The sequence below is a fragment of the Heterodontus francisci genome, chromosome 19 (assembly GCF_036365525.1).
Source record: "Heterodontus francisci isolate sHetFra1 chromosome 19, sHetFra1.hap1, whole genome shotgun sequence".
NCBI lineage: Eukaryota > Metazoa > Chordata > Chondrichthyes > Heterodontiformes > Heterodontidae > Heterodontus > Heterodontus francisci.
In genome coordinates, this window is record NC_090389.1 from 29,735,485 (window position 1) to 30,888,917 (window position 1,153,433).

Consider the following 1,153,433-nt stretch of genomic DNA (forward strand, 5'->3'; position numbering starts at 1 on the left):
AAACCTAGATCCCAGAAGGTGAAAGCTGTATGTCTTGATCCACTGCAATACCACGTCCTCTCAGTATTTACTCTTAAACTGTAAAGTTCTACTGTTTATTAACACTCAGCACCCAAATGGGCGGTTCGCCTAAATAATACATATATATTACACACACACACATATGCACTGAGCAGGAAAAATATCATCCCATCAATAATAATGATTTTAGGAGCTCGAGCACAATGCCCATATAATACACCTGACCCTGAAATATTCACTAAAATAAAAGCAAAATACTGCGGATGCTGAAAATCTGAAATAAAAACAAGAAATGCTGGAAATACTCAGCAGGTCTGGCAGCATCTGTGGAGAGAGAAGCAGAGTTAACGTTCCGAAGAAGCATTAACTCTGCTTCTCTCTCCACAGATGTTGCCAGACCTGCTGAGTATTTCCAGCCTTTCTTGTTTTTATACCTGAAATATTCACTGCTGGTAAGGTGTAAAGCAGTACATGGCCAGTAGTAAACTTGCTTCCTGTGCACCTAATGCTCAGAGTTGCTCCACACTGGCCTAGGCCCTTCCAAAATGCTATCCCCACTGAAATAAATGGAGCTGCTGGATGCTTGTGGACTATAATGTGAATCACTGGAACAACTGAGGAGAGCATAAGATCCAAAATTGTATGTTTTCCATTTGGGTAAAAGAAAACTGCAGAACAAATGAAGAGCCTCTGATAAGATAGCAGCAGAGGTCTCTCCAACGAGAGTGTTAGCTGCAAATTTGCATTGGGGCCTGGGGTGGCTGGCACTTACGTGTGCCTTGACTGTGGCCTCTGACATAAGATTGAGGGCGGCCAAGTTTCTGCCCAAGTTTCCTTTTCCCTTTCAAATAGATTGTGTAGGGCCCACACTAGAGAATTGCCAGCAGATGAAACCAAGTTAAGGACTGAAAGAAAGCATGTAAAGGGGAAAGATCAAGTTAATTAACAAATGTAAGCAGGACACTGGCTTCGGTAGAAGTGTTCTGTAGCATGTCACTCATGCATGGTCAAATTATGAATTATATAATGAACTTATAAAACAAAGCTGACACTGTTCCTGAAAAACAAGATGGATTTGAGAGGTCAAGGAACCTTATCCTGTTTAGTTTAGTTTAGAGATACAGCACTGAAACTGGCCCTTTGGCCCACCGAGTCTGTGCCGACCATCAACCACCCATTTATACTAATCCTACACTAATCCCATATTCCTACCACATCCCCACCTGTCCCTATATTTCCCTACCACGTACCTATACTAGGGGCAATTGCTAATGACCAATTTACTTATCAACCTGCAAGTCTTTGGCATGTGGGAGGAAACCAGAGCACCCGGAGCAAACACATGCAAACACAGGGAGAACGTGCAAACTCCACACAGACAGTACCCAGAATTGAACCCGGGTCACTGCTGCTGTGAGGCTGTGGTGCTAACCACTGCGCCACTGTGCCGCCCGCAATACAGATGGAAACTACAGGAACCCTGAGTCAACCTTCATGTCTGGACCAGCTTTGGAGAAGGCATTAAAATGTAAATGATCCATTCTGTGTTAATGGCTATCTCTTTTCAACAAATTGAGTTAACCGTGGCAGGGCAGACATGGTGGGTGCAATTTTGTGCTGGCAGCGGAGGTCTCTGTCAGGGGAAACTGACACCAAGATCCGTGCGTGGCTCTTCCACAGAAGGCCCGCTGCTGTCCAGTTAAGTGCCTGATTGAATTTAGTGCCAAGCAAGCACTTAACTGGACAGCGTGGGCCTTCTGTATGGTTTAGGAACCACTGTCGGAAGTCCCGGCCTTGCAGAGCTGGAGCCACCAGATACCAAGGAGAGGCACTGGAACCAGGCTCAAGATAGGGCAAGAGGGATCTCAAGGGGTGGGTGTCCTGGGGGAGGGGAGTTGGCAGCAAAGGCAGGGGGTGGCCCTCAGCAGACCCCCTCCTTCCTGATGCTGGGTGCCTCCCCTCACCCCTCTCACAGCCTGGAAGCAGCCCACATGGTGCTGTGCTTCTTGTGCAGCAACAGGACTGCCCACCACATGGGTAATTGTGGCTGTGGTGGGAAGAGGCCCTTAATTAGGGGTTAATTACCCAGTTAATGCCCTCAATTGGCAGTGGGGTGGGAAGGCCATTCAGAGGCCTTCCGGCACCTGGACTAAATTTTGTTAGAGCAGGGATGGTGGCGATGTCCCCCCTCCCCCTCGTCCCCATCCAACCCAATTTTATGCTCTCCCTGTCTTCAAACCGGCAATCAAGGAGAGCATAAAATTCCATCCAATGTCTCTGAATTAATACACAGGTTTTATCAAAATGGAATGAAGACAGGTAAAACCTCATTGTTTAACAATGGGCCCACCATCAGATGCCATTTATGAGGACTATGGGAAGGAGAAACTATGGTCACATGACAGAAACCAGGGCCGGAATTTTACCTTCACAAATTGGGCATCCTTGGAGGCGGGTGATGACATCAGAACGCCAGAGCGCCATTTTACACTGGTCAGACAGTTGAGATGGGGGTGCTGCTCGCTGTCTGGCTTAAGGCAATTGATGGCCAACTAAAGTAATTAAAAAGCCAAATGACTGCCATTTTATGTTGCTCATGCCATTTTATGTTCTGTGCAAGGGTCACATGGGGTCACAGAGCCGGCAGCTTTAAATGAGCGGCAACCACTCTCACTGAAGGAGGTAAATGTACTGGAATTTTCTGTTTTGTGTTTTATTGAGCAGTAAATTCCAAGGTCTGGGCTGATATTGCTGGCTCATCAGGGTTCACCTGAGTGAGTAATACTCCTGGTAGGGCCACAGCTTCTGAGATTTATCCTGAGTCAGGGAGAGGGGGCGTGAGTGCCTGTCCTTGCAGCAGGCAGCAAAAAGCTGTCCCCGGTCCATCTTTGGAACGCTGCTGCCATGGGCATTGTCCACTCTGAAGGAGAGTCTTGCAGTGTGGAAAAGAATGGCACAAGAATGGACAGGTGACCAAGTGGCCAAGGAAAGCAGCGACCTGCTGACCAGCTGCAGCCTGGTAATGGGGGAGGAGCAGAAGGCCACACAGAGTGCACTGAGAACAAAGTCCTGTGAGGAGAGGAGTCTACCCAATAGGCAGGGTGTACCGGCAGTGGTTGAGCTTCCTGCAGATGTCAGAGTGCCAGTGTCTTAGAAGACTGCGCTTATCCTGAGAGACTGGGACATCTCTGTGTGAGATGATGGCAGCGCAGGTCAGCTCCAACTGCATGGGTGGCCGTCCAATGCTGGTGGCGCTAAAGATCACAGTTGCTCTGAACTTCTACGCATCAGCTCATTCCAGGCTGCCACAGGAGACATGTGGCATCTTACAATCATCTGCTCAACACTGCATAGGGTGGTAATGGATGCCATATTCAGGCAGGCCAACCAGTTCATCAAGTTCAAGACTGATTTGGCCAGTCAGACCAAGAGAGTCAGAGACTTCAGCGCCATCGCTGGGTTCCCCATGGTTCAAGGAGTTATTGACTGTACACACGTGGCCAACAGAGCTCCTGCAGACCAGCCAGGGGCCTTCATTAATTGAAAGGGATTTTGCTCGATTTAATGTGCAACTTGTCTGTGACCACTAAAAGTATATTGCACGTGTGTGCTCGTTATCCAGGAAGCAGTCATGATGCATTCGTTCTCTGGAACTCCTAGGTGCCAATGCTTTTCAACCTCTCAGTGCCTGCAAGGATGGATACTTGGCGACAGGGGTTACCTGCTGAAGAGATGGCTGATGATACCTGTGAGGTGCCAGCAGGAATACCTCACATTGTGGTTGTCTGCTGCACCTTACATAACCTGGTGCTCAAAGGAGGGAGGCCCTGGATGCTGAGGAAATTGTTCAGCACAAGGTTTCCTCAGATGAGGAGGATGAAGGGTTTGAGGAGGAGGAGGAGGGGGTGCAGCCACCTGGACATTCGGGGAAAGCAGTTGGAGATTTGAAGGAGTTTGATATCAGGGAGGCTCGAGAGGCTCTAATACTCTGGCGTTTCTCCTGACCTGAGGTTCATGACCCATGCAGTCTACCAGTGACTGACATGTCAGTCTAACTTCAGGCATTCGCATCTGCTGGAACCCCAAATGCGCTCACCTGTAGGTGCTCATCTCAGTTGCCATGGTCCACCTTTTGCCTCTAACACGCCTAGGCCCACTGGTGCACCTCCCCCAAGTCTCCGTCTCATGCAGAAGAAAATGTTTGCCTCATGCATCATCAGTAACTTGATACATAAATAAGCAAAATAAGAACTTAATTTTTGTGCAGCTTTCCGCAAACTTCAACATGGATCAAAATCATACCAGTGAAACCCAAGTGTAGTTAGAGTGATTTCTTGAATATTTTCCGAGTGCTCACGTGTTATTTCCCTTCGCCACTAGCTATGCATCTCAACGCACAGTGTAAGGACAGCTGGGATTAGGTTTGTCATTAAGCATATCTTGGGTTGACATATGTCCAGGCTGATTGTGGTGAGGGGTGGATTAATGTAGCACAGTTCAAACAAAAATTGTTTTTCTGTCTTGAGGTGTGAGCTTGTGCATAACAGCACCAGTTAAGATAATACTCAAAACAGGATAACTGTAATAATTTCTGCATGCCAACTTGCTTTGTTGAATGATAATTTTCTTTAATCCACTGACCGGAGATCTGAATTTATATTTTTTTAAAAAGGCATTTAATAAAAGAGCTAAAAGGATGACTTTGCTGGCAGCTTAGGATGGCCACCTAATTTGCAACACTGTATCCAACATTGCAGCTTGAAAGCTTTCAAATCCTGCTTGTTGACTGACCACCTTAGCAAACTCCCGCCACAATCAGAAGCAATCATCCGCATTGCCGTCTCCAAAAGACCAGTTTTCTACCTCTTCAAATTAAAAGCCTCAGGACCCCCGAATTCAGCTAGAAGCCAGTCAAATCACCAAACCCCATAGACGGCGGACCACTTTTTTTCCTATGGATTCTACCTATACCGAATTACCTTTCTCTCTCTAACCTGTATGTGTGTGTGAAAGTTGGCGCGTAGTTTATTTTTACTAGTTCGGTTTAGGTACAATAAAGTTAACTTTTTTTTTGTTAACTCGAGAAAACCTATCTGATTGTGGTTCTTGTTATGCCCATAGCAAGTACGTAATCAAATGCCTACTGAATTGGCCAGTACATCTACTTAAAAGAATTAAACCTGTTGTGCTCAAACAAGGAGAGGTAAAAGAAGGAAGTGCTTCAACCCCTCACTTGACCATAACTGTGCATCAGACATTGAATTGGATGCTCACTTAAGTCCTGGATTCTGCAGGTGTGTGTGTAAAGGGCAGCTGGATGTAGGTTAACATATGCACCAGTACAGGATTCAACTTTGCTCTGGAAAACATTTGTTATCTTCATTTGGGTCATTGCCACAAACTGCACTCTGCAACACAATGAAGGAGAATGTTCATGTCTCTGGACATCACTTTGTCCACATTGTGGCAGATTTACCTTAGGAAGATACTATACCCAGAACTGGGGCTGAGCCGTGAATATACTTCACAGTGGGGAAGACCAAAATGCTTCTAACCATAACTAAACTCTCAATTAAAAAAGTGTAACTCCCTCTGCATTTGCAAGCAGATAATGCAGTGACATTTATTCAGACTGAAGTGGGAAATAATAATAGTGATGTTTATTTTTAATATTTCAAGCTACTCCTGCAATAACTGGAGACTGAAAGAAAATAATTACCGACAAGAAATGTGCAGGACAGTCAGCATCTCGAATGAGATGATGGATTTCAGTGTTTCAGAGCAAGTAGAGACCATTCTCTCAAGAATATTCCTTGTGATCGAGAATCTTGCTGTTTTCAAAGAGCGTCACAGTTTTCACATATGCTGGTGCCAGTATACATTGCTAGGGTAGGATGAAAGGCTATGGGAATTCGTTTGATGTGGCATGACCTGAGAAGTGCTGCATTATATAAATACAGGAATTATAAAGTGAGATGAATGAATCTGTGGTGATTTCCAGCTATTGATCATGCCAGTCTAGCCCATGGGAATGAGAAATGAATGCATATTACATGTGGACAATGAGTTTATAAGTTGTATTTCATGTGTTCATATCATTCTTCATGCATCAGCTAGTAACTGAACACACTGGGCTTCCTGTTGAGCACTGATGCAGCCTCTAATTCAATGAACCACTACATCTTGCTGAAAATAAGTGTATAATATGAACGTAATACAAATATAGAAATCCTCACAATGAAAAATATTTTTCAAAATTAGCTACTTGTTTTTTTGACCACTTATACCTCTGACCTCCAACTGGCTCCCTTGCATGTGCGGCTCTCATGTCTTCTGTTGGAACCTTGATTGTTGACACGCTTTCATAAAATTTACAATTTAAAAATTTCCATCTGAGACTTGTGGTTCGCAAATAATAGTTATTTCTTACATGTAATTTATTCTGAATCAGTGAAAGGCACCATAAAGAAGTTATTGGACTGCAGCTGGCCATGATCCGCGAATTTCAAATTCAACAGGTATGTCTCTAGCTGTTACGTTTTGAATGTTACTGTGCTGATTAGTATTCTACCTTCATTTAGTTATTTGACACAAAACTACCGAAATATTTAGGAGTCAGACACCCAAAATACATTGAGCTCTTTGTACATTTTATGTTCACCTGATGGTTAAAGGGGATCCAGTTCAATGAACCTAAGGTGCAGCAAAGGTAAAACGTGTTTATATGTGCACATTGTATTGTATGTTCTATGAAAATATCCTAACTGAAATACAAACCCACAAAAGTTTATATTTTTGCTGGCTTGGGCTAAAACCAAATCTGGAGCATTTATGTATAATTCCTTATGTGATGTCATAAAGGAGGAGTGTTGTCTATATTCCAATTATCCCAATTCAGATCATACATCAGCTCTACATAGACACTGGCTCGAACCAACAGTATGGGTGAGGAAATTCAAGTATGAAGGAGCTCTGTAGAAGGAAATGTGCAACTTTTCAGGGTGGTTGTATGACTGTTAATGCATTAGGCAGACACCATCGAGAAAGATGCCTCAAAATAAGGTGTGAGGAAAAAGTTGCATTTGTGTGAGTGAAATAATTCCTGTGACATTACTTTGACTTTTGTGAATGAATGATTCCTTAAGTTTCAACATGACCTTTTAAATTATGAAATGTTGCAGGCAGCTTGCCATCTGTTCAAAGTTGATCAGTTTACTTCCCCCATCAGTCACAGGTGGTGGTTATCACTCTGCTAGAGAAGTGAAATTATAGTCTCCAATAATAAGGTGTCCTGTGGTTCCTTGCAGCCTTCTGAGTTATTCGATAATAAGGGTAGTGCATCTTTTAAAGGGGCTCACTCCATTATAATGTATCTTGTTTTACCAGGTTTGTAAACTAAGCGGTTGGCATATTGAAAACTGCTCCTACTAGGAAAATGACATGCTTGACTGCAAAAGCTTTTCAGTTGTATAGAGCCTTGGCCAGACTCCCCTTGAGTATCATGTTTAGTTTTAGAAACTATTGAGGAATTTTCCCAGGCCCTTGAAGATGGGTTTGGAGGCAGGAGGAACAAGCAAATTTAAGAAAAAACGCATCAGGCTGGCTTACCAATGGGTTCCCACTTCCAGCCGCTTTTCCTGGGATGGGCTGGATCCGATGCTGGTAACCCACATGTCTGTGGCGGGAATCCAATTAAGTTAGTTAAGGGATCAATTTTCAATGATTTTTGCCAGTGTTTCACGGGACCCTGTTGTGTTGGCAACCCGGCAACTCAGAGGAGATGGCTGCACAATGGAAAGTTGGAACTTCATGAGATTTCCAGGCTTTTTAATGTTTACCGGCAAGAAATGGCAAGGCTGATGCATTCCCATGTCAAAGGCTTGCCATTATGCTGGGCTCTCCTGGGTGTTGATATCTCTGATAGTATTAGGATTGATGCAGTGCCAATTGCTCCCTTGATAATGATGGCGCCTCCATTGCTCCCCGTCGCTCTTGCTGCTTGCCCTTCAGTAGTACCTTTAGTGATGGCATTGTGAAGGCTGCCGGCCACCCAGGCAATGGGCTGCGCTGTATCCACCTCCCGCCTCTGGAATCTGCCCTCTGTCCCTAATTGGACGGTGCTCCCAGAGGTGGGTTCTTAATTGGCTGGCTCACAAGATCACATCTGAAGTGCCATTGCTGCTGCAAAAGAGGTCGTGACCAGAAAACCGTCCCAATGTTCCAAAATGTTCAAGGTTCAGAAGGTTCTGCCCCACATCTCAAAAGATGTATATTTGTCCTGATTCTGCATGAAGAGTAATGATGAGGCTGTCAGCATTCACCATAACTGCAGAGAACAACTGCCAGTGCTCACATGCACATTTAGATGTGGAAATCCAGAATTAGTTGTCAAATATCCTGCTCCTCCACAGGCTGCACTGTTACAGTCCTCGCCAATAGGCTCAGCATTGAAAGACCAGCATTGGCATGAACTTGGGGTAATTGCCCACTGGTTCATCACTAAAGACACCATTAAATAGTTTGGGCTGGTACATTCAAGAGTAAGTGAATTCTTAACACTGATAGTTGATAATTAATGCTAAACAACTTCTCTAGCCCTAAAAATTTAATTTCAAATGTGTAGAGTCTCATTTCTTAAGTTAGTGTTGGAGATGTATTAAATGGAAACAACATTTTATTTTTCTAGCTATCCTTCTCATTCTTTCTCCTGCTTTTGGTATATGATTTAAATCTATAATTCCTGTTTTTATACTTCCTGGTTTAGACTCTGTATCTTGTGAGGATTCTTCAGTCTGGTTTTAAGACCTTTCCTGTTTATTGTCCTGCTTACAGATGCCATATAGAGGGCACTACACTGGATTAGAGCAGGTCTACACTCAGAACCCTGGAAAACTTTGTGGGCCACTGACCCCAAAATCTGTGCCATTAGCCTTGTAAGGGGTACAGTGCAGATTCACCAGAATTATACCAGTGTTTAAAAAAAAAAAAAAATTGCATTTGAAGACAGGCTGCATATACTTAGCTTGTACTCCCTTGTGTTAGATGGTTCAGGGGTGATCAAATTCAAGTGTCTAAAATGACTCGGGGGAATTGATAGCATAGGTACAAAGAAGCTAATTTCTCTGGTAGGAGAATCCAGAACAAGAGACATAATTATAACTCACTTCCCCCATCCCCTGAAGAGGCTGTGGATGGGGCTTAACGTTTTCAAGACTGAGATGGATAGATTTTTGTAAGGTAAAACTATCAAGGAATATTGAACAAAGGCAGGTAAATGGAGTTGAAGTACAGATTATTTATTATCTAATTGAATTGGTAAACAGGTTCAAAGGGCTGAATGGCCTATTCTTGTAATTATGTTCCACGTACATTGCTAAGTGTAGCTGTTAATGACCATACTGCTAAGTTCTAGAAATTTCAAGTTACTGTCACTTTTAACCATGCGAGTTCAGAAATTTCATCGTAGGACTAATTCCTGTGAAAATGCTTTTAAGTAAGATTCAGCAAGTTGGATCATTCTTGCTGTACGCAGTTTTAAATGATTGACTCTGGACTTATTACAAGACAACAATTTCACTGGTCTCAACATAGCACACTGCATTTTGTATATGTACCCAGACATGATGCGTAGTCTCAGATGGCTTTGGTTGTTGCAAATGTAATTGCTGTCCTAGAGGACAAGCCAGAATTACAACATTTACTTGTGAATTCCACACTCATTTATTATTTTCCACATACTGTAAATGCTGAGTCCAGATAATTTCCTTCCACAAATGCATGCGTTCACCAACCTGCTTTTGGATCACCCTTTAAAGGAAACTCAAACTGCACAAAATACTTTCAGAATTTCGAACCATTCTCCCAGAGAGTGAAGTGCGTTTACAGTGAAAGTTGGCAATGACCTCTCACTTAGATGGCTGACATTTATGTAAAATCCCAGATTCCATTGATTTTGGCAGCCATTTCATGACTTTATTACTAAAAATAGACTATTCCCGTGGAGGACTTTTGTTCACAGTAAGCTACTGAGTTACAATTTATTCAATGAGTCATGATGGATAAACCCCATTTAAGTGAGTGAGGAGTCTCTGGAACATTGAACAGCTGTTTAATAATGTGGAATATTGTTTGCTTTTTCTTTCAGATTGCAATTGGTGAAGTTGTACTTAAGCACTTACGGGTCAGCGAAGAATTGCTGGAGGAATTTGTGACCTTAAAAGAAGAAAATAAAAGGCTGAAAGTGTTTCACTGATGTGCATGCATGAAGATGAGGCAATGCATGCTGTACTCCAAGCCCTAGTAACCTGGAGCTGTGTTTATATTGCACCATTATCCAAGTTTGGTTCAAGCTAGATCAGTCACTCTATCCTTATCTCTAGTTTAAACCCTTGAAGTATTGAAATTGGAGGAAGATCCCTTTATAATTAAATTATAAAACCAATATAGTGCTGCAGTTGAGCTGTAGATTTCTCTTGAGTGGTTATTTGAGTCATCAGCTTCTGTGAATGATTGAGTGTGACAGCCCATACCAATTAGAAAGACCAATTTTATATTTGAGACTGGGTGGAGAGAGTGCTTCCTTTTCTAAAATTGGAAAAACGAGCTCCCCCTACTAAACTAGCCATAATTTCCACTGAAGTGTCTGGCTCCATTAGTTCACTAGATGTCTGTGGCTGCATAAAGTGGATCTAAACTGTAGCTAGCTTCATAATGGCTGTGTGCAGTGAGTGAGTTCTGTTGCAACTTATTAATTTTGAATGTTCAATTTTTTGATATTTTATGATAAAGTAACTACACTGTTCTATAGAATCCCCCTTTCCCATGTAATGGAGTGCAGGGATATAGCTGAGTATAAAATGTGGGATACCACCTTTTGCGGATCTGTTCTGTGAAGAATAGCACTGTTTGGAACTGGTGGAATTTTCTGAAAACAATTGCCAAAGTGCAACAATGAATCTATCACTGTATCCTGCCAATTGAAAATCTGTTTGAGTTTCTCAAAGTGGCTGTAATACTTTAATTTAATTGACGTAATGTAAACAGTCATGGGAAGGAAAATTGATTATTTCTATGTTGCCTCTAAGCTGGGGGGTGGTCTGTTGCAAGGGGATGTGGTGGGGAAAGGTTGTTCGCACTTGACAAATTATTACTTGCATGGCCACACACCTCTTGTAAAAGCTAGCTTTTTTCAAAGCATATAGTTTAAAAAATAAGTATTGATTACAGCTATTTTTCTGTAATATTGTTTCTGATTCAATTATATGTGATCGTTTTGTGCCTGCTTCCTTTGGAGTAAGGAAATTCAACCTGATTTTATTCTTTCACCCTTAATTGATCTCATCAGATATCTGGTTGTCTGAATTCATTGTGTTGAGTGTTCTGTTGTGTTAACAACTACTACCTTATTTTTCTACTACCTGAACAGTACATCTGGATTACTCATTGATAAGCTATTATAATTGGGTGAATCAGTCTCACTGTTCTTTGACTGGAAACCTTTTCAAAGAGAATCTAAATACTTGAGCTTGGCTTTCAATACGAAGCTTAACTTCAATTTTCCCTATGTTATCTTACGTGTCCTTCGTCTTTATGTATAATTCAAGATTATGTTCGGTAATTGAAGATAAATAATGCCACACATGAAGAATTTTTAAGTAGTTCATATTCTTATACCATATTGTTTCCTTTTTCTCACTATTTTGCATAATCAAAAATAATTAGTTGAAAGGGTTTGGATTAAATTGGAGATCAAAACACATATGTCAGTAATCTTTGTGCTTTCATGCTGACCTTTTCTTCAAATGTGGTTGTAACTAGAGCCCTACCAAATTCAGGGTCAAATTTTATAAATGTCATGGTCACAGCATTTTCAGAATCGTGAATTGCACTGTGTCGCAACAAACCATGAAAATGATCTATTTAAAATGAAAATAAAAGGGAGGTTTCTGGTTTCAAATGGCATTTATTGTATACACAAAAACAATTGTAAAAAGCTGACTATAAACAAGTCACATTCTTTACTCACTGAAGTCAGTGGTTGAATGTGAGTATGGAGCAACCTGCAACTGTCTCTTCATTCCCTGTCGGCACTTTGAACACCTGTTCGTGTTTAGACACAGCTCTCTCCATGGCCGCAGAGTTTATTGGAATTGCCAGACAGTGCCTTGCTGAGTGGGGGATTCTGCATTCCACAGAGTTCCAAAACTGCAGCTCAGGCAAAGTACAATCTGCTTCTTTTGGAATTATTTTATAAGCAGTAATCTGCTGCCTACAGTTCTTGTCAAAGCCAGGAATTGCATCAAACAAGTTTACATCCACCATCAACAGGTGGATTTGTGCAGAGCCAAAGATATGCACAGCTTTCAGGAACACCGCAGAAGGGGAATTGGGTCTGGTCACTGCATTAATCTTTCTGTAATCAATGCAGAGCCACCTTGAGACATCAGGTTTGGGCATGAGCACAACTGGGGAACTCCGACTGCTCTGACTGGGCTCAATCAGCTTGAATGAGACACAGGACAGTTTGAATTGAGACTACAGTTTGCAACTGAAGCTGAAACAAGGAAGCCTCCCTTTCCTGGCTGTTTCTGCCTCACTTTCTGTCAAACCACTGGACCCACACAAGAGATGTAAACCTCAAGAGAGAAAAGACTCCAGTATCAAAACAAATTGAAGCATGCGCTGGACCCCAATGAATTACAGGACTTACCAGCAACCAAAGACTCCACATTGAACTTAAAGGACTGCAATTATAATCCTGATATTGCCTCAAATTTTTCCCCTTTATTCTACTTTTTCTGACTATCTGCATCTGTGTTTATCGTGTGTGCATGCTAGCGTGGTCACATATTCATAGTCGGTAACCGCATTATAGTTTAAGATTAATAAACTTCCACCTTTCTTGTTTAAATCTGAGGAAACCTGTCTGCCGCCTTTGCCTTACAAGTGGAGCAATGAACAAGGAGTCACTGTGAAGGAGCTAAAAACAGTGTTTCTAAAATTAAACCCTGTTACGGTTAAATCAGGCAAAGGCTGAGGGGGAACCCCTAGACCCCTTCATACCTGGTTGTAATGGTGGGTACACTGCTTAAAACTCTGTTCCATGTCTATTCATTTTCCTTCCACTTAAATGAACATACACACAAATGTATTTTTTACACTCCACCTCCCCCCCCCCCCCCCCCCCCCCCCTCTAGCCCCATGCTCTCAAAATGGCAGAGGAAAGGTGCTCAAGTTCACCTTTGAAATGGAGCAGTCTGATGAGCTCCCTTTCCTCGACGTGCTTGTTGAGAAATCTGCTAATGGAATCTCTACTGCTGTCTCCCACAAGCCTACCTTTACTGGTCAATATATGCATTGGGATTCCAACAGCTCCGTGCACTATAACATTGGAGAATGAGAATGGACAGAGACTGCTGGAATTGTGTACCTATCACAACCTCTGCATCACCAAATCATTCTTTCATACTAAACCCTGTCACTAGGTATCATGGAGACACCCAAGATCACATCGTTGGCACCAGCTGGACCTCATTGTCACAAGGTGAGCATCTATAAACAGTATCCAAATCACACGCAACTTTCACAGTGCGGACTGCGACACCAACCACTCCCTGGTATGCAGCAAAGTTAGACTCAAACCAAAGAAGCTACATCACTCCAAGCAGAAGGGCTGCCCGTGCATCAACAGTAACAGAATTTCTTATCTACAGCTGTTAAATAAGTTTCTAAGTTCACTTGAAAAAGCCCTTCAAAACACTCCTGCAGGGGATGCAGAGACGAAGTGGGCCCACATCAGAGACGCCATCATGACTCAGCAATGCTCACCTTTGGCAAACGTGAGAAGTAGAATGCAGACTGGTTTCAATCTCACTTTGAAGTGCGGGAACCTGTCATAGCTGCTAAGCGCACTGCACTGTTGAAATACAAGAAAGCCCCCAGCGAGCTAACATCCGTAGCACTTAAAGTAGCCAGAAGCACTGCACAAAGAACCACCGGACGTTGTACAAATGACTACTGGCAACACCTATGCAGTGGTATTCAGCTGACCTCTGACACTGGAAACCTCAGAGGAATGTATGATGGCATTAAGAGAGCTTTTGGGCCAATCATCAAGAAGATGGCCCCCCCCCCCCCCATCCCCCCCCAAGTCTAAATCAGGGGAAACAATCACTGACCAATGCAAGCAAGTGGACCACTGGATGGAGCACTACCTAGAACTGTACTCTATTGAAAATGTCACCTGATACCGCCCTCATGCAGCCCAGTCTCTGCTAGTCATGGATGAGCTGGACAAACAGCCAACAAAATCGGAACTCAGTGATGCCATTGATTCTCTAGCCAGTGGAAAAGCCCCTGGAAAGGATGGCATTACCCCTGAAATAATCAAGAGTGCCAAGCCTGCTATATTGTCAGCAGTCCATGAACTGCTTTGCCTGTGCTGAGATGAGGGAACAGTACCACAGGACATGCACAATGCAATATCATCACCCTTTCTAAGAACAAGGGTGACTGCAGTGACTGCAACAACTACCGTGGAATCTCCCTGCTCAGCATAGTAGGGAAAGTCTTTGTTCGAGTCGTTTTAAACAGACTCTAGAAGCTGGATGAACGTGTCTACCCTGAGGCACAGTACGGCTTTCGAGCAGAGAGATCCACCATTGACATGCTGTTCTCCCTTCGCCAGCTACAAGAGAAATGCCGTGAATAACAGATTCCACTCTACATTGCTTTCATAGATCTCACCAAAGCCTTTGATCTTGTCAGCAGACGTGGTCTCTTCAGACAACTAGAAAAGATTGGATGCCCACCAAAGCTACGAAGTATCATCACCTCATTCCATGCCGATATGAAAGGAACAATTCAGCATAGTGGTGCCTTATCAGATCCTTTTCCTATCCTGAGTGGCGTGAAACAGGGCAGTGTTCTCGCACCTACACTGTTTGGGAACAACTTCTCCCTGCTGCACTCACATGCGTTCAAGTCTTCAGAAGAAGGAATTTTCCTCCACACAGGATCAGATGGCAGGTTGTTCAACCTTGCCCATCTTAGCGCGAAAACCAAAGTACAGAAAGTCCTGATCAAGGAACTCCTCTTTGCTGATGATGCTGCATTAACATCCCACACAGAAGAGTGTCTGCAGAGACGCATCGACAGGATTGCGGCTGCCTGCAACGAATTTGGCCCAACCATCAGCCTCAAGAAAACGAACATCATGGGACAGGATGTCAGAAACGCTCCATCCATCAATATTGGCGACCACGCTCTGGAAGTGGCTCAAGAGTTCACCTACCTAGGCTCAACTATCACCAGTAACCTGTCTCTTGATGCAGAATTAAACAAGTGCATGGAAAAGGCATCGCTGCCAGATGAGCCAAGAGGGTGTGGGAAAATGGCACACTGACAGAGTATTTCAAACCTGTGTCCTCAGTACCTTGCTCTACGGCAGTGAGGCCTGGACAACGTATGTCAGCCAAGAGCGACGTCGCAACTCATTCCATCTTCGTTGCCTCTGGAGAATCCTTGGCATCAGGTGGCAGGACTGTATCTCCAATGCAAAAGTCCTTCAGGTGACCAACATCCCCAGCATACACACCCTACTGAGCTAGCGGCGCTTGAGATGGCTTGGCCATGTGAGCCACATGGACGATGTCAGGATCCCCAAGGACGCATTGTACAGCGAGCTCGTCACTGGTATCAGACCCACTGGCAGTCCATGTCTCCGCTTTAAAGACGTCTGCAAATGCGACATGAAGTCCTGTGACATTGATCACAAGTCATGGGAGTCAATTGCCAGTGATCGCCAGAGCTGGCAGACAGCCATAAAGGTGGGGTAAAGAGTGGCAAGTCGAAGAGACTTAGCAGTTGGCAGGAAAAAAGACAGAAGCTCAAGGAGAGAGCCAACTATGTAACAGCCCCGACAACCAATTTTATCTGCAGCGCCTGTGTAAGAGTCTGTCACTCTAGAATTGGCCTTTTATAGTCACTCCAGGCGCTGCTCCACAAACCACTGACCACCTCTAGGCACTTACCCATTGTCTCTAGAGACAAGGAAGCCAAAGGAAGAAGAAATATTGGCAATCTTGTAAATAGGGCCATTTGCTCACCATGCAAGTTTGATGCCAAAAATAGGATGCATTACAGCTATCCTGCGGGATAGTGGCTACCCCAATCTTGCACGTTGTGTGTCATGTATACTCACACATGGGCCAACCCTAACCTTAACCTTAAGGCCACCACTTTCAGACCTGAAAAATACACAATCTACCTCAAATTACCCTGAAATTTGAGCAACAGGTGAAGCGAGCTATTTCACATTACTACTATGCAGTAGCAATGCAAATTGTACTTTCCACTAACAGGATGCTGCTGTCAAATCAAAATGACATTCTGTCTACCACACAAATGAGTGATGTGGCATATGAATGTCAGTGTTGGTGTGATGCCAGGTATGTAGGCCATATGTCCAACAACTGGCAGATTGTATCAAACAGCACGTACCTTCGGCTGTCAGTGATAGGCAGAGTACTGACTATACGCAACCAGCCCATACTTGCAAAACTCAGAATACAATGCCTAACGTTGGATGTGAGTCTGCGATTGGGCAGCACTTCCTGAACAATCCCGAATGTGCTAAGAGTTACACTAAGAACCAATTTAAGATTATCAGTCGGGCTCACAATGTGGATCATTTATGTTTGCCAAAGTTACATATATTCATATGCAGGGACCTGTCCTCTGCAGGGAAAAGGAACTTGTACAGGAGTTGTGCCTTGTTTGTATTAAATAAAAGTGTGAGGTCAGTCGTTCCCTGGTGCATTCTCCATGGCAACAGCTCGACCAATCAGAGTCCACTTTCCAACCAATCAGCACCCTTTTCTGATGCAGTATAAATTGTTGCTCCCTTTTGAAATTTGACATTCTTGCGTCTGTTCTGTTGAGTGCAAGATACAAAGCTTCAACAGTATGTCTCTCTTTTTCAGCAATACTCAAGTTCTGTGCTACCAAGTGACTAATTTATTTTACATATTTGCTTCCAAATTGCCCAACCCCCTCTGATTTCCATAACACATCCAGCTGGACAGGTTATAATCAGGTTAAATGTTCAGGAAGTGTGTCCAGCTGCAGCTCCTGGAAGCTCGGGTTTCAGAGCTGGAACGGTGGCTGGAAACACTGTGGAGCATCCGTGAGTCTGAGAGCATTGTGGACAGCACATATAGAGAGGTGGTCACACCGCAGCTGAAGGGACTTGAGGAAGGAAGGGAATAGGTGACCACCAGGCAGTCCAAGAGAATCAGGCAGGTAGTTCAGGAGTCCCCTGGGGTCCAGCTTGCAAATCGGTATTCCATATTGGAGGCTGAGGCTGGTTCCTTCAGGGAGTGTGGACAGAGCCAAGCTTCTGGCACCGCAGGCAGCCTGTCTGCACAGGAAGGGGGAAAGAGAGGAAGAGCAATAGTAATAGGGGATTCTATAGTCAGGGGAACAGATAGACGCTACTGTGGCCGTCAACGTGACTCCAGGATGGTGTGTTGCCTCCCTGGTGCCAGGGTCCAGGATGTCACTGAACGGCTGCAGGGCATCCTGAAGGGGGAGGGTGATAAAGCAGAGGTCATGGTACATGTTGGTACCAATGACGTAGGTAGAAAGAGGGATGAGGTCTTGCATCAAGAATTCAGGGAGTTCGGCAGTAAACTAAAAAGCAGGACCTCTCTGGATTACTCCCAGTGCCACGTGCTAGTGAGTATAGGAATAGGAGAATAGCACAGATGAATGCGTGGCTTAAGAGTTGGTGCAGGAGGGAGGGTTTTAGATTCCTGGACCACTGGGACCGTTTCTGGGGAAGGTGGGACCTGTACAAGCGGGATGGTCTACATCTGAACCAGAGGGGGACTAACATCCTTGCTGGTGGGTTTGCTAGTGCTGTTGGGAGGAGTTTAAACTAATTTGGCAGGGAGGGGGGATGCAGACTCCTAGCAGAATAGGGACACAGTTAAACACAGGAAAGGAAACAAGTCAGAGGGAATACAGCAGAAGTAAGTTTCAAGGGAGTAAGACCAGGATGGAAGGCCTCTACTTTAATGCCAGGAGTATTGCAGGTAAAACGGATGAGTTAAGGGCAATGATTGACACGTGGAATTGTGATTATAGTAGCCATCACGGAGACATGGTTCAGGGAGGGGCAGGATTGGCAGCTCAATTTCCAGGGATATAGAATCTTCAGGCGAGACAGAGGAGGGGGCATTGCAATATTAGTTAAGGAGTCAGTTACTGCAGTAAGGAGAGATGATATCTTGGAGGAGGCATCAAATGAAGCTTTATGTGTAGAGTTTAGGAATAAAAAAGGGACAGCCACATTGCTAGGTGTTTATTATAGACCCCCAGATAATCAGCGGGAAATTGAGGAGCAAATATGTGCGCAATTTGCAGAGGTGTGTAAAAATAATAGGGCAGTTATATTAGGTAATTTCAACTTTCCCAACATTAATTGGGATAGTCATCGTGTTAAGGGCTTAGATGGAGTGGAGTTCTTAAAATGTATACAGGAGAACTTTTTAGCTCAATATGTAGACGATCCAACAAGGGAGGGTGCAGTGCTGGACCTAATTCTGGGGAATGAAGCCGGACAGGTGGTTGATGTATTGGTGGGGGAGCATTTTGGTGATAGCGACCACAACATGGTACAATTTAAGTTTGTTATGGAGAAAGAAATAGACAAGTTGCAGAAAAAGGTTTTTGATTGGGGGAGAGCGAATTTTAATGAAATAAGGCAGGATCTAGCCAAGGTAGACTGGAAAGAGTTACTTGTCAGGAAATCTACAGAAGAGCAGTGGGGGGCATTCAAAAAGGAAATGGGGAGGGTACAGACCCAACATATTCCCTCTAGGGTAATAGGTAAGAGCAATAAGCCCAGAGAACCATGGATGACCAGAAACATTCAGGGTACGATGAGAAGGAAAAGAGAGGCTTTTAGCAAATACAAGGAGAGCAAATCAATGGAAGCATTAGTGGAGTACAGAAAGTGTAGGATGGAGCTTAAGAAAGCAATTAGGAGAGCAAAGAGGGAATATGAGAAAGCTCTGGCTGGTAAAAGTAGGGAAAATCCCAAGATATTCTATAAGTATATCAATGGGAAGAGGATAACCAGGGAAAGGACATTGGTAGGGTGTTGAACAAATACTTCACATCTGCCTTCACTCAAGAGAAAGAGGATGTAGATATGGAACTTAGAGAGAGAGACTGAGGTTCTTGAGCAAATTGTCATAGGGAGTGACAAGGTATTGGAGGTTTTGGAAGGCTTAAAAGTGGACAAACCTCCAGGTCCAGACGATTTGTGTCCCAGGATGCTGTGGGAGGCGAGGGTGGAGATTGCAGGGGCTCTGACCCTAATTTTTAATTCCTCTCTGGCCACGGGGGAGGTGCCAGAGGACTGGAGAACAGCTAATGTGGTCCCACTATTTAAGGAAGGTTGCAGAGATAAGCCAGGGAACTACAGACCAGTGAGTCTCACGTCAGTGGTAGGGAAGCTATTGGAGAAAATTCTGAAGGAGAGTATCTATCACCACTTGGAGAGGCAAAATTTGATTAGGAATAGTCAGCATGGCTTTGTCAGAGGGCGGTTATGCCGAACAAATTTGATGGAATTTTTTGAGCATGTGACCAGGTGTGTAGATGAGGGTAGTGCAGTTTATATAGTTTACATGGATTTCAGCAAAGCCTTTGACAAAGTCCCACATGGGAGACTTATCAAGAAAGCAAATGCACATGGGATACAAGGTAACTTGATAAGGTGGATTCAAAATTGGCTTAGCTGTAGGAGACAGAGAGTGATGACAGACGGCTGTTTTAGTGACTGGAAACCAGTGTTCAGTGGCGTACCACAGGGATCTGTGCTGGGTCCCCTATTGTTTGTCATTTATATAAACGACAAAGATGACTATGTGGGGGGTAGGATCAGTAGGGTGGTGAAAAAGGCATATGGGACACTTGCCTTTATCAATCGAAGCATAGAATACAAAAGCAGGGAGGTCATGTTGGAGTTGTACAGAACTTTAGTAAGGCCACAGCTGGAGTACTGTGTGCAATTCTGGTCGCCACATTATAGGAAGGATGTGATTGCATTGCAGGAGGTGCAGAGGCGATTCACCAGGATGTTGCCTGGGTTGGAACATTTAAGCTATGAAGAGAGGTTGGATAGGCTTGGGCTGTTTTCACTGGAGCAGAGAAGACTGAGGGGTGACCTGATCGAGGTGTACACGATTATGAGGGGCATGGACAGGGTGGATAGGGAGCAGCTGTTCCCCTTAGTTGAAGGGTCAGTTACGAGGGGTCACAAGCTTAAGGTGAGGGGTGGGAGTTTTAAGGGAGATTTGAGGAAGAACTTTTTTACCCAGAGGGTGGTGACAGTCTGGAATGCCCTGCCTGGAGGGTGGTAGAGGCAGGTTGCCTCACATCCTTTAAAAAGTACCTGGATGAGCACTTGGCACGTCATAACATTCAAGGCTATGGGCCAAGTGCTGGCAAATGGGATTAGGTAGACAGGTCAGGTGTTTTAATGCATCGGTGCAGACTCGATGGACCGATGGGCCTCTTCTGCACTGTATGATTCTGTGATAATCACTGCATTGTTTTAAAAGTCTTAATCTGATTGCCTTTAAACCTATAATTCTCCAATGAAAATAACCCTGACTCCTTGACCCTGAGAGCCTTAAGACGGGTAACATTTTGGTTCTCCTCTGAATCATTTTTAGGATCTCTGTGGCATCAAAATTAGACACAGGATCCCAAAGTGTGCCCTAGCAAGGCCGTGTGCAGCCTGACTATAGTATTTAGTTTTATATTTTACTAATAATGCGACCTGAAACCCTATTTCCTTTCCCAAATCTTTCATCTCCTTGCTGTGAACCTTCAATGATTTACCACTAAGACTCCCAGGTTCTTCTGTTCTGCTATAAGGTGGGAAAATTGTGATGCAGAAGAAAAAATGAGTTTATTATAGAGATCAGTATTCCCGGACTGGTGAGTTTTGTGTTCCTCCGCTAATAAGTGAAACCTATGTGGCTAAATGGGGAGATTTGTATTGAAGTTAACCTAAAAAATATTTTGCTTGATATATAACAAATAACTGAGGTTAGAGACAGTTGTAAAATATAATTGAGGATAACCAAATCCAGTATTCGAAATCTCAAAAAGGCATATGGAAGATTGTTTGCAAACAGATGTAGTAGCAGTGGTAAAGCGTTTTCATTTTTTCCAAAGCCAGGAAGTTTGCATAGGCCCTTTGAGAGATTTAGCAGGGCAGGTTAGCTATGAGGACCAGAATATGACTTCAGTGTTAATGGATTCCTTACATCGGGCTTTACGATTAAAGATGATATCTAGATGCCAGTGATACCAAATAGGAGTACTGTTAAAATTGGTTCTATTGAAATAAATATGGACATGATCTTAACTTGAATTAAGGCACTTTAAGGTTGATCAGGATACTAGACCTGTTGTCATTTACCTGGAGCACTGAAGGTAATCAAGCAGTTAATATAATTAGAAGGAGTAACTGAAATTTGATGGATCCTGACTGCTGGGATAATGGAGAAGTCATGCCAAAGAGTCAACTAATTTAAAATGCTAGATGGAATTTTATTTGATTTCGTCCATGGGGAGAGGATGACCTGAAGAAAATGAAGAATTTTGAGAGATTAAGTGGCTCAGTAACTTAAAACACAAAAAACTTCTTGGAAATGGAGCAACGCTGGCTTGGCTGCATTTATCGCCCTAAGAAGTAGTGATAGGCCTTCACCTTTTGAATGAGTGTTTTACAAGTGTGGTGTCACCTTTCGTCAACTGTATCGTCATGTAGCCCAGACCAGGTAGAGGTGGCAGGTTCCCTTCCTTGGAGAATATTTCTGAAACAACTAGGTTTAAATGACATTCCAACATAGAACATAGAACATTACAGCGCAGTACAGGCCCTTCAGCCCTCGATGTTGCGCCGACCTGTGAAACCATCTGACCTACACTATTCCATTTTCATCCATATGTCTATCCAATGACCACTTAAATGCCCTTAAAGTTGGCGAGTCTACTACTGTTGCAGGCAGGGCATTCCACGCCCCTACTACTCTCTGTGTAAAGAAACTACCTCTGACATCTGCCCTATATCTATCACCCCTCAACTTAAAGCTATGTCCCCTCGTGTTTACCATCACCATCCGAGGAAAAAGGCTCTCACTATCCACCCTGTCCAACCCTCTGATTATCTTATATGTCTCTATTAAGTCACCTCTTCTCCTCCTTCTCTCTAACGAAAACAACCTCAAGTCTCTCAGCCTTTCCTCGTAAGACCTTCCCTCCATACCAGGCAACATCCTAGTAAATCTCCTCTGCACCTTTTCCAAAGCTTCCACATCCTTCCTATAATGCGGTGACCAGAACTGCACGCAATACTCCAGTTGCGGCTGCACCAGAGTTCTGTACAGCTGCAGCATGACCTCGTGGCTCCTAAACTCAATCCCCCTACTAATAAAAGCTAACACACCATATGCCTTCTTAACAGCTCTATTAACCTGGGTGGCAACTTTCAGGGATTTATGTACCTGGACACCAAGATCTCTCTGCTCATCTACACTACCAAGAATCTTCCCATTAGCCCAGTATTCTGCAATCCTGTTACTCCTTCCAAAGTGAATCACCTCACACTTTTCCGCATTAAACTCCATTTGCCATCTCTCAGCCCAGCTCTGCAGCCTATTTATGCCCCTCTGTAACCTACAACATCCTTCGGCACTATCCACAACTCCACCGACCATGTCATCCGCAAATTTACTAACCCACCCTTCTACACCCTCATCCAGGTCATTTATAAAAATGACAAACAGCAGTGGCCCCAAAACAGATCCTTGCGGTACACCACTAGAAACTATACTCCAGGATGAACATTTACCATCAACCACCACCCTCTGTCTTCTTTCAGCTAGCCAATTTCTGATCCAAAGCACTAATTCACCTTCAATCCCATACTTCTGTATTTTCTGCAATAGCCTACCGTGGGGAACTTTATCAAACGCCTTACTGAAATCCATATAGACCACATCCACGGCTTTACCCTCATCCACCTGTTTGGTCACCTTGTCAAAAAACTCAATAAGGTTTGTGAGGCACGACCTACCCTTCACAAAACCGTGCTGACTATCTCTAATGAACTTATTCTTTTCAAGATGATTATAAATCCTATCTCTTATAACCTTTTCCAACATTTTACCCACAACCGAAGTAAGGCTCACAGGTCTATAATTACCAGGGCTGTCTCTACTCCCCTTCTTGAACAAGGGGACAACATTTGCTGTCCTCCAGTCTTCCGGCACTATTCCTGTCGACAATGACGACATAAACATCAAGGACAAAGGCTCTGCAATCTCTTCCCTGGCTTCCCAGAGAATCCTAGGATAAATCCCATCTGGCCCAGGGGACTTATCTATTTTCACACTTTCCAAAATTGCTAACACCTCCTCCTTGTGAACCTCAATCCCATCTAGCCTAGTAGTCTGTATCTCAGTATTCTCCTCGACAACATTTTCTTTCTCCACTGTAAATACTGACGAAAAATATTCATTTAACACTTCCCCTATCTCCTCCGATTTCACACGCAACTTCCCACTACTATCCTCGATTGGCCCTAACCTATCTCTAGTCATTCTTTTATTCCTGATATACCTATAGAAAGCCTTAGGGTTTTCTTTGATCCTATCCGCCAATGACTTCTCGTGTCCTCTCCTTGCTCTTCTTATCTCTCCCTTTAGATCCTTCCTGGCTATCTTGTAACTCTCAAGCGCCCTAACTGAGCCTTCACGTCTCATCCTAACATAAGCCTTCTTCTTCCTCTTGACAAGCTCTTCAACTTTAGTAAACCACGGCTCCCTCGCTCGACAACTTCATGTACATACTTATCAAGGACACGCAGTAGCTGCTCCTTGAATAAGCTCCACATTTCGATTGTGCCCATCCCCTGCAGTTTCCTTCCCCATCCTACGCATCCTAAATCTTGCCTAATCGCATCATAATTTCCTTTCCCCCCGCTATAATTCTTGCCCTGCTGTATATGCCTGTCCCTGCCCATCGCTAAATCATTTTTTTTCATTTTTGGTGCGTGTTAAGGGATTGACTGAACTTAAATTTCACAACTTCCTGTGGTGCGATTTAAACTCTCTGGACTGGATTTTCCTGGCCCCATGATGGTGGGCCTGGAGGTGGGTGGGGTGGGGGGTGGTGCGGGAAAATAGGATGGAACCGCGCCAGGCCAGCTCCCCAGTGCCTTTCCACTGCCGGGGAGCTTTCCTAGTGGCAGGCTGGGAATGGAAGTGGCTGCCTACTCCATGGAGGTGGTAGCCAATTAAATTGGTTAAGATCCAGATTAAGGAAAATTTTGGAGCCTCGCCAGCATTTTGCCACCAAGGAAGCAGCCCCCGTAGCTCAATAGAGGCGGCAGACCAGGAGGGCCATCGAAGCTCGAGTCTCCATGCCTCAGTGTTGGGGCTGTGGGAGGCAAGGCCACATCTGTGGTCCAAATGATTCCTCAGGAAGGGGTTCTGCTTCGCTCCAAGGGTCCTACTGGCTTTGGTCCTCAGGTTTTGATTTGGATCCACGCCTATGAGGGTGCCATCATGTTGAGGTTCCCTCATGGTCCCCAACCAACCTCAGCATGCCCACCTCTGTCAGTGGGGCTGCCGAGGCTCCCAAGCTGCTGGCGAGGATGGAGGCAGCCAACTAGGAGGACACTTCTGGATAGATTGTGCTGCCGGTCTCACGCCGATAAGTGTTGCCTAGGAGCCCCATATAGTCCCGAAGTTAGTGTTCTGAAGTTTGTTGGAAAATCCAGTCCTCTATCTCTGGGTTTCTAGTTCAATAAGCTCTGAACTACTATACCTGTACAAAATGGAGTAGATTGTGTATTGTAATGAAAAATTGAGATCAATTGTTACTTCCATACTTTACAATATGATTAACTATTGCTTTGGCAGACACAAGTTTGAATTCATGATGCAAGGTATACAGTGCATTGTGGATTTTTCTAAATGCCTCTTAATGCATTACAGTGAAAATCTAAAAGTAGTTTCACCCCCAACATCTCTTGTATGAAATACAAGTTTCCACTTTTTGTTAACTATTGTGCTAATCTTGGGTCATCCAAGGAAGCTGTAATTCGGAAATTGGAAAATGACTTCTATTCATGGCTTTCCACAGTAAATTGGCAAAGTCTGAGTTCGAAAGATAACACTTCCTATTCTAATGTTCAATCTATGAAAAGTTGTTGCAATTTTATATTAATGCTGGCATTTGAACAAAGGAATAGACTGCTGTTGACCAAGCTAATGTTTTGTGACAGATAACATTTGTGAACTTGCTGTGCATTAAACAATACTTCCACCCTCTGCAGGAACTCATTTTGATTAGTTTCCTAAAACTGCTAAAATGTAGTTTACTTTTTAAGTTTTTTTCCTCCATTCGTGCACACTAAAATTTCTAAAATAGACAAGCCACCAATTGGGCCATCTTGATGAACCATACAGTATTGTGCATATTGTCTCTTGAGCTGCGTTTTTCAAAGCCAGGAACAACAAATTTATTGCAAAGCAGTTACCAATATTAGCCAATATGCCTTTAGATGTCTTCACATTCAAATTTGTCAGATTTTCCCATTATCTTCTATTTGCCTCTTGCATTTTGGTTCCATTTTGAAAATAATTGTTTCTTCCCCCTGTTTCCCTTAACCATATTTGGGCAAATAGCCAATCTCAAGATCTGTTCCAAAGTTAATCTTGAACTAGATGATCAATGAAAATATAATGTGCACCTGATTGACTTATCTCTTTATTTTAGAAATTAAAAAATGGAGTAAATTCTTCATCCAAAGCTCTACTCCATGACTACTTTTTAAGGTACAACTGAGATCACTAAAAGAAAAGAAAGATTTGCATTTATGTAGTGCCTTTCACAACCTCAAAGCGCTTTGTAGCCAGTTTGGTACTTTTGATGTAGGAAATGTGGCAGACATTTTTGTACACAGCAAGGTCCCACAAACAGCAATGTCACAATGACCAGATGATCTGTTTTAAGTGATGTTGGTTGAGGGATAAATATTGGCCAAGACACCTGGGGTAACTCCCCTGCTCCTCTTCGAAATAGTGCCATGGGATCCTTTGCAACAACTTGAGAGAGCAGATGGTGCCTCAATTTAACTTCTCATCCCTCACTTGTAGGCATAAACTTGTAACACCTATGTGTGTTGCTCGCCCTTTTTGTTTTCTAGCTGGATGAGTGGCTTTGTCTGGTCAAATACCAGGAGGTCATAAAAATCCAAACAGATGCTGTTTTTTTTACATAAGTACCATGACCTATTAAACCTTTTTTGAGATGTTTCTATTTGCTTCTTTCTAACTTAAGAGCATATATTACATTGCCTATTTCTGTGCCGGAATTTCAGCAATTTATAAGGGACAGTATAAAAGGATACAGAAAAAGAGCAAGGAAATGGGATTAAATAGATAGCTTCCATTGAAGAGCTAGCATTGCAACACATGCAGGGAGGAAAAAAGGCTGCTTCCTGTGCTAAAATACCATTATTTTGTGAACGAGTCCAGGCCTTCCACCCTCAATAAACTTAAGCTCATCGAAAACTCTGCTACCTGTATTCTAACTGGCACCAAGTCCCATTCGTTCATTATTCTTGTGCTCGTTGACCCATATTGGCTCTGGGTTGAACAATGCTTCAATTTTAAAATTCTCTTCCTTGTTTTTAAATCCCTTAATTGGGCTTCACCCCTCCCTGTCACCTTCTCAAGCCCTACAATCCTCCAAGATATCTGAGCTCCTCCAATTCTGGCCTCTAGTGCATCCTTAATTTTAGTGTTGGGAATCTAAGATTTCAGCATTGTTACAGTCCGATCTGAAGTTGTAATCCTAATGGCAATTACAAAGTGCTCACAGACAGTGTGCATGACAAAAAGAAAATTAAGAATAAAGGCCATTCAGCCCATTGTAACTCATCTCTCTACTATCCCAATTTTCCTATTATAGCTTCCAGCTGTGTTTTGTCCTTAATTGATTTTGTTACTGTCATCTTTGGCTGGGAGATTTTTCAAACATTTATGAAGAAGTTCGTGTTAATAGCTGTTTAACTTTGCTTTTCACTAATCTAACTTTATAACCTCTGGTTTTCCTCTCCTAATATATTTAAAGTAATATTCTACATTTAATTTTTGCCTCTTTAATCTTCCTTTGTAGCTCATCCTCCTGTAGATGTCTGCCTTAGCTGAGCAGTAGAATTCTTGCCTCTGAGCCAGAAGGTTCTGTGTTTATCCCACTTGAGACCTGATGACAAAAATCTGTGCTGCCACTCCAATGCATTGCTGAGGGAGTACTACACGGTTGGAGATGCTGGCTGAGGTGCCATCTTTTGGATAAGATGTTAAACTGACCGGTAGATGTAAAAGATCCTACGACACTACTCCAAGCAAAAGCAGGGAAGCTCTCCCTGGTATTCTGGCCAATATTTATCTCTTGACCAATATTATTAAAAAAACAGATTATCTGGTTATTTCTTTGCTCTTTGTGAGGTCTTACTGGGTGCAAATCACCTTGTTTCCTACATTACAACAGTGACTACACTTCAAAAGTACTTAATTAGATGGGAAAAGCTTTAGGATATCCTAAGGTCATAAAAAGCACTATACAAATGCAAGTCTTCTTTTACTTTAGATTGCTTTAATCTTTCATGGAGAGATGCTTTTTAAGTGTGTTGATTGGAATAGAGGACAGTACTGTAGATGTGGTCCAACCAGCACATTATAAAATCTTAACATAATATCTGAACACTTCAGTGTGGTACTGAGGTACTGCTGCATTTTGGAGGTGCTTTCTTCCAAATGAGATATTAATCCAAGGCCTTCTCTACCTGAGCCATATTCAAAAGAAGAGCCTGGAATTCTGCAGATTTTCTAGCCAAGACCATTGAAGCAGATTTGCCGCAAGGATCAGTTCTCTGGCCTCAGCTATTTACAATCTATATTAATGACTTAGATGAGGAGACAAAGTAAAGATCTAAGTTTGCTGATGATACAAAGGTAGGTGGAAAAGTAAGCTATGGGGAGGACACAGAGAGGCTGCAAGGAGATATAGACAGGTCAAGTGAGTGAGCAACAAGTTGGCAGATCGAGTATAATGTAGGGAATTGTGAAGTTGTGCACTTCAGTCATAAGAATAGAAAAGCATAATATTTTTTAATGGGTGTGCAACTTGTAAGTTGATGTTCAAAGCGACTTTGATGTGCTGGTGTAAGAAACACAGGAAGTTAAAATGCAGTTGCAACAAGCAAGGAAGGCAAATGGCATGTTGGCCTTTATTGCAAGGGGATTGGAGTACAGGAATAAGGAAGTATTGCTACAATTGTATAGGGTTTTGGTGAGACCACATCTGGAATACTGTGTGCAGTTTTGGTCTCCACATTTAAGAAAGGATATACTTGCATTGGAGGCAGTTCAGCGAAGGTTCACTAGATTGATCCCTCGTATGATGAGAGACTAAGTAAATTGGGCCTGTATTCTCTGGAGTTTAGAAGAATTGAAAAATATAAGATTTTAACAAGGCTGGATCGGGTAGACATTGTGAAATTATTTCCGCTGGTCGGGGAATCTAACATATGGGGGCAGAGTCTCAGCATAAGGGGCCGATCATTTAGGACTGAGATGAAGAGAAATTACTTCACTCAAAGGGATGTGAATCTTTGGAATTCTCTACCCCAGAGGGTTGTGAATGCTCCCTGGTTGAATACATTTAAGGCTGGGATAGACAGATTTTTGGTCTGTGAAAGAATCAAGGGGTATGGCGAGTGGGCAGGAAAGTGGAGTTGAATCCTAAAATCAGCCATGATAGTTTTGAATGGTGGAGCAGGCTCGATGGGCATATTGTCTACTCCTGCTACTACTTGTGTTCTTGTATTAACTGGCCATTTTTTCTCATTTGCTATTTGTGAGACAGTTGATGGTTTTTATTGAAGAACATATTAGAAGATATTCACCCTGCTTCAAGTTGAACTTGTATGTTTAGTCCCTTTCCTCCATATCCTAGAGAGAAAACAGTATTTGCTTATTAATTGACTTGATTCATATCCCTGGTTAATATGTGGTCCTATATGGATAGTAATGAATGTAATTGGGCTAAAAGTAGCATAACTGCAGGAAATCAGCTCGTGTTGTCAGTTGTCAGCTATAGCTCAGTTGGTTGAACTCCTTACCTGAGTCAGATGGTTGTGGATTCAAGTCCCACACCAGAGACTTGAGCAAAAATCTAAGTGCTGAATTTTATTTGGCCCTTGGATACAGGAACAGAGGTAGGGGGATGGCATAAAATTGGTGATGCTGGGGACTTTAGGAGGCTGAGAAGCATCATCCACTCGGCACTTCAGGCTGAAAATTGTTGCAAATGCTTCAGCCTTCTCTTTATCTCTGATGTCTGACTAAACTAGTGGAATTTTTTGAGGAGGTCACGAAGGTCAACACAGAAGAGTCAATGGAGGTTTTCTGTATGATCCTGCAGAAGGCATTCGATAAGATTCCATGCAAGAGATTACTAGCAAAACAGAGAGAGTGTGGATATTTGAAGTGGCCTCTTGAGCTGAGTTGGAAATTGGTTCAGAGATGGGAGACATATAGAATGGGGATAAAGGGTATGTATTCCAATTGATAGGATGTGACAAGTGTTGTTCGCCAGTGAACTGTTTTGGGGCCTCCACTTTTCATATTTATGAATGACTCGGATGAAAGAATAGAGAGCCATATAACCAGGTTTTTAGACAATACAGAGTTAGGTGACACTTTAAGTAGTGTAGTTGGGAGCAGAAAATTGCAAATAGATATTGATGGATTGTGAGTGGGCAAAACTGTGGCAGAAACAGTTCAATGTGGGAAACTGCGAGGTCATCTACTTTGGACCTGAAGAGAACAGATCAGAGTACGCTATAAACAGCGAGAAGCTAAGAGCTGTGGGAGAGCACATGTACAGAAATCAGTCAAGCTGGTAGACAGATACATAAAATAATTAGAAAGATTAATGGAATGCTAGCCTTTGGCTGGAATTTTACGTTTGCTGTTACTAGTGGGGTACCGCAAGGATCAGTGCTTGGGCCTCAACTATTAACAATCTATATCAATGATTTGGATGTAGGGATTCAATGTAATATTTTCAAGTTTGCAAATGATGTAAAACTAGGTCAAAAGGAGTCTGGATATGCACCACAAGTGTCGTAATCTGAGGGCTATGGACCAAATACTGGAAGGTGGAATTAGAATGGGTGGATTGTTTTTTGGCTGGCACAGACACGATGGGCCAAGTGGCCTCTTTCTTTGCCTTAAACTTTCTATGATTCAAAATAGCTGGGTTATTACACTACTGTTAGGGTGTATGTGTAAATAGCTTTATAAGGAACAAGTGAGTAGCTGGTATTTTTTTTTGAATAAGGTATATTTTACCTATTGAACTGTACTGATCTTTTGTAGAATTTATCAGCACTAATAAGGTTTTATTAATTTTAAGCTGTTGTAGTATTGGTAAGGTTTTTTTTTTAACAGTAGCAAAGGGTCAACTAATAAATAAAGGAATGGCAGCGTTGCTTCAACTTTGAGAGTGCACCTCCTCTGCTATATGGGAGCTCCAGGATGCTTCCCGTATCCTGGAGAATGATTTGTGCAGGAAGTGTCGTCAACTGAAGCAGTTTGAGCTCTGGGCTTTTGAACTTGAGTGGCAGCTGGCGACACCGCAGTGCATTCATGAGGATGAGAGCTATGTTGCTAGCATGTTTATAGATGTGGTCACCCCACAGCTTGAATATGCAGGGAGAGAGGGAATGGGTGACCACCAGACAGTCAAAAAGAATCAGGTAGGTAGTGCAGGAAACCCCTGAGTGCATCTCACTCTCCAACAGGTATTCAGTTCTGAATACTGAGGAAAGTGATGCTTCACCTGGGGAGTGCAGCCAGAGTCAAGTCCATGGCACCACGGGTGGCTCAGCTGCATAGTGGGGTACAGGGAAGACTGGAAGAGCCATAGTGATAGGTGATTCAATAGTCAGGGCAACAGGCAGGCATTTCTGTGGCCGCTGACATGAATCCAGGATGGAGTGTTGCCTCCCTGGGTCCAGGGTCGAGGATGTCATTGAGCGGCTGCAGAGCATCCTGAAGGAGGAGGGTGAACAGCTTGCAGTCGTGGTCCACATCGGAACCAACGACATTGGTAGAAAGAGGGATGTGTTCTTGCAGTCAGAATTTAGGGAGTTAGGTAAGAAATTAGCAAGCAGGACCTCAAAAGTAGTAATCTCTGGATTACTCCCAGTGCCACGCGCAAGTGAAAATAGAAAGAGAAGAATAAGACAGATGAATGCGTGGTTGGAAAGATAGTGCAGGGGGAGGGTTTCAGATTCCTGGGACATTGCGATGGGCTCTGGGGGAGATGGGACCTGTACAGGCCGGATGGGTTGCACCTGAACAGAGCCGGGACTGAGTTCAGTTATACAGGGCATTGGTGAGATCACATCTGGAGTACTGTGTACAGTATTGGGCTCCTTTATTTCAAGAAGGATGGAAATGCATTGGAAACAGTTCAAAGAAAGTTTACTAGACTGATACCTGGAATGGGCGGGCTATCTTATGAGGAAAGATTGGACAGGCTAGGCTTGTATCTGCTGGAATTTAGAAGAGTAAGAGGTGACTTGATTGAAACCTATAAGAACCTGAGAGGTCTTGACAGTGTGGATGTGGAAAGGATGTTTCCCCTTGTGGGAGAATCTAGAACCAGAGGGTCACTGTTTAAAAATAAGGGGTCATCCATTTGAGACAGAGATGAGAAATTTTTTCTTTCAGAGGGTCGTGAGTCTTTTGAGGATCTTTTGAGAAACAGAGTTCCAAAAGCAATGGAAGCCACATCTTTGAATATGTTTAAGGCAGATGTAGATTCTTGATAACCTTTCACCCCCTTGCTTATCGGGGGTAGGTGGTAAGGTGGAGAAATCAGTTCAACCATGTACTTATTGAATGGCGCAGCAGGCATGAAGGGCCGAGTGGCCTACTCCTGCTCCTATTTCGTATGTTCGTATGCTCCTTGCGGGATGTTTTGCTACTGCTGTTGCGGAGGGTTTAAATTAGTTTGGCAGGGGGATGGGGAACTGAGGGTAGACTCAGCTAAGACAAAATCAGAAATTAAAATGGAAGGCGGAAAATTAATGGATGAGTCTGGAAGACAGAGGAAACAAGCATTAGAAAATAAGAGTTTGGCAGTGCTCAAGGGTATCTATTTCAATGCATGGAGTATAGCAAATAAAGCAGATGGGCTGAGGGCACAGATAGACACGTGGCAGTATGATATCATAGCTATTACAGAAACATGGTTTAAGAAGGACAGGAATGGCAACTCAATGTTCCTGGTTACAGGGTTTTCAGGCGCGATAGGGCGGGAGATAAGAAAGGAGGGGGAGTGGCAATTTTGGTCGAGGAAACTTACAGCTGTGAGGAGGGATGATGTGTTGGAAGGTTCATCAAATGAGGCCGTATGGATTGAGATAAGGAACAAAAAAGGGGCAATCACACTGCTGGCAGTGTACTATAGAACCCCCCCCCCCCCCACCGCTCCCCCTGAACAGTCAGGGGGAGATAGACGAGCAGATATGTAGGCAAATCTCTGAGAAGTGCAAGAACAATAGGGCAGTAATAGTAGGGGATTTTAATTACCCCAATATTAACTGGGATCGTTTTAGAGTGAAAGGAATTGAGGGAGAATTCTTGAGGTGCATTCAGGAGAACTTTTTTACCCAGTGTATAGTAAGTCCAACAAGAGAGGGTGCAGTTTTAGACTTAGCTTTTAGGAAATGAAGATGGGCAGATGGAAGGAGTGGCAGTGGGGAAGCATTTTGGCGATAATGATCATAATTCAATCAGTTTTAACATAATTATGGATACTATTCTGAGAATGGGGCTAAGTCCCATAGTTCAGGCCCATACCAACAGAATATGTTTAATCGAGAGCTACCTTTTGAATAGCTACCTAACATTTAGGTTTTATGGTTATAAGTTTTATTTTTGATGACCTCTGTTAAACTTTCCTATTGAGTGCATTATGATTTGTGTCCTAAAACTTGGCATAAGTAACAAAGCTGTAAAGGACAATCAGTGCAATTTAAAAAGTATTGAAATATCTTTGGTGTGAGGAATGGGAGCACAAAAGATCTTAAAATTGTTGCTCTGTGGCAGCTAATTATAGTAAGTAGCCTTTTAGCACAGCTCCATGTACAATTAGGGTGGAGATGCCCTTTAATACATGCCACGCAAACAAGTGACATTGCCAGGAAAAGCAAGCTCCAAATCATTTAATCTGTAAAGTGCCCTTGCATATTTTAAAGCAGCACAAAGAAAGGTTAGTGAGTGTATAGAAATTGTACTGGCTATGGAAATTAAATAATTTGCAGTTTATGACATTGCTACTGTCATGGTTGTGATTGACTATTGACGCCACAAAATATGCACATGTACTTGCTGAGCATATTAATTTCTAATGTTAGTTGTTTTCCTTGTGCCTCAGGCTCCAGCTGTGACAACTTAAGCACTGAGAATATTAATTTTTAATAGTTTTATATGGGTCTCAGGTTCCAGTGATTACGAGAATTGAAATCCTGCTTACTGTAACTTTTTTTGTATACAATATGCATTTTTCACATTTTCTAAAATTTTGCAGACATAACAAGCATCTGGATTATGAGTCCATCTCCAGTAATCAATGGTTAGGTGATATTGCTTGCATTTTCCCCCTCGCCTAATTTTCTCTCCTCTTCTGAAAATACTGACTGGTACTCGGTTATGGTTCCTTTGCTTCAGGCACCTAGAATGGCCATGCTTCAGGTTTTAAACAAAACAGGATTTCAGTTGCAGTTGCAACAACTGGAATTGATGGTCAGAGGGATGTTTAGCTGTGAAGCACAGCTAGCCCCAATCCTACCCTCACCCAGTATGTGTTCCCATAAAGATAAGCTGCTTTTCTCTTTCCAGTCACTAAATAGACCTGTATTTCTAGCATTTTCTGTTTTTATTTTGGATTTCCGACAGCTTTTCATTTTACCTCTCCTTTCGATAAAGAGCTATAAAACTCACCTCAATAATAGAAAAATCATGTCACCTTCACTTTGACAACAATAACGACTTGTATTTATATAGCACCTTCAAAGGAACAACAAGGCCAAGGTGCTTTACAGGTGTATTATCAAACAAAATTTCATACCAAGCTACATAAGGAGATATTAGAGAGGATGGCTAATGCTTGGTCAAAGAGATAGGTTTTATGGAACATCTAAAAGAGAAGTGGAGAGATTTAGGGAGGGAATTCCAGAGTTTGGAGGCTTGGCAACTGAAGGCATGGTTGCCAGTGTTGGAGTGATTAATATCAGGGATGCTCAAGAGGCCAGAATTGGAGGAGTGCAGATATCTCGAAGGACTATAGGACTGGAAGAGATTTCAGAGATAGGGAGGGGCGAAACCATGCAGGGATTTGTAAACAAGAATGAGAATTTTAAAACCACAGCATTGCTTTACTGGGAGCCAATGTAGATCAGTGAGCACAAGGGTGATGGGTGAATGGGCCTTGGTGTGGCACAGGCAGCAGAGTTTTGGACGAGCTCAAGTTTGTGGAAGGTAGAGCTTGAGAGGCCAATCAGGAGTGCAATGGAATAGTCAAATCTTGAGGTAACGAAGGCATGGGCAAGTGTTTCAGCAGCAGATGACCTGAGGCAGGAGCAGTGTTGGGTGATGTTACGAAGGTGGAAATAGGCAGTCCTAGTGGTAGTGTGGATGTATGGTTGGAATTTCATTTCAGGGTCAAATATGACACCAAGGTTGCGAAAAGACTGGTTCAGCCTCCGACAGCTGTCATGGAGAAAGATGAAGTCAGTGTTTAGGGAATGGAGTTTGGACAGCGGGCGCAGAAAACAATGGCTTTGCTGTAACAGACTTGTTATGGCCACGTGGTGCTATGTGGTTGGTTCCCACTGTTTAACTCCCCACCTGACCGCAGCAAGCGTGTTTTGTTATTAGGGTTTAACCCCTTGGTGTTTTATTTTTCAAATAAACAGACAGCGACAGGTTTTCTTGTAGGTTTAAAAAACATAAAATCAATTGTTTATTGATCAATATATGCCTTATCCCAAAATTGTCACAATCGCATCCACTCACACACATGCACAAGAAGAGACAAATAGAGAGGGGAAAAAAAAAAGGGAACGTGATTTTTAGTGGTCGGGGAGGGGGGGTGTGGTGGCGGGGTGGGGGGGGAGGTCACGATAAACCTGTTGAATTATCTCTGAAATCAAGTTTTCGATGGGTGCAGGCCTGAGACGATTGTAGATTTCTCTCTTATTTCAAAGTTCAGTTGAAGAGGATGGATCACTTCTAGTTCACTGTTGTCTAGTATAGATGTAGGTTTCTACAGCAGGGCACATGCCTTCTGGCTTGCTGGAAAACAAGCTTCTGGATGTTGCTTATCTTCTCTCTCTTTCTCTCTGGAGTCTTTCTCTCTAGGCTGTCTTTTTTAAGGTAAAGTTGTGTTACTTCTCACCTCCTGGTAGAAGACGCTCTGGCCTCTTCCCCCTGGTGATTGCACAAAGGCCTAGGACGTGGCTACTTCACACCTTCTTTATTTCAGAAGAAGACATTCAATTCTGGAATGTTTTAGGATAGGTGCAATTGACAGCTCTTAGTTTTGAAGATTTTTCCTTTGTCCCTGACAGACTGTTTGTATCCACAAAGGCCAATCCCTTTTATCTTCAGTAGCCATGTTAAATCATTGTTCATTTTTTAAAAATAAATGTTCATTTTTAAAAGACAATCAGTTGTTATAACTCTTCAGATTTAGTCCATAATTTGTATCATAGCACTTCTCGTGCATGTGACAGACTGATGCACTAGGACATCTTGTACAGTTTTGGTTTAAAGCTTCCTCTTAACAGGAAAGACCTGAACCTTAGTGCATATGTTTTTATATGACTCCAAGCCCACAGAGATGGTTTATTTTGTTTGCAAAATATAGGTGGCACGCACCATGAGCAACTAAAGTACTATTGTTGACATCCTAGTAATCGCCTTTCTCAATTATCAGTCCTCTAATGCCTTCTTACATAAACTAAAGGTCTTCGCCCTTTTTTTAGCTTGTTACTGAATCTTATAACACAATACAGATGTGGTATTGATTGTTTATTTGTAATGTTATTACCATAAGATCCCATGGGTTTCCTTTTGTCATTTATTCAGTGATTTTAATTAGATGTCCAGATGATTAACTAATGGAATTACCAACAGTTGCAAATGTTTTTGTAAAAGGAGAAAATCAACAGGTTATAACAAAATTTGATAATGTGGAATGTTTGATTTGTTGTATGTGTAGTCTGGAGAATTGACCTGACAGTTAATTGGAAATACTGATTCCCTTCAGTATGAACCAAATAGTGTAATGTTAATCTATCAAAGCATTATGATTGCTGAACTACTCTAGGTTAATAATATCTCTACAGATGCCAGTTTTATACCACCACATCTTTCAATCCTCCTGGGTGTGTGTGCATGTATATGTGTATATATTTGGAACTCTATCACCAGCATTTGGTTCCATACAGCGATTTGGCAGCAGAATCTGCTGTAAATTTTGATGATATTGCATGTTAGTTTTCCTAATGACTGTATAATTACCCGGCGCTGCTCTTTGCTTGTTGTCAGAATATTTAGTCTGCTTGGGCCTTTGGAATAACTCTGGCATCTTGATTGTGGTAAGCTCCACCTTTATGGAAGGAGTTTTGACGGTAGAATGTTAGAGTGGGAGGGGCAAAGGTAGATTTGGGAATCTGAACCTATTACCCAGTCAGCCCAGGATGAGCATACTCTGGAGAAGAGTGATGGGAAAAAAGGAAGAGTTCATGCATGTTTATAGCAACCACTTGGACACAGCACTGGGATTCATCTATAATCCCAGTCAAGCAAAACAAATTCATTTTTTTAATGCAACCTATTATGTACTTGCAATCATACTCTCAGATGGGCAGAGACAGATGTACACACTCGATAACAACAATTTAAGGAGGAAATTTCTCTCCCATCCAAGTTCCAGTCTTTAGCGACTTTCAGGGCCTTGAGGTACTTCTGATTCCGAAAGTATTATTCCTTCATCAGTGCTTTCTGCAACGACTCAAAATGATTCTTTTCAAGACAGAGTATGCTTCTTGCATTGATTTACCGGGAGAAGTGAATATATTATCCACTCTAACACCCAATTTTTGGGCTTAAAATAAGCATTACTGATTGGAGCATGAGATATTGATCCATGTCAGATCACATTCTATTTTACACACTACACACATTTCCAGTTTCAAGTATCTGATTTGTTACGGTAAAGTGAGGAGGGGTTGAAGGACTTCTCTCTTTTCCCACTCCTTGTTTGACCACAACAGGTTTAATTCTTTCTTAAAGTGGATGTACTGGCCAATTCAGAAGGTGTTTTATTACTTGCTATGATTATAACAAGAATCAATTGGACAGGTTTTCTTGAGTTAACAAAGAAAGAGGTTAACTTTATTGTACCTAAACTGAACTTATAAAATTCATACACAACGCATCAACTTTCACTCTCACACACTAGAGCTTTACATACAGACAAATAGGTTACAGATTGGGAAAAGATAGATTGATTGAGTTATAACCCATAAAAAAGGTATACATTCCGTGAAGTTTGGTCATTTGGCTGGCTTTCAGATGAATTCAGTGGTCCTGAGGCTTTTAGTTTAAAGAGGTAGATGACTGGTTCGGTGAGTCTCTTGGAGATAGCGATGTAGATGATTTCCTCTAACTGTGTTTCTGGTTATAGCCAGAGTATGCAAAGATGGTCAGTCAACAAGCAGGATTTGAAAGCTGTCAAGCTGGAATGGAGAGAGAGAGAGAGAAAGGGGACTACCACTTAGGTCTGCTCATGTCAGAGTCCGGTTGCTCCTCCTTTGCTGCAGAGAAAACACCAGCTTAAACCACAGATGGGCACGGGCTTGTCACATGACAGCCATTCAAACACAGCAGTTAGGCAGCATTTCTCTGTTTGCTGAGAGAACAGGTAGTTTCTTTAAGCTTCCTGGGTCTTAGTTCATGCTGGGGACTGAGCAGACATTTCATCTCTCTCCTCATAGCATTGTAATGTAGGATACAGTGTTGCAAATTAGGTGATCATCTTAAGCTGAAAGGACAGCTTGTCTTTTTTAAAATGTCTTTTAAAAATATATATAAATTCAGATCTCCAGTCAGTGGATGAAAGAAAATTATCAATTAACAAAGCATACAGGTGTAACAGGTTGCAGGAAGCTCTGCCTGAAACAGTTGGGAGCTAAATTTATAATATTGAAATGCAATTCCCATCACATCATTTGAACTGAGATGCATTTTTTGGATGTTTGCTTCTGAATAGTGCTAATTCATGTTCCTGTCCATTTAAAGTGGGTGACCAGTATTGCTAGGTACAGGCATATGTCAAGATGGACTTAATGAGTCCTGTCAGAAGAGTACTATGAGCTTTTTTGGGCCTTTTGCAATTATTTTTCTTTCTCTGCCATTGCATGAATGACTCTGGCTCAGCCATGTTATCCAACAGCAATTGTGGCGCAATGGATTTCCCCAGGGGAATCACCCTATACTTGTGCTTATTGGAGGACTTTGAGGAATACCATGCAGGTCAGGCTGCACCAGAAGTCCCTCCACCAGTACTTTCATATGCGCATCTACAGATAAAAAGATACACATCCCTTGCTCTCTCAGAAGATTATTGCATGTGGAGGCTCCAACTCTCAAGAGAAACTATGACTTTCTTTTGCAACTGTGGTAGTCTCCTGCACTAAAGTTCATAAACTTTCACATTGGCTTCACAATATTAAAAGTTGACTGGCTGGATGAGCAAACAGTTGACAGCCCCATCCCATTACCACTGTGAATGATCCTACGTGAGGGGCAGATTGGCTTGCTTTCCTTCTCTGCTATTTCCTTACTCCAGCACGGTCCGTCATTATTTAGTGCCATGCATTTTATTTAAGGTAGAAAAGTGACCTTGTAAGAAATTATAGCTTTTCTATTCCACTGCACCACAAGTCAGTGCACTAATGTTTTTGGGTAACTTATTCACCTGATACCAATATTGCAATAAAACCAGGGAAACATCTGCATAGACAGCTCTATGCCTCGTATTCAGCAATAGCTACAGCAGAAGATTTGAATATATCATTTACAAAGAACAAAGAACAAAGAGAATTACAGCATAGGAACAGGCCCTTCGGCCCTCCAAGCCTACGCCAATCCAAATCCTCTATCTAAACATGACGCCTATTATCTAAGGGTCTGTATCTCTTTACTTCCTGCCCATTCATGTATCTGTCTAGATACATCTTAAAAGACGCTATCGTGCCCGCGTCTACCACCTCCGCTGGCAATGCGTTCCATGCACCCACCACCCTCTGCGTAAAGAACTTTCCACGCATATCCCCCCTAAACTTTTCCCCTTTCACTTTGAACTCATGTCCCCTTGTAATTGAAACCCCCACTCTGGGAAAAAGCTTCTTGCTATCCACCCTGTCTATACCTCTCATGATTTTGTACACCTCAATCAGGTCCCCCCTCAACCTCCTTCTTTCCAATGAAAATAATCCTAATCTACTCAACCTCTCTTCATAGCTAGCGCCCTCCATACCAGGCAACATCCTGGTGAACCTCCTCTGCACCCTCTCCAAAGCATCCACATCCTTTTGGTAATGTGGCGACCAGAACTGCACGCAGTATTCCAAATGTGGCCGAACCAAAGTCCTATACAACTGTAACATGACCTGCCAACTTTTGTACTCAATACCCCGTCCGATGAAGGAAAGCATGCCGTATGCCTTCTTGACCACTCTATTGACCTGCGTTGCCACCTTCAGGGAACAATGGACCTGAACACCCAAATCTCTCTGCACATCAATTTTCCCCAGGACTTTTCCATTTATTGTATAGTTCATTCTTGAATTGGATCTTCCAAAATGCATCACCTCGCATTTGCCCTGATTGAACTCCATCTGCCATTTCTCTGCCCAACTCTTCAGTCTATCTATATTCTGCTGTATTCTCTGACAGTCCCCTTCACTATCTGCTACTCCACCAATCTTAGTGTTGTCTGCAAACTTGCTAATCAGACCTCCTATACTTTCCTTCAAATCATTTATGTATATCACAAACAACAGTGGTCCCAGCACGGATCCCTGTGGAACACCACTGGTCACACGTCTCCATTTTGAGAAACTCCCTTCCACTGCTACTCTCTGTCTCCTGTTGCCCAGCCAGTTCTTTATCCATCTAGCTATTACACCTTGGACCCCATGCGCCTTCACTTTCTCCATCAGCCTACCATGGGGAACCTTATCAAACGCCTTACTGAAGTCCATGTATACGACATCTACAGCCCTTCCCTCATCAATCAACTTTGTCACTTCCTCAAAGAATTCTATTAAGTTGGTAAGACATGACCTTCCCTGCACAAAACCATGTTGCCTATCACTGATAAGCCCATTTTCTTCCAGATGGGAATAGATCCTATCCCTCAGTATCTTCTCCAGCAGCTTCCCTACCACTGACGTCAGGCTCACCGGTCTATAATTACCTGGATTATCCCTGCTACCCTTCTTAAACAAGGGGACAACATTAGCAATTCTCCAGTCCTCTGGGACCTCACCCGTGTTTAAGGATGTTGCAAAGATATCTGTTAAGGCCCCAACTATTTCCTCTCTCGCTTCCCACAGTAACCTGGGATAGATCCCATCCGGACCTGGGGACTTGTCCACCTTAATGCCTTTTAGAATACCCAACACTTCCTCCCTCCTTATGCCGACTTGACCTAGAGTAATCAAACATCTGTCCCTAACCTCAACATCCGTCATGTCCCTCTCCTCGGTGAATATCGATGCACAGTACTCGTTTAGAATCTCACCCATTTTCTCTGACTCCACGCATAACTTTCCTCCTTTGTCCTTGAGTGGGCCAATCCTTTCTCTAGTTACCCTCTTGCTCCTTATATGTGAATAAAAGGCTTTGGGATTTTCTTTAACCCTGTTTGCTAAAGATATTTCATGACCCCTTTTAGCCCTCTTAATTCCTCGTTTCAGATTGCACCTACAATCCCGATATTCTTTCAAAGCTTCGTCTTTCTTCAGCCGCCTAGACCTTATGTATGCTTCCTTTTTCCTCTTAGCTAGTCTCACAATTTCACCTGTCATCCATGGTTCCCTAATCTTGCCATTTCTACCCCTCATTTTCACAGGAACATGTCTCTCCTGCACGCTAATCAACCTCTCTTTAAAAGCCTCCCACATATCAAATGTGGATTTACCTTCAAACAGCTGCTCCCAATCTACATTCCCCAGCTCCTGCCGAATTTTGGTATAGTTGGCCTTGCCCCAATTTAGCACTCTTCCTTTGGGACCACTCTCGTCTTTGTCCATGAGTATTCTAAAACTTACGGAATTGTGATCACTATTCCCAAAGTAGTCCCCTACTGAAATGTCAACCACCTGGCCCGGCTCATTCCCCAACACCAGGTCCAGTATGGCCCCTTCCCGAGTTGGACTATTTACATACTGCTCTAGAAAACCCTCCTGGATGCTCCTTACAAATTCTGCTCCATCTAGACCTCTAACACTAAGTGAATCCCAGTCAATGTTGGGAAAATTAAAATCTCCTATCACCACCACCCTGTTGCTCCTACAGCTTTCCATAATCTGTTTACATATTTGTACCTCTATCTCACGCTCGCTGTTGGGAGGCCTGTAGTACAGCCCCAACATTGTTACCGCACCCTTCCTATTTCTGAGTTCTGCCCATATTGCCTCACAGCTCGAGTCCTCCATAGTGCCTTCCTTCAGCACAGCTGTGATATCCTCTTTGACCAGTAATGCAACTCCTCCACCCCTTTTACCTCCCTCTCTCTCCCGCCTGAAGCATCGGTATCCTGGGATATTTAGTTGCCAATCATGCCCTTCCCTTAACCAAGTCTCAGTAATAGCAATAACATCATACTCCCAGGTACTAATCCAAGCCCTAAGTTCATCTGCCTTACCTACTACACTTCTTGCATTAAAACAAATACACCTCAGACCACCAGTCCCTTTGCTTTCATCATCTGCTCCCTGCCTACTCTTTCCCTTAGTCACGCTGACTTCATTATCTAGTTCCTTACAGGCTTTAGTTACTACCTCCTTACTCTCCATTGACCTCATTTGGTTCCCATCCCCCTGCCACATTAGTTTAAACCCTCCCCAACAGCGTTAGCAAAAGCACCCCCAAGGACATTGGTTCCAGTCCGGCCCAGGTGTAGACTGTCCAATTTGTAATAGTCCCACCTCCCCCAGAACCGGTCCCAATGTCTCAAAAATTTGAACCCCTCCCTCCTGCACCATCTCTCAAGCCACGCATTCATCCTGACTATTTTTTCATTTCTACTCTGACTATCACGTGGCACTGGTAGCAATCCTGAGATTACTACCTCTGAGGTCCTACTTTTTAACTTGGCTCCTAACTCCCTAAATTCTGCTTGTAGGACCTCATCCCGTTTTTTACCTATATCATTGGTGCCTGTGTGCACAACGACAACTGGCTGTTCACCCTCCCCCTTCAGAATGTTCTGCAGCCAATCTGAGACATCCCTGACCCGTGCACCTGGGAGGCAACATACCATTCGGGAGTCTCGTTTTCGACCACAGAACCGCCTATCTACTCCCCTTACAATCGAATCCCCTATGACTATAGCCCTTCCACTCTTTCTCCCGCCCTTCTGAACAGCAGAGCCAGCCACGGTGCCATGAACCTGGCTACTACTGCCTACCCCTGGTGAGCCATCTCCCTCAACAGTATCCAAAACGGTATACCTGTTGTGGAGGGAGATGACCGCAGGGGACACCTGCGCTGCCTTCCTGCTCTTTCTCTGCCTTTTGGTCACCCATTCCCTTTCTCCCTCAGCAATCCTAATCTGCGGTGTGACCAATTCGCTAAACGTGCTATCCACAACCTCCTCAGCATCGCGGATGCTCCAAAGTGAGTCCATCCGCAGCTCCAGAGCCGTCATGCGGTCTAACAAGAGCTGCATGCACTTCTATGTGCTGTAACATAAAAGGAATCAATCTTGTGTGATAAATATTGAGCTCTTTTTTGGAATTGGATGACATTGCTGGAGTCTGTTCCATCTAATTTCTAGCTTTGCTCCAGATAGTTTATTCACCATGTATTCTCTAGGTCTGGACTCAACCTAAGTTAAAATGACACATTACATTTTGTCATTCATCACTTTAAAAGTTTGTATCATCACTCCTCAAGTTCTTCTGCATAATTTCTCCATCCTGATTTACTAGAATGGTACCAGGGATTGAAGGACTTCAGTTATGTGGCGTGTCCAGAGAAGGTTAAGAGGAGATTTAATAGAGGTGTTTAAAATTTTGAAGAGTTTTCATAGAGTAGTTAGGGAGAAACTGCTTCCACTGGCAGTCAGGTCAATAACCGGACAAAACAAATTTAAGATGGTTGGTAAAGGACCAGAGAGGAGATGATGAGAATTTCTTTTTACACTGAGAGTTATAATCTGGAATGTACTACCTGAAAGGGTGGCGGAAACAGATACAATAGTAATTTTCAAAAGGGAATTGAGGAAATACTTTGAAGGGAAAAAAATTACATGGCTATGGGGAAAGAGCAGGGGAGCAGCACTAATTGGATAGCTCTTTCAAAGATGCAGTGCAGGCGCAATGGGCCAAATGGCCTCCTTTTGAGCAGTAAGATTCTACGATGCCTTGATGTATCTGAAAGTATTTTTTTTTGGGTCTCATTTCAGAATCCTGTTAACTATCTTAAATAGCTCTACATGGTAACCTCTGAGCTTCACCCTTGAGGCTGAAGAGCACTAGATCATCAAGCCATTCCTCATAGCTCATCCCTCTGATTATCCTTGTTACTCTCTTCAACAACATCTCTCGTGCCTGCATGGTATCCTTATGTTGTGACAAGTAAATCATTGCAAACTGTCTTATTTTTCTTCCTATAAGAGTGACATAAATTTCCCAAGTAAAATACTTCAATACATTTGAAAATTGAGTTGTACCATATCTAAGTCACCACTCTCAATTCCCTGAGAAACTGAGTGTTTCTCTGTGCATGAATATATGTACAAAGGTCAGTATTTCAGTACATATCTTGGGTATTCTCTCATGCATCACAGAATAGGTGAGTGACTCAATAGAAGATTGCTCACAATGCATGTAAATATATCCTCGTAATAAACAAAGCAAAATATCTGCAGCTATCAGTGCAGTGAAGTATATTATGAGCAGTATTTTCCTGGGTCAGTCAGCTTTTCATGGTCTGGTGGGCAAGCAGTGTTGAGGCTTTCGATATGTGCTTTTAAATCACTCATGATACCACCTCATTTTATGCAATCTTGTGCTCATATTAACTTCTCTTTGCTTCTGGTAATTTATTTAAATTGTAACCAGCATGTTTGGCTTGAAAGTGGTATTTATCTCTCTTTAGCTGCCACCAATTATTACAGTTCGTGATTTTCCCAACACTTTTATTTTCGTCGAAACAGCTAGTTAGTAGTTCCCATTAACAGACAATCTGCTATTAACCATAATTTGCATCATTATATATGCCACCTATGGGTTTGCTTGTCTGGGTTTGCAATTAGTCCCTAATTGTAGTATATTGAAGAATATATATGATGCCTGCTTATCCTTTCTACAGGCTAAAAGTACTTATCCAGATTTTTTTTTTACAAGCAAACTAATATACAGAAATCAAAAGACAGTGAGCTATTCAACTATGGATCAGTGTCTTCTTCACTTCCAAAGCTGCAATTTCTCCCTTGTGTGCCAGTGACCAGAATTTTTTTTTGAATTCGTTCATGGGATGTTGATGTTGCTGGCTAGGCCAGCATTTATTTCCCTTGAGAAGGCGGTGGTGAGCTGCCTTCTTGAACCGCTGCAGTCCTTGGGGTGTAGGTATACCCACTGTGCTGTTAGGAAGGGAGTTCCAGGATTTGACCCAGTGACAGTGAAGGAATGGCGATATAGTTCCAAGTCAGGATGGTGTGCGGCTTGCAGGGGAACTTGCAGGTGGTGTTCCCATGCATCTGCTGCCCTTGTCCTTCCAGGTGATAGAAGTCGTGGGTTTGGAAGGTGCTGTCTAAGGAGCCTTGATGGGTTGCTGCAGTGCATCTTGTAGATTGGACACACTGCTGCCACTGTGCGTCAGTGGTGAAGGGCATGAACATTGAAGGTGGTGGATGGGGTACCAATCAAGTGGGCTGCTTTGTCCTGGATGGTGTCAACTTCTTCAGTGTTGTTGGAGCTTCACCCATGCAGGCAAGTGGGGAGTATTCCATCACACTCCTGACTTGTGCCTTGTAGATGGTGGGCAGGCACTGGGAGTCAGGAGGTGAGTTATTCGCCACAGGATCCCCAGCCTCTGACCCACAGTATTTATGTGGCTGGTCCAGTTCAGTTTCTGGTCAATGGTAAATGCCAGTATTTTGTTAGTGGGGAATTCAGCGATGGTAATGCCATTGAACATTAAGGGGAGATGGTTAAATTCCCTTTTGTTTGAGAAGGTTATTGCCTGGCACTTGTGTTGCGTGAATGTTACTTGCCACTTATCAACCCAAACCTGGATGTTGTCCAGATCTTGCTGCATCTGGACACAGGCTGCTTGATTGGCTGAAGAGTGATGAATGGTACTGAACATTGTGCAATTATCAGCGAATATCCCCACTTCTGACCTTATGATAGACGGAAGGTCATTGATGAAGCAACTGAAGATGGTTGGGCCTGGGACACTATATTGAGGAACTCCTGCAGTGTTGTCCTTGGACTGAGATGATTGACCTCCAACAACCACAACCATTTTCCTTTGTGCAAGGTATGACTCCAAACAGTGGAGAGTTTTCCCTCTAACTTCCATTGACCCCAGTTTTGCTAGGTCTCCTTGATGCCATACTCAGTCAAATGCTGCCTTGATGTCAACGGCAGTCACTCTCACCTCACCTCTGGAGTTCAGCTCTTTTGTCCATGTTTGGACCAAGGCTAAAGTGAGGTCAGGAGCTGAGTGGTCCTGCTGGAACTCAAACTGAAGGTCAGTAAGCAGGTTATTGCTGCGCAAGTGCTGCTTGATAGCACTGTTGACGGTCCCTTGATTGGTTATAGCACTCAAGTTTGACTGAATCTGTCTTGATCTTTGAATTACATAACTCATATTTGCATGGCAACCATCATACTGAAGTAAGCAAAGATACCAGTAACTACCAAGCAATTGTTGCAAGAGGTGAGCCCATAGTATGGATGGAAGTAGTCACTGAGAGTAAGACACAAATGTGTGCAAGTTAAATATACTCACACATTTGTCTTATCCACAAGATGCAAATAAATAGCCATATTTAAATATTGTGTACACAGATCAAATTGAGACCCTCCTGTTGCACAAAATGTATAACAAACTAAGATAAATCATTTATTGTAGTAAAATTGAATTGGCATTCCATTCAGAGACCTTGTGTACGTTCTAATGCATCTTATTTCCATGTCAGTAATATTGCTCTAATGCTCATTCTCAGCTGCACATTCTGCTGTTTTCCTACTCCAACAGTCAGATGTTTCAATTTATCTTTTTTGCATGAATTTTATACTTTAAATGTTTGGCAGAAGTCAAATTATGCACATGATCAGATAGAACTTTGAATATAGTGCAACCTCTGTTTAGTTTCCCTGCACGTTCTAGAGACTATTGTGCAACAGTTTCTGGTTTTGTTCCTGTGCCAATTTGTGTGGTAAGCCCAGGCTTGAGAAAAAGGAGCACACAAATCAAATTGAGACCCTCTTGTTGCACAAAATGTGTAGAAAACTAGAGATACATTATTTATTGTCATAAAATTGAATTAGTATTCCATTCAGAGAGCAGGTTCCAATCCTATTAATTGGTTCTTTGGTCAAGGATTTTCACAGAAGTTATTAAGAGAATCTATACTGATATTTGCTAAAGTATAGTAAAAAGCCAAATTTACTTTGGGTATTACTTGTAGTCCTGTGAGTCTTACAATAGTTCACATATCAAAGGAACAAGTATCATTACATGGCGGCAATGTTTGAGGTACCTTTTTCTGAAGACCACCAAATATTGCATTATGGCAACAATTGATTTTTTCTAAAGAACAGCAGTTTGCCTACCTGGAGTGGCTGAAGATCCTGGAGAGCAGCTGGCAGGAAACCCCACAACAGCCCAGCAAGCTAGGCTACAGACAGGACACCGGGAGGTGTTGAAACTCCGATTACAGTAGGCAATTTGCCAGGAGATCGGAGCTTTCATCTGTTCTGGCAGTGGGTCAAAAATTGAAAAGCAGTAGCTGAAGCTGTTAGTGTTTTAATTTTCCATTCTTTTGCTTTATGGCAGGGCCTAAACCCAAAAGAGTGGGAAGAGCCCAATAGTGCCACTGGAGATCCAGCACAAAGCAAAAAGCTAGTTGTAGCAGCTGCCTGTACTGCAAGCTGCAGCTGGCTGCAAGGAAAAAAGTTTTTTTTTAAAAAAAGCTCAGAGTTAAAAAATGAGCCAGCTTGTGTAAGCAAAGAGCTGCTCCCTTGGCTTGCCAATGTGTGAATGAAGACCTCTTCTCTCTATTTGAAAAAAAGTAGTCTCACTCTTAAAGGGGCAGGCCTGCAGAAAGTGAAACTGTCTAAACAAGAAAAAAAAGTATGCCTGTGAAAAATAAAAACTGTACAAGGTCCTATATTTATCTTTTTAAAAAAGCAGGATCATTAAGACAATGGCTTTCAGTTATTCAGTTATAGATTGGAAGGCATTGGCCATAGCATCTGAATTTAAGCTGTTTCAACAGCAAATGGAACTGTTTTTCCTGGATCAAGAAATGAGTGAACCAGAGAAACAAGCTATCAAGATTAAGATCACACTGGGCAATGAGGGCCTGTAACGGATCAATAAATTAGGATTGCCAGCTGAGGATCAGAAGGACTCTAGCAAGTTATGGACATTCCTGGAGCAGCAACTCAAGGTGAAGTTAAACTTCTAAAGACATAGGTTTAAGCTTACTACCTACTAGCAAAGACAAGATGAGTCCATTAACCAGTTTGTTGCAAGGTGCCGAGACAAAGCTCAATATTGTGATTTTGCAGATATCGAATTGTCCGAATGGGTTATAGAGCTAGTAATCATGTCTACCCCACTAGAGGCCTTTCAAAAAGACCTGCTAGGAAATAAGAAAGGGCACACCATAGATACATTCCTTAATGATAGAAGGAAATTTGAAGCCATATTGGATGGATACCAAAAGTCACAAGTGTTGGGGACAGCTGCGACAATTGGTATGGTAACCAAGGTTCAGAAGTCTGCTAAGCCTTGAGGCAAATGTAGACTTAGTCACCCAATTCTCAGTTTTCCGTGTACCAGGACCAGTGCAAAGCTTGTGGCATGGGAAGAAACTGGGCAAGGTAGTGCAGAAGCCTGAGCTCCAAAACTGAACTCAGGAATATTGGCAGATCACATGCAGAGAGAACATCTGCCAGACAGGATGGCAAATGCAACAAAGGTATGCCAACACAAAATAAAAGCCCAAGCAGGTACATCAGGTCAGCAGAGAGATAGAGTGCCAGGAGGACATGAATGAAGAGTGCACTTGTGCTGTAGTGTTTGATTAATCTGTGTTTGATGTTATTAGTCTGGCCATTGATCTGTGTTCACTGTGTTTGATTGCTTAAACCTATGGGTGGAGCTGAAGAAGTTGAAACTGAAACTAAAAAGAGACAGAGCTAAAATGTTCTACCAAACAGAGACTGTTATAAAGAAAACATTTTATTGAGATCTTGTAGAGCAGAGATATTTAAAGTGCTGTAAATAAACCAGTTGGTGATTTAATACAAGTGTGATATCTGCATTGTTCTGAGATAAATCGGATATACATAATATATCCAGCAACCCAACATAAACATAACAAAAATGTGGCTATGAGGATGATTCAACAAAATGTATGCTTATCTGCTCCAGAACCATTTCTTTCATCGCCAGAAAACCTTACCTTGTGCTGGAAGCGATGGATTTCGGTGTTCAAGACCTACTTGTGTGATATCGGTATTACTCGGAGATAAATCAGACATACATAATATATCCAGAAACCCAGAGTAAACAATACATACAAACAGCGAGCAAGCATTTCACAGTTAACTTGGACAAACCTGTCAATGCGTAATCGCAATCTGAGACATTCGCCATGATCGGGATTATATATCCACAGAAGAGTGGCAATCAGAAGCTCAGAGTAAAAATCGACACCAGAGAAAGTGCAAATATGCTGCCCATCCAGATACTGAAGGACATGTTATCCACCACAACTAGCCTGACTACCTACAATGGTTCTCCAATCATGTGCATTGGAATAATAACCTTGCAGTGCAGCAATGGGAGCTCCAAATGGCTACCACAAATATTTTATATTGTAAACACAACCGGACCAGCTGCTGCAGGACTTCCAGTATGCCGCGATTTACAAATTGTCACTATTTATGAATTCAGTAACGCACCGAAAATGATGGGAAATACCCAGGTCGAGCATATTGGTTCAGTCCATGTATAGGATGATGCAAAAGCTGGGAGTCTTAATATGAAGAGGTGATGTGACCGGGAGTCTCTCCTTGGGCTTCAGTTCTTTGCAGCAAGTACCTGGATGCCAGAGGGATTGCCGGTGATTGGTGATATTGCCAGTCATTTTTCTAAGCTTTCTAAACAAAGGAAGATGAAGGCATCGTATGATAGGCAAGCAGGATCAGAATAAGTTCGATTGTGATTAGGACAGGACGTCAGAGTCCTCAATCATGCATCAGGAACTTGGTATCCTGCAGAGGTTGTAAGGATATGCGACCAGCCCAGATCGTACGGGGTCCAGATACCCAATGGTGTGATTCTGAGACCGAACCAAAGTCAACTAAGAGAATAATTCGACAACACTACATGCGACAACCCAATGACATCGCGGTCAGGTTCAAAGACAAAGGGCTGAATTTTGTTCCCAGCCCGATGTCGGGTTCCGTGATGGGGGGAGCCAGAAAATTGGAGTGGCAGCAGCCGTCACGGAACCCAATGCCAGGATTGTCGGGCCCCGTCTTTCCGGCGGTGGGGAAACTTCGTGGCAGCCCCTCAGCCACCTGATGACACCTGACTTAGCATATTTAAATAACACATTTGCATGAATTAAAATATCAACTGTAGCGATCTTGCCTCAGCGTGACGAGTGGCACTCACGCGCCTTCACTTTCCTGTCCAGGGAAAGCTGGCACCACCAAAGTGGGAATGGGTGAGCTCTGCACTCTGATGGGTGGGAGGGAAGGGGTGAATTCTGCACTTTATCGAACTGTCTGCAGGGCTGGCAGCCTTTTAAAAATGGCGGCAGCACCTGCTTCTGCATCAGGAACACCGTGAATGCGCCGCCAACGCTGGCCCTGCCACATGATTGGGGGATGGGCGGCTGCTATGAATATGCAAAGTAGCTGCCCACTGCAGTATTGTGGCGCGGGGCGGCGTTGGTCCTGTGGGGGATGGCTGCCATTTTCTGTGAGGACTACAAATTCCAGTTCAAAGTCTGAAGATGAATGTACAGAGGCTACGAGCACAGAGGAAGAACATCCTAACCAGAGTTCCGAGCCACCAGAATCTCAGAAATGTCGTCAAGACAAACTCAGCTCTGCGAAGACGTTTATGACAAGAAGATCGGGGTGAATGAGCAAACCTCCTCTACGTTTTAGAGTGTTAAACTTACTCACTTGCAAATAATGTTTTATTTTAATCATGAATAGTTAGTCCAAACTGCAACATTGTTTATTGTACTTATGTTTTTATCTTTGGAAAAAAAAGGGGGATGTTGTGGGAAGACCTTATGAAGCTGTTGGTGAAGATAAGTGGAGGATGTGATGTCATGTCTCATATGACGAGGGAGCAGCCTGACTGAGTGAGATGTTTTCAGATGTTTTGTATATATATGTTCTAGTTTAAAGTGTAATAAAAAGCTACATTTTCTTTGGATATTACTTGTAGTCCTGTGAGTCTTATGATCAAAGGAACAAGTAATATTACAATTTTCGATATCCATTTTGCATAATTTTGCATAATGTTCACTGTTTATGAATATTAGGTATTTAATATGGGAGCCAAGAACCAAAAGAAGAAGCATGATATTTTAAGTGGAACAGTGCTACAGCATGCTGATCAGGAACGTTGTTGGGAGTTATAGTCAGTAAATTTATGAAACTGTAATCAGAGTGCTTATCTGTAGTTTTTTTAAAAAGGGAAATTAAGTACTAGGTTGCATTAGCAGAGGGATAGAATACAAACCAAATCAGTAAGGCACAAATCAGGCTTCTGCAGAACCAAGTGCTGTTCTGGTCACCTAAATGTAGCTAAGATTATTGTCCTTCAGTGGGTTATGAAGTGATCAGCAAAAGTGATTTGAAATTTATGTTGGCTTAATTAACATTTTTGAAAGGAATTGGCAAAAGACCCAGGCTATTTTTTTTTAAAACTATAGTGAAAGCTTCAAATACCAGGAAACATTAGTTTTTAAAAATGAGAAAATCAAGAGGAAAGGGATATTTGGCACAATTTTTCCAGCCTAAGGGTAATTTAGTTGTGGAAAGTCATTGAAGCAGATAGCATAAACAAATTTAAAGGGCGATTAGTAGCATTTCATGAAAGAGAGGGATTGAGAAATGCGGTGAGAAGGTGGGATTGATTTATTTTTTTAAAAAGGCTGGGTTTCTCCAGCCTAAAGGCCTCTTTCAATTCCTGAGAATTCTTATGTTCTAACCACTAATTTTAACAAGAAAATAGATGAGTGTAATGTAATGTTCCCTATTTCTTACTGATGAATATTTTATTTTAAAGTTCCATTCGATATAGGATAGCAGACACTGGATCCTGTAATCAGACAGAAACATTTTGAACTGTTCAGATAATATAAATGACTTGAGAGTGAACATCAACTGAACCCTAAGGTTCTGCAAATGCAACCCAGGCTGTCTTATTTTATATAGAAATGCATTTAAAATTGAGTGTTTGTTTTTCCATGAAATGAATTGAAGTGCACTTGAGTGTTGGTTCAAGTGTATGGACTTCTATAAATCAGTTTTTAAAAAAAAGATCTCCCTATCTTGTGGCATTTATGTGGCTGATACTATTTGAATTTCTGGTTAATGATGACCTCCAGGATGTTGATGATGGGGGACGCATTGATAGTAATGCCATTGAATGTCAAGGGAAGGTGGTTAGGCTCCCTCTTGCTGGAGATGGTCATTGCCTTTTACTTGTGAATGTCACTTGCCACATTAGTCCAAAGCTGGATGATGTTCTGGTCTTGCTGCATGCAGGCATGGACTGCTTCATTATCTAAGGGATTATAAATGGAGTTGAACACTGCAATCATTTGTGAACATCCCCACTTCTGACTTTAGGTTGGACACAAGCTCTTTGATGAAGCAACTGGTATTTGCGCCGAGGACACTGCCCTGAGAAACTCCTGCAGTGAGTCATGGGGCTGAGATGATTTGCCTCCAACAACCACAACCATCTTCCTCTGTGTCAGGCACATATTATGACTATTTGAATCAACTGTTATGCATTTTCAGTGATTTTCAATAGTGACTGGTTAGAAGGAATTATTAAGCTGGCAGTTTTAAAGGATCAGATTAATTCAAGTGCTTCAGTAATTGCCATATCAATTAAATGAATGTTCATCTCTGTTTCTCTTTCTCTCTTTATTTATCTCTCTCTCTCTATCCCTCTGCACAGGCTTTGTAACTCTTCCAAGCTAGTTCACTTGTTAAGTTGTTGTACTATACTGGTCAATGTGCTATTAATATTAAATGAGGATAGTAGACTTTGGATCAAAGTAACAGGAGTTTATTTACAAGGGTCTTATCTCTTAGGCATCTACGGTAACACTGAGCATCACGTGGTTCAGCCTCGTGAAATCACATCCTGTGATGATTCTTATGATCTATATACATAATCTACCCAGCAACAGCTTTTGCACATTATACTACATCTCCCCCCGGTATCTGACTTCATTCAGCAGGGCTGTAACGTTGCAAGTCCTTTTATACGAAAATATTCCAAAGAGAAGTGAAGAGAAAAGCATTGCTCCTGATGACCTGATGATCTTGGGAAATTCACTTTAACTGGGCTCTGCCGCTCCATGGCTGTATAAAACACCCACACAAATGCAACATTTCAGTGACGATCACTGGATCGCAATTGGGGGTAGGTACGATAGTCAACTTAATTTAGTGATGCTGAGGCCTATTATTATGCCAGATTGTAGCTGACAGAATACAGGTGAGGAATTGAGCATGGTGGTTTCCTATTCTTTAGGACTGAGCATTGTGCAATGCAGTGCATTCACCCTCTTGTTCACGAGGGTAGACAATATTTTTCAAATATGCAACTTAGAAACAAATGCTCTTGAACACGCACTATATGGGCTATCATGATTAAAAATATCCTATTATAAAAATGTATATAGCTGCTGCATGCCAGTTGAATAATTTCAGACTGCCATCATCAAGATATAAATATTTTCTCTGCTCTGGTGAGAATAGTTTCCTCAATTTATAACTTCAGATACATCGGCTCCAATATTGGTGGGAAGGATGTGGGGGAGACCCGGCGATGCTGTAGATGCAGAGGTGATGCTAAATTTAATAGCAGTGCTTCATTATAATTTGTTTCTTCCATTTCCTGACTGGCAGCTGCCCAAATTGATAGGATGGCTGGCTGCTGGGCATAAAGCCCAATGGCAGGAGGGCACAGCCTTGAGGATAGTCCTTTGCAATCACAATTGTGAGGCAGGCTGCAAATTGGGGATTGGAGGAGGTCGCTAATGAGTGGCAGGAGCAAGAGAGTGGCCACGATCAGAAAAAGGGAGGCCAAAAGTTTGCTTGAAGGGCTGGCAGGAGTATTCCTGGCTCTCAAGGAATGCTGACAAAGGCACCACCTACTGGAGTCAACAGCTCCCACCTCAATTTTGCTGCCAGCTTTCCTCAACCCTGGGAAGCCCACATAGCAGTAGATTTATATTGGTCTTCCAATTGCACTGTGAAAGCCTGATTTCAATATGTCAATAAAGCGACCCACTTCTCCAAGATAGGTCACTCATGGCTGGAAAGCAGGTGCCATAAATGTACACAGTGGGTTTGGGTTAAATTTCCTTTTTTTTAGGGTCTAATCCCTCCTCCTGCCCATTGCGGGGTTAGTATTGAGACCATAGAGTTTTACATTGAGACACAAGTAAGCTTTTTTTCCAAAAATATACACTATTCATAAAATGCATTACGTAATTCAAATTTGACATTATGTAAAGTGCAATACAGATCATTTTCTTTCAATACAGTACATGAGGGGCTGAATTTTACCGTCCCCTCGACGTCACGTGGCACGGGAGCTGGTAAAAGTCTGTGGGGAGAGGCCTCGACCCGCGACATCGAGAAGGACCTGCCGCATATTAACAGTGGCGGGGGGATCTTGATGCGCCCCCACCACCACCTGGAGGCGGGTTCTTCATCAGCATATGCAAATTAACATTAATAACGTGAATAAATTTACCTGCAGGCGGCAGCTGTCCCACACCGATATTACGGCCGCCATTTGTGCTTTGCAAACTTTCGGAACTCCGTACGTGATTCCAAGGCAGCAACCTGGTGGGGGGAAGAATAAAATATTAAGAGTGGAAGGGGTGGGGGAGGAAGGAAAAAATTCTTGATTGTATGTGGGGATTGTGGAAAGGGGTTGAAGGGCAAACGTTTGAAGGTTGGGGGGTTAATTTCGGGTAGGGAAAACGGCATGCTTTTGTTATCCCGGGCAATTAAATGCCCGTTGTGGGGGTTGGGGAAGGGCCTCCAACACAAAAGATTTTATTTAATAAAAATTTGTAATGATACACCTTTAAAAATTAAAATTAATTGTAAGGACTTAAAACCCTTAAAAAATGGCGCGTCTGCTGTGCGGTGGCACTGGAAGCCGTTGCCGGGGACGCGGCGGCTGCCCCCTCTACGTCATCGGGGGTGACCGTTCCTCCTCTACTTAAATGAGTCCCCGCACGGGGTGCACGCTGCCATCAAGGTGCGCCGCCGCGATCTGCGCCACACTTATTAAATTCAGCCCGAGGTGTCTCACTACTCTTGCCATTTCAGGTTATATGTACATTTGCATTCCATGTCAAAGATTCTCTGGTTCATGGAGCGTGAGGGGTTTTACATGGTTTCCAGCCCCTCGTTATACTATGGTGGGAGGGCCTTACCCCATTGAGTCTTTGTGGCGGCTGCCTCAGACTTTATTTCATCCCTCAGCATGTAGTCCTTGGACCTTGGAATGTGCCAGTCTCCAACACTTGATCGTCGAGAGCTCTTCGCACTGGAAGGCCAGCAAGTTTCGGGCAGACCAAAGTGCGTCTTTCGCTGAGTTGATGGTCCTCCAGCAGCAGTTAATGGTTATCTCAATGCGCATCCCTGGGAACAGCCCATAGAGCACATGGTCCTGCGTTACGGAGCTGCTTGGGATGAACCTCGGCAAAAACCAATGCATCTCTTTCCAGTTCTGATTTGCAAAGACACATTCCAGAGCGAGGTGGGTGGTGGTCTCTTCTCCATTGCAGCCACCTCAAGGACAGCATGCGGAGGCGGTGAGACTCTGGATGTGCAGGATGGATGTGATGGGGAGGGCCCTTCTCACCAGCAGCCAAGTGACGTCTTGGTGCTTGTTTGAAAGATCTGGCGATTATGCATTCTGCAAATGAGTTTGACTGCACAGGGAGCCACCTGACAGGATTCACCATCTCCTTTTCCTGCAGAGTCTTGAGGAGGTTATGTGCAAACCACTGCCTGGTGGATTTGTGGTCAAAGGTATTTTTCTGTGCAAACTTTCTATGAGGGACAGGTGGTACAGCATGGTCCAGCTGAATGGAGTGTTCCACGGCAACATGGCCAGACCCATCCTTCATCAAACCGGGGACAGATAGAACCTCAGCATGTTGTGACACTTGGTGTTTGAGTACCAGAGGTCTAGGCGCAGCTTGATGCAGCCACAGACAAAGGTGGCCATGAGGATGAGGGTGATGCTGGGTACGTTTTTTCTCCTTTTATCTGTTGGTTTGAACATCAGATAAGGCGGAAGGTGGCTCGGCTGACTGCAACGGAACAGCAGCAGAGTATGGGCCAGCCCTGCGCCACATACAGCATAACTGAGAGCACCTGGCACCTGATGATCAGGTTCTCAGCTGCAATGGAGAGGGAGCACCACTTGAACTGATTCTATATCTTGAACTTCCAATCAAAGATGGGGCGGCACAGTGGCGCAGTGGTTAGCACTGCAACCTCACAGCTCCAGCGACCTGGGTTCAATTCTGGGTACTGCCTGTGTGGAGTTTGCAAGTTCTCCCTGTGTCTGCGTGGGTTTCCTCCGGGTGCTCCGGTTTCCTCCCACATGCCAAAGACTTGCTGGTTGATAGGTTAATTGGCCATTATAAATTGCCCCTAGTATAGGTAGGTGATAGGGAAATATAGGGACAGGTGGGGATGTGGTAGGAATATGGAATTAGTGTCGGGTTAGTATAAATGGGTGGTTGATGGTCGGCACAGACTCGGTGGGCTGAAGGGCCTGTTTCAGTGCTGTATCTCTAAAACTAAAACTAAAATCCTCTCTCACTAATGTACTGATCTCATCCTTTATTAACAGTACTACCCCACCTTTTTGCCTATCTTTCCTAAATATCGAATACCTTTGACTAATCATTTCCCAGCTTTGAGCACCCTGTAGCCACATCTCCGTAACTTCCATTAGTGCCATCAATTCTTCTACCTTGTTGCAAATGCTGCATGCATTCAGATAGAGTGCCTTTAATATTGCCTTTTTAACATTTTACCATATTTTGACCCTCTTTGATGCTGGCCTTTGTTTCTGCTGCCTTTCAATTTTGCTTACTCCTTTTCTTCTTACCATTACTTGCTTTGTTTCTGTCCTACCTGAATCCCTCTCAGGTTCCCATCCCCCTGCCAAGCTAGTTTAAACCCTCCCCAACAACACTAACAAACCTCCCTGCAAGGATATTGGTTCTGGTCCTGCTAAGATGTAATCCTCCTTGTACAGGTCCTACCTGCCCCAGAAATGGTCCCAATGCCTCAGAAATCTAAAGCCGTCCCTCCTGCACCATCTCTCCAGCCACGTGTTCATTTGCTCAATCCCCCTACTTCTGTATTCACTAACGTGTGGAACGGGGAGTCATCCTGAGATTACTGCCTTTGAAGTCCTGCTTTTTAATCTCCTTCCTAGTGCTTGCAAATCTGCTTTCAGGACCTCAGCCCCCTTTCTATCTATGTTGTTGGTATCGATGTGGACCACAACCTCTGGCTGTTCATACTCCGCCATAAGAATGTCCTGCAGTCACAGAGTGATAGATAAGGGTGATGATGCCTTTCCTCATGGATTCTGACTCCTTGCTGCCCAGAAGCATATTCTCGTACACTTCCAGAGGGTCTGGGCTGATCTGGTCCCTCAGAGTCTACTACAACTTGACTGGTAAGTTGTTGCTTCTGGGAGCTTTACTCATCTTGGAGGACCTAATGGCCTTTGTCAGCTCATCTGGAGTTAGTGGTTTGTCAGACTCTCCTGCATCTCATGTTATGACCAAGGCGGGAGCAATGCACTGTCAATTCAGTCCCATCATTCCACAGCTCGCAGCATATTATTGAACTTTTCCCACCCAACCAGAAAACAGCCAAATTAAACACTCTAGTAACCCCCAGAATAAAGCAGACCAAACCAGGTATCTTTAGACAACAACAAATTAATTATTTATTAAAAGCTAAATCTTAAACACTATTAAGATAAACCTATGTCTAAAGACCTTATAACTTCTTATTTTAACCTAACTTCCCCATTCACACACATACACTCAAAATCATGGTTAATCGGTTTCTTTTTTAAAAATATGATGTTTTAAAAATTAGCTGTTTCTTAAGAATAAATAAATAAGTAAGTCTTTGTGGGTTACATTCCTAATGGGTGAGATATTCTCATGTGAAAATAATCAAATGCCACTCGAAGTCTCCATGTGGATTTGATGAAATAGTCTGTTCTTGATAGGCATTCAAAACACTTTGGCTGCAGCATGCATCAAACAGTTCTTTCAACGATGAGCACAGCAATAGGTCAACTTGAACTGCAAAACTGCCCCAGTCTCTCAGTCGAAAATTTATTCCAGTAATACAAATGGTCTCTTCAAAAAAAAAGGCTTTTTCCCTCCTTAGGCAATTAACTCGGCCTGTAGGTCCTTGTAGAATTTTTGCTGAGAAAAATAAACAGCTCTCCTCTTCAGTAGCATGCTTCGCTGGAGAGCCTCTCAAAAACTGGTTCAGACCAGTTTTTACATAGTTAAGTGGAAACATTATACCATGTGACCTCTCTCCTGCTGTCGCCAGGTAACAAAATGCAGCTGGCACACTGTGCCTCAGAAATCTAAAAGCTTCTCTCCCTGTCTTAAAGGTTCACTGTTTTTAACAGAGTTTTAAAGGCACGCTGTTTTAATCTGAGGAGAAAATAAATACGGTTCCATGACACCTGTCATCTAAGATCTCCGTGATGGAGGACAGGAAGGACTGGGAGGTTGTGCTGTCTGTGGGCTTCATTTTATACAGCCTAGTATAAAAGTATTTGCTGATCCTTAGTATGTCCAGCTGTGATGACATTTCCAAGCTGTCTTCCTTCAGGCTGCTGATCACAGAGCTCTCTCTGTGTATCTTTTGGAAGAAGAAACACAAGCATGTTTCATCCTGTTCCACATAGCAGACTCTGGACCAGAAAATGGTCTTGGCAGTCTCTGCAGCAAAGATCAAGGCCTGCTGGCTCTTCACCTCTTGCAAATTTTCCTTGACAACAACCCCCATCGATTGTAGCAGGAACTGATTCAGCATGCATTTCTGGAGTCAGGACATTTCTGTCTGTCTCTCTCTCTCACCTTCTGAACACTTTGGGATGAAAAACCTCTTGATGTTCACTGTAATCACTTCCCACTAGTACATTGGTGACTCAAAGAGGGGTTTCACGGTTCTCCAACATTTGTAATCGCTTATGAGTTCCTCAATATTTTCTAGGGTCAATCCATTGAAGACACATGAACCCCAAGAGAGAAAAGTCTCCTACAGTGAACAAGGTTTAAGAAGAATACTGGGCCCCAATGAAAAGCAAGCTCTACCTACAATCAAGGACTCTATGGTGAGCTCGAAGGACCATAACAAAAACTCTTCAGATATTGCCTCAAATGTTTCCACTTTATTTTTCTTCTGCTCTTTTCTGTCTCCATTTGCATGTGTGTATTGTGTATGCATGCTAGCATGGGTGTGTTGTGTATCCATAATTTGAGTTTAAGTTTAATAAATTTCAACTTTTCTTCTTCAAACCTAAGTACGCCTATTTGTGCTGGTTTCTTTGCTTTATAATTGGAAAGCGGTGAACAAGGATTCACCAAGGGGGAGCTAAAAACATGGTGTGTTTAAAAATTAAATCCTGTAACAGTAAGACCAGGTGAAGGCTGAAAGGGAACCCTAGACCTCTTTGTCACCTGGTCATAACAGTAGTTTCATGGAACTTCTTTTTTATCCTCAGAATAAAACAGTGTGCCTTTAAGATTCTGTTAAAAACAGTGTATGTTTAACACAGGGAGAGAAGCTTTTGGTTTTCTGAGGCACAGCGTGCCAGCTGTATTTTGTTACCTAGGCAACACTAGGAGAGAGAGGTCGCAGGATATAATGTTTCCACTTCACTGTGTAAAAACTGGTCTGAACCAGTTTTGAGAGGCTCTCCAGCGAGGCGTACTACTGAAGAGGAGAGCTCTCTATTTTCTCAGTACAAATTCTACAAGGACCTACAGGCTGAGTTAATTGCCTACGGAGGGAAAAAAAAGCCTTTTTTTGAAGAGATCGTTTGTATTACTGAAGTAAAGTTTCGACTGAGATACTGTCGGCTTTAAAATTCAAGTTGACCTATTGCTGTGGTCATCGTTGAAGGAGCTGTTTGATGCTTGCTACAGCCAAAGTGTTTTGAGGGCCTATCAGGAACAGACTATTTCATCAAATCCATGTGGAGGCATCGAGTAGCATTTGATTATTTTCACATTAGAATACCTCACCCATCAAGAATGTAACCCACAAAGACTTACTTATTTATTTATTCCTAAGAAACAGCTAATTTTTAAAAACACTACTTTTAAAACCGGTTAACTGTCAGTTTTGAGTTTATGCGTGTGAGTGGGTAGGTTAGGTTAAAATAAGAATTTATGCAGTCTTTAGGTTTATCTTAATAGTGTTTAACATTTAGCTTTTAATAAGTAGTTAATTTGTTGTTGTCTAAAGATACCCAGTTTGGTCTGCTTTATTCTGGGGTTAACTAGAGTATTTAATTTGGCTGTTTTCCGGTTGGGTGGGAAAATTTAATAATATGCTGCGATCTGTCGAGTGATGGGACTGAATTGATTGTAATTTGCTTCTGCCTCAGTCGTAACACAGGAAGCAGGAGAGTCTGACAAACCACTAACTCTGGATGAGCTGACAAAGGCCGTCAAGTGCTCTGAGATGCCTGGTCTAACCGAACCGGGGTTTAATTTTAAAAACACTGTGTTTTAGGACCCCCCTCGGTGAATCCTTGTTCACTGTTTTCCAATTGTAAGGCAAATAAATCAGACAGACAAGTTTTCTTAGATTTAAACAAGCAAGGTGGAAGTTTATTAATCTTAAACTGTAATCCAGTTAACGACTATGACTACGTGACGCGACCATGCTAGCATGCATACACGATAAATACACATGCAGAGACAGAAAAAGTAGAAGGAATAAAGTGGAAAAGTTTGAGGCAATATCTGGTAGTTACAGTCCTTTGAGTTTGATGTTGAGTCTTTGGTTGCCGGTAAGTCTTGCTGTTCATTGGGGTCCAGTGCATGCTTTAACTTGTTTTGATGTTGGAGTCTTTTCTCTCTTGTGGTTTACGTGTCTTCAGTGGGTCCGGAGGCTTGTGACAAAGCGAGAGAGAGCCAGCCAGGAGAGATGCTGTCTTTTTTCAGGTTCATTTACTCTCCCGTCTGTGTCACAAACTGTCCTGTGAGCACAATTCAAAAAGCCTGGACCAGCAGGTTAGTCATGTGACCCCAACAAGATGTGGATCACCATTGCCCAGCCCAGTCTCTGTTAATTGAATCAGTGAGAAATTCTTTTGTCTCTCCAAGCACTGTCTCTTAGTAATGCAAATGTCCTCCAGCCAAATGTCTGGTGATCTCTTTTTAAACAAGTCATTTCTTTACTCCAGCAACAGTTTCAAATTAATGTTCATATGATGAAATTAATATGCCTCATTCTTGGCAGGTGAGGGTCTTCATGACAGTTGTCAGTCAACCTACCAATCTTTTAAAATTGTTCTAATTTTTATAGCTTTTCATTTTGTTTCTGTATTTTCATCACTACACTTCTTGTGAGCGTGACACAGTGTACAGAGAACAAAACTGGCTTGACATCGGTGGATCTGACCGTGAATGCTCCGGACACAAACAGGAAGTTGATCCTGGAATGGACGGACCCGACTGGTTGACCAGGTGTATCTATGCTGCGCTCTGTCTGCAGGGCTGTTGAAGACTCCGTGCAGCTCAGCGTCTGTTACTGTTTCCATCAGGAATCTGGACGTGGCGTCCATTTGGCTGTCGGCCCTGCTGGATCATCCAGCCCCATTGATGATGGTGTTGAAGTTACTGCCTAGAATGACCAGCCTGGATGTTGCCAGCAGTAATGGGAGCTGCTGGAGGACGGCCAGCTGCTTGTTCTTTGGAGCCGGAGCATACATGTTGATAAACTGAAGTGGTGCATTTTTGTTCATTACATCTGCTATGAGGAGGTGACTACCCACCACCTCCTTAACTTTAGAGATGGTAAAGTTGCCTCTGTGCAGCAGAATACCCAGGCCAGAGGAACAGGAATCATTTTCCCCTGACCAGATTGGTGGCCCTTGTGACCACCCTTACGAACATTGCCTGTAAGTGCTAAGGTGTGGTATTCTGCACTCCTGCAGAACCAGCATGTCAGCTTTGACCTTGATAGCATACCCCAAGGTCGAAGCACATCGCGTTGTAGACTTAACACTGTGCACGTTAATGAAGCCCATCATTAGACCCATTAAAACTGTATGTTGTTTACCACTCCAGGTGTCAGTGCTAGTCCCAGTCCTTGGTATGTTCCTGCATACCCATAGTGTTCGCAAACTCTTGCACTGTTGTTGGACTAGTCACCCATGGGAGGTTTCCGTCGGGGTGACAGCGGTCGGGATGGGGGCGGGGTGCGATTACTTAGCAGCAAGATTTGGACTGTCCTCCGCTGGTGCTGTCTTTTCCCTCTGTTCCTCATCAAGGATGTTGCTACTCCTGGCTTCCCGGAGCTGGGGTGTGCTGGCCGCTTCACTACTCCTAGTTTCATGGAGCCAAGGTACGCTGAATGTCTCGCTGCACTTGGCGCTTTGGGGTTGGGGTGCGCTGGGCCCGTCGATGCATCCAGTTTTTCAGAGCTGGGGTGGGGAGCCTTCTCTTCAAGCTCCTTTGCGTTCTGCCGCTTCTTTTGTTGGTGTCGTCTTTCCTGCCCTTCCTCATCTGCTGAGGATTAGTCACTGTAGTCAGTTTCAGACATGAGGCTCCTCTTGCCACTTGTTTGGGTGATGGTCTGTTCTCTTTTTTGGGCCTTCTTCTTTGTGGGTTTCCTCTTAACCACTTGCCACTCACCCGGTTGTCCCTCTTCTGGCTCCTCTTCATTGGTTCTGTCTGCTGAGGAGGAGGCTCAGAGCACAGGGCTGGTATTTGGCAGCTTGCTGCAACTCCCTCTTCCTTCTTCTCTTTGTCCTTCTTTGTTAGGTGTTCCTCACTGGGAGACTTGGTAGGGGGATGGTCTCTGATCTTCTTCACAGCAGCAGCCCTCCTTTGCTGTTCCCTCCTCATGCCCCTCCTTGGCTCTCACCACCTGTGCGTAACAGCGGCAACTTTTCGGGCAGGCCTTGCAGAGGTGGTCTGCCCCACCACACAGGTTGCAGCACTTACTTTGTTTGCAGTCCTTTGTCTGGTGGCCTTCCTGTTTGCAGTTCTTGCAGAGCACTGTGCTGCAGTTGGCCACCATGTGACCAGATTTGCCACAGGTGCGACAAACCCTGGGCTGCTCCGTGTGGACCAAGTAGCCCCAACTTCCCCTGATAGCGTAGTTGGAGGGAGGGTGGAGGATGGCTCCATTGGCGTCCACCTTCAAGGTCACCTTGACTTGCTGTTTGTTGGTCCAAATCCCAAAGGGGTTCTTGACTTCAGTGCTGTTCCCAGCTACTTCGACGTACCTGTTAAGGAAAGTGAGCACATCCACTACAGGAATATGGGGGTTGCAGAGGTGGATGGTCACCACCTTGTTCCGTTGCGAAGTCAATGTAAATAGTGGTTCCATCGTGAGGATCGCCAGCGGCGCCTGGTTTCATGTCTCCTTGAAGACCTTCAGGAATTTCATGCATCCTGCCATGTTTTTAAATGGCACATCGAAGTAGCCACTGCTGGGGATGTGTTACAGGCAGAAGTTCTCTGCAGCTTCGAATCCACAGCATTTGAAAAGGACTCTTTTAATGAGGAAGGTCCGGTCCATGGGCGCACCTCCTTTGCTATTTTTCGCTGCCATCCTCACGGTGTTATGCACCCTCTGGCTTGGAGTTCTGGTGTTGTTTATTGCCATTTACTTAAAGTCTTCTCTGAACAGGCAACAAGGTCCAAACCAGAATGAAAACAACAACCACAGAAGAACTCCACCACCAATCGGGTGAAGAGCCAAAACCGACGCTGAAACCCGCCCCAAAAATAAACGAAAACCCAAAGAACCACAACTCACACCCGCCCTGAGGGGACCATCAAGGTCTCAACCCTCGCAGATAAATTGAGACACACACCAGCAAATTTTTTTTTTTTATTTCCAAAATATACTTTATTCATAAAAATCTGTAAAAATTACATTGCCAAACAGTTTCCAAACAGCACCAAAAAATACAAACATTGCAAGGGAGATCAGTTTCCTTCAATACTGTCATGAGTTTCTTCCCAACCCTTCCGTTTCACAATTGTCATGTCAATTACAGTTTTACATTTACAGCAATTGAGAATATTAACGATACAGTTCGAGGGGTTTCCCATGGATCCAGCCCCTCAGTCCAGCTTGGTGGGGGAACCTTACACTGTGGTCTTTCCCCATTGAGCCTTTGCTGCGGCTGCCCCAAGCTTTAGTGCGTCCCTCAGCACGTAGTCCTGGACCTTGGAATGTGCCAGTCTGCAACATTCGGTGGTGGACAACTCTTTGCGCTGGAAGACCAGCAAGTTTCGGGCAGACCAAAGGGCGTCTTTCACCGAATTGATAGTCCTCCAGCAGCAGTTGATGTTTGTCTCGGTGTGCGTCCCTGGGAACAGCTCGTAGAGCACAGACACCTGTGTTACAGAGCTGCTTGGGATGAACCTTGACAAAAACCACTGCATCTCTTTCCACACCTGCTTTGCAAAGGCACATTCCAGGAGGAGGTGGGCGACCGTCTCTTCCCCACCACAGCCAACGCGGGGGCATTGTGCGGAGGGGGCGAGACTTCGGGTGTGCATGAAGGATCTGACGGGGAGGGCCCTTCTCACCACCAGCCAAGCTACGTCTTGGTGCTTGTTTGAAAGTTCTGGTGATGAGGCATTCCGCCAAATGACTTTGACGGTCTGCTCGGGGAACCATCCGACATGATCCACCGTTTCCTTTTCCCGTAGGGCCTTGAGGACATTCCGTGCAGACCACTGCCTGATGGACCGGTGGTCAAAAGTGTTTTCCCGCAGAAACTGCTCCACGAAGGATAGGTGGTACGGCACCGCCCAACTGCATGGAGCGTTCCGCGGCAATGTGACCAGGCCCATCCTTCGCAACACCGGGGACAGATAGAACCTCAGCACGCAGTGACACTTGGAGTTTGCGTACTGGGGATCTACACACAGCTTGATGCAGCCACACACGAAGGTGGTCATCAGGATGAGGGCCGCGTTGGGTACATTTTTCCCGCCCTTGTCCAGAGATTTGAACATCGTGTCCCTCCGGTCCCGGTCCATTTTAGATCCCCAGACGAAGCGGAAAATGGCTCGGGTGACTGCCACAGCGCAGGAGTGGGGTATGGGCCAGACCTGCGCCACGTAGAGCAACAACGTGAGCGCCTCGCACCTGATGACCAGGTTCTTACCCACAATGGAGAGAGATCGCTGCCCCCACATGCCCAACTTTTGTCGTACCTTGGCTACTCGCTCCTCCCATGTTTTGGTGCACGCCCCGGCCCTTCCGAACCATATCCCCAGCACCTTCAGGTAGTCTGACCTGGCGGTGAAGGGGACAAAGGATCAGTCAGCCCAGTTGCCAAAGAACATGGCCTCGCTCTTGCCGTGGTTAACTTTGGCTCCCGAGGCCAGTTCGAACTGGTCGCAGATGCTCATCAGTCTGCGCACGGACAGCGGATCCGAGCAGAAAACGGCGACGTCATCCATGTACAGGGAGGTTTTGACCTGAGTGCCTCCGCTGCCTGGGATTGTCACCCCTCTTATGCTCGTATCCTTCCTAAAAGACTCAGCAAAGGGTTCAATACAGCAAACAAACAAGACCGGGGACAGAGGGCAGCCCTGTCTGACTCCAGATTTGATCGGGAAACTTTCCGATTCCCACCCGTTGATTGAGACTGCGCTACTGATGTTTGTGTAGAGCAGTTGGATCCAATTGCAGATTCCCTCCCCAAACCCCATTTTGGAAAGCACGCCCATCATGTAGGTGTGCGATATCCTGTCAAAAGCCTTCTCCTAGTCCAGGCTGATGAGGCAGGTGTCCACCCTCCTGTCCCGTACGTAGGCGATCGTATCCCTGAGTAGCGCGAGACTATCAGAGATCTTCCTGCCGGGTACAGTACAAGTCTGATCGGGGTGAATCACCAACTCCAGAGCAGACTTGACTCGACTGGCTATGACTTTGGACAGAATCTTGTAATCAACATTAAGCAGTGAGATGGGCCGCCAATTTCTGATTTCTGCCCTCTCCCCCTTCTGCTTGTAAATGAGGGTGATGATGCCTTTTCTCATGGATTCTGACATGCTGCCGGCCAGGAGCATACTCTCGTATACTTCCAGCAGGTCCGGGCCGACCCAGTCCCACAGGGCCGAGTACAACTCGACCGGTAAGCTGTCGCTCCCAGGAGTTTTACTCGTCTCGAAAGACTCGACGGCCTTCGTCAGCTCGTCCAGAGTTAGCGGCTTGTCCAGTCTCTCCCTCCTGCTGTCATCGAAGACCTCTGTGATAGATGACAGGAAGGACTGGGAGGCTCTGCTGTCTGTGGGCTTCGCGTCATACAGCCCAGCATAAAAGGATTTGCTGATCCTTAGTATGTCGGACTGCGAAGACGTTACCGAGCCATCTTCTTCCTTCAGGCTGCTGATAACAGAGCTCTCTCTGTGTACCTTTTGGAAGAAGTAACGCGAGCACGTCTCATCCTGCTCGATGGAGCGGACTCTGGACCGGAAGAGGATCTTGGAGGCCTCCTTGGCAAAGAGCGAGGCCTGCTGGCTCTTCACCTCTTGGAGGTCCTCCTTGACCTCGACCCCCATTGACTGCAACCGGAGTAGATTTTGCATAATTTTCTGGAGTCGGGACAGTTCCCTCTGTCTCTCTCTCGCCTTCTGAACACCTTTGTGGATGAAGAACTTCTTGATGTTCTCCTTAATCGCTTCCCACCAGTGAACTGGAGACTCAAAGAGGGGTTTCACGGTCCTCCAACCATTGTAATCCCTTTTGAGTTCCTCAACGTTCTCTGGGGTCAGCAGTGTCGCATTGAGCTTCCACGTCCCTCTGCCAACCCGCTGGTCGTCCTGTAAGTGACAGTCGGCCAGTAAGAGGCAGTGGTCGGAGAAGAACACCGGCTTGACGTCGGTGGATCTGACCGTGACAGCACGGGACACAAACAGGAAGTCAATCCTGGAACGGGCAGACCCGTCTGGTCTTGACCATGTGTATCTGCGCTGCGCTCCGTCTGCAGGTTTGCTGAAGACGTCGTGCAGTTTGGCATCTTTAACTGTTTCTATTAGGAATCTGGACGTAGCGTCCAGTTTGCTGTCGTCGCTGCCGGATTGTCCAGCCGCATCGATGATCCAGTTGAAGTCACCGCCTAGGATGACCGGCCTGGACGTCGCCAGCAGCAGTGGGAGCTGCTGGAAGACGGTCAGCCGCTCGCTGCATTGTACCGGGGCGTACACGTTGATCAACCGGAGCGGAGCGTTGTTGTACATCACGTCTGCTACGAGGAGGCGGCTGGCCACCACCTCCTTAACTTCGGAGATGGTGAAGTTACCTCCCCGCAGCAGAATACCCAGGCCGGAGGAACAGCAGTCATTACCCCCCGACCAGATCGATGGCCCGTGGGACCACCATCGCGACCACTGCCTGTAGGTGCTGAGGTGTGGTATTCCACACTCCTGCAGAAACAGTAGGTCAGCTTTGACCTTGGCAAGGTAATCCAAGGTTGAAACACATCGCGTAGTAGATTTAATGCTACGCACATTAATGGAAGCAATTCTTACACCCATTTTTTACTAAAAATTAGTTGTTGCTTCCCATACCATTTGTCCTCGCTAGTCCCAGTCCTTCCCCTTCGGGATGTTCCTGCATACCCATCGTGTGCGCAAGCAGTTTCACGTTAGTTGGGCTCAGAAACCCCTCCTGATTTTTCATGCAGGGCTTGTGCCGCTCGGGTGACATCGGGGGGGTCTTGTAGGCAGAGAGCATTGGGTTGTCCTCAGCTGCTTCCATCTGTTCCTCCTCGAAAACATCACAGCTCCCGGTCTCCCGGAGCTCAGGTGCGCCAGACGTGTCTTTGCTCCCGGTGTCCCGGAGCTGAGATGCGTTGGCCACGTCGTTACATGTGGGGCATTGGGGTTGGGGCACGCCGGGCCCATCACAGCTTCCAGTGCCCGGGGGCTGGGATGCTTTATCATCCATCTCGGAGTTCTGCCGCCTCTTTTGAAGGGGCTGTCGTTCCAGCATTTCCCCGTCCAGTGAAGAGGAGTTGTTGCAGTCTGATTCAGAAGAGAGCCTCCTCTTGCCACTGGTTTGGGTGGTGGCTTTGGGATGTTTTTTCTTTGTGGTTTTCCTCTGGACCACTTGCCACTGACCTGTTTGTCCATCTGCTGCCTCCTCCTCCATTGATTCTGTCTGTGGAGGAGGGGTTTCAGGGCGCTGGGTAGGTGCTGGGTCGTTGGTTTCAGCTGCCTCCCCTTCCTTCTCAGGTTGAAGTTCCTCACTGCGGAGAAGGTTGCTGGTCTCCTTTCGAACAGCGGATGCCTTCGTCGAACCATCTCCCGGCCTTTCCTTGGACCTTGCCGCCTGAGCATAGCTGAGGCAACGTTTGGGGCAGGTCTTGTAGAGATGGCCTGCCGCACCACACAAGTTGCAACACTTAGTCTGCTTACAGTCCTTGGTCTGATGGCCTTCCTCCTTGCAGTTCTTGCAAACAACCGTGCTGCAGTTGGCTGCCATGTGACCAGATTTGCCACAGGTGCGGCAAACTCTGGGCTGCCCAGCGTAGACCAAGAAGCCTCGACTTCCCCCGATAGCGAAGCTGGAGGGAGGGTGGATGATGGCTCCACTGGGATCGACCTTCAAGGTCACCTTGACCTGCCGCTTGCTGGTCCAGATCCCAAAGGGGTCCTTGACATCAGTGCTGCTGCCGGCCACCTCGACGTACCTGGCGAGAAAGGTGAGTACATCCACCACCGGAACATGGGGGTTGTAGAGGTGAATTGTCACTACCCGGTCCCGTTGTGACGGAAGCGTGAAGAGCGGCTCCGCTGTGAGGATCGACAGTGGCGCCCGGTCCCCTTTCTCCTTGAACGCCTTCAGGAACTTGATGCATCCCGCCACGTTCCGGAACGTCACGTCGAAGTATCCACTGCTGGGGAAATCCTGCAGGCAGAAGACGTCCGTCGCTTGAAATCCGCACCAGCAAATGCCACATGAAAAACATACATAAGTCATCCTGGTGTAATATGAGAGCATTTAAAGGCAGGAATAAGCTGTCATGGCCTAATGTGTATGTCATCCTGTCCAACCTCCGAATTAATCTAAACACCATCTTCTCATTCTTATTCTCATTTTAACTTATTTCTTCCATTCAGCAGTTGTGAACAAATTATTACCAATTGTCGAAGATATGTGCACAGGAGCGAACATGGAGAATCACTTGAGCTACTCAGCAATAAATCTGCATGAATTGGCCGTTCTTACCTTGTTTACAGATTCCACGGCCGGAATTGTTACCTGAACGAACCCCTTGCAGTGGGTGGAGGGAGCAGCAGAGGGTTAGGAACCTAATTGTTTGTGGAGCGGGCTGTGGCTTTTTAACTCAGACACAGCATTGAAATGCCGCTTTCATGTTTCCCAGCCAATCACACAGTATGAGCATGGTGACGATCCGCACCTGTCAATTGAAGGATCTCTATTTAAAAGGACCCCGGTAGGGGTCATTCTGGCTCCATTGCAGGTCTCTTACTAAGGATGCAGCAACCAAAAGAATGGATGTGCAATGTGGAAAGTCTGCACCACCACTGCATCCCTCCCCCACCCCTGCACAACTACTCCACCACCACCACGACCCAAGCTAACCCCCTGCCCCAAGGTTCTCTGATATTCCACTGGAATCATGCTGCGGGCCATGAGCACTCGATGAAAAGTATTATTTCCCATGGACACGAAGAAAAGTCTATCCTCACAAACTAAATAGGCATGGCTGGAAGTAGCTGAGGAAGTCAGTAACAGGATTGCATTACCTCAAATCTGGATTTAGTGTGGCCAGAGGCTCAATAACCTCTTTAGGGTGGGAAAAGTGGGTGGAATCTCACTTTGAAGTGCCAACATCCACACTCTGACTTCCCGAACTTTCTCCTTCACAGCACTCCTCAGATCAACATGCCTGCTTCACTCATTCCTCCCTCTCGAGGCACCGCCTTACATCCCTAGCAGAACAGCCAACATTGGCACTCACCCCCATCATACTGCCATCTCACACGCATCCATTACAGCCACCATTCCATCCTGTCCATGCAATCCATTTTTTACACGTATAATTCCTTGCAGGAGAAAAGAGCAGAGAACTGCGCAGAGTGCAGAGAACAGAGGGTCGCCCTCCAATGATAGCTAGCCTGACGGCTGTAGAGGAGGAGGCTATGGCAGGGTGCATTGCCATTGGCACTGGAGAGATGGGGATTTCCCAGGTACCTGGTGACAGAATTAGAAATTGCACTACTACATGGCACATAACAATCACTCATGTTGATTTGCTGTAACCATTAACTGAAATATGAGCACATGCACAATGATTACTTTGAATCCTTTCTCAAATCAGTTCTAATTCATGTCTTTCATCTCCTTCAAGTCCTTCAAGCATAATGCAGGAGCTGGTGAAAAGGAAGCTGAAGAGGCGTCGGAGGAGTTTGAGCACTCTGTGGAAGCACTGTCACATGACTTATGCACACCCTCCACCAGCTCAGATGCACACACCTTGGTGGGGCCTCCTATAAAGATAGCTAGGTTGTCATGTGGTGAGACGCAGATTGCAAGTGAGAAGGATCAGGTGCTGGAGACAGGAACGGTATAGAGCAATGGTTGGAGAGCACAGGACGCTCCAAGCTCTGCTCAGCTGGACACGGATGCTGAGCCTTGAGAGTTATCCACAAAAAGGACACTTCTGGAGAAGCAACAGGAAATGTGTGTGGTTTTGTCAGCATTTCCAGAGGCACTGCATACCTTTTAGAGAGAGATTGCATGAGTTCATCACTACTGTCATGGAACTATTTATTTTCTCCTCTGTTTAAAACGGTGTGCCTTTAAGACAGAGTGAGAAGCTTTAAGGCTGAGAACAGTGTGTGTAGCAGTTGCACCTGTTATCTAGGCAACAGCAGAAGAGTGAAGAAGTCCCATGGTGTACTGTAACTTTTAACTGTGTGTAAAAACTGGCTGAAACCAGTTTTGAGAGACACCAGCAATGGAGCACTTTTTGCTGTTATAAACCAAACCCTTGCTTCTGGTGGTCTCCATTAATAAGTGTAGGTTTCTGTCATGCTGTTCCTCAGTGTGTCCTACTACGGTGATGCCACATACACAGCCTGGGACTTGTTCTGTTATCTGGTCCATATGCTGTTGAAATATATCTTGGCTGACCGTCAGCCCAAATGGGAAACAGAGGAAATAGTACCTGCCAAAGGGAGTTCTGAAAGTTGTTAGCTCTTGAAACTCTCTTGACAATGTATGGACTAATATCCATTTTTGTGTCTAATTTAGAACAGTGTTTTGCTCCAGCATAGGTTAGGTTTAACTCTTCCAGCATTGATATCTTACAAGGACATCTCTTTAAGGCTTTGTTTAGTCACCTTTAGTCTAAACATAGTCGAATTGAACCGTTTTCTTGATTGTGGTAGTGATGGAACTGCACCAGTTCATGTGATGTTGCACTCGTCAAATGATGCTTTATTTTTCTATTCCATCCAGTTCCATCTTCAACTTTTCTTGAACGTGCATGCTATATTTTCATGGTGGGTCAATTGATGGTGTTTCACCTTCTTTAAGCTGTAGGACTGCATCCCTGTGGAAATTCCCAACCTTGTCAAACTGGTCCGGGTGCAATCCTGGAGGTCTTGTACCAATCCAATGGGTCTGCAACTGTTTTGACTGCTGTGGTCTTCTGACTGGGTTAGCTCATGGATGGTGACCATATTAAGTTTGTTGCACGCCAGCAGCCCTGCTACTGCTGGTCCTACATCTACTATGTAGATTATCTGAGTAGACAACGTTAACTCTTAGTACCTGCTTTCCAGGTCTAGGGAACCTAGGCACTTTATTGTCGAGGCATTGTATGCGTAAGCTTCACACTTTTGGGTTGGACCACAGATCTCCACACCTCGTGGTACATGTCCTTGAGAATTTGGAAAGGTAGAGTGTTGGCACTTGTACCTGTGTCAATCTTCACTCTTAGTCGATGCCCCAATTTTGCTGGATGGCAGATGATCTGGTGTGTTGCAAAAGCTTCCGTTTAGTTAATGGGATGAACCTGTTCCACTAGAGTAACCGTGGGAAACAGCCTGTAATGTCTTCACCTTGATCCACCTCATCCATTTTGGTCAGGCGTTCCTCTATTTCGTGGATGGATCGATGCCCTTGGCAATGCCTGGAAGTGTCTCGTCTCCCTTCACCTCTAGGTGGCATACTTCTGTGGTTTGAATGTTGCCCGCTCTGGCTTCTCCCCGTGTTCCTACTGCTGGACCTTCTGCAAAGTTTGGCCCAGTGCCCTCTAAGCCCATATGCCTTGCACGCGTCTGTGTATGTTGGGCATCTATGCGGTTGGTGGGAGAGATTGCAGTTATTGCACACCTTGTTCTGTTTGGGTGCCTTGGATATTACACCGACAGGCGTTTGAAAATCTGGCTGCCATTGCCATTGTTCCCCGCCCCTCCACCCCCGAGGAGCAAACCTTGCTTTAAAAGTTGCAGCAAGCTGCGATGTCTGCAGAGCTGAGCAGGAACCACACCCTGAGCTGTGCTGCTGCAGCATAGGTTTAGAAGCTTGCAGTCAGGAGGGGCGCTTGGTTGGGGTCAGCTAATGGCGTGAAAGTACAGCGATGGCAGGAAGGAATCTGTGCCAAAACATGATGCTGTATTAATCTCTGTGGCTTAAACTACTGTTAATTTTTGTCTTGCCGCCCAAATCACCTTCAATCTCTACTCTCACCGCTGCTCTCCCATTGTGAGATCTGTGATCCGGTCACAGTGCTTCAGGTAGGGCTTCTGATTTGAATTGTTGTTTTCAGATGCTGATCAATACAGTCGACTTACTACCACTGCTTCCATCTTGTATTATCTCTTTCTAGATTAATACAAACAAAGTTGAAGGGCAGGCATAAAGGTTGAACGCCAAGCTTCAATGGAAACTTGTTGCTTTAGCTTACATGTGTTAACTGACTCTGCAAGAGAACTGAATCGCTTGATATTGCATCACTTCCTGTGATGACATCCATATCAGCATAAGCATATATTTAAGTGATTACATTTAACATACTAACAAATACACTGTCAAAACAAAACATACTGACAAATACACTGTCACAACTAAACATACTGACAAATACACTGTCACAACAAAACATACTAACAAATACACTGTCAAAACAAAACATATTGACAAATACACTGTCACAACTAAACATACTGACAAATACACTGTCACAACAAAACACACTGACAAATACACTGTCACAACTAAACATACTGACAAATACACTGTCACAACAAAACATACTAACAAATACACTGTCAAAACAAAACATATTGACAAATACACTGTCACAACTAAACATACTGACAAATACACTGTCACAACAAAACACACTGACAAATACACTGTCACAACTAAACATACTGACAAATACACTGTCACAACAAAACATACTAACAAATGCACTGTCACAACAAAGCATACTAACAAATACACTGTCACAACAAAACATACGAACAAATACACTGTCACAATATAGTATACGAATAAATTCACACAACAAAACATACGAACAAATACACTGTCACAACAACACTGGCACCCACCCCACCCCTTTCACATTATTATTCTGCCCCAAGTTTTGAACTTTACCTAAGCCATGTGCTTCCAGATCTATCATACAGTATATACAATGCATGTGTTGGAGTTGGTATTTGGCTGCATCAGAGTCAAATATAATATAATTGTCAGCTTTTATTCAATCAATGGGCGGCACACTGGCGCAGTGGTTAGCACTAAAGCCTCACAGCTCCAGTGACCTAGGTTCGGTTCTGGGTACTGCCTGTGTGAAGTTTGCAAGTTTTCCCTGTGACTGCGTGGGTTTCCGCCGGGTGCTCTGGTTTCCTCCCACAGCCAAAGACTTGCAGGTTGATAGGTAAATTGGCCATTGTAAATTACCCTTAGTGTAGGTAGGTAGTAGGAGAATGGTGGGAATGTAGGATTAATATAAAATGGGTGGTTGTTGGTCGGCACAGACTTGGTGGGCCGAAGGGCCTGTTTCGGTGCTGTATCTCTCTATGACTCTATATACTATGCATGTTTGGGAGTTGGTAATAAGACATAGAGAACCAGAGATTCTACCCAGTAAGCTACTCATGTGGTTAGCAGTGTAAGAAATAAATTGTTATCCTATGACCTTTGTGATCCTGTCAAATTCATTTTGTTTTTGGGTGCATAATTATAATCTACATGAAACACTTAAATGATACCCTGACTTGTATCAGAATGAGTCAGGACAATGTTACTTGTTCTAAAACTGTGTTAAGTCCTATTATTTGCCAGTAACACATAAAATTAAATATTTTGTTTATTTGGAACTTGGTGGTCTTATTATTTTTCATGCTCTTTTAAATACCTTACACACTTTTGTGTCACTGCCAAGTACTGAAGAAATATCTGGGTGGTAATTAATTGAACATGTGCCTTTTCATTCCAAGCAAATCACTCAATTAATTTCAAATGTTAACTAATTGGCTTTCATGTTGCCACCCCATTCTTACCGTTTGGAGGGATATCAAATTTTGAAGATGTAAATGGTAGAACAGGAGAACAAAGTATAAGTAGTGTGATGCATCCAGTTGTTACAACCCAATAAAATGAAGTGCATTATAAAACATGATAAGGAGTCTTGTAATTGAGGGTAATAGGGCATGGCATGCTCAAGGGAGTGCTGTATTCGAGTGTGCTAGAAAATGCCTCCATTTTGCCATTTCTTGCATTATGTTGATCGTTTTTCTGTTGATTACTTCCGAGTTCTCCTTTAGGTACAATCTCTCCATCAGATTCTCTTACATAGAATCATAGAAATTTACAGCACAGAAGGAAACCATTCGGCCTATCATGTCTGTGCCACCGAAAAAGAGCCATCCAGCCTAATCCCACTTTCCAGCTCTTGGTCTGTAACCTTGTAGGTTACAGCACTTCAAGTGCATATCTAACTACTTTTTAAATGTGATGAGGGTTTCTGCCTCTTCCCCCCTTTCAGGCAGTGAGTTCCAGACTCCCATCACCCTCCTGGTGAAAAAAATTCTCCTCAACTCCCTTGTAGTCCTACCAATTACTTTAAATCTATGCTCCCTCGTTATTGACTTTTCTCTGCTGAGAGAACTAGATCCTTCCTATTCACTCTATCTAGGCCCCTCATATCAGCCCCCTGTGTTCCAACAGTAACATTACCATCCTATCAAGTCTTTCCTCATAGCTAAAATTTTCCAGTCCAGACAACATCCTTACTGTACACAGTATTCTAGATATGGGCTAACTAATGTTTTACACAGTTCGAGCATAACCTCTCTGTTCTTATATTCTATGTCTTAGCTAATATAGAAAAGTATCCTGTCTGCCTTCATGACCATCTTATCTGTCCCACTATCTTCAGGGACATGTGCTCCAATGTCCCTCTGTTCCTTTACACTGCTCAGCATTTTGTACTCCCTTGCCTTGTTTGCTCTCTTCAAATGCATTACCTCACAGTCAAAGATAAAAGAACAAAGAACAAAGATAATTACAGCACAGGAACAGGCCCTTCGGCCCTCCAAGCCTGCGCCGATCCAGATCCTCTCTCTAAACATGTCGCTATTTTCTAAGGTTCTGTATCTCTTTTCTTCCTGCCCATTCATGTATCTGTCTAGATACATCTTAAAAGACTCCATCGTGCCCGCATCTACCACCTCCGCTGGCAATGCGTTCCAGGTGCCCACCACCCTCTGCGTAAAGAACTTTCCACGCATATCCCCCCTAAACTTTTCCCCTTTCACTTTGAACTCGTGTCCTCTAGTAATTGAAACCCCCACTCTGGGAAAAAGCCTCTTGCTATCCACCCTGTCTATACCTCTCATGATTTTGTACACCTCAATCAGGTCCCCCCTCAACCTCCGTCTTTCTAATGAAAATAATCCTAATCTGCTCAACCTCTCTTCATAGCTAGCGCCCTCCATACCAGGCAACATCCTGGTGAACCTCCTCTGCACCCTCTCCAAAGCATCCACATCCTTTTGATAATGTGGCGACCAGAACTGTACGCAGTATTCCAAATGTGGCCGAACCAAAGTCCTATACAACTGTAACATGACCTGCCAACTCTTGTACTCAATGCCCCGTCCGATGAAGGAAAGCATGCCGTATGCCTTCTTGACCACTCTATTTACCTGCGTTGCCACCTTCAGGGAACAGTGGACCTGAACACCCAAATCTCTCTGTACATCAATTTTCCCCAGGACTTTTCCATTTACTGTATAATTCACTCTTGAATTGGATCTTCCAAAATGCATCACCTCGCATTTGCCCTGATTGAACTCCATCTGCCATTTCTCTGCCCAACTCTCCAATCTATCTATATTCTGCTGTATTCTCTGACAGTCCCCTTCACTATCTGCTACTCCACCAATCTTAGTGTCGTCTGCAAATTTGCTAATCAGTCCACCTATACTTTCCTCCAAATCATTAATGTATATCACAAACAACAGTGGTCCCAGCACGGATCCCTGTGGAACACCACTGGTCACACGTCTCCATTTTGAGAAACTCCCTTCTACTGCTACTCTCTGTCTCCTGTTGCCCAGCCAGTTCTTTATCCATCTAGCTAGTACACCTTGGACCCCAAGCGCCTTCACTTTCTTCATCAGCCTGCCATGGGGAACCTTATCAAACGCCTTACTGAAGTCCATGTATATGACATCGACAGCCCTTCCCTCATCAATCAACTTTGTCACTTCCTCAAAGAATTCTATTAAGTTGGTAAGACATGACCTTCCCTGCACAAAACCATGTTGCCTATCACTGATGAGCCCATTTTCTTCCAAATGGGAATGGATCCTATCCCTCAGTATCTTCTCCAGCAGCTTCCCTACCACTGACGTCAGGCTCACCGGTCTATAATTACCTGGATTATCCCTGCTACCCTTCTTAAACAAGGGGACAACATTAGCAATTCTCCAGTCCTCCGGGACCTCACCCGTGTTTAAGGATGCTGCAAAGATATCTGTTAAGGCCCCAGCTATTTCCTCTCTCGCTTCCCTCAGTAACCTGGGATAGATCCCATCCGGACCTGGGGACTTGTCCACCTTAATGCCCTTTAGAATACCCAACACTTCCTCCCTCCTTATGCCGACTTGACCTAGAGTAATCAAACATCTGTTCCTAACCTCAACATCCGTCATGTCCCTCTCCTCGGTGAATACCGATGCAAAGTACTCGTTTAGAATCTCACCCATTTTCTCTGAGTCCAAGCATAACATTCCTCCTTTGTCCTTTAGTGGGCCAATCCTTTCTCTAGTTACCCTCTTTCTCCTTATATATGAATAAAAGGCTTTGGGATTTTCCTTAACCCTGTTTGCTAAAGATATTTCATGACCCCTTTTAGCCCTCTTAATTCCTCGTTTCAGATTGGTCCTACATTCCCGATATTCTTTCAAAGCTTCGTCTTTCATCAGCCGCCTAGACCTTATGTATGCTTCCTTTTTCCTCTTAGCTAGTCTCACAATTTCACCTGTCATCCATGGTTCCCTAATCTTGCCATTTCTATCCCTCATTTTCACAGGAACATGTCTCTCCTGCACGCTAATCAACCTCTCTTTAAAAGCCTCCCACATATCACATGTGGATTTACCTTCAAACAGCTGCTCCCAATCTACATTTCCCAGCTCCTGCCGAATTTTGGTGTAGTTGGCCTTCCCCCAATTTGGCACTCTCCCTTTTGGACCACTCTCGTCTTTGTCCATGAGTATTTTAAAGCTTACGGAATTGTGATCACTATTCCCAAAGTAGTCCCCTACTGAAACTTCAACAACCTGGCCGGGCTCATTCCCCAACACCAGGTCCAGTATGGCCCCTTCCCGAGTTGGACTATTTACATACTGCTCTAGAAAACCCTCCTGGATGCTCCTTACAAATTCTGCTCCATCTGGACCTCTAACACTAAGCGAATCCCAGTCAATGTTGGGAAAATTAAAATCTCCTATCACCACCACCCTGTTGCTCCTACATCTTTCCATAATCTGTTTACATATTTGTACCTCTATCTCACGCTCGCTGTTGGGAGGCCTGTAGTACAGCCCCAACATTGTTACCGCACCCTTCCTATTTCTGAGTTCTGTCCATATTGCCTCACTGCTCGAGTCCTCCATAGTGCCCTCCTTCAGCACAGCTGTGATATCCTCTTTGACCAGTAATGCAACTCCTCCACCCCTTTTACCTCCCTCTCTATCCCGCCTGAAGCATCGATATCCTGGGATATTTAGTTGCCAATCATGCCCTTCCCTCAACCAAGTCTCAGTAATAGCAATAACATCATACTCCCAGGTACTAATCCAAGCCCTAAGTTCATCTGCCTTACCTACTACACTTCTTGCATTAAAACAAATGCACCTCAGACCACCAGTCCCTTTATATTCATCATCTGCTCCCTGCCTGCTCTTCCCCTTAGTCACACTGACTTCATTATCTAGTTCCTTACAGGCTTTTGTTACTACCTCCTTACTGTCAACTGACCTCAATTGGTTCCCATCCCCCTGCCACATTAGTTTAAACCCTCCCCAACAGCGTTTGCAAAAGCACCTCCAAATTGAATTCCATTTGCCACTTTTCTGTCCACCTGGCCAGTCCATTGATATCTTCCTGCAGTCTACATCTTTCGTCCTCACTATTAACCACACGGTCAATTTTTGCATCATCTCCAAGGTCCTTAATCATGCCCCCTACATTTAAGTCTAAACCATTGATATATACCACAAAAAACAGGGGACCAAGTACTGAACCAAGCAGAATCCCAGTGGAAACTTTCTTCCAGTCACAAAACACCTGCTGATCATTACCCTTTGCTTCAAGCTACTGAACCAGTTTTGGATCCAACTTGCCACTTTTCCCTGGATCACATGAGCATTTACTTTTCTGGCCAGTATTCTATCCATTTCTCCCTTTTTAAACAACTGTCCTCTCGTCCTCTAGCACCATGCCTGTAGCCAGAAAGGATAAAAAAATGAGAGTTGGAGCCTTTGCTATTTCTTCCCTTGGTTCTCTTAACAGCCTGCAATACATTTCATCCAGACCTGGAAATATATCCACTTTATAAGATGCTAAACCACTTAGTATTAATTTATCACTATATTTATCTGATCCAATATTTCACACTCCTCCTCCTTAACTACAATGTCTGCATTGCTCCCCTATTACAACCAGGAGAGAAAGATATCTAGGGGTCCCTCTCAGCCTTCACCTGGGCTTACTGTAACAGGGTTTAATTTTAAACACACCGTATTTTGAGCTCCCCCTTGGTGAATCCTTGTTCACCGCTTTCCAATTATAAGACAAAGAAATGAGCACAAACAGGCTTTCTTAGTTTTAAAGAAAAAATGTAAAATTTATTAAACTTAAACTAAAAACTCTAATTTGGTTAATGCCTACAGATGCACGCTGCGCCCCACGCTAGCATGCATATGCAATACGCACATGCAAATAGAGACAGAAAAGAGTAGAAGAAAAATAAAGTGGAAAGGTTTGAGGCAATATCTGAAGAGTTGGTTACGGTTCTTCGAGTTCACTGTAGAGTCCTTTTGTAGGTTGATCTTGCTTTTTGTTGGGGCCCAGTAGTCTTCTTAAACCTTGTTCACTATAGGAGATTTTTCTCTCTTGGGGTTTATGTGTCTTCAATGGAATCCAAAGCTGGTGAGAAAGAGATGGGAACAGACAGGAGAGGCTGTGGTGAGCCAGCCACAAGAGGTCTTTTCAGTCCAGCAGCCAAGAGCTTTCTGCCTTCAAACACTGTTTCTCCAATTTAAAACTCTCAGTTCAAACTCTGCAACAGCATGTGACTAAATTGGTCTTACCATGTCTGTTCTGTGTATTGGGAGCAGGGTATAGCTCCTTTGTTCCTACATCTTCTGCTAGTAATATGCAAACATGTCCTTCAAGCCAATGGGCTTGGCAACCTCTTGTAATAGGCCTCTTCTTCCCAGCAACAATTTGAAATTTAATGTCCATGTGGCAAAATTAATGTGCCTCATTCTTGGCAGGTGGGGGCCTGCATGACATCCCCTCTTTTATGAAAACAGACACAAAGTTAATATCCCAGTTAATATTAAGTTGGTTGAAATCCTCTACTATTACTTCCCTGTTGTCTTTGTACTCCTCAGAAATTTAGCAACATATTTCTCCCTGACTCTGACAGCCTCTACCTCAGATTCTTTCAGGTACAATCACTGTAATGAGTTCTTTTTAACATCCCCTTTCTTTCCAAAGATAAATCTCATATGCTAAAAGTAAAAACATAAAATTAGACAACATCAAAATTATTTACACATGGATAGGGATTATGAAATTTACATGTACAGAGGCTTAAGAGTCCACATATTGTTTCGGTGGTTTGACAACTCTTGTTCGGAGAATTTGCGTCTCATCTGTTGCTGTTTTTTCTGAGGTTTCTCCCTCTCTGCATTCAGTTTCTATTGTTCTGCCTTCAGCTTGCTGTTATGCTAGACCCCCACCTGCCAAGAGTGAGGCACATTAATTTTGTTATGAACATTGAGATTAAACTGTTACTTCCAGCCGTGACTGGAAAAGAAATTTGCATATTAACAGACAGTGATTGGAAGGACAAAGGACCATTCCCTGACACATTCAACCCACAATGGACCTTGATCACCAGCTACTGTGTGTACGTGGAGCATTCCAGAGACTGCTAAGGTGATACAATGATACGATCCAAGACGTCATCAGACCACTTAGTCACATGACTAACCTGCTTGGCAACCTGGGTTTTTCTGAATTGTACAAACAGTTTGAAATCAGAGTGTCTGTCTGCTCCTGGACTGAGAAGATCTCTCCTGTCTGCTCCTATCTCTTTCTCACAAGCCTCTGAATCTGTGCCGAGTTGATGATCCATCTCGACCCCCTCCTGAAGTCCCCAGCATCACAGATGCCACACTTAAGCTAATTTGATTCACTCCGCGTGATATCAAGAAACGACTGAAGGCACTGGAAACTGCAAAGGCTATGGGCCCTGACAATATTCTGGCAATAGTACTCAAGACCTGTGCTCCAGAACCTGCCATGCCCCTAGCCAAGCTGTTCCAGTACAGCTAAAACACTGGCATCTACCCTGCAATGTGGAAAATTACCCAGGTATGTCCTGTACACAAAAAGCAGGACAAGTCAAACCCGGCCAATTACCGCCCCATCAGTCTACTCTCAATCATCAGTAAAGTGATGGAAGGTGTCAGAAACAGTGCCATCAAGCAGCACTTGCTTAGCAATAACCTGCTCAGTGACACTCAGTTTGGATTCCGCCACATTACAGCTTGGTTCAAACATGGGCAAAAGAGCTGAACTCAAGAGGTGAGGTGAGAGTGACTGCCCTTGACATCAAGGCAGCATTTGACCGAGTATGGCATCAAGGAGCCCGAGCAAAACTGAAGTCAATGGTAATCAGGGGGAAAACTTTCCGCTGTTTGGAGTCATAACTAGCGCAAAGGAAGATGGTTGTGGTTGTTGGAGTACAATCATCTGAGCTCCAGGACATCACTGCGGGTGTTACTCAGGGTAGTGTCCTAGGCCCAACCATCTTCAGCTGTTTCATCAATGACATTTCTTCAATCATAAGGTTAGAAGTGGGGATGTTCGCTGATGATTGCACAATGTTCAGCGCCATTCATGATGCCTCAGATACTGAAGCAGTCCGTGCAGAAATGCAGCAAGACCTGGACAATATCCAGACTTGGGCTGATAAGTGGCAAGTAACATTCGTGCCGCACAAGTGGCAGGCAATGACCATTTCCAACAAGAGAGAATTCAACCATCTCCCCTAGACATTCAATGGCATTACCATTGTTGAATCCCCCACCATCAACATCCTCGGGGCAAATATTGACCAGAAACTGAACTGGAGTAGCCATATAAATACCATGGCTACAAGAACTGTTAACAGGCTAGGAATCCTGCAGTGAGTAACTCACCTCCTGACTCCCCAAAGCCTGTCCACCATCTACAAAGCACAAATCAGGAGTGTGATAGAATAGTGTCCACTCGCCTAAATGCTCCAACAACACTCAAGAAGCTCAACACCATCCAGGACAAAGCCACGACCTCTACCACTAGAAGGACAAGGGCATCAAATGCATGAGAACACCACCACCTGCAAGTTCCCCTCCAAGTCACACACCATCCTGACTTGGAACTATATTCCTGTTCCTTCACTGTCACAGGGTCAAAATCCTGGAACTCCCTTCCTAACAGCACTGTGGGTGTACCTACCTCACATGGACTGCAGCGGTTCAAGAAGGCAGCTCAGCACCACCTTCTCAAGGGCAACTAGAGATAGGCAATAAATTCTGGCCTAGCCAGTGACACCCATATCCCATGAATGAATAAAAAAAAATCCATTGAAGACACATGAACCCTAAGAGAGAAAAGTCTCCTACAGCGAACACACTTTGAGAAGAATACTGGGCCCCAACGAAAAGCAAGATCTACCTACAATCAAGGACTCTACAGTGAGCTCGAAGAACAGTAACAAAATCTCTTCAGATATTGCCTCAAATGCTTCCACTTTATTTTTCTTCTCTTTTCTGTCTCTATTTGCATGTATCACTTATGCATGCTAGCGTGGGTGTGCCATATATCCGTAGGCGTCAACTGAATTCGAGTTTAAGTTCAAGTTTAATAAATTTCAACTTTTCTTCTTTAAATCTAATAAAATCTGTTTGTGCTGGTTTCTTTGACTTATAATTGGAAAGCAGTGAACAAGGTTTCAACAAGTGTGTTTAAAATTAAAGTCTGTTACGGTAAGACCAGGTGAAGGCTGAGGGGGGACCTCTCGACACCTTTCTCCCCCTGGTCATAACACTGCTAACATACCCTGCTGCTTTTCTCAAGACGACCACTTTTGAGGCCTTGTTATTCTTGAAGAGTTCCGGCACCTCATCTTGAAGAACCAACAGACAGTGCTTCAACTCATTCCTCCTCTGCCTCCTCAGGGCACTGTGTGTCCATTACCTCTCCTCATCCTCCGCAGCTGAATGTCTTGGGCTCAAGGTTGAGGAACATTGGGGGTGGAGTACTTGGCCTCATGGAATTGCCTGTCCATTCTGGCTTTTGTGGTGCTGGTGGATCTCTAAATAGCAGAAGTGAAAGCGTAGCATGTTTGTGCTGTTGCTGGGTTTCTAGACTGCACCGTTGGATGCTGGCCAGAGTCTGTGAGCGGGTTTGGTCCATGGAGATTTCCCTTTGGTCTCTTCTGCTGTAATGTGTACCTTGGCCACCTCGTGGATGGTTATCATGTTGAGGTCCTTGCATGCTGATAGTCCTGCCACTGCTGGTCTGCTCGCATCTACCAGGTAGAACGTTTGTGGTTTCCATGCCAATTTGTCATAGCTGCATTGCATTGTCAATGTGCCACTGTGAGGGATAGGTGACCCATTGTATGCAGATAGCTTAGTAGTTGTTGGTTGTATCATTGATTTACAATGACTCCAGTAAATATCTTTTAAGATTTGGACTGGTAAGATATTTACAGTAGTGCCAGTGTCAACCTGAATGTATGTTTGCCAGCTTTCTTTGGCCACATGATGTTAATAGTGGCAAAAGCTTTCAGTTGTTTGACTTCAATCAACATGATATGTCAGTTTCACAATGTGGAATGTCTGTTCATCTTCTGTTTGAGAACTAGTTCTCTCTGGGTCTTATCTCAGGTCTATTTTGCTGTGGACCTCATGTAACGGCTTGCATTTTTACAGGTCTCTGGCACTCTTCGTTCTGCTGTTGCCCTGTTACTGCGCCTGCTGTCTGTTTGTTTGCACCCTACTGTGACTTCTGGCTATGTCTTTGGAGCCAGATGTCCTGCACAGGCAGGCCCAGTGTCATTTTACATCACATGCCATGCACAGGTTTTGAAATGCTGGACAACTTCGCAGTGAGTGGGACCAACCACACTTACCACACAGCTTGCTTACTCCTTATGACCTGGTTATGGTGCCGATATTGTTGGCGGCACCTAGTGATTGCAGTTGCTACAATGGCTTCATATTTCTTGCCATCTTCTAGCAGTGCTTCAATGCTGTGACATTTCTTTCTCCCCAAGAGGTTTTTCTAAAATGCTTCAAAGAGTGTTGATACAATCACCAACTCCATTATTTGGTCTGAAAGCTCAGTGTCTGAAAAATCACATTCATTGCCCTTACTACAGCATCTACTGATGAACTGGTCTATTGATTCCAGTGGCTGTTGCCTGTAGGACATCAATTCCAGGTGGTGAATTCTAAAATTCACTCGAAATTGGAGCTGATCTTCTGGCATTTTCTATATCTTTGCAGAATCTTTCTGGTTCTCATCAGATAGTCCAGAGGTGTTGATTCTGTGAAATCCTTCATTTCCAACTGCTATCAGTATTTTTACAGCCTTTTTTTATGGTTCTACAATTATTTGGTCGGTGAAGAATAACTGCATTCTTTGTTTGCACAGTTGGAATTTGGATAGAACATAAGAACATAAGAAATAGGAGCAGGAGTAGGTCATTCGGCCCCTTGAGCCTGCTCCACCATTCAATACGATCATGGCTGATCTGATCTTGGCCTCAACTCCAATTTCCTGCCTGTTCCCCATAACACTCTACTCCCCTATAGTTCAAGAATCTGTTGATTTCAGCCTTGAATATTTTCAAAGTTTCAGCCTCCACTGCTCTCCATAGGGTATCCAAGGCCTTTTAGTTCATGCTGGGAAATTTGGTATTCATATTTCTCCTGTTCTTTTGCTTTAAAACTTGCTTTAAGACTTGTTCTATGACTCTGCACTGTTTCCCCTTTAAGTGACTCTTTGTTATTTATGTCTTTTGCGGCTTTGATTCACAGGAACAGGTGTTTGCTAGTGCTGTGTATTTATCTTGCTTCCAGCACTTAAACCTGTTCTGTTTACACAGCTGCTAGAGCTTGTTTTTGTTCTTCTGGCTCAACTGGTTTTAATGGTTTTTTTTATTGTGGCTTCATGAATGGAAGCTCTTATTTACACTCGAGTAATTTAATTTTTTTAAACTTTGGCTGCGTGGATGAAGGCTATACAGTGTTCTGGGTTTTCCCACGTTTTTTTAAAATGGATGCTGGACATTATCCAGGGGTTGGGCTCTGGTTGAGTTTAACACTCCACACCCCACCTACTCACTTCCCGCTTCTAATGGATGCCTCCTGTAATGGCGCCAACCTCAATCAGCTCAGGAAAGGAGTTATGTCTTCCCAGTTTTTTCTTGGCATGGAGCTTTTGGAAAAAACAATCTTTTGAAGGGCTTCAAAGCTTTTTTTAAAAAAGCAGTATCCCTCTCTCATCAGCAGAATGGCTCACCCGATTTACTTGCAGCCTGTGGTTCTGCGCTCTGTCTTTTGCAACTTGAGGTAAGTTCTTCTTTATTCACTGTTTGAACCAGTATTTTTCTTGAACTTTCTCTCTACTGGCTGTAGGGAAGGTCGTTTTCAGAGCTATTTTAACTATGGTCTTTAAACTCAGACTTTGTCTTCTAACCACAGCTGCCACCATATAATCAGTTCTTTTATGTTGTCTGATGCAACATAAATGAGATGTGTGGAGTCCAGTTGATTGTAGATCTCAAACAGGTTTATTACAGCTAAATATTATATACAGCACGGAGCTAACTATTTACAAAATCTTACTCTGGGTGTTACAATTGCAGAGTGACTCTGGCTCTGAGTCACATGACTGCATCCCGGTACATGACTCATTAGCATACTAAGATCTTAAAGGGATATCACTCTTAAAGGCAATCATACAACAATCACTTCTTCAGATTCTCCTTCAGGTATAATATCTCCCTCAGATTCTCTTTCAGTTACTGCATCTCATTTCTCCCTCAGCCAATATTATAAAATCAGTATAAATGATTTCAGTGTCTCACCTGCCCGATGGAGGATTTTCTGTGTGCCAGTTCTTTGCTGAATTTTTAAGATGTAATTCATTATGTGGAAAGCACTTTGAGATATCTTATAAATGTAATAAAATGTGATGTAAATGCAAATTCTTTCTTCACACACACACATATATATTTAGTTTGTATATTTTGTACTTTATTGTAACTGGTTAAACATTGAACAATGGCATTTGTCACATATGTATGGTGGCCTCAAAAATATCAGGTGGATCTGTCATGCTGACATTTTAAACTTTCAAATGTAAGATTGATTGAAAAAGAGTAACTTCATTAAAATCGTAATAAACACGTAATAACAGTTCAACTTTTAACAGCACTCCATCTTTGTTGCTCAGTTTGAAAATGGTTTGCCTCAAACCGCTTACCTGTTTGATACTGTCAGGTATTGATGAGGAAATATCACTATATTACAAATTGCTATGAAATACGAACACTTAATGAAACCTGGTACACGTCCAGATGATCATGGAGTACAACTGTGCAGTGTATACTGATTTGCTAGAAACTTCATGTAATTAGAGAGCATCATAGGTTATTGAATTTTTTTTTGTTCAGTATGTGGGCGTTGCTGGCTAGACCAGCATTTGTTGTAGGTATACCAACAGTGCTGTTAGGAAGGGAGTTCCAGGATTTTGACCCACCGACAGTGAAGGAACGGCGATATAGTTCCAAGTCAGGATGGTGTGCGGCTCGGAGGGGAACTTGGTGTTCCCATGCATCTGCTGCCCTTGTCCGTCTAGGTGGTGGAAGTCACGGGTTCTGAAGGTGCTGTCAAAGGAGTGGGGTGAGTTGATGAGTTGCTCCAGTGCATCTTGTAGATGGTACACACTGCTGCCACTGTGCGCCGGTGGTGAAGGGAGTGAATGTTGAAGGTGGTGGATGGGGGCCAATCAAGTGGGCTGCTTTGTCCTGGATGGTGTTGAGCTTCTTGAGTGTTGTTGGAGCTGCACCCATCCAGACAACACTCCTGACCTGTGCCTTATAGATGGTGGACAGGCTTTGGAGAGTCAGGAGGTGAGTTACTCGCCGCCGAATTCCCAGCCTCTTACCTGCTCTTGTCGCCACAGTATTTATGTGGCTGGTCCATTTCAGTTTCTGGTCGATAGTAACCCCCAGGATGTTGATAGTGGGGGATTCAGCAATGGTAGTGCCATTAAACAATAAGGGGAGCTGGTTGGATTTTCTCTTGTTTGAGATAGACATTGCCTGGCACTTGTGTGGCACGAATGTTACTTGCCACTTATCAGCCCAAGCTTTGATGCTGTCCAGGCTAGGTCTTGCTGCATCTGGACATGGACTGCTTCATTATCTGAGGAGTCAAGAATGGTGCTGAACATTGTGCAATCACCAGTGAACATCCCCACTTCTGACCTTATGATGGAGGGAGATCATTGAGGAAGCAGCTGAAGATGGTTGGGCCTCGGACACTACCCTGAAGAACTCCTGCAGCAATCTCCTGGGACTGAAATGATTGACCTCCAATAACCACAACCATCTTTGTGCTGGGTATGACTCCAACCAGCGGAGAGTTAGCCCCCTGATTCCCATTGACTTCAGTTTTGCTAAGGCTCCTTAATGCCATACTCAGTCAAATGCTGCCTTGATGTCAAGGGCAGCCACTCTCACCTCATCTTTACATACCGGAATTTCCAAATTATCATTCTGCAGAGGTTGTCTGCTTATGATGGTTGTTTTTTCAGGGTTTCTGTGGTTATGTTCACCAAATCTACAGCAGACGAGTGGGAGAACACTCGTCAAAATGTACCTGCATGATCCAGCTCATATCACAATAAGGTCCTATATTTACAGTGTCTCATTACAGTATCATAGTTATATACTGGGCAATATAGAAACACTCCTAAAGATGCTCAGATTACTTACTGGAGTATCTAGCACCACAAAGAACATCTAAAGCAGGCCTTAAATTAGTAATATGGCAGTTAAGCCAGTCGGGTGCATGTGTGACAGTTTGTATGTGTGATGGACATGCACTAGCTGTGGATCTTTTAATGCAGAAATATAATAACTGAGGAAGAGAGGGGAAGAACTGTCTAGTTGCTCTTTGTAATTACATTAGAAATGTGTTGAAGATTTCTTCTGACAATAAGATTGTAAGCATACTCTTTCCATCTTTCTTTCCCCTCCCATCTCTTCCATTTTTTCTCCCCTCATCTCCAGAATTTGTAGACATCTGGTTGGCGCCTCGATCTCGTGACCATTGTTCATGTGTTTGCCTATTTAGTGAGTATTAGGAACATAACTGACTATGAAAAACATTACTGCCAAGATAGATCTTGTTTTCACCTGATATCAACACACATGTACTCCACATCAGAAATCACTGGACATTATCCAGGAGTTAAGCCCTGGTTGAATTCCACATCCCACATCCCCACTTAACCTAGGGAGTTGAAGCCATTGTAATATTTTGTCTGCTTCTGGGAAAGGTTGGCTGACTCAGCATAGACTAGGAATGAAAGATTATATGTATTTTTGTTACCACCGATATTTCTCTTTTACAAAAAGAGACTCCCAGGTGCAAAAATGAGCAGTGCCTTGCAGCTGGAAACCATGGGGGTTGGAGACCTACCATGACCAACTCCCACTGTGTTTCTTTCAACTAATGAAGTAGAAGGAAACAGGTCTGAGTTGCAGAGACAATCAGTCATGCTCTGCTGAAATAAACAAATGCTAATTTCCTAAAATAATATCCACCTACATATGCAATCAGAACTCTTTATTTTATTCAGCAGGAACAACAGTTCCCAGTTATTAGCCCTGTGGAAGCCAGCTCTCCTTCAGCGTCAGTAGGATCTACTAATAAGCAGTTTCATTGTTCTTCACTGCTGTTGGTAAAGCGCAACGACAGAGTCTGTTTTGTGGTGGGTGTTGAGTTTCATATTTACAATGGAGTGAGGAAAATACTTATCCTTAAATCCGACATACCATTTTTTTGAAATAAAAGGCATCAAAATTGAAATTTTCCACAGTTAACAAGGATAGAGTTTCTTCTGTGTAAGGAAACCTCTTGGAGAATGCTTTCTACACAAAGCTTTGTTCTTCTGCAATGCAATGAGAACCAGTCACATGTTCTTGTGCTTTTGTATGTATGGCATTGTTTAGGGGCTGGTCCAGAGAGCAGCCAATAATCTCTGAGCAAAGAGCATTACAATTTTATAAGATTCGGAGGCCCTGTCCAAATTCAGGCCTTATTTACAGCTTGGACTGTGGACAGCAATGCTTTGGCATTATTAATGGGGGCATTCCTGAGAGGTGCCTGAACTATTCTTGCAGCTGTTCCCTGCAGATTCCGCTGATGGTGCTCAAGGGCCACAGTGCGAATCACCATCCAGAGCAGCTTACTTCGGACTCTGCTCGGAGCTATGTGACTAGTTCACTCATTCATGCTCATGAAATATCCTTCATTTAATAACAGATTCATGAAGCAACTAGGCCATGCTCAGTTGTAGTCAGTCTTTCTTCAGCCACCACTGAAATGAGAAGCTTTTCCTGTTGTCTGATGCAACTGTTATGACCAGGTAAGGCAGGGGTCTAGGGGTTCCCTCTCAACCTTTTCCTGGTTTGATCATAACAGGGTTTAATTTTTAAAATACCGTGTTTTTAGCTTCCCCTCAGTGAATCCTTGTTCATTGCTCTCTAATTGTAATGGCAAAAGGATCGACCAGACAGGTTTTCTTAGATTTAAACAAGAAAGGTGTAAGTTTATTAATCTTAAAACTCTAATTTGGTTAAAACTACTAAAAATACGTGATGCGACCACGTAAGCATGCATACGCGATAAACACACATGCAGATAGAGAGAGAAAAGGAGAAAGAATCAAGGGGAAAGGTTTGAAGCAATAGCTGGAGTTCATTTACTGTCTTTTGAGTTTGATGTAAAGTCTTTTGTTGTAGTTAAATCTTGCCGTCTCGTTGGGGCCCAGTACACACTTTTAAACTTGTTTCGATGGTTTTCTGTCTTCTTGAAATCCAGTTGCAGTCTCTTTTCATGAGAGAGAGGGAGATGCTCTCTCTTCAAGTTCAGTTGCAGTCTCACTTCAAATTGTTCTGTGAACACAATTCAAACCAAACTGGGGCCAGCAGGCCAGTCATGTGACTGGCACTTTTTTTGGGACAAGCCGCCCAGCAAGGTTTTGTGGATTCTTTCAATCTTAGTAGACATCTTCAGTAAGGGCTGGAATGCTGGCTTTAACACAGTCAATGTCTGGTGATCAAAATCCATTTGGGTTAATTGAATCAGAGAGCACTTCCATTGTCTTCTGCAGGCAACTGTCCCTTAGAATGCAAATGTTTACAGCCACCATCCTGTTAGAATGCAGGTGCACCCATGTTTTCAGTCCAGTCAGAGTTTAAAATTAATGTTCCAATTGACAACATTAATATGCCTCATTCTAGGCAGGTGTGGTTTTCCTCACACAATATAAATGAGATGCCTGGAGTTCAGGTTGTTGAAGATCTCACAACAGGTTTATTAAACAGCTAACAGCTATATACAGTACAGAGCTAACTATTTACAAGGCCTGCCTCTCGCTGTTACAGAGTTTCTCAGGCTTGTAGTCACATAACTGCAACCTGGCACATTGCTCATTAGCATACTAAGATCTTAAAGGGATATCACTCTTAAAGGAAATCACACATCATCCCCCTTCTTTCCAAAGACAAGTCTCGTATGCTAAAAGTAAAAAAAATTATAAAACATTGGATAACATCAAAATTATTTACACATGGATTGCAATTATGAGCTTTACAAGTGTAGAGGCTCAAAGGTCCATAGGTTGGCTTGGTGGTTTGACAACTCTTGCTCAGGGAATTTGTGTCTGATCTGTTGCTGTTATTTCTGAAGTTTATCCCTCTCTACATTCAGTTTCTATTGCTCTCCCTTCAGCTTGCTAACATACTCTGTTGCTTTTCTCAAGATGGCCACTTTTGAGGCCTTGTCATTCTTGGAAAGTTCCAGCACCTCATCCCGAAGAGCCAACAGACAATGTTTCAACTCATTCCTCCTCTGCCTCTTCAGGACATTGTGTGTGCTTCACCTCTCCTCATTCTCTGCATCTGAAGGCCTGGGGGCTCAAGATTGAGAACTTGTTCGGGGAAGAGTACTTGGTCTCATGGAGATACATGTCCATTCTGGCTCGTTGTGGTGCTGGCAGTTCTCTAGAGAGCGGAAGTGATGGCACGGCATAGTTGTGCTGTTGCTGTATTTCCAGAGTACATCGTTTGATGCTGGTCAGAGTCTGTGAGCAAGTTCCAGACAGTGGAGATTTCCACTTGGCAATGCTCTGGTGGGCAGTTATGACATTGAGGTCCTTACACGCTGGTAGTCCTGCCACTGCTGGTCCGCTTGTGTCTACTAGGTAGAATGTTTGTGGTGTCCAAGCTGACTTGCCATATCTGCATTGTATTGTTAATGTGCCACTGCACGGGATGGGTGACCTATTATATGGAGATAACTTGGCAGTTGTCGGTGGTATCATTGATTTCCAACAAATCCGGTCCATATCTTTGAGCATTCGGATTGGTAGGATATTTGCAGTATCTCAGTGTCAATTGTGACGGAAACTACACCTGCCAAAATGAGACATATTAATTTTGTAATATGGAAAATTATTTTTGAACTGTTACTGGACTTGAAATAACTTGTTTAAAAAGACCACAACAGTTGTTGAAAACATGGCCACACATTTGCATTCTAAAAGACAGTTGCATGAAGAGGACAATGGAAGTATTTACTGATTCAATTGGACAGATGGATTTTTGTCAATCGTGATGATCAAGAGACATTGAGAGTCATTGAGACAGCATTCCACCCCCTCCCCCCCCTCCCCCCCCTCCACTAACAGTGTCTGATAAGCTTGAAGGAATCCACAAATCTCGCAGGTGAGGCTCCTCTAAACAAGGAGCTAGTCACATGACTAACCTGCTGGTCAACTTGGGGTTTTTTTGAATTATGCTCACAGAACAGTTTGGGAAGAGACTGCAACTGAACTTCAAGAAGAGAGCATATCTCTCTCTCTCTCTCACGCAAAGTTGTAGGGACCCACAGAAGTAACTTAAGCCTCAGGACAGAAGACCAGTAAAATAAGTTTGAAAGTGTGCACTGGGCCCCAACAAGAACGGCAAGACTTAACTTCAATCAAAGACTTTACATCAAATCCAAAACCAATAACTGAACTCCAGCCATTACTTCAAACCTTTCCCTTTCTTTCTCCTCCTCTGTCTTTATTTGCGTGTGTGTTTCTCGCATATGCATGCTAGCATGGTTGCGTCACGTATTTTTTAATAATTTTAACTGAATTAGAGTTAAGGTTAATAAACTTACACATTTCTTGTTCAAATCTGAGTAAACCTGTCTGGTTGATTTCTTTGTAATCACAATCAGAGAGCAGTGAGCAAGGGTTTAAAAATATTAAAAATTCAACCCTGTTACAGTCAAACCAGATAAAGGCTGAGGGGGAGCCCTAGACCCCTGCACTGTCTATGGAAGAGTTGAGGAATATGGCTGAGAAGTGTGGGATCACTTGCCATGCCAACGCAAGGAAATCAGAACTCCTAAGACTAGTGGCCAACTATTTTTCTCTTGAATCTGAAGAATCAGAAACAGGGTTAGAAATGGACTCCGGCAGGGTATTGCTAGCAAAGATACAATTGGAACTGAGGGAATTTGAATTAGAAGACAGGGAAAGAGAGAAAGAAAGGGAGACAGAGGAAAGAGAGAAAGACAAATACATTTCCAGATGGAAGGGAAGAAAGAGAGCTGAGACAGCTTGAATTAACTAGGGGGCAACAGAGTAACTCCAGCGAAAGCATGGCCAATATGGAGAATAGTAATTCAGGCTGTGTACTGAATTGTTAAAATTTTCCCAATTGATTCCAAAATTCAATGAGGGAAATGTGGAAGCATTTTTTGTATCTTTTGAGAAACTGGCAAGGCAGTTACAATGGCCGGCTGAGAGCTGGACTCTTCTGCTGCAAAGTAAGCTAACAGGAAAATCTCATGAGGTTTATTCCCTGTTGCCAGATGAGAGTTCATCAAATTTTGAACTGACAAAAAATGTTATCCTCAGGGCATATGAGTTGGTACCAGAAGCCTATTGCCAGACATTTTGAACCCTTAGGAAGCAAACTGATCAAAATTACTTGGAGTTTGAGAGATGTAAGCAGTTGGCTTTTGACCAGTAGTTGAGGGCTTTTAAAGTGCAGCCCAGCTCTGAAAACCTCAGAGAGGAAATTCTGCTAGAGGAATTTAAAAACTCTCTCCCACTCTCCATAAAAGACTCATGTAGAGGAACAAAAAGTTCATAGAGCAAGGCAAGCCACAGTTCTGGCTGATGAGTTTGCTCTAATATACAAGTCGGTTCCCCAGGGGAAAACCTTTCCTAGTCACCCCCACAAATTTGAAAAGGACAAAGAGTGGGAAGGTGACAGGAGCTCCAGCAGTCCTGGGTGAGAGAGAAAAGCAGGAGACACAGGGCACCCTCCTCCAGCCAAAAATGAAGGCGCTGTAAGTAGGAGCGAGACCTGGAGACCTGTGTGCTTCCATTGTAATAAGGCAGGTCATCTGAGAGCTGACTGCTGGAAACAACGGGGAAAGCCTGTAGTGTTAATCAGGGCACACCCGCTCAGTGAGGGAGAAAGGACCTTGATGGGAAGCATAGTAATAAGGCCCATAAAACATACTACTATAGGTGCAGGAAAATTTAATAGGATTCTTGAAGGTTATCACCATTTTGTGTTTGAAAGGAGAGTAACTCCATACCCCTCTAGTGGGGCAAGCAAGCCCATAGTAATCCTCAGGGACACAGGGGCCACTAGAACCCTTTTACTGGGAAAAGGCCTGACCTTTCCTCCAGCAAGTGAAATAAACAGCAGAATGGTGGTGAATGGTATTGGAGGGCAGTGTATGCCTGTACCTTTACACCGGGTGTACTTGGTATGTGACCTAGTTTCGGGACCAGTGACCGTAGGGATTGTCCCTAGTTTGCATGTGGATAGGGTTGGGGGGGGGGGGGGGGTTGGTGGGGTTGACCTCTCCTAGGTAATGATCTGGCGGGGGAGAAGGTGTAGCTTCAAGAAGAGAGCATATCTCTCTCTCTCTCTCATGCAAAGTTGCAGGGACCCACAGAAGTAACTTAAGCCTCAGGACAGAAGACCAGTGAAATACGTTTGAAAGTGTGCACTGGGCCCCAACAAGAACTGCCAGACTTAACTTCAATCAAAGACTTTACATCCAATCCATAACCAGTAACTGGACTCCAGCTATTACTTCAAACCTTTCCCCTTCTTTCTCCTCCTCTGTCTTTATTTGCATGTGTGTTTTTTGCATATGCATGCTGGCTTGGTTGTGTCACATATTTTTAGTAGTTTTAACTGAATTAGAGTTTAAGGTTAATAAACTTACACCTTTCTTGTTTAAATCTGAGAAAACCTGTTTGGTTGATTTCTTTGTAATCACAATTAGAGAGCAGTGAACAAGGATTCACTGAGGGGAAGCTAAAAACACAGTGTTTTAAAAATTAAACCCTGTTATGGTCAAACGAGGAAAAGGCTGAGAGGGGAGTCATAGACCCCTGCCTCACCTTGTCGTAACACAATCTTGATCCTGAGTGTATGTTTTCCAGTTTTCTTTGGGCATGTGATGCTAATAGTGGCGAAAGCTTTCAATTGTTGGACTTCATCAATGTGTTGTGTCACGTTCAAAATTTGAAATGCCTGTTCATCTTCTGTTTGAGAACTGCTTCCCTTTGAGTCTTGCCTCAGGTATATTTTGCCATGGATTTCATGTATCGTCTTGTGATTACGTCGGTTTCTGTCGATTTCCTTGCTGCTGTTGTACTATTGTCTGTTCCTTTGCGTCCGACCGTGGCAATCACACAACACTCACCTCTGCCCTTTCCATTATATGTAACTCATCATGTCTGAACTGATGAAAACAAAACATGGGAAAAGATCAGTAGTTCGTCAAGCCTATTCTGTCATGGTCTGACTTTTTCATAGTGCTACCTACAGCTGCTCCTGCCCTGCACCTACCCGTCCACCCAAACCCACCAGCCATCCAATCTCCTGGGAGAGCCACACAGAGAAAGTTTTTTTCCCCTAAATTGACCAAAAATTTTATGTACCTCTTTTCCCTGTTTTCCTTTCTAGGATATAGGAAGTATTTGGCACATTGATACCTGAGCTGGTGCTTTCTTCATGTAGTACTTGTGATCAAAAAAGTGCAATGCTGAGGGGTTGGAGTTCTGAAAAGCTGGCTTGCTGATCCTGGTGTTTAACATATCTGTAAAAAGAGAAGATAGCACAACATGATGGACGTGTGGATGTACACACTAACAAAATTCATGCCCTGAGGGAATCAATCAGCTGTCCCAAGGACTGTGCCCAGGAAATCGCTGCTGTTGCGCTTCTTGGTGATCTTCTTGTTGCTTGGCTCAGTTGTAGCTTGTAGCTGACATCAATTAAAGGAGTCAGTGCAGTGAGAATTTGGGATTTTGTAATCTGCAATAATAAGAATGTGCAGTTATTGTCTGTCCAGACTGTTTAGTTTTGATCAGCTTAAGGGGTGTGTCTGTTGGTTTAGCAGTTTCCTCCTTTATTCCAGGTGTCTTTTATCAAATCGATCAAAATTACTTCAGTACACTCACCTTAATGGTAAAATAAAATGTTACAATAAGTGGTGCATCTGTTGGTGGATTTATTTGGTGGGTGATGCCTGAGTTTAATTATTGGCACCATTTTGGACTGGGACAGAGGTGAGTGGTGGAAATTAAATCTTTCTTTACAAATTTGACAAATTTGTAAAAAGTTTTGAGCAAGTGAAAGGGAGTGGGGGAAGAAGAACAAAAGGGAAGGTCTGTGATAGGATGGAGGGTAGGAGAGATTAAATGACAAAGATGTCATGGAATAGAAGGCAAATAGAGTGCTAAATTGCCGTAGTACAAGACAAAACATTTACCCAGAGAGAGGGCTAAAGGCAGAATAATGAGCAGTTCCTTCCGAAAGCAAAAACATGAAAAACAAGTTTAAGAATAGCACATGGTTAAAAAGTAAATAATAAAATATCATAAAAATAAATAGATAAACAAATAAAAAATTTTGGGGCTCATGTTCTGAAATTATTGAACTCAATATGGAGTTCAGAAGGTTGTAGAGTGCCTAATCAGAAGATGAGGTGCTGCTCCTTGAGCTTGCGTTGAGCTTTACTGGAACAGTGCAGCAGGCCAAGGACAGAAATGTGGGCATGGGAGCAGGGTGTTGAATTAAATGGCAAGCAACCAGAAGCTTGGGGTCATGCTTGCGGACTGAGCGAAGGTGTTCCATAAAGCGGACACCCAATCTTTGTTTGGTCTCCCCAGTGTAGCAGTGGTTGGATTGTGAGCAGTGAATACAGTATACTAAATTGAAAGAAGTACAAGTAAATCGCTGTTTCACCTGGAAGGAGGTTTTGAGGCCTTGGGTGGCGAGGTGAGAGGAGGTAAAAGGGCATGTGTTACACCGCTTGTGATTGCATGGGAAGATGCCGTGGGAAGGGGACGAGGTTTCAGGTGAGGTGCCGACTCTCTAGACTGCATTTTACTTTCCCGCTGCCGACGTAAAAAATGGCGGTTCGCCCAGGCGGACTGCACGTCGCGGAGCTGCTGTGATATTAAGCATGGCAGCTCATTTAAATGACCACCTGATGACGTGGAGGGGATGTGCTATCTGTCCCTGGCAAAGGCGTCAGCAGCCTTCGCGCAGGCGCTGCCACCATTTTTAAAGGGCTTTGAGCCCTTACATTCAATTTAATTATTTAAAGAGACAGTGTTTTTAAAAAACAAAATAAATTGATCCTGACCCTCTCCCTCCACACCACCACCCCACAATAACCATAGTATTAATTACCTGCCCTCTCCCCACAAGACACTTAACTTGTGCACTGGACCATCCCCCACCCCCCTGCCAAAGTTCATAAACTGTAAACTTTGCCCCTTCTCACCATCCCCTAGACCAATGAAATCAGTCTGATGCTGTTTCCCCCGACCTCTGCATTGAAAAACGTACCTGCTCCCCCTCTGCACCCCGACGGGGATCTGAAGGCATGGGAGTGCCTTCCACCAGCACCAATATCACTCCAGGATGGACGGTGGGAGCGGAAAGGTAATAAATTTGTTTAATTAGCTTAATTTAAGTATTTAAACGGTGCTCCTGTCGCCGAGCTGCGGGCAGGGGCTGGCACGAGGCCTCGCTACCGTCAACAAGATGGGGCCGGGCCTTCCCGGTGTCAAGGCCTGTGGCGAGACTCTGTTGGAGGCATTTTCTGGCCCCCCCTAGCCATGACCCCCGATGTCAAGGGGGCTGTAAAATTCAGCCCTCTCTCTCTCCCTCGCCCCCTGTGGTACTGTCAGGCGAGGTACTGACTCTCTCTTTCTGGGGTACGTATGGTCAGGTGAGGTATCATAACACCTCCCCCATCCCAACTACTCCACACAATCTCCCTTCACGTCCCCCAACATGAGGGGTTTGGGGAGTGCAGCTGAGCACATGCTGTCCCCATCCCCAAAAATACATTTGGAAACATAAACCTCAAGTGGTATTTTCTACATTAATTGTGGAACTGCGTGTGCCCTCCACAACGGCAGCGAAGTGGCAGAGGGAGAGTAGTGCTTGTGGAGAAAGAAAACAGTGGTAGGTCAGGGGAACCCAATAACCTGGTTGGAGGGATTGGGGAGGTGCGCAGGAATGGCATGGGAGTGGGCGAATAGCCCTGGGAGAGTTGGGTGGGATGGGGTGGGATGCAGGGGCTGGTGTGGGAGGAGGAGAGTGACCTAGGAGAGGGGGGACAGCATGGGGGGACGGCATTGGGGGTGGATGGCATGGGAGGGAGGGGTACTGGATGGGAGATGGGATGGCATGGGAGAGATGGAATTGGGGAAGGGGATGGTATAGGAAGAAAGGGTGGGATGGGATGGGAATAATATGAGAGGGATGAAAATAATTGGATGGGTATGGCATGAGAGGGTTGGCAGGTGGAGGATGGAATGGCATGGGATGGGGATTTAAAGAAGTATTGTGCAATGAAGACATGAATGTTACTGCAAATATTTTGTGGATCTCTGCTAGTAGATCAGTAATTCCCACCTGCAGCACGCAGCCTCCTCTGAAAGTGAAGCAGCAGCATTAATAATAACTGCAATCTAAACCATCAGGGAGGGACATTACTTCTGCAAAGTGGGGGTGGAATTCTTCTGTGAAGGGGCACGGTTGTTCAGTTGATTTATGGGGAATTGATGCTCTGTTTGGTCAATTGAATATGGATAAATTCAAATATCACTTAATTTCCTAAGATTAATAAAGGGGAGCGTAGTGCAGGTAATGTTACTGGACTAGTAATCCTGAGGCCTGGAGTAAGGCTCCTGAGACACAAATTCAAATCCTACCATGGCAGCTTTTAAAAAATTTATTCATTCATAGGATGTGGGCGTCGCTGGCTAGCTCAGCATTTATTGCCCATCCCTAATTGCCTTAATTGAAGGTGGTGGTGAGCTGCCTTCTTGAACCATGGCAGCCCTTGTGAGGTAAGTACACCCACAGTGCTGTTAGGAAGGGAGTTCCAGGATTTTGACCCAGTGACAGTAATGGAATGGCGATATAGTTCCAAGTCAAGATGGTGTGTGACTTGGAGGGGAACTTGCAAGCAGTGATGTTCCCATGCATTTGCTGACCTTGTCCTTCTAGTTGCTGAGGTCACAGGTTTGGAGATGATGCACACTGCTGCCACTGTGCGTCAGTCGTGGAGGGAGTGAATGTTAGTGAATGGGGTGCCAATCAAGCAGGCTGCTTTGTCCTGGATGGTGTTGAGCTTCTTGAGTGTTGTTGGAGCTTCACCCATCCAGGCAATTGGAGAGTATTCCATCACACCCCTGACTTGTGCCTTGCAGATGGTGAACAGGCTTTGGGGAGTCAGGAGGTGAGTTACTCACCTCAGGATTCCCAGCCTCTGACCTGCACTTGCAGCCATGGTATTTATATGGCTACTCCAATTCAGTTTCTGGTCAATGGTAGCCCCGAGGATGTTGATAGTGGGGTATTTAACGATTGTAATACCAGTGAATGTCAAGGGGAGATGGTTAGATTCTCTCTTGTTGGAGATGGTCATTGCCTGGCACTTGTTTGGTGCGAATGTTATTTGTCACTTATCAGCCCAAGTCTGGATATTGTCCAGGTCTTGCTGCATTTCTACATGGACTGCTTCAGTATCTGAGGAGTCGCAAATGGTGCTGAACATTGTGCAATCATCAACGAACATCCTCATTTCTGACCTTATGATTAAAGGAAGGTCATTGATGAAGCAGCTGAAGATGGTTGGGCCTAGGACACTACCGTGAGGAGCTCCTGCAGTGATGTCCTGGAGCTGAGATGATTGACCTCCAACAACCACAACCATCTTCCTTTGCTCTAGGTATGACTTCAACCAGCGGAGAGTTTTTCCCTGATTCCCATTGACTTCAGTATTGCTGGGGCTCCTTGATGCCATACTCGGTCAAATGCTGCCTTGATGTCAAAGGCAGTCACTCTCACCTCACCTCGAGTTCAGCTCTTTTGTCCATGTTTGAACCAAGTTGTAATGAGGTCAGGAGCTGAGTGGCCTTGGCGGAACCCAAACTGAGCGTCACTGAGCAGGTTATTGCAAGGCAAGTGCCTCTTGATCGCACTGTTGATGACACCTTCCATCACTTTACTGATGATTGAGAGTGGACTGATGGGGCGATAATTGGTCGGGTTGGACTTGTCCTGCTTTTTGTGTACAGGACATACCTGGTCAATTTTCCACTTTGCCGGGTAGATGCCAGTGTTGTAGTTGTACTGGAACAGCTTGGCTAGGGGCGTGGCAAGCTCTGGAGCACAGGTCTTGAGTACTATTGCTGTAACATTGTCAGGGCCCATAGCCTCTTCAGTATCCAGTGCCTTCAGTCATTTCTTGATATCACGCGGAGTGAATCGAATTGGCTGAAGTCTGGCATATGTTAGCAATTTTGGAAAGTGTGAAAATAGATAAGTCCCCTGGGCCAGATGGGATTTATCCTAGGATTCTCTGGGAAGCCAGAGAGGAGATTGCAAAGCCTTTGTCCTTGATTTTTATGTCGTCATTGTCGACAGGAATAGTGCCGGAAGACTGGAGGATAGCAAATGTTGTCCCCTTGTTCAAGAAGGGGAGTAGAGACAGCCCTGGTAATTATAGACCTGTGAGCCTTACTTTGGTTGTGGGTAAAATGTTGGAAAAGGTTATAAGAGATAGGATTTATAATCATCTTGAAAAGAATAAGTTCATTAGAGATAGTCAGCACGGTTTTGTGAAGGGTAGGTCGTGCCTCACAAACCTTATTGAGTTTTTTGACAAGGTGACCAAACAGGTGGATGAGGGTAAAGCCGTGGATGTGGTCTATATGGATTTCAGTAAGGCGTTTGATAAAGTTCCCCACGGTAGGCTATTGCAGAAAATACAGAAGTATGGGATTGAAGGTGAATTAGTGCTTTGGATCAGAAATTGGCTAGCTGAAAGAAGACAGAGGGTGGTGGTTGATGGTAAATGTTCATCCTGGAGTATAGTTTCTAGTGGTGTACCGCAAGGATCTGTTTTGGGGCCACTGCTGTTTGTCATTTTTATAAATGTCCTGGATGAGGGTGTAGAAGGGTGGGTTAGTAAATTTGCGGATGACACGAAGGTCGGTGGAGTTGTGGATAGTGCCGAAGGATGTTGTAGGTTACAGAGGGACATAGATAGGCTGCAGAGCTGGGCTGAGAGATGGCAAATGGAGTTTAATGTGGAAAAGTGCGAGGTGATTCACTTCGGAAGGAGTAACAGGATTGCAGAATACTGGACTAATGGGAAGATTCTTGGTAGTGTAGATGAGCAGAGAGATCTTGGTGTCCAGGTACATAAATCCCTGAACGTTGCCACCCAGGTTAATAGAGCTGTTAAGAAGGCATATGGTGTGTTAGCTTTTATTAGTAGGGGGATCGAGTTTAGGAGCCACGAGGTCATGCTACAGCTGTACAGAACTCTGGTGCGGCCGCACCTGGAGTATTGTGTGCAGTTCTGGTCACCGCATCATAGGAAGGATGTGGAAGCTTTGGAAAAGGTGCAGAGGAGATTTACTAGGATGTTGCCTGGTATGGAGGGAAGGTCTTACGAGGAAAGGCTGAGGGACTTGAGGTTGTTTTCGTTAGAGAGAAGGAGGAGGAGAGGTGACTTAATAGAGACATATAAGATAATCAGAGGGCTGGACAGGGTGGATAGTGAGAGCCTTTTTCCTCGGATGGTGATGGCAAACACGAGGGGACATAGCTTTAAGTTGAGGGGTGATAGATATAGGACAGATGTCAGAGGTAGTTTCTTTACACAGAGAGTAGTAGGGGCGTGGAACGCCCTGCCTGCAACAGTTGTAGACTCGCCAACTTTAAGGGCATTTAAGTGGTCATTGGATAGACATATGGATGAAAATGGAATAGTGTAGGTCAGATGGTTTCACAGGTCGGCGCAACATCGAGGGCTGAAGGGCCTGTACTGCGCTGTAATGTTCTATGTTCTATGTGTTGCTGGGGACTTCAGGAGGAGGCCAAGATGGATCATCAACTCGGCACTTCTGGCTAAAGATTGTTGCAAATGCTTCAACCTTATCTTTCGCACTTAGGTGCTGGGCTCCCCCATCATTGAGGATGGGGATATTTGCAGAGCCACCTCCTCCAGTTAGTTGTTTAATTGTCCACCACCATTCAGTCCACCACTGCAGAGCTTCGATCTAATCCGTTGGTTATGGGATCGCTTAGCTCTGTCTATCGCATGCTGCATACGCAGTTTGGCAAGCAAGTAGTCCTGTGTTGTAGCTTCACCAGGTTGACACCTCATTTTGAGGTATGCTTGGTGCTGCTCCTGGCATGCCTTCCTGCACTCTTCATTGAACCAGGGTTGGTCTCCTGCCTTGATGGTAATGGTAGAGTGGGAAGTATGCTGGGCCATGAGGTTACAGATTGTGGTTGAGCACAATTCTGTTGCTGCTGATGGCTCACAATGCCCACTTTTGCATTGCCATTTCTCTTTGAAATCTATCCCCTTTAGCACAGTGGTAATGATACACAACACCTTGGAGGGTATCCTCAATGTGAAGGTGGGACTTCGTCTCCACAAGGACTGTGCGGTGGTCACTCCTACCCAATACTGTCATGGACAGATGCATCTGTGGCAGGCAGTTTGGTGAGGACGAGGTCAAGTATGTTTTTCCCTCTTGTTGGTTCCCTCACTACCTGTCGCATACCCAATCTAGCAGGTATGGTGGTAGGCGGTAATCAGCAGGGGGTTTCCTTACCCATGTTTGACTTGATGTCATGAGACTTCATGGGGTCAGGAGTTGATTTTGAGGACTCCCAGGATGACTCCCTCCCAACTGTACACCACTGTGCCGCCACTTCTACTGGGTCTGTCCTGCTGGTGGGACGGACAGGACATACCTGGGGATGGTGATGGCAGTGTCTGGGACATGGCCTGTAAGGTATGATTCCGTGTGTATAACTATGTCAAGCTGTTGCTTGACTAGTCAGTGGGACAGCTCTCCCAACTTTGACACGAGCCCCCAGATGTTAGTAAGGAGGACTTTGCAGGGTCGACAGGGTTGTGTTTTCCGTTGTCGTTTCCGGTGCCTAGGTTGATGCCGGGTGGTCCGTCCGGTTTCATTCGAATTTAAATTCAATTAATTGATAAATCTGGAATAAAAAGCTCGCCTCAGTAATGGTGACCATGATACAACCAGATTGTTCTTAAAAACCCATCTGGTTCACGAATGTCCTTCAAGGAAGGAGATCTGCCATCCTAACCTGGTCCTGTCTAAATGTGACTCCAGACCCACAGCAACTACCTTCTGAAATAGCCTAGCAAGCCATTCAGTTGTATCAAACCACTGCAGAAAAGTTGAAAAAGAATGAAACCACCCCGGCTTCGGCAGCAGAAACGACAAAAGCACACCCTGCCCAGTCAGTCCTCCTCAATAACATCTGCGGACTTGTGCCAAAATTGGAAGAACTCTCCCACAGACTAGTCAAGCATTAGCCTGACATAGTCATGTGAACTGAATCACACCTTACAGCCAATGTCCCAGATTCCTCCCTCACCATCCCTGGGTATGTCTTGTCCCACTGGCAGGACAGACCCACCAGAGGTGATGGGACAGTGGGCAGGGAGTGGCCCTGGGAGTCCTCAACATTGATTCTGGACCGCATGAAGTCTCATGGCATCAGGTCAAACATGGGCAAGGCAACTGCCAGCTGATTACCACCTACCACCATCCCTCAGTATTCCTCCATGTTGCACACCACTTGGAAGAAGCGCTGAAGGTAGCATGGGCACAGAATGTACTCTGGCTGTGGAACTTCAATGTTTATCACTAAGAGTGGCTCAGTAGTACCACCACTGACAAAGGTGGCCGAGTCCTGAAGGACATAGCTGCCAGACTGGGCCTGCAGCAGGTGGTGAGGGAATCAACAAGAGGGAAAAGCCCACTTGACCTCACCCTCACCAATCTACCTGTCACAGATGTATCTATCAATGACAGCATTGGTAAGAGTGACCAATGCACAGTCCTTGGGGAGATTAAGTTTTGTCTTCACACTGAGGATACCATCCATCGTGTTGTGGAGCATCACCACCGTGCTAAATGGGATAGATTCAGAACAGATCTAGCAACTCAAAACTGAGCATCCATGAAGCGTGGTGGGGCATCAGCAGCAGCAGAACTGCACTCAACCACAATCTGTAACCTCATGGCCCAGCATATTCCCCACTCTACCATCACCATCAAGCCAGGGGATCCACCCTGGTTCAATTTCAGTGTAAGTTACAAGTTAATCCCCTTTTGTTTCGGAGGACCAGGGGACTGCTGGGTAAGGGAAAACTATTTATTTGGGCAGTTTTAAAATCTTTTTCTTTTTGCGAGGAGCAGCTTTGACAGAACGAGGTGCGGAGCGAACTTACAGCTGAGCGGTCAATTTCAGTGTAAGTTACAAGTTAATCCCCTTTTGTTTTGGAGGACCAGGGGACTGCTGGGTAAGGGAAAACTATTTATTTGGGCAGTTTTAAAATCTTTTTCTTTTTGCGAGGTGCAGCTTTGACAGAACGAGGTGCGGAGCGAACTTACAGCTGAGCGGTCAATTTCAGTGTAAGTTACAAGTTAATCCCCTTTTGTTTCGGAGGACCAGGGGACTGCTGGGGAAGGGAAAACTATTTATTTGGGCAGTGGCAGTACCCGAGACACTACACGTGTAGTGTCTCCCACCCACCCTCCTCGTCTAACCAAAAAAAAAAGGACTCTGGTGTGTTGATAAGGTAAGCTTTTTATTTAAAAAGTTCAGTCCGTCGGATTGCTAAGCGAACAAGTTTTGACTTTTTTTTTTTCGTTTGGTTTTTCAGTAGATTTGTTGGGAATCTAGAATAGTGGGAATGGAGGTAAAGGCAGTTGTATGTTCCTCCTGCAGAATGTGGGAGGTAGGGGTCGCCAAGAGTGTCCCTGCTGACTGCATCTGCGGGAAGTGCACCCAACTCCATGCTCCTCGCAGACCGCGTTAGGGAACTGGAGCTGGAGCTGGATGAACTTCGGATCATTCGGGAGGCGGAGGGGATTATTGACAGGAGTTATAGGGAGGCAGTCACACCTCAGGTAAAAGAAGTAGGTAGATGGGTTACCGTCAGGGGAAGGAAAGGGAACCAGCAGGCAGTGCAGGGATCCCCTGTGGCCGTTTCCCTCAACAACAGGTATACCGTTTTGGATACTGTTGAGGGGGACGACTTACCAGGGGTAAGCAATGGGGTGCAGGTCTCTGGCACAGAGTCTGTCCCTGTTGCTCAGAAGGGAAAGGGGAAGAGGAGCAGAGCATTAGTCATTGGGGACTCCATAGTTAGGGGAACAGATAGGAGGTTCTGTGGGAACGAGAGAGACTCACGGTTGGTGTGTTGCCTCCCAGGTGCCAGGGTACGTGATGTCTCTGATCGTGTTTTTGGGATGCTTAAGGGGGAGGGGGAGCACCCCCAAGTCGTGGTCCACATAGGCACCAACGACATAGGTAGGAAGAGAGATGGGGATTTAAGGCAGAAATTCAGGGAGCTAGGGTGGAAGCTTAGAGCGAGAACAACCAGAGTTGTTATCTCTGGGTTGTTGCCCGTGCCACGTGCCAGCGAAGAGAGGAATAGGGAGAGAGAGGAGTTGAACATGTGGCTGCAGGGATGGTGTAGGAGGGAGGGTTTTGGTTTCCTGGATAATTGGGGCTCTTTCTGGGGTAGGTGGGACCTCTACAAACAAGATGGTCTTCACCTGAACCAGAGGGGTACCAATATCCTGGGGGGGAGATTTGTTAGTGCTCTTCGGGGGGGTTTAAACTAAATCAGCAGGGGAATGGGAACCTAAATTGTAGTTCCAGTGTACAGGCTGTTGAGAGTAGTGAGGTAGGGGATAAGGTTACAGGGACGCAAGAGGGCACTGGCAAGCAAGAACTTGGTTTAAAGTGTGTCTACTTCAACGCCAGGAGCATCCGGAATAAGGTGGGTGAGCTTGCAGCATGGGTTGGTACCTGGGATCCTGATGTTGTGGCCATTTCAGAGACATGGGTAGAGCAGGGGCAGGAATGGATGTTGCAGGTTCCGGGATTTAGATGTTTCAGTAAGAACAGAGAAGAGGGTAAAAGAGGGGGGGGGGGTGTGGCATTGTTAATCAAGGAAAGTATTACAGCGGCAGAAAGGACGTTTGAGGACTCGTCTACTGATGTAGTATGGGCCGAGGTTAGAAACAGGAGAGGAGAGGTCACCCTGTTGGGAGTTTTCTATAGACCTCCGAATAGTTCCAGAGATGTAGAGGAAAGGATAGCGAAGATGATTCTCGACAGGAGCGAGAGTAACAGGGTAGTGGTTATGGGGGACTTTAACTTTCCAAATATTGACTGGAAATACTATAGTTCGAGTACTTTAGATGGGTCTGTTTTTGTCCAGTGTGTGCAGGAGGGTTTTCTGACACAGTATGTGGACAGGCCAACCAGGGGCGATGCCACATTGGATTTGGTACTGGGTAATGAACCCGGCCAGGTGTTCGATTTAGATGTAGGTGAGCACTTTGGCGATAGTGATCACAATTCGGTTAGGTTTACCTTAGCGATGGGCAGGGACAGGTATATACCGCAGGGCAAGAATTATAGCTGGGGGAAAGGAAATTATGACGCGATTAGGCAAGATTTAGGATGTGTAGGATGGGGAAGGAAACTGCAGGGGATGGGCACAAACGAAATGTGGAGCTTATTCAAGGAGCAGCCAATGCGTGTCCTTGATAAGTATGTACCTGTCAGGCAGGGAGGAAGTTGTCGAGCGAGGGAGCCGCGGTTTACTCAAGAAGTTGAAGCGCTTGTCAAGAGGAAGAGGGCGGCTTATGTTAGGATGAGACGTGAAGGCTCAGTTAGGGCGCTTGAGAGTTACAAGCTAGCCAGGAAGGATCTAAAGGGAGGGCTAAGAAGAGCAAGGAGAGGACACGAGAAGTCATTGGCGGATAGGATCAAAGAAAACCCTAAAGCTTTCTATAGGTATATCAGGAATAAAAGAATGATAAGAGTTAGAACAGGGCCAATCAAGGATAGTAGTGGGAAGTTGTGTGCGGAATCAGAGGAGATAGGGGAAGCGTTAAATGAATATTTTTCGTCAGTATTTACAGTAGAGAAAGAAAATGTTGCCGAGGAGATTACTGAGATACAGCCTACTAGGCTAGATGGGATTGAGATTCACAAGGAGGAGGTGTTAGCAATTTTGGAAAGAGTGAAAATAGATAAGTCCCCTGGGCCAGATGGGATTTATCCTAGGATTCTCTGGGAAGCCAGGGAGGAGATTGCAGAGCCGTTGTTGTTGATCTTTATGTCGTCATTGTCGACAGGAGTAGTGCCGGAAGACTGGAGGATAGCAAATGTTGTCCCCTTGTTCAAGAAGGGGAGTAGAGACAGCCCTGGTAATTATAGACCTGTGAGCCTTACTTCGGTTGTGGGTAAAATGTTGGAAAAGGTTATAAGAGATAGGATTTATAATCATCTTGAAAAGAATAAGTTCATTTGCGATAGTCAGCACGGTTTTGTGAAAGGTAGGTCGTGCCTCACAAACCTTATTGAGTTTTTCGAGAAGGTGACCAAACAGGTGGATGAGGGTAAAGCCGTGGATGTGGTGTATATGGATTTCAGTAAGGCGTTTGATAAGGTTCTCCACGGTAGGCTATTGCAGAAAATATGGAAGTATGGGGTTGAAGGTGATTTAGAGCTTTGGATCAGAAATTGGCTAGCTGAAAGAAGACAGAGGGTGGTGGTTGATGGCAAATGTTCATCCTGGAGTTTAGTTACTAGTGGTGTACCGCAAGGTTCTGTTTTGGGGCCACTGCTGTTTGTCATTTTTATAAATGACCTGGATGAGGGTGTAGAAGGGTGGGTTAGTAAATTTGCGGATGACATGAAGGTCGGTGGAGTTGTGGATAGTGTCGAAGGGTGTTGCAGGGTACAGAGGGACATAGATAGGCTGCAGAGCTGGGCTGAGAGATGGCAAATGGAGTTTAATGCGGAGAAGTGTGAGGTGATTCACTTTGGAAGGAGTAACAGCAATGCAGAGTACTGGGCTAATGGGAAGATTCTTGGTAGTGTAGATGAGCAGAGAGATCTTGGTGTCCAGGTACATAAATCCCTGAAGGTTGCTACCCAGGTTAATAGGGCTGTTAAGAAGGCATATGGTGTGTTAGCTTTTATTAGTAGGGGGATCGAGTTTCGGAGCCACGAGGTCATGATGCAGCTGTACAAAACTCTGGTGAGGCCGCACCTTGAGTATTGTGTGCAGTTCTGGTCACCGCATTATAGGAAGGATGTGGAAGCTTTGGAAAGGGTGCAGAGGAGATTTACTAGGATGTTGCCTGGTATGGAAGGAAGGCCTTACGAGGAAAGGCTGAGGGACTTGGGGTTGTTTTCGTTAGACAGAAGGAGAAGGAGAGGTGACTTAATAGAGACATACAAGATAATCAGAGGGTTAGATAGGGTGGATAGTGAGAGTCTTTTTCCTCGGATGATGATGGCAAACACGAGGGGACATAGCTTTAAGTTGAGGGGTGAAAGATATAGGACAGATGTCAGAGGTAGTTTCTTTACGCAGAGAGTAGTAGGGGCGTGGAACACCCTGCCTGCAACAGTAGTAGACTCGCCAACTTTAAGGGCATTTAAGTGGTCATTGGATAGACATATGGATGAAAATGGAATAGTGTAGGTCAGATGGTTTCACAGGTCGGCGCAACATCGAGGGCCGAAGGGCCTGTACTGCGCTGTAATGTTCTAATTCTAAAAAAAAAAATAAGGACTGCAGGAAAGCATGTCCAGAGCAGCACCAGGCATACCTAAAAATAAGGTGCCAACCTGGTGAAGCTACAACATGCTAAACAGCAGAAGCAGCATGCGATAGTATAGACAGAGCAAAATGATCCACAACCAAGATCAGATCTAAGCTCTGCAATCCTGCGACATTCAGTCGTGAATGGTGGTGGACAAATAAACAACTAACTGGAGGAGGTGGCTCCACAAATATTCCCATCCTCAATGATGGTGGAGCCCAGCACATCAGTGCCAAAGGCAACGTTGAAACATTTGCAACCATTTTCAGCCAGAAGTGCTGAGTGGATGATACATCTCGGCTTCCTCCTGAGATTCATAGCACCAAAGATGCCAGTCTTCAGCCAATAAGATTCATTCCATGTGATATCAAGGAACGGCTGAAGGCACTGGATTCAGCAAAGGCTATGCGCCCTGACCACATTGTGGTGATAGCACTGAAGACGTGCTCCAGAAATAGCCGCGTCCCTAGAGAAGCTGTTCCAGTACAGCTATACAGCATTGGCATCTATCTGACAATGTGGAAAATTTCTCAGCGATTCAGAAAAAACAGGAGAAATTTAAACTGGCCAATTATCACCCCATCAGTCTACTCTCAATCATCAGAAAAGTGATGAAAGGGGTCATTAACCATGCTACAAAGTGGCATTTAATCATTAATAACCTGCTCACTGATGCTCAGTTTGGGTTCCGTCAGGGGCACTCAGCACCAGTCCTCATTACAGCCTTGGTCAAAATATGGACAAAAGTGCTGAACTCCAGAGGTGAGATGAGACTGACTGCCCTTGACATCAAGGCATCATTTGACCGAGTATGATATCAAGGAACCCTAGCAAAACTGGAGTCAGCGGGAATCCATTGGTTGGAGTCATCCCTAGCGCAAAGGAAGATGGTTGTGGTTGTTGAAGGTCAATCATTTCAGCTCCAGGGCATCACTGCAGGAGTTCCTCAGGGTAGTTTCCTAGGCCCAACTGCTTCAGCTGCTTCATCAATGACCTTCCTTCAATCATAAGATCAGAAGTGAGGATGTTCACTGATGATTGCACAATGTTGAGCACCATTTGAGACTCCTCAGATACTGAAGCTGTCCGTGCCCATGTGCAACAAGACTTGGGCAACATTCAGGTTTGGGCTGATATGTGGCAAGTAACTTTTGTCCCACACAGTCCCTGGTAATGACCATCTCCAACAAGAGCGAATCTAACCGTCTCTCCTTGATGTTCAACAACATTACCATCCCTGAATCCTCCATCATCAACATCCTGACCAGAAACTCAACTGGAATAAGCATATCAATATTGTGGTTACAAGGGCAGGTCAGAGGCTGAAAATTCTGCAGCAAGTAATTCACCTCCTGACTCCCCAAGGGCCAAAATCTGTCCACTATCTACAAGGCACAAGTCAGGAATGTGATGGAATACACTTCACTTGCCTGGATGCGTACATCTCCAACAGCACTCGAGAAGCTCAACACCATCAGGACAAAGCAGCTGCTTGATCGGCACCCCATCTATCACCTTGAACATTCACTCCTTCCACCACCGACGCACAGTGGCAGCAGTGTGTACCATCTACAAGATGCACTGCAGCAACTCACAAAACCTCCTTTGACAGCACCTTTCAACCCAACGACCTCTATCACCTAGAAGGACAAGGACAGCAGATGCGTGGGAACGCCATCATCTGCAAGTTCCCCTCCAAGCCACACACCATACTAACTTGGAAGCATATCACTGCTCCTTCACTGTCACTGGCTCAAAAACCTGGAACTCCCTTCCTAACAGCACTGTGTGTGTACCACATGGAGTGCAGTGGTTCATGAAGGTGGCTCACTAGCACGTTCTCAAGGGCAATTAGGGAAGGGGAACAAATGCTGGTTTTGCCAGTGAAGCTTACATCCCATGAACAAATTTTAAAAATACATAGGGCTGGATTTTATGCAGCCGGTGGGCTCCTGACACTGGGCCAAAAAGGCGAGGGGACATCCGCCTCAGCCACTTGGGCGACCCCGGCTGCATTTTATGGCGCTCGGGCAATTAACTGCCCGGCACTGAGGTCTCCGTCCTTTAAGCATGGAAATCCCACCTCCAAGAGCTGCTAGCCAATCAGAGAGCTGGCAGCTCAGCAGTCCCAGCAGCGCCACTGGGAGCAGTGGCCACTGCTGGAACTGCAACAGGCACTGGATCAGGAACAACCATGGAGCTCCAGACTGCAGGTTAGTGGGGCTGGGCTTGCAAGGGCCAGTCAGGCAGGACCTGGTGAGGGTGGGGATGGTGCTTAGTTGACTGCAGGGGTTGAGTGGTGGCACAGGGGCAGCCATTGCTGCCTGGGCCCTCCATGGGCCACATATTTCCCATGTGGCGGAGGGCCCTCTCCCACTGCTGGTAAAATGCCAGCGGTAGTGGGAAGAGGCTCTTGTGGCCATTATTTGGTCACTTAGGGGCCTAAATTAGCCACTGGGTGGGAAGGCCATCCCAGCAGCAGACTAAATTCCATTATGTGGGGAAGGCAATAGGCACTTCACCCCCCTCCTCCCACCACTCCCCCCACCCCCCACCCCCGGCCTTCCCTCACAATTTTATGGGTCCTGCCCCGTCACAATACCTGTCCCTACAGGGCTCATAAAATTCAGTCCATAATCTCAGTACAGTAATGGGGGTGTTCTACACTGTTGGAGGTGGCGACTTCCATATGAGACCAAGGCCACGTATCCCTTCTCAGGGAAACGTAAAAGATCTCATGGTATTATTTCTCAGCCAGCATCACTAAAACAGATTATCTGGTCATTCATCTGTTTGCTCTTTGTGGACTATTGCTGCTGCATTTCCTACACTACAAGATTGACTATATATCAAAAGTATTTAATTGGTTGTAAAATGCTTTGGGATGTTCTGAGGTCATGAAAGGCTCTATATAATTTCTCCCCTCTTGACTTCTTAACAGTGACTCATGTTATAACATTGAGCCATATCCATGGCAATTCTCTGGTACTTTACCTAAGTGACTGCTTTTCACATGATGACCTTGTTCAGTGCAGGAGAGGCTGACTGTGCAGGAACCGCACAACCCAAGCTCCATAAACACCTTTTTTTTTAGCAGTCAACACTAGATAGTGATCAAGAATGACAAAAGTAGCATTTTTTTTAGTGTTAGAAAGGTCACTTGTAACTCATTCATTGGCTAAGATTAGCGAACTCAACACAGATCAGGGATTGAAGCTGGAACCTTTGGGTCTGTGGCACAACATATGGTGCATTTATACTGTCAGGAAAACCCTATATGCCAAATGGGACATATTAATTTAATTAGTTGGAAACTTACATTAGTCTTTTAATGGGAAGAATCGTGCAAGTTAACTTTTAAAAAACTAGCAGCCAAGATGGCCACTGCAATTTATACTGAAATACCAGGAGATTGGACTGGAGACAAAAAGTCTAACAGAAGCTCAGCCAGGACAATGGCTTGCTCTAAGTGATTGAATAACCCAGAATGGCTTTATTAGCATGGCTGTCAAGGCCATTCCCACCCACTGACTTTGAAACAGCCAACCCCCTCCAAGTGTGGATGGACAACCTGGGGCATGCAGCACCTTGAATTTCATTCCAGAAGATTCCAGAAAAAAACCTCATTGGAAACAAAGGGGATTGATAGAACCATGTGACTGCCGGCTCATCCCTAAGGAAACTTAAGTTTTGTGACACAGACAGCAGACAGGCAGTAACTGAGGGTATAGCAGCGAGGCTGGCAGCTGTTCCCCCTGTGTCTCCCTCTCTGTTTCTCTTTCTCTCACTCGCCCCAGAAAATATCAAGAATAGAACCGGCTGCGACTAGGGGACCCTCTCCAAGCCTACAGACCGCTACAGCCAGCGACCAGGGGAAGAGAATCAACAACCAATTCGGCCTTCAGGAGCCCTGAGCAAAGCAAGCTAACCACAGTACACTTGGACCAGCGAGGACTTCAAGACTACAGCTTCAGCTTAGGACTACTGTATTTACAGACTGTATTTAAATTCCATTTATTCTGGACTTTAATCCAACCACTAAATCTGTTTCCCTCTAATCTATTTGTGTGTGTGTGACTCTCGTGTGAATATGTGCCTGAATGTGTAGCATATTTTTAGCATTTTAAATCGGGTTCGAGTGTTAAGTGTAATAAACTTACCTCTTTCTTGTTTAAACTGAAGAAAACCTGTCCGATTAGTTCTTTGTAATCACATTGGAGGAAGAGTAAAACGCTCGCTGAGATGGTAAGCATAAGTACTGTTTTTAAAAAGGAAAAAACCTTGTTGCAGTCAAACAAGAGAGAGGACGAGAGGGAAGCCTGAGACCCCCCCTCTTCACCTGGCTGTAACAATACCCTGAGCCATGTGTACTGCCTGATATTGAGATCAATATTCTTCCCTCAACCAGCAGTACAAAAATTAGCTAGTCATTCATCCCATTGCTGTTTCTGAAAACCTTGCTGTACATAAAATGGTTGCCACTATTGCAGACATCACAATAGTACTAGAAGTAACTTTATGAAAAGCACTTTGGGATAGTTTTTGACAAATATTGGCTATGTACCTGGTGGAAACATTTAAGGAATGTGAGAAATACTGGGAAATGTGATGCTTCCTAGATACTATGAACAGCCAGCTGAATCACAATGGTCATTTTCTGGTCCTGTACCTTCCTATGTCCTTGTTTTCCTAAGTAGCGCAGGTGCAGGCTATTCTTAGTACACTGAAGCATTCAGAATGATTGTGAGGAGGCAATTTTCAAAGTGTGAATGATTGGCAGTACACTTGTCTCCCTGGCCAAGTAATGAACAAAAACTGCATTCAGGGAGCTATTACTATTTCTGGAACAGAAAGGCTTATGACCTGATAACTTTCAGGTTGGACTGTTGTGTGAGCATCCCCCCCATGTGGTGTTGGTGTCCTGCTGATATGGCTAGAGCTAACTGCACCTGTTAGTCAGACTAAGCACGTTCGATTCAGGAACTTTCTCTTTGTTGCTGGTCCAGTTCCTGCTGTGTTCTCCAGTGGAGGGAGGTTGGTCTTCCTTTCTATTTCTGTTGAGAATAATGGATTTGAAAGGAAAAAAAAACATGTGAACAGAAGGTCACTATGCTGTGTAGGCCTCAGGCTGTGGAAAATAGCTCATAAACTGGAAGTAAATTGAGGCAGTTGATCATCTGCCAAAATTAAAGGCATCTGAAGACCAGAATAGTTTGGCAGGTTGCTGTACACAACTGGGTTCTTTGCTGTGCTTGATTAAACAATACAAAATAACTCTGGTGTTAAAATGGTCTTCCTCCTCCACTTGTGTTCCAAGCAATTGTTTTCTTGTTTCTTAAATGTCACTTGTAAAAGCAGCTCTGCCCTGAAGGCTCCTGCGTTACGGAAACTAAGGAACTGCCCAAATCCATTTCACTTACAACTCTTAAAGGGACACAGTCTTCATGAAAATATATTTGATACACCTTTTTTCTCTTTTTTTGGATTAAAGGTGCTTGCTGGTGTAAACTACATCATGGTGTGTTATTTGGACAAATATAATACTTTCACCTCCCCAAACAAGTAAGTATCCCAAACACTTTTCTCTGCAGTGACATTGCCCTTTAAAGAGATCCTGAGACCCCTGAATTATATTTTGATGTCCACCAATCACTCTCATTGCTAACTCATTTGAATGTAATCAGTACATGCAACGAGTGTTTCTTATTGACAGCCTTCCGGCATTGGGAATTGTGTTGATAAATCTAAAATTGCTGAGAAGTTCTGAAATTTCCGACACTGTAAGCCTGAAAAGATGACTGGTCCAAAGCTAAGTATGACAAATTGTTTGGTGACCAGTTTCCACAATTTAACACCATGGAAACACTCTCCACGTCAGAAAAAAGCTCAATTAATTTGATTGATTTAGAGTTTCTTTTCAGCAAATTGCTCTAACACTTGTGAATAAATTGCTTTTTTCCATTAGATTAAATAATCAAGTGAACCAGCCATTAATTAAGTCAGATAATCAGTCACCTTGTTATAAATTTTTTGACACAAAATGACTCATCTCAAAAGAAACCTTTGAATTACAGCTGAGCTATTGACCGTCTCTTACACTCTACAAGACAGCACAGCCACTAATCAGCTCTTATGCCCTTTGCATTACTGTACTACTTGGTGATTGGCACATGCGATGATGTGCCAGCAGGGCAGGAAGCAGACGAGTCTGGCACAACACTTTGCTCATTTCCTTCTTTTTGTTGTGTCAGATTTTGAGGAATGGCGAAAGAGGGGTTGCTGAGGAGCAAAGTTCATGTAAGAGTTTCACTGGAGATATGAAGGTTTCACCATCTAGTGTGCTGATACGTCATGTGTGATACAATAATATGTGAACGAAAAGGAGCAGATTATCAGGTTGGTCATGCAGCTGACACCTGCCCTATGACTTCCCTAGCTCTGGCTACTTCTGTTGACTGTTTCTTCAGGAACCCCGATGCTCCAGGTATGGGGGTGAGAGTGGAGATTGGGATTGGGAGGTGCAGTTGCACCACCTTTGACAATTTTTCTCTTCTGTTATAGATGGTCCTCTCTAAGGAGAATGCCATCTTTTTGCTATGATGGTCAGTAAAACTCAGGTGATCATAATGGAGGCCTTGATAGGTGCACAAACCAAGCAGTTACAAACCATGTGAGTCCTTCAGTGGGTTGTATGGATATAGGGCTGTGAGTGAATGTATGCTTATAGATGAGTGATAGGGGTATAATGGAGCAAGCAAAACCTTGTGGTATCTAATGGCAAACTGTTGAAGCACTTCAATACTTAGAGTGAAGATGGTTGTAAGTGGCAAGTAAGCTTAGTACAGTGCATTCATAGAGAGTGTAGGTGACTTCCTGACCTGGTAAAATTCTTAAAAGTCAGTGGCTCTACATGGGATTGGTACTGACTACCCTGGTTACCTCTTTTCACTGTGCCTTTTCATTTTATTTTGCCCAAAAGCAATTCCCCAACAGCATGTGAAAACCTAGGGGTTCCTTGTGAACTCTGTGACTTTCTGAAATGATTTTTCTGGTCCTTTTCCTGGCTGCTGTGGGCCTGTAAATCTCACAGCTTCTTATCATTTCCTAGCCCAGTTGGTGTGTTTCCAATCAGAGTTCATTTGAAATATTTTAAAATAAGCTGACCTGAAAACCTTTGGCAGGGTCAGAGTTGGATGAGTTATAGAGATGGCAGACTCTCCTCACTGGACTACCACTAGTGATTGCAACCCAGGGGAAAATATGACCGATGTGCCTCTAAATAGGAATTAGTTCTTCCTCATAAAAAACTATGCACAATCACCTCATTAAATTATACTAATTTAACAGGCACCATCTAGGTTAAGTTACATAATTTTTTTTATTTGTTCATGGGATGTGGGTGTCGCTGGTTCGGCCAGCATTTATTGCCCATCCCTAATTGCCCTTCAGAAGGTGGTGGTGAGCTGCCTTCTTCAGCTGTTGCAGTCCTTGGGGTGTAGGTACACCAACAGTACTGTTAGGAAGGGAGTTCTAGGAATTTGACCCAGCGACAGTGAAGGAATGACGAAACTTGGCAGTGGTGATGTTTCCATGGATCTGATACCCTTGTCCTTCTAGGTGGAAGAGGTCGTGGGTTTAAAAGGTGCTGTCAAGGGAATCGGTGAGTTGCTACAGTGCATTTTGTAGATGGTGTACACTGCTGCTACTGTGCATCGGTGATGAAGGCAGAAAATGTTGAAGGTGGTGGATGGGGTGCCGATCAAGCGGGCTGTTTTGTCCTGGATGGCTTCTTGTGTGTTGTTGGAGCTGCACCCATCCAGGTAAGGGGAGAGTATTCCATAACAGTCCTGACTTGTAGATTGTAAATGATGGACAGGCAATGGGGAGTCAGGAGGTGAATTACTCGCCACAGAATTCCCAGCCTCTGATCTGCTCTTGTTGTATTTATGTGGCTGGTCCAATTCAGTTTCTGGTCAATAATAACCCTCAGGATGTTGATAGTGGGGGATTCAGCAATGGTAATGCCATTGAACATTAAGTGGAGGTGGTTAGATTCTCTTGTTGAAGATGGTCATTGCCTGGCACTTGTGTGGTGCGAAAGTTATTTGCCACTGATCAGCCAGACCTGGATGTTGTCGAGGTCTTGCAGCATATGGACACAGGCTGCTTCATTATCTGAGGAGTTGCAAATGGTGCTGAACATTGTGCAATCATCAGCAAACATCCTCACTTCTGACCTTATGAGGAGGGAAGGTCATTGATGAAGCAGCTGAAGATGGTTGGTCTGAGGACACTACCCTAAGGAACTCCTGCAGCGATGACCTGGGACTGAGATGATTGACCTCTAACAACAACAACCATCTTCCTTTGTGCTAGGTATGACTCCAACCAGCCGAGCTTTCTCCTGATTCCCATTGACTCCAATTTTGCTCAGGCTCCTTGATGCCATACTCGGTCAAGTGCTGCCTTGATGTCAAAGGCAGTCACTCTCACCTCACCTCTGGAGTTCTACTCTTTTGTCCATGTTTCAACCAAGGCTGTAATGAGATCAGGTGCAGAGTGACCCTGGCGGAACGCAAACAGAGTGTCAGTAAGCAGGTTATTGCTGAGCAAATGCTGCTGGATAGCACTGTCGACGATGCCTTCCATCACTTTGCTGATGATCGAGAGTAGACCGGTAATTGGCCGGGTTGGATTTGTCCTGCTTTCTGTTTACAGGACATGCTTGGGCAATTTTCCACATTGCCGGGTCGATACCAGTGTTTTAGCTATACTGGAACAGTTTGGCTAGGGGTGCGGCTAGTTCTGGAGCACAGGTCTTCAGTACTATTTCCAGAATGTTGTCAGGGCCCATAATGTTTGCAGTATCCAATGCCTTCAGCTGTTTCTTGATATCACGTGGAGTGAATCGGATTAACTGAAGACTGGCATCTGTAATGTTGGGGACCTCAGGAGAAGGCCGAGATGGATCATCCACCCGGCTCTTATGGCTGAAGATGGTTGCAAATTCTTAAGCCTAGTCTTTTACACTGATGTGCTACGCACCCATCGTTAAAGATGGGGATATTTGTGGAGCCTCCTCCTCCAGTTAGTTGTTTAATTGTCCACTACCATTCATGACTAGATGTGGCAGGACTGCAGAGCTTAAATCTGATCCATTGGTTGTGAGATCGCTTAGCCCTGTCTATTGCATGCTGCTTCTGTTGTTTGGCATGTAAGTAGTCCTGTGTTGTAGCTTCACCAGGTTGACACCCCATTTTGAGGTATGCCTGGAATTCTGCTCCTGACATGTCATCCTGCACGCTTCATTGAACCAGGCTTGGTCTCCCAGCTTGATGGTAATGGTAGAGTGGGGGATATGCCAGGCCATGAGGTTACGGATTGTGGTTGAATACAATACTGCTGCCGCTGATGGCCCACAGCGCCTCATGGATGCCCAGTTTTGAGTTGCTAGATCAGTTTGAAATCTATCCCACTGCATGTTGGTAGTGCCATGCAACTCGATGGTGGGTATCCTCAGTGTGAAGACAGGACTTGGTCTCCTACCAATACTGTCATGGACAGATGGATCTGCAACAGGTAGATTAGTGAGGATGAGGTCAAGTTGGTTTCTCCCTCTTGTTGGCTCCCTCACCACCTGCTACAGACTCAGTCCAGCAGCTATGTCCCTCTGGACTCGGCCAACTCAGTCAGTCGTGGCGCTACCGAGCCACTCTTGGTGATGGACATTGAAGTCCTCCACCCCGAGTACATTCTGTCCCCTTGCTATCCTTAGTGCTTCTTCACTTAGTGCTTCTTCCAATTGGTGTGCAACATGGAGAAGCACTGATTTACAAGCTGAGGAGGTGGGCGCGGTAGGTGGTAATCAGCGGGTGGTTTCCTTGCCCATGTTTAACCTGATGTCATGAGACGTCATGGGCTCCAGTATCAATTTTGAAGACTCCCAGAGCAACTCCCTCCCAACTATATACCGCTGTGCTGCTACCACCTCTGGTGGGTTTCTCCTGCCGGTGGGACATGACATACCCAGGGATAGTGATGGTGATGTCAGGGACATTATCCTGTATGATTCTGTGAGTATGACTATGTCAGACTGTTGCTTGACTAGCCGGTGGGACAGCTCTCCCAATTTTGGCAATTTTGGCCCCCAGATGTTAATAAGGAGGATTTTGCAGGGTCGACAGGGCTGGGTTTGCCGTGATCGTTTCCAGTGCCTAGGTCGATGGTGAGTGGTTCGTCTGGTTTCATTCCTTTTCTTGCACTTTGTAGCAGTTTAATACAGCTGAGTGGCTTGCTAGGCCATTTCAGAGTCAGCCACATTGCTGTGGGTCTGAAGTCACATGTAGGCCAGACCAGGTAGGGACGGCAGATTTCCTTCCCTAAAGGGCATTAGTGAGCCAGATGGGTTTTTACAACATCAACAGTGGTTTCATGGTCGCCACTAGACTAGCTTTTCATTCCAGATTTAGTAATTGAATTCAAATTTCACCATCAGCCATGGTGGGATTTGAACCCACGTTCCCAGAGCATTAGCATAGGCATCTAAATTACTAGTCCAGTGGTATCACCACTATGCCACCCCTAAATAAAAGTGATGTTGTGATTTCAGAATTATTAAATGCTTGGACAAGTTAAAAAAAGATTGTCTTTATAGGGCCATCAATCGATGTGTAAATGACATATCTTCAAAACCATTCATTTGAGAAGATTTTAGAAATCTGTTGATATAGTCAATATCATTTGGCTACTGCTTCATAGAAGATGCATTCATAAAAAGTTTCAAATAGCTTCTCCCCATGTTTTGAAACATTCAATATAACAAGTAAAACAATATTTCGCCAGAGGTTGCAGGCAGCTTCTAACAAAGCCCTGAAGTTGTCCAATCTCCTACCACAATTTCCAGGGAAACAGCAGAGACTCTTAAAGTAGGGGCCTGAAGAAGCTTTCATGTCCTCAGGCTGTTCCATGGCCTATGAATTATGACAGCCAATTTTCACACAGCAATGCCCCACAAATGAAAATAAGTTTGGTTTTGTGTTACAAAAGCTTGGTTCAATGTTGGCTCAATGGTATCTGTTTCATTTCGAAGTCAGAAGGCCATGAATTCAAATCCCATTCTGGAGATTTAAGCACATAATCTAGGCTGATGCTGCAGTGCAGGACTGAGGGACTACTGCACTGACAGAGGTGCTGTCGTTCAGATGAGGCATTAAACCAAGAGTGAACTCAGGTGGACATAAAAAATCTCATAGCACTATTCGAAGAAGAGCAGATGAGTTCTCCCCTGTGCCCTGACTAACAATTATCCCTTAACTAACATCAATAAAATAACATCTGGTCATTATCACTTGCTGTTTGTGGGACCTTACTGTGTGCAAATTGGCTGCCCTGTCTCTTACATTCCAAAGTGAATACACTTTAAAATTGGCTGTACAGTGCTTTGGGATGCCTGAGGTCGTGAAAGGTTCTAAATAAACGCATGTTTGTCTTTTTACAGAAAATGTGATTTGCCACACTGCTCAATGCAATAGCAAATCACTCATTTGTAGCTTCTGAATGTGTTTCTATCTTCCTTGAATGTGATTGCAAAATCTTCTTGGCATGCATCTCCTTCAAAAAGATGTGATTCTTCATGGGATATAGCAGTAGCTTCATTGACAGTGATGGTCACCTGATCTTGCACCATCCCTAGAACAATATATAAAAAGGCTTTCAGCTAAATTTGAATACATCTCTTTTATTTACCTCTTCGTTCTTATTTTTCCCTCCACTCCTCTGCATTTACTTTTTGTTGGGACACAGGTCCAGATGTGCCAGCTGTCTTCCCAAGTGTCCAATCTTTGTGTGAGTCTAACAGTGAGAGTTAGTAAGTGAGTCAGCTGCACCTTTATCTGATGTCTAGGCATATGCACAATTTGAGCATGAATCACTAGATATGACTCAAGATCAGTAAAGCGGTCAACTTTCAAGCCCAGGCTGCTGAGGCCAATTGTGCATCTACTCCCCCCGAGTTCAGATCCTATAACTCAACACACCCTGGGGTTGAACCTCGGAACTTTCTTGGTCTCTATGACTCAGCTAGCAGTTGGATTAGCTCACCCAGCCTGCAGGGAGAGAAATTGATTTTTATTTTTTATTTTCTTTCTTTTTTCCTGACTTCCTTTCTAACATTTACATACATCATTAGCTATTGTTGCGACTGAGGTCGGAGGAATGCATTGTTTTTCTCTCGTTCCACTATTCCACTGGTCACAACATATATTTAAATGGTTTACTCAGTTACTGCTAGGGCCGATTATACACTTTATATTAGTTTCAGAATAAAAATCTGCCAACCAGATTTCTTTAACAAGCATCAAAATTATTGATTTATTATTAAACAAGACTTATTCAATAAAGATGCAAAGTTTATTAACACAAAATTTGAAATATGAAAGTATAAATATCTACCCTTCTAAATAACCTAACACACGCACAAAACATACACACACATCGGTTAAAGGAAAAAAATTAAGAAAAATGAAAAAAAAAGCTCTGCAGAGATCAACACAAAAAAAAATACTTTGGGCAAATTATTGTCAATTCTTGAAGAAAAAGGATAAGATAATGAATGTTCCTGATGGCCTTTGGTCTGGCATCTGGGTACATGTAGATGGCTGTCATTGGGATGTTTCTGGAGCAGTTCTGTTCAGGAGGCGTCGAGGAGTAGTCTTGCAGGTTTTTTGGAAGAATTACTGCATCCGTGGTTTCAGCTATCACACTGGATTCTCAGAAGATTTTTCATAACAGGTTTCAAAGGATGAGTTGGGTGGCTTCTCTTTTAGCAAGCTATATACCAACTGAACTTTCAAACAGTCCAAGCCAAATCAGGAAAAAAACAAAACTCTTGACAACAATAAACCTAGACATGTGACTTCTCTGTAAACAACTCCAGTAGCCAGCAAGGCTCCTTATGTTTATTTAGCAATTCATTGTCCCTTCTATTGAGTGTTTTTTTCCCCCAAAAAAATCCAAAGTGTCCTTCCAGTAACCTTTTTTACAAAACAAATCCAGGCATCTCCTCAGTCTTTCAAATGAACCAATTTTCACAATCTTTTAAACAGGAGTTCTCAAATAAAATTAATGGAAGCATCTTCATGACTATACTTATGTCTTTAGACTTCATTATGCATGCTTTATGTAATGAATTTATGTAAAATTGTGACTCAGAAGTTTATAGCACAGAAGGAGGTCATCATGCCAATGCATATTCTTTCCTAGAGCAATCTAAAACTAATCTCGCTATCATAGCCTTTTGTCTTCCTCTGCTTCAAATAATTATCCAATTATTCTTAAAGATGCAATGGTCTCTGCTTCAACTGTTCCCTATGGCAAAGCATTCCATGCTCCAACAATCTACTGCATAAAAAAAAGTACTCTAACCTCGCTCCTCATTCTTCGTGACAGTTTTGAAATTGATGACCCCTCGTCACTGACTCCCCAACCAGAGAAAATAGTCTTCCTAATCTGTCAAAATCCTTGATAGTTTTAAAACCTATTTTAAATCTCCTTTTAGTCTGCTCTGCTTTAGTGGAAATAGTCTTCGTATCTCAAGTCTCTCTATACAATAATAGTTTCTGAGCCGTGGCACCATTATAGTGAATACACACTGTGCACTCTCTGTAGCTTTAATATCCTTTCTATTATGGAATGCCCAAAACCATACTCAGATTTCTAACTGGCCGAACCAATGTTTTGGATAAATTAATCATTACTTCTTTACTATTCTATTCTATGCTCAGTTTATGAACCCAATCGTATGTTCCCTGTGTTTTTAGTGCAGGTGAGATAAACAATAGATTATTTTAAGAAATAATACAGCTTATAAAGGCCTATTGACAAATGCACAGAACAATTGGGAGCTCACCTGCTGGCTCCAGCTGTTGGAATATTGTGAGTAATATGTCTACGGATTCCTTAATAGCATAGATAAGGTTCCCTCCTAGTAGTACCATTCATAAGATCAGTCCTATTCTAACAGGTTGCAAGCAAGCAACCTTGCAAGGCCAACATAATTGAAAGGTGTCCTTCTTGCAAGTAAGTTTGTAAAATGTGGCCTAGAGTAAGAGTGTAGATGTCAGATTTAAGCACTGGGCTACTGTGGTAAACTGGAAGTTCCAAGTTGGCCTCAACTATGCAGACTTTGAATATTACATTGTATTTTAGAAAAAGTTCACTCATAATAATGGCTGACTTTTTTTGAGTGTCTGCTAAGTGCAGATCCTGACAGACATCCACTTGCCTGTGGGCTTCCTATTGAAACATGCATATTGCATGATTCCAATCAGTGATATGTCAACAATAGCAACTTGCATTTATATGGCAATCTTAAGGTAGTAAAACATCTCAAGGCACTTCAGCAGAGCGTAAACAGACAAAAATAACTCCAAACCAAAGAAGCAGACAATTGAACAGATGATCAAATGTTTGGTCATAGAGATAGGTTTATAGAGTATCTTAAAGAAGGAGAGAAAGGAGTGAAGAGGTGGAGAGATTTAGTGAGTGAATTCCAGAGCTTCGGGCCTAGACACCTCAAGACTTGGCCACTGATCGTGAAGGATGTGCAGAATGCACAAGGCCAGAATTGGAGGAAAGCAGAGTTCTCAGATGTCACAGCGGTAGAAATATATTATAACTGAAAATATGTCATTTGCTTTGAGTTTAGGACTTGCATTGGTGAATTACATTTGTCAAAGCTTATCTTTCTGTTCTAGATAACCTTTGAAAGGTTTTGTGTAGTCCATTTGGGAAGAGGAGAGCTTGGCCTTGTAAGCCATTCTCACTGGACTTTCCATCTGTCCAAAACAAATTTGTAAGCAACAGAAACAACCATGGAGCACTGTATTGGTCAGATATTAAGTAGCCAGGTCAATTGATCCATAGGTGCACAAAAGTTGTTCCTATTTTCCCTGATATGATTTGGGCTTTACCTAGTATCTTTTACTCATTTTCAACAGCAGAGTTGGCTCTCATAGATGAGCACACACTTCCTATGAAACAGCATTTGCTCTTGTACACATATAGTGCAAACAATGAACCATTTTATGATTGTGAGGTATGCACTGGACATAGTATGGGATATCATCACACACTTGATCTCTCTGACTGATGAAACATTTTACTCAGGTTTAAAACTGAATCAATTTTATTAAAAAAGTAATATTAAACTGAAGCAAGAACAAACATAACAGATTTAGCTAGATTCCAATAATTAATTCATTTAATAGAATCTGTTTCAAAACAATAAAAGCTATCAAGTGTAGTGGTAGATGAAAGAAATACTAGCCCCACAGACCATATTGAGGAGGGATAGAGGTGGAGAGGAACTGGATATCCAAGATTATAATTTTCCAAAGCAACTTTGAGGAGAGAAAATAAATTGGCCAGGTCTCCTTCTCCATATCTCTATCTAATGATTCAAGCCAGAAATTCCACATGTGATGTGATTGAGTTCAACACTGGAATTGATTGTGATGCTTCTCCTATGACAAAATAGGCTACTGCCATTTCTTTCTTTTGGGCCTCCTTATCTCGAGAGACAATGGATACGTGCCTGGAGGTGGTCAGTGGTTTGTGAAGCAGCGCCTGGAGTGGCTATAAAGGCCAATTCTAGAGTGACAGGCTCTTCCACAGGTGCTGCAGAGAAATTTGTTTGTCGGGGCTGTTGCACAGTTGGCTCTCCCCTTGTGCCTCTGTCTTTTTTCCTGCCAACTACTAAGTCTCTTCGACTTTAAGATCTGAGTTACACATACAAAAAATGACTGCTTGAGTGAAGTGCTTGAGGCTTTCTGGTGCAAATAGAAATGTAACCAGCTATAAGTCACTGTTTTCAAGGGTAAAATTTGGAACATAGGGTTGGAACAAAGAAATAAAATGCACTATTAAGAAACCTAGGAAAGAGTTAATACAGAGACCATAAACCAAGACCAGAAAAATGAATAGCTGAAACGTTCTCACAGCCTCCCATTATATTACTGGTGTAGAAACCCATCAAGCATAACAACATTTTTTTTTAATTTAAAAAAACAGTTGGAGCACGAACTGTCCTATCGAGCTGATTGCTTTTCTCATTCCACCTTGGATTTTTTTTCTTTCTTCCTATCAAAAAGACTGTAGCTCTTCAACTGAAAAGGAGTTGGATAGAACTGGTCAGGCAGGGAGAAGAGAAAGAGCAGTCAGATTCACTGGCCCTGCATTCATTGGGTTAATCATCACTCACTGAGCGATGAAACCTATCAATAATCCCTCCTTCGGTGCATGCAGCTGCCAGCTTAAGCTTTCAACATAAGTAGAAAATACTTTCAATCAATTTCTTCAAAATGGTGAGGCATCCTTAAAGATAAATTGCAATGAGGTAAAAGGAAATCATGGCGATGGCTGCTAACTGTTTCAGGAACTGGGGCATGGATCACCTTATGTGGAATTATGTTACCGAGGATTTATGGGTGGACACGCTGTGGGCTGAAATTTATACTTCCACCTCTGTAATCTGTGGCAGGCGTAAACAATGGCAGTCTGCCCATGCAGGCCGCATGTCGCAGAGACACCACGATATTAAGCGCGGTGGCTCATTTAAATAGCCGGGGTGGACCGCCAACCCCGATGACGTGGAGCGGTCGTCGGCAATGGCATCAGCTGCCTTTGCGCAGGCGCTGACGCCATTTTTAAATGGCTTCAATCCCTACATTGGAACTTAAATATTTAAAGAGCTAGTGATGTTACAAAATTAAATAAATTGATCCTGACCCTCTCCCCCAATAATCGTAGAATTAATTACCTGCCCTCCCCCCCAAAAACACTTACCTTGTGCACCTGACCTTCCCACTGCCAAATTCCTAAACTTTAAACTTTACCACTTCCCACCATCCCCTACATCAATGAAAGGACTCTGATGTCGCTCCCCCCCCCTCCACCCCCCCGATCCTGCACTGAAAAACTTACCTGCTCCCTCCTCCCCACCAGTGTTCTGCCTTGGGATGGACGGCAGGAGCAAGAAGGTAATTTATTTGTTCATTTCAATTAATTTAAATATTTAAATTTGGTTACCGTCGCTAAGCTGGGCTGGGCCTTCTTGGCGTTGAGGCCCGTGGCGGGACTCTGCTGAAGACATTTGCTGTAAAATTCGCCCCTATATTACCGAACATGGTAATTCAAGACATACAGCAAATACAGCAGCTCCATATTAACCCTATTTGTCCTTCAATGTTAACTAACATACTAATTAAGGTAGAAGTAAATTTTGTTGAATAAGACAGATGGGTTTTATCCTGCTTTTGTTTTGGTGGGGAAGTGAAAGCACTAGGATATGCTATCAAAATCAGACTAGAAGTAGAGTTCAATAGTTGGTGTTTTGCTTTGACACTCGCTCACCGATATCACATTATTTTTTGCCTAAATATCAATTTGCTTTGATACATTCGACAATAGATCTTTATTATCCTCACTCTGAAAAAAGATTCAGATGTGTTATGATTAGTTGCTGAACTTTAATAAATCACAATTTGGATTTCATTATATGATGCATTTGGTTTAAAACTACAATTAGAATAATATTTCATATCGCCTAACTTTCTATTAGTAGATTAATTGATGCAGAGAAAGCTAATTGGACACATAGCCAGCTCCTTCCCACTGTTGTAACATGAAATATTAACTGCTTCCAAACCTCAAGCAAAAAAGGGAAGGGTTGCAAAATTAATGGGAAAATGTTTTATTTAGCAAGGTGCCAACAAAACTCTTCTTGACATGGCTTAAGAAAAAAAACAAAGCAGTAGTTTGTTTCATTATTAAATTATGTTTCAAAACAACAAGCTGAACAGTATTAAATGAGCAGGTATTAAAATTGAATGTGAGAGAAGAACTTACACAGATTCAACCACGCATTGAAGGTACAAGTCAGCTTTACTGCTACTTGAAGCTATGCCTTCAAGTGCCAAACTAGACAGCAAAAGATTCCATTGAGTTCAGATTGGCAACATCCTGAACTGTGTGGTGGCTAATTTTGAGCCTCACTATGGAGTTGGATACTTGTGCCAAGCTACTACCAACTGCACTTTGATACAAGGAACTGATGTGCAGCTAGTGTTATGGCAGATAGACATATTGGACTGCAACAGAGGCGGGCGGGGGAATGAAAGTACCAGTGCCAGCCAGCATGCAAGTATCCCATTGCCATTCCCGGCACCAGTTTCACCAAAGCAGGGGGAGGGCAGCCCCGAGAACCCACCTGATCCAGTAATAATGGTAATTTAGATCATTAAAGAACTCATTAAGAGCTCATTGAGGGCCATGTTCAGATTTTGGTGGGGGCGCATGGGCTGCACCCAGGGTCTGGGGTAGTCCAGGTTCATGGAGATGGATGCACAGCGGGGAGCCAGTCTTGGTCACCCCAACAAATTAGGTGGCCCCATGAAATGGAGGTCAGTGTAAGGAGGGACTTGGCCGTTGCACACAGGTGCCATCAGGTCAGTAGAGGTTGAGGCGAGAGGGGCCAGTAAGTACTTAAGCAGTGCAGGGGGTCATCACCTTCCTGGCATTGTGGAGGCATAAGCGCAAGGGACAGGGCTTCCAAACACAATGGGAGACCACCTGAGCCCAAGGAAGGTAGCAGCTGGCAATGGGAGCACGACTGTCATATTTCAGATCCAGTGGTGATGAGGAGCAACATCCTCCACAGGAAGGGCAGAGCCCTGGGCAACAGGAGGGCTGAGGGGAGGGATTAGGGGCAGGAAGGCAATGAGGGCCATACCTGCAACATAGGATCTATCGGCAAAGATGGAGCTACCTTGGGATGACTGATAACCAGTGCCACAGGAGACTGTGACTCCCTGGGCAGATGGTTACAGAGATTTGTGCCCAAGTTTTGAAAGACCTCACACCTCACAGCACTGGTCACCATGCCCTGTCAGTGGTTGTCAAAGTCACTGTAGCCTTGATCTGCTTTGCCTCTGGCTCCTTACAAGAATCAACTGGGGACCTTGTCGGCATCTTGCAAACGGTTACACACCACTGCATCTCACAGGTTTCATTAAAGGAAATCCCAACATTTTCTATAGGCATACAAATAGTAAAAGGGTGGTAAAAGGAGGAGTGGGGCCGAATAGGGTCCAGAAAGGGGATTTACACATGGAGGCAGAGGGCATAGCTGAAGTATTAAATGAATAGTTTGCATCTGTCTTTACCAATGAAAAAGATGCAACCCAAGTAATGTTGAAAGAGGAGGTATGTCAGATACGAGAGGAGTTTAAAATTGATAAAAAGGAAGTATTAGATAGGCTGTCTGTACTTAAGGTGGATAAAATACCAGGGCCAGATGAAATGCATTCAAGGATACTGAGGGAAGTGAGGGTGGAAATCGCAGGGGCACTGGCCATAATTTTTCATTCTTCCATAGACTCAGGGCTGGTGCCAGAGGACTGAAGAATTGAAAACGTTACACCCTTGTTCAAAAAAGGGTACAAAGATAAGCCCAGCAATTACAGGCCAGTCAGTTTAATTTTGGTGGTGGGAAAACTTCTAAAAAAATAATTCAGGACAAAATCAATAGTCACATGGACAAATGCAAGTTAATTAAGGAAAGCCAGCATGGATTTCTTAAGGGGAAATCATGTTTAACTAACTTGCTGGAGTTTTTGGATGAAGTAACAGAAAGGGTTGATGAGGCCAATTCTGTCGATGTGGTGTACATGGACTTTCAAAAGGCATTTGATACAATGCCACACAACAGACCTGTGAGCAAACTTGAAGCTCATAGAATAAAAGGGACCCTAGCAACATGGATACGAAATTGGCTGAGTGACAGGAAACAAAGAGTAGTGGTTAATAGATGTTTTTCGGGTTGGAGGAAGTGTAGTTCCCCAGGGATCAGTGTTGGGAACCTTGCTTTTCCTGATATATATTAATGATCTCGACCTTGGTGTACAGGGCACAATTTCAAAGTTTGCAGATGATATGAAACTTGGAAGCATTGTGAACTGTGAGGAGGATAGTGTAGAACTTCAAAAGGACATAGATAAGTTGATGAATGGGCAGACAGGTGGCAGATGAAGTTCAATGCAGAGAAATATGAAGTGATTCATTTTGGTAGGAAGGATATGGAGAGGGAATATAGAATAAAGGGTACAATTCTAAAGGGGGTGCAGGAGCAGAGGGACCTGGGCGTATCTGTGCATAAGTCATTGAAGCTGAGAGAATGGTCAAAAAAGCATACAGTGTCCTGGGCTTTATTAATAGGGACATAGAGTACAAGAGCAAGGAAGTTATGTTGAACTTTTATAAGACACTAGTTTGGACTCGGATGCCACACTTTAGGAAAGACATGAGGGCATTGGAGAGACTACAGAAAAGATTCATGACATTGGTTCCAGGGATGAGGAATTTCAGTTATGAAGATGGATTGGAGAAGTTAGGACTGTTTTCTTTGGAGAAGAGAAGGCTGAGAGGTGATTTGATAGAGGTATTCAAAATCATGAGGGGTCTGGATAGAGTAAATAGAGAACAACAGTTCCCACTCGTGAAAGGATCGAGAACGAGAGGACACAGATTTAAAGTATTTGGTAAGAGAAGCAAAAGTGACATAGGAAAAACTTTTTCACGCAGCTAGTGGTGAACGTCTGGAATGCGCTACTTGAGGCAGGTTCAATTGAAGCATTCAAAAGAGAATTAGACAGTTATATGAAAAGGAAGATTGTGCAGGGTTATGGGGAGAAGGCAGGGGAATGAAACTGAGAGAATTGCTCTTTCAGAGAGCCAGTATGGACATGATGGGCTGAATGACCTCCTTCTGCACTGTAATGATCCTGTGATTCTGATGTCACGGATGCCCTTTTTGTCAAAGCTGGGCAGTGCATACAATTCCATTGTTACGATCAGGTGAGGCTGGGTCGAAGGTTTCCCTTCTTTTCCCTTTTCTTGTTTGACCGCAACAGGGTTTAGTTTTTAAAAGTGAATGTACTTGCCAATTCAGTGAGTGTTTCACTATTTATGTGCCTATGATCATAAAAGAACTAATCCGCGCACACCCACACACACAAATAGGTTACAGAGTGGGGAAGGACATATTGGTCAGATTAGAGTCGAGAGCAATAAAGAGGGGTATACAGTGTTACGTTCAGGTGAGGAGGGGTTCCCAGGCTCCTCTCTTGCCCTTCCTCTTATTTGACCGCAACAGTGTTTATTCCTTTTTTAAACTGTTGTTGTGCTTACCACCTCAGTGAGTGTCTTTCTTTTTTATCTTTAATGTGATTGTGAAAGAACCAATCGGATAGGTTTTCTTGAGTTCAAAGAAGAATTATGTGAGATTATTATACTTAAGAATCTAAAGCCGATCTGGAGAAAAATAATACATTTATGCTACACATTCACGTACACATTCACACGAGACTCACACATACACAAATAGATTACAGAGGGAAAAGTAGATTTTTTTGGATGGATTAGAGTCCAGAATAAATGGAAATTAAATACACAATCTATGAAATTGGATGGTGTCCTTCTGGCTGAAATTGTATTCTTGAAATCTTTGGCTGGTCAAAGTGCACTTTGTGGTTGGCCTGCTTGGCTCAAGGCTTTCTTGGAAGCTGACTTGTAGGTGTCTCTCTTCCCCTGGTCTCTGTCTGCAGCAATCTGTAGGTTTGGAGGGTCCATAGTCACAGACGTGATTCAAACTCGTGTTATCTGGATAGATAGAGAGAGGGAGAGGCACACAGCCTTTCTCCTGCTGCACAGTCCGAGTTACTGCCTGTCTGTCTTTATTCAAAGAAAGTTTTAGCTTTCACAGAGATGGACAGTCACATGATGGCCTCTGTATATTCACTACAACCTTCTAATGATATTCAAGGTTCAGGATTGTCACCCAGGCCCCAGGATGCCAATATTTACACTTGGAGGGGGTTTGCTCTCTCAAAGTCAAGGTGTTAAGATTGCCTTGAATGTTGTGCTGATGAAGCAATCTTAGGTAATTCAATCACTTAGAGAAAGCCATTGTTCTGGGTCCATGCTGCTCAGACCTCTGGCTCCGGGTGGGTCTTTGATAGGTGAAAAGATGATTTAGATGCAAATTGCGGTGGCCAACTTGGCTGCGTTTTTTTCAGTTAACTGCAGGATTTTTTCCCATTAAAAGTTTAATCCCTCATTTGGCACATTGTGTTTTTTTGACAACAGACTGTAGAGTTTGGTGACTTGGTTGTCTTCTGGCTGAACTCAATGCTCCTGAGGCTTCTGGCTTGTAGAGGTGGCCAGCAGATTTGTGGTTTTCCTGGAGAACAACAATGCAAATGGTTTCCTTCACAGGGTCTCTGTCTGCAGCAATGATAGACTTAGGTTGTCACGGCCAGCAAGCAGGATTCAAAACTAGGTGGACTCGGGGGAGAGAGAGAGAGAGAGTGAGAGGGAGAGAGAGGGCCCCCACTTGGGTCTCTTCTGATCAGTGTCCAGCTACTTGTCTGCTGCAGAGAGAGAAAAACCAGCCTAAAACACAGAGAGGATAGGCCTGTCACATGATGGCTTAATGCATATTCCCTCTTGCAACCTAATTAGTTCATGTCTGGAAATTCCCCTTCTCTCAATCAGGGTGATGACCTTTGAGTGGTCCGTCTCCACCAGTTTAATGTCCCAAGAATGCCTTAAATGTCTTGTTAATGGGGACTGGCCAGGTGAGGCACTTTAAACTTCTCCAGTTATTGTTCTGGAGGGGACTGGCCAGACAATTTGACTCCGTCTCAATACATTGGAATGTAGGGGATTTTGATGCAAATTTCAGTGGCCATTTTAGCTGCCAGAAGTCACCTTTTTCCTGTTTCTTCTTCCTTTTTAAAAATTTAATTCAGGTTTCCAGTCGACAGAATAAAAAATCATCATTTGGCATAGCACGTTTTCATGACACCAGACAGATGGTGCGTCAACAGAGGGCAATGGGTTTCGCCGCCATCACTGGATTCCTCCAGCGAAGAGCATCATCAATTGAACCCAATCAAGGCACTGACTCAGCACCCAGTGAGATTCATCAACAGGAAGGGCTTCCACTGCCTCAATGTTCAGCTGGTCTACAACCACATCTAAAGATTCCTGCATGTGTGCACTCACTTTCTGGCAGCTGCCATGATTTCCTCATCCTCCAGCAGTCCAGGATGCCATAGCTCTTCACAACACAGAGGTGCTCAGCTGCACGAGGAGGTGGCCGGGGCTGGTGCAGGACTCGAGGGTCTCGTCAGGATGCCATTAACATCAGGGTTCATCTGATTCAGGCTTTTTTCAGCTGAGCCTCTCTAACCCAGGAGGAACAGCATGGTATGAAACTCACTTTGAGATACCTGTGAGAACACTTTCATTGAAGACATAGCCTGGAACAACTCAACTCTTACCACCAATGAAGGATGCACATCTGCCCAGAGGTTTCACTGTCATAAATCACTGAGCCTTGTTCCCCTTCCCCACTTCATTCCTCTTTTCCTGTACTGCCATTAATAAACGGAGACTCACACACCTGGCTTCATGTATCAATATTTGCATGGTGCTCCAAAAGGCAAAATGTGCAAAGATACATGATAGCACCCCAGTGCTCTGCCTGGCGCAGTGGCCTTTGCTCTCAGCCACCTCTACACTGTGCTCGGAGGAGGTGGAGACATCCTGCTCACTTGTCTTGGCTTGTGGATGAAATGCATGTGACGGTCGTCCTCGTCATAGAGATGCCAGTGGGGGCACCTCCTGGGGCTGCTGCACCGGCATCATTGCAGGGGTAGCCTCTGTCACTGGGCCCTGCTGCACAGATGCACCCTCAGTCAGAGGGGCCTAGGAGGCCGATGATGATGGTGCCCCATGAGGGGTGGCACTCTCTTCCTCCTCGGTGACTGCCTCAGCCCTTGCCTGGCTCTCTGGATTGCTGGAGGGAATCAGCAGCTGGGGCTCAACTGACATCCCCTCCAACCATCTTTGTGCCATCAGCAACACTTAGTGCCCAAGGCTACATGGTATGGCATGCATCCTATGAATGTCTGTGCGCAGTTCCTGCATATACACCAAGTACTGCCACATAGGGCTCTCCATGAGGTTGGCCACTCTCTCAATGGAGGAGCTCATGTGCTCAAAGCCTTGAGCCATGGTGGTGCACATAAACTGGACGGACTCCTCCATTCTCCGCACTGCCTCAGAGAATGCTGACTTGTGGGAGCACATCTGTTGCTGCTGTGACTCTCGAAGCCCTGCATTTGTGCCAGCTGGTCAGGGCTATGTCTGTCCTCCTTCCTCCCAGGGGGACCACCCACAGCTGCATCTGCCTCTGTCACCTCCTCCTGCTCACTCATGATGTGCTCGTTACCCAGTGCCACTCTATCTAATCCCACGGAAGGACCCACCGAGGTGACTATCTGCACTGGTGGAGGATGCGCTTGTAAGGTGTGACAGTGCTTGGTCTGAGCTCTGCTCTGGCAGTGCTTGGCCTGGTGATGGTGAAGAATTCGGTCTTCGTGTCTCGACGTCAACACGTGTTATTTTTTTATGCATTCATGGGATGTCGGCGTCGCAGGCCAGGCCAACATTTATTGCCCATCCCTAATTGCCCTTGAACTGAGTGGCTTGCTAGGCCATTTCGAGGGCATGTAACAGTCAACCACATTGATGTGGATCTGGAGTCACATGTAGGCCAGACCAGGTAAGGACAGCAGATTTCCTTCCCTAAAGGATATTAGTGAACCAGATGGGTTTTTACAACAATCGACAATGGTTTTATGGCCATCATGCCAAAGACTTGCAGGTTGATAGGTAAATTGGCCATTAGAAATTGCCCCTAGCGTAGGTAGGTGGTAGGGAAAATATAGGGACAGGTGGGGATGTGGTAGGAATATGGAATTAGTGTAGGATTAGTATAAATGGGTGGTTGATGGTCGGCACAGACTCGGTGGGCCGAAGGGCCTGTTTCAGTGCTGTATCTCTAAACTAAAACTAAACTAAACTAAAATTAGACTAGCTTTAAATTCCAGATTTTATGAATTGAATTTAAATTCCACCTACTGCTGTGGTGGGATTCGAACCCATGTCCCCAGAGCAATACCTGGGTCTCTGGGTTACTAGTCCAGTGACAATACCAGTACACCACCACCTCCCCAAGGCTACATGTATGTGTGGGAGTCACAAGACATGAGAACCAGCCTTGGACAACAGAAACCTTTGCAATGCTGAGGCTTCCCAATGCAGCTCAGTCTTCAGCATGTTGTCAGATAGGCTGAAGTGTAATACACCTGCTTAATGTACGCATTGCAGTCTCTAATCACCATCTCCAGCATAGATGTCCATCTCGGCTTCCCCAATTTACTCTTCGTCAGCGACGCTGGCCATCTCCATGGCACCCTCTTCCAGAGTGGTGATAATGTGTAGGTAGGGAACCTTTCCTCCTGTCTGGACCCTCTTATGGGAATTATGCATCCGTTTCTCCTGCAAGGGCAAAGAAGAGCAGTGAGATGTGGGAGGTCCGTGACGCTTCCAGCGTTCCGGACGACTACATCTGCAGGAAGTGTACCCAGTTGCAGCCCCTCACAGACCGCATGGATCGGTTGGAGCGGCAATTGGATGCACTTAGGAGCATGCAGGTGGCAGAGCATCATATGCAGGAGTTTTAGAGAAGTGGTTACGCCCAAGGTGCAGGCAGATAGATGGGTGACCGCTAGAAGGGGCAGGCAGTCAGTGCAGGAATCCCCTGTGGCTATCCCCCTCTTTAACAAGTATACCGTTTTGGATACTGTTGGGGGGGATGGCCTATCAGGGGAAAACAGCAGCAGCCAGAGCCATGGCACCATGGCTGGCACTGTTGTTCAGCAGGGAGGGACAAAGCGCAGAAGAGCAATAGTTATAGGGGACTCTATAGTCAGGGGCACAGATAGGCGCTTCTGTAGACGTGAAAGAGACTCCAGGATGGTATGTTGTCTCCTGGTGCCAGGGTCAAGGATGTCTCTGAACGGACAGGGGGCATTCTGAAGGGGGAGGTTGAACAGCCAGACGTTGTGGTACACATCGGTACCAATGACATAGGCAGGAAGAGTGACGAGGTCCTGTAGGGGGAGTTTAGGGAGTTAGGTGGAAAGTTAAAAGACAGGACCTCGAGGGTTGTAATCTCGGGATTACTCCCTGTGCCACGTGCCAGTGAGGCTAGAAATAGGAAGATAGTGCAGCTAAACACGTGGCTGAACAGCTGGTGTAGGAAGGAGGGTTTCAGATATCTGGACCATTGGGATCTCTTCAGGGACAGATGGGACCTGTACAAGAATGACGGGTTGCATCTAAACTGCAGGGGCACAAATATCCTGGCCGCGAGGTTTGCTAGCGTCACTCGGGAGGGTTTAAACTAGTGTGGCAGGGGGGTGGGAACCAGAGCAGTAGGACAGCAAGTGAAATAAATGAGGGGGAACTAGTAAATAAGGCCAGTAAGCCTAAGAGGAAGAGCAGGCAGGGAGATGTTGCTGAGCACAGCGGGACTGGTGATCTGAAGTGCATTTGTTTCAATGTGAGAAGTATAACAGGTAAGGCAGGTGAACTTAGAGCTTGGATTAGTACTTGGAAATATGATGTTGTTGCTATTACAGAGACTTGGTTGAGGGAAGGACAGGATCAGCAGGTAAATGTTCCAGGCTTTAGTAGCTTCAGGCGGGATAGAGGGGGATGTAAAAGGGGTGGGGGAGTTGCATTACTTGTGAAGGAGAATATCACAGCTGCACTGCGGGAGGACACCTCGGAGGGGTCGTGCAGCGAGGCAATATGGGTGGAGCTCAGGAATAGGAAGGGTGCAGTCACGATGTTGGGGGTTTACTACAGGCCTCCCAACAGCCAGCGTGAGGTAGAGGAGCAGATATGTAGACAGATTTTGGAAAGATGTAAAGGTAACAGGGTTGTAGTGGTGGGTGATTTTAACTTCCCTTATATTGACTGAGACTAACTTAATGCTAGGGGCTTAGATGGGGCAGAATTTGTAAGGAGCATCCAGGAGGGCTTCTTGAAACAATATGTAGATAGTCCAACTAGGGATGGGGTTGTACTGGACCTGGTATTGGGGAATGAGCCCGGCCAGGTGGTTGAAGTTTCAGTAGGGGTGCATTTCGGGAACAGTGACCATAATTCCATAAGTTTTAAGGTACTTGTGGATAAGGATAAGAGTAGTCCTCGGGTGAAGGTGCTAAATTGGGGGAAGGCTAATTATAACAATATTAGGCAGGAACTGAAGAATTTAGATTGGGGGTGGCTGTTTGAGGGTAAATCAACATCTGACATGTGGGAGTCTTTCAAATGTCAGTTGATTAGAATCCAGGACCAGCATGTTCCTGTGAGGAAGAAGGATAAGTTTGGCAAGTTTCGGGAACCTTGGATAACGCGGGATATTGTGAGCCTAGTCAAAAAGAAAAAAGAAGCATTCGTAAGGGCTGGAAGACTAGGAACAGACGAATCCCTTGAGGAATATAAAGACAGTAGAAAGGAACTTAAGCAAGGAGTCAGGACGGCTAAAAGGGGTCATGAAAAGTCATGGGCAAACAGGATTAAGGATAATCCCAAGGCTTTTTATACATATATAAAGAGCATGAGGGTAACCAGGGAAAGGGTTGGCCCACTCAAGGACAGAGAAGGGAATCTATGTGTGGAGCCAGAGGAAATGGGCGAGGTACTAAATGAGTACTTTGCATCAGTATTCACCAAAGAGAAGGACTTGGTGGATGATGAGCCTAGGGAAGGGAGTGTAGATAGTCTCAGTCATCTCATTATCAAAAAGGAGGAGGTGTTGGTGTCTTGCAAAGCATTAAGGTAGATAAGTCCCCAGGGCCTGATAGGATCTACCCCAGAATACTAAGGGAGGCAAGGGAAGAAATTGCTGGGGCATTGACAGAAATCTTCGCATCCTCATTGGCTACAGGTGAGGTCCCAGAGGACTGGAGAATAGCCAATGTTGTTCCTTTGTTTAAGAAGGGTAGCAAGGATAATCCGGGAAATTATAGGCCAGTGAGCCTTACATCAGTGGTAGGGAAATTATTACAGAGGATTCTTCAGGACAGGATTTACTCCTATTTGGAAACAAACAAACTTATTAGCGAGAGGCAGCATGGTTTTGTGAAGGGGAGGTCGTGCCTCACTAATTTGATTGAGTTTTTTGAGGAAGTGACGAAGATGATTGATGAAGGAAGGGCAGTGGATGTTGTCTACATGGACATCAGTAAAGCCTTTGACAGGGTCCCTCATGGCAGACTGGTACAAAAGGGATCAGAGGTGAGCTGCATACAGAACTGGCTCTGTCATAGAAGACAGAGGATAGCAGTGGAAGGGTGCTTTTCTGAATGGAGGAATGTGATTCGTGGTGTTCCGCAGGGATCAGTGCTGGGACCTTTGCTCTTTGTCGTATATATAAATGATTTGGAGGAAAATGTAGCTGGTCTGATTAGTCAGTTTGCGGACGACACAAAGGTTGGTGGACTTGCGGATAGTGATGAGGATTGTTAGAGGATACAGCAGGATATAGATCAGTTGGAGACTTGGGCGGAGAAATGGCAGTTGGAGTTTAATCCGGACAAATGTGAGGTAATGCATTTTGGAAGATCTCATGCAGGTGGGAAGTATACAGTAAATGGCGGAACCCTTAGGAGTATTGACAGGCAGAGAGATCTGGGCGTACAGATCCGCAGGTCACTGAAAGCAGGGGGATAAGTTAGTCAAGAAGGCATACGGCATGCTTGCCTTCATCGGTCGGGGCATAGAGTATAAAAATTGGCAAGTCATGCTGCAGCTGTACAGAACTTTAGTTAGGCCCTACTTAGAATATTGCGTGCAATTCTGATCGCCACACTACCATAAGGACGTGGAGGCTTTGGAGAGGGTACAGAGGAAGTTTACCAGGATGTTGCCTGGTCTGGAGGGCATTAGCTATGAGGAGAGGTTAGATAAACTCGGATTGTTTTCACTGGAACGACAGAGGTGGAGGGGTGACATGATAGAGGTTTACAAAGTTATGAGCGGCATGGACAGAGTGGATAGTCAGAAGCTTTTTCCCAGGATGGAAGAGTCAGTTACTAGGGGACATAGGTTTAAGGTGAGAGGGGCAAAGTTTAGAGGGGATGTGCGAGGCAAGTTCTTTACACAGAGTGTGGTGAGTACCTGGAACATGCTGCTGGGGGAGGTGGTGGAAGCAGGTACGATAATGACGTTTAAGAGGCATCTTGACAAATACATGAATCGGATGGGAATAGAGGGATACGGTCCCCGGAAGAACAAATAACAAAGAACAAAGAACAGGACAGCACAGGAACAGGCCATTCGGCCCTCCAAGCCTGCGCCGATCTTGATGCCTGCCGAAACTAAGACCTTCTGCACGTCCGGGGCCCATATCCCTCTGTTCCCTTCCTATTCATATATTTGTCAAAATGTCTCTTAAACGTCGCAGATAAACGTATCTGCTTCCACCACCTCCTCTGGCAGCAAGTTCCAGGCACTCGCCATCCTCTGTGTAAAAAAACTTGCCTCACAAATCCCCTCTAAACTTTGCCCCTCTCACCTTAAACCTATGTCCCCCAGTAACTGACTCTTCCACCCTGGGAAAAAGCTTCTGACTATCCACTCTGTCCATGCCGCTCATAACTTTGTAAACCTCTATCATGTCGCCCCTCCACCTCCGTCGTTCCAATGAAAACAATCCAAGTTTTTCCAACCTCTCCTCATAGCTAATGCCCTCCAGACCAGGCAACATCGTGGTAAACCTCTTCTGTACCCTCTCCAAAGCCTCCACGTCCTTCTGGTGGTGTGGCGACCAGAATTGCACGCAATATTCTAAGTGTGGTCTAACTAAGGTTCTGTACAGCTGCAACATGACTTGCCAATTTTTATACTTTATGCCCCGACCGATGAAGGCAAGCATGCCGAATGCCTGCTTGACTAGCTTATCCACCTGCGTTGCCACTTTCAGTGACCTGTGGACCTGTACGCCCAGATCTCTCTGCCTGTCAATACTCCTAAGGGTTCGGAAGTGCTGAAGGTTTTAGTTTAGGCAGGCATCAAGATTGGCGCAGGCTTGGAGGGCCGAATGGCCTGTTCCTGTGCTGTACTGTTCTTTGTTCTTTGTAAGAGCTAGATAAAAACTGTTGGCCTCTGCAGCCAATGCCAGTGGCTTATATACATAAGAATCTGCATGTCTCAGTGCTGCCAGATCCTCAGCAGCACAATAGATCTGAGCCTTGCTCAGGGGTCAGTAAGCACCCTGGGCACACACTCCTCCCATGTTCAGGAGCAGCAAGCGCCCTGAGGCTCCTCAGCTGGTGCGTCTGCTGGAGGTTGAATACTTCAGGCCTGTCCGGAGGGTTTGGTGTTGCATTCACCTTGCCAGAGCGAATAAGGTCATTGAACCTCTGAACCACGTTTCTGCGGACCACACTACGTCTGCTCATTATATCGACAACCTCTATCCAGGCCAGCTTGGTCTGGTAGGGTGGGCTCCTCCAGGTTGACATCCACAAAATGAAGGGCTGCCCTGCCCCATTTTCCAGGCCTCTGCCTCTTCTGCTCTAGCTTTATTCAATAGGTAGTGCAGTGAAACGGCAGCCATAGTAATAGCCGTCATGGTAAGTTTAAATTGGATCCGCATTTGCACAGTCCTGCCCGCTGCGGCCTCTAATTGGCTGCCCAATCTGCCCTGTAGCCAATCAATAATCCACCCCATAAAAATCGGGGGCTATCACTGCTTCCCCCCCAACCCCTGGGGGCAGGATTTGGATCGTACACAGTCCCGACATTTGTTTCCCGTCCCCAGAAGGAATATCCTGTGCATAGAATCTTCTCTGTATCCTCTGCCCTGAGGCCTAGTAACACTCTTTGTCATCTATTGTTTTAGGAGCTGGATTTGACTGGGGAACATTTTATCCCTGTGGCTTAATCTAGCTGGCCACTTTGGCCTAAATCATTCCCTGAAATGAGTTTAAAAGCTCCCACTAAAGTAATTATTCGATTCAGAAAACTGTCATGGGCTGTTATTAAATTCATTTCGATAGTGGCAATCGTTAGATTACACAAGATGTGAGACATTACTTAAGAAGTCAGAAGCTTACAGTTAAAAAGAAACAAATTCTTGATGACCAAGTAAAAAGATCCATTACCTTTTCCCACAGACCTCATTTCTTTCCATTTTTAAATGTGTTATTTAAGTGGTAATTTTACAGCCCAACATTTTCAAGTATTGATCAATTTTTATTATTTCCCTAATTTTGCAAGTTCTTGCAAATGCATTACAAAGAAAGAAGGAAAGAAATTAGACCTGAGAAACTTCAGGGACACAGCAGAGTGCCCGAGCTGGGATGCGAATTCATGGCACCTGTCATTATTAATGCGTAAAAATACAGTAAATTGTGGTAAGTGTTATGACCAAGGTGAGAGGAGTGCACTGTTAATTCAGTCCCACTTCTCCACAGGTCACAACATATTCTTTAAAATTTTCCCACTTGCTAATACAGTGAATCATATACTCTTATCTGCCCAGAATAGAACACACTAACCAGATTTCTTTACTGAACAACAAAATTATTAGTTTATAATAAAAACAAGTTTTAACTAGTCATGAAATTAAACACAGATCGAATTTCTGAAGTTCCAACATTATATTTTTAAAAGTCCCCTTTTTACTTTCACCAAATTTTAAAGTCCCTGGGCTGAATTTTATTGGGGCGCTGCCGCAGATGGCGGCGCCCATTGAACTTAGCGCGACGCCCGCATTTAGCGGCCATCATAGAGCCGGGGCGCGGGGGCTCGTTAGCATATCTGCACCGAGCCTCCCTCCCAATATTACATGGGGAAAGGCGGGACATTCAGCGCAGTGATGAACCCTTTTGACAGCTGTGCAGCAGGTGCTGGGGCCCTATTTTAAGTGCCCCAGCACCTGCTTCCTGACAGCTGTCAAACGAATACTTACCTGACTGTTGAAGAGTGGGGCTGCTGTCAATCTGGCAGCAAAGCAGAAAGTGCTGCAGAAATCCAGCAGGTCAGGCAGCATCTGTGGAGAGAGAAGCATGTGCCAGCATGTAGCGCCAATGTCACGTCCCTTTGCACCTTTGGCCCTTCAGAAGAGCCAACGTATGCAATAACATCACTGCCATGGAACCATTACACATGAGCATCTCCACGGATGCAGTGACATGGACATTGGCTCAGTCAGCTGCTGCCTCTAATGGTTTACACAGGGATGCTGCAGATGTGGACTGCTGCACAGCAGGTGAGCGAGGGTGATGTGTGGCTTGCACATGTCGGTTCCTATGATGCAGACAGCCTTTGTCTGATAAGCCACTTCCTTACATCCCCAGCTCACTGCTAGCTCTGCGTGCAGAGCCTGGGTGCCATCTGCCCTCCCATGTATCTTTCATATTATAGGTCTTCAGCATCTTCAAAGTCCGAGGAGGAATCCTGTTGACGTCTCTCCTCATCATGCCGGGCCTATTGGATGCGTAGTTGTGCAGAGCAGCAAAGAAAGGAGCTGGCCTTTTTGGCCCGGAGTACAGGGCATCACCCTATCCATACAGGCATTGGCTCTTTCAGCATGCCGATCTCCTGCTCAATGGTGGCTCATGTAGCTCAGTGGCTGGCGTTGTATCTCTCCTCTGCAGCAGTGGTTGGGTCTCTCACTGGTGTCGGGAGCCATGACTGCAAAGGAAAGCCCTTATCTCCAAGAAGCCACCCCTCCATCTGAGCCAGTTCAGTGAACAGTGGTGGCAGCCGGGACTGGCACAAGACTCAGGTGTCATGGTAGCTGCCTGAGAAGCGGTCACACATTCGCTGCAAGCATCTGCGGTGATCACATACCAGCTTCACCTAGATTGGCAGGGCTCCTTTAATGGTGACATCTACAGGTAGTAGCCTGGCTGTAGTCCTGATGACCACATGAGTGCAGTCGATGAACATGGTGCCTGAACCAATGGCCCCCTGGACTGGGCTGTGAGAGTCCGTCCTGAAGCGGACATTCACACTGGCCCTCCGGTGCAGGGCATTGGTGACCTCTCTGATGCAGCGGTGCACTGCTGACTCTGTGACCCCCACAAAGGTCTCTGGTGGGCCTGTAAAAGGCTGCAGAGGTGTCAGGCTTGAGAACTGCTGCCACTATGAGGTCAAAAGCATGGGATGTCCACCGGAGCCCATGGGCTGCAGGTCATCCTTGAGCAGGGAACAGAGACGTGTCACCACCCTCTCTATATGCCCAACCTCCTCTGACACTGGTGCTCTGACATCCGATGGCATGTCATGTGGGGCCTGTAGATGCACGGCAACCGTAATGGCGGGCTCCCCTTGGGGGCTGCTGCTCATGACTGGGGGCCTCTACGTAGATTGCACCTGCCTGTTGATATTGCCTCTGGTGCATGTAGATCCTCACGTGCAGAGGATCACACAATGTAGGATGAGCCATACCTATTTCCATGTGATAAAGAAAGTTGAACCCTGCATGTATTCGAAGATTCCTAACAGGGTATGGATTGGTGCTGATGGGTACATCAGCTGCTTTCCTGGATCAACTATGTGGCGTGCCATGGCCTTGCTTGGCCAAAACTCAAAGTGGCACAACATGACCACATCAAGATCCTACCAGCTGAATCGATTGCCCCCACCATCCATAAAACCTTAATGCTCCTGCCCTTTCTGGCACCCTACCCACACATAGGGTGCCTAGTCTGCCATTGGCCCCTCACAAACACAGAGCGTGCATTGTTAACGGAAGGGTGGTACACAGTACCTCCCTTCATGCCAGCACTGCTGTCCCTCCAGTAATCCCAGACCCCCTCCCTTTCAGAATGCAGAGTGACCCCTGTGTATCCCCTCTCCTCCCTTTAAGAATGCAGAGTTAGAGCCCTGCATATTCCCCCCCTTCCCTTCCAGAATGCATAGTTATGCCCCTGCATATCCCCCCTCCCTCCTCCCTTTAGAAATGCAGAGTTAGACACCTGCATATCCCCCCCTCCCTCCTCCCTTTAAGAATGTAGAGTTAGACCCCCGTGTATCCCCCCTCCCTCCTCCCTTCTGTAATGCAGAGTGAGGACCCGCCCGCTTTTTAGATCGTGACAGCACGTGACGGCCGCCTGTTCAATGAAAAGTCCAGCAGTGTCGGTGGAGAGGTGGCGGGCTGCATAATCAGCATAGGTAAGTAATCATTACCATATGTTGATTGTGGTGCCGCCGCTGTGCAGCGGGGAGGGCCACACCGAAGTCCCGCCGCTGGTAAAATTCGGCAGGCCTGTCTCGATGTTGTGGGTCGAGGGGGGCCTCTCCCCGCAGCATTTTACTGGCCCCCATGTCATGAACCGCGAGCTGGTAAAATCCAGCTCCCTTTTGACCTTAACATCTCACACTCACGTACGCACACGTATATGATTACCGGTTAACCAAAAAAAAAGGGATTTTTGGATCAGAGAACTGTTACAGACAAAAACCTATTTGGGTTAACTACTTGCTAATTTTTGAAGGAAACAGCTGTTGAAATATGTTGTTCCAAACCTGCATACAATCTAACTTCTGAGTACTTGGAGACAGATCACTAGAATCTTCTAGAACAGTTCTTTTCAGGTGGCGTTGAGAATTATTTTGAGCAGGCTTTCTTCAAATACAGGAAACAAGATGAATTGACACAATGGACTTCTCGGAGTCTTTTCTTGGGAGTTTCTGGAAAATTAGCTGGGTTGTGGTCTTCTGTGCTTTTTTGACACTTCAGCAGCAGACTTTATCTCCTTCCAGAAGGTAAACCACAAACACACTGACACACAACCAGAAAGCTTGCCAGTTTTTCTGCCCATGCCAGGTGCTCTGCTACTACTGGGCTTGTCCAATCAAAGGAACGCTTGTTTCTTCTCTGCCCCTATTACCAGGGTTCCCCCTCCATCTCCAACCCGAGCCATGTGACAACCAGCAACACTGTTGCCAGTCTGGCTCCCTGAATGTCCTCTTGATTAAAAAAACATTTATTCAGTTTAACTATAAATTCCTTAAAAATTCAACAAAAAACAGAATCACTTTCATAACACAAGGAAGAGATACCTCATGAGATGTGCATTGCCACAAATTGCTGGAGGATATGTACTCATTCACTTTTAGTCCTGCAAAAAAGAGACCTCTCTATGAGTCTCAAGAAATTGCTGGTCACAGTACCCATAAGTACCCTCCACCAGCTTAGATACACATAACTTGGTGGGGCCTCCAAGACAGGTAGTTGGGTTGGCACATGGTGAGGTACACATCACAGGTGAGTAGGAGCAGGTGTTGGAGACAGAAATAGTGGTGCAGAGTCCCCATTAGAGGGTACAGGATCCTCCAAGCTCTGCTCAGCTAGCCCAGGTGCTGAGTCTCAGGAGTCATCAGCTGCAGTACAAAATGTGTAAGGTTCTGTCAACGTTTCCAGACACAATGCACACAATTGGAGAGATATTTGAGGAGTCCACTCTAACAGAAGTGCCATGAGGTCTCAGGCCTTTGTGCTGATTTCTATGTCCATGCAAAGAGTGGCCAATTGCATGGTGCATCAGATGTGGCAACCGAGTGCAGGCTGGCCCTCACCAATGGCCTGTACACTCATTCTGCCACCTTAAGCAGGATCGAGGAAAGCCTAGCCTTGTCCATTTAGTGCCTCACTGAAGTGCAGCAAACTACTCTCCAGTTCTTGACGAGCAGGGAAGTGCAGATGAGCCATAAGAGGGAACATGGAGGATGAAGACAAGACTTACAGCAGTGGGGATTCTGCTCAAAGCGCTTCCACTCCTCACACCTTGCCCCTGCCCGCCCACCCACCACACTGCCCCTTGCCCTGACGGCCGAGTCCACCTGCAGAGGTACGGGTGGAACAGTCTTAGGCCTGGCTCTCACGGGCTCCAAAACCCAGAAGTAGCCGGCCACAAGTATCTGAGCAGTCAGAGAAGGGGAATGAGCAGCCTGCCTCTATCTCTGCTGAGCCACAGGGCTTGCATGTAGGAGTAGTTGGAAAATGAAGAGAAAGTTCTTGTAACTATGCAAGGTTAACACTTGTATGTTTAACACTGTTAAATTGTCACCATTCTGTTCAATGTTTATGAATCATAAACTTTATCTCAAAGCTCCTTTGTCCTGTCCCCACCATTGTTGTTTGCTGCCTGCCAAGTGGTCTTCAGCCTTGAGGAAAACAGTATGACAAGAGTGGAAGACGAGCAATGGGTGTCAAAAAGGGGTATGAATTGTTGACTTGGACCTGCTTTGCGCTGGGGGCTGGGAGTGGGCACTGTGGGTTCAGAATTAGTGTGCCAGATGGCTGCACTCCCTCAAATTAGCTAAAGTGTGCCTGAATGAGTCCGTCCTGTACATTGGGCAGCTAAGTGGGTGGCTGCAGGTACTCTGGCCACATCAGGCTCATCCTCTTTCTCCTCCTCTTCCTTTTGTTGCTCTTCCTCCTTCTCCACTGAAGATATAGAGCAATCATCACCTTCCTCCTCCTGCAGCTTCAGTCCTCTCCGCTGCACAATGTTATCCAAGGTGCAGCAGGCCACGATCATTCTGGACACCTTTGCTGGTGCATAATGAAGGATGCCCCCAGATCTGTCCAGGCACCCAAATAGCATCTGCAGCAACCCAATGGCTTTCACACGACCATTCTTCTGTCCACGTGGCTTCGTTCATATCTTTCCTATGCGTAAATTGTAGGGCTCCTCACAAGTGTCATCAGCCACATCGACAGAGGATTGCCTTGTCTCCAAGGATCCATCCGCTGACTCTGCTTGGAGGTGTGAATACCTGTGGGAGCATTGACTGCTGCAGGACGAAGGCAGCTTCTGGGTATCTGAGAGTGCCTTGATTGCCACATTGTGCAATCTTTGACTCCCTGTACCTGTGGGAATCCAGCCGAAGTAGCAAATCCAAGAGATTCTGACTGACCAGTAGCGAAGTGGTGGCCCTGGCAAACATGGCATCAGTCATCTGGGAGATGCACTTGTGTGCAGTAGATTGTGAAATTCTGCAGATGTCACCAGCAGATCCCTGGAAGGAGCCAGAGATGAAGGTATTCAGGGCTATGGTGACCATAACCGCCACTAGCTTTGTGTGCCCACCTGGTCCACTTGGCAGGAGGTTTTCTTCCAGGAGGCTGCAAATGTCAGCAATCACCTCCTGAGGCACTATTGCTCAGTCATGTCCAGGAAGCTTATCCTCTGCCTGTATACCCTGTCTATCCTGTGAGCTGGGGCTCTGTGTTCATCTCCTCTCTCCAATGAAGCAGCAGGTGGTTGAGGAGAAGGCTGCTGTGGCTGCTGTTGCTGGTGCTGCTCCTGCTGCTGGTAGTTTTGCTTCTGCTGCTCCTCTTGTTCCTCATCAGATGTCCAAGCTAGAGCTTCGAAGAAGGCTGACAGCTGAGAAGTGCAGATCAAAGGCAATAAGACTTCAACATAGCAGAACTGGAAATCACCTCCAAAACAGTGAACACACTCTTTCAGAACAGTCCTGAGAGCAAAAGGCTTTCACTTAGACAAAGAAGCATCTGTCATATTTATGTATTTAAAGACTTTCTAGCCAGTCAATTGCTCAGCCTTGTCAATGCCCATTGTCCTCTTGCCATGTTTTACTTGATGAGTTCCTGGAAGCCAAGGAAGCCTGTGCATTGAGAGTTAAAGAATCCAGGGTTGAAACTCCACTCCACCTTTTAGCATATTCAAATGTCAGACCCACCTTTTCCACGGGGGATTCCCATGCTGTAACGGAAGTGCTTCCATTTAAAAAACATTTTTTTTTGAGGACTTGTGTTAAAACTGAAAAGATTCCATGGATGTGTTCTTTTTTAACAAGTTCACCAAAGGGTCACTAGAGATGTTGTTTGAAAAACACCTGTACTGGAAGTCATGTGCTTTGGACTCAATAAACAACAGAACCCTTGGTGACCTGGGGAAAAATGATTACAGAGAAGCTACATGTCAAGGTTTATGGAGGTCAGGAGGTCGACTCTGTTTGGTGTTTGGACATTGTTTTCAGCAGTTAGGGTGTGAACTCTTTGAAGACAGTTGGTGTTTTCCTGCCAAGGAGAAAAGAAACCACTCAGCTCACTTCCTTCTCTACCTCTTTGAAGAAATCCTGCAAAGATCCAGTGTGGGAGAGCTAAAATCCCTGCTGCTGCATAGCTCCTGAGAAGTTGAAAAAAATCCTGCAATTCAAGTGTGTGCTGGTGGAAAACCCTGATGCCATATTTCTCCTGGAAAGCCTACTAGAATAGTCCTCCACATCTCCAGAACAGATTGCTTCTGACACTATCCCAGTGACCCATCTCCATATACCCGGACTCCAGACCAAAAAAGGGACCACTGACATTGTTCCATATCTTCTCTTTTTTCTCGTCAAGAATTAGCAAGTATTTGGCCAAAGTATTCTTTTTGTTGTTTTTTTTGTAACAGACCTCTGCAGAGAGAATTTCTATATTTTTTTCCAATGTGTGCCTGAGTGAAATTGTGGACTTTTAAAAAGGGAACTTTCATATTTCAATTTGTGTGTTAATGCTTTGCTTCGTTACTGATTAAGTCTGGTTTTATAATAAACTGATCATTTTGTTGTTTATTAAAGAAACTTGGTTGGTGTATTTTATTCTGGGATAAAAATAGAGTGTATGATTGGTAACTAGGTAAATATTTTAATATGTGTTGTGACATGTGGAGAGGTGGAACTAGAAAAGACAGCGGAGTCCTCCCACTTCGGTCGTAACATATAATTGGGGGCTCATCGTCCAGATACCCAAAGCCTATGATGTGTATTGTAAGTGAGGTAATACTAATTGAAAAGAGGAAAAGTAAAAAAACAGATTTCTTGTGCATTAGATAATGTACACTACCAGAATGTCTTTGTCAGTTGTTACAATCTTTCTGGGAAAGGAGGATGTATCCCTAAGTAATTTGAGAAACTTAACCAAGGTTAGACTAAAGGAATTGGCAGAAAAGTTGGTGTTAGAGTTAAAGCCAGAAGCTCAGAAAGCAGATATAATTGAGGTAATAGCACACCATTTTAAATGGGAAGAAGAAAAAGGCAAAACAGATGGTAGTGCTGTTGAATCAGCTAGGAATCAGTTGCAATTGGAAAAATGTAACAGAAAAGAGAATTGATAATGAAAAAACTTGAACTAGTATTTCAAAGAGAAAGTGAAAGAGGAGGAAGGGAATTCAAATTAAAAATGATGGAACAAAGACAAAAGGGTGGTCTTGACTCCAGGGAAAATACTGGTGAGGAAAGATCTGACTGCAGCCCAGTACCCGGTGGAGAGCTATTTAAATTTGTGCAAGCCCTCCTGAGATTTGAGGAAAGGGACATAGAGGCATTTTTCATTTCTTTTGAAATGATAGCCAGACAGATGAAGTGGCCGAAGGAAAGCTGGACACTGCTTATGCAAATCAAGTTGACAGGCAGAACTCATGAAGTTTATGCTATGCTTTCTGAGGAGGCTTCTGTAGATTATAAGATGGCAAAAAAGGCTATTCTTGCTGCTTATGAGCTGGTCCCTGAAGCTTACAGGCATAGATTTCGGGAGCTCCGGAAACAGCCTGGGCAGACTTATATGGAATTTGAGAGGGTAAAGCAAATTAACTTTGATCGTTGGATGCAGGCACTACAGGTAGAGGCCACATATGAGGACCTTAGGGAAATAACTCTCCTGGAAGAATTTAAAACTTCACTCCCTCCGCTAGTAAGAACCCATTTAGAGAACCAGAATGATTTATCAGTCAGACAGGCAGCTGAGATCGCTGATGATTATGAGCTTGTTTACAAGCCCAATCCCTTTTTCCGTTACCCCCAGAAATCCGAGAAGGATGGAAAGTGGGAGGGAGCAAGGAAGGCAAGTAGCCAGGGACATGAAAGGATAGCCAGGAACGTCCCGGGATCTCCTCCTCAGGCCAGAAAGGAAGCGGCTGAGTGTGGAAATGAGGTCTGAAAGCCTAAGTCTTACCATTGTCACAAAGTAGGTCACCTTTGTGCAGAATGCTGGAAATTGCGGGGTAAACCCACGGGACTTATTGCACAAGGGCAATGCAGAGAAAGGTGTCCTGACCGAGAGTATGACAGATCAGGCTATAGCTCTGACTGCAGCTGCAAGGCCAAGTACACAAACCACTGTGAGTGTGGGGGACATGAACAAGATACCTGAGAGTTATAGGGAATTCTTGTCAAAAGGAAAAGTAACTCTTTATCCCTCAAATGAGGCAGGCAAAACTATAGTTATACTTCGGGATACAGGAGCCACGTAAACTCTTTTGCGGGGGACAGGCATAATGTTTCTACCAGAGAGCGCATTGAATGTCAAGGTTTTAGTGAATGGCATCAGCGGGGATTATATACCCATACCTTTGTATCAGGTGCACCTGGAGTGTGACCTAATGTCTGGAGCGGTAACTGGAAGAGTTGTCCATAGTTTGTTCCATAGGGATCAGTGCTGGGACCTTTGCTGTTTGTAGTATATATAAATGATTTGGAGGAAAATGTAGCTGGTCTGATTAGTAAGTTTGCGGACGACACAAAGGTTGGTGGAGTTGCGGACAGTGATGAGGATTGTCAGAGGATACAGCAGGATCTAGATCGGTTGGAGACTTGGGCGGAGAAATGACAGATGGATTTTAATTCGGACAAATGTAAGGGTAATACATTTTGGAAGGTCTAATACAGGTGGGAAGTATACAGTAAATGGCAGAACCCTTAGAAGTATTGACAGGCAGAGAAATCTGGGCGTACAGGTCCACAGGTCACTGAAAGTGGCAACGCAGGTGGATAAGGTAGTCAAGAAGGCATACAGCATGCATTCATCGGTCGGGGCACAGAGTATAAAAATAGAGTATACAGCTGCAGCTGTGCAGAACTTTAGTTAGGCCACACTTAGAATATTGTGTGCAATTCTGGTCGCCACACTACCAGAAGGATGTGGAGGCTTTGGAGAGGGTACAGAAGAGGTTTACCAGGATGTTGCCTGGTCTGGGGGGCATTAGCTATGAGGAGAGGTTGGATAAACTCGGATTGTTTGCACTGGAACGACGGAGGTGGAGGGGCGACATGATAGAGGTTTACAAAGTTATGAGCGGCATGGACAGAGTGGATAGTCAGAAGCTTTTTCCCAGGGTGGAAGAGTCAGTAACTAGGGGACATAGGTTTAAGGTGAGAGGGGCAAAGTTTAGAGGGGATTTGTGAGGCAAGTTCTTTACACAGAGGGTGGTGAGTGCCTGGAACTTGGTGGTGGAAGCAGGTACCATAGAGACGTTGAAGAGGCATCTTGACAAATACATGAATAGGATGGGAATAGAGGGATACGGACCCCGGAAGTGCCGAAGGTTTTAGTTTAGGCAGGCATCAAGATCAGCGCAGGCTTGGAGGGCGGAATGGCCTGTTCCTGTGCTGTACTGTTCTTTGTTCTTCGTTCTTTGTTTGCTCTTTGCCAGTATACGGAGTTGACCTATTCCTAGGGAATTATTTGGCTCAAGTGAAGGTAGTAGCTTCTCCAGTAGACACAGAAAATCCAAATGAAGGTAAAGAGACAGAACAGTTGCAGGAAAAGGTTCCAGGAATTTTTCCTTTATGCGTAAGGACTCGAGCAATAGCTAAACAAGTTCTATTGTCAGAGGTAAAATTGGCACCACAGACAAATAGCCGAATATCTGAAACTTTCTTTGGGGATTTGTTTAATCTGAAGGAAATGTTCAGTAAGTCTTCTCTGATCAAGGCTCAGCAAGTCGATCCAGAGTTAAATAAAGTGGCACAATTGGCTCTTACTGAAGCTGAAGCAATGGGAGTTCTGGGAGAATACTATATTAAAAATGGGATTCTGATGAGGAAGTGGAGACCCTCCATCACAGACATGTGGACAAAGAAGGGACGATTGTTCATCAGACAGTGGTGCCGCCCAAGTATCGACGGGAAATATTAAGGATTGCCCATGAAGTTCCTATAGCGGGACATATGGGGATTAGGAAGATCCAATCATGTATAAATCAACATTTTTACTGCTCAGGTCTTTCCAAGGGCTTGGTGCAGTTTTGTAAAACATGCCAAACGTGTCAGATTGTGGGAAAACCACAACCTGCCATTAAACCGGCACCTCTAATTTCCATAGCAGTTATTAGGGAACCATTTAGTAGGGTGTTGGTAAACTGTGTAGGACCTTTACCAAAAACAAAATCAGGACACTCACTATTATGGATATGGTTACTCGGTTGCCAGAGGCCATTCCCTTGAGAACAATTTCTGCTAAGGTAATGGTGGAGAAGTTAACCCAGTTCTTCATTAGATATGGATTACTGATTGAGATTCAGTTGGATCAAGGTTCCAATTTTAGGTCCAAAATTTTCCAGGACTTTATGAATTCTTCTTCTTTGGCCTCTTTATCTCGAGAGACAATGGGTAAGCGCCTGGAGGTGGTCAGTGGTGTGTGGAGCAGTGCCTAGAGTGGCTATAAAGGCCAATTCTAGAGTGACAGGCTCTTCCACAGGTGCTGCAGAAAAATTTGTTTGTCGGGGCTGTTACACAGTTGGCTCTCCCCTTGCGCCTCTGTCTTTTTTCCTGCCAACTGCTAAGTCTCTTCGACTCGCCACACTTTAGCCCCGCCTTTATGGCTGCCCGCCAGCTCTGGCGAACGCTGGCAACTGACTCCCACGACTTGTGATCAATGTCACAGGACTTCATGTCGCGTTTGCAGACGTCTTTAAAGCGGAGACATGGACGGCCGGTGGGTCTGATACCAGTGGTGAGCTCGCTGTACAATGTGTCTTTGGGGATCCTGCCATCTTCCATGCGGCTCACATGGCCAAGCCACCTCAAGCGCCACTGACTCAGTAGTGTGTATAAGCTGGGGATGTTGGCCGCCTCGAGGACTTCTGTGTTGGCGATACGGTCCTGCCACCTGATGCCAAGTATTCTCCGGAGGCAGCGAAGATGGAATGAATTGAGATGTCGCTCTTGGCTGACATACGTTGTCCAGGCCTCGCTGCCATAGAGCAAGGTACTGAGGACACAGGCTTGATACACTCGGACTTTATGAATAATTTGGGTATAACACAGTTAAAGTCTTCAGCCTACCACCCACACACACAAAGAGCTTTAAAAAGGTACTGACAGACCCTCAAAATGATGATCAGGGCATACTGTCATGAATATCCCCATGATTGGGATAAAGGGCTAGAATTTCTTTTGTTTGTCACTAGGCATTCACCTAATGAGTCTACCGGTTTTAATACTTTTGAATTAGTTTCTGGACATGAGATAAGAGGTCCTCTAAAACTAATTAAAGAAAGGTTCTTAGAACAGAGGGACAAATCTTCTGTGTTAGATTATGTATCCATGTTCTGGGAACGGTTCACGAGAGCCTGCAAAGTGGCTCAGGAACACCTGAAAACTTCCCAAACAACCATGAAGAGATGGGCAGACAAGCATGCCAAGACCCAAACATTTCAACCAGGGGATGAGGTGTTAGTATTACTGCCTTTACAGGGTGAACTGCTGAAAGCATGGTTCAGTGGTCCATATAAAGTGGTCAAAAGAATTGGTAAAATAAGTTATTTGACTGGCACCCCAGATTGCCAGAAAAAGAATCGGCTGTGCCATATCAATATGTTGAAACAATATCATCGCCGGGAGGAGGATAAACAAGCATAGATATGTCAGGTAGTAGGGACAGCGAAGGATGAAAGGGGTAGTGAGGATGAGGCAGAAGGAGGCCTAGAAAATTCTCAAATTGAACCTCCTACTATCCGGTTAGCTAATATTGAATTGTTAGGGAGATTGGACAATATGCTTTCATATTTATATGCAGAACAATGAGAAGACCTAACAAGGCTACTCACAGCATTTAAAGAAGTCTGTAGGGTCAAGCCAGGATATACAACCTTAGCCATACATGATGTGGATGTAGGGGAATCCTTTCCTATAAAACAGCATCCTTATCACTTAAGTCCAGAGGAACAGGCCCAAGTTGAAAAACCACCTAATTGAACCCAGTCAAAGCAGTTGAAGTTCCCCAGTGGTGTTAGCGCCTAAACCTGACAGTTCCGCTGGATTCTGCATAGTCTACAGAAAGGTTAATGCATTAACAATGGTAGACTCCTAACCAATTCCTCACTTGGAACACTGTATTGACAGATTGGGCAGTGCTACATTTCTTACAAAAATAGATTTGTTAAAAGGATAGTGGCAAGTTCCTTTAACACTCCGAGCTAAAGAAATATCGGCCTTTGTCATGCCAGACAACATTTTCCAATGTTGCGTGATGCAATTCATGCTAAAAAATGCCCCAGCCACTTTTCAGAGACTAATGAACCAAGTGGTAGCCAGTGTTTTTAACTGTGTGGTTTACCTTGACGCTATGCTAGTATACAGTGACACTTGGAAGGACCACTTGGAACAACTAGAAGCTCTGTTTAGAAAATTACAATGGCCTGATTTAGTGATAAACCTTGCCAAAAGTGAATTTTCAAAAGCAAGAGTAACCTACTTCAGGCATGTAGTTGAGCAAGGACAAGCGTTGCCAAGAACAGTGAAAGTACAAGCATTGCTGGAATTCCCTACCCCTAAGACTAAACGAGAAATCATGAAGTTTTTGGGGATGTGTGGTTTCTACTGCAAGCTTGTACCAAATTTTAGTACTATAGCTGCTCCACTGACAGATTTGCTGCAAAAAAAAACAAGGTAGTGTGATCAGGGGAGTGCCAAGCATCTTTTAAGAGGCTGCAAACCATTTTGATTAATGAACCAGTGTTGGCTGCTCCAAATTTCACTAAACCCTTCAAGGTAGCAATTATGTTCGTGACCTGGGGGTTGGTACAGTCCTGTTACAAGACGATGAGTCAGGCAAAGAAAGACCAGTGGGATACTTTGTCAAAAAGCTAAATCAAGGCCAAAAAAGATATTCAAGCGTGGAAAAAGAAACCCTGGGCTTACTACCATCTGTTAAGCATTTTGAAGGCTATGTCTGCCATTACTATTGGGAGACACTGGTATATACTGACCAAAACCCCCTAGACTTTATGGAAAAATTCAAAAATCGGAAAGACAGACTATTCCGATGGAGTTTACTATTACAACCTTATTTCTTAAAGATTATCCTCATTGTGGGAAATAATAATGTAAGTGCGGAATGCTTTGTCTTGAATCTAACTTTGCTTTGAGTTATCTGAATTCAAAGATGGTTCAAAGCTGAACTGTATTAGCTACAGGTAAAGAGTGAATGAGAATGGGTGTGTAAATGTGTTTTAATATTTTTCATCTTCTGTTTTTTTCACTCTTTGCAATGAAACACATTTAAAAATGATGTTTCATTCCTCCAAGCAGGGAGGTGTTATGAAAGTGCTTACATTTTTTTAATATGTTACATTTTTAGGACTTGTATTAAAACTGAAAAGTTTCCATGGATGTATTTTTTTTAACAAGTTCACCAATGGTACATGAGAGATGTTGTTGGAAAAACATCTGTCTGGAAGTCATGTGCTTTGGGCTCAGTAAACAACAGAACTCTCGGTGACCGGGGGAAAAATGGCTACAGGGAAGCCACATGTCAAGGTTTATGGGGGTCAGGAGGTCGACACTCTGTTTGGGGTTTGGACATTGTTTTTAGCAGTTGGGGTATGAACTCTTTGAAGACAATTGGTGTTTTCCTGCCAAGGAGAAAAGAAACCACCCGGCTCACTTCCTTCTCTACCTCTTTGAAGAAATCCTGCAAAGATCCAGTGTGGGAGAGCTAAAATTCCTGGTGCTACATAGCTCCTGAGAAGTCGAACAAATCCTGCGATTCAAGTGTATGCTGACGAAAAACCCTGATACCACATTTCTCCTGGAAAGCCTACTAGAATAATTCTTGACATCTCCAGAATGGACTGCTTCTGAAACCATCCCAGTGACCTGTCTCCGTATACCCGGACACCAGATCAAAAAAAGGGACAACTGACATCGTTCCATTGCTTCGCTTTTTTTTCAATAATTAGCAAGTATTTGGTCCAAGTATTCTTTTTCTGTCTTTTTTTTTGGTAGCAGATCTCCGCAGAGAGAATTTCTGTATTTTTTTTCCAGTATGTGTCTGAGTGTAATTGGGGAATTTTAAAAAGAGAACTTTCATATTTCAATTTGTGTGTTAATGTTTTGCTTCATTGCTGGTTAAGTCTGGTTTTATAATAAACTGATCATTTTGTTGTTTATTAAAGAAACCGAGTTGATGTATTTTATTCTGGAGTAAAAATTAAGTGTATGATTGGCTGTACTGGTTACCAGCTAAACATTTAAATATATATGTTGTGACCTGTGGAGAAGTGGAACTGGAAAGGACAGTGCACTTCTCCCACCTCAGTCCGAACAGCGCGCTCCAGTTAAATGCAGGGCCGGCTTCTAGACACTATTTTGCAGGCATTTTTCGCTCTTTTAATCTGCTGTACGCAGACACCCACCCACCCTGGCATATTGAAATTTCCCCAGTATATTTTCTCTCCTGGAGTCTTTGCATCGCTCAATAGTGCAGTGTTATCAGAACTAGTTCTCGTTAGTTCAAAGCTCTGCTCCCAAGGCTCTCTTCATTATACTAGCTGTGAAGTCTTGAACACAAAGACACCAAGGAGTTGAAAAGTAAATTAAACACTGGGAAGAGCTGTAATAGATCCGACAGAGCTGGGAAACAGTTGTAACACATAGATAAAACTCACAAACAATTTTTAAAAAGATTAACTTAGAATAATCCTTATAAGCGCCTTGCAGCATTTGTTATGGTAAAGGCACTATAAAAATGCAAGTTGTTGACATTGTCATCTCAAATGTTCAGTGCAGAAAGTGGTTCTGCGATAATGGCTCCTGTCCGTGTGTTGCAGAAACCATCTGTATTGCAGAACAACCTCTACAATACCTGAGTTCTGATGAAAGGTCACAGACATGAAATGTTAATCTGTTTCTCTCTACACAGATACTGCCAGACCTGCTGAGTATTTCCAGCATTTTCTGTTTTTATTTCTGTATACTCTACAATCCCTTCCTCAACAGCAGAAAAAAATCATATAAAAGCCTAGGCATCCACACAACCATTTTAAAGTTGTTGGTCTCAGCTGGTTAGTTGGAGGCACTAACTTCCCCAGCAGCACCTAATGATTGCAAAATCACTTCGCTGGAGTGTATAGGTCCGTCAGTATAAAATCACGGCCACTTCCAACAGCAAATCCATTTATATCTGTGCCTGCAGAAATAAAATATTTCTGTGATGTATACTCTTGGAGGGATAGCAGAGCTACCTCATTTACCGTGCCCCTGGTGAAACTGCCCTGGGCAGTAGAAAACCGACAATGGAAATGCAACATTAAGCAGCCCATTATAAGAAGAACGGTGTGTTAAATAAATCCTTTAAACTTTATAAGGGACATCAGTTAAAAAGCACCAGTTAAATCTTTAACTCCTTCACCTTAATTTCTTATCAAGCAACCACCTGAAGATTTTCTATCCATGTCCGGGGATCAAGACAAGCCAACAACTTAGCTTGCTGGGATCATTTTACATAAATGGTGCAAATTATATTTGCAATTACACAAACCAAGCCCCCTTCTTCAGCCATTCAGTATGCTGCTCAGTGAATGACAAGTTTTCAAAGAGGAAGCCAAACAAGAAAATTATAAATTAATATCTCTATTGACACAATTATGACAACAAATTACCATTTTAAATCGAATGATATAAAGGGCACAAGATACTTAAACAGATATTATTGATCAATATAATCAGTTGTTCAGTGGTGTGAATTTTATGGTGTGTCTGGTGTTCCCTGGACTTTGAAACTCTATCTCATTCAGTTCATTTATACAATCTCTCTCCTGTGTCGATTACATGATGTCTCTAGAGATTCCTTGACATTGAATACTTTTCTCACAGTCAGTCTGGTGTTGCAGTGATAACTCACCCTCCAATACTAATCTCTTGCCACATTTGTCACAAATCTGCATATGACTATGTGTGACATTCTTACGCTTTTCTATGTACAAGCAATTTGAAGGCCCAGGGCAACTTTAGCAGGAGGAAGGGCTTTTACTCTGCAATTTTCACCTTCAGTCACTTGTGCAGCTTCTAATGCTTCTGTGCTGCTGCCGTCGCATCCCCAAACCCTGAAGATGCCAATTCCTAGCACATTGGTTTGGAATCTCCCAGGTAGCTTTGCACCTGACTAAATGGTCTGAAAATTCACTAGTAGTTTTGTACCTGCTGCAACAAACAAGAACTGACTTCTGAGACTGGATAACATTCTGCCTAGTGAATAAACTGTTATAACTGGCATGACAGTTTCTGGTCTTGATTTTGTATTAAGCAAGTAATCGTTGTAATTAGCAAGCAGATCTGGAGAACAATGTAATTGTTTATCACTTCCACATATCCTAGATGCCTGATACAATGCCAAGGTGCTTTTCTGGTTAAATCTCAGTAAGGTTGGTTGGTAAGCTAACTGTAAGAAGCAATAAAAATATTTAGTGTATCTGCTTATCCTTCATTGATATTAACATACCCCTGCAATATCCAGGTTGCCACTTCTGGAATATATTTATTATTGTGTGCAGTTTGTGAGTTGTTGAAGTTGCATTTGCTGCATTAGTGTTAATTGCTTAAGGCTATGTAAGATTTCTGCTTCAGTATGTGGCTTCTTTTCAAACTGGAATCTAGGGTTATGTATTTAACTTTTTGTTTTGCTTTGATCATTGCTTACTGGCAACTTATTTGTTGACTGTATTACTTCTCACATTCTTGCATGGTTCCCAGTCTATTTGTTGGCTGTATTATTACTTCTCACATTCTTGCATGGTTCCCAGTATATTTGTTAACTGTATTACTTTGCATATTCTTGCATGGTTCCCAGTCTATTTGTTGTGTTTCACATTGCTGTAAGAGATACTTCAGAACCTCCAGTCAAATCCCCGACACAGCCATATGTGGTACTGTAGAACTGTGCTGATATTCATGGAACTGAAAGTGTCAGAGCTCCTCTCTCTGGGAAATCTCATCCAACTTGGAGTCCCCAACAAAACTGTCGATATTTCAAAAATGCAGCCAAAACTCTGAGTTATGTTATCAAACAGTGAGTCTTGGTAAATTAACAGAGTGAAACACAAGCAGAGAGAGAAGAGCTTAGCAAAGGAGAAGCCGAACCAAGAGCAGAAGAGAGGAGAAAGATAAAGGACTCATGACTTCAGCAATTGTCAAGCTTCTGTATCCATTTGTGTTAGAGGAGGGGGTTTCAGATTGCCGTATTTTACCTCTGGAGTCTAATTCTAGTGGTAAGCTGGCAGCTGAATTAATTAGTGCTCATCCAAGGCAGATTTACTCCTAATTGTCGCTCCCTTCCATTAACTGTCATTATTTTCAATCTTCCTCCCATCAGTTGTTAAGGCACACGATACAACAAATGCTTATCTCCGACAATAACAAAATGGGTCATTAACTTTGTTGTGTGCAATTAAAAATGGGACAATCTACAAGCATATTTCTCAAATTCTCTTCAAGCAGAGGCCACAAATTGAAATGTGCTCAGCGTTTCTACTTTCGTGCAATGCTAAATCCAGACAACCATTTTAATCAATATGAAAACATCTTTTAGGTGGTTGCTACTTTTTGATATATGTGCACACAGAGTAAAAGCCTATGCAAGAATTGCATATGCCATTTAGTAATATGGTGCTAATGGTTTGTCACAAATATTTCAGTGCTAATTTCTGTAACATACATATAAGAACTTAAAAAAGGATGGATTGAGAAAGGGCTATTCAGTCTATCTCGAGCATGGGCTCTATTCTTTGAAGTCCTGAGGGAAAATCATGCTCCCCAACAGTAAAGCACAGTCAAACAAAACTCCAGATTATCTATCCATTTCCATGTTCTCACTAGTCAACTCCATCATTCCGTTGGTCCTTGCAGCACAAAATCTATTTCATTTCATGGAGCATTTAAGGCAATATGTTATGCCTAACTCAACATCTGAAAATAATTATAGGCTAAGAAAGGGGAAAAAAAGGCTTCTATTTATATAACACCTTTCCTATTCTTTGGATAACTTAAGAGGTTTTACAACCAATGGATTTTTTTTTAGAATGACATTTGCTGTTATCTCGGATCTTTAAGCATTCTTTCATTTAACACACAATGGGGTAAATCTTGACTTTGTGTAATAGTGTAAAACAGATAATGATGATGCATCAACAACCCCTTTACATCTCTCTCGACTTTTCCTGATTTTTAAAAATTTTCATTGAGGTCAACTAGGGAAAATTGGATTCAGATGTAAAACAGGTTATGGACTCGCTATCACCTCCTGCCTCCAACTGCCCCAGCTAACACGTCTATCCTCATGCGCACTGCCTTCCACACCAACTGGAAAACAAACATGCTTTGTGACCTGCTTAGATGATTTCTGAGCCTCAGTCACAGTCTTTCCCCCCATCTCCAATATTTTTATAATTAATAAGTGGAAATATTCAAAGAAAATAAAAAAACACTTTTTAATGCCCCATAATCTTTCTCCCTGGTTGCTCACAGAAGCGTCTGGGAAATTAATCTTTAATTTCTGGAGACTGCGGGTCAATCTTGGAGAGTTGGCAAGCCAAAGTGTGAAGAGCATGAAGACTTGCATTGTCGTCCTTCCAAGGATGGGGCAATAGCATTTTTGGGGGGAAGGTTGGGAGCATTTGACGCTGTCACTGGGTTACAAAAGTGGAAAAAAAAGTGTTCCATTTCTCAGCACTGGCATCCATTGCCGAAGTTCTTCTGGGACTTCCTGTTGTAGTAAGCAGCAACAATTTAATCCATTTGATTGTCTTATTCTTTGCTACCAATCCATTATTGTATTTATAATGTATAATACACAGATAATGTATTTTACGACATGGTCTTGAAGTCTGCTGTGCCTACATAGCAGACCCTGGGCACAGAGACCCTTGTATTTGTATTGGTGAAGACATCCACAGTGTGATCACAGCGCATGGTGTGGAGGAGGGGAAACTCATGCAGACTGATTAGTGTCTGTTCATGTAAATGTGCACCTGCTGTATGTGTTTACAGTGAGTTCCCCCTCATTAAACTGCATTCGCCTACAATCATACCAAACAGAAATTAGACTGATTCATTATCAGCAGAGCCTTTCATTATCCTGGCTCATTCTGAATACACTGGAATTAGGGGATTTCAGAGCTTTCCTGGCACAACTCACCTTAATCCCCTCAAGGACTGAAGAACTTTTTCATTTAATCTGTGCAAAACAAACAAGGTTTCTATAATGCTTTCTGTTCAGCTCTTCCACAAATACATAATAGTTCTAGTTCCAGGCATGTACGTCAAAGGAATTTTGAAAAAATAGTTTTAAAATTCTTCTTGTTAGAACTTGCACACGTCATAGGCATCTCACTGCTTATAAATTCCACTTCCCAGGGATTTTTGGGATTTCTTTTTATGATTTTGTATTCACTTCGAAGAAAGCAATTCTTCACAATATTTCAGTATTACTTTGTTAAGTTGTAGTCTGTGAATTGTTCTGAGTTAATAGTTTTTGTTGAGTCTTGTGTCAAAGAGAAAAAAAATTGTACTCACCTTCAGGGGTTGAGGGGTCATACTCAGCTGCAGGGATCAATGGATACCAATCAGAAGCAGGAGCTCTGGCTGATTTTCACCCACACACAACCCCTCCCTACCTAGCCTAGGGGCCCTGAGACTAATTATTACACTTTTACTGTGGCTCTGGCTGAGATCAGTTAACCAGCTAGCTCAACACTGCACCAGGCAGTGAATTTACAACTGAGACATCAGAGCTCTTGACACTTCCTTGTGAAATTCATAGAAAATGATTTTGATGCTCTGTCTTTGCAGTAGCAAATATCCCCTTGTCCCATTATGCTTCCTGTCTTCTCTGCCTTTTGAAAATTACACTGATACATAAAAGAATATAGTTGGTTTTAAAAGGACACTGTCTTTCAAGGGGCACTGTTTTTCTGGGGACACTGTGTGCCTTTGTCTGGCACAACTATTCTCATTAGTTTCCAAACATATGACAGGATGATGTGAAACTCATCATCAGACTATTTGAATGTAAATGCACCATGGCAAAAACTATGGGCAGAATTTTATGGTCTCCCTGGGGACGGGAAGGGAGGTGGGGTGTCCATAAAATTTCAATGGAAGGCTGGGGGTGGGGGGGGGGGGGGGGGGGGGGGGCAGGGTTTGGTTGGAGTGTTTGTTGGCTTCCCGGCACCTTCCAATTTAGTCTGGGGTGGGGGAAGCTGAGAATGGCCTTCCCACCCCAGGCCAATTGAGTCCCTTAATGGCCACTTAAGGGCTTTTTCCCACCTCCACATCACCTGGCAGCCTCCGAACAGGGTTAGGGGGTCCCTCCTTTGGGAACAATCCAGGACACCTGGAGGGCATCCCTCAGCAGTGATCACTGCGCCCCCCCCCCCCCCCCCCAACTCCCACGCCAGGAAGACACTCACTCCCCAACCCTCACCAACCCTCGTCGGGGCCTGCCTGAATGGCTCCATTGACTCCGACCCCACTTACCTCTTCTGGGGTCTTTGATGTCCTCAGTACTGCTGCACCACTGCAGTGGCCACTGCTCCCAGTGGCACTGCCGGTACTGTAGAACTGCTGGCCTTCCAATTGACTGGCAGGTCTTGGAGGCAGGAGCTCGCCCCTTAAAGGGATGGCCTCCCCGATGGCGGGCAGTTAATTGCCTACCTGCCGTGGAATTGCAACGGGGTTCTGATGGAGGGCTGAAGTGGGGTATCCCCACACTTTCTGGCCCACCTCTGGGCCACCAGTCACCAGAACAAAATTTGGCCCTATGTTTAGCTCTCTTCCTTCACTATACACCTCCAGTAAAGGATTGGCAAATACTTTTCTCTATGGACCATGACCTAAGATGGAACATAAATTCTCAAGGATGTAACACAGACAAGGCAGGAAGGGGCTAATTTTCTTCCCCATTCCCCTCACCCCCAGCGTAAGTCAGACGAGATGCCAGACTTTGTATAAGCCAAACATGCATGTTTATTCCATGGTTCAAATATTTTGGGTGACTAATGAGAAAGAAAGACTTGCATTTATATTGCGACTTTCATGACAACCAGAAGTTCCAAAGCACGTTACAGTCAATGAGGTACTTTTGAAGTGTAGTCACTGTTTTAATGTAGGAAATGTGGCAGCCAATTTGCACACAGCACACTCCCACAAACAATAATGTGATAATGACCAGATAATCTGTTTTTTTTTGCGATGCTGATTGAGGGATAAATATTGTCCAGGACATGGGGGATAACTTCCCTGCTCACCATGTAACAGCATTGTTGGATGTTACGCAAAGCTACTGCTGGGTGATCTGAAGGCAGGAAACAAAGCAAAAAAAGATGGTTTCATAACCTGCAGGGCACTGAACTGGAAGCCCAGGGAAGACCTTAACACTATGCCTGAAGGAACAACACCAAGACCTCAACTCACAACATTGGTAATGAGGTACAGATGTCAGATGACATAGCATCAATCAAGAGTCAACTGAAGCAGGTTATCCATGATCAGAAGAAGGCAGGTTGATTCTGAATTCCAGGAACGGTTAAGAGGTTTTCTGGAGGATATGCTGTGGACACAGAAGTAAGCACCTGAAGAGCAGGACTAATGCTTGGGAATAAGCACTTGCTCATTAAAGGCATGCAGCAGTGTAAACGGTTGCAAAATGTTGGCGGCTGTCAGGACCAGCAAGCAAATGGTATGTATGTATGCTCTGAAAATCCTCCTCCTGAAGGGGCTGTTCACAACCTCTGCTGCTCAGTTTCCATGGATCTTTTCTAGTGGATCCTATCTGCAATTCCCAGCAAAATAACATATGCAATATTATGACTATTTACACATATAAATGGGGTTTCCATCAAAGTTACAGCAGCAGAACAGGAGAAGTCCTGAAGAAATTCACCCCCATTGAATTTAATTGCTCTCCCCTGTTTGAGCGCTGGCTTAATAGGCCTCCATTTCAACTTTCTCTTCATAATGAACCTGGAGTACAGAATACATTAGGTAGGGAACTTCTGCACCAAGGTGTCCAGAGATGAAGTTGAGATAGAACTTGACCTTTCAAGGAGATGGTCTTAAGCTGGGATACAGAGGGAACAAAGCTAATGTGAAGAAGAATGCTTGTAGAGTATTGGTGCAAATAGAATTAAATGCTGTTACTTAAGTAGTTATTAATTTATTTCTTGCAAATCAGACTGCATTCTGCTCAAGTTATATGTAATACTAATTATTAAGTTCATGTAATGTAAGCATCAGATACATACTTCTATGGTTTTATGTTGAAATGGTTCTGTAACATAAAATGGGCTCTCATTTCTGGCAATTATCTGAGCTGACTTTCGGTGCTCATTGTTGCTATTTTCAGTACTTTCGTTTTTACATTGCCTGCTTCAGATAAGAGTAAAAATTAGAACAAGTGTTTTTATCCTTATTCGTTTCCTCATGCTCAGCCCAAACATACACGGACTGGCACGGTTAACAATCATGCTCAGTAACCTTTTTTGATGATTATTCAAAAGGCTCAGAAATATAATCTGATGTTCTTAAAATTAAAATTTGACAAATTATCAAACAGTAATTACATTTAAAGAAATAATTCTAGGTGCTTTTAGTGTTAACAAATTAACACTAATTTCAGAAAGTTTTGATCAGGATTTATTTGTTTATCGTGAATGTCAAAATACGAATACAAAAGAAGGTACTTGTTTTGGCCAATACTTTTAGCGGTCCTATCTAGGGAGAATGATGTCTATGCATCATTCCCACCCACCGCACTCCCCACCCAAACCCTCACACACACCACAACCCTCCCCCTCCCCCGTTCTGTTTTAATGAAGCAGGTGTCAGAGGAATCCAGTTCTACTTTGGATATCCAGTTGCTGAGTTAACGGAAACACAAGGGACCTGCTCTCTATGTTTAACTTTCATGAGATTAATTCCTTTAATCCAACTGTTCATTTGTAGATCCACATTTGCATGGACTCAGTTCCCTGATCCAAGATGCCCTCATACCATGAAGTGCAATTCATGGTGGGAGACCAGCATGTCTCCTAGCAGTTGCACTCCTGTAGTCTTGAAGTGCATATCATTGGCTGCCTAGTCCCATGTGTAGAGTGTGAGAGTCCCCTGCCGTTTCTCACTTAGGTTTGGAGCCATACTCTGGACCTAACAAGAATGACTGACTCAACACCAAATAATATGTTAAAACAGTAATTTTATTGAGTAATTATTAAACAATTATTAATAAATAAAGGAAATAATGATAACTTTATTAAAAAGAAAGTAAGGAAAAAAGTACAGAAAGACAAAAAAAACTTATAGCGCAACTGCTTTAACCCCAAATTAGTCTGTTCACGACAGTTCCCTAAAATGGTACAGTATTCCCCTTGGTACATACACCATCAAGTTTCCAAAAAAGCATAGCACAGCTGCTCTCACCCCAAATTAGTCTGTTCAAGACAGTTCCCTAAAATTGTACTGCATTCCCCCTAGGTACATACATCACCAAGTCTCCGGAGAACCTTGCATGGGGGTGGACTGTCCGGTCAGTCACTCTGCCAACGTCCCTTCCTCCATAGTCTTCAGTGGATGACTAGTTCACTCTGGCTGCAGCCCCGAATATTGGATGCTGTCTCCCTGTTAGTCCAATTTCTGGCTCCATTCTGGCTTTCTCAGGTCCCCAACAGACTTTCTCAAAATAAGAGTCCGACAACCATGAGTCCTTATCAAATTCTTCTTACAGGCACTACGAGGTTGTTCAGGCTGTTGACACATCCTTTGATGGTATCTCTCACCTGCCATCAATTAGGTTGTACATCCATCAATTAAACTCCATCTTCTCACTTCAAACCATAGTGGACCACCCCATGTGCAAGGTTATCCATTATCCTGGCCTGTAGTTCAAGGCTAGGCTCAGCTATCACCAGTAACCTGTCTCTCGATGCAGAAATCAACAAGCGCATGGGAAAGGCGTCCGCTGCTATGTCCAGACTGGCCGAGAGAGTGTGGGAAAATGGCGCACTGACACGGCACACAAAAGTCCGAGTGTATCAAGCCTGTGTCCTCAGTACCTTGCTCTACGGCAGCGAGGCCTGGACAACGTATGTCAGCCAAGAGCGACGTCTCAGTTCATTCCATCTTCGTTGCCTCCGGACAATCCTTGGCATCAGGTGGCAGGACCGTATCTCCAACGCAGAAGTCCTTGAGGTGGCCAACATCCCCAGCATATAGACCCTACTGAGCCAGCGGCACTTAAGATGGCTTGGCCGTGTGAGTCGCATGGAAAATGGCAAGATCCCCAAGGACACATTGTATAGCGAGCTCGTCACTGGTATCAGACCCACCGGCCGTCCATGTCTCTGCTTTAAAGATGTCTGCAAACGCGACATGAAGTCCTGTGACATTGATCACAAGTCATGGGAGTCAGTTGCCAATGATCGCCAGAGCTGGTGGACAGCCATAAAGGCGGGGCTAAAGAGTGGCGAGTCGAATAGACTTAGAAGTTAGCAGGAAAAAAGACAGAAGCGCAAGGGGAGAGCCAACTGTGTAACAGCCCCGACAACCAATTTTATCTGCAGCACCTGTGGAAGAGTCTGTCACTCTAGAATTGGCCTTTATAGCCACTCTAGGCGCTGCTCCACAAACCACTGACCTCCTCCAGGCACTTACCTATTGTCTCTCGAGACAAGGAGGCCGAAGAAGAAGAAAAAGAAGTTCAAGGGTCATTGAATCCCATAAGGATTGACTTCTGTTTGAACAATTGGAAAATAACCATTATTTCAAGAAGAGAAAAACAGTAGTTCAGACAAAACAATAGCTGTTCATGGTCTGCTTTGACCAGCATAAAAACAAAAGGAAAGAGTTCTTGGGGGAAAAAACAAGTTCATAGTTAATAATATTACTATTTATTGCCATTGATTACATAATTGATTAATTACTTGACTGAATCAGAGCACAATCACAATCAATGTCCACAAAGTAACCTTTAAAAATTCACTACAGGTTTAATATAGTTTTTTTTAAATCAAGAGAAAAGCAGAAGTAAAATGCTAAAACATACAAAATATAGTGGTTGCAGGCCTCAGGCCTACAACTGTGAATACTTTAACTCCAGACTTACCCTCACACTTCTCCTGGCATTCCTAGACAGCTGACTGCACAATCACTTGTTTCAGAGATTGTATTTAAAATACCCTCAGCTGTTCTGAAATTGCTTATACTCCTTACATTGAAGTATCATTGCATCTTACAATAGTGTTTCTCTTGAAACATTATCAAAGTTTCCAGCCATTACACATAGTCAGGCCCACTTAATTGAAGAGTGGGTCACAGGAAAAAACAACCCATAATTCTGCCTGAATTAACATTAAATTGGCCCTCACTCAGAGTTGGCATATAAAATGTAAACACCTTGGTGGTATGTTATTATGAGGTTGTGATCTATTGCTGAAGTAATGTGGAATGCTCTTTACCCTGAATTAAACCACAGCGACACTTACTTGTGTGAGCTTAATGGTGATAACGTGTAGAAAAGTGCAAAATCCTTCTCTTTTTCAGTATTGACCTCCCTTACCTTGGGGAATATACAGATTCACCAGGATCATTTAAGAATTTCTCAATTGTTGACCTCTCTATTGAATTCACTGTAAACATACTGCACACCAACATAAGCTTGCCCTTTTCAAAGAGTTTCAGGAAGACTTTTAGACTATGTTTTATATGCCTGTTGACAATATTGCATTCTCTCCCTTCCCCTCGTCCATTGCCCAACCCCTGAAAAGAATAAAAATCCAAAAATTTGAACAAGAACAACCTTGACATTCATTTCCTTTCATATCATAAATCCCACTTCAGTGAGGCCAAATATCCGTCACATGCAGTGTAAATAATTGCCCAAATTTCCTCTGATTGCTGGCAACCTACAACCCACTGGAAAAAAGGTAGCACACAGAGGGTTACCATGGAGATTGGCACTTCCATTTATCTCGTTTGTTTTTCTGTTATTTGTTCATGGCCTGTACTTTTGTTCCATGCTTAAATGGAAAAGGCTCTTCACATATTTTTGGATTCAAGTGAGGGAAGCTCTATTCAGTATGACTTGGGCTTTCTGCCTCTTTCCTGCTAGAATTGAAAGCAAGGAATGTTATTAAACAAGGCACTAGAGTGTGAGAAGACTTCCTAGGAAGCATTAATAACTGAATGGCATTACACTTCAAACACTTTTAAGAAGCCTTTTCACATTGTTAGGACCGAAGTTGTTGGAACGCACTGTCCTTCTCTAGTTTCACTACTCCACTGGTCACAACATATATTTAAATGTTTTACCCAGTTACCGATATGGCCAATTATATACTTTGGCGGATTTTTATTCAGAAACTAATATAGACAACCAGGTTTCTTCAATAAACAACAAAAGTGTTGATTTATTATAAAACAAGACTTATTCAATAAAGATGCAAGGTTAATTAACACACAGTTTGAAATATGAAAGTATAAATATCTACCCTTCTAAAATAACCTAACACACATGCCCACATACATACCAGTTAAAGAAAAATAAAGAAAAATGAAAAAACCGGCTCTGCAGAGCTTTAAAAAACTACTTTGGCCAAGTTGTTGTCAATTCTTGAAGAAAAGGATCAGATATGGAATGTTCCTGATGGCCTTTGGTCTGGTGTTCAGGTACATGTAGCCAGCTGTCACTGGGATCTTTCTGGAGCAGTTCTGTTCACGAGATGAAGAGTAGTCTTGCAGTTTGTTCGGGAGAATTACTGCATCTGTAGTTTCAGCTATCACATTGGATTCTCAGAAGAGTTTTCAAACAGCTGGCAAAGGATGAGTTATGTGGCTTCTATCTTAGCAGGCTGTACACCAACTGAGCTTTCAAGCAGTCCACGCCCAAATCAGAAAGCCAAAAACTGGTTAACTGGGTTCAGATTTGTCTTTGAAAGATAAAGTCGTGTCCTGAGTTTATGAACCATATTATGCAGTTCAAAATGGCAGCAGTTTTAACCTATGCTCCTTCACATAAGTGAACTTACTCTGTAAGGTTCTGGAGAGGTATGAGGCTGTGCAATTTTGACTTTCTTTAATAAATATGCAGAAGCAGTATTCATTGTGCAGTTTAACCATCTCCCAGTGCCACAGCAGTTAATTGCATTGCATGCTTTGTCACTGAGCTATACTGACCAAGAATGTCACATTTCAGTCTCTGGTCTGTGTTGAGTTAGCTGATAACAGTACAGGGTACACTACAACTCTCTGTGTCCAGCCCTCTCCCCTCTGTGTCTCCCTCTCTCTCCCCACTCTGTGTCCCACTCCCTCTCCCTCCTCTCTCTACTCTGTGTCCCTCTCTCTATCCCCCAATCTGCCCCTCACTCTGTCCCTATGTCCCCCTGCCCCCTCACTCCTCCTGCCTGCCCCCTCGCCCCCTCCCTGTTTCTCCTCCCTCTCTCTCTCTCCTTTTTTAATTTATTCATGGGATGTGGGCATCGATGGCCAGGCCAGCATTTATTGCCCATCCCTAATTGCCCTTGAGAAGGTGGTGGTGAGCTGCCTTCTTGAGCCGCTGCAGTCCATGTGGGGTACGTACACCCACAGTGCTGTTAGGAAAGGAGTTCCAGGATTTTGACCCAGCGACAGTGAAGGAATGGCGATATAGTTCATGTCATAGTCAGGATGGTGTGTGACTTGGATGGAGAACTTGTAGGTGGTGGTGTTCCCATGCATTTGCTGCCCTTGTCCTTCTAGTTGGTAGAGGTCGCAGGTTTGGAAGGTGCCATCTAAGGAGCCTTGGTGTATTGCTGCAGTGCATCTTGTAGATGGTACACACTGCTGCCACTCTGCGTCGGTGGTGGAGGGAGTGAATGTTTGTGGATGGGATGCCAATCAAGCGGGCTGCTTTGTCCTGGATGGCGTCGAGCTTCTTCAGTGTTGTTGGAGCTGCACCCATCCAAGCAAGTGGAGAGTATTCCATCACACCTCTGACTTGTGCCTTGCAGATGGTGAACAGGCTTTGGGGAGTCAGGAGGTGAGTTACTCGCCGCAGGACTCTTAGCCTCTGACCTGCTCTTGTAGCCATGATATTTATATGGCTACTCTAGTTCAGTTTCTGGTCAATGGTAGCTCCTAGGATGTTGATAGTGGGGGATTCAATGATGGTAATGCCATTGAATATCAAGGAGAGATGGTTAGATTCTCTCTTGTTGGAGATGGTGATTGCCTGGCACTTGTGTGGCATGAATGTTAATTGCCACTTATCAGCCCAAGCCTGGATATTGTCCAAGTCTTGCTGCATTTCTACATGGACTGCTTCAGTATCTGAGGAGTTGCAAATGGTGCTCAACATTGTGCAATCATCAGCGAACATCCCCACTTCTGACCTTATGACTGAAGGAAGGTCATTGATGAAGCAGCTGAAGATGGTTGGGCCTAGGATACCACCCTAAGGAACTCCTGCAGTGATGGCCTGGAGCTCAGATGATTGACCTCCAACAACCACAATCATCTTCCTTTGTGCTCGGTATGACTCCAGCCAGCGGAGAGTTTTCCCCCTGATTCCCATTGACTTCAGTTTTACTCGGGTTCCTTGATGCCATACTCGGTCAAATGTTGCCTTGATGTCAAGGGCAGTCACTCTCACCTCACCTCTTGAGTTCAGCTCTTTTGTCCATGTTTGAACCAAGGCTGTAATGAGGTCAGGAGCTCAGTGGCCCTGGCAGAATCCAAACTGAGCGTCACTGAGCAGGTACCGCTTGATGGCACTGTTGATGACACTTCCATCACTTCTCTCTATCCCCCTTCTCACTCTCTGCCCCCCTCTCTCTCTCCCCCTCTCTCCCTCCACTCACTCCTTTCTCTCCCCCCCTCCCTGTCTCTCCCCACTCTCTCTCTCCCCTCTCGCTCACCCCTGTCTCTACCCCATCTCTTCCCTCCCTCTCTCCCACCCACTCTCCCCATGCTTTCACCCCCTCCCACACTGCACCCTACTCTCCCCCTCTCTCTCCCCCTCATTCTGCACATCCCTCTCTCCCCCACTACTCTCCCCCTCTTTCTCCTCCCCACCTCTCTCCTCCCCCTCTCCTGCACCCCACTCTCCCCCTCTCTCTCTCCTCCCCCTCCTCTCCCCTTCCTCTCCCCACTGTCCTTCCACCTTCCTCTCTCCCCTCCTCTCTCTCCCTCTCTCTCTCCTCCCCCTCCCCTTCCCTTTCCCCATCCCTCTCCCCCTCCTCTCCCCACTATCTTTCCACTTCCCTCTCTCCCCTCCTCTCCCCCGTCTCTCCTCTCCACCTCTCTCCTCCCTCCTCTCCTCCACCCCACCTCCTCTCCCCCTGTCTCTTCCCCCACTCTCCCTCTCTCTTCCCCCTCTCTCTCCACCTCCTCCCCTCTCTCCTCCTCTCCCCCTTCCACTCCCCCCACTTTCCCCATCTCTCCCCCTCCCTCTCTCTCCCCCACTCTCCCCCAATCTCCCCCTATCTCTCCCCTCATGACTCTCCCCTCCCCTCTCCCCCTCTCTCCCACTCCCTCTCTGCCCCACTCTCCCCCTCTCTGTCCTCCCCATCTCTCCCCCTCCCTCTCTCCCGCCCACTCTCCTTCCTTTCTCCCCTTCCCTCTCTCCACCCCTTGCTCCTTCTCTCTCTCCCATCTCCTCTCTCATGCCCCACTCTCCCTCTCTCCCCATTCTCTTCCCCCTCCCCTCTCCCCCTCTCTCCTTCTGTACCCCCTCTCTCCTCTCTTCTCTCCTGCCCTCTCTCCCCCTCCCTCATCCCCCCTCCCCTTCTCCTCCCCTCCATCTCTGCCCCTTCTCCCCCCCACCCCCGCCTCTAAAAAACAGTTTGCTCTGGCTCAAAGCATTCTGAACTTTTCATTTCTATCATTTGTTCCTGTGCACTATTCTATCTGTTCAGAAAGGGCAGGTAGCAGCTGACTGACAGCTCCAGTCTTCCCAGCGAATGTCACCTCCCCTGCACTCCGATTGGATGGAGGCCCACGTGCAGGCAAACCATTCGTGCTTTCGATTGGCAGGCCATATACAAAACTTTGGCAGGTTGTGGGAACTCGCCCAATGGGCCAATCCTTTGTAATTACTTTTACTCCTGATAATGATAAATGTCTTGCTCCAAGCCTTGAAATGCGTGTTTTAAAATGCAAGTTTAAAGGCTTGGAGCAAGACATTTAATATTACCACAGACCTCTTACCACGGACACTGGTATCGGTGTACGGACACATTGCCGACCCCTGGATCAGTGCCTGCCTCCCTGGAGAGTCGCAGTCTTCACTGACACAGCTACACAGGCATCTGGAGACAGTAGAGCCACGGACGGTAGACTCACTCCTGGGGAAAGCCTCGTCTGCATGCAGAAGGCTGTTGGTGTGCTGCTCTATGCCCTTCTCTGGCATGCCCACCCCGAGGCTGACCCTCTTGCTGGTCCTGAGGTTGCTGATGTGCCCCTGCCAGTGCCTGGACCTCACTGTCTCTCAGCTGCTCCTCCTCCCCAATGGGACCCCTGAAGCCTGTTTGGATGAGACACATGGCAGGTGACCTCGCTCCTAGTCTTAGTCCTTCTATCCAGATCAGGGATAGGCACCGACATGTTGCAACACAGACACTTAGCAAAACTATTGACTCAGCCACGGACATGGGGGCAAATAATCTGTACATAAAGAATACAGCCAATCCAATGCCATTAAAACACAGTCCAATTTAAAACACATTTCATCCTATAAATAAAGTAGCTAAGCATATAAACATCAAGGGAGAGCAGCACAACTGTATTAGTTAGCTAGCAAACAAAATATTATGCAATGCCCATGAAAATTATTTTTGTTGACAGAATAGAGCTAGTTACACCATGTCACGGGGTGGTAGATGGACCTTATTCAATGACGTCTATGGATGCACACAGTGTCATGAACGCAAATCCATCCAATAAACCATGAAACCCAAGGAGAGGATCGTTATTGTGATCATTGAGGTGAGGCAGTAGAAAAATCAGCAACAGGACAACGGACCATTTCTTACACTGCTGCTGTCACAAGACAATTTAACCCGTGATGGTCAATGTTTTATGCAACTTCTCCACCTGCTTGTAATATGCACCTGAAGACAGCAGCCAACAAAAGGGCAATGATCTCCAAATCAGTAGAATTTTATAGGATGGAGCAGATGGTACTTCAGAAGACTCATGCGAAACAGAAAAGCAGAGTGGAACAGGAAGGGACAGAAAGATTAATGGTAGGTAGCCAAGACTAGTTTATTCACCTTGACAGGCTGTTAAATTAGGTCTTGGATTCTAAATTATAGAAATAACAGAATCTCTCAGGGACAAAAAGTCATTTGCTCACCAAAGCTGGTGACAAAGTTAGATAAACACAATTACAAATAAAGAGCACCCTTCAGTTCCTCCAATAAAAAATTCTCTTAAGTTCACTTAGGCCTATTTCTCAGTCTATCACTGTCGATTCCGATTCAGCTCTGACAAGTTAATTATTAACAAAAAGCTTTTCTGCAAAAGTTGAGCGGTTGTTGCCTCATATATTATTCAGTCATAAAATGTTTAGTCACTATCTGTAAGATTGTACTCTAGACAAACCAATTTATGTCCAAACCAAAACTATGACCTGTTGGCAAAGGTGCACTTTTAATGTAATGTAATTATGTGATACAGACAACTTTCTAATGACATTGGCCACTCAGGTTATCTGGCCTCAAACTGGATAGCAAATTATGCACATTGCAGTTACTGATCTTTGACATACTTGTAAAACTTGTCCTTTAATCTAATTCGCAGCAAAAAAAAATCAGCTAATGCCTGTTTCTAACATGGTCATTGAAACATAATAAATTTTTACTCTGTTTTCCCAGACAGTTTTTAAAATTGTAAATACAGCATAGATTTTGTTAAGGAACTGTAGACAGTCCATCATAGATTAAGGTTTATTAATGCTATCTGTTACATTATATTTACTATAATATAGTATGGGTCAGCATCATTTGTTTTTTTGCCAATATCACTCAGACCGATTACACTATACCCTGTTCTGGAACAATGTGATTCCAAATGGATAGCAGTAGAAATGTGACATTTATATAGAAGTAACAGTTCAGCATCTTTCGACATGCCACTGAACTTGTGTCCCAGGTGAAAGTAATACATGCCAGAGTGTAAAAATCGAGACATTCCCTAAGTGACTTTTTCCATTTTAAAATTACATAACACAAGCATTTAAACCTGTGTTTTAAAATAACCTAGCTACTCAAGTTTCTTTTGGGAAGAAACTTTAAATGAAAGACTTACTTTATGGTCACTATGTTGGAGACTGATTTAGTGAGATAACTGGCATTTGTCTGCTTGTAAAAGTCATCAATGTTTACCTCCACATTTGCTGTAGTGATGCGGAGTATTCTGGATAGATGTCCACCTGTCAGGAGTGATCTTGATCACTCTCTCTCCATCTCTCTCCCACCTCTCTCTCTCTCTCTGTCTGTCTCTCTGTCTTGGTGCCTCTCTCTCTTCCCCCCCTATCTGCGTTTCTCCCCTCTCTGTGTTCCCCCCCCCCCATCTCCCGCCTTGCTCTCTGTCCCTTTTCTCGCTGTCTCTCTCTGCCCCCTCTCTCTTTCTCTGCCCCCTCTCTGCCCGTTGTCTCTCTTTGCCCCCTTTCTCTGTCTCTCTCTCTCTGCCTCTCTCTCACTGCCCCTCTCTCTCTACCCCCTCTCTCTCTGCCCCCTCTCTGCCTGCCCCTTTCTCTCTGTCTGCCCCCCCTCTCTCTCTCTCTGTCTCTGCCCCCTCTCTCTATGCCTCTCTCTCTCTTTGCTACCCTCTCTCTCTCTATCCTCCCTCTCTCCCCCTGCCCCTCTCTCTTCCCTTCTCTCTCTCTGCCCCTTTCTCTCCCTCTATCTGTTTCCCAGCTCTCTCTTTCTGTTCTCCTGTCTCTCTTGCTGACAGTGCCCCTCTCTCTCTGCCCACTTTCTCATTCTCTCTGCCCCCCTTTCCGTCTCTCTGTCCCCCTCCATCTCTCTCTGACCCACCCCCCACTCTCTCTGACAGTTGCAGAGAGTGGGAACTCTCCCCAGAGCAGCCTTGTGGTTGGTTTCTAAAAATAAATCACAGTCATTAGTTTCACTGCTAACAGGTGCTTGGAGTAGAGCCAGCAAGCTGGATTTGATGGAGCCCTTGACGTCAGAATCCATAGCAGGGGGTGCCTGAAGATGGCCCTGGATGAGGCCCGCCACAGACCTTGATGCCGGCTGGGCCCGGTCCGATATGGCCGGCGGCGGCATGGCATCGTGGCAGACCCCCCACCGCCGCTCGGCGACAGTGCTGCCATTTAAATATTTAAATTCATTAAAATCAATGAATTAATGAGACCTACGTTACCGCTATCTGTCCTGGTGCGATCTTTGTGCCGCTGGCCGGCACTCTCACACCTTCACTTCCCCGACCAGGGAACCGAGACGGAACAAAGGTGGGGAGGATGGGGCGGTGCAGGTAAGTTTCACAGTGCGGGAAACTGAGTCAAAGTAATAACATTGGTGTAGGGGATAGCGGGAAGGGTTATTGTTTGAAGTTTATGTATTTTCGCCAGGGGAGGGGGAAGGTCATGTGGACCATATAAGTGTTTTAGGTGGGGTAGAGAGAAAGTAATTAATTTAATTGTTATTGGAGGGGTGGGAGAGGGGCAGAGGAAATGTATTTAATATTTTTTGTTAAATGTTTCTTTTAATATTTAAATTGAACGGTCGGACTGAAAGCCCTTTAAAAATGGCATCAGTGCCTACGCACCAGCAGCCAATACCATTGCCGGGGATGGACAGCCCACCCCCTCCACATCATTGCTTAATATCGCGGCGGCTCTGCGACATTCGGCCTGCGTGGGCGGGCCGCCATTGTTTGCGGCCACCGCCAATCTCGGCCCAGCTGCTTCCGCACCTCGGACAAATTTATGGTTTTTGGCGGGGTTTTTTAAAAAAATCAGAACCCTCCGGAAAACCACAAACTTGTCTGAGGTTCAGAAGTGCTGTCTCTGCTCTAAGCACCTGTCAGCTGTGAAACTGACAGTTGCGATTTTTTAAAAGTTGGACTGTTCTGGAAGAAGAAGACAATGGAAAATTTCTGATCCCTGAAATTACCAGTCACGGACCTCAAAATGTTTACCACGGACACTGGTGACCGTGTACGGACATGTTGCCGACCCCTGATCCCTATGCGCCACGTCCTTTCCTTGAATCATTCCTTTGGAGCAAGTGCCACAGCCCCTATGTCACCCAGGCAGCATGCCCCCGCAATGCTGGCACCTTTCCCCCACAGTCTGGCAATACTTTCTGTGCGCCACCCTCTCTGTCACCACACACTAGTTCTGGCGATGGCTGAGAGAGCCATCACTGAACTACCGCTTCCTTGCTGCCTCCTTTAACTAGACGGGGCTTTGAAGCCCTGTTCTTTCCGTGTTCCATCAGTAAAATCTGAAATGCGCCAAAAAATTCCAGTTAATCGCCCTTTTAAATACATTAGTTGCTCTCCCGTCACGTTGATGTGCAAGATCTGCCCTTCATGTCTGCCACCATCGTAAAAATCTGGAAACGACATAAAGACGTCGGACTTCCAGTTCAATATATTCTGTTTGGATTTTCCACCCCCCGCCGACCTCTGAATACGTTCTAAGTGGTCCCATAAAATCCAGCTCCATGTCTGTCTGTTCAGGTGAATGTAAAAGATCCATTTTCAAAGGAGAGCAGGGAGTTTGCTAGTATCCTGGCTGAATTTTCTCCCTCAGCCAACACCACCAAAATAGATTAATTGGTCATTCATTTGCTATTTGCGGGACCTTGCAGTTCGCTAAATTGGCTACATAACAACAGTAATTGCACTTCAAAAGTAATTCATCAACTGTGAACCTTCTTTGGACATCCTGAGGACATGTAAGGTTGTATATAAATGCAAGTTTTTTCTTTTTTGCTTAGCTGGCCATTGCACTGGGTGATGTGCTACTAAGCTACATAGCCTAGATAGTTCCAGGTTTGATCCTTGCTCTGTGTCAAGTTTGGCAATTTAAAAAGGTCAGTGGTCCTGGCATTATAATTAAGCCTCAATGCTCTGAGGTGGGGAAGGGGTAAGAAATAAGTCAGAATCTCTGCTCCTGATGACTGTCCAGTGACTACTGCTGGAAAGCACAAGTTTGGATATTGGTTGAGGGAGGGATTGGGTATGGTTGTGATTTCGTCCACCTCGTTGTTGGATCTCCAGCAAGCACTCACCTTCTCGGTTCTCATATGGAGAATGGCATCTTTTGTGAGGTACTGGAGAACAACCAGTCCCTCTTGCAAGGCTTTAATTGCAAGGGGATTGGAGTACAAGACCAAGAACTTCTTGTTACATTTGTATAGAGCTTTGGTGAGCCCAAATTTGGAGTACTGTACACAGTTAGGACTGAATTTTATGGACCTCCTAGGGACAGGAACGGAGGCATGGGGTCTCATAAAATTTCTTGGGAAGGCAAGGGGTGGAGTGCCTGTCACCTTCCCGATGCCATCCAATTTAGTCCCGGGTAGGGAGGGCCGAGAACAGCCTTTCTATCTAGAGGCTAATTGAGGCATGTGGCGAATTAATTATCACTTAAGGGCCTCTTCCTACCGCAGATGCCTCTGTTACGTGAGGAGGATGCCCAATAGCTCAAGGCGGCCTCTGTGTGGGCTTGTGGGGGGGCCCTCCTCCATGGGTAATCTGTGGCCCACGGAGGGCCCCTGGTGGAAAAGGCTGGTCCTCCCCCATCACCCAGCACCACTTCACCCTTGTCAGGGCCTGGCTGAGTGGCCCCTGCAAGCCCGCCCCCACTTACCTGCAGTCCAGGCTCTAGTACTGTTCCTTGTGTGATGACTGCGCAGTTCTAGCAGTGGCTACCGCTGATTGGCTGGCAGCTCTTGGAGGTGGGATCCCCGTCCTCAAAGAGCCAGGGATCCCGGCACTGGGCAGTTAATTAACTGAGTGCAATTAAATATAGCTGGCGTTCCCCTCGTCTTTTAGTCCTGGCATCAGGTCTCCCTTCAGCTGCACAATATCCAGCCCTTTGGGTCTCCATATCTATGGAAGGATATACTTGGCTTGGAGGCGGTACATCGAAGGTTCATTAGATTGGTTCCTGGGATGAGAGGGTGGTCCTATGATGAGAGTATGAGTAAATTGGGTCTATATTCTCTGGAGTTTAGTAGAATGAAAGGTGATCTTATTGAAACATACAAGGTTCTGAAGGGGCTTGACAGGGTAGACACCGAGATGTTGTTTCCCTGGACTGGGGAATCCAGAGCACGGGGGCACCGCCTCAGGATAAGTGGCCAATCATTTAGGACTGAGATGAGGAGAAATTTCTTCACTCAAAGGGTTGCGAATCTTTGGAATTCTCTACTCCAGAGAGTTGTAGATGCTTCATCATTGAATATATTCAAGGCTGGGTTGGATATATTTTTGATCTCTCAGGGAATCATGGGATATGGGGAGCAGTTGGGTGAATGGAGTTGAGGTAGAAGATCAGCCATGATGGTATTGAATGGTAGAGCAGATGCGAGGGGCCGAATGGTTTACTCCTGCTCCTATTTTTTATGTTCTTATGCACCATACCCCAGCACAAATCAGTGCCACCAGGGAAAGAGTGGATAAAATTGCATGGGAAAATTATTGGCCAGTTTCCTTTGGCACTGACAGCCGACCATGTGCTAGAGTGTCTCATGAGCACATCATCAATTGATTTTAAATTATCAGAACTTATATATCACAATAATAAAACACTATATTGTACCATTGACAGAGGAGAATGAAAAACCTTCTGTTTTCTCAAGGCGCAACTGGTAGGATAACAACTTCGTGCTCGACAAGCCATGTTTGCTTTTCATACGCTGACAGTTTGTTTGTGGCTTAACTTTATAAGATATCTTTCCTTCAATGGCCTGCAGATTTACTTAAGCATTCTGAGCATTGCCAACAAATCTCAGACTCAACAAGCTAATAAAACCATGACATGTTTCAGACATCTGCTCACTGCGCCAGAACGTAATGTTAATAGCTAACCGACCGTTTCTGATAGTCTGGCTGGACGCCACCTTGTACATTATTAATCTGGGACGCAGAAGAATTAATCACACTGGAATTACCAGGTGTGGTGACAGCTGTGTGAGACTGTCTGCAAAATTAATCGACAACACAGAAAATTGCAAGGCGTTACCACATGATGCCCACAGCTCCATTCAGTAAATAATTAGTATTTGCCAATGTTGGGGAAGATTAGACTGGATCTGTGGTGTAAAACCATGCCATTATATGAAGAGCAGAATATTAGAAGAGAACCACTGAAGACAGAAAGGAGCTCATCTATTTCAAAAGAAATGCTCAAATTCCATTACCTGGAAACCTAAACTATGCAGCGAAGGCAGTTTAGCCTGGGCAGAGGAGAGCAAACAGTAGGAAATTGATTTCTGAACATATTTATAAAAGTGGTCCATTGAAATATATCTCTTAAAAATGGGCGATGTAGAAAATCCTAAATAATTTGTACATGTATCAAGGTATACCAATACGTTATGGGTTTTATGTTGAAAACATGTTTATTTGATATGTAAAGTGAATCCTGTTTTTATTCAGAAAACCAAATGTAATACATACTTTCGAATGGGCATTCAGTGTGTGCTGCCCAAGATGTTGCAGGGGTAATGTTCAATGCACTAACATTTACTATGCGGGCAAACCCTTTTAAAAATGTAAACTTTGGGTCTCGCAGCTATGCTCCAGTAAGAATGTGCTGCAGAGAGAGGTTCAATATAGTTTTGCAGTTAATGAAAGTGAAGCAAAGTGAAACACACAGACAGGGTAATTTTCCACTTTGCCACCTGTGCGGTAATATGGCAGAGCAGATTATCTGCTCGTTATAGAACCTTCTGTCGTCCCTGCCGTCATTGCTGATGTCTCCCGCCAATCCGCACCCCCCCCCCCACCCATCCTAACTCCAGCTGAAATTGCTTCTCCCTCCAGCCCTGATGGCCAATCTTTCCACCCTCTTGATTGCCAGGACTGTCCCCAAGGATGCCCAGCTGTGGCCTTCTGTTGTTGATTTTCCTCCCAGCTGCCAGCCAGGCTGTAAATTTGGCCAGCTGCTCCGTCGGCAATGGATAAAAAAAAAAGCAATAATGAGGTCCATGTCCCCACCCTGCTGTGTTTCTGGCTGTTTTTGACCTCCTGCACACCCTCCCTGCATCCCCATAAATGCCACTCCCTCGCCATTGTCTCCCAAGCTACTGCAGGTGTCTATGACTGGCTTCAAGTCAACAGCAGGCAGTTACACTTAGCAGCAGATGTGAACTAAATATCGATGCCCCTACCTGCTCACTATTCATTTTTATTGCATTCAATTCCTATTAGGTGCAATTTGTGCTATAAATGAAACAACTTTATTCAATCACAATCTGAGCTGGGGATTTGGTGGCCTTTCCTTGCAATGAGATTATCAATCACCCAGTAGTGGCCTGTAGTTGCAAGGGAAATGCTTTAGAATGTGTTCACAGCCCATTTATAAAAGATAAAAATAATGTACTAATGATTGTCCCAGTGAGGCATCCAATTACCTCATAAATTTAGTTCAGCTTTAGAAAAAGGATGCTCAACTGCATGCTCAGTGTGTAGTTGCACTGCCCTGGGTGGTACTGAGTTATGCAGATAAGAAAGGTGCCAAGTTTGATTTCTGTTCGTTATCTGATTTCAGCCAAAGTGGCGTTGGTAGCATTTTATTTGGACTCAACTAGGAAGTGGAAAATCACCTAGTGTTCCTACACCTATTGATTAACCAATGGCTCCTATTAGAAAAAGTTAGAAGCTGGGTGTACTTGAATAAAATAGTGGATGGTTATCAGAGCTTTTGAAGCTATACCCCAGCAAATATCAGCACCTTCAGGAGAGGAGTGGAGAGAATCAGAAAATAATTTATTTAAGCTACTGTTGAATTACATCTTCATTTTATGCAAAGATGCATTGATTGATCAACAAGATACCAATGACAGAAAGATTCCACAGCACCATTCAAAGTTCTCCCGATGTCCTGGTCAATATTTAACCTTCAACCAACACTACCTACCACAAAATAGATTATCTGGTCATTCACCTTATTGTTCTTTTGTAGGGTCACCCACATAGTAACAGTGACAGTACTTCTCAAAATGATTCAATAAGGCCTTATATAAATGTTAGTTTTTCCAAACATAAATATTGCACTGTGTAAAGTGAATTGTGTACATAACAAACTGGAACACAGGCTTGTACCAGTGAAGGAGTTAATCCATTAATTCAAGTAAAACACAGTTCTCAGCGGTAATGCCATTGCTATAGTCTGTAAAAGGCAATAAAGAGAGAGGGTATTTCAAAGTTAATCAAATTTTCTGTGAGAAACAACATGCTGTTTTATAGTAGCAATGAAAAACACAAAGAATGGTTCCAAAGAAAAATTTATGACACATAACCTGTAAAAATAACATAAATGTGCATGAATCTGTATAATTTTGTTGGTTATTTAAATGGGTTGACAGTACTCAAGCGAGGAAACCAGAATCAAATCTATAGCATACAAACTCTTGAGTCAAGCTTTTCTTTGTTTGGTGGTCAAAATCACTTGGGCAGCCAGTGCTGATCTCTTTGGTCCTGGTCTGCTCCCCTACAAGTCAAATGAACAGAAGGGGAGCTTTATGATTTGTTTTTTTGGGTCTTCAACCTTGACGGACATGAAGTTTTGAAACCCAACCAATTCCAGTGAGAGGATGGTTACCCAATGAGAAGATGCTTTTGAGGCTGACATCAATCATGAGGCTCCACTACCGCTCTTGGGATGGAACCGCCCGAGATGTGAGTATAGATCAGGGTAAAGGCTATCGCATCAAAGGTCCAAGTTGATGACCTGTCCTGTCTGATAATCAGGCTCCACGCTGACAGTAAATCTGCATGAAATTATTCCTAATTATTCCTGATTCCTGAAATCAGTTCCATAACTGGGGACTTGCTGACACAGCAAAGGCAATGGGTCCCGATAACATCCCGACTGTAGTACTGTAGACTTGTGTTCCAGAACTAGCCATTCCCCTAGCCAAGCTGTTCCAGTACAGCTACAACACTGGCATCGAGCTGACAATGTGGAAAATTACCCAGGTATATCCTGTCCACAAAAAGCAGACAAATCCAATCAAGTCAATTATCATCAAATCAGTCTATTTTCAATCACCAGCAAAGTGATGGAAGGTGTTGTCAACAGTTCTGTCAGGCAGCATTCACTCAGCAATAATCTGCTCATTGATGCTCAGTCTGGATTCCGACAGGACCACTCGGCTCTAGAACTCATTACAGCCTTGTCCAAATGTGGACAAAAGAGCTGAATTCCAAAGGTGAGGTGAAAGTGACTGCCCCTGACATCAAGGCAGGATTTGACTGAATGTGGCATCAAGGAGTCCTCGTAAAATTGAAGTCAATGGGAATCAGGGGGAAAATTCTCCACTGGTTGGAGTCATACCTAGCACAAAGGAAGATGATTTATATTTGTTGGCAATCAGTCATCTCAGCCCCGGCCATGCTGCAGGAGTTCCTTGGGGCAGTGTCCTAGGCCCAAGCATCGTCAGCTGCTTCATCAATTACCTTCCCTTCATCATAAGGTTAAAAGTGGGGAAGTTCGCAGATATCTATCCATAACTCCTCAGATACTCAGATGCATGCAGCAAGACCTGGAAAACATGCAGGCTTGGGCAGATAAGTGACAAGTAACATTCGTGCCACACAGGTGCCAGGCAATAATCATCTCCAACAAGAGAGATTCTAACCATCTATCCTTGACATTCAACAGCATTACTATCGCTGTATCCCCCATCATCAACATCCTGGGGGTCACCATTGACCAGAAACTTAACTGGACCAACGACATAAATGCTGTGGCTACAAGAGCAGGTCAGATGCTGGGATTTCTGTGGCGAGTAACAAATCTCCTAATTCCCCAAAGCCTGTCCACCATCAACAAGAAAAAATTCAGGAGTTTGATTGAATACTCTCCACGTCTGAATGAGTGCAGCTTCAACAACACCCAAGAAGGTCGACACCATCCAGAACAAAAATACCTACTTGATTGATACCCATCCACTACTTTAAGCACTTATTCCCTCCACCATCGACTATAGCGGCAGCAGTATGTACCATATACAAGATGCACTGCAGCAACTAATTAAGGGTCCTTCAACAGCACCTTCCAAATTCCAACCTCTATAACCTAGAGAACAGGGGCAGCAAGCGTATGGGAACATCACCACCTGCAAGCTCCCCTCTGAGTCACACACCATCCTGACCTGGAGCTATATCACTGTTCCTTCACTGTTGAGACTTAAAATCCTGAAACTCCCACCCAACAGCCCTGTGGGTGTACCTGCACCACATGGACTGCAGCAGTTCAAGAAGACGGTTAGCATCACCTCCTCAAGGGCATATGGCAATGGGCAATAAATGCTGGCCTTGCCAGCAATGCCCACATCCCATGAACAAATTAAAAAAAAAACCATAGGTGCAATACAGAGAAGCTCAATCTAACTTCGTGGAGCCATGTTTGAAAGTCTCAATTCTGAAAGACCTGGATTGCAGTTGAGGCACAATGTGACAAGTGTTGTTTAAGGTTCTTAAGACTGAGTTATCCTTGGTTTAATTTTAAGAAAAAAAAGCCAACAATCCTATGGGATTGCACAACACCTTTTCTGTGAATATAATCAAACAACAGCAGAAAGTTAGTGTTGATCCTTATTTACATGTATACAAGTAATCTTGTCCTGAGTTTTTATAAAATTAAGAAACCAAGAACCAAAGTAGGATGACACCAAAGTTCAAAGTAAGTGGCATTTTCTTTTGCAAAAGCACTAAAGGTAACATGGGACAGTACTTGGAATGTGGAAGGAAGCCCTCTCCTTCCACAGGTCATCTATCTGATCACGTACTCTACCTTACTTCTTTAGATTTCTGAAAGAAAGTGCAGCAAAATTCTTCCTGACCCCTTAACTAGTTTTGACTCTTCTATTGAAGCCTTGACATTTTCTTGGATGCAGCAGCATAGGAATCATTTCCACTGAGTATTTCATCATCTCAGTCAATACTTATCCCTCTAACCTTCGATCCCATTTCTAACCAGATATTTAGCTGACTTTTTAAAGGAACTAATCAACCCAGGATGTTTGCTGGGAGGTCATACCACATAACCACTAATATAATGGCTCATTTTTGCTGAACCTCATTAATTTGCTTCCCAGTCCGTTGCTCACAGTTCAAATGAAATACTTTAAATATGCCCTCATCATTCATGCTTCTTGAACATTTTAAAGACCTGGATCATTTCCTTTTTTAATTTTCATTCCTTCAATGAAACACCAGCTCCAAATCCTTGTAGATTTCTTAAAGATAAATCCCTGAGTTAAAGAATCCATCCTATTTCTTTTCTATGACCACTCTTCGTTGCACCAATATCCCTGTGATGAAAAGGCACCCAAAGCTGCAAACAAAATTCCAACTATGCCTCCCCCCCACAGCGATCAATGTAAGGCAAGAATACATGTTTCAAGTTATTATTGAATGCTCTTGAGGATTGTCCCTGTATTTACATAGTATTGCTTATACCAGCTTCATATTCTTTGAAAACTTAATGAAATGATCAATATTTAAATATAAATTATTTCACCTTTGCACCTTTGTGAATGAAGATCCCTTCATCATCTATCTATGTTTCAAGTTTTACTTTCCAACATGCATTACCTTACATTCATTATCCATGTTCCATAATGATGTCCTTTCCTGTTTTGGAACTTGTTAACTGGTTCAGTTTCCTTTGAATGTTATAAGTTTTCACTATATTTATCACCTGCAACATATAGCTTAGTATCATCAGGATATTTTTTAATATTACTGAATGAATTCTCACATATCAAAGTGCAACTTTCATAGCATTCCACCAAATTTAAGATTATCCCTCTCTTGACCAATCTCTTCCTAATTATTATCGCCTTTTTTCTACTGTCCGGCTAATTTTCCATCAAGTCAACTATCCATTAATTCCACAAGCCTTAACCTACAACATAACAACAGTCACTGCACTTCAAAGTAGTTAATTTTGTGAAACACCTTCAGGCATTTCAACTTGAATAATGTAAGCTTTATTTATTTTAGGGGAACTTCATTTCATAACTTCTGAAAATCCAAATAAATTACATGAACTGAATAGCTATCATTCACTGAATTAGTTAGAGAATTATAGTCAAATATTTCTCAGCAACAACCCTTAAGCAGTATTACATAAATTACACTCAAGCAGGTTTATAGCTTGTTTCTTTTCTGAATATTGAAATCATATTTGCTATATTAAAGTACAGCTTCTGTACTTAACAGTGCCGTTAAATTTATTAACTAGGGCTTTGCCTATTTCCTCAATCAATTGGATGAGGAAATTCATTCAAGATTGTATCCCATGTGGTAGGATCTAAATTAATTCCTTGAGCTTCTTCATTTCAGTTGCTTTAATGCTGGATTCCTGTGCCATAGGGCTGAATTTTATGGGCCCTCCTGAGAGGGGTTTGGAGGAGGGAGGGTGCCCATAGAATTGCAATGGGAGGCAGGGGGCGGAGGGCCCATTGCCTTCCTGTCACATCAGAATTTAGTTGGAGGCGGGATAGGCTGACTATGGCCTTCCCTCCAGAGGCCAAGTGAGGCCCTTAAGTGACCTATTATTAGCCATTTAAGGGCCTCTTCCTGCCACCAGTGGGATCTAACCAGCTGTGAAAGGGGCCTCTGCCATACGGGGAAGTCACTGAGTAAAATGAGGCAAACTCCCTGCGGGCTTGAGAGGAGGGCCCTCCTCCCTGGGCAATCTGTGGCCCACAGCCACCCTCGCAGAGAAAAACACCCCATACGTTAATGTCCCCCTACACTAAATACCTACCTTCCGCCTCCCTTGCCGGGGTCTGCTGGTCTGGCCCCAGTGACCCTGTCTCACTTACCTTGGTTCTGCGCTCCAGCCTGGGTCCAAGGCGTCTTGCAGTACTGGCAGAGGCCACTACTCCCGGAGCTTCTAGCCCTCTGATTGGCCGGCAGTCATGTGGGATCCACATCTTTAAAGGGACGGGGCTCCTGACGCCTTGCACTTAGCTGCCTGAGCACTGTTAGTCATGCTGGGGGCAGGGCTCCAAAAGGCCGGAGCGAGGTTCTTCCCTCCTTTTCAGTTCAGTGCCAGAAGCCCTACTAGTGCCACAAAATTCATCCATAATTTTTACACCCAGTATTTCTCAATCATCTTCATTTTTAAAGATTGACGTAAAGAATTAATTTAGCACATCTCCTGTTGCCTGATCGCTATAACATTTCTATTAAAGGACCTAATTGGGATATAACACTCCAGCTGCCATTTTCATAGCTGAAATACCTCGTTGTAACATTTTGATTTTATCTACAATACATCTCAGAACTAAGAATCTCTAAGATAATTAGATACATTGTTAAACAACAGTGCAGTAACAGCAAACAGTAACCAGAACAATTTAGGAATACTGTGAAAAATTTTCATCTTTAGGTTAATTTTATTGGACAGAGGATCAAAACCTCATTAATTGAGCATATTCCTGATTTAACTAGGAGTGATAAAGGCAAGAATTTACCTCACGGTTTTCCACTCAAGTGCCACCTTTCATATGCAGCAAAGTTGAATTCAACTACGTTGAGAGCTCTGCCTGATGGACCCATTAGGTACTGCAGATGCAATTTTATATGCAAAACTGCAAGTAGCAATACCAATCAGTGGCATGTGACTTAATTTTTGGAGAGTTCTTTGGGTATAAATACTAACTTGTGGGGCTTCTGAAATAGCATGCTGAAAGGATGTTTCCCCTTATGGGAGAGACTAGAACTAGGGGATACAGTTTAAAAATAATGGGTCTCCCATTTAAGACAGAGATGAGGAGAATATTTTTTCTCTCAGAGGGTTGTTAGTCTGTGGAATTCTCTTCTCCAGAGAGCAGGGTTCACTGAATATTGTGAAGGCTGAGTTAGATAGATTCTTGATCGACAAGGAAGTCAAAGGTTATAGTGGGTAGACAGGAAAATAGAGTTGAGGCTACTATCAGATCAGCACGAGGCTACTATCAGATCAGCCACGAGCTTACCAAATGGCGGGACAGGCTCAAGGGGCCGAATGGCCTACTCCCGCTCCTAATTCGTATGTTCATATGTATGTTGCCAGGGTCAACTATGTGTGTTCAATATATTATTTTACATTCAGGCTGCAGCAATTGAGTAAAGCTGATCAGGGCAATGGCATTCATATTAATCCTAACCACAATAGCAACTTACATTTATAAAGTGCCTTTAATGTAATAATATGTTCTAATGCTCTTTACCGTTGATACCAAGCCACAGAAGTTTTTTTTAATTTATTCATGGGATGTGGGCATCACTGGCCAGGCCAGCATTTATTGCCCATCCCTAATTGCCCTTGAGAAGGTGGTGGTGAGCTGCCTTCTTGAACCACTGCAGTCCATGGGAGGTAGGTACACCCACAGTGCTGTGAAGAAGGGAGTTCCAGGATTTTGACCCAGCGACAGTGAAGGAACTGCGATATAGTTCCAAGTCAGGATGGTGTGTGACTTGGAGGGGAACTTGCAGGTGGTGGTGTTCCCATGCATTTTCTGCCCTGGACCTTCTAGTTGGTAGAGGTCGCGGGTTTGGAAGATGCTGTCGAAGGAGCCTTGGTGCATTGCTGCAGTGCATCTTTTAGATGATACACACTGCTGCCACTGTGCGTTGGTGGTGGAGGGAGTGAATGTTTGTGGATGGGGTGCCAATCAAGCGGGCTGCTTTGTCCTGGATGGTGTCGAGCTTCTTGAGTGTTGTTGGAGTTGCACTCATCCAGGCAAGTGGAGAGTATTCCATCACACTCCTGACTTGTGCCTTGTAGATGGTGGACAGGCTTTGAGGAGTCAGGAGGTGAGTAACTCGCCGCAGGATTCCTAGCCTCTGATGTGCTCTTGTAGCCACGGTATTCATATGGCTACTCCAGTTCAGTTTCTGGTCAATGGTAGCCCCTAGGATGTTGATAGTGGGGGATTCAGTGATGGTAATGCTATTGAATGTCTAGGGGAGATGATTAGATTCTCTTTTGTTGGAGATGGTCATTGCCTGGCACCTGTGTGGCGCGAATGTTATTTGCCACTTATCAACCCAAGTCTGGATATTGTCCAGATCTTGCTGCATTTCCACACGGACTGCTTCAATGTCTGAGGAGTCGCAAATGGCTGAACATTGTGCAACCATCAGCGAACATCCCCACTTCTGACCTTATGATTGAAGGAAGGTCATTGATGAAGCAGCTGAAGATGGTTGAGCCGAGGACACTACCCTGAGGAACTCCTGCAGTGATGTCCTGGAGCTCAGATGATTGACCTCCAACAACCACAACCATCTTCCTTTGCTCTAGGTATAACTCCAACCAGTGGAGAGTTTTTCCCTGATTCTCGTTGACTTCAGTTTTGCTCGGGCTCCTTGATGCCATACTCGGTCAAATGCTGCCTTGATGTCAAGGGCAGTCACTCTCACCTCACCTCTTGAGTTCAGCTCTTTTGTCCATGTTTGAACCAAGGCTGGAATGAGATCAGGAGCTGAGTGGCCCTGGCGGAACCCAAACTGAGCATCAATGAGCAGGTAATCGCTAAGCAAGTGCTGCTTGATAGCACTTTTGTTGACACCTTCCATTACTTTACTGATGATTGAGAGTAGACTGATGGGGCGGGAATTGGCCGGGTTGGGCATGTCCTGTTTTTTGTGTACAGGACATTCCTGGGCAATTTTCCACATTGCAGGGTAGATGCCAATGTTGTAACTGTACTGGAACAGCTTGGCTAGGGGCGCAGCAAGTTCTGGAGCACAAGTCTTGAGTATTATTGCTGGAATATTGTCAGGGCCCATAGCCTTTGCAGTATCCAGTACCTTCAGTCATTTCTTGATATCACGCGGAGTGAATCGAATTGGCTGAAGTCTGGCATCTCTGATGCTGTGGACTTCAGGAGGAGGCCGAGATGGATCATCAACTCGGCACTTCTGGCTGAAGATTGTTGCAAATACTTCAGCCTTATCTTTCGCACTGATGTGCTGGGGTCCCCCATCATTGAGGATGGGGATGTTTGTGGAGCCACCTCCTCCAGTTGGTTGTTTAATTGTCCACCACCATTCATGGCTGGATGTGGCAGGACTGCAGAGCTTAGGTGTGATCCATTGGTTATGGGATCGCTTAGCTCTGTCTATCACATGCTGCTCATGCAGTTTGGCACGCAAGTCGTCCTGTGTTGTTGCTTCACCAGGTTGACACCTCAATTTGAGGTATGCCTGGTCCTGCTCCCGGCATACCCTCCTGCACTCTTCATTGAACCAGGTTTGGTCTCCTAATTTGATGGTAATGATAGAGTGGGGGATATTCCGGGCCATGAGGTTACAGATTGTGGTTGAGTCCAGTTCCACTGCTGCTGATGGCCCACAGTGCCTCATGGATGTACAGTTTTGCATTGCTAGATCTGTTCGAAATCTATCCCGTTTAGCATGGTGGTAGTCCCACACAACATGATGGAGGGTATCCTCAATGTGAAGGCGGTACTTCGTCTCCACAAGGACTATGCAGTGGTCACTCCTACCAATGCTGTCATGTACAGATGCATCTGCTGCAGGCAGGTTGGTGAGGATGAGGTTAAGTGTGTTTTTCCCTCTTGTTGGTTCCTTCACCACCTACCGCATACCCAGTCTAGCAGCTATGTCCTTCAGGACTCAGCCAGTAGTGATGCTACTGAGCCACACTTGATGATGGACATTGAAGTCCCCCACCCAGAGAACATTCTGTGCCCTTGCCACTCTCAGTGCTTCCTCCAAGTGGTGTTCAACATGAAGGAGTACTGATTCATGATGCCATGAGACTTCATGGGAACCGGAGTCGGAGTCAATGTTGAGGACTCCCAGGGCAACTCCCTCCCGACTGTATACCACTGTGCTGCCACCTCTGCTGCGTCTGTCCTGCCGGTGGGACAGGACATACCCGGGGATGGTGATGGTAGTGTCTGGGACATTGTTTGTAAGGTATGATTCCGTGAGTATGACTATGTCAGGCTGATGCTTGACTAGTCTGTGGGACAGCTCTCCCAGCTTTGGCACAAGTCCCCAGATGTTAGTAAGGAGGACTTTGCAGGGTTGACAGGGCCGGGTTTGCCATTGTCGTTTCCGGTGCCTAGGTCAATGCTGGGCTGTCCGTCTGGTTTCATTCTTTTTTATTGGCTTCAGAGCGGTTAGATACACCAGAGTGGCTTGCTAAGCCATTTCAGAGGGCATGTAAGAGTCAACCACATTGCTGTGGGTCTGGAGTCACATGTAGGCCAGCCCAGGTAAGGACAGCAGATTTCTTTCTCCAAAGGAAATTAGTGAACCAGTTGGGTTTTTACAACAATCAACAATGGTTTCATGGCCATCATTAGACTCGCTTTTAATTCCAGATTTTTATTAACTGAATTCAAATTCCACCTTCTGCTGTGGTGGGATTCAAACCTGTGTCCCCAGAGCAATACCCTGGGTCTGTGAGTTAGTAGTCCAGTGACAATACCACTACGCCACTGCCTCTCAGGACAGGTGACCAAAAGCTTGGATAAAAAGGAAGGTTTTGAGGAGTGTTACAACCAGGTGAGAAAGGTGTCCCGGGGTCCCTTTTTGCCTTCACCTGGTATTGTTATAACAGGGTTTAATTTTAAACACACTGTGTTTTGAGCTCCACCTTGGTGAATCCTTGTTCACTGCTTTCCAATTATAAGGCCAAGAAATGAGCACAACCAGGTTTTGTCAGGTTTAAAGAAGAAAAGTGAAATTTATTAAACCTTAAACTTAAACTCTAATTCCGTTAATGCCTACAGATACACACCGCACCCTACGCTCGCATGCATATGTGATATGCACATACAAATGGAGACAGAAAAGAGCAGAAGAAAAATAAGGCTAAAAAGTTTGAGGCAATCTCTGAAGAAGGGGGTTTTACTGTACTTTGAGCTTGCTGTAGTCCTTGATTGTAGGTAGTCTTGCTTTTCATAGGGGCCCAGTATTCTTCATAAACCTTGTTCACTGTAGGAGACTTTTCTCTCTCAGGGTTCATGTGTCCTCAGTGGGTCTTCAGTTCCGTGAGAAAGAGATGGGAGCAGACAGGAGAGAGGTGTTCTCAGTCCGGGAGAAAAGAGCTTTCTGAGGTTCAAACACTCCGTGGCAAGTTCAAATTCAAACAGCCAGTTAGTCATGTGACTAAACTGGCCTGACCAGGTCTTCTATGTATTGGAGAAGCAGGGACTGGGTCCCTTGTTCCAACACTGTCTGCTAGTATGCAAAAAAGGTTTTTCCAGTGAGGGGCCTGGCAATTCCTTGTGATAGGCCCTCTTTTCTTCCGAGCAGCAATTTTAAGTTTCAATGTTCATGTGGCAAAATAATGTGCGCCTCATTCTTGGCAGGTGGGGGCCTGCATGACAGGCGTATCTTAGAGGAGGAAAAAGACAGATGTACACGTGGAATAGTTTAGGCAGGAAATTCCAGAGGATAAGACCTAGCCAACTAAAGACACAGCTGCCGATAGTGGGGGAAAGGAAAAAATGAATGAACAAGAGATTAGAATTGGAGGAATGCAAAGATTCTGGAGGATTATAGGGCTGGAGGAAGTTGCAGAGGTAGGAAGGGGGTGAGGCCTGAAGGATTTACACAAGTATTAGAAAGGAGACATAACTAGTAGTTTGAAATGGTCCTTGTGACAGTAGAATGCTTATAACAACTTATGGCTCCTTTTGAATGCCCTATGTTCTGCCTAACATCTTGCATATATTCTATGACAAATTGTTCATAATTATGGCAACTGCCTAAAAATAGTATGCCTACCCTAAGCCTAAAACAAGTCTGAAATTTCCGAGCCTATTCATTGATGGAGAGTGGAGTGAAGAGTTATGATATAAGGTTATGGAAAAAAATCTTAACAACTAGGGTAAAATGATAGGTTGTGCATCAGAATGGGAAATAATTACTACTCACCAGAGGTAGGTAGGTATGAGTGTCAGATAGTGAATGTGTATGGTGTGGAAGGTTAGGGCAGTGCAATTGAACCCAAATCATGCAGATGCCAACGGTATAATTGTAGCATTGTTATTGAGACCCAAGGCCTGAAGAGTCTGCAGAAGGTATCTGTGAACTAACTCAGCCAACATGATCATTAGGAGAAAGACAATGGCCATAGGGAGAAGGAGGCTACAATGTCAATTGTAATAGTCCTGGACACGAGAGACTAAATGATGGTGACCAGAAAATCACACAATAAAAATGTATTTATTATTTTGCCAATTATCTTTACTGCCATACTCTCCTGAAGTATTCATTCTTAATTGAGTATGTAGGAAATAGCAGCAGAAGGAGGCCATTCAGCCCCTCGAGCCTGCTTTGCTATAGTTTCATGTCACTGCTCATCCCTCATCTATGAGCCTAGGCTGTGAATGTTAGCAAGATTTATGGAGTACAGAAAGATGCCACCAAATTTAACCTATATTCCCTTATGGCTAACAGCCCAAATGAGCATGGTGCTGCAGTGCTGTTCAAACATTAATTTGTAGCACAGACTATTATTTAAAAGTTTCCAAGTACTGCACTTTCTCCAGGCCTATATGCTGAAGAGGGGCATTATTTACCTAAGCAAAAGTGTTCAGAAGCTTTCAAAGTGTTAGATTTTATTGCATATTAGCTTCTATTCTTAAATATTCACATTACTGACATGCATTCATCCTGGATTTAAATGGATATGAAAATACCAATTAACGCGTTTCCCTGATAGCTCAACTACTTAACAAAGTAAAGGAGCCAGAGAACAGGAATGGCCCTAGTTGAGGATTGATCATTTGCTAAGGGTGCTGAGATAGTTCATCTGAACTTGCATGGTAGTAAGGTCTCAGCACTCTTTAGTTAGGGAAACAAAAATTGGTCAAGGTTTCCAATCATGGCCAATGGCCACTGTCCCGAAATCCCTGCTGAAAGTGTAAGTAAATGAGGGCAGGATCACACTCCCTGCAATTGAATTGCCTGCTGCCTCTACCTGTCGATGATCTAACATAGAAATTATAGAAATTTACAGTATGGAAGGAGGCCATTCAGTCCATTGTGTCTATGCAGGCCGACAAGTAGCCATCCAGCCTAATCCCACTTTCTAGCTCTTGTTCCATAACCCTTTAGGCTATGGCACTTCAAGTACATATCCAGGTACTTCATAAATGTTATGACGTTTCTGCCTCTACCATTGTTTCAGGCAGTGAGTTCCAGATCCCCACCACCTTCTGGGTGAAAAGATTTCCCCTTGAATCCCTTCTAAGCCTTCTACCTATTAGCCTAAATCTATGCCCCCAGTTACGGACCCTTCAACCAAGGGGAATAGGGTCTTCCTATCCACTCTAACAAGAAGCCCCAGAATTTTATGCATTTCAATTAGGTCTGCCCTCAACCTCCTCTGTTCCAAAGAAAACAACCCTAGCCTGTTCAGTCTTTCCTCATAACTAAAATTCTCCAGTTTAGGCAACATCCTTTTACATTTCTGTACCCTCTCTAATGCAATCACATCTTTCGCAGTACTCCAGCTGTGGCTTAACTAGTATTTTATACAGTTTCAGCATAACATCCCTGCCATAATATTCTGTGCCTCAGCTAATAAAGGCAAGTATCCCATATGCCTCCTTGACCAACTTATCTACCTGTCCAGCCACCTTCAGGCATCTGTGGAGATGCATTCCAAGATCCCTCAGTTCCTCTACTCCTCTCAGTATCCTACCATTTATTGTGTATTTCCTTGCCTTGTTAGCCTTTCCCAAATGCTTCCCATATGTTTCCAGATTTAACTTCATTTACCACTGTTCCATATAGGAACTTAGGTTAGGTACGAGAGGACCTCAGGAATAAGTCAAGGCGTTCAGGCCAGAAGGAGGAGGAAGGAAGAATTGACAGAAAAAAGAGAAAAGCAAAAGGCTTGATGTTGTTTTGTGTGAAAAGTGGGTCCATACAAAATCTAAAGTTATTAAGATTGAATGCTAATACCCGGTGATAATCACATATGTAATCTCTGAGAAATTCCTTTGAGATTCCATGGAGTGTTCAAACATAATCTCAGTGCCCAAAATCAAACACATTATTCAAAATAGGTCCTTTAATAAGTACTCATACATGGCTAAAATCATTTGCTGTGACTTATAATTAAATGCTCTGAAGATGCATCCAGTGTTTAGTCACAGCCTCCAGCAAGTAGACACTTTCAGTGAATGATTGATAATTGCACCCAAATCTTCATCCTTCCACTGTTTTTAGTGAGTCATTGTATGGATATGTCCTTTCCCTAAGTCCAGCACCTCACATTGATCCTTAATAAATCATAGACTGTAGAAATGTCATCAAAGCAGCTACCACTTGCTGGTGGCAGTGCTAGCTTCAGAGCTGTACAACTTGATCACATTTCCCTGTTCTTGCCTCATACCCTTTGGTTATTTTGTCCATTATTCGATATTAGCATACCAGCAGTAGAGGAACAGACAGACCTGGGGTTTCAGTCTTCAACAGCACTTCCTAAACCAGTGACCTCCAACATCTAAAAGGTCAAGGGCAACAGGTGCATGGGAACACCATCACCTGTACGTTCCCACCAAGTCACACACCATCATGATTTGGTAATATATCACCACTTCTTTGTCACTGTATCAACAGTGTGGAACTCTACCTAATAGCACTGAGGGGGTACCCTCACCACATGGACTGTGGCAGCTCAAGAAGGCAGTTCACCAAAAGCAATTAGGGAAGGGCAGTAATTATTGCCCTTGCCAGTGACACCCACATCCGAGAATGAATTTAAAAAATAAGTCTGCAAATCTTTAAATGTGGGAGGAAAGGTTAATAAATCTGGGAGAAAAAAGCAAATAGGATTCTAGGCTTTATAACTAGGGAATAGGGTATGAAAGCAGAGAAGTAATGCTGAAAGGCTACAGTTAGAATTTTTTATTCATTTTTCAGGGCCTTACTTTCAGATGAATGTCAAGGCTACGGAGAGGATACAGGAGAGATTCACCAGGATGATAACCCAGATACAAACTTTTAGTTTTGAGGATTCAATAGGGAAACTTGGGTCTCTTCATTAGAACAGAGAAGGTTAAGAGGAAATCTAGCAAAGATGTTCAAAATGACAAATGGCTTTAATAAAGTAAATCAAGAAAAATTATTTTGATTGGTTGGTGAAAAGTCAACTGGAGGGTATAAATTTAAGATTATCACCAAAACGGGTTAGGAGATTTTTCTAAGAGAAAAATACTGAGGATGCTGGAACTCTGAAATGAGAACAGAAAGTTCTGGAAATACTCAGCAGGTCTGGCAGCATCTGTGTAGAGAGAAACAGAGTTAACGTTTCAGGTTTGTGACCCTTCATCAGAACTGGCAAAAAGTTAGAAATGTCTTTGAGCAAGTGAAAGGGGGGAGGGGGAACATGGAACATCTGTCATTTGATCTCTCCCCCCACCGTCCTATCACAGACCTTCCATCTTGCTCTTCTTCCCACCCTCCCCCCCTTTCACTTGCTAGGAGATTTTTCTTTTGCACAGACAGTTGTCAGAGCACGGAATGCCCTACCAGAAATAATGGTGGAAGTAGAATCCATAATAGCTCTTAAAAGAAAAGTGGATAGCTATTTGAAAAAAGAGATAAACGTAAAAGGATGTGGGGAAAGGATAAAGGAATGCATAGTTCTTTCAAAGAGCTGGCACCGTGCAATGGGCCAAGTGACTTCTTTCTTTGTTGTAAACTTTTAGGGTTCTACCAAAACTGCAAGCATTTAGCTGTAGTTCCTTTCTCTGTGATTTTAGTGGGGACATTAACACTATGTATTTTTTGTTTTAAATGGATTATTAAGAAAGTACATTTATTTTGTGCAGCCATTGTACATTTTGCTGCACGTTTGCACACCTTTCATGAAGCCATGGGACGTTTAGGTGCACATTCACAGATATAGTTTTTGAAGCCACTGTACAATTTGATTTCAAGTGGGTTGCATTGCTACATGTAAGCCATTTGTTTTACATGGATAACTCCTCGGCTCGTAAAAGAATTTCAGACAAATCCATTAAATAGGTGTTTGCTATTAATCCAAACTGAAATTTGGTGTCACAAGGGTTTATCTAATTTCCTACTAAAAATTATGATCCCAGCTTCGATAACCACTTGCAGTAATGCTGTCTATATTCTAATAAGCTTTTCTTATAATAACACTTCTAATTTACTCTAGCTTTTAGTAGTAGTCCTAAATGTTACCTTTTTGATACTGACTCAGTCGCATTTACCATTCCTTAATACTTTTTTTTTTCTTTGACATTTTGAATGTTACAATCTTCCTTACTCTAGTATCCTCTTCACAAAGCATGGTGTCAGCTGCAAATTTGATATTCCATGAAATGCCTTATCTGATATTGCTCATGAATAGCATAAATAATAGGGAAACCAAAATAGATCCCAGTATGAGTCTGATAATTACTGACCCCCCTCCTTTCCATAACCGTCTATCATTACCTTTTCCTGTCTGTCATCATCAGTTTTTAAAGCAGCCACATGACCTTTCAGTTATTCATTAAACCTTTATTCTCTGCAGAAATCTTCAGTATTGAAATCTTGTCAAATGCTTCTGAAAATCCAAATGCAACATATTGTGACTGCTGGATATCCCTTCTTCCCAATTTAATCGCTTCCTCAAAGAATTCCAGTCAACTTGCGAGGTTTGACTTATTGCTTCTAAAACCATGCTAACTGTCTCTTCTAATTTCCCAGTGCTTTCACTGAAAATTTGGAAAAAGACCTTGGACAGGATTTTCCCACAGGCTTCAGGAGCCTGATGTGGGGACTGGGTCCCGAGCCCGCACTTGGCAGGGGCCAGACCGGGGGAACATTTTGCCGGAGGTGACCTCCTAATTGGCCACAACTGAGCTTGCCGGCCAATTAAGGATGGCAGACGTGCTCCCAATACTGCCAGCCCAATCACAGGAGTGGTAGCTCTACAGCCTCAGCATCCCCACTGGGGAGGTGGCAGCTGCTGAAGCAGGAAGGAGAACACGAGGGCACCCTCAAAATTGAGGCACCCTCGGAGGGGTGTAAGTTAATAAATTTTTTAGAGGGGCCAAGCAGGCAGGCCCCTCGAATCAGCGGGGAAGCCCCTCCAGCAGCAATGTTTAGACCATGGGTGCAGCTTTTGCTGTCGGCAGCCCCCTTTTTTGGGGAGTGGAGCCTCAAGCTTCGATGGCCCTCCAAGCTGCCTCGGGAAGCTGTCTCCATTGAGGTGGCAGCATTCTCATGTGGCAGGGGCCTCTCTGTTGCCAGGAAAATGCCAGCATGGCTGCTAATTGGGGCCTTAAACATACAGATCCATATGTCAACCTGCCCCCAGTAGAATTCCCTAGGGGGGGAATGCCTCCCAATACAGCTCCCTGCTATTTTCTCGGCTCCCCTGCCTCCAATCCTGCCACCCGGGGGCCAGTAAAATTCTACCCCCTTGAGTCATTTTTCCATCATGTTTGGCTAACTGAACTGTAATTTACCAAATTGCATCTTGCTCCTTTTCTAAACTATTGGAATTACATAAATCACTTTCTGCCCTTAGGGTAAAGCCTGACCCTTTATGAAGCACCTGAAATATTAGTTGGAGCTCTGATCATTTCCTCACTCATTTCCTAAGAGATTTAATGGCACCCAGATTACACCACCATGGTCGGTAATATTCAACCTATTATATACATAGCCAAAATACTTGTTTGATTCATCTTATCTCTTCTTCATTCTTTACTATGACATCTACATGAATTAGCTTCTTTAGTATACACTGAAAAAAACATTTACTGTCCAGGTACACAGTGAACGTCCAAGATTTTTGTCTTTGTGAGCTGTGAAGGTTTGTGCTGTAGTGTGTTGAAGGCCACATGTGAAAATTGAATCCATTCATTTACATATATCTGTTCCTGAATCTAATTAGTTTATGAAACTAACAGATCTTTGTATCCCGATTTAGGTAACAGCACTACAGCAGCCCTTTCCAAACCTCTGGGCTCACAAAATACAAACAGAACTAACTGTCGAATAAGAAATGCGGCAATAAAACTCTATTTCTTTCTTCACCGATACTGCCAGACCTGCTGAGTATTTCCAGCAATTTTAGCTTTTAATAGTTTTTTTTATGAACTAAGGTTCATATTCTTAAGTTATAAATTTATTGAGCCAAATAGTGTTCTTTCATGAAGTATTGGTGACTGAGATAACACTCATCCGTGTAAGGAGTATTATTTACACACAATATATTATAAATCAATTTGTTATATTTTACATATCGAGAAATAACAGCAATTTTCAGCTTCAATGCATGTACAACTTTACTGGACTGAAAAAGCTATTGTCACAAGTTTATTGTAATTTAATGGTTTATTATTTGACATGTTTTCAGTTTGTGAGCCTTCACAAAGTCTAATGATAAATAAACCACAAACTTCTGTCCTGATTCCAATCAACCACCTTCTGACAAGTGCCAGGATCAATCTGAGAGAGAAAACTACAGGATGATTTTGAGAGGAGATCTATAAACCATTCCATCTGAGCACTGTTTACTCTGCTCTGATGAATGCTACTGAGTCTCCTAGACAACATCAAGTGGCTAATTACTCAAGGTAAAATTCACATCGGGCTGATTATTGGAGATGGGATGTAAAGCGTAATTAATCATTAATCTTGAGCTTCTGGATCTCTGCACACTTGAGCAGCACAGTGCGTGAGATCTCATCTCAGAAGGTTGACTCAATCTCTATTCTACAGAGACTGAGCCATAGCTGCTTACTTAACTGTTCATTCAACTACTGCATTGGACTGTCCAGCTGTCAGACATCTCTGCATGTAGTTTAGTCCTAAGAACAGTCCTGAAACTTATAAATGGGCTGAAGAAAGCTGCTGCATTCCGAAGAGTTCTGAATTATGAAACAGAACTGTTTGGCCACATGTCTTAAATGCAACAGGTTCAAACTGCATTGGTACCTTGCTGGCACTGAACTAAATAATCAAAGCATCTTTATCCATTTCCTGCATGGTTCTAAAGAGCTGTATCCAGGTTCAAGTTTATATCCACCAGTACCAGGTTGCAATCAAGACAACTGAGATCTCTCATTAGCTGTGAAAAGCCATAACACTGCACTTGGGGCTACCAACCACCAGAAGCCCCACAGATTAACCTAATGCTCAAAATGGTTGTAGAACACAGTAGCTGGGCAGATAAGTCTGCCTACAATACAATATCATCTGTGAGAAGGAATGCCGCAATTCTTTCAGCAATACTTGGAGCAAGCATTTGGGAGACGATTGCCTATGTCACGCAATACCGCATTTATAAACACATCAAATAGGATTGATGATTCTTTCTCATTCCTTTTCAAGAACAATAGGATCATGGATTTGGAGTACATAACCAGGATAAAATCAGATTCAGCCATGTACTCACATGTGTTTCAACCTCTTCATGAGCATCCCATAAGGTAGTTGGTTGAAAACCTGAAGAGAACCAATATAAGTCAGGTTCCCTTGAGCTTTATATTGTTCTGCAACATTTTAAAAAATTTATTCATGGGATGTGGGCCTCACTGGCTAGGCCAGCATTTATTGCCCATCCGAATTGCCCTTGTGAAGGTGGTGGGTGAGCCGCCTTCTTGAACCGCTACAGTCCTTGAGGTTTAGGTACACCAACAGCGCTGTTAGGAAGGGAGTTCCAGGATTTTGACCCAGCGACAATGAAGGATTGGCGATATAGTTCCAAGTCAGGATGGTGTGTGGCTCGGAGGGGAACATGAAGATGATGGTGTTCCCATGCATCTACTGTCCTTCTCCTTCAAGGTGGTAGAGATCACAAGTTTGGAAGATGCCGTTGAAGGAGCCTTGGTGAGTTGCTGCAGTGCATCTAGTACATGGTCTACACTGCTGCCACTGTGTGTTGGTGGTGGAGGGAGTGAATGTTGAAGGTGGTAGATGGGGTGCCAATCAAATGGGCTGCTTTGTTCTGGATGGTGTTGAGCTTCTTGAGTGTTATTGGAGCTGTACCCATCCAGGCAGGTGAAGAATATTTCATCACACTCCTGACCTGTGCCTTGTAGATGGTGGACAGGCACCGGAGAGACAGGGGATGAGCTACTCACCGCAGAATTCCCAGCTTCTGACCTGCTCTTGTAGCCACAGTATTTATGTAGCTGGTCCAGTTCAGTTTCTGGTCAATGTTAACCCCCATGATTTTCATAGTGAGAAATTAAGCGATGGTAGTGCCATTGAACATCAAGGGGAGATGGTTAGATTTTTGCTTGTTTGAAATGGTCATTGTCTGACACCTGTGTGGCGCAAATGTTACTTGCCCCTTATCAAACCAAGCCTGGATGTTGTCCAGGTCTTGCTGCATCTGGACTTGGGCTGTTTCAGTGTCTGAGGATTCACGAATGGTGCTGAACATTGTGCAATCATCAGCGAACATCCCAACTTCTGATTTTTTTTCATTTGCTCATGGGATGTGGGCATCACTAGCTCAGACAGCATTTATTGCTCATCACTAATTGCCCTTGAGAAGGTGGTGGTGATTCGCTTTCTTGAACCGCTGCAGTCCATGTGGGGTAGGTACACCAACAGCGCTGTTAGGAAGGGAGTTCCAGAATTTTGACCCAGCAACAATGAAGGAACGGTGATATATTTCTAAGTCAGGATGGTGTGTGGCTTGGAGGGGAACTTGCAGGTGGTGGTGTTCTCATGCATCTGCTGCCCTTGTCCTTCTACGTGGTAGAGGTCGCGTGTTTGGAAAATACTGCCCAAGAAGCCTTGCTGTGTTGCTGCAGTGCATCTTGTAGATTGTACACACTACTACCACTGTACGTCGGCGGTGGAGGGAGTGACTGTTCATGGATGGGGTGCCAATCAAGTGGGCTGCTTTGACCTGGATGGTGTTGAGCTTCTTGAGTGTTGTTGGAGCTGCACCCGTCCAGAAAGTGGAAAGTATTCCGTCACACTCCTGACTTGTGCCTTGCAGATGGTGGATAGGCATTGGGGTGTCAGGTAGTGAGTTACTCACCACAGGATTCCTAGCCTCTGACCTGCTCTCGTAGCCACATTACTTATATGGCTGGTCCAGTTCAGTTTCTGGTCAATGGTAACCCCAGGATGTTAATAGTGTGGGATTCAGCTATCGTATGATGGAGGGAAGGTCATTGATGAAGCAGCTGAAGATGGTTGGGCCTAGGACACTACCCTGAGGAACTCCTGCAGTGATGTCCTGGGACTGAGATGATTGAACTCCAACTTCCTTTGTGCTAGGAGCGGAGAGTGTTCCCCCTGATTCCCATTGACTCCAGTTTTGCTAGGGCTCCTTGATGCTATACTCGGTCAAATGCTGCCTTGATGTCAAGGGCAGTCACTCTCACCTCACCTCTGGAGTTCAGCTCTTTTGTCCATGTTTGGACCAAGGCTGTAATGAGGTCAGCAACTGAGTGGCCCTGGTGGAACCCAGACTGAGCTTCAGTGAGCAGGTTTATTGCTGAGCAAGTGCCGCTTGATCACGCTGTCGACGACCCCTCCCATCACTTTGCTGATGATCGAAAGTAGACTGATGGGGCGGTAACTGGCCAGATCGGATTTGTCCTGCTTTTTGTGGATGGGACATTCCTGGACAATTTTCCACATTGCTGGGTAGATGCCAGTGTCGTAACTGGACTGGAACAATGTGGCTGGCTAGTAAACAGTTGCTACATTTGCTCACTAGGTGGGGTTTGTTCTGGTTTGGTCAGAGATTCTGATTTCCTGTCAGGAGCATCAGTTTCCCTGCTATGTTCAGTCTTGCCAGACATCAGGTGGAGAGATCTCAAGCCATCCGTGGTAAATTAGAATTAGAATTTGTTCTTCGGAATGATGATATACGTCTGCAAGTTCCATCAGAAAATGTCTATTCTTATTTTTTATTGTTATATTAAACTCAGTTTTGAATTTATTACGTTACAGTTAAGAAAATGGTTGTGCATTCCACATATTAATTATTCAATGTTATATAGCAGACACATCAAACTGTTTGATGTTCACATACAGTTATGTTACGGTTCACTCCCTCTTCACTTTTAGAATAAATATTGTGCTAAATTGTAGTTTTTCAAACAGTAACAGTAAGTTTGATGATTAGTCCTATGTTGTAAGGGCCCTCCTCTCCTACAATCTGATTCTTGTGTATATCTCTGCTCCAATGTGCCTGTGTGTTCCTATTTAAATTTTAAACAGGCTGTTTTAGCTTCAATATCCATGTAGAATTTTACACCAGTAAAGGCTGGTGCATGACAGCCACATTGAATAAAGCCACAATATGCTCAACACATCCATCATGAGAGGATTTATTCTGGTTACTCTGCAACTCTCCAAATCATTTGATTTACATGTCAGGATGACCTGAAGTACCACCTTTAAAGACTATTGTCAGCTCACAGATTCCTGAGCAGTTTTTGGTCTCACAAGCATCCCTTTTCTCATAGGTAAACAGCACCACTTTGCTCTGGAACATTGAGTGTATGAAGCCTTTGTATTATTACTTGTTCCTTTGATGTGTGATCTATTCTAAGACTGCGGCCAAGAGGGAGAGTCCAGAAGGCTGTGTTGCCTGCCTGGTGCCAGGGTTCAGGACACCTGCTCAGGGCCAGAGAGGAACTTGCAGTGGGAGGGGACGGATCCAGTTGTTGTGGTCCATGTGGGAGTTAAGAGTTATTGGGGGCGGGGAGGGCAGACAGTGAAGTGGAGTTGAGACCACAATGACCAGATGAGCCATGATATTATCGAATTGCGGAGCTGGCTCGAAGGGCCAAATGGCTTTCTCCTGCTCCTAAGTCCTATGATCCTATGTTCCTACTCAGAGGCCTGTAGGTATTATCCAAAGAAAAATTGGGTTTTATTTTACTTTAACTGGAACATATGTGTGTGTATATATATATACAACATTGCACAAGCCACACCAAAGCATGTCTCACCCTGTCGGGCTCCACCCACAATTCCCTGGTCATGTGTGACGTGACATCACGTTCTCTGGTGATCTTCACTTATGGCAATTAAGATCCTCTGTTAAGGTGGTTGCTTTGTGAGGTCATCCCACATCAGCCCTTAAACAAAATATTATTTCCTAGCCTCAGATAAGCAGCTCCAACGTTAGTTGGCAATTCCCGTCACCATTCTTCTTGGCAAGGATAATCCAGGAAATTATAGGCCAGTGAGCCTTACATCAGTGGTAGGGAAACTATTAGAGAGGATTATTCGGGACAGGATTTACTCCCATTTGGAAACAAACGAACTTATTAGCGAGAGACAGCATGGTTTTGTGAACGGGAGGTCGTGTCTTACTAATTTGATTGAGTTTTTTGAGGAAGTGACGAAGATGATTGATGAGGGAAGGGCGGTGGATGTTGTCTATATGGACTTTAGTAAAGCCTTTGACAAGGTTCCGCATGGCAGACTGGTGCAAAAGGTGAAGTCACACAGGATCAGAGGTGAGCTGGCAAGATGGATACAGAACTGGCTCGGTCACAGAAGACAGAGGGTAACAGTGGATGGGCGTTTTTCTGAATGGAGGGATGTGACCAGTGGTGTTCCGCAGGGATCAGTGCTGGGACCTTTGCTGTTTGTAGTATATATAAATGATTTGGAGGAAAATGTAGCTGGTCTGATTAGTAAGTTTACGGACGACATAAAGGTTGGTGGAGTTGCGGATAATGATGAGGATTGTCAGAGGATACAGCAGGATATAGAACAGTTGGAGACTTGGGCGGAGAAATGGCAGATGGAGTTTAATCCGGACAAATGTGAGGTAATGCATTTTGTAAGATCTAATACAGGTGGGAGGTATACAGTAAATGGCAGAACCCTTAGGAGTATTGACAGGCAGAGAGGTCTGGGCGTACAGGTCCACAGGTCACTGAAAGTGGCAATACGGATGGATAAGGTAGTCAAGAAGGCATTCGGCATGCTTGCCTTCATCGGTCGGGACATAGAGTATAAAAATTGGCAAGTCATGTTGCAGCTGTACAGAACCTTAGTTAGGCCACACTTACAATATTGCGTGCAATTCTGGTCGCCACACTACCAGAAGGACATGGAGGCTTTGGAGAGGGTACAGAGGAGGTTGCCTGGTCTGGAGGGCATTAGCTATGAGGAGAGGTTGGAAAAACTTGGATTGTTTTCACTGGAACGACGGAGGTGGAGGGGCGACATGATAGAGGTTTACAAAGTTATGAGCGGCATGGACAGAGTGGATAGTCAAAAACTTTTTCCCAGGGTGGAAGAGTCAGTTACTAGGGGACATAGGTTTAAGGTGCGAGGGGCAAAGTTTAGAGGGGATGTGCGAGGCAAGTTCTTTACACAGAGGGTGGTGAGTGCCTGGAACTTGCTGCCAGGGGAGGTGGTGGAAGCAGGTACGATAGCGACGTTTAAGAGACATCTTGACAAATATATGAATAGGAAGGGAATAGAGGGATATGGGCCCCGGACGTGCAGAAGGTGTTAGTTTCGGCAGACATCAAGATCGCGCGCAGGCTTGGAGGGCCGAATGGCCTGTTCCTGTGCTGTACTGTTCTTTGTTCTTCCAAGCTGGAGCTGTGACATCGGCAGCATCTCTCATTTCACTGTGTTTTGCTGCATCAGGGAGGTTACCGAGGCCATGTCGACATGGAAAGGGCACCATATTGTCTTTATTCTAACCAGAGAGAAGCAGGAGGGCTTTGTGAGGGTCATGGAATTCCAATAGTGCAGGAAGCCATTGACTACATGTACATGGCTCTGCCAGAACCACATCTCAATAGGAGGATATACCGGAACTGCAAGGGGGACCACCGCCTCAACATTCACTTGGTGTGCAACCATACACAAACCATCATGTTGATGAATGCCTGCTATCCTGGTAGCAGTCCGGAAATTTTTATCCTGAGTCAGTCAGCTGTTGCCGCCATATTTGAACCACCATGATAAACCAGAGAGTGGCTGCTGGGTGACAAAGGCTACCCCTTTTACACCTGCATCATGACTCCCCTCCGCCACCCAGCCACACATGGACAGTGCTCCTACTAAAAGAGTCATGATGCGACCAAGAATGTAGATCAATGGCATTCTCAAACAATGGTTCCGCTACCTGGACTTGCTGGAGTGTGACTCCAAGTTCATGGTGATCTGCTGCATTCTACACAACCTGGCAATGATGAGGGAATCGACCTTGCCACCAGGCCTTTGTTGAGCATCTTGTGAGGAGGTGGAAGAGGAGGTGGTGAAAGAGGAGGAGGTGGAAGAGGAAGCATCCAAGACATCAATGCTCCAAATGGTCATCCATGAGTGGCTCATTAGGCTCTGGTTCCCCTAAAAACAGCCACACCTTTACATCCCTCTGCTATGGACCATCACAGCATCCTCTTGGCCAAAATTCTGAAATAAAAGACACTCCAAAAACCCACTTCAAATCAACTTTATCCAACAACACTTCCAATAATAAATACAAGACTGAACTATTCCTTTTCCTTAGTGTCTGTCTTGCAGGCGCCTTTGCCTGGCCTAGTGCTCCCATGCAGTGCTACCCTAATGCTGCAGCATGGCTGGTGGAAGACTGCTGACTTTCAGTCAGAGAGACTGTAGATGGCCTTGCAGGATTCCCTTGAGCAACTCTGGGCCTCCAGTTCAGACTGCACCACCTCACGATGGCCAACAGCAGTCTGGGCTGGCTGGCTGACAGGAGACAGCAAGGGCACTGGCGAAGTGGCAATGGTGGAAGCACGAAAACAGCAGGTTCATGTGCTATGCAGGCACTGCCACTCCCCCTGGACAGTATCTCAGCAATCCTAGTAGTCTCCAGGAGGATAGATTGCTGGACTACTGTGAGAGTCTCCAAGCCTCTTTGAGCACTGCTATCCACAGCCATGATGGTAGCAGGCTGAGCCTGCATGGCAACAAGCAGAACTCTCATGAACTCAGTCTGAGCTTCCACTGCAGCACTCAGACATTCGTTGGCTTCTGCCTCTGCTGCAATAGAAGCTGAGACATTGGCCACCAGATTCTGCATCACAGCTGAGCCCATAAGACCTGTCATGGAGTTGGCCATCATTTCCATACTAAAAGGGTGGGTTCCAAGATCTGTGCAAAGCTCTGTGTCAATTTGGAATCAAACTCCCCCATGGTCCTGGAGAGTGACAACAGGCTTTGTGGCAGGCCTGCCAGCCAATGTACCAAGCATTTCTGTGTCCATTTCCATCAGTCTTTTCCTTTACACCACCCCATTGAAGTCCTCATCCAAGTCGGCAGCAGCAGAACTTGTCTGTGACCTCTCCCTCCTGGGAGCTGGCACATGAGCTGTTCCTTCACCCCGGACCTGCCTGAAAATGCTCCAAATACTCATCAGATCTGGCAGCATCTGTGGAGAGAGAAAAAGAGTTAACGTTTCAGCTTGATGATATCTATGGTTTTTATTCCTAACTTATTTAATCTCTCCTCATAACTGAACCCTTGGAGACCTGGTAACATTTTGGAGAATCTGTCCTAAACTCCTCTACAAGGCTGATGTATCCGTTCTAAGGTGTGGTGCCTAGAACTTTACGTGGCACTCTAGATGTGGTTTTACCAGGGCTTTGTATAGCTGTAGCAAAACCTCCTCCCTTTTATATGCTAACCTTATAAATATATAGGCGAATATTCCATTAGCTTTTCAATTATATTTTGTCCCTGACCACTACATTTTTATTGATTTTTGCACATGGTCCTTTCATGTGGCTTAGAAAGGGAGGGTCACAACCCTTGATTGAACAGCCTAGGGTCATGCATGACGAATGGTCACTTGGATGAGTTGGTAAAGGATTGCCAGCTCGTGTACAATCAGAGCTTCATTTATATTTGGTTCAGTGAGGTGCTGGTCACATGGAGCAGTCACTCCAGAGTACGCTTACTGGACATGCTGCAGCTTATCAATGGGAAGATCTGATTATAAAAAAATGGGGGCATGGATCTTTCTCCTTGCCATCTTGATGTGAAGCATCACCTGGAGAAAGCACAAAGAAGAACGCTGGTTGGGGTGACCGCACAGCCAGTAAATGAGCCTTATCAATTTTCCATTGACCTGAACCAATGGAAGGAAAGTCAGACAGGCTCTATTAAAGGTATGCAATCCTCTCTGATTTTCCTTCTCATGCTCGGCCCAGATAATGCTGTATGCCCAAGTCCTAAGAATCAAATTATGGCTCAGGTCGTTGTGGTGATTGGAAAAATATCAACAGCTTTTTGAGTGGAGTTTTGTTCTGTTGCTTGTGCCTGGCTTGTTCTGTGTTTTTGGAGGAGTGCTACTCTGGGTATTTGAGAAGTTTTTCCCCTTCTTCTTATGATGGGCAAAAGGATCAGTGTGTGACAGCTTTAAAGGAATGGGTGTGGCCAACCTGCAAGGCTGCTGCACTCCTGCATTATCCCTGGTCACCATTCCATATTGATAATGTATCAGTTGTGCTTATTTTGTACGTGGTCAGTGCATCTTGAATTTTTAAAAATCCTTCTTTATTAGCTGAAGTTATCAACAGGAAGGAAATCTGATGTGGGGTGCTGGCCCTATTCAGGGATGGAGTAGAGAATCTGTCTTTTTTTCAACTAACATCACCAAAACAGATAATCTGGTCATTGTCAGATTGCTAATTGTAGGAGTTTGCTGTGCACAAATTGGCTGCTGTGTTTTGTACATTACAAGTAATGATGCTTCAAAAGAACTTCATAGTCTGCAAGGCAGTTTGGGACGTCCTAAGGTCCTGAAAGGCTCGATATAAATCCAAATTATTTCTTCATCTTTCAGACGAGACTTTAAAAAGAGTACCCGTCTACTTCAGTTGGATAGAAATGATCCCATGGCACTATTCAAAGAGCAGGGAATTCTGAGCTATTGCTACCGAAATCAGAATAATCCTTCTGATGACCTAGAAGGTTAACTTTGTCTCTCTCTCCACAGATGATGCCAAACCTGTTGAATATTTCCAGCATTTTCTGTTTTCATTTCAGATTTCCAACATCCGCAGTATTTTGCTTTTGAGCTACCGAAACCAGATTTATTTATTCATTTGTTGTTTGTTGAATTTGGTTGCATGCAAATTGTCTGCTGCATTTACTTATCAAATAGTGACAGCACTTTGAAAGTAATTAAATAGTTATAAAATACTTTGGATGTCCTGAAATCACATGAAAGCGCACAAAAATATTACATGCTCTTTGTTTTTTTCGTTCTCCCTGTTTAGTTCACTGGGAAATGGGGTTTAGGTATATAAGTCAGGGTTTCTTTGGAATTTTGGTACCTTTTACGATGATCTTTTTACATGTTGGGCTGGATGACAATTTGTGTACTAATGGGGTTAGCTACAGTCTTTACAGTAAAAGAGGATATCTCGCTTTTGATTTTCTGATCAGTTTTATTTTACACGTTGGTGTGAATCTGCTTGAGATACATAGGTTAATGCCAGTGTTAAAATGGCTCTGATGAGAGCTGTCTAGGCCTACAGGTAGCTTTGTGGAACACTAATTTGACCAACAGTTTGAGTTTGTCCCTGTGAGGAACTTTAGACAATGAGACATTAAGCATGTTACTTCTACATCTGTGAAGAGCATGAGGCCTGCAGAATGGCAATAGATGGTATATCAAATGCATTCACATTAATGAAGAAGAAAGAAAGAAGAAAAGATGTCCACAATTCCAAAGAAACAATTTTTACTTTCTATATTATAACAAAAGGCACATGATGACATAACTCAATATCTCATGGCTAATATGTTGCAATGCATGAAAACTAGCAGATCAAATTTAATTTTGACAAATGAATAAATAATGCACATTAGATGAAAGGACGTACAACATAAGTACAAACTGAATAGAATAGAATTAGTATTGCAAGTTTCAGAGTGGAGCTTCTGAGTAATAGTGGGCTCATCACTGTATATGGTTAGACAATGAGGCACAACAATTGAAGAAGCTAACAAAAATGTTGAGATATATGTCTAGCCAGACCAGTGGAATACAAGACTACTGGGAGAATTTTCCCAGCCCTGTGGAGGCAGGTTTGGAGGTGGCGGGCTTGGGAAATAGGGGGAAACTGCGTTGGGACAGCTCCCCGACATCTTCCTGCCTCTGGACAAATTTTACAGTGCGGTGTGAGAGCCAAGATGGGAACCCACTGGCCAGTAGCGGACATCTAATTAAGGCTGTTCATTAACGGGGATTTTTCAAGGGGAATTTAGCTTTATGGAAGGCACACAGGTCCCACGGAGCTTCAGCAGCTCACAAGCTCAAAGGAGGCGAGAGCACAGTGGGTGATCATTATTGCATGAAACTGACAGGCATTCATTTGTGCAGAATCTCCAAGCAGCAAAACTCAGGGCTGCTATTGGAAGGGAGTATAGTTAAAAGGGTTTACTGTGTGGAAGGCCTGCTGCTAAGGCTAGGAATTAGAAGATATTCTTACAGGACCCCAGCATCGAACCAAGGCAACTCAAGTGGGGTGAAACCTAGTGAGTGGTGAAGGCTGAAAAGGGAAATGGGTGCCCTGCAGTCAGACGTCACCTCGTCCAGCCAGGCGGAGAGTTAGAGAGGAAGCTCAGAAGCCACATTGGGAGGGGCAGCAGGTGGCAAAGGAGCATCAGCAACATGATGCAGTGCAGCCAGTTATGCCTGGATGGCCTGAAAAGCAGTCGGAGGCTCAAAGAAGGTGTTACCCAGTGCACAGGGTCTACATGTAATGGCTCAGCTTCATGGAACTGTCGGAGCACCAGTGTCTCCAAAGACTGCTTTTATCAGAACAGATGGTAGCAGACTTGTGTGGAATGCTGGAGGTGGAGCTGAGGCCACCGTGATATGATGGGGATCCATGGCCTGTGGCAGTGAAGGTGACCGTGGCGCTCAACTTTTTCACTTCAGGATTGTTCCAGGGAGCAGTTGGGGACATTTAAAGGATCTCACAATCTGCGGCCCATCGTTGCATCATGCAGGTGATGGATGCCTTGTTTGTGAGGGCAGGGGAATACATAAGGTTCTGGACGGTTAACGCTAGTCAGGCTGAGAGGGCAATCGACTTTGCCACCATAGCAGGATTCCCTCAGGTCCAGGGGTGACAGACTGCATGCATGTGGCCATCAAGGTTCCTCAGTACAGCCAGGTAATTTCATCAAGGGGAGGAGGCTCCACTCTCTCAATGTATAGACCATCTACGACCACCCCACGAGGATCTTGCATCTGTGCACTATGTTCCCAAGGAGGATGGGGGTGTGAAGCATGGCCAGGTGGCCAATGGCCATGCTCAGACGTGCCGCTGGCTGCAGTCATTGACATGTGTGCTGGGGAAACTTGCGACTCCCTCATCCACACTACACTCAGCTGAGACTCACCATTACACTACTGCACTCTTGCCTGCTGCCTTCCTATGGACACCTTCGTTGCTGGTGCCGCCACACCATGACAATGTCACCGACCCCTTAAGCAGACCACCCCACGGGCTACAGTCTACAGTCACCCGTGCCCCTCTCATGCGCTTCTGCTCCATGCCCCAACAGTTGGTCACGGCCCCCTGCGGGAATACGGATCACAGGTGACGTGGAAGAAAGGCATAACATATTCTTCATTAGCAACAATCAAATATACCATTCCAAACATGAAAGAAATCCACCCCTGTGAGACCCTTAGTGTAACTAGCTGCTTCTACGCATTTCCTTTCGCGTGTTTCTACGTTGTGCTCCCCCTGCGGCTGGAGCTGATTGGAGCAGTCTGCTGACATTACTGCTCCAGTGCATTAGTTGCCTGTAGCTGATGTCCTTTGGGTTGCGGCACCCTCACGGGGCCCAGTACAGACTGGGCCACCTGCATCTGTACAGGGCCAGCCTCTTTCATCGGGGCTGAAGCAGCGACCGTGTCAGCGTCACAGGGCCGAGGGGCCATCGTAAAAGCTGGGGCCACCTTGAGCAACGTCCCCACTGCCTTTAGCCATCCTTTCCTTGACTGTTTCAGGGCCCATCTGCACTCCCTTGGTTACCAGGAGCAGAACGCTATCTGGCAACTGGTCCATGCTTCTCTGTGCCATCACGCCAACCCAGTGATCAATACTGCTCAAGGATGAGGCCATACTGTGGAGGCTGGTCCGCGCTCCTGCATCCACTCAGTGGCCTGCGTATGTGGCTCTCCTTGAGGGTTGCCAGCCTCTCTATGGAAGAGGCATGTGCTCATAAACGACAGATATGCTTCCCGTGTGGCAACAGGCCAGCCTGCCACTAGGCTAAATGCGACAGTGGCAGGATGAGGCCCTTAACTGGTCATTAATTGCTTAATTTCGGCGGAGGCAGGAAGATGTCAGTGCCTTCCCCACGCTACCATCCTACCCGATTATATGGTCTCCCCACCTCCAAACGGGGGACAGCGTACAATTCCCCCCTGACTTTTCTGCACACTTCTTTCTTATTCTTTCACAGGATGTGTGTGTTGCTGGCTAGGCCAGCTGTACTTACACCCCAAGGACTGCAGTGGTTCAAGAAGGCAGCTCAGCACTACCTTCTCAAGGGCAATTAGGGATGGGCAATAAATGCTAGCCTAGCCTGCGATGCCCACATCCCATAAATGTCTAAAAAAATGCCACACAGTCAAATGTCGCCTTGAAGGATAGTCACTCTCACCTCACCTCTTGAGTTCAGAACTTTTGTCCATGTTTGGACCAAGGCTGTAATGAGGTCAGGAGCTGAATGATGCTGGCGGAACTCAAAGTGAGCCTTAGTGAGCAGGTTATTGCTGAGTAAGTGCCGCTTTATAGCACTGTTGACGAACCTTCCTTCACTAGATAGCTTTCGAGAACGGCGCCCCCAGCTCTTTTTCTTACACACCCCCACAACCCTCACCCCTCTGTACTCTCTGGGCTACCAAGAACCACTATAGAAACCAAAGTCTTGTCCATGATGACGTCACCTGACTCAGTAGATTGGGGCAGTCCTAAGACTTTCAAACAAATTTATGCCATATTAGTCTGAGCGAAGTACTGCCACAGTTTCACGTGGTAATTCTTTCTACTTAATTTAGTTCAGCCTTTTGTCCTTTAGCCATTCCGTGCCCATTCAGAGATGTCACAGCAGGCTTCACCCACCATACCCCCTCCATCCCAACCCCAACCCCAACCCCAACCCCAACCCCACCTCCACTCTATCATCTACGCCAAGCCCACTTAAACTATAGATGTCATCTGAAGTGAAGTACGCTGCTCTGAAATGTACACCTTATAGTTAATAGGGGAGGGGGTGGGGTTTGGGGGGTGGGGGGAGTGCATGGAATTTGTAAATCCAAATTATTTACTAGGAATTGTATTGATAATGTGATATTTTCAGAATTTTGCAAATACTCTTGTCTTCCCTAGAGAAAGGTTTACATAAAAACTCGTGCAATATATTAGCAAGCTCCACAATGTGAATGAATTGGGTGCTAGAGATTTTTTCTATATATATCAAGAACAAATACTTCCAGTTATATTAAATTGGGTTTCCCTGAGAAAGCAATAACGGAGCTGGTCTAATCTGACTCCTTGCCATCGCTGGGCTTGTCAGCCATTCCAATATGAAGTAATTACCTACTGTTCAGGTCAAAGGTACAGAGGTGACTGGACTCCCTCAGGAAATGTATCAGTCGTTCCTGTCCATATGAGCTTGAGCGAAAAGCAGCTGTCAAACTGTAATCATGCTGGTAGAGAGAGAGAAGCTGACAGCTAGTCATCTGGACAAGGCTTTGAACAATATGGTGCTTGGGGAGTGACAGCTGTGGGACTTTAGCTTCTTGCTGGGTATGAAAACAAGCTGTCATTCTATTAATATGAAAATATGTCTGTTTGAAAATTTTAAAAAGTGCTGTTCCAGTGAAACAAAGCAATTTGTTTTTTCTTTCCTTGGATAAGGAAATCATATTCTGAAATGTAATTTTACATTCTCATGATGACTGAAGCACCCGGCTTCTCCTATTACCTTTTCACTTCAAGTGTTGCCATTTAACCTGTCTTCCCCGTTAACTGTGCCACTCCGTGTTTCCATTCTGCACTTTCCAGGGTGGGGCCATTGTATTCAGATGTCTTCCCTGTATCACCTCCCTAATCTGGTCATTTTGTATCGTTAAGGTTTGGAAGTACTGCGTGCTTTTGAGACTATGTGCTACCTTCATTGTTGGGAGTAGACACACCCTCTCTGGAACAGACTAGGGTGCTTGTCGTGGTAGTAGCATCATCAGCAGGCAGTATGATTATAGGCCATATGCAGAAGTTGGTAAGAGCGACAGAAGGCCAACATGGCCATCTTTACATCAGACTGCTAGCGCGATAATTTTATTGTGCTGAAATGTTTAAATATGGCATATTTCATGACCTCAGGACATCCCAAAGTGCTTCTCAGCCAATTGAATACATTTGAAGTGCAGTCCCTGTTGCAATGTTGCGAAACATGGCAGTCAGTTTGCACAAAGCAAGAATCTACAAACTGCAATGAGATAAATAGCCAGCTATTTTGTCTTAGTGATATTAGTTAAGGGATAAATGTTGGCCTGGACTCCTGATGAATGCCTCTGATCCTTGAATAGTGCAATTGTATCCTTTATGTCCATCTGCAAGGTCATATAGTGTCTATTATTGAAAGACGGTTTCTCCGACAGGGCACCACTCCCTTCCTACTGCACTGAAGCATCAGCCTAGATTATGTGCACAAGTCACTGCAGTGGGTTTTACATCTGCAACCATCTGACTCAGGGAAGTGTGCTAGCACTGAAGCAGATCTGTGGCTTCGTGCTTTTTTTTTCATGTTTCCAATAAAATGAACAATGCGAAGAATAAGAAAAAAGGACAATGAGGAAAGAAGGGCTAAAGGAAATAACAGATACAAGTCTGGTTGACTGTTATCATTGAAGGCATTGCAGATTCTATGCCTTGGCCTACAGCTTTGTTTATTAGTAATAACTATAGGATGTCTCATAAAAATTAATCCAAGAACAATAATGGAACACTTAAAATAAATACAGAAAATGCTGGAAATACTCAGCAGACCTCACAGCATCTGTGGAGAGAGAAATTGAGTTAACACTACCAGAAGGACGTGGAGGCTTTGGAGAGGGTACAGAAGAGGTTTACCGGGATGGTGCCTGCTCTGGAGGGTATTAGCTATGAGGAGAGGTTGGATAAACCCGAATTGTTTTCACTGGAATGACGGAGGTGGAGGGGCGACATGATAGAGGTTTACAAAGTTATGAGCGGCATGGACAGAGTGGATAGTCAGAAGCTTTTTCCCAGGGTGGAAGAGTCAGTTACTAGGGGACATAGGTTTAAGCTGCGAGGGGCAAAGCTTAGAGGGGATGTGCGAGGCAAGTTTTTTACACAGAGGGTGGTGAGTGCCTGGAACTTACTGCCGGGGGAGGTGGTGGAAGTAGGTACGATAGTGACGTTTAAGAGACATCTTGACAAATATATGAATAGGAAGGGAATAGAGGGATATGGGCCCCGGACGTGCAGAAGGTGTAAGTTTCGGCAGGCATCAAGATCGGCGCAGGCTTGGAGGGCCGCTTGGCCTGTTTCTGTGCTGTACTGTTCTTTGTTCTTTGTTCTATTTCAGGTCTGTGACCTGGAACACCTAGCACCCTTTTATATCATGCAACATGTAAGGTTTACCCTGAGCCATTGATAATGAGACAAGTAGCTCAATCTTCAGCAGGGTGGGTCCCACACGCTATTACAAACACTCTTCTATTTTAATTAACAGGATTAGGTTTTGATTTACCATGGAAGGGTTGTGGATAAGAAGAGGATAAATAGCCTAAAACAACATTCCTACTAAAGCAGAGCAACACTGTGGTAATTTTGGTTGTGTAACTGGCTTTTAAAAATTGATTCATTCATGAGATGTGAAGTGTCACTGGCCAGGCCAGCATTCGTTGCCCATCCCTAATTGCCCTTGAAAAGGTGATGTCGAGCTGTCTTCTTGAACCACTGCAGTCCATTTGGTGTAGGTACACCTGCAGTGATATTAGGAAGGGAGTTCCAGGATTTAGACCCAGCGACAGTGAAAGAACAGTGATACAGATCTAAGTCAGGCTGATGTGTGACTTGGAGGGGAACTTGAAAGTGATGGGTATCCACATGCATCTACTGACCTTGTCCTTCTAGGTGGTAGAGGTTCGCAGGTTTGGAAGGTGCTGTCAAAGGAGGTGCTGCAGTGCATCTTGTACATGGAACACACTGCTGCCACTGTGCGTTGGTGGTGGAGGGAGTGAATGCTTAAGGTGGTGGATGGGGTCCTAATCATGCGGGCTGCTTTGTCTTGGATGGTGTCGAGCTTCAGGAGTGTTGTTGAGCTGCACCCATCCAGGCAAGTGGACAGTATTCTATCACACTCCAAACGTATACCTTATAGATGGTGGACAGGTTTTAGGGAGTCAGGAGGTGAGTTACATGCTACTGAATTCCTAGCTTCTGACCTGCTCTTGTAGCCACAGTATTTATATGGCTTATCCAGTTAAATTTCTGGTCAATGGTAACCCCCCAGGATGTTCATGCTGGGGATTCAGCAATGGTAATGCCATTGAATGTCAATGGGAGTTGGTTAGATTATCTTTTGTTGGAGATGGCCATTGTCTGGCACTTGTGTGTTGCGAATGTTGCTTGCCACTTATCAGCCCAAGCCTGAATGTTGTCCAGGTCTTGCTGTATGTGGGCATGGACTGTTTCAGTATTGATTCTCACCTGTTTTTCTTTGATTTGAATTGGAGTGGCACTGGGTGGGGCCCAAGATGTCTGTGACTGAGACTGCCATGTCCTCCCATCCAGAGGAGGTTGCGCAATAACAAGAGATCTACAAGTGAGTAAAGGAAAGTGATACTAACAAATTACAATGCAAGTCTCCCAACCCAGCACATAAGATGGCAGTCCCTAAATTTTTGCTCAGTTGGTAGAATTTCTGCCGGAACCATAAACTAGAAAGCACATGTGTTTTTTAAATCTGGGTTTCCTCCTTTAATGAAAGACAGAAATGGGTTTGATCAGAACTCTGCTGACACCAGTATTTATCTTATGATCTTAAAGAACGATTGACATGCATAATTTTGAAAATCTCTATTAAATCTCCTCCTATTCATAATCTATAACACAGATCTGCTGGATCGTTGCTTAAACAAACCAAAGGTAATCTCACTGCCTTTCTCTCTCCCTATATCTATGTATCTTCCTCCGCTTCAATTATTTAACCATTCTTTGCTCAAAAGATGCAATGCTCTATACCTCAGTGACACTCCATACGAAGCAATCCATGCTCTTCTATGTGAAATAAATTTATTCTATTCTAATTGAGAAATTATGTCAGTTAACAAAATTCTTCTGTTCCACAGGAATGGAGCAGGAATAACACATGAACCTAAGAAAAGATAGAACATTCAGAGACCATTCAGCGCATCAAGACTTTCCAACATGTGCAATTCTCCACACCAGCTCATCTAATTGCCCGAGGAAAGGTCCTTCAAAGTATCTCCCTGCCCATAAAGATAAATTAAACAAAACTACAGTACACCTCGCTAATCTTACACCTTGCAATGTTCATTCAGTGTGGATTAGTGAATGACACCCAACTGGACTATAATGGCCTGTCTTGTTTTTGATCTTGGATACCACTGAGTAAACTATATATACTGCAAACCAACATTTTTTTTCCTCATTTACTTCTCTGCTGGGGATGGTGGTTCATAAAGAAGTAAAATTCTTCTAGTGTTAGAAAGCTATTCAACCAGAGGAGTCATCACAAATCCTTTTCTCCCAAACTCACATGCACTTTCCAGCAGAGGTCAATGAATTAATTGTCATGATTTTAAATATGTATATATTTACTTCTTTTATCTCACTGGGCACTATTATTCCCCACCCCTGCCCCATGATGGCTTTGACTGTGTGGCATTCACCCATCCAAGGGAGGTGTTGGATCCATAATACCTGCTCTATGCTTGCAATTTGTTTTTAAACTAATTCCATTATTTAGAAATCCTGAATGCAAGCCTTAGAAATATTCCCTCATGTGAATCCAAATGAAACGAAAGAGTGTCTGATCTGAGTTTAATGAAACTCTCAATGGGGTCCCATTCATTTTCAAATCAGTAGCAGATAGAGCACAAACATGCTATCAGCCTCTTAAGATGTCTGCGACTCTGCCATGATGTATCTAGTTCCTTTTTTCTTTTATTTAAATGACCCTTTTGTTCAAGAATGACTTCAAATCCCTTCTTGCCTTTGGTTAAAGTGAAAGACTGCATCAAAGTAAGAGGAAACATGAAGTTTTTCTCATCAACCACCCCCTCCGCCCCACCCCCAACTACCCCGCAATCCCTTGCTTCCTTTTTGGTCTTGTGAAGTAGCACAAAAGCAGAGTTGTGTTTAAAGAGGGGGGGTGGGCACCGGGCTGGCAGGTCACAGGCACGTATATATCAACTCACACTGTCCGAGCAGGGGCGGATAGGGCGAGGTAAGTGGAAACAGCTTGCTATCATCCTGTAAGCACATGGAACCAGGAGAGGAGAGATGAAAAGCATTCTGGATACTCTGGTTTTTGGGAGCTGGCCGATGCTGTGTAACTGAGAGACAGCACTGACGTGGGTGCTTAAGCCAATGAGCAGGGTCTGAGCTATTGCTGCTGCCGCTGCCTATTGTCTGAATCAGGAAGAGGAAAATAAAAGTGGGGGGGGGGGGTGGGAAAGTGATTAAATGTGCAGGAATGAAAGGAAACAGACAACAAATGCATCAGGATAGGAAAAGATCTTAGATTTTTATCGATGCAGGTGGAGATCGAGAAGAGCAAATAAAAACCACCAGCATAGGACTTGACATCTCAAATGAGGATCAAAGAAAACAAATGAAAAGCTAGCCTGTGCAAGAACTGAATTACTGTTATATGAGAAAAAAATGTAAATGAAAAAAATGAAAGTGGGAAAGCATGCACCAGCATGTTTATAAAGATGCCATCGAGTTCCCATGGCGATTGCAATATTCTGCTTCTATGAGATTCAGTCACCTCTGTTGAGATGAGATCCAATAGCTATTCCTGATTGAAGACTGCTTATGAGACTGGCCTTTCTCGGTTCAGTGAACCGATCACTAAGAGAAGAAACCAACTCATGTAAGTTTCTATTCATATATAGAGCTGTCTTTAAAATTCTTATTTCGAATAAAAGTTATCTGCAAGTTTTCTTCTTTTAGAAATAGTTTCTGACAGATTATGGAAAGTTTGTTAAATAAATCCATGCAATCCATATATGTATCTTATTCAGTTTCTAATCATCATGCTGGCCAGGGTGATATTAGACTCGGATTACAGGCACCCATGAGTGATATGGGAATGCATAGGGTACAAACAACAATTTATAGAAATTACTCCACTTACAAATAAAAACTAATACGGGGGGAAAGATTGTTGCTGGATAATTAGAAGTCTTTCAGTTATGTGACTCATTAATCATGCAAGATGTAAGTCGGTATCAAACTAGCTGAACCTCTCCAACACATCTCTTGACTCCACGTCTATCTCTGTACTGTTAGGCTGCTTGTCTGATATCATGGGTGTTATTTTAACCCTCACAGCAGAAACCAGGCATGTGGGAAGGTAAAATGTCCCAGGTTCCTTACCCACCCTGCAGGCACCCTGATTTTGACTCTGGCTACTGGATGGATGGTTAAGCTGCCTGCGGAGTCCTCATTGGCATAGGCAGATTGGGTTCCGATGACATCATCAGGCTCTGACTGCTATGTTAACGGCAGCCTGAGTGGGGAAGCGGTGTAACATTGTCACCAGGCTAAGTCAAGCGAGAAGAGGATCTTGGACCAGAGGTGTCATTTGAGGTAAGTTCTTTCTTATATGCTCCTTGTGGGCCTCAAGAAGCAGGGACTCTTCTGCCTAAAAATTTAGGCAGCCCCTGCCACAGGTACCCCCATCCCTCCTACAAGACCCTCCCAGAATCCATTTCCCCACACCTCCCACTGCTGCCCAGTTTACTGCAGGTCAGCCCCTGCTTCCTGCTGGAAATTGGACCAGTGACATGTAATGTGGCCTGATATTTAAAACAACCAGGGCCTGTTGTTAGCTGCAGCAGCTGAGTTTCTCCGTTCCCCTGCCACACGCCTGGAGTTAAAATAAGAGACCAGGTTTTGGTTGTGAGTCAACTCCCTTCAGCTGAATATTGGAAAGACTGAAGCCATTGTTGTTACTGACTGCCGCTGGTGCCATGTCCTGCCATGGCTACTTGCTCGAGTTGATTTAAACCATGGAGAAACCTTGGCATTGTGCTCTACCCTGAAGTCAGCTTCACACTCAAAATCCTCTGAATCAGCAAGATGACTTACTTTTATCTCATCAACATTTTTTATTATTCAGTTTCTGGTGAATGGTGACCCCCCCAGGATGTTGATAGTGGGGGATTCAGCGATGGTAATGCCGTTGAATGTCAAGGGGAGATGGTTGGATTCTCTTTTGTTTGAGATGGCCATTGCCTGGCACTTATGTGGCACGAATGTTACTTCCTTCCTGCTGCTGAAATATTTTGCCACTTCAAATCAATTGCCCCCATAAATGAGTCCAGGGATTGTGATGCACGACCAACCCACCTCCGTTCAAAGTAATGCAGACAGTGCACAAACTTCCTGCTTCCTGCTAATTATCATGATAGCGGCGTGCAGCCCAGCATTAAACATGCTGCTGAGTGGCTGCATGTCTCAACAGAGGGTCCAACTTCATGTGAGGCTAGCACCACTTAAAGTTAGCCTGTGCTATTTAAAGCCAGCCTGTGCTACTTAAAGCTGAAGTGCATTCTGGCTGCAGCAAGTGGTGGAAGTCGTTGTGGTAGAGTTTATGAGCAGAATGAGGAGTGCAAATGACACAACAGACCAAACAGTGTGCACCAGGGTTCTCTGTTGGAGCACTGGAGTCCTGGGTGCAGGAGGTGGACAGGAGGAGAGAGATACTCTTCCCTCAGGGGACCAGGAGGTCCACCAGTCACACTGAAGACAAGGAGAGCACATAGCCATTATGGTCAATGCCAGCAGTATAGCTCCAAGGACCTGGATGCAGAACCCTCACATGCCATATGCTTACAAATGAACGACTGGCCTCACACACTGCTCAATTCACCACCTGGAGCTTCATTCACATTCCAACAGATCAAGCACAACCAAACTCAATGTTCATTGCTTCACCTTACCCTCACACATTTAGCACTACTGCAAGCTTCACACCACATCTCTCAGCTTGCACAGACTGCCAGCTATTCAACTGTGGCAGGTACATCACCCAAACACATTGCACCACACTCATTGACAAACTTCCTCTTTCTTGCAGGACAAATTGGCCCATAAACAGAGGCAGCAGCCCATAACCAGCAGAAGACATGTCCGGCTACATGTCCTCACCCCCCTGGAGGAGACAGACTGAAGCCGTGGCCATCAGAGCGGCTGAAACCATAATGGATGACAGTATGTTCCTACCTAATCCATCTTCTCACATCTCACTTCTCCCTCATCCCACAATCAAGCAGCAGATGGTATAAGCATGCACCACATGCTTTCCCCAACCCTCCCTTCACTCAAACCCTCGACTTGTGACTTTCTCCTTTCAGATATCCAAGAACTGCCACCTAGGCAATAACAGGTGTGGGAGACTGAAGTGGAGAAGGAACAAGAGATTAATAACAAAGAAACACTGCCAGCTCAGATTCTAGAGCTGCGTGAGCTTTGAAGGGTGGCATAGAGGCAGGATCTGCACCTGAGGTGATTCACTGGGCATGAGCGAGCTTCAGACAGGGCAGAGGGAAATGATAGGGTGGGTGCCACTCCACTCCACGGAAGGTGAAGTCACAGACAAATTCTGCTGCAGAGGACTCAGATGAGGATTGTGATGGGGCAGCACACCGAAAAAGGCTGATGTGCATGCACATGGAAATGGTTGGTGCATTGGCAGTCCTCCCAGAAAGCCTGTGGACAGTGTCAAGGAGCATTGAAAGGTTAGGCTCCAACTTGGCACATAGAGCTTGGAGCCCATCCTTTCCAGTGTGGAAGTGATGGCCAACTTCATAACAGCACTTGCAGTTCCTGACTGTGATGCAGCATCTGCTGGCCAATGTCTCAGCTTCCATTACAGATGATATGCTGCCTCCCGGTTGCCAGGGTCAGGGATGTCTCGGATCGAGTCCACAGGATTCTTAAGGGGGAGGGGGAGCAGCCAGAGGTTGTGGTACATATCGGTACCAATGACATAGCCAGGAAAAGGGATGAGGAGCTGAAAAGCGAATATAGGGAGTTAGGTTGGAAGCTGAAAGGCAGGACGAGCAGAGTAGTAATCTCAGGATTGTTGCCGGTGCCACGTGCTAGTGAGGCTAGAAACAGGGAGCGAGTACAGCTGAACACGTGGCTACAGAACTGGTGTAGGAGGGAGGGATTCAGATATGTGGATCATTGGGATACCTTCTGGGGAAGGTGGGACCTGTACAAGAAGGACGGGTTGCATCTGAACTGGAGGGGCAACAATATCCTGGGCGGGAGGTTTGCTGGAGCTCTTCGGGAGGGTTTAAACTAGTTTGGCAGGGGGATGGGAACCGGAGCTACGGATTAATGGATGGGGTAGCTGTTGAACAGGCAGATACCGAGTGCAGAGAGTTTGTGAGGAAGGTTAGACAATTGACACGACAAAGTTGCAGCCAGTATGATGGGTTGAAGTGTGTCTATTTTAACGCAAGAAGTGTCAGAAATAAGGGTGATGAACTTAGAGCATGGATCAGTACTTGGAGCTACGATGTTGTGGCCATTACGGAGACGTGGATATCACAGGGGCAGGAATGGATGTTGGACGTTCCGGGGTTTAGATGTTTCAAAAGGAATAGGGAGGGAGGTACAAGAGGTGGGGGAGTGGCATTGCTAATCAGGGATAGTATCACAGCTGCAGAAAGGGAGGTCGTCGAGGAGGGTTTGTCTACTGAGTTATTATGGGGGGAAGTCAGAAACAGGAAAGGAGCAGTCACTTTGTTGGGAGTTTTCTATCGACCCCCCAATAGCAACAGAGACACGGAGGAACAGATTGGGAGGCAGATTTTGGAAAGGTGCAGAAGTAACAGGGTTGTTGTCATGGGTGACTTCAACTTCCCTAATATTGATTGGAACCTCCTTAGTGCAAATAGTTTGGATGGAGCAGTTTTTGTCAGGTGTGTCCAGGAAGGTTTCCTGACTCAATATGTAGATAGGCCGACTAGAGGGGAGGCTATGTTGGACTTGGTGCTTGGCAACGAACCAGGCCAGGTGGCAGATCTCTTGGTGGGAGAGCATTTCGGTGATTGTGATCACAACTCCCTGACCTTTACTATAGTCATGGAGAGGGACAGGAGCAGACGGGATGGGAAAATATTTAATTGGGGGAGGGGGAATTACAATGCTAATAGGCAGGAACTGGAGAGCATAAACTGGGAACAGATGTTCTCAGGGAAATGCACGACAGAAATGTGGAGGTTGTTTCGGGAGCACTTGCTGCGACTGCTGGATAGGTTTGTCCCGATGAGGCAAGGAAGGGATGGTAGGGTGAAGGAACCTTGGATGACAAGAGATGTGGAACAGCTAGTCAAGAGGAAGAAGGAAGCTTACTTAAGGTTAAGGAAGCAAGGATCAGACAGGGCTCTAGAGGGTTACAAGGTAGCCAGGAAGGAACTAAAGAATGGACTTAGGAGAGCTAGAAGGGGACATGAAAAAGTAGGATTAAGGAAAATCCCAAGGCGTTCTACACTTATGTGAGGAACAAGAGGATGGCCAGAGTGAGGGTAGGGCCGATCAGGGATAGTGGAGGGAACTTGTGCCTGGAGTCGGAGGAGGTAGGGGAGGTCCTAAATGAATACTTTGCTTCAGTATTCATTAGTGAGAGGGACCTGGTCGTTTGTGAGGACAGCGTGGAACAGGCTGATATGCTCGAACAGGTTGAGGTTAAGAGGGAGGATGTGCTGGAAATTTTGAATGATATGAGGACAGATAAGTCCCCGGGGCCAGACGGGATATACCCAAGGATATTATGGGAAGCAAGGGAAGAGATTGCTGCGCCTTTGGCGATGATCTTTGCGTCCTCACTGTCCACTGGAGTAGTACTGGATGATTGGAGGGTGGCAAATGTTGTTCCCTTGTTCAAGAAAGGGAATAGGGATAACCCTGGGAATTGTAGACCAGTCAGTCTTACGTCGATAGTGGGCAAATTATTGGAGAGGATTCTGAGAGACAGGATTTATGATTATTTGGAAAAGCATGGTTTGATTAGAGACAGTCAGCATGGCTTTGTGAGGGGCAGGTCATGCCTCGCAAGCCTTAATGAATTCTTTGAAGATGTGACAAAGCACATTGATGAAGGAAGAGCAGTGGATGTGGTGTATATGGATTTTAGCAAGGCGTTTGATAAGGTTCCCCATGGTAGGCTCATTCAGAAAGTGAGGAGGCATGGGATACAGGGGAAGTTGGCTGTCTGGATACAAAATTGGCTGGCCCATAGAAGACAGAGGGTGGTAGTAGATGGAAAGTATTCAGCATGGAGCTTGGTGACCAGTGGTGTTCCGCAGGGATCCGTTCTGGGATCTCTGCTCTTTGTGATTTTTATAAATGACTTGGATGAGGAAGTGGAAGGCTGGGTTAGCAAGTTTGCCGATGACACGAAGGTTGCTGGAGTTGTGGATAGTGTGGAAGGCTGTTGTAGGTTGCAACGGGACATTGACAGGATGCAGAGTTGGGCTGAGAAGTGGCAGATGGAGTTCAACCTGGAAAAGTGTGAAGTGATTCATTTTGGAAGGTCGAATTTGAATGCAGAATACAGGCTTAAAGACAGGATTCTTGGTAATGTGGAGGAACAGAGGGATCTTGGGGTCCATGTCCATAGATCGCTCAAAGTTGCCACCCAAGTTGATAGATTTGTTAAGAAGGCGTATGGTGTGTTGGCTTTCATTAACAGGGGGATTGAGTTTAAGAGCCGGGAGGTTATGCTGCAGCTCTATAAGGCCCTGGTTCGACCACACTTGGAATATTGTGTTCAGTTCTGGTTGCCTCATTATAGGAAGGATGTGGAAGCTTTAGAGAGGGTGCAGAGGAGATTTACCAGGATGCTGCCTGGACTGGAGGGCATGTCCTACGAAGAAAGATTGAGGGAGCTAGGGCTTTTCTCATTGGAGCGAAGAAGGATGAGAGGTGACTTGATAGAGGGGTACAAGATGATGAGAGGCATAGATAGAGTGGATTGCCAGAGACTTTTTCCCAGGGTGGAAAGGGCTATCACCAGGGGGCATAATTTTAAGGTGATTGGAGGAAGGTTTCGGGGAGATGTCAGAGGTAGGTTCTTTACACAGAGAGTGGTGGGTGCGTGGAATGCGCTGCCAGTGGTGGTAGTAGAAGCAGATACATTAGGGACATTTAAGCGACTCTTGGATAGGTACATGGATGATAGTAGAATGAAGGGTAGGTAGTTAGTTTGATCTTAGAGTAGGTTAAAGGTTCGGCACAACATTGTGGGCCGAAGGGCATGTACTGTGCTGTACTGTTCTATGTTCTATGTTCTAGAACAGATGGAAGCCACCCAATGTTTAAGTGCTGCAGTGGAAGCTCAGACTGAGGTCCTGAAATCTCAGCTTGTTTCCCCCTAGGCTCAGATTGGTGCTGTCATGTTTGTGGACACCAGCGCTCAAAGGAGCTTTCAAGGTCTCACAACAGTACAGCAATCTGCTCCAGACTGCTGCAGTCCATGCCAAGGAGATGCAGTCTGAAGTTGGAGCTTTCTGGGCCCAGAGGTGCTTGAAGGCATACTGCAAGACCCTCTGCAGTCTCCCCCACTGCAAGTCAGCAGCCTTCCCCCAGACATGGGGTAACCCTGTGTAGGAACATTAGGTCAGGCAAAGCCACCCAGAAGACATGCACTAAGGGATAGCACAAGAATGAATTGTGACATGGTGGCTAAAAGATTGAGGGAACAGCAGACTGGTGCAGAAAAATGAATCATGACTGCTGCCAGGAAAGCGGGCATTCACCAGCACGATGTGCTGAGTGTAGTTGCACACCAACTTCCCATTTAGCGAATGGTAACCTTTGCTGTTGCGGTACATCTCAGCATTGAGATGCAGCAGCTGCAAAGCCATATGTGTGCAGTCGATGGCACCCTGCATTCTCGGGAAGCTCGCTATTCTGGTAAAGTTGGGTGCATGCTTTGCCTGCTTCTCTCTATTCAGAGGGAACACAACGAACTTCACTCTCCAGGCATAAAAAGCATCTGTGACCCCTCTGATGCAGCAGCGGATGGTGAACTGATGGATGCTAGCTATGTCACCTGCGACAGCTTGGAAGGATTTAAATGTGAAGAAATTCAGGGTTTTGGTTACCTCCATCCTTGCCTTACTCTGAGGCTTAAGGTCTGGCTGCAAGAGGTAACAGCGCTCTGTGAGCACCTTCTTTGTCAAGCACAGACAATGCAGACACTGTTCCTGGCTTAATTGGAAGTAAGAGAAGTACTCCAGGAAGACCCTTCTATTGAGAGCCCTTCCCCCTCCCTTTACGGGATGCTTGTCCTCTTCTTTGCTGCCTCTGCGCCATCTCCGTCTCATGCTGCAGCCCAAGGGGGCTGCTACTATAGCCCCCATGACTGGGAGCAATTGGTGTGCTCAGAGTCCTTGCAGTCACAGCCAATGTCGGCCCCATGTGCAGAACCACTCCTTGCAGCCTTCACCAACTGTAACCAACTCTTCAAAACACTAAGCATGTCCAAAAACCCGAACAGTGCCAGTGGAGATTAATTGATGACCCCTTTAAATAGCACTGGTGGAGGGGGTTCTTCCAGCTGCAGAATGCATGTTTAGCTGTGCAAGGTTAAGGGAGGGTATCAGCTGGAGTGTTGAGTTCGAAAATGGCAGCACTGGTGTCAAATCAGCATTACACGCTGACTGATGTCATGATCTGCCTACTCTACATACTTCTGATGATGCTCCTGATGCCTGTGCTATTCGACTCCCCAAGATTTCACCCAGTGTGCTCCACACTGGAAATGCGTGCAAGTGGTGTGGACCCCATTTTGGTTCCAAAATGCCACTATAGTGCCGTAACTATGGGCAGCCATTTACTCCAATTCTCTCTGGCCACCATCCATACCCTCCAACGTATCTGAAGCATATCTGCTTACATCCTGCCCTGGAACCTTTTCCACCCTCAAAACCCCTCCATAGGCAGTTTTCTGCCTCTGGTCTCCTGTGCCTCCCACCCTCTATTCATCCCAGCATCAGTGACAGAACTCTGTCACCCTGGCCCTACTCTCTGGAGCTGTCTCCCTAAATCTCTTTCCCACCCTCCCTACTTTTCCCCTTTGAACAATTTATTGAAACCCAGACTTTTATCTTATATTTCAGTCACCTCTTCTAACCACCCATGACCCAGCACCTGTTCCTGTTGAATAAAAGTAGAAACTAGTGGTCAGGCAGCATCTGTGGAGAGAGAAAGATAGGGTTTAGGTTCTGTTCACTGACCTGCCTGATCCTCATTATTTCTCTGTAAAATGCCGTGAGACGTTTTATACAGATATATAAATGCAACTTGTTATTGCATCTGTCCATTATCTGGTTTCAGAACACAATATTTGGCCTGGGTCTGGAATAGAGAAACAATTTACATTTATGGAGTGCGTGACATCCTCAAAACAACCCAAAGTGCTTCACGACCAATTAATTCTATCTGCAGTGCAGTAATGTTGTTATAAATGCAAATACTGCAGTAAATTTTCACACAGCACAATCCCATAAAAAGTAAAGGGGATAAATGGCCAGTTAACTTGTTTTTGGTGGCAAGCATTTGTCTCTCCTGATGATGGCGTCTTATATTATCAGAATAATTGAACCAACCAAAAAGCCAGTCAGAAGCTGACAGTTAAGTTAACAAATACTCAAATTTAGAAATCATTTAAAAAAAATTCTAGGGAGACAGATAAGTTTATTTTCTCTCCATATTGAGACTTATCATTTTCCTCATTTCATTTTTCTCAATGTCAATTAGGAGATGGCAATCTTCAGAACTAAAAGAGCACAATGGTGTTTCAATTGCACGGAGTAGTCAAAGAGTATTGCAAACCCAAATTCTTAATACTCTTCTGGAAGATTTTGATCAACTTCCACCAAAACCTTTAGGGGAGACTCTCTAACTTACTGCTGGGGAAAATGATTCGGCATGGAGTGACATCCTGGGACATTTGCCCATACCAATGGGCCTCATCAACTGACAGCCCTGGGACTGGAATGTAACAGAATTAAATATCTTTCCCACAAATTGAATATTGCATCCAGATGTAGTCAACACACTTTCAGAAGGATGTGAGGGTCTTGAGAAGGTGCAGAGGAAATTTACCAGAATGATTCCAGGGATTGGGGATTTTAATTACAAGGTTTGGTTGGAAAAACTGGGGTTGTTCTCCTTTGAACAAAGGAAATTGAGGGAAGATTTAATAGAAGATTATGACAGGCTTAGGTAAGTTAGACAAGGAAAAACTATTCCCGTTAACTAATGGAATAATTAAAGGTTTTGGGCAAGAAATGCAGGCGGAATATGAGGAAGAACTTTTTTACGCAGTGGGTGATGATGACTTGGATCTCATTGCCCACAAGGATGGTGGAAGTGGAGACAATCAATGACTTCAAGGGGAAATTGGTTGGCCACTTGAAGGCAATAGATTTGCAGGACTGTGGGGATTGAGCAGGGGAGTGGGACTGATTGAGTAGCTCTGTGGAGAGCTGGTATGGATTTGATGGGCTGGATGGCCTCCTTCTGTGCTGTATATGACTCTATTTGAGAAAATACAGTATGATTGTTATGGAATGATTGTTACTTGGCAAGTGTAGATTTTTACAGGTACCTTCAACCATATTGTTGCTCATAATCTAACATTCTTTGTGAAGTTAACAGGATAATAGATGAGGAGGTGGAAAAACAGAAGAACATGTACTATGTACTAATGTTGTTTCATAATCTTGCTTGCAGGGTTTCATACCTCTAAACTATATATATATATGTATATATTTTATTGATTCATTCATGAGATGTGAGCATCACTGGCTAGTCCAGCTATTATTGCCCATCCCTAGTTGCCCTTGAGAAGGTGTTGGTGAGCTGCCTTCTTGAACCGCTACAGTCTGTGTGGTATATGTACACCCACAGTGCACACAGTGCTGTTAGGGAGGGAGTTCCAGAATTTTGACTGAGCAACCATAAAGGAAGAGCCATATATTTCCAAGTCAGCATGGTGCGTGACTTGGAGGATAACGTGGAGGTGATGGGTTTCATATGCACCTGCTGCCCTTATCCTTCTGGGTGATAGAGGTCGGGGGTTTGAAGGTGCTGTCCAAGAAGCCATGTTGATTTGCTGCAGTGCATCTTGGTACACACTGCAGCCACGGTGTGCTGGTGGTGGAGGGAGTGAATGTTTAAGGTAATAGATGGGGTGCTGATCTAAGGGGCTGCTTAGTCCTGGCTGATGTTGAGTTTCTTGAGTATTTTTGGACTGAACACATCCAAGCAAGTGAAGAGTATTCCATCACACTTCTGACTTGTGCCTTGTAGATGGAAAGTCAGACCGTGAGTCATTCATCACAGAATACCCAGCCTCTGACCTGCTCTTGTAGCCACACTATTTATGCGGCTGGTGCAGTTAAGGTCAATGGTCACCCCAAGGATGTTGATGGTGGGGGATACAATGATGGCAATGCCAATGAATATCAAGGGGAGATGGTTAGACTCTCTCTTGTTGGAGATAATCATTGTCTGGTACTTAAGTGACATAAATATTATTTGCCATTTGTCAGACCAAGCCTGGACATTGCCCAGGTCTTGCTGTATGTGTGGCCATTTTTACTGACCATGTCCAAACAGACATATCTCATTAAAATGCAGAAGTCCAGCAATAATGTGTGGATTCATAATGAATGGGCTGTACTAGGGAATGTTTTTTTGCTCACTGTCACAGAAGAATGTGGATGTAATTGCCTTTTCTCAAATCTTCAATAAATGGGGATACAAAATCCAATTTAGTATTATTAAAAAGGCAAAGGATTTCCTTATATGTAATACAGACAAGGTTCTCTCAAAATGTCTTTTCCCTAACTATAGAAAACCACCCAGTACCACACAAATGTGGCATTTCCATTTCCTACACCACCAGTCCTGTGGCCTCTGAGTGAAATACCCAATCTAGTGCCCATCTAAAGGTAATTTTATTCTGTGGGTCCACATTCAGTATGAAACTCATTTTACTCAGGGTGCTTACTTAACAGAAGGAGGTAGCTTACACAGCATCAGCCCTGGTCTGGATTAAAACCTATGTCCAAGAGGGAAAATGGTGTAGGAGCTCACTGCACAAGGCAATCTCCTAGAGGGAAATTTTATTCTGGCGGCGGGGGTCTTGACATCCGGAAAAAGTGTAGCCTAGATCCCTGCAACACCTCTGCTCCAGAAGGTCCATCGAATCCAGTGCCAATAAGGCCCCTAAGTGAACAGTAGTGGGCCTTCCACAGGATCAAAGACCCCGTCGCCAGAAGTCCCTCCCTTGGAGAACTGCCAGTCAATCAGAGGCCGGTAGCTGCAGCGCAACCGCAGAGGCAGTGGCTGCTGTTGCAGGAGCACCTATCGGAGACCAAGGAGCATTGCTGGACCCAGGCCACAGGTAGGTCAGGGCAGGAGAGGACTCACAAAGTGGGGGTCGTGGGGGGTTGGCAGCAAGGGCGGGGTGGCTTTTAGGGAGCCTCCCTCTTCCCGATGCTGGGCCCCTCATTCAGGCACTCACTGCCTTCAAACGAGGGAACCTCTGCCTTGGAGCTGGAAGCAGCCCACACGACAGGGCTGCCCGCAGCACGGCTAACTGCGGTTGCGGCAGGAAGAGGCCCTGAATTGGGGGTTAATTGTCCAGTTAAGGGCCTCAATTGGCAGCAGGGTTGGGAAGGCTGCTCGTAGGCCTTCCCGCCCTAGACTAAATTTTGGTGGAGGAAGGATGGTAGCGGGAACACCCCCTCCACCACCATCCCACCCGATTTCATGCTTTCCCTGCCTCCAAACCCACTGCAGAGGAAATCAATTTGTTAGTCCCACCTATTTCTTTATCTTTCTGGATGCTATAAATTGTGTGCATGCTGTATTTCCTGCCCACTTGGAACACTGTGAACAATTTTGGTCTCCTTTTATAAAAAGATTATACAGGCACTTGAGAAGGTGCAAAAAAGATTTATTAGATTGATACCAGAACTGGGAGGTCATAACTATCAGGAAAGATTGTCTGGCCTTGGGCTCTTTTTTTCTAGAAAGAGAAGACTGAGGGGTGACCTGATAGAAGACTTTAAGATTACGAAAGGGTTTCACAGGCTGGACATGAAGAAGATGCTTCTACTTGTGTGGGAGACACGAACTAGGGACCATAAATACAAGATATTCACTAATAAATCCAATAAGGATTTCAGGAGAAACTTCTTCACTCAGAGTAGAATATGGAACTTTCTATAACAAGGTGTATCCATATCTTTACTCATACCAAGTCCCATTCACCCATCACCCAGGTGCTCGCTGGTCTACATTACCTCCCAGTGCCAGTGCCTCAATTTTAAAAATTCTCATCCATATTTTCAAATCCTGCTTTATATCTGTAACCTCTTCAACCCCTACAACCCTCCAAGAATCCTGCACCTCTCCAATTCTGATCTTTTGCACATTCCCAATTTTAATTGTTGGCCATGCCTTCAGCTGTCTAGGCCTTAAGTTCTGGAATTCCATCCCTAAACTTCTCAGCTTCTCTTCCTCTCTGTCCTCCTTTTAGATGCTCCTTAAAACCTAACTCTTCGATAAAGCTTTTGGTTACCTGTTCTAATATCTCCTTACATGGCTCAGTTTCAAATTCTAATGCTCCTGTGAAGTGCCTTGGGAAAGATGCTATATAAATGCAAGTTCTTGTTGTGGCGAATAACAAAAGCATTTAAGGGGAAACTGGACAAATGCATGAGGGAGAAAGGAATGGAACTTTAAGCTGATATGGTTAGATGAAATGGGTAGGAGGAGGTTCATGTGGAGAATAAACACCGCATGGACCTGTTGGATCGAACGGTTGCTTCTGTGCTGTACGTTCTGTGTAATCCTATGTTGCTGGTATGGCTAAAATTTTATTAAAATTAAAATTTAAAAAATCGATTTTACAAGAACATAGTTAAATATATTCATTAAATTGTCATTTAATGACTTCATTAAAGTTTTTACTTGATGGCCTCAGCCTCTCTTGAATGCTTTTGTTTGAACTTGATATTCTGCCCAGAGCTGTGACTCAGTTAGCTGAATTTGAATTGTGTAGTTTAAGCATATGGAGTGTACCTAATTTCCCTGGATGCTTCAGTATAATTTAGTCAGCCAAACTGCAAGGAGATTTTTACTTAGCTTCTAGTAGTTTAATATTCAGTTTTTTAAAAAATTATTTCAAGTACTCCCAAAGGATACATTTCAAAAGTTTCTTTTAAATAGAGGAGCTGTGTGCTTGCCTGCTTATTGCTACTAAAATGACAGTGTACTGATTATATACCTGTTGAACATTTTGTCGTATGTTCTACAAACCTCAGTCTGCATAGTCAAGCTGAGAGTGCCTTTGCCCGTCCTAATTTGAGTCCATTTTTCAAACAACCTAAATTGAATTTTGAAGCAAGCAAAATGTATCTTTCTTGGTGACAGAAAACATAAAATTCTAACTACTGAAACATGAGAAAAAGGGAGGGATGGATAGTAACAAACTGATAGAGAAAAACTTTATTTTGTCCTCTTCCTAATTTGAGTTATTATTTTAAAAAACAATTAAGTTGCATTTTGAAAGCAAGCAATCCTCTTTGAGATTAAATGCAGAGGATTGAAGATGAGGGGGCCCCTAATCTCTCATAACTTTCCTTGGTGGGTTGCAGGGTGGCAGTGAGGGAGGAATGAAGGATTAACAATGAGGTGAATGATAGTGGAGTGAAGTATACAGGAATTGAGTGGGTTGTTCCAAGGTGAAGAATCAGCAATAGTGAAAGGAGTATAGGGAGATAGAAAGAGAAAGGGAATGGAAAAATTATTGAAGACACAATAGGTGCAGCAGGGTGGAGGCAGCAAGAGTGACATGGGAGGGGTTGAAAAAGAAGCTGTTAAAAGCTGCAGACTACATTTACCCACAATGCACAGTGGCTCCTTTACAACTCAAAGTGCCATGTCAACCAGCATCTCCCATTTGAAAGGGGAGAAGTAGAGGACAAAAGAAAGTACAAGAGGGCAGAGAGAGAAGCAAAATGTGTTGGGCTGAGAGAAGAGGAGAGACAAAATGAGAAACGATGACACAAAGGCAACAGGGACAGGTAAAAGAAAGACCATATTCACTGGCTATTGTCTATAAGAGCCATGAGAAATCCAGTGTAGATGGTTTTCATTTACAATTTTCACACTCATGGAATCAGGTCCTAAACAAGACAAACCTCCCCAGAACACCATTTCATAATAATGGAATTTGCCGTATTCAGTCATTGTACATCATTGATCCTGACTTCATTCCTTACATGACATTTAAACAACCCTGTTGTTATAAAACAGCATAAACTCCAAATCCGTGAAGGATCTGCTCATATAATGCACATAGTAGGTGGTCTCTAAGGACTGTGTCAGCATGCAGAATCCAGATGAAGGGCCATTCTACAGAGTTGAGATAGAGAAGTGGAATATTAACAACCCATTTGTTCATTCCAGAATTTAAGGTGAAATATATCCAACAGGGTTAATGCAATATAGAAATTTCCAAAAAGATGGTTAAAATATGAAAGCAGGGAATTGAGACTAATAGCATTGTGGTTTTGCCTGTGCTGAGTGACGTGCTAGCGCTGAGCTGATGCCAAAGATGTCACGGTGGAATGGCGGTCCAGGTGGCTGCCTGCTCTGAAAACCAACAGCCGAGCCTGCCAGTCACAGTCAGGCAGAAACCACCAGTGAACCGTGACACTTTTTCCCTGGCTTAGGATGCAAGATTTTGAAAAGACAAGCTGTCCAGCTAATTATCCCTACTGGGGATACAGCCTGCCACCAGGACCCTTTCACAGGAGGTCTGGCATTTCTGCTGCTGTTGAACTACTTCGTCTAGCTACAGAAACAGCCTGACGTCTATAAGGGCCGGCTGAAATTTTCACCTGTCATGTGTTTAGCAGGTCCTCCTTTGTATAACAGCCATGTCTGTAATTAGCAGTATGTAGTACAAAGTCTTGAAGTCACAAAGGTTATAATACCAGAACTAGTGCATTGCTGTCCTTATTTCTTGAATATGAAAGACCAAAGGACAGTAAATCATGGGCTATTTTCATGACTGAATCAAATCAGTAGTGCATCACTACTAATATAATATTCTGTTGTAAAATCATCACTGCTAAGGCATTAAAATCTGGTGCAGGATAAGGATTCCCTCCCCAAATCTGAATATGGGCTTCCAAATTGGACATGGTTTGGATAGCAGGTATAATCTTGGTGGCCTGGAAGAAGCTGTGCATGTTGTGCAGGCCTACGTAACGTTGGATTTCATTGGCCTTCTCTACCCACCATTTATTCTTGGTGACAAGTATCATTCTCTGAGCTTCAGATTTGAGTAGTAAGTATTCTTCTAATTTCTGCTGTGATGAAGGACAATTTTGACACATAATAAAGGCTTGGCATTTCCGATCGAGAATTTTGTATGTTTCTTTATCATTCTCGTTGAACCAGTGTTGGTGCCTATGAGATTCAAACATGATGATCTGGATATATGTATCTTGGATTACAGATTTGATCTTGTCCCAAAGCCCTTCTACACTGGCATCATTGGAAACTGAGAGAGCAAGACAGGAAGAAAGTTGCACCTGTAATTTACTCTCTTGTTTTTATATCCTGGAGCATGTGGATGTTAAATCTTCTCCTGGATTTCTTTGAGGAACTTCGGTGCCTGGGTGCCAGGCATATGCTCATGGTGCAGCGTACAAGTCTGTGGTCTGTCCAGCAGTCGTTTTACCCCGCATGGCTGGGGTGATGTGCACATCCTTCCTATCCCAGTCTTGGAGAATGACGGAGTCCAGGAGGTGCCAATGCTTGAATCAGAGGTGTGTTCATGTCTTGTATTTATCTTTCGGATGAAATAGTGTGTTTGGAATGAACAGCCCATGTTCAGCGCACTTGGTGAGGAGGAGAAGACTGTTGGCATTTGAATTCCCCACTCCTTCTTTCCCACTGGTGCCTTTCCAGACAGTGTAGTTGCGCCCAACTCTGGCATTAAAATCTCCCAATAGAATCAGTTTGCCTTGTTTTGGGACGGCTGCTAATACAGAATTCAGATCTACATAAAAAGCTCTTTGATTTTGACAGTAGAATTGAATGTGTGAGCATAAGCACTGATGATCTGACAAGCCACAACACAGTTGGAAACTGACCATATAAATTCTGCTGCGGAGAAGCGTCAAAAGTGGAAGGAGAGAGCGGGACCCGGGATTGAGAACACCCCTCCCTCAGGACAACATGTCCTCTCTGTACAAAGACCTGTGGTTGCGGGATTGGCTTGCTGAGTCACCTGAAGACACACAAATCATGAACCTTGGCAGATGTTATCCTTGTTTCAAGGGACTGACAATGACAAGTGGGTATAAGGTGGAAACAAAACACTTTGCCTGGCCGTTCAACAGTTCAATTTAGACCTTTCCAACAGTTTGAGGAACCTCTCACTGGCAGAGGCTCGAGAGTCCACATTTAGAACTATATTACAATGAATGCCATGTAAAGTAACTAAAGAGAACAGAAATTTAAAAAAACTTGACCTGTGTTTCCAGGGGAAACATCACTACAGGAGGTCATTAAATTATTTAGGTAACAGACTTGTTACCGGCAGGAAATATCTATAATTTTATCCTGCTTTGCTTTGCCCCACCCCTGGCCCAATTCTACAGCAACTCAACATTTTGAGTCTCACTTCTCTGCAGTGAGCTGTTTGGCTAATATCACTGACAAGGCCTGCTAGTGAGCAGTTCCACAGGAAATCCTGTGGATCCCAGTCAGCATTTGACCTGGCAAATTTCAGTTGTATTTTTTTGAAAAGACAATTGTCAACAAGTGGTATTTTAATTTTGTTTTCTCTTAATGTCTGTTTATTTCTCACAATGTCTGGTGATGGGGGAGAGTAGTTCATAATGAAAGTACTCCACCTGTAGTAATACTCCCCTATAAAGGACACATACCCAAATGAAATAAAGCAATTATTTTCCTGGGGTTGAAATGTGAGTTATATTTGTTACACTTGCTGCATAGTGACACACAAAATGCACAGCAACAAAAAATAACTTGAATTGATAGAATGCTTTTCACAACCACTGTACGTCTCAAAGTGCTTCACAGCTAATGAAGGACTTTTGAAAAAACTCCCACAAAACAGCAATGTGATAATGACCGGATAATCTTTTATCATGTTGGTTGAAGGACACATATTGTCCAGGACACAAGGAATAACCTGCTCTTCTTCAAAATAGTGCAATGGATCTTTTATATCCGACCAAGTAGGCAGATGTGGCCTCAATTTCATGGCTCATCCGAAAGACAGCACCTCCATCAGTGTAACACTCCCTCAGTGCTCCACTGGAGTGTCAGCTGTGATTTTTGTGCTCAAGCCCTAGGGGGGAATTCTATGCTCTCCCCACGGTGACTTTGGAGGTGGGGAGAGCATATAATCAGGCGGGATGGTGGTGGGGGGGGACCCTCACCTTCTCGCTTCAACCCAAATTAAGTCTGGGGTGGGAAGGCCCGTGGACAACCATCCCACTCCGCTGCCAATTGAGGCCCTTAAGTGGGCAATTAATGCCCAACTAAGGGCCTCATCCCGCTGCCGCCGGTATTTGCCCAGCTGCGGATGGATCTGTTGCCGCAAGAGGGGCACACCAAGCAAACCCATGTTAGTTGCCTGCCAGCTCCGGAGAGGAGGGTCCCTCGTTAAAAGGCACTTACTGCTGGATCCAGGGACCCAGCATCAGGAAGGAGGGGGGCCGCTGAGAGCCATGCCCCTACCCTTGTTGTTGACCCCCCTACTCCCCCTCCCCTGCGACCCCCACTCTGCAAAAGCCCTCCTACCCTGACTCACCTGTGACCTGGGTTCCTCACTTCTGGTAAGTCCAGTACTGGCAGCAGCCATTGCCTCCGCAGTGATGCTTCTCAGTGAAAGAGCTGTCAGTCTCTGATTGGCTGGCGGCTCTCAGCAGGCGGGACTTCCGTCGCCAGCGTCCTTAATCCTGGGGAAGGCCCACCGCTGTCTATTCATGTGCCTAATTGGCATGTAATGTGGTGGATGTTCCCCAGTAGTGGCAATGCAGGGCTCTCACCGGCACTTTAGCTGGTGGCCGAGACCCCCATTACCCCCGTCCCTAAGGTGGGACATGAAACCAGAACCTCAGAGGCATGACAGCTATCAACTAAACCACGGCTGACAGTTCTAAAAGAAGTTATTCATATGTTACCCTGCATAAAAGAAGTTATAGATAAATCGCTGTTGTAAAGTTGCAACAGTTTTATTCTGAATTCTTTAATATGATACTATATTGAGACAGAAGACTTATTATAAAAGTAATAGAACGGTGTCCTTTCATTTCTGAAACTGATGATTCAAACTTAAACCAGAGAGGGAGGAAGAAAGGCGCTTATCTCTGATATCTATTAAGGGTTCTAAGTGAATTGAGTCTCAAGCAATCTCAACCCAGTTCCCAATGGACATGAGTCCACAGAAGAAAATTGCCCTCATATTCAACACTGTTGCCAATAAATTGTAATCTTTCACAGAGAGTGCAGAGGTTAAGATTTAGACTGGTTGTCAGGGTAATGCAGTGAAACTGTGTCTTGGGTATAATCTTACTTGTGCTGCATTTTAACTTGATAAGAAGACAATGGCTCAGCAGATGAAATGCTTCCATACTTGTGCTGCTGTCATGCATTTCAATGTATATTCAAGTGTGAACAAAAATTAAAGGGATGAAAAATATTTAAAAGAGCTACTCACCGTAATCAAACCTTTATTGATTTGTTGTCCACACAGTGCTTGAACAATTTTACAAAGTGTAACAAAAAACAAAAATGGTTTTACTTGCAGAGAGGAAAGAGATTTTTTGACCTGATCAGTTCCAATGTTACTCGGGTGGCCATTTTGGAATCAGGATTCCAAGGGCTATGCAGTCCCATCGTGCATTTGTGTAGCCTTTACATGTCTGTGAAGTAACTTTAAAAAAAATTATATTAGCTGTTAAAAAAAGGATTCTACGAAATGTGCAACATTCCAGTGATTATTTTATTTCAAATGGTCTTCCTTTAAAATGCCTTCAGTGTATTTAATAATCCTCCTTCTGATATGTATTTTTAATTGGTATGAAAAGGATGACTTCTTAATCTTTTCATTTGCTAATTCATTATTCAACAGAGGCAAATGCTGCACTATTTCAATTATAGTTCCATCAATAGCAATTCACACTTATATTAAATATCAACCTACTTGAGACGAGGGCTATTGCCTGCCATTCCTCCGAACTGCACTTTGCATTGATGACTTTGTCTAATTACAGTCTGAACGACTTGACCTTATTTCATGCCTTTTAAAAAAATGTAATCTTTTAAATTAAAAAATCCCCACAGCTCTGAATGTTAAAATAAAATGAATTTTCTTAGAATGCTTCACGGCTTTTTTTTCAGACTGTGGGGTGCGGGGAGTGTTCCTTCACTCTGATCAGAGTTTGCATTTATATTCAGACCCAATTATATATCTTTGAGTACTGAATGTCCTTTGCAACTATTAAAATGGAATAAGCTTTTCATTGTATCATAACATCCATGAAAATGAGTTTCTGTAAATTGCTCACACTGAATATTCAGTGAGATAATAAGAGTGTATCCAGCCATTCTTAATTCACATTGTTCTCTAAATGCTGCAGTAAATTTCTATCTTTATTTAAGATTAATGAATGGAATTGAGAACCAAAAATTAACTTTATATAATATAGCTGCAGTTCTTATAATATCCTATCCAATTTACGAGTTCAAATTTGAAATGTTATGAGGGAACTGCATTTCACTGAATTATTATGTAACCCTAAAGAAGCTGATGGGACCATGGAAGTAACATGTGTGGAATGCAGTTGGTCAGGATTGTAGGTCAATTGTAGGTCCTGATGTTCGATTGATATTCTGGAGCTATACAAAGTTGTCTCAAAGGCTTGGGAACAGTTTTCTTTCCTTCATGGCTTAATCTCTCACAAAAAATGAGTTATTTTATGTTGTCATGCTAGGCCTCCACCTGCCAAGAATGAGGCACATTAATTTTGCCATGAACATTGATTTTAAACTGTTGCCAGAGCGAGGAAATGACAGATCAGCCATGGCTAGAAAATATATTTGCATATTAACAGACAGTGATTGGAAGGACAAAGGACCATTCCCTGACACATTTAACCCACAATGGACCTTGATCACCAGGTATTGTGTGTAAGAGGAGCATTCCAGAGACTGCTAAGATGATACAATCCAGGACTGGTTTGAACTGCAGATCACATGACTAACTGGCTGTTCCAGGGTCTTTTGAACTAGCCACAGAGAGTTTGGACTGAGAAAGACTGATTGCTCCTGGACTGAGAAGGTCTCTCCTAACTGCTCCCATCTCTTTCTCACTGAAGACACATGAACTCCAAGAGAGAAACTTCCCCTACAGCAAACAAAGTTTAAGAAGAATACTGGGCCCCAATGAAAAGCAAGAACTACCTACAATCAAGGACCGTAACAAAAACTCTTCCGATATTGCCTCAAACTCTTCACTTTATTTTTTCTTCTGCTCTTTTCAGTCTCTATTTGCATGTGTGTATCGCGTATGCATGCTAGCATGGGTGCATTGTATATCCATAGGTGTCTACCGAATTCGAGCTTAAGTTTAAGTTTAATAAATTTCAATCTTTCTTCTGTAAACCTAATAAAACCTATTTATGCTGGTTTCTTTGCCTTATAATTGGAAAGCGGTGAACAAGGATTCATCAAGGGGGAGCTAAAAACACAGTGTGTTTAAAAGTAAACCCTATTATGGTAAGACCAGGTGAAGGCTGAAAGGGAACCCTAGATCTCTTTCTCAACTAGTCGTAACAATGTTGTCTGATGCAACATAAATGAAATGCGTGGAGTCCAGTTGGTTGAAGAACTCAAAACACATTTTTTAACAGGTAACTGCTATGTACAGTACAGAGTTAACTATTTACAGAACCTATCTCAAGGTGTTACAATTGCAGAGTGTCCCTTGCTGTGAGTCACATGACTGTGTTCTGGTACTTAGCTCATTAGCGTACTAAGATCTTAAAGCGATATCACTCTTAAAGGCAATCATACAACAAAAATAGGCCAAAATATCTTTTTCTTTGCCCATAATGACCCATGTTCTTAAATGAAAAAGAGGGATATCTACACTCTTACTTGAGTGTCTCAGTCAGTTTGTGTTCAATTTCTAGCATTTAGTGGCCACTTAGAAGTAAATATTTTGTGTAGCAGATTATCTCATGTTCAGCTTCAATGGCACATGAACAGCATGTTACCCACAGCGCTCTGTCCTTATCCATAATCCTATTGGAGCAGAACGGCATATGAGGAGAAATCTACACACAATGCCTGCTCCCACACTGCCATTAGCTGAACTGACTTTTAAAAGGTATAAATTCAGCAGTGAGAGAGAGAGACACGTACACACACATACCTAAGGTCCATTGGCTCTTTAGCTGAGATGCGTGGGATTATATACCCTCTAGAGGAGAAAGGTAACAACAAATTGAGGGAACGAGATGAGCTTTAAGTACATTGCCATCATTATTGCCAACCCCAGATCTGACTATGCTTTGAAACACAGTCTGTCATAAACAATCTACAATAAAAATAAAGCAAAATATATTAAGATGATAAGATGGGGGCTGGGGGATTACAGAGATTTTTGTTCTTTGTACCATGTAAGTTGCAGAAATAGTATTATTCATAGGGGGAGAAGATATGCTTTATGTCTAGCAAAATCATAAACATATTCTTCAGGTGTCAGCTTTGGCTCAGTGTTAGCACCCTTGTCTCAGACAGAAGGTCATAGGATCGAGCCTTCCTCCAGAGACCTAAACAGAGAACCCAGGCTGACACTTTAATGCATTATTCGGGGAATGCTACACTGTCAGAGGTGCAGTCTTTCAATTAAGATGTTAGACCAAGGTCCCATCTGTCAGGTCAGGTGGATATAAAGGATTCTGTGGCACTATTTGAAGGAGTAGGGAAGGTGTCCTGGCCAATATTTATCTATCAATGCGCACCACCAAAACATGTGGTCATTGGTGTTCTTGGGCCCTTGCTATGTGCAAATTGGCTGTCATGTTTCCAATGGTGACTATACACCAAAGTACTTAATTGGCTGTAAAGCACTTTAGGATGTCCTGAGGTTGTAAAATGTGCTATATAAATGCAGGTCATTTCATCCTCCTAGTTGGTATAAATAGTGGGGTTGATTTTGACTTTGTGCGATGGTAAATTGGCAGACTTCAACGGAAATAAAAATCAGGAGAGATGTAATAAGGGCTGCTGATTGGCTATCATTTTACAGTATCAAACAAAGTCAAAATTTATCCCAATATGTGAGAAACATCTCTCGCCATGCTATGTAGAAATAGGAATAGTATTGATTTTTCAAATAAAAATGTTTTATATTGCTGCTGTTTTGAAGGCACTGGGCCTTGTTGGGGTTTAGTTTCATGGGTGGCAGCAGCCTTAATAGAAGACATTCTCCATATGTGAGCCTTAACAATGAGTGCCAGCAGACTGTTCAACTATCGGCTGTGTTACAGCTGAGTCCAACTCTGTCCTCACCTGACTTCCATACAGACAAACACTTTCTAACACAGCTCATTGGATGATGACCAGGAGTGTGATTTCTCATGGCTTCTCCCCCTCCCCCACCCTCCGCCCACAACAACCCCAATGTCTAGCTGAGGCCAAATGTAGTGCCCCCTACTGCTACTACTGCTGAAATTCAATACTTCTTTTTCTCTGCCTGGCCTGCTACCTGAAGAGAATAGGCACATATCCTGCGACCAGGCCACTGTCATTGGCCCATATATTAAAGCTTTCAGAAGGTACCAAGACTGGCCAGGCGTGACTTTGTCCTCTGATTTTTCCCTTCCTTTTGTGCTGGGAGAGACTACAGCCTCCATTCTACATCTCTTCACTCAACTGAACTCATCAGGAACTGAGCAAAAGTAGGAAAGGTCAACTTTAATTCTTTGCAGCAGGAGCCCATAGGAGTGACTTTGTTTCTGATGTGTCAGGCAGCATTCTTGCTCCTTTGAGCCTCACAAAGAAGTGAAAAACCTACTTTGCAGTGTCTTCTCACATCCCAAACATCTTCGGACCTGGTTGATCATGACAGGAAAGCCACAGTGGCTTCTCTGCTCAGGCCAGAGTTAAAATTGCAGTTGGTGTCTGATGACATCATTGGATTCTGATCTGCAAATTTAGAAAAGGATTCCACCAGCTTTGGGCAGATGGCTTAGCCACCTATGCAGAAGGTCCATTAGATGTTGGAAATGGAGGCACCCAGGCAGGACACTGGTGGACAAATCACTCAGTCGAATTGAATCACCTTACCCACCTAGTTTCTGCTGGTTGGATAGGGTTAAAATGCAAACTTGCATCGACTCTTTCTCTTTGGCACAGAGTGTCAGTTAGCGCTCATCATCCTCTCACTGCATTTAACTCACTCCTGGGTATCCATTGTAAGTGGACCATCTGAGCTCTGCAACTATATTCTATCTAGCCTGTAATGTATCATTATCCATTATTCCATACTTTTTAAGACATTTTGATGAATTTTTATTGTTGTCCGTATGAGGGTTTCAGTCCCAGATATAGAAAAAGATTTCCATTTTTAATCGCTAGTCTTTTTTTTAAGTGAAAAGAATGAAAATAAGATAACACTTTAAAATGGAACAAGAAGGATGTAAAGAAAAATATTTTACACATCTTAACCAGAAGGAAAATAAGGAAAAATAAAAAGGAAACAGAAATACACTGACAATTCAAAAGAAATGAAGATTTGTGAAGAAAGAAGAAAATCGAATAAAGAAAACAACTCAGGGCAGGTCAGAGGTTACAAATTCATTATGGAGACAGACAGAAACAGACAGGAGCTTTGTAACAGTGCAGCTTTACAGGTTTTAGTAAAGCCTCCAAACCGTCAGTAAAATGAGATAGAAAGACCTAGGCATACTTGACATTCTCAAAGTTGATGATGGAAACTGTGATCTCCTAAGGAGAAACTAAAATCCTTTTCTCCCACAATATCTTTCTGAAGCCCCATCACATTTGATTGACTTATTCACCAGCCCACTTGTCTATTACTCGCGATGTGTAAGGGTGCATCATGTATATATTTCATATTATGAGGCTTCGCTTTAGATCTCATGGCTTGTCAGCAAAGCACGAAAATTATACATAATCCAAGCTGTCAAGATGGTCGGGTGCGGTAAGGGGGTTTGGAATTACTGGTGTTCTGTCTGACTGACAGTTGTTTGCAGTGCGCGATCCATCATACAACAATTCACAATGTGAATATGTCGTGAGGGAGCTGATTAAAGTGGGTTACATTCCGAGCATTCCTGCTTTCAAACTGACAAATACTAATCTTGTCATATTTGGCAAAAGAGCGCAGACTGCTTGATTAATATTCATAGGCCTTAAATGCTCGATTGGATGTAATTTTTGCCCCCTTTATACCTTCCAAATGCTTTGCAGCTTGTCTCGGGGATGATTAATGCAAAGCAATTTTCTGAGCAATTTGGTACTTTTTGTAATTTATCGCCACACTCCGTTGAGTGAGGGGCAAGGGGGCTTTAAGGTGATCCCCAGGAAAGTGGCACTTCTAAAGGTTACAGTGTTTAGATGTCTGGTCACATATCCAGCCGAACTGCATTTAATTCAGGGGCTTGATTGGATTAAATGAGTTTTCCATATTCTTTATTAAGGAGCTGTCAGTGCTGGGAACTGGTGTCAGGGAGGTTGTGCCACATTTGATTATTCACAGCTAATACATTAGGTAAGAAAGAAAGGTTGAAAATGCAAAAAGTGAAAGCATTGCCTTCCAGAAATGGGAATTGCCGCTGACGGCTCCCATTTACACTCTGTTTATTCAGAGGCTATGATAAATGCCAAAAGACGGTCTCCAAACCTGGGGTGATAAATGCCAGAGCGTTGAAAGTCTTTTCTTCTGAATGATGAGATTACCATAATGTAAACTAGATTATAGCAATACCAGCGCTTTCTCATGTATTTTAAATGAAGAGTTCCAATTTTGTTGCATATACCTGAATGGGAGATGTTGGATCTGAATAGAGAGAGCGAGAAATGGGGAAAGTAAATAAATGATTTGAAAAAAATAGGGATGCCTGCTCTATGTAAACCCACTGAGCATCATCTCCATTCCTTCGCATACAGCAATGTTAGGAACATGTTGCCTGCATTTTTTGCAGAGTCTGTATGTCACACCTGGAAGCAAGTGATAAGCATTGAGGAACCATCAGCCCCAGCAATGAATGGGCCTCCAAATCTCCATCCATGCTTCATTAGCACTGGGATACTGTCAGAGCCAGGACAGATACATGAGAGAGAGTGAGAGAGAGCTGGATAGATACTAGATTTTTTCACCTTGTACTGAGAAGGTGCAGATACCGTTCTCCTGACGTACCTTGAGAATCCATATCAGGAAATTGGGCAACTCTTGCCCACAATTTTCCATCCTGCTGCGTAGGATTGTTGAATGGAGCAAAGTCTAAACTAGGAGAGTTCAAATAACTCACGTAAGCATGAGCCTAGTTTGTACCTGCAGCCAGAAGCTTACTGAAGGGATAGAATCAGGAAATTAAAAGGCTACAAACAAATTTTAAGAGGATGTAGTCATCTTAATGGTAAATGTTCATGAATGAACGTAAATGTTTTGCCAGCCTTTATAAAAAGCTTTTGATGTTGATTTTCGTTATGCGACAACCTTTAAAAGCAGGTTGAATGGAAAGAAGTGATGGGTAAAAAGAAGGGAAGAAACTCAATGAAAGGTAGGACAGTGATAAAGCAGTACATTACGTGACTTCTTTTTTGTGAACAGGACATACCTGGGCAATTTTCCACATTGTCACGTAAATGCCAGTGGTGTAGGTGTACTGGAACAGCTTGCTTATGGGTGTGGCTAGTTCTGGAGCACAAATCTTCAGTATTACAAATGAGATGTTGTCAGGGCCCACAGCCTTTGCCAGGCAAGCCCCCCACCTGCCATGAATGAGGAAAATTAAATTCGCCACATGAACATTGACTTTAAACTGGTGATGGTGAAGAAAGAACTTGCTTTAAAAAACAACTGGAGACTTTGCCTGGAGAGAAACATGAGCATATTAACAGACAGTACTTCAAAGGACAAAGGAGCTATTCCCTGCTCCAATTTAACCCAAAATGGACTTTTGATTACCAGATGTTGAAGGTGGAAAGGCTATCATTCCAGGTTAACTGCTAAGATGGCCGAATACACAAACAGACGTGGGCGGACCAGTTTGGTAACATGGGAGTCTTTTGAATTTGAACTTCCAGCAGGGATTTTGAGCTCAGAAAGCTGTTTTCTCCTGGACTGAGAATACCTCTCTCCTGTCTGCTCTCATCTCGCTCTCACCAGCTTTGGAAACCATTGAAGACACATGAACTCCAAGTGAGAAAAGCCTCCTACAGTGAACAAGGTTTAAGAAGAATACTGGGCCCCAATGAAAAGCAAGACTACTTACATAAGGACTACAGTGAGCTCGAAAGTCTTCTGATATTGCCTCAAACCTCTCCATTTTATTTTTCTTCTGCTCTTTTCTGTCCCTATTTGCATGTGCATGCTAGCGTGAGTGCGTCGTATATCCATAGGCGTTAACCATATTAGTGTTTACGTTTAAAGTTTAATAAATTTCACTTTTCTTCTTTAAACCTAAGAAAGCCTGTTTGTGCTCATTTCTTTGCTTTAGAATTGGAAAGTGGTGAACCGGGATTCACCAAAGGGGGAGCTGAAAACACAATGTGTTTAAAAATAAAACCCTGTTACAATAAGACCAGGTGAAGACAGTAAAAGACCCTTAGACACCTTTCTCACCTGGTCGTAACAGAAATTTGGGTGCTAGCATCCGGAATTTTACCCACAGACGAATGAGTGAAATTGGAAGTGGGAAGCCAAATTGTTCCCAATGAAAAAGAAGAGAAAGATTACTACAGGTTTTCTTATGGCTGTGTGTGATTGAATACTAACATGTCTGCAACTGAAGCTAGTAGCTGTCCAAGCCAGGGTGAATTAACTTGGGATAAGTTTTAAACACTATGGAGGAATTGAGGAAAATGGCTGAGCAGTGTGGGATCACTGTGCATGGCAAGGCTAGGATGTATGAACTCCTAAGGCTAGTGGCCTGAAGAAGCAGAAGCAGGGTTAGAAGCAGACCCAGACAGGGAACTGCTAGCAATGTTACAATTGGAACAAAGGAGACTTGAATGAGAGACAAAAGAAAGAGAGAGGCAGGAGAGGGAGAAAGAAAGAGCCTTCCAAAAAGAATATGAAGAGAAAGAAAGACAGGAGAAGGAAAAAGAGGGAGAGGAGAGAGAGACAGAAAGAATATTCCAGAAAGAATCCAAAGTGAGAGAGCTGAGGCGGCTTGAGTTAGCTAGGGGGCGACAGAGTAACCCTAGAGAAAGCATGGACAATGCGGAGGAGCAGAATTCAGGGCTGGGTACAAAATTGCTAACAGTTGCTCAATTAATTCCAAAATTCAATGAGGAAGATGTGGAAATGATTTTTGTGTCTTTTGAGAAACTGGCAAGGCAACTAAAATGGCCAGCTGAGACTTGGGCTGGATTTTACATCGGGCAGATGGGAGCTGGCCACTGACGTAAAAGTCAGTGGCGAACCCACTTCTGCCCAGCCAGGGGATCCGTTCCGCATTTTACGGGTCCCCTGGGCTTTAATTGTTCCGAGGCAGGACTTTCACCCACTTGAGGAAGTCCCACCTCATTGAGCTGCCGGCCAATCATTGAGTGGCAGCTCTTAGTCCCAGCAGCGACACCAGGAGTGGTGGCCACTGCTGGGACTGCAGCCCAATGGTGCACATGGAGCTTGGACTACAGGTAAGTTGGGGTTGCCTCGCTGTGGTGATCGGTCGCACCCCAACGAGGCAAAGGTGGTCGTGTGGGGGGAAGGGGGGGGGGGTGTCTCAGGTCCTGCGGATGGTTGGGGAAGCGGGATGACCCTCAATCGAGTACACTGTGCCCGTTTGTCAGGGCCCACCCCTGGGGCGCTGAGATGCCGCCAGCGCTCACTGCGCGGCCTTTCACATCTCCCGGATGCCCACTTGCCATGGGTAACATCCCCATGGAGGCGGGCAAAGGCCCTTAAGTGGCTGTTAAATGGCCATTTAAGGGCCTTGATTGGCTTGGGGTCGGCGGCCCATTTCTTGCCTCTCCCACCCCCAGCCCACGTAAAGTAGGGTGGAGGCAGGAGCAGGTCGAGAAGGCCTCGCGTAGCCTACCACTCAATTTTACGCCACCACCCCATGCCACCATCCGGCTCACTGGGGTGGCATAAAATTCCGCCCCTGGTCTCTCTTATTGCAAAGCAAACTAACTGGAAAAGCCCGTGCGGTTTATTCCTTGTTGCCATATGAGAGTTCATCAAATTATGAACTGACCAAGAATGCTATCCTCGGGGCATATGAATTAGTACCCGAAGCCTACTGCCAAAAGTTTAGAACCCTCAAAAAGCAAGCCAATCAAACTTATCTGGAGATTGAAAGAAGTAAGCAGCTGGCTTTTGATCAGTGGCTGAGAGCTTTAAAAATACAACTCAGCTCTGAGACTCTCAGAGAAGTAATCCTGTTAGAGGAATTTAAAAACTCTTTCCTACTCTCAATAAAGACGCATGTAGAGGAGCAGCAGGTTCAGGGAGCCCAGCAAGCGACTGTTCTGGCCGATGAGTTTGCTTTAATTTGTAAATCAGTTTCCCAGTGGAGAACTTTTCCTAATCACCCCCACAAATCCGAAAAGTCCAAAGGGTGGGAAGGTGAAAGAAGCCCAGGCAGTCCTGGAAGAGAAAGAGAGAAAGGAAAGCAGGAGACACAGGGGGCCCTCCTCTAGCCAAAAAGGAAAGTGCTGTGAGCAAGAGTGAGACCTGCAGACCTGTGTGCATCTATTGTAACAAGGCAGGGCATTTAAAAGCTGACTGCTGGAAATTAAAGGAGAAACTGGTGGGGTTAATCAGGGCTCACCTGCTCAGTGAAGACGGGTCCCCGATGGAAAACACAGAACAAACTGTGGCTTTAACTGCAGTAAGAGTGCAACCCAGGAAGCTTACTAAAGCCAGTGCAGGAAAAGTTAATAGGTTTCCTGAAGGTTATCAGGGTTTTGTGTCTGAAGGGAAAGTAACCCCATTCCCCTCGAATGGGGCAAGGAAGCCCATAGTAATTCTCAGGGACACAGGGATGACTAGAACTCATTTACTGGGAAAAGGCCCGACCTTTCCCCCAGAGAGTGCAATGAACACCAACATGGTGGTGAATGGTATTGGAGGGCAGTGTATGTCTGTACCTGTACACCGGGTGCACTTGGAGTGCGACCTAGTCTCGGAACCGGTGACTGTAGGGATTGTCCCTAGTTTGCCTGTGGATGGGGTCGACTTGCTCCGAGGTAATGATCTGGCGGGGGTGAAGGTGGTAGCCCTCCAGTAGTAAAGACTGCAGGAGGTCAGAGAGACAGGGCAATGGCAGCCCCCTGCAAAGTCCCTGTATGTGTAGTGGATCAAGCCATGATCAAACCAGCTCCCATAAAGGAGACTACATTGGCACTGCAGACAAATGACCATGAGGTCTGCCTGTCAGAGACTTTCTTTGGAAAGTTAGGAGACCCAGGGAATGAATTAAATGGATTTTCCCTAGCTGAGACTCAGCGAGCCAACCCAGTATTGCGAGAGTTAGCACAGGCTGCCCAGTCTGAAAGTGAAGCAGAGGGAGTCCCTGATTGCTATTATTTAAAGAATGAGGTACCGATGAGGAAGTGGAGTTCTCCTCACAGACCTGAGGGCAAGGAGTGGACAGTAATTCACCAGTTAGTGGTGCCACAGAAGTACCAGGGAGAAATATTAAGAAGGGCCCACGAGACTACAGTGGCTGTACATGCCGGTATACGAAAGACCAAAGCCCATATAAGACAACGATTTGACAGGCCAAAACTCCACAAAGATGTGGTGGAGTACTGCAGGAGTTGCCACATGTGCCAGGTTGAGGGGAAACCCCAACCTACAGTGAAATCTGCAACCCTGAGTCCTGTGCCAGTGTTAGGAGGACTCTCCAGCAGAGGGCTGGTGAACTGTAAGGGACCCCCACTGAGAACTAAAGGGCACAGGCAAGCACATGGCTGGCAGAAGTTTAGAAAGAGAAGGGGAAAAAGTGACCAAGAGGGCAGGTTAAAGGAAGTTCAGGAGGAATCCCGGATGACAACCCCTCCTGTCTGGTCAACCAACCCTGGAAAATGTGAAAAGTTAGACCTCACATCCTCCTATGTACATGCAGAATCTAGAAGCACCCCACTAGAGTTACTAACAGCATTTACAGGAACCTGCAGAGACAAAATGAGACCTCTAGGGGGCACAGAAACCATGAGGGTGATGCCTCACCTAGTCAAAGTGTCACAGGAGAATACACTTGAGTCTGCACAAACACCTGCAGGTCGGAGTGTCCCAGAGAACAAAGGGGAGAGAAACAAAGATTCCTCCCCCACAGTCAGAGGAAAAGGGAAGCACCCATCTCCTGAAGTCAAAAGTCTTTGCATGACTCAGAGAATTCAGGATAGACCTACCCACTACTGACTCTCCTGCAAAAAAATGGGCAATTAAGACAGCCCCCAGAAACCACCATTTTTAATAGGCTTTGAGTTTGGTGACTGAATGGAAATGAATGAGAGAAAAACATGGTTTTTCCTTCTGTAGCTTATATTTCTCTCAAACTCTGGAAAGAAATGTGCCCTTTACCTTCAAATCACATTTCATTCCCCTGGGTGTGGAGGTGTCAGGCAAGCCCTCCAACTACCAAGAATGAGGAAAATTAATTTTGCCACATGAACATTAACTTTAAACAGTTGTTGGTGAAGAAAGAACTTGCTTTAAAAAACAACTGGTGACTATTGCTGGAGAGAGACATTAGCATATTAACAGACAGTACTTCAAAGGACTCCAATTTAATCCACAATGGACTTTGATTGCAAGACATTGAAGGTGGAAAGGCTATCATTCCAGGTTAACTGCTAAGAAGACCGAATACACAAACAGACATGGTCGGACCATTTTGGTCACATGACTGGCTGACTGTTAGAGTTTTTTTGAATTTGAACTTCCAACAGGGATTTTGAACTCAGAAAGCTGTTTTCTCCTGGACTGAGAACACCTCTCTCCTCTGTGCTCTCATCTCGCTCTCACCAGCTTCAGAAACCATTGAAGATACATGAACCCCAAGTGAGAAAAGCCCCCTACAGTGAATAAGGTTTAAGAAGAATACTGGGTCCAGACGAAAAGCAAGACTACTTACAAAAGGACTACAGTGTGCTCAAAGCACAGTAAACAAGAAAGTCTTCTGATATTACCTCAAACCTCTCCATTTTATTTTTCTTCTGCTCTTTTCTGTCCCTATTTGCATGTATCGCTTGTGCATGCTAACATGGGTGCACCGTATATCCATAGGCGTTAACCATATTAGTGTTTAAGTTTAAGGTTCAATAAATTTCACTTTAAATCTAAGAAAGACTGTCTGTGCTCATTTCTTTGCCTTATAATTGGAAAGTGGTGAACAAGGATTCACCAAAGGGGAAGCTGAAAACACAGTGTGTTTAAAAATAAAACCCTGTTACAATAAGACCAGGTGAAGACAGTAAAAGACCTCTGGACACCTTTCTCTCCTGGTCGTAACACCAATGTGTTCAGTCGCTTCTTGATATCATGTGGAGTGAATTGAAATGTTTAAGGAGGCCGAGATGGATCATCCACTCATCACTTCTGGCTGAAGATGGTTGCAAATGTTTCAGCCTTGTCTTTTGCACTGGCATGCTGGGCTCCCCCATCATTGAGGATGGGGATGTTTGTGGAGCCTCCTCCTCCGATTAGTTGTTTAATTGTCCATCACTATTCACGACTGGATGTGGTAGGGCTGCAAAGTTTTGATTTGATCCATTGGTTGTGGGATCACTTAGCTTTGTTTATCGCATGCTGCTTCCACTGTTTAGCATACATGTAGTCCTGTGTTAAATCTTCACCAGGTTGGCACCTCATTTTTAGGTGTGCCTAAGTGCTGCTGCTGGCATGCTATCCTACATTCCTCATTGAACCAGGATTGAACTCCTGTCTTGATGGTAATGGTAGAGTGGGGGATATTCCGGGCCATAAGGTTACAGATTGTGATTGAATACAATTTTGCTGCTGCTGATGTCCCATAGTGCCTCATGGATGCTCAGTTTTGAGCTGATAGATCTGTTCTGAGTCTATCCCATTTAGCATGGTGATAGTGGCACGCAACATGATGGAGGATGTCCTCAGTGTGAAGGCAGGACTTGGTCTCCACAAGACTATGGGATGGTCAGTCCTACCAAACTGTAATGGACAGATGCATCTGCAACAAGTAGACTGGTGAGGATGAAGTCAAGTAGGTTTTTCCGCTTGGTTCCCTCGCCACCTGCTACAGGCCCATTCTGGCAGATATGCCCTTCAGGACTCGGCCAGCTGGGTCAGTAGTGGTGCTACCAAGCCAATCTTAGTGATAGGCATTAAAGTCCCCCAACTACAGTACATTCTGTGCTCTTGCTACCCTCAGTATTTCTTCCAAGCGGTGTTCAACGTGGAGGAGTACAGATTCATCAGCTGAGGGAGGGTGGTAGGTGGTAATCAGCAGCAGGTTTCCTTGGCTACATTCCTGGCATCCAAAGTCAATGTTGAGGACTCCCACTGTTGGTGGACAGGACATACCCAGGGATGGTGATGGTGGTTTCTGGGACATTGTCTGTAACGTATGATTCCCTGAGTATGACTACATCAGGCTATTGCTTGACTAATCTGTGGGTCAGTTCTCCCAATTTTGGCAAAAGTGCCCAGATGTTATTGAGGTGGACTTTACAGGCACGACTGGGTAGGGTGTGCTTTTGTCATTTCCGGTGTCTGGTTTGACTTTTCTTTGACTTTTCTGTAGTGATTTGATATGCCACTTCAGAGGACGGTAAAGAGTCAACCACACCTCTGTGGGCCTGGAGTCACATGTAGGCCAGACATGATAAGGACAGCAGCAGATTTCCTTCCCTGACATTAGTGAACCAAATACGATAATCTGGTAGCTTCATGGTCATCATTACTGAAACTAGCTTTTTATTCCAGATTTATCAACTAGTTGAATTTATACTCTCCAGAATACCATAGTGGGATTTGAACTCACGTTTCTGGAGTATTCGCCCAGGCGTTTGGATTACTAGTCTAGTAACGTTACCACTATGCTACCGTCTCTGTAAGCTTCTCTAACTCAACAACCCTTTGAGATATCTGTGCTCCCCTAATTCTGACCTCTTGAGCATCCCTGATTCTAATTGCTCCACCATTGGTAGTCATGGTTTCAGCTGCCTCGGCCCTAAGCTCTGGAATTCCCTCCCTAAATCTCTCAGCCTCTCTACTGCCATTTCCTCCTTTAAGTTGCTCCTTAAAACCTACCTCTTTGACCAAGCTTTTGGTTATCTACCCTAATATCTCCTTATGTGACTCACTGCCAAATTTTGTTTGATAACACTCCTGTGAGGCACCTTGTTACATTTTACCATGTTAAAGGCACAGTACAAATACAAATAGTTGGTGTTGAGGCCATTCTTGGCATATAACAACAACTAGAATTTATATACCGCCTTTAACATAGTAAACCAAAGGTGCTTAATGCATCAACTACAGAAGTTGAAACTGCAGACCTACTACAAGCTCTGGTCTAGTACCATCATGCTGCTCTATCTAGGTCCCCTCCTCACTTGCTCCTTCACAGCCGTACAACCATACAAATGTTGCACATACTATCTTGTAATGCATGTTCGAAGACATGTCTTGAAGCTAACATTATAACATGTACTGCTTTTCTGTCACTGTGAGGTTAAAACAATAGCCTGCCAGCTCCACCCATGGCCCAGAGTCAGAAACCAGCATAGCCCGCCCTGCTTTCCTCTCATGAAAGTTTGCAAACACCAGCACAACAGTTAGTGAGCTTGTGGCGGCAGAATCAGATAAAGTAGAGTGCAGAGATGTCTGAGTGAGGAGCCTGAGGCCTGGGAAATTTTAACTCCTGGGCCTCATTCACTTTGGTGTTGTTGGTCTCCTGTTCAAACCTGGTGGGACAATACGTAGCCGGAATATGGATGGCAGGGGATCACTACCGGCACCCTGATAAGTGGTTGCGAGAGATTCAGGAGGGCATTGCGGTGGATTGAGAAAAATCTGGGGCTAGGGCGGCCACGGGTTCTTTGTGGGTCTTGGAGGAACAATCCTGCTCCATTGGCCCAGACAGAAACAAAAATTTTAAAAAAGAAATCCATTTACCTTTCTGGCCACAGGCCTTGCCAGAACCCGACATGCATATTGCAAGAAGGGCCTCACTGCCTTCTGATGGGTGACCCTCTCGCCTGCTCAAAAGAGCAGGTAAAGATCCTAATCTGAGGTGGGCGCAGGTTAGTTGAAAAGGCCGTTTCAGCTTCCTGATGGATTATTTAAAATCGGCCTTGTAAGTTTCAACGACATTAATGTTAGAGTATAGCTAGCCATTACTTATACTTGCCTGTTGCATGTGGATGTGGATATAATAATGAACTGCTATTGAAAGTTCTTGGAAAACACGGCTTTCTCCAGCCTATTTTAGATTAATATCCATCAAGGTTCATCAAGTATGTTATGCAAATTCCCAGCTGCTATATTGCAAAAAAAATTGTGATTGGCACCTATAAAAGTGTACACCCTCATGAATAGTCATTTAAATAATCAGGTGCTACTTTAATCAGTCTTGAATGGCTGTTTGTTTTCCAAGCCAAAACAGGTTGAAAATACCAAAACAAATTCACAAAACACAATTAACATAAATTACTGAATATTTTAAGCATCTTATTGGTTTTGATTTGTTTATTTTCTCAGGCAGAATGATTGGGATATCAATCCTGTGAATGTAGTTGACGTAAAGCTGAGAATTACTCCACAGTTACAAATTTACTTTCATGTAGTTAACAAATTTCTTCCTTCCCTTGACCCCGACCCCAATTTTCTAACAATTTTATTCCAAAACAATGGGCTGAATTTCAGGCCCCCACCGACCACCCGCACTGCCCCCTAAGGTTAGGAATAGAGGCGGGCAGGGTCAAAAATACTGGCACCAGATGGTGTGCCAGTTATGGGACACCGTTCCCAGCCTTGGCCATTTTGAGGGAGGTGAATTCATATCCCAGGAAGGCTGCCCGCTCCAATATGGCGGGCAGGCAACTAGGCTCGTAAAGAGTCTTGTTAAAAGTAAGTTTAGGTGGCCATGTGGGATTTTCCTTCAGCTTCCAGTTTCCCAACGCAACAATCAACTACCTGGAGGCGGGCACCCAGTGGCAGGCTGGGGTGCCAGTGCACCTGACAGACCTACAGGCCCTCCTTGCCTGCCTGGGTGGGGGTACAACCAAAAGCCACCCTTTCGAGGGGCTCCCCCCACCACCCCACACCCACAGTGGTGGCCTGGCTGTTTTTTTCTGTTTTTTAAAAAGTGGCTGATAGGGCATCTTCTTGTTGAGGCACCCTCCCAGTTCATCCATGCAAAAATCTTAGCTTTAATCAGTTTCCCACTGACGGCGGTTCCTGACCTGAAAACAAACCCAGCTCCTGTTTCCTGCCTCCGTAGAGAAAATTCAGCCCAATGTGTGTCATCTCGACCCAGTGTGTAGCATTCTTGCTTCTCAGGCTTCTCAGTCACATGGTTGTGGATTCATGTCCCACTCCAGAGATTTGAGCACATAATCCAGGCTGACACTTAAGTGCAATAATGAGGGAATAGTGGACTATCAGAGATGGTGACTTTCAGATGAGCCATTAAACTGAAGCATCGTGTCAGATTAATGTAAAAGATCACATGGCACGATTTGAAGAAGAGCAGGGGAATTCTCCTGGTGTCCAAACCAACATTTATTCCTGAAGCAATGCCTATTACTTTATATTTACCATGAGGTGCCACTTTTATATTTTTAAAAGTGGATTGAAAATGTGCTGGCCTGTCCTTTCAGGGAACAAGCGATAAAATAGGCTGAAGTACATAAAGTAAATTGCTGGTGACTGGCCTTGCATATCAGAAAGGTCATATTCTTGATCAATGGAGGATTAGCTGAACTCAACCAGGATGGGAGCAGAGCCTCTACATCTGTCACAGGACGAGGGAGCAGAAAATCAGTCATTGTGGTGGTTGGGCTACTGCAGTCTGCTCTCCCTCTCAGCCAGGCAACTGGACAAGGGCCCACTCCTGATCACGGTCTGACAAATTCTGCTGAAAGATACATGTGGGTGGATGTGGAGTGAGGGCAAACTTGTATTCAACTGTGTGACTTATAAGAAACGATCACGGGGTCAAAGCACGAGGGTGCGGATCTTGACTGCGCAATAGTGTAAAAACGATCATGGGAGTTGGCAGCCCATATTCCTGATTAAACAAAAAATCAGGAAGAATTGGGAGCGGTGTAAAACGTGCTGTTGACTTGCTATCATCCATTTTAAACCATCACACAAAGTCAAGATCTAGCCCCAGGAGTGCTGCTGAAAAGCACACAGATGTATTCCAGCATGAGTCATCAATTTTAGGAGAGGGTGGGAGCAAAATGGGAACTAATTGCTCAGAAAATCCCCAGTCTGTATTGCCCATAAAACTGCAAAATATTTATACAGACTTCAAATTATGAATTAACATCTGCAATAAAGAGAATGAGGCTCTGGACAACCTCACTTGGAACCTTTCCATGGATATGCATGCTACAAAGTATCGCTGACAAAAAGAATTCAGGGAATTTTTTCTTTTTTTAAAAGCCCGCCAGAACACCTCGAATCTGTCCAAAGTTGGAAAACATGTGCCTGCTTCAGCAGCTGTCAGCTGTGAAACTGACAGCGTGATGCTTTTAACAAACTGACCAACCACAAAGCTGCTGTGCGAATCACTCCTGCTCCCTGCAACTGTCAGAGAGAGAAAGAGAGGGGAACAGAGAGAGGAGGGACAGTGAGAGAGAGAGAGAGAGAGGGGGGACAGAGAGAGAGGGGATAGAGAGAGAGAGAGGGGGGACCGAGAGAGAGAGGGCAGACAGAGAGACAGAGACAGAGACAGATGGAGAAATGGGACAGAGAGAGAGAAAGGCGGAGACAGAGGGTAGGGGGACACAGAGAGCGAGGACGACACAGAGAGAGGGGAACAACATAGAGGGAGGGAACACAGGGAGAGGGAGAGAGAGAAAGACAGACAGAGAGACAGAGAGAGATCATGATCACTCCTGACAGATGGAGACAGATCCTCCGCATTGCTCAACAAGTATGCAGGCAGACATTGACGACTTGTGCAAACAAAAAGAATGCCAGGTATTGCATTAAATCAGTGTCCAACATCGTGATGAGAAAGTAAGCCAGTTAATTGATCTTCCCATTTAAAACTTCTTTACAAAAATGCACATTTTTTGTTGTTTTTTTATATCAATAATAAGATAACTGTTTAATGCCTTTTTCATTCTGAAACTGTCTCACCGCACCCCCCACCCCCCATGTAAGACAAGAATTGTAATGTGGCCCCCCCTCACGCAAAATGGTTGGACAACCCCGATCTAGAAGAAACCTGTTGGGAATATTGGTGAGACTGGAATTTGGCAGTTACTTATTATTTTGGCTGTATCTTAAGAGAGCTTTTGTGATGATCAAATGAGGGATAAAGTACTAATATAAGATACAGTGCTATATTAAAGGATTTTTTCATTATTCATTTGTGGGATGTGGGCATCACTGACTAGGCCAGGATTTATTACCCATCCTTAATTGCCCTTGAATGGCTTGCTAGACCATTTCAGAGTCAACCACATTATTGTGGGCTTAGAGTCACATGTAGGCACAAGGATATTACTAAACCAGATGGGGTTTTTCCTTTCCCCACACCAGTTGACAATGGCTTTATGGTCACAATTAGACTAGCTTTTTAATTTCCAAATTTATTAACTAGAATCAAATTTCACCATGTGACATGGTAGGATTCAAACCTACACCCCCAGAGAATTAGTCTAAACATTACTAATCTGATGATATTACCACTACCACCACCTCCCTACTATTATGGATGTGCGCTTGGTCATTGGTGTGTTCAGAAACATCTGAAAAACTTTTCTGTCATTACTAGGGTGTGCATTAAGGGCCTAAAACGATGTGTATTCGCAATTATAGGGGAAAGGGAGTAAAAACAAAACATGTTGTAGTGTGTGTAGCATATTGTGCCCTAGCACATCATGGGCCTGATTTTACTGTCAGCAGTGAATAAATGGCGCCAATCACTCATTACCCTTGTCCACAGACTGACACTGGAATGGACAAGCTCTAACTTTTTCTGGTGTATTTAGTGGGTAACTATCGTGTATATACAGCAACTTCACATTATCCCTTGTATTTCAATGCCATGTCTCTCGGCGAGATATTGTTATTGCAAAACTTCTGGAGGAACAGGGCAGCTTGGACAGCAATTTCCTGATTTCCGTGTTTAATTGTGCGTGTATGGCTATCGGAAGTTGCTGTCTGATTTACACTTTAATAACAGCTGTTAGCCTCATCTTTATTTTTAATGCAAAATCCGGGCCCACAAGTTTATATCAGCCAGTGTGCGCTCCACTGTAATGACAAGGATGTAATTTCAAAGTGTCAAATTGGGATTCTTATTCTTGAATAGTCCAGCTCTTCTCAGTGCTGCAGTGATTAATATGAAGTTAAATCTCTAAATTTCAGGATTTTCTCAGCTGCAATGTAAAATTAATGTTTTGCCCTCAAACCATGCTCCCGAGATAACAAGAAACAAATCCTTGCTGGCTGATTTCTGCTGTATTTTCTGTCACTCAGACAATAGTTAACGGATTTTTACCTGATCACAGTGAGATGTTATAGGTCAAATTGTGGTGGTAGTTCTTAAAGGGAAGTCAAAACCAAGAACGTGGCTAAGACAACTCGTCAGTGGCATCAGGGAGAGTAACTGTGCAATAATGTGCACTGACTGCTGATTATTACCCAATAGATATGACATAATCATTGCATGATCATTAATCCCCCAATATGAACAATAACAGTCAGCATTGTGTGCAATGTCCTGGTAAATAAGGACTCGCAGCATTCGCAAACAGCAATTGCGGGCTATAACTGCTCCCACCAATTCTCCAGTGTATATTATAGAAATAACAAGAAATGGGAATGGCAGCAAAGGCAGTTTAGACAATGCAGCAGTCTGCTCGTGTTTCCCTTTTATGATTACTTATTTCATTTGAAACCCTTGATTAGATCCCCACCTGTAATTCACTCATAGGTATCCATTTTCTACATGCAAGTCATCCAAACCCCTTGATTAGATTCTGGCGAACTCATTCCTGGGTATCCATCTGGATTACAGTGATATAACTAGCAGACACAAATGGAAACTTGACCCTTTAGCTGGAGGGTTATAAGAGGCAGGAGGGTCTCAGGTTCAATCCTTGATCTGTGCTACACTTGCTGATCTCAGTTTGGGGAGCAATAGAGATGCTACATTGGGACTGGGACTTTGTTTACAATATATGGACAAGCTGCTGATGCTGTCATATCTCCATAGGCACCTCACCCATTCTACACTGAAATATCAAGCTGATTCCCTTTCAAGACACTAAGGTAAGTCCTGGGAAGGGGTGGTTGAGTGGAGATTGTAAGTACTGTGGAGTTGCGGGTAGCTGTCCTGATTCCACAGGAACATTTTAACTTTCATTGTTTGTTGAAAATAATTACCTTTTGATAGTGGCCCCTACTTAAGCCATAATTACTGCTTAAGAATCCCAAGTGGAGCAGGGTCGATGCCTACTCCACTCATCACAATCCAGTTTGGCAAACAAGATGTAAACCAGGGATTGAACCCATTGTTTACATATATAATGGGCTGGATTATGTCGGGGCCTCAACATCGGCATCGGTGGCAGGTGGCGGGTGGTGGGTGGCGGGTGGCAGGGGTTGGGGGGGGGGCGCATGAAGATTGCCCCGGATGAGGCCTGCCATGGACCTCAACGCCAGCAGGGCCCGTCCCGATCTTGTTTGACAGCGGTGAGGCCTCGTGGTGGCCTCCCCGCTGCTCAGCGACAGGACCTCAATTTAAATATGCAAAATAATTAACTAACCTGCATTAATGAAGTTCCTGTCGCCTCCTAATGTGCCACCACAATCTTCATCCTGGCAACCAGCACTGTCGCGCCTTCGGATACCCATTCAGGGAAACGAGGCCTGACATCTGTGGGGAGGGGAGAGGAAGTAAATTTATCAGTTGTGGGGGGGGGCGATTGGGGTCAAATTTACTTGATTGGTCTGGGGAGTGATGGGAAGGGGTGAAGTTTGGGGGGTGAGGGGGAAGGTCAGGTACAGAAGGTGAACATTTTGGGGGGGAGGGGACAAGGGATCAAATGTAAATTTATTGGGGAGGTGGGAAAGGGGCTAGGGACATTTATTTCATTATTTGTAATACATTTTAAAGTAATGTCCCTTTAAAAATGTAAAGTAAATGCAAGGGCTGTAAGCCCTTTAAAAATGGCACGGGTGCCTGTGCAGTGGTGCCCGACGCCATTGCCGAGGATGGCTCGCTTGTCCCCTCCATGTCATCATGAGGAGTGGTCTTTCCTGGCTATGTTAGTGAGCCGCCGCGTATAAGATCGTGGCAGCTCTGCGGAGTAAAACACGCCCGTGCGGGTCGCCATCTCTTACAGCCGCCGCTGTACTCGCAACATAAAATCCAGCCCAATGTGTCCAATGCCTGCTTTAGGCACCTGTCATTGACGTCTGAAAATCTGGCCTCTTTGGGGTGCTGTATATTGTCCCCCAAAATTGGCTCTTGTTACATCCATTTTACACCTTTCAACAAGGTCCAATTTCTCCTTCAGTAACTTGGGATTGCTCTGATGTTTGGTAATAAGGGCTTGCTTGACATAAAACTTCATATTGTGGTTTTAAGGGTTAAGTCAGATCTTAAATTATTTGATCATTTGAAATTGTTACTTCTCTAAATGCTAAAAAATCAAGCTTGCATTGACCAAGAAAGACAATACTGGACCTGCTGGTATGTAACATTGCAGTAATCTATCATGTACAAAAATGCAATAACAAGCTATAAAAAAATGCAATGACAGAAAAAGCTCTTTCTGGTCCTGTAGGCACAGATTAATGACTCCACAAGGCCATTCAACAAGAAGGCCTGGGACAACACTGTCAATTGAAAAGTCATTGCCTGCTAGCAATCGCTGCTGAAATATAGCTAGCAGCAGTCGGGTTAGCAATTTCCTTGTTTCTTCCCCTAAGCGCCAAAGAGCTTGTCAAATCAACATTCTGGAGCATTGTTAACAGCAGCAGAATTCTGGGGCTTGGGGATAATCAGCAACTGATTTCACTTGCACATTTGTCCAGAGAGATACAAGAGAAAAAATTAACTTAGCATTTTCATCCCCGGGCTAAAAGAATATATAACACAACACATTTCCTGGTTTGTAAAGTTGAACAAAAGAGTTGACTTAACTGGGGAGGAAAGATATTTATGCTTTTTTCCCCTGTGATTTCAGTAAATTCAGTCTCCCCAGATGAGTTCAGAGTAGGAAAAAAATGCTTGGGAAAGAATCATTAGTGACTGAAGAGTGTGATAAAGGCCTGTGTTAAGAAACGGTAGGGAAACTTGGTTTTGCAGTGGGCTAGACCTGGCTTGTCACGTCTGGGACTTGGGTTTAAATCCAGCCCAGCCTGATGGGAGGGAAATCTGCCTGTGCAGTGAATTTAGACAATCTCAATTCAGCAGTCATGGCCCTGTAGCACAAAACTGTCCTAATTTGATGCTAATTGGCAACCTCACAGAGAGGAAATGAACAAAATATCACAGTGGTGCAGGAGGGGCTGCTGCTGATATTGGAGCAGAGTAGCTTAAGCATTACTTTGTTTCTGCCAGTGCTATCCCCAGAGTTTGAAGGCTTGATGCTAACATCGGATACCTATTAGACTAACTATATCTACAACAAAGATAAGGCTAAAGCATTTGCAACAATCTTCAGCCAGAAGTGCCGAGTTGATGATCCATCTTGGCCTCCTCCTGAAGTCCCCAGCATCACAGATGCCAGACTTCAGCCAATTCGATTCACTGCGCGTGATATCAAGGAACGACTGAAGGCACTGGATACTGCAAAGGCAATGGGCCCTGACTATATTCCGGCAATAGTACTGAAGACCTGTGCTCCAGAACTTGCCGCCTCCCTAGCCAAGCTGTTCCAGTACAGCTACAACACTGGCATCTACCCTGCAACCGTGGAAAATTGCCCAGGTATGGAAGGTGTCATCAACAGTGCTATCAAGCGGCACTTGCTTAGCAATAATCTGCTCAGTGACGATCAGTTTGGGTTCCGACAGGGCCACTCAGCTCCTGACCTCATTACAACCTTGATTCAAACATGGACAAAAGAGCTGAACTCAAGAGGTGAGGTGAAAGTGACTGCCCTTGACATCAAGGCAGCATTTGACCGAGTATGACATCAAGGATCCCTAGCAAAACTGGAGTCAGTGGGAATCAGGGGGAAAACCCTCCACTGGCTGGAGTCATACCAAGCGCAAAGGAAGATGGTTGTGGTTGTTGGAGGTCAATCATCTGAGCTCCAGGACATTACTACAGGAGTTCCTCAGGGTAGTGTCCTAGGCCCAACCATCTTTAGCTGCTTCATCAATGACCTTCCTTCAATCATAAGGTCAGAAGTGGGAATGTTCGCTGTTGATTGCACAATGTTCAGCACCATTCGTGACTCCTCAGATACTGCAGCAGTCCATGTAGAAATGCAAGAAGACTTGGATAATATCCAGGCTTGGGCTGATAAGTGGCAAGTAACATTCGCGCCACACAAGTGCCAGGCAATGACCATCTCAAACAAGAGAGAATCTAACCATCTCCCCTTGACATTCAATGGCATTACCATCGCTGAATCCCCCACTATCAACATCCTAGGGGCTACCATTGACCAGAAACTGGCGTAGCCATATAAATACCGTGGCTACAAGAGCAAGTCAGAGGCTCGGAATACTGCGGCGGGTAACTCACCTCCTGACTCCCCAAAGCATGTCCACCATCTACAAGGCACAAGTCAGGAGTGTGATGGAATACTCTCCACTTGCCTGGATGGATGCAGCTCCAACAACACTCAAGAAGCTCGACACCATCCAGGACAAAGCAGCCCGCTTGATTGGCACCCCATCTACAAAAAACATTTACTCCCTCCACCACCAATGCACAGTGGCAGCAATGTGTACCATCTACAAGATGCACTGCAGCAACGCACCAAGGGTCCTTAGACAGCACCTTCCAAACCCGCGACCTCTACCAACTAGAAGGAGGAGGGCAGAAAATGCATGGGAACACTACCACCTGCAAGTTCCCCTCCAAGTCACACACCATCCTGACTTGGAACCATATAGCCATTCCTTCACTGTCGCTGGGTCAAAATCCTGGAACTCCCTTCCGAACAGCACTTTGGGTGTACCTACCCCACATGGACTGCAGCGATTCAAGAAGGCAGCTCACCACCACCTTCTCAAGGGCAATTAGGGATGGGCAAAAAATGCTGGCCTGGCCAGCGATGCCCACATCCCATGAATGAATTTTAAAAAACTTCCTCTAAAGTACCTCTAACAGTGTTCGGACTGTCCCCTTGCTGGAATAGAGTGAACAAGACAACTGACACGAGACACTGTTTATTTGCCAGAGATCAATAATGACATCAAAAGGTTAGTGAGGATGTGTGAGGCATGCCAGTGCCACCAGACATAACAATGCAAAGAACCTCTACCCCTTCACGAGATTCCATTAGTCCCTTGGTTCAAATTCGCCACTGACCTATTTTCCATTAAGGGAGAAGACTTTATTGTCGTCATGGACTATTTGTCCAAATTTCCAACTGTCAGACAGGTAAAAGACACTTCAAGCACGGTCATCACAGACACATTGAGTGCGATATTCAATCTGTTCAGTGCACCTGAAGAAATCATTTCTGACAATGGGCCACAGTATACGGGCAAACCTTTCAGGGATATGTGCGCCAAATGGGGCTTAAACCATGTGATGTCCTCACCATATTGCCTTATGTATAATAGTCTCGCTGAGCGAATGGTCCGCATAGTCAAAGCACTTATCCTAAATTGTAGGACAACAAAACAAGATCTTTGTGTTGCCATGCTCCACCTCAGAGCTACACCTATGGATATGGGCTTACCGTCACCAGCAGGGATCATGTTTGGCAGACAAGTGCGGACGACTCTACCCAACCATCATCTAACCAAATTCTCTGAAGTGCAGGAGACACTGCTTGAAAAACAGGGGAGAATGAAGATGGTGCATGATCAACACGCAGGGGCAGAACTACCTCAGCTCCACGTAAGACAAAAGGTCAGGGTCATACACCCCACAACGAAAACATAGTTGCTTGCAGAGTTGTCTGGAGTGTGCGGTAAGCCTGGGTTCTATGAGATTACAACATCTAGCAGAGTGGTGTTGAGAAGGAACTGAAGCCAACTGAGAGAGGTGTTCAGTATTCCAATTGCACACAGCAGATTCGAGGGAGCACGCTCCGACGGTGGGGGTGTGACAGAACAACGCATTGACAAAATGTCAAACCACCAAAACAATATATGGACTCTCAAGCCTTTGCATTTGCAGATTTCACAATCTCTATCCGTGTGTAAATAATTTTGATGTTATCTAATTTTATGTATTTTTTACTTTTGGCATAGGAGACTTATCTTTGGAAACAAGAAGAATGTTGTGTGATTGCCTTTAAGTGTGATAGCCCTTTAAGATCTTAGCATGCTCATGAGCTAATTACCAGGATGCAGTCATGTGACTACATGCCAGTTTCTCTCTGTAACTGTATCATCAAGAGACAAGACGTGTAAATAGATAGCTCTGCATTGTATATACTTGGTAGCTGTTAATAAACCTGTTTGAGATCTTCAATCAACTGAACTCCATGCATCTCATTTATGTTGCATCAGCCAACATAAAAAGCTTCTCATTACAGGCTCAGGCTGTTCAAATGTATGCATGCAGTAAATAGTTCAGCAGCTGAAGGAATTCAGGAGCAAGGCCTCTTAATGCTCCTGCAATTCCCACTTGCATTTTCCTTCTGTGATGCTGAATCAATGATATGCTTTAAGGCAGCATGCTTAAATTTGTCTTCCTCACCTGCTTCCAGGCAATGTGAGAACATCAACCTGTGAAGCTGCCCTCCATCCAAATTACCCTGGCAGTAGTCTGGACTGAAGGATGCCTTCTGCTCCAAGAAGATCCACCCTTCTGTGCAGTAGCTCCTACAGCACTACCTCCAGAGCAGCATCATGGAATGCCCCTGCAGTACCTCCATGCCTGGTACCTGCTATTTTTAAAATTTGCAGCCATTTTTCCTTTAACAGCAACCAACAGGCTTGTAAGAACTGATGGAGCCCCTCCCCCAATTCCCCGTATACTTCCAGTCTCTCACCTGCTGTACTTCAGGATCATCAGAAATGTAGTTACAGCTGACCTCCAACAGCACAAAGTCAGTGTACATATAAGCGTGTGCAGCACCCTTTGAACAGCAGTCATGGCGAAAAAGATACATCAGTTCCATAAATATTTAATCATCTCAACCTACGTGTCTCCCTGTGACCTGTAACTCCACTTCCTTCCAGATAATCGTCCAACATTTTAAAGGTGTTCAGTGCATTAAGCATTGAGGAACTCTGATGGATGTTTATTCCAAACATCAGTAAACCTAGGAAAACCAAATTCCTACCAATCTCCAGCTTCCTATAAAGTTTGAATACCTTAAGTCCATGGTCTCCAACATTGTGACCATAACTGAAGTCAAAAAACCTACTTACAATTTGATCGCCCAATCCTTTTGTTATTTTATTAATTTTAATCCTCCTCCCACTCAATCTTCTTTTCTTCAGTGACAATACATACAGTCTTTTCAGGCTAACTTTCTAATTTGAGTTTGAATTGGTCAAATCATTCTTCCCTGGATCTCCTTAATGCAGCCACATCATTTTGAAGATGAAGTGACCAAAAGTAGACATAGGCCTCAAAATTTTATGTATTTTGAGATACAGCACTGAAACAGGCCCTTTGGCCCACCGAGTCTGTGCCGACCATCAACCACCCATTTATACTAATCCTACATTAATCCCATATTCCTATCACATCCCCCTACCTATACTAGGAGTAATTTATAATGGCCAATTTACCTATCAACCTGCAAGTCTTTGGCTTTGGGAGGAAACCGGAGCACCCGGTGAAAACCCACGCAGTCACAGGGAGAACTTACAAACTCCGCACAGGCAGTACCCAGAATTGAACCCAGGTCGCTGGAGCTGTGAGGCTGCGGTGCTAACCACTGCGCCACTGTGCCCATATCTTTGGTGTTGCTGTGATGGAATATAGATATAATAGGCTTAATTAGGTAGAATTTAGATATAGTTAATACATTATACCTTTTAGAATTAAAGATTGAATAAATGGTCAGTTTTCAAGACTCACTGACATTCCCCTTTAAGAATGTAGAGTTAAAAATTTCAAGGTCCCTGTTATGAACCAGAAACAAGTTGGGAAATCCATTTGTGTCTCTGTTGTCAGGGGCTTGGAAGATAAACACACACATTGAAATATCCTGTGCGACATCAGTAAGAGGTAGCAATGAACTTAATTAGCTTACGGGGTTGTTGATGCAGACAGATCGGCTCAAAAGGTTGCTTTAAGGTACCATAAAAAGGCAATTATAGACAATGAAACAATAAATGGAATGGACTTACAGGAACAAGAGGTCAAGTAAACATAATTATAAACATTTTGACTATGATAAATGTTCTCAACTTCGAGAGCAGGGGAATTCCAGTAAAATATTAAGTAGAGAGTTAGTTAATAATACTACCAAATATGGATCTTGAAAGCAAGAAAAACACACAGAAAGGTAACACCTATATCCTAAGAGGTCATAGTATAAACATGAGAGGTTCTGAAGCAAAAAATTAGAAGTGTTGAATTCCTCAAGCAATACTTCTCACCCCATGGTTTACTCAGGGATTTAAGGTAAAAGTTTACTTTAAATTTTGATGGATATTCTAAGATATTTTGCTGTAACATTGGCAGGGTAAAACTTTTGCATTCTATGTCAGAAATAAGATTATGTGTTACATCTCTTAGTAATATTTGATATTGTGATATATTTATCCACTTAAGAAGTTTATTTCATGTTAAATTCTTTAATAAATATATAAAAGTTAACAAATCAGCTCATGTAGCATTCTGTATACAACTACAAGAACCCCCTCTCTGTGTTTCTTTAAGTGGAGAGATACATATTGAAGAGAGTTTCCCAGACCCTTATAGTATTTGGGATATTTATGACTTAGCCATAATTATTAAAAATAGGCTATCCGAAAGATGGTAATATTCTCTGTTAGCTTTCTTTCTTTGATGGAAAGCTAGTTCAATTCTTTGGACCCAAATAAGTGTCAACAAGAGTTTGTCTGGTTTGAACTCAATTAAGGGAGATTCATAGGGATGTACTCCTGATTTGGTTTTGTCCCTATAAGGGGTTAAAGTCATAAATCACTTCATTGCAGGTGCCATTTTGGGTCACATACTTTCAATGCAGCCCACACCATCCGTGTTTTGGTGAGGGCATTAGTGTGGGCGTTAGGTGCCTGCACCGGAATCATGCAGACGAGGCAGATCGTGACGTTAGCATGCAATGCTGATTTAGCGCCAGCAGTATCATTTTTGACCTCATTGCTCCAGCTAACTCCCTCTCTTAAACATGTATAGCTGCTAAGGTGTTTAACAATAAGAATGACTCCCCACCAGCACTATTTACAGGGATCATCAACCACTAACCGGTTAGTTGCTGATTGATTGCGACTAGCTCTTGCTGAGTTTGTAGATGTACTGTGAATTTTCTAGCCCTATTTAAAGTTTGTGAAATCTGCAGGCAGTGGTGTTGCATGTGCTGAAGGCTTTGGTTCTCACTTTAAGGGTTCAGCTCAGACAACTTCCTCCCATTCATGGGTTCTGTAGTTTCTATCCCCCTTGGCCTCCAGCATGTCAGCGACAATGAGCAAAGGTGACACAGAGGAAGACAAGTTGCTCACAAGAGGAGGAGGTGGTGGAGGAGAAGGGCTCTCAGCTGGAGGCCATATCCACCCATGGTTTTCAGTGAGCAATTCTCCTAGCTCAACCTCATCAAAGAACAGTTTGCGTGATGTCTCCGTTTTATGAAGGATGTGCTCACTGAAGTCTGCCATTAGTTGCAGGCAGAATGCAGCCTAAGAGCAGGGTAAGGATGACGTTGCCAGTAGCTGTGAAGGTGACCTTGGTGGTGGACTTCTCCAAGTCGGGATCCATCTCTAAAATGTCCTAGTTTGCTGCCCACTACTGTATAAGTAAGGTGACTGATGCTCTGTATACCACAAGAGGGGAGCACTTTGTGTTCCCTCTGATCAGAGAGAAGCAGATGGAGCATGTGTGTCGCCTTGCCAGGATAGTGGGCTTCCCCATAATGCAGGGTACCATTGTTTTCACACATGAGGTTTTGTGGGCACTGCATCTAAATGCAGAGGTGTACCACAACTGCAATAGCTTCAACTCTCTGAATGAGCAACTAGTGTGCGCCCATGCTCAGCACATCATGCAGGTGAATGCCTGGTGTCCTGGCAGCAGTCATGATGCTTATGTACTGTGCCAGTTTGCTGTACCATCAATTTTTGAGCCACCATGTCAAACCAGAGGGTGGCTGCTGAGTGAAAGGGCCATCTGCTGACCACTTGGCTCATGACTCCAGTGAGCAACCCATGCACACATGGGCAGTATGTATTTAATGAGAGTCGTGCTACTACACAGAAAGTCTTCGAGCAGAGGATTGGGGTGCTTAAACAAGGTTCCACTTCCTGGACTTTTTGGAGGAGCCCTGCAGTACTCTTCAGAGCATGTGTCAGGATTTGTCATGGTCTGCTGCATCCCGAAGAACTTCACCATGATGAAGGCACAGCCTTTGTCAACAGGTATATGGTGAGCAGCTGAGGAGGAGGCGAGAAACACATCCCCTTTCCATCAGGCTGTATGTGATCAACTTATCCAACTGCCATACAGTAAACACAACCCTAATTCCCCATTCAACAAGTGTCCCACACCTTACCACTCCTTTGTTACTGACCATCACAGCATTTTCTTGACCACAATGTTGGAATAAAAGACACCACAAAACAACCATTCCAAACCAACTTTATCAAACAATCCATCCAATATTCCATAAAAAAGTCAACTAATCACCTTTGTGCATTCCCTTAGTGCCTGTCCTCCCTGTGCCTTTGTCTGGTCTAGTGCTTCTAAACAGACCTACCCCAATAGCTGCAGCATGGCTGTCAGAAGTCTGCCGACCTTCAGTGGGGGGAGACTGCAGGATGACATCAAGCAGCTTGGCCCCAGAAGGATGTATCAGCTGTATCAGCTTCAGTCTCTTATTCCTCTTGCCATTCACACTCTCTCACTGCTGCCTGGCAGTTTTTATTTATCTGAAAGGAGAAAAGCTCAAGAGTGGGGTTCTGGTACTGGAAGTGTGGGGATGTAAGAGGTGAATGCTTACATCATCTATAGCTTGGGAATCAGAGTGGGATGAGGGGGAAGTGGGTTGTGAGAAGGAGGATTAGGTGGCAACATACCATCATCCTCAATTCTTTCAGGGCCGTCGCTGGCTATGGCCTCAGTCTTGGCTACTCCAACGATAACAATCACTTCACCACCATTGAGATGTGGACATGTAGCTATGCCTGTTCCCTACTGGTTAGGTGCTGCTGCCTTCAGTTATGTGCCACCTTGTCCTGCAAGAGAGAGGGCTGTGTCAGAGAATGTGGTACAATGTGTTCAGGTTATCTGCTGGCCATGGTGGAATAGCTGACAGTGTGTGCAAGGTGTGAGAATTGGGTGTGAGGCTTGCAGCAGTGCTAAGTGTGTGAGGGTGACATAAAACTATGAATGTTAGGCATGAGTCGTGGTTGATGGAGATTATTGGTAGGTAAGTGAGCAGGGTGTGGTGCATTGAGCAGTGGCTGAGGCTAATGGTGCAGTTGGCGGAATGTAGCATTTGAAGACCATGATCAATTGTGTGAGGCCATTGAATTTCTTTTGGCACTGAATCCAGATCCTCAGGGCTGAAATCCTGGCATTGACCTGCACAGCTATCTGCTCCCATTGCCTTCTCAACGTTTGCCTGGAAGGCCTCCTGGCTCCCTATGGATAAATTACCTCTTTCCTCGTCCATCCACACCAAGTCCACCAGTGATGCATCGGAGAGCCTTGAAGCCTACCGTCTGCCATAGGGTGTCATTCCTTTTCTTTGCCAGGTCCAAGTCCCTTCTGCAATGAATTCTAGCACCTGCTCAAGCCAAAATGCACTCCTCTTTAAGTAGTGCAGGCTAGCTTGAACTCAAGATTTTGCCCTACTCAGGCATGCAGCCACTCAGCAACACTTGTGAGCAGGATTTTGTGGTGCCCTTGCAAACTGCCATGGAGGCGGGAGGAGGGGGGCAAACAAAATGGCAGGGAGCACCATTCCCAATGTTGCCTGGGCCCCCTGCCATTTTGTCTGGGGTGATATGCCAATTGAGACCCTTAAGTGACCACTGCTTTTTTTTCAGGTTTGTGCTTTTGGCCAGGGCTGTTCGTTATTCCATCATTTAACAGCCTCTCTGCACTAATGCTTTTTCTTTCACCACACCATTAACACACCCTTTGCCTTTGCTCCATGACCTTCTGGTCAGTTATTCTCTATGACCCTCTGTCCTATCAACACCTTTCCTTTTGTTATCTTTTGCCCCACCCCCACTTTATTTGCTTAAAACCTATTACATTTCTAACCTTTGCCAGTTCTGATGATTGGTCACTGACCTGAAATGTTAACTCTGCTTCTCTCTCCACAGATGCTGCCAGACCTGCTGAGTATTTCCAGCATTTTTTGGTTTTATATCAGATTTCCAGCATCTGCGGTATTTTGCTTTTATTTTACCTTTATCTGTTCCCTTTTTTCCTTTTTAAAAATTTAATTCAGGTTTTCAGGCAATGGGATAAAAAATTATCATTCGGCATAGCGTGCTTTCTGGGTTCACGATCTTTTATACACACGCACATTTACATATACACTAGTCAATCTCCCACGGCAATATACACAGGCACTCAAGATCAACTGCAGTCGTTAAGTGAAGTTGGGTTACAGAGCAAGGAACAATTAGACAAGGATATGTAGAAGTAATTCAGTCCCCATTTTTCAGTCAAAGATTTTGTCCATATTTTTATATTTCCATTAAAAACCTGTAAGTCCACATTTATAATAGAAATTGTCTATGTACATTTGTCATGTAATCAAACCCCCTGTTGCATCTCCATTGGCCTGACAAGATTACATAAACATTTTCCATTACTAATGTGACCATAGGATTTTTTATTGGAAGTACATGCAGCTAAAATGGCCACCACAATTTGCATTACTATATCCTACATTCTGATGCATCGAGGTGGAGATGAATTGTCTGGCCAGTCCCCTCCAGAACAATGACTTGGGGAAGTCTGAGTGAACTACCTATGTTGTCCGCATTAACAGAACATTAAAGCTATCACTTGAACATTAAACTGGTGGAGATGGACCACCCAAACCTAATCACTTGAACAATGGGACCCTGGTTGAGAGAAGGGAATTCCTATACATGAACCGATTAAGTTGTAAGAGGGAATACACACTGGGTGACAGTCATGTGACAGGCCCACCATCTGTGTGTTTAAGCTATTTTTTTCTCTACAGACCAGACAAGCAACTAGACACTGACCAGAGAAGACCCAAGTGGGGTTCCTTTGTCTCTCTGACTGTCCATCACCCTTGCAAGTTTTGAACCCTGCCTGCTGGCCATAACTACCTATGCCTAACACTGCTACAACAGAGACCCTGTGAAGGAAACCATCTACATCGCTGTCTCAGGGAAAACCCCGAATCAGCTGGCTATATCTGCAACAGAGAAGTCGCAGGACCACCAAGTTCATCTGGAAGCCAGCCAAGTCACTGAACCCCACTGTATAACCCTTTTTATTGCTCCGGATTCTAATCTGGCCATTCTATCCTTCCCCACTCTGTAACCTATTTGTGTGTGTGAACATCGAGTGTGTGTGTGTGTGTGTGTGTGTGTGTGTGTGTCTGAAAGTTGGAGTGTAATTTATTATTTTATGGAGATCGGTTTAAGTACAATAAATCTAATATCTTTTTGTTAAACTCAAGAAAACCTGTGCAATTGGTTCTTTTATGATCATTGTGTTATGACCAGGTGAGAAAGGCATCTAGGGGTCTTTCTCAGCCTTCACCTGGTCTTATTGTAACAGGGTTTTAATTTTTAATACACCGTGCTTTGAGCTCCCCCTTGGTGAATCCTTGTTCACCGCTTTCCAATTATAAGGCAAAGAAACCAGCCAGGTTTTCTCAGGTTTAAAGAAGAAAAGTGAAATTTATTAAAACTTAAACTTAAACTCTAATTCGGTTAATGCCTATGGATACACAATGTGCCCACGCTAGCATGCACACGTGATACACAAATGCAAATAGGGACAGAAAAGAGCAGAAGAAAAATAAAGTGAAAAAGTTTGAGGCAATCTCTAAAGGGGGTTTGTTACTGTGCTTCAGGCTTGCTGTAGAGTCCTTGATTGTAGGCACTCTTGCTTTTTGTTGTGGCCCAGTATTCTTCTTAAACCTTGTTCACTGTAGGAGACTTTTCTCTTTTGGGGTTCCTGTGTCTTCAATGGGTTTCAGTTCCATGAGAAAGACGAGAGCAGGCAAGAGAGAGGCGGTGGCAAGCCAGCCACGAGAGGTCTTTTCCAGTACAGGAGCAAACAGCTTTCTGAATTTCAAAACTCTGTGGCAAGTTCAAATTCAAAAAACTCCAACAGCCAGTTAGTCATGTGACTAAACTGGTCTGACCACGTCTGTTTGTGTATTTGGCCATCTTAACAGTTAACAAGGAATGCTAGCTTCTCCATCTTCAACGTCTGGAAATCAAAAGCCTATTGTGGATTACATTGGAGCAGGGAGTGGCCCCTTTATCCTTTACAGGCATTGTCTATTACTATGCAAATGTCTTTCCAGCCAAGGGTCTAGTGTTTTCTTTTAAAAACAAGTTATTTCTTTACTCCAGTAGCAGTTTAAATATCAGTGTTCATGTAGTGAAATTAATATGCCTCATTCTTGGCAGGTGGGGGCCTGCATGACAATAGCAAGTGAATAGTTAAACACTCACTGAATTGGCAAGTACCATCTACTTTAAAAAAGAAATAAACCTGTTGTGGTCAAACAAGGAGTGGGACAAGAGGGGAACCCTTTGACCCCTCCTCGCCTGATCATAATAATATATATATATCTGTAACAAATGCATCCCATCTGAGTTCAAAATTTTATATTTCCTTGAGCAAGACTACCTAGGGCTGCTGACATTTAGAGAAAAAAGGAAAGAGAAATGAAAGTTTTCGTCTGAAAGGTCCATTCAATGAGTTTGGAGTTGGATACGATAAGGCGTGGAGAGAATGTTTCATGTTCTTCACAAACCAGTCAAAGCAATATAAGGAAACATCTATAATTGTTTTGGTTGCTGATCCTTGCTTAGGGAGAAGCAAACATTCTTACTGTGTTGGAAAGTCTGTGTGGTCAAAGTTGAAACTACACATGGCCAAATGAAAGAAAGTTAATTATTAATTCCTTACTGCTGGTGGTAAGCTATGAAGATGTTCATGTACACTTTGGAATGCATTGGTCAGACAGCTACACTCCTTCAATGAACACTAAAAGTGGATATTTGGATGATGCAAATTAACTAAACACAGATTTGTACAGATAAGAGCTATAAATAGAAGATCTTTGCAGACTACACTCATGTCCTGTTTGTGAAATGGACCTGCGCAAACTATTTGTAACATCGTTGTCATTGAATTATTTGGTCTTCACAATGTACTGTTCCACGTTGTTATGACTGAGGCAGGAGGAGTGCACTGCTTATTCGAGTTCTACTTCTCCACGGGTTACAACATATATTTATATTTTTCCCACTTGCCTATACAGTCAATCAAAAACTCTATTTTTATCCCAGAATAAAACACGACAACCAGGCTTCTTTAATAAACAACAAAATTATCAGTTTATTATAAAACAGGTCTTAACCAGTTGTCATGCTAGGCTCCCACCTGCCACGAATGAGGCACATCAATTTTGTCATGAACATTGATTTTTAACTGTTGTTGGAGCGAGGAAATGACTTGTTAAACAGATCAGCCGTGACTTGAAAAAACATTTACATAGTAACAGACATCGAAGAATATCAACGGGGATAGTCTTAGTGCAAAAGGCTTAAAGGGAATGGAATTCTTAAAATGCATACAGGAGAGCTTTTTGAGTCAGCACGTAGAAAGTCCTACAAGAGAAGGGGCAGTACTGGACCTAATCCTAGGAAATGAAGCCGGACAAGTAGTAAAAGTGGCAGTGGGAGAGCATTTCGGGGATAGTGACCATAACTCTGTAAGATTTAAGGTAGTTATGGAAAAGGACAAAGAGGGACCGGAAATAGAAGTTCTGAATTGGGGAAAGATGATTTCAATATGATAAAACAGGATCTGGCCAAAGTGGACTGGGAGCAGCTACTTGTAGGAAAGTCTACAGCAGACCAGTCGGAGTCATTCAAAAAGGAAATAGTGAGAGTTCAGGGCCAACATGTTCCTGTAAAGGTGAAGGGTAGGACCAACAAGTCCAGGGAACCGTGGAGGTCAAGGGATATAGAGGATTGGATAAGGAAAAGAAAGGAGGCTTATGGCAGATTCAGAGGGCTGATAACAGCGGAGACCCTAGAGGGGTATAGAAAGTGTAGAGGGGTACTTAAAAAAGTAATTAGGAGAGCGAAAAAAACACTGGCGGGAAAGATAAAGGAAAATCCCAAGATGTTTTATAAGTATATTAAGGGCAAGAGGATAACCAGGGAAAGAGTAGGGCCCATAAGGGACCAAAGTGGCAATCTATGTGTGGAGGCAGAGGACATAGGTGAGGTTTTAAATGATTACTTTTCATCTGTGTTTACTATGGAGAAGGGCAATGTAGGTGTAGTGAGCAGGGAGGGGGATTGTGATATACTTGAACAAATTAGCATTGAAAGGGAGGAAGTATTATCTGTTTTAGTGGGCTTAAGAGTGGATAAATCCCCAGGCCCAGATGAGATGTATCTCAGGCTGTTAGGTGAGGCAAGGGAAGAGATAGCAGGGGCTCTGACACAAATTTTCAAATCCTCTCTGGCCACAGGAGAGGTACCAGAGGACTGGAGGACAGCGAATGTGGTACCATTATTTAAGAAGGGTAGCAGGTATAAACCAGGTAATTACATGCCAGTCATTCTAAGGTAGGGAAACTATTGGAAAAAATACTGAGGGACAAGATTAATCTCTAGGCAGGGATTAATCAGGGATAGTCAACATGGCTTTGTCAGGGGGAGATCATTAACAAACTTGATTGAATTTTTCGAGGAGGTGACTAGGTATGTAGATGAGGGTAGAGCAGTTGATGTAGTCTACATGGACTTCAGTAAGGCTTTTGATAAGGTCCCGCATGGGAGATTGGTTAAGAAGGTAAGAGCCCATGGGATCCAGGGCAATTTGACAAATTGGATCCAAAATTGGCTTAGTGGCAGGAGGCAGAGGCTGATGGTCGAGGGTTGTTTTTGCGAGTGGAAGCCTGTGACCAGTGGTGTACCACAGGGATCGGTGCTGGGACGCTTGCTGTTTGTAGTGTACATTAATGATTTCAACGTGACTCTTGGAGGTATGATCAGTAAGTTTGCAGATGACACGAAAATTGGTGGTGTCGTAAATAGTGAGGAGGAAAGCCTTAGATTACAGGACGATATAGATGGGGGAGCAGTGGCAAATGGAAGTTAATCCTGAGAAGTGTGAGGTGATGCATTTTGGAAGGACTAACAAGGCAAGGGAAAATACAATGGAGGGTAGGACCCTAGGAAGCACAGAGGGTCAGAGGGACCTTGGTGTGCTTGTCCATAGATCACTAAAGGCAGTAGATAAGGTGGTTAGGAAGGCATATGGGATACTTGCCTTTATTAGCCGAGGCCTGGAATAAAAGAGCAGGGAGGTTATGATGGAGCTGTATAAAACGCTAGTTAGGCTACAGCTGGAGTACCGTGCACACTTCTGGTCACCACACTATAGGAAGGATGTGATTGCACTGGAGAGGGTGAGAGGAGATTCACAAGGATGTTGCCTGGGCTGGAGCATTTCAGCTATGAAGAAAGACTGGATAAGATAGGGTTGTTTCCTTTAGAGCAGAGAAGGCTGAGGGGGGACCTGAGGCATAGAAAATTATGAGGGGTATTGATAAGATTGATAGGAAGAAACTTTTTCCCTTAAGTGGAGGAGCCAATAACCAGGGGGCATAGATTTAAGGTAAGGGGCAGGAGGTTTAGAGTGGATTTGAGGAAAACATTTTTCAGCCAGAGGGTGGTTGGAATCTAGAACACACTGCCTGAAGGGATGGTAGAGGCAGGAACCCTCACAACATTTAAGAAGTATTTAGATGAGCACTTGAAATGCCATAGCATACAAGGCTACGGGCCAAGTGCTGGAAAATGGGATTACAGTAGATAGGTGCTTGATGGCCGGCACAGACACGATGGACTGAAGGGCCTGTTTCTGTGCTGTATAACTCTGTGACTCTATGACTTTGTGAAGAAATGCATTCCAGGGCCTGCTAAGGAGGATACAATCCACAAGGGCCAGGACTGGTTGACCAGCTGGTCACATGATTACCTAGCTGTTCCAGGGTTTTCTTTTGAACTGGCCACAGAGAGTTTGAAGGCAGAGTGTCTGTTTGCTCTTGGACTGAGAAGATCTCTTCTGCCTGCTTCCATCTCTTTCTCACAAGCCTCTGAATCCGCTGAAGACATGTGACCCCCAAGAGAGAAAAGTCTCCTACAGTGATCAAGGTTTAAGAAGAATACTGGGCCCCAACAAAAATCAAGATCTACCTACAATCAAGGACTCTACAGTGAGCTCGAAGACCTGTAACAAAAACTCTTCAGGTATTGCCTCAAACTTTTCCACTTTATTTCTTCTGCTCTTTTCTGTCTCTATTTGCATGTGTTTATCACATATGCATGCTAGCGTCGACGCGTTGTGTATCCATGGGCATCAGTTTAAGTTTAATAAAATTTCTTCTTTAAACCTAAGACAGCCTGTTTGTGCTGGTTTCTTTGCCTCATAATTGGAAAGTGGTGAACAAGGATTCACCAAAGGGGAGCTAAAAACACAGTGTGTTTAAAAATAAAACCCCATTACAGTAAGACCAGGTGAAGGCTGAAAGGGAGCTCCAGACCTCTTTCTTACCTGGTCGTAACACCATGAATGAAGTAAAGCATAAACACACAGATTGAAATATTAAAGTTCCCCTCTTACCTTAGCCCCTCACACTCACACACACCCATACACCGGTTAACCGGAAAAATAAAGGGATTTTTGTTTTTAGAGCTCTATTACAGACAAAAAAGACTTGGGCTAAATACTTGCTCATTCTTGAAAAAACAGCAGATGAGATATGTTGTGTTCCAAAACTGGCATACAGTCTGGCCTCCAAGTACACTTAGATGGGTCACTGGGATCTTTTAGAACAATTCTTTTTAGGCAGTGTTGAGAATTAATTTAGCAGGTTTTTCTTCAAAGACAGGAATCAAGATGAGTTGACACAGTGGACTTCTCAGGGTCTTTTAGAGAGGTGCTGGAAAGCTGAGCTGGGTTGTGGCCTTCTCTCCTTCCTTGGGAATTCTCTTCTCTCCTTGGATGTTCTCTCCCTTTTTATACAGTTCAAGCCCAACTCAAACAATTCAAAAGTGAAACCAACAACAGGAGGTCAACCGTTTGACCTCCACCAATCTTGACCTGTCACTTCTTCATAAACAACTTCTCCAGGTATCCAAAGTTCACTGTTGTTTATTGATCTGGAAGTCAGGTGGTTTCCTGGAAAGGCCTGTTGTTGCTGGAAGTCAGGCCGCTACCCGGAAAGGATTATTTTCCTCACTAGACCCTTTTAAAAAACATTTTCAGGGACTGTTTTCCAAAGTCAAGTGGCCTTTGAAAACCCCAAAGTTTAACAATTCTTCAATCTTTCAAAAATGAATCCTCAAAAAATATATTTAACACAACCCAGAGGCACTTTCATAACAATATGCGGATCATTCACCATCTCTTGTTGTCCATTAGATAGAAACCTAGAGTGTGGAGCAAACATTCAACTCATCAAGCCTCTTCCTTCCAGATTATGTATAATTTGCTCTGCCAGGGATTGACTACCAATCTGCCGCGGGAAAGTTCTACGAAACTTCTCCCCTGACTCCCAGAGATAATCAAGCAAAACCTCTGGGTGCCTGCCCTAACTGGCTGCCTACCTTATTCTGACCAGCTGCTTTTCACAGATTGCATTTCCAGGGTTCCCATTGTGACAGAAATCATTGTGTTATACACAACATTTCATGATCCTTGCCTACAATATTCCCACAACCGTCAATCTTATTTCAATTGTTTTTGGAGGAGTTAATTGTGACATCATTCATTGATTTAATTGGGCATAAAGTATCTTTCATTGTGTAGCCAAAAGTCTAGCTTGGGCTTGTTTGTCCATCAGGGTAGTAGACTATTTCTGAAACAATTGTATATGCTGCTTTGTGCCTCGACGGCTGTTAGCTTTAAGAGTATTTACACTTAAGGGACAATTGTTCCTAGTTTGTGCTCAAGGTAGCATGTTTCACCAGCTGGCCATGCACATCAGGAAACTGGGCAGTGGGCAACATTCACTGCCAGTGTGTGCTTAGAAGGAATTACTCTGTAGATATTTTCCTTGGTTCAGCATCACAGACCACTCCCTGAAGCAAACCGGTGCTCTTGATGACCTGGAGGTTGACTTTACCTGCTCAATGTCTGGTTAAACATAGCGTGCTCAGGGTTTTAATAAAGAATCTTGCTCTGTAGTCTGGTTTACTGGATATCGCCCTGTGACTTCATCGGCTTTGGAAGTACAATTGATAAATTTACAGTAATTCCAGATCTTCCCAGTCTCAATATTAAAGCAATGAAGAAGCTTCTCCTGTGCTATGATTCAACATCAATACGTCCCTTGATATGTGGTCCCTTACAGTTTACACAGTGGTTTGATACCACAACTGTAAGAACATTTGAATCTGACAACCCAATACAGTTTGCAACTCAATCCTTTTATTGCATTGTTCAAATCTTTGACACACACGTCTCTTAAGCCGTGGACATTCAGAAAAATAAACACAGCTACCCCATGTTTCCTTTGGGTAGAGATGGAATCTTTGACGATTCTTTTGATCCTGACTCCACAAATTGTGAAGAAAAGCTTACAGTCTTTATAGATCTCTAGTTGCGCACATGCCCTAGAGGATTCATCATACCCTGATAACAGTTATTATGAACAAGACCCCAGATGTGAGGTAGTTTCTATAAAACACCAGATGCAAACTTGTTTATCATCATGGTTCATTGTCTTGCTTCCCATTGTATTGACAGCAAGAAGTCAACAGGCACAAATAGACACCCTACACTATCAGCAAAAGCTAAAAAACGCAGTCAACTAAATTTTACCAAGACATATTAAAGCCTAAGCATCCTGGGAATGAACAACTTTAACCATTTAATTATTTCTAAATGCAGTACAATTCCACAAGCTATTTATGAGTAAGAAGAAAGCAAAAACCTTAATCATACGCGATTAAACCAAATCATAATCTATATTTTTGTATGAATTCATGACGAGAGTATCTTACACAGCGCCTTTGCTCTGCATCATCGCTGTCAGCTTCAGAATGGCTGCTGACTTGGAGACAGTGAGCCTCGAATATATTGCTTAACATTTTTTGAAGACAAAGGACATTAAAAATGTAACCCTCATAGTTACATTAATTGGTTCATCATTCAAAGGATTCAAAGCTGTGTTTGACCACACAAGTAGAACTATCACACACAATAGGGTTTAAAGGCATCTTTCAGTTTGTCTCTGCACTGGGCCAAACATACTAATTTGACCAAATAGAATAGAAAGACATATTGGTCTTGGGAAATGGTCATAAGGAATAATGTTCTTGAATTAAACTTCTCCATACTAGACATTTATTCATAGTAGACATGAACACTTTTCAGCTTGAGAAACCAGCTACTGCACTTCATTTAAAGTGCTTGCCAATCTTGCATTTCAGCAAGGATTAAAATAAATGGACATTTTTCTTCCTGGAAATAAAAAAAAAATGACCAAAGCTCCCTATTCATCACAACAGCAGGTGATAAGATTCACTTTGAGTGAACCCCAACAATATTGAAAAAAGTTCAGTCACAGTTGTACCCCAATTGCACTGAACATGGCCTCACCATCCTGTCTGTGAGTGCTGAATACAAGCAGAATCAAATTACATTGATTCCCTCTGCTGCCTTTCCAGTTACAGGGAAGAATGATTGTATTCTGTACTCACAACCTGTCACAGCTTCACATGTTGTCCTCACTGACAGCAACATCTAATTCCTTTTTAAATATATTTACATAACATTTAAAGTCACCTCTCCACGAGGCAGGGGGAAAATCCTCATTTGTTATCCAGCACATTTCAGGATCTGAAACAGGAGCTAATTAAGCACCAACATGTTTCACACGAAGCATGAGCTACTTGTTCTATTTGAGACCGAAGGCTTTCTCAGCATGGTGATTTGTAAAAAACTCTTCCAGGACCTGTAGCCTTTTTTTAAAAAGTGATTTTTTTTTCCCCCCTATTTTCTCTTTCTTTATGGGGTGAATCTACAACTCCATTTGGAACTGAGCTATATAGTTCTGGAAGGTCATAATTTTGATCCCTGGTCATTGTTGAGAAAGCTCATCTTAGCTAGGGAGGTAGTGAGGTCACCATTATTGGTCTTAAAAAAAAAGCTCTTGCCTCATTAGAGAGTCACTGACAGCAGCAGCACTGTCTTCCTGCTATTGGCATCCTCTGTAATGCAAAAAAAACCCACATCCATTTAACCTGCAGCAGGTCAGCATTGATTTTCCTAGCTCTCATAAACTGCAATTGGGTCTCTGTTTAGAAGTAAAAACACAGAGCTCTGTTCACTTAGTTGCAGCTCGGGGAATCCCTGGTTTGTGGCTTCCAATGAAAACGGACAAAATTCTAACAAACATAGGAGAGCAGATGGTCTATGTTTGACCATCACTTTCCTGGAGTCCTTCCACATGATATAAACGTGCCTTGTATATAGGGTTCCCTACCCTCCCGGATTGACCAGGAGTTTCCTGGAATCACGGGTCCCTCCAGCAGCTGGAGAGTTCCGTGATTTAAATTTCCTACTGCAGTGTGCACCCAACCTCCTCCCCAACACTCAGTGATGTCACCAGCTGCTGCTAGAAAAACCTCTGGTTCAGTGACGACCGTCGCTGAGAGCCAGGGACACGTGGAGGGGAGTCCAGAGGGGACTGGAGAGTCGAGGCCGCCACAATTGGGGGGTGTCAGAAATTGGAGTGGGGGAGGGGTGCTCAGCCATTAGGGGTGGCCTCTGAAACAAGGGCGGGACTGTAGAAAACAGGCAGTGGCCTGAAATCATTGAGGTGGGAGAGGCCTGAAATCGGGGGGAATTGATGAAATTGTTGGTGGGGGTTTGAAATTGGGAGCTGGGGGGGGAGGTTTCTGAAATTGGGGAAGGCTTGAGAGTGATGGAACAAGAGGAAGGCATGAATGGAGCCTTGGAGGAGAGGGAGAATGAGAAGTGGGTGCTTGGGGAGAGGGAAACTGGGGAATAGGGGCTTGACGAGAGAGGGAGACTAAGGAATGGGGCTTGGGGAGAGAGATGAAGACTGGGAAATAGGGGTTAGGAGAGAGGGAGGGAGACTGGGAATACGGGCTCAGGGAGAGAGAGAGACTCGGGAATGGGAGCTTGCAGAGATGGAACGAGACTGGAGAATGGGGGCTTGGGGGGAGTGATGAAGACTGGAGAATGGGGACTCGGAAAAGAGAGGAAGAGAGGGGAATGAAAGTTCAGGGAGAGAGGAATACTGGAGAATGAGGAAATGGGATGGGGTGTTGGGGGTGAGAAAAGGCTGGAGAATAAGGGAGAGAAGAGGCTGGGTGTTCAGGGAGAAAAGGGGACAGAGGGTAGGGAGATTGGGAGTCAAGTGGGTGGCACAGTGGCGCAGTGGTTAGCACTGCAGCCTCACAGCTCTAGCGACCCGGGTTCTGCTCTGGGTACTGCCTCTGCTGAGTTTGCAAGCTCTCCCTGTGACTGCATGGGTTTCTGCCGGGTACTCTGGTTTCCTCCCACAGCCAAAGACTTGCAGGTTGATAGGTAAATTGGCCATTGTAAATTGCCCCTAGAGTAGGTAGGTAGTAGGAGAATTGTGGGGATGTGGTAGGGGACATGGGATTAATGTAGGATTAGTATAAATGGGTGGTTAATGGTCGGCACAGACTTGGTGGGCCGAAGGGCCTGTTTCAGTGCTATGACTCTATGACTAAGTGTAAAGAGGAGAATGGGTAGGGGTGGGCATGGGGGCCTGCATTTCCTGCAGAACTGGGCTGTGCACAGCCTTGAGAGGACAGTGGGGGAGTCCATCCAGGTCATAACAGCTGCCATGTCCCAGGCATACAAGCACCTGGCATCATCCATTGAGGTGGCGGCAGCCCTCTTGGTAAGCCAGAATCAATTAATATGCACTGACCTACAATTCCTCACCGCTACCATGACATCAATTCAGCATTGGCAAGGGAGAACGGCGGGGTTCCTAGGAACCCTGAGATGGAGGAGTCACGCCAGCCTAACACATCTGGGGTCCCCCCTCAAGGTGATCCCAATGTGGACGCCAGCCCCTCCACCCACCACCCCCGCCTCTCCGCCTGTGAGTCAAGCAACAGCTGAGGAGAGTTCTGCGCTGATGCAGGATTCCCCCAGCCAGTCAGGGCCTTCCAGGCCTCGTGCACACAGAGGACAACTGCTGAAGTCATCTACAGCCAAAGGGCACCAGATAGCAGCGTTCCTCCAGTCAGGCTACTATTGCAGGGGTTGCACCGAGAAGGGGCTCTCACAAGCATTTAAAGAAAACACACTGACACAAATGGGAATGTATGGGTGTCACTACAATGCAAATATGTATTTCACTAAATGTTCTTTGCTAACATGTGTGTCCTTTTCTCTGTGTAAATAATGCGTGCCAGCATTTACTGCTCATGTCTCATCCTTTTTTATCATTGGCCTTTCAGGAATGCCGATGTGTTCTCCAACATCATTGCCATGCCAGTAATACCCATGTGCGTCTCCACGGATGCAGTAACATGGTCAATGGCTCAGTCTGATGCTGCCTCTAATGGTTCAGACAAAGATGTTGCAGATGTGGACTGCTGAACAGCAGGTGAGCGAGGTTGCTGTGTGGCTTTCAGAGTTCATGGCGGTTCCTATGAAGCAGAGAGCCTTTGTCTGATAAGCCACTGCCTTGCATCCCAAGCTCACTGCTCCCCCTGCAAGCGGAACCTGGGTGCCCTCTGCCCTCCCATGCGCCTTTCCTGTTGTAATTCCACAGCATCCTCCTAGTCCGAGGAGGATTCCTGCTGACATCTCTCCTCATCATGTCAGGCCTGCCCTATTGGATGCTTAGTTGTGCAGAGCACAGCGAGCAGCAAAGGAAGGAGCTGCCCTTTGCGGTTCTTGGTACAGGGCACCACCCGATCCATCCAGGCGTTGCGAGCGCATTTTCAGCATGCCAATCGCCTGCTCAATGGTGGCTCTTGTAGCTCCGTGGCTGGCGTTGTATCTCTCCTCTGCAGCAAAGGTGGGGTCTCTCACTGGTGTCTGGAGCCATGCCTGCAAGGAATAGCCCTTGTCTCCAAAAAGCCACCCCTCCATCTGAGCCAGTACAATGAACAGCAGTGGCAGCTGGGACTGACGCAGGATGAAGGCGTCATGGCAGCTGCCTGAGAAGTGGGCACAGATTTGCATGAAACATCTCTGGTGATCATATACCTGCTGTACCTAGATTGAGAGGGATCCCTTAATGCTAATGTCTGCAGCTGGTAGCCTGGCAGGAGCCCTGATGGCCACATGGATGCAGTCTATGACCCATTGTATCTTTGATTATCCGTCAATGGTGTGGAAAGCGATGTCTCTCTGGGCCTGGCTGGGAGGGTCCTTCCTGAAGCAGAGATACTCACTGGCTCCCCTGATGCAGCGGTGCACTGCTGACTGTGTGACCCCACAAAGGTCTCCGGTGGGCCCCTGGAATGATGCATAGGCATAAAGGTTAAGAGCCGCTGTCACTACGAAGGCCGGAGGCATAGAATGTTCACTGTATCCCATGGGCTGCAGGTCTTCATAGAGCAGGGCACAGTGATGTGTCACCACCTCTCTCGACATCCGCAGTCACCTCTGACATCTGCTGGTATGTCATGCAGGATCTGTAGATGCGCAGCGTTCTATAGTGGCAAGCTCCCCTAGGGGACTGTTGCCCACGACTGGGGCCTCTACGTGGTCTGCACCTGCCTGTTGGTTCAGCCTGCAGTGCATATGTATCCTCAGGAGAAGCGGATCAGAGCCATCCCCATCTCCACATGCCAGATAAAACTGTGTCCTTTGCTTTTTCGGAGGTTCCTAACAGAGCAGGCATTATTGTTGACAGGTACATTAGGTGCTTTCATGGATGAATAATGTGGTGTGTCATAGCATTGCCCATCTTAGCTCCCACTAAGAGTGGCACAGCATGACCACATTAAGATACTACCAGCTGCATTGATCGCTCCTGGTGAAAGGAGACAGCGTACCTGACTCTTATAGAATCATAGCAAGTTTATGGCACAGAAAGTGGCCACTTGGCCCATCATGTTGATTCTTACCTTTTATTCCTCTTTTCCCTGTTTTGTTCAGTTTTATCACAAGACTTTGAAGGAAAAATAGAAAAACAGAATATTTTTAAATGGTGAGAGACCGGGTAGAAATCAAAGAGACATGGGTGTCCTCGTACATGAATTACAGAAGTTCAACATGCAGGTACAGAAAACAATTCAAAAAGAAAATAGTATGGTAGCCTTTATTACAAAGGATCAAAGTATAAAAAATGAAGAAGTCTCACTGCAATTGCATAGGGCCTTGGTGAGATAATATCTGGAGTGCTGTGTACTGTTTTGGTCTCTTTACCCAAGGAAGTATATACTCACCTTGGAGGGAGTGCAACAAAGGTTTACGAGATTGATTCTGGGGATGAGGGGAGCATTCAATGAGGAGAGATAGAGTAGACTGGAACTATATTCGCTGGAATTTAGAAGAAAAAGCAGTGATCTCATTGAAACATATATAATTCTTAAAGGTCTTGGCAGGGTAGATGACGGAAGGATGTTTGCCCTAGCTGGGAAGTCTAGAACTAGGGATCATAGTCTCAGGATGAGGGGTAGGTCATTTAGGACTGGGATGAGAAATTTCTTCACTCAGAAGGTTGTGGACCTTTGGAATTCTCCACCCCAAATGCTCAATTGTTGAACAAATTGACGACAGAGATTGATAGATTTTTGGATACTAAGGGAATTAAGAGATATGGGGATAGTGTGGGAAGGAGGAATTGAGGTAGAAGATCAGCCATGATCGTGTTGAATCGCAGAGCAGGCTCAAAGGGCTGAATGGCCTACTCCTGCTCTTAGTTCGTATGGTTTTATGACTTGCTTATCTTCCAGTTCAAAGGGGCTACAAAATTCTAAAATGAAAACAGAAACTACTGCATGTGAAAATGAAAAGATAGGCTTATGTTCTTCCTGCAGCTTTCAGCATGTTCAACCACATCATCCACCCTACCATCTCTCTTCATGACTTTATATGTAGATAACGTACTTATCCAATTCTACTTCTTACTGCAAATGCAGTGCTTATAACAACTATAAAACTGGGACATACCCTGACCATTTTAAACATATTGGTCAGAGTTGGAAGTGAGAATTGTAAAGTTGGATTAAAATCTGGGAGGTTAGTTAGGTTATTTCTGAAGGTTGAGGTGAAATTTCACAAAAATGTATACTTGGAGGCTGTCACCTTAAAAGGTTTGTGAAGGATGGTCAGTTAGCTTGAGTAAAGTGAACATAGCTTATGGAGGAAAGGAGGCAAAAGGGTTAAATTACTTCTTATGTTCCATAGTTTCTTCGGTTATGAGGTTCTTACTTTAGAACCAACTTTTATTTAGAACCAACATTCATTTTAAAAAGAGTTGACTATTTTACTATTTTGCAAATATAATTTTTTTTCACAAAACCCAGTTCTGGTTGAAAAGACTATAACTAATATTGACTGCTACATAATATCTATAAATGACTGACCTTAAAGTGACCTGATTGCAGAATTATAAAGAGAGCAATAGTATAATTAGGTGTAATTGCTTCTGAGTTAACAACTTCCTTAACCTTTTAAAATCAAGCTCAGTTTTCAATTTTTTTTAAAATTTTGCATTAAGTACTTAACCTTTTTAATTACTCTGCAGCATCGCCCAAAGGATTACTTTTGGCATTTGGCAGTGTAACAGGTAATTTAGATTCAGCACTGGATGTCAGAATCTCTGTTTGGTAAAAAGATTATAGTTTGCAATCTTCACAAAGACTGGAGATAATCTGCAGCTGTGTGAAAATCAATCTTTCTAACACTTTTCTCTCTTAATGGAACCAGCTAGTGTGACACCTTGATTCTCGCCAAATATCACAGTCTGACAGAGAATTAAGATTCCAATATCCAGATTCTCACAATCAACAAGAACACTGGATAGCTCTAATCAATCAAATAGCATTGATTGAACAGATGCTATCAGGTACTGTTAGAGGTTTTGGGTTTGTCTTAGCTTTTCTGTCAGCTACAGCTGTGTTGGTCCCTGCCATACATGGTCTGGGCGTCTTGCATCAGGAGCGTTCCTGTAACTGTTCAATATTCAGGGTGTAACCTTGTAACCTGAACTGGATATTGCGTCTTTCTTACATGCCCTTTCCTCCACTTCTCCAATCTTTCTGAAACTGGACTTAAATATTTGGTGAGATAATGGCAAACATAAATCATGCAGCTGCTTTATTTCAAAGACAATAAGTAAATATAACAGTTACATTTACTTCACTCATCTCACTTCTCTGAGAAATGGGGAAAAATAATCATTTACTTGCCCTGTTCCTTTCATGAATGCCTATCTCCTTGTTTCTTGACATTATCTTTCTTTCCAATTTCCTCTAACTGTAAAAACGGACTTCCATTTTGAGCTTCCAGCTTTGGGCCTTAGGCACTCTTAGTGTCACTTGATTTAAACCAGACTGCCGGTGTGTCGCTTTGTCCCTTGAGAGTAAACTCTTCCCAGCTGGGGGAGGGTTGTGATGTTTGCTTCTTTAAAGTTAGCCATTTGCAGTAGGCCTGTCAATAAAATTGGCTACTTCTGTTCCCCCCACCCTCCCACCTTTGGGGGTGGGTTTAAAGAGAACATCTCCTGCTTTCTGAAAAAATGATTGCAAACAATAATGGCCAAATGGCCTGGCATGTGTCAACCGATCTTCATTGATATCAGTTGCGACATTCCACAAACTGGCCTGTCTGATTTTAATGCATGTTTTAGCACAGCAACCCACTTTGAGGTGTTTTTCTCCTCTGCAGGAAATATAGTACTGGCAGATTTCTGATGTATTTTTGTGGCCATGTAGAGCCTGAGCAATTAGCCTGCCTTCACAGGCTAGCAAAGCAATTTTGTCAGACCTTCCTTTAATGCTGAGTAAAGTGTATAGGCAGGAAATGAAAGCCACAGATTCAGTTGTTCACTATTTGCAAATGGGACCCCTCAAATTAAACAAAGTGAAATACACAGCAAAACTGCTTGATGTGGCAGTTCACCAATGTAAATTCATCAGCAGTTTCCATTTGCCTTGACTGGGCTTGCACATCCAACGATGGCCAGCAGGTAATACACCACAGTAACAAAACAATGTGGATTCATTGGGTGGGTTGCGATCCTGATGTCAGCCGCAATTCCATGTCGGGAACTCGGAAGTGCTTGTGGTGGGACACCACACATGATCTTCCTGGAGATGGCCAATTAAGAAGCTGCCTCCGGGAGCCCTGTACAATTAGGGATGGCCGCCGGTGTCCAGCGTCAGGAGGTCCGTTCACTGCAGCCCATGGGTGGTGCCGCTGGGCACCTTTGCAGTGTGGGCCAGCAGCAGGTGCATCAGCGGCACCATGGAAATGTCTTAAGTAGGAGGGGAGCAGCTGCCATTGCAGCAAGAGCTACATTAGCCTCCACGAAACGGCTGCAATGGCTTGTCCTCTGCCTGGGGAGACCCGAACACTGCGATTTAACAGTGGCAACTTAGTAAAAGGCCTTAAGAACATAGGAACATAGGCCTAAGGAGCAGGAATAGGCCATTCGGCCCTTTGAGCCTGCTCCGCAATTCGACAAGATCATGGCTCATCCTGTTGTGGTCTCAACTCCACCTTCCTGTCTACCCCCACCACCCCCCACAATAACTCTTGACAAATACGTGGACCACGACAACTGGATCCTCCCCCCTCCCACTGCATGTTCCTCTCCAGCCCTGAGCAGATGTCCCAAACCCTGGCACCAGGCAGGCAACACAACCTTCTGTACTCTCGCTCTTGGCTGCTGTCTTAGAATAGATCACACATCAAAGGAACAAGTAGTATTACAAGGGCTTCATACACTCAATGTTCCAGAGCAAAGTGGTGCTGTTTACCTATGAGAAAAGGGATGCTTGTGAGACCAAAAACTACTGGTTAGCAATTCGGACCTCTCAATGTGAAGCTGCCTCAGCTCCAGTTACGGGCTCCTGACATAGCAGGGCGGGTGGGACGAGAGTGCGTGCACTGTTGGAAAAATTGTAATACTTTTACACAATATGGGCTAATTGCCATGTTAGTGCTATAATTGGCTATTTGCCACTACCAAGCAGGTAGCAGTTGCTGCTGGGAGCTCGCCTCTGGGAAAAGTGCACAGAGGCAAGAACGTGTTGCGGAGCCGGCTCAACGTGAGTCGATCCCATTTTCCCCACCTCCTGCGCCTCCAAAGTCACCTCTGCCGGGCTGGGAAAATTCAGCTCATTGAGTCTGTGGTACATCCTCCAGCAGGTTGTGTGCTGAACCCCAAAAAAGGTGCTGTTATACTATATAACTATAATTATGGTGTGTATACAAAGTATTTTTTTTAGTGACGTAGCAGACACAGTGTAAATGCTTGAATTCAATGGCAGTCCCTGACCAAGTATTTAAAAATGGCAGGTCTGGCAACACCTGTGGAGAGAGATGCATAGTTAATGTTTCAGGTTTATGATCGTTCAAAAGAACTGGCGAAGGTTAGAAATGTAATAGGTTTTAAGCAAGTGAAGTGGGAGTGGTGGGGGGGTGGTGGTGGAGGGCAAAAAAGGAAAGGTGTGTGATAGGGCAGATGACAGGAGAGATTAAATGACAAAGATGTCATGGGACAAAGGCAAAGTCGAATGCTAATGATGTGGTGAAAGATAAAGCATTAGTCCAGAGAGAGTGTTAGTGACAGAATAATGAACAGCTCTGTCCAAAAGCACAAACATGAAAAATCAAGTTTAAGGCAGGCACATGGTTAAAAAATAAAATAAAATAATAGTAAAAAAGGCCAGTCATGCTCTGAAACTATTGAACTCAATGTTGAGTCCAGAAGGCAGTAGAGTGCCTAATCGGAAAATGAGGTGCTGTTCCTCGAGCTTGCATTGATGTTCACTGGAACACTGCAGCAGACCAAGGACAGAAATGTGGGCATGGGAGCAGGGTGGTGAATTGAAATGCCAAGCAACCGAAAGCTCGCGGTCATGCTTGTGGACAGAGTGGAGGTGTTCCACAAAGCAGTCACCCAATCTGCGTTTGGTCTCTCCAGTGCAGAGGTGACTGCATTGTGTGCAGCGAATTCAGTATACTAAATTGAAAGAAGTACAAGTAAATCGCTGCTTCACCGGGAAGGAATGTTTGGGGTCTTGGATGGTGAGAAGAGAGGAGGTAAAAGGTCAGGTATTACACCTCCTGTAATTGCATGGGAAGGTGCCATGGGAAGGGGACAAGGTATTGGGGGTAATGGAGGAGTGGAACAGGGTGTCGCGGAGGGAATGATACTTTCGGAATGCTGATGGGAGGGGAGGGGAATCTGTGTTTGGTGCTGGATGTGGCAGAAATGGCGGAGGATGATCCTTTGAATGTGTAGGCTGGGGTGGAAAGTAAGGACAAGGGGAACCCTGGTACGGTTCTGAGAGGGAGGGGAAGGGGTGAGGGCAGAAGTGCAGGAAATGGTTGGAACACAGTTGAGGGCCCTGTCAGCCACAATGGGGGGCAAATCTCTGTTGAGGAAAAAGGAAGACATATCAGAAGCGCTGTTGTGGAAGGTTGCATCATCAGAACAGATGCTTCAGAGATGGAGAAACTGTGAGAATGGAATGGAGTCCTTACAGGAAGCAGGGTGTGAGGAAGAGTAGTCAAAGTAGTCGTGAGTTTCAGTGGGCTTATAATAAATATTAGTGGACAGCCTATCCCCAGAGATGGAGACAGAGAAGTTGAGGAAGGGAAGGGAAGTATCAAAGATGGATCATGTAAAGGTGAGAGAAGGGTGGAAATTGGAAGCAAAGTTGATGAAGTTTTCCAGTTCTGGGCAAGAGCAGGAAATGGCACCGATACAGTCATCAATGTACCGGAAAAAGAGTTGGGGGAGGGGGCCTGAGTAGGACTGGAACAAGGAATGTTCAACATATCCCACAAAAAGACAGGTATAGCACATGCAGGTACCCATAGCAACACCTTTTATTTGAAGGAAGTGAGTAGAATTGAAGAGAAGTTGTTCAATGTGAGAACAAGTTCAGCCAGGCAGAGGAGGATGGTGGTGGTTGGGCCTCTGTTCAAGGGAGAAGCGAAGTGCCCTCAGACTGTCCTGGTGGGGGATGAAGGTGTCGAGAGATTGGATGTCCATAGTGAAGAGGAGGCAGTTACGGCCAGGAAATTGGAAATTGTCAAAATGACGTAGTGCGTAAGAAGAGTCACAGACGTAGGTGAGAAGAGTCATAGATGTAGGTGGGAAGAGATTGGACCAGGGAGAAAAGACAGAGTCAAGATAGGAAGAAATAAGCTCAGTGGGGCAGGAACAGGCTGAAATGATGGGTCTACCGGGACAGTCCTGTTTGTGGATTTTGGGAAGGAGATAGAAGTGGGCTGTCCGGGGTTGTGGGACTATGAGTTTGGAAGCTGTAGTGGGAAGACCTCCAGAGAAGATGAGATCAGTGACAGTGCTGGAGATAATGGCTTGATGTTCGGTGATGGGGTCATGGTCCAGGAAGAGGTAGGAAGAAGTGGCTGAGAGTAGGAGCTCAGTCTCTGCAAGGTAGAGGTCGGTACGCCAGACAACAACAGCACCACCTTTGTCAGCAGGTTTGATCATAATGTCAGGGTTAGACCTGGGAAAATGGAGTGCAGCAAATTCGGAGGGAGACAGCTTAGAGTGAGTGAGGGGAGGGGATAAATTGAGATGGCTGATATCATGCCGACAGTTCTCAATGAAAAGATCCAGAGTGGATAAGAGGCCACAGGGAGGGGTCCAGTTGGAAGGAGAATACTGGAGGCGGGTGAATGGGTCCACTGGTCGGGGGGAGGTCTCCTGATGAAAGAAGTGAGCCTGGAGGCAAAGGCGACAGAAGAAGAGTTCAATGTCACACCTAGCTTGGAATCATTGAGGTGAGGGCGTAAGGGGATAAATCTGAGTCCTGTGTTAGGTACAGATGGTTCATCATCAGAGATGGGACGGTCAGAGGGTATTGTGAATACACAGCAAGGAGTCAGGTTAGGAGAAGGGATGGGATCAGAGGGAAGTGAAGGGGAAGAAGGATCTGTATGGGCATTAGTTCCCATGAGCTGCTGGGGCTTGCGTTCCTTAACACCTGAAAGGAAGAGAAAAAGTTTTTTGTTAATGCGTCGGATGAGACGAAGGATGAAATGAATGTGCAGAACAGAACAGTTTTGAGATAAGGTGAGGCGGTGCTTCTGGAGAGAGAGGCCAAGTATGTACATGTGGCGGCGCATGGCGCTGAGTGTGGATCTCAGGATGCGGTGAGAACAGCAGTCCGAGGAACGTTGTATTTCTCGGAGATACCTGTAATCCTGGGTGGATTAAAAAATGAAGGATGAGACTTCAGTTGGAATCCATGTGGAATAAGTCGGAGCCAGAGACAGTCGCTGAGGAAGGAGATGTGGCTGTGAAAACGAGTTTTGATAGACCCCTTATCAAAGAGCAGGAGGAAAATAGAGAGTGATGAAGGTGAACAAGGTAAAAGAGACAAACGGAAATCCCGTCAGAGAGAAAAGCATGACTTCTTCAAGGTAGGCATTCCTGGAAGAGAAATGGCAGTGAATTAAACACTAAAATAAGAGCACTTTGTGTTTTTGTTTCAGATTTTCACCATCTGCAGTATTATGCTTTTATTTAAAAATGGCCACTTGCACTGCTGATTAAAACTGTCAACCAGCACAGCTCTATTTCAAAAACCCAACTGGGTTGTTAGGGGGGAAGAAAAGGCCTGACGGCAAATCTGCCTGGTATGTGTATGGGAACACCATTTTGTGGCATCACAACCCATAATTTGGTCAATGTGAATACTGTGTTTAGTTTAGTAAGCTAAAGGAACTTCCACTATGATCAAATATATCCACAACTGAGTGACCACTAACGGGAACCATATTTTATTGGAGAATCTTTCTTCTAAATTATTCATTCGCAGGATCTGGACATTGCTAACCAGGCCAGCACTTATTGCCCATCCAAACTTGCTCTTGAGAAGAAGGTGGTGGGTCTTCTTCTTGAACCATTGCAGATCATATGGTGAAGGTACTCCCGCAGTGCTGTTAGATAGCGAGTTCCACGATTTTGACCCAATGGTGATATATTTCAAAGCTGGGATGATGTGCGACTTGGAAAGAAACATGGAAGTGATGGTGTCCCCATGCACTGATGTGCGTGTCCTTCTAAGTTGTGGAGGCTGCAGATTTGTGAGGTGCTATTGAAGAAGTCTTGGAGAGTTGCTGCAGAGCATCTTGTAGATAATAAACACATCATCCCTGGTGTGCCAGATTGAAGGAAGTGACATTTTAAGGTAAAGTGGATGGGCAGCAGTTGACGTCTAAGGGCTTGGCTTTCAGTATGACTCTGCAGGCGCAGTTAAAATGGTCTTTCAAAAAATGACTGGAAACCATTATTTGAGGTGATAGCAATAGCCAGCTGCTGCTGGATTGCAGGCTTTATAGTAAAGGCCTGCTACCTGACCCGAACCCAATGGGACCCGATGACATGTGTCGGGCTCGGGTTGGGTCGGGTTGCTCATCCGCGTCCGGCCTTCGGGCTTGGGTCAGGTCGGGCCGGGTCCGGGTTGGACACACAAACTAAGTATTGCTGGTAAGTGTTAAAAGTAAAAAACCTACCTGAGCTGGGAGTCCGGGACATCAAGGAGGGAAACTCTGAGTCTGTGCAGTGAGCGAGTGAGCGTCTCTGTGATGTCATCACACTCATGCTGCAGCTTCCTGCAGATTCAGAGTCGCAAGGTAAGTAATGTGAACATTCCGGTGGTTGAGCTAGGGCCGGGTCGGGTCGGGTCGGGGTCGGGGTCAGATCAGGTCAGGTGCGGGATAAAATGGAGGTACTCAGGCCGGGTTGGGCTTGGGTCTGATGTGGTTCTGTTGGGTTCGGGTCGGGTTTTTTTTCCCTGACCTGAGCAGGCCTTTACTTTATAGTATGAATATTCTTTTACATTGGAGGCAGACTCATAATGTAAATGGGAGTATAGAATAGTGCAAATCATTAGTACCTGCTGGCCTGTAGAAAGAAAGAAAGCAGAGAAAGAAAAATATTACCCAGTATTTGTGTTCATTCGTAGTGACAGATATAAAAATAAACAAGAGCTTTAAGCCTATACTGTAATATTCTCCATAGTGCTTACACCAGAATACATCACTCAATGTGGCCGTTTATGGCTACCACTGAGATAAAAGGTAACAAGCCCTGCAATGTTTAAATGACACTATTCCAGTCATACCATTGAACGGGATGGCTAATATACAATTATATCACTGCATTATTATATTGTCCCCTGTTATTGGAAGACAGACTAAAATAGACTTGGTTATCTTTTTAGTTTAGCCTTACTGTCACTAAATGGATATGCAAACTACGGCATTGAGAATTGAATTTCTGTACCGCTTTGTCTTTTGATTTGAACTCCTTTTTGTCCCCTATCTCTCTAAAAACACAATTGCCTTGTTGGGATATCAGGCTTTGTGATTAAAGTACAATTACGCCTTTATTATGAATTGTATTTAAAGCAGAATTCATCTGATGACCCAGCTGAAGCTATGCATCTATTTGAGGCTCTGATTAAAAGTAGTCATTGGTTCCAAGAACTAAACCTCTAGTAGCAATGAACACTGCTGGATAATGCTCATGTTGAATACATATCATAAAGAACCTTTATTCTGGAAATTAAAATGGATCGATTAGAGTCCAAGAAAGAGTGGATGTGTATGTCTTGTGGAAAGAATGGGTTTGACAAATGAAATGATTGTTCCATCCAAATTCTCTTGTAAACCAAGACTGGGAAAAATGTTCTTCAATCTCACTCAAGGGAAGCTGGGTTGGGAATTCTTTAGGCCTTGGGACCAGTTGCATCAAATATAATAGCTATGTGCCATCCTTGGCTCATTCGTGACAATCTCGCCTCTGAAGGTTGTGGGATCAAGTCCCACTCCAGATATTTGAGCGCATAATCCAGGCTGACACTTCAGTGCAGTACTGAGGGAAGGCTGCACTTCTGGAGGATCTGTCTTTTGGATGTGATGTTAAACTGAGGCTCTGTCTGCCCCCTCAGGTGGATGTAAAAAGTTTGAATGCCACTATTTTGATGACGAGCTGGGCATTCTCCCCAACATGCTGGCTGACATTTATCTCTCAGCCAACACTTAAAAAACTATCTGGCCATTGGCACATTCCTGTTTGTGGGTCCTTGCTGTGTGCAAATCAGCTGCCACATTTCCTATATTACAATACTGACTGCACTTTAAATGCACTCAATTGGTTGTAAAATGCTTTAGGATGTCCTGAGGTCATGAAAAGGAGTGGTATGAATGCAAATCTCTATTTCTTTTTATTAATTTGTACTGGGAACAGTGAATTAACAAGTCACATGGATAATTGCCAAGTTTCACTGATGCCTTTCCAAATAATGTAGCATCTTGCAATGCTACACCAACAAAACACTACGGTTAGATCATTCTGTTATTCAATTTGTGAGAAATTAAGGGGGTGAATTTCCTCAGGGCTTGTCCTGCTCTGTCGATGTAATTGAGATGAAAACACAGTCTGTGCTTGAAAACCACGTTTTTGCTGAACTTGGAACTGTGCTATTGTTGTCAAGGGACAGAAGCCCTGAAGAAATTAACCCCGCACCCCACCTCCAAAACCCCCCCATTAAGAATTTTGGTCTTGATTAACAAACGCTCATAACAAACACAACTTGCATCTACTGCTCTTTGTTCCAAGGTGGTGCCTAGGACTGATTTCTAAAAAGGTTGCTGTATTAAGTCCAAGTCAGTAAAAGATACATTATTTCTCAAAGCCAAGCTCGTCTTTCATCCTGAGCTTTGGCAAGCTCCCTAATATCCTTTCTCCTTCCCTGCAAGTGAAACGTGTACCAAGGGTGAACTTGTGACTGACATTGCAAATAAGCTAGTCTTGTGCTCTGCGGAGGCGTCAATAACCTTTTGAAGTGCAATCACTGCAATATATTGAGTCGTCGTTCTGGTACAAAAACACATTGGAGCCAAACATTAATTAGGTTTGGCTTCAAAGTGGATGCACAGGCAGTTCTGTAAGCATCTACCCACTATCTGTTTGTCTGCAGCTGTGGCCTTGTTTCCTCACCAGGTGCACATCATCTTAATTACTTCAGTCAGCTGAGGTACACATTAAAAGCAGAGAAATGTGTCTAGCAAGATCTTCAATTGTATTTCTTTGGATTTTTTTGTGAAATCCCATTGAAAATTAAACAAAACACATTTCTACAGGCATTCAGCCCCTTGAGCCTGTTTATATTCCAGAAAGTTTGTTGTTGAAGGATTATGATGGAGCCAATCTTTACTCAGTCTTGCATTTGTTTTACAAAGTGAACAGATTACAACCATAAAGCTTTTCACTCAAGCCTTCACCCATTTCAGTAAGTATCGCCTTATATATACTCAAGTAAGACTCTAATTAACACCCTGCACATGATTAAACATAATTAACAGATTCCCTTATTTTCTTTAAATAAAACTTAAGAATTTAACATGCACAAACATTTCAAAACAAAAATAAATTCCATATCCTGTTTAAAGCATTACACTGTGAGACACGTCTCCTCTAGGACCCCTAGCAATTTCTTTGTACAAGCATTTTTTTTTGTAAAACAATCAGATAGTTGATGAATTGCATGTACCCATTTAATTTTGGAGATTTCCTTTGTCTCCAGCATTTGTTTCAATCCAGCAAGGTCAATCCGTAACCTTTTCTTGTTCACACTTTTTGTAGAGTATACGTTATCCCACAAGGAATAATTATCTACATAACATTCAATAGCTATCTTATCTTCAGTACACCCTTGTACAGAAGCTCACCTAAAATATTTGACTAATAGAACCCCATAACCATTGCCCCCACAAGAGCCAGTGTTTCCACAGCTAAAGTACTTTCAACAACCCTTTTATTTTCTTAACTTTCCAAGCTATAGGACAACATTTCTCATTTTCACCCAACAAAAATATTATGAAACCAGTTGCACTCAAATACTGCTCAGCAAGATTAGCATTTGAAGCATCATTAAAAATGATTAGTTTCATATTCTTTGTGTCACCTAAAGATGGGAACTTACGTATGCATTTCTCCAGATTTAATTTTTTTAGTGTTTTATGTGCCCTTTAAACATTCTCAATGTTTGGATGTTACATCATAGTACTTAACTCCAACACATCAAAACTAGCATCAGGTCTAGTCTGAGCGCACAGCCAGCTTAATTGATCAATCAGGCTTCACAATTGCTCTGTCTCTTCTCTAGGTATATCATCAGCTTTCTGTGATGACCTAGCATGTAAACTGGGATGGGAGTAACACGCTGTAAATAAGATTGTTTATTTAAAGTCATTCCAGACCTACTCTGCTTAGTATCTATACCAATATATTTAAAGGTCCCACAAGCCTGACTCCCAATCTTAAATTCTACTCTAATCTTAATAACTAATTTCTCAAATTCTGCAGTACCACCTTGTAAGAAATCATCAATGTGCGTCATGAAGATGCCTGAAAGTTTGCCTTTATGATACCAATAAAACATTGCAGGATCTGCTTTGAGTTGAGCACAGCTAATTTTCAGCAAAACAGGTCTCGCCAATAAATACCATGCCCTGGAAGCATCATTAAGGCCATAGACACATTTATTTAGTTTCCATAGTTTTCCTTCTGCATCTGCTGCCTCTTTGGGCAGTTTCCGAACACTTCACTCTGAAAAGCATCACTCTGCAGAAACTCAGCTTTTATGTCGAATGATCTACACTCCCATAAATATGTGGCCAAAAGAGTTAAAAATATTTAAGATTACTTTTCCAGCTGTGGGAGAGCCCACTCTAACATCTGCATCACCTGTCACTCTTCAAGACCCTTCACAACCAGCCTATAATTCCCATCTGCAAGGATTTTCAGTACAAAGTTAGCTATGTGACAATAAAAGCAAAATACTGCGGATGCTGGAAATCTGAAACAAAAACAAGAAATGCTGGATTCACTCAGCAGGTCTGGCAGCATCTGTGGAAAGAGAAGCAGAGTTAACGTTTCGGGTCAGTGACCCTTCTTCGGAACTGACAAATATTAGAAAAGTCACAGATTATAAACAAGTGAGGTGGGGGTTGGGCAAGAGATAACAAAGGAGAAGGTGCAGATTGGACCAGGCCACATAGCTGACCAAAAGGTCACGGAGCAAAGGCAAACAATATGTTAATGGTGTTTTGAAAGACAAAGCATTAGTACAGATTAGGTGTGAATATACTGAATATAGAACATCAGCAAGTGCAAACCTGAAGAAAAACAACCTGAAAAAAACAGTGGGTAAGCAAACTGAACAAACTAAGATGAAATGAAATAAATGCAAAAAATGTAAAAAGGAATGCAAAAAAAGGAAGAAAAAATAACTAAAAATGAAAGTAAAGTGGGGGGCTGTCATGCTCTGAAATTATTGAACTCAATGTTCAGTCCGGCAGGCTGTAGTGTGCCTAATTATTGATGACTATTACTGGAAGATCTTCCTCTCATGCCATTGGAGGCTCTTTCTCCAGAATGTGATTGTTTCTTGCTGTAAGAGTCACTTCCAGACCCATGATTAGAACTTGCCCAGCACTCTCTTACTCTCTACTTTTTCACCCCATTGCTTCTTGGCCATCATCCTGAACATTCAACCAATATTTAAACTTGACAGTAGATTTTCCCACACATCCCACAATTGACAAATCCTTCCACTCACTAGACCCCTCTGGAATATACGTCACCCAAGTACCTACTAGGGGCAATCGGCCTTTGGATGCAATAGTTCTGTCCTGCGCATCATGATTACTCACATTAACACTATTTAACCCTAATCCACCGTATTCTATTCCTCAGGACCTTCACCACAAAACACATGAGCATTTGAGGTACAAGCTGCCTCGTTTCCTTCTATCCGCTGCTCAGATTCTGAGATTTTTTAAATCTATCCCAATTAATCTTGAGGAACGAACCTTAAGAATTTGATTTCCATGCTTGATAACTACTGTCTTACCATCATGATCTATTACCTTACCAGGGCCTTGCCATTGCCTATGACCTTTTCTTTTATAATACACCAAATCTCCTGAATTAAATTCTGTTTCAGATGGCCGATGCGAATTTGCTCAGAGACCTCAGCCTTGATGAAACCTATCTTTCTGCACGTAAAGCATTCAAATGTGATGAAAAAAGATGGAACTAAATTGTAGTACCTCTAGAGCAGGAGGACAGTCACATAGTACAGAAGGCAATTTGGGATTTTGCCATATTGGTAGGGACTATATCCTCCAACCATTTGAGGCAAATTCTTTGCATGAATCACCCATGTCAGAGCAGTAGTTAACTTGCAGTTTGGTTGGTCAGCTAAGATTTTATGCAGCATTTCATCAATCACCATGTGATTACTTTCACAGAGCCCATTGCTGAAAGGACTTTCAGCTGTAGTATTCATGACCAAAATGTTCATGTTTTCACATCTGTCGCTGAACTCATCATTGGAAAATTCCCCTCTGTTATCAATCAGAAACTTAGCTGGTGCCCCAAGTCCATTTCTCCAAGATTTTATCTATCATCACCCTTTTGTCGTTGCTACGTATCATTGTAGAAAGACTAAATCTGGTTGCCAGGTTTATAAAATGTGGAATGAAAATATTTCTGTCTTTTTTCCATGCCTTTATATTCATGGCAACTGCTCATTCAAGTCACATGCCAATGGAAGGCTTATAATAGGACGTGACAGTGTCCTCCGATACCTTTTACAGATTTCACACCTATTATCCTCATATACACTTCACCAATAACACCTGAATCCTTTTGTAAGGTTTTTAAACTTTGACAAGAAGGGTGAGCAAATTGTCTGTGTAACTTTAAGACAATTTGCTTTTTTTGTCTCTCTGATTCTTATCACCTGATGCCATTAATATTTCCTAGCACTCTGACTAGAAACTTTAGGTTTTATTAAGGGAATACAATAATGCCTTGACTGTGAACCCACTGACTTTCCAGGCATCTCACTAGAGATTACATCAATACTGATAAGGTGGCCTACTCTAGCTATTTTACATGGAATTACAACTCTCTTTCGTGACTTCAATGTGTTGTCATCACCAAACCTAAAGCAGGTAGTATTTCTATACTCCTTAACTTTGCATCAATCCTTACTACTGAGTGAATCCAGATATTTTAACCAATCTATTCCACATACTATTGACATGCAAGCACTATCTAACACAGCACAGCTGAATGAATCCATGACTAACACATTCATCACGGGACTAAACTCTTTGTGACTGGTACAATTCATTCAGATTCATCATTATCTTCCTCTTCTGCCTCAGAATTCTCCATGTCACGTGACATTTCAAGCAGCCTCCTCTCCGCTTTGGGCAGTTCATTGCATATTATACTCAAAGACATACCTGAAGCACTTATTAACTGTTCCTTGGGCATTCTTGGGATTGATTTGCCTATTATTGCTGTTCCAAATTTCTTTTCTGCTATATTAGCATGATCTGCGAAAAGTGCTTTCATCCTCATTCTTCATGTCTTTGAAATTTTCCATTGTACTGATGCCTGCGCCCAGTATCTGGACCATTTTGAAATCCGGCAATCACTGAGTCCCCCATTCTTTGTGTCATTGCAGAATGCCCCATTTGTTCTACCAAGGCTGCAGGAAATGACTGTTCCCCCAGGATTTTTCTAAGGCAGCAGACATTTGATCCAACAGGGAGTCTTTTTCTGAGAACCAAACCCCAGTTAGAACTAGGAGCCTGCCCATATGTGACATCCTCACACAATCTAGCAATTTAAATGCTAGCACTGAACCAGGGATCTCCAACTTGAATTTCATCAATCTTCTACGCTCTGTTAAAGTCCATGATATATTCCTCCATTGAAAGTCAACTGATTACAAACATGCACAGTGGCGCAGTGGTTAGCACCGCAGCCTCACAGCTTCAACGACCTGGGTTCGGTTCTGGGAACTGCTTGTGTGGAATTTGCAAGTTCTCCCTGTGACCATGTGGGTTTCTGCTGGATGCTCTGGTTTCCTCCCACTGCCAAAGACTTGCTGGTTGATAGGTAAATTGGCCATTGTAAATTGCTCCTAGTATAGGTAGGTGGTAGGGAAATATAGGGACAGGTGGGGATGTGGTAGGAATATGGGATTAGTGTAGGATTAGTATAAATGGGTGGTTGATGGTCGGCACAGACTCGGTGGGCCGAAGGGCCTGTTTCAGTGCTGTATCTCTAAACTAAACTAAACTAATTTGGCAATCTGTACCTCAACCCCATTTGCCCACCTTTGACCATATCCTTTGATCCACTCACCTAGCAAAAAAACAATCTTGAAAGCTCCAATTGTCCTACCTTCCACTGTCTTTTCGGAGAAAGGTCTCCAAATTTCTACTACCCTTTGTGTGAAGAAGTGTTTCCTGAAAGTACTGGCTCTAATTTTAAGATTATGTCACCGTGTTCTGGATTCCCCCACCGGAGGAAATAAATTCTCTTTATCTATCCTATCAAACCCTTCTTTTATTTTAAACATCTCAATTAGATCACCTCTCAGCATTCTGTACTCAGGGGAATACAAATGAATTATATGGAATTTGTCTTTATAATTTAAACTTTTATCGTGGCTTTGCTGGATTTTTTTGAACTATGAAGGTTAAATAAATACTCAGTTCTGTTTACGTTACTCAGGTGATGCAGTCTGTTAGCAAAGTGACTATTGTGAGGTCATGTGCAAGTATTTCCTCAGCATTTCAAGCATAATAAATTCCTATTCTCAAGTGGGACATCTTAAGAAGATCCTCAGGAAAGACCAGTCAAACCCGCTATGCCAAAATGAAGCATTTTTGTCTAAAGCATTTGTTTGGCTTTGGTTTCTTTGACTCTGTCATGGAGTTGAAAACAAGCTTCATTCATATCCTGTTTTAATGCAATATTGTGACAATTAGACAGTTGGTAGCAAGGCACTATATTTGGGAGAGAGTTCAGTAATTGTTTTCAATAGTTAAATAGTTGCTTATCTCCAGTTACTGTTTTGGGGGAACTTATCAGCCAGCAATTTTTCAAATCATGGAGCTTCTAAAAAGAGATTGGATTGGAACTTCTAAATTAAACCAGACAACTTTCATAGTTGGTAAGGAAAGGAGTTTTTAAAAAGGACTACTTAATAAGTTAAGTATTGCCATAGTCTTAGCACGAGAGTTGCAAACTATTTTTTCTCATACACATGGTTTAAAATTACTATAACTATACAACTTATGTTTTATTAATTATACACTTGTGCAGTTAAAACCTTACATTAAGTTCTAGTTAGAATTACTTTGCTGTCTTTCAAAGATGAGGAGGATCCCAAGGAAGCATGGGATAGAACCAATCGCTGAAGTACTCCAAGCACTGGTTTTGTTTGTTATCACAAGTGCACTGTGAAAACTACCTAGCTGTCTGGGAAAGTGGAAAAACTGCTGAGGCTATGGGGACAGATGTCTGAGAAACAAAAGCCACAAATACCTAAGTAACACTCTCACTCTATCACTTTTGTACACCTACTTAATAACCTATTAAAAAGTAGCACAAAGAAAGATCTTGGATAGGCCATAGGGTTATCCTATCTGTCATGTGTGTCATGCATGGGAAAAGCCCAGTGAGAGAGCACCTTTGAGGAAAAAGAAAAAACTGGTAGGGAGGCCTCTCCCAATGGTTTAATTGATAAATGTGCGTCTTGGCTTGATAGTGAGCTGCACGGCCCTGGGAGATCCCAGATTTGATCCTTGGTCTGTGTTGAATTAATCTCAGCTGGCACTGAGAAATTCATTCAGTGAGTTATGTAGACAAGATTGGCCACTTGGGTGAAGAGGCAGCACCTGTGAAACCTACTTTGACCTGAGTTGGTGCTTCCAAAACAGTAGGAAAGAAAGTTGGAAGAAAATGTGCCAAAATAGAGGTTGGATGTGGGCTTAACAATTGAACCTGAGGTGTTATTGTGAATCACATCAGATGAATAAATATTTAGCTATTTAATCAGATGTTGTGGATAAAATGTGAGCAATAAACCTGGTGCCTCATTAGTTTCAGGTCATTCTGTCGGCGCTAATCTGATTACAAGGCTGATTCCCAATTTACAAACGTGACTTATTTTAATGGAACATTTGAGAAAAGCATTCATTATTCACCACTTGGGATTTGTCTATAACAATTAGTTGTCTTCTGGTGCCATACTTTGAAATAAACCATTCAGTCATAATGATTAAAATGAATTTGAATTTTAGATTTGAGCAGTAATTATATAAGCCTCTTGATGAGGTGGGGTTATATCTCCTTTGGTTCTTTTTCATTGGGGTATCATATAGGAGAATTACACTCTCAGGTTTGACTTACATTTCCTTTTTCTCAAAGTAGAGTAATCCCTGGGGATTCTCCCTGATGTTTCCTCTCTGGCCAAATCAATAACCCTACCATTATCTCCTTTCAATGTTCTCACAACAGAGTCAGTGATTGAAGGGCCAGGTCCCAAGTCTAATACCTGAGCACATAATCTCGGCTGACACTTCAACGCAAAACTGAGAGAGTGCTGCATTGTCAGAGATGCTATCTTTCAGAAGACACATTAAACTGAGGCCTGTCTGCCTGTTTATCTGGCACGATTTGAAGAAGTGCAGAGAGTTCTCCTGATGTCCTTCCTGGTATTCATCCCTCAGTTAAAACATGGAAATCGGTATTTATCTTTGTATTTGTAAGTAAATCAGCTGCTATTTTTGCCTTCAAAACTGTAGCAACTACACTTCAAAAACAATTCATTGGTTACAAAAGGCACATCAACAATTCACATTTATTTGTTCATTCATTTGTCTCGACCGACAACCAGATGTGCAGGAGAGAGACTCTTTGTGGTGTTGACTTACATCATACATTCTCTACTACATAAATTTCCATTCTGAACAATGCATTTTCATTCTCAATGACAGACTGCCTTGATATATGTTTGGTGGTGGGCAGTCTTTACTTCAAAGTGAAACATGTTCTCATTTATATTTACATATTTTCAAATTATGTATGTTTGGTCAATAGTTGCTATGGATCACTCTTGCCTCTGAGTCAGAAGGTTGTAGGTTCCAGAAACTTTGAGTATCAAATCAGACTGACGTTCTAATACAGTATTGAGGGAGTGCTGCACTGTCGGAGGTACCGTCTGTTGAATGAGAACTTAAACCAAAGTCCCATCTGCTCTCCATGGCACTATTTTGAAGAAAAGCAGAGGAATTCTCCTTTGTGTCCTGGCCAATATTTATCCCTCAACCAACATCACTCAGACAGCTTATCTGGGCATTCTCACATTAATGCTTTGGGAGCTTGCTGGGCTGAATTTAATGCGACATTCGAGGGTGAGTGTGGTGGTGTGGGGGGAACAGAGAGTTGCAATGCAACCGTCTGCCCGGAAATCCAGCATCGTGATGTTGGTTCTGGATTTTGTCAGTGATGGAAAAGCACAATGGTGGCTGCTACTTGATCGGAACCTGTTTTAAATTGTTGAAATGCCAATTTACATGCATTGAAATATAAATAAAAGTGATTTAATGATCGGTGAGTGATTCCTTGAACAGCGGCGGCACTCACATGCCTCCAGATTCACGACTGGTAAAAACTGGCGACAATGAGGCAACAGGCCTTATTGCCATGACGGGAAGCAGCCTAGAGCATTGCTGCATAGGGGAAGAGGGGGGTTTGGAGGTCATTGTGGGACAGTGTTGCTGGGGGCTCTGCAAGGGGGCGAAGTGTGGGTTTGGGTGGGTGGGTGGTTCAGTATAGGGATGGCAAACTGTTGTGTCATGGGTCTGTTTGTTCACACCGTTGGAACAGATGGCGGACCACCATCAACGTTGGGCTCAGAGGTCCATCAGCGACACCGCCGACAGAATTGTCGCATCCTTATGTGCCAAGGCAGAAGGCCAGAGTGGTTAGCAACGCGCGAAGGTGACAAGAGACAACCTCATAATGACTCATTTACAGCCATCCTGGAGAGTAAGATAAAGGCCCACCTTAATGCCTGAACTCTATCATTTCCATCCCATTTGTGATCCCTGCCTCGAAAGCAGCTGCAATGCATGCCAGTGCCCATGGGAGACCATATGTTAACAAGGGCTTTTATCACCTTGGCATGTTAATGAGGGCTGTGGTCACATTGGCATAGCCCTTAGGGGAAAGGGGGAGATTAGCAGCTCACAATTAAGGTGGAATGGCACATGGCTATCAGACAATGATGCCTAATGATTTGAAGGATATTTTAATTAATTTCCACGAAACATATATGCTACATCTGTGGCTAGATGGTCTTCTAAATACATTTGTGGGTGCTCCTATATGGTGTGAGCCTTACAGCAGCAGCTGGCCTGGAGGCAGGCTGCTGATCAGGCTGCCCAGCCTGTGATGACTTTGGCAGGCATCCTTTGGCTGCCTGAGGCCTGGAAGGCCTTGGCTGCCTGGGGATGTCCTGGACTAGTGCAGGACTCTCCTCGGGCATCGCGGCTGTTGGAGATGGGCTCACTGGCGGAAGGGTTAAGGTGTCTGTGGCCACACTTGGAGTGGCCTGAGGGGAGCCCCAGATGTGGATGGCAGCCTGTCCTCCTCCCTTCGAAGGCTTGCTTGAGCCTCCCTGCTCACCAGAGAAGGACCAAGCGCTGCAGAAGCCTCCGGGCTCCTTTTCCTTCTCTGTCACTTTGCCACTGCTGTGTTGAGCCCATAGCCAAGGCAATGGTATGCAAGTCTGCACACATCTGTGGGATCTGGCTCTCCATGAGGGTCGCCAACCTCTTGGTGGAGGAAGCCTTGCACTGACAGGCCTGAGACATGGCAGCAATCATGGCACGGATGGACTCTTCCATTGTTCACTCATGGCTGTGCATGACCTCTGGCATCTCCACCAGATGCTTCCTTACCTCTCCCTGCAATGCCAGCATGCCCTGTGCTGTCAACACCAGAGGCTCGACATCATTCTGGGGCTCAGCATGGGCATGGCCACCCACAGTCCTCTGACTGTCAGAGGACTCGGCTGTCTCAGCCTCAGCTAGCTCCACAGGCATGTGTGTGGCGCTCTCACCAGCTTGTGACCATGATTCTAATGCCAAGCGGCTACCCACTGAGGTGAAAGTATCTGCACTGGTGGAGGGTGCAAAAGAGACATGGAACAGTGCAGCCTCTGAGTGGTCCTCCTCCTCAGTGCTGAACGACTGACCCCCCCCACCACCACCCCCGTGGCTGCGGACCCCTGTGAATGGCTACCTGCATGAGAGAAGACAAACGTGTGGCTTAGATTGTGCAGATCTCCTGATGCCAACAAGCTTGGTGTGGGTCTCCAACATTAATGCGCATGCCGACAGGAGGCAATCCTCACTCTCTTATACAGGGACTCCAAACTCCCCGTCCGAGATAGCCCTAGGTGCCCACCTGCTCCAATGCTTCTTCCTCAGTGGAGGTGAGTGGACGTAGATCTGGGAGTTCTCCACCAGTCTGGGCCATCTCCCTACTATTATGGGCCGTCTTGTCCAGCAAGAGGAAGAGGAAGGATGGAGATAGTAGATAATGGCAGAGAAACCAACATAACAGTTCTGCTCATGTCAGCCCCTTGTCCCCTACTGGGGTATCTGATGTATCCCAATGCTTGCACTCGCTGTCAGGAGAGTTAAGGGGGATGAACTATGCAGGAAGGTGGCCTGTGGCTGAAAGGCAGCCATGCATCTGTCAGGATTAGATGAAACCCTAACCTCTCAGCTATCGCTGTTGTATTGCTATCCTCCCATGTTGTGCACCCTCACGCATAGTCACGTGCAATGCTCAGAAAGACGATTGGTATGGAGCACTCACCTTGGCAGACGGAGGTCATTGACCCTCTTCCTGCACTGGACCGAGTTGCGCAGAGTGACCCCACGGCTGCTAACCTCCTCTGTGATCTCCATCCCAGGATCTCCATCCAGGCTTGCTTGGTCAGGCGGGAGGACCTCTTCTTGCCATGGCTGGGGAAGAGAACCTCTGCCTTTCCTTTGAAGCCTGAAGGATAATCTGCAATGAGCCATCACTGAACCATTGGGCCACTCTGTGTCTTTCCTCAGCCATCATTTCTGGGCTCCTTGGGGTGGGTAGGGGCGGGGGATGGTGAGGGGGGAGGTGGGTATAGGAACCCGTCAGACATATGTTTAGACTGCACAAAGTTAACAAGGAATCCAAGGCAGGAGTGAATGCAGGGCTGGCATGCCTTTCAACATGGTGCCAGCTCCTGCTCCAGAGTCATCTAAGGATATAATCACAACTTGTCTCTCACCCTCAACATGTAATTGGGGGGAGGACCCGCACCTCCCCTATGCAAAATAGCCACCCACCACGAAATCGCAGTGGGGCAGCCGCCCATGTGATGAATGGGAACGGTGCCCTTTTCTGGGCCATTCAGCTCACTGTGTGGAAATTGGCTACTGCATTTCCGACATTACTGCTCCATGTAGTGCATAAAATGGCTACTGCCAAAAACCTTAATGCCAAAAGCCTTTATTTACATATCATGACATCAGAGGTCAAATGCGTCAGGCAAGGCAAAGTGAACAAACGTATTTATGCAAACATCCCCCGTTTCATTAAAAAAAAGTCTGTTCTTTCTTGTCCTTTCAAATTTGTCCCAACACAAGTGTTTCACAGATAATCTTGAAAGCGTACAGGCCATTTTATGGTACGGGTGTGAGTTTTTGTTGATTGGTTGTCTGGAGTCTGCTGGTTCCTTGGGTGATGTTGCTTCTCTGGGGAATATTGTTGCTGTGCTGATTCTTGCTGCTCATCTATTGCTTTAGTTGGAGTACGTTGACCCATGGGACCGATGGTCATTCAGTTCCTTGTTCATTGTACGCACACTTAAATAGGTAACCGAGTGGAGAAAGGTATATTGGTTGAGTTAGAGTCCATAAAAAAGGTATACAGTCTGTGAAGTTTGGTGATTCGGCTGGCTTCTAGATGAATTCAGTGCTCCTGAGGTTTTTAGTTTTAAGAGGTAGATGACTGGTTCAGTGGGTTACTTGGAGACAGCAATGCAGATGATTTCCTCCAATGGGATTTCTGATTATAGCTGGAGTATTCAAAGCTTTCAAACTGGAATGGAGAGGGAGAGAGAGAGGGACCCCCACTTATTGTCTACACATGTCAGAGTCCAGTGCTTCTTCTTTCTGCTGCAGAGAAACACACCAGCTTAAAACTACAGATGGGGAGGGGCTTATCACATGACAGTCACTCAGTGATTTAAACATAGCAGTTAGCAGTATTTTTCTGCTTGCTGAAAGAACAGATAGTTCCTTTAAACTTCCTGGGTCATAGTTCTTGCTGGAAAATACATCCATTTTGTTTCCCTCCTCATAGTCCTTTGCGCTTTTCTGGCCTAGTCAGCAAAGCCCACATCCCCCAAATGAATAAAAACAATGTAGGATACAGTGTCGCAAACAAGGTGATCATCTTAAGCTGCCAGCAGTCACCCTTTTACAAATGTTCTTCAAAAAAATATAAGTTCAGATCTCCAATCAGTGGGCCAAAGAAAATTATCATTCAACAAACCACACTGGTGTAACACTGTGTGAGCGCTTTGTATATGGGTGTGACCCTGTGTTAGTGCTCTGTATAAGGGTCTGACCCTGTGTTCATACTCTGTATATGGGCAGTGTGACCACTGTGTCTGTTCCCTGAGTCTGTTGCTCATTCCCGGATTCTACTTAAATTAGACAAACGTGCAATACTAATGACTAAACCACACCCTTTTGAAGCTGTGCTTTGATCTGCTCAGCCTTTTCTTAACTCTTATTTTCATCACAAGAGCCATCCTAATTTGATGTGGAGAAATGAAAAACTTATTTCTGAAAGTACCTAGCAGAGAATAGCATTACTTTAGGATAATGCAAGACAGCAAGATTGTTGGCTGTGACATTACAATGTTATGACCGGGTGAGAAAGAGGTCTCGGGTTCCCTTTCAGCCTTCACCTCGTCTTACTGTAACGGGGTTTACACCGTATTTTTAGCTCCCCCTTGGTGAATTCTTGTTCACCCCTTTCCAATTATAAGGCAAAAAAAAACAGCACAAAAAGGCTTTCTTAGGTTTAAAGAAGAAAAGGTGAAATTTATCAAACTTAAACTTAAACTCTAATTTGGTTGATGCCTACCAATACACGACGCGCCCAAGCTAGCATGCATACATGATAGAGACATGCAAATACAGACAGAAACAGCATAAGAAAAATAAAGTGGAACAGTTTGAGGCAATTTGAGGCAAGTTTGAGAGTTTTTGTTACAGCTCTTCGTGCTCACTGCAGAGTCCTTGATTGTAGGTAGATCTTGCTTTTCGTTGGGGCCCAGTAATCTTCTTAAACCTTGATCGCTGTAGGAGACTTTTCTCTCTTGGGATTTATGCATTTTCAGTGGATTCAGAGGCTTGTGAGAAAGAGATGGGAGCAGTCAGACGAGACCTTCTCAGTTCATGAGCAAACAGACACTCTCAGTTCAAACTGTTTGTACAATTCAGGAAACACCAGGTTATCAAGCAGGTTAGTCATGTGACTAACTGGCCTGACCACATCTTGGATTGTATCACCTTAGCAGTCTCTGGTATGCTCCTCTTCCACACAATCTCTCATGATCAAGGCCCATTGTGGGTTGAACGTGTCAGGGAATGGTCCTTTGTCCTTCCAATCACCATCTGTTAATATGCAAATACCTTTTCCAGCGATGGCTGATCTGTTTACCAAGTCCTTTCTTCACTCCAGTAACAGTTTAAAATAAATGTTCATGACAAAATTAGTGTGCCTCATTCTTGACAGGTGGGAGCCTAGCACGACAACAGCATGAAAGCTTTTGATAGCACATAGAACACAGGCACCTTCACTGTGTCTGCCCTTGAAGTAATTATAGCATTGGAATCCTCTTCAAAAAAAGTGCCAGAATTTTCAATCAAAGAGCTCAAGATGCCCATTATATAAACTCAAATGGGTTCCCTAGCCCTTGAAATGGAAAGCACATTTTTATTATCTTTTATAAGAAATGTCACTTTGAAAGCTGTATCCTGCAAATCTGTTATTATTGTATTTTCTGACGAGCATGGAAAAGGCTGACCTATACATATTACATTCTATTGTTAACTGAGGTGGTGGATGGCTGGTATACGCCACTGATGCTTGGTGTAATGAAGAAAGATTGTTGTGAGCCTCTCTGTGCTGCTTCATAGAGAGGATTGAGTAAATGGAATGAGTTGGGGCACATGGGGCCTTGTGCCTGTAAGGCATGAGCCCACCACACAAAAGGATAATGGAGACAAATTTGAAAACTGTATAAGACAGCAAGACTATGAAAAGACTGTGCATGAAAGAGAACTTCAATTACATGGATAGATTGGAGAAGCTGGGCTTGTTCTCCTTAGAGAAAAGAAGATTGAGAGGAGATTTGTTAGACGTGTTCAAAATCATGAGGGGGCTCGACAGAGTAGTGTTATGACCAGGTGAGCAATGCGTCTAGGGGTCTTTGGGCTGCCTTTACCTGGTCTTATTGTAACAGGGTAGAATTTTAAACACACTGTGTTTTGAGCTCCCCTTTTTGTGAATCCCTATTCACAGTTTCCAATTATAAGGCAAAGAACTGAGCACAGACAGACTTTCTTTGGTTTAAAGCAGAAAGAGGAAATGTATTAAAACCTTAAACTTAAACTCTAATACGGTTCACACCTACGGATATACGACACACTCATGCTAGTATGCACACGCGATATAAACATGCAGATAGGAATAGAAAAGAGCAGAAGAAAAGATAAGTGGAACAGTTTGAGGCAATATCTTGTTACTGTTTCTCGAGCTCACTGTAGTCCTTGATTGAAGCTATGGTCTTGCGATTCGCTGAGGCCCAGTAATCTTCTTAAAACATTGTTCACATGGCAAGCCATTCTTTCTTTGAGTTTCACGTGTTTTCACAAGATTCAGTTCCATGGGAAGAGATGAAGGCAGATAGACCGGAGATTCTGTAATTCTTGCTTCAGTTCCAGGAGAGGTGTTTACTCCAAGAGCTTGTCTCAGTTCAAATCCCTTTGATGGGAGTTCAATTTCAAATAAAACCTCCCAGGTTGCCATGCAGGTTAGTCATATGACTTGTTCCTTATATGGAACAGTCTCTTCACATCCTTGGTTGGAGGTTCATGTTTCTCTGCAACAGCCAGTTAGCCATGTGACTAAAACTGGTCTGACCATTCCTGTGTATTGGGGAAGCAACTGCCGAATCCCCGTTTAGTTTAGAGATACAGCACTGAAACAGGCCCTTCGGCCCACCGAGTCTGTGCCAACCATCAACCACCCCTTTATACTAATCCTACACTAATCCCATATTCCTACCACATCCCCACCTGTCCCTATATTTCCCTACCACCTACCTATACTAGGGGCAATTTATAATGGCCAATTAACCTATCAACCTGCAAGTCTTTGGCATGTGGGAGGAAACCGGAACATCCGGAGGAAACCCACGCAGACACAGGAAGAACTTGCAAACTCCACACAGGCAGCACCCAGAATTGAACCCGGGTCGCTGGAGCTGTGAGGCTGCGGTGCTAACCACTGCGCCACTGTGCCGCCCCTACATTATCAGTTACCATGGAAATGTCTTTCCGATCAGGGCTTGCAATTTTAAGTTTTACTGTTCATGTGGCGAAATAATGTGTGCCTCATTCTTGGCAGGTGTTTGCCTGACAGTAGGTAGAGAGAAACTGTTCCCATTGGCAGAAGTTTCGAGAACCAGAGAACAGAGATTTGAAGTGATTGGCAAAAGGATAAAAAGCAGCATGAGGAAAAACTTTTTTATGCAGCAAATTGTTACAGTCGCAATCAATTTTTACAAATGCACTGCCTGAATGGGTGGTGGAGGCAGATTCAATCGTGGCTTTCAAAAGGGAATTAGATAAGCACCTGAAGGGAAAACATTTTCAGGACTACGTGGAACGGGACTAGCTGAGTTGCTGTTGCAGAGAGCTAGCACAGGTTCGACTGGCCAAATGGCTTCCTTCTGTGTTGTAACCATTCTATGATCCTATGATTCTATAATTTTGATGAGGGGAAAGTGAACAAACCTATGTCAGAAATGGTAAGACTAATGGAGGAAGGAAGGTGGGTGCAAGGACCTCAGGAACCTGCATATTTTTTCCTTTACTTGCCTCTTTTCTTGAATGTTCCTGCTCACGGTGGGGTGCAGGATCCTTCTTGGAGAGTTCACATTCAAGTAGCTATTCTTAATGTATCAACCACCTTTTCAACTGTGGGAAGCATCATAGCCAAGCTCAACACTGTCCACATCCAGAGCAACATCACTGAACAATGATTAGGACTGTTGACCCTGACCTTCACGTACACCCCCTTGTCCCTTTCTCCCCTCGCTTCCCCTCCATCCCCCACTACACCCTATTCTCTACCTCTCCCCGCTGAGCCCCCACCCCCCCCCCCCCCCCACAGCCCAGGGAACTTTGGAACAAACTGTCTACAGCCTTTTTGACTGATCTCAACAAAGACCAGAGAATTAAGCTGGACCCACTGGTCTGCATTTGCAGCATCACATTACATGCTATATTTATTCGCTGAGCATCAGTGCAGGGAGTTTAAGCACTATTTGATATTTATATAAAAGCAAAATACTGCGGATGCTGGAAATCTGAAATAAAAACAAGAAATGCTGGAACCACTCAGCAGGTCTGGCAGCATCTGTGAAAAGAGAGGCAGAGTTAACGTTTCGGGTCAGTGACCCTTCTTCGGAACAAAATTTCAGTTGAAAAGAGAGGAGATACAGTTTTAGAAGGGAAAAGTGGAAAGAGAAAGGCATTTGCATAGGGAAAAGAGGAAAGAGAGATGCAGTTCCAAAGAAGGGTCACTGACCCGAAACGTTAACTCTGCCTCTCTTTTCACATATGCTGCCAGACCTGCTGGGTGGTTCCAGCATTTCTTGTTTTTATATTTGATATTTATATATATTTTCTTTCAGGATACAGGAGATGTGAAATGAGATGAGCATTAGTTTACAATATTGTTGATTAAGGAATAAACTAAACTACAGTTGCCCATAGGAGTTCATATTTTGTGCCGTCTAGAAACTATAACCTTTTAGAAACTAGTAAATGTTCAGGAAATTGTTAATCTCCTGTTTTAAATCTACAAGAAAACCTGTCACTGTCTGTTTATTTGACAAATAAAACACAAGGGGTAAAAACCCTAGTAACCAAAACACTTGCTGTGGTCATTTGAGAGGTGAACAGTGGGAACAAGCCACGCCATTATCCACCTGGCCATAAGAAATCGGGCTCGAAGCCAACATCTGAACCATCAGATTAAATGAGAGATTTGGAAATGGGAGGCAAATTTAGAATTGCTGTTTTCATTTGTTCATAGTCAGAGGAACTCTCTTCTAATAACAGAGAAAAACTTCACGAGCCCTACCCCCGAACTCGTCTTGTAAGAGAAGAGTCCAATAGCGTTTTGGCCATTTTAGTCTGGTAGCTATTATCTCAAAGGGGATAAAATATGTCTTAATCTCCTCCTCATTAAATTTTAGCACTAATTATGAGTGCTTTTAGACTTCTAAAATTGTGGAAAAGTAGACAAACAGGTTTTCTTGTATTCATTTTTTTTCCTCTACAGTGCTAAAAACAATAGACACGGCCACCTTTAATGCTAAGGAGTTTGTAGAGCAGGGAGACATATCCCATGATAAATCAAGTCACCTAAACATTGAAGATGTAAAAACCATAGCTACCCAGGTAGGAGTCACGTTCAAGCAGAAGGCAAAGAAACCTGAAATAGTGAAGAGTCTAGCTAACCATTTTAAACTTACCCCTGAACCAGAAGATGAAAGCCTGGAATCTGAGTCTGAAAAGGTAACTCTAGCTAGAACTCAATTTCAGTTGAAAAGAGAGGAGGTACAGTTTTAGAAGGGAAAAGTGGAAAGAGAAGGGCATTTGCATAGGGAAAAAGAGGAAAGAGAGATGCAGTTTCAGAAGGAAAGAGAGGTGAAACAGTTTGAGTTAGAAAGGCTACGAGTGCAAGATAAAAATGCCCCAGCCACTCAAACGTTATCCTCAATTCTGAGCAAAACTTTGATGAGACACTCACAATTAGTACTAAAATTTAATGAGGAGGAGGTTAAGACATACTTTATGCCTTAAGACAGAAATGGCCAAAACACGATTGGACTCTTCTCTTACAAGACAAGTTAGGCGGTAGGGCTCGTGACATTTTTCCCTGTTATCAGAAGAGAGTTCCTCTGACTATGAACAAACTAAAATAACAACTCTAAATGCATACGACTTAGTACCCAAAGCCTATCAACAGAAATTTAGACACACTAGGAAAAGTCCCATCAGACGTACATTGAATTTGAAAGAATTAAACATATGGCTTTCGATCACTGGATACGATCTCTAAATCTAGAACTCTCATATGAAAATTAGAGAGAAGTGACATTGCTGGAAGAATATAAAAATAGCATCCCAGTTAATATAAGAGCACACATTGAAGAGTTACAAGGGTAAGAGAAGCAGCAGTAATGGCCAATGACTATGAATTAATGCACAGACCTCCAATTCAAAATAAATTTGGGTTTAGTAACTCTTCCAGACTAGGGAGAGTTAGGAGGGATGCAGACGAATCAGAAATGGGCTCAAGAGAGAAGGAGAGAAGGGAAGGAAAACCAGATCAGTCTCCAACTTTTCAAAGAAGGAACCCAGATGATAAACCAATAGGGGCACACCTGATGTGTTTCCAGAGTAGAAAATCTGGGCATATCAAGGCAGATTATTGGTATTCCAAAAAGCCAACAGGGGGGTACTGCAGTCAAGGCAATGTCTGTAGTGAGAATGTGTGCTAATGTGGAACCTGATCGGAATACTTACAAGAACTTCTTGCAGAAAGGAAAAATGACTCCTTTTGTAACTCAGGCACCAGGCAAAGAGATAACCATCCTCAGGGAAAGCAGTTGTCTTAAAACACTACCCGTTGCAAATTTTACAGAAATGTCACCCAAAAGTAGAACAAATACCACGATATTGGTAAAAAGGCTTACTGGCAAATGCTTGAAGGTTTCTTTAGGGGACATAGCTTTAAGTTGAGGGGTGATAGATATAGGACAGATGTCAGAGGTAGTTTCTTTACTCAGAAAGTAGTAGGGGCGTGGAACGCCCTGCCTGCAACAGTAGTAGACTCGCCAACTTTAAGGGCATTTAAGTGGTCATTGGATAGACATATGGATGAAAATGGAATAGTGTAGGTCAGATGGTTTCACAGGTCGGCGCAACATCGAGGGCCGAAGGGCCTGTACTGCGCTGTAATGTTCTAATTCTAATTCTAATTCTAAAGTTTACCTGCAGAATAAGTTGGTCACTGGAGTAGTTACGGTTGGGGTCATTCCGAGCTTACCAATGCAGGGGTTGACCTATTGCTGGGCAATGACAGCAGGAAGCATAGTGTAGTATCCAAGGGGTCGAGAGCAGTCCATAGAGACCAGGGAAACTGAGGGGAACAAACAAAATTCTGTGCAGCTGCAGAGGACTGAGGAAGTCCCAAAATCCCATTGGGGGCAATAGGGCCAGTAAAGATTAAAGAGGCTAAATGAAAGCCAGTAGAATTGAAAGAAGCCAAGATAGAGCCAGAGGAATTGAAAGGAGTTGAGATAAAAGCAGCAGAGGTTGAATGGAGTGCACCAGAGGTCTGGTTAGCAGATACCTCTTTAAAGATTTAAATAGGGACATAGTAAGTTCCCAAGCAGGCAAGCCAAGAGTGAGCGAGATGCCTCAGCCAGCTGAATTTCCACAGGGGATTGCAGCAAAAGCTGGACAGCCACCTCCGAGCAGTCGTGTCCCAGAAGAACATCAGGCAGATTGGGGAAAACACACACCCAAGGTAAAGGGAAAAGGGAAGGTAATATGCCCTAAGGTAAACAAAACTTGTGAAAGCCACAAGGAAAATAAAACTGAGGTCAGTGTGGATTTGCCACTGAAGAACCAAAGGGTCAGGTTCGAAATCCAAAGCTAACCAAACCCAGCAAAACAGATTCAGAACCCACTAAGGACAAAGTGCAGAAGGAGAACCTAGATGCTTTACAGGGGCTAAAAAAAAAACAATTTATCATCCACTGTCAGCCTCGAGATATGAATTATCAATGTGCCAGAACCTGAACTATTAAATTCATGTGTTGTGGAAGCAGCAGTTAAGGGGTTAAAGCCTGCACAGGCAGTCGAATGTGCCAACAGCCTAATAGGCAACAGCTAGGAACAATGCAATAATGGGAATTTTTTTTTTTTTATTCATTCATGGGATGTGGGCATCGCTGGCCAGGCCAGCATTTGTTGCCCATCCCTAATTACCCTTGAGAATGTGTGTGGTGAACTGCCTTCTTGAACCGCTGCAGTCCATGTGAGGTAGGTACACCCACAGTACTATTAGGAAGGGAGTTCCAGGATTTTGACCCGTGACAGTGAAGGAACGGCGATATAGTTCCAAGTCAGGATGGTGTGTGACTTGAAGGGGAACTTGCAGGTGATGGTGTTCCCATGCATTTGCTGCCCTTGTCCTTCCAGTTGGTAGAGGTTGCGAGTTTGGAAGGTGCTGTCTAAGGAGCCTTGGTGCATTGCTGCAGTGCATCTTGTAGATGGTACACACTGCTGCCACTGTGCATCATTGATGGAGGGAGTGAATGTTTGTTGATGGGGTGCCAATCAAGCGGTCTGCTTTGTCCTGGATGGTGTCGAGCTTCTTGAATGTTGTTGGAGCTGCACCCATCCAGGCAAGTGGAGAGTATTCCATCACACTCCTGAGTTGTGCCTTGTAGATGGTGGACTGGCTTTGGGGAGTCAGGAGGTGAGTTACCTGCACAGGATTCCTAGCCTCTGACCTGCTCTTGTAGCCACGGTATTTATATGGCTACTCCAGTTCAGTTTTTGGTCAATGGTAGCCCCTAGGATGTTGATAGTAGGGGATTCAGCAATGGTAATGCCATTGAATGTCAAGGGGAGATGGTTAGATCCTCTCTTGTTGGAGATGGTCATTGCCTGGCATTTGTGTGGCGCGAATATTACTTGCCACTTATCAGCCCAAGCCTGGATATTGGCCAGGTCTTGCTGCATTTCTACATGGACTGCTTCAGTATCTGAGGAGTCATGATTGGTGCTGAACATTGTGCAATCATCACCGAACATCCCCACTTCTGATCTTATGATTGAAGGAAGGTCATTGATGAAGCAGTTGAAGATGTTTGGGCCGTGGACACTACCCTGAGGAACTCCAGCAGTGACGTCCTGGAGCTCAGATGATTGACCTCCAACAACCACAACCATCTTCCTTTGCTCTATGTAAGACTCTAACCAGTGGAGGGATTTCCCCCTGATCCACATTGACCTTAGTTTTGCTAGGGCTCCTTGATGCCATACTCAGTCAAATGCTGCCTTGATATCAAGGGCAGTCACTCTCACCTCACCTCTTGAGTTCAGCTCTTTTGTCCATGTTTGAACCAAGGCTGTAATGAGGTCAGGAGCTGAGCGGACCTCGCGGAACCCAAACTGTGCACCACTGAGCAGGTTATTGCTAAACAAGTGCCGCTTGATGGCACTTTTGATGACACCTTCCATTACTTTACTGATGATTGAGAGTAGGCAGATGGGGCGGTAATTGGCCAGGTTGGACTTGTCCTGCTTTTTGTGTACAGGACATACCTGGGCAATTTTCCACATTGCAGGGTAGATGCCAGTGTTGTAACTGTACTGGAACAGCTTGGCTAGGGGTTTGCATATTACAAACCTTGGGACAGAAAAGATGTATCTCCAGCAGTCTCCCAAAGTATTGCAAACAGATATTAGAGAAATCCAACCCCGTTCGGCATCACATAACAGGGATTTAAAAGTGGGAAATGGATAGAAAACATCAAATTTTCTAAACAGAAGCTTTCATGGGGCAACACATCAATGGCCAAAAAGGAAATTCAATTATAATTGTGCCTGATCAAAAGAAAAGATGCTGTAAAACTGAAACTTGAACAAGAAATGAGGTGAGATTGAGGTGTAGGTGTTAAGTGCAAAATGTATGTGGTGGTGTGACCCTATACCTTCCTTTCTTTCTAAACCAAATAACCCAAAGAACATTAAAATGAAATCCAAGGAATTTCATTTGTTCCCCTTTTGGGGAGGTGTTACACTCACGAGAAGTGCAGCAATGCAAATATAGCACTAAACTGAAGAGTGATAAAAAATAATTGACCTTTCCTTTAAAAAGTGGACAATGTGCTGAAAAATGGCTGCTGAAGGTCAGCTGATTTGGCCTGTGTATTCAAACTGTCTCACTGTCTGTTAAGGACAAAAGCATACATTCCAGGCTAGGAGATGTCAATTACACCCATTCTGAACCCATAAGAAACATTCCTAAATTGAATGGGTTCTTCTGAAACAAAGAAGTATGAAGTAGCCACATCCTGGTCCATTGTAGGGTCACAATAGGGAAGGAGCAATGCATCTCCTAACAGAAGCTAATGTGATAGATTTTTACCTTAAAAGGTAGCTCTCTGAAGAGAGAGGAAGAGAGATCACAAGAACATCACAATTAACAGTCCAGCTATGAAAAGAAGCTGAGCAAAAACCAGGGATGGAGCCCAGTGTGAATTCCACACCTCAACTTGGTGCAACACAGAGCTGAAAGTGACCACTCAAGTCTGAAGTCTTAATCACCAGAAAACTACAAACACCCAGGCCTGCAACTTTAAAAGAGAAAATATCCACTGAGAAGATTCAACAGGTTTATGGTGAACCCCGAACACCTACCTCACTTCAAACCACTTACCCTTTTCCTCTCTATCTATCTATTCTTGTGTGTGTATGTGTGTGTGTGAGTGAATGCATGCATGGGTGTAGTTGTGACCATTCAGGAATGATTATTGTTCAATAAATAGTTAATCTTCTGTTTTAAAAGTACAAGAAAACCTGTCACTGTCTATTTATTTGAAAAATAAAACACAAGAGCTAAAAACCCTAATAACAAAAACACTTGCTGTGGTCAGTTGGGATGTGAACAGTGCGAACAAGCCATGCCATCACCGACTTGGCCATAACACAAGCCACATTTTAAATCCGCTTGGACAGCACAGTCAGCAACCTGTGTCTCCCTCCAATGGCACAGAAAGACTTGTGTTCATATAGTACATCAGCACATCTCTCAGAAACATGCCAAAGAGTTGCATATTATACTTTTAGATGCAACGACTGCTGTGAGTAGCCAAACACAGGATCCCATAAAACATAAATGGAATGAAATACTGCTTAATTTGTTTTTTGGTGGTTGTAATTGAGGGAGGAATGTTGGCTCAGACACCATGTGCTCACTTTGCTATTCTTTGAGACGTGCCATGAGAACTTTAATGTCTACTTGAACATTTTAGGATCTGATCTGATCACTTTGAAAATGCAGTACTGTGCTGAAGTGCCATCCTAAGCTATGTTGTCAAGTCCTAAAGTTAGGCTTGAAACTATAATCTGCTGGCTCTGGGGTAAATGCATGAACAACTGAATCAAACTAACGTTCCTTCAGGTAATCCTGCTGATAAGTCTTTGTCAGTCAGGTTGAAGCACACTGCCAAGCAAAAGCTGACAAGTTACTCAAGCTTGGTCTCATTCCTACCTGAGTTTTAGAGGAAGGGGTCCATTTGGTTCTGTTATTTCTCTTTTCTTTAGATTGATGAGAGAAAGAGAGACATATTCATCTCTTGGTGGGTCAATTCACTGTGTAAATGTAGGACTGAGCCAAGCAGACAATATTCTGGATCAAAGCTTTTGTTTGTATTGAATTAATCAGTCTCACCTTGGGGTGAGAAGGAGCAGCTACTATTGACTTCAGTGTTCCTGGAATTATATTGACTAAGGTTCCAACTCCTGATTGTTCCAAAAGATAATGCTTTCCCCAAAAGACTGACTAAGTCCTGGGTCCTATGAGACTCATGCTCCTTTCAGTATCTGCTAATATGCACGGGCATGATGATATGAGTAAGTTGTGGGGAAAGCAAAATTAACAAATGGAGTAGATGGTAACTCATTTGACATTTCACTGATGGGTAATGGCAGATTTTCCTTTGCAATCAGCCCAAAATCAGCTGGGATCTTGGTGGAAATAGCAGAAACATAGAACGGTGAGGTCCGGTGGCCTGACCAGGGTTTCCCTTCCCCCAATCCCACTGGGACCACTGCTGCCTGTTCCTTTTCTGCCATTACATGCAAGTAATTGTGGGGTTAGGCACACCCAGTAGATATTCCTTTTTTGCAATTGTGTTACCATTGCATACCAGGGTCATTATAGGGAATGGAATGATGGGGCCAGGAAGGGGCAGTAACTGTCCTAGGAGGTAGAGAACTTTACAGCAGCTTCCTCTGCTCCATTCTGTCACCAATCGCTTCCCTGTTCATGGCTGAAGTCTTTAGTATGTCTTGGTTTCAGATTTTCAGGAAACTTCTGCCCCTCTAAGGTGCCTTCCTGGATCTTCTGGTGTTGCAGCACCCTCCCAGCTGCTGCATTACTAATGATTCCTTCTTTGCAGTGGTGGGCTCCCTCCAGATGTCGGAAAACTTACCGAGATACTGACGTGCTTATTTAATGGGATGGTGTCAGGGTAGGGGGAAGATACAAAGGGATGGGATGAAACCTCTCAAATGTAAACGATGTATAACTCTCAAACAGACGGAGAACAGTTTCCATATGATACTGGTATTGGTCTTTACACAATGTACAATGAATGGAGAACTCTAAAAGAAAAACAGAAAATGCTGGAAATACTCAGTACGTCAGGCAGTATCTGTGGTGAGAGAGACAGTGTTAATGTTTCAGCTCAATGTGCTTCCATCAGAACTGGAAAAAGTTAGACGTGTAACAGGTTTTAAACAAGTGCAGTGCCAGGGAAATGGGAAGTGGAGGAAAGAACAAAAGGGATTGTCTGTGATAGAGTGGAAGTCAGGAGGGATTAAATGCCAAAAAGGATGATGGTATAAGGCAAAAGGGGATGGTAATGAGACAAGTAAAGGAACAAAAGACAGGTCTAGGTTGTACTGGCTGTCCAAACAAATGGCAGCAGTGGTTACGATCTGAAATTTTTGAATTCAATGTTGAGTTTGGAAGGTTGTAAAGTGCCTAATTGAAAGATGTTCCTCAAGCATCGTTGCACTTCATCGGAAAAGTGTACGAGAGGTCGGAGCGTAAGTGGGACAAAGAATTAAAATGACAAGTGACTGGAAGATCAGGGTTATGCTTGCAGACTGAATGGATGTGTTCAGCAAAGCGATCATCTAATCTGCATTTGGTCTCCCCAGTATAGAGGAGCAGCAAATATAGTATACTAAATGGAAAGAAGTACAGATAAATTGCTGTTTCACTTGGAAGGAGAATTTGGAGCCTGGACAGTGGGATGGGAGGAGTTGGAAGGGGCATATGTTGCATCTCCTGTGCTTGTATGGGAAGGTGTCATGGGAAAGGGTCTTACAGCAATGTAATACTGGCAATGTAGTTTCTCTGTTTCAGATTATCCTGTTATTCTGATATAGTCAATTTGTAAAATTCTACACATCCTTATAATTAATCATCCTAAATAAACTGCAAGAGTGAAGGCAGCCGGCTGTCCATCATCATCAGAGTTGACATTTGCTGTGTTTTAATGCAAATTGTGCAGGATAGTTTCGGCTGCACAGACTCTAATGGAATGAAGTGGGTTCAATGTTCTGTTTTGATTACAAATTGTCCTCTTATCTGTGGGACACTAACAGACCCAACACATTCCTTGCTCAAAGAGTCCGTTTTCAGATAAAGCCCCTGATTCTGTCTCTTTATGTTCCTGGTGCTCCCATATTACTCTGGGATTTGGTAGCTGACTATTTTCACAATCTGGAGTCGGTGCTAGGATTGTTTCTCTGGAGCAGGTTAGTTGTCTGGGAAGCATCTTTACATTTTATGAACTGTTTGATAACTTGGATTCACAGTGAACCAGAGGATCTGTATACTGCTTTCTGATGCCAGCTGCATTATGAAATGCAGTGCACAATGTATTTAATTTTGGAGGTACTCCCAGTATTTCAGAGGACATGTTTTAATTGCTTCAAGCGAGAGCTGGACCCGTTTCTGTCTGGGTCAGAGATCAGCTTCATACAAAAGGTAGGTACTGAATGACATTAATCAGGGCCAGAGTGGTCTTCTCGACTAGTTTTGATTACCTAAGATGGTCAGAAAGGACGTTCCCAGGCATTTTTTCCCCTCAGCTTGGGTGGTTATCTGTTTCTTTACCTTTTCTGGGAGATCACAAATTTCTTGGCTGGGATGGGGAGTGTTATGTGTTGCGATGCACTTGTGTGGCTCTACCTGGATGGAAACATTGCAAAGTACCATAACAGGCCATAATGTTGATATGAGGCATGGAGTGGGCCATCAAGCATCAAGACCGTATAGAGAAAACTGTTAAACATCAAAATAATTAGGAAAAAATTGACGTTGTGCAGCAGTAAGACACGTCATGAAGTCATAAAAAACCTACCCTCAGATACATTACATTCTGTGCTGGAAACAAGTGCTGGAAAACTCCACACTGAGCCAAAGAGAACTTTCATAATGTGAGAAAGAGCCTGAAAGAGCTGGGGACTGAAACCTGAGGTTAAATATCACGGCACTGGGATGATGTAAAAGTGAATTCCCAAGAAAGCAAGACAGACTGGCCTGCATCGCTAAAAACTGAAAGCATTTTAAGATGATATTGCTAAGAAAATGAGTACGTTTGGTGATTTTTTTCAGAATTAATTAATTTTTATATGTTCTGTTACAGGTTTTATCTTTAAATGTATATATTGAGATAAACGAGAAAATAAGTGCACTGAAAAACTGTTTTGAGTGATTTGGCTAGATTTATAGTACTGGCTATACATCTTCACTGGTTTCATGCTTGCTTCTTTCTTGATTGCTCTTCAGTAGTTTTCCTGTTTAGCCACAGTTACAGCAATCAGCATTGTTCAGTTAACAGTGATTTATTGCTTTTATATCCTGAGCCAATGATAATTTTTGGCATGTGAACACTCAACAAGTTTAACAACACCTTGTATGTGTGACAGATACTTCCCATGGCCAATGGACATGTGCTAGTGTACAAATTACTGTCTGTGATGTTATCATACTTAACTGGCTTGTAGCAAAATTTTCCATCTGCCACTTTTAACAGATATATTAACCTATTTGGGCTGACATTAAAGTTATAATAGTAGAGAGACAAGTTTGATACCAGAAAATACTAATCTGATAAAATTTACAGCTATTTCCCCCTTATGATTGCATAGATTTAACCTCAAAAATGCTCCAAAAGTGCCCTGTTTATACTGTATGGGGTTTGGATACCAGTAATAACACTGGATCTGCTCAAACACATTTGTTACACAGTTGAGCTCATGAGTTAACTATTTTAGCTGAAAACTCATTCAGTTGTCAGAGAGGTAAAAAAGGATTGCATTTTATCTGCTGTCATATGGCATCTATCAGAAATGTCTCTTTTTCATATTGCATACAGCAAGTTGACTGAATGACTAGTTAATCTGCTTTTGGAGATTGAATGAGGAAGATTTACTAGGACATTGGGTAAACTCACTAATCTTTGAATAGTGCCGTGGGATCTTTTGCACCATCTGAACAGGTAGTCAGAGCCTCAATTTAATGTCACTGCGGAAGGATAGAGAGCTCTGATAAAAAGCATTGTTTGCTACTGCTCTAGGGTATCATTACGCCTTATTTCAGATTTTCAGGAGGGGCCTGGTTAAAAGGAGCTGCATAAACTGTAAAACAATACGCTCTCCACTTTACACACAGCTAAAGGTGAATAATAAAGGCCCTACTGTGCAGCAGGGCATTCTAAAGTACTTCCAATAGGCATGCACTACTCTTTACAAACCTGGGTGGTCTGTATTTAGTTCCAATGACTAACCATCATGGTGGTCCATAACATATACACACAGCCTTGAAGCTGATGGACAATCGAAAATTATTAATTACAGATGTAACTTCCCTCTAGCGTGAGAGACTGTTGATCAATTACAACAACTTACATTTATATAGAGCATTTAACATAATAAAATGTCCCAAAGTGCCTTACAGCGGTGTTATTAAATAAAATTTGACATCAAGTCGCAAAGAAAGATACCACGACAGGCAACGCACAGCTTAGTCAAAGAGTTCCGTTTTAAGGAGTGCTTTTAAGGAGGAGAGAGGGGTGGAGAGGTTTAGGAAAGCAATTCCAGAACTTAGGGCCCAGGCAGATGAAGGCATAGCCAGCAATGGTGGAACAAAGAAAATCAGGGATGTGCAAGAGGCTAGAACTGGAGGAGCACAGAGATCTTGGAGGGTTTTAGGGCTGGGAAAGGTTACAGAGATAGGGAAGGAGGAGGCCATAGATGGTTTTGAAAACAAAGATGAGATTCTGAAAATTGAGGCACAGCCTCACCGGAAGTCAATACAGTTCAGCGAGCACATGGGTGATGGCTGATCAGGTCTTGGTGTGAGTTAGGATACAGCAGCATAGTTTTGGCTGAGCTAAAACTTACCAAAGGTGAAAGATGGGAGGCTGGCTGGAAGAACATCGGAATAGTTGAGTCTAGAGGTCACAAAGGCATGGATGAGGATTTTAGCTGCAGATAACCTGAAGCAGGGATAAAGACGAGTGATGTAATGGATATGGAAGTTGGCGATCTTGGTGATGGAGTGGATATGTAGTCGGAAACTCAGTGCCAAATGGATGTCAAGGTTGCAAATGCTCTGGTTCAGCCTCAGACAATGGGCAGGGAGAATCATGAAGTTGGTGACCAGTGAGTGAAGTTTATGGTGTGGATTGAAGCCAATGGCTTTTGTCTTCCTAATATTTAATTGAAGGAAATTTCTGATGATCCCAACACTGAGTGTTTTTAGAGGTTGAATGGGGTTTGGATACCAGTATGGACAAGCAGTTTGACAAATCAGAGACAGTGGAAGGTTTGATAGAGGTGATGTGATGTTGAGCTGGGTGTCGTCAACGTACATTTGGGACTTGACATTGTGTTTTTGGATGATGTTACCCAGGGGCAGCATGTAGATGAGAAGTAGGTGGGGACAAAAGATAGATCCTTTGTGGGCTCTTGAGATGATGGTGCGAGAGTGGGAAGAGAAACCATTGCAGGCGATTCTCTGATTATTATTGGACAGAGGGGAATGAAACCAGTTAAGGGTAGTCCCACCCAGCTAGAAGATGTTGTTGGAGGATGGTATGGCCAATCGTGTCAAAGGATGCAGACAGGTTGAGATGGATGAAAAGGAATAGTTTACCAAGGTTACAAGCTACCATTGCAATGTTGAGTCATAGTCATACAGCACAGAAACATGCCCTTCGGCCCATCGCATCTGTGCCAGCCATCACTTTTGACAAATGACAGTAATTTGAGCAATTTCATCCAACACAAGAGACTTTTCTACACATACATTAAACAACACATATATTCCCATCAAAAAGAATTCAGCTGTTTCACACCTGTGGGTGAGGTGCCCAGACAAGTTCAAATTGGTGACTGACTAAGAATTTCTTCCCAACTCCAAAACCATCAGGATAAACAAGGCAATTGTATTCCACAGATAAGGAATGAAGAGAAAATTCTATGAAATACAGAGGCAAGTCCTCTGAATACCATATAAAACCAAAATACAATTCAATATACTACTTAACACAGTGTTGGAACTCACTGCAAAAATGTCAAGGATGCCGAGTTGCTACAAAAGCAGCTATTTGGCTAAATATGCACATTCCAGAGATCTCATTAGCTCATGTTTGCATTACAAGCAGATTGTACAATTGACCAAGAAGTATGATAAAATCCATATATTTCCCTGCAGGAGGCTGTACCTGTGGGAGGGGAAAAACATGCAAAACAAAAATTAGGGGCTGAATTTTGCCAGCCCTCTGGAGTCGGGCTGGGAGGCGGGAGGGCTCGTAAAACAATGGCGGAAACCGATATTACGTGGGGAGAGGCAGGACATTCGGCGCAGTGAGGAACCCTTTGATTGCTGTGCAGCAGGTGCTGGGGCCCTATTTTAAGCGCTGCAGCACCTGCTTCCTGACAGCTGTCAAAGAAATCCTTACCTGACTGCTGAAGAGTGGGGCTACTGTCAATCCGGCAGCAAAGCAGAAAGTGCTGGAGAAACCCAGCAGGTCAGGCAGCATCTGTGGAAAGAGAAGCAGAGTTAACTTGTCCAAGTTCACAGACCTGAAAGTTAACTCTGCTTCTTTCTCCACAGATGCTGTCTGACCTGCTGAGTTACCCCAGCACTTTCTGCTTTGCTGCCACATACTTACCCTGCTGTGTTCCAGTGTCCTGTGAAGTTGCGATCCTCTTCTCCCACTTGAGTGTTACATTGCTTCTTGTAGGTGTGCCGCAACTGGGTGAATAATCTTAATTTTGCACATTCCAGGACGTGAGACTTAAATATACCATAAAAGGTATTACAGAGGTTTACAGAGAACACACTGACACAAATAGGAATGCAAGGGTGTCACAGCAATGTAAATATGTTTTTAACTAAATGTTCCTCACCAACATGTGTGTCCTTTTCTCTGTGTGAATGATGTAGCACCAATGTCACATCCCTTTGCACCGTTGACCCTTCAGAAGAGCCAACATATGCAATAACATCATTGCCATGCCACCATTACACATGAGCGTCTACATGGATGCAGTGACAAGGACATTGGCTCAGTCAGCTGCTGCCTCTAATAGTTTACACAGGGATGCTGCAGATGTGGACTGGTGCATAGCAGGTGAGCGAGAGTGATGTGTGGCTTGCAGAGCTCATGTCGGTTCCTATGGAGCAGACAGCCTTTGTCTGATAAGCCACTGCCGTACATCCCTAGCTCACTGCTAGCCCTGCCTGCAGAACCTTGATGCCATCTGCCCTCCCATGCATCTTTCATGTTGTAGGTACTCAGTGTCCTCATAGTCCGAGGAGGAATCCTGTTGACGTCTCTCCTCATTATGCCAGGTCTGGCCTCTATTGGGTGCGTAGTTGTGCAGAGCAGCAAAGAAAGGAGCTGGACTTTTCGGCCCATAGTACAGGGTATCACCCTATCCATTCAGGTATTGGAAGTGCTCTTTCAGCGTGCCGATCTCCTGTTCAATGGTGGCTCATGTAGCTCAGTGGCTGGTGTTGTATCTCTCCTCTTCAGCAGTGGTGAGGTCTCTCACTGGTGTCGGGACCCATATAAGGGATAGCCCTTATCTCCAAAAAGCCACCCCTCCATCTGAGCCAGTTCAGTGAGCAGCAGTGGCAGCTGGGACTGGCGCAGGTCCCATGTGTCATGACAGCTGCCTGAGAAACAGTCAAAGATTTGCATGAAGCATCTGCGGTGATCACACACCAGCTTTACCTAAATTGAGAGGATTCCTTTAATGGTGACATCTGCAGGTGGTAGCATGATGGGAGGCCTGATGGCCACATGAGTGCAGTCTATGAACATTACAACCTATGGTTCTCTGGCAATGGTGCCAAAACCGATGGCCCTCTGGGCCTAGCTTTGATAGTCTGTCTTCAAGCAGACATCGGTGGTCTCCCTGATGCAGCGGTGCACTGCTGATTGTGTGATCCCACAAAGGTCTTTGATGGGTCCCTGAAAATCTGCAAAGGCGTCAAGATTGAGAACCACTGCTACTATGAGGACCAAAGGCATAGGATGTCCACCGAAGCCCATGGGCTGCAAGTCATCTTTGAGCAGGGCACAGAGTCATGTCACCTCCCTCTATACATGCACAATCACCTCTGACACTGGTGCTCTGACATCCGATGGCATGTCATGTGGGGCTTGTAGATGCATGGCAATTGTAATGGCGAGCTCCGCTTGAGGGCTGCTGCTCATGACTGGGGGTCTCTATGTGGATCACACCCGCCTATTGATTTTGCATCTGCACATACAGATCCTCAGGAGAAGCGGATCACACAATATAGGATGAGCCATACCTATTTCCATGTTTATTTTATTTAGAGATACAGCACTGAAACAGGCCCTTCGGCCCACCGAGTCTGTGCTGACCAACAACCACCCATTTATACTAACCCTGCAGTAATCCCATATTCCCTACCACCTACCTACACTAGGGGCAATTTACAATGGCCAATTTACCTATCAACCTGCAAGTCTTTGGCTGTGGGAGGAAACCAGAGCACCTGGTGAAAACCCACGCGGTCACAGGGAGAACTTGCAAACTTCGCACAGGCAGTACCCAGAATCGAACCTGGGTCCCTGGAGCTGTGAGGCTGCAGAGCTAATCACTGCGCCACTGTGCCACCCATAAAAATAAATAAAGTTGAACGCTTAATTTATTTGAATGTTCCAAACAGAGCAGGTATTGGTGTTGATGAGTACATCAGCTGCTTTTTTTTATTCATTCATGGGATGTGGGCGATGCTGGCCAGGCCAGCAGTTATTGCCCATCCCTATGTGCCCTTGAGAAGGTGATGGTGAGCTGCCTTCTTGAACCGCTGCAGTCCATTTGGGGTAGGTACACCCACAGTGCTGTTAGGAAGGGAGTTCCAGGATTTTGACCCAGCGACAGTGAAGGAACGGCTATATAGTTCCAAGTCAGGATGGTGTGTGACTTGGAGGGGAACTTGCAGGTGGTGATGTTCCCATGTATGTGCTGCCCTTGTCCTTCTAGTTGGTAGAGGTCGCGGGTTTGGAAGGTGCTGTCTAAGGAGCCTTGGTGCATTGCTGCAGTGCATCTTGTATATGGTACACACTGCTGCCATTGTGCATCAGTGGTGGAGGGAGTAAATGTTTGTAGATGGGGTGCCAATCAAGCGGGCTGCTTTGTCCTGGATGGTGTCGAGCTTCTTGAGTGTTGTTGGAGCTGCACCCATCCAGGCAAGTGGAGAGTATTCCATCACACTCCTGACTTGTGCCTTGTAGATGGTGGACAGGCTTTGGGGAGTCAGGAGGTGGGTTACTCGCCTCAGGATTCCTAGCCTCTGAGCTGCTCTTGTAGCCACGGTATTTATATGGCTACTCCAGTTCAGTTTCTGGTCAATGGTAACCCCTAGGATGTTGATAGTGGAGGATTCAGCGATGGTAATGCTGTTGAATGTCAAGGGAAGATGGTTAGATCCTCTCTTGTTGGAGATGGTCATTGCCTGGCACTTGTGTGGCGCGAATGTTACTTGCCACTTATCAGCCCAAGCCTGGATATTGGCCTGGTCTTGCTGCATTTCTACACGGACTGCTTCAGTATCTGAGGAGTCACGAATAGTGCTGAACATTGTGCCATCATCCGCGAACATCCCCACTTCTGACCTTATGATTGAAGGAAGGTCATTGATGAAGCAGCTGAAGATGGTTGGGCCTAGGACACTATCCTGAGGAACTCCTGCAGTGATGTCCTGGAGCTCAGATGATTGACCTCCAACAACCACAACCATCTTCCTTTGCGCTAGGTATGACTCCAGCTTGCGGAGGGTTTTCCCCCTGATTCCCATTGACCTTAGTTTTGCTAGGGCTCCTTGATGCCATACTTGGTCAAATGCTGCCTTGATGTCAAGGGCAGTCACTCTCACCTCACCTCTTGAGTTCAGCCCTTTTGTCCATGTTTGAACCAAGGCTATAATGAGGTCAGGAGCTGAGTGGCCCTGGCGGAACCCAAACTGAGCATCACTGAGCAGGTTATTGCTAAGCAAGTGCTGCTTGATGGTACTGTTGATGACACCTTCCATCACTTTACTGATGATAGAGAGTAGGCAGATGGGATGGTAATTGGCCGGGTTGGATTTGTCCTGCTTTTTGTGTGCAGGACATTCCTGGGCAATTTTCCACATTGCAGGGTAGATGCCAGTGCTGTAGCTGTACTGGAACAGCTTGGCTAGGGGCGCAGCAAGGTCTGGAGCACAGGTCTTCAGTACTATTGCCGGAATATTGTCAGGGCCCATAGCTTTTGCAGGATCCAGTGCCTTCAGTCGTTTCTTGATATCACGCGGAGTGAATCGAATTGGCTGAAGTCTGGCATCTGTGATGCTGGGGACTTCAGGAGGAGGATGAGATGGATCATCAACTCGGCACTTCTGGCTGAAGATTATTGCAAATGCTTCAGCCTTATCTTTCGCACTGATGTGCTGGGCTCCCCCATCATTGAGGATGGGGATATTTGTGGAGCCACCTCCTCCAGTTAGTTGTTTAATTGTCCACCACCATTCACGGCTGGATGTGGCAGGACTGCAGAGCTTAGATCTGATCCGTTAGTTATGGGATCGCTTAGCTCTGTCTATTGCATGCTGCTTACGCAGTTTGGCTCGCAGATAGTCCTGTGTTGGAGCTTTCATGGATCAACTGTGTGGCGTGCAATGGCATTGCCCATCTTGGCCAACACTGAGTGGCACAGCATGACCGTATCAAGATCCTACCAGCTGAATCGATTGCCCCCACCATCCATACTACCTTAATGCTCCTACCCTTTCTGGCACCCTCCCCACTCACAGGGTGACTAGACTGCCATTGCTCCTTCACAAACACGAATAAGCGCCGAGCATACACTGTTTATGGAGAGAAGGTCCACAGTACCTCCCTGCGTGCCTGCACAGCTTTCCCTCCAGTAATCCCAGACCCCCTCCCTCTGTATGCACAGTGAACCCTGAATATCCCCCCTTCCTTCCAGTATGCAGAGTGCGATGTCTGAATATCTCCCCCATTCCCTTTAAAAATGCATAGTGGGACCCCTGTAATTCCCCCCTCCGTCCTCCCTTTAAGAATGCAGAGTGGGACGCCTGTAATCCTCCCCTCTCTCCTCCCTTTAAGAATGAAGAGAGAGACCCCTGAAAAGGAACTTACCTTCTGCCTCCGAGGACCTGCTGGCTTTTTAACTCGTGAATGGGATGGCATGTGATGGCCGCCCGTTCAGTGAAAAATCTCGAGGTGTCCATGGAGAGGCGGTGGGCTACATAATCTGCAGAGGTAAGTATCGTTTAACATATTGTAATTGGGGTGCCTCCACCGTGCAACGGGTGGGCCGCACTGAGGTCCCCCCGCTGCTGGTTTGCGGTTGGCCCTTATCGATGTCACAGGTCGAGGTTGGCCTTTCCCTGCAAACTTTACTGGCCAGGGGCCGGTAAAATTCAACCCAGTATGTGTGGAGATAAGAGATAACAAGGGCCGAAAACATGGGTGTGAGTAGTGTATGGCTCTCAAACAATGATCGTGTTATTTGACAGAGTATAGAAAGGAAATTACAGGAGTATGTAACAAGGGTAATGCAATAATCATGGGAAACTTTAATCTACAAATAGACTGGGAAAACCAAATTGTCAAAAATAACTTGGAGGATGAATTCATGCAATGCTTTTGAAAACTTTTTCCAGAATAATAAGTTGAGAAACCAACTGGAAACAGACTATTTTAGATCTACCATTGTGTAATAGGCCAGACTTAATTAGTAATCTATGATAAAGGATCCTCTTGGGAAGAGTGATCATAATATAATATAATTTCATTTTAAGTTTGAGAAATATGTAATTAAGTCTGAAACTAGGGTCTTAAATCTAAACAAAGCCAATGATGGAGGTATGAGGGTGATGTTTGCTAAGATAAATTGGGAAATTAGATTAAAAGATTGATGGTAAGTAAGTAATGGCAAACATTTGAAGAAATAATGCAAAATTCTCAATAAACGTACATCCCTTGCAGAATAAAATGTCCACTGGAAAAGTGGTGCAACCATAGCTAACTAGAGAGGTTAAGGATAGTATTAGATTCAAAGAAGAGGCTTACAGTGTTGCCAAAAAGAGTACTAAGCCTGAGGATTGAGAGGGTTTTAAAAATCAGTGAAGCATGACCAAGAAACTGATAAGGAGAAAAAATATAACGTAAGAGTAACTTGCAAGAAATATAAAAACAGATTGTATGATCTTTTATTCGTGTGTAAAAAGAAATAGATTAGCAAAAGTAAACCTGGATCCCTCAGAGGCAAAGACAAGAGAAAGTGTAATGGGGAATAAATAAATGAAGATTAATTATAATGAGGGTCATATATGCCATTCAGCCCATCAAGTCCATGCCAGATCTCCTCAGAGCAATCTAGTCATTCCCACTCTCCCGCTTGATCCCCATAGCCCTGCATGTTTCCTTCCTTCAAGTGTCCATCCAATTTCCTTTTGAAATTATTGATTGTCTCTGCTTCCACCATGCTTGTGGACCGTGGGTTTCAGGTCATTACATGTGCTGTGTAAAAAAGTTCTTCCTCACATTCGCCCTGCATCTCTTGCCCAAAACTTTTAATCTTTATCCCCTAGTCCTTGTACCATCAATTAATGGGAACAGTTTTTCCTTGACTAACTAGGATTCTCATACTGCTCTTTAAATCCTCCATGGCATGACCCTTCCCTAACTTTGCATCCACCTTCAGCCCTCAATTCTCTCATACTTTCCACTCATCTCACTATCTCATGCATCTATCTCCTCCACACCTTTCCCTACCTTACCTTGATAGCCATGCCTAAACCACCTAGCTACCACCCTCTAATTTCCTCCTGAAATATCTTTGCCTACCCTCCTTTACAACTTTTCTTCAAAACTCATTTTCTCAACCATGCTTTTGCTACTGTTATGAGAGTACTTATATTTTTTGTAAAATATGTTTAAAGGACTTATAGTTGAATTATGGGCATTGATTCATCTGGAATCTTGAAGAGATGCTAAACATTGTGTTGTTTTAAAAGAGGTCACTAGAAGGTTTCCTGGACTTGGCTTGTAAACAAGCCCTTACTGGAAGGCACCTGTTTTCAGATAAAATACCAGCAGAGGGCTTGTTGTTTTGACTTGGAGAAGATGTTTACAGAGAAGTGACAGATCAAGATTTATAAGGGTCAGGAGGCTCGATTCTTGTGACATTGTTTTGATTTCACTTTGGACAGTGAGTTGGAGTGTAAATTGTTTGGAAGACAGTTGATTTTTGCCAAGGAAACCCAGCTCCTCTCTTTCACTCCCTTTGAGAGAAACCCTGCGTGTCCAGTGTGTCAGTCTCCTCTTTCCTCCTGTATTTGAAGAAACCCTGCATATCGAATGTGTGGGAACTGAAAGGCCTATCTGAAACCTCTGTTGCTGCATTTCTTGGAAAGCCTACCCAAACTGATCTTCAACATTGCCTGGAAAAAAAACTGTTCTAGGAAGATGCCAGTGAAAGCCATCTATGTTGTCATGGAACCATATTTATTTTCTCCTTGGATTAAAACAGTGTGCCTTTAAGACTCTGTTAAAACAGTACATCTTTAAGACAGAGATAGAAGCTTTTGGATTTCTGAGGCACAGTGTGCCAGCTGCAATTGTTACCTAGGCCACAGCAGGAGAGAGAGGTCACATGGTATAATGTTTCAATTTGACTGTCTATAAAAATTGGCAAAAAACCGTCTGAAAACAGTTTTGAGAGACTCACCAGTGAAGTGTGCTAAGGAAGAAAAGAACTCTATTTCTCAGCAAAAATTCTACAAGGAGCTAGAGGCTGAGTTAATTGCCTAAAGAATAAAAAAAAACCTTTGAAGAGACTATTTGTATTGCTGAAGTAAAATTTCAACGGAGAGACTGTCGGTTTTAAAATTCAAGTAGACCTATTGCTGTGCTGATCGTTGAAAGAACTGTTTGATGCCTGCTACAGCCGAAGTGTTTTGAATGCCTATCTACTAAGAGACTATTTCATCAAATCCACATGGAGACTTCTTTGATTAGAATACCTCAGCCATCAGAAACATAACCCACAAAGACTTACTTATTTATTATTCTGAAGAAACAGCTAATTTTTTTTTAAATCACCACTTTTAAAACAGGTTGGTTAGTTTTGAGTGTATGTGTGTGTATGGGGGAGTTAGATTAAAATAAGAAGTTATAAGGTCTTTAGATATAGGTTTATCTTAGTAGTGTTTAAGATTTAGTGTTTAATAAAGAGTTAATTTGTTGTTGTCTCAAGATGCCTGGTTTGTTTTGTTTTATTCTGGGGTTCACTAGAGTGATTAATTTGGCTGTTTTTCTGATTGGGTGGGAAAACTTAAATAATATTCTGCGACCTGTGGAGCGATGGGACTGAATTGACGGTATATTGCTCCCGCCTCGGTCATAATGATATGCATTTGGGACACCAAACCAAAACAAAGGACATCTTTCCATATCTTCTCTATTTTTCTTCAAGAATGAGCACGTATTCAGCCGAAGTTGTTTCTTGTCTTTTTTTTTGTAACAGAGCTCTAAAACACAAATCCCTTTTATTTTTCCAGTTAACTGGTGTATGTGTGAATGTTTGTGTGTCTGTGTGAGGGGCGAAGATAAAAAGGGAACTTTTATTTTTCAATGTGTGTTTATGCTTTACTTAATTCCTGGTTAAGACTTGTTTTGTAATAAACTCATAATTTTGTTGTTTTTTAAAGAAATCTGGTTGGTGTGTTTTATTCTGGGAAAAATAGAGTATATGATTGACCGTATCAGTAAATGGGAAAATTTAAATATATGTTGTGACCTGTGGAGAAGTGGAGCTAGAATAGTGCACTCCTCCCGCCTCAGTCGTAACACTACTGTTGTATATTGTTGATCGCATTTAAGATGCTAGGTCAAGCTGTGTCTACAGAATTCTCAGAGTCTGTGTATGTCTAAATAATAACTTGTTTATTGTATTGACATAACTCTCCTTAAGCATGTCTTGCTCGCAGCTCTCATGATGCTTCTTGCTTCTTCCAAGCCTATAACCCATGTGATTATTACATCATCAACACCACTACAGTGGGAGGTGTTACTCTCATTGTCCCAAACATTAACCCTTTCAGACCCTTTATACTATAGTTACCTTGTGTAATTTCTCTTTTTTTTTGCTCAGCATCTGTTTTCCTCACATTTCTGAAGTGCTTTGTGATTTTCTTTGTGAAAAGTGCTATATAAATGTCAAACATCGTTGTTGATGTTGAGATCAAATGGTCTGATGGGCTGACAATTTGAAGCTATTTTGTATCCCTGATTTTAATTGCTCCACTATTGGTGGGCTGTGCCTTCAACTGCCAAGGCCCTAAGTTCTGGAATTCCCTCCCTAAACTTCTATGCCTCTCTTCCTCCTTGAAGACACTCCTTAAAACCTACCTGTTTGACTAAAATTTTGGTCATCTGCCCTAATATTTCCTTATGTGGCTCGGTGTCACATTTTGCTTGATAATGGTTCTGTGAAATGTCATGGACGTTTTACTATAATAAGGTGCCATATAAATGCAAGTTTCTGTTGATCTTGGGCTGTTGTTTAGAAATATAACAGCTCCAATGGCACATCCTAGAGAATGCAATTTTATATCTTGATTCCTTCAATTTCCTGGCAAGCTGGTTGACCACACTAGAATGGGTTTGATATGGAGTGATGTGGATTTGGGATGTACCAGTTGGGTTTCTGCTCAATTATGAGCAAGTTGAGGTAAGCATGAGGGCAATGCTGTTCACGCAATTCTGGTAGGATAAGGAGTGGAATGAGCTTAGGTTTTCACCCTGATCACTTGCCTGTTGAAAATTGTGTAAATGTGGATATAGTGAAGGTAGGGTCGGATTGGCTTTAATTCTCTTCTTCCTGATGTGTTGAATTGTCTACCAATACTGACCTTCCAGGCTTAAATAAGAAAAATGAATACTTTTACTTATGCTTAAGCAAACTTATGAACCCATCAAAAAGCATGGGAAATTGCTAAATAGGTCATTAAACCTATCCCATCCTGAGGCATGATGCAGCTTGCACACACCATCACTCCCATCTCTTCCCACCTCCCATTGTCATGCAATCTCACTTTGCTATGTGATTTATGCTGCTTGATTCAATTGATGGATTATTCATTTTCTTCTAGTGTGGAAATTGACTTTGAATAATCAGTAGGCTATAGTTGAGATAAATCAAAGGGTGGGCTCATTCTGTCGAATATGCCTTTCTTGCTCCTAAAATTTTTGGTTTTGAGCCTGATACTCCCTGTTTTCCCCACTACACACTACCCATCCTGCCCCAACTACTTCCAGTGCTTCTCTCCCTATCGAGCTCAAATAACTTATCCACCTGAATCTATTACTGTAAGTATTTTAAAGACCTTAACCGTATTCCCTCAAAGTCTTGGATTCTCCAGTGTAAAACAGCCCAGTTCAATTAGCATCTCCTGAAAACTGAGAACCTTAAGACTGGAGAACATTCTGATAGCTCTCTTGTGGGCTTTCTCCAGCACCTTGATAACCCTCACCATGTGAGGGGACCAAAACTGAGTGCCGTATTCTAGATGCGGTCATATCAAAGGTAAGTGTTGCATTTAACTGTCCTAGCTATACCTCCAAACACCCTATCCACTTTCCCTGCAAATTTGTGACGCAGATCACAAACTTTCAATGTTTTTTGAACTATGATCCTCTGACCCTTCTCCTGTTCTGCACCTTTAAAAGGCTATCCCAGGATGGTGAACAGGTGCCTGGAATTACCATCATCCAAATGCATCCTGCTGCATTTATCCACATTAAAAGACATCAGGCACACCTGGGCATGTTTCCCCACTGTATCTAAATCATTCTGCGGCCTATTTATTTTGCATGAAGTTTTCACACCTGCATACACTTTTGAGTTATCAGTAAACTTAAGGTTTGTAATCCTAATGCTTTCATCCAAATTATTAATAAAAGATGAAGAGTGATGGTCCTTAGAATCATCACTGAGGATCTTTACTAGTGACCACAGACTCCTCTAATGATCAGATTCCACACAGAGCTGCTATCCTGAGTAACTACTCTCTGCTAACAAAATACCGTTAATTTACAATCCAGTTCAAACTCTGATTACCAATCCTGCAGGACACAATGTTATTGAGCATCCACTTTATCAAAAAGGTTTTCATAAACAGGATACACAATATAAACTGGGCTACCATCATCCAATAACTTTGTGATCTCTTCAAAAAATCTGATCAAGTTGATAAGGCAGGACCTACATTTTCAAAAGCCATGTTGGGATTCCTTAGCAACCTCTGCTCTTTCTAAATGATCATGCAGCGCATCTCCAATAATTCCTTCTATCACCTTGTCTATAACTGACATCAAACTAACTTGCCTACAATTTCAAGGCACATAGTTCTGATGAAAGGTCACACAGACCTGAAACATTAACTCTGTTTTACTCTCCACAAATGTTGCCTGAGCTGCTGAGTATTTCCAGCATTTTCTGTTTTTGTTTCAGCTTTCCAGCATCTGCAGTATTTTGATTTTGTTCTAAAATTTCAAGGTTCTGTTCTGCTTCCCTTCTTCAATACAGATGTCATGTGGGCCTCCTTCAGTGTGTGGGAACAGTCTCCAAACCTCAGCAACTGCTAAATATGTGAGCCTGCAGTTGACATTACACCATGGTCACTTTTAGTACTCGAAGGTGAATGCCAGCAGGCTGATCTGCCTTAAGAGTCCTAAATCTGGGCAAGACTAATTCTCAATCAACAGCTAGTGGTTCAGTTTTAGCATCACATCTATCTCTGAAGTCAGGCAACTCGGCATTATCTTCAGAAAGGAAAACAGATGGAAAACAACCATTCAGTTGCTAACCCATATCTTGTAATGGTAGCCAAATATGCCCAAAGCAGTCATTGATCACTGCATTATTCCCAACGTAACTAGAAGTAGCCTTGCTGAATGTCATGGCCACACATATCTGCAGTCCTTTTTTTTTTACCATTTTGCCTTTCAGATAACAGATTTCATTGCCTTCCTACACTAATCCATAGGCCTATCCCTTTTGAGAGCTCTTTCCTTTCCTTTTCCTTTGTCCTGAAATGGTAATCGCACTAGTGTCAAGGAGCTGTCTCCGAGCTGATTCCAGGCTCCCTCCCCCCATCCTATTCAAATTCAACATTAATCAGCAGTACTCCATCTCGTCTATTTATTATGTGTATGTTAATCACAGCTAATTAGGATCAAACCAAAGTAGGGGAGGGGGAAGTGAAAGAGTTTTTTTTTAAATCTTGCAAATGGAGATTTTAATGAAGAGTGCATATTGTGTTATTTTGTTCCAATTTGCACCTGAAGCTAATTAAACTCGTTCAGGATTCATGTGATTTTGTCCTGCATGGGGCTCTGCCTGGAGATTCTCTATAAATTCAATGGCAACACAATTGCCATTGCAGCATGCAAATAAAGGGCTTGGCTGTTGGCCATTTGTCCAGCAGGTCTCCCTCCCATGTTGCTGCTAAAACAATTAGCTGATGTGTCTTGAGAGGGTTTTAGTTATTCATTAACTAGGATGAAGCAGATGTTGTGCACTGTAAACAAACATGGTCCAATATATCGTTGTGTGGTGCAAAACATAAATTAGTTGGTTCTAAACAGGTTCATGATTTTGTTACAATGCACAAAGCAAACCTACCCCCTTAACTTTGTTTTTTCATCATCACAAATGGTGTTCTTTCAGCACAGAGTGCAACTAACCACCTACAAACAATGCCACATGTTTCGTTAAAAATAGATGGAATGCAATCCCTAATACACTGGTGAAAATCCCATATAGTAAAAATGTAATTTTGATTTAGTCAGGGTAAGTCGGAGTCATCTCTTCTAAATTGTGAATCCCCTTGCTTGGTCTTTTGGAGGTTTTGTATCTTACAGGTCTTCTCAGAGTTTTAAGAGATGACTAAATAATTATTTACTGAATAATTGATCAGGAAGCAAAGAAAGATTTGCAGGGAAATGTGGAAAGAGCAGGGGGTGAAGCTATTTGGATAGCTCTTTCAAAGAGCTGCCACAGGCACAATGGGCTGATTGGCTTCTTTCTGTGCTGTGTGACTATATGACTATATCAACAGTATGTAAACATTACTTGGTTTGTATTTTAACTCTTCCCATGATTTATAATACAAATAAATTTAAAAGAAGGGGATGGTTCAAGCATAAGAGCATAAGAAATAGGAACAGGAATAGGCCAAACAGACCCTGAGTCTGCTCTTCCATTCAGTAAGATCATGGCTGATCTTCTATATCAACTCCACTTTCCTGCCCAACCCCCATATTCTCTGATTCCCTTAGTATCCAAAAATCTATCGATCTCTTTCTTGTATTCATCACCTCAGCAGCCACAGCCTGATGAGGTAGAGAATTCCAAAAATTCACATCTCTCTGAGTGAAGAAATTTCTCATCATCTCAGTCCTAAATGGCCAGCTCCTTATCCTGAGACTATGACCCCGAGTTCTAGACCAGGGGTGTCCAACCTTTTCACGTGGGGGGGGGGGGAACATTACAATTTTTGTCCTACACAGGGGGCCAGTGAGAAAATTTTGGAAAGATAAAGACATTAAAAATTTATCCCACTATTAATCAAAACAACAACAAACGTGCATTTTTGTGAAGAAGCTTTAAATGAGAAGATTAAGGTATTGACTTACTTTCTCATCACTATGTTGAACACTGATTTAGTGGCATACCTGGCATTGTTTTTGCTTGCATAAGTACTCAATCTCTGCCCGCAAGCTTGATGTAGCAATATGGAGTATTCTGGATAGATGGCCATCTGTCAGGAGTGATCTTGATCTTTTTCTCTCCCCTCTCTCTCCCCCTTTCTCTTGCTGTCTTTGTCACTCTCTCCCTCCCCTCTCTGTCTCCCCTCTCTTTATCTCTCTCTGTCTGTCTCCCCCCTCTGTCTCTCTACCCCCTCTCTGTCTTTCTCTCTCTGTCTCCACCCTCTCTCTCATTCTCTCTCTCTCCCCCCTCTATCTCTTTCCTCCCTCTATATCTCTCCCCCCTCTCTGGCTCTCTCTCTCTCTGTCTCCCTCCTCTCTATCTTTCCCCCACTCTCTATCTCTTTCTCTCCTCTGTCTCTCTCTCCCCCAACTTTCTCTCTCTTCCCCCCATTTCTGTGTGTCTCTCTCGCTCCACATTCGCTGCTCCTCGCTCTCCGCTGCTCACTCTCCGCTGCTCACTCTCCGCTCCTCACTCTCCACTCCTCACTTTCCGCTCCCCACTCTCTGCTCTCCGCTCCTCACTCCCCGCACCCCATTCCCCACTCTCTGCTCTCTGATCTTCTGTCCCTGATCCTCGATCCCCACTCTCTGCTCCTCGTTCTTCACTCCCCACTTCTTGCTTTCCACTTGTGAACTCAGCATAAATGTGCAAAATAGAGGCAGGTTGTGAATGCTGCCTCTCTTTTGGCACAGCTATATTGTCTGGGAGCAGGGTCGTAACAAACCTACAGTTGCCCGCCGAAGTGCCTGACATTCCGGCAGTTTACATCTGTGGGCCAGATGGAAACCGCTGGAAGGCTGGACTGTGGCCCAGGGGCCCTATGTTGGGCATCCCTGTTCTCGAACCTCCAGCCAGGGGAAACAATGCCTAACATCTATTCTGTCAGACCCCATAAGAATTTTATATGCTTCCATGAGATCATCTCTGAATTTTATAAATTCCAGAGAATATAGTCTCATTCTACTCAATCTCTCCTTATTGGACAGTCCACTCATCCCAGGAATCAAACCAGTGAACCTTTGTTGTACTCCCACTAAGACAAGTATATCCTTCCATCGGTAAGGAGTCCAAGCTGTACACAACACTCCAAGTATGGTATCACCAGTGCTCCATATAATTGCAGCAAAACTTCCTAACTCTTATACTCCAACCCCCTTGCAATAAAGGCTAACATACCATTTACCTTCTTAATTACTGCATGTTAGCTTCCTGTGATTTGTGTACAAGGACAACAAAATCCCTCTGAACACCAACATTTACTCACATTTTGTTGTCTCAAAAGTAACCTTCAATGGTTTTTATGACATATTTCTGTTGTTTGAGGTTTTTGTTTGTTCCATTTAGCCAACTTTCTTCCCCCGCCCAACCTCAGATAGTCCGTTTAAGTATTCTAATTTAAGATCCCATGAGATACTGGTACTTCTCAGTTGGAGGTCCCTACAGAACTGTGTTTTACATTTTCGTATAGATACCCAGGTCCAAGTCAGATCATAGTTTTGGTTCAGCCTTTTGTGTGAGAAGTTTTAATATCTGCCATTCCTCGCTCATGACATAGTGAGTAAACCAGCTTGTGTGCTATTTAATAAAATATATAGGAAAAAAGGAAAATAAAGTAAATAATTGAATAAAATAATTAAGTAGTTAATGAAAATACTAAGGATGGCAGGACAGGTGATGTGTCATGGCTGCAGCATGTGGGAGCTCCTGGATGCCAGTGTGATCCAGGACAAACATGTCTACAGTAAATGTTTGCGGCTCGAAGAGCTTTGGCTCAGGGTCATTGAACTGGAGTCCGAGCTGCAGACACTGCAACACATCAGGGAGGGGGTAAGTTACCTGGACATTTTGTCCCAGGAGCTGGTCACACCCCTTAGGATAGGGTCTTCTGATTTAGTCAGTGGTCAGGGACAGGAGAGTGTGGCTGCAGCTGAGGCAGGTAAGGGGACCCAGAGGGCAGGATTGCAGGAGCCTCAGCCTTTGCGATTGTCCAACAGGTTTGAGGTTCTTTCAGCTTGTTTGGATGAGAGTGGGGGCTGCAGGGTGGATGAGCAACCTGACATGGCACCTTGGTACCGGAAGCCATTCAAGTAGAGGGAGAAAAAATGAATATAGTGGTAGTAGGGGACAGTATAGTTAGGGGGATTGGCACTGTTCTCAGCAGCAAAAAGTGAGAGTCCAGACAGCTGTGTTGCCTGCCCGGTGCCAGGGTTCAGGACATATCCTCAAGGCTGGAGAGGAACATATAGTGGGAGGAGGAGGATCAAATCGTCATGGTCCATGTAGGTACATGGCAGGACAAGGAAAGAGATTCTGCATAGTCAGTATGAGGAACTAGGCGCCAAATTAAGAAGCAGAACCTCAAAGATAATAATCTCTGGATTATTACCTGTGCCACATGCAAATTAACATAGGGCAAATAGGATTAGATAAATTAATGCGTGGCTCAAAGACTGGTGTGGTAGAAGTGGGTTTTGGTTTGTGGGGCATTGGCATCAGTACTGGGGAAAGTGGAGGCTGTACCGTTGGGGTAGTGTACACCTGAACCATGCTGGGGCCGGTGTTCTAGCGAGCCGCATAACTAGGGAAGTAGAGAGGATTTTAAACTGAATAATGGGGGCAAGGGATCAAATTTGGGAAGATATGGTAAATCAAGGAGTAGAGACAAGGCAAGAGAGAAAAGTATTAATATAGGAAATGATAAACAGACTGTGACAGGAAGGGACAGAGCGTACAAATCTAACAGTAAATCAACAGATAAGGCTACAGATTACAAAAATAATAAAAGGACGCAACTAAAGGCTCTGTATCTAAATACATGTAGCATTTGAAACAAAGCAGATGAACCGAGAGCGCAAATAGAAATAAATAAGTACGATCTGATAGCCATTACAGAGACAGGGCTGCAGGACGACATAGATTGGGACATGACTATTGAAGGGTACATGGCATTTAGGAAGAACAGAAAACTAGGAAAAGGTGGAGGGGTAGTTCTGTTAATTAATGATGGTATTAGTGCAATAGAGAGGGATGACCTAAGTTCAGGAGACCAGAATGTAGAAGCATTTTGAGTAGAGATGAGAAACCATGAAGGCAAGAAGTCACTTGTGGGAGAGGTGTACAGGCCACCTAACATTGACCACACTATAGGACCGGGTACAAAGGAAGAAATAATGGCAGCTTGTCAGAAAGGTACAGCGATAATTATGGGGGATTTTAATCGACATATTGACTGGAAAAATCCGATGGACAGAGGTAGCCTAGATAAGGAGTACATAGAATGTTTTCAGGATAATTTCTTGGAACAATACCTTCTGGAGCCAACCAGAGAGCAGGCTATACTAGACCTGGTATTGTGCAATGAGATAGGATTAATTAATGACCTCATAGTTAAGGCACTCCAGGTAGCAGCGATCATAATATGATCAATTTTACATTCAATTTGAGGGTGAGAAGAGTGGATGCAAGACTTGTATTTTAAACCTAAATAAGAGCAATTATGAAGGCATGAAAGCAGTGCTAGCTAAAATGAACTGGCAAATCAGGTTAAGGGATAGGTCAATAGGTTTTGTGAAAGGGAAATCATGTTTAACCAATTTATTGGAGTTCTTTGAGGGAGTTACATGTGCTGTGGATAAAGGGGAACCGTGGATGTATTGTACTTAGATTTCTATAAGGCATTTGATAAGGTGCCACATCAAAGGTTATTGCAGAAAATAAAAGCGGATGTGGAGGGGGTAATGTATTGGCATGGATAGGAGATTGGTTAGCTAATAGGAAACAGAGAGTATGCATAAATGGGTCATTTTCTGGTTGGCAAGATGTAACGAGTGGTGTGCCACAGGGATCTGTGCTGGGGCCTCAACTTTTTACAATTTATATAAATGACTTAGATGAATGGACCGAAGGTATGGTTGCTAAATTTGCTGATGACACAAAAATAGGTAAGAAAGTGACTTGTGAAGCGACATAAAGAGGCTACAAAGGGATATAGATGGTTAAGAGACTGGGCAAAGACCTGGCAAATAGAGTATAATGTGGAAAGTGTGAAATTGTCCACTTTGGCAGGAAGAATAAGAAAGACGCATATTATCTAAATGGTGAGAGATTGCAGAGCTCTGAGATGCAGAGGGATCTGGGTGTCCGAGTGCATGAATCGCAAAACGTTCGTATGCAAGTACAGCACGCAATTAGGAAAGCTAATAGAATGTTATTGTTTATCGTGAGGAGAACTGAATACAAAAGTAGGGAGGTTATGCTTCAGCTATGCAGGGCATTGGTGAGACCACATCTGGAATAGTGTGTACAATAATGGTCTCCTTATTTAAGGAAGGATGTAAATACATTGGAGGCAGTACAGAGAAGGTTTACTGGACTGATACCTGGAATGGGTGGGCTGTTTTATGAGGAAAGATTGGATAGGCTAGGCTTGTATCTGCTGGAATTTAGAAGAGTAAGAGGTGACTTCATTGAAACATATAAGATCTTGAGGGGTCTTGACAGGGTGGATGTGGAAAGGATGTTTCCCCTAGTGGGAGAGTCTAGAACTAGAGGTCGCTGTTTAAAAATAAGGGGTTGCTCATTTAAGACAGAGATGAGGAGAAATTTTTTCTCTCAGAGGGTCATGAGTCTTTGGAATTCTCTTCCTCAAAAGGCGGTGGAAGCAGAGACTTTGAATATTTTTAAGGCAGAGGTAGATAGATTCTTGATAAGCAAGGGGGTGGAAGGTTATCGGGGGTAGGTGGAAATGTGGAGTAATCAGTTCAACCATGAACTTATTGATTGGCGGAGCAGGCAAGAAGGGCCGCATGGCCTACTTCTGCTCCTAATTCATATGTTTGTATGTTCGTATGTACTGAGCCGTGTAGGTTCTGGGTTCTGTCCCCAGTTGTTGTTAAACTTTCTAATCCCAGCTGGGATAGGAAGTGCTACAATTAGCACCAGTGTCATAGACTACAGTGGAAAAAGACTACTCAGGATTGGATTTCGCTCTGATACCTCCTGCTTGCTGACATTTGCACAAGATGAATTGCACTGTGGGATCACACACTAGCTCGCCAACTTTACTTTTGCTCCCATTTTTCTTTTATCGCCAGCCCTGATTTACTGGCATCGTTCACATAACTGTCAGGTTGTCATAATTCAAAAAAACTCCATTCCTCCACCCCTGCCCACCCACCCACAAAAAGCAGTGGCTAATTCCTAGGGACAGTGCCAACTTCCCTCTGGTAGCTCACCCGAGTGTTTATACTTAATGTGTGAGAGTAGACAGTGAATCTGAATAAGGTATTCAACTATTGAAGATAGCACAATTCTGCCTTTGTGCAACATGCTCACTGGTACACCTCAGCAGGTGTGACTGAGTAGGGAGGAGGAATCCTGGCTAACATCCTTTTTTCCCCAACTTAATTCCCCAGGCTGGGAGGCTAAGTCCAATGACAGTGTCGCCACTGCTGCCTCCATTGAAACCTACTAACCGAACACAATTTGGATATTGAATCTGGAACTGTCCTGCTCCATATGGCTCTGTATAACACCTTGTGTTGCATTCAGTCCTGGAATCCTTTGCTGTTTGAATTTTTTTTATATGTAATATAAGTGCTTCTATGTGTTAAGAGGCAAAACTCATGAGTTTAACTTGTAGACTGTGCTTTAATTAAGCTATTTGATGTTAGTTGTAGAAGCTGCTCCTTTATTTACTGCAGTCTCTTCACATTTCATTTCAGTTTTTGAAGCTGATTATTCCTTAAAGAGAATTGAGTTTAAACATACAACTCTGTCTATCAAGGCAGTTGTAAGTTCTTTAAGCAATTTTTAAATGAATGTTGTACTCAGATGATGGAACCCGTTCCCATTTTGTGCACCAAGTGTCAGCATCAATTACTCCCGCATCTGGTAGAGCCCAATTCGATCGGGAATAAAATTTCCTCTGCAGCAATCCTTAGAGCCACTGTGACGTGTTTCCACTCTCTGCATCAGCTACCCTAGTGAGTGAGATGGCCAATTTAGTGCCAAATTGGAGCAGTTCTGTGAGGTGGATCTTGAAGCCCAGGCCCCTTTCATGACTTGCTTAATTGTGTTGGCAACAACAAGAAAGATGCTGAATCAAGGCTGGCATTTCACTGAGTGCTGAGGAGAGTGTTATGGTCAAGTGAGGAAGGGCCAAAGGGCTTACCTCTTTTCCCTCTCCTTGCTTGACCACAACAGGTTTAATTCTTTCTTAAAGTGTATGTACTGGCCAATTCAGTAGGTGTCTGATTACTTACTTGATATGATCCCTCCAGCACTACCTTGTCAGAGATAGTTCTTAAAGGGGTAACTTCTGGAAATTCGGTATTGTTATGATGAAGGCAGGAGTAATGCACTGTTAATTCAGTCCCACTACTCCACAGGTCATAGCATATCAAATAAAGTTTCCCACCTACCGAAAACTAGCCAAATTCAACACTGTATTTTTCCCCCAGAATAAAGCGCACCAAACCAGGTTTCTTTAAACAACAACATTAACTATTCATTAGAAAAGAAATAATAGGTCTTCACTACTAACGAGCTAAATCTATATATATGACAACATTCCTTAATCCCTTAACTCTCATGCACACACACATACATTCAAAAAGAAATGGTTAACTGGTTTCAAAAGTGTGCTTTGCAATACAACTGTTTCTTAGGAATAGAAGGAATAATAAAAAATAATTGAGGTCATGTTTGGTAGGATTTTTTTGGTATGGTGAGGTGTCCCAGAATCAAATAGTCGGATGCTACTCAAAGTCTCTCCAGGCGAGGTTGATGAACAGACTGCGATGGGTAGGTGTTCACGGCAATTTAATTGCAGCAAGCATCACAAATTCTTCCATCTGTAGCAACAGATTTGTTTGGGTTTTGAAGCAGCGGTAGAAGAATTCTTCAGATTTCAAGATTTTCTTAGAACGCAGGAGGCAACAGGAATCTCACTGGATGTAGAGATTTTTCAGAGACCAGAGGCAACAGGCATCTGCCACGTTTCAAATGCAGAATTCTTTTTCAAGAGATACAAGTCTCTTTTACAGAGAGCAGTAACACATTTTTGGGACTTTTCTCTCTTGCTCCAGACAGGTCGGGCAAAGACTTCAAATGCCTGCTCTTTGTCCAATTCACAGGCTTTTTTTTTAAAGGGTCCAAAATGAAAAAAAGAACCTTTCTGAACATGGTCACATCTCCAGACACAGTGTCTCCTCCTGGTCACTCAAGCTGCTCTGAAGAAAGGTCAAACCCATGTGATTTCTTTGAAACTGCTGACCTTCCTGTCCTTTTACATGCTTAACTTCCTTTCAAAACACCGATTAAGTTTAATTCTTGTGCTGAACTTCCTTTCCAAACATTACAGGAATTCCAACTATTTTTGCATTCTTTTGATTTTTTGATTTGATTTAGCACTGAAACAGGCCCTTCGGCCCACCGAGTCTGTGCCCACCATCAACCACCCATTTATACTAATCCTACACTAATCCCATATTCCTACCACATCCTCACCTGTCCCTATATTCCCCTACCACCTACCTATACTAGGGGCAATTTATAATGGCCAATTTACCTATCAACCTGCAAGTCTTTTGGCTGTGGGAGGAAACCGGAGCACCCGGAGGAAACCCACGCAGACACAGGGAGAACTTGCAAACTCCACACAGGCAGTACCCAGAATTGAACCCGGGTCGCTAACCACTGCGCCACTGTGCCGCCCTTGTTTGATTATTTACTTGCTATGATCACAACAAGAACCAAACAGACAGGTTTTCTTGAGTTAACAAAGAGGTTAACTTTATTGTCCCTAACTCGAACTAATAAAAATAATAAACAATGTGCCAATTTTCACTCACACACAGACACTAAATGTTTATAGACACACAAATAGGGTACAGAGTGGGCAAAGGTAGATTGGTTGAGTTAGATTCCATTAAAAAGGTATACAGTCTGTGGAGTTTGGTGATTCAGCTGGCTTCTAGCTGAATTCAGTGGTCCTGAGGCTTTTAGTTTGAAGAGGTAAATGGCTAGTTTGGTGAGTCTCTTGGAGACTGATGCAGATGATTTCCTCCAATGGGGTTTCGGATTGTAGCTGGATTATGCAAAGGTGATCATTTAACAAGCAGGATTTGAAAGCTTTCAAGCTGAAATGGAGAGAGAGAGAGAGCGAGAGACACCCCAACTTAGGGTCTGCACATGTCAGAGTCCAATTGCTTCTCTTCTGCTGCAGAGAAAACACCAGCTTAAAAACCACAGATGGGGAGGGGCTTGTCACATGACAGTCATTTAGTCATTCAAACGAAGCAGTTAGCAGTATTTCTCTGCTTGCTGAAAGTTCCTTCAAACTTCCTAAACTTTCTTGTTGGAAAATTAGCAGACATTTTGTCTCTCTCCTCACAAGCATTGCATACAGTGTTGCAAATTAGGTGATCATCTTAAGCTGAAAGGATGACTTTGCTGGCAGCTTGTCTTTTAAAAATGTGTTAAAAAATACAAATTCAGATCAGTGGACCAAATAAAATTATCATTCAGCAAAACACATTGGTGTGACACAACAGCCTTCAAGGGAACGAAAACATGACGACCCTATGGGAGTCTGGCATGTTGCTTTGAAATCTAGAAGCATATCTTTCGTGAGGTAAGATAGGTAAATTTATCTTATTTGCCACATTGAGACCACCGAAAAAGTCAGTGCGTCGCTACCATTCCTGAGCATTCAAACCAACTGGTTATCAAAACCTTGTCTCGTTCTCCTTTTTAGGCAGCTGCTGATTTTTTTGATCTATAGTTTTTATTTTGTGCTATACTAGAATACGTCTGTTCTTTTAAATGGCTTATCATTCCTGTCCCAGTGCAGGTACATTACCATATCAGCGCACAGTCTGAATAATGCTAGTTTTCTGCACTGAAAATTCAATCCCATGACAGAATATATTTTCATTTTGAAAAGGACTTGGCATATATAATATCAAAGGAATATTTCTTTCACTGTCTCTTCTTGATAGAGAAGGAGTTATGATGAAGGTTGTTCATGAAAAATGCAATGTGTCTGGCACAGAGAATGAATGATGATCCTGGTATGACTAGTCATTAAACTTGATGTGTATTTGATGGGAGCCACAATATATAAAAGTCCAGAACCGAATCTGTAAGAGGGAACTGACAGAGGCAGCAGGCTTTCCACAGACAGCCATTTGTATAAGGTACAAAAAACATTGAAGATGACATTTACATCAACTCCCTAGAGTGTTAATACACTCCATTGCAATGAAAGTGGATATCAAACTGGGTCAAGTTAAGATGTTAAATTTAAACATATACAAGACATAGAGAAATGTATGGACTTAAAAAATACAATGTACACCTGAATGTGTCTTTCTTGCCTTTTCTGAAGGATCCTGCAGAGCAACCCTTTAGTATCTCACTTAGGTGCTCATTGGCAGGCCATTTGAATGTAGAGGTGGGGAAGGGGAAGAGAGCATTGTTGCCTATGTAGGTTGTGTTTTTACCAGTTGTCTGCCATTTGGGGCCATTAGATAGCAATCAAGAACAAGCCGCCCAACAGGCTTCCCGTACTCAGCCTGGGGACACTGAAAAAGATTTCTGAATTCTGTACAAACAAGCAATTAAACTTGGTGCCTAACCATCGTGTTTCCTGTCAATTCCAGCTTTTGAGTTTCTTTTTTGATTTGTGCACAAGCTAAACCTGTAACATGCCCACAGGTCCCTGAAGGTGGCAGGACAGGTACATAGAGTGGTGAAGAAGGCATATGGAATGCTTTCCTTTATTGGCTGAGGTATAGAATACAAAAGCAGGGATGTAACGTTGGAACTGTATAAAACACTGGTTCAGCCACAGTTGGAGTATTGCGTACAGTTCTGGTCACCACATTACAGAAAAGACATAATTACTCTGGAAAGAGTACAGAGGAGATTTCCAAGAATGTTGCCAGGGCTCGAAAGTTGCAGCTATGAGGAAAGATTGGATAGGCTAGGGTTGTTTTCCTTAGAAAAGAGGAGGCTGAGGGGTGACTTAATTGAGGTGTACAAAATTATGAGGGGCCTAGATAGAGTAGACAAGAAGGACCTGTTTCCCCTAGTGCAGAGGTTAATTACCAGGGGGCACAGATTTAAGGTGATTGGTAGAAGGATTAGAGGGGACATGAGGAAAAACTTTTTCACCCAGAGGGTGGTGAGTGTCTGGAATTCACTGCCAGGAATGGTGGTGGAGACAGAAACCCTCAATTCTTTTAAAAGGTACCTGGACATGCAGCTGAAGTGCTGTAACCGGCAACTCTATGGACCAGCTGCTGGAAGGTGGGATTAGATTGGATGGCTAGTTTTTCAGCCAGCACGTACACGATGGGCTGAATGGCCTCCTTCTGTGCTGTAATTTTTCTATGGTTCTTTGGTGAACTGAGAAATGTTGGCAATGTTGCCGGCTCCAGCCTGGAAGGATCTGTTGGCACACAAATTGAGGGCCACGCTGATCTCTTGGGCTCTGGCAGCGCTATCCTTGTCCTGCCTTGTGGCTGCTGTTCAGGTTAGAGGAGATGTCACAGTCAGTGACCATCTCCTTGGTGAATCGTGGCTGCCACAGACACTGCTCCTAGCTGAGATGGAGCTCGGAGAAGTGGTCCCTCAAGACCCATGTGGGTATGGCACTCTGTTGAGAGCCAGCCTCTGTGCACAGCTTCTCCTCTTTGTTGCCTGTGTTCCATCTCCCTCTGGTACTGCAGCCCAATAGGGACTGCAGCTATAGCCCCCATGAGTGATAGGCAGGCTTTCTGCTGACAGGCCTTCAAACTCCACTGAGTTCCTTGGAAAAATTCAGCAGCACTCTCTTCTGACTGCAACAACTTTTCAGAACTCCTTCAACAGCACAGAACACTGTACTTCCCCTAACTCTGCAACAGCAAAAGAACGTCTAAAGCACCTCACCTGAAAGGCCCATGTTGATCCTTTGAGTAGCTTTGAGTGGCCGTGTAGTTGATAATGAAGAGGATAGCTATAGACTCCAGAGAGATAGCAATGGTTTGGTTGAGTGGGTGGAAAAGTGGCAAATGGAATTCAATCCAGATAAATGTGAGGTAATGCATTTGGAGAGGGCAAATAAAGCGAGGAAGTACACAATAAATGGGAGGATACTGAGAGGGGTAGAAACATAGAAAATAGGAACAGGAGTAGGCCATTCGGCCCTTCGGGCCTGCACCGCCATTCAAAAAAGATCGTGGCTAATTGTCTAATTTAGTACCCTGTTCTTGCTTTTTCCCCACATCCCTTAATCCCTTTTGCAGTTCAAGAATTGTGTGCCCTCTGTGCCCTTCACTCTGTTTCTATCCCAGTTGATATTGAGGTAGTTGAAATGCCCAACTATTATTGCCCTATAGTTTTTGCACTCAAAAATTTGCCTACATATTTATTCTTCTGCCTCCCTCTCACTATTTGTGGTCGATAGTACACTCCTATTAATGTTTTTTATTTCTGAGCTCCACCCATATGGCCTTAGTTGATGATTCATTGAGCATATAATCTCTCCTCAAAGCTGTTATTGATTCCTTAACTAATAATGCTACACCTCCTTTTTTTATCTCCCTCTCTATCCCGCCTGAAAATTCGATATCCAGGGATGTTGTCCCTCCTTAAGCCAAGTTTCCATTATAGCAATTATATCATTTTGCCATGTGTCTATCTGTGCCCTCACTCATTAGCTTAATTTACTATACTCCTTGCATTTAAATAAATACCATTTAATACTGCAAAATTCCTGTGCTGCACACTTTTTAAGAACAAAGAACAGTACAGCACAGGAACAGGCCATTCGGCCCTCCAAGCCTGCGCCGATCTTGATGCCTGCCTAAACTAACACCTTCTGCACTTCCGGGGCCCATATCCCTCTATTCCCTTCCTATTCATGTATTTGTCAAGATGTCTCTTAAACTTCGCTATCATATCTGCTTCCACCACCTCCCCTGGTAGCAAGTTCCAGGCACTCACCAACCTCTGTGTAAAAAACCTGCCTCGCACATCCCATCTAAACTTTGCTCCTCGCACCTTAAACCTATGTCTCCCAGTAACTGTCTCTTCCACCCTGGGAAAAAGCTTCTGACTATCCACTCTGTCCATGCCGCTCATAACTTTGTAAACCTCTATCATGTCGCCCCTCCACCTCCGTCGTTTCAGTGAAAACAATCCGAGTTTTTCCTACCTCTCCTCATAGCTAATGCCCTCCAGACCAGGCAACATCCTGGTAAACCTCCTCTGTACCCTCTCCAAAGCCTCCACGACCTTCTGGTAGTGTGGCAACCAGAATTGCACGCAATAGTCTAAGTGTGGCCTAACTAAGGTTCTGTACAGCTGCATCATGACATGCCAATTTTTATACTCTATGCCCCGACCGATGAAGGCAAGCATGCCGTATGCCTTCTTGACTACCTTATCTACCTGCGTTGCCACTTTCAGTGACCTGTGGACCTGTATGCCCAGATCTCTCTGCCTGTCAATACTCCTAAGGGTTCTGCCATTTACTGTATACCTCCCACCTGCATTAGATCTTACAAAATGCACTACCTCACATTTGTCTGCATTAAACTCCATCTGCCATTTCTCCGCTCAAGTCTCCAACCAATCTATATCCTGCTGTATCCTCTGACAATCCTCATCGTTATCCGCAACTCCACCAACCTTTGTGTCGTCCGCAAACTTACTAATCAGACCAGCTACATTTTCCTCCAAATCATTTATATATACTACAAACAGCAAAGGTCCCAGCACTGATCCCTGCGGAACACCACTGGTCACATCCCTCCATTCAGAAAAACAGCCATCCACTGATACCCTCTGTCTTCTATGACCGAGCCAGTTCTGTATCCATCTTGCCAGCTCACCTCTGATCCCGTGTGACTTCACCTTTTCTACCAGTCTGCCATGCAGGACCTTGTCAAAGGCTTTACTAAAGTCCATACAGATAACACCCACTGCCCTTCCTTCATCAATCATCTTCGTCACTTCCTCAAAAAACTCAATCAAATTAGTAAGACACGACCTCCCCTTCACAAAACCATGCTGTCTCTCGCTAATAAGTCCGTTTGTTTCCAAATGGGAGTAAATCCTGTCCCGAATAATCCTCTCTAATAGTTTCCCTACCACTGACGTAAGGCTCACTGGCCTATAATTTCCTGGATTATCCTTGCCACCCTTCTTAAACAAAGGCACAACATTGGCTATTCTCCAGTCCTCTGGGACCTCACCTGTTGCCAATGAGGATGCAAAGATTTCTGTCAAGGCCCCAGCAATTTCTTCCCTTGCCTCCCTTAGTATTCTGGGGTAGATTCCATCAGGTCCTGGGGACTTATTTACCTTAATGCTTTGCAAGACACCCAACACCTCCTCCTTTTTGATAATGAGATGACTGAGACTATCTGCACTCCCTTCCCTAGGCTCATCATCCACCAAGTCCTTCTCTTTGGTGAATACTGATGCAAAGTACTCATTTAGCACCTCGCCTATTTCCTCTGGCTCCACACATAGATTCCCATCTCTGTCCTTGAGTGGGCCAACCCTTTCCCTGGTTACCCTCTTGCTCTTTATATATGTATAAAAAGCCTTGGGATTTTCCTTAATCCTGTTTGCCAATGACTTTTCATGACCCCTTTTAGCCCTCCTAACTCCTTGCTTACGTTCCTTCCTACTGTCTTTTATTCCTCAAGTGCTTCATCTGTTCCTGGCCTTCCAGCCCTTACGAATGCTTCCTTTTTCTTTTTGACTAGGCTCACAATATCCCGTGTTATCCAAGCTTCCTGAAACTTGCCAAACTTGTCTTTCTTCCTCACAGGAACATGCTGTCCTGGATTCTAATCAGCTGACATTTGAAAGACTCCCACATGTCAGATGTTGATTTACCCTCAAACAGCTGCCCCCAATCTAAATTCTTCAGTTCCTGCCTAATATTGTTATAATTAGCCTTCCCTCAATTTAGCACCTTCACCCGAGGACTACTCTTATCCTTATCCACAAGTACCTTAAAACTTATGGAATTATGGTCACTGCTCCCGAAATGCTCCCCCACTGAAACTTCGACCACCTGGCCGGGCTCATTCCCCAATACCAGGTCCAGAATGACCCCATCCCTAGTTGGACTATCTACATACTGTTTCAAGAAGCCCTCCTGGATGCTCCTCACAAATTCTGCCCCATCCAAGCCCCTAGCACTAAGTGAGTCCCAGTCAATATAGGGGAAGTTAAAATCACCCACCACCACAACCCTGTTACCTTTACATCTTTCCAAAATCTGTCTACATATCTGCTCCTCTATCTCCCGCTGGCTGTTGGGAGGCCTGTAGTAAACCCCCAACATCGTGACTGCACCCTTCCTATTCCTGAGCTCAACCTATATTGCCTCGCTGCATGACCCCTCTGAGGTGTCCTCCCGCAGTACAGCTGTGATATTCTCCTTAACCAGTAATGCAACTCTTCCATCCTTTTTACATCCCCCTCTATCCCGCCTGAAGCTTCCAAAGCCTGGAATATTTAGCTGCCAATCCTGCCCTTCCCTCAACCAAGTCTCTGTAATAGCAACACCATCATATTTCCAAGTACTAATCCAAGCTCTAAGTTCATCTGCCTTACCTGTTATACCTCTCGCATTGAAACAAATGCATTTCAGACCACCAGTCCCGCTGTGCTCAGCAACATCTCCCTGCCTGCTCTTCCTCTTAGTCCTACTGGCCTTATTTACTATGTCCTCCTCATTTATTTCACTAGCTGTCCTACTGCTCTGATTCCCATCCCCCTGCCACACTAGTTTAAACCCTCCCGAGTGACTCTAGCAAACATTGCAGCCAGGATATTAGTGCCCCTCCAGTTTAGATGCAACCCGTCCTTCTTGTACAGGTCCCATCTGTCCCTGAAGAGATCCCAATGGTCCAGATATCTAAGGTTTCACGTTTGTGTAACCTCTTTGAATTTCACATGGCAGATTCAATCTGGACTGCTAAGGTTATGGCTTTTTCCAAGGTTAAATCATCATCTTCCATGAGGAGACATTCCCTAATTCGTGGAATTGAAGTCTTTTCAATTCATTGCTCACAATTTAGTTTGTTGGTTAGTGTGTGAAATTTACATGTAGATTGCTGCAATGCTGTCATGTATTGTTTAATGGGCTCACCATGTCCTAGGCTCTGTGGCGGAATGCGAATCGCTCTATCAACACACTTTTCTTTGGCCCGAAGTATTTTTCAAGAGCACTTACCACCTTATCAAATGTAAATATATCTTCTATGAGCTGCACTAATATCTGCTGGCCTTCTACTCCCAGACAATGTACTAGTATTGCTTTCTTATGGTTCACTGCTATATCTGAGTTGTCCATCCCCGTAGTGAGCAAGTAGGTCTTGAAGCCCAAAATTCACTGCTCCCAGGACAAGGGAGGATTTCCTGGCATTGGCAGAAAGGGTTCTGTAGCTGGTAACATAAAATTTTGTTGAATTCCACTGTTACAACCAGGTGAGAAATGTGTCTAGGGGTCTGTTACTATCTTAATCTGGTCTTATTGTAACAGGGTTTATTTTTAAACACACTGTGTTTTGAGCTCCCTTGTGTGAATCCTTGTTCACAACTTTCCAATTATTACGCAAAAAAAATGAACACAAACAGGCTTTCTTTGGTTTAAAGAAGAAAGATGAAACTTATTAAACCTTAAACTTAAACTCAAATACGGTTAATGCCTATGGATATATGACGTGCCCACGCTAGCATGCAGATGTGATACACACATGCAAATAAGGACACAAAAGAGCAAAATAAAAGATAAGTAGAACAGTTTGAGGCAATATCTTGTTACTGTTTCTCGAGCTCGCTGTAGTCCTTGATTGAAGATATGGTCTTGCGTTTTGTTGGGGCCCAGTATTCTTTGTAAACCTTGTTCATATAGCAGATTTTTCTCTCGCTGTGTTTACATGTCTTCAGTAGTTTCAGTTCCCTGAGATATCAGCAGGCAGAAGAGGAGAGGTCTTCTCAAACCAGGAGCCAGGAGCTTTTTGAGTTTGAATCCTTTGTTGGAAGCTCAAATCTCAACAGCCAACTAGTCATGTGACTCAAACTGGTCTGACCACTTCTTCTGTGTATTGGGAAAGCAATGACTGGGTCCCTTTTGTTCCAACACTGCTAGTACTATGCAAATGTCCTTTCAGTCAGGGTCTTGCAATTTTAAGTTTGAATGTTCATGTGGCAAAATCATGTGTGCCTCAGTCTTGGCAGATGGGGAGTTTGCCTGACACCCACACAGCTGGTGGTGCAGTGGATAGGAGTTGGCATTTGAAGATGCATTCACTGACCTTGACCACCCGTATGAGATCATTGAAGTTTTTGTGGAACTGCAGCCAGGTCCTCTGGACCGACTTGGGAGTTCACCTGTACCATTTCCTTTTCAGTATATGCCCAGAGGGCATCCTGGTCCCTGTGGAAACATGACTTCTTTCCTCCTTTCAACCTCCTAGACAAAAGCCTCCAGTGCTGCATCAGGGAACCTGGGAGCCCTCTCTGTGGCCTGATGCTCCATTAATTGTGTTATTCCTTTTCTGAAACCTTTTTGGAGACAGTTCCACTAGCTGCTGCAGCTTGAATGCACCTCTCCTTTAAGAGGTGCAGGCTGCCTTGTGTTTCTTGCTTCCCATGTATGTCCCTGGGCCTCTTACTGAATCAGTCAGCAGTGCTGGGCTGCATGCCACAATCTTTGAGTGAACAGGTAGCATGAAGTTTGCATGCTGCCTGTATCATCTTTGACCAGGTGTGGGAACTGTGCATTATATTCCGACACACATTCATGGGCCTTACCTAATTTTTAGCCATTGTTGGGGTTGCAAAGTAGGTGGACTCAGTCTATACACCATGTGTAACAAAATCATAAACTGACATGAGTTATACAGCACAGAAACAGGCCCTTCGGCCCATCGTGTCTGTGCCGGCCATCAAGCACCTAACTATTCTAATCCCATTTTTCAGCATTTGGCCTGTAGCCTTGTATGCTATGGCATTTCAAGTGCTCATCTAAATACTTCTTAAATGTTGTGAGGGTTCCTGCCTCTGCCACCTCTTCAGGCAGTGCGTTCTAGATTCCAACCACTTCCTGGGTGAAATTTTTTTTCCTCAAATCCACTCTAAACCTCCTGCCCCTTACCTTAAATCTATGTCCCCTGGTTATTGACCCCTCTGCAAAGGGAAAAAGTTTCTTCCTATCTAACCTATCAATGCCCCACATAATTTTGTATACCTCAATCATGTCCCCGTCAGCCTTCTCTGTTCTGAGGAAAACAACCCTAGCCTTTTCAGTCTTTCTTTATAACTGAAATACTCCAGCCCAGGCAACATACTGGTGAAACTCCTCTGCACCCTCTCCAGTGCAATCACATCCTTCCTATAGTGTGGTGCCCAGATGTGTACACAGTACTCCAGCTGTGGCCTAACTAGCATTTTATACAGCTCCATCATAACCTCCCTGCTCTTATATTCTATGCCTCGGCTGATAAAGGCAAGTATTCCATATGCCATCCTAACCACCTTATCTACCTGTGCTGCTGTCTTCAGTGATCTATGGACAAGTACACCAAGATCCCTCTGACCTTCTGTACTTTCTAGGGTCCAACCATCCATTGTATATTCCTTTGCCTTGTTAGTCCTCCCAAAACGCATCACCTCACACTTCTCAGGATTAAATTCCATTTACCACTGCTCCACCCATCTTACCAGCCCATCTATATTGTCCTGTAATCTAAGGCTTTCCTCCTCACTATTCACGACACCACCAATTTTCATGTCATCTGCTAACTTACTGATCATACCTCCTATATTCACATCTAGATCATTAATGTACACTACAAACAGCAAGGGTCCCAGCACCGATCCCTGCGGTATACCACTGGTCGAAGGCTTCCACTCACAAAAACAACTCTCAACCATCAGCCTCTGCCTCCTGCCACGAAGCCAATGTTGGATCCAATTTGCTAAATTGCCATGGGGTCTTACATTCTTGGCCAATCTTCCATGCGGGACCTTATCAAAAGCCTTACTGAAGTCCATGTAGACTACATCAACTGCTTTACCCTCATCTACACATCTAGTCACTGCCTTGAAAAATTCAATCAGGTTAGTTAGACACGATCTCCCCGAACAAAGCCATGCTGACTATCGCTGATTAATCCCTGCCTCTCCAAATGGAGATTAATCCTGTCCCTCAGAATTTTTTCCAATATTTTCCCAACCACTGATGTTAGACTCACTGGCCTGTAGTTACCTGATTTATCCCTGCTACCCTTCTTGAATAATGGCACCACATTCACTGTCCTCCAGTCCTCTGGTACCTCTCCTGTGGCCAGAGAGGATTTGAAAATTTGTGTCAGAGCCCCTACCATCTCCTCCCTTGCCTCACATAACAGCCTGCGATACATATCATCTGGGCCTGGGTATTTATAGAAACATAGAAACATAGAAAATAGGAGCAGGAGTAGGCTATTTGGCCCTTCAAGCCTGCTCCGCCATTCATTCTGATCATGGCTGATCATTCAACTCAGTAGCCTGTTCCGGCTTTCGCCCCATACCCTTTGATCTCTTTAGACCCAAGAGCTATATCTAACTCCTTTTTGAAAACATTCAATGTTTTGGCCTCAACTGCTTTCTGTAGTAGCGAATTCCACAGCCTCACCACTCTCTGGGTGAAGAAATTTCTCCTCATCTCAGTCCTGAAAGGTTTACCCCGTATCTGAGACTATGACCCCTAGTTCTGGACTCCCCCACCATCGGGGACATCCTTCCTGCATCTACCCTGTCAAGTCTGTTAGAATTTTATAGGTTTCTATGAGATTCCTCCTCACTCTTCTGAACTCCAGCAAATATAATCCTAACCGACTCAATCTCGCCTCATATGTCAGTCCCGCCATCCCAGGAATCAGTCTGGTAAACCTTCGCTGCACTCCCTCTATAGCAAGAACATCCTTCCTCAGATAAGGAGACCAAAACTGCACACAATATTCCAGGTGTGGCCTCACCAAGGCCCTGTATAATTGCAGCAAGACATCCCTGCTTCTGTACTCGAACCCTCTCGCTATGAAGGCCAACATACCATTTGCCTTTTTTACTGCCTGTTGCATCTGCATGCTTACCTTCAGCGACTGGTGTACGAGAACACCCAGGTCTCGCTGCATATTCCCCTCACTCAGTTTATAGCCATTCAGATAATAATCTGCCTTCCTGTTTTTGCTACCAAAGTGGATAACCTCACATTTATCCACATTATACTGCATCTGCCATGCATTAGTCCACTCGCTCAACTTGCCCAAATCACCCTGAAGCCTCTCTGCATCCTTCTCACAACTCCACCACCCACCCAGTTCCCTGCGGTACCACACTAGTCTCTGCCTGCCATTCGGAAAAAGACCCAATTATCCCTACTCTTTGTTTCCTGTCCGCCAACCAATTTTCTATCCATCGCAATAAACTACCCCCAGTCCCATGCGCTTTAATTTTATACGCTAATCTCTTGTGTGGGACTTTGTCGAAAGCCTTCTGAAAGTCCAAATAAACCACATCCACTGGCTCCCCCTCATCAACTCTACTAGTTACATCCTCGAAGAATTCTAGTAGATTTGTCAAGCATGATTTCGATTTCGTAAACCCATGCTGACTCTGTCCGATTCTACCACTGTTCTCCAAGTGCTCTGCTATAAAATCTTTGATAATGGACTTTCCCTACTACCGAGGTCAGGCTGACTGGTTTATAATTCCCTGCTTTCTCTCTACCTCCTTTTTTAAATTGTGGGGTTACATTAGCTACCCTCCAATCTGTAGGAACTGTTCCAGCGTCTTTAGAATCTTGGAAGATGACCACCAATGCATCCATTATTTCTAAGGCCACTTCCTTAAGTACTCTGGGATGCATACCATCAGGCCCTGGGGATTTATCGGCCTTCAATCCCATCAATTTCCCCAACACCATTTCTCTACCAATTCAGATTTCTTTCAGTTCCTCTCTCTCACTAAGCCGTGTTCCCCAACATTTCTGGTATGATATTTGTGTCCTCCATTGTGAAGACAGAACCAAAGTGTGCATTTAGTTGGTCAGCCATTTCTTTATTCCCCATAATAAATTCCCCTGTTTCTGACTGTAAGGGACCTACATTTGTCTTCACCAAACTTTTTCTCTTCACATACCTATAGAAACTTTTAAAGTCAGTTTTTATGATCCCCGCAAGCTTACTCTCGTACTCTATTTTCCCCTTCTTAATCAATCCCTTGGTCTTCCTTTGCTGAATTCTAAACTGCTCCCAATCCTCAGGTCTGTTGTTTTTCCTGGCAAATTTATATGCCTCTTCCTTGGATCTAATGCTATCCACTTCTAAGCCCGCTAAAACAGCTAATGCTTCCTCCCTTTCAATGCTAATTTGTTCAAGTATATCACAATCTCCCTCCCTTGCATTTTTCCCTTGTGCCTTAACAGGTCTATATTTGCTCTGCCTTCCAGTCTGACTCAGTTTCTCTTCTATATTTGACTGAGCATCACCCCCTACAGTACCTCCACTCTGTATCCCATTCCCCTGTCAAATTAGTTTAAACACCCCCTCCAACAGCACTAGCAAACCTCCCAGCAAGGATATTGATCCCGTTTTGGTTCAGGTGCAACCCGTCCAACTTGTACAGGTCCCACCTTTGCCAGAAACAGACCCAGCGATCCAGGAAACTAAAGCCCTCTGTCCTGCACCATCTGCTCTATCCTCCTATTCCTATCCTCACTAGCACGTGGCACCGGGAGTAATCCAGAGATTACAACCTTTGAGGTCCTGCTTTTTGATCTGCTACCTAGCTCCCTAAATTCTTGTTGCAGGACCTCATCCCTCTTTTTACCTATGTCGTTGGTACCAATGTGTACCACGACCTCTGACTTTTCACCCTCCCCCTTCAGAATGTCCTGATTCTTTATAAAATGTTGTGGTTTCGTGATACATACTGCACAGAGGAAATCTTTCCTATTATGTACATGAAAATTCTTAAGCTTTTACATTAGTGGTTTGATGCTCTCTTTCTGTCTATCCATCTTTCTCCCCAGAATCCTCCTTTCCTGAAACTGTAAGTTTCTGTAACTGGAAATATGCCCTATTAACTATTTTTTTATATATTGGAGCCTAAATGCTGGGAGTTATGCTATTCAGTTTTGGGGGTTATGGAGGAGGTCACAACCTAGCTCTATCCTGGCCTTACCTGAAATCACCATAGAAATGGTTGCTGGATAGTGATCAAGAGTATGAACTGTGTCTAATTTCCTCACCTTCCAACCTGGGTTCCTGAAGCTGAGTTGCCATGGCCCCACTGCTATCCTGGTTGAGAGTGGTTAACTCAACGTAGAATCTGAATCCTTCCTGATCGGTAATGCTCAGTCCCACATCAAATAGCACATTCCTATGGCTCAGTTACTCATCATACAGTGTTATATAATGGACTTACCCACTGAATTATCAAGGAATCATTGTGATTACACCTTAAAAGGGCATGCCTTTTCTGTCCTGGGGAGAAAGATATCCTGGAGAACTCAGCTTGAATTTTGTCACTGTAGCGTTATATGCATGTGATGTGCTGACACTTTTCCCATGCAAATGATGTCATTGAATTGCATTTTAATGCACTCAGTTGGAAAACTATGACAACTGCATTGTAATAGTTGTTGGGAACTGGTTGACAAAATGGATTCTCATACTCGGGCCCTTGGATTCGAAACCAGGCCAGACTGGCCAGAGATGAAAGTCTTCCTTGGAGTTGTGAAGGCCCAAGCTGAAGTGAACTTGGTCAGTCTCAACCAATACCTGGTGTAACATAGGCCCACTGCAAAAAAACTGCTCTTCAATCTCATTCAGGCAGGCCACAAGGATGCAGGTGTGGGAAATGGTAAATCACATGGGCCATTTGCTCAGAGATAGAGCAGAGAAGAGAAGTTTAATTCAGCTTCAGACTTCTGTGATGTATGACCTGGTAGTATTTGTTGTTGACCATGGCTATCTCAAATGGAAAAGCGTTCGGCAGTCAGTTATAATCCCTGCCCTTAATGAGTACACAAAACAATACTTTTCAGGGGCTACAATTCCTCATTATGCGTAATCCACCTGCAACCATTTCTTTTCTTTATTGGTTCTTGGGATGTGAGCATCACTGGCAAGGCCAGCATTTATTACCCATCCCTAATTGCCCTTGAAAAGGTAATGGTGAGCTGCCTTCTTGAACTGCTGCAGTCCACGTGGTGTAGGTACACTCACCTTGCTGTTAGGGAGGAAGTTTCAGGATTTTGACCCAGCGACAGTGAAGTTAGGATGGTGTGTGACTTGGTGGTGTTCCCATGTGTCTCCTGCCCTTGTCCTTCTAGATGTTAGAGGTCATGGGTTTGGAAAGCGCTGTTGAAGGAGCCTTGGTGAGTTTCTGCAGTGCATCTTGTAGATGGTACCCACTGCTGCCACAGTGAGCCAGTAGTGGATGCAATTAATGCTAACGGTGATGGATGGGGTGCCGATCAAGTGGGCTGCTTTGTCTTGGGTGGTGTCGAACCTCTTGAGTGTTGTGGAGTTGCACTCATCCAGGCAAGTGCAGAGTATTCCATCACACTCCTGACTTGTGCCTTGTAGATGGTGGATCGGCTTTTGGAAGTCACAGGAGTTACTTGCTGCAGAATTCCCAGCCTCTGACCTGGTCTTGTAGCCACAGTATATGGCTGGTCCAGTTAAGCTTCTGGTCAATGGTAACCCCCCAGGATATTGATGGTGGGGGATTCAGCGATGGTAATGCTGTTGTATGTCAAGGGGAGATGGTTAGATTCTCTCTTGTTGGAGATGGTCATTGCCTGGCACTTGGGTGGTGCGAATGCTGCTTGCCATTTATCAGCCGAAGCCTGAATATTGTCCAGGACTTGCTGCATGCGGGCATGGACTGCTTCAGTATCTGAGCAGTTGCAAATGGTACTGAACACTATGCAATCATCAGCAAAACTTCCCACTTCTGACGTTATATACGTGGGAAGGTTATTGATGAAACAGCTAAAGATGGTTGGGTCTAGGACCCTACCCTGAGAAACTCCTGCAGTGATATCATGGAGTTGAGATAATTGGCCTCCAACAACCACAACCATTTTCCTTTGTGCTGGGTATGACTCCAGCAATGGGAGAGATTTACCCCGAAAACCATTGACTTCAATTTTGCTAGGCCTCCTTGATGCCACATTTGGTCAAATGCTGCCTTGATGTCAAGGACAGGCACTCTCACCTCACCTATAGAATTCAGCTCTTTTCCCCATGTTTGGACAAAGGCTGTAATGACGTCTGGAGCTGAGTGCCTTGGCGGAACCCAAACTGAGCATCAGTGAGCAGTTTATTGCTGACCTAGTGCCGTTTGATAACATTGTCAATGACACCTTCTATTACTTTGCTGATGATTGAGAGTAGATCAAAATGGTGGTAATTGGCTGGATTAGATTTATCCTGCTTTTTGTGGACAGGACATGCGTGGGCAATTTTCCACATGGTGGGTAGATGCCAGTGATGTAACTGTACTGGAACAGCTTGGCTAAGGGCATGGCTAGTTCTGGAGCACAGGTATTCAGTACTTCAACTGGGATGTTTTCCAGGCCCATAGCCTTTATTGTAACCAGTGCCTTCAGCCATTTCCTCATTTCACGTTGAGTGAATTGAACTGCCGAAGACTGGCATCTGTGATGTTGGGGACCTCAGGAGGAGGCCAAGATGAATCATCCAGTCTGCATTTTTGGCTGAAGATGGTTGTAAATGCTTCAGCCTGGTCTTTTGCACTGAAGTGCTGGACTCCCCCGTCATTGAGGATGGAGATGTTTTGGGAGCCTCCTCCTGCTGGTTAGTTATTTGAGCGTCTACCACCATTCACGACTTGATGCGGCAGGAATGCAGAGCTTTGATATGATCTGTTGATTGTGGGATTGCTTAGTTCTGTCTATAGTATGCTGCTTCCATTGTCGCCCTGTATTGTAGCTTTAACAGGCTGGCACTCATTTTTAGATATGCCTGGTGCTGCTCCTGGAATGTTTTCCTACACTCTTCATTGAACCATCCCCTGACTTGATAGTAATGGTAGAGTGAGGGATACGCTGGGCCATGAGGTTACAGATGTGGTTGAATACTATTCTGTTACTGCTGATGGCCCACAGAGCCTTATGGATGCCCAGTTTTCATCTGCTAGATCTGTTCTGAATCTATCCTATTTAGCACAGTGGTAGGGCCACACAACACAATGGAGAGTGTTCTCCATGTGTACTTCATCTCCACAAGGACTATTCGTTGGTCACTCCTACCATTACTGTCATGGACAGATGCATCTGTGTTTGGTAGATTGTGTGTGAATGAGGTCAAGTAAGTTTTCCCCTCTTGTTGGTTCTCTCACCATCTGCCACAGGCCCAGTCTGACAGATATGCCCTTCAGGCCTTGACCAGCTTGGTGCTACTGAGCCAGTCTTGTGACGGACTTGATTGTAGCTCTCCACACAAAGTACATTCTGTGCCCTTGCTATCCTCAGTGCTTAGTCCATGTTCAACATGGAGGAATACTGATTCATCAGCTGGGGGGCGGTGGCAGTAGGTGGTAATGAGCAGCAGGTTTCCTTGTCCATATTTGACCTGATACCATGAGACTTCAAGGGGTATAGAGTCAATGTTGAGGTGTCCCAGGGCTACTCACTCCCGACTATAAACCACTGTGCCACCACATCTGATGGGTCTATCCTGCTGGTGGGACAGAACATGCCCAGGGATAGTAATGGAGGACACAAAAGCAAAATACTATGAATGCTGGAAATCTGAAACAAAAATGGAAAATGCTGGAATTACTCAGCGGGCCAGGCAGCATCTGTGGAAAGAAAAAAACAGTTAATGTTTCAGGCCTGTGTGACCTTTCCTAATGGATGAGTCTGGGACATTGACTGTAAGGTACAACTCAGTCAGCATGACTATGTTAAGCTGTTGCTTGACTAGTCTATAGGAGAGCTCTCCCAATTTTGGCACAAGTCCCCAGATATCAATGAGGATAATTTTGCAGGATCAGTTGGGCAGTGTGTGCCTTTGTTGTTTTCTGTGGCTCAGCAGATGCCAGGTGGTCCATCTGGTTTTATTTGGGTTCCCTGTAGTGGTTTGATTCAACGAAATAGACTATTTCTAAGTTAAGAGTCAACCATGTTGCTGTGGTGTAGAGTCACATGTAGGCCAGCCCAGGTAAAGACAGGAGTCTTCCTTGCTTGAAGGACTTTAATGATTGAAATGTATTTTTCACAATAATCCAGTAGTTTCATGATCATTATTACTGAGACAAATTTATTTTTAATTCCTGACATTAATTAACTGAATTAAAATTCCCTGAGCTGCTGTGATAGGATTTGAACTCATATTTTCAGAGCATCAGGTCAGGGCGCTGACTTACTAGTTCAGTAACATTACCACTATGCTACCATTGTCTATTTATGATACAGCCCATGTGCAACATCAGTGCCAGCCACTAAAGAGTACCGGGAAATCTTGATTATAGCCTGTTATGAAAAGAAGTTGACCTTCAGTATGATATTCATTGACATGTCGGGTTATTTCCTTTCTTGACTATGCTGAACAAACTCTTTGTATAAATGCATCATTAGCCATGAATATCTTTTGAATAAGATCAGAGGGTATGCTCATAGCCAATTATTCACCAATAAAACACATTCTGATCTGCTGACTGGTCACATCAGATAGCCATAATTATGGACAGTGTAGGGAGTCTCATTGTACAATTAGTAACAGAAGAACCACCATCTTTCTCAACCCTTCCACTGTCTCTAAATTGCTAGATTGCTTGTCTCACACCTGGTACTGGATGTGCAGAAATTTCTTCCCGCCAAATATTGGGAGATCCGAAGCCATTGTTTTCAGTCCCTGCCACAAACTCTGCTCCCTACTCATCGACTACAGCCGTCTCCCTGGCAACTGTGCGAGCACGAACCAGATTGTTTACATTTGACCGTGAGTTGAGCTTCAGTCCACATATCTGCGCCAATTTTAAGATCCCCATTTCCACTTCCATAACATCGCCTGACTCTGTCCCTGCCTCAGTTCACCTGCTGCTGTAAACCTCATCCAAGCCTTTGCTGCCTCTAGATTTGACTAAAAAGAAAGACTTGCATTTATATCGCACCTCTCATGACTATAGAACATCCCAAAGCACTTTACAACCAGTGAAGTACTTTGGAAGTATACTCACTGTTGTAATATAGTGTCATGAAGATCCCCACCTGCCAAGAATGAGGCATATTAATTTTGTCATATGAACATTAATTTTAAACTGTTGCTGGAGTGAAGAAATTACTTGTTTCAAGAGATCACCAGACATTTGGCTAGAGAACATTTGCAAAAGAAGAGACAGTGCTTGGAGAAACAAAGCAACTACTCCCTGGTCCAATTAACCCAAATGGATTTTGATCCATTGAAGGTGTAAGAAGGTTCGCATTCCAGTGACTGCTAAGATGAAGAATCCACAAATGCAGGAGTGGTTAAACCAGTTGATCACCTGACTAACCTGCTGGCCCAGGCTTTTTGAACTACACACAGGACAGTTTGAAGGCAGACTGCAGATTGCAACTGAACCTGGAACAAGAGACACTCTCTCCTCACTGGCTCTCTCTCACTTTTTCACAAACCTCCGGACCCACTGAAGTGGCTTAAACCTCAAGAGAGAAAAGACTCCTACATCAAAACAAGTTAAAGCGTGCACTGGGCCCCAACAAACAGCAAGACTTACCAGCAACCAAAGACTCCACATTGAACTCAAAGGACTGTAAATACACCCAGCTATTGCCTCAAACTTTTCCCCTTTATTTTTTGTACTTTTTCTGTCTCTATCTGCGTGTGTGTTTATCATGTATGCATGCTAGCGTGGTCGCGTTGTGTATTTGTAGTCGTTAACCAGATTAGAGTTTGAGGTTAAAAAACTTCCACCTTTCTTGTTTAAATCTGAGAAAACCTGTCTGATTGATTTCTTTGCCTTACAATTGGAAAGCAGTGATCAAGGATTCACTGAGGGGGAGTTAAGACATGGTGTTTTTAAAATAAAACCCTGTTACGGTTAAACCAGGCAAAGGCTGAGAGGAAACCCCTGGACCCCTTTCTCACCTGGTTGTAACAATAGGAAATACAGCAACCAACCACAAATAGCCATGTGATAACAGCCAAATAATTTATTTTTTGCAATGTTGTTTGAGGAATAAATATTGGGCAGGACATCAGGGATAACTTCCCTTCATAGGAATGCTACAAATTCTCGTACATCCACCTAAGAAGGCAGGCCCTCAGTTTATTATTGCATGGGAAAGATAGCATTCCCTCAGTACTGCATTGGAGTGTCAGCCTAGATTCTTATTTTTAAGCCTTGGAATGGGACCTGAATCCATAATCTACTGCTTCAGAAGCAAACACATTACCAACTGAGCCATAGCTACTGCAATGACCTTAGACTCTCCAATGTTTTACACTTCATAAGCTTGAGGTCATCCACTACTCTGCTATCCACATCCTGACTTGCATCAAGTCATGTTCATCCATGATCCCTGTGCTCGTTGACCTGCATTAGCTCCCAGTTAAGCAACAGCTTATTTTTAAAATTCTCATCCTAGCTTTCACGACCTTTCATGGCCTTGCCCCTCCCTAACTCTGGAATCAGCCCCACAACCTTCCGAAATATCTGATATCTGTGATGCTCTAATTCTGCCTCTTGAGCATCCCTGATTTTAATCACTCCACCTTTGGTGACCATACCTTCAGCTGCCCAAGCCCTAAGCTCCAGATTTCCCTCACTAAATTTCTCTGCCTCTCTACCTCTTTTTCTTCCTTTAGGAGGTTCATTAAAACCTACTTCTTTGGTGAAGCTTTTGGTCATCTCCCGAACATCTCTTTATATGGCTCAGTGTCAATTTTTATTTGATAATGATCTTGTAAAACACCTTGGTACATTTTATTCTTTTGTTGCTGTTCAGTATTAGCTGAAACGTAAACCAACTGTGCAGCCAGCTCTTTTTAAGTTCTTGAAGAATTCTAATGATTGTTGGTTCCAATGGTTGTTACAGATTCCTTTTTTTTATTGGACCACCTTCTGATTCAGTGGTTTATGGGAAGTTCCTATCTCCTGCATTTCAGAAGTTGTATCCTGTCTGTAATCTGTCCGTGAAGACTCAGAATCACTTGACATACAGCAATCTGGAATGGAATTTAACCGAGTAATTGAGGGTTTTATAACTGCCAAAAATGGGTGGGCTGGGGTGGAGCAAGTTGTGAAAATCTAAAAAAGTCTCAAACCCGACTCCAACCTACCTCCAACCCGTCCACTTCTGGTGGTAATGAAGGCAGGATGGGAGCAGGCAACCAACCCACTCCCAGGAGGTGGGTTGGTCATTTAAGTATTACAATGAGGCTGTGTACTAAAGATTTAGCCAATCTTCCAGGTTTAACCCTGTGGCTAAAGTGAGGCAGGGATGGCTTCATGCAAAAGGTAAGTCCCTTTACAGCACTGCTTGTGGGCCAAGGGGAGCAGGAATTCTTCTTCCCAGCTAACCAAGTTCACCAGCCAGTGATCGGCGACCATCCTCACCTGGCCCAGGATTGCAGGCCCCAAGATCTGGAACTCCCTCCACCACCCCTCCCATGGCCACGAACCCAACTGCAGGCTTCTTACCTGCTCCTGGGTTGCAGCCTCCCCCAGAGCATTCCCTCCCAACAGGGAGCCAAACTTATCAATCAGACTGGCTTCCGGGTAGCAAACCTGTTGGGAAAAAAAGGAAACATGTTGTGACATGAAAACATTGTGCAGGGAAACGTGGACTTCTGCACCTGACCAAAACTCCTCCTCCACTCCGTGCTCACAAAACCTGCTCTAGTCAAGATTGGGGCCTTTAGTTCTGGTAATTCACTTCAAAATGGCTGATATTAAACTCAAACCAAGATTTATAGACCAACAACTAATCTACTTATTCATAGTCAAATAGAGAAATGAAACATTAATTTTAAAAGCATGTGGTAAAACATGCCTACAATGAGAAAGTGGTTCTCTTACCCTTCGTTACAATTTCTTTGCTTGGAATGTGAAAAATGTCTTTAATTTTGAAAGGCTAATTCCGTAGTTACTGCCATACTGGATTTATTCAGTTCCAGCATGTTATAAAACTTACTCTCACATCATGTTATCCTTCAAGGGGGTGGAGGGGTGCAGAATGCAGCCAGGTCCAAGTCATTGGAATTTCAAAGAACTTCAAAACTGCTTATTACCTTTTGAATATTCTGAAGTTAGGATTTCGAGTAAATTTATTGCTATGCTCACATACATAACAAACAGGATCTATTTCTAATAATGGGGTTGATTGTATCCCTTCTGCCCATTGGAAACTGGGAGAGTGAGCAGTTAAAAATGAGCAGGTTACTTACCTGCTGGAACAAATCCCTTTCCTGTCATTTCCAAATTTAGCCTGCAGGGTTCAGCAGGCAGATGAGCTGCCTGCATAAAGCAGGTGAGCCTTGTGAATTTGTCAAAACCAGCATCCTATTAAACCAATAGCAGCCCGATTGCATTTACGAGCGGGAAGCTGTCGAACGCTTTCCTGCCAGGCTGAAGCAGGTCTGTAGCTGATGGGAAAGATGTAGAGGCCCTGCAGGGTAAGCACAGAAGTTTCCTTTGTGTGGCCAGGTGGAATAGGAGTGCTCCTCTGGGCCCCACAAGGAAAGTCGCACTCTTCTCTGCCCCAGACTTTCCCCGTCCCTTTGCCCCCAAAGAGACCCTCCCAAAATTCCTTCCCTACCATTTATAAGCAAGCCGACAGACAGCCAAGGGTCATCCAATTTCTCTCTACTGGGCAACCACACTACACCTACTTGTTCCGATGTTTACCAATCCCCCACCCTGTTCTAGCAGGAAGTGGACCAGTAGCATTTACATGAGACCAGAGAGTTCAAAGAACCTGGGCCCGTGAGTGTGCGGTTTGTCTTCACCTTACCCACAGCCCACTCACTTCCCCCAACAACTCCCCAACAATCGCTTGAAACCTGCTCAGGATGGAAATTGACCCTTTAAATGTACCCTGTAAAATATTGAGCTTGGCCAGGTTTACACTATTTAGCAGGAAATCACATTTTTGTCTTCTATTTAATTCACATGCCTCCAGACAAGCAGCTTCAGCTAGCAAAGCGTAACAAAAATAATCACAACAAACAAGCAATCAGCTTTCAGATTGCAGGAAACTCCTACCATTTACATCAATGGAAATAAATTTAAATCAAGCTGCTCTTAAATCAAGGTCTTGTCTGTTCTAAAAAGAGCCACGAAACAAATAGTTGACTTACAAATCCAAAAACATCTGATTACTGCACATTTCAACACCAAGGGGAGCCTTCCAAGCTTTTCACTCGGTGATCCATCCATTACACAATTAGAAATGTAACAGTGATGGACGTGACAGGGGGAAAAAAATTCCGATATGTGTAATTTTGGGGGGGGTTGTTTTGGTCAAAGAGTGAAAACAGGCGCTAAATGAGTGTAGTGAAAATAAGTCACACCTGTCTGGAAGTCTGCATTGCTGATTACCATAATTTGAATTTGCCTGGAGGTGCTAACCAGCAACTTGCAGGTTTAGCATTCAAGTGCTGATTAGATGCAATTCTCGTGGAGCAGTGTATGTGAGCTGCTCATACCCACTTCCACTGAACATGTGCAGGATGGCTCGGGGACTGAGTGAGAGACTGCACAGGTTTTCAGACATGGTATTGGAGGTCCTGGTGAAGGAGGTCCAGAGGAGGAAGATGTCCTTTACCCACAGTGGTGAGCAGGACACCACCTCATTCTCTTGGCCCTCTTGGCCTTTTTTCCCCCCCAAAAAATACATTATTCATAAAGATTTGTAAAAATACATTACAAAACAATTTTTAAAATTATTTCACGGGATGTGGGCATCATTGCCAAGGCCAGCATTTATGCCCATCCCTAATTGCCCTTGAGAAGGTGGTGGTGAGCTGCCTTCTTGAACCGCTGCAGTCCATGTGGTGTAGGCACGCCCACAGTGCTGTTACGAAGGGAGTTCCAGGATTTTGACCCAAAAGGACATTTCATAAAGTGCAATAAAGATCAGTTTCTTTCAATACAGAACATGAGGTGCCATTCCAAATTATATTTACTCTGTACATTTGCATTACATTCCAAATAACATTCTCTGGTGCATACAGCCCGAGGGGTTTTACATGTGTTCCAGCTCCTCATTATACTATGGCAGGAAAACCTTAAACAGTGGCCTTTCCCCATTGAGCCTTTGCGGTGGCTGCCCTAAGCTTTAATGCATCCATCAGCATGTAGTCTTGGACCTTGGAATATGCCAGTCTGCAACACTTGGTCATGGACAACTCTTTGCACTGGAAGATCAGCAGATTTCAGGCAGACTAAAGTGCATCTTTCATCGAGTTGATGGTCCTCCAGCAGCAGTTGATGTTTATCAAGTTGAAAACAGCCCATAAAGCACAGAGTCCTGCATTATGGAGCTGCTCGGAATGAACCTCGACAAAAATCACTGCATCTTTTTCCAGACCTGCTTTGTAAAGGTACATTCCCGAAGGAGGTGGACGACTGTCTCTTCCCCACCGCAGCCACCTCGAGGGCAGCGTGTGGAGGTGGTGACACTCCAGGCATGCAGGAAGGATCTGACGGAGAGGGCCCTTCTCACTGCGAGCCAAACTACGTCTTGGTGTTTGTTTGAAAGTTCTGGCGATGAGGCATTCTGCCAAATGAGTTTAACAGTCTGTGTGGGGAATCATCTGACAGGATCCACTATCTCCTTTTCCCGCAGGGCCTCGAGGATGTTACATGCAGAACACTGCCTGATGGACTTGTGGTCAAATGTGTTTTTCTGCACCAACTTTTCCATGAGGGACAAATGGTATGGCACAGTCCAACTGAATGGAGCATTCCATGGCAACGTGGCCAGATCCATCCTTCACAACATCGAGGACAGATAGAACCTCAGCACGTAGTGACACTTGGTGTTTGGTTCCGAGGGTCTATGCACAACTTGATGCAGCTACAGACAAAGGTGGCCATCAAGTTGAGGGCGATGTTGGGTATGTTTTTTCCCCCTGTATCGAGATGTTTGAACATCATGTACCTGTGGACAAGGTCCATTTTTGAGCTCCAGATAAAGTGGAAGATGGTTCAGGTGAATGCCATGGCGCAGGAGTGGGGTATGGGCCAAGCCTGCGCCACGTACAGTAACACTAAGAGCGCCTCGCACCTGATGACCATGTTCTTACTTGCAATGGAGAGGGAGTGCCGCTCCCACATGACCAATTTTTGTTTCATCATGGCTGCTTGCTCCTTCCAGGTATTTGTGCACAACTGACCCCTCTGAACCATATCACCAGCACTTTCAGGTAGTCTGACCTGACGTCGAAGGGTACAAAGGATCAGTAGGCCCAGTTCCCAAAGAACATGGCCTCGCTTTTGCTGTGATTTACTTTGGCGCCTGAGGCCAGTTCGAACTAGTTGCAGATGCTCATCAGTCTGCAAATTGACAGTGGATCCGAGCAGAAGACGGTGACATCATCCATGTAAAGGGAGGCTTTGACCTGAGTGCCTCCACTGCCTGGCATTGTCACCCCTCTAATGCCTGTATCCTTCCTGATGGATTCAGTGAAGAATTACAGCAAACAAACAAGACAGGGGAGGACAGCCCTGCCTGACTCCAGATTTGCTTGGAAAACTTTTCAATTCCCACCCATTGATTGAGACTGCGCTACTGATGTTTGTGTGTAGCAGTTGGATCCAATTGCGGATTCCATCCCCAAAGCCCATTTTGGAGACTACGTTCATCATGTAAGTGTGCAATATCCTGTCAAAGGCCTTCTCCTGGTCCAAGCAGGGTTTCACGCTTCTCCAACCTTTGTAATCCCCTTTGAGCTCCTCAATGTTCTCTGGAGTCAACAGTTTCACATTCAGCTTCCTTGTCCCTCTGCCAACCCTCTGGTCATTCTGAAAGTGACAGTCAGCCTTCTGACCCTCTCTCCTACAGCAGCTAATGCTGCTCTGCCTGGCCTCATCTCCTCCTCCCATTGCTTGTCTAAACCAAGGGGGACACCTAGCAAGATGGCAATGGCCAAGCACTCCCATCCTCCTGGTGACTCCTATAAGGTATGCAATAAGGTGCAGTAGCACAGCACTTACTGTTTTTAGGTGAAGTCCTCAGAGAATTTCCAGAATAAATTTTACTCAAGTATTGGTGCAGTCTTGACAAAGTGTCCCAGAAAGTCTTCCGATTTGTTTCAGAGATTCTCTTCACAGCTCCAGCAGGAAGTGAACATGAAATGGTCAGTATCCCTCTAAGTAGCGCTTGAAATCTACATCAACACTGTATTTACTCCCAAACAGCTGGTTATTGTTAAGAGAGGACATTAGGATAAGTGCTAGCCACCAAAATGTAGTGTAGCCTTCTTAATGTATTTTTTGTGGCAATCAACCTGTCCTGGCGGCCGTTCCTAGTGCAGGCTTCAACTCCTTTACAAGATGACGTTTTGCATTAAATGTGGGCTAAACTGGCGTTTCAATTCAAGACCCTATCTTGGCCATCTCAGAAGCTCTTTCATGCCTAAAGTATTCAGAGAAAGTCACCCCCATTGTGTTTTCTATTGATTTCAGTAATGGATATGTTGAAAAATTGTTGAGAACACATGACTTTTACAACGCTGGAATACCTTCTATAAATTATCCAGTGAGATCTCTCTGGAAAAGATAAGAGTGTGGTTTCCTATAATACTGCCAGCTATTCTCAACAGTTGATAATGCTTTGTGCTATGTGGTATCCCCCCTTCCCTGCAGCAACAGGCTCTGCACAGTGCCACACAATATGTTCCTGTTAGGTCAGCAATCTGCCTAAACAACCTTAACATTTGTGACGGGTCAAAGCAGGGAGGATGATACAAATAAAAGGTTTCCCCTAAAGCTCTGAATTGCAGTAATGAATTCTGTTTTGACTGCAGTTGGGAGCTGAAGATGGCAGTCAGATTTGAAAGATTCAAAATGCAGTCTCATTCCTATATGACTGGCCTATCTTTAAAACTGTAACATAGTACAACCATTGTACTGACAGATTCTAATCAACATGTCAATAGCTTTGTGATGAAGTTACACTAAAACTGTAGATAATAATCACAGGTGGCTTTGGAATGGTGTTTGTGCTGACCTCTATCAGCTTCTGCCACAAGAGACTCATTAGATACGCCAGAATGACCGGTGCTGTTGGCAGAAAAACAGTAACAGAAAAAAGGAAGGACTTGCATTTATGTAGCAACATTGCTTTATAACCACTGCAGTGTAAAGAATTACATTGAATATCCAGCACAAATAGGCCATTTCAGCTAGTCTGCGCTGGTGTTCATACTCCACATGAGGCCTCTCCTGTTCTAGCTACCTCAGCATATCTTTCTGTTCCACATTCTGTCATGTACTTATGTTGTTTCCTTTTGAAAGCATTTAAGCTATTTGCTTCAACCATCTTCTGTGGTAGTGAATGCCACATTAAAACACTCTTTGAGTAAAGCAATTTCTCCTTAAGTCCCTATTGTGGCTCAATGGGTAATGCTCTTTTGCAGTGTTAGAAGATTGTGGGTTCAAGTCCCATGCTAAGATTTTAATCTCACCAATTTTAGCTGAGATTCCAGTGCAGTAAGGAGGGGGTGCTACACTGTCAGAGGTGCCAACTTTCAGATGAGATGTTAAACTGAGGCTTGATCTGCTTTTTCAGATGGATGTAAAAGATCCCATGGCACTATTTTGAAGAGGAGGGGAGTCATCCCTGGTGTCTGGGTCAATGTTCATCCCTCAATCAATATCACAAAAATAGATTATCTGGTCATTATCACATTGCCGTGTGTGGGAGCTTGCTGTGCATAAATTGGCTGCTGCATTTCCTACATTACAACCGCGACTACATTTCAAATGTACTTCATTGGCTGTAGATGGCTTTGGGAGGTCCAGTGGTCATGAAAAGCACTATGTAAATGTAATTATTTATTTATTTTATTGAATTTATCAGTAACTAGTGAGTATAGCCCCTAGTTTTGGATTCTTCCACAAGTGGAAACATTCTCTCCTGGTCTACCCTGTTCAACCCATTCATAATTTTAAAGACTTCTAACAGGTCTCTGTATCATTATTATCATAATGTAGGAAATGTAACAGCCAATTGATGTATAACAAGATCCCACAAGCAACATTGGTGACCAATGTTCCCAATAAACTGTACACATGCACAGCTGTGCAATAGCCTGCAGGGCATCACGCAAGCTTTTCTCTTGTGGTAAATAACACGTGTGCACAAAAAATGTAAATGGGCTACACAATGAAAAAAGGGCCACACACAACAACTAAATTTTAAAGGGAACATTGGTGCTGACTAATATAAGCATCATTTAAGTTGTGGTCATTTACTGAATCTGCCTGTGTATAACAACAACTTGGATTTATATAGCACCTTTAATATAGAAAAATATCCTAAAGTGCTAAAGAGAGGTGTAATCAAAAAATGGATATGGAGCTAAAGAAAATATTACATTGGGGGAGAGGGGGAGAAATAACTCAAAGGAGTGAGTTTTAAAGAGCATCTTAAAAGAGGAAAAGGGCGTGCAGTGTTGGAAAGGTTAAGGAGGCAATTCCAGTGCTTAAAGCCTAGGTGGTTAAAGGCCATTGTTATTATTATCAAGTATAAAGCTGCCACTTACAGCAGCTTCAGCACAGTGGCTATTTCAGGCAGGAACAGGTTTACAGAAATAGTTGGCACCTTGTTAAATAAATTACCACCTGTCTGTAACAATGTGTCTGCCCATGATAAATTTAAATTTGCATATGCAGATTACAGTATCTGTATCAAATGGTCCAGAATTCATGATTTACTCAAATTTCTGCATCAACTACTATTAAAAAGGTCTTATTAACTGGAATGCCAGCCAAGAGCGACGTCTCAATTCATTCCATCTTCGCTGCCTTCGGAGAATACTTGGCATCAGGTGGCAGGACTATATCTCCAACACAGAAGTCCTTGAAGCGGCCAACATCCCCAGCTTATACACACTACTGAGTCAGCGGCGCTTGAGATGGCTTGGCCATGTGAGCCGCATGGAAGATGGCAGGATCCCCAAAGACACATTGTACAGCGAGCTCGCCACTGGTATCAGACCCACCGGCCGTCCATGTCTCCGTTATAAAGACGTCTGCAAACGCGACATGAAATCGTGTGACATTGATCACAAGTCGTGGGAGTCAGTTGCCAGCATTCGCCAGAGCTGGCGGGCAGCCATAAAGACAGGGCTAAATTGTGGCGAGTCGAAGAGACTTAGTAGTTGGCAGGAAAAAAGACAGAGGCGCAAGGGGAGAGCCAACTGTGCAACAGCCCCAACAAACAAATTTCTCTGCAGCACCTGTGGAAGAGCCTGTCACTCCAGAATTGGCCTTTATAGCCACTCCAGGCGCTGCTTCACAAACCACTGACCACCTCCAGGCGCGTATCCATTGTCTCTCGAGATAAGGAGGCCCAAAAGAATTAACTGGAATGTATATAATTCAATCATTGACCACAACAGGTTTAATTATTTCTTAAAGTGAATGTGCTGGCAATTCAGTCGATTTGTTTGATTATTTACCTGCTATGATCGTAACAAGAACCAATCAGACAGGTTTTCTTGAGTTAACAAAGTGTGACAGAAATCAACCTGCTGAATGGAAACATATCAATTTCATCATATGGGACACTAGTTGAACCTTTTTTACTGGACATTGCAGTCAACTTGTTTAAAAAAACCAACAGAGCTAACCAGCTGAAAACATGGTTGCACATTTGCATTCTGAGAGACAGTTGAATAGCGAGAGAATGGGAGTGCTCACTGATTCAATTAACAAGATTGGTTTGGGCAATAGTGATGATCCACATCTTGTCTGTCTGTGAGCCAGAACTTCACCCACGCCCTCCCCCCACCTTGTGTGTCTAGAAAGCTTTGAAGTCCAGCAAACACCACCCCGCCTCGCCAGGAAGCTTCTGTTTCAAACAAAGAGATGGTCACATGACTTACCTGCTGGCCAAACGGGGGGCTTTTTTGACTTGTGCCACACAGAAAGGAGACAGACTGCAAAGTTAAACACCAAGGAGAAGACTTCTCTCTTGGTTTCTCTCTCTCCAGCAAAGTCCCAGGAAAACCACAGTGGCAGTCTGCATGCTTCAAGACTACAGACAAAACATACCTTCGGCCTTCTGGTACCAGAGGAGCAAGCTTTGAAAGTGTGCACTGGGTCCCAGTGAGAACTCCAAGACCTCAACTTTACATCAAAAACAAAAGACAGTAACTGAATTCCATTTATTGCCAACCCTACTTCAATCACAACACACTCCCGCCACCAAATTCTCTCTCCCCCTCTGTATCTAATTGTGTGTGTGTGTTTGTCCCGTATGCATGGTTGCATTGCGTATTTTAGTAATTTCAACCAAGTTAGAGCGGTAAGGCTAATAAACTTACATCTTTCTTGTTTAACCCAAAGAAAATTTGTCTGATTGGGTCATTTGCAATTACAATTAGAGAGCACTGAAGTGGTAAGCTAAAACACTGTTTTTAAAAAATTAACCCTGTTATGGCCAAACCAGGAAAGGGGCAAAAGGGGAGCCTGAGACCCCTTCCTGACCCGGCCGTAACAAAAGAAAGAGTTTAACTTTATTGTACGCAAACCAAACTACTAAAAATAATAAACTACATGCCAACTTTCACTGACACACACACTAGAGATTTACACACACACACACACAAATAGGTGACAGTGTGGGGAAAGGTAGATTGGTTGAGTTAGATTCCATGAAAAAGGTATACCGTCCATGAAGTTTGGTAATTCAGCTAGCTTCTAGCTGAATTCAATGGTCCTGAGGCTTTTAGTTTGAAGAGGCAGAAGACTGTTTTGGTGGGTCTGTTGGAGACAGTAATGCAGATGATTTTCTCCAACAGGGTTTCTGATTATAGCCGGAGTATTCAAAGGTGGTCAGTCAACAGGCAGGTTTTGAAAGTTTTCAAGCTGGAATGGGGAGAGAGATAGAGGGTCCCCCACTTAGGATCTGCATGTTTCAGAGTCCATTTGCTTCTCCTTTTCTGCAGAGAAAAACACCAGCTGAAAACATCAGATGGGGAGGAGCTTGTCACATGATAGTCACTCAGTGATTCAAACATAGCAGTTAGCAATATTTATCTGCTTTCTGAAAGAATAGATAGTTCCTTTAAACTTCCTGGGTCTTGGTTCTTGCTGGGATATGCAGCCATTTCGTCTCCCTCCTCATAAGCATTGCAATGTAGGATACAGTGTTGCAAATTAGGTGACCATCCTAAGCTTTTCTTTTTTTAAATGTCTTTAATAAAATAAAATTCAGATCTCCAGTCAGTGGAGTAAAGAAAATTATCATTCAACAAAGGCAATTGGAGTAACAATGCGAACAATGAAGGACTGGAAAAGATCCTCTGGTCCTTCCAGCTTGTTACAATAAATACACGTTTCCCCATGCAAAAGCTATGTAATCTCCTGGAGAGGCAAGAAAAAAGATGAAAACCCAGGCCAATTTCGAGGAAAAAATCTGAGATTTTTTTCTCAGACCCATCTAAGCAATCAGAACTAGTCCAGGAGATTATTCTAGCTCTGGAATCCTTGCAGTACCTATCTATTGTAAGAGGTGATTTTTGTTCCAACCAGAAACAGGTCCAGCTTTCACTTGATGGAATTCAGTTAATTGGTGTCCACCACATAACCTTCTGACTCAGAAGCGAGAGTGCTACCAACTTTGCTGGATACTTGCTTGTCTTGCACCAAGTCATGCTGTATCCTCGAACAGCTGGAATGCCTATTTATAGTATATATTTCATAGATTGATGCTTTGGTGCTTCGATGCTTTATATCAAGTCAAGGCCATTTTATTCAGCCTCCTGAGCACTTAATTGGGATGACCATACAGTTAAAGATCTCTCTGGAAATTTACTGTTCTTTTCCTACACCATTCCTGATACTGCTGCATTAACTGGGTCCTTTCTTTAAGGTAGCCTAGGCACCATCCCCAACTCAGGCATGAGCCTCAGTAACACTTAGAAATCAGGGTCCTATAATGTCATGAGAATCGCAATGGCATTTTAACCATTAAATCAGTGGACGCCTGCCATGACCAACCCGCTCAGTAAGCCTTATCTGTGAGGAAGCACAAGTCTTAAATGGTAATCTTTGTGAGGCCAGGAAGAGCTGGAGTGCTCCTCTAGGGACTACATGAAAAGTCTGGGATTCTGTTGCCCCGGGCTCCTGGCTTTCTTCCAACCGGCAAAAACCTGCTAAACTTCACCAACCCCCCCCACCCCCTCCACTACCACCTCCACAATTTACATGCTTCAATAGTAACCTATGGGCTAGCTGCCTCTTTATGTCTGTTATGAGCAGGCAGCTAGCCAGTGGGGTGTAAGTGAGGTCCAAGAGTTAAAATAGCTCAGGCTGCAAATTGATCCCATTTGCGTAGGGTAGCGGAGAGGTTGTCTACCATCCTGCCTCCTGCACCCACCTGAAGATCTGCTATTGGTTAAAATCCTCCTGCACTGTCTCCCAAGCCTATTATATGAGCCGTGCTTTTGTCACCTGACTGAGCACCCCAAATATATACAGATCTAGAGAGGCTGTGAGTGTGTTGAGGGTTTCATCCATCAACTGCACTTTATGTGGTTGCCTCGTCACTTTCATTACTGGCATGCATTAGTCATTGCTCAGCTGTTGCCACAAACTTTCAACCCTTAAATATTAGTTAAGTGACTGCTTGTTTTTCCAGCTTGTTGGGACTCATTGTAGCCACATAAAGATTAATTGTAGAAAGACTGGTTACAAGCAAAGGAATAGATTGCACTAGAAGCTCTCAAATCAAATATAGGAAGCACCTATAAGTTTATGATAACATTCAGTAATTTCCCTGAATAATGAAGCCAGCACATTTTTGTCTATGATCTGACATGATCCTGGCTGTAAATTTTAAATTGCTATGTTTGGAGACATAATAATGTGGGTTGTGCAGTTACACTGGTGAATGTGAAGTGATATTTTCCATTGGAATTCTACACTGTGGGAGAGAGTTGGAGTTTGGTCCATTGCAATTCTGTTCCATGGGACTGATTCGGAAAGGTTTTGGCATACTGAGACCTTATTAATAGGAATGAATGGGAAGGTATTTATTCTGTTGGGAATCTGCTGAGTGGGAATCAAAAGGAAGAGTTTTTGTCCATTTCAATTCTCTGCAATGGGAATGAATAAGAACCTGGTCGGTCCATTGGAAGTTTATACAGTGGGACTGAATGAAGTATAATTTGGTCACTGTAATTTCTCTCTATCTACAACTAACTGGTGAATTCTGATGCTTTAAATAACTGCTACATTTTGCAACCCTTGAAAACATTTTTGAAACAGTTTGATTTTTAAGGTTTCGGCAGTAAAATACAATTAATATGTTAATTACACCTTTTTCCTGCTTTAGTTAACAATAATTATCTTGTTCCTTCATTTACATGAGTTCGTGGGCACTTCAGTTCTACTCCCTATTGAGTTACATAGAAAGTGATAAAATATTAATTAGAGACGTGCATAGAGCAATGTTTTAGTGCTGACAGTTCTGAATTTTATTAGCTGGCATTTTGTCAGGGCTTTACAAGTTGTTTTGTGTGAAAGCCCATCATAATTAACTCACATCCATTGCACATTGCTGTTGAATGATGTGAATGGCACGCTGCATAAAGTCAATCATTAAATGTCCTTTTAGAGAGAAAATAAATATAGAAACCTGAATTAATTAACATAGCATTTCCGTTAATTTACTTAACTTTGTGCGACTCCTATATATATCTTTTTAGAAGAGGGGAAAGGAACGCGAAAGGAAGAAATTGAGAAAAATAAAATAATCAGTCTCAAGAAAACTCTTGATTTTGATTTTGTCAACCTTTCAATAATGATGGAGAGTTACAGTGGGCAGTTGTATTCTTTTCATACAAGTGGTAATTTTTCATGTGTAGCTCAGTAATTCAGTGTTGGCAAGCTATCTGACCATGAGGGCATCACAGCAGAATCCATTCCTGTACTCACTTGATGTTCATTGGGTAGGAGGGGGGAGGGATCACTTGATGGCATTTGAAGTGTGGACCGTGGCTGTTTCTCCACTTGGCCCCTGACCACCACCCTCTCCCAACCTCCAATTCACACCATCCACATCCCCGGCCAGCCTCAGGGCACTAAAACTAATTTTAGCTGCTCTTCCACCTTGACTTCGATTGATAGATTCCATGCAAACCAAGGACTATGCTGCATTTACACATTGAGTCATAAGGGAAGTCCCAACTAACTATATTAATCACTTCAACTGGACGACCCTCTCTTGAAACTAACCTCTGAGTATATTTTCTACTCAATATTGCTACATTCACTATTTGGACCTTTTTAGATGACAGAAAAAGTTTAGATATTAGGTAGTGGAGGAATTTGTGACCCTCCCACTGTGTAATTGCAATCCATCTACTCAAAGGTATAAATTCAAATTTGGCAATCACCTTAAACCTGTGTCTTCTGGTTATTGACCTTTCAGCCATTGAAAGTAATTTATCTTTATTTGTTTTGTCTAAACTCTTCCTGATTTTAAACACTTCCATCAAATTTCCTCTTAGCCTTCTCTGCTCTAAGGAGAACAACCCTAGTTTCTCTAGTTTATCTATTATTGACCCTTTTCCTCTCTAGGTTATCAACTGATGTGACAGACAAAGATACACTGAAACCAAAATCTCATATAACTTCATTTTATTTGTACTAAAATCACTTAAAGCATACAAGTCCTTGATTACTTCTCAAACTTTGCGTTTACTTTACTCTGCTTAATTATTACTGATTACAATAAATCACAAGACTCACGACTTGGACTTAAATACTACCCGTGAGAGGTGAACTGGCCAGGCTCCCTCTGTGCAGTTGTAGTCTTCTCTGAGTATCAAACTCAGGTCTTCCTTTGCAATGGTTGATCCCAGGTTGTCGCTCCCGAGGCTTCGGACCCTCCTATTTTTATATGTTTTTTCAAGAAGGTTACATCACCCAGGACCCTCATGATCCTGAGATCATCTGTCCAAATGTCTCATAACAGGACACATCTGCCCCATTGTTCCCTTATCCATTCTTGATATAGCATCCTTGATAACCACAAAGACTAGCAACCCTTGATGCCTATGGTCTGCTCAGTCAGCAGTCTAGTTTTGCTTCCTCCTTCAGGACAGATCGACCTTCACAAAACCACGACCTCAGCTCTTCTCCTTTTTCAAATCTGATGTTTGTATGAGGTTGGCTTCTTTTCCCATTATGCTTTGTGGAAACATGACATTAGCTTCTGCTGTCTACACTATGTAACTGTAATCTGTCAACTTTGGAACCATTATAGTAAATCTCTTCTGTACCCTTTCCAAAGCCTTCATGTCCTGCCTAGAGTATCGGGCTCAGAATTGGACACAATGGGCCCAATTTCAACCCATTCAAAACGCATCCACTCACACAGAGTTAAAATCGACCCCAATACTGTAGCTGGGGCCAAGTTAGTGTTTTATATAGGATCCCACATATTTTATTAACTTCCTTGTTAACCTGGCCTGCCACCTTCAGACATTTTTGCAGACACCCCTAGGTCTCTCTCTAATGCATCACCTCACACTTTTTCTGTGTTGAATTTCATCAGTCATGTGTCTGTCCATTCCACCAACCTGTCTATGTCCTCTTGGAGACTATCATTATCTTCCTTACTGTTTACTACACTTCCAACTTCCGTGTCATCTACAAATTTCAAAATTGTGCCCTGTGCCCCCAAGTTCATGTTGTTAATGTTTATCAAAAGCAGCAGTGGTCCTACTACCGAACGCTGGGAAACTCCACTGCATACCTCTCTCCAGTCCGAAAAACAGCCATTCATTACAACTCTCTGATTTCTACCCCTTAGCCAATTTTGCCTCTGTGCTGCTATTGCCCACTTTATCCCATGGACTTCAATTTTGCTAATAAGCGTAATATTGTGGAATGATCAAAATGTTGGAACCATCGTCACAGCAATGCTTGTGACCTCTTAGTGTTACAGTGTTTCTTTATGGAAAAATTTTGGTTAACATTTGGTCGGTTTTACAATTTACTTCTGTTGCCCTGGTAACCTCATGCTCCACATTCCTTGCTTGCCACCTGTTGAAATCATACTTTTCATTTTATTGTTATTGGGAATGTCAATTTTGGTTCTTAGGTCCAGCATTGGTTTTGGTTTTGGTATGTGATGTTTTGCACTGGATTCTGCATTTGATAAGCAGATGTAGCTATTTGCTTGCTATTACTTTGCATTGCTTTTGCTGTGTGCTTGAGGAGTGGAAACTTGTCTTGCCGAGCAATGAGTTCTGTAAAAATATGCCAGACTGCTGTATTGTTTTTTCAATTCCACTGCTCCATGGACTTGCCATTAGAACCTGAAAATTGAATTTGAAGAACACAACAGATTGCTGGAGTTTCAATGAAAAGAAAAACCCTGAAAATGCAGGGAATCTGAAATAAAAACAGTAAATGCTGTAACCATGGAGCAGGTCTATCAGCACCTGTAAAAAGAAAAGACAGGTCAATGCTTTAGATCAACAAAAACAATAATTTGCCTTTATATAGCACCTTTAAAGCAGTAAAACATTCCAAGGCACTCCACATGAGTGTAATCAGACAAAAAAAAAATGACACTGAGCCAAAGAAGGAATCATTAGGATAGGCGACCAAAAGATTGTTCAAAAAGGTATTTTTAATAAGCGTCTTAAAGGAAGAGAGGTGGAGATGCTCAAGGAGGAAATTCCAGAGCTTAGGACCTAGGCAGCTGAAGGCAAGGCCACCAATGGTAGTGTGAAGGAAGGAGGGGCTGGGCCAGGTGGTGATGGACAAGAAGCAGAACTGGTGGAAGGCAGAGTTCTCAGAGGGTTGCAGGTGGTTACAGGGATGCAGTGAGAAAATGGAGGGATTTCAACACAAGTCTTTATAAAGTACTGGCATGGTAATAGCCATGCAGTACAAAGTTGCCATTGTGAAGGTGAAAAAAATGCAACAAAAAGAGAAATGTAAAGAAAGAATGAGTCGAATGCACAAACAGATTTTTTCTCTAAAAAGGCTGGGATGCAAGTTAAAAATTGTTAGATGAAGTAGGAAAGTTATTTCAGTGAGACAATGAAAGGGCATAAAAGTACAAAGGGGCTTATACTAACCATGTAAGACAATGAAAAGTCACAGGAAAAAAAATGGAGAGGGACAACTGCAAGTGGATCTCTTAAGAATTTCAAAATTACTTGCCTTTCTCATAGTATTTGACACTACTCTGTCCACAATTTTCTAGTCAATTTTTGGCCCAAAGGGTGGATTTACAGGAGGAACTATATTGACCATGTTGTCAGCAAGTTTCCACAAATACATTTGAGGTGAAACCTTCATAAAGAGGGCTAACAGTGCACCAGCAAATGCAGTTGCTGATCTTGTAGCTCAGGAAAGGTAACAACAGGGAAATGACCACAATACTCTATTTGTAAAGGTAAATTCACCCTTAGAGTGGCTATTGCCTTGCTAGGGCCTTGGAAGTGTGTGATTTGGGCATCTTCTTCTTCTTTGGCCTGCTTGTCTCGAGAGACAATGGGTAAGCGCATGGAGGTGGTTAGTGGTTTGTGAAGCAGCGCCTGGAGTGGCCCTAAAGGCCAATTCTAGAGTGACAGACTCTTCCACAGGCACTGCAGATAAAATTGGTTGTCGGGGTTGTTACACAGTTGGCTCTCTCCTTGCGCTTCTGTCTTTTTTCCTGCCAGTAGCTTCGACTCGCCACTCTTTAGCCCCGCCTTTATGGCTGTCCGCCAGCTCTGACGATCACTGGTAACTGACTCACACAACTTGTGATCAATGTCACAGGACTTCATGTCGCGTTTGCAGACGTATTTAAAGCGGTGACATGGAGGGCCGGTGGGTCTGATACCAGAGACGAGCTCACTGTACAATGTGTCCTTGGGGATCCTGCCCATCTTCCATGCGGCTCATATGGCCAAGCCATCTCAAGTGCCGCTGGCTCAGTAGAGTGCATATCCTGGGGGTGTTGGCCACCTTGAGGACTTCTGCGTTGGAGATACGGTCCTGCCACCTGATGCCAAGGATTCTCTGGAGGCAGCAAAGATGGAATGAATTGAGACATTGCTCTTGGCTGCCATACGTTGTCCAGGCCTCGTTGCCGTACAGCAAGGTACTGAGGACACAGGCTTGATACACTCGGACTTTTGTGTTCTGTATCAGTGCGCCATTTTCCCACACTCTCTTGGCCAGTCTGGACATAGCAGCAGACGTCTTTCCCATGCGCTTGTTGATTTCTGCATCTAGAGACAGGTTACTGGTGATAGTTGAGCCTAGGTAGGTGAACTCTTGAACCACTTCCAGAGCGTGGTCACCGATATTGATGGATGGAGCATTTCTGACGTCCTGTCCCATGATGTTCGTTTTCTTGAGGCTGATGGTTAGGCCAAATTCATTGCAGGCAGCCGCAATCCTGTTGATGAGTCTCTGCAGACACTCTTCTGTGTGGGATGTTAATGCAGCATTGTCAGCAAAGAGGAGTTCCCTGATGTGGACTTTCCATACTTTGGTCTTCGCTCTTAGACGGACAAGGTTGAACAACCTTCCATCTGATCTTGTGTGGAGGAAAATTCCTTCTTCTGAAGACTTGAACGCATGTGAGAGCAGCAGGGAGAAGAAGATCCCAAACAGTGTAGGTGCGAGAACACAGCCCTGTTTCATGCCACTCAGGATAGGAAAGGGGTCTGATGAGGCACCCCTATGCTCTATTGTGCCTTTCATATTGTCATGGAATGAGGTGATGATACTTTGTAGCTTTGGTAGACATCCGATCTTTGCTAGTAGTCTGAAGAGACCACGTCTGCTGACGAGGTCAAAGGCTTTGGTGAGATCTGTGAAAGCAATGTAGAGGGGCATCTGTTGTTCGTGGCATTTCTCCTGTAGCTGGCGAAGGGAGAACAGCATGTCAATGGTGGATCTCTCTGCTCGAAAGGCGCACTGTGCCTCAGGGTAGACATGCTCAGCCAGCTTCTGGAGCTTGTTTAAAATGACTCGAGTGAAGACTTTCACCACTATGCTGAGCAGGGAGATTCCACGGTAGTTGTTGCAGTCACTGCGGTCACTCTTGTTCTTATAGAGGATGATGATATTGGCATCGTGCATGTCCTGTTCCCTCATCCCAGCACAGGCAAAGCAGTTCATGGAGTGCTGAGAGTGTAGCAGGCTTGGCACTCTTGAGTATTTCAGGAGTAATGCTGTCCTTCCCAGGGGCTTTTCCACTGGCTAGAGAATCAATGGCATCACTGAGTTCCGATTTTGTTCGCTGTTCGTCCAGCTCATCCATGACTGGCAGAGACTGGGCTGCATTGAGGGCGGTCTCAGTGACAACATTTTCCCTGGAGTACAGGTCTAGGTAGTGCTCCACCGAGTGGTCCATTTGCTTGCGTTGGTATAGTTAGATATTCTAGAGTTTTGCTTGATTTGTCTTAATGGGCAGACTGGGGTGGCCAGCTGTCCCGGATTATTTTGAAGTTTCCAGAAATTAAGATTAATTTCCCAGGCACTGTTGCAAGCAACCAGGAAGAACAATAATAGGGGCAATGTAAGAAAATTATGTGCATTTATAAATTTCTTCAAGCACTGTAGTTTATCAATTCTGAAACTGATACCTCCTGGAATACATTCACCTAGAGTTGACAACGTTAGGGTAGAGACATAAGTGGGTTGGATAGCATTCATAATGGGATGGATTGCATATAGTCTGCATGCGGCTGCATGGCTATTTCTTGTTTCATGATTTTATGTGATTAAGGGACTGAAGAAAGAGAATGGGGATGAAGTGTGAAATGGATTTCCAGTAAGCCCAGCAGGGAGATAAGGCTCATCCAAATGGCTGGCATATTTCAAAATGGCTGCCCGTACTTGACTTTTTTCCTAGCATCCCACTTTCTCACAGCCTGAAACCCAATTGATGTGCAATTTTCTGATAATATATTTCCAAGAACATTTTATCAGTTTGATGACATACATCTCTAGACTTCATTTCCAGCTTTTACTGAGCCATGGCACAGAATCAGAGATCTATTGAAAAGGTTTCTTGGGACTGAGTAAGTGGGAATAGTTTAAAAGTGTTGAAAAGACAATCAATGTCACTGTGTCAGAAAGTCCCCGCCATGTATTGAGAAGCCAGTTGTGAGTAAGACTGATTGCAGCAATTTTAAACCTTTAGAGATTTCTGGCAAGCTTTCTGTTGCACTTCAAAATGACAGGGTTATTCAGGGAACATCACAATCATCGCCTGCTGGCTTCAAAGCACCTCTTTGCGCACAAAAAAGTGGAGTTATCATATTAGCCCCTCATTCCGTTATGTTTGAATACATATTTATAAATCAACACCATGATGTCCAATCTCTACTCCTTAGATTTTGCACTCTCTAACTGCATAGTAGCATCAATCAACATTTACATTACATTTTCTGTATCAATATGAATCAGTTCCAGCTTTGTGCTTACATTAAACTATCATAGGTAAATAGAGTGTCAATTGTTGGACCAACGCTGAAGTGAAGCACAGTGCGATTCACTCCGAGTTAATGCCTACACTCCAGTGGTTACTGTTGTGTGAATGCACTGTAAGGCTCCTCAAGTTATACCAATTGTTATACAGGTTTAATTCTTTCTTAAAGTGGATGTAGTGGCAAATTCACTAAGTGTTTGATTAATTACTTGCTATGATCATAATAAGAACCAATCAGACAGGTTTTCTTGAGTTAACAGAGAATTATGTTAACTTTATTGTACCTAAACCGAACTAATAAAATAATAAACAACGCGTCAACTTTCACTCATACACACACACACGAGAGATTTACACATACACAAATAGGTTACAGAGTGGGGTAAGGTAGATTGGTTGAATTAGAGTCCATTAAAAAGGGGTATACAGTCTGTGGAGATTGCTGAATCAGCTGGCTTCTAGCTGAATTCAGTGGTCCTGAGGCTTTTAGTTTGAAGAGGTAGATGACTGGTTCAGTGAGTCTCTTGCAGATAGTGATGCAGATGATTTCCTCCCATGGGGTTTTGGATTGTATCCAGAGTATGTAAAGATGGTCAGTCAACAAGCAGGATTTGAAAGCTTTCAAACTGGAGTGGAGAGAGAGACAGAGAGAGAGAGAGCCACCCCCCCCCCCCCCCACCCCCACCACCCCCCCTGCCGGGTCTGCATATGTCAGAGTCCATTTGCTTCTCCTTTGCTGCAGAGAAAGCACCAGCTTAAAAACCACAGATGAGGAGGGGCTTGTCACATGACAGTCACTCAGTCATTCAAACATAGCAGTTAGCAGTATTTCTCTGCTTGCTGAAAGAACAAGTAGTTCCTTTAAACCTCCTGGGTCTTGGTTCTTGCTGGGAAATTAGCAGATATCTTGTCCCTCTTCTCACAAGCATTGCAGTGTCAGATACAGTGTTGCAAATTAGGTGATCATCTTAAGCTAAAAGCATGACTTTGCTGGCAGCTTGTCTTTTAAAAATGACTTTAAAAAAATACAAATTCAGATCTCCAGTCAGAGGAGCAAAGAAATTATCATTCAACAAAACACATTGGCGTAATAAATGACATGGGCTGTATTTTCCTGGCCCCACTGAGAGAGAGGGTTGGAGCAACCGGGAAAATACGGGGGAGCCATGTTGGAATGGCACCCCGATGCATTCCTCCCTCTGGGGCCCTTTCTGAGTTCCGGACTGGGAACTTTCCAAGGTGTAGGCTGGGAAACGGGTCGGCTGCATGCTCCATGGAGGCGAGCAGCCAATTAGTGCAAATAAGGCCCCACTTAGGGGCCCTTTTGCAGCAGTGCTGATATTTTACCAATATTGGAGCAGCCCTCTGCCTTGTGTGAAGGCTGCCAGCACAATCAAAACAGCCTTGCAGCGGCAGGTCAGGGGGCCAGTGGAGCTGGAGACTCCAATGATTGGGCTGTGGGGATGAAAGGCTTGCAGCTTCATCTGTGATTAGGCTTAGGGAGGGGTTTCCCCTCCAACCCTATGTCCCGACTGGGTTTGGGCCTGTTTAATCTGTCACTTCTATGCTGGCAACTGAGGGCATTCATGTTGAGGCGCCCTCGTGGTAACCTGCCTACCTCAGCAGTGCTGCTCGCCTGACATCGCTGTATGCTCTCTGATTGGGCCTGCAGCATCGGGAGCCTGCCGGAATAGGAGGTCGCCTCCCCGAAGATTGCACCAGTGGGCCCACTGAGGACATAGATGGATTTGGTACCCCAATATAGGCCCGAAGCCGGGGTTCCGACACCCGCTGGAAAGTTTAGCCCTGTGTTTAAGAGACGTTTTGTGTTGCAGAGTGGAGTCCCCAGGGATGTGGGGCATGCTACTCCAAGCTAACTTCTGTTAGGTCCTTTACTCTCACCAGAACCTCCCATCAGAACCAGCTGGATCTAAACGCCAATTCTGTAGGTAAGAGAGAACAATTCATTTCGTTTTTAATTGCTCCCAGTTGGTTTTCTAACCTTTAAAACTGCTTGTCAAAAAGGTACTGTAGCAGACTGCAGCCATATTAAAGTCTACAACAGATTATCCAACTTTGTTTATTGCATGTACTAGCTGCATTTACTTAAAGGGGAACCTGCTTTAATTAATAAGCATTTAGCAAACCTTTTTTAACTTTTCTGATGTAAATTGTATTGAAATGTGCTGCTATGTCACAATGTGTGTACGGATGAATTATCCACCTTTTTTGGAAGTTCCCTCTTGCTATATCCAAAACGTATTTCAAACAGTTCTTCATGAAGATGATATTATGTTAAGGGAGATTAGTGCAATGAATTACTGGGGGACATTTTACCCCCAAGAACGTATGGTTTGCACGCAGATGGTTGTTAAAATAACTAAATTTGAGATCACATGGCAATCTGGCTCCAAACCGGTGCATTGCTCCAGTGCATCTTGTAGATGGTATACACTGCTGCCACTGCGTGTTGGTGGTGGAGGCAGTGAATGTTGAAGGAGGTGGATACACCAAATTGCAGAGAAAAGTATTTTCCTTCGCTTCCTAAAACTCTTGAAAATCCCAAAACACATTTATACAGTCCTCATTGAAGTGATATCTTTGCAGTTAAAAGTCTCAAGCTCCTCCCAGTTACAAATGAATTGGATCTCCCAGTCCTTCTTAAAGTCATTGTCCTGTTCTTCTGAGCTCTTTCGACCAGGACTTCTGTGAATAAGGCGATCTCTGGTGATCCCATTGGTCTTTTTCCTCCACAAACCTCAGCTTTCAAATTGGGTTCAAGTATACACAGCCTTTCACTGTCTCAGTGTTCTAAGAGCCACTGTTGGTCTTTGTTTCTTCTAGTCTTCCTTACAGCCTGCAGACTTCTCAAAGCTTGTAGAATTTATCCCAAATCAAAAGTCAATAGTCATTTGCCTTTTCAATATGCAGAGCCCATAAGTCTGGCCACAGCAGAAGCACCCAAACCTTACTTTGTTTCCAGGTGTTGAAAATTTCAACTCGGGTTTGCACCTTCAGAGCCCCTTGCTCCCTGTTTACCATCTGAGAATTTGGGAGAGTGAAATCCATTGTTCTTTGGATGTTACAACCTTGAATTTTGCTTTCAAAAGGGTCTTTGAGCTGGGTTCCTTATTTGCATGGTAACCAAGATCCCTGTCTTGTCTTTAGGCAGAGCTGCTGTGAGGTCTCATGTCTCCTCCGACTGTATTTTTACACTACATTAAAAATCACAGTTTTTAAAACATAATTGTACTACAAAGTCCAGTGTTCATAACACCCACCAATGAGGTGCTGGCGCAGTACAATGAAAGCCACACAAGCCATTGGAATATTGAAGCGGCACTTCAGGCACCTCGATAGGTCTGGAAGCACCCTTCAGTACTCACCAGCGAGGGCATCCAGAATGATAGTATGTGTGCAGCATCCTGCACAACATTGCACGACAGAGAGAATTACAGGTAGAGAAGGATGAAGGAGCTCATGGAGGAGGAGGAGGATGAAATGGGGCACCCATCACCAGAGAAGCCACGTATATTGCTGCCCGAGATGACAGGGAATCCCTATTAGCATAACGGCTCAACTACTGTTAACTCACACAAGAAAACATAACAAATGAAAGCCTGTGGTCTGCTCCCATCACCAGGACTACCACACCACCTCTCTTTGCACTAAACAGTCCCTCAACTACACATCTACCTATTGCACATCTTCCCTCCGTGTACTGACATTTACAATGGAACAATTAAAAGGGTGAGTGACAATTCGGATACAACAATGAGCAAGACATAGAAATGGTTCTAATCAATAAATGTTATGTGCCGTTATAAAAAATGGTCCCATTAGAAAAAAAGGAAATTTAACAACATAACATTTTGTCAAACACCCATGTGCATACTATTGGTGAATTACAATTTCTTTAACTTAAGCTTTCTACTGCTTCTATGTGGTGAATCCTGTATGGCTTCAGCAGAGGTAGAGGCAGGTTGTTCACATCCCTGCCCTGAATGCTGAGATGCTTTTAGCTAATGCTCTCTGTATTTTGGAGCCCCTGGGGACCTGCCAAAAATATCCCTACCTGCACCTGTGCAGGGACAGACTCAACCATCAGGAAGCTAGGGAGCATGTCAGAGTGCTTTGAGTAGAGTTTCCATTTCCATGTCCCCTTTCATCATCATCCCTCTCCTGGGCCGGTGCTACATCACTCGTACCACTCTGCTGCAGACCAGATTGGTGAAGGTCGGTGATGCATTGTAAGGCCATGGATACGATATCTGTCATCCTGATTAAGGTGGCCGGCAAATTGGTATCCAAAGTATGAATTGCTGTGGTGCATGGATTCATTTGAGAGCTGTGCTTGAAGCTCCATGGAGACAGCCACTCTCTCCATGGCAGACATTCCCGAAATGCTCTGCTCCATCAATCCCCTAGCGATCAAGTTGAACTCCTCCATCCTGTCTGCTTTGTGGAGGGTGTGCATGGCACATCTGTAAGTATCTGGCTAAGTTGCTGATGCACTGCTAGCATTCTCTTCCTCAAAGTATCTGTGTCCATTGAGCAGAGCTCGGAGAGGATTCCTTCCCCTGATATGGACTCTCCATAGCTGTCCCTGCCACCAGCCTCTGCTAATGCTCACTTGTGAGTTATGAATTATCAAGTGAAAATTCAACTAACTGTCGATGTTGATCCACCGAAGTGCGAGTATTTGCCCTGGTGCATAGCTGCACATCCTGTGACTGTGCACCCTCAGAAGGAATAAGATCTTCTGAAGAATCATCCTCATGGATGTCCTGTGACACACTGTATGCATGAAAGCTTTGGATGGCAAAAGAAAGGGATATGATTTCATCATGGCAAAGTCACAATCACCATATTCAGTTCTCTTATAGTTCAGTGATGAAATTCCCTGGTTCCGCCAGGGCCACTCGGCTCCAGAGCTCATTACAGCCTTGGTCCAAACATAGTCAAGAGAGCTGAATTTAAGAGTTAGGGTGAGAGTGACTGCCCTTGACATCAAGACAGCATGTGACCGAGTGTGACATCAAGGAGGCCTAGCAAAATTGAAGTCAATGGGAATCAGCGGAAAACCCTCCAATGGCTGGAGTCTTATCTAGCGCAAAGGAAGATGGTTGTGGTTGTTGGAAGCCAAACATCTAAGCCCCAGGACATCACTGCAGGAGTTCCTCAGGGTAGTGTCCTAAGCCCAGCCATCTTCAGCTACTTCATCAATCACCTTCCCTTCATCATAATGTCAGAAGTAGGGATGTTCGCTGATGATTGTACAATGTTCAGCACCATCTGCAACTCCTCAGATACTGAAATAGTTTGTGTCCACATGCAGCGACTTGGATAACATTCAGGCTTGGGCTGATAAGTGGCAAGTAACATTCATGTCGCACAAATGCCAGGCAATGGCCATCTAACCATCTCCTCTTGATAGTCAACAGCATTATCATTGCTGAATCCCCCACCATCAACATCCTGGGGATTACCATCGACAAGAAACTTAACTGAACAAACAATATAAATACGGTGGCTACAAGAGCAGGTCAGAGGCTGGGAATTCTTCAGCACAACTCATCTCCTGACTTCCCAAAGCTTGTCCACTATCTACAAGGCACAAGTCAAGAGTGTAATGGAATACAAACAACTTGCCTGGATGAGTGCAGCTCCTACAGTACTCAAGAAGCTTGGCACCATCTAGGACAAATCAGCCCACATGATCAGCACCCCATCTACCACCTTAACCGTTCACTCCTTCCACCACCAGCATGGAGTGCCGGCCGTGTGTACCATCTACAAGATGCGCTGCAGTAACTCACCAAGGCTCCTTCAACAGCACCTTCTAAACCCGCGTCCTCTACCACCTAGGACAATGGGAACAGACTCATGAGAACACCACCATCTGCAAGTTCCCATCCAAGTTACACACCATCCTGACTTGGAACTATATTGCCGTTCCTTCACTGCCGCTGGGTCAAAAACATGGAATTCCCTTCCTAACAGTACGATGGGTATACCTACACCACATGGACTGCAGTGGTTCAAGAAGGTGGCTCACCCAACAAATGCTGGACTTGCCAATGATGCTCACATCTGGTGAAAGAATTTTAAAAAATCATCTGTGGGTGACTTAAGTGCAATATTACCTATTCCTTTGATATGTGAACTATTATAAGACTCACAGGACTAGAAGTAACATCCAATAAAAAGTTGGTTTTTATTATACTTTGACCAGAACATATATGTACAAACAGTTTCTGCACAAGCACATCTAAACACACCTCACTCTGCCAGGCTACAACCACAATTCCCTGGTCACGTGTGAGGCAACATCACTTCCTCCGATAACTTTACAGCTTGTTAAGCTGGTCTGCTCTTAAGGTTGTCCCACAACATTAAGGCCAGGTATTCACCCAGTGGATGCAGTGCATTAAATGAGGGTGCCTATGAGACAGATGCTTCACATTGCATAAGGACGGGGGTGAGTGGACGGATAAATGGGGAAATGATTTCATGGAAAGAGTGGACTGAATATTATGGGCCTCCTCCTGACATGGGTTCGGAGGTGGGGGGGCCATAGAATTGCAATGGGCGGGGAGGATAGAGGGCCTATCGTAACGCAATTTTGTCAGGGGCCGACGATGGCCTTCCTGTCTAAAGGCCAATTGAAGCCTTTCAAGAGGCCTATTATCAGTCACTTAAGGGTCTCTTGCCCCTGCTGCTGCGATTTAACCAGTGGCGCGGGACGGGGGTTGTCGTGTCTGCCCCCTGGGAAGGTCGCGCAGAAAAACGAAGCAACCTCCCTGCTTGTTTGGGGGGCCCCTCCCCCATGGACAATCTGTGGCCCATGAAGGGCCCCCACTAGCAAACAAAACACCTTCCTGTACCCCCTCCCCCTGTACTCAATGCCCACCCTCCCCAGGGCCTTCTGGACTGACCCCAATGACCCACCTCATTTACCTGAGGTCAGGGTCTCCATCACTAGGCCTGGGCCCAAGGCCTCTGCAAAACCGGCAGTGGCCACTGCTCCCGGTGGCACTGCCGATGCGACTGAGCTGCCGGCCCTGTGATTGGCCAGCAGCTCTTGGAGGCGGCATACCCATCTTTAAAGGGACAGGAATCCAGGTGCCGGGCTGCTAATTGGCCCTGCACCGGGGGTGCTCCAGCTGGCCGAGGCAGGAATCCTCCTGCCTTTCTGGCCCGGTGCTGGGAGCCCCGCCGTGGGTAGAAAATTCAGTCTAGTCGGCTGGGTGCTGGTAAAATTTGAGTGGGTGTGAGGAGTGATGTGATGGAGAGCGCTTATCAAGGCTGTGTGTGTATGTGTTTGTGTGCGAGAGTGAGTGAGTGAGGGGTGAGGGAAGCTTAATCCACAGGAATAGATGAATTAGCAAGTGTACTGACTCTTCCTGACCTGGCTAGGTCATTAAACTGCTTCCTACATTGCATCCATGACCTGGGCACAATGTTTCTACTCCTCACCTCCTCAGCTACCTCTAGGTGAGAACAGCCGGTTGCTTCCTCCAATTACAGGGGAAAATTATGTCCTTCCTGATTGTAGCCAGCAGTATTTCCAGCAAGGTGTAATTGAATTTGGGAGCATCTTTCTTCAACAGTTCCTGGCTCCTCCAATTTCCATTTAAACAGAGCTGAGATCACATCATGCGAGTGCAAAACATGCTCGCTGGAGATTCGAAAGCCGAAAGTCAAAATTTACTGCTTCAGTTCAGGTGCAATCACAGATTCCAATCTGCTAACTTGACTTCAGGATTTTGCCATGCAATTCCAGACCCCTGCTCAGAAGTTGCCTTCAGATTAGGATCGGGCCAATGTGACTGCAGTGCACAATCTAATTTGGAAAAATATTATTTTATAATTGCAGTAATGGGAGAATTTTAGAACTGTTTCAAATCTCAAAGATGCTTATCTCTGAGAGCTGCATGAACAGTGAAGTTTTTTGCTCATCAGTGTAAGGAATATTAAAGTTCGAGAATAGAATACTTTTTGATTATTGGCAACCAGAATCAACAAGAAGCATTGGCAGGTCAGGCAAAGTGTAAAGCAAAATTTCAGGCCTAATTTCCAAAGAGCGTGCAATTAGCTACGGTTCTTGTAATAGGAATAATCCACATGCCAAGCGGCTTTTAAAAAAAAATGAACCTTTTCACCTATCAAAGTCTGCAGATGCACTTTAACCAGGCATGTCCAGGGACTGAGTTCTGTAAAACTGCTTCTAAAAATAGTTACTGAATTTCTTGGTCATTAAAAATCAATCAAATTAAACAATGACTTTGTAGTGATATTCAGAAAGCTGATCATTATGGTAATTTTTTTTTTATAATCGCAAGCTTCATTACTATTCATTTTAAACCATGGGAGTTCTGGCCACTGAAGCTGGGAGCTTTTCTCTAAGTGCATTCCTCGTGTGCGGATCTTTCTTGACATTGGTTGCTCACGGTTCTGTGTGCTTTTTTAATAATCAAATGTCATTGAAGCAATTAGTTTAGATAGGTCTGTTCTTATTAGTTTCTTATTAGTACATTTACTTTCGCCCCGCTATAGTGATGAGGGTAAATGTTATGATATGGTACTTCCAGCACACAACTTTGCATAATTCGAACGCCTAACCTCTTTGTTTGAATGCCCAATGTCCCATTCTGTGCCTGTCCAGCTTTTCATCAGGAATGATGGATTGAAGGTTGATAAGGGAGTTGGACTGGTTTTGACTAGGGCAGAGATCACATCATATAGTAGGCAACTGCCTTCATCAATAATACTTGGCCCATGTAATTTCCTGGCCTGGTTTCTATTACCTAAGAGGGTTGCAGAAGAATTTTCCACAGTATTTTTGCCCTTATTGACCGTGGCTGCGAGGAGAGGGAAGTGTCTCGTCATGGTGCTCTTGTAGACAGCCTTGATAGACCAGCTGATCTTTTCTGGCCCATCAATTTCATATGTTGGTATATTCATCTGATAAACGGAGTTGAGGTACAGAACAGCTGTGATCTAATAGAATGGCAAAAGAGGCTGAAGGGCCTGAATGACCTACTCCTGTTCCTATGTTACCCCTATAATGTAAATGCAACCAAATGTGGAGTTAGTTTGGGTCGTACCTTTCAATTTGTGTTGCCTTCAATTTGCAAGGCAAAACTTTCCTGCAGTGTTTTCTATGTGTTGCTGAAATATAAATTGCAGCTGGCAAAGTTTTCAGGACGGAAATCATTTGGTTATTGCTATAGTGCTGCATTAGAACAAAAACAACTTGCATTTATATTGCACCCTGAATATAATAAAATGTCCCGAGGTGTTTCACAGGAGGACTAGCAAACACAATTTGTCAGTAAGCCACAAAAGGGGATATTAGGACAAGTGACCAACAGCTCTGTCAAAGAGGTAGATTTAAGGAGCATTTTAAAGGGAGAGAGAGAGGCAGAGAGGTTTAGGGAGGGAATTCCAAAGCTTGGGGCCTAGGCACCTGAAGGCTCGTCCTCCAGTGATTGAAATCAGGAATATGCAACAGGCCAGAATTGGAGAAGCGCAGAGATCTCGGAGTGTTGTAGCATTGGAGATATAGGGAGGGATGAGGTCATGGAGGGATTTGAAAACAAGGGATTTAAAATTGATGTGTTGCAATTCTGGGAGCCATTGTAGGTTAGTGAGCGCAGTGGTAATGGTTGAACTGCACTTGGTGTGAGTTAGAATACAGGTAGCAGAGTTTTGGTTGAGCTTAAGTTTACATAGGGTGGAAGGTGGGAGGCCGGATGGGAGAGTGTTGGAGTAGTTGAGTCTGGAAGTAACAAAGGTATGGATGAGGGTTTCAACAGCAGATAAACTGAGATGGAGCAGAGTCGTGTGATGGTTTGGAGATGGAAATAGGCGGTCATGGTGATGGAATGGAAATGTGGTTGGAAACTCATCTCTGGCTCAGGTGCAACACCAAGTTGCAAATGGTCTGATTCAATTCAGACAATTGTTAAGGAGAGGGATGGAGTTGGTGGCTAGGGAACAGAGTTGTACTGAAAACAATGTTTTTCTTCTTGCCAGTATTTAATTGGAGGAAATTTCTGCTCATCCAGTACTGGATGTCAGAGAAGCAGTCTGACAAATTGGAGATAGTGGAAGGATCGAAAGAAATGGTGGTGAGGTAGAGCTGGATCTCGTCAGTGTACATATGGAACCTGATGTGTTTTCAGATGATGTCGTTGAGGGGCAGAATATAGATGAGAAATCAGGAGTCAAGAATAGATTCTTGGGGGACTTCAGAAGTAAGAGGGGGCATGAAGAGAAGCTATTAGATTTGATTCTTTGATTATGACTGGATAGATAATGCGGTGGCTATTTTAGCTGCTAGCAGTGACCTTTTATTAGTTCTCTGTCTCCTGCTTTCTTTTAAAAGTTTAATTCAAGTTTCCAACTGATGGATTAAAAAAAAATCATCATTCGGCATAGTACATGTTCATGTCAAACAATTTTATTGGTGGAAAGACAATACTACTTGGAGAGGGCACAGAATGTTTGGTGGCTTCCAGGCTCTTCAAGAATCCAGGGCGTTATAGATGAAATACAGGTAACTATCAGGCTTTCAGACACCAACCCCAATGCATACATGAACTTAAAGAAATACCACTCCATAGGTGTCCAGGTGATATCTGTGCACAGATGTGGAGAAATGTGAAATTATCCACCTTCAGAAGAAGAATAGAAAAGCAAAAATTTTAAAAGGTGAGAGTCTAGTAAATGTTGAGATTCAGAGTGGTATAGGACTACTTGTACATGAATCATAGAAAGTTAACATACAGCTACAGCAAGCAGTTAAGAAGGCAAATAGTATATTAGACTTTATTACAAGGGGATTGGCGTATAAGAGTAAGAAAGTCTTGCTGAAATTATTTAGGGCTTTGGAGAGTCCACATCTGGAGGACTGTGTACAGTTTTGGTCTCCTTACCTCAGCAAGTATATACTTGCCTTAGAGAGGGTGCAACAAAGGGTCACTAGATTAATTCCTGGGATGAGAAGGCTGTTTGAAGAGAATAGATTGAGTGGGAAGGGACTATACTCTCTGGAGTTTAGAAGAATGAGGGTGATCTCATTGAAACAAAAAAGATTCTTAGATGGCTTGGCAGGGTAGATGTTGAGAGATTGTTTCCATGGCTGGAGAGCCTAGAATCAAGGGCATAGTCTCAGGATAAAGGGGTCAACCATTTAGGACTGAGATGCTGAGAAATTTCTTCACATAGAGGGTTGTGAATCTTTGGAATTCACTACTCCAGAGCACTATAGATGCTTAGTTGTTGAGTATATTCAAGACTGAGATCAATAGATATTTGGGCACTAAGGAAATCGAGGAATATGGGGATAGGACGGGAAAGTGGAGTTGCTGTAGCAGATCAGCCATGATCTTATTGAATGGCAGAGCAGGTTCGAGGTGATGTATGGTCTACACCAGCTCCTATTTCTTATGTTCTTAATAACTGAATTAAGTACAAATGGAATATCTACAAAAGGCATACTGTAGAACACTGCAGAATAAAGTAAATATATACTGAAGATTAGCAAGCCAGCCAAAAACAATGACATTAAACAAATTAACAAGGCAATCTGGTGAAATAAGAGGGAAAATAAGCAACATGAAAGCCTGCAATTCTTTTCTTTTCCAGAGAAGGGAGTTCCAGCTTGCTTCTTTTATGCAACCTCTCAATTCTGGGAACGTTTTTTTTTTACTTTCTCCAGTGCTTGATTATCCTTCTTGTAGAATGGAGACCAGAACTGGACACAGTGGGCTGAATTTAATGAGCCAGCTGCCGGTCCTGGCTCACTTCTGCGGCTGTGCTGCCGCGATTATGCAACGGATGGCCATTTTACATAATGGAGGCGGTAACCACCTCCAATCACATGGCAGGTGGAACAGGCGAAAGGCCAATCACAGCATCAGCTGACATCGGATCACGTGCTGGTGCCATTTCTAAAAGCCTGCCAGCCATGCATTCACTAAAATTAAAGCAAAATACTGCAGATGCTGGAAATCTGGAATAAAAACAAAAAATGCTGGAAATACTAGCAGGTCTGGTAGCATCTGATGAAAGGTCACTGACCTGAAACGTTAACTCTGCTTCTCTCTCCACTGATGCTGCCAGACCTGCTGAGTATTTCCAGCATTTTTTGTTTTTATTTCAGCCCTGCATTCACTCTTGCTTTGCAGTCTACAGAAGGTCAGTTGCTGTTACGTATAAAACGTCACAGCACTGTTTCCTTCAACAGCCCCCCAACCCCACCATGAAGATTGGAGAGGATGGCAGAGGTTAGACCAAGAATGGCCCCACACTTTAGTGATGCCTTCCTGCTGATTTACCTCCAGACTGCAAGGGAAAAGCAGGAGGTTTTCTTCCCTAGCAATGGCAAGTACTGGTCCTCCCACCTGACCAAGAAAGCCTGGATGGAGATCGCAGAGAAGGTCCGCAACGGTGAGGTCACCCAATACAACTGGGTCCAGTTTAGGACGAGGGTCAATCACCTCCTGTGTTCAACCAAGGTAAGTGCTCTTTTCAATGCTCTTTTCTGTGGTTTAGATGTAACTATAGGGTGTGTGACATGGTGAGTTTGCCACTACCAGCATGAAGATAGAGAGGCTATAACCTCATCATGACAGATGCATGGCTGCATCTGGGCCACACACCATTCTCGTTCATAGCTCGGGCCCAGTAAATCCCATGACAACGTATCAGCGTGAGATACATCAGCTGTCCAGTTGGTGATGAGCGACCCATAGTAGCAGAACAGTCATGGTGAAACGTTGACCAATTTATAATTTCACCATTCTTCCTCTTCAGGAGAAGAGGGCCCATAACAAGGAGGGAGGCACCCAGGACTGGTGGAGGGGTCCCTGACATACGTCCTCTCAGCCAGGAAGAGGCCTGAGAACAAGCGGAAGGTGTTTATCGGATTCCCAACGGCAGGATTTGTTTATTGAAATTAAGTCGACAGCATATTTATGGCGTTCCACGGTTCCCCCCACAGGCTTGTGGATTTCAGCTACATGCAATTCATTTACATGCAATGAATTCTCTTTACCCTATGCTTATTAACAATTCAGTCCTACCTGCCAGATTAAGTGAGCAGCGAGTGATATTCCTGTGCCACCCGGTTCATGTTTCTTTCAACATGGCGTGCAACAGTTGGCTGTGCAATGGGTGGCACAGTGGCGCAGTGGTTAGCACCGCCGCCTCACAGCTCCAGCGACCCGGGTTCAATTCCGGGTACTGCCTGTGTGGAGTTTGCAAGTTCTCCCTGTGTCTGCGTGGGTTTCCTCCGGGTGCTCCGGTTTCCTCCCACATGCCGAAAGACTTGCAGGTTGATAGGTAAATTGGCCATTATAAATTACCCCTAGGATAGGTAGGTGGTAGGGAAATATAGGGACTGGTGGGGATGTGGTAGGAATATGGAATTAGTATAGGGTTAGTATAAATGGGTGGTTGATGGTCGGCACAGACTCGGTGGGCCGAAGGGCCTGTTTCAGTGCTGTATCTCTAAAAAAAAAGTCCGAGGTCTGTGTTTGTCTTTCTTGAACTCATCGTCAAAACGAGCGCCAACACTGGAATGGAGGTTTGACTCCAGGCTCAGCACTAGCAAGGGCGATTCTTCTCAGTAGATGGTGGCGAAGGCATGGGGGTATACATGGAGGAGCGGTGGGGGAGGGGTACTCGGGGAGGACAGAGAGGGGTGATCGGGTACATGGAGGAGCAGCGGAGGGAAGAGAGGAGGACAAAGGGTGGTGTGATCAAATGCATGGAGGAGCAGGGGAGGGAGGAGGGGAGCGTCCAGGATGTGTAATGGTTGTTATTGCTGCCGAAGCTGGATGTGGCGGCTGTGGGGGTGGTGGGTTGATTTGAGTTTTACAGTTAACAGATGGTCATGAAAGGCCTAAAGGGACAGGTGAATGCTGTTGACATCGGGGATCTGTGGGGCGAATTCAGGGAACTGGCTGGCAGAGGGAACGGTCATAAACAATGGGAGCAAATGGATTCTGTAGTGGGTAGGTCAAGACTTAGGGTTGGGTACTCTACAGTATTATAGGGAGGGGAACGGGACTAGACAATACCATTAAGGTGGATTTGAAGAGGATCAAGGGTCAGAGTTGGCATGTTAATAGTAACGGGAGTAGGAACAGGGGGAGGGATGGCATGAATACATTGATTCTGACACAGTCCAAGGTTCAATGGTAACAGAGGGAAGGGTTAAGGTTACATTGGAAGGGTCAAGGGTGATGGGTTTAGGCTGGAAGGTTGCAGGAGGAGGTTGGAATGTGGGGAGGGGGCAGGGGAGTCTTGCCCTAAATTGTACACACACCATTTTCTCCAATGATAATGCAAACCACTTGGCCACTCAAATGATAGTGAGTGTGTTTTCAACCTGGCTACAATTCTAAGACAATAAAAGCAATCTGCTCATTGCCTCGATGTTTCAGCTGACTGGTAACAGAGGGCTGAATTGGAACGTTTTATTTATTTCATTTTTTGAAAAGCTGCAGCGCCATGGATCTCATACACCCAAAGCAGAGGGAGCGACTAAGGAGGGCTCTTTTCCCTCATTGCATAATTCTCTGAAAGATAACATCCAGCAATGGCATTATCGAAGATGGGCACTGGCACGTCATCCCATCACCAGGATAAGGACAAATGACCTACAAATGTCAGAAAGGCAATGCCAGAGTCGCTAAAGGATGTCACATGAAATGACCACAGAAATTTGTAGGATCCTGTGGCATGACCAGCAACTGCTTGGGCTTGGTGGGAATCCCATGCCAGTTGCCCTCAAGGTGACTGCTGCACTCAGTTTTTTTGCTAGCGGGGCCTTCCAAGGATCAACAGATGACAAATGTGGCATAATCACAGTCTGCAACCTACAGGTGCATCAAAGAGGTTGCCAGTGCCCTATTTCAACATGGCAATTATTTACTTCATCTACTTACCTGTAGACGAGGACAGCCAGGCAGCAAGTTCTGCAGCCTTCGGCGCCATCGCTGGTTTCCTGAGAGTGCAAGGGTGATCGAATGTATTCATGTGGCCATTACAGATCTCTGGGACCAGCCTGCTGCATTTGTGAATTGCAAAGGCTTCCACTCCTTGAACATACAACTGGTTTGCGACCACAGGAGAATAATAATGTATGTTTGCGCACGTTTCCCAGGGAGCTGTCACGATTCATGCATTGTGAGGAACGCACAGCTCCCAGGAGGTTTGAAGAACCTGCCAAAGTGGACGGATGGATCCTGGGTGACGAGGGTTACCTCCTTTGTACATGATTGATGACACCTGTGTGGCATCCCCAAAGAGCAGGTGAAGAAAGGTACAATACTGCTCAAGCATCCACCAGAGCCATCATCAAACACACCATTGGCATGTTGAAAATGTGCTTCCATTGCCTTGACCGGTCTGGAGGGGCTCTTCAATATGTGCCTCACAGGGTCTCATGAATAATCATTGTCTGCTGTGCCTTGCATAACCTGGCAATTAGACATGGCAACATTCTGCAGGCAGAGGAACAGAAGAAAAACTAGAATAAAAGCAAAATACTGTGGATACTGGAAATCTGAAATAAAAACAAGAAATGCTGGAAATACTCAGCAGGTCTGGCAGCAACTGTGGAGAGAGAAGCAGAGTTAACGTTTCAGGTCAGTGACCTTTCTTCAGAACTGGCAAATATTAGAAATGTGAAAGGATATAAGCAAGTAAAGCGGGAGTGGGGCAAGAGATAACAAAGGAGAAGGTGTAGATAGGACAAGGTCACAGAATAGCTGACCAGAAGGTCATGGAGCAAAGGCAAACAATATGTTAATGGTGTGTTGAAAGACAAAGCATTAGTACAGATAGGGTGTTAACGGACTGAAAATTGAACAGCCACAAGTACAAACATGAAAAAAAAGTGGGTAAGCAAACTGAACAAACTAAGATGAAATAAAATAAAATAAACACAAAAAAGTATAAAAAAGAAAAAAGAAAAAATATATAAAAATAAAAGTAAAATGGGGGGGCCTGTCATGCTCTGACATTATTGAACTCAATGTTCAGTCTGGCAGGCTGTAGTGTGGCTAATTGGTAAATGAGATGCTGTTCCTCGAGCTTGCGCTGATGTTCACTGGAACACTGCAGCAATCCCAGGACAGAGATGTGAGCATGAGAGCAGGGGGGAGTGTTGAAATAGCAAGCAACCAGAAGCTCGGGGTCATGCTTTCAGATTGAGTGGAGGTGTTCCGCAAAGCGGTCACCCAGTCTGCGTTTGGTCTCCCCAATGTAGAGGAGACCACATTGTGAGCAGCGAATACAGTATACTACATTGAAAGAAGTACAAGTAAATTGCTGCTTCACCAGTTTGGGGCCTGGGATAGTGAGGAGAGAGGAGGTAAATGGGCAGGTATTACACCTCCTGCGATTGCAGGGGAAGGTGCCGTGGGAAGGGGAAGAAGTGTTGGGGGTAATGGAGGAGTGGAGCAGGGTGTCGCCGAGGGAATGATCCCTTCGGAATGCTGACAGGGGAAGGGTGGGGAAGATGCGTTTGGTAGTGGCATCACGCTGGAGGTGGCGGAAATGGCAGAGGATGATCATTTGGATATGGAGGCTGATGGGGTGGAAAGTGAGGACAAGGGGAGCCCTGTCGTGGTTCTGGGAGGGAGGGGAAGGGGTGAGGGTAGAGGTGCGGGAAGTGGGCCGGACACGGTTGAGGGCCCTGTCAACCACAGTGGGGGGGGGGGCGGCGGGAGATCCTCGGTTGAGGAAAAAGGAAGACATATCAGAAGCGCTGTCATGGAAGGAAGCATCATCAGAGCAGATGCGTCGGAGACGAGAAACTGGGAGAATGGAATGGAGTCCTTACAGGAGGCAGGGTGTGAAGAAGTGTAGTCGAGGTAGCTTTGAGAGTCGGTGGGCTTATCATGGTTATTAGTAGGCTGTCTATCCCCAGAGATGGAGACAGAGAAGTCGAGGAAGGGAAGGGACGTGTCGGAGATGGACCATGTAAAGGTGAGAGAAGGTGTAAAGGTGAAGAAATACCAGTCCTCCTCAGATGGGGATGACTGTGAAGAGGACAACAGTGACAATGATGACATCACTGATATGAGGGCCATGGTGAGACAGAAAAGGGACATCAGGAAGAACCTCATATTTGCACGTTCCAGCCAACAGTAAGCCACTTCATAAAGGAACGTTGGTAGGAGAAAAAGAAATTCTCCAAATATGTTCACATATGCCTGAGGTCTTATTAGTTTAGTTTAGTTTAGAGATACAGCACTGAAACAGGCCCTTCGGCCCACCGAGTCTGTGCCGACCATCAACCACCCATTTATACTAATCCTACACTAATCCCATATTCCTAATCACATCCCCACCTGTCCCTATATTTCCCTACCACCTACACTAGGGGCAATTTATAATGGCCAATTAACCTATCAACCTGCAAGTCTTTGGCATGTGGGAGGAAACCGGAGCACCCGGAGGAAACCCACGCAGACACAGGGAGAACTTGCAAACTCCGCACAGGCAGTACCCAGAATCGAACCCGGGTCCCTGGAGCTGTGAGGCTGCGGTGCTAACCACTGCGCCACAGTGCCGAAATCAAAAAGATGGGCTCTTCTGACAACAGCACACAAACCTGCAATGGAGATGTGCCTGACGGCTGGTAAGCTATCAAATTCATCAAAGAGATCTGCATCGCCAATGGAAAAATTGTCCTGCATTAACTTGAACACATAGGAAGCTACAACTTTGCTGTACTTTGATGTGGCTGGCAGATCAAATCTTCTCAGGACTACGGTGGAACCGAAAACATACCAATTCAAGGAAAGTAAGGGTGTGACAGCAGAACCACAAATATGAGGCATGTAAGTTGGTAGTGAAAAAAGTGAAAATCCTCAAACAACAAACAGCCATAATTGAAAAGTGAAGGCTCAAATAACAATGATAAATGGACACTGGACACGTTCATCAATGTGTTCCTGCCATAGGCCTCCATAAACATTTCCTTTTCATCTGAAAATAAAATGATTTACAAGGGTGCATCAAATATTAAAGAAAATAAAGATGTTGTCATGAAAACCCCATATGCCAAATGGGAAATATTAATTTTATCGATTGGAACATTACATTAGACTTTTAATAGTTAACTTTACAGTTTAACTTTAACAAGTTAACTTAAAAAAAAAACTGGCAGCCAAGATGGCTACTGTAATTTACATTTGAAACATCAAAAGATTAAACTGAAGACGAGAAATCTCACCCAGCCTAGCCAGAACAATGGTTGGCTCTCAGTGATTGAATGACCTAGAATGGCCTTATCAACACAGTCATCAAGGCCATCTACAACCATTGACTTTGAAAGAGCCAACCCCTTCCAATTGTGACTGGACATCTTGAGGCATGTAGCACCTTGAATCTCAGAGAAAATTCCAGAAAAAAACTCATTAAAAAACAGAGGGGCTTGATAGAGTCAGGTGACTGCCTGCGCAGCTCTGGAGAAACTGTAAGCTTTGACACACAGACAGCAGAGGTCAGCAACTGAAAAGCCATCAACGAAGCATGTCTCTCTCTCTCACCACAGGAAGTATCGAGAGAATATCTGGCTGTGACTGGGAACCCCCTCAAGCCTACAGACCATCACAGCCAGCAACCAGGGGATGAGAATCAACTCCTTCTTCTGCCTTCAGGAGCCCTGATCAAAGCAAACACGCCACCGTGCACGTGGCCCAGCGAAGACTTCAGGAATACAATTTCAGCTGAGGACTATTGGATTCTCAAACTGTATTTAAATTCCATTTATTCCGGACCTTAATTCAACCACCAAATCTGTTTTCCCTCTGTAATCTATTTGTGTATTTGTGACTCTCGTGTGAATGTGTGCATGAATGTGTAGCATGAATATTTAACCGGATTAGAGTGTTAAGAGTAATAAACTTGCATCTTTCTTGTTCAACTGCAAAAAGCCTGTCTTATTAGTTCTTTTGCAATTACATTAGAGGAACAGGAGCAAGCGCTCATTGAAGTGGTAAATTCACCCACTGTATTAAAAAGGGATAAACCCTGTTGCGATTAAACAAGAGAAGGTGTGAAAGGGGAGCCTGAGACTCCCCTCCTCACCTGTCCGTAACAATGTAATTAAACTTCTGCAACATTTGCACAATATTTACAGCACCCATCCCAACTTCATGTTCAAAATTGTTTCTTTTTCCGTTGTCTACCATTACATCTAGGTGCTGCCCTGACATTAGCAGCTGAGGTGGACAGTCAGCTCAGTGCACATTGCTGTGGATGAATGTGGCAGGTGTCCTTGCTGGCTCCATCCTATTGGGGGTCTGCAGCACTGGTGCTTGAGTATCCCCTGTGTGATGGCCTGCTGGAGGTAAATGGGTCAATGTCAGGAGGGAAAACGAGACGCAGCTTACCCTGGGGGTGTCCTGACAGGAAGGCCCCGGGGCAGCTGGCACACGCGCGTCCTTCTTCTGGGTGCATGATAGCACCTGCCTGTCTCCCTGAGGGGAAGGCGCAGTCATAGGGAGGTCCAGGTTCTTTGTTCCCCTCTAGCTTAGGCTCTGTTGCACAGAGCCCACAGTAACAGTGATGGAGTGCAGGTCAGAGCAGATATGGCTCAAGTGTTCAACCAGTCTCACCATGGAGCTCGCTAAACTCTTAACTGAGGAAGCCATATGCTCATATGCCTGGCACATGGCAGACACCATGGCTGGCATGGACTCCTCCATGGCACAGGCAAAGCCATGCATGGCCTCAGGCATCTCCAACATATTTTCCACATGGCTTTGCTACACATCCAGCAGACTTCTTGTAGCAACAAACAGAGGATCATCATGAGCATGGGGTTGAGCAGGGGCCTGGTCCCCAGCAGTCCTCCAATTGTCAGGGGTCCCGGCTGGCACATGGGACCTTTGTGTCGTGACCACCAGCTAGTGACCCAGATTCTAATATTAAACCTTCCATGGAATGTATGGATGTATCTGCAGTGACAGAGGTGGAACAAGAGGCACCCTCTGGGGCATTGGCTTCAGCTTCCTCCCCAGAGGAGGAGTCTTGCCTCTCGGCGTTCAGAGACTTGAGTGCAGGTGCCTGCAGTGGAGACACTAACAGAGGCACATTCAACACCAGCTGAGCATGTGTTCACACACTTTCCTTTGGAGTGCATTTATGGCTGCAAGACTAAAGATGACACTTCATCCTTATGCCTTGAGGATCCTACCTTGCCATCTGTGATTGCCCTGCCTCCCTCCTCTCTTGCAATTTCTGCAGTCTCTTCCTGAGCTGGGGTCAGGACTCTGATGTCTGGGACACCTCCACCTGTCTTTGCTGGCTTGCGCCGTTTGAGGGTGCGTTTATCCTGCAGGAGACAGTGCAGATTTAATGAAATGTCAAAAGATGGATCACAACCATTGTAAACATGTATCGACATCATTCATTCAGAATTGGATTTTGCTTGACACATCCAAGCGCATCAACAATGTCAATCATTAGCTTTGCGCACAATCAGTAAGTGTATGGCACCAAGGCTGCTCACACATTCCACTGCATGCCTTGTCTGCCCTCTGTCTTAAAGAGACAGATCCAGGGATAAAAACAATGGAATAGCTTCACCAAGATCATTTACCCTCACCAATCTGAGCAAGCCATTGATACGCTTGTGACACCGAATCCAGGTTCTGCACATCACGCCACAATTCAATACCTACTCTGCTACCTCCATCCAGGATGCCCTGGTGAGGCAGGAAGGTCTTCTTACTCCATCTGCAGGGAAGAGGACCCCCTGGCTTTTCCTGATGGCCTGTAGGAGAGCCTGCAGGGAGGCATCACGGAATTGTGGGACGGGATGCTTCCTGCTGGCTGACATTTTCTTTGGCTTTGCAGCAGAGAAAAAATAAATGATGGGGAGTTGGTGCTTGGTTTGTTAAATTAAGGATGGAAAGAGCAGTTAAAAATAAGTAAAAGATTTAATTTTGGTAACTCTAAACACAATTACATGACACGAAGGTTGCTGCTCCTTGAGGCTTGAAACAAAGAATGCTTTATATCCATGGCCATCATGGTGCTTGAGCAATTAAGGGGGGTTTTCACCAATGAAAGGCTGTCCCCGCTGCATGATCGCACGTGTCTCCTGTGCCCATCGACGATTCGTTAATTTACAAATAAAATCATGTGGGATATGGGAAAAATGGTGGAATCAGAAGTTATGTCAACTTCTGGACCTGCCGAGGGGAACACTTTGGGACTCATAACATCCCGGCAGCTATCTTTCCCCTGGTTAAGTGAATGGAACTGCTATTCCAGATGCTGTCTGCCTAATTAATACCGCAGCAATTTATTGTCTTTTCAACTGCTATCTGCTGATAAAAAATCTTATTTTCCTCAGCTAAACTCTCTGCTGATAGCTTCAAAGCTCTTTTCATTATAGATCCAAGATCTCTTTCCCTAATCAGCACTAACATACCAGTGTCCTATACGCTACGTCTTTCAGTTCCTTGCCTCCACACTAAATATTTTACACTTTGTATATTGAACTGCATTTGTCATCTCCAGCCCATTAATCCAAAAGATCCAAATCAACATGAATTTGATTGGATGGTTTTACGTTATTTACCCCACTGTTCATATTGATATCACCTCCAACCTTGGAGATTTTGCTTACTATATAATTAATCAACTCATACATTTAGTATGACTCCAGGCACTGCTTCACAAACCACTGACCACCTCCAGGCACTTAACCATTGTCTCCCGAGACAAGGAGGCCAAAGAAGAAGACATTTAGTATATATTATACCAAAAGTAGCACAAGTCCCAAGGCTACCATTTAGGGTATCCAGTTTGTGATTTATTTCTAGCATGTGAAGTCACTATTAGTGGCCACTGTTTCTTGTTCTTAAGTCAATTTTCTGTCATAGTTCACCTCTTGTTCCGTGACTGTAGCTATTAAATGCTGATGTGGAGCCTTGTCAAAAGATTTATAAAATTCCAAGTATGTCATACCAGCTGCATTTTCCCTTTCTACCATGTTAGTAACATCATTGAAGCAGTCCGGCAGGTAAATTAAATATGACCCCTCTTCCCTAAATCCTTGCTGGCTATCCTTCAAGAAGTAGTTACATTTTTCTAAGTATCCCTGAAAATCATTTCGAAGATTTTTCCTGCATCTGATGTTAACACTACTGGTTTCCAGTTATGTCTGCTGAATCCTTTAGAAACAACTTTTGAGTCACCAATCTGGGAGACAAGGTGACAGGGCTGCCTGAGGTTTATTCACAGAACTAAATTCTATTTCCAATTGGTTTGAAGTGATGTGATAATTTATTAAGAACTTGACTGGTCTGCTTACGCTTGCTTATGATTTTATCAGACCCTGTGAACAATTGCAATAAAAAAGCACATCTTTCTCATAATGGATACCAGGTGTTCTTTCATTTTGGGTGAAAGACAGTCATAACTCACTTGGTTTATGGCACTGACGAGCTATGGCTGTGCTACATCCATGAAAGGCCTGCTGTACTTCACTGTCATCACTGAGACATTCTCTATTCAACAATGTTATTTGAAAAACACATTGTCATTCTGCTTGGTGTGCATGGTGGTATGACAAGAGAATTTCCAAATGGATAGAAAATAAATGACTCCATTAATGGCAGGGGCCTTGCCTCACACTGATAAGTCACTGAAGAGGAAGACTGATGAACCTAATTGTTAATTTCCCACTTGGAGTTGTGTTGAACGACAGGTGCAGTTAGCTGACATTGGAGACAGTACCTCACAGAATGTTAACACCATCAGTTCAGATCTCAGCACAGACTTTGCTGCTGTTTTTAAAATCAAAATCCTGAGGCACGGATTGGGGGGGGTGGGGGGGGTAGGTGGTCGAAGGAACTGAAGAGTTGGTGACCTGTTCATCATGCACTGTCATTACCTTAAGTACAGCAAGAAGCAAGAGTTTCTGAGGATATGCATACAGGATGATTCTACAATATCTGGACTCAATCATTTAAGATGGCATCAGTTGAGGGTATAATTCCTCTTGAGTGTTAATCTGCAGTGTAGCTTTTCCAACTAAACGGTCACCAAACTTGTAATTTGATTTTACTTTAAGTTTCCTGCTGGAAATGGGGCTGGGTGAAGGTTGATTTTGTACCAAGGGTTAAATTTCCCACTCCTTACATCATCATTGACCAGAATTTAAAGTCTTGATGTTGGAATCTGAGAGGGGTGATTAAAATATATCAGTGCAGATTATCTGAGGTAACAGCGTTGATTTTTCTTCTCTTACTTCCAAGGAAAGATAAATAGATATTAAAGGTTTAAAAATATTTTTGTAAGTACCTGTTCACAGAAAAGGAGCAGTTCAGCAATGGAGATCACTATTTTCTGATTGGCAGAGCAGGCAAGTGATTAGCTCCATTAGCCCTCTACTTCCCAAAACTGAAGTTGGGAACCCTATGATATGTGATTGGGGAAGTGAAACATTTACAGGGCAGCTTCAACACATGGTTAAGAACTTTACCCTCATGTTGGGCGGGGTTGGCAGGGGTGTGGTGCGGGGGCAGTTATGGTTGAACCTCATTTTTGTCTGGGCAGACCAGTTTTACCAATTCTGTTACGTCAGGTAAATTCTCCTCCATGCAGGGTCTAATTACATATATGGTAGAGCAGCACAGGCAAAAACTGGCATCAAAAGGTGGCCGATGCTATAACAAGGTCAGGCATTTGCTTTATCGATGACTGAGTTATGTGGGATTGAAGGAGGTGCTGGCCGGCGATATGGGGGAGTTAGCTGAACAGCAGGAAAATAAAAAGAAGCAAGTTCTCAGATTTTTCTTTTATGACAGACAGTACGAAAATCCCCCCAAAGATGCACTAATGTTAATAGCCGAATAAACACGTCATTTCACCTAATCTCCATGTTCCTCCATTTAATATTTCATGATCCACTCCATGAAATAGGCAGTAGGCCCTTGGCGATCTTTAACAAATACATTGAAGCATGATCCCTGCACACAATAGCAAGATTTGTTTTTTGAAGTAAAGTGGTGGTTTCAAGTGTCTCCAGTAAAGATTCATTATATTATACCTGACCTATAAAACTGCAGTCAAGTGTCAGTGTTAGTACACCGTAAATTCTTTTTTCTGACTTTGTTGATACTTCTGTCAATTTTTGGTATCTATTGATTCTATACAGATTCTGGTTCATTGCAACAGTATTAATCCCCTCCCACCCAAAGGTGCCTGTTTCTCATTCCACTTTCCCTTGTCAGTACCTCTCTAACCTCTGGGAATATGCTGATGTCAAGTTTAATATGGGAATTCTGGTATATTTTGAATTTTCTAGACTCTCTAATTTCTAATGTTAGCTAAAGATACTTGCTATGATCAGGTGAGGAAGGATCGAATGGCATTCCTCTTTTACAGTCATAGAGACATAGAGTTATACAACACTGAAACAGGCCCTTCGGCCCATCATGTCTGTGCTGGCCATCAACCACCTATCTATTCTAATCCCATTTTCCAACACTTGGCCTTGTATGCTATGGCGTTACAAGTGCTCATCTAAATACTTCTAAATGTTGTGAGGGTTCCTGCCTCTACCACCACTTCAGGCAGTGTGTTCCAGATTCCAACCACCCTCTGGGTGAAATTTTTTTACCTCAAATCCCCTCTAAACCTCCTGCCCCTTACCTTAAGTCTATGTCCCCTGGTTATTGACAACACCACTAAGGGAAAAAGTTTCTTCCTATCTACCTATCTATGCCTCTCTAATTTTGTATACCTCAATTATGTCTCCCCTCAGTCTTCTCGGCTCGAAGGAAAACAACCCTAGCCTATCCAGTCTCTCTTCATAGCTGAAAATCTCCAGCCCAGGCCATATCCTGGTGAATCTTCTCTGCACCCTCTGCAGTACAATCACATCCTTCCTATAGTGTGGTGCCCAGAACTGTACACAGAATTCCAGCTGTGGCCTAACTAGCATTTTATACAGCTCCATCATAACCTCTCTGCTCTTATATGCTATGCCTTGACTAATAAAAGCAAGTATCCCATATGCCTTCCTAACCACCTTATCTACCTGTGCTGCTGCCTTCAGTGATCTATGGACAAGTACACCAAGGTCCCTCTGACCCTCTGTACTTCCTAGGGTCCTACCATCCATTGTAATTCTCTTGCCTTGTTAGTCCTCCCAAAATGCATCATCTCACACTTCTCAGGATTAAATTCCATCTGCCACTGCTCTGCCCCTCTTACCAGCCCATCTATATCATCCTGTAATCTAAGGTTTTCCTCCTCACTATTTACGACACCACCAATTTTCGTGTCATCTGCGAACTTACTGATCATACCTCCTATATTCACATCTAAATCATTAATGTACACTACAAACAGCAAGGGTCCCAGCACCAGTCCCTGTGGTACACCATTGGTCACAGGCCTCCAGTCACAAAAACAACCCTCGACCATCAGCCTCTGCCTCCTGCCACTAAGCCAATTTTGGATCCTATTTGCCAAATTGCACTGGATCCCATGGGGTCTTACCTTCTTAACCAATCTCCTATGCAGGACCTTATCAAAAGCCTGACTGAAGTCCACGTAGACTACATCAACTGCCTTACCCTCATCTACACTCCTTGTCACCTCCTCAAAAAATTCAGTCAAATTTGTTAGACATGATCTACCCCTGACAAAGCCATGCTGACTATCCCTGATTAATCTGCCTCCCCAGGTGGAGATTAATCCTGTCCCTCAGAATTTTTTCCAATAGGTTCCCTACCACTGATGTTAGACTCGCTGGCCTGTAATTACCCGGTTTATCCCTACTACCCTTATTGAATAATGGTACCACATTCGCTGTTCTCCAGTCCTCTGGCACCTCTCCTGTGGCCAGAGAGGATTTGAAAATTTGTGTCAAAGCCCCTGCTATCTCCTCCCTTGCCTCACCTAACAGCCTGGGATACATCTCATCTGGGCCTGGGGATTTATCCACTTTTAAGCCTGCAAAAACAGCTAATACCTCCTCCCTTTCAATGCTAATTTGTTCAAGTATATCACAATCCCCCTCCCTGGTCTCTACACCTACATTGTCCTTCTCCATAGCGAATACAGATGAAAAGTAATCATTCAAAACCTCACCTATGTCCTCCGGCTCCACACACAGTTTGCCACTTTGGTCTCTCGCCTTGTTTGACCACAACAGGTTTATTTCTTTTTTAAAGTGGATATACTTGTCAATTCAGTGAGTGCTTAACGATTTACATGGTATGATCATAAAAAGAACCAATCAGACAGGTTTTCTTGAGTTTAACAAAGAAAGAGGTTAGCTTTATTGTACTTAAACCAATCTAAGTAAAATAATAAACTATGCTTCAACTTTCACAGAGACACACACTCAAGGTTTACACACACACAAATAGGTTACAGAGTGGGTAAGGATAGATTGATAGAATTTGAGTCCAGAGAAATCAAAAGAAATCAAAATTTAGAAAAAATTCAGTCTGTGGAGGTTGGTGACTTGGCTGGCTTCATGCTTAATTCAGTGGTCCTGAGGCTTCCGGTTTGCTGATGTGGACAGCTGATTCAGTGGTTCTCCTAGAGACAGTGATATGGATGATTTCCTTCAAAGAGTCTCTGCAGCAGTGATATGCTTCGGTGGTTTCAGTCAGCGGGCTGGGTTTGAAGCTTGCAAGGTAGATTGGAGAGAGAGAGTGGGAGGAGGGACTACACTTATATCTTCTCTTGTAAGTGTCTAGCTGCTTGTCTGGTTGCTACAGAGAAAACACCAGATTAAGAACACAGATGGTGGGCCTGTCACATGACCATCACCCAGTGATTCAACATGATGGTTACCAATGTGTATTCCCTCTTGCAACTTAATCATTCCATGTCTAGGACTTCCCTTCTCTCATCCATGGTCCCATTGTTTAAGTGATTAGGTTTGAGTGGTTCGTCTCCACCAGCTTAATGTCCGTGTCTTGGCCTTAATGTCTTGCTATTGGTGTTATGACCGAGGCAGGAGCAATGTACTGTCAATTCAGTTTCATCACTCCACAGGTCAACTGGAAAACAGACAAATTAAACACTCTAGTAAACCCCCGAATAAAACAGACCAAACCAGGTATCTTCAGACAATAACAAATTAACTATTTATTTAAAAAACTAAATCTTAAACACTATTAAGATAAACCTATGTCTAAAGACCTTATAACTTCTTATTTTAACCTAACTTCCCCATTCATACACATACACTCAAAAATCAACAGTTAACCGGATTCCTAAAAAAATGATGGTTTAAGAATTAGCTGTTTCTTAAGAATAAATAAATAACTGCGTTGTTAGTCTTTGTGGGTTATGTTCCTGATGAGTGAGGTATCCCAATGTAAAAAAAATCAATTGCCACTCGAAGTCTCCACGCAGATTTGATGAAACCGTCCTTCAATCGATAGGCTTTCAAACACTTCAGCTGCAGCAGGTGTCACTTAGTTCTTTCAAAGATGAGTACAGCAATAGATCTACTTGACTTTTTAAAAATTGGCAATCTTTTGGTAAAAAATTTACTGTGAATTCCAGAAAACACAATCAGTCAAGAGAGAGTCAATCTTGAAGCAAGATTTAGATTGGAAGTAAATAAAAGGAATTTTGCTACCTCCAACAATGCAAATGGTCTCTTCAAAGGGTTTTTTCCTCCTTAGGCAAGTAACATGGCCTGTAGCTCATTGTAGAATTTCTACTGAGAGTAATAGACAACTCTTTCCTTCAGTAAGCACGCTTCTCTGGTGTCTCTCAAAACTAGTTTTAGCTGGTTTTTCCACACAGTTGAATTGAAACATTTTGCGATGTGACCTCCTCACTCCTGCTGTCACCTGGGTAACAAGTGCAGCTGGCATACTGTGCCTCTTAGTTTTTTAAAGGCACACTGTTGTTAAACAGAGTCTTAAAGGCACACTGTTTTAATCCAAGGGAAAAATAAATACAGTTACGTGACAATGGGAACAGGATAGGTAGTTCACTCCTATTCCCCAGGTCATTGTTCTTGAGGGGACAGGGCAGACAAATCATCTCCACCTCGATGCATTGAAATGTGGAGTATAGTGATGCAAATTGGGGTGGCCATCTTAGCTGCTAATAGAGTCATCTTTTATCTGTTTTTTTTTTCTTTTAAACTTAATTCAGATTTCCAGCCAGTGGATTAAAAAAAAATCATTCAACATAGCACGTTTGCATGACATTCTTATTCTATGATTCAATATTGAAAGGAAGCAACATGTAGCAGTTCTATGATCACTGATGGTCTGGAGAATCTGCTTTCGATCAAGCTTCATCCACCCTCCTCGCTCTGGGCTATCAATGGAAGTCTTCATAATTACTTCTAATTTAAAAGCAAAATACTGCAGATGCTGGAAATCTGAAATAAAAACAGAAAGTTCTGGGCATACTCAGCAGGTCAGGCAGCATCTGTGGAGAGAGAAGCAGAGTTAACATTTCAGGTCTGCGACCTTTCATCAGAACTAGCAAAGGTTAGAAAAGTATTAGGTTTTAAGCAAGTGAAGGGGGTGGGGTGGATGATGAGGAGGAGAACAAAAGGCATGATGTGTGATAGGGCAGACGGCAGGACAGATTAAATAACAAGGATGTCGTGGAACAAAGGGAAAAAACATGCTAATGGTTGTGGTGAAAGACAAAGCATTAGTCCACAAAGAGTGTTAATGGCAGAATAATGAGCAGCTCTGTCCAAAAGCACAACATAAAAAACAGGGACATGGTTAAAAAAAAATTAAAAAAATAAATAAAAAAGGCCAGTCATGCTCTGCAATTGTGAACTCAATGTTGAGTCCGCAAGGCTATCGAGTGCCTAATCAAAAGATGAGGTGTTGCTCCCTGAGCTTGCGTTGGTGTTCACTGGAACACTGCAGAAGGCCAAGGACAAAAATGCGGACATGAGAGCAGGGCGGTCTGTTGAAATGGCAAGCAAGCAAACAAGGGATTGAATGGCTTACTCCTGTCCTTATGTTCCTATATGCTGTGCAAGATTAGCCTATTTAATATTAAAGGACACATTCTAAGCACATCCTATCAAATAGAAGCACAGAATGAGTACAGAGATGGCATTGGATGTTGAGAGCTTCATTAGTTATGTCAGTTGTACATGTATTCAGAAAACTGATTTTATGTTAATAATTCAGTCCATTCCAAAGGTATATTTGTGTACAAAAGCAATGGTGTAAAACCATTCTGATCTGGTTTCCTTCCAACGAGCTCAGAGTTTTAAGGACAAGTTTAATGCCTCTCTGCCCCATCACGTCAGCTTTTTCCTGGACATTCTCAGAAGTGGGTCTTGTGCTGTTTGCTTCACTCATACAAAGATAATCAGTATTATCTCTCAAGATTAAATGGGGAGGTTTGAAGCTCTGGAACATGCAAAGGGGTGTAACTCATCCATGGTGGCCACTCCGAAACATGCAAGGCAGCATTAGTGCAAAGGACTATTCATTTGCAGTCTTCAATTTCCATATATTGCATCAAAACAAAATCCACATTCAAGCATCTGTATGTTCCCATTGACAAAGCTATAGAAAACAGGAGCATAGGAATAAAACATTTTGCTTCAGGTATCAGCAACCCTCCCAATTTCTCATTCCAATATTTATTCACACCGTGAGTCTCAGAGATTTATTTAACTCTAGGAAGGCATCGCAGCCAGATATGATTGTGGCCATATCTGAAATCCCTGTCTGCTTACCTTCCAGCAGGCATGACTGAGACTGCATCACACAATATAACAAAACAAAAGACAAAATATTGCTGATGATGAAAATCTGATATTAAAACAGAAAATGCTGGAATTACTCAGCAGGTCAAGTTGCATCTTTGGAGGAAGTAAGAGGTTAGGTTGACAGGGTTCTGACGAAGAGTCAGACTGAATCCTAGCATTTTTTCATCTCATTTGCTACCTGACCTACTGAGCATTTCCTGTGCTTTCTGTTTCTACATCACACTTTGTAAGCCTTGGGATCAGAAGCTGTGTGTTGCTGAGTTGGATATGCAGGGATTAGAAAGCTGGAATGAATAGTTCATTTGAGGCATGGCTAACAGTGGTGTGGAGGTTGTGCTGAAGTAAGCAGCTGGGGAGAAGAAAGCTAAGAAGGATCAGGGAAGGAATAGACAGTTGCAGAAAACTACAGAGAAAAGTCCTGTCCGTATTTTAAACTCAGTAGACAGGCTAGAAAGAAAAAGAGAAAAGGTCTTTTGCCTCATCAAGCTCTTGCTTTCTGGACATCTAGTACAACCTCTTTAAGTGAAGTTGCCCTGTTAGAGCAGTCGGCAGCTGAGTTTTAAAAAGCACTGCAGCCACTCACTGCCTCGCAATTGCCTCTGCACTGGGCTGTTAACATATCTCATTCAAATAACTTATTAGATAAAAGCCAAGGATCATCCTCTAGTCCTTTCTGTGGGAGCCCTAGCAAAATTGAAGCCAATGGGAATCTAGGGGGAAAACTCTCTGCTGGTTGGAGTCATCGCTAGCATAAAGCAAAATGGTTGTGATTGTTGGAGGCCAATCATCTCAGCCCCAGGACATCGCTGCAGGAGTTCCTCAGGGTAGTTTCCTAGGCCCAACTATCTTCAGCTGCTTCATCAATCACCTTCCCTCCATCATAAGGTCAGAAGTGGGATGTTTGCTGATGATTGTATAGTGTTCAGTACCATTCGCAGCTCCTCGGATACTGAAGCAGTCCATGCCCGCATGCAGCAAGATCCGGACAAGAGTCAGGCTTGGGCTGATAAGTGGCAAGTAACATTCATGCCACACAAGTGCCAGGCAATGACCATCTCCAACAAGAGAGAATATAACCATCTCCCTTTGACATACAATTCATATAATTACCATCGCTGAATCCCCACCATCAACATCCTGGGGGTTACCATTCACCAGAAACTTAACTGGACCATCCATATTAATACTGTGGCTACAAGAGCAGGTGAGAGACTGAGAATTCTGCAGTGAGTAACTCAGCTCCTGACTCCCCAAAGCCTGTCCCGATCTACAAGGCACCAGTCAGGAGTGTGATGGAATACTTTCCACTTGCCTGTGTTATGATCAGGTGAAGAGGAGTTGAAGGGCGCCCCTCTTTTCCCTCTCCATGTTTGACCACAACAGATTTATTTCTTTTTCAAATGGATTTATTTGTCAATTCAGTGAGTGTTTAACTATTTACATGCTATGATCAAAAAAAGAACCAATTGGATAGGTTTTCTTGAGTTTAACAAAGAAAGAGGTCAGCTTTATTGTACTTAAACTGACAAGTAAGATAATAAAATCAGCTTCAACTTTCACACACACACACAAATAGGTTACAGAGTAGGGAAGGATAGATTGGTCAAATTCGAGTCCAGAGAAATAAAAAGGGTATACAGTTTGTGGCAGTTGGTGACTCTGCTGGCTTCAGTGGTTGCATGGCCTTCCTTTGGTGGTCCTGAAGCTTCCGGTTTGCAGATGTGGATGCTGATTCAGTGATTCTCTGTGAGGCAGCAATGCGGCTGATTTCCTTCAAGGCAGTCTCTATCTGTTCCTTCGGGAAATTTCTTTACCCACTAGTACCACCCTCAGGCTAAAGTAATTAAGCACAGTGAGCATCGATCAGTGAACAGACTAACACAATCAAACACAGATCAATTAAACCACTGAACGCTACAGTCTGTTGCAGGGAATATGCCTTGGTGCTCACAGCCAGCAAGCAGAGTTCGAAGCTTGCAAAGTTTGAGTGGTTCGTCACCACCAGTTTAATATTCAGGTTTCCAGCCAGTGGATTAAAAAATCATCATTTGGCCTAGCACGGTCTCATGACACCTGGATGACTGCAGCTCCAAAAACACTCAAGAAGTTCGACACTATCCAGGACAAAGCAGCCCAGAGGTTGTCCACTTTGGTGGGAAGAATTGAAAAGCAGAATATTACTTAAATGAGAGAGACTGCATAATGCTGAAGTACTGAGGGATCTAGGTGTGCTTGTACACAAATCACAAAAGGTTAGCATGCAGGTGTAGCAAGTAATTAGGAAGGCGAATGGAATATTGGCCTTTATTGCAAGGGAGATGGAGTATAAAAATAGGGAAATCTTGCTACAACCACACAGGCATTGGTGAAATCGCACACCCAGAGTTTCAGTTCATCCCATCACAGCAGTGTGTGCAGCCAGTGTAACTCAGTATACCCATCCAAACAGATTCATGCACTGTGAGCAGATAGATAGTGTTGCACTGCATAAAGTGGCAACATTTTCAAAAAGGAATTTGCAAAGATTTCTCCAGAAAGCTAGAGTGGATACTGCTATGTTTTGATTGAATACAGGAACATCCAAGCTTATGTGTTTGTGACTAATGTTCATAAACAAAGAACCTCACGGGTCACAACATACTGAAGTTAAGCAGATGATGATCCTTTTGGCAATTAGTATATGGAATCAGATCTTAGTGTTAAACTTAACTACTGATGAGGTAAGATTGCCAGGAAAAAATTTCTAGCTCCAAAGATTTTGATCAGGTCAAACTTGAGAATAATAAAATCAGAAAACTAGTCTGTCCGTGCTTCACGGGTCAGCGATTGCTGTGGTGTGCTCCACAAGCATGCATAGGAACACCACCACCTGCAAGATCCAGCCCAAGTCACACACCATCCTGACTTGGAGCTATATCGCCACTCCTTTGCTGTTACTGGGTCAAAATCCTGGTACTCCTGTCCTAACAGCACTGTGGGTATACCTACACCACATGGACTGCAGGACCACCTTCTCAAGGGCAACTAGTGATGGACAACAAATGCTGGCCTTGCCAGTTACAGTCACATCCCATGAAAGAATAAGAGTTAATTCTCTTAATTATGTACCAATAAGGGCAATTCTTATTTACACTGTGCAGTTTTCAGTTGCGATACATTATTAATATTTAAGTGAAAGGTTGATTTCCCCCACTTATACTTTGGAAAATGTTCATCTACATAGGGTCCGTTTAAGATCTTGCTGTTCGGTATTCATCAGTCCAATCACGGTAAAAATTCCAGACTCTAAGCTCTTCACGCAATCCTGAGCTATCTACAACTGGAAAATATAGTGTTGCCATTTTCTAAATAAAAACAATTATCATACAGATGACTGTATACCTCATTTGCTTTGCTGAAGGGAGGTTGAATTCGTCAATACTGAATATATATTTGCCACTGTAAACAAGTGACATTTTCCATTTCTGAATCAAAGCCAAATAGCATGTAGGTTTTCTTTCTTCTCTCTTCCTCTCCTGAGGGCAGTGACTCATGCTGGGTTCTAACATCACCAAGGGCCTCTCTCTATAGTTTACAATTTATTTCCTTACCTACAAACAGAAATCTAGGCAATGTGGTACTTTATTGTATGTCAGTCTGTGCTATCTGCTTTGGTCCCTGGACTATCTAGGTCAACATCAAGTGCCCCAGATGGATATGTAACATGGAACAGAGGCATATTCATCATCGCAGCCTGCAGCAATATACCTGTTACTGCTGATAAAGGAGCTCACCTATACACATTTCTTTAACTGCACTCATTTCACTGATGGCTGATGCAGTGTCTGGAAGATGCATGACATCGGCTGCATAAAAAAATCATTTAGGAAAATGTAGGAAAAAAAGCTCTGCACTGATAGCAATGATGGGTGCTCTCATTCACTGAATGATTGGAGGCTGCTGGATGGAGGATGGGGGAGCAGTTTGTTTTCGTAAAGGTGAAAGAGATAAGCAATCGATTGCACATTCTATACGGTCTGGACAAATTAGTGCAAGGTTTTCAAGGATTATGTCTATCAATCTTCCAATCCCTGGTCAGTTACGCAAGATGAGGTGTACATGACGCCATTGTTGTTATTTCAACATATTTGTCTCATAAAATAGCTTTATTTTAAAAAATAAATGTTTTTTTTAAAGATTGTGCCATTTCTCTTCAGATGTTGGCATTTCAAAAACAGATATTACTGAGTTGAGAAATAATGAATGTAACTTGTACTGTACCAGGGAAATGAGAAGACACTTAGCTCCATTTTAGTGTACATGAGCAATTACAGAATTACTGCCAATTAGACTTCAAAATATTGAAGAAAATTGTTCCTTTCATGAAAAGCCAGTTGCTTTTTTTTTGTTTCTAGAAGCTGCTTTGGTTTGATCTCAGTATGAGGACATCTTCAATCGAGTTTAAAAAGTTGGCCAGGGATAGATGTCAGAGATTAATTAACTCTATGAATGTCAAGACTTCTGTGGCTTTCAGTATACTTTGTGATTTCTATTTTCTAACACCCACTATCCAGGGCGATTTTATTTACCTGATCTCAGGCAGGGCACTGGTAGGAGAGCTTCAATTAGTCTCCATTCCCCGTGGCAGGAAAGAGAAAATCAGCACAGGTTCTGACTCTTGATGACTGATGACTTGTTAATGGAGGTTTTAACTACATTTATTGGTCCCACACTTCCAGCAGGGAGTTGCACTCAAAAGGAATGCTAGATCAGAGATATAGAACATAGTAGCCCCCATTCTGCAACTTATCCTCCCTATCAGGTGCATTGTATATGGTCTGGACAGATTAATGGAGTGTAAGTCAGGGAGTTTCCCCATGCATGTCCAACTTAATAACTGATCCAAGATGACAGTTGAGATATTGGTTCACTCTCTCTTGTATATTTTAAAATAATTTTACTTGTGAGTCATTATTAGTTGCTACGCAGCTTATTTTGGATTCCAACTTGAAATTTACTTGAAAATATTAATCAGTGGTGCATGGCACTGTAATGGTTAGCTGTTAACTTATAACAACAACATGTTTTGATGTGGCACCTTTAATGTAAAAAAAATCTCAAGGCACTTCACAGGAGTATAATCAAACAAAAATCACCACTAAGCCAAAGAAGGAGACATTAGGTCTGGTGAACGAAAAATTACCTTACTTTCTATTAGGTAAGGTTATCAAGGAATATGGATCGTAGGCAGGTAAATGTCGTTGAGGAACAGGGCAGCCATAATTAAATGAATGGCACAATAGTGTATTATAACTTCACATTCTGTATTGTGTCACTTAGTTAAATGTATATGTGTGTCAATCACTCATTGCACCAGGTACCAAACAATGCAAAATAATGTGCATTCTCCACTTTTACCTGTATCCCAGAAAGTTTTTTTTCAATATTTATGCTCCAGTTTTGGTTTTTCAAAAGCAGCCTCAAAAATGTTGTCTAACTTTGCTACTTTATATATTGATGGATTGTTCTTCCGAATCTTGCTATGAGTTCTTCTCATTAAATTGCAAAATATGGAGAAAGATAAGGAAAGCCATACCACTGGCTCCAGAAATGTACCATGTAGGGGAACAAAAGAAATACGTAAGGGCTGGCAGACCTTACTTCAATGTACAGGTTGTTTCCTTAATATTAATTCTGCACAGGTTAATGTCATCTGTCCACCACTTGTAAAGCATGAAGAAACCCATTAGCTGTTAAGGATAGCAGTTGTTTCTTTACCTCCTCCACCCAGCACCAGAAGTTGACCCTGTGGAATGTTCTTCCAGTGACTGCACCTCCCATAGTTCGTTTTTCCTTAATGCAAGTGCTGTAAAACATGCCATATTACAAAAAAATGCATTCTGCACGATGCTCCTGTGGCATTTTGTGTGATGTTCTTTCAGCTCACATTATCAAATAATATAATCATGGTTGTTACTATCACACATTGCTCCAAGGAGAAAGGAACAATCTGATTATATCACCTTGAAGATGAATAATTTCCTATACTTTTAAGGCCCCTAGTGTGATCGTATCAGGTGAAAAAATATTTGAGATATTTCTGAGAAGCTGAGGGTAACATTCAAGAACCATGATAACCCATTACCAGTGTGTTTAATCCTGTGTAGAAAATGCAATACGTCCGTAAAACACCATCACCATCAAAAATAACACCAGCAGTAACACACAGCAGAAATAAGGCAGACTTTTTTTTGTTCGAGCTACGTTCGGCGAGTTTGAAGATATTTTCATCTGTCATTTAAATGAGCAAATAAATTGAATTACTGCCATTTACATATGCACAATATTAACTGAAAAATTAATAGTCCAATTGTCACATGGTTGATTTACAACATTCTGCACATCTGTTCTTCAGTTTCCTCTTAGTTAGCAGTCATTATTATTTGATAGTTTTGCTGTAATAACTGATTTTAATAGACAACTTTGTTCCTTCAAACACCAATGGGAGTATCCCACAAATGAAGTCTGCTTGCCTGTTTGGCATACTGCGCAACACAGGGATAGTGCAAACAAGCAGAAAGGTTAATCTTTGGTGTGATTTGGTCCTTGTAAGGTTTATTACTTAGGTCTTTACAAAGTTTCAAATGGTATTGTCCCTAGCCAACCTCCATTTTATTTTTTTTATTCATTCATGGGATTTGGGCATCGCTGGCCAGGCCAGCATTTATTGCCCCTCTCTAATTGCCCTTGCGAAGGTAGTGGTGAGCTGCCTTCTTGAACCACTGCAGTCCATGTGGGGTAGGTACACCCACAGTGCTGTTAGGAAGGGAGTTCCAGGATTTTGACCCAGTGACAGTGAAGGAACGGCGATATAGTTCCAAGTCAGGATGATGTGTGACTTGGAGGGGAACTTGTAGGTGGTGGTGTTCCCATGCATTTTCTGCCCTTGTCCTTCTAGTTGGTAGAGGTCGCGGGTTTGGAAGGTGCTATCTAAGGAGCCTTGGTGCATTGCTGCAGTGCATCTTGTAGATGGTACACACTGCTGCTTTCAGCAGAGGTCACTGAATAGTGATTGGAAGATATCAAACCTTGGTCTTTCTCCCCTCCGTAGCCCAGGGGCACATGCGGCAGTTGTTGCCACTGCCAGAACTTGTGACAGAACATATGACAGAACCAGTACATATGATAGAATTTCCTGCTTAACACTACATTCACCTACTGAGACAAAGGAGGAATTTTTCTTATTTCTGTTGGACATACTATAAACCTGACCGCCAGACCATCCCAAAGCATCCTACAAACTACAATCGTGAGCCAAATCAAGCTAAGTATTCAGGACACACAATAGAATTTTTATCTGTGAGTATTTGACTGGTTGGGCTGGATTTTTAGGTTCCACTGTGGGTAGGAGTGGAGGTGGGAGGTTGAAAATATCGGTGCCAGCTGGCTTGCCAGTTTCCCGGCGCCGTTCCCAGAGCCAGTGAGTTGTACCAAGGTGGGGGGAGGGCGGTCTGTTGATAATGGTAATTAAGGTAGTTAAAAAGCTCATTGGGAGCATGTTGAGGGCCTTGTTCAGATTTTGAATGGGGGCATATGCACTGCACACTGGGTTTGGAGCAGGTCAGTTGCATGGAGGTGGATACATAGCAGGGAGCCCGTCATGGCCTGCCGAAGGAATTAGGTGGGTCCCATGAAAGGGAAAACAGTGCAGTGAGTGACCTAGCCATTGCCACACAGGTGCCATCGGATCAGCACAGATTATGGGGAGATAGGTGGGTAAGTGCCTGGTCAGTGCAGGGGGTCGTCATGCTGCTGGCATTGTGAGGGCATAGAGGTGGGGGCAAGGCTCCCAAACACAATTGGGAGTCCAGAGGCGATGAGGAGCAACATGCTCCGCAGGAAGGCCAAAACCCTGAGGATTCCAGCTTTCCCTTTCCAAAGTACTCTTCAACCCTTTGCTTCTCTTTGAATACCTCTTTTTTTGTAACCAATCCCTTTTGTGGTGTTGCCATTACTTGCTGTGATGCACAGAAATGCTCTAACAAAAAGCTCAGCATTGCAGAAACAGAACTGTGGCAGCCAGTGATATCTTCCCTCAGTCATAGAAGCATGCCCAGCATATCTCTCCAGACCAGACACAATAATAAATTGTATCTGTGTGTGCTCTTAATCACAGGATAAATAGTTTCCATTCAGCTTCTAGTTGGTACAAAGCTTCAAAACATATTCAGTATCAATAATTGTTAAAGGCAATCGTGTGGTCTCATCTGTCTCTATGATGAAGTTATTTCTAATGTGTGTTGGTACCTCAGTAACAGATTCAAGTGATTAATTACAAGTCATAATAACTTTTCAGCCTAATCCTTTATTTGATTAGTGAAGTAAAAAAAAGTATTCCTTTTTCTTCACCGAGTTAAGATGGTCTACAAACTAGAATAAAGTAAATTGAATAAAATCTTGTTCAGCATACTGTTTTTAATTGACGATACATAAAGAATTTCAAAGGGACCAGTTGCAGTTTCCTTGCCATCATAAATGCTGTCCAGTTTGTCATGATTGTCTTAGTTATTGATGGTGTCAGTTGTGGCTCAGTGGTAGCACTCTTGCCAGTAAGACAGAAGATTGTGGCTTTCAAGTCCCATTCTAGAAATTCAAGCAGAAACTCTAGGCTGACACTCCAGTGCTGCACTGTTGGAGGAGCTGATTTTCAAATTAGATGTTAAACTGAGGCCCCCTCTGCTCTCTCAGGGGATGTGAAAGATCCCAGGGCACTATTTTGAAGAAGAGCAGGGTAGTTTTCCCTGCTGTCTGAGCAATCTTTATCCCTCAACTAACCTCATAAGAAACAGATTTATTGCTATTTGTGGGGCCTTGCTGTGAACAGACTGGCTGCTCTATTCCTCACGTTACAGCAGTGATTACACCTCAAAAGGACTTCATTTGCTGTGAAGCGATTTGGGTCATCCTTAGGTTGTGAAAGGTGCTATAGAAATGCAAGTCTTTTGGTCGCCTCTATAATGTGACACGGTTAAACTACAAATGTTGGGCTCTTCGTTTGCTGTGAAAACAGCCTTTAAAATCACTTTACAGATACTAAATCACATATTTTGGGTAAAGAAAACAAGAATAAATGGTAGGCAGGGGACAAAGGGCAAGCACAGGTAAGGCAGTGAAATATTTCCATTTTTACTAGCTGCTCTCCCTTGGGTTTTCACTTGGGGCTTGGAATATGGAACATGTGCTGGTTTGCTGCTAACCTGGTCTGTCCCCTTAAGACATTGGTCAGGTATTTACTGTCAGGGAACAGGTTGGAATAGGCACATTCTAGGGGAATTGCAGGTAAATTGACCCTGCTGTTGGCAGGTTCTCTTGATTGGCATTTGCTTGTCTCCTCGTCTAAGGAAAGGTGAAGCTATTTCAAGGGCATAAAACTCAACAAAAAATATCCGGCTCTCTTTCTCATTTTAAGCTTGTTCATTTGTTGGTGTTTTATGTAGTGTGAGAGATGCACTAGACAGTAGACTTTTATATACAGATGTGAATCTGTGAGCTGAATTTTATCAGCATGCCATGCTTTGCGGTGGCCTTCCGACACGGAAGTGCCACCGCACAGCCCCCTGCGATATTACACATGGGGGCTGATTTAAATGGAGGGGGCAGAGCAGCTGCCCCCGATGATGTAGAGGGGGTGCCTGTGCGTCCCCGGCAATGGCGTCCGGCCCCACCACGCAGGCACCGGCACCATTTTTAAAGGGCTCCAGACCCTTCAGGTAAAACGTAAATATTTAAAGCGTTGTTGGAAACATTTTTATTTCAAATAAAAAATTAAAACTTGCAGGCCCTTTCCCAACTCCCACAATGGCATGTTTACTGTCTGTTGTGTTTGTAATGTATTTTACTCTCAGCACGAATTTCCCCCCCACAACCTCTCCACTTTTGCCCTCAACCCCTTCCCACCATCCCCACAACCAATACGTTTCCCCGCTTCCCCACCCCTCCTGCCATGAAAATTTTATTCCTTCCCCTTCCCCACCAGTTTCTCACCTCGGAATTCCATATGGAGTTCCGAAGGCATGCGAGTCATGAATGGCGGCCCTAGGATCGGCATGGGACAGCTGCCGCCAGCAGGTAAGGTAATTTGCATCTTATTTATGTTCATTTAAATATTTAGATGAAGGCCTGGGGGCTGCATCAAGGTCCCCCCGTTGCTGGTACTATGCGGCGGGCCCTTCTTAATGTTGGGGGTCGAGGCGGGCCTTTCCTGGCAGAATTTTACAGGCCCTCCCCTGTCCCCCACTGCGACGCATGGCACTGAGGGGCTGGTAAAATTCAGCCCTGTGTTTCAGGTGCTTAGTTTAATAGTAGAGTTGATAATAGAGGTTTTTTTAAATTTAAGATTTGTTATTTTTGGTGTCAGAGTAGATGAGAAAGAAAGATAGAATAAATTTGCATTTATATTGCACCTTTCATGCTTTAAGTCCAGGAAGTACTATTTGAAGAGCAGTCACTGTTGTCATAGAGTGATACAGCACTGAAACAGGCCCTTCAGCCCACTGAGTCTATGCTGACCAACAACCACCCATTTATACTAATCCTACATTAATCCCATATTCCCTACCACCTACCTACCCTAGGGATAATTTGCAATGGCCAATTTACCTATCAACCTGCAAGTCTTTGGCTGTGGGAGGAAACTGGAGCACCTGGTAGAAACCCACATAGTCACAGGGAGAACTTGCAAAGTCCACACAGGCAGTACCCAGAACTGAACCCAGGTCGCTGGAGCTGTGAGGCTTCACTGCTAACCACTGCACCACTGTGCTGCCCCAATGTTGTAATGCAGGGAAAAGTGACAACCAATTTGCACACAGCAAGGTCCCATAAACAGTATTGAGATAAATGATGTTTTAGCATGTCACGCTCATGTAATATGAACTTATGAAATATAAAATGAACTTATGAAGTATAAACCCGAAATGGACACTTTCCGGTAAAAACAAATGGAGCTCAGATGTCAGGTGATCTTTTCTTTCCTGCTAATGTACATGGAATTGCAAGAACCCCGATCAAATTTTCACGTCTGGACAAGTCTTGATGAAGTCATTAAAATGCGAACAAACTTTCCTGTGATAACGGCTGCATTTCTCCAACTAATTCAAAAAACTGGGTTCACAAAGCTGTTGCAGACTCTTTGTCTCCAAACTTGAAATCCAGAAAAATGTATTTGAAAAGCTCTGCTTTATTAAGATGGTATGTGGATGAACGATACCTGCTCTCTGTTGTCTGACAATGGCCTAACCATCAGAAACTATCTATAAGGACAATAGAAAGAGATGCTCTGGTCACATGACAGAAACTAGGTTTCTGATAAGGGATTTTAATAAGGCACATTCTATGCAGATAAGGACAGAAAAAACATCTATGCCAACAAAGAGAAAAGACCCTGCCTAAGACCACCAGTTTTAAGCCACATGTAGGCAGAGACCTGAGGAACTGTACCAGGGCTTCACCATTGAACCTTGATTGGAGTATAACAAGAGAAATCTGCTACTGAGAACATAAAACAACACTGAATCCATCCTTGTAAACCATCAGAGCTTTTCTTTAGTGGACAAAAAAGGATTACAGGCCTGCATCGTTTCAAGTCTTCACCCTGGGGAAAAGCAAGTGTAACAAAGAACTCTTGAAATCATAAGACCTAAGTGCATGCTACTTTAATAATTGCAATCTGATCTTGAATGTGTATAATTGTATGAGTTAGAGAGTGGGTGTAGTTGTGTATATTCGGTGTTGAACAATAAACATTTCACTTTCTTTGAAAACCTACGAGAAAACCTGTCATTTGTCTGTTCCTGACAATTAAAGCACTCAGGAGCTAAAACACTTTATTTCAACGCACTGTCTTTGGTCAGTAGAGAAAAGGGGGAGCCATTCCTATCATCTCTCTCCTGTCTGTAACAAGGATAAATAATGATATGGACACCATGAGAAGTACTCTGCTCTTCTTCAAATAGTACTCTGGGTTCTTTTTTAACCTCCTGAGAGGGCAGATGGGGGTCGGAGGTCACTTCACACCTCATCTGAAAGACGGCACCTCTGAGGCACAGCACTCCCTCAGTACTGCACTGAAGTATCACCTAAGATTATGAACTTACGTCATTTGAGAGCAGTTTGGACACACGATATTTTGACTCAGAGATTAAATCACTACGACTGAGCCAAGGCTAATAAACTGAATGCTAACAAAACCAGCCAGCCCTGGAAGCAGGATCAGGTCATTATTCTTAAACTTAAATTCTTCCAGGACACCTAGACCGAATGTGACATACCCTAAAATCCTTAAGGAATTAAGTAAGGAATTCAGTAAAGACTAAGTTAATATTTTTAGAAGGTGCATAAGTATAAAGCTGTGCTTAAGGACTGGCAAATGAATATATTCTCGGTCAACAAATAATGCAACTACAGACTTGTAATCTAAACATTGGTGCTATGGAAATGCTCAGAAAGATTTTATGGAATGGTATCAGTGTTTAACTAAGAAATATAGAGGCCATGGTGAGTCGTTCACAAGATGCACTGCAGCAACTCGCCAAATGTCCTTCGACATCACCTTTCAAACCTGTGACCTCTGCCACCTAGCAGCACAAAGACAGCAGGTGCATGGGAACACCACCACCTGCAACTTCCCTTCCAAGTCACATACTACCCTGACTTGGAAATATGTCGCCATTCCTTCATTGCCACTGGTCAAAGTGCTGGAACTTTCTACCTAACAGCACTGTGGGTGTACCTTCACTGCACAGACTGCCACGGTTCAAGAAGGCAGCTCACCACCATTTTCTCAAGGGCAATTAGGGATGGATGATAAACACCAAATTGAGATGCCCACATCTCATGAAAGAATATTTAAAAAATCACCCTGGGGCCAGAAGCTCAAATCCAGTGGGACCTTTAGTAGTAGCTAATACAGTGAAAGGGAGCAATTTAGTGATCTGAATTGATTTGAGTTTATCCACAGTAGTTGACAAAAGTTTCACATGACACTTTGGAAGTAGTTAAGGTTCATAACAATTTCACAGTGGATGTAAAATTACTATTGCAATTGAAAACACAGGGTGATGATAAATGGTGGGAGTTTGGGGAACTGTGGGGATTTCCATGAGAAACTATTCCAGGGCTCCAGCTTTTCCTTCAATGTGCTTATGATATGAAGAGTATTTTTTGCAATGGCACCAAACTGATCAGTCTGAGGGAGATGGATAGTATTCAAAGTGATCTGGTTAAATTAAGCAGAAAGAAAGAGAAAATTAGTTTTAATGTTGGATAGATTTAAGTTAATGCAAATTAGAGTGGGAAACATGAAATGTGTGCTCAGTGGTTTATAGTGGTGTCATGTGAGGGAGCACTGTTGGCCAGGACACCAGTAGAACTCCCTTGCGAATAATGCCATGGGATCTTTCATGTCTACATGAACAGGTAGGAGAGTTTAATTATTTATCCAAAAGATGAAACCTCCAACAATGCAGCAATCCCTTGGTAATGCACCGAAGTGTCAACAATAACAACATGTATTTATAATGTGCCTTTAATGTACTAAAATGTCCCAAAATGTTTAACAGGAGCTTTATAAAACAAAATATGACACCAACTCAAATAGGAGATATTAGGTCAAGTGACCAAAAGCTTGGTCAAAAGATAGGTTTTAAAGAGTGTCTTTAAGGAGAAAAGTGAAGTAGAAGATGGAGAGGTGTAGAGAGGATAATCCAGAGTTTAGGGCCTAGGTAACTGAATGTGTGGCCACCAATAGTGGAGCGATTAAAATCGGGCATGCTCAAGAGGCCAGAATTAGAGGAGCGCAGATATCTCGGAGGGTTGGGGGGGGGGGTGGAGGAGATTACAGAGATAGGGAGCGGCAAGGCCATGGAGGGATTTGAAAACTAGGATGAGATGTGTCAGCTTAGACTGTCTGCCTGGGGGCGGACCTGAACTCATAACCCTCTGAGTCAAAGGTAGTTAATGCTACTTTGATCAGTTTCTTGTTTTTAAAAAAAAAGCAGGATCAATATCTGCTTATGAACAGTGTAAGGTGACCAAATACTGCACTATGCAGAATATGATGTCTCCTGTGTTGCTGAGACTATGGAAACACTGGAGGGTAGAATTTGGTATGCATTGCACCTGTTTTTTGGGAATAGAATGGTCCTGAAAGAAACCAATTTAGCAGTGGGGTGGCCTGCATGCAATCTACGCAAGTGTTTTCCCACTGCTAAATTTATGTGGCATATATTGGGAACGGGCCTGTTCCACTCCATATTCTTTAGCTGCTCCTATAGTCACCAACTCCAGGTAAGTTTAAAAACAAATGTTGTCTAAATAAAGACCCATCCTGTCAAGTGCGGAGGAACAGGAGTGCTTCTCAAAGCCACAGGAGTCACAATAATCCAATGCCACTCCCCCACATCCCCCCTCCTCTTATCCTGCCTTCCATGCTGGGACTTAACCTCAGAGCTACAAGGCAGGGCCTCCCATTTGATTTCTTTGTTCAAGTCGAAGGGCCTGTTTCAGTGCTGTATCTCTAAATAAATAAATAAGTGAGCTGCCTGTGGAAACGTGAACAGCACTGGCAGCACACACCAGTATGCTGATGAGGCTCGAGGACATATTTCTAACAATCCTTGAGCCTCTCGGTTTGGGTGGCAAGTCTAGTTCCAAAAATGCAGCCAGACTCATTTCTAAGCCTGTTTGTATTATGCAACTAACCAGATAGAAAATTCAGGTTAGATTAACCTCCTGGAGTTTTGCTAGGTTATCTTTGTGGGTCAGGTAGAAATGTTAGAGCTCTATTTACATGGATGTTTTATCTTCTTCAGGAGATTAAATAAATGAGGTAAAATATTTCATGGGTTAAATTGTGCACTGAGCAAATTTGATGAGCTGGATGTCCTTTTTAAAAATTCTATATTCTTAGAGCTCATACCATTGAGACCATCCTGAACTCATTATATTTAGAATCCATAAAATCTACTCAACAGAAATTTTCAATCTCTTTTAATGTTGGCAAGATTTGAACCCAAGCTATCAGGGTGAATACACAATTCTCAATCACACTGTGCCAGCCATTCCCCAAAGGATATTTTACATACTGGCTGTCATATGGAGATCCAGAAATCAACGTATTAAAGACCCTTAGGACTGATTATTCTGGGCTAAATTGGTAAACAGGAACAGTGCAACCCCAGTGCACATCTTTTGTCTAACCCTGTGCTTGCCCCATTCCTGTTACTGTCCATTTTAATGACACGGCAACAGCCGCAGCACAAGCTTAACCCTGGCTGAACCTAGTCCTGTCAATAAGTCTGGAAAATCAGAAGCTGCTGAAGGCCTTTCATAGCTGCGCATGCCTCCCTGGCCTGGGTGATAGGGAACCTTCTGGCTGCCATGTAAATTGCAGCCACATACAGATTTTTGACCTGACCCAGGACCGTCCAACCCACAGGGATCTGGGAGTAAACCACATTGCCAGATTTTTCTGGGTACCTGCGCACTTGGGCACCCAGCAAGCAGAGTGGCCTCCTTAGTGTCTTATTAGCATCACTTTGTCTGACCTGTGCATTTTTCAGGTGCAAGCCAGACTCCATCTTCCCAGGAAAACCCCAGGAATCCCAGGGCATAGTTAAAGGGGTGGAGGCCTGACAATCCAGGTCCCCACTCTTTCCTGACCCTCGTACCTAGTAAAAGCTTAATTCCCAGGCACAAGGACCAGGAAAGTTGGGCTTAATATGCTAATTAAAATGATGTAGTCAACAAAAGAGAAAATTGTCTTAATATAGCCTCTTTACATTTATTAATTATTTAACCAAATGGAGATTTGTCAGTAAATTGTCTGATGCTAGGTATGCAAATGCAGTATAAGCAGTTGTTTATGTGGAAATCAAAGCAATGATTTCCTGTTGTTATTTGAATCTGGTATGGAATCTGCTGCCATTCCAGTGAATAATCAGTGTGGATATTAGATCAAAAATACATTATTTTCTTTCTTTGTTATTAATCCTGTCAGCTGTAATTCCTACTATAGCAGGGTACACTAACTAGTTTTGACTCAAGTTATGATTTTAGTGATTAAATGAACCTGCCTGAGCTCATGCACTGTAAAATGAGTGCAGTTAGGTACTAAAGTATTGAAACAGTGGGTTAAGGCCCTGACACTTACAGAGTAAACTTTACTAGTGTACTCAGACCAGCTTTTACAAACCACCCATTCTAACTTGGGTTCATTTGCGCTGATAATTTTACCTTGGTAACAACTTCCAAATGTAATCACAAGGAAAATTACATTCTAAAGCATGGAGACAGTGATACGATGTGCATTTGTTGCATTGATCCTCGTGGCTGTTCTCTGTTTTGCAGCTTGAACTGCCAGTCTTAATACCAATTCTAATCTGAGAAAAGCACTGTTTATAGATCTGGTAGAAGGATGAAGGGAAATATTGCTGTAGGGTCTATAGCCTCTTTGGAATTCAAATCCATTTTTCAAATATGATTGTGTCAATACTGTATTCTTGACATTATCACAACTGGATGTTGTCCAATACATTATTTCTTTTTTTTGGATTACTGAAGACAATTTTTAAAAACCCATTGAGAGGGGTGAGGTGAGTTTGTCCTCTTTTAATAATGCTCACTCTTGAGGGCTAAAGTTATTGACTGAAGAACCATCACTTTTTAGGGGAATTATATTTCACTAACAAGAACTGCTGGAAATGCTCAGCAGGTCTGGCAGCATCTGTGGAGAGAGAAGCAGAGTTAACGTTTCAGGTCAGTAACCCTTCTTCAGAACTGTTCTCCAGTATTTGCTGAGTATTTCGAGCATTTCTTGTTTGTATTTCAGATTTCCAGCATCCGCAGTATTTTGCTTTTATTATATTTTTCTAACATTCTCTGTAATCTCATGATTATGCTCATGCTCCATTGGCATCACAAATGGGAATGGCAGTTTGTAGACAGCATTCCCATTCAAGGTGTCAACTCGAATGCAACTTGATATGAAGCACAGTCACCTCAAATGTAGGTCTTGTGAAAATTGTTTAAAACTAGAATAAATGTCTAGAGGGCAGAAAGGTGAAAGGTAAGTAAGCTGGCACAGTGTTGGGCCAGATTTTGCTGTAGTAATACCAACAAGGTTACCCATGCCGATTATTACAGAGTAAATCTGTTAGCAACCTCTGGTGTCTGCAGTCAAACACAGAAATCTAGAAGTTGCTGTCAGAGATTCCCTAATCCCCCACAGGGTGTGCTGTTGCAGAGCTCACCAATCGACTTGACACTGAAATGAGTGCAAATGTGTGAATGTGGAACTCTTGCCCACTACCTCCACATTAAAAATGGCAAAAAAGTTAGGACTTTTTTTTATTCATTCATGGGATGTGGGCGTCACTGGCTAGACCAGCATTTATTTCCCAATCCCTAATTGCCCTTGAGAAGGCGGTGGTGAGCTGCCTTCTTGAACCACTGCAGTCCATGTGAGGTAGGTACACCCACAGTGCTGTTAGGAAGGAAGTTCCAGGATTTTGACCCAGCAACAGTGAAGGAACGGCGATATAGTTCCAAGTCAGGATGTTGTATGGCTTGGATGGGACCTTGCAGGTGGTGATGTTCCCACGCATTTGCTGCCCTTGTTCTTCGAGTTGGTAGAGGTCGCGGGTTTGGAAGGTGCTGTCTAAGGACCCTTGGTGTGTTGCTGCAGTGCGTCTTGTAGATGGTACACACTGCTGCCGCTGTGCGTCGGTGGTGGAGGGAATGAATGTTTGTAGATGGGGTGCCAATCAAGTCGGCTGCTTTGTCCTGGATGGTGTTGAGCTTCTTGAGTGTTTTTGGAGCTGCACCCATCCAGGCAAGTGGAGAGTATTCCATCACACTCCTGACTTGTGCCTTGTAGATAGTGGACAGGCTTTGGGGAGTCAGGAGGTGAGTTACTCGCCATAGGATTCCTAGCCTGTGACCTGTTCTTGTAGCCACGGTTTTTATATGGCTACTCTAGTTCACTTTCTGGTCAATGGTAACCCCTAGGATGTTGATCATAGGGGATTCAGCAATCGTAATGCCATTGAATGTCAAGGGGAGACGGTTAGATTCTCTCTTGTTTGAGATTGTCATTGTCTGGCACTTGTTTGGCACGAATGTTACTTGCCACTTATCAGCCCAAGCCTGGATATTGTCCAGGTCTTGCTGCATTTCTACACGGACTGCTTCAGTATCTGAGGAGTCGCGAATGGTGCTGAACATTGTGCCATCATTAGCGAACATCCCCACTTCTGACCTTATGATTGAAGGAAGGCCATTGATGAAGCAGCTGAGATGTTTGGGCCTCGGACACTACCCTGAGGAACTCCTGCAGTGATGTCTTGGAACTGAGATGATTGACCTCCAACAACCACAACCATCTTCCTTTGCGCTAGATATGACTCTAACCAGTGGAGAGTTTTTCCCCCCGATCCCCATTGACTTCAGTTTTGCTAGGGCCCCTTGATGCCATACTCAGTCAAATGCTGCCTTGATGTCAAGGGCAGTCACTCTCACCTCACCTCTTGAGTTCAGCTCTTTTGTCCATGTTTGAACCAAGGCTGTAATGAGGTCAGGAGCTGAGTGGCCCTGGCGGAACCCAAAATGAGCGTCACTGAGCAGGTTATTGCGAAGCAAGTGCCAATTGATAGCACTATCGATGACACCTTCCATCACTTTACTGATGATTGAGAGTAGGCTGATGGTGTGTTAATTGGCCAGGTTGGACTTGACCTGCTTTTTGTGTACAGGACATACCTGGGCAATTTTCCACATTGCTGGGTAGATGCCAATGTTGTAGCTGTACTGGAACAGCTTGGCTAGGGGTGCAGTACGTTCTGGAGCACAGGTTTCAGTACTATTGTCGGAATATTGTCAGGGCCCATTGTCTTTGCAGTATCCAGTGCCTTCAGTCATTTCTTGATATCACGTGGAGTGAATGGAATTGGCTGAAGTCTGGCTTCTGTGTTGCTGGGGACTTAAGGAGGAGGCCGAGTTGGATCATCATCTTGGCACTTCTGGCTGAAGATTGTTGCAAATGCTTCAGCCTTATCTTTCGCACTGATGTGCTGGACTCCCCCATCATCGAGGATGGGGATATTTGTGGAGCCACCTCCTCCAGTTAGTTGTTTCATTGTCCACCACCATTCACGGCTGGATGTGGCAGGACTGCAGAGCTTAGATCTGATCTGTTGGTTATGGGATCGCTTAGCTCTGTCTATTGCATGCTGCTTATGCAGTTTGGCACGTAGATAGTCCTGGGTTGCAGCTTCACCAGATTGACACCTCATTTTGAGGTATGCCTGGTGCTGCTCCTGGCATGTCCTCCTGCACTCTTCATTGAACCAGGGTTGGTCTCCCGACTTGATGGTAATGGTAGAGTTGGGAATATGCTGGGCCATGAGGTTACAGATTGTGGTTGAGTACAATTCTGCTGCTGCTGATGGCCGACAGCGCCTCATGCATACCCAGTTTTGCATTGCTATATCTGTTTGAAATCTATCCCATTTAGCTTGGTGCTGGGTATCCTCAATATGAAGGCGGGACTTCGTCTCCACAAGAACTGTGCGGTGGTCACTCCTACCAAAACTGTCATGGACAGATGCATCTGCAGCAGGCAAATTGGTGAAGACGAGGTTGAGTATGTTTTTCCCTCTTGTTGGTTCCCTCACCACCTGCCGCATACCATAGTCTAGCAGCTATGTCCTTTAGGACTTGGTCAGATCGGTCAGTAGTGGCACTACCGAGCCACTCTTGGTGATGGACATTGAAGTCCCCCACCAAGAGTACATTTTGCACCCTTGCCACTCTCAATGTTTCTTCTAAGTGGTGATCAACATGGAGGAGTACTGATTCAGCAGCCGAGGGAGGGTAGTAATTAGCAGGAGGTTTCCTCGCCCATGTTTGACCTGATGCCATGAGACTTCATGGGATCCGCAGTTAATCCACGATTAAGTGAGGTTTTCTCAGTATAATATGTGATTATTGCTAAACAGCCTCTCTGGCCTCTGAACCTCATTGAAAAACTAATGTTACAAGTATGAAATATCATTTCCTCAGAAAAATGAATAATTTTGGATATATTCAAGTTTTTTTTAATTTTTCTGTCTTTTATCTATCTCCCTTAATCCCATTTGTATTTCACAAGCTTCATTTGCTTTCTGTATACAAATTTGCTTTGTGTCCGTCATCTTTCATAGATAGAAGGATGCCAACAACAAATCATTTAAATCTAATCTATATTTCCAGCTTTATAATTTCTGGTTTGGGCGCTGCATGTCTCAGTGAGGATTCTTCAGTCTGATTGGTTGAGGAGCCTTGCTGTTTCTTGCCCTGTGCAGGCCGCAGTGCTGAAACAGACACCGAATTAGGGGTAAACTCTACTAACGAGCCCATGAAAATTCTGTGGGCAACTATCTGTGAGGTGAATGGCAAAAGGTTTTGCTTCACCGCTGAAAGCAAAATCTGGCCCAGTATTCTTTTCTGCAGTAAGTATTTTCTGCCTCCCAAAGTTGAAAGTACCATCCAACAAAAATGCAATGGCTTCATAATCAACAGCTGCTCACTCCACATATGAAGATTGCACTTAATCCCAATGCTTCTTAGCATAGGTGGAACTATTATATAATGTGTAAAATAGTTTCACATTTGCAAGGAGATATGATTGAGAATAGCTGACAGCTTGACTTGCCATATCACTGCTTTAACATTCAAATGTCAGATTTATCTGCAATTGAAATACCCAAATTTCAGATTGCTCTGAACAACATGAGTTGAAGGCTTATGCTTTGATTCTTGACTAACTCAAAGGTTTTCCAGGGCTCTGTCTTCTCTCCCACTTCGTTTCTTCATCATATTAATAAATTTCTCATTTCATTATTTTCCCTTGTTGATGTTTTCACTCTACATTCATCAACTTTCTTCAGATTGCATACCTTCAGAACACATAGTACAACAGATGAACTGCTACAGGGTTAATTTTAAGCCAACCTGCTCGGTGGGAACAGGGAAGGCTTAGGTCAGACGTTGTTTTAGACTCTGTCTGATTTTACACTCCATTGATTTCATCAAGGCATCCAATCTGATCCTACCTCGTTTCCTCCAAGCAGGTTAAAATGATCCCTTATATCTAGATTTCCTTCATGATTTTTCTTTGAAGAACTAAAAGATACAGTTTATCTATGTCTCTCACAAATCTAGCCAACAGCTACCCCCCTTTTCCTTTGATGGCTTCACCTTTAGGCTCTGTTCATCCATCAATAACCTTGGTCTTACTGCTTCTTTAAGTTTCTTCAATTTTGTCCAAGACTTGAATACAAAATACAAAAACAAGAAAAAACTTATCAGATGGATAATATCTCATCTCACTTCTAGCCTACAACATGTCACAATTATGTCAATACAACTAACATCAATTTTCGGAACTGCTCTCTCTTGTTTCTTCTGTAGTCCAAATATGACATCCTCCCCACTCTTCCTCCTACCTCTTCACTGTGTTGAGATCAAGATTCATTACTCAGTCTCCTATTCTAACTCATTCTGTCTCAGATCTCAAAACTGTGAGGTTTGTGACGAAGAAAAAAAGTATTTTGTCTCGATTTGGTATGGTTGTGCTTCTTGTAAATTTAGTCAAAATACCTTTAAAAAATGTCTGTGGTTAAAGTTAGTCATGCTTAACACAATAAAATGTTCCCTGTTTTGTTGGTTACTGACATGAGAGAGGAATAATTTAAACTTAAACAATGCTGTGTGGTTGGCTCAAATTCTATATGACCGACAGATCCTTTTCTAAAACTGAGTGGTCAGATACTCAAAATCCAAGAAATCCCAGTGTCCAGGATAGAAAATGAATAACCAGTTAGTTTGAAACAAGAGAGAAAGAAGGAAAGACAGAGAATGAAAAATATGAATCAAATTAAAGCTTCCAAGGGACCATGAACTTCAGTTACATAGATAGATTGGAGAAGTTGGGACTGATTTCCTTGAAGAGAAGGTTGAGAGGAGATTTGATGGAGATGTTCAAAATCAGGAGTGTCTGGACAGAGTAAATAGGGATAAATTGTTTTCAGTGGTGGAAGGATCGAGAACCAGAGGGCACAAATTTAAAGTAATTGGCGTAAGAAACAATGGAAAAACTTTTTCACGCAGCGAATGGTTAGGATCTGGATTTGCACTGCCTGAGTGTGTGGTGGAGGCAGGTTCAATCGAAGCAATCAAGAGGCAATTGGATTATTATCTGAAAAGGAAGAATGTGCAGGGCCACGGGGAGAAGGTGGGAGAACTGGCACTAGGTGAATTGCTCCTTTGGAGAGCCAACACAGACATGACAGGCCGAATGGCCTCCTTCTGTGCTGTAACCATTCTAGGATTTAGGTTAATATATTCTCCCACATTGATAAGGAATGTAAGAAAATAAACAGCATATAATATAAAGTTATTTGTAAATGATTAACTTAATACTGAGGTGGGATCCTTTTGTTATTTTCCTGTTCAGGAATTAACTGGAAGAATTTCCACTGTAAATATATTATTATATGACTTACTTTTTCATTCATCTTTTGTTAAATAATTTACTTAATAGATTTAAATATAAAATGAGGTTCCAAGGTTTAGTTTAGAGATACAGCACTGAAACAGGCCCTTCGGCCCACCAAGTCTGTGTCGACCATCAACCACCCATTTATACTAATCCTACACTAATTCCATATTCCTACCACATCCCCACCTATCCCTATATTTCCCTACCACCTACCTATACTAGGGGCAATTGCTAATGGCCAATTTACCTATCAACTTGCAAGTCTTTGGCATGTGGGAGGAAACCGGAGCACCCAGAGAAAACCCACGCAGACACAGGGAGAACTTGCAAACTCCACACAGGCAGTACCCAGAATTGAACCCGGGTCGCTGGAGCTGTGAGGCTGCAGTGCTAACCACTGCGCCACTGTGCACTTTACATACATCAAAACTGAGAAACACTTTATGAATCATAGGATAGCAAAAAATAGCTGAAGTATTTTTGCTTTTGTTGTCGTGGGGCATGTTAATAAAGCTTGCCTAGATATTTGGCGGAAAATTCAAATAGTCCCATTAGCGGACATGGGGATCGCAATGCACGATTACCCCATGCCTGATCCAGTTGAGGCAGGCATTATGCAAACATTGTGATGCTTACTCACCAACAGGATTGTGGCATGCAGTCCAGTGCTAAATGAGCTGCTGACTGGCTGCACACTCAGTGAGGGCTCAGGTGTGTGAGTGGCTAGCATGACGTACAACTAACCTGCAGTTCTTAAAGGCAGCTTGGCTCTTTTAATGGGGAGATGCACTTCAGCAACTGTTTGAAAAGTCTCAGAAAAGCTTTGATAGTAGGAAGAAGACAGGTCATGGAGCAATAGGCGAGAGAAAGGGCTCAATGGTTCTCTGATGCAGTCCTGGAGGCCTTAGTCCAGGACATGAAAGGAGGAGAGAGGCTATATTCCAATGGCTGGGGTGGGCAGGAGGCCCTCAAGGCACACCCTGTAAAGCAAATGGGAGCAGGTGGCCAGGGAGGTGAATTCCCAGAGTCTGGCCCTGAGGACCTAGCAGCAGCACCAGAAACAATTCAATGATGGAGGTCAGTGAATGCATCTTCAAATGACATCTCCTACTCGTTGCATCACCTACCTCACTCGTGGCTCAATGTATCGCACCCTATCAGTGACCCAATAGCAAATATGACTCATGCCTAATATTCAGATGCTTCTCCTCACCTTCAAGCACTTATCAAAGCTGCCAGCCTAATACCCATGTCACGCAGCTTCCACAATCCTCCAGCTATTCAGCTATGGCAGACACATTACCCAAATACTCAGAGATTCTTTCCTGTCTCTTGCAGGACAAGGCCATACATAACCACAGCTAGCAGCAGACAATAGGTGAGGAACAGGCTCGCCTGCATCTCCTGAGCCCTTTGGAGGAGTTGGTGCTCCTCAACACGGAATTGGCGATGACTGAGGTCATTGCATCTGGTGTTGCTGAGAACATTCAGGTGATGGTATGCTCCTGCCTTAGGCACATTCTCAAATCTCACTTCACCTTTATCCTGCTATCTGGCATGAAGTGGAAGTTGCAGATGGTGTGACAATGGATCTCTTGCTTTCCACTTCCTTTCTCTCACTCCAACCCTCCCCTACTGCATTTTTGCTTTCAGATGCCCAAGATTTTCCTCCTGGCCAGTCAGTGCAGCCTCACCCTAATGGGTACAAACAACAGCAGATCTCTGATGAAGAAACACTTGGCTGTGCCCGACATCATGCCGCCGGGACCGGAAGCAGGAGGTGCTGTCATTTGACCAGGGGCAGACTGAGGCACACTATTCTGCGGCCGCCGGCCAATTAACTGCTGCCAGGTGGAGGCGGCATCTCGTAAAGGCCGTCGGTGGCATGAGTTCACATGGCTGGGATGCCAGCGCCATATTTAAAGGGCTACCAGCACTCCTTTAAATAGATACAGCCACAAAGAAGGCTGAGAGGAAGAGCAGTGAAAGTAATACTATCCAAGAATGGCAGTGGCATGACCCCGGGTGGCCCCATGGTTTAGCAATGCCTCCCTGTAGGTTCTCCTCCAGCTGCTTGGGCAAGGCAGGAGGGTCCTCTTCACCTGGGACAAGAGGAGGAGACCTGCTCACCAGACCAAGCAAGCCTGGATGGAGATCGCAGAGGAGGTCAGCGGCTGTGAAGTCTTCCCAGAACCTGTGCAGTGCTCCAAGCAGGTGAATGACCTCATGCAATCCTCCAAGGTAGGTGCACCACACTTTTCTCTCCTTAGGGGCGTTCATGTGGGTGAGCTAGCTAGAAAAGGAATATCAACCCAATCCCTGGCAAAGGGGCCAGGCATAGCATAGGCATGGCAGCATCTCAGTGAATGACCCTGGTCTGACACAGTTGGCTCCTGCATTGCCGCTATCGAGTGGCTGCATGCAGGAGGTATTCCTGTGGCACCTTCACAGACAGTCAGGCTGCCAACAGCATAGGCATTGAGCATGCCTTTGTCAGGCGGCTAACAATGGTCATTTATGTGCGTGCAGGAGGAGACTGCCCACAATGCAAGGGAAAGAGTGAAGACTGGCAGTGGTGTCCTGTTCCACACAATCCTGACTCCCATGGAGGATGAGGCACTGGAACTTGGAGAACAGCATGGAGGCCATTCCAACGCAGATGGTGAGATGGGAGTGAAGACATGACAGAATGAGTGGCCTAATGAATGGGCACAAGAGAACCTCTCGTGAACACGAGGCATAGTGCTTATGTGTCCACCAAAGGTCACATGGAGCTCCACACTAGGAGTGGACTGAAGGGAGTGATGGAATGCACATTATCCTCTAATTAATCTTCTCTCTCAGGCAGGTCAAAGGCAAGAGCAGACAGCGTAAGAGACCAAGGATCAGCTGTCCAACTCTGAGGTGGAGGATAAAGCCTCTGAGAACGCACTGTCACATCGTTGCCCCATTTGTGAGCAGATTTGGGATCACAATCTAGTGAGAACAATACAGACATGCCCAAGAAGCTGACAGAGGCTGTGACATCTGAGGCCACGGACACTGAAAGGACTGTCATAGGGCCTGGCATGCTGAGCCTCAGGCTGGTGACATGTCTTTGGAGTTATCAGCAAGATGGCAAATGCTGGAGCTGCAGGGTGAGTTGAGGGAACATCTGACAAAGCTTCCAGAGACTATGGGCATTTTAGCTAGGTCATGTTACCCAGTATCCATCCTTGAAGGCATGCAGAGGGCCTGGAAAGGTCTGGCATCTGGGACTGCTTTAGTATGTAGGCATTTTGGCTGCTTCCCAGGAACTGTGCCCACACCTGGAGGAAGCACTTGCAGTGGTCGTAGGCCATTTGTCCATTGAGGAAGTGGAAGCCCTTCCTGTTGATGAAGGCTGCAGGTTGGTCTGTGGCAGCCTTGATGGCCACATGCATATAGATGATGACACCCTGCATCTGGGGAATCCAGCGATGGCCCTGAATCCTACACCCCTCTCAGCCTAGCTATCCAGATCGGCACAACAGTGCATGTACTGGCTGGCCCGCCTGTACATGGCATTGGTCATCATCAATGCAATGATGAGCCACAGACTGGGAAATCCCACACATATCTCCAGTGGATCTCTGGAATGATCCTGAGGTGTAGAAATTCAGTGCCACTGGGATTGGGTGCCTGCCACTTCCCCTGGGGCTCACCTTGTCCTCCACCATGGCACGCAGCTCTGTGACGGCCTCCCTGGAGAGGCAGAGTCTTCAGTGACACTGCTGCTCTGACATCTGAAGGTGGCTGAGCCTCTGAGGCGGGTAACCTCTTCTTCGCACAGGAGACTGGTTGTGTGCCCCTCTGCGCCCTTCTCCTCCATCCTCCCCTGCCTCAAGGCTGGCACTCCTGCTGCCCCTCTGGTTGCTGCTGCCCCACTGCTTGTGGCTGCAGTTCTCTCCCTCTCTGCTGCTCCTCCTCTCTGGAGGAACAGAAACCTGAGTGAATGAGGCCCACGGCATCTAGATTCACTCAGTCTCCAGGGCCTCTTTCCACCCCTGCTTTACCCACACAAGTGCCAGCTTCGATATGCCACTCTGGTGGTATGCCCCCCACACTTTTTCCCCTTCTCCCAACTGACTATGCCAATGCCCCTGCTGATCAACTCTCACTGCCAAGGCAAGGTAGCAATCACGATGGCTGCCATTTGTAGCAAGGCTCTGAAGCCCTGTGGTCCCCACGGACTTCTAGAAAAATCACAAAAACCTGGCAAAATTCAAGTTAATTGCCTTTTTAACTGACTTAATTACCTACCAGCCACGTATGCAAGGTCCTCCCATCATGCTGGTCACCCTTCAGAATATCTGGTTCTCACATAACATTGGGCTTCCATCCCAATATTGCAAACCCTCCCACCTCCCAACCCGCCTCCAATGGGCCGTGAAGATTCAACCCACTGTTACTTGATCTCAACCTCAGAGATTTCAGCTCAGATACTGGCACTGCATGTATGTTTGAGTGTAAGGTTTGGGATCAGCACATGGTGAGTTAATGGATGCAAGTGAATTGCATCCATGGCAGGATGAAAGGGTAGCAAGTCATAGAGTCATACAGCACTGAAACAGGCCCTTCAGCCCACCAGGTCTGTGCTGACCATCAACAACCCATTTATACTAATCCTACATGAATCCCATATTCCCTACGACATCCCTACACTAGGGGCAATTTACAATAACCAATTTACCTATCAACCTGCAAGTCTTTGGCTATGGGAGGAAACCAGGGCACCCAACAGAAACCCACGCAGTCACAGGGAGAACTTGCAAACTCCACACAGGCAGTACCCAGAACTAAACCCGGGTTGCTGGAGCTGTGAGGCTGCGGTGCTAACCATTGCGCCACTGTGCCACCAGTGTGCCAGCTCACCAAAGGGTGAGGTTACAGATGAGTTCTGCAGCAGAAGACTCAGATGAGGACTTCCATGAGGTGGCTTACAGGAGAATACTGATAGGTAAGCACACAGAAATGCTTGGTGCATTGGCAGACCTATCACAGAGCCTATTGTCACTGTCAAAAAGCATGGAGGAGTCCGGCTCCAACTTGGCACACAGCCTCACGCAGAGCTTGGTGTCCATCCTTTCCAGCGTGGAAGTAATAGTCAACTTCATGCTTTGTCTGGTGTCTGCTGTCTCAGCTTCCAGCACAGGCAGAAACCACCCAATGTCTAGAATGCTGCAGTGGAAGCTCAGACTGAGGTCATGAGATCCATGCTTGTTGCCATGCAGGTTGCAGGTTCAGACTGCTGCCATTATGGCTCCATATAGAAGTGCTCAAAGGGGCTTATGAGTTTTCAGCATAATCCAGCAATCTGAGCTCCAGCAGATTGCTAGGATAGCTGAGGTGCTGCCCCATGTGCATGGCAGTGGTTCTGTGGTACACAAACCTACTGTCCTCTCTCTGGATGACAACATTCATGCTCTCACCACTGCTGCTCTGCCACTGACCTTGCTGTTGTCTGTCAGCAGCCAGCCCAGACACCTGCTGCCATGCTGAGGTGGTACAGTCTGAAGCTGAGCCCTCAAGGCTCGGAGCTGCAAGGCCATCTGCAGTCTGCCCCAGTCAAAGTCAGCAGTCTTCTAAATAGCCATGCTGCAGCCACTGGGGTAGCACTGCATAGGAGCACTAGACTAGGCAAGGGCATGCAAGAGATATACTAAGGGAATGCACACGGGTCAATAGTTCAGATTTGTATGTAATATTGGAAGTGTTATTGGATAAAGTTGTTATGGAATTGTTTCATGTTGGTGGCTTTTATTTCAGATTTCTGACCAAGAGACTGCAGTGATGGTCCATAGCAGAAGAATGGAAAGGTGGGGAATTGTAGAGTAACGGTGAAATGGGGATGAGTTTTCAGAGGAACCAAAATCTGAGTAGCCAGTCACGGATAGCCCATCAGGAGCAATGGTGTCCTGGATGCCTCCTCAGTTCCTCCTCCTCTTCCTCTTCCTCTTCCTTCTCCTCTTCTCCTCATGAGATGCCCTCAGAAAGCCTGGTGGCAAGGGTTGAGCCCTCATGAGAGCAAGGTTGTGGCGAATGCAACAGGCCTCTACGAGTTTTGAGATACACTGAGCTCCCTGAGTGGCCCATGCAGCAGAACCATTGTTTCAGGATGCCGATGGTTCGCTCCACGACGTTGCTGATGGTAGTATGGCTGTCATTTTAGGTGCACTGTCCCCGCGTGGTCAGGTGGTGGAGGGATGTCATGAGCCAGTTTCAGTGGGTAGCCTTGTCACCAAGCAGCCAGTCTCTGGTTCATCATGGTGGCTCAAAGATCGTGGGTACAGCTGACTGGTGCAAGATAAAAGAGTCATGCCTGCTGCCAGGTTAGAGGGCATTCACCAACCTGATATTATGTGCGTGGTCACACATCACTTCATGGAATGATAACCCTTATGGTACAGCTCCTCATTAATACATGGGTACTGCAAAGCCACATACGTGCAGTTGATGGCACTGTACATCTTTGGGAAACTCGCTAGCCTGGCAAAGCCATATGCCCACTCCTCCTGCTTCTCTCTTTAAGCGAGGTGACTGTGAAGTCCTTTCCCCTGTGCACAGGGTCTCTGTTACCTCTCTGATGCACCAATACATGATGAACTGTGAAATTTTGACAATATTTTGACAAATGCATATTAGTCAGGCAACATTTCTGATGTCTCTGTGGCTGCCCTAACAAGTGTTCTGTCCTTACATAAGTTAATGAGGGGTCCAAAGCCTGTTTTAGGACCCATTCTAGAAATTTGCCTGCTCTGAGTGGAACATGTCAGGAAACCAGCTGGAGCATCCCAGGAAAACTGCATAAACAGAGTGATGACAACTGATTGGGAGAACCTTCACTGAACTTTGGAACCTGGATATCTAACATAACATCTTGCTATGCACACTCAACTTTAAAAATGGTAAATGGGATAAAAAAATAAATACATTGTTAAAGGAATCTGTTTAAAATAAATGCAATTCACAAAATAACAGTCATAAAATTTGATCCCAAAGCTTCAATAAAACCCCCAGGAACATTGTGTCAAATAGAAATAGGCTAATTCAGAAACTGTAAACCAGTGGCCCCTATATGCCATAAACACCCTTATTGTTAAAAAACAGCAAATCTTCTAACTCACCCTGATCAACACAACGGGAGCTAGGTCTAGTTTAAGAACAATTAAAATGGTCACAGGCAGATTGAGCCTGCTGTGATTTACAATAACTATCTCTCAAAATGTGGTTAATAGCAGATTTGTCTTTCAAATGTGTGGCAATGAAGACCCTAAATGATGCATTTGATCCACCTCCTGCTGTCTTTACTATTAACAAAAACGCTGTGCTGTTTCTTTATTCGCGAACTAATGGCTGATGGACCCGAGGGAATGTGATGCAAACTTATCTTCTCTGATGTAAAAGGCATTTAAGCATAAAATTATATGCATACTGTGTAGAGCTCTTCCCCCACAGTACACTATGTACGTGCAGAATGCATCAAAATGAGCTTTATTTACATTTTATCACAAAATAAATGATCCAGAGTGACAGGGCATCATGGTGAATAGTTCTTTTTTCCAGTTAGACAAACTCTGAATTTAATGTTAATGTGCCCAATAGATTTGCTTTGCTGAGGACAGAGAGATGTGAACTTCAGGGACCTAGCAATGCGAAGAAAGCTCCTTGCTCTTATTGAGCCTCTGTTGTTCAGTTGTGATGTGGTTGAGGAGGGCTGTCACCCGCTTCATGTAGAGGGGGTATTCCCTTATCCCCTAGCAACTATCCTTTGATGTTCCTGGATGGCTGGCAAAATGAAAGGATGGATGAGTGTCGCAGAATGAATGCACCATGGCAGTTGCCAGCAAAACTGGCGCAGACTTGCATTATCCTTCTGCTGTGATCACACACCAGTTGAATATTGATGGTGCCTTAATTGCGACACAATTGCAGTCTATACTACCAGACATGAGAGAAATCAACCGCTGCTGCAAATCCCAGAGCTTTCTTTTTGCTAAGGTCATACATTGGTTGCTATTGCAAGGAGGGAACAGGTAACAAATTTACTGCAGGTGTGCACTGCAGACTGGGAGATTTGGGTGATGATTCCTTTAGCAGCATGGAAGAAAGCTGTGGTGATTTTTGACAGTCAGTGATGGCTTTATATTCACTGGCAAAGCATGGCTCCTGGGTCCAGCAGGCAGCAGTCCTGCTGCAATTGGTTGTATATGTTACCAACTACCTCTTGCACTGCTCCTCATAAATATCCAAGAAAGCAACTCTTGCCTGTACATTCTATGGGCCTGGCAAGGTCTTCTATAAATGCTTGCTAGTTTCTAACAGGCCCACCTAATGCATGTCGTGATTCTTTAGGCTGCTGCTGTTACTGTTCCCCTTCCTCAAACTGTTCAAACATTCAAGGGAATGAAGCAAGAACAAGCCCCACGATAAGCAGTGAGAAATTAATGAGGGTCAGTAATGGGGAAAAAAATCTGGAAGAAGCAAACTGGAAGCTCGGAACTAGCTTGGAAATGCAATATTCACAATGGCACATAGATTCCAATAACCTGAGTGTTTGCAGATGAGTGGCCTTGTTAAATTCAGTCAGTTGATGAAGTCAACACTGCTAAGTTTTACTCAACAGGTTTGCCATTGGGTAGGACCTCTAACTCACAGAGTTAAAATCTTGGCAGTTCAAATGAATTTATTTATGAGCTATCAGTCTGTTTCTGGCAGGTGCATTTCAGATTCGGGTCAACTCCTGAGTTAAAATAGCAGTCACTGGTGTTCTGGTGGGAATGGAGTCATAGAGTCAGAGAGTCGTACAGCATAGAAACAGGCCCTTCGGCCCACCGCGTCCATGCCGACCATAATGCCTATCTATATTAATCCCACCTGCCTGCATTAATTCCATATCCCTCTATGCCTTGCTCATTCAAGTACCTGTCCAGATGCCTCTTAAATGTCGCTACTGTTCCTGCCTCCACCACCTCCTCAGGCAGCTCATTCCAGATACCCACTATTCTTTGTGTGAAAAATGTACCACTTTGATCCCCTTTAAACCTCCTCCCTCTCACCTTAAATCTATGCCCTCTAGTTTTAGTCACCCCTACCATAGGAAACAGACTCTGGCTATCTAACCTATCTACGTCTCTTATAATTTTATATACCTCTATCATGTCCCTTCTCAGCCTCCTTCGCTCCAGGGAAAACAGACCTAGCCTATCCAATCTCTCTTTATAACTCAAGCCCTCCAAACCAGGCAACATCCTTGTGAATCTTTTCTGCACCCTCTCCAGCTTAATCACATCTTTCCTGGATTGCGGCAACCAGAACTGCACACAGTACTCCAAATGCGGCCTAACCAACGTTATGTACAACTGTAACATGACGTCCCAACTCTTGTACTCAATGCCTCGGCCAATGAAGGCAAGCATGCCATACGCCTTCTTCACCACCCTGTCGACCTGTGTTGCCACTTTCAGGGAATTATGTACTTGCACCCCAAGGTCTCTCTGCTCAAGAACACTCCCCAGGGCCATACCATTCACTGTATATGTCCTGCCCTGGTTTAACTTCCCAAAATGCATCACTTCACACTTGTCTGCATTAAATTCCATTTGCCATTCCCTTGCCCACTTTCCCAGTTGATCTATATCCTGTTGTAACCTTAGACAACCTTCTTCACTGTCCACTATACCACCAATTTTGGTGTCATCTGCAAACTTACTAATCATGCCCCTTACATTCACATCCAAGTCATTAACATATATGACAAACAACAGTGGGCCCAGCACCGATCCCTGCGGCACACCACTGGTCACTGGCCTTCAATCTGAAAAACAACCCTCCACTACCACCCTCTGCCTCCTATCACCAAGCCAATTTTGTATCCAATTTGCTAGCTCACCCTGGATCCCATGTGTTCAAACCTTCTGGACCAGCCTACCATGCAGGGCCTTGTCAAAGGCCTTGCTAATGTCCATGTATACAACGTCCATCGCCCTGCCCTCGTCAATCCTCTTGTCATCTCCTCGAAAAACTCAATCAAATTCGTGAGACATGATTTCCCACGCACAAAGCCACGCTGACTATCCCTAATCAGACCATGCCTTTCAGATGCATATAAATCCTGTCTCTATCCTCCAGTATTCTGGTACCTCATCCGTGGCTAACAATGATACAAAAATCTCTGCCAGGGCCCCAGCAATCTCCTCGCTTGCTTCCCATAGCATCTTAGGATACACCTGGTTAGGTGCTACAATACCTCCAACACCTTCTCCTTTGTAATGTTGATATGCTCCAGGATTTCGGTGTTCCCTCCCTTGAACTCACTAGCTTCCATGACCTTCTCCACGGTAAATACGGATGAGAAATATACATTTAAGACCTTGCCCATTTCCCGTAGCTCCACAGATTGCCACACTGATCCTTAAGGGGACTTACTCTCTCCCTAGCTACCCTTTTACTCTTAATATACTTATAGAATCTTTTAGGATTCTCCTTTATCTTATCTGCCAGGGAAATCTGATGGCCCCTTTTCGCCCTCCTAATTTCCTTCTTAAGTGTAGTCCTACATCCCTTATACTCCTCGAGGGACTCGCTCGATCCTAGCTGCCTATACCTGACATATGCCTCCTTCTTTGTCCTGACCAGACCCTCAATATCCCTCGTCAACCAAGGTTCCCTAAACTTGCCAGCCTTGCCCTTCCATCTAATAGGAACATGCTGGCCCTGAACTCTTCCTATCTCACTTTTAAAAGCCTCCCAATTGCCAGACGTCCCTTTACCTGTAAACAGCCTCTCCCATTCAACTTATGAGAGTTCCTGTCTGATGCCATCGAAATTAGCCTTGCCCCCAATTTAGGACTTCAACCTGAGGACCAGTCCTATCCTTTTCCATAACTATCTTGAAGCTAATAGAGTTATGGTCACTAGTCCCAAAGTGCTCCCCCACTGACACATCAACTTCCTGCCCATCCTCATTTCCTGAGAGGAGGTCGAGTGTAGCCCCTTCTCTAGTAGGGCCATCCACATACTGCTTCAGAAAACTATCCTGGACACACTTAACAAATTCTTCCCCATCTGATCCCTTAGCACTAAGGCAGTCCCAGTCAATATTAGGGAAGTTAAAATCACCTACTATTACAACCCTATAATTCCTACACCTATCTGTGATTTCCCTGCATATATGCTCTTCCACTTCCCTCTGACTATTGGGGGGCCTATAGTATAATCCCATCAAAGTGATCACCCCTTTCTTATTTCTAAGTTCTACCCATATGGCCTCGCTGGACATTCCCCCCGGGATATTCTCTCTAAGTACTGCCGTGATGTTCTCCCTAATCAATAGTGCAACTCCCCCTCCTTCTTACCTCCACCTGTGTCACACCGGAAAGATTGGTACCCCGGAACATTGAGCTGCCAGTCCTGCCCATCCCTCAACCACGTTTCCATAATAGCTGTAATATCACAATCCCATGTACCGATCCATGCTCTGAGTTCATCTGCCTTACCTGTAAGGCTTCTTGTATTAAAGTAAATGCAGTTTAGCCTACCAGACATTCCACGCTCCCTGTCCTGCCCCTGCCCAGCCTGCCTACTGGACTTGCTTGCTCTAACCTCTACATTTGCCTCAACTATCTCATCTGAGAGACTACTACTTTGGGTCCCACACCCCTGCAAGACTAGTTTTAACCCTCCCGAGTAGTACTAGCAAACCTCCCCGCAAGGATATTGGTCCCCCTCTAGTTTAGATGCAACCCGTCCTTCTTGTACAGGTTACCTCTGCACCAAAGAGATCCCAATGATCCAAGTAGCTGAAACCCTCCCGCCGACACCAGCTCTTCAGCCACGCATTCAGTTGCCTAATCCTCCTATTCCTACCCTCACTAGTATGTGGCACAGGGAGTTATCCTGAGATTACAACCCTACAGGTCCTGCTTTTTAACCTTCTGCCTAACTCCCTATATTCACTTTGCAGGACCTCATCTCTCTTCCTGCCTATGTTGTTAGTATCAATATGGACCACGACCTCTGGCTGTTCACCTTCCCCTTTCAGAATGTCCTGTAGTCGCTCCGAGACATCCTTGACCCTAGCACCAGGGAGGCAACATACCATCCTGGAATCCCATTTGTGGCCACAGAAACACCTATTTGCACCCCTTACGATAGAATCCCCTATCACTATAGCTCTTCCACCCCTTTTCCTCCCCTGTTGTGCAGCAGAGCCCTCCGTGGTGCCACGAACTTGGCTGTTGCAGCTTTCCCCTGGGAGGTCATCCCCCCCAACAGTATCCAAAGTGGTATATCTGTTTGAGAGGGGGATGGCCACAGGAGACTCCTGCACTACCTGCCTGCGCCTACTACTCCGTCTGGTGGTCACCCATCTCTTTAATGCCTGTGTAGCCATTACCTGCGGTGTGACCACCTCACTAAACGTGTTCTCTAAGACTTCCTCAGCATCGCGGATGCTCCACAGTGAATCCACCCGCAGCTCCAGCTCTGTAATGTGGGTAGCCACTAGCTGCAGATGGATACGCTTCCTGCACACATGGTCGTCAGGGACACTGGAAGCGTCCTTAGCGTAATGACTTAACCTTAGGTTAATTAGTTACTCCCTTAATTAAAACATACTAATTATACTAGGGGCCTTGTTCTACCCACTTCAATCTAAAGTCCTTAAAAAAAAACACTTTAGTAGTACTCACCTTATCACCAGAGATTTCAACAAAAACAAAGGCAGCAGTTGTTCACAATTTTAACCCCTCACCTGTCCTATTCCCATCAGGAGAACTGGGTTAAAATTAGGCCTACTGCCTTTCTGGTGCAAGACTGACATTTCCTGTTGACTTAGTCATGGGAGTGTTTTGGTTTTTTTCTCTCTGTTTTTAAAAACTCAGGGGAGTCTGTGTGCCTTTTTCTCTGGAAACAGTGTGTGCGAGCTGCAAACTGTCCCTAGGCAACAGCAAGAGAGATGAGGTCACATGTTGTAATGTATCAGGTTGACTGTGTGTTAAAAACTGGCTGGAACCAGTTTGATCTGGCAGACCAGCGAAGCGTGCTCTCCCTGAAGGAAGGATTTGTCTCTCTCAGCAGAAAATCTACATTGGCCTACAGGCTGCGTTTCGCCTAAAATGGAAAAGACCCCTGGAAAGGAATATTTGCATTGTTGGAGGTAGCAAATTCCTTTTTACTTCCAGTCTCTAAGATGTTTCTGCCTCAGGAGTAACTTTCTGTTGCCATTTGTGTTTCTGGAAGTTCTGGAATTCTCAGTAAAGTTTCTATTGTTAGACTGCTAGTTCAAAATCCAAATAGACCTGTTGCTATACTCCTTGTTGAAAGTTCTGTGTGATGCCTGCTGTAGCTGAAGTGCCTTGAATGCCTATCATCACAGACTGTTCATCAAATTTGCCTGGAGACTTCAAGTGGCATCTGACTATTCGACTCTGAGATACCTCACTAAACTGGGAAAGTAACGCACCAGGACTTACAGCCCAGCTACTTATTTATTCCTAAGAAACAGCTCAAATTTAAAACATCATTTTTAAAACCAGTTAACCATTGATTTTTGAATGTATGTGTGTGTGCATGGGGGCTAGAAGGAATAAGAAGTTATAAAGTCTTTTTAGACATAGATTTATCTTGATATTGTTTAAGATTTAGTTTATTAAGAAATAGTTAATTTGTTGTTGTTTAACAAAATCTGGTTTGGTGTGTTTTGTTCTGGGGGTTAACAAAGTGTTTAATTTGGCTAATTTCTGGTAGGTGAGAAACTTTAATAATATGCTGTGACCTGTGGAGTAATAGGACTGAATTGACAGTGCATTACTCCCGCCTGGGTTATAACAACTTCAATTTTTATTACATTAAAGGCATTATACAAATATAAGTTATTGTTGTTGTTGATAAACCTGGGCCATTACATTGAAGCACAATTATCTTCAATATTGCATTCAGTATTGATGAATGGCTGTTTAATGTAATTATGAGGGACCAGCAGTCTGCTGCTTTTCTTTCAGGATAGCTGTGAACGATGGTCCTGCTGCCACCATGACATATTTCACAGAACAGGACCAGCCTGGGGCTGTGGATTTGACTGACAGCTTATTTCTGAAATCTTACAAAAGAAAATAGTGTCATTAATTGGTTCAAGTCTTTTTTGACAGGCAGCTTGATTATCAGAAATCTCCTATTGCAGAATCAAATTGACTTTGGGGGTGAGTCACAGCCATTTTCAGTCTTTTAGCTACCTGTGTTTTAAAAGTTTTGGCAACACACTGTCGGATAGCTGCATTAGACTTGAAATAGTATCCTGCTCTAAAGGGTAAGAATTCTGTCCTTATTTATAGAGAAATAAAATGGCATCTTTATTATTTTATGTGTCAAGGAGAGCAAAGTAATGTATGCTTCCTTGTGACGTACTGTTCATTGTTCATCCATGTATCCTGTGTAAATAAAACCACTTATGGGTTCAGAGCCTGAGAATTTAGTTTGGTAAGGATGACTATCCATTCTGCTTTCAAAGAGATTAAGATTTCATCCAAATTGTGTGGAAGCATGTGACGCATGTCAGTAACCAGTGTACAGAGTAAGTGTGTCTCTGTTGTGTTTCCTACATCTTGCTATCACTTACCTAGCTATTGGATAGAAAAAAGGTGCACTCCAGAATATATGGATTTGAAGCCCGCTTAATGCAAGGACCATTGATGCTGAATCTCCGAAAGCATCATATAAAAATGCAACAATGTGACAATTGACGACAGTGATGTCTACTCTTATATACCATGCCCCTTCCCTTAAACTTGACAAATATCAGTGCAAGTGGCACAATGCCAACAACGAATTGTGTCTCCTAATTGCAGCTGGAAAAGAATAAACACGTTTACAAATCTTTTGCTGTCTATTAAATAAACTGCACATGTAGCAGTAACAGCTCTAATTAACAATGTATTTATCCTCATAGTTAATTTAATTGTTTTAATTCTATTTTGCTTCATGATAAGCAATGTGAAATTCACATAAAAATAGTCTGGCATAAAATAATGTCCCCACCAAAAAAACAAATTGGTGACTGCAACTGAAGTGGATTTATCAGTCCACACCCCCTCCTACCTACATTTCTGTATGTCCATATGGTGTGATTTTCTACAAATCGTTTTCTTTCCAGTCATCTTCTGAAGGCATTGACTCATACTGGAATATATTGGTAATCTCAGAGATAGCAATAATGTTAAAAATAATTGTCAGCTGGAAAAAATTGGATAAATCTTCCTGTCATGTGTCTTTTTTTATATAAGGGAAAAACGCCCTTCTTTGAAAGTATCTTTCTCCCCTAATCCTAATTGGTTTCCCTATCCTGTGCACTAGCTTCTGTTAACATATTTGTATACTATTATCACACAGTATGATTTCACCACCACTCCCAACACCACCCCCACCCTGAAATATTTTAATAATGGATGAAAGATAGAGCATTTATGGCTTGAGATGAGCCTGGAGCACTTCATAATTTTCCAGTTTCAATCTTTATCTGAGGAGTCACGGATCAGACTGTCTTTTATCAATTTCCTGTTTTGAGTGAAATGTGTGATAGAATGGTTGCATAAAGTTTAACATTAATAATTTCTCCTGTAATGTGTGGGTTGCATTAAAAGTGTTTTGGCTTCTGCTAAGTCTTTAGTTTAGTTCTTGTCATTCTATGATTTGTCACGCACTACCTGCGCCTGAAATTTAATTTGTACCCACGGGCTGAGCTTTACACTGTTTAACCTGGGATGACTTCTATTTGTGTTTAATTGGGATGTAGAATGGATGCAGAATCTGCAACCAGCACTGTCTGAGGAAATTTCCTTTGCTGAGTTTTATAGTCTGTCAGAGAGTCAGTTGGTGTCATTTTCAATCTGACATTCTTTTGGTCTTATTTTTCCACAACTCTCAAGTCTTTTCTTCAATTTTTGCTGCTTTTCCTCCCTCCGAGAAGCAGTCTGACAGGCACTGGCAGCTCTCCAGTATTTCACCCAGATGGACTTTCTTTATTCTTGATCCTGTCCAGTCAATATTAACAGGCTTTTCAATGATAGCGGGCATCAAAACTGAGCTTGATCCTGTCCTCATGCAGCATCTGCTGTCTGACCAGAACAGATACAAGCCCTTTGGCGAGTGTCATGTCTGGGGAGTAGGGATTTGAGATGGAGGCTGTAAAATTTCTGAGCTCCCAGGAGATTGGTGTAACAAGCAGAGGGAGCAATTATCGGAAGAAGAGCAGAAAGCAAAGTTAGAAGTGATTCAATTGTTAGACATAGAAAGGAAGAAATGGAATAGATTAGTATTGAACTGGGGATAGAATACTTGAAAAGAATCCGAGTAAATAAAGCACATAGGCCAAATGGGATTCAATCAAGGGTTGTTAAAGAACCCATGGATGTGCCAGGAAATATCATAAGTAGAGATATTTATGGATTTGTTAGAAAAGGGGAAATGATTAGAAAGAAAGATTTGCATTCATACCATGTCTTTTAGGGCACTGAAAACACTTTACAGCCAATGAAGTATTACTTCTTTGAAGGAATACAGGACAGCAAATGTAGTGCCCTGATTTAAGAAGGGATGCGGAGGTGATGGAGTCAGAGGTAGAGGTGGGAGTGGTGCTGCTGCTGGTGGTGGTTTGAGGGAATCTTCTGAAGACGATGGGCTGCATTTTCACAATGGAGGTGGGAAACAAGAGTTGGGTTTGTTTTCCGGTTAGAAACCCGCCTCTGGGGGTGAGCGGGGTCGGGAGGTAGGTGATGAAAGTTGATTTTCACGTTGGTGAGCTCTTAATTGGCACAGAGAGGGGTTTCCTGACCAATTAAGGGCATTGGGGTTGAGTGGGTTCTCGAAGCTGGAGGGCCAATCAGACGCCTTCCAGCTTCAGAGGAGCACCTGGCTGCAGAACAAGCACTTCAATAAGAGGATGCCCTTTCAGGCACACTTTAAAAACTTTAATTAACAATATAGAAAAAGCAACCAAGCCACTGTGATGTCCTTGGAACTTGAGTGAGGTTTAGCCAGGTTTGGTATAAGATATGTGAGGCAGAGATTGAGACAGAAGCAGCAAGCTGTTGAACACAAAGGCTTCTTCTTTATTTAGTTTGAGTTTCACTTTCCCTTTGCTAACATGTGTGTTCTGCAGCAGCTTCTAGACACTTGCGATGTTTTTTTTTAAAAAGCTGACCAACCATCTGCTGAGCATTCCCATTCTCTGCAAGTGTCAGAGAGGGAGAGAGAGAAAGGCGGGGGGGAGAGAGAGAGAGGGAACAGAGTGGGAGGGGACAGAGAGAGAGAGGGGGCAGAGAGAGACAGAGAGAGGGGGGACAGAGAGCACGATAAAGAGGGGAACAGAGAGAGAAGGTGGAGAGAGAGAGGGGACAGAGAGAGAGAGATAGGACAGAGAAAGCGAGGAAGAGGGGGTTAGAGAGAGTTGGTGGACAGAGAGAGAGAGGACAGAAAAAGAGAGAGAAGGGACCGAGAGAGGGAGGGGACAGAGAAAGCGTGAGGGGGAATAGAGAAAGAGAAGGGGGAACAGAAAGAGGGGGGGACAGAGAGAGAAAGGGGGGGCAAAGAATGAGGACAACACAGAGGGGGGGGGAACTACACAGAGGGGGAGAACACAGAGTGAGAGAGAGAGAGAGGAAGAGAGAGTGATCAAGATCACTCCTGACAGATGGACATCTATCTGGAATACTCCGCATCGCTACAAGAAATGTGCAGGCAAACATTGACTATTTGTGCAAGCAAAAAAATGCCAGGTATCTCACTAAATCAGTGTTCAAGATAGTGATGAGAAAGTAAGTCAATAAATGAATCTTCTCATTTAAAGCTTTTTCACAAAAATGTATCTTTGTTGTTGTTTTGATTAATAGTAAGATAAATGTTTAATGCCTTTATCTTTCCGAAATTATGTTACCAGCCCTCTATGTAAGACAAAAATTGTAATGTGGCCCCCCATGCAAAAAAGTTGGACAATCCTGCTCTACAGGATGGTCTTGGGTTGCACCCTCACTCAAGCAGGCAGGGAGGGCCTGTAGGCCTTCCAGGAGTGCTGGCACCCAAGCCTACTGCAGGGTGCCCACCTCCAGGGAGTTGATATGCCTCCTGATCACATGAGCAAACAGGAGGCCGAGTGGAAAATCATAGTTGGCCTTCTAAACGTATCTTTAACAAGGTTCTTAATGAGCCTAATTGAATCTGTATAGGATCAGAAACAACCAATTGCTATCGGGCATGACTTTAAGTTGCTGCAGTCATTTAAATTCCGTAACAGCAGCCATTTCACGCCCCCCCCACAAGTGGTGAATTCCTAAACACAGGCGACATTATAATCAGGAAGCAGCAAAAAAAAACTGAAATAAGGTTGACTCCAGAAATGTTTTTCAATGCCAGCAGCAGGCCAGTTAGGCAGACAGAATTCCTGCCCAGCCAACAATTGAAACAAAGTGGTACATTTTGGCTTATATCTCATCAAAGACATCAGTGATGAATTGTGCAATTCAACCTGTAACATCAGCAGTAGCATGAAATATGGTCAACAGTACTTGGTTCTTCTGCTGTAACATCTTTCCAGGCAACAGCAGGAGACTTAGCAAGGATCTGCCAGTTTCACCGCTGTATTACCCTGAACACATGTGCCTTGTGCAACATTAAATTCAATGCTGGGAAACAGCAGAAGCAGAGGTTGATGGAATTGATTGCTCTCACATGGTTCTTCTAGTGCTTGTGATGAATGTCCAATGTTATCCAGCCAACACTAAAGTTATATGTTTGTCAAAACACAATTTCAGAGAAGATACACAAAACCATTTTGCATTTCTCACTTATAAGTGATAAGAAGTTGGATATTTAGCATTGAGTATACCCAGAGCTTATGAATAATGTCCTATGACGCACTGCACATTCAGTGTAACATTTTTTCTAAATGTCATGGGTTTTTAATCAGGACCATTTTTGAACTAACAGCCCATTTGAAGTTGTTGGTTAACCTTTGCTAGTTTTTTGGTTGGCACGTTTAATCTTTTTGTTTTATTTATGCATTAATACTCTTATTATTGCAAGAGCCAATAAAGGATTTATTGTAAGAACTGTTTTGTTTCATAATAGATGGTATGAGGTGTGCAGTTATTCAGGTGGAATGTGTTGAACACTTGTCCATCATGTGTTTGAGTGTGCTAAAATGATCTCATCACCTAAGAAACACTATTACTGTGTTCCATCACTGTCTCTTTTTCTCCTTACATTTTGTGGAAGGTTTCTGAAAGGTTTTATATACATCAGTCATTTCTTTGAACCTGGTTAGTTGTCTAAGTGACATATTCGTGTCAGATCTGAAGCCTCTTTGTATTTGTTATGAATGTTTTATATAGTGGCATTATTCGTGTCGAATTTATTTGCTCCTTTGCAGCATCCTCTTGGAAATACTGTATGATTTGAGTTTTCCAATTTTTTTTTGTTCTTTTGTTGAAAAACTGAGGTGAAGGGTCAATGCTTATAGTGCAGGGCAGCAGTAAGATTGAAAATGTGCAGCGAAACAAGAACTACTGACCAGTTGACATCCAGCTAGGACTCTGGAGATTGTAGGAGAAAGGAAGGACTGAGGAAGAAAAGAACTTGTGCAGTTTTGAAGATCTAAGAATGAATCTGGGTAAGAGACGGTGCAATTCACATTTGATTTCAACACAGTAGGCATAACGGAAGGTGGAGGAATATGTAACCCAGAGATTTGGAGTTTTGAAGGAATGAGAAGGAAGTTCAGAAAAGCCTATACTATCTATTGTTGGCATCCATTCATCCATGTGAGATGATAGACATGCAGCAAATCCATTGGCAATAGGATAGTTTCACATGGTGCACTTTTGCTGATGGCTGAAGAAACCAATCCAGGAGAGACAGGTTCTTCCACCAGAGCTGCTTATGAGGTGTTATCAGGTGTCATTGTGGGGTGCTGTTTTAGGCATTGGCACTTGCTGTGAAGCTGCTGTATCCACTGATCGTCATGGTGGTGCATATTGGCCCACAGGTAATATCAGCATTTTCCTCTGTTGTTAGCTAGTGTCTCCCACATGCGAAAATCGATGTTAAGGATCTTCAAGTCGTGCTTATATGCATCCTTGAAGCAGAGCTTTGGGTGTCCTCCTGGTCTTCTGGTTCTGGCTATCTCCCCATACAGATTATCCTTAGGAATGCGTTCAACTTCCATCCTGTGAACATGCCCAAGCCAGCAAAGTCTCCTCTGCTTGATGAGTGCCAGCATAATTGGGAGATTTGCCCTTGACGGGACTGTTGCATTTGTGATTTTGACCTTTCTTGAAATGCTGAGAATGTGCCACAGACATCGAAGATGAAAATTGTTCACCTTCCTTTCTTAATAGTTGTAAGTCGTCTATGCTTCACAGCTGTATAACAAAGTGCTGAAAACACAGGCCTCATAAATTAGCATCTTGGTCCTAAGGGTTAGCTTATTGTTTTTCCATGCATGTTTCATGAGTCGGCCAAAGATGGTAGCTGTTTTCCCTAAGTGTGTGTTTCAAGTTCTGCACCAAGCGTGTCATGCCAACTTGCTTTGTTGAATGATAATTTTCTTTAATCCACTGGCTGGAGATATCTTGTGGCGATGTTTGCCCTGAAAGAAAGTGTTGGTGATACAGTGTTCATTCTGGGCACAAAGCTCAAGAAGTAATTGTCCATTGTCTTTGATCTTGCTCATCCTATGATGACCAAATCTCATAAGCCATGAATCTCTGTCTGACCTACTGTGCATTGAAATTGCCTAGGATGAATAATTCCATGCTATTTGGAATGTGCTCCAGGATCTATATAGAGAGTCATAGAATTGATCTTTGTCTAAGATATTAGCATTCAAAATTGGTGCACAAGCACAGATGATGTTGACAAGGCCTCCTTCAGATGATAGACGCAGAGAGATGAGGCGTTCAGAAGTTGCTACTGGTGGCTCAATTGACTGTGTAAATCTATTGCTGACTGCAAAGCTGACAACATGTTCATGATGGTCTTCTGCACTCGTGTCATGCCAATAGAGGGTGTAGTTAGCCTCATGCATCGAGCTTGTGTCGACGAATCTGGACTTCTGTGGAGCACCAATGTCGACTTCACCATAGCTCAAAGTCAATCAGCACCATCTTTCATACGCTCACTGAAGAATGTGGCTAATTGTTCATGCCAGGGTACATAGTCCTGATGTTTCAACTTCCAAGACAGAAAATTTCTCCTTTTTGTTTGTTGGATACTCACTTTCCATCCACTTGTTGAGATAAAAATTTCTTATTCTCCATACCCAGAGAGAAAGGCAGGCATTGGAGGGTCAGTACCTTATTGGCTGGGAGCTGCCCAGCTTGAGACAGGCAGTGACTGACCAATAGGACACAATAGAACAATAGGACACAAATCCCACCATCGGAGGCAGCCCATAGCATCCTAGCTGTATGCCATTTGAGCCAGACGTATAGCCTGTAGACCACTACCTCCCGTGTTTGTTTCCTCACTGGTGAGTGTCGGATGAAGTGATTTCTCCATCTGTTTGCTGCATATCCTTCACCGTGCACACCCCCTCCCCACCCCCTGCAACCTCATAGACTAATATCCAGAGGCCCTGGAGTCATCCTTGTGTTCATCAGGATTCAGCTAGGTAACGCAAATTTTGTCAGAGCTGTATATATCGGGATTTTGCTGAGGGGGTTTGTTGCTGAAGTGGTTTTTTGTTGAAGGGGTTTATTGCTGCGGCAAGTTTTTATCAAGGGGGTTAGTTATTCGGGGAGGGTTTTATTGTGGGGTGTTATTGCTGAGGCGGGTTTTATTGAGTGATTAGTTATTGTGGGGAGGGTTTTATTTATGGAGGGATTTATTGTTGTGCTGTGGTTTTATTCAGGGGGTTAGTTATTGAGGGTGTTAGTGCCGAGGTGGGTGTTTTATTGAGGGGGCTGTAAAGCTGAGGTGGGGGTTTAGTGCTGAGGTGGATGTTTTATTGAGGGGGTTTTAAAGCTGAGTTGGGGGTTTAGTGCTGAGGCTGGGGGTTTATTGAGGGGGTTTAGTGCTGAGTGTTCCGGTTCCAGTTCCACCAGTTGTCACAGGGAGAGGGGGAGGCATGGCCTGGCCGACCTGGGCGACGGCATCCACTGCTGGAATCGTCTCAAAAGACAGCTGAATCTGCAGAGCGATGAGGCAGTGGCCCAGACCCTGGTGGACACCCCCTTTAACAACAACATTAGGAGAGTAAAAGGCTAAGGGAATTAATGACAAGAAATCTGAAGTGGAGTCCCATTAGGTGGTGGGTGATCCCTTCAAGCGAGCACCTTCTGGCAACTCCTGCAACCGATTGTCCCCAGACATAGAGGCTTTCGCCTTTCCAATGGATATTAGCCTATAATAATACTATCAATGTCACCAAATGAGGATAGAGGGGCTAGAATGTAAGTGAGTTTGGAGACTAGCTGAGGGAGGGTCATGAAAGCTTATATTTATATGGCACCTTTATTGCAGTAAAATGTCCCAAAGTGTAGGTTTTAAGGAGTGTCTCAAAAGAGGAAAGTGAGTAAGAGAGAAATAACTTAGGAGACAAGATTTTTACTGTATCTTAACCAGGTGTAGGAAAGAGGTGCAGGAACAGTTTCACCAGATATGGGAATGATATTCACGTCTTAGACTTGGCCTTTATTGAGTGTTATCAGTTGTTGGGAATACATTTGCCATGAAAGAGAGAACAAAGGGCTGGATTTTATCAGCCCTCTAGGGACAGGCAGGGAGGTGGGGATGCCCATAAAATTGCAAGGGAAGGTGGGGGTGGAGTGTTCGTCGACTTCCCAATGGCATTGAATTTTGTCAGGGGTGAGGAAGACCAAGGATGGCCTTCCCACCCGGAGGCCAATTGAGATCCTTACTTAGTGGCCTCATCCCATCACTGCTGGCATTTGAACAGTGGTGGAGGTTGTGGGGGGGGGGGGGGGGAGCAGGGGGGGGGTGGGGTGATGCTTTTCTGCATGTGGGGAAGCTGCCCAGTAAAACCTGGCAGCTTCCCTGTGGGCTGGAGTTGGGGGGGTCCTCCTGCCTGGGCAGTTTGTGGCCCATGGAAGGCCCCCAGCAGCAAATGCTGCCCCTACTCCAACGCCCTCCCCCATGCTCAACAACCAACTACTCCCCGCACCCCCCGCAACTCATTCTGCCTGACTGACCCCTGCAAGCCCACCTGACTTACCTGTGCTCCTGGCCTCCAATGCTGCTCGTGGTCCTGGGCCTACTGCAGTACCAGCAGTGGCCACCACTCCCAGTGGCACTGCTGGGACTGCTAGGCTGCTGACCCTCTGATTGGCTGGCAGCACTTGGAGGCGGAATCACTGTCCTGAAAGGGATGGGGACCCTGACACCAGGCATTTAACTGCCTGACTGCCATAAAATGCAGCTGGGGTGACCCCAAACATCGGCAGTGGGGTTCCCCTCACCTTTCTGACCCGGCGTCAGGTTCCCCACAGCCTGCATAAAATTCAGCCCAAAGCTTCTGCCTATGTAAGAATTTTGCTGTCTGCATTTATCATCTGAAAGTTCTTTTCATGAAACAAATCTGTTGAAGGTCTCCTGGAACATAATCAGTTTCATTTTGCAAGATTGTCAGGAGATTGGCAATTTGAAGATTAAAGACTGAAGTCATTTCAAACGTTTGTTCCACTGATCTTCCTTTGAACTCTATCACTTCTGTGAGGCTTTGTGATGTGAAGAAATCTTAAGGCAATATTCAATGGTTCAGGTTGGCCGCAGTTGGACGTTGCGATGGTGTAGGAGACAGACGGGAGTTTTACAGTCCTGAGAGAGTAAGCTGAAAATCTTGGCACAGTCTTCCTGCATCATATGGTGTGATACTGAACCATACAATAACAACTGCTTGTATTTATATAGTGCCTTTAATATAGCAAAATGTTCCAAGGTGCTTCACAGGAGCTTTATAAAATAAAAGTTGAAATGGAGTCACAAATGGAGAGATTAGGGCAGGCGACACAGAGTTTGGTCAAAGAGGTATGTTTTAAGGAGTGCCTTAAAGGAGGACAGAAATTGAGGGGTGGAGAGACTTAGGAAGGGATTTCCAGAGCCTAGGGCCCAGGCAGTTGAAGGCATGACTGCCAGTTATGGAGTGATTAAAGTCAGGAATGCACAAGAGGCTAGAATTGTAGGAGTGCAGAGATCTCAGAGGGTTGTAAGGCTGGAGGAGGTTACAGAGATAGGGAGGGGTTAGGCTATGGAGGGGTTTGAGAACAAGGATCATAAATTTAAAATTGAGGCACTGCTGAACTTGGAGTGAATGTATGTCAGTGAGCATAGGGGTGATAGACGAACAGGACTTGGTGTGATTTTAGGTTACGGGCAGCAGAGTTTTGGATTACTTCAGGTTTATGGAGTGTGGAAGATGGGAGGCTGGCCCGAAGGGCATTGGAATAGGCAAGTCTAGATGTAACAAAGGCATGGATGTAGACGCACTGATGCAGGAGCGGAGACAAGTGATGTTTTGGAGACGGAAGAAAGCCGTCTTGGTGATGGAGAGGATGTGGGATTGGAAGCTCATCTGAGGGTCAGATAGGACTCCGAGGTTGTGAATGATCTGGCTCAGCCTCGTACAGTCACCAGGGAAATGGGTGGAGTTGGTGGGTAGGGAACAGAGTTTGTTTTGGGGACTGAAGACCAATGCTTTTGGTCTTCCCAATAGTTAGTTGGAACAAATTTCTGCTTATTTAGGACTGAATGGCGGACAAGCAGCATGACAAATCAGAGACAGTGGAGGGGTTGAGAGAGGTGATGAGTTAGAGCTGGGTGTCGTAAGTGTACATGTGGAACCTGATGCATTTTCAGATGATGTATTTCATTGCCAGGCTGCCTTCTTCTTGGTGTCAGGATATTGTAGAAGGCTTAGCCACAGCCACACCACCATGACAACCACCTCCAATTTCATTTCAATGTCATGGACAGTAACCTTTTAATCGACTCCACTTGCAGACATAATGGGATCTAATCCTAAGTAATTGCATGCTCAATGGTTATTATTGTGATTGTGGACTGATTGTGGGCCTCAACTTAGTTCAGAAGTTTCAGCATTCCCATCTAGCTGGAAATGTAGGCATTTACTGTTGTGTAACTGCTAAAATACCTGCACGTCTGGATATTGACCCCTTCAATTTCATTTCTGATAGCCTTAACCTCACCAATCATTTACTTTGATATCTTCATAATGTACTTGTACTTCTGTAGAGCATATTTCAATTACACATTCAGATTGCCCCAGAAATCATCTAATTTTCCACATCTATCGCTTTGTGTTGCTTATTGCTCTCTGCAGAGATTTCATTCCTTATAAGCATCCAGGAAGACATATTGAAAAATACCGACAAGCAAAGTGATTAAATTCAAACAAGGAACATCTTCTTTAATGATTAGATAAATTTGTACGAGAGACATTCATCTGTCAATCTTTCCTGCCAGTGTGACAAAACATGTACTTCGTCGAGCTAACCAACAAAGAACAAAACTTCTTTCCAGCAGAATTCCCAAACTTCTTTAGAGCCATGGACCCAACCCACCAATCGAGCTATAAAGCAATATGAATGTCTTCATATTTATAAAACAATGTGAAAAATTAGTTTCTCTTGCCGACTGTTGCTTTGTATTGTGCAGATGATAAGTCCAAAACAGTCTGTTATTGGGAGATAGTGGAGAATGCAGGGCAGGTCTGGGCTGATAGTACAGAACCAGCTTCAGCTTTTCAGTTTGCCTGGTGCTTTTCAGCAATCATGTTGAACATGTTATCAGCCAGTGCAAGGATCATACTGCACTGGAGAGTTTTTAATCTTCCTGAAAGTGCTGATGTTTTTCATCCTCTTTTGTTCTCTGAGAAAGGGCACTTGTATGCGAAAATGGTTGGCAGGGTTTCTTTGTTTCGGAGAAACAAGGCTTCAGATGATGATGCTCTTTCTCCTCCGCATGGAATTCTGACTCATTGTTTGAGTTCAGTGATAAATGACACGTGTAGCTCAGAATACACAAAGCTGCACCATTTATCATCGTGGGGTTTATTTGCTGAGATCCTCTGAAGAACAGAATTGATTTAAAAGATAACACAGCACCTTTCTTTGATACATTTTAAAAATGTTGAATTTTCCATGAATTTTAAATGAATATCTAATGCAATAAGAAAACATAAATATTAATATTCCACTAAACTCTCTCAATGGCTCATGCCAAAATGTTGGTGCCAGCTGTTCAGTAACTATTAATTTGGCACACATTTTGCAACTGCACCAGATTAAACATTATATTCAATCTGCAGAACGTCAAGTGAAAAAGGGAGGTAAATACTGTACTGCATTGCTGAACATATAACTTGAAAAATGCAAAAGCAGACTGAAAGCAAGATTGGTGGTGAGGGGCCAATATACAGAAGCACACTGGCAAGTGACATGGAGAAATGCTGAAACTATAGGTGTATATGTTAGCAAGAAATTAAGTCAATTTAAAATCCAGTTGGGTATATCTTGCACCATCAGTCCATTCAAGGCTGCAATTATTTCTCGTAACACTGAGTAATTTAATAAGTTATGATCCAGTAGGTTTATTCTGGGTGTCTGTGCACTTGTGAATGGGTCTCTGATCAAAGTAATCAAGCTTTTTTCTTTTCTGTGAAAATCGCAGAAGATCCAAAACTCTCATTATTGGAACAAAAGTGGAATTTTATGAGGGAGAATTATTTGATGCTGTCCTTGGCATCCCCGCTAGCTAAAAGGATTGTCATCTAGCTCTCAAAAAACAAATCTCCACCAGCTCCTGGGAATGGATTAAATTTTCTGGAAACATGCTCATGTTGAAAGAATTGTAAACAAGAAGATGCTGTACATGAAAACACATGGTGCCCAATATGAGCGTGAAAAATGTGTGGAGCACATAGACTCCCATGTGAAAACCAAATTGATTATACAGGAAATGAAGTTCTTGACTGACTTTTGCTACAATATCAGGTATCTTAGTTACAATGCCTTAAACATTAAAATTTCACAATAAAGCATGCATAGCATCATTGTATGTAAAAGAACTAGAGTGGAGATGAGGAGAAATGTTTTAACTGCCTGAAAGGGTGGTGGAAGCAGATTCAATAGTAAATTTCAAAAGGGCACTGGATAAATATTTGAAGGGGATAAGAAGCAGGGCTATGGTGAAGGAGCAGAGCAGTGGAAATAATTGGACAGCTCTTTCAAAGGGCAGGCATTCTAGGCTGAATGACCTTCTTTTGTGCTGTAAGATTCTAGGGGGGAATTTTAACCTGTCAAGGTGGATGGGTTCCTGTGCGGGAGCTAAGTTAGAACAGCTGAAACTGTCAGCATGTCAGGAAGCCAGCAGGAACCCATCGACTTCCACCGTTAACCCGAGCAAATTCTTTAGCATGTGGGAAAACCCCGTGGGACAGGCAGGTCTGACATTTCAATATGTTGAATGCTCATAACTTCTGTTTTAACTCAGGTTTCTGAGTTTAACTCTGTGTACCTGGATTTTCTGGGCTCCGTGGAACATGCCAGCTTAAACAAGGTGAGAGGACAATGGAAATTGACAGGGCTGAGCAATTTACAGGCTAGGAAGTCTTGAAATACTGAAATCTGACACCTGCTTCCTTGCCTAAGTGGAAGGCTGTTGCTCACAGTACTTGTTCTGAGAATGTGCTTTCATTGATTTTGAGATGATTTTCAATGCTTTTGAGATTTCAGAATTTTTTGCCTTGATCTGAGCTTCCCAGCTATCAACCATCACGGCAGAATAGGAGCTGCTTATGCAGCTTTACTGTGCACCTCTGATAAGGAACAAAAGAAGCAGCAACAGCAACACCAGCAGCAGCAGGAGCAACACCAGTAGGATCAGCAGCAGTCTTCTCCTCAGCCACCTGCTGTTCCAGAGGACAGAGGGGATGAACGCAGAGCTCCACCTTACAGGAAGCGATATCCACAACACAAGGTATAGAGACAGGATTGGCATCCTGGACATGACCAAGCAGCAGTGCCGCAGAATGCTCAGACTTTCCAATCAGGTGGTTGCTGACATTTGCAGCCTCCTGAAAGAAGACCTCCTTAAAGGCCACTTAGAATGAATGAGCGCTCAGATTTGCTGCACTGGCTAGATTCCCAAAGGTACAGTGAATCACAGATCGCACACAAGTGACAATGAAGGTGCCCTTAGATCACCCAGGGGTATTCACCAACTGAAAGGGCTTCCACTCCATCAATGTTCATCTGGTCTGCAACCACCGAAAGATCATCATACATGTCTGCGCAAGATTCCCAGGGAGCTGACATGATGCATTCATCCTGCACCAGTCAAGACTACCAGAGAAGCAGAATCAGCAGATGAATCCATTCAGACAAGGGCTACCCTCTAAAGATGTGGTTGATGACACCTGTGAGGAGCCCAAGCCCAGGAAAGGTACAACAGAAACCAGATGAGCACAAAGGATGTAACTGAGCAAGCCATTAAGATGCTGAAGATGTGATATAGGTTGATTGACAGATCTGGGCCGCCCTTCTGTATCCACCAGCAAGGGTTTCCAGAATGGTAGTGGTCTGCTGCGCTTTGCACACGTTGTGCAGCAGCGAGCACTGGAGTTCCAGAAGGAGGAAAGTGATGAGCGTTCTGCATCTTCAGAGGAGGAAGAAGAGGAAGAGCAACAGGAGGAGGATGACGAGGAGTATGGTGTGGCAAGGGCACCTGGAACTACACACTTAGCTACCAGGGATGCCCGGGACAGATTGATTCAGGCATTCTTCAGTTAATCTGGGACAGTGCAGCCGTCTGGCACAACAATCTGAACCCACTGTGCCCCTCCCAAGCCCCCAGCACAAATCAGTTGCACAAACAACAATTCATCTCTCCCACAAATACCCATTCCTTTTCATTAACTTTTGTCAGACTGTTCTTCACAAGACAGAAGGCCACTTGGCATGTGGCAGGCAAAAATAGGGAGGACAGGACAATGGAACTTTGAAATAAATTTTATAGTTCATAAACATGAAACAAAAATGTGACAATGTAACACTGTACTAAACACCCATGTGCAAACCCTTGAGCAACTATAAATCCTTTCTTTTTCTATTACTCCTCCATGATGCAATCCCTGTGGCTTCAGCAGAGCTAGAGGCAAGCCACTCATATACCTGCTCTTGGCCGATGTCCTGTGCGTTTTGGAGCCCTATGTAGGCTCAGACTCAACCATTGGGACAGGAAGCAGCATGTGGGGGTCTGACTGAGGAGATGGGCAAGGAGTCAGGAATGGAAGCACTTTGAGTAGAGTCACCACTTCCTTAAAGCCCTTTATCCATTGTCCTTCTGATGGCCCACCCACTGGAGAGCACTCCTTCCACTTCAGAGAGATGGTGGCGTAGTGGTAATACCACTGGACTACTAATCCAGAGGCCCAGGCTAATGCCCTGGAGACACTGTTTCAAATCCCACTATGGCAGCTGCTAGAATTTAAATTCAATTAATTAATAAAAATCTGGAATTAAAAGCTAGTCTCAGTAATGGTGCCATGAAACTCTCATCGATTGTCGTAAAAAACAATTTGGTTCACTAATGTCTTTCAGGGAAAGAGATCTGCTGCCCTTACCTGGTGTGGCCTATGTTTGACTCCAGACCCACAGCAATGTGGATCACTCTTCACTGCCCTATGAAATGGCCTAGCAAGCTCAAAGGTAATTAGGGATAGGCAACAAATTCTAACCTTGCCAGCGATGCCCACATCCCATGAAAAGAACAAAAAAAACTGAATGGCCGAGGTGAGTTTTCCTCAAACCTCACTAAGGTGGTAGTCTGAGTATGCAGGCCATTGATGAGAAACAGCGTGCGTTTAGTTGCCTGCCTCTTCTGATGCTGCATGCAGGTGGCCACTCTTTCCATGGACATAGACATCAGAGCAAAGCCTGAGACATCATGGCACTCATGCTAGAGAGGGACTCCTCCAATCTTTCTCCAATTGCGGCATTGTGTCTGGAAAGACTGACAGAACCTCACACGTTTTTTTGCTGCTCCTCCAGAATAGTCCTCTTTGCTGACAGCCCCTGAAGACCTAGCAGCAATATCACAAGAAACCTAATGACATCACATAGGTCATAGAGCTGAATTTAGTGCTGAGTGTGGGGCTCCTGGCACCAGGCCGAAAAGGCAGGGGGAACCCCATTTGGAATCCCCCCCACAGGCGTGATTCTCCAGGGCAATTAATAGCCCAACACCGGGATCCTGCCCCCTTTAAAGTTGGGATCCCACCTCCAAGAGCTGCCAGCCAATCACAGGGCCAGCATCTCAGTAGTATCAGCAGCACCACCGTTTTTTTAATGGCATTTAAAAATGTCACCACTGCTGGTACCGCACAGGCCTTGGGCCCAGGCCCAAGCTGGAGACCCTGACCTCAGGTAAGTGAGGAAGGGTCACTGGGGCCAGTCCAGCAGGCACCAGCAAGTGGGGTTGGGTGGGGTGGGGTGGGGGCTGGGTGGAAGCTTAGGTCTTTAGTACGGGGGGGGGGGGGATCCATGGAGGTGGTTTGTTTAATGGCAAGGGTCCTCCGTGGGCCACAGGTTGCCCACAGAGGGGAGCAGGGAGGTTGCCTTGTTTTACAAGGAGGCCCTCCTAAAGCCAACGGCGGGGGGCATAGGCCCTTAAGTGTCTATTGATAGGCTTCTTAAGCGCCTCAAGTGGCCTCTGGACAGGAAGGCCGACTTAGGCCTATCCAGCCCCCAACAAAATTGGGTTGCGACGGGAAGGCAAGGGACCCTCCGCACCCCGCACCTCCTGTCACAATACTATGGGCACACTCACATCCGGCCCCCCCCGCCCCACCTCCGAACCCGTCTCTGGGGGGACCATAAAATTCAGCCTAAAGAGTCATAGAGTCATTTACGACATAGAAGGAGACTATTCAGCCCATTGAGTTCATGAGGGCTCTCCACAGAGCAATTCAGTCAGTCTTACTCCCCCAGTCGATCCACGTAGTCCTACCAGTTTATTTCCTTCAAGTTCCTATCTGATTTCCTTTTGAAATTATTGATTGTCTCTACTTGCACCACTCTCGTGGACAGTGAGTTCCAGGTTATTACCACTCACTGCGTAAAAAAAGTTCTTCCTCACATTCCCCCTGCATTTCTTGCCAAAAACCTTCAATCTTATTCAAAAAGGGAGGGAGACAGAAAGCAGGAAACTACAGGCCAGTTAGCTTATCATCTGTCTTAGGGAAAATGTTAGAAGCTATTATGAAAGAAGTAATAGCAGGGCATTTAGAAAAATTAAAGGTAATCAGGGCAGAGTCAACATGGTTTTATGAAAGGGAAATCATGTTTAACCAATTTATTGGAGTTCTTTGAGGGAGTTACATGTGCTGTAGATAAAAAGGAACCGGTGGATGTATTGTACATAGATTTCCGGAAGGCATTTGATAAGGTGCCACATCAAAGGTTATTGCAGAAAATAAAAACTCATGGTGTAGCGGGTAACATATTGGCATGGATAGAAGATTGGCTAGCTACCAGGAAACAGAGAGTAGGCATAAATGGGTCATTTTCTGGCTGGCAAGATGTAAGGAGTGGTGTGACACAGGAATCTGTGCTGGGGCCTCAACTTTTTACAATTTATGTAAATAACTTAGATGTAGGGACCGAAGGTATGGTTGCTAAATTTGCTGATGACACAAAGCTTAGAGCGAGAACAAACAGAGATGTTATCTCTGGGTTGTTGCCCGTGCCACGTGATAGCGAAGCGAGGAATAGGGAGAGAGAGGAGTTGAACACGTGGCTGCAGGGATGGTGTAGGAGGGAGGGTCTTGGTTTCCTGGATAATTGGGGCTCTTTCTGGGGTAGGTGGGACCTCTACAAACAGGATGGTCTTCACCTGAACCAGAGGGGTACCAATATCCTGGGGGGGAGATTTGCTAGTGCTCTTCGGGGGGGTTTAAACTAATTCAGCAGGAGAATGGGAACCTAGATTGTAGTTCCAGTGTACAGGATGTTGAGAGTAGTGAGGTCAGGGATAAGGTTACAAGGACGCAAGAGGGCACTGGCAAGCAAGAACTTGGTTTAAAGTGTGTCTACTTCAACGCCAGGAGCATCCGGAATAAGGTGGGTGAGCTTGAAGCATGGGTTGGTACCTGGGATCTCGATGTAGTGGCCATTTCGGAGACATGGGTAGAGCAGGGGCAGGAATGGATGTTGCAGGTTCCGGGATTTAGATGTTTCAGTAAGAACAGAGAAGATGGTAAAAGAGGAGGGGGTGTGGCATTGTTAATCAAGGAGAGTATTACAGCAGCAGAAAGGACGTTTGAGGACTCGTCTACTGAGGTAATATGGGCCGAGGTTAGAAACAGGAGAGGAGAGGTCACCCTGTTGGGAGTCTTCTATAGACCTCCGAATAGTTCCAGAGATGTAGAGGAAAGGATAGCGAAGATGATTCTCGACAGGGGCGAGAGTAACAGGGTAGTTGTTATGGGGGACTTTAACTTTCCAAATTTTGACTGGAAATACTATAGTTCGAGTACTTTAGATGGGTCAGTTTTTGTCCAGTGTGTGCAGGAGGGTTTTCTGACACAGTATGTAGACAGACCAACCAGGGGCGATGCCACATTGGATTTGGTACTGGGTAATGAACCCGGCCAAGTGTTAGATTTAGATGTAGGTGAGCACTTTGGTGATAGTGATCACAATTCGGTTAGGTTTACCTTAGCGATGGGCAGGGACAGGTATATACCACAGGGCAAGAATTATAGCTGGGGGAAAGGAAATTATGATGCGATTAGGCAAGATTTAGGATGCGTAGGATGGGGAAGGAAACTGCAGGGGATGGGCACAATAGAAATGTGGAGCTTATTCAAGGAGCAGCTACTGCATGTCCTTGATAAGTATGTACCCGTCAGGCAGGGAGGAAGTTGTCGAGCGAGGGAGCCGTGGTTTACTAAAGAAGTTGAAGCGCTTGTCAAAAGGAAGAAGAAGGCTTATGTTAGGATGAGACGTGAAGGCTCAGTTAGGGCGCTTGAGAGTTACAAGCTAGCCAGGAAGGATCTAAAGGGAGAGCTAAGAAGAGCAAGGAGAGGACACAAGAAGTCATTGGCGGATAGGATCAAGGAAAACCCTAAGGCTTTCTATAGGTATATCAGGAATAAAAGAATGACTAGAGTTAGATTAGGGCCAATCAAGGATAGTGGTGGGAAGTTGTGTGTGGAATCAAAGGAGATAGGGGAAGCGTTAAATGAATAATTTTCGTCAGTATTTACAGTAGAGAAAGAAAATGTTGTCGAGGAGAATACTGAGATTCAGACTACTAGGCTAGATGGGATTGAGGTTCACAAGGAGGAGGTGTTAGCAATTTTGGAAAGTGTGAAAATAGATAAGTCCCCTGGGCCAGATGGGATTTATCCGAGGATTCTCTGGGAAGCCAGGGAGGAGATTGCAGAGCCTTTGACCTTGATCTTTATGTCGTCATTGTCGACAGGAATAGTGCCGGAAGACTGGAGGATAGCAGATGTTGTCCCCTTGTTCAAGAAGGGGAGTAGAGACAGCCCTGGTAATTATAGACCTGTGAGCCTTACTTCGGTTGTGGGTAAAATGTTGGAAAAGGTTATAAGAGACAGGATTTATAATCATCTTGAAAAGAATAAGTTCATTATCGATAGTCAGCACGGTTTTGTGAAGGGTAGGTCGTGCCTCACAACCCTTATTGAGTTTTTCGAGAAGGTGACCAAACAGGTGGATGAGGGTAAAGCAGTGGATGTGGTGTATATGGATTTCAGTAAGGCGTTTGATAAGGTTCCCCACGGTAGGCTATTGCAGAAAATACGGAAGTATGGGGTTGAAGGTGATTTAGAGCTTTGGATCAGAAATTGGCTAGCTGAAAGAAGACAGAGGGTGGTGGTTGATGGCAAATGTTCATCCTGGAGTTTAGTTACTAGTGGTGTACCGCAAGGATCTGTTTTGGGGCCACTGCTGTTTGTCATTTTTATAAATGACCTGGATGAGGGTGTAGAAGGGTGGGTTAGTAAATTTGCGGATGACACGAAGGTCGGTGGAGTTGTGGATAGTGCCGAAGGATGTTGTCGGGTATAGAGGGACATAGATAGGCTGCAGAGCTGGGCTGAGAGATGGCAAATGGAGTTTAATGCGTAAAAGTGCGAGGTGATTAGATTAGATTAGATTAGATTAGAGATACAGCACTGTAACAGGAATGCAGAGTACTGGGCTAATGGGAAGATTCTTGGTAGTGTAGATGAACAGAGAGATCTTGGTGTCCAGGTACATAAATCCCTGAAAGTTGCTACCCAGGTTAATAGGGCTGTTAAGAAGGCATATGGTGTGTTAGCTTTTATTAGTAGGGGGATCGAGTTTCAGAGCCACGAGGTCATGCTGCAGCTGTACAAAACTCTGATGAGACCGCACCTGGAGTATTGCATGCAGTTCTGGTCACCGCATTATAGGAAGGATGTGGAAGCTTTGGAAAGGGTGCAGAGGAGATTTACTAGGATGTTGCCTGGTATGGAGGGAAGGTCTTACGAGGAAAGGCTAAGGGATTTGAGGTTGTTTTCGTTGGAGAGAAGGAGGAGGAGAGGTGACTTAATAGAGACATATAAGATAATCAGAGGGTTAGATAGGGTGGATAGTGAGAGTCTTTTTCCTCGGATGGTGATGGCAAACACGAGGGGACATAGCTTTAAGTTGAGGGGTGATAGATATAGGACAGACGTTAGAGGTAGTTTCTTCACTCAGAGAGTAGTAGGGGCGTGGAACGCCCTGCCTGCAACAGTAGTAGACTCGCCAACTTTAAGGGCATTTAAGTGGTCATTGGATAGACATATGGATGAAAATGGAATAGTGTAGGTCAGATGGTTTCACAGGTCGGCGCAACATCGAGGGCCGAAGGGCCTGTACTGCGCTGTAATGTTCTAAAAAAAAAGCTAGGTGGAAAAGTAACTTGTGAAGAGTACATAAGAGGGCTACAACAGAATATAGATAGGTTAAGTGAGTGGGCTAAGACCTAGCAAATGGAGTATAATGTGGGAAAGTGGGAAATTGTCCACTTTGGCAGGAAGAATAAAAAAGAAGCATATTATCTAAATGGTGAGAGATTGCAGAGCTCTGAGATGCAGAGGGATCTGGGTGTCCTAGTGCATGAATCGCAAAAGGTTAGTCTGCAGGTACAGCACTTAATTAGGAAAGCTAATAAAATGTTATCGTTTATCGCAAGGGGAATTGAATACAAAAGTAGGGAGGTTATGCTTCAGCTACACAGGGCATTGGTGAGACCACATCTGGAGTACTGTGTACAGTACTGGTCTCCTTTTTTAAGGAAGCAAGTAAATACATTGGAGGCAATACAGAGAAGGTTTTCGAGACTAATACCTGGAATGGGCCGGTTGTTTTACGATGAAAGATTGGACAGGCTAGGCTTGCATCCGCTGGAAGTTAGAAGAGTAAGAGGCGACTTGATTGAAACATATAAGATCTTGAGGGGTCTTGATAGGGTAAATGTGGAAAGGATGTTTTCCCTTGTGGGAGAATCTCAAACTACGGGTCACTATTTAAAAATAAGGGGTCGCCCATTTAAGGCAGAGATGAGGAGAAATTTTTTCTCTCAGCAGGTTGTGAGTCTTTGGAACTCTCTTCCTCAAAAGGTGGGGAAGCAGAGTCTTTGAATATTTTCAAGGCAGAGGTAGATAGATTCTTGATAAGCAAGGGGGTGGAAGGTTATCGGGGGTAGGTGGAAACGTGGAGTAATCAGTTCAGCCATGAACTTATTGAATGGCGGAGCAGGCTGTATGTATCTGTGTCTCCTAGCCCTTGTACCATCAGTTAATGTGAACAGTTTTTCCTTGTCTATATTATCTAAGCCTGTCATAATCTTGTATCAAGATCAAGGTCAGTGAATGCATTTTCACAAAACATCCCCTACGCACCACCGCTCAATGCACCATACCCTCATCACTGAACCAATCCCACCTAACATCCTGATAATTCATCTTCCCTCACACACTTACCAATGCTGCCAGCCTCACACCCACCTCTCACTGCCTACACATATTCAGCAGTGGCAGGAACATCACATAAAAGACAGTGTTACACAGTCACTGACATTCTGCCCTCTTTCCTGCAGGACCAAGGTAGCACACAATAGAAGGAAGCAGAGTAGAATCTGACTATCACGAGGATGCCTGCATCTCCTGAGCCCTACGAAGGAGATGCTTGTCTGCATCATGGGGCTGTGTGCGATAGGGCCTGTGGCACCCGCATCGCTGAGATCATTGAGGATTACGATATGCTCCTATCTTATGCCCCTTCTCAACTCCCAGCACCCTGCTATCTGGCATGATGAGCAAGCTACTGATGATGTGACCATGAACCTTTTGCTTTCCACATCACCCATGTCCCTCACCTCAATCTTCTCCTTCTGATTTTCTGCTTTCAAACACCCAAGAACTGCTGCCTGCCCAGCCACAGCAGCCTTGGGAGGAAGAGAGAGAGAATTCACTCCACGTGATATAAAGAAACGACCGAAGGCACTGGATACTGCAAAGGCTATGGGTCCTGACAATATTCCAGCAATAGTACTGAAGACCTGTGCTCCAAAACTTGACACACCCCTAGCCAAGCTGTTCCAGTACAGCTACAACACTGGCATCTACCCGGCAATGTGGAAAATTGCCCAGGTATGTCCTGTACACAAAAAGCAGGACAAGTCCAACCCGGCCAATTACCGCCCCATCAGTCTACTCTCAATCATCAGCAAAGTGATGGAAGGTGTCATCAACAGTGCCATCAAGCAGCACTTGCTTAGCAATAACCTGCGAAGTGATACCCACTGAGCACCTGACCTCATTACAGCCTTGGTTCAAACATGGACAAAAGAGCTGAACTCAAAAGGTGAGGTGAGAGTGACTGCCCTTGACACCAAGGCAGCATTTGACCGAGTATGGCATCAAGGAGCCCTAGCAAAACTGAAGTCAATGGGAATCAGAGGGAAAACTCTCTGCTGGTTGGAGTCATACCTAGCACAAAGGAAGATGGCTGTGGTTGTTGCAGGTCAATCATCTGAGCTCCAGGCCATCACTGCAACAGTTCCTCGGTGTAGTGTCCTGAAGAACCATCTTCAGCTGCGTCATCAATGACCTTCCTTCAATCATAAGGTCAGAAGTGGGGATGCTCACTGATGATTGCACAATGTTCAGCACCATTCACGACTCCTCAAATACTGAAGCAATCCGTGTAGAAATGCGGCAAGACCTGGACAATATCCAGGCTTGGGCTAATAAGTGGCAAGTAACATTTGCACCACACAAGTGCCAGGCAATGACCATCTCCAACAAGAGAGAATCTAACCATCTTCCCTTGACATTCAATGGCATTACCATCGCTGAATCCCCCACTATCAACATCCTAGGGGCTACCATTGACCAAAAACTGAACTGGAGTAGCCATATAAATACCGTGGCTACAGGAGCAAGTCAGGGGCTAGGAATCCTGCGGCGAGTAACTCACCTCCTGACTCCCCAAAGCCTGTCCACCATCTACAAGGCACAAGTCAGGAGTGTGCTGGAATACTCTCCACTTGCCTGGATGGGTACAGCTCCAACAGCACTCAAGAAGCTCGACACCATCCAGGACAAAGCAGCCCGCTTGATTGGCACCCCATCCACAAACATTCACTCCCTCCACCACCGACGCACAGTGGCAGCAGTGTGTACCATCTACAAGATGCACTGCAGCAATGCATCAAGTCTCCTTAGACAGCACCTTCCAAACCCGTGACCTCTACCACCTCGAAGGACAAGAGCAGTAGATGCATGGAAACATCACCACCTGCAGGTTCCCGTCCAAGTCACACACCATCCTGATTTGGAACTATATCGCCGTTTCTTCACTGTCGCTGGGTCAAAATCCTGGAACTCCCTTCCTAACAGCACTGTGGGTGTACTTACCTCACATGGACTGCAGCGGTTCAAGAAGGCAGCTCACCAACACCTTCTCAAGGCCAATTAGGGATGGGCAATAAACGCTGGCATAGCCAGTGACGCCCACATCCCATGAATGAATAAAAAAAAAGAAACAGCACAGCACTGCTGAAGGTGCCCTGTCACTTGATCTGACACTCGCAGACAGCACCTCAGATACTGCCACTGCACGTACCTTGGAGGTAAGCATAGAATTGGGGTCATCATGTGGTGAGTCATGCAGGCATGAATCAGCTGCATCCAGGACAGGGGTAAAAGATGGTTCTTTTGCTAATGAGCAGTGGGCAAAGTTGCAGACAAGTATTGATGCAGAGGTTTCAGATGAGGACCTCAATGGGGCAGCATACAGGAAATTGTTGATGGCCGTGCACCCTGAGGTGCTGGGTGCATAGGTTGGCCTGCCAGGCAGCTTCCTAGGCAGCCTCCTGTCACTCTCAAAGAACATGAAGCAGTCTGGCTCCAAGATGGTAGAGGGAATGACACAGCGCTCTGCTCCATTTCCCTGTTGTGCTACAGACTCAGAGGCACTGCCAGTGCAGTCCCCTATTGCAGCCTACTCCTATACCCTCCCTGTGAAGATGCAGCAACACTCCCTTCCAAATCCAGAAACTTACCACAAAATCGCAAAAAAAAACTCCACAGTACTTCCAAACACTTTGCAATGGAAAACATTCTTAAAAATCATCTTACCTCCAATTTGGGTGGCTGATCCTTTAGTTACGTTAATACAGGGCCCATCTTGCAGCAGAACGCTTGTTGTTTGTAGACTGATCTACGAGTTCACTGCCAGGACTAGAGTTCTCCAAATTAGGGATTCTGGCACGCATCAGCTAGTTAGGTTGTGTGATGTCAGGATGATTTTGATTCAAGGCCTTCTGGGGTCGCCCCTGTGTGTTGTTCTCCTAACAGGATGCCATACAAGGCACCCACAAAAGTGACGCCAGGCCTCCCTAGGCAAAGAAATTTCTAACCCTCTGTTCCTCTGACTCTGGCCTTTGGTGCATCATCCCTGTCCATTCACCCTGCCATTGGTGGTGGTGCATTTAACCACCTAGAGCACTTGCTCTGGAGTTCCCTCCTAAACCCTTCCACTTTTGCATCTCCTTATCCTCCTTTCAGACGCACATTAAAACTCATTTCTGACTAAATTTTTGGTTACCCTTTTAATATCTACTTTTATGCACCGCAGGATAGTTTTTTCAAGGTTAAAGGCAATATTTAAATACAATTTGTTATTTTGTTTAGGGAGTACAGAGGAAAGTGTGATAAATTTCATCCAAGACGCATTTTTTAATAAATCTTGCATATTTGCAGTGTCAGAATTGAATTGCTATCACAAAAGTAATACTTCCTTCCTGCATCTTCTTTCCTGTCTCTGTTTTTCTTGGCTTTCTTGCTCTCTCTCCAATCTGAAAAGGCTGAATCCCTTCACATTGAAATCCAGCCTTGTATTCATGATCTACTCATAACCCTTTATTCTGTGGAGAAATTTACCTGCTGATTTGTGAGTTCAGCCTCCACTTTCTGGGAAATCTGATTGACACACCTGTCTTTCCCGAGAAAATTGTTTCAAGGCCTTTAAGCTAGCAGTTGTATTTTGATTCATTCCAGTCTGTTTCGAGCTCTGACTTAGAGGGGTGCAGTTGGAGCTCTGTTCCAAGTAAGCTTGCAGATTCTAAGCCATATCACCAATTATTAATTTTTATGTCACTGAGTGTGCCTGTTTGAATTTGCTAGGACTAGTTGCCTAGAAAGTTCTGTTCTCAGCATTGATCACTTGTTGGTGGATCTAGAATTCATTTAAACCAACAGTGCTGCCAAACTTAAACAAGCAACATAAAGAAATTGTAGAAACAGGGCGGAAGGGTTAGTCACTGGGGCGTCACAGACTGTAGTTGATTGGACAACTCTGCTCCAATGCAGCTGTGCCTTGTACTGTACAGGCTCAGCTGCTGCTGACATAAACTTGAAAGCTTAGAGGGATTCATATAAGTTCCTCCATCATTTTTCAGGCATCTCTACCAATTTTTGTCTTTGGAGAAAAGTTATGAATAGATTCCACAATTCAAAGGTGATTTTGTTAATCCTATGGCATTCAGTACATTTGTTTGCACAGTAATTAATTTCAGTCTTTCATATTTAATTCATTTGCAAAAACATTTCATCCTGTAGTTGACAAAAGATTAGCATTTTTAATGACTATGATATTAATTCAGCTACTCTGATTAAAAATCAAATATGCTAATGCATTGGGGCTGATGTGATGCAGATGCAGCCTTGCATGATCATAACAAATGAGTGCTTCACTCTATCTAGAGTCAGTGAATGAAAAGGGTGTGATCTGCCTAACATGTCTGACAGCACTGGCTAGAAATTACTATTGATGATATTAATGGAGAAATGCATAATGCTTGTCTGACATTCCTCTGTCTACTGTTTTAGTGGATGTGTCAACCCATTGAAAATAAATAAGGCCAGACTATGTCAAAATCGTGGCCAGTGGCATGTCATATAAATACGCTGTCTGCCATTCAGTAGGGTCTGACAGGGAAGGAAACCTCTTCTCAAATTGTGGGCTCCCTTCAACTCTCTTCTAAAATGATTTGAATTTTTTGCACATAATTTACATGCCTATTTAATGTTTGAGAATATTTTTAGACCATCATAGGGAAACTCTCAGCACATATATTGTAGAATCCTGAATGGTCCATTTTCCCTTCGGTGTATTCTACCATAAAATATTAAAATTACCTTTAAATGTATTCCAGTTTCCTTGGTAATATCCTTTTCCATATTTATTACCTCTATAGAATGTTTTTGTTTTTCTAGCAGCAAGTTTTATCAAGTGCAGGTTGCTAATGTCAAATATTACAAGAAATTGTTCCAAATGTTGAGAGTACAGATGTTTGAAAATAATAAATTTGAGGCTCTGAATTGCATAGAGACAAATAAGCTTTTAGATAGTCTTATAACCTAGAGCTGAGAAAGATGTCTTTCTTCAAGGAATAAATTGAGACTCCACACCATCATTTGTGCCAGTTGTCAGGCCTTGTTTAGATTATTTGATAGTCATATAATCAGCATCAGAAGCCTGTGCAGATTCCTTTTGCTGATTCTCAGTGTTGCATTTGTACAAGGTATTTTCTAATTGCCGAATAACTGGACATGAATTTTTAAGGCTGCAGCAACCACAGGAATGGAGAGGAGACCTGTGAAGGCTGCTCTCCACCCTGGGTCTCTCACCCTTACCTGGAGGTCCTGCTGCAGAATCTGTGGGACTGCAGTAGGGTGACCTTTCCCAAGGACAGGAGGAAGAGGAAGTGGCTCAAACTAAGCAGGTGTGGATGGATGTTGCTGGGGAAATCAGCAACAGAAGTGTGGTCCCTCCAACCTGGAGACAGTGGACCAAGTGGATCCAGAATCTCAGGAGGGCAGTTAAGGGGAGTGGCAGAGCAACTTCAGGTGCCAGGTCCCCCCACTGACTTGCCCAGCGTTCTCCTGCACAGCACTCCTCAGGTCAACACACTTTGCAACTCCAGTCACTCCTCTCTCTCCAGGCATCTCATATCCCCATCTGAACAGCCAGGACTCACACTCACACTTGCCCTCTCATCCCCATGCCTCACAGTCACCCTCCACATAGCAACCAATTTTCACAGTCATAACTCTCTGTTTTCTCTCTTGCAGGAGAAGACAGCACACAACGTTGGCAAGAGGCAGAGATTGGGAGGGGGTTGGGGGTCACCATCCAGTAACAGGCTTCTTGATGGCCACTGACAATGCATGCCCACCTGGCCCACTTAGAAGGAGGTCTTGTTCCGGGAGGCTGCAGATGTCATCAATGACCTGCCCTGAAAACCTGAGCCTTCTGAGGCCCTGGTGCGCAGATGTGTTGAGAGAGCTGATCCTTTGCCTGTAGACCCTGTGTTGTGAGTGTCATCTCCTTGGAACTGGATCTCTGTCTCCATCCCCTCTGCCATGTGGAGTGGTATGTGTCTGGGGAGAAGGCAGCTGTTGTTGCTGTTGGTGTTGCTCCTGCTGGTGCTACTGGTGTTGGTGTTGCTGCTCCTCTTTTTCTTCTTCAGAGATGCAAGGTTGAGCTACATAAGCTGCTGCTATGCTGTGGTGAAGGCTGGCCACAAGGTAGAGCAGCTGAAGGTGATTGAAATTCAAGACAGGTGAAGTGACCTCTGAGAAGTTGGCATTTACCTGTCCAGCATTGAAATCACTCTGTGAGAAGGAGTACTGTGAACAGCAGCCTCTCACCTGGCTATGGCTGAAGCTGTTCAGTTTCACTGAACAGAGGGTTCTCAGCGTGCCAGTTAGACTGAAGGAGCACTCCCTGCTGTGACCCTGGTGAGCTCCACACAGCTCGGGAATAGGTCCACTGCCTGCTAAATGCAGAAACCTTGATTAAAACAGCAGTTAATTGTTTATTAACATATGTTAGTGTCTTACCCAACAGCTGCACATGGGTTTCTGGCTCGCCTTCAAACCCACCTGAGTGAAATCCACAAGTCTTCTTCTTCTTCTTCTTCGTCTTCTTTGGCCTCCTTGTCTCGAGAGACAATGAGTAAGCGCCTGGAGGTGGTCAGTGGTTTGTGAAGCAGCGCCTGGAGTGGCTATAAAGGCCAATTCTAGAGTGACAGGCTCTTCCACAGGTGCTGCAGATAAAATTGCTTGTCGGGGCTGTTACGCAGTTGGCTCTCCCCTTGCGCTTCTGTCTTTTATCCTGCCAACTGCTAAGTCTCTTCGACTCGCCACACTTTAGCCCCGCCTTTATGGCTGTCCGGCAGCTCTGGCGATCATTGGCAACTGACTCCCACAACTTGTGGTCGATGTCACAGGACTTCATGTCACGTTTGCAGACATCTTTAAAGTGGAGACATGGACGGCCGGTGGGTCTGATACCAGTGACGAGCTCACTGTACAATGCATCCTTCGGGATCCTGCCATCTTCCATGCGGCTCAGATGGCCAAGCCATCTCAAGCGCCGCTGGCTCAGTAGGGTATGTATGTTGGGGATGTTGGCCGCCTTGAGGACTTCTGTGTTGGAGATATGGTCCCGCCACCTGATGCCAAGTATTCTCCGGAGGCAGCGAAGATGGAATGAATTGAGACGTTGCTCTTGGCTGACATACGTGGTCCAGGCCTCGCTGCCATAGAGCAAGGTATTGAGGACACAGGCTTGATACACTCGGACTTTTGTGTTCCGTATCAGTGCGCCATTTTCCCACACTGTCTTGGCCAGTCTGAACATAGCAGTGGAAGCTTTTCCCATGCGCTTGTTGATTTCTGCATCAAGAGACAGGTTACTAGTAGACAGTAGAGCCTAGGTAGGTGAACTCTTGAACCACTTCCAGAGCAATGTCGCTGATATTGATGGATGGAGCATTTCTGACGTCCTGTCCCATGATGTTCGTTTTCTTGAGGCTGATGGTTAGACCAAATTTGTTGCAGGTAGACGCAATCCTGTCGATGAATCTCTGCAGACACTCTTCAGCGTGAGATGTTAATGCAGCATCGTCAGCAAAGAGGAGTTCTCTGATGAGGACTTTCCATACTTTGGTCTTCACTCTTATACGGGCAAGGTTGAACAACCTGTCACCTGATCTTGTGTGGAGGAAAATTCCTTCTTCTGAAGACTTGAACGCATGTGAGAGCAGCAGGGAGAAGAAGATCCCAAACAGTGTAGGTGCAAGAACACAGCCCTGTTTCACGCCACTCAGGATAGGAAAGGGGTCTGATAAGGCGCCGCTATGCTGAATTGTGCCTTTCATATTGTCATGAAATGAGGTGATGATACTTAGTAGCTTTGGTGGACATCCGATCTTTTCTAGTAGTCTGAAGAGACCACGTCTGCTGATGAGGTCAAAGGCTTTGGTGAGATCAATGAAAGCATCGTAGAGGGGCATCTGTTGTTCGTGGCATTTCTCCTGTAGCTGGCAAAGGGAGAACAGCATGTCAATGGTGGATCTCTCTGCTCAAAAGCCACACTATGCTTTAGGGTAGACATGCTCAGCCAGCCTCTGGAGCCTGTTTAAAGCAACTCGAGCGAAGACTTTCCCCACTATGCTGAGCAGGGAGATTCCACAAGTGGGTAGGATGATATCAAGATCCTGACCTATACTCACTTTTAGAGTACATAAATCCCCACATGTACCCAAACCATCCCTTGCCTGAGAAAACTGGACCCCCCACTTCCCTGCATCACCCCCTGCAGCTCTCTCCCCTCTAATTGCTAGAGATTGATGATGAGTGTGTAATGGGTCAGTCGTGCTTTGAGCAGTGTGTGAGTTTGGTGGAACAGTGGGTAGGATATGGCACGTGAAGATGCATTCACTGATCTTGCCCACCCATGTGATGTCATTGAGTTAATTCCAGCTCTGCTGCCAGGTCCTCGTGGACAGACTCTGGGAATTGACCTCCATGGCCACCTTCTCCCATTCCTTTATCAGGGTGTTCCTTGAAGGCCTTCTGACCCCATGTGAAAACATTGTATGTCTCTCCTTACCTCGTCCTGGACTAATGCCTCCAGTTCCTCATTACAAATCCTGGAAGCCCTCTCTCTTGCTATGCTTTAGCTTCTAACCAAGTCTTCCATAAGTGGTCTGCAGTAGTTTCTGTACACTGAAGACAACTGCCCTTTAAGAGCACAAAATAAAAGCAAAATACTGCAGATGCTGGAAATCTGAAATAAAGTAGAAATTTCTGGAAGTACACAGCAGCTCTGGCAGCAACTGCAGAGAGAGAATCAGAGTTAACGTTTCAGGTCTGTAACCTTTCATCAGAACTAGCGAGGGTTAGAAAAGGGGTAGGCGGTGGCGTAGTGGTATTATCACTGGACTAGTAACCCAGAGACCCAGGGTATTTCTCTGGGGACATGGGTACGAATCCCACCACAGCAGAAGGTGGAATTTGAATTTAATTAATAAATCTGGAATTAAAAGCTAGTCTAATGATGGCCTTGAAACCATTGTCGATTGTTGTAAAAACCCATCTGGTTCACTAATGTCCTTTAGGGAAGGAAATCTGTTGTCCTTACCTGGTCTGGCCTACATGTGACTCCAGACCCACAGCAATGTGGTTAACTCGTACATGCCCTCTGAAATGGCCTAGCAAGCCACTCAGTTGTACCTAACCGCTACGAAGTCAATAAAAAGGAATGAAACCGGACGGACCACCCGGCATCGACCCAGGCACTGGAAACGACAACACCCATTCCAGCTCTGTCGACCTGGCAAAGTCCTCCTTACTAACATCTGGGGGCATGTGCCAAAGTTGGGAGAGCTGTCCCACAGACTAGTCAAGCAACAGTCTGACATAGTCATACTCACGGAATCATATCTTACAGACAATGTCCCAGACACTGCCATCACCATCCCCGGGTATGTCCTGTCCCACCGGCAGGACAGACCCATCAGAGGTGGTGGCACAGTGGTACACAGTAGGGAGGGAGTTGCCCTGGGAGTCCTCAACATCGACTCCGGACCCCATGAAGTCTCATGGCATCAGTCAAACATGGGCAAGGTAACCTCCTACTGATTACCACCTACCGCCCTCCCTCAGCTGGTGACTCAGCACTCCACCATGTTGAACACCACTTGGAAGAAGCACTGAGGGTGGCAAGGGCACAAAATGTACTCTGAGTGGGGGACTTGAATGTCCATCACCAAGAGTGGCTTCGTAGCACCACTACTGACCAAGCTAGCCGAGTCCTAAAGGACATAGCTGATAGACTGGGTCTGCCGCAGGTGGTGGGGGAACCAACACGATGGAAAAACATACTTGACCTCGTCCTCACCAATCTGCCTGCCGCAGATGCTTCTGTCCATGACTGTATTGGTAGGAGTGACCACCGCACAGTCCTTGTGGAGACAAAGTCCCGCCTTCACATTGAGGATACCGTCCATCGTGTTGTGTGGCACTATCACTGCGCTAAATGGGATAGATTTCGAACAGATCTCGAGATGCAAAACTGGGCATCCATGAGGCGCTGTGGGCCATCAGCAGCAGCAGAATTGTACTCAACCACAATCTGTAACCTCATGGCCCAGCATATCCCCCACTCTACCATTACCATCAAGCCTGGAGACCAACCCTGGTTCAATGAAGTGTGCAGGAGGGCATGCCAGGAGCAGCACCAGGCATACCTCAAAATGAGATGTCAACCTGGTGAAGCGACAACACAGGACTATCTGCGTGCCAAACTGCGTAAGCAGAGCTAAGCGATCCCAGAACCAATGGATCAGATCTAAGCTTTGCATCCTGCCACATCCAGCCGTGAGTGGTGGTGGACAATTAAACAACTAACTGGAGGAGGTGGCTCCACAAATATCCCCATCCTCAATGATGGGGGAGCCCAGCACATCACTGCGAAAGATAAGACAGAAGCATTTGCAAAAATCTTTAGACAGAAGTGCCGAGTTGATGATCCATCTCGGCCTCCTCCTAAAGTCCCCAGCATCACAGATGCCACACTTCAGCCAATTCTATTCACTCCACGTGATATCAAGAAACGACTAAAGGCACTGGATACTGCAGAGGCAATGGGCCCTGACAATATTCCGGCAATAGTACTGAAGACCTGTGCTCCAGAACTTGCTGCGCCCCTAGCCAAGCTGTTCCAGTACAGCTACAACACTGGCATCTACCCTGCAATGTGGAAAATTGCCCAGGTATGTCCTGTACACAAAAAGCAGGACAAGTCCAACCCGGCCAATTACCGCCCCATCAGTCTACTCTCAATCATCAGTAAAGTGATGGAAGGTGTCATCAACAGTGCCATCAAGTGGCACTCGCTTTGCAATAACCTGCGAAGTGACGCTCAGTTTGGGTTCCACCAGGGCCACTCAGCTCCTGACCTCATTACAGCCTTGGTTCAAACATGGACAAAAGAGCTGAACTCAAGAGGTGAGGTGAGAGTGACTGCCCTTGACATCAAGGCAGCATTTGATGAGTATGGCATCAAGGAGCCCAAGCAAAACTGAAGTCAATGGCAATCAGGGGGAAAACCCTCCGCTGGCTGGAGTTATACCTAGCACAAAGGAAGATGGTTGTGGTTGTTGGAGGTCAATCATCTGAGCTCCAGGACATCACTGCAGGAGTTCCTCAGGGTAGTGTCCTAGGCCCAACCATCTTCAGCTGCTTCATCAATGACCTTCCTTCAATCATAAGATCAGAAGTGGGGATATTCGCTGATGATTGCACAATGTTCAACACCATTCGTGACTCCTCAGATACTGAAGCAGTCCGTGTGGAGATGCAGCAGGACCTGGACAATATCCAGGCTTGGGCTGAAAAGTGGCAAGTAACATTTGCATCACACAAGTACCAGGCAATGACCATCTCCAACAAGAGAGAATCTAACCATCTCCCCATGACATTCAACGGCATTACCATCGCTAAATCCCCCACTATCAACATCCCAGGGGCTACCATTGAGCAGAAACAGAACTGGAGTAGCCATATAAATACCATGGCTACAAGAGCAGATCGGAGGCTAGGAATCCTGTGGCGAGTAACTCACCTCCTGACTCCCCAAAGCCTGTCCACCATCTACAAGGCACAAATCAGGAGTGTGATGGAATACTCTCCACTTGCCTGGATGTGTGCAGCTCCAACAACACTCAAGAAGCTCGACACCATCCAGGACAAAGCAGCCCGCTTGATTGGCACCCCATCCACAAACATTCACTCCCTCCACCACCGACGCGCAGTGGCAGCAGTGTGTACCATATACAAGATGCACTGCAGCAATGCACCAAGGCTCCTTCGAGAGCACCTTCCAAACCCGTGACCTCTACCAACTAGAAGGACAAGGGCAGCGAATACATGGGAACACCACCACCTACAAGTTCCCCTCCAAGTCATACACCATCCTGACTTGGAACTATATCGCCATTCCTTCACTGTCGCTGGGTCAAAATCCTGGAACTCCCTTCCTAACAGCATTGTGGGTATACCTACCCCAAATGGACTGCAGCGGTTCAAGAAGGCAGCTCACCACCACCTTGTCAAGGGCAATTAGGGATGGGCAATAAATGCTGGCCTGGCCAATGACGCCCACATCCCATGAATGAATAAAAAAAAATGTAATTAGCTTTGAGCAAGTGAAAGGAGGGCAGACGGGAGGAAGAACAAAAGGGAAGGTCTGTGATAGAGTGAAGGGGCAGGCTGCCTTTAAAAAACCAAGGTATTGTGCAAGCCACCCACGCTGCCTGAAAATGGGCCTGAACAAACTTCCCTCCCCTTAACCTCTATGTTTGGAACCCAGTGAAACTGTATCAAACTCATTGACAATATAAAACGAACACTCAATCTGAGTAATTAGAAGCTACAAGTGGGGAGAAGCTGCTACCTATGTAGCAGCTACTTATAAGAACATAAGATCCTAAGAAATAGGAGCAGGGCTAGGCCATTTGGCTCCTAGAGCCTGCTCTGCCATTCAATAAAATCATGGCTGACCTGATTGTGGTCTTAACTCCACTTTTCTGCCTGTCCCCCATAGCCCTTGACTGCTTTGTAGATTAATAATCTATCTAACTCAGCCTTGAAGTATATTCAATAACCTAGCCTTCACAGCTCTCTGGGATAGCCAGTTCTAAAGATTAATGACCCTCTGAGAGAAGAAATTCCTCCTCATCTCTGTCTCAAATGGGGAGACCCCTTATTTTGAAACTGTACCACTGGTCCTAGATTCCCTCACGAGAAGAAACATTGTCTCAACATCTACCCTCTCAAGCACCCTCAGAACCTTATACATTTCAATAAGATCACCTCTCATTCTTCTAAATTCCAATGAGTATCGGCCCAACCTGCTCAACCACCCCTCATAACGCAACTCTTTCATCCCAGGAATCAGCCTAGCAAATCTTCTCTGAACTGCCTCTAATGCAAGTATATCCCTCCTTAAATAAGGAGACAGAAACTGTACACCAACACCCTTTCCAGTTGTAGCAAGACTTCCCTACTTTTATACTCAATGCTCCTTGCAATAAAGTCCAACACTCCATTTGCCTTCCTAATTACTTGCTGTGGCTGCATCTCACCTTTTGTAATTCATGTATGAGAACACCCCGATCGCTCTGTACTGCAGCATTCTGCAGTCACTCTCCATGTAAATAATAGTCTGCTTTTCTATTCTTCCCACCAAAGAGGACAACCTCACATTTTCCCACATTAAACTCCATCTGCCAAATTTTTGCCCACTCACTTTACCTATCCATATCCCTTTGCAGACTCTTTGGCCATGAACTCCACATCACCTCTTCTGTGGGAGGCCCACTGAATCTAGTGCCAATTAAGCACTTCAGTGGACAGCGGCGGACCTTCCACAGGATCAAGGTCCCAGCGACAGACGTTCCGTCCTCAGAGAGCTATCAGCCTTTCACTGAGCTGCGCCATTGCGGAGGCGGTGGCTGCTGCCAGTGGAGCACCTATACGAGGCCCAGGAGTGGCGCTGGACCCAGGCCACAAGTAGGTCAGGGTTGGAGGGGTCTCGTGGGGTGGGGATCATGGGAGAGGGGGGTGTGGGGGGGGGGGGTCAATAGCACGGGAAGAGGGGTGGCTCTCAGCGGGCCCCCCCTTCCCAATGCTAGGTCTTCCGTTCTGGCACCAAGTGCCATTTGACGAGGGCTCCCCGCACGCCAGAGCTGGGAAGCAGCCCACATGGTTTTTCATGCAGTGCCTCCTGGGTTCCCATGCGATGACAGGGCAACCCACCACATGACTTATTGTGGCAGTGGTGGAATGAGGCTCTTAATTGGGACTCATTTGGCGGCAGGGCGAGAAGGTTGTTCACAGGCTTTCTGCCCTGGACTTAATTTTGATGAAGGTGTGACAAGGGTGGGGTCTCCCTACACCACCGTCCCACCCAATTTTATGCTCTCCCCACCTCCAAATCTGCCACAGGGAGAGCATAAAATTCCCCCTTTGTGTCATCCTCATAACTTGCTTTCCTTTTGTATCAGTAAATTTGGCTACAATAGTCGGTCCCTTCATCCAAGTCATTAATATAGATTGTAAGTAGTTGAAGCCCCTGCACTGATCCCTGTGGCACCTTACTAGTTACAGTTTGCCACCCTGAAAATGCCTCATTTATCCCGACTCTCTGTTTCCTGTTAGTTAGCCAATCCTCTATCCAAGCTAATATATTACACCCAACACCATGAGATCTTATTTTGTGCAATAACCTTTAATGTGGCAACTTATCAAGTGCCTTTTGGAAATCCAAATACACTACATCTACTGGTTTCCCGTTATCCACCCTGCTTGTTACATCCTCAAAGAACTTTAATAAATTTGTCAAACACAATTTCCCTTTCACAAAACCATGTTGATTCTGCTTGATTGTATCATGATTTTCTAAATCTCCTGCTACTACTACCTTAATAATGTATTCCAGCATTTTCCCAATGACAAATGTTCGGCTAACTGGCCTCTAGTTTCCTGCTTTCTGTGGTGTTACATTTGCGGTTTTCCAATCCATTGGGAGCTTTCCACAATCGAGGGAATTTTGGAAGATTACAAACAATACACCATCTATCTCTGCAGCCACTTCTTTTAAGATCCTAGGATGCAGACCATCAGGTCCAGGGGATTAGTTTTCCTCGTACATTTTCTCTGGTGCTAGTGATTGTTTTAAGTTCCTCCCTCCTTTTTGCCTGTTGATTTTCTACTATTCATGGGATTTTTTGTGTGCCGTCTTTCTTGAAGACACATACAAAATACTTGCTCCAAGTCTCTGCCATTTCCTTGTGTCCCATTATTCATACACTCGTCTCATCCTCTAAGGGGCCAACGTTTACTTATGCTACTCAGTTCCTTTTTATATACTTGTAGAACCTCTTACTGTCTGGGGTTTTTTTTGCGAGTTTGCTCTCAAATTCTAATTTCTCCCTCTTTATTTACTTTTGTCATCCTTTGCTGGTTTCTAAATTTTTCCCAATCTTTTGGCCTACCACTAATCTTCACAGCATTGTTCACCTTTTCATTCAATTTGATACCATCTTTAACTTCTTTAGTTTGCCACAGATGGTGAGTATTTATGCAGTGCCTATGATGTAGAAAAAATTTGCAACATGTGTTTCATAGAAACATAAAGAAAATTGGAATCCGAGCCAAAGAACAAAATAAGAGGAGTAACCGAAAGTTTGGTTGAAGAAGTTGGTTTAGAAAGTGTCTTAAAGGAGGAGAGGGAGGTGTTTAAGGAGGGAATTTCAGAGTGTGGGGCCTAAGCAGCTAAAAGCAGGACTGCCAATGGTCAGGTGCAGTGCACAAGAGGCTGAAGTCAGAGGAATGGAGAGTTCTGGGGACAACTATAGAGCTAGAGGCAGTTACACAGATAGGATTCAGAGTAGACAAAGATGGTTAAGGCACCACAACCATAGTCACAGTGAATGTTTATTGTGATTTTGATTAGGGCTGTTTCAGTGCTGTGGGAAGATTGAAAACCTCATAGGATAATTCCAACAGGGACCTGTGGATGAGATGGGTCTGAGCTTGTGAGCAAGACTTTGAAGAGGAAAGGTAGGTTGAATGTAAGGCAGTAGTTAGAGAATGGAGGGGTCAAGAATGGGGTTTTCAAGGAGAGCCTTTTTTGAAAGAATTGGGGATAGTCACAGAGGAGAGAACCACACAATCAGTTATAATATCAGCTAGCATGGAGGCAAGGAAAGAAAGATGGGTGGTCATTAGTTTAGTGGGAAGAAGGATGAGGGTGTTGGGATGTGCTGAACTTGGACAGTGCACAGGGGAATGGGAGAGAGATGGAAGTTGAGGGTTAGGACTGTGGTAGCCTGAGGTGAGTGTTGGTTTGGTAAATAAAGGAAAGGGTAAGCAAGCAGCAGAGACAACAGAATAAATGGTCTTTACCTTGGTTGCAAAGTCATGCATGATTCAGGTTTGTGGTTAGATGTGAAAGTGGAAGAGACAGGAGAGAGCAGTTTAAGGAGGTGGTTGGTATTGGAGAAACTGATCCTGAAGTTGTCCTTGTCTTCCAAGATGATTCTAGTGAACTGAATGGTTTTGGTGAGGAGGTTGAACCAGGTTCAACAAGGTTTACTAATTTTAAAACTGACTATTTAACATGACAAAATGGTTGGCTGTTACCAGTGTACATCATCCTCTTGATGAATCAGAAAATACTGTAGATCTGTTTTTATTGCAGTCTGCTGCTGCTCTGGTCATCTATCAGCAGCATCAGCTCAGGCTGTGGACAGAGGCCTACGCAGCGAGCCATCATCCTGCACCCCCACTACTTCTCAAAAGTCAGTGATTATGGTCTGTCTCCCCATGTCTTCTTGTTCTTCCTGTCCTATAACTCTTTACTAACAATGAATGGAATGCCTTGATTTTGGTCTGTAAATATTGTACTAGTTCTTCATCAGTAATCAAGAACTGGTGTTGGGAATATAGTTTGTTTTCCCTAGGTAATATGTATTTAAGGTAGTTGGGTGTTTTGAGTTATAACTCATAAGCTGAGAATTGGAGATTGAAAGTCTCTGATGTGTTATATTATAGAGATATCCAACTGATCATTGTCTATTGATTGCAAACAAGTTGCACTTTATGTCAACAAAAGCAAAATACTGTGGATGCTGGAAATCAGAACTAAAAATAGAAAATATTAGAAATACTCATCAGGTCTGGGAGTATCTGTGGGGAGAGAAACAGAATTAACATTTCAGGTCGATGAGGTTTTGATGAAAGGTTAACTCTGTTTCTTTCCCCACAGATGCTGCCTGATCTACTGGGTACTTCCAGCATTTCCTGTTTTGTAGTTTATTTCCAGTGTTTCACATTTACATTCAAACGGCAAAGGTCAGCAGGTTAGCAACTCCCATAAAGATTTTTTTGGCACCACAGCAATGTGGTTGACTCTTTAAAATGCCCTCTGAAATAGACAAGCAAGCCATTCAGTTCAAGGGCAATTAGGGATGGGCAATAAAATGCTGGCCTAGCCAGCAACGCCCACATTTCACAAACGAATAAAAAAAAACTTTGTGTCTATTTAAGTTCAATTCTTGCTCGGGTCATGCTTTCACCATGCCTCACAGTTCTGTGTGGTGAATGGCCATTTATCAGATTTATTATTGTAAAGAAAACAATACTTTACCATCAATTTGAAATAAGCTAGAAATCATGCAATACTATAGGTGCATTTTCAATATATGAGAAGAATAATGTGATATATAAACTGTAAGTGCTGGAAATCTAGTGCTTAAAATAATTCCGGAAATATACCCAGTTCTGAAGAGAGGCCCACCTGAAATGTTAACTGTGTGTTTCCGATTTTAATTTGGAGTTTATTTCGTCTTCATTGCTGGTGATTATTTCTGGTAAGTAAAGAAGAGCTGTTGTCTCATATGTTTGACAAGTTGAAACCCTTTTTCTCAGTAATCCTAAGAATAATCTACCTGAAGATTGAAATCTTTGACCTTCGTGGGAATTAGCTCTATGGTGCATTACTCACAACAATTTAATGGGTAAAATATATTGGCACAATGACAACTAGCAGGTTGGAAGCTATAAATTGGTTTCAAGAGCACAATGAAATCTGGTTTAAGTTTATTTTTTTAAGTCACACTGTTGCTCTTTTTTGCTATTTTTCGCTTTGAATTCTACAATAAATACAGGATAGAGAATTCAGCCCTTTGAGCTATTGTGATCATCTCAATGGTACATTAAATCATGATCTTCATGGATGAATGGACACATGTTGGAGACTCAATATGGTGAGACTGGATTTACAGTTCAGAAACATTGCATTTCTCAGCTCAGTTGTACCACCATGAGGAGATGCTGTGTAGGTCCCAATACCACCCCTTCCCCAGATCCTCAAAATGCCTAGTGACAGGGTAGGGGCAGGTAGAAATCAGAGAGGTTTTGCAGAAACCTGCTCCCCTGAACCCGTACCTTTCTAAGAAACAGAGTAAATGAAGAAGAGGAAAAAGTAAAACTGCAAAGAGGAGTTATATTATCAGAAATAAAACAGAACGCTCAGATAAACTTCAGTCAGTAACAACAGGATCATCTCGGCTGGGACTCATGCTTATTTCAAAGCCTGCTGCACTTAAAAATAAGCTATCCAAATAACCTCCATTATTTTCCAGCCTGTAACTCAGTCCCAGGTATCCCTTGTTACCTTCATAAACGATCTGAACCCTTTAATTCTGGGTATCCATTGTTTTATATATAAAGTATCTGAACCTATTGGTTAGCGCCCAGCCTATAAACCAAACCCAGATGTCCCAGATGCAAGTTGGGTAAGGAGTAGGATTGTAAAATTGGCTTGAGTTGTTGGAGCTCAGGAAGGGAGAGGAAAATCTGCCAGAGTTTTTCCTGACTACTAACCAGGAATTCTGTTTGTTTTGTGCATTATACAGTTAATGGAAAATCCAACATAGCTTTCCCTCTCCCAATTTTCTGCATGTCTCTCTTGAAGATGCTCACCGCTGATGACCTACATATCCATGGCTGCCAGCAACCCTCCTGTACTTTGCCCCAGTGGCCATTCTTCAAGATTCTGAATGGACAGACCATGGATGGCAGCAGACTGTCCAACATGGAAAGTCAAAGCCATTCCTGCACCCACCCGGCCTCCAAATTCACTCACTCTGAAGCAGACGTGATTAGACAGCAAACCAAAGCAGGAATCCCACTGACTTTCTTTTTTTTTCCAAAATGTACTTTGTTCATAAAAATCTGCAAAAAATACATGATAAAACAGTTCCAAAATGGCACCAAGTCAAAAAATACAAAGAGTGCAAAGGAGATCTGTTTCTTTCAATACAGGAGTGAGTTGCCTCACAACCCTTCCATTTCATTTCTCATGCGATATACATTTTACAGCAAACAAAAATTTTCCGGATACAGTTCGAGGGGTTTTCCATGGATCCAGCCCCACAGTTCAGCTTGGTGGGGGGACCTTACACAGTGGTGTTTCCCCATTGAGCCTTTGCTGTGGCTGCCCCAAGTTTTAGTGCGTCCCTCAGCACGTAGTCCTGGACCTTGGAATGTGCCAGTCTGCAACATTCGGTTGTGGACAACTCTTTGCGCTGGAAGACCAGCAAATTTCGGGCAGACCAAAGGGCGGCTTTCACTGAATTGATAGTCCTCCAGCAGCAGTTGATGTTTATCTCGGTGTGCGTCCCTGGCAACAGCCCGTAGAGCACAGACTCCTGTGTTACAGAGCTGCTTGGGATGAACCTCGACAAAAACCACTGCATCTCTTTCCACACCTGCTTTGCAAAGACACATTCCAGGAGGAGGTGGGCAACCGTCTCTTCCCCACCACAGCCACGGCGGGGGCGTTGTGCGGAGGGGGTGAGACTTCGGGTGTGCAGGAAGGATCTGACGGGGAGGGCTCTTCTCACCACCAGCCAAGCTACATCTTGGTGCTTGTTTGAAAGTTCTGGTGAGGAGGCATTCCGCCAAATAATTTTGGCAGTCTGCTCGGGGAACCATCCGATAGGATCCACCATCTTCTTTTCCCGTAGGGCCTTGAGGACATTCTGTGCGGACCACTGCCTGATGGATTGGTGGTCAAAGGTGTTTTTCCGCAGAAACCTTTCCACGAAGGTTAGGTGGTACGGCACGGTCCAACTGGATGGAGCGTTCCGCGGCAATGTGACCAGGCCCATCCTTCGCAACACCGTGGACAGATAGAACCTTAGCACATAGTGACACTTGGAGTTACGTACTGGAGGTCTACACACAGCTTGATGCAGCCGCACACAAAGGTAGTCATCAGGATGAGGGCGATGTTGGGTACATTTTTTCCGCCCTGATTCCAGAGGTTTGAACATCGTGTCCCTCCGGACCCGGTCCATTTTGGATCTCCAGATGAAGCAGAAAATGGCTCGGGTGACCGCCACAGCGCAGGAGTGGGGTATGGGCCAGACCAGCGCCACGTACAGCAACAACGTGAGCGCTTCGCACCTGATGACCAAATTCTTACCCACGATGGAGAGAGATCGCTGCTCCCACATGCTCAGCTTATGTTATATCCTGGCTACTCGCTCCTTCCAGGTTTTGGTGCACACCCCGGCCCTTCCGAACCATATCCCCAACACCTTCAGGTAGTCTGACCTAATGGTGAAGGGGACAAAAGATCGGTCAGCCCAGTTCCCAAAGAACATGGCCTCGCTCTTACCATGGTTAACTTTGGCTCCCGAGGCTAGTTCGAACTGGTCGCAGATGCTCATCGGTTTGCGCACAGGCAGCGGGTCCGAGCAGAAGACAGCGACGTCATCCATGTACAGGGAGGTTTTAACCTGAGTGCCTCCAATGCCTGGGATTGTCACCCCTCTTATGCTCGCATCCTTCCTAATAGACTCAGCAAAGGGTTCAATACAGCAAACAAACATGACAGGGGAGAGAGGACAGCCCTGTCTGACTCCAGATTGGATTGGGAAACTTACTGATTACCACCCATTGATTGAGACTGCGCTACTGATGTTTGTGTAGAGCAGTTTGATCCAATTGCAGATTCCCTCCCCAAACCCCATTTTGGAGAGCACGTCCATCATGTAAGTGTGCGATATCCTGTCAAAAGCCTTCTCCTGGTCCAGGCTGATGAGGCAGGTGTCCACCCTCCTGTCCCGTACATAGGCGATCGTATCCCTGAGTAGCGCGAGACTATCAGAGAGCTTCCTGCTGGGTACAGTACAGGTCTGATCAGGGTGAATCACCAACTCCAGAGCAGACTTGACTCAACTGGCTATGACTTTGGACAGAATCTTGTAGTCAGCATTAAGCAGTGAGATGAGCCACCAATTTCTGATTTCTGCCCTCTCCACTTCCGCTTGTAGATCAAGGTGATGATGCCTTTCCTCATGGATTCTGACATGCTGCCGGCCAGGAGCATACTCTCGTATACTTCCAGCAGGTCCGGGCCGACCCAATCCCACAGGGCCGAAAACAACTCAACCGGTAAGCCATTGCTTCCGGGAGTTTTACTCGTTTCGCAGAACTTGATGGCCTTTGTCAGCTCATCCAGAGTTAGCGGCTTGTCCAGCCTCGCCCTCATGCTGTCATCTAAGACCTCTGTGATAGATGACAGGAAGGACTGGGAGGCTCTGCTGTCTGTGGGCTTTGCGTCTTTCTCACTGACTTTCTCACTCCCACTAGCCAAGGGCACCAAGGCCAATTTTAGCACTAGAACTGCTGCTTCAATCGATATCAGCTAAAGCAGCACGCACTCTTTATTTAGGTCATTGGAGGAAGAAAATTCACAAATATGGGCTGAATTTTTGGGCCCCGCCAGGGGCAGGAATAGAGACGATTGGGTCCAAAAATACCGGCACCAGCTATCGTGTCGGTTCTGAGATGCTGTTCCCAGCAGCAGCAATGTTCACCAGGGTGGGGGGAGAGCGGGACAGCAATCCTATCTGCCTCCCGATTAAGGTCAACTAAAGTTGTTAAAGAGCTCATTATGAGCTCGTTAAAGGGGGAGGTTGAAATTTTCATGGGTGGGGGGGGGGCACCAGTTGTACATGCTGTCTGGGGTTGCCCAGCTGAAAAGTGGTGGGTACAGAGTCGGGAGCTGCTCAGGCAATTACCCTGGAGCCAAAAGACTGTCAATGGTGCAGAGGCGAACTTGACCCTTGGGAAAGAGGTGCCCTTCATCCTGCATAGGTGGTAGGGAGAATGAGCAGTTAGCATTCGGACATTGAAAGGGGTCACCGACACCCCGGCATCACAGAAGCAGAAAAGCAGGGACAAAGCTGCCAATCATAATAGGAAAACCACCTGTCCACAAGGAAAGCTGCAGCTGGCAATGGGGGCACAACTCTCAGATTTTGGGCCCAGTGGCAATGAGGGGCAGCACCCTCCTCAGGAAGGGCGGAACCCCAAGCGGCAGAAAGGCAGGGGAGAGGAAAGAGGAGCAGGAATGAAACAGAGGCCATACTCACAGCACAGGATCTACCACTGAAGACGGAGCTACCTGGAGATGACCGAAACCCAGTGCTACAGAAGACTGCGTCTCTCCAGGCAGATGGGCACAGGCATCTGTGAGCTTGTCACTGAAGACCTTGCACCTCACAGCACTGGTTTCCATGCCCTGCTGGTAGCTGTCAAAGTCACAGTGGCCTTGAATGTCTTCACTTCTGGCTCCTTCCAAGGATCAGCTGCAGACCTTAGTGGCATCTCGCAAACAGCAACACACCACTGCATCTTGCCAGTCACTGATGCCCTCTTTGCCAGAGCTAGACAATACATTCATTTCACGAGAAATGTGGCCTCGCATGTACAGAGGGCAGTGGGTTTCAGCACTATTCAGCACCTGGATTCCCCCAGGTACAGAGCATCATCGCTTACACCCATGTGGCCCTCAAGGCACCCAGCGACCGCCCAATCAGATTCATCAATGGAAAGGCCTCCACTCCCTTAATGTCCAACTGGTCTGAGGCCACAACAAGAGCTTCCTCCATGTTTGCGCTCGCTTTCCTGGCAGCTGCCATCACTCCTTCATTGTCCGCCAGTCCAGGTCAATCACTCCTCAGATCTTCACGCCAATCCCCAAAGTACGTGGATGGAGTTGAGGAGACAAGGGATATCCCTTAAAGGAATATCTACCCACCCCTCTGCGGGAGCTCCATACATAGGCACTGATGCGTAACAATCAATGCCACCTGCTCACTCGGACAATTCAGCAGGCAATCGGACTTTTGAAGATGAGATTCTGGTGCCTGGACTGGTTGGATGATGCCCTCCAATGCCCTCCTGCAAGGGTCTCGGTCTTTATGGTGGTCAGCTGCGTTCTCCACAATGTGGCCCTCTATAGACATGTGGAACTTGAGGACGTTGAGGCCCTGGAAGGAAATAGCTCAGCAGCAGGACATGAAAGTGCAGGATGAAGTGGAGGTGGAGGGAGATGACACTGAACAGACAGATCCCCCAGCTGCACAAAGAGGTGACCGGGCACCTCTTGGAGGGTGAAGGGCTCGTCAGGATGCCGTGAATGTCAGGGATCATCTGATTCAGGAGCATTTCACCTGAGTCCCTCTGACCCTGGTTAAGGGGCATGGCATGAAACTGAGTCTGAGATACCTGTGCTAACACATCCATAGAAAATGCAGCCTGGAACATCTAATCACTTACTCCCAAATAAAGGAAACACATCCTTTAATGACCACTTTCCCCTTCTGTAATCACCAGCTCCACCAAGAGCTCCTAGGCTTGACTGACTCCTCTTCCAATGGCCTGGTTTTCTCCATCATTAACTGCTCCATTGGGCTGATGCGGTCAAAGAACGGCACCCCCCCTACCATCTGGGCCCTCTCCCAGACATCATGTGCCTTTTTTTGCTGCAAGAACAATAGAGAATGAGAAAAGGCACTGTTGTCCTCTGTGTCCAGTGTCATCTGCCCCTATCCATTAGGAGCTGCATGTCTCAGTCATGACAGGTCCTCAGTAGTACTATGACTGTGAGCCATTCTGAGGGTGAGCAGGTGCCCTGGGCACACACCCCTCCCATGTTCAGGAGCAGCATGCACCCTGAGGCTCCTCAGGTGGTGTGTCTGCTGGAGGGTACAAGCTCTGAGACCTGTCCTGCAGATTGGGGGTTGCAATCGCCTTGCCAGAGCATATGAGGCTGTTGAACCTTTTATGGCACTGAATCCAGGTTCTTCTAGTGAAGCTGCTGACGGCAGCAACTATCTAAACTCAGGCTTCTTTAGTTTTGGCTGATGGCCTCCTCCTGCTACCCTCCCTGCTCTCCCTCATGGCCTCCAATATTAGATCCAGGTCAGCATTAATGAAGCAAGGGGCAGCCTTGCCTGGTGCCAGGCCTCCAGCTCTCCTGTGACATCTCGCTTCCCTCTGGTGCTGTGGAAGGTTTTAGCACAATCATCAGGTTTCTCCCTTAAGATAACCAGCAGCCTCAGTAATGGCTGTCTTGGGGAGTCTGAGACCCACACTTCATCTGACCTACTTTTGTTGCTGCCCTTACAGGCTCCAATTGGACAGGAAAGCCGTCTCCTTATCAATTAAAGGCCCGTGAAAATCGTGACTTTAGTCAGTTTCCCACTGGAGGCGGGTTCGGGACCTGAAAACTGTCCTGACTCCTGTTTCCTGCCTCCATAGGGAAAATTCAGCTCCATGTATTTACTCATTGGCATTTGTGTGTAGATTCATTTTTTGAACTGCACACCAGATACCGAGCTTCTTAATAGGATGGAGCAATATGAAAGGGGTTGAGGAAGGAAACAAGTGGTAGTTATGAAGAGGAATGTTACTTTATGACACTTGGCACCAAATAGTCTTTTTGTAAGAGGATAATAGTAGTGGATAGAAAGAAAGAAAGAACTTGCAATTTATATAGCACCTTTTAGGACACCAGGCTATCCCACCAAAGTAGTTTCAAATGCAGTAGCTATTAATGTAGGGAAACATGGCAGCCAATTTGTGCACAGCAAGGTCCCGCAAACAGGAATAAAATAAATGACCAGATAATGTGTTTTACTGATGTTGGTTGAAGGATAAATGCTGACACAGGGAGAATTCCCCCTCAGCTGACAGTTTTTACTTTTCTGTTCATCAATGAGTCACTGTTTGAACTTTCTCACAACTCCTTTATTCGAGGAAACAAAGTGTTTGGTGTGCAATCCATGTGACCTCCAATACAAAACGTCCTGACACATTATCAGTGCGAATGATGATTCAAAACCTCTACCTACCCCAGTGCAGATTAAAAGGTGTAAAGGACATCTTAAAATATGTACGGCAGCTCGAATACCATTATTTCTGTCCAGTTTCTAATCCATAAATCTAAAGTTAATTCTGGGGCACATTCATGGCATGCCTAAGATTGTAAATTTCTGATTGGAAAGGAGAATGTTCTGTTCATGGAAATTGCAATTCAGTGTAAATAAGATGAAAGAAAGCCCAATTTGTATCATTGACTTTAAACATTTAAACAAACAGCGATCCATTATGCCAGATCTTGGCCCACCTAGTGCCCTATCCAATCTTCCAATTGGGCTTGTAGCATCTTCTTGTAAGCACCCCTTAAAGGCTGCTTACAAGTGAATTCCCTCTGCTCCAGCAGATTCCCCACATCAGGCCCAAGATGGTTTGGAAGCATAACTACACTATATAAACAAAGCTGACTCTGTAAAATCAGGTGGGGTTAGCTCAGTAATGGTAGGGCAGATGCTAACAAAGCACTCAAGCAAGACTAACACCCAATTAGAGGTGCAATCATTAAAACCTCCCCAATGCAGTTTTAGTTCAGCCAAATGTTATGATCCTTAATGTGATGTGTGTGTCCGTCTAGGGTTTAGCACACTAGTATGCCCCGGTGACCATGTCTGACTTATATGCTCACTACCTACCCTAGTGCTTTCCCAATGTGAGGAGTATATGAGGTGTTTGGCTACTTTCTGAGAGGGTCTTGATATTTAGGGCGTCTTCAGTCTCTGACCTGGGTCTTGAGATAATCTAGCTATTTGTTCGGTTACTTCTGCAGCTGCCTGTCACTGTCCAATTTCTGATATACGTACAGCTAACAGAAGGAGATGCTGGGAGCATCCAGATGCATGAAGATCCTGAGAGAACACTCATCCATACGCATTCCACCCATGCATCCTGTCTAAGCACTGTCTCACCATGCCCATTGATCTACAGCATAAATTGATTTAGAAGCTATGAGATCCACTGTCCTTACCTGGTCTGGCCTCCATGTGAGATTGAAACCACAGCAAGGTGGTTGAGTCTTAAATGGCATAGAAAGACATTCAGTTGTATCAAACCACTAAAGTTGAATAAGAATAAGAAAAGTGGACAGACCACCCATATCAACTTCGGAACCGGATACAACAAAGGTATATCCAGCCCAGTCAACCCTGCAAAGTCCTCCTCATTAACATTTGGGAACATGTGCCAAGATTGGGAGAGTTGTCCAACAAAGTACTCAAGCAATAGCCTGACATAGTCATACTCACAGAATCATATGTTTCAGCCAACGTCCGAGACACTTTCATCACTATCCCTGGATATGTCATGTCCCACCAGCAGGACAAATCTCCAGACCTGGCGGCACAGTGGGATACAGTTGGGAGGGAGTGTCCCTGGGAATCCTCATGTTTGACTCCAGAAACTCATGAAGTTTCATGGCACCAGGTCAAACATGGGCAAGGAAATGTCCTGCTGATTACCACCTACCGCGCCTTGCCCACCACCACCCCCCCCACCCGCCCACCCCTCAGCTGATGACAGTACTCCTCCATGTTGAACACCACTTGGAAGAAGTTCTGAGGGTAGCAAAGACACAGAATGTAGTCTGGTCGAGGGTCTTTAATGTCCATCCCCAAGAGTAGCTTGGTAGCACCACTACTGACTAAGCTGGCCGATTCCTGAAGACGCTTGCTGCCAGACTGGGCTTGCAGCAGGTGGTGAGAAATCCAACATGAGGGAAAAACCTACTTGATCTTGTCCTCATCAATCTACCAGTTGCAGATGCATCTGTCTATAACAGTATTGGTAGGAGTGATCACTGCACAGTTCTTGAGGAGACAAAATCCCATCTTCACATTCAGGACATGCTCCATTGTGTTGTGAAGCACTACCACAGCACTAAATGGGATAGATTCAGAATAGATCTAGCAACTCAAAATGCGGCATCCATCAGGCTCTGAGGAACATCAGCAGCAGCAGAATTGCATTCAACCAAATCTGTAAACTTATGGCCTAGCATATCCATCATTCTATCATTATCATCAAACCAGGGATCAACTCTGGTTCAATGAGGAGTGCAGGATAGCATTTTCTTTTATTCATTCGTGGAATGTGGGCATCACTGGCCAGGCCAGCATTTATTGCCCATCCCTAATTGCCCTTTAAAAAGTGGTGGTGAGCCACCTTCTTGAACCACTGCAGTCCATGTTGGGTAGCACCCACAGTGCTGTTAGGAAGGGAGTTCCAGGATTTTGGCCCAGCGACAGTAAAGGAACGGTGATGTAGTACCAAGTCAGGATGGTGTGTGGCTTGGAGAGGAACTTGTAGTTGGTGGTGTTCCCATGCAACTGCTGCCCTTATCCTTCTAGGTAGTAGAGGTCATTGGTTTGGAAGGTGCTGTCCAATGAGCTTTGGTGCATCGCTGCAGTGCATCTTGTAGATGGTACACATTGCTGCCACTTTGCATCAGTGGTGGAGGGAGTGAATGTTTGTGGATGGGGTGCCAATCAAGCAGGCTGCTTTTTCCTGGATAATGTTGAGCTTCTTGAGTGTTACTGGAGCTGCACCCATCCAGGCAAGTGGAGAGTATTCCATCACATTCCTGGCTTTCGCCTTGTGAGATGGTGGACAGGCTTTGGGGAGTCAGGAGGTGAGTTACTCGCCACAGGATTCCTAGCCTGTGACCTGCTCTTGTAGCCATGTTATTTATATGGCTACTCCAGTTCAGTCTCTGGTCAATGGTAACCCCTAGGATGTTGATAGTGGAAGATTCAGTGATCATAATGCCATTGAATGTCAAGGGGAGATGGTTAGATTCTCTCTTGTTTGAGATCGTCATTGCCTGGCACTTGTGTGGCGCGAACGTTATTTGCCACTTATCAGCCCAAGCCTGGATATTGTCCAGGTCTTGTTGCATTTCTACATGGACTGCTTCAGTATCTGAGGAGTCGTGAATGATGCTAAACATTGTGCAATCATCAGCGAATATCCCCATTTCTGACCTTATGATTGAAGGAAGATGGTTGGGCCTAGGACACTGAGGAATTCCTGCAATGATCCTGGAGCTGAGATGATTGACCTCCAACAACCACAACCATCTTCCTTTGCACTTGGTATCACTCAAATAAGTGGAGTATTTTCCCTGATCCCCATTGACTTAGTTTTGCCAGGGCACTTTGATGCCATACTCGGTCAAATGCTGACTTGATACCAAAGGCAGTCACTCTCACCTCACCTCTTGAGTTCAGCTCTTTTGTCCATGTTTAAACCAAGACTGTAATGAGGTCAGGACCTGAATGGCCCTGGCGGAACCCAAACTTTGCTTCACTGAGCAGGTTATTGCTAAGCAAGTGCCTCTTGATAGCACTGTTGACAACACCTTCCATCACCTTACTGATGATTGGGAGTAGATTGATGGGGCGGTAATTCGTCGGATTGGATTTGTTCTGCTTTTTGTGTAGAGGACAAACCTGGGCAATTTTCCACAGTGCCCGGTAGATGCCAGTGTTGTAGCTGTACTGGAACAACTTGGTTCGGGGTGCGGCAAGTTCTGGAGCACAGGTCTTCAGTACTATTGCCATAATGTTGTCAGGGCTCACAGCCTTTGCAGTATCCAGTGCCTTCAGTCATTTCTTGATATCACGCGGAGTGAATCGAATTGGCTGAAGACTGGCATCTAGGATGCTGGGGATTTCAGGAGGAGGCCGAGATGGATCATCCACTCAGTACTTCTGGCTGAAGATTGTTGCAAATGTCCAGCCTTATCATTTGCACTGATGTGCTGGGCTACCCCATCATTGAGGACAGGGACATTTGTGCAGCCACCTCCTCCTGTTAATTGTTTCATTGTCCTCCACTATTCACCACTGGATGTGACAGATTTGCAGAGCTTAGCTCTGCTCCGTTAGTTGTGGGATTGCTTAGCTCTGTCTATCGCATGCTGCTTGTGCTTTTTGGCATGCATGTAGTTCTGGGTTATAGCTTCACCAGGTTGATGTCTCATTTTGAGGTATGCCTGGTGCTGCTCTTGGCATGCCTTCCTGCACTTTTCATTGAACCAGTGTTGATCCCCTGGCTTGATGGTAATGGTAGACTGGGGGATATGCCAGACCACGAGGTCACAGATTGTGGTTGAATACAATTCTGCTGCTGTTGATGGCCCACAGCGCCTCATGGATGCCCAGTTTTGAGTTGCCAGATCTGTTCGAAGTCTATCCCATTTAGCACGGTGGTATTGTCACGCAACACGATGGAGGGTATCCTCAATGTGAAGGCGGGACTTCATCTCCACCAGGACTGTGCGCTGGTCACTCCTACCATTATTGTCATGGACAGATGCATCTGCGACAGGCAGATTGGTGAGGACAAGGTCAAGCATGTTTTTCCCTCTTGTTGGTTTCCTCACCACCTGCCGCAGACCCAGTCTAGCAGCTATGTCCTTTAGGACTCGGCCAGCTCGGTTAGTAATGATGCTAGCAAGCCACTCTTGGTGATGGACATTGAAGTCCCCCACCCAGAGTACAATCTGCACCCTTGCCATCCTCAGTGCTTCCTCCAAGTGGTGTTCAACATGGAGGAGTACTGATTCTTCAGCTGAGGTGGGGCCGTAGGCAGTAATGAGCAGGAGGTTTCCTTGCTCATGTTTGACCTGATAAGATAAGACATCATGGGGTCTGGAATCAATGTTGAGGAGTCCACTGCCCTGCCACCTCTGCTGGGTCTGTCCTGCCAGTGGGACAAGACATACCCAAGGATGGTGATGGCAGTGTCTGGGACATTGTAAGATATGATTCTGTGAGTATGTCTATGTCAGGCTGCTGCTTGACTAGTCTGTGGGACAGCTCTCCCAACTTTGGCACATGCTCCCAGATGTTAGGGAGGAGGACTTTTAGGGTCTACAGTACTGGATTTGGCATTGTCGTTTCTGGTGCCTAGGTCGATGCCAGGTGGTCTGTCCGGTTTCATTCCTTATTGACTTTGTAGTGGTTTGATACAACTGAGTGGCTTTCTAGGCCATCTCAGAGGGCATTAAGAGTCAACCACATCTGATCTTTTGGTTGTGAGATCGCTTAGCTCTGTCTGTTGCATGCTGCTTCGATGTTTAGCATGTATATAGTCCTGTGTTGTAGCTTCACCAGGTTGGCACCTTATTTTTAGGTATGCCTGGTGCTAGTAATGGGTGGCATAGTAGTATTGTCACTGGCCTAGAAACTCAGAGACCCAGGGTATTGCTCTGGAGACATAGATTTGAATCCTGCCATGGCAGAAGCTGGAATTTGAATTCAATTCATAAATATCTGGAATTAAAAGTGAGTCTAATGATGGCCATGAAACCATGGTCTATTGTTGTAAAAACCCATCTGGTTCACTAATATCCTTGAAGGAAGTCTGCTGTCCTTACCTGGTCTAGCCTACATGTGACACATGGAATAGAATCCATTCTTCCAGTTTCTCTGCATCCAATGCATCTGCTCTGATGATGCAACTTTCCACAACTGTGCTTCTGATAGGTCTGCCTTTTTCCTCAACCGAGGATTCCACCGCACCCCCATCCCCACTATTGTTAACAGGGCCTTCAACCGTTTCCGACCCATTTCCTGAGCTTCTGCCCTCACCCCTTCCCCTCTGTCCTAGAACCCCGACAGTGTTCTCCTTATCCTTACTTTCCACCCCACCAAACTACACATCCAAAGGATCATCCTCCTCCATTTCCGCTACCTCCAGCATGATGCCACCACTAAATGCTTCTTCACCTCCCCTTTCAGCATTCCAAAGGCAGCGTTGCCTCCGCCACATCCTGGTCCACTCCGCCATTACACCCTATACCTTGTTCCCTTCCCACGTCACCTTCCCATGCAATCGCAGGAGGTGGAATACCTACCTTTTTATCTCCTCTCTCCTCACCATCCAAAGCCCCAAACACTCCCTCTCTTTCACTTCCTGATTCACAATTATTTCTGGGACGTTATTTGCATCCTCTACAGTGAAGGCAGATGAAAAATACCTGTTCAATTCAAAGCCGTGCCTTTATTTTCCACTATTAATTTCCCAGATTCACGCTCTTGAGGACCAATACTCACTTTATTTATTCTTTTCCTTTTTAAATACTTGTAGAAACTCTTACTATCTGTTCTTATATTTCTAGCTAGCCTTCTCTCGTACTCTAATTTCTCCCTCTTTATTAACCTTTTAGTCATTGCTTGCTGCTCTTTATATTCTGCCCAATCTTCTGACCTGTCACTCACCTTTGTAGAATTATATGCTTTTTCTTTTAATTTGATTCTATCTTTAATTTCCTTAGTTAGTCATGGATGGAGTGTCCTTCCCTTAGTGTTTTTCTTTCTAACCTGAATGTATCTTTTCTGAGTATTCTGTGTTCTGTGTTCCTGCTTGTTACTCTGCCACCGCTCTGTGTTCCCACTCCTTACACTGAGGCCACTCTGTGTTCCCGGTCTTTATGCTGCCACCGCCACTCTGTGTTCCCGCTCTTTACACTGCCACCGCTCTGTGTTCCCGCTCTTTACACTGAGGCCACTCTGTGTTCCCGGTCTTTATGCTGCCACTGCTCTGTGTTCCCGCTCTTTACACTGCCACCGCCACTCTGTGTTCCCGCTCTTTACACTGAGGCCACTCTGTGTTCCCGGTCTTTATGCTGCCACTGCTCTGTGTTCCCGCTCTTTACACTGCCACCGCCACTCTGTGTTCCCGCTCTTTACACTGCCACCGCTCTGTGTTCCCGCTCTTTACACTGAGGCCACTCTGTGTTCCCGGTCTTTATGCTGCCACTGCTCTGTGTTCCCGCTCTTTACACTGCCACCGCCACTCTGTGTTCCCGCTCTTTACACTGACGGCACTCTGTGTTCCCGGTCTTTATGCTGCCACTGCTCTGTGTTCCCGCTCTTTACACTGCCACCACTCTGTGTTCCCGCTCTTTACACTGCCACCGCTCTGTGTTCCCACTCTTTACGCTGTCACTGCTCTGTGTTCCTGACCTTTATACTGCCGCCGCTCTGTTTCTGCTCTTTATACTGCAGTCGCTCTATGTTTCCGCACTTTATACTGCCACCACTCTGTGTTCCCGCTCTTTGTACAGCCGTCACTCTATTTCTGCTCTTTATACTGCCGCCACTCGATGCCTCCGCTCTTTATACTGCCGCCGTTCTATGTTCCTGCTCTTTATACTGCTGTCACTCTGTGTTCCCGCTCTTTGCACAGCAGTCGCTCAATGCTTCCGCACTTTATACTGCCGCCACTCTGTGTTCCTGCTCTTTGTACTGCCGCCGTTCTATGTTTCTGCTCTTTGTACTGCCGCAACTCTATGCTTCCGCTCTTTATACTGCCGCCGTTCAATGTTTCTGCTCTTTATACTGCCGCCACTCTATGTTCCCGCTCTTTATACTGCCGCCGTTCTATGTTCCTGCTCTTTATACTGCTGCCGCTCTGTGTTCCCGCTCTTTGTAGTGCTGCCGCTCTGTGTTCCCGCTCTTTATACTGCTGCCGCTCTGTGTTCCCGCTCTTTATACTGCTGCCGCTCTGTGTTCCCGCTCTTTGTACTGCCGCCGTTCTATGTTCCTGCTCTTTATAATGCTGCCGCTCTGTGTTCCCGCTCTTTGTAGTGCTGCCGCTCTGTGTTCCCGATATTTATACTGCCGCCGCTCTGTGTTCCCGCTCTTTATACTGCCGCCGCTCTGTGTTCCCGCTCTTTATACTGCCGCAGCTCTGTGTTCCCGCTCTTTATACTGCCATCGCTCTGTGTTCCCACTCTTTACATTGTTGACGCTCTCTGTTCCTGCTCTTTACTCTGCCGCTGCTCCATGTTCCTGCTCTTTATACTGCCGCTGCTCTGTGCTCCCACTCTTTACGCTGCTGCCGCTCTGTGTTCCTGCTCTTTATACTGCCGCCATTCTCTGTTCCCGCTCTTTATTCTGCCGCTGCTCTGTGTTCCCGTTCTTTACGGCTTTACATCGCAGCTGTAATACTGAAAACCTGTGCTCCAGAATTAGCCGCGCTTGTAGTCAAGCTGCTCCAGTACAGCTACAATACTGGCATCTACCCGACAATGTATAAAATTGCCCAAGTATGTCCTGTCCACAAAAAGCAGGACAAATCCAATCTGGCCAATTATCGCCCCAACATTCTACTCTTGATCATCAGCAAAATGATGGAAGGTGTCATCAATAATGCTATCAAGCAGCATTTACTCACCATTAACCTGTTCAATAAGGCTCACTTTGGGTTCTGCCCAGACTATACAGTTGCTGATCTCATTACAGTCTTGGTCCAAACATGGATAAAAGTGCTGAATTTCAGAGGTGAGGTGAGAGTGACTGCCCTTGATATTTCTTTTCTTTCTTTTGGCCTCCTTATCTCGAGAGACAATGGGTAAGCGCCTGGAGGTGGTCAGTGGTGTGTGGAGCAGCGCCTGGAGTGGCTATAAAGGCCAATTCTAGAGTGACAGGCTCTTCCACAGGTACTGCAGAAAAATTTGATTGTCAGGGCTGTTACACAGTTGGCTCTCCCCTTGCGCCTCTGTCTTTTTTCCTGCCAACTACTAAGTCTCTTCAACTCGCCACATTTTAGCCCCGCCTTTATGGCTGCCCACCAGCTCTGGCGAACGCTGGCAACTGACTCCCATGACTTGTGATCAATGTCGCAGGACTTCATGTCGCGTTTGCAGACGTCTTTAAAGCGGAGACATGGACAGCCGGTGGGTCTGATACCAGTGGCGAGCTCGCTGTACAATGTGTCTTTGGGGATCCTGCCATCTTCCATGCGGCTCACATGGCCAAGCCATCTCAAGCGCCGCTGACTCAGTAGTGTGTATAAGCTGGAGATGTTGGCCGCCTCGAGGACTTCTGTGTTGGAGATACGGTCCTGCCACCTGATGCCAAGTATTCTCCGGAGGCAGCGAAGATGGAATGAATTGCGACGTCGCTCTTGGCTGACATGCGTTGTCCAGGCCTCGCTGCCATAGAGCAAGATACTGAGGACACAGGCCTGATACACTCGGACTTTTGTGTTCCGTGTCAGTGCGCCATTTTCCCACACTCTCTTGGCCAGTCTGGACATAGCAGTGAAAGCCGTTCCCATGCGCTTGTTGATTTCTGCATCTAGAGACAGGTTACGGGTGATAGTTGAGCCTAGGTAGGTGAACTCTTGAACCACTTCCAGAGCGTGGTCGCCAATATTGATGGATGGAGCATTTCTGACGTTCTGCCCCATGATGTTCGTTTTCTTGAGGCTGATGGTTAGGCCAAATTCATTGCAGGCAGCCGCAAACCTGTCGATGAGACTCTGCAGGCACTCTTCAGTGTGAGATGTTAAAGCAGCATCGTCAGCAAAGAGGAGTTCCCTGATGAGGACTTTCCGTACTTTGAACTTCGCTCTTAGACGGGCAAGGTTGAACAACCTGCCCCCTGATCTTGTGTGGAGGAAAATTCCTTCTTCAGAGGACTTGAACGCATGTGAAAGCAGCAGGGAGAAGAAAATCCCAAAAAGTGTGGGTGCGAGAACACAGCCCTGTTTCACGCCACTCAGGATAGGAAAGGGGTCTGATGAGGAGCCACCATGTTGAATTGTGCCTTTCATATTGTCATGGAATGAGGTGATGATACTTAGTAGCTTTGGTGGACATCCAATCTTTTCTAGTAGTCTGAAGAGACCACGTCTACTGACGAGGTCAAAGGCTTTGGTGAGATCAATGAAAGCAATGTAGAGGGGCATCTGTTGTTCACGGCATTTCTCCTGTATCTGATGAAGGGAGAACAGCATGTCAACGGTCGATCTCTCTGCACGAAAGCTACACTGTGCCTCAGGGTAGACGCGCTCGGCCAGCTTCTGGAGCCTGTTTGGAGCGACTCGAGCAAAGACTTTCCCCACTATGCTGAGCAGGGAGATTCCACGGTAGTTGTTGCAGTCACCGCGGTCACCTTTGTTTTTATAGAGGGTGATGATATTGGCATCGCGCATGTCCTGAGGTACTGCTCCCTCGTCCCAGCACAGGTATAGCAGTTCATGTAGTGCTGAGAGTATAGCAGGCTTGGCACTCTTGATTATTTCAGGGGTAATGCTGTCCTTCCCAGGGGCTTTTCCGCTGGCTAGAGAATCAATGGCATCACTGAGTTCCGATTTTGTTGGCTGTATGTCCAGCTCATCCATGACTGGTAGAGGCTGGGCTGCATTGAGGGCAGTCTCAGTGACAACATTCTCCCTGGAGTACAGTTCTAGGTAGTGCTCAACCCAGCGGTCCATTTGTTTGCGTTGGTCAGTGATTGTGTCCCCTGATTTAGATTTGAGGGGGGCGATCTTCTTGATGGTTGGCCCAAGAGCTCTCTTAATGCCATCATACATTCCTCTGATGTTTCCGGTGTCTGAGACCAGATGAATATGACTGCATAGGTGTTGCCAGTAGTCGTTTGCGCAGCGCCATCAAGTCAGTATTTGACTGAGTGTGGCATCAAGAAGCCCTAGCATAATTGAAGTCAATGGGATTCAAAGGGAAAACTCTCCATTGGTTGGAGTCACATCTTGCACAAAGAAAGATGGCTGTGGTTATTGGAGGCCAATTATCTCAACCCCAGAATATTGCTGCAGGAGTTCCTCAGGGTAATGTCCTAGGCTCAATCATCTTTAGCTGCTTCATCAATGACCTTCCCTACAACATAAGTTCAGAAGTGGGGATGTTTGCTGATGATTGCACAGTGTTCAGTCCCATTTGTAACTCCTCAGATATTGAAGCAGTCCATGCCCACATGCAGCAAGACCTGAACAATATTCAGGCTTGGGTTGATAAGGCACAAGTAACATTCATGCCATGTAAGTGCCAGGCATTGACTATCTCCAACAATAGAGACTCTAACCATCTCCTCTCTACTTTCAATGGCATTACCATCACTGAATCCCCCACTATCAACATTTTGGGGGTTACCATTGACCAAAAATTAACTGGACTAGCTATATAAATACTGCATCTATATAAGCAGGTCAGAGGCTGGAATATGCAGTGAGTAACTCAATCCTGACTCCCCAAAGTCTGTCCACCATTTATAAGGCACAAGTCAGGAGTGTGATGGAATACTCTCCACTTGCCTGGATGAGTGCAGCTCCAACACTCAAGAAGCTCGACACCATCCAGAACAAGGCAACCTGCTTGATTGGCACCCCATCCACCACTGTAAAGATTCACTTCCTCCACCACCGGTGCACAGTGGCAGCTGTGTGTACCATCAACAAGCTGCACTGCAGCAACTCACCAAGCCTCCTTTGACAGCCCCTTCCAAACCCGAGACCTCTACCACCTAGATGGACAAGGGCAGCAGATGCATGGGAACACCATCACCTGAAAGTTCCCCACCAAATCAAGCACCATCCTGACTTGGAACTATATCACTGTTCCTTCACTGTTGCTGGGTCAAATCCTGGAACTCGCTCCCTAACAGCACTATGGGTGTACCTGTATCACATGGACTGTAGTGGTTCAAGAAGGCGGCTCACCAGTACCTCTCAAGGGCAATTTAGAGATGGGCAATAAATGCCATCCTTGCTAGTGCTAGCCACATCCCATGAAGAAATTTTAAAAAATAGCTGAAGTTATGACTAACAACTCTCTTCCTAAGCTTGTCCCAAGTCAGAGAAGAGACCAGATGTCCATAGCCTCTATCCTAGATTTCGGAGCATTCAAGAAAAATGCGACAATTGACATTAGGGCTCTATAGTGAACTTGCAGTGTTGCCATTCTGCTTTTTAATTCTACAATTACCAAAGCAATCCTTGATGCTGAAAAGAGTAAGAAATAAAGTCTTCATTTATATAGCAGCTTTCACAGCCTCAGGATGTCCCCAAGTGCTTCACAGCCAATAAAGTACTTTTGTAGTGTAATCATTGTTGTATTGTAGGCACCAAGGTCAGTGTCTCTGGCCTCACCAGCTGAGGACATGATGCAAGTTGGTCCTCTGCAAAGCAAGTCTGTGTTCCTCTTCTGCCGTCTCTTCCTGCTGACTTGTGCTCTGTGTATTACCCTCATCTACCTCAGTATCAGACTCTCTGAGGACTGGCCTTTGCAAAATTTCACTCTTAACACACATTACAAAACAAGTACAATTTTACGTGGATGACTGTGACATGAGTTCTTTGATTTATGGCATTATACCGAATACATTTTCAATCCTCATTTAATGTTTCATCTGCTTCAGAGCTGTCCGTTTGGAAATGAATTTCTCGTTTCACTATTTTGATGGCTTAGTATTAAAGGTTATTGTTTCTGTTAAAATAGCAGAGGAAATTATTACAAGTAGGTTGAGTGTTCATATCAACTGATAATTTCTAGCCGATAAAACTTATTAAAAAAAAATCAACTGAGCCTAATCCACATGAAGAATACCCCTCGCAGAAAGTGCATCCTGCAAGTTCAGAATTATTCACTGATATCTTGCTGTTGTATCCTAATAACTGCTTAAGGTATATTGTATGTGTATTAATAAAGGAGTATCAGACAAAATAATTGTTTGAATCGCTATATGAAACAACATTGTAAGAACAGTAAAAAAAATGGATTTATAATGTCAGTGTCCAGAGAAATTGTTCCTCCCAGGCTTAGAGGAGATGCAACGAGCTTATGCTCAAAACTACATCAAGATTTGAAGCTGTAACTTATCCAAAAAGCAACTGACCCCCAATATTCAGCCAGGAATCTTTTCAGAAGTTCAGTATTTAATATATTAAATATTCTGTCATCGTGTGCAATCTACTTTGAAGGAATAGGTGGGGAGAAACTGTTTCCATTGACAGGAGGGTTGGTAACCAGACAACGCAGTTTTTAGGTAATTGGCATAAAAGACAGGGGAATGAGGAGACCTTTTTTTTTACTCTGAGTTGTAATGATTTGGAATACACTGCCTGAAATAGTGGTAGTAGCAGATTTAATAGTAACTTGCAAAAGGGAATTAGATACCTCTTTGAAAAGGAGAAATTTGCAGAGCTATGGTCAAAGACCAGGAGAGTGGGCCTAATTGGATTGCTCTTTCAAAGAGCTGGCACAGACACAATATGCTGAAAGGCCTCCTTCTATGCTTTATGATTTGATGAATTCCTACCTTTTACACTGTACCATTGTAGCTCTTGTTCAATGTGCCATCTTGAACTATCCCAACTCGCCTGAAACTGGAGATGTGAAAATCTTGTAAACCTGAGACTCAACCAATCAAATTGATGAAAGAATGTTTAAAATTCTTCCAGACACCATTTTGTTGTCAGTAACTAAAATTTGTAAAGCTCAATACATGACATAAAAACTATACAATTTACAAAAATAGGATTTGCCTTTTTTTTGTTTCTTTGGCAACCGTCTTTAACATTTTTGCCCCAGCCTCTGGCCAAAACCTGGGAATGGGGTTGACATTCCTGTCACAGTTGTGATTATGTCAGCTGATGGAGCTAAACTAAAGCTCCCAGAGTGCCACAGTCTGAGCATGTGCAGTGGGGAAAATATCCGAGAATACATTCAGTGCAACTGGAAAGGATTTCAGAGTGTTTCCAAATGATTTGCACACAACCTGCTAAATGAATTTTGACACATTTTTTCAGGTACCATTTCACATTTACTATCAAATGCTTAATTTATAGGCTCAGAAAGAGAGCAAAGCAGCATGAGTCAGAATCAGAAACTAAACAAGATCAACTCCTTAGCAGAACGTGCGCTTTATTTTGTTAACCTATCTATTAACAAGTGCTTTCAAATTGTTTGTATTTTTCCTCAATGTATTCATATTGGAAAACAATTTGTGCTTCATTTCTCAAACAAATTGAATTTTGCAGCTCTTCAAGTAAACACATTGATTGCAGTTAGAAAATAAAAACATTCTAATTAATCACAACTGTGTGAATTAATTATCAAGCAGCAATAAAGAAAAACAAGGAGAAGGAAATATGCAAATATTTGAGCTAAAACATTGCAATTGCAGTCAGCGGCACCAAACTTCACCCTCCCCCCAAAACGGGTATGGGGAACGTAAAGCGCAATGATCCTGCACCTGTTGCTTCCAGCGCAGGCTGCAGGTAAACTTTGTGTTGCCATGATTGTAGCATGCAGACCAGCACTAACTGCACTGTTGAGTGATTGCACGCCTCTGTCGGGGGTCCAAAATTTTGAGAGGCTAACTAGTTAAAGCTAGTCTGCACTAATTAAAGCCAGTCTGCATCTCTTAAAGGGGAAATGCATCTTGTGTGTTGTAGTTGTAGCGTAGCTAGGGCATTGTTGATAAAGTCTCAGAGTCTGGATATGATAAACTAATAACTCTGATTATTTACACATCTCTATCTACACTCTCCAGCTAGCATCCTTCGTGCTGCTCCTCTTTTCTTCCAAAGCCCATTACCATGTGACTATTACATCATCATCATTACAGTGGGAGGGGTTGCTCTCACTGACTCCAACAGTAACCCTTTCAGATCCTTATGCTACATCTCCCTGCAAATCTTTATCCATATATTTTCTTTAACATATATACATTCTTGACTTTACCTACTACCCTTTCTCCCCCCAAGTCTCTGACTTCACAGGTTTAGTCTGCTCGGAGGTTTCACAACTCTCCCTGATCTTGTTCTAGTCTGACTGGTATGGCCACTAGTCTTCCTGATAAGTTTGGATCATTGACTTGGTTGCATTTACTAAGGATTATATTATTCTGTTTGCTCTGGGTTTCTTCATCATCGTCTGGTTCTTCCAAATAAGTAATTGACTGTTGCTTCTGGGGAATAGGAATAATGTTTCTCCTATTTCTAAGTATATTCCCTTTAGTTGTGTGCACCACATAGGATCTCTGTAGTTTTCATCTCTGTGGCTTACAGTACCTTCCCTTTCTAGGTCTCGTATCCATACCCTTCATTCAGTTTCAGTAAGTTTCTGGCACAAAATCTTTCGTCGTAATTTCGAGTTTGTTGCTTTCTATAAGAGTTTTCCCGGTCTCTTACTCTCTCGTAGTTCCGGGCATCCAATCCTGGAAGCAATTCTTTAGGCAACATAGGAAATTACATTCGTATCTTCCTGTCCATCAGTAACTCTACAGGTGATAGTCCACACATCAATAGTGTAGATCATTAAATTAGAAGTGAGGTTGGAAGGTCTTCATTCTTCTTCAATAAGACTTTATGGTTCATACACCTCTTTCTGCTTCACCATTCAACTGTGGATAACCTGGTGAACTTGTGAAATGTTGAAATCCCATTCTTGTCGTAAACTGTGTGAAATATTCATTTGCAAACTGTGATCTGTTGTCTGACAGTACTTTAGTTTAGTTTTAGTTTAGAGATACAGCACTGAAACAGGCCCTTCAGCCCACCGAGTCTGTGCTGACCATCAACCACCCATATATACTAATCCTACACTAATCCCATATTCCTACCACATCCCCACCTGCCTCTTTGTCAGGGATACCATGTGTCGCAAGGATGTCTTGTAGAACTCGTAACTTCTTCTGTTGTTAGTGAATACAACCTTCTCACGTCTATCCATCTTGCAAAATAATCTATGATTATTGTGTAGTACTTTCCATTGAACATGAATAAATCCATGCCTAGACGTTCCCATGGTCTGGTCAGAAATTGAGTAGTTATCAGAGGTTCATGCTGTTCTGGTCTTTGTATTGCACAGATCTGGCAGTTCTGGATCATATTTGCAATGCCTTTGGATATTTCTCGATGATTGTGCCCTTGCTCTACACTTCATTATTCCTATGTGATCTGTGAGAACCATCAGGTTGCTCCTGGAAAAGGACTGCCCCTAACCCAGTGGAGGAGGTGTCTCCGGCTATCATTGTTGGTCGTGTAGGGTTATAGTGTGCCAAGATGTCTGGTGATATGAGCATTACTTTAATCTTCCAGAATGCTTGTTCTTAATGTGAACTCCAACACCACACTTGATCTTTTTTGAAAAGTTGTCTTCATGGTTCTGTTATCTGTGTTAAATGAGGTAGAAATCTGGCTAACTGATTCATCATTCTAAGGAATCTTTGGAGCTGTTGAACGGAAGTAGGAGTAGGAAATTCTGTAATGGCTCGTGTCTTCTGTGGGTCTGCCATGATACCTTGACTGCTTATTATGTGTCCCAAGAAACAAATTGAAATCTTGGAGAATTTGCACGTCTTGTTCTGTGTTAGCCCTGCTTCTTGAACCTGTTGTAAAACTGCTCAAACTCTTTGGTCATGTTCCTCTACTGACTGCCCACGTAACAAGATGTCATCCATATGACAAATAATTCCCTTGAGCCCTTCTAAGATGTTAGACATAAACCTTTGGAAGATCACTGGAAGTTATCCCAAATGGTAAACGATTGAAACAAAACCTTTTGAATGGGGTTATAAATGTGGTTAATAATCTAAGGGAACCTGCCAAAACCCACTATTGGTGTTGAGTTTGGTAAACATGATGTTCTGAGACAATTTTGCCAAGCTGTCATCCACTGTGGACATTGGATGAATTTCCCACTCCACTGCTTTGTTACGCTGTGTTAAATCCACACAGATATGAAGAGTGCCATTTTGTTTTGGGACGGGAACCATAGCCAAACACCAATCCGTTGGTTTCATAACAGGAGAAATGACCCCATCCTGGTCATCTCTTCCAGCTGGTCCTGAACTTGGTTCATCAACAGGTGAGCTATCTTTCTGGTTGTAAAGATATATACTGGTCTGGCATCTTCTTTAAGTGTGATTCTATACTTTGTCTTGACTCTTCCTAGACCTGAGAAAAGTTTTGGATAGTCTGCTTGAAAGTGACTGTTTACCTGTGGCTGTTAGACTTCATCAATCTTCTTGATCAGATGCAGGTTTAAGCATGCTTTTCTGCTTAACAGGGAAAATTCTTGGTTTTGCAAGACGTATAGAGTTTGCATAATTTGTCTCCCTGTATATTGGACAGTTACTTGAAGCTTACCCTTCACTTTCAGTTGGGTCCCAACTGGACCTTGCCGGTTGTAGGCAATTTCTTATCAACTGTGGTTCTTGGTCTAACAGAACTGTGACACCAGCACCTGTGTCCAATTTGAATTTCATTAGATGTCCATTTACATAAATGTCTGCTGCCTAAAATCCTTGATTTGGGTCATTAACCTCTCCCAGGAAATCTCCTGGTTCCTTTTCTGCTGGAAGTTGATGCACTTCATTCATTACTCTTTGTGTAAAGGTCTTTTGCTTTGTGATTTTCAGTGAAGAGGTCTTGCTCTGGCACATTTTTCCATAATGGCCTGTCTTTTTACAGTTGAAGCATTCCACATTACTAGCTGGACACTGCTCCTGTCTATGGGTCTTCCTGGCTCCACAACACTGGCACGGTTTCCCAGTGTCATGCACCTTCTCACCTGTGTGTCTTCTTCTCTATAGATTGTCTCTCCTTCTTCAGCTTCAAGACCTGTACAGTCATTGGATTTCTTCTCTTAAGCCTGCAGAATGGCTCTATTTTCTCTTTGACTTCTGCCTGTCATACGATCTGAATTGTTTTCTCGAGTGTAAGGTCATCTTTCGACTGTAAGAGAGTTGATAAAGACTCATCAGTTATTCCAACTACTATTCAGTCCCTGATCAGTGCCGCCTTCAATTCTCCATGGTCACATCCTTCAGCGAATCTGTACAGATCATTTATAAAAGTATCTATGGATTTGCCTGTCTTCTGGACTCACCTGTTAAATTTTGCTCTTTCCAGAATTTTGTTACTGCGTAAATTGACATATTTGTCAAAGGCTTGTAGCACATCCTCAAATTTATCAAAAACCTGATTTATTCCTTGCCTCACAATTAAACCCTTAGTGTATAAAATGGTGTTTACTACAGTATGCAGCTGGGAAGCTATCCTAAATCGCAGGAATCTTTTTCTCCATGAGGACTAATTTTGTACCTGATTGTGTCCTTCATAATTGTGGAAGCTTTCCAGCATTCTAAATTTCGAGTCCAGTTTGTTTTTCTAGGCTTTGTTAGGCTATTTAGGGTGTTCCCCTTTCTTTTTAAATCGTTTTGACTTTAATGGATTTGTTCACACTCTTTCTGGGCGTTTCCCATGCTTTCCGGGAGTTCCCGTGCTTTCTCTCCATATTCTGGTTGAGTAATGGCTGCCAACTCTGCCCAACTCCTGACTTGCCTTTTCACTAGCGATCAGCCACTCTCCCTATTTTTACAACCCAGTACACCATTATCTAACAATGTCCACTTTTAAGATTCTCTCACCCAATCCTGGACCGTCGCCTGGCACTGTGACTCGGAATTCGATTGCTGGACCTGGATGTTTCGTTGCAGACCATCACGCTTCTGTGGTGGAGTCTGAATGTCTGCATGGCTGACTCATGGCTGACTCAACAACTGTCCATATCTTCTTCGGTTATGGAGTAGTTCTGAGCACTTTGCAGTCCTCTGATGAGATCTGCTGTTCTCCTGGTGTGACTGCATAAGGTAAGGTGTTCTCAGTACTTTCTGATCATTTTAAGTGTAGTTGTTGCTTAGCTAGGGCATTGGTAATAAAGTCTTGGAGTCTGCATAAGGTTAATAATAACTTTTTTTTTATTATTTACACATGTCTATTTACACTCTCCACAAGCCTCTCTAGCTAGCATCCTTCATGTTGCTACTCTCTTTTTCCAAAGCCCATTACTACGTGACTATTACATCATCATCACTACAGTGGAGGGGATTGCTTTTACTGTATCCAACATTAACCCTTTCAGGTTCTCATACTACAGTGCATTGTGATTGGAGCAGATACGGGAAGTCATTCTACAGCTGATTCTGACCTGGAAAAGAGACAAGAGTGGCACACCATGAGAGAGAGTGGTTTCCAAAAACTTCTGACACTGCACTAGAGGCCTTAGTTGAGAGGATGCAAAGGAAGGGAGATGTGCACTATCCACAAGGCACCAGGAGGCCCTCCAGACAAACACCAAGAATGCAATGGGAGCAGATAGCTTTAGTGATCAATGTCAGGAGTCAAGCCCCGAGTACCTTGATATAGTGCCACACAAAGTTCAATGACCTCACACAAGCTCAGTGAATTCATCTTCAAATGCTTACAGTCTCCCTTAGAATTGCACCACTTGCCTCAGACACAGCTCAATGCATCACATCCCCATCAGTCACCATCAATCTCTATCAATTATAACTCATACCTAAATTAATAGTTTCACCTCAATCTAACATACTTGGCACTGCTGTTACCCATGCTGAAATGATGTAGTTCTAGGCCCAGAGCTGTTCGAGGTCATTGCCCAAGGCCATCTGCAGTCTCCCCTACTGAAAGTCAACAGCCTTCAACCAGCCATGCTGCAGCCATTGGGTTGGCACTGAGTAGGAACACTAAGTCAAGCAAGGGCACATGAAAGACAGCCTTAATGAAATGCATAGGGTAATTAGTTGATATTCGTATTCAATATGGCATGGTTTAATTTATAAAATTGGTTTGGAATGTTTATTTTGTGGTGGTTTTTATTTTTGCAATGTTGTCAAATGGATGCCATGATGGTCATTAACAGAGGGAGCTTAAGGTGTGGGACAGTTGGAGAATGGGGTATTGGGGTTACGTTTACTGGTTTAGTAGTCGGATGAGTTGTTCACAGCCAGAAGGGAGCTACCTAGGTTGTCCACTCCCTTCCTCTTCCTTTTCCTCCTCCTCTTCTCCTCAGTTGCTCACCCTATAGCTGGTAACAAGGACTGTGCTCTTATGGCAGAGAAGTTGTGCAGGATGCAGCAGACCACCACAAATCTTAACACACCCTCTTCCCAAGTACTGCAGGGCTCTTCCAGAGTAATCCAGGCTGCCGAAGCGTTGTTTCAGCATGTCAGTTGTCTGCTCTATCGCATTTTGCATGGCAGCATGGCTTTCATTGTGTGCATGCTGCGCACGTGCGTGTAGTTGCTCAGCAGAGTCATTAGACTTGTCCTCAGCAGACAGCCCTTGTCATCCAATAGCCACCCTTTGGTTTGCCATTCGACCAAATGCAGATGGCACAACAGACTGCTTTAGACTGAAGGCATCATGACTGCTGCCAGGTTATCAGGTATTGACCTGCATGATTCGCTTCATATGGCTACACAACAGCTGGAAGTTGTAGGACTGGATTCCCTTTCATTTGTGGTACATCTCAGGGTTGACACGTGGTGCTTGCCAAGCAATATGCAGGCAGTCACTGGCACCCTGATCCATGGGGAAGTCTGCAATCCTTGAAAGCCACATGCCTGCTCCGCCTGCTGCTGTCTGGCAAGAGAGAATGAAATGTAGTCAGGTCCCAATGAATAGAGAGGGTCAGTAATCTCCCTCAGGCAACAGTGGACGTCAATCTGTGGGATGTTGCAAATAGCTCCAGCGCCAGCCTGGAAGGAGCTTGAAGTTTATAGGTTCATTACCATGGTCACTTTCACAGCTATTGGCAATGTAGGCACTGTCAATCGGAGGTTGTAGTTGTGGCTGCAGCAAGTGGCAGATTTTAGTGAGGACGTTCTTACTGCAATGGAGATTTCTGCAGTGTGCCCAGAAAATGCAAGTGCCGGGCAGCATGTCAATTTCAAGGCACCAATCCCTGGTTCTGGCAGTTATCACCAGGGCGCAGGGAAGCCGTGACAGGAATCCCACTCTCCTCCCAGCTGAGGCCAATTTCCTCTCCTTCTGAAACTGATCAGAAGAGGGGAAGCAGCTATAGAGTGGGGAGCCAGTCACAACTCCCCCAGGGCATCACAAGGGTCAATGGGGTAAAGGGGAACCCAGCTCCTAATAAGGAGGTGACTTGATGCTGGGCAGGTGCCAGGGATAGTGGGCCCTCAGTGCCTGGGCTTTGAAAGGACTCGGCAGCCCCCCGCCAACCACCCCCCCCTGCTGCTGGCATTGCGGTGACAGAAAAGAAGGGGGCAAGGCTGGCAAGGACAATTGGGCAGCCACCTGCACAGAAGGAAGCCTCCAGCTGGCAATGGGGGGCATGACTGCCAGATTCTTTGGGGCCAATGGAGATGAGGGGCAATGCCCTCTGCAGGAATGGCATAACCCCAAGCAGCAAGAGGGCACAGGAGAGGAAAGAGTGACAGAAGGACAATGAGGCCAAATCCTCAGCACAGGGCCTACTGCCAAAAACAGATCCACCTGGAGATGACTGGGACCCAATGACACATCAACGAAAACCTCGCACCTCAAACACTGGTTGCCGGGCTCTGCCAGTGGCCATCAATGTCACTGTGGCCTTGAACTTCTCCGCTTCTGACTCCTTCCAAGGATCTGCTACACACCTTTGTAGCATCTCGTAAGCGACAGAACCCCACTGCATCTCGCAGATCTCTAATACCCTCTTTGCCAGAGCTGAACAGTACATTCATGACTGGCACAGCCTCGCAGGCACAGAGGGCATTGGCTTTCGCCACCATTGCTGGCTTCCCCCAGGTGCAGGGTATCATCGATTGCACCCATGTGGCCATCTAGGCACTAGCTGACCCGCCAGTGAAATTCATCAACAGGAAGGGCTTCCACTCCTTTAACGTTCAACTGGTCTGTGACCACATCAAGAGCTGAATTTTATACGTCCAGCAGGAGTGGAATTGGAGGTGGGGTGGAGGCCATAAAATCGGGTTGGATACACTTGCCCAGAAACCTAATGTCGTGACATAGGTTCCTGATTTTGTCAGCGGTGGGAAAGCCCCAGGGTGGTGTTGCCATCACAAGGCAGCAGAACTGCAATTTCAGTTGCTGAGCGGCTGGTTAAAATGCATCTGCATTGAATTTAAGCTGGTTTTATGGAGAGGTTTCCAATTTAGTCAACAGCGCATGTGCCTTCAGATCCCCAGCTGTTTAAAGATGGCGGCACCGAGGCGAGGCCTCAGTACCACCGCGGGAAGGCAGCCATGGTGAACAGCGGATAGGGGAAGGGGGGAGCGAAGGCCATGGTCAACCTGCGATGCTAAGCTTTCTGCAAGGGTGGGCTCTGAGGGGTATTAGCGTGACTTCAGAGGGGAGTAGCAAGGGTAAGGTACCAAGGCAAGATCATCTCTCCAAGGACAGTGTCATGGGTCTCATTCACCCAGTTTTTGTGGACCCCCATGCCACACCAGAGGAGCTGATGTGGGAGGGAGGGCCAAGATCTGGCTGGACCCACCCATGAAGCTTGAATAGGTGAGTGGCAGCAGCCGGCCATGCCAAGAAGGGCCGATACATGCCAGAGAGTGTACCGGACTCACCTCAAATACCGACAAATATCAAAGCAGCAATGTCAGTGAAGACTAGGGTTTTCTAGGGAAGTCATCAATGATTTATGTGCCATGCTGCAGGATGAGCTGTGACCCATGGGCTTCAGTGGACACCCAGTGCCCATGACACTGAAGATCACCAAGGCACTCAACTTCAATGTATCTGGCTCTTTCCAGGGATCCATTGGGGACATGTGTGGGGTCTCCCAGGCATCAGCCCACTGCTGCATTAAGGAGGTAACCAATGCCCTGTTCAAGAGGGCTAAAAAATATGTGCACTACCAGACCAACCATGACAGTCAGGCAGAGAGGGCCATTGGGTCCGGGGCTATCACTGGATTCATCCAGGTGCAAAATGTTGACAGGGCTCCCACAGAGCAGGCACTGGTCTTCATCAACAGGAAGGGCTTCCATTCCATCAACGTACAACTGGTCTGCAACCACTGGAAGGGTATCCTGCTGGTCTGTGTCCGCTTCCCAGGAAGCAGCCATGATGCCTACATACTTTGTCAGCCCCAGGTGCCACAGCTTTTTAGGCTGCCTGCTTGTCTTTAGGGATAGACTCTTGGGGAGAAGGGCAACCCATTGAATACAAGGCTACTGATGCCTGTGAGGAAACTTGCACTGCAGCAGAGAAGAGATACAACACTTGCCATAGCTCCACCTGAACAACCATCGAGCAGGCTATTGGGCTGCTGAAGATGAGATTCCGGTGCCTGGATCAATCTGGTGCAGCCATGCAGTATGTCCCAGCGACGGTCTCGTGTATCATGGTGGTCTGCTGTGCCCTGCACAATGTAGCAGAGGAAGAAGGGTGGGTGGCCTTGCAGGACGAGGACATGATTGATCGCCAGTCTTCATCTCTCAAAGAGGATGTGGAGGAGGTTACTGAGCAGGCAGCATTGGACCTTACTTCCCTTGCACCGGATGCCAGGGCCATTGAGAGACGTGCAAGGGAAACACTGGACAATCTCCTACATTCCTGCTTTCTGCCACCATGATGGCCTCTCAAAGTGAACTCACTAAAGACTCACCTCACTGGATTCCAACAGTTGTCTTCTTCCTATTGCACTCCAGTGCCTAGCGCCCAGCATCACCACGTGCTCTGACACATCAGAGATGCTGACTAAACGTGGCCTGTGCCGACACTGGCAGCCCATTGAGGGAGCCAGGGTGAAGTTTGCATCTGACAAAGCAGCAATGAAAGCAATAGCTAATTACACCAATAATTTTGACCTCCAGTTATTCACACTTTTGGAGTAATCAATAACAAGGCCAAAGTTAATACACCCGTGAAGCCCCAGTTGCATCTCGGTGCTCTTCTTTATAGGTTTTTGTGTGCTTCTACTCAGTGCAACCCCTACACTGGCAGCTGAGGTGAAGGCAGACTGCTGATCAGACTGTCCCTTGGCCTGGGATGACTTTTGGCAGGCATCCTCTGGCTGCTTGAGGCCTGGAGGGCCCTGGCTGGCTGAGGGGTTCCTGCACAGGTGCAGGAACCTCCTCAGTCATCATGGCTACTGGAGCTGAGATCACTGCTGGAGGAACTGAGGGGCCTCTGACCACACTCAAAACGCTTGAGGGGAGCCCCAGATGTGGAGGTCGGCCTCTCCTGCCCTTTTCAAGGCTCACTGAACCTCTCTGCTAACCAGACAAGGACAAAGAGCTGCAGAAGACCCCTGGCGCCTCGTCCTTCTCTTGCCTTGCCACCACTGTGTTGAACTCATGGCCAAGGTGATGGTGTGCAGGTCTGTGCACATCTGCGGGATCTGCCTCTCCATGAGGATTGCCAACCTTTCGATGGAGGAAGCCATATGCTTACACACCTGAGACATGACAGCACTCGTGGCATGGATGGACTCCTGCATCGTCCGCTCGTGGCTGCACATTGCTTCTGGCATCTGCACCAGATGTTCCCTTACCACTGTCTACAACTCCAGCATTTTCTGTGCTGCTGACACCAGAGCTCATCATCAGCTTGGGGCTCAGCATCGGTCAGGCCTCCTACAGTCCCCGACCTCACCTGTCACAGTCTTTGTCAGCTGCTCAGGTGCATGTGTGGTGCTCTCACCAGCTTGTGACCCTGAATCTAAGCCCGAGCGCATGACCATCGATGTGACAGTATCTACACTGGTGGAAGGTGCAGGGGAATGATGTGATGGTGTATTCTCTGACTGTTCCTCCTCCTCCTCAGAGGTCAGCAGCAGGCTCCCTGGCCCAGCGGCTGTGCTTGCCTCCAAAGTGCCATGACCTGCATGAGAGAACACAAATATTTGTGGGTTGGGTTGTTCAGATCTCCTCATGCCAACCATGTCCAGACATGTGATGGAGAACACATGAACACAATGACTCCTCAACCTCTTGTGCAGACATTCCAGTCTCTCTGCCTGTGTTTGCTCAGCCACCCTGAGCCCCGTTAGCTTCAGAGCCTCCTCCTCAGCTGGCATCAGACGACGCAGATCAGGGATCCCTCCACCAGTCCTCAATGTCTCCCTGGTGTTATCGGCCTGTTTCTCCTGCAAACAGAAAGAGGGACACGTAGATCAACAGGACATTTATGCTTGTGGCAGCCCCACATCCCCGATGGGGTCTCCCAAATGGCTGCTCCTCATGCTTGCTCTCAGGGGACGTAGTGAGCTCTGAAAAAAGGTGGTCTGTTGCTGAGATGCAGCCATGCATCTGAAATGATGTGCTGATGCCTCACCCCCTTGCCACCTCCTGATTGGTCACTCCTCCCCATGTTGCGCTCCCTCCTGCATAGCTACATGCAAGCCACAAAGAGGAGATGGGTTTGGCGGACTCACCTTGGTGGAGCAAAGGAGGTCATCGACCCACTTGAAGCATTGGACCAAGTTCTGGTGGCGGAGCAGGGGGGTGTGACCCATTGGCTGCCGACCTCCTCTGTGATCTCCATTCAGGTTTGCTTGGTCAGGCGGGAGGGTCTCTTCTTGCCGTCCCTTGGAAAGAGGACCACCCATCTTTCCCTTGCAGCCTGGCGGAGAATCTCCAGGGAGGCATTGCTAAACCATAGGGCTACCCGATGTCTTGCCTCGGAAATGGGTTCTCTGTCCTGGTGCTGAGGAGGGGGAGTGTCCACCAGTAAAAGAAGTGGGGGGTATCCTGCAGTTACTGCAGCAGGTGTGGGGGTAGACGAGCAGCAAACTCAGTGGTGGGGTGGGGGGGTTGGTCCAGCAATTGCAGCAATTTTCAGTGGGGTTGGGGGGGAGTCAGGGTGGTCCAGCAGTAACAGTAGGCGTTGGGGAGGGGGTCCAGCAGTAATATTACGTGCTGGGGAGGGGGTCCAGCGGTAACAGCAGGTGTTGGGGAGGGGGTCCAGCAGTAAAAGTAGGTGTTGGGGAGGGGGTCCAGCAGTAACAGTAGGTGTTGGGGAGGGGGTCCAGCAGTAACAGCAGGAGTTAGGGAGGGAGTCCAGCAGTAACAGTAGGTGTTGGGGAGGGGGTCCAGCAGTAACATTACGTGCTGGGGAGAGGGTCCAGCAGTAACAGTAGGTGCTGGGGAGGGGGTCCAGCAGTAGGTGTTGGGGAGGGGGTCCAGCAGTAACAGCAGGTGTTGGGGAGGGGGTCCAGCAGTAACCGTAGGTGTTGGGGAGGGGGTCCAACAGTAACAGCAGGAGTTGGGGAGGGGGTCCAGCAGTAACATTACGTGCTGGGGTGAGGGTCCAGCAGTAACAGTAGGTGTTGGGGAGGAGGTCCAGCAGTAACATTACGTGCTGGGGAGGGGGTCCAGCAGTAACATTACGTGCTGGGGAGGGGGTACAGCAGTAACATTACGTGCTGGGGAGGGGGTCCAGCAGTAGGTGTTGGGGAGGTGGTCCAGCAGTAACAGTAGGTGTTGGGGAGGGGGTCCAGCAGTAACAGCAGGAGTTGGGGAGGGGGTCCAGCAGTAACAGTACATTATGGGGAGGGGGTCCAGCAGTAACAGAGTTTGGGAGGAGGTCCAGCAGTAACAGTAGGTGTTGGGGAGGGGGTCCAGCAGTAACAGTAGGTATTGCGGAGGGGGTCCAGCAGTAACATTACATGCTGGGGAGGGGGTCCAGCAGTAACAGTAGGTGTTGGGGAGCGGGTCCAGCAGTAACAGTACATGTTGGGGAGGGGGTCCAGCAGTAACATTACGTGTTGGGGAGGGGGTCCAGCAGTAACATTACGTGCTGGGGAGGGGGTCCAGCAGTAACATTACCTGCTGGGGAGGGGGTCCGGCAGTAATAGCAGGAGTTGGGAAGGGGGTCCAGCAGTAACAGCAGGAGTTGGGGAGGGGGTCCAGCAGTAACAGCAGGAGTTGGGGAGGGGGTCCAGCAGTAACAGTAGGTGTTGGGGTGGGGGTCCAGCAGTAACAGTACATGTTGAGGAGGGGGTCCAGCAGTAACAGCAGGAGTTGTGGAGGGGGTCCAGCAGTAACAGCAGGAGTTGGGGAGGGGGTCCAGCAGTAACATTACATGTTGGGGAGGGAGCCCAGCCGTAACAGCAGGTGTTGGGGAGGGGGTCCAGCAGTAACAGTACATTTTGGGGAGGGGGTCCAGCAGTAACAGAGTTGGGGAGGGGGTCCAGCAGTAACAGTAGGTGTTGGGGAGGGGGTCCAGCAGTAACAGTACATTTTGGGGAGGGGGGCCAGCAGTAACAGCAGGTGTTGGGGAGGGGATCCAGCAGTAACAGCAGTGGGTGGGGGCGGGAGGGTGACCAGCAGCACTCCAGAGTTGGTGACCTCCTCTGTGATCTCCATTCAGGTTTGCTTGGTCAGGCGGGAGGGTCTCTTCTTGCCATCCCTTGGAAAGAGGACCAGCAGTGAAAGGCAGCAGTACAAGCATGGCCAACAGTGCTTTAAAGTTGGCACCATCACCTGCATTTTTTTGTCAGCTGATGCTGCTATCAGCCTCATAGCCCGCCCTTGTCTTGCAATAGGATGGGCCCTGCGCCTCGGTTATGGTAATTGACCAGCTGCCGGGTGATCACAGTAGGCCGGCCACACACATAATGTGTGACGACGGCACCCACCTCTGGTACCACCACCGGACCCACGCCAGACTGACAAAATTCAGCCTTATGTGTGCACTCGCTATCCTGGCAGCTATCATGACTCCTTCATTCTCCGGCAGTTCATGCTGCCTCAGATCTTCACTCCAAACCCAGTGTGCGAGGATGGACCACAGGACACAAGGGATATCCCTTGAAGACATAACTACTCACCTCTCTACAGAGCCCCAGACACAAAGAATACAACCACAGCCATCTGCTGACTAGGACAACCATTGAGCAGACCATCAGACTTTCAAAGATGCAATTCCAGTGCCTGGACCAGTCAGGTGGTGCTCTCCAATACTTTCCTGTACGGGTCTCAGTCATTGTGGTGATTTGCTGCATTCTCCATAACATGGCCCTCCAGAGGGACGGTGAAGGAAACAGCTCATCGGAGGAAGAGTACGAGCAGGAGGTAAGAGAGGATGATGGCACAGAACAAAGAGATACCATGGCTCGGAGCATGAAGGGCTCACGTGGATTCCATGAATATCAGAGATCTCCTGATCAGGGAACTTTCAACTGAGTCCCTCTGACCCAGATTGAAGGGCAGGGCATGGAAGAGAGTCTGAGATATCTGTGCTAGCACATGGAAGGAAGATGCCGCCTGGAACATCCAATCTGCCCAGAAGCTTTGCCCTCACTGTGGAGGTTCCCATTATGTCTTTCATCAACTCAAACCACTTATACTGTCACCGCAGCAATAAAATGGGTCCCAGATGTCTACCTTAACATGTCATTCACTATAAAGTGTACAGAGAGGAAAACGGTTCACAGAGACAGTAAAAAGACACTCCAGTAACCTACTTAGTGCTCTATACGATGCGGTGACCTTCAAGCTCGGCCATTCCGATGCCATGCTCCCCTTGTGGCCTCAGAGGAGTTGGAGCCAGCATGCTCACTCATCTCAGCTTGCGGTTGAGATAAGGGTAGCGGTTGTCCTTGTCATGGAGGTGCCCATGGGGGCATCTCCAGAGGCTGCTAAACCGGCATCATTGTAGGGGCATCCTCTCACTTGGCCCAGTTGCACAGATGGACCCTCAGTTGGAGGTGCGAAGGAAGCCGAGGATGGTCTGGGCGCCCCGTGATGGGTAGCACCCCTGCCCTCCTCCATGACATCCTCAGCCCTTGACTGGCACATTGGATGCTGGGGGAGGACGCCAGCTGGGGCACAGCTGGCATCCTCTCCAAAGATCTCTTCACCACCAGCGCCACTGACCAGTTCATGCTACCCAGTGTCTCATGGATCTTGTGAACATCAGTGCACAGTTCCTGAATTCACTCTGAGGGCTGTATATGGCTCTGTCTGTGGAGGAGCTCATGCACTCTTAGGCCTGAGTCATGGTGGCTCACATGAGCTGGATGGACTCCTTTGTCCTCTGCCCAATACCAGGCACTGCCTCAAGGAACTCCAACAAATGGGAGCATATCTTTTGCTGCAGCTCAAGGTATAGCCTCCTTTTCAGTGACTACAGAGAGCCTGCATCAGTGCCTAGCAGAGCAGGGCTGTGTCTGTCCTCCCTCATCCAAGGTAAATTGACCACAGCTCCCTCTGGCAGCTCCTGCTGCACACTAGTGCTGTGATCATCACCCTGCACCACCACTATCTATCTAGTACCCACTGAGGTGAGTGTATCTGTGCTGGTGGACAGTGTGCTGATAAGGTTCTTTTTCTTCTCCCTCAATTATCTCAGGTCCTGCAGAGGTAGAGGGACAGGGTGCGCTGGGCTGGATATCTGCATCTGTGGGAGACACAAGAAGAGATGATGAGAGCCAGCCTAGGATAGTGGAAACCTCTGCAGTGCTAAGGCTAACCAGTTTCACTCAGTGCTCAACTGGCTATCGGACAGGACTAAGTGCTCTGCACCCCCTTAATGGCCACTCTTCCCTCTGAAATTACCAGGTGCACCAGGAGCTATGGTTTCACCAGGCCTGACTGCCTACTCTTCCACTATCATGACTATGTCCAAAGCCTCTTCCACCATGGGGGTGATTCGATGGAGGAAGAACACCCCTCCTCCCCTCAGGGCCCTCTCCCTCATGCTGTAAGTGAATTTCTGCTGCAAGAACAAATAAGAGCAAAATAAAGCACTGCTGTTCTCTGTGTCCAATGTCATCTGCCCCTATCCATTAGGAGCTGCATGTTACAGTGGTAACTGGTCTTCAGCAGCACTATGGCTGTGAGGGGTCAGTAATTGCCCTGGGCGCACACCCCTCCCATGTTCAGGAGCAGCATGTGCCCTGAGGCTTCTCAGATCTTGTGGCTACTGGAGGTGCAAGTCCTGAGACCTGTTCGTAGAGTTTTAGAGGTTGTACTCACCTTACCAGAATGTATGAGGTCGTTGAACCTTTTCCGGCTACCCTCTGGGAGAAGGACCTCCCTCCCGTCCCTCACAGTCTCCAACGTGACATTGAGGTCTGCGTCAATGAACAGAAGGGCAGCCCTACCCTGGGTGCTAATCCTCCAGCTCTCCTGCATTATTTCACATCCCCTTGGATGAGTTGAAGGCTTTGGTAGGTTGCACAGTTTTCTTCAGGGCAGCCAGCAGCCTCAGTAATGGCTGCCTCGGGATGCCTAAGTGCATCCCACACTTGATCTGACCCGCCGAAAATCAGCACTTTCATCAGTTATTCCACCACCACCCCCTGCCCAACAGAGGCGGGTTTCTGTCCCAAAAACAGACCCAACTCCTGTTTTCCACCTCATTGGTTGGAATTTTATGCCCCCTCGGGAGTCTGGAAAGTGGGGGCATAAAATTGAGTGGAAAACAGGGGTGCCATGCCCATCACCTACCCGCCACCACTGCTATTTTACCAGCGGTGAGAGAGGAGGCGAACAGCCGACCCGCCGCAAGCCAATTGAGGCCTTAAGTGGCCATTTATGGTCACTGAAGGGCTTCATCCTGCCGCCGCTGGTATCTCACTTCAGCAACTGAGGAGGCCACAGAGGAGCCCCCCAGCAGCACAGGCCACCCCTGCTAAAAGTACTCCCCTTCCCTGCGCTCTGACTCCCACCCCCATCGTCAGAGCCCAGTCAATTGTCCCTGCTGAGACCCAAACCCCACTTACCTTTTTGAAGGGTGACGTACATTGTCCTTTTCTTGCTAGGTGCAGTCCCAGCAGTGGCCACACTCCCAGTGGTTCTGCTGGGACTGAAGAGCTGCAGGTCCTCTGATTGGCTGGAAGCTCTTGGAGGTGGAATTTCCAGCCTCAGAGAGGCAGAAGTTCTGACCAAGGTCAATTGGGCCATGCAAAATTGCAGCGTGGCTTCCAGGCCCGGCGGAGGCGGGCTCTCCGCTAACCTTTTAGCTGGTGTCCGGGGCCACCTCCTCAACATAAAATTCCCGCCATAGTTCCTCACTAAGGTTCAGGTTGGAAAATTGCTCCCTGAATACCCGGAATGAACATGACATCCTGCTGAGAGCCCTTCTTTTCCTCCTCTTCCTGCCTCTTCTAACAGTTTGTCCTGCTCTGTGTCACCTCTGCTCATTCTCCAGGTCATGCTCTGTTCCAAGGGGAATGCATACTGCTGCACCCAGGTCTGGGAGCAACTGGTTTCTGCAGAATCCTTGAAGTCAGGGCCAACTCCATCAGCAGCAGCCACACCATTCCCTGTAGACTTTAGCAACTTGAAAAGATTCTAGAAAGCACCAAACATTATTAGAATCATAGCAACAGCCAGTAGGAATCAATCAGCAACTAACCTGAACTTAGTTGATGATCCCTTTTAGTAGCACTGGTGGGGAGTTCTTCCACTGATAAATGCCTGTTCCACCATGTTAGTTGGAGTATTGAGCTCCAAAATGGCAGAATTGCCGTCAGATCAGCATTACACACTGATTGATGTCGTGATCTGTCTGTTCTGCATATTTCTGGCTAACTGCATGCCCTCACCAACATGGCGTTCTGTGTGACCTGCGCCAGAAACGTGCACACGCACCACAGATGCCATTTTGGACCTCTAAGGCCACTCATGGTGCCCAAAAAATGGGTGCTTTGCATCTGAATTTTGCACTAAATCTAGTGCTCCATTATTCATTATTCCCAATCCTGAACGTCCACTCTTATTCCTCCTGACCGTCACCTTGGCCAATCTGCTGTCGCTATTCCATCCTTCCTCTCAGTAATTCTCCAGACTTTGCTTTCTAAAAGCCTCAGCCTAACCCTGCTTTTTCTCCGGCTCTGTGACCACATGCTAGTCTCCCACAACCTCCCTCTTCGCAAAGCAGTCTTATCCCTCTCCTCTTGAACTGCCCCGCTGACTGCATCTCCTGCTTCCTTATGCATGGCCACTGTGCTGCAGCCCCTATCTTAGCTATATTCCACCACAGCCCTCGACCTACCTTCTCACTGCCGCAGCACCCCATTTTGCTGTACTTTGCATTTTCTACTCTCTCCTCTGCGCCACTGCTGAATTTGTCACTTCCTGTGCACAGTGCCACAACTACATATGCTCATTCTCCCAGCTATGTCTTCTAATTCAGTCCTACCCATTCCCAATTCCAGGCCTCCCCTCATTAACTATCTGCAATCTTACAGTCCCATCCACTGCTGCCCCCTCACCCCCTATTCACAACCCCACTCTGAATTATCACTGCCCAGCTGCGTCTCCTCTTTGCCCTTATACACTGCTGTTATCTATTCACCATCCTTGGCTGCTCCTCTTTACTATGTCCAGTTCAAACACATTGCTCTCCCTAAACCCATGCTCTGCTTCCACCTGTTCACTTGCCTGCCCATCCTTCAACCTGCTCATTCGCATCTCAACTGCCCACTGCCCCAATATCCGTTTCCTTCAAATACTCACTCCGCTTTATCCATTACCCTCCCTCAAAATACTACGTCTTTCCCCATGACTCATGAGCCTTCAAATGTTCAGTTGCCCAAGCCACCAACGTGCCTCCTATCTCAAGTACTCATTGCTCGCAATACTGTTTAGACCCCTGTTGGCCCCTCACTGCCACTACCTATCCCTTCAATATTCACTCCTTTACTCTAAGTGCCCACTAGCTCTCAAATCCTCACTACTCTGACAGCTCAGCTATTTGTTACTCTCCACAAACAACTCACTACCCCATCTTACATAACTACTCACTTCCAGAGTTACTTAATGGCTCCCACACACTCTCCCAAATATTTACTCTCTTCTCCTGAACAAATGATCATCTTGCTTATTACGAGCTGTACCATGAAAGATCCACTAATACACAAGTACAGTGCTACCTGACCAGTAATACCCTTCAACACACTTTCCATTAGTTTATGAGAAGCGGGCCTGCACATGTTACCAAATGGCAGTGTGCAAGATTAAAGCCTTTAACCAATGGAGATAAACTAGAAAACCCCCAGCTTACCGCTGCCTTTTTAGCAGGCACAGTAATATAGTGGTTATATTACTAGACCAATAATCGAGAACGAGTTAAAATCCCACCATGGCAGTTTGAGAATTTGAATTAAGTTTTTCAAAATCTCAAAGTAAAACACTGGTATCAGTAAAAGTGATCATAATACTATTGGGTTGTCAAACTCAACTGGTTCACTAATGCCCTTCAAGGAAGCGAAGCCTGCTGTCCTTACAAGGTCTGACCTATATGTTTTCTCCCATATCCCACATCAATGTGGTTGACTCTTAACTGCCCTCTGAAGTAGCCTAACAAGCCACTCATTTGTATCAAACCTGTACAGTGGTTCAGGGAGAAAGCCCACCGCCACCTTCTCAGGATGACATGGGAAGAGCAATAATTAGTATTTAACTAAAAATTTATGAAAAGTATGGAAATTGAGGAACTGGTGTGTTGCTGGGCTTGATCTTATGCACAGTCCGACATCGGGTTCTCTGCTGGGGTAGGGCCGGAGACTTGGAGCTGCAGCTACCGCCACGGAACCCGACACTGGGATTGCCGGGCCTGATCTTCCGTGGCAGCACAGCCACCGCTCTGCAACAAGACCCTAGTTTAAATATTTAAAATTCCTCTTTGCATAAATTTCAATGTCATCCACCGCGATCTTCCCATCTGTTCCCGATCTTGAGCTCGACGTGCAGCACTCACACTTTCCCGTCCACGAGAAGCTGGCGCCACCGAGAGAGGAAGGGGTCAACTCTGCATTTTGTTTATAGATGGGGAGAGGAAAGGATCAACTTCGCATTTTGTTTATAGATGGTGGGGAAGGGGTCAACTCTGCATTTTGTTTATAGATGGGGAGGGGAAGGGGTCAACTTCGCATTTTGTTTATAGATGGGGAGGGGAAGGGGTCAGCTCTGCATTTTGTTTATAGATGGGGAGGGGAAGGGGTCAGCTCTGCATTTTGTTTATAGATGGGGAGAGGAAAGGGTCAACCTCGCATTTTGTTTATAGATGGGGAGGGGAAGGGGTCAACTCTGCATTTTGTTTATAGATGGGGAGAGGAAAGGGTCAACCTCGCATTTTGTTTATAGATGGGGAGGGGAAGGGGTCAGCTCTGCATTTTGTTTATAGATGGGGAGGGGAAGGGGTCAACTCTACATTTTGTTTATAGATGGGGAGGGGAAGGGGTCAACTCTACATTTTGTTTATAGATGGGGAGGGGAAGGGGTCAACTCTACATTTTGTTCATAGATGGGGGGGAAGGGGACAACTCTGCATTTTGTTTATAGATGGGGAGGGGAAGGGGTCAACTTCGCATTTTGTTTATAGATGGGGAGGGGAAGGGGTCAGCTCTGCATTTTGTTTATAGATGGGGAGAGGAAAGGGTCAACCTCGCATTTTGTTTATAGATGGGGAGGGGAAGGGGTCAACTCTACATTTTGTTTATAGATGGTGGGGAAGGGGTCAACTCTGCATTTTGTTTATAGATGGGGAGGGGAAGTGGTCAACTCTACATTTTGTTTATAGATGGGGGGGAAGGGGACAACTCTGCATTTTGTTTATAGATGGGGAGGGGAAGGGGTCAACTCTACATTTTGTTTATAGATGGGGGGGAAGGGGACAACTCTGCATTTTGTTTATAGATGGGGGGAAGGGGTCAACTCTGCATTTTGTTTATAGATGGGGAGGGGAAGGGGTCAACTCTACATTTTGTTTATAGATGGGGGGGAAGGGGTCAACTCTACATTTTGTTTATAAGAACAAAGAACAAAGAAAATTACAGCACAGGAACAGGCCCTTCGGCCCTCCAAGCCTACGCCGATCCAAATCCTCTATCTAAACATGTCGCCTATTTTCTAAGGGTCTGTATCTCTTTACTTCCTGCCCATTCATGTATCTGTCTAGATACATCTTAAAAGATGCTATCGTGCCCGCATCTACCACCTCCGCTGGTAATGCGTTCCATGCACCCACCACCCTCTGCGTAAAGAACTTTCCACGCATATCCCCCCTAAACCTTTCCCCTTTCACTTTGAACTCATGTCCCCTTGTAATTGAATCCCCCACTCTGGGAAAAAGCTTCTTGCTATCCACCCTGTCTATACCTCTCATGATTTTGTACACCTCAATCAGGTCCCCCCTCAACCTCCGTCTTTCTAATGAAAATAATCCTAATCTACTCAACCTCTCTTCATAGCTAGCGCCCTCCATACCAGGCAACATCCTGGTGAACCTCCTCTGCACCTTCTCCAAAGCATCCACATCCTTTTGGTAATGTGGCGACCAGAACTGGACGCAGTATTCCAAATGTGGCCGAACCAAAGTCCTATACAACTGTAACATGACCTGCCAACTCTTGTACTCAATACCCCGTCCGATGAAGGAAAGCATGCCGTATGCCTTCTTGACCACTATATTGACCTGCGTTGCCACCTTCAGGGAACAATGGACCTGAACACCCAAATCTCTCTGTACATCAATTTTCCCCAGGACTTTTCCATTTACTGTATAGTTCACTCTTGAATTGGATCTTCCAAAATGCATCACCTCGCATTTGCCCTGATTGAACTCCATCTGCCATTTCTCTGCCCAACTCTCCAGTCTATCTATATTCTGCTGTATTCTCTGACAGGCCCCTTCAGTATCTGCTACTCCACCAATCTTAGTGTCGTCTGCAAACTTGCTAATCAGACCACCTATACTTTCCTCCAAATCATTTATGTATATCACAAACAACAGTGGTCCCAGCACGGATCCCTGTGGAACACCACTATAGATGGGGAGGGAAAGGGGTCAACTTCGCATTTTGTTTATAGATGGTGGGGAAGGGATCAGCTCTGCATTTTGTTTATAGATGGGGGGGGGGAAGGGGTCAAATCTGCATTTTGTTTATAGATGGTGGGGAAGGGGTCAACTCTGCATTTTGTTTATAGATGGGGAGGGGAAGGGGTCAACTCTGCATTTTGTTTATAGATGGTGGGGAAGGGGTCAACTCTGCATTTTGTTTATAGGTGGTGGGGAAGGGGTCAACTCTACATTTTGTTTATAGATGGGGGGGAAGGGGTCAACTCTACATTTTGTTTATAGATGGGGGGGAAGGGGTCAACTTCGCATTTTGTTTATAGATGGTGGGGAAGGGGTCAACTCTGCATTTTGTTTATAGGTGGTGGGGAACGGGTCAACTCTACATTTTGTTTATAGATGGTGGGGAAGGGGTCAACTCTGCATTTTGTTTATAAATGGGGAGGGGAAGGGGTCAACTTTGCATTTTGTTTATAGATGGGGAAAGGAAAGGGTCAACTTCGCATTTTGTTTATAGATGGGGAGGGGAAGGGGTCAACTCTGCATTTTGTTTATAGATGGTGGGGAAGGGGTCAACTCTACATTTTGTTTTTCGATGGGGAGGGGAAGGGGTCAACTCTACATTTTGTTTATAGATGGGGAGGGGAAGGGGTCAACTCTGCATTTTGTTTATAGATGGTGGGGAAGGGGTCAACTCTGCATTTTGTTTATAGATGGGGAGGGGAAGGGGTCAACTCTACATTTTGTTTATAGATGGTGGGGAAGGGGTCAACTCTGCATTTTGTTTATAGATGGGGAAGGAAGGGGTCAACTCTACATTTTGTTTATAGATGGTGGGGAAGGGGTCAACTCTGCATTTTGTTTATTGATGGGGAGGGGATGGGGTCAACTCTACATTTTGTTTATAGACGGGGAGGGGAAGGGTTCAACTTCGCATTTTGTTTATAGATGGTGGGGAAGGGGTCAACTTCGCATTTTGTTTATAGATGGAGAGGGGAAGGGGTCAACTCTACATTTTGTTTATAGATGGTGGGGAAGGGGTCAACTCTGCATTTTGTTTATAGATGGGGAGGGGAAGGGGTCAACTTCGCATTTTGTTTATAGATGGTGGGGAAGGGATCAGCTCTGCATTTTGTTTATAGATGGTGGGGAAGGGGTCAACTCTGCATTTTGTTTATAGATGGAGAGGGGAAGGGGTCAACTCTACATTTTGTTTATAGATGGTGGGGAAGGGGTCAACTCTGCATTTTGTTTATAGATGTGGAGGGGAAGGGGTCAACTCTGCATTTTGTTTATAGATGGTGGGGAAGGGGTCAACTTCGCATTTTGTTTATAGATGTGGAGGGGAAGGGGTCAACTCTGCATTTTGTTTATAGATGGTGGGGAAGGGGTCAACTTCGCATTTTGTTTATAGATGTGGAGGGGAAGGGGTCAACTCTGCATTTTGTTTATAGATGGGGAGGGGAAGGGGTCAACTCTACATTTTGTTTATCGATGGTGGGGAAGGGGTCAACTCTGCATTTTGTTTCTAGATGGGGAGGGGAAGGGGTCAACTCTACATTTTGTTTTTCGATGGGGAGGGGAAGGGGTCAACTCTACATTTTGTTTATAGATGGGGAGGGGAAGGGGTCAACTCTACATTTTGTTTTTCGATGGGGAGGGGAAGGGGTCAACTCTACATTTTGTTTATAGATGGTGGGGAAGGGGTCAACTCTGCATTTTGTTTATAGATGGGGAGGGGAAGGGGTCAACTCTACATTTTGTTTATCGATGGTGGGGAAGGGGTCAACTCTGCATTTTGTTTATAGATGGGGAGGGGAAGGGGTCAACTCTACATTTTGTTTTTCGATGGGGAGGGGAAGGGGTCAACTCTACATTTTGTTTATAGATGGGGAGGGGAAGGGGTCAACTCTGCATTTTGTTTATAGATGGTGGGGAAGGGGTCAGCTCTGCATTTTGTTTATAGATGGGGAGGGGAAGGGGTCAACTCTACATTTTGTTTATAGATGGTGGGGAAGGGGTCAACTCTGCATTTTGTTTATAGATGGGGAGGGAAGGGGTCAACTCTACATTTTGTTTATAGATGGTGGAGAAGGGGTCAACTCTGCATTTTGTTTTTTGATGGGGAGGGGATGGGGTCAACTCTACATTTTGTTTATAGATGGGGAGGGGAAGGGTTCAACTTCGCATTTTGTTTATAGATGGTGGGGAAGGGGTCAACTTCGCATTTTGTTTATAGATGGAGAGGGGAAGGGGTCAACTCTACATTTTGTTTATAGATGGTGGGGAAGGGGTCAACTCTGCATTTTGTTTATAGATGGGGAGGGGAAGGGGTCAACTTCGCATTTTGTTTATAGATGGTGGGGAAGGGATCAGCTCTGCATTTTGTTTATAGATGGTGGGGAAGGGGTCAACTCTGCATTTTGTTTATAGATGGAGAGGGGAAGGGGTCAACTCTACATTTTGTTTATAGATGGTGGGGAAGGGGTCAACTCTGCATTTTGTTTATAGATGTGGAGGGGAAGGGGTCAACTCTGCATTTTGTTTATAGATGGTGGGGAGGGGGTCAGCTTCGCATTTTGTTTATAGATGTGGAGGGGAAGGGGTCAACTCTGCATTTTGTTTATAGATGGTGGGGAAGGGGTCAACTTCGCATTTTGTTTATAGATGTGGAGGGGAAGGGGTCAACTCTGCATTTTGTTTATAGATGGGGAGGGGAAGGGGTCAACTCTACATTTTGTTTATCGATGGTGGGGAAGGGGTCAACTCTGCATTTTGTTTATAGATGGGGAGGGGAAGGGGTCAACTCTACATTTTGTTTTTCGATGGGGAGGGGAAGGGGTCAACTCTACATTTTGTTTATAGATGGCGGGGAGGGGAAGGGGTCAACTCTGCATTTTGTTTATAGATGGTGGGGAAGGGATCAGCTCTGCATTTTGTTTATAGATGGTGGGGAAGGGGTCAACTCTGCATTTTGTTTATAGATGGAGAGGGGAAGGGGTCAACTCTACATTTTGTTTATAGATGGTGGGGAAGGGGTCAACTCTGCATTTTGTTTATAGATGTGGAGGGGAAGGGGTCAACTCTGCATTTTGTTTATAGATGGTGGGGAAGGGGTCAACTTCGCATTTTGTTTATAGATGTGGAGGGGAAGGGGTCAACTCTGCATTTTGTTTATAGATGGGGAGGGGAAGGGGTCAACTCTACATTTTGTTTTTCGATGGGGAGGGGAAGGGGTCAACTCTACATTTTGTTTTTCGATGGGGAGGGGAAGGGGTCAACTCTACATTTTGTTTATAGACGGGGAGGGGAAGGGGTCAACTCTGCATTTTGTTTATAGATGGTGGGGAAGGGATCAGCTCTGCATTTTGTTTATAGATGGTGGGGAAGGGGTCAACTCTGCATTTTGTTTATAGATGGAGAGGGGAAGGGGTCAACTCTACATTTTGTTTATAGATGGTGGGGAAGGGGTCAACTCTGCATTTTGTTTATAGATGTGGAGGGGAAGGGGTCAACTCTGCATTTTGTTTATAGATGGTGGGGAAGGGGTCAACTTCGCATTTTGTTTATAGATGTGGAGGGGAAGGGGTCAACTCTGCATTTTGTTTATAGATGGTGGGGAAGGGGTCAACTTCGCATTTTGTTTATAGATGTGGAGGGGAAGGGGTCAACTCTGCATTTTGTTTATAGATGGGGAGGGGAAGGGGTCAACTCTACATTTTGTTTATCGATGGTGGGGAAGGGGTCAACTCTGCATTTTGTTTATAGATGGGGAGGGGAAGGGGTCAACTCTACATTTTGTTTTTCGATGGGGAGGGGAAGGGGTCAACTCTACATTTTGTTTATAGACGGGGAGGGGAAGGGGTCAACTCTGCATTTTGTTTATAGATGGTGGGGAAGGGGTCAACTCTGCATTTTGTTTATAGATGGGGAGGGGAAGGGGTCAACTCTACATTTTGTTTATAGATGGTGGGGAAGGGGTCAACTCTGCATTTTGTTTATAGATGGGGAGGGGAAGGGGTCAACTCTACATTTTGTTTTTCGATGGGGAGGGGAAGGGGTCAACTCTGCATTTTGTTTATAGATGGTGGGGAAGGGGTCAACTCTGCATTTTGTTTATAGATGGGGAGGGGAAGGGGTCAACTCTACATTTTGTTTATAGATGGTGGGGAAGGGGTCAACTCTGCATTTTGTTTATAGATGGGGAAGGAAGGGGTCAACTCTACATTTTGTTTATAGATGGTGGGGAAGGGGTCAACTCTGCATTTTGTTTATTGATGGGGAGGGGATGGGGTCAACTCTACATTTTGTTTATAGATGGGGAGGGGAAGGGTTCAACTTCGCATTTTGTTTATAGATGGTGGGGAAGGGGTCAACTTCGCATTTTGTTTATAGATGGAGAGGGGAAGGGGTCAAATCTACATTTTGTTTATAGATGGTGGGGAAGGGGTCAACTCTGCATTTTGTTTATAGATGGGGAGGGGAAGGGGTCAACTTCGCATTTTGTTTATAGATGGTGGGGAAGGGATCAGCTCTGCATTTTGTTTATAGATGGTGGGGAAGGGGTCAACTCTGCATTTTGTTTATAGATGGAGAGGGGAAGGGGTCAACTCTACATTTTGTTTATAGATGGTGGGGAAGGGGTCAACTCTGCATTTTGTTTATAGATGTGGAGGGGAAGGGGTCAACTCTGCATTTTGTTTATAGATGGTGGGGAAGGGGTCAACTTCGCATTTTGTTTATAGATGTGGAGGGGAAGGGGTCAACTCTGCATTTTGTTTATAGATGGTGGGGAAGGGGTCAACTTCGCATTTTGTTTATAGATGTGGAGGGGAAGGGGTCAACTCTGCATTTTGTTTATAGATGGGGAGGGGAAGGGGTCAACTCTACATTTTGTTTATCGATGGTGGGGAAGGGGTCAACTCTGCATTTTGTTTATAGATGGGGAGGGGAAGGGGTCAACTCTACATTTTGTTTATCGATGGTGGGGAAGGGGTCAACTCTGCATTTTGTTTATAGATGGGGAGGGGAAGGGGTCAACTCTACATTTTGTTTTTCGATGGGGAGGGGAAGGGGTCAACTCTACATTTTGTTTATAGATCGGGAGGGGAAGGGGTCAACTCTGCATTTTGTTTATAGATGGTGGGGAAGGGGTCAACTCTGCATTTTGTTTATAGATGGGGAGGGGAAGGGGTCAACTCTACATTTTGTTTATAGATGGTGGGGAAGGGGTCAACTCTGCATTTTGTTTATAGATGGGGAGGGAAGGGGTCAACTCTACATTTTGTTTATAGATGGTGGGGAAGGGGTCAACTCTGCATTTTGTTTATTGATGGGGAGGGGATGGGGTCAACTCTACATTTTGTTTATAGATGGGGAGGGGAAGGGTTCAACTTCGCATTTTGTTTATAGATGGTGGGGAAGGGGTCAACTTCGCATTTTGTTTATAGATGGAGAGGGGAAGGGGTCAACTCTACATTTTGTTTATAGATGGTGGGGAAGGGGTCAACTCTGCATTTTGTTTATAGATGGGGAGGGGAAGGGGTCAACTTCGCATTTTGTTTATAGATGGTGGGGAAGGGATCAGCTCTGCATTTTGTTTATAGATGGTGGGGAAGGGGTCAACTCTGCATTTTGTTTATAGATGGAGAGGGGAAGGGGTCAACTCTACATTTTGTTTATAGATGGTGGGGAAGGGGTCAACTCTGCATTTTGTTTATAGATGTGGAGGGGAAGGGGTCAACTCTGCATTTTGTTTATAGATGGTGGGGAAGGGGTCAACTTCGCATTTTGTTTATAGATGTGGAGGGGAAGGGGTCAACTCTGCATTTTGTTTATAGATGGTGGGGAAGGGGTCAACTTCGCATTTTGTTTATAGATGTGGAGGGGAAGGGGTCAACTCTGCATTTTGTTTATAGATGGGGAGGGGAAGGGGTCAACTCTACATTTTGTTTTTCGATGGGGAGGGGAAGGGGTCAACTCTACATTTTGTTTATAGACGGGGAGGGGAAGGGGTCAACTCTGCATTTTGTTTATAGATGGTGGGGAAGGGGTCAACTCTGCATTTTGTTTATAGATGGGGAGGGGAAGGGGTCAACTCTACATTTTGTTTATAGATGGTGGGGAAGGGGTCAACTCTGCATTTTGTTTATAGATGGGGAGGGGAAGGGGTCAACTCTACATTTTGTTTATCGATGGTGGGGAAGGGGTCAACTCTGCATTTTGTTTATAGATGGGGAGGGGAAGGGGTCAACTCTACATTTTGTTTTTCGATGGGGAGGGGAAGGGGTCAACTCTACATTTTGTTTATAGATGGGGAGGGGAAGGGGTCAACTCTGCATTTTGTTTATAGATGGTGGGGAAGGGGTCAACTCTGCATTTTGTTTATAGATGGGGAGGGGAAGGGGTCAACTCTACATTTTGTTTATAAATGGTGGGGAAGGGGTCAACTCTGCATTTTGTTTATAGATGGGGAGGGAAGGGGTCAACTCTACATTTTGTTTATAGATGGTGGGGAAGGGGTCAACTCTGCATTTTGTTTATTGATGGGGAGGGGATGGGGTCAACTCTACATTTTGTTTATAGATGGGGAGGGGAAGGGTTCAACTTCGCATTTTGTTTATAGATGGTGGGGAAGGGGTCAACTTCGCATTTTGTTTATAGATGGAGAGGGGAAGGGGTCAACTCTACATTTTGTTTATAGATGGTGGGGAAGGGGTCAACTCTACATTTTGTTTATAGATGGGGAGGGGAAGGGGTCAACTTCGCATTTTGTTTATAGGTGGAGAGGGGAAGGGGTCAACTCTACATTTTGTTTATAGATGGTGGGGAAGGGGTCAACTTCACATTTTGTTTATGGATGGAGAGGGGAAGGGGTCAACTCTGCATTTTGTTTATAGATGGTGGGGAAGGGGTCAACTCTGCATTTTGTTTATAGATGGGGAGGGGAAGGGGTCAACTTCGCATTTTGTTTATAGATGGTGGGGAAGGGATCAGCTCTGCATTTTGTTTATAGATGGTGGGGAAGGGGTCAACTCTGCATTTTGTTTATAGATGGAGAGGGGAAGGGGTCAACTCTACATTTTGTTTATAGATGGTGGGGAAGGGGTCAACTCTGCATTTTGTTTATAGATGTGGAGGGGAAGGGGTCAACTGTGCATTTTGTTTATAGATGGTGGGGAAGGGGTCAACTTCGCATTTTGTTTATAGATGTGGAGGGGAAGGGGTCAACTCTGCATTTTGTTTATAGATGGTGGGGAAGGGGTCAACTTCGCATTTTGTTTATAGATGTGGAGGGGAAGGGGTCAACTCTGCATTTTGTTTATAGATGGTGGGGAAGGGGTCAACTTCGCATTTTGTTTATAGATGGAGAGGGGAAGGGGTCAACTCTGCATTTTGTTTATAGATGGGGAGGGGAAGGGGTCAACTCTACATTTTGTTTATCGATGGTGGGGAAGGGGTCAACTCTGCATTTTGTTTATAGATGGGGAGGGGAAGGGGTCAACTCTACATTTTGTTTTTCGATGGGGAGGGGAAGGGGTCAACTCTACATTTTGTTTATAGACGGGGAGGGGAAGGGGTCAACTCTGCATTTTGTTTATAGATGGTGGGGAAGGGGTTAACTCTGCATTTTGTTTATAGATGGGGAGGGGAAGGGGTCAACTCTACATTTTGTTTATAGATGGTGGGGAAGGGGTCAACTCTGCATTTTGTTTATAGATGGGGAGGGGAAGGGGTCAACTGTACATTTTGTTTATAGATGGTGGGGAAGGGGTCAACTCTGCATTTTGTTTATTGATGGGGAGGGGATGGGGTCAACTCTACATTTTGTTTATAGATGGGGAGGGGAAGGGTTCAACTTCGCATTTTGTTTATAGATGGTGGGGAAGGTGTCAACTTCGCATTTTGTTTATAGATGGAGAGGGGAAGGGGTCAACTCTACATTTTGTTTATAGATGGTGGGGAAGGGGTCAACTTCGCATTTTGTTTATAGATGGAGAGGGGAAGGGGTCAACTCTACATTTTGTTTATAGATGGGGAGGGGAAGGGGTCAACTTCGCATTTTGTTTATAGATGGAGAGGGGAAGGGGTCAACTCTACATTTTGTTTATAGATGGTGGGGAAGGGGTCAACTTCACATTTTGTTTATAGATGGAGAGGGGAAGGGGTCAACTCTGCATTTTGTTTATAGATGGTGGGGAAGGGGTCCACTCTGCATTTTGTTTATAGATGGGGAGGGGATGGGGTCAACTTCGCATTTTGTTTATAGATGGTGGGGAAGGGATCAGCTCTGCATTTTGTTTATAGATGGTGGGGAAGGGGTCAACTCTGCATTTTGTTTATAGATGGAGAGGGGAAGGGGTCAACTCTACATTTTGTTTTTAGATGGTGGGGAAGGGGTCAACTTCGCATTTTGTTTATAGATGGAGAGGGGAAGGGGTCAACTCTGCATTTTGTTTCTAGATGTGGAGGGGAAGGGGTCAACTCTGCATTTTGTTTATAGATGGTGGGGAAGGGGTCAACTTCGCATTTTGTTTATAGATGTGGAGGGGAAGGGGTCAACTCTGCATTTTGTTTATAGATGGTGGGGAAGGGGTCAACTTCGCATTTTGTTTATAGATGTGGAGGGGAAGGGGTCAACTCTTCATTTTGTTTATAGATGGGGGGGGAAGGGGTCAGCTCTGCATTTTGTTTATAGATGGTGGGGAAGGGGTCAACTCTGCATTTTGTTTATAGATGGTGGGGAAGGGGTCAACTTCGCATTTTGTTTATAGATGTGGAGGGGAAGGGGTCAACTCTGCATTTTGTTTATAGATGGTGGGGAAGGGGTCAACTTCGCATTTTGTTTATAGATGGGGAGGGGAAGGGGTCAACTCTGCATTTTGTTTATAGATGGGGAGGGGAAGGGGTCAACTTCGCATTTTGTTTATAGATGGGGAGGGGAAGGGGTCAACTGTGCATTTTGTTTATAGATGGGGAGGGGAAGGGGTCAACTTCGCATTTTGTTTATAGATGGGGAGGGGAAGGGGTCAACTGTGCATTTTGTTTATAGATGGGGAGGGGAAGGGGTCAACTTCGCATTTTGTTTGCAGGGCTGGCAGACTTTTAAAAATGACGCCAGCTCCTGCTCCCGCGTAAGGTGACGCATTTCACGGCATCGCCGATGCAGTCGCCGCCACGTGATTGGGGTGGTGGAGGCCGCCGCCGTCAGTATGTCAAGTGGCCGCCTGCTGCAGAATCACAGCGGCATGGCGGTGCGGGACCCGTGCAGGGCGGCCGCCATTTTCAGCACCCGGCAGCAGGACTCCAAAATCCAGCCTGCTGACTTCAATGATTTCTGCTGTTTTTACCTGTTAGCACATCTGTAAGAGCAGCTTGACTGGGTATAGCTATCAGCTTATCCCTTTCTAACATGTACTGGTGAATGGGAATGGTAGCATAGTGCTTATGTTACTGGACTAGTAGTCCAGAGGTCTGGATTCATGATAAGAAGGCATGTGTTTACATCCAGCATGGCAGTTGAGGAATTTAATAGCTAAATCTGCAATAAAAAGGCAGTATCAGTAATGGCTGTCATGTAACGACCAGATAGTCATTAAAACCACATCTGATTCATTAATGTCCTTTAAGGAAGGAAAGCTGCTGTTCTTACCCTGTCTGGCATGTATATGATTCTAAACCACAGCATTGTGATTGACTCATAACTATGCCATGAAATGGCCTAGCAAACCACAAAGTTAAGGGCAAGGAGGGATGGACAATCAGTGCTGGCCTTGTCAGTGATGTTCACATCCTGTGATGGAATAAGAAAAAAACCTTTGTTAAAAAAGCTGAGCAGACTGCCAGTCACCTTAACCAGCCTGGGGGTAGTCCTAACAAGATCTTACCATCAGGCTGTTTCCTTTTCAGTTCCTTCAGCTATCTCCCCTTGTCAGTACCCTGAAGAGATACTGCCTATTTCAGTGGCTGTATCTTTAAATGTGCTTCAAATCTCATTATGGCCATATTTAATCATAACATGGAAATCTGCATGCGGCTCCTTCATACCAAATCAACAGCGATGAATTATATGTATAAATAATGCATGAGCATATATTAATCCTTCAGTCAACTTGAGCCCCATCTTTCATTTCTTGTTTTACATCAAATATAAATATTTAAGTTTGAATTCTGGCCTCATTAAAAGGCAGGCAGCAAGCTGATCTCTTGTTCATGCAGTGGCATCTAGCAATAAATGCTCTGTTGCGTGGTTATTCAGCAAAGAATACTGTATTCGGACTGACCGGCAGTGTTTAACACAGGAGACTCAGTATGGGTCTGTATCCATTGTAACACCACCAGAATTCATACACTCTCCATCCAAGTTTCTCCCCTTTTTTTGAAGTCATAACTCATGCTGGGCTACAGTCAGATGAACACTCGTAGCCCTCTAGTGTCTCACCCAAGTGGCAATGCTTCATCCAAGAGTCTAGAGAGAATCTGTAAATCTACGATCTATGGGGAATGGATGGACACATTTGATCTAAGGTACTGGGAGAGGAATTTTCAAGATTTCTTCCTCTAATCAGCCTGAGTTTTTATTTGCCTTTTCGCTCCCTCCGGAGATCATATAGCTTTCGCGTGGGGTGGGGAAGGGTACGTTGTGTGGGACAGGCTGGATGGCCAGTGAGTATTTTCCTGTTTGTCATTGTTTGAATGTTTGTCTGCTACTGGCTGCTAATTTATATCCCACTGGTGAGCACCCATGGCACTACTTGCATAACTGGGACACTAGCCAATTCGAGGAGGTTGGGACTCCCAGACAAAGTTGCGTCATTCAGGGATGTGATGGAGTGCCAGGTCCTTCCCAGAAAGAAATTGTAGGTGCCCTAGAAGTGGACAAACGTAGGTCAGGATTCCTGCCTCAAGGAGGTTTAAATATCACTGCTTTTATTTTGCCTTTGGGGATCTAGGCCATAATCCAAGCCTAGTTGACAGGTAGATGCCATTTATTTTATTTTTTTTTCCAAAATATACTTTATTCATAAAAATCTGTAAAAATTACATTCCCAAACAGTTTCAAACAGCACCATAAAATACAAACATTGCAAGGGAGATCAGTTTCCTTCAATACAATCATGAGTTGCCTCACAACCCTTCCATTTCATTTGTCATGCCATTAACATTTTACATTTTACAGCAAAACAAAATTTTCCCGATACAGTTCGAGGGGTTTCCCATGGATCCAGCCCCTCAGGTCGGCTCAGTGTACTTGATGCCATCAGACATACCTGTTGTCAAGATCCCGGCATAGGTAGGCACTTCCCTGGTCCTGCCCCCTCTTGAGGTACACATGAGTACACCAGAAGTACACCAGTGAATTTGCTATCCTAGAAATTGTCTTCAGGCTTGACTAAGTGGTGTCTTCTTTGACTTAGCCAGGAGGTTGTAGGTTCAAGGCCCACTACAGAGACTTGAGCATATAATCGAGGCTGACACTTCAGTTCAGTACTGAGGAAATACTGCCCTGCCAGAGGTGCTGCATTGCTGTTAAATCGAGTCCCTGTCTGTCTTCTCAGGTGGACATAAAAGGTCCCACACCACTTTTTGAAAAAGGACAAGGGAGTTCTTCCCAGTGTTCTGGACAATATTTATCCCTCAACCAACATCACTGAAGGAACAGATATCTCATCTGTTTGTGAGGCCTTGCTGTGGACACATTTGCTGTTGTTTCTCTACGTTACAAAAGTGACTACACTTCAAAAGTCCTTTATTGGCTGTATTGTGCTTTGAAACATCTTAAGGTTGTGAATTGTGTAAAATTGTCTTTCTTTATTCTATTTCACTGTGGCAACTCAACAAGTAGATATCTGCTCTTAATTGGTGTTTCACTCTCCACAGTTCAACAGTCTGCTGACACTGACGACCTAGGTTCACACATCATCAATGGCTTCTTAAACATCTCCACAGAACTGTGATAACATCAGGGAAAGAGGGTAGAAAATGGTTGAGGGCAAGGGTGGGTGGGGAGGGGGGAAATCTAAATAACATTTAAAAAATTGTCTTTGCATTACCTACTAGGGATGTTACTTCTACAAAAATGACACTCAGATTTTGTCCCGACTCACTGACCGCAGAATTCCCCTCCCTCTTTTTTAGCAGGCACCAATAACAATGAATGATGGACAAGAAGATGTCTCAAAGGGCTTCAGAATTACGAGGGTAAGAATCAATGGGTGTCACGCAGAAGGGGGGGTTGAGAAGAGTTAGGGTGGGGAATGAGACCAAAGGCACAGATGAAGATCTTGGGAGTATTTTTATTTAAAATAACAAGGGAGATGGCAAACTAGAAGGAACTAAGCAGACATTTCTATAGGACATGAATATAGTGGCTGAACATGCACTTAGCAGTGCTGGAACAGGGGTAAGGCGAGCCGAGGAGAAGCCCAGAGTTAAAAGGAACAGAGGATGCTTGCAGGGAGATCACCAAGATAGAGTCGGGTAAGTCAATCGAGGGATAGGAAAATGAGGACCAGAATTTTGGAAGTCAACTGAGGCATGGAGAGCCAATAGAGCTTGGAGGCATCATGGTTGAGGGGCTTTCTCTCATCTAGTCAAGATCATAACAAGACAAAGGATGCAGAACACTGTTGTGTAAATTCTAATGGCTTGCTATTGCTATTCATAAGAGCTAAGCAGTTGAAACCCACCCACACACACACACAAAGTGATATACTTATTGCTGCATTTTGATGGTAGACTCATCGCCTGAGGAATCTGGCCCTGTCAAATTGTGACTGTTATTTTGTACAGAAGCTCTGAGAGCATTGCTCAGTGTGTGTGGGTGGATTTCATCCAGACCATGTCTGCAGTATCATTTTTCCATCGTTTTGCAATGGCGAACATTTGGATTTAAATAAATGTACAGCATCACACAATATTTCTGACATTGCATAGCACTCTCCTGAATTAAATAACAAAACATCATCATTGTCATTACACAGATTTCTTCCTCCCACTGGCACATATGTGGCATTACATATGGTGATCTTGTAGCCAGGAGATTGCTGAAATCTGGCCTCCGCATTTCTACATGTCCCGATGAAACTGCTGCTCTGTGACTCACCAGTACATAGGATTCCAGGAACGCAAATTCAAATTCACAGTCCCTCACCCAAAGAATAAGAAAAGGCTCTTCATTCCAGTCTGACAAACCATGAGCAATCCCATTTTCTTTTCTGAGTGTTTTTTTTTCCTGTCCCAAGAGTAAATCAAACAAAACTCTAGTATGCCTCGCTGACCTTTCACTCTACTGTATACCTCCTGCCTTTCTGGGAATAGCCACAGTTGCTTGGGTGCAATCATGTCCCACATAGCATTTGAACAGCTTTATTTGTACTTGTGCTTATAACGCTTACTCCTGTGCCTAGCCACTAGTCAGCCAGCTCATTTTGTTAATGATGCAAAAACTGGAGACACTTGGCAGATCAGGCAGCATCTGTTGAGAGAGCACAAATCAGTCGACATTTCGGGTTTGGACCATTGTTTCAGAATTCTAGGCTCTGCAGTGTTTTCTTTCCTGTGCTTTTTTATGTTAATAAGCATTTACTGCTTTATTTGATAATCTGTCCATAACTATATGACCCAATGTGGAGAAAAACTACTTCTCAAATCAAGTTTTACTTATTTTATAATTTTCTTATTTTAATGCACGTCCTCTAGCTCTGCCCTCACAGTTCAAGTTCAAACCATGCAGAAGTTGATTCGGAAATGTCTGACATTGGTCCTGAATGAATGGGTATCTTTAAGCCCATGTGTATGAAATATACAGGACTTGATCCTGAGATGTATGATATCAGCCCTAAATCAATGGACATCTTTAACCTCATGTAGACAGTACATCCTGTGGTGTGCACAATAATTTATTTGCTTCCAGCAAATTTTGGATGTATACTGTAATCCATGTAAGTCTGTAAACAATCCACATCTCCTTTTCCAACCAACACCCCAGCACACTGAACCCCTTAGTGGGTAAATGCACAATATGATGTGACACTGAGCCACACAAACCAAGAAGCTCCCAAGTTCAATCCCTCATCTGTGTTATGTTAGCTGATCTCACTTGACGGGGTGAATTTTCTTTAATAAAGCCATGACAGAAAAGGCGGGGCTAAAGTGTGGCGAGTCGAACAGACTTCGTAGTTGGCAGGAAAAAAGACAGAGGTGCAAGGGGAGAGCAAACTGTGTAACAGCCCCGACAAACAAATTTCTCTGCAGCACCTGTGGAAGAGCCTAACACTCTAGAATTGGCCTTTATAGCCACTCCAGGCGCTGCTTTACAAACCACTGACCACCTCCAGGCGCTTATCCATTGTCTCTCGAGATAAGGAGGCCAAAGAAGAAGTCTCTCTCACACTGGCTGTTCCCCCGGTACGGCCCTCATCTCTATTCCCTTAAGTCTAAGGGAAACAGACTTGAATGGATATGGCGGAACCGCTGGTTAACCATTCGCTGCCAGATCTGGCTGGACCATATAAAGCACTATTGGGCTGTGGTCTCATCTGCTAAAATTGTTCACTATTCCAGGATCATCCTGGAATGCAAAGATAACCCCCAGTTTCTTTCTCTATGGCAAATAGCATTCATAAACCCCTTTCCCCTGTCTCCTCTATCCTCACCTCCAACAATATGTGTGAGGAGCTCATGGACTTGTTTGTCACTAAGTTTGAGATCATCTAATCAGCTGCCTCTGCCGCACCCTCCCTTCCACTAACCCACCACGCCAAACTTCCTTTAAAGATCCCCCCTTCCGCAGCCCTGAACTTATGTCTTTCTCCTGTTTGTCTCCTACCTCTCATCACGCCCTCTCCGAGCTCATCTTGTCCATGAAACCCACCTTCTGCTCTCTCAACCATATTCTTACTAAACTGTTGATCACCCAACTTCTCCTCCTGGTCCCCATGTTAGCCAATATCGTTAACAGTTCAGGTGTTGCCCCTATCTCCTTTAAATCTGCTGTCATCACGCCCTCCTCATCATTCTTGCAAACTACCACCCCATCTCCAATCTCCCTTTCACCTCCAAAGTCTTTGAACATGTTGTCGTCTCCCAAATCTGAGCCCATCTTTCCTGGAACTCCATGTTTGAGTCGCTCCAATCAAGTTTCCACCCCCACCACAGTGCCAAAACGGCTCTTATCAAAGATACAAATGCATCCTATGTGACTGTGACAAAGGTAAACTACCCCTTCTCACCAGAGGAACCAGGTGAGAGCTATCCCAGGCAGCTGGACGACAGTGGAGTAGCATTGGAGTAGGATGATGTAGTCAATCGTGCAAAGGCTGCAGACAAGTCGAGTAAGTATCTGCACTGGTGGAAGGTGCAGGAGAGTCATGTGTGTGTTCTCTCATGCATGTCGGCGTCTGCAGGAGACTCCAGCTTTTTGCAGCGGCGACAGGGAGAGCGAGGTGGCAGCTGGGTAAGTAAGTCCTATATAAGACTAACTTAAGCTTAAGATTGAAAATGGCAGGAGATCTCAGACCCGTGTTATGCTCCTCTTGCTCAATGTGGGAGCTCAGGGACACGGCTGATGTCCCGGACTCCTTCACGTGCTGGAAGTGTGTCCAGCTGCAGCTCTTGTTAGACCGCATGACGGCTCTGGAGCTGCGGATGGACTCACTTTGGAGCATTTGCGATGCTGAGGAGGTCATGGATAGCACGTTTAGCGAATTGGTCACACCGCAGATTAGGATTGCTGAGGGAGAAAGGGAATGGGTGACCAAAAGGCAGAGAAAGAGCAGGAAGGCAGCGCAGGTGTCCCCTGCGGTCATCTCCCTCCAAAACAGGTATACCGTTTTGGATACTGTTGAGGGAGATGGCTCACCAGGGGAAGGCAGCAGTAGCCAGGTTCATGGCACCGTGGCTGGCTCTGCTGTTCGGAAGGGCGGGAAAAAGAGTGGAAGGGCTATAGTTATCGGGGATTCGATTGTAAGGGGAGTAGATAGGTGGTTCTGTGGTCGAAAACGAGACTCCCAAATGGTATGTTGCCTCCCCGGTGCACGGGTCAGGGATGTCTCAGATCGGCTGCAGAACATTCTGAAAGGCGAGGGTGAACAGCCAGTTGTCGTTGTGCACATAGGCACCAATGATATAGGTAAAAAACGGGATGAGGTCCTACAAGCAGAATTTAGGGAGTTAGGAGCCAAGTTAAAAAGTAGGACCTCAGAGGTAGTAATCTCAGGATTGCTACCAGTGCCACGTGCTAGTCAGAGTAGAAATGAAAGAATAGTCAGGATGAATGCGTGGCTTGAGAGATGGTGCAGGAGGGAGGGGTTCAGATTTTTGGGACATTGGGACCGGTTCTGGGGGAGATGGGACTATTACAAATTGGATGGTATACACCTGGGCCGGACTGGAACCAATGTCCTTGGGGGTGCTTTTGCTAACGCTGTTGGGGAGGGTTTAAACTAATGTGGCAGGGGGATGGGAACCAAATGAGGAGGTCAGTGGACAGTAAGGAGGTAGTAACTAAAGCCTGTAAGGAACTAGATAATGAAGTCAGCGTGACTAAGGAAAAGAGTAGACAGGGAGCAGATGATGAACGCAAAGGGACTGGTGGTCTGAGGTGCATTTGTTTTAATGCAAGAAGTGTAGTAGGTAAGGCAGATGAACTTAGGGCCTGGATTAGTAGTTGGGAGTATGATGTTATTGCTATTACTGAGACTTGGTTGAGGGAAGGGCATGATTGGCAACTAAATATCCCAGGATATCGATGCTTCCGGCGGGATAGAGAGGGAGGTAAAAGGGGTGGAGGAGTTGCAGTATTGGTCAAAGAGGATATCACAGCTGTGCTGAAGGAGGGCACTATGGAGGACTCGAGCAGTGAGGCAATATGGGCAGAACTCAGAAATAGGAAGGGTGCGGTAACAATGTTGGGGCTGTACTACAGGCCTCCCAACAGCGAGCGTGAGATAGAGGTACAAATATGTAAACAGATTATGGAAAGATGTAGGAGCAACAGGGTGGTGGTGATAGGAGATTTTAATTTTCCCAACATTGACTGGGATTCACTTAGTGTTAGAGGTCCAGATGGAGCAGAATTTGTAAGGAGCATCCAGGAGGGTTTTCTAGAGCAGTATGTAAATAGTCCAACTCGGGAAGGGGCCATACTGGACCTGGTGTTGGGGAATGAGCCCGGCCAGGTGGTTGAAGTTTCAGTAGGGGACTACTTTGGGAATAGTGATCACAATTCCGTAAGTTTTAGAATACTCATGGACAAAGACGAGAGTGGTCCCAAAGGAAGAGTGCTAAATTGGGGGAAGGCCAACTATACCAAAATTCGGCAGGAGCTGGGGAATGTAGATTGGGAGCAGCTGTTTGAAGGTAAATCCACATTTGATATGTGGGAGGCTTTTAAAGAGAGGTTGATTAGCGTGCAGGAGAGACATGTTCCTGTGAAAATGAGGGATAGAAATGGCAAGATGAGGGAACCATGGATGACAGGTGAAATTGTGAGACTAGCTAAGAGGAAAAAGGAAGCATACATAAGGTCTAGGAGGCTGAAGAAAGACGAAGCTTTGAAAGAATATCGGGAATGTAGGACCAATCTGAAACGAGGAATTAAGAGGGCGAAAAGGGGTCATGAAATATCTTTAGCAAACAGGGTTAAGGAAAATCCCAAAGCCTTTTATTCATATATAAGGAGCAAGAGGGTAACTAGAGAAAGGATTGGCCCACTCAAGGACAAAGGAGGAAAGTTATGCGTGGAGTCAGAGAAAATGGGTGAGATTCTAAACGAGTACTTTGCATCGGTATTCACCGAGGAGAGGGACATGACGGATGTTGAGGTTAGGGACAGATGTTTGATTACTCTAGGTCAAGTCGGCATAAGGAGGGAGGAAGTGTTGGGTATTCTAAAAGGCATTAAGGTGGACAAGTCCCCAGGTCCGGATGGGATCTATCCCAGGTTACTGAGGGAAGCGAGAGAGGAAATAGCTGGGGCCTTAACAGATATCTTTGCAGCATCCTTAAACACAGGTGAGGTCCCGGAGGACTGGAGAATTGCTAATGTTGTCCCCTTGTTTAAGAAGGGTAGCAGGGATAATTCAGGTAATTATAGACCGGTGAGCCTGACATCAGTGGTAGGGAAGCTGCTGGAGAAGATACTGAGGGATAGGATCTATTCCCATTTGGAAGAAAATGGGCTTATCAGTGATAGGCAACATGGTTTTGTGCAGGGAAGGTCATGTCTTACCAACTTAATAGAATTCTTTGAGGAAGTGACAAAGTTGATTGATGAGGGAAGGGTTGTAGATGTCATATACATGGACTTCAGTAAGGCGTTTGATAAGGTTCCCCATGGTAGGCTGATGGAGAAGGTGAAGTCGCATGGGATCCAGGGTGTACTAGCTAGATGGATAAAGAACTGGCTGGGCAACAGGAGACAGAGAGTAGCAGTGGAAGGGAGTTTCTCAAAATGGAGACGTGTGACCAGTGGTGTTCCACAGGGATCCGTGCTGGGACCACTGCTGTTTGTGATATACATAAATGATTTGGAGGAAAGTATAGGTGGTCTGATTAGCAAGTTTGCAGACAACACTAAGATTGGTGGAGTAGCAGATAGTGAAGGGGACTGTCAGAGAATACAGCAGAATATAAATAGATTGGAGAGTTGGGCAGAAAAATGGCAGATGGAGTTCAATCAGGGCAAATGCGAGGTGATGCATTTTGGAAGATCCAATTCAAGAGTGAATTATACAGTAAATGGAAAAGTCCTGGGGAAAATTGATGTGCAGAGAGACTTGGGTGTTCAGGTCCATTGTTCCCTGAAGATGGCAACGCAGGTCAATAGAGTGGTCAAGAAGGCATACGGCATGCTTTCCTTCATCGGACGGGGTATTGAGTACAAGGGTTGGCAGGTCATGTTACAGTTGTATAAGACTTTGGTTCGGCCACATTTGGAATACTGTGTGCAGTTCTGGTCACCACATTACCAAAAGGATGTGGATGCTTTGGAGACGGTGCAGAGGAGGTTCACCAGGATGTTGCCTGGTATGGAGGGCACTAGCTATGAAGAGAGGTTGAGCACATTAGGATTATTTTCATTAGAAAGACGGAGGTTGAGGGGGGACCTGATTGAGGTGTACAAAATCATGAGAGGTATAGACAGGGTGGATAGCAAGAAGCTTTTTCCCAGAGTGGGGGATGCAATTACTAGGGGTCACGAGTTCAAAGTGAGAGGGGAAAAGTTTAGGGGGGATATGCGTGGAAAGTTCTTTACGCAGAGGGTGGTGGGTGCCTGGAACGCGTTGCCAGCGGAGGTGGTAGACGCGGGCACGATAGCGTCTTTTAAGATGTATCTGGACAGATACATGAATGGGCAGGAAGCAAAGAGATACAGACCCTAAGAAAATAGGCGACATGTTTAGATAGAGGATCTGGATCGGCGCAGGCTTGGCGGGCTGAAGGGCCTTTTCCTGTGCTGTAATTTTCTTTGTTCTTTTCTTTGTTCTAAGGGGAACATAATTCAATCTCTGAGGAGGAGGAGCAGTCAGAGGATGCACAGTCACATGACTCCCCTGCACCCTCCACCAGCGCAGATACTTTCAACTCGGTGGGTTTCTGCTCGGCTTTAGAATCAAGGTCACAAGCTGGTGAGAGCACCACACATGTGCCTGAGCAGCTGGCTGAGGCTGAGACAGCTGAGGCCCCTGACAGTCGGAGGACTGTGGGTGTCCAGGCCCAAGCTGAGCCCCAGGATGATGCTGAGCCTCTGGTGTCTTACAGCACAGGGCATGCTGGAGATGCAGAGAGGGGTAAGGAAACATCTGGCAGAGATGCCAGAGACCATGCGCAGCCATGAGTGGACGATGGAGGAGTCCATCCATCCCATGAGTGCTGCCATGTCTCAGGTGTGAGAGCACATGGCTTCCTCCATCGAGAGGTTGACGACCCTCATGGAGAGCCACATCCTGCAGATGTGCACAGACCTGCACCCCATTGCCTTGGCCATGACCTCAATGCGCAGTGGCAAGGCGAGAGAAGGAAGAGGCCCCTGGAGTCTTTTCCAGCTCCTCATCCTTCTCTGGTCAGCAGGGAGGTTCAAGTGAGCCTTGAAAGGGAGGAAGAGAGGCTAACCTTCACAGCTCCGGGCTCCCCTCAGGGATCTCTGAATGTGAACAGTGGCTCCTTAGCCTCTCCACCCGTGAGCCCAACCCCTGCCTCCAGCCCGACTACTAGTGTAGGGTCACACCTCATAGAAGCACTTGAAAATGTGCAAAGAAAACCATCTCGAGACACTTGGTGTTTCACGAGTGTTCTTGTTCTTGAAGTTAACTTTCATTGCGGAAAATGCTTATTCTTTCATTCCTTAATTATAATATACTGACTTCACCCTTATCCCTTAGTGGCTGCCAGTGTAGGCACAGTCCTCATTTGGTTAGTGTCTCATCTAATTCTGACTTCCATTGCATCCTCAATTTTAATCACTGCACCATTGGTGGCCACACCTTCAGTTGCTTAGGTCCTAAGCTCTGGAATACCCTCCCCACACCTCTCCACCTCGCTTTTCACCTTAAAACCTAATTTTTTGACCAAGTTTTTAATTGTCTGACCTGATATCTCCTTATGTTGCTCAGCCTTGTGTCATTTTAGTATGTTAAAGATTCTATATAAATATAAGTTCTTGTTTTTATTGTTGTTAATTCATTCACAGGATGTGGGCATTGGTGGCAAAACCAGGATTTATCCCTAATTGCCCTTGAGAAGGTGGTGGTGAACTGTCTTATTGAATATAATTGAAAACCTAGTTAGGCCATGTCAGAGGGCAGTTAAGAGTCAATAACATTGCCACAAAGAGGCTCGATCGAATAAGAATGCAGAATTTCTGTCCTAAAGGCCATTCTTGAATCAGGTGTTTTTTTAACAACAATCCAGTAGTTTCATGGTCATCATTACTGGTATTAGCTTCCAGATTGATTAAATTAATTGAATTTAAGCTGCTTTGGTGCAATTTAAACTCACGTTTCTGGATTATTAGTCGAGGTAGCATAACCATAACCTGAGCATTCCTGCACTAGGGATGGAAAAATAAGTCAAGATTTCTACTCCTGTTCACTATCTAGTGACATCTGCTGGAAGATATTCTAATGTTGAAAATATGTAAGGACAGAAATAGGTTTGCTTTGATTCCTTCTAGAGCTGTAAGCTGGGAGAAGCAGTCAACTTGGAGGCAGCAGCTCAGAAATTACAAAATGAGTTGGACAAAATTTATAAGTGGGCAGAACAATGGTGGATGACATTTAATTTGGACAAATGGAAACTACTACACATAGGAAGGAAAAAATAGGCAACACGTATCCCATGAAAGATCTTCAGACTGTCATAGATGAACTAGGTTCGATGTTCATCATGTCCAACGAGTGCATAGCAGCAATCAACAAAACCAATAAAATGTTGAATGTTGAACTGTAAAGCCAAAAGAGTCGGCACAACTCAGAGGGAGACATGCCCAAGCTGTGTTGTACTTTGTGTAGTTGTAGTCATTAAGACACAATGCAGGAGCAGAGAAAAACCGAAGACTGACCCTTAGTGTTAGCGATCTTAATTCTGAGGAAACACTGAAGACAGGAGTGGCGGCAACTGGCGGACCTGCTCTCGGTGCGCGCTGAGACTTGAAAAAAAAACTTACAGTGACATTACAGGAAATCTGCAAGATGATTGGGTGAGTAGCAGCTGTTAGTGCATTTAAATAGCGAAAAAAGGGAACTTTTTTTTGTTGAAAAAAAGTTCTAGTGATAAGGTGAGTACTACTAAAGTGTTTTTTTTAATTCAGTGTAACTTATTAAGGACTGTAGATTGTAATGGGTAGAACAAGGCCCCTAGTGTAATTAATTAATTAACGAATTAATCTAAGGGTAAGTCATGGCAGGAGAGCTCAGCCCCGTGATATGCTCCTCCTGAGCTATGTGGGAAATCAGGGACACTGACGACCATGTGTGCAGGAAGTGTATCCATCTGCAGCTACTGACTACCCGCGTTACAGAGCTGGAGCTGTTGGTGGATTCACTGTGTAGCATCCGCGATGCTGAGAACATTGTGGATAGCACCTTTAGCGAGGTGGTCACATCGCAGGTAATGGTTGCACAGGCAGAAAAGGGATGGGTGAACACCAGACGGAGTAGTAGGCACAAGCAGGTAGTGCAGGAGTCCCCTGTGGCCATCCCCCTCTCAAACAGATATACCGGTTTGGATACTGTTGGGGGGGATGAGCTCCCAGGGGAAAGCAGCAACAGCCAGGTTCGTGGCACCACGGAGGGCTCTGCTGCACAGCAGGGGAGGAAAAGGGGTGGAAGAGCTATAGTGATAGGGGATTCTACTGTAAGGGGTGCAGATAGGTGTTTCTGTGGCCGCAAACGAGACGCCAGGATGGTATGTTGCCTCCCTGGTGCTAGGGTCAAGGATGTCATGGAGCAGCTGCAGGATATTCTGAAGGGGGAGGGTGAGCAGTCAGAGGTCATGATACACATTGGTACCAACGACATACTTAGAAAGAGGGATGAGGTCCTGGAACAAGAATTTAGGGAGCTCGGTAGCAGATTAAAAAGCAGGATCTCAAAGGTTGTAACTCCCTGTGCCACGTGCGAGTGAGTATTGGAATAGGAGGATAGAGCTGATGAATGCGTGGCTGAGGAAATGGTGCAGGAGGGAGGGCTTTAGGTTCCTGGATCACTGGGTCTGTTTCTGGCAAAGGTGCGACCTGTACAAGTTGGATGGGTTGCACCTGAACCGGAACAGGACCAACATCCTTGCTGGGAGGTTTGCTAGTACTGTTGGGGGGGGGGGGGGGGGTTAAACTAATTTGGCAGGGGGATGGGATACAGAGTGGAGGTACAGTAGCGGGTGAGGCACAGCCAAATATAGAAGAGAAACTGAGTCAGTCTGGAAGGCAGAACAAATATAGACCTGTTAAGGCACAAGTGAAAAATGGAAGGCTGGATTGCATATACTTTAATGCAAGGAGTCTTACTAATAAGGCAGATGAATTGAGGGTATTGATTAGCACATGGAATTATGATATTATTGCTATCACAGAGACATGGATGAGGGAGGGGCAGGACTGGCAACTCAATATTCCAGGGTATAGATTTTCAGGCGTGATAGGGGAGGGGGTAAACGAGGAGGTGGCATTGCACTGTTGATCAAGGCGTCACTTACTGCAGTAAGGAGGGATGATATCTTAGAAGGTTCCTCAAATGAGGCCATATGGGTCGAACTTAAGAACAAAAGGGGTGCAATCACTTGGCTGGGCATGTACTATAGGACTCCAAACAGTCAGGGAGAGATAGGGGAACAGATATGGAGGCAAATGTAGTGTAGGATTAGTATAAATGGGTGGTTGATGGTCGGCACAGACTCGGTGGGCTGAAGGGCCTGTTTCAGTGCTGTATCTCAAAATAAATAAATAACTTTCAGAGAGGTGTAAAAATAATAGGGTAATAATAGTAGGGGATTTCAACATGCATAATATCAAGTGAGATAGTCTTAGTGCAAAAGGCTTAAAGGGGGAGGAATTCTTAAAATGCATACAGGAGAGCTTTTTGAGCCAATATGTAGAAAGTCCTACAAGAGAAGGGGCAGTACTGGTCCTAATCCTAGGGAATGAAGCTGGATAAGTGGTAGAAGTATTAGTGGGGGAGCATTTTAAGGATAGTGACCATAACTCTGTAAGATTTAAGGTAGTTGTGGAAAAGGACAAAAACGGGCCAGAAATAAAGGTACTGAATTGGGGGAAGGCCAATTTCAATTTGATAAAACAGGATCTGGCCAAGGTGGACTGGAAGCAGCTACTTGTAGGAAAGTCTACATCAGGCCAGTGGGAGTCATTCAAAGAGGAAATAGTGAGGGTTCAGAGCCAACATGTACCCGTTAAGGTCAAGGGTAGGACCATCAAGTCCAGGGAACCCTGGATGTCAAGGGATATAGAGTATTGGATCATGAAAAAAAAGGAAACTTATGGCAGATTCGGAGTGCTGAAAACAGTGGAGGAATTAGAGGAGTATAGAAAGTGTAGGGGGGTACTTAAAAAAGTAATTAGGAGAGCAAAGAGGGGACATGAAAAAACATTGGTTGTCAATATAAAGGAACATCCTAAGGCATTTTATAAGTATATTAAGGGCAAGAGGATAACCAGGGAAAGAGTAGGGCCCATTAGGGACCTAAGTGGCAATCTGTGTGTGGAGGCAGAGGACATAGGTGAGGTTTTAAATGATTACTTTTTATCTGTTTTCACTGTGGAGAACGACGATGCAGGTGTAGAGATCAGGGAGGGGGATTGTGATATACTTGAACATATTAACATTGAAAGGGAGGAAGTGTTAGATGTTTTAGCGGGCTTAAAAGTGGATAAATCCCCAGGCCCAAACGAGATATATCCCAGGCTGTTGGGTGAGGCAAGGGAGGTGATAGCAGGGGCTCTGACACAAATTTTCAGATCCTCTCTGTCCATGGGAGAGGTGCCAGAGGACTAGAGGACAGCGAATGTGATACCATTATTCAAGAAGGGTAGCAGGGATGGACCAGGTAATTACAAGCCAGTGAGTCTAACATCAGTGGTTGTGAAACTATTGGAAAAAATTCTGAGGGACAGAATTAATCTCCACTTGGAGAGGCAGGGAATAATCAGGCAATAATCGGGATAGTCAGCACAGCTTTGTCAGGGGGAGATCATGTCTAACAAACTTGATTGAATCTTTCGAGGAGGTGACTAGATGAGGGTAAAGCAGTTGATGTAGTCTACATGGACTTCAGTAAGGCTTTTGATAAGGTCCCGCATGGGAGATTGGTTAAGAAGGTAAGAGACCATGGGATCCAGCACAATTTGGCAAATTGGATCCAAAATTGGCTTGGTGGCAGGAAACAGAGGGTAATGGTCAAGGGTTGTTTTTGCAAGTGGAAGCCTGTGACCAGTGGTGTACCACAGGGATCGGTGCTGGAACCCTTGCTGTTTGTAGTGTACATTAATGATTTAGACATGAATATAGGAGGTAGGATAAGTAAGTTTGCAGATGACACGAAAATTGGTGGTGTTGTAAATAGTGAGGAGGAAAGCCTTTGATTACAGGACGATATAGATGGGCTGGTAAGATGGGTGGAGCTGTGGCAAATGGTATTTAATCCTGAGAAGTGTGAGGTGATGCATTTTGGGAGGACTAACAAGGCAAGGGAATATACAATGGATGGTAGGACCATAGGAAGTACAGAAGGTGAGAGGGACCTTGGTGTACTTGTCCATAGATCACTGAATGCAGCAGCACAGGTTGATAAGGTGGTTAGGGAGGCATATGGGATACTTGCCTTTATTAGCCGAGGCATAGAATATAAGAGCAGGGAGGTTATGATGGAGCTGTATAAAACGCTAGTTAGGCCACAGCTGGAGTACTGTGTACAGTTCTGGGCACCACACTATAGGAAGGATGTGATTGCACTGGAGAGGGTGCAGAGGAGATTCACCAGGATGTTACCTGGGCTGGAGCATTTCAGCTATGAAGAGAGACTGTAAAGGCTAGGGTTGTTTTCCTTAGAACAGAGAAGGATGAGGGGGGACATGATTGAGGTATACAAAATTATGAGGGGCATTGATACGTTAGATAGGAAGAGACTTTTTCCCTTAGCGGAGGTGTCAATAACCAGGGGGCATAGATTTAAGATAAGGGGCAAGAGGTTTAGAGTGGATTTGAGGAAAAAAAAAATTTCACCCAGAGGGTGGTTGGAATCTGGAATACACTGCTTGAAGTGGTGGTAAAGGCAGAAATCCTCACAACATTTAAGAAGTATTTAGATGAGCACTTGAAATGCCTTAGCATACAAGGCTATGGGCCAAGTGCTGGAAAATAGGACTAGAATAGTTAGGTGCTTGCTGGTCGGCACAGACACAATGGGCCGAAGGGCCTGTTTCTGTGCTGTATAACTCTATGACTTTATGACTGGAGAAAGCTGGGCTTTTCATCCTTGTAAGGAAGTATCTGAAAGGTGTTACTTTATAGTTACAGCTTCTACAGGAACTCACCAAGGATTCTTCAACAGCACTTCGCAGACCCACCACCTCCACCAGTTACAAGAGCTGGGGCAGCAGGAGTGTGGGAACATTATCACCTCCAATTTCCCCTTCCAAATCACACATCATCCGAACTTGGACATATATCTCTATTCCTTCATTCTTGCTAGGTCAAAATCCTTGAACTCCCTCCCTAGCAGCATTGTGGGAGCACCTTCATCACACAGACTGCAATAGTTCAAGTAGAAAGCCCACCACTGCCTCCAGACAATTAGGAGCGGACAATAAATGACAACCTTGCCAGTGATGTCCACATCCTGTAAACAAATTAATAAAAGGTATATGTTAATATATGGAGTAGAAAAAATAAACCCAGAGTATACCTGGACATCGGTAAACAAAGCATTTCAAATTCAAAGTTTGCAGAGCACACAAAACTCAGAAATATAGTAAACAATGAGAAGGATAGTAGCAAACTTCAGGAGGACATAGACTGGTGAAATGGACAGACAAGTGGCAGACAAAATTTAATGCAGGGAATTATTTTTTATTCATTCATGGGATGTAAGCATCGCTGGCCCTTGAGAAGATGGTGATGAGCCACCTTCTTGAACTGCTGCAGTCCTTCTGCTGTAGGTACACCCACAGTACTGTTATGAAGATTGTTCCAGGTTTTGACCTAGTGATAATGAAAGAGCGCTGATATAGTTCCAAGTCAGGATGGTGTGTGGCTTGCAGGGGAAATTGCAGTGGTGGTGTTTCCATGTGTCTCTGCCCTTGTCCTTCTAGATGGTAAAGGTTGCAGGTTTGGAAGGGTATTTTAGTATGTAGAATGAGGAGCGTAGTGTTGTAATGTTTTGAAATTGCATTGTACATTTTGTACACTTGGGACTATTGTAGAAGACACATGCTAGCCAAAGGAAAGTGGAAGTTAAACAGAGAATAAAGAAGACTCCACTATGTCCAACAGCCTGCTGCTTCTGTCTCAATCTTTGCCTCATATTTCCTACCAAACTCAGCTAAACCTTGCTCCAGTCCTGAGAACTACACAAGGAGAGGGAACATAAACTAAACAATACAATTTTAAAGGGCGTACAGGAAGAAATAGATCTTTGAAGGTGGCAGAACAAGTTGAGAAGGCTGTTTAAAAAAAGCATATGGAATCCTTGGCTTTATTAATAGAAGTATAGAGTACAAAATCAAGGAAATTATTCAAAATCTTTTTAAAACACTGGTTAGACCCCAGCTGTTCTGTTCATTCGAGACACCACACTTTAGGAAGGATGTCAAGGCCTTAGAGAGCATGCAGAAGAGATTTACGAGGATGGTACTAGGAATGAGGGACTTCAGTTATATGGAGAGCCTGGAGAAGCTGAGGTTGCTCACCTTAAGAGCAAAGAAGGTTTAGATATATCTTAAAAGTGTTCAAAATCAGGAACTTTTTTGATAGAGTGAAAAAGAAGAAATTGTTTCCGTGACAGAAGGGTCTGTAACCAAAGGACACATTTAAGGTGACTGTCAAAAGAACCGAAGGCAACATGAGGAAACATTTTTATACATGGTGAGTTATTATAATCTGCAATTCATTGCCTGAAAGTATCCTGGAAACAGAATCAATTGTAACTTTCAAAAGGAATGGATAAATACTTGAAGGAAAAATAATTGCAGGGCTTTGGGGAAAGAGCACGGGAGTGGGAATATATGGAAATCTCTTTTGAAGTGCCGACACAGGCACATTGGCTAAATGACCTCTTACTGTGCTGTATCATTCTATAATTCCATATATAAATAATATATTAAAATCTTTCTCTGTGCATACTTTCTGTCAACTTTTTCTGTTATAAATTGCTATGCCTACATTTATAACAGAACTGCTAATATAGATTTATGTAGCATTTAAACCTGATCACAGTGGAAATTCTACAGCTGTAATTATAGCATGACAAGTTTTCATCTTTATAAATATGAGCATAGGAAATTACAATTAAATTTTAAAAATAAAAAAAAAATGGAGGCTGAATTACATCTACTCACCCAGATCCAATTATCCCCAGCTTTTTAGCTCATTTTACCTAAAGCCTACACTTGGTCTTGACTTTCTGTGTGTAATACCACAGGAGATTGGCAAGTTATTTTAAATCAGATTGGGAGAGTGGGACAAGAGAACACAGGTTCATACCAGTTAAGGGCAAATTGAGGACTGATAATCAGGAAATTCTTCTAACAGAGAGTAATCAATATATGGAATAAATATGAAGTAGAATAGTGGAGATTAACACCCTGGAATCATTTAAGAAACAATTGGATTCTGCAATGGAGGACCTTACAGTCTTTTTGGACAGATGAAATGCATTGATCCAACGGCCATAAATGTCTTGTAATCCTCGATAGCCATGTGGGCTCACATATGTCTCTTGAGCAAAGTGCTGGAGTACTGTTTATGCCTATCGTACTTGCACCCCAGTGTCAGTCACTATTCATACCCATCAAAACTGTACCCCAGTGTAAGTTACTGTTCATGCTATCATGCAGACCTCCACCTGCCAAGAATAAGGCATATTAATTTTGTCATATGAACTTTGATTTTAAACTGTTGCTGGAGCGAGGAAATGACTTATTAAACAGATCAGCCGTAGCTGGAAAAAAATATTTACATACTAACAGACAGTGCTTGTGGAGACAAAGGACCATTCCCTGACACATTCAATCCACAATGGACTTTGATCACCAGACATTGAAGGTAAGGAAGAGCATTCCAGAGACTGCAAAGGTGATATGATCCACAAAAGCCAGGACTGGTTAAATCAGCTGGCTAACATGATTAACTGGCACGTCCAGGTTTTTTTGAACGAGCCACAAAGAGTTTGAACTAAGAAAGACTGTTTGCTCCTGGAGTGAGAAGACCTCTCCTGTCTGCTCCCATCTCTTTCTCACAAGCCTCTGGACCCACTGAGGACACATAAACTTCAAGAGACAAAGGTCTCCTACAGCGAAAAAGGTTTAAGAAGAATACTGGGCCCCAACGAAAAGCAAGACCTACCTACAATCAAGGACTTTACAGCGAGCTTGAAGAACAGTAACCAAAACTATCTTCAGATATTGCCTCAAACTTTTCCACTGTATTTCTTCTGCTCTTTTCTGTTTCTATCTGCATGTGTGTATTGCGTATGCATGCTAACGTGGGCACATCACCTATTCGTAGGCATTAACCAAATTAGAATTTAAATTTAATTAAGTTCAACCTTTTTTCTTTAAACCTAAGAAAACCTGTTTGGCTAGTTTCTTTGCCTTATAATTGGAAGTTAGTGAATAAGGACTTACTAAGGGGGAACTAAAAAAAAACGGTGTGTTTAAAATTAAACCCTGTTATGGTAAGAGCAGGTGAAGGCTGAGAGGGAACCCTAGACCCCTTTCTCATCTGGTCGTAAACAATGCCCATCATAACTGTACCCAAACGTCAAACACTGTTCATACCTGTGGTAACTGTAGTTCAGTGTCAGTTACTGTTTATACCTATCATAACTGTACACCAGTGTCAGTCACTGTTCATACCCATCATAACTATACTCCAATGTCAGTTATTGTTTATAGTTATCGTAACTGTGCCCCAGTGTCAATCACTTTTCATACCCGGCACAGTGGCGCAGTGGTTAGCACTGCAGCCTCACAGCTCCAGCGACCCGGGTTCAGTTCTGGGTACTGCCTGTGTGGAGTTTGCAAGTTCTCCCTGTGACCACGTGGGTTTCTGCCGGGTGCTCCGGTTTCCTCCCACAGCCAAAGACTTGCAGGTTGGTAGGTAAATTGGCCATTGTAAATTGCCCCTAGTGTAGGTAGGTGGTAGGAGAACGGTGGGGATGTGGTAGGGAATGTGGGATTAATATAGGATTAGTATAAATGGGTGGTTGTTGGTCAGCACAGACTCGGTGGGCCGAAGGGCCTGTTTCAGTGCTATATCTCTAAATAGAAAATAGAAAAATCATACTGTACCCCATTATCAGTAACTGTTCATAACTATTGTAACTGTATCCCAGCGTCAGTCACTGCTCATACCTTTCCTAAAAGTAGCCCAGTGCCAGTTACTGGCTTCAGGAAAGCAAGTGAGAAAAGGATAACACATACCTCAGAGGAAAACACCATCCTTTTCTAACAAGGTACAGGCAGTTAAACCTTACCATAGCAAGTAAGACAATGTAAATATTTAGTGAACCCAAGTTCTTCTATAATAGGGACACAACTGTAATTGAGAACACTTTAACAACGGTGGGATGCATCAACATTTCAAAAACATTCAACAAAAACTTGCATTTATATAGTATCTTTCACATAGTCAAACATTCCAAGGTGCTTCACAGGAGCTTTATCAAACAACATTTATCACCGAACTACATAAGGAGATATTAGGACAGGTGGCGAAAAACTTGGTCAAAGAGGTAGGTTTTAAGGCGCATCGTAAAGGAAGAAAGGCAGGTAGAGGGAGGGAAAGGCTTAGGAAGGAATGGCAGAGCCTAGGGCCCAAATAGCTGAAGCCATGGCCACCCAATGGTGGAGCAGTTAAAGTCAAGAATGCTCAAGAGGCCAGAATTAGAGAATTAAAGGAGCGCAGAAATCTTGGAGAGTTGTAAGACTGGAAGAAATTACAGATATAGGGAAGGGGTAAGGCCATGGAGGGAATAAGGAAGAGAATTTTTAAATCGAGTCGTTGCCGGATCAAGAACCATTTTAGGCCAGCGAACACATGGGTGATGGATGAATGGGATTAGGTGCAAGTTAGGGTGCAGGCAGCAGAGTTTTGGATGAGTTCAAATTTATGGAGGGTGAAATATGGGGTGCTGAAATAGTCAAGTCCAGAGGTAATAAATGCAAGGATGAGGGTTTCAGCAGATGGGCTGAGGCAGGGGAAATTCAGGTGATGTTACAGAGGTGAAAGTAGTCGATCTTGGTGATTGAATGGATATGGAATTGGAAACTCATCTCAGGGTCAAATATGATGCCAAAGTTGTGAATAGTCTGCTTCAGGCCCAGACGTCACCAGGGAGAGGGAGTGAGTTGGTGGCTAGGGAACAGAGTTTGTGGTAGGGACCGAAAACAATGGCATCAGTCTTCCCGATATTTAGTTAGAAGAAATTCTGTTCATCCAGGACTCGATGTGAGACAAGTAGTGTAACAAATCAGGGGTAGGGTCAAAAGGTGTGGTGATGAGGTAGAGCTGGGTATCAGCGGCGTACATGTAGAAACTGACAAGTTTTCGAATGATGTCAAGGGGCAACATGGAAATGAAAAATAAGTGAGGGCCTTGGATAGATCCTTGGGGAATTCCATAGGTAATAGTGCAGGAGTCATAGAGTCATTTACGGCTCAGAAGGAGGCCATTCAGCCCATCGAGTCCATGCCGGCTCTCCACAGAGCCATGCTGTCAGTCCCACTCCCCGGCTCGATCCAAGTCTATTTCTCTCAAGTAACCATCCAATTTCCTCTTGAAGTCAGTGATTGTCTCTACTTCCACCACCCTTGTGGGCAACGAGTTCCAGGTCATTACCACCTGCTGCGTAAAACAGTGCTTCCTCATATTCCCCCTGCATTTTTTGCCCAAAACCTTCAATCTGTGTCCCCTAGTCCATGTACCATTTGTTAATGGGAGCAACTTTTCCTTGACTAACTTATCTACGCCTGTCATAATCTTGTACTCTTCTATTAAATCTCCCTTCAATCTCCTTTGTTTTAAGGAGAACAAACCGTCACTTAGAAAGGCATGGGTTAATCAGGGATAGTCAGCATGGATTTGTTAAGGGAAGGTCATGTCTTACTAACTTGATTGGATTTTTTGAGGAAGTAACAAGGAGGATTGATGAGGGTATTGCAGTGGATGTCGTTTACATGGATTTTAGTAAGGTATTTGACAAGGTCCCGCATGGCAGACTGGTCAATAAAATGAAAGCCCATGGGATACAGGGGAAGGTGGCACGTCGGATCCAGAATTGGCTCAGTGACAGGAAAAAAAGGGTAGTAGTTGATGGATGTTTTTGTGAATGGAAAGCAATTTCCAGTGGTGTTCCACAGGGCTCAGTGTTGGGTCCCTTGCTGTTTATGGTATATATTAATGATTTGTACTTAAATGTGGAAGGCATGATTGGGAAATTTACTGATGACACAAAAATTCGCTGTGTAGTTAATAGTGAGGAGGAGAGTCATGGACTCCAGAATGATATCAATGGTTTGGCTGAGTGGGTGGAAAAGTGGCAAATGGAATTCAATCCTGAGAAGCATGAGGTGATGCATTTGGGGAGGGCCAACAAAGCCCTCACAGTGGCGCAGTGGTTAGCACTGCAGCCTCACAGCTCCAGCGACCCGGGTTCAATTCTGGGTATTGTCTGTGTGGAGTTTGCAAGTTCTCCCTGTGACCGCATGGGTTTTCGCCGGGTGCTCCGGTTTCCTCCCACAGCCAAAGACTTGCAGGTTGATAGGTAAATTGGCCATTGTAAATTGCCCCTAGTATAGGTAGGTGGTAGGGGAATTGAGGGAAGGTGGGGATCTGGTAGGAATATGGGATTAATGTAGGATTCGTATAAATGGGTGGTTGATGGTCGGCACAGACTCGGTGGGCCGAAGGGCCTGTTTCAGTGCTGTATCTCTAAATAAATAAAATAAATAAAAATAAAAAATAAATAAAGCAAGGGAATACACAATAAATAGGAGGTTATTGAGAGGTGTAGAAGAAGTGAGAGACCTTGGAGTGCATGTCCACAGGTACCTGAAGGTGGCAGGACAGGTAGATAGAGTGTTGAAGAAGGCATATGGATTGCTGTCCTTTATTGGCCGAGGTATAGAGTACAAAAGCAGGGATGTGCTGCTGGAACTGTATAGAACACTGGTTCGGCTGCAGCTGGAGTATTGCGTGCAGTTCTGGTCACTACATTGCAGGAAGGACATAAATGCTCTGGGGAGAGTGCAGAGGAGATTTACAAGAATGTTGCCAGGGCTTAAAAGTTGCAGATATGAGGAAAGATTGGATAGCTTGGGGTTGTTTTTCCTGGAATTGAGGAGGTTGTGGGGCCTTTTGATGGGTACAAAATTATGAGGGGCCTAGATAGAGTAAACAGTAAGTACCTGTTTCCCCTGGTGGGGAGGTCAGTTACCAGGGGACACAGGTTTAAGGTGATTCGTTGAAGGATTAGAGGGGACATGAGGAGAAACCTTTTCATCCAGAGTGTGGTGGGTGTCTGGAATTCACTGCCCGGATTGGTGGTGAAGGCAGAGATCCTCAATTCTTTTAAACGGAACCTGGACATGCACCTAAGATGCTGTAACCTGCGGGGTTATGGACCAGGTTCTGGGAGGTGGGATTAGTTTGGGTGGATAGCTTATTCGGCCAGTGCGGACATGATGGGCTGAATGGCCTCCTTCTGTGCTGTATTTTGTTTTATGTTCTATGTTCTAAACCCAGATTTTCCAACCTAATCTTGTAACTAAAATCCTCCAACCTTGGAACTTTTCTGATATATCTCCTCTGCACCCTGTCAAGGACTCTCACATCCTTCCTGAAGTATGGTGACAGCAATGTAGTGACCAGAACTGCACGCAGTACTCCAGTAGGGGCCTAACCAGAGCTTTATAAAGGTTCAACGTAACTTCCCTGCTTTTGTACTCAATGCTTCTATTTATGAATCCCAAGATCCCATCTGCTTTATTAACCACTCTCTCAATATATCCTGCCACCTTCAAAGAGCACTGCACATGCACCCCAGTCCCTCTGTTCCTGCACATAATGACTGTGTCATTAAGTATATATTGCCTCTCCCCATTCCTTCTGCCAAAATGTATAACTTCACATTTGTCAGGAGTGAGAAGGGAAGCCATTGAAGATGATTTTCTGGATCAACTGGATAGACAAGATTGAAATTAGGCATAGGCAGTCCTACCCAGTTGGACAATGGAGGAGAGGCATTGGAAAAGATGATGTGGTCACACCATGTTCAAGGCAATACGTCAAGGACCTTGGAGAGGAGAGATAGGTTGAAGGTGGGTGGCAGTTTGCAAGGACAGAGGGGTCAAGGGTAGGCTTTCTGAGTGCCCTTTCTATATGTAATATATTTGGAGTCTCGGAAGAGATGTTAATTTTTACATTCTGCAGCGGATTTGGAAATGCTAATGTTAGCCTTAGAGAGTCATAGATAAAGTCTGTTTTTGCATGAACTGTTCCGGCAGAGATAAGCTTTGAGAAAAATAATTAAAGTAATTTAAATGCTAATCAGGTGATGCATCAGATGAAATAATATGATGCTACATGCAAACAATTGAAGAAGCATTATGATTACCTTGCCTAAATGCCAAATATTTCAGCATAACCTTGAAAAGTGTGAGTGTACAATGTGAGGGTGGTGGTGCGAGGGGTGATTGGTGGTGGTGGGGCAGTAAAACACTATGTTACTTATTAGGACCTTGGATCTTCAGTATCTTCCATTTATTAATTTAAAATTGTTTCATATCAAAGGACCATTATCTATGAATGTTTAATTGTGCTGCATCATCAGTGCCAGTGTTATTTTGTCCTAAGTTATCCCAGCGAAGGCGGCAATTCGATTAGTTAACTTGACATCAGTCATTGGAAAATGCTGGAATCTATTATTAAGGAAGTCTTAATGAACTTAGAAAATCAGAGTATTATCAGGCAGAATCAACATGGTATTGCAAAGGGGAAATCGTGTTTGACAAATTTATTTGGGATTTTTGAAGATGTAACTAGTAGGGTAGATAGAAAGAAACCAATAGATGTAGTATACTTGCTTTTCCAAAATTAATGGCTTAGACGCAGAGACTGAGAGTAATATGTTTGCCGATGATACAAAGCTTGTTGAGAATGTAAGCTGTGAGGTGGACACAAAGAGGCTGCAAAGAGATAATAGACAGGTTGAATGAATGGGCAACAAGGTGGCAGATGGCGTATAATGGGGGGAAGTGTGAGGTTATTCACTTTGGTAGTAAGAACAGAGAAACATTTTTTTAAAAGGTGTACAACTTCTAAATGTTGATTTTCAGAGACTTGGGTGTACTTGTACAAGGAACACAGAAAGTTAGCATGCAGGTACAGCAAGGAATTGGGAAGGCAAATGGCATGTTGCCCTTTATTGCAAAGGGATTGGAGTGCAAGAATAAGGAAGTCTTGCTACAATTTCCTTCACTGTCGCTGGGTCAAAACCCTGGAACTCCCTCCCGAACAGCACTGTGGTTGTACCTACACCACATAGCCTGCAGCGGTTCAAGAAGACGGCTCACCAGCACCTTCACAAGGGCAATTAGGGATGGGCAATAAATGCTGGCCTTGCCAACGATGCTCACATTCCAAGAATGAATATAAAAAATATATAGAGCTTTGCTGTGACCACAACTGCAGTACTGTGTGCAGTTTTGGTCTCCATATTGTTACAAGTAGGTGAGGAGGGGTCAAAAGGCTTCCCTCTTGTCCCTCTCTTTGTTTGACCGCAACAGGGTTTATTTCTTTTAAACAGTGGATATGCTTACTAATTCAGTGAGTATTTAACTCTTTATGTGCTATAATTATAAAAGGACCAATCAATCAGGTTTTCTTGAGTTTACACAAGAAATGGGTTAGTTTATTGTACTTAAAATCAAAACCCAATCTGAGTAAAATAATAAACTATGGTCCAACTTTCACACACAAACAATCACACACTGTTGCGGTCAGGTGGGAAAGAGGTTGAGAGGTTTCCTTTCAGCCTTCATCTGATCTTACCATAACAGGGTTTAATTTTAAACATACCATATTTTTAGCTCCACCTTGGTGAGTCCTTTTTCACCGCTTTCCAATTATAAGGCAAAGAAACCAGCATAAGCAGGCTTTCTTAGGTTTAAAAGAAGAAAAGTTGAAATTTATTAAACTTGAACTTAAACTCTAATTCGGTTGATGCCTATGGATGCACGACATGCCCACACTAACATGCATATGCGATACACACATACAAATAGAGACAGAAAAGAGCAGAAGACAAACAAAGTGGAAAAGTTTGAGGCAATATCTGAAGAGTTTTTGTTACAGTTCTTCTTGATTGTAGTTGATCTTGCTTTTCGTTGGTGCCCAGTATTCTTCTTAAACCTTGTTTGCTGTAGGAGACTTTTCTCTCTTGGGATTCATGTGTCTTCAGTGGATTCAGAGGCTTGTGAGAAAGAGATGGGAGCAGACAGGAGAGATCTTCTCAGTCCAGGAGCAAACAGACACTCTGCCCAAACTCTTTGTACAAATTCAAAAAATTCAGGTTGCCCATCAGGTTACTCATGTGACTCGCTGGTTTGACCACATCCGTTTGTGTATTCAGCCATCTTAGCAGTCAACCTCGAATGCGAGCTTCCCCACCTTCAATGTCTGGTGATCAAAAGTCCATTGTGGGTTGAATGGGTCAGGGAGTAGCTGCTTTGTCCTTCCAAACACTGTCTGTTAATATGCCAACCGCGGCTGATCTGTTTAACAAGTCCTTTCTTCACTCAAGAGCAGTTTAAAATCAATGTTCATGACAAGATTAATGTGCCTCATCCTTCGCAGGTGGGGGCCTAGCATAACAACTCACACAAATAGGTTACAGAGTGGAGAAGAATAGATTGGTTTGATTGGAGTCTGACACAATAAAAATGAATATACAGTCTGTGGAGTCTGGTAATTCAGTGGTCTTACAGATAAATTTGGTGGTTCTGAAGTTTTTGGTTGGTAGATGTGGCCAACTGGTTCAGGGATTTCTTGGTGACAGTGATGCAGATGGTTTTCTTCCCTGGGTCTCTGTGTGCAACAATGATAGGCTTAAATGTTTGCAGCCAGCAGGCAGGGTTTGAACTTGCAATGTCACCTGGAGAGAGAGAGAGACAGAGACAGAGACAGAGAGGGAGACCCCTACTTAGGTCCATCACTTGTCAAACTCAGGTGCTTTTCTGTCTGTAGAGAGAAGGAGCAGCTAGTTTCACATACAGGAGAGTATGTCACATGATGGCCCAGTGTATTCTCCCTTTTGCAACTTAATTAGATCAAGTTGAAGAATTTCCTATCATTTTCAGGTTCCATTGTCTCAGTAATTACCCTTTGAGTGGTTCATCTGCACCAGTGTTAATGTTCCAAGATTGCCTTTAATGTTTTGTTAATGAAGGCAAGGTAGATAGCTCATTCAAAATTCTCAAACCATTGTTCTGGTTGAAGATTTACCAGACCTACGTCTCCACCTCAATACATTGGTATTAGGATATTTAGATACAAATTGCGGTGACCTTTAAGCTCCCAGCAGCAATCCTTTTATCAGTCTTCTTTGTCTCCTGTGTCTTTTTAACGTTTAATTCAGGTTTCCAATTGACGGATTTTAAAAAAATTATCATTCGGCATGGCATGTGTCATGACACCTCCACTCGACATGAAATGAACTGTGACAACAGCAGCATTTCATGATAAGGTCGTAGATTAAAAAAAAGAAACAGTCCACACACATTCATCCTCAAACACTCACTTCACAATTTCACATGACCATAGCTATGCTCGTGCTTAATTTTCATCTGGGATGATTCTACATTGAGTTAGACTCTGGACAACGCGTCAGCTATCACATTATTTTTTCCTGCAATGTGGGTAATTTTTAAATGGTAGGGTTGCAAAAACAGGCTCAATCGAAAGAGCCTTACATTCTGATTTTTGAATTTCTCCACAAAGGTTAAAGGATTATGGTCAGTATAGACTATAATATCCCTATATCCATTTTGGACATAGACCTCAAAGTGCTGGAGAGCTAAAAACATTTCCAGCACTTCCTTTTCCACAGTGGATTTTTTTTTTGTTCATTCATGGGATGTGGGCACCACTGGCTAGGCCAATATTTCTTACCCATCCCTAATTACCCTTGAGAAAGTGGTGATGAGCCGCCTTCTTGAACCGCTGCAGTCCATGTGGGGTAGATACATCCACAGTGCTGTTAGGAAGGGAGTTCCAGGATTTTGACCAAGCAACAGTGAAGGAATGGCTCTATAGTTCCAAGTCAGGATGGTGTGTGGAGGGGAACTTGCAGGTGGTGGTGTTCCCATTCATCTGCTACCTTTGTCCTTCTAGGTGGTAGAGGTCATGGATTTGGGAGGTGCTGTCTAAGGAGCCTTGGTGTGTTGCTGCAGGGCATCTTATAGATGGTACACACTGCTGCCACTGTGCTTCAGTGGTGGAGGATTGAATGTTTGTGGAAGGGTTGCCAATCAAGTGGGCTGCTTTGTCCTGGATGGTGTCGAGCTTCTTGCATGTTGTTGGAGCTGCACTCATCAGGCAAGTGGAGAATATTCCATCACAACCGTTTGGTGTTGGTTTAATTTTTTGGAGAAGTACCCAACTGGTCTCTCAATGACTGACTCATCTTCTTGGAGTAGGACCTTCCTGTAATCAATGCAGAGCCTTGTTGATCCATCAGGCTTGAGCACCAGCACAACTGGGGAACTCCAGCTGCTCTGGCTGTGTTCAATCAGTTTGTGCTCCAGCATATGCTGCATTTCCTCCCGAACCTGGGTCAGTTTCATGAGACCTAGGCAATAAGGATTCTGTTTTATGGGAGGGGTCTCTCCTACATCCACATCATGTAGGGTTAGGGTTGTGCACACTGGTTTGTCCCTGCAGATCTCTTTAAATGCTGTGAGTATCCTTAATAGGGCTCCTCTCTGTTCTGTATTTAAATAGGAGAGTACAATGATTAATTTTCCAAATATTTCGGTGTTGGCTCACCAGACAGTAGGGGGTTCGATTTGGGAATCCTCCAGGCCTCCTTCTAACTTGTCCTCACTTTCCTTTCCATCCTCCTCCCTCCTGACTGCCTAGCGGACCTGGGCTTGTTTGTCCCCTTCCCGTCTGTGATACTGCTTTAACATATTAATGTGGCACAGACTTTGTTTGTTCCTATGGTCTGGATGTTAATTAAATAGTTCACCTTGCCAATTCACTACTCTATTGGGGTCACTGAACCAGGCTTTCAGGGGTAGATCCAGTATTGGGGGTAGTACTAACACATGATCTACGGGTCGAAATGTTCTTGCATTGGCATGTTTATCTGCCTGTCTTTTCATAACTGTCTGGAAGGTGTTTAAGTGTTCCTGAGCCACTGCACAGGCTCTTGTGAGCCACATGGAGATGTAGTCTAACTTGGAAGGTTCATCCCTCTGTCCTAAAAAACCTCTCCTTGATTAGTTTAAGAGGACCTCTCATCTCGTGCACATAAACTAATTCATAGGGACTAAAGCCAGTGGACTCATTAAGTGAGTCCCTGGTGGCAAACAGGAGAAATCCCATCCCTTTGTTCCAGTTATGAGAGTACTCATAGCAGTATGCCCTGATCATTGTCTTTAGGGTCTGGTGGTAACGTTCCAAAGCCCCTTGAGACTGTGGGTGGTAGGCTGTGGACTTTAGCTGAGTTATGCCCAAATTACCCATAACTTTTTGAAAGATGCCAGACATGTCATTCGTGCCCTAATCCGACTGGATCTTGGCTAGCAGCCAATATCAGGTGAAGAATTGAGTGAGCCCTTCCACCGCTACCTTGGCAGAGATAGTTCTTAGGGGACTGGCCTCGGGCAATTAGGTAGCCACATCCATAATGGTGAGAAGATACTTGTAGCTCCCTTTTGTTTTCAGCAGGAGTCCCACACAATCCACAAGCACTCTGCTGAATAGTTCCCCAAAAACTGGTATAGGAATTAGGGGTGCAGGTTTTATTGCAGGTTGGGGTTCCCCACAACCTAGCACGTGTGGCAAGTTTTACAAAAATCCACCACATTATTTTTCCTTAGGACACAAAATCCTGGTAACACTCAGGGATTTTGTTAAGTTGTCCCACACTCACAGCAGTTTGTTTACTGGGCCTTACTGCCGCCGTTAAAGCCACAGCCCGGTCTGCTTTCCATCGGGGCCCCGTTTTCTGCACTGGTCTGGTGTGCCCTGATTAATCCTACAGGTTTTTCCCATAACTTACCACAGTCAGCTTGAAGATCATCTGCCTTGTTACAATGGAAACACACAGGCTTTTGGATGCCACTCCTATTCTGGCCTGAGGAGGGCCCCCTCTGTGTCCAGCATTCCCTTCTCGCCTGTGGCTGTTCAGGCTTCTATCACCCTCCCACCTTTTATCCTTTTCAGGTGTTTGGAGGTGACTAGGGAAGGGTTTCCCCTGCAGCAAGGGCTTGTGGACAAGTGTAAATTCATCAGCCAGTGTTGCTGCCTGCCTATCTCTTGGAACCTTTTGTTCCTTTGTGTGGGTTTTAATGGAAAGGGGAAACGAGTTTTTGAACTCCACGAGAAGGATCACCACTCTGAGGTTTTCATCGGCGGAGTCTATCTTAAGCGCCTGTATCCATTGGTCAAAAGTGAGTTGCTTAACTCTTTCAAACTCAAGGTATGTTTGTTGAGGTTGCTTTCAGAGGGTTCAAAATTTTTGGTGGTACAACTCCGGTACCAACTCATATGTGCTCAGGATAACATTTTTGGTCATCTCGTAGTCTGATGAACTCGCATTAGGCAACAGTGAATAAACCTCATGGAGATTTCTTGTTAGTTTGTTCTGCAATAGCAGGGTCCAGCAGTCTGCTGGCAACTTTTGTTGTTTTGCAAGCTTTTCAAAAGAGATGAAAAATGCTTCCAGATCCCCCTCATTGAACTTTGGCATCAATTGGGAGAACCTTAAGAGCTTAGTATTTGGCCCTGAGCTAGGGGTAGTTCCCTCACTAGCGGTATCTTCACTGGGTGCATTGGGTCATCCTCTAGTTACTTTGAGCTGCCTTAACACCCTTTGGAAAGCCCTTTCTTGATACTTTCTTTCCTCTTTCTCCTTCTGGAATTTTCTCTCCCTTTCTTTTTCTTTTTCTTGGAATTCTAATTGTAGTCTCCGCTGTTCTAGATGTATCTTAACTGATGTTACTCTGTCTGTTTCTGACTCTAAACCTGTCTCTGATTCTTCAATTTGAAGTGCAAAATGGGTGGCCACAAGTTTCAGGGTGTTGCATTTCCGAGCTTTTGCATAGATAGTAATCCCTAACTACCCAGCTACATTCATCAACTCTTCAACAGATAGGGCTTTTAACCTATGCCAGGTTACTTCAGTCTGTTGTAGGAAGTTATTGGTCTCGAAGGTGGACATTTTAGTACTCTAGCACTGAAAACCACAAGAAAACCTGTATTGAAGTGTTTACATTTTTGCTCAGGATCAATTTGGTTTCCCACTTCTAATTTCTCGTTTGCCTTTGGGTTTTGATTCTGGACACAAGCCCCCAAATTTCTGTTACGATTAAGTGAGGAAGGGTCTTTTGTCAGTTTTTTGTCTCCTGTTTCTTTTTAAAGTTTAATTCAGATTTCCAACTGATGGATTTAAAAAATCATCATTCGGCATAGCACGTATCATGACAGTATCTCAGGAAGGATATACTTGCATTGGAGGTGGTATAGCGAAGGTTCACTAAATTGATTCCTGGGATGAAAGGGTGAATAAATTGGGCCTAAACTTTCTGTAGTTTAGAAGAATGAGAGATGATCTCATTGAAATGTACAAAATTCTGAAGGGGCTTTTTAAAAATTAATTCAAGGGATGTGAGCATTGCTGGCAAGGGCAGCATTTGTTGTCCATCCCTAATTGCCATTGAGAAGGAGGGATGCTCCATCGTTGAGTATAGTGAAGGCTGAGATAATCAGATTTTATGTCTCTCAAAGAATCAAGGGATATGGGGAGCGGGTGGAAAGTGGAGTTGAAGCAGAGGATCAGCCATGATCATATTGAATGGAAGAGCAGACTCGAGAGACCTAATGGGCTACTCCTGCTCCTATTCCTTATGTTCTTATGTTACGTTGGGTGGAATCTGTAATTTGTTTCTCTCCCTGTGGGTTGGGGAAGAGAAATATCCATTAGGGTTGCTGATCCTGATCATTGACCGAGCATACCTGTGGAAAGCGTGCATTTGTGGACTTTAAGTGAGAACATGATGGGAGTTTTACTGTGATCTCCCCCAAGGTGAAGTATCCCATCAACAATCAACTGTTGAGGCTCACACATCAAAGTTGGCTCACTTGCACAAAGTGCCAGAGGACTTTCAGTGCTTATGAAACTACCCCAGGCACGAGTAGCCACCTTCAGGACAGCAGAAAATTGATGCAGGAACTAAACATATTAGTAATTGTTCGAGTGGGGCATCGATGAGTATTGAGATTCTTCATTAGTTTTACTGTGTTCCTTTTCTGAATGGCTCCACATAGCACCAGATGGTGCATTTAACTATTGAGCCATTGGGAGAGGAACAATGGCCATCTGTTTCTAATGTTGTGCAATATTTGTCTTGGTGTGGATATTATTCTCTAATGTAAGGATGTCTAACATTTGGAGCAGGGCCTGGGTACCACAACAACAATCAATAACAACAGCTTGCATTTGTGTAGCCCCTTTAATGTAGTAAAATGTTCCAAGGCACTTCACAGGAGCATTATCAAACAAAATTTGACATGTGTAAAAACTACTGAATGTGCCTTATATATAAACCTATGGAAAGGATAGACAGAAAAAGACCAGCTGGTCTAGCCACTGAGTACCAGCAGTGGCTTAGTTGGTAGCACTCTCACCTCCAAGTCAGAAGGTTGTGGGGTTCATAGTCCCATTCCAGGACTTAAGCTCCCCCAAAAATTCAAGGCTGACACTCCAGTGCAGGACTGATGGAGTGTTGCACTGTTGGAGGTGACGTCTTTCAGATGAGACATTAAACCGAGGGGGTCTTCCCTCTCAGGTGATACAAATGATCCCATGGCACTATTTCAAAGAAGAACAGGGGAGTTATTTCTGGTGTGTTGGCCAATATTTATACCTCAATCAGCACAAAAAAACAGATTATCTGGCTATTATCATATTCCTGTTTGTGGGAGGTTGCTGTGTGCAAATTGGCTGCCGCTTTTCTTACATTACAATAGTGAATACACTTTTTTTTAAAAGTACTTCATTGGATAAGAAGCGCTTTTGGACATCCTGTGATCATGAATTGAACTATATAAATGCAAATCTTTCTTCTTTTTGCCCATTCAGTCATGTTGCAACTAAGTAGCATGATCTTCAATGCTTCTTACACATCAACATTGATGCAATTTTCTGGGAAAGGCAAAAATACAGATTGAAAACTTCCTTGGTCAGTTCCGGGTTAAAAAGTACACTGGTGCAAAGGAAGATGGTTGTGGTTGTTGGAGGTCAATCAACTCAGCTCCGGGATATCACTGCAGGAGTTCATCAGGGTAGTGTCCCAGGCCCAACTATCTTCAGCTGCTTCATCAATGACCTTCCTTCACTCATCAGGTCAGAAGTGGGGATGTTCGCTGATGATTGCACAATGTTCAGCACCATTTGCAACTCCTCAGATGCTGAAGCAGTCTGTGTAGAAATGCAGCAAGACCTGGATAATATCCAGGCTTGGGCTGAAAAGTGGCAAGTAACATTCACGCCACACAAGTGCCAGGCAATGACCATCTCCAACAAGAGAGAATATAACCATCTCCCCTTGACAGACAGACAGACAGAGAGAGGAGCACAGCCCGAGGAACGGAGGTTTAAAAAGCGCACCAAATCAGAGTCGGAGACTGGAGACAGAGAGAGGAGCACAGCTCAAGGAGCTGCAAAAGTGGAGGTTGGGAAAAATGGAAAAGTGACATCAGAGTGACGTCACAATCAACAGGGAGAGCAGGGAAGAAGCTACCTATTTGGTCAGTATCTGGTAAATGATTAAGGTCCATTCTAATCCTAATGTTTAAAATAGTAAAGGAACTAATGGTAAACTTAATAAAATATATTTAAAAAAGGAAAATAAAATAAATAATTGAATAAAATAAATAAGTAGTCAATTAAAACACATTAAGGATGGCAGGACAGGTGATGTGTCACGGCTGCTGCTTGTGGAAGCTCCTGGATGCCAGTGTGATCCACGGCAAACACGTCGGCAGTAAGTGTTTGTGGCTCAAAGAGCTTCGGCTCAGAGTCATTAAACTGGAGTCCAAGCTGCAGGCACTGCGACACAGGGCGGCACAGTGGCGCAGTGGTTAGCACTGCAGCCTCACAGCTCCAGCGACCCGGATTCAATTCTGGGTACTGCCTGTGTGGAGTTTGCAAGTTCTCCCTGTGTCTGCGTGGGTTTCCTCCGGGTGCTCCGGTTTCCTCCCACATGCCAAAGACTTGCAGGTTGATAGGTACATTGGCCATTATAAATTGCCCCTAGTATAGGTAGGTGGTAGGGAAATATAGGGACAGGTGGGGATGTGGTAGGAATATGGAATTAGTGTAGGATTAGTATAAATGGGTGGTTGATGGTCGGCACAGACTCGGTGGACCGCAGGGCCTGTTTCAGTGCTGTATCTCTAAAAACTAAAAAAAAACATCAGGGAGGGGAAAAGTTACCTGGACACTTTGTACCAGGAGGCGGTCACACCTATGAGCTTAGGGTCTTCTCATTTGGTCAGTGGTCAGGGACAGGAGAGTGTGGTTGCAGCTGAGACAGGTAAGGGGCCCCAGAGGGTAGAAGTGCAGGAGCCTCAGCCTTTGCGATTGTCCAACAGTTTGGGGTTCTTTCAGCTTGTTTGGATGAGAGTGGGGGCTACAGGGTGGATGAACAACCTGACCATGGCACCATGGTACAGGAAGCCATTCAAGTAGAGGGAGAAAAAAGGAATGTAGTGGTAGTAGGGGACAGTATAGTAAGGGGGATTGACACTGTCCTCTGCAGCAAAGAGCGAGAGTTCAGACTGCTGTGTTGCCTGCCCGGTGCCAGGGTTCAGGACATCTGCTCAGGGCTGGAGAGGAACTTACAGTGGGAGGGGGAGGATCCAGTCGTCGTGGTCCATGTTGGTACCAATGACATAGGCAGGACAAGGAAAGAGGTACTGCATAGTCAGTATGAGGAACTAGGTGCCAAATTAAGAAGCAGAACCTCAAATATAATAATCTCTGGATTATTACCTGAGCCACGTGCAAATTGGCATAGGGCAAATAAGATTAGAGAAATGAATGCGTGGGTCAAAGACTGGTGTGGTAGAAGTGGGTTCTGGTTTGTGGGACACTGGAACCAGTACTGGGGAACGTGGTGGCTGTACCGTTGGGACGATCTACACCTGAACCGTGTTGGGGCCGGTATTCTAGCGAGCTGCATAAATAGGGAATTAGAGAGGGTTTTAAAATGAGTAGTGGGGGCAAGGGATCAAATTTGGGAAGATATGGTAAATCAAGTAGTAGAGACAAGGAAAGAGAGAAAGGCATTACTATGGGAAATGATAAACAGACTGTGACAGGAAGGGACAGAGTGTAAAAATCTAAGAGTAAATCAACAGATAAAGCTAGAGGTTACAAAAATAATAAAAGGACACAACTAAAGGCGCTGTATCTGAATGCACATAGCATTTGAAACAAAACAGATGAATTAAGAGCGCAAATAGAAATAAATAAGTATGATCTGATAGTCATTACAGAGACATGGCAGCAGGACGACATAGATTGGGAACTGAATATTGAAGGATACATGGCATTCAGGAAGGACAGGAAGCTAGGACAAGGTGAAGAGGTTGCTCTGTTAATTAATGATGGTATTAGCGCAATAGAGAGGGATGAGCTAAGTTCAGGAGACCAGGATATAGAAGCAGTTTGGGTAGAGATGAGAAATCAAAAAGACAAAAAGTCACTTGTGGGAGTGGTGTACAGGCCATCTAACGTTAACCGCACTGTGGGACGGGGTATAAAGGTAGAAATAATTGCAGCTTGTCAGAAAGGTACAGCAATGATTATGGGGGATTTTAACCTACATATAGACTGGAAAAATCAGATGGGCAGAGGTAGCCTAGATGAGGAGTCCATAGAAAGTTTTTGGGATAATTTCTTGGAACAGTATATTCTGGAGCCAACCAGACAGCAAGCTGTACTAGACCTGGCATTGTGTAATGAGATAGGATTAATTAATGACCTCATAGTTAAGGCACCCCTAGGTAGCAGCGATCATAATATGATTGAATTTTACATTCAGTTTGAGGGAGAGAAGAGTGGGTCCAAGACTCGCATTTTAAACTTAAGGGAAATTATGAGGACATGAAAGCAGAGCTAGCTAAAGTGAACTGGCAAATTAGGTTAAGGAGGTCAATAATTAGGTCAATAGAGATGCAGTGGCAGACATTTAAGGGGATATTTCAGAATACACAGAATAGATATATTTTATTGAGAGATACAGCACTGAAACAGGTCCTTCGGCCCACCGAGTCTGTGCCGACCAACAACCACCCATTTATACTAACCCTACAGTAATCCCATATTCCCTACCACCTACCTACACTAGGGACAATTTACAACGGCCAATTTACCTATCACCTGCAAATCTTTGGCTGTGGGAGGAAACCGGAGCACCCGGCGAAAACCCACGCGGTCACAGGGAGAACTTGCAAACTGCACAGGCAGTACCCAGAATCGAACCTGGGTCCCTGGAGCTGTGAGGCTGCGGTGCTAACCACTGCGCCGCCCCAAATTTCAATGAGAAAGAAAAATTCCAAGGGTGGGACCCACCATCCGTAGTTAACTAAAACAGTTAAAGATAGTTTCAAATGTAAAGAAAATGCCTATAATTGTGCAAAGATGGGAGGCAAGTCAGAAGATTGGACAGAATATAAAAACCAGCAAAGAAAGACTAAAAGATTGAAAGGAAGGTAAAATTACGAGAGAAAGCTAGCTAGAAATATAAAGACAGATAGTAAGAGTTTCTATAGATATTTTAAAAAGAAAAAAGTTAACAAAGTGAGTGTTGGTCCCACAAAAAGTGAATCTGGGGAATTAATAATGGATAATTAGGAGATAGCAGATGAATTGAACAGATGTTTTGCATCGGCCTTCACTACTGAGGATACAAGTAACATCTCAGTATTAGCTGTAAGTCAGGAAATGGATGGGAAGGAGAAACTCAAGAAAATTACAATCACCAGGGAAGTGGTGCTGAACAAATTGTTGGAGCTGCAGGCTGACAAGTCCTCGGGTCCTGATGGACTTCATCCTCGGGTGTTAAAAGAAGTGGCTGGTGAGATAGTTGATGCGTTAGTTTTAATTTGCCAGAATTCCCTAGATTTGGGGAAGGTTCCTTTAGATTGGAAAATAGCGAATGTAACTCCTTCATTCAAAAAGGGAGGGCAACAGAAAGCAGGAAACGACAGGCCAGTTAGCTTAACATCTGTCTTCGGGAAAATGTTAGAAGCTATTATGAAAGATGTTGTAGCAGGGCATTTAGAAAAATTCAAGGTAATCAGGCAGAGCCAACATGGTTTTGTGAAAGGGCAATCATGTTTAACCAATTTATTGGAGTTCTTTGAGAGAGTTACATGTGGAAGGCATTTGATAAGGTGCCACATCAAAGGTTATTGCAGAAAATAAAAGCTCATGGTATAGGGGGTAACATATTGGCATGGATAGAAGATTAGTTAGCTTACAAGAAACAGAGAGTAGGCAGAAATGGTTCATTTTCTGGTTGGCAAGATGTAGCAAGTGGTGTGCCACAGGGATCTGTACTGGGGCCTCAACTTTTTACAATTTATATAAATGACTTAGATGAAGGGACCGAAGGTGTGGTTGCTAAATTTGCTGATGACACAAAGATAGTTAGAAAAGTAACTTGTGAAGAGGACATAAGAGGGCTACAGAGGAATATAGATAGCTTAAGTGAGTGGGCTAAGACCTGGCAAATAGAGTATAATGTTGGAAAGTGGGAAATTGTCCACTTTGGCAGGAAGAATAAAAAAGAAGCATATTGTCTAAATGGTGAAAGGTTGCAGAGCTCTGACATGCAGAGGAATCTGGATGTCCTAGTGCATGATAGGATAGTATGCAGGTACAGCATGTAATTAGGAAAGCTAATAGAATGTTATTGTTTATCACGAGGGGAATTGAATACAAAAGTGGGGAGGTTATTCTTCAGCTATATAGGGCATTGGTGAGACCACATCTGGAGTACTGTGTACAGTACCGGTCTCCTTATTTAAGGAAGGATGTAAATGCATTAGAGGCAGTACACAGAAGGTTTACTAGACTAATACCTGGAATGGGTGGCCTGTCTTACGGGGAAAGATTGGACAGGTGAGGCTTGTATCCATTGGAATTTAGAAGAGGAAGAGGAGACTTGATTGAAACATATAAGATCCTGAGGAGTCTTGACAGGGTGGATGTGGAAAGGATGCTTCCCCTTGTGGGAGAATCTCGAACTAGGGGTCTCTGTTTAAAAATAAGGGGTCGCCCATTTAAGACAGAGATGAGGAGAAATCTTTTCTCAGTGAGTCTTTGGAATTTTCTTCCTCAAAGGGCAGTGGAAACAGAGTCTTCGAATATTTTTAAGGCAGAGGTAGATAGATTCTTGATAAGCAAGGGGGTGGAAGGTTAATGGGTAGGTGGAAAAGTGGAGTAATCAGTTCAGCCATGAACTTATTGAATGGAAGCTTGCAACATGGAGGTCTGATGGAGAAGCATAGTGCCGTAGCAAGGCTTTGGGAACTGGCTGCTAACTAGCAAGCGCAGAACGACAGGCCACGCATGGTGCAGATTGGCCTAGAGTGTACCTAAGAGATTGGCCTGCAAAGTGCTATGTGGTTTGTGTTAAACAGTTTGACTCCTGTAAGTTCCTTCTCTTCAAAGCAAATATTGATGTAACTTGGCGTTTGATAAGGTTCCCCATGGTAGGCTGATGGAGAAAGTGAAGTCGCATGGGGTCCAGGGTGTACTAGCTAGATGGATAAAGAACTGGCTGGGCAACAGGAGACAGAGAGTAGTAGTGGAAGGGAGTTTCTCAAAATGGAGACGTGTGACCAGTGGTGTTCCACAGGGATCCGTGCTGGGACCACTGTTGTTTGTGATATACATAAATGATTTGGAGGAAAGTATAGGTGGTCTGATTAGCAAGTTTGCAGACGACACTAAGATTGGTGGAGTAGCAGATAGTGAAGGGGACTGTCAGAGAATACAGCAGAATATAGATGGATTGGAGAGTTGGGCAGAGAAATGGCAGATGGAGTTCAATCTGGGCAAATGCGAGGTGATGCATTTTGGAAGATCCAATTCAAGAGTGAACTATACAGTAAATGAAAAAGTCCTGGGGAAAATTGATGTACAGAGAGATTTGGGTGTTCAGGTCCATTGTTCCCTGAAGGTGGCAACGCAGGTTAATAGAGTGGTCAAGAAGGCATACGGCATGCTTTCCTTCATCTGACAGGGTATTGAGTACAAGAGTTGGCAGGTCATATTACAGTTGTATAAGACTTTGGTTCGGCCACATTTGGAATACTGCGTGCTGTTCTGGTTGCCACATTACCAAAAGGATGTAGATGCTTTGGAGAGGGTGCAGAGGAGGTTCACCAGGATGTTGCCTGGTATGGAGGGCGCTAGCTATGAAGAGAGGTTGAGTAGATTAGGATTATTTTCATTAGAAAGATGGAGGTTGAGGGGGGACCTGATTGAGGTGTACAAAATCATGAGAGGTATAGACAGGGTGGATAGCAAGAAGCTTTTTCCCAGAGTGGGGGTTTCAATTACGAGGGGTCACGAGTTCAAAGTGAGAGGGGAAAAGTTTAGGGGGGATATGCGTGGAAAGTTCTTTACGCAGAGGGTGGTGGGGTGCCTGGAATGCGTTGCCAGCGGAGGTGGTAGACGCGGGCACGATAGCGTCTTTTAAGATGTATCTAGACAGATACATGAATGGGCAGGAAGCAAAGAGATACAGACCCTTAGAAAACAGGCGACATGTTTAGCTAGAGGATCAGGATCGGCGCAGGCTTGGAGGGCCGAAGGGCCTGTTCCTGTGCTGTAATTTTCTTTGTTCTTTGTTCTTGTTCTGATGCTATCTCTGAGCAGCAATCACTTTGGCAGTATTTTGGAGATCAGTAAGTTGCTTTCTCAATAACTCCCATAATTGGTGTGCCTGGGACACCATATTTACATTTTCCCAAACATCGGCCCCTATGTTATCAAGGCTCGGGTGAATTTACACTGTGTCATTGTAATTTTGCAATAACATTTGCAGTCAAAATTGCATAAACTGAGGAGTGACTTTGAGAGCACCAGAACAAGCGTTAATATAACTAACCCTATGATGGGAATCATTACAGTACATAGAGTTCTGTAAAGTGCAAATAGTTCCTTACTACAACTACCTCTGGCACATCAAAACCTTTGATTAACTACATGTGGCAATGACTTATGTGGGTATAATATGGATCGTCTGCACCATGAGTGGCTTAACCCGGAACTAATAGTGTATAGTGGGTATGGTAGGGAGATCCAGATAAGCACCTGGAGTAGCAGTGAGACAAGTGGCGGGAAAAAGAGGACTACTACTTGCTTTGGGAAGGTATAGAAATAAGATGTAGATGCAACAGTATGCAATGCATCAGGCAGAACACTCCGCTCCTCCCTTCAACCACCAACAGAATGAGGACACAGAAAGGAGTTACAGACTCACCCCATAAACAAGGGCAAATGCAAATAGCAAAATCAGAGGGTAAGAACCAACTGTTTAGATTAACAATCTTGTTAATATCCCTAAATGACTAAAACAGCCCACATGGGACAGCTAAGCTCCGCACATGTTCTAATTTGACAGCTTTACTGTGCAGCATGAGATTTTGAAACCTCAAATTGATTGCTGGTATTTTAGGATCTTTACAAAGATCCTAAAGTACATTCAGCCTCCTAGAAATCTTTTCAATTAAGTCTCAATAAAGGCCACTTTCACTTTGCGTCTAACCACACATCACGACCTGCTTTTTCTTTAAGATTATCTTAAAGACAATTTGTGCCTAAGTGTGCTCGACATTTGCAAGCTCCAGAGAAAGGAATTTGATGGACTTTTGCTATTTGTATGACTGCTTGTTTTCACCTGCCTTCTTTATACCATTTGAAACCAAAAGAATTCAGCAGATATTTCCCATTTGTCAGGTGTACTAAAGTAGATAATCTCACCTTATATTCCTATTATATCAGCACCTGAAGCAAGATTTTGTTTTTGACCACTAATTTTCTCCCCTCCTGTCCTGAGAGAGCTGGCTGTTTCTGGGAGTTTGTTCCACAGGCATAGGCCACCCTCCTCGATTTTCATCTGAACATTTGGGACAGGAGTAGGTCATTCAGCCCCTTAGGCCTGCTTCACTTTACAATTAGATTACTTTGTTCCAAGTGGCAGTCACGCCCCTTAGGCTAGGTGATTCTGATTTGGTCCAGGAGGGTATGACTGCAAGAGAGGCAGGTATAGGGATCAGAAGGTAGCACTGGAGGAGCCTCAGCCCTTGCAATTGGCCAACAGATTCGATGTTCTTGCAGCTGTGGATGAGAGTAGGGGCTAGAGGGAGGATGAGCAAACTGACTGCGGCACTGTGGTACAGGGGGCCATTTAAGTGGTGGGGGAGGGAGTAAAAAGTAATGTAATAGTAGTAAGGGGCAGTATAGTCCTGGAAGATGTGTTGCCTGACCAGTACCAAGGTTAGACATCTCCTCGGGCTGGAGAGGATCTTGGAGTGGGGAGAGGAAGGATCCAGTTGTCATGGTCCATGTGGGTACCAATGACATTGGTAGGACTAAGAGAGAGGCTCTGCTGAGGGAGTATGAACAGCTAGGGGTTAAATTAAAAAGCAGAACGATAAAGGTAATAATCTTGAAATTACTACCTGTGCCACAAGCAAATTGGCATAGGGTAAATAAGATTAGAGAGTTGAATACATGGCTCAAAGATTGATGTGGGAGAAGTGGGTTTCAATTCATGTGGCACTGGCACCAGTACTGGGGAAAGAGGAAGCTGTACCATTGGGACAGTCTTCACCTGAGTCGCGCTGGGACCAGTGTCCTGGCGAATTGTATAACTAGGGTGGTAGAGAGGACTTTAAACTAAATAGTGGGGAGAGGGTTCATGTGAGGGGTGATTTGGAATGTTAAAAAGAAAGGACAAGGAAATAGTGCAGGGTAATGATATAGATAATGAGAACCAGAGTTTGACAGGAAGGGACAGAGCGTCCAAATATCCAAATGGGTCACTCTTTTATTAAAGGATGAGATCAGGACAATAGTGAGAAATGATCTTGGTTCAGTTGTTCAAGATGTAAAATTAGTTTGGGTGGAATAACAGACGGAAAAGGAAAGAAGTCTCTAGTGGGAATAGTTTATAGGCCCCCTAACAGTAGCTACAAAGTCGGACAGAGTATACATCAAGAAATAATGAGGCCTTGCAAGAAAGGTACGGCAATAATCTTGGGCGATTTTAATCTTTACATTGATGAGACAAATCAAATTGGCAAAGGCAACCTGGATGATGAGTTCATATAGCGTATTCAGGACACTTTCTTAGAACAATACATTCTAGAACCTGTGAGGGACCAGGCTAATTTAGACCTGTTATTGGGTAATGAGACAGGAGTAATTATGAACCTCATAGTAAAGGATCCTCTAGGAAAGAGTGATCATAATATGGCAGAATTTCACATTCAGTTTGAGGGTGAGAAATGTGGGTCCATTACTTGTGTCTTAAACTTAAGTAAAGGCAAAGTTGGATAATGTTATGACCAGGTGAGAAAGAGGTCTAGGGTTCCCTTTTAACCTTCACCTGGTATTACCATAACAGGGTTTAATTTTAAACACACTGTTTATAGCTCCCCCTTGGTGAATCCTTGTTCACCACTTTCTAATTATAAGGCAAAGAAACCAGCACAAACAGGCTTTCTTAGGTTTAAAGAAGAAAAGTTGAAATTTATTAAACTTAAACTTAAACTCTAATTTGGTTAACACCGATGGATATGTGATGTACCCATGCTAGCATGCGTACGTGATACACACATGCAAATAGAGACAGAAAAGAGCTGAAGGAAATTAAAGTGGAAAAGGTTGAGGCAATATCTGAAGAGTTTTTGTTATAGTTCTTGGAGCTCATTGTAGAGTCCTTGATTGTAGGTAGATCTTGCTTTTCATTGGGGCCCAGTATTCTTCTTAAACCTTGTTCGCTGTCGGAGACTTTTCTCTCTTCGGGTTCATGTGTCTTCAGTGGATTCAGAGGCTTGTGAGAAAGAAATGGGAGCGGACAGGAGAGATCTTTTCAGTCCAGGAACAAACAGACACTCTCAGTTCAAACTGTTTGTACAATTCAGAAAACCCCAGGTTGCCAAGCAGGTTACTCATGTGACTATATGGTCTGACCACGTCTTGGCTCTGTCGATTGTATCATCTTAGCAGGGCCCAAAATGCTCCTCTTACACACAATACCTGGTGATCAAGGTCTGTTGTGGTTTGAGTGTGTCAGGGAATGGTCCTTTGTCCTTCCAAGCACTGTTTGTTAATATGCAAATATCTTTTCCAGCCATGGATGATCTGTTTAACGAGTCCTTTCTTCACTCCAGTAATAGTTTAAAATCAATGTTCATGACAACATTAATGTGCCTCATTCTTGGCAGGTGGGAGCCTAACATGACACTAAAGTGGACTGGGAAAATAGGTTAAAAGGTAAGACAGTAGGGAAGCAGTGGCAAATATTTAAGGTGATATTTCATAACTCTTAGCAAAGATATATTCCATTGAGGAAGAAAGACTCTACCAGAAGGATGCACCATCTGTGGCTAACAAAGAAAGTTAAGGGTGGTATCAAATTGAAAGAAAAGGCATACAGTGCTGCGAAGATTAATGGTATGCCAGAAGATTGGAAAAATTTTAGAACCCAGCAAAGGATAACTAAAAAAAGGGGAGAAATTGGAGTAGGAGAGAAAACTAGCAAGAAATATAAAAACAGACAGTAAAAGCTTCTACAATGATATAAAAAGGAAAAGTGTACCATAAGTGAACATTGATCCCTTCGAGGGTGAGACTGGGGAATTAATAATGGGAAATCAGGAAATGGCAGAAGCTTTGAACAAATATTTTGTATCTGGCTTCACAGTCGAAGACACAAAAAGCATCTCAAAAAGAGTAGTAAATCAGGAGGCAAAAGGGAGGGAGGAACTTAAAGCAATAACTATAACTAGAGAAAAAGTAATGGGAGTATTAATGGGACTAAAGGCTGACGTCCCCTGGACCTGACAGCCTGCAACCTAGGGCCTTAAAGCAAGTGGCTGCAGAGATAGTGAATGCATTAGTTGTAATCTTCCAAAATTCCCATGATTTTGGAAAGCTCCCAGCTTATTGGAAAACCACAAATGTAACACCTCTGTTCAAGAAAAGAGGGAAACAGAAAGACAGAAACTGTGGGCCAGTTAGCCTGTCATTGGAAAAATGCTAGAATCCATTATTAAAGAGATGGTAGTGGGACATCTAGAAAATAACAATACAATCAGGCAGAGTCAAATGTTTTTGTGAAAGGGAAATCACGTTTGACAAATTTATTAGAGTTCTTTGAGCATGTATCAAGCAGAGTGGATAAAAGGGAATCAGTAGATGTAGTGTATTTGGGTTTCCAAAAGGCATTTGATAAGGTGCCACATAAAAGGTTACCACACAAAATAAGAGCTCAGGGTGTTGGGAGTGATATATTAGCATGGATAGAGGACTGGCTAATTAGCAGGGAACAGAGAGTTGGGATAATTGGGTCATTTTCAGATTGGCAAACTGTAACTAGTGGAGTGCCACAGGGATCAGTGCTGGGACCTCAACTATTTATGATTTATATTAATGACTTGGATGAAGGGACTGGCTATTATAGCCAAATTTGCAGATGATATGAAAATAGATAGGAAAGCAAGTTGTGAGGAGGATACAAAGAGTCTGCAAAGGGAAATAGATAGGTTATGTGAGTGGAAGCAATTTGGCAGATGGAGTATAATTTGGGAAAATGTGAGGTTGTCCTCTTTGGCAGGAAGAATAGAAAAGCAGACTATTATTTTAATGGAGAGAGATTGCAGAATGCTGTGGTACAGAGGGTCCTGGGTGTCCTTGTGCATTTTTTTAAATTCATTCATGGGATGTGGGCATTGCTGGCTAGGACAGCATTTATTGCCCATCCATAATTGCCCATGAGAAGGTGATGGTGAGCCGCTTTCTTGAACCGCTGCAGTCCATGTGGGTTAGGTACACCCACAGTGCTGTTAGGAAGAGAATTCCAGAATTTTGACCCAGCGACTGTGAAGGAACGGTGATATAGTTCCACGTTAGGATGGTGTGTGGCTTGAAAGGGAACTTGCAGGTGGTGGTGTTCCCATGCAACTCCTGCCCTGTCCTTCTAGATGGTAGTAGTCAGCGGTTTGGAAGGTGCTTTCTAAAAAGCCTTGGTGCGTTGCTGCAGTGCATCTTGTGGATTGTACACACTGCTGCCACTGTGCATCGATGGTGAGGGAGTGAATGTTTGTGAATGGGGTGCCAATCAAATGGGTTGCTTTGCACCGATCCAGGCAAGTGGAGATATTACATTACACTCCTGACTTGTGCCTTGCGGACAGGCTTTGGGGAGTCAGGAGGTGAGTTACTCGCCGCAGGATTCTGAGCCTCTGACCTGCCCTTGTAGCCACAGTATTTATATGGCTACTCCAGTTCAGTTTCAGTTCAATGGTAACCCCCAGGATGTTGATAGTGAGCGATTCAGCTATCATAATGCCATTGAATGTCAAGGGGAGATGGTTAGATTCTCTCTTGTTTTAGATAGTCATTGTCTGGCACTTGTTTGGCATGAATGCTACTTGCCACTTATCAGCCCAAGCCTGGATGTTGTACAGGTCTTGCTGCATTTCTACACAACTGCTTCAGTACCTGAGGAGTCATGAATGGTGCTGAACATTGTGTAATCATCAGCGAACATTCCTACTTTTGACCTTACGTTGGAGGGAAGGTCATTGATGAAGCAGTTGGACCGAGGACACGACCCTGAGGAACTCTTGCAGTGATGTCCTGGAGCTGAGATGATTGACCTCGAACAACCACAACCATCTTCCTTTGCTGCAGGTAAGACTCCAATCAGCGGAGGGTTTTCCCCCGATTCCCATTGACTCCAGTTTTGGTAGGGCTCCTTGATGCCATACTTGGTCAAATGCTACCTTGATGTCAATGGCAGTCACTCTCACCTCACCTCTTGTGTTCAGCTCTTTTGTCCATTTTTGAACCAAGGGTGTAATGCAGTCAGGAGCTGAATGCCCCTGGCGGAACCCAAACTGAGTATCACTGAGTAGGTTATTGCTGAGTGTGCCACTTGATAGCACTGTCAACGACACCTTCCATCACTTTACTCATGCTCAAGTGTAAACTGATGGGGCAGTAATTGGCTGGGTTGGATTTGTCCTGCTTTTTGTGTACAGGACATTCCTGGGCAATTTTACATTTTGCCAGATAGATGCCAGTGTTGTAGCTGTACTGGAACAGTTTAGCTAGGTGCACGGCAAGATCTGGAACACAGGTCTTCAGTAGTATTGCTGCAATGTTGTCAGGGCCCATAGCCTTTGCAGTATCCAGTGCCTTCAGTCATTTCTTGATATCACATGGAGTGAATTGAATTGGCTGAAGACTGCCAGCTGTGATGATGGGGACTTCAGGAGGAGGCTGAGATGGATTATCCACTCAGCGCTTCTGGCTGAAGATGTTGCAAATTCTTCAGCCTTATCTTTTGCACTGATGTGCTAGGCTCCCCCATCATTGAGGATGGGGATATTTGTGGAGCCACAACCACCAGTTAGTTAGATCATGACTGGATGTGGCAGAACTGCAGAGCTTAGACCTGATCCGTTGGTTATGGGATCGCTTAGCTCTATCGCATGCTGCTTACGCTGTTTGGCATGCAAGTAGCTTTTAATTTCAGATTTATTAGTTGAATTTAAATTCCACCTTCTGCCATGGTGGGATTCGAACCGATTCGAACCCATGTCCCCAGTGCAATACCCTGGGTCTCTGGGTTACTAGTCCAGTGACAATATCACTACGCCACCATCTCCCCATGTACTTGAATCACAAAACGTCAGCATGCAGGTATAGAAAGTTATTAGGAAGGCAAATGGAATGTTCGCCTTTATTGCAAGGGGGGGGGAGTATAAAAGTAGGGACATCTTGCTACCACTGTACAGGGCATTGATGAGGCCGCACCGAGAGTTTTGTGCACAGTTTTGGACACCTTATTTAAGGAGGGATATACTGCATTGGAAGCAGTTCAGAGAAGGTTCACAAGGCTGTTTCCTGGGATGAGAGGTTTGTCTTATGAGGAAAGATTGAGCAGGTTGGGCCTATACTCATTGGAGTTTAGAAGAATAAGAGGCCATCTTATTAAAACATATAAGATTCTGAGGGGGCTTGATAGGGTAGATGCTGAGAGGGAGCTGCCCCTGTGGGGGAAACTAGAATTAGGGTCACAGTTTCAAATTAAGGAGTCTCCTATTTAAGACGTAGATGAGGGGGAATTTCTTCTCTCAGAGGGTCGGTAGTGTTTGGAATTCTCTTCCCCAGTGAGCAGTGGAGGCTGAGTCATTGAATATATTCAAGGCTGAGTTAGACAGATTTTTTAATTGACAAGGGAGTCAAGGGTTATTGAGGATGCAGGAAAGCGGAGTTAAGGCCAAAACAGATCAACCATGATCTAACCGAATGGCAAAGCAGGCTCGAGGGGCCGAATGGCCTACTACTGCTCTTATTTCTTATGTTCTGATCTGCACCTCAATTCCATTTAACCACCTTTGCCCCATATCTCATACCTTTACCTAACAAAAATCTATCTATTTCAGTCCTGAAAGCTTCATTTGTCCCAGCAGCCCACATGATTTTCCTTTCTTGTGCTTTGTCCAGACAATGCTTATTGCCCCCAGGTGGTAAATTGGAAATCTACAACATTTTATGACCATAAAAATCATTACATATGAAACAATTCTCTTTAATCAGCTTCATAAAATGTGTTCGAGATATGGAATCAGCTTCTTCTATAACTCAGGGAGTTTGCAGTCCAGTCTGAGCTCCAGCATATAGATCATAACTGAGCATTGAGAAAACAGATGCCATCAATTTTGGCCCCCAACATATAACATGACATCCTTGCCACCCCATGTCCCCACCCAGCAGCCCTCCTCCCCTGACCACTCATTCAGTTTAAATTAGAGGGCTGGATTTTAAGGAGCTCTCGATGTCGGGATCCGTGGCGGTGGGGGGCCTGAAGATGGCCCTGGATGAGGCGCGCCACAGACCTCGATGTCGGGAGGGCCTGGCCTGATTCTCCCAGTGGCAACGGGGCACCGTGACGGCCCCACCCCTGCCGCTCAGTGACAGGAGCACAATCACCACATGCAAATAAAGTAAATTAATGGGTTTGCAAGCACTTGATGTGCCACTGTGTTCTTCGGCCCAGCTCTCCCGTGCCTTCAGATCCCCGTCTGGGGAAACGAGGCGCAGCACTGGTGGGGAGAAGGGAGGAGGTAAGTTTCTCAGTGCAGAGTGGGGTACAGGGTCAAATTAACGTCATGGGTGTAGAGGATGGTGGGAAGGTTTGAAGTTTAAAGTTTGTGCAGTTTGGATAGTGGGGCAGAAGATCAGATGGTAAAGGTAAGTGTTTTTGGTGGAAAATTTAATTGCTATTGGTGGGGTGGGGTGGGAGGGGGAAAATGAGATGTATTTATTTATGTTCATTTAATCTTCCTTTAAATATTTAAATATGCCAGTAGGGCCAACAGCCCTTTAAAAATGCCATTGCCGGGGACAGACAGCCTTCCATGCGAATGGGGATAGGTGGGCTGCCATTTTTGCCAATGGCAGGCTTTTAAATTTCAGCCCAGACAATGGAAAACCTTAGTGTCCAGTTTGACCCAGAACTGAGCTTCAAAACCTATATGCTATCCAATATTAAGACTACTCATATCCATCTCTACAACGATGTCTACTGCAGATCCTAGTTCACTCCCACCACAACCAAAACCATTGTCGATGCTTTCTTTACCTTTACACTTGATTTGTTCAATGTCTATCCTTCACCCTCCATAGGCTGCAACTTGCCCAAATTTCAGCTCCTTTGACACCATCCAAAACCAAGCCCCTCTCCCTTTCACCCCTGTCCATGCTGGCCTACATTCTCCCCAATACATTGAATTGAAATTCTGATCCATATTTTCAAATCCATCCGTTGTCTATAGCCCACCTTAACTTTCCAACCTTATGGATCTTTCTACACTGTTCAGTCCTCCGGCTCTGGCCTTCCACGCATCCTTCCCCCTTTACTCCACCATTGGTGGCAGAACCTGTAGCCATCTCAGTTCTACTGTTTGGAATTGCAACCTTAAACTCCTTTGTCTCTTTACTTCTCTCTGCATGTATAAAATACCTTCTGAGCATATTTTCAGTCACCTCTTAATTTTCCCAATATGATTTGCCGTCCATTCCTCTTTGTAAACTGCTTGGGATGTTTTTCTACTTTATTGATGCTGCATAAGTTCAAGCTGTTTTGGTTGTTGTAAGTCCAAAGGCAGTTTATTAAAGGTTGCACGTCAAAGTGATTGCACTGATGTGCATTAAGGAATGAACGTGACTGGAATAAAATGTTGAACTTGGTGATGTTAACTGAACTATCAGAGAATAGAATGGAAGATGTGAAAAGCAAGCCTAAGGTTACTCAAGAAGTTAAATGTTAAGCAATATTAACCCAGACAAGAGGCTAATAAAGCATAAGACAAGGAGTGTTATTGCTGCAGTAGTGCATGGGGGTGAATGCCTAGGTACAGGAAAGTCATGGCAATCTTGTTGTGCAGAGAATCATCTTCTTATCACCATCTGTGAAAAAACTATCAGAATTAAAGAACTGAGATGACAGCGCAAAATGATGGCAGCAAAAATGGGACAGAATTTGTTAAATCTGAAACATCCATTTCATAATAAAGTTAAAACTGGAGATAAGGATAAACCCTGTTTCAAATAAAGATGCAATAATTGTGCCACAGATTGAAGTGCATCAGTGAATGTAAATGGTTGATTCTGGATGCCAGGGAAACACTATTCATGACTGCAGCTGAAAGCTGAGACCACAGAGAAACTCAGTGTACCTATTTCCATTTGGCTTTTGCACACGTTTCTCAATGCCCAGTAAGGTCTAGCCAATAACACAGGCAGAAAAGAGTCAGAACTGATGAAGTAAACATTGTGAAGGGAAATGCTGGGTAGCTCCTAAACCTTCAGACAGCATGAGAGCTGCAATTGCTGAAAATAAGTAATAATACGAAGGAAAGCGACATTATTAATGAAGCATGAAAGGGATTTCAAACTATCTTTGGAGGCATCAGTAAGCAAAAGGGCAAATGAAAACACCCATGGGTGAATCCATCCAACCTGTTGCTAGAAAGAAAATAAAGAAGCTATTAAAGATCTAATGGAAAATGATACAGTTGGAGGTGAATATAATCCTCCCATTTGGATAGCATTAATTGTCAAACCAAGTAACTTGAGGCAGCTGACATCTGTGGATTTATGTATTTAGCATGTGTGATGTAATTTGCTTCCTAATTACCAAGGGTTTACATACAAAGTCCTGGAGTCACTGAAAATCTCTTCTGAGTGAAAACAATCATTTTCTGCAACAAATTGCTTGCCCTACTATTGGTGGGCCTACCAAAATCTAGAAACAATGATGTCCCACTCTGTGAGGAAATGCATGCCACCAACAAAGTGATCAAACAGAGCAATGCCAGATGAATTGTTGCTGATCTATGTGGATCATATGTGTTGTCCAAGCTCAATCTGATAGTGAGTTACAACCAGAATGCTCTTATGTTGTTAATATTCTCCACTCACTTTGGGCTCAGAACAATACAAAATATTGAATTTTGAGATCTGAACTGCAGTTAGCTTATTCCAGCATGTTATCTGATAAGAAATCCTAAGTATCTTGAAGGTGTCAGATGGTCTCTAGATACATGCACATAACCAAGTGGAACATGCTGCTTGATTAAGGACCTTAATGAAAAGACTGGAAGAAAAAGGCACCTCTGTTCAGAGTGAATAAATCATTTTGTCTTCTACTAATAAATAAAGAAAAGGCCTCACACACAGATGGTTCCTGAAACATCCATTCTGTGCTAGGAATTCACATTAAGTTCATAGTGATTAAGTGCAATCTTAAAAATTCAGCTGGCATTGTAGCAGCATGGTAGTGTGAGGAACCCAATTGGGTTACCTCCACTGGGGGTCTTCATACTTTGAAATAATGCATTGCTTTGTTGCTATCCTAGTTTAAGTAAAAAATATCCTGTGGTGCTCTGTAAAAGGTTATTCAGTATTTCAGTACTTGGAAAGACTTTGCGTCCAAATTAAAATGTGCAGAACCTTCTCTGTTATGCATCTCAGCTTCATCATCAATAGGTCATAATTAATCACTGTTACATCCAGCTGAGCACAAATCTTAACCAGTCAAAATTATTTTAATTTGTGCAAAAGTTTCATCACAATAAGCTATGTTTTCTATTAGTTAGGGATTAGCGCTAAGAATGAAAATGAAGGCAATTGGAATAGTTCAAATGTAAATTTAGATAGACCTATTGTATTGAAGCTAAGAGATAAGGGCGATCATTACTGAATTAACGCTAAGAATGAAAATGAAGGCAATTGGAATAGTTCAAATGTAAATTTAGATAGACCTATTGTATTGAAGCTAAGAGACAAGGGCGATCATTACTGAATTACCTAATCTTGGCCAGGACTGCCATTGACCTCAATGATCTTCATCGAGGAAGAGGAAAAATAATCAGTCAGACTCCCAGTTCCTGATCATTGTATGTGTTGGCCTCCATTGGGTTTATGTGAATACTAGCTCACAGTTGAATATCCTGCCTGGCTGAGACACAAGGATGACACATGAAATGGTTATTTTATTCCTTAGGTGCTAAATCATGACCTTCCAGCAGCTACCTGTAAGTCCATAACCTACAACATGATCCACTTCCTGGTGGGAGCTAATGTTCTCCACAAGATACAAACCAACAAACCAACATTTCTAGAAAGATGTGTCTGTAACCTGGAAACCCCTGCAGACATACCTGTGCCATGTTCTTCCACCATGCGCTTCGGGCGCTAACAAGAAAGGAGAGGAAATACATGGACAAAACCACCACAACCTCCACCTGCATCTGAATGAGAGAGGACCAGTTCAAAACAATGCACTGATTGCACTTTACCCTCTGTAAAATTCCATCTGGATGGCTTGCAGAATGAATGTTGTGATCATGTTTCTTTCAGATGGAGCCACAAGAGCCATGGCTGGTTTCACCATCCCTCAAATTCCACTGCACCAGTGCCTAGCCTGTCACATGGCAAGCAAGGATTGGCTGCTCTATACAAACTTGCAAACTGGAATCTAGAAGATGCGTATCTCAACTGTGGCATACGCCTATTTGAACTTCCCCACAACAGATATGCTGCAAAAAAAAAGTTTTGGGGATAAAATCGCCCATTGCAAAAAGGCTGTGCACAGACTGTGCTCTAGGGGTCTACTATTTCCATGCCATCTCCACCTGACTCGTCCCTCAATTTTTCACCACCCCACTAACCCAGAAAGCACAAGGAACGGGAAGTAAACTATGCTCCAACACACGAGTCAATATCTCCAAACCACTGCTCCCATTTACCAGCACCCTTTTGAATTTCAGTACATTGCACACAAACATATGAATTAGGAGCAGCAGTAGGCCACTCAGCCCTTTGAGCCTGCTCCACCATTCAATAAGTTCATGGCTGAACTGATTATTCCACATTTCCACCTACCCTGATAGCCTTTCATCCCCTTGTACATTAATGTACACAATTTTATATAACTGTTTTTTTTATTCATTCATGGGATTTTTGGGCATCGCTGGCCAGGCCAGCATTTATTGCCCATCCCTAATTGCCCTTGAGAAGGTGGTGGTGAGCTGCCTTCTTGAACCGCTGCAGTCCATTTGGGGTAGGTAGACCCACAATGCTGTTCGGAAGGGAGTTCCAGGATTTTGACCCAGTGACAGTGAAGGAACGGCGATTTCGTTCCAAGTCAGGATGGTGTGTGACTTGGAGGGGAACTTGCAGGTGGTGGTGTTCCCATGCATTTTCTGCCCTTGTTCTTCTAGTTGGTAGAGGTCGCAGATTTGGAAGGTGCTGTCTAAGGAGCCTTGGTGCATTGTTGCAGTGCATCTTGTAGATGGTACACACTGCTGCCACTGTGTGTCAGTGGTGGAGGGAATGAATGTTTGTAGATGGGGTGCCAATCAAGTGGGCTGCTTTGTCCTGGATGGTGTCGAGCTTCTTGAGTGTTGTTGGAGCTGCACCCATCCAGGCAAGTGGAGAGTATTCCATCACATTGCTGACTTGTGCCTTGTAGATGGTGGACAGGCTTTGGGGAGTCAGGAGGTGAGTTACTCGCCTCAGGATTCCTAGCCTCTGACCTGCTCTTGTAGCCACGGTATTTATATGGCTACTCCAGTTCAGTTTCTGGTCAATGGTAACCCCGAGGATGTTGATAGTGGGGGACTCAGTGATGGTAATGCCATTGAATGTCAAGAGGAGATGGTTAGATTCTCCCTTGTTGGAGATGGTCATTGCCTGGCACTTGTGTGGCGCAAATGTTACTTGCCACTTATCAGCCCAAGCCTGGGTATTGTCCAGGTCTTGCTGCATTTCTACATGGACTGCTTTGTAGACCTCTGGTTTGTAGACCTCTTTTGTATCTGTGAGTGTTGCAGAACATTCAAGATACCATGACGGGGCTCTAAACTCTGTTTTCTTGACACTTGTTACTTTTCTTTTCTTCATCATGCTAATGTGACTCTCTGATTTGATTGCTCATTCAGGCAGTAGTATCAACATATGACCCAATCTCCCCAACTTGCTTCAGCTTTGTTGCGACAAGGATATGGGAGAACAAGACTTTGGGTCTTTCTTAATGTTGAAGGGTCTCAGTTGACTTGTCCTTCTTTAACTAATTTGTCAAAGGGAACGTGTCTGTGGGGATGCACCAAGGTGTGCATCAATGTGCACTATGGTAAAATGGATTTTTGCCGATGTTGAAACTTTTAACTTGTATTTTGATACTGTTAAGATCAGTATGAACGCAGCTAAAATAACATCATGAAGAGAAAGCATGTTCAGAGCCAGAAAAACTGGTTGTGGTGTCCTTCATAAATATAATTTGATAAATTGAGCATAATGAAAAGTTGTCGGTATCAGTTTGACTGTGTTTGTTATATTCATTGCAGAGCACATTAGGCCATTAGCAAAGATTATCTTCATTCAATATTGAAGAAAAGCTATTTACTTTAGTTAAATTGTGAAAAGTGTATTGTGTGTTGGTATGGTCATAGTTAAAAGGGAAGGCTGCTACCTGAATAGTATCTTTTGTTGACAACTGTTTCTGAAAGCGAAAGGGAAAAGGCGGGTCTATGATTGGATGGTGCCTTTGTTGATTGACAAGTTGGTGGGAAGCGACTTCATCTCCCAGATTTACACAGAGAACCCACAGCCATTCAGAGAGATAAACAGCAGTCAGCAATAGGATAGTTTGCACTGTAGGACTGCAGACTTTTTGATTTTAAAGTTAGTGCTGGACTGGCCAGGGAAGCAGTCTCATGTCAGTTTACAATAAGTGGACTTCTATCCAAAGGTGCAAGTTTGGATAGCAAGTGTATCGCATCTTTGTTTCATATATAACTCAGTATAAATATGAGTGTAGGGAAATATATCTTGCTGTATTAAACCTTGTACTGTTTGTTTGTATTTCTTGTGTAAATAAAACCACTTATTGATTTATTCCGATGTCTTGATTCAGTAAGCTTATATATCCAGTCTGCCACCACTAGAGAAAGAAGAATTCACATGGTAGCATGTGTTACATTCCAGTAGACAGTGTCCAGAGTAAGGGTTCTTCTTATTCTGCATTCTATGTTACAATTACTATTACCTGTTTAGATATCAGACACAGAAAGTTATACTCTAGATTGTAGAAGACGCAAGGGTCACTTAAGGATTGGCCAGTGATGTTGATTCCAAGGAAATATCTAGAGTTATAAACTCAAAAAGTGACATGCACCTTATACTTGGCAATTGTTTAGTTTACCAATGCCTAGGAGAAGTGTGGAATATTTAAGATTTGAACTGTCTGGCTATTAGTATCTCTCTATACCATCTGGATAAGATTGAGAGCATATGCAGTGTTGCAGCTAACCAGCATGTTATTGTCTGTGCCACTACATGAAAAATGCCAATTGTAAATCTCTCTTTGGACTCTAACTGAGATAAAATATTCTGCACTACAGCAGATGTTGAGACAAGCCCTGTGCATAAATCTTGAAATTGAATGGGTGGGTAGTAATTCACAAAGTGTCTTTGGCCATCACATCTATGCACCAGTTATGGAATATAGTAGAGATATAAATGCCATCATCATCTGAATGATTGGGATAACCTCCTTCACATGGCTCTGAAGTTTGTTTGATGGTTTCTTTGCTTGAACACTTTTGGATCTGTAAACCTTTGCAAAATGGCCGTCAGCAGCTCTCACATTGTGAACAGTGGTGTGCAATTCTCGCACATGATTTTGGAACTGGAAAAGGCAGTGTGTCTTGTGGATCATACTTCACGGAGATGGGAGCTTCAGCCATGTAGTCAGCTAGTCCTGTTATCTATTTGTTCAGCCTGAACCTTCTGACACCCCTAGTTTGCTCCAGTGGTAACTGACAGTTTGGTCAAAGCCATCTTAGCAAACCTTAAAACTCACTTTGCTGATAGTCTTGTAGTACCTGAATTGTAATCTCTTTATCCACTTTTCTGCATTCACAGATGACAAGCTTTACGTGGCATTTATTTATCCTTGCCTCACCTTGTACTATGCTCACTTTAATTTATGGATTTAAAAGTCTAGATATTTCTTGGCAAATAAATAATTTGTTAAGTGCTGATGTTGCCTGGCAAAGGTTTAACCATCCTCCATGTCTGACAATGGATCGAGAATATCTTATACTACTTTCATTGCTTAATGAAGCACTATATCATTATGTCTGCTGACATCTTGAATGTCAATAGCTCCAGGTAGGAATTCAAATTTCCATACCACTTTCCTCAGCATGTTCCATCTATGGTGGAGGAACCAAGAACCTCAAAGTGTGGGAAGGAAAGGAGCTCAGGAACAGCGTTGCTGTTTGCCAGAGCACTATATTACTTTTCACTACTCGCCTTTTTTCCTTTTTTGTCTCTAACTCTGTCTCTTTCTGCTGCCCCAAAACAGTGCAAGAGGGCTGAAAATCCACAGGAAGACACTGAAAGTTATGTTGCAATCTGGACAGGTCGGTCTTGCAAGGTCTTGTGAGGGCCAGAACTTCTGACCAACTGTCATGAAAACGTGCTATGCTGAATTCATTGGTTGTAAAGCTAAATTAAACTTTTAAAAGGAAAGCTAGAATCCTAAATTCAACTTTGAAGAAGACAGCAGCTAAGATGGCCACTGCAATTTGCATTGAAATACCTCACATTACATGGTTTCGAGGCGGAGACACATGTCTGAATAGTCTTCATCCAGAACAATGGCTTGAGCAGTTTGAATGAGCTAGCTGGTATCGCCTTCATTAGCAAGACATTCAAAACTGCCTTGGAACATTAACACTAGTGGAGACAAACCTCAAAGGGTAATCATTGAAACAGTAAGACCTGACAGAGATTGGAATTCTTAGACTTGAATCTCATTAAAGTGCAAAAGAGAATACACTGGGAGAATCATGTGACAGTCTCCCCAGTCTGTGTGAAAACTTGGAGTTTCTTTTGAACACATCACACAAGCATCTGAGCTAAGGAGTGCAGGACCCCAGTGGGAGTCTCTCTCTCTCTCTCTCCAGGTAAACACTGTAAGTTTCGAACCCTGGTTGTAGGCGGCAAAACATCTGTGTCTATCATTGCTGCAGGCGGAGACTTGGGGAGAAAACCATCTACATCACTGTCTCCAAGAAAACCCTGAACCAGGTGGCCACGTCTACCAACCAGAAACTTCAGGATCACAAATTCAACCAGAAAACAACTGAATTATCAGACACCGCAGACTGTATATTCTTTTATTTGTTCCGGACTCTAATCCAACCAATCCAATCATCATTCTGTAACCTATTTGTGTGTACGTGATTCTCATGTGTGTGTGTGTGTATGTGTGTGCGCACGCGTGAAAGTTGGAGCGTAGTTTATTATTGTTACTTAGATTGTGTTTTGGTTTTAAGTACAATAAACTAACCTCTTTCTTGTTTAAACTCAAGAAAACCTGTCCGATTGGTTCTTTTATGATCATAGCACCTAAAAGGGTTAACACTCACTGAATTGGTAAGCATATCCACTGTTTAAAAGAAATAAACCCTGTTGCATAGAGGGACAAGAGGGTGCCTTTCGACCCCTCCTCACCTGATTATAACACCACCCCTGCAAGGTCAGCCATGTAAAGAAAGGTGTTTCATGGCTGAAGTCAGGTGAAGGGTAGGAGTGCCAGTCTCCTAAGGACAGAGAACAGCTTCAGTAGAGGTATGTCTTGTGAGATCCTCCTCTTTGCCATCCTACCCCACCAGCCCAGTAATACCACAAATGGTAGAGGCTCATTTCCCCTATACAAATGCACCTGATTCCAAGATTTCAGATAGAATCAGGGTCTCAACAGACAGGCAGGCAGAAGTCCCTGCCAATTGGACTTCTGCTGGCAGGGAAAGGTCCAGGAATTTCAGGCCCTGGATCTTTTACTCTGTATGTTCTGCATCCCCTATACAACAGTTTCCATCTCTTCTTTCTCTGTTCAAGCAAATCATCTATTGAACAGGCAGATGCAACAGTTCTCGGGCATTCTTATAGCAAGCTACAAAGTACTAGATATAACAGAGATCTGAGACATACAGAATAGGAAAGCACCAAATTTGTGCTTAATGGTGGGGGGGGGGGGAGGTGGGGGTGGTGGTAAGAGCAGCAGAAGTGCTAATAGTTGGCCTCCGCATCCCTGGGTTTGGGAGAGGAAAACTGGGCAGGGCTTCTCTTTCAGATTGCTACCAGAAAGAGGCATGTATGGTTATCAGTTGGGGATATGACTTGCAAGCTAGGCTCAGCCATGAAGCATGACTACCAAAAGGCTGATAGTTTATGTAACTGGAGGCCAGCAAGGAGCCAGTGGTTTCAGGAGAGGAGATGTGAGAAAACTGGCAGTGAGAAAATAAAAAAAGGGAACATATTTTAATCACATGGCATAACTAGAATGTGTCCTTCGTGACAGTTTTTGACCTTGTGCAGTTTTACTATCTATTACACAAAAAAAGACAAAAGCTCTTTTTATTGTAGTTTCTAAATGTACTTTGCAGTCTCATATTGAGCTCTGTGGAGTAAATTTGATCCCTGGTCTACGTTGAATTAGCTTATCTCGACAGTGGGACTGGTAGGAGTTCTATAATTTAATTAGCCCCTAGGGGCTTGGGGCTTGGGGTGTGAAGTTAACAGACAGGAATTACCACTTCAGAGTGCAATCCAGTGATTGCTGCTGCTTGTGAATGCCATGGGAGGACAGGAATGGTCTCCATTCAACTGATCCCAATGGTCAAATGACCTGTCAATACTCACTGTCCAAGTTCACACATCAAAATACTTAGTTTGAATGTATAGATGGCATCAGGTGTTCAAAATTATGAAGGAGTTTGATAGAGTAGATAGGGAGAAACTATTTCCACTGGCAGGTGGGTCAGTGACCAAAAGACATAAATTTAAGCAAAAGAAGCAACAGGGCAAGTGAGGAGAACTTTTTGTTTGGAGTGAGTTGAGATGATCCAGAATGCACTGAAAGGGTGGCAGAAGTAGATTTAATGATGTGTTTTTTTTTAAAAAGTGATTTAGATAAATACTTGAAAAAGAAACATTTGGAGGGCTATGGGGAAAGGGCAGAGGAGTGGGACTAATTGGACAGCTCTTTTAAAAGCCAGCACAGCCATGATTTGCCTAATTGTCTCCCTTCTGTGCTGTACGATTCTGGGCTTCTAAAGCACGCTGACTTTCTAGTGTACTGTTTCTGATTCTGTCCTCAACTGACATCCAAATATACAGTTAACTGTCAGGGGATACTGAACAGTGATCCAGCAGTAACCCTGGTTCATCCGTCCCCTCTCTGGTCCAGGATCACTGAGGTTGTCGTAGCACCCCCACTTCCATAGTGACTGAAATCAGCAGAGACCAAATCCAGAACCTTCCTGCTAAGAGCACTTACTCACTGAGCCCTCAATACTGTGAGACACAACAGGCTAGCATTAATTTAATGTAGTTTCTATAGCAAGCCTGACATTGTTTAGCCCTGTCTTGGTAACCAGCTCAAATGATTTGAAAGTCCATTATCACAAAACCATTATTGAAAGCAGTCATGACGAAGGCTGCGACCCTTAAATGTACATTCTGCTGAGTGTATTTATTTTTCAATTATATTTTATTTTGCTAGCTCCATGCCTTTTTAGTCCAGAAAGTTCAATTTCTGGGGTCATCTGTGTGTGATTTACTGTAGTGTCAGGACAATCACTAGCCTGTCATTAGAACAAAAATTAAATTGGCTTGCCAACTTAGCACTTTCCCCAGACTGAGGCCGTGCTCTTTTATAGAGGCTGCTTTACTGCTGACAGGAGCTGCCTGTCAGATAGCAAACAGCTATTGTCCCTGGGAATCCTCTCTACTTATTTAGCAAACTCATTTGTTTATTTCTTTATTGTATGACACAAACAGCCAACTGCTGATTTTACGGTTGTAAATTTCTGGGCCAAATTCTGTGTGCTGGAAAGAAAGCTCTCGCACTGCACAAATACGCTGACCATTGTTTGCTCACCAGTGTGAACAACCTTTAATTCTGGAGTGGCTTGGGACCGTGTGAACTGCAGAAAACTTTCTCGTGACTGGAAGATTCTCTGGTGTCTCTCCTTCAGTTCTTACCTGTGGTTAGGTTGACAGTGACCAATGACTTCTATGGGATGCTAGCTGAACAGAGCATCCATTTTGGGTGCTTTCTTCCAATTTGGTCCTGAACAAGACATACAAAATGGAGGCATTTTCAAACCTGTTATGTGCCATGGATTCTATGCACGAAGTTCAATACAAAAAAATCAGATATGTTTAAAAAAACGCATAGGGAACAAGCTCCAATGGTCTGATGGGTAAAGTCACTGGCTGGTTTGGTACCAAACCATACAGACCTCATCCGTACTGCACTGATTTATCTGAGCCTGGTCCGTAGCATTCTGCTGCAATTGGTGGCCTGTAGAGGTTGGGGTGGGGTGGTTGGCATCACATTGAAGTCATTGGTCACTGTCAACCTAACCACAGGTAAGAACTGAAGGAGAGACACCACAGAATCTTTCAGTCACGAGAAAGCTTTCTGCAGTTCACACGGTCCCAAGCCACTCCAGAATCAAAGGTTGTTCACGTTGGTGAGCAAACAATGATCACCGTATTTGTGCAGTGCGAGGGCTTTCTTTCTAACACACAGAATTTAGCCCAGAAATTCACAACTGTAAAATTTGCAGCTGGCTGTTTGTCCCATGCAATAAAGAAATAAACAAATGAGCATGTGTGTGTGTGGAAGGATGTATTTGGAGGGGTATTGCTGTGTGTAGAAGTATGTGTGTCTCTCGGTGTGTGTGTGTGTGTATTGGTGTGTTTGTGTGTGTCTGTGTGTGGAGGGGTGCCTGTTGAGGGGTTTTTGTGTGTGTGTGTGTGTGTGTAGGGATATGTGAGTCTGTGGAGGGGTATGTGTGCACGTGTGTGTGTGTGTGTGTGTGTGTGTGTGTGTGTGTGTGTAGGGCTTTGTATATGTGTGTGTCTGTGTGTATACAAGAGGCAACAACACAATATTTTCGGCTCATATTCATGCAGTAAAATAGTCTGTCAACAGCTGAGGAAATGTAGGAAGGAATTAGAGTTCAGTAATGAGGCAGAACGGGTCAGGGGTCAGATGATAGGCTCACCCTGATTTTGACCTATGATGAGCTCTTCAGCAAAATGGTCTTCCAGCTCCCTATAATCCAACATTCTAGACCTTCTCTGCTGGTGTGAATTACAGCTTTAGAGGACAGTAAGATTCTTGCAAGCACTCTGGAACATTATTGATTAAAGCAACTCATAACAGCCCCATTGAGCTGGTACATACATTTTTTTATTCACACCTTGAGGGACCCAACTTTTATAGTTTGAAGCGCAGTGTTAACTTATCTGTTAGTTAGTATTTAGTTATACACAGTTCTCCTCCTGGCTCCACAGCATTACTGTGGTCTGCTGCAGTCCTCCCTCCCATTCAGCTGAACACCTTCCAGGATTTAGCTATGGGCTGGCTTTGCAGCAGAACCAGACTAATTTTCCAGGGCTCTGTAACAGGATGTCCAATTGGCATTTGCATTGAAGCCAATGGAAATTAAACTTGGGACAGATGTAGAATGAGCTGCTGATTCGTTCTCACCCAATTTATGCTATTGCACAAGGTCAAAATCTACCCCACTGTGTTGGGGAAATGCAGGGGAAATCCTAAACTTTACCATCTACCCCTGCTATAGTATACTACATAATCTAATATGCCAGCAGGCTGTTTGGATATTGTATTCTTGGAATTCTGACTCTTCCTTTCTTGCTTTTCATAGTCTTCCGATCTTCACACTGTTGCCCTAAGGGTTGTTTAATCAGAAATAAGATGGCTAGCTTTTTTTTTAATCTCCTCTTTCCAATTCTACCTAACAACTTGATGGAGAGCCAAATAGTCTGTGTTGAAGCGATGGAGATGCTGTTTGATAAATGAACCAGACAAATTCACCGGGGGTGGTGGTGAGCAGTGTGAAAGGATGGTGTTATTGAGTCACTGAAACCTATAGTCTCTGGTTGACAGCCAACAGATCCTGTAACCAGTTCCTACTGAGGCAAACAAGCTCTCCGAGCCTCCTTTCTCATTATGATGTACGTGTAATGAGATTTTACATTCAACCATTTTCTGACGACAAATCATGTTGAGCATGAACACTTACCATGCGGGCAGCTCCACTTTTCTGATATTGCATTTTGCAGAAAATCTTCTTCCATTCCCCCAAATCTCTGCCCAATCCTTTTCCAATCTCATGCTGAATCATTCTCCGAATCTGTGAACTGTCTTGCCACCGCTGAGCATTAAATTGTGCTAAATTATGATTTAAGGCACTGTCTGTTTTCCTTTTATCACCTGCAGTACTAACTGAGATCACCGCAGGGTTCATTCATCAAGCATCATCTCCATCGGCTGAACCAAGACTATTTATTTATATAATGTGACAGGAGACAGCAGCTGCTAATTATGGATAGATTACTGCGTGTGTGAGGCCTACATCAGTATCGTTGAAAATGAATGGCACAGCAGGGGGATGATGGCAGCCATTCTCCTCACATCAAACTGCAATCAAAATACACTTTCTTTTGTCATTAACAGAGGGTGGGGGAGGACCTAATTGCCTTTGAGCTGCACATCACTGTCTGCACAAACACAGATGTTTGAATCCCCCATTTACATTGTGGCGCTGCCTTAGAAGGCAGCAATGTTTTATGAACCAGGCATTGCCCATTTGCCTGGAAAGACACAATGCCACCTCATGAGCTGGTTTCACTCCTCGCCTCCAGTACTTTAGATTTGGTGAGCAAATAATCAAAACCAGCGCATGCACCAGGACTCTAAGGTTCAAGGGAGAAGAGCACTGCTGGTGTCAGATGCAAAATGTCAGCGCTGGCACTTGTTGCCAGGGCTGTCATATTGTCCCAATCGTGCTTTATAAATTGCTAGCCTGTATGGAGCCATGCTCGAAATCAAATGGTCACTAATGCCACCTTTGCACTCTGCCTTTTCAGCTCTGGCCCCGCAGTATCAACAGAGCAAATTCAACTACCGGCAGCTGCACCATATCGCCGATAGCGCCACCCTTTAAGTATTGAGATCAATAAGATAGCCTTGACCAAACCTACTGTGGAGGGCGGCCTGAGGGCCTCAGTGGAGTCTAGCAGCAGAGTCCCACTGTGGGTCCAGGGAGCAAAGTCCATGGCCACTTCGTGTATTTTAAGAGTCTTTGCTGGCAAAAGAACTGCTGTTCTTGAAAGAGAATGCTATTTATTTGGAGGTACTTCCCTGATTTTTTTTTAAAGATTGAATGTGAGCAGGGCACTATGCACAACCTGTAGTTTTTCCTAAGCTCTGTCACAGCATTATTGAACATTCCCCAAGTGACTACTGAAGTTTAATTTTTAAATATTGAAGACCTTACTAAACTTGGAGAAAGGGCATGTAAATGGTAAATAAATTTCAAAGCATTTTGGGTTTTTCAGATATTCGTTCATGGGTTGTGGGCATTGCTGGCAAGGCCAGCATTTATTGTCATCCCTAATGGCCCTTGAGAAAGCGGTGGTCAGCTGTCCTTCTTGAACCACTGCAGTCCATGTGGTGTGAGTACATCCACAGGGTTTTTAGTGTAAGATTTCACTCTTTTTGATCTTAGTACAGGATCGACCATGACAACCAAAGGCTGTGGCAGTGATACTTTATTGGTATAGAGTAGAGATTAACATATGCCAATGTTGAGACACAGATAGACAGCATCATACAGAATATATACTTCCCGTTTCGATGTTGGATGGAGAAGCGCACGACTTGAAGCCCTTTTCTTCCTCGTTTTCTCTTCTTCTCTCTCTTCCTCTTGGGTCTCCTTCTCCGTACCTTTAGTCAATGATACACCACTTTCATACCTTTTCATTCACACCCCTCTTCCAACCTTTAACCAATCCTAGACCTCCACGTTATCCTATTCTAACTTTGTCAACTGCTTATCGCTGCACATCTTCATGCATTCCTCTAGCCTTGTCAATCTCGAACTTTGTCCATTGCTTTCATGAATTCCTGTAACTTTATCAATGTCTCACCTCATCTATCATTTATCGCTACACATCAGGTCGTTACTTGTAATTGTACCATTCAACTTGCTCAAGCACTTTTCTGTTACTTGACACATTTTCCCATCGTGCACCCAAGAACCTAGATTACCTAAAAATTGTACATTAGGGAGTGACTTCCAGGATTTTGACCTAGTGACGATGAAGGAACAGTGATATATTTCCAAGTCAGGATGGTGTGTGACTTGGAGGAGAACTTGCAGGTGGTGGTATTTCCATGCAACTGTTGCCCTTGTTCTTCTAGATGGTAGATGTTACAGGTTTGGAAGATGCTGTCAAAGGAGACTTGGCAAGTTGCTGCAGTGCATCTTGTAGATGGTAAACGCTACTACCATAGTGTATCGACGGTGGAGGGAGTGAATGCTTAAGGTGGTGGATGGGATGCCAATCAAGTGGGCTGCTTTGTCCTGGATGGTGTCAAGCTTCTTGAGTGTTGTTGAAGCTTATCCAGGTGTTACAGACTGATGGGAAGTGGTGAGGGTGACTTCTAATTTTCACCTCTCAACTAACCAGAGATTGTATTTTAAAAATAGTGCGTTAGTCCCTGAATGTTTTAAGGGTGAAATAAATGGACAAATACCAGGTTTTCTTATGGTTAAAAAAGTGATAAATATTTATTTTTACACAATAATCAAAAAATATTCATGACTTCACCCACTTGCACATTCAGACACACACACACACACACACAAAAAGGTAGAGAGTAGAGTGTAGCATGCAAATAGGTCCAATTGAATAAAAGAGTCTGTTGTTTGAAAAAGAAACCTTTAGAAGCTTTTTGGGAGGAAATCTTTCTGCGGTGCAGACCTGAATGTTCATTGGCTTGCTAAGGATGAAGTGTCACAGGCTTCTTGTGGTTAAGCCTCTATCTGAAGTCAATGGTGGGAAATCCTGGTTCATTTTCACAAGTGGGGATTTCCAAAGTAATCTTGCAATTTCTCTGCTGCAGTAGTTAAAAGCTATTATCAGCAGGGTTCCTACTTAGCTGGAACTGTCCCACAGCTCTTCTGGCTGGAAAAGACCTTCCCAGGCTGTTCGTTTCTATCTCTCTCCAGAGAAATAACTTTTAAGGTAGAAACGTGTCAGGTTGGGATGTCAGTCAGGTGAATAAGGGCTCTCTCCTCTGGGGTGATTCATATCATGTTCCAGGATATGGCATCTGAATGTGGTCCATTTTGATAAATGCATGTTATTTCATCTATTATTTGAGACTTGGCTTTGGAATCAGTCTGTCTGCAAAAGTCTTTGTTAGCTCCATTCCTAAAGATAAGAGTTGTTAGCATGGAATGAACTGTTTTAACATTTCAACCTATTTTCCCCAAAACTAATTCTGACATGGATAATGGATTCCCTCTTCAACAGACAAATATGTTTATTGACAGTACAGGAGGAGTCACCTGACCTCTACTCCATTTTGTCTGTGGCACAAATGTGCCCTTTCTTCTAGTTCAGTTCAACAGTTTACTTTCATTTCATAACTCCTCCAGTTCATTTCATATTTCATTACTGTTTCCTTCATGAGCATCACGCAAGCAAGTGGAGAGTATTCCATCACACTCCTGACTTGTGCCTTGTAGATGGTGGACGGGGTTTGGGGAGTCAGGTGGTGAGTTACTCACCACAGAATCCCTAGTCTCTCGGAGGAATAAGGAGACCACCTATTCCTTGCAAAGTAAGAGTATCAGTGGTGTAGACGAGCAAAGAGACCTAGGAGTACAGATTCACAAATCATTAAAATAGTAACAGAGATTAACAAGACCATAAAAATGCAAACAAAGCACTGGAGTTAATTTTTAGAGGAATCAAAATGCAAAGAGCACCTGGACAGTACTTGTACCATTTCCACTGCCCATCCAAACACCACCAAATTGTAATGCAATGTTAACAGTTTTTTGATGTGGATTTGTTTTGATTGGGAACTGAGCTTAGGTTTAGTTTAGTTTAGTTTAGAGATACAGCACTGAAACAGGCCCTTCGGCCCACCGAGTCTGTGCCGACCATCAACCACCCATTTATACTAATCCTACACTAATCCCATATTCCTACCACCTCCCCACCTGTCCCTATATATTTCCTTACCACCTACCTATACTAGGGGCAATTTATAATGGCCAATTAACCTATCAACCTGCAAGTCTTTGGCGTGTGGGAGGAAACCGGAGCACCCGGAGGAAACCCACGCAGACACAGGGAGAACTTGCAAACTCCGCACAGGCAGTACCCAGAATCGAACTCGGGTCCCTGGAACTGTGAGGCTGCGGTGCTAACCACTGCGCCACTGTGCCGCCCCAACCTATTTCACATGGTACAGAGAAAGGGAACATTCATTTTATCAGCCTGCTCTGAATAAACCTATATTGCAGAATTAATAGGATAGGACTCTGGTCAAAACCACCGAGTCACCCAACCCCTGACACAAGGGGCTGAATTTTCCTACAGGCGTCAGGACCATATGCTGGTCCTGAGCATGCGCATGGCCTCAGTACACGTGACAGAGCAACATTATGTGACGCGGCCTCCTAATTGGCCGCCTCCGCATTTGCCATCTAATTTAGGATGGCGAATGGGATTACGATGTGGGAGGACCAATGAGAGGGCCACACACTGGAAGGCCGGCAGTCCCACTGTGAGTCATAGGTGCTGCTGAGGAAGGTAGGTGAGTGCGAGGGTGCCTCAAAATGGGAGGCAGTCTCAGATCTGCTGAACATGTTAAAATGAAAGAAAGCCCAAAGGTGTCATCAGTATGGAGAGGGAGGCCCTCGACAGCAATGATTGTGGCTGCAGCTGTGTCCATTTCAGCCTCGTGGCTCTGTCATTGGGTGTTTGAAGGGAGGCTTCGATGGCCCCACGACCTGCTGCCGGGAGGCCGCCTCCATGCAGTGTCAGGGCTCCGGACTCAGTGGGATACCTATCCAAATCTGGGAAAGTTTAGCTAACTTGGGATATTGGCCCTTGATTGTGGCCTTAATTGGAACTATTAGCTGACTGCCTCAGTGGAACAGAGTGCCAATTCCCCTGGAAGCCTTCTCCTGGGAAAGTCAGCCAAAGGTGGGACAGCATCAGGGAGCCATCCTGACAGAGTTCCCCTCTACTTTTCTGGCAGTCCCGCCTCCCAACCCATCTCCACAAGGAAAATTCAGCCCAAGACCTCTAAAGTGGAATGCACTTGCATTGTAGTTGGCTCTATCTGAACATATCTGTTAGATAGGATGGAAAATATTAGCACCTCCATGTGAGGAGCACAACTTTTGTTTCACATCTGCTCTTATCTCTGAAGTGCGTTCCTATTTTAGACAGACTCAGCTGATACTGGAACAGGTAACAAGGTTAGGGTGGGGAAGTCAGGAGTGGTGGTGTCATATTTAAATTGGCAGGGTGTGGATGAGAGAGGAGCGCCCACTGAGGTCAGTCAACAAAACTCAGATAATACAATGATCATGGTATATGGTTCAGCGTAACTAAAGCGAGCTTATGCAGTTCCTTATGAGTTGACAAGAGGTGCAGTTTAGAAAGACTAAGTGATCTTGAGGGTCTTGACTTATAAAGCACCAACTTAACACCTTGGGAAATCGAGTGCTTAAGACATTATCAGGCCATGACACTGTCACGTGTCTTTTGCATGGTTTGCATTTGAAAGCTTTACCTAATATTGATAGGCCTTTCTGACAGGATTTGCATTTCATTCGACACATAGCAACCACATTTCAGAACGTAAGCTTTAAATTCATTCACTGTGTAAATATGCAGGAATCAGATTAGAACCTGCAATTCCCCTCAAACCTAGGTTGTTAAAAAAATTGGCAGGGGCTTATAAAGGAAAATTGGAAGACTCGTCAACACAAACTGTCTTCAGTCAATTCCCAAAATGGAGTGGTGTTCCCGGGGATCTGCACTGAGACCTCAGCTTTTTCACAATATACATTAACTACCTGGATGAATGAAGCAACTTGTATTTACAAAGTGCCTCTAAACACAGTGTTACGATCAGGTGAGGAGGGGTTGAAAGGCTCCTGTCATGAAAACCACACCTGCCAAATGAGACATAATAATTTTGTCATATGGAACATTAATTTTAAAATGTTACTGGACTGGAAAAAATAGCTTGGTTCAAAAGACCACTGAAACATGACTGCTTGTTTGGCATTCTAAAAGACAGTTGGGAAAAAAAGACAATGGGAACTGCTCATTGATTCAATTAACAGAGATTGGTCTGGGCAACAATGATCCACATCTTGTCTGTGTAAGAGACAGCACTACACCATCCACCTCCCCCCACCCCACCCCACCCCCAACCAAGAGCTTTGGAATCCACAAACCACAGGAGTGGTTGTTCCAAATAAGGGGTTAGTCACATGACTAACCTACTAGCCAACTTGGAGTTTTGAATTGTGCTCGCAGAGCAGTTGGAAAAGAGACTGCAATTTGAAGACAACAGAGAAGGAAGGTCTCTCTCTCTCTTATGCAGTTCCAGGGGGATCCACTGAAGCCACTCAAACCTCAAGAGAGAAGAATGCTGCAACTAAACAAGTTTGAAAGTATGCACTCGGCCCCAACAAAAACTGCAAGATTTAGCTGCAATCAAAAACTGTACATCTAATCCACAAACAGTAAATGAACTCCAGCTATTACTTCAAACCTTTCCCCTTTATTCTTTCTCCTTCACTGTCTCTATTTGCATGTGTGTTTACTGCATATGCATGCTAGCATGGTCGTGTCGTGTATTTCTAGTAGTTTTAACTAATTAGTGTTTTAAGGTTCATAAACTTACACCTTTCTTGTTTAAATCTAAGAAAACCTGTCTGGTTGATTTCTTTGCCATTACAATTAGAGAGCAATGAACGACGATTCATTGAGTGGAAGCTAAAAACACAGTGTTGTTAAAAATTGAACCCTGTTACGGCCAAACCAGGCAAAGGCTGAGAGGGGAGTCCTAGACCCCTGCCTCACCCTGGTCGTAACATTCCTCCCTTGTCCCTCTCCTCGTTTGACTGCAACAGGGTTTATTTCTTTTAAACAGTGAATATGCTTACCAATTCGGTGACTGTTTAACCCTTTATGTGCTATGATCAGAAAAGAACCAATCGGGATAGGTTTTCTTGAGCTTAAACAAGAAATAGGTTAGTTTATTGTACTTAAAACCCAAACCCGATCTAAGTAAAATAATAAACTATGCTCAAACTTTCACAGACACATACACACACACACACAAACACACACACAAGTAGGTTACAGAGTAAAGAAGAATAGATTGGTTGGATTAGTCCAGAACAAATAAAAGAATATACTGTCTGTGGAGCCTGGTAATTCAGTTGTCTTCCAGCTGAACTCGTGGTCCTGAAGTTTCTGGCTGGTAGGGGTGGGCACCTGGTTCAGGGTTTTCTTGGAGACAGTGATGTAGATGGTTTTCTCCCCGGGGTCACAGTCTGCAGCAATGATAGACATGGATGTTTTGCAGCCAGCAGGCAGGGTTCAAATTACAGGATTTCCTGGAGAGAGAGAGAGAGAGAGACCCCCACATGGGTCCTTCACTGATTAAACTCAGGCGCTTGTCTGCTATAGAGAGAAGAAACTGCAAGTTTTCGCAAAATGGAGAATCTGTCACATGATGACCCATTGTATTATCTCATTTGCATCTTAATTAGTTCAAGCCTAAGAATTCCAATCTCTCTCAGGTGCCATAGTTTCAGTGTTTACCTTTTGAGGTTCACCTCGACCAGTGTGAATGTTCCAAGATGACTTTTGAATGTCTTGTAACTGAAGTTAAGACAGGTAGCTCATTCAAAATTCGCAAGCCATTGTTCTGGTGGGAGATTAACCCAACATTTGTCTCCATCTTGATATCTTTGTATGTGAGGTATTTAGATGCAAATTGCGGTGGCCATTTTAGCAGCGAGCAGTGACATTTTTTCAGTTTTTGTCTCCTGCTTTCATTGTAAAGATTAATTTAATTTCTTTGTCTTCTGCAGTCTTCTTAAAGTTTAATTCAGGTTTCCAACTGATGGATTTTTTAAAAATCATCATTCGCATAGTACATGTTCATGACACTTGAACACCATGTGGAATGAAATGTGACAACAGGAGCATTTCATTATAAGGTCACAGGTAAAAAAAGAAACTGTACACACACATTCATCCTCAAACACTCACTTCGCAATCTCACACTGCCAGAGCTATGCTCTGGTTTAATTTTCATCTAAGATGATCCTGCATTGAGATAGACTCTGGACAACGTGCCAGCTATCACATTGTTTTTTTTTTCCTGCAATGTGGGTAATTTTTAAGTGGTAGAGTTGCAAATTTTGGTAGAGGTAGTGTTGGAATTTTCCTCCACACAAGATCAGATGGCAGGTTGTTCAACTTTTCCCATTTTAGAGTGAAGACCCAAGTATGGAAAGTCCTCATCAGGGAACTCCTCTTTGCTGATGAAGCTGCATTAACATCCCACACGGAAGACTGTCTGCAGAGTCTCATCGACAGGTTTGCGGCTGCCTGCAATGAATTTGGCCTAACCATCAGCCTCAAGAAAACAAACATCATGGGGCAGGATGTCAGAAATGCTCCATCCATCAATATTGGCGACCACGCTCTGGAAGTGGTTCATGAGTTCACCTACCTAGGCTCAACTATCACCAGTAACCTGTCTCTCGATGCAGAAATTAACAAGCGCATGGGAAAGGCGTATGCTGCTATGTCCAGACTGGCCAAGAAGGTGTGGGAAAATGGTGCACTGACACGGAACACAGAAGTCCTAGTGTTTCAAGCCTGTGTCCTCAATACTTTGCTCTACGGCAGCAAGGCCTGGACAACGTACGTCAGCCAAGAGCGATGTCTCAACGCATTCCATCTTTGCTGTCTCCGGAGAATCCTTGGCATCAGGTGGCAGGACCATATCTCCAACGCAGAAGTCCTCGAGGCAACCAACATCCCCAGCATGTATGCTCTACTGAGCCAGTGGCACTTGAGATGGCTTGGCCATGTGAGCTGCATGGAAGATGGCAGTATCCCCAAAGACACATTGTACAGCGAGCTCGCCACTGGTATCAGACCCACCGGCCGTCCATGTCTCTGCTTTAAAGACGTTTGCAAATGTGACATGAAGTCCTGCGACATTGACCATAGGTCGTGGGAGCCAGTTTCCAGCTGGCGGGCAGCTATAAAGGCGGGGCTGAAGAGAGGCGAGTTGAAGAGACTCAGCAGTTGGCAAGGTAAAGAGACAGCAGTAGGAGAGAGCCAACTGTGTAACAGCCCCAACAGCCAACTTTACCTGCAGCACCTGTGGAAGAGTCTGTCACGCTAGAATTAGCCTATATAACCACTCCAGCCGCTGCTCCACAAACCACTGACCACCTCTAGGCGTTGACCCATTGTATCTCGAGACAAGGAGGCCAAAAGGAAAGGAAAGGAGAGTTGCAAAAGCAGGCTCCATCAAAATAGCCTTGGATGCTGATTTTTGAATTTTTACACAGTGGCGCAGTGGTTAGCACCACAGCCTCACAACTCCAGTGACCTGGGTTCGATTCTGGGTACTGTCTGTGCGGAGTTTGCAAGTTCTCCCTGTGGCCGCGTGGGTTTTCGCAGGGTGCTCCGGTTTCCTCCCACAGCCAAAGACTTGCAGGTTGATAGGTAAATTGGTCATTATAAATTGCCCCGATTACAGGTAGGTGGTAGGGGAATTGAGGGAAGGTGGGGATGTGAGAGGGTAACGGGATTAATGTCTTTCTTTCTTTTGGGCCTCCTTATCTCGAGAGACAATGGATACGCGCCTGGAGGTGGTCAGTGGTTTGTGAAGCAGCGCCTGGAGTAGCTAAAAAGGCCAATTCTAGAGTGACAGGCTTTTCCACAGGTGCTGCAGAGAAATTTGTTTGTCGGGGCTGTTGCACAGTTGGCTCTCCCCTTGCGCCTCTGTCTTTTTTCCTGCCAACTACTAAGTCTCTTCGACTCGCCACATTTTAGCCTCGTCTTTATGGCTGCCCGCCAGCTCTGGCGAACGCTGGCAACTGACTCCCACGACTTGTGATCAATGTCACAGGATTTCATGTCGCGTTTGCAGACGTCTTTATAGCGGAGACATGACAGCCGGTGGGTCTGATACCAGTGGCGAGCTCGCTGTACAATGTGTCTTTGGGGATCCTGCCATCTTCCATGCGGCTCACATGGCCAAGCCATCTCAAGCGCCGCTGACTCAGTAGTGTGTATAAGCTGGGGATGTTGGCCGCCTCGAGGACTTCTGTGTTGGAGATACGGTCCTGCCACCTGATGCCAAGTATTCTCCGGAGGCAGCGAAGATGGAATGAATTGAGACGTCGCTCTTGGCTGACATACGTTGTCCAGGCCTCGCTGCCATAGAGCAAGGTACTGAGGACACAGGCCTGATACACTCGGACTTTTGTGTTCCGTGTCAGTGCGCCATTTTCCCACACTCTCTTGGCCAGTCTGGACATAGCAGTAGAAGCCTTTCCCATGCGCTTGTTGATTTCTGCATCTAGAGACAGGTTACTGGTGATAGTTGAGCCTAGGTAGGTGAACTCTTGAACCACTTCCAGAGCGTGGTCGCCAATATTGATGGATAGAGCATTTCTGACACCCTGCCCCATGATGTTTGTTTTCTTGAGGCTGATGGTTAGGCCAAATTCATTGCAGGCAGCCGCAAACCTGTCGATGAGACTCTGCAGGCACTCTTCAGTGTGAGATGTTAAAGCAGCATTGTCAGCAAAGAGGAGTTCCCTGATGAGGACTTTCCGTACTTTGAACTTCGCTCTTAGACGGGCAAGGTTGAACAACCTGCCTCCTGATCTTGTGTGGAAGAAAATTCCTTCTTCAGAGGACTTGAACGCATGTGAAAGCAGCAGGGAGAAGAAAATCTCAAAAAGTGTGGGTGCGAGAACACAGCCCTGTTTCACGCCACTCAGGATAGGAAAGGGCTCTGAAGAGGAGCCACCATGTTGAATTGTGCCTTTCATATTGTCATGGAATGAGGTGATGATACTTAGTAGCTTTGGTGGGCATCCAATCTTTTCTAGTAGTCTGAAGAGACCAAGTCTGCTGACGAGGTCAAAGGCTTTGGTGAGATCAATGAAAGCAATGTAGAGGGGCATCTGTTGTTCGCGCCATTTCTCCTGTATCTGACGAAGGGAGAACAGCACGTCAACGGTCGATCTCTCTGCACGAAAGCCACACTGTGCCTCAGGGTAGACGCGCTCGGCCAGCTTCTGGAGCCTGTTCAGAGCGACTCGAGCAAAGACTTTCCCCACTATGCTGAGCAGGGAGATTCCACGGTAGTTGTTGCAGTCACCGCGGTCACCTTTGTTTTTATAGAGGGTGATGATATTGGCATCGCGCATGTCCTGGGGTACTGCTCCCTCGTCCCAGCACAGGCATAGCAGTTCATGTAGTGCTGAGAGTATAGCAGGCTTGGCACTCTTGATTATTTCAGGGGTAATGCTGTCCTTCCCAGGGGCTTTTCCACTGGCTAGAGAATCAATGGCATCAGTGAGTTCTGATTTGGTTGGCTGTATGTCCAGCTCATCCATGACTGGTAGAGGCTGGGCTGCATTGAGGGCAGTCTCAGTGACAGCATTCTCCCTGGAGTACAGTTCTCGGTCGTGCTCAACCCAGCGGTCCATTTGTTTGTGTTGGTCAGTGATTATGTCCCCTGATTTAGATTTGAGGGGGGCGATCTTCTTGATGGTTGGCCCAAGAGCTCTCTTCATGCCATCATGCATTCCTCTGATTCCTCTGATGAGGGAAGGTGGGGATGTGAGAGGGTAACGGGATTAATGTAGGATTAGTATAAATGGGTGGTTGATGGTCGGCACAGACTCGGTGGGCTGAAGGGTCTGTTTCAGTGCTGTATCTCTAAATAAATAAATAAAAGTTTAAAAGGATTTTGGTCGGTATAGACTATAGCCTCTCTATATCCATTTTGGACATAGACCTCATAGTACTGGAGAACTGGCAACATTCCCAGCATTTCCTATTCCACAGTGGAATACCTGTTTTGGTGTTGGTTTAATTTTTTGGAGAAGTACCCATCTGGTCTCTCAATGCCTGACTCATCATCTTGGAGCAGGACGGGACCCACCCCTATGTCACCAACATCAACTGTCACTTTAAATGATTTTAAAATTTGGAGGCTTCGGTTGATTGGTTAAAATGGCTTTTAGCCTCTCGAAAGCTGTTTGGCACCTCTCTGACCACATAACCTTTGGGTCATATCAATACAGTCTTCCAGGTGGGGAATTGGGTAGGAGTAGGCTCTGGTCACTGCATTATCCCTCTTATAATCAATGCAGAGCCTTGTTGAGCCATCGGACTTGGACCCCAACACAACTGGGGAACTACAGTTGTAGTTGGGCTCAATCAGCTTGTTTTCCAGTGTATACTGAATTTCCTTCCGAACCTGGGTCAGTTTTCTGGGACCAAGGCGATAGGGGTTTTGTTTTATGGGAGGGGTCTCTCGTACATCCACATTGTGTAGCATTCAGGTTGTGCACCCTGGTTTTTCCCTGCAGATTCCCTCTAAATGCTGTGAGCAGCCTTACTAGGGCTCTTCTTTGTTCTGCATTTAAATAGGGATGTATAGTGTCTAATTATCCTAACATTTTGGTATTGGCTAACCAGACAGTAGGGGGTTCAATTTAGGAATCCTCCAGGCTTCCGTCTAACTCGTCCTCACTGTCCTTTTTGTCTTCCACCTTCCTGAATCCCACACAGACCTGGGCTTGTTTGTACCCTTCTTGGCTGTGATACTGCTTTCGCATATTAATCTGGCACAGTCTTTGTTTTTTTCTATGGTCTGGGGCATCAATTAAATAGTTCACCCTGCCAATTCTCTTTACTACTCTATCGGGTCACTGAACCAGGCTTTCAGGGGTTAACCCTGTATTGAGAGTAGTACTAACACATGGTCTTCGAGCCGAAATGTTCTTGTCTTGACATGTTTATCTGCCTGCCATTTCATAGCTGCCTGGGAGGTTTTCAGGCGCTCCTGAGCCACTGCACAGGCTCTTGTGAGCCACTCCCTGAACATGGAGATGTAGTATAACATGGAAGGTTCATAACTGTGTCCCCAAAACCTCTCCTTGATTAGTTTTAGAAGACCTCTCACCTCATGTCCATAAACTAATTCAAAGTGACTAAGGCCAGTTGACTCATTGGGTAAGTCCCTGGTGGCAAACAGGAGAAATTCCAGTAAAGACCTGCTCAGGTCAGGGAAAAAAAAACCCAACCCAAACCCAACAGAACCACATCAAACCCCAGCCCAACCCGGCCTGAGTCCCTCCATTTTTTCCCGTGATCAACTCAACCCGAGCCCGACCCCGACCACCGGAATGTTCCCTTTACCTACCTTGCGACTCCGAATCTGCAGGAAACTGCAGCATGAGCATGATGACATGATAGAGACGCTCACTTGCTCACTACGCAGACTCAGAGTTTCCCTCCTTGACATCTTGGACTCCCAGCTCAGGTAGGTTTTTTACTTTTAACACTTAGCAGCAATACTTACTTTGTATGTCCGACCAAGTCCCGGCCCGGCCCTGGACCCGGCCCAACCCAACCCGAGCTTGAAAGCCGGACCCGGAAGAGCAATCCGACCCAACCTGCACCCAACACATGTCGCCGGGTCTCGTAGGGTTCAGGTCGGGTAGCAGGCCTTTAACTCCCAGCCCTTTGACCCAGTCATGGGGTTACTCATAGCGGTATGCCCTGATCATTGTCTTTAGGGTCTGGCGGTACCGTTCCAAAGTCCCTTGTGATTGTGGCTGGTAGGCTGAGGACTTCAGCTGGCTTATGCCTAGATTATCCGTGACCTTTTGAAAAATACTGGACGTGAAATTTATGCCCTGATCCAACTGGATCTCGGCAGACAGCCCATATCGAGTGATGAATTGGGTTATCCCCTCCACCACTCCCTTGGCAGAGCTAGTTCTTAAAGGGATACCTTCTGGAAATTGAGTAGAAGATACTGGTAGCCCCCTTTTGTTTTTGGCAGGGGTCCCACACAATCCACCAACACTCTGCTGAAGAGTTCCCCAAAAGCTGGTATGGGAATTAGGGATGCAGGTTTCATTGCAGATTGGGGCTTCATCACAACCTGGCATGCGTGGCAAGTTTTACAGAACTCCACCACATCTTTTTGGAGTTGTGGCCAGTCAAAATGCTGTCTTATACGGCTTGGGTTTTTCATATACCGACATGCCCAGCCATTGGAAGTTCATGGGCTATTTTTAATATTTCCTTATATTACCTTGGTGGCATAATTATCTGGTGAACCACTCTTCATCCGCACGTTTGTGCGGAGGTCTCCACTTCCTCATCAGCACCTCATTCTTTAAATAGTAGCACTCTAGGAATCCCTCTGCTTTGGCTTCAGTTTGGGCAGTCTGGGCTAACTTTTTTAACCCTGGATCGGCTTGCTGATCCTCTAACAAGGAAGACCTGTTTAACACATCCTTTGGGTCTTCTAACTTCCCAAAGAAGATTTCAGATAACCAGACAGTAGGGTCATCTGTCCACAGTGCCAGTTCAGCCTCCTCTGACAGAGCTTGTTTGGCCATGGACCAGGTCACCACACAGTCTAGGAAAATGCCAGGGACCGTTTCCTGTAACTGCTCTGTCTCCCTCTTTTGGTCTCTCTAAAACCACTGGGGCAGCTACCACCTTTGCCCCTGCCAGATCATTTCCCAGGAGCAGGTCGACCCCATCCACAGGTAAACTAGGGACAGTCCCCACAGTTACTGGCGCTGAAACAAGGTAGCACTGCATGTGCACCCGATATAAAGGTATGGGCATATACCATTCTCCGATACCCTTTACTAATACTCTCACATTCAATGCATTCTCTGGGGGAAAGGTCATGCCTTTTCCCAGCAGAAGGGATTGAGTGGCCCCTGTAGTCCTGAGTATGCCTATGGGCTTATTTGCCTCACTCAAGGAGTATGTGATCATACTCAAAATCCTGGTAACTCTCAGGGATTTTGTTACATTTTCCTGCACTCACAGCAGTTTGTTTCCTGGGTCTGACTACTGCAATTAAAGCCATAGACTGATCTGCTGTGCTTTCCATCAGGGCCCCTTTTCCTGCACTAGTCTAGTGTGCCCTGATTAATCCTACAGGTTTTCCCCATAACTTACAGCAGTCAGCTCGAAGATCACGTGCCTTGTTACAATGGAAACACACAGGCTTTTGGATGTCACTCCTGCTCTCAGCAGCGTCCTTGTCGGCCTGAGGAGGGCCCCCTGTGTGTCCAGCTTTTCCACCTTTCCCGTGCCAGTTCAGGCTCCTTTCATCCTCTCATCTTTTATCCTTTTCAGGCATTGGAATAATCAAGTCTAGAGTTAACAGAGGCATGGATGAGGGATTCAACAGCAGATGAGCTGAGTTAGGGAGGAATTGGAAAATGTTACAGAGGTGAAAATAGGTGGTCTTAGTGATAGAGTGATAATGTGCTTAGAAGCTCATCTGGGGTCAACTATGATCGCAAGGTTAGATATAGCTATTGGGTTTAAAGGGATCAAAGGATATGGGGTGAAAGCGGGAACAGGTTACTGAGTTGGATGGTCAGCCATGATCATAATGAATGGCGGAGCAGGCTCGAAGAGCCGAATGGCCTACTCCTGCTCCTATTTTCTGTGTTTCTATGTTTCTAAGGTTGCAAAGTGTCTGGTTTAGCCTCAGGCAGTGCCAGGGAGAGGGATGGGGTCAGTGGAGTCAGGGTTTGTAGCCAGGACTGAAGACAATGGCTTTGGTTTAATTTAGGTAAATTTCTGCTCATCCAGTCCTGAATGTTCCCATATGAATAGTTTCTAAATATCAGTCATGGCTCAGATCACTAAGCCAAAATATCGTCTTTCTTTACAGATAGCGGGTGTGAAATTGAAGAGTTAGTCAACCTATGTTGCCCTCAAGCACCTTGTAATAACTGGTTGTGGAGGCATATTGACCAATCAGCAAATGATATATAAAACGGACCTTAACAGGGGGAGAAACTATTTTTAACAATGGAGGAATCAGTCTGTGCCTTCTATGTTTTGATATGATCTGTTGCATCTTATTTGCCGCCTCTCCAGTTGGCCGTACATCACCATCACTGCAGCACAATGTGGTATAGCAGCTCTCGTACCATTTATCTGAAGCAAGTACACCTGATATTGGCAAGATATTCCATTCCACTTTCCCACTGGGATATAGAGCAGATTTATGGATGTAGAAATAAGGGATCAAAATAACCTTTCATGTTTCTGCAAGAAACAACAACATGCTGGGAATATAGAGTACAATAAAGCACACTTACAGTCAACTCAGATACATTTTTGAGTGAAAATGAATCCCAATTGTTCAATTCTTTTCTATGTCACTGAATAAAATGGTACTTCTGTTGCACTGATGTTATTATTACCTGTGTTTGTTGAGAATTTGAACCCTAATCTTCAATTGTTTAGCCAATGAAGAGCAATGGAATGCACCTCTCAGATCTATGAAAATCTCTGCCTCCGGTTACAATAGGGCCTTATCTGCATCTGTTTGCCAACAAAATCTCTTAATTATGCTAAAGCAATCATTCACGTTTAGCAAAACAACTTAGATTTCAATCTTTTCAGAAAAGTGTGCTGTCAGTTTTAGGTCAGACTTCCAATCTGAGGAAGCAGACAGAGAATAAAGTGTTTCCTATGGACTTGGGTCTTTTCTTGTATTCCCCCTTTCTCTCCCCTTCCCCTTACCCACTCCCACAATTGGGATTCATTTTCACTCTAAAATGTACTTAATGTGCTTTATTGTGTTATATTTTCCCAGAAATTACTGCAGAAACACAAAAGGTTATTTTGATCCCTTATTTCTACATCCATAAATCTGCTCTATATCCCCCCACTCCTCCAATTTATGACTTTTTAAAATAATTGTCAAGAATGTAATGATTGCAAGTTAATCTGTATTCTGTGCTCATTTAGCTTCTCTCAGCCGGGAGGCCATGAGACACTACATGGGCGGCACAGTGGCGCAGTGGTTAGCACCGCAGCCTCACAGCTCCAGCGACCCGGGTTCGATTCTGGGTACTGCCTGTGTGGAGTTTGCAAGTTCTCCCTGTGTCTGCGTGGGTTTCCTCCGGGTGCTCCGGTTTCCTCCCACATGCCAAAGACTTGCAGGTTGATAGGTTAATTGGCCATTATAAATTGCCCCCAGTGCAGGTAGGTGGTAGGAGAATGGTGGGGATGTGGTAGAAAATATGGGGGTAGTGTAGGGTTAGTATAAATGGGTGGTTGTTGGTTGGCACAGACTCGGTGGGCCGAAGGGCCTGTTTCAGTGCTGTATCTCTAAATAAATAAAAAATATTTAACTTGTGTCCTAAGCAGAATCAGGGTTCTGCTCATTATTGACAACCAATTACCGCTGCAAGAAGGTGTTTTGTATTTGTGGAATCCTATGATGACAAAATCTAGCTATGACATTCCTCACAATTGAACAGCTTGTCAGCACTCACTGCCTATGTTTATACATGACGAAAATACTAATTGGATGAAGGATTACCAGCACCCATTGAACTGTACCGCTGTATATCAGGACAGTAGGGGATACCCTCACATGCCACATATTTCTTTATTGTTTAATCATTCATGTTAGATGCCTGTTTAGTGTTTACCCCCTTCCATGTCAGAGCACGATGCAGACGAGTAAGGTTGCTTGTTAAATCCCTGCTCTTTGCTGAGCCTTAACTTGGGTGCCAGTAAGTGCAACAGGACTGCACTTGGCGTCACCATTACCAGATGAGCAGAAGAAAATTAGCCAGTGTTCCAGCTTCTGATTGATATCCAGCAATGGGAGTACGCGTGGACATCTGGTGGAGACGGGCTTAGGCTTAATTATGTTGCCATTGAAGTCGTGTCCCTGCTGACATTCAACATCTAAACTTCCAGTTATGTAGTTCCATTAATGTAGAAAAATGTCTCAAGGTGTTTCAGAAGTGTAATCACTTGACTGAGCCAAAGAAGAAGATATTAAAACAGGGGACCAAAAATGCTATCAAAAAGTTGGGCTTTAAAAGGGTGTAAAAAGCAATAGAGGGAGGTGGAGAGGCAGAGGATTTTAGAGATTGAATTACAGAGCATGGGGCTAATCGACTGAAAGCATAGCTGCCTATGATGGGGCGAAGGGTGGGCAGGATACCCAAGAGGCCAGAGCCAGAGGAGTAGGTAGTTCAGGGGGATGGGGGTTAGGGCTGGGCTGGTTACAGAGATGGTGATTGGTGAGGCCATGAAGGAGATTAAACACAAAGATGTAGTACATTAGATTTGAGACTAGGTCAGCAAAGACGGAGGTGATGGGCAAGCGAGACTTGGTGTGAGATGAATTGAAGTTTATGGAGGTCAGTCAGTAGAACATTATAACTGTTGAGTCTGGAGGTAACAAAAGCATGGACCAGAATTTCAGCAGCAGATATGCTATGGTCGAGGCAGAGGAAGATGATATTAAGGCGGTGAAGTTAGGCAGTTCTGACGGAGAGAGTATCACATTGTGAAAATCCAGGTCAGGGTCACTAATAGTAGGAGCACTCTGATTCAACCTAAGACAGGGAAGGGACTGACATGGGGATGGAATTTGTGTTGGGGCCAAAGATAATGGCTTCAATCTTCCCAATGTTCATCTGGAGGAAATTACAACTCATCCAGGGCTGGATGATGGACAAGCATTCTGAGAGTGGAGGGGTTAAGAGAGGTGGTAGAGAGGTAGATCCAGCTGTCATCAGTGTGTCTGTGGAAGCTGATCTTATATTTGAAGATGATGTCAACAGGGAGTTGTGGGAAACACGATCTGGAAGACAATGAATATTTGGATGAGCATTCGAAACGCCATAGCATACAAGGCTATGGGCCAAGTGCTGGAAAATGGGATTAGATTGTATGGGTACTTGATGGTCGGTGCAGGTGCGTTGGGCCAAAGGGCCTGTTTCTGTGCAGTAAAACTCTTTGACTCTATTACTCTAATGACATGTTCAGTGATTTTGGAGATGAGGTGATAGTTTGCAGGGGCAGAGGAGTCAAGGCAGTTATTTTGAGATGGAATGATACTGGGCATTTTGAAAGGGAGGGTGACAGGCCTTGAACAGAAAGAACCATTCACAATGTTAGGTAATTTGGGGCTATGAAGGGAAGTTGGATTGTTATCTGGTGAGTGGGACTGGAATCAAGAGTTGGGTCTGATAAATGAGATGAGATCAGAGAGGGCATAAGGGGAGAGAAACTAGAGATGGAGTTCCAGGGATTGGATGGGAAACCTGTGGTGGGGTTTGGTTTTGAAAGCAAAGGGAAACTGCAGGGTTGGCGGGGGTGGGAGCTACAGGCAGCAGTAGAGGCAGCTGAACAAACGGTCTCTACTTGGCAACTAAAAACTCTTCACACTTGTTGTTAGAGGTGACGGTGAAAGGGTTTAAGGCTACAGGTGTTAGTGGAGAAAAGATTCCAGGCTCACACATGAAGAATGACCACCCGGGTAGATACTGGAATGCTGTTGTTAGTGAGAGTATGTGTGTGTCATTTATCTGCAAATATGTATGCATTTATGCATAACAATAGTGTGCACATATGAAAATGCTGTCATAGGGCAGTGTGAAGTGTACTGTTAACTGGATGTCTGGTTTAACAGGTGCAAGGCCGTGTCAATTGCTTTGTGATGTTCTATAATTAAAGCAAAGCTTAAATAGAACTATGCCATAATGTCTTTCCATCTCATTACCAGAACAAGTTCGCAGCCAGAAGAGTTGACTGGAGTAAATCCAAAGAGAAAAAGATACATAAATTGAATATATTTTAATCCCTGAGCTCCAGTCATTTGTGGAGTACTTTTTACCCTTTCATTCCTGCAACACTGAATAACATGATAAAACAAAGAATGACTTTAATTTATTCAAATATTATTAAATGGGCACTGGCTTTATCATAATAATGTTGAGCAAACAATTGTTAGTTTGCCCAAGGCTGCAATGGTAATAATGCAATTTTTATTAAAATGTCTCAGTGGTTGTGGCTGGTATACAATGTCTTCCTCATGTAAATGATGCATAGCTCTTTGGCTCCTCTCTATCTCTGATATTTGTGATATTTGTCCTTATCAAGGTGCTGTAGAATTGAACATTTTTTAATTTGGCTCCTTTGGTCCTGCTCCTGAGATTTGAGCCCATAAGCCAGGCTGATACTTCAATGCAGTACTGAGAGAGTGCTGCACTGTCTGAGGTGCCATATTTTGGATGAGATATTAAAATGAGGCCTTGGCCACCTGGCCTCTCTGGTAGACATAAAAGACCCCATTGCATTATTTTGAAAAAGAACAGGGGAGTTCTCCTCAGTATCCTGAGCAATATTTATCCCTCAACCAAGATCACTAAAACAGATTAACTGGTCGTTAACTCAATGTCATTTGTGGGGCCTTGCTGTGAACCAATTAGCTGCCACATTTAATACATTACAACAATGAGCACATTTCAAAAGTATTTAATTGGCTGTGAAGTGCTTTGGGACACTCTGAGGTTGTGAAAAGCACTTTACATAAGGTCTAGGAGGCTGAAGAAAGACGAAGCTTTGAAAGAATATCGGGAATGTAGGACCAATCTGAAACGAGGAATTAAGAGGGCTAAAAGGGGTCATGAAATATCTTCAGCAAACAGGGTTAAGGAAAATCCCAAAGCCTTTTATTCATATAGAAGGAGCAAGAGGGTAACTAGAGAAAGGATTGGCCCACTCAAGGACAAAGGAGGAAAGTTATGCGTGGAGTCAGAGAAAATGGGTGAGATTCTAAACGACTACTTTGCATCGGTATTCACCGAGGAGAGGGACATGACGGATGTTGAGGTTAGGGACAGATGTTTGATTACTCTAGGTCAAGTCGGCATAAGGAGGGAGGAAGTGTTGGGTATTCTAAAAGGCATTAAGGTGGACAAGTCCCCAGGTCCGGATGGGATCTATCCCAGGTTGCTGAGGGAAGCGAGAGAGGAAATAGCTGGGGCCTTAACAGATATCTTTGCAGCATCCTTAAACACGGGTGAGGTCCCGGAGGACTGTAGAATTGCTAATGTTGTCCCCTTGTTTAAGAAGGGTAGCAGGGAACATCCAGGTAATTATAGACCGGTGAGCCTGACGTCAGTGGTAGGGAAGCTGCTGGAGAAGATACTGAGGGATAGGATCTATTCCCATTTGGAAGAAAATGGGCTTATCAGTGATAGGCAACATGGTTTTGTGCAGGGAAGGTCATGTCTTACCAACTTAATAGAATTCTTTGAGGAAGTGACAAAGTTGATTGATGAGGGAAGGGTTGTAGATGTCGTATACATGGACTTCAGTAAGGCGTTTGATAAGGTTCCCCATGGTAGGCTGAGGAGAAAGTAAAGTCGCATGGGTCCAGGGTGTACTAGCTAGATGGATAAAGAACTGGCTGGGCAACAGGAGACAGAGAGTAGCAGTGGAAGGGAGTTTCTCAAAATGGAGACGTGTGACCAGTGGTGTTCCACAGGGATCCGTGCTGGGACCACTGTTGTTTGTTATATACATAAATGATTTGAAGGAAAGTATAGGTGGTCTGATTAACAAGTTTGCAGACGACACTAAGATTGGTGGAGTAGCAGATAGTGAAGGGGACTGTCAGAGAATACAGCAGAATATAGATAGATTGGAGAGTTGGGCAGAGAAATGGCAGATGAAGTTCAATCAGGGCAAATGCGAGGTGATGCATTTTGGAAGATCCAATTCAAGAGTGAACTATACAGTAAATGGAAAAGTCCTGGGGAAAATTGATGTACAGAGAGATTTGGGTGTTCAGGTCCATTGTTCCCTGAAGGTGGCAACGCAGGTCAATAGAGTGGTCAAGAAGGCATACGAAATGCTTTCCTTCATCGGACGGGGTATTGAGTACAAGAGTTGGCAGGTCATGTTACAGTTGTATAAGACTTTGGTTCGGCCACATTTGGAATACTGCGTGCAGTTCTGGTCACCACATTACCAAAAGGATGTGGATGCTTTGGAGAGGGTGCAGAGGAGGTTCACCAGGATGTTGCCTCGTATGGAGGGCGCTAGCTATGAAGAGAGGTTGAGTAGATTAGGATTATTTTCATTAGAAAGACGGAGGTTGAGGGGGGACCTGATTGAGGTGTACATAATTATGAGAGGTATAGACAGGGTGGATAGCAAGAAGCTTTTTCCCAGAGTGGGGGATTCAATTACTTGGGGTCACGAGTTCAAAGTGAGAGGGGAAAAGTTTAGGGGGGATATGTGTGGAAAGTTCTTTATGCAGAGGGTGGTGGGTGCCTGGAACGCGTTGCCAGCGGAGGTGGTAGACGCGGGCACGATAGCGTCTTTTAAGATGTATCTAGACAGATACATGAATGGGCAGGAAGCAAAGAGATACAGACCCTTATAAAATAGGCGACATGTTTAGATAGAGGATCTGGATCGGTGCAGGCTTGGAAGGCCGAAGGGCCTGTTCCTGTGCTGTAATTTTCTTTGTTCTTTGTTCTTATACAAATGCAAGTTCTTTATTTGTCTCCCTCACACCTCTGTGAAACACCTTGGAAAGCTTTTCCACATTAAAGGTGCCATATAAATGAAAGTTCCTGCAGTGTGTGTCGATCAGGTGAGGATAGGATTGGACGCAACTGGCATTCTCTCCAAGGCGTACAATGCTGCAAAGATTCGTGGTAGACCAGACGATTGTGAAAATTTTAAAAACCAGCAGAGAATGACTAAAAAAAAAGGAGGGAGAAATTATAGGATGAAAGTAAACTAGCAAGAAATATAAAAACAGATAATAAAAGCTTCTAAAAAATATAAAAAGGAAGAGAGTAGCATAAGTCAGTGTTAGTCCCTTAGAGGATGAGACTGGGGAATTAATAATGGGAAACAAGGAAATGGCAGAGACTTTGAACAAATATTTTGTATCTGTCTTTACAGTATAAAACACAAAAAGCACCCCAAGAATAGCAGAAAATTAAGAAGCAAAAAGGAGGGAGGAACTTGAAACAATCACTATCGCTCGAGAAAAAGTACTAGGAAAACTCAAGGCTGACAAGTCCCCTGGACCTGATGGCCTGCATCCTCGAGTCTTAAAGAAAGTGGCTGCGAATATAGTGGATGCATTGGTTGTAATCTGCCAAAATGCTCTTGATTCTGGAAAGGTCCAGCGGATTGGAAAACCGCAAATGTAACACCTCTATTCAAGAAAGTGAGGGAGCGGGGGTGGCAGAAAGCAGGAATCTATTGGCCAGTTGGCATAACATCTGTCATTGGGAAAAAGCTGGAATCAATTATTAAGGAAGGAGTAGCAGGACATTTAGAAAATCATAATGCAATCAGGCAGTCAACATGGTTTTATGAAAGGGAAATTTGAGGATGTAATAAGCAGGGGTGGATAAAGGGGAACCAGTAGATGTAGTGTATTTGCATTTCCAAAAGACATTTAATAAGGTGTCATATAAGAGGTTACTACACAAGATAAGAGGTCATGGTGTTGGGGGTGATATATTACCATTGATAGAGGATTGGCTAACTAACAGGAAAAAGAGAATTGGGATAAATGGGGCATTTTCAGGTTGACAAACTGTAACTAATGGAGTGCCACAGGGATCTGTGCTGGGGCCTCAACTATTCACGATCCATATTAATGAGATTGATGAAGGAACTGAGTGTATTGTAGCCAAATTTGCGGATGATACAAAGATAGATGAGAAAGCAAGTTGTGAGGAGGACACAAAGTGTCTGCAAAGAGATATAGGTAGTTTAAGTGAGTCGGTAAAAATTTGGCAGATGGAGTATAACATGGGAAAGCATGAGGGTGTCCACTTCGGTAGGAAGAATAGCAAAGCAAAGATATAGATAGTTTACGTGAGTGGGAAAAATTTGGCAGATGGAGTATAACATGGGAAAATGTGAGGGTGTCCACTTTGGCAGGAAGAATAGCAATAGCAAAGTTCCATGCAGTTGTAATCTTTTACTTCATGCACTCTCTGGAAGAGAAAGTATAAGATTTCTTTCTCTGGGAAATGCAAAGCAGAATGTTATTGAAATGGAGAGAGACTGCAGCATGCTGCGATATAAAGGGGCCTGGGTATCCTTGTATATGAATAACAAAAGTCAGCATGCAGGTACAGCAAGCAATTAGGCAAATGAAATGTTGGGCATTTATTGTAAAAGGGATGGATTGTGTAAGTAGGGAAGGCTTGCTACAACTGTACAGGGCATTGATGAGAACGCACCTAGAGTACTGCATACAGTTTTGGTCTCCTTACTTAAGGAGGGGAATACTTGCATTGGAAGCAGTTCAGAGAAGTTTCACTAGGCTGATTCCTGGGATGAAGGGGTTGTCTTATGAGGAAGGGTTGAGTTATTTGGGCCTATACTCATTGGAGTTTAGAAGAATGAGAGGTGATCGTATTGAAGCATAAAAAGTTCTGAGGGGACTTGACAGGGTAGAACTGGAGGCACAGTTTCAAAATAAGGGGTCTCCCTTTTAAGAAAGAGTTGAGGAGAAATTTCTTCTCTCAGAGGGTTGTTAATCTTTGGAATTCTCTTCCCCAGAGAGCAGTGGAGGGTGGGTCATTGAATATATTCAAGGCTGAGTTAGACAGATTTTTGAACTGCAAGGGAGTCATGGATTATGGGGGGCAGGCTGAAAAGTGGTGTTAAGGCCACAATCAGATCAGCCAAGATCTTATTGAATGGTGGAGCAGGCTCGAGGGGCTGAATGGCCTACTCCTGCTCCTATTTCTTATGTTCATATGTTCCTATGATCAAGTAACCCGGCGTCCTGGCATGTACTAAACAAAGGCCAAGGTGTAAGAGGATAGCAGGGGCCTCCAGTTCCATACTCCAACATAATGAAGGGCCCTCAGAAGTGGAGGAGAAAGACAGCAAAGAAAGATAGAGGGAAAAAAATCCCCCCCACCGCCCCCCCCCCCTCAATTAGAGGCCCACTGTTCCTTTCAGTGACAATCAGCTCTGTTCACCAAAATTACTTTGCTAAAATATCAGTGTTAAAACCAACGCCTTGTAGGAAGGAAGAATATGCCTAGGTATTCTCCGTGGCTGCTAACAGTGGTTCAGCAGTATACAGGTACACAGATTAGACATGGAATGGGAAGGTTTCTCTTGAACACTGTTCGGGTTTAATCAAGTATTTTATCAGAAGAAATGTTTTAGCTCTGTGGTAACTTTCTCATTGTGTGAAAGGATCTGTGTGAAAAGTGCAGGATAATAAAGTCTCCTGGGGTCTGGCAGTCTACCAGAGCAGCCCTGCTTTGTTTGCAGGAGAAAATCCTCACTATAGAACTGGTAATCTGTGCTCCAGTGTCTAAGGGCCCAGTCTGGATTTTGCATCTGTTTAGAAAAGACAAGTTACTTTTAATCCAAAGTATCCCTTCCCCTTAAAGAGTGAGAAACAAAATCAGTGGCAGTAAGGCCTACCTAAGACAAGACTTTCCTGTTTGTCACTATGAAAAACAGCCAGCCGTAGTTGCATCATGTAGAGCTTCCTCGTTGGAATAGATGCCAGCAGATTAATGTGTCAGGCTCAAATCATTATCAGGACAGTGGGACGGGGTTGGTGGTGGGGTGGGGGGGTGGGGGGGGGGGGGGTGGGTGGTGGGTGGTGTTAGGGGGAATAGAGCCCCTCTTAGTCTGCAATCCTAGTACCCAGACCAAGAAGGACACTGTTTCTCCTTTCATAAGAAGGCTGAGTGGTATGTAGCTGTCCCCTCTAAGGGTGCACAGTATTGATTAATAAGTTGTTAATTTGATGTTCTGTAAAGCCAGCAACTTCTCCTCAGCTGTGCCAGTCAATGTTTGACTGAAAGGACATAGTCGCACCTTTGTGACCTGTGTCTTGCACTTACAGCTGCTATTATATTGTTTAAGTAGCAATGTTGATACCACTAGTTTCCATCACGCAGGTCTTGATGCAGCTGGCAGCCACTTCTGAGAAAGCTTACTGATTTACCAGAGTCAGCCCTGGGAAGATCTGCTTTTTTACACACTGAAACAATGCAAAAGTAGCTTTTAGTTCCATGCAGTTGTAATCTTTTACTACATACACTCTCTGGAAGAGAAAGTATAAGATTCCTTTCGCTGGACAATGCACTTCCTTATAAAGATAAACCAGCGGAGACGCACAAAATACTCGCAGTCAAATTAGTATCTTTATTGCGACAGTACTTCTCTAAATACTGGATTTCTAGTTATTCTTTCACCAAACACTTTAACAGAATCAAAACTTCTCACTCTGGAAAAAGCTAGATAAAGCTGTCCATGTGTAAAAACAGGCCATGGGATATAAATACAAATACACAGTGGCGCAGTGGTTAGCACCGCAGCCTCACAGCTCCAGCGACCTGGGTTCAATTCTGGGTACTGCCTGTGCAGAGTTTGCAAGTTTTCCCTGTGACCGTGTGGGTTTTCGTCGGGTGCTCCGGTTTCCTCCCACAGCCAAAGACTTGCAGGTTGATAGGTAAATTGGCCTTTATAAATTGCCCCTAGTATAGAGTCATACAGCACTGAAACAGGTCCTTCGGCCCACCGAGTCTGTGCCGACCAAAAACCACACATTTATATTAATCCCATATTCCTTACCACATCCCCACCATTCTCCTACCACCTACCTACACTAGGGGCAATTTACAATGGCCAATTTACCTATCACCCTGCAAGTCTTTGGCTGTGGGAGGAAACCGGAGCACCCGGTGGAAACCCAGGTGGTAGGGGAAGGTGGGGATGTGAGAGGGTAATGGGATTAATGTAGGATTAGTATAAATGGGTGGTTGATTGTTGGCACAGACTCAGTGGGCCGAAGGGCCTGTTTCAGTGCTGTATCTCTAAATAAATAAATAATTTTGTCAAGAGTCTGGCCTTGTCACTTGTTTATAGTCATGGAATATGAAAGTCTAATTGGGAACTGTTTTCTTCTGTGTTGAAAAGGCAGATTTACATCTGGTGAGTTCAATATTATTCGAGGAATAAACACTGTATTTCCTTGAAATCTGCTTGTTATAAATTCAGCATCTATCATCAAAGTAAACAGCTTCCTGACTTATCAATTATGTTCCATGACAAAGTCCTTGTTTAGGATTGAAGTTTCATATCAACAATATAACTGCTCCTTCCTTGAGTCTAAGTTTATGCAGTGGCATACCCATTGGAGTTAGACTGTATAGAAACTCTGGAGGGTATCAAGTTTTATCATCTTCGTCATCTATACAATCACTGCTTATGTATTCTTTTAATTCACCTGACAGCTTTTCTAAAACCTTTTCATTTAGATCCAGTGAATCTTCATTTTGAGCACAAAGAATAATAAGTTGTAGCAAATAATTGTCCCCGTCATTTTGCCACATTTAACCAATTCCAGCATCTCATCCACCCCTCCCTTGCCACTACCATGCCATTTCCTCCCTCCCATGCCATCCCCGTACGATTCCTTCCATCCCTCCCATGCCATACCCATCCTGCTCTTGCCATCCCCATCAATCCCATCCCATCCCTCATGGAAACAATCTCTCCAGCCAGGATAATGTTTTCATTGGGCTCCCCTTACCTCCCGCTGTTTTTTTCTGCATTAACTCCCCACCCTGCTGCTACCGCTGCTGCCACCAACCATTGGCAGCCACAAGTGTGTCAAGTGCTCCAATCCTCCATGCGCCTCACTTGCCTCTGCATGTGCCAGGCATTGTTCACTAAATGAACCAACAACAGGTCAACCTATAAACTGACCAATCAAAAGAGTCTGAACAGACAAGACATGTGTATTGTATTATTATAGATTCCTCAGTCCTGTGCTCCCAGTAGGGAGCCAAGCTTGAAGGGAGTGCAGGTTGCATCGGATCAGGCTACCCACCCACTGAGGATTGGAACACCCTTCCCACCAATCCAGGATCAGGGATCAGCACCCCCATGGATCAAAATTCACCCCCCCTGCACCCCACCCCCCTCCCCCCAGATCAGTCAGAGATTGGAAATACCTGGTCCTGGGGCCTCTTATCCACCCAATTGGAAGCCAAGCCTGTCGATCAAGCTGACCTCCGAGTGGGGAAACCTATCAGTGACATCAGAAGCATGGCCTGGAACTGAAACTCCGTAGCACGTGGGGAAACCCAAACTTCCAGGTTCCTCGCATGCTCCCAGGAACACTGCGCCTGGTGATTCAAGTGAAAACTCACCCCCGTCCCATGTCTCTCTCGCTCCAGATGTATCTGTGGACCCCATGCATACCAGTGGCTTTCCTTGGTAAGTTATTCCACAAGTCTATTACTCTTTCTGTACAGAGATTCTGCCTGACTTCTTCCTTTTATAGTAGTGCATTTAGTGGCTAGAAACTGGGAGTTATTTTGACCAAATGACAAAAACAGGTGCTAAATGGGTGCTGTGCTAATAAGAGACCACTGTTTGAAGGTTAGGTTTAGCACGCGATTTTTGAGCTAATTGATGTTTATCATGATTTGAACATGTCCGCAGGCACAGAAACTGACAACTGCAGGTTTAGCACTCAAGCAGTGATTAGATGCAATTCTCCTGGGCCTGTATATGTAGCCTGCACTCACCCACTTCCATGGAAGCTATGGAGTGCGATGGCTGGGAGGGAAAGGATGCCTGAAGGAGAAAGAAAGAGGGCGCCCAGTTTCTCTTAATGTGGCACTGGAGGTTCTGGTGGAGGAGATAAGAGGAGGAGGGGTGTTCTCTACCCATGGGGGATGGAAGGAGACCACAGAGGCAGCTGATGCTGCGTGTGTGGGACAAGGTGACCTGGAAGATCACAGCCAGGAGACCTCCAGTGGCTCCAGTGCTGCAAACAAGTTAATGATTTGACACGAGTGGTCAAAGCAAGATCCCATCTATCAAACACACTTCTCACTAACTGTACAACCACCACCAGCATCACAACCTCAACACACTGCATCCACTGTCTAACTATACAGTGACATTCAGACACCCCACACTACTGCATCCCTCACAGCCAGTACTCAGACCTCAGGTACATCTCACATCTCTTCAACCATGTGAGGCAACACAGACAACACACATGTTAATACATTCTTTTACAATCACCACTTTGTTTTCTTTCAGGATATGCTAGTACATTACAAAGCAGGGCGCTTTTGGCAAATATTTTAGGCAGTAGAATGGCGGCCACAATGGGTGCTGAAGCTGCAATGCTAATTTAACCCGCATTCAGCATAAAATGTCATCTTGGCAAAGGAGTTGAAGCACACACTAGGAACGACCACTCAAAGGATTGTTAAGGCGCCGATGGACAATTAAATTGCCCGATAGTGCTGATTAAAGAGGCCACACACAATTTTGGTGGATAACACTTCATTTAACCTCTCCTAACAGCAACCAGTTGAACAGGAGTAAGCAGGTCCTTGCTGAGTATTTCGAGCATTCAATGTTCACTTGCTGATCGAGATCAACTGCCTACATTTGAAGTGGACTTTTGAGTCACATCGGGAGATTTTCTGGAACACTTTGTCAAGACTTCACCAACACTCTGCCAACATTTCTGCCAGATATTCTGTCAGTACGTCATCTAAAAAGAGTGAGTGCTGTGCTACTGCATCTTATTGTACATGTTAAAGGAGTCACCAGGAGAAAGAAAGTGGTTGGTCATGGGCATCTTGCTAGGAGTACCCCTTATGTCATCATGTATTATGTTGACCAACAAAGGACAATTGTTTTCTAACCCTTTTGTGTTGGCATCAATACCCCTGTTACTTGTTTTGGAAGTTTCAATTACCCTTTATATGCAAGATGTTTTGGGTTTGGTGGTTCAGATTACTCTCATGGTTGAGCCATTGATCCCTTTGTACACAAGAATATTTTTACTCATCCTGAATCTATGTAAAATATAGTAGCATACTCAAGGTAACAAACAGAAGCTTTTTTTTAAGATTACTTCAACTATAGGTTTTATCCTCTGAATCCATAGGATCCCTCTTGTCTTTGAAAACTGATAGGATAGACCTTGTTTTAAGTTCAACTGCCAAACAATAATGAAACAAGTGAAAACATTATTTTGTGAGTGAAGCTAGTTTTAATGCTTTTTGAATGGTGGGAGAATTTAAAGAAGCCAACACCAAGTCAAATCTTAGACCAACTATGCCACTGTAGTTACAACCCTATTATCCAATTAAAGTTGTTTTTCCCTTTACAGACTTCTTGGACATGGGAAGGGTGGGTGTCGGGGGTGGGTGGGGAGGCGGGTGTGAGTTAAGTGGTGTAATTTTCTGACTGGTGGCAATTCTTACACTAGTGCATACGTAAAAGAGAGTTCCAGATCTTAAGATTCAGTGGGTATTGATGGCAGTTCACATTTTTCAAGACAACTTATGTAATTAGTGGGGTAGACAGAATCCAATTAACATCAGTCAGACTGTATTTCCTGAGTGCTTACATAGCCTGCATAATTGAGATTAAAGTCATATTCAGATCAAAACTTAACTATTGCTTGCAGCAAATTTCTAAGCAACAAGAAAGCAAGGTGAGGCCTGTATAGGCGGGTGTGGCCATTGTCCACAGGAGGTGCAGATACACAAGAATCAGTCAAATAAAGGAACGCTTTAACCAAGCCTGAATGTCCAACTTACGCCAAAAAGAGAAGCAGTGTATAGAGTGGTCGAGATGTTCTCAGGACACTCTAACAAAATAACGCATTGTGTTTGGAACAACAGTGTTGAATTTCTCGGCTACTGCATCACTCAACTTACTTGGGAATGATGGCAAGTACCATCCCCATCTACATTCAGAATGTAGCTGTTTGGAAAGCTCCTCGGCTTATCCTTTTCCACAAAGTCCACACAATCTGTTGGAGCATGGGCAACAATTTGATGCTCACCACGAGCTTCTCCATGGTCTTGCATGTGTTAACTGCATCTCCAGCATCCATCTGCCCATGGTAGCTGGAGACTCCACTGTCCACCTTTGGGGAAATAAAGACCCCCTTCCCAGTCATGTCCCTCTAAGCTTCCTGTGGGAGGGGACCAATCTGAAAAATTAAAAATTAACACTGGCCATTTGAATACTGCATAGACCTGAGATCAGGATGTTCTGGCTAGCTGCTAGATAGGTCAGTCATATACTTTGTTAAGTAACCACAGGTTTAAACAAATTCTGAGGCACAGTATTAAAGGTTATGTTTGTTTTGTGAATCTCAAAAGGTAAGGATCACAGAGCAATGAAGAACCTATAAAGTGAGCTGCGAATAAGTGACATGATATGGAGGACTGAAGGTGGGTGAGTGCAGAAAAGACTTTTGTGACTGAAAAATGTTGTGAATGTGTTCAGTAGTGATGTGAAATATAAAAACAAATTGCTAAAATACACATATGATATTGTAATGTAAGAGAAAAATATCAAAAACTATTGGTGGTGTTACAACCAGGTGAGAAAGGTGCCTTCACCTGGTCTTACTGTAACGGTTTAATTTTAAACACATCGTGTTTTTAGCGCTCCTTTGGTGAATCCTTGTCCACTGCTTTTCAATTATAAGGCAAAGTAACCAACACAAACAGGTTTTCTTAGGTTTAAAGAAGAAAAGTTGACATCTATTCAACTTGAACTTAAACTCTAATTTGGTTTTTGCCTAGGGATACACGACATGCCCATGCTAGCATTCATACGTGATGCACACATGCAAATGGAGACAGAAAAGAGCAGAAGAAAAATGAAGTGGAAAAGTTTGAGGCAATATGTGAAGAGTTTTTGTTACGGTTCTTTGAGCTCACTGTCGAGTCCTTGATTGTAGGTAGATCTTGCTTTTCGTTGGGGCCCAGTATTCTTCTTAAACCTTGTTCCCTGTAGGAGACTTTTCTCTCTTGGGGTTCATGTGTCTTCAGTGGATTCAGAGGCTTGTGAGAAAGAGATGGGAGCAGACAGGAGAGATCGTCTCAGCCTAGGAGCAAACAGTCTTTCTCCGTTCAAACCCTCTGTGGCTAATTCAAAAAATCCTGGAACAGCCAGTTAGTTATGTGACCAGCTGATCCAACCAGTCCTGGCCCCTGTGAATTGCATCACCCAAGCAGGCCCTGGAATGCACTTCCCCACTCCCTCACTGTCCGGTGATCAACATCCATTGTGGGTTGAATATGTCAGAGAATGGCCCTTTGTCTGCAGAAGCACCATCTGTTAGTATGCAAATGTTTTTTCCAGCCATGGCTGATGTGTTCAACAAGTCATTTCCTCGCTCCAGCCACAGTTCAAAATCAATGTTCATATGACAAAATCAATATCAACTCATTCTTGGCAGGTGAGGGCCTACATGGCAGTGGTGATTTTTGCCTCTAAAAATTTGACCCTGACTATTAGAATTAGAATTAGAACATTACAGCGCAGTACAGGCCCTTCAGCCCTCGATGTTGCGCCGACCTGTGAAACCATCTGACCTACACTATTCCATTTTCATCCATATGTCTGTCCAATGACCACTTAAATGCCCTTAAAGTTGGCGAGTCTGCTACTGTTGCAGGCAGGGTGTTCCACGCCCCTACTGCTCTCTGAGTAAAGAAACTACCTCTAACATTTGTCCTATATCTATCACCCCTCAACTTAAAGCTATGTCCCCTCGTGTTTGCCATCACCATCCGAGGAAAAAGACTCTCACTATCCACCCTATCTAACCCTCTGATTATCTTATATGTCTCTATTAAGTCACCTCTCCTCCTCCTTCTCTCCAATGAAAACAACCTCAAATCCCTTAGCCTTTCCTCGTAAGACCTTCACTCCATACCAGGCAACATCCTAGTAAATCTCCTCTGCACCCTTTCCAAAGCTTCCACATCCTTCCTATAATGCGGTGACCAGAACTGCACGCAATACTCCAGGTGCGGTCTCACCAGAGTTTTGTACAGCTGCAGCATGACCTCGTGGCTCCGAAACTCGATTCCCCCTACTAATAAAAGCTAACACACCATATGCCTTCTTAACAGCCCTATTAACCTGGGTGACAACTTTCAGGGATTTATGTACCTGGACACCAAGATCTCTCTGCTCATCTACACTACCAAGAATCTTCCCATTAGCTCAGTACTCTGCATTCCTGTTACTCCTTCCAAAGTGAATCACCTCACACTTTTCCGCATTAAACTCCATTTGCCATTACTCAGCCCAGCTCTGCAGCCTATCTATGTCCCTCTGTACCCTACAACATCCTTCGGCACTATCCACAACTCCACCGACCTTCGTGTCATCTGCAAATTTACTAACCCACCCTTCTACACACTCTTCCAGGTCATTTGTAAAAATGACAAACAGCAGTGGCCCCAAAACAGATCCTTGCGGTACACCACTAGTAACTAAACTCCAGGATGAACATTTGCCATCAACCACCACCCTCTGTCTTCTTTCAGCTAGCCAATTTCTGATCCAAAGCTCTAAATCACCTTCAACCCCATACTTCCCCATACTTCAATCTCAGGATTGCTACCAGTGCCACGTGATAGTCAGAGTAGAAATGAAAGAATCGTCAGGATGAATGCGTGGCTTGAGAGATGGTGCAGGAGGGAGGGGTTCAGATTTTTGGGACATTGGGACCGGTTCTGGGGGAGGTGGGACTATTACAAATTGGACGGTCTACACCTGGGCCGGACTGGACCCAATATCCTTGGGGGTGCTTTTGCTAACGCTGTTGGGGAGGGTTTAAACTAATGTGGCAGGGGGATGGGAACCAAATGAGGAGGTCAGTGGACAGTAAGGAGGTAGTAACTAAAGCCTGTAAGGAACTAGATAATGAAGTCAGCGTGACTAAGGGAAAGAGTAGGCAGGGAGCAGATGATGAAAGCAAAGGGACTGGTGGTCTGAGGTGTATTTGTTTTAATGCAAGAAGTGTAGTAGGTAAGGCAGATGAACTTAGGGCTTGGATTAGTACCTGGGAGTATGATGTTATTGCTATGACTGAGACTTGGTTAAGGGAAGGGCACGATTGGCAACTAAATATCCCAGGATACCGATGCTTCAGGCGGGATAGAGAGGGAGGTAAAAGGGGTGGAGGAGTTGCATTACTGGTCAAAGAGGATATCACAGCTGTGCTGAAGGAAGGCACTATGGAGGACTCGAGCTGTGAGGTAATATGGGCAGAACTCAGAAATAGGAAGGGTGCGGTAACAATGTTGGGGCTGTACTACAGGCCTCCCAACAGCGAGCGTGAGATAGAGGTACAAATATGTAAACAGATTATGGAAAGATGTAGGAGCAACAGGGTGGTGGTGATAGGAGATTTTAATTTTCCCAACATTGACTGGGATTCACTTAGTGTTAGAGGTCTAGATGGAGCAGAATTTGTAAGGAGCATCCAGGAGGGTTTTCTCGAGCAGTATGTAAATAGTTCTACTCGGGAAGGGGCCATACTGGACCTGGTGTTGGGGAATGAGCCGGGCCAGGTGGTTGACGTTTCAGTAGGGGACTACTTTGGGAATAGTGATCACAATTCCGTAAGTTTTAGAATACTCATGGACAAAGACGAGAGTGGTCCTCAAGGAAGAGTGCTAAATTGGGGGAAGGCCAACGATACCAAAATTCGGCAGGAGCTGGGGAATGTAGATTGGGAGCAGCTGTTTGAAGGTAAATCCACATTTGATATGTGGGAGGCTTTTAAAGAGAGGTTGATTAGCGTGCAGGAGAGACATATTCCTGTGAAAATGAGGGGTCGAAATGGCAAGATTAGGGAACCATGGATGACAGGTGAAATTGTGAGACTAGCTAAGAGGAAAAAGGAAGCATACATAAGGTCTAGGAGGCTGAAGAAAGACGAAGCTTTGAAAGAATATCGGGATTGTAGGCGCAATCTGAAACGAGGAATTAAGAGGGCGAAAAGAGGTCATGAAATATCTTTAGCAAACAGGGTTAAGGAAAATCCCAAAGCCTTTTATTCATATATAAGGAGCAAGAGGGTAACTAGAGAAAGAATTGGCCCACTCAAGGACAAAGGAGGAAAGTTATGCGTGGAGTCAGAGAAAATGGGTGAGATTCTAAACGAGTACTTTGCATCGGTATTCACCGAGGAGAGGGACGTGACGGATGTTGAGGTTAGGGACAGATGTTTGATTACTCTAGGTCAAGTCGGCATAAGGAGGGAGGAAGTGTTGGGTATCCTAAAAGGCATTAAGGTGGACAAGTCCCCAGGTCCGGATGGGATCTATCCCAGGTTGCTGAGGGAAGCGAGAGAGGAAATAGCTGGGGCCTTAACAGATATCTTTGCAACATCCTTAAACACGGGTGAGGTCCCGGAGGACTGGAGAATTGCTAATGTTGTCCCCTTGTTTAAAAAGGGTAGCAGGGATAATCCAGGTAATTATAGACCGGTGAGCCTGACGTCAGTGGTAGGGAAGCTGCTGGAGAAGATACTGAGGGATAGGATCTATTCCCAATTGGAAGAAAATGGGCTTATCAGTGATAGGCAACATGGTTTTGTGCAGGGAAGGTCATGTCTTACCAACTTAATAGAATTCTTTGAGGAAGTGACAAAGTTGATTGATGAGGGAAGGGCTGTAGATGTCGTATACATGGACTTCAGTAAGGCGTTTGATAAGGTTCCCCATGGTAGGCTGATGGAGAAAGTGAAGGCGCATGGGGTCCAAGGTGTACTAGCTAGATGGATAAAGAACTGGCTGGGCAACAGGAGACAGAGAGTAGCAGTGGAAGGGAGTTTCTCAAAATGGAGACGTGTGACCAGTGGTGTTCCACAGGGATCCGTGCTGGGACCACTGCTGTTTGTGATATACATAAATGATTTGGAGGAAAGTATAGGTGGTCTGATTAGCAAGTTTGCAGACGACACTAAGATTGGTGGAGTAGCAGATAGTGAAGGGGACTGTCAGAGAATACAGCAGAATATAGATAGATTGGAGAGTTGGGCAGAGAAATGGCAGATGGAGTTCAATCCGGGCAAATGCGATGTGATGCATTTTGGAAGATCCAATTCAAGAGTGAACTATACAATAAATGGAAAAGTCCTGGGGAAAATTGATGTACAGAGAGATTTGGGTGTTCAGGTCCATTGTTCCCTGAAGGTGGCAACGCAGGTCAATAGAGTGGTCAAGAAGGCATACGGCATGCTTTCCTTCATCGGACGGGGTATTGAGTACAAGAGTTGGCAGGTCATGTTACAGTTGTATAGGACTTTGGTTCAGGCACATTTGGAATACTGCGTGCAGTTCTGGTCGCCACATTACCAAAAGGATGTGGATGCTTTGGAGAGGGTGCAGAGGAGGTTCCCCAGGATGTTGCCTGGTATGGAGGGCGCTAGCTATGAAGAGAGGTTGAGTAGATTAGGATTATTTTCATTAGAAAGACGGAGGTTGAGGGGGGACCTGATTGAGGTGCACAAAGTCATGAGAGGTATAGACAGGGTGGATAGCAAGAAGCTTTTTCCCAGAGTGGGGGATTCAATTACAAGGGGACACGAGTTCACAGTGAAAGGGGAAAAGTTTAGGGGGGATATGCGTTGAAAGTTCTTTACGCAGAGGGTGGTGGGTGCCTGGAACGCATTGCCAGTGGAGGTGGTAGACGCGGGCACGATAGCGTCTTTTAAGATGTATCTAGACAGATACATGAATGGGCAGGAAGTAAAGAGATACAGTCCCTTAGAAAATAGGCGACAGGTTTAGATAGAGGATTTGGATCGGCGTAGGCTTGGAGGGCCGAAGGGCCTGTTCCTGTGCTGTAATTTTGTTTGTTCTTTGTTCTTTGTTCCGTATTTTCTGCAATAGCCTACCGTGGGGAACCTTATCAAACGCCTTACTGAAATCCATATACACCACATCCACTGCTTTACCCTCATCCACCTGTTTGGTCACCTTCTCGAAAAACTCAATAAGGTTTGTGAGGCACGACCTACCCTTCACAAAGCCGTGCTGACTATTGCTAATGAACTTATTCTTTTCAAGATGATTATAAATCCTGTCTCTTATAACCTTTTCCAACATTTTACCCACAACCGAAGTAAGGCTTACAGGTCTATAATTACCAGGGCTGTCTGTACTCCCCTTCTTGAACAAGGGGACAACATTTGCTATCCTCCAGTCTTCCGGCACTATTCCTGTAGACAATGACGACATAAAGATCAAGGACAAAGGCTCTGCAATCTCCTCCCTGGCTTCCCAGAGAATCCTAGGATAAATCCCATCTGGCCCAGGGGACTTATCTATTTTCACACTTTCCAAAATTGCTAACACCTCCTCCTTGTGAACCTCAATCCCATCTAGCCTAGTAGTCTGAATCTCAGTATTCTCCTCGACAACATTTTCTTTCTCTACTGTAAATACTGACGAAAAATATTCATTTAACACTTCCCCTATCTCCTCTGATTCCACACACAACTTCCCACTACTATCCTTGATTGGCCCTAATCTAACTCTAGTCATTCTTTTATTCCTGATATACCTATAGAAAGCCTTAGGGTTTTCCTTGATCCTCTCGGCCAATGACCTCTCGTGTCCTCTCCTTGCTCTTCTTAGCACTCCCTTTAGATCCTTCCTGGCTAGCTTGTAACTCTCAAGCGCCCTAACTGAGCCTTCACGTCTCATCCTAACATAAGCCTTCTTCTTCCTTTTGACAAGCGCTTCAACTTCTTTAGTAAACCACGGCTCCCTCGCTTGACAACTTCCTCCCTGCCTCACAGGTACATACTTATCAAGGACACGCAGTAGCTGCTCCTTGAATAAGCTCCACATTTCGATTGTGCCCATCCCCTGCAGTTTCCTTCCCCATCCTACGCATCCTAAATCTTGCCTAATCGCATCATAATTTCCTTTCCCCCCAGCTATAATTCTTGCCCTGCGGTATATACCTGTCCCTGCCCATCGCTAAGGTAAACCTAACCGAATTGTGATCACTATCACCAAAGTGCTCACCTGCATCTAAATCTAACACCTGGCCGGGTTCATTACCCAGTACCAAATCCAATGTGGCATCGCCCCTGGTTGGCCTGTCTACATACTGTGTCAGAAAACCCTCCTGCACACACTGGACAAAAACTGACCCATCTAAAGTACTCGAACTATAGTATTTCCAGTCAATATTTGGAAAGTTAAAGTCCCCCATAACAACTACCCTGTTATTCTCGCCCCTGTCGAGAATCATCTTCGCTATCCTTTCCTCTACATCTCTGGAACTATTCGGAGGTCTATAGAAGACTCCCAACAGGGTGACCTCTCCTCTCCTGTTTCTAACCTCGGCCCATACTACCTCAGTGGACGAGTCCTCAAACGTCCTTTCTGCCGCTGTAATACTCTCCTTGATTAACAATGCCACACCCCCCCCCTCTTTTACCATCTTCTCTGTTCTTACTGAAACATCTAAATCCCGGAACCTGCAACATCCATTCCTGCCCCTGCTCTACCCATGTCTCCGAAATGGCCACTACATCGAGATCCCAGGTACCAACCCATGCTGCAAGCTCACCCACCATATTTCGGATGCTCCTGGTGTTGAAGTAGACACACTTTAAACCAAGTTCTTGCTTGCCAGTTCCCTCTTGCGTCCTTGTAACCTTATCCCTGACCTCACTGCTCTCAACATCTTGTACACTGGAACTACAATTTAGGTTCCCATTCCCCTGCTGAATTAGTTTAAACCCCCCCGAAGAGCACTAGCAAATCTCCCCCCCAGGATATTGGTACCCCTCTGGTTCAGGTGAAGACCATCCTGTTTGTAGAGGTCCCACCTACCCCAGAAAGAGCCCCAATTATCCAGGAAACCAAAACCCTCCCTCCTACACCATCCCTGCAGCCACGTGTTCAACTCCTCTCTCTCCCTATTCCACGCTTCGCTATCACGTGGCATGGGCAACAACACAGAGATAACAACACTGTTTGTTCTCGCTCTAAGCTTCCACCCTAGCTCCCTGAATTTCTGCCTTAAATCCCCATCTCTCTTTCTACCTATGTCGTGGTGCCTATGTGGACCACGACTTGGGGCTGCTCCCCCTCCCCCTTAAGGATCCCAAAAACACGATCCGAGACATCACGAACCCTGGCACCTGGGAGGCAACACACCAACCGTGAGTCTCTCTCGTTCCCACAGAACCTCCTATCTGTTCCCCTAACTTTGGAGTCCCCAATGACTAATGCTCTGCTCCTCTTCCCCCTTCCCTTCTGAGCAACAGGGACAGACTCTGTGCCAGAGACCTGTGCCCCATTGCTTACCCCTGGTAAGTCGTCCCCCGCAACCGTATCCAAAACGGTATACCTGTTGTTGAGGGAAACGGCCACAGGGGATCCCTGCAATGCCTGCTGGTTCCCTCTCCTTCCCCTGACGGTAACCCATCTACCTACTTCTTTTGCCTGAGGTGTGACTACCTCCCCATAACTCCTCTCAATAATCCCCTCCGCCTCCCGAATGATCCGAAGTTCATCCAGCTCCAGCTCCAGTTCCCTAACGCGGTTCTCGAGGAGCTGGGGCTGGGTGCACTTCCCGCAGATGCACTCAGCAGGGACACTCTTGGCGACCCTTACCTCCCACATTCTGCAGGAGGAACATGCAACTGCCTTAACCTCCATTCCCACTATTCTAAATTCCCAACAAATCTCCTGAAAAACCCCCCAAAAAAAGTCAAAACTTGTTAGCTTAGCAATCTGTAAATATGTATCCGTGGAATATGCCAACATTCAGTAAGCTGCCATTTGATTCCTCCTGGTTGATGTAAAATTGTTCTAAATAAACATAGACAGTGTTGTTACAGCCAAGTCTAAACAGAGCAGCAGCTTGAGCTGAAAGCTTGTTGTCTTCTGTTGGCTTTATATTGAGTTTACCCATGTGAGAGTCACAAGCTGGGTGTAAATGCGCCAGCTACTGTAGAGTGTGGAATAAATGGCAATTTTGAGAGTTTTTAGTTTATTTGTTCCTGGCTCTAAACTCCTCCATACCTCAGTGACATCCCTCATAAGAGAAACAGAAATAACCAGGGATTCTAGTAGCCTTATACAAAGAAACTAAATGAAGAGTCAAGACTTTTATTGCAGAGAACTACCAACATTGAACAGAGTAGATGAAGTCAATTGGGAAGCAGTGCTTATATGACAGAAAACTTGAGTTTTAAAATTTTGAAGATCATATAAGTAAAAATGACAGGGAGAAGTAAGGAGATGCAAGATTATGAAGTCATAGGGAAAGGAAAAAGTCAGACACTTAGATGCAGTGAGGATGTCGTGAAAAGGAAGAAGAATGTGAAGAAGAGTATGCAGGCAGCTTAGGAGGAACAAGAGAGTAAAGTTCAAAGTACCAGAGAATTTAATTAATTCATTTAATTACTTGTCTATCTGAAATCTTTATCCAATTATACTTAAGAACAGAGGTTTGATTGATGAAACTGACAAAAAGTTTGATTTGCTTGCTGAGTTACCATGTTGATTTGCATCTTACAGCAAGAATCCTTGCTCAGATTGTGTCCAAATGCAACTGGGATGCTGGGAAACATGCAAAATGCAACGAAACTGACTGTAATATGGTTCAAAATATCAATAAATATATTATACAAATAAAGTTGTGCAGTTAAAGATAAAATTGACCATGTTTTGTCAATAGCTAGGAGCAAGACTCAGATTCTTGAGTATACTTTTACCAGAGCTAGAAGAGTCTTACTGTTTCTCAAAAGGTGATGCAATTCATGCCACTCTAAAAAACAAACACACCTAAAGATGTTGAACAGTAAACATGATAGAAAAGCACAATAAAGAAAAAGACTATTTCAAATTAATTTATGAAATAGTGCACATGAAAGCAGGGTTAGTCAAACTAGTGAAAGGCAAATTCAGGACTAGTATTCAGAAGTTTTTCTTCACACAAATAGTGATCAGTATGTGGAATGGACTTCTCCTAGGGTAGTGGAGGCAAAAAAAGGCTGGAATATTTGAATGCTACAATGAGCCATTGTATCTTTCTGGACTGGTGAACTGTCAATCTTGTTATTTTGTGAAATGGATTTACAATTGTTAATCATAAATATCACCCCTTAAATGTTGAGACAACCATGTTTCTTGTGTATCACTTTTGTAAATGAGTTGTGCGAGGCTGAAGTTTGATAATTTCCTCTCATTTCTCATCTTAGGCTAACTTTCCCTCACCCAAATATACTGCCATATTTGGTCATAAGGGCAACCTAGCCTACAACCAACTTTCAATCTGCTCTCCAATATCACCACTGGATCAATCAAGTGCTTGAGAAATTCAGTTGACTAATCCATCCCCAGGCAGTTGCTCCTCCTGCACTGAGGGAAGCCCAGGCGTGAAAATCGGTCCAAGATTGGGATCAGAACTCCAGTCTGTAGCTGAGGGTACAAACCCTTGACTACTCATCCTCATGCTAACTCATCACGAAATAAATACATAATGGCATAGAGTCTGAGAAATTCAGAATTAAAAATGGGCTTATTTGGGTGATTTGGTCAAAGCATTGCCCCTTCCTTTATGGCAAAGGGAAGCTTAGAAAGATGGGATAAAAGCTTCATTGTCCCTTTTGCTTGCTAGGGGCCAATATAAAATTATTTGAAGGAAGTTTAACACAGTTCACAGTGGTGCAGTCCTACAAGACAAAACTGTTGAATGGCAGAGCAGATTCGAGGGGCCAAGTGTCCTAATCCTGCTCCTAATTTGTATGTTTGTATGTTCTCAACTGATTTTAAATGATTGGTGAAAGAATTGGAAAAGTGCAGTAGGGGAGACAGTCTTCTGAAGCTGTTGAATCATAGCAGAGGGAGATGTCTATCGCATTTAAACTGCAAACTTAATTATGCTTGAAGAGATTCAGCTCGTGTGAATTCATACATTATGGAACAACAATGAAGAAACCACCACACTTGTAATCAGTAAAAAGTTGTAATTTGGGAGCCGGGAGTAAATCCAGCACAGATTGATTGGGTGGACACTTCTATCTGCTGGCTATAAGGTTACATAAAATCGTCTAGACATTCCTAATCTACACTGTCAGGTAGGTGCCAGTATTGTAGCAGTACTGGAATAGCTTGGATAGAGGCACATCAAGTTCTGGAGCACAAGTCTTCAGCATTACAGCCAAGATGTTGTCGGGGCCATTAGCCTTTTCTGTGTCCAGTGCGCTCAGCCATTTCTTGATATCATGTGGAGTGAATCAAATTGCCTGATAACTGGCACTGTGATAGTAGGAAACTCAGGAGGAGGCCGAGATGAATCAACCACTCATCACTTCTGGCTGAAGGTGGCTGCAGTAGCTTCAGTTTTGTTGTTTGCGCCATTTGGTAGTATCCGCCATCACTGAGGATGGGAAGTTCATGGAGCACCGCCGACCCCACCTCCTGTCAGTTACTTAATTGTCCACCACCATTCATGACTGAATATTAAGGTTAAGGTCTGGAATGCACTGCCTGAGAGTGTGGTGGAGGCAGGTTCAATTGAAGCATTCAAAAGGGAATTAGACTGTTATATGAAAAGAAAGAATGTGCAGGGCTACAGGGAGAAGGTGGGGGAGTGGTGAATTTCTCATTCAAAGAGCTGGTGCAGACACGATGGGCTGAATGGCCTCCTACTGCACTGTAACAATTTTGTAATTCTGTAATTCTGTGATATTGTAGGACTGCAGAGCGATCCATTGGTTTTGGGATTGTTTAGCGCTGTCGCTAGCATGCTGCTTCTTCTGTTTAGTATGCATGTGGTCCTGTGGTGTAGATTTACCAGGTTAGCACCTCATTTTTAAGTATGCCTAGCGCTGCTCCTGGCATGCTTTCCTAGCCCTCTCACAGAACCAGTGTTGTTCCCCTGGCTTGTCGGTGAAGGATATCCCAGGCCACAAGGTTACAGAATTGTGGTGGAATACAATTCTGTTGCTGCTGATGGCCCACAGTGCCTCATGGATACCCAGTTCTGAGTTGTTAATCTGTTCTGAATCTATTCCATTTAGCCCGGTAATAGTGCCACACAACATAATGGCGAGTGATAATGGGACTTTGTCTCCATGAGAACTGTGCGGTGGCCACTCCTACTAATACCATCATGGTTAGATGCATCTGCAATAGCTAGATTGGTGAGGATAGATCAAGTAGATTTTTCCCTCATGTGGTTTCTCTCACCATCTGCTGCAAGCCTAGTCTGGCAGCTATGTTCTTCAGGACTCAGCCAGCTTTGTCAGTAGTGGTGCTACAGAGCCACTCTTGGTGCTGGACATTGAAGTCCTCAACCTGAGTACATTGTGTGCTCTTGCTACCCTCAGTGCTTCTTCATAGTGGTGTTCGACATGGAGGAGTACTGTTTCATCAGCTGACGGAAGGCAGTAGGTGGTAAAGAGCGGGTAGTTTCCTTACCCATTTTGACCTGGTCTTATGAGACTTCATGGGATCTGGAGTCAATGTTGAGGACTCCAAGAGCTGCTAACCTTGACTGTACACCACTGTGCTGCCACCTCTGGTGGGTCTGTCCTATTGGTAGGACAGGACACACCCAGGGATAATGAAGGAAGAGTCTGGGACATTGAATGTAAGGTATGATTCTGTGAGTATAACTATGTCAAGCTGTTCCTTGAGTAGTCTGTGGGACAGCTCTCCCAATTTTTGCACAGGCCCCAAGATGTTCACAAGGAGGACTTTACAGGGTGAACTGAGCTGTGTGTGCCTTAGTTGATTCTGGTGCACAGGCCAATGTTGGGTGGACCGTGCGATTTTATTCTTAGCAGTTTGATACGGCTAGGTCATTTCAGAGGGCAGTTAAGAGTCTACCATATTGCCACATGTGGGGGTCGGTTAGTTCAGTTGGCTAGATGGCTAGACAGTAGTGCAGGTTCAATCCCCATACCGCCTGTGGTAGTTCATGGAGGCCTGCCTCCTTGCCTTGCCCCATGCTTGTGGAGTGGTGACCTTCAAACTGTGCATCACCAACTGTCTCTCTCAAATGGGAGCGATGCTATTGGTCCTTTGAGACTATGGCAATAACAAATATTGCTGTGAGTCTAGAATCACAGCCAATAAAATATTTTTTGAAGTGTAAACAACTTGTATTTATATAGTATATTTAACATAATAAAAGGTCCCAAGGTGTTTCACAGAGGCATTAGAAAACAAATATGACAAAGCCACTACATAGAAAATAGGAGCAGGAGTAGGCCATTCAGCCCTTCGAGCCTGCTCCACCATTCTTTATGATCATGGCTGATCATCCAAATCAGTAGCCTGTTCCCACTTTCACCCCATATCCTTTGATCCCTTTAAACCCAAGAGCTATATCTAACTCCTTCTTGAAAGCATACAATGTTTTGGCCTCAACTGCTTTCTGTGGTAGCGAATTCCACAGGTTCACCACTCTCTGGGTGAAGAAATTTCTCCTCATCTCAGTCCTGAAAGGTTTACCCCGCATCCTTAGAGTATGACCCCTGGTTCTGGACTCCCCCACCATCGGGAACATCCTTCCTGCATCTACCCTGTCAAGTCCTGTTAGAATTTTATAGGTTTCTATGAGATCCCCCCCTCACTCTTCTGAACTCCAGCGACTATAATCCAAACCGACTCAATCTCTCCTCATATGTCAGTCCCGCCATCCCAGAAATCAGTCTGGTAAACCTTCGCTGCACTCTCTCTATAGCAAGAACATCCTTCCTCAGATAAGGAGACCAAAACTGCACACAATATTCCAGGTGTGGCCTCACCAAGGCCCTGTATAATTGCAGCAAGACATCCCTGCTCCTGTACTTGAATCCTCTCACTATTAAGGCCAACATATCATTTGCCTTTTTTACCACCTGTTGGACCTGCATGCTTACCTTCAGCGACTGGTGTACGAGAACACCCAGGTCTCGCTGAATATTCCCTTCTCTCAATTTATAGCCATTCAGATAATAATCTGCCTTCCTGTTTTTGCTACCAAAGTGGATAACCTCACATTTATCCACATTATACTGCATCTGTCATGCATTATCCCACTCACTCAACTTGTCCAAATCACCCCGAAGCCTCTCTGCATCCTCCTCACAACTCACCCTCCCACCCAGTTTTGTGTCATCTGCAAATTTGGAGATATTACATTTAGTTCTCTCATCTAAATCATTAATGTATATTGTGAATAGCTGGGGTCCTAGCACCGATCCCTGCAGTACCCCACTAGTCACTGCCTGCCATTCGGAAAAAGACCCATTTATCCCTACTCTTTGTTCCCTGTCTGCCAACCAATTTTCTATCCATCGCAATATGCTACCCCCAATCCCATGCGCTTTAATTTTTCACACTAATCTCTTATGTGGGATTTGTTGAAAGCCTTCTGAAAGTCCAAATAAACCACATCCACTGGCTCCCCCTCATCAACTCTACTAGTTACATCCTCAAAGAATTGTAGTAGATTTGTCAAGCATGATTTCCCTTTCATAAATCCATGCTGACTCTGTCCAATTCTGCCACTGTTCTCCAAGTGCTCTGCTATAAATTCTTTGATAATGGACTCTCGAATTTACCCCACGACCGACATCAGGCTGACTGGTCTATAATTCCCTGCTTTCTCGCTACCTCCCTTTTTAAATAGTGGGGTTACATTAGCTACTCTCCAACCTGTAGGAACTGTTCCAGAGTCTATAGAATCTTGGAAGATGACCACCAATGCATCCACTATTTCTATGGCCACTTCTTTAAGTACTCTGGGATACAGACCATCAGGCCCTGGGGATTTATCGGCCTTCAATCCCATCAATTTCCCCCACACCATTTCTCTACTAATACTGATTTACTTCAGTTCTTCTCTCTCACTAAACCCTGTGTTCCCCAACATTTCTGGTATGATATTTGTGTCCTGCTTTATGAAGACAGAACCAAAGTATGCATTTAGTTGGTCAGCCATTTTTATGTTCCCCATAATAAATTCCCCTGTTTCTGACTGCAAGGGACCTACATTTGTCTTCACTAATCTTTTTCTTTTCACATACCTATAGAAATGTTTACAGTCAGTTTTTATGTTCCCCGCAAGCTTGCTCTCATACTCTATTTCCCCCTTCTTAATCAATCCCTTGGTCCTCCTTTGCTGAATTCTAAACTGCTACCAATCCTCAGGTCTGCTGTTTTTTCTGGCGAATTTATATGCCTCTTCCTTGGATCTAATGTTATCTCTGATTTCCCTTGTAAGCCATGGTTTGGCTACCTTTCCCGTTTTGCTTTTGCACCAGACAGGAATAAACAATTGTTGCAGTTCATCCATGCGCTCTTTGAATGTTTCCCATTGCCTTTCCACCGTCGGCCCTTTAAGTAATGTTTCCATCATAGCCAACTTGCGCCTCATACCTTCGTAGTTTCCTTTACTAAGATTCAGGACCCTAGTCTCAGAATCAACTATGTCACTCTCCACCTTGATGAAGAATTCTATCATATTATGGTCGCTCATCCCCAAGGGGTCTCACACAACTAGATTGTCAATTATTCCTCTCTCATTACACAATACCCAGTCTAGGATGGCCTGTTCTCCAGTCGGTTCCTCAATGTTTTGGTCCAGAAAACCATCCCATATACACTCCAAGAATTCCTCCTCTACAGTATTGTGACTAATTTGATTTGCACAATCTATATGCAGATTAAAGTCACCCATAATCACAGATGTTCCTTTATCGCATGCGTCTCTAATTTCCTGTTTCATGTCATTCCCAACATCACCACTACAGTTTGAGGGTCTATATACAACCCCCACTAACATTTTTTGCCCCTTAGTGTTTCTCAGCTCTACCCATACAGATTCCACATCGTCAGAGCTAATATTTTTCCTCACTATTGCATTAATTTCCACAGGTGATACTAGGTCAGATGACCAAAATCTTGTTCAAAAAGGAGTATTTTAATGAATGTCTTAAAGGAGGAAAGAGAGGTAGGGAGGCAGAGAGCTTTAGAGAGGGAATTCCATAGCTTAGGTCTTAGGCAACTGAAGGCATGGCCGCCAATGGTGGAATGATTCAAATTGGGGATGCTCAAGAGGCCAGAGTTAGAGATGAGCAGATATCTTGGAGGGTTGTAGTTGCTGTTTTGTAGACAAACATACTGAAAGGTACAAAATAGCTGAAGTGAAAAATGTAGGATGGGACTGAGTCACGTTGTGGACTAGCGAGAGCTTTGCACTGCTTCAGACTGACTTGTACTTAATCTGGGAGTGCTTGACATCAGGAAATTAAATAAGTGGTGCTCCGTTCCCAAAGCTAACATCACTCAGTACAATGAGCAAAAAAATTCACAAAAAACTTGCAAAAAGTTTCATGCGTCTTTATGGGGAGACGGTGGCGTAGTGGTAATGTCACTGGACCAGTAATCCAGAGGCCCTAGCTAATGCCCTATGGACATGGGGTCAAATCGCACCATGGCAGCTGGTGGAATTTAAATTCAGTTAATTAACAAAATCTGGAATTGAAAGCTAGTCTCAGTAATGATGCCATGAAACTATCACCGATTGTTATAAAAATCCATCTGGTTCACTAATGTCCTTTAAGCAAGGAAATCTGCTGTCCTTATAATAAAAGTAAAATACTCCCGATGCTGGAAATCTGAACTAAAAACAGAAAGTGCTGGAAATACTCAGTAGGTCAGGCAGGATCTGTGGAGAGAGAAGCAAAGTTAACGTTTCAAGTCTGTGATCTTACATCGGTTTTAATCTGCTGTCCTTCCCTGGTCTGGCCTACATGTGACTCCAGCTACAAAGCAATGTGGTTGACTATTAAACTGCTCCCTGTAATGGCCTAGCAAGCCACTCAGTTAAGAGCAATTAGGGATGGGCAACAAATGCTGGTCTGCCGGCGACACCCACATCCTGTGAAAGAATGAAAAAACAAGTTTCTGGTGCTGACCTCCCTGATACAAGAGCCATGTTGACATCCTATGGAACAGACTGAGATTTCAATCTGTTTACATCAAGAAAACTAGCAATGACTGTAGCTCATGCTGTTAGACACAGAGACTTGTATTTTGGAGGATCCTGCTGCCACTGTAGGCATCGGTGATATCTGATTTCAATTATGTATCCATGTGCGTCTCACTGATGTAAATGCAGTATTAGTCTGTATACAAACGTGGCAAGGTGTTCCAATTTCCCTCATCCTGTGGAATGCACAATAAAATTCTTCTAAGATATAAAGGGAAACAACATTAAGAAGTGGGAGTTGTGTGCACTACTTTGTAACTGAGTGGTGAATGAATTGAATACCACCTCCCCTCCTTGCATTGCAGTGAGAGGGGAGGAAAGGAATCTCTCATCACATGTGGGCCACTTCTGACTGTTGCCATCACAAGTGGTTTCTGACGACTCGATGTCAAGGCAGATGAACTGGAGTACTGGCAATTTTAAAGCGTGCCCTGAGAAGCAAATATCGATCCCTGAGGCGGCCCAGCTCAGCAGCACCCAGGTGCCTTCCTGCCATGTCCGAGGGTCTTCAGACAGACACTGCATCCCTGCAATGGTATTGGTGTAATGTTAAAAGACAGAGAGAATGCCAGTTAACTTGTCAGACACGAACGGCCTCAGCCTTGATAAGCAGTGGTCCTTTTATAATTGTCTAACTCCCTAGTAATGGCTTAAGGAGTCAAGTGAAACTTATTTTGTTTGAGGTGGAGAGGCTTTGTTTTGGCTTTGTCCCCCACCTCTTTATGTTTGTACCCCCAGCCACCGCACCCGCCTCCCCCACCATCACTCACAAGTTACAGATTTCCTTTTACCGTTTGCAAATAGGACATCTCCAGATAACAATATTAGGGGGGCGGGGGGGGGGGGGAAACTTTGGGGAGTGCAAATAAAATTCTGTCTGTTGACAGTGCAGTGGCTGATTGCCTGTGCTTAAAGATTGTGTGTGTTTCAGTAGAAGTGCCTCGAGGTCCTTTCTGCTCATCTTTGTTTAGAGCCCGCTGCCCTTTGTTCTCTGAACCTCACCATCCTGGTTGCCACGGCAATGAGCAAGTATGGCCGGCTTGCTGTATTACCATATCAATCCTGTCCAATGAATGCAGTTAAAAAATAAGAGCTGGCATTTCAGTCCTGCTCCTGTCCAGAGAAAGAAAAGAAGTGATTCCTTGTTTGCTCTATTAACTATCCTATTCAGACTGTGCTGATTGCATTTTTTTTCTTCTCTGTTTAAAAAACTCTAAACCCTGCAGAAAGGGGTCGTAGCCCAGGTAAAGCTCCCTTTTATTCCAATGCTGCTTGCTCATTGGCTCAGCGGCTCGCATGCCAGCGGTGCCTTTGTTCTCCCTGTGAGGCTGAAAGGAATGTTTCGCTTTTTTTTTCTGTGGAGCTGCATCCACTAAAGCTCCCGGTGAAAGAGAAAGGGGGATTAGATGGGAGCGCAGCGGACTGCTGATGCAAGCTGATGGGGAGCATGTATCTGTGCAGGGGCCTCGCTCCGCCCCGCCAGCCCGCCTCCGCCAGCGGAGGAGGCAAGAGGCAGCACAGGAGTAAACACAGAGGGGGGCAGGCTTCACGTGAACCAGCGCCATCCGAAACCACATCCAAGTTCTGCTGTGGGAACCTAATCAGGAGTTCGACTGATGATCATTGGTACTATCAGGTAGGGGCATCTGTTTAACTTTCTTTTTTCATTGCTCCTGTAAACTCTAAATCAGTCCAATTGAAATGACAAAAAAAGAATGCCGCAAAAAATTGCGCGCTTCACGGGGAAAGAGGGAAGGTTATTTACTGACAGTGAAGTAAAGACATTAGGTAGAGAAAGTCGAGAGTTGCGGTTGCCTGGTATAATCCACCTCCAGCCTCTGCTGAATACTCTCTGCTTTTCAGACTTTGTGTTCTTTGTTGTAATCTTCAGTGCCGTGTTCCCATAGCTGCCTGGATCCCAATTGCAGATTTTTCCCAACTGCTTGTTTGGAAGTAGGTTTTGTCTCTTTGCCTCTGACCGTTTTCTGTTTTTTAAAGGGCTGCCTTTCTCACCAAAAAACCCGACTGCACTTTCTGTCCCTGACAGTGAGCACCAACCTGGCAATAAAGGGACCTCTGAGTTGTGGCTCTTTGTCATCCTGCACTGAATGTTTTTTTTTCTTAGCATTTGGCTGAACTTCACCAAATAGAAAACTTAAAAGATTTCCTTTTTCAGGAGGACAGAAATAAATCACCAGGCATCATGATTTTAATTTTGGACTTCCAGTGGTTTTTGTTTCCCGTGGGTCTCGCTGACTGCCGCACCAGGTTCATTTTCAGTACTGCCAGCATTCTAAGTCTTAACCTCAGTGGAATTGTACACCTTTTGGGAGTTGAGATTGTAATTTTATCATAAAAAGACGGCGTGGGTACAAAGTGCTGGTTGGATGGGATTTCCCATTTTGTACTTGCAGCGACTTTATGTTAAAATTGCCGTTAAGAGGCATTTTGTCTGCTTCCGAATGTTTTCCTATTTAAAACACGCCTTTTTATTGAGTGGGATCTGAATTGAGATCCTGGGAGTCATAATTTACAGTAAAGGGTCAGTGCTAATTCCTGTCAGTAATAATTTGGGACTGTCCGGAATGAACAAATATGTTTGTGTATATGGTAACTGGTGATATATATCTTTTTCATTCCAAATGGTTCCTTTCACCTTCTTCCTTTGCCCATCGACCAAAGAAATATATTTAATTTTAAACAAAGAGTCTGTCTAAGATGTTGCTGCTTTTGGTACTTGTATAAAGTTTCTGATTTTTTGTGGTATAGCACCTTGCATCTCATCTTACAAATGATCCTCGGAGCACTTTTGTTTTAGCTCCCCAGCACAGACCTCAATGCCTGTTTTCAAAACTGTTTTCAGTAATGTACAAATGTTTCACCTTTTGTGTTCACCAGCAATTTCTATGTGATGAAAAAAATGTTCAAACCTCTCCAGTGTCTCTGCCTGACACAAACACACACAATAAATATCTCCAGCATTTTAAGCAATTGCACACAAACAAAATGTGTGGAAGCCTGCTTCTGATGGATAAGGTTGTGTTTTGTTGCTGGAGGACAAATCGGTGCTCCGAATGTTAACAATGAAACACGGGTTGAACAATGCATTCAGTGCCCATCATTTAGATGGATGGATTACCTTGTTTCCCCTGTTAATCCATCCTCTGCTCTGGTTTTGGAGTATTGATAACCTATTTTAACCAATTTGCTTCTCATCTCTTGTCTCCACTCTCTCCCTCTCCTCTCTCCCCTTTCATCTCTTCACTTTCCTCTCTTCTCCACTTCCTCTTTTTCCCACTCCCTCTGATCTCCTCTCCTACCCTCTCATTCTTTCTCTCCTCTCAAACGCTTCTCCCTTTCCTTTCCCTCTCCTCTCCCACTACTTCCCTTTTCCTCTCTCTCTCCTCTCCTCCTCTACTCTCATTGTCCTCTCCCTCTCCACTCCCTCTCCTTTCCTTCTGCTCTCCTTCTCCTCTCGTCCTCTCCCTCTCCACTCCATTCCCTCTCCTCTTCTTCTCTTCCTCTCTCTCTCTCCTCTCCTCTCCCTCGCCTCTCCCTCTCTTTTCCCTCCCCTCTTCCTCCACTCTTCCTCCACTCTCCCTCCACTCACCCTCCCCTCTTCCTCTCGTCCCTCTCCTCTTCTTCACCTCTCCCTCCCCCTCCTTCTCCTCTTCTCTCCCCTCCCTCTCCCTCCTCTTGCACTCCTCTCTCCCTCTCCTCTTCCTGTCCTCTCTCTGTCCGCTTCCTCTCCTCTCCTCTCCCTCTTCTCTCTCTCTATTGAGTGAATGAGGATGGCTATTTGGCTGTGGAAGACATGGCCAGCACAACATGCCTCATCATGTGTTCAGCAGATCTTACCAGAAAGGGCATTGGAAATGGAACCCACAATTACTTTTAGAAGAAAAATTGATAAATATTTGGGGAAAAAAAGGTAACAGAGGAATGGGACAAAGCGAGTAGCTCTTCCAGAGAGGTGGCACAGACACGATAGACTGAGTGGCATCTTCCTGTGCTGTGGAATTCTGTGTCTGTTTCCAGCAGGGTTCACTAGATATGAAGTAGAAGTAGAAACCTAGTTGTGGTTTCATCTTTCTCTCCTGTGTTGGGTGCTGAGGCCAATGGATATACTCAATGCCACACCACCCAAAACCACCGAATTCATTACCAACTGGGAATCAAACCTGGGACCTTCTGTTCTTCAAATTTAGCATTACGCTGGGCAGTGTCTTTACCCACTAGATCACTGTGGAGTTTTGGCGGCATTTTAACCCTTATTTCATCGTATTTTAGGGCAGTGTTAACTCCCATCTTAACCTTTTTTTGGGTATAGTTCAGCCACCATACCTTTGGGTCAGTATTAAGACCAGTTGCCCTAGTGCCACTACTATGATTGAGGTGTGGCATTTTGCATTTAATATTAATTCAGTTTCTACTTTTAACAATGTCAAACTCCCCATAATGCCCCAAAAGAACTTGTTACAGATTTCCAGCTCATAAAATCAAAGCTTAAGAGCTCCTCTTAAAGTATATAAGCTTCTCAACTGGTTCAGTCGTTGAGTTTTTCATGCGATTATTTCCTTCATAGTCCCCCATCTCTTATATTGAACTGGTCTTAACTTGTATTTGATTTGGGTGAGAATGCAGAGAAAAAGCACAGTGTGTTTGTGCTTCCTGCCCCTTTGCCTTTGCTTTAAGCTGAAGTAATAACCTCAGTTGTGGTGTAGATCTGGAACACAGCCTGACAACACAAACCTATTTAATATTCTTCATTTTGATATGAAAAATTAGGAAAATTATTTCACAAGATTACAAGAAAATTACAGATGAAGAAGGCTAATTGGCTTCTCTTACTTCATCCATCTGAGAGCACCAAACAGTTCTGCCCCCCTTCTCGTTGCAGCATCCAGTTGTCTCTCAAATGATCCAAGGGACTTTTCCTCCAGTACTCTATCCTAGAGTCCATTCCATGAATTGATCACCCTTTGTGTGAAGAAGCCTCTGGTATCAGTCTTAAATTTGCCTTTTAGTGATTTGAGTCTCTGTCCCTTTTATATCCTTGATTTTCGCACAATGAAACTGGATAATGTAGCGAGGTAAGGCGACCACATGTTAATTTCCAGGACTGGTTGCCAAGTAACTTTAAGGAATAAAAGCCAGTCAGTGTCCGTTTTCTGATTGTTGCATTGTGAAAAAGACTGTCCATGTGCGTGAGTGTGTGTGTCAAACATGCATGTGAGTGCTGGGGATGTGCATGTTAGTATGGGGAAGATGCGTAGTCTTGCAGGGAATGTGCATGATTCTGCAGACAACATGTGTGTGCGCAGAATGCGCAAGATTCTATGGGGAATGTGTGTGTTTGCATCTCTTGCCCGTTCAGGTCTGTGCTTGCCATGCGAGTGTTTGCGCCTGTGGTTGGGGCTGCCTGAAATGAATGAATAACTGCAGAGTGCAGAATCTGTGATAGCTGGTGTTAGTGAGCATTATCATACAGGAGCCAGGCGTTGCTTGTGTGGGAAATGTGCACAATTTATACAGCTATAACTGAGAAGTGTAAAACAATGCACATTGGCTTCTCTACCATCACCCATGCAGCTTGTCCTCCTTTCAGACATTAGATCTTCTATTGGAGGGGGCATTCAACTTATCAATTAAAACATTATGTATTACGGGGATTGACAATGAGCCATACAGTACTAAGAATGGGTATTTCATTCTATTCTACCCAAACTGTATATGTCCTGAAATCAGTAGTGAGGTATACTTGTATCTCACAGGTCCTGATGTGAGTAAATTGCTATTACCCAACATGTGCTAAAGATAATAATTAACATCCAAGGACCTTCCCTGACTGAGTAATTCTATGTTACCTCCATTCCCTACTTAATCTAATCTGTTGCTTTCTCTCCCTATCTGGCCCCTGCTCTCTTGCTTTCTGTCTTGTTTTTCCAATCTTGTTCTCTTCCATTTACTTGTTTCTGTGGATCTTTCTCTCCCTCCCTCCCACGCTGTCCCTCTTACTCTCCCATCTCTTCCTCAGCATGCAATATGCTGTAATGAGGGGTTGAAATTTGAGGCCATTTCTGGTGCCTTACTTGATTTTCGGTCCTGTATTCCAGCTTAAACCACAGTGGAATGCTTATTTCTGCTATTAATAATTAACAGTTGGTTTAGGAACCAAAGGCTTTCATCTGCATTCGATCAGGCAGCAGAAGGTCTTTATATAAATTCTGTATTTAGAGGTAAATTCCAGCTTAATTATTTTTAAGATCCGATGTGTAGGATTTATCATTTTGTCTCTTCTTGGTTAGTTGGTCTCTTCCACCATCCGAAGCTAATATTGCTCTATCAGGATGGAGTGTGTGACCAATTTACAATGATGCTCACTCAGGTTTTCCCTCCCTGCTGTCACTTGGTACTTCCCTCATATCAATACAACTGAAATGAGGAACTCACTGCACAGGATTTCACTGTTGAAGATCCATTTCTGTATCAAGCTTAAAGTTCTGACCCCTCAACAGTAGCAGATCACCACACCATGATATCAAATTGCATCTTTCTGAGCAGCATTTTATTTCTATTTTGCTCACCTTCCTGCCATTAGTGGGTAGTGTTCTATTGCCATAGGTTCTAGGTGTCAGCCTTGGCGTAGTGGGTCGCACTTTCACCTCTGAAACAGAAGGTTATGGGTTCAAATTCCACTCCAAGAGATTTGAGGACAAAAGTCTAGACTGACATGTCAGTGCAGTACTGAGGGAGTGTTTCAGATGTTTAAATGAGATGTCTCCCTCTCAGGTGGGCATAAGTGATCCCCTGGTACTATTTCAATGAACAACTGGGGATTTCTCCCTGGTGACTAGACCAATAATTATCCCTGAACCAGCAGTAAGAGAGGCCACATTGATGTTTTTGAGTTCTTGCTGTGCACAACTTAGCTGCCACTATTCCTACAATACAAAACTAATTAATTGGCTGAAAAGCACATGGGATATCCTGAGGTTATGAAATACTCCTTATTAATACAATGTTTTATTTTCTCACTCCTGGACAATCTCCTCCAATATTGAAGAATATTGAAGAAGGGTCCAACTTCCATGTTATCTAAGGGAGGACTATCCAACCTTCAGGATTGGGCTGCAGAAGTGTACCACCTCAGGACTACATATAATCTTTCTGTTTATTTACATATATCTCAGGTTATAGATACTGACAGTTCTTAATGTTCCAATTTACCATTTATCCATCAATGAGACAACAGTGCTGGAACAGCCCTTTCTAAACCTCCATTCCACATCATTCAAAGGATAAACAGGTGAAGAAGAATTACCAGCAAAAACAGTTGCCTGGGCTCTGAGGACCAAGTTGGTGGGTTCAGCAGCCTACACTTGGCAGTTTGGACACTCCTAGTCTAAGCAGGCTTCTTCCAGTCAGAAAAACCAAAATAGTCCAAAAGCTGAGAGTAGAATGGTTCCCTCGTCTGCCCCCAAGTGAAATATAAAGGAACAAAGCTCATTCTTTTCTGCTTTTTCCGAGTCACAAAATTAAGACAAGATCCCAGCTTCAGGATGTGAGACTGCACCTGTGTCATGTTAGGGGTAGATGAAATATTTGTGGGGTGTTACAATCGTCACTGCTAAAGGATAACAGTTGGCTGGCTTACAAGGTAATGAGAATGAATCTATATTGCCTAATCTTACCTGGTGGCTTAGTGGTTAAGTGCGAGCTCTGTTGTGGTACTGAGCTGTATAGAGGTTTGATCCCTGGTTTCAATTGGGTGATGGTAGAGATACTGCAATTGGTGGCTCTGAGTGAGGGAGAGGGAAAATCAGCCAGGGCCTCCCTCTGCTCCTGACTGCTATTCAGCAACTGCTTCTAAAAGCACAGTGATGTGGACGTTGGCTGAAGATGGAATTGGGCTTGATTATGACACTCTACTGTCATATAATGTGATGCCAGTGGATCTGTAACCTCAGGAGGAGTCATTACCTTCAGGAAAAATCAGGAAAATGATACAGCAATCAATAAAATAAGCAGCGTTCCACAGATAGGTTCAGGTGTGTTAGAAAATGCTGCAATTACTCCTTTAATTGAACTGAAACCACACTGTCTTGGTAACTTCAATAATATTTTCAAGCAAGCTCCTGAAATAAATATATATCCCACTGTCATGCTAGGCCCCCACCTGCCAAGAATGAAGCACATTAATTTTGTCATGAACATTGATTTTAAACTGTTACTGGAGTGAAGAAAGGACTTGTTAAACAGATCAGCCGTGGCTGGAAGGACATTTGCATATTAACAGATGGTGATTGGAAGGACAAAGACATTCCCTGACACATTCAACCCACAATGGAGCTTGATCACCAGGTATTGTGTGTAAGAGCAGCATTCCAGAGACTGCTAACGTGATACAATCCAAGACGTGGGCAAACCAGTTAGTCACATGACTAACCTGCTTGGCAACCTGGGTTTTTCTGAATTGTACAAACAATTTGAACACAGAGTGTCTGTTTGCTCCTGGACTGAGAAGATCTCTCCTGTCTGTTCCCATCTCTTTCTCACAAGCCTCTGAATCCACTGAAGACACATGAACCCCAAGAGAGAAAAATCTCCCACAGTGAACAAGGTTTAAGAATACTGGACCCCAACAAAAAGCAAGATCTACTAACAATCAATGACTCTACAGTGAGCTCGAAGAACCGTGACAAAATCTCTTCAGATGTTGCCTCAAACATTTCCACTTTATTTTTTCTTCTGCTCTTTTCTGTCTCTATTTGCATGTGTGTATCGCGTATGCATGCTAGCGTGGGGTGCATCGTGTATCCACAGGCATCAATCAAATTAGAGTTTAAGTTCACATTTAATAAATTTCAGCTTCTCTTCTTTAAACCTAAGAAAACCTGTTTGTGCTGGTTTCTTTGCCTTAGCATTGAAAAGCGGTGAACAAGGATTCACCAAGGGGGAAGTAAAAATATGGTGTGTTTAAAATTAAACCCTGTTATGGTAAAACCAGGTGAAGGCTGAAAGGAACCCCTAGCCACTTTTCTCACCTGGTCGTAACACCCACTATGAAGAATTTTAAATCCATAAACTCTCTCTTGGGACCTTCTACCTATGCACAGTGAGTGTGTGGACAACACTGTATCACAGGTTACTTGCCCTAGGCCTGCCAGCTTCACATAGACTCCACCTTGTTAATGCTCTCTCAACTCTTCATTGTTTTTTGTCTGATTATGCTCCTGGGAGTTACCTTGGATGCTTTACTACTTTAAAAGTATTATATAAATGCAAGTTGTTGTTGCCTGATCAGATATAAAAGTTTTTTTCTATATTTATATTGATTTTATAACTTTCTGTCCAAAGTTTTAAAAGTTAGAGAGGCCATTGACTTGTAACTTGACTTGACCAGTAGGATACCAGTGGACTAGTTAACAGGTGATATACAAAGAAATTGTTTAACTTAATGCCACTAACTACTGTTTCCTGATTTACGTCATCTATTCTTTTGGCCCTTGATGATGTTCTCTAGCATGGTTTCTGAGCTAGATTAAAAATATTACACATGGTACACAGCAAGTGTACATCTCCCAAATCCGTGACTTCAACTACCTAGAAAGTCAGGGCAGCAGATCCATGTGAACTCCCTCACCTCCAAGCTCTCCTCCAGCTCACACACCATCCTGATTTGGACATTTATTGCCTTTCCTTTGTTACTGATAACTCAAAATCCTGGAAGTCCCTATCAAACAGCACTATGGGAGCACTTACACTAAACGGACAGCAGCGGTTCAACAAAAAGGCCATCACCATCTTCTCAAGGGATAGGCAACAAATACTGACCTTTCGAGCAATGCTTACATCTTGAAGTTGACAGTTTTTTAAAATTCGTGACAAGGCAGAGGGGGTAAATGTCTGCTTTTTTACATGAAGGGTAGGAAAGTCAGAGGGCAAATTGTCCGGTCTACTCATCAGGGAGGGATTGATAATGCTACAATGACTGAAGCTTTGGTGCAGTTTTTTTTTGGGAGAAAGGAATGATATACAGACCACAGGAAATGTAAAATGTATCTCAAGAAAAAGACAAATTAAAAAACAGAGAATGTTTAAGAATGTGTCCTCCTCCAATCAGGAATAGAAACAAGATTGAGTATGTATGGTAATATTCCTGAATTTAAAATGTAATAGCCTTTGTCACGATTGTTAGCAGCAAGATGAAGGCAATTTCACTGTAAGAATGAATTTATTTCTTTTGTTGGGATTGGGATTTGTGCCAATACTATTTGCAATTTCATTTTGCCAGTTTTCTCCCCTATCCTGAGGTTCCTGTCCTGCTGGGCTTTGGTTCATTAGGTGCCTATCGACACCTCTGAAGAAGCTCATGCAAATGGCCTATTTTATGCATGAGCCTAGGTAGGCAGACTATACAACCTTGGCCCACCTTGCAGCTAAACCCAATCATGTCCAGACTTGGACTCTCCATCAGTAGTAATTGGATAGTGATAGTGAGAAACTGGAGTGGCCTTTTTCTTTTTTTGTGTATGTATTATTATGACTGTTGTCCCAATTGCGATCAGTTAGATCAGCACAGGCTGTGAATCAAACCTGGAATCTTCCAATCTGTCTGACTCAAGCTGCTTTTATGTTGTACTCAGTGGTGTTGGATTCCAATGGGTGAATTTCACAGTATGCGATGCTTTCACTGCCTTTCTCCCACCCTCACTGCCTACCCTCACTGCCTTTCCCCCGCTCTCACTGCCTTTTCCCTACTCTCACTGTCTTTCCCCCACTCTCACTGCCTTTCCCCCACACTCACTACCTTTCTCCCACCCTCACTGTCTTTCCCCCACCCTCGCTACCTACCCCCATCCTCACTGCCTTTCCCTCACACTCACTGCCTACCTCCATCCTCACTGCCTTTCCTCATTCACTGATTTTCCCCTTTCTTTGATTTTCCCCTCATTCACTGATTTTCCCCATTCCCTGATTTGCCCCTCATTCACTGATTTTTCCCATTCCCTGATTTTCCCCTTTCTCACTGATTTTCCCCTCTCTTCCCTGATTTTCCCCTCATTCATTGATTTTCCCTTCCCTCACTGATTTTCCCCTCATTCCCTGATTTTCCACTAATTTTATTGGCCTTTGCTGCAAGGCGATTGGAGTGCAAGAATAAGGAAGACTTGCTGCAATTGCACTGGGCTTTGGTGACACCACACCTGGAGTACTGTGTACAGTTTTGGTCTCCATACCTAAGGAACAATATACTTGACTTAGAGGGAGTGCAACAAAGGTTCACTAGAATGATTTCTGCGATGAGAGGGTTGTCCTATGAAGAGAGATTGAGTAGAATGGGCCTATATTCTCGCAGTTCAGAAGAATATGAGGTGATCTAATTAAAACATATAAGGTCCTGAGAGGGCTTTTCAGCATAGACACTGAGAGGTTGCTTCTCCTGACTGCAACATTTAGATCTAGAAGCCCTGATCTCTGGATAAGGGGACGGACATTTTGGACTGAGATGAGAATTTTTTTCACTCAGCGGGTTGCGAATTTTTAGAATTCCCTATCTCAGAGAGCTGTGGACGTTCAGTTATTGAGTGTGTTAAAGGATGGGATCAATAGATTTTTGGATTCTAAGGGAATCGAGGGATATGGGCGGGAAAGAGGAGTCGAGGTGGAGCCATAATCTTCTGAAATAGCAGAGCAGACTCCCAGAGCCATGTGGCTTACTCCTGCTCTTATTTCTTACCTTCTTATATTCACTCACTAATATTCCCCTTGGTCACTAGTTTTCCCTACATTCATGGATTCTGCCCCCCAGTTGCTGATTTTACCCTATTCACTCATTTTCCCCAATTCACTGATTTCCTCTGTTTCACTGATTTTCCCTCTGTCACAGATTTTCCTCTCCTTATGGCAAGATGAGAGTGACCAGTGGTCACTTCCAGCTGACAGCTTGACCAAGGTCCGCTAACTCAGTCACAAGCTATCTTGTCCGGAGCCCTCAGGGAAGCAGCAGTCAGTTTTAGAGCAAATTACCTGTCAGGCTTCCCAGCTCAAGGTAATGTGTGACGAAGAGAGATCCAACTGGTGGAAATAGGTAAAAATAATGAGGAAATAAAAGAGGAAACCTTACCCTAACTCTTTCCAGGGAAACCTTACCCTAACTCTTTCCTCACACAGGGAAAAAGTTTATCTCTTTTTCAAAAATCCCACCCTTTGATGTGGGGATTTCTATTGCAGCCTGAAAGGACTCACCGCTAACCTATCCCTAGTGCTCTGTCTACTGGAGTTTCAAATAACCCATGTATTCAGTCACTAATTGGGTCAAAACATTAACTGCATAATAAGCAATGCAGGTTACAACACTGATGTTGGCACTGAAACAGTGGGATTGTATCAATGACAACACATTTACAATAAAGAGCTAGGCTTATCCTATATGTGACACAACCTCATGATGCCACTTACTGATGGTACTTCACTGTTGTGGCAGTAAAGCCCACAAATCACAAGGTAATCAGAAGGACCCAGCCATGGCATTGTGGAAGAGTGTCAACAAGTAGTGAGAGCACAGTTGGGAAGGTTGTGGTGATAGCTCCATTCTGTTTCCATATCACGGTTGTGAGAGACTATAGCGATGAAGCCAGGAATTGGAATTTTGACCAAGGCAGTTTTGAAGAGGAGTCAAAATTGGGAAATGGAAAGATATTAAGACTGGAGACAAGATAGAACTAATTGGAGCTGGGAATTGAGGCGGAGACCAGAGATGGGGGATGACAAGAGAATAAAACTGAGAGGTTGTAAAACAAAGAAAAGTTAAAAAATAGAAATAGGAAGGAAAATAAAGTGAGAAATGCAGAGGAGGACTGGTAAAGGAATTGAAGTCAAAACAAAAGGAATGGCGGAAGAATAAAAAGAAGATAGAATGGAGAGGGGGGGGGGGGGGGGAAATGATAATGGATCTGCACTTACTGTTGAATGAAGAGCCTTTATCAGTCTAGGTCCTTCTATCTGGAATATCCATCCTAAACCTCAATCTCTCTGTGTTTTTTAAAAACCACTTTCAAAGCCCATCTTTTTAACCATGCTTTTGGTCACTCCTCCTAATCTTGTCTTCCCTGGCTCAGTTTCTATATTCCATATGTTTATCTGTGCAGCACATTGGGATGTTGTTCACTTTTAAACGCACAATATAAATGCAAATTGTTGTGCAGCTGTGAGAATAATTGGGGCACAGAGTCTCGGATCTCACTATGGGCTGACACTGACCCAACTTGTTAAAGAGAAAGGAGTTTAATATGAGGTCCACAGAGACAGGCAGCGTTTTCTCACTTCAGCCTGGTAGATTTAAAGAAAATCTTTTGGTGCTGTTTTTGAAATGGAAGCGGTGCTATTTTGGACAATGTGCAAGATAGCAAAATGAAAAATCTGACAGAGCATCACAACATAGTGTAATTTTCATTAAAGAAAGCTGACAGCTCAGATTGACTACAAAAAGATCAAAGTAGCCACATCAAAGGACCGTCTTGTTAAACGGACATGTGAAATCTGAACTGACTGTTCTCTCCCTATATCATCAATTATTTGCAGTAGAAAGATTTTCTAACATTCTATGTGTATTCTCCATTTATGACATTCAACATTAGAATTTGAGTGCAATATATTGTCATTGCTGTAAGGGGAAGGAAACATATTTTATTTGCTGTAAGGCACATGATAAATTGACTATTCCAAAGATCAAACTGAGTAACCTTGGGTAAATAGACATAAAACCACTTATATTACTTTCAGATCTCAAAGATTCTACCATTTATTAATTATTGGGTTGTTCAATTGATGACACACAGCTCAGAGTGAAGCTATTTTTTATTAAAGTCCCGAGACCTTACTTCCAGAATAAACATGATAATTAGAATCATAGTGTCTTGTCTTCATGGTGCTACAGACACATTTTGAATTACACTTGCTTTTCGATTGCTTCTGGGCACGGGGAACAGCTACTAGGGACAAATTATCTTTCAGTTGAACTAGAATGGTGCTCATGTTTAAGAAAACTTATGTTGATAAGAACATAAAAGAAATCAGGCCATTCACCCCATTGAAGTTCATTCATTTAGTGCACTGTCTCCTATCACTTTGAATGATCCCAATGTTACAATCTAATTACCGATCTGAGATTATTCCAAACATTTATCGCTCTCTGGATGCAAAGAAGGTTGATTATTTATCAAGAGTTATTTTCATGCTCTTTACAACAATATCTTATATTTTTATAGTCCCAACGTGTTTCATAGGAGCATTATAAAACAAAGTATAATACTGAGCCACAAGAGGAACTATTAGGTCAGATGAGCAAAAGCTTGGTCAATGAGGTAGGTTTTAAGGAGTGTCTTAAAGGAGGAAAGAAAGGTAGAGAGGCGGAGAGGTGTAGGGAGGGAATTCCAGAGCTTGGGATCTAGGCAACTGAAGGTATGGCCACCAATGTTGGAGCAATTAAAATCAGGGATGCACAAAAGGCCCGAATTAGAGGAACACAGATATCCTGGAGGGTTGTGGGGGTTGATTACAGAGATAGGGATGGGCAAGGCCATGGAGGAATTTGAAAACAAGGATGAGAATTTTAATATCAAGGTGTTGCTTGACCGGGTGTCAGCGAGCACAGGGGTGATAGGGGAATGGGGTGTGGTGCGTGTTAAGACACAGGCAGCAGAGTTTTGTATGACCTCAAGTTTGCAGAGAGTAGCTTTGTTTTTGTCTTCCTTTCTCCTTTACCCCCATAAGCATTCCATCATCTGGCTCAAAGGGTCCCACAACACCCTGCTTGTGGGCCTCTGTCAAACCCACTGAAGCCAGGAAGTGGGCAAAAGAGCCAACCTAACCCTAACCATTTCCTGTCAGAAAGCAGTCTGCTGTCACTCAACCCCTTCCTGTCAGCACTTCGGAGCTCAGAATGACAACACCCACATCCTACTCGAGCAATAATGCACCACACCAGAGCACCTTCAGTGTTGGATTGCTGATCGGAAACTAGCCGTAGCTGCATGGGCTGTGCTGAGGGAAAGGCATAGAACACTGGGGCTTGAGGACAGCGCAAAGGACTTGTTTTGGTGAACCTCATGCACATACCAGTCACTGCAATGCCAGCAGTTTGTGTGACTGTTGCCCCCATTTTGTCCTCCACACACACAAATACAACTGTTGGGTGTGCAATGCGATGGGCACAACACATGAGCTTTTCAACACACTTCAGTGTTATCGCTAAGGTATAATGGTGGGCCTGTGAGGTGTGTTATATTATTTCCATGACTTGGGCATTGCATCATCATTCTTTTGTCATTACTGGGCCAATCTTCCGGAAACCATTGTGGGAGCACCATCACCATAAGAACTGCAGTGGTTCAAAAAGAAAGCATTCCACCAACTTCTCGGGGCAACTTATGATGGGCGTTGCCAGTATCACCCACATCCCAAGGATAAATACATATATAAAAAAGGGGCAATCTGAGAGACTTGTCAGGGCACTGTTTTAGCAAATGTTCTGTGGAATTTCTTGTTATAAATCAGTGACTACATTAATCTATAAGGACAGAGGCATTATACCATGGAATACACAATGTAGTTTTCTGCCAGCTAAGGTATAACCTGGACTGTTGCCTTATGGTTACAAAGTTTAATTTCTGTAATTGGCACCCTGATGTTAGTTAGAAGCTGAGCAAATCCTGAGGTCAAATAGAAGGTAATTGTTTCTATGTCGATTGGTTGCTGCTTGTAGACACTTGGGTGATCCCAAAGCTCACTAAAAGCAGCAGGAAATGGCTGCCTTGCCTTTGTTGAAACATTGGAGCATAATGGATGTGTACCAGTCACAAGAATTTTGGAATGAATTTGAACACTCTCGAACTTTACTCTTTTGGAGGAAACAGCCTCCCTTAGAGCTGTGTCTACTTCTACTGATTGGGAGGGCAGCTGAACCTTTTTATTTAACGAATATTGGCAAAGAGAATGACACATGCTTTTATAAACCAGTAAATATATGCGTGAATATTGCACTGTCTGCTATACAACTACATCCAGCACGTAACAGAACTTCCACAAGAGGTGTTGGCACAGAAATAGGGGGTAAGATTTGGAGAAGGCCCATTACATTGCATCTTTGGTGCAGTTTTAATGACATCCTCTGCACAGGACTGATACAAGAGTTATCAGTGAACGGTATGTAACTCCCCAGGTGGTTCAATGAGCAAAGCCATCTCCCGGCATGATACTGAGGCCCAGGTTGAGCGTCAAGGTAGCTGACCTGAGGTGGTACTTGTATTGGAGTGATATACCTGGTTTCAGCATGACAATGGTGGTTCCCCCACAGACACGTAGCTCCTCGACTCTTTCCATCTAGGCTCATACACACAGAATGACCTCTGCAGCGGGTACCAGTGTGCCAGCAGCCATGTAACTATATCCCAGCAAAAGATGGTGCTCTCAGGAAACAAGGCAAGAGTATCAGTGAGTGGGGGTACAACAACAACAATGTATATAGCACCTTTAACATATAAAACTTCTCAAGTTGCTTCCCAGGAACATTATAAAACAAAATTTGACACCAAACCACTTTAGGAAATATTAGGTCAGACGACCAAAGGCTTGGTCAAAGAGGTAGGTTTTAAGGAGTGTCTTAAAGGAGGAATGTGAGGCAGAAAGGTTTAAGGAGGGAATTCCAGAGCTTAGGGTCCAAGCGGCTGAAGGCAAGGCAACCAATGGTGGTCTGATTAAAATCAGGGACGCACAAGAGGACAGAATTAGATGAGCACAGATATCTTGGAGAGTTGTGGGACTGGCAGAGATTACAGAGATAGGGAAGGGTGAGGCCATGGAGGAATTTGAAAACAAGGATGAGAATTTTAAAATCAAGATGATGCTTGACCAGGAGACAATGTAGGTCAGTGAGCACAAGTGTGATAAGTAACCAAGACTTTGTGTGAGTTAAGACACAGGTGGCAGAGTTTTGGATGACATCAAGTTTATGGAAGGTAGAATGTGGGAGACCAGCCAAGAGTCAAGTCTAGAGGTAACAATGGCATGAATGAGAATTTCAACAGCAGATGAGCTCAGGCAAGGGCGAAGCCGGGGGATATTACTGAATTGGATATAGGTAGTCTTAGTGATGGTGCAAAAATATGGTCGGAAGCTCATCTCAGGGTCAAATATGACAACAGCATTGCGAACAGTCTGGTTGGGGTGGGCGTCGTATAATCCTTGCCTCAGTGATTAAACATCTTATAAACCACAGCATTACTACAACGGTTATCAAAATAGAAATCCTAACTTAAAGATAACTTAACATTTCCCTGACTGTTCAATATAGTCTCTGAGCTGGTTAGGTGTTCTGTGGAAATTGTAATGAGCAGCTTGGTCCCTGAAATGTTTCTTTTCTCACCCATACAAAAACAGTGTTGGGGACATAAAGTGAAAGATGCGAGGAAATGGTGATTTTTTTTTTTATTAGGCACGTTTAGTAGAATCCCACTGATTTGATTACTTTATAACCAATCAGCAGAAAAATCTCACATTGTACCAGATTCTCCCTATGAGCTCCAAATGTGGGACTCTACATTGTCACAGTGCTCTCCCTACAGCAAGGCGTTAATAGGAGTTTTCTCAATCCAGTGCTTCAGGATGGTTTATTTTGATTTGTTTACTTGAGGCAAGTGCAGTAATTGCAAATTGATTATGAAGTCAGATAGGCTATTTATGAATTATTTGCTCTCCCTCCCTCTTTTATCATTTTTGTCAATTGTATAGGATCTAATGCTAATTACACCACAATATGGTAAGCCTGTAAATTTTAATGTAATATTTTGTACAGCTTCTTCCCTGGTTTGCATGTTGTACATTTTGCTGACATTGTATTACAGGAGTGAACATTGACAGATGTATTATTGATTTAGTTATATGGTCTGGTATTTTAAGCTTCAGAAATTAGCGGTTTTGTTCAGTGAAGTTCAGATGTGGTGAAATTGTTTTTTGCATCATTAGAAATGAAAGCACTTGCAGGAGGTCACAATTAATGAATTACACAGCAAGATCCCACAAACTGCAAATAAGATGGATGACCTTTTAGACTAGTTTCAATGGTGTTGATTGATTGATGAATGCCGGCCAGGACACTGGGGGAATTCCCCTGTTCTTCCTCAGATAGTACCGTGGGATCTTTACATCCATTTGAACAGGCAACTGGAGCCTTGGTTTAACTTTTCATCCACAGGACAGCACCTCCAACAATGCAGCACTTCATCAGTAATACACTGGAGTGTTGGCCAAGATATGGGCCCTACTCCTGGAGTAGGGCTTGAACCCACAAGCTTTTGACTCAGAGGCAAGAGTGCTATGACTGAGTTGAGCTGATATGACCTTATATGCATGTATGAAATCTATTTTGCCAAAACTTACACTTGCACTGCACCTTTCATGTAGATACTCAGATAAGATCCAAAGGTACTTGACACAGAGTAAGATGTGAGGTAGAAGTACAGGAAGTGATGAAAGGTTGAGGAGTAGGTTTTGACAAGGTTTTTGAAGGTGGGGAGAAAAAGTAACAAACTGGTGGCAGTTAGAGAGAGAGCATTTCGATGCAGGTTCATGGTGGGAACACAATATACCAGGGTGGGGAGATGCAGAGGGTGAGAGAGTGTGTACTGGAAAGCAGGGCCACAATCTATATCTTATGCTTACATCTCCATGAAGCATCTTTTTCTACATTAAAGATACTACCTGAACGTAAGTTGGTGCTCTTGAAAGAAAGTTATGCATTTATATAGCACTTTTCACAACCTCAGGTAGTCTCAAAGTGCTTTACAGCCAATGAAGTACATTTGAAGTATACTCACTGTTGTAATGTAGGCAATGCGACAGCCAATCTGCACACAGCAAGCTCCCACAATGTAAAAATATCCAGATAATCTGTCTTTTAATGTTGCTTGAGGGATAAATATTGGCCAGGACACTGGGGATAAATCCCCTGCTCTTCTTCAAAATAGTGCCACTTATCTTATTTGCCCACCTGAGAGGGCAAATGGGGCCTCAGTTTAATGTTTCACCCAAAAGATCATGTTATGTTTCAGACCACAAGCATGAAGAAACTAGAGTCACTGGGCTGAATTTTGTGGAGCTGGTGGGGTCCAGATGCCAGGCTGAAAAGACGAAGGGACCGGGCAATCAGAGGGCTGGCATCTCAGTAGTTTCGGCAGCACCACCAGGAGCGGTGGCCACTGCAGATACTACAAGAGGCTCGGGACAAGGACCTGCGCTGGAGCCCTGAACCTCAGGTAAGCGTGGCGGGCTCACTTGGGCCAGTCCGATAGGCCCTGGCGAGGGATCGAGGGTGGTTGTTGAGGGTGGGGGAAGGGTCTTAGTGGAGAGGCAGCCTTTACCGCTGAGGCCTCCCCCACCCAGGCCCGCAGGGAGGTCTCCTTGTTTTACTGGGTGACCTCCCAATGCAGCGGCAAGATGAGGCCATTAAGTGGCTAATAATTGGCCACTTAAGGGCTTGAATTGGCCTCTGGGCAGGAAGGCCATCTTCAATCTTTCCTGTCCCAGACTTAATCGCAGGGTGGTGGGAAGGTGACGGGCACTTCACGACCCCCCCCTCCCCAACTTCTATTACTATTTATGGGCCCCCCACCTCCTATCCCATCTCCCAGGGGCCCATAAAATTCATCCCAAAATTTCAGTGTGTGTAGGCTTTATTCAAATGGCTGCATGGATCTGTCTTAATTTCACTTTTGTAACAACCTGCCCCTCAGATTTGACTGACAGCACTGTGAGCAACCTTACAAGCACAGCACAGAGCAATCAATCACTGAGCAATCAAATACAACAGATGGCACCTCCAACTGTACAACACTCCCTCAGTACTGCGCTGGAGTGTCAGCTTTGATTTTTGTTAAGTCCTCAAGTCCTGTAGGGATCTGATCGCAGAGATAAAGTGGAGTGAGGTCACAGGGGAACTTGTAAGCAAGGAAGCATATTTTAAAGCATTGGGTAGAGGAAACCAGTTGAGGACAGGGCAGGATAGATTTTGGAACTTAGCATCAGACAAGATAGGAGTGGCATATTTCTGGGTGGGCTTATGTAGTGTAGACCTCAGGAGACTGTTATGGTCATTTGAAAAATTCAATCCTGTGATGAATGAAACATCAATGAGAGCTTCACTGGCAGCGAGGGGGGAGTAGCACAAAGGCAGACTATGTTATGGAGATGGGAATGTGCAACTTTGGAGACTGAACAGACGTGGAAATTGAAGTCAAAGTGAACACTAAGTTTGAGTCACTGTCAGATTCAAACTGAGCTAGGAGCTGAAAAGGGGATGGGATCAGCTTCTGAGACACAAAGCTTTTGGCAGGAGTTGAAAAGGATGGTTCCAGTGTTATCGGCGTTGATTTAGGAGAAAATTCTGTCTCATCCAGGACTTGCTGGCAGGTAGTCAGAAGGAATGGATCTTATAAAGAAGGTTTAAAAGTCAACATGTTTAAAAGTTAACATATTTTTATCTGTTAGTATCACACAGCATGATCACATCCTACAGGTATCAGATTGAATGCTCACAACTTTATGGGTCTGACTCGTGAAAAAAGTGCATCTGCCAAAGCCTGGAGGTTATGATAGATACTGAGTGATTGAATAATGGAACTTGGGTGAGGCACATGAACACAGACACCAATAACTGGCAATTATGTAGCTTAGATTGTAGATTTCAGCCCAGTCTCAGTTGATAGTACTCTCCCCTCTGAGTCATAAGGCTCTGGGTTCAAGTCTCACTCCAGGGCTTGAACACAAAAATCAAGGCTGGCACTCCAGTACAGTACTGAGGGAGTGCTGCCCTGTTGGAGGTGCCAACATTTGGATGGGACATTAAACTCAGGTGCCATCTGCCTGCTTGGGTGGATGTAAAAGATCCCATGGCATTATTTTGAAGAAAAGCAAGGGAGTACCCAATGTCCTGGCCAATATTTATCGCTCAACCAACTTCACACAAACAGATTATCTGGTCAATATCACATTGCTGTTTGTAGGAGCTTGCTGTGAACAAATTGGCTGCCACCTTTCCTACATTACAACAGTGACTACACTTCAAAAGCACTTCATTGGCTGTAAAGTGCTTTGAGATGCTGGTGGTCATGAAAAGTGCTTTATAAATGCAAGTCTTTCTTTCTTTTGTTTTTATCAATTTTCTTCCTCACTTTAACAGCTAGTTTTCCAGTAGGAGTTTGGTTCCATGGGTGTAAGTGACCTCACCAAAGTAACCATTCTCCAAGCTTGAGTCCAAACAGTGTTTATTGGCATTGGGATCCCAAAATGACAATCAGGCTGATATATTTTTTCCCTCCGCCTAGACAAGGGGACCTGAGACCAATTGTCGTTCCCCATCTGCTGCCCTGGTTAAGATCACATTTAATTGACCTAACACTAATTCTGTCCAAGCAATGTAGACCAGTGATCAATGAAGCCAATTGGATGCTTAACTCCATAGACAAAACAGTAGAATGTGAGTCAGATGAGTTAATGATCAAAGTGTATGATGCTGTAATCAGACCGCAGATTAAATACTGTGTCTAGTTCTGGTTGCCGAAAAACAAAACATTTGTATTGTGAACTGTGAGGAGGATAGTGATAAACTTCAAGAGGACATAGACAGGCTGCTGGAATGGGCACACACGTGGCAGATGAAATTTAATGCAGAAAAGTGTGAAGTGATAAGTTTTGGTAGGAAGAACGAGGAGAGGCAATATAAATTAAAGGGCACAATTCTAAAGGGGGTGCAGGAGCTCAAATCATTGAAGGTTGCAGGGCAGGTTGAGAAAGCTGTTAATAAAGCATATGGGATCCTGGGCTTTATAAATAGGGGGATAAATAGAGTATAAAAACAAGGAAGTTATGATAAGCCTGTATAAAACACTGGTTTGGCCTCGACTAGGCTCTTGTGTCCAATCCTGGGCATCCTACTTTCGGAAAGATGTGAAGGCATTAGGGAGGGTGCAGAAAGGATGCACAAGAATGGTTCCAGGGATGAGGAACTTCAGCTACATGAATAGGTTGGAGGAGCTGGGTCTGTTCTCCTTTGAAAAGTGATGATTAAGAGAAGGTTTGATAGAGGTGTTCAAAATCATGAGGGGTCTCGAAAAAGTAGATAGGGAGAAACTGTTTCCATTGGCCGAAGGATCCAGAACCAGGGAACACTGATTTAAGGTGATTGGCAAAAGAAACAACAGTGATGAGGAAAATCTTTTTTATGCAGCAAGTGGTTAGGATCTGGAATGCACTGCCTGAGAGTGTGGTGGAGGCAGATTAAATTAAGGCCTTCAAAAGAGAACTCAATAATTATCTGAAGAGAAAAAATTTGCAGGGCTACAGATAAAAGACAGGAGAGTGGGACGAGGTGAGTTGCTCTTCCAGATAGCTGGTATGGACACAATGGGCTGAATGGCCTCTTTCTATGCTGTAACCATTCTATGATTTATGATTCTATGATTTCAGCACTATGGACAGTGCAGAGAAGAGCATTGAGGCTGAACTCCAAAGTCCGGAGTTGGAATTAAGAGGAAAGACTGGAGACACTTAGGCTTTGCAGCCCAGAATAGAGGCAGGCATCTGAGAGGTCATCTTATAGAGGTATATAAGATTGTTAAGGGTTTCAAAAGGTAACCTGGAATATTACTTTAAGTTAAACGGTAGGAGTAGAACATGGAGATACAGGATAAAATGAGAAAAGGACGCTTTTAGGACTGATTTCCACAACTGGATGCTGGTGTGGGAGGAGGAGTGGTGGGAAGATTGGGGGCGGGGGTGGAAATTAGGATCTCTTTGGATGGAAAAATTAGTATCCATAAATATCTTTTGACTAGTGAAAGAAAGACTTGCATTTATATTGCACCTTTCACAACCACCAGACTTCTCAAATGCGCTTTACAGCGAATTAAGTATTTTTTTGAAGTGTAGTCACTGTTACAAATGCGGCAACCAATTTGCACACAGCAAATTCCCACAAATAGCAATGTGACATGACCAGATAATCTGTTTTTATGATGTTGATTGAGGGATAAATATTGGCCAGCATGCCAGGGATAACTGCCTTACCCTTTTTTAAAATAGTGCCATGGGATCTTTTACATCTACCTGAACAAGCAAATGGTTTAATATCTCATCTGAAAGACAGCACCTCCAACAGTGAAGCACTCCATTCAGTACTGCAGTGAATGGCCAGCATTGATTTTTGTGTTCAACCCCTGGATTGGGACTTATATTTGGGACCTTGTGACTTAGAGGCAAAAGTGCTACCAACTGAGCAACAGCTGACACTAAGCACAATTGTAACCCAGAAACTGAAGGCATGATCTTGTGGTCTGTGTGGCTTTAATGATTGGAATTTTCCCAGCACCTTGGAAACAGGTTTAGAGGCGGGGGATGGGGGTTGTGGGGGTGGGAAAGGGGCAGAAAAACAGGACAGGCTGGCTGCCCGGTGTTCCCGCTTCCATGCACTTTTACGGGGGTTGCTGATGGTTACCTGGCCGGCAGCAGGAAGCCAGTTAAGGGAGTTGATGAGGTAATTAAGCTGCATTTTTCCACGCCATTTCAATATTCCTGGAGGCAACTGGGACCCCTGCAGGGTGCATGGCTCACAGGAGGTGAGTGCACAGCGGGAGGTCCCCGCAGTGTCAGCTTTACATAACATCGGTAAATCATCGGAAGACAATGGGAAGCCTGCAGTTAAGGGTAGGCAGAGGCCTGTCATTGCAGCAGTCTCTCTTGGAGCTTTTGCCACTGAGAGTGCTGGGGATTAAGAAAATCATTCCGGTCCCTTCCTCCTCACCTCCCTCTCTTTGTGGTGCTCCCTCTTGCGCCCCAGTTACTGTGGCTCCACTCCCATTGCAGCCACAGTGTAAGCTCCCAGCATCCCTCACATGCCGATACCTGATTGGCCCTCCAGCCCCCACAACCCACCCACCATCCCTAATTGGATGGTGAATGCAGCGGTAACCTACTAACTGTCCGCCTCCTGTAACATTAAGCTGGCAGGCCATACTGAAACACACAGTGTCAGGACCTGAAAATGCTCCTGACGCTCATGGCAAATTTCAGCCCAATATCACACCAGAGCACTTACCCACTGAGCCAGCTGGGGCAATGTGGAGTAGGAACGTTTTATATTGAAGGTAATAATCTATCATGGGGGAGTATCTGGAAGACCAGACAAAGGTGACACAGAAATCAGAGGAGGGGTTTGATGGCTGGAAGAAGACATTTTCTCAGAGGGGGAACATTCTGATAATTTTACATGAGGATAGACAAGGGAGGCAATTTTTCAGTATTGGTACTCGCTGATCGGAGAAGCTGTGCCAGTAGAAGATTAGCCAACAGAACAAACCCAAGTGACATAATTAATTTAGGGCAGGAGCGACCCCTCATCGGAGCACAGCATTGACAGGGGAGGAGCGGCAAGATGCACTTGTTACTGATCCATTCTTGCTATTAGCAGAGCTGGTAGACTTACCGTGCTTTGTCAGCATTTACTGTTTTAATTTGAAATCTGACCCGCAGTCTTTCTGTGCTTTCCATCTCTTCCATTTCCTGGCCTTCTTGTGTGTGCAGGCCTCCCACCCATTTAGCTATTCACACATTCCACACCTCCTTAATGCGCTTGATTTTTTTTGTGTTACTTAAATCAGATGACCTAGGATTCCTGCTGCTTGTGATCCACAGACTCCCCTTTGGAACATGCCTGTGTGTGGAGACAGTGAATATGAGGTGTGGAGGGGGTGGGGGCGGCACTTTGATGGGACCCACTCCACAGACAAAAAGACGCGCTGGTGCCCACCATCTAGGCTCAGGCATAAAGGATGGCAAGGCAGAGTAGGATACCTTGGCACATTCAGGACTGTAGCCCAGGGGCAGCTCAGTGGAGCAGTGGTTAGCACCGCAGCCTCACAGCTCCAGCGACCCGGGTTCGATTCTGGGTACTGCCTGTGCGGAGTTTGCAAGTTCTCCCTGTGACTGTGTGGGTTTCCTCCGGGTGCTCTGGTTTCCTCCCACAGCCAAAGACTTGCAGGTTGATAGGTAAATTGGCCATTATAAATTGCCCTTAGTATAGGTAGGCGGTAGGGGAATTGAGGGAAGGTGGGGATGTAAGTGGGTAATGGGATTAATGTAGGATTAGTATAAATGGGTGGTTGATTGTCGGCACAGACTCAGTGGGCTGAAGGGCCTGTTTCAGTGCTGTATCTCTAAATATAAAAAATATAAATAAAAGAGTCAGCACCTTTAAGAGATGAGGAACGATGGAATACTAGGGGGCAAAAAAGAAAGTTTCCAGTTTAATTTGAACAATGTGATCAGTGATGTGTTGGAATCCTGATAAATGCAAGATTGTTCTGCCAAGAATTTTATATTATGCTTCTGGGTCAGGATTATTGCTCAGATTAGACTTTGTGTGGAGTTTATGTCTTCTTTTTTAAAAATTTCAGCAACATTTGCAACATTCAGCTCATTTCGATATTCAGATCAGCAATTAAATCAAATTAAAACCTCACCAAACATAGTACTGCAAGGAGTGACAAATCTGCTCTTTAACAAGAAGGTGTTAATGTGTTTGAGATGAATTGTCTAAGACATGGCATGCTGTTTGGCAGTTACTATATTGCACACCGAGAATATTCAGGTGGATAGCGTTCTAAGCAGGTCTGAGTTTCATCCTTCACTCATGGTTGTGTATTAGTGGCACAGAGTTAAACACTGGCTTTTCACCCCTGGGTATGGGTTGAAATCCAAATCAAACTAATTCAAACCCCCAGTTACATTCTCCTGTTAATCTAGCATCATTGTAGAGGGTAAGAACAAGCCCATGATTCCTTTTCTCATGGAAAAGTGCTGGTTCCTCCCTCCTTCACTTCTAATAACAAATTGCGAGGGTCTCATGGATTTATTTGTCTTAAAAATGAAGCTCTTATGCCTGCTGCTTCAGGTGCCAGCCGAACCCTTCTTTAATCATCAGCCCTACCACCACCACTCTAATCACAGACCATCTCGTGACTCCTCACTCATTCTGACCGCAACTCCTCATCACTTTCCACTTCTCCCCTCTTCCCCACCCAGCTCCTGACCTTTCACTTACTTTCCTGGCCACCATGCTTACTGACGTTTTCAATGAATTCCTGTTAATACACTTTTGAAAACTGATATTGTTACCTCACTGAAAAAGCCCACTCCAGATCCTACCTAGAGTCCCCTTCAAATACCATGCAGTTCCTAACCTCCCCCTCTTATCCAAGGTCTTTGAATGTCTCCTCACCCTCCAGCTGCACGAAACCGATCTCAGAGCTCCATGTTTGCATATTTTCATTGGGGTAATGGAACACTATCCTAGATCAGGCACCCATATCGGGGGAATGGAAGATGATTCCAGATCAGGTGCCCATGCAAACTGTTATACTTTCATTATATTCGCACTCTATTTTTTTTTTAGAACATTACAGCGCAGTACAGGCCCTTCGGCCCTCGATGTTGCGCCGACCTGTGAAACCATCTGACCTACACTATTCCATTTTCATCCATATGTCTATCCAATGACCACTTAAATGCCCTTAAAGTTGGCGAATCTACTACTGCTGCAGGCAGGGCGTTCCACGCCCTTACTACTCTCTGAGTAAAGAAACTACCTCTCACATCTGTCCTATATCTATCACCCCTCAACTTGAAGCTATGTCCCCTCGTGTTTGCCATCACCATCCGAGGAAAAAGACGCTCACTGTCCACCCTATCTAACCCTCTGATTATCTTATATGTCTCTATTAAGTCACCTCTCCTCCTCCTTCTCTCCAACGAAAACAACCTCAAGTCCCTCAGCCTTTCCTCGTAAGACCTTCCCTCCATACCAGGCAACATCCTAGTAAATCTCCTCTGCACCCTTTCCATAGCTTCCACATCCTTCCTATAATGCGGTGACCAGAACTGCACGCAATACTCCAGGTGCGGTCTCACCAGAGTTTTGTACAGCTGCAGCATGACCTCGTGGCTCCGAAACTCGATCCCCCTACTAATAAAAGCTAACACACCATATGCCTTCTTAACAGCCCTATTAACCTGGGTAGCAACCTTCAGGGATTTATGCACCTGGACACCAAGATCTCTCTGTTCATCTACACTACCAAGAATCTTCCCATTAGCCCAGTACTCTGCATTCCTGTTACTCCTTCCAAAGTGAATCACCTCACACTTTTCCGCATTAAACTCCATTTGCCATCTCTCAGCCCAGCTCTGCAGCCTATCTATGTCCCTCTGTACCCTACAACATCCTTCGGCACTATCCACAACTCCACCGACCTTAGTGTCATCTGCAAATTTACTAACCCACCCTTCTACACCCTCTTCCAGGTCATTTATAAAAATGACAAACAGCAGTGGCCCCAAAACAGATCCTTGCGGTACACCACTAGTAACTAAACTCCAGGATGAACATTTGCCATCAACCACCACCCTCTGTCTTCTTTCAGCTAGCCAATTTCTGATCCAAAGCTCTAAATCACCTTCAACCCCATACTTCCGTATTTTCTGCAATAGCCTACCATGGGGAACCTTATCAAACGCCTTACTGAAATCCATATACACCACATCCACTGCTTTACCCTCATCCACCTGTTTGGTCACCTTCTCGAAAAACTCAATAAGGTTTGTGAGGCACGACCTACCCGTCACAAAACCGGGCTGACTATCGCTAATGAACTTATTCTTTTCAAGATGATTATAAATCCTGTCTCTTATAACCTTTTCCAACATTTTACCCACAACCGAAGTAAGGCTCACAGGTCTATAATTACCAGGGCTGTCTCTACTCCCCTTCTTGAACAAGGGGACAACATTTGCTATCCTCCAGTCTTCCGGCACTATTCCTGTCGACAATGACGACATAAAGATCAAGGACAAAGGCTCTGCAATCTCCTCCCTAGCTTCCCAGAGAATCCTAGGATAAATCCCATCTGGCCCAGGGGACTTATCTATTTTCACACTTTCCAAAATTGCTAACACCTCCTCCTTGTGAACCTCAATCCCATCTAGCCTAGTAGCCTGAACCTCAGTATTCTCAACAACATTTTCTTTCTCTACTGTAAATACTGACGCAAAATATTCATTTAACACTTCCCCTATCTCCTCTGATTCCACACACAACTTCCCACTACTATCCTTGATTGGCCCTAATCTAACTCTAGTCATTCTTTTATTCCTGATATACCTATAGAAAGCCTTAGGGTTTTCCCTGAACCTATCCACCAATGACTTCTCGTGTCCTCTCCTTGCTCTTCTTAGCTCTCCCTTTAGATCCTTCCTGGCTAGCTTGTAGCTCTCAAGCGCCCTAACTGAGCCTTCACGTCTCATCCTAACATAAGCCGCCTTCTTCCTCTTGACAAGCGCTTCAACTTCTTTAGTAAACCACGGCTCCCTCGCTCGACAACTTCCTCCCTGCCTCACAGGTACATACTTATCAAGGACACACAGTAGCTGCTCCTTGAATAAGCTCCACATTTCGATTGTTCCCATCCCCTGCAGTTTCCTTCCCCATCCTACGCATCCTAAATCTTGCCTAATCGCATCATAATTTCCTTTCCCCCAGCTATAATTCTTGCCCTGCGGTACATACCTGTCCCTGCCCATCGCTAAGGTAAACCTAACCGAATTGTGATCACTATCACCAAAGTGCTCACCTACATCTAAATCTAACACCTGGCCGGGTTCATTTCCCAGTACCAAATCCAATGTGGCATCGCTCCTGGTTGGCCTGTCTACATACTGTGTCAGAAAACCCTCCTGCACACACTGGACAAAAACTGACCCATCTAAAGTACTCGAACTATAGTATTTCCAGTCGATATTTGGAAAGTTAAAGTCCCCCATAACAACTACCCTGTTACTCTCGCCCCTGTCGAGAATCATCTTCGCTATCCTTTCCTCTACATCTCTGGAACTATTCGGAGGTCTATAAAAGACTCCCAACAGGGTAACCTCACCTCTCCTGTTTCTAACCTCGGCCCATACTACCTCAGTGGACGAGTCCTCAAACGTCCTTTCTGTCGCTGTAATACTCTCCTTGATTAACAATGCCACACCCCCCCCTCTTTTACCATCTTCTCTGTTCTTACTGAAACATCTAAATCCCGGAATCTGCAACATCCATTCCTGCCCCTGCTCTACCCATGTCTCCGAAATGGCCACTACATCGAGATCCCAGGTACCAACCCATGCTGCAAGCTCACCCACCTTATTCCGGATGCTCCTGGCGTTGAAGTAGACACACTTTAAACCAGGTTCTTGCTTGCCAGTGCCCTCTTGCGTCCTTGTAACCATATCCCTGACCTCACTACTCTCAACATCCTGTACACTGGCACTACAATTTAAGTTCCCATTCCCCTGCTGAATTAGTTTAAACCCCCCCGAAGAGCACTAGCAAATCTTCCCCCCAGGATATTGGTACCCCTCTGGTTCAGGTGAAGACCATCCTGTTTGTAGAGGTCCCACCTACCCCAGAAAGAGCCCCAATTATCCAGGAAACCAAAACCCTCCCTCCTGCACCATCCCTGCAGCTACGTGTTCAACTCCTCTCTCTCCCTATTCCTCGCTTCGCTATCACGTGGCACGGGCAACAACCCAGAGATAACAACTCTGTTTGTTCTCGCTCTAAGCTTCCACCCTAGCTCCCTGAATTTCTGTCTTAAATCCCCATCTCTCTTCCTACCTATGTCGTTGGTGCCTATGTGGACCACGACTTGGGGCTGCTCCCCCTCCCCCTTAAGGATCCCAAAAACACGATCCGAGACATCACGAACCCTGGCACCTGGGAGGCAACATACCAACCGTGAGTCTCTCTCGTTCCCACAGAACCTCCTATCTGTTCCCCTAACTATGGAGTCCCCAATGACTAATGTTCTGCTCCTTTTCCCCCTTCCCTTCTGAGCAACAGGGACAGACTCTGTGCCAGATACCTGCATCCCATTGCTTATCCCTGGTAAGTCGTCCTCCGCAACAGTATCCAAAACGGTATACCTGTTGTTGAGGGAAACGGCCACAGGGGATCCCTGCACTGCCTGCTGGTTCCCTCTCCTTCCCCTGACGGTAACCCAGGGGTTTTTTGGGGTTCAGCATTGCAGACCACCCACATAGGTCAACCATCACTTTCTATGTTCCAGATATCTAGGTTGATTGGTAGCATACCCAGGTAACAAACAGAGAATTCTCTTCACTTCATATTATTACTTACTGCTTTTAACATGTGCCCTTTACTTCAGAAAGTGTCATAAAAGCACTAATTGGACAGTGACTTAAGTGACTTGCCAAACAAATTAATTTATCAGAGAACAAATGAACAGTAGCAATGATGAGCTGTAGATTTTGCAATAGTTATTCAACTTGACTATCTCAAGTAAGTGGAGATTAGTAAATAGTCAAACTGCTGCAACCGTTCATATAGTATTATGATGTAATAGGACTTCACTCACCATCCACCAATGCTATCTGACCTGAATATCTGTCTCCGAGGACACCAGACAAATTCACAAATTTGAACCAGGAATGTGTCTAGAAAGGGACCTGGCCCAATCAAATTTAAATAACTGTCTGTTAGTGTTGAAAACAAGTTGCCAAACACATATTTGAATAAATCCCACAAGATCTTAAACAAAAACAGAAAGCGAGGGCAACACAGAGCAAGTCAGGGGTCAGACAAATTAATGTATCAGGTGTGGACGCTTCCTCAAAGCTCTTATTCTTTTTGCTGCAAGCTGTTTCTATTGAATGCTTTTGCCTCACTCTGATGCCTGAGAAAAGCAGCTAAAATTGGTATCAAATAAGCTAGAGCATATTGTTCTGAGAGGACAGCAGGCTTTTAACCCATTATGTACTGTGACCAAATTAAACAGGTTCATTTCCTGTTAAATCTTGGACAAAGATTCTTCATTTTTTGTTACACCAGTTTCAGGAGCTGCTAGATCAGGTACAGCACAGGTTATATGCAGAGCGAAGCTCTTTTTAATTCCTACACAAGTCCACTGTAAAGTTCCTTTTCCTCTGTTGCATCAAAGTGACTCAGCATCAACCCTGAAAGAGTGCTCCCCTCCTGAGCAATGTGCCATTTCCTCATTCCCACACCAGCCATTCTGTCGCCTCTCTGAGTGACATTGCCACTTAGTGTTGAATTAGGGGCAGTTCTGTGCAGTGGATCTCTGCCTCAATGAATTGGATTGAGACAGCCCGAAATCATTTCACACAGGGGACTGGCCTACTTACAGAAACAGGTGATTGAAATGTTTTTCAATAGCGACTTAAGGCCTGACTGAGAGTGAGACGGATAGATTTGAGCATTCAAATAAACTGGCAGCTGCATTCGGGTCGATAAATGACCCTGTGTGGGACGAGTCAATTTGGAACTGATTGTGAGTACTAAATACAGCAATTGCTTGATTCGAAGTTGATGGTGAGGCAAGTTACCTAAAATGCTTTGCATGTGTTGGGAACCTAGGCAATAACACATCCTGAACTTCAATGTTTCAGGAACCTAAAGACATTCAGCATGTCTCAGCTGTTTGTGCTTTGCTGCTAGGAAGGTGAAGGCATTGGGAAGGGTGGGGGGCAATGGAAAGTGAATTATATATAGAGACTTTAAATAATCAATTTCTTGACATTTCAATGATACAATGGTCTGGAATCTCATTCAGAAACATTTTTTTTGTCTGCTTCTTTTTGTTCCCTTTCTTTTATTGAATTTGAAACAAATACAACACCCTTGACATGTCATATCCAGCACTGCATCATGTTGTATTTTGAACACTGAAAGCTGCTTAGTTGATAGTTTTCCCCAATGGCTCAGTGGATTAGTGTGGTGTGATACTGAGCCATACATAGGTGGAAGGTTCTGGGTTTGAGTCTTGGTCTCTTTTTTCATTCATTTCATGGGATGTGGGTGTCGCTGGCAAGGCCAGCAATTTGTCGCCCATCCCTAATTGTCCCTGAGAAGTTGGTAGTCAGCAGCCTTCTTGAACCGCTGCAGTCCATGTGGGGTAAGTACACCCACAATGCTGTAAGGGATGGAGTTCCAGGATTTTGATCCAGCGGCAGTGAAGGAACGGCGATAAATTTCCAAGTCAGGATGGTGTATAACTTGGAGGGGAACTTGGTGGTGTTCCCATGTGTCTGTTGTCCTTGTCCTTCTAGGTGGAAGAGGTTGGGGGTTTGGAAGGTACTGTCAAGGAGGCGTGGGGAACTGCCGCAGTGCATCTTGTAGATGGCACACGCTGCTGCCACTGTGCCTTAGTGGTGGAGGGAGTGAATGTTTAAGGTGGTGGATGGGGTGCCGATCAAGTAGGCTGCTTTGTCCTGGATGGTGTTGAGCTTCCTGAGTGTTGTTGGAGCCATACTTATCAAGGCAAGTGGAGAGTATTCCATCACATTCCTGACTTGTGCCTTGTAGATGGTGGACAGGCTATGGTGAGTCAGGAGATGGGTTACCTGCTGCAGAATTCCCAGCCCCTGATTTTCTCTTGTAGCCACAGTATTTATATGGCTTCTCCAGTTCAGTTTCTGATCAATGTAACCTCCCAAGATGTTAATGGTGGGGGATTCAGCAATCGTAATGCAGTTGAAAGTCAAAGGGAGATGGCTAGATTCTCTCTTATTGGAGATTATCATTGCCTAGCACTTGGGTGATGCGAATGTTACTGTTGTAATAGAGAAAATTTATGCACAGCAAGGTCCCACAAACAGCAATATGATATTGACCAAAGTTGTTTTAGTGATGTTAGTTGAGAGACAAATATGGGCCAGGACATTGGGGATAACACCCCTGCTCTTTGAAATATTGCCATGAGATCTTTTATGTCCACCTGAAAGGCCTTGGTTTAACATCTCATCCAAAAGACAGCACCTCCAACACTGCAGTACTCCCTCAGGACAGCACTGGGGAGTCTCAGATTAGATTTTGTGCTCATGTCCCTGGAGTGAAATTTGAATCGACAACTATCTGACTTGGAGGTGAAAGTGCGACCCACTGGATCGCGGCTGAAGCATGGTCAAATAACTGCCAACCCTGACAAGCGAATAACGCTATACACTCCAGAAATTGTACCCAAAAATCTCTGTAAAGCACATCGCCACATGCCCATTGTCAAGCATCATGCACAACAAAGGAGCAATAGCACTCTTGTGAAAAATTACAGACATGGAAAGTGACCACTTGTGTTTGTCACTCCTTATTGTAGCCCACGTTTCCACGTTTACCAGTCATGGGTTCAGTGCACATGACGTCATCATTCTGACCTAACTTGATACTTCCCTTACCTCACTTCTTGCACTGGATTCGAATGGAGGCCAAGGCCTGGTGCAAAGAGCCATGATGTGCAGAACAGTATTATCAGGTGTTTGCTAGCTATAGACTCTGGGGATTGTGGTCTCTGAAGCAAAATGCTGCAGAAAGCCCCAGTGGCTGGTTAGCCTTTCAGTAAATTGACTTCTGTTTTGGCTAAGTGTATTTTCAGCTGCAGCTTCAACCACTAGCAGATAGAACTGGGAGTCATGTGACTAACTTTAATTCCATGGCTTGCAATCTAAACCATGGCAGTGCCATGGTACAGTGCTTTGGAATAGAAAAATGTGGGTTTGCCACTGCTACTTCTCCCACCTGGTGAATCAGGAGAGTGAGCAACATTGGGCAAATCCTAGCATGAAATTTCAGTTTCTTTTCTTGTTCAAGGAAATATTTATCTATCCTACAGCAACCTGATTGAGCTGTATCTGTACAGTGCATAGCATAGAGTGTATGGCACATTACAGTACATAATGTATATTATTATATACATATCCATTACCAATATATAGTATAATGTACATATGCAAAACATGGTGTATAGTATACATGTGCAGTATATAGTGTCCAGTATAGTGGAAGCTCTTCGGAAAATCCAGATAATTATTTTAAATTATTTTATGAGAAATTTACAATGTACTGATTGTAAAGCAGTGGAGATGATTAAGTTATCTTACAACAATAATTTGGAACTGCTAAGCAACAGATTGCAACAGGCATCAGCTACTATAACAGAATAAGAAGTGTTTTCAAAAACAAAGTACTGCGGATGCTGGAAATCTGAAATAAAAACAGAAACTGCTGGAAGTATTCAGCAGGTCAGGCAGCATCTGTGGAGAGAAAAACAGAGTTAACCTTTCAAGTCGAGAACCTTTTGTCATAACTGGAAGATGTTACAGATGTAACAGTGTTTCAGCATATACAGAGGCAGGGAAAGGAGAGGAAAGAACAAAAGGGAAGGCCTGTGATAGGATGAATGACAGGAGAGATTAACTGATTAAAGGGATCATGGTGCAAAGCAGAAGTGGGTGATAATGGGACAAGTAAAGAAACAAAAGATCAATTTGGAGGATGTGTAAATGGCAACAGCAGAACCATTACCAGCACCTGCTGTCTGATAAAATGTGAGCAGGAGTTATGGTGTGCAATTGTTGAACTCAGAGTTGAGTCTGAAGGTTGTGTGTTCCCCATTTTTCACTGTGGTGTCAACTCTTTCCTGCCCAGTAGGTGGTTGGTGCCCTCTGCTGGTCTATATAGGGACTGTGCTTCGGCACAGAGGAGTTGTGTGCTCTGAATGGGCCGATCATGTTTAAAGCAGCTCCCTGGGATAGGCTTACCACCCAGTTGCTTGTGACCTGGACAGTTGGTGTGGCCTGGAAATATCAGATTTTTATTGTTGTACTGAGAAAATCAGTCTGCTCTTCAAAATAATGTCATGGAATCTTTTGTGTCAATCTGGGAGGGCAGACGGAGCCTCTTTCTCTCAGTACTACACTGAAGTATCAGCTGAGATTTTTGTGTTCAAGTTTCTGGAGTGGGACTTGAGCCCACCACTTTCTAATGCAGAAGTGAGAGTTCCACTACTGAATCAACAGCTCCCACAACAGATCATTTTCACTGATGTACACAGTTCAGGTTTTTACATATGCTTGCCCAGTTTCTGACTAATTAAAAGTTGGTGGAGAAGCCCTTTTTTTGTAATGTGATGGCCTAATTGTTAAGGCATAAACTCCATAATTGGCTGGTGCAAGAATTAGATCACTGGATCTTTTGAGTGATCCCATGGAGCTGTGGGACTAGGTTTAAATCGGTGATTCCCCCATATGCCAATTGCATAGTTGCAGCTGTGCTTCTCAGTGTTTCCCCACGATAGGGTTCGCAACCTTCCACCGTTGTCCAGGAGTTTCCAAGAATTAAAGAATAATCTCCAGGATGCTGCAGTGAGTAACACTGGAGACAAATCATTACAGCAGTAAAACTATTGTGATTTAAAAATATTTTCTTTGAACACTTTTGCTTAGTTCTAAGAATATTGGACATGGGAAATAAAGCAGTTTGACTGACAGTTAAGAATCGTCCAATCTGATAATGAAGGGTCCATTTGCTTCCCAATTGGTGCGAGTAGGCTGTGCAGCGCGAGTCTGGGTGTATTAGACAGCCAATGACAGGACTGTGGGGGCAGGGTGGTTGGAGGCAGGATGTCATGTGACTATACCTCAAGGAATATGTCCAACTCTACCTTATAAGTAAGTAGGAGAAGAAACATGTAAAATAAACAGTCAGACAGTTGGTTCAGAAGCAACTTTGGAGATATGTGTGAGCTGGTCACCTCCCACTCTCAGCCCACCCTTTCATTCTAGACAGTGTGAGAAGGTCCCTGGGGTGTGGGTGAAGTACTGGCATGAATTTGACACCCTCCCCCACCTTACAATTATGTCCATTAGTCCAGGACTATTGAACTGATGACCTTTGAATGGGGTCAAAGCCAGTTCTGGAATCATAGAACCATTCAACACTGAAGGAGGACATCATGCCTGTATTGGCTCTCTAAAAGAGCTATCCAATTAGTCCCATTCCCTCACTCTTTCCACGTAGCCCTACAATGTATTTCTTTTTTAAGTATATATCCTATTCCTTTATGAACGTTATGATTGAATATGCTTTCACCACCCTTTCTGGCAGTGCATTCCACACCATAACAACTTGCAGTGTAAAAGACATTCTCCTCATCTGCCCTCTGGTTTGTTGCCAATGATCTTGGCAATGTGTCCTCTGGTTATCGAACATCCTGACAGTGGAAACAGGTTCTCCTTATCTACTCTATCAAAAGCCTTCTTAATTTTGAAATTTCCCCTTAACTTTCTTTGCTCTCAGGAGAACAATCCCAATTGCAGCTTACTCCAAGCAGGAGTGTGCAAGCTTTGTGCCATCATGAGCTGCATAGGTTCATACCACGAAGCCTTGGGGATGAGAGGGTGATAAGGAGAAAGCAGATCTAAAGTTTAAATCCATGTTTCCATTCATTTTCATGTATTGATACTTAATTGTCTTAATATTCTGATTTCGGAGTTATTCAGCTGTGCTCAGGGGGAGATGGTGACGTGGAGGGAGGAGGTGGTGATGTGGGGGGAGGAGGTGATATAGTGGTAATGTCACTAGACTAGTAACACCAAGCCTCAGGCAAATGCTCTTAGGGCATAGGTTCAAATCCCACCACAGCAGAGGGTGGAATTTTAATTCAATTAATAAAAAGCTGGAATTAAAAGATGGTCTAGTGGTGATCATGAAATCATTGTCAATTGTTGTAAAAACCCATCTGGTTCACTAATGTCCTTTAGGGAAGGAAATCTGCCGTACTTACCTGGTCTGGCCGACATGTGACTCCAGACCGACAGCAATGTGGTTGACTCTTAAATGCCCTCTGAAATGGCCGAGTAAGTCACTCAGTTGTATCAAACCACTATAAAGTCTAAGAGGAGGAATGAAACCAGAAGGACCGGCATCAACCTAGGCACTGGAAGCAACAACGGCATACCCAGCCCTGTCAACCCTACAAAGTCCTCCTTAGTAACATCTGGGGACTTTGCCAAAATTGGGAGAGCTGTCCCACAGACTAGTCATGTAACAGCCTGAAATAGTCATACTCATGGCATCATACCATGCAGACAATGTCCCAGACACCTCCATCGCCATTCCTGGGTATGTCTTGTCCCACTGGCAAGACAGACCCACCAGAGGTGGCAGCACAGTGGTATACAGTCGGGAGGGAGTTGCCCTGGGAGTCCTCAAAATTGACTCCGGACTCCATGAAGTCTCATGGCGTCAGGCCAAATACAGGCAAGGAAACCTCCTGCTGATTATCACCTACCGCACACTCCCCATTCCCTCAGCTGATAAATCTGTGCTTCTCCATGTTGAACACCAATTGGAAGAAGGACTGAGGGTATCAAGGGCACAGAATGTGCACTGGGAGGGGGACTTCAATGTCCATCACAAAGAGTGGCTTGGTAGCACCACTACTGACCGAACTGGCCGAGTCCTAAAGGACATAGCTGCTAGACTGAGTGAGGGAACCAACAAGAGGGTAAAACCTACTTGACCTCGTCCTCACCGATCTACCTGTCATAGATGCATCAGTTCATGCATGACCACCGCATAGTCCTTGTGGAGACAAAATCCCGTCTTCACACTGAGGGTACCCACCATCCTGTTGTGTGGCACTACAACCCTGCTAAATGGGATAGATTTCGAACAGATCTTGTAACTCAAAACTGGGCATCCACGAGCCGCTGTGGGCCATCAGCAGCAGCAGAATTGTACTCAACCACAATCTGTAACCTCATGGCCTGGTATATCCCCCACTCTACCATTACCCTCAAGCCGGGGGATCAACCCTGGTTCAATGAAGAATGCAGGAGGGTATGCCAGGAGCAGCACCAGACATACCTCAAAATGAGGTGTCAGCCTGATGAAGCTACAACACATGACTACTTGTATGCCAAACAGCAAAAGAAGTATGCAATAGACAAGAGTTAAGCGATCCCACAACCAACAAATCAGATCTAAGCTCTGCAGTCCTGCCACATCCAGTCGTGAATGGCGGTGAACAATTAAACAACTGACAGGAGGAGGAGGCTCCACAAACATCCCCATTCTCTATGATGGGGGAGCCCAGCACATCAGTGCAGAAGACAAGGCTGAAGCATTTGCATCCATCTTCAACCAGAAGTGCCAAGTGGATGATCCATCTCGGCCTCTTCCTGAGGTCCCTAGCATCACAGATGCCAGTCTTCAGCCAATCCGATTCACTCCACATGATATCAAAAAATGGCTGAAGGCACTGGATATTGCAAAGGCAATGGGCCCCTACAACATTCTGGCAACAGTACTGAAGACTTGTGCTCCACGGCTTGTAGCCGTGTCCCTAGCCAAGGTGTTCCAGTACAGCTACAACACTGGCATCTACCCGGCAATGTGGAAAATTGCCCAGGTATGTCCTATACGCAAAAAGCTAGACAAATCCAACCCGTCAATTACCGTCCTATCAGTCTACTCCCGAAAATCAACAAAGTGATGGACAGAGTTGTCAACAGTTTTGTGTGATTGCCTTTAAGAATAATGTACCTTTAAGATCTTAGTATGCCAAAGAGCCAGGTACCAGGATGCAGTCATGTGACTAAATGCCAGTCTCACTCTGCACTCTAACACCAAGAGGCAAGACTTGCAAACAGATATCTCTGTACTGTATTTGGTAATAAACCTGTTTTGAGATCTTCAATCAACCTGAACTCCACATATCTTATTTATGTTGCACCAGACAACATAAAGAAGCTTCTCATTACAAACAGTGCTATCAAGCAGCACTTACTCAGCAATAACCTGCACACTGACGCTCAGTTTAGGTGCAGCCAGAGCCACTCAGCTCCTGACCTCATTAGAGCTTGGTCCAAACATGGACAAAAGAGCTAAACTCAAGAAATGAGGTGAGAGTGACTGTCCTTGACATCAAGGCAGCATTTGACCGTATGGAATCAAGGAGCCCTGGCATAACTGGAGTCAATGGGAATCAGGGGAAAACTCTCCGCTGGAGGCCGAGATGGATCATCCACTCGGCACTTCTGGTTGAAGATGGATGCAAATGCTTCAGCCTTGTCTTCTGCACTGATGTGCTGGGCTCCCCCATCATAGAGAATGGGGGTGTTTGTGGAGCCTCCTCCTCCTGTCAGTTGTTTAATTGGAGTCATACCTAGCACAAAGGAAGATGGTTACAGTTGTTGGAGGTCAATCATCTCAGTCCCAGGACATCACTGCAGGAGTTCCTCAGCATCTTCAGCTGCTTCATCAATGACCTTCTCTTCATCATAACGTCAGAAGTGGGGATGTTCACTGATGATTGTAACAATGTTCAGCATCATTCGTAGCTCCTCAGATACTGAGGCAACCCATGTCCATATGCAGCAAGACCTCGCTTGGGCTAAGAGGCAAGTAACATTCATACCACACAAGTGAGAAACTAACCATCTCCCGTTGATGTTCAATGGCATTACCATCGCTGAATCCCTCACCATCAGCATCCTGGGGGTCACCATTGACCAGAAACTGAAATGGACCAGCCTCATAAATGCTATGGCTACAAGAGCAGGTCAGAGGCTGGGAATTTTGCAGTGAGTATCCCACCTCCTGTCTCCTCAGTGCCAATCCACCATCTACAAGGCACAAGTCAGGAGTGTGATGGAATACTCTCCACTTGCTGAATGGGTGCAGCTCGAACAACACTCAAGAAGCTTGACACCATCCAGGACTAAGCAGCCTGCTTGAACGAAACCCCATCCACATTCAACATTCACTCCCTCCACCACTGAGGCACAGTGGCAGCACTGTGTACCATATACAAGATGCTCCGCAGAAACTTGCCAAGACTCCTTTGATAGCACCTTCCAAACCCGCGACCTTTACCACCTAGAAGGACAAGGGCAGCAGAAGCACGGGAACGCCACCACCTGCAAGTTCCTCTCCAAATCATACACCATCCTGACTTGGAACTATACCTCCACTCCTTCACTGTTGCTGGGTCAAAAACTGGGAACTCCCTAACAGCACTGTGCGTATTTACAACAGATGGACTGCATCAGTTCAAAAAGGTGGCTCACCATCACCTTCTTAAGGGCAATTAGGGATGAGCAAAAAATGCTGGCCTTGCCAGCAATGCTCACATCCCATGAACGAATAAAAATAGGAAGAATAAAATCATGGCAGCCAATTTGCACACAGCAATATGACAATGACCAGGTAATCTGTTTTTGTGATCTTGATTGAGGGATAAACATTGACTAGGTCACTGGGGTTAACTCCCCTACTCTTCAGTATATTGCCATGGGATGTCAGACGTCCTCGCAAGAGGGCAAGTAGGGCCTCAGTTTAATACCTCATCCATAAGACAGTACAAGGCAGTGTAGCACTCTCTCAGGACTGTACTGGAATGTCAGCTTTGATTTTTGTGCTTAAGCCCTAGAGAGGGGCTTGTGACTCAGAGGTAAAAGTACCAACTGTGCCACAGTTGATAAGTACAGTAGTAGTGCTTTGAAGTAGAATTTGATTAATCCACCCATAACTTGGGAGTGGGTGTGGGGTTACTTGAAAATCTATCATGAGGAATGATTGTTAGAAATCAGCTTTGACTCAGCGGTAGCACTCTTGTTTATGAATCAGAAGGAGTTGGGGTTCATACTTTCCTATAGAGAATTAAGCATATAATCTAGGCTGACATTTCAATGCCGTGCTTAAGTTGTGCAGCTCTGTTTAATCAGACATCAAACTGAGTCCCTGCCTGCTCTGGTGGATATAAAATATCCTAGGGCACCAGTGTCCTGGCCAATATTTATCACTCAACCCATGTCAATTAAAATAAGCAGATTATCTGGTCCTGTATCACATTGTGTTTCCAGAACCTTGCTGTGTGCAAATTGTCTACTCCATTTCCTATGTTAAAATAGTGTCTACACTTCAAAAGTGTTTAATTGTCTGTGAAGAGAGCTTTTGAAGAAGAGCAGATGAGTTTGTCCTGGAGCCAATATTTATCTTTTAACCAACATCTAAAACAGATGATCTGGCCGTCATTACAATTGCTGTTTGTGGGAGTTTTCTGTGCACAAATCGGCTGCTGCACTTCCCAAATTACCAAAGTGTCAAAAGAAGTACTTCATTGGCTGTACAGCACTTTGGGAATCCAGCGGTCGTGAAAGGCACAATATAAATGCAAGTTCTTTCTTTCTTGAAGTGCTTTGGGATGTCCTAGTGTCATGAAAGGCATTTTATAAATGCTGGTTCTTTCTATCTCCACTATCAGTTGTTCATAAATTCCTGGTCAGCTTGTGCATTTTTGCCTTACACATGCTGTATTTAATTTCGTGATCTGTTATGAAGAATGTGGTTCTTAGGGTACCTCTATAGCACAGAGTTACTGCTGAAATTGGGAGCCCCAGCTAGGTGGTGTAAACAGCCTGACCATAAGAGGCATCAAAACTGTCCTAGCAAAAGGAATTTTGCCTGATGCCTCTAAGCAAATGTACTGGAAGAGGCAAACATAAACAGCGTTCCGTCAGATCCTTCCTGCACGCCCGAAGTCTCACCCCATCCGCACAATGCCCTCGCGGTGGCTGTGGTGGGGAAGAGACGGTTGCCCACCTCCTTCTGGAATGTGTCTTTGCAAAGCAGGTGTGGAAAGAGATACAGTGGTTTTTGTCGAGGTTCATCCCAAGCAGCTCTGTAACACAGGAGTCTGTGCTCTACGGGCTGTTGCCAGGGACGCACACCGAGATAAACATCAACTGCTGCTGGAGGACTATCAATTCAGTGAAAGCCGTCCTTTGGTCTGCCCGAAATTTGCTGGTCTTCCAGCGCAAAGAGTTGTCCACCACCGAATGTTGCAGACTGGCACATTCCAAGGTCCAGGACTATGTGCTGAGGGACGCACTAAAACTTGGGGCAGCCGCAGCAAAGGCTCAATGGGGGAAACACCACTGTGTAAGGTCCCCCCACCAAGCTGAATTGTGGGGCTGGATCCATGGAAAACCCCTCGAACTGTATCCGGAAAATTTTTGTTTGCTGTAAAACGTAAAAATGTATATGGCATGACAAATGAAATGGAAGGTTTGTGAGGCAACTCATGATTGTATAGAAGGAAACTGATCACCTTTGCACTGTTTGTATTTTTTGACTTGGTGCTGTTTGAAACTGTTTGGCAATGTATTTTTTTACAGATTTATGAATAAAGTATATTTTGGAATTTAAAAAAAGTTCCGTCGGTGACCTTTGATGCTGGGGAGGTTGAACAGACCTTCTCCGACATCAGTAAAGGACCACAGATAGACTGGCATTTGTAAACCTACTTGGCCTAACTGCATTGATTCCCCCATTATAATGAGGGGCAAGTTCAGCACAAGACAAAGATTTGGGTAAATCTTCCAATGGTGCGTGCTAGACACAGAGTCTCACCTTCGAGATATTGAGTGAGGACTGGGTGGGACTTGACCTTGGTATCTTCTCCCATAATCACAAAGCCCACTGACACTCACTGCCCGGGGACACACCAAATTAAAGGTGACTTATGTGAAGTACTGAATGGGGAGCTGGAGAACCCAGCTGAAACCCCCCATTCGAGTGAGAAGGGATTCACTACCCCAGGTGGTCTATGAAGCCCGGTTATCTCAGTTGGGATTAATACAGTCAGGAGAAACTATATAGGATTAGGGCAACTGCAACTAATGCACATATTTTTAAAAAATAATTTTAGCCTTCGACCCATTCTGCCATCTCTAAAATAATATAGTTAGGGAAAGCTGTTAAATCTGTGCTGTAGCCTCTCTTGAAAGCAATCTGTTTGCCCCTAATATCCCTTCAACAATCAGTGTTATGTTCAAAATGGGACCAGTCATGATGTACTGGAAACAGATTAAATAAAAGTACTTTTCATTAATAGCATCAGGAATGAGGCTATTTATTTCCCATTTGAAAGTCACTATAATATAAGCACATCAATCTTGTTTTTTGCATTTGGGAAGCTAATGTGAATTTAATTAATGCCAATATAATCCCTTTTATGCAGAAATCATTATTACTCTGCTATTCTGATAGGAAGGAGCATCAATAGAAATAATAGAATGATTCTTATGGGACTTAAAAACCTATTCTGATTTCAAGACCTTGAGTGGAGATGGCACTGTGCTTTGTCGGAGATCCTTGCACCATTAGTGTCAATGCTGAGAGTTGCACCGTGTTGATTATTTTTGGGGGAGCTCTCCAACCACCACCCCACTAAATCTACAAATTATCTTCCCTTTTCTTCTGACTAGTACTGGTATGGTAGGGGGACTGGGTAGCTCAGTTGGCTAGATGGCTAGTGTATGGTTCAAAACAACATCAACAGCACAGGCTGAATTCCTCTTCTGGTCTGAGGAAAGCAACGGGAAACCACCTCATATGCCCTCTTCCCTTGTCATATTTATCTCTCTTGATGGATACAAAAGGGCAGACTACCACAGCATTACTGGAGTACGGGTCTCCCTAATCAAAGCAGCCATTCTTTCTTTGTGAACCTTGATAATGACATCAGGGTCTTCAAATATGGCAGGTGCAGAGGAAGGAGGGGAATGTTGTGAAAGCAAAATCCAATTCTGATCTTCACTTTCCAGCAGCAATGAAGAAGGAAGAGCTTGCATTTATTTAGCATCTTTCACAAACTCAGGACATGTCGAGGCACTTTCAGTACTTTTGAACTGTAGTCATTGATGTAACATAAGAAATATACCAGCCAATTTGTATACATTAAGATCCCATAAACAGCAATCAGAGAAAGACCAGATTTTGGCCAGGACACTGGGGAAAGCTTCTCCCCGCCTTATCAAACTGGTACCATGGGATCTTTTACGTCCACCTGAAAGGGCGGGCGAGGCCTCGGTTTAACATTGCATCTGAAAGATGGCACCTCTGACAGTGCAGCACCACCTCAGCACTGCTCTGGGGTGTCAGCCTGGATTTTGTTGTCAAGCTCCAGGAGTGGGACTTGAATCCACAACATATGTCACTGAACCGCAGCTGGCAATTAGAGGAGCAGAAACCCTGGGGTGATTTCCCCCTCCTGACTGCAGAGACCTGGGCTGAGATTAGTCACAGACTGAAATCTGAACTTGGGGGCTTCTTGGTTGACTGGCTAGACATCCATTGGCCTGATGAATTTACATTTTAGAAACTGCATCTAAATAGTTCGTCCATCTGTGACCTATTTGCAAGAAAATAATTAGACTCTGTTTTACAAAGGGTAAATTCAGAAAGAAATTTGTTATTTAAATAGGCTGGCAAGGGATGAACATGTGTGCAAGGAGTGCAGGAATAAAAGGAATTGAAATTGTTTTCCTATTTAACGCGGATTAGCGTTTGTTTTGTTGGTGGTGTGGTTCTTTGCTGTTTGAGCGCTGATACTCTGAAGGGCTTTTGCATTATGCATCACCTTCAAACATGATATTCTGTGAAAACCAATATTCTTAATGTCACAAAGGAGCGTGATAATGAATTTATAATTACATTGAATATTTATAAGCGACAGAGCTCCCTCTGCAGATAAAATGCATCAATTTTCATAGAATAGTGACAGGTTTTCTGTTAAGGATCCACGTTTTTCCTCTGAAGCCAGAATAATTAAAAATAAATAGAAACAGTTAGAATAATTTGCAAGTAAATTAATTTGACAAAGTATTTAAGTCTCTCCTCAGTGGCTAAAGACACTGTGCAGAGTGGTACCAGAAGGTTCAGTTCCCACTCTATACCAGAGTTTGTTGATCTCAGTCAACACAGTCCTGTGGTGCTATTGTTGGACTCAATTTCCCCAGTTGAGAGCAGGTTTGCATTGATATTTCAGTGACTCTGCTGGAAAGTGCCTATACCAGATGAGGACACAATTAGGTTCAAACAGCCCACTGACACTCAGGCGTTGAATTTCCATGGAGGTTGTCCCAATCTTAGGTTGAAGATCCACAGAAATCCCAGGAAAATAGAAGATTGTGAAACCAAACTAACAACCACCCTCACTCTCCCACCTCCACGCCCCTGCACTCTCAACCACTGAAATTCAATCTCTCAATGTCCTGGTCTGCATTTGTACAAAGGCCCTTTTGGGTGAAATAATAGAGGGCTGCCATACAATTGTACCTCAGCATGAGTTGCCATTTTTGGGGATGGGGGAGGAGGGGAAAGTTTAATCTAGAAAACAAAAAGCTATTGTTTTGGACAATAGCTCAAAAAATTGTTGCTTTTCCTCACTAGAGCAGAGATTATGAGAATATCTAGTTGAGGTTTTCAAGATCGAGAGGTTTTGAGAGGGTAAATATTGAAAGGTTGTTCCCATTGTCTGCAGAACCAGCAACAAGAGGCCTATACATTCAACATAGTTACTAGGAAAACAAAGGGGAAAGTTAGGTGGAGTGTTATATTCACAAGTTAAAAGATGGTTGAATACTATCCCACAAGTGGTAGGACAATTATATCACTTTAAAAGAAAGCTTGCATTTATGTAGCACTTTTCATGACCTCAAAGCACTGCTCAGTCAGTTAAGTAATTTTTAGCTTAGTCACTGTTGTAATGTTGGAAACAAGGCAAAGTGCACACAGCAAGGTCCCACAAACAGCAATGTTACAAATATTTAAAGGGAAAATTATTTAAAAAGGAAGAATAAAAGAATATGGGAAAAGGGCAGGGCATTAAGAGTAGAAAGTATCAATTCAAGAGCTAGCCCCAGTTAAGGCACGATGGCCCAAATGCCCTCCTTCGGGGCTGAATTTTATAAGCCCACCATGAACAAAATGGTGCCAAAGAGCCGCTGCGATTCCAAGTGCGGCAGCTCATTTAAATAGCCGGGTCAGGCCACCCATCCCGATCACGTGGAGGCACTGATGCCATTTTTAAAGGGGTGTTAGCCCTACCGGCATATTTAAATATTTAAAGAAAAATGCAATAAAATTAAATAAATACATCTCTTTTGACCCTCTTCCATCCCCAATAACAATTAAATAAATTATTTGTCCTTCCCCCAAAACACTTACCTTTACTATCTGACCTATCCCCCCCCCCCAAACTGCACAAACTTTAAACTTTAACCCTTCCCACCATCTCCTACACCTATGACGTTAATTTGATCCTGTCCCTACCACCCACTTGCACTGAGAAACTTAACCTCCTCCCCCACTCCCCACCAGTGTTGCGCCTCATTTCTCCGGATGGGGGGATCCAAAGGTATGGGAGTGCCGGCTGCTGGGCCAAAGATCACAGCGGGCCATCAAGATTAATGGTAAGTACATGAAAATCTATTAATTTCATTTATGTGCATATGGTGATTGTGCTGCCATCGCCGAGCGGCAGACGGCCGCCACGGTGCCCCACTGCCACCGGAGGATCAGGCTGGGCCCTGCTGGCGTCAAGGTCCATGGTTGACCTCATCCAGGGCTACCTTCAGTCCACCCGCCCCCACCCCCTGCCATGGATCCCGACGTCGAGGACTCCTTAAAATCCATCCCACTGTGTTGTATTTTCCATGATGCTGTGATAATCTCTCTCAAAGGAAAATTAAAAACAAACCTAACTGAATTGATAATTATAACAGGGATACTCTTTGAATAAATCACGCCATTTAGATTATTGTGCTTTGCAGATGAACAAAAGGTAAATTTGTGTGAGTTGCTGGCAAATCTATAATACATAGAGTTATTGTTTTATAATTACCATTATATTGAACCTATAACACCCAAAGAGCCTTTTATAACATTAATCTGGATACGAGGTAATCCTAGAATTCTTGATCGATTTTTCTAGTAGCCTTGAGGGTTTGTTCAATGAAGCCTGCCTGCAAATGACCCTTACAGACTTGGTGATCTGGTGAAAGGCCGCAACCAAAATACTAAAATAACTTTGCTTGCTTTGCACTTAAAGCTTTTTTTAAACAATAGAATAACTCAATAAGCAGAATAGACATTAAAAGAGCTGAATATCTTTCAGGATGTGTAGTCTAAATTGCTAATTGACCACCGATAAGTGAGCCACACAACCAGAAAGGTCCTGGGATCAAGCCCTGGTATGTGTTATCCTTACTGGATGACAGTAGGAGCTGTTATAATCTGCACTACTGCCAGCAACCTTTACTTTGCAACTTTTATAGGCAAGCCAGAGCTTCCAACAATCTTGTTGCTATATCGAAGATTAAATAATGTTTTTTCTGCTCTGCTCACTGTGTTCTCCTGAGCTCTCTTCTACATTGAAGTAAAGGTCTGCTACCTGACCCAAACCCGATGGGACCTGACGGGCTCGGGTCGGGTGGGGTTGCACCTCTGGATCCGGCATTCGGGCTGGGGCTGGGCCGGGTCAGACATGCTCTATCACAGGTAAGTGGCTCCAATGTTAATGTAATATTTGGACTAGAAAGGTGCTTTTGTTAATGTTATTTTAAGCTTGTGCAGATAAGCAACAAAGTGAAAAATAGAAGGTAGGTTAACTGATGGTCGGGTCGGGTCGGGTCGGGTCTGGCGTGGGAAAGAAATGGAAGGACTCGGGCCGGGTCGGGCTCGGGTCAGATGTGGTTCTGTTGAGCTCGGGTCGGGTTTTTATTTGCAGAACTGAGCAGGCCTTTACATTGAAGAACACCAAAATAATGGATGGACTAGATCAGGTTAAAAACTATCAAGAGTTTATTGTAGCCTAAAATTACACCAAAGCAAAAATGACAAATTACTTGATAAATTCTCACTGGTACTTTAAAACCATTTTGTGTTATTGAAAAATGCATTCTTTGAGCTTTTAAATGTAAAAATACACCTTTCTGGAGTTCTGCTTATCACAACCACTTGACTCTTGGGTGAGCTAGGTAAACTAAACTCAAGAAATTAATCCTGCCACTCAGATTAAGATACACCTCATACCTTGAGAAAAAGGAAGATATGTTACAATATGTAAATTCCTCCTTGTGGGTCAGTCACTAAAAATAACAGCTCTCTTTTTCTCAGTGACTTGGTAAGCAATATTAATTACTTCAAATCTCTGGGTAGGTGGAGAATAGGAGAGGTATATAAATGGTTATTCACCTAACCAACTTTTAAACAAAGACTTTTAGGATACACATTTGGCTAACTAGGCACAGTATCATAATTTGCACCTAACCAGGTTTTGGTAAAACCAGGCTTACTTTATTGGTCCAACTATTGTGGAATTCCTCCTGCACTTCAGTAAGTGACCTTTCCAGACCAGTCCGCTATTGGACAAAGAAAAAAATAATTAATTAAGACTGGCAAATGCAACTCCTCTCAAAGTATTAGCCTGTCTTTCTCTTTCAGATGCTGCCTACTTCCTGTGCATTTCCAGAGATTTCGGCTTTTATTTAAGATCACTAGCCTGTGTTTTTTTTATCTCTGCCAAGTGACGTCAAACAAAAATTCCTCTCACTCTTCCCCTATTGCAGTTAATTTGTAATGTCAATTTCTCTATATTTCCTGTTTCAAATTAACCATTCAGCTCATTCATGCCAATGACCTAAGCGAAGTATAAATTCATTTTAAAAAATTGCCTGCCACTCTTTTCAGGTTTAGTTTTCACCTCAGCAGAAGTCCAATGGGAATTGCAATGTTGATTAGTGAGCGCCAGTCAATCAAATCAGGTTATATTGACCCAATTTGCTGGAGTTTAATTGCATTCCTGAGGGTTCTGAGTCAATTCTTTAATGGGTTTGATCTGCTTCATAAAAAACAAATCTTCAAGGTGGAACTTTTGCATCGTAGTGACCCTGAACTTCACCAATGACAGATATATAAAATACATCCAGGTGAGCAATGTTGGACCTGGGGAATGGAACTTTGTATTTCAGATACCCATTATCAGTTCAACACCAAAGTCAAGTATGTTCGCTGTTTCAGTGAAGCTCTTTTCACCCTATCTAACAACATAGATCAGTACCAATCTCAGGACAGTGTCCTCTATTGCACCAGTGTGGTGACATTTCCATTTCCCACATTAGTTATCCATTGTTCTCTCTCTGAATGTCACTGCCAGTTGGTGGTAAATTAGGTAGAAATTTGACACTAATACACATCCATGCCCTTTCAGAGGTTGAGAATGACCAGACTCATGCCCTGGAGATCTAGTGCAGCCAACAAGCAGAGACGAATTTCATCACATTGTTGTGGGCTGGATGGATAAGTCACTGAAGCAGTCGGTCCTTATATATAACAAAAACAAGAAATGCTGGATTCACTCAGCAGGTCTGGCAGCATCTGTGGAAAGAGAAGCAGAGTTAACGTTTCGGGTCAGTGACCCTTCTTCGAAGAAGGGTCACTGACCCGAAACGTTAACTCTGCTTCTCTTTCCACAGATGCTGCCAGACCTGCTGAGTGAATCCAGCATTTCTTGTTTTTGTTTCAGATTTCCAGCATCCGCAGTATTTTGCTTTTATTTTTGGTCCTTATATATATATTTACAATAAAGATTTGGATTTAGACTCCCTGATAGAACCTGGTCAATGAGCATTGTCATGTAATATAGTTTTTAAAAATGCCAGAATTGAATGCTTGTTTAAAGTTTAATGTTGATATGGCTGTGCTCTAAAAATCTCATTATTTTAGGCACTAAGTTAATATATTGAAAACATATGCCAACAAGTCTGTGATCGGCTATGAAAGCAGATCTATTAAAACATTTTAAATACATGCTGCAGCTCATACTTCACACACTGTGTTGGAGAGTAGGAGATCAGTAATTTTATTCTGTTGTCCATGCAAATGAGGTCTTGTCTCTGTGCTTACTCTTTTAGTTCCGCAATTTTCTTCCCTCCTCTTTTGAGTGCACAGGCTCCAGCAACCTCTACTTACCCTGCACAAGGTTACACTTATTCTTAGTAGAAAACAATTGCTAACCAGATGGCTTGCTAGGCAACTTTAAAGGACATTAAGAATTGAACTCAGAGTTGTGTATAGGCCAGACTGAGTCGGGGTGGAGGATTCCCTTCCCTAAAGGATATTAATGAAACATTTGGGCTTTAAGAACAAAACTGGAAATTTTGTGGTTATTTTTCCTGTTGCTCATCCACAAATTACCAAATTTTATTTTTTCACTTCAACTTTACAAACTGGGAATGCTTGTGCAATTAGACTGTGGACAGCATCACAGCCGAGTCCAATCCTTTTCTCATCCATCACGATAGCTGCATGTTTTCCGGCAGGGATCATGATAGCAATCAGCAGCAAGAGCCCCTATCAGGCATCGTAGAATGGTTACAGCACAGAAGGAGGCCATTCAGCCCTTCATGTCCGTGCTGGCTCTCTTCAAGTGCATCTGACCTAGTTCCACGCCCCTGCCTTTTCCCCATAGCCCTGCAAATTTTTTTTCTCTTCAGATATTTAGCCAGTTCTCTTTTGAAGACCTCAATAGTCTGCACCGCCAGTGCTGGCATTTGCTGCAATTCCTTGCAGTGTGACATTACTGAACCTAAGAATGTGCTCCCAGCAAAATGAGAAAGTATTTCAGTGATATAATGAGCATGAAAATAGACCAGTTTCCAACAGTCTGCTTTCATAATGACATCCATTCAGCATTTGTTCAAAGTGATGTTGCACAGTGTTGCTGTGCGATCATCAGGTCAACTAACGATGCCTGGAGGCAGCTCGTATTCTGGAGAAGCTTGCTGTTAAACCAATTAACTGAAAAATTAGATAAGGTTTGCAAGTCCGACATCAGGTAAAGGACTTTTCAAGGTGAGCATGAACAGAAACCATTGTGGAGGGTGTCATCTGAATTTTCTGGCTGTAACTACATTAATTACATGATGTTCTGATAATTCAGTTTGTTGGCATTAACCCTAAAAACTGCTCAATTTCAACGGAAATCCCAAGGGCTGAATTTAGTGAGCCCGCCACCATGTCTCAGGCCTGTGAGCATGGCTTCCTCCATGGAGAGGTTGTCAACCCTCATAGAGAGCCAGATCCTACAAATTTGTGCAGACCTGCTGCTCAACGCAGCAGTGGCAAGGCGAGAGAAGGACGCGACGCCTGGAGTATTCTCCAGCTCCTTGTACTTCACTGCTCAGCAGGGAAGTTCAAGTGAGCCTTAAAAGAGAGGAGGAGAGGCTGAGTATGGACATCGTATCCTCAGCCCCTCTGCCAGTAAGCCCAGCTCCAGTAGCCATGACACCTGTGGAGAATCCTGCACCTTTGCAAGGAACCCTCAGGTAGCTGGGGCCTTCCAGGCCTCAGGCAGCCAGAGGACGGCAGCCAACGTGATTGCAGATCAATTGAATGTTGATTGAATGGAAGCCCCTCCCATAATGAACATGGTTGGCTGGTCCGTTAGAATTTTGCTGGCTACATGTATGCAAACTATCACACGCTGCCCCCAGAAATCCAGCGATGGCCCTAATTCCGATGGTCCTCTCGGCCTGACTGTCAGGGTCCGTCCTGTAGTGCAGATAGTCACTGGCCTCTTGAACAGGGCATTGATCACTTCCTTGATGCAGTGGTGAGCTGCTGCCTGCGAGACCCCACACATGTCCCCAATGGATTCTTGGAATAATCCAGATGCGTAAAAGTTTACTGCCACTGTGACCTTCAGGATCACTGGCATAAGATGACCCCCAAATCCGATAGGTCGCAACTCGTCCTGCAGCAGGGCACATAGGTCGGTGATGGCCTCCCTGGAGTGGCGTAGTCGTCACTGACAGTGGCACTCAGACATTTGGAGGTAGCTGATTCAAGTCCAGTACACTCTCTGGTACAGGTGGGCCCTTCTTAGGATGGATGGCTGCTGTTGCTCTTGTCATGGAGCTTCATGGGCAGGCGTAGCTGCCTCTTGGCCCTCCCTCCATCGGAGGTGCCACATCACGCCACAGGGGCCCAAAAATATGGGGTATGAGACCCATGCCAGGTGACCAGTGAGCCAACAGCGCACTGTCAATGCAGAGATGACCCTCCCTTGGCATCTGATCTTTTGATACTTCACCTGGCTGAATCCCTGATTTACCTCAGTGCCCACACTTGCTGATAGCCAACCCTCTCCTCTCATCCAGCAGTATGGGCAACCAAATCTTACCCAACAGTTTGGTCACCCGATACAGCTCCCCGCAAGCCTCCACCACCCTCCACCCACCTGGCAGACCACCCGAGACTCTGCTCATCCGGCACTCCCAACTGAGACCCCCACCCTCCCTTGCAGAGCACCAGAGAACCTGACCTCCACCAACACCCCCCCCCCCCACACACTTTGCAGAACACACAGCACTGTAGACCAAAAATGGCCTCTCCTCCCCCCTCTTCCCCTATGCAATGCTGGACATGGCTGCCTACCCATTGTAGCACAGAGGCCTCATATCAGCGCCGCCAACTTTCAACAGCCAGAGATCTGAAGGCACGTGAGGGCCACCAGTCACCCACTTAATCCCAAGCACACCATTGAATCACAATGAATTAGATGCAAATGTGTTAAAAAGTAAGTACTCGACAATTTAAATTAGATTCCCATCATGTCGGGGAGGCAATGCCATCTTGGTGCTTTCCCACCATTTACTACATCGAAAACTAATGTCACAATGCCAGAATTCCAGGCAAACATTGTGGATGTGATTCTCCGCAACACCACCCCAACCCCCTCCATCACACACCATCATTCCAGCTCTAAACAGCCAAACTTAATTGAACCCCAACAGTGCAAATTAGAAGCAATTCCGTAAGGATCCGATGTGTATATGTATGTGTTTGTGTGTGTGTGTGTCTGTGTGTGAACCCATGTGCCTTTGAATGTGTGTGTTTCCTTGTGTGTTTGAGTGAGTATGTGTGTGTTTGTGTCCTCACACCCATAATAGGCTGCATGTTCACACTTCGGTATTGCTCCATGTCATGGTAACTAAAGAGAATTTGGCTCTATTTGTTCCTTTTTTCTGGAATGGATAGCGCATAACAACAGGAAGAGATCAACCACAGATGTCAGCCCCCATAACCTCAGACCACTAATTCACAAGAAAGCCCTATACATCTTGGGAAAAGGGCTTTTGAGGCTGCTGAAGATGGAGGGGTGGGAGGGTGTGTGCCAGCTGAGGGTTTGTCAGGAGACTCTGTATCTCCTCCTGTGCACATTCCATTAATGCTCAGCATTCCATATGGTGAGCCCTTCATGTTGCTTCTTTGACTGAATGTCATGTGTCAACTCTGCTCTTCGGAAAACCATTCTAACCTGCCTTCCTGTTTTCCTTCTCCAGATATGCTGCACCTCGAGGAGGACATAAGCCCCTCAGTGATGTCAACACTTCACAGCACACACATTGCTCACTCCATTCTCCTGAAACACCAGGCCAGAGATGTCCACAATTGGGGAAGGGCAATGCATTGTGACACAAAGACGAGGTGAGCAAGAGCAGCTTGGGGTGGTACATATGGGAAGGAAGACATTGCTGGCTGGAGGGTCAGGAGATGCCACCTTTTGGGCTGAAGAGCTCTGAACTCAATATATATATTTGTAGCTCTAAGTTTAAAGGAATGATGCTAGCCGAGCATTGATGCAAGCATTGGGAGCTGTGCCAGACAGTGTACTACAGATGGCAGCTCAGGTAGAGGAGTCCACTAGCTGAATGCTCAGCACATTGGCAACCATTCATCAGCACTGCAGTCCACCATGGAGTGTGTGGAGGCTGCAAGAGTATCTCCAGTAGAAGCCTCTGTGACAGAGACCATAGGAATTTTCTATCCTCTCTGCTCAAGCTGCTGTTATAGAGTCTTTTAGGTGCCAGGTTGGTAACAGCTACCTCTTCTGGTCTCAACAGAATGTAGCAACTGATTGTAGCACAAGTATTACATGGGGCTTCGCTGATCTCATTGAGACAATTATTCCAGGTATCTAAAGTGCATCTTCAATGTATAACGATATGCCAGTGATACAAGTGGCCAGTGATATTGGCATGACAGGAAGGTACAGAGCCAATAGTGTTGCCACTCAGAATAATGGTACATACAAGTCCTTCCACCAGCTTCCTTTGATGCCTGCAGATGTAGCAAAAAAGGGAACAGTGCCAGGCTGCCCATGAGAGGTGAAACTAAAGCAAGTCCTTCTCAGGATATAGCTGCCATGAGACAATGGTGATTGGGTTCCCAAGAAGCACCATTTAACAGTACAGCAGCTAGCTGTAGTCTAAAGCTCACAAAGTTTGATGATTGCACAATGTTCAGCACCATTCATGACTCGTCAAATACTGAAGCAGTCTGTGTAGAAATGCAGCAAGACCTGGACAATATCCAGGCTTGAGCTGATAAGTGGCAAGTAACATTTGCGCCACACAAGTGCCAGGCAATGACCATATCCAACAAGAGAGAATCTAACTATCTCCCCTTGACAGTCAATGGCATTACCATCACTGAATCCCCCACTATCAACATCCTCGGGGCTACCATTGAGCAGAAACTGAACTGGAGTAGCCATATAAATACCGTGGCTAAAAGAGCAGGTCAGAGGCTAGGAATCCTGCGGCGAGTAACTCACCTACTGACTCCCCAAAGCCTGTCCACCATCTACAAGGCACAAGTCAGGAGTGTGATGGAATACTCTCCACTTGCCTGGATGGGTGCAGCTCCAACAACATTCAAGAAGCTCAACACCATCCAGGACAAAGCAGCCTGCTTGATTGGCACACCATCCATAAACATTCACTCCCTCAACCACCGACATGCAGTAGCAGCGGTGTGTACCATCTACAAGATGCACTGTAGCAATGAACCAAGGCTCCTTAGACAGCACCTTCCAAACCCGCGACCTCTACCACCTAGAAGGACAAGAGCAGCAGATGCATGGGAACATCACCCCCTGCAAGTTCCCGTCCAAGTCACACACAATTCTGACTTGGAACTATATCACCGTTCCTTCACTGTTGCTGGGTCAAAATCCTGGAACTCCCTTCCTAACAACACTGTGGGTGTACCTACCTCACATGGACTGCAGCGGCTCAAGAAGGCAGCTCACCACCACCTTCTCAAGGGCAATTAGGGATGGGCAATAAATGCTGGCCTAGTCAGCGACGCCCACATCCCATGAATGAATGAAAAAAAAGTCCTAGCACTAGGAGTTCAGCTGGGCCCCTGGTAAAGCATACTGGTATCATCGACAAAGGCTATAGAGGCTAGACTTTATCTCAAGGAGCCACCCAGCCTTGGTTAAGGAGTGCTGACACTGTGGAGTACTTTAAAGTAAAGGCATTACGGCAGCTGCCAGTGAAGTGGGTATTCATTTGCATGATGGCATGCTACTGGTCACAAACAATTTCCCCATTGTGATAGTAGTATCCGTTCCTAGTGCTATGCATCTGATCATTGACATAGAGAGCATGTGTGGCCAAGTGGATGCCATCATGACTCCTTGGACCATGGAGAATCCTGACACTAGGTACATTTATATTGTTTGGTCATGTTGAGACTGGTTGGTCATAGGGATACTGGTGAAATTGCTAGTTGTAGAGAAGAATGCATCCGTGATGCATCTTGCTTTATTGTTTGCCTACATTACATATGTTCACAATGTTGATCTGGAATGAACCCCATTATATTGAAGTTAAGGACAGTGATGAACCTAACAGCTACTGACAGAATAGTCATACAATTGAGATGGGTTACAGGTCTGTTTACAGCAGGTGGTGTGACTGTGGCAGCTTTCTTTGTACTCCTCTGTCAAATGCAGGTAGCAGCACTTTGCCTGTATCGTTTGGTGTAGGAGCATCATTCAATAGGTCCCATGCTTCACCAGACTGCTCTTGAACCACTGATGTTATTTCTTCCAAAAAACAAAGATAACAAGTAATCCCTAATGGGAAACCCATAGTGCCTTGTCTGAAATGGGAGGGGGTAAATGGCAGCTCCTCAACAAATAGCACGAATGCAGATAGCCAAGCTAAAAAGCAACAATGAGACAACAATAAAGTTTTAATGGCAGCACTGGCTTAACCCTTTAACCATACGTCGATGTTGAAGGGAGAATGGCACCCCCTAACTCTAGTTTTTCACTGGTATGATTAAAGGCCAGTGGAAATGAGATGGAAAAGTCAGGGTTTGTAAATTCACCACATCATTACTACCTTATTTACACATGCCCAGAAATGAACAAAGGTCCAGCATAATAGATCATCCCTGCCCATTCAATTATTGCCCCAAACCTGACAGAAGTGGAGAGAACTGTACAGCAGTGACTAGGCTGGATTGTCTTCATGCCTCTGCTCCAGACTCAGATAAATATAGTGAAACAACCGTTAAGGTAGTCAGGGGAATAATAGGAGTACACGTGACATAGTGTTGAAACGTGCCATGTGGTAGAATATTAATGCCAGTACATCCCTAGGTTGGATGTCCAACCAGTGCTGAACTAGCTGATCTCAGCCGATGCAGCATATGGGGTGCTCCAATTTGTATTAGTGCCACTGGGCTTGGGAGGAGATCAATCAGCCAGGGTGCTGCTCCTGACTACTGATTATTATCCAGTGATCCTGGTCTGAAATCACACGTCAGTGTCTATGTGTGTCGGGGATAGCATCAGTGAGGATAGGATTGGGTTCACATTTTCATAGTTGAGTAACACATCAACACTCGCTGTGTGGACTCATACATGAAAAACAGTCACTGTGAAGTATCACAGGAGAGCCAACCTCTTCGAAACTGCAAAGGGATGAGAATTAAAGGCAAAAAGAACTTGAAATAAAAATGAAAGAGCAACATTATGATACTCCCTTGATTAGCAGCTGTTAGCTATAGATACCACTCCTATAGACTAGCTTCAGGTCAGACAGGCACAATGTGTAAACATTACATAGTTCCCCCAAATGTTAATACCATCAAAGTGCAATAATTACTTCATTCTAGTCGATGGTTTATGCCTCTGAATATTAAAACTTCTGATGTTTGATGATCAAATATCCATTTAATCATGGCTTTACAACAGTTACAATTCGGAATTTTAAAATGCAGATTGCCTGTTATCATGCCATTTGTACTTTGGAAGTTGTTGCAGACTTCATTACAGCATTTTGTTTCCAATAACGGCATTCCATTTTTTCAAATATTCACTCGCTGTTTCCCCTGATACTACATTGCCACTGTGGAAGATTCTTATGTGTTTCATTTCCCTTCCTAACATTATTCAATTGAATGGAGCCCAGCACAAATAGCTGTGTGTGGCTGGCAACAGCAGCAACGGAGTTGAACAAAGAGCAAGGGATAGTATCTGATAGGTTGCCTGCAAATGGGCTGGAGAATAGAGCTACAATGTTGTAACTCGATCTCCAACACACATTCCCTTCCAGTGCAGTTTCCCCTCTGGGAGTGCAGGATTGTTGAATTTACCCTATAGTATTTACATCATCCATAATGGGCGTGCATCTATCATTATTGAGTGATGGAATGCAGGCAGATAAGAGCACTACGGTTAATAGCTGACTGACGGTTACAAATATGATGTCAGAGCTTTTCCAGTGGTTGAATTGAGAAAGATGGCATGCAATTGAAGCATTCAGACCAGAAGGTCTTTGGTTCAACTGTTGTTTTTTGTTGAATTAGCTGACCTCATCTGGGGCATCAGTAATATTACAGTCAAGCATAATGTTGGGTGTTTGAGTTTATTTTCCCCACATCTGCTTGAACCACGAAAAGCATCCAGCAATATTTAGTTATATATTTTGTCCTTCTGAATTTGGGTGAGTCTGGAGAAAGCAGTTTGTGTTTCAGAAGTACATTGTTGGCTACATCACTGTCACTGCTGACAGGAACAATTGCACGTTATCAGCGGAGCATAGCACATGTGAAAAACATCACATATTCTTACAGAGTGTGAGGCGTTAGTGTAACTGAAGTGATTTATGACTTTAACCCCTTATAGGGACTAAACCAAATCAATAGTACATCTCTAATCATTTCTTTAATCAATTTTAAACCAGACAAATTCTCAGACACTTATTTGGGTCCAAAGAATTGTGCTAGCTTTCCCTCAAAGAAAGAAAACCAACAGAGAATATTACCATCATTTGGATAGCCTTTAAAAAAAATATTTATGGCTAAGTCATAAATATTCCTGATATTATAAGGGTCTGGAAAACTCTCTTCAAGACGTAACTCTCTATTTAAAGAGACACAGAGAGGGGGTTCTTGTAGTTGTTTACAGAATACTACAAGAGACGATTTATTAACTTTTATAGATTTATTACAGAATTTAACATATAATAAACTTCTTAAGTGGATAAGTATATGACAATATCAAATATTACTGATTTTTATTTCTAACATAGAATCCAAAAGTTTAAACTTGCTAATGTTAAAGCAAAATTATCCTAGAATATCCATCAAAATTTAAAGTAAACTTTTACCTTAAATCCCCCAAGCAAGGCATGGGATGGGAAGTGTTGTTTGAGGATACAACACCCCTAAACTTTGCTTTGAAAACCTCTCATTTTTGTATTATTTCTAAGGTGTCATCTGACTTCCAGCATTTATGTGACCTTCCTGTGTTCCTTTTCAAATCTATATCTTTAATTACCATTTCCACTTAATGTTTTACCGGAAACCCCCTGTTTTCTGAAGTTGTAATCCTTTATCTGATCAAAATGTTTATAATTGCATTTACTTGACCTCTTTTTCTGTGAGTCTATTTTCTATCATTGCCTTTTTTATGGTACCTGAAAGCAACCTCCAGAGCCAATTTGTCGACATCAACAACTCCGTAAACCAATTAAGTTTATTGCTAGCTCTTACTGAGGTCACACAGGATATTTCAATGTGTGTGTTTATCTTCCAATTCCCTGGCAACGGAAATTCTATTCTAACAGGGACCTTGAAATATTTAACTATACCTTCTTAAAGGGGAATTTCAGTGAGGTCTGAAAATTGACCATTTATTCAATCTTTACTTCTAAAAGGCATAATACTCTATTTCCAAAATCTACTTAATTAAGCCTATTACACCTATATTCCATCACATAACTTTTCTTGTAGTATATTGTTAACAATACATGTAATATATCTATGCATTCTGGACAGTCTGAGAAACTTCCTTTTACCTCACTCTTTGCTTTTTGTCTCCCATTCATCTCTGTATCCATGATACAGTTTGTTAAAGTAATGTCAAATATAAATAGGATGTTGACTTAGGTACAAGCTAGCTTTTTTAACTTCAGCAATTAGCGAAGGATGAAAGAACCAAATACAAACTTAACAAGCCTTGCACAAGGTAAGAGGTTAGAAGAAGTTTTATTCCTACACGATAGAAAACATAATTGATTGGAGGTCAATTGATACCTCCTAAAGGAAAGTATATCTACATCTGTTGAGAAGAGGATTGGTCACAGTGATATTAATAGCACTGTTTTATACTTTTCAGGACAGTTGGGGTAAGGAAGATATTGATCCTTAAAGTAAGAATTAAGAGGAGATATAGGTATAGAATAATATTATGCAGAATTTGGATAGAGTGGGATTGATGGACAAAATGATCATTTTTTGCTCCAGATTTTCTTTTGAAAGTTGGTTTCAAACCCAGATCCGAGAGGTAAAAGAACAGATTTCTAAAACATGGTGCCATGCAGTCTTTCATTGAGTGGGGAGAAACTTCATTCCCTATTTCCTGAATGCCCTGTGTATCGGCCAGGTGAGGAGGGGGTCTCAGGCTCCCCTTTTACTCCTTCTCTGGTTTGACTGCAACAGGGTTTATACTTTTTTTAACACAGTGATGAACTTATCACGTCAATGAGCACTTGCTCCTGTTCCACTAATGTAATTGCAAAAGAACCAATCAGTCAGGGTTTCTTGAGTTTAAACAAGAAAGATGTAAGTTTATTACTCTTAACACTCTAAAATGGCTAAAATTACTAAAATATGCTATGTATTCACGCACACATTCATACGTGAGTCACACACAAACAAATAGATTACAGAGGGAAAACAGATTTGGAGGTTAGAGCAAAGTCCAGAATAACTAGAATTTAATGACAGTTTTAAATCTTAAGTCCTCAGCTGAAGTTGTATTCCTGAAGTCCTCGCTGGGCCACGTGCACGGTGGTGGGCTTGCTTTGCTCAGGGCTCCTGAAGGCAGATGAAGGGTTCAATCCTTGTCCCCTAGTTTCTGGCTGTGGTGATCCATAGGCTTGCGGGACTTTACCAGTTGCAGCCGGGTCTTCTCTTGATTTGTACTGGGGAATGAGAGAAAGAGAGAGAGATACCTGTTTCGTTGATTTTCTGTGTGACAAAGCTGCCTGTGTGACATAGGCAGTCACATCACATTATCGAGCCCTTTTGTTGTTTTAATGAGATCTTTTTGGAATCTTCTCTGAGATTCAGGGTGCTACTCCTCAAGCTGTCCAGTCACACTTGGAGAGGTTGGCTCTTTCAAAGTCAAGGGGTGTAGATGGCCCTTGACGATTGTGCTGATAAGGCCATTCCAGGTAATTTAATTACCAAGAGTACCCAATTGTTCTGGCTAGGTTGAGTCAGATGTGTCGCCTCCAGTCTGATCTTTTGGTGTTTCAAATGTAAATTGCAGTGGCCATCTTGGCTGCCACTTTACTTTTTTAAAAAAGTGACCTGGAAGAATTTCCAGTCAAAGACTAATGCAATATTCCAACCAATGAAATTAATATTTCCCATTTGGCATATAGGGTTTTTTTATAAAACCTGGAATGAGATTGCCTGGTAAGTGGTGCACCCTCTAATTTTCCCATCATTCCTATGATGAAGCATTGAACTGCTCCTTACAGCCTGCCTGAAATAGATAGCACGCTGTAGAAATGGTAGGCACCAACCTATATCCCACCCTCTCCATGACACTACTTGCTAGGAATTCAAGGCACTACTGTTCCCTGCTAGTCCAAAAACGTTTTCAAGTTACTGTATTGTCATGCAGACCCCCAGCTGCCAAAAATGAGGCATATTAATTTTATCATATGAACATAGATTTTAAACTATGGCTGGAGTGAAGAAATGACTGGTTTGAAGATCCCCAGACACTTGGCTGGAAGAAAATTTGCATACCAAGAGACAGTGATTACTGATTCAATTAAAAGAGATTGGTCTGACAATGGTTCCACATCTTGTTGGTAAGAGAGCACCCTACACACCCCACCCGCCCCCACCGAGAGCTTTGAAATCCACAAACCTCGCAGGAGAGACTGTTCCAAATAAGGAGCTAGTCACATGATTAACCTGCTGGCAACCTTGGGTTTTATGAATTGCGCCACAGAGAAAGAATCAGAAGGAAGTTTTGAACTGGAAGCTGTTCCTTCCTGGCCATCTGCGGTACAGACAATGCTGCCTGCTAAACCCCCAACCTCTCCAGCAACATAGTCCATATTCTACCTTCATCATTATTCCCATTCCCAAACAGATTTTTATCTTTCTGAAAGAGTTAAATTGACAGTAGTTTCAATTACTTTTGCTGGGAGTCTATTGAACTAGTTTGTGGGGAAAGAAATTAATAGAAAGGACTCAGCAGTCTCAAGGGAAAGTTGTACTTCTTTCTGTTGTGAACAGGGCTATAGTTTCAAAGCCACAACCTCTGAAGCGATTGATGGCTTCAGAGTCCCTTGAATATCAATAAGGTACAGGATGATTAGAAAGTATTGGAAATAAAGCAGATGCTCTATCTTTTGCTCTGGGTGACAGTAACTGCAAATCTGTCATTTATTGTGAATCATCAAGTAGTTTATTTCAGTAATTATACTGTTCGTGGCCTGCTGATTTTGCCGTGCATGGCAGGCATCACTGGTCTTCATTATATGTACATAATGTGGGTGTCCCTTGGTGCAGAGATAAAACGTACAATGCTTCTTTCATGTGCCCTTCATTCAGCAAGTTGAAAGAGTGAGTGTGTCGAATTGAACTCTGGGCATATCGTTATTTATTCCTTTTTTTTAATATTCACTTTAAAGGACAGCAGATTGGGTTGGCAGAAAGAATATTTTTGCTTTTGCAAATATCAGTGCTATGGAGGCTGCCCTTGATTGGGTTTCTGCTAGATGTCTATACATCATACTCTTCCCAGTTTAAAAGTCAACTGCTCAGAAGCATGAGTTCTGCAGTCTGAGGGCATGAAACAACTACTGAATAACCTGGGCTTCTACTGAAACTCTACCAGGCCTTTCAAGTAAGTGAACAGTTTACAATATGTATTTATAACTAATTTCTTGATCTGAGAATCCGTAGTGCTGCAAGCTTAACTAAATAGCTTAACTAGATAAGTGAGTGAGCTATCAAGCCTGCAAGACAGAACATGCCAGATTTGATCCCTGATCTGTGCTCAGTTATCTGATCTCGGTTGAATCTGTGACAAAGATCCCTCTGGGTTGGGTGGGGGTGGGGGAGGTGTTGGGGGTGGGGGGGGGGTGGGGGTGGAGAAAAGCAGCCAGGGTTCTTGCTCTTGATCACTATCCAATGTTTCCCACTACAAATGAATGTGTGCTGATGTAGAATGAGGACTGGATCAAACTTGGGTCTGGTACCCCTTGATTAAATAGATTGTTGACTCTTGCTATCTAAGCTGACACATAAAGAATTCTCACTTGTCAACTACTTAACACTCAAAAGATCACAAAGTCAAAACTGTGGAATTATAATATTGGTCGAGATGGACAGTGGAGTTATTGGGGAAAGGCAATTCTTTTGAGGTTCTCAGAATGCACCTTAATATAATCATACTTGCCCTGAAATTGCATTGTGAAACTCCAGTGTCTGCAATTTCTTCCTTTGCTGTTGTAGTTGAGGCATTAAACTCATTAAAATAACTAGTACATATTTAAGCTCCACATAACTTTGTCTTTGAACCTACTCTTTAGACTGTGATGCTGCAGGTGAAGCAGCATCAGTGTGCCAGGTACGTGCTGTGTAAAGCAGAAAAATATTCTTCACAAAAATCTTTCGATTGCTAGTTTTGCTCATCACTTTGGTAAAATGATGTATTAATGATAAAATATTGCCTTTCATGAATAGGTATTTTATGGAGCTTAATAGTGGCTCCAGATTCCTAACAACTGTTGCTCAATCCCCAGAACACACATTCTATTCTAATTCATTTGATAATTTCATTCACACAAGGACAAGTTTCACATTTGAATCTTTCCCATAAAACAGACAGCAGATATTCCCAACTCCAGAGAGATTCCCAAAGACAGGCAGCAGCCATTCCCAGCTCCAGAGAGATTCACAAAAAACAGACAGCAGCTATTCCCAGCTCCAGAGAGATTTTCCAAAAACAGACAGCAGCTATTCCCAGCTCCAGAGCGATTCCCAAAGACAGACAGCAGCCATTCCCAGCTCTGGAGAGATTCCCAAAAAAACAAACAGCAGCTATTCCCAGCTCCAGAGAGATTCCCAAAAAACAGACAGCAGCTATTCTCAGCTACAGAGAGATTCGCAAAAAAAAGACAGCTGCTATTCCCAGCTGGAGAGAAATTCCCAAAGACAGACAGCAGCCATTTCCAGCTCCAGAGAGATTCTCAAAAAAATAAACAGCAGCTATTCTCAGCTCCAGAGCGATTCCCAAAGACAGACAGCAGCCATTCCCAGCTCTAATGAGATTCCCAAAAAGCAGACAGCAGCTATTCCCAGCTCCAGAGTGATTCCCAAAAAACAGACAGCAGCTATTCCCAGCTCCAGAGAGATTCCCAAAAAACAGACAGCAGCTATTCCCAGCTCCAGAAAGATTCCCAAACAACAGACAGCAGATATTCCCAGCTCCAGAGAGATTCCCAAAGACAGGAGGCAGCTATTCCCAGCTCCAGAGTGATTCCCAAAAAACAGATAGAAACTATTCCCAGCTCCAGAGAGATTCCCAAAAAAAGACAGCAGCTATTCCAGCTCCAGAATGATTCCCAAAGGCAGGCAGCAGCAATTCCCAGCTCCAGAGAGATCCAAAAAACAGGCAGCAGCTATTCCCAGCTCCAGAGAGATTCCCAAAAAACAGACAGCAGCTCTTCCCAGCTCCAGAGAGTTTCCCAAAAAAACTGACAGCAGCTATTCCCAGCTCCAGAGAGATTCCCAAACACAGGCAGCAGCTATTCCCAGCTCCAGAGAGATTCCCAAAAAACAGACAGCAGCTATTCCCAGCTTCAGAGAAAGGAATAATCTATTGTTACTGTGCTTGTTGCATTAATTTAAATGCAGAAAGACAGGTACAAACAACAACAGAATGGAGTTTGTTTTAATTCATCAATTATATAGATAAGATTTGCAATCTGTTGAGAAAAGAAAAAGGATTAAATGGAGGGAGGTCCAAGATATCCATTTAAAAGAACACTGTCTTCCAGTAAATCAAATTTTGGCATTTGAATACAAACATGTGTCAAAATGCTGTAAATTGGGTTGAAATGGATAATTCTGTTACTTCCATGTAATATGATTATGATAAAAGTTTATACGTGGTTATTCCAGCTCTTCCTTCCTCCCCACAGCAGCTCTTCCCAGCTCCAGAGAGTTTCCCAAAAAAACTGACAGCAGCTATTCCCAGCTCCAGAGAGATTCCCAAACACATTCCCCCCACCCTCTCCACCCCATCCCTGACAAAAAACGGTTGTCAAATGTTTTTTTCGACACTTGGTTCCTTTCATTTCAGCCTTGCTATCGCAGGGTTCTTCCAATGGTTCTGCAACTTCAAGGTGCCAATGACAACAACTGCAAGCATGAGCAATTGCACCTGCCTGGCTGTTAAGGGCTGAAAAGTGGCAATGACTCTGTGACACCAGAGGCATTTGTAGTGCCTTATTCATACTACAACACTGCCAGTAGAGAGGGCCTGCCTCCAATAGCAGCAGTGTAATGGCCTAGAAATATCAAGTTCAACAAGGCTAGTAGTGTGAAGACCCATATAAGCACAGGAGTACAGATCCAGGCAAAACCCCAAGCACAGTTTTGTATATAGAATTGCTAGCAAAGACATAAGTTAGCAACACCGACTGAATTTTTCCTTCCATCTCTCTCTCTCTCTGGGTTCTGGGCTGTGCCTTATATATGTACCTTCCTTGTCCCATTCCCAGGGATGGGAAGAGCTACGTCTCAGTCAATCTTGTACTGGATCCATGTTGACAGGCATGCATTTTCAGCAGGGTAGCAATCAGAAGCAGGAACCAAGACTAATTTTTGCCCTTCCTGCTGCAAGGGCACTGTAACTAATCATAGTGGCCCTATTGATGCCCAAGCTCAGCTCATCTAACTGGGCATGCATCAGGGATGGAGCCTGGAGCCTTCCTAAGTAGTGGAGTAAATGTTAAACCATAAAAACATAATGGAAGGGCTGTTGATGGTCCAGTGAGATAGACATGGGCATTGCACCACTTTTAAATCTGACCCAGACTGATAGGATGAAATGACCCTTTGTCCACTGTGAGAGTCCTATGTGAAATGAGTTTGGCAGTATCAACTGAGCCGTTGGCTAACAGGTGAAAACTGCCTCCAGCAGGTAGGGCACACCCTTTCCCCACATTCGCCCAATGGTGCTGTATTCTGATGAAGCGTCTCTCCTCTCTCAAATTGATTATCTGCTCTGCGCTAGTTCTGTTGGTTAATTTTCTGTTGGCACTACTGTTCCTGACATCATCAGCTACCAGTTCCAAGCATTAATATATTACAAATGAGAGAGGGCTGTGGTGTCTGCTTCAGGCAGTCCCATGTCTATCCTTACATCAAATCTTCAGAATATTCCCCCCTTTGAAGAAGTGTCTTTTTTCAGACTTTATCCCCTCCTGATATCTGCGTGAAGAAGGCCATTTGACATTGAGTAATTCTTTCATCCAAAGAGATCCTAATTCTCCCTCTTCTCTCCCCCACTGTAATACCCATAATTTTCTAAATGACTGCAGGGTTTTCGGTATGCAATCGAGAAGTTTATTCCATACATTGAACACTCTTTGTGTGAAGAATAATTTCCTGACACAATTCCTCAAAGTATCCTTCTTTAGTTTGACCATGTGTCCCTATCCTCTGCTCCCACTGTTTAATTTAAAGTAATATTCTGAGTTAACTTTCTCTATACGCTTAACAATTCTATAAACTTCTATAAGATGTTTTCTTCCTGGTTTTCCTGGCAAAGTCCAAGGGGTAGAATTTGCATTTGTTTTGCAAATTTTGTGCACAGATTCCGACACAATTGGCCAAAACAGCAGAAAAGATGGGGAAATTTTAAACTTAGTGATTTTGCGTGCAATTTACTTTACACTTGTGTTTACTGTGATCTTTGATGCTGGTTCAAAATTCATTTTGCAAGTATCAGGCCTCATCCACAAAACTGGTCATGCCTCCAGGTCGAAATTGCAAGATTCTGTCAACTGCACTAGTTCCAGAAGGTTCTTCAAATTGTGTTCATTTTCTTAGGCGCACAGGCACTGGGAGGCATGTTCTAAAAGTTCCTTCATATCAAAATTATTTAATTTCCTAAGAACCTGACTAATGTACACCAATGGAACTATTACATGGTTCAATATAGTTTATTTTAAATCATTTTCAATGATTTTAAATCAGGTTACACATAGGTGGAGGACTGGACAGGCACCCTTATTAAGAATGCTTACTTTTGCTGACAAATGCATTTTCAGCTGTATTAGTAATACTGCACCAGGTCCCCACTCTTAATTACATCAAGGAATACTTTTTAATGGAAAGAAAAGAAGATTGTGTTCTATTATGCTGCCTAATTGCACTGATTGACGGAAGGTATTATGTTTGTGATTATGTCAATGAATTTTAGCAAAACTTGAACTGTAACCCAATCAGTGCAATTTCAAGCACACTTTGGGCATGATTTTCCAATTGCACCAAAAGCAATAACTCTACCCCCAAGTGTCTCAGGTCTTTCCTCCTAATTCAAACCCTGGACACTGAGGTTCAGCCTCATGGCTCTTCTCAGCTCTTCCCCTATTGCTGGAATGTATAGTTTTTTGATGACCAGAACTGGACGTGGTATTCAAGCTGCAGTCTGAATGCAGCATTATACACATTATCTCCTTATTTATATTATATTTATTTATATACTTTTTATCATATCTTTTATATTTATTGATACAGCACTGAAACAGGCCCTTCAGCCCACCGAGTCTATGCCGACCATCAACCACCCATTTATACTAATCCTACACTAATCCCATATCTCTACCACATCCCCACCTGTCCCTATATTCCCCTACCACCTACCTATACTAGGGGCAATTTATAATGGCCAATTTACCTAACAACCTGCAAGTCTTTGGCTGTGGGAGGAAACCGGAGCACCCGGCGAAAACCCACGCAGACACAGGGAGAACTTGCAAACTCCGCACAGGCAGTACCCAGAATTGAACCTGGGTCCCTGCAGCTGTGAGGCTACGGCCTCTGGCCTTATATTCCACGATTTAGTTTATGGAGTTAAACATCCAATTGACTTCATCGATTACTGATCTGCATTGGTTGGTCAGAATTATTATTGAGTCAACTAAACATGATCTCACTCAGTGCAGCAGTCTCAGGCCGTCTGGTCTAAGGAGAGGGAGTAAGGTTTTCTCTACTGATGCTGGAATAAAACAGGGTGCGAAAGAACTCCAAACATCATTCTGTATATAATTGTTCCATTTCCCATTACCAGCATTCCTCCCTTGATAATTCTCAAAAGAAAAGGAAAAATGTAGTCATGTAGAATAAACAATAACTGAAATACAAACTTGAACAAATTGGGTTCTTGTGAACTCGTGGTTCAAAGTGTAAGATTCTCATTAAAAATTGCTCAATCCCTGTCAAAACCAAAAAGCGACTCAGAGAAGAAACAGTTCAATGTAGACACTGAAAGCCCCAAGGGAAAGATGGCTGCCAAAAAGACTTTGAACATTCTAAGGGTTGTTGTCAAATTCAGACACTAAAGACTGAAAAACTATTTAGCAAGGCGCTGAAGCGTATTCAAGAGAGAATTGGTGTGATACATTTTTAATGATGTTGCGGTAAAGATGCCTGCATTTCAATTGACTTAACTGAGAACAGCTCCTGGAGTTTCACTGAGCTGTCAACAAACCACATAGAGAGAGACTGCAAACTGATGGCTCTAGTATCAAAAGGTTGGTTATTTTGTCCAATTTGCTTTTTTCTCTGTCAAAACTGTCAAACACAAAAGAAAAGTTGAATATTTTCAAAATTGAGCCATTTTAGCCTTCAGAATGGACCTCAAGTTGGGTAGTAAAAATCAGCCAGATGACTTGCCCAGCAGGATCTTGCCCTCTTCCTTTTATTTAATTCTGAGCAGGTGGTAAAAGCACCTGCCTGAAACTGACTAGATTCTTCTTTAAATATGTAGATCATGGTCTGAGGACATCATTCATCCCTGACTTCAATTCTACCTGTGGTCTGAATGGGGAGTGAAACAGCGGGAAGTGGATCCAGAACCAGAAGAGTCCATTGAAGATAAGTTCTTTTATTTCTCCAGTGGAGTCTGGAGAAACGGGAGTGTGCCTCTGGGCTCCACGAGGAAACTTTAGGTCTCCCCTGCCCTGGGCTCCCCCTCTTCCTCTTGCAAGACCCCCCTGAACCCTCAGGCTGAATTTTGCAGCTAAACCGCAGCTCCTGATGTTGGGACTGGAAGTGAGAGTCGCTTCCGGTTGGGCAGAAATCGGTCAGCTGCACGCGATATTCTGGTGGCCGGCCGGTTGTCAGTCGGGAAGTGTGGGGGCCGACCACTGAGGAAGCGGAGGTGGGCTGAGAGACGCGTTAGGTCATGTCATGCCAGGTGGTGGTGCCACATTTAAATGGCTGCCAGCACTGAATGTCATGGGGATTGCCTGGAAACCTTAAGAGAGGAAAGAAAGCAGCGGTGAGTATGGCAGAAAGAAGATCCTGGGTGGCCCTACGGTTCAGCGATGCATCTCTGCAGGCTCTCCTCAAGCCTGCAAGGGCAAGGTGATATGTCCTCTTCCCCAGCGATGGGGGGGAGGAGACCAGTGCGACACACCAAGCAAGCCTGGATGGAGATTGCAGAGGAGTTTAGTCACCATGGCGTCACCCCCTGAATGTGGATCCAGTGCCGCAAGCATGTCAATGACCTTATTCATGCTGCCAAGTTGAATGCTCCATACCTCTTTTCCCTTGGGGCTTGCTTGCGGCAACGTGAGAGTGTGCTTTTGGTGAAGAGGGAATAAGCACCCAGGCCAAGACAATGGGGTCAGGCAGTAGCATAACCTGTGAAAGACATTTTGGTGAGACGCACCTGTTTGTGATAGCTGACCCCACAAGAGGGTCCCTCAAGACTGGCCGCATGCAGGAGGCATTCATGGCCCCCATCAGGAACAGTTGGGCTGCCACCAGCATTGGCATCCTGGTGGGGAGACTAACAGTATTCATCTTTCTGCTTGCAGAAGACAGCCCATAACTTAAGGAATGGGCCAAAACTGGTGAAGGTGTTCCATTCCTGTCCATCCTGACCCCCAAAGAGGTTGAGGCCTTACAACTGACAGGGCAGCACAGCGGCCACTTCAGCACAGTTTATGAGAGAATTCTGCAAAACCAAGAGAGTGAGCAGCCGAGTGCAGAGGCACGAGGGAGCCTCTATCACATACAAGGCATAGTGCTCATGTGTTTTTTTTTAATTCTTTTACGGGATGTGGGCGTCACTGGCTAGGCCAGCATTCATTGCCCATCCTTAATTGTCCTTGAGAAGGTGGTGGTGAGCCGACTTCCTGAACAGTTGCAGCTCATATGTTGTAGGTACACTCGCAATGCTGTTAGGAAGGGAGTTCTAGAATTTTGACCAAGCAACAGTGAAGGAATGGTGATATAGTTCCAAGTCAGGATGGTGTATGACTTGGAGGGGAACTTGCAGGTGGTGTTCCCTGGCATCTGCTGCCCTTGTCCTTCTAGGTGGTAGAGGCCACAGGTTTGGAAGGTACTGTCAAAGGAGCCTTGGTGAGTTGCTGCAGTGCATCTTGTAGATGGTTCACACTGCTGTCACTGTGGGTTGGTGGTGGAGCGAGTGAATGCTAAAAGTGGTGGATGGGGTGCCAATCAAGCGGGCTGCTTTGTCCTGGATGGTGTCGAGCCTCTTGAGTGTTTTTGGAGCTGCACCCATCCAGGCAAGTGGAGAATATTCCATCACACTCTTGACTTGTGCCTTGTAGATGGTGGACAGGCTTGAGAAGTTAGGAGGTGAGATACTCGCCGCAGAATTCCCAGCCTCTGACCTGCTCTTGTAGCCACAGTACTTAGATAGCTGGTCCAGTTCAGTTTCTCGTCAATGGTAACCCCTAGGATGTTGATAGTGGCGGATTCAGTGATGGTAATGCCATTGAATGTCAAGGGGAGATGGTTAGATTCTGTCTTGTTGGAGATGGTCATGGTCTGCCACTTGTGTTGCACAAATCTAACTTACCACTAATCAGCCCAAGCCTGACTGTTGTCGAGGTTTGCTGCCTATGAACACAGACTGTCTCAGTATCTGAGGAGTTGCGAATGGTGCTGAACATTGTGCAATCATCAGCAAACATCCCCACCTCTGACCTTATGATAGAGGGAAGGTCATTGATGAAGCAGCTGAAGATGATTGGACCCTGAGGAACTCCTGCAGCGATGTCTTGGGACTGAGATTATTGGCCTCCTACAACCACAACCATCTTCCTTTGTACTAGGTATGACTCCAACCAGTGGAAAATTTTCCCATTGACACCAGTGTTGCTAGGGTTTCTTGATGCCACACTCGGTCAAATGCTGCCTCAATGCCAAGGGCAGTCACTCTCACCTTACCTCTGGTGTTCAGCTCTTATGTCCATATTTGGACCAAGGCTATAATGAGTGGCCCTGGTGGAACCCAAACTGGGTGTCAGTGAGCAGGTTATTGCTGAGTAAGTGCCGCTTGATAGTACTGTTGATGACACCTTCCATCACTTTGCATTTGATCGAGAGTATATTGATGGGGTAGTAATTGGCCAGGTTGAATTTATCCTGCTTTTTGTGTACAGGACATACCTAAGCAATTTTCCATTGTCATGTGGATGCCTGTGCTGTAGCTGTACTGGAACAGTTTGGGGGGGCATGGCCAGTTCTGAAGCACAAGTCTTCAGTATTATTGTCGGAATGTTGTCAGGGCGCATAGTTTTTGCAGTATCCAGTGCCTTCAGCCATTTTTTGATATCACGTGGAGTGAATCAAATTGGCTGAAGACTGGCATTTGTGATGCTGGGGACCTCAGGAGGAGGCAGAGATGGATCATCCACTCAGCACTTTTGGTTGAAGATGGATGCAAATGCTTCAGCCTTGCCTTTTGCACTGATGTGCAGGGCTCCCCCATCGTTGAAGATGGGGATATTTGTGGAGCCTCCTCCTCCTCCTCCTGTTAGTTGTTTAATTGTCCACCACCATTCACGACTGGATGTGGCAGGACTGCAGAGCTTAGATCTGATCTGTTGGTTGTGGGATTGCTTAGCTCTGTCTATCGTATGCTGCTTTCGCTGTTTAACACACATGTAATCTTTTCTTGTAGCTTCACCAGGCTGACACCTCATTTTAGGTCTGCCTGATGCTGCTCCTGGCATGCCCTCCTGCACTCTTCATTGAATCAGGCTTGATCCCCCGGCTTAATGATAATGGTAGAATGGGGGCTATGCCAGGCCATGAGGTTACAGATTATGGTTGAATAAAATTCTGCTGCTGCTGATGGCCCACAGTGTCTCATGGTTGCCCAGTTATGAGTTGCTAGATCTGTTCAATATCTACCCCATTTAGCACAGTTGTGCCGCACAACAAGACAGGACTGCGTCTCCACAAGGACTGTACGGTGGTCACTCCTACCAATTCTGTCATGGACAGAAGCATCTGTGAAAGGTAGATTGGTGAGGAAAGGTCAAGTAGGTTTTTCCCTCTTGTTGGTTCCCTCACCATCTGCCACAGACCCAGTCTAGCAGCTATATCCTTTAGGACTCAGCCAGCTTTATCATAAGAACATAAGAAAATAAGAACTAGGAGCAGGAGTAGGCAATTCAGCCCCTCGAGCCTGCTCCACCATTCAATATGATCATGGCTGATCTCATCTTGGCCTCAACTCCACTTTCCTGCCCATTCTCCATAACACTTCAACACATTTCTAGTTAAAAATCTGTCTATCTCCTCCTTAAATTTACCCAATGTCCCGGCATCCACTGCACTCTGGGGCAGTGAATTCCACAGATTCACAACCCTTTGAGAGAAGTAATTTCTCCTCATCTCTGTTTTAAATCTGCTACCCCTTATCCTAAAACTATGACCTCTCATTCTAGATTGCCCCACAAGAGGAAACATCCTCTCTATGTCTACTTTGTCAATCCCCTTAGTCATCTTATATACCTCAATTAGATCTCCTCTCATTCTTCTAAACTCCAGAGAATAAAGGCCTAAATTGCTCAATCTCTCTTCATAAGACAAGCCCCCCATCTCTGGAATCAATCTAGTGAACCTCCTCTGAACTGCCTCCAATGCAACTGCATCCTTTCTCAAGTAAGGGGACCAAAACTGTACGCAGTACACCAGGTGCGGTCTCACCAATGCCTTGTACAGTTGCAGCAACACTTCCCTACTTTTATACTCTATTCCTTTAGCAATAAATGCCAAAATTCCATTTGCCTTCCTTATCACCTGCTATACCTGCAAACTAGTTTTCTAAGATTCATGCACGAGGACACCCAGATCCCTCTGCAACGAAGCACTCTGAAGTTTCTCTCCATTTAGATAATAATTTGCCTTTCTATTCTTCTGTTTATTATCAGTAGTGGTGCGACCAAGCTACTCTTGGTGATGGACGTTGAGGTCCCCCACCCAGAGTACATTCTGTGCCTTTGCTCGACGTGCTTTTTCCAAGTGGTGTTCAACATGGAGGAGCACTGATTCATCAGCTGAGGGAGGATTGTAGGTGATAATCAAAGAACAAAGAACAAAGAAATTTACAGCACAGGAACAGGCCCTTCGGCCCTCCAAGCCTGCGCCGATCCAGATCCTCGATCGAAACCTGTCACCTATTTTCTAAGGGTCTGTATCTCTTTGCTTCCTGCCCATTCATGTATCTGTCTAGATACATCTTAAAAGACGCTATCGTGCCCACGTCTACCACCTCCGCTGGCAACGCGTTCCAGGCACCCACCACCCTCTGCGTAAAGAACTTTCCACGCATATCCCCCCTAAACTTTTCCCCTTTCACTTTGAACTCGTGTCCTCTCGTAATTGAATCCCCCACTCTGGGAAAAAGCTTCTTGCTATCCACCCTGTCTATACCTCTCATGATTTTGTACACCTCAATCAGGTCCCCCCTCAACCTCCGTCTTTCTAATGAAAATAATCCTAATCTACTCAACCTCTCTTCATAGCTAGCGCCCTCCATACCAGGCAACATCCTGGTGAACCTCCTCTGCACCCTCTCCAAAGCATCCACATCCTTTTGGTAATGTGGCGACCAGAACTGCACGCAGTATTCCAAATGTGGCTGAACCAAAGTCTTATACAACTGTAACATGACCTGCCAACTCTTATACTCAATACCCCGTCCGATGAAGGAAAGCATGCCGTATGCCTTCTTGACCACTCTATTGACCTGCGTTGCCACCTTCAGGGAACAATGGACCTGAACACCCAAATCTCTCTGTACATCAATTTTCCCCAGGACTTTTCCATTTATTGTATAGTTCACTCTTGAATTGGATCTTCCAAAATGCATCACCTCGCATTTGCCCGGATTGAACTCCATCTGCCATTTCTCTGCCCAACTCTCCAATCTATCTATATTCTGCTGTATTCTCTGACAGTCCCCTTCACTATCTGCTACTCCACCAATCTTAGTGTCGTCTGCAAACTTGCTAATCAGACCACCTATACTTTCCTCCAAATCATTTATGTATATCACAAACAACAGTGGTCCCAGCACGGATCCCTGTGGAACACCACTGGTCACACGTCTCCATTTTGAGAAACTCCCTTCCACTGCTACTCTCTGTCTCCTGTTGCCCAGCCAGTTCTTTATCCATCCAGCTAGTACACCCTGGACCCCATGCGACTTCGCTTTCTCTATTAACCTACCATGGGGAACCTTATCAAACGCCTTACTGAAGTCCATGTATATGACATTTACAGCCCTTCCCTCATTAATCAACTTTGTCACTTCCTCAAAGAATTCTATTAAGTTGGTAAGACATGACCTTCCCTGCACAAAACCATGTTGCCTATCACTGATAAGCCCATTTTCTTCCAAATGGGAATAGATCCTATCCCTCAGTATCTTCTCCAGCAGCTTCCCTACCACTGACGTCAGGCTCACCGGTCTATAATTACCTGGATTATCCCTGCTACCCTTCTTAAACAAGGGGACAACATTAGCAATTCTCCAGTCCTCCGGGACCTCACCCGTGTTTAAGGATGCTGCAAAGATATCTGTTAAGGCCCCAGCTATTTCCTCTCTCGCTTCCCTCAGTAACCTGGGATAGATCCCATCCGGACCTGGGGACTTGTCAACCTTAATGCCTTTTAGAATACCCAACACTTCCTCCCTCCTTATGCCGACTTGACCTAGAGTAATCAAACATCTGTCCCTAACCTCAACATCCGTCATGTCCCTCTCCTCGGTGAATACCGATGCAAAGTACTCGTTTAGAATCTCACCCATTTTCTCTGACTCCACGCATAACTTTCCTCCTTTGTCCTTGAGTGGGCCAATCCTTTCTCTAGTTACCCTCTTGCTCCTTATATATGAATAAAAGGCTTTGGGATTTTCCTTAACCTTGTTTGCTAAAGGTATTTCATGACCCCTTTTAGCCCTCTTAATTCCTCGTTTCAGATTGGTCCTACATTCCCGATATTCTTTCAAAGCTTCGTCTTTCTTCAGCCTCCTAGACCTTATGTATGCTTCCTTTTTCCTCTTAGCTAGTCTCACAATTTCACCTGTCATCCATGGTTCCCTAATCTTGCCATTTCTATCCCTCATTTTCACAGGAACATGTCTCTCCTGCACGCTAATCAACCTCTCTTTAAAAGCCTCCCACATATCAAATGTGGATTTACCTTCAAACAGCTGCTCCCAATCTACATTCCCCAGCTCCTGCCGAATTTTGGTATAGTTGGCCTTCCCCCAATTTAGCACTCTTCCTTTAGGACCACTCCCGTCTTTGTCCATAAGTATTCTAAAACTTACGGAATTGTGATCACTATTCCCAAAGTAGTCCCCTACTGAAACTTCAACCACCTGGCCGGGCTCATTCCCCAACACCAGGTCCAGTATGGCCCCTTCCCGAGTTGGACTATTTACATACTGCTCGAGAAAACCCTCCTGGATGCTCCTTACAAATTCTGCTCTATCTAGACCTCTAACACTAAGTGAATCCCAGTCAATGTTGGGAAAATTAAAATCTCCTATTACCACCACCCTGTTGCTCCTACATCTTTCCATAATCTGTTTACATATTTGTATCTCTATCTCACGCTTGCTGTTGGGAGGCCTGTAGTACAGCCCCAACATTGTTACCGCACCCTTCCTATTTCTGAGTTCTGCCCATATTGCCTCACTGCTCACTCCAAAAAAAAGAAATAGAAAAAGCCTTACCTATCTGCACACCACCGAGTCCTTTTTTTTTTATTAGAGGAGGAGGGCAGGTGGGAGACAATACAGGTGTAGTGTCTCGGGTTCAGCCGCTGCCCAAATATATAGGACTTACTTACCCTAAAGGACATTAGTGATCCAGATGGGTTTGTACAACAATTGACAATGGTTTCATGGTCACCATAACTGAGACTAGCTTTTCTAATTCCAGATTTACTAATTGAAAGTAACTTCCACAAGCTGCCATGGTGGGATTTGATCCGATGTCCCCAGAGCATTAGCCTGGGTCTCTGGATTGCCAATCCAGTGACGTTACTACTACACCACCGTCTCCCCCATGTGTCCGCTACATGAGCTTCACAGTAGGGATAGTTGGAAGGATACAATGGGAAGCTCATAATCCTTAATTCTCTCTGTTCTCTCATTCAGGTCAGGCTGAAGAACAGAGAGCTGGAGTGACCGCGGGACAGCCACCTGCCTCTGAGGAGGAGGAGGGAGCCTCAGAGGGTGCATCGTCTCATCACTGCCCCGCACTCTCCACCAGCGCAGATATTCACACATCAGTGGGTATCTGTTCATAATTAAATTCAGAGAAACAAGCTGGTGAGCACAGCACAGATCCACCTGAGCAGCTGCCAGAGGCAGTGACAGTCGAGGCCACTGACAATTGGAGGACAGTGGGAGGCCAGGGTGATGCTGAGCCCCAGGCTGATGACCTGCCTCTGGAATCATCGGCATCACAGCAATTGCTGGAGCTGCAGGGTGAGGTAGGGAGAATCTAGTGGAGCTTCCAGAGACTATGCACAGCCAAGCGTGGACAATGGAGGAGTCCCTCCAGGCCTTGCATGCTGCCATGTCTCTGGTGCGTACACTCTTGGCTTCCTCTATCGAGAGAATGGTGACCCTTATGGAGAGCCAGATTCAGTGAGCCACTCAGTGGATGCTGGAGATGTGTGCAGACCTGCACTCCATCCCCATATCCATGAGCTCTTTGCAGCAATGGCTGGAAGAGTGGGTAGTGCGGCACCTGGCGTCTCTGCCAGGTCCTCGCACTTCCCAGGTCAGCAGAGACCTGCCTTGCAAGGGAGTAGTAGTGGCGGCCTTCTGCATCTGGGAGCTTCTCTCAGGGCACTGCTGGTGTTGACAGTGGCTCCTCAACCCCTCTGCCAATGACAGCAGTGCCTCAAGTAGCTGCAACGGCAGAAGAGGGTCCTGCACCTGTACAGGAGTCTCTCTGCATGCCAGGGCTGTCTCGGCCTCAGGGGCTCAGAAGACGACAGCCAAGGTCATCCCGAGCCACGGGGCAGCAAGGTCAGCAGCTTGCCTCCACCTCAGCTGCGAGCACAGGGGGAGCACCACATAGGAGCATACAAAAGAAATTTAAGAAAACCTAGCTATTATTGGGGTACACGCATGAATAGAGTCAAACTGTGAAGCCTTGCATGTCTTGTGCCATTTAATAAAGGATTAATGTATTGGTGCTACATTTCCTTCCATTTCTTGCTGCCATTTGTGATTTCCGTTATACTCTGGCATCCCCAAAGGACTGGTTGCAAGTGGTCGACGCTTCACCCTTGCCACTGCGCAATGTGCAACTGGGCACAGGGCAATGTAAAGGTCAATGAAGGAGGCAACAGTAGGGCTGCAGAAAGGCGCGAATTTATTGGTATGGAACCAACAGGTAGTCATGGTCATAGGAAACGTCTGTGTATTAATGCCTCCTGAGCCTCCCTTGCACGTATCTCATTGCACCTTGCCTGTGATCCCTGGGGTCCTTCATCATTCATCGCTTGGTCAGGAGCCTCATCTACATCCTCATCATCGGAGGAGTCATCGCAATCCACGAGATCCTCATTATTCAATGCCTTCCTTCTCTGCAACGCCAGGTTGTGCAGAGCGCAGCTGATCACAACCGTACACGAGACCCTTGCTGGAGCATACTGAAGGGCTCCACCAGATCGATCAAAGATCCTGAATCGCATTTTCAGAAGCGCTATGGCCTGCTCAATGGCCGCTCAGGTTACCCCATGGCAGGTGTTGTACCTTTCCTCTGCATCCGTGCGTGCGTTCCTTACAGGCGTGAGTAGCCATGTCCTCAGTGCGTAACCCTTGTCTCCAAAATCCATGCCTTGAGGCGTGTGTGGGGACGGAAAAGCTGTGGCATCTGGGATTGCTAAAGTATGTAGGCGTCGTGGCAGCTTCCCAGGAACCATGCACACACTTGAACAATCTGTCTGCAGTGGTCGCAGACCAGTTGAACAATGATGGAATGGAAGCCCTTCCTGTTGATGAAGGCTGCTGGCTGGTCTGTGGGAGCCTCAATGGCCACATGCCTGCAGTCAATAAAACCCTGCACCTGGGGGAATCCAGCGATGGCCCAGAACCCAATGGCTCCCTCTGTTTGACTGTCTGGATTGGTGTGAAAACATACATATTCATTTGAACAGGGCATTGGTCACTACCTTGATGCACTGATGTGCCACAGACTGCAAGATCCCAGACATATTTCCAGTGGACCCCTGGAAAGATCCAAAGGTGTAGAAGTTCAGTGCCATGGTGACCTTCAACACCACTGGCATGGGGCTCAGCTTGTCCTCCAGCATGGCACACAGATCAGTGACGGGCTTCCTGGAGAGGTGCAGTCTTCGGATGCACTGCCGCTCGGGTATTTGTAGGTAGCTAAGCCTTGGATGGTATACCATCTCTGAAGGGTAGCCTCTTCTGTGCACAGGAGGCTGGTCGCATACCCCTCTGTGCCCTTCTCCTGCTTTCCCACCTTGAGGCAGGCCCTCATGCTGTTCCTGAGGTTGCTGATCTCCCGCTGCCTGTGGCTGGACCTCTCTCCCTCTCTGCTGCTCCTCCTCCTCCTCACGAGGGGCTGTGCAGCCTGGGTGAATGAGACTCATGGAAAGTGGCCTTTCTGTCAGTTTCCAAGGCCTCTTATGCAAACGCCACCCCACCCTTTCCCCACCGTTAATTGTGCTCAAATGCCAATGCTCAGGTGGGACTTTGGCAGCACACCTCTGTAGTGCTGGCACCTTTTCCCCCCCACTCCTGCTTTCGTTTACCTGTGCCCATGCTGATCCACTCTCCCTGGCATGCCACGCTGGCTCTCTTGATGGCTGCTGGATAAAGTCAGCACTGAGCCGCTGCTTGCTTGCACCTCCGTTAACTGGGTGAGGCTTTGAAGCCCCATGGTTCCCATATGCTATTAATAAAAAAAATTTAAAACCTGTAAAATCTCTCCCAATTAGACAATTAATTGGCTAAATTATCTTCCTGCCGCCTTCACCCGCGATGTCCTTCCGCCATTGGGAATGTCTAGCAGCAATGTGAAGACGTTGGGCTTCAGCTGTTCTTTCCCGATGTTCCACACCCTGGGACATCATGAGACACCATGATATTCCACATCATGGGACACGACGTCAGAAATGCTCCATCCATCAATATCGGCGACCACGCTCTGGAAGTGGTTCAAGAGTTCACCTACCTAGGCTCAACTATCACCAGTAACCTGTCTCTCGATGCAGAAATCAACAAGGGAATAGGAAAGGCATCCGCTTCTATGTCCAGACTGGCCAAGACAGTGTGGGAAAATCGTGCACTGACACGGAACAAAAAAGTCCGAGTGTATCAAGCCTGTGTCCTCAGTACCTTGCTCTACGGCAGCGAGGCCTGAACAACGTATGTCAGCCAAGAGCGACGTCTCAATTCATTCCATCTTCGCTGCCTCCGGTGGCATCAGGCATCAGGTGGCAGGATCGCATCTCCAACGCAGAAGTCCTTGAGGCGGCCAACATCCCCAGCATATACGCCCTACTGAGCCAGCGGCGCTTGAGATGGCTTGGCCATGTGAGCCACATGGAAGATGGCAGGATACCCAAAGACACATTGTACAGCAAGCTCGTCACTGGTATCAGACCCACCGGCCGTCCATGTCTCCGCTTTAAAGATGTCTGCAAACGCGACATGAATTCATGTGACATTGATCACAAGTCGTGGGAGTCAGTTGCCAGTGATCGACAGAGCTGGCGGACAACCATAAAGGCGGGGCTAAAGAGTGGCGAGTTGAAGAGACTTAACAGTTGACAGGAAAAAAGACAGAAGCGCAAGGGGAGAGCCAACTGTGTAACAGCCCCGACAACCAGTTTTATCTGCAGCATCTGTGGAAGAGTCTGTCACTCTAGAATTGGCCTTTATAGCCACTCCAGGCACTGCTCCACAAACCGCTGACCTCCTCTAGGCGCTTACCCATTGTCTCTCGAGACAAGGAAGCCAAAGAAGAAGAAAACCCCGCCGATGCCCCCCACCTCCGAGTCCGTCCCCAAAGGGCACAGTAAATTTTGTCCCTCCTATCTGAAATTACCTTCTTGCAGGCACTTTTTTTTTGGTGCCAGCTAGTGCCCTCTTGCAGATTAGGTCCAGGAGTTAAAATGACCCAGGTCAGGCAGTAGGAGCGGGAGCTTGTCGTTGGGGGGTGGGGGGGGGGGCGAGGGGGTGGTGTGTGTGGTGCCAGGGGCAGTTTGATGCTCACCCTCCCTCCCTTCCTGCACCCCTTCACACGCAGCAGAATCCTGCTCCTCGTTAAAATTCTGCCTAAGATCAACATTCAAGATTAGATCGGATAGGTGGTGGAAGGAGAAGGAGTTATAGGAATATGGGAACAGCGTGGGTAAACATGATTAGAACTATTTAATTATGTTGAAGGTAATGGAGGGTAATGTGGAGCTTCCCTCCATTCATACATGAACAATCTGAGCCCCATTTCACATATTCACAATCACTCTCCTGTTTGTGTGTAGCGTCATTTTTTTTTAAATCTATAAAGTGCTCTGGCCCACCTATTCAGTTCTGGATTGCTGGAAATGGTGGGGCATTCTGGTGTTAGAACAAAATAACTCAAAAGAAAGACGCTGGAAATTTACACCAGCCCAGTAAAACTAGTGGCCTACTTGCAGACTGGGGGTTAGTGGGTGTCCTTCCTGATCGGACACCCTGTGCCCCACGGACGGCCCCCCTGAGACATGGCAAACCCACACCCACTTACTTTCTTCTCTGACCTCCATCGCTGGCTGGGTCTGGGGCCTACTGCAGTCCCAGTAGTGGCCATCACTCCCGGTGAGAGCTGCTTGGGTCTGAATGGCCAGATGCTTTTGGCGACGGACATCCTGCTTCGGGGCGGGGGGAGGTTGAAGCCAATTAACTGCCTGAGCCACGCAAAATAGTGTTCATAGTCATAGAGTCATACAGTTACACAGTACAGAAACAGGCCCTTCGGCCCAACGCGTCTGCGCTGACCAGTAAGCACCCATCCAACCTAATCCCATTTTTCTGCACTTGGACCTTGTATGCTGTGGCGTTTCAAGTGCTCATCTAAATACTTCTTAAATGTTGTGAGGGTTCCTGCCTCTACCACCCCTTCAGGCAATGTGTTCCAGATTCCAACCACCCTCTGGGTGAAAACATTTTCCCTCAACTCCCCTCTAAACCTCCTGCCCCTTACCTTAAATTGTGGTATCCAGGGTCAGCGGAGGCGGGCTCAACCCCGACTTTCCAGCCGGTGGGCGGTGTCACCACCTCCTTGTTAAATCCCAGCCAGAGGAGGCATTATCATTTTAACATTATAATTCTAATCAAAAAGGGGTCTAGTGGAAAAGAACAAATTTTGTGACAGCTGAAAATAGCCCCAGACCTTTATTGAAAAAGGCAGCAGCAGCCTGCCAATAAAGTAAGATGTTAAGTGTAGATAATGATCTGAAAAAGTGTAGCAGTTCCACAGCCTGTTCCAAATCCACAGCATCAGTTTTACCTGTTCAGTATTAAACTATCTTCTTTTTCTTCCCAGCTGCTGCTACAGCTGTCAGAAAGGCAGGACTCGCTGGCTCGCTAAAAAAGACAAGGATGGACTGGAATAAATTAATACAACAATCACTGAGGCTGTCAGAAAATCAGAGCAGAGCTGTTGTCCTGTTAGTGAGCACAACAGGGAGATGTGCAAGGTGCAGGCAAAGTCATTAGCTCAACTACAGTCCAGATGTACCAGTGAGAATCATGCATCCCAGAGTTAATTAGCAGCAAAATGAAATGTTGCAGAACCTCTGTGCCAGCTGTCAAGATTGCACCTGGCTTTATCAGTGGAATCCACCACCAATTCCTGCTCTTCACAACATTCCTTGGGCGAATCCAATGCCATCTCATGACACTCGATGGGTTACTGGGCCAGGATATTCAACCAGTGCTTTGAAGTAAAAAAAGAATTGTTCTTGTTACATGGGCACTGCTGGCAAGGTTGCATTTATTGACCATCCTTGCTTGTCCTGGTGACTGACCAGCTTGCCAGGTTATTTCAGAGGGCATTAAGAAGACCAAGTAGGGACAGAAGGGTCCCTTCCTTGAAGGACTTTAGCGAACCAGTTGGGTAATTTCAAACTCTGTGACAATTTGCATGGTTATTTTTTTCTGGTGCCTGCCCATATATTATCAGAGTTATTGAATTCAATGTCACAATTTGCCTTGGTGGAATTTGAATTCACGATCTCTGGGTTACCTGTTCTTTCCATTCTACTCAATCACTAAGATACCCTGATATTACGTGGAAGAAATCTGGGTAGAATGCTCCTCCACAACCCTGCCCACTTTTATATGGCACTGTAGACTAACCGCTACAACCAGTTGTTCCCCACCCAACACATATAAATGGCTCAGTGTGACTGTGGCCCTGGATTTCCTTGCTATTTGCCCCTCTATCACTGCTTCATCGAGCTGCCATGTGGAAGGCGCTGGTAGGCTTTGGGAAGCAGCAGTAAAAGATCAGAGGTTGCTCAGTGGAGGAGCGGGCCATTTGAGCAACCTCCTCTTATCCAAGTTGGGTCCCGTGTTTTATCTTCTCAAATGCTGAGAATTTTGCATGTGCTGCCTTTGGTGCAGTAGTCTGCAGCTCATTCTCTTCTGTTTCACTGCCTGTTCATCTCCTCACTGAGTTCAGCTCTGCTGTTCCAGATTAAACACCGTATCCCATTACCGTAACGACAACAACACAATCACCCTGCAGAGTATACAACCATAACTCCACACTAAAACTTCCTCAGCATGATACCACATTTGACAGCGAAGTCCCCTGTTGTTGCCTTGCAAAATATTTTCTCATGAATGCTTGCTGATTGGCAGTTAGGATCTCATCTAGAATTGATTGTACACAGTTCAGAAATCTCCAGTACTGTGAGAAATAGGTTCTGCATATAGGCACAAGCCCACAATTTTTAAGCAGGAGGGTATGAGATCCTAATCTCACTGTTGAAACCTCTGTCAAATGCAAGTCTGGTACACCTGGTGCTTTCAATTAGAGACCCAACACTTCCCTGCAGGGAGGAGAGACAGTTGGAAGGCCAGCTACTGTAGGTCATCTGTCAGGCATAGGCTCGTGTTAGCATGTTGTCCGTGAAGAAAGGGACATGATCACCAATCCATACTATTGGTGATGAATTGCATAGGAGACTTCAAAATACAGATGATGAACAAATACCTTTAACTTTTTTAAAGGGAATTTTCACTTTTGCACAGAGAAATGCACAGGGCTATCCTAATAACAAACTAGTTTCACAGGGTAAACCTTTGGCATGTTGTACAGGACACCAGTTGGATATAGATCGGAAACTGCTGAAAAAGGTAAATGATGCTCCTTTAAAGCACAACAACATTATGTCCAAGACTGTGAATGTGGCTTCACCCCACCCATTTCCACATAGTGCAGTTCTCTTTGTAGGCAGACAAAAGTGGAGGCTTTGTACTTTCCTCTGATTCTTCTCTGTGAGGAAGATCACCCCCAGCTGGCTAACAGGCACACAGCAGCAGGTGGTCAGCAGCAGGGAGCATCCCCTCCTGGCTCAATGAGACCTAAGAGGAGATAAGAAACAAAAGACTGTTAAAAATAATCAAAGCATTTATTGATTTTTCTTTTCAAACAAGTAAATGTAAAAAAATCAAACACCTTAAGTTTCACTCTTCCTTTTCCAGTGAATGCCCCTGGAACCCGAGCAGGAGTCCAAGAGAGGATGTGGTGAAAAATATCCAAACAGCTTCCATAGTTACTGTGACCTGCAGCATTAAGCGCATGTTTATCTCATCTCCCAACATAACCACTAATCAATGGTTAAACTGCAGACTCTTTATACACAGATAATTGTTCTCCATTGAGTCTTGTTTGTAACAAGCTGACAAAAAATGTCTGAAAATATTATCCATTTCAGTTCCCATCTGAATGAATGGTTAAACAGTTCTCTTATAAACATTAGCAAGTTTAATGGTTTTAGCCACAGAAAATGACAACCAAACAGAATGCTTATTGGCAAAGACAATGGATTCATCAGGATTCGGCTTACAGGCAGTGGGCTCTGATTCATTATACTGTGACATGTAAAACTAATTGTAAGCTATTTCTACAATAGTGTACTATGATAGTTACGGTAACTCCACAGGTCATGTGTTGATCCAGCATCGTCATGGATACAAAATCAATTGTCTCCATTGTGTTCTATGGCTTTTTATTCCTATGTGATTTGACATGTGCTTCATATAGGGATGAAAGCCATGAAATACGTTGTGAACAATCCAACAGAGGACAGAATGAAGCAGTGACTTCCAGCACAGTGCTATAATGTGGCTCGGGTGACACTCTGTGATGGTCAACCGTGGAAGCAGCTAAGGCTTACCGCTACTGTGGATGGAAAAGTAATGGCAACGTGCATGTTGACAACCCAGCAGCTTGTGTCCACTTTTCAAACACTGTGAGGATGAGCGGGCAACTGATATCACAACAACCCCCAAAACCGTTACTTTTGGAAATGACACACTGTATGCTTACATAATAAGCAGGGGATTTTCATCCATCATCTACCCCAGCACTGCCACCCTCCCCCCCCTCCCCCACCCCCACCCCCACCACCTCGGTAGCACTTTAGAGAGCAAAAGCATCAGAAGGGCCTTGCAGTCCTGGGAGATCCTGGTTTTATCATTGATCTGCATTGAGCTAAGGGAAAAATAATTGAGCCAGGATCCAGCTCCTAATCACTTTCCAAGGACACCTGCTGGAATGGCACATGCATATTGTCAGGTGAGAGCAGATTCTGTTCTGTTGCACCTCACTGTGCAATGATCCATTGGCAGTCAGTACACAGCTGTGATGAAAGAACATAGGGCTCCTGTCACCTCTGGAACTGTACCTCAGTATGAGGGGATAGGTTGAAAGGTAGTGGAACAAATGGAGGAAAGGAATTAACAGATAAGGAATAGTGAGCCCCTTCCTCCAAAGCAAACAATAGCCACATGTGAAAGCCACCATCATTTTTGTGGAGTGTTGATTAAGCAATCTGTAGGAAATCGTCATTACAGTTGTCATTTTGATGGTGGAGCTTCCAGCACTAGGTTGAGTACAGGAATCACAGATTATCTCCATCTATTACTGCACAACTGTGGCTGCTTGATTTTAGTACAAATAAAGTGTTCTGGAGCTCACACTATCCATATTTACAACAGGGCTATATTACTGTCAATCGTGAGCTTTCCTGGTGGTGGGAACAGAGGAACACAACGAGGGATAAAGCAACAGATAAGCAGCCCGCAGGCTGACTTATAGAGTTGCCGTCTTCTAGTTCTACACTGTGGTGTTAGTATTTCAGCTAACAAGGTTCTCTACCCGTAGGGCATTTTGAATTACAAGCAGCCTGTATAAAGTACTAGAGAAGCTACAGAGAGTACATCTGAAACAGTTTCCATAGCTCTGTTCACAGATGGCTTTCTGAAGCAAATATAAGCTCTGCTGATCAAGTGATCCTGAGGACAGTGGTGGAGTCGGGACTTGTGTACAAGATGATCACCATTTCTGTGGGCACAATGCAATGCAGCAGTCAATCAAATAGCCTGTATACCCTGTTCCGTCACCAGCACAAGGCCCTTACCAACTAGTTCTCACACCTCTGGTGGCTCAATTGGTAGTTGCACTACTCAGTTTGGACCTGATTGACATAGAACTGGAATGTCACAGGTTGTTAATGGCCTGTGGTGAATGAGCTCATCTCAGTCTACATAGCAATGAGGGACATACAGCTGGTTTCAGGCTAGATAGGGAAATAAAAACAATTAGGCTTCCTTTGCTGATTGCTGCCCAAAGGCTCCATCTGGAATGTGAGTGGATACATCTGTTAGATGAGAAGCAAATTCATCTGCGATGTTCCCTCACTCCCCTTTCTCAAATAGCCTGACGGCATTCACCACCTCTGAGATACCAGAGGACTGTTGATATTGTGGAACCATAGTGATAATTCAGCAGCAAACCGTGGAAACCGCATGCCCACATTCTAGAAATGTGCTCTCGGCTGATGAATCTCCACATTGGATGTGTAAGTTTGTAAACTGATTCTTTTATTTTTCAGCATGAGTCAGCTCCTTCAGAAGAATTGAACAGAAAATTGGAAAGTACCAAAAAAGAACATTTTGCCCAAATGTAGGAATGTTCCTGCAAGCATCTGCACTCTACTTTTGCAGTGAAAGGTTTGGGTAATGTAGACCTATGAGCAATTGATCATTCAAGTTGAGTCAGCTAATTATTTTTGTTTACGTGGAGTGTCTAGTGTAGTTATATGAGTACTCCTCCCTCAAGTTTAGTAAAATCTCTTTAAAAAATCACTGGTTGAGCTGACAGATGAAAGTGAAAACAAAGCTAATCGTAAATCTGACTTTTAGGCCTTAGATAAATGGTGCAAGGTGATGTGTCACTAGGGCAATATGATACTTGGCTGAGGGATATATTTGCAAACTATGCATACTTGAAATCCATTTTCCTCAGAATAACAGGCGGAGAGGAAGAATTATATTTGGGAGGAGAGTTTTTCATGATTACATCCCAATTCTTTCTAATTTGTGTTGTATTTACATGGGAGAAAAGGTTGACCACTAGAAACCATAGACATAGAACTATACAAGGTTACAGCACTGAAGAAGAGCATTCGGCCCATCATATCTACTATTTCTTTGCTAGGGTAATCCAAAAGTAATGCCACTGTCTTGTTCTCTCTGCATTGCTCTGTAAATCCATCTACTTCAAAAATGCTTATCCACTTATGCCTTAAAACCATGCAGTGCTCTCAGACTTCAACTGCTCCCCATAACAAAGCATGCCATGTTCTAACAGCTCTCTGTAAATGAGAATGACACTTTGATAGCACAGAGCATAGTACCATTATTGTGTGAAGGGCATCCTTCAGCATTGACCCAATAATGGCCAAATAGGAGCCAATAACTACGGCAGCGATCAAGAAGAACAAATCAGTTCATAGATTTGGGGAAAGGCTACTTAATAATTGTTGCTTTAGAGCAACGTTGCATTAAATCCAGTTAAGATATTCTTTGAGTTATCTAAATAATACAAAATGATTCATAGGATCAGGAGTAGCCCATTCAGCCCCTCCAGCCTGCTCCATCTTTCAATCAAATTGCTGCTGATCTGTATCTTAACTCCATCCATCTGCCTTGGCTTCATAGCTCTTAACATCCTTGGCTAGCAAAAAGCAATCAATCTCTATGACATTGTTAAAAAGCAAATCAGTGGACAAGCATAGGTAACAAGATCATTGGTGCAAATATTTTGGAAAACACCATACTGATGATCATGGAGTAGTCAAGAGCTCTCATGGGGATTATTTGAAAACTAACAGCATCTTCCATAATATAGAATGTCAATGTTAGGGCCATATGGCAGTAACATGTCTGCAATTAGAAAGATTTCAACTAAAGTGGACACAAGCAAAGTTCCATAAAGAAAGAAAAGTGGACTTGGGTAGCAATGCTTCAAAGTTAAATTTGGTAAGAAACAAACATCTGGCAGTGGGGAAAAAATATACCCAGTTATCAATATAAAGTAACTTAGAGTTCCTTGGTAATCCTGACACATACTAACTCATGCATAGCAAGTACAAAGGAGCAAGTTTTAGACCATTCAGTCTGCTTATGCAAATCATCTTTTTTTTTGGCAGTCAATGCAAATCAGGGTTGAGCAAAACCCTAAACAACGATCATGGCAGAAGAGCAGTGGGAAAGGAGGATTCACTTCAAATAGTGGATCCAAAAGAAATTGGCAGAGGAGCAAAAGAGAGCAGTTGACATTTTACAAAAGTAAAAACAAACATTCCATGGCTCTGCAACCACATAAGGACTGGCAATTTGGCCAAGCTCCAGTTGAGAGTTCAATACCAGTGGAAGAAGCAAAAAGTTAACACCTTTAAGAGAATCTGTAAGACATAAAAAGAGGCAGTATATGGATAAACACAACCATATGGTTGACAAATGCAAAACCTGGATAGAAATTATTAATTGCAATTTATTGGTTTTAATGATAATCAGGATTCATATTTCACCACAAGCTCCAATGAATAACCTGAACACAGTAACCCCAAATAAAATGATCCAAGGGTGTAATGCATGTACCATTTGAAGTCAAGTTCCAAATATATTCACTGCAGAAAGTGCAGAGGGAGGAGTAAGAAGAAATGAGAAATATTGCTCCCAATCACGATATATATATTGGCCTGGATTTCACATTAAAAATAACAGTGAGGCTATCAGTGCTCACTGTTAATATGGAGTAAATCAGACAGCAACTTGTCCAGGTTACCCTGCTCTTCTATAAGCTGTGCTATATACTGGTACCTCACTGATAGAAATAGCATTGAAATACATGTAAGGATGTGAAGTTGCAGTCCTTAACCACCAGTTACCCACTAAACACACAGGAACATTAAGGTATAAATGAAATTTTAACATTATTATAAGTTATCATTACTGCTGAACAACCTCTCTGTCGCTGAAAATTTAATTTTAAGAGCATGGAGTTTCATTCCTTCCAAATTTAATTATTGTTAGAGATTTATTTTAAATTGTTTTACTTATTTCTGGCTCTGATACCTCACTGCCTCACTTAATCTCACCTTTCTTTCCCTCTATTTTGCTTTCTGTACAATGATTGAAATCTAATTTATAATTCCTAGTTTATACTTCCTGGTTTAGACTCCACAGGCCTGAATTAACCAATTCAAAACACATTTACTTGCACAGAGTTAAAATCAGGTCCTGTATGTCTCAGTGAGAGTTCTTCAATCTAACTGGTTGAAGAGGAACACTGTTCCTTGCCCTGCTCACACACACCATAGATCCCCTGCAGAGGGTGTTGGGCTGGATCAGACACTCATTGACAGCAAATTGTTGTTCAAAAGCCCACAAATAGTCTGTGAGCAGCTGTCAGCTTACTGCATGGCAAGCGCTATTCTTTCGCCACTGACTGCAAAATCCCCAACCATTAGCTTTGTGAAATTAACAAAGGTTTCCTCTTCCAGTTCTAGAAAAATTCAACAAGTTTGATACATTTAGGATTTCATGAGAAATATCAGAGGAAGTAACATTGTATTTTCATTTTACTTTTCCTTCTTATCTCGTTTCCTCTCTCAGAATCCAATCTATCTTCCCTCTGTTTATTTCTCTTTCTATACCTGATTTGACATGGAATTTGCCCAATCTAATTCATACTTCTTTCTCAGTCCTTGCACTGTTAACTTCTCAAGTGTCAATCTGATTTATTCGGGAAGTAAGCAGTTTTGTTCCTTTTGACTCAGACCCCAGATGCCTGGTTTCCCTTATTGTATCGTTATCAGCTCAGACTTTCAACAATACAAAGTTAAAAAACCTAAGTATGCAAGAGCGAATGTAACGAATGGCAGACAGTATTGGATGCCCTGCCACATCAAATTATGGTTCAATGTCACTTACAGAGACTTAATCAAATCACCTTCCCCTCAGCTTATCAACAGAGCAAGCTCACAATATAACCTGAGGCTCACAGCACCTGCATTTTTATCAAATTCAAATTGTACTTATTCCATCTGCACTAAACATATTGACTCCTTCATGGCTGCACAAAGCATCACAGGTAGGTGCGGAGAGAGGGTTTGAAACAGAGTGATTGAATCGGAACTGCAACAAATGGAGGAAAGAGTTGATACTATATCTCAAGCGAAGGGAAGACCAGCAAAGCCCAATGAATAAAAGCTAACTGTTCAATTATTTATTGACTCTTTAATATTTAACAATATAATAGATCATGAGGTTACTTGTAAAAAGTTGGAATTAATAAATTGGAGACAAGGGTGAACACCTATAAGCCATAAATATATATAATTAACCAATTGAAGCAATAGGCTAGATAAGCAAAACAGAGCAATAGGAGCTCTTCAACAAAAGCAAATGAAATTTGTCTGATAATCATAATTTAATATGAAAGGTGAATTAGTTAGCACCAGAAATAGATAAATAAGTAACTGCTGTATACAAATAAAAATATGAAATACATTACTCTAGTTCAGGCCATGTGTCAGTATTGTATAACATGCCAGTTTGTGGACAATATGACTATCTCAGACGACCATACTAGTTGGAAGTATTACTTTGGTTCTGTCATTGAGCTTGAGCACAAGTTAGAGACTCTCTGACACCTCAGCGAGTGGGAAGTACAGCTGGATAGTGTAGTATAAGGGTATCAAAGGATTAATCCATAGAGGATGTAAAGATTAGCGCCCAATAGGATAGGTAAGAGATCATGTGGGAGAGACTTGAGAACAGTTACAGTGTGGCTTTCGAAGGAGACACACAGGCTAGTGTGGAGTGTATATAGTTACTACACAATAAAGATTAATGTTTAAACACTGCAGTCTAAGAACCTCTCTGGCTAGACTCTATACATAAAGAGCCAAATATATAACATTGTGCACAATGCTGGGATCAAAGTCCTATACCCAGAAGAGAAGAAACTTGAAAACAAGTACCTGAAAAGAGAAAAATAAACTGCAGACCATAGAATGGAAGCATGGCTGAAAAGCAAGTGATCAGGTGAGTCACTGTGCCGATGATTGAGAAATCCCGGTTGAGAAAAAGTCTTTCATAAACTTAAAAAATTAATTTTCTAAAGGCTCCATGTGAGCAAGAGAAAAAGAAATGGGAAAGCCCTGAAAAGTGCTGGTCTATCTTTGTCCTTTTTCATAACTAGCCTAAATATAACCAAATTATGATCACTTCTACCAAAGTGCTTCCCAACTGATACCTCTTCCACCTGCCCAGCTTAATTCCCGAAAACTAAATCCAGAACTAGTCCCTCTCTTGTTGGGCTTGCTATGTACTGGCTAAAAAAAAAATCCCCTGAATGCATTTTAAGAATTCTGCTCCCTCTGTGCCTTTCACACTAATTCTATCCCAGTTAATAGTAGGATAGTTGAAATCCCCCAATAGTACTGCCCTATTGTTTTTGGCTGCTTTTGCTGACAGCACAACCACTAGGTGGCACTGCAGTGGCACATGCTCAAATGCAGCCTGTGCCACTAAAACGTCACAGTCTGTGACGTCAAGCAGCTGCCAGGACTAGAGATGGTGCTGCTCAAATAATCACACAAAGGCAACCTAAACACATGGCAGCACACAATGGCCGGAGGGAGGGAGAGAGTGAGCAGGCCGGGAGGGGTAGTGAGTAAGCGTGCAGGGTGGAGAGTGAGCGAGCAGGAGGTAGGGGAGTGAGCAAGTGGTGGGGGGGGGAGAGGAGTGAGCGAGCTGGGGGGAGGGGAGTGAGTGAGCGGGGGGGAGGGGAGTGAGCGGGAGGTGGGGGGTTGGGTGCGGGAGCGAGGAGGAGAGCATACCCGCCACCATCAAGGTCTTCGGCCTTGCTCCCGCGCCCTCTCCCCGCTTCCCCTGCTCCCCCACCCTCTGCCCACTTCCCCCACCCCCGCTCTCTCCCCACTTCCCCCATCCCCGCACTCTCCCCGCTTCCCCCACCCCCACTCTCTCCCTACTTTCCCCACTCCAGCTCTCTGTCCGCATTATGTCATCTGCGCATGCCCCAATCAGTCCTGGCACTGCTGAGCGCAGTGCATGCGCAGAAAGGAGCCAATCTCCTTTCATGTGCTTGTATTGGTGCATTCTGATGACGTCAGCTGCCGGCTGCGTTGTCAATAATTACTTTGATTGTTTTTGCGCTTCTCAGAGGTTTGCCTACATATTTGCTCTTCTATCTCCCTTGGACTGTTTGGGTGTTTATAGCACACTCCCAGAGTGTGATTGCCCCTTTTTTTTTTCTTCAGTTCAACCTATAAAGCTTCATTTGATGATCCTTCTATTATATCATTCCTCCTCACAGCTATAATTGTTTCTTTAATCAATATTGTGACCCACACCTTCTCTCCTTTTTTATCTCCCTTTCTATCTTGTCTGAAAGCCCTGTAACGAGGAATGTTGAGCTGCCATTCCTGCCCTTCTTTCAGCTATGTCTCTGTAATGGCTTTAATGTCATATTGCCATATGTGAGTCTGTGCTCTCAGCTCATCTGCCTTATTCCCTATACTCTTTGCATTGAAGTATATACCATTTAGATAATAAAAGTGGATGTGGGGTGGATGTCCAGAATACAAACCATGGCACCATGGAGCAGGAGGAAATTCAAGAAGGATGCATTATAGAAGGACTGGAGCCTTAGGAGATAAATAGGGAGATAAGAGAGTGTGCTCAGCAGACACAATTGAGAATCATGGATTGTATGTTGCTTGACTGGTGTCAGGGTAAGGGATGCTACAAAGCAAGGTAAAGATCAGTTGTCTTGGTCTATGTTGGGACCAAAGACATAGGAAGGAACAGGGAGGATGTCCTGTTCAGGGAGGATCGAGGACTACAAGCTAAACTAAAAAGCAAGACCTCGGGGGTGGTAACCTCTGGATTACTAACTCAGACAAATGCTAAGGATAATTAGGAATGTGATTGTGTTGCTTTGAGTGTGTTGTGGGAAGGAGGGGTTCCAGTTCATGGCACAATGGCACCAGTACTGGCACAGGAAGGAGCTGTACCACTGGGACAGATTACACCTGAATTGAGCTGGGATCGAAGTCCGTGTGAAAAGGATAAATAGGACTGTAGACGGACTTTAAACTTGTAAATAATGAGAAAAGATTAGGAAGAAAGACAGGGATGTTAATCAGAGATAACAATGGCAGTAGCAAGAAGGGCCATAACTAACAAAGAGAACAATACAGAATCCATATGGATTTGGATACAGAATAGGAAGTGATGAATCACAGTATTATGATATACAACAGACCACCAAATAGTGGAAAGGAACTGCAATGGCAAATATGTTGCCAAATTTATGAAATGAGTAAAGAAAATAAACTATCATAATCATGGGGGTTTACCTACTCCAAACTAAACTCAAGAAAGACTGTGTAAAGGATTCCTTTCTTACTTAATATGTAAGAAGCTAAACAAGGGAAGATCTAATAACAGGAAATGAACCGTGGCAAAGAGAAGTGTGGGAACACTACTAGGAGGTAGAGATAACATTATATTAAGGTTTAAGATCATATTTAAGAAGAGATACAGATAGTACAAAGATCAACTAATAGATTGGGATGATGCCAACAATGAGCAGCAGAGGTAAACTGAAAAAAACAATTGACATGACCAAAGTAGCAGAACACTAGTGGGTGATATTTAAAAGAGAGGTTGATAGAATTCAGGTGAACTATATTCTGATAAAAATAAAAACAAACTTTCCGAAAATAGATTAATAGAGGTGAGGAGCAAGTTGAATCTTAAAGAAAAAAGCAAATCAAAATAGATAAACAATGAAGGAAAGTATGACAAAAGCAAACAGGATGAATTTAGGAAAAAGGTTTTAAAAAGACAATTAGGAAGGCAAAGAAGAAATATGAAATGTAGCTATCAAGTAATACAAAACTAAATGATAATGTATTGAGATAGGGATAAGGCCACGAAGTGTTGAGGAAGATAAAATCACAGGAAATGACACTGAAATAGCAGAAATAGTGAATAGACTGTGACAACAGTTCATTAACCCTCCTGCTCCTCGACCTCTCTGCACCATTTGACATGGTTGACCAAACCAGCCTTCCCTAAAGCCTCTTCTCTATTGTCCAGCTGCTGAACAGGCCATTACTTTTGAATGGGGACCTATCTCATGAATCATTTAAAGTGGTTTGAAGGAGTCAGTAAGTCAAACCAACCACCTTGGACCAGTTTACAGGACATGATGATTTGACAGCTGTGAATATAATTATGATAAATCACAGAATTGTTACAGCACAGAAGGAGGCCATTTGGCCCATTGTGTATGTGCCAGCTCTCCAAAAGAGCAGTTTACCTAGTGCCACTCCCCAGCATCCTCCCTGTAGCCCTGCACATTCTTCCTTTTCAGATAACAATCCAATTCCCTCTTGAATGTCTCAATCAAACCTGCCTCCATCACACTCTTGAGCAGTGCATTGCAGATCCTAACCAGTCACTGTGTGAAAAAGTTTTTCCTCATGTTGCTATTGCTTCTTTTGCCATTTACCTTAAATCTTGTTCTCGATCCCTCCACCAATGGGAACAACTTTTCCCTACCTATCCTGTCTAGACCCCTCATGAGTTTGGAAACCTTTATCAAATCTCCTCTCAACCTTCTCTTCGCCAAAGAAAACAGTCCCAACTTCTCCAATCTATCCATGTAACTGAAGTTCCTCATCCCTGGAAAAACTCTCGTGAACCTTTTCTGCACTCACTCCAATGCCTTCACACCTTTCCAAAAGTGTGGCACCCAAAACTGGACACAATACTCCAGCTGAGACGAAACCAGTGTTCTATACAAGTTTAATATAACTTCCTTGCTTTTATACTCTATGACCCTATTAATGAAGCCTAGGATGTTGTATGGTCAATTAACCACTCTCTCAACTTGTCCTGTCACCTTCAATGATTTATGCACATATACAACAAGGCCCCTCTGCTCTTGCACCCCCTTTAGAATTGTACCCTTTATTTTATATTGTCTCTCGGCATTCTTCCTACCAAAATGAATCACTTCACTCTTCTCTGCATTAAATTTCATCTGCCACTTGTCTGCCCATTCCACCAACCTGACTATGTCCTTTTGAAGTTCTGCACTATCTTCCTCACAGTTCACAGTGTTTCCAAGTTTTGTATCATCTGCACATTTTGAAATTGTATACCAAGGCCTAGGTCATTAATATATTTCAGGAAAAGCAAGGGTCCTAACACTGACCCTTGTGGAATTCCATTACAAACTGTCCTCCGGTCTGAAAAACATCCATTAACATCCATTACTTTTTGATTCCTGTCACTCAGCCAATTTGGTATTCATGTTGCTACTGTCCCTTTTATTCCATGAGCTATAACTTTGCTCACAAGCCTGTTGTGTGGCACTTTATCACATGCCTTTTGGAACTCCATGTACAGCACATCAACAGCATTGTCCTGATCAACCTTCTCTGTAACCTCATCAAAAAACTCCAGCAAGTTAATTAAGCATGATTTGTCCTTCACAAATCTGTGCTGGCTTTCCCTATTTAACCCACATTTGCCCAAGAAACCCTGTATCCAATTCCCTCACAAGAAGGATCAGTGGTTGTTGTTGTTTCCATTTGCTTGGGGAATAGCGTAAGGCAGTGGAACGATGTGTAGGCTGGTTAACAGTCTGACAGGCTGTTATGAGAACACCCATTCATTAGTAACCAGCCAATAGGGTTGTTAATCTGATATGGTGGGAGGGCTTTATGAGTTCCCAAAATCCATAAGTTAGGGAGGAGAGGGAGGGGCACCAGCACCTACTGGATGTCAGTATCCCACTGGATGTCAACCAATCAGAGCTCCGGTTTCCAGGCACTGGGAATGCCTGGAACGGTATTTAAACTCTCGCATCTTCTGACTCAGAGACGCGATGCTTTCTTTAAGCTAAGGCTCACTCTGGCTAAGTGGTAGCATGGAAACAGAAGGAGCCACAGTTGAATTGCAAGGATCAGTTTTAGGTCGAGGGTCAACACAGAGGTGCCTTTGTTATTTTTGACATGGAGGAGACTAGTAACACCTATAATGACCACAAATGCATGTCATCTCAGATGTGGAGTCCAGACCATGAATAAGTATTGAGGTGAATTGGACTGAGAGGGCGGGGGAGAAATAAATCAAACCATGTAGATGTAAAGCAGAACCCATTTCAAGCTCTATAGTAGTTGGGGCTTGATTTTCCCTCTGGGGTTGGGAACCTGGTATTTGGACTGTTTTCATGTCCTGACCCAACCACCGGTGGTTGTGAGGGGGGAGGAAAGTGGAAGTGGCGGGGGGTGGGTGATGCAATCGCAGCCCATGATTTTCATGGAGGCGGGCTGCTAATTGGCTGGTGAGCAGGTTGAGCAGAAGGTGAATCTTTGCAAGTGTGGGACCCATTTAAGATCACCACAGCAACCTTTACTGTGGCTGCCATTTGACTGAAAGAATGGACGCACCAGTGATTGAATAGAAAGGCAGAGAGCTGGCAACTGGGCAGTGCTGCCCTCATTTCTCTGACACCAACCTGGAGGTCCTTCTGGAGGCAGTGAGGAAGGGGACAGAGATCCTCTTTCCCGAGGTGGCAGTAGAAGGTCACCCAGCCAAACAAAATTGCCATGGAAGAAGGTTGCTGAGACAGTCAGCAGCTGAAGTGTGTTCAGGAGGAACTGGATCCAATGCCAGAAAAGGTTATTCGCTTTGGCAAAGTGAGTGCAATGACAGACCCTCAGTCACACCAGCTGAGAAGAGTCAGGGCACATGCTTCTCTTGAACATGGGCATAATGTGTGCCTCAGCAAGGCTGAGAGCCCTAGCGCTGTTGAGGACCTGCCAGCACATACATGCAACTTCCTATGTTGATGAGCCACCGACATTGGCCAACGAGGCCGGCAGTGCCTTATATCTCCCTCTTTTGTCATTGCAGGAGAAAAGGGCTCACAACACCAGGGAAAGGGCACTCACAGGAGGAGGACTGCCCCATCTCCATATTGTGACGGCCATGGAGGAGGAAGCACTGAATATCGCAAGGGTGACCCCAAAGGAACAAATTGGGGAAGGAGCGATGGGTATTCCTGGTGGAGAGGGTGAAAAGATATTGCAATCTGTAGATGAAGAGGGTGGAGTGCACTCCTCCCTGTCTGATAGCATCTAAAGACTCAGCTGCATTGGGAAGCCATAGCACTACTTCTTGTGATTTCTTCTTGTGTCTGCCACAGCTACTGATGTGAAGGGGAAATGACCGAATCCTGCAGGAAGAAGTGAGAGTAGCAGGGGCAACTGTGGGCAGTTCCTCTCAAAAAATGGAAGACAAATGGAGCCCTATTCAGCTGGGTGATGATGCAGGACCTTGGGAGTCACGAGAAAGGAGTGTAAGATTATTAGGTGACTAATCAGATTACTAATTGTTAAAATCTAGCTATTATAAACTAGCAACTAACTTATTATTATAAACTAGCATTTAACTTTATTAGAACCCTTCTTTATAGTATGGTAAGGTAGGAAAATGTAGGAAATAGGGTATAGTAGAGATAAGATGTCAAGATAGGGGAATTCTGGGATTTTATATCAAGTTTGAAAAAGCTTACTTACAGCAAAAAGGTGAGACCTTGACGAAAGTCAGTGAGAGAAGCTTCTGTGAAAATGAATTGTAGATTTGTCTCCCAATGAGATAAGGTACCATGGAATGTAAAAGCATGGAGATACAGCAGTCAACACAAAGGGCATTACCTATGTAAATCAGAAAATTAACAACAGCTATAAAATCATCCTTAAGGAAAGCATGCTTTAACACAAGGCTAAAGATGATTGGGGAAAGGGAGGGGATAATAGCAACCAGGATAAAAGATGCCTTAACTTTGTCGTTGTATGGCTGAGAGAATGCAAGAGAGAAGCTTAAAGACCAAAAGCTTTTCGAACAAACAAGACGAGAGAGAGAAAGCTTGAAGACCAAAAGTTACAAGAGAAACTAGTCTTGCTCTGTACTGTCCAGTTCCTGACATGGGTAGTATAATCTGCGTTGGACTGTTATTCACTCCCTGAGATTGTGACCGTAGTTTATCTGAAAACTTAATAAACTTGTCCTAACTTTGTCTCAATGAAGTCGATTCACAACAAAGCTTTGCTGCCAAGTCTGTTCCTGCCTTAGAAGAGGGCATAAACCCCTACTATCTTACAGAATCCTTTACCTAGACCAGTAGCAACAGATGTACTCCCACATGTCAGAGTTCCTTGAGGCAGTATGGGGTTATGGGCTGAGGATGGAGGAATCCATCCACCTTATGTGCGCCACCATGGCTCAGGGCTTTGAATGCATGAGCTCCTTAATTGAGAGAGTGGCCAACCTCATGGAGAGCCATATGTGGCAGCACTTGGAGTGGATGTAGGAACAGTGCACTGACATGCACAGAATGCATGCCGCATTCTGTAGCATTGACCAGTGGCACTAGTAGCACAAAGGTGTTTAGAGTGGATGCCAGTTGTGCTCTAGCTGGTGCTCCCCTCCAGCCAACTGGAGTGCCACCAACGAGGATGAGGTGGCCACCTCTTACAGGGCACTATCAACATCATTGACCTCCTTGGCCCCTCTGACTGCGGAACCATCTATGCAGTAGGGCCCAGTGACGGAGGCTGCTCCTGCACTGATATTAGTACAGCAGCCACTGGAGGTGCCTCCACATTGGGCAGGGCACTGAGAGGTTCACTGGGGTTTACCTCACCTGGAAATGTGCACTTTCTCTCTTATTCAACACAATGTAAATATTGACACATGACAGCAGACTTGTGTACTTCCATTCCTTAATGGCAACACTGGAAAAAAGGGAAGAGCTGGTGAAGGAAAAGAAGGATCCTAGAAGGAGGACAATGAAACCTCTGGACAGATGTGCATCATTCATCTATTGCAAGCTGCGTCTTCAATGGAAGTCTCTCACAGGAGACTCAACGTGAGTTCCAGACCATGAGTCCTCCTGGGTTAGAAGGGCTGAGCTGAAACATGCCTGGATCAGATGATCCCAAACATTGACAGCATCCTGATAAGAACCTCGAGTCCTGCACCAGACCAGGCCACCCCGCTGTGCAGCCAGGGCAGTTCTGTGTTCTTTACCTTCCTCCATTTTTTAAAGTCATTTCTGGGATGTGGGCATTGCTGGCTAGGCCTGCATTTATTGCCCATCCCTAATTGCCCTTAAGAAGGTGGTGGTGAGCTGCCTTCTTGAACTGCTGCAGTCCTTGGGGTGTAGCTGCACCAACAGTGCTGTTAGGAAAGGAGTTCCAGGATTTTGACCCAGCGACAGTGAAGGAACGGCGATATAGTTCCAAATCAGGAAGGTGTGTGGCTTGGAGGGAACTTGCAGGTGGTGGTGTTCCCATGCATCTGCGGCCCTTGTCCTTTTAAGTGGTAGAGGTCGCAGGTTTGGAAGATGTTGTTGAAGGAACTTTGGTGAGTTGCTGCAGTGTATCTTGTAGATGGCACATACTGTAGCCACTGTGCATCGATGATTGAGGGAGTGACTTTGAAGATGGTGGATGGGGTGCCGATCAAGCGAGCTGCTTTGTCCTGGATGATGTTGAGCTTCATGAGTGTTATTGGAGCTGCACCCATCCAGGCAAGTGGAGAGTATTCCATCACATTCCTGATTTGTGCCTTGTAGATGGTGGACAGGCATTGGGGAGACAGGAGGTGAGTTACTCCTCTTCCACGTCCTGCTCTTTCACCAATGAGCTGTGTCGCTCCAGGGCCTCACCTTCTTCAATCTTTACCCCTTTCTGGAGGGCCATATATGGAGAGCGCACCAGATCACCACAATGTGTGATATTCTTGAAGGAGTGTACTGCAGGGTGCCATGCAACCAGTCCAGGCACTGAAACCATATTGTCAGAACCATTGAATGCCTGCTCAATGGTGGTCCTTGTGAGCTTTGGTTGTGGCGCCTCTGTGCTCTGTCTCAGACTCCCTGAAAGGGGCGAGTAGCCATCTCTTCAAATCAGGCCCCTAGAATCCATCCATGGATTTTGGGTGGGTGGAATGAAGAGCTGCAGCAGCCTGGACTAGCGGAGGATGAAGGAGGCATGACAGCTGCCAGGAAAGCGAGTGCTAACATGGAGAAAGCTCTTGCTGTGGTTTCAGGCCAGATGAACATTGAGGGAGTGAAACTCCTTCCTGTTGATGAATCTCACTGGCCGGTCACTGGGTGTCTTGATGGCCACATGGGTGCAATCGATGATGCCCTACACCTGGGGGAATCTAGTGATGGAGGTGAAACCCACTGCCCTTTGCACATGCAATGTCCCATCTTTTTTTTTGTTCTTTCATGGGATGTGGGCATCACTGGTTAGGCCAGCATTTATTGCCCATCCCTAATTGCCTTTGAACTGAGTGACCATTTCAGAGGACATTTAAGAGTCAACCATATTACTGTGAGTCTGGAGTCACGTATAGGCCAGACCGCAGATTTCCTTCCCTAAAGGACATTAGTGAACCAGATGGGTTTTTACAACAATTGACAATGATTTCATAGTCACCATTAGACTAGCTTGTCTGGAGTTGAATGTACTGCCCAGTTCTCGCAAAAAAGGGCATCAATAACCTGTGAGATGTAGTGATGTGCAGCTGTTTGCGAGATGCCACCAAGGTCCGCAGCTTGGAAGGAGACAGAGTCAAAGCTCCTTGGAAGGAGACAGAGTCAATGAAGTTCAAGGCTGCAGTGAACTTCACAGCTACTGGCAGGGCATGCTGAGCAGTGCAGCAGGGTGTGAGGTCATCCATGATGAGGGCACAGATCTCAGTGACCATCTGCCTGGAGAGTCGCAGTCTCCTCCGGCACTAATTCTCCGACATGTGCATGTAGCTCCATTTTGCCTGTAGATCCCATGCTCAGGGTATGGCCTCTGTTGCCTTACTGCCCCTTGTCCCTCTCCTCTGCCCTCCTCAAGCCCGGAGCTCTGCCTCTTCTGCTGAGGATATTGCTTCTTATCACTACTAGACCCAAAATCTGAGAGTTGTTCTCCCATTTCCAGTTGTTGCTCTCAGTGAGCTTGTTAACAACTTTAATTGGCCTCATTCCCAAATCAGCCAGGTTCCTGGGGTCCGCCTTTACCCGCTCTAAAGAAACTCGTCAATGGCTGGAATGACAATGAGAAACTGGCACTCCGGCTGGCACTGATATTTTTAGTGCCCACTCACCTCCATTCCCACCCCTAGCAGGACTAAAAATCCTACCCTTGGACTCTATATAATTCCTTACCCTCAAACAACAAGAAAGAGCAATTTGGGCAGGACAATTATGAGAAGAGTGCGCTAAGTATATTGTGGACATATGGATCCCATCATTCGGGGTAAAGTTCCAGAACACTGAAAAGGCTCTGTCCTTTAGGGCCCACACAGTGCCAGTTAACTCACTCTCCTACACACAATTTCTGAATTTGAACAGCCAATTCATAAAGAGTAGTGATAGAGTTTTTTTAGCAGATGCAAAATTAATTTTGAAGTCTCCGAATTAGCCTGCAATTTAATTCATTATATGAGGCCTGCAGAGCTACATTGTTCACAAAGGAAGAAGTGTGGACACTCCTGAGGTAGGAGATGAGACATTAAAGCGAGGTGTCCTGCTAAAATGCAAGTGTCAGTTTGGCTCAGTTGGTAGCACTCTAGACGTGCTGCCTTTCAGAGAGGATGTTCAACCATGAGTCCATCGGTTTCTTCAGGTAGGTGTAAGTCCCATTTTGACATCCTGGAGTGCTGAGAGAACCACCTCCTCCACGATTGCTCCCTCAACACTCATCAGTAAAAACGGAATAACTGGTCATTTATCTCATTGCCATTTGTTCTGTGAGCCAAATGCATGTCATGATTATTTTTGTTAGAGTGACTGCACTTCAAATTAACTTATCATATTGAATCCCCGTGGGATTTCCTGGGAGATGTGATAAGGTACTTCAGAAATGTGAGCTCTTTCTGTCCTTGACGGCAGTTGTCTTAGTGTGCAGCACCATCTGCTGTTATTTTGGTTTATTACATGCAATTTTCTCACTACAATAAGCTTAAAATATGTTTAAGACATTTGGCAGTTACATGTATGTAAGTGGTGGGTTTGCTAAGAATTACTTCTCCCACCACGATTCAGATGTGTTCTACACAATGCGAAGTTCTGATCATTGTAAATTTGTTTTTTCAAATATATTGGCCAGTATTTTATGTCCCCCTCTGCCCCAGGGAGCAAGCTGGCAGGCGGGTGGAGGGGAGGCGGGAGGGGGAAAGGGGTGCATAAAATCAGGTTGAATGGCGGAGGGTGCCAGGCGCATCACCTACCTGCCTTCACTGGTATTTTACCAGCGGCTGGGTAGGTTACAGGCAGTTCTCCCTTGTGCCAAATAAGGCCCTTATGTGGCTAATTAATGGCCACTCAAGGGCCTCTTTCCACTGTTGCTGGTATTTTACCCTGGTGGCCTGACTGTGGGCTCGGGAAGGGGTGTGGTCCCTGCTAATCGCGCACTCTGTGCCCCACAAAGGGCCGCCCTGGCATGATTCCCCCTGAACCACACCAGGGCCTGCCTGACTGGCCCTGGTGAGCCTGCCTCACTTACCTGAACACCAGGCCTCCACCGCTGCCTGGGTCCAGGGTCGGGTGCAGGCCCAGCAGTGGCCACCAGTATGTCAGATACTTGATATTATGTAAGACTTCAGCATTGTTCGTATTACCTTGGCTGGGTGGGGGATATATTCAATAGAATTAATCTGTCATGTGTTTACCTTCCTTTTTGGATACATGTTAACCCATCAGAGTCCATAATTTTGGTAAATCATGCCATTATATGCTGTGGGAGTGAATTTAGATGCATCCCTTGCATGTTTAGGTTTTTAGATTTGTGTGGTAAGTTGATGAGAGTGCGAGCTGATAATGGCACACTGAGGGAAGCAGGGTATTTGGGACCTGAGTGAAAAGGGCAGGCAACTGTGTATCCCCTTAACCAATCAGATTGAAGGATTCTGAAATTCAGAGCGCAAGCACACAAAGGGAAGTGCAAATTAGAGTGGGTGAATTTAATGCCAGATCAGGTACAGAAAGGGAAAGAAAGATTGGATTGAGAAAGAGAGAAAATAGAGACAGAAAGGAAATGGAAAAAAAAATCCAACAAAAATTAAAACCTGTAAGAATGAGACTCCACACTTATAATTATTAATTTTCAATGCTAAAGAGGTTATTTGTCAGTAATTAACACTTAGTACATTGTTAAAAGACCAAAATGGACAAGACAAACTGTCTGTGGCAAGTTTAGTTCATGTCTACTGTGCCAGTACAGCAATCTCATGGGATTGTTCAATGGGGAGTCAGAGAGCGAGGTATTGTTTTCATAAAGCTAATGGTGGAGCTGCACAACTCGGACTGCAACTTTTGGATTTCTGCCTAGCACTATTAGCCTTCTTTATTTTGACAGAAAATTATGGACAAATGTGGCCCTGTCTCAGTCATCTGCTGCTGAAACCCTCATTCATGCCTTCATTATCCTCTAGACTTGACTATTCCGATGCACTCCCAGCTGGTCTCCCACATTCTACTCTCCATAACCTTGAGGTCATCCAAAAAATATGTTGCCCGTGTCCAAACTCACAGCAAGTCCCATTTCCCTATCACCCCTCTGCTTGCTGACCTACACTGGCTCCCGTTCAAGCAACATCTTCATTTTAAAATTCTCATCCTTCTTTTCAAATATCTCCATGGTCTCTCCCCTTTCTATCTCAGTAATCTCCTCCAGCCCCACAACCCGTGAAGTTATCTGCGCTCCTCTAATGCTGGTCTCTTTTGCTTCAGTTGCCTTGGCCTCAAGCTCTGGAATACCCTCCCTTACTCTCTCCGCCTCTCCATCTCATTTTCCTCCTTTAAGACACTCTTTAAAACTTACCTCTTTGACCAAGCTTTTGGTCATCTGACCTAATATCTCCTCAAGTGGCTCAGTGTTATACTTTGTTTCATAATGCTCCTGTGAAGTGCCTTGGGATGTTTTATTACATTAAAGGCACTATATAAATATAAGTTGTTGTTTTGTTGCAGATTCGCAGTTTGGCATTAAAACCTGAAGTTTGACATCATGCTGTGGTCAAAATGTGGATTACCTTATTCTGATATAACATTATCCAAGTCAACTCTAAAACAGAAAGTCTTAAAAAAGAAGTACCACAAGTTTGATCAGAACATACTGCAGTAACAGTGCAAAATACCAAATTGTATTAGAGAACATGGAACTAAGCCCTACAAGCCCAAAACGATATATTTGCACATTGATATGCAGCATAATGCAATCTTTAATGGCGTGCTTGGAGTTTCAGCATTTGTGGGGAGGTATTATCAAAATTGTTAATTATTCCCTTTCCTCAGGCACAGCTTAAAAATTGTTAGAATCCTTAAAATATCTCCCCTTGACTTCATCTCTAACTTCCTCTTTCGCTTCAAGGTTTTGGAACATGCCCTCACCATCTCACTCCATGCCCACCTCACCCAGTTCAAATCACTTCCATTTGCTTTCCATCCCGCCTACAGCACTGAACCCTCCCTGGTCAGAGTCACTGATGGCATTCTGTGTGGCTGTGATCGCAGCTCATTATCCTTCTGTGCTCTGTCTGCACATTGGACCACATCATCTTCTAGAAACTCCAAGCCTATCATTCAATGATATCCCTTTTCTGGATACCGACTGAAGCTCAGCCTGGCGATGTGCACATTAACTTGCTTGATCCTGGAAATCCTTCAACTGGCCTGTCACCAGGACAATCTCCTAAATCTCTGTCCCTAACTCAACCCCACTTCTGCTGAAATCTTCAAACATGACTTTTCACCACCACATTCAACTTCTCCAAAGCTCTCCTTGCTGGCCACCCAAGCTCTACTTACCACAAACTCCAACTCATCCAAAATTCCACAACTCACACCCTGTCCCACATAAAGTCCTGCTCACTTAACACCCCAATTAGTGTCCACCTTCACTGGCTCCTTGTGCTCAAGTGAATCAACTTCAGAATCCTTATTCTCATATACCAGTCACTCCACAGCCTCCTGCCTTCCTCCGACTACTTCTGCCAGCACTATATCCCCACTTACGCCCTCTCCTCTTTCAATTTGGCTCCAATGTGTATTCCACCCACCCTAGCCTTCAACCACATTGCTTCCACACTCTAGTCACCTCTCCCAAATCCCTTCATCTTGCTTCACTCCTCTCACCTTCAAAAATTACGCTAAGACTCACATATTTGGCCATGCTTTTGTCCAAATTTCCTAACTCTTTTACTCCTGCTCTAGGATTACCTCTAGTGATATAATCAGATCAACCAGCCAGGTTTATTCAGCATGCCTGTGTGACAATCCCTATTTCAAAACCTAAGTTGACACTCCAATGCAGTAATGAGGGAGCACAGCACTGTTGGAGGTGTCGTCTTTCGGATGAGGTATTAAACCAAGGCCTTGTCTGCCCTCACAGGTAAAAAGTCCATGGTGCTATTTTGAAGAAGAGCAGAGGAGTTATCCCCAGTGCTGTGACCAATATTTATCCCGCAACCAACACCACTAAAAACAGATTATTTGGTCATTATCACATTGCTGTTTGTGGGAACTTGTTGTGCACAAATTGGCTTTTGCATTTTCTACATTATTACACAGACTACACTTCAAAGGTTTTTCAGTAGCTGTAAAGCACTTCGGGAGTCCTGAGGTCGTAAAAGGTGTTATATAAATGCAAGTCTTTCATTTTTTCTTCTGCTACTCATTCTGCAGTTTCTGTGAATCCTTTACATGATCTTCAGTGTCTCACAGTTCCAGCTGTGTTAAGCAGCAAGAACTATGGGGTAACATTGAGATTTTTCTGGATGGATGAATTTGGATGGATCATAATTTCTTCATCCATAACTATCCTATGACTAAATACTGCAGGTTGATTTAAAAGGAATCTCAATGAAACAATAGCTTCCTTACTTATTTTTGTGTGACAGCTCCCTAATTATTCCCTTTATGTATGGTTTTCCCTTTAAACTCACGAAAAGCTTCTGTCTATAATGTAGAGTTGCAGTAACTCAAAGATATCATTTATTTTAGGGCTAAGCACTCAATATAACAAAGCAAATCCTGATTAACAGCAAACCTATATTATTTAAACTGGAGATATTCCAATTCATCTCAGCCCAAGTGGGAGATTGAGCTCAGACCTGTTTGCAATGGCTTACTGTCAGGTTGTTCAATTCCACTTATATTGGATTTTAGATCCTAGTCTTCTTTCTCAGCTAACTCCTTTGAACGAAGGTAATTAGTTTCTGTTACCATGGCAACTGAGTAGACAGAAAGCAGACAACGCTCATGGTTTAACATGATTCTAAACTCCCTGCAAATATAATATCCTCCAGATATCTGTTGCAGGTTTCTTTTTTAATACCTTTATGGTGTTAAGAATCTTCAGATTGTATTGGTGGTTCCTTTTTGAAGCTCTTCAAATTTACACATCTTAAATATCATGGGCCGGAATTGAACAGTGAGGCAACGGCCCTGCTCACCGGCTGAAAATTCGGGGGAGAGCCCGCCTCTACAGGGCCTGGAATCCATGCTGCTACTTTGCGTGGCCCAGGCCTTGCCTTGGCTTCAGTTGGGGCTTCAGCCCCTCTGAGGCAGCATGTTCCGCTTTCAAGAGCTGCTGGCCAATCAGAGGGATGACAGCTCTTCAGTCCCAGCAGCACCACCGGGAGTGGTGGCCATTGGGACAGCACTCAGCAAGAAGAGGAAGATGTACACTAGCCTCCAAAAAGATAATTGGGTGTCAGGCCTCACCGGGAACAATGGCAAGGTGTGGCGGGTGGGGTGGTGGTTGAGGTTTAGGCAGGGGGTTTGTTTGGGGGGGAGGGGGAGGAGCCTGTGCTGCTGGCAGTGCCCTCCATGTGGCACAGGGTGCCCGATCAGGATGGATACCCCCAATTCCCAAGGAGGTCGCCAGGTATTACTAGGCGGCCTCCGTAGTTGCTAAAGTGCCCATCCGTTGCTGGCAAAATACCAGAGGTAGTGGGAAGAAGCCTTTAAGTGCCAATTAATTGGCCACTTAATGACCTCAATTGGCCTAAGGATGGGTGGGCCGTTTTCCACCTTCCCTGCCTCTGCTAAAATAGCAGCAGGGGCAGGTTGACAATGCACACGGTACCCCCAGTCTCTCACATGACTTTATGGCCCTCCTGCCTCCTCTCCCACTCCCAGGGTGGTGGGGCCATTGGGGAAGGGTGGGGGGGTTTGAGTCATCAAATTCCAGCCCATGGTGTTCTAAAAGTAGCTGTGAATACACATTTAAACTATTGGAAACCCTTGAAATTTCTGGATAGGAATGAATATCCATATTCAGCCAGAAGTGCTGAATGGAGGTCCCCAGCATCACTGATGCCAATCTTCAACCAATTCGATTCACTCCACAATATCAAGAAATGGCTGAAGGCACTGGATACTGCAAAGGCTATGGGCCCTGACACATCCCGGCCACAGTACTGAGGACTTGTGCTCTAGAACTAGCCACACCCTTAGCCAAACTGTTACCATACAGTTACAACACTGGCATCTACCCGACAAGGTATAAAAATGCTCAGGTATGTCATATCCACAAAAAAGCAGAACAAATCCAACCCGGCCAATTACCGCCGCATCAGCCTTCTCTCGATCATCAGCAAAGTACTGGAAGGTGTCGTAAGCTAAACTTACACAGCACTAAGCTGTTCACTGATGCACAATTTTGGTTCTGCCATGGTCACTCAGCTCCTGACCTCATTGCAGCCTTGGCCCAAACATGGGCAAAAGAGCAGAACTCAAGATGGGAGGCGAAAGTGACTGCCCATGATATCAAGGCAGCATTTGACTGAGTGTGGCATCAAGGAGCCCTGGCAAAATTGAAGTCAATGGGAATCAGGGGGAAAACTCTCCACCGGTTAGAGATTGTTGCAGGAGTTCCTGAGGATAGTGACCTAGGCCCAACCGTCTTCAGCTGCTTCATCAATGACCTACCTTCCATCATAAGATCAGAAATAGGATGTTCACTAATGATTGTATGATGTTCAATGCCATTTACAACTCCTCAGATACTAAAGGTGTCATGCCAATATGCAGAAAGACCTGAACAACATTCAGGCTTGGACTGATAAGTGGCAAGTAACATTCACACCACACAAGTGCCAGGCAATGACCATCTTTAACAATAGAGGATCTAACCATCTCCCCTTGACATTCAATGGCATTACTATTGCTGAATGCCCCACTATCAACATCCTGGGGTTTACATTGATCATAAACTTAATTGGACCAGCCAAATACATATATATACTGTGGCTACAAGAGCAGGTAAGAGGCTGAGAATTCTGTGGCGAGTAAGTCACCATCTGACTCCTCATTGCCTGTCCACTACCTACAAGGCACAAGTCAGGAGTGTAATGAAATTATTCTCTACTTGCCTGGATGACAGCAGCTTCAACAACACTCAATCAGCTCGACATCATCAGGGACAAAGCAGCCTGCTTGATTGGCACCCCATCCACCACCTCAAGAATTCACTCTCTCTACCATCGACGCACATTGCCAGCAGTGTGTACCATATACAAGATGCACTGCAGCAACTCACCAATGGTCCTTTGACAGCACCTTCCAAACCTGTGACCTCTACCAGCTAGAAGGACAAGGGCACCTACAAGCTCCCCTCCAAACTACACGCCATCCTGACTTGGAACTATATTGTTGTTTCTTCACCGCGCTGGGTCAAAATTCTGGAACTCCCTTCCTAACAGCACTGTGGGTGTAACTGCACCAGATGGACTGCAGTGGTTCAAGAAGGCGGCTCACCACCACCTTCTCAAGGGCAATTAGGGATGGGCAACAAATGCTGGCCTAGCCAGTGATGCTCACATCCCATGAAACAATAAGAAAAAAATGAGGAAAAATAATGCTCCATCTTTCACGGATTTTGTGGCAAGGGTTTCTGGTTTCAATGAACGCTGTTGTATAGTAACTCAGCATGTGACCAAAACCATCCAACAAATAGGGGGAATTTTCCAAGTGAGCACCAGCAGAAGAGAATCTTGGCCCTCCCAGTGGATCTTGGGTTTCATTTTACACGAATGATATCAATGGATGGAAATATTCCTATATTTCCAACTCAAAAAATTATTCCTATGAGGTATTTCTACAGTAAGATGAGGTTCAAATATTTGCTTTATTGAAAAAAAGTCTCCAAATCTATATGCTGCACATTTTTTTAGTTTATGGATTATATTCCCTACATTAAAACAGTGACTACATTCCAAATGTACTTCATTGGTTGTAACCTGCTTGGGGATGTCCCGAGGTCATGAAAGGTGCAATATGAATGCACATCCTTCTTTTCCCCTTTAATTCCTTGTAGCGCTGAAATTTTGAGCATGTCATCCCAACTGTAATATCTCTTGTAAGCATGGATTTTATTATACTTTAACTAGAACATATATATACAACCAGTTACTACATGAGCACACCTACATACGTGTCACTCTGTTGGGCTCCACCCACAACAAACTGATCATATGTGATGAGACATCACTTCCTCTGATGATCTTCACTTACAACTTCTTAAGGTGATCTGCTTTTAAGGTCATCCCACACACCAACCTCCTGCCTTAACTTTGGTGAGCGCTCACTGGCCATTTCCATCATTTCTCCGAGGGCTCCGCCAATCTCCTGCTAAAGGGGAGGCCAGACATCTTTGAAAAGAAAATTAGTTGCACTGTGGAATGGGCTGCCCATTTGTGATCACCTGTTCTGTGTGACTTCCCATATACGCACACACCGAAAATGTTTTCATTCTGCTTTTGTTGTCTTAGTGGGTCACAATAGAGGCAAAATATCTTGCACCTGTTGTTTATTAAACCATCTGCCTCAGCCTTGTGGTGCCAGCTCACATCCGAATCTGTTCCCTATTCCATTTCCTGATTGAACTGAGAGCATCTGTCTCAAAATTGGAAATAGAATGTTTCTAACTACTCTCTAGTTATGTGTATGGCTCCTTGCTGTCAGTGAGTGTCATTAAATTTAATTATGTTGCCTTAAAGCACTGTTGCACATATCTGTGGCCAATAGAGCTAGTTTACCAGCCATTTTACACAGGCTCTCTAAAGCAATCTCCTTATTTTCCATCTCAAGATTATTAGCTTATTGTTGGATAGAGGCATTTCAGTGCTACTATGAAGGCAATTATGTTCACTACAGCCTAAACGTCCCTCCAGGCCACCAGGTCTTTCTTGCTGCAGCAGGCTTGCAAACCAAAGGTCCTGCCTCCAATATGCCACATGACCCCATGACCAGAAAATAGGCACCGGTCAAGTGTGCCTGTCCATGGCAGGCAGAAGGCTCATCCCACAAAAGCTCCACCTCAATTTGGAAAATCTAGGCGATCGCATTAAATAATAAATTGTCTGTTTAATGAGCTGTGTACATTCAGTCTCGTGATGTTGCCCCATGGGCTCATGTGCCCAGCCAATGAAATTCTTTTAAAATGTAATCACTGTAGTAGTGTAGGTAAAACAGCAGCCAATTTGCACATAGCAAGATCCCAAAAACAGCAATGAGTTAATGACTAGGTAATCTATTTAGTGATGTTGGTTAAAGGATCAATATCGTCCAGGAAACAGGGGAGAACTCCTATGCTCTTCTTCGAAATAGTGCAATGTGCACAAAGTCTACACACCATGCGGTATTGTAACAACATTATTAACCCATTAATTCTAAAGATGTGTGTGTTAGCTAGTGCCCAGAGCAACTTCAGCCCAAGATAGATTATAGCACATTGTTCCACTAGCCAACTTGAAGTATACTTTTGTTCCCCATTCCGTGAATCCTCGCAACCTGCCAGGGAATGAACACTATATTTTAGATTTATCACCACAAAGATTTTTTTTTTAAATGAGCCTGAAAACCAATATTGTAAAGCAAAACTACAACATTTCTTTATTTGAATAATAATTGTATTCGTTTTTATTTTAAAAAGCCATTTGCAGTAATGGACTTTCGAAGTTCTGCTTAAAAACTTGAAGTTCTAATGAAGGTTCATGTTTGCCTTAGTAAACAAAGACATTACACACTGCAAGGGAGATTCCACAAATCAGCAGGCTTTTTTGCCTTAGGAGACTCCTGCTGCTCCAGTGCAGCTGCCAAGTGTCAGATTGATCTGACATCGAAATCAAATGTAACACTACCCTCTAACCTCACTTTATATACCAAAACAGTAATAAACACGATCATTGATAATCATCTCAGCCCAGCAGTATTCTATTAGCAATAACTGTCTGTCATCTTGGTCCTACTGCTCCTGGATTGTAAAGTGTTTTCTGTCCTGAGGCTAAAGATGTCATTAGATATGATTTACTGCAATCAGCAGCTGTTACGATGCACAAAAATTGCAGAATCCTTTTTGCACGTCAATGCTAAATTCAAGTGTTATGTCACAGTATCCTTTCATCACACAACAGGATCTGAACTTTGAGCAAGGAGAAATGGTTAACCAGTTTGGAATTTTTAGCCTTTAGGAAATTCTATCAGTAGAGAAACGTTATATGTTGGCTGGCTTTTTTGCTAATTATTAAAGTCTAGTCAACATGCAGGAAATCATCTTTTACAGCTAAGAAGGGCTCTAAGTTCCGAGAGGATTAGTACAGAGGTGTAGCGGGGAGCTCGACAATTATGGTGCACAGACACCATTGCTGTTTAGAACTTGGTTCCCATAGCTACCCTTCTCAATAAGATAGAGAAAATGGGAGAGCATGGCAACCTAGAAGTAAAACATCAAGTGAAGTTGGGCTTACAACTTACATGTGACGCAAAAAAAAGATTGTTAGTCAATTACCAAAAGAGTTTTTGCTGATGGCCATCATTTAGTGCTGTGATGAAGGTGGGATCAAGGGATATGGAGCAAAGATGAGAAAAAGGAGGAGTTGAGGTACAGATGAGTCATGATCTATTTGAGTGTTGGAGTAGGCTTGAGGGGCTGAATCGCCTGCTCCTGTTACTATGTTTCTATCAGATGCATGGTGGTGTCCTGTCTATCGACATTCTAATTTTAAAATTAAAGTGGTAATAGAACCTTGCAGGACTCTATACAGCTGTTCCAGTGGCAGTGGGGTACCGTGAGTGTGAGGGTAATGAGGAAAAACAGGATAGATTGTTGCAAACTGGCCCCGTCCTTGTTTAAGCTTGCATATCTGATTTGAATACTGGTCTTTTGAATATTGTAATCTTGTGATTACGCCCAGAAATCAAAATAAACTAATGTTGGGCAGTTGGATTCAGTCCTGACAGCATCTGTTAGCAGGTTCCCAGAAGGAAATTTAGGTTATGCTGTCAGATTTCTAAGAAGCTTGATCAGGTAAGGAATAAATGTGAATTGGTCCAAAAATACGAAGTGCCAAATAAGTAACACTTCATCAAAGAAACATAAAAGCCAAGGAATAGATTTATCTCATTAAGAGGAAAACAGATTCTAATGTTATCTTACTAACTTAATGTGGCATTTGCTTGAACAATGATTGTCCTGCAGCATCTGATGGGATGAGAGTTGTAATCAGGATGCCTTGTACTGGAGATATAAAACTATAGGGATTATACATTAAGTAGATGCTCAGCCCAATCTTCATGTAACATATTGTTACTACTCTAGATTAAAATCTAAATGGCTTCATACAATGTAGCTTTATAGATTGTTTGACAGATTGAGATTTATGAATGATAATTTTTTTCTAAGACTATTATTGCTGTTAGTGATCACTAATTTACTGCTGATTTCCTTTCTCCCACCTCAAACAGCTGAAAGGTCCATGCGATGCCTGCTGCAGACAAACAACCCACCATAGACTGTTCATTAATTTCACCTGCAGAAATATCAATGGCATCTGACTATTTGATTCTGGCACACCTCACCAATCCTGGAAAATGCTACCAGAGGTTATAGCCCAGTGATTTTATTATTCCTAAGAAACTGCTGTAAAGATAATATTTCCTTTTTCCCTTTTAACTGTGGTAATTAAATGTATGTGTGTGCATGAGGGTTAGGAAGATTAAGGAGTTATTAAATCTTTTCCTACAGATTCACCTCATTATTGTTTAAAACTTGGTTTATTAATAAATAGTTAATTTTGTTGTTGGCATGCTTTCTTCTGGGGAGAAATAAAGTGATTAGTTTGGCTATTTTTCCGGTAGGTGGGAAACTTTACTAATATGCTGTGGGACTGAATTAACGATGCATTACTCCGACCTTGGTTGTAACAACTGTGCACAGTTTCGGTCTCCTTACTTAAGAAGGGATATACTTCCATTGGAAGCAGTTCCGAGAAGCTTCACTAAGTTCATTCCTGAGATGAAGGGGTTGTCTTATGAGAAAGGTTGAACAGGTTGGGCCTATACTCATTAGAGTTTAGAAGAATGATAGGTGATCTTATTGAAACATAAAAGATTCTGACAGGGCTTGACAGGGTAGATGCTGAAAGGATGTTTCCCTCGTGGGAGAATCTAGAAGTAGGGGGCACAGTTTCAAAATAAGGGGTCTCCCTTTTAAGGCGGAGATGAGGAGAAATTTCTTCTCTCAGAGGGTTGCTAATCTTTGGAATTTTCTTCCCCAGAGAGCAGTGGAGGCTGGGTCATTAACATATTCAAGGCTGAATTAGACAGATTTTTGATCTACAGGGGAGTCAAGGGTTATGGGGGCAGGCAAGAAAGTGGAGTTAAGGCCACATTCAGATGAGCCATCATCTTATTAAATGGTCGAGCAGGCTTGAGGGGCCGAATGGCCTACTCCTACTCCTATTTCTTATGGTCTTATGAGATTACTGCAACACAACTAATCGTACATGGTAGACTGCGCTTAGAATATTTCGTCCAGTTTTTGCCATCCCATTTTAGGAATAATTTGAAGGATTCAGAAAGATAATCCAGGAAGGAGAACTTCAGTCATGAAGAGAGCCTTAAAAAGTGGACTCTCATCAGAATAGTTTTGAAAATTATGAAGGAATTTGTTAAGAAAAACTGCACTAGAAATTTGTTTGCAAACTGGGCACGTGGAGTGATCTCTGTGCCGCAATGATGAGGACAAGGCACATCTGATATTGAGCTTTAGGTCTCATTTACAAAAGACCAGCAAGCTACAGAACCCTGCTGGTCATCCACAGATAGCTAGCCCATGAAGGGAGTGTTAATTTCAGGCTCTGAGTCAACAGCTACGGTCCGCAGATAGGTCCTGGAAAAGGGAGGGGAAAGCTCTTTCAAAGAGCTGAAACAAACGGGATGAGCTGAATACCCTCTTTCTGTGCTATCTCAATCCTATGATTGTAAGCAGTCAGAAGGGAGGAGGTTGAACAAGAGATGGGGATGGGGATGCTGGTAACCAACAGGATGGAAAGACTAATGGGGACATTGGGGAGGTGATCAGGAGGGAAGGGCGATAGGGTGGCGATCAGTAGGAGCTGAAGCGGGGACCAGCCATAGTCTTTGGCACTTCAGAGGAACAAGGAGATGCAGGTAAGCATTATTTAACAAACTTACCTTTTCAGCAAATTATCTTCAAGGACCACTGGTTAGGTCACATGTAGACATGTAGACCCCTTTTTTGCTCAATGCAGCCAGTTTAGCACTGCCGGTTGCATTCAGGGCAATCCAATTTTTCATAGGGGCCTTCAAAGAGATGTTAGTCCCTGGATGTCTCTTTTTCCATCTTTGTCAAAATGGCAGAAGATGCACCTCTGGCGTGTAATAAACATGCACTCTAAGTAAAAATTTAGAAATTATCCTAATAAATTCCTTCACTTTTTTTGGTGATGATCTGAAATTCATGTCCTTCCCACCATGTACCTAGAAATCTGTTTTATGCCTGAAAAATGGTTTCACGCCATCAAATTTCTGGTGATCAATATCTAGAGGGTATAAATTTCAGATCATCACTGAAATAGTGAAGGGATTTTCTGGCATAATTTAAAATTTTTACTTCGAGATTTGTTCTGACATGAAATATCCTCCCAGAAATAGTCATGGAAGCAAAATCTATACTAGCTTTTGAAAAGAAAGTGGATCACTATTATAGAGTCAGCACAGACAGGGTGGGCTGCATAGTTTCCTTCTCTACTGTGCCATTCTATGATTCCATGATTCCAGTGCAGTTTTGCATGAATTTCTGAATATTACTAATAAACTTTAAAAAAGTTAGAACATTTTAGTCTCAGATGTGTTACAGCCTCAGTACATATCACTAACTTTAAAACAAGAGATATGAAGTTCCCAGAGACTGATTAAAGAATCACATGACAAGATTTTACGTTTTAAGACTTTTACTGCAACAACTGAACTAAAAATCAACACTAACTAAACAGCACTTAGTAGGTAGCTAATACACTAAATTACAGAGAAAGCTATTTCCTGTTAATATTTTAACATGCACAAACACCCTACATCACATTGATACGTTACACTGTGTTCTCAGCAAAAAAAGGTATCTTTGCAATTAAAAGTCTCAAACTCATCTCAGCTGCAAGGGTTGGATCACCCAGTGTTCTTCTCAAAGCCAACGTCCTCTTCGCTTCCTTCTTCTGAGCACATTCAACTGGACTTCTGATAATAAGACGATCGCTAGTGACCCCATTTGTCTTTACCCCTCCATAAACCTCAAGTTTTCGAACTGAGTTCAAACCTTAGCAGTCTGTTGCTGTCTTGGTGATTTGAGCTGCTTCCCCTAAAACAGACAACTTCTCTCTATCTCTCTGTCTCTCTCTCGGCTGCGTAGCTGACTACTGGTCTTTATTTCTTCCTTTCAGCCCCCAGACCTAGGAAAGCCTCTCAACTTTATCCAGATCAAAAGTCAATAGTCGTTGGCCTGTGACAATTCTCAGAGACCATGGCCGGAATTTTACCTTAATCGCTGGCTCCGGTACGGGCGGAATTGAAACGGATGTGGCCTCCATTCCCGCGCTGCGTCTCCTGTCCACCAGCATCACGCGCGGGGCAGCCAATTAGTGGCCCCGCGGCGTTACTGAGACCTGAATCGGCTCGTGCGGGTGGGAATGTATACATCATTGGGGGCGGAGCCACATCCGGGAATGTCTGACGTAAACTCTTGAAAAATGTTTACTTCAATGAAATTGACCAGGTACAGATTCATTGTTTAAAAATCAGCAGTAGTAGTTGTGGTTCAATGAGAGGCTACAGTTCTGTTACGGCAGAAGGAGTTAGAGATTTAAACACAGGTGGAGGAAGTCATGGAGGGGAGAAGCACTCGCTCAGCCTCCCGTTTTTCGGATGCTTCACTACAGGTCCTCCTTCAGGCGGTTGAGGAGAGGCGTGATATCCTCTTCAACCCAGATGGTAGAAGGCGACTGTTGACAGTGACAAAGAGGGCCTGGCTGGAGGTCACGGAGGAGGTCAGCAGCCGTGGCGTCGCTCGGCGCACATGGATACAGTGCCCCAAGCGCCTCAATGACCTGCTTTGCTCTGCCCGGGTAAGGGGCATTCCTCATTCATCTAATGGTTATTTTGTCAAGGGAGGATGTATTTATATTCATGATGCAATGTGGAACCCCTGTATGATCATTGCCTGGCTGCCTCCTTGCATTGGGATGCAAGATGGGCATATGTGAAATGAACGTTAAGGAGGGATTGATGAGGGCACGCTCAGCAATGGCACAGCAGTTAAATGCCACATTTGTGGGCGGCACAGTGGCGCAGTGGCTAGCACCGCAGCCTCACAGCTCCAGCGACCCGGGTTCAATTCCAGGTACTGCCTGTGTGGAGTTTGCAAGTTCTCCCTGTGTCTGCGTGGGTTTCCTCCGGGTGCACCGGTTTCCTCCCACATGCCAAAGACTTGCAGGTTGATAGGTAAATTGGCCATTAGAAATTGCCCCTAGTGTAGGTAGGTGGTAGGGAAAATATAGGGACAGGTGGGGATGTGGTAGGAATATGGAATTAGTGTAGGATTAGTATAAATGGGTGGTTGATGGTCGGCACAGACTCGGTGGGCCGAAGGGCCTGTTTCAGTGCTGTATCTCTAAACTAAACCCATTTGGGTGATTGTGTGACATGCACATAAAAATGTTTGACCTAATTTTTTTCTTTCATTAGGAAAAGAGGTCACACAATGCCCGAGAGAGGTCCCGGACAGGTGGTGGCGTGGCCTGTCCAGCATTCCTCAGTAGAATGGAGGAGGACGCATTGATGATAGCAGGGGAGGAAGGAGGACGAGCCATAGCAGATGGCCATGATCGTGAGTGATCCAGAAAGTGGTGTATTAGTGCATTTCGGGGGAAAGGGGGTAGGGTAGGGGAGCGTTGGTGGGCCAATGTTGTTATGATTTAGTAACGAACATAATTTTGCCCTCAAAAGTCCCATCACACTGATGTGACCATAATGGACTCAAATACATGTTCTCCACTCTGGCTTTCTGATCAAACTGATCAATATGATTTTCCCAGCAGGTGACTGACTGCATGGAACAGGAAGCGTCTCAGTTGTACCACCAACCACCTCTGAGGTTGAGGAGGGGGCCTCAGAGGGTGCACCGTCACATCCTTGCGACGCACCAAGCACCAGCACAGATACAGACACCTCGGTTGGGATTTGCGTGTCCGTGGATTCGATTTCACATCCAGGTGTCAGCACAGCACAGGTACCAGGCCAGCCACCGGAGGCAGAATCAGCCAATGCCTCACACAGTCGGAGGAGTGTGGGAGGCCAGGCCAGTGCAGAGCAGCAAGCTGATGACATGCCTTTGAGAACATCCATTCGGCGGGAGATGTTGCAGGTGCAGCAAGCGGTCCTTGAAAATCTGGCAGAGCTGCCTGAGACACTGCGAGCAATTAATCAAACTCTGGCTACATCCATCCAGAGTATGAGTTCTGCTCACTCTCAGGCAATTGAACATCTGGCATCCTCCATTGACAGATTGGCGGCTGCAGTGGAAGGTCCAGTTCTGGATGCACTTCGTGACGTCAGATCGATTGTGGCCTCCCTGGACCAGAGCATCAGAGAGCAGAATCTGATGCGCTGGCGCCAGGTCAAGGCCGCTCATCCCTCTGATGTCACCACTGAGGATCATCAGAGCCTCACGAGTACACAGGGGCAGCAGATTGCATATGGGAGCTCCTCTCAGGGCGCCTCTGATGCATCCTCCAGCTCCTTGCTCCCTCTGCCAGGGACATGTGATCAGCGAATTCCCAGGGTGTTACAGGGTGCTCATGAGATTTCTCAGGCGAACCCTGAGATGCTGGGGCCCTCACGGACGTGAGCAAGCAGAGGACGTCCGCCAAAGTCATCACAAGCAGGGCAGCAAACAGTTCAGCCACCTGCCTCTGGTGTGTCTGGTGGCGAGGCATAATGCAACCGAAAGAGCACTCGGAAAAGATTTAAGAAATCACTTTAACATCACTACTGGTTCACAGAATTGAAAGGTTTTTTATTTGAATGTGTTATAAAATATTGCAATAAAATCGGGTTCTCAGATTTTGTCATGGCTTTCCTGAAGTCAATTCCAACATCGTTGCTCAACAAAACTTGTTCAACATGTGAGGTCTCACACCTGAGTGGCGTTCCTCATGATGTGAAGGATTGCATCATCGCATTCTCTCTCCCCGTGAAGGTGAGTGAATTTGCCCTTTCAGAGTCTCACAATTAGTCTTGTCATACGGTAATCCCAATTTTGCAAAAATTTACAGACTCTCAATGGAAACGTCTGCCTCTTAAAGACACCCTTGTCTATCGAGCACTTAGATCCAAATTAAATTCAGCCTCCTCTCCACGACCATAAATTCAGTGGTGTCTAGCTTCATCATCAGAAACATCATCGTCATCTGATGACACATCGCGCTGACATTGATCCTCCTCCAGTACCTCTCCATTTTCAGTCGCCAGGTTATGCAAGGCACAGCAGACGACAATTATTCTTGCAACCCTTGAAGGTGCGTACTGCAGTGCTGCACCTGAGCGGTCAAGACACCTGAACCTCATCTTAAGCAGGCCTATAGTTTGTTCGATGGTCACTATGGTGGCCGCATGGCTGTCATTGTATCGTTCCTCCTCATGACCCCTTGGATTCCTCACTGGTGTCATGAGCTATGTCTTCAGAGGATAACCCCTGTCATCAAGTATCCATCCTTCCATTCTGTCTGGAGGCCTGAAAAGTGCAGGTACGTGGGAGTTTCGGAGAATGAAGGCATCGTGACAAATCCCAGGGTAACGTGCACACACCTGCATGATTCTCTAACGATCATCACAGACGAGTTGAACATTCATTGAATGGTATCCCTTGCGGTTAATCAATGCCCCGACTGACCTGCTGGGGCTCTGAAGGCCACATGAGTACAGTCAATCACGCCCTGTTCCATTGGAAACCCAGATATAGTGCTGAAGCCTCTGGCTCTCTCAGCCTCACAAGTGTTGTCCGCTTTGAACGTGATGAGTTGGTTAACACGTTGGAACAATGCATCAGTCACAACCTTGATGCAGTGGTGCGCTGCTGCTTGTGAGACTCCGCACAAGTCTGCTGCTGAGGCTTGGAATGAGCCAGATGCATCGAAGTTAAGAGAAATTGTAACCTTTAGAGCAACCGGCATTGGATGGCCTCCGATACAGTTTGAGGAAACATCCACTGCCAACATCTCACTAAGAGATGTGACAGTCTCTCGTGACAGCCGCAGTCTTCTTCTGCACTGGCGATCTGACAGCTGCAGGTAGCTCAGACGCGGCCGGTATGCCCCTCCTGGTGGGTAGCCATGTATCCTGACATGTGTTTGCTCCCGGGCTACTCTGCCACCTGCTCTCCCTTCCACATCACGATGGTGCACTGGGTCAGCTTGTTGCACGTTCCCCTGCCCATTTGTCCTTCTGTCCCTCATCGGGGCAAGGTCCTCCTCATCTGATGATCCAACTCCACATTGAACAATTCCCATTGCTGTACTACTCACCAGATGCTCTGACCACAGGTATTAGCTTCCAGCAGTTAGGACTGGCTCACGAGATCCCCTTCCTTTCACCACATAAATCAAAGTTGATGGGTCCCCATCAGCAGTGCAGAACATTCAGATGAATCCTTTAGCACTAGTTGCAAGTCACACACCTTGTCAGGATATACAAATAGCATTAGAATTATTTCAGAGTAAAACTGAAAATTGTACTTCCAACTCCCTCCTGAATCAATGCTTGCCGCCCTTATGAATCTGCCGGATGGCCGACACACCCCACGAGTCGATTTACAGACGTTAAATCAGACCTAAGACATAAAATTGTAGTCAATTGCTTTGTAAACGACCTCAATTACCTTTCAATTACTTGTAGTCAGGCAGCGAGCGCAGACTCGCTCATGCCCGACTTCTGACGTTGGTAAAATTACGTCTGCGTGTAATGACGCCGGGGACATGGTCCAACGTCATCGCGCTTCATTTTACTATCCGGATGCCTCGGAAGAGACACGTTTAATGCCGGTAAAATTCCGGCCCATAAGTCTGACCCTAGCAAAACCACCTGGGCCTTACTTTGTTTCCAAGTGTTAAAAATTGCAACTCAAATCTGCATTTTAGAGCCCCTGTCCCCCTGTTTACAATCTGTGAGTCTAGGGGAGTGAAACCTATTGTCCTTTAGGTTTTACAGCATTGCACCCTGCTTTCAAAAGGGTATTTGATCTAGGTTCCTTGTTCTCATGGTAACCCCTGGCTTGTCTCTGGAAGATTTTGTATGAGGTCACATGTCTTCTCTGAATGTTCATTTTACACTGCATTAAAGATTACAATTTTTTTTAAACATAACCATTCTACAAAGTCCAGCGTTCATAACAGATGCTACTGGTAATCTATAGATATAATTTTGTCATGAACAGTTCTGTTGTACATCTCGGTTTACAAGCGGAGTTAAGTACCAACTAATTTGCTTTGCAAGTCACAGTGACTGCTGAGCGATCTTTTTGCGTCTCCTGCTGATGATAGTTAGCATCAGTCAGTTTGCCATGGGTAATTTTATTCAAAGTGATTCCTGACAACGCAGCCGGCCACTGGCGTCATCAGGTTGCGCCAAGGTGCGCACATGCGCAGACGGGCTCTCTGCACGTGCGCTGTGTTCCGACTTGCCAGGAATGGTTAGTGCATGCGCCGATGACGTCATCGCATGACGTGTGCATCTTCCAGCAATGCGTCTGGTCGGCCTCTGTGCATGCGCTTTACACGTACAGCAATGCAACGCCAACGGGTATTCACGCATGCGTCAAGCTCCGCTCTCTCCCCACCCCGCTGCTTTCTCCGGCCGCTCCGCTCTTTCGGCTGCTCCGCTCCCCCCCCTGCTGCTTTCTCCAGCCGCTCCGCTCTTTCGGCTGCTCCACTCCCCCCCTGTCCCCAGCCCGCTCCACTCCCCTTCATCCCTGGCCCGCTCCGCTCACAGCCACATCTGTTAACAGCCTGGCTGTTTTCTATTGCAATGGCATCACAGGAAAGGGCATAAAACAGTAGACCACATTTTGGCTTTGACCTTCAGTCACGTTATCCTGCTGATCTGATGACTCCTGATATTGTGTGGCTTGCAAACAGGGAAGTAGATTGCACTGCAACTTTATTCTAAGTATATTTTTTATTTGAGTTTAATGACAATAAATTTTGAGGAACCAGCTGCTATTGCTTCAGGCAAGATATGAAAAACCCATTATCATTATTGCTCATTTAGAATTTCATTTAGGTGACACTGTCTTACCGTAATAACAGCAATTTGCCTTTATATAGCAGCTTTAACAAAGGAAACTTTTCTGAAGTGTTTCACTGAGGAGAAAACAGGGATTTTAGGACAAATGGTATTTTATGGTTAATGAGTGAGATGTGGGCATCACACTTATTTTTGGCACTGAAGGTTTGGAGGTCCTGCTTGGAGGAACAGCATCAAAGGAGAGGCCACAACGTGCTAAAAACTTTAGTACAGGCTGCACTCGGCATTAGCGCAGGTACAAGGGACCGTGCATGGAAGTATGCAGAGTAGACAGATCATGTCATCAATCAGCTTTTAGCGTTGTTTTGATGCCAGCGTTACCCTTTTGGAACTTAATGCTCCAGCTAACACCCTCTCTTAACTGTGCACAGCTGAACATGCGTTCAACAGCAGGAAGGACGCCCCACCAGTTTAGTTGCTGACTGATTTCTATTGGCTGTTGCTGGGTTTCTTGAAGTGTTTGGTGGTTTGTACTGCTATTTGAAGTTACTGAAGTCTACAGGGAGTGCTGCTGCATGTGGTGAAGGCCTTGGTTCTGATTTCTAGGATTCTGCATAAAATGCTTACACCCAGACATAGGTGCAGTAGTTTGCATCCTTCTTGGACTACAGCATGATAGGCTGTTCATGGAGCAATTCTCTTACTCAAATCTTAGAGAGGAGCTGTGAGCCAGGTGTCTTGGTTCAGTAAGGACGTCCTCACTGAAATCTGCCACTTGCTGCAGCCACAACTGCAGCCTTAGAGTAGGGCAAGGACTGCATTGCCAGTGGCTGTGAAGGTGACCGTAGCCATGAAGTTTTATGTGTCTGACTCATTCCAGGCTGGAGCAGGCGATATTTGCAACATCTCTCATCCACCATTGTGTAAGGGAAGTCACTAAGGCTTTATGTTCTAAAACAGCTGAATAGATATCATTCTCTGTTGTCAGAGAGAAGTAGGCAGAATGAACTTGCGGCTTTGCCAGGATTGCGGGCTTCCCCATGGTGCAGGCTGCAGGCTGCCATTCACTGCACACACATCACTTTGCAACACTGCATGTCAATTCTGTGATGTACAGCAACTAGAAGGGATTCCACTCCCTCAATGTCCAGCTAGTGTGCAACCATATTCAGTGCATCATGCATAGTCAATGCTCGGTATCCTGGCAGCAGTCATGATTCCTTCATTCCGCAGCAGTCTGCTGAGCCAGCTGCATTTGAGCCAGAGAGTGAACACTGGGCAACAAGGCTATCCACTGACCACATAGTTCATGACTCTGGTGCGCAACCCATCTTTTGTTTCTTTACTTGTCCCATTACTATCTCCCTTTGCTTTGCACCATCATCCCTTTTGTCATTTAATCCCTCCTGCCTTCCACCCGATCACAGACCCTCCCTTTTGATCTCTCTTTCCCTGGCCCTTTACTTGTTTAAAACCTGTAGCATCTCCAATTTTTTTTCCCCAGTTCTGATGAAAGTTCATCGACCTGAAATATTAATTCTGTTTGTCTGTCCACAGATGCTGCTTGAACCGTTGAATATTTCCAGTGTATGCTGTCTTTATTACAGAAATATAAATTATGGTCCAGCAGGGCAAAGTTAATTAAAGCAAAAGCAAAATGCTGCAGATGCTGAAAATCTGAAATAAAAATAGAAAATGCTGGGAATAGTCAGCAGGTCATTGACCTGAATTGTTCATTCCTTTTCTCTCTCCACAGAGCCTCCTGACCAGCAAAGTTAATTCAAGTTTGAGCTTTTGGTTTCTAATGACAAGGGAAAACTTAAATGCTAATTTCAATTGAATATCTGCACTTCTCCAATTCTTGCACATCACTGATTTTCTTCACTCCACCATTGGTGGCCGTTCATTCAGCTGCCTCTTCCAGAGCTGCTTAAGATCTGGAATTCCCTCCCTGAACCCTTCCGCCTCTCTCTCCCTGAAGAGGCTCCTTAAAATCTATCTCTTTGGCCAAGTTTTCAATCTCCTGTCCTAGTATCCCCTTATGTGGCTCGGTATCAGATTATTGTGTGATATCACTTCACTGAAGTGCTATGTTAAAGGAGCTATATCAATGCAGGTTGCACTTGTTGTTAAAAGCAGACTGACCAACTGAATCCAAGCCCGAAACACTCATTCCAGGTGAAACAGTGATTTACTTGTACTTCTTCTAACTTTGGCTATCACATTCATTGCTGACGATGGGGTCATCTCTACATTGAAGAGACCAAACGCAGATTGGATGATCGTTTTGCTGAACGGCTGTGTTCAGTAGGCAAGTATGACCCTGCACTTCCAGTTGCTTGCCACTTTAATCCTATATCCCACTCTAACCCCTTGTTCCTCAGCCTCTGATACTGTCCGTTCCAATGAAGCATCTTCTCTTTCTATCAGGCACTTCACAGCCTTCCGGACTTAACATTGAATTTAACAACTTCAGATTTTGAACCTTCTGTAACCATTTACAATTCCTCTAACCCCATCTGTTGTTTCCGTATCTGTCCCATGATCAGCTAATTTTGCCTTGAACCATCATCACTTTTGTCATTTTATAACTTCTGCCCTCTACCCTATCATAGACCTACCCTGTTGTTCTTTCCTCCCCTCTTTTCTCTGACTCTGTAATTGCTTAAAAGCTGCTCATTGCCAAAAGACTATCGGCCTGAACTGTTGGGCTGAATTTTACCGCAGGCTTCAGGACCCCCATGTCAGAGACAAAATCAGATACTTAGCTGGTACTTGCTGGTAGTGGGACCGGCTCAGCCATTTTATTGCAGGCGGCCTCCTAATTGGACTCATTCAGGCCCACTATTCAATTGAAGATGGCGGGGTGGGGGCTCCTGATGTTGTCAGCACAATATTTGGAGTGGGAAATTTCCAGGCGGTGGAACTGCCTCGGGCAGCCATCCCTCGCGGCTCCCTGCTACTTTACCAGCCCCCCTCACCCTGTTCCCGCCACGCAGGGGCTGGTAAAATCCTGCCCATTAGCTCTGTTTCTCTCCCCACAGATACTGCCTGACCTGCCCAGTGTTTTCCAGTATTTTCTGTTTTAATTGCAGACTTATTAATGTCATTCTGTCAAGTAACATCTCTGACAGATGACTGGACAACATGCTAATTACCAGCAATCACAGGCACTCAAAATACTCGGCATGCAATCTATCCAATTAAACATTGGTTGATAGCTTTTGTTCTGACATGTCTTGAAATATCTGGCAAGGTTGGTCAAAGCCTCTGACACAGGGAGGTGGTGGCGAAGTGATATTGTCACTCGACTAGTAATACAAGCACCCAGGGTATTTCTTAGGGGACGTGGGTTCGAATCCCACCATGCCGGAAATGTAGAATTTGAATTCAATTGATGCAATCTGGAATTGCAAAGCTAATCTAATAATGACCATGAAACCATTGTTGATTGTTGTTAAAAACCCATCTGGTTCACTAATGACCTTTAGGGAAGGAAATCTGCTGTCCTTACCTGGTCAGGCCTACATGTGACTCCAGAACCACAGCAACGTGGTTGTCTCTTAAATAGCCTTGCAGTTGTATTTAACTGCTATGAAGTCACAAAGGAATTAAATTGGACGGACCAACTGGCATTGCCCAAGGCACTGGAAATTCCAATGGCAAACCCGACAAAGTCCTCCTGACTAACATCTGGGGGCTTGTGCCAAAGTTGGGAGAGCTGTCCCACAGACTAGTCAAGCAACAGCCTGACATAGTCATTCTCATGGAATCATATCCTCCAGACATCACCACTAGCAGGACAGATGCAGCACAGCAGTATACAATCAGGAGGGAGTTACCCTGGGCATCCTCAACATTGACTCCAGACTCCATGAAGTTTCATGGCATCAGGTAAAACATGGGCAAGGAAACCTCCTGCTGATTACCACCTACAGCCCTCCCTCAGCTGATGAGTCAGTACTCCTCCATGTTGAACACCACTTGGAGGAAGCACAGAGGGTGACAAGGGTGAAGAATGTACTCTAGGTGGGGGACTTCAATATCCATCACCAAGAGTGGCTCAGTAGCACTACTGCTGGCTGAGCCCGAAAGGACATAGCTGCTAGACTGGGTCTGTGGAAGGTGGTGAGGGAACCAACAAGAGGGAAAAACATACTTCACCTCGTTCTCACCAACCTGCAGATGCATCTGTTCATGACAGTATTGGTAGGTGTGATCACTGCACAGTCATTGTGGAGGCAAAGTCCTGCCTTCACATTGAGGATACCCTCCATCGTGTTGCGTGGCGCTACCACTGTGCTAAGTGGGATAGATTTCAAACAGATCTAGCAGTACAAAACTGGGCATCCATGAGGTGCTGTGGGCCATCAGCAGCAGCAGCAAAATTGTACTCAGCCACAATTTGTAACCTCATGGTCTGGCATATCTCACACTTTACCATTACGATCAAGCCAGGGAATCAACCCTGGTTCAATGAAGAGTGCAAGAAGGCATGCCAGGAGCAGCACCACGCTTACCTCAAAATGAGGTGTCAACCTGGTGAAGCTACAATCCAGGACTACTTGCATGCAATGGACAGGGCTAAGTGATCCCATAACCAATGGATCAGATCTAAGCTTTGCAGTCCTGCCACATCCAGTCGTGAATGGTGGTGGCCATTGAAACAACTAACTGGAGGAGATGGGATATTCCCATCCTCAATGATGGGGGAGCCCAGCACATCAGTGTAAAAGACAAGGCTGAAGGATTTGCAACAATCTTCAGCAAGAATCGCTGAGTTGATGATCCATCTCGGTCTCCTCCTGAAGTCCCAAGCATCACAGATACCACGCTTCAGCCAATTCAATTCACTCCACATGATAGCAAGAAATGACTGAAGGCACTGGATACTGAAAAGGCTATGGGCCCTGACAATATTCTGGCAATAGTACTGAAGACCTGTGCTCCAGAACTTGCCACACCCTTAGCCAAGCTGTCCCAGTACAGCTACAACACTGGCATCTACCTGGCAATGTGGAAAATTGTCCGGGTATGTCCTGTACACAAAAAGCAGGACAAGTCCAACCCGGCTGATTACAGCCCCATCAGTCCACTCTGAATCATCAGTAAAGTGGTTGAAGGTATCATCATCGACAGTACTATCAAGCGGTACTTACTTAGCAATAACCTGCTCAGTGACACTCAGTTTGGGTTCCGCTAGGGCCACTCAGCTCCTGACCTCATTGCAGTCTTGGTTCAAACATGGACAAATGAGCTGAACTCAAGAGGTGAGGTTAGAGAGACTGCCCTTGACATCAAGGCAGCCTTTGACTGAGTATGGCATCAAGGAGCCCTAGAAAACTGGAGTCAATGGGAAGCAGGGGGAAAACTCTCTGCTGGTTGGAGTCATACATAGCGCAATGGAAGATGGTTGTGGTTGTTAGAGGTCAATCATTTGAGCTCCAGGACATCACTGCAGGAGTTCCTCAGGGTAGTGTCCTAGGCCCAACCATCTTCTGCTGCTTCATCACTGACCTTCCTTCAATCATAAGGTCAGAACTGGGGATGTTCACTGATGATTGCACAATGTTCAGCACTATTCGTGACTCCTCAGATACTGAAGCAGTCCATGTAGAAATGCAGCAAGACCTGGACAATATCCAGGCTTGGGCTGATAAGTGGCAAGTAACATTCGCGCCACACAAGTGCCAGGCAATGACCATCTCCAACAAGAGAGAATCTAACCATCTCCCCTTGACATTCAATAGCATTACGATCACTGAATCCCCCACTATCAACATCCTGGAGGTTACCATTGACCAGAAACTGAACTGGAGTAGCCATATAAATACCGTGGCTACAAGAGCAGGTCAGAGTCTAGGAATCCTGCGGCGAGTAACTCACCTCCTGACTCCCCAAAGCCTGTCCACTATCTACAAGGCACAAGTCAGGAGTGTGATGGAATACTCTCCACTTGCCTGGATGGGTGCAACTCCAACAATACTCAAGAAGCTCAACACCATGCAGGAAAAAGCAGCCCGCTTTACTGTCACCCCATCTACAAACAGTCACTCCCTCGACCGCTGACACACAGTGGCAGCAGTGTGTACCATCTACAAGATGCACTGCAACAATGCACCAAGGCTCTTTAGACAGCACCTTCCAAATCCGTGACCTCTACCACCTAGAAGGACAAGGGCAGCAGTTGCATGGGAACACCACCACCCTGCAGGTTCCCCTCCAAGCCACACACCATCCTGACTTGGAACTATATCACCGTTCCTTCACAGTTGCTGGGTCAAAATCCTGGAACTCCCTTCCTAACAGCACTGTGGGTGTACCCATCCCACGTGAAGTGCAGCGGTTCAAGAAGGCAGCTCACCACCACCTTCTCAAGGCCAATTAGGGATGGGCAATAAATGCTGGCCTGGCCAGCAACGCCCACATACCACGAATGAATTAAAAAAGTCATACATCCTGGGGCACAGGTTGGATGGTTTTGTATAATGGCCGTGTCTTCAACTTTTGATAAAGGGCTTGGTCCACAATTAGCTACAAATATTCACAGAAATTACAATAACTCCAAAGATCAGCCTTTTGCACAGTGCAGACCTGACAGCCTTATTCCAGTTTGAAGAAGAGCAGAAGCATTCTCCCTGAAGTCTTGACATATATTTCTCCCTCAACCAATATCGCTAAGAAAAATAAAATTTTCTCTCTATTATTTATCACATTGATGGTTGTGAAACCTTGCCATGTGTAAGTTAGTTGCTGCGCTTCCTTACAACAGTGACTACACTTCAAAAGTGCTGTATTGACTTTACAGTGCTTTGGGATGCCTTGAGGTCACGAAAGATGATTTATAAATGCAAATCTTTTCTATGTGCTGCCAGGAGGTGGTGCTGATGTGCTCTGATGTGTGTCAGTACAACAGCTTCAGACCATCTGCAGGCAGCTAAAACTATCGAAACTCCCAATGTGGTGAAGATAATTAAATATAACACAGGCCAATTGTGGAGGGCAGATGGTCACAATGACATTAACTTTCCTGTGAGCATTTCCGGAAAGGAGTTATTAATGTCCACTATAAAATAGAGTCATTTGCTCATAAAATATTCGCCTTTCTAGTAGATAAATTTGCCTAAAAAGGGAAAACTAAATTTTCTGACGTACAATGTTTTATTTCAAGCATTCAACCTTAGTACGTAGTACTTTTTGTCCCTTTTTAAGGGGGCACTGATTAAGAAAAAAGAACTTAGCAAATCTTGTTTCATTTATTTACCTGCACGGGCCCTGATGAAATAAATGTGTCAAAAGACGTTACTTGATATCTTAATAACAAAAATAATACATGACACTACTTCCTCTTTTCTCCCAACAACGATTCAGAAAAAAAGTAGTAAGTGCTGGAAATACTCAGCAGGTCTGCCAGCATCTGTGGAGAGAGAAACAGAGTAAACATTTCGAGTTACGTATGACTTTTTCAGAACTGAAGGAAGGTAGAAATGTGAAGGGTTTTATGTTGTTGAAAGAGGGTAGGGAGAGGAAGAACAAAGGGAAGGCCTGTGATAGAGTAGAGGGCTGGAGAGATTAAATGACAAATATATCATGGAATAAAAAAGCAAAGGGAGTGGTAATAGCTGTAGTAAAAGACAAAGTATTTGCTCAGAGAGTGTTAATGGCAGAATAATGAACAGCTACAACTACTGGCTGACTATGCTCATGGTCATAGTACCTATTCAGCATATTCATATGACACACCCTTTGCTTCTTTCATCTGTCTGGGGTACTAACCACATAGTTCACCTCACTGAGTTTCCTTTTGATAGAGTAGGGTCTACTAAACCTAGCTTTCAATATTTCAACAGGCAAAGGCAACAAAACTAGCACCTAATCTCCTGGCTGAAAACTATTTGCTTTAGCTGTTCTATCTGCTTCGGCTTTCATCACCTGCTGAGAAGCCTTGAGATGTTTTCTGGCCATCTCACAAGCATTTGAGGGTTTTTCTCCGAATTCTACCATACAATCTAGGAGGGTACTTTCCTCCTCCTGTGCCAAAAATCTCTCCTTATGAGCTTGTTACGACTGAGGTGGGAGGAGTTCACTGTTAATTCAGTTCCACTTCTCCACGGGTCACAGCATATCAATAAATTTTCCCACCTACTGAAAAACAGCCAATTACATACTCTATTTGCCCCCCAAAATAAAGCACACCAACCAGGTTCCTTTAATCAACGACAAAATTAACTATTTATTATAAAAACAAGTCTTAACCAATAATGAGATAACTTTATATATGGGAAGCTCCTTATTTCCCTCATGCACACGCATAGGGTGATACAGTGGTTAGCACCGCAGCCTCACAGCTCCAGTGACCCAGGTTCGATTCTAGGTACTGCCTGTGCGGAGTTTGCAAGTTCTCCCTGTGACTGTGTGGGTTTCTGCCGGGTGCTCTGGTTTTCTCCCACAGCCAAAGACTTGCAGGTTGATAGATAAATTGGCCATTGTAAATTGCCCTTAGTGTAGGTAGGTGGTGGGGGAATTGAGGGGATGTGGTAGGAATATGGGATTAATGTAGGATTAGTATAAATGGGTGGTTGTTGGTCAGCATGGACTCGGTGGGCTGAAGGTCCTGTTTCAGTGCTGTATCTCTAAATAAATAAATATTTTTTTTTTAAAAACAGCTAAAAGGGGAAAAAGGATTTTTGGTTTACAGCTATTTCATAGGAATGAAAGGAATAATAAATTAACTTAGGTTGTCACATTCTGGTAGGAAGTTCTTCAATTTGGTGTGGTGTCCCAGAGTCAAAAGGTCGGATGCAACTCAAAGTCTCTCCAGGCGAGGTTGATGAACAGTCTGTGATGGGTAGGCATTCAAGTCATTTCTATTGCAGCAGGTTTCACATAGATCTTTCATCAGGGGTGTAGCAGCAGGTCTTAGGTTTTATAGCAGTCATATAGCAGTAGAAGATTTCTTCAGATTTCAGGATTTCTTAAAACACAGGAAGTACTAGGAACCACACCCGATGCAGGGGTGCTTCAGAGACAGGAGGCAATAGGAATCTGCCACCTTTGAAATATAAGGTTTCTTCTCAAGAGATGCAGGATTCCTTTGCAGAGAGAGGCAACACTTTCTCTGGGTCTTCCTCTCTGATCTCCAGGCAGGTCAAAACCAAATTTCCAATGCCTGCTCTTTGTCCAACTCACTGGCTTTTTGAAAGGTCCAAAGTGAAAGCAAACCTTCCTGAACAGGTCACATGTCCAGACACAAAATCTTCCTTGTCATTCAGAGAGTTGCTCTGAGGAGGTCAAATCCCTTGCTACTTTCCTTGAAATTGCCTGCTTTCTTGTCCTTGTATACAAAGTCAGCTTCCTTTCAAAACATCCAAAAATTTCAGCTGTTTGCAAGTGTCAATGTCCACTGAAAAATCCTTTTTCAGTTTTTTAAAACATACAGAATTCTAAGTTTTTAATACAAAAACAAAAACCCTGTAACAAGCTTAAGGCGACTAACTTCAAGCCCATCGACCAATTTGAAGGGACTGAAACCAGTATACTCATTTGGTTTGTCCCTAGTTGCAAATAACAAAAATTTCATTCCTTTATCTCAATTCTGGGGATACTCAAAACAATAGCCCTTTTCATACTCTTTAGGGTTCAGTGATATTTCTTTGGGACTGCCGGTGATAAGCAGATGAATGGAGCTGCTTCACTCCCAAATTACACATGACCTCCTGAAATATACCCGACATGAATTTTGACCCCTGGTCAGACTGAATTTCTTTTGGCGACCCATACTGAATGAAAAACTGAACCAACCCCTCAATTATAACTTCCATTGTGATCTTCTTCAATGGTGTTACCTCTGGAAATCAAGTGGACAAATCCATGATGGTCAGGAGATAATTATGACCTGACTTAGTTGTAGGTAGTATCCAACGCGATCCACAAGAACCCGACAAAATGATTTGACAGATGCAGGTATCAGTATTAATGGGGCTGGCTTAATCAAAGGCTTTGGCTTCCCAATCATCTGACATGTGTGACATGTCTTATAGAAGTCAACCACATCACTGTTCAGCTTTGGACAATAAAAATGCATCTTCTCTTGTTTTGCCAACAATTTGTCCTGGATTGATGAAGATTTCATGAAATGCTGACTTGGAAAAGTGGCTTGACTTCCAAATATAATTTCCACAGGTGATGGTATTCCTGTGATGATTGGTGTCGCCCTTAAGTGCAATATAGCTATGTGCAGATCTTGTATAGCTTCTCTGCACTTCACAATCAGTGACTTGACTGTATGTACCATTCTTTCTGCTAGGCCATTCAAGCTCGGGTAATGTGCTGATGATGTAACATGGTTCACAGCCCATTTCTTACACATGTCTTGGAATGGTTTGATGGTGTGTTGCGGGTCATTGTCCGACACTATCTCCTCTGCGTGACGAAATAAACTGAAGGTTGCATTGTTAATATTAGCAACTGATATGTTTGACTTATGGATTAAGGGGAATTTGGAGAAGTAGTCGATAATCAACAGAAAATTGTCACCTTTAACAGAAAAATGGTCAGTGGCTATCCTTGATGAAGGATGTGATGGAACTTCTTGAAGGCAGAGTGGCTCTTTATGTTGGCTTGATTGATGCTTTGGGTATGCATTACATAACTGTACCGCTCACTCGATGTCACTATTAACTTCCGGCCAGTAGACTGTTTCACGTGCAAGTCCTCTGGACTTCTTGATGCCCATAAGACCTTGGTGCAACTGTGAAAGAATGTCAAGATGAAGAGTTTATGGAATTAACACTTGTCTTCCTTTGCAGATAACACCACTAGATTCCCCCCAACCCATCTTGGTATCGCTAAAAGACTCTGAATTCTGTAGGAACTTCTATTGTGTCAGGCCATCCGTTGACAATGAGTTGCAATAACTCCTTTAAAACTGGGTCTCTTCCTGTAGTTCTTCATGTTTCCTTTGTCCGAAACACATCAAACAATCTGGTATACATCTTCCAGTTCTATGTCAACTTCATCACCCTGAACATCTAGTGGAATGTCTTCACACTTTCTGGGATTGGGTAATCTTAGATGTCAGAAGTCACCATTAGATTCCTAGGCTTATATCTGACCTCGCAAGGCCAGCATTTATTGCCCATCCCTAATTGCCCTTGAGAAGGTGGTGGTGAGCTGCATTCTTGAACTGCTGCAGTTCAAATGGTGCAGGTACACCCAGAGTGCTACCCTTGCACATTAATTAATAGTTGTTGTAGTTGAGGTGGAGGCTGGTAAGTGGTTTCTCCCATGTCATTGCCAATAGTTTATGACCCATCTCGACTATGGAATGTTTGCCAAAAACATAAGTGTGAAACCTTGTGATCCAAAGTACCAATGCTAGTGTTTCCCTTTCTGTGCTGGAATAATTGGCCTGTGTGGGCGATAAACCTATCGAACCAAAAGCAATTGAACAACCTTCTTGCAATAAGCATTCTCTGAGACCTTTTAGTGGAGCACCTATGTCAAGAATGGTATTTTTGTTCGGATCATAATACAGCAGACATGCTTCTGATGACAGTGACTGCTTCAGTAAGTCGAATGCATGTTGGTGGTCCTCATGACGCAGGTATGGCACATCCTTTCTGAGGAGCTCCCACAGAGATGAAAAATTTGAGATGTAGGGAGCTAGCAAATTAAATAGACCAAGATATCTCCATAAGTCTTCCTTGTCTTGTTGGCTGAATATCTTCTACCCTGCTGGGATCTGGTCTTTTGCCTGTATCAGAGTAGATTGACTGAAAAAGTTGATGTGGCTCACGTTAATGACACACGTCTTGCTGTTGAATACAAGACCTTTTCTGGTGGTTTGCATTAGGATATGTAGATTCCTGTCATGCTCTCCTTTTGTGTTTCCCATGAAGGCTGTATCATCTGCAATATAGACACATCCTGGAACATTTTCAGTAATATGATCCATAAGTTATTGAAATAAATCCTGGCTTACTGATAAACCAGACATATGCCCAGGTGGCTAGCACAAGTTGCGACTTAAGGTCGATATAGGGGCAAGTGCAAATATTTTGCCATTGAGAATACTAAACCAAACGGTAAGCGAAAAAAAAACATCTACCAAACAGGCTTCTGAAAATTGTTAACTCCTGTAAATTTTCAGAGAGATGGACCGGCTGGTATCTATGCTTTGTAACAAGCTTCAAAAGGAATCTGGCTTTTGCAAACTTTGGATTTAACTCTTCCAAAGTGGGGATTTTATGAGGACATTATTTTATCACCTGGTTCAGCCTTCCAGGACCTAAACATGCACTGATGATGTTGTCTTTTTTGATCACCACTACTATAGAGCTCACCAATCCGTGTGCTGCTGAACACTCCAAATAATGCCTTGCCTTTCCACAGTATCCAACTCTGCTTTCAGTTTGTCCTTGATGTGAATGCTACATTTCCTTGGTGGATCTACAGAAGGAATTATATCATTTCTCACATATAGAATAGCATCTCCTTTGAAGCTTCCCACTGTATTAAATCAGTCTGGGTACATTCATTGCAAATCCAGAATGGACTCCATGAGGTCACATCTGTGTGTCCTTGGCACGCTGCTGGTCTCATGGATTGTCACGATTTGAAACTTGCTACATGCCGGTAGCCCTGCAACTGCTGGACCATTGGTATCAATAATTTGGAAGACTTGCTGTGATCTCATAGTGTTTCCATAACTGCACTCCAATGTTATTGTTCCCATGCAGTTGTTCGGAGAACCATTGAACACAGCGAGTCTTGCCCTTGTAGTTGTATCACGGCTTCCCATCTTGCCAGGTATATATTCTTTAGTATTCTCAATGGCAATATATTTGCACTTGTCCTGCTATTGATCTTGAGTCACAGCTTGTGCTGGCCCACTCTTCTCTGAGCATATGATGTCAATGGTGGTGAATGATTCCTGCTGTGTAACTGCATCTATTTGGTGTGCGACTGTTACTGTGTGAAAAGCTTGTTCACCTTCAGTGCCTTCTTTATTACTCATGTCCTGGTGTATCTCATGGACATGTCTGTGTTTAGATTGGCCTCTTACGAATGCAACCCTGTTTCTCTCACAAGGTGGTTTCTGTTTCTTGGATTCTGATGAAGGGTCACTGACCTGAAACGTTAACTCTGCTTCTCTCTCCACAGATGCTGCCAGACCTGCTGAGTATTTCCAGCATTTCTTGTTTTCATTTCAGATTTCCAACATCTGCGGTATTTTGCTTTTATTTTGATGTTTGTTTCTTGTCAGGTCGTGGCCTGCTGTGACATCACTAGACCTCCTGCACAGCCTTGCCCAGTGCCCTTTCTTACCATGCACCTTGCAGTTATCCGTGTAAGCTGGATAGTTTCTTGGTTAGTGCATCAGACTGCACTTGCCACATATCTTGCCTTTCTTATGAACAGGTGGGAAATGATAGGAATGGCTTCGCTTTTTCACCACTCAACTGACCGAAGACAGTGTGTTTATTAGAAATGTATTTTAACCCCTGAGCATTTTAAGGGTCAACAAACAGACAAATTGCAGGTTTTCTTGTAGGTTTTAAGAAAGGTAAATGTTTATTAAGCAGCACCCGAATATATTCGCAACTTCACCCACGCTCATACGCACACAGAGACACACACACAAGGAAGGATAGAGAATAAAATAAATATGTGTTTAGGCCTGATGGTTTTAAAAAGAGTTCACTGTAAACCTGCATTCTTCCCCAGAGGCAAAGATTTTAAAAATGTTGCAGGTCTGTTTTTCTTTTTTCCTGGTTCATGAAGACAAAACTTGGAAAGTTTCAGGAGGGTAAATGCATTGTTCCAGACTTTGTTTTGTTGTATCTCAGTCACAGTTCAATGTCGAAAACTCTGGTACAATTTCTCAGGTGTGGAGTGCAAGGTCACTTCCAGTCACTGCCTACTTATAGTTTAAAGATGGTGTTCTTAGGCAGGGTCCTTCTTCTTCCACTGGAGCAGATGGAATCTCTCCCTCTCTTGGTCTCTATCTTTGTCTGCCCAGCATATACTTTTATGAAGCTCTTTATCAGACCCCTGGTTTCTCTCATGTGACCATGGTTTCTCTTTACCACATAAGTGGTGTCTGATAGTGCGGCCATTGTTGGAAAATGGGGTTTGGGTGTCACCTATCTTCATTCTATTTTGATAAAGTGAAGTTTTTTTCACATCCATTCTTTTGAGTTTGAATTTGGAGACACCATGTCAGCCCTGCCGTTGTTAACCTCATTTGTTGAAGAGAGGTAGCCATTAACACGGAATGGTCCATTTACATTTTTATGTCTTCTCCAAGGCTGGTCCAGACATGAAGATTGACTCAGGGATCTTGTAGCTTCCCTGTATGTTGGCAGTGCAGAATAAAGTCACCTGATCTCTTGATGCCATCTTGTTTCACAGGAAAAGTTCCTGTTTTAGGTTTGTTTTATAAGTTCAATATATAGTTCATAATTTCTCCTTGCGTGAGTGTGACACCTAGCTGAGGTGACCTGGTTATCTCACATATGGTTGTGACTCCAAGCGCCCATATGCACTGCCTGCTCGCAGCTATGGCCTTGAACTTCCTGTCTGCTTTGAAGAGACTTTCGATGTCATATCCTTTTTCTTTGCCTGATAGCTCTTTCTAAAAAGCTTCTATAGGGATAGACACAATGACCAATTCCATTATCTTTTCAGATAATTCCACTTCCAAGATATTGCAGACTTTTCCTTTCTAGAGGTATCTGCTGACAAACTGATCGATGGTCTCCTTGGACTGTGTCTGTATGCCATCATTTCCAGAGATGGATTCTAAAACTAATCTTGACCTTCAGATGGAGGCCTTTGTTGCCAATTGCAATTTTTATTTTGATCACATGCTTGTCAAGCTCTGTGACAGCAAGATCCAAAAAGCACAACTTTATGTGCTGTTTGACGGGTTGGAATTCGTGGAGGAGATCTTGGACTTTTAATTTATGAATGAGTCATAAGAATAAGTCTTGTCTGCAAGAATCCTTATCTGGAGCTTATCTGGGGCATGAAGTATAAAAATAGGCAAGTCATGCTGCAGCTGTACAGAACTTTAGTTGGACCACACTTAGAATATTGCGTGCAATTCTGGTCGCCCCACTACCAGGAGGACGTGGAGGCTTTGGAGAGGGTACAGAAGAGGTTTACCAGGATGTGCCTGGTCTGGAGGGCATTAGCTATGAGGAGAGGTTGGATAAACTCGGATTGTTTTCACTGGAACGACGGAGGTGAAGGGGCGACATGATAGAGGTTTACAAAGTTATAAGCAGCATGGACAGAGTGGATGGTCAGAAGCTTTTCCCAGGGTGGAAGAGTCAGTTACTAGGGGACATAGGTTTAAGGTGAGAAGGGCAAAGTTTAGAGGGGATGTGTGAGGCAAGTTCTTTACACAAAGGGTGGTGAGTGCCTGGAACTTGTTGCCGGGGGAGGTGGTGGAAGCAGGTACCATAGAGTCGTTTAAGAGGCATCTTGACAAATACATGACTAGGATGGGAATAGAGGGATACGGACCCCAGAAGTGCAGAAGGTTTTAGTTTAGGCAGGCATCAAGATCAGCGCAGGCTGGGAGGGCCGAATGGCCTGTTCCTGTGCTGTACTGTTCTTTGTTCTTTGTTCTTCCCCCTTCAAATGCCTCCCTCTTTTTTGTGAGGCTTTCCCTTTTGGGAAAAAAATTGCAGGTCTGCTGTGTCTACAGTGTCGGACTTCAGCCATGGCCTGAGCTCAGTGCTTGCAGCGTGAGCTTTCAGCCTGCGATTGGGGAGAATTTGCTCACAAAGCGATTATGGCAGAGAAATACACACGCGCATAATGACTGTGCTGCTCCTCAGCCCTGATGTGAACCAACTCTACTTACTTTTCCTGAGCCTGATTCCTCCTGATTCCTGCCTTTTCTTGCTGGCCATCATCAAAATAAACTACCCTCTTCATGTACTCACACTCTCCTGAGTACCAAATTCAGCAGATGGTCATTGAACCTGACAGTGTCATGCCACTGCCATTACCTCCGACAATTTGTCGCATTGTCCTGTCTTTGATGGACACTGACAGGAGAGATCGCTGTTCCCGATGTCTCACTCGAGATTTCTGCCCCCGTTGAACACCATAGCTAATCTTCTCTGCAGTATCGCTACTTCAATGTGCTTTGCTGCCTTCACGCTATGGTCTTCAAATACACATCACTGCCACCATATTGTGTTATTGCTTTCTTCAGCAATATGGTACCAAACAATCTTTAGCTGAAAGGTAGTTAAATAATGGATTCTTCATTGTGGAGTAACAAGTTTACAAGAGAGCTCTATCATACACATGTAACTAGGTGACTAACATAACTCCAACTGCTCTGTCACATGTTGATTGGCATCATTTTCTGTGATGATGTATGAAGTACTCAAACTGTTAAAGTGATATCACAACATGGTCAATTTTATAATGCAGGGAAAAGGGGAGAAATGCATTGCTGATAATACATCAGGCTAGCCTTTTGTTCTTCCACCGTGATCATGGTAACTAAGGTAGCAGAAATGTGATTTTCATTATGTTTTTTCCCATTTTTGCTTGTTTTTTTATTTATTAAATGGACAGATTCAAAATAGTGCCATTGCTTTGACCTTCCATTATCTAGGCTTTTCTGTTCTACTATGATGTTGATGGGAGGATGCTGATGCAAAATGATGTCCTGCTAACTAGAACTTTGATGGAATTCAAACAAAATAGCACTGTGAGAAAGAGGTGCCATGAGGGGGTTCTTCTTCCACTTAGACTCCTTAATATCAATGTAAACCACTGTTTTTTTTCAGGGTTTCCATGGCGACTATTACAGCACATAAGAGGGAGATGACCCTCGTGGAAATTCACCCCTAAGGTCCAAACTCTTTTGGGCCTGTGGTGCAGTAAAACCTGATCTTAGTATCCAGCCATATGGTCACACAACAACATCATCTCAGCACACGGGTGCCTCTTATTGCCTGGTGGTGGGAAAGACTAATCAAAAACAGGTTCTGTCTCACCCCCACCAGCCCCACAACCCCAGGGCCATGTAGACATTGAGGATGATCCTGAGTGTTGACCATTGTAACTGATGAACTGTTATGAGAACTCAGACTCGAATAGAATAAATAATGACACTGACAAAGGCATAGGATTACAAAATTCTTGAATTAACTTTATTGAACTATGCTTCAAAATCACAAGGATAGCTGATGATCAGGTGAATAACACCACGCAGGACCTACAACAAAACTCACAAACCTATCACTTTCAATTCATTTGTGTCCTCACTTTATAAATACCCCCAGAAGCTGAATCTTCCCAATCCACAGGACAACTGGTCTGTCTTACTTTAAACTATGAGATCAAAGGTTTACACATCCAGTTATCTGGATGATATCCACAAAGCTGTATCTTCCACACAGTTCCCAGCCTTGCCCTTCAATCTCTTTAACTCAACCACAAAAACCTAGCACTTCCCATCCAGCTCTCCATTTTAACTCAACCAGGGGATTAAAGGGTTACATGTTCCCTGAACGATACTCACAAGCTTTTCTCTTACCCAGCCCAGCTGGTTCCCTCTAGTCTCTGTTCACATCTGGAGTGCTGGTCAGACACCCAGGGGAAAAGATGTTACTTTTGACCCGTTGGCATGTGGTCCAGCTTTACAACAAAGAACAAAGGAAGATATGCCTTTCTTATACCCCTCTGTATATGTGTTCAGAACTTGTAGTGATCAGGGTTTGGCTACTCCCTGTATGGTCAGCTCTATGAGTGGTCAAGGGTGATGTTACCTCTCATGGACAGAGTCCCGAACAGATACTAGTGATAAGAACAAAGTAGATAGCCTCTGTTGCCAACCATGCAGTGAATGTCTGCCCCTCTCTGAATCATCCAGGTGTCTTCCTTCAAACTGTTTCAAGGTTGCTCGCTCCCCTGACCATAACAATGACCATCGAACCAGAAGAAGTTACAAAATTCCCATAATGAGGTCCATCCTGCCAATCTTCACCTCCTTTGTTATCTCTTGCCCGACCCCCACCTCACTCACTTATAACCTGTGACTTTTCTATTATTTGTCAGTTCCGAAGAAGGGTCACTGACCCGAAACGTTAACTCTGCTTCTCTTTTCACAGATGCTGCCAGACCTGCTGAGTGGTTCCAGCATTTCTTGTTTTTATTTCATCCTGCCAGTGTTTTGATAATCATAGGTATTTGTACCATTGGAATGCTTGTGATAAGAACAGATCCCATACCTGATTTCTTATAATTATAGGCTTTTGGTCATTTTATTGCCTATATCCTGTCTTAGGAATGCAGCACACAGTGAATTTCCTAGGTTTTCCTTATTATTTTTCACTCCCATACTCCAAGTTTAACCCACAATCAGGTTAAAATGTAAATCAAGCTAAATTGCAATGGGATCAAGCAGAGCCACCCTAACCCCCTGAATGCAAGTAAATGTAATTGGTATAACATTTATTACTTTACGTGAAAATTTCAGATTTTAATGTGGAGAGTATATAAGCCTGCAGTCACTATTAAGCCAGAAGACTTTATGTTGTAGATAAGCTTGTTGGGTTTAAATGGCATTTCGTGAAATTATTCATGACAATTTTAAGGCCCTTTCTATGATATATCCTCTCAGTTATTTTAACCAAGGCAGTCACCTATTTGTAACATATGAATGACTCATACTGGACAGTGTGACTTCAAACCCCAGCATCAAACTCAGTTTCTGACAAATTTTCAATATTAGTCGCCAGTGTAACAGCAGGAATTGCTTCTGTGAGTTCAATTCCAAATCAGCAGTCCCACTGCTGATTTTATTACTGATATAGCCAGGCTTAGCTGAAGTTTAATCATAATAACTGGAGGTGTCCTCAAAGCATCAGATGCAAACAAATGGTTGGCAATGGAGTCTGAGATGAAAAAGAATCATTCATTTTTTTGTTCCTTCCTGATTTAGCAGAAGTCCTGTGGTGAAAAAAGGTTCCTACTTGCAGAAACCACAGCAAGGCCTAAATTTACCAAAGGAATTATAGGAATCATTTACACTCAAGAAATCTAATAATCAGTGAATTTGCATGAAAATAGGTTCTGGTATACAATCATATGGCATGTTACAATGCAGCAACCTACAGTCATTTTAGTATTTTTCCATTTTGAAATAGCAAAATGATATCATATTAGTTAAAAATTCAGGAAAAGACAAGCATAATACACCCCATTAAAGAATTATAGGATTGATGCAATTCCTTTGCTATTTCCCAGTCTGTGCTAAAATTGCTGCACTCAAGATGGGGTTGAATTCTATGGGGGATGTTAGTATTGAGGACTGAAACAGCTTTCTCGTTTATATCCAGTGTCAGTCTCAAGTAATTCCAGGGCAAGCCGGTATCAGTTAGATGCAGGGTAACATGCCCTCCACTTTGTTCCAATGATGTAACTCCAACAGTAGAGTCCTTCCTCACATGACACATCTTTGTAAGTACAATGGATCTCTAGTAAGTGTAATAAAGAATTCAGGTGAAACTTCTTTACCTAAAGAGTGCTGAGAATGTGGAACATGCTATCACATAGAGTGCCTGAGGCAAATAGCATAGATGCATTTAAGGGGATGCTAGATAAATACATGAAGGAGAAAGGAACAGGAGGATATGTGGTAAGGTGAAATGAAGTAGGGTGGGAGGAGGCTCATGTGGATCATAACCACAGGCCTATTCTAATTGGACAGAATGGCCTGTTTCCATGTTGATAATTCGATATAATTCCATGTAATTTGTGCCAAATTATGGTGTATTTGGTGCTGTGGACTCAGATAATTAGCATTTGGAGTTTGCTTTGAATTCAGGGTGATACTTTAATCCTATTGATCAATAGACTTTAATCCTATTGAACTGAATTCAAGCACAGTTCCCAGAGGGGAAAGAACATGAATCCACTGTACCACTCAGCCTTCCAACAATAAGCACATTGCAGCAAAGAGCACAGATGATGATTTTCATGACCAAAACTATACAGCAAGACTGATGACTTTACACCAGTAATGTCTGGGTTGCCTCCCAGCAAACATCTGTAAAATATGGACGGGTCCAACGCCAATCCATGTGGGATCCTCGCACAGGTCATCACAAAATTGCAGTTAAGCAAGGGGCAGGTGGTCAGCTCTGTGAACACTACAGGGGGACACATAGTGATAGTAGCAGCTTTAACAGCTTCACTGGGAGCTTAGATTGCTACTAGTTCTTCTGGCTTTCAAGCCATGAAGGACAGAATAGAAAGCAGCTTGGAGCGCCTCATTTCACTCCTGCCTTCTGTTTTCTAGGCAGAGCAGTAGGACTGTTAAGACTTAGCTCAAGGCACAATGGTCCCAAAACAAGTGTTGGACTCCTTATTTATATATGTAAGAAGACTAATGCTTGCTCTCGGTGGTTGCCAGTAAATTCCTGAAAAATCCAAAACTGGGTCATTCTGGCATTCTTGGGGTACAAGACATTGGTCCCTGAAATTAAGCCTCATTGTTGCCGGTTCTATGCCTGTAAAATGAGCACAACGAGCTCCAAATACTACCCCTAGAGATGACACTAAACATGTCCAACCAGTGCAGGGCTGCAATCAATAATGCCAATAGGAGGTTGAACTGCACAACTTAAACAATGAAGTCTAAGGCAAAGGAGAAAATGATCAAACTTTAGAGTGCTGTAGTTAGAATAAACCTTGAACACTGCAGCCAGTTTGGTCACCAACAAACAAGAGAGACATTCAAGGGCAGGTGGCAGTACACAAAAGAGCCAGGAAGCTAAGCTGTAGTGTCAAGATTCTTGAGTTATGAGAAAAGGCTGGAAAAATGTTGGCTTTTCAATCTGGAAATGAGGCTTCCATGAATCAAACAAAATGGGCAATATCAGATTGGCATCCCACTATACACCCCACCTGATTCTTCTTTCTGTTGAAATCAATGGAAGGTATAATCAGGTGATCTGATTCAATGTCACTCGTTTTACATCCCTGCCCAAGGTGAATGTTCTGGCATCACATTTATTTTAATGGCACTGTACAAGGTATACTTCCACTCATATTGTTTAGTGTCAAGCTCTGATGTAGACCAACATCTTTTAGAAGCACCATCCAGAGAAATAGAAAGTGACTTAAGACCCTTCAATCAACAGGCACATTCTAACAATCACAAGCTGTGATTGTGCATGACTTCTATTGGCAAAAAAAAAGCTGGGATAAGAGGCCACTTCCTTTGTAGTAAGGTTATCATTCCCAATAGAAGTTTTTGGCTATTTGCGAAAGACAAGTCAGGAATAAATTTAGAACAGCAAGTGATTGATAGCTGATCTACATGCTGGCTTGCAGACACAGTATTGCAGTTAGTAGATAACACAATCTCACCTGGAGCTATGAAGTTGGCACGCTTCCTTTACCTTCCATGTTGACGGATCTTTCAAATTTTCACCTTGAACTTTCTCAGGGAGAAGTCCATTAATGCTGTGTGCTTGTTGGCCTAGTTAGGTCATCACATAAACTTCCTTGTAATTTTAAAACATTGGAAACAAATAGCAGACTTTTATACCCATGATAGATAACCCAGTATCCAGATAGATTGCATACTTATCAGGCTATCCAATTCATCAGTGAACAAAATCATTGCTTTTTTGCATTTGGAAAGGATAGTACTCTGTAGACCTGGAGAAAATGTGTGCCAGAGGTCAAAGATACCATCTGTTAGGTTCTGTCTGACTACCCAGGATTCTATCTTGGCTCCTTCATTCGGCCTAATCTTCCTTCAGTTGGCTTGAAACACTGAATGTAAAGGACTAATTATTCCCTGACACATGATTTGAGAAAAAGAGTTATATCAGGAGATAGCTTTTAACAAGATACGTAACACTTGGTGTATTTTGAATCGATTTTAAGTGCCTCAACTAGACTAAGGGTTGGTTAAGGTAATAAATCTTAAAAAGGTTCCAATACTTTTGTTGCATCCAGAAAGGGTAAAGGTAATTAATCGCGGCAGAATTCCTGGAGCAACAGTTTAACCAGAGTTACAATGGACAATCAGACAACACATGTGGAAATTCTATCATTCAAAGGTAGCAAAACTAAGATAACAGACTGGTCTTCTGATAGACATCTTATGCATACTTCCGCACAGGGTTGGTGTTGGTGATTGTGCTACATATTATTAGTTTGACCTCAAGAAATTGCTGTTCATTTAGGAGATGTTCTGCCCCATAGGAGTCACTGTTATTTAGTAGCAGAGGTAAAATCCCTGGAATTGTTTAAGGAACAGCTGGATGTGGTGTTGATGCGTGAGTGCTCTTTTTGATTGGACCTCATCAAATGTCCTACAACTTCTTCTTCTTCTTCTTCTTCTTCTTTGGCCTCCTTGTCTCGAGAGACAATAGGTAAGCACCTGGAGGTGGTCAGTGGTTTGTGGAGCAGCTCCAGGAGTGGCTATAAAGGCCAATTCTAGAGTCACAGACTCTTCCACAGGTGCTGCAGATAGAATTGGTTGTCGGGGCTGTTGCACAGTTGGCTCTCCTCTTGCGCTTCTGTCTTTTTTCCTGCCAACTGCTAAGTCTCTTCGACTCGCCACACTTTAGCCCCGCATTTATGGCTGCCCACCAGCTCTGGCGATCACTGGCAACTGACTCCCACGACTTGTGATCAATGTCACAGGACTTCATGTTGCGTTTGCAGACGTCTTTAAAGCGGAGACATGGACAGCCGATGGGTCTGATACCAGCTGCAAGCTCGCTGCACAATGTGTCTTTGGGGATCCTGCCATCTTCCATGCGGCTCACATGGCCAAACCAGCTCAGGTGCCGCTGGCTCAGTAGGGTGTATATGCTGGGGATGTTGGCCACCTCGAGGACTTCTGTGTTGGAGATACAGTCCTGCCACCTGATGCCAATGTGTGAAGCAGAATGCAAACTGGTTTAAATCTCACTTTGAAGAGCTTAAACACTGCACTGTTGAACTACAAGAAAGCCCCCAGCGAGTTAACATCCGTAGCACTTCAAGCAGCCAGAAGCGCTGCACAAAGAACAGCCAGGCGTTGCGCAAATGACTACTGGCAACACCTATGCAGTCATATTCAGCTGGCCTCCGACACCGGAAATATCAGAGGAATGTATGATGGCATTAAGAGAGCTTTTGGGCCAACCATCAAGAAGATCGCACCCCCCCCCTCAAATCTAAATCAGGGGACACAATCACTGACCAATGCAAGCAAATGGACCGCTGGGTGGAGCACTACCTAAACCTCTGCTCCAGGGAAAATGTTGTCACTGAGACCGCCCACAATGCAACCCAGTCTCTACCAGTCATGGATGAGCTGGACGAACAGCCAACAAAATCGGAACTCAGTGATGCCATTGATTCTCTAGCCAGCGGAAAAGCCCCTGGGAAGGACAGCAATACCCCTGAAATAATCAAGAGTGCCAAGCCTGCTATACTTTGAGCACTCTACGAACTGCTTTGCCTGTGCTGGGACGAGGGAGCAGTACCACAGGACATGAGCGATGCTGATATCATCACCCTCTATAAGAACAAGGGTGACCGCGGTGACTGCAACAACTACCATGGAATCCTCCTGCTCAGAGTCGCTTTAAACAAGCTGCAGGAACTGACTGAACATGTCTACCCTGAGGCTCAGTGTGGCTTTCGAGCAGAGAGATCAACCATTGACCTGCTACTCTCCCTTCATCAGATACAAGAGAAATGCCGTGAACCACAGATGCCCCTCAACGTTGCTTTCATCGATCTCACCGAAGCCTCATCAGCAGATGTGGCCTCTTCAGGCTACTAGAAAAGATCGGATGTCCACCAAAGCTACTAAGTATCATCACCTCATTCCACGACAATATGAAAAGCACAATTCAGCATAGCGGCGCCTCATCAGACCCCTTTCCTATCCTGAGTGGTGTGAAACAGGGCTGTGTTCTTGCACCCACACTGTTTGGGATCTTCTTCTCCCTGCTGCTCGCACATGCGTTCAAGTCTTCAGAAGAAGGAATTTTCCTCCACACAAGATCAGGTGGCAAGTTGTTCAACCTTGCCCATCTAAGAGCGAAGACCAAAGTACGGAAAGTCCTCATCAGGGAATTCCTCTTTGCTGACGATGCTGCTTTAACATCTCACACTGAAGAGTGTCTGCAGAAACCTTTCGACAGGTTTGCGTCTGCCTGCAATGAATTTGACCTAACCATCAGCCTCAAGAAAACGAACATCATGGGACAGGACGTCAGAAATGCTCCATCCATCAAAATCGGTGACCACGCTCTGGAAGTTGTTCAAGACTTCACCTACCTAGGCTCAACTATCACCGGTAACCTGTCTCTAGATGCAGAAATCAACAAGCGCATGGGAAAGGCTTCCACTGCGATGTCCAGACTGGCCAAGAGAGTGTGGGAAAATGGCGCACTAACATGGAACATGAAAGTCCAAGTGTATCAAGCCTGTTTCCTCAGTACTTTGCTCTACGGCAGCGAGGCCAGTCTGGGCATAGCAGTGGAAGCCTTTCCCATGCGCTTGTTGATTTCTGCATCTAGGGACAGGTTACTGGTGATAGTTGAGCCTAGGTAGGTGAACTCTTGAACCACTTCCAGAGCGTGGTCGCCAAGAGTGAAGTCTGAATTCATTCCACCTTCACTGCCTCTGGAGAATCTAATAGACTAGTCTTTTTATAGACATCTGATGCATAATTCCCCATAGGATTGGTGTAAGAGATGTTGCTGCATATTATTAGACTGACCTTCATTTAGATGGCATCTGATCCATAAGAAGCAACATTACCAAATAAAAAAGACTTGCATTTATATAGTGCTTTTCATATGCACCAGACCTCTCAAAACACTTTACAGCCGATGAAGTACCTTTGCAGTGTAGCCACTGTTGTAATGTAGGAAACACAGGGTGACATTTTATTAGCCCTGCAAGAGTGGCTTTGGTGGCATGCGGGGTGACTTAATCAGGCATGAGGTTTTTTTTGGATTTCCAACTGCAGGATTTTTTTTAGCAAAATTAAGTCAGCGGCGTGGTTGCAGCAGTCTGGGGCTCTCCCCACATGGTAGCAGATTGCAGCTTTGCATTCATTACCATACAATGAATACTTATTACTCTACATTTAGGTCCAATTAAGTCCTACCTGCCATATCTTTTTTTATTCATTCATGGGATGTGGGTGTCGCGGGCCAGGCCAGCATTTATTGCCCATCCCTAATTGTCCTTGAGAAGGTGGTGGTGCGCTGCCTTCTTGAACCGCTGCAGTCCATGTGCAGTTCCAGGTCAGGATGGTGTGTGACTTGGAGGGGAACTTGCAGGTGGTGGTGTTCCCATGTATTTGCTGCCCTTGTCCTTCTAGTTGGTAGAGGTCGCCGGTTTGGAAGATGCTGTCTAAGGAGCCTTGGTGCGCTGCTGCAGTGCATCTTGTAGATGGTACACACTGCTACCACTATGCGTTGGTGGTGGAAGGAGTGAATGTTTGTAGATGGGGTGCCAACCAAGTGGGCTGTTTTGTCCTGGATGGTGTCAAGCTTCTTGAGTGTTGTTGGAGATGCACCCATCCAGGCAAGTGGAGAGTATTCCATCACACTCCTAACTTGTGCCTTGTAGATGGTGGGCAGGCTTTGGGGAGTCAGGAGATGAGTTACTCGCTGCAGGATTCCTAGCCTCTGACCTGCTTTTGTAGCCACAGTATTTATATGGCTGGTCCAGTTCAGTTTCTTTTTATATTTATAGATACAGCACTGAAACAGGCCCTTCAGCCCACCGAGTCATCAACCACCCATTTATACTAATCCTACATTAATCCCATATTCCTTCCACATCCCCACCTTCCCTCAATTCCCCTACCACCTACCTATACTAGGGGCAATTTATAATGGCCAATTTACCTATCAACCTGCAAGTCTTTGACTGTGGGAGGAAATCAGAGTACCTGGCGAAAACCCACACAGTCACAGGGAGAACTTGCAAACTCCGCACAGGCAGTACCCAGAATCGAACCCAGGTCGCTGGAGCTGTGAGGCTGTGGTGCCAACCACTGCACCACTGTGCTGCCCAAACAATGGTCAATGGTAGCCCCTAGGATATTGATAGTGGGGGATTCAGCGATTGTAATGCCATTGAATGTCAAGGGGAGATGGTTAGGTTCTCTCTTGTTGGAGATGGTCATTGCCTGACACTTGTGTGCCGCGAATGTTACTTGCCACTTATCAGCCCAAGCCTGAATATTGTCCAGGTCTTGCTGCATTTCTACACGGACTGCCTCAGTATCTGAGGAGTCACGAATGGTGCTGAAAATTGTGCAATCATCAGCGAACATCCTCACTTCTGACCTTATGTTTGAAGGAAGGCTATTGATGAAGCAGCTGAAGATGGTTGGGCCTAGGACACTACCCTGAGGAACTCCTGCAGTGATGTTCTGGAGGTCAGATGATTGACCTCCAACAACCACAATCATCTTCCTTTGCACTGTGTGACTCCAACCAACGGAGGGTTTTCCCCCCGATTCCCATTGACCTCAGTTTTGCGAGGGCTCTTTGATGCCATACTCAGTCAAATGCTGCCTTGATGTCAAGGGCAGTCACTCTCACCTCACCTCTTGAGTTCAGCTCTTTTGTCCATGTTTGAACCACGGCTGTTATGAGGTCAGGAGATGAGTGGCCCTGGCGGAACCCAAACTGAGCGTCACTGAGCAGGTTATTGCTAAGCATGTGCCGCTTGATAGCACTGTCGATGACACTTTCCACCACTTTACTGATGATTGAGAGTAGGCTGATGGGGCGGTAATTGGCCGGGTTGGACTTGTCCTGCTTTTTGTGTCCAGGACATACCTGGGCAATTTTCCACATTGGAGGGTAGATGCCAGTGTTGTAGCTGTACTGGAACAGCTTGGCTAGGGGTGTGGCAGGTTCTGGTGCAGAGGTCTTCAGCACTATTGCCAGAATATTGTCAGGACCCATAGCCTTTGCAGTATCCAGTGCCTTCGGTCGTTTCTTGATATCACGTAGAGTGAATTGAATTGGCTGAAGTGTGGCATCTGTGATGTTGGGGACTTCAGGAGGAGGCCGAGATGGATCATCAACTCGGCACCTCTGGCTGAAGATTGTTGCAAATGCTTCAGCTTTAACTTTCGCACTGATGTGCTGGGCTCCCCCATCATTCAGAATGGGGATATTTCTGGAGCCACCTCCTCCAGTTAGTTGTTTAATTGACCACTACCATTCACGGCTGGATGTGGCAGAACTGCAGAGCTTAGATCAGATCCGTTGGTTATGGGATCGCATGGCTCTGTCTATCACATGCTGCTTATGCAGTTTGGCATGCAGATAGTCCTGTGTTGTAGCTTTACCAGGCTGACACCTCATTTTGAGGTATGCCTGGTGCTGCTCCTGACATGCCCTCCTGCACTCTTCATTGAACCAGGGTTCATATTAAGTTTATGGTGAGCGTTTTGAATGTGGTGTGCAATAGTCAGCTTTGTGAAGTCTCATGGAAGTGCTTTTTTTCCTCTAAAAAACTAAAGGGGGTCTGTGTGCCTTTAAGACTGAGAGCAGTTTTTATATTCTCTGGGAACAGTGTGTGAGCTGCAAGCCTGTTTTCTAAGCAAAGGTAAGAGAGAGAGTTCACATGCCATATTGTATCAGTTTGACTATGTGTAAAGACTGGCTAGAACCAGTTTGAACTGGCAGACCAGTGAAGCATGCTCCTGAAGGAAGGAAGAATTTGTCTCTCTCAACAGAAAATCTCCATTGGCCTATGGGCTGTGTTTTGCCTAAAGAGGAAATGACCCCTGGAAAGAAATATTTGCATTATTGGAGGTAGCAAATTCCCTTTTATTCCCATCTCTAAGAGGTCTTTGCCTCAGGAATGACTTTCTGTTGTCTTTCATATTTCTGGGAGTTCTGGAAACTCAGTAAAGTTTCTACTGATAGACTGCTGATTCAAAATTCTAAATAGAGCTGTTGTTATACTCCTTTTCGAAATATCTGTGTGATACCTACTGCAGCTGAAATACCATGAATGCCTATCCATTACAGACTGTTCATCAAACGCGCATGGAGACTTTGAGTGGCATCTGACTATTCAACTCTGGGACAACTCACCGAACCAGGAATGTAACCCGCCAAGACTTTCAACCCAGTTGTTTATTATGCCTAAGTAACAGCTCATATTGAAAACATCATTTTAGAACCAGTTAACCATTGTTTTTTAAATGTATGTGTGTGTGCATGTGGGTTAGGAGGAATAAGAAGTTATAAAGTCTTTTCTGACATAGATTTATCTCAGTATCATTTAAGATTTAGTTTATTAATAAATAGTTAATTTGTTGTTGTTTAAAGATACCTGGTTTGGTGTGTTTTATTCTGGTGGTTAATAAAGTGTTTAACTTGGCTAATTTCCGGTAGGTGGGAAATTTCAATAATATGCTGTGACCTGTAGAGTAATGGGAATGAATTGACAGTGCATTACTCCCACCTCGGTCACAACAGCAGTGGTGTCTGAGGTCACTGTTTCTCTTTCTTGAACCCATTGGCACAAGGAACTCCAACATTGGAATGGATGTTTGGCTCCAGGCTCGGCACCAGCAAGGGCAATTCTTCGCAGGGGATGGCGGCGAATGCATGGGGTGCTCTTCATGGAGGAACAAGAGAAGATATTCAGGGAGGACAGGGTTACCTTGTGCATGGAGGAGAGAGAGGAGGGGAGAACAAAGGATGGAGTGATCGGTGCATGGAGAAGCAGGGGAGGGTACTCGGGGAGGACAAAGGGTGAGGTAATTTGGTGTATGAAGGAGCAGAAGAGGGTACTCGTGGAGGACTAAGGGTGGGGTGATTTGGTGTATGGAGGAGCAGAGGAGGGTATACTCAGGGAGGGTAAAGGGTGGGGTGATCGGGTGTATGGAAGGGCAGGAGTGGGAGTGTCCAGGGTGTGTAGTGGTTGTTATTGCTGCTGAAGCTGGATATGGGCGGCTTCCGGGGGTGGTGGGTTGATTTGAGTTTTACATGGTCGTGAGGGGTCTAAAGGGAGGGATGAGTGCTGTCAACGTCAGGAACCTGTGGGGGTGTGTTCAGGGTACTGGCTGATGGAGGGAACAGTCACAATCAATGAGGGCAAATGGATTCTGTAAGGAGGAAGGTTGAGATTTAGGGTTGGGTACTCTACGGCATCACAGGGAGGGGAACGGGACTCAGCAGTAATATGCAGGTGGATTTCAGGAGGATCAAGGGTCAGAGTCAGCATTTCGATGGTAACGGGAGTAGGAACAGTGGACGGGCATGGCATAAATAAATTGTTTGTGACACTGTGCACAGTAATGGAGGGAGATTCAATGGTAATGGAGGGAAGGGTTAAGGTTACGGTGGGTGAGTCAAGGGTGATGGGTTCAGGCTGGAAGGTTGCAGGAGGAGGTTGGAAGATGGAGAAACTTGCCTTAAATTGTACGTTTTCATTAACAATAATGAAAACTATGTGGCCCCTCAAGGATTGCAAGGTGAGAGGGAGGAGACAAATGATGGCAGCAGAAGAGTGAATTTGAACATTCTGCTCATTTCATTTACAAAGCTGCAGCGACATGGGTGTCATACACCTAATTTGTCTAATACCACGGCAACAGAGCAGAGGGAGCAACTAAGAAGGCCTCTTTTCCCTCAACTCATGATGCCTGAATGCTAGCAATAGGCTGAGCAAGAAGTTGAGGATGCTGAGAATGAAAACATCCAGGAACGGTCTTATCGAAGACAGGCATTGACACGTCACCACATCCTCAGGACAAGGACAAATTACATTCAAATGTCAGAGATGCCTAAGGATGTCAGATGAAATGGTCACTGAAATTTGTAGGATCCTGCAGCATGACCTGCCACCTTTTGGGTTTGGTGGGAATCCCACACCTCTTGCCCTCAAGGTGATTGCTGCATTCAATTTTTTGGCTAGCGGGGCCTTCCAGGGATCAACAGGTGACATATGTGGCATATCACAGTCTGCAACCCATAAGTGTGTCAAAGAGGTGTCCAATACCCTTTTTCAATGTGCCAATGAGTTCATCGCCTTACCTGTCGATGAGGACAGCTAGGCAGCAAGGTCTGTGGCCTTTGGCGTCATCGCTGGGTTCCCTAGACTTCAGGGGGTGATTGACTGCACTCATGTGGCAATTAGAGCTCCCTGGGACCAGCTTGCTGCATTGGTGAATCACAGAGGCTTCCAATCTTTGAATGTACAACTGGTTTGTGACAACGGGAGAATAATAATGCAGGCTTGTGCATGTTTCCCAGGGAGCTGTCACAACTCATACACTTTGAGGAAATCACAGCTGCCAGGAGTTTTTGATGAACAAGCCGAAGTGAACGGCTGGATTCTGGGTGACAAGAGTTACCTCCTTTGTACGTGATTGGTGATACGGTGCACGGTAATGAGGGGAGGTTCAATGGTAACGGAGGGAAGGATTAAGGTTATATTGGGTGGGTCAAGAGTGATGGGTTCAGTCTGACAGCCCCAAATTGCAACTGAAGAGAGATGCAATGTTGCTCACGCATCCACCAGAGCCATTATCAAACTCAACATTGACATGCTGAAAATGCGCTAACACTACCTCGACCAGTCAGGAGGGGCTCTTTGGTACACGCCAGAGAGGATGTCACAAATAATCATTGTCTGCTGTGCATTACACAACCTGGTAATTTGACACAGTAACATTCTACAGGCAGAGGAACAGGAACACCAGTCCTCCTCAGATGGGGATGACTATGAAGAGGGTGAGGAGGAGGACAACAATGCAAAACAATGCTGTTATAGATATGAAGGCCATGGAGAAACATGCAAGGGCCATCAGGGAAAACCTAATATTTGCACGTTTCAGCCACTTCAAAAAGGAACGTTGGGAGACGAAAACAAAACATTCTCCAAATATTTTCACACACGCCTGAGGTCTAAATCATTGCTGCAATAAAAAAGGTGCTTCTGACAACAGCACGTGAACCTGCAGTGGAGATGTGCCTAATGGCCTGTATGCTTTCCAATTCATTTAAAGCGACCTGAGTCTCCATTAAAAATATTATATTGCATCAAGGCATTAACCTGCATTCATAGGAAGCTACAATGTTGCAGCACTTTGATGTGACCAGCAGATCTAATTTTCTCAGGGCTACGATAGAACAGAGAGCACAACAATGTATGGAAAGTAGGGGTGTGACTGCAGAACCACTAATGGAAGGTGTGTTGGTAGTTTTACAAATGAAAAATATACAAACGAGAAACAGCCATCATCGAGGACTGAAGGCTAACATCAAAATGAAAAATGGACACTGGTCACTTTCTGAAATGCTTTGCAAGTATTAATGTGTTCCTGCCATAGGCTCCCAAAAAACATTTTCCATTTCAAATGAAACTAAGCAAATGACTATTAGAGTGCATCAAATATTATACTAAATAAATACGTATTGAAAAATGAGCAAAATGTGTACATTATTTGCAGCACCAGTGCCACCTTCGTACTCAAAACTGTTCCTTCTTACATATCCTATCACTAAGTCTTGGTGCAACCCCAACATTAGCAGCTGAGGTGGAGGCAGTCTGCTCAGTGCACTGCCCCTTTGCTGTGGATGAACGTGGTGGCATCCTCTGGAGGAATGGGGCTTTTGTGGCTCCAACCTACTGGGGTCTGCAGCAAGGGTGACTGAGTATCCCCCGTGTGCTCTCCTGCTGGAAATAAGGGGGGCAATGTCTGGGTGGTGGGGGGGGGGGGAAGAATGTGACACGGCTTACCCTGGGGTTCTCCAGCAAGGAGGGCCCAGGGGTAGCTGGGACCCGCTACTCCTCCATCCGGGTGTACGATGGCACCTGCCTGGCTCCCTGAGAGGAAGGCGCAGCCTTCGGGAGGTCCAGGTTCCTCGTCCCCCTCTCACTTAGACTCTGCTGCATGGAGCCCACAGCAACAATGATGGAATGCAGGTCAGAATGCATATGGCTCAAGTGCTCAACCAGACTCACCACAGAGCTTGCTAAACTCTCAACTGAAGAAGACACATGGCATGCGCAAAGCCACATATGACCTCAGGCATCCCCGACATATTTTCCACATTGCTTTGCTGCACATCCAGCAGACTTCTTGTGGCAACAAACAGAGGATCATCATGAGCATGGGGCTGAGCAGGGGCCTGGACCCCAGCCATCCTCTGATTGTCAGGGGACCCAGCTGGCACATGTTCCCTCAGCTGCTGGGACATGTCTGTGTTGTGACCACCGGCTTGTGATCCTCATTCTAATCTTAATAATCCTCCACAGACTGTGTGGATGTATCTGCGCTGGTGGAGGTGGAAGAAGAGGCAGGTGACGGTGCACTCTCTGAGGCATTGATCTCATCTTTTTCCTTAGAAGAGGAGTCTCGGGCCTCACGCCGTTCTGCGACTGAAATGCAGGCACCTGCAGTGGAGACACAAACAGAAGCACAATAAGCATCAGATGCACATGAGTTCACACACTTACCTTTGGCTTGCACATATAGATGCAAGATGGAGATGACAATTTATCCTTACACCTTGAGGATTCTGCCTGTCCATCTGTGGTCGCCCTGTCTCCCTCCTCTCTCTCAATTTTTGATGCCTCCTCCTCAGCTGGTGTCAGCATCTGGGTGTCAGGGACACCACCTCCCATTTTAGCATGCTCACGCTGGTTGTCAAAAGATGAATCACAGCCATTGCGTACATGCATCGATACCACCCATTCCAGAATGGCTTTCGCATGACAGATCCAAGTACATAAACAATGCCAATCGTCATCTTGGCACACAATAATTTAGTGAATGGCACCAAGGCTGCTTACTCATTCCATTGCATTACTTGTCTATTCTCTGTCTTAAAGTCATGGAGGCAGGAAAGAAAACAAAGGAGCAGCTTCACCAAGACCACTTACCATCACCGATCTGAGCAAGTCATTGTTTCGTTTCCAACACTAAACCCAGGTTCTGCGTGTCACCCCATGGATCGAAACCTCCTCCGCTACCTCTATCCAGGCTGCCTTGTTCAGGCGGGAGGGTCTTCTGACTCCATCTGAGGGAAGAGGACTTTGCACCTTTCCATGATGGCCTGGAGGAGAACCTGCAGGGAGGCATCACTGAACTGTGGGGCAGGACACTGCCTGCTCACTGACATCTGCTTTGTTTTTGCTGCAGGGGAAAAAAACATAATGGGGATTTGGTGCTGGGTTTCACAAAGTAAGGGAGGAAAAAGCATTTACAAATAAGTTAAAGATTTAATTTTGGCAACTCTAAAGAGACATACATGACACGAAGGCTGCTGCTCCTTGAGGCTGGAAACACAGAATGCTTTATATCTGTGGCGATCATGGTGCTTGACCCAATGACGGTGGTTTCACCAATGAAAGGCTGTCCCTGCCATATGATCCCATGTGTCACCCGTGCTCATCACCACACTTAATTCAATTAAATATGAGATATGGGAAAAATGGCAGAAGCGGTCCCCCCTCTCGGGAATTCCGCGGGGCTCATAAAATCCTGACAAGGGCAACCAATTCCCAAACAGCAAACCCCCACAAACAGCAATGTGATATTGACCAGATAATCTATTTTTGTGAGGTTGATTGAGGGATAAATATTGGGCCAGGACATCAGGATCTTCTTCAAAATAGTGCCATGGGATCTTTCATGTCCAACTGAGAGCAGACAGGGCCTTGATTTAACATCTCATTCAAAGATGACACTTCCGACAGTGCAGCACTCCCTCTGTACTGCACTGGAGTGTCAGCCTAGATTTTGTGCTCAAATCCTGGAATAAGACTCGAACCCAGAACCTTATGACTCAGAGGCAAAGAATGCTACTAACTGAGTCACAGCAAATTGAAACAAATTCTTGGAGTCGTTTAAGAAGTAGCTGGATGTGGTGATGGGAAAACTACTCTTTCCGGAGGAGATGAATGTGTGGCTGGAAAGATGGTACAGGATGGAGGATTTCAGATTCCTGGGACATTTTTCCAGTCCTGGGTAGGTGGGACCTATACAGACTGTTTGTGCTATTGGGGAGGGTTTAAAATAACTTGACAGGGGGGTGGAAACCAGGATGTAACATCAGAAAGGAGAAAAAAGGTGCACAAAGGTTGGAACATAGACCAAACAGCAGAGAGGAGACCACCTGGTCTGTCATCGTATACTGGTACTTTGAAAGAGCTATTTAATTAATTCCATTCCCCAGTCCTTTCCCCATAGCCCTGCAAAATTTTCCCCTTCAAATATTTATCCAATTCTCTTTTAAAAGTTATTGTTGTATCTTCTTCCACCACCCTTTCAGACAGCGCAGATGAACATGTTACGTAAAGCAAAGTCTCCTCATCACGCCTCTGGTTCTTTTGCCAATTACAATTTTTGTTTTACTTGTTCACAGGATATGGGTGTCTCTGGAATTTGTTACCCATCCCTAACTGCCCTTGAGAAAGTGATAGGGCCAATTGAGTGGCTTGCTAGGTAATTTCAGAGGGCAGTTAACAGTCAATCATATTGCTGTGGGTCTGGAGTCACACATAGGTCAGACTGGGTAAGGACAGCAGATTTCCTTCCCTAAAGGGATTATTGAAACAGATGAATTTTTCCAACAATCCAGTAGATTCATGGTTACCCTTTCTGATGATAGCTTTCTTTTACCAGATCTACTTAATCAATTGAATTTAAATTCCCCAGCTGCCGTGGTGGAATTTGAACTCATTACAGAATCACAGAATCATTACAGTGCAGAAGGAGGCCATTCAGCCCATCATGTCTGCACTGGCTCTCTGAAAGATCAATTTCCTCAGTTCCATTCCCCCACATTCTCCCCGTAACCCTGCATTCTTTGTTTTCATAGAACTGTCTAATTCCCTGCTGAGTGCTTCAATTGAACCTGCCTCCATCACGTTCTCAGCAAGCGCATTCCAGACCTTAACCACTCGCTGCATGAAAAAGTTTTTTCTCATGTCACTTTTGCCTCTTTTACCAAGAGGTAAAATCTGTGCCCTCTTGTTCTCGATTCTTTCACAAGTGGGAACTGTTTCTCTCTATCTACTCCGTCCAGATCCCTCATGATTTTGAATATCTCTATCAAATCACCTCTCAGCTTTCTCTTCTCCAAGGAAAACTATCCTAACTTCTCCAATTTATCTTCATAACTGAAATTCCTCATCCCTGGAACCATTCTCGTGAATCTTTTCTGCACTCTTTTCAATGCCCTCACATCTTTCCTAAAGTGCGTTGCCCAGAATTCAATGCAATACTCCAGCTGAGGCCCAACTCGTGTTTTATACAAGTTCAACATAACTTCCTTGCTCTTGTACCCTATGCCTCTATTAATAAAACCCAGGATACTGTATGCTTTATTAACAGCGCTCTCAACCTGTCCTGCCACCTTCAATAACTTATGCACATATACACCTCGATCCCTCTGCTCCTGCACCCACTTTAGAATTATTTAGTATCCTTAGTTTTATATTGTCTCTCCATGCTCTTCCTACCAAAATGAACCACTTCACATTTCTTTGCATTGAACTTCATCTGCCACCTGTCTTCCCATTCCACCAACTGGTCAATGCCCTTTTGAAGTTCTATGCTATCCTCCTCACAGTTCACAATGCTTTCAAGTTTCATATCATCTGCAAACTTTGAAATTGTTCCCTGTACGCCAAGGTCTAGGTCATTAATATATATCAGGAAAAGCAAGGGTCCCAACACTGATCCCTGGGGAACTCTACTACAAACCTTCCTTTAGCCCAACGAACATCCATTAACCACTACTCTTTGTTTTCTGTCACTCAGCCAATTTCGTATCCATGTTGCTACCGTCCTTTTATTCCATGAGCTACAAGTTTGCTCACAAGTCTGTTGTGTGGCACTGTATCAAACTTCATATGAAAGTCCATGCACATCACATCAACAGCATTGCCCTCATCAATCCTCTCTGTTACCTCCACAAAAAACTCCAGCAAGTTAGTTAAACATGATTTTCCCTTAAGAAATCCATGCTCATCTCCAGTTTATTATTCCAGGCGTCTGGATTACTAGACTAGTTACATAACCACCATACCACCTTAAATTTGTGTCCTCTAGTTACTGATACTTCTGCCAGTAGAAACAGTTTCCCCTTTTTTACTCTGTCAAAACCATTCATGATTTTGAACACCTCTATTAAACTGCCCCTTATCCTTCTCTGCTCTAAGGAGACGAACCCCAGCTTCTCTCATTTCTCCACATAACTGAAGTTTTGCATCCCTGGTACTATTCTAATAAATCTCCTCTGTACCTTGTCTAACACATTGACATTGTCAGCTGGAGGAGCCTGAGCTCTGGGTGTTGGGGCTGCTGGCATCACTGAGTTGCATCTATGTAGCTGACATCTCTGTGGATACTATGTTTCTGGAAGTGGTCACCCCACAGCTTAAGAGTGAGCAGACAGAGAGGGTAAGTGCTAGACAGTCAAGGAGAACCAGGAAGGTAGTACAGGAGTCTCCTGAGTGCATCTCGCTCTCCAACCGGTATTCAGTTCTGAAGACTGGTGAGAGTGATGGTTCCTCTGGGAAGTGCAGCCAGAGCCGAGTCCACAGCATCACAGCTGGCTCAGCTGTATAGGGGTGGGAGGAGGAAGATTGGGAAATTAATAGTGATCGGGGATTCTATAGTTGGGGTACAGAAGGCATTTATGTGGCCCACAGATGTGAATCCAGTATATATATTGCCTTCCTGGCATTAGGGTCAAGGGTGTCACTGAGTGGCTGCAGAGCACACTGAGGGGAAAGGGTGAACAGCCTGAGGCCATGGCCCACTATGGTTCCAACAAGATAGGTAGAAAGAGAGAAGAGGTCCTACAGCCAGATGTTAAGGTGCTAGGAAGGAGGCTAACAAGCAGGACCTCAAAGGCAGTAACCTCCGCATTACTCCCAGTGCCACCTGCTAATGAGAGTAGAAATATGAGGGGAGAGCAGATGAATATGTGGCTGGAGAAATGGTGCAGGAGAGAGGGCTTCAGATTCTTGGACATTGGACCGGTTCTGGGTAGGTGAGACCTATACAGGCTGGATGGGTTGCACTTCAACAGAGCTGGGACCAAAGTCCTCACAGGGCAGTTTGATAGTGCTATTGGCAAGGGTTTAAACTAACTTGGCAGGGGGATGGGAACCAAGATGTAACATCAGAAAGAAGAAACAAGATGCACAAAGATTGGGAAAAACAAATAGCACTCGAGTAAGAAATAGTAAAAGTGGGGTCTGACTCAAGGGTTATTGACTGGATAAACCTATCCTCAACTTGTCCTTTATACTCATGGGTCTTAGTAACCATTTGACTAACCTTCAAGGAATGTCTGACTGACCTTGGTTGATATCGAGATATCACGAAACAGACATTAAATTGCAAAGTCAAGTCTATCCCTCTTTATGTTGGAGATTGTATTTAGTTTGGTAGTGAACTACCCCTAAATCATCTTGCCCTCCACAGGAATATGAATTTGATGCTTCCTCTCAGACTATCATTTTTTTTCTTCATTTAATGAACTTAATCTAACCAAGATCCTTAAAACATTTTATCTGTGTTTCATCTAGAGAAGGGATTGGGAGTCATTGCTATAATCTCATTCATTCATACGTCACTTCCTGCAGAAAAACCTTACTGCTGTGATATGCATCAAACAGAGATGTTTGTGCCAGGATTACTGGTAACACCAAGGAAGGGGATATATTAAGCCTCTTGTACTTTATATTTCCATATGAGTAGACTGCTTCATGTATTCAGTTACAATATACAATGGTCTGCACAAATAATGGAAAAGAGACTTACATTTATACAGCGTCTTTCGTGATCTCAGTTGGTCCCAAAACGCTCTACAACCAATTAAGTACTGTTGTAATGTAGGAATTGCATTGACCAAATTGTGCACAGCAAGGACTGACAAACAACAATGAAATAAATAACAAGCTTTTGTGTTTTTTGATGTTAGTTGAGGGATAAATTTTTGCCAGGACACCAGAGAACTCTCCATCTCTTTGAATAGTGCCATGGGATCCTTAACATCCACTTGAGAACATGTGATGTGTAGTGACCTGATAATTTCTCTGTCCTCCCTCCTCACACTGCAATATACTTGAGCACTTTATTCACAACTACTAATGTTCCTCAATTCATTATGTGGCATAAACATATTCACAGACAATAATATGCTCCAGTTCAGCAGTTCTGATGAAAGGCCATCCACCTGAAACACTAACTCTGTTTTTCTCTCCACTGATGCTGCCTGACTTGCTGAGTGTTTCCAGCATTTTCTGTTTTTATTCCTTACGTGTTGGACTCTGGCTCCAAGAGTGTAGATGCCCGCTGTTTTTGTATGTTGGACTATGAACCCCTAATGCTTTAATAGCATCACCAGAAACATTTCTGAGGGATCTCGTACTATGCCTTTCCTATGCATCGGTGAAGTCTCTTCTGTGTATGCTAAGTGATCAAAGCAATTATAGCACGCCAGACATCCTGGAACCTCCTGAGTGAGATTGCCAATTAATGTCTATTAGGGCAGTTTGTACAAACTCGGTAGTAAATTGAGATTGCCCCATGACATGCATTATTAATTGTATTTATGTTCATCCCTGAATCAAGGGGACTCAAATCCTAAGCATGTGTCAATAGCCTATTTTATAATGGTAGATCAGGTTTATTTGTTTTCAATATAGATTGTAGTTCCTAAAAACACAATTTTCCCAATGAGGTTTTAAACTGTTCACCACCTAATAGTAAAACTTTTTTGTTATATTGTTATAAGCTTTGCATATTAAAGAAAGAACTTAGATTCAAAGGTGCCTTTCATGACCTCAGGGTGCCCCAAAGCTAATGAAGCACTTCTGGAATGTAGTCACTGATGTAATGCAGGAAACACGGCAGCCAATTTGTGCTCATAAACAGCATTGAAATAAATGACTAGATCAGCTGCTTTAGGTGTTGCGTGAGGGATAACATCTGTCTTGGACAAAAGGAGAACTCCCCTGTTCTTCTTTATGTGGTGTCATATCATTTTTAACCTCAACCTGAGGGGAAACAGGGCCTTAGTTTATCATTACATCTGAAACACGGTACCTCTGACAGTACAGCACTCCTCAGCACTGCATTGAAGTATTAGTTTAGATTATGCACTTAAGTCTCTGGAGTGGGACTTGAACCCATGACCTCTGACTCAGAGGTGAAAGTGCCATACTGACCTATGAATGATATCTTAAGCCATGCAAAGGTAAGCTGTTTAGCAACAACTTACTCTTAGATACTACTCATGCCTCAATTTGTAAAAATAGTGATGTAAATTCCTGACAAGAACAAATCTGAATAAAAGCATGCTTTCTGCTGGAATATTCTTCAATAATTTAGCACTCATTGTCAGCAAATTGTCACGGTAACCCACATTCACCATCAATGACTTCAGCTGACATCTTCCTGATCATAGAAGTGAATGATTTAAAAATGAACTAATGTTCTCAATTAATCCATAGCAACATATTGATCTACTCAGCACATAACTTTATGACTACTAAAGACTTCTCTTTCAGAAGTGATCACTAATTTGTAACATTGGTAAGAAGTAACTTCTATATAAATGCTGTAGAACATTTAGTGATGTTAGAGACCAAATATAAATAAATATTTATGTTTCCAAGGTTGAATATTAAAATGTACTGAACCATCAAATGTCCAGTGTAATATTTTCTGCATTAACTAAAATATTGCAATGCTAGGAATTTTAATTTAATATAAACACAAGGAACCTTTTCCTCCTGAATTTGCACTCTTGACAAGTGCTGGAGGTTTTCTTAGAAGAGTAAAAGTAAAATGGTATTAGCGGTGTATTTCAACCCAAGCCTACGTAATGAACATATTCATGAGTCAGCAGACTTCTGGCAAAGAGCTACATAGATTTTGATAAATAAAATCCACTCTAATATGCTTGGTAGAAATACATTTGGCCAATTTCATAACCTTGAATAGTATCTCTATCGATTTCCCCATCTTTTCCGAGTACTGGTTGTGGTTCTGCAGACTCAGCTGCAGTTAGCTCTGTTTACTGACAAGTGGCTTTCATAAAGATTGCAGAGTTTGATTTTTGCTAACTCACTCATCATGTAATCCCTTTGGGTTCAGTTAAAGACTTGAAAATAAATTTGTTGTTGATGTACTAAAAGTGATCAAAGCACAATCCTTTGTAAATTCAGCCAGAGACCTTTGAATAAAGTCTGAATTAAGATCTCAGAGGACTTATCCTTATACTTCCCCTAATACTATCTCTTTGAGCTGAGCAAGGCTTATGCCGTATAGCAGATGTACAGCATGTCTCACGCTTCGCTAAAGGCACACTGCACAACATGCCTCTGCACTGCAAAAGAAAGGAAGGAAACAGCTGCAGTCGGACATGAAAAGCTGTGCGGGATGTGATCTTCCAAAGAGATGCTGTAGATTGTTACAGTTGAACAGTTATAAACTGCTAAATCTGCAGATCCATAAAAGTGGGAAGCTGGAAATGAGCCAAATATTTGACAGCTGCACTGATTTTGTTGCCTGGAACTCAGTTTCATAATCTCCCAATGTCAATTTGTACAAGAGTAATGCAATTGAATTGTGATCATCGCTTAAGCAGTTTGCCAGCTAACTTAAATCAGATATGATCAGGATTTCTAGAGACTTATGTTAAACTGACAGGTTTGCATTTTTTCACTTTTACCACATTAGTGGAGTATCTTCAAATGATTATAGAGTAACAAGATTGAATCCTAAACTAGTTTGCTCCTGGATTTTTATTTTTCCCAGTACTTACAATGGTAAAAGGATTCACTGGAGTAGATACAGAGGAGCCAGGAACATAGGAGCAGGAGTAGGTCAGTCAGCCCATGGAACCTGCCCCACCATTCAATAAGATCATGGCTGATCGTCTACTTCAATGCCTTTTTCCCACACTATCCTCCTATCCCTTGATGTCATTGGTATTTAGAAATCTGCCAATCTCTGCTTTAAACATACTCAATGACTGATCTTCCACAGCTCCCTGGGGTAGAGAATTCCAAAAATTCACAACCCTCTGAGTAAAGAAATTTCTCCTCATCTCTGTGCCAAGTGGCTTCCCCCTTCTTTTGAAATTGTGTCCCCTGGTTCTAGACTCCCCAACCAGGGGAAACATTTTAGCTGCATCTACCTTTTCTATCCCTTAAAGTATTTTGTTGGTTTCAATGAGATCACCTCTCATTCTTCGAAACTCTAGAGAATACAGGCCCAGTTTCCCCAATCTCTCTTCATAACACAGTACCGCCATCCCAGGAACAAGTCTGGTGAACCTTCATTGCACTCCCTCTATGGCAATAATATCCTTCCTAAAGTAAGGGGACCAAAACTGCACACAGTACTCCAGGGGCGGTCTAACCAAGGTTTTATACAATTGAAGCAAGACTTCACTACTCCTGTACTCAAATCTTCTTACGATAAAGGCTAACATATCATTAGCCTTCTTAATTGCTTGCTGCACCTGCATGGTAGCTCTAGTGGAGGGATCCAGAAGAAAAGGGCACAATCTTAAAATTAGAGTTCTGCCATTTTGGAGTGAAATCAGGAAATGCTTTTCCACCCAAAGAGTAGTGGAAATGTGGAATTCCAGTCCCTAAAAGGCTGTGGTAGTAGGTAATTTGAAATTTTCAAGACTGTGGTTGACATTTTTATTAGGTAAATGTTTCAAGAGATATGGAACACAGGTGGGTAAATGGAGATGAGATACAGATTAGCTATGATCTAATTGAATGGTGGAACAGGCTTAAGCTCTTGCGCTGATGTTCTTAGCTGTAGTTTCAGACACTGGCCACTAGGTGCCACCGCAGCACTATTTAATTTTCTGAGCCACTATTGTGTCGGCCATGTTGGTAAAAGTAGGTCTGTCGGCTAAAGACTAAATTGTACATTACATTTTATTTTTAATTTTTCATAAATGTTTTTGCCCTTTACAGGTTTCATGGTTCTTCCTTTTACTCTACATTCGACCCCACTGGACTGTCAATAACAGTCAGTAAACTTGGAATAGTTTGCCCTTTTACTCAGGATTATAATTTGCTCCATTTTTCCAGCTTGTATTTGTAATTTTACTGGTTAGTACTGTATTGAAAAGAATATAAAATTAATGCTTGATTCCATTGATTTATGGCTATTACAAGTGGAAAGAGATCTATAGTTTTATTTTCAATTATGTCCAGCCTATGCTTGCTGCTTGAGTTAGGTACTGGATCCTTCCTCTCTATTTCACTTGCATATAACACATCTTAACCAGATATATATATATATATATATATATATATCAGCTGCAACAAATTTAAAGATTTGCTGATTGACAATGGGAACCAAAAGTATTTCATATCAGCAGTCATTCCTTACCCTATACCCACAGGACCCCCTATGTTATAGTCACTGTACTCTGTGGTCTACGTCGGAAACACAAGCTTATTTTTGGTACGGTTTTTGACAACTCATGTTGTCAGTCCATTATCTTTACGTCTTTCACAGGCAGCTCCAAAAGAGGTTAATTGTTCATAATCACACTGACGACAGACTTAACCAATCAATAACGTATCTCTCAAATCAGGAAAAACAAGTAACATGCATCTGAAGCAGATTATGTATAACAAGTCTCTAATATTAATTTCACTAAGAGACTTTAATAGGCATTAGGGGTATGAGAAATGCTCATATTAAAAAGAATTAACTCAGCTGCTGTTACCAGACCACAAACTGTCATCAGACCACCCCAGACACTAAAGCTTCGAGTTTAACTTGACTCTCCCAGAGGGAATGGGACAGGCTCAGGTCAGACGCCTGTTTTGCATACTGCCCGAATTTATTTCCCATTCGCCATCACCAGGTGTTGCAGGCCAATCAGCTCATGTTCACTTATAAGGAGTTTGATGCTTTTTATTGACCATGGTGGTGTCTCATTATCAATGAGACTACGAAAGTGAAGCAAATGGACATATTAGGGGTACTTTTAACCCTTAAAAACAGGTGGGTTTGGAAGGACAAAACGTTGAAAATCTGAAATAGGAACGCACCCACCTTGAACCTGACCATTTCCAGTTTCAAGGGAGGCAGAATGAGATATGGGTGACCAATCAGCTCTCAGGATGTAATCAGACATTGAAACCTTCTTAAGAAGGCTATGTGATTTTATTTTTACAGGGTTCTTATTTGAACACACGTTGGCTAGGTTTCCTGGGCCTGGCCTTGGGAAACCCACAAGTTAAAAGGAGATGAGAAAGTTCCATTGTTAAGTGCATTTACAGCACTGCTGGTGGGCCTGAAGGAGCTGGAATGTTTCAACCCTGGCCCAACAACCTTATCTGTAAACATCCACCACCTCCAAAATCTCCTATCGACATCTCCCCCCATCACCGACTTCCCCAACACCAACCCCCAATCTCCCCCCATGATCCCTGACTTTCCCTCGATGTCCCATCTCCCCGCCAATCTCCGCACCCCCATCCATTCTCTACCTGACCTGGCGGTCTTTGACCCACTTTTTCCGATCACCCTTGACTCTTCCAAACAAGTTTTATCCCTCCCTCATGATATTTACCCCCAACAACCACAAAATGTATCTAACTGATCCTTGGCTGTGGCCTTTTCTGGAGAATTTCACCGCCCTTTTGGCAGCCAAAACTGTTAATCAGGTTGCCTTTCAGACAGGGAATCTACCTTAAAATAAAACACGCACGCCATTGAATAAAAACTCCACGGCATTCGAAGACTATAACTCCTCTCCTGCTCTGAAATCCCACCTCAGTGCATAACAGGATATCAGGGCCATTTTGTCCACATACACTATACTAGTTAAACAAAATGCACATGTCAAAAAGCTGGGTTCTTAATTTATTTATGTACTGAAGAAAATATAGTGTTTCCAGTGAAACAATGCACTTTTTTAACCAATAGTTTTTGCAGTGGTGCATAACATGGGTTAAGAAGCTGGATGCGTTGTGATGATGTTGAGAGAACTGGGATGCTGATATTTTGTTGGCAATGGCAACCTCTTTAGCTTTCTTCTGAATTTAATAAACCTTGATTTTCATCCCACAAGACAATCCCATCAGTTTGAAATTACAACCACAGAATGCTGGAACCAGTTGAGTGGACTTAATCAAGCGAGAGCAATAGCTGCATCACAGCTTTCAGATGAGCTTTTCTCTGGATGGAAGTACCCACAGAGTTAATAGCAGTGATTGAAAACCAATCAGCTTCAATAAAGAGCTGAATAGCATACATCATCACATCACATGTACATTTAGCAAACTAAGGAAAATCATTGTGAGTTCCAACTGTTAGAATCAGTCGGTGTTCCCAGTAATCACTGACAGCCTCAAATAGTATCAAGTAATGTTTTCATGATGAAGATAATGAGTAGTAGGTAGCTGTTGAATGAGCATATGCTCTATGCTATATTACAAACAAAGGTTTTACACAAAGGAGCAGGAACAAAAGTAGATATGGTTTTATGAGAATAGGAGAGTAAAGAAATACAGGCCTATTATACAGATGGTGAACCATACTGAATAACAGAAGACACTGCCTGTAAATACTGGTCCATCATTAAATAGAAATAAGCTAAAGATAGATCAGGGAGATAGTTCCTGTAATGAACCTGTGATGTCGAAAGGTTGACCGTTCATTGCCAGTTTTATTTTGGTGAATATGATTATATGATTGCACATAAACAGACAGGTCCATCAAGGACACAAATTCTTAGTGATGCCACCACCAAACTTCTAAGAACAGCAGTTCACAAATGCACATCATTCCCAGACCTGGGCAGAGACTAACTCATACACATACCACAACCAAACAACTAGGGATCCTAACACACATCACTAGATTACCGGGAACACCAAAGGGGCTAAATTGGGCATGGGGATTGCAATGCACATTGTAATTAACCCACGCCCATTCAGGGTAATACAGGCAGTATGCAAACTCGTGCTACCTGCTAATTATAATGATTGTAAAGTGCAATGCCTCAGCAGGGGGCCCAAGTTCGTGCGAGGCTCCAACCACTCAAAGCTAGCCTGCACCTCTTAAATGCGAGGTACATTTTGGCTGGAGCAGGGGCTGAAATTGCCTGACAAAAAAGAGTTAAGGAGCAAAATAACATTTAAAAGTGGTGCAACAGGTCAGAGAGCATGCCCCAGAGTTTTCTGATGTCTTGATGCAGGAGGTGCAGAGGAGGAGAGAGAACCTCTTCCTTCAGGGGGCCAGGAGGCCCTCCAAGCAGATATTAAGAATTCAGTGTGAACAGGTCAATGATGGCAGTCTAGCCCCGAGGACCAGGATGCAGTGCAGAAACAAATTTAGTGAGCCAGGTGGAGAGTGAAAAGCCCTTGTCGTCCAGCAGCCACCCTTTGGTTTGACAAGGAATAGTGGGCAGAAGCAAAACAAAAGCATTATGACATTCACCAGCCCATTGTGTTGTGCATGGTTGCTCACCAACTGCACAGACAGTGAGTGCTAAACTTTGTGGTTGTAGTACATCTCAACATTTAGATGCAGCACCCACACAGCCACATTTGTGCAGTTGATGGTATTATGAAAGTGCTTCCATTTTTAAATATTTTTTGAGGATTCGTGTTTAAAAATTGTGGAAATTGATTCATTTGAAAAACAGAAGAGATTCCATCGATGCTGGATTTTGTTTTTTTTTAATTGGTCACTGGAAGCACTTGGGACTTTGTTGAAAACAAACCCTTACTGGAAGTCACAAGTCTTTAGCTAAGTAAACAGCAGGACCCTTGATGACTATGGGAGTTGTTTACAGAGCAGAGACATGTCAAGATTTATGGTGGCCAAGAGTTTCTTTCATTTTGGGTATTGTTTTGAGTCAGTTGGGTCTAAGCCTGCTAAAGAGAGAAGCCACCAGTTCATCCTTTATCGCCTCTTTGAAAATCCCTGAGAATCCAGTGTGTGGACTGGAGAAATTGATGCCGCATTTCTCCTGAAAAGCCTGCCAGACTAATCCTCGATGTCGCCTGAAGAGAACTGCATCAAAAAAATCCCAGTGACAGCCGTCTACGAGTATCTGGACGCCAGACTAAAGGACCAGCTGAGATCATCCCATATCTTATATTTTTCTTCTTCAAGAATTAACAAGTATTAACAAGTAGCACTGATGGTTGTTGGGGGGGGGCGTGGGTGGAGGGGAGGGGAGGATGGATGTGGGGGTGGGTTTCCTGCTGCCGAACACATGTTCAGTTGTGCAAGGTTAAGACAGAATGTTATCTGGAGTGTTGAAAATGACACCGCTGGCACCAAATCATCGTTACATGTTGACTGATGTCTCAATCTCTGCATACTTCCAGCAGATGCCACGAATGCACAAGCTAATGATCTCATCAAAATTGTGTACAGTGTGGGCTGCACCAGAGATGTACTCACATGGTGAGCCATTTTGTGAAGTGATTTATGACGTTAACTCCTTATAGGGACTAAACCAAATCAGGCGTACATCCCTATGAATCTCCTTTAATTAAGTTCAAACCAGGCAATTCTTATAGAGACTTATTTGGGTGCACAGAATTGAACTAGTTTTCCCTCAAAGAAATAAAACTAACAGAGAATATTACCATCTTTCGGATAGCCTAATTTTAATAATAATTATGGCTGAATCATAAATATCCCAGGTATTATAAGTGTCTGGGAAGCTCTCTTCAATACATATCTCTCCACTTAAAGAGATACGGAGAGGGGGTTCTTGTAGTTGTATACAGAATGCTAGATGAGACGATTTATTAACTTTTATATATTTATTAAAGAATTGAACATGCAATACACTTTTACGTGGATAAGTATATCACAATATCAAATATTACTAAGAGATGTAACACATAATCTTATTTCTAAAACAGAATCCAGAAGTTTAACCCTGTTAATGTTACAGCAAAATATCTTAGAATCTCCAACAAAATTTAAAGTAAACTTCAACTTAAATTCCCCAAGTAAGCCATAGAGTGAGAAGTATTGATGAGGAATTTAACACTTCTAATTTTTGCTTCAGATACTCTCATGTTTATATTGTTTCTAAGATATCATCTGATCTTTTTGCATATAGGTGTTACCTTTCTATGTGCATTTTTCCTGCTCTTGAAATCCATATATGGTAGTATCATTAACTAACATTTCCACTTAATGTTTTGCTGGAATTCCCCTGCTCTTGAAGTTGTGAACATCTGGTTGAAATGTTTATAATTGTGTTTACTTGACATCAGTTCCTGTAAGTACTATTTCATTTATTATTTTATTATCTATAATTGCATTTTTATGGTACCTTGAAGCAACCTTTTGAGTCGTTCTGTCTACATTTTACCAACACTATCATTTAAGTTTATTGCTACGTCTTACTGATGTCACACAGGATGTTTCAATGTGTGTTTATCCTCCAGGTCCCTGGCAACAGAAATGCTGAAATGGATTTCCCAACATAAAAGGTGTTTCTGGTTCACATTCTATTGTAACAGGGACCTTGAAAGACCTTGAAATTTTTAACTCTACCTTCTTAAAGGGGAATGTCAGTGAGTCTTGAAAACTGACCATTTATTCAACCTTTAATTCTAAAAGATATAATATATTAACTATATCTAAATTCTACCTAACTAAGCCTATTATACCTGTGTTTCATCACATTTGGACCCGAAAAGGTATCTGTTGCACCAAAAATGCAACACTACGCATCTAATTTTGTGACCTTTAATATCTGGGAATGAGCTGTGCGAGACCCATGAATAAAGCCAGGCACTGGGCTCTTGACCAATGCTAGCGTTCCAGCCAAGGAATATGACCCAGGTTAACTGCCTCATATGAACCCATACTGCAGCTACCAGTCTCAATATAACTGAAGCATAAAATAATTCCCTCTTAAAGGGCTGATCTGCCTATTTTCCTTGGGGTAAATTTTCATCCTGAGGGTTTCCCGTGTAACACTTTGGGGTTGCACACCTGAATTCCCAATATGCACTCCTGCCACACACCGAGATAATGCCAGATGAAAAATTCTCATCTCTTCACCCCAATGTCTCTAGACCCCTTTAATAAGTAACCCCTCCCCCTGCTCTACCAGCAGTTCAGTTTCCCCGTGAAAGGAACAATTTGCAAGAAGAAAGGAAACTAATGTATTCTTTCCATAATATAGCTCCTCCTCTCTCCTCCTTCAACCAAACATCCTGTGGTTAAGGCCCAATCCTGCACTTTTCTTGAATGCCACCCAGCAACTGATAAACCCAAGGAGACCATTGATAAATATAAGCATAATTATTTCACATTAACTTCAGTATAGCTCAACAACAGCTACCATATTTAACCCCATTGCCACCTTTAAATCTCTTTTCTGTCTCCTCAGATTCTAATTCATTAAGCTCTCTCCAGCTGCCTTGATAATCTTTTACACTCTAAATGGAGCATCAAGCTCCCTAGATCACAAGGCCATTCTGTTGTCTATTATTTCCAAGGGTTATTCTAAGCACAATGTAAATTGCTTGGGCTTCACATCCCTGTCAACATCATTTCTGAAATGCCTCAAAGAACCCTGTAGATCTATCCAGGTAGACATTTTTTTAGCACAAGCAGCATTCCCTCTCATCCACTCTGGAGTCTAATAATGTGATGCTGCAATATCTTTGGATTTGGCTGCAACATTAACTCTTTTATTCATCCCATTGATGCCGATTTGAATGAACCCACTTTCTATGCACAATTTCCTCTTCTACCCTGAAACCTTTGACTCATGGTGAAGTACAATTCTACAGACAGAAGCTGCTCCTGGGTATATACTCATATGGCTGGGGAAACAGTTATAGTTTGATGTAGAGGTTAACAATCCATTCAACAGCTTCAGCAGATGTAGTGTGAATAGTTGTGGTTCCACCAGGGCAGGAGATCAATATGTGGGCAATGGTTCGACTTGGATGGCAGTGTGATGTTCTTGGGACTGAAGCAAGGTTTAGCCAAGTTTAGGAAGAAATATGAGGCAAAAACTGAGATAGAAGCAGCATGCTGATGAACATAATGGAGTCTGCTTTATTTTGCTTTCAGCTCCCTCTGCTGGCTTATGTGTGCACGGTAGCCTCAAGTGAACAATATGTACAACGCAATTCTCAAAGCATTACATCCCTCCCCTTCTTAGTAAATAAGAGACATAGCATGTTTCAATAGTTTGTTTCCAAAAATGTAAACAATAAACTTAAACATAAATCGTTCACTTTGTAATATAGTTGCTTACTTATGGTGGGCATTTTCTCTCAAGAATAGGTATCTTCTGACATCAGTTGTAGTTTCATTTGAATCATATTCTTCATCTGAGATGCTGATGTTGGAATTGGATTCAGTGCTTACGAGTGGTGTTTTCAGTGCTTTGAAAAATGGCGCATTTCTTGTGATGATTTGTGAACAGCGCTTAGCAGGAGTCATTGATCCTTTTGTGTTGATCACAAAAAATGGTTGCATGTCATAAGGGATTGTTTGCTTTCCAACATGAACATCACGTTTCACAAGTACTTTATCTCCTGGCTTTAGTGCTGTTGTTCTAAATTTCATGTTTCGCTCTGCACTTTCTTTCATTTGATCCTTCTGTTCTCAATCGCTTTCGTATAGATCTTGATCATTATCTCCACAGGGTAGCTCAGGTAGATGTGTGTGCATAAGATGTGTAGCAAAGATGAGTGTAGCTGGAGGTTTTCCAGTGGTTGAGTGAAGAGTTGCTTAGTAGTTACGAAGAAAGTGATATAGCTCTTGCTTCCATGACTTGTTCTCAGCTGTAGCTGTGCATATCACTTTTATCAAGGTTCACATAAATCTGTTGACTTCACCATTAGCTCTTGGTCAACGGGATGTGATTTTTTGATGCGTGGACTCGAAGTAGTTTGCAAATTTGCTGAACTCATCACTGTTGAATGGGGGGTCCATTGGCACTTCTTACCATTTGAGGGATTCCAAACAAGGAAAAGATCTGGTCAAACTTTGGGATGACTGCTTTCACTGAAGTTAACATAATTCCACAATTGGAAATCTGCTGTGGTGGTCAGTGACAACAATCTGGTGTTCACCTGTGAGTAAATCTATGAAATCAATGCCAACATCAATCCATGGTCCTGGAGGTAGTTTGGACATCTTGAGAGGATCATGAAGATTTGACATTGTGGTTGCTTGACATAGCAAACACTAATTGATTTAATGCTCTACCATGCGGTCAGTTCCTGAGAACCATTCCTTTTCCCTAAGGAGTTGTTTGGTTTTGACTATTCCCTGGTGTTCTTCATGTGCTATATCGACAACACATTCCCTCAATGAGTGTGGAATGACAATACAGTTGTTGTGTGATACGAGATCAGATGTGGTTGTAACGATGAGCTAATTTCGAACATTGTGAAGACCTTGTAGCGTGTGAGTGATTTCCTTTGTAGACACTTTCTCTATCACGTCTTTCTAGTTTAGTGATTCTATAGCCTTCATACATAATTGTAAAGTCTCATCTTGTCTGTTGCTGCTTTGAGGTCTGCTAGTTTTAGTGACTTTGGCACTGCATTTGTGCTGACGTAGTTAAGATGTTGTTCAGCAACATTTTCCTCATGACTAGTAGCATTGACTGTTGGCAGCGGATGTCGTGAAAAGTAGTCCGCTGGCTTCAGCTTGCCTGGCTGATACTTAACATGGAACTTGTACTCTTGTAGTTTGAGTATCCAACATTCTATTGGAGTGGGTGGTTTGCTATGTGGATTGTTGAACAAGCTCATTCGTGATCTCTGATTGGTTATTACTTTAAATTCACATCCATATAAGTAGAGATGAAAGTATAAGATACCCCATGTGATTGATAGTGCTTCTCTCTGTTTGCGAATAACGTTGTTGTACAGGAGTTAACTATCTGCTTGCCATCACAACGATTGATGTGTTATCTGTCTTGTCTTTCTGTATGAGAACTGCAACTAAGCCAACGGGGCTTGCACCCACGACTAGTTGGGTATTTTTCTCAGGGTTGAAATTGGCATTTGTGCAAATTGCTGACAAACATCGTTTGGTCTGGTGTACCACCTGTTTGTGTGATTTAGTCCATTCCCAATTGGTGGGGTCTCTCTTGTCAGATCGCGTAAGGGGACAGATAGTGTAGCAAGGTCAGGAATGAAATGACTACAGTATATGACGAGTTCTGGAAGACTGCAGAGTTTGCAATGGCTTCAACATTCCGTCGCTCTGGTGATATTCCTGATACTGAACATATGACTGAAGAATTCAATTCTGCTTTCATTGAACAAGCATTTGTCTTTGTTCAAGCTGAGGTTACATTCTCTGAGACACTGTAGGCATGAATGTAGATGTGTCTTGAGTTCCTTTCAGTGCGGCCATGGATGAGAATGTCATCACTGATGTCCTGCGTGCCATCAAGTCCTTGAAGTGCAGATTGAATCAAGTGCTGAAATACCTCAGCTGCTGAGCTGACTCCAAAGTTGAGCCTCTGGTATTGAAAAAGTCTGCTGCGAGTAGAGAATATTTAAATTCTTCTGCAAGCTCATTTTGATAGTAGCCTGCATCGAGGTCAAGTTCAGCAGAGTGTTTAACACCATTCATTTTCTCTATGATATCATTGATTGTTGGTGTCAAGTGTCTTTCTTGTTGTGTGGCTTGGTTTAGTGATCGCATATCAATACAGATTCTAATTTGGTTCTCACTCTTGGGTTTCTTGATGGTTGAGACCCAAAAGGTAGGCTCATCCCCAACTTTCTCAAAAATTTCAAGGTTAAGTAGGCATTGAAGTTCCTTCTCTGTCTGTTTCCTGACATTCGTCGTCATTGATGCACAACTGAGAGCACATTAGGGTCTACATACAGCTTGCATGTAACACCATTCAGCTTTCCGATCCCAGTGAAGCGATCAGCATACAGTTTGAGAGTATTTTTGTTATGTGAAGGAATCATGTATGTGATTGTAATCATGTGCAGATTTGTTGCTATGTGGAAACTGATAAGTGTGTCACATCCTCTGCATATGACCTAGAATAGAGCATTAATTCTGCAGCCTTTGAATGAGACTGGCATTCCAAAGGTGCTGAAGATTTTCAGCAGTTTGTCACTGTTGTAAGGGAAAATTTTCGTATTCACTGGTTGGCAGAAAATGGGGCAATCCTGAAGTTGGTTGAATGTTTTGTCTCCCATGACATTGACAGATGCTGCTGTGTCTATAAGAGCATCTACAACCGAGCAGCCAATGGTCACTGTCACACTTAGCTGTTTTCTGTGTCTGAGAGAGAGCTCAAAACTATGTTCACGGTCATGCGCCTCTAAGTTAGCTACATTCTTTCGTCTTTTTGCTGTGGTACGTATACGTGACACCCTTCTGTTGATATTGGTCTTAGTAGTTGATTTTACTGATGAACAAACACGAGCAAAGTGGTTGGGTTTTCCACAGGCTTTACACTATTTACCAGTAGCACGACACTCTGTCAGGTATGGGTAAGCACTGCCACAGTGGAAACATTTTTTGGATAAGTCACAACTCTGTTTGTGAGATGGCTGTTGTTGCTTTGCAGGTGGTTTCCTGGCATGTGAGTGATGAATAATGTTCACAGGAGTTGAACTTGGAGTGTGATCATTACCGTTGGCTGCCTCAACTTCAGTAGCTCTGGACTCTGACAGCAATAGTGATCTTGCTAACTCCAGCAGCTCTGACAGCTTTCGAGTGCTTTTCGGTGTAGTTGACTGGAGAGACAGCCTTCGATTATTTGGGTTTTGATTTTGCATTCAACATCACCGAAGTCACATTTGGTTGCTAGTTCCCTCAATTACATGCAGTATTGGTTAATTGTCTCATTTGCTTCTTGCTTAGTGCGCAGAAGACAATAGTTTTGTATATGGTGCTTTTCTTAAATGTGTAGTAGTTCATAAGTGAATTTTTTCCTGAGGTGTAGTCATTCTGCTCAGGCTTAAGTGTCTCAAAGATATCTTCTAATTCTTCATCTCCATTGTGTAGAAGCAAGGCCTTTCTCCTTGTGTCATCTGTGATTACAAAACTTGCCATCATGCCATCGAACCGTCGCAGCCACATTTGCCAACATGGGGATACAGATGATGGCTCTGAATGCACATCAAAAGGTGATGATTGGGCATAGACAAAGCCATATTGATCAAGGATTCAGGATTATGCTCCTTTCAGTGGAAGCTTCTCTGCAATGATCCAAGATTATGTATTTTTTTGGATTGGATGGTTACTTTGGAGAGATCAGTGTATGGGTATACACTGTACAAGCTTCCTGTGTGTTTCTCTAACAGTATCCAATTTAAAATACTGTCTTCAGAGGAGCAGACCAATATCTTTCAAAAATTTGATACCTGAAAGCAATGTTTTCTTTTTACCACATTGCCATTGTGATGTTCTCGGGACTGGACCAAGGTTTCGCCGAGTTTAGTAAGAAATATAAGGGAAGGACTGAGACAGAAGCAGCAGGCTGTTGAACATAATGGAGTCTTCTTCATTTTATTTTACTTTCCTTTCCCTTTCCGCTCCCTCTGTTGGCTCATGCGTGCATGGCAACCTCAAGTGAACAAAATGTACAATGCTTTTCTCAAAACACTACAACAGTCACAATTTGAGCTGGTCCTCATGTTCCACAAGTGGTTGATGGTTGTCTAGACCTTCCGTGGGAGGTTGAAACCTGGGACTTCACCACTCGGGTCAGTTACCAGGTTGCAGTTGGTGATGCTGGCAGTCAACCAGGAGGTGTGCCATCAAGAGGTGGGGCTGTCATCGGTTTGCAGGGTGTGGAGTATGTTCCAGTAGGGGTGACAAGAATTCAGGCTAGTGCGTGGAGTTTTTTGAGCTCATTTATTAATGGGAGTGCTTCGTTAGCTGTCGGCTGGTGGTGTTCTTTGAGGAAAATGTTTTCCCTGCGGACATCAAGTGGTTCAATGTGTGCGAGCACAGGAAGCCACTTGAGCTGTGATGAACTCAATGTTCCAAAAATAATCCTCAGGGTTTCCCGGAAATGGATATTGACAACGTTTATGTGGCAGCTCCTGAAGCAGGTTGAGCAGCAGTACTCTGCTGTTGGGTAGACCAGGGCAAGTGAAGCAATACATAGTGTGTTGGCTCTGCTGCCCCAGGTGGTACCCACCAGTTTCTTTATGAGATTCACTCTCATCTTGACCTTGGCTCCGGTGGTCTGGAGGTGTTGCTAGTAGGTCAATGTATGGTCAAGAGTGATGCCAAGGTATTTTGGCAATGGGTCGTGGGTGAGTGGTTGGCCGCAGAACTGGATGTGAAGTTCTTCGCTGGCCTTTGAGTTGTTCAAGTGGAAGGCTGAAATGAAAGTCTTGGTGGCATTTGGTCGGAGTCTCCATTTTCTAAAGTAGGCTTCCAGAGAACATAGATCTTCAGGAAGTGTTTTCTCAATGTCCTGAAGCTCTTTAGCCTGTAAAGCCAGAGCCAAGTCATCAGCATATATGAAGAGCCGTGACTTTGTGGGAGGGAGGTCATTGGAGAGAACTGAACCCTGTGGGAGCCCGGTGTTGGTTATGCATGGGCGATTGATTTGATCTCCAAGGGGCTCTCAGAACTGTTGGTTGCTGATCATGGAGTCGATTAGTTGTAGAGTTCTCACACAGCAGATGATTTTGGAGAGTTTCAGCAGCGTGCCTGTATGTCACACTGTGTCATAGGCACGGGATACGTCAACAAAGGCAGTTCCTGTTTTCAGGCCTTTCTGAAAACTGGCCTCATTATGTGAGGTCAGTGTCAGGACCTGCTCAGAGCAGTTCTGGCCTGTGCAAAAACCTGCCTGTTGGGGGGGCATCGCTGCTTCCAGGATGGAATTCAGTCCGTTTAGCAGGAGGTGTTCCAGGACCTTATATGTTATTGCGAGCAGGGCAATGGGGCGGTAGCTGCATGGGTCAATCAGTGGTTTTCCTGGCTTGGCAATGGCCATTATCTTAGATGGCGCAAGATGTTTGGGATGGTGCCTGTGCTATGGATGTTGGTAAACAGCTTTGCTAGCCACTTTCTTCCCTGTAATCCAATGTTCTTCAGGAATTCTGGGTAAACCCCATCATTTCCTGCTGTTTTGCCTGGCTTGGCAGCCGACGAGGCACTGTCCACTTCCTCTTTTGTGTAAGGGATTGAGAAGACTGTCTACCCTGGAACAGGCTTGAGAGACAGTATTAGGGCTGCTTTTACCATCTATTTTTCCTGCCGACTTTGAGCCAAAATAATCTTTGAGTTTCTTAGGAGTTGTGAAGCGATGGCACTAATGTTGACTCTGGGCCGTTGGTGTGGTTATTGTTCAGCTGCTCCCAGGCAGTTCAGGAGTTTCCATGCCTTTCGGCTTGAGTGTGTGAAGTCAATGTTCACGGCTGTTTCCTGCCATCTTATGAGGCATCCTTCATCAAGGGATTTGAGGAGTGCTGTGCCAGGTCAGGGTCCTCATTTTCCCTGCATTCTTGATACCCTGGAATGTGGGCTCGACAGTTGGAGTGGTCCACGAGGTGGGTTTCTTGCAAGGTGACTATATCCACATTCCTGTCAGGTAGGTCTTTTGTGAGTAGCTCACGTTTTGCCCAGGATAGGCCTTCAATGTTGAGCTGATATATTCTTGTTGCTAGTCCTATTTCTTGGCTTTGTTGTCCCTGAAAGGATCCATTTTCCAGTGGGTTTTTACTGCTTGGACTGGGAGCCCAGTGACCGTAGTTCGGTCGCCTTCTTTACAGCATTTGTTTGCAGGTTTTCAAATTGGAAAACTTACTTTAACAGGAGGTTCATGTGAAGGTTGCTGTCTCACCCCCACCACCCCCCATCACCCACCACCACCCTTCCTCCCCAATACCCCCGCCCCTGGGTACCTCACATGTACACAAGGACAGTCTGATTTCTTGGCCAGAGCATGTGACTTTAAAATGGTGTAAATGGTAAAGATGCAAGCCCTGATTCAATTATTCTTTGCAGTACTCCATCCCTCACCTCCAGCATCACTTCACTAGGAGATGTAATTTTGACTTTGAACAACAGTGTCAAATGGGAGAGAGCAAATCAGAAATTCATTGTGCATGTCTCCTGATTTTTATTTCCATTGATTCAGGAGTCCTTGCTAAAAGTAAATGTGGGTGCATGTTGGATGAGGAAGGGTTGGATTCAGCTGTGACACCTCTGTCCCCCCACCCCCACCACCAACATTTGAACACCCTATCGATGCTCACTGTCTAAGCTGATAGTATGGTCACTTAAATGAAAAATTGAGCTGAACAGTGCCATCGAGGAGAATCCATGGAACTGTACCCCAGCAAGAAATCAATAATTTGAGTTGGAGAGGACAGTAGAAAATTAGCAAAAAAAGAAAGGAGTGAGGAAAAAATAAATGGGAGCTTGGAATACTTTATCATGGTTGAGTACATGTGACCTTAACTAAACTGTCACATCAGATGGTATTGTTCCTGAAAGGTCATATAGTAAAGATAAAGGACGCAAAATTTTGGGTGCAGAGTGCCTGTTTTCTCAGCACACCGGGTGCTGTTTTTCTTTCAAAATGGTGTCTGTGACATGAGTGCACACTTCTGGTATGAGCTGCATTGGATGCCATCTTGGGTGGGACATTAGCATGGGTGCAGGGAGCATGTGCCAGAAGTATGCAGAGTAGGCAAACCATGATGCCAGTTATCTTGTGATGCTGATTTGATACAAACCAATGCCCTTTCTTAACCTCACACACTGGAACATGCATTTAGCAGCAGGAAAGACTCTCCACCAGCACTATTTAAAGGGACCACCAACTACTTTCAGGTTAGTTGTTGACGGATTGCTGCTGGCTGTTGCTGAGTTGGAGATGTTTGGTGGTTTGTACTGTTATTTAAAGTTGTTGAAGTTTATAGGGAGTGGTGTAGCAGGTGCTGAGGAACTTGGTCCTGACTTCAAAGATTCTGCACAAACCACTTACTTCCAGACAGTATTTTGCATCCCCCTTGGACTAAACAGGACAGGGAGAATATGCAGAGTGACAGAGAGTACAAACTGCTGGAAGAGGGGAAGAGGGAGGAGTAGTAGTGAGAAAAGGGCTCTCAGCAGGGGGCCATATTCATCAGGGTGTTCAGGAAACAATTCTCCTACTTCAGCCTCAGTGAGAAACAGTGCGTCAGATGCCTTCATTTTTCTAAGGAGTACTCACTGAAATCTGCCATCTGCCACAACCATAATTACAACCTCAGAGCAGGGTGAGGACAGCATTGCCAGTAGCTGTGAAGGTGACTGTGGCCATGAAGCTTTATGTGGCAGGCTTCTTCCAGGCTGGAGCAGGTGTTATTTGCAACATCTCCCAGTTCGCCATCCGCTGTTGTGTAAGGGAAGTCACTGAGGTATTATCTGCAAAGAAAGCTGAATACATTTCATTCTGTCTTGCCAGAGGGAAGCAGGCAAAGCAAGCACATGGCTTTGTCAGGATTGCAGACTTCCTCATGTTGCAGGGTGCCATTGTCTGCACACACATTGCTTTGTAGGCAGTGCATTTCAAAATGAGATGTACCGCAGTAGAAGGGATTTCATTCCCTCAATGTCCAGCTGGTGTACGATCATTCTCAGCACACCATACAGGTCAATGCTCGATATCCTGGCAGCAGTCACGATGTGGGGGGAGGACGGGGGGAGCCAGAAAACAGGTAACTGTAGGCCAGTTAGCTTGACATCTGTCGTGGGGAAGGTGTTAGAATCCATCATTAAGGAGGCTATTGCTGGGCACTTAGAAACACTTGAGGTAATCAGGAATCGTCAGCATGGTTTTGTGAAAGGGAGATCATGTTTAACCAAATTATTGGCGTTCTTTGAAGGAGTAACATGTGCCATGGATAATGGGGAGCCCGTTGACGTACTGTACTTGGATTTCCAGAAGGCATTTGACAAAATGCCACATCAAAGATTATTGCGCAAAGTAGGAGCTCATGGTGTAGTGGGTAACATATTAGCATGGATAAAAGATTGGCTGGCTGGCAGAAAGCAGAGAGTATGCATAAATGGGTCCTTTTCTGATTGGCAAGATGTGATGAGTGGAGTCCTGCAGGAGTCTGTGCTGGGGCCTCAACTTTTAACAGTTTATATCAATAACTTAGATGAGAGGAGTGATGGCATGGTAGCTAAATTTGCAGATGACACAAAGATAGGTATCAAAGTATGTTGCGAAGAGGACATAAGGAGCTTGCAGACCGATATAGATAGGTTGAGTGAGTGGGATAAAATCTGGCAGATGGAGTATAATGTGGGGAAAATGTGAAGTTGTTCACTTTGACAGGAAGAATAAAAAAGCTGAGTATTACTTAAACAGAGAATAACTGCAGAACTTCAAGGTGCAGAGGGATCTAGGTGTGCTAGTGCATGACTGACGAAAAGTTAGTATCCAGGTACAAGTAATAAAGAAGGCTAATGGAATTTTTTTAAATTTTTTTTATTCATTCATGGGATCTGGGCGACGCTGGCCAGGCCAGCATTTATTGCCCATCCCTAATTGCCCTTGAGAAGGTGGTGGTGAGCTGCCTTCTTGAACCACTGCAGTCCATTTGGGGTAGGTATACCCACAGTGCTGTTAGGAAGGGAGTTCCAGGATTTTGACCCAGCGACAGTGAATGAACGGCGATATAGTCCCAAGTCAGGATGGTGTGTGACTTGGAGGGGAACTTGCAGGTGGTGGTGTTCCCATATATTTGCTGCCCTTGTCCTTCTATTTGGTAGAGGTCGCGGGTTTGGAAGGTGCTATCTGAGGAGCCTTGGTGCATTGCTGCAGTGCATCTTGTAGATGGTACACGCTGCTGCCACTGTGCAGGTGGTGGAGGGAGTGAATGTTTGTAGATGGGGTGCCAATCAAGCGGGTTGCTTTGTCCTGGATGGTGTCGAGCTTCCTGAGTGTTGTTGGAGCTGCACCCATCCAGGCAAGTGGAGAGTATTCCATCACACTCCTGACTTGTGCCTTGTAGATGGTGGACAGGCTTTGGGGAGTCAGGAGGAATGCTACCCTTTATTATGAGAGGAATTGAAAATAAAAGTAAGGATGCTATGCTTCAGTTAAACAGGGCAATGGTGAGACCACATCTCGAATACTGTGTGCAGTTTTGGTCTCTTTATTTAAGAAAGGATGTGAATGCATTAGAGGCGGTTCAGAGGAGGTTTACTAGATTGATACCTGGAATGAGCGGGTTGTCTTATGAGGAAAGGTTGGGCAAACGGGGCTTGTTTTCACTGGAGTTTAGAAAAGTGAAGGGAGACTTGATTGAAGTATTTAAGATCCTGAACAGTCTTGACAAGGTCTGTGGAAAGGATGTTTCCTCTTGTGGGTGAGTCCAGAACTCGGGGGCACTGTTTTAAAATTAGGGGTCATCCTTTTAGGACAGAGATGAGGAGAAATTTTTTCTCTGAGGGTTGTGAGACTTTGGAACTCTCTGCCTCAGAAGGTGGTGGAGGCAGGGTGATTGAATATTTTTAAGGCAGAGGTAAATAGATTCTTGTTAGGCAAGGGAATCAAAGGTTATCGGGGGTAGATGGGAGCGTGGAATTTGAGACACAAACATATCAGCTATGATCTTATTAAATTGCAGAGCAGGCTTGAAGGGCCAAATGACCTACTTCTGCTCCTAATTCATATGTTCGTATGTTCATTCTGCAGCAGGAAACAGTGATCTGTACATGGGGGTGTAATATCTGCCCTTTTACCTCCTCTCTCCTCACCATCCAAGGCCCTAAACACTCCTTCCAGGTAAAGCAGCAGTTTACTTGTACTTCTTTCAATTTAGTATGCTGCATTCGCTGCTCACAGTGCAGTTTCCTCTACACTGAGGAGACCAAACGTATATTGGGTGACCGCTTTGCAGAACACCTCTGCTTGTTCCGCAAGCATGATCCCGAGCCTCCGGTTGTTTGCCATTTTAATTCTCCACCTTGTTCCTATGCCCACATTTCCGTCCTCGGCCTGCTGCAGTGTTCCAGTGAACATCGATGCAAGCTTGAGGAACAGCACCTCATCTACCGATTAGGCACTCTACAGCCTTCTGGGCTCAATATTGAGTTCAATAATTTCAGATTCGTGTTTTGTCTTTTGCTACAACTATTTAGCACTCCATTTGCATTCTGTTCCATGACATAATCTCTCCCCCCTCCATCCTATCGCAGTCCTTCCTTCTTGTCCTTCTACCGCCTCCCCCCTTTCATTTGCTCAAAGACTGTTACATTTCTAACTTTTGCCAGTTCTGATGAAGAGTTACAGGTCTGTTTCTCTCTACACAGATGCCACCAGACCTGCTGAGTATTTCCGGCACTTTCTGTTCTCATCTAAAACTCAAATCTCTCTCACGTTGTATTGTCAGTGTTTACCTCCTCGAGGCACATCTCCACTTGCTTCAAGATGGCTTTGAATGTCCCACTAATGAGGGTAATACTGGATCATCTACATCAGCTATCCAAGCCATTGTCCTGGATGGAAGCCTTGTTCAACATGCATCTCCAATTTGATGCCCTGGAATGTGAGGTATGTCAATGCAAATTGTGGTTGCCATCTTGGCTGCCAGCTTTTTAAAAGTTAAATGTAGGATCCAGCTTTCCTTTTTAAAAGTTTAATGTAGGTTTCCAACCAATGAATTAAAAAGTCCTCATTCAGCATAGTATTTTTCCTTGACACTCCTTTAAGACTCTCTTTAAAACCAACCTCTTTGACCAAGCTTATTGTCCTCTGTGCAAACATCTACTTATGTGGCTCAGTGTCAGATTTTGTTTTCGAATGTTCCTGTATATCATCTTGGGATGTTTTACTACATTAAAGGTGCTACATATATGCAAGCTCTTGTTGTTTTTGTTGGACGCAGGTATTGCTGGCAAGGCCGCCATTTATTGTCCATCCCTTGTTACCTTTGAGAACATGGTGGCGGGCTGCCTTCTTGAACTGCTGCAGTCTGTGTGGTGAAGTACTCTCACAGTGCTGATAGCTATATGCCCAAGTCTGGATGGAGCGTGACTAGAAGGGGAACCCGAAGTGTTATTATGTACCTCGTCTTTCCAGGTGGCAAAGGTTGCAAATTTGGGAAGCACTATTTAAGAAGCCTTGACAAGTTGCAGCAGTGCATCCTATAGATAGTAAACACTGCAGCCATGGTGCAGCGGTGGTGGTAGGAGCAGCTTTTCCAGCCAGTGGATGAGGTGCCAATCAAGTGGACTGTTTTATCCTAGATAGTGTTGAGTATTCTAAGTGGCATATTATGGATCATTGATTTTACAAATCCAAAGGAAAAGCTGGTACTTTAACTGGCATTTTATTCCAGCAAAATGAAACAGCTTTGCCTGTAATAAGCTGGGCTGAAAAAATCTCTGATTTTCAGCAGGAGACTTCCATTAGACTGCTCGGTACATCAAAATGTAAGAGAGTTTGTGCAGAACGAGTGCGAAATGTCACCGGAATTACACTGGAAAAATTTCAAGCAAGAATAACGACTGAAACTTATTTTGATTTCTTATAATGTATCTAAAAGAAATCTAGTACTATATCTAACCAAGCCAGTGCTTCTGTAAAGTCTGAAACTTGCATCTTAAATCCGAACAAAGCAAACTACATAGGTATTGAGAGGCGAGTTGGCTAAGGTCGATTCGGAAACTAGATTAAAGATATGATGGTAGATAAGCAATGACAAATATTTAAAGAAATAATTCATAATTTGCAACAAATATAGCTTCACTTAAAGAATAACGTGGCAAAATGCTGGCGAGGCCACAAAATCGCCCCTTATTGGGGCCTTAAATATCTAAATTGGCTGCCTGCCTCCTTGGAGCAGTCAGCTATCCCTACTGCCCATTCACCGCTGAGAAACTTCCCTGGTGAAAGGTATGCATCAGAAAGCTGTCCAGACATGGCGCCCCGCTATTTTCCCGAGCCCCATTGCCTCCAAGCCCGCCACAATGGGACTGGGAAAATTCCACCCCAAGTATCTTGCAAGAATAAGGAATTTAGAGAAATTAGAATGAGTAAATAAATCATACCGGAGAACCTAATGTGGCTAAAAGTTGCCAAATCCCCTGAACCTGGTGGTCTACTGGATTTTAACAGAGAATAGTGGATGTATTGGTTTTGATCATCCAGAACTCAGTAGGTTCTAGAATGGTCCCAATGGACTGGATGATAGCAAATGTAATCTTGCTATCTGAGAAAGGAGGGAGAGAGAAAACAGGGAACTATAGGCCAGTCAGCCTGGTATCTGTAGTAGGGAAAATGCTAGAATCTATTAATAGGGACGTGGTAACAGGGCACTTAGAAAATCATAATATGATTGAGCAGGGTTAACATGGATTTATAAAAAGGAAATTGCTTTTGGCAAATCTATTAGTGTTTTTGCAGCTGCAACTAGCAGGGTAGTTAAGGGAGAACCAGTGGATATCATATGTTTGGATTTTAAAGAAGCATTCAATAAGGTATCATACAAGAAGTTATTGTGCAAAATTAGGGATCATGAGATTGAGGGTAATGTATTAGCATGGATTAAGGATTGGTCAATGGACAGAAAACAGAGAATAGTGTTACGACCAGGTGAGAAGGGGTCTAGGGCTTCCCTCTTAGCCTTTGCCTGGTTTAACTGTAACAGGGTTTAATTTTAAAAAGACCATGTTTTTAGTTCCCCCTCAGTGAATCCTTGTTCACTGTTTTCCAATTGTAAGGCAAATAAATCAATCAGACAAGTTTTCTGAGATTTAAACAAGAAAGGTGGAAGTTTATTCATCTTAAACTCTAATTCGGTTAATGACTACAAATATACGATGCGACCACGCTAGCGTGCATATGCGATAAACACACACACACAGATAGAGACAGAAAAAGTAGAAAGAATAAAGGGGAAAAGTTTGAGGCAATAGCTGGGTTTCTATTTACGGTCCTTTGAGTTTGATGTAGCGTCTTTGGTTGCCAGTAAGTCTTGCGGTTTCATTGGGGCCCAGTGCACACTTTAAACCTGTTTTGATGTAGGAGTATTTTCTCTCTTGAGGTCTAAGTGACTTCAGTGGATCCAGAGATTAGTGGAAGAGAGAGAGCTAGACAGGTGAGAGGCTCCTGTTTCAAGTTCAGTTGCAATCTGCAGTCTGACCCAAGCTGTCCTGTGAACAGTTGAAAACCAGACCTGGGCCAGCAGGTTAGTCATGTGACTCACTGTTTAAACAAACTCCTGCATTTGTGGATTTCTCGTGGTGGGGGGTGGGGGGTGAGGGTAGTGCTGTCTCTTATACCGACAAGATGTGGATCACCATTGCCCAGACCAATCTCTGTTAGTTGAATCAATGAGCAGTTCCCATTGTCTTTTCCTAAGCGATTGTCTCTTAGAATGCAAATGTTTTTCCAGCCACTGCTGATCTGTTTAAACAAGTCATCTCTTCACTCCAGCAACAGTTTAAAATTAATGTTCATGTGACAAAATTAATATGCCTCATTCTTGGCAGGTGGGGGTCTTCATGAAAATAGGAATAAACAGGTCATTTTCAGGTTGACAGACTGTAATTAGTGTGGTACAGCTCAGTTTACATAGCTTGTCAAAATGTATATACCACAGGTCAGGTTACAGCACCTGCACACTGGAGCTGCGATGCACTTTACCATGGAGAGCTAGGACATACTTGACACCCAAAGTTCACCACATGAGAATAGCTCCTATGTCTTGGCCAAGATATTGCAGCAAGTAACTAGAACAGGCCAGTCGCCTTTCCATTGTAAAAGAGTGCAAAATGACAGCATACCTCCTGTTGACTAGCTGAAGAATAGTACTTGGAGAGTCCTGGAAGCAGGTTTACCCCTTGTCCTTCAGTATGAAGAGTAAAGTTGTGAGGGAACATAAAGAGAGGAGAAAAATAATCAAATGAAGTTAAAAAAATATATGTAATGTTTTATATGCAAGGGTATATAATCGATCATAATCACTGTTATGGTGGGATGAATGTCTTCCTCCTATGCTGTCATTTCTATGATTGTATTCTATGATTAGGCCACCCTGCATGACAAAGTTATGCAACAAACTACAACTTGGAAGCTCTGCCAGGCATCACTGGAATATATTCCCTCATCTGCCCATGGATCTGAAATGATGTTTAAGGATGCCTAATGTAATTAATTATTCTGGTGACTGCATGGACCTAGTGTTTGTGGTTGGCATCTTTCTGTCTTTGGTTTCTCAAGCCAGTCTCTTAAAATGCCAAATACTCAACAAGCACTTTGCAAAGTGCAAATCTTGCTTCCAATCTCACGTAGCATGTGTGTTATATTGAAATGTGCGGTGGGGTGGGAGGTGGGGGGGGCCTCATTCTGGTCTTCACTGATTGGGTGATAAATGCTTAGAGCAGACTGTCAGCCCATTATAGAAACAGCTCAATTTTCATTTCCATTGAATCAATGACACTGAAGATCTTAATGGTTTCTATAAAGACCTGTCAATCCATTCCACCAGGTGATTGCCCAATCGGTGCAGATAAAAATGATCTCGCAATCTTTATTTTCCTTAATCTTATCATTTTAGACATTGGGCATCAGTGTTGGGTAATGTGGTTCTGTGTTGTGGACTATATATCCATTCGGAACAAAGATATTGGTCAATTTTTTTGAAATTCTGTGTTGAAAATCAATAAAAACACATTTCAAAAATCACTTGGATAAGTATATAATTTTCAACTTGACTTTCAAAATGAAATGATTGAATGAATACAGTCCAATTAGTGCCTCCCATACTACCACCACATCTAAAGTATTCAGTTATATTTTTAACTGTTGAATAAATCACGCCCTTCAAGTTGCACGCACTGCCATCTGGCTCTCCACTCATAGGCCTATCCATAAGAAAGACTGGTATTTATACCGCACCTGTCATAACCTCAGGACATCCCAATCCATGCTACTTCAACACATAAAGTAAGCACATTGTTTGCACCATCAGATATTGAGATACACTGTGTGCCTCAAGGGATTGAACAGAAAGATTTTCAAAATTTCAATGAAAGCAATTGTCTCAGCACAGGAAATGAACTGTAAACCAGCATAAAAACCTAGAGATTAATTTGTTTCAGTCACAGTCTTAGTAGCAACATTTGTTCAGGTCTGTGGGGAAAATCAATTCTAATTTTTGAAGTACAGCATCAATGAAAGCACTGAAAAAGCACACTGATATCAAAGATAATTGTTGTGTGTTGTTGTATTTGTAGCATTGCTAGGGCATTCTGGAGAAAGTCTTAGACTCCAGATAAAATCAACTAACAACTTTATTATTTACATTTACTATATCCACTCTCCACAAACCTCCTCACTAGCATCCTCTGTGATGCTATCCTTCTCCTCAAGCCTATACCATGTGACTGTTACATCATCACTCTTATCGTGGGAGGGGTCACTCTCACTGTTTTCAGTATTAACCCTTTACATCCTTATACTACAATAATCATGGTTCTAGGTTTCTATTCAAAATGTAGTTCATGAGATATCTCAGGTTCCAGAATTCCTCAACATTTTTTGAAGATTTTCTGATTATTTCTCTCGACCTATTGCCAACTTTCTTGCATAATCTGTAATTTTTTTTCCTGTTTTTAACGTGGCTTTTCGAATCAGTAATTTTGTCTAAAGCATTATGTAATTCTTTTACTCGATGTAAAATTAATGCATATTTCTTAATGACTATTTAAAATGTTGATTGATGTTTTTTTTTAAATTGCAACACTCCACTGTTCTATTTTTAGCAGGAGCAACGTTGTTAAGACAGTTTCCATCACATAGCACACTGCTTTAAGCTCACATTGTGTATCAGCTGTGGCTCAGTTGGTGGCACTCTTGCCTCTGAATTATAAGGTTCAAGTCTCACTCCATGGCCTAAGCACAAGAATCAAGCCTGGCACTTCAGTGTAGTATGAGAATGTACTGCACTGATGGAGGTGCTGTCCTTTAGTGAGATGTTAAACCAAGGCTTCATCTGCCTGCTTGGGTGGATGTAAAAAGTCCTATGGAACTATTTTGAAGAAGAGCAGGGGCGTCATCTCTGGTGTCCAGTCCATTATTTATCCATCAAACAACATCGCAAATACGGATTCTCTGGTCATTATCACATTGCTGTTTGCTGTGTGTAAATTGGCTGACGCCTTTCCTACATTGCAACAGTGACTACACATCAAAAGTACCTCATTGGCTGTAAAGTGCTTTGAGATGTCTGGTGGTTGTGCAAAGTGCTATATCCATGCAATTCTTTTTTTTAATTCTTATTACTAAATAACAGTCTCAGCAGTGAAGCACCTTGCAAGCCTTGTGTTCATTGTAGTCACTGAATTCAGTTTGCATTGCCAGTCAGTGACCCTGATGATCTACTGATGGTGTATGAGTTAGTGGCACCAGTGATTGGTGTTGGTCTCTGTGAGTTGGTGTTTTCAGCCATCTGCTGTGCACATGCATGTGAGTATGAGGGAGAGTTGGGCCACAAAGTTTGGCTCCATACAGCTTGTAGTTCCAGTGCCACAGGTGCCGCTTTAGCACCAAAATGGTGTCGGCGCCACTTCCGCCCACCCGAGCAGTATAGTTGTTCCCATGTTCTCAGTGGGGGTCCTTTGGGGGCCACAAATTGCCCACAGAGAAGGGAACCCACCCCGCCCCCCCACATTCACCACCAAGACCGCAGGGAAGGTACCTCATTTTACAAGGTGTCCTCCCCACACAATGGAGGTCCCCCCCCCCCCCCGCCCCCGTCACTGGTAAGATCCCAGCAGCAGCGGGAAGAGGCCCTGAGGCCCTAAATAGGCTACTTAAAGGTTTCAATTTGCCTCTGGCAGGAAGACCATCATCAGCCACCCCTAATAAGATCACTGGGCAACAGGAAGGCAATGGGCCCTCCACCCACAACTCTGCCTCAGGTGGGGGTGGTGGCCATAAAATCCCAGCACTGGAGTGGGCCTTGAACCCACAAGCACTCTTGCTGACTGACAAGCACACTACCAGCTGAGCCACAGTGCACACATATGATGTCATCCACTTCACTGTCCATTGCTGTATGAATGAGGTAAGAGAAGCTCTGTATGCCAGAAGAGAGAACGTCAATGTGTTCTCTCTTAACAGGGAGAAGCAGGTGGAATGTGCATGTGGCTTTGCTAGGATAGCAGGCACAGTGCGAGGTGCCATTGATACGACTGAGGCTGGAGGGATGCACAGTCTTTCTCTCGGTCCACTTCTCCATGGGTCACAACATATATTTAAATGTTTTACCCGGTTACCAATAACAGCCAGTTATATACTTTATCTATTTTAGTTTCAGAATAAAATCCATCAGCAGGTTTCTTTAATGAATAACAAAATTATTAATTTATTATAAAACAAGACTTCTTCAATAAAGAGGCAAAGCTTAGTTAAACACAGGTTGAAATATGAAAATTCCCTTCTAAATTAACCCAACACACACTCACACACACCTGTTAAAGAAAAAAATAAAGATGTTTTCTCTGCAGAGATTCACTTTATAAAAAGACAAAAAAAAGAGATCATCAGGCACTTTCAGCTTAGTTGCTGATTGATTGGGTTGTTGCTATGTTAGTAGAAGTGCTGGTGGTTTATAATGTTATTGGTAAAGTCTACAGGGAGTGGTGTGGCACATGGTGAAGGCCTTGGCTCTCACTTCAAGGGTCCTGCTTAGATCTCTTGCTTCTAGTCATGGACTCTGTAGTGCCTACAGCATGACAGGGAGAATGAGCAGAGGTGACACAGAGGTGGACAAGATGCTTGAAGAGGGAGGGAATTGGAGGGGTTGATGGGCTCTCAGCAGGAGGCCATATTCACTCATGGTCTTCAGAAAGCATTTCTCCTACCTTAACCTCAGATAGAAACAATGTGTAGACATTTCCATTTCACTAAGGAGATTCTCACTGAAATCTGTCACCTGTTACTGGCAGACCTCAGAGTAGGGAGAGGATGGCACTGCTAGTGGCTGTGAAGGTGAACATGGCCATGAACTTCTTTGTGTTGGGTGCCTTCCAAACTGGAACATCTCACAGTTCACCATCCACTGTTGGATAAGGGAGGTGACTGGTGCATTATATGTGAAGAGAGTGGAATATATTGAATTTTCTCTTTCCAGAAAGAAGCAGACAGAGCGTGTAGGCAGCTTTGCCAGGATAGCAGACTTCCCTGTGGTGCAGGGTGCCGTTGATCACACACTTGTTGCTTTGCGGACACCACAGCTAAATTCAGAGATGTACTGCAACCAGAAAGGGTTCCATACCTTCAATGTGTAGCTGGTGTGTGACCATACTCAGTGCATCATGCTTGTCAATGCCCAGTATCCTGGGAGCAGTCATGACACCTTTATTCTGTGCCAGTCTGTTGTATCATCAGCCATTAAGCCACCACAAAAAACCAGAGGGTGGCTACTGGGTGACAAGGGCTATCTTCTGACCACCAGCCTCGTGACTCTGATGCTCAACCCACGCACATGGGGGCAGCATGCATATAACGAGAGCCATGCTGTCGCATGAAATGTCATTGAACAGACCATTGGGGTGCTTAATGCTTCCACTGCCTGGACCACTCTGGAGAAGTGTTGCAGTACACTGCCTGTGAAGCTGCCTCCAGGAAAAGCACAAGGAAGCAGAAACATGCCAAGGAGCCAGCTCATTGTTTTCTTTTCTACTTTTCTTGGCTCCACTTTCCCAACGCCACCTCCAAAGTCGCCTCCATGGAGCTGGGAAAATTCTGCCCCATATTTCAAGGTGGTGACCCTTCATCAGAACTGGGAGCACTTAGAGATGTAACAGCTTTAAAGTTTTTTTTTTATTCATTCATGGGATGTGGGTGTCACTGGATAGGACAGCATTTATTACCCATCCCTAATTGCCCTTGAGTCAGGCAGGAAGTAGGGGGAATGAGTGGAAAGAACAAAACGGAAGGTCTGTGATAGGGTGGAAGGCAGGAGAGATTAAATGAAAAAAGGGATAATAGTGAAAGACAAAAAGAGATAGTAATGGAACAAGTAAAGAAACAAAAGATATGCCTGGAGGAGGTATAAATGGTAACAGCAGAATCACCACCAACAGTTGCCATCCAGAAAAAAACGAATGGAGGCAGAGAGAATGATCTGAAATTGTTGAACTCATTATTGAGTCTAGAAGGCTGTAAAGTGCCTAGTTGAAAGACAAGGCATTGTTACATGAGCTTATGCTAATCTTCATTGGAACAATGTAGGAGGCCAAGGACAGAGAGGTCAGAGTGGGAGTGGAGTGAAGAATTTAAATGTTTTGGTGGTGTTGGTTGAGGTCAGGACACCAGGAAAATTGCCCTCTGCTCTTCATCAGATATTGCTATGAGATCCTATACGTCCATGCGAGAAAGCAAGTGAGGCCTCAGTCCAATGTCTCATCTGACAGAGGACATCTCTGACAATGCACCACTCCCTCAGTACTACATTGAAATATCAGCTTAGAGTAAATGCTCAAGAGAGACTTGACAAACACAGGGGCAGGAGAGCTATCTCTGTTTCAAATCAACACTCAAATGAATCATTCTGGCTGTATCTTATCCAGTCATCTTTGACATTCAGTAAGCGATACCAAGTTAAGTCAGGCAATCACGGCAGACTCTCATCTCTATATTCCTGTCAGTAATGGTTGGACGATATTGTAGGGAAGTCTCAATACACCACTAACACAAGATGAGCAACCAAATTTCTCTGAAAATAAGTAGCACTCACTGAAGCATTTGGTCTGGGAAATGGTGGAATGGATTTCCAAGGTCATATCAATTACTCTGCAGCAGGTCAAAAGAAAGAGCATCTGCAGCTGATTATCACTTTAGAAACAGACCTTGAGAAGAATTAGATTGCACAGAACTTTCTTCCATTCGATAAAAAATAAGCCCTTTGAAATTACCATGTGTGATATTAGTATGTCAATGATGAAGATGTTTGTTGGATAGTCCTCTTTCCGCTTTTTAAAAAATGTCAGCCTATTAAAAATAAATGGTTTCACATCTCAGTTAAAACAATAGGCAGAAGATTGCCAAACAAATCTGTGCTAATATCTCAAACAGTCATTTCTAGGCTTAAACTCTGCTCAGAATGAAAAAGAAATACATTCAACAGAGCAGGTCAGACTGACATCCATCATATCAAAGGCAATAATTGAGACTGTTTGGAACATATCAGCCATTAAATGGGAAAAATCAAGTCAAAACAATGGATGTGGTGAAGTAAAGTCAAGAAATAGCTTTATTTTATTCCCACTCAGTCTGACAACTTTATTTTGGAGTAGAAGGACTAATTGAATTGTCCTTTCTTAATACAAGTGCACTGAAAGCCTATCATCTGAAGGCTTATCAGTAGAATTCTATTCCACTATTGCTAGATAAATCGCAGCAATGACCATGTGTTATAAAACATGGCAAAAAGAAAAACTTGCATTTATATGGTACCTTTCATGACCTCAGGATGTTTCAACGCGCTTTACAGAAAATTAAGTACTTTTGAAGTGTCGTCACTGTTGTAATGTAGGAGTCTGGAAACAGAGACCTTGAGCACAGAATTTATATTACCATTCCTTAAGGTGACAGGGAATCTAGCTAGGGGCCCATCTCACCAACAAATGCCGGCTCAGAAACACTTGCCAAAATGTTGACTCTGTGACTTAAAACATTTAAGCCAGCTAACAAGGACAGCAGATGCATGGGAACACCACCACCTGCAAGTTCCCCTCCAAGCCACACACTACCCTGACTTGGATTGCCGTTCCTTCACTGTCGCTGGGTCAAAATCCTGGAACTCCCTTCCTAACAGCACTGTAGGTGTACCTACCCCATATGGACTGCAGCAGTTCAAGAAGGCAGCACACCACCACCTTCTCAAGGGCAATTAGGGATGGGCAATAAATGCTGGCCTAGCCAATGACGCCCACGTCCCAGGAATGAATATAAACAGATTCAGGCCAAGTAGCACTGGAAAAATGCATGACATATATTTGGCGGCAACAATCAAACCTCAGGGCCAGAAGACATTTGGTTTTGGTACTACATTCTTTGAGTGGATCCATACTTTCTCTATCAAATGTTAGGTCCATGTCCCCACAACATGTCTTCCCCTTTCTATCTCAGGAGGAAGGCCAAACACAATTGCTGCATATTCTCATCCTGCTGTTCTGGATAGGGGGTAAAGGATTTTATTTCTAAAATAAAATTACTTCTGACCGAAAGTAGAAATTTAAGGAGGGCAAATATAAAAATAGCATGCTGATCCTTATCACAAATCATCTTGAATTAATATCAGCACTGTTCAAAACAGTGAATGGTAAGTGATGGAGTGCTTCGGAATGAGGTTGAGGCGAGATGAAATTATCAATACTGGACTGCTTTAAAATATATTAAGGATTAAATTGGGCCTTGGAGTGCTCATTTTTTAGGGGCTAACTGGTCTCCTGAGGTCTCAAATTGGCAGGCAGGAAGCATGCACACATATCCAACTGAAACTGCAGTTCCTGCCATATACAGTAAAGACAAACAATAGGCATCTTTTACCCATGTCTAAAGCAGACATTTGGCCATTTTCATATGTAAATTATGGTGATAATGCCTGCTTCAGATCCTTGCTGCAACACTAAGCATGGCATATATAAAGAAAATGGTAAGTACCGACCACAATCGTTGCCTCTTTCAGTCCTAATTTCCTTGACCTTTGGCAACCAGGCCCTCCCTGATCTTCCTCCCAGCTTTCATCCCTGACAACCAGGCCTTTGATCCCCTGTCCCCCCTCACCCACGGTCTCCAGATGCTGCCTCAAACCTCTGACTCTGAAGCCCCCAATCCTCTCCCCACTTGCTGATTCCAAAGCCTCTAACCTCAATCTGAAATAAATACCTGCTCAGATTCCAAACTTGGAGTGTTCACCTCCTCCCACAATGCTACCTTCATGATGATATCTGGGGCTTTTTGGACCATACAGTTTGTGCACAGGGAACTATTGCTTCTCCAGCGTGGAAAAGTGGGTGCTCCCGAATTTAACCCCGTTAACTATATTGAGATACAGCTAAGGATGGTTATGGAAAGCCGTATCATTGGATAACTTACAGATACTCAGGAAAAAATGAAACTAAGTAATGGGAAGGGGAAGAATTCTTGGATAGTTTTCTTCAGAGTACCATCACACCACAAAGGAAAGCACCGGTGCAGGAAGGGGAGATTATAACTGTTAGTCAGCAGGGTGAGGGGACCCATGGGAGGTAAAGAAGGAGGTTCGCAGGCACTGAACCTGTCCAACGGGTACAATGTACTTGCTACCTGTGAGGATAAGGTTGCAGACTGCAGGGTGGACATCCAGCATAATAGCATGGAGCAGGTGGAAATTGTGGGAGAAGGGAAAGTTGTGGGGGATGTGGGGAAATAGCTGAATAGAAAAGGTGTCGTCATAGGGGATTCGATAATTGGGGTGATGGATAATGTCCTCTGAGAGTCTGGAAAGGTGTGTTGCCTACCTAGAGCAAAGGTATGTTGGAGAAAGTGGAAAGAAATTTGGAAAGGAAAGGGGAAAATCCAGTTGCTGTGGTCCATGTTGGGGCCGATGATTTAGGAAATAACAGGAAGGAGATCATTCCAAAGGAATATCAGAAATTAGGAACTAAATTAAAAAACAGAACCTTTTTGGTGATACTCTCGAAATTACTACCTGAACCATGTACTAATTGGCTAAGGGGTAGACAGATATAGAAGTTGATTGAAAGAATGGTGTAAGAAGGAGGGGTTTTATTTCATAGAACACTGGCGCCAGTACTGGGACAGGAAGGAACTGTACCACTGGGATGAACCTGAACCAAAGTGGGACTAGTGTCCCTGGGAAAAGGACTTTAAACTCGTGGGATGGGGGCGGGGGCATGCGAGGTAGGCGGGAGGCGGGTCTCGAGGTATTGGTGGGATCTGGTGAAAATAACAAAAGTCTGAAGATAAAAGAAATAGCAAATGAGAGTAAAGGTCGGACCAAGATAAGGAACCAGGGTAACATAAACTGTCAGGGAACAAATCATAAGTACATCATTTCTGTCTGTCCGCACTTTTCTGATTCGTCGGTGGGTTGAATTGTTGAGTGGAGCCAGCACTCAACACACAGCAGAAAGTTTATCGGCCGCATTTTGCACTGCGAGGGAGGTGAGTTCTGCAAATGAAAACTTGTTTTAATGGTTAGATTTGGCTCCAGATCAGAGATCAGGTTTACAGTGGAGATGTTCAAAGTGTTTACACATACATTGAAAGATGAGTTTAGTACACACTCGTGAGACGATAATATAAAATTGAGAGAGGCTGAGGTTAAATACAGCCAATAAAATGTACAACAGAGAGAGACAGACATAAAATATTATATAAATTGGTGAGAGCCTGAGGGAAATTATAATCAATGGGGGTCGCAGAGGGAGATCCATTTTAAAAATAGGACAACTTCTGTTGTGTTTGTAGGTCTTGATTTGTGGGGTGTTTTGTAAGGTCCAGTGACGTTTTTCACTTGTGGGCTGACAGTCGGTTGATTAGATAATGTATCATTTTATTGTAACATTAAAGTACAACATGTATTGAGTTACAGTTTTCTGATTGATTCAATACAAGGCACCTGGTGAATGGGGAAGACACATCTTTGGTGGGTGGTGCCTCGCACACGCGGAGGCATGTGGGAAGGACAGTATGGTGTTTGGCACTGGAAAGATTTGGAGGCAGATTGGGATAAAAAGTTTGATATTGCAGAACTTAATGAAAAGGTAGAGAGACTGAGGTAAAATACAACCAACGTAATATAAAATAGGGAGAGGCTCAGGTGATGAAGAGAGGAATGGAGATTGCAAAAGTAGGATGGGAATGGCATGAGAGGGATGGGATTGGAAGGATGGGATGGCATGTGAATGGGATGGCATGGGAGGGAAGGGGTAACATGGGAGGGGTGATGAGATGATGGAGTTGGTTAAGTGTGGCAAAATAAAAAGGACAATTATTTGATACTGATACTGATACTGCTTATGAGTTGTGAAAATGTAGACTTTTTGGCGCATAGATAATGGCTACAAAGGAGAGATCACGTCTGGATTGGATGGGTTCAAGGTTTTCACAGATTTAGTGAGAGGTGAGGAAGAGAAGGGGGATAATTGAATTTTAATGCAATAAAAGTGAATCCTTTCTGGGACTTCTCTTTTGAAAAAAATATTTTGAATATTACATCTTTGTCTCTTACAGCGTGGTGTTGCTGTGGTGGTAGCAGTGGTGGCAGCGGTGGTGGAGCTGGGTGAGGGGCGGGTTTGGTGGAGAACAAAGACAGCAGGTGGTAAGGGGAGCCCAACTACAAATTTACCCTGGCTGAAGAGATTGTTTGCGTGAGGGATGGGATGGGATTGATGGGAGGGATGGAGATGGCAAGAGCAGGATAGGGATGGGTAAAAGGAATGGGATGGGGATGGCATGAGAGAGATGGCATGGGAAGGATGGAATGGCATGAGATGGTTGAATGAGATAGCGGAATTGATTAAGTGAGGCTAAATGGCGGGGGAAATTATTTGATACATTAGACCTAATATTAGTTTAAGAAAAGTGAATCCTTTCTGGAACTATTTTTGAAAAAAGTCTTTTGAACATCACCACGTTGTCTCTTACATTGTCGCATCCTTGCAGCTGCCAACAGTTGGTGGCGGCAGTGGTGATTGGGTGGCAGGGGAGCCAGTGGAGAATAAAGGCAGCGGGAGGTAAGGGGAACACAACTACAAAGTTTCCCTTTTGTATTTATATTCCGAGGCCTATTTTTACACATGGGCAACTTTATGTAGCTTTTTCCAGAGACTTCTTAATACTGTAAAGTCTTTGTTGAAAGAATAACCAGAAATCATGTATTTAAAGGTCGATTGCAATAAAGACCGAATTTCTCCACTAATATTGTGCAGGTCTCCGCTAGCACAATTATAAAACAGAGGTATAAAAGAACTATTAAAAATGAATTAAACGGAACAACTATTAAAGACAAATGAAACTCCCTGTACAGCAATGTACACAGCATTCAAAATAAAACAATGGAACTAGCTGCGATAATCCAGAGTGAGGAACCAGATGCAGTAGGAATAACTGAAATGTTGCTATATATAGAACAGGACTGACAACAAATTATGGCAGGTTTTAGTATAATCAGCAAGGATAGTGATGGGAGAGGTGGGGAGGGAGGAGGGTGGAAGCTGTATTGATTAGAGATAACATCATGGCAGTAGAAAAGTGACAAAACAACAAAAAAATAGAAGCAAAATTCCTCTGGATTGAAATACAAAACAAGAAGCAATTGATCACGTTAATAGGGGTATACTACTTCTTCTTTTTCTTCTTCTTTGGCCTCCTTGTCTCGAGAGACAATGGGTAAACACCTAGAGGTGGTCCGTGGTTTGTGGAGTAGCGCCTGGAGTGGCTATAAAGGCCAATTCTAGAGTGACACAGGCGCTGCAGATAAAATTGGTTGTTGGGGCTGTTACACAGTTGGCTCTCTCCTTGCGCTTCTGTCTTTTTCCTGCCAACTGTTAAGTCTCTTCGACTCGCCACTCTTTAGCCCCGCCTTTATGGCTGTCAGCCAGCTCTGGCGATCGCTGGCAACTGACTCCCACGACTTGTGGTCAATGTCACAGGACTTCATGTCACGTTTGCAAACGTCTTTAAAGCGGAGACATGGACGGCCGGTGGGTCTGATATCAGTGACGAGCTCGCTGAACAATGCATCCCTGGGGATCCTGCCCATCTTCCATGCGGCTCACATGGCCAAGCCATCTCAAGCGCCGCTGGCTCAGCAGGGTATATATGCTGGGGATGTTGGCCGCCTCGAGGACTTCTGCGTTGGAGATACGGGTCCTGCCACGTGATGCCAAAAATTCTTCGGTGGCAGGGAAGATGGAATGAGTTGAGACGTCGCTCTTGGCTGACGTATGTTGTCCAGGCCTCGCTGCCGTAGAGCAAGATACTGAGGAGACAGGCTTGAAACACTCGGACTTTTGTGTTCCGTGTCAGGGCGCCTTTTTCCCACACCCTCTTAGCCAGTCTGGACACAGCAGCGGATGCTTTTCCCATGCACTTGTTGATTTCTTCATCGAGAAACAGGTTACTGGTGATAGTTGAGCCTTGGTAGGTGAACTCATGAACCAATTCCAGAGCGTGGTCGCCAATATTGATGGATGGAGCATTTCTGACGTCCTGCCCCATGATGTTCGTTTTCTTGAGGCTGATGGTTAGGCCAAATTCATTGCAGGCAGCTGCAAACCTGTCGATGAGACTCTGCAGGCACTCTTCAGTGTGAGATGGTAAAGCAGCATCGTCAGCAAAGAGGAGTTCCCTGATGAGGACTTTCCGTACTTTGGACTTCGCTCTTAGACGGGCAAGGTTGAACAACCTGCCCCCTGATCTTGTGTGGAGGAAAATTCCTTCTTCAGAGGACTTGAACGCATGTGAAAGCAGCAGGGAGAAGAAAATCCCAAAAAGTGTGGGTGCGAGAACACAGCCCTGTTTCACACCACTCAGGATAGGAAAGGGCTCTGATGAGGAGCCACCATGTTGAATTGTGCCTTTCATATTGTCATGGAATGAGGTGATGATACTTAGTAGCTTTGGTGGGCATCCAATCTTTTCTAATAGTCTGAAGAGATCAATGAAAGCAATGTAGAGGGGCATCTGTTGTTCACGGCATTTCTCTTGTATCTGACGAAGGGAGAACAGCATGTCAACGGGAGCAGCGGGACCTCAAGGGAAGTCTTGAGAAAAGGTGCCCCGAACACCCAAAAAATCCACGAACGGCTCCCCGGCCGCAACTTCAAAGTGCCCGCGGGAGATGGCTCGGAGAGCATCTGCAGCGCACTGTCGGCAATGCTGTATGCCTTTATTTAAACCACATCAAAAAACCCTTAACGAATATAATCACCTTTGTAAGTCTGCCAAAAGATGCTTCACCTCCCGAAGGACGTGGAGGAGCTTTCCAGACGTCGATGGTGGGCACTGAGGAAATGGCTTATTACCTGCACCCACTTTCCCCCCCCTTCCCCTCCCCCTTCCCCCCCTTCCACCCACCCCCCCTCCCCTTCCCTGCTCCACCCTCTCAGCTCATCCCCTCACATCCCCGTCCCAGCCACCTCTCCGCTCCATCTTCCCCCCGCACCCCGTTCCCCTGCACCCCACCCCACCCCCTTACAGCCCCCTTCCCAGCTCCCCCTCGCACCCGCCTCCTTCCACCCCTCCCCCTCGCATCCCCTCCTCCCACCGGCATCATCCTACACCTGTGTAGGGGCCCTAACAACCCCACTGCCTTGTGGGCGTCTCGGGAGAGACCAAGGCTAAGGGAGTAAACCCTAACAGATAATCCGGAGCGGAACCCCGTAGGCGGTCATGTGTCACCTTTGGCATGTTTCCGGCAGTTCCTGCAGCCATACTGGTGCCAAACATCGTGCTCTGCACTCCTTTGGACCCCACCAGAAAGGCCGAGAGGGGGGTTTTGACGACTGGGCAACTCTCAACCTCCATAAATTCGCCCAGGCATGCGCCATGGAGAGGTCACTCCATAGTTGCCTCACAGCGACTGAAACAACACAGAAGGCAGCAGTTACGGGTTATAAGTCCAGATAAATTGGCGTAGAAACTGGGCGCCACGGGTTGCCTTTGTCGGTGGGAGAGGTCATCGCACCTCACTGGACAGCTACAGCTCGCCTCAAACCGGGCAGCCCCCGATCAATAAGGTTCTGTCCCGCCACAGTCTACCTGCTTCAATGGGTGCTTGGAGCTCAGGGTCATTGCCCGAAAGGTGGACTGATACACCGCACCAAACAACACGAAAAAAGGAAAGAAGGTACCAGCCCTTCGCTTTGCAAGCTGGAACGTCAGAACTATGTGTCCTGGCCTGTCGGAAGACCTTACACAAATCAAGCAGCACTTACTCAGCAATAAACCTGCTTACTGATGCTCAGTTTGGGTTCTGCCAGGGCCATTCAGCTCCTGACCTCATTACAGCCTTGGTTCAAACATGGACAAAAGAGCTGAACTCAAAATATTAGGTGAGAGTGACTGTCCTTGACATCAAGGCAGCATTTAATTGAGTATGCCATCAAGGAGCCCAAGCAAACTGGAGTCAATGAGAATCGGGGGGAAAACTCTCCACTGGTTGGAGTCATACCTAGCACAAAGGAAGATGGTTGTGGTTGTTAGAGGTCAATCATCTCAATCCCAGGACATCCTTGCAGGAGTTCCTCAGGGTAGTGTCCGAGGCCCAATCTTTTGCTGCTTCATCAATAACCTTCTCTCCATCATAAGGTTAGAAGTGGGGATGTTTGCTGATGTTTGCACAATGTTGAAGGGTGTCCTTCACTCAACCCCCACACATCCCTTTCCTGTAGACTATTCCCATTTATTTTGTACTTTTACTGTTTGTTCCCCCTCCTCAGCTTCACATCTTTCCATTTCTCTACATTACAGACCTTCTTCCATACCAGAGGACTTTTTGTCTCAAGTCACAGCTGTTAAAGGAAATCCATCCTTGCAGCTTACAACATAATTGCTAATATTCCCAGCTGTGTGGGCTGGTGGCGGGGTGGGGGGGCATAAGATTGAGTATGGGGCTGGGGAGGCCTTTCCCCACACCCCCCACCCCCATTGCCAATTTGTGTGGGGTGGCGGCGGTGAGAAACAGCCCACCCGCCCGAGGCCAATCAATGCCCTTAAGTGGCCAATTAACTAGTATTTAAGGGTCTCCACCCGCCGCCATGGGTAAACCAGGTGGCCTTTTGCAGGCTGGGGAGGGGCCCTCCTGATCAGGCAAGCTGTGCCCCATACAGGGCTGCCCATGAAGCCCCAACTGGCCCCAATGCACAACACTCTCCCCGCCTCCCCTAACTGACCCCTCTTGCCTTGCCGGGGCATGACTGATTGTCCCTGGCGAGGCCCTAAAAATTTATCTTTTTTCCGGGCCGTCCTTCATCTTCTTCCAATGGCTGGGTGTAGTCCCAGCAGTAGCCATCACTCCCGGTGGCGCTGCTGGGACTAAGAGCTGTCAGCCGGTTGAAGGGGCCTCACACCCAATGAAAAGTTCCAGCCAGGGTAACATTCGAAGTTGGGTCTCACATAACTTCCTTTGCCTCCATGCACAGAAGGAACACCACACTACATTACCCCAAATTACTGGGCTATATTGACTTTCTTTTTCCAGAGAAAATTCACCATCTGGTTCTTCTACTGTTATCTTTTATTCCACACCTTCACCTCTCTCTGTACAGAACACTTTATTGACATGTCTTCCCAAAACATTTGGAAATTAAATCAAATCGAAAGGAAAATGTGGACCTCAATTTTTTGCCATTTGGAAGAGTGGGTTTGGGGTTTTCTCTTCATACCACCCATTGAGTGGTTGCAGGAAAGGGGACAGGGACCTGTAATGTCAGATCCCTTCCAATTTTCTATCCACTAGATGGATGCAGAGGCAGGCTCGCCACTGGCGTTTTGGCCAGTGGGCGGGGTCTCCCACCCAATATAAAATTCCGGCTTGCATTCTGAAGCCAGTCTGAAGCCTGTTGTTTGAGTCCATTGACTGCAAAAACTCTCATAGGAGTAGATCCCCATAAGGTTGGAGACCCATGCCACTCCTCAAAGTACATACATTGTTTGTGGCATGTGCTCAGTATAATATATATGTGGTAATTATCATATCATTTGACCAATGAAGAAAGCCATTCTCCGAGCACGTGTGCACAGTACTATTAACATTCTCTTAGCTCTCCCATGTACTCCTTTCACAGGGGAATCACTCAAGAAGTCCAATCACTGGCAAAATCCATAGGTAAACATAGATCCTTGAAAGATAACAGACGTAACAGTGCGGGAGCTGTAAGGGAAGCCGTTGCAAGTTTCTTTTTTAATTCATTCATGGAATGTGGGCGTCACTGGCTATGCCAGCATTTATTGCCCATCCCTAATTGCCCTTGAGAGTGATTCTCTGGCTACAATTAGATAGATAAGAATGGAACCAGATGAGAACATTCCCATCCAGCTGGATGACAGTTTTGGAGGAGGATGGTGTGGTCAACTATATCAAAGACTGCAGACAGGTCGAGAAGGACGAGGAGGGAAATCTTACTTTTGTCACAGTCATGTAGGATGTTATTTGTAACTTTGGTAAGAGCTGTTCACTGTGTTTGATTGTTCAAGCCTAGTTGAAACTGAAAAAAAAAGACAGAGCTGGAATGTTCTAGTAACTACAAATGTGTTCTAATAACTACAAGTGTGAAGAAGGGGGTTTGGTAAGTGAGTGAATTTTAAGGGTTAATCTCTCAAGACTAGTTTTTGTTTTGCTTACATCTAGCAATTAATTGAAATTCCTGTTTCAGTTAAGAGATAACTTAGGTTTCTTGCAGTTTTAAACAGGGGTATACTAACACTCTGAGAGTAGATGTAGCTAGCTAATTAAGTGGCTAGCTTAAATTGGTTTCTGAGCTATCGCAGAGTTGATACAGCATTGTTTTCAGAGTATAAATTGAGGGGACTTTCAGTGCTGCTTGTCTGCATTGAGTGTTGCTGGATGGCACAGTGTTAAGAAGGGAGTTTGGTAAGTGAAGGAATTCGGGAAGGAGCGAACATGCGAACATACGAACATACGAGTTCGGAGCAGAAGTAGGCCATTTGGCCCGTCGAGCCTGCTCCACCATTCAATAAGATCATGGCTGATCTGCTTCTGTCTCGAATTCCACACTCCCATCTACCCCCAATAATCTTTTATTCCCTTGCCTAACAAGAATCTATCTACTTCCACCTTAAAAATATTCAATCACCCTGCCTCCACCACCTTTTGAGGCAGAGAATTCCAGAGTCGCACAACGTACTGAGAGAAAGAAAGTTCTCCTTATCTCTGTCCTAAAAGGGAGACTCATAATTTTCAAAGAGTGCCCCCTAGTTCTGTACTCACCCACAAAAGGAAACATCCTTTCCACATCCACCTTGTCAAAACCGTTCAGGATCTTAAATACTTCAATCAAGTCTCCCCTCACCCTTCTAAACTCCAGTGAAAACAAGCCCAGTCTGTCCAACCATTCCTCATAAGACAACCCGCTCATTCCAGGTATCAATCTAGTAAACCTCCTCTGAACTGCCTCCAATGCATTCACATCCTTCCTTAAATAAGGAGACCAAAACTGCAGACAGTATTCGAGATGTGATCTCACCAATGCCCTGTATAACTGAAGCATAACATCCTTACTTTTATTTTCAATTCCTCTCATAATAAAGGATAGTATTCCATTAGCCTTCTTTATTACTTGTTGTACTTGCATACCAACTTTTCATGACTCATTCACTAGAACACCTAGATCCCTCTGCACCTTGGAATTCTGCAATAGTTCCCCATTTAAGAAATACTGCTTTTTTATTCTTCCTACCAAAGTGAGCAACTTCACATTTTCCCATATTATACTCCATCTGCCAGATTTTTGTCCACTCACTCAACCTATCTATATCGGTCTGCCAGCTCCTTATGTCCTCTTCACACATACTTTCCTATCTATTTTTGTGTCATCTGCAAATTTAGCTACCATGCCATCACTCCCCTCATCTAAGTCATTGATATAAACTGTAAAAGGTTGAGGCCCCAGCACAGACCCCTGCAGGACTCCACTCGTCATATCCTGCAAATCAGAAAAGGACCCATTTATGCATGCTCTCTGTTTTCTGCCAGCCAGCCAATCTTTTTTTCCATGCTAATCTGTTACCCTGTATACCATGAGCTCCTACGTTACGCAATAACCTTTTATGTGGCACCTTGACAAATGCCTTCTGGAAATCCAACTACAGTATGTCAACAGGCTCCCGTTTATCCACAGTGCATGTTACTCCTTCAGAGAACTCCAATAAATTGGATAAACATGATTTCCCTTTCACAAAACCATGCTGGCTATTCCCGATTTATCATAAGTTTATCTAAGTGCCCAGCTATAGCCTCCTTAATGATCCATTCTAACACCTTCCCCACAACAGATGTCAAGCTAACTGGCCTATAGTTACCTGTTTTCTGCCTCCTCCACTTCTTGAATAAAGGGGTTATATTTGCTACTTTTGAGTCTGATGGAACCTTTCCAGAATCTAGCGAATTTTGAAAAATTAACACCAACGCATCTACTACCTCATTAGCCACCTCTTTGAAGACCCTAGGATGAAGCCCATCAGGACCCAGGGACTTGTCAACCCGCAGCTCCATCAGTTTGCTCAGTACTGCTTCCCTGGTGATTGTAATTTCAGCAAGTTCTTCTCTTCCTTCCATCTCCTGATTTATAGATATTACTGGAATTTTTTTGTCTCCTCTTTAGTAAAGACAGAAGCAAAATATTTGTTCATTTCATCTGCCATTTCTTTATTATCTACTATTAACTCCCCATTCTCACTCTCTGGAGGACCAACACTCACTTTACTTACTCTTTTCCTTTTTAAATACCTGTAGAAACTTTTGCTATCCATTATTACATTTCTAGATAGCTTTCTCTGATACTCGAACTTTTATCTCCCGATTAACCTCTTAGTCATTCTCTGTCGTTCTTGAGATTCTGACCGATCATCTGACCTACCACTCATCTTTGCACAATTCTATGCGTTTTCCTTAAGTTTGATGTTTTCCTTAACTGCTTTAGTTAACCACAAATGGTGGGTCCTCCCCTTAGAATTTTTCTTTATAGTAGGAATATACTTATTCTGATTATTCAGAAATATCCACTAAAACGTCTGCCACTGCTTCTCTATTGATCTATCTCCTAGCCTAGTAACCCAGTTCACTTCAGCTATCTCAGCTTTCATGCCCACATAGTTGCCCTTATTTAAGCTTAAAATACTAGTCTTAGGCCCACTCCTCTCTCTTTCAAACTGGATGTAAAATTCAATCATATTGTGGTTGCTGCTACCTACTCTTTACCTTTACTCTGAGGTCATTAATTAATCCTGTCACATTACACAGTACCAAGTCTATATAAGTTGCTATCTGGTTGGTTCCAGAACGTGCTTCTCTAAAAAACTATCTCGAAAGCATTCTATAAATTCCTCATCCAGGCTACTATTGCAAATCTGATTTTCCCAGTTTATATGTAAATTAAAATCACTCATGATTATTGCTGTCCCTTTGTCACAAGTACCCAATATTTCTTCTTGTATAGCTAAAACATTAACTCTGCTTCTCTCTCCACAGATGCTGCCAGACCTGCTGAGTATTTCCAGCATTTCTTGTTTTTATTTCAGATTTCCAGCATCTGCAGTATTTTGCTTTTATTTCTTCTTGTATACTTTGTCCGACATTGTGGCTACTGTTAGAGGGCCTATAGACCACTCCCTCTAGTGACATCTTTCCCCTACTATTCCTCATCTCCACCCAAACCGATTCTACATCCTGATCTCTTGAACCAAGGTCATCTCTAACCATTACCCCAATGCCATTCATGAGTGCTACCTCTCCACTTTTTCCTAGCTTCCTGTTCTTCTTGAATGTCATATACCCCTAAATATTCAGGACCCAATCCTTGTCATCCTGCAGCCACATCTCCATTATGGCTATCAGATTATATTTATTTACTTCAATGTGCGCTATCAGTTCATCTACTTTGTTATGAATGCTACATGCATTCAGATACAGAGCCTTTAGTTTTATCTTGTTATCTTTGTAACATCTAGTCTTGACTGTGTGTTATTAGGTTTTTTCTGTCTGTCCCTTCCTGCCATTCTCTGACCTTCATTTCCCATATTACTATTTTGCTCTCCTACCTTGACTTTACCCCGTAGTTTGCTACATCTACCCAGGCTTGATCCCTGCCCACCCCCACCCCTTCCTTGCTTAATTTAAAGCCCTCTGTACTTCCCTAGTTATACAGTTTGCTAGAAGACTAGTCCCAGCATGGTTCAGGTGCAGACCGTCCCAACGGTACAGGCCCCACTTTCCCCGGTACTGGTACCAGTGCCCCACAAACTGAAACCTACTTCTCTGACACCAGTCTTTGACACACATATTCATTTCACTAATCTTATGTGCCCTCTGCCAATTGGCATGTGCCTCAGGTAATAACTCAGGAGACTGAGTGAGACCAGCAGGAGGAGACTGAGTGAGACCAGCGGTGTTGAAAAAGAGCAGAGACAGCGGGAAAGAAGGAAACTGAGTGAGACCAGCGGTGTTTAAAAAGTGCAGTGACAGTGGGAAAGAAGGAGACTGAGTAAGACAGGCGGTGTTTAAAAAGAGCAGAGACAGCGGGAAAGAAGGAGACTGAGTGAGACCAGCTGTGTTTAAAAAGAGCAGAAACAGCGGGAAAGAAGGAGACTGAGTGAGACCAGCTGTGTTTAAAAAGAGCAGAAACAGCGGGAAAGAAGGAGACTGAGTGAGACCAGTGTTGTTTAAAAAGTGCAGCGACAGCGGGAAAGGAGACTGAGTGAGACCGGTGGTGTTTAAAAAGAGCAGAGACAGTGGGAAAGAAGGAGACTGAGTGAGACCAGCGGTGTTTAAAAAGAGCAGCGACAGCGCACGTGAGTTTTGAAAAAAAAAAGCCAACAGTGACATCATAGGAGAGCTGCAAGGTGATTGGTTGGTGATTAGCAGCTGTTAGAATATCTTAAAAAAAAGGGGTAATTTTTTTTTATTGAAAATAAAACCTCTCATGATAAGGTGAGTACTACTAAAGTGTTTTTTTTTAAGGACTTTAGATTGGATTGGGTAGAACAAGGCCCCTAGTATAATTAGTATTTTTTAATTAAGGGAGTAACTAATTAACCTAAGGGTAAGTCATGGCAGGAGAGCTCAGCCCCGTGATATGCTCCTCCTGCGCTATGTGGGAAATCAGGGATGCTTCCAGTGTCCCTGATGACCATGTGTGCAGGAAGTGTATCCAGCTGCAGCTACTGGCTACCCGCATTACGGAGCTGGAGCTGCAGGTGGATTCACTGTGGAGCATCCGTGATGCTGAGGAGTTCGTGGATAGCATGTTTGGTGAGGTCGTCACACCGCTGATAATGGCTGCACAGGCAGAAAAGAGATGGGTGACCACCAGACGGAGTAGTAGGCACAGGCAAGTAGTGGCCATCCCCCTCTCAAACAGATATACCGCTTTGGATACTGTTGGGGGGATGACCTCCCGGGGGAAAGCAGCAACAGCCAAGTTTGTGGCACCACGGAGGGCTCTGCTGCACAGCAGGGGAGGAAAAGGGGTTGGAGAGCTATAGTGATAGGGGATTCTATTGTAAGGGGTGGAGAGAGGCGTTTCTGTGGCCTCAAACGAGACTCCAGGATGGTATGTTGCCTCCCTGGTGCTAGGGTCAAGGATGTCTCGGAGTGGCTGCAGGACATTCTGAAATGGGAGGGTGAGCAGCCAGAGGTCGTGGTCCATACGACATAGGCAGGAAAAGAGATGAGGTCCTGCAAAGTGAATATAGGGAGTTAGGCAGAAGGTTAAAAAGCAGGAACTGTAGGGTTGTAATCTCAGGATTACTCCCAGTGCCACGTGCTAGTGAGGGTAGGAATAGGAGGATTAGGCAAATGAATGTGTGGCTGAAGAGCTGCTGTAGGCGGGAGGGCTTCAGCTACTTGGATCATTGGGATCTCTTCTGGTGCAGAGGTGACCTGTACAAGAAGGATGGGTTGCATCTAAACTGGAGGGGGACCAATATCCTTGTGGGGAGGTTTGTTAGCACTACTCGGGAGGGTTTAAACTAGTCTTGCAGGGGGGTGGGACCCAAAGTAGTAGTCTCTCAGATGTGATAGTTGAGGCAAATGTAGAGGTTAAAGGAAGCAAGTCCAGTAGGCAGGCCGGGCAGGGGCAGGACAGGGAGCGTGGAAGGTCTGGTAGGCTAAACTGCATTTACTTTAATGCAAGAAGCCTTCCAGGTAAGGAAGATGAACTCAGAGCATGGATCGGTACATGGGATTGTGATATTACGGAAACGTTGTTGAGGGATGGGCAGTACTGGCAGCTCAATGTTCCGGGGTACCGATCTTTCCGGCGTGACAGAGGTGGAGGTAAGAGAGGAGAGGGAGTTGCACTATTGATTAGGGAGGACATCACAGCAGTACTTAGAGAGGATATCCCGGGAGGAATATCCAGCGAGGCCATATGGTTAGAACTTAGAAATAAGAAAGGGGTGATCGCTTTGATGGGATTATACTATAGGCCTCCCAATAGTCAGAGGGAAGTGGAGGAGCATATATGTAGGGAAATCACAGATAGATGTAGGAATTATAGGGTTGTAATAGTAGGTAATTTTAACTTCCCTAATATTGACTGGGACTGCCTTAGTGCGAAGGGATTAGATGGGGAAGAATTTGTTAAGTGTGTCCAGGATAGTTTTCTGAAGCAGAATGTGGATGGCCCTACTACAGAAGGGGCTACACTCAACCTCCTCTTAGAAAATGAGGATGGGCAGGTGGTTGATGTGTCAGTGGGGGAGCACTTTGGGACTAGTGACCATAACTCTATTAGCTTCAAGATAGTTATGGAAAAGGATAGGACTGGTCCTCAGGTTGAAGTCCTAAATTGGGGGCAAGGCTAATTTCGATGGCATCAGACAGGAACTCTCAAAAGTTGAATGGGAGAGGCTGTTTACAGGTAAAGAGACATCTGGCAAGTGGGAGGCTTTTAAAAGTGAGATAGGAAGAGTTCAGGGCCGGCATGTTCCTGTTAGATGGAAGGGCAAGGCTGGCAAGTTTAGGGAACCTTGGTTGACAAGGGATATTGAGGGTCTGGTCAGGACAAAGAAGGAGGCATATGTCAGGTGTAGGCAGCTGTGATCAAGCGAGTCCCTCGAGGAGTATAGGGGATGTAGGACTACACTTAAGGAGGAAATTAGGAGGGCGAAAAGGGGCCAAGAGATTTCCCTGGCAGATAAGATAAAGGAGAATCCTAAAAGACTCTATAAGTATATTAAGAGTAAAAGGGTAGCTAGGGAGAGAGTAAGTCCCCTTAAGGATCAGTGTGGCAATCTATGTGTGGAGCCACGGGAAATGGGCGAGGTCTTAAATGAATATTTCTCGTCCGTATTTACCGTGGAGAAGGTCATGGAAGCTAGTGAGTTCAAGGGAGGGAACAGCGATATCCTGGAGCATATCAACATTACAAAGGAGGAGGTGTTGGAGGTTTTGAAGCGCATTAAGGTGGATAAATCCCCAGGGCCTGACCAGGTGTATCATCGGATGCTATGGGAAGCAAGGGAGGAGATTGTTGGGGCTCTGGCAGATATTTTTGTATCATCGTTAGCCACGGGTGAGGTACAGGAAGACTGGAGGATAGCTAATGTTGTGCCTTTATTTAAAAAGGGCAGCAGGGATAAACCAGGGAACTACAGGCCAGTGAGCCTTACATCAGTGGTGGGAAAGTTATTGGAAGGGATTCTGAGAGACAGGATTTATATGCATCTGGAAAGGCATGGTGTGATTAGGGATTGTCAGCATGGCTTTGTTTGTGGGAAATCATGTCTCAGGAATTTGATTGAGTTTTTCGAGGAGGTGACCAAGAGGATTGACGAGGGCAGGGCGATGGACGTTGTCTACATGGACTTTAGCAAGGCCTTTGACAAGGTCCTGCATGGTAGGCTAGTCCAGAAGGTTCGAACACATGGGATCCGGGGTGAGCTAGCAAATTGGATACAAAATTGGCTTGGTGATAGGAGGCAGAGGGTGGTAGTGGAGGGTTGTTTTTCAGATTGGAGGCCGGTGACCAGTGGTGTGCCGCAGGGATCGGTGCTGGGCCCTCTGTTGTTTGTCATATATATCAATGACTTGGATATGAATGTAAGGGGCATGTTTAGTAAGTTTGCAGATGACACCAAAATTGGTGGTATAGTGGACAATGAAGAGGGTTGGCTAAGGTTACAACAGGATATTGATCAACTGGGTAAGTGGGCAAGGGAGTGGCAAATGGAATTTAACGCAGACAAGTGTGAAGTGATGCATTTTGGGAAGTTAAACCAGGGCAGGACATATACAGTGAATGGCTGGGCCCTGGGGAGTGTTGTTAAGCAGAGAGACCTTGGGGTGCAAGTACATCGTTCCCTGAAAGTGGCAACACAGGTAGACAGGGTGGTGAAGAAGGCATATGGCATGCTTGCCTTCATCGGCCGAGGCATTGAATACAACAGTTGGGACGTCATGTTACAGTTGTACGTAATGTTGGTTAGGCCACATTTGGAGTACTGTGTGCAGTTCTGGTTGCCGCACTACAGGAAAGATGTGATTAAGCTGGAGAGGGTGCAGAAAAGATTCGCAAGGATGTTGCCTGGTTTGGAGGGCTTGAGTTATAAAGAGAGATTGGATAGGCTGGGTCTGTTTTCCCTGGAGCGAAGGAGACTGAGAGGGGACATGATAAAGGTATATAAAATTATGAGAGGCATAGATAGGGTAGATAGCCAGAGTCTGTTTCCCATGATAGGGGTGACTAAAACTAGAGGGCATAGATTGAAGGTGAGAGGGAGGAGGTTTAAAAGGGATCAAAGGGGTAACTTTTTCACACAAAGAATAGTGGGTATCTGGAATGAGCTGCCTGAGGAGGTGGTGGAGTCAGGAACAGTAGCAACATTTAAGAGGCATCTGGACAGGTATTTGAATGAGCAAGGCATAGAGGAATATGGAATTAATGCAGGCAGGTGGGAATAGTATAGATAAGCATTATGGTCAGCATGGGCGCGGTGGGCCGAAGAGCCTGTTTCTATGCTGTACGACTCTATGACGCTGTAATAATCCAGAGATTATTATTCTTGAGGTTCTGCTCTTCAATTTGTTGCCTAGCTGCTCATATAGTCTAAGCAGAACCTCTTTCCTAGTCCTACTTATGTTATTGGTACCTAAATGGACCATGACAACTGGATCCTCCCCCTCCCACTCCAGGTTCCTGTCCAGCCCTGAGCAGATGTCCTGAATCCTGGCATTGGGCAGGCAACACAGCCTTCTGGACTCACGCCCTCGGCTGCACAGGACAGTGTTAATCCCCCTCACTATACTATCCCCTACTACCACTACTTTCCTTTTTGCTCCCCCTACTTGACTGGCTTCCTGTACCACAGTGCCATGGCCAATCTGCTCATCCACCTTGCAGACCTTGCTTTCATCCACACAGGTTGAGAGCACCTCAAACCTGTTTAACAATTGCAAGGTCTGAGGCTCCTCCACTACTGTCTGCTCAGTCCCTTTACCTGCCTCTCTCAAGGTCACTTCCCCCTGTCCCTCTCTACTGACCAAAACAGATGACCCCGTTCGAAGAGGTGTAACCATCCTCCGGAACAAAGTATCCAGGTATTTCACCCCCTCCCTTATGTTGCGCAGTGTTTGCAGTTTAGCTTCCAGATCAATAATCCTGATTTGGAATTCCTCTAGCTGCTTAGACTTTCTGCAGACGTGTTTGTCCTGGGTTGCCTTGGCATCCAGGAACTCCCACATACCACAGCTGCAACATAACACTATCTTGCCATTGTTACTTATGTTATTAGTTAATTTGCTTTAATTACTTTCTTAATTAACTTAGAATAATTCCTACATATCGTAGAATTTACTGTGCTTATTAAATGCTCATATCACCTTCAACTAAAGTTATACTTTTCTTGATTACAAAGATATATAGACCTTCCTACTGGTAATAGGTTTTACCAATGCTAATAAAACTTTGCCAATTCTAATAAACCTTACTACTATTAGTAAACCTTACAAACACTGATAAACGCTAATAATACTCAATGCAGTTTATGTATTAAGTTGTCCGAATTTGAGCGAATACACTCCCTGCTGGTCTGTCACACTCTGTCTGATTATTCTCACATCTGCTTCAGGAACCTAAATTAAGAAGAAAATAAATTTGTGTGCATAGAGTGTAAAGTGAGAGTCTGGTGCGTGAGGGAGGAGCTCCTTTTCTTCTTTCTTTCTTCTACCTTTTTTCAGCCTCCAGCAGCTGCTTCTGTCTTCAGTACCGGGGAAGAAGTTGGTCGGTGAGTAACTGGTATCTTATTTTACTTCTTATTGCAATAAAAAGTTTTTAGAGTTACGTTATGGCAGGCTAGCTTGGCCAAGTGATGTATACGTCCTGCGGTATGTGAGAAGCCATGGACGCACCACGTGTCCTCGATGAACACATCTGCAGGAAGTGTCACCAGCTGCAGAAGTTTGAGCTCCGGGTTTCAGAAATCGAGCGGCAGCTGGAGTCACTGTTGTGCATCCGCGAGGCAGAGGACTACATAGATAACACCTTTAGGGAGGTGGTCACATTACATGTTAGGAGCATGCCGGCAGAGAGGGAATGGGTGACTGCCAGGCAGTCTAAGAGAACCAGGCAGGCAGTGCAGGAGTCCCCTGAGTCTATCTTGCTTGCTAATTGGTTTTCCATTTTGGATACTGGTGAGAGTGATGGTTTCTCGGGGGAGTGCAGCCACAGCAAACACGGGTGGCTCAGCTGCACAGGAAGGGAGGAAGAAGAGTGGATGATCAATAGTGATAGTGGATTCAAGAGTTGGGGATCAGACAGGCATTTCTGCGGCAATAAATGTCACTCTAGGATGGTGTGTTGCCTTCCTGGTGTCAGGGTCAAGGATGTCACGGAACGGCTGCATGAGATCTTCCTGGGCAAGGATGAACAGCCAGAGGTCATGGTCTACATTGGTACCAATGATCTAGGTAGGAAGAGGAATGAGGTCCTGAATGCAGATTTTAGGGAGTTAGGAAGGAAATTAAAAAGCAGGACCTCCAAAGCGGTAATCTCAAGCCTACTCCCAGTTCCACGTGCTAGTGAGCATAGGAATGGGAGGATAGATCGACTGAACACATGGCTGGAGAATTGGTGTAAGAGGGAGGGTATCAGATTTCTTAGGCACTGGGACCGGTTCTGGGGCAGGTGGGACCTGTACAAGATGGACGGGCTACACCTTAACAGGAACTAACATCCTCTCAGGGGATGCTATTGCTGTTGGGGAGGGTTTAAACTAGTTGTCAGGCAGATGGGAACCTGAGGGGTAGCTCAAATTGGAAGGAAGTAAAGCTGGTAACAGGAGGTAGGAAAGTAGCAAGTGACATTGGAAAGCAGGCGAAACAAAGGTGAGCTTCAACTAGACTAAGAATGCAGAATGTCAAGCAGACAACGTTAAGGTCACTCTACCTGAATGCATGCAGCATTGCAACAAGGTAGATGATTTAAAGGCTGAAATAGAGGTAAATGGGTATGATCTAATTTTCACAATGGAAACGTGGCTGCATGATGATCAAGACTGGGAACTGAATACTCAAGGATATTCAACATTTAGGAAGGACGGGCATACAGGAAAAGGAGGTGGTGTTGTGCTGATAATAAGGGATGGGATCAGTACATTAGTAAGGGAGGATCTCAGATCGGAAGAACAAAATGTGGAATCGGTGTGGGTGGAGCTAAGAAACAGCAAGGGGCAGCAAACATTGGTAAGAGTTGTTTATAGGCAAGCAAACAGTAGTGGTAGTGTGGGGCATGTTATTAATCAGGAGATTAGAGAAGCATGTGGCATGGGAAATACAGTAATCATGGGTGAGCATATAGACTAAGTAAACCGAATGAGCAGTAATGCTGTGGTGGACGAGTTTCTGGAGTGTGCTAGGGATGATTTTCTAGAGCAGTATGTTGAGGAACTGACTAGAGAACAGGCTATTTTATATCGAGTATTATGTAATGAGAAAGGGCTAATTAATACTCTTGTAAAAGAACCTTTAGGGAAGAGTGACCATAATATGATATAATTTTACATTATGTTTGAAAGTGAGGTAGTTTAATCTGAAGCCAGGGTGTTAAATTTGAACAAAAGAAATTATGAAGGTATGAGGGGCAAACTGGCTGGAGTGGATTGGGAAAATACATTAAAAGGTATGACAGTACATAGGCAATGGATAGTCTTTAAAGAAATATTACATAGTTTACATTCCTTCAAGGCACAAAAACCCCAAAAGTAAAGACAGTCAACCATGGATAACATAGTAAGTTAAGGATTATATAAGATTAAAAGAAAAGGCATATAAAGTTTCCAGAAATACTAGTAAACCTGAGAACTGGGAGGATTTTAGAATACAGCAAAGGAGGACGAAGAAACTGATAAAGAAAGGGAGAATAGAATCTGAATGTAAGCTAGCAAAAAATATAAAAACGGACTGTAAAAGCTTCTACAGGTATGTATAAAGGAAACGGTTGGCTAAGACAAATGTGGGTCCATTACAGGCAGAGTCAGGAGAATTTATAATGGTGAATGGAGAAATGGCAGAGAAGCTAAGTGCTTACTTCGTGTCTGTCTTCACTGAGGAAGATACAAGAAATCTCCTAGAATTGGAGATCCAAGGGATTCGGGAGAATGAACAATTGAAGAAAAATAGTATTAGTAAGAAGATTGTATTGGACAAATTAATGGGGCTGAAGGTTGATAAGTCCCCAGGACCTGATATTCTACATACCGTGGCTACAAGAGCAGGTCAGGGGCTAGGAATCCTGAGGCGAGTAACTCACCTCCTGACTCCCCAAAGCCTGTCCACCATCTACAAGGCACAAGTCAGGAGTGTAATGGAATACTCTCCACTTACCTGGACGAGTGCAGCTCCAACAACACTCAAGAAGCTTGACACCATCCAGGACAAAGCATCCCGCTTGATTGGCACCCCATCAACAAACATTCACTCCCTCCACCACTGACGCACAGTGGCAGCAGTGTGTACCAAATACAAGATGCACTGCAGAAATGCGCCAAGGCTCCTTAGACAGCACCTTCCAAACATGGGAACACCACCACCTGCAAGTTCCCTCCAAGTCACACACTATCCTGACTTGGAACTATATCGCCGTTCCTTCACTGTCGCTGGATCAAAATCCTGGAACTCCCTTCCTAACAGCACTGTGGGTGTACCTACCCCAAATGGACTGCAGCGGTTCAAGAAGGCAGCTCACCACCACCTTCTCAAGGGAAATTAGGGATGGGCAATAAATGCTGGCCTGGCCAGTGATGCCTACATCCCATGAATGAATAAAGAAAAAATACCAGAGTTGAAAGAAGTAACTATGGAGATAGTGAATGCATTGATGATCATCTGCCAAAATTCTATATATTCTGGAGCAGTTCCTGCAGATTGGAAGGTCACAAATGTCATCCCACTATTTAAGAAGGAGGGAGAGATAAAACAGGGAATTATAGATCTGTTAGCTTTACATCAGTCGTTGGGAAGGTGCTAGAATCTATTCTAAAGGATGTGATAAATGGACACTTGGATAATAATGATCTGATTGGGCATAGTCAACATGGATTTATGAATGGGAAGTCATGTTTGATGAACCTGTTGGAGTTTTCTGTGGATGTTACAAACAGAATTGATAAAGGGGAGTCGATGACGTGGTCTACTTGGATTTTCAGAAGGCTTTTGATAAAGTCCACAGGAGGCTGCTTAGCAAAATTAAAGCACATGGGATAGGAGGTAATATACTGGCATGGATTAAGGATTGGTTAACAGGCAGAAAACAGAGAGCAGGAATAAATGGGTCATTATTGCATTGGCAGGCTGTGACTAGTGGGTTACCGCAGGGATCAGTGCTTGGGCCCCAGCTGTTCATAGTCACAGAGTCATAGAGAGATACAACACCGAAACAGGCCCTTCGGCCCAATGAGTCCGCACCGACCATCTATACTGATCCTACATTAATCCCATTTTCCCCCTCACATCCCCACCTTCCCTCAATTCTCCTACGACCTACTTACACGAGGGGTAATTTTTACAAAGGCCAATTTACCTATCAAGCTGCAAGTCTTTGGCATGTGGGAGGAAACCGGAGCATCCGGAGGAAACCGACACGGTCACAGGGAGAACTTTCAAACTCCGCACAGGCAGTACCCAGAACCGAACTTGGGTCGCTGGAGCTGTGAGGCTGCGGTGCAAGCCATTGCGTCACTGTGCCTCCCCTAATGCTCGCAATTTATATTAATGATTTGGACGTGGGGATCAAATGTAGTATTTCCAAGTTTGCTGATGACACAAAACTAGGTGGGAATGTGTGTTGTGAAGAAATTGCAAAGCTGCTTCAAGGGGATTTGGACAGACTTAGTAAGTGAGCAAGAATGTGACAGATGGAATATAATGTGGAAAAATGTGAGGTTATCCACTTTGGTAGGAGAAACAGATATTCAGAGTATTTATTAAATGGTAAAAGATTAGAAAGTGTAGATGTACAAAGGAACCTGTGTGTCCTTGTCAATAAGTCACTGAAAGCTAACATGCAAGTGCAGCAAGCAATTAGGAAAGCTATTGGTATGCTAGCCTTTATCACCAGAGGATTTGAGTACAGCAGTAGTGAAGTCTTGCTTGAATTGTATAGAACCTTGGTTAGACCGCATTTGGAGTACTGTGTGCAGTTTTGGTCCCCTTACCTTAGGAAGGATATTATTGCCATAGAGGGAGTGCAACAAAGGTTCACCAAACTTATTCCCGGGATGGCGGGACTATCCTTTGAAGACAGAATGGGGAAACTGGGCCTGTATTCTCTAGAGTTTCAAAGAATAAGAGGTGATCTCATTGAAACTTACAAAATACTTAAAGGGATAGACAGGGTAGATGCAGCTAAGATGTTTCCCCTGGTTAGGGAGTCTAGAACCAGGGGACACAATTGCAAGATAAGGGGGAGGTCACCTAGGACAGAGATGAGTAGAAATTTCTTTACTCAGAGGGTTGTGAATCTTTGGAATTCTCTACCCCAGAGGGCTGTAGAAGTTCAGTCATTGAGTACATTTAAAGCAGAGATTGACAGATTTCTAAATACGAATGACATAAGGGGATATGAGGATAGTGTGGGAAAAAGGCATTGAAGTGGATGATCAGCTTATTGAATGGCGGGCCGGCTGAATGGTCTATTGCTGCTCCTATGTTCCTATGTACAAAAAAACAAAGATTGCTTTGAAGAAGACATTGTACTGAGATCTTGTCGTGCAGGGATATTTTAAAATGCTGTAAATAAACCTGTTGGTGATTTAATACAAATGTGATATCTCCATTGCTCGGAGATAAATCAGATATATATAATATATCCAGCAACCTGGCATAAACATAACTGTAACCATTATTTGATTCTATAATTTCATTTGGCACAAACTGAGAGCAGGTATGCTTCTGTGGAACACAAAGTATCTCTTGTGAATGTTCAGACTGCAGTTGCCGATGCCAGGAGACTGGCCTGTTCATCTGCAACAGGCTTGGGACGGGGTGGGGCGGGGGGGTGGTGGTGGGGAGGGGGGGGTAGCGGGTGGTGGTTTGATGGAACAAGCTAGGAGGCCTGATTTCACAGACCTTATAGCTACCCTCAGGTTTGCTTCCAAGCAGATAGGTGGTCATGCCGAATGTGACAGAAACCACACCTGCCAAAATGAGACATATTAATTTCCTCATATGGAACATTATTTTTGAACTGTTACTGGACTTGAAATAACTTGTTTAAAAATACCACAACAATGGCTGAAAATATGGCTGCACATTTGCATTCTAAAAGACAGTTGCATGAAGAAGACAATGGATGATTCCCTGATTCAATTAGCCAGTTGGGTTTTGTCAAGAGTGATGATCAAGAGACATTGAGAGTCATAGAGCCAGCATTCCACCACCGCACAACCCCCTCCCAGCCCAAACCTCTCCCCCCCGCCCCCACTTTCAGAGTGTCTGGTAAGCTTGAAGGAATCCACAAATCTCGCAGGTGAGGCTGCTCTAAACCAGGAGCTAGACACATGACTAACCTGCTAGCCAACCTGGGGTTTTTTGAATGGTGCCTGACTTAGAACAGTTTTGGGAAGAGAACTGCAAATGAACTTCAAGAAGAGAGCACCTCTCTCTCTCTCTCTCTCACGCAAGTTTCCAGGGACCCACTGAAGTAACTGAAACCTTAAGACAGAAGACCAGCGAAACAAGTTTGAAAGTCTGCACTGGGCCTCAATGAGAACTGCAAGACTTAACTTCAATCAAAGACTTTACATCCAACCCAGAACCAGTAACTGAATTCCATCTATTACTTAAAATCTTTCCCCCTTAATTCTTTCTCTTCCTCTGTCTTTATTTGCATGTGTGTTTATCACGTATGCATGTTAACATGGTTGTGTCATGCATATTTAAGTAGTTTTAACTGCATTACATTCTTAAGGCTAATAAACCTAAACCGTTCTTGTTTAAGTCTGAGAAAACCTGTCTGGTTGATTTCTTTACAATTGCAATTAGTGAGCAGTGAGCAAGAACTCACTGAGGGGAAGCTAAAACCACAGTGTTTTAAAAATAAACCCTGTTCCAGCCAAACCAGGAAAAGGCTGAGAGGGGAGCCCTAGACCCTATCCTCACCTGGTCATAACGCTGAGGGAATGTTCAACAGCAGGGAGGCGGCTGGAGATGGCAGAGATGAGCTGCTGTTTCTCAAGCGGATGCAAGATGCTATCCTTCTAGCTCCCTTGTGCAAGTGACAGTAGCTTCTCCAGAAAGTGGCCAGGAGCAGTCAACCACCATTACAGAGGGCATGGCCAAAACAGCTGCAGGGTCATCTGAGAAACCAGAAAAATGCAGCACAACTGGAATCATTTTAAGTGTAGAGACCCTGGATTGGGTATGTTTAATACTCATGAAGATGAATATACAAACCTGCGAGGCTAAGTCCTGTGTCATGCAAAGAGTTAATTGACTGTTTGTGCTACAGCACTACAAACCTATGTTAAATATGGACAGTAGTAGTTTCATTTAAGTATCCCTGGAGCCACCTGTTACGAAAGGTTGTTGATCCCAATGCATTCGGCATGTGTTTTATAAATTGAAGCTTTCAGTGATGTTACTGAAGAGATACATTTATTCAGATGCATGAACAAGAAACTGAAATGGTTACGCTAATCAGAATATTAGTTCACTTCCAAATATTCAAGTATAGCATTCTGCTTCTACAATGTATGAGAGTAATAAGATTTGAGATTTGATAAAAAGTTAGAAGTGATTGTTAGCATTTTTCTAACCATATATTTATATTTACAATGAAAGCATACTTCATTTTCTGGGGTATCTGCTCCGGACACAGAGAAAAGAATTGGTGAAGACAGATATAGGTCCATTACAGTCAGAAACAGGGGAATTTATTATGGGGAATAAAGAAATGTCTGACCAACTAAATGCATACTTAGGTTCTGCCTTCACAAAGGAGGACACAAATATCATACCAGAAATGTTGGGGAACATTGTTGGGCTTAGTGAGAGAGAGGAACGGAAAGAAATCTGTATCAGTAGAGAAATGGTGTTGAGGAAATTGATGGGATTGAAGGCCAATAAATCTCCAGGGCCTGCTGGTATGCATCTCAGAGTACTTAAGGAAGTGGCCCTAGAAATAATGGATGCATTGGTGGTCATCTTCCAAGATTCTATAGACTCTGGAACAGTTCCTACAGATTGGAAGGTAGCTAATGTAACCCCACTATTTAAAAAGGGAGGTAGAGAGAAAGCAGGGAATTATAGATCAGTCAGCCTGATGTCAGTAGTGGGGAAAATTCTAGAGTCCATTATCAAAGATTTTATAGCAGAGCACTTAGAGAACAGTGGTAGAATTGGGCAGAGTCAGCATGGATTTACGAAAGGGAAATCATGCTTGACAAATCTACTAGAATTCTTCGAGGATGTAACTAGTAGAGTTGATGAGGGGGAACCAGTGGATGTGGTTTATTTGGACTTTCAGAAGGCTTTCAACAAAGTCCCACATAAGAGATTAGCATGTAAAATTAAAGCGCATGGGATTGGGGGAAGTGTATTGCGATGGATAGAAAATTGGCTGGCGGACAGCAAACATGGGATAAATGGGTCTTTTTCCAAATGGCAGGCAGTGGCTAGTGGGGTACCGCAGGGATCAGTGCTAGGACCCCAGCTATTCACAATATACATTAATGATTTAGATGAGGGAACTAAATGTAATATCTCCAAATTTGCAGATGACACAAAACTGGTTGAGAGGGTGAGTTGTGAGGAGGATGCAGAGAGGCTTCAGGGTGATTTGGACAAGTTGAGGGAGTGGGCTAATGCATGGCAGATGCAGTATAATGTGGATAAATGTGAGGTTATCCACTTTGGTAGCAAAAACAGGAAGGCAGATTATTATCTGAATGGCTATAAGCTGAGAGAGGGGAATATGCAGCAAGGACCTGGGTGTTCTCGTACACCAGTCACTGAAGGTAAGCATGCAGGTGCAACAGGCGGTAAAAAAGGCAAATGGTATGTTGGCCTTCATAGCGAGAGGATTCGAGTACAGAAGCAGGGATGTCTTGCTGCAATTATACAGGGCCTTGGTGAGACCACACCTGGAATATTATGAACAGTTTTGGTCTCCTTATCTGAGGAAGGATGTTCTTGCTATAGAGGGAGTGCAGCGAAGGTTTACCAGACTGATTCCTGGGATGGCCGGACTGACGTAGGAAGAGAGGTTGAGTCGGTTAGGATTATATTCGCTGGAGTTCAGAAGAGTGAGGGGGGATGTCATAGAAACGTATAAAATTCTGACAGGACTTGAATGGGTAGATGCAGGAAGGATGTTCCTGATGGTGGGGGAGTCCAGAACCAGCGGTCATATTCTAAGGATACGGGTAAACCTTTCAGGACTGAGATGAGGAGAAATGTCTTCACCCAGAGAGTGATGAGCCTGTGGAATTCGCTACCACAGTTGAGGTGTAAATAGGACAAGGTCACAGAATAGCTGACCAGAAGGTCATGGAGCAAAGGCAAACAATATGTTAAACTTCTCCTTTGTTATCTCTTGCCCCACCCCCGCTTTACTTGCTTATAACCTTTTACATTTCTAATATTTGCTAGTTCTGAAGAAGGGTCACTGACCTGAAACATTAACTCTGTTTCTCTCTCCACAGATGCTGCCAGATCTGCTGATTATTTCCAGCATTTCTTGTTTTTATTTCAGATTTCCAGCATCCGCAGTAGTTTTCTTTTATTTCAGAGTCAGGGGTAAACTCATTTATGCCTTTAATTTGGCTTCAGCATTTCAGGCACAAGCTTCAAACAAGGTTGATTAAAGTTAACAGTAACTTAATTCTATCAGTTCTTTGTTAACATATAAATGCAACTGTAACAACAGACCAAATACACATGTTGCATTTTGAATCTGAGACCCTGTGGTACACTTTCATTGTAACTTTGGGTAGAGTCTGCAGGAAGGTTGCAGGTGACACTGGGATCTGTTATTCCAGGTCCCGGCTTTACACTAAAGATTCCAGGATGGCATGTTGGATGGCCCACTCCAAACAAAGCCGTTAATATAACAAGAAACAGGGATTCTCTATGCAAGTAGAGCATTGGTCACTGAATCAAATGTTGAGCCACCCTGTCTGCCTGTTGAGATAAAATTCAAGGGTTACACTCTAGCATAGTTGGAATGCATTGAGGGAGATTGCATTGTTATTCCTTTTCCATATGGGAACACTGGTATGCAAAGATAATGGGGCATATTTCCTGTTCTCATGTCTGGGTGTGTTGAATTATTTGTGGGTGGTGGGGGGTGGGTGGGGGTGTGCGTGGACAGCACTCAAAGCAAAGTCATATGAAGAGGAGTGCACTCCCATAAGTGCCATAAGGGAGCTCAACCAACATCTGTCCATTTAAACTAAATTAATGGATAGAGAATTGGGTGAGCTTCCTTATGGGTATAAAACCTTCCCTTATAGCTGATGCCAGGATTTCGCTGCCATTGGTCAGCCATACCCTCAGGGTGGATTGAAAGATATGCGCCTATGCTAATAAATCCATAGGCACTGCGGATTTGATCACAGCTTTTTTCTTTTTTTCATTCTTTAGCACAAAGGCAGCAACAAAAGTACCAGATATTGCCATGTCTAAGTTGCCCTGAGGGCATCCATCAAGTAATGTGGTACTAGAATAACATGTAAGTCAGGTCAGGTAGATTCTGGCTCTTTCTTACCCTAAAGAACATTTTTAGGATAATCTGGAAAATGTTGTGGTCATTGTGTCAGACCACAGCATGCCAGCTTATTTGAATTCAGTGCCACAAAGTGCAAAGGTAGGATTGGAACTCAGAATCTCTGGGCTGCTAGTTGAGTATTTGTAACCATTAGAATCATTAGGCCACTGTATACTACATCATTTCCACAGTTGGCTGGAGTGCAGCCATTCAGTTGTCCAGCCCAGCACGTATCTCAGAAATCAATATCCTTCAACTACTGATCCACTCAACCGTGTGATTGACTAACAGCATTGAGGTTATTCTGCTATTGCTTCAGTGTTTTTACCTTGACATTACGATTGATCTCTGTGCCCATCTGCTCCTCCAAGGTAATCTCCAGTCTGAAGTCTTGCCTTAAAATTTCTTTACAGTTTGCCTTCTTGCACAGTAGCTATACATTCTCTGTGGCAAATAAATACTCTGTAGATGTGGAATTCTAACCTGTGATGAGGTACCTGCTACAATCTCTGTCCAATACCTGAAAGATGGTTCCTTCTAATTTGTGAGACATTGTATTGTCGTGATTGGGTCATTATTCCAGATGGTCTAGGATGATTTTAGGCAAGAGCTGTCAAATGAAAGGCTATTACAACATCTCTGTAACCATGTTAACAATAAATTTACATTTACTAACGGAGAGCTATATGTCAACTAATAAATGACAGTGCCATCTGTACTATTTCAAATTTCTACAAGATTGTGCAATGTGTTTAATACATACATTGAGATATCTACACTATAGAGCAGGGTTGTCCAACAAATGGCCTGTGGGTCACGATCCAGCACACCAAAGTTTTCTATGCGGCCCGCGGATGTATTTCAGAGATGAGAAATTTTCCATTGTCTTCTTTCAGACCGGCTTTTTAAAACATTGTACTCTCACTTTCACAGCAGACAGGTGCTGCATCAGGAACAGCGGTTTCCAAACTTTGGACAGATATCGGGTTTTCTGGCAGGTTCTGACTTTTTTCTAAAAGCCTGCCAGAAAACCGTGAAGCTGTCCAAAGTTGGGAAACTACTGTTCCCAATGTCAGCACCTGTCAGCTGTGAAGCTGACAGTGTGATGTTGTTTTAAAAAACTGACCAACCACAAAGCTGCTGTGCTGAATGCTTCCACTCCCTGCAACTGTCAGAGAGATATAGAGAGAGTGAGAGGGGATAGAGGGGGGGGAGCGAGAGTGGGGAGAGAGAGAAAAAGGGACAGAGAGAGAGGAGGCAGAAGGGTGGGTGTGGAGAGAGAGGGGGCAGAGAGAGCGAGGGGGCAGAGGGAGAGAAAGGAACATAGAGAGAGAGGGGGCAGAGAGAGAGAAGGAGAGATGGAGAGGGGGCAGAGGGAGAGAAAGGAACATAGAGAGAGAGGGGGCAGAGAGAGAGAAGGAGAGATGGAGAGGGGGCAGAGAAAGAGGAGGCAGAGAGAGGGGGTGGGGAGAGAAAGGGGGCAGAGATAGAGAGGGCACACGAGGGGGGGGGGCAGAGAGAGGACAGGGAGAAAGCGAGAAAGAGGGAGGCAGAGAGAGCAATGGGGAACAGAGAGAGAGAGGGAAAGAGAGAGAGGGGGCAGACAGAGAGGTGGGCAGAGAGAGAAAGGGGGCTGAGAGAGAGGGAGAGATAGAGAGGGCGGGGCAGAGCGAAGTGGACAGAGGGTGTGGGGGTCATAGAGAGAGGGGGGAAGACGGAGAGAGAGAAGGGAAGACAGAGAGAGAGAGGCAGCAGACAGAGAGAAAGGGAGGGGAACAGAGAGAGGGGGTGCAGAGAGAGAGGGGCAGTCAGAGAGACTGGGGGACAGAGAGAGAGGGGGCAGAGAGAGAGAGAGGGAGCTCAGAGAGACAGAGAAGGGAGCAGAGAGAGGGAGAGGGGCAGCAAAGAGGGGTTTGAAGGGAAAGAGAGATGGGGCAGAGAGAGAGGGGGGTACAGCGAGAGAGATCGAAGGAGGGGCAGAGAGAGGGAGCAGAGGGAAGGGGGATTAGAGAGAGGGAGAGGGGGCAGAGAGAGAGAAAAGGGGTACAGAGCGGGAAACAGGTGAACAGAGAGAGAAAGCTGGGGATAGGAACAGAGAGAGAGAAAGAGAGAGAGAGGGGGGTGCAGAAAGAGAGAGGGGGAGACACAAAGAGCGAGGATGACACAGAGCGGGGCAACAATCCAGAGAGGGGCTACACAGGGGGAGAGGGAGAGAGAGTTATCAAGATCACTCCTGACAGATGGACATCTATCCGGAATACTCCACATTGCTCAACAAGTGTACGGGCAAACATTGACTACTTGTGCAAGCAAAAAAATGCCAGATATCTCACTAAATCAGTGTCCAACATGATGATGAGAAAGTAAGTCAATAAATTAATCTTCTCATTTAAAGCTTCTTCACAAAAACTCACATTTGTTGCTGTTTTGATTAATGGTAAGATAAATTTTTAATGCCTTTTTCTTTCCAAAATTGCCTCACCAGCTTCCTATATAAGATAAAAATTGTAATGTGGCTTCCCCATGCAAAAAATTTGACAAGCCTGCTATCGAGACTCATACACCAGCTTCTGGAAGTAGCTCCAAAAATTCCAATCTGAAGATGCTTGCCACACTCCTTGTGTCTCCAGAAAACTCTCCCACCTTCTGGGATCACTTCCAGTTGTTCTTCTGCCTTGGCAGTTCAACAATTTCTTTGGTGATTTTATCAATTTACTGTGTTCAAAACCAGGCCCTTTTTTTTCCATCATCAAACAAGGTGTGGATAGTTTTCTTCCTGGTCTTCTAGTAAGTACTTCCAGACAATTAATTCCATTTTGATAATCATTGACCTTGATTCCCCTCCCAAATTAAATCCCCACCTTTTCCCAACAACAATTACTGCCAGCATTATTACCAGGTGGTGTCTAATAAGGATTGGAAGGCACATTTTTTTCTTATTTAAATAAATCCAGTTGTTGTTATTACCAAAGTACATAAATGTCTGAACTCAGTGCTGGTTAATGGATGCCTTAGTGGCAGACTTATTTATTTTATTTTTATTTAGAGATACAGCACTGAAACAGGCCCTTTGGCCCACCGAGTCTGTGCCGACCAACAACTGGAGGAAACTGGAGCACCCGGCGAAAACCCACGCGGTCACAGGCAGAACTTGCAAACTCCGCATAAGCAGTACCCAGAATTGAACCCGGGTCCCTGGAGCTGTGAGGCTGTGGTGCGAACCACTGTGCCACCTTATAGTCCCAATATTTTGAATATCTGTCCTCTAGTGTCTGCTCTGTTGGGACAAAGGTGGCAATTGTAACTTAACTTAACCCACTTAACAGGAAATTGATGAGATCCGGTGCAACACTGGTTTTACACTCTGCTCTCCATTGATGTCAATATTGGGTGGGATGTATAACAGGCATTGCACCTGATCCTGTGGGTTTCCCACTCAGCAAGTTAAGTTAAAATGATTCGCAAAGCTACTAAATCAGATATGACTGCCGACAGGAAAACCATGTTTGCAGCCTTCTGGGGAAAAGTAGAACTTAAAAGCAGCTGATGCATTCCCTTTATAACTTACTGAACTGCCAGACACTCAGTACATTGAATTCAGATTTGGTTACAGCATTCAAAAAAACAGATGGCATGAGACTGGCTCACAAGCAGAGTCTTGATGATGTCAGCGCTGATTCAGAAATTTCAGTTCAAAGAAGCTCTGGAGGCAAATGCAGATCAGATTTCATGATACGTCTGACCTCTTTTTGGCACGATAAATTGGAAGTTTTATTTGAATTTTCTTTCAAGTCTTTCTGTTGTGAATTACAATTTCCCTAATTCTTTAAAGACTGCATCTGTGATTTGTAACTGCATCTGTGATTTGTAATAGCATGTGATCAGTATTTGTAACAGCAGCAAAGAAATAGATAATTTTCTTTAGAAAAATCATTTAAACAGGTAAGTTTATGGGTAAGTAAGTCTGCCTCCTCTTGAGTTCTCCAGCATCGCAGAAGCCAGTCTTCAGTCAATTCAATTCACTCCATGTAATATCAAGAAATGGCTGAGTGCACTGGATGCAGCAAAGGTTATTGGCCCTGATAACATCCTAGCTGTAGTGCTGAAGACTTGTGCTCCAGAACTAGCTGTGCCCCTAGCCAAGCTTTTACAGTACAAATACAATGCTGCCATCTACCCGACAATGTGGAAAATTGCCCAGGTGTGTCTTGTCCACAAAAAGCAGAACAAATCTAATCCGGCCAATTACCGCCTGATCAGTTTACTCTCAATCATCAGCAAAATAATGGAAGGTGCTATTGACAGTGCTATTAAGTGACACTTAAACTGCAATAACCAGCTTACCGATGCTCAGTTTGGGTTCACCAGGACCACACAGCTACAGACCTTATTACAGCCTTGTTCCAAACATGGAACAAAGAGCTAAATTCCAGGGGTATGTTGAGAGTGACTGCCCTTGCCATCAAGACAGTATTTAACTAAATGTAGCATCAAGCAGCCCAAGCAAAAACATATGGAATCGGGGGGAAACTCTCCATTGGTTGGAGTTAGAGTTAGCACAAAGGAAGATGGTTGTGGTTGTTGGAAGCCAATCATCTCAGCCCAAGGACATCGCTGTAGGAGTTCCTCAGGGCACTGTGCTAGGCCCATTCATCTTCAGCTACTAATGACCTTCCTTCCATTATGAGGTCAGAAATGGGATTGTTCACTGATGCTTTCATAGTGTTCAGTACCATTCGCGACTCCTCAGATAATGTAACAGTTTATGCCTGCATGTGGTAAGACCTGGACAACATTCAGACTGAATCCGTCACCAACAACCTGGAGGACCCCATTGACTAGAAACATAACTGGACATAAATATGGTGAATACAAATACAAGTCAAAGAGTGAGAATTATCGGGCAACTATCTCACTTCCTGATTCCCCAAATCCCATCCATCATCTACAAGGCACAAGTGAGGCGTATGATGGAATACTCTCCACTTCCTTGGATGAGTGCTCCAACCACACTCAAGAAGCTCAACACAATCCAGAACAAAGCAGCCTGCTTGATTTGCACCCCATCCACCATCTTAAGCATTTACTCCCTCCACCACATGGCAGCATTGTGTGCCATCATCAAGGCTCTTTCGACAATATCTTCCAAACCCATGACCTCCACCACCCAAAAGGACAAGAGCAGCAGGTGCATGGGAACACCATCAACTGCAAGTTCCCCTCCAAGTCACATACCATCCTGATATGCAACTATATCACCATTGCTTCACTGTCGCTGGATCAAAGTCCTGGAACTCCCTCCCTAACAGCACTGTGGGTGTACCTACACCACATGGGCTGCAGCGGTTCAAGAAGGCAGCTCACCAACACTCCCTTGACCTTCTCAAGGGCAATTAGGGACAACCAATAAATCGCTGACCCTGCCAGCGACACCCACTTCCCATGAATGAATTTTTAAAAAGTTTAAAAGAAAGCCGTTGTTGATAACTTCAAGCTAGCAAAAGTTTTAGAGGACTAAAGCACAGACAGAAAGAAAGATATCATTTACATGTCAGAAAATAGGACTTTTATGGAAAAACTATACGCTAGTAATCACTTTGTTTCGTTACAATTGAAAACAAATTCTGCTATTTGATTTCTCTGGAGAAATCCGTGAATGGCTCAGCTTTTGGCAGTGCACTCTGAACTGAGAAATTTGATTCAGGAGCTGTGAGATGATTGTATATAGAGCCAAACATCAAGTCGCTTTGCTGGATGTGGAATGTCCTCCACTGGAACCTAATCACGGCAAGCAACTTCACTTTCTATAAAAAGCCATAACAAATTCAGTACAGCTGTTACTTCACCACAGAAGGCAATCTTTTTTTTAAGCAAATAAGCAGATGCTGTTTAAACTTTGCATTAAAAAGTGCACCAATAAGCCTGGTACCTTGAGAGCTAAATGTGCATGATTCGCAAGGTGCATGCAGATGGTGAGTATAAAAATAGCGCTAAAATGGTAACTTTATTACAAATTGTAACTTAGGTTTTCAGTGAAGCAGTCAAAAGGTTAAAGGTAATGGGAGACATTTTAGAAAGAGAACAGCTGTAACTGAGAATGACTGGGAGACAGATGTCAGAGGTACTGTCTTGTACCAATGTATGACAGCAATTACTGGCCTATAAAGGGAGTTGTGCATTTAGTGTCTTTTATGAAACCTGCTATGGGTTTCAGAACCCATCGATAAAAGCACAAAAGCTCCATATCAAAGTGCATGATCCAGAGATAAATATGATGACAGGGCACCATTTTAGCTAAGACATTAAACTATCTCAGAAGGAGAATTTGTGGCAGATTTTATGAGTCTTGAAAGTAATCCAGGAAAATAGCAGACAGCTCATTACTTAAGCTTACTTGCAACACTCTGTCATCCTGTGTAAACTGAAGATTCGCTGATGTTTTAAACAGATCTTTTCCCATCGTCACCAGTAATGTTCTACTGCAGGACGAAAGCTGTTAGAATGTGACTAATTAGTGTGGGGAATTTTGTTAGTGATGAACTAAAAATCTCTCTCCATGAGAAGGTGCAAAATTTACAAATTTGGCAAATGGTGATTAAAGAATGATTGTGGCCTCACTGGATATAATTCCAAAGAAAAACGAAACCATTACAATATAACCATTCTGAGAAACTCAGATACAGTATGAGGGATATAAATGTGAGATCAACCAAAACTCTACTGCCCATATCATGACTTATATTGTCCTGGTCACCCATTACCCCTGTATTTGCTGACCTACATTGTCTCTCAATCAGACAACAATGCCTCAGTTTTAAAGTTTATATCCTTGTGTCCCTGTATGATCTTATCCTTCCCTATCCAGCTCTATAGCCCTCCGAATCTCTGCGCTTCTCCAAATCTGGTCTCTTGCACATTCCCAATTTCCTTCGTTCCACCATTGGTAGCCATGCTTTCAGCTGCCTGGGCAGTAAACTCTGAAATTTCCTCTCAAAATCTCTCACCAGTCTATCTCTCCCTTTTCCTTTAATTAGCTCTTATTAAAGCCTAACTCTTTGACCAAGCTTTGAGTCACCAGTCCGAATATCTCTTTATGTGGCTCGGTATAAAATTTTGTCTGATAACACTCTTGTTAAGTGCCTTTGTATGTTTTGCTACATTAAAAACACCATACAAATGCAGGTTGCTTTTATTGTAGTTAACACAGGGTGGCAAAGCCATGCATTACATTTGGTTTTCCAGCAACACCAGCTCATTCATTCATATAATCAAACCATGTACTTCACAGACAGTGTGTACTTTACCTGCTTCAGTTATTGTGTTAAAGAATAGTTTTCAGTGATTTTACTTCTCTTTGGCTCAGTCACATTTATCGATCCCTTTCACTAAATGCACAAGTCCACAAAGTGAGCATTGCATTCACTGACCCCATACAGAAATCACGCTAGAGTCAATCTCAGTGATGCACTGTCAAAGGTGTCTTTCAGATGAGACGTTAAATCAAGGTTTGTCTGCCCTTTTGGGTGGACGTAAAAGATCCCGAAGCCACTGTTCGAAGAAGAGCAGGAGAGTTTTCTGCGATGTCCTGGCCAATATTTATCCCTCAACCTACACTTAAAATAAATGATCTGGTCATTTAGTTCACTGCTATTTGTGGGAGACAACTGTGCGCAAATGGTTGCTCTGCTTCCAGCATTACAATAGTGACTACACTTCAAAAGTACATTGGCTGTAAAGTGCTTTGGGATGTGCTAAGGTCATGAAAGATGATGAATAAATGCAGCTTTCTTCTTATTTTTCTCCATTTACTTATTACCTAATTCAATGCACAACTATTGTGCCACCCTGTCACATAATTTCCAAACATTTTTTCTGTAATAAATAAATGTCCGGCAAATATTTTGGCATTATTCAAAGTAGTGAGTTTTAATTCTGTGTTGCAATTTAGTACTGCTTATGTATTTAGACTAACTTCAAATTGCTACATTGCCAGAAATTGGACATTGAACAGGTTGCCATATCACAGCACAGAGGGCACAGGTTGCTGCTCAGAGTCACTGATGCAGAATCCGATTGACAGAGATACATGACAGAGACTGAAGAAATGGAAAGTGAGAGATGAAATGGATCGTCAGGTGCAGACCACGTTCCTCTCTGTAAGGAGTGATACTGAGAACTGATGGCCTTTCTAGGAAAGTACAAAGGAAATTATATTCAGCAGGTTGAATAAGAGGAGCTTGGTTAGGGTTGACCATTCAAATACTAATTGAAGTGATGTGCTGGAGAATTTAGGGTCCTATTAACAGGTAGAAAGGTAAAAAGTGCATTGCTGTCTCTTAACTTCCCTCTAAAGTGTCCAAACAAGTCATTCACTCGTATCCAAGGCAACTGGGAATGGGCAATAAATGTCAGCCTTGCCTACATCCCAAGCATGAGTGAATAAAAAAGAGATAAGCCAAGAACTCTACTGTAGCTATTTTCTAATATTCCTCTTGAACTGAATATTATAGCAATATAGTTGAATTTATTGGGTGCAAAGAGAAAAGAGAATTCTTTTCACTCTCAATTAAATGTGGCACAGGCCTCTATTTAAATTCAAACAAGCTGTATTCCAGACAGAGGTAATCTGGATTCCTCTTCACTCCGTTATTTTTATTTGTTTAAAAAATAGAATTTCAAAATGGCACAACATTTTGTGAACGATATTCAGCTGGCATCATTACAATATGATTATTATTAATGATAATATTCAGCAGCCAGTTTATTGCTGGTCAGGGGTCTTCTGGATCAGCGGTGAAAGGGTTAGTTATTGAAAGACTTGAATCGAGTCCTATCATTGGGACTTGCTCACACAGCATGAATGTAACATCAACAGTGGGTTTGATCAGTTTGCTGCATTGTTAGATTAGCTTTCTTTTATAAGATAAAGCACTTAAATGAAACATGGAAATTTTATGTGGTTTGAGATATATTGCAATGAACACTTCCAGTGAATTGGAATGTGGACATGCATGGAACCTTAACACAGCTCCTAAACAGTGCATTGATTGCAAATTATTTTAGGAAATAATCCAGATGCAGTTTTGATGTATCTTCCCCCAAGGTTGACCTTTATTAAGCTGCTGGCTGCTCTGAATACAAACTATGGTAACCACAAATTTCTGACTTGCACATTAGCTATGGCCTGATAACTAAAATCCTTTACCCATTCTTCACGAAGAGTAATGTGCCGTGAACCAGTTAAGACAAACACTTAGCAGATTTTGTAATGGCTTGACTCAGCGACAGAGGAATCTACTTCATAGATTTTGAAGATTAAATCGCCTAATTGGACTATTGTTTCAGATTATTTGATTGTGCTTATAATGCAAAAAGGGCTGATCAACCAGATGGACAGATATTCAACGTCATACTGTCAGGTTAGGGGTTTGATTTCCTCAATGTATTACTTCAATGCATTAGTTAGCACAGTTATATCTAATTTATGCTTGTGTTTTTCTAACACAATCAACCCATTTATTTTAAAACACATCCCATGAATGAATTAAAAAAAATAACAACTGCATTTAAATAGGCTGGGCAGGAATTTATTGCAAATACATTAAGTGATGCATTAAAAGTAGCAGAGGGAATGAAACCCCACAGGATCAAAGAGAAAGAAATGAACCCATTTTGCAATCGACCTGCCAGATTTGTTTAACCATGCAATTTTTTTGAAAGTCAGAAACTACAAAGGTTGTTGAAAAATGAGACCCAATGGTTTAATGTGTCATCCATCCAGACATAATGGACTCCAGCTTGTCTGTTGTGTAGGAGTGGTCATTAATAATGGTTTGCACTCAAAACTAGAGTGATTCCCTTTCACGTATTAAAATGCACAATTATAAGAAAATATTATCTGAACTATACATCTCTTTATGATGTAATGCCTACAGTACAGGTTTACACACATCAGGCTGGATTTTACCAAGCCTTCGATGTCGGGCTCCTTGGTGGGGGTGCAGGGGGTGTGCAAAAGATGGGTCGGCTGCAGTCCGCCACGCAGCCCGATGTCAAGAGGGCCCGGCCCGATTCTCCCGGCAGTGGTGAGGCTCCATGACAACCCCCCCCTGTTGCTGAGTGACGGGACCTGGATTTCAATATTTAAATTAATTACATCCATAAATTTGAATGGACTTGCCTTCAATCTTCCGGGCCTGCTGTGAGCTTCAACCCGTCCATAGAAAGCCGGCTGGAGAGGGGGTAGGAGTTGGGATTATCAGTGCAGTGGGGGAAAACAGAGTCAAATAAATGTAATGGGTGTAGGCGATGGTGCAGTCTGTGGGGGTGGGGGGCGGGCAGGTCAGTTTGAAAGGTGAGTGTTTTGGGGCGGGGAAGGGCAAATAGTTAATGTAATTATTACAGGGGGATGGGAAAGGGTGTTAGAAGTTTATAGAAATTTATTCAATAAATTTTGGGGATGTATCTTTAAAAATTCAAATTGACCGGCAGGGCTGGCTGCCCTTTAATAATGGCACCAGTGCCTACGCACAGGAAGCTGGCGCCTTTGCCAGGGTCTGACAGCCCGCCCTCTCCACATGATTGTGGGGGGCGGGCCACCCCGGCTATTTAAATGAACTGCCGCACGTGAGATCACGGCAGCTCTTTGGCGTGCGGCCCCACTTTTTGTCAGTGGCGGGCTTTTAAAATTGAGCCTACCTATACCATCTTGTAATCAGTTAGGTGAAGCGGCCCCAGAAGACAATTAATATGAAAGCTTCAATTTATAACTATGTATCAGGGCAAAATCTATTATCCTGCCCATTATTATTGAAAGTAAGTTTTTGCTTTTGCTGCACCTCCTTTAAAAGGATATGATTTTACCAGGATGTCTTGTCCCAGGAGCAAAAACATACAGGAGTGCTTGGATGTCACATGCTAGCTACCATAAAAGGGTTAGTAAGCTGCTAGACTGAGCTGTTTATATATTTAATAGTTAAGACATTGACAAACCTTTCTTTTTAAATCACTTTTTCTATCCATATGGGCATTGCTAGGCCTTTCAACTTCTGTAGCTAACAAGGTGGCGAGTGCAAAGCATTCCAATTTAGCAATGGGATGGCCTGCACCCAAATCATGCAGGCGTTGGCCCCACTGTTAAATCTCTGGGCTCTTTATATGTCCCAGCAGATGAATAAAACTGGCATTAGGCTTCTTAAACATGTAATTTAAGGTTCTAATGCCTGTTGGATGACCCCATCAAGAAATCCATACTGCCCCACACAGGATTTCATCAGTAGGTGCATATGAAATGTGGGTGAAATTTAAAACAAAACCATTCCTGTGGTATTGAAGGAGCAGGACTAACTCCACAGGAGTCACAATCACCTCCCTGTTCCCCCCCCCACACCCCCATTCCATCTGTAGCCCACTCTAAATCCTATCTCCTGGCTCTTGCCTAATGGCCACTCCTAACGAGGTAGGTGGCCTGGCATGGAACTCTTTCCTTGGGCAAACTGCCTGTTACCAGAGCCAGCAGTTTGAGTTGGGTTTGCTGATGAGTCCTAAGGACACAATTCCATCAATCTGTGGGCCTCTCGGGTAGGGTACAAGCTGGTCAATCGCTGCTGCGTCTGGGCCCGAAAACAGGATCAGACCAAAATTGACCCATTGGGTGGAATATTATGCCCTTTGAAAAATTTCAGGCTTCAGGACCATTTCTAGGTCCTGACCCCAATGGGTCAGAGGTGCCTGACAGTTAGAATCTGCTGGGAGACAGTGAATTAAAAGGCCACCTCCACGTTCACCATCCAGTTAAGGATGGCAGGTGGGTCCCTGAGGCTGGAGTCCCAAATAGAGGGCCCGCAGTGCTGGACAGCTGGCAGCCCCACTGGGAGAGGTGGGCGCTGCTGAGGCAGATAGGAGACCACGAGTGTGCCTCAAATTGGAGGTGCTCTCTGAGCCATTCTGAAAATTTAAAGATAAAAGATACCCACAGCTGCCAGGACCATTAATGTGGAGGGGAAACCTCTTCACGGAATTGCTTGTGGCTGCGGTTGTGGCCTTCCCATCCCAGCAGCTCTTTGAATGGGAGATTGAGAGGAGTTGTTGAAGGCCTCCCACCAGCCTCCAAGTAGCTGCCGGGCTCTGACCTCAGTGAGGGGGCCTGTCTGACATTGAGAAGTTGCCAGCCGGTTCTGGAAATGGCCCTAAGTAATTGTCTGAATTGGCTGCCCGCCTCCGTGGAGCGGATTGCTGGTTCCCATGGTACCCTGTCTCCAGCAAGATCACATAGAGGTGGGAACGCCTCGGGGAGCTGGTCCGACATGCAACTTCCAAAAATTCCCATCCTCCCCCCACTTCTAAAGCCGTCTTTGCTGGCCTGATAAGATTTCACCTTTTGTCTCCCTAATCAACTAGCCATGCAAGCAATATGAAGCCAGACCTTCTTACCTTTGGCTACGAGAGGCACAATCAACAGTTCAGTAAGTCAAACATGATTGATTTTAACCATTTTACATCCTTCCAATGAGAAACACATTTTCTGGTGATTTCTTTCCCCCTCAGAAGGTCATTATTGGATTGGACAACAAAGACTGCAAACCTTGGGGTCACATAGCTTTGAACTGTCTGTTCAGTTAATGTGCTAACCTAAAAACCTGATGCACCTTCAAAGCCTGCTTTGCAGGGAGAAGTATTAAGCGTGGCATTTATTTAAGACTTGTAATTACTCTGCCGTTTCCATCTCGTGGGACTAAAGAAAACAAATCCTTAGTGACATGCAACCAGATTACTTCCTGAACTTAAACTAAAATCTGCTGGGAAAGGCATTGTGTGTCAGGTCAATTAAAAGCTTTTGGCTGCAGGTCAATAAATATCAATTCACCGATTTACTTTCTCTAACTGCTGGAGAAAATCATTTACTGTCACTACTTTCTTCTGCCACTCTCAAACTCTTCAGAGCTCCTGAAAGAAGTATAACTTTGCTTTTACAAATGATAAAAGGAAAAGAGCATCCAAGTGAAGAGTTTGGGTCTTCACCACTCTCCAGGCAGCTGGTCAGAGAAGAAAATTAATAGAGGCCAGGTAAAAATGTATTAAGCCAAAGAATGATCATATATAGAAAGGATATTCGACTATTCAGCATCAACAGAGTAAGCATTTTTACTAGCTCTGTGATAGGAACATAAGAAGGAACATAGGCACAGGAGTAGGCCATTCAGTCCTTGAGCCTGTTCCACCATTCATTAAAATTATGTATCATCTGTATCTTAACTCTATTTATCCACCTTGATTCCTATCCCTTAATACTCTCACCTAAAAGAATCTATTGCTCTCAGTTTTGAAAATTTTAATTGACCTAATCTCAATATCTTTTTAGGACATGAATAACATATTTCCACTACCTTCTGATACCATGATATTTCACTAAATATTTTCACACTATCCATTTTCAATAGCTCTGTGATCGCAACCTAGTGTCAAGCTACTATCCACAATTCTTCTGGTCCATTATCTGGAGCTGACAGGAAGTCAGGGTCTCTGTGAAAGCATTCAATATTACTGACCCTCAAAAAAGGCTGAAAATTAAGTCTCATTTCCAGCATCTCAAAGTTAGAAGGCAACTTTAATGTAATGCTGTCAAGAAAACATGCTATAACAAATGAGGGTTTTTAAATTCATCACTTGGAAACCTACATTAAATAATAAAAGGAGCTGGGATCCTCCAGTTAACTTTTAAAAAGCTGGCAGCCAAGATGGCCCACCACAATTTGCATCTGAAATACCTCACATTCCAGGACATCTAATTGGAGACACATGCCTAACAAGAATCCCATCCAGAAGAGCTTTGGCTAACTGAGTAGATTATCTATATCACCCTCATTAGCGGGACATTCGAAGCCATCTTGAGGCATTCATGACTGGGGACATTCCCCAAAGGGATAAATACTGGCAATACCACCTGAGAGAGGTTCGGGTTTTAGATTTTGTACCTCATTAAAAACAAAGGGAGATTGAGAGAACCATGTGACAGTTTCCTCAGGTTGTGTAAAACTAGGAATATTGTTACACACAGCAGACAAGCTCCTGAGATTTTGAAGTTGGCAGGCTTTGAGTGCTAACCAGGCAGAACCCCAGTGGGGCTGTGTGTGTATTTCTCTCTCTCCAGAAAACATGGCAAGTTTGAAAGCCGCCTGCGACTGTGGACCATCCAAACCTACAGATTGCTACAGACAGAGACCCGAGGGGAAGAAAGCCACCTATGTTTGTGTATCCAAGAAAACCCTGAGCCAGGTGTTCTAGCCACAAAGTGCACTTCTGCCAGCCAAAGACTTCAAGATCACAACTTCAGCCAGAAGACAACAGAAGTACCCGACCCCACAGACTGTATATTAATTTTTACTTGTTCTGGACTCTAATCCAAATGAAACTATTTCGTATTACTCTGTACTCTATTTGTGTGAATGATTCTCTTGTGCGTATGTGAAAGCGCAGTGTAATTTTATTATTTTATCTAGATCGGGTTTAGTTTTTTCTAAAGTACAATGAACTCACCTCTTTCTTGCTTAAACTCAAGAAAACCTGTTGATTGATTCTTTTACAATCACAACAAAGGTAAAAGGTAAAACACTCACTGAACTGGTAAGCACATCCACTGTTTGAAGAAATAATAAACCTGTTGCGGTCAAACAAGGCGGAGGACAAGAGGGGAATCTTGTGACCCTTCCTTACCTGATCATAACAATGCAAACTCTTTGGCCATGAAATTGGGCTCGGTTGTGCCACTGATGCCGGTGCTATGGAAGTTCTGAAGGGAATTAATGCAGCTGGAAGACTTCTGGTCACTTCTGATGTGGCACACGAGGCTTGCCCTGACTGATAGGGTGCTAGCGTGGATGTGCCGTGCATGTGCTGGAAGCATGCAGAGTGGGCAGATCTTGGCATCAAACAACACCTCAGGCTGATTTGATGCACATCCTCCCCATTTAGTCAGCGTAGATCCAGTTAACACCAGCTTCTATTCACTCATGTGATCAGCTGTACGAGGGCCAACTCCCCCCACCCCCCACCGCCTCCCCACCCCCATTAGGATCATTTATAGGGCCAGCCATCCAATTTGCAGGTGAGATGCTTTTGACTTACTTTTGCTTTTTCAAGTTGTGGAAGTACTGTGGAGTGCTCTTGGAGTGTTGCTGACTTGTTGGATTCTGAAGCCAGTGTTGATGCATCCTGTCAGGGAGGTCAGACAAGTTTTCTGCCTTGTCAACAGAAAGTCTGCTCGAGTTATGGGTGCTGTAGTTGCAGTTCCTCTTGCGTTGCAACATGACAGGGACATGGAGCACAGGCTGCAGAGAGGGGTAGCTGTGCACAGATGGAGAAGGAGGAGGGCTCTCAACTGAAGGCCCTACCCACAAAGAGTATTTAGGGAGCACTGCTGCCACCTCTGCCTCAGCCAGGAGCAATGTGTGAGGCACTTATGATTCACCAAAGAGGCAGTCACTGAACTGTGCCACCTCCAACAGAACCTTCAGCACACAGCAGGGTGAGAGTGGCACTGTCAGTGACTGTCTAGATCACCGACACCCTCAACCTCTACGCTAGTGGATCATACAAGGCAGGAGCAGGTGACATAGCCAACATTTCCCAGTTCCCCATTCATCATTACAACAGAGAGGTGAAAGAAGCCCTGTTTGCCTGGAGAGGGGACTGCATAGTCTTCTCTCTTACCAGAGAGAAGTAGGAGGAGCGGGCATGTGGCTTTGCCAGGATAGCTGGATTCCCAGTGGTGCAGGAAGCCATAAACTGCAGGCCTCACATGTGGAGATGTACCAGATGTATGCCAGATGTGGAGATGTGCAGCAGCCACAATGCCTTCATCCTGAGGCAGTCAGCCATTCCTGCCAACTTTGGACCATGAGAAATCAGATAGTGGCTGCTTGTTGACAAGGGATGCCCTCTATACATCTGGCTCATGCCTTCCCTCTGCCACCCAACCACGTGAGGACAACACATCTATAAGCAGCATGGAGAAAGCCATTGGCGTCCTTCAGCAATGGTTCCACTGCCTGGACTGCTCAGGGAGAGCCCTCTAGTATTCACCAGAGTGTGCGTCAAAGGTCATGGTGGTCTGCTGCATCCTCCACTACCTCACTATCATGTGGGAATAGCCTTCGCCACCAGGTGTTCAGGGGTCATCTTGGGAGGAGCAGGAGGAGGAGGAGAATGAGGAAGAGGAGGAAGAGCAGGAGGTAGGGAGGATGCATCAAGACCCTTTCACTCCAGACGAGCTGCACAGACTTCAGTTCCCCAAAGGTGTCATCCTATCAACACCACTATTCCACAATTCCCTACCTTTCAAACCATCTGCGAGGGATCATCACATCATCCCTTTGGCCCAAATCCTGAAAAAAAACTCACCAACAAAAACTATTCTAGAACAACGTTACCCAACAATACATCCAATAACATAGAAACAATGGGAATTCACCATTGTGCATTCCCTTAGTGACAGTTTTACAAGTGCCTGTCCTAGTTCTCCTATATAGTGCTACCCTAGTGGTTGCAGCATGGCTGGTGGAAGACTGCTGATTTTCTATAGCAGACACTGCAGATGGCTTGCAATATTCCCACAAGCAGGTCTGGGCCTTGAAGGCTGGGCTTCAGACTGCACCACCTCAACATGGGTGGCAGCAGTCTGGGCTGACTGGCTGAGAGGAACCAGCAAGGGCACTGACAGAATGGCAGGGGTGAGAGCACCAATGTTGTCATCCTGAGAGAGGACAACAGCTTCGCACTTCACTGAGCCAGTGTCACTCCCACAGGGCGGCATCTCACCAATCCTAGTAACATGTTGGAGGACAGGTTGCTGGATTGATGTGAGAGCCTGCAAGCCCCATTAAACACTGAGATCCGCAGCCATGATGGCTGTAGCCTAAGCTTCCACTGCAGCACTGAGATGCTGGATAGATGCCATCTGTGCTGCAATGGAAGCTGAGACCTTGGCCATCAGATGTTGCTTCACAGCTGCATCTGCAAGTGCTGTTATGGAGTTGGCCACCATTTCCATGCTGGGAAGGATGGGCTCCCAGCTCTGCATGAAGCCCTGTGCCAAGTTAGAGTGAGACTCCTTCATGCTCCTTGACAGTGACAACAGGCTGTCTGACAGGTCTGCCAATGCAACAAGCATTTCAGTGTGCATGACCATCAGCGTTCTCCTGTATGCTACCCCATTGAAGTCCTCATCTGAGTCTCCAGCAGCAGAATCCATCTGTACCTTTGCCCTCCTGGGAGCTGGTGCATGAACTGTCATTACCCCTGCCCTGGCTGCAGCCCACTCGTGACCAGTGACTCATCACATGCAGATTCCAATTCTATACTACCCGCGAAGGTACATTCAATGCCAGTTTCTGAGCTGGTGGCTGCAAGTGTCAGATCACGTGACTGCGCTTCTTCAGCAGCGGTCTGCTTCGGCTCTTGCTATTCCTCATGAGGCTGCAGTGGCTGGCAGGTGGAAGGTCTTCGGTGTCTTTAAGCAGAAATGGGGTGAAGGAAAGAGGGCTGGATGGAAAGCAAGAGGATCATGGTCACACCATCTGCAGCTTTCCACTTCATGGCAGATAGCAGGATGAGGGTGAGGTGGGATTTGAGAAGGGTCACGAGGCAGGAACATACCGTCATCCTGAATGTTCTTAGCAGCACCAGATGCAATGGCCTCTGTCACTGCTGGCCCCATGATGTTGAACACATTCTCCTCCTGCGAGCTTAGGTGATGCAGGTGTGCCTGTGCCCCTCCGGTTCTGTTCTGCTTCCTAATGTTATGGGCCACCTTGTCTTGAACGAGAGAGGAAAGAAAGTCAGGGATTGTGTTGCAATGTGTTTGGGTGATGTGCCTGCCATGGATGAATAGCTGGAGCAATGTGGAAACAGCAAGAGGTTGGTGTGAGGCTGAAATTGTTGTGAGAGGGTGGGATGGAGTGTCTGAATGTTAGGCATCAATTCTGGTTGCTGATGGATGAGTGATCGGGGTGTGATGCATTGAGCAGTGTGAGAGGTTGGTGGAGTGGTGAACAGGAGATGGGAGGTAAAGATGCATTCACTGACCTTGACCACGCATATGAGGTCATTGAACTTCTTGTAGCATTGCAGCCAGGTCTAAGGGGCCAGGCTCTGGGAATTGACCACTCTGGCAATCTGCTCCCCCTCTTTTCTGAGGGTTGTCCTTGAGGGTCTCCTGGCCCTCTGCAGAAGCATTGCTTCTCTCCTTTCCATATCCTGTAATAATGCTTCCATCTCCTGTACTAATGCCTCCAGCGGCATATCGGAAAACATAGGAGCCCTCACTCTTGCCTGTTGCTCCATTTACTGTGCATCTCTTTGTAGCCAATTCTTGCAGCAGCTTCTGTGTAATGAGTGCAGCTCCCCTTTAAGAAGCACAGGCTGCCTTTAAGAAGTGCAGGCTAGCTGAAACATGTGCTAGCCACGCAAGCTACTTGGCCCCCGACGGAGGACGCAGCTAGCCAGCAGCGTGTTTGGCACTGGGCTGCATGGTGAAATCATTGAAATGAAAAGGCAGCACTACGTTTGTGTGCTGCCTGCCTGAACGAGATTAGGTTTGGGGTAACCATGAATCACGTTTTCAGGGCCTGAAGACAGGAGTACTTGAATTTTTCTCTGCTACTGTTGAAGTAGGTCATGGGTTGAAATGAAAAGTGCAAATACCTATTTGGCAACCATTTACTCAAGAGAACCCTGCTTCTTGGTGGAATCTGTGCTTCATCAAGATGGATGATCCGCCAAACCCCTCGAAGCCCCAATCTTTTCCTCTCTCCGTAATTGTCGTGCTCCATCCCTCAGCCCCACCCACCAAACCCAAATCTTTCCTTCTCTCCCAACTTCCCCGTGGCAGCTGACCAGACTCTCAATTTGGCCATCTGCTGGGTGGAAAACAAAAATTGATGATGAGGCCCTGCTGTTAATTTGGAAGAATTTGTGCATCCCTGAGATTTCTGGGCCCCCCCCACCCTCCCACAACCTGCTACCATGCTCCCTCTCCACCTCCCTGCAAATATCAAGGGCCATTGTTTCAGTGAACAAATGATAGATAAATCTATAGAACAGCTCCTGAGGAAACAACAGAAACTGTTCATATTGATTCATTCAAATGTAAATTAGATAGATTTCTTTCAGAAATTAATATTTTGCAATACAGTACATATGTAATCTGAGACATGAAATAAGGTAAGTGTAGCACATTTGAGACAAATAGATTTCTTTGAACCTATGATTCCTGAAGATTTCCACCATTGGATTTTCCTTATGTCTGGGTCTGTTGTAGACTAATGGATAGAGATTGATTACTATGGTTAGTCAACAACTCCTTTATCCCGTATCATGCAACTACCAGGATGGCAGATGATGAAATAGATGAAGCTTGGGGCTGGATTTTACGGTGGGCAGGGGTGACCCGTCCACCAGCCGAAAAGTCAATGGCGATCCCGCTTCTGCCGGGCCTGGGGATCCAGACCGGATTTTACAGTCCCCAGGCCGTAAATTGGGCTTGGGCAGGACTTCCACCTCATTGAGGCAGGAAGACCTGCCTAATGTGGCTGCCGGCCAATCAGCAGGCAGGCAGCTTTTAGTCCCAGCACCGCCACCAGGAGCGGCAGCCACTGCTGGGACTACACCTAGCTGCAGGAGGAAGATGACGGCCGACCCCGGAAAAGAGGTAATCTTTTAGGGCCTCAATGGGGGCAATCGGTCAGGCCCTGATGAGGCAAGGGGTTCGGTTGGGGGCGGGGCGGGAGGCATGTTGTGCGTTGGGGGCGGTTGGGGCTTCGGGAGCGCCCCTCTGTGGGGCACAGGGTGCCCGATCAGGAGGCCCCACCCCCATCAACCCCCCCCCCAGAAGGCCGTCTAGATTTATCAGGCGGGTTTTCAGAGGCCTCAGCCACCTGCCAGTCGAACGTAAAATCCCCGTGGCAGCAGGCAGAGGAATCTTCCTTAAGTGCAAGATAAGTGGCCACTTCAGGGACTTGATTGGCCTGGGGCAGGTGGGCCATTTGTTGCCGCCTCCGCCCTGCGTAAATTGGCAGTGGAGGGGGGAGCGAGTCGGGAACGGCCCCACCCCCCCGCCCCCCAGCCTCCCACTCCATTTTACACCCCCCCCCCTCCCCCACCTCACCGGCAGCCCCCTCTTTTGGGGGGCGTAAAATTCCGGCCTTGGTCTTTATTCAACTGGCAAAGAGATAATTATTACATTTAACATTTACATGGTGCTTGCCAGTAGCATAGCCTAATTTTCTCCCCATAAAACTCACCTTGGAAAATTGTTCATGATCCAATCTTGGACACATGAGGTTGGAAAGTTAATGTTTAGACCCAGATCCATGACCAGTGACGCTCTCTGCTGCCAGTGAAGCACTGAAAAATTAGGACTATGATATTTAAACATCCTGTAACTGAAAGTGCATCGCAATATTTCATAAAAAGGCATTCATAACATGATATTCCATGGAGGATCACAGAAATTTTATAGCTTAGTGGCTCTGATGTGACATTACTGACTGCTGGAAGAATGAAAACTTGCACCAGAGGGATGTCCAAACTCCAGCCCATAAACAAAATCCAACCCATGAGCTGTGCTAAACCAGCCCTTAAAACCCAGACAACTCAATTCTATTTGTGCTTAGATTTCTTATTCATTGCTTTTCCTCTTTGCAATTCATTGGCTCTCCCTAGCACTGTTGTTTCATTGGTGGACAAATCGCTAAATCAGAACAACAAGTTGTTAGTTTCCACAGCTTGAGATATATGCAAACTAATGGCAATATTGATTTACACTTCAGGAGTCAAACTTGCTAAAATTCATGACTCCAAATGCTGCCAAATTTATTGTTAGAATTGGAGCCAGAAGGTTTTGTATTTGAAACCAAAGGGGCATTCAACTTCTCAGGTGAATAAAATGAAGACATGATTGAGATTTAACACTAACTGTCCAGTGCAAATTGTGCAGGTGAGCAGCTAAAATGCTCTGGATTACTTACCCACTGGCAAGCCACCAGGATCCCTCTGTTTCTGATTTCAACGGCTGCCTCTGAACAGGCAGCTAAATTGGCCACCCAAAGCTGGTAGGGTCATAATTTACGCACGCTAGTCGGGGTTCAATGACATCACCGGGCCCTGGTAGCAATTTTAACTATGACCTGAGCAGCGGCACTGCTGCGGCTTTACTGCCAGTTGAGGACCAGCAAGAAAAGGAGCAGGAGGCTCCAGGTAAGTTCTTTTTTTTGATTCTTTCATGGGATGTGGGCGTCGCTGGCAAAGCCAGCATTTGTTGCCCATCCCTAGTTGCCCTTTGAGCAGAGTGGCTTGCTAGGCCATTTCAGAGGGCATGTAAGAGTCAACCACGTTGCTGTGGGTCTGGAGTCACATGTAGGCCAGACCAGGTAAGGACTGCAGATTTCCTTCCCTAAAGAATGTTAATGAACCAGATGGGTTTTTAGAACAATCGATTATAGTTTCATGGCACCATTACTGAGACACTTTTTAAATTTTTATCAGCTGCCTTGGTGAGATTTGAACCCGTGTCCCCAGGACATTAGCCTGGGCCTCTGGATTACTCTTGCACAATGGCAGCTGACACCATTGCCAAGAATGGACAGCCATGTCATTGGGGTGGGTGGTCCGCCCCGGTCATTTAAGTGAGCAGCGTGGCGATTCCATGGCGTGCGGTCATGTAAAATGCAGCCACCTATCTTTCTGAATTGTTTCTAATAATTTGCCCACCACCAAGGTCAGACTGACCAGCCTATAATTGTTTGGCCTATCCCTCACACCCTTTTTAAATAATGGTACAATGTTCACAGACCTCCAATCCTCTGGTACCTTACCTATATCTAGCAAGGATTTGAAATAGATCCTCAGAGCATCCGTTATTTCCTGCCTGGCTTCCTTTAACAATCTGGGATACAATCCATCCGGCTGTAGTGATTTATCCACTTTCAAGGGCATTAGACCCTCTAGTACTTCCTCTCTCATTATGCTTATCATGTCTAATATTTCACATTCCTATTTAACTGCAATGTCTGCATCATCCCTCTCCTTTGTGAAGACAGAGGCAAAGTACTCATTAAGAACCCAGTCCACATCTTCTGCATCCATGCACAAGTTACCTTGTACATCTCTGATAAGCCCTACCCTTTCCTTAGTTATCCTCTTGTTCTTAAAGTACTGATAAAACATTTTTGGGTTTTTTTTTTCATTTTACCTGCCAATATTTTTCATGTCCTCGCCTTGCTTTCCTAATTTCCATTTTTACTTTACCCCTGCAGTTTCTATCTCCTCCAGGCTTTCTAAAGTATTAAGTTTTTTGTGACTGTCATAAGCTTTCTTTTTTTTCCTGCTTTATCTTACCCTGTATGCTTCTAGATAACCAGGGGGCTCTAGATTTAGCCGTACCACCCTTTTTCTTTGTTGGAACATGTCTACACTGTGCCTGTAGAATCTCGCTTTTGAATGTCTCCCACTGGTTGGCTACTGCTTTTCCTTTAAGTAGCTGTATCTGGTCCACTTTAGCCAGATCACCTCGCAGCTTTGTAAAATTTGCCTTCCCCCAATTTTGAATTTTTACTCCTGTTCTATCTTTATCCTTTTCCATAACAATGCTAAATCGAACTATTATGGTCACTATCTCCAAATCTTGAGAGAATGTAAAGAATACTTCCTACCATGATGATGTAAGAAATCACATGTGAGAGAGACGAGAATGAATGCAGCATTGCTTTTGGAGGAGTCATACAGGCCAGAGTGGAGTGTAAATAGTTATAATGAAATAAAGACTAATGTTTAACTACTACAGACTAAGAATTTCTCTGGCTAGACTAAATAAGGTGGCAGCGTACAGAACCAACATATAACACTTTTCTTTCTTTGTGGAGTCAGGAGGAGCAGTGGGGAGACTCCTTCTGTTCCCACAAGGAAAGCTGAGACTTCCTCTATCCCAGATTTCCCACCCCACACCTTTGCCACCATGGACCCTTGTTCCCCACACTTATCAAGGGGCCACAAGTTGCCCGATTTTTCTGGAGGCCCAGCCAGAATGTATGTGTGATGGATCAGCAGCATGGGAGTGAGGCCCAATCATGTGATCTCCTACGGATGGGAAATTAACGGAATCCAGTGATTTCCTGACAGAAACTGGACAGCAGTTGAAATCCACCCCCCCCCCCCCATCCCTCCCCCGTATAATTTCCCTGAAGTCAAGAAACCAACTGTTGATTTGCATCTTTAAATCTTCTTCTTCTTCTTTGGCCTCCTTGTCTCAAGAAACAATGGGTATGCGCCTGGAGGTGGTCAATGGTTTGGGAAGCAGTGCCTGGAGTGGCTATAAAGGCCAATTCTAGAGTGACAGACTCTTCCACAGGTGCTGCAGATAAAATTGGTTGTTGAGGCTGTTACACAGTTGGCTCTCTCCTTGTGCTTCTGTCTTTTTTGCTGCCAACAGCTAAGTCTCTTCAACTCGCCACTCTTTAGCCCCGCCGTTATGTCTATCTGCCAGCTCTGGCGATCGCTGGCAACTGACTCCTACGACTAGTGATCAATGTCACAGGACTTCATGTCGCATTTGCAGATGTCTTTAAAGCGGAGACATGGACGGCCGATGGGACTGATATCAGTGACGAACTCGCTGTACAATGTGTCCTTGGGGATCCTGCCATCTTCCATGCGGCTCACATGGCCAAGCTATCTCAAGCCAGCATTATTCCTTGACGCAGCTTTAGGTAAATTTCCCAGGTGAACCAAAGGATTCATTGATTTTGCTAGTAGGATAGTCAGTCAACCCACAGTGGACAGCGGCAGCAGCAGAGAACAATTACAGCCTTACATCTGATAAGATGTCTTGTGGGATTGGTTCAAATTGGTTAATGCTGCAGGGCCCAGGATTGCATTCCATATAACGATAACATGTTAAAGAAGCTTATCTCGGAAATAATGTCTTTTCAGACTCCAATTTAAAGGCATTTCATGTTTCTGACAGGCACCGATATTGCTAATGCATAATTAAAATCTGGGGTACAGGGATAGCCTAGAGATAAGAAGATGTAAAGTGACACAACTGATATTGCTCCTTGCTGCAAAGATGCCAATATTTTAAAACAAACTGATTTTGGAAAGGTATTTTTTTCCCCAGATAAGGTTGTTTGACCTATATCTGCACAAGGAAATTGTGTAACACCATAGTTTTCATTTTCTGTGTACTTGTTTTATTGGGACCAGTATTATACCCTGAAAATAGCAAGTAATTGTGAGGTTGCCAATACATATTTCAAAGTCAAGTATGTGTGTCTCGGGTTAGACATCCTCCTGTTATAGAGCTGGAATGGTAAGCTATGTGACTTTGATTCCATTTTGAACAACCTGACTGATTTTACAGGATTTAACTGCCACAAGTCTCTTCATGTGATCTGCTACAGTTGTTAGTGGGGCAGTTCTTCCCTAACATTGTCTCAGGCAAACGAACTATATCTGTGAGTCCCCCCTGTAGATTCGATAATAATCACTGTGCTGGAAGCCATTCAATAGGATTAGGATCTCAGGGTTCAGCAAAGTTCAGAAACATCACCAGGGGTTTTAATCTTCCATGACACATGCAGTTCTTGCTCCATGTGTGTTGAGTTGCTGCTTTTTTCTAAGAAGTCTACCCAAATTACTATAACAGAAGCACCCATCCTTGAAAACGAGGCTCCAGATGACTTGACCATGGAATGACCCCATGATAATTATTATTACATGACCACCTTCTGCTCATTCTTTCATTCCATTTCCTCTCATCAGTGACAGACGCTGGACCTGTGATTTTGTGAACAAGTACTAATTACTAGGGGTAAGCATTGAACTAGACTGAAAGCCTTGAAGTAACCCAGATTGGCAAGATTTGGAAAATTTTGAGTTTCGAGGCACTTGTTCATTTAAAGTAAAATGGTACTGTGCTAGTTTCTTAATATGAGAGAATCCTGAAGCAATCTATGCAGTTAAATTCCTTCAATGATCAGATTACATGCAAGTTTCACACCCAAGATAAATTGTTGCCTCCATGCGCTGATCCTGAAGACCACAGATAGTGCTGATAGTTGGCCCTCTTACTGAGGGGGAAAGCAATTGGGCAATCTGAGGTAAATATGGCATATATTTCTCTTGATTAGTGCAATACACAGATTCACTTGCCTTTTATCCCCTATTGGCTTTTTCAGTTTTTAACTATCTTCCAGCTCAGGATTTCTCCAAAAAGAAAACAAAATGCTGGAAAAACTCAGCAGGTCAAGCAGCATCTGTTCCAACAAAAGGTTATCGACCTGAAATGTTAACTCTGTTACTCTCCCACAGATGCACTTGACCTGCTGAATGTTTGTAGCATTTTCTGTTTTCAGTTCAGATTTCCAACAATACATAGTATTTTGCTTTGGTTTCCACTATTATCGTTAGGTTTCCTATTACACAAAGAATGTCCTTAGAGGATTGTATACACTTGGCAAACATTCTGGGTTTGCACAGTCGGTGGGGATATTTGCCTTTCGCTGTGCATATTTGATGCTGGGCTACTCCATCACTTTCCCTCAAACTGAGTTTCATATCTCCGCATTAGGTTCCTATTCACTTCATTTTTTTTTCCTGGCATTTATTTCCCTTTTTCCCTTCAGCCTCAATAATGGTTGCTAACGGGTTGAAATTATGCATACGAGTTGACCACGTAAAATGGCTTCAAATAATGGAGCCGATACTTTCTCAACGTGCACATGACTGCCAGGCAGTGTCCCTTCCCCCGACCCCCTACTGGCAGCAAGCACTGAGGCAAATCTGTCTTCTGATACAAATGATAGGCATCATATAAGGGTAGGTTTTCAAATCCTGGATAAGTTCCAATGAAAATGGCTTGTTGTTAGCGCAAAGTGAACCAATTTCATACAATGTTTGTAAAATAAATCAGAGTTCCCCATTCGGCGTTGGCTTTGTGCAGCGAGATGGTCTAATTTGGAGTCAGGATTTAGAAGCAGCTGACAAAAGCCACTTTAGATTAAATTGAAAGGGATGTGGCTACTTAAAGGTAAATGACTGCACAGGAGAACACAAATTCTTATAGACTTTACAACAGCTCTAAAGGGATTTCATCCCATTGACAAACATTCTCCAGGCTGAAAGGAGAGGAAAATACTGGTGAGGTAAAAATAATTGAAAACTCATGTGGAGGCAGGGAACTTGGTGACAGAATAGACTAGCACCAAGTACTTTAATTTATGGCGGGTAAGGTGGAAGTTAACATGCATGGGGTGGGTTCGACGAGGGGTACCCTGTTTGGTAACGCAAAAGTATCTGCTACGTAGGACTGCAGTGCAGAAAGGTAGAAATAAGCCAGAGGGCTAAAAGGTAATGGCTGAAACCTTCACAGTCACCTGCACTACTATGCCACCGGTGGAGTTTGGCTGTAGGTTAAAATAACAGCATTGGGAGCTATTCTGTCATTATCTCACGACTGAATCAAAGGCCTTGTATGCAGAGTTTGTCAGACAACTTCAGCTAAGTGCATTTCTGCCTGAATGGGTGGGTATTAGCGGATGGAACATCTTTCTGTTATTCTTCTTCCTCCAGAAAGTATAAATAGAGCAGGGTTTACATAAGAAAATCCATTGTCCAATATTTTGGGACATAAACAAAGTATGATAATGTCTGATCCTGCAACATCATCAATTCTCACTAACTTATTGGGCAAAAAATTAGCAAAACAAAAAGCAGATAAACATTTTATTTTTTAAAAAGCCTTCAAGACAGCCAGTTTTCCACGTCATAGAAGCTTCTGACTCTAGTGGAAATTCCCAGCAGAAATGCATGTCACGTACATTATGATCAGGAAACTGGTGCTAATCTCCACCAATATTTCTGCTTAGTTGCACCTTCATTTGGAGGGTGTATTGGAACCTAAAGCCCCAATTTTAACTAAGTGTGTGTGTCATGTAGGTAGGGGTTGAGGAAGCCACTGCCAGGGACTAAGAGAATAGTCCACAGAACTCAGGGAAATGTTTGGTAGGAGGGTGAGGAAGGGCAGTGGAAGCCTAAATTTAGAAGAGTAAGAAAAAGAAAATCCACTTCTTTTTTCGGCCTCTTCTGGCCCTATTCTCTAGCTGCTGGTTTCAGCAGGTGAGTGGGAGGTCACAAATAGCTTCCCAAGCAGGCCTCATATTAAAATTGCAGCCGGTCCCAATGACGTAATTGGAGATCTATCAGCATATTTAAAGAAGGACCCCGCCTGCTGAAAGGAAGAGGTTAAGATCAGAACCCACAGGAAGACTGGGAGTACAAATTAAGTCCATCATAACAGCCCGTCTGCCTGATATCCACTGGTTGGGCAGGGTTAAATTGGGATTAAAATGAGAGTCTATGACAACGTGCACACAAGAGAAATTAAATTGTGCTGACTGAGTGCTTTAAAAAGTCTAAAATTGAGGGATATACTTAGAAACACAACACACATCACTATTTGCAGAATAAAATGGAAACAGATGCTGGGATCCTGCAGAATTTATCTTATTGACTTTAATCTTCAGTACATTAATGGAGACCTTTCTCTACCATAAATCTGATGGATTGTCTCAGCCACCTCTGTCAAATATATCATTGTATTAATAAAAATACTCTTCGACTCAAGATCGTAGAGGCACTGGGGTGTGCCTTGAAACATTGGAGGTAATTTTAACCCCCAAAATGGGTGGGTTTGGATCAAGTGGAGGTTAAAATATTGAAAATCCAAAGCAAGAGCTTAACATGTCTCAAACCTGCCCACTTAAGGTTTGAATGGAGGTGGGACAAGGGACAGGCCATCAACCTGCTCTTTTTGGTGGAGGCCTTCAAAATCATGAATGCTTTCAACAGGGTAAGTAAAGATAAACAGTTTCCAGTGGCAGAAGGTAACCAGAGGACACAGAATTAGGGTGATCAGCAAAAGAACCAAAGGTGACACACGAGGAAACATTTTTTACACAGTGAGTTGTTATAATCTGGATTACATTGCCAGAGAGGGAGGAAGAAGCAGATTCATAGTAACTAATAATAGAGAATTGCATAAATACTTGAAGGGAAAAAAAGTTGCAGGATTATGAGGCAAGAACAGGGGAGGGGCATTACTTAGATAGTTCTCCCAAAGAGCCGGTATACGCATGATAGACTGAATGGCCTCCTGCAGTGCTGTATCATTCCATGTTGCTATGATTCTAAAACAAAACAAAAAAGAAGGAAATGTTGCAATTCAGGATGCTTTTGAGTAAGTCTATTTGAGTGTCTAATGCTGGAGAATTATTTTAACAACCTGCTTTCTGAGCACCGGTGTTTCTCACAGCTTCCACTTTTTCAGAGTAGTTTTTCCATAGTTTTTTTGAATATTTCCTACATGAGAATAGTGACTACACTTGAAGAAAAAAGTCCTTCATTGGTTACCGAGCACTTTTGGATGTCCTGAGCTGGTGAAGGGTGCATTATAAAGGTAAGTTCTCTCTTTTTTCCAACTCAGTTGCATTGAAAAATGCTCAACCTCTAAATCGACCCATAAGTGGTATGTCAATGAAGGATATTTTGCAATGAAAACTCTAAATGGCAGGAGTAAGAACTGAAATAAAATAAAAACCCAAATTAATATGACAGGAGCCGTATTTTTCTTTAATGCCACGTAGTTCCTTCAAAGGACTAGCAAAGGCATGATGGGCTGAATGACCTCCTTCTGTGCTGTATGATTCTATGCTTTTTCTTAGTTTGGACCTTTTGAGGTTGAAGGAAGTCCCTTTCAGTAATCTAGTGGCTGGGTACTGTATTTTTTTTATTCATTCATGGGATGTGGGCATTGTTGGCTAGCCCAGCATTGATTGCCCATCCCTAATTGCCCTTGAGAAGGTGGTGGTGAGCTGCCTTCTTGAACCTCTGCAGTCCATGTGAGGTAGGTACACCCACAGTGCTGTTAGGAAGGGAGTTCCAGGATTGTGACCCAGCGACAGTGAAGGAACGGTGATATAGTTCCAAGTCAGGATGGTCTGTGACTTGGAGGGGAACTTGCAGGTGGCGGTGTTCCCATGCATTTTCTGCCCTTGTCTTTCTTGTTGGTAGAGCTCATGGGTTTGGAGGGTGCTGTCTAAAGAGCCTTGGTGCATTGCTGCAGTGCATCTTGTAGATAGTACACACTGTTACCACTGTGCGTTGGTGCAGGGAGTGAATGTTTGTGGATAGGGCACCAATCAAGTGGGCCGCTTTGTCCTGGATGGTGTTGAGCTTCTTGAGCGTTGTTGGAGCTGCACCCATGCAGGCAAGTGGACAGCATTCCATCACACTCCTGACTTGTGCCTTGTAGTTGTTGGAGGCTTTGGGGAGTCAGGAGGTGAGTTACTCGCTGCAGGATTCCTAGCCTCTGACTTGCTTTTGTAACCACGGTATTTATATGGCTACCCCAGTTCAGTTTCTGGTTAATGGTAACCCCTAGGATGTTGATGGTGGGGGATTCAGTGATCGTAATGCCATTGAATGTCAAGGGGAGATGATTAGATTCTCTCTTGTTGGAGATGGTCATTGTTTGGCACTTGTGTGGCGTGAATGTTACTTGCCACTTATTATCCCAAGCCTGGATATTGTCCAGGTCTTGCTGCATTTCTATACGGACTGCTTCAGTATCTGATGAGTCATGAATGGTGCTGAATGTGTCTACACCTGGATGCAAAGCATTGATATGTGACCTTTCATATTGCAGGGGTGAGTTCTGACATTTTCCCCTCATGCAGTACAGTGCATGAATGTACCTGAAGGCCCAGGATTATTTGAAATTACTGTTGGATTATTGCACAAATTCCAAATCTTGGATTACTGAAATAAAAGCAAATGGCAAAATGGAATTTGCTGTCATGAAACAAAGTGCTGTCAGTGAGAATGAAGAACAGAATGAAGAGAGAGTGAGCTTAATTCTTGACTATTAGGATGACTTGCTTGTGTCCTGGAGGCTCTTTCATTTATAGGGAGCTCACATTGATTGGGGCAGGAGCTGCATTCTGGAGTTCTGTAGAATTGATACATGGCTGAGTGATTATTAAGGAAACGATCTTTCATAAACACCTGCAGAATTATATTTTCTGACAGTTCCTCAACAAATGTTTAGCTTGCATTCAATTGTTTTATTCATAGCTAGTGACAGAGACTGCTTAACATGATGTTCTCAGTCTTATTTGTATTCTGCAAAGCAATGTCAACCAACAAAATTTATCTTAATCTTCAATACAATTTATTTTGCATAAAGCTCACAGAAATACTTGGATCAGATTCTGACCTCTCCATTTTTGCTGTATATCTCATTTCCCTTGGCTACCAGCAACAACAACTTGCATTTTATATAGCATCTTTAACATAGATAAATCAAAAGTCCCAAGATGCCTCACAGGAATGTAATCAGGCAAAAATTGGCAGAGCCAAAGAAGGAGACTTGAGGACAGGTGACCAAAAACTTGGTCAAAGAGGTCACTTTTAAATACCATCTTAAACAAGGTGAAAGAGGTGCAGAGGCAAAAAACTTTAGGGAGGAAATTCAAGAATTTAGGGCCTGGATGGCTAAAAGACATGACTGCCTTACAAAAGAAGTGGGGTTAAGCTGAGTGTCCAGGTTTATCAACCCAATGACACAACAGAGTGAAAATGCTTTACTATCATCATACCTCCTACCCTTGTTCAGTTATCTGAGTGACAATGGGATTTAAACAGTTTGCGCAATATTAGCTATAAAAGGACAGTTTGTTTACACTTCTGTCACATATGTTTAGTTCAGCTGCTCAAAATAGACAAGCCTGTTTATAGAGGTTCCTTGTGCATCTGCAGTATCTCAAATGGAAGCACTTTTGCCTTGAGTCAAAAGGTTTGTGGGGTCAAGTCTCACTCCAGGACTTGAGGGAGTACTGCACTGTCAGAGGTGCCCTTTTTCAGATGAGACCTTAAATGGAGGCGTTTTCTGCCCTCTCAGGTGGACATAAAAGATTCTATCATACTATTTTGAAGAAGAGCAGGAGTTTATTCCTCAATCAACATCAATTAAAACAGATTATCTGGTCATTATTACATTGTTGTTTGTGGGAGCTTGCTGTGCACAAATTAGCTGCTGCATTTCCTACATTACAACAATGACTACACTTCAGAAGTACTCAATGGGCTGTGAAGTGCTTTGGAACATCCTGCAATTGTGAAAGGTGCTATATAAATGCACCTTTTCCTTTTTTATTTGCAGTGAAACAGCCTATTATGTGTTATATGGACCAGGTCCATATTGTCTGTTACCATGTGACCTGGGATCAAAGTGGAGTTAAAGGGGAACTGAGTAATGTACTGAAAGAAATTAACTTGTTGCTGGAGTCTAATTCTTCCTTAATCATTGTGGTCACTGCATTTCAAACAGAAACACCTTTCCTTTTTGGCCTCCTTGTCTCGAGAGACAATGGGTAAGTGCCTAGAGGTAGTCAGTGATTTGTGGAGCAGCGGCAGGAATGGCTATAAAGGCCAATTCTAAAGTGACAGACTCTTCCACAGGTGCTGCAGGTGAAGTTGGTTGTCAGGGCTGTTACACAGTTGGCTCTCTCCTTACACTTCTGTCCCTTTTCCTGCCAACTGCTGAGTCTTTTCGACTCGCCTCTCTTCAGCCCCGCTTTTATAGCTGTCTGCTAGCTCTGGCGATCACTGGCAACTGGCTCCCACGGCTTGTGGTCAATGTCGCAGGACTTCATGTCGCGTTTGCAAACGTCTTTAAAGCGAAGACATGGACTCCGTCTGATACCAGTGATGAGCATGCTATACAATACGTCCTTGGGGATCCTGCCATCTTCCGTGTGGCTTACGTGGCCAAGTGGCTTACGTGGTATCAGACCCACCGGCCGTCCATGTCTCCGTTATAAAGACGTCTGCAAACGCGACATGAAATCGTGTGACATTGATCACAAGTCGTGGGAGTCAGTTGCCAGCATTCGCCAGAGCTGGCGGGCAGCCATAAAGACAGGGCTAAATTGTGGCGAGTCGAAGAGACTTAGTAGTTGGCAGGAAAAAAGACAGAGGCGCAAGGGGAGAGCCAACTGTGCCCCAACAAACAAATTTCTCTGCAGCACCTGTGGAAGAGCCTGTCACTCCAGAATTGGCCTTTATAGCCACTCCAGGCGCTGCTTCACAAACCACTGACCACCTCCAGGCGCGTATCCATTGTCTCTCGAGATAAGGAGGCCCAAAAGAAAGAACGTGGCCAAGTCATCTCAAGTGCCGCTGGCTCAGTAGGGCGTACATGCTGGGGATGTTGGCTGCCTCGAGGACTTCTGCGTTGGAGATACGGTCCTGCCACCTGATGCCAAGGATTCTTCGGAGACAGCGAAGATGGATGGGTTGAGACGTCGCTCTTGGCTGACATACTTTGCCCAGGCCTCACTGCCGTAGAGCAAGGTACTGAGGACACAGGCTTGAAACACTTGGACTTTTGTGTTCAATGTCAGTGCACCATTTTCCCACACCCTCTTGGCCAGTCTGGACATAGCAGCAGACACCTTTCCCATGCGCTTGTTGATTTCTGCATTGAGAGAAAGCTTACTGGTGATGGTTGAGCCTCGGCCAAAATACCACATAATCCCTCAATAATAGAAAGGGAGATATCTGTGCTTTCACTTATTTCTTTCAGTTGCCACTTGGTTCCATGCTATGTCCCATTATCTGTTATCATGATGTCCTGCTCTGGTAACATTGTGAATGGGGTGTTCCGCTCTGGGCCCACTGTTTCGAGTTAGGATGCTACCGGAGCAGAGGACCATGACGTTTGACAACTTCTGTACAAAATGCCAGCTGCCTGACTACTGCTAACTAGCAGTTTTAAAGGACTATTAAACTCTATACAGACAAATGAGAAACAGCTGCAACATAAAATGTATAGACAATGCAAGAAATACACAGCAATTCTATCAGTATTTGCAAAAAAGTAAGATAGAATAATCGTTAAGGTGCTGACCCATCAGAATTGTGTCCTATACACAAAATGTTAACTTGTCTTTTACGTCTTCAAATGCTGACAAATGTAGTTCCAGCACTTTCTATTTATACTTCAGGTTTTTTAGCATTTGCAGTTTCTTTTTTGTTACTTTGATTGCACAGCATATGGTTACTGTGACACTACATATTTCACTTTTGTGGCCACTTTAGCATGTCTTACTAAATTCACTTGGTAACAAACTAAAAAAGATGTCAGGGCTTAAAACATGTGCCACTTACTACTCACCAATTTTAACTTCTGTCATACAAACTCCTCCAGGTCAAAAAGAACAGTAAGGGAACTTGCTATACTTAACTATAGATGCAAAATAACACCAATGTTGATACATCTCCCTCTTCGGAAGAAAATACACTTTTCGCTAAGAAAATTTCAGACATGACAAAATGTCTATCAAAACTAAAGTCCGAAGAGTTTCAGTAGTAACAGTTCAAACAAAGTCACAGATAGAAACATTGTGACATGGTTTCCACATTACCAATACATATCGGGTAACAGTTTTTATTAAACATTTTTTGATGGGCTCTTTTTCTATCAGAGTTTGCAAGTGATATTTTGTTAGTCTTTGGCTATGGTGTTTCCTCTGGTTGTGGACTAGGTGGTAATTGTAAAATTGGTTTCCCAGACCTCTTCACAAATGATAACCCTCTTTTCTATAAATATCTCCAATTCTTCCTAAACACTTTTCCATCTTCAGCTCATTGTAGTGCCTCACATTTGTATTCATTTTCCTTTTCCAGCTGGGGGAATTCTGCCACCTTTTACTCTCAGTGTAGCAATTACTCTGCTACTGTTCTTGTAGAACCAGGCCTTTTCTGCTTTTCTAAGTTGCAGCCTCTCCTTACAATCATTTACTAGACTTAGTTTCAAAAGTTGGATTACTGTTGAATGGAGTATTTGCATCTGCTTCAAGTCTTTGAGCTGGTGAGTTATACAATACTATCCAGAAACTTCATTTGGTGTACGGTTAAGTAGAGTGGGGTAATGGCATGACTCATATGCTAGTTCCAAAGTGTCCCTGCAATTTTCATAGTGTTCTCTGCTTGCTATCTGATTGTGGATTCATTGCTGACTTGACCAAACCCATATTTTGCAAAAACTGTTGGAATTTCCTTGAGTTAACTGTTAGTATATTGTCTGATATCATTTGGAATAAAATGGTAAAGAAAAGCAAACAGCAACTCATACTATAGATAAAGCTAATTGCAATTCAGATGAAGGGTCTCTCTTCTCTTAGGCAATCCCTCGGGAATGAGGATGACTTTCTCCCACTCCAGGATTGTGGGTCCTTAGATGACTGAATAATCCAATTCTGGATCCGCACACTGTGCCACGGTGGGGCAGTTGGTGTTTGGTCAGGCAAGTGAATGGGATGCTTGAATTCCCGAACACTCCTTCTGCTGTTTGCACTTGGTCGCTGCCTGGGCATGTCAACATTGTTCGAACTGGCTGGCACCTTCGCGGATGTTTCTTCTCCATTATGGGTGGTCTCGGGCAGGAGATTGCCATGAATCAGTGGAGATGTCACATTCAGGGAGACTTTAAGGACATCCTTGTTGCATTTCTTCTGCCCTCCTGGTAGCCTCTTGCCATGACGGAGCTCGGAGTAGAAAGCTTATTTTGGGAGTCTTGTGTCAGGCACGCAGACGATGTGGCCCATCCAGCGTAACTGACTAGCAATGACCAGTGTCTCGATACTGGGGATGTTGGCCTGAGAGAGGATGCTGATATTGGAGTGCCTGTCCTGCCACTGAATTTGCAAGATCTTGTGTAGGCACCACTTGTGATATCTCTCCAGGGCTTTGAGATGTCTGCTGTACAGTGTGCATGTTTCCGACACATACAGGAGGGCAGGTAACACTGCGGCCCTGTAGACCATGAGCTTGGTGCCAGGCGACTGAAGGCTGCTCTAGCACACTGGAGGCAATGCTGAGTTTCATTAGGATCGGCTTCGCCATAAAGAAATGAACTAGCTGACCACCTCAGTGAGCCTCCTTGTGGATTAAACGATCGTCGCATGACTCTCCGGCTCACCCTAACCCAGAAACAGCATGCCACAGTCATCAGCGCGTACGTCCCAACCCAAGAAGCAACAGATGAGGCCAAAGAGGAATTCTACTCCAGCTTTGATCACTTGCTGTCCTGTGTTCCCAAGGAAGACAAGCTGATCCTCCTTGGAGTCTTCCATGCCAGAGTTGGGAGGAACACAAACCTTTGGAAAGGTGTGATTGGCAAGGAAAATGTTGGAAGGGCTAACAACAATGGAGTCCTTCTTCTGATGAAATGCTTTGAGCATGGCCTGATCATAACGAACACCCTATTTTATCAGAGAGACAAATACAAGACCTCATGGCAGCACCATCGCTCCAAGCGTTGGCATTTTCTTGACTATATCATCATCCGAGCAAAGGACCGCAAGGATGTTTGCATCACCCGTGCCATGATAGGAGCTGATGACTGCTGGACCGAACATCGCCTAATCTGAACTACTATTTCCACAAACCCAGTACAAAAACGGCAGTGGCAGCAGAAGCACTGACACAGGAAAATCAATGTCAGTGGTATCACGGACTCTGCGAAGAAAGACCTACTCAGCAGCATCTTACAAGCAACTTGGCGACACTCAACGAACAAGAACCACAGAATGTCCACAATGCCTGGTCTGCCCTCAAAGCTACCATAATCAGCACTTACGACGAAACTCTTGGTTTCTCAACCAGGAAACATCAAGACTGGTTTGACGAGAACAATCAGGAGATCCAGAAGCTACTAAATCGTAAGTGCAAGGTGTTCCTGAACTGAAAGCATCACCAAAGTTCAAAGGGAAAAAAAGCAGGTATACAGACAATTGAAGACCAAGGTTCAACAAAAAACCCATGACCTAAAGATGAAGGGTACTTTCATCTGAAGTGAGAGTCTAGGACAAAGGGAGATAACCTTAAAATCAGAGGCAGGCCATTCAGAAGGGAAATTAAGAGACACTTTTTCACACAAAATATGGTAGAAGTGTGGAACTCTCTCCCACAAGAAACAATAGAACTAATTCAATTAATAATTTTAAATCCGAGATTGTTTGCTAGCCAAGGATGTTAAGGGCAAAGGTGGGTATATGGAGTTATGTCACAGATAAGCTATGATCTCATTGAATGGCAGAATAGGCTCAAGGGGCTGAATGGCCCACTCTTGTTGTCTATGTTCCTATTCTGTTCCATAAAGTTGTTGGATCTGTAGAAGTCCTATGTGCTTATAAACAAGAAAAAGCCAGATGTTCTACTTGTGAGTACATACATGAGATTGTTTGATGATATGAGTGGCAGAGAACTTCAAGATTCTAACATTTCATTGCTCATGATCAACAAACCTAAAAGGAAACCACGGAGAAAGAGAAGTTATTTTTAAGAACCCTAAGTACAACAAGATATACAGCATTGAATTTCAAATAGTGCCAAGTGTTCTTGTCCAAGAACTGTTCAATAAAAAGGACACTCATAGGACTTAGGAGCAGGAGTAGGGCATTTAGCCCCTTGAGCTTGCTCGCCATCTGATATGGTTGTGGTCTCAACTCCACTTTTCTGTCTGCCCCCCACCTCCCCCACCACCCCCCCCCTCCCCCGCCATAACCCTTGACTCCCTTGTCTATCAAAAATCTATCTAACTCAGCCTTGAATAAATTCAATGATCCAGCCTTCACTACTTTCTGGGGAAGAGAATTCCACAGACTAATGAACCTCTGAGAGAAAAAAATTTCTCCTCATCTCTGCCTTAAGAGGGAGACCCCTTCCTTATTCATAAACTGTGTTGCCTAGTTCTAGTCCCCCCACAAGAAGAAACATCCTCCTGGTTTCTCCACTTTATCAAGTTCCCTCAGGGTCTTATATGTTTCAGTAAGATCACCTCTCATTCTTGTAAACTACAACCTGTTCAACCTTTCTTCATAAGATGATTCCTTCATCCCCGGAATGAGTCGAGTGAACCTTCTCTGAACTGCTTCTAATGCAATTATATCCTTTTTCAAATAACAGCTGCAGTAAAATTTCTCTATTTTTATACTTGGTGCCCCTTGCAATTAAAAACAACATTCCATTTGTCTTCCTAATCACTTCCTGTACCTGCAACTTTTAACTGTAAATCATAAAGAAATAGTGATGATGTGTGCTTCAAATGAAGGAACCGTGATCAGAAACTGGAAGACCTGTTGAACAGGTGCCTACAGAAATGTATCAAACTAAACAAGGGCAAAATGAAGTTCAAGAATGAGAAGTGACATACTTGTTAATTTTGAAAAAGAATTTAATTCCAACACTTAAAAGGCTTCGGAGAATTATGTTAGACTGCTGAAAATATAAACTTGATCTTTTCGACAAGAGGCAAGGAGATATTTCTAGCTGAGTAGAGCATGTCTATCTCATGTGATAACTTGAACATGGGAGAGTCAGAAACAGAAAAAGGAGTGAAACCAGCAACACATAAGTTAGTTAAAATGGCTGATCAGTAAAGAATATGGGCACAAAATTCATTTGCCCTGATATTAGGGCACAGAGGCTGCAATGCAGGGCATGTCCATACCTGTTAGAAATTAGGTGGGTAAGTCACAAAATTCGCCTACCTACCTTATTTCCATGATTGTAGCATGCCCACGAATGGCTCCCGTACAGTCCCAGTCTCCATTTCAGTGCAGGCGCCTCTTCACACTCGAGGGGCCGAGTAGTATTGTTCAGAAACCACGTGATCCAGGCAACCTTCTATTTTTAAAGGCACAGTCCCTATTAAAAGGGAAGTTGCAGCAATGCACTGCAGGATAATCATTGCCATTCAGGGAAAAGCTGTGCCACAACAATGGAAGAAGAGGGCTCCCAAATTTAGTGACGTTGCCCTGGACTAACCCTGTCAGGAGTTTCCAGCCAGGGGCAGGAAGCCCTCGAGACTAACCCTGTGAGGGTCTGAATGCCCAGAGTGTGGCACCACAAAGCTGGCAGAAATGCTGAAAAAGGTTTAATGACCTCACTCAGGTGGTCAAGGTGAGTGAATGCATCGGGATATCACATCTCTCACCCACCACACCTCTATCACTCGCCCAGCAGTTATGCAAGCATATCACCCAAACATACAGTCACTAACTTTCTTTCCTGTGGGTGATCCACAGCAGGTGGAAGAGGCAGATGACAGGTGGAGGACCACTAAGAATCCACCCCTTCAGGGTCCTTGAAAAGATGGTTCTGAGGATCATGGTCATCACAGAGTCAGTGACACCTGGCACTGCCGAGTTTCTCCTGGGTGATGGTAAGTTGCTGCTACCCACACCTTCACAACTAATTCCTCACACTCATCCTGAAAGGTGTCATGAAATGGAAACTGCTGATGGAGTGATGAATCTTCTGTTTTCCTCCCCACCCACCCTTGCCTCACCCCTACCCTCCCTTTATGCTTCTGTGCTTTCAGATAGCCAAGCACTGCCGGCTGCTCAAACCCCTCATGTGGAAGGGCAAGAGGAGGAAGAGAACTCTGAGGAAGAAGTACTGTCACTTAGCCTAATACTCGTAGCCATCAGCTCGATACTAACACTGCACGAATGTTAGAGGCTGGTTTAGAGCTGGGATCTGCATGTGGTGCGTCACTGGACACGAGTGGGCTACAGCCAGGCCAGGGGATAGGTCAAGCTTGTGTGCAAACTCCCCGAAGGACGAGATCGCAGACAAGTTCTGCTGCAGGGAATGCAGATGCAGGACCTCTTTGGGGCTGACTATAGGAAAACACTGATAAACACTGAGTTGTCTGGTGCATTGGCAGGCCTGCCATATAACCTCCAGTCACCGGCTAGAAACATGGAGGAGTTTGGCTCCTCCTTTCCACCATGGAAGTGGTGGGCACCTCCACGGCAATACTGCCAGATGATCCATGATGGAGCATCAGCTGGCCACTGTCTCAGTTTTCACTGCAGTATAGACTGAGGCCTCCTGATGTATCGGTGGTGCATTGGAAGCTCAGACAGAAGTCATGAGATTTATGACTGCTGGCAAGCAGGCCCAGACAGCTGTCATCGTGGATGTGGATCTCAGTGCTTAACAGGCCATGCAGGCTTACAGAGCAGTCCAGAAATCTGTACAGTAGATGACAAGGATTGCTGAGGTGCCCTGGGGAGTGCCAGTGTCTCCATGGAGCTCAAACCTGCTGCCCTCTCTCAGGATGACAGTTTACATGCTCCCACCACTGCCACTCCACCAGTGGCCTTGCTGCTTCCTGTCAGGCAGCCAGCCCAGACTGCTGCTGCCTGTGCTGAGGTTGTGCAGTCCGAAGCTAGGCCCTCAAGGTCCGGAACTGCTTGAGGGCGTCCTGCAAGGTCATCTGCAGTCTCACCCGTGAAAGTCAGCAGCCTTCCACCAGCCATGCTGCAGCCACTGGGGTAGCACTGAGTAAGAACCCTAGGACTGGCAAAGGCACCCAAAAGAAAGGCACTAAGGGAATGCACAAGGATGATTGGTTCTGTTTGTTTTGTATTATTGATGTATTGCTGAATCAAATTGTTGTGTGAAGGTTTTTGCTTATGGCCTTCATTGAATAGTGGAAGCTAAGGGGACTTTGTGATGTGAAGTCTGAAATGAATGTACTGTAAGGGAATGGTAGCTCTAAGTTGGGAGGGTGTAACTCCTTTTATCTGAAGTGAAGCCTCACCAGATGGTCTCTCTCACTCCATCCAGTTGCATGTGGTCTTACTTCCTCCTCCTCCTCCTGAGGTGGCCTCCAGGTCCCTGCACTTCAACTGCAACTTGTTAAGTGGCCTTTTAAATTGTCCCAGAACAGAATCCATCTTGCTTCCTAACATCTGTTGTTTCAGGAGTGTATAGTGAAGGCGTTCCCTGCACATTCATTGGCCAATTTTAGTATTCCTGCATTGCATCAGCCTGTCATGATTTTGCTCTTTCAACCACTTTGGGCACAAGCAAGGGACGCACCTGCGTGTGCCACTCCAGTCGCTTCACTCTACACAGGCCGTGCAGGAAGAGGCCAGTGGCGCCTCCCACTGTTCTACTCTGTAGGTTTGCCTGTGTGGCATTGGCTAGAAGTGGCATTACACAAAAGAATTTCACAGCCTATATGTTTTTAAGCTTTAAAGACTTTCTGAGCTTGTTGCTAACTGAACGTAATAAAATATCTACAATAGGCCACACAGAAGAAATATAGAACCCAATAACAGCTCCAAGCTAGGAAAAGAGCAAGGTGGTTGTGGGGAGGGCTGGTGGGGGAGGGGGAGGATTTTCAAAAGGGAAACCTGGAAGTATAGGCTTACCGCATGTAATGCTGAATTTAATAGCACAATTTGTTTTAAGTCTTTTTAACAGGTTTCCCGCCCAGCAACTGGCCAGACTGACAAGTTGGCTGTCTGTCTGTCTGGAAAGCAGCTGGTGAGCAATGCCAGCTAAGTTCGACATCGCGGTGGTGGGTGGGGGGTGATGCGTGGTGGGAAGAGGCGGACATCACAGGGGTGATCAGACGATCACAGGGTGTTTAAAAGCTTGGTGAGCCAGGGAAAATATTCCTGATGCTCCCGGCCCACAAGCAGTGCAATGAAGACCCTAATGTCATGGATCCAGCCCTTCTTGCTTCCCTTCATCTGCGGGGAGGCCTGAGGCCTGGGAAATCTGGCCTGCAGATGTTGAAAATAAAACATGCATTAAAATTGAGTCACGCAGCCTCTTTTAAAGATTTTAGTGGCTGACTTATCTCTGTTAAAACAGGTTTAGAGGCCAGTTGGGGTTGGGTTTCCTTTTGTTTAAATTTTAATTCCCGACCCACCTCTGTCTCCGGATGCCCCGGGGGTTTAAAATGACTCCCACAAAGTCTAGATCAGAGGTGAACATTTAAGGAACTTCCTGTACTTGACTGTCGATACAAAGTTACAAACTTGAAAAGACTTGTAACATTAAAATACATGTGCTCTTGACTACTCTCAAGTACTTTCCAGTTTGCTACTTATTAAATTGGAAGCAACTGTCTGAATATTGATCAACATCCATGACATACAGTAGCAAAATCAGATTATTGGTTCACCTGCATGGAATAACAGCGATAGAGTAAAAAAAAAATTAATTTACTGGCTCTGAGTAAGATAATGAGGTGGGACACATCATATCTTTAAATCATAGCAATAAATGTGTAGGACAAAGTGACCATGAAATTTTAATTTAAATGTAAGTGGGCTAAAATCAAAGTTGATTTCAATAACGTACCTAATTAAGCTACAGATTTGACCATGAATGAATTAACTATATGCAGAGTGTCAGTCATGTCAGCAAGAGATATCAAACCAAGGAAAGGTTTACACTCTCCAATGATATTCATGGTCAATTTTGCTGTTGTTCCTTTATCACTCCATCAATTTCCTCCCTTGACCTTTCATTTTCTGATAATGATTTCTGCTGGACTATGCTACTGTGGGTGGCAGCAGATCTTGCTCTTGAGTACAGACATTCATCTATGGCAGGTTAATCAATCATCGGGGTTATCACATGCTGCCCCTGCCTGGCCTGTAAAAATTACCCTGTGAGATACTAGCACATGGATGATAAATGTGCTCGTTTGAAATTCCTTCCTCTGCTGTTTTGGCAGAGACGTTGACCCATTTATTTTAAGCAGATTAACACTTCCCCAAAAATAAGAGTGGAAGGAAATAGTGTTTGAACACTAACCTTTCACAGCATAATTTCAAGGCCCTGATAGCCACCTGCACAAAACTTCCAGCAGGGGTCACTGGATAGCAGTGAGGGCTCAGAATGATGAGCAAGTCTTTTTCACTCTTGCCTAGCCCAAGAAGTGGGGTAAAAATGCTTCTTGGGCTGTAACACAAAATAGACAGTGGCGCATTGAGTGCCTGTTATATATACCCTTCCCAATATTCAGCTCAATTGAAGTCCATATTGGGCGTCCAAACTGCTCACTAAAACAGCTGTTTACTAGGTTAACCATATTGTTATACAGTTAGTGACAATAAATACTGTACATATAAATCATACAGGGAATGCACTACTGAAATAATTGCAAACTCATGTTTCTTTTACTTTGGACCATATAGGATATTAGTTTATTAACCCTGGTTGCCACTTTTCTTGCTTGCTGACCATATAGAATTCCTGTTCATTCTGCAGCAATAAAATGCATGATACACATAAACTTAACAGTTAATATATTTTGCCAAAACATCATATATTTTCTCTGGTGTTAAGGCATCCACATTGCCAACATACACCAGCAGTCCTTTGTATGACAGCATAGATTGCAGCTGGAGGATTTATAAGCCTGTCACACAAGGTAATTTCACAGTTATTCAGATTCTACTGTCTGGAGAATCAGTGTCTGTGTTGTAGTTAAGGGACTTTAGTATCGAAGGCTGTTTGTTAAAAGGGATATTTTAAGGTTATGCCTGTCACATTTAAGAGAAAATGCTTTTCAATGAGTAATGGCCATCATTGAAGGTTATGCAGCAAAATTGAGTTTTTTCAGCTAGTGTTAATTGTGCTGAACAATTTAAAGCTTTGCATGGGCTTCTCTGGCAGTTCCCTGTTATATTTCAAAATAAACCTTACAGCTTCTGTACTGTGTCCTTGAAGCAAATGTATGGAGGACAAACACCATAATCCCTTCCAGTGCTATTTCCAAGCAACAGTGCTATTATTACCAATTTAGCTAAGGTACTCAAATCAAATTACTATGTTGCGCTAATGTAACAGTTACTAAACTGTATAAAATCTTTTAGGGGAAGGTATCTGGAAAATTTTGCTCCCATCGCCTTAGGCGATCAAGACTAGTCCACAAGACCACTCATACCCTGATTTGTGATGTATGGTACCCACCTCTTTTATGAGATGATCACCAACCCAGCCAGAAATAGGTGCAGCTCTCTAACAGTGAGAAGCTGGCACTGCTGATGTTTACCAGTACCTATGATTCTACATGAAGCAGCGACAGAAAGAACACTAAAGTGATTCATACAACAAAGATTATCTTGTGGACAGGGCCAGCTCGGCTTTGGTTTGCTTACAACAGAATAAGCTGTTGCCATAGCGACGCTGTTCACTTAGCAAAGTCAAACACATTTGCAGTCAGTGACTCAGGGGCTGATAGACTAATGTAAGTGCCACAGAATGGATGAATGTGAATTGTCTCCTGAAATTCTCCAGGCAATAAGTTCCCAATCACATCTCGGGAATGTGACAAGTGGAATTGACAGGGGTCTCCACGGGGCTGGAGTGAAAATTTGCCTGTGTTGCTTTTGGAAACTTCCCTGCAGCTGCTGCAAGAGCACCACTGGTGAAGACATGGAAACAAAGGACAGGAGAAAATTGCTTTTAAAATGAGTGAAGAAAGACTCCCCTATGATTTTGGTAACAGAGGTGATTTTGGAGACTTTCAAATCTTTGAAAATGTTGACAAATGTTTCATTATGAAAACTGCCTTCAATTCAAATGTGTATTGCTGTCTTTTAAAATCCAAACTGGTCATTCTGCTTCTATATGTAAATATAGAAAAAGAAAGGTGAGCAAAAGCCATTAATTGTGCACCACCCTCCCCAACCTCCACTAATGCTAATCCTAGAAGAGGCAACAAAAAGATTAAAAACGGCTGCCAACTTCAGAAAGATCTCTAAGACGTTCCTGCTCAATTCATAAAGGGAATCTAGGATTGTCCAAGAGACCATTGTTACCCATGATGCATGACACAACTAAGCACCTCCCTCTCCATTCTGATATTGAATATTGGATTCCAGTATCTTTAAGAACACAGGATTGTACAGGGCTGGGAAAGACCATTTCCACCCTTTGAGCTATTTCTAACCATTACTTCAGACCCCATTCTATCTCCTTTATCTTTCACTAGCCCTGTCTGCCAGGAAATCATCTATCACTTTTCTGAAATTTATAGCATCTTCCATTTTCACTGCCTCCTCAGACAAGCTATTCCATATACTATGATCTGAACAAAGATGCTGTGGAGACATTTTCTGCTTCAAAGCTCCTGATAGACGCTTGGAAATTTCAAGCCCCCAGCCAAGCTTTTCTATCCTCTAAAATTGATTGATAGAGAATCATGGACCAGAGGTGTGCAATTTCCTGATATGAGCTTCTGGTGTTTGGTGAGAGAGCTGTAGTAGAAACTCTCCCCTTATATTTTAACTGCATATTCACTTTACCTCATTTAAGCTTGAAGCCATGTTGCCTTGTCTTAGAGCTTTTTTTAAAATAGAGAAGATTGCTCGAAGATTCAATTTATTCTTTTCGGATCTCATTAAGGGGACCTCTAAGCTGTCAGTCCCGAATACACATTGGCCAGAATTTTACAGTGGATAGATGGGAGCCGGACTCTGACGTGAAAGTTGGTGGTGAACCCGCTTCCGCCGAGCCTGGGGATCCGTCCCATATTTTACGGATCCCCAGGCTTTAGTTGTCCCAAGGCGGGACTTCCACCCACTTGAGAGAGGAGGTCCTGCGTCAGTGAGCTGCCGGCCAATCAGCAGGAGCGGTGGCCACTGCTGGGACTGCAGCAGCCCATCCGAAGCCATGGATCGAGGCAGGAAGGTGAGTAGGGGCATGCCTCACCGGGGGATCGATCCTTCCCTGGTGAGGCTGGAGTGGTTGTTCGGAGGGAGGGGGGTGTCTTGGGTGCCGGGGGTGGGTTGGGAGGCAGGGACGGACCTCAATCGGGTACCCTGTGCCCAACTGCCATGCACCCCCCCCCCCAGGGCGCGGAAAGGCCGGCAGCTATCGCTGGGCAACCTTTCACGTCCCCAGCACACCCGCTTGCCATGGGTAAAATGCCCGTGGAGGTGGGCGAGGGCCCTTAAGTGGCCCTTAAGTGGCCATTAAGTGGCCACTTAAAGCTCTTGATTGGCCTCGGGCGGGTGGGCCGTTGCCCATCCCCCCACCCCCACAGCCTGACCGCTGTAAACTTGTCCGGAGGCGGAATCGGGGCGGGTAGGCCTCCCGAAGCCTGCCACTCAATTTTACTCTGCCTCACGCCACCATCCAACCCGCTGGGGTGGCGTAAAATTCCGGCCAATGGCTTTCCACATAGTACAGGTGCCTTATCGTATTTATCAACTTAGATGCCATTCTCTCTGAGGCCAGGGTATCTTGCTTCGATATGGTGCCCAGAACTATACCTAATACTGAAGGTAAGGATGGATGGATCAGTGCCTTCAACAAACTGGTCACCATTTGGTGAGACCTGTGTCCTAGCCCTTAAAAAAATACAACTGAAAATCTTGTTTGCTTTCTGCATCATTACGACATATTGTGCTGTAGTTGAAGGGTGTCCTTCACTCAAACCTCACACATCCCTTTCCTGTAGACTATTCCCATTTATTTTGTACTTTTACTGTTTGTTCCCCCTCCTCAGCTTCACATCTTTCCATTTCTCTACATTACAGACCTTCTTCCATACCAGAGGACTTTTTGTCTCAAGTCACAGCTGTTAAAGGAAATCCATCCTTGCAGCTTACAACATAATTGCTAATATTCCCAGCTGTGTGGGCTGGTGGCAGGGTGGGGGGGCATAAGATTGAGTATGGGGCTGGGGAGGCCTTTCCCCACCCCCTCCCACCTCCATTGCCAATTTGTGTGGGGTGGCGGCGGTGAGAAACAGCCCACCCGCCCGAGGCCAATCAATGCCCTTAAGTGGCCAATTAACTAGTATTTAAGGGTCTCCACCCGCCGCCATGGGTAAACCAGGCGGCCTTTTGCAGGCTGGGGAGGGGCCCTCCTGATCAGGCAAGCTGTGCCCCATACAGGGCTGCCCATGAAGCCCCAACTGGCCCCAATGCACAACACTCTCCCCGCCTCCCCTAACTGACCCCTCTTGCCTTGCCGGGGCATGACTGATTGTCCCTGGCGAGGCCCTAAAAATTTACCTTTTTTCCGGGCCGTCCTTCATCTTCTTCCAATGGCTGGGTGTAGTCCCAGCAGTAGCCATCACTCCCGGTGGCGCTGCTGGGACTAAGAGCTGTCAGCCGGTTGAAGGGGCCTCACACCCAATGAAAAGTTCCAGCCAGGGTAACATTCGAAGTTGGGTCTCATAACTTCCTTTGCCTCCATGCACAGAAGGAACACCACACTACATTACCCCAAATTTCTGGGCTATATTGACTTTCTTTTTCCAGAGAAAGTTCATCATCTGGTTCGTCTAATGTTATCTTTTGTTCCACAGGTGCCTTCACCTCTCTCTGTACAGAACACATTATTGACATATCAAAATTAAATCAAATTGAAAGGAAAATGTGGACCTCAATTTTTTGCCATGTTGAAGAGTGAGCCTGGAGTTTCCTCTTCATACCAACAAAGAGTGGTTGCATTAAAGGGGAGGGAAACCTGTAATGTCAGATCCCTTCCCATTTTCTATCCACTAGATTACTCAATGTCAGTTTCACCAGAAGCTGCAGAATCTGCCCAAAAACTGGTTAAGCATATTTAAATGAGGCAACAATGACATGGTGAGGCCATACATCTCCATTTATGGTCATTAGTAAATCGTGCTCATAGAAAATGGCTGCCTAGCTTTGCTGGATAACAATGTAGAAGTTGCAGTGGATTATTAGGGCCAATAAATTTCTGTGAGTGGATTCATAAAAAGCTTGTTTCTAAGGGATGCCTGAACTTTATTTTGTTGTTGCTGACAATTGCTTCAGCCACCTTGTGTCTTCTGCTGTGGGTCTCCTCCCCAACTTCAATGGGGCCAGTAGCATTTTCACTGCACCCTCTGAAAATGTAGTGGCTCTGTGTCCTGCAGCAGAACTCTCAAACATATTGTAAAAATTTTCAATTCTGCTTTCAAAGAATGTGTTCTGTTATAGTGCCGAGCCCTTTAAGCAACTTCATTGGTTTATATCTGCAGTAGGCTGCTCTTTTCCACCCTCAACCTGGGTGAACTCCCAAGTTGGAAGCATTGATAATACCAGGAGCCCATCCAGAATATTCAAATTAGGCTGATGGATGTAAGTTTACCACTGGTGAACATTAGGTCAGTTGGAGGAGCAACGTTTACACCAAAAAGAAAAATCCAGGCTCATCATATCTCGGAGGTGAATTCCCATAGGGTTTCTCCTGTTCATCTGCTCTAACTGTAGTGGAAAAATTGCAGAAACCCTGGAAAAAATAGGCAAATACCATTTGGTCCATTTTTCTGCAGTTTCTGTGCTTCTTCATTGAAATTGCAACAATGGAATTGGAGTAGTCCCCCCCCCCCCCCCCCCGCAAACCATCGCACTAGCTAACACCCAATCACCATGAAATAGCTATGCAAACGTTTTTATCAGAATTGACTTTTTCTTCAGTATAGGCACAGAGAACAATCCTGACAATTTCTTTTTGGTATTCTTTTATGGGTTGTGGGCGTTGCTGGCAAGACCAGCATTTGTTACCCATCCCTAATTGCCTTTGAGAAGGTGATGGCGAGCTACTTTCTTGAACTGCTGCAGTCCATCTGGTGCGTGTATACCCACACTGCTGTTAGGGAGGGACTTCCATGTTTTTGATCCAGCGACAGTGAAGGAACAGCAATATATTTCCAAATCAGGATGGTGTGTGACTTGGAGGGGTATTTGCAGGTGGTGGTGTTCCTTTGCATCTGCTGTCTTTGTTCTTTTAGGTGGAAGCAGTCGCGGATTTGGAAGGTGCTGTCTAAGGAGCCATGGTGAGTTGCTGCAGTGCATCTTGAAGATTGTACACACTGCTGCCACTGTGTGTCGGTGATGGAGGGAGGGAGGGAGGGAATGTTTGTGCATGGGGTGCCAATCAATTGTCCTGGATGTTGTCAACTGTCTTGAATGTTGTTGGAGCTGTACTAATCCAGGCAAGTGGAGAGTATTCCATCAAACTCCTGACTTGTGCCTTGGAGATGGTGGACAGGATTTGAGGAGTCAGGAGGTGGGTTAGTTGCCACAGAATTCCCAGCCTCTGACCTTCCCTTGTAGCCACAGTATTTATATGGCTACTCCAGTTCAGTTTCTGGTGAATGGTAATCCCCAGGATGTTGATCATGGGGGATTCAGCAATCGTAATACCATTGAATGTCAACAGGAAATGGTTAGATTCTGTCTTATTGGAGATCGTGATTGCCTGGCACTTGTGTGGCGTGAATGTTGCTTGCCACTCATCAGCCCAAGACTGAATGTTGTCCAGGTCTTGCTGTAAATGGACACAGACTGCGAATGGTCCTGAACATCGTACAATCATCAGCGAACATCCCCACTTTTGGCCTTATGATGGAGGGAAGATCATTGATGAAGCAGCTGAAGATGGTAGGGCCTCGGACACTACCCTGAGGAACTCCTGCAGCAATGTCCTGGAGCTGAGATGATTCGCCTCCAACAACAACCACAACCATCTTCCCTTGTGCTTGGTATTACTCCAACAAGTGGAGAGTTTCCCCCCTCATTTCAATTGACTTCAAGATAGGGTCAAATGCTGCCTTGATATCTAGGGCAATCACTCTCACCTCACCTCTTGAGTTCAGCGCTTTTGTCCATGTTTGAACCAAGGCTGTAATGAGGTCAGGAGCCAAGTGGCACGAGCAGAACCCAAACTGAGCATCGCTGAGCAGGTTATTGCTGTTTAAAAGTGGCTTCTTAGCACTGTCAATGACACCTTCCATCACTTTGCTGATCATCGAGTGTAGACTGATCGGGCAGTAATTGGCCGGATTGAATTTGTGTTGCTTTTTGTGGAAAGGATATACCTGGGCAATTTTCCACATTATCGGGTAAATGCCAGCATTGTAGCTGTACTAGAACAGCTTGGCAATGGGCGCGGCTACTTCTGCAGCACAAAGCTTCAGTACTACAGCCTGGATGCTGTCAGGACCCATACCCTTTGTAGTATCCAGTGCCTTCAGCCATTTCTTGATATCATGTGAAGTGAATCGGATTAGCTGAAGACTGGCATCTGTGATGCTGGGGACCTCAGGAAGAGGCCAAGATGGATCATCCACTCGGCACTTCTGGCTGAAGACGGTGCTTCAGCCTTATCTTTTGCGCTGATGTGCTAGGCTCCCCCATCATTGAGGATTTGATTTTTGTGGAGCCTTCTCATCCTGTTAGTTGTTTAATGGTCCACCACCATTCATGACTGGATGTGGCAAGACTGCAGAGCTTTGATCTGATCCATTGGTTGTGGGATCACTTAGCTCTGTCTATAGCATGCCGCTTCTGCTGTTTGGCATGCATGTAGTCCTGTGTTGTAGCTTCACTGGGTTGGCACCTCATTAGTAGGTATGCCTGGTGCTGCTCCTGATATGCTCTCCTGCTGTCTTCATTGAATCAGTGTTGATCCCTTTCCTTGATGGAGTGGGGGATATGCCGGGCCATGCTGATGATTGCACAATGTTCAGCACCATTTTCCCCTCTTGTTGGTTCCCTCACCGCCTGCCACAGGCCAAGTCAGACATGTCCTTCAGCACTCAGCCCACTTGTCAGTAGTGGTGCTACCGAGCCATGAATATTGAAGTCCCCTACCCAGAGTACATTCTGTGCCCTTGTCACCTTCAGTGCTTCTTGGAAGTGGTGTTGAACATGGAGAAGTACTGATTTATCAGCTGAGGGAGGGCGGTAGGTGATGATCAGCAGGAGGTTTCCTTGTTGACCTGATGCTATGAGACTTCTCTAGAGTCAATATCAAGGACTCCCAGGGCAACTCCCTCTTGACTGTATAGCACTGTGCTGACACTACCTCTGGTGGGTCTGTCCTACTGGTGCAACAAGCCATACCCAGGATTGGTGATGTCGGTGTCTGGGACATTGAATGCAAGGTATGTTTCCTTGAGTATGACTATGTCAGGCTGTTGTTTGACTAGTGTGTGGGACAGCTCTCCCAATTTTGGTACAAGACCCCAGATATTAGTAAGGAGGACTTTGCAGCATCAATTGCCATAGTCGTTTCCGGTGCCTAGGTCAATGTTGGGAGTTCCGTCCATTTTTATTCCTTTTCAACTTTTGTGTAGTGGTTTTGTACAACTGAATGGCTTGGTAGGCCATTTCAGAGGTCAATTAAGAGTCAACCACATTGCTGTGGGTCTGGAGTCACACGTAGGCCAGACCAGGTAAGGGCAGCAGATTAGCTTCCCTAAAGGGACATTAGTGAACGCGATTTTCTTTTACAACAATCGATGGTAATTTCATGGTCACCATGACTGACTAGCTTTCCGTTCCAGGTTTTCCAGATTTATGTGCCACCAGTTGCCGTAGTGAGATTTGAATCTGTATTCCCACAGTATTAGCCTGGGTCTCTAGATGACTAGTCCAATGACATTACCACTACACCACCATCTCCCCCATGTAAATCTTAGGAGCCTAGCAAATATGAAGTCACTTTGCTCCTGCAGGTTCTGCATGTCACAATAATTTACTTCCATTTGTTGCCTAGTGATGATGTGTGATTTGAAATTAATCCTATCTATGGATTACAGCAGCATTGTTAATCACACAGGGAGCCCTGCTCAGTGATAAATGTCAAGCCTGTTAGCTTTGCATCTAGCTATCGCTCTGCTACACTTTAAAACAGTTACATGTTTCCAACAGTGTTAATGAATATCAGTTTCTCAATGTTCCAATCATCTTCACGCTGTACATGCTTGCTCTGGAGCTGGAATAAAAAGCAGCCTTGCATTTTTGAATAATAATCATGCAAAGGGAATGGGAAGTCTAGAGCAATTGATTTTTTAAAAGTACTTTTTGTAATTTTCGTCATCATTTTACCAAATGGAAATAAAGTCCACTAGTTGGGGGCCCTCTGTTGCTAAACTTCACCCATACCTGAACCCAGAAGATCATGCTATCAATTTGGACTAGATTTTTCTTTAAGTGGTTTACAACAGCTAAAGTAGAAAGTTTAATGCTAATATATTTTTGTACTTATGGAAATATTCATAAATATTATCATGATGACGTTATCTCAGAAAGATCTAAGATGTGAAAATATGAATGTGACATGACTTATAATAAACAATGTCTAAACAGTTTGATAGCTGTAGCATTGAAGTAAAAAGTTTATCAGACATTCTCGCTCTGTGTCTCTCTTTATTGTCTTTCTCTCTGTTTCTTTCTTTTTATTTCTCATTGTATATCCAGTTCTATGTCTATTCCTCTCTACTTCTCTGCTTCACTGTCTCACTTTCCCTGTCTGTGTATCTCTCTCCATCTTTTCTAATGTTTTTCTTAATTTGTTGCTGTATCCGTCTTGCTTTCTCAGTATCTCTTTACCTTTCAATCTCTGTTTTTGCCTTTCTCTCTTTCTTTCTGCATAATTGTTGCTGTCTCTCTTTATCCCTCTCTTTTTCTCTATCACTCTCTATTTCTGTATCTCTTTTGGACTATCCCTTGCTGCCTCTCTAAGTTTGCCCCTCCATCTCTCACTCTCTCGCTGTCTCTGCATGCATATGCAGATACAGATACTGGTTACTGCATTGCTTTCAGCTTTATTTTTAGAAGCTGCCTGTTCCCATCTCAGCACAAGCAAGTATATATTCTAATATCAGCAGTCTACTGTATTGTTTCCTTTCTGTTGCTTTATACCACATTTCCTATGATCGTCACATATTGCTTCATCGTTTTGGGTGACTGTTCCTGATCTTTCAATGGCCATTGTTCAAAAAGGGAAACAAAGGGGGAAAAAACGTTGTGCAAGTTGTGTCATGTTGAGAATGGTTAGGTGTTGCATTACAGACATTGTATAAGGTCCCTATTGGTTTGGATCTTGTGTATCTAAGAGTGATAGATATCAAAAGGACACAACTCAACCCTGGCCAGTTATTTATGACATATAGCAAGCAGTCTAATTTATTTAATTGACAGTGAAATGGCTAATCTCTAATAACCATTTTTTCCTGCCATTGCAAATTTTATCCAGATTCCCCAATTATCTAATTGTTTCCTTCCTCTGCTTTCTTTAAATAGCCTCATATGCTATCTTTCTGTGTCCTTGAACTGAGTTTAATGTTACTGATTCATCTCTCGCTCTCCCTCTGTCACTTGTAGTACTGATTAATAGATTAGTATTAATAGATTATTATTATTATTATTAATAATTAATAGACGAATAGATTCTATTGCCGTCCGCAGTCTGCTATTTCAACACAGGCATTAACCTAGTTAGCTCATTAGCTCATCCTTCCTAAAAACCCTACACTCCTGCTTGAATAACTCCAGAGACTTTGACCTAATTATTCACTGGGGCAAGGTTTTAGAGCAGAGAGAGGAGTTATGGTCAGGAACACAGTGCACAACCACGCAGCACTCTGCAAGTTGTCCATTTATGATACTACGGGGTGCAGTTGTGCAAAAAAATTTGAGGGTGCCATGCATTAAAATGAACAGGGCAACCGCAACAATAAAACTTCGAGGGACATGTAATGAGAAGCTTTTTATGTTGTCTGATGCAACATAAATAAGATGCATGGAGTTCAGTTGACTGAAGATCTTAAACAGGTTTATTAAACAGCTAAACTATTATACAGTGCAGAGCTAACCATTTAGAGGACCTGCCTCTTGGTGTTACAGTTACAGAGTGAGACTGGCATGTAGTCACATGACCACGTCCTGGGATGTAATTCATTCGCATACTAAGATCTTAAAGGAACATCGCTCTTAAAGGAAATCACACAACATTCCCTTTCTTTCCAAAGATAAGTTTCATATGCTAAAAGTAAGAAACACACAAAATTTGACATCAAAATTATTTACACATGGATAGAGATTGTGAAATTTAAAGATATAGAGGCTCAAAAGTCCATAAATCATCTCAATGGTTTGACAACTCTTGTTTGGGGAGATTGCGTCTCATCTGTTGCAATTCTTTCTGAAGTTTCTCCCTCTCTGCATTCAGTTTCTGTTGCTCTGCCTTCAGCTTGCTAACATACTCTGTTGCTTTTCTCAGGATGACTACTTTTGAGGCTTTGTCATTCTTGGAAAGTTCTGGCAGCTCATCTCAAAGAACCAACAGACAATGCTTCAACTTATTCCTCCTCTGCCTGTTCAGGACATTGTGCGTTCTTCACCTCTCCGTATCCTCTGCGTCTGAAGGCTTGGAGCTCCAGCTTGAGCACTGATAGAGGGATATACCTGTCTGGTTTGGCTCATTGTGGTGCTGGCAGTTCTCTAGAGGGCAGAAGTGAAGGCGCGGCATAGTTGTGCTATTGCTGTGTTTCCAGACTGCACTATTTGATGCTGGCCAGAGTCTGCGAGTGGGTTCCGGTCCTTGGAGATTTCCCCTTGGCAATGCTCTTGTGGATAGTTATGATGTTGAAGTCCTTACCCACTGGTAGTCCTGCCACTGCTGGTCCGATTGTGTCTACTAGGTAGAACGTTTGTAGTTTCCATGCCAACTTGCTGTATCTGCATTGCATTGTCAGTGTGCCACTGCAAGGAATGGGTGACCCGTTGTATGCAGATAGCTTGGCAGTTGTCAGTTGTATCATTGACATCCAATGACTGCAGTGCATATCTTTGAGGATTTGGACCGGTAGGATATTTGCACTAGTGCCAGTGTCAATCTTGTCCCTGAGTGTATGCTTGCCAGCTGTCTTTGGGCACATGATGATAATAGTGGCGAAAGCTTCCAATTGTTGGACTTCATCAACGTGGTGTGTCAGGTTCACAATGTGGAATGCCTGTTCATCTTCTGTCTGAGAACTACTTCCCTCTGAGTTTTGTCACAGGTCTGCTTCACAATGGACCTCATGTATCGGCTTGTGTTATGCAGGTCTCTGGCACTTCCCTTGCTTTTGTTGCCCTGTTATCTGTTTCCTGTGTTTTGCCATGACTTCTGGCTGTGTCTTAGGAGCCAGATTTCCTGCATAGGTGGGTCCAGTGTTCTTTTGCACCACGTGCCTTGCATAGGTCTCAAAATGCAGGGCAATTTTGCCACGAATGGGAAGGATGACACATACCACATGGCTTGCTTGCTCTTTCCAACCTGGTTACGGTGTAGATACTGTTGCTTGCAACTAGTGCATGCAGGTGCTGTTCTCCAGCTACAATGGCTTCGTATTTCCTGCCATCCTCCAGCAATGCGTCGATGCTCTGACCTTTCTTTTTCCACAACAGGTCTTTCTGAAACACTTCAGTGGGTGTTGATACGATCACCAATTCCATTATTCGGTCTGACAGCTCAGCTTCTGAAAAGTTGCATTCATTGACCTTACTGCAGCATCTGCTGATGAACTGGTCTATTGATTCCTGTGGTTGTTGCCCATAAGACATCAATTCCAGGCAGTGAATTTGAAAATTCACTCTTAATCTGAGTTGATCTTCCAACCCTTTCCATATCTTTGCGGGATCATTCGGGTCCTGCTCAGATAATCCAGAGGTATTGATTCTATGTAATCCCTCATTTCCAACTGCTATCATTATTTTTACAGCCTGTTTTTTCTGGTTCTGCAATTACTTGGTCTGTTGGCAATCAGACAAAAGGATATTGGTCAGGAAAACTTTTATTTATAATAGTTTCCCCACCCAGAAGTCAGCCTGACTGCCAGGCTTGGATGCCTGTTGGGTCATGATGTTCTCCAAAAAAGAATGCAGCTGAGGATCAGGTTGTTGGGGGTCGAAATAGCAGGTGGGGGGAGGGGGAAGGTGGTGCCTGGTGGTGGTGGGTGGTGGATAAGGTTGGTAGAGTAATGCTGGGGGCATCATGGGGTAATCATGGGTGTTGAAGATTGCAGGCGATCGGGGAGTCAGAGATCAGGGAAGAGATGGGGCTCAAGGGAGAGTCGGAGATCATGAGGAAGATCGGGGTCAGTGTTAGGGGTGATGTCAGTGGGAAATTGTAGAGGTGGGAATAAGCTTGCTGGGCCTGGAGCAAACATTCCTGTTCCTCCTGGCCCACAAACAGTGCTGTAAATGAAATTACCTGATGGATCCAGCCCTTCTTGTCTCCTTGCGAGTTTCCTGAGGCCCGGGAAACCCAGTCAACATGGGTTCAAAATCGAAACCATGTAAAAGCATAAGCACGCAGCCTCCTTAAAAGATTTGAACAACCGACCCACCGACTGTGAGAGGATTGGTTGCCCGCGCCTTGTCCTGCTTCCATTAAAACCAGAAGAGGATGGATTTGAAGTGGGTTGGGTTCCTGTTTCAGAATTTTAGATCTTAACCTACCACCTGCCAAAACCCACCCATTTATTTGGGTAGGGGTAAAATTACCCCCTTTGCCTCCACTATCCTGTTTTGCAATCTTTTCTTCCCCTTCCTTTTTACCATGATGGTGTTGCATTGAGTTTGCATTTTTACAAGTCTGAAAGACTTGTATTTATATATTGCCTTTCACGATCTCAGGATATCCCAAAGTGACTTATGGCTAATGAAGTACTTCTCAAATAGAGTCACTCTTGGAATGTAGGAAATGCAGCGGCAAGTATATGCACAACAAGATCCCAAAAGCCAGATAATCTGTTTTTAGTGATGTTGTTTGAGGGATTAATATTGACCAGGATACCAGGAGAACTCCTGCTCTTCTTCAAAAGGGTGCATGAGATCTTCTATACCCACCTGAGAGGATAGCCGTAGCCTCAGTTTAACATTGCATCTAAACAATAACACCTCCAACAGTCCAGAACTCGCTCAGCACTGCATTGGAGTGTCAGCCTGGATTTTGAACCCATGAGCTTCCAGCTCAGAGATAAGAGTGATACCTCTGAGCCACAGCTAACAGATTTGCATTATTTAAGGTGGATTTACACAGTGAATGGCTTGGACTATGGTGTGCCAGCGCTCATTGTGTTGAAAATATTTTGAAGCTGAACTTTTCTGACATTAGCAAACTTTAGTCAAACTAGGTGGCTGAAGAATGGAAATGTAAAATCATTGCTCCTTCTTTGTTCTGGCTTCATCCACTATTGTGACTTCAATGAGCTAAATTTGGAGGCTTAAATCTTTTTCCCTCTGCTTTCCTCAGAGGAAATGGTTCACTTTGCAGAAATGACAGTGTTAAAGAAAATCAGCCTGTTTTTCTATCAGGCACTGCTGATTTAATAGTTCAGGTGCACTTAGCACACTAAGGAAAACTCAGCAGAGACTAGAATGATTAGAATACATTGGTTTCGAATGACTTGGCCAGCAAGCACTGTACTAGTAAATAGATTGGGGAATTGTTGGTAGTCTGTAGGTGGTTGCTCATTTGTTCATTCTATTTATTAGCATTTTATTGTGTTTATTTAACTTCCAATTTTAGTTTAGTAAATGAATAACTCGAGGTATGGCAGGGCTGCTCACACCCGTCGAATACACATCCTGTGCCATGTGGGGACTCCAAGACCCTACCCATGTCCTGGAAAACTCATGTGTAGAAAGCTGTTTATGACAGTGATCATTTAAGAATGCTCTGGATCAGAATATAAGTGAAGGTGGTGTTATTCCAGACAACATTAGCAGCATCCAGGTCTTGGAACATGATGTACATTCTGTCTGGAGTATTGTGCAGGTATTTGTTGACCAGCTCTAACAGAAGTTTGGAATAGGTTTTGTTCTGCTTCTCGTCGATTTTGCTGATGGCTGCCAGACAGTCAAGAAAGACAAAGCAGGCAGTGCAGGAGTCCCCAGACGGCATCCCACTTTCTAACCAGTATCCAGTTCTGAATACCGATGGGAGAGAGTGCAGTGAGAGTCAAGGCCAGAGCATCATGGGTGGTTCAGCTGTGCAGGGAGAGATGAGAAAAGACAGGAGAGCAATAGTGGTAGGGGATTCTGTAGTTATGGGAATAGGCAGGTGTTTCTGTAGTCGCAGACATGATTCCAGGATGGTATGTTGCCTCCCTGGTGCAAGGGTCATGGATATTACTGAGTGGTTACAGAGCATTCTGGAGTGCGAGGGTGCACAGCCAGAGGTCATGGTCCACATTGGCACCAATGATATAAGCCAAAAAAGGGATGAGGTTCTGCAGACTGAGTTTAGCGAGTTAGGAAAGAGATTAGTTTAGTTTAGTTTAGTTTAGTTTAGAGGTACAGCACTGAAACAGGCCCTTCAGTCCACCGCGTCTGTGCCAACCAACAACCACCCATTTATACTAATCCTACATTGAGCCCATATTCCCTACCACATCCTCACCATTCTCCTACCACCTACCTACACTAGGAGCAATTTACAATGGCCAATTTACCTATCAACCTGCAAGTCTTTGGCTGTGGGAGGAAACCGGAGCACCCGGCAGAAACCCACGTGGTCATTGGCAGTAATCTCGAAATTATTCCCAAGGACTCGTGCTAGTGAATATAGAAATAGGAGAATACTTCAGATGAATGCATGGCTGGAGAGATGGTGCAGGAGGGAGGGCTTCAGATTTCTGGGGCATTGGGACCAGTTCTGGGGAAGGTGGGACCTGTACAAGCTAGACTGTCTACACTGGAACAGGACCAAGATGAATATCCTTGCAGGAAAGTTTGCTAGTGCTGTTGGGGATGGTTTAAACTAGATTGGCAGGGGGATGGGAACCTGAGGGCAGTTTCAGTTAAAACGAATTCAGAGCAGGGAACGGGAGGCAGAAAATTAGTGAGGGATCTCATAGAAACTTATAAACATTCTAACAGGACTAGACAGGCTAGATGCACGGAGGATGTTCCCGATGGCTGGGGAGTGCAGAACCAGGGGTCACAGTCTCAGGATACAGGGTATGCCATTTAGAACCGAGTTGAGGAGACATTTCTTCACTCAGAGGTTGGTGAACCTGTGGAATTCTCTACCGCAGAAGGCAGTGGAGGCCAAGTCATTAAATATATTCAAGAATGAGATAGATATATTTCTTAATGCCAAAGGGATCAAGGGATATGGGGAGAAAGTGGGAACAGGGCACTGAATTAGATGATCAACCATGATCTTTTTTGAATGGTGGAGCAGGCCCAAAGGGCCAAATGGCCTACTTCTGCTCCTATTTTCTATGTTTCTATGTTTAATAGGGCAATAGTAGTTGGGTATTTCAACTACCCTAATATCAACTGCGATACCAACAGTGTGAAGGGTACAAAGGGCATAGAATTCTTGAACTGCATTCAAGAGAACTTTCTTAGCCAGCACGTAACAAGCCCAATGAGAGTGGGTGCAATTCTAGATTTAGTCTTATGAAATGAAGCTGGACAAGTGGATGAAGTAGCAGTGGGTGACCATTTTGGAGCTAGTGACCATAATACAGTTAGATTTAGCATTATTATGGAAATCGACAAGGATAGAACAGGAGTAAATGTCCTAAATTGGGTGTGGCAAATTTTATGAAGCTGAGATATGATTTGGCGAAAGTGGACTGGATACAGCTACTTGAAGGAAATTCAGTGGCAAATCAGTGGGAGGCATTCAAAAGCGAGATTCTATAGGTACAGTGTAGACAGGTCCCCACAAAGAAAAAGGGCGGTATGGCCAAATCTAGAGTCCCCTGGTTATCTAGAAGCATACAGGGTAAGGTAAAGCAGAAAAAGAAAGCTTATGACAGTCACAAAAAACTTAATACATTAGAAAGCCTAGAGGGGTATAGAAAGTGCAGAGGTGCAGTAAAAAAGGAAATCAGAAAAGCAAAGAGAGGACATGAAAAAATATTGCAGGTAAAATCAAGGAAAACTCAAAGATGTTTTATCAGTACATTAAGAGTAAGAGGATAACTAAGGAAAGGGTAGGGCCTATCAGAGATCTACTAGGTAACTTATGCGTGGTTGCAGAAGATGTGGGCAGGGTTCTTAATGAGTTTTTTGTCTCTGTCATCACAAAGGAGAGGGATGATGCAGACATTGTAGTAAAAGAAGAGGAGTATGAAATATTGGATACAATAAGCAGAATGAGAGAGTAAGTACGAGAGGATCTGATGTCCTTGAAAGTGGATAAATCACCAGGGCCGGATGGATTGTACCCCAAATTGTTAAAGGAAGGCCAGGGAGGAAATAGTAGATGCTCTGAGGATCATTTTCAAAGCCTCACTAGATACAGGCGAGGTATCAGAAGATTGGAGGTCTGTGAATGTTGTACCATTGTTTAAAAAGGGTGCAAGGGATAGGCAAAACTATTATAGGCTGGTCAGTCTGACCTCAGTGGTGGGCAAATTGTTAGGATCAATTCTGAGAAATAGGATAAACTGTCACTTAGAAAGGCACAGATTAATCTGGGATAGTCAGCATGAATTTGTTAAGGGAAGTTGGTGTCTTAGTGTCTTACTAACTTTATTGAATTTTTTGAGTCAGTAATAAGGAAGATTGATAAGGGTAGTACAGTGGATGTTGTCTACATGGATTTTAGAAAGGCAGACTGGTCAGAAAAGTAAAAGCCCTGGGATTCAGGAGAATGTGGCGAGTTGGTTTCAAAATTGGCTCAATGACTAGAAACAAAGGGTAGTGGTCAACGGATGTTCTTGTAAATGGAAAGCAGTTTCCAGTGGCATTCCACAGGGCTCAGTGTTGGGTCCCTTGCTGTTTGTGGTATTTTAATGATTTGGACTTAAATGTGAGAGGCATGATTGGGAAATTTGTAGATGACACAAAAATTGGGTGTGTTGTTAATAGTGAAGAGGATCACTGTAGACTCCAGAATGATATCAATGGTTTGGTTGACTGGGTGGAAAAGTGGCAAATGGAATTCAATCCAGAGAAGTGTGAGATAATGCATTTGGGGAGGGCAAACAAAGCAAGGGTGTACACAACAAATGGGAGAATATTAAGAGGGGTAGAGGAAGTGAGAGACCTCGGAGTGCATGTCCACAGGTCCCTGAAGGTGGCAGGACAGGTAGAGAAAGTGGTGAAGATCACATATGGAATACTTTCCTTTATTGGCTGAGGTATAGAATATAAAAGCAGGGATGTAATGCTGGAACTGTATAAAATGCTGGTTAGGTCACAACTGGAGTATTGCGTACAGTTCTGGTCACCACATTCCAGGAAGGACAAAATTGCTCTGGAGAGGAGATTTACATGAGTGTTGCCAGGGCTTGAAAAGTGTAGCTATGAGGAAAGATTGGATAGGCTAGGGTTGTTTTCCTTAAAACAGAGGAGGGAGGAGTAACTTAATTGAGGTGTACAAAATTATGAGGGGTGTAAATAGAGTAGACAGGACCTGTTTCCCCTAATGGAGAGATCAATTACCAGGGGCACAGATTTAAGGTGATTGGTAAAAGGATTAGAGGCGACATGAGGAAAAACTTTTTCAACCAGAGGGTGGTGTGCATCTGGAATTCACTGCCCAAATTGGTGGTGAAGGCAGAAACCTTCAACTCATTTAAAAGGTATCTGGACCTACACCTGAGGTGCTGTATACTGCAAGGCTATGGACTAGTGCAACTTGGTAGGGGGGGCCAAGATCATGTGAGACTCGCACTGCTTAAAGCTAGCCTGTACTACTTAAAACCAACCTCCACCTCTTAAAGGCAAGGTGCATTCTGGCTACAGCAGGTAGTGGATGTAATTGGAGAAGAGTGTCTGACCTACAGGAAGAATAAAGTTGCACAGCATGGCAGAGAGAGGGCTCCAAGATTTTCTGATGGAGCACTCAAGCCCTGGTGTAGGAGGTGGACAGGAGGAGAGAAGTCCTTTTCCCACGAGGGGCCAGGAGGCCCTCCAGACCAGCACATAGGAGGAAATAGGAACAGATAGCCACAGAGGTAAATGTGAACAGCACCGCTCAAAGACTTGAATGCAGTGCGGAAAGAAGTTAACTACCTCACATGAGTAGTCACGGTCAGTGCATTCATCTTCAAATGCCATATCCTTACAAGTAAACCAGTAACTTCACACACTGCTCAATTCACCATACCCCCTTCTCTCACCCACCAACAATCTCTATCAATCATGACTCCACAGGATAGATTTTCAAATGCTGATGGGGTTGCAACCTGGTACAGATGCAATTGAAAAATTGTGGTCCCGGAGAGCGTCTCTGGATCCTGACGTCTCAGGACAGACTACAGTTTTTAAGGTGAGGGCAGGGGGATGGAACGGGGAGCCAGTTTGCCTCCAATTAATGGCCTATTAAGCTCCGAGAGGAGCTTGTTAAGGGGCTGGGGAGGTCAGGACTTTAATTTTCAGTTTGGATTCTGGTGAACCCAAACAGTCTGGTGCACGTTAGTACACAGCTATCAGGATCACAGCGGGGTGAAGGGGAACTTTTTTTTTTCCAGGTTAACAATTATTCAACCCTCAGGGATCTTTCATCAGTCCATGGGCATTACCTTAGATTTGGAGTTTTCAACAAAGTCTTCTTTTATGCTGCTGGCCCTCTAAGGAGCTGCCTGTTCTCAGCAAGGCAGTGGCATGGTTGCTGTCTGCCTTTGCAGCTCATGCCTTGCAGGCAGCTCCCACCTCCTGGAGACATTCGCTGTCACTAATTGGGCCTCCTGTCCAATTTGGGCATTAACATATCAAAATAGTGTCACATGAGCAACGCAGTTGAGATGAGGGATAAGGACCCAGAAATTATCCGGGCCTCAGGTTTCCGACCCCGTTTTGAAAATCTGGCCCCACATCATCCAAACACATTGCACCACACTCACTGACACAGCCCTCTTGTAGGATAAGGTGGCGCATAACTTGAGGCAGCAGGAGCTAACCAGTGGGAGAAAGACACAACCCTATGTCCTCATCCCATGGAGGAAACTGTGGTTTTCATAATTGGAGTGGCTGCTGCTGAGACTGTACCCAGTAGCGAGGCTGAGACCTTAGCTGACGATGGTATGTTTCTACCTAATTCACCTTGTCTCATCCCATTTCACGCTTATTCCACAATCTCTTCGAATATACAAGCTGCAGATGGTGTCAGCATGCAAATCTTACTCCCGCCACCACCACCCCCCCCCTCCCCCCAACAAACCTCACAACAAATCTACCCTTGAACCTTTCTCTTTTCAGGTACCCAAGACCCGCCACCTGGCCAGTCAGTGGTGTGGGAGAGGGAAGGTTGAGAGAAGCAGAACACTGATAATAATGAAGTACTGCCTCTCGATTTCAGACTTGCAACCACCAGCTCATATACTGGCACTGCATGCTCTTCAGTGAGTAGCATATAGGCAAGAGGTGACAGAGCTATGGGAGCATCTCCTTTGTAAAGTGCAGAGAGCTCACACATTGCTCCTGGCTTAGGTAGAGATAAGAGAAGTGTTCCCAGAAGAACCTAGATGGATAAAAAGCGTCCTGCTGACAGCCCTTCTTCCCTCCTCCTCCTCCCTCTGCGAGCAGCTTGTCCTCTTATTTGCTGCCACTACTCCATTTCCCTCTCATGCTGAGCCCAAGGGGAATTGCACCCATGACTGGGAGCAAGTGATGTGCCGAGAGTCCTTGCAGTCACTACCAACACCTTCCCCATGTGCAACTCCACTCCTTTTGGTCTTCACCAAATTCAACCAATTTGTCAAAACACCCAATATTTTCACAAAGTCAAACAGAGCCAGTAGAAAGTAATCAGCAACTAATTTGCATGTTGTTGATGAACCCCTTAAATAGAGTTGGTGGTGGGGTTCCTTCCTGCTGCTGAATAAATGTTCAGTTGTGTGAGGTTAACAGAGGGCATTACTGGAGGAACAGCAAGGTTCAAAATGGCACTGCAGGCATCAAATCAGTATTACACGCTGACTGACATCATGTTTTGCAAACTTTGCACCAATGTTCCCTCCAATGTCTCTTTGCTGTGCACGGCCCAGTTCTTGCACTGCGCAGATCCTTTAAGATTGCCACGCAGCCATGCATATTTGCATCTTAAAGGGGCCGCTGCATTTGCACGGCCTGTTAGCCCCTTGCGTGGCACATTTCCAGTTGCTGTGCAGTTGTGGACCTGCACAGCTTAGATGGAACGATGCTCTGCATGCTTCCAAAGCACACTCCTTCACGCTAACATCCTCACCAAGATGCTGATCAGAATGGGCTGTGCCAGAAGTGGGCAAGCATGGTACTGATTCTATTTTGGTAGCAAAATGGCACCCATAGCACCAAAACTACAGATGCTATGGTGCCCACTTTTTGGTAAACGTAAGGCAGATTTCACACTATCTCTGCTTTCGTGCTGGTAGCAGTATGCTATCTTTACAAAATGAAAGGTGGACATAAATCAAAATGTGCTTTTATAATCTGAGTGAGGCACAAGTATTTATTTATTTTTATATTTATTTATTTATTTAGAGATGCAGCACTGAAACAGGCCCTTCGGCCCACCGAGTCTGTGCTGACCAACAACCACCCATTTATACTAATCCTACATTAATCCCATATTCCTACCACATCCCCACCTTCCCACAATTCCCCTACCACCTACCTATACTAGGGGCAAGTTATAATGGCCAATTTACCTATCAACCTGCAAGTCTTTGGCTGTGGGAGGAAACCGGAGCACCCGGCGAAAACCCGTACTTGAAACAAAGTAGATTATTGATGTGATACAGTCGTGGCTTCACCTGTGGTGCCCAGATTCAAACAGTGCTAGCTGTATAGGAACTGTCTGCATACTGATTAATAAATTGTAATAGCATGATTTTTAAAACTTCATTATCATTAGAATTTTTGTTGAAGAAGCCCAGAAACTTGATTAAGAATAACATTTGACAAGATTGTATTCAACATCAATCACTTTCAAATTTTGAAACCCAAATAAATTCAAGCATTCACAAAACATGTGCATACACAAGAAAAAAGTTCCTAATAATAATTTCTCAAAAAGTTAGTGACTTGAGTAATGATGTGAATCGACCATAGCCCTTTCAATATTTATGATATTGCATAGCTTGAAACCCAGCTGTGCAGTATTAATATTTAATGTTTTAAGGCATTGACATGACATTCCTTTGTCTGCTGTTTGAGCAACTGCTTATCTTAAAACAAGTTAATACTGTTGTTAAAATATGGGACAACAGAATTTCATATGAGTGCTGCCTGCAGACTGGCACATTCACTTTTCTACCCACAGTGGTAGCTCCCACTGCCTGCTGATCTGGTGGAGTTACGCTTACCACAAAAACTTAACTGTAGATAGTATTTGGTTTGTCTCTCAAAATCTATGCAGTTAAAAGTCATGTAACAATCCCACTTCAAAGTATCACACATGCAAAGTGTATGTCACACTTGCATGTCAGGTCATGACTTTGTCACATCAGTACGCTACTGTGTTGAGGTATATTTGCTTTACCCACATTATAAACTTTTGTTTCCAAATTTGTGGATTCTTTACTTTGTTAGCCTGTGTTGGTAAAGTTGTGATCATGTGGAGTCTGTAGTTCAGGTACAAAGCATCAGTGTGTCAGATTATGCCAAGGATCACATGACCAAAGTAGCTGACACATTTCCAAATGTCACACAGGAAAAGGGTATGTCATACTTAGAATAATACAGCAGAGAAGGAGGTCATTTAGCCATCGTGCCCGAGCCGGCTCTTGTAAAAGTTATCCAATTAGTCCTACTCCCTTGCTCTGTGTCCATACTCATCAATCAATGGGCTGGTAAGATGGGCAGAGCAGTGCAAATGGAATTTAATCCTGAGAAGTGTGAGGTGATGCATTTTGGGAGGACTAACAAGGCAAAGGAATATACAATGGATAGTGGGACCCTAGGAAGTACAGAGGGTCAGAAGGACCTTGGTGTACTTGTCCATAGATCACTGAAGGCAGCAGCACAGGTAGATAAGGTGGTTAGGAAGGCATATGGGATACTTGCCTTTATTAATGCCAAAGGGATCAAGGGATGTGGGGAGAAAGGAGGAACATGTTCAGAATTAGACGATCAGTCATGATCTTTTTTGAATGGCGGAGCAGGCCCGAATGGCCAAATGGCCGACTCCTGCTCCTATTTTCTATGTTTCTATTTATCTATGTTAGCCACAGCCTAGAATATAAGAGCAGGGAGGTTATGATGGAGCTATATAAAATGCTAGTTAGGCCACAGCTGGAGTACTGTCTACAGTTCTGGTTGCTACACTATAGGAAAGATGTGATTGCACTGGAGAGGGTGCAGAGGAGATTCACCAGGATGTTGCCTGGGCTGGAGCATTTCAGCTATGAAGAGAGACTGAAAAGGCTAGGGTTGTTTTCCTTAGAACAGAGAAGGATGAGGGGGGACATGACTGAGGTATACAAAATTATAAGGGGCATTGATAGGTTAGATAGGAAGAGAGTTTTTCCCTTCGCGGAGGGATCAATAATCGGGGGGTTGTTTTCCTTGGAGCAGAGAAGGCTGAGGGGGGACCTGATTGAGGTATACAGAATTATGAGGGACATAGGGCAGATAGAAAGAAATGTTGTCCCTAGTGGAGGTGTCAATAACCAGGGGGTATAGATTTAAGGTAAAGGGCAGGAGGTTTAGAGGGAATTTGAGGAAAAATTGAGGTGGTTGGAATCTGGAACACACTGCCTGAAGTGGTGGTAGAGGCAGGAACCCTCACATCATTTAAGAAGTATTTAGATGAGCACTTGAAACGCCATAGCATACAAGACTATGGGCCAAGTGCTGGAGAATGGGATTAGAATAGATAGGCTGGATGGCTGGTGCGGACACGATGGGCCGAAGGGCCTGTTTCTGAGCTCTATAACTCTATGACTCTAATTTCATGTTCTCTTCAAGTATTTATACAATTTCAGCCCGACGGTCTTCCTTCTCCATCTGCAACCACTGAAAATCTTTCCAATGGAACAGTTACGGCATTGAAGGAGGCTGTTTCGTTCATCAAGCCCATGCTGGCTTTCTGCAGGAGCAATTTAGCTATTTTCACTTCCCTGCATTTTCCCCAGAGTCCAGCAAATTTCTTCCCTTCAGGTGTTTATCTAATTCTCTTTTAAAAGCCACAATTGAATCTACCTCCACCATCCTTTCAGGCGGTGCATTCCAAATCGTAACCATTTGCTGCGTAAAAATGTTTCTCCCTCATGGCTCTTCTGGTTCTTTTGCCAATCACTTCAATTCTGTGTCCTCTGTTTTTCGACCCTTCCCCCAATGGGAATAATTTCTCTCTATCCATTCTGTCTCTATCATATCTCCCCTCAACCTTCTCTTTTCTAAGGTCAGAAACTCCGGGTTTTTCACCCTATTCACATAACTGAAGTCTCTCATCTCTGGAACCATTCTTGTAAATCTTTTTTTCACCCTCTCTAAAAACTTCACATCCTTCCTAAAGTGCCCAGAATTTGACATAATACTTCAGTTGAGGCCGAACCAGTGTTTTATAACAGTTTATCATAACTTTCTTATCATTACTGTATGCCTTTATTTATAAACCCCAGGATTCCATATGCCTTTTTAATCACTTTCTCAACTTGCCCTGCACCTTCAACGATTTGTGCACATGGGTGTCTCTGTTCCTACCCTGCTTTAGAGTTGTAGGCTGTTCACACTCCCCCTTCAGAATGTTCTGCAGTGGCTCCCTGACATCCTGGACCCACCACCAGCGATGCAACCTACCATCCTGGAATCATGTCCGCAGTTACTGAAATGCCTGTCTGTTCCCTTGACTGTTGAATCCCCTATCACCATTTCTTTCCTGACATTCCTCCTCCCCCTTCTACAGCTGAGACATCCGTGGTGCCATGGACTTGGCTCTGGCTGTATTCTCCAGAGGAACCATCACCCTCACTAGCATTCAGAACTGAATACCAGTTAAAGAGCGAGATGCATGCAAGGGACTTCTACACTACCTCCTGATCCTCCTTGACTGTCTAGCAATCCCCATTCCCTCTCTGCCTGGACACTCTGAAGCTGTGGGTTGACCACCTCCAGAAACATTCTATCTATGTAGTTCTCAACCTTGCAGATCCACCGTATTGAAGCCAGCTGCTGCTCATGCTCTGAAACTTGGAGCTCAAGCTCCTCTATCTGACAACACTTCCTGAACATGCTGTTGTCCAGGACACAAGAAGTGTCCTGGAGATTCCACATGGCACAGGATGTGTGTTCCACAGGACTGAGGTGCCCTGTCATGCGTCTATTTATTAGACTATTAACGAACTAAACAGAAAAAATCCTAAGGCTTACAAAAAACACCTACCAGTTACTGGAGGCAAAAAGAAAAGGAAGGAATATAAAGTGCCACCTCCTTCCCTTTCTCCTGAAACAGAGGAGCAGAAAGTGAGTCCCTCACAGCACAACTTAACAACCTGGCCCAACAGGAATAGCACAGAAAGCAGTATATGCTAAACCCAAAGTTTTCACACAAACTATTGTGCAAACGTCAGAAGGTGTGTGCAAATCAATTTTGACAACTGGATGATTTGAGTAAAGGCACTCCTAACTTGAGGTGCCAATGCTCACATTATTCATTACAGTTCAAAGTGATTCGTTGTGGGATGGTTGAGAGATGTGTTTAGACCCTATATCAGTGAAAGTTCTTTTGTCACAGCAGTTTAATAAAAACTAGCGCAAAGGAATAATGGGAGATGGCATTGAAACAGAATACAACAGCTTAACATTATGCAAGAAAAGAGGGAATGGGTGATGACCAGGCAATCAAGAAGAAATAGGAAGGTAGTGCAGGAGTCCCTCGAGTGCTTCTCACTCTCCAACCAATATTCTGTTCTGAATGCTGGTTAAAGTTCATCTGGGGATGCAGTCAGAGCCACGTCTATGGTGTCATGGTTGGCCCAACTGTACAGGGGGCACAAAGAAGACTGGAAGAGCAATCGTGATAGGTAATTCGATTGTTAGAGGAACAGACGTGAATCCAGGATGGTATGTTGCCTCCCTGGTGCCAGGGTCCTTGATGTCACTGAACAGCTGCAGAGTACCCTGAGGGGAGAGGGTGAACAGCCAGCAGGCGTGATCCACATCAGTAGCAATGACATAGGTAGAAAGAGGGATGTGGTCCTGCTGACAGAATTTAGGAAGCTAGGTAGGAAATCAGCATGCAGGAGCTCAAAAATAGTAATCTCTGGATTACTCCCAGTACCATCTGCATATGAGTATAGAAGTAGGAGGAGAAAGCAATGTGGCTAGAAAGATGGTGCCGGAGCAAGGGCTTTAGATTCCTTGGACATTGGGACCAGCTCTCGGGAGATGGGAGCTGCGTAGGCCGGATAGATTGCACCTAAGCAGAACCAGGACCAGTTTCCTTGTGGGGAAATGTGCTCGTGCTGTTGGGGAGGATTTAAACTAATTTGGCAGGGGTGTAGGAACCAGGAATACCAAGAGCCCAGAATACTGGGAGAGGCAAATAGCAATAGAATAGGAAACAGTAAGTTATTAGGTGGGGTCAGAGTAAGAGGGAAAGTAATAAAGTCTAAATTAGGTTTACTGTGCATGTATGTGAATGCATGGAGTTTGGTAAGATTGATTAGTTGCAGGTACAGATAGCGATGTGGAAATATGACATTGCAGCATAAACAGAGACCTGGCTCAAAGAAGGGCAGGACAGCGTATTAAATATTCATTGAAAAAAAGTGTTCAGGGAAGATAGGAAAGGAAGAAAAGGGGGAGGGGCGGCAATATTGATTAAGGAGAACATTGCAGTTCTGGAGAGAGAGGATGTCCCAGAGGGCTCAAGGACAGAATTCATTTGGTTAGAGCTAAGCAACAGAAAGGAGCAGTTACATTGCTTGGTGTAGTCTATAGGCCACCAAGTGGGAAAGATGTGGATGAACAAATTTGCAAATTTGCAGGGAAATTACAGAGAGGTACAAGATTATAGAGTTGTTACAATGGGGGACTTTATCTGAATATAGACTGGGATAGTAGTAGTTCCTAGAGTTTGTCAGGAAAATTTTCTACAGCAGTATGTTTCCAGTCCAATGAGAAAGGAGACATTTCTCGACCTGTCTCTTGGGAATGAGGTGGGCCAAGTGGATCAAGTGTCAGTTGGAGAACATTTAAGGAACAGTGATCATTGTATTATAAGGTTGAGGTTGGCTTTGGAAAAGGACAAGGAACAATTCAGAGTAAGAATAATTAACTGGGGGAAAGCCAACTTCAATGGGGTAAGAACGGATCTGACCCAGATAAATTGGAATCAAAGGTTGGCATGCAAAACCGTAACTGAAAAATTAGCTGCCTTTAATGCTCGGGTAGAGATTAAGATGAAGAAGAAAAAATGTTCTTATGAAAGATGTCAGGTGGATGATATAACCAAGAACCAGGCTGAATATGTAAAGTTCAGTGGGGAATTGAAAAAGCAAATAAGAGAAGCAAAGCGGGAGTATGAGAAGAGACTGGCATCTCACATAAAAGGAAATCACCAAGTCTTCTATAGGCATATACATAGTAAAAGGGTGGTAAAAGGAGGAGTGGGACCAATTAGGGACCAAGAAGGGGATTTATGCATAGAGGCAGGGGCATGGCTGAGGTATTAAATGGTTATTTTGCATCTGTCTTTACCAAGGAAGATGTTCTGCAGGTCATGGTGAAAGAGGAGGTAGTTCAAACACTTGAAGGGTTTAAAATTGATACGCAGGAGGTATTGGTTAGGCTGTCTGCACTTAAAGTCGATAAGGCACCAGAACCAGATGAGATGCATCCAAGGATACTGATGGAAGTGAGAGTGGAAACTGCAGAGGCACTGGCCATAATTTTCCAATCTTCCTTAGAATCGGGTGGTGCCAGAGGACTGGAGAATTTCAAATTTAAAAAAGGGTGTAAAGATAAGCCCAGCAACGACAGACCAGTCAGTGTCATAGAGTCATTGAGTTATACAGCACAGAAACAGGCTCATCGGCCCATCGTGTCTGTGCTGGCCATCAAGCACCTAACTATTCTAGTCCCATTTTCCAGCACTTGGCCCATAGCCTTGTATGCTATGGCATTTCAAGTGCTCATCTAAATACTTCTTAAATGTTGTGAGGGTTCCTGCCTCTACCACCACTTCAGGCAGTGTGTTCCAGATTCCAACCACCCTCTGGGTGAAAAAATCTTTCCTCAAATCCCCTCTAAACTTCCTGCCCCTCACCTTAAATCTATGCCCCCCGATTATTGATCCCTCCGCGAAGGGAAAAACTCTCTTCCTATCTAACCTATCAATGCCCCTTATAATTTTGTATACCTCAGTCATGTCCCCCCTCATCCTTCTCTGTTCTAAGGAAAACAACCCTAGCCTTTTCAGTCTCTCTTCATAGCTGAAATGCTCCAGCCCAGGCAACATCCTGGTGAATCTCCTCTGCACCCTCTCCAGTGCAATCACATCCTTCCTATAGTGTGGTGCCCAGAATTGTACACAGTCCTCCAGCTGTGGCCTAACTAGCATTATATACAGCTCCATCATAACCTCCATGCTCTTAAATTCTATGCCTCGGCTAATAAAGGCAAGTATCCCATATGCCTTCCTAACCACTTAATCTACCTGTGCTGCTGCCTTCAGTGATCTATGGACAATTACACCAAGGTCCCTCTGACCTTCTGTACTTCCTATGGTCCTACCATACATTGTATATTCCCTTGCCTTGTTAGTCCTCCCAAAATGCTTCACCTCACACTGTGGCATGGAAGCTTCCAGAAATCATTATTTTGGGACAAATGTAGATTAACAAGGATAGCCAGCACGGATTTGTTAAGGGCAAATTGTGTTTAACTAACTTGCATGAGTTTTTTGATGAGGTAACAGAGAGAGCTGATGAAGGCAATACTGTTGATGTTGTTGCGAATGCTTGCTTTTTTTTGTTAAATTTTTTGATGACTTGCGGTTTTAAAACTGAAAACAATTCCATTGATGCTGGAACTTTGTGTTATCAGAAAGTCTTTTGGATTGAGCTTGTAAACAATAATTACTAGAAGAATCAGGAGTGCTAAAAACAAGCCCTTACTGGAAATCACCTGTCTTCGGATAATTACCCAGCAGGTTCTTTTTTTGACTTGGGGAAAGATGTTTACAAAGAAGTGACAGGTCAAGGTTTATGGGGAATCAGGCGGCTTGACTTGTGGCATTGTTTTTTTGCTTTGGACAGTGAATTGAGGGATATGGACAGAGTTAAAAAGACAGTTAGAGAAAACTTGTCAGGGGAGAAAACCACAACTCAGTCTGTTTCAGCTATTTGAAAAGTCTGCCAGTTTTTCCAACTCTTTGAGAAGATCTAAGAAGCAAGTGTAAGAAAAAGACTGAAACTGCTGTTGCATTTTTCCTGGAAAGTCTGCCTAAGCTGATCTTCAATGTCACCAGACATGAACTGTTCTAGGAAGATCTCAGTGCAGCCATCTATGCATTATTTGGGACACCAAACCAAAACAAAGTAGATATGACATCTTTCCCTAACTTCTCTTTTTGTTTCAAGAATTAGCAAGTATCTGGCCAAAGTATTCTTCTTGTATTTTTTTTTGTATTAGAGCTCTAAAGAGTAAATCTCTTTATTTTTTTGGTTAACTGGTGTATATTGTATGTGTGTGTGAGAGAGAAAGGGGCGAAGGTAAAAAGGGAACTTTTATATTTCAATCCGTGTGTTAATGCATTGCATCATTACTGGTTAAGATTTGTTTTATAATAAACTGATAATTTTGTTGTTTATTAAAGGAACTTGGTTGGTATATTTTATTCTGGGATAAAGGTCGAGTCTATGATTGATCATATCGGTAACTGAGAAAAAAGTTAAATATATGCTGTGATCTGTGAGGAAGTGGAACTAGATAAACAATGCACTCCTCCCAACTCAGTCGTAACAATGTGGTGTACATGGACGTCCAAAAGGCATTTGATAAAGTGCCATACAACAGACTTGTGAGCAAAGTTAGAGCTCATGGAATAAAAGGTACAGGAGCAATATGGATACAAAATTGGCTGAGTGACAGGAAACATAGAGTAGTGGTTAATGGTTGTTTTTCAAACTGGAGGAAGGTTTATAGTGGAGTTCCCCAGGGGTCAGTGTTGGGACCCTTGCTCTTCGTGATATATATTAATGACCTAGACCTTGTTGTACACGGCATAATTTCAAAATTTGGAGATGATACAAAACTTGGAAGTATTGTGAACTATGAGAATGATAGTGTAGAAATTCAAAAGGACATAGACAGGTCGGTCGAATGAGTGGACAGAGGCAGATGAAATTTATTGCAGAGAAGTGTGAAATGATTCATTTTGATCGAAAGAATGCAGAGAGACAATATAAAATGAAGGATACAATTCTAAAGGGAGCGTAGAAGCAGAGGGACCTGGGTGTATATGTGCATAAATCATTGAAGGAGCAGGACAAGTTGAGAAGCAGTTAATAAAGCAAACAGGCTTTATCAATAGGGGCGTAGAGTACAAAAGCAAGGAACTTATGTTAAACTTGTAAAAAACACTGATTTGCTCTCAACTGGAGTATTGCATCCAGTTATGGGCACCACACTTTAGAAAGGATGTGAAGGCATTAGAGAGGGTGCAGGAAAGATACATGAGAATGGTTCTAGAGATAAGGAATTCAGTTACATAGATAGATTGGAGAAATTGGGTCTGTTTTCATTGGAGAAGAGAAGGTTGAGAGGAGATTTGATAGAGATATTCAAAATCATGAGGGGTCTGGACAGATTAGATAGGGAAAAACTATATCCATTGGTGGCAGGATTAAGAACCAGAGGGCACAGATTTAAGGTAATTGGCAAAAGAAGCAATAGCGACATAAGGAAAAACTTTTTCATGCAGAAAGTTCTTAGGATCTGGAATGCACTGCCTGAGGGTGTGTTGGAGGTAGGTTCAATTGAGGCATTCAAAAGGGAATTATATAGTTATCTGAAAAGAAAAAATGTACAGGGCTACAGGGAGAAGGTGGGGGAGTGGCACTAAGTTAATTGCTCCTTTAGAGAGCCAGTAAAGACACTATGGGCCAAATGTCCTCTTTTTGTGCTGTAACCATTCTATGATACTATGATTAGTCATTTGGTAGTACAGAACTTGAGTATTGTTGAAAATAGAGGCATTATGTCAAAGCTTTTCATCTTGCACTAATCAGGACAATCCGCAAGAATACCAATGTAAGGGAAAGCAACAAATTTATACTGTATGAGAAGAGTGTGCTGATTGGTTGGCATGTGGACTCTGATTGGTAGAGGTGTTGCCATAGAGAATGCACCAGTTAAGGGTCTTTGGCTTCCTTATCTCGAGAGACAATGGGTAAGCGCCTGGAGGTGGTCAGTGGTTTGTGAAGCAGCGCCTGGAGTGGCTATAAAGGCCAATTCTAGAGTGACAGGCTCTTCCACAGATGCTGCAGAAAAATTTGTTTGTCTGGGCTGTTACACAGTTGGCTCTCCCCTTGCGCTTCTGTCTTTTTTCCTGCCAACTGCTAAGTCTTTTCGACTCGCCACACTTTAGCCCCGCCTTTATGGCTGCCCGCCAGCTCTGGCGAACGCTGGCAACTGACTCCCACGACTTGTGATCAATGTCACAGGACTTCATGTCGCGTTTGCAGTCGTCTTTAAAGCGGAGACATGGACGGCCGGTGGGTCTGATACCAGTGGCGAGCTCGCTGTACAATGTGTCTTTGGGAATCCTGCCATCTCCCATGCGGCTCACATGGCCAAGCCATCTCAAGCGCCGCTGACTCAGTAGTGTGTACAAGCTGGGGATGTTGGCGGTCTCGAGGACTTCTGTGTTGGAGATACGGTCCTGCCACCTGATGCCAAGTATTCTCCGGAGGCAGCGAAGATGGAATGAATTGAGACGTCGCTCTTGGCTGACATACGTTGTCCAGGCCTCGCTGCCATGGAGCAAGGTACTGAGGACACAGGCTTGATACACTCGGACTTTTGTGTTCCGTGTCAGTGTGCCATTTTCCCACACTCTCTTGGCCAGTCTGGACATAGCAGTGGAAGCCTTTCCCACGCGCTTGTTGATTTCTGCATCTAGGGACAGGTTACTGGTGATAGTTGAGCCTTGGTAGGTGAACTCATGAACCACTTCCTGAGCGTGGTCGCCAATATTGATGGATGGAGCATTTCTGACGTCCTGCCCCATGATGTTCGTTTTCTTGAGGATGATGGTTAGGCCAAATTCATTGCAGGCAGCCTCAAACCTGTCGATGAGACTCTGCAGACACTCTTCAGTGTGAGATGTTAAAGCAGCATCGTCAGCAAAGAGGAGTTCCCTGATGAGGACTTTCTGTACTTTGGACTTCACTCTTAGACGGGCAAGGTTGAACAACCTACCCCCTGATCTTGTGTGGAGCAAAATTCCTTCTTCTGAGGACTTGAACGCATGTGAGAGCAGCAGGGAGAAAAAAATCTCAAAAAGTGTGGGTGCGAGAACACATCCATGTTTTACGATACTCAGGATAGGAAAGGGGTCTGATGAGGTGCCGCTATGTTGAATTGTGCCTTTCATATTGTCATGGAATGAGGTGATGATACTTAGTAGCTTTGGTGGACATCCAATCTTTTCTAATAGTCTGAAGAGACCACGTCTGCTGACGAGGTCAAAGGCTTTGGTGAGATCAATGAAAGCAATGTAGAGGGGCATCTGTTGTTCACGGCATTTCTCCTGTATCTGACGAAGGGAGAACAGCATGTCAATGGTCGATTTCTCTGCACGAAAGCCACACTGTGCCTCAGGGTAGACGCGCTCAGCCAGCTTCTGGAGCCTGTTTAAAGCGACTCGAGCAAAGACTTTCCCCACTATGCTGAGCAGGGAGATTCCATGGTAGTTGTTGCAGTCACCGCGGTCACCTTTGTTTTTATAGAGGGTGATGATATTGGCATCGCGCATGTCCTGAGGTACTGCGCCCTCGTCCCAGCACAGGCAAAGCAGTTCATGTAGTGCTGAGAGTATAGCAGGCTTGGCACTCTTGATTATTTCAGGGGTAATGCTGTCCTTCCCAGGGGCTTTTCTGCTGGCTAGAGAATCAATGGCATCACTGAGTTCCGATTTTGTTGGCTGTTCGTCCAGCTCATCCTTGACTGGTAGAGACTGGGCTGCATTGAGCGCAGTCTCAGTGACAACATTTTCCCTGGAGTACAGGTCTAGGTAGTGCTCCACCCAGCGGTCCATTTGCTTGCGTTGGTCAGTGATTATGTCCCCTGATTTAGATTTGAGGGGGGCGATCTTCTTGATGGTTGGCCCAAAAGCTCTCTTAATGCCATCATACATTCCTCTGATGGTTCGGGTGTCTGAGGCCAGCTGAATATGACTGTATATGTGTTGCCAGTAGTCATTTGCGCAGCGCCTGGCTGTTCTTTGTGCAATGCTTCTGGCTGCTTTAAGTGCTACGGATGTTAACTCGCTGGGGGCTTTCTTGTAGTTCAACAGTGCAATGCACTTAGCGACTATGACAGGTTCCAGCTCTACAGTATGAGATTGAAACCAGTCTGCATTCCTCTTTGCACGTTTGCCATAGGTGGTCAAAGCTGACTCATAGATGGCGTCTCTGATGTGGGCCCACCTGGTCTCAGCATCCCCTGTGGGAGTGTTTTGAAGGGCTGTACAAGTGAGTTTAGAAATTTTTGTACAGCTGTGGATGAGAAACTCTGCCCGTGTTGATGCGCGGGTGGCCCTTCTGCTTGGAATGATGCAACTTCTTTGGTCTGAGTCTAACCTTGCTGCATACCAGGGAGTGGTTGGTGTCGCAGTCTGCGCTGTGGAAGCTGCGTGTGATTTGAACACTGTTTAAGAAGGCTCGCCTTGTGACGATGAGGTCTAGCTGGTGCCAACGACGCGATCTTGGGTGCCTCCATGAAACCTGGTGACAGGGTTTAGTGTGAAAGAACGAGTTGGTGATGCAGAGGTTATGATAGGTACACAACTCTCTGCCCATTCTCATTCATCCTTCCAACGCCATAGCGCCCAAGGCAGGAGGGCCATGAGTCATGGTCGGCCCCAACAGTGGCATTAAAGTCCCCCAGCAGGAACAGGTGTTCGGTGTTGGGGATGCTACTAATGATATTATGGAGTTCCTCGTAGAACTGGTCTTTAGCTTCAGGTGGGGAGCAGAGTGTTGGAGCATCGATGCTGAGTAGGTGTACTGGACCAGAGGTGGTGAGCAGTCGGATGGACAGTATGCGTTCCGAGCCATTTGAGGGAGGCTCTATCATGCTGAGCAAGGAGATTCTGATGGCGAAGCCCACTCCATGCTGTCTTGGTTCTTCAGGATCCCTACCCTGCCAGAAGAAGGTGTAGTCTTGCTCTGCTAGAGATCCACTCGCGGGGAGGCGTGTCTCCTGAAGTGCTGCAATGTCACATTGAGTCTGCTGAGCTCGTTGTTAATGATGGCGGTCTTCCGAGAATCGTTGATTTGTGTAAGGTCTTCCGACAGGCCAGGACACATAGTTCTGACGTTCCAGCTTGCAAAGCGAAGGGCTGGTACCTTCTTTCCTTTTTTCATGTTGTTTGGTGCGGTGTTACAGTCCACTTTTCGAGCAGTGACCCTGAGCTCCAAGCACCCATTGAAGCAGGTGGACTGTGGCGGGACAGAACTTTATTGACCGGGGTCTGCCCGGTTTAAGGCGGGCGGTAGCTGTCCGGTGAGGTGCGATGACCTCTCCCACCGACAAAGGCAACCCATGGCGCCCAATCTCTACGCCAATTTAGCTGGACTTATAACCCGTAACTGCTGCTTTCCGTGTTGTTTCAGTCGCTGTGAGGCAACTATGGAGTGACCTCTCCATGGCGCATGCCTGGGCGAATTTATGGAGGTTGAGAGTTGCCCAAGCATCAAAACCCCCCTCTCGGCCTTTCTGGTGGGGTCCAAAGGAGTGCAGAGCACGACGTTTGGCACCGGTATGGCTGCAGGAACTGCCGGAAACATGCCAAAAGTGACACATGACCGCCTACGGGGTTCTGCTCCGGATTTTCTGTTAGGGTTTACTCCCTTCGCCTTGGTCTCTCCCGAGACGCCCACAAAGCAGTGGGGTTGTTAGGGCTCCTACACAGGTGTAGGAGGATGCCGGTGGGAGGATGGGGTGCGAGGGGGAGGGGTGGAGGGGAGGGGGAGGGGTGGAGGGAAGGGGGTGCGAGGGGGAGCTGGGAAGGGGGTTGTAAGGGGGTGGGGGTGTGCAGGGGGGGGGTTGCAGGGGGAAGATAGTGTGAGGGGGTGCTGGGAAGGGGTTGTGAGGGGGGAGGGGGGTGCGTGGGGGGTCAGCTGAGAGAGTCGAGCTGGGAAGGGGAAAGGGGGGGGGGTGGAAGGGGAAGTGGGGGAAAGGGGATGCACGTAATAAGCCATTTCCTCAGTTCCCACCATCGATGCCTGGAAAGCTCATCCGCGTCCTTCGGGAGGTGAGTGACATCCTCGGGCGCCGTTCCCAGCATTGCCGACAGTGCGCTGCAGATGCTCTCCGAGGGTGACTGACAGTTAACTGCCAAGCTTTGTTTGAAATTTAAATCAGGCTCCTTGATTCTAATTGGTCAAGACATTGCCCTGAGGAATGAACCAGAGAATGGCTGTCACTTATTTTATTTAGCTGAAACAAGCACAATGTTTGTACATATTCTTTCTGTCTGCAAAAGATAGGGCCCTGTGTATTAATATATGTAGCTTCCAGTACCCGCAAATGCACCACAGTGCAAGCCCTACTGACGATCTTAATCACACAAATGAGTAATGTGATATATGAATTTCAATGCCAGTGTGATGCTAGGTATATAGGCCGTATGTCCCAAAGACTGGCGGATCATATCAAACAGCATGTCCCTTCTGCTGTTCTCAACGGGCAAGGTAGAGGCTGTACTCAACCAGCCTGTGCTTGCAAAACTCAAAACTCAGTGTCCAACATAAAATGTGATTCTGCGATTGGACAACATTTGCTAACTAATCCTCAGTGTGCTAAGAATTACACTGACAACCAATTTCAGATAGTCAGTAGGGCTCGCAGTGTGGCACATTTGCGCGTACTGGAAGCTACATATATTAGTACACAGGGCCCTGTTCCTTGCAGACAGAAAGAATATGTACAAACACTGTGGAGAGAGAAGCAGAGTTAATGTTTCAGGTCAGTGACCTTTCATAAGAACAGATGAAAGGTCACTGACCTGAAACATTAACTCTGCTTCCCTCTCCACAGATGCTGCCAGACCTGCTGAGTATTTCCAGCACTTCTTGCTTTTATTTCAGATTTCCAGCATCTGCAGTATTTTGCTTTGATTATTGTACAAACACTGTGCCTGTTTCAGCTGAAAAAATAAGTTACAGCCATTCGCTGGTTCATTCCTCAGGACATTGTCTTGACCAATCAGAGTCAAGCTGCCTGGTTCAAATTTCAAGCAAGGTTTGGCAGTTAACTGTCAGTCACTGTTAACTGGTTCATTCTCCATGGCAACGCCTTTACCAATCAGAGTTCACTTGCCAACTAATCAGCACTCTCTTCCCATACAGTATAAATTTGTTATTTTCCCTTACATTGGTAATTCTTGCGGATTGTCCTGACGAGTGCAAGATGAAAAGCTTCAACATCATGGGCTGGATTTTAAAGCCCCTCCGCCATCGGGAACAGTGGCGGGGGGGGCAATGAAGATTGTATATCAGAGGCCCGCCACCGACTCTGACTGTGACAGGCCCCATACCAATCTCGGTGGCAGCGAAGCCTCGTTGCTTGGCAGGCTTGGCAGCAGGGCCCGCATTAAAATATGTAAATGCCTACTTACTATCCATCCCACAGCGATTCTATCATCGTGTTGCCATCTTCATTCTTGCCGAGAACAATGCCATGCCTTCGAATCCCCATTCAGGGAAACGTGGCGCGACACCTGTGGGGATGGGGTGGGGTTTTTTCTCTGTGTGGGAGGGGAGAGTGGGGTGACAGTGCTGCAGATTGGTCGGGGGAGTGGTGATGGAAAGGGGTAAAGGACAAAGGTGCCAAACTTTGCGAGGTGGTGGGGGGGGTGGAATGTGGGGAAAAGGGCAGGAATGTTTGGAAATGCCATGGGGTGAGGTGGGGTGGGAAATACATGGCTGGTCATTTAATTCGGTATAGCGAAACTTTAACTTACCTGGCCTGTGGGAACAGAATTTTCGAGAACAGAATAATATGGGGACATCTAAGGTGAAATAATTAATCAATCATGTATTGCTAACAAACTAACCTCGGAGCTGCAGAGACAGCTTATCAGAAATAACTTCATAGCTTCAGGGCTGCACAGATAGCTTATCAGTAGAAGTCGACTAACAAGCAAAAACCAACAGGACAGCTGCAGGCTGCCTAATAGTAGCCTATTGTACAACAATCAACCTAACGGTCCAAGGAGATAGGGGGATGAGAAACTGCTTGAGGAGAGGGTGACAAGGCAGTACCCCAATCAGGCCCTGACACCAAGAAACTGCAAAGTTTCTAAACCAATTGGGAACATAAAGGCGGCGTCACTGATTTGTAAGAAGAACTATAAGAAAGGCTTGAATTCCCTCCTCCGGCAAGAGGAAGAGGGAGGAGAGCCCAGGTGTTGTTGTTGTTTGCTTTGCTGATGATGTAACCACTAAGTACTACAATAAAGTTTCTTAAAGCTGCAGTCGGACTTCGTCTCGCTTTGTGCAACAAATGAGATCATACAGCTGAGATCCAACATGGCCCTTTAAACTTTAAATATCCATTGAGGGCTGTAAGCCCTTTAAAAATGGCACTGGCACCTGCGCATTGGTGCCGGACACTGTTGCCGGCAACAACTTTCATGCTTCCTCCATGTCATCGCGGGGGGCAGGCGCCATTGCAATGCAACTGAGCCGCCACATTTGAAATCGCAGTGGCTCCGTGATGTGGTGCTCATGCGCACAAGCCTCATTTCTTTATGTCTTCCACCTACTTTGGCGGCGGATTCTAAAAATGCAGCCCCATGGCTCTATTTTCAGTGATACTATGATTCTACATTGTGATTGACAGCAACATTCTAGGACCTCCCTGATCATGACAAGTGCCTCCTGAGGTTGGAAACAGGCACTTGCAGTTAGTCAGGATATAATTATAATAAAGCAGATATAATAGACATTAATAAAGAACTCAAATGGAAAAGGTGAAAAGGAATCTGTGAGATGAAGAAAAGTAATTACAGTCAGTAATCATTGGGACTTTGACTATCCTTAGATACTTCTTTTATGATGGAGTGATAATTTTCAAAAAAGAATTCCAAAAATACATTCCAAAAATGCTTTCCCCTGTGTTGAGTTTGAAATATTTTCTGTTGATTGTCCCATGGCAACTGAAACACCAGGCAATGGGCAGGGAACAATCTAAACTATCTAGTCAGACAGCAATATTTTCACAAACCCTTTGCATGGTTAAGGTGTTGACAACTGTACAATAACGTCTCACAGGGAAAGAAAAGATCATGGGTCCTGAGGAAATAAAAGGCAGTCAGAAAGTGATTGACATGACTCTCTGTTTATAACGAGTCAAAGAAATTAATTTATAAAATAAATGAAATAAAGATTTGCTAAAACATCTATGCAGTTCTGCAGCATAAACACATTTTGGGCACATTGATGGATCTTTCACACTAGCCAGCCATGAAAATAACATTAAAATATGGAAATCATTTGAATGAAAGAGAAAAAACTGTTGGCAATCCGTCTGAAGCACAGTCCTTGTAAATAACACAAGTTACTGGGCATTCAAGACAGTTTGTTTGCTTTATTGGAGGCAGTGTAATCACCTGAATTAAGGTGCGGCACAGGGCGCAGTGGTTAGCACTGCAAACTCACAGCTCCAGCGACCCGGGTTCAGTTCTGGGTACTGCCTGTGCGGAGTTTGAAAGTTCTCCCTGTGTCTGCGTGGGTTTCTGCCGGGTGCTCCGGTTTCCTCCCACAGCCAAAGACTTGCAGGTTGATAGGTAAATTGGCCGTTGTAAATTGCCCCTAGTGTAGGTAGGTGGTAGGAGAATGGTGGGGATGTGGTAGAGAATATGGGGTTAATGTAGGATTAGTATAAATGGGTGGTTGTTGGTCGTCACAGACTCGGTGGGCCGAAGGGCCTGTTTCAGTGCTGCATCTCTAAAAAAAAATTAAAAAATAAAAAATAGATCCATGTTGACTCTGCCCAATCAGGTCATTATTATCCAAGTGTCCATTTATCACATCCTTTGGAAGAGTTTCTAGCATTTTCTAATGACTGATGTAAGGCTGTCGATGAGTCGCTGCAGATGATCTTCTGTGTGGGATGTTAATGCAGCATCGTCAGCAAAGAGGAGTTCCCTGATGAGGACTTTCCATACTTTGGTCTTCGCTCTAAGATGGGCAAGGGTTGAACAACCTGCCATCTGATCTTGCATGGAGGAAAATTCCTTCTTCTGAAGACTTGAACGCACGTGAGAGCAGCAGTGAGAAGAAGATCCCAAACAGTGTAGGTGCTAGAACACAACCCTGTTTCGTGTCAATCAGGATAGGAAAGGGGTCTAATGAGGCACTGCTATGCTGAATTGTGCCTTTCATATTGTCATGGAATAAGGTGATGATACTTAGTAGCTTTGGTGGACGTCCGATCTTTGCTAGTAGTCTGAAGAGACCACGTCTGCTGATGAGGTCAATGGCTTTGGTGAGATCTATGAAAGCAACGTACAGGGGCATCTGTTGTTTGCGGAATTTTTCCTGTAGCTGGCGACGGGAGAACAGCATGTCAATGGTGGATCTCTCTGCTCGAAAGCCACATTGTGCCTCAGGGGTAGACACGCTCAGCCAGCTTCTGGAGTCTGTTTAAAACGACTCGAGCAAAGACTTTCCCCACTATGCTGAGCAGCGAGATTCCCCGTAGTTGTTGCAGTCACCACGGTCATCCTTATTCTTATAGAGGGTGATGATATTGGCATCACACATTGTCTCTCGAGGGAATCATCGACAGGATTGCGGCTGCCTGCAACGAATTTGTCCTAACCATCAGCCTGAAGAAACTGAACATCATGGGACAGGATGTCAGAAATGCTCCATCCATCAATATCGGCAACGACACTCTGGAAGTAGTTCAAGAATTCACCTAGCTAGGCTCAGCTATCACCAGTAACCTGTCCCTCGATGCAGAAATCAACAAGCACATGGGAAAGACATCCGCTGCTATGTCCAGACTGGCCACGAGAGTGTGGGAAAATGGTGCACTGACAGAGAACACAAAAGTTCGAGTGTATCAAGCCTGTGTCCTCAGTACCTTGCTCTACGGCAGTGAGGCCTGGACAAAGCATGTCAGCCAAGATCGACGTCTCAACTCATTCCATCTTCGCTGCCTCCGGAGAATCCTTGGTATCAGGTGGCAGGACCGTATTTCCAATGCAGAAGTCCTCGAGGCGGCCAACATCCCCAGCATATAGACCCTACTGAGCCAGTGGCGCTTGAGATGGCTTGGCCATGTGAGCCGCATGGAAGATGGCAGGATCCCCAAGGGCACATTGTACAGCAAGCTCGTCACTGGTATCAGACCCACCGGCCGTCCATGTCTTCGCTTTAAAGACGACTGCAAACGCGACATGAAGTCCTGTGACATTGACCACAAGTCGTGGGAGTCAGTTACCAGTGATCGACAGAGCTGGCGGGCAGCCATAAAGGCGGGGCTAAAGAGTGGCAAGTCGAAAAGACTTAGCAATTGGCAGGAAAAAAGACAGAAGCACAAGGAGAGAGCCAACTGTGTAACAGCCCCGACAACTAATTTTATCTGCAGTGCCTGTGGAAGAGTCTGTCACTCTAGAATTGGCCATTTATAGCCACTCCAGGCACTGCTTCACAAACCACTGACCACCTCTAGGCGCTTACCCATTGTGTCTCGAGACAAGGAGGCCAAAGAAAGAAAGAAAGATGTAAGGCTAACAGGTCTGTTATTCCCTGTTTTCCCTCTCCCTCCCTTCTTAAATAGTGGGTGACATTTGCTACCTTCCAATCTGCAGGAACCACACCAGAATCTATAGAATTTTGGAAGATGATCACCAATGCATCCACTATCTCCATAACTACCACTTTCAACCCTCTGGGATGTAGAATATCAGGTCCTGGGGACTTATCAACCTTCAGCCCCATTAATTTCTCCAAGACAACCTTCTTACTAATACTAATTTCCTTCAATTCCTCATTCTCCCTAATCCTTTGGATCTCTAATTCTGGGAGATTTCTTACATCTTCCTCTGTGAAGACAGACACAAAGTAGGTTAGTTAAGCCAATGGTGATGATTGTTGGGATATCTGTCTCTTTAAGAGAAGTCCACTCTGGAACAGCCCACCCTGCCACAAGGTCCAAGCTGTCAGGCAGTGATTTGTGTGCCAGGGCAAAAGCTTCTGCAATAATATAAAAATGACCACTGATGTGGTTATAATCTGACATTCAGAGATTTGGAGACCTTGTCATTTGCTGAGTTTCGTTACATAACCAATTGTGATGGACAGAATGCTTTCAGTCTATTCACCACTGAATGCTTTCAGGAAGTTATTATTTAATATGGTTAACTTTATTTTTAGTTCACTCTCAGTTTCAACCATGTTTTACCCTTAAGGAATCTTAATTCTTAATTTGATAATCCTTGTTATTGTAATAATATTAATTCACTTCGGGTCACATTTTCATAGTCTCTGTTTCTCCCGCAGAAAGCTGCTGAGGCTAGGTCAATTGAAAATTTCAAAATTGAGATTGATAGATTTTTGTTCGGCAAGGTTATTAAGGGTTACAGAACCCAAGCATGTAGGTGGAGTTAAGAAACAGATTGACCATGATCTAATTGAATATTGGAACATAGTCAAGGGGGTGAAGGACATATCCTGTTCCTATGTTCCCATGTTTAGTATTCTTGGCACATATTTATCCTGTCTGCTCAGCAATTCTTCTTTAAAATGTATTCCACTTGACCTTAACTAAAGGAAAATTATTTCAGCTTTTCCAACATTCCTTCAAAATTATCCCTTTTAAAGTTGAGCGCCTGGGTATTAGTTTGTAGCTAAATCTTTCAAGTATCTGAAAGGGCTTATTAAACAGCAACTGTGTGTGCTCGAAGAAGCCGAAGAAAGTAAAAAAGAAGAACGAAGGAAGACAGTCCAAGAGTTTGAAGTGGGTCGAGCACAATGTGTGCAGTTAAGAGCTCAGCTCCCCCAATCAGAAAAGGGAAAGGTGGAAAGTGAGGATTCAGGAAGAAATTAAGGGCTGAATGGGTTGCAGATAAACTTCATCAAAAGAAAAGCAAAATTGATGAAAAGGACACAAGGTATGCAGTGGAAAACTACACATAAAAATTTAAAGCAGGTTCTTATGAAGAAAAAGGCTGAGTGAATTAGAACGCCAGATGAATAGAATGTAACCTGCAATGTACTGAAGAAAACAAACACCAACTTGCATTTATATAGCACCTTTAACATAGTAAAAATGTCCCAAGGCATTTCAGAGGATGTTACCAAACAAAATTAGACACCAAGGAGGTATTAGGAAAGGTGACTAAAAGCATGGTCAAAGGGACAGCTTAAAGGAGGAGGGAGAGGTAGAGAGATGGCAAGCTTTAGGGAGGGAATTCCAGAATTTAGGGCCAAGATAGCTGAAGGCACAACTACCAACATGACATTTATTAAAAGAAACCATTGAAAGATAAAGTTTTACCCAAGTTATTAGAGATGCAGTTTTGCACAAACTGTATCTCATTCTAAATCATAAATTATATGATTTGCAACAAGTGAGATACATCATTCTCTCCAATAACAGTGTTTAGATTTGTGTTCATATTGGTGTTTACATATATTTCTTCATAGACTTGTCTTGATTTATTCAGTTTATGCCCTTGTTATCCATAGCAGGTAACACTGCATATGATATATCTTTTTACTAGAACTGTATAAAACCATAGTTAGGCCACAGCTGGAGTATTGCGTGCAGATCTGGTCACCGCACTATAGAAAAGATGTGAGTGCACTAGAGAGGGTACAAAGGAGATTTATGAGGATGTTCCTTCAACTGAAAAAATGTAGTTATGAGGAAAGATTGGATAGACTAGGGTTGTTTTCTTTGGAACAAAGGAGGCTGAGAGGACACCTAATTGAAGTATATAAAATTATGAGGGGTTCAGATAGAGTGGATAGGAAGGCAGTATTCTCCTTGATTAAGGGGTCCATAACCAGGAGGCATTGATTTAGGGTAGGAGTAGGAGGTTTGGAGGGGATTCGAGGGGAACTCTTTTCACCCAGAGTGTGGTGGCGATCTGGAACCCACTGTCTGAAAAGGTGGTTGAGGTAGTAACCCTCGCAACATTTAAAATGTACTTGGATATGCACTTGTAGTGCTGTAAGCTACAAGGCTACGGACGACAAGCTGGAAAGTGGGGTTAGGCTGGATGGCTACATGTCAGCTGGTTCAAACATGGTGGGCCAAATGGCCTCCTTCTATGCTCTAAACTTCTATGATTCTTTGACTGTTAGATCAATTTGTTCCACTTAATTTGATCATTTCTTTTTTCTAGCTTTACCTACTTCACGAAATGTAATTTAAAGTACCTCTTTCAAGACTTAGAGATTTGGGGGAAAAATTGGTTGAGGCCAGCTTTCAGACACAGGGATCATGATGCGCGATTACCCCGTACCCGGTCCTATTGAGGCAGGCAGCACCCAAACTTCATGCTGCCTCCTCACTTTAATGATTTCAGAGTGCAGCTTAGTATGGAACACACTGCTGACTGGCTGCATGCTCAACAGGGGGCCCAGCAGTGTGCACGGCTAATGTAAGGACCTCTTAAAAGCAACCTGTCCCTCATAAAGGGGAGCAGCAGTCGGTACAGAAGGTGTTGCACACTGTCTGTGGAGACTTGCCTAGAAGGAAAAGTACAGAAAATAAAGTAACAAGCAAGGGAGAGGGCTCCCAGATTTACTGATGTGATCCTGGAAGCATTAGTGATGGAGATGGAAAGGAGGACAGACACTGGGCTGGATTTTATAAGGCCCCCAATGTTGGGCGTCATGGTGGGGGGGCCCGGAAAATCCTTCCAGGAGAAGCCCGCCATGCTCCCCGATGCTGGGAAGGCCCCGCCCCAAATTTACTGGTGGTGGTGGGGCCTCAGAGCGGGCCCTCCCACTCCCTGCCGTTCGGCAAAAAAACTAATCTGCATATGTTAATACGTTTTAATGAATGCATAATAACCTACGTTTCAATGGCGGCCATACCGATATGCTGGCTGGTGACTGGAAGTCCCGCACTTTTGGATCTCTGTTCGGAGAACCGAGGCGCAACACTGGTCAAGAGTGGAGAGGAGTGAAATCTTCAGGGCAGGGGGTGGGGTGGGGTGGCGGTGGTGGCAGCAGGGAAAACTCCTTCTATTGGCTGAGGGGATGGTGGGAAGGGGTTGAAGGGCAAAGGTAACAAAGTTCAGGGGGCAAAGTTGGTGATGGGAAGAAAAGTTTTTTCTGTGTGGAAAAGACATTAAATGGTCATTGGGAGGATGGAAGAGGGGCTTCAATCTACTACTAAAGTTATAAATTTAAATTTTCCCTCCATGTCACTTTAAAAATTAAAATTGCCGGTAAGGGCTTGAAGCCCTTTAACAAAGGTGCCGGCCGCCATTGCCAGCAAAAGAGCAGTTGTTCCCTCTATGTCACGGGGTGGTCGTTCCGCCCCCTCCATGTAAATGAACCACTGCATGAAATATCATGGCGACTCAGCAGCGCACAAGTTGTGCATGCGCCGCACCTTTTTTGATGCTCACTACCATGTTCCTGAAGGGGGCCACGAGGCCTTCAGGGCACACATCCTGAAAAGAGAATGGGAGAAGATGGTCACAGAGGTCAATTCCCACAGTCTGACCCTGAGGACCTGGCTGCAATGTTGGAAAAGATCCAATGACCTCACACGGGTGGTCAAGATCAGTGAATGCATCTTCAAATGTCACCTAAGACCGTTCCACCAACATTTCACACTGCTCAATGCATTATAGCCCCATTACTGACTCATCAGCCCTCAGGACTCATCCCTAACATTCAGCTACTTCACTTCACCCTCACACACTTAGCAATGCTGCCTCACACCCACCTCTCACAGCTTCCATATATCTCCAGATATTCAGCGATGTTGGCCCCATTACCCAAGCATATTGCAACACAAATGACATTCTTACCTCTCACTTGCCGGGGTGCAGGGAGAAGCAGAGAACCACATGGAACAGGCATGCCTGCATAGGCTGAGTCCTTTGGAAGACATGGCTCTCTGTATTATTGTGCCAGCTGTTACTGAGGCCATTGCATCCGGTCTTGCTGAGAACCTTCAGGATGATGGTATGTTCCAACCTTATGCCCCTTCTCAAATCCCACCTCATTGTCATCCTGCTGTCTAGCATGAAGTGTAAGCTACAGATGTTGTGACCATGGATCTCTTGCTTTCCACTCCCTCTTCCTCACCCTAACCCTTGCCTTCTGGATTTCTGCTTTCAGAGTCCCAAGAACTGCCACCTGACCAGCCAGTGCATGAAGAGTGAGAAATCTATCAAACCTCTGATCAAGAAATACTGTCATTTGATCTGACCGGCTCAGATACTGGCACTGCATGACATTTAGGAGGTTGTATAGAGCAAGGATAAGCATGTGGTGAGCCACCAGGCACGAGTGGGCTGCAGCCAGGCCAGAAGAAAAGGATAGTGTGTGCCAACTATCTGGAGAGTGAGATTGCAGGTGGGTTATGTTGCAGGGAACTCAGATGAGGACTTCAATCGGGTGGCGTATAGTAAAATGCTGATGGGTATGCACACAGAGATGCTTGACGTATTGGCAGGCCTTCTAGACAGCCTGCTGTGACTGTCAAGGAGCATGGAAGTGTCTGGCTTCAACTTACAGCCCATCCTTTCCAGAGTGGAAGTAGTGGACAACTCCATGACAGGACTAGTGGACCCCAGCCGTGATGCAGGGGCTGCTGTCTCAGCTTCCATTGCAGCTCAAGCAGAAGCCACCCCATGTCTGAGTGCAGCAATGGAAGCTCCGACTGAGGTCATGAGAGCCATGCTTGTTGCCATGCAGGCTCAGACTGCTGCCATCATGGCTGCAGATACCAGTGCTCAAAGTGGCTTGCAGGTCCTCACAGCAGTCCAGCAATCTGCTCTCCAACAGATTACTAAGATTGCTGAGACCCCAGCCCAGGAAAGTGGCAGTGGCTCTGTGAAGCACGAACCTGCTGTCCTCTCTCAGATTGACAGCATTCGTGCGCCCACCTACTACTCCACCAGTGCACCTGCTGTTGCCTCTCTGCTACCCATTCCAAGGTGATGCAGTCAGAAGGCAGGCCCTGAGGCCCAGAGATGCTTCAGGTCATCCTGCAAAGCCATCTGAAGTCTCCCCCACTGAAAGTCAACAACCTTCCACCAGCCATGCTACAGCCATTGGGGTAGGAGCACTAGAACAGGCAAAGGCACCAATGAGGCACTAAAGGATTACACAAGGGTGAATAGTTCAGTTTTGTTGTATTAGTTGAAGTATTGTTGGTTAAAGTTATAATGGATTTTTTTTGATGTTGACTTTTATTTCAGCATTTTGGCCAATGGAATGCCGTGATGGTTCGTAGCAGAGGGTTGAAAGTTTGTGGAGCGAACGTGGGGTGGCATCTCAGGGGTCTGAAGGTCTGATTATCTGCTCACAGATAACTCATCCGAAGCAAAGGGGTGCCCTAGGCCTCCTCCCTTCCTCCTCTTCCTCATCCTCTTTCTCCTCCTCCGCCCGAGGTAGCCTCTGTATGCCTGGAGGCAAGGCCTGAACCCTCATGAAAGCAAGGTTACAGAGGAGACAGGAGACCACCAGAAATTTGGAGACGTTCTCCAGTAAGTACTGGAAAGCTCCCTTCAAGCAGTCTAGGCAGCAGAAATGTCACTTCAGCAAGCTGATGGTTTGCTCCAGCACAGCTCTCATTGTGGGCGTGTCATCTATCTAAACAATTTTTCTAAATATTAATCTCATTTGTCAAAAAATAAGAGTTTCTTGTTTAAAATAGTCAAATTACATCCATCGCTGAAATAAAAAAAATTCTGTTGGTTGGGCATGGTCAGATGTTGAAGGGAAGTCATGAAGCAGGTGTAGAGTAGGTATTCCTTGTCACCCAGTAGCCAGCCTCTGCTTCTTCATGGTGGCCCAAAGATGGCAGGTACAGTTGGCTGCTGCAGGTTGCTGCAATTATGCAACCTTTCTGGCTGTTGGCATTCCCATTCTATGTGTCTACTTATGCTTTGCTTGGGAGCCAGCTGAAGCCAGTTTCTTCCTGCAAGTTATGCTGCAGCATCTGCCGATAACATGGTTTCTCAGGGACAGATAGCTCTCTGACTGGTCTGAAGTCACAGCACTTACCATTTGCAATAGAACTGCCCTGGGATGTCACTGGAGAAGCTGTATAGAGTTGGGGGTGTTGGGGGGTGGGGGGGGTGGGGGGGTGGCGGTGGTGCGGGGGGGGGGGGGGGGTTAGTTGGGGAGAGACCCTACTTGAGAGATTGCATCAGAAAGAAAACTAACATTCTTAAACAAAAAGTCAAAAGAAGCTTTCAGTGATTATATTATTCTCTTTTCGAATCAGTAAGATAAAGTACTTTAAACAAAAAGCACTCCCTCTATAGATTCCCTTTTACTAGATCGATAATTTCAAGGCTCTGGGTGCTTGTATTACATATATGACTTAAAACATCATTCCCTTGACAATTTAAGCCTATGAAAGAATGTGGCAATTGTTATCCCTGCAGTGCTGAGTAAGACAAAAGACTGATTCTGCCAGTATTCTGTGTACATTATTTACCTCAGGTGAAAGAAAACCTCTGTACTATATCTATTATTTTCAATTCCCAGTAAGTTAGGGTAGGTTTCTGTTTCTAAATCTGTACGACTGCTTTTACAACCAATAAATAAACACCGAAGTTACTGCTGTAATATTAGTATGCAAACTCTTCTCAGTTTGTTCTTTTAATGGCGGTGTTAATCTGTTTTAAGCCTTGGCAAGCTGATATATAAAGTAGTTCAACAGCTTGCAAATATCTTCAAGGTGTTTCTCCTTCCATCTCCAAACAGTAACTGGAGGAATAAAGAACCAAACATCTGGCTTGTTGTATCCCACTGTAGTTGTTAACTGCCTCATTGACTAATACTTTCTTTAGTTCAAATGTGTGTTTCTGGATTTATTCGCTTAGATTAAAGCTTGATTTTGTGATCAGCAGCGAAGCAATGGTGCATGCTGTCTCGAAGAAAGCTGCCCACAAAGATTTAGTGATCAGTGCGGCATGGATTTCCCTGCTCCTGACGACAATTTAAATCTGGCGCCAAAGGGATCGCCAGGCATCCAGCAACGGTGATGGCAGCAAACAGGGTATGCAGCCAATCATATTGAAGTAATTGCACAGACAGCAAACCAAGAAGTTATAAGCACTTTACCCTTTATTTTTAATTTAAATTTTCAGACATCAAAAGAAATTAACATTATTGGATTTAGATAGAAGCTAAAATATCAATATACACGAAAGGAAATATATTTATTTTTATCACAATGGAGAAATTTGGCATTCCACAAATATAAAATTAGCTTTTCAGGGCTGTGAGGGCGCTTAGTCATAATTAGGAAATTAGTAAGCCATTAAAAGCCTAGTTACATCACATTCAACAAGGTGTAACTTTTAGTGTTTTTACAGCGAGACTAAGAGCGTAAGAGTGGAATTCGTGTCAATTCATACATTTCCCATTGATTGCAGTCTGGGAGGACCTTGACACCACACCCTCTGGAGAAGTGTAGCAACACTGACGGTAACTTCTTGAGGTCTACGTAATTCTGCATATGTGGGGACGCCCAAAATTACTGTCTCTTTCAGTGGAGCAGTGCTAGCGAATGCTGACAGCTTTACCATCATTAGTCCCTGCAAAATACAAACCTTAATGTTCAAGCAACAGTTAATTTTTGGTAAATGCAAGATTAATTTACAGCTACTAAGTTATAAAACATTTTCCACCCTTACTTTCTCCCCCCATCTTTTTGTGCAAGACGTGGGTTGTTTAATTGAACACTTTCAGTGCCAGGATCAACCACAGGTTAGACATAACATGGTTAGACGCAGATGAAAGTTCCCTTTTCCCTGCCCTGAATCTCAGGACAGTGATCCCTACTACCACGATGACACTTCCAATCTCAAAACAGCCATCATTTGGTCTTTCTCTCAGTGAGTTTGTTAAACTAATGACTTAGTATTGGGGTATTTTTTCCTGTATGCCTGTGCCTCATTGGAATTGGATTAAGACTGCACAAATTAATTTTGCTTTTGTTTCTTAGAACCAACAGACAAAGGAAACTTTTATTCCTATCAATGTGGGCTGCATTTGAAATCTGGCCAGTGTTGCAAAAGATTGATGCATTTCTCTGCTCCTCCAGCAATGTTTTTGCCCTGGTTTACATCAAAGATTGCAGATAACAGATCAATGTGATTGCATGAAGCGGACTATCAGCAATGGAAAGTAAAGAGAATACGATTGCATTGGCCAGGCGAATTATGGCAACCAGATGTTGCAGGTGCAGAATATATGCAATAAAATATCTGCGCGTTTGTCAAACATATCTGCAGTTCATCTGGACATGATTTTTAGAAAATGCACCTTATAATTTATAAAAATACCACCCTCTGTAAAACTGAACTGTGGAGTCTAATGGGTTCTAGATTCAATTCCCAGTCTGTGCTGAGTTCACTGATCTCAGTCAAAGCACCAGTTAAGCATTACAATTGTCCTCTGTGTCTTTGGGATTGAGGGGAAATGTTAGGCACGATTTCCAAGTTTGACTACGTTTCAATGGCCCATGCCGGAAAGAGCACCCGTGAGGATGTCAAATCTCTCTTTCTTGTCTCACCTATAGAGCATTGCCACTTGGCCAAAGTTCTATGCTGCTGGCATTCACGAAACCATTCTCTTACCAGAGTTAGTTCCTTCAGAAATGGAGGGAATTTGGAAGAAGCATTATGGGCTGAGTTTAATGGCCGTGTCATGGAGGGTGATGGAGGTGGGGCTCTTTCAGTGAGGGTGGCCCTTGCCGCTGAAGGCATATGGAATACTTGCCTTTGTTAGCCGAGGCATAGAATATAAGAGCAGGGAGGTTATGATGGAGCTGTATAAAATGCTAGTTAGGCCACAGCTGGAGTACTGTGTACAGTTCTGGTCGCCGCACTATAGAAGGATGTGATTGCACTGGAGAGGATGCAGAGGAGACTCACCAGGATGGTGCCTGGGCTGGAGCATTTCAGCTATGAAGAGAGTCTGAAAAGGCTAGGGTTGTTTTCCTTAGAGCAGAGAAGGCTGAGGGGGGACCTGATTGAGGTATACAAAATTATGAGGGGCATTGATAGGATAGATAGGAAGAGACATTTTTCCCTTAGTGGAGGGATCAATAACCAGGGGGCATAGATTTAAGGTGAGGGGCAGGAGGTTTAGAGGGGATTTGAGGGAAAAAAAATCACCCAGAGGGTGGTTGGAATCTGGAACACACTGCCTGAAGGGGTGGTAGAGGCAGGAACCCTCACAACATTTAAGAAGTATTTAGATGAGCACTTGAAACACAGTAGCATACAAGGCTACGGGCCAAGTGCTGGAAAATGGGATAGGAACAGATAGGTGCTTGATGGCCGGCACAGACACGATGGGCTGAAGGGCCTGTTTCTGTGCTGTATAACTCTATAACTCTATGACCTGGCGGTCTCCCCATGTGGCATACAACCCCTCCACTAGCGCTGGTAGAATACCAGCGGCAGTGGGATGAGGGAAGGCCATCATCAAACATCCCTGCCCTTGATTTCAGCAGGAGGAATCGGGAAGGCGATGGGCTCTCCACCCTACACCATCCCACCCGATTATACGGTCTGCTCCCAGCTCCCAGCTCATTCGCCGGGTGGGGGTGAAGGGTGGGGAGGTGGCAGAGATTTAAATTCTGCCCTATGATGAGCATTAATAAGGCTGATCCCAATAAATGTTTACACCTACGAAAGATTGAAAATCATAGGCACACAGTTTTATTTTTAATTGGGAAATTAGGAGCAAAGAGAGAAGTGTGTCACTAACACCTCTAAGTTACCAGGGAGGGCTGTAGAAGTAATTGAGTAAATAGGTTCAGGAGACAATTCAATACGATTCTGAAGAAAGGGTGGATTAAGTAAGATTGCAATCAGGTGGGGTTCAGAGCAACTAAAAAGGGATTGGTTTGTTCAGTCTTTTCTGATCTGAAAAAGTTCCCATGTTTTCTTTGTTTTCTTTGTTTTTCATTTTCCTTTATGTATATTTTTACAATCATTGAAACAGCAATGCAGCGTCACTCTGCAGTATAATACAGGAAAGATATCCTTCAGAGGAAATTATTGGGATCCTGCAATTTTTGAGGATCTTAAATGTGAACTCCCCCAAATATTTGAATGTGGTTCACAACATAAACATATGGTCAATCACAAATACTAACAATTTCACCGACAACTAATCAAGTGCTGACTACACTACACAAAACATAAGGTAAGTTTTCTTATTTCATATACCCAAAATTACACAATACATACCCATTTATAACTCCAGATCCCTTTTTAATGTTTGTGTCAGTTTTTTTTCCGCATTGACTTTCATCTAAATTAAATAAGAAAATGTCTGCAAATTCCATCTATAATTTATCAAACTATCTTTGTGTAAAAGTTTGAGCTAGCTAAATTTCAGTTGTGCGACATTTCGGAAATGAAAGTTAATTAGATCCTCAGAGAAATCTTTAGCAGTGCGCAATTAGTAGAGATGGTTACTAACATTTAGTACCTAATGAGCTGCAGCCATGAGTAAAATAGAGCAGTAGCTTCAACATTCACTTTTGCAGGGCGGTTTCACTGTGCTTTCAATTTAAAAAGAGGATGTGATTGTCTGTTAAATATTCCTGTTACCATCATGTTTTAATCCAAGTGTTACTCCTGATAATGACTGAATGGGTGGTGTTTTTCTATACAAATGAACCAAGTTTTTTACCTTCCCCTTTCAGAGCTCTGAATTGAGTTGATTTTGAAAGATTGCTAATTATCTTTCAGCCCTGGGTCACTAGCAACTTGACTCTTGACAGGAATGATTCAAGATGTAATCACCTTTCACACAATCCTTCAAATAAATTAGAGCCTTCTTGGTCCAAATGTCCATTGGTCATGAATTACAGTGACAAAAACATCTTCTAGAAAAGACACAAATCCAGATAAAGAGTAGGAGAATTACAGAAGTGTATTGTAGGAAAGGATTAATTAGACTGTTTTGGAATGTGCTAATCTAATACCGCTATTGATTTATCTATTTTGGAATGTTAGATTTCAACCTTTGTTTGTTAAATAGGGAAGTATGATGCTTAAATTATAAAACCTTAAGATAATTACCTTTGTGCGGCAATTCTAAGCTAATGACCACTGTATTTTTTTATCTGAGACTGGCTATTACAGCACCAAGGAGATTTTAACCACTTCCTTAATGAGAGAAATTAATTGGTGAGGCACCACTGCAGACTGCTTCCCAAGTCTCAGGGAGCTATGATTATGATATGGGTGTAAGGACAATCAGCTAGTCCTGCAAAGGAAAAACATCTGGGTAAAATATTATCTTTTAAAAAATAGTTTCTACCATCTGAGGGAATCATAGAATGGGTGAATAGTACAGAACCAAAGAAAGACTTATAATTAAAGGATTCACTGAGTGGAATAACAATTATATATAACAGGAGATAATTTTTGACAAAGATAACAAAATAAGAGAGTTATACTGATCTCATTAGCCCAATAGATAAAGAGCTCATTATTAAGGAAATCAGTTTATTAACTAAAATAATTGATATGGTATAGGTCCAATTACATTCTCCTTTATATGGAGTTGTATTTTACTTTTGGTATCATCAAATAACATGCAATGTGTCATGTAACAGGTGTAAGAGATAAGGGAGGCTAAATTCGATAGCCCTCAAAAATGGTTTGCTCATTAACCTGCGCCTTTTGATTGTAACATAGGCAACTTCATTAAAATAAAAGCAAAATACTGCGGATGCTGGAAATCTGAAATAAAAACAAGAAATGCTGGAATCACTCAGCAGGTCTGGCAGCATCTGTGGAAAGAGAAGCAGAGTTAACGTTTCGGGTCAGTGACCCTTCATCGGAACTCATGCAACTTCATGCTGCTCATTTCAATGATTTCAGCAGCCAGCCAGCACTAACCACGCTGTTGATTGGCTGGGTGCTTGAGAAGGGGACCAATATTGTGAGTGGCTAGCACCACTTAAAGCTAGTCTGCAGCTCAGAAAGGGGAGGTGTATTTTGGCTGGAGCAGTAGCTGGCAGTTGTGCACGAAGTCAATCTGACCTATGAAACTTTGAATCAATATGATCATGGTTGATCTTCTACCTCAACTCCACTTTCCCTCCTGTTCCTCACATCCCTTTATTTGTTTATAAATTTGCTTTGGAATGCTTATTTTATGGTGGCTTTTATATTTGCATTGTGGCCAAAATGTGGGACTGTTGTGAATGGGGAATTGAGGTTGCTTTTACTGGTATCGCACTCAGATGAGTTCTTCACAGACAACTGTTCTAATGAAAGACCACAGACCTGAAACGTTGGCCGGAATTTTATTCCGCCCCATCCCAACAGCAGCGGGCTGGTGGCGGGGTGGTGGGGTGGGGGGGGGGGGTGGGTGGTGGGCGGTGGAGGTGAAGGGGGGGCGTAAAATTTAGTGGGAGGTTGGGGAGGGCCATTCCCGATTCCTTCCCATCTCTGTTGTAATTTTACCAGGGGAGGCGACAGCGGGAAACCGCCCGCCCGCCCCAGGCCAATCAAGATGTTTCAATGGCCAATTAACTGCCGCTTAAGGGCCTTCTCCCACCACCACTGGTATTTTACCAACAGCTGGCGGTGTCTTAGGCCCCCAGAATGTGGCCAGATAAAACCTGGAGCCTCCTTATGGGCTGGGGGGCCTTCCTGATTGGGCACACTGTGCCCCACTGAGGGCCACCCCCCCGAAGCCCCAACTGCCCCCAATAAAGTAAGGACGACCGCCACCCACCCCCCAACTGACCACCCCCCCCCCCTTGCCTTGACAGGGCCCAGCCGATTGTCCCTGGTGAGGCCCCAAAACTTAACTTTCTTCTGGGGCTGGTGTCCCTCTTGCTGATGATGCAGGATGCAGTCCCAGTAATGGCCACCGCTCCACTGCCTGACCTGCTGAGTATTTCCAGCATTTTCTGTTTTTATTCCAGATTTCCAACATCTGCAGTATTTTGCTTTTGTATTAATAATATAATTATTATGTTTATTTAATAAGCTTGAAAATTTAAATAAATAATTTTTCATGGCTGAAGCATTAGTCAAGATTGCATTGTCCAAACCATAACGGTAAATTTACACATACCTGTGTACTTAAGAAATGTAAAACTCTTAGTTATACGTGGTACTAGCATTTAATAAGCACAGTAAAATGTAGTATGCACAGGAATTATTCTAAGTTAATTAAGAAAATAATTTAATTAAATTAACTAAATAACATAAGTAGCAATGGCAGGACAGGTGTTGTGTTGCAGCTGTGGAATGTGAGATCTCCTAGATGCCAAGGCGATCCAGGGCAAACACATCTGCAGAAAGTGTAAGCAGCGAGAGGCATTCCGGATCAGGATTATTGATCTGGAAGCTGAACTGCAGGCATCGCGTAACATCAGGAAAGGGGAGAGATACCTAGACACTTTGTACCAGAAAACGGTCACGTGCCTTCGAATAGGATCTGTTTTGGTCAGCGGTGAGGAACAGGAGGGTGTGACCGTGAGTGAGGCAGCTAAAGGGACAGAGCAGACAGTAGTTGAGGAGCCTCAGCCTGTGCAATTGTCAAACAGGTTTGAGGTGCTTGCAGGGCAGAGAAGCAGACTGGCCATGGCACCATGGTACAGGAAGCCACTCAAGCGGGGGGGGAGCAAAAAGGAAAGTAGTGGTAGTAGGGATGGTATATTGAGGGGGATTGACGCTGTTCTCTGCAGCAAAGAGCGAGAGTCCAGAAGGCTGTGTTGCCTGCCTGGTGCCAGGGTTCGGGACATCTACTCAGGGCTGGAGAGGAACCTACAGTGGGAGGGGGATGATCCAGTCAGCATGGTCCATGTATGTACCAATGACACAGGCAGGGCAAGGAAAGAGGTTCTGTATAGTCAGTATGAGGCACCAAATTAAGAAGCAGAACCTCAAAGATAATAATTTCTGGATTATTACTTGAGCCACATGCAAATTGCCATAGGGCACATAAGATTAGCGAAATGAATGTGTGGCTCAAAGACTGATGTGGTTCACCAGGTAGTGGTGCCACGTAGGGAAATAACGAAAATAGCCCACGAAATTCCAATGGCTGGACATCTTGGTATCAGAAAAACCCAAGCCTGCATCAGACAGCATTTTCACTGGCTACAACGTCACAAGGATGTGGTGGACTTCTGTAAGACTTGCCACACGTGGCAGTTTGTAGGGAAGACTCAACCTGCAATAAAACCTGCATTCCTAATTCCCATTCCGGCTTTTGGGGAATCGTTCAGCCGAGTGCTGGTGGATTGTGTGGGGCCCCTGCCAAAAACAAAAGGGAGCTATCAGTATCTTCTCACCATTATGGATGTGACTACTCAATTTCCAGAGGCTATCCCTCTAAGAACTATTTCTGCCAAGGTTGTGGTAGAGGGGCTAATTCAATTCTTCACCCAATATGGGCTGCCTACTGAGATCCAGTTGGATCAGGGCACAAATTTTATGTCCAGTATTTTTAAAACATCATGCTGCTATGACCAGGTGAGGAAGGGGTCTGAGGCTCCCCTCTCGCCCCTTTCCTGGTTTGGCCGTAACAGGGTTTAACTTTTAAAACACAGTGTTTTTAGCTTCACATCAGTGAATCCTTGCTCACTGCCCTCTGATTGTAATTGTAAAGGAATCAATCATGGGCAGCACAGTGGCGCAGTGGTTAGCACCGCAGCCTCACAGCTCCAGGGACCCGGGTTCGATTCTGGGTACTGCCTGTGCGGAGTTTGCAAGTTCTCCCTGTGTCTGCGTGGGTTTCCTCCGGGTGCTCCGGTTTCCTCCCACATGCCAAAGACTTGCAGGTGATAGGTAAATTGGCCGTTGTAAATTGCCCCTAGTGTAGGGAGGTGATAGGGAATATGGGATTACTGTAGGGTTAGTATAAATGGGTGGTTGTTGGTCGGCACAGACTCGGTGGGCCGAAGGGCCTGTTTCAGTGCTGTATCTCTAAACTAAACTAAACTAATCAGACAGGCTTTCTCAGGTTTAAACAAGAAAGGTGATTGTTTATTAACCTTGACACTCTAACTCAGCTAAAAGTATTAAAAATGCATGACGCAACCACGCTAGCATACATACGCGATAAACGCACACACAAATAGATACAGTGGAGGAGAAAGACTTAAAGGGGGAAGATTTGAAGTAGTAGATGGAATTCAGTTACTGTTTGTAGTTTTGTTCTGAAGTCTTTGGGAGAAGTTAAGTCTTGCAGTTCTCGATGGGGCCCAGTGCACACTTTTAAATTTGTTTCGCTGGTACCAGAAGGCTGCAGGGGTCTTCTGTCTTGAAGCTTAAGTTACTTCCATGGGTCCCTGGAACTTTGCAGGAAATGCTCCTCCTAATGTCAGACATGGAGGTGTGACGGAAACCTGATCATTATCTTTAGGGTCTGGATGTACCACTCCGAAGTCCCTTGTGACTGTGGCTGGTAGGCAGAGAATGGACCTGCACAGTGGCGCAGTGGTTAGCACTGCAGCCTCACAGCTCCAGCTACCCGGGTTCAAATCTGGGGACTGACTGTGCGGAGTTTGCAAGTTCTCCCTGTGAACCGTGTGGGTTTTCGCCGGGTGCTCCGGTTTCCTCCCACAGCCAAAGACTTGTAGGTAAATTGGACATTATAAATTGCCCGTGGTAGGGGGATATAGGGAAGGTGGGGATGTGGTAGGAATATGGGATTAGTGTAGGATTAGTATAAATGGGTGGTTGATGGTCGGCACAGACTCGGTGGGCCAAAGGGCCTGTTTCAGTGCTGTATCTCTAACTAAAAATTTAGTTGAGTTTGCTCAGATTACCCATTGTGATGGAAACAACACCTGCCAAATGGAAACATATTAATTTTGGCCTATAGAACACTATTTGAACTTGTACTGGACATTGAACATAACTTGTTTAAAAAGACCATGAAGCAGTCGCTGAAAACACGGCTGCACATTTGCATTCTGAGAGAAAGTTGCCTAGAGAGACAATGGAAGTGCCCCCTGATTCAAGGAAGAGAAAGTACAGGCAAACACATATACATTTCTCATATTTATTTTCATTCATTCAGAAATCTTAAAATTGTTACAGTCTGTCTTTCCTTTGTAGCAATGTTGCTTTAAACTGCCTCTCTTCTCTTGAGTTGGGTCTGAGATAGTTATGTGTTGTCCAAGGGGTTTTATGTTTATTTACTACCAGCCTGCAATACATTGGGAATGGGCATCCCAATAAACATGTGATTTTTGGAGAGGTTTGCACTTTGAAAATTTCTATGATTGTTTAGGGTGCCTTTGTTCCTGTTGAGGTCTGCAGGGGGATTGTTAGATTTAATTAGCTCTGGTTTGGAGCTCTGATTATGGGGGTCGGCAGTGGGTGAATCCACTCCAACCTCGTTTTCAGTACTCTGGAGAGTCATGCAAATGCTTTTCACTTTAGGGTATTATTGGTTCCCTTTTCTCCTGACTGTGGGGATGGATTCTTTGCTAATCTTCCCTTTGTACTCTGGGACATTCCTGCTTGTAGGTATTTGTCCAAATTCTACTGCACTCCCCTGCGGCACGTCGTCTAGGTGAGGCATCACCCTCACAGTTTCTCTGCCCTCTTGAGGACTTTCTTTGTCCCTGCAGGTTTCTGTAAATGCTATTAACAACTCTGGTGGGGTCCTTCTGGTGTCTGCACTTAGGAGGATGTGGGGTCTAATTTTCAAACATTTCCAGGTAGGCTGACCAGACAGTAGGGGGTTTTATCTGGTAATCCTCCCGGACCTCCTATAAACTATCCTCTTTGTCCCTGTTTTCCCTTTCCTCTCTAACTTCTTGCCAGCCCTGTGCCTGTCTGTCCCCTTTTGTTCTTGGCAGGGATCCCTTACAATTCGCCAACCCTCTGCTGGAGGATTTCCCAAAAGCTGATACAGGAATTTGGGGTGCAGATTTCACTGCAGGTTGAGACTTCTCCTCCACTTGGCACATGTGGCAACTCCTACAGTACTCCACCACCTCTTTGTGGAGTTTTGGCCAGTCAAACTGCTGTCTTATGCGGGCTTTGGTTTTTCATATACTGACATATACAGCCACTGTAATCTCATGGGCCATTCTTAATATTTCCCTTCGGTACCTCTGCAGCACCACTGGTAAACCACTGTCCACTCTTTGTCCTCAGGTCTGTGAGGAGAACTCCACTTCCTCATCGGTACCTCATTCTTTAAATAGTAGCAATCAGGGACTCCCTCTGCTCCAATTTCAGATTGGGCAGCCTATGCTAACTCTCTCAGTGCTGGGTCGGCTCGCTGAGCCTCAGCTAGGGAAGATCCATTTAATCCATTCCCTGGGACCTCTAACTTTCCAAAGAAAGTTTCAGACAGACAGACCTCATGGGCATCTGCCTGCAGTGCAGTTTCCTCTGGGAGAGCTGGTTTGATCATGGCCTGATTCACTACACATTCAGGGAAACTGCAGGGGACCGTCTCCCGCCACTGCCCTGTCTCTCTGACCTTCTTCTGTCTCCCTTTCTCTACTGGGGAAGCTACCACCTTCGCCCCCGCCAGATCATTACCTGGAGCAGGTCAACCCCGTCCACAGGCAAACTAGGGACAACCCCATGGTCTCCAGTCCTGAAACTAGGTCACACTCCAAGTGCACCCAATGTAAAGGTACAGGCGTACACTGCTCTCCAATATCATTCACCACCATTCTGGTATTTACTGCACTCTCTGCGGGATAAGTCATGCCTTTTCCAGCAACAGGGATCTAGTGGCCCCTGTATCCCTGAGGATTACTATAATCTTGCTTGCCCCACTCAAGGGATATGGGGTTCCTCTCCCTTTAGACACAAAATCCTGATAACCTTCAGGAATCCTATTAAATTTTCCTGCACCCGCAGCAGTATGTTTTCTGGGTCTTACTATTGCTGCAGTTAAAGCCACAGCCTGTTCAGCCGTGCTTTCCATTAAGGTCCTTTCTCCTTCACTGAGTGGGTGTGCTCTGATTAACCCTACAGGTTTTCCCCATAGTTTCCAGCAGTCAGCTCTTAGATGACCTGTCTTTTTACAATGGGACCACACAAGTCTCTGGGTCTCACTCCCGCTTACAGCACCTTCCTTTTTGGCCGGAGGAGGGCCCCCTGCATGTCTGCTTTTCTTTCTCACCCAGCATTGCTTGGGCTCCTATCACCTTCCCACCGTTTGTCCCTTTTGGATTTGTGGGGTTGACTAGGAAAGGTTTTCTCCTGGGGAACTGATTTGTATATTAGAGCAAATTCATCAGCCAGAACCGTGGCTTGCCTTGCTCTATGTACTTTTTGTTCCTCCACATGGGTCTTTATGGAGAGGGGGAGAGAGTTTTTAAATTCCTTGAAGAGAATTACCGCTGTGAGATTTTCATAGCTGGGCTGCACTTTAAGAGCCCTCAACCACTGGTCAAAATGCAGTAGGTTTGATCAGTCTGTTTCCTGAGGGTTCGGCACTTCTGGCAGTAGGCTTCCGGCACTAGCTCATATGCCCCGAGGATAGCATTTTTTGTCAGTTCATAATTTGATGAACTCTCATCTGGCAACAGGGAATAAACCTCATGGGCTTTTCTGGTTAGCTTACTTTGCAACAGAAGAGTCCAACTCTCAGCTGGCCATTTTAATTGCCTTGCAAGTTTCTCAAAAGATACGAAAAATGCTTCCACATCTCCCTCATTGAATTTCTGAATCAGTTGGGAAAACGTTTAAAATTCAGTACACAGCACCGCACCACTTGTATTTTCCATTCTTTCCCTGGGGTTACTCTGTCACCCCCTAGTTCACTCAAGTTGCCTCAGCTCTCTTTCCTCCCATTTCTTCTGGAAGGTTCTCTCTCTCTCTTCTAATTCAAGTTTCCTCTGTTCCAATTGTATCTTTGCTAGCAATACACTGTCAGAGTCTATTTCTAACCCTGTCTCTGATTCTTCAGATTCAAGGGAAAAATGGTTGGCCACTATTCTTAGGAGTTCGGACTTCCTAGCCTTGGCATGGACAGTGATCCCACACTGCTCAGCCATATTTCTCAACTCCTCCATAGAGAGTGACTTTAACATACCCCCAGTTACTTCACCCTGGCTTGGGTAGTTACTGGCTTCAGTTGTGGACAGATTAGTATTCTAGCACACACAACCACAAGAAAACCTGTATTGAAATCTTTTCTTTTTTTGAGTCAGATCAATTTGACTTCCCATTTCCAATTTCCCGTTTGTCTGTGGGTCCAATCTTTGACGCTAGTCCCCAAATTTCTGTTACGACCAGGTGAGGAACGGGTCTCAGGCTCCCCTCTCGCCCCTTTCCTGGTTTGGCCGAAACAGGGTTTAACTTTTAAAACACAGTGTTTTTAGCTTCACCTCAGTGAATCCTTGCTCACTGCTCTCTAATTGTAATTGTAAAGGAATCAATCAGACACCCTTTCTCAGGTTTAAACAAGAAAGGTGTAAGTTTATTAACCTTAACACTCTAACTCATCTAAAAGTACTAAAAATATGCGATAAAACCACACTAGCATGCATAAGCGATAAACACACACATAAATAGTTACAGTGGAGGAGAAAGAATTAAAGGGGGAAGGTTTGATGTAATTTTGCTGTGAAGTCTTTGATTGAAGTTAAGTCTTGCAGTTCTCATTGGGGCCCAGTGCACACTTTCAAGCTTATTTTACTGGTACCAGAAGGCTGCAGGGGCCTTCTGTCTTGAGGCTTAAGTTACTTCCGTGGGTCCTTGGAACTTTACATGAGAGAGTGACAGACAGAGAGAGAGACTTAGCTTCCATTTGGTCTTCAAATTTGCAGTCTGTCTAAAATTTTACAGTGATGCACAATTCAATCAATTCCCAGATTGCCCGGCAGGTTAGTCATGAGACCAGCTTTTTGCTTGACACAGCATCGTCTGCGAAGGTCGTTGATTCTTCAAAGCTTACTAGAAACACTCAGTGGGCCGCAGGGGAATGGGCGTGGAGTGCTGGCTCTTACACAGACAATGACACTCAATGTCTTTTGATCATCACTATTAACAAAACCCATCTGGCTAATTGAATCAGGGAGCACTTCCATTGTCTCTCTAGGTAACTTTCTCTCAGAAAGCAAATGTGCAACCATGTTTTCTGCTACTGCTCCATGGTCTTTTTAAACAAGTTATGTTCAATGTCCAGTACAAGTTCAAATAGCCGAAATTAATATGTTTCCATTTGGCAGATGATGTTTCCGTTACAATGGGCAATCTGAGCATAACCCAGCTAAAGTTCTCCGCCTACCAGCAACAGTCACAAGGGACTTTGGAGTTGTACCTCCAGACCCTAAAGATAATGATCAGGGCATACTGCTATGTGTACCCCCAAGAATGGGACAAAGGGATGGGATTTCTTCTGTTTGCCACCAGAGACTCAACTAATGAGTCCATTGGCTTTAGTCCCTTTGAATTATGGACACCAGGTGAGAGGTTCTCTAAAAGTAATCAAGGAGAAGTTTGGAGGACACAGGGACGAATCTTCCCTGTTAGATTACATCTTCATGCTCTGAAAACGTCTCACGAGAGCCTGTGCGGTGGCTCAGTAACACTTAAAAACCTCCCAGACAGCCATGAAAAGGCAGGCGGATAAACATGCCAAGGTTAGAACATTTCAGCCAGGAGACTATATGTTAGTGCTACTATCAATACAGGGAGAACCATTGAAAGCCCAGTTCAGTGGCCTGTGCTGAGTAGTAAAGAGAATTAACTCGGTGAATTATATAATTGACACCCCAGATCTTAGGAAAAAACAAAGGCTGTGCCACATCAACATGTTAAAATGGTATCACAGCTGAGGAGGGGACAAACACAGGTCAGTCAGGCGGTCAGGAAAGAGCAGGGTGAAAGGGACAGTGAGGACGAGTTAAAGGAAGGCTTGAAGGATTCCCAAATCGAACCCCCTACTGTCCGGTTAGCTAGCTAACACTGAAATGTTAGAGAAATTAGACACCGTACTCTCCTATTTAAATGCAGAACAGAGAGGAGACCTAACAAGGCTGCTCACAGCATTTAAAGGAATTGGCAGGGATAAACCAGGGTGCACAACCCTAACCCTACCTGATATGGATATAGGAGAGACCAGTTCCATAAGACAAAATCCCTATCACCTAGGTCCCATGAAACTGACTCAGGATCGGGAAGAAATTCAGACTGAAGACTTAGAAATTAAAGATTTAAATTCTGAAGGGAGACACAGAAAAGCTCATAAGCCAAAAAAAACTCTAAGACCCAAAAGGTTTTTGTGGCAAATTTGGAAGGTGATGATGGTGGTGGTGACTGTAAGTCAAGTATCGTAACTAAGGAGGAATTGTGGGTCAGGCTGGCTGAGCACAGGAAAAAGCACTGGCTGATCTTCACAAAATTATGAACAACTTTGAATCCAGGGTTCAGTTCACTGATATAAAGACACTAGAAAAGGAAGATATTGTCAAAATACAAGGATATTCAGTGTATGCTGGAGCACAAGCTGATTGAGCCCAGTCAAAGCAATTCGAGTTCCCCAGTTGTGCTCTTGCATAATCCTGGATTTTTAAAAAATACAGTATGGCTATGATAGTGAGACTGATGAGTGTGTGTGTGCAGTTATTTTTAAATTTGTGGCCTCATAATGAAATGTTCCTGATATCACATTTCATTTTGTGTGGTGGGGAGGTATTACACCAGTGTGTTTTGTTGAATGATAATTTTCTTTAATCCACTGACTGGAGATTTGAATTTATATATTTTTTGAAGACATCTTAAAAAGACAAGCTGCCAGCAATGTCATTCCTTCAGTTTAAGATAATCACCTAATTCGCAACACTGTATCCTACACTGCAGTGCTTGTGCAGAAAGAAACAATATGTATGCTAAGTCCCCAGCAAGAACCAAGACCCAAGAAGTTTAAAGGAATTACTTGTTCTCTCAGCAAGAAGACGAAATACTGCTAACTGCTATGTTTGAACCACTGAGTGACTGTCATGTGACAAGGCCCTCCCCATCTGTGGTTTTAAGCTTTTTTTTCTCTGCAGCAAAGGAGAAGCAACTGAACTCTGATATGAACAGACCCTAAGTGGGGTCTCTTTCACTCTCTCTCTCTCCATTCCAGCTTGAAAGTTTTCAAATCCTGCCTGTTGACTGACTACCTTTGCATACTCCAGCTACAAGCAGAAACCCTATTGGAGAAAATCATCTGCATCACTATCTCCAAGAGACTCTCCAAACTAACAGCCTCAGGACCACCGAATTCAGGTAGAAGCCATCCAAATCACCAAATGCCACAGACTGTATTCCTATTTTATGGACTCTAACTCAACCAATCTACCTTTCCCCACTCTAACCTATTTGGGTGTGTGTGTCTAACCCTTTACTGTGTGTGTGTGAGAGTGAAAGTTGGCATGTTGTTTATATTGATTCGGTTTAGGTACAATAAAGTTAACCTCTTTCTTTGTTAACTCAAGAAAACCTATCCGATTGGTTCTTGTTATGATCATAGCAAGTAAATAATCAAACACCTACTGAATTGGCCAGTACATTCACTTTAAGAAAGAATTAAACCTGTTGTGGTCAAACAAGGAGAGGGAAAAGAGGGAAACCTTATTACCCCTCCTGACTTGACTGTAACAAAAGATATACTTGCCAATTTGTGCAATGAAGGTTCACCAAACTAATTCCTGGGATGGAGGGATTGTCCTATGAGGAAAGATTAGATAGACTGGGTCTTTATTCTCTGCAATTTAGAAGAAAGAGAGGTGATCTCATTCAAACATACAAAATTCTTACAGGGCTTGACGGGGTAGATGGAGGAAGGATGTTTCCCCTAGCTGGGGAGTCTAGAACTAGGGGACATGGTTTCAGAATAAGGGACAGGCCATTTATGACTGAGATGAGGAGGAATTTCTTCACTTGGAGGGTGTTGAATCTTTGGAATTCTCTGCCCCAGAGAGCTGTGAAGGCTCTGTCATTGAGTATGTTCAATACTGAGATCAATAGATTTCTACACATTAAAAGCATCAAGGGATATGGGGATAGTGCAGGAAAATGGTGTTAAATTAGAAGATCAGCCATGATCTCATTGAATGGCAGAGTGAGCTTGAAGGGCTGAATGCCTATTCCTACTGCTACTTCTTATGTTCTTACCTACCAGATTCAAACACAAATGAGAATGCACTTGCAGATGTTGTAACCCTTACATCTTTATACCAGTTTTCACTTAAATATAATTTATGGTTCAAGTAACAGGTATTGTAGATTTAAAGTGATATATTTCTTGTAATCAGAAGTTTATTGTACTTCAACTCCTAACATTGCTGGCCACCTGCATCCCTGGCTGAAATGGATTTAGCAGCTTGTTTAATAGCGTCGCTGGAGAGTTATGGTTGCAGTGATTACTTTTATAGTCAGATTTTCCTGAAAAACATCCTTCAGATCATCCAACAAGAAAGCTTTGTTGACAGCCTAGAATTATGAGAAATTGAAAACTAATAAGAGCCAGCAGATGTGGCTTCAACAATCCAAACAAGCTCTCAGCTCTCAAAGGCAACTTGAGGTCAATCATATGTCCTATTTGAGATGTAAGAACAGTAAAACCATTCAATGTGGAACAAACTCAAACACCAATAAAAGACTGATTGGGCTGATCAGGTAAATTAAGTGACACCTTATTTGCACCACAACACAAAAAATTTGTTGTGGAGATTTCCTTTCAGCAGTGTACAGATTCTCAGATGGCATCGTTTTATGTGGAGGAAGTTACTGAAGATTGAGAACAAAATCAATTTAACCATCGAAGCATTTCCGAAACCCACACATGGGTTCAATCCTCTGTGCCCGCCTCCGATGAAAAAAGGGGCGGCACGCCCAGAGGGCCGCATGTCGCGGAGACGCCACATTCTCCCCTGCGGCGGCTCATTTAAATGGACGGGTGGGCCGCCCCCCCCCCCACCCCCGATCACATGGAGAGGGCTGGTTGTCTGTCCCCAGCAATGGCGTCAGCTGCCTACATGTTGGCAAGGGCTGTCAGCCCTACCAGGAAATTTAAATATTTAAAGATAAAGAAAATAAAAATAAGGACATTTCTTCTGCCCCTCTCCCACACCCGCAAAAACAATTAAATTAATTACTTGCCTCTCACACCCCAAAAAACACTTACCTTGTCCATCTGACCTCCCCCCCGCCCCCCCATCAAACCGCATAAACTTTAAACTCCAACCCTTCCCACCATCCCCTCCACCTGTGGTGTAATTTTGACTCCGTTTCCCCCCTCCCCCCCCACTCCCGCACTGATAAATTTACCTCCTCCCCCCCTTCCCACCAGTGTGGCACCTCGTTTCCCCAGACGGGGATCTGAAGGCGCAGGAGTACTGGCCATCGGGCTGAAGATCAGAGCGGGGCGTGAGGCGATGGCATAAGTATCAGTTATTCATTCCTTTTAATTTATTTAAATATTCAAATGGGGGTCCTGTTGCCAAGCGGTGGGGGGCTGCCATGAGGCCTTTCCACCACCAGTAATATTGGGCTGGGCCCTCCCGGTGTTGGGGTACGTGGCGGCCCTCTCCCGGAGGCATCTTCAGGCCCCCCTTCCCCCCCCACCCCACCCCCCCACTACTACAGACCCCAAGGGCAATTTGTGGCCCACTGAGGACCTCTGTCAGCAAAACCTACAACTCCATGGACCCCCCTCCCGCTGGACTTCATGCCCACCCTCCCACCCAACGCCCTCGCCGGACCTTCTGGACTGACCCCGGCGACCCTGCCTCACTTACCTGAGGTCCGGGGTTCCAGCGCTGGGCCTGGGTCCAAGGCCACTGCAGTGCCGGCAATGGCCACCACTCCCAGTGATGATGACGATACTGCTGAGATGCCAGCTCTGTGATTGGCCGGCAGTTCTTAGATCCTTGTCTGAAAAAGGATGGTGATCCCGGGGCTGAGCACTTACACGCTTCAAAACACTAGAGCATCACTCCAGGGTGGTGGGGTGGGGGCGGGCATGAAAAGGCCGAGGCGGGGTTCCTCCTGCCTTTCGGTCCAGGCACTGGGGACCCCGCCTCCCCCACAAAATCCAGCCCTTTGGTTCTTGTAATCAGAAGTTTATTGTACCTCAACTCCTAATACTGCTGACCATTTAGATCCCTGGCTGAAATGGATTTAGCTGATGGTTTAGCTCTTAGAGGAGGGACCCCTGCTCCAAGCCCGCAGGAAGTGCGCTCATTTTACATTGCACCCTCCTGGTTAGATCCCAGCGGCAGTGGGAAGAGGCATTTATTTGGCCATTAATCGGCCACTTAATGTCCTCAGTTGGCCTCTGGGCAGGAAGATCACCGTCGGGAAAATCACTTGGCGACGGGGCAGCGACAGGCCCCATGCCCCCCCTACCCATTACGATTCTATGGACCCCTCCCCTCACCTCTGACATCGCCTCAGGAGGGCCCATAAAATCCAGCCCATATTTTATCTGATTAGGATCAATGCCCTCATTGATGAGATTTCAACATTTTTCAAAAAGTCTAAAATGTTTAAGGAACATAATGCAATTTATGATTTATGCATTATCCTAATGGAACATTGTCCTTTATTTATATTTTAAATAAAAACATTTTCTCTTCTTTATGTTCTGGTTAAGCTGGGAACAGTAATACTTTACCACAGTCAATGTTATTCCAGAACTGTTCATCCATAAGGCACAGCTTGCAAGATATTTTCCTGTGTAATTGAGTACTTTATTACTGTAGAAATTTCAGTAGTGCAGTGATGGACATGTTTTTCGACCTTCAACACTGGAGTGTCCTTCTCAACATGCTGAGAGGGCAAACAGATGTAAAAGTCCCTTCTAAGGGCTATTCAGAATATATAAATCCATCACTTTTATTCTAAGCTATATTGAGTTCTTTTTCTTTTTATCTACTTCATTTTCTCTTTAGTTTAGTTTAGAGATACAGCACTGAAACAGGCCCTTCGGCCCACTGAGTCTGTGCCGACCATTAACCACCCATTTATACTAATCCGACACTAATTCCATATTCCTACCTCATCCCCACCTGTCCCTATATTTCCCTACCACCTGCCTATACTAGGGGCAATTGCTAATGGCCAATTTACCTATCAACCTGCAAGTCTTTGGCATGTGGGAGGAAACTGGAGCACCCGGAGGAAACCCAGGCAGACACAGGGAGAACTTGCAAACTCCACACAGGCAGTACCCAGAATTGAACCCGGGTCACTGGAGCTGTGAGGCTGCGGTGCTAACCACTGCGCCACTGTGCCGCCCAAACTGTACTGTCCCTTATAACACTGACCCAGGCAATGTGCTGTCCCATATAACAACTGGCCCAGGCAATGTGCTGTAATTTAAGGGCAAGATCAGCCTAAATTTTATTCGCGCACCGCGCTCCACGGCGACGCGCTTTGAATACGACGGCCTTCCCTCATTCAGCCGCTGCCGCCGAGCCCCCGTGATATTATGCATGGGGGCTCATTAGCATTACTGCGACATGCCGCCCCCCCCCCCACCCCGTATTACCTGGGGAGAGACGGGACATCCGGCGCAGTGAGGAACCCTTTGACAGCTGTGCAATAGGTGCTGGGGCCCTATTTGAAGTGCTCCAGCACCTGCTTCCTGACAGCTGCCAAAGAAATACTTACCTGGCTGCTGAAGAGTGGGGCTGCTGTCAATCTGGCAACAAAGCAGAAAGTGCCGCAGAAATCCAGCAGATCAGGCGGCATCTGTGGAAAGTGAAGCAGAGTTAACTTGTCCAAGTTCACAGACCTGAAAGTTAACTCTGCTTCTCTCTCCACAGATGCTGCCTGACCTGCTGAGTTACCCCAGCACTTTCTGCTTTGCTGCCATATACTTACCCTGCTGTGTCCCAGTGTCCTGTGAAGTTGCAATCTTCTTCTTCTAATCAAGTGTAACATTCCTTCTTGTAGGCGTGCTGCACCTGGGTGAATAATCTTAATTTTGCACATTCCAGGACGTAAGACTTAAATGTACCATAAAAGCCAAATACACAACAGAAATAAAACCATAATTGAAGAATATCTACATATTATGGGCTTCTAATCATTTCTCTGTGAAAAGCTACAGACGAATATGCATTTGGAATATGTATTCATTTCTCTGCTAACATGCAACAGACATGCAACTGTAATTAAATGATCTTTGTAAAAAAACAGGAAAATATGTTCATATTCTAGCTGCATGAAATAATACACCAATAACTATGATCAGCTGCTGCAGAAGCAAAGTGTTCGTGAACATGTGTCAATGGGTAATAGATGAAAAACCATGACAACAGCACAGATTCCCTCACTGGTCCTGCATTGGTTTTCTGCAGCCAGAAGTTAGAACAGTTACATGGTGGAGTCACCTTTGCATTTAAATGACCAGGCCAAGAACCGAGGATGGCAGAGGGGTACTCTAGGGTGGCCTCACAGTCCAGCGAAGCCTCCCTGCTCACTGTCTTCCAGGCTGTGCAGGCAAGGCGGGGGGTCCTTTACCCCAGCGATGGTTAGAGGCCCTTCTGCCTGAACAAGGCAGCCTGACTGGAGATGGCAGAGGAGTTGAGTAGCCGTGGGGCCATCTGGCATCAAAGGGTCCAATGCTGGAAGGGGATGAACGAGCACTCCCCCAGCCAGCAGGGGCTCGCTAGGCCTCGTGCGCACACGGTACGAGTGCCAAAGTCATCCACAGCCAAAGGGCAATCAGATCAGCAGCTTTCCTCCAGTCAGGCTGCTAGCACAGAGGTTGCACCGAGAAGGGGCACTTGGAAGCATTTACAGAGAACACACTGACACAAATGGGAATGCATGGGTGTCACAGCAATGTAAAGACGTCTTTCACGAAATGTTCCTCACCAACATGTGTGTTCTTTTCTCTGTGTGAATGATGTGTGCCAGCATGTAGTGCCAATGTCACATCCCTTTGCACTGTTGGCCCCTTCAGGAGAGCTAACGTGTGCAATAACATCATTGCCATGTTACCATTACTCATGAGCATCGCCACAGATGCAGTGACATGGACATTGGCTCAGTCAGCTGCTGCCTCTAATGATTTACACAGGGATGCTGCAGATATGGACTGGTGCACAGCAGGTGAGTGAGGGTGATGTGTGGCTTGCAGAGCTCATGTTGGTTCCTATGGAGCAGACAGCCTTTGTCTGATAAGCTACTGCCATCCATCCCTAGCTCACTGCTAGCCCTGCATGTAAAGCCTGGGTGCCATCTGCCCTCCCATGTGCCTTTCCTGTTGTAGGTCCTCAGCGACCTCATAGTCCGACAAGGAATCCTGTTGACGTCTCTCCTCATAATGCCAGGCCTGCCCCCTATTGGGTGCTTAGTTGTGCACAGCACAGCGAGCAGCAAAGAAAGGAGCTGGCCTTTCGGCCCGTAGTACAGGACACCCACCCTATCTATCCAGGCATTAGAAGCGCTTTTTCAGTCTGCTGGTCGCCTGCTCAATGGCAGCTCTTTTGGTTCAGTGGCTGGCATTGTATCTCTCTTCTGCAACAGTGGTGGGGTCTCTCACTTGTGTTGGGAGCCATGTCTGCAAGGGATAGCTCTTGTCTCCAAGAAGCCCCCCCTCCATCTGAGCCAGTTCAGTGAACAGCAGTGGCAGCTCGGACTGGCGTAGCTGCGTGAGAAGCGGGCACAGATTTGCATGAAGCATCTCCAGTGATCACATACCAGCCGCACCTAGATTGAGAGGATTCCTTTAATGGTGACGTCTGCAGGTGGTAGCCTGGAGGGAGGCCTGATGGCCACATGGGTGAAGTCTATGAACCTTAAAACCTATGGTTCTTCGGCAATGGTGCCGAACTTGATGGCCCTCTGGGCCTGGCTGTGAGAGTCCGTCCTGAAGTGGACATTTTCACTGGCCCTCCAGTGCAGGGCAGTGGTGACCTCCCTGATGCAGCAGTGCACTGCTGACTGTGTGACCCCACAAAGATCTCCGCTGGGCCCCTGAAATATTGCAAGCTTAAGAACTGCTGCCACTATGAAGACTGCAGGCATAGGATGTCCACCGAAGCCCATGGGCTGCAGGTCATCGTTGAGCAGGGCACAGAGACGTGTCACCACTCTCTCTACATGCGCAATCACTTCTTACACTGGTGCTCTGACATTCGATGGCATGCCATGTGGGGCCTGTAGATGCAAGGCAATCGCAATGGCGAGCTCCCCTTGGGGGCTCCTACCCATGACCAGGGGCCTCTATGTGGATTGCACCGGCCTGTTGATTTTGCCTTCGCCACATACAGCTCCTCAGGAGAAGCAGATCACACAATCTAGGATGAGCCATACCCATTTCCATGTGATAAATAAAGTTGAACCCTTCATTTATTCGAAGGTTCCTAACAGGGCAGGGATTGATGTTAACGAGTACATCAGGTGCTAACATAGATCAACTATGTGGCGTGGCATGGCATTGGCCATCTTGGCCAACACTCAGTGTGGTACAACATGACCACATCAAGATCCTACCAGCTGCATCGATTGCCCCCACCATCCATATAACCTTAACGCTCCTACCCTTTCTGGCACCCTCCCCAAACACAGGGTGACTAGAGTGCCATTCCTCCTTCACAAAATGCAGAGTGTATAGTGTTGACAGAGGGAGGGTACACTGTACCTCCCTTCATGCCTGCAGAGTTTTCCCTCCAGTAATCTCAGACCCCCTCCCTCCTCCCTGCCAGAATGCAGAGCTGAGACCCCAGTAATCTACCCCCCCCCCCTTCCAGAATGCAGAGCTGCGACCCCTGTATATCTGCACTTACCTTCACTTTCCAGGACTCCTGCTTCTGCTGTCCCGTCTGGTTTTCTGTTCATGAACAGGACTGCATGTAATATGCGGAAGTATGGAACGAGAGGCGGCGGGATGCATAATCTGCAGAGGTAAGTAGTGTTTTACATATTCTAATTGGGGTGCCGCCTCCGGGCGGTGGGTGGGCCGCACTAAGGCGGGCCTCTCCCCGCAGAATTTTATATGCCTACCGCGCCGTGACCCACGGCATCGAGGGGCCAGTAAAATTCAGCCCGATGTGTAGATCTGGTGCACCACTTTCCCAGTGAGGGTCACCGTTGCAAATGATCACACATAAAAGTTTACTGACATGGCACAGGCTGTGACTGGATGAGTACGTTGAAGTTCCCCCGAACAGGCAGAGGAAGAAAACCTCAGAACTGTGTTTAAAAAAACCTAACATTAAATTGGCATTCAATCTCCTCACTTCCTCATGCAGAGATTTTGATCAGCTCTAACCTATGAGCAACAGACTATCATTGCCCAGGCACCTCATTATTGCTGGAAGACAAATAAACCTACAATTCTGCAACATAACCTTACTTTACATTATCACCTTGCTCTCCCTAAAAAGAGCAGACAAGATTTCCAGCCGCAGGTGAAAGGATATAGCTGCATCGAATAAGGCTAGGGAATAGAAACACCAGCTGTCTGGAGGCAGCACATTTGTTTTGCTTTGAAGCAATGAAAGTAGGAACAGCTAAGCTTGGGATAGGCTGAAGATAGGTGTGCTTACAAATCAGTTGGAAGGCCTGACAAGGTGCTTGCAGAAGCCATGCTGTGCAGGAAATAGACAATAGTTAAATGCAAGGGCCAGGCTCAAAACTTGGAATCAGAAGCTGAGATCACGGTAGGACCTGCGAGTCTCAACCAGGACCCAGAGGTAAGCTTGCAGCATTGGGGTTGGCCACAATTAGGGAGCCCTATGGAATCATGCTGCAGGATTGATGAGGGTTAGGTGGGGTGGGGGGGGTGGGGGGTGCGTGGCAGAGTAAGACTGAGCGATTATGCAGATTCTGAAAGAAGCACCTGTTTTGTGTTTGTGATTATGCAAATGAGTTTGAGCGGAAACCTGAACCAGAACTGCATTTTGGAAAACTGGCGTAATTTTGAGTAAAGGAATGCACCTGAATTGTTGATTGCTCTCAAAGCGTAAACTCAACCCATCTGTTTTCGTCTATTGATTGACAGGAATTGAATTGCAGTGCAATGATAATACATTTGAGAAAGAAAGGGCTAAATACAGAGTGCTTTATATTCTCCATGTATTGACAATGAAATATACCTCAGACTTTACAGTTCCAATGCCAGCTCTGTAATTATGTTGCCTGATGCTGACTCAGCCCAATGACTTACAATTGCAGATTATTAAATAGTCACCTGCAACAGGACTGAAATTATTCCGAAAATATGGTAAGTAAATTGCTTTATTCTGTTCTCCGTAGTATTAATTTTCAATGTGAAACAGTCTTAGTTCACATAATAAAATAATTTACTCTATGAAGCAATACATAGTTTATCACTCTGTCCTCACAAAACCAGTATAACGTGCTCAGTATTGCAGAAGCTGCCACGCTTGTTCTTTCATTGCTGATGGGTATTGGTACAAAGATTTCTGTTATGGCCTGTAGAGGAAGGGGTCCCACGCTCCCCTCTTGTCCTTCTTCTTATTTGACTGCAACAGGGTTTACTCGTTTTTTTAAATCACCTCAGTGAGTCTTTTACCTTTTACCTTTAATGTGATTGTGAAAAACCAATCAGACAGGTTTCCTTGAGTTTAAACAAGAAAGAGGTGAGTTTATTATACTTAATAATCTAAAACCAATCTAGAAAAAAATAACAAATTTGCTCTACACATTCATGCACGCATTCACACGAGACTTACGCACAAACAAATAGATTATAGAGGGAAAGAGTAGATGATTGTGTGGTTGGATTAGAGTCCAGAATAAATGAAAATTAAATACACGGTCTGTGAATTGGATGGTCTTCCGGATGAAGTTGTATTCTTGAAGTCCTTGGCTGGTCAAAATGCACTTTGTGGCTGGCCTGTTTGGCTCAGGGCTTTCCTTGAGGCAGACTTTTAGGTGGCTCTTTATCACTGGTCTCTGTCTGTGACAATCTGTAGGTTTGGAGGGTGCAGTCGCAAATGGGGTTCAAACTTGTGTTATTTGGAGAGAGAGAAAGAAAGGCACACAGCCTTCCTGCTGCTGCACAATCTGAGTTACTGCCTGTCTATCCTTGTTCCAGGAAACTTTTTGGCTTTCATAGAGATGGACAGGTGGTCACATAATGGCCTCCGTGTATTCACTGGAACCTTCTAATGGTATTCAAGGTTCGGAACTGGCTCCCCAATCATTAGGATTGCCTTGAATTACATGCTAATGAAGCAATCTTAGATAATTCAATCATTTAGAGCAAGCCATTGTTCTGTGTCCATACTGCCCAGACCTCTTTCTCCGGGTGGGTCTTTGGAATGGGAAGAGGTGTTACAGATGCAAATTGCAGTGGCCATCTTGGCTGCTAGTATTTTAAAAGTTAACTACAGAACTTTTTCCATTAAAAGTTTAATTGAAGTTTCCAACCAATGAATTACAAATCCCTCATTTGGCATATTGTGTTTTCTTGACACCTTCGTCCCACGCAGAATGAAATGTGATGACAGGGATATTTCGTTAAAGGTGTGGAAAAGACAAAGAAGAAAACACACATTCATTCACAATTCAAATTCACTCATTAATCTTAGAATTCCTGCAGATGGCTTTGTCTGCAACAGCTATGCTAATTTAATTTCTTTTTGATGTTTGTCTGGGATGGTTATGTGTTGGGTTAGAGCCTAGACAACGCATCAGCAATTATATTGAGCACCTTGACCATTTTTCTCCTTATAGTGGCAGTGAGTAATAGATTGTTTTTTAGCCCCTGTGAGGCGTCTGAGATTTCCTCTGGGCCCTTGTTCTTGCTGAATACTGACTTGAAATTGTTGGGTGTGATTAGCTTTGAGTTTGGGATCTGATCATTGTGTTCTTCAGTGGGTAGATCCACACTGTCCTCACTTTTAGTTTTCTGGTGAGTCACACAAGTGCTGTTTGAATTAGGGCATTTTTCCTTTCCTTTTCCCTTTACTGTGGGGAGGGTCTCTTTGCTAATTTGCCCCATGTCCTCTGGGACATTACCACTCACAGGTTTCACTGCATTCCCTTGCAAAACTTCAACTAGGTGAGGCATCTCCCTCACTGTTGGTTTGCCTTTTTGAGAACTTTCCGTATCCCTGCAGGTTTCTGTAAATACAGTTAGCAGCCTTGGTAGGGTGTCTCTTTGGCCTACATTTAAACAGGGGAGTGTGGGGTTTAATTTTTCTAACATTTTAGTGTTGGCTAACCAGGCAGTAGGGGTTCCATCTGGGAATCCTCCCAGCCCTCCTCTAACCTGTCCTCACTGTCCCTTTCGTCCCCTTCCTGCCTGACTGTCAGACAGACCTGTATTTGTCTGTCCCCTTCCCGGCTGTGATAATGTTCTAACATTTTAATACATCACAGCCTTTGTTTCTTCCCTCGGTCCGGGATGTCAATCAAATAATTTACCTTGCTAATCCATTTTGCCACTCAGTATGGGCCACTGAACTGTTCACCCTAAATTGGGAATAATAATAATTCATAGTCTCCAGGCCAAATTGTTCTGCCCTTGTTTGTCTGCCTGCCTTTTCATAGCTGTCTGGGAGGTCTTTCGGTGATCCTGAGCCACTGCGCGGCTCTCATGAGCCGCTCCTGGAACATGGAAATGTAGTCTAACACGGAAGACTCATCCATGTGTTCCAAAAACTCCTTGATTAGTTTAAGAGGACCTCTCACTTCATGTCCATAAACTAATTTAAAAGGGACTAAAGCCAGCGGACTCATTAGTTGAGTCTCTGGTGGCAAACAGAAGAAATCCCATCCCTTTGTCCCCGTCTTGGGGGTACTCATAGAAGTATGCCCTGATCATTGTCTTTAGGGTCTGGTGGTACCATTCCAAAGCCCCTTGTGACTGTGGCTGGTAAGCTGATGACCTTAGCTGGGTTATGCCCAGGTTACTCATGATTTTTTGAAAGATCCAGACATGAAATTCGTGCCCTGATCTGTTTGGATATCAGCAGGCAGCTCATATTGGGTAAAGAATTGGGTTAGTCCCTCCACTAGTACCTTGGCAGAGATAGTTCTTAGGGGAATGGCCTCTGGAAATCAGGTAGCCACATCCGTAATGTTGAGAAGGTACTGGTAACTCCCTTTTGTTTTCGGCAGGAATCCCACACAATCTACCAGCACTCTGCTGGAGGGTTCCCCAAATGCTGATATGGGAATTAGGGATGCAGGATTTATTGCAGGTTGGAGTTTCCCCACAACCTGGCACGTGTGGCAAGTTTTACAGAACTCCACCTCACCTCTGTGGAGGTTTGACCTGTCAACATGCTGTCTTATGCGGGCTTGTTGTACACTGACGTGTCCAGCTATTGGAAGTTCATGGGCTATTCTTTGTATTTCCTTACGGTACCTCGGTGGCACCACTATCTGATGAACCATTGTCCACTCTTCGTCCACAGGTCTGTGAGGAGGTCTCCACTTCCTCATCAGCCTCTCATTCTTTAAATAGTGGACCTCTAGAACTCCCTCTACTTCCGCTTCTGTTTGTGCAGTCTGTGCTAACTTTTTTAATACTGGGCTGGCTTGCTGAGCCCCAAGCAAGGAAGTTCTGTTTAACCCATCCTTTGGGTCCTCTAATTTCCCCAAAAAAGGTTGCAGATAACCAGACAGTAGAGTCATCTGTCTGCAGTGCCAGTTCAGCCTCCTCTGATGGAGCTTGTTTGGCCATGGACCGAGTCACCACACAGTCAGGGAAAATACCGGGGACCTTCTCCTGCAACTGCTCTGTCTCCCTAACTTCTTTTGGTGTCTCCAAAACTACTGGGGAAGCTACCACCTTTTCCCCCACCAGATCATTACTCAGGAACAGGTCGACCCCTTCCTTTCATTGTTATGAGAGTGCTTCTATTTTTTTAAATATGTTTTTAAGTACTCATATTTAAATTGTGGAAATCGATTCATTTGGAAGCCTGAAGAAATGTTGAAGTTTGTTTTTTCACTGGAGTCATTGAAAGGACACTGAGATGTTGTTTAAAAACAACCTTTGCTGGAAATCATGTGTTTTGAGCTCAATAAACAGCAGAAACCTTGGTGATCTGGGGAAGATGTTTCCAAAGAACCCACCTGTCAAGGTTTGTGCAGATCAAGAAGTTGATTTTCTGTTTTGGGGTTTGGATTGTTTTCAGTTCAGTTGGGGTGTGAACTGTTTTGAAGACGTTTGGAGATGAACTTACCATGGAAAAAAAAAAGCTCACCTCTTTCTCTACCTCTTTGAAGAAACCCTGCAAAGATCCACCGTGGGAGAGCTAAAATCCCTGGTGCTGCACATCTCCTGAGAAGCTGGAAAAACATGCTAGATTAATTTTCAATGCCACCTGAAAAGAACTGCTTTAGAAAAGATCCCAGTGACCCGTCATCGTATACCTGAACGCCAGACCAAAAGGGATAACGGACTTCCTTCCATTATCTTCTCTTTTTTCTTCAAGAATTAGCAAGTATTTGGCAAAAGTATTCTTTTTTTTGTCTTTTTTCATCACAGTTCTCTGCAGAGATAATTTCTGTATTTTTTTCAGTGTGTGTGTGTGTTTGCGGGGGGTGGAATTTAAAAAAGGAACTTTCATATTTCAACCTGTGTGTTAATATTTTGCTGCATTACTGGATAAGTCTTGTTTGATAATAAACTGATAATTTTGTTGTTTATTAAAGAAACCTGGTTGGTGTATATTATTCTGGGATAAAGAGTAACGTATATGATTGACTTAATCGGTAACTGGATAAACATTTTTAAAACATATGTTGTGACCTGTGGGGAAGTGGAACTAGAAAAGACAGTGCACTCCTCCCGCCTCAGTCATAGCATATAATTGGGGGCTCGTCCGGGATAACCTGATGCTGATGACTTGCAATTGTATGTGGGGTAATCCCGCGGTTACCGTTCCTAAAACTAGGTCGCACTCCAAGTGCACCCGATATAAAGATATGGGCATACACTGCCCTCCAATACAATCCACTAACACTCTCGCATTCACTGCACTCTCTGCGGAAGGTCATGCCTTTTCACAGCAGAAGGGATTTGGTGGCCCCTGTATCCCCGAGTATGACAATGAGCTTGCTTGCCTCACTCGAGGAGTATGGGGTCTCTTTTCCTTGGGACACAAAATCCTGGTAACTCTCAGGGATTTTACACTCACAGCAGTAGGTTTACTGGGCTTTACTGCCACAGTTAAAGCCATAGCCTTCTGTGCTGTGCTTTCCATCAGGGCTCCTTCTCCTGCACTGGTCTGGTGTGCCCTGATTAATCCTACAGGTTTTCCCTGAAATTTCCAGCAATCAGCTGTTACAGTTACAGTTACAGCTGCCTTGTTACAGTGGAAATACACAAGTCTTCGGGTGTCGTTCCTGCTCTCAGCACTGTCCTTTTTGGCCTGAGGAGGGCCCTCTGTGCGTCCAGCTTTCCCTTCTCACCCATAGCAGTTCAGGCTCCTATCACCCTCCCATCTTTTATCTTTTTCAGGTTTGTCGAGGTAACTAAGGAAGGGTTTCCCTTGAGGTAAGGGCTTGTGTATAAGCATGAATTTATCAGCCAGCATTGCAGCCTGCCTAGCTCTTTGAACCTTTTGTTCCTCTACGTAGGTTTTATTAGAAAGGGGAAGTAAGTTTTGAAACTTCTCAAGAAGGATCACATCTCTGAGGTTCTCATATATGGGCTGTATCTTAAGTGCTGGTATCCACTGGTCAAAAGCAAGCTGCTTAACCCTTTCAAACTTGAGGTATGTTTGGTCAGGCTGCTTCCGGAGGATTCAGAATCTCTGGTGGTATGCTTCCGGTACTACCTCATGTGCCCCCAGAATAGCATTTTTAGTTATCTCATAATCTGATGAACTTCCATCTGGCAACAGTGGATAAACTTTATGGACTTTTCCTGTTAGCTTGCTTTGTAACAATAGCATCCAGCTCTCGGTCAGCCATTTCAGCTGTTTTATAAGCTTTTCAAAAGTGACGAAAAATGTTTCCACATCCTCCTCATTGTACTTTGGAATCAATTAGGAGAACTTCAAGAGTTCAGCACATGGCCCTGAGCTAGGGGTAGCTCCCTTACTTGTTGTGCTTTCACTGGAGGTATTGAAACCTGGCTGGTTCTAGCTGCCTTAATTCCATTTGGAAAGCTGTTTCTTTTTTCCTTTCTTGATACTCTTTCTCCTCTTTCTCTCTCTGGAAAGTTCTCTCTTTTTCTTGGAATTCTAATTCTACTCACCTCTGTTCTAATTGTATTTTTTCTAACATTACGCTGTCTGTTTCTGAATCTAACATTGTTTCTGAATCTTCAGGTTCAAGTGATAAATGGTTGGCCACAAGTCTTAGGATTTCGGATTTGCTAGCTTTTGAATGGAGAGTAATCCCCAACTGCCCAGCTACATTCCTCAACTGTTCAATAGATAGGGCCTTTAACCTGTCCCAAGTTACTTCCCGCTGGCTTAGGAAGGTATTAGCCTTGAATGTGGACATGTTAGTATTCTACCAGCAAAGACCACAAGAAAACCTGTACTGAAGTCTTTAAAATTTTGATAGGGATCAATTTGGTTTCCCACTTCCAATTTCTCATTTGCCTTTAGGTCACAATCATGGACTCAAGCACCAAAATTTCTGTTATAGCCTGCAGAGGAGGGGGTCCCAGGCTCCCCCCTTGTCCTTCCTCTTATTTGACCGCAACAGGGTTTACTCCTTTTTTAAACAGTGGTTGTGCTTACCAACTCAGTGAATGTCTTACCTTTTACCTTTAATGTGATTGTGAAAGAACCAATCAGACAGCATTCCTTGAATTTTAACAAGAAAGAGATGAGTTTATTATACTTAACAATCTAAAACCGATCTGGAAAACTAATACATTTACGCTACACATTCATATACACATTCACACAAGACTCACACACACACAAATAGATTACATAGGGAAAAGTAGATTTTGTGGTTGGATTAGAATCCAGAATAAATAGTAGGTGGCTCTTTTCCCCGGTCTCTGCCTATAGCAATCTAGGTTTGGAGGGTCCACAGTTATAGATGGAGTTCAAACTTGTGTTTTCTGGAGAGAGAAAGACCCACAGCCTTCCTGCTGCTGCACAATCTGAGTTACGACCTGTCTGTCTTTGTTCAAGGAAATTTTTTGGCTTTCACAGAGATGGACAGATGGTCACATGACAGCCTCTGTGTATTTACTGGAACCTTCTAATGATATTCAAGATTTGGAATTGGTTCCCCAGTCCCCAGGATGCCAATATTTACACTTTTAGGCGGGTTAGGGTCAGTTCCCTTTTTAAATTCCCCAATTACACTCACACACACTGGAAAAAATACAAAAATTCTCTCTGCAGAGGTCTGTTACAAAGAAAAGACTACTTTGGCCAAATACTTGCTAATTCTTGATGAAAAAAAGAAGATATGGAGGATGTCATTTGTCCCTTTTTTGGTCTGGCGTCCGCGTATATGGAGATGGGTCACTGGGATAGTTTCAGAAGCAGTCCGTTCTGGAGATGTCAAGAATTATTCTAGTAGGCTTTCCAGGAGAAATGTGGCATAAGGCTTTCCGTCAGCACACATTTGAATTGCAGGATTTCTTTTCCAGCTTCTCGGGAGCTATGAAGCACCAGGGATTTTAGCTCTCCCGCACTGGATCTTTGCAGGAATCAGTCTGGTTTAAATGTTGCAATAAAAGAAATAAGTGAGCTGGGTGGTCTCTTCTTCCTTGGCAGGAAAAGCACTAACTGAAAACAATGTCCAAGCCCCAAACAGAGTCAACCTCCTGACCTCCATAAACCTTGACATGTGGCTTCTCTGTAACCATTTTCCCCAGGTCACCAAGGTTGCTGTTGTTTACTGATCTCAAAGCACATGACTTTCAGCACTTCAAACAATATCTCAAGTGTCCTTTTGGTGAACTTGGTAAAAAAAAGTCCTCAAAAAAATAAAATACTAAAAAAATGGAAGCACTTTCATAACAATTCCAGCTAACAGGTAACATAAATTAAGAAATGTTAAATTAGGAGGAGCAAACTATATTGCATTTACCCATTATGCACATATCTTTGGGGTTCTTACCTGTGCAGTTGCACTGAACAAAGCCATTTCTCAAATACTTTGGCCAGGAGATATCTCACCATTTCAGTCTCCTAAAATACTTGTCGCAGCACAAGGGATCCAAAGGCTCATTTTCCACGATTGGGAACTTGAACGTTGTCTTTTGTTGTTTGCATATCTACCTATGGAGCTAAAGAGAACATGAAGGTTTACAGTAAAAGACCAAGATTTCCTTTCCACTAGTGTAACGTCACATACCACCAGCACAATTGTCACCATGGATAAATGGGTTGGTTAAGCTCATTGCATCCATAAATGCACTATCCTTGCCAAATCTGGACTCGGCCAGAGTAAATAGGAAGAACTGAAAAGTAAGATAAACAGAGCGACTTGCATTTACATAGTTCTTTTCATGACCTCAGAATGTTCCAAAGCACTTTAGAACCATAGAACCATAGAAAAATTACAGCACATAAAGAGGCCATTCAGCCCATTGTGTCCACTGAAGGGCTTTTGAAGTGCAGTTATTGTTGAAAATGTAGGGCTGAATTTTATGGGCTCCCTAGGGATGGGAACAGAGGCAAGGGGCCAATAAAATTGCATGGAGTGCCCGTCGCCTTCCTAACTCCTTCCAATTTAGTCTGGGGTGGGGAAGGCCGAGGGGTAATGGCCACCTCCACTTCAATTTAATAGAAGGCAGAAGGGCCTGCCACCGTAAAACCTGCTGGCCTCCAAGTGGGGTCGGGGGTGGGGGAGTCCCTTATTTGGGGAAATCCAAGGCCTCCCCCAGTAGTGATTGCCACCCCTCAGGAAGACCCCGTCCCACCCTCACCAACCCCACTGCCCACCCTGTCGCCGGGGCGTGCCTGAATGGCTCCGGCGAGCCCGACCCCACTCACCTCTCCTGGGGTTTCCTCCATCTTTGGTACTGCAGGGCCTTCTGCAATACTGGCAGTGGCTTCTGCTCCCAGTGGTCCTGCCAGTGCTGCAGAGCTGCCGGCCTTCCGATTGGCCAGCAGCATTGGAGGCGGGAGCTCGACCCTTAAAGGGTCAGTGTCCCCAACAGTGGGCTCTTAATTGGCTGCTTGCCATGAAATTACAACAGGCGTCTAACAGAGGGCTAAGGCAGGGGCTAGCCCCCTCCTTCTGGCCCACTGCTGAGATCTCTGTCGCCAGAATAGCTTTCAGCCCGTAGTAATGATATTATTTCAAATGTAATAGAAGAACACAGTTTAACAAACAAGTCCAGAAGCAACTAAGTACAGATCTTCATATATACATTATTACTATAACCTGCTACAAATTGGTACTAGCCACAGTAAAAGCATTTATGCATTATGAGCCATGTACTTCTTCCAACCTTGAAAGAATGCCTTTGGTTTGGTAACATCTAGCATGGAAGTTAGCCACTCCTATTCTGATACTATTGTTTTACAGATTCCCAACTATCCTATAGTCATTACATAGCTCAAAAACTGCAGCAAGGAGCTAACCTCCAACATAGATGTTACCAAATTGGTCTCCTTTGACTATATCTAGGAAGCAGATGAATGATATCACAAAATGAAACTCTTACCGAAAAAACATAGCTGTGGTAAGACTTTCTGACGAATTAATTCTGTGCTCCTGAACATGTTCTTCTCTTCTTCTGGATTTGTTTGTTAAACTGTAAGTCACTGCGTTCTTCTCATGTCGCATGTGGTGTATCTGCAGATACTTGAAAAAAATGCCTTTAATGATATATCAATTTCAGTATGAGCATTTGAAGATGTTTCCATAAGTAACAGTGTTTCAATTAAGCAATTGGTTAGATATGGAACTACCGGTCATTTAATTTGCAAAATGTTATTTGCAATCTAAGAGTGAATTGCTGAATGCTGTTGCATGTAAAGCTGTTTTCAGTCATATCAATTTTTTTTCCTTTGGCATTTGATCTGAGATTCGTAGAGATCCCAACAATACAATGGAAGAATATACAGGATTTAATAAAAGATAGTCTAGAGCTTGTTTTAGCGATATGCAGGTTACCCTGTTTCCACCATGAGGGGATTCCATTGATTGATGTTATCAAAGGGATCTCCCACAGTGGAATCTCCTTTGAATCTGCCACAGAGGATTCTGTCTTACATTTTGCATTGCCACTAATTATGCCTTCCATCTTAAAGGTTAATTTAGCTCGGTAATTTTTGTGGTTTATATTTATGTTCCTTCTAATTAATGCTGTCTCCTTTTCCGAGTTACATGTTATAACCCCAAGTGGAATAAAAGGCACTTTTTGTATTGATGAGATGCTTTCAGTAGAATAAGGGAGCAAAAAGTTGTTAGCTTATATCAAGAAAATAGAGGAAGATACAAAGAAAGACTTGAGATGGACACAAGCCCATTCTTTTACTTTTATAGCTGGAAAGCTTCTCTCCTTTTTACTTCACAAAAGGTGGAAAATAACTACTACCATGTGGCAGAAAATAAAAACTGATTGTTCAAACATTATAGCTTATTCCCCATGGAACCATGTAGACACTGGGACTGGCCTGGTAATCAGAATGGCTTTTTCCAGTCCTGTACATTCCTATGTTCTTATGCCACTCCATAAAACATAATGATACCCTGTTTATGCTACTCTTTTAATATGCCATAGTTCGTCTTTGGTCTTCTTTTGACATTTTATTTTCCAACTAGATTAGGAAAATTATTTGGAGATTGCTTATGGATGTGTCAATGACGAGGTGCCAAGTAATTTAAGACGTTCTTATCCCTAAAAAATCTTTTTGTGACCAATTTTAGCTTGTTGCATTTTAGCATGAAGGATGAACCCAATTAAATGTAAGGAAATTATTATTGAATCAGGGAGAGGGACTCAACAAAATAAATGCAAGAAAGATAACAGTAATGGAGAAACTAATGGCATGAAAGAGCAACAAATCCCCAGGACCAGATGGTTTCCACCCCAGGGTTTTAAAAGCAATAGGTCAGTATATTGCAGCTGCCCTAATTATAATTTTCCAAAGGTCTCTCAATTCAGAAACCGTTCCTTTAGATCGGAAAATTGTGCATGTCATTCCGCTATTTAAGAAAGGCGTGAGAGGGAAACCAGGGAATTATAGACCAGTTACTTAATATCTGTTATTGGGAAATTACTAGAGTCTATCATTAAGGATAGATAAGTGTGATTGAACACCTTGAAAATTTTCAGCTGACGAGAGAGAGTCAGCATGGACTTGAAAAAGGGTGCATCACGCCTGGTGAATCTGCTTGAAGTTTTTGAAGAAGTGACTCAAGCAGTGAACAGGGCAATGTCTATGGATGTTATTTATATGGTCTTCCAGAAGGCACTTGATAAAGTCCCTGGTTAAAGACTGTTAGATAAGCTGAAGCTCATGCGATTGAAAGCAAATTATTGACCTGGTTAGGAAATTAGCTGAGCAGTAGGAGACAGAGAGTCGGGATAAGGGGAAGGTACTTTAATTGGCAGAATGTGACTAGTTGGTGAACCACAAGGATCTGTGTTGGGGCCTCAACTATTCACTGTATTTATTAACAACTCTGATGATGGGATAGAAGCCACATATCCAAATTTGTCAGCATTGTAAGCAAGTGTGGATGGAAGCTTAAAATTACCGAGATAATGATGGATAAGTGAGTAGGCAAAACTGTGGCAAATGGATTTCAGTGTAGGCAAATTTGATATTTTCCACTTTGCACCGAAAAAGGATACAACAGGATACTTTCTAAATGATGAACGGCTAGAAACAGTGGCTGTCCAAAGAGACTTGGGTGTGTAGGGTCCAGGGAACAGTATGTAAAATAGGTTCTCAAAACATGCTGGTGTTTTGATCTGGAGCCGAGTCCTTGGTATGTGTTGGTACAAGGGTATCCTGACCTTCATTTTTTTTGAAAGACTGCAAAGATCAATATATGTCAAATTTTGCCTACCCTTATGTATTGAGAAGACCTCTTACTATTGTGTAGCTCACATTGTTCAATCAGAATTTCTCCTTTTTAGTGGGCAGTGTCCTGTGTAATACTATTTAAGAACGGAAAAGGATGGGTATGGTTCTGCAGGCCAACTGATATCCATAAGGCAGGGAGGAAGCAGAGATTTCGTCTCTCAGGAGGCTGATTCCAGTGCTTGGTCATGTAATCCTGTGGTGCTGTCTTTTCCATCATTGTGTGTCAGGTATTGAATTGTATAAAAGTTCCAGTTCTTTGGCCAGATGGTATATCAGCTTGTGCTAAGCAGAGTTCAGTGAGGCAATGGATGATGCAGAGCCGTTACTCGATGACCTTTCCTTTCATTGTTTGTGATATTTAACTGTGATATTCACCTGATTCACCACTTCAGTAAGCAAATCTTTGCTTGCACATGTTTGTCCTTGTTACTTTTACCCTTTGTCTTAAAATATTAAAGTTAATGATATGTAGAAAAGGATCAGGTGCTGTGAAAAATTAAGAATCCTGAACTTCCATGGAATGCAATCCTGCTGGTTATAATGGGATTTTGCCTGATCGTGTCCTCTAGACTCCAAAAGCTCTGAAACTACTGCAAACAGCCCCCAAGCACGGAGGCTGAAGCAGAATTCTTCTTATGGCATCTTTGGGATCCAAGCCACTTGCCAATGGGCCCCACATACACCCTTGTGGAAGCCGCTATACCTCACCTAATTAAGGGGCACTGGAAGAGGGAGGGCCAACTGTCTGAGGATAGTTCTGATGCAACATTTTTTAAAAAAAATTCTTTCAGAAGCATTTGAGATAGAACTCGCCCCTCCCTATCTCTGTAACCTCCTCCACTCTCTGAGATTTCTGAGCTGCTCTGATTCTGGTCTTTTGAGCATCCCCGATTTTAATCGCTGCACAACTGGTGGCCGTGCCTTCAGCAGCCAAGGCCCCAAACTCTGGAACTCCCTCCCTAAACCTCTCCACGTCTCTTCTTGTGTGTCAGTCATGGCTTAGTTAGTAGGACTTTTGCCTCTGAGTCAGTAGGTTTTAGGTTCAAGTCCCACTCCAGGACTTGAGCATGAAAATCAAAGCTGAAAATCCAGTGCTGTACTGAGGGAGTGCTGCACTGTTGGTGGTGCCATCTTTCGGATGAGATGGTAAACTGAGGCCCTCTCAGCTGGACATAAACATCTGATGGCAGGGGAGTTCTCCCCAGTCTGCAGTCCAATATTTATCCCTCAACCAACATCACAAAAATAGATTATCTGGACATTATCATTTTGCTATTTGTGGGTGCTTGCTGTGCGCATATTGCCTGCCATGTTTTCTACATTGCAACAATGACTACGCTTCAAAAGTACTTCATGGGCTGTAAAGTGCTTTGAGATGGACGGTGGTCATGAAAGGCACAAGTTTTTCTTTCTTCCTTTCAGATACTCCTTAAAACCTACCTCTTTGACCAAGCTTTTGGTCATCAGCCATAATATCTCCTTATGTTAATCACTTTAAACATACATTTTCTCCACCACCGGCATACAATGGGAGCAGTGTGTACCGTCTACAAGATGCACTGCAGCAACTCATTTTCTTCGAGAGCACCTTCCAGCCTGACTTGGAAATATATGGTTATTCCTTCACAGTCACTGGGTCAAAATCCTGGAACTCACTCCCTAACAGCACTGTGTGTGTACCTACCACACATAGACTGCAGTGCTTCAAGAAGGTGGCTCACCACCACCTTCGCAAGTGCATTTAGAGATGGACAATAAATGCTGGCCTTGCCAGCAGCACTCACATTCCAAGAATGGATTTTTTTAAAAATGTGGTTCGATGTCTTATTTTGTTTGATAAGAGTCCTGCGACGCATCTTGGGATGTTTTATTATATTAAAGGTGCATTGGAAATTCAAGTTGTTGTTGAAACTTACAGTCTCATTTTTTTCTTTTTAGTTCCCCAAAACTACTCACAATATAAGTATTAAGCAGAAGGAAAACTCAGTTCATTTTTATCATTGTGCTGCAGATCATTTCTAACCAATTTTTATTGATTGAGAAAATGGGTTAGAAAATTGTTTTTCACCTCTGGCTCTGGATTTAATTTTGCCCCAGACTGACAGAATGCAAGCCTCCTTTCTCTTCCAGTGATATCACTCCCAAGTAAATGAGTTCCAACCGAGCTCCTGATGGCTTCGACTTCAAACTAGCAATTAGTGGACAGCAAATTTCCAGCCTCACCCAGAGGCTATAAAGATGAATGGTGTGAGAAGTGGAAAATTTACAATGATGTAATATTTGCAATAGGGACTCTTCTGAGATTGCTATCAAGGGACATTGTCGGGGCCTTGTAGAGGAAGCAACGCTCTGTTCTTTGTCCATGCTATTCCCATTATGTTAGTAGTTAATATTGATCCTCCTCTCCAAATAAGCCCAAAATGTCACGTAATATTTATTTTGAAAAATAACTGAAAAGGTAAATGTTACAGTATAGCAACAGGCACTGCTTTTCTGAAGTTAAGGAATAAATCAGGCTGAATTTTATTCGGCCCTTGAAGATGGCGTCAGGGTGAGTCGGGGGGGGCATAAGATCGAGATGGGAGACCTTGGAGTGGAAGTCTGATGTCGTGACGTCTCATCCCAATTTTATCGATGGTGGCAAACATTGATGGCGGAGAGTTGACATCGACACGGCGGGCAGCCAATTAAGGTAGTCAAGAGGTCTATTGACAGAGATTTTGCTCACAGTTTTAAATTTTATTGATGGTGCTCAGGAATTACAGGGCTTCTGAGCCTCGCCTGGTAGAGGGAGGCGACATGGAGGTGGGAGCTCATTGCTGGCTACAAAGGGAGGCCATTGGGAAAGCCAGCAGCAATTACCAGGCAGAGTGGAGAAGGGAGGGCATTGGAATCGACTGAAGAGTAGGGGCAAAGGTGCTAGTACAGTGGGGGAGACATACTGGGGGGGCCGACGGGCAAGTACCACCTCGTCAGAGGTGACAAGTGGGGGAAAGGAGTGGGGGTGCCATTGGTAGTTAGGGAGAGGCCACTTATCATGGTCTCATTCATCTAGGCTTTGGGGACCCGGTTGAAGAGGAGGTGCAGCAGAGCAGGAGGGAGGTTCAGGCATTGCCAGTGGCACAGCAGCAACCTGTGAGCCTACAGGAGGGTCAGTATTGGTCTCCTGATGGTGAAGAAGGGCGCAGAGGGGAAAGCCAGCCGTCTCCTCCATGCAAAAGAAGTCACTCTACAGACGGCGTCTACCAGTCGAGGCTCGACCTCCTACAGACGTCTGAGAGACATTGCTAATGGGAAGTCCGCCTCTCCAGGGAGGCCATCACTAACCTGTGCACTAAGAGGCAGGACAAGCTGAGCACCAGGGGACCTGGTAGAAATACAATGCCAGTGATGCTGAAGGTCACTGTGGCACTTAACGGCTACACCTCTGGAGCATTCCAGGGATCCATTGGGAACATGTGTGGGATCTCACAGTCAGCAGCCCATTGGTGCATCAAGGAAGTCACCAGTGCCCTTTTCAGGAGAGCCAGCAACTGTAACCTCTTCCGTACGGATCCCAACCGTCAAACTGAGAAGTCCATCGGGTTCAGGGCCATCGCTGGAATCCCCTCAGGTGCAGGGTGTCATCGACTGTACGCATGTGGATATCAAGGCTCCTGCACACCAGCCAGCGGCCTTCATCAACAGGAAGGGCTTCCTTTCACTCAATGTACAACTTGTCTGCGACCACCGTAACCGGATCCTCCGGATCTGTGTATGATTCCTGGGAAGTTGCCACATTGCCTACATTTAAGGCAGTCCCAGGTGCCAGAGCCTTTCCAGTTCCCTGTGCGCCTTCAGGGATGGATCCTTGGAGACAAGCGCTACCCACTGAGGACTCAAGCACAGATGCAGAGGAGAAGGCACAACACCTGCCACCTGCCACAGGACAATGTGAGTGACCATACAGCAAGCCATTGGTCTGCTGAAGATGAGATTCAGGTTCCTAGATCGGTCCGGTGGAGCCCTTCAGTGGCCTCAGCGAGCATCTCACTTATCATGGTGGTCTGCTGTGCATTGCACAACCTAGCACTACAAAGGGGGGAGGCGTTGTACAATGAGGATATCGAGAAGCATGATACCTCCTCGGATAATGAGGATGCAAAGGAGGAAGCTGGTCAGGCATTGCCAGATGAAGGACCCCAGGGACAACTGAAAAAAGCCAGGTGCAAGGCAGGCCTTTATACATTTTTGTTTCCTTTGATCCTTACTACCAGTTGTAAGTTGTGCACTAAAGCCTTACCTTTATGCAATCCTGTTGTCGCCTTCCATCCTTTTGCAAGCCATCGCCCAGAACCCAGGTGCACAGAGCTTAGCTGGAAAGGCTTGAGTTTTGACCCCTCATAACATAAATCCTTGCTTTAGGCCCTTAACAGAGGCAGGATTAAAATGAAACCCGAAAGTCCATAACCAAAAGGAAGGAGATCTTGTGAGATAGAAGCTTATTTCAATTATCCCTGACAATGAATGCTAGCCTTTCTATTTACATTAGACATTCACTGTGAAACCCTTGTGCTTGTAGGTGCTTTTCTTTAAACTTTTTGATGCATTCCTATGAGGTTCTCTACCTGTGCAGTCAGCTGAGGTGGAGGCAGGCTGCTGACCGTTCTGCCCCTTGGCTAGGGATGACCTTGGTGGTTGTCCTCTGGATGCCTGAGGCCTGGAGGACTCTGTCATGCTGAGGGCCTCCTGTACACAAGCAGTACCATCCTCTATCATCAGGGATTAAGGAAGGTCTGCATCACTGGCAGTGGGGCTGAGGAGCAGCTGCCCACACCGAGAGCATCCTGAGAGGAGCTCCCAGCTGCAGGATGCAGCCGATCCTCCTACCTTGTAAGGCCCTTAACAGAGGCAGGATTAAAATGAAACCCAAAAGCCTCCCTGCTGACCTGAGAGGGTAAAGGACCAGTTGATGACTCCAGGTGCTTTGTACCCCTCTCACTTTGCCACTATTGCCTTGAGCTCCTGGTCAAGACAAGGGTATGCAGGTCTGCACAAATGTCCTTCAGACAAACGGAGGACTGTGGGAGGCCAGGCACATGCTGAGCCCCAGGCTCATGACATGCCTCTGGTGTCGCCAGCATCACTGAATGCTTTGTTGGATGTGGCTCTCCATCAGAACTGCCAATCTCTCAATGGAGAATTCCACTTGTGCACCAGTCAGAGACATTGCAGCGCTCAAGCCCTGGATGGACTCCTCCATAGTCCATGCTTGGGCACGCATAGCCTCTGACATCTCTGCCTGACCTCTCGCTATAGCTGCAGCATTTCCTGTGATGCTGGCGACACCAGAGGCGTGTCATGAGCCGGGGCTCAGCATGTGCCTGGCCTCCCACAGTCCTCCGTCTGTCTGTGGCCTGGGTTGTCATATGTTCCAGCAGCTGCTTGGGCGCATCCTTGCTGTGTTCATCAGCTTGGGTGACCGAATCTAACTGCGAGCACATATCCACCGATATGAGAGTATCTGAGCTGGTAGAGGGTGCGGGCTTATGAAGTGAGACTCTCCCACAGTTCCTATGGCCCTTTGTCGATGTTCTGGGTGACCTGCATGAGAGAACAGAAACATTGAAGGGTCATGGGCCTCCCCTCCCGACATTGCAAACACTTCTATATTGCAGCTCCCTGTAGGCACTGGATGCCTCATGAGCAGCGTGGCTCCATTGCTGAAAATGAACCCTTGTGCCCCATGATGACTTTGCTCACTGTCTTGGGAAGGTGCCCCTATCTCTCCTTCCACAACGGAACATCAGTCCTGTGGCCATGCCAGCTCCATGCCTCCTCCTCCATTGGGCTCAGGACATGGAGATGCGGCAGTCCACCACTGATCTTGGCCCGCTTTCTGCGATTGTGTCTGCAGGAGAAGATTGCACATAAAGATGAATGTTGTTGGTCTCCCAGCGGGGACAAGCCCAATACATATGCCGGTGGTCATTCAGCGGTTATTGACGGGGGCACACAGATACCTCCTGGATGTGACCCCCTTTCCTGGGACTTTGTGGGGGGTTTCAATGACAAACGGCTGCCTTTCAACACAATTCAGCTATGCCTCAGGCAGCATGTTGTTATGCCCTGACTCTTTGCCCATGACTGGATGGACACTCCTTCTCCACCCAACGCATGCCCCTGCTCTGATACATGCAAGGCCCAAGAGGTGAGGGGTTTATAAGATACTCACTTTCGCTGTCTGGATGAGGTTATTGAGCTGCTTGTGGGACTGGATCCAGGTCCTTGGGATGACCCCACGGCTGCTGACATACTCAATTATCTGCAGCCAGGCTTGCTTGGTCAGGTGGGCTGGTCTCTTCTTCCCATCCCTTGGGGAGAGAACCTCCTGCCTTTCCCTTGCAGTCTGTCGGAGAACCTGGAGGGTAGCATCACTAAAATGTGGAGCCACCCGAGGTCTTCCTTCTGCCATGGTTGTGCTCCCTCTCTCCCCTGAAGAAAGCCTAGCAGTTACCAATTATACATTGAAGACAGGTCCCGCCACCCTTTAAATATGGCACCAGCACCTGCCGCAGCACCAGCTGATCTCACTGTCTCTGCCTCTGCCCCCACCACTGTCCACGTCGTTGGACGGCCCCTGTGCCTTGTTACTCCTTATTGATCGCGTGTGGCTGGCTGCTCATAGCCCCGACAGAAGCCACACCCGCTTCTGGTCCCAACGTCAGGACCTGTGGCTTCCAATTAAAATCTGGCCCATCGTTTTTGTTTTTAGGTTAACAGATGCAATAGCCTAGAAATACTGTTTTGACACTTAACTCTTAATATAACTCAGTCCTCCCCAGATCTCAAAAACTGGACAACCTGTACCTTCCTGATTTTTCCCTTCCTCATAAAACCTAATCTTCAAACTGAGCTCAATGTCATCAAACCATTACTTCTTGTTTTGCTTCACCCTCTCTCTTTTCCCAATGTTCCTTGGCCATCACTTAAGCTTCTGAGTTTAAAAAGCAAGCTGTTGCTAGTTGGTACCATTAACCTTCAGGCACCTGTGGCTTATCCTGTGAACTATTTGCAATTTTTACAGGCAGTGTCAGGGGCAGGCAGCTAGTCAGCAATTTCAGGTTTTGTGGTGGATATTAGCATGGATTTTAAATCTCGAAGGAAAGCTGAGATGGAAAGGAATGCTGGGGAGGAGTGGGCAGGGTGTTAGGGGAGCTTTCAAATTTCCTGCCCAAAAGTCTCCCTGGGATGACTGGCCCATTTTAACAGCTAGTCCTTATTAACGCCTTGCTGGCTAGCTGCCAGACTGACATGGGAAATCACAGAATCACAGAACTGTTACAGAGCAGAAGGAGGCTAGTCAGCCCATCATGTCCGCACCGGCTCTCCAAATGAGCAATTCACCTAATGCCATTCCCCCGCCTTCTCCCTGTGACCCTGCACATTCTTCCTTTTCAGATAACAGTCTAATTCCCTTTTGAATTCCTCAATTGAACCTGCCTCCACCACATTCTCAGGCAGTGCATTCCAGATCCTAACCACTCGCTGGTGAAGCAAGTTTTCCTCATGTCGCTTTTGTTCTTTTGCCAATCACTTTAAATCTTTTCCCTCTCATTCTAGATACTTTCACAAATGGGAACAGTTTTTCCCTATCCACTCTGTCCAGAACCCTCTTGATTTTGAATACCTCTATCAAATCATCTCTCAGCCTTCTCTTCTACAAGGAAAACAGTCCCAACTTCTCCAATCTATCTTCACATTTGAAGTTCCTCATCACTGGAACCATTCTTGTGAATCTTTTCTGTACTCTCTCCAATGCCTTCATATCATTCCTAAAGTGTGGCGCCCAGAACTGGACTCAGTACTCCAGCTGAGGCCGAACTAGTGTCTTATACAATATAACGCAGGTTGAAGGGGAGGGGGGCATGGATAAGTGTTGGCAGGGTCTCATGGGTGGGCAGGGGATGGAAAGTGATGAAGCTCCAGACTCCTGCTCCCCTGGTCTCACAGAGAAAAGATTTTTTATTATTGCCATTCTACAGCCTCCACCTCTGCAGGTTTCACTGTTTGGGAGTGACCATGGCTATTACTTTGTACATTTGCTATGGGGGACCTATCTGAGAAATGGGAGCCCGAGTGGCATATATTAATGACGCCACCTTAACTAGAGTTAAAATTGCGGCAAGGTGGTAGGTATCAGAATGGCATATAATGCTGCTTGATTTTAACTCCTGTTCTGCCTGATTTGCACTGAGACTGATAAAATAGATCCCATTATCTCACGTTCAGTGTCATCTGTCCAATACATGAATGATGTCACATCCTCTGTGATCCAGAGAGCACCTTTTCCTGCTCAATCCAGTCCTGGGCACCATACTTTCGTAAGGATGTGAAGGCATTAGAGAGAGTGCAGAAAACATTCATGACAATGCTTCCAGGGATGAGGAACGTCAGTTATGAAGATAGATTGGAGAAGCTGAGGCTGTTCTCCTTGGAGAAGAGAAGGTTGAGAGGAGATTTGATAGAGGTATTCAAAACCATGAGGGGTCGGGACAGAGTAGATAGGGAGAAACTGTTCTCGTTGGCAGATGGATCCCGAACCCGAGGGCACAGTTTAAGGTGATTGGCAAAAGAAGTGTGAGTAAAAAACTATTTGCGCAGCTGGTGGTTGGGATCTGGAATGCACTGCCTGAGATCAGGCAGATTCAATTGTTTATTTCAAAAAAGAAACAGACAATTATCTGAAGAAAAAAATACTTCAGGGCTATGGGGAGAGGGTAAGGGACTGGGCGAATTGCTCCTGCAGAGAGCGGGACTAGGTGAATTGCTCTTGCAGAGAGCTGGCATGGAAACCATGGGCCAAATGGCCTTCTTCTTTGCTGTAACCTTTCTATAATTCTACGATTCTTCTCTATATCTAGTTAAATGAAAAAATGAGGCAGAGAGAGAAATGAACAAGATTCAGTTCAGACAATACAGGTAAAGACTAAAATGCTAAAAGGCTGTTTCCAGCACTGTGCCAAGTCTTGCTGAAGCTGTATTTTTCATAGTCTTTCGGTGCTATGGTGCAACTAGTTGCAGGCAATGACAGAGAACAAATCAGCCTCTCTTTCTTCTTACTGAGCTTCTACTCTGCTGGTAGAATTCCCAAGATCAGTCATTGGCCATAGATTCCAGTTTAACTCTCTTCATTTCCCCTATTTTTCAAAGAACCCTGTTTTATATTGTTATATTATTCATAAAGAGCTAGGAACTGATTAGTTTGGAATTAATTGTAATGTGTAAGATGTTCCAGGGTGCTACATTCACTGCTGCAATGAAGTCATGTGACATGTAACATTACATCGGTCCAGGCAACATGTAGAGCTGTATTAAAACACAAAGAGCTCCAGCCTTTCCAAGTCTAAAGTGTGATTATTTCTAAATTATGGGAACCAGAAAAATAATCTGGTGACAGCAGATGTCTGCGAATAAACCTAAAATATTTTAAATGAATTTAATGCTGAATTGATTGGAAAAAATCAACCCAAATTAGTGTCAGAGAAAGACAGAGAAAACTAAGTGAATCATGTAAAAACGAAATGACCGCCGGCAAGGCAATGAATGCACAGCTACAACCCATAATGAACTGGGAAGCTGATGATGTCGTAGAGGCATTTGATAAGTTGAAGCAGAAGTGCAGATTGACATTCAGTAGTTTTCTAAAAGGCACTCTCAAAGAGGAGAGGATCAGCAATATTCTCTGTGGGCAGAAGATAAAAGATTGAATTTGTCTAATAGTTGGGAGCTGAGTGAAAAGGACAGCAGAAACCCAGATAAAATCTTTGAAAAATTCAGCACCCATTTCCAGCCAAGATCAAATCATCAGATCTTCCAATATGAATTTCAAGGCCTCAGATAGGAATTAGGTGAGCCCATTGACAATTTCGTAACTAGATTGAAAAATGCAGCCAGAAAATGTAAATTTAAGAACACAGATAGGTAGGCTAATTTGGGGTTCTGCACAACCTGAAGTACAAAAAGGTCTAATTGGAAAAGACAAGTTCACAATATCGCAGGTTGTATACACTGCCAGAGCACATGAAGCCATGAGCAGACAGATGAAGACACTATTGACCCAGACCGCTAGCCTTGAGTTTGGCCAAGAGAAAGGCAGCAGGGTTGACCAAACAGAGAGGAAGACGTGCAGGAGCTGAGGATGACCACATGAATTGGCAGACAGAAGGAAATGTCCAGCATATGGATCAATCTGCGGAGCTTGCAGAAAGGCCAATCATGGGAAAAGATGTGCAGAACAAAGCAAGAAGGTGGTAGATGAGTCACCAGAGCCAGAGTAATAGGGCAAATGAGAAGGAAAAGAAACCAAAACATCCATACCCTGGAAAATGACCTGGTGTGAGAACACAATAGGCATAGGAACCATACCACTGCATGAAATGTCTGCATGCGACAGATCCCAGAGAAAAGAAATTCACACAACCATTCAGATCAGGAAGAAAATGAGAAGCCCACAATAATAAATCTGAAGGTGAAGATTGATACTGGAGCACAGAGTAACATTATCCACTCAGACTATACCAGAAGATCTTCCCTGAAAATTTGGAAGAAAATGGTTATCCAAGGAAAGGAGCTCTGAAACCACACAGCATCATTCTAATGGCATACGGGGAAACTGAGATTCGACAGTTAGGAACAACCAAAATCAGAGGGACACACAAAGCAAAAGATATTAACTGTATGGTCCTGCTACCCTAGGGTTGAGCAGTTGCAAAGAGCTGCAGATTATCTCAGTAAACCATGATGTGAAGGAGGCGACACCCATTGAAAAGTGCCCTCTAATCAAAGCAAAGAAGATCTTGTACAAATGTACCCAGAGTGTTTTGTTTCGACGGTTGGATGCTTTTAAGATTTTGGGTATCACACCACTTTTGACCCAGCGTTGAAACCAACAATTCATCTTCCACATAAAGTACCAATAGAACTAAAAGGAAAGCTTGAAAAAGAGATCCAAACGATGGAAGAAAAGAGTCAGAGAGACCACAGATTAGGCAAGTTCCATCGTGGTGAGAAAGAAGCCAAATGGCCGGCTATGAATTTTTAAAATTCATTCATGGGATGTGGGCGACGCTGGCCAGGCCAGCATTTTTTGCCCATCCCTAATTGCCCTTGAGAAGGTGGTGGTGAGCTGCCTTCTTGAACCGCTGCAGTCCATTTGGGGTAGGTATACCCACAGTGCTGTTAGGAAGGGAGTTCCAGGATTTTGATCCAGCGACAGTGAAGGAACGGCGATATAGTTCCAAGTCAGGATGGTGTGTGACTTGGAGGGGAACTTGCAGGTGGTGGTGTTCCCATATATTTGCTGCCCTTGTCCTTCTAGTTGGTAGAGGTCACGGATTTGGAAGGTGCTATCTGAGGAGCCTTGGTGCATTGCTGCAGTGCATCTTGTAGAGGGTATACACTGCTGCCACTGTGCGTCGGTGGTGGAGGGAGTGAATGTTTGTAGATGGGGTGCCAATCAAGCGGGCTGCTTTGTCTTGGATGGTGTCGAGCTTCCTGAGTGTTGTTGGAGCTGCACACATCCAGGCAAGTGGAGAGTATTCCATCACACTCCTGACTTGTGCCTTGTAGATGGTGGACAGGCTTTCGGGAGGCAGGAGGTGAGTTACTCGCCTCAGGATTCCTAGCCTCTGACCTGCTCTTGTAGCCACGGTATTTATATGGCTACTCCAGTTCAGTTTCAGGTCAATGGTAGCCCCTAGGATGTTGATAGTGGGGGATTCAGCGATGGCAATGCTGTTGAATGTCAAGGGGAGATGGTTAGATTCTCTCTTGTTGGAGATGGTCATTGCTTGGCACTTGTGTGGCGTGAATGTTACCTGCCGCTTATCAGTCCAAGCCTGGATATTGTCCAGGTCTTGCTGCATTTCTACATGGACTCCTTCAGTATCTGAGGAGTCAATAATGGTGCTGAACATTGTGCAATCATCAGCGAACATCCCCACTTCTGACCTTATGATTGAAGGAAGGTCATTGATGAGGCAGCTGAAGATGGTTGGGCCCAGGACACTACCCTGAGGAACTCCTGCAGTGATGTCCTGGAGCTCAGATGATTGACCTCCAACAATCACAACCATCTTCATTTGCGCTGGTTATGACTCCAGCCAGCGGAGGGTTTTCCCCCTGATTCCCATTGACCTCTGTTTTGCTAGGGCTCCTTGATGCCATACTCGGTCAAATGCTGCCTTGATGTCAAGGGCAGTCACTCTCACCCCACCTCTTGAGTTCAGCTCTTTTGTCCATGTTTGAACCAAGGCTGTAATGAGGTCAGGAGCTGAGTGGCCCTGGCGGAACCCAAACTGAGCGTCACTGAGCAGGTTATTGCTCAGCAAGTGCCGCTTGGTTGCACTGTTGATGATACCTTCCATCACTTTACTGATGATTGAGAGTAGGCTGATGGGGCGGTAATGGGCCGGGTTGGACTTGTCCTGCTTTTTGTGTACAGGACATACCTGGGCATTTTTCCACATTGCAGGGTAGATGCCAGTGTTGTAGCTGTACTGGAACAGCTGGGCTAGGGGTGCGGCAAGTTCTGGAGCACAGGTCTTCAGTACTATTGCCGGAATATTGTCAGGGCCCATGGCTTTTGCACTATCCAGTGCCTTCAGTCGTTTCTTGATATCACGCGGAGTGAATCGAATTGGCTGAAGTCTGGCATCTGTGATGCTGGGGACTTCAGGAGGGGGCCGAGATGGATCATCAACTCGGCATTTCTGGCTGAAGATTGTTGCAAATGCTTCAGCCTTATCTTTTGCACTGATGTGCTGGGCTCCCCCATCATTGAGGATGGGGTTATTTGTGGAGCCACCTCCTCCAGTTAGTTGTTTAATTGTCCACCACCATTCACGGCTGGATGTGGCAGGACTGCAGAGCTTAGATCTGATCCGTTGGTTATGGGATCGCTTTGCCAAAGATCTGAACCAAGCAATAAAGAGGAATCACTACCCTATTCCAACACTGAAAGAGATCACACCAGCATTGGAAGGGGCAAAACTATTCAACAAGCTTGATGCCAGAAATGGCTGCTGGAATGTGAAACTAGTCAAGGAATCCTTGCTGTTAACAACATTCAGTACACCCTCTGGACAGTACAAATTCCTGCATCTACCTGTTGGCCTTAAAGTGAGCCAAGACGTGTTTTAGCAGAAATTGGACAAGACATACTGAGGATGTAAATGAGCAGTCAGCATAGCTGATGATATCCAGATATATGGTGGAGATTGATTCAGTACATGAGCTTCTCCATACCGCATATGTCAGAACATACAGCTAACCTGCGGGCGATGATGAAAGAAGATGTAGAGTACCAGTGGTTAGAGTCACACAACAGGAGTTTCAAGAAACTCAAAAAGATAGTATGTAAGGAGACAAGTCTGTCATACTACGACAGAAAAAAACCTGTCACTCTGCAAGTAGATGCTTCTACAAAAGGACTGGGAAAACTCCAGGTACAAGAGGGAATGCTCTAACATCAGCTGAGACCAGATATGCGAACATAGAAAGAGAGCTTATGTATGGATGTGAGAAATTCCACACATATCTCTGCAGGGGAAAGTTCATAGTGGAGAGCAATCAGTGTCCACTGGAGCAGATTTACAAGAAAATCTATGTGAAGCACCAGCAAGACTACAGAGGTTACTCTTGAAGTTTCTGAGTTCTGATTTCACTTTGAAATATAAGCTAGGAAGAGAAATGGTGCTGGCAGATAACCTATGTTGGTTGTTGCTGCAGGAGAAACATAAGATAGAAGATCTAGGTATAAAGATTCATCACATAGTAAATGCAACACCACCAAAACTGAGTCACATTAGAGATGAGACCAGCAAAGACAAGGAGTCACAGATGCTATCTTCAAAAGTGATCCAGGGATGGCCTGATAAGATACAGTAAACACAGCCAACAATACGGCAGTACCGGTCCATCAGAGAGGACATCTCACTAGAAAATAGTGTTCTGCTGGCCAGATCCAGAATAATCATACCCAAAACAATGCAGGAAGAACTTCTCCAGAAGATACGTAAAGGTCACATGGGAATGGCAAAGTGTAAGCTCAGAGCCAGATCAGCTGTGTACTAGATAGGCATATACAAAGACATCAAAAATATGGTGTCTACATGCAATGTATGCCAGAAGTACAAAAACACACAGCAGAAAGAGATGATATCTACTGAAGTAACACCCAGACCTGACATACTGTAGGAGCCAATTTATTCACACACAATCAAGAATGGTATCTCAGTCACAGACTACTACTCAAAGTTCCCTTTTATCCAGAAGGGGAAAGACTTGAAAGCTACAACAATCCTCCCAGTAGTACCAGTTCTGTTCACTGAGCAAGGGATTCCTGAAAGATTAATATTTGACAGTGGCACCCAATTCACCTCCAGATAATTTAAGGAATTCACTGAACAGTATGGGTTCAACACCATCACCTCATCACCACACTACCCATGGGGGCCATGGATTTATAGAAAGACATGTCCAGATGGTCAAAATAACCCCTGTGAAATGCCGAGAGGCGAAGCAACACCCAAACCTTGCCTTATTGTCACTCTGATCCACACTTTTCAAAGCTGACATGAAATCACCTAGAGAGCTGTTGAATGGGAGAAAGTATAAGACAACTCTACTAAGCAAAATACATCTTCCAAGTGACCAGGAGGAAGTAAGACAACAACTCACTGAAGCACAGGTAGAAGGAGGTCAACACTTCAACAAGTATGCTAAATTCCTACTTGAGCTATTGAAAGGACAAACTGTACATGTACAGGATTCAATCATGAAAACCTGGAGCCAGCAAAGGTTGTTGGTGAAGCTGAGACTCCAAGGTCATATGTCATTGAAACTGAAACCGGTAAGCATATGAGAAGGAATAGAGTCCATATTCGACCTACACCTGAGATGGAAAAACAGAAATGATCAACAACACCAGCAGAAAAATCACTATCCAGCAAGAAAACATCAACAACGGCACCAGAAAGTGACACAACATTAGCAACAGCGGGCATGATCCCTACAACACCAGGAGTAACACACACATCACCTGTGCCTGTGACAACTCACCACTGAGAAAAATGAATGCCAAGTCTACAAGATGGAGGTACAACATCATTCCACCTAAACAATACTGTGAAGTATATTCTTAGAAAAGAAAACAAGCTGTAAAAGACTTTAAAAGGGGTTCAGTTTATTTATAAAAGTTAATTGTTAATTTTTTGTTAAGAGAAAAAGAAGCATTGTGTTTTTTTTAAGAGGGATGTCATATAGTTATATTATTTGTAAAGAGCTAGGAACCAATTAGCTAGGAACTAATTTTTTATGTGTAAGTGTGTTCCAGGGTGCTACATACACTGCTGCACTGGAGTCATGTGACATGTAACACTACACCGCTCTAGGCAGTTCCTACGAAGCAGCATGTAAGAGTTGTATTAAAACATAAAGAGCTCCAGCCTTTCCAAGTTTGAAGTTTGATTATTTCTAACTTATGGGAACCGGAAGACATAACAGAGACCTTCCAAGTATTGCTGTAGGCTTCACATTTCCACAACACATGGACATCATGGAATCATTAATGGGGTGGTCACTTTTGTATATCGGGGCGTGATATTGTATGTTATTGGTAGCATAGTTGTGGGGTTCTTCACAAAGATCTTGGAGTCTCTGGCTGGCTAAACAACAACTCTTTATTTATGTTACATTATATTTACACTCTCCTGAAGATCAAGCACTTCTAATGGTGCTTCTAGCTCCTTCCAAGTCTACTGCTCATGTGACTATTACCATGTCATCACTACAGTGGGAGGGTTTATTCTCACTGTCTCAACCATTAATCCTTTCAGATCCTTATACTACATTTCCCCCCAAATATCTTTGTCCTTATACATTTTTATATATGCACATTCATTTTGACTTTACATACTACCCCATCTCCCCCCCCCCCCAAGTCTCTGACAACACAGATTCAATTGGTCAGGAGGCTTCATGTCTCTCCCGATGGTGTTCTTTTCAGACTCAGAAGATCAGTAGCCTTTCTTGTAAGACTTGCTTGATGACTTGGATGGCCTTTATCAATAAATGTAATATCCTGTTGTCTCTGGGTTTCTCTATCATCTTCTCTTCTTCAAGATATATGACTGGTTGCTGTTTCTGAGGTATAGGGATAAGGTTTGTTCTATTTCTGCGTATAGTAACCTCCGAAGTGTGTGCTACATATGATCATGGATGAAATTCATCTCTCTGGACAACTCTACTTTCACGTTCTAGATCTCGTATCCATACCTTCTCACCATCTTTTAACCTTGGCAGGTTTCTAGAATGAAAGTGTTTATTACAAGTGCGAGCCTGTTGGTTCCTTTAAGACTTCTCTTTGTTTTTGACTTTTTCGTAGTCTTGCACATCAATTCTGGGAATGGCTTTCTGGGAAGCATGGGAAGTTGAGTTTTCAGTTTCCTGCCCATCATTAGCTCTGAAGGTGAAAGCCCACATAACAATGGACTAGATCGATAATTCAATAATGCAGTTGAAAGATCATCATTCTTTTTCAACAACAATTTAATGGTTCGTACTCCGCTTTCTGCTTCACTATTCTCTTGAGGGTAACGAGGGGAACTTGTGAGATGTTTGAATCCCCACTTCCTCGCAAATTTTGTGAAGTGTTCATTTGCAAACTGTGGTCTGTTGTCTGACACAACCTCTTCAGGGGTACCATGCATTGCAAAGATCACCTTTGAAGTTCTAATAACAGATTCTGTTCTCATTGAGTAAAAGATTTTCACTTCTATCCACCATGAAAAATAATCGATCACTATCATGGAAGATTTTCTATTGTACAGAAACAAATCCATTCATTGACATTCTCATTGTCTGGTTGGAAATTGTATAGTTTGCAGAGATTCTCTCTGTTTTGGTTTGTGTACCGCACATGTCTGACAACGCAAGATCATACTCTCTTTTGATATTCCTGGCCACCAAACTGATGATTGAGCTCGAGCTCTACATTTTGTAATTCCCATGTAGTTTCAGTGAATTCTTGCCAAGATATCTGATCGAACTGAACTTGGAATGACTAGTCTGTCATTATACACCAACAAATCGTCGATGATTGTGAAGTGTCTCCTGAATTCGAAGAACATTTTCATTACTTTCCCACTAGGACGTTCCTGTGGCCAACCTTTTGCACCACATTGGCGTATCCGTATACATTCCTCATCTCGCTTTTGAGCTTGATGAACTTCTTGAAGTTTCTGTGTACTTGCCAGCCACTGTGATGCTGTGTATTGTGAATATAATTCTCTCTCTTCAACAATGCTAACATCCTGTTGTGTCGGATGGTCAACAACTGCTCTCAACAGTGCATCTGCGGAGGTTTGCATGTTTCCTTGTATATATACCATCGCGTAGATATGTCTCATTAACATCAATCAAAATCTCTGAATTTTTGGAAGCATCCTTGCAATTTCCTTCTCCTCTAGCGAAGAAACCCAGGCTTTGTGGTTTGTGTCAATAACCACTTTCAGGCCAATGTTGTAATCGGAAAACTTCTCGCAAGCCCACGTGACCGTGAGTGCTTCTTTTTCAATGACCACATACCTTGTCTCTGTCTCGGACAAAGATCTAGATGCATAATCAATTGGTCTTCAACATCTATCTGGCTGTTCTTGAAAAAGGACTGCCCCCAACCCTGTAGATCAGGAATCTGCTGCAATTATATTCAGAAATGAAGGGTTGTATTATGCTAATATCTCTGTTCAAACTAGCATCTCCTAAATTCTTCAAAAAGCTTGCTCTTGATGTGTGTTCCAACACCAGGCTTGATCTTTCTTCAAAAATTGTCTGAATGATTCTGTTACCTGTGCCAAATTGAGTAAAAATTTTGCCAACTTATTCACCATTCCTAGGAGTCGTTGGCGATGTTGGACTGTCGTTGGGATATGGAGCTCATTAACGGCCCTCGTCTTTTGTGGGTCTACTATTATGCCTTTACCTCTCCTCATATGGCCTAAGAATTGAATAGACATTTTTGAGAATTCATACATATCATTAAGTGTCAGCCCTTCTTCTTGAAGATGATGTAGAACTGCTTTGACTCTCTGGTCATGTTCTTCAACTGATTCTCTGTGGATCAGGATGTTGTCCATGTGACAAATCATCTCTTTTAGATCTTGTAATCGGAAAACTTCTCGCAAGTCCACATGACCATGAGTGCATCATTTTCAATGACCACATACCTTGTCTTTGTCTCGGACAAAGTTCTAGATGCATAATCAATTGGTCTTCAACATCTGTTCTTGAAAAAGGACTGCCCCAACCCTGTGGATGAGGAATGTGCTGTAATTATAGTCAGAAATGAAGGGTTGTATTGTGCTAATATCTCTATTCTTTGGAAGATTTTAGGTGCAGATGTTATATTTAATGGTAAGCAATTAAAGCAAAATCTTCCGAATGGTGTAATGAATGTTGTAAGCAATCTTGACTTCTCGTCTAACGGAAGTTGCCAAAAGCCACTGTTCACATTTCATGAACATTATGCTTTTGGATAGCTTTGTCAGGCTTTCATCCACCAAAGACATAGGATGAATTTCCCTTGTCACAGCTTTGTAAGCTGTGTTAAGTCCACACAGATGTAAAGAGTACCATTTGGTTATGGGACTGTAGCCATAGCCGAACACCATTCTGTTGGCTTTGTGACTGGAGAAAAGACTCCCATCCTGTTCATCTCTTCCAGCTGATTCATCAATGGGTGTGGTATCTTTCTTGATGTAAAGATATATATTGGTCTGGCATCTTCTTTCAATGTTAAACTATACTCAATCTTCAGTCTTCCTAGACCCGAGAACAGTTTTGGAAAGTCTGCTTGAAAGCGACAGTTGGACTCTGGCCATTTAATTTCTTCCACTCTTTTAAGTAGATGTGGGTCTAAGCATGCTCTTCTGCTTAACAATGAAAACTCTTGATCTTTCGAAACATACAAGCTTTCTTTAATCTGCCTTCCTTTATATTGGAGTGCAGCTTGCAGCTTTCCTTTGACCTTCAGTTGTATCCCTCCAGGACCTTGTAACTTAATATCTGCTGGTTGTAAGGAATGTCTCGTCAACAATGGCTCTTGGTCTGACAGAACTGTGGTACTTGTGCCTGTGTCCAATTTAAAATTTGTATTTTGTCCATTAGCATAAATGTCTGCCATCCAGAATGCCTGATTGGGATCATTAATTTCCCCCAGGAAGTCTCCTATTTTTTCTTCCACTGGGAATTGGTGCAACTCATTCACGACTCTATGTGTGAAAACCTTTTGTTTGGCATTTTCATGAGAAGAGGTCTTGCTCTGGCACATTCCCCATAATGGCCTGACTTCTTGGACTTAAAACATTCTGCTTTACTAGCAGAATACTGATCACGTCTGTGGGTCTTTCTGGCTCCACAGCATTCACAGGGTTTCCCAGTGTCTTGCATCCTCTCACTAGTATGTACCTTCTTCTCTACTGTGGTTTTTCCCTTCTTGGGCTTGATGAATTGTACTGTCATCAGATTCTTTCTGTTCCAAGGCTTCTCTTCAGCCCTTAGGATGGCTCATTTTGTCTTCTGACTTCTGCCTGTTGCACAATCTGAATCACTTTCTCCAGTGTGAGGTCCTCTTTTGACTGTAAGAGATCTGGTAAAGACTCATCAGCTATTCCAACTATTTATATGGTCTCTAATCAGTTGGGACTTTCGTGCTCTGTATTCACATCCTTTAGCCAATTTATACAAATCATTAATGAAAGTGTCCACTGTTTCGCCCAGCTTCTGTATCCTTTTATTGAACTTCGCCCTTTCTAGGATCTTATTGCTTATTAATTGAAAATAATTATCAAATGCTTGCAACACATCCTCAAATTTATTTGAAGCTTCATTGATTCCTTGTCTCATGATCACATCATCAGCTATTTCACGTATGGAGTACAGTAAAGTATTTACTTGCTCCGCTGCAGATTTAGTATGTAATTGCAAAGCTATTCTGAATCTTAAAATTCTTTTTCTCCAGATTGTCCAGTTTTGAATCTGGTTGGGCCTTCTGTATTTTGGAAGCTTTCTGGCATTTTATATTTGGAATCCATCCTTTGCTTTAACTCTTCCCTTCTTATTTTATTTTACCTTTCCCGTAATGGAGGTGTTCTTGCAGTACCTGGAGGTTTTCCACTCTTTTCGGGTCTTTCCTGCACTTGCTAAAGGTTTCCCATACTTTTCGGGGTTTTCCCATGCTTCCCCTCTGGAGCGCTCGAATAATGTCTGGCGACTCCAGACTCGCCCTAACCAGTGATTGACTGTTTTTCATTTTTACGTCTTCCCTTTTTGCCTGCCCAGTGCGCCATTTTAAATAATGTACCTTCTACAAGGTTTTTCCCCTCTTCCCCGACGGTTGCTCGGTTCTGTGACTCGCAGCCTGATCGCTGGACTTCACACAGACCACCACGCTTTTGTGGTGCAGCCTGAATGCCTGCTTAGCTGACTCACCAACTCTCCATGCCTTTCATCATCTATGGAGCAGTTCTGGAGCTCTTCACAGCCTCTCCTGACATCTGCAGTCATTTGGCACTTCTCTTACCAGGTTAGGCTTCTCTTCTGGGTGTGTTCACCATTCACCAAGTTGTACAGCAACTGCCACTGATCATCCTGTTGTATATCAGGGGCATGATATTGTATGTTATTGGTAGCATTGTTAAGCGGTTCGTCACAAAGGTCTCCGAGTCTCTGGCAGGCTAAACAACAACTTTTTATTTACATTACATTATATTTACACACTCCATGAGGATCAATAGCTAGGACTTCTAATGGTGCTTCTAGCTCCTTTCAAGTCTACTGCTCATGTGACTATTACCACGTCATCACTACATTACGATGGGTTACTCTCACTGTCTCAACCATTAACCCTTTCAGACCCTTATACTACTGTCACAACCTCAGAATGGGGTCAGTAGTCCTTATTACACCCCATTCACACCGGCAATGTAGGCAGTTCCATTTTGAAAGGGGCCTTCTGCTGTTACAGGGTGATAGGTCCCTTTAAAGATTGAAATCTTGATCCTATGACATGTCAGGTTTCAGTTGCTATTTAATTCAGAATTGGTCATTGCCTGTGCTGTGCACACTCTGACCAGTTGCACAGGTGATGGAACTGAAAATGCTTGCTCATCATAAATGTCGAGTTATTTTTGTGAGCTCTAGAAGAGCAGCAGTGTTCCTCCAGGGCCCAGTAAAATAATTTGGTTCATCCTCTGTGACCTCCTCTTCCCCCCCCCCCCCCCCCCCTCAACCACAAGATATATCTTGCTGGTGGATGCCCCAGCTCGAAAGTGCGGCGTGAATCTGGCAAGCTGTAGAGATGCCCTGCTGTTCACGTGCCAAACTTTCATGAGACTAAGGCCTCAGAATCACGGTGGCCATTCTGCTACCAAACAGGCGGCCAACCAAAAGTCAAAATCAATGTCCATCTATGTTGTCTACTCCAATTTTCTCGCATTTAAAACCTCTTCTCATCTACAGCATTGCCAATGCACTTTGGTTACTCAATGTGTATTACCTAGTTTGAGATTGTCTTCTGCCACACTCACTTCCCTTGCTTCTCTCCCTGTTTATTTTTCCAATAGCTTGCACATCTTTCCTACATTAGATCCTAATTTGTGTACAATATCTGGCAAGAAGTATAGTTAAAGAACTGACCTGACTGTAGAGGCTGATGAAATTGATCTTTAGTCAATGGGTACATTTCCGAATCTACACCTGCACGTGGTGTGATTGCATATTGACCAATTGCAGTGATACCTGTGATTCTTCCATGCATGCTTGTGGTGTACAGATTCTCTCACTGTAATCATAGAATACTTACTTAATAGGTGCGCTAACATTGACCTTTTAAATGCAGATCAGACTTCGAACTTTGAAATCCTAACCAAAAATCCTGCGATGATGTTATCTCACTTTGCATTCTCTGAATACAAATACAAAATAACCTGACAGAAACAATGGATTCTAATGAGACGTCACAAGCCATCTCATCATTTTAAAGGAATATATGCCCATTTATTGCTTAATCTAGTCATTACAAAGGGTGATTTTTTGACATAATCTGCCCACACCCTCAATCATTAACAATTTGTTCTGTGATTCAGCACTTTCTCAAATGTTGTTGTTGTGAAGATTGCCTTAAGTTAATATAGTCATAACTTGCTGGGTGAGGTAGGTGAACGTGGATGAGAGAGGGACATTGGTTAGTTGGCAAAAGGCATTGAACTTAGCAGGCTTCCAGTTATTTTCCCATGCCATAGTCCAGCATTTTATGGAAATGGGGATGAAGACACAAGTTGGTTGTGAGAAAAGTACATTTCAGACTTTTCAATAACATAGGCCTTTTAGTTTCAAAGTTGTTATTGTCAGTAGTTTATGTAACAGTCCTTGTACACCTATGTCAGAAGACATCTTGTGTACTATGGTTATCTTATTTTATGAAATCATGATATGAGAGCCATTGGAGATTGTATTTGCCGATATTGGGATGTGTAGAAGTGGGTAGGAGGTTGCTTGCCTTGGAGAAATATTGAAATCTATTGACATGCAACAACAAAAGCAAGCTGAAGTTCCAGAACATAATGAATGATTTAATGTAAATAAGGCAGACGTAAAGCACAGAATACGAAAACATTCTCAGAGCGATTCTTGGGACCAATCACCTCAAAATCTTGTAGATGCCAACTGGTTGAGTCTCTCTTATTTTACAATCTCCAATAGTTCTCATATCATGATTTCATAAAATAAAATATGCTGTAAGTATAATCTATTTCAATTTTTTTTACTTCTTGTAACTTTCCAAACTGTAATAAAATATATAGATCACACAACTGGCTCCATAGCACTGCTGGCTTCAGAGCTATGGGAGCCCAGAGAAGGAACAAATTTGGCAGGGGGTTCAGTCCTGGTGACTTTTGGTATGGCATGTAACAATCCTCACTTTAGGAAGGGCGATAGCGCAGCAAACCATTTATGCACCGGAAGCATAAAGTGTGGGCAGATTACGATGTCAGTCAGCGTCTAACACGGATTTGGCACACAAGCTGCCATTTAGGAACTTGCAGTTCTTGTTAGTCACCACCCTTAAACATACACAGCTCAAAATGCATTCAGCTGCACGAGGGAACCCCATTAGCTCTATTTAAAGGGATCACCATGCAAGTTTCAGGTGAGCTGCTTTTGACTCTTGCTGTTGTGGAGTTAGTAGAAGTACTGGGTGCTGTGTTGTTGGAGAAACTATCAGTTAGAAGGAAATTATGCTGGACCTTTGGAAGGAGTGGCATGGATTTGAAAGGCCTCTGACCACAGCACTGGTTGCTCGCCATGGAGGCTACAGTTGCAGTTCCTCTTGGGCTGGAGCATGCTAGGGAGTTGGAGCAGAAGCAGCAGAGAGAAGAAGCAGTGCAGAGAGGGAGGATGAGGAGGGCTCTCAACAGAAGGCCAGAGTCTTCAGGGTCTTCAGGGAGGATTTTGCCTACTCGAAGGTAGCCAGGAGCAGTGTCTGTGGTGGCTACACTTCACCAAAGAGGTGGTCACTGAACTGTACTACCTCCTCAATCTGGACCTGCAGCCACAGAGCAGGGCGAGGACAGCAATGCCAGTGGCTGTCGATGACACCGTGGCCTTCAATTTCTACACCTCAGCATCTTTCCAGGCTGGAGTCAGCAGCATCATTAACATGGAATCATAGAATGGTTACAGCACGGAAGGAGGCCAATCGGCCCATCGTATCCATGCTGGCTCTCTGCAAGAGCAACTCACCTAGTCCCATTCCTTTTCTCTGTAGCCCTGCAAATTTTTTTATCTTCAGATAATTATGCAATTCTCTTTTGAAGGCCTCGATTAAATCTGCCTCCACCACACTCTCAGGCAGTGCATTCCAGATCCTAACCATTTGCTGCATTTAAAACAAATGGTTTTCCTCTTGTTGCTGTTGATTTTCACAATTCACCATTGTTATGCTTCTGTTTTTGCGAAATATATTTTTTGAGGAACTCATAGTCAAACTGAAGAAATGTTGGGCCATTTTTTTTTTAAGAGGGTCATCAAGAGGACACAGAAAGGACTTGTTTGGCAACAGCATTTACTGGTTGCCAAATGACTCAAGTTAAAAATAGAACAGAAACCCTGGTAACTGGGGAAGATGTGTGCAGAGAAGTGACAGGTCAGAAGGTGGATTTTCTGTTTCTGATTTGACTTTTGAATTGTTTGGAGTTGGGAATGAACTGTATAAAAGGAGTTGGAGTTTATAAAACCAAAAACTAAAGGACAGAACCCCAGCTCAGCCCAGCCTGTTCCATCTATTTTTAAAGCCGACAGAAGAAGAAGAGAACTCCCAGGGAGAGAAGAGAATTCCCAAGGGAGGAGAGAAGACCACAATCCAGCTCAGCTTTCTATCGCCTCTCTAAAATACCTTGAGAAGTCCATTGTGTCAATCCATCTCGTCTTCTGTCTTTGAAGAAAAGCCTGCTCTATTAATTCTCATCGATGTTCAACGCCAGGAGCATCCGGAATAAGGTGGATGAGCTTGCAGCATGGGTTGGTACCTGGGATCCTGATGTTGTGGCCATTTCAGAGACATGGGTAGAGCAGGGGCAGGAATGGATGTTGCAGGTTCCGGGATTTAGATGTTTCAGTAAGAACAGAGAAGAGGGTAAAAGAGGGGGGGGTGTGGCATTGTTAATCAAGGAAAGTATTACAGCGGCAGAAAGGACGTTTGAGGACTCGTCTACTGAGGTAGTATGGGCCGAGGTTAGAAACAGGAGAGGAGAGGTCACCCTGTTGGGAGTTTTCTATAGACCTCCGAATAGTTCCAGAGATGTAGAGGAAAGGATAGCGAAGATGATTCTCGACAGGAGCGAGAGTAACAGGGTAGTGGTTATGGGGGACTTTAACTTTCCAAATATTGACTGGAAATACTATAGTTCGAGTACTTTAGATGGGTCTGTTTTTGTCCAGTGTGTGCAGGAGGGTTTTCTGACACAGTATGTGGACAGGCCAACCAGGGGCGATGCCACATTGGATTTGGTACTGGGTAATGAACCCGGCCAGGTGTTCGATTTAGATGTAGGTGAGCACTTTGGCGATAGTGATCACAATTCGGTTAGGTTTACCTTAGCGATGGGCAGGGACAGGTATATACCGCAGGGCAAGAATTATAGCTGGGGGAAAGGAAATTATGACGCGATTAGGCAAGATTTAGGATGTGTAGGATGGGGAAGGAAACTGCAGGGGATGGGCACAAACGAAATGTGGAGCTTATTCAAGGAGCAGCTAATGCGTGTCCTTGATAAGTATGTACCTGTCAGGCAGGGAGGAAGTTGTCGAGCGAGGGAGCCGTGGTTTACTCAAGAAGTTGAAGCGCTTGTCAAGAGGAAGAGGGCGGCTTATGTTAGGATGAGACGTGAAGGCTCAGTTAGGGCGCTTGAGAGTTACAAGCTAGCCAGGAAGGATCTAAAGGGAGGGCTAAGAAGAGCAAGGAGAGGACACGAGAAGTCATTGGCGGATAGGATCAAAGAAAACCCTAAGGCTTTCTATAGGTATATCAGGAATAAACGAATGATAAGAGTTAGAACAGGGCCAATCAAGGATAGTAGTGGGAAGTTGTGTGCGGAATCAGAGGAGATAGGGGAAGCGTTAAATGAATATTTTTCGTCAGTATTTACAGTAGAAAAAGAAACTGTTGCCGAGGAGATTACTGAGATACAGCCTACTAGGCTAGATGGGATTGAGATTCACAAGGAGGAGGTGTTAGCAATTTTGGAAAGAGTGAAAATAGATAAGTCCCCTGGGCCAGATGGGATTTATCCTAGGATTCTCTGGGAAGCCAGGGAGGAGATTGCAGAGCCGTTGTTGTTGATCTTTATGTCGTCATTGTCGACAGGAGTAGTGCCGGAGGACTGGAGGAGAGCAAATGTTGTCCCGTTGTTCAAGAAGGGGAGTAGAGACAGCCCTGGTAATTATAGACCTGTGAGCCTTACTTCGGTTGTGGGTAAAATGTTGGAAAAGGTTATAAGAGACAGGATTTATAATCATCTTGAAAAGAATAAGTTCATTTGCGATAGTCAGCACGGTTTTGTGAAAGGTAGGTCGTGCCTCACAAACCTTATTGAGTTTTTCGAGAAGGTGACCAAACAGGTGGATGAGGGTAAAGCCGTGGATGTGGTGTATATGGATTTCAGTAAGGCGTTTGATAAGGTTCCCCACGGTAGGCTATTGCAGAAAATACGGAAGTATGGGGTTGAAGGTGATTTAGAGCTTTGGATCAGAAATTGGCTAGCTGAAAGAAGACAGAGGGTGATGGTTGATGGCAAATGTTCATCCTGGAGTTTAGTTACTAGTGGTGTACCGCAAGGTTCTGTTTTGGGGCCACTGCTGTTTGTCATTTTTATAAACGACCTGGATGAGGGTGTAGAAGGGTGGGTTAGTAAATTTGCGGATGACACGAAGGTCGGTGGAGTTGTGGATAGTGTCGAAGGGTGTTGCAGGGTACAGAGGGACATAGATAGGCTGCAGAGCTGGGCTGAGAGATGGCAAATGGAGTTTAATGCGGAGGAGTGTGAGGTGATTCACTTTGGAAGGAGTAACAGCAATGCAGAGTACTGGGCTAATGGGAAGATTCTTGGTAGTGTAGATGAGCAGAGAGATCTTGGTATCCAGGTACATAAATCCCTGAAAGTTGCTACCCAGGTTAATAGGGCTGTTAAGAAGGCATATGGTGTGTTAGCCTTTATTAGTAGGGGGATCGAGTTTCGGAGCCACGAGGTCATGATGCAGCTGTACAAAACTCTGGTGAGGCCGCACCTTGAGTATTGCGTGCAGTTCTGGTCACCGCATTATAGGAAGGATGTGGAAGCTTTGGAAAGGGTGCAGAGGAGATTTACTAGGATGTTGCCTGGTATGGAAGGAAGGTCTTACGAGGAAAGGCTGAGGGACTTGGGGTTGTTTTCGTTAGAGAGAAGGAGGAGGAGAGGTGACTTAATAGAGACATACAAGATAATCAGAGGGTTAGATAGGGTGGATAGTGAGAGTCTTTTTCCTCGGATGAGGATGGCAAACACGACGGGACATAGCTTTAAGTTGAGGGGTGAAAGATATAGGACAGATGTCAGAGGTAGTTTCTTTACGCAGAGAGTAGTAGGGGCGTGGAACGCCCTGCCTGCAACAGTAGTAGACTCGCCAACTTTAAGGGCATTTAAGTGGTCATTGGACAGACATATGGATCTAAATGGAATAGTGTAGGTCAGATGATCGGCGCAACATCGAGGGCCGAAGGGCCTGTACTGCGCTGTAATATTCTAATTCTAATTCTAAAAAAAAAACTGCTCTAAAAGATCCCAATGACCCATCTATGTGCACTCGGAGGCCAGACCATATGCTAGTTTTGGAACACAACTTATCTCATCTGCTGTTTCTTCAAGAATGAGCAAGTATACAGCCCAAGTATTTTTTTGTCTGTAACAGAGCTCTAAACAAAAATCCCTTTTATTTTTCTGGTTAACTGATGTACGTGGGTGTGTGTAAGTATGAGGGGCTAAGGTGAAAGGGGAAGTGTAATATTTCAATCTGTGTGTTTATGCTTTACTTCATTACTGAGTAAGACTTGTTTTCTTATAAATGGATAATTTTGTTGTTTATTAAAGAAACCTGGTTAGTGTGTTTTTTTCTGGGAAAAATAGAGTATATGATTGACTGTATCGGTAAGTGGGAAAATTTTAAATATATGTTGTGACCTGTGGAAAAGTGAGACTAAAATGAACAGTGCACTTCTCCTGCCTCGGTCGTAATAGGGTTGACACAGAGAGGGAGAGAGAGAATGCAAGAGGAGAGAGAAAGAGATCAAGATCAAACCTGACAGATGGACATCTATGCAGATTCTCCGCATCACTACATAAAGTGTGTGGGCAGACATTGATGATTTGTGCAAGCAAAAACAATGCCAGGTACTCACTAAATTGGGAGAAATGCGTTTTAAATTGGACTGTGTTTGGATGGCGTTAGGTTAGCTATACACTTTATATACAAATTAATTTCCCCCATGCCCGTGGCTGAGTAAATAATTTTGTCAACTGTCCGTGGTGCAACATGTTGGTGCCTATTCCTAGTTGCTCAGGAGGAGTATCTCACTCTGACACCTCACTCTCCCCAGCAATGCATCAAGCGATGTGTCATTAAATTGAGATGCAGTCCTTAACCATCCTAAATCTATTCTGAGACTTCACCCTCTCTTGGTTCAAACTCTTAACTCCTCCTAACTCCAGCTTTGGATTGGGATCACACCATTCCCATTGCTGCACTATAGTTCTACTTTAAATAATGCGTTAAATACCACAGACAGATACGCTGAAAGTTCTTCTGGATTTCCCATACAACATCACAACCCCCTGTAAACCTGCATGCTCCTGCAGCATTTGAAAGCCTGTGGTAGTTTGGAAGAGCACACACCAAAAATTGTATTTCCAGCAGCTTTGAGAGCTCAGGTAGTTAAGTATCATTTGCTCGCTCTTCAGGGAGGCAATGAGAGGTCCTGGGTTTACTGACGAGGCTGTGCAAGGTGCTTCGCCATGATGTTAGGCAGGGGAGAGAGGGAATGTTTAGCACCTACTCTTAAGGAGAGCAGCTCAGCAGCAGTGGTGGGAGGTGTCCAGGACAGTAAGTGCTAATTCAATTCTCCTGCAAATGGCGTCTGCGTGCTGGAAAAAGTTTAGTCACCATCTCCAATTTTTCAAAGGTAAGTCACATATTTCAAAAACTAAAGAGGTAAGAAACACATTTGCATTTATGTAGTGCCTTTCATGCTCTCAACATCCTAAATGCTTGTCAATCAATTAATTATTCTTGAAGTGCAATCCCTGTTGTTACATTGGTGAAGGCAGCAGCTAGTTTCCACAATGGAGCAAATGAGATGAATGACCAGTTGAGCTGATTTTGGGCGTGTAGGTTGAGGGGAAAATGGTGACCAAGACATCAGGAGAAATTCCCACTTCCAACAATGCCATGAGATCTTTTATGCCCACCTGAATAACCAAGCAGGATTTTGGTTTATGTTTTATTTGAAAGGTGACACCTCCAATTATGCAGCACTCAGTCAGTACTGCACTGAAGTATCAATCCAGATTATATGTTTAGTGTCCTGAAGCAAGCCTTCCTACAACTTACAATCATCTTTTCTTCACTTTGTTAAAGTTATTTAATAGCTTCCATTAATGCCCACGCATTATTGCAATGCTCTTTACACCCCCAGCCTTCTTTCACACATACCCTGATATGCTTTCACTCTGCTAAGAACTTCACACAATGTATAACTGCTCAGCTCATGCAAATGTGAGCCTGCACACTGGCTCCTGGGTTTGAATGCATCTCATGGCAACCAGATGTCATTCTATTTGCATTCTTTTTAGAGGAGAAGACAGCCAAAATCAGCAGATAGAGATTGGTGACAGATGGCGAACACTCAAAACCCCACCCATTCACTCTCTGTAAGAAGAAAGTATTGAAGCTCCTTGTCATGCTAGGCCCCCACCTGCCAAGAATGAGGCACATTAATTTTGTCATGAACATTGATTTTAAACTGTTATTGGAGTGAAGAAAAGACTTGTTAAACAGATCAGCCGCGGCTGGAAAATACATTTGCATATTAACAGACAGTGTTTGGAAGGACAAAGCAACCATTCCATGACACATTCAAGCCATAATGGACTTTTGATCACCAGACGTTGAAGGTGGGGGAGCTTGCATTCCAGGTTGACAGCTAAGATGGCTGAATACACAAATGGACATGATCAAAACAACTAGTCACTTGACTAACCTGCTGGGCAAACCTGAGTTTTTTGAATTTGTACAAACAGTTTGGGTAGAAAGCAGAATGCTCCTGGACTGAGAAGATCTCTCCTGGCTGGCTCACCACAGCCTCTCCTGTCTGCCTGTTCCCATCTCTTTCTCACAAGCCTTTGAATCCACTGAAGACACATGAACCCCAAGAGAGAAAAGTCTCCGACAGCGAAGAAGGTTTTAGAAGAATACTGGGCCCCAACGAAAACAATATTAACCTACAATCAAGGACTGTACAGTGAGCTTGAAGAAGCGTAACAACTCTTCAGATATTTCCACAAACTTCCTCAAACTTCTCCACTTTATTTTTCTTCTCTTTTCTGTCTCTATTTGCATGTGTGTATCGCGTATGCATGCTAGCATGGGCACGTCGCGTGTCCATAGGCGTTAATTGAATTAGAGTTTAAGCTTAAGTTCAATAAATTTAACTTTTCTTCTTTAAAGCTAAGAAAGCCTGTTTGTGCTGGTTTCTTTGCCTTATAATTGGAAAGTGGTGAGCAAAGTTTCACCAAGGGGGAGCTAAAAACACGGTGTGTTTAAAATTAAACCCTGTTACAGTAAGACCAGATGAAGGCTGAAAGGGGACCCCGAGACCTCTTTCTCACCTGGTCGTAATGCTTCTTGAGTAGAAGGCTTGAGGAAAACGATGGAGGAAGGTGGAATTGGTAAATAGGACAGCAGGCACAAGCTGCTTCTCTTCCTATTGTGCACTGGCCATGAAACTATATTGTGAAACCATTGTTAATCCTTTTATCGAAAGTGATGTGGACTCTGTTCCTCAGCAAAACATTCCAACTTTTCTTCTTCTTTTCCTCTTCTAAATATGCATGAGGGAAAAGAACCAGGGCTGTTTGGATCCAAACCTACCAGCGGTTCAGAGCAGGTAAGCTCACTTGCTGTTTCCACCACAAGTACCAGCTCCAAGATGGTCACAGTTTTTCCAAAGGCCATCCCCAATACTGAGACTTAAGCATTGCCTGTGCTTTCAGGATGGATTCTCAAGCTCCTGCAATTGAGGCCAAAGGAATCAGATTGGAGAGGCTTTTTTTAAAATTGGCACCATTTGATCTACTTTCTTGCAGCTCAGTGACCATGCACAGCCAGTGTCTAGTATGGGGGTATGGCAGGAATTTGTTCACCTGATATTGTTGTGTCTCAGGATAGCTCCTGGTACCAGAATGAAGGCAGAGCTAGGTTGCCCATCCAACAGGTAAATCTATCTGTGTTCCATATTCGTGTTTTCTTCTTGTGTTAGTGTTGACCATACATAATACCAACCACGCATAAAAGATGGGTTAACACATAACATAGGTTCTTTATTGATGACTACACTGCACACATACAACTAGGAGTAATCTTACATAGGTCTGGTCTGGATGACTACTCTTCACAGACACACACAGAGTAGAAGTCACATGGTACATTCCATCATTTCCCTTCCACTGTTGAAAATCAAAAACATAACAACACCTTCTTAAAGGTGTACCACAACATCTACTAGATAAATTTGTGTCTTCTGACGACTTAAGGAAAAATGCAACTTTGGATAGCCATTTTTTCCAAAGTAAGCTAATTGGCAGTGATACCCATATATCACAGCATGAGGTGATCGCAGTGTTCCATATTGCTTATTTTGTATTGTTTTTGTTCAAATTGGATACGTTCTCATGCCTATTCTGCATGTGTCGCTGCCATTCAATAATAAAAACAAACACAATAACTTGAAATCAATGAAGAATTAAGGATTATGCGAAGCTTTCAAATGCTTGTGGTTGGCTCATTCAACCAACTTCGTCCTTCCCCCGGCGTGTTCCCCCCAACTCACTCTTAACAACCCTAGATGTCCATATAAAACAACCATGATTACTGTGGAGAAAAAATAAGCCAGAAAGACATCGAAAAATGGGACACATGAGGTCATCATGTCATTTACACCTTATCTGCATTGCTCACTCTGAAATCTGGCAGAAAATCCAGGCTGAACTGTCAAAAGTAATAAAAAGAAGAAATATAAACTTGAGACACATTTTAGAAATCTTTGTACAAAGCATTCTTTCATGATCCAAAATTACTGTGAAACTCAGATATTAATGTCAGCAGTTTTTCTGCTCCTGATACGCTGGAAATTTTCTTCATGAAATAATCTTTTAAAATAGTCCAAACATCAATCTTCATTTAGAATTTTAAATGATGATCAGTGACTAGCTTTCATTTTACCTGTCAAAATGTGTTCACTGTTCTCTGCTTAAAAATATATGTTGTAGCACAAAGAGATTTAACTTGATTGAATTAGACCTTTAGAGAATTACTTATAAAAGTTATATTTACAAGTCCATACAAAAGAATTCTGGGAACAAAACTGCATGCAAGATTCCAAAACTTATATGAGAGAATGGGGATCAGTTTTCCAAGGGTTAATATTATTTTATCAAAAAGCTCCCATTTTGGATTTTTTTTGTTGGCGGGGGGGTGGGGGGAAATGTAGTTTCTTAGGATGAATCAGAAGGATTTTTTCCTACTCTTTAATATGGAGGCTGCAGTCTCAAAGTGTGTCTTTGAAATGAGATATTGTGCATAGAATATGTGAACCTCAAATATGACGCACGTTATGTCCTTACCAGAGCTAAGTTAGTCAGACTGGAATATTTATCCGGTGGAAATTCTTTGATGTAAAGGCATTTCTTTGAAGCGATGAAGCAAAGAGATTTTAATAGTTCTCTCTGCATGGTAGACAATCGGTTTTAACAGTTGCATTTCCTTACTGGTATTTTAAATCACATATCCATCTGGCAAAAGCGACATTTATTACCATTTTAATCATGCTTCCCACCATCATCAAAAGGAATCCTTCATCAATGGCTCTGTGGACAGCAATCTCCTGCCTGTCTCACACAGATGGAGTGTCACTGGTCCACCATTTTGTACTTTGTGAGCACAGCAGTCTGCATTTTAAACCCATGAGGGACTAAATTGGATAATCCCTGAAAATGGGTGCAGGGATCTTCATGCTGCCTGCTCATTATCATGCCTGCTACGTGCAGCCAGCACTAAACGGACTGTTCATTAGCTGCACGCATCAGCAGGAGGCCCAATATCATTACTTGCTCGCACTACTTAAAGCTAGCTTGCACTGCTTAAAGGGAAGGTGCACTGTGCCTGCTGGACATGCTGACATCATTTGGAATAGAGCCGTACAACAAAGAACAATGGCTGACTATGGGAGAGAGTGTGCACCAAGGTTTTCCGACGCTGCGATGGTGTGTAGTGAATTATAATCCTAGCCTCTTTTTGGGGCTATCCTGGATCAGGCCTAATTCTCAGATGATCACTCTCACTTAAGTTTGAGAAAGACAGATCTCACAGACACTTGAATGGGTCTGAAGGACTGATCTAACTCTGTAAAGGAAATGAACCAAATAAGAATATTACTGTGCTCCAAATAGCCTTTTACCAAGTTTTAGCCTGATTATAACATCCCAGATATTATAAGGGTCTGGGCATCTCTCGTCAGTAATGTACATCCCCACCAAAGAGTGTATAGAGATGGGTTCTTGAGTCAGCGATACAGAAGACTATGTGAGATGATATCATTTCCAAATTATATAAAGTTTATTAAAAGAACCAAATATGCAATCCACAGTTGGTGAAATAGTCAATTTCAAATGTTAATAGTTCTAGGAAAAGAGAGAAAGTATAATTTCAAATTTTTAAATCTAAATATTGTTACAGTGAAATATTTAAAATATCCATCAACTGTTAAAGTACCATTTACCTTAAATCCCTGAGTAGAAGGCTGCAGAGTTCAGCGAAATACCTCTATCCCAATTAAGGGGAGAGCTATCGTCGCCTCACCCCAATAGCTATACCTTTACTGTGAGACATGTTGGATTGAGTCCAAAAAATCTAATAATCCACTGTATGGTTCCAATACTTATACGGTTTCCAAGTTAGATAATTTTTTTAACATATGGGGGTGTAACCTCTTTTGCAAGTAAGTTCATCCCCCTTTATTTCCCAAATAAGGCTGTATAACTGTTAATTTCTAGTTAAGTTCTAACTTCTTTGAATTTTAAGAAGAGCTAAGCTAACAGCAAGCTGTGAGTCTCTCATGGTAGTCAATATCCCTTAGTTACCTAACTGTGTTTCCAGACTATAATTCAGTTTCTTGGGTACGGTCAGTTTTGTGAAAATTTCAGTTGACTGTGGTTTAGGGTTGTCCGCATAAGACCATCTTATCAACTAATACACTAAGGTAGCTTATGTGATCATTTGTAAAATTATGTTATCAATGTTTTACTGTGCGATGAGATTCAAGACTTTTAGGAGTGAATCCCACTTATCATCTGCACAGTCACCCATCGCATATAACAGTGTACTGACCTGTTCACTTCTCGCCTTCGCAGCGAGACCTGACACGGTGTGATATCTGGTAGATTTCTGATACCATTTCGGCCATGCTTCTGCTTGATTAAGGCCTGTGACCTTCTCAAAGTTTTCAGAAAATGGTAGAGGCTTCTCCGTCACTATTTTTCACCTGCTGCTACCATATAATATTCTTGGTATTGTTTGACTAATATGGGATATTTAATGAGTCTGTAGAGGTATACGAAGCAGGAACTTTATTGGCATAAAAACAAGAAATGCTGGAAATACTCAGCAGGTCTGGCAGCATCTGTGGAGAGAGAAGCAGAGTTCACGTTTCAGGTCACCCTTCATCAGAACTTTACTCCTCTTCCACGAGGCTGTACGGGAAACCAAAACATGTGATGTTGTATCACTGCCTCTGCTGACGTACACTGTACATGACTAGCATATTAATCAATTAGAATTAACCCATTAACAACCCAATATAACACATTATATTACAGACAGGGCTTAGGGAGTCAGGAGATGAGTTACTTGCTGCATAATTACTAGCCTCTGACCTGCTCTTGTAGCCACAGTATTTATATGGCTGGTCCAGTTAATTTTCTTCTCAATGGTAACCACAGGATGTTGTTGGTGGGAGATTCAGATGTAATTGAACACCAAGGGGAAATGGTTAAATTCTTTATTTTTGTAGATGGTCATTTCCTGACACTTGTGTGGCGCGAGTAATACTTGCCACTTATCAGCCCAAGCCTGAATGTTGTCCACGTCTTGCTGCATGCTGGCACGGACAACTTCAGTATCTAAGGAGTCACGAATGGTGCTGAACACTGTGCAATCATCATCGAACATCACCATTTCTGACCTTATGTTTGAAGGAAGGTCATTGATGAAGCAGCTGAAGATGGTTGGGCCTAGGACACTACCCTGAGGAACTCCTGCAGTGATGTCCTGTGCCTGCAATGATTGGCCTCCAATACCCACAACCATCTTCCTTTGTGCTAGGTATCATTCCAACCAGTGGAGAGCTTTCCCCCTGATTTCCATTGACTCCAGTTTTGCTCGCTCTCCTTGATATTATACTCAGTCAAATGCTGCCTGATGTCAATGGCAGTCACTCTCACCTCACCTCTGGAATTCAGCTCTTTTTTTCCATGTTTGGACCAAGCCTGTAATGGGGTCTGTAGCTGAGTGTCCCTGGCAGAACCCAAATTGAGCATCGGTGAGCAGTTTATTGCCGTGTAAGTGTCGCTTGATAGCACTGTGAACGACCCCTTCCAACACTTTCCTGATGATCGAGACTAGACTGAGGGGCAGAAATTGGTTGGATCGGATTTGTCCTGATTTTTTTGAACAGGACATAGCTGGGCAATTTTCCAATTTGTCTCACAGAGGCCAGTGTTGTAGCTGTTCTAGAACAGCTTGACTAGGGGTGCGGCTAGACTGGAGCACAAGTCTTCAGTACTATAGCCGAGATGTTGTCAGGGCCCATAAACTTGCGATATCCAGTGCCTTCAGCTGTTTCTTTACATCACGTGGAGTGAATCAAATTGACTGAAGCCTGGCATCTGTCTTCCTGGAGACCTCTGGAGCAGGTTATCTCACCTGACCCTCACACACTTAGCACTGTTGTCAGCCTCACACCCACATCTCACAGTTTGCACACACAGCCAGCTATTCAACCATGATAGCCACATCGCCCAAACCCGGGACAATGTTCAGGCTTGTGCTGATAAGTGACAAGTAACATTCGCGCCACACAAGTGCCATGCAATGACCATCTCCAACAAGAGAGATTCAACGGCATTACCATCACTGAATCCCGCATTATCAACATCCTGGGGGTTATCATTGACCAGGATCTGAACTGGACCAGCCACATAAGTACTGTGGCTACAAGAGCAGGTCAGAGACTGGGAATTCTATGGCGGGTAACTCACCTCCTGACTCTCTAAAGCCTGTCCACCATCTGCAAGGCACAAGTCAGGAGTGTGATGGAATATTCTCCACTTGCATGAATGGGTGCAGCTCCTACAACACTCAGGAAACTTGACACTATTCAGGACAAAGAGGCCCGCTTTATCAGCACCCCATCTACCACCTTAAAAAAACATTCATTCCCTCCACCACTGATCCACATTGGCAGCAGTGTGTACCATATAAAAGTTGGGCTGCAGCAACTTACCAAACCTCCTTCGACAGCACCTTCCAAACCTGCGACTTCTCCCATCTAGATTGACAAAGGCGGCAGATGCATGGGAAAACCACAAGCTCCCCTCCAAGCCACACACATCCTGACTTGGAAATATATCGCCATTCCTTCAATGTCACTGGATCAAAATCCTGGAACTCCCTCCCGAACAGCACTGTGGGGGTACATACACCAGATGGACTGCAGCGGTTCAAGAAGGCAGCTCACCAACACCTTCTCAAGGGAAATTAGGGATGGTAACAAATGCTGGCCACATCCCATGAAATGAATAAGAAAACACTGGCTCACTTCCCTCTCTCTTGCTTGAACTAACCAGAATAGGAGTGGTGTGCCTGCATGTTCTAACCTCCATGGAGGAGACGGTGCTGGCCAATGATCTGGAAAATGGGATTAGAATAGATAGGTGCTTGATGGCCTTCATGGACACGATGGCCGAAGGGCCTGTTTCTGCGTTGTATAACGCTATGACTCTTAACATTTAAGCAGGATTTAGATGAGCACTTGAAACACCATAGCATACAAGGCTACGGGCCAAGTGCTGGAAAATGGGATTCGAATAAATTGGCTTGATGGCCGGCGCAGCCATGGTGGGCCAAAGGGCCTGTTTCTGTGCTGTATAACTCTACGACTCTATAACTCACTGCCCACAAGGATGGGGGAAGCAGAGACAATCAATGACTTCAAGAGAAAGTTGGATGGCCACCTGATAGAAATAGACTTGCAGGGATAAGGGGATCAAGCCAGAGAGTGGGACTGACTGCATAGCTCTGTGAAGAGCCGGCATGGACTCGATGGGCCGAATGGCCTTCTTCTGTGCCATAAATGACTCTATGGGCTGGATTTTACAGCGCCTCCCCCCACCCACCCAACCATGTCAGTTGTCGTGGCAGAGTGAGGGGGCTGAAAATGCCTCCGGCAAAGGCCCACCATGGGCCTCGAGGCCAGGAAGGCCGGACCCAATATTGCCAGCGACGGCGAGGCCTCATGGCAGCAGCTCCTGCTGCTCGGTGACGGGAGCCCTGTTTAAATATTTAAATTTATTTAAATAAATGAATTGATTACCTACTCACTTCTGTCATCTGTTCTGGAGTGATATCGGTGCCGGTGGCTGGCACTCACGCGCCTTCGGATCCCCGCACACTGGAGGGGGGAGCAGGTACGTTTTTCAGTGCAGTGGTGGCGGGGAGCGGCATTAGACTTATTTCATTGGTCTAGGGGATGGTGGGAAAGAGTAAAGTTTGATGTTTATGAACGTTGGCGAGAGGAAGGTCAGGTGCACAAGGTAATTATTTTGGTGGGGGGCAAGGAACTAAATCTATGGTTGTTGGGGCTGGGAGGGAGAGGGGCAGCATCAATTAATTTAATGTTTAAAAACCATTCCCCTTTAAACATTTAAAATGTAAAGTTCGGGCTTGAAATCCTTTAAAAATGGTGTCAGTGCCTGCGCAAAGGCAGCTGATGCCATTGCCGGGATGGACCACCTGCCCCCTCCACGTGATTGGGCCGGGGAGTGGGGGTTGGGGGAGGTGGCGGCCATTTAAGTGAGTCGTCAGGTTTAATACCACGGCAGCTCCGTGACGTGCGGTCTGCACGGGTGGATCGCCATTGTTTACAGCCGCCACCAGTTTCGGCAGCAGAAATGTAAAATGTGGCCCACAGTGTCAGTTGAGCTCAGATTCTTAATGTCAACTCCAATACTGGTAGTGCATGTACTTTAAAGAGCAGTATGGAGGCAGGATATGCATGTGGTGAGACACTGGGTACAAATACACAGCAGCAAGGCAGAAGTCAAGGATAGCACAGGTACCAGCACATCAGTGGGTAAGGCCGCACACCAGTTCTGAAGCAGAGGACTCAGATGATGACTTTGATGGGCCAAGCTGCAGAAGAAGGGTTTGCAGTCAATGTCAAGGAGCATGGAGGAGTCCAACTTGGCACAGAGCTTTGTGCAAGGTTTGGAGCCCATCCTTGTCAATGTGGAACTGGTGGCCAACTCTGTCAACACACTTGTGGACCCAACTATGATGCAGCATCTGCTGTCTCAGCGTCCGTTGCAGTGCAAGCAACTTCCGCCAAGTCTGATTGCTGAATCGGCCTCATTTCATACAGTATCAACTTGCTGCTATGCAAGCTCAGACTGCTGTTCAAAGGGACTTGCAGGGTGCCACAGCTGTCCAGCAATATGTCCTCCAATAGCTTACATGGATTGCTGAAGCGCTGCCTCAGGAGAATGGCAGTGACTCCATGGAGCATGAACCTGCTGCCCTCCCTCTGGAAGAAAGCATTTGTGATCCTGCCCGGCCACTCTGCCTGTACGCTGTTGACTGCCAGCCAGCCAGCCAGCCCAGCCAAGATGGGGTAGTCTGAAGCCAGACCTTCTAGGACCAGAGCTGCTTGAGGTCATCCTGCAAGGCCATCTGCAGTCTCCGCCATGAGCAGTAATCCCTTAAGTGGGATAAATGTCAATGGCAAAGCAAACAGGCTGTCTGAAGTTTAAATGAAATTAACTGAAGAAACGGCAATGCAGTGCATACAATGTCAGAAACTGATTCCAAAGTGGTGAAGAACCCGTATTTTAGTATTTTAATGAGGGCCCACAGCTCACAGGTCGCAGTGCAGAATGACTAAAAGTCACACAACTCAGTATAAGTGATTGGATGTTGGAGATCATGATCCAAAATTTGATTCCCACCGCCACCCCCACCATGCTCTTAAACAGGCGCAATGATGTTGAATTTCTCCCCTACAGTTCTTGCAATACACTATTCCAGACTGGCACAACTCTGAGGACTTTGGGAACCTCACTGGGAATCCTTAGCGAACCCAAGGATCCATGTACACTGTTTGAAAATGAATACAGTTGAGTGCAGAGTTGCATTGCTAGTCAGTGATAGCTAAATGAGTGATAAATTGGACAACTCATGCCAGCTGGAGTAAAGAAAACAAACCTCTGATTGATATCTGAGCAGTCACAAGTCCGCATCTCTATAACCCCGCCCCAATGAGAGTGAATAGTCTGGCATAGAATTGTTTAGGAAGGCTGTTGTTGTCAATCCTCAATATGAAAGTGATGTCTGCCAGGCTTCATGATTGGTGTGTCATCAGGTGACTCAGCAGACCAATCCTGGAGCCACAGGTCTTTGGGCAGAGAGGACAAAAGTTACCCTGAGGAAGGAATGTTCTCAAGCCAGGCTTCCGCTCTCTCTCTTTCTCATTTCGTCACTTCTCCACAGCAGAGTTTATGTGGTCAGTTTCCGACTGTGTTGTGGCTCGTTGGATGAGGCACTGCCACATGGTTTGTGGCAAGTTCTTCCCATGCACCGACGCCAATTTGTCCCCTTTTCAATCAGGCCTTCAAGGCATTCTTAAAATGTTTTGTCTGTCCTCCTCGAGATTGGATGCCATCCTTAAGTTATGAGACGAGGAGGATCTGCTTCGGTAGCCGGTTATTTGGCCTGCGGATGCAGTGTACAGATCAGCGGAGCTGATTTCGCATGACGGAGGAATTGGCTTCAGTGAGGATGCTGGAGTTTGTTTTCCTGTCTTCGACGTGACTTTGAATATGCTGCTGAGACACTGCTGGTGGAAATTCTCCAGCGACCGGAGGTGCCTTTGGTCAGTGACCCATGTCCAACTGTCATATAAAACAGTAGTGACAACAACAGCGTTGTAGACTAAAGCCTTTGTCCTCTCATGGAGAACTCTGTTGTCAAAGACACGGAAACACAATTTTTGGAAGCTTGTTTTGGCACAGCTGATTCTGTGCTGGATCTCCACTTCGATGGTGACCTTTTGAGAAAAGTAGCTGCCGAGATATGGGAAGTGTTCAACAACTTCTAAAGTCACACCATTCAATAACAATAGCTGAAGGTGTAGGTACTGGTTCGGGGGAAGGCTGGTGGAGGATTTTGGTCTTGCTGATGTTGAGTGAGGGACCAATCCTTTTGCATGTGGAGTTGAAGATGTGAAGGGTGGTCTGAATGTCATGCAGTGTGGACCACAACTGCATAGTCATTGGCATATTGTAAACCATGGATATGCTGGAGGGTCTCCTTAGTCTTGACTCTCAGCCTGTTAAGGTTGAAAAGCTTCCCGTCAAGTCGTAACTCAATCATGAGTTGGTCATGAATGAGTTCCATGGCCAGGCTGAGGTAAATAGTGAAGAGAGTTGGTGCAATCACACAGCCTTGCTTGATGCCCTTCAGATAGGAAAGGACTCACTCTGCAATCCATTGCAAAGAATGGTTGCTGTCATACCATCATGCAGAAGTCGCAGAACAGTAACAAATTTTTCTGGACATCCAAGTCTCTGCAGAATTTTCCAAAGGGCTTCGTGATGGAGTCAAACGCCTTTGATAGATCGATTAAAGGCCATGTAGAGCCCTTTGCGTTGTTCCAGACATCTTTCTTGAATTTGTCAAGAGACAAAGATCATGTCTATGGTTCTCATGGATGGTCGGAAACCGCAACTGGGTCTCTGGAAGGATGTCTTCACTGACAGGTAGGAGGTGGTTCAGGAAGATTCATGTGATAATCTTCTCAACAGTGGAACAGTGGACAGAAGGGATATGCCTTTATAGTGCCCACAATAAAATATTTCACCCTTCTTGAAAAGTGAGAAGATGATGGCATTGTGGAAGTCAGGAACAACTTCTTCCCAGATTTTTGTAAAAAGGTCTGAGAGTTGAAGCAAGAGTTCATGACCACCAGCTTTATAGATCTCTGCAAGAATGTTGTCCGGACTACATGCCTTGTTCTTCATCTGTTGGATAGCCTTTTGTATCTCAGCAAGTGTTGGCAGCGTAACCAAATATGATCTCTCAAGCTGCTGAGGGATTGTTTTGATGTTTTTGTTTGATACTGTAGACTCCTAATTGAGAAGGTTCCAGTAATGTTCCTTCCAATGGTCTCAGATGACTGCATTTTCTTTGAGAAGAGTATTGCCACCTTCAGCTCAGAGCAGGAATAGACCATTTGTTTTTGATCTGTAGATGGTCTCGGTGGTCTGGAAGAAGCTGCACATGTTGCACCGGATACATTCCTGATGACATGTATCATTCTCTGAGCTTTGGATTTGAGTAGTAAATACTCTTCTCATTTTTGCTGCGATGTAAACATTTAAAGAAAGTTTGGTGTTTCCTATCTGAAAGTTTGCATATTTCTTTATCATTCTCATCAAACTAGTCTTGGTGCCTGAGAGATTCAAACCCGATGATCTGCGTACATGACTCTTGAATCGCAGATTTGATCTTGTCCCAAAGCCCTTCCACACTGGTATCATTGGAGCCTATGTGAGCAAGATGAGAAGGAAGTTGCACCTGGAATTGCTCTCTGTTTTTTTTATCCTGGAGAATGCGGATGTTAAATCTTCTCCTGAATTTCTTCTAATCTTTGGTGTTTGGGTGCCAGGCGTATGCTCATGGTGGAGAGTACAAGTCTACGGCCTGTCCATCAGTGGTTTGTACCCTGCATGGCTCGGGTGATAGAAAGGATTTGCCTATCCCAGGCTTAGTGGAAAGACAAGCTCTGAGCAAAGCCTCAACCAGTCCACCTCCCTGGGATCTGAGGACCAGTACCAGTGGGAAGGTACTATTCGGCAGAGCCCTTGGGAAGGTAAACAATGCTGCAAAAGAAAGCAAGGTTGTAATCTTAGCAATTTCAATTATCCAGCAACAAAACAAACAGAACTAGGGGATTGGGGTGGGGGTGGGCGGTGCGGTGCTGAAAATTAATCCATAAAAGTAATCAGACAGACTGCTTTTGAACCCAATGTATCTATCAGGTCACTGCAGCGAATAACATTTAAAATCTAGTGCTTGACAACAAACCAACAATATCAAATAACCTGGCAGAACATAAATCGAAGCCAGGTCAAGCTTGCAACAAGACATTTACAATGGTTAGGTTTATTTTATATCCTATTAAAACTAAAAGGCCATGCTGTTTTTTTTATATCTTGGGAGAAGTGGAAATTAAAAGACATTTTATAGTTGATGACTGCAGGAAAATAAGGGAATCGAATTTGAAGCAAACAGATCCACCCTACTTTCAAGAACAAAGTTATGTACACATGACATTGTAGAATTAGAGCAAATAAGCAATCACAATGAAAATATAAAGAGTGCAGCATGATCTGAACACATTGCTGCTTTACGTTATAATAGTTATGCAATGATATTCTCAGGACGACAGTTCCAATATTAAAATGGCACCATCGTGATTAATGGTGTGTGTAAGTGATCTGTAATAAATGACTTGGCATTGACAGAATTATTAGGCCTGCAGCAATCACATAGGTAAATACTAAAAATAGTGAAACTGAACTTTAGGAGGGCAGAATCTAGTGCTATGAAAGAAGAACTGGAGAGGATAATTTGGAAACATGATGAATAGGAAAGAGAAATGACATTTTTAAAGGTTGTATTTTGGAATATGGGATTAGAGTAGGATTAGTATAAATGGGTGGTTAATGGTCGGCACAGACTCGGTGGGCTGAAGGGCCTGTTTCAGTGCTGTATCTCTAAATCTAAATCTAAATCTAAATCTAATTTACTTTTGAGCAACAAGAGATTCACATCTAGCATCATATAAGTTGATTGATTAGAGAGGCCATGAAAGTTGCAAGTAAAGCTTAAAAGATCTAACAAATTGACAAGGGATGAACGGAAAGAACAAACATTTTGAGGCTCCACTCACAATGTGGAGTTTCACTTACAGAAGTATAGGTTTGTAATTGAAAGTAGTGTTGTAGCCCAATCTCTGACCTATGCTGGTGTTCAGGGAGGCTCCAAACCAGCAGCACAACCTTGCAATAAAATTAGGAACAAAGAAAGAACTTGAGATAAAGCCTATGAGCAACATCAAGGATAACCAAATGCTTTTCAGTTCTGAGGAAGGCAGCTAGTCAAAGGCAAATATTGCGGAATGTAGGGTTGGATAAATATTCAGAAATGTGCCCGGAAAGGGAGAGTGAGAAATTTTGTAGAACCTTTAGGGAATTAAATGGGTTGAAGTTCTGAAGAAGGGTCACTGACCTGAAACGTTAACTCTGCTTCTCTCTCCACAGATGCTGCCAGACCTGCTGAGTATTTCCAGCATTTCTTGTTTTTATTTAAGCTATAATGATCACTTGGTAGAAGGTTGATAAATGAAAAATCATGACAAATGTTGGTAAATTGAAATTCCATCTAGAACTAGGACCCAATGGAACATAGGAAGGATTTATAGAAAGTAGATACCTTCCCTTCCTAAGGGCTAGATGATTGCTAATGAATTGTTGAGATATAAAACTAAAAGAACTTAGGTTACTGCACTATAGGCTAGCAAGGTTAACTTAACTAATGAGAAAAAATGTTTCAGCATATTATATAAAATATAATTAGAATGCAGGCTTTTGAAGGCAGTCAGCATAGCTTTAAGAACAAGAGCTCACACCTGATACATTCATCTAACTTCTTTGAGTTTGTGACTCAGTTGCAACGTAGAAAATCAGTGCTTCAAAGTCACTCACATTTTAGCCCAAGTAAAGGCTCTTGACATAAATGGACATTGGCTAATTAGACTGGAAATTGGTTAAATAAAAGAATAAAGCGGTTCATTGTGAGAATGGACACAGTTTTTATTGGAAAGCAGTGACAAGTGGCATTCAATAACAAATGGCACTTGCTTCTCCACCACCTACCCTCTTCACTATTGATTAAGAGATACAGTTGCTTTTAATGCTATCGAAGATGACATTAAACTCCCTAAGGAGACATCACGTGTAGCAGAAGCTGACACTATTTGAAAGGAATTGGGCATGTTCAGCACTTGGGCTGAATACAAGCAAATTGTATTTAATTTGGAGAAAGTCTATATAGATCATTGAAATGCATGACAGAAAGAAACATTTACTGAAGGATATTGAACATGAAAATAAGCCTTAAGAATAGCTATTGATTTGTCCCTGAAAATGCTCAAACAATATAAAATGCTGATCAACAAGATAGACATGGCAATATGTTTTAACAGCCGAGACAGTGAGATCTGTACTGATTGCAGTAGAACTCATTAATGAGATCATACTTAGAATTTTGGTTCTGGTTATAGTCTAGAAGTAAGTTTGCACCTCAATTTAGAAAAACTGAGGGTAAATTTAACTTTTGGCAGGCAATATTGGATTGGCCGCATGTCAAAATTATCCCCAATTTGAGAATTAGAATGGTAAGAGATCTGATGGAGCTGTAAGTCTTCAATTGTAGATCCCTATGTATATTATGTATGAGGCCAAGTCATGCTTATGGTTAGTGATATTAAATAAAGAGGATTTACCCATGTGAGTCCACGGCAATAGACTTCATGAGCTCAGTTTAACTTTTTATCCATTTTTCCACTCTCCTTCCTTCATCAAATCTGAACTAAGTTCTGTTTTGTCCCTGTGAGTGGCAGGACATCCATTTTAACGTACTCTTTCTGAAAGTACAAGGATGTTAAAATATACAACAGATTTGTAAAATATATATCAATCGAAATTTCTGAAAAGACAAAAAAAAAGATGATGGCTGTTTAATTAAGTGCAGTACTCACTCATTGTATAAAAGAATTGCCTGACTGAGATAATAGGCTGAATTTTACGCAGGGCAGATGGGAGCTGGCCACTGACGTAAAAGTCAGTGGTGAACCCGCTTCCGCCCAGCATGGGGATCCGATCTGCATTTTATGGGTCCCTGGGCTTTAAGTGTTGCGAGGCGGGACTTCCACCCACTTGAGGGAGGAAGTCCCGCCTCATTGAGCTGTCAGCCAATCATCGGGCTGGTAGCTCATAGTCCCAGCAGCGCCACTGGGAGCAGTGGCCACTGCTGGGACTGCAGCCCAGCCAAGTACATGAAACCAGGACTGAAGGTAAGTTAGGGAAATGTTGCTAATATTAACCCACCCTGTCGGCTGGAATGGGGTGGGTGTGTAATTAAAATAGCTGTGCAAAAACTTACCACACTGTTCCTGCTCCAATTATAACCACCACCATCTTAACTGGGGCTTTTTTTTTTTAGAAGGCCAAGGTATCTGCCTGACTCAGGGTGGCAGCTTCATTAATATGTGCTAATTAAGATCCTACAACGTCTATAGGTCCCTACTGGCATTTTAACGGCCCACTTATTGGGGTATGCGCCATGAGCCTCCCACTCAGTAAAACTTGGTGAGAAAGGAGAAGTGGTCTTCTAAGATGGGTCAAAAAGTCTCCTTCGTGGGACCAGTAGGAGTGGGAGTGCCCCTCTGGACCCTAGAAGAAATGTCTAGGCTCTGCAACTCAGAGCTCCCAAATCCTTCCCACCCACAAAATGGTCCAAATCCTCCTCCATGATTTATCTAGGTGCTACCAGGCACCCTTTGTGCCGTGGGATTTCAACCTGCCTAAAAATGATCATCTGCTTTTCTCCAGTGGGCAGATGGCCAGAGGGATGAAAATGAGGCCCAGCCTTTATAAATCGTTTGAGGCATTCCACGGAGACTCCCAGGTAGGAAGGTGAAAGGTATCCCTCTTCAGCTTCCCATTCTGGAGTTAAAATGCACCCGAAGGTAACTGGAAGAAAAACAAATGAGCTCCAGTTCAAGCAAACTTGATTTGGCTGCACTTGACACTTCAATCTGCTGCGAGAGATCATTTTCTTTGGCGTACAGAATCCTTAAAAGGCTGACAGTGATCGTAGGTGTAATTTTCCTTACGACATATGTAATTGCCTTTGATTGGTTGGATGGTTTAGAGCCTCTACAATGAAAGAGTAAAAATTAGAAGAATATATTTCCAGCCATTAAAAAACTGCATCTACACAGTGGAGAATTTGATGTAATATTGCTTTTTGTTTCAGTATTGCAGATCATCAATAAAACTTGCTTATGGCATTATTAACTGTGTGTTCTGGGGACACTGTCAATGAAGAAAGAACCTAACCTCTCCCTTATTATCTTAATAGATACAATCAAACTTTGTAAGAACTGTATAAATAAAGCGGCCATAGATCAACACTGTACTATTTAATTTGCTGGAAAAGGCCCAAGAGTTATCTGTGAACATGGTTAGAAAGGAGAAAGAGACCCCATTTAGCTATCCTCTTTCTCCAAACAAAAAGAAATTATATTCATAATACAGAACATGCTACAAGGCAGCATAATTATCATGTGATCCATCATTTGCCTTTTCTTGCCACATGCATACCTTTAATGAAATGCAATTTTCACAGCTAATTTTTCATTTGAATCTTACAAGAAAAGCATTTTTGTCTGAAAATCCTGATTCTCAATGTAAAAGAAACTCGAAGAGAATACTGAGTATGATCAGAGAAGGGGTTCAAGTATAAGCTAGCCCCTCTCTGTACTGTATTACCTGTGTTTATAAAATCAATCCCCTTTCAACTACTGACTGAGTGTGGTGCATGATTCATTTCATATTGCCAGATAGTTGTTCTTTTATTCACTGCATGTGCACATCAGGTTTGTTCAATGGTTAATATTGCTTTTGTATGACTTTTTAATGGATTTCTTTTAATTTCTCATACAGATATCTATATTATATTACAAACTACCCATCAAAAAACCTTATTTCCTGCTCTTAAGATTTTTTCCATAGTAATTGTCAAAATGTTCTCCAACATTTTTTTATCTGTCAGTTTTTATCAGTAACTGAAATTTCTAATGTCCAGTACACTTCACCTGGAACCAAAAAGTGATTCTCATTTGCATGGAGAAGATGTTGCCGTGGTGCAAACTGGGCCATCTTATTGGATGCAAAAATAAAGTAGAGAGCTGTGATTGTCCCTAAAGTGTTGATATGATATCATTTGCTTGGCTGTATCGTTGGAACTTTGGGGGAGCTTTTGGGACATCTGTCATGCGTTTTTTCACAGTGCCATTTAAAGTATTTTTACCTGCTGCCAAGAATGACTGCTAGACTGACTTCCATAACCAGTTCCTCTCCTTTAATGACAGAAGCCGACAGTTGCTTCTGTAAGAGGTTGAAAGAAGGAGATCTTCTACCTATTGTCTGTGAGGAATGTAAATGAAACACAGGCAGGAAGGCTTGGCAGGAAGTGGCTGTAGCTATCAGTATGGCAACAATTGTGACAGAGACATGGCTTCCATGCCAGAAAAAGTTCAATGATATGACCTAAAGGGGCAAGTTAGGAATGGATCTCTGATCTGCTTTCACTGATGGCACTGTGTTGAATGAGACATTGGCTACCACTTGAAAAGAGGACCTTTCAATATCCTATTGAAAGCTTCCATAATCATAACTCTCCCCCTTCAAACTCATAACACTAGACCAAATTGGACTGGCAGCAGTGTAAAGGAGTGGGCCGAGGGGGGACACAGTGAGACCAGCAGCAGTGTATAGGAACAGGCCTCAAAGGGAGCACATCGAGACCAGAGGGAGTATAAGGGAGTGGGCCTGAGAGAGAGCCAAGAAAGGTCAGTGGCAGTATAAAGAATCGGGCCTGAGAGAGAGAGCACAGTGAGACCAGTGGCAGTTGTTACGAAAGTGCTTTGATTGTTTTTAATATTTTTATTTTTTGAGGACCTGTATTAAAACTGAAAAGATTTCATGGATGGATTTTTTTTGTTACCAAGTTCACCAACAGGACAAGATGTTGTTTGAAAGCCACCTGTGCTGGAGGCCACCTGTGATTTGGACTCAGAAAACAGTAGAACCCTTGATGACTTGGGGAAAAATGGTTACAGAGAAGCCGCATGTCAAGGTTTATGGAAGTCAGAAGATCGACTCACTGTTTGGGGTTTGAATATTGTTTTCAGTTTTAGTTGTGATGTGAACTGCTTGAAGACAGTTGGTGATTTCCTGTTGTCAAGCAGGCCCCCACCTGCCAAGAATGAGGCACACATTATTTTGCTGTACGAACATTAAAAATCTAAAGATGTTATTGGGAAGAAGAGAGGGCCTATCATGGGGAATTGCTGGGCCCCTCGCCGGAAAGACCTTTTCTGCATACTGGCAGACAGTGTTGGGACAAAGGACTCAGTCCCTGCTTCTCCAATACACAGAAGACTTGGTCAGGCCAGTTTAGTCACATGACTAACTGGGTGCTTGAATTTGAACTTGCCACAGAGTGTTTGAAACTCAGAAAGTTATTTTCTCCTGGACTGAGAACATCTCTCTCCTGTCTGCTCCCATCTCTTTCTGTCCATCCGTATAGTGAAGGACATGCACGAACAAAATGAGAATCTATGGTACAACCCACCATAGCCAGGCTGACTGCCTACAATGGTTCTCCAATCTAGTGCATTGGAACGATAACCTTACAATGCAGCTATGGGAACTCCTAATTGCTACCACAAACTTTTTATACTGTAGACACAACTAGACCAGCTGTCACAGGATTTCCAGTCTGCCAAGATTTACAAATCATCACAATACATGAAGTCAGCACTGCACTGAAAAGGTATGAAAGGTTGTAACATGGAGTGCATTAAGTCGGTTAGAGACCTGAAACTACTTTAACTAGACAGGTTTGATGCAATTGGCAATTTCAAGGGTGATGCCATATTACACGTGAGGGAGGATGCAGTTCCATGTCTGACTCATTTCCCACACTTCTGCCCTCACCCCTTCCCCTGCCTCCCAGAACTGTGATAAGGTTCCCCATGTCCTCACTTGCCACCCCACCAGCCTCCACATCCAAAGGATCATCCTCCACCATTTCCGCCACATCCAGCATGATGCCACCATCAAACATATCTTTCTCGCCCCTTCCCAGTCAGCATTCTGAAGGGATCGTTCCCTCCGTGACACCCTGGTCTACTCCTCCATCACCCCAGACACCTCATCCCCTTCCACAGCACCTTCCCATGCAATCGCAGGAAGTGTAACACCTGCCCTTTTACCTCCTCTCTTCTCACTATCCAAGGCCCCAAACACTCCTTCCAGTTGAAGCAGCGATTTACTTGTACTTTGTTCAATTCAGTATACTGAATTCGCTGCTCACAATGCGAATCCTCTACATTGGTGAGACCAAGCGCAGATTGGGTGTCCATTTTGCGGAACACCTCTGCTCAGTCTGCAAGTATGACCCTGAGTTTCCGGTCGCCAGTCATTTTATTTCACCACCCTGCTCTCTTGCCCACATTTCTGTCATTGGCCTGCTGCAGTGTTCCAATCAAGCTCAATGTAAGTTTGAGGAACAGTACCTCATCTTCCGATGAATCACTGTACAACCTTCTGGCCTCAACATTAAGTTCAACAATTTCAAAGCATGGCTGCCATTTTAATTTTTTTTATTTTATTGATTGATTGATTTATTAATCTCTTAAACCTGTTTTTCATGTTTTTGCTTTTGGACAGAGCAGTTCATTATTCTGGTATTAACACTCTCGCTGGGCTAATGCTTTGTCTTTTCCTGCGACTATTGGCACTCTCTTTGCTTTAGTTCCGTGACATCTCTGTCATTTAATCTCTCCTGCCCTCTGCCCTATCACACACCTTCCCTTTTGTTCTTCCTCCTCCCCTCCTCCCTTTCACTTCCTCAAAGCCCATTACATTTCTAACTTTTGCCAGTTCTGATGAAAGGTCACAGACCAGAAACATTAACTCTGCTTCTCTCTCCACAAATGCTGCTAGACCTGCTGAGTATTTCCAGCACTTCCTGTTTTTATTGCAGTTCCTACTATCAATGCACAAAGGAAGTGCAGCATCCACATTCAAGAGAAGTTTAAAGTGGAGTTGGATGAGATGGAGCGCAACAGGGTCACCGACTGAGTGCACCAGCATTCCGATTGGTGTAGCTCCATTACCTGTGGGAAGAAAGATGGCAATCTTAGGATTTGCTGAGACCCACGATGACTGAATTTAGCTCTCAAGAGATGCCCCCATAAAATGCCAACCCTGGAGGAGATCAATCCTATGTTTCCTGGTGCTAAGTAGTTTTCAAAGCTCGATGCGAAACATGGCTACATGGGGCAGACCAAGCTGAGCGTGATAGTAACATGCACTTGCTAATGCTAGCTGCTCGTAATGAGGGTCTTGTACTTAACAGCAAGAAGTGCCAGGTTAACATTGGGCACATCAACTTCTTTGGGTTGATATATTCCGCCACAGGAATACGCCCAGATAAGATCAAAGATGTCAGATCCATGCTAACTCCTCAGGACCAGGTAGACCTACAGCAGCGTCTAGGGCTGTTCAACTTTTTGGCCCCGTACATGCCCAATTTCACTGAGCGAGCAGCACTGCTTAGGGAACTGCTGTGTTAAGATATCCCTTACTTGTGGCAGGAAAACCATCAGCAGGTGTTTGAGTCCTTAAAGTTAGTTCTGTCAAGTCAAGACTGCATGCCACAGTATCACAACCCAAACAAAGAGACCATGTTCGAGATCAACGCATCCCAGAAGGGATTAGGCAACTGCATCATGCAGGAAGGGAAGCCAATTTCCTTCACGTTGAAGGGTTTGTCACAAACCCAATCCAATTATGCTAACAGCGAATGTGAAACCTTAGCTCTGGTTTTTGGTATCGTTGGGTTTCACACCTAATTGTTCAGAAAGCATTTTACCATGAAAACTGACCAGTTGAAGCCATTTGGCACAAAATGCTCATGAGTGCTCCTCCACAGTTGCAGAGAATTTCGGTGAAGGTCCAGGGCTACGATTGTGACGTCCGATATATACCAGGCAGTAAAGTGGTCACATTAGGCACCCTGAGCAGGTTGCCTAACCCAAACAAAGATGCAGATGTCATGCTGGAATGGCATGTCCACAGTGTGGATACTGAGATTGAGGATGCCCTGAAGATCAACCTCATGAGTTTTGGACCTCACAAAGGCGAGCAGCTGACATGGCAGGTGATTGTGGAAGGATGGCCTGGCACCAGACAGGAAGTAACTGAACGTCTATGCTGTATCTGACCATATCGAGAGGAGCTCGGGGTGATTTTCAAAGGGAAACAAATCCTTATACCTGAAGCTCTGCATTCTGATATCCTCGTCCAACTGTATCAAGGGCATTTGGGAATAGAATGTACCAGTCGCCTTGTCAGAGAGACGGTCTACTGGCCAGGAATCAACAGTATGTTGAGACAGTTATGAAATCCTGTGAGGCATCTCTAAGTTGTCAGCCAAATGCACAGAAGGAACCCTTGGTCCCACACCTTGCCATCCATGGGCAAAGATCGGCACAGGTTTATTTCACATTCCAGGTGATGATTTCTCCTCGTCATGGATTACTTCAAGTTTCAGATCATCAGGTGGCTACGAAATATATCAAGTGCAGTGGTTGCTGATCCAGTCAGTGCCCTGCTCAACCTATTTGATTTGCCAGAAGAAATCATTTCCGATAATGGGCTATAATATGCAGGAATACCATTCCAAGACATGTGTGCCAGGGAGTCCGTCACTTGACATCATCGCCACATTATTCAAAGTCCAACGGCAGGGCTGAACACATGGTGCACACCATCAAAACGCTAATTTTAAAGTGTTGGCGACAGGACAAGATCTCAAGGTTGCAATGTTGCACCTCTGAGTTACTCTATAGGACATGGGCTTACCGTCCCCTGCACAGTTGATGTTTGGAAGGCAGGTAAGAACTATCCTGCTCAGTCATCATCTCTCTAAGTTTTCCACAGTAAAGGATATACTTCTGTCTATGCAAGGGGAGATGAAGGCATCACACAACAGGTATGCAGGACTAAAATTAGCTTGATTGTGAGTAGGACGGAAAGTCAGATTCCTCAATCATGCATCGGGAACTTGGTATCCTGCAGAGGTGGTGAGGATATGCGACCAGCCCAGATCGTACGAGGTCCGGACACCCAATGGTGTGCCTCTCAGATGGAACCGAATCAGCTCAGAGAGCTATACGACATCACTACATTTCAATGCGATGAGAAGGGATCCCGCGAGGGTAGAATGGAACCAAAGACTGACAGGAAGAGCTATATCGGAACAATGGCTTATCTTTCAGGAGGAGATACTTCAGGTACAGGCCAGGTACATTCCAACAAGGACAAAAGGTAAAGGAACCAAAAACAGGGCTCCTTGGATGAAAAGGGAGATAGATATTATAATGAAACAAAAAGAGAGGGTGTATGATGCATGTCAGTTGAATTCTTCAAGTGCGAGGCCACATACAATAAGTTGAGAGAGGAGGTGAAGGGGAAAATAGACTGGCAAAGAGAGAACATGAGAATAGAATGGCAGTTAACATAAAGGGAACCCAAAAATCTTCTACCGACATGTAAATAGTATGCAGGTAGTAAGAGGTGGAGTGGGTAATACATGCTTAGAGGCACAGGGCAAAGCTAATATACTTAATGAGTACTCTGTATCAGTGTTCACTAAGGAAGTGGAATCTGACAAAATATTGGTAGAAGCAAAAGGAGTAGAGTCAATAGATAGAGTAAAAATTGAGAGAGGAGGTACTGGAAAGGCTGGCTATGTTTCGGGTAGATAAGTCAATTGGTCTGGATGGCTTGCATCCCAGGTTGCTAAAGGAAGTGGGGGTGGAGATAGTGGAAGGGCATGCCATAATCTTCCAATCTTCCCTAGATATTGGGGAGGTGCCAGAGAATTGGAGAGTGGCAAATGTGACAACCATATTCAAGAAAGGCTGTAAAGACAGTCCGAGCAACTATCAGCCAGTTAGTTTAACATCAATGATAGATAAGGTTTTTGAAACAAAAGTCAGGAAAAAAATCAACAGACAGTTGGAAGGTTTGAGTTAATTTAGGAGAGCCTGCACGGATTTGTAAAAGGGAGATTATGCTTGACTACTTGAATTTTTTGATGAAGTAACAGAAGATTGGTGAAGGGAATGTGGTGTATGTTGTCTATATGGATTTTAAGAAAGTGTTTGATAAGGTACCACATAAAAGGCTGGTTAACAAAATTGAGGCATGTGGAATAGGAGGGTCAGTGTCCAATTGGATAAAAAAATTGGCTTAAGGACAGAAAACAGTGAGTTATAGTAAATGGAGAGTGTACAGAAAAGATTCACGAGAATGGTGCAGGGATGAGGAACTACAGTAATGAAGATAGATTGGAGAAGTTAGGACTGTTTTCCTTGAAGAAGAGAAGGCTAAGAGGTGATTTGATAGAGGTATTCAAAATCATGAGGGGTCTGGACAGAGTAGATAGAGAGAAACTGTTCCCACTCATGAAAGGATCGAGGAGCAGAGGGCACAGATTTAAAGTATTTGGTAAGAGAAGCAAAAGTGACATGAGGAAGAACTTTTTCACACAGCGAGTGGCTAAGGTCTGGAATGTGCTGCCTGAGAACATGATGGAGGCAGATTCAGTTGAAGCATTCAAAAGGGAATTCGACAGTTATATGAAAAGGAAGAATGTGCAAGGTTATGGGCAGAAGGCAGGGGAATGGAACTGAGGGAGTTGCTCTTTCAGAGAGCCAGTGAGACATGATGGGCCAAATTGTCTCCTTCTGCACTGTAACGACTCTGTGATTGTGAAGGCAGGTGATCTCCAGTAGAGGTTGTTTTTAGCACTCCTTGAAACTTCCAGTCAAATGTCCTTTCAATGACCCCAGTGAAAAAAAAGTCCAGCATTTCTTCAGGTTTCCAAATGAATCCATTTGCACAATTTAAATATGAGTCTTTAAAAATATATTCAAAAAAATAGAAGCCTCTCATAATACCCTCACATCAACCGCTGCTAAGCCTGAACATGAGAGATGCAGGGCTACACTGCTACCCCCTCCCCAAGAGAAGGACTCTCAGTCTAAAGACTGAAAATCCTCAAGCCCCAAGCACACAGATTGGGAGCCACTGTTGGAGAGTCAGCTCCCAGCCTCACTCCCATCACAAGATCACAGCACACAGAAGCACAATGATAGGAAGTAGAGCACAACAAAAACCTCGTTATAGGAGGAGCAGGAACAATGGATAGGGGTTTCAAGATAGGCAGACCAGATAGTTCACAAGTAAATAAATAAAGAACATTGCACCACTGTAAATGATGGACCTTGATCTTGCTGTTCAGGGTTCTGTTAATTGGTATGATTTTGAGATGGCAGGACTTCATTTACATAGGATTTAAATAGGAACTTCTAATGAATGCATAAGTGCCAAGCTTGAGAACAGAAATACATGATCATTATTGGCTCATTAAATGGTCATGGAGATAGCATCCAATTCTCATATGTTGCACCCAAAAAAAAAATCGACATTAATTGGGAGCTAAACTGAGGAAATCCATCCTTTTTTCAAAGTAGTTTAAAATGAATTGAGCTTTGAAAGCAAACAGAAAGCCTCTGAATATCTCCTGTGTTTTGTATAGGACTGCCCCCAAGTGTAGCTAAACCTTACCCCCTCACTCCAGTACTTCCAAATACAAGGGGCCCAAAGTTCTGATGCTCCCATAGCGCTGTTGGTACTGAGGCAGTAGCCATACAGATCCGGCCATAATCTTACTTATTGATCAGTGGAAACCCCAGAGAAATGGTTATCTTTGGTTAAAGTTACTGCAGATGATAAGGAGAGTCCCAGCAGAAATTCCACCCTGGCTACTTCACACCTTCGGCTTCATTGTCACGTGTGTTATTATTACTGGTAGGAGCAATAACCAAATAACAGCCAAACAAGTTAACTGTGGCAATAGAATTACAACATATTGCAATGTAGCTACAGCCCAGAAACAGGCCATTTGGCCCAAGAGGTCTATGCCGGTTTTTATGCTCCACAGAAACGGTAGCATAGCGATAATGTTACTGGACATAATCCAGAGACCCAGAATAATGCTCCAGAAACATGAATTTAAAGCCCACCACGGTAGCTAGAGGAATTTAAATTCAATTAATAAATCTGGAATAAAATGCTAGTCTTAGTAATATTGATCATGAAGCTACCAGATTGTCATAAATAGCTTTCTGGTTCTTTAATGTCCTTCAGGGAGGACATCTGCCATCCTTACTTGGTCTAGCCTACATGTGAACTCCAACCCCACACCAAAATAGTTGCCTCTTAACTGCCCTCTGAAATGGTCTAGCAAGCCACTCAGTTGTAAGTGGCTCACCACCTGCTCAAGGGCAATTAGGGATGAGCAATAAATACAGTCCTTGCCAGTGACGCCCACATCCCGTGAACAAATAAATAAAAGGAACCACCTCCCACCCTTTGTTTAACCCCATGAACATATCCTTCTATTCCTTTCTCCCTCATGTGCTTATCTAGCTTCACTAGTTAAATGTACCCATGCTAGTCATCTCAACTATGCTTTGTGATAATGAGCTCTGCATACTAACCATTCTCTGGGTAAAGAGGTTTCTCCTGAATTTCCTATTGGATTTATTCGTGACTATCTTACATTATGCCCCCTAGTTCTGGTCTCACCCACAGTAGAAACATCTCTATGTTTACCTCATCAAACCCTTTTATAATCTTAAAGGCTTCTATCAGGTCACCCTGCTTCATCTAAACCTCATCAATATATTCACACCTCAGGCTTCTCTTTATTAGAGAAAGGAGCACTAGCCTGTTCAATATTTAGTGATTTCCTCTCAGTTCTGGTATAATTCCAATAAATCTTATTTACACCTTCTCCAATCCCTCTATACATTTTTTATAATATGGAGATCAGATCTGTTCACAGTACTCCAAGTATGTTCTAACCAAGGTTCCATACAGGTTTAACAAAACTTCTCTGCTTTTTAATTCTATCCCTTGCTACCAACAGGTGGCAAATGATGTGGGCGACTTCCATTTTTCACCACCCAACTGAACACAATCATGTTTTGTTAAAAATGGTGCATTAGTCCCCGAGTGTTTTTAGGGTCAAATAAACAGACAAATGACAGGTTTTACGTAGGTTTAAAAAAAGGAAGATAACCATTTATTTTAAACAATTCCCAAAATGGTCACAATCTTCTCCCACGTAAACATTCACAAACGCATGCATCCACAAGAATAGATAGATAGAGAGAAAAGGGTAGGATGCAATTAGAGCCCAAGGTGATTTAAGAGTTACAAAATACTGTTGAATCTTCTTAGGAGGAAAATCTTTTTTTAAAGGTGCCAGCCTGGATACTTGCAGTCTTGACCTTGCTGAGGTGTTGTAGAGTTCTAGTGGTTCAAATTCAGCTCAAAGTTGGTGTGAATTTGGTTTACCTTCACAGATTGAGTGTATCAAAGTCACTTTGCAATTTCTCTGCTGTAGTAGTTGTTCAGTTCTTGTTCAGCATGATTCTTTTGTTTAGTTGGATCTCTCTCATAGCTTCTGGCTGGAAACTGGCTTTCTGTTGTCTTGGCTTGATCTCCCTCTCTTTCGCCAGATGGTTACTTTTTAAGATAAAAATCCCTCGCATTTGAGTCTCTGTCAGGTGTTACAGGGCCCTCTCCTCTAACGTGACTACGGAATTGGCCAGGATATGGAAACCATTATGGAGATCATTCTGTTATAGTGGTGCTACTTCACTCCTATTCATTTTGGTTTGGGCTGTGAGTCAGTCTGACTGCAGAAACCTTTGTTAGTTCATTCAAGTAGATGGGAGTCATCAATATGCAATGGTGCTGCTTTCAGTTTCAATGGGTTCTCTCCAGAGCTAATTTAGACGAGGTGAACAAGTTTAATCCTCAACAGATGGAGTTGTGTATTTTCAATACATGAGGGGTCATCTGAGCACTCTATTTGTCTGTGGTACATGTGTTTATGTTCTTGTGGTTCAGTTTAACAGTTGACTATTTATTTTCATAATTCCTCCAATTCATTGTTTATTTTATTTTGGCTCCTTCCGAGCATGACATCCTCCAGAAAAGGATCACAGTGCTTTGTTTACTTTTCTTATGGGGTTATTAACCTGTGTCACTACTTCTGGTGATTTATGTATCTTTACCCCTCGACCCTATTTAGATACTTATTTTCCAAGGAATATATTACTTCTTACCAAAATGCGTTACCTCACACTTGTCTTTATTGACGTTCATTCACCAATTGCATGCCCATTCTGAAAGTTTATTCATGTTGTCATAAAGACCCCATCTGCCACAAATGAGTCATATTAATTTCATCATATGAAACATTAATTTTAAACTGTTGCTGGACTGAAGAGATGAGTTGTTTAAAGAGATCAGCAGTGGCTGGAAAAATTTGCATTCTAAGAGACAGTTGCCTAGGAAAAGACAATGGAACTGCTCCCTGATCAAATTAACCCAAATGGATTTTGTTCACCAGACACTGAAGGTGGAACAAGCTAGCATTCCATTCCCACCACCACCAACACCGCCACCGCCACGCCCCCCGCCCCCCCCCCCACCCCCTCAACTGCGGGTGTCTGCTAAATTGAAAGGAATCCACAAAAACTCAGGAGAGTTTGTTAAAAAACAACTAGTCACGTGACTAACCTGCTGGCCCAGAGTTTCTGAATTGTGCTCACAGGACAGTTTGAAGACAGAGACTGCTTTGAAGACAACAGAGAAGGAAGGTTTCTCTCCCTGGCCCTCTCTCTCTCTCACGAATTTCCCAATCCACTGAAGCCACTTAAACCTCAAAAGAGAAGACTCCTACATCAAAACAAGTTTGAAAGTGTGCACTGGGCCCCAACAAAATGGCAAGATTTACCTGCAATCAAAGAGGCTACATCAAACTCAAAGGACCCCAGCTATTGCTTCAAACTTTTCCCCTTTACTTTTTCTACTTTTCTGTCTCTGTTTATCACGTATGCATGCTAGCATGGTCATGTCACACATTCATGGTAGTTTTAAGCAAATTAGAGTTTTAAGGTTAATAAACTTACACCTTTCTTGTTTAAATCTAGGAAAACTTCTTTGCCTTACAATTGGAGAGCAGTGAACAAGGATTCACAGAGGGGGGAGCTAAAAACACGGTGTTTTAAAAGTTAAACCCTGTTATGGTCAAACCAGGCAAAGGCTGAGAAGGAACCCTTAGACCCCTTTCTCACTTGGTCGTAACAATATCTTCCTATATTCGTGTGGCTATGACAGAAAAGATGGTAACAATTAGAATCCTGTGACTATTTTAAAGTGAAACAATATTCTTTTGAGTTACTGGTTTTTCACAATGATGCAGACAATATCAGTTATCAATTGACATTTAAAGTACATAGTAGAACACAGTAGGCTTGCCTTCTAAATGCTCTGAGCTGTGTCTCCAGTAATTCTGGTGGGAGCTCTTCCAGAAGGATTGATTGAACAATACGTTCCATGATGGTTGAGATTGATAGCTCATTCATTCTCTTATTTTCTATTGTTTTTCATTTCTCTGCAACACTTGAATGGTTCCATCTTTTTTCAGAGCTGATCAATGCTATAATTGCAGGTAAAGCACTTAGATACTCTGTAGTCTAGAGTCAAAAAGTGGCATTTGAAAGAAATTGGAGATTTCCCATGTTAAATAAATTCATATTTGTCTTCCTTCTATGTGAGGAAGGGCCCTGGCTGTGCTCAGCACCTTCATCCGATCAGAAACTTACTCTTGGCAGTCAAAGATCTGACAAGTCTCAGGGTAGTGGATATTTGGAATCCTCTCCTAAAAGAGGCTGTGGATGTTTGGTCCACTGAAATTCCTGAGACTAAAACTGATAGATTTTTGTTCAGTAAGCATATCACAGGATATGGAGTAAAGGAAGCTAAATTGAGTTGTGGTACAGATCAGCCATGATATAACTGAATACTGACAGAACCTCAAGGGGCTAAATGGGAGCTCCCCTGCTCTTTAAATTGTGCTTTGGAATCTTTTACGTCCACCCGAGATGCAAACGAAGCCTCAGTTTAACATCCCATCCAAAAGATAGCACTTCTAACAGTGCAGCACTCCCTCAGTACTGCACTGGAGTGTCAGCCTAGATTATGCACTCGAGTCTCTGGACCAGGGTTTGAATCCTATGACCCTCTGCCTCAAAGTTGAGTGCTACCACTGAGCCACAGCTGACAACTTGAGGCCGAATGCCACTCCCAGTGCTGCATTCAAGTTACAGGGGCTTACAATCACTTGTTTTTCCAAAAGTTTGCAGTCCTTTTAAAGTCCACCAGCAGCAGTTCACTGCAACAGCAACAACCCAAAGTCAACTTTTTATGAAGAGCATTTGGTTCATGTCTGTGCTGTCAAAAATTAGATTCTCTTACCTGGAATTTCTGTGTGTGAAAATTTTATCCCTCTGTGTTCAAATTCTTAAACTGAGGTCAATGCATCAGATGGATTGTCAAGGACCCAGAGTCATAATTTTCTTTCCCAATAAATCAATATAATTTATATTCAACTAATTTAATTTAATTATTGAAAAAAAAACATTTAATGCATAGTATATGCCTCTCTGTGTCAAAGGGAGTGGCGATCTAATGATTAGGTTACAATAACTATATAATACAGTGAATCTTCTATGCTATTGTTCACAATAAGTTGGAGAATATGTGGTACAGGGAAGGAAATTAATATTATACCAGATTATACACAACAGTTGTGTTTAATGTGGCCTGTCCCTTTCAGGGCAAAAGGTCTAATTACTGTAAATTTACACTCCCTAGTGCCAAATAGACACTAATTTTTATTGAAGGTACCTGTTTCTATGTGGATCCCTGGCGTCTCGCCAACATCTAAAAACTGGAGTTGACTGGCTTTCTTTCTTTTTTATCATCAGAGTTTGCAAAACTGAAGTGTGATGGATGTGCATTGGATGGAAGTGTTTTATTTAGTCTAGTGGCTTTGCCATGGCATTACTCACAGTAAGTTAGAGGATTTACTGTTTTATAATAATATGAATGTTTATGCTATTTGGGCATAACACTAGAGCCCTTGATTTACAGTGACTGGAGTAAGTCAAGGTTCTTTATTATTAAATGAGATTCTTAGATATTTACTGGTGCTTTGGGGATTGAACTCCACAATGTGTACATTATTCTCTGAAACCAGAGTTGCTTTCATTTTATAGGTATTGCTTTGCCTATGTATGTAAGGTATATGCCTTACTTCAGATAAATACCCAGCAGGGTTTTTTTTGACTTGGAGCAGATGTTTACAGGGAAGTGACAGGTCAAGATTTATAGGGGTCAGGAGGCTTGACTCTTGAAATTTTGTTTTTGGTTTCACTTTGAACAGTGAGTTGGGGGTTGGACAGTGTACTGAAAGGAGTTTTACAAACCAGCCAAGAGAGCAGTGACACCTGCTCAGCCTTTGCCATCTATTTGAAAAGCCTCCCAGTTTTTCCATCTCTTTGAGAAGCTCTTTGAAGCGAATGCAAGAAATGGAGAAATTGATGCTGTACTCCTCCTGAAAGCCCTTCCAGAAACCCCTGATGCCACATTTTGCCTGGAAAACCTGCCAAACTGATCTTTAACATCGTCTGAAAGGAACTGTTCTGGCAAGTTCCCAGTGATAGCCGTCTACACGTATTTGTGACGCCAAACCAAAAAAGGGACAACTATCATCGTTCCATATCTTCTCTTTATTTCTTCAATAATTAACAAGTATTTGGTCAAAGTATTCTTTTTTTTAAATCTTATTTTTCTGTAACTGAGCTCTAAAAAGAAAAGCTTTTTTTTTGGTTAATGTGTGTGTGTGTGTCTGTGTCTAAGATAAAAAGGGAACTTTCATGCTCTGTGTATTAATGTTTTGCTTTGTTACTGATTGAGTCTTGTTTTATAATAAACTGATAATTTTGTTGTTTATTAAAGAAACCTGGTTGGTGTATTTTATTCTGGGATAAAGAGTAGCGTCTATGAGTCACTGTATCGGTAACTGGGTAAACATTTACATATATGTTGTGACCTGGGGAGAATTGGAACTAGAGAAAGTCAGTGCACTCCTTCCACCTCAGTTGTAACACCAGTTGAAGGTAATTAATTAAAGACTTGTTTTATCACCAGCGTATACTGAATGCTATTCTAGAACGGGCAAGAAAGTCCAATAATGTGACCTCAGTGACCTCAGCAAGTGAGCAGAAATAGATGCTCCACTTTTCAATTTGAACAGTCTATAGCCAATTTACAATGAACAAAAACATTTGATCTCAGCTCACACTATAGTATCTCATGATCAAAGCAAGCTCACAGTAAATCATGAATTCAGCAGTTATGTCTCCACCTCCCAAAACTCTGTGCAAAGCTTTTGTAACCAATACAGGAACAATCAATATCAAAATGCAATAGACATCAAAGATAGGTTATATTCAATATTACTGTCTACTAAAAATGTACCACAATCTTCCCCGAGATTTGGATTCAGTGAAAAATATAATCAGAAACAGCAGAACAGTTTTTCACAAAACCCGTTCTGATATGTGATTAAATTGATTCACAAATGCACATGTTTGATGCTCAACCTGTCAAGTGACTTCTTTTCATGATAGAACTGTGATACAGATTAGGAGAGTCATAAAGTCATTGGGTTGAATTTTATGGGTCTCCTGGAGATGGACTAGGAGGCGGGGGTGGGCCTATAGATTTGCGACGGGAGGTGGGAGGCAGAGGGCCCGTCGCCTTCCAATCCCACCGCAATTTTTTCTGGGGCTGAATAGGCCACCCAGAGGCCACTTGAGGCTAACAGCCACTGAAGGGCCTCACTTTCTGCCTCTGGCATTAAGCCAGAGGCAATGGAGGGCCTCCGCCACGCGGGGAGGTCACCCGGTATAACAAGGCCACGTCCCTGTTGGCTTGGGGATGGCCCTCCTCTGTGGGTAATCTCTAGCCCACAAGGGCCCCCACCAGCAAACAACCCCCCCCCCCTTTCCTGGACACGCCTCCACCTCACCCACAGGCCACAGTGACCCCGCCTTACTTACCTGAGGTCTGGGTCTCTAGTGCTGAGCCTGGGTTCAAGGTCTGGTGCAGTACCGGTAGTGGCCTATTGGAGCATTAACACTTTCTACTCTCTGCTGATCAGTATAACAGAGAAAACCAATTGGAAAACATCAGCTTGTAATCACCAATTACATGTGTAATCAATTAAATTTAAGAACTAGGTGATCCTACTCTTTTCAATTCATTTGGCACTTAAGTTGAACTAGCATTATGGAGAATATTTAACATCTTATTTCTGTTGCAAAAGGTCTCAGAAATTGTCATCAACCTGCTCATTTTTTCAGGTTAAAATTCCCTCCAATGTACTTGTTGGAACCCCAAACTTAAATGATGTGTAGGGCTGCAAATTTGGATCAACTCTCATCAGCTTCAACAGAATAAAAGAATATAAATATTAATCATAAAAATCAGAGACAGTGGAAAGTCTTTGGACTACAATTATTTATTGGGTCTTTCACTAAGCACATAGCATCAACTGTTAGATTTCACTGGATTGTAGAAAGCCTGCATTCAAAGCTTCTTTCCAATTAATCTCAGAGAAAACGTGCACAGCTCCCAAAACATCTCAGACCAGATATCTTATCGTTTATAAAGGAACAGATTGGTTGACTGTACATGTGTCCAAGAATTGATGTGATTAAAAATTTGACTAAAATTCAATTTTATTCTGCCACTCAATGAAGATCAATTCATATTCATAATGATTAAGAGCTCTTCACAAGTTTAATGTGATTACATATTTTTATTCCCCTATGCTTGATGCATCCAGATAAAACACAGCAAAATACCTATTGGCTTCTCACAAAGTCTAATGTTAAATCTTTAATTCTCTATTATCTTTCATCTCGAGTCCAAATAGATTCAGCAAAATATTGATAACAATTAGATCAGATACATATTCATCTGGTACATACCTTTGAAGTTTCCTGAGTTGCTTCAGTTTCAGTACCAGAGCTGATGATACTCATTTCTACGACAATTAGGAAGTAATGTCTTCACAGATTAAATGGTCTACTTGCACTCAGCTCTCCAGAATGAACAGCTACCAAAACAATTTAGAAGTCAATAAAAATGGCATAGGCACTGGGATTAATTAAGGATACAATGCATTGCATTAGAGATTATTAATTGAAAGCATTCATTTTCACCTTATACTTACAAGTACTCAGTGTTTCATATTCAATTTTGGTCTGTATAATTACTAATGCAACATGTCCCTGCAAAAATGCTTATATTTACCAACAGTTTCTTGAAAAACCCACTTGGATATTAAAAAAAGTTGTGATATCCTTATATGTACAATTCTTTGAATGTTATTATATGTTGTAAGACAATCTGGTTGCTGATTCTACTATATGGGCTGAATTTTTGCTTTGGGTTGGGAAACCAGAACGAGGACTATTTTCGGGTCCCAAACCCAGCCCTGGGGCAGAAACAGTCACTCTTTGGGATTTTGACTGGGGCATCCCCTTAGTTGGTATGGAAATAGGTTCCATGTCCAATTAAGGGCAGCAGGCAGGCTCTCAAAGCTGGAGGGCCAATCAGAAGCCTTCCAGCTTCAGAGGAGCAGCCAGCTGCAATGAATGGTAAATAACTGAAAGGGTGCTACAACATGAAGGTGTCTTCTCAACTACTTTTTTAAAAATGTAAATAAAAAATAGACAAAGCAGCCAGGCCACGTCTGTGGGGGTTATGGGAGTGGGGGGGAATCCCTCTACAGGGTGGCCTTTGGCTACTCCCCCACCCAGGCAGGTAGGGAGAGCCTGTAGGCCTGCCTGGAGCATTGGCACCCCAGCCTGCTGCTGGATGCACGCCTCCAGGCAGTTGAGCTGCCCCCCTGTTGCGTCGGGAAACTGGAGATCAACTGGAAAATCTCAGTCGGCCTCCTTTAAATATGCTTAACAAGGTTCTTGATGAGCCTAATTGGCTGCCATGGGACGTACAGCTTTGTTGGGGCCCGAACCCTCATCCCCCCAAATGGCCGGGACCTGGAACGGTGTCAGGAAACTGGCCCGCCGACTGGTGCCGGTATTTTCAGGCCGCATCCGCTTCTGTCCTCATCGGGGCCCGAAAATCCTGCCTTATATATTTAACATAATATACAAGCCGTGCAACATTTATGTTTATGTCGCAGAAACAAACAAAAATGCAACAAAGTACTGGTGAAACTGCTGACAGCCTCACTATTATTTTTACTGCAAAATCTGAGTCTGTAATCTTTAATTGTTCGACAGTTATAAAATCAACTCCTTCATTTTGTGCATTTGTGATTTGTTGGAAATTCAACAGGACTATCTCCATAATAAAGAAAGCTGGAGTGGAACCTATATAATGGAAATAATGAATGTGCCAAAAGTGCACTACTCCTGTTTGAAGCTTTCAAAATTTTTGGCGTTGAACTTACACTCATATTATTTCATCAGAGTTTTGGGGGGAGGATTTTTGCTGTATTGCTGGATTGTTGACTGCTCTGTAGAGAAACAGGAAGAGTGTATTTTGTCAACAGTGGCACAATGATTTTATAAGCGTATGCATTTTGAATAGGTTGTTTTTGAATCAAAGCCTATCCCTGTGTGTACTAAACTAATAGCATCTCACTTAAACCTCGGGATTTCCAATACAGATTCTGCAGTGACAAGATATTCCATCCAAGTATGTGACATGAAGAACATGAGGTATTTCCCCACAGCATTGTATTTCACAACAGTTTTGAAGTCAAACTCAAATTCAAGTAACCGTAAAACATGACAGGCACCACTGGGGAGAATTTTTCCACACTACAAAATACAATTCTTGTCATTACTGCATTTCCAACATTAACTGTTGCTGCTGATACTTACTTTGATGGAAGACTTTGGTTTGGAAGGAAAATAAAAGCAAATCCATACCAAAATTTCAGTGAATTCACGTTAATATAGCCTGTTCAAACATTCATCAGAAGCGAAATCAACCTTAGGCTGAATCACTGGATTGCTTCAACCACCTTTTTTTTATAAAGCAAATAGAGCCTAAACATCTGATTGAATTCTATGTGTTCTATCAGTTACTGTACAGGAGGAGACCAATATCTAACAGACAATCACTTTGTATAGTATCAATCTGTAAAGCCCAATCAGCTTTGAATCATCAGTCGATCTCCCATAACATTGGATCTGAGGGGTTTGAAATTGGTCTTCAGTAGTAGCGCAGAATTGGGCAATAGTGATTTGGCAGCCCGTGACACACCATGCCTCAATTACTTCTCCATTCGATCGGAAAGAAAATGGTTCCATTTTGTGCTCATGCCAAAGACCAATTTCATCCCAGGGAGTTAAGGCCAGTGCAATCTCCAGGAGAAGCGGGGTTACAGCTAGCGAATATTGGGCTTGCAGCTGTAATTCACTCCCAACTTTAAAGTCACACACTCTGTCTTTATTTTTTATTTCCATTAAAAACCCCTATGTTTACATTTATAATGGAAACTGCCAATGTCATGTTGTAGTTATGTTGTGTCCTGTGGTGGCATTGAAGCACCTCCAGGAGAATGTAATTACAGTGTGACGAGCTACATATCCAGATTTCTTACAAGACATAGAAATTTATAATGGAAAAGTTGACAGGATATGAGCAGATGTGAGATTTATGACATATTATTATAGATCTCCAATGTCATTGCTCATGATGAATCAGAGAATTCACTGTTTGAAAACAATAAGAGTGTTTATGCCATGTAGCTGATAAAATTAGATTCTAAAAGAGGGAATAGATTTTATTTTACAACATGGATGGACAACTGAGATCTGTTGCTTGCAATTCCTGCACTATGTGGAAGGGGCTCCAACTGCTTGAGCTTGAGCTCAGGGTTTCTGAGCTTAAGGGGCAGCTGGGGTCACTACGGAGCATTAGGGAGCAGGCGAGTTTCCTGGATCATACATTCCAGGAGATGACTAACCTACAGGCAGAGAGAGTTCAGGATAATAGCTGCGTGGCTATCCAGAAGAATAGGAAGAGACAGGAGCTGCAGGAGTCCTCGGGGTGTGTGCCACTCTCAAACCGGTAATCAGCATTCGAGACTGCTGGGAATGACAACACATTGAAGGAGTGCAGTCCAGACCATGGCACCAATCAGGGTGCAGGAGCAAAGGGACTTGGGACTTTATGTGCATAAGTCATCGAAAGTGATTTAGACAAAGATTTAACAAATGTTTAATAAAGAATTCTGTTCACTCTTGCTGCATATGCCTATCTGATCTTATAAAAACCCCCATTCAGATGTTTTCCCCAAAACACAAAGTTACATTCAGTTCCTCTTCCAAGTATCATATAGTCTCTAATACTCAAGCCCACACATACAATTATGACACCTTGAATGAGAGGGAGATAGAGAATGTGATGAAACAAAAAAAGAGGGTGTACGATGCATGTCATGTAAATTCTTCAAGTGCAAACCAGGCCGAATACAGTAAGTTGAGAGGGGAAATGAAGAGGAAAATAAGTATGGCAAAGAAAGAATATATGAGAATAGATTGGCAGTTAACATAAAAGGTAACACAAAAATCTTCTATGGCATGTAAATAATAAGTGGGTAGTAAGAGTCGGGGTGGGGCCTATTAGGAACAAAGAAGGTGATATACACTTATTGGTGCAGGCCATGGCTAGAATACTCAGTGAGTACTTTGTATCGGTATTTACTAAGGAAAAGGTTGCTGACAAAATATTGGTAGAAGCAGAGATGGTAGAGGTAATGGATAGGATGAAAATTGTTAGGCAGGATATACTAGAAGGTCTGGCTATGCTTAGAGTGGATAAGTCGACTGGTCTTGATGGCTTGCATTCCTGGTTGCTAAGGGAAATGGGGCTGGAGATAACGGAAGGGTTTACCATAATCTTTCAATCATCCTTAGATACGGATGAGGTGCCAGAGGTTTGGAAAATGGCAAATGTGGTATCCTTGTTCAGAAAGCATTCCTAGAAACTACAGGCTGGTCAGTTTAACATCAGTGGTGGGTAATATTTTAGAAATTATGATCAGGGAAAAAAATTAACAAGCACTTGGAGAGGTTTGTGTTAATAAAAGAGAGTCAGCATAGATTTGTAAAAGGCAGATCATGTTAGACTACTTTCATTGAATCTTTTGATGAAGTAACAGAAAAGGTTGAGGAAGGGAATGCAGTGGATGTTGTCCATATGTATTTTAAGAAAGTATTTGATAAAGTACCACATAAGAGGCTGCTTAACAAAATTGAGGCTGATCATGGCTCAATTGAGGATCACATGCCATCAGATCCCCAGTGGTTCAAAGGTGGTGGCTGCAGCCACGGGAAGTCATCCATGGTGAGCTATGGACAATGGCCATGGGGCAGCACAGTGGTTAGCACCGCAGCCTCACAGCTCCAGCGACCCGGGTTCAGTTCTGGGTACTGCCTGTGCAGAGTTTGTAAGTTCTCCCTGTGACTGCGTGGGTTACCGCCGGGTGCTCCGGTTTCCTCCCACAGCCAAAGACTTGCAGGTTGATAGGTAAATTGGCCATTGTAAATTGCCCCTTGTGTAGGTAGGTGGTAGGAGAATGGTGTGGATGTGGTAGGGAACATGGGATTAGTGTAGGATTAGTATAAATGGGTGGTTGTTGGTCAGCACTGACTCGGTGGGCCGAAGGGCCTGTTTCAGTGCTGTGTCTCTAAATAAAAATAAATAAAATAAGGGGGGTAGCGGAGGCCTGTGGTGCTGGGCTCTCTGCAAGGGGAGGCACATTCTCAGGTGCAAGGGCAGGGTGCAGATTCGGATGCTGGGCTGTCTGCAAGGGTGGGCGGTGAAGGGCATTAGCATGTATTCAGTGCGCAGTAGCAATGGGAAGGTCCCAAGGCAAGTTCGTCTCTCCAAGTACAGTGCACGGGAGCAGTAGAAATCAGCTGGTAGGGTTTCATACATCCAGTCTTTCTGGACCCCCATGTCATGCAGCAGCAGCTCAGGAGGAGTGAGGGCTAGGATCCAGCTGGGCCCACCCGTGAAGCTCCAATAGGAGAGCGGCAGAACCCAGCCATGCCAAGAAGGGCCTATCCATGCCAGTGTACCAGGCTCACCTCAACTTCCTGAAAATGTCTGAGAGGCAGTATCAGTGAAGACTGCAACTTGCTAGAGAGTCAGTCACCAACTTACGCACCATGCTGCATGATGAGCTACAATCCATGGGCTTTGGTGGACACCCAATGCCTGTGACCCTGAAGATCATCATGACACTCAATTTCTGCAGGTCTGGTTCTTTCCTGGGATCCACTGGGGACCTATGTGATGTCTTCCAGGTAGCAGCCCATTGCTGCGTCATGGAGGTGACCAATGCCTAGTTCAAGAGAGCTGGCAACTATGTGAGGTACCAAACTGCCATGAGGCCTCACCCCTGCCACTAAAATCAGCACTTGGCTGATCGGTGGCGGGTCTCCGCCATTCTGATCTTCATTGCCCCCTGCCCCCCACCCCTCCACCATACCTGATGGTGGAGGGGCTTTAAACTCCAGCCCATAAACTCCAAAAATCAGATGGATATGCAGGACTCACCTTGGAGGAGTGAAGGAGATTGTTGACCCTCTTATGGTACTGGAACCAGTTCCAGGAGGTGACTCCACAGCTGCTGAATTCCTCTGTGATCTCCATCCAGGTTTGCTTGGTAAGGTGGGAGGACTTCTTCTTGCCAACCCTTGGAAAATGGACCTCCCACCTTTCTCTTGCAGCCTGGAGGAGAATCTTCAGGGATGCATCGCTAAGGTGTGGTGCCACCCGGTGTCTTGCCTCAGAAATGGTCACAGTTGGCTCCCGCTCTGTCCGGTTGGTCTGCAGTACAGGTGCAGGGGCACAGGGAGGTCCAGGAGTCACAACAGCAATAGAGGGGGGTCCAGCAGCAGCAGCAGAAGCTATCCAGAAAGGTCCAGCAGCAGCAGCATTAGTAGAGAGGTTCAGCAGCAGCAGCAGTAGAAAGGAGTTCAGGAGTTACAGCAGCTGTAGAGGGGTCCAGCAGCACTCCAGATTCACTGCATCAGTGAAAGGCAGCAATACAAGCAGGGCTCTCAGTGCTTTAAAGATGGCGCCAGCACCTGCATTTTTGTCAGCTGACACCATCATCAACACCTCGTAGCCTACCCCTGTCCTGCAATAGGATGGGCCACACGCCTCGGTTATGTTAATTGGCTGGCTGTTGCGTGATTACTGTCGGCTGGCCTCACACGTGACATGCGCCGATGGCACCTACTTCCGCTGCTGCCACCAGGACCTGCGACGGGCAGACAAAATTCAGCCCTCTAAAATCACAGTCACTAAGTTGCAGTTTTTTTCTGGTGCTTTTTGGATTAAATTTCACAACTGTGAAAGTTATAAATGAATAAATTGTACATATATTGAAATTTAAATTTTCTTGATAAGCCGATGAAAATGTTCCATCAAAACAACTGACAAAACAGCAATGATGCTTTTTGGGATATTATTTTCAATGTATATGCTTGGAGTGGACAATTCAAATTCAGTTCAGAGTCACAGCTCTGGGCAAAAATATCAAGTCAAGCTGAGACTTTCAAGTAAAAAGTTTAATGAAGTTGTTAAAAGATACAAAAGTCAATTTAGCCAATGTATTTTATCATGTATTTGGGAAATGTATAATATTTTGAGCTCTATATTTTGTTTAAACTCTTATTTTGGATGATTAAAATTTTAGCTGCTGAGAAAAAAATGCCTGATGAAAAATAATTTCAGAATGTATTTTGAGCAATTTGTTGAAACCTAATAACCAGATGCGACAATCACAGGTAATTGGTTTATATCATCAACCCCATTCTAACTGTGGACTCAGGAATTTATAATAGATAAAAGCTGATGCAAAATGTGTGCCAAAAGGTGTGCAGATGAGAACTGAATGTAGATATACTATTTTTAATACAGTATAACAAAATCAGAGCTCAATGCTTTCTATAGTATATAGGACCTGTCATAATTTTACTTTCTGTGGTATAATGTGCAAAATGGATAATATACTGGAATTATACTTTTGTGATTAAAATGGAGGTTATGGATATGAATGAACCATGGTTTCTGACTTGATTATTTCACTTCTGGGTCGTTATGAGAAGTGAACCTCTCTCTTAGTTGCGAAAAAATGATGTGCACCAACACGGTGGTATTTATCTTACTCAATATGTAGAATTGCATTGTTTGGTGGGATGTCTTTTTCTACTTTCAGTAAGGAATAATAAATGCTGACGATGAATTTCATTCAGTCGAGCAGTGAGATTAATGTCATGGTCTGTGAGAGAAAAATGCAAAGCAGTGTCTGAATATAAATACAAAAACTGAATTTGACCTTAAACTCATTCTTCACAATATCCAGCCTGCGATGTTTGAAATGAGATTTGTCTTTGACCTTTCTCCCCATTCCCAGCTAGGTGAAGGAACATTGGCACAACATAGAGGAAAGAGTAATTAAGATAAATGGGGCACAAAATGTAAGTGACTGCTGCTGTAACAATGGTAACAAAAAAAATAACAAAAACAACTTTTGGTCCGCATTATAAGACACACTTTATTTTCAGCAGGAATTGATGAAGATGGACGACATACTCAATATTGAACATGTTTAGGCCCCAGCTGGAGTATTGTGTCCGATTGTGGACACTACTCTTTAGGAAGGATGTGAACACCTTAGAGAAGATGCGGAGGAGATTTTTCCAGAATTATAGCATGGGTATGGGTAGAGCTAAGAAATAGCAAAGGGCGGAAAACTGATGAGAGTAGTTTACAGGCCCCCTAACAGTAATTACAGTGTTAGAGTATAAATCAGCAAATTAAAGGAGCATGTAGCAAAGGTTATGCAATAATCATGGGGGTCCTTAATTTTCATGTCGATTTGGCAAACCAAAATGGCAAATGTAGTTTGGAGGATAAGTTCATGGAATGCAATCAAGACAGTTTTTAGAACAATATGTTGAGGAACCAAATGGGGAATAAGCTAATTTAGATCTACTATTGAAACAGGGTTAAATAGTAATCTTATAGTAAAGAATCCTCTGAGGAAGAGTGACCATAATATGATAGCATTTTATATTAAGTTTGAGAGTGATATGGTTCTATCCAAAACTCAGATCTCAAATTTAAACCAAGCCAATTACGTTGATATGATGGGCCGGGTGGCTGAGGTATATTGGGAATTAGATTAAAAGGTATGACAGGGGATAAGCAATGGCGAACATTTAAAGAAATAATTCATCATTCTCGACAAAAATACTTTCTGCTGAGGAATAAAAGTTCCATGGAAAAGTGGTCCAACTATGACTATCTACAGAAGTATTAGATTAAAAGAGGAGGCTTACAATGTTGCCAAAAAAAGTAAGCCTGAGATTTCTAGAATGGTCCCCATGGATTAGAAGGTAGCAAATGTAATCCCACTTTTCAAGAAAGGAGGGACAGAGAAAACAGGGAATGATAGGCCAGTTAGCCTGACATCAATAGTGGGAAAATTCTACAATCTATTACTGGGGACATGATTGTTGTATGATTGCCTTTAAGTGTGACATCCCTTTAAGATCTTAGTATGCAATAAGCCAAGTACTAGGACACAGTCATGTGACTCTGAGCCAGAGGCACTCGATAGTTGTAACACTCAGTGTAAGGTTCTGTAAATAGTTAGCTGTGCACTGTATATGATAGTTCAGCTGTAACAAACCCGTTTGTGATCTTCAAAACCTGGACTCCATGATCGGAATTTTACCCTTGGCCGACGGGAGCCGTCCGCCGACTGAATCCGTCTCTGCCTGGTCTGGCGGACCGCATTTTGCATCCACAGGCCTTTAATTGGTCTGAGGTGGGACTTCCATCTCATTGAGGCAGGAAGTCCTGCTGAATGGAATTGCCGGCCAATCAGCGGCCCGCAGTTCTCTATCCCCACAGTGCCACCAGGTGGCCACTGCTGGGACTGCAACCCAGCTTAAGACGGAAGATGTCGGGAAGCCATGGAGAACTAATACGTTTTTGGGGCCTCGCCAGGGACAGTCGGCTGGGCCCTGGCAAGGCAAGAGTGGTCGATTGGGGGAATGGGGGGGGTGTTAGGCGTTGGGGGTGGTTGGGGCATTGGGGGCCTTCGTCGGGCACAGGGTGCCTGATCAGGAGGTCCCCCCCACCCCCAAGGCTGTCGGAAAGCCACCTAACTTTAACAGACGGCTTTTCTTGGGCCGTGGCCGCCTGCCAGCCAAGGGTAAAATCCCCATGGCGGCGGACAGAGGCCCTTAAGTGACCGTGAACTGGCTACTTAAGGGCCTCAATTGGCCTGGGGTGTGTGGGCCTTTTTCGCCACTGCCACCCTGCGTAAAGTGGCAGTGGAGGCAGGAGCGGGTCGGGAAGGGCCCCGAGCCTCCCGCTCCATTTTACAGACACCCCCCCCCACCCCCCGCCACCATCCCAGTCTTTGGAGGGGGCGTAAAATTCCGACCCACGCATCTCATTTATGTTGCATCAGTTCAAAGAACTCATTTAATGGTGGCAGCTGTGGTGAGAAAAAAAATCTTAGTTGAAGATCACGGGTAAAACAGCTATGAAAATTACCTTTCCTACAGCCAGCAGAGGGAAAGTTCAAGAAAAGTACTGGCTCAAACAGTGAACAAAGAAGAACTTACGTCAAGCTGTAGAAGACAGAGCACAGAACGACAGGCTGCAAGTGAATTGGGTGAGTCATTATACAGATGGGTGAGGGATACTGCTTTAAAAAAATAACTTTGAAGTCCTTCAAAAGATTTTTTTTTCAAAAGCTCAGTGTAAAAATAAATGGGGGAAGACACGACTCCTTTCCCGAGCTGAACGAGGTCGGCACCATTACAGGAGGTGTCCATTAGAAAAAACGTGGGAAAACCCAGATCACTGCACAGCCTTCATTCATGCAGCCAAAGTTTTTTTAAAAACCCATTAAACTACTCAAACATGCATAAGAGTTTCCATTCACAAAGCCACAGTAAAAAAAAACATTAAAACCACTCGAGTGTGAAGAACATAAAACAACTTTAACAAAAACCCATTGAACTGCCTACTGAACAGCTGTGTAAACAGCACGGGCTTAAATGCTGGAAGAAAGATAAACACACAGCACTAGCAAACACCGGCTCCTGTCAGTCAAAGCAGCTAGTATAAATAACAGAGAGTCTCTGAAAAGAGAATCATGGAACAAGTCGTAAAACAAGTTTCAAAGCAAAAGAACAGCAGAAATGTGGACACTAAATTTCCCAGCATGAATTGGAAGGCCTTGGATATCCTTTTTGAGTTCCAACTGTTCAAACAAAGAATGCAGTTATTCGTCACAGACCAAATAATTGTAGAACCAGAAAAACACCCTGTAAAAATAGCAATAGCAGTTGTAAATGAGGGATCACACAGAATCAACACCTCTGGACTATCTGACCAGAAAGATCCCACAAAGATATGGAAATTGCTAGAAAATCAGCTCTGGTTATGAGTGAATTTTAGAATTCACCACCTGGAATGAATGTCCTACAGGCAAAAGCCACAGGAATCAATGGACCAGTTCATCAGTAGATGCCATAGCAAGGGCAACAAATGCGACTTCTCAGAAACTGAGTTGTCAGACTGAATAATGGAGCTCGTGATTGTATCGACACCCATTGAAGCATTTCAGAAAGACCTCTTGGGGAAAAAGAAAGGTCACAGCATTGATGCGATGCTGGAAGATGGCAGAAAATACAAAGCCATTGTAGCTGTACAACAGCACCTGCAAACACTAGGTGCAGCCAACACTATTGGCGTAATAATCAGGTTGAAAAGAGCAAGCAAGCTGTGTGGTAAGTGTGGTTGGTCCCACTCACTGTGAAGCTGTCCTGCATTTCAAGATCTGTGCGAGGAATGCTGCACAAAAGGACAATGGGCCCACTTATGCAAGAAATCTGGCTCCAAAATCGCAGCCAGAAGTCAAGTAGGACACAAGCAAACAGAAAACAGGACAACAACAGCAAGGAAAGCACCAGAGACCTGCATAAAGGCAAGCCGATACAAGAAGTCACCAGCAAAGCAGACCTGAGGCAAAACTCAGAGAGAAGTAATTCTCAGTCAGAAGACAATCAGTGTTCCACATTATGAACCTGACACATCACGTTGATGAAGTCAAACAACTGGAAGCTTTCACCACTATTAACATCACGTGCCCAAAGAAAGCTGGCAAACATACATTCAGGGTCAGGATTGACACCGGTGCTAGTGCAAATATCCTACCAGTCCCAATATTCAAAGATATGCACCGGAGTGGTTGGAAATCAATTATACAACCGACAACTGCCAATTTATCTGCATACAACAGGTCACCCTGGCACACTAACAATGCAATGAACCTATGGCAAGTCGGCATGGAAACCACAAACATTCAACTGGTATACACGAGCGGACCAGCAGTGACAGGACTACCAGCGTGTAAGGACCTCAACATAACTATCCACAACAGCATTGCCAAGGGGAAATCTCCAAAGACTTGCAGACTCTGGCCAGCATTAAATCAGTCTGGAAACCCAGCACCTTCACTTCTGCTCTCTAGAGAACTGCCAGCACCACAATGAGCCTGAATGGATAGGTATTTCCAACAAGTCCTCAACCTTGACCCTCAAGCTTTCAGGCAAGGAGGATGAGGAGAGGAGAATGACAATGTCTCGAAGAGGCAGAGGAGGAATGAGTTGAAGTATTGTCTATTTGCTCTTCGAGATGAGGTTCCAGAACTTTTCAAGAATGACAAGGCCTCAAAGGTTGTCATCTTGAGAAAAGCAATTGAGTATGTTAGCCGAATTAAGGTAGAACAGCAAAAAATGAATGCAGAAAGGGAGAAGCCTCAGAAAAAAACAGCAACAGCTGAAATACAAATTCTCCAAGCAAGAGTTACCAAACCACTGAGACAATATATGGACTTTTGAGCCTCTATGCTTGTAAAGTTCATAATATCTATACCTGTGCAAATAATTTCGATGCTATCTAATTTTGTATTTTTATTTTTAGCATATGAGACTTATATTTGGAAAGAAAGGGGATGTTGTATGATTGCATTTAAGAGTAATGTCCCTTTAAGATCTAATGAGCCAAGTATTAGGACACAGTCAAGTGACTCGGAACCAGCAGCACTCTGTAACTGTAACACCCAGTGTAAGGTTCTGTAAACAGTTAGCTCTGTACTGCATATAATAGCTGTAATAAACCTGTTTGAGATCTTCATCAGACAACATTAAAGAACTCATTACAGTGAAAATACGACACATAGAAAATGATAAAATGATTAGGCAGAGTCAACACAGTTTTATGAAAGGAAAATTGTGTTTGACAAACTTATTCGAAAGGGTGATGGAAGAAGATTCAATGGTAACTTTCAAAAGGGAATTGGATAAATACTTGGAGAAAGTGCATAGGAATGGGAATGATTGAATAGCTCTTTCAAAGCTGGTAAAGGCACAATGGGTTGAATGACTTCCCTCTGTGCTAACTTATTTTATGTTTAATTTTACTGTTAAGAAACCAAAAAATGTCAATAGTGAAAACAAGTATAGCTAAACATTTTCTATTTTTCCTTCCAGTTTTCTGTCTTCAACTCCTGCAGGTATATGTTAACTCTGTGGTAGAGTTCCCAGGCTGCCAGCCACCATTGTCCATTCTTCATGTCGAAGCCTAGACAGCAAAAGCACAGAGTTTCTGTTGGAGTTACACAAACCTACCAGATTCATTTCAGTGGACTGAGACAGAAACATCTTTGCGAGCTTTTCCCTGCTCTCTCCCAACATTTCTTGATTTCCTGCCAGAAGTGATGGGGGAATACGACTGGACATGTTAAAATGCAATGCAAATCTGTAATTTGCACCCTAGTTTAGTGCTGAACCATGGCTTAAGGCAAGAATAGAGGGAACATTGATCTTATTTTAACCTGGGAGTGCTTGATGCAGACACTGGATGCCTGAAGTGGGAACTTGATTTCTGCTACTAATGTTCCTCAACTCAATGAGCACAAAAATTTTAAAGTAACAATTACACTAAATGCTAACAAAATAACTTGGCCAATTACGGCTTTTTTGTTTCTTGATATTGATATATGCAGTAACTTGGTGTCTCGGTAGAGGAGTGAATATTAATCAGTTTCCTACAAAGTTTTGATAATTTTGCCGCCATTATCTGCAATAGTCAACCTTCTTCTTTCTTTGGTCTCCTTGTCTCAGGAGACAATGGATAAGCGCCTGGAGGTGGTCAGTGGTTTGTGGAGCAGCGCCTGAAGTGGCTATAAAGGCCAATACTGGAGTGACAGATTCTCCCACAGGTGCTGCAGAAAAAATTGGTATAGTCAACCTAAGTATCACATTATTGAGAGAATGTATTAAACATGACAGATGAAAATTAATATTGATAGCTGTATTCTCCCAAAACAATATTACAAATATATGTGTAGGTCAATCCACTGGAGGTTTGATAGCCAAGGCAGGGGATGGTAGGCAATCCTAAAAACTACAAACAGAGGTGGGATGCAACATTTTTTTAACCAATTTAAGAATTTTGCTAGCAATTGACACTTTCATTTGTGTAGTGGTAGAAGCAGCAGTGATCACAGCAGAGGTAATGGTAACAATTTGTAGTATATCAAGCCTTATAGGACACAAAATTCATAGGTATAGTGCATTGGAAGTGATGCTTCATAAGCCTTGTGCCATCCTATGCATGTGTGATGTGCTGCCAGCTGCTTCCAGTGCAGCCCGCGTGATGTGTCCTCTTGAGAAGGGCATCCACCCAGGTGTTCCTGCATGCACTGGAAACAACTGAACACATACTATCCTGAGGCCACACAGTCCACTGGCTGATTTGATGCCAAGCTTCCCAATTTGGACCACGCAAGTCCAGTCAACAAACTTGTGCATGAATCTACAAAGATAAAGCATTCAGTGAAAGAATGGCCCTGCACCAGTGCCTGCACTGAGTGATGCTTGAGTGCACAGAGTGCGAAGATGGGAGTCGGTGATTAACGCGATCTTAAGGGTTAATCTCTCTCCAAAATCTAGTTTTTGTCTACATTTGGCAATTAACTAAAATTACTGTTTAAGTTGAGAGGCAAGTTAAATTTCTTCCAGTCTTAAACAGGGATATACAAGCACTCTTCGAGTAGTTGTAGCTAGTTAATTAGACAGCTAGGCTTAAACTGGTTTCTGAGCTCTAGCAGAGTCCTCGCAGAGCTGATTCATCATTGTTTTTCAGGGAATATAAATTCAGGGGTCTCTGAGTGCTGCTTGAGTGCACAGAGTGTGAAGACAAAATTTGATGAGTGAGGGAGTTCGGTGAAGAGGGGAGTTATAAATTAATTAATTGAATTAATACAATAAAGAAGGATAAAGAGCGGGCCAGTGAGGGAGCTAACCACTCTGTGGGTTCTGAGCTGACTGACAGCATTCTAAGGAAAATCAAGTGTGATGCCAGTGGGAATCAGGTAAGTGGTTCGTTGGTGAGTATTTTTATTTTTTTCCTTTTTTTCTTTTTATTCTCAACTTCTGGTATTCATGAATAGTGGGGCTTCTTTGTAGCAGGAGGGTTTACTTGAAGTAGCTGCATTTAGAATTGAATAGATAGAGGAATAGCAGGACTGTTCCAACCTGTGGAGTGCACATCCTATGCTCTGTGTGAACTCCAGGATGCTTCTTGGGTTGTGGATAACCATATGTGCAGGAAGTGTCATCCTTTGCAGCAGCTTGTTCTCTGGATTTCGGAACTTGAGCAGCAGCTGGCGTCACTGCGGTACATCCATGAGGCTGAGAGCTACATGGATAGCACATTTAAGAGTATGCAGGGAAAGAGGGAATGGGTAACTACCAGACAGTCAAAAAGAAACAGACAGTAGTACAGGAGTCCCCTGAATGCATCTCACTCTCCAATCAGTATTCAGTTCTGAATACTGATGAGGGTGAGGGTTCATCTGGGGAGTACCACCAGACCCAAACCCATGGCACCACAGGTGGCTCAGCTGCACAGGAGGGCACAAGGAAGACTGGAAGAGCCATAGTGATAAGTGATTCGATAGCGAGGGGAGCAGATAGGTGTTTCTGCGTCCACAAGCATGATTCCAAGATGGTGTGTTGCCTCCCTAGTAGCAGGGTCAAGGATGTCACTGAGCGGCTGTAGAGCATCCCGAAGGGGAGGGTGAAGAGCTAGCAGTTGTGGTCCACATTGGTACCAACGAAATAGGTAGAAACAAGGATGTGATCCTGCAATCAGAATTTAGGGAGCTAGGTAGAAAACTAGTAAGCAGGACCTCAAAAGTAGTAATCTCTGGATTACTCCCAGTGCCACACACAAGTGAGTACAGGAATAGGAGGATAAGACAGATGAATGTGTGGTTGGAAAGTTGGTGCAGAAGGGAGGGCTTTAGATTCTTGAGACATTGGGACTGGCTCTGGGGGCGATGAGACCTGTACAGGCCAGACGGGTTGCACCTGAACAGAGCCAGACTGAGTTCCTTGCGGGACGTTTTGCTAGTGATGTTAGGGAGCTTTGGGGGATGGGGACCCGAGGGTAGACTCAGTTGGAACAAAATCAGAAAATAAAATTGAAAGCTAAAAATTAGTGGATGAGTCTGGACCGCAAAGGTAACAAAGGTGAGAAAATAAAAAAAAATATTTGGCAGTGCTCAAAGGTATCTGCTTCAATACAAGGAGTAAAGCAAATAAATCAGATGAGCTGAGGGCACAGATAGACACGTGGCAGTATGATATAGCTAGCACAGAAACATGGCTTAAGGAGGGACAGAAATGGCAACTCAATATTTCTGCAATAGAGAGGGGGATAAAAAAAGAGGAGGGTGGCAATTTTGGTCAATGAAACAATTACAGCTGTGAGGAAGGATGGTATGTTAGAAGGATCATCAAATGAGGCCATATGGATTGAGCTAAGGAACAAAAAAGGGGTGGCCACACTGCTGGGAGTGTACTATAGAGCCCAAAAAAGTAAGAGGAAGATAGAAGAGCAAAATGTAGGCAAATCTCTGAAAATTGCAAAAACAATAGGGCAGTAATAGTAGGGATTTTAACTACCCCAATATTAACTGGGATAGTTTTAATGTGAAAGGAATTGAGGGAGCAGTATTCTTGCAGTGCATCCAGGAGAATTTTTTTGCCAGTATGTAGCAAGTCCAACAAGAGAGGGCACAGTTTTAGAAGTAGGTTTTGGAATTGGAGCTGGGCAGGTGGAAGGACTGGCAGTGGGAGAGCATTTTGGTGATAGTGATCATAATTCAGTAAGTTTTAATATAATTATGGAAAAGGACAAAGATAGAACAGGAGTTAGAGTTCTCAATTGGGACAAGGCAAATTCTACGAAGCTGAGGAGTGATTTAGCAAAAGTGGACTAAAAACAGGTACTTAAAGGTAAATCAGTCTCAGAGCAGTGGGAGGTATTCAAGGGAGGATTCAAGGTGTTCAGAGTGAACATGGTCCCACAAAGAGAAAGGGTGGGACCGCCAAATCTAAAGCCCCATGGATGCCAAGGAGCTTACAGGATTGGACGATTGCTAACATTATACCTTTGTTTAAAAAGGGAGCGAGGGATAGACCGAATAATTACAGACTAGTCACTCTAACCTCAGTAGCGGGCAAATTATTGGAATCAATTCTGGGATACAGGATAAACTGTCACTTAGAAAGGCATGGATTAATCAAGGATAGTCAGCATGGATTTGTTAAGGGAAGATCGTGCCTGACTAACTTGAATTTTTTGAAAAAGTAACGAGGAGGATTGATGAGGGTAGTGCAGTTGATGTGGTCTACATGGATTTTAGCAAGACTTTTGATAAGATCCCACGTGGCAGACTGGTTAAAACAAAACACCATAGGATCCAGGGAATTGTAGCAAGCTGGATACAAAATTGGCTCAGTGGCAGGAAACAATGGGCAATTGTTGACAAGTGTTTTTGCGACTGGAGAGCTGTTTCCAGTGGCATTCTGCAGGGCTCAGTACTAGATCTCCTACTTTTTTGTGGCATATATTAATGATTTGGATGAAAATGTAGGGGGCATGATCAAGAAGTTTGCAGACAGCCCAAAAATTGGCCTTGTGGCTGATTGTGAGGAGGAGAGCTGTAGACTGCAGGAAAATATCAATGGCTGGTCAGGTGGGCAGAAAAGTGGCAAATGGAATTCAACTCGGAGAGGTGTGAAGTGATGCATTTGGGGAGGTCAAACAAGGCAAAGGAATACATGACTCTTAGGAGAATATTGAAAGGTGTAGAGGAAGTGAGGGATCTTTGAGTGAATGTCCACAGATCCCCTAGTGGTAGCAGCTCAGGTCGATACGTGGTTAAGAAGACATATGGAATCCTTTCCTTTATTAGCCGAGGTATAGAATATAAGAGCAGAGAGGTTATGCTGCATAAATCTTTAGTTAGGCCACAACTTGAGTACTGTGTGCAGTTCTGGTTACCTCATTACAGAAAGGATGTAATCGTTTGAAGTATTTTAAAGTACTATGCAGCATTTATGAATATACGAACATACAAATTAGGAGCAGGCTGAGGCCACTCGACCCCTGGAACCTGCTCTGCCATTCAACAATATCATGGCTGATGTGATTGTGACTTCAACTCCACATTCCCGCCTACCCCCAATAACCTTTCACCCCTTGCTTATCAAGAATCTATCTACCTCTGCCTTAAAGATATTCAACGACTCTGCTTCCACCATCTTTTAAGGAAGAGAGTTGCAAAGTGTCACGACCCTCTGTGAGAAAAGATTTCTCCTCATCTCTGTCTTAAATGGGTGACCCCTTATTTTTAAACAGTGAGCCCCAGTTCTAGATTCTCCCACAAGAGGAAACATCCTTTCCACATTCATCCTGCCAAGGCCCCTCAGAACCTTATGTTTCAATCAAGTCGCCTGTTACACTTCTGAACTCCAGTGGATACAAGCCTAGCTTGTCCAACCTTTCCTCATAGGTCAAGTTGCCCATTCCAGGTATTAGTCTAGTAAACCTTCTCTGAACTGCTTTCAACTCATTTATATCCTTCCTTAAATAAGGAGACCAATACTGTACACAGTACTCCAGATATGGTCTCACCATTGCCCTGAATAACTAAAGCATAACCTCCCTACTTTTGTATTCAATTCCCCTCACAATAATTCTATTAGCTTCACTAATTAATTGCTGTACCTGCATACTAACCTTTTGCAATTCATGCTCTAGGACACCCAGATCCCTCTGCATCTCAGAGCTCCACAATCTCTCACCATTTAGATAATATGCCTCTTTTAAATTTTGCCTGCCAGAATGGGCAATTTCACATTTTCGCACATTATACTCCATTTGCCAGATCTTTGCCCACTCACTTTATCTATATCCCTTTGTAGCCTCCTTACGTCTTCTTCACAACTTACTTTCCTCCCTGTCTTTGTATCATCAGCAAATTTAGCAACCATACCTTCAGTCCCTTCATTCAACTCATTTATATAAATTGTAAAAGGTTGAGGCCCCAGCACTGATCCTTGTGGCACACCACTTGTTACATCTTGCCAACCAGAAAATGACCCATTTATGCCAACTCTCTGTTTCCTGTTAGCTAGCCAGTGGCACAGTGGCGCAGTGGTTAGCACCGCAGCCTCACAGTTCCAGCGACCTGGGTACTGCCTGTGTGGAGTTTGCAAGTTCTCCCTATGTCTGCGTGGGTTTCCTCCCACAGCCAAAAGACTTGCAGGTTGATAGGTAAATTGGCCATTATAAATTGCCCCTAGTATAGGTAGGGGAATAGGTGAGGACGTGGTAGGAATATGGGATTAGTGTAGGATTAGTATAAATGGGTGGTTAATGGTCGGCACAGACTCGCTGGGCCGAAGGGCCTGTTTCAGTGCTGTATCGCTAAATCTAAATCTAAATCTATCCATGCCAATATGTTACTCCGTACACCATGAGCTTTTATTTTCCGCTATAACCTTTGATGTGTTACCTTATCAAATGCCTTCTGGAAATCCAAGTACAGTACATTCACCAGTTTCCCTTTATCCATAGCACATGTTACTTCTTCAAAAAACTCCAGTAAATTGGTTTAACGTGATTTCCCTTTCACAAAGGAGGTTCAGTGGTGAGTTGCTGGATTTAGCAGAAAGTGTTCCTGCATCTTCATAGGGAAGACAGAGGAATAGGTGACTTGTCTGCAAAAATAATGCAACAAGTATGAGGGCAACAGTGGCATTGCCTCTGGGTCTGTAGCATGACAGAAAGATGGAGCAGAGGTTGCAAAAGAGGGCAAGCTTTGCACAATGCCCTCTGCCAAGTTGGATACAGACTCCTCCATGCTTCTTGACAGTGGGAGGAGGCTGTCAAGCAGTCCAAACAATGCATCCAGCATCTTGGTCTGCGTGCCCATCAGCATTATTGTGCAGGCCACCCCTCTGAGTTCGTCATCTGAGACCTCTGTGTAACTGGTCCTTCAGCAAGAACACATTCAACTTAAAGATGGCCAGCATTTAAAGATTAAGCAGCTGTACTGCAAAGGCCATTTGTTATGGACAATTGTGAGAAATTGGCCAGTTTTGCATCCCAGGATCCTGTAAGACTTTGTAACGCAACCTTTGAAAATAAAACAAGTTTGGAGCTGAAATAAAATGACTCATACAAAGACACAGGCACAATCGAGTGACTTCATGAATATGCTAGTCAAGAGATAGCTGATGCAATCAGACAACGCACTGGTTTGTGTTCATCCAGGTTTAACTGACTTAGCTCAACCATTGAACTCATGTAATAACTGTAAATTGCACTTACAAGCGAACTAGCTGTGGGTTCCAGTATACCTGGGTGGACACTCATGTCCCTTGGAAATGCTAATCCCAAAAACTGTTACATTAGGCTGGATTTTGTATCTTGGCAGCGAGATTTAAAAAATGGCAGCCCGCACGCCAGAGAGCCGCCACAATCTTCCATGCGGCAGCTTATTTGCATCCCAGGGCGGGCCACACCCCCCTTCAATCATGTGGAGGGTGCGGGCTGCCCGTCACTGGCAATGGCATCAGCTGCCTGTGCGCAGGCACTGATGCCATTTGTAAACAGCTGTTAGCCCTACCAGCTAATTTAAATATTTAAAGGCAAATTGATTTGAAATTATTAAATACATCTCTTTTTCCCCTCTCCCACCTCCCATAACAATTAAATTGAAAGGGGTGATCACTTTGATGGGATTATACTATAGGCCCCCCAATAGTCAGAGGGAAGTGGAGGAGCATATATGTAGGGAAATCACAGATAGGTGTAGGAATTATAGGGTTGTAATAGTAGGTGATTTTAACTTCCCTAATATTGACTGGGACTGCCTTAGTGCTAAGGGTACAGATGGGGAAGAATTTGTAAGGTGTGTCCAGAACAGTTTTCTGAAGCAGTATGTGGATGGCCCTACTACAGAAGGGGCGACACTCGACCTCCTCTCAGGAAATGAGGATGGGCAGGTGGTTGATGTGTCATTGGAGGAGCACTTAGGGACCAGTGACCATAACTCTATTAGCTTCAAGATAGTTATGGAAAAGGATACGACTGGTCCTCAGGTTGAAGTCCTAAATTGGGGGAAGGCTAATTTCGATGGCATCAGACAGGAACCCTCAAAGGTTGAATGGGAGAGGCTGTTTACAGGTAAAGGGACGTCTGGCAAGTGGGAGGCTTTTAAAAGTGAGATAGGAAGAGTTCAGGGCCGGCATGTTCCTGTTAGATGGAAGGGCAAGGCTGGCAAGTTTAGAGAACTTCGGTTGACGAGGGATATTGAGGGTCTGGTCAGGACAAAGAAGGAGGCATACGTCAGGTATAGACAGCTGGGATCGAGCGAGTCCCTCGAGGAGTATAGGGGATGTAGGACTACACTTAAGAAGGAAATTAGGAGGGCGAAAAGGGGCCATGAGATTTCCCTGGCAGATAAGATAAAGGAGAATCCTAAAAGACTCTATAGGTATATTAAGAGTAAAAGGGTAGCTAGGGAGAGAGTAAGTCCCCTTAAGGATCAGTGTGGCAATCTATGTGTGGAGCCACGGGAAATGGGCGAGGTCTTAAATGAATATTTCTCATCCGTATTTACCGTGGAGAAGGTCATGGAAGCTAGTGAGTTCAAGGGAGGGAACACCGATATCCTGGAGCATATCAACATTACAAAGGAGGAGGTGTTGGAGGTTTTGAAGCGCATTAAGGTGGATAAATCACCAGGGCCTGACTAGGTGTATCCTAGGATGCTATGGGAAGCAAGGGAGGAGATTGCTGGGGCCCTAGCAGAGATTTTTCTTTCATCGTTAGCCACGGGTGAGGTACAGGAAGACTGGAGGATAGCTAATGTTTTGCCTTTATTTAAGAAGGGCAGCAGGGATAAGCCAGGGAACTACAGGCTGGTGAGCCTTACATCAGTGGTGGGAAAGTTATTGGAAGGGATTCTGAGAGACAGGATTTCTATGCATTTGGAAAGGCATAGTCTGATTAGGGATAGTCAGCATGGCTTTGTGCGTGGGAAATCATGTCTCACGAATTTGATTGAGTTTTTCGAGGAGGTGATCAAGAGGATTGACGAGGGCAGGGCGATGGACGTTGTCTACATGGACTTTAGCAAGGCCTTTGACAAGGTCCTGCATGGTAGGCTGGTCCAGAAAGTTCGAACACATGGGATCCAGGGTGAGCTAGCAAATTGGATACAAAATTGGCTTGGTGATAGGAGGCAGAGGGTGGTAGTGGAGGGTTGTTTTTCAGATTGGAGGCCGGTGACCAGTGGTATGCGCATGGTTTGGCGCTGGGCCCTCTGTTGTTTGTCGTATATATTAATGACTTGGATGTGAATGTAAGGGGCATGATTTGTAAGTTTGCAGATGACACCAAAATTGGTGGTATAGTGGACAGTGAAGAAGGTTGTCTAAGGTTACAACAGGATATAGATCAACTGGGAAAGTGGGCAAGAGAGTGGCAAATGGAATTTAACGCAGGCAAGTGTGAAGTGATGCATTTTGGGAAGTTAAACCAGGGCAGGACATATAGAGTGAATGGCAGGGCCCTGGGGAGTGTTCTTGAGCAGAGAGACCTTGGGGTGCAAGTACATAGCTCCCTGAAAGTGGAAACACAGGTAGACAGGGTGGTGAAGAAGGCATATGGCATGCTTGTCTTCATCGGCCGAGGCATTGAGCACAAGAGTTGGGATGTCATGCTACAGTTGTACATAATGTTGGTTAGGCCGCATTTGGAGTACTGTGCGCAGTTCTGGTCGCCGCACTACAGGAAAGATGTGATTAAGCTAGAAAGGGTGCAGAAAAGATTCACAAGGATGTTGCCTGGTTTGGAGGGCTTGAGTTATAAAGAGAGATTGGATAGGCTTGGTCTGTTTTCCCTGGAGCGAAGGAGGCTGAGAGGGGACATGATAGAGGTATATAAAATTATGAGAGGCATAGATAGGGTAGATAGCCAGAGTCTGTTTCCTATGGTAGGGGTGACTAAAACTAGAGGGCATAGATTGAAGGTGAAAGGGAAGAGGCTTAAAGGGGATCAAAGAGGTAAATTTTTCACACAAAGAATAGTGGGTATCTGGAATGAGCTGCCTGAGGAGGTGGTGGAGGCAGGAACAGCAGCGACATTTAAGAGGCATCTGGACAGGTACTTGAATGAGCAAGGCATAGAGGGATGTGGAATTAACGCAGGCAGGTGGGATTAGTATAGATGGGCATTATGGTCGGCATGGACGCGGTGGGCCAAAGGGCCTGTTTCTATGCTGTATGACTCTATGACTCAATTAATTATTTGCCCTTTACCCCCAAAACACTTACCTTTACCATGTGACCTTCCACCCAAAACTGCACAAACTTTCAACTGCAACTCTTCCCACCATCCCCTACACCCATGACATTAAGTTGACTGCATTCCTACTCCTCCCGCACTGATAAACGTACCTCCCCACCCGTGCGGTGCCTTGTTTCCCTGGATGGGGATCCGAAGGTGTGGGACTGCCGGCCGCCGGGCCGAAGATCGCAGCGGGATATCAGGCAGTGATGTGAGCTTTATTAAATCAATCATTTTAATTTATTTAAATATTCATATTGGGGTCCCATTGCCAAGTGGCGGCAGAGCTGCCACAAGGCCTTTCCATTGCCGGTAATATCGGGCCAGGCCCTCCTGACTTCGGGGTGCGTGGCGGCCCTCTTCCGAAGGCATTTTCCAGCCCCTCCACCATGAAACCCGATGTCAGGGGGGTCGGTAAAATCCAGCCTATTAGGGCGAAACTCATCTAGCAATCTGATGATACTGATAAGGCACAATCTTCCCCATCGAAGCATCTTCATATGTTAATGCGCTATTCATGAACCCCAGATGTGGAATTGTTGCAAGATTTAAGAAGTTGCAAGCAAAGTGGGAGGGGTTTGCATAAATTATTGTCACGGGTGTGATTTTTGTACTATAAGAAATGTGTGTTCAGGAACAAAGCAGCGACTTGCAAGGTAACAGCGGGTGGGATTGATCATCTGCACAGATGGGAATGTACTCCTCTGAGTGATTGACAACATGAGTGCAGTTTAGAAATTAAGGGACAGCATTTGTGAGTATTGATTTAACTTGAAGGGAGCAGGGTATTGATGTTTGTAAGTTATTAGTGGTACAATAAACTGCAAAAAGAATACCGAATGCACTGAGTCCAATTTCCTCACCCGGACGCGTTCAGGTCAGACTTCAGAGTTAAGAGTATTAGAGGGGAGTTGTAGGTTTACCTACCTGCATTTGTAGCAGACCTCATCTAAGACCGCGTCTTCTGGGGAGTTGGCAAATGAACCATCCTTTACTCCTAGCTTGGCTGCAGTCCACTGATGTCCAATGAGTCACCATATGCAGATCCCAACTCTATGACAGCCTCTAAGGTGCACACGGTGCCAGTATCTGAGCTAGTGGCTGCGAGTGTCCGATCAAGTGATGGGGCCTTTATATCAGTGCTGTGCTGTTATTCTCTCCTCCTCCTGGGGCTGCTGCAGTTGGGCAGGCGGCAGTTGTTGGGTGCCTTAAAGCAGAAAATCAGAAAATCAGAATGTTGGTGTGAGCAAGAAAGTTTGGGAAGCAAGAGGTCCATGGTAACTTGGAGCTTGCTCATCATACTAGACAGCAGATTGAGGGTGAGCTGGGATTTGAGGAGCATAAAACAGTAGCAGAACATCATCTGCAATGTTCTCAGCAACACCAGATGCCGCAGTTTCTCTTGCAGCCAGCCCCGTGATGCTGAGAGCCAGGTTCCGTAGGGCTCAGAAGATGCAGGAATCCTTGTCCCTCACTGGCTCTGCTGCCTTATATCAGGTGCCACCTTGTCCTGCAAGAGAAAGGAAGAAGGCCAGTGATCGTGTAGTGCTGTGTTTTGGTGATATGCCTGCCATGGATGAATAGCTGGAGGTATGTGGAGGCAGCAAGAAGTGGGTGTGAGGCTGGCAGCATTGGTAGATGTGTAAGGGTGAGATGGAGTATCTGGATGTGAAGTGTGAATCCTGAGTGCCAGGCACTGGTTGAGTGTTGGGAGTGTGGTGTTTAGAGCAGTGTGAGAGGCTGGTGGAGTGATGGGTAGGAGATGTCAAGTGAAGATACATTCACTGACCATGACCACCCACATGAGATCACTAGACTGCTTGTGACACTAATGTCAGGTCCTTGGGTCCAGATGCCAGGAAGTGACCTAACCTGCTCCCAATCCCTTCTCAGAGTGGAGCTTGAGGGTCTCCTGCTCCCCTGCGGAGCAATATCATCTCTTTTCCTGTTCACCTCCATCACTAAAGCCTCCATTGCTGCATCAGTAGACTTGGAACCCTTTCTCTACACTGGTGTTTAATTTTCCTTATTCAGAATTGCAGTAATAATATTCAACAGTAGGCTATGTAATTCAGTGCAGTTTCCCTTTAAAAAGGACAGACTTCCTTTAAGATCAAAAGACTGACTACATCAATACAATGCTGCTCGACCCCCTACAAAGTGGCAAATGCTTGGCCCTGCACTCCAATTATTTAAATGAGGTGGGAGCATAAAGTTTACCTGCTGCCCACCTCCAACAGAACTGGTGCAGGCCAGTTGCGAATTGCAATCTTGTGCCTGAAAACTGCGTCAAATCAGTTTTTAGCCTATAATTATCTTTAAGCAGAGGAAGCTGCAGTAGGATTGACATTACATCTGTCCACGCGTAAAGAGATTTTAATAGAGGCATCTCGGGGTCATGACCTCACAGGCCCTGGCAATTTCTGAATTGTTGTGGCATGCCTGATGTTGTTTACTATCACCATGCTGATGATCAATAACAGTGGAAGATTATTGAAGGAATTGGAATGTTAGTCAGTTGATCTGATGACGTAAATTCTTTCAGTGATCTGGGGTTATATCAGCAATGGTAGTTATGGTATATTAAAGTACTTTAGGAATAAGAAAAGTAAATCTAACTAATATGGGATTGGATCTCTCTCCAACCATTAAAACTTGTATTTTCTTTCTCTCACACGCAGAAAAACATGTATATACCTATGTGTTCAGCATCTAACTTTTGTGTTCTACAATTGAATCAATTCTATAAAAAATACAGTGGCCCCCATAGGATAAATCATTGACTGGCACACAATTAAGAGATAGTGACAGTCAATTTGAGCCATTGATTTTCATTTTCAGATATTGCTGATTTCTTTTTCAGGTGCAGATTTTTAAAGATATGTGCAGACATGATTGTGTAGTGAATCAATTATTGATTTGGGAGAAATAAAGTTGCTTTTGATCAAATAGGTTTTATAGGCATTCGAGTTGGAAATTGAGGTGGGAGTTGTTGAAAATTCCAATGAGCTTACAAATAGTGATGGACAGGGAAAGATGGACTGGTGAATCCAGCCACCCAACTGCAATTCCTTGTGCATCATGATATCTACACTGCCCACGCCAGCCGAAAGCCATGTGATCTCCCGGACGAGGCAAGGAACCAGATAAAACCCTGGCCAATTAAGGGGAAAAGAAGAACTGGAAAATTCTTCTCATGAAGCTACGACACACTCCATTGATGTCTACAATGAGGAAAAAGATTCCCCAAAGTATCTGAGCTGGTGCTTGGGAGTGAGAAAGCAGGTGATGCAGGGGGTGGCGTTGAGGGGGTTGGCAGCAGATGAACACAGGGGAGTATTTTGATCCAGGGACTCTTGAGTTTTTGGTTGCCATCTTCATCATCATAACCAATAAGGAAGAAATGTCTTCCTTTCTTCTTGCCATCATACTCCTGGTCATGTTCCTAAACCCCCAGTTACACTGATAGATCAGCCAGAAAACAAGGCATGAGCAAAGAGTGTGTAGAACCCAGAGAGGATGAAGAGACAGTGAAAGTGAGGATATTCCTGCTGGCTGAAACTGATGAATGTTGGGTCCACACCCACTAACCAAAAACTTGCTTAGTTCCACTGCTGGAGCTTTTCTTTAGCTCAATGGCCTGTCCATTTTAGACCTCAGAGGGTATTTACAGTGGGGCCAGAGCAGCAAAGCACAGTAGGTACAAGCGCCACGTCTGGAACACAACAATGTAGTAAATGGCCCCATGGATTTTTGGGGCTGGGCACTGGAATGACAAAAAGGGTGGGAGAAGGGAATTTCTTTATATACAAGCTCTGAATTAGTGTGGAGATATAAAAATTGCAGAAATACACAAAAGTATCATTGCACAGAAGAGCTTTGCAATGAAAGCTTGTTATGAAGTGCTTCTGACTCTCTGTTGCTGGACTGGAAATAACAAGCAACATAGTCTAGTGCAAGAAGCAGAGATTGTGCTAACACAAGGGAAAATATTGAACTGAGTCCAATGACACCAGTACTTCAGGATGTATACTGGGAGAATGATTCACTTATACAACTAATCGTAAGCAAAAAGATTTCTGTCAAGATTAACAACTGCTGAAATGCTAACTCCTAAATCCAAATATTATACATTGGTCATAAAGTTGAGTGATATTAAAATCAGTTTTATCTTTGTTTACTCTAATTGTTTTATTTCCTGAATGGTATTAGGCTGAGAGTTTAAAAAGGCTGTCTGAGATATCGCTCTGCTCATGATGGGAACTGGTTCAGTAAAGTGTATGTTGAAGTCTGCCCCTTCCATTTGCAGCTCATGTCTAACCATCACCTCCTCTTCTTCCTTCACCTCTTCTTCCTCTTCCTCCTCTTGTGGACCCTGAGCTTGACTCATTGGTATGATTGCTGTTGGTAGCTGCTAATCTCTCATGATTCCCAGATTGTGAAGCATGCCGCAAGTCACCATAATTCTGGAGCCCTCCTTGCCCTCATCTCCTCTCTCCTCCAGCAGCTGGTGCTGCTCTGCCTGGCCTTATGTTCTCCTCCAAAGCGGGACCTCTAGCAAGATGCTATTAACCAAGCACTCCCTTTCTCATGGTGACTCCTAGAAGGTCTCCAATAAGGTACAGTAGCTCACTCTCTTAGGTGATGTCCTCAGAAAATTTCCACAATAAATGTTAACAGAGTGTTGGTGAAGTCTTGACAAAGTGTGCCAGAAAATCTCTCAATGTGTATGAAAAAGTCCTCTTCAAATGTAGTGACAATCTCCAGCAACAAATGACCAGTGAAGGCTGAGCATGGCTTTTAAGTACTACTTGCAATCCTCATCAATGACTTCTTCACTGCTGTTCAGCCAGTCAGAGGTTGTTAATGGCAGCACAAGCCTACAAAAGGGTATACATCCTTTTTAATAAGTGTTAGGAGTCAATTTATTGGTAATCAGAGTTTGAATCATCTTCGAGATAGCCGTTCCTAGCTCATGCTTAAGCTCTTTTACCAAGATGGTGTCTTGCACTGAAGGTGGGCTAACCAGGCTTTGCAGCTCAAGGCTCCATCTTGGCTACCTCACAGACCCCCTAGTGCCTAAACTACCAGTGCCTCAGCTGGGAAAATAACCCCTCATTATTTCTTTAAAAAAACACAGTAATATGACATGAACATATTGAAGAAGAGATTAACAGTATGATAAATTGTACAGTTCTCAATTGCAACTCACCCAGCAATTCACCATTGAATTATACGTATTGGAAAAGATGAAGAAAGCACTCTACTTCATCTGATGAATTCCCTGTGTTCTTACACTCTTGGAAAAACATCGGACATAACTCATACCTGTGACACTTATGAGTTCTGGGAATTCGCGCTCATGACAGAATAATAGCAACTCATTGTCGCCACTGAGAGCGTGTCTGTATCTTTTCTTAATCTGGTTCCCTCGCCCTGGGGAACTCACTACTGAAAAAACTAACATTTTTACGTATGAATTTTTTTTTAATTGAAGGAAAGTTAACTTTCAGTGATCCTTATTGGTCCTTTCTATAAAAGACACAATTCCCACACAATATGTCCCACTGGCCATGAAGACTGTCATTTACCCCATTGTACCATACACTTTCCTGCTGTAATGATATGCTTCAGGTTCTCATCTATGTTTAGACACACAGGAACAGAAATAAGTTACTATTTCTTTTCCTCCAAATGGATGAATGGAAAGGGATATTTAATAGTTTAAAATGGCACCTTCCTTTACAGCCATACTTTATTGTAAAGAAGAAAGGAGCTAGGATGGGAAGTCATCTGAAGTTCAATATCAGATCCGATCAGGATTCTTGATGCATTTAATAGAATTATACAACATAGAAGGAGGCCATTTGGCCCATCACAGCTGTACCGGCTCTTTGAAAGAGCTGTCCAATTTAGTTCCACACCAGAGCATGTCTGCATACCTCCCTCCAGTCAGAAACACAACACTCAGCAAACTTCATATCCATGCTGCCACTGTCAAGAGTAATCCAGAGATTATTACCTTTGAGGTTTTGCACGTTAGTCTCTTTCCTAACTCCCTAAACTGCCTGCAGGACCTCATCCCTCTTTGTCTCTTTATCATTCGTACCAATATGGACCACAAACTCTGGCTTTTCACCGTCCTCCCTCAGAATGTTCTGGAGCTGCTCATTGACATCCTAGACCCTGGTACCAATGAGGCAACAAACTATCCTGTAATCAAGTCTGCGGTCATATAATCTCCTTTCACTATTACTTTCCCAACCTCCCTCCTTGCCCCCACTGCACAACGGAGCCACCCGTGGTGCCATGGACTTGACTCTGGCTGCACTTCCCAGAGGAACCATCACCCTAACCAGTATTCAGAAATGAATATCTATTGGAGAGCAAAGTGCACTCAGGGGTGTAAGAAACGGGACCCTTTAATAAATGATATTTCTCGGAGTAATATAGAATTCTTATAGAAACAGTAGGCATAGAGTGAAACATCTCAAAGAAAGCTATTTTTCTCTCTCTCTCTCTCTAAACAGAGACAGAAAGCAGTTCTTAATAGTAGGGCCATCACTGGTGCAAACAAGATAGGGGGAAAAGAGTATGACATTCCCGAGGACGTCATATAGAAGCCCCTAGACACAATAGTCATTCCTAAGCTGATACGAGGGAGTCTTCTAGTGCCTTATGTACCTTGTTATCTGTACAAATGTCCAACGAAAGCTAACATTTGGCCTCCACTATGAAGTAAACTGAAAGATGACCTCGAGCTAAAGTGATGGACAAGGGTACCTGTCCTGTACTCATTGGTTAAAAGGGTGCGAACAAGTGATTGACATAGGGTAAACTACCAGCCCCTAGAAATAAAGTATATAAACAGGTACTCGGGAGGGAAATAGTCAGTTTTAGAAGACAAAAGGGGAGATTCCCGAAGCTCGGCTTCAGCCGAGTGTTCAACTTCGGCCTAACATTTTGGTTCGCTCGAGAAGATTGAGGGCTCCTGGCATCACCTCTGTGACTGCTCCAGTCCCGGCATCAGCTCTCCGAGACTGCTCCGCTCCCGGCCTCATGCTCTCTGACTGCTTTTCTCTAAGCCTCGCTCTCTCTGACTGCTCCACTCTGAGCCTCACCCTCTCTGATTGCTCGCTCTGAGCTACGTCCTCTGTGTCTACTCCACTCCCAGCCACATACTCTCTGATCGCTCCACTCTCGGCTCTCCCTTTCTCATAACAACCTTGTTTCTTCAAAAATGATCAGTAAATGATGCCCCTGCAAGAAATCTGCGCCTTTGGGCTGGATCTTAACTTCCAAAAACGGGTGGCTTGGGGTTGTGACAGAGGTTAACATTCAAAAAATTCTGAAACTAGAGAACCAGGCTGCCTCAGACTCATCTATTTCTGGGGAGGGCAACCAATCCAGTCGTGGGAGGTGGGTTGGTCATTTAAATATTATAATGAGGCTGCCTGCCTCCATTTTAACAATCATTCTATTATTAACTCATATGGACTGGGTTTCCCAGGCCTCGGGAATCCCAGCAGCTGAAAGGATGTACGATTGGCTGAATCAATGAGGTACATGCCTCTACAGCACTGCTTGTGGGTCAGGAGGAGCAGAAGAGCTTCCCCCAGCACCAACAAGCTACCCAGTAAATGCACACACCCCCAATCATATGATTTGCTGGGAGTGGGATCAGGAATCCCTGCGATTGGGTCCCGCACCTTTGTGATTGGGATTGGGATTCCCCCCTACCCCCGTGATCAGGAACTCTCATGGTCTATAATCACCCCCCATGACACCGACTTGCTCTCCTCGGCTGCAACCTAGTGCTGCAGGTTTCCCGCTTGACAGGCACCTAGCCTGTGAATCAGCTGCCTGTGGGTGGGAAACCAACAGAACCAAAAAGAAGCCCAGCAGTTAAAAACTGCAGGATGTTTCGGAAACCCATTATTCCGGGTTTCCCGACTCAAATCAGCAACCTCCCACCCTTACCCAGCGCGCGGAACACTCCTCCAGGCAAAAATAGGGCCTTAGGCTTTTCAACTGGAGGGGCATCTTCAGCAGTCTTCCATCCTTGAACTTGGCCAACTTTCATCGTTGGGGTCACTTGCATTCTGGAGGTGGGAGTGGGGCAGTCAGTGGGTTGGGGGGTTGGGTGGCAGATACTTTCTGTTACTGGCATCAGGGGTAGCATCTGCTGAGTGGTTTGAAAATAATTACATTTCTCCTGCTATTGAGGCCTGATCACAGTCAGAGAGCACATGCACAGGCGCCTTTTTTATGTCACCAAGGGCCCTCACTGCCAACTGTTGAATACTGAATGCTGGCGTTTAAGGGGTGGCTCATGTGTCTACTGTTTGAGTTGGAGAAATGGCATGAAACACAGGTGTTCAATTCTTTTGCATTGTCCATGTATGAATAGGTGTGTCTCTGTTGCTGAGCCCACCCTCTGGAAAAGGGAGCGAGATGGGCATATGGAGGATAATTTCTGCCTCTGTCCACCTCAGATTTGCTGGAAAACTAGAGGAACGGATCTAGGATGCCTAGGCACAGATATCATTCTCATTCATGTAACAAAACAAATCTTATGGGGAACTGCTTTTTCAGTAAGTTTGTTAAAAAAAAGTCCCTTGACTAAGGCTGGAATGTTTATTGTTTAGTCAAGCATTTGCAAGAAGATTAAATGCTGTTTAGTTTCTTCTTGTCAATAAATCTATTTAAAAGCCAAGGCAAGCCCCAGTTTAGTCATATTATAGGAACTGTGAACATGTTAGTACTTCAAGCATCCATAACCCAACATGGGTGTGTTTAGTTTGTTTCGACTGTGCCTACCCACTGTTTCTGTTTTTTTTACTTTTTTTTTAAATGTTGTGCTTGGGGTGCTTTGTGCTTTACAGTCTATTCACACCCTCTCTGGACTAATGCTTTGTCTTTCAGCACACCATAACATACCGTTTGCCTTTGTTCCATGACCTTCTGGTCAGTTATTCTCTGTGAACTTGTCTTACCAATACCTTCTCTTTTATTATCTCTTGCCCCACCCCCCTCTTTACTTGCTTAAAATCTTTCACATTTCTAATATTTGTCAGTTCTGAAGAAGGGTCACTGACCTGAAATGTTAACTCTGCTTCTCTCTCCACAGATGCTGCCAGACCTGCTGAGTATTTCCAGCATTTCTTGTTTTTATTTCAGATTTCCAGCATCTGCAGTATTTTGCTTTTATTACATAACCCAGCATGGTTCTCTGACATTTGATAGAGGACAATAACTCCAAACAGCAACCTGCAGAAGACGTATCATTTACCAACAAGATTTGGTGAAATGTAACAGTGCGTATCAATCAAAGTGCACAACAAAATCCGAGATTACATTCAGGTGTTTTTCAAAAACTGAACCATAGCACAGAAGGAGGCCATTCAGTGGTTTTCTAGAGCAATACAGGATTAATCACAATGCCCAGGCCTCTCCCTATATACCTGTATCTTCCTCTGCTTCAAATGTTTACATACTCTTCCCTTAAAAGAGGCAACAGTTTCTGCCTCAACTATTCCTTTGGCAAAGAATACATGCTCTAAAAGAAATTTATCCTTACCTTTCTCCTTGCTTTTAGTGGCAATGTTTAATTGATGACCCTTCCTCAATGACTCCCCAATCAGCACACATAATTTTACCTGATTCAGACTATCGAAACCCTTCGTAAAATGACATAATTCTCTGTTCTGTGGAAGTAGTCCCTGTATCTCAAGTCTCTCCTCATAACTATAGATTCTTTCCCTGGTATCATCATGTGAGAACGTGTTAAGATCTTTCATAGAAGCCGATATTGATATAGCATAGAAGGAGGCCGTTTCGCCCATCTTTCCTGCACCAACTCTCTGAAAGAGCTCCCAATTACATAGGAACATAGGAAGATAGGAACAGGAGTAGGCCATTCAGCCCCTCGAGCCTATCCCACCATTCAATGAGATCATGGCTTTTTTTTAATTCATTCATGGGATGTGGGCGTCGCTGGCCAGGCCAGCATTTATTGCCCATCCCCAATTGCCCTTGAGAAGGTGGTAGTGAGCTGCTTTCTTGAACCGCTGCAGTCCATGTGGGGTAGGTACACCCACACTGCTGTTAGGAAGGGAGTTCCAGGATTTTGACCCAGCGACAGTGAAGGAACGGCGATATAGTTCCAAGTCAGGATGGTGCGTGACTTGGAGGAGAACTTGCAGTTGATGGTGTTCCCATGTATGTGCTGCCCTTGTCCTTCTAGTTGGTAGAGGTTGTGGGTTTGGAAGATGCTGTCGAAGGAGCCTTGGTGCATTGCTGCAGTGCATCTCGTAGATGGTACACACGGCTGCCACTGTGCGTTGGTGGTGGAGGGAGTGAATGTTTGTAGATGGGGTGCCAATCAAGCGGGCTGCTTTGTCCTGGATGGTGTCGAGCTTCTTGAGTGTTGTTGGAGCTGCACCCATCCAGGCTAGTGGAGAGTATTCCATCACACTCCTGACATGTGCCTTGCAGATGGTGGACAGGGGAGTCAGGAGGTGAGTTACTCGCCTCAGGATTCCTAGCCTCTGACCTGCTCTTGTAGCCACGGTATTTATATGGCTACTCCAGTTCAGTTTCTGGTCAATGGTAGTCCCGAGGATGTTGATAGTGGGGGATTCAGCGATGGTAATGCTGTTGAATGTCAAGGGGAGATGGTTAGATTCTCTCTTGTTGGAGATGGTCATTGCCTGGCACTTCTGTGGCGCGAATGTTACTTGCCACTTATCAGTCCAAGCCTGGATATTGTCCAGGTCTAGCTGCATTTCTACACGGACTGCTTCAGTATCTGAGGAGTCACGAATGGTGCTGAACATTGTGCAATCATCAGCGAACATTCCCACTTCTGACCTTATGATTGAAGGAAGGTCATTGATGAAGCAGCTGAAGATGGTTGGGCCTAGGACACTACCCTGAGGAACTCCTGCAGTGATGTCCTGGAGCTCAGATGATTGACCTCCAACAACCACAATCATCTTCCTTTGTGCTAGGTATGACTCCAGCCAGTGGAGGGTTTTCCCCCTGATTCCCATTGACCTCAGTTTTGCTAAGGCTCCTTGATGCCATACTCGGTCAAATGCTGCCTTGATGTCAAGGGCAGTCACTCTCACCTCACCTCTTGAGTTCAGCTGTTTTGTCCATGTTTGAAACAAGGCTGTAATCAGGTCAGGAGCTGAGTGGCCCTGGCGGAACCCAAACTAAGCGCATTGAGCAAGTTGTTGCTAAGCAAGTACCGCTTGATGGCACTGTTGATGACATCTTCTATCACTTTACTGATGATTGAGAGTAGGCTAATGGGGCGGTAGTTGGCCGGGTTGGATTTGGCCTGCTTTTTGTGTACAGGACATACCTGAGCAATTTTCCACATTTCAGGGTAGATGCCAGTGTTGTAGCTGTACTGGAACAGCTTAGCTAGGGGCGCGGCAAGTTCTGGAGCACAGGTCTTCAGTACTATTGCCAGAATATTGTCAGGGCCCATAGCTTTTGCAGTATCCAGTGCCTTCAGTTGTTTCTTGATATCACATGGAGTGAATCGAATTGGCTGAAGTCTGGCATCTGTGATGCTGGGGACTTCAGGAGGAGGCCGAGATGGATCATCAACTCGGCACTTCTGGCTGAAGATTGTTGCAAATGCTTCAGCCTTATCTTTCGCACTGATGTGCTGGGCTCCCCCAAAATTGAGGATGGGGATATTTGTGGAGCCACCTCCTCCAGTTAGTTGTTTAATTGTCCACCACCATTCTCGGCTGGATGTGGCAGGACTGCAGAGCTTAGATCTGATCCGTTGGTTATGGGATCGCTTAGCTCTGTCTATCGCATGCTGCTTATGCAGTTTGGCATGCAAGTAGCTGGGTTGTAGCTTCACCAGGTTGACACCTCATTTTGAGGTATGCCTGGTGCTGCTCCTGGCATGCCCTCCTGCACTCTTCATTGAACCAGGGTTGGCCTCCTGGCTTGATGGTAACGGTAGAGTGGGGGATATGCTGGGCCATGAGGTTACAGATTGTGGTTGAGTACAATTCTGCTGCTGCTGATGGCCCACAGCGCCTCATGGATGCCCAGTTTTGCATTGCTAGATATGTTCGAAATCTATCCCATTTAGCATGGTGATAGTGCCACACAGCACGATGGACGGTATCCTCAATGTGAAGGCGGGACTTCGTCTCCACAAGGATTGTGCGGTGGTCACTCCTACCAATACAGTCATGGACAGATGCATCTGCGGCAGGCAGGTTGGTGAGGATGAGGTTGAGTATGTTCTTTCCTTGTGTTGGTTCCCCCACCACCTGCCGCAGACCCAGTCGAGCAGCCATGTCCTTTAGGACTCGGCCAGCTCGGTCAGTAGTGGTGCTACCAAGCCACTCTTGGTGATGGACATTGAAGTCCCCCACCCAGAGTACATTTTGTGCCCTTGCCACCCTCAGTGCTTCCTCCAAGTGGTGTTCAACATGGAGGAGTACTGAGTCATCAGCTGAGGGAGGGCGGTAGGTGGTAATCAGTAGGAGGTTACCTTGCCCATGTTTGACCTGATGCCATGAAACTTCATGGGGTCCGGAGTCGATGTTGAGGACTCCCAGGCAACATCCTCCCTACTGTATACCACTGTGCCACCACCTCTGCTGGGTCTGTCCTGCCGGTGGTACAGGACGTACCCGGGGATGGTGATGGCGGTGTCTGGGACATTGTCTAATATCACATGGAGTGAATCGAATTGGCTGAAGTTTGGCATCTGTGATGCTGGGGATCAGGAGGAGGCCGAGATGGATCATCAACTGATGGTTGATCCGCGGCCTAACTCGATATACCTGCCTTTGGCCCATATCCCTTAATATCTTTGCTTCACAAAAATCTATCTGTCTCAGATTTAAAATTAACAACTGTTCTAACTTCAACTGCTGTTTGTGGGAGAGAGTTCCAAACCTCTGCCACCCTTTGCGTGAAGAAGTGCTTCCTAACATCTCTCCTGAACGATCTGGTCCTAATTTTTAGACTATGCCCCCTAGTTTTAGATTCTCCAACCAGTGGAAATCGTTTATCTTTATCTAGCCTGTCTTTTCCTGTTAATATCTTGAAGACTTCAATCAGATCACCCCTTAACCTTCTAAATTCTAGCGAAAACAGGCCTAATTTGTGTAATCTCTCCTCATAATTTAACCCCTGAAGTCCAGGTTTCATTCTTGTAAACCTACGTTGCACTCCCTCTAAGGCCAATATATCCTTCCTAAGGTGTGGTGCTCAGAACTGCTCACAGTACTCCAAGTGGGGTCTAACCAGGGTTTTGTACAGTTGCAGCATAACCTCTGTGTCTTTATACTCCAATCCTCTGGATATAAAGGCTAACATTCCATTAGCCTTTTTGATTACTTTCTGCACTTGCTCGTGGCATTTTCAAGATCTATGCACCTGAACCCCCAAGTCTCTTTGGACATCCACTGTACTTAATCTCTTCCCATTTAGAAAGTACCCTGCTCTATCCTTTTTTGGTCCAAAATAGATAATCTCACACTTGCCCGCATTGAAGTCCATCTGCCACAGTTTTGCCCACTCACCTAGTCTGTCAATATCTCTTTGCAATTTTATGCTATCATCTCGACTGTCTCCAATGCCGCCTAACTTTGTATCATCAGCAAATTTGGATATATGACGTTCTATGCCATCATCCAAGTTGTTAATGAATAATGTGAATAATTGAGGCCCCAACACAGATCTCTGTGGAACACCACTAGTCACATCCTGCCAATCGGAGTACTTACCCATTATCCCCACTCTCTGTCGCCTACCACTCAACCAACTTCCTAACCATGTCAATAATTTGCCATCAACTCCATGGACTTCCACCTTAGTTAACAGTCTCTTATGTGGGACTTTATCAAATGCCTTCTGGAAGTCCATATAAATAACATCGATAGACACTCCCCTGTCCACTACCTTAGTCACCTCTTCAAAAAATTCAATGAGATTTGTCAGGCATGACCTTCCCGTCATGAATCCATGCTGGCTGTCCCTGATTAACTGAAAATTTTCTAGGTGTTCAGTCACCCTATCCTTGATTATGGACTCCAGCAACTTGACCACCACAGATGTCAGGCTAACTGGTCTGTAATTTCCTTCGTTCCCCCTTTCACCCTTCTTAAAAAGTGGAGTGACATGTGCAACTTTCCAATCCAGAGGGACCACTCCTGAGTTTAGGGAACGCTGAAAGACTATAGTTAGGGCATCTACAATGTGCTCCCCTACTTCCTTTAACACCCTCGGATGGAAACCGTCAAGTCCTGGGGATTTCTCACTCTTTAGTTCCATTAATTTCCTTGTTACTGATGTTTTACTTCCGTTAATTGTATTAAGTCCCTATCCCCTATCGGTTATTAATTGTTTTGGGACTTCCGGCAAATTATCCTCCTTTTCAACTGTAAATACTGAGGCAAAGTAATTGTTCAACATGTTTGCCATTTCCCCATTATCAATGACAATATCTCCAGTTTCAGCTTTTAGTGGGTCTACAATGCTCTTGACCACCCGTTTTCCCTTTATGTAACTATAAAATTTCTTCTTATTGTCTCAATCACAAGACAATTAGTCTCAATCACCTGCTCTTTTCCCCACAGTCCTGCAGATTTTCCTTTTTAAGAATATATCCAATTTCCTTTTGAACAATAACAATTTATATTGATATAACACCATTAACATAATAAAATATCCCAATTATAAAACAAAATATGACACCGAGCCACACAAGGAAACATTAGGTCAGATGACCAAATGCTCGGTCAAAGAGGTAGATTTAAAGGAGTGTCTTTAAGGATGAAAGCGAAATAGAGAGATAGAGAGGTATAGGGAGGGCATTCCACAGCTTAGGGCCTTGGCAACTGAAAGCACCGTCACCAATGGTGGAGCGATTAAAATTGGGGATGCTCAGATTTACAGGAGCGCAGATATTTTAGAGGGTTGTGGGCTGGAGGAGATTACAGAGATTGAGAGGGGCAAGGCCATGAATAGATTTAAATAAAAATGCACATTTGCTGTTGTTTAGATTAATATTCAGATAAATGTTTAATGCCTTTTTCGTTCCAAATTTGTCTCACCAGCCCCCGATGTGAGATAAAAATTGTAATGTGGCGCCCCACATGAAAAGGTTGGACAACCCTGGTATAGAACAAGCTGTCTTACTACCACTAGTGTTAGACACTGAAATAAGTGCAGGGTAATGGGGAGGCGGTGGCATAGCAGTCATGTCACTAGACTAGTGACCCAGAGCCCCAGGCTAATGTTCTGGGGACATGGGTTCGTATGCCACCATGGCAGATGGTGGAATTTGAATTCAATTAATAAATCTGGAATTAAAAAGCGAGTCTCGTGGTGATCATGAAACCATTGTTGATTGTTGTAAAAACCCATCTGGTTTACTAATGTCCTTTAGGGAAGGAAATCTGCTGTCCTTCCCTGGTCTGGCCTACATGTGACTCCAGAGCCACAGTCATGTGGTTGACTCTTAAATGCCCTCAGAAATGGCCTAGCAAGCCATTCAATTTTATCAAACCACTACAAAGTCTAAAAAAAGGAATGAAACCGGATGGATCACCTGGCATCGACTAAGCACTGGAAACGACAATGGCCAACCCAGCCCTGTCGACCCTGCAAATTCCTCCTTACTAAAGTATGTGGGCTTGTGCCAAAGTTGGGAGAGTTGTCCCACAGACTAGTCAAGTAACAGCCTGACACAGTCATATTCACAGAATCATACCTTGCAGGCAATCTCCCTGACATCACCATCACCATCCCTGGGTATGTCCTGTCCCACCGGCCAGAGGTGGCAGCACAAGTGGTATATAGTCAGGAAGGAGTTGCCCTGGATGTCCTCAGCATTGACTCTGGACCCCATGAAGTTTCATGGCATCAGGTCAAACATAGGTATGGAAACCTCCTGCTGATTACCACCTACTGCCCCGCCTCGGCTGGTGAATCAGTGCTTCTCCATTATGAACACCAATTGGAAGAAGCACTGAGGGTAGCAGGTGCACAAAATGTACTCTGGATGGGGGACTTCAATGTCCATCACCAAGTATGGCTCGGTAGCACCACTACTGACCGAGCTGGCCAAGTTCTAAAGGACATAGCTACTAGACTAGGTCTGTGGTTGGTAGTGAGGGAACCAACAAGAGGGAAAAACCTGTGTTACCTTGTCCTCACCAATCTGCCTGTTGCAGCTGCATCTGTCCATGACAGTAGGAGTGACCACCGCACAGTCCTTGTAGAGACAAAGTCCCATCTTCACACTGAGGATAGCTTACCACCGTGCTAAATGAGATAGATTTCGAACAGATCTAGCAACTCAAAACTGGGCATCCATGAGGCGCTGTGGGCCATCAGCAGCAACAGAATTGTATTCAACCACAATCTGTAACCTCATGGCCCGGCATATCCCCACTCTACCATTACCATCAAACCGGAGGGACTAACTCTGGTTCAATGAAGAGTGCAGGAGGGCATGCCAGGAGCAGCAACAGGCATACGTAAAAATGAGGTGTCAGCCTGGTGAAGCTGCAATACAGGACTACTTGCATCCCAAACAGTGGAAGAGGCATGCAATAGACAGGGCTAAGCGATTCCACAACCAACGATCAGATCTGAGCTCTGCAGTCCTGCCACATCCAGTCGTGAATGGTGGTGGACCATCAAACAACTGACAGGAGCAGGAGGCTCCATAAACATCCCCATCCTCAACGATGGGAGAGCCCAGCACATCAGTGCAAAAGACAAGGCTAAAGCATTTGCATTCATCTTCAGCCAGAAGTGCCAAGTGGATGATCCATCTCGGCCTCCTTCTGAAGTCCCCAGCATCACAGATGCCAGTCTTCAGCCATTCCAATTCACTCCACGTGATATCAAGAAACCGCTGATGGCACTGGATACTGTAAAGGCTATGAACCCTGACAACATTCTGGCAATAGTACTGAAGACTTGTGCTCCAGAACTAGCCATGCCCCTAGCCAAGCTGTTCCAGTACAGCTACAACACTGGCATCTACCCAAGCAATGTGAAAAATTGCCCAGGTGTGTCCTGTGCACAAAAAGCAGGACAAATCCAACCCGACCAGTTACCTCCCTTTCAGTCTGCTCCTGCTCATCAGCAAAGTGATGGAAGGGGTCATCAACAGTCCAACAAGCGGCATTTGCTCAACAATAACCTGCTCACTGCGCTTAGTTTGGGTTTCGCCAGCGTCACTCAGCTCCTGACCTTATTACAGCCTTGGTCCAAACATGGACAAAAGAGCTGAACTCCAGAGATGAGATAAGAGTGAGTGGCTGCCCTTGACATCGAGGCAGCATTTGACCGAGTATGGCATTGAGGAGCCCGAGCAAAATTGGAGTCAGTGGGTATCAGGGGGGAAACTCTCCACTGGTTGGAGTCATACCTAGCACAAAGGATGCGGTTGTTGGAAGTCAATCATCTCAGTCCCAGGATATTACTGCAGGAGTTCCTCAGGGTAGTGTCCTCGGCCCAACCATCTTCAGCTGCTTCACCAATGACCTTCCCTTCATCATAAGGTCAGAAGTGAGGATGTTTGCTGATGATTGCACAATGTTCAGCACCATTCGCGACTACTCAGATACTGAAGCGGTCCGTGTTCATATGCAGCAAGACCTGGACAACATCCAGGCTTGGGCTGATAAGTGCCACACAAGTGTCAAGTAATGACCATCTCAAACAAGAGAGAATCTAACTATCTCCCCTTGACGTTCAATGGCATTACCATTGCTGAATCCCTTACTATCAACATCCTGGGGGTTACCATTGACCAGAAACTGAACTGGACCAGCCACATAACTGCTGTGGCTACAAGAGCAGGTCAGAGTCTGGGAATTCTGCAGCAAGTAACTCACCTACTGTCTCCCCAATGCCTGTCCACCATCTACAAGGCAAAAGTCAGTAGTGTGATGCAATACTCTCCACTTGCCTGGATGGGCGCAGCTCCAACAACATTCAAGCAGCTCGACAGCATCCAAGACAAAGCAGCCTGCTTGATTGGCACCCTGTCCACCACCTTCAACATTCATTCCCTCCACCACCGACTCACGGTGGCAGCAGTGTGTACCATCTACAAGATGCACTGCAGCAACTCTCCAAGGTTCCTTCGATAGCACCTTCCAAATCCGTGACCTGTGCCACCTAGAAGGAGAAGGGCAGCAGATGCATGGAAACACCACCACCTGCAAGTTCCCCTCCAAGTCACACGCCATCCTGACTTGGAACTATATCACCATTACTGCACTGTTGCTGGGTCAAAATCCTGGAACTCCCTTCCTAACAGCACTGTTGGTGTCCCTGCACCCCAAGGACTGCAGCGGTTCAAGAAGGCAGCTCACCACCAGCATTTCAAAGGCAATTAGAAATGGGCAATAATTGCTGGCATAGCCAATGATGCCCACATCCTCCGAACGAATAAAACAAATTCTTCATATCAATAAGGTACATTTTATCACTTGTTGTTTGATACTGTTGGTTTTGGTCACAGTGTTGGTCAATTAGAGTGCACATTGTTGTCACTGCACTTCAGAATTTTCTGCAGGTGAAAGCAATATTATATAGTTATTGTCAGTTGCATGTCAAAACATTATAAGATACTTTTGCATTCAGGTGTAAACTTAGTTAGCAGCCCCAGTTTATACTGATACAACTGGGTGAACCATCATGTTCACCTTCTGCTATTTGAGATTGCTTAACTGGTCGAATGGCCTCCTTCTTACTGTAAACTTCTATGCCTTCTAACACTTACCCCTTTCTGCTTGTGTAGTTCAGATTATGGGAAAGTGCCACCCATGGGTAGAGTACATGCATTAACATTACTAAAACAGGCTTTCTTGTCCCAACTGTAGAATCAAATTTTCATCACTCTCCCACAATCCAAAATACCGTTCCTAGTGCAGTAACTGTTGTTACCTAGGCAAATGGCTACCAACCACATGCACATCAATGAGCCCTGATCAGAGGAATCAATAAAGAAACATTTGCTACAATTAACTGGAGTAAAGACTGAGCAATGTCACAAAAGAAACAAACTCACCATTAAGGCAATACCACGTATTGGTTATAAAATGTAGTGCACATCAGAAATAGAATCTGCTTTTGCTCAAATGTGCTATGAGTAGATGCGTTACTCACACTGACAGAGTTATTACAGAATTCAGCCCTATGGCTGAAAACACAAACCGAGACAGTGATAAATCAGAAGCAATCTACTCCTGCCGTGACACCTCCAGAACAATGGTGCCTAACCTGCATTGTGAATCAGCCTTAATAAAGTTGAATTAATGTTCATTTTTCACGATGTTGTATTCACCGCAGATTACTCCTGTAAAAACCTGTGGAAAATTATGATTGCCACCTTTTGCCGAGTCTCAAACTAACCATACTCACCATATATTTAACACTATGGCCTTGACATTGCATGGTGTAAAATGAGCGCGTTAATACATGAATGCATACATAGGGCATTCTTTGAATGCAATTTTAACTTGTTTAAAATAAGTGGGTGAACAGCTGAAGAAAAATAGCCGACAAAAGAATTCCATAAGAATGCATTAACATTTATAAGAACAAGCTTGCATTTATATAGTGGCCAGAGTGCTCGTAATCTTTGAATTACTTTGAGATACAATCAGGGCATTAGATAGTTGTAAAAAAAAGGAAGACTTGCATTTATATATCGCCTTTCATGACCACAGTACATCGCAAAGTGTTTTACAGTCAATTAAGTACTTTTTTGAAGTGCAGTCACTGTTGTAATGTAGGAAATGTGAAATCCCAACCTAAACATCAGAAAGATGAATAACCAGTTAACCTATTCTTGGTGGCGTTGTTTGAGGTGAGGAATGTTTTCTAGGAAGATACAAGGACTCGTTACATGGTGAATTTCAAGACCCAAAAGTCAAGCAATACTGCTAAAATAAAGTTGCATGTCTTGTATTGAATTCCTTGCACCATTTTTTGAGAAAGTTAGTCTAAAATAGAGCTACCCTCATGAAGAGGCAAGAATTCAAATAAATAATCAATTTTATTTCACAGAAGTTGAAATGCATTCAGACAAAGAAGGGAGGAAATGAATAGCACTTGTTGCAGCTTTTCTTCCTCTGGCTTCAAACAAAGATGGCAACAGATGCCATGAAGAGTGGAGTGAGGTGTATTAACATGTAATTTGCATGTAACTGCCATTCTTCAGTGTCCCACCAAACCCCCTGAGGCTTTAACAAAATGGCTAATGTCAGGGAGTGTAACATCAGTGTGTAAAGGTTAATGATAGAGTTGAATTTTTGTCTTATGGCAATGCATGGGAGAATAAATTAGTTTTTCAATAGACTTCAATGTTAAGAATTATTTATTTCCAAGTTAATTTGTGCCCATTGCTCTCGCTATATATCTTCTACTATATATATTTTAGGCGTTTTCTTCATTTTAAAAATGTTTGGTTCTCCCTGTGACTCATCCTTGGGTAAGAAGATGAGTATATAATGACATAGTCCAAACATTTAGAAATGGTTCCTTACTCAAGTATATGTCTTACTTTCTGCAAGTCAGTGGGACACATTGGGCAAGGTCTAATGCTTTCAGAGCAAATTAAAGAACCACCACTGCCCTCCTTTCATGGGAGATTGCTGACAGATGTTGAACTGTGGAATAATGCTGTGTATAATGTTGCTTTGTATGTGAACAAAATTATTTTGATTTTGTTCAATCATAAATTAGAAAGAATGCTTAAACAGGCTCAAAATAAAAATACTACCATTCAAACACTGAGAAATCTGTTCCCAGTTTCTGCCTATGTTGCTGTATGAAAGTGGACTGCTTTACTCAATGTGTGAATGTCTCTCCTTCAGTATTCATGACTGAGTACTTTTTTTTATTCGCTCATGGGATGTGAGCATTGCTGTCAAGGCCAGCATTTATTCTCCATCCCTAATTACCCTTGAGAAGGTGGCGGTGATCCGTCTTCTTGAACTGCTGCAGTCCATGTAGTGTAGGTACACCCACAATGCAGTTAGGAAGGGAGTTCTAGAATTTTGACCCAGCGACAGTGAAGGAACGGCGATATAGTTCCAAGTCAGGATGGTGTGTGGATTGGAGGGGAATTTGCAGGTGTTTGTTCTTCTATGTGTCTGCTCCCTTGTCCTTCTAGATGGTGGAGGTTGTGTGTTTGGAAGGTGCTGTCGAAGGAGGCATGCCGAGTTGCTCCAGTACATTTTGTAGATGGTGCACACTGAGCAAATAAAAAAAAGTACTCAGTCATGAATACTGAAGGAGAGACATTCACACGCTGAGTAAAGTAATCCACTTTCATACAGCAAGTGGTGGAGGGAGTGAATGTTAAAAGTGGAAAAGTGGTGGATGGGGTGCTGATCAAGCGGGCTGCTTTGTCCTGGATGATTTTGAGCTTCTTGTGTGTTTTTGGAGTTGCATTCATCCAGGCAAGTGGAGAGTATTCCATCAGCTCCTGACATGTGCCTTGTAGATGGTGGACAGACTTTGAGGAGTCATGAGGTGAGTTACTCACTGCAACATAGCTAGGTAGTTCACAATCCAATAAATTATTGAACAGTCTTCACATTTGTTAGTTGCTGCATCTCTGCTACAGCTTGCACCTTCTCAGGATCAGGATGAATTCCTTTAGCTGTCAGCACACGTCCTATGTACCTGACTTCAGTCATCTGCAGCTGCAACTTTATCTTGTTCAGTTTCAGGTTCATCTGGCGAGCTGTCTCTCGCAATCTCACTAGATTCGGATCATGGTCTGCGATAGTGACTTCCATCGTATCTCCACATCCATAGACTAGAAGATCATCCACAATTACTTCCACTCCTGGTAGACCATTGACTATCTCATGCTGCCTGCACTGATACTCTTCTGGAGCAGTAGAAATGCCAAACGCATGCACAACCATCTGTGCCTCCTAAATGGCATCCTGAAAGTAGTCAGAAAGCTGTTGCTTTCATCCACCTTCACTTGCCAGTATCCATCCTTAGCATCTAGGGTTGTAAAGACCTTTGTCTTGGCAAGTTCAGGCAGAATCTCTTCAGTTGTTGGTATAGGATAGTGAGATCGCTTTAAAGCTTTATTGAGGTCCTTTGGATATAAACACACTCTCAACTTTCCAGGTTTTTTCACTGCTACCATGCCACTAATCCAGTCTGTGGGAGTTATCACTTTCTTGATTACTCCCATCTTTTCAAGCTCCTCTGTCTTATCTTTCAGGCTGGACTTGAGGGCAGCTGGCACTCTCCTTGGAAGATGTTCAGTTGGCCTCACACTCTCATCTACTCGAGATGATATTCACTGGGAAGGCATCCAGGACCTGTGAAAACATATTTGTAATCTGTTAGGATCTGTTCAGCAGTCAATGGCTTGATGTCATTAAAATCTCTTCTGGTATGTGCAGGTTTACCAGTTCAAACTTCTGACTTGTTTCAGCTGAGATGAAGAGAATTTACTTAGTGCCCACTGTCTGGAACTGAAGTTCATCTTTCTTTCCATTGCATTGGACTCTCAGTTTGGTTAGTCCTCTTGGGGTGCGCATTTTTTCATCATAGAGCCTCAACTTTACCTTCGATGGCTTCATATTCAGTCACCATTTGTGCAATTTCATGTAAGTCTGTGAAGCACGTAGAAACAGTGTTTATCTGACACCTCACATCAGCTTGGTGCTCTCCTTCTGCAGTCATCATTCCAATAATCACATCCATTTTCTACCTCGAGACTTGATGGCACCAATAAATTCTAGGGTTCAGAGTGATTCATCAGAATCAGAATCTGACATCGGTCCATCAACCATTTTTACAGGCTTACTTTTCTTCTTTCTAGCAAAACACTTGCCTGCAAAGTGGTTCAGCTTCTTGCAGTTAGAGCATTGCTTTCCCCACACTGAACATGCTTCCTTTTCCTTTTTGTGATGTCCCCCATTGTATTTTACATCCTGTACTTGGGGCCTTGATCTTTCTGCTTGTTCTTCTGAAAGTGGTTCCTCCTTTTCATCATTGATTTGTGTTTGGAAGAGTTGAACTGCGTCTCAGAATATTGCACAGCCTCATTGTTTCCCCCATCAATACTCTTCAGCTGTTGATTAGCCACATCAGAGCTTCTGCACATGTCGGTAGCTTTCTTGACAGTAAATTTCTCTTCTCTTAGCAGATGTGCTCTCACAGCAGGATCTCTTGTTCCTAAGATGAGATCATCCTTCAGTTGCCCAAATTCACACGTGTCAGTACAGTCACATATTGGTCAATATTCTCCCTCTATTCCGGAGCTCTAGTGTTAAACACATAGGCCTGAATTATACAAGCGCGCCACAAATCATGGCGCCACGCTTTGAAGTTGCTGGCCCACTGCGCAGACCGCCCATCGTTGAGCTCCTGCTATATTACACGCGGGAGCTCATTAGCATCACGGCGATGTGCCGCCCCCCCCCCCCTCCATATTACGTGGGGGGTGGCGGGACATCCGGCGCCGTGATGGACGTTGGATCAGCTGTGTAGCAGGCGCTGGGGCCCTATTTAAAGCGCCCCAGCACCTGCTTCCTGATAGATGCCAAAGAAATACTTACCTCACTCTTAAAGAGTGGGAATGCTGATCTTGGTCACAGACCTGAAAGTTTAACTCTGCTTCTCTCTCCACAGATGCTGCCAGACCTGTCGAGGATCCCCAGCACTTTCTGCTTTGCTACCACATGCTTACTCTGTGTTGCCACAGTGTCCTGTGCAGTCGCAATCCTCTTCTTCCACTCAAGTATAACATTCTTTCTTGTGGGCATTCCACACCTGGGTGAATAATCTTAATTTTTCACATACCAGGACTTGAGACTGAATTGTATCATAAAAGGTCTGACTGACTACAACAGAAATAAAAGCATAATTTAAGAATATCTACATACTATGGGCTTGCAATCACCTGACTGTGAAAAGCCGCAGACCAAATGCATTTAGAATCTGTATTCATTTCTCTGCTAACTGTTATGTGAAAAGACATGTAACTGGAATTTAAAGTATTTCTTAAAGAACCAGGAAAATATGTTTATATTCTAACTGCATTGTAAACCAGAAATATTACAACAATAATTATGATCAGCTGCTGCAGAAGCAAAGTGCACGTGAACACATGTCGATCTGTCATAGATGCAAAACCAGGACAACAGCACAGATTTCCTCACTAGTCCTGCATTAGTTTTCAAACATGTGCAAGAAAAACCTTGCAGCCAGAAATTAGAGCAGTTACACTGTGGAATCACCTTTGCATTTAAAGGACCAGAGCAGAAAATGAAGATGGGAAAGGGGCGCTCTTGGGTAGCCCCACGGTTCAGTAATGCCCCCCTGCTCACTCTCCTCCAGGCTGTAGGGGCAAGGCGGGAGGTCCTTTTCCTCAGAACTGTCAATGTATAGAATAACATCATTGTCATGCCAGTATTACTCATGTGCGTCTCCACGGATGCAGTAAAATGGACAATGGCTCAGTCTGCTGCTGCCTCTAATGGTTGAGACAAAGATGTTGCAGATGAGGACTGCAGATGAGGTGAGCGAGGGTGCTATGTGGCTTGCAGAGCTCATGGTTGCTCCTATGGAGCAGAGACCCTTTGTCTGATAAGCCACTGCCATGCATCCCAAGCTCGCTGCTCACCCTGAAAGCAGAGCCTGGGTGCCCTCTGCCCTCCCATGCGCCTTTCCTGTTGTAAGTCCTCAGCATCCTCATAGTCCAAGGAGGATTCCTGCTGATGTCTCTCCTCATCTTGCCAGGCCTGCCCCCTATTGGGTGTGTAGATGTGCAGAACACAGCAAGCAGCAAAGAAAGGAACTGCCCTTTGCGGTTCGTAGTACAGGGCATCACCTGATCCATCCAGGCATTGCGAGCGCATTTTCAGCATGCCGATCACCTACTCAATGTTGGCTCTTGCAGCTCCATGGCTGGTGTGTATCTCTCCTCTGCAGCAGTGGTGGAGTCTCTCACTGGTGTCAGGAGCCATGTCTGCAAGGAGTATCCCTTGTCTCCAAGAAGCCACCCCTCCATCTGAGCCAGTTCAGTGAACAACAGCGGCAGCTGGGACTGGCGCAGGATCCAAACGTCATGGCAGCTGCCTGAGAAGTGGGCACAGATTTGCATGAAGCATCTACGGTGATCATATACCTTTAAGAACCCTGCCCATATCTTCTGCATCCACACACAAGTTCCCTTGTACATCTCTGACAGGCTCTTTCCTTAGTTATCCTCTTGCTCTTAATGTACTGATAAAACATCTTTGGGTTTTCCTTGATTTTACCTGCCAATAATTTTTCATGCCCTCTCTTTGCTTTTCTAATTTCCTTTTTTAATTCACCTCCTGCACTTCCTATATTCCTCTAGACTTTCTGAAGTATTAAGATTTTTGTGATCGTCATAAGCTTTCTTTTTCTGCTTTAACTTACCCTGTAAGCTTCTAGATAACCAGGGGACTCTAGATTTGGCTGTACCACCTTTTGTCTTTGTGGGAACATGTCTACACTGTGCCTGTAGTATCTACTTTTGAATGCCTCCCACTGGTTTGACACTGATTTTCCTTCAAGTATCCAATCCACTTTCACTAGGTCACCTCTCAGTTTCTTAAAATTTGCCTTCCTCCAATTTAGAACTTTTACTCCTGTTTTATCTTTGTCCTTTTCCATGAATATGCTAAACCTTACTGTATTATGGTCACTATCTCCAAAATGGTCACCCACTGTTACTTCCTCCACTTGCCCAGCTTCATTACTGAAGCCTAAATCTAGAATTGCGCCCCCTCTCATTGGGCTTGCTACGTGCTGGCTAAAAAAGTTCTCTTGAACATAGTTCAAGAATTTTGACCCCTCTGTGCCCTTCACACTGTTTGTATCCCAGTTGATATTGGGGGAGTTGAAATCCCCAACTATTATTGCCCTATAGTTTTTGCACTCAGAAATTTATGTATGTCATGAATTGTTTCTGTAAAGAGGTGCGATGATGGCAAATTTAAAAGAGTGGTGGACAGTACCTGAAGGGAGAGAACCATTAGCAAGGAAGGCAGAAAGGGAATTTGGATGGTCAGCAGTTTAGTGGGAATAAGGTCAAGGGAGCAGGAGGTGGGTCTGACAGACAAAATGAGCTCGAAGAAGGCATGAGGGGAGATAGGAAAAAAATTAAAGAACGATGCGAGTTCAGGGCTGGGACGGGAGAAATCTTAGAAGAGGTTTGGCCCTGTGGGTATCGGGGAAAGGAAGAAAGTGGTACAGGCAGCTGATCAGACGATCTCCAATTTTAGTGACAAAAATGTCCATGAGTTCCTCGCACTTGTTGTTGGAGGTGAGGGTGGAGCACATAGGGGAGAGGCGTTTCATAAGACAGTTTACCGTAGAGAAAAGAAGCTGGGGGTTTTCTTTGCATTCTGGGATGATCCTGAAATAGTGAGCTATTTTGGCAGACAAGAGCAGAACTACCCAATTTGTTTGAAAACTGAGTCTGAAAAGCAAGATTTCACAAATCATCCACTTCAGGTTTTTAATTAGTTTTTACTCCCAATCCAATTATAACTTTAAGCAATGAAATGTGAAAAATATCAAACGTAATGAGAATTGAAGAAAATTCCTTGACATTGACAGCAGACTTTATGTACATAAATGAAAGCACAGCACAATTTAAATAATCTGAACTGAATTCAAAATCAGGTCCCAGAGGTGAAAGCGCAGTGTGCTGCCCTATTGGGTCACTGACAGTTTTCAAACATACAATATTTTATCTTGTACATTAAGAATGTTAATTGCAAAGCTCATCAAACTCCTCCACAGTCACTGAGTTTAGTGCATTATTGTCGACACATTATGGGTTGAATTTTATCCAGCCAGTAGGAGCAGTTTTGGACGTGTGCTGGGCTGAAAAATTGGGAGAGGACGGGCTTGCCCAGAAACATAATGTCGTGACGCAGTTCCGGATTTTGTCAGTGGCAGGAAAGGTCCAAGGCATCATTGCCACTACGAGCAGTGGGACTGTAATTTGAATTGCTGGTCAGGTACTTAATTACTTAATCGCATTTGCATGGACCTCACTCTGATTTTATGAAGTGTTTTGAATTTAATCAAAATTGGGGATCACATGCTGGTTAAAGATGATGATACTAAGGTGAGGCCTTTGTGCCGCCCATGGAAAGCAGCCATGAGGAGCAGTGGATGAAGGCAGGAAGGGGAATGGGGGTGTGACAGCCATTGCCCGACAACGGTGCAACCCTTACGGTAAGGGTGGGCTTTGTCTCAAGTCTGCAAGGGCGGGTGTTGAGTGGCATTAGCCTGTGTTCAGAGTGGATGACAAAGGGAATGTCCTGTCTCCAGAGACAGCGGACAGGAGGGGAGGCACCAGCTGTAATAGGGTTCATACACCCAATCTTTATAGATCCCAGCACTGTGCAGCAGACTCCAAGGGAAGCAGGTCCAGGTACCAGCTGCAAAAGCTGGTGAAGATCGACTAGGGGAGCCACAGCAGCTGACTGTGCCAAGAAGGGCCTTTCCACAGCAGAGTGTGTACCGGACTCGCCTCAACTACCTCCAAACATCCGAGTAGCAGTGTCAGCAAAGACTGCGGTTCTCCAGGGAGGCTGTCACTGATTTTTGCACCATGCTGCAGGACAAGCTGCAACCCGTGAGCTTTGGTGAACATCCAATGCCCGTGGGCCTGAAAATCACTGTGGCACTCAATTTTTCCCTCCGGATCTTTCCAGGGATCCACTGAGGACATGTGTGGGATCTCCCAGGCAGCAGCCCATCACTGCAACAAGGAGGTGACCAATGACTTGTTCAAGAGGGCCAGCGACTATGTGTGGTACCAGACCGACCCTGACAGTCAGGCAGAGAGGGCCAGCAAATTTGACGCCATCGGTGAATTCCCCCAGGCACAAGGCATCGTCGACTGCATGAATGTGGCCATCAAGGCTCCCTTGGAGCAGCCAGCAGCTTTCGTCAACAGGAAGGGTTTCCACTCATTCAATGTACAACTGGTCTGTGACCACCAAATGTGCTTCCTGCAGGTATGAGCACGCTTCCCAGGAAGCAGCCACAATGTCTACATACTTTGGCAATCCCAGGTGTCACACATTCTGTTCGCCTTCAGGGATGGATTCTTGGGGACAGGGCTACCCATTGAAGACATGGCTACTGAATCCTTGCACTGCAGCAGAGGAGAGGGACAACAATTGCCACAGCTCCACGTGAGTGACCATCGAGCAGGCCATTTGGCTGCTGTGGATGAGATTCCGGTGCCTCGATCAATCTGGTGGTGCCCTGCAGTATGCCCCAGTGATGGTCTCACGTATCTTGGTGGTCTGCTGTGTGCTGCAGAGCGGGGTGGCCTTGCGTCAAGAGGAAACGATTGAATGCCATTCCTCATCTGACAAGGTGGATGTGATGGAGGATGCTGAGCATGCAGCATGGGATTGATGAAGTCGATGTACCAAAGGTGAAGGCCACTGAGAGACACACAAGGGAGGCTCGAGAGAACCTCATGCATACCTTGTTTCTGTCACCATGTGAATTCAATAAATACTCACCTCACTGCATTGTGTGTAACCTCTTTCCTGTTGTATACCCATGCTTTGCACCCAGACTCACCAGGTGCAACCATAGAGTTGAGAAAGTGACCATACGCGACTGCCCCAGCACTGGCAGCCCATTGAGGGAGCAAGTGTGAAGGTAGCATCTCAGAAGGCAGCAGGAAAAGCATGAGAGATTCTCAACAAGGAAAACGACCTCCATTTATTTGACATGTTCACAATACCCAATAACAAGACAAAGTTGCACACACCCATGAAACACCAAGTGCATCTAGGTGCTCTTCCTCATGTGCTTCCATGAGCTTCTATGAAGTGCTCTCCTTCCACTGGTAGCTGAGGCTGCTGAATGCACTACCCGGTTGCCTGGGCTGACTTTGCCGGGCGTCCTCCAGCTGCCTGAGGCTTCGAGGGCCCCGGCTGCCTGAGGGTTTCCTGCACAGGTGCAGGACTCTCCTCAGACGTCTTGTCTACTGCAGCTGGGCTCACTGGCTGAAAGGCTGAGGAGCCACTGTCCACACTCAGAGCGCCCTGAGGGGAGCCCCCAGATGTCGCGGTCAACCTCTCCTCTTCCCTTTAAAGGCTCACTTGAACCTCTCTGCTGACCATAGAATTGGAGTACCTGGAGAAGACTCCAGGCGCCTTGTTCCCCCTCGCTTTGCCACTGCTGCATTGACCTCATGGCCAAGACAAGTGTATGCAGGTCTGTGCACATCTGTGGGATTTGGCTCTCCATGAGGAACTTCTCAATGGAGGAAGCCCTGCACTCACATGCCTGAGACATGGCAGCACTAATGGCATGGATGGACTCCTCCATCGTCTGCGTATGACTACACATTGCCTCTGGCAGCTCTGCCAGATTTTCCCTCTGCAACTCCAGCATGTTCTGTGCTGCTGACACCAGAAACTCATCATCAGGCTGGGGCTGAGCATAGTCCTGGCCTCCCACAGTCCTCCGACTGTCATGGCCTCACCTGTCATGGCCTCTGTCAGCTGCTCGGACGCATGTATGGCGCTCTCACCCACCTGTGACCCTGCATCTAAGCCTGAGCGCTTACCCACTGACGTGAGAGTATCTTGGCTGGTGGAAGGTGCAGGTAAACGGTGTGACTGTGCACCCGCTGATGATTCTTCCTCCTCGTCCTCAGAGGATGACAGGATTCCAGTGGTGCCGGCAGATGATCTTCCCCCTGAGGTGCCATGACTTGTATGAGAAAACATAAACATTCAGGGGTTCTGCTGCATGGATCTGCTCATGTCAACCATGCATGATGTTAGCGGGAATGAATCTGGAAGAATCACTCGACACTCAGGTCTGCTCCAATGTCAAACAGTTTATTACGCCAGCCAGCGGGGAGCAGGTCACTGCGCTGTCCAGATGCCTCTCCACCGAACAAAGGAAAATCCACAACAGATATACAGTTACTCAGCCCATCCCGGCTGGACATGGCCCAATCACAACGATTATAGATCATATACATTGATTATTAGAGCCAATAGAAGTGGTTACTAGGCATGGACGGACTGTACAAGCGGCCCATAGACAGATAGGGGATTACTCATGATGTTTTCCATTCTACCCTTATCCATTATCCTTGGTTCTCATGTACGCATAGCATCTTATCTTGACCTCGTTACAGGCTGGTACCTTTGTCAGCATTCCACAAGGACATCTGTTTTGTCTTTGTTTAAATTGGATTAGTCAGTTCTTGTGTGGAATGTGGTCAAGTTAACTAAGTCCCATGATGCCTTGTACTCTCCTCTATGTTCTTTAAGATTATGTGTACCTACTTACTCAAATAACATTTAAACAGTATGATATTTACTGCAGGTGCCTCTGCGCTTGGGAATACCCTACAACAATCCCCCCTTTCGGTAGGAGACTAACCCTAGTCTCCTCAACCGACACCATTTTGGTACTATATTATTGTACTGAAATCCTTTAAATTCCCTGCCTCGGACGTGCTGGCCAGTCACGTGATTTCAGGAATTCCGGTCGTACTATATCACATTAATGTGATCCAAATGATTTAAACGAAATCTCTCCCTTGCTTTTGCTTTAATTTTTATTCTTCTATGCTGCACATATCGCCTGCACGATCGGCAGGCCAATATGCCCCACGTTATAGCCAGTATCAGCTGTATTCCAACTAACACATGAGAAATTATCCTAATCCAAGGGTGGATATTCAAATTTACCCCCAATCCCAAATTTTCTTCCACCAACTCTGTTCCTGCAATTCTGTGTCTGTATCTTCCTTTAACCTTTCGATTTTTGTCTGCAGTTGGTGGTAGATTTTTACGGATTGGCCCACCCTGAGCCTTAATTCCCTTAGAACCTCAGCTAGGTGTGGGATGGGGGCTGGCTCTGGTTCCTCGTAATCCTGCAGGTGGTCATGGAGATAATCGGTGACGATAAGGGTCATGGTACCTCTGCGTCGAACCTGGATAATTCGGGCTTGTCCTATAGTAACTGGTCGTAAGGGCGTAAAGCAAAAATTAGGAAACAGGATAGGGCATTGTAGATTATTGTAGCGATAAGAACTTTCTGTGGTGGAAACGCAGTATTTCCCTTTACCTCCGTAGCCTGTCCTTGCAAAATGCTTTGGGGCCGGCGTGACCTCTACGACACAACCATGTGTTTGATTAAACCCACATTCATCCAATTCTCCCTGTCCCACCGGGTGGGGACATACTGTAATATCTCCCCTCTGCTTACATTCCGTAAGTGAAATTCCACATAGCGTGTTATTTCTAAGTATGGCAGAGGCTTCAGTTAGATAGTATCAGAGGGAGGTGTTATCACGTACAACCCCAATATTTTCCACCTGGTAGTGGGGGAATGGCCCAGAGTCCTGTGTGCCTATAGGGATCATCAGGACCATTCCCACTCCGGTGGATTTACCCAACTCACAGTCTGGGATCATTGCGTACACTCTGGTGAGTCCTTTCAGTGTACAGTTGTCCAGTGTCCCTTTCCTCTCGGCCAGCTGAGCCACATGTAGGCTGTCTTTCTAGTCGGGCACCTCCCCCCTTTGGATCTGATTGAGATTGTGTCGTATTTGTCCCACCATCCATAAGCGTGACAGAGTTGCCCCTGTCTTAATTTTCCGGCATCTTCCTGTTCTCTATCTATGAGGTGGTTGACGGTTCTGGCATGTGCCTCTAATATTGTGATTCCGTCGAATTGTATCTCCATGCCCTCTTCTCCCGGATTGGTCTGATCCTCCTGATTTTTCTCTGCTCTCTTTAAAAGTCCCTTCATTACTCCTTTAAGATGTTCTATCTTTTCATTCAGACCTTGTATATCTAATGAGTTTACTATGGAGGCACCAGTATTGAATCCAGTGGCAACGTCATTAACTATCCCTCTCTTTGTCCTATAAAGTTGATTCTGACCTCGAAATCTGACGGCACCCATGGCATCGGCAGCCTGCTGCATTACAATCTTACTTAACACACTATACATAGTTCTTGCCTGTTCCGTACAATATCCTGGCATTTGCATCCCTGAGATATTGACCAGGACAGGCACAATCTCATGTTTAACATCATCATATAACATCTCTCCTTCACTAAAAAGCACAATTCCGTTTTTAGGACCTTCGATAATTAAGGAGCATGGTAATTCCTCGGGTTGTGTGGTGGTTATTACGGGGGGTGGCATTAAAGGGGGAGGAAAACACACGTATCTCCCCGCCTAATGCAGCACCTCTCAGTTTTTCCCCGTCGGATGCAGCGGGCCCATGCTGATCTGATGGTTAACCCGGCCGAACACTGTACACATATCTCATCCCTTCCCGAGTGAGCATGTAGCCATGCAGCAAAAGAGTTCTCGTCACCCGGGTCCATTGTCGCTGGGATACACACACCATCAGCAAAATTGTACAAAGCCCCAAAGTTCATATAGTCCATACTAATACTCCTTTCATTAATCCATTGTGCATCCATTACCAGGTCTTTGTTCTTCCTCTCCGGGTATTAGCATCAGGCCCCACAGTCATTGCAGTCCGGTTCTTTCCCATTAGCCACTAGTGGTTAAATCTGTAATTTAAACACACTGCCCTGGTGGTCACCAGGTGTTAGCACTTGTCCATGTAGTGAGTATCCCCTAACGACGGATACATGTCTACCTGTGGGGACCGAACATGTCCTGGGGAATCCAGGAGTTAATTTATATTCTTGGAAATTAACTGTTTATTTATTTGATTATCCCCAGAATTCCTTTATTAGCGCTTGCATCAGCCAGATCTGATTGCCAATTCCCATTAATTATAATTCTATTTCATTTTCAGCCCTGGAGAACCTTTACAATTAATATTCATAATTCCTTAAAACAGAAATCAAACATTTCCATTTGATTCCAGACATTAGTGTATATTGTTTGTGTTTTTTTTTACCTTCGATGACATTTTAATTCCTTAAATAACTTGTCAAATTAAACTGGGTTTTCAACATCTCAGATTATTCCAAATTCAAATAACAGTAAATTTCCCTTTGAATGCTTTAATTAACCACTCATATCAATTTAATTTTCTTTATCGATTCCAATTTCTTATGCCCAGACTTGGTGATATTGCATTTTTTTTTAGTAAAGACAGAAGTGCTTGCAACTATCTCTCCTTCTCAAGCACTTTGTCTCATTGATAAAGATAGCTGCAGCAAGGTTAATTTCTTGCTTGTTTCCAAGGAGGTGGAGCAAAGCATTCTCCGCTGCGTCGCTTTACGTAACCCTTTTTTTATCGAAAAGAACTAACTCCATTTTAAATGGTTTTTGGTATCCTTAGGATTTTCAAACAACAAAATCTTTAGTAACATTATCAACTTCAAAGGAAACCATTTTCATCAGGAAAGACAGCATTTTAAATTAAACTCCAATTGTTTCCAAAATTTTTGCATCTTTTGTAAGAGGTTTCTAATCCAAGGATTTTTATAAAACAAAGATGATTCCACATTCCAATTTACTGCAATAAATATTTAAAAATAAAAACTGTCGATGTTATATGAGTGAGGCCGATGTCCGGAACTTACGACTCCCCCAAAACTCGACATGCTAAACTTGAAAGTTCATTGTGGTTGCAAATGACATTTCCAGTTTTTTTTTAATTTAACAGGTCAATTAACCTTAACAGTATTAATTTAATTCAGACTTATTAACTTATAATACTTATTAACTACACACAGAACAGAATAGCACGTGCTTATTTTAAAGATAGGTAAGTTACGTCATTTTTTTCTTGTTCTTCAGGCGCCTTTTCAAATGACTGTAATAAAACCAAAAACTAAAGAAAAAGTTATTTAACATTCTTACACCAAAAGACTTAACACCAGCTCCTTACACAAACTTTAATCTTTCCCATTATCTCCTTTGCTTATCCTTCTCTCCCTTAGAACCAATATCCAATTCCTGACATTTGCTACTTAAAACAGTCAGTAAAACATGTCTTTAATTTAAACTCCAAAAAACTAGAACAGATTTTAAACTGGAACTCCAATTAAAGCAGGAGTTGTAAACTTCAAATTGGATTTCTGCCAAACATCTCCACACCTTCAAGGCTGAAGCTTATCTCTTAGAAAATTGTTCATTGCCTTTTCACAGTTGCAAAACCAACTTTTAAAATCAAAATAAAATTTTAACTTAAAATATAATTCAATTTTATATCCCATTCCTGGGTGCACAATCTTAAATCGAAATGAACACACTCAACAATCACTTTTCACACTCATTCAATTCCAAACATATTAATAGACTCATGCTTTCAACATTAAAACCAGACAACAAAGAGTTAACGACAGTCAGTTCTACAGAAAACAATCTGTACAGAAAACAAGCTGTACATCCAAGACATTCAATTCATTCGTGGACGCTTCCAACAATCACACATTCGAATCAAAGACACAATAACTTGTTTTACTCTAAAACATAGTCCTTTGTGTCACACTGCCATAAACTTATGCTTTTTTTTCCTTTTTGTTTCTCTGCCACCTGGCAGGTAACAGACCACTCCGGTCCCCACTCGAGCTCTATTTTTTTCACTGGCCATACTTGTGTAGAACCGTTAGAATCTACTCTCAGAGGTCCGCTTTTAACCTAGCGCAACTTGTAGTAGACCGTCTCCTGGCTATCTGTCGGGTCACAAGTCTGTCCGTATTTCATACAACAAGCTTATGATATATATATGCATACATATATTCCAAACACTCCTTGACAGTGCCTATGTCTCTTAACGAACTACCTACCACTGTTTGACCATTGTTCAGATCCTGTTCACAAATTTGGCATTCGTCGGTCGCGAAACACCACCCAGCCCCGGGATAAGCTTTAAAGATACTCACCCGGTATTCCTGATAGCATCAAGCGACCGCCGAATCCTGTTCTCAAGTTCGGGATCAGGCTCCAGCCAACTCTCCCTTGCCCCCTTTTGTTCCCTTCGCCCATTTAATTCCTGGCCTTTACGTGGGACCTAATTGTCCTCTTAATTCCGGCTCAGGCTGGGTGAAATGGGATATCAGGGTCGCAGAAGAGTTGACTTACCCCTGATCCTGCCGACTACGCCAATTGTTAGCGGGAATGAATCTGGAAGAATCACTCGACACTCAGGTCTGCTCCAATGTCAAACAGTTTATTACGCCAGCCAGTGGGGAGCAGGTCACTGCGCTGTCCAGATGCCTCTCCACCGAACAAAGGAAAATCCACAACAGATATACAGTTACTCAGCCCATCCCGGCTGGACATGGTCCAATCACAACGATTATCGATCATATACATTGATTATTAGAGCCAATAGAAGTGGTTACTAGGCATGGACGGACTGTACAAGCGGCCCATAGACAGATAGGGGATTACTCATGATGTTTTCCATTCCCCCCTTATCCATTATCCTTGGTTCTCATGTACGCATAGCATCTTATCTTGACCTCGTTACAGGCTGGTACCTTTGTCAGCATTCCACAAGGACATCTGTTTTGTCTTTGTTTAAATTGGATTAGTCAGTTCTTGTGTGGAATGTGGTCAAGTTAACTAAGTCCCATGATGCCTTGTACTCTCCGTTATGTTCTTTAAGATTATGTGTACCTACTTACTCAAATAACATTTAAACAGTATGATATTTACTGCAGGTGCCTCTGCGCTTGGGAATACCCTACAACACATGATGTGATTCTCTAGAAGGGCGGTGGTGGGCACATGACCAAAATGCCTCCTCACTCTCTTGGGTGGACACTCCAGTCTCTGTCTGCGATTGAATGGCTGCCCTGGGAGCCCACTAGTTCAAGGGTCTCCTTTTCTGCTGGGGTCAGTTCTTGGATGTCTGAGATCCCATCTGCAGTCTTTGTCCTTTCCCTAGTGTTGTGGACCATTTTCTCCTGTGAGCATGGAGACCAGCAGGACACTTGTTCTGGCCCCTAATGGGAGCTCCCAAATGCTCCTTCCTCATGTCTGATCTGAAGGGATGTGCAGGGAGCAAGCTAGGACAGAAGGCCAGCTGTCTTGGAGATGCAGCCATGCAACTAACATGATCTGCTGTTGCCTCAGACTTTTTTCACCCCTTTTCAACCACTCCCTGACCATGTCATGCTTCCTCCAACATGGCTACATCCAAGCCCCAATGATGAGATGGGTATGAAGGACTCACCTTGGTGGAGTCAAGGACGTCATTGACCTTTTTTTTTTGGAGTGTTTGATGGGACAGTGTAGAGGGAGCTTTACTCTGTATCTAACCCGTTTTCTTTTTTTTTCTTTTTTTGAAGGTGGCCTTTATACCACAGGCCCGTTTTATATATTTCATGTCGAGGGGGCCTTTATTCCTCAGGCCCCCTTTACATACATATTTACATTTTTAAAATAACTTTATTAAAAACAGATAAACCAAAACCTCAAATTAAAATGCCATTCTCGGCGTCGACAAAGCACTCCAGTCCCTGCAGTGCCCACCGGTCGCGGAAGGCCTCAAGCGTACCGGCGGACACCGCATGCTCCTTCTCCAGGGACACCCGGGCGCGAACGTAACCGCGGAAGAGGGGCAGGCAGTCGGGGAGGACGGAACCCCCCAACGGCCCGCAGCCTGGACCTGTGAATTGCCACCTTGGCCAGGCCCAGGAGCAGACCGACAAGGAGATCCTCCTCCCGGCCCACGCCCCTCTGCACCGGGTGCCCAAAGATCAGCAGCGTGGGACTGAAATGCAGTCATTGATCTTCTTGTGGCACTGAACTCAGTTTTGGATGGTGACCTCACAGTTGCTGACCTCCTTTGCGATCTCCATCCAGGCTTGCTTGTTCAGGTGGGAGGGTCTCTTCCTGCCATCCATTGGGAAAAGGAGCTCCCAGCTTTCCCTTACAGCCTGGAGGAGAATCCACAGCGAGTCATCGCTGAACTGTGGGACCATCCAGTGTCTTTCGTCTGACACAGTCCTGCTTGGCTCCCAGTCAGCTCCTGGTCTTTTGAGGCCTTGGTCAGCAGCATAGGATCTCCAGCCAGGGGGGATCAGCAGCACAGCAGCACACCAGCACAGGGACTGCAGCCAGCAGGGGTTCAGCAGTTCAGCAACACAGCAGCACACCAGCACAGGGACTGCAGCCAGCAGGGGTTCAGAAACATAGCAGCACACCAGCACAGGGACTGCAGCCAGCAGGGGTTCAGCAACACAACAGCACACCAGCACAGGGACTGCAGCCAGCGGGGGTTCAGCAGCACAGGGACTGCAGCCAGGGTTGGGGGGGGGGGGTGTGGAAGGGGGTTGAGCAGCACAGTATCACAGGGATTGCAGCCAGCAGGGGTTCAGCAGCACAGCAGCACCAAAGCAAACCAACATCAAATTCAAGTGAAACAGCAGTTTAAGCAGGGCTGGCAGTACTTTAAATATGGCACCAACACTTGCATTCGTCTCAGCTGATGACGCCATCGGTGACTTTTCACCCGCTCCATTCTCCAATGGGACCAGCCCTGATCATGGTCGGCTGGCTGCACACGTGACATGCGGCGATGCCACCCTCACCCAGTGCCACTGCTGGGTCCAGCAACAGGCTGATAAAATTCAGTCCCATATTACTGGATGAATTATTTTACAAAGAGCTCTCAATATTTGGGGCATTTTTTTTCTTTAAGAACACTTTTGTGATTGTGCTACCAATAGTGGTAAGAAGGCATCTATCTTCCTGTTACATTTACGATGTCGCAGGCACATAGTGACCAGAAGGCATCCCTCCAACCCATAGCAACACTTGTGAAAAGTGAGTCAATGTGCCATAAAAAAAGAAATACTGGGGTAAATTTAGTGCTGCCAGCATAGAAGCTATACTCAAAGGTAGTGGGGAGGGAGTGGGGTTATGGGGTGATGGTTAGAGATTGGGCTCTGATTGTCTGACTCACATTCCCTTTGAGTGCACATTGCTGCTGGGTGTGCAGTTGCTGAATTTAATGTCAAATGTATATGAGTTAGAGACATTAACCCAATCAACATATTCATGCTCTGAGCCTGGAGAGTGGTTAAATGCGCTTTGGCTCACCTTTCTATAATTCTCCTATGATCTGTAATGCATTCAAACAATGAATTTTGATTTCAAGTAATTTTCCTTATTATTTTTGGAGTCTCTTTTTTTTGTGCTTTTTTAAATTTGAGTTTGAGTCACGTCCTTACCTGAACATATGACCAGTTTTACAATGCAAGACCTGAGAGTACGCTGGGTAACATGACAGAACAATACAGGACAAGCAGTGACAATTTAATTTTCACTGAATAACACAGAAAAGTTCAGTCAGCTGATGGAAAAGAATGAACACTGTTCGAAGGCATTGCATGATAAAACATATTTAGTAATATGTTACATAAGATTGCAAAGTGGCTGTGTTATTTTACAGGCTGAAACACAGAATAATGTGGCTGCATTGGCTTGATATGGAGGTAAATATAACCACAAATTAAGACAGTCTTCTAAAACAATCAGCAAAATATGCAAACAAGCCTCCAAGCCCATAAAAGCTGAGAAAGCATGGGATGAAGTGTCAGCTAAATTCCATGCCATTTCTCCAGTAAACAGAAATTGCAAGGAATGCGGCAAACATGCTGATGGGGGCATGAGGTAAAGAGTAGAAGTTCTTCAGAATCAATAGATCTTTAAAGGGTGTAGGGAGGGAGCTGAGTTACCATGGAATGGTTAACAGATAGTGAGAGGTCTTTCAATGATGCAACAGCAGATCTTCCCTGACAATCTGGTAGCTGTGTTCTTTTCTATATACTGTGCTCGATGAATTCCATATCTGATGGCTAATAGCTCAACTGGTTTGCTCCACCAAGCAACTTCTCCCAATTCTTGGCTAATGGATCAATTAGGAGGGTAGATTTTCCCAGTCCTGTGCCAAGGCATATTGGATCATCGTAATAGAGCAAATAGGGGAAATCTGATAGGGGATGATTCATTTTGTCAAGGAAGCCTACCTGATCTCTTGTCCATTAATTTAAAGAAACCTAAATTGGGCAGGGTCCATTGCAGACATGCATTCCTCCTGACCTGATTTTACTCTATACGCTGCACTCATGTCACCTAATAGAAAGAACAGGAAAGTCCACCCACACTGTGCTATCCTTGCCACTACATAAGTGGAAAGGACATTCAAGGACAAATGCAATGAAGCTGCATTCCTAGTATAGACCTCACTAGAGAACAGTGTGTGTTGGGAGTATCAGAGCTACAATGTTGTCACTGTTTCTCCAACTCACAGTCCTATCTAGTATGGCTCTGCTCTGGGAGGAAAGTCTCCCTGGATTTGCCCATGATGGCAACATCTTGGCAACATCTAATCCTGCGATAAATATTGTGAATAAAGGTCACCAGTGAATGAATACAAGGCCTCAGTCTTATCCTCAGGTGGATAACTCTCCACAGTGATGGAGGGCAATTCACAGCTCTTACAGATCACCTTGTAAACAGCTGGAGACCAGAATTGGCATACACTTGTGCTTGGGTACCAGGCCAGTGCAGCAAACTTTATTGAGGGGAAAATAGGGAATGAATAATTCACAACGCACAAAACAAACAAAATAACAGATTCATTCACCTCACAGATAAAATTACAACTCAGTTCTCTTCAGTTTTATTTTTTCACAACAACTGGACATATACATTGAGAGAAAGAAAGACACTTTTGTAAAAAATGTTCTCAGGATGTGGGCAAAACTTGCAAGGTCACATTTATTACCCATCCCTCATTGCCCCGAGGAGCTGGTGAGCCCTTTAGCAACTGCACAAATGAATGGCTTGCTGGGCTACTTTAAAGGCATTAAGAGACAACTATTTATTGGAGACTAGATTCATGTGCAGACAAGATCAGGTAGTGCCAGAAGGTTCCCAGTAGGATATTATTGAACCATTTGGATCTTTACAGTAATCAGACAACTTTACCAGTTTCTGGTACTGGCCCACAAATAAAGTAGTTCATTGAATTAATTTTAGAATTTTCCATTGTGGGATTTGGACTCACAGACTTTGAATTTGCTTTTGTATTCTGATATAAGGATGGAAATTTGTAAACACAAGCACAGGCCCGGGATTTGAGCATATAATCCAGCCAGATGCTTCAGTGCAATACTGAGGGAGTTCTGCATGAGAAGATGTGCTGTTCCTTGATGAAATTTCGATTTAAGATTCTGCCTACCTGTTTGGATGAATGATCCCATGGCTCTATTTGAAGAAGAGCAAGAAATTCTCCTGAGGTACTGGCTGATATTCCTCCCTCAATCACCACCACCAAAAGCAGGTTAATTAATTTTGCATCTCTTTGCTGTTAGTTGAACAAACTGGTTCCTATGTTTGTCTCCATATCAACAGTCACTGCACTTGAGTAGATAATGGCATGTGAAGTGGTTTAGAAGTTTCACAGTATTACAAGCAGCTATATAAACACAATATTTTCTTTTTATTTCAAGTTTGAATAGTAGTGACATTTCCATCCTGGGCAATCTCATCCTTTTGGTTTTAAAAAATGTGTGCTTCTTCAGAAACAATTTGGTGGAGTAGTGTTGGATGTAGACTTCAAAGAAAAGTGCCCTTATTAAAACCATCCCATTATCAATTTGATGATAACAGAAGAAATAAAACACAACAGTTTTCTCGAACTCTCTCTGATGTGCTGCTCTGTTAGTGTAGAGTGCTGATGCAAGAAAAGGTTTTCATTCCTTGCCTCGAAACTGAACAAAAAAATGTAATAACAGTAATGGGCAGAATGCCAGGCATTATGCAGCCATAAAGTTAGTTGTGATAGTGATAGAAGCAAGTGGCCTTGGGAAAAACTCAGCAGAGAGTATTTAATATTGATTCTTTTATTAACAATGGTCATGAAAGCTGATGGTGCACACAATGTATTACAGAAGGTCTGTCAAACCCAAATATATCATGTCATTCCCGAGAGCTTCAGGAATACATTTTGGCTTTTAGAACGGTTTCCAGCAAGTGTAACATTGAAAATAACCAGTGCGATCATGATTTAGGTAGCTAATGGTTCATAAATAATAATGTCCTATGTGTGGCATATACAAATGAGCTTAAAGTTACAGTACAGATTTTTAAATTTTATCATCAATTCTCTCTTTAACTTGCTGAGATACAGTTCAACATGTCTCAGGAGTCTGCCAGTATCTCGTTCAAGTGACAATCACCTATTTGTGACCTTTGACAGTGACTGTCAGTAGGCTATCAGACCAGGGGCATAACAGCCAACTCTGAACCTGTGTTCAAACGATGCTCATTCTTGTCAGAGAGTCACTGGAAAGAAATCTGTAGTTGGGACACCGATGATCTTCCCCTCCCGCACACACAAGAAAGATAGAGAATATGTTGAAACAAAAAAAGGAGTATGATGCATGTCTGGTGAATTCTTCAAGTGAGAGCCAGGTCAAATACAATAAGTTGAGAGGGGAAGTGAAGAGGAAAGTAAGTCTGGCAAAGAGAGAATATGGGAATAGAATGGCAGTTAACATAAAAGGGAACCCAAAAATCTTCTGCAGGCATGTAAATAATAAGCAGGTAGTAAGAGGCAAGGTGGGGCCTATTAGGGACAAAGAAGTTGATATATTCTTCGAGGCACAGGGCAAGGCTAGAATACTTAATGAGTGTATCCGTGTTTACTAAGTAAGTGGAATCTGACAAAATATTGATAGAAGCGGAGAGAGTAGAGGAAATGGATGGGATAAAAATTGAGAGGGAGGAAGTACAGGATAGGCTGCCTATGCTTAGGATAGATAAGCCACCTGGTCCGGATGGTTTGGATGCAATGTTGCTGAAGGAAGTGGGGGTGGAGGTAGTGGAAGGGTTTGCCATAATCTTCCAATCTTCCCTAGATATGGGGGATGTGTCAAAGTATTAGAGAGTGGCAAATATGACACCCTTATTCAAAAAAGGGTGGAAGGACAGTCTGAGCAACTACAGGCCAGTTAGTTTAACATCAGTGGTGGATAAGGTTTTAGAAACAATAATCAGGGAAAAAATCAACAGGAACTTAGAGAGGTTTGAATTGATTAAGGAGAACCAGCATAGATTTGTAAAAGGCAGATCGTGCTTGACTAATCTAATTGGATTTTTTGAGGAAATAACAGAGAAGGTTGATGAAGGAAAAGCAACGGATGTTGTCAACATGGATTTGAAGGAAGTGTTTGACAAAGTAACACATAAAAGTCAGGTTAACAAAATTGAGACACATGGAACAGGAGGATCAGTGTCAGATTGGATAAAAAATTAGCTTAAGGACAGAAAACAGTGAGTCTTGGTAAATGGTTATTTTTCATACTGGGGGATGGTAGACATTGGTGTCCCCCAAGGGTCAGTGCCAGGACCACTGCTATTTTTGATGTCTATAAATTACTTGGATCTTGGAACAGAGAGTAACTTTTCAAAATTTGCCAATGATACCGAACTTGGAAGAGTGGCAAACAGTGAGGATGATACAAATCGACTGCAACAGGACATAGATAGGCTAGCTGAATGGGCAGAAAAGTGCCAACTGGAATTTAATACAGTGAAGTGTGAGGTGATGCATTTTGGCAGAAAGGATGGGGAGGGGCACTATAGACTTAATGGCACAGTTCTAAAGAGTGTGCAGGGACAGAGGGACCTGGGGGCACAGGTGCATAGATCTTTGAAGGTTGCAGCATATACTGAGAGAGTGGTTGGCAAAGCATATGGGATCTTGGGCTTCGTAAAGAGAAGTATTGTGTACAAAAGCAGGGAAGCTCTGGTTACGACATAACTAGAGTATTGCATCCAGTTCTGGTCACCACACTTTAGTATAGGTGTGAGGGTCCTTGAGAGGATAAAGAGGAGATTTACCGGAATGGTTCCAAGATTCGGGGATTTTAGCTACAAGATTAAGTTGGAAAAGTTGTGGTTGTTCTCCTTAGAGCAAAGGAGATTGCGGGAAGATTCGATAGAGATGGACAAGATTATGACAGGTTTGGATAAGGGAGACAAAGAAAAACTTCCTATTAGCCGATGGTGCAAGGACTAGGAGACACAGATTTGAGGTTTTGGGAAACAGATGCAGGGGGGATGTGAGGAAGAACATTTTAATGCAGTGAGTGGTAATGACCTGGAACTCGCTGCCTACGAGGGTGGTGGAAGCGGAGACAGTTGATGACTTCAAAAGGAGTTCGGATGGGCACTTGAAGGAAATAAACTTGCAGGGCTATGGGGATAGAGTGGGGAAATGGGACTGACTGGATTGCTCGATGGAGAGCTGGCGTATACTTGATGGGTCGAATGGCCTCCTTCTGTGCCAAAAATGACTATATGGGCACAATTTAGTTAACCCATCGTGGGTTCCAGCGGCGGACCCAGAAGTGGGCAACATCACCGCTTGTTATGTGTGCAGCAGGCCCACCGCAATCACATGGTGGGGTGGCCAATTATCATGTCAGAGGCATGGGCCCTATACAATTATGCGACAGGGGCAGGCTCTGAGGACCTGAGTAAAGTATCAGATGACTCCAGGGCAGGTGCTGACACCATATTTAAAGCCTTGCCAGCCCTGCTTGTACTTCTGCCTTTCCAGAGTACTGCTGAATCCAGTGTGGTACTGACTCCTGGACTCACCACCCAAGAGAAGGATGCCGCCCAATGGCAGAGGCAAGACACTGGGTGGCCCCATGGTTTAGTGATGCCTCCCTGGAGATTCACCTCCAGGCTGCAAGGGAAAGGCAGGAGGTCCTCTTCCCTAGGGATGGCCAAGAACAGGTTCTCCCATCTGACCAAGCAAGCCTGGATGAAGATCTCTGAAAAAGTCACCAGCTATGGGGCCACACTCCTGAATGTGGGCCCAGTGCAGAAAAAGAGTCGTTTCAGTCTGCCAAGATATGCTCCACACGTTTCTCCTCTTTGAGGCTTGCATGTGGCTACATGGGAGGCAGCAGGACATGGGGAGGGAGGCACTACAAATGTGCTGGCAAAGGGGGGTTAGGCATCAGCACAGCCTGCCAAATGCATAGAACAAAGAACAAAGAAAAGTACAGCACAGGAACAGGCCATTCGGCCCTCCAAGCCTGCACCGATCATGATGCCTGTCTAAACTAAAGCCTTCTGCACTTCCGGGGACCGTATCCCTCTATTCCCATCCTATTTATGTTTTTGTCAAGATGCCTCTTAAATGTCATTATCGTACCTGCTTCCACCACCTGCCCCAGCAGCAAGTTCCAGGCACTCACCACCCTCTGTGTAAAAAACTTGCCTCGCACATCCCCTCTAAACTTTGCCCCTTGCACCTTAAAGCTATGTCCCCAAGTAACTGACTCTTCCACCCTGGGAAAAAGCTTCTGACTATCCACTCTGTCCATGCCGCTCATAACTTTGTAAACCTCTATCATGTCGTCCCTCCACCTCCGTCGTTCCAGTGAAAACAATCTGAGTTTATCCAACCTCTCCTCATAGCTAATGCCCTCCAGACCAGGCAACATCCTGGTAAACCTCTTCTGTACCCTCTCCAAAGCCTGCACATCCTTCTGGTAGTGTGGCGACCAGAATGGTATGCAATATTTCCAAGCGTGGCCTAACTAAGGTTCTGTACAGCTGCAGCATGACTTGCCAATTTTTATACTCTATGCCCCAACCGATGAAGGCAAGCATGCCGTATGCCTTCTTGACTACCTTATCTACCTGCGTTGCCACTTTCAGTGATCTGTGGACCTGTACGCCCAGATCCCTCTGCCTGTCAATACTCCTAAGGGTTCTGCCATTTACTGTATACTTCCCACCTGTATTAGATCTTCCAAAATGCATGACCTCACCTTTGTCCGGATTAAACTCCATCTGCCATTTCTCTGCCCAAGTCTCCAACCGATCTATATCCTGCTGTATCCTCTGACAATCCTCATCACTATCCACAACTCCACCAACCTTTGTCTCGTCCGCAAACTTACTAATCAGACCAGCTATATTTTCCTCCAAATCATTTATATATACTACAAACAGCAAAGGTCTCAGCACTGATCCCTGCGGAACATCACTGGTCACAGCCCTCCATTCAGAAAAGCACCCTTCAACTGCTACCCTCTGTCTTCTATGACCGAGCCAGTTCTGCATCCATCTTGTCAGCTCACCTCTGATCCCGTGTGACTTCACCTTTTGAACCAGTCTGCCATGACGGACCTTGTCAAAGGCTTTACTGAAGTCCATGTAGATAACATCCACTGCCCTTCCTTCATCAATCATCTTTGTCACTTCCTCAAAAAACCCGATCAAGTTAGTGAGACACGACCTCCCCTTCACAAAACCATGCTGCCTCTCGCCAATAAGTCCATTTGTTTCCAAATGGGAGTAAATCCTGTCCTGAAGAATCCTCTCCAATAATTTCCCTACCACTGACGTAAGGCTCACCGGCCTGTAATTTCCTGTATTATCCTTGCTACCCTTCTTAAACAAAGGATCAACATTGGCTATTCTCCAGTCCTCTGGGACGTCACCTGTAGCCAATGAGGATGCAAAGATTTCTGTCAAGGCCCCAACAATTTCCTCCCTTGCCTCCCTCAGTATTCTGGGGTAGATCCCATCAGGCCCTGGGGACTTATCTACCTTAATATTTTTCAAGGCGCCCAAGACCTCCTCCTTTTTGATATCGACATGACCCAGACTATCTACACTCCCTTCCCTCGACTCATCATCCACCAAGTCCTTCTCTTTGGTGAATACTGATGCAACGTACTCATTTAGTACCTCGCCCATTTCCTCTGGCTCCACGCATAGATTCCCTCCTCTGTCCTTGAGCTGTAGCTTGGCCACAGGCCACCTTCTTACAAAGCTCATCCCCATTAACTCCACTGAGAGTGGTCATGGGATGAGCCCTGGAGGAAGCCCCAGCAGGGGACGAGGGGCTGCCACTAGCAGAGCTGTTATCTCATTCTCCCTGTGAAGTATTACTATCTTGCTCTTTCCACTTGCAGTACAAGCAGGCCTCTAACAACAAGGAGGAATTCCAGGTTCACGGCCTGAAGAGGAGGCACTGAGGGGGAGGGACTGATGTTAGCAGGCACCCAGGATGGCGCTCAATAGTGGATGATGAGACTGGAGTCTCCGTGTAAGTGGGTGAGGATTGTCTTCAATCGACATCCAACACACTTCTGCAGATCCACAACATCTATGGCTGGCATGACGAGATCTGCATTGCCTCACACATCTTTGTGTCCTCTCAGGCAGGTCAGCGTCTGCTGGAGGCACCAATAGAAGGGGGACAGAATACAACCTCTGAGGAGGAGCAGTCAGAGGATGCACCGTCACATAACTCTCTGGCATCCTCCATCAGCACAGATACTCTCACCTCACTGGGTTTCCACTTGGCTGTAGAATCAGGTTCACAAGCTGGTGAGAGTGCCGCCCACGCACATGACCAGCTGGCTAAGGCTGAGACAGCCGAGGCCTCTGACAGTCAGAGGACTGTGGCCAGGCCCATGCTGAGCCCCTGGATGATGATGACCCTCTGGTGTCAACAGCACAAGGCATGCTGAAGTTGCAGAGAGATGTAAGTCAACATCTGGCAGAGATGCCAGAGACAATGTGCAACCATGAGTGGACGATGGAGGAGTCTATCCATGCCATGAGTGCTGCCATGTCTTATGAATGTATGGCTTCCTCCATTGAGAAGTTGAAGACACTTATGGAGAGCCAGGTCCCACAGCTGCATGCAGACCTACACTTGGCCATGAGCTTAACGTAGCTGTGGCAAGGTGAGAGAAGGAATAGGACCCTAGAGTCTTCTCTAGCTCCTTGACCTTCTCTGGTTAGCAGGGAGGTTCAAATAAGCCTTGACAGGGAGGATGAGAGGCTGACCTCCACAGCTGGGGGCTCCCCTCGGGGTGCACTGAGTGTGGACAGCAGCTCCTCAGCTTCTCTGCCAGTGAGCCCAGCTCCAGTAGCTGTGATGCCTGAGGAGAATCCTGCACCTGTGCAGGAAACCTCCAGGCCTCAGGTAGCCAGAGGACGGCCGTCAAAATCATCACAGGCCAAGAGGCAGCGGATCAGCAGACTGCCTCCAGCCTAGCTGCTAGTGAAGGGGTCACATCTCACAGAAGCACTCGAAAATGTGTAAAGAAAACCACCCAGTCACACTTGGAATTTCACGGGTGTCTGACATTTGCCATTTGTTTTGTGTTATAAAGCTTATTTGTTATTGCAGTTAACATTCATTGTGGAAAAATGCTTATTCTTCCATGCCTTAATTGTGAGATGCTGACTTCACCCTTGCTCCCTCATTTACCAGTGTAAGCACAGCCCTCATTTGATTAGCGTTTCTAATGTGCCAGAGCATGTGGTTAATTTGGGTACTAGGCACGGAATCCAAATAGAAAGAAGGTGACAGACTCAATCCATTGAAGTGAGTTTTTCTTGAGTTAACTCTGAGAGGCCACCATGATGACTAGAAGCAGGTATGTCGGAGATTTTTTCTTTAATCCCTTGCCTGTTGCTCAATGTGCTTGGCCTCCAATGCAAGCAGTTCAAGATCCAGTGCTGCCTCCTCAATAGCCTCCTCCACGTCATCCTCATCAGTTGAGGACTGGTGATCAATCAGCTCATCTTCATGCAAGGCCTCCCCCTTCTGCAGTGCCAGATTGTGCAGAGCATGGCAGACCACCACAATACAGGAGACCCTTGTTAGGGGCATACTGCAGGGCTCCACCAGGCACCAGAATCTCATCGTCAGCAGTCCAATGGCCTGTTCATTGGTTACTCATGTGGAGCCATGATCAGTGTTGTACCTCTTCTCTGTTGTAGTGCAAGGGTTCCTCACAGGCATCAGTAGCCATGTCTTCAATGAGTAACCCTTGTCTCCGAGAAACCATCCCTGAAGGCAAGTGGGGGGCCTGATAAGCTGTGGCACCTGGGACTGTCAAGTATGTAGGCATTGTGGCTGCTTCCCAGGAAGTGGGCACATACCTTCAGGAAATGCTTTCAGTGGTTGCAGACCAGTTGAATATTGATGGAATGGAAGCGCTTCCTGTTGATGAAGGCGTCTGGCTGGTCTGATGGAGCCTTGATGGCCACTTGCATACAATCTATCACACCCTGCATCTGAGTGAATCCAGCAATGGACCCGAATCTGATGACCCTCTTGGCCTGACTGTCAGGGTCGGTCCGGAAATGCACACATCAATGGCCCTCTTGACTTGGAAATTGGTTACCTCCTTGATGCAGTGGTGGCCTGCTGACTGGGAAACCCCACACATCTCCCCAGTGGATCCCTGGAATGATCTAGACACATAAAGTTAAGTGCCACGGTGATTTTTAAGGCCATGGGCATCGGGTGACCACCAAATCCCATAGGTCACAACTTGTCCTGCAGCATGGCGCATAAGTCATTTACAGCCTCCCTGGAGAGCCACAGTCTTTGCTAATAATGTCACTGGGACATTTGCAGGTAGCTGATTCGATTCCAGTACACTCTTCGGTGCAGGTGGGCCCTTCTTGGCTTGGTCGGCTACTGTTGCTCTCATCGTGGAGCTTCACGGGCAGGCACACTATGGATGTCCATAAAGACCTATGCCAGGTAATCAGTAGGCCTCCAGAGTGCTATCCTTGCAGAGACAAAGTTACCTTCGCACCTTTGCCTTTTCTACTCCCCTCGGCATAGACGCAAATGGTCCTCAGCGCCCACCCTTGCTGAGAGTCAACTCTCTTACCCGACACTATGGCCGCTCATACAGATCAACCGCTAGTATAGCTACCCGCTACAGATTACCCTGCAGTATGGCCACCCATACAGATCACCCAGCAGTATGGCCACCCATGCAGATCAACCACTAGTATAGCCACCCGCTACAGATTACCCAGCAGTATGACCACCCTGTACTGCCACCCGAGGCCACGCCAACCCGGTACTGCCACTTGGCAACATACCCACCCGTGCAGAGTGTACAACACTGCAGGCTGACAATGATCTCTGCTGCCCCCTCCCCCCCCACCCCCCAACCCCTATCCAGTGCTGGTCATGGCTGCCTTCCTGGTGCAGTACTGTGGCCTCTCCACAATGCCACCACCATTCTACAGCTGGAATCTGAAGGCATGTGAGGGCCGCGTATCATACACTTAATTCCATGTCCCCCATAGAATCGCTTTCAATTGCATACAAATGCATTATAAATATCTGTTCAACAATTTAAATTGCAGTCCAGTCGCGTCGGGGTAGCAACACTGCCTTGGTGCTTTCCTGCCACTGACTGAAATTTGGAACCAACGTCACAACGTCGTATATATGGGCAGACACATCCATGCTATTGTTTGGCCCACCATGCCCCCACTCCTGCCCACCCCCCCCCCCCCACCATGCCTTGATTCCTGCTCCAAATAGCCTCACTAAATTCAGCCCTATGAATCTATGACTCTCTGCTTCAATTACACAAATCAGTAAATTTAGCATAGAATAGAGATCATGCTCAGGAAATTCCTGGCTTGTTTTGCTGTATAATCTCACTGAGCCATTAGGGTGGAAATGGAAAGGGCAGAAAAAAATATTTTCCAGCAGTCTCCTGCTGCAGATAAACAGTTCAGTATTCTAATATATTTATTTATCTCTTAGAATTTAATGATAGATGACGACTAACATTAAGCTAGTCAAAAAGTACTGATTGTAAAAATGTTTTGCGTTAAGCAGTGAAAGATTTGCACTCTTGTGGTTATCCTGTATATCTGGTATAGTGTACAAATGAAGAAAAGGAAATCTTGCATTTAATTGGAAGTTCTGTGATGGAGATTGCCACAAAGTTTAATGGTTCACACCTGAAGGAAAATCGAAAGAAACTACAAACAAGAAGAGGGAAAGAAATCAATTAAGTGCAAGAACCCTTTTATAGTGCATCACTGTCACTCTACTGGCAACTAGGACAGAGGACTTTTATTGTGATGTGTCTGAATCCAGAAAATTTCATGTATTGGCTACCATGTGACACAGAAACAAATGAACTATTTTAAAGATACAGTTAACAAAAAAACAATCTTTAATTCATATTACCTGGTCTCTCTAAGATACAATACGAAACTATTGCCTATTTACAAATGACAAAGCTCTGCTTCCAGCACAACCAAGTAGACAATCAGAAAAGCCTGAAATCATAGAATCACCCCTCACCTCCCTTAATCGGCACAGAGATACTATAATTAATGCTCAGTGAATTTGTCCAGTTGTATAGTGAGCAAATGTGAGATTGATGTTGCAAAGTAAGTTGTTGTGGTTGGCACAAAGGGATGAAGAAGCATCCACTTATTGGTTGGAAGGGCAGCCAAAACAGAAAGTCCAGCTGGCAGGATAAGGAATCCCAGGGATGTCATCAACATGGTGCCAATGACTTGCTTGAACATAAAATATTCAATTTGAAGAAAAGTGCCACAGAAAACAGTAGGAATCACCATCAACTGTTGTACACTGCTAGATGGTATGATTAACGATCAGTTAACCTTGCTATATGTAGGTACGAACAATAATTATCTGACAGAAGGAGATAGAAAATGCCAATCATGTTGGCCTGAACAGTCCCGAGGTTGAGAAAGGCACATTATGGGCTGAATTATGTGCAGCTGTTTAAGGTGGGTGCAGTGGCATGGAGGGACAGTGAATCGCGGCAGAGCCGCCTGCCCTGAAATCTGGCGCCGTTCCATAGTTTCCCAATTTTGTCATGAGGCAGGGTAAGTACCATGGAAGTGTTGATGTCCCAACGCAATGGCAACCTAATTTAAATTGGTGAAATGCTGTTAAACATGAATTTAAATGCAATTATTTCCGATTTAATGACTGGACTGTGATTTTGTGAAGTTGCCTGAAGCTTTGCGACTATTAAAAGCTGGCGGCACCAAGGCGAGAGTCCTTGGTGCTGTGAGGGGGCGGGATCCTGACTTTTGCAACATGGGGAACTGGAGGATTCTGTGGCCATTGCTGCTCTGCTGTTTTAGTATGTGCAAGGGCGTATTGTGTATCGGGGACTCTGCAAGGGGGTATTGTGTACTGGGACTCTACAAGGGGGTTTGTGTACCGGGGTCTCTACAAGGGGGTTGTGTCTGTCGGGAGCTCTGCAAAGGTTTAGGCTGGGTGTGCATGGGCATTAGAGGGTATCATGAATGCTGTGTTACTGTGTGTGTAGTGGCTCACACTGCTGGAAAACACAGTAGCCGAACAGTAAGTTTCAGTTTTGAGGCACAACAGATATTCTGCTGAGAAAATAGTGATAAGCATAGTTGCCAAGGCAGGCTTGTCTCTGCATCTGAAGCAATCTGAAGGCCCCAGGGCACTGTAGTAGCTGTGTGTGTAAATATATAGTTACAGCATAATAAAAACCCATGTTTTCTTTGGTTATTACTTGTAGTCCTGTGAGTCTTACAATAGTTCACGTACCAAAGAAACAAGTACTATTACATGGTATCAACATTTGGGAACTATTTTTCTGAAGAGCACCAAATATTACATCATGGCAACATTTGATTTTTTTTCTGAAGGGCACACCAAGAGTAAACAAAGAACAGCTAATTGCTTACCTGGAAGGCTGAAGATTCAGGTGGAGAGCAGTTGATAGGAGTCCCCACAACAGCGAAGTGAGCGAGGACTGCAGACAGGGCCCCAGGAGGTGTTGAAACTATGGGTACAGCATGCAAATTGCCAGGAGATTTCAACTAATCTGACAGTGGGTCCAAAAATTTGAAAAGAAGTTGTACAGACATAACTGCTTTAATTTTCCCTGTTTTTTTTTGCTTCACGGGTGAGGCCTAAGCTGAAAAGAGCAGGAAAGCTCAAAACCACCACTGGAGGTCCATCACAAAAAAAGCTGGCTGTGGCAGCTGCCTGTACTTCAAGCTGCAGCTCTCTAGAGAGAAAGATCTGCCCTCAGTTTTCAAAAAATTGAATCAGCCTGTGTAAGCAAAGAAAACAGCTCTCTCAGTTTAAAAAAAACTGAGCTGTGTAAACAAAAGCAGCTGCCGTCTCACTCTTAAAAGGGGCCGGCCTGCAAAAATGAACCTGTCTAAAATAGGAAACGGAAAGCTTTACCTGTGAGACAGAAAACCTGTAAAGCAGCGAGCCTGTAAAAGAAGTGTGCCTGTGAAAAAAAATGTGAAAAAGCATGTAATTGTGAAACAGCAGGATCATCCAAAAAATGGCTTTCAGGTATCCAGTTATGGATTGGAAGGTGTCAAACATAGCATCTGAATTTAAACTGTTTTTAAGGCAGTTGGAACTATGTTTCCTTGATCAAGAAGTGAGCAAACCAGAGAAACAAGTTATCAAAATCAAGATTGCACTGGGCAATGAGGGCCCGCAATGGATCAACACATCAGGATTGTCAGCGGAGGATCAGAAGAACCCTAGCAAGATATGGACATTCCTGGAGGAACAACTCAAGGTGAAGGTCAATTTCCAAGTACATAGGCTTGAGCTTACGACCTACTGGCAAAGGCAAGATGAGTCCATTGACCAGTTTGTTGCAAGGTGCCGATACAAAGCTCAAGAATGTGACTTCGCAGAGACCGAATTGTCAGAATGGGTTATAGAGCTAGTAATCGCGTCTACCCCACTAGATGCCTTTCAAAATGACCTGCTAGAAGAGAAGAAAGGGCACACCATAGGCGCACTACTCAATGATGGAAGGAAATTTGAAGCCAACATGGCTGGGTGCCAACAGTTACAAGCGTTGGGGGCGGCTACAACAGTTGGGATGATAAGCAAGGCTCAGAAGTCTGCTCAGCCTTGTGGCAAATGTGGCCTGACTCACCCAATTTGCAGTTGTCCAGTGCACCAGGATCAGTGCAAAGCTTGCGGCATGCGAATACATTGGGCAAGGCTGTGCAGAAGGCCGAGCTCAGATACTGCACACAGGAATGGTGCCAGATCATATGCCGAAGGAACATCTGCAAGACAGGATGGCAAACGCAGCCAAAGGTATGCCAACACACAACAAAAGCCCAAGAGGTACATCAGATCAGCATAGAGACACAGATTGCCAGGAGGATACGGATGAAGGGTGCATTCGTGCAAGAAGCGAGCAAGCATTTTACATAGTTAATTTGAATCAATGTGTCAATGCTATTATGCAATCTGTGGCATTTGCCATGATTGGAATTATATATCCACAGAAGAATGGCAAGCATAAGCTCAGTGTTAAAATTCAAACTGGAGCGAGTGCTGCCCATTGTATACTGAAGGACATGTACCTAAACAAATGCGAATCTATGGTATAACCCACCACAGCCAAGCTGACTGCCTACAATGGCGCATTGGAACGATAAACTTGCAGTGCAGCTATGAGAGCTCTGAATGGCTACCATAAATGTTTTATATTGTAGACACAACTGGATTAGCTGTCGAAGGACTTCCAGTATGCTGAGGTCAATGAATTGTCACAATACATGAAGTCAGTAATGCACCAAAGATGGTAGGAAATATCCAGGTTGATTGTCTTGGGTCAGTCCATGTGAAGGACGACACAAAGGCTGGGACTCTTGACCGAAGAGGCGATTTGACCGGAATCTCTCCTTGGGCTTCAGTTCAATGCAGCAAGTACTGGAGGCCAGAAGGATTGCCGGTGAATGGTGATGTTGCCAGTCATCATTTTTCTAAGCTTCCTAGACAAGGGAAGATGAATGCATCATATGACAGGCAAGCAGGACCAGAATTAACTCAATTGCGAGGAGGACAGAAGGTCACAGTCCTGAATCATGCATGGGGAACTTGGTATCCTGCAGAGGTTGCTAGGATATGTGACCAGCCCAGGTCGTACATGGTGTGATGCTCAGACGGAACCAAAGTCAACTCAGTGAACTATATGACAACACTACATGTGGCAACCCTGTGGCATGTGGACACATTCAAAGACAAAGTCTGAAGAGAGGCTACGAGCACAGAGGAAGAACATGCTCACCAGAGTTCTGAGTCAGCAAGATGAGATCTGCTTTGAGAAGAGGTTTACAATAACAAGATCGGGACGAATAAGCAAACTTCTTCTAGGTTTTAGAGATTGTTAAACATGCTTGCCTCTAAATAACATTTTGTTTTAATCATGTATAGTTAGACCAAACTGCAACATCATTGTATATTGTACATATACATATACAATGGGCGGCACAGTGGCGCAGTGGTTAGCACCGCAGCCTCACAGCTTCAGGGACCCGGGTTCGATTCTGGGTACTGCCTGTGCGGAGTTTGCAAGTTCTCCCTGTGTCTGCGTGGGTTTCCTCCGGGTGCTCCGGTTTCCTCCCACATGCCAAAGACTTGCAGGTTGATAGGTTAATTGACCATTATAAATTGCCCCTAGTATAGGTAGGTGGTAGGGAAATATATAGGGACAGGTGGGGATGTGATAGGAATATAGGATTAGTATAAATGGGTGGTTGATGGTCGGCACAGACTCGGTGGGCCGAAGGGCCTGTTTCAGTGCTGTATCTCTAAACTAAACAAACTAAAACTAAAACATATGGTTTTAACTTTGGAAAAAAGGGGATGTTGTGGGATTTCCTTAAGAGGCTGTAAGTGAAGGTCACTGGGGGAAGTGATGTCACGTCAGACATGATCAGGGAGTTGTGGGTGTAGCCTGAGAGAGTAAGATAAGTGTTGGATTGGGTCCTATAAGAACTGTGTGTATATGTATATGTTCTAGTTAAGTTATACTAAAATCCATGTTTTCTTTGGATATTACTTGGTCTTGCAATAGTTTCCAAAGGAAAATGTAACATTGAAGACACCTGCCTTGGCTCTCATACACCCTGTATTTTTGGATCTCCTTGGTGTGTTCAGATGCCTCCGACAAACACAGGCCCAAGAGGCATCTGCGCCTGATCCTGAAGCTCCACGACGAGAGCAGCAGCAGCCGACCAGGTCATGAAGGGTCTACGTATGCTGGAGAGTCTACAGAACTGGCATCATCTACTCTCAAATGTCCGACTGACACTGTCTGTGAAGACTACAGCTCTCCAGGGAGGCTGTCACTGACTTATGCATCCTTCTGCAGGACGATTTGTGACCTCTGGGATTTGGGAGTCACCCTCTGCCAGTGGCCCTAAATATAAACATGGCATTTAACTTCTATGCATCTGGATCTTTCCAGGATCCACCAGGAGCATGTGTGGGGTCTCCCAGGCCACAGTTGCATTCAGGAGGTGACTAATGCCCTGTTCAAGAGGGATGGCGACTATGTGCACACAGACCAACCCTGACAGTCAGGGCGAGAGCCCATCAGTTTCAGGCTATAGCTGGATTATCACAGGTGCAAAGTGTGATAGATTGCACACATGTGGCCATCAAGGCTCCCATGGACCAGCCAGCTGCCTTCATCAACAGGAAGCGCTTCCATTCAATCAACATTCAACTGGTCTGCGACCACCGAAAGCGTTTTCTGCAGGTGTGTGCCCGCTTCCCGGGAAGCAGTACGGCACCTAAATAATGCAACAGTCCCAGGTGCCATAGCTTTTCCGACCCCCGGCTCACCTTCAGGAATGGATTCTCAAGGACAAAGGGTATGCATTGAAGACATGGCTTCTGACGCCTTTGAGGAATCCTTACAATGCAGCGAAGGAGAGGTGCAAGACTAACCACGGCTCCACCCGAGCGACCAGCGAGCAGGCCATTGGGCCGCTGAAGATGAGGTTCCGCTGCCTCGATTGATCTGGTGGAGCCCTGCAGTATTCCCTGTCAAGGGTCTCGCCAATTGTGGTGGTCTGCTATGCTCTGCACAATCTTGCACTACAGAGGAGGGAGGCCTTACATGAGGAAGATATGCCGATAAGCCTGAGTAACAATCATCCTCCGATCAGGAGCATACAGAGCAGAGACAGGGGCAACCAGCAATGGATCATAATAACTAGGGGATGGAGGCCAGACATGTTGACCGATGTGCAAAGGAGGCAAGAGACAATCTCATAATGACCAGCTTTCAGCCACCTTGATGTCCATTCACTGAGAATCTAATGAAGACTGACCTTCCAGCATGTAGTCTACTGCCTCCTTTCCATCTGTTTTCCCTGAATGCCAACCAGCTGCATTACATGCTAGTGCCCGTGGGAGAGTGTATGTTAATGAGATCTGTAGTCACATTGCCATAATAAGGGCTGTGAGCACATTGGCACTGCACTAAGGGGTACAGTGGAATTCAGAAGCTCACAATTAAGGCATGATGGAACATGGTTTTCACACAATTTTATTTTTTCATTTCTGGGATGTGGGCATCGCTGGTTAGGCCTGCATTTATTGCCCATCCCTAATTGCCCTTGAGAAGGTGGCATAGTGGTAATGTCACCAGACTAGTAACCCAGAGCCCCAGGCTTATGTTCTGGGGACATGGGTTCGAATCCCACCACAGCAGATATTGGAATTTGAATCCAATTAATAAGTCTGAAATTAAAAGCTGGTCTAATGGTGACCATGAAACCAATTGCCAATTGTAGTAAAAACCCATATGGTTCACTAATGTCCATAGGGAAGGAAATCTGCCGTCCTCCGTCCTAACCTGGTCTGGCCTACATGTGATTCCAGACCCACAGCAACGTGGTCGACTCTTAAATGGCCTAGCAAGCCACTCAGTTGTATCAAACGGCTACAATGATGGACAATGATTGGCATAAAAGAGCATTTAAATTCCAAAGAACGTATTTGCAACAACCATGAATACCCAAGTGTGGCTAGGTGCTTTTCTTAACATGTTTGAGGGTGCTCTTATGGGGTGCGACCCCTGTCCTAGCAACTGTTCTGGAGGCAGGCTGCTGATCATGCTGCCCCTTGGCCTGGGATGACTTCGGCAGCTGTCCTCTGGATGCCTGAGGGTTTCTTGTACTGGTGCAGGACTCTCCTCAGGTGTTGCAGCTACTGGAGCTGGGCTCACTGATAGAAGGGCTACGGAGTCGCTGTCCACATTTGGAACACCCCGAGGGGAGTCCCTGGATGTAGAGGACAACCTCTCCTCCTCCCTTTCAAGGCTCACTGGAACCTCCCTGCTCACCAGAGAAGGAGAATTCTCCGGGCTCCTGTTCCTTCTCTCTCCTTGACACTGCTGATCTGAGCTCATGGCCAAGGCGATGGTGTGCAGGTCCTCCCGCATCTGTGGAATCTGGCTCCATGAGGGTCGCCAACCACTCGATGCAGGAAGCCATGTGTTTGTATGCCTGGGACATGGCAGCGCTTGCGGCATGGATGGACCCCTCCATCATCTGCCCATGGCTGTGCATGACCTCTGGCATCTCCGCCAAATGTTGCCTTACCTCTCTCTGCAATTCCAGCATGCCCTGTGCTGTTGACAACGAAGGCTCATCACCAGCCTGGGGCTCAGCTTGCGCCTGGCCACCCACAGTCCTCCCACTGTCAGAGGCCTCAGCTGTCTCAGCCTCAGCCAGTTGTTTGGGAACGTGTGCAGTGTTCTCACCAGCTGGTCTAGTGGTGACCATGAAACCAATTGCCAATTGTAGTAAAAACCCATATGGTTCACTAGTTTCCCTGAATCTAATGCCGGTCGTTACCCACTGAGGTGAAAGTATCTGAACTGGTGGAAGGTGCAGGAGAGTCACGGGACAGTGCATCCTCTGAGTAGTCCTCCTCCTCAGAGGTTGATGGGTGTCCCTCTGGTGCTGTAGTCACCTGCGAACACTGACCTGCAAGACAAAACAAAAACATGTGTGGGCTAGGCTGTCCATATCCCATTATGGCAAACACGCTTGATATGGGTTCTCCATCATTCATGAATTTTTTGATGAAAAGGCAATAATCACTCTCTTGTGCAAGGACTCCAGTCTCCCCACCAGATATAGCGCATACGCTCTGGCTCCCCACTAGTTCTAAAGCCTTTTCCTTGACTTGGCTTAGAGGACTAATGTCAGGGATCCCTCCCTAGTGCTGGCCGCCTCATCCTGCTATCGGCCCTCATCTCCTGCAAAAGAAAGGATGGAGAAATTATAAATTGGCATACGTATCACCATGACAGTTCTGCTACTATGGGCCCCTCGTCACCAACTGGGGATCTGATGTATATCATGCTGATACGCTGTCATGCGATTTACTGGGGCTGTACTATGAAGGATGGGGTGTGGCCCAGATGCAGCAATGCATCTATCAGGATAAGATTATAACCTCTCTATCATCATGCTAGTAGTGGAATCCTCGTCATGTTGTACACCCTGTAGTTACATCTAAACCCAGAAAAGAGCATTGAAACGTAGCACTCACCTTGGTTGAACACACGAGGCCATTGACCCTCTTCCTGCACTGGACCCAGTTGCGTCAGGTGGCCTCACGGCTGCTAACCTTCTCTGCGATCTCCATCCAGGCTTGCCTGGTCAGGCGGGAGGACCTCTTCTTGCCATCACTGGGGAAGAGAACCTCCCGCCTTTCCCTTGCAGCCTGGAGGAAAATGTGCAGCGAGGCATCCATGAAGCCAGGGGTCACCCTTGGTCTACCATCTGCCATCCTCTCCACTCTTCCTATGAGAGTTGGGTGGTGTAGGAAACAGTGCTGTGACTTTTTACCCCTCATTGTAAACAGACCTTCTGTAGACTGCAAGGCAGGAGTAAATGCAGGGCTGGAAAACTTTTAAAGATGGCGACAGCAACTGATCCACTGTCGGCTGATGCCGTAATAGCGCCTTGCTTCCCACCCCCGCCATGTGATTGGGGGTGACAGGCGTCTTGATTATATTAAATGGTTGCCTGCCGCATAATCGCGGCAGCGGGGCTGCACACGTGATGCATGAGAATGCCGCCCTTTTCTGGGCCCACCGCAATTCAGCCCTATAAATACAAGTTCTTTCTTTCTTCAGTAGCAATATGTGTGTAAAATTTCAAAAACAGGCCCGTGGCTCTTAAATGGTCTCCAGGCCCTTGGACACAGCCAAAACTGTTATTACTAGCACATGGGCCAGGATCATCAGAGTTTGTACAGGTGGGTGGTTCATGGAATCCTTTCAATAGAATAATGAAAGGAAAAATTCAGCAGTATTCAAGAGATACAACTCACTGCCTGAAAGGGTGCTAGAGGCAGAAAACCTCATCTCATTTACAAGGAGCCTGGATATGCACATGAAATGCCGTAACCTGCAGGGCTATAGACCAAATGCTGTAAAGTGGGATTAAGCTGGGTGGCTCCTTTTTCCTCGGCCGGCCCAGGCACAATGGGCCAAGAGGCTTTTTTCTGTACCGTAAACTTTCTAGGCAGTTGGAGAGGGTGATCATGGATTATACATTTCTATGGGAAGATGGCCGGATGGGCTGAATGGCCTTGTTCATCCATAGTTATTTGTGCTCTTTGCTTTGGATTAAGAAGTTTCAAGCAACACATATCAAAAACTCCTTTTAGAATAGTTCCCTAAATTATCTCCTGTATTGCTTACCCCTTGACCACTGCTTGCTTTCTCGAGTGAATCAAATAAATCTGAACAAGCACTTTTAACATGCAAGTAACAAATAAAACAAAGTTAAATGCCAGGCTGTGCATTAATGTACGTTCCTTTAATGACAAATGCAAGTTTAGGAGTGTGGGCAAAAGTTGGTAATCCACTCTATTCACACTAACTGGCACTTAATAAGCCTTGATGCACATTTAGCAGAGCAGACCCCCAATTGTCCTATCCTTTATTCAATTATATGTCGAAGAGCTTAGACAAGTCTAAACACATTCCTCTTCATTACAGCAATTCTTGTAATTCTGCAGTTCTGACAATGAATATTACCACAAATTGAGTATTATCAGACTGCTACACAGTTTATACAGAATTTCGCTCACTCTGATCTATGCTTATTTCAATATCATTTCATTTCCATTCCTCAAATTGCACTACCGTCTTGAAAGTTCACTGTAAATATTTCATTTGTACTTTTACCTTGGCTTTCAACCAGCTATACCTTCACATAAAATGAATGAATTTCCCTCTTCTGGCTTTTAGGCAATGCCGACATCTCACGGACAACATTTAGCTGCACTCATAAAATCCCTGAGCTGTGGCAGAGCTACATTAGATTGGATTCAACAATCTTCACATTGGTGCAGCATGAGTAGAGTTGCTCAAGGCCAAGTCCATTTTTAATTTAGCTCTCATGTGAACACAATTTGTTACCGGCAGGCAGAGCTCAGACATGTGGGTCCATTGTGAAAATATTAATATGAGGAGAGCTTCTGATCCTCATTAAACTAAAATACAACAAATTATTTGAACCCAATAGCATGAAATAACTTGCCTTTATTTCGCACTTTATCACATCACACTTTTCTAAGCTCCCAAAATGTAAGTACGATGGAAAAATGGCACATCAAAAAGAAAAACATCTGTCCTGTTTGAAGTCAGAAATATAACAAGACCAGTGCATGCATGTAAAGCAACCAAAAAAGGAACAAAACTTTTCCCTCAGAATTGGAATTGAGTGCTGAGGACAGTCAGGCCTACTGGTCTGAAGCGATGGGCCTCAAGTGCTACATCTCCCCAAAAGCAACACAAGACTGCTGGCCTTTATATGCCAAAGTGCTCATAAGCAATAGTCCAGTCAGAGTTCATCCTTGTTTTCAAATCCCTTCATGGCCTTGCTCCTCCCTATCTCTGTAATCTCCTCCAGTCCCACAATCCTCCTAGAATCTACGCTCGACTAATTCTAGTATCCCGATTTATTTCACTCCCCCACTGGTGGCCACGCCTTCAGTTGCCTAGGCCACAAGCTCTTCAATGCCCTCCCTAAACCTCTCCACTTCTCTGCCTCACTTTCCTCCTTTAAGACACTCGCTAAAACCAACCTCTTTGACCAAGGTTTTGGTCATCTGACCGAATACCTCATTTTGTGGCTCAGCATCATACTTTACTTTATAATGATCCTGTGAAGCGCCTTGGGTCATTTTATTATGTTAAAGGTGCTCTATAAATATAAGTTGTCATTGATGCTTCACTATTCATTCTCAACAAAGCTGCAAGGAAATCATTTGGAAAAGGATCAACATTGAAAATTCCTAACAACAGACGGACAGTTTAGGGTTTCAGATATTGCCAAGTGGATACAGATATGTTCTAGTTGCTAGACATATTCAACATTTACAATTAGTGACAGTGAATCATGAGAACATGATGAACATGATGAAGACTACATCAAAACTCACAAAACAAGGTAACCAAGTACCTTCTTCTTCTTCTTCTTTGGCCTCCTTGTCTCGAGAGACAATGGGTAAGCACCTGGAGGTGGTCAGTGGTTTGTGAAGCAGTGCCTGGAGTGGCTATAAAGGCCAATTCTAGAGTGACAGACTCTTCCACAGGTGCTGCAGATAAAATTGGTTGTCAGGGCTGTTACACAGTTGGCTCTCTCCTTGCGCTTCTGTCTTTTTTTCCTGCCAACTGCTTAGTCTCTTCGACTCGCCACACTTTAGCCCCGCCTTTATGGCTGCCGGCCAGCTCTGGCAATCACTGGCAACTGACTCCCAAGACTTGTGGTCAATGTCACAGGACTTCATGTTGCGTTTGCAGACGTCTTTAAAGAGGAGACATGGACGGCCGGTGGGTCTGATACCAGTGACGAGCTCGCTGTACAATGTGTCCTTGGGGATCCTGCCCATCTTCCATGCGGCTCACATGGCCGAGCCATCTCAAGCGCCGCTGGCTCAGTAGGGTGTATATGCTGGGGATGTTGGCCGCCTCGAGGACTTCTGTGTTGGAGATACGGTCCTGCCACCTGAAGCCAAAGATTCTCCAGAGGCAGCGAAGATGGAATGAACTGAGACGTCACTCTTGGCTGGCATACGTTGTCCAGGCCCCGCTGTCGAAGAGCAAGCTACTGAGGACACAGGCTTGATACACTCGGACTTTTGTGTTCCGTGTCAGTGCGCCATTTTCCCACACTCTCTTGGCCAGTCTGGAAATAGCAGTGGAAGCCTTTCCCATGCGCTTGTTGATTTCTGAATCGAGAGACAGTTACTGGCGATAGTTGAGCCTAGGTAGGTGAACTCTTGAACCACTTCCAGAGCGTGGTCACCGATATTGATGGATGGAGCATTTCTGACGTCCTGTCCCATGATGTTCGTTTTCTTGAGGCTGATGGTTAGGCCAAATTCATTGCAGGCAGCCGCAAACCTGTCGATGAGACTCTGCAGACACTCTTCAGTGTGAGATGTTAATGCAGCATCGTCAGCAAAGAGGAGTTCCCTGATGAGGATTTTCCGTACTTTGGTCTTCGCTCTTAGACGGGCAAAGATCCCAAACAGTGTAGGTGCGAGAACACAGCCCTGTTTCACGCCACTGTGGATAGGAAAGGGGTCTGATGAGGCGCCGCTATGCTGAATTGTGCCTTTCAGATTGTCATGGAATGAGTTGATGATACTTAGTAGCTTTGGTGGACATCCGATCTTTTCTAGTAGTCTGAAGAGACCATGTCTGCTGACGAGGTCAAAGGCTTTGGTGAGGTCAATGAAAGCAACGTCGAGGGGCATCTGTTGTTTGCGGCATTTCTCCTGTAGTTGGCGAAGGGAGAACAGCATGTCAATGGTGGATCGCTCTGCTCAAAAGCCACACTGTGCCTCAGGATAGACACGCTCAGCCAGCTTCTGGAGCCTGTTTAAAGCGACATGAGCGAGGACTTTCCCCACTGTGCTGAGCAGGGAGATTCCACGGTAGTTGTTGCTGCCACCGCTGGGTGGAGCACTACCTAGAACTGTACTCCAGGGAAAATGTTGTCACTGAGACTGCCCTCAATGAAGCCCAGTCTCTGCTCGTCATGGATGAGCTGGACGTACAGCCAACAAAATCGGAATTCAGTGATGCCATTGATTCTCTAGCCAGCGGAAAAGCCCCTGGGAAGGACGGCATTACCCCAGAAATCATCAAGAGTGCCAAGCTTGCTATACTTTCAGCACTCTACGAACTGCTTTGCCTGTGCTGGGACGAGGGAGCAGTACCACAGGACATGTGCGATGCCAATATCATAACCAAGTACCAGGACAGGTACCAGGGAGAGGGGAAGTAAGTAAACACTTTGCATCTTTAAATTGACTCCAAGTTTTCACCAACACAATTGTAAGCCATAAAACCACCATTGCCTATAAAAGAACTTGTCAAGAAGCACAGTAATGAGCTTACTGATAGATATGTGCTTGCACCAGTCAGTGTTCCCACTGATAGTAGCTGTGATGAAAGGAAATGATAAAATGTGCCTATGCCTCAATCCAAAGCCATTTCATAAAGCCCTCAAATGTAATCACTATGTACTTCAAACCAGAGATGATGTTCTGCTTGAGAGCTTATGAAAAAGAAACAATTAACTGTTGCAGATATAAAGAATGAGTTTTGGCATATTGTATTGAACAAAAGATTGAGTCTTCTGACTACATTTTCCAAAATCATTTGGAAGAAACTGACATGTGAGCAGGAGAAATGGAGGTTGCAGCAATTTAAAACAGCTGGAGCTATAATGGAAGATAACTTGCTGATCAAATTTCAAAATGAAGGGCAAGAGACCGAGAAAGGCTGAGGGCATTGGGTTGGGTGTGGGGTGGGGTTGGGGAGGTTTTGGGGCACATTTAGGGTGTCTCTGACTCAATCCTCTCCATTTCTGCCCCAAATAATTAATGCAAAGTAGCATTGCTTAAGGTGTTTTGTGTGAGTCATTACTTTTGCAGGTGCCTTTTACTCAGTTCTGCTCATAGTACAGCTTAACCCTCCAGACATGGACTTCCCCAGGAGAATAGCTTTATTTTTCTTGTTCTGTGAAAAAGGATGAGGACATGAAAGAGGTCAGATTAGAGGCTCTTAACAGTCAGGTACCAGGAGGCATCTCTTCCCTACATGTAGCCACTCATTCAGAGTCTGCAGAGCAAGAGGGCTTGACTTAGCCTTCAATGATGTCTGTATACCAGAAAGAATGCCCTTTCCTACACTTCCCCCTGTCCAGACTATTGAGGAAATATGCCAACTCTGGCTGAAGACTGCAGCCCATTTCCATCAGGAGAAAAACATCAGCGCTAAATTTTCCCAGCCCATTGGAGGCAGGCTGGGAGGTGGGAGGGCTGGCAATATGGTGGGGGGAAGATGTTGGGAGGGGAGCCCGACACCGTCCCACCACCATGATATACTGCCAGCACTGGGAAACGTGGCGCCACGGCTGCCTGCCTAGCAGCCAATTGAGCCTGCCTGGTCACACTGTCCCTCAACCCAACACATCTGTCTTCGAGGGCGTCCCGTAATTGAGGCACTCTCTCCCTCGAGCTGCAGCCTCAGCAATGGCCACTGCTAGCAATGGCACTGCTGAGGCTGCTGAGCTGTTGGTCCTCTGATTGGGCTGGAAGCAGTTGGGGGTGGGCCGCCGACCTTAATTAGCCACCGCTGGCAATATGCTGCCCCAGGGTCCTGCCACCAGCCAAAGCAGGGTCTTAGAACAAGAACAAAGAACAGTACAGCACAGGAACAGGCCATTCGGCCCTCCAAGCCTGCGCCGATCTTAATGCCTGCCTAAACTAACACGTTCTGCACTTTCGGGGCCCATATCCCTCTATTCCCTTCCTATTCATATATTTGTCAAGATGTCTCTTAAACGTCGCTATCGTATCTGCTTCCACCACCTCCCCTGGCAGCAAGTTCCAGGCACTCACCACCCTCTGTGTAAAAAACTTGCCTCGCACATCCCCTCTAAACTTTGCCCCTCGCACCTTAAACCTATGTCCCCTAGTAACTGACTCTTCCACCCTGGGAAAAAGCTTCTGACTATCCACTCTGTCCATGCCGCTCATAACTTTGTAAACCTCTATCATGTCGCCCCTACACCTCCTTCGTTCCAGTGAAAACAATCCGAGTTTTTCCAACCTCTCCTCATAGCTAATGCCCTCCAGACCAGGCAACATCCTGGTAAACCTCCTCTGTACCCTCTCCAAAGCCTCCACGTCCTTCTGGTAGTGTGGCGACCAGAATTGCACGCAATATTCTAAGTGTGGCCTAACTAAGGTTCTGTACAGCTGCAACATGATTTGCCAATTTTTATACTCTATGCCCCGACCAATGAAGGCAAACATGCCGTATGCCTTCTTGACTACCTTATCCACCTGCGTTGCCACTTTCAGTGACCTGTGGACCTGTACGCCCAGATCTCTCTGCCTGTCAATACTCCTAAGGGTTCTGCCATTTACTGTATACGTCCCACCTGCATTAGACCTTCCAAAATGCATTACCTCACATTTGTCCGGATTAAACTCCATCTGCCATTTCTCCGCCCAAGTCTCCAACCGATCTATATCCTGATGTATCCTCTGACAATCCTCATCATTATCCGCAACTCCACCAACCTTTGTGTCGTCCGCAAACTTACTAATTCGACCAGCTACATTTTCCTGCAAATCATTTATATATACTACAAACAGCAAAGGTCCCAGCACTGATCCCTGCGGAACACCACTAGTCACATCCCTCCATTCAGAAAAACACCCATCCACTGTTACCCTCTGTCTTCTGTGACTGAGCCAGTTCTGTATCCATCTTGCCAGCTCACCTCTGATCCCATGTGACTTCACCTTTTACACCAGTCTGCCATGCGGGACCTTGTCAAAGGCTTTACTAAAGTCCATATAGACAACATCCACCGCCCTTCCCTCATCAATCATCTTCGTCACTTCCTCAAAAAACTCAATCAAATTAGTAAGACACGACCTCCTCTTCACAAAACCATGCTGTCTCTCGCTAATAAATTCGTTTGTTTCCAAATGGGAGTAAATCCTGTCCCGAAGAATCCTCTCTAATAGTTTCCCTACCACTGACGTAAGGCTCACCAGCCTATAATTTCCTGGATTATCCTTACCACCCTTCTTAAACAAAGGCACAACATTGGCTATTCTCCAGTCCTCTGGGACCTCACCTGTAGCCAATGAGGATGCAAAGATTTCTGTCAAGGCCCCAGCAATTTCTTCCCTTGCCTCCCTCAGTATTCTAGGGTAGATCCCATCAGGCCCTGGGGACTTATCTACCTTAATGCTTTGCAAGACACCCAACATCTCCTCCTTTTTGATAATGAGATGACTGAGACTATCTGCACTCCCTTCCCTAGGTTCATCATCCACCAAGTCCTTCTTCTTGGTGAATACGGATGCAAAGTACTCATTTAGCACCTCACCCATTTCCTCTGGCCCCACGCATAGATTCCCATCTCTGTCCTTGAGTGGGCCAACCCTTTCCCTGGTTACCCTCTTGCTCTTTATATATGTATAAAAAGCCTTGGGATTTTCCTTAATCCTGTTTGCCAATGACTTTTCATGACCCCTTTTAGCCCTCCTAACTCCTTGCTTAAGTTCCTTCCTACTGTCTTTATATTCCTCAAGTGCTTCATCTGTTCCTAGCCTTCCAGCCCTTACAAATGCTTCCTTTTTCTTTTTGACTAGGCTCACAATATCCTGTGTTATCCAAGCTTCCCAAAACTTGCCAAACTTGTCTTTCTTCCTCACAGGAACATGCTGGTCCTGGATTCTAATCAGCTGACGTTTGAGAGACTCCCACATGTCATCTCCCACTTTCAGCCCTGGTGGCAAGACTTCCAGGTTAGCAGAAAATTTCAGGCCATTGTGTGTACCAGTTTAGCTCACCATTATCCTAAATGTATTTGCATCTAGATCCTTTCAGACAAGATCAGGTGACTGGTACCATATTAGACAGTAAGTTAGGTCACCCCTACATAAGAAGGTCATTGATCTCTCTTCAAGTAAGCTGCACAATTCATTTGCTTCCAAATGAACCAGAGAAAACCACCCAGTCCTAATGTTCTCCATTTTGGAACAGGGATTCTGTAGCCCTGTAGCAAGTCTCCCCACTTTTCTCTATTGGAGATCCTAGGACCACTCAAAAACAAGCAATAACTGGAAGGAAAATTCTAATCTTTGAATCTAGAGTTTCTAGCTGGATATTTGAACTCGGTGGATATGCTGGAAATTCATAACTCTCATGTGAGACATTGTGAAGGACTAGTAAAGATCACTTCACCCAGTGTAACGTTGCTCACACTTAAGAAATTTGTTCCAAAAGTATTTTAATCCCAGTGGACTGATTTAATTTTTCCTACATTTAAGTATTGTATTTCCAGTTCCTTCTTGTGGCTCATGGCTTTTATTTATTATTTCATTGTAAGGAAAGGTTAATCAGACTGTCCTGAGATCTGCTATTGTTATATCAGTATTTATGCCTCTTTATAGTGGCAATAGTGAACTTTAGCCTTTACCTGCAAAGCAGGGAAGTTTAAGTCAATTTAAAGCACCGATGGACTATTGAGCCAGGACTGACCTTGAAACAAGGCTACATTTGTTGACATTGAAACTGCAAGGGGTGCACTTCTCGCCCACCTACATTTTCTTTGTGGCATCATATCCTGCAACTTTGTCAGCAGCTTCCAATTCACACGTTTGTCCTGCGTTAACGATGGTAAATGTTTTGGCGAGTACTTCCCCAGCACTCAGGTACAATGACCAAGGGGAGGGGTATTTACAGGCTGCATGGGTTAGATAGGAGAGTGGAAATCTTCTTCACTCAAACAGTGAGTGCAAATTGGTTAATATTCTACACTCAGTTATGCTAATCTCTTAATTTTCATATAAACCAGAGCAGGAATCATACCAAACAGAAG